Source organism: Lissotriton vulgaris, chromosome 8 (genome assembly GCF_964263255.1).
Source record: "Lissotriton vulgaris chromosome 8, aLisVul1.2, whole genome shotgun sequence".
Lineage (NCBI taxonomy): Eukaryota > Metazoa > Chordata > Amphibia > Caudata > Salamandridae > Lissotriton > Lissotriton vulgaris.
In genome coordinates, this window is record NC_141696.1 from 428,908,215 (window position 1) to 429,881,970 (window position 973,756).

Below are 973,756 nucleotides of genomic sequence, written 5' to 3' on the forward strand. Positions count from 1 at the left end.
GGTCTGCATTAACTATCGCCAATCTAAACGTGTAAAATACATAGTTACAATTGCGTGATTACAGCTCGCACCTGTTCCATGCACTAGTTATAACCTTCCATATTACATCACTTATACCATGGTAAATCAAAGCATTCATAGCCAACATTCATGATATCTCAAATGATATCATTTGTGAGAACAAAGTGCATGGGGAAGGTGCGAATTATAGGTAATGTGTGGTGAGTGAGGTGACAACACTATACATAGTTGTGAGACTTATAGTAATATGAAGATGGTGCGTAAATTATAAGCTTAAATTATAACTGTAACTTTAGACTTTCTAATGTTTATCCAGTTTAAGTTGGGTCTGTATAGAAAGAATAAATAAAGTTTTCCTAACTATAATATATCCCTAACCTTTGTTTTTTTCACTAAATATCAATGTTTTAAAAAAAATGTAATTAACTTTTTTAAATCGTATAGTTTACTGCCATTGAGTGAAGTGTAATTTTTTTAGATTGAGGTAGAATGGAGGAAAGTGTCGGAGAGTATAGTACAGTGGAGTGGCATAGATTGGAGTAGCGTAGAGTGGAGTTTTTATTAGAGTGGAGGGAAGTACAGTAGAAGGGTACAGTGGAGTGAGGTACACTTTAGTGTAATACAGTACAATAGTGTAGAATAGAGTGTAATACAGTGCAGTGACATTGAGTGGAATAGCCTAGAGTGAAGTGTTGTACAGTGTAGTGCTGTAGGGTGTAGTGGCATAAAGTGCAATAGCGCGTAGTGAAGTGACGCACAGTGGATTGGCGTACAGTGGAATAGTATAGAGTGGAGTTGTGTGCAGTGGAATAGCATAGATAGGAGAAGCATAGAGGGGAGTAGCATAGAATTCACTGGCATTGACTGGAGTGGCATAGAATAAAGTGGCACAGAGTGGAGTGGCATAGAGTTGAGAGGAGTTGACCTGAGTGGCGTAGAGTGAAGTGGTGTACAGTGGAATACTGTATATTACAGTATTGTACAGTGGAGTGATGTACAGTGGAGTTGCATAGAGTGGAGTAACATACAGTGGAATAGTGTAGAGTGGACTGGTGTACAGTATAGTGCTTTACAATGCAGTGGCATACACTGCAGTGTGTTACAGTGGAGTGCTGTACAGTGGAATAGTGCAGAGTCGATTGGGGTACAGTGGAGTGGAATTGACTGGAGTGTCATATTGTGGAGCGCATTACAGTGGAATAGCATACAGTGGGCTGGTGTACCGGGCAGTAGCATAGAGTGGACTGGTGTATAATGGAATATTGTTAGAGTGGAGTGATGTAGAGTGGACTGACATAGAGTGGATTGAGGTACAGTGTAGTTGCATAAATTTGAATGGCATAGAGTGGACTGGCGTAGAAAGCAGTGGCATACAGCAGAATAGTGCATGCTAGAGTGGAGCAGAATGGAATGGCGTAGAGTGGAATAGCGTACTGTGGATTGGTGTAAAGTAGAGTGTTGTAGAGTGTATTGGCGTACAGTGTAATAGAGAAGAGTGTAGTGGCATAGAGAAGAATGACATAGAGTGGACTGGCATATAGTGAAGTAGCGTATAGTGGTGTAGACTGGAATAACATGCTTAGTGGCACACAGTGTAGTGACATAGAGTGGAGTGGCATATAGTGGAGTAGATAAGAGTGCAGTGTTGTACAGTGGAATAGCATAAAGAGCAGTAACGTAGAGTATAGTGGCATAGAAAGTTGTATTGTAAAGTGTAAGAGCGTACACTGGATTGTCGTACAGTGGAGTGGCATCTAGTGCAGTGGCATACAGTGGAGAGGTGTACAGTGGAATAGCTTACCATGCAGCTGTGTACAATGAAGTGGCGTACAGTGGAGTAGCATAGAGTAGAGTTGTGTAGAGTGAAGTTTCGTAGGGTGGAGTTGCGTACAGTAGAATAGCGTGGGGTAACGTAAATGGAGGGGCATATAGTAGAGTGGTGTAGACTTAAGTGGCGTAGAGTATAATAGCGTACAGTAGAGTGGGGTAGAGTGTAGTAGCGTACAGTGGATTAGCATAGAATCTAGTGGCATATGGTACAGTGACATAGAGTGGAAATTCGTAAATTGAAACAGTATAGAGTGAAGTGTGTTAATTGAAACAGATGTAGTTTGAAATTGTGTGAATGGCTGTAGATGTAATGTGGTAGGAATGTACATTATGAAGTGTAAATGGTAATCTTTGTTAGTATTTGTGAATAGTGTAAGTAATGTTAAAGTTATACCCCATAAAAAACGTATATATTGTGCTGCAATATACTGGGTTATATGCAGATGAGAAGTCAGCATATGATTGGCTAAGGCTGTGTGTACCAAAGGTAAAAGGCAGCCATCTCATTTTTATCACAGTTTTGGTGCTTTCTGCGGTCTGCGTTTTTCTGCGTTCTAAGTTAGGGTCTTAGATATAGGCAAGTATTAGGTTTCATTGTTATTCACTACCTATTACCATTTTAGAGTAATGTATTTATAAGTATATATATTTTTTCTACATATTTCTATAGCAGACTAGGGAGAACAGTACAATTTTTTAAAGTAGCGCAGTAATATGTAGGTATTACAGCGCTACTTCGTTGACTTTTTTGTGCATATTTAAATATGTTAATGATAGAAAATACACTTTACCGCACTATTTGTAAAATATAATGTATAATGCAGTACCAGCAGTACTCCGGACGTTTGCTTTAAGATATACAGAAACTTATATATATTTTTCCCTACCTATTACTACTTTACCAAAGTGGTAATAGGAAGAAGCATAATACCAAACCTAATACTTACATAGATCTGAAGGCGTAATGCAGAACAGAATCAAACTGCACCTAAAATAACATGGCTGCCTTTAACTTTTGTAAAAGCAGTCATTAGCCAATCACCTAATGACTCCAACGAAGTTCTGCAAAATACTGCGAAATTTCGCAAAAATACTGCCAAAAGATATCACTAAGTTACTACACCTTATAACTTAAAAAATACTTACCCTACTTACCTGTAGTACCCAAAAGGATTATCTGTGCTCCATAAAGTCTAGTCCAGCCAAATTTAATGTAATTCTGTTAAGCCGTTTTCTCACTACGTCCAATACAAAAGTGTAGGGGGAAATGCATTGGATGCAAAACGCATTATGGTACCCCCTTTTATCTTTGCACCCCATGACCCATCACTGGGAAACTTTGAATCATCCTCCAATGTAAAAGGAAGAATAGCTCTAGAAAAGTTCCATGGAGATTCGTTAAACAGGCGTAAAGTTATTCATGGTGAAAAATCAGAGGAATTCCCATCTCTGGTAACCTTAACTATAGCTACAAAGTGGCGATCGCCATATAATAAAATATATAATATATATATAATATATTAACTAAAAAAAACAAAGGTTACAAGGACCTTATAGTTAGGCTTAGAGTTCACCCGTACAAAACCAGTGAAATTCAGCAGTTATAGTTTCCTGAGCTAATTATAACTTACGCCCCGCAATGCTCTGCTTATGACCTCAAATATTACATCACTCATGACATGGTCAGTGACATCACTCATGACATCTCAAATCTCATCACTAATGACATCATCAAGTGAGTGTGTTTACTAAGAGTTTATGAGTTTTAAACATATATACTAACTTACTACAAAAGTTAGATTAGAATACTAGGTGTACTAGTAATAAGTGATACTATATCTAACACGTGATCTGAGTAGCTGTGTGACTGTCTGTATCAGTGTGTGGGTGGTTGTTTGAATGCCTTTATTGGTGTATGAGTGGTGTATGAGTGATGTATGGGTGAGTGGGTTTCTAAGTAAGTGTGTGGGTGTGTGAGTGATTGTGTGAGTAGTTGTATGAATGTGTGAGTGGTTTTGTAAGTGGTTGTGTGTGTGTGAGTGGGTGTGAGTGGTTGTGGGGGTGTGAGTGGTTGTATGGCTTTATGTAGTCCTGTGATGGCTCTCCCCTCCTTCAACAGGGAGTCAAAGTCAGAAAAGGAAACAAACCAAGGGCACAGCCTAGTGTTTCCTGATGATGTCGCTACGCTACCCCCAGGACGTCGAAGAGAACCAAGACTAAAAGTCCCACAGTGCATGCAGCTGTTAAGTGCATCCCAAGGGCTGGCGCAGGACGTCATCGATGGCATTGAATCATATTGTAACCTTATATATCATCAAGCCCCAGGGAGGAGTTGCATTATTTTTTGGGCAGCGAAACAGTAACCAAACAACGATTAATTTGTCTGTCAAGTTCCTCTTCTTTTTACTGTTTTTATCTGAACGAACCTCAAAGCCCCTTTTATGGTGATGTAGTATCACAACTTCATAGCTGTAGTGGGGCGATAGCAGTTTGTTTCCAAATTGAGGAGCTGGTCACATCGTGCACATACTGCAAGCTTGAGGTCAAACACCTCTGACCCTCCCCCATCGAACTGCATCAGTATTCACGGGTTGTAGCCCCCTCCCCCCACTATAGCTCTCCGCCCAGCTGCGTCACGTGGCCAAACAAAAGCCTGACTCAAACCAACCCGGACGTGAACGATAACCGTCTATGCTGCTTGGAGTAGGTCTTGAGAAATGTAGCACCAGAAACTAAGTAGTGAGTAGGAGAAAATGGGAAATGAGGTGCATTCCCGATAAGAGATGCCCAAAGAGCACGGCACGGGAAGTATTGAAAACTGAATACAACACCGTAAATGTTTGCACAGGAATCCGAACAAGTGTAAGGAAAACAGCATGATAATGCTCAAAAATAGAGAAAGTGCCACCGACCTTTCCTAGCCCGAGGATGCAAAGTGTTGGTGGCCTTTGTGCCCCAGCCCTTTGGCTGTTTGCACCCTCTAAGATTGCAAGGCAGTGCATTCCTTTACAATGTTAAATCGGAATGTTGTATCAACACACCCTTTTTGACTGTGAGAATGGCAGAGCAGGGGTTTCTTTTTTAATTTAACTGTGAATGACCAGGAGAACCGCGCACCATTAACATCCCTTAAGGAGGCCAGAACTCGAGACACTATGGCGTGCAGAAAATATGTTGACGAGCACGTGAGCACAGAAAGCACAATAAGGTATGCAGGAATCGATTGAGGAGTACATAGGTGTAGATAACATTGAATGAAGGAAACATACGAAAAAAAATACAAACGGGCTATTGTTAGGTGCAGAGGACAGCAGACAACTTTTCTAAATCTCTTTGTTCTCTAATGTTGGCATTTATTAACAATACCTGTAGAAAACATGATAATGCATAGAATACATTGTTTTTTCTTGTCTTGCCTTCTGCTCCCCTGATTGCCCTCGTTTTCTTGCCTTCTGATTCCCTGTTTGTACTTTTTTTCTTGCCTTCGGCTCCCCCACTCCATCCATCCATCCATCCACCCCCCCCACTCCATCCTTCCATCCCCCACTCCATCCATCCATCCATCCATCCATCCATCCATCCATCCCTCCACTCCATCCATCCATCCATCCATCCATCCATCCCCCACTCCATCCATCCATCCATCCATCCATCCATCCCCCACTCCATCCATCCATCCCCCCACTCCATCCATCCATCGCCCCAACTCCATCCATCCATCCATCCCCCCACTCCATCCATCCATCCCCCCACTCCATCCATCCATCCATCCATCCATCCCCCCACTCCATCCATCCATCCCCCACTCCATCCATCCATCCCCCCACTCCATCCATCCATCCATCCTACTCCATCCATACATCCCACCACTCCATCCATCCATCCACCCCCCACTCCATCCATCCATCCCACTTCATCCATCCATCCCACTCTATCCATCCATCCATCCCCCACTCCATCCATCCCCTCCATCCATCCATCCCCTCCATCCATCCATCCCCTCCCTCCATCCATCCCCCCACTCCATCCATCCATCCCACTCCATCCATCCACCCCCCACTCCATCCATCCCCCCTCTCCATCCATCCATCCCCCCACTCCATCCATCCATCCATCCATCCATCCCACTCCATCCATCCATCCCACTCCATCCATCCCCCCACTCCATCCATCCATCCATCCATCCCACTCCATCCATCCATCCCCCCACTCCATCCATCCATCCCCCCACTCCATCCATCCACCCCCCCACTCTATTCATCCATCCCCCCACAACATCCATCCATCCATCCCCCCACACCATCCATCCATCCATGCCCCCACTCCATCCATCCATCCCTGCACTCCATCCATCCATCTCCGCACTCCATCCATCCATCTCCGCACTCCATCCATCCATCCATCCATCCATTCCCCGCCCCACACTCCATCCCTCCCCGTCCCACACTCCATCTCTCCCCCGCCCCACACTCCATCCCTCCCCCACCCCACACTCCATCCCTCCCCCGCCCCACACTCCATCCCTCCCCCGCCCCACACTCCATCCCTCCCCCACCCCACACTCCATCCCTCCCCCACACTCCATCCCACGCCCACACTCCATCCCTCGCCCACACTCCATCCCTCGCCCTCTTTCCCTGCCTCTATCTCTCACCCTACCTCTATATCTCGTCCTCCTTCTATCTATCTTGCGCCCTCCCTCTATCTATCGCCCTCAATATCCATCGCATCACCACAGCATCACTCAGCACCACCACAGCACCACTCAGCATCACCATAGCACAACCACAGCACCACCACAGCACCACTCAGCACCACCACAGCACCACTCAGCACCACCACAGCATCACTCAGCACAACCACAGCACCACTCAGCACCACCACAGCACCACTTAGCACCACCACAGCACCACTCAGCACCACCACAGCATCACTCAGCGCAGCACAGCATCACTCAGCACAACCACAGCATCACTCAGCGCAACCACAGCATCACTCTTCGCAACCACAGCATCACTCAGCACCACCACTGCATCACTGGTTCAAATATGCTCTCTCAATGTTTCAAGCTTTATTACAAATGTCACAAAAAGATGTTAATATTTCACTTCTGTTCTTGGATTTTCGTCACAATAAAATATACTGAACATAATCTTCACAAAAGTTATTTACAAAAGTTTAAGCTATTGCCATTATACATTACAATCACTTTTATTTAAGTATTCATTATTTAAAAAAATTAAAATCCATTGTTATTTGTAATATCAATACATCTAAGTCACGTAAATACAAAACATCTTGCATTACAAATGCTATAGGTGTCACATTTGCGGAAGGTATAACTATTGGCATTGTAAATGACAAAGCTATTAATTTAGCTATTTTCAAAAACAACACATACACAAAAAAATTGTCATTTACAAGACCAATATCTCAAACTTTCCTAATGCGAGACCTATTGCATTGCAAATGCTTGTTGTTAAATTTCAGCCTTGGGGCCTCTTGAGGCTCATGGCCCTCCCCATATAAATAAATGTTGGCCCTGGAGTGGACCCCTGGGGCCTCTGAAGGCTTGGGGAGGGAAGCTGTGTGGCCCCCCTCCCCATATAAAGTAATTTTAGCCCCAGGGGTGGGCTCCCGGGGCCTCAGGAGGCTCAGGGAGGGGGGGGCACGCAGCCCACCTCCCCTTTATGAACACAGCCCTTGGGTGGGCTCCCCAGGGCATAAGGTTATTAAATGTGGCCTGGTCAACATTTTATTTTCTATCCCGCGAGGGACATGCTGGATCGCTGTATTTTTTTGCCAATTTTTTTCTTCTGGTTTTTTCTGTTTGACTTACAAAGATTGTAAATGTTATATTTTATTATGGCTAATGTTTTAATTTTTATGTTAAATAATATTCAGATCTAAAATGAATATCTCCCCATATGTTAAAGTATATGATGTAAAAAGTATATTAGTCTAATATAATTATGTTAATGTTGTAATATATTAAATGTGTAAATCAAAATGTAGAATTTAAAAGTTTTTAGAAATTATAGCACTACCAATTGTTTTTTTTTAACAAATACAACTAGAATTACACAAACGAACACAATATAATAATAAATTGGTAAGATTTAATATTGGAACTCCTGTCCAACACAATTTGTTAAAAGTACTTAAATTCAGGGTGAACGTCGTTTCTATTCTTAGTTCAATATAAGAAGCAATTCAGAAAGAATGTGTTTGGATTAGGAGCCTCGTTACATTTTTTTAACTCCAACTGCACAAACATTGAGGATAATACATATTCTAGAGAGGGTATGAATTACTATTCTAATGCCAATCCCATAAAAATATGGGAATGTGCATATATTAGAGGGGTCAGGTTTACTAATTGCACTCTAATCTCACAAATGTTTGGGAAAGTACTTATGTTGGAGGGAGATAGATTTACTATTGTAATGCCAATCCCAGAAAACATTGGGGAAAGTACATATATTAAAGGGGTGCAGATTTACTATTCTAGCACCAAACCAACAAACATTGGGCAAAGTACATATATTAAAGGGGCTCAAATGTACTTTTCTAACTCCAATCCCACAATCATTTGGCAAAGGGGTTTTATTATAGGGGAATAGGTTTTCTATTCAAACTCCAGTCCCATAACAGTGGGAAAGTACATATTTTGGAAGAGGTCATATTTACTATTCTAACACCAGTATCACAAACATTAGTGAAAAGGCATACATTAGAAGGTGTTAGATTTACTATTATAGCTTCAATCCACCAACCATTGGTGAAAATGCATACACTAAAGGGGAATCCGATGTACTATTTTACCTTCAATCCCACAAACATAGAGGAAGGAGAATATTTTAGTGGAGGTTACCATTCCTAACTCCAGTACTATACACAATGAGAAAAGAGAATGTTATAGACGGGTTAAATATTGCAATTGTTACTCCAGTCCTACAAACATGGGGAAAGAGTCTTTCTTAGAGGGTTAGTTTTACTATTCTAACTCCAACCCTCAAAACATTGGGGGAAGTGAATAGATTACAGGGGTTCAAGTTATTCTAACCAGTACAACAACCATTTAGGAAAATTAATATATTAGAGGTGGTCAGGTATACTATTCTAGTACCCACCCCTCAAACATTTGGGAAACTACATATATTGGAGGAGCTTAGATTTACTCTGCATATCTTAGGTTATGTCACATTTATTATTCTATCTTCTTTTCCGCAAAGAGTGGGGAAAGAACGTATATCAGCCTGGGTCAGATTTATAATTCCAACTGAAATCCCACAAACATTGGGAAATAGGTTTAAGCAGAGGGAGTTAAATGTATTATTTTAACGCCAATCAGAAAAGATATTGTGGACCCTGTTCACAATAAAGTGCAATTAAACTATAATCACAGAGTAGCTATACTTCCAAATTAAAATTTGGCACATGCCCTGCTCTTGCACCTATTCCTACCTGGGTGGCTTGCAGTACCCTCTAGAGGGCACTCCAACCATCACCTACAGTTTCAACCAGCCACTCATGGCTCCTGCTTTGCCTACACTGGTTACCCACAAGTGGGGGTCTGACAAGACCCTGCCCTACAATTTGTAGATTCGACAATAGCTGGAGGCTGGGGCGCACAGTAGAGGGGGCACCACACACCCACCCACTGCCGCAGAAGTGGGACGCCCCTGCCCAGGACGTTACAGGTAAGGGAAGTGTTGGGGCAAGAGACAAAGAAATGTGAATGTAGGCGGCCATGTACCTACAAGTCAAGATATAGTTGGTGAGGAAGAATGAGGGGCTATGGGATCAGAACAATTGGGGGGGGGGGTCCACAGGTATCAGGGGAGGGTCAAGAGTTGAAAGAGGTGCTATTCCTCACATCAGTACCAGTGAAGGGGAAGGTGGGGGTTGGGAGCCCAGGAACATCATCTTTAGTTTTAGAATCTCACACACACCACCTCAAGCCCCATTCCAGCCTGAGAAGAAGAGAACCTGGAAATGTCAGCACAGGTTTCTGCTCAGATGCATTTTCTGGGCAAGGGTCGCATCACGGTCTCTTCACATAGATAGGCTAGGACCTTAGTGCGTATGGGTTTTTGCCCCTTTGATATTCCTATAGCTGCATGCTATGCTAAAAAGCTTGCTCTCTCGATATATCCCTAAAACCCTAACCTTGACTTAAAACTTTTGATTGCTCCCCCTCCTTTCTTTGAATGACCTTCTCCTTACCTTCCATCCTTTGCAATCCTCCAAGTTATGGAGTTCTCTACCCTCTTTAATCTCCAACGCGGACTCCTACCTAGTTTTAAATAAACATCTACAAACCTGGCTTTTTTCGTCCTAGGTTGTTGCTTGTGTGCTTCCATCCTGTCTCCTCCTTGTCTGCTTTAGCGCTTTGACACCCTCGGGTATAAGTGTGCTATATAAATGATATCCTATCCAATCCTGCTCTGTCTGAGTATAGCCAACTCTAAACTGCATGCCTGTAAGCTGTAATCTATTTTATTGTGTTTCTGCAAATTACCGACACCCCGTTTTATCGCTCAGAACCCATGCAACCTGCAACCTTCTTATATTACCCAATCTTTTCTTCTCTAGCCTATCTTTTATTCACACCAACCGTGTGAATGAACTCACAGACCCCCATCCCCTAATGGTGACAATTAACTTCTATTGGGAGGGGGGCGGGTATATCGCAGGGGGACCACCAACCCCTTATGGGACCTCGAACTCTTCCATGGGCCCCATTCAGCCCAGGGCCAATGAATATCTCTGAGATGTGGGAGACTCTAGGGCTCCCCATCACATTCTGCAGGGATGTGGAGCTGGAGAGATTGTACAATATGCCACTGTCCCTATCAATTTAATCCATTTTAAATAAACTGGAGTAAATGCATGGAATGGTTTTCTTGAAACCACAAAATGAATCCTAATAACCACTGTATTAAACACTCATCTTGGGTTCTGGTGCTGTGTAATATCTGGTATCCCCATAGTATCCTGTATCCCCCCTCTTCGGCAGTAAGGCACAACACCGGCGTAGTGTTACTCGTTGAGAAATGGTTCAACAGTTCTTCTCGGGTAGTAAGCGCTTTAAGGATGCAATTGCAATAAAATACCTGGTCTAAATGTCATATATGCCACATGAAACAAACGTACACGGCACATGACGCAAACGTGGCGCATCATCGGTATGATGTACTAGACGTGAAACGTGCCTGAGCACGTTGCAACCCCTGCCGCTCTCCACCGGGGATGTGCAGTGCACGCCTACTACATAATACTATATGAGGAGACGATGATAACGTGAGCCGCCCCTGAAGGTGCGCTGTCCTGTGCCATGCTGCAGTTTCATTACGCTATTTCCGAATTACACTGTCCACATTACCCCTCCGGCACCTGGGTGCGGACCCCGCTTCTGCCGCTTATCCCTCCGGTGTGTGGTATGAAGGGATGGCCGCAGTGAGCCGGAGCGAGCCCCTCAGCCAGCCCTGCCTGTACCATTCGGGGTTCAAAGGTACGGTGGGATTTGTAACGTGCATGGCAACCTATTTCTTCTGTTACGTTGGCCACATATTCTCTTGTCTTACTGACTTGACAGTGCAGATTTTGTATATGTGTATACCACCATTTTCAAACGCATCCGCCCATAAATAAGCCGTATCCATTATTCAGCATATGGCAGACTGATGTTTATGGTCATCAAATAGAGCTTACACGACACAGGGCAAGAAAACCATGAGAAGGATATTTGTTGTATTTTAAAACATCTATCTATCTATCTATCTATCTATCTATCTATCTATCTATCTATCTATCTATCTATCTATCTATCTATCTATCTGTCTGTCTATCTATCTGTCTGTCTGTCTGTCTGTCTGTCTGTCTGTCTGTCTGTCTGTCTGTCTGTCTGTCTGTCTGTCTGTCTGTCTGTCTGTCTGTCTGTCTGTTTGTCTGTCTGTCTGTTTGCCTGTCTTTTTTATTACATTAAACTTAGTTTTGCCATTTTATTATACTCAGTTTTTAACATTGCATTGGAGTGATGACATGTTTTAACGGCGGCACATATGTATATTACGCGCTCTGTATGTGAACAGACAAATGTGGTATTTTGGTATAAAGCTCACCAGGAAGATGGGAACTACTGGGACAATTCTTCAAATGTTGGTCTGTTGAGATCCAGGTGTATCAACGTTGTAAACTTCACACTTGTCCTGTTGAATTGAGTCTGCAATGGGAAGTTCCCCTAGCAAACTAAATTCAACAGGACAAATGCATGTCATTGTGTTGTAGTGTTAATTGCCCTCATCTAGCGCTTCATGCTACTGACTAGGCGCTGAAGCACAGTTGAAAAGGGCTAGTACACAAATCCACGAGAATGTTACTGAGAGAGTGTCTCTGTGTGTGTGTGTGCACACGTGCACGTGTGTCATGTGCCCTATGTGGGCAGTCTTTGATGTGCAGAGGACCAGAGTTGAAGATGAACAGACATGTGGCTTGGGGTGTCATGTGGTCCCGTTCACAAAAGGTAAGCGGTCCCCTTGGGACCCATTCTCTTTTGTGAATTAACCGAAAGCGTTTGTTGGGGAGGAGGCAATAGCCCTGGGCACCGTTGACAACTGACAAACAAGCTTTTTTTTTTTTAAAGTCAACTTTTTTTAACCACGCCTCCTTTTCCTTCAAAGAAAACGGGCTGTATTTTAAAAAGTTTACTTTATTTAAATGTATTCACAGATATTGTGGTTTCCAACCCCAGCTGGCCACCTTCCCTATGATGACATCCAATCGTCGTGAGTCACAATTTGTGACCTACCTCAATAATATTCATGACATAAGTGAGATTGTGACTCACTCAAATGGGAACTTTGCAAACCAACCTATTAGTACATACGTCAGTTCGCAAAAGCCCACACTGGTTGCAAAAATTGGAACCAGTATTTTGTGACCGATGTTTTGTACATCAGGCTCTTGAAACGTATATGTAAATTAATAGAACATATAGGAGTGACTTGAGTCCTATGTGGGAAGGATTTTGGTGTGGTGTGTGTATCGCAGAGTTAGCTCAAATCATGTTGAAACAAGCATGTTCCTAGCCTACGCATGGATGTAAGAGAAGAGTGGGAGAATAGATCCAGTCACATAGGCAGATACATACTCTCTTTGGATTCGACTGTATCATAGTTTCCAAACACTGAAAAGGGCATAGGAAAGTGTCCAGATGCGAAAGTTGATGTCTTTGGGAGGTGCAATCCAGCTCTAGTATAGTGCTTGCGCTGTAGTCCGCTGTAGTCTAACTGAAGCCATATAGAAGTAGCGCATAAGAAAGGTCATTATACAAACGCCATGGTGTCCAACGGGGGTGTCACAGAAACGACCAATAGAAATGTGAATTATTCAGCCAGCCATGGTGCATAAGTCCACCCAGGACCGGCACTACTCCAGCTGTGGAGTATGCCGTGATAAATCCATTTAGTAGCGGCAGGGACAACCAATAGGAATGTGCATTGTGCAGCCAGCCATGCTGTATTTGCTCCGAGGAGTCCACGCAGTAGCAGCATAGTGCAACCCTTGGAAATGTTGATTATTCAACCAGCAGGGGGCTCTGAGCAGTCCACCCAAGAGCGTCAGGGAGCAATCACCTAGAATGGGTATTATTGAACCTTCAATAGCATAAGACTGATGGCTCCACCATGGAGTAAATATAGGAGCAAAAATTATACTCTCATCAATATTGTATGTCAGATGAGTCCACCCAGGTGTGGCAGGAAGCATCCCATGCAAGTAGGAATTATACAACCAGCTGTGGTGCTTGCTCTGAGGAGGCCACCCAGGAGCAGTAGAGAGCAGCCCATAGGAATGTGCATTATGCAAATAGCCTTGAGACATGCTATAGGAGTTCATGCACTAGTGGCAGGGGGAGCCTTTGAAATGGATATTTTGTAACCAGCAATGATATCTTCTTTGAGAACTCCGCTCAGGCGTGGCCAGGGGCCACCATATGTAAATGTAAACGTAAATGTGGGTGTACTTGTAAAGCGCACTGTGACTCCAAGGAGTATCCTGGCGCTGAAGACCGCTGGGGAACCCGTCCTGGTTTTCCCTGTGAGATGGTCCTCTTCAGGGTATCTCCAAGGTGAAACTAGGCATCCCCGGCATCTGTAGAGATGAGGCAAGCTTAATGCCCAGAGTTGCCGAGTGTGTCCCCTGGTTAGAGTAGGCACCGAGGCGAGAATTATCGAGTCCGTTTGACCCTGGTCCATGACCCTGCCGCGTCGGGGATTGAACCCTGGTCCTGGGCCGTTCTCTGCTTACGGGTCTGCCGCCTCTAACCAGTGAGCCACACCACTCCACTACATATGAATGAATATTACCCTAGCAGCCAAAGTATGTGCTCTGAAAGGTCCACAGACGAGCGACATTGAAGCAACCATGATACAACCAGGCAAAGAATATTAAACCATAGGAATGGGAATTATAAAACCAGTCAGAGCACTGCTCTGAGAAATCCACACAAGGGCGGCTGGGGCAGGGTCAACACATAGGAAAGAGTATTATGCCGTCAGACGTGGCATATGCACTGAGAAGTCCACCCCAAAACAATAAGAACAACCTATGGGAAAGTGAATTATGATACTACCCATGGTATGTGCTCCGAGAGGTTCACCCAAGATAGGATATGGTATTATACAAACCGCCAAAGAATATACTGTGTTGGGATCACGGAGGAGCGACATAGAAACAACCATGATGAGACCCAGCCTGAGGAGGCCACCAAGGTAGGGCGCAGGCTATAAGTATGGGCATTAAACAGCCCGCCCCGCTACTTGCTCTGAGTGCGCACAGATGATGCCAGGGGCCTACTCACATAAATAGGAATTTTGTAATCAGGCACTGTACTTGTTCTGTTTGGTCCTATTAATTACAAATCTCTGAGATTATTGCTCACTAATCCCAAACAGTGAGAATTTGCGGAAACTGAAATAACAAAACAATGCTGGTTGAAATTGTTGTAATGCAACTAAACATAGGAGAACCTATGTTAATAGGAAATATGTTGTTAAAATGTGTTGTTTTGTCTTCTATACTATACTAAAATCAGATTTTTTTAAAAGATGTGGCTGCGGCCTTGTGTGTTTGGTCTTTTTCACAAATAGATATTGATTTCCTTTCTGCCTATTGTTTTAAAGAGTATTTTCCTGGTAATCTCTATCATACATTTTTCTGCAGACCAAGTCCTTCTTTTGACTTTTAATGCACCCTGAGTCCCTAAAGTATGGTGTTTTCCCTATTAATATTTAACACAGGAGATGACCGGTTGGGTACACTCCCTTGACCTTTGTCACCCTGTTGCAGTTTCTAGCCCACGTCTTGCTAATAAATTCTTGGTCTCCTCTGCCGACGTCTAATACGGTAGAGTTTCCTATGATGTCCAGACCCAAAGCCTAAAATACGCCTACAGAATTTGAGACACAAGCCAGGAAGACTAAGGCACTGAAACTTGGAATTGTCCCCAAAAATTGTGAGCAACCGGTAAGTGCCACACTACACATACAAACAGTCACTAAGGAGAACATACTGTGACCAGCTGTCCATGTATGATGAGATTCCCTGTAAACATATGTGCTCAGTGCATCATGATCAGTGGTAGTAGGGATTCATAAGGCAGTTTTAATACTAATTTGCAGTACTTCTGTCTTTCAGTGGATATCAATATCAAAAAACCTCTACAGCCGATTCTTCAGATGAGTCCCGAACAGGTATCTCTGGAAATGCTTTCACTGTGCGCTCAACTAGATCTGCTTATCAAGAGAGAAGTCATTCAAGTAAGTAAACAAGAACATGATTGGTTCTTTCTTCAGATTCGCTCAATCCTGTTTCCTTGGAATCAAATAAAACCAAATCCAAAACCAAATTGACAAATGCAGAATTATTCAAAAGAAGTATTATCTTATTTGCCTCCTTGCGGATCAATCCCTCCACCCTTAGGAGTGTCTTTGAGCAGTGCTTTGTCCCACACATTCCCATACTCAAGAGCTAGACTGGCTCTTTCTCATGAAACAAAGCCACTGTGTGCAAGCAGCTGTCATCTTAGTAACAAAGATCATTATCCCAACTTAACTGAGACTAAGATAATAATTTCATGGTTAACCTTTTGTTCTTGATCTAATCTTTATACTGTCAATATGGAACGACTCTATCTCAAATGCTTGCGCCAAATCTCCACCCCAACCTCCCGTAAAGCCTTCCAAACCTTTTGTCTTGCCACCAGGTTGAACTGACAATATACTCTTTCCATGTACATTTTTCTGTGTGAAGTGTTTCAGTGTATCTGCACCTACAACTTGTGGTTAGATCTAAAATGCTGTAATACCTCACGCTCCAGGCATGGTACAAATATATCAAAAATATATAAACATCTTGTGAGTGTACTTTGTGCAAAATAATTACTTTTAATACCTTACACTCTTTTGTTTTTTTAAACTTTATTTATTACATTTTTGCCAATGGATGCAAAAAGACATACATTGCTGAGCGAACAAAGCATCAAAGGGTCCATATATTAGCCGTCATAACAGTCAACCTGGATTTATAATGTTATTGTCTAAGTAGCCGAGAGGAGGGAGGATGTATATTGGAATAGTGTAGGGGGGGGAGAATTGGAGGGTGTCTACGGCGCATGATAATGTGTGGAGCAGCCCATTAGATAGCACAAATGAGGATGTTTCAGCACGTATCGCCCGACTCCAAGGAGAAAAGATAGTCTCGAAGACGTTGCCAGACGTCTTTAGGTTTAGATGTGGAGGGTTGTAATGGTGCGTAGTCCTCACTGACACTGTCACAGTAGGACATGGATTTGAGCCAGGCGTAATCTGTGGGGAGGTGCCCACTGCCCCAGTGAACGGCAAGCTCTTGTTTGGTAAATAGTAATGCCACAAATATAAATCTGAGTGTGGATTTAGGGATGTCATGGGTATAACCCAGGAGCGCCATTACGGGGTCAGGCTATATTGAATGATCTGCCACTGTAGAGAGCAGTGAGAAAATGGAGGCCCAGTATCGACCAATTACGTTTGTATAATATTGTATTTTTATCTTTATGTATTGGGGGATCTAATGTACAATGCTGTAATGTGACAATGCTTTAAAAAAAATAATTTTGCTGTCTTTTATGAATTTTATTCGAAATAAAGACTAATTGAACTGAACTGACCAATTACGGGGCACGTCCAAGTGAGGTGTGCAAAGTCGGCATCAGGGACTTGGGGCATTGAGTCGAGTATGTGGGGTCGAATGAGGCGATGTCTTAAAACCTTACACTCTAACCTATAGTTTCTACCTACAATGTATCATACATAAACAGATGTGCTACATTGTCCATAGTTCAGGAGATGTTACATTTAGCATCTCCATTAATCATAAAACACACAATTAAGAATCAGGAAGACCACATTTGATAAGTAGACACTGGCTAAGATCTGATTTAATATTAGAGCTTAGTATTGATAGCCGAGATTGTTACATCTATTAATAGTAAAGCTATTGCAGCGGCAATAATTATTGATATTAAGTCATCAATGAAAGTCGTGTTTTCTCCAGCATGGATGGTTTAGATTTCTTAACATTAACCTAAAAACGATTAGTTGATGTTTATACCTCAATCTAGTAATTCACACAATGGTTTGGATGCCGAGTTAACTAATGGAGCTCCTAAGGTTAGAATTAATCTGTGCGGCACATGACAGAACACTCAAGTTCAACTGAAGTAAATTACAGCTCCCCATTGACCACACACAGTACCTGATTCACGTTCAAAGATGCTATCTGGCTACAGAACTACTTATTGCCATGGAGGTATGGCATGATATTGTATATGACAGAGGTTATATGTCATTTTCATTTTTCTTCCTTGTTGGGGCGCTTTATGTCCCCGCATTTGTTGTTTGGCCTTCTTTGTGGCACCTATCGTCGAAATCCTGGGTATTATGCCCTTCACTTTCTCTAATACCTTTTCCTCATCCAGTCTCTTGAGTTCCTTCACAACTTTGAGCACATTATGTTAGGTTACCTGTATTTTTATAATGCAGGGACACCCATGAGGGTACCCTAGCAATGTAGCAGGTGGGTGAGGCAGCCTCGAAGGAGGGGGGGGGCTTTCTTAAAGAGACAGGTCTTCAGTTTCTTACAAAATAGATGAAGGGAGGAGAAGGCTCTGATGTGGTGTGGGAGGTCGACCTCCTGATCTGCTCTTGTGTAAGTGTTCAACTGCTTTGCCTGAAGTAGTTTGATGCAATATTAGTCTTTGGGCCAGGGTACTCATGGACAGCTGCAGCAGCAGTGCTCTACTGGTCATCTTCCCCTGTGTTCAACAGCATCATGAACAATTTGTGTTCATCCTCCTCAGCAAAATGTAGCAGAAGGGAGTTTCTTGCCTCTGCATCTGTCTCCTTTATAGACAGAACATTAGTGCAACATCACTAGCGGACATGGTTGGATCGTAGACTGGAATATGCCCTTTTATTCACAATTGTTTGATCCTGATTGCAGGCCCTGTTAGGGTTGGAGAGTGCCAGCGGCACAGCACTGATGGAGCGGTACAGCACAGGAAGAGTTGTACTCTTTAGATGTCCTTTTTAGGTTTTGCCTACACAGCACTTGTGCTGTGCTTGTGAAATCTCTTGTTATTAAAAAAACAAAACTTAAAAGGGGCTTACAGCTCTCCCATTAATTATCATTCGAAATCACTCTAATTTTCTTGCTTGTGACTGGTCAGCTGCATACGGCTCACGTCATCAGGTTTCAGTTCCTCTCTCCTCGGCTGTTCCCTTGAGCTTGGACCAAGTACTGTGTCTGGCTAGCGGCTAGGTCAAACCTGATGGAATTTAAAGGGAGAAAATTGTCCAGAAAATAGTGGGACATGTAGATTTTGGTCCAGTAAGCTCCAAAAACTGCATGCAATACCCAATTTGGCTTTAAAACGCGTAATAGCCTCTACTTATGGCATATCCCGCTGAATGATTATTAATCATGTGGGAAAAATATCGTACCTCACACCAGACCACTCATAATGAGAACCATAATGTATTCAATATTAAATATGGGAGTGCGTAATCCACAAACCCTAGAAGTAAACCATGACTGCAAAGGCAATTGATTTCTGTACAAGTCACAAGAAACACAAAATATATATATATATATATATATATATATATATATATATATATATATATATATATATATATATATATATATATATATATATATATATATATATATATAACATCAGCTGGATTATAATGTGATTGGCTCATGTTTTTCTTAATGTCATTCTTTCTCTGTTATGATTTGTAGTTGTATGGGTTTTTTGTGGACTTTTGATGCCACAGACAAGTGCTAGGGGATATGCAATATACTGGTGCTCATATACTTTTGATAAAATAATGAAGCAAATATTATAGCTTAATTTTGCTTAACGCAAAATTCACAACGCAATGTATGTCACCAAGTAGCATATTGTGTCAAATGTTTCTATCAATATGTGTTTCACGTTACCTTATCTATGATCCTGAGGGGTATATTTATCAAAATGGCACGCAATGTAGCACAGCAAGACACCTTGCTGCGCTGCGTGACAGGGAGAGGCAGGAATGCGCAATATTTAACATTATATGGCGCATTCCTGTCTTCTTGCGCTGGTGCACTATGGGCCACATGCACAAAATGTAGGAATTGTGATTTCCTAATGTAAGAAGATTTACACGTTTTCAATATTGAATCCTAATGGGGCTGCAATTTACCTCCCTCATGAATAATAATGAGGTAGGTCGCAATTTGCAAGACATTAAGAATCAGTAACATTACAGAGGTGGTGGCCTGCTGAGGTCAGCAGATCACCATGTCTGTGATTGCTTTTTAAGAAAGCAATCTTAAAAAAAAAAAAATTAAGCCCTTTTTCTTCAGAGGAAAACGAGATGCATTTAAAAAAACGAAAATGAAACTTTAAAGTTACATTTGTTAAGAATGCTCTTAAAAAAATAATTGTTTCAGCATTCACAAAGGGGTCCAATGGGGACCACTCCCCTTTTGCCACCACAATTGAGGTGTCAGTAAAAATTAATATTTTGCAACAGTTATTCGGTCGCAAAACATTCACGCATACCAATGCAATTCGCTATCTGGAATCTGGACTAGTACTCCCCTTCCAAATACTGAGTTGCTAAACTCAAATTACGATTCTGTAACATGTTATAGAATCGCAATTTGTGTTTTGTACATATCAAAATCCGTTTTTACAGTAATCGGGCCGTTACCAACTACAAACATGCTTTTGAACGGAAGCCCCTATCTGCTGCCCAGCGCCAACGCAGGCCCCTTTACACTATGGTGCAAGAGTGCCTGTGTTGCAGGCAGGATTGTTTTTGTGCAGGAAATGACACCTTCCTGCACAACAACAATACTCTGAGGCTTTTTCCTCTTTCTATGTGTGCTGTAGAATGCACATAGAAAGAAAAAAAAATGAGGAGAAATAATCATATTTCTCTCCTGTGAATTAGTAGTATTTTGACAAATTCTCAGGTCTACCACTCACGGTAAATCTGGGAATGCGCCAAAACCATGGGTGGATGCGTGGGAACACCCGTGCTCCACCCATGGTACTCCTCCCTGGGGCAGCATAATACAAGGTAATGGCTTCCGCTGCCTTGTGTTACTCCAGATTTACCAAACCACTCGGGGCCACACAAGGCGGTCTTGCGTTGCTTGGAAAATCTCATTATAGGATCTGCTTTGCCCTGCTTCCCCTTGTAAGGTTGACCCAAAAACCTTTGAGAAATCTGGCTCTGAGTTTCTTCAATTGTATTATCCACCATCTAATTATAAAAGAAAAGAAGTTTTAAAAGAGATAAATAAGTAGCCATATGTATCCAACATATTAACATTTGATGAACATGATGAGGTTTCCTGTATTTGAAGTGGAAACATTTTAAAACATATAACAGAAACAAGAAATGTATGTATAACCTTTTATTGTAGCCTCTACTAAATCTATATATATACATATAAGTGCCAGTCCTGGTGTTTTTCCTTAGTTTGGACATTAGTTCATACTCAAATGTCACAATACTGCGTCAACTCCATCTCTCGCGGCAGGACTATGTGAAATGAGCCATGATCAGCGAAAATGTCAACTAGAGTTCCTGTGTGTTTTCACTCCTATTAAGGACTGCCACTTGGAAAGTGAACTGATAACATGGCGCTGTCACGGCTTCCGTTGATAACTACAATGAATGGGAGAGAACTGTAGTCTTTCGCCGACGTTCATGAAATGTGACCCTCCAATGGGAGTGATGGTTGAATGATTTTAAGATCAGGACTGTCTTTGTGCCAAGTGAGTTTAATCAATCAGAACTGAGTAAGGCTATGAAGATAAAATGTATTTTAAAGTGACCCCGAGAGTGCGCTGCAATTTCTTTTCATTATATATATATATATATATATATATATATATATATATATATATATATATATATATATGTTATTTTTTTAATTTATATGTGTGTGTGTGTATATATATACATATATTTATATATATATATATATATATTTATTTATACCCATATATATGTTCATATATACTTTTACTGTATTTTACAGTTACAAGAGAAAATTAAAGAAGACATCAGTCCAACAGAATCCGATTGGTTTCATACTCTAGGTGAGAGAATTTTTCTGTGTGACTTTATGGCGGGATACATCTTTATGAGACTCGGTGGCATCACATCTACGTTGTTTGAGATCATGCAAGAGTCCACCATGCATTGCTAGTATAAGTTACGAGTTGGGAGGTGAATGTTTTACATAGTAATAAATGTACACTCTTACACAGATGAAACGTGGATTATTTGATTAACCATGAAAACTGTTAATTTTATCTTGGTAAGTTGAAGTATACTAGGACAATAGCAAAAGTAAAAGAAATGAAAACCTAGCTAACCTAAACCTAATATAACTGCAAGACAAATGACCTTACCGAGGTGTACATTATATTTCCTAGGGAAACTGGTCCTCGTTGTTTTATAAAGAAAAGTGCCAGTTGTAGAGATGATAAATAAGGCTTATCTTATGGTGCCAGAGGGCCTTTTGTGCCTGCTGCTTCTGCATGGAGTGGGGTGGGTCTGACTTGTCTGTCCATTCTACTGATGAAGGTTCCCCGATGCAAGGGTTGGATCTGTGCCAATACTCCACCTGCTGGAGGTATCATTAGCAGAGGGACAGTGATTTTATCTGGTAGGGCCTGCAGCCTCTCACATAATCACATAAGCAGTATGGCATGAGGTAGCGGCTGGAGTGGCGGGGGGAGGGCGGACAGAGGTGTAGGGAATAAGAGTGCAAAAAAAAACTAATTAATAAAATGACAAAATAACTTACCTGACAGCCCTGCCGCATAGGCGCTCCTTATGAGCACAAGCTCCCAGAATCCCCGGTAGCCAATCCTGACGCTGCTCTCCTTTAAGAGAGCAGCGTCAGGATTGGCCTGTGCGCCAGGATTTGCGCTTCCAGGGAGAATGGGAGCCTGTGACTGCTGTTTCCAAGCCAGCAATGCAGATGGGTTGGCGAGAGCTTCACTGTGCATGATGCCTTGGCCGGCCTGAGATGGCTGTCCAAACCACCACTGTCCACCACTCTCCCTCTGTGACTGCCCCCCCCCACCCCTCCACGCGATGGCTCCACCCCCAAGACTTGCTCAGTAGAGAAAAATAAAATGATAATAAACCTGGTTTATTACCATTTTATTTTTCCATTTTTGCCACCGCTGGTGGGAGGTGGGGTCGGGGTGGTTGACTCTGCTCCACCATAGCGGAGGAGTCGCTGCTGTATGGCTGTTTTCAGCCTGTCAAGTGCAGGGAGTTTGCTACACCATAAGCTCAGAGCTCTGTGCCGACATAACAGCAGAAGCTCACCTCCACTGACTTCACAGCTGGCCTGTAATAAACGATTACAGGCCAGAAGTGATGTAATTGTCTTGTTGCAAGAAGTACATTATGGCGTCTGTGATTAGAAACTCAAACTATACTCATATTAAACCTACAGAAAGCAGTTTCAGTTTCACGTTTCAGAATAAACAGGGTGCTCATATGTAGAGATCAAAAACGGTTCCTAAATTAGAGATATAAACAGTGCTTTACATTAACATATAAACGTGCTATTCTTTATCGTTTATAAGTTCCTATGCCTTTTTTTAGTCAATATAAGAACAATAAAGACATATTAATAATAACAGACCAAGTACCGTTTTTAAAAAAACACAGCACGTTAAGATTTTTCAATCAATATGAATTAAATTAAATGAAGAGCATAAGGAAAACTGATTTTTGCGAATCCACAAAGTAATACATTCACAGCCAGATTCATCAAGCTTAATTGCGCTCGCAAAGGGCCAGATTCTGAGAATCTGGCCCTTTGCGAGTGCAATTTTTGCATTTGGGATTCATCATCCCAAAGGCAAAAATCGCTATTAAAGAATTAGCATATTTGCGAGGAATTGCATTTAAGGAATCTCTATTTGAGATTCCTTAAATGCAATTCATGAACCATTTTAAATTTGCGAAATCGCAATTTTGGGCCGCTATTTACCACAAGGTCAAACCTCGTGGTATATAGCGAAAACTTAGAAAAATGCATTTAAATGCATTTTTCTAAGTTGCATGTTACACACACACATGTCCTTTGGACATGTGTGTGCGCAACACCAATGTAGATTACATTTCAGGGGTGCTACAGGGTGTCCTTTGGACACCCTTGGCACCCTTGAAATCGCATCCTTATTTGCGATTAGCAAATTGCTAATCGCAAATAAGGAATGACTCCCCATTCATTCCTATGGGCCTTTAGGTCCATAGGAATGAATGGGGAGTTATTCCTTATTTGCGATTAGCAATTTGCTAATCGCAAATAAGGAGGCTGTAGGAATCTCAATTTATTTAGCGATTTCTACATGAATACCGATTTGCAAGTCCTTAATAGTGATTCCTTAATAATCGCTATTAAGGACTCGCAAATCGGGACATTGATGAATCTACCTGTATGAGGGCTAATTTCAGAATTTGCTTTCATTATCTGTACCGTGTCAAATAGGCTCTAAGCAGAACACTGGTTTCCACCCACTCACTGATGATAGGGTGAGCTGTTGACATAGTTTTAAACACACACAGGATGTTTCCTATTTTTCGCTGACTAGAGGGATCATGGCAGAAAATCATTGTGGAGGAAAAAAAAAATCTTTGCTTACAACTAAGGCCATTACATGTGGAAGGCAACAGGTCTCTGTATGTTTGATACAAGCACATGATAGCTTAGTTAGCGCGTTTGCTAGCCTTGGAGGAGTATACAGCATTATTATTTTGCTTTTCAGGTTAATGACCATTGCACGAGGACCAGAGATTTCCAAAGTGTGTTGGAGCTTATATGACATTCTATATCTTTCACCCATTTAGTTGTTAGAAGCTGTGCAGTCAATATGAGGGTATAATGTGTCTTCCTAGTTTTAAAAGCAAGGAAGATCTTAATGAAAAGGTTGGATTTATGATATATTCCGTTGTTGAAAAATAAGAGTAAGCATGACAAAACTTGAATGTATTTGAAACGCTATCTCTGAAGGAGACCTAAATGGATTAAACAATCTTTAAATGTGTTAACTTATGTTCTCGTCACAGCCATTGCCTTTACAAAGGTTCTCTGTACCAACTGAGTCTATCAAAATCGGCGAAAAGTGAAGCTTAAGCCATCCTATCAGCCTTTATGGACTGCTAGATAGGCCTTTATAAAGAAGATAGAGGGACATGAGACTCCATATAGTTAATTAGAAAGTGTGCAGATTTGATTGGTTTTTCTTCAATGTCACTTTCTTGAAGTAAAGGAGTGAAACGCGGGATGGCTTGGGGTGATGGCCACTGGTATTGAACTTCATCATAAGATAAACTCTTGCACACCTCTCAGACCATTTCAAATCAGGAAACCAAAGCCCACCAACACAGGTCAGACATTTTTGCGATTCATAGGCTCTTCTAGCCACCTTAGTACCACAAACAAAGTGAATGATAAAGTCTACTAGGTTCTGAAATTATGTAGTTAAGCATAATAATGGACTTCTCAAAAAACATATAGGAAAGGTGAAAGACTAAGCACTTTTATCAGATTAACTCACACAATTGAGGTGATAGGAGGAGTGCACAATTGTCTAAATGTAAAACTGTCGCAAGTTGTAAAGTGATGTTCCTGATTTGCTATAATGTTTCTGCCATTAGTGTTTTTATCTGTATTATTGATATGGATAATATAAGTGCTAAATATTTCAGCAGTAGGAGACACAAATAATGTATAAAAGCTGAAAGAGGTGGTAGCAACATTAACCGCAATGGTGTTGCGGAACAGAAATAAGAGATAAGTGTGGCGATGTATCCATCACTACTGTGAGCCCTGGTGGAGTAGGGAGATGCAGTTCAGTTTGATGTTCATCTGCTAACACTGTAGGTCCCAGGCTGCCTCTTCCAAAATATGGATGTTGTCCAACAAACACCCGCTGTGTTGAGCCCACTACAGGCACAAGCTCCACTTGAGGGCCTGTATGTACCACCATTCCAAAGAAATCAGCGGAATTCATGAGGTAAAGAGGCCAAGAAGACTCAGAAGAGTACATGCCAGAACCCAGGAGTGAACCTGAAAAATTGGGTCAATACCCAGAACCTCCCAGACACACTGCAGGTGTGGAAAAGCTTTGCATTCCACTGGTCAGGATGGCTCCTATGAAAGGATCCTACCTCATAGGGTAGAGGTGGGACGTCGACCAATTGACAAAAAACCCCAGGGATGACAGATGGCAAACAGTTGTCTGCACCTCACTGCTAAGAGTCCCCTTCAGTAGCCAGTTGTCGAGGTATGGGAGTTCATGTATCCTGCATTCACCACCCTCAACTTCGTAAGTACCTGTGGGGCTGAGGTGAGGCCAAAGCATAGGACAGTGAACTGGCAGTGTTTGTAGCCCACCAGAAACCGAAGGAAACCTCTGTGGGACTGCGGAACAAGTACATCAAACTAATCATCCTGCCACTCCAAGAACATCATCCAGTCCCCTGGATCCATGGTAAAAGAACCTAGGAGAGGATGAAAATCCTGAATTTGTCTTTCTGAGGGAAGATGCCTAGCAGTCAAAGCTCCAAAATTGGGTGGAGCCCTCTGTTGTTTTAGGGCACCAGAAATAGTGGCAGTAACACCACCTGCCTATCTCAGCCCCTGGGACTCTATCTTTGGCATCTTTGTACAGCAGAGACTGAGTCTCCTGTGCCAGAATGGAGGCATGGTCTGCCAAAGTCTTAACAGAAACAGGTAGATCATGAGGGGCAGTGGATTTGAAGGGAAGGGCATATTAATGCTGAATTAACTGCTGTGCCTACTGGTCTGAAATTATATGCCAGTTTAGCTGAAAAAGATAATTCTGCCCCTTACTGGTTGCATGTGACCATGGAAGAGGAAATCAAAGCATCTTGCCCATAACAGGTTTGGAGGAGGAGGACTACTGTCCATGGTGACGCCCATGGCCTCTGCCGCCACCACACCCTCCTGAGGCCCAAAAGGGTTGTGCTGGCTACTTTACAAATTGCAACGGCTGCCACTGGTGATATGCAAAGCCCTAGGAGTATCCCTGAATTTCCAGTATTGCAGATAGAATTGATGTGCCAAATAGACCAAATTTAAGTTGCTGGTCAAAGAATGGTGATCCGTAAAGCACTCCAATGCAGAGTCAGCTGTTTCACCAAAAAGCCTGGGAACATCTAATAGCATATATATAAGGGATGCCTGCATGTCACCAGTAAACTCAATGGCGTGCATCCAGGCATGACACACTGATTATGACTCCGGTGCCCATAGCATGATCCACACTGTCCGTCGTGTCCAGACCAACAGTCAAAACACATGTAGCTGTGTCCTGTCCATCTTGGATTGTCTGAGTGACCTAAATTTGTCAGGGATGGCCGGTAGAACCTCACTATCCATATCCCACAAGACATGTGTTTAGCTTTCCGCAGAGGAAAAGGCTTTTGCAGAATGTGTAAATGTGCATCAACTGTCTGTCCGGCGATACAGTGCAGAACGCATTGGGATTTGCCTTGCTGATGGAAGCCTGATCCACCAGGCTCTCAGGAGGTGGATGCTGGTTCACAGCTGCTGGGTCCCCGGGGACAGGTCTATGCTGTAGCCAACGGTTGACTCACAGAGAAATCAGAAAATGGTCTAGACCAGGTTGCTATCAACGTTTTTGTAAAAGCCTCTTAAATAGGCACCAAGGCTCTGAACTAGCATGGCCAGGCTGCACAATTTCTGTCAGTACATGTGCCTTGGTCTGTATGGTGGGCACTCTGTGGGGGCATAAGCCCAGATGGATGTCCAACAGGAGTAGTTGGTGCAAGGATGAGCCCCACCTGCAGAAGTCCCGCTGGGAGCACCAGCTGCTCTACTATAGTGCCTGAAAGCACTGCTCAGACAGCAGGCATCATCCTGAAATACTTCTGCAGTGCCTTTCTGGTCCTTTCATTCCTACTGCACAACTTCTACCCAGAGCAGAAGTAGTGACATATGAAGGCAATTCCCTGTTAGATGTTTTGTGGAGAAGCTTGTCCCTCGACTTCATCTTCAACTTACCTAAGGACTTTCCTACTGACAGCAACTTCAAGTGGGACCAGATTCTGGAGCAGAGGGTGGTATGAGACTTGGAGCAGGTCCATTGATTGGAGGGGAGCCCACACCCTTTCTTGTGTTCGGAGACTTACAGCTTCTTCTTCTGCTCCCTAGAAATCATGCCCGGTCCATAGACACCACAGACATATATATCTGTCGTATTATTCTGGCCCTACTCATTTTCTTTCCTTGTATATATTCTATTTGTAATCACCCTGTGCATATTATATGCACCATGTTCTACCAATGAGCACAAATGTCACTTCAGTACACATCACTGTAGACATCACCTTGTTTTGACAGCTTTGTTTAAAAACGTGCAAGTATATATAAATGCATTAATTTATATAAAAATACCAGAATTCTCACCAATTTCCATCAGTGTTCTTTGTTACGTGTTCCATTGTCTCTAAACATTGCAGATTACATTAATGAAGTTTGTATAATAATACTCAAAGAAATAGTTCTTCTAAAAGAAATAGTGCGTACACCCGACAGAACCATTGTTTTTGTTTGTATAAGATCTGCTTCCTGCAGACATGGTGTAGATCTGTGACCAAGCTCTGCTACCTGCAGTCACTGTTTGAAGCCTGTGGTATTCGGGGCAAACATTTTCTTAGCAGACATTATAGGAAACAGGTTTTTTTGATCTGTAAATACTGATGAAAAGTTAGGAGTAGAGCTCTGTATCGGCCTCAAAGGGCACCGAAAGAAAGAAATTTACATCAGTGGTGGCCCCTTTATACAGCTCCATGTTGTCAATTCCTGGGGCAGAGCGAGGTTGCTGCGCAACCATTGGCACCACCTATCCGCGTATAGTCGCTTTGAAAAGATCTGCATTCTGTCTGACATATGGGGGGAATTCAAAAGTTGAGGAATCTGCATATAGAAGTATGTGCCATGAGCTTCCAGTTACTCTAGCAGAACAATTTAGTTGGAAAGTTGCACTACGAATGCTTTGATCACATTTAAAAAAAACATGTCTCACTTTGCCTCACCGGAATTATTAGCAACTCCTGCAATTTGGTTTAAATTATGTGAAAGGAGGGGCCCCCTTGAGTGGAAAAATCCCTGTCTATTTGGATCACTAATCTGGCACTTATTCCAAAATAGAGTGGTTAAATTAAAGGATTCGCTAGGACATCTACTCACTCAATTTGATTCCCTGGCTTTCCGATCCTCAAACTCCATCATTGATCAATGATGCACCCTTCTGAAAAAAGTAAGAATGTGGTTAACTTAATTTGGCAAAACATATATAGGAAAAGTATTTAATGTTGCTTTTGAATTCAAAAGCGATTTTTAGATCTCTTTATAACTTCTATAATGTTCACTTTTTGTTCTTTGTTTTAGGTGCAGAACTTCGTGAAAGAATGTATGAATTTTTGAATCATTTACCTGAACCCATTCCACAATTAGAGGTAAAATTAAAAACTTGATTTTTAGTCTTTGCTGCGATTTCGGCAGACAGGGTTACTCCGTCACAAACGTGGATATCCCGTCCGCCAAATTACAATCCCATTATATCTTATGGAACTTAAAATTTGGCAGACTGGATATCCACCACTTTTGTGATGGACTATCCTATCCGCAAAGATCTTAATCAGGCCCATAGTCAGGACTCCTTTAATCCATCTTTTAGGCCATTACAGGTCACTGAAGCATTCTTAGTCTCAGTCTTAGTCTTCGCTACCATTTGGTTAAACTATTGACATAAACAATAAGCCTGATGTACAAAGCCATTTTGCGGTCCCAAAGCCTGCGATTCACAAAATCACAGGGTTTGGGACACCAAAATGGCTTTTTGTTATGTACTAAATCCATTTATGTAATTTGGTAACAGGTTACTGAATCGGTAAGTGAGTTCAGAAACCAATAACAAATCACTATTTGGAAGGGACATGTTTAGGGCAACCCTTCCAAAAAGCGATTTATTAAGGTATGTAACAATGTTTTGAGACCAAAATCGCAAGATTGTAAAATATTGAAGATTTACAGATGCCTTAGAGACAAGGTAACTCATTGGCAAATCGGAAGGAGTCCTTTTGGGACCACTGCCAACCCTGAAACAAACAAACAAAATATTTTTAAATGCAGCACTGTTTCCTTTAACCCCTTCGACGCTCATGACGAGCTCAGCTCGTCATGAGTTACGCCTGTCGTACGCTCATGACGAGCTGAGCTCGTCATGAACCGCGGGTTTTTGCAAAAGTCAGCGCACAGCGGGAAAACGCGTAGTGGGCATGGTGTTAAGGAAAGTGGGATGCACTTTAAAAAAGAGTTTATTTTATTGGAAATGTGGCTCCAGAAATGGTGGTCTCCTTTCCCAAGTATTCAGAATTTTATGAACCGACCTATTAGTGCATAGTTACGTTTGCACAGTTTATTTTCATTCACAAAAAGTTGGTGCGCAATTTGCGACTACTGTTTGCATTGGAAATTTTGTACATCAGGCCCAATAGTTCCCATGGATTTACTGATAAAACCAATTATGAAATTAAGGGAGACACTCAAGTACAAATCCTACACTTCCAATAAAAGACAAAAGCAAAGTACATGATGCAAATTATATTTGAGACAATCTTCTTAGAACAATATAAAGCATGACAGATATGAATAGGTGCTCCCAGCCACGACAGAGTGAAAGTGATAAGTGATCAAAGAGAAATAAATGTACACGACAAGAAAGACAAGAACACTAAATTGTTTGTAAATTTTCGTCTTTGGAATAGCCATAACTAAATGTCAGTTCTGGCGCATAATTTGTACAATTAATGTTCCACCCAAACATTGAGTAGTACAAAGTTTCGAACTGATTTTTTGAAAGATCTTAGTCAGGACAGATATGAGTAGCAACCGCCTGTTGACATAATCTCTACATAGTACATGCTTGTGTAGTCACTAGACAAATCTGAATTATATAAACATCTTCTAAATGACTGCAAAAGTTGAGCTTCTTGAGCATCTCCACTTAGAGGTGGTTGTAATTCCATTAAGCTAAAGGGCCTCCTTGGTTAAACAAACCTAACCTACAGGAATTCCAAACCACTGGCTCGTGCTCAATGTCTGGTATCACAAATGCAAAACAACATCTGGCGTAAGGTTATGAAAATTGTGCATGAGTGGGTCATCATTTTCCAGCAAGGACCTGAGTCAAGCCAGTCTTGCCACCTGAGAAAAGCACAGCTTTACATGGTGCATCTTGCTACAGTATACGATGACACAGGATGACACAGAAAGTGCAATGTACAGTGATTGAGCAAAGTGTAGAACTGGAGTGGATCATGACAAGAGCATTCATTTGTTGCTCAGGTGATTGGATGTGTTTACTAAAAAGGATCTGCAAGGGGTGTATCTGGGTCTGATCTAGTTTATCTGTCTGACCAACCTGGTATAATACTGCATTAGTAGTGTCTAGAGATCCCTACGTGCATTTAGCAGTGCTGTATTATAGTCTGAACTGGTATCAGTAGTTTGTGTTGAGATGAGCCTGTCCAACATGACTGTTCAAGGATACAGACGCTACACTACTTCTCTACTAACCTCGCATAGCACAGAACCGCAGACCAATGAGTAATCAGTAAAATGAAGGAAGCAGTGCTGGGTGCTAACAACCACAGAAAGCTGCAAAGAAAAATACAAAGATTTATTGATTTAAATACTACTGTAGTAATGCTTATGGCAGTGGTCTTCTTCGCTTTTTTAATGCCCCCCCTTTAAACAAAAAATCATTGTGGCTCCCCTCAGAATTTAAAAATAGGTGAGAGCAGAGATTCTACTCTCTGTTGGAGGTGTGCACATTTGCACTTGGACCTGATTTCGTCCTGTTCACTGGTTCATCAAAGTTCAATAAAGTTTTCAACGAAAAAAAGTTTTTTCAAATTCTTCCAATGAAATATTTATTCCATATTTCTCTTCATTCAATATATAATTCAAATAGTTGCGAGATTCATTACTTGAAGCATTTCGACAAAACTCAATGCATTTCGGGTCCAACCTGACCCTTCCTCAGGGGTCTCTAGGGAAAGAACAAACAAAAATTTTTGAGCCCAAAGCTATGTTTAAGAATAGTCATAATAATTATTTCATGATTGACAACACAAAGTTCTACAGCGAAAAACATTGACACTTATGTAACATTAGCATTTTCAAAGAAACGTAATTGCCAGTCAATTTCTAATTTGACCACACGGTAATCTCACCCCTGTTGGATTGTACTGAATCCGACTGACGTAAAACAGTTCTGAAATATTAAACCTCCTTTCCACTGTTAAATCTTATTTACTGTCCAATCATAGTTAAACCGCTATGTCAGATGAAAAACACAACACTGTTTTAACTTCTATCTACTAAGTGTTCTATGACAGAAACGGCTCGCGTTTCTTGTCAGTTACTCACTGAAATGCTTCTGCACACTCGGCTTTCAGTTTCCACCAATGTCGGTGTAGCTTGGATAACCCGAATTACTCCTTTCTATTATCTTTATACTCATTGGTTAAACATGCGATCACATGACCGCGATTTTACCGAAGTGTGAGCAATGTGTATTAACACACTAAATGGTGAACAGAATATTATATGAGCTCCTGCAAGGTTGTACATTGCTCCTCATGGGTTTTCTGACCTAATTAAAAAATTAAAAAATTAAAAACGGAGTGAGACAAAATATCTAACAAACCCAAAAAATAAAAAAAACACAATAAATGTACATCACACTGTAAGAAAACCCATCGGATGTGGATACCATATTTATAACCAATGTGGTTAATCGACAGGTAAACATTGCCATGGTCATAGCGTGTCGGCCATTTTGGAATCGGATGTAACCAGGGTTAAACAGGGTAAACTGGTGTCAATTCAGGAAAAACAGATAACTTCCTGATACTCATTTATAGAAAACATGATAGTTCCAGTCTGTCATTAAGACCATGTGGCTGAAGACTCCCCATCTTTTTTTATCCAGAAATATTCAGCTCTTAATCTCATCTTATGTGTGTCCATATCCAGGCGTGTTTCAATCACTTCCAATATTGTGAAACGTAGCTGAGAGATATTGTGTCCTGCTTCTATCCAATGTGCTGCCACTGTTGATTTCTGATTTTTTAAACGTATACTGCTTTTATGCTCCGTTATTCTTATCTTTATTTTCCGTTCTGTTTGCCCGACATATAATTTTCCGCAGGGGCATTTAATACCATAAATCACCCCTTTGGTGTCACAGGTGCTAGAATGTCGTAGTGGGATCTGTTGCCCAGTTCTTGGATGTGTGAAGGATGGCCCTATCATCACATTATTACAGTGCGTACAGTTGGCTAAGTTTGAGAGTGACCATATACTCAACAATTTAAATTGGAAGATAGGACTGCTGGTCTATAAACGTTACATCAACGATATTTTCATTATCTGGAGAGGCAAGAAAGAGAGACTGGAAGAGAATATCCATGTGTTAAATTTACAACACAAGAGGATCAAATTCACACATGTGATTGACCAATATCAATTATCTTTTCTGGATGTAAACATTTCTAGGGAACAGGGTCTAATATGCACGAATGCACACATAAAAGAAACTGATTGAAACAGTGGACTACACTTTACCAGCTTCCACCATTTTTCTCTCAAGAGTCATTTACCACTGTCTCAATTTATCCGCCACAAAAGGATAACATCGAATTCCAATAATGTTTCAACCACCATCAACAAACAGATCAAAAAATTTGAAAACGTGGATATCCAGCTAAACTACTCCAAGAATCAAAAACTAAAGTCATGGCAATGACTAGAGAGTCCTTGCTGATCAAAAAGGATAAGTCCAATGAGAAACTCACAGTTTGTGTTCTTAAACATTCTGTACAGGCACGTCAGATCACCAGTATTATGAGAAAACATTGGTCTATCATTACTCAAGAACCAGATCTCCAACCACTGTTTGCAGAACGTATAACATTTGCTTATAACAGATCCAAAAATTTAAAAGAATTGTTGAAGAAGAAAGAAAAGACCCAGAGAGATGATGCACACAAAGGAATGCGCAAATGCGAGAACTGTACGCACTGTAATAATGTGATGATAGGGCCATCCTTCACACATCCAAGAACTGGGCAACAGATCCCACTACGACATTCTAGCACCTGTGACACCAAAGGGGTGATTTATAGTATTAAATGCCCCTGCGGAAAATTATATGTCTGGCAAACAGAACGGAAAATAAAGATAAGAATAACGGAGCATAAAAGCAGTATACGTTTAAAAAATCAGAAATCAACAGTGGCAGCACATTGGATAGAAGCAGGACACAATATCTCTCAGCTACGTTTCACAATATTGGAAGTGATTGAAACACGCCTGGATATGGGCACACATAAGATGAGATTAAGAGCTGAATATTTCTGGATAAAAAAGATGGGGAGTCTTCAGCCACATGGTCTTAATGACAGACTGGAACTATCATGTTTTCTATAAATGAGTATCAGGAAGTTATCTGTTTTTCCTGAATTGACACCAGTTTACCCTGTTTAACCCTGGTTACATCCGATTCCAAAATGTCCGACACGCTATGACCATGGCAATGTTTACCTGTCGATTAACCACATTGGTTATAAATATGGTATCCACATCCGATGGGTTTTCTTACAGTGTGATGTACATTTATTGTGTTTTTTTTAATTTTTTGGGTTTGTTAGATATTTTGTCTCACTCCGTTTTTTATTTTTTAATTTTTTAATTAGGTCAGAAAACCCATGAGGAGCAATGTACAACCTTGCAGGAGCTCATATAATGTTCTGTTCACCATTTAGTGTGTTAATACACATTGCTCACACTTCGGTAAAATCGCGGTCATGTGATCGCATGTTTAACCAATGAGTATAAAGATAATAGAAAGGAGTAATTCGGGTTATCCAAGCTACACCGACATTGGTGGAAACCGAAAGCTGAGTGTGCAGAAGCATTTCAGTGAGTAACTGACAAGAAACGCGAGCCGTTTCTGTCATAGAACACTTAGTAGATAGAAGTTAAAACAGTGTTGTGTTTTTCATCTGACATAGCGGTTTAACTATGATGGGACAGTAAATAAGATTTAACAGTGGAAAGGAGGTTTAATATTTCAGAACTGTTTTACGTCAGTCGGATTCAGTACAATCCAACAGGGGTGAGATTACTGTGTGATCAAATTAGAAATTGACTGGCAATTACGTTTCTTTGAAAATGCTAATGTTACATAAGTGTCAATGTTTTTCGCTATAGAACTTTGTGTTGTCAATCATGAAATAATTATTATGACTATTCTTAAACATAGCTTGGGGCTCAAAAATGTTTGTTTGTTCTTTCCCTAGAGACCCCTGAGGGAGGCTCAGGTTGGACCCAAAATGCATTGGGTTTTGTCGAAATGCTTTAAGTAATGAATCTCGCAACTATTTGAATTATATATTGAATGAAGAGAAATATGGAATAAATATTTCATTGGAAGAATTTGAAAAAACTTTTTTTCGTTGAAAACTTTATTGAACTTTGATGAACCGGTGAACAGGACCAAATCAGGTCCAAGTGCAAATGTGCACACCTCCAACAGAGAGTAGAATCTCTGCTCTCACCTATTTTTGAATATATGCGTGCAGTGTTTCCAGACAAAAAACTTCAGGAGGGAGTCGCACAACTTTAAAAAAAAGTTTCAAACAGTGATATAAATCAAGATAATAAGAGTGCAACTGATGGACTTGTAAAAGATCCCCTCAGAATTTCCCACAATTATTCTATTCAATTTGCAATGTTTAAGTATGTCTTACACATTACAGTTAAGTTAAACCTTTTAAAAAATGGCCCATTACAGAGTTGCTGACTGCTGATAATTTGCTTTTAGTTTGAAACAAAGCACTGCTATCAGCATGATGCTTCTTTTGACCAGAGCCTGGAGCCCCCCTGGGATCTCTTAAGGCTCCCCTGTGGGGAGCCTGCCCCCCACTTTGAAGACCCCTGGCTTATGGTATAATCCCTGGCTAAGTAGCGGTTGATTCAACACATAGGAACCGATCTGGCACAGGAATACATCATCTCACAAGTTTATCTTCAAACTCACATGAATAATCTAATTTGACGGGTTTCTCTGAGATGGTCTTCCGCCTGTGTGGGCTTCTGTCTTCTCTAACCTGTCCCATCTTTCCTAAGTCATTGAAGACCCTCATGCTAAATGATCATTAACTAACTTAAATCTGATTGCAAATAGTTGCTGCACCTGAGGCTCATTAGTAGCAGTTTCATTGTGACTTCCTTATAAGAGTTTCTAGATTTCCCCACCTGATCAGTGTAATGTAAGAATGTTTATACATTTGGCACAACCTTTTTTAAGTGATTGGTTTCTCCTGCTACAGGTAGAATGTTGTCCCTGAAACTGAGTAAAGTGGGTAGGCAATCATAGCTCTTGGTGGGGCTGTTTGCATTGGTTTTCTTCATAGTGTCCAATAAGCCCTTTCCATCATAAAATTGAGCGGGAGCTTTGTTTGTGCTCATCTCAGATCTCTCACAGATCCATGTTGCACCATTAGTGCCTTCTGTAGACATGCATAATGTGATAGGCAAAGAAACAGATTACATCATCGAAAGTTATTCAACAAATGTCAAGTTAATAGGAGTCTTGTATACAGGGCCGGCTTTAGCACTGGTGGCGCCCAGTGCAACAATGTTTTTTGGCGCCCCCCCCCCATGAACACCTGCGCAACAAATTCCCGCACTACCACCACTCCGTAACAGTCTCCATAACCACTCTCACTCAGATGCATTAATTCGTTTGATAGTGTCACTCATAAAAGTGAAGGGATGTCAGAGCACTTTACATTGCACACACATTACTCAATCATATGTGCGTAAATCAATGTATAGGAAACGTTACATAAGACAGAGTGGTAGGATTTATATGTCATCCATTCTGGTAGGCAGCAAAGTTTGGGGGGGCTTGATCTGGAGAAGCACAAACTCAGAATTTAAAACGTAAGACCGTGATTGGGTATTATCTTTAATAATTGGAATTGATTTATACCCAAATCAACACTTTGTACAACATTTGAATATTGAAAGTCAGGGGAAAAAATGAATACGCTCTAAACTATACTTGGAGTCTGCATTTCAGTTCTTTGATGACAGTTAATAGCTCACTGATTTTTATTAGTATTTTAACTAATGAACTACAAGTAACAAAACAAAGTCTCTGACAAAGCAGTAACCCCTTGACCTATTCACTTCGGGATTGCATGATGCACATTCTTTGCAGCAGGCATATTGACCATCTGCGCTAACTTAAGATGAATCAAAACATCCCCCAGTCAAAACTCCAACTAGACAAAACTTCTTTCTCTCTCCAGGAAGAACATCACATCAGTAGGGTTGACATTTTTATTGTTGGCTGAAAATTGCTGGAGGTCAGGAACACTGTTACGGGTGCTTTTAAAAACAATATAGTATAGCAAACAGGCGCCCGGTGCAGTGGCACCGGTGGCACCGCCCTAAAGCCGGCTCTGCTTGTATATATTACTAGTAAATCACTAAAGTTGTTTAGTGATCATCACAATTTTGAAATCATCATACATGTTGGAATAATGGAAACGTTTATGTGGAAATACTGTTATACAGAACCCAGTGATAAGAATCCTCAACAGCAAAAAGTTCAATCAACATTTAATGAACTACAATAACAAAACTACCTTAATAAATCCCTTTATGAAGAAATTTAACTTCATCCCACTACTTGCTCAAACTCTAAATAACTTATAGAAAACCTTAATTCTTAACATTACCTATACACTAATCTCAACCAAAACTGACCCTGGTATGTACCGTAACTCTAACCTGACATCTACTAGTAATAATTTTTTCAATGTTACATTTATTTTTGTTATAATGGCCTAACTTTTTTTTTCCTAGTGGTTTATTGATAAACGTGTAGTCTTGATTTTGTATAAAGAATCTTGAGTAGTGAAAGTTACAAGGGATTATCTCATTCTGTGCTTACCGGAATCATGTTTTTATGTTTAAACATCATTTGTGGGTTTTTGTTTGACATTAAAGTAATCTGATTATTTTTTGCAGGACTATTTAGATACTGAGGGTTTATCTATGTTATTTCCAAGGGTTGAAATATTCCTAATACACCAACGGCCTGTCGAAATGCTGGAAAAACCACCAATGGATGGTAGGTTGGAATTTCAGAGACATCGCCAGCGGTCATTTATTGTTGTTTGGCTGAGCTATTGCAAATCTGAAAAGCATAAATAATTTTTAGCAACTTTAAAATCTACATTTATTTTGATCACTTATAGATTATTGTTGCCGACATTAGGAAACATTTAGTGTGCAAAAAACTGGAATCCTATCCTGCATAGTATGTAAGCAAAATCTTTTTTAAAGCACATGTTGATTCCAGGAGGCATCTTACCGATGGCTAAGCACAAGGAAAGGTCAAACTAGTAAGAGTAATAGTTAATTACAAAGCACGTTATTATGTTTATGGAATTTAGGATGTTTCAGAGTACAGCAAGAAGAAAAGAGAAGTTCAATTTATGTTGTGGGGAATCTGTAAAAGAGCCTGATTAAAAAGTGTAGGAGAGTAGGGTCTGCTTCCTATGGTCACCCCCACTTTCTGCTGTGATACTCTGGTTTTCGACTTTAGACTGGCTGTGGGCTGCTAATCAGGACCCCAGCCTAGCTGTTCTCTCTCTAAACTGATACCATGTACTTTAGGTACTTACCAGATTGGGTATTGGGTCACCTTTGTGAGCCTCTGTATAGTGTACCCTAGGTACCCAGGGCATAGGTGCATTCAAGGCCTACCAGAGGCTGCAGCATGTATTATGCCACCCCTGGCTGGCCCTCCACACTGACACCACAGGATGTTCACCCAGCTTGGGTAGGTTGGTGTAATCACCCCATACTTAGATATAGTATATCTATATCTACCTTATATATAGACACATAGTAACCTATAAGTCACTCCTATGGCAGGCCTTATCGATCCTGGAGGCAGAGTGCTTGGTTTTATGTGAGAGGGTGCTCTATCATGAGCTGAGCCCCACTGCAGCTTTCGGAACCATCTCCTTATAGCTGTTCTATGATATAGCCATACCATATACTCTTAAGTGCATTATAATCCTTGCAGTTAATGCTTACTTTGGTTTGGCTTTATCAAAACATGTCGTGTAAGGTGTCAAACACTTTGGAATACTACACCCCCACCAGGTCTGATGGAGGGGGTAGCATTCCACCCTTCTAGAGGCAGAAGACATGTAGTTACTGCTAACCCCGGTTAAAGTAAAACAGAGCCTCAGTATCACAAAATGGATGCTGCTGCCACAGACATGAGTCTGACCTTCTGCTGCTGGACCAAACTCCGGCAGGGGAGACCTGGACAATAGGTATCCTGTCAAGGGAGGTGCCAGCACCTCCCCAGACAGCCTGTAGTCTATTGGGGCAGGGAGGGCTGCATTCATAATGTGCATACATAATGTGATAGGCAAAGAAACAGAGTATATCATCAAAAGTTATTCAACAAATGTCAAGTCAATAGGAGTCTTGTATACAGGGCCGGCTTTAGCACTGGTGGAGCCCAGTGCAACAATGTTTTTTTGGTGCCCCCCCCCCCCCACCCCTCCATTGACCACCTGCGCAACAAATTCTCGCACTACCACCACTCTGTGACAGTCTCCATAACCACTCTCACGCAGATGCATTAATTTGTTTTATAGTGTCACTCATAAAAGTGAAGGGATGTCAGAGCACTTTACATTGCACACACATTACTCCATCATATGTGCGTAAAACAATGTATAGGAAACGTTACATAAGACAGAGTGGTAGGATTTATATGTCATCCATTCTGGTAGGCGGTAACGTTTAGGGGGCGCTTGCTCTGGAGAAGCACAAACTCAGAATTTAAAACGTAAGACCATGATTGGGGATTATCTTTAATAATTTGAATTGATTTCTACCCAAATACACTTTGTACAACTTTTGAATATTGAAAGTCTGGGGAGAAAATGAATACGCTCTAAACTATACTTGAAGTCTGCATTTCAGTTCTTTGATGACAGTTAATAGCTCACTGATTTTTATTAGTAATTTAACTAATAAATTACAAGTAACAAAACAAAGTTTCTGACAAAGCAGTGACCTCCTGCTGCTGGACCAAACTCCGTCAGGGGAGGCCTGGACAATAGGTATCCTGTCAAGGGAGGTGCCAGCACCTCCCCAGACAGCCTGTAGTGTATTGGGGCAGGGAGGGCTGCATTCATAAATGCGTTTCCAGACACTGCCTGGGGCACACAATGTGCTCCATGCATAGCCCGGTTCAAACCAGTTGCTGGGGCACTCCAGCCCCGCTCTGGCGCGAAACTGGACAAAGGGAAAGGGATGTAACCACCCCCTTCCCAGGTCTACCCATAGGAGGGACCTAGCAGATAATCCAGCCCCTTAACTGAGTATAAGAATAGGAGCTGTGTCCCCAGGACTTTAGATTATCCTGGAACGAAACTTTGATACAGAACTCTTGGACCTTCGACATTCTATTCTGACTAGAAGACGGAAGACATCTCCCTTGTGGTCAAGGAGTAACCACCCTGTGCAAACAGGAACCACCAGTAACTTGCCGGTCTGCTTTGTCGACGCTCCCGCTGGAACCCGAAGACTCAGCAACACAGGACACGCACTTCCAGACATCTCTGACCCGACCCACACCCACAGTAAAGCTGAGACCCGTGGCGGACACGAGAGACATGGGACCGGAACTCCTGGCCATCCTGCATTTTGCTAACTGCATGGACTCCTGAGGTAACTCGCAGTTGTGCATTGGGGTAAGAGAAGCCTCAGACGTGAGCACAATTTGCACTGAAGCTCAGCCCTCCACACTCCACGAGTGCCGCGCGGGGCCTGCTCTTGCATTTCAGCTCGACGCGTCTTCCTGGTTAAAGACTTTCCTTTTGAACTAAACTGCTTTCCTGCTTGCTCCAGGCTTGCTCCAGCTTCCCTGCAAAGGAGAAGCGCCACAGGCCTTGCTGGTCTGCACCGAAGCCAATCTTCGCTTCCTGCGTGGATTGCGTTTGCCAAGGCTTGTTGGGTCCAATCCGGATACCGAAACCGCAGTCATTTAGATCCTTCGTGGGACAGCTCAAATCCAGCTCCTGGTCATCGTTGACACCTCCTGGACCTCGTGGCTGCAGAGACAAGCTTCACCTCTTCACCTGAGATCATCGTGACAGTGCCTGGTTCCTTCCTGGTTCCTTCCTGGTCACTGGCTAGTGACCCAAACTCTGTTCCTTCTGCTTTCAGGTTCTTCAGATCTTCAATCCACCCTTGGATCCACCCGGACACTTTTCCTCTGGTCGCCTGCAGCACTTCTTTGCAGATCTCCATAGAAAACATCGACGAAACCCGACACCAAAAGGCACCTATGCACCCGGCTTCCCTGGGTGAGGTAGCACGAGTACTCCGGTGCTCCCGTGGGTCTTGACTCTCAAAGTGTCCTAGTCTAAAGGGGTTTTGTCGAAGTCCATCCGAAAATGCCCTTAAACAGTAACTTTACTTTTCCCATAGAAAGGCAATGGTAACTCGCGACTGTGTTTAGACACAGCACGCGTCTCCCGTGGGCCTCCTACTTCCTAACCTTTGGTTGTTCAGAGTAGCCCTAGCGATTCCCTTGGCCCTAGGCCTACTTTCTATTTCTGTGGTGGTTCTTATACCACTATTTTAGTATATGGTTTGTGAGGCCCCTAGGGCATAACTGTATTTGTGCATGAGGCACAGGGTCAAGACTGATTTGCATATGGCCATGTCTAAACTGGGGTGGCTTTGTGAGCAAAATAACGATGGATTAAACCCAGATCTGTGACTGGGGGTGAATGTTTTGCCATTGTGCAGCATTCCGTCCATCATATTGTGTGTTTTGCTGTTCACCCGATGTGGGAAGGGTATGCCCAGACGTGGGTCCCGTGCTCAGTACGCCACTGGAGTCAAGCTATCCTGGCTGAAGACGGTTGATAGCCAGAAACGGGTCCTAGGATGCTTGATTCCGGTCCAGGAAAGACATGGCTTGGCAGTTCGGTCTGGGCTGTTCCCATGAGGCACAGGGTCAAGACTGATTTGCATATGGCCATGTCTGAACTGGGGTGGCTTTGTGAGCAAAATAACGATGCATTAAACCCAGATCTGTGACTGGGGGTGAATGTTTTGCCATTGTGCAATATTCCGTCCATCATATTGTGTGTTTTGCTGTTCACCCTATGTGGGAAGGGTATGCCCAGACGTGGGCCCCATGCTCACTACGCCACTGGAGTCAAGCTATCCTGGCTGAAGACGGCTGATAACCAGAAACCGGTCCTAGGATGCTTGATTCCGGTCCAGGAAAGACATGGCTTGGAAGTTCGGTCTGGACTGTTCCCATGAGGCACGGGGTCAAGACTGATTTGCGTATGGCCATGTCTGAACTGGGGTGGCTTTGTAAGCAAAATAACGATGGATTAAACCCAGATCTGTGACTGGGGGTGAATGTTTTGCCATTGTGCAACATTCCGTCCATCATATTGTGTGTTTTGCTGTTTACCCTATGTGGGAAGGGTATGCCCAGACGTGGGTCCCGTGCTCACTATGCCGCTGGAGTCAAGCTATCCTGGTTGAAGACGGCTGATAAGCAGAAACCGGTCCTAGGATGCTTGATTCCGGTCCAGGAAAGACATGGCTTGGCAGTTTGGTCTGGACTGTTCCCATGAGGCACAGGGTCAAGACTGATTTGCATATGGCCATGTCTGAACTGGGGTGGCTTTGTGAGCAAATTATCAATGGATTAAACCCAGATCTGTGACTGGGGGTAAATGTTTTGCCATTGTTCAACATTCCCTCCATCATATTGTGTGTTTTGCTGTTCACCCTAAGTGGGAAGGGTATGCCCAGATGTGGATCCCGTGCTCACTACGCCACTGGAGTCAAGCTCTCCTGGATGAAGACGGCTGATAGCCAGAAACCGGTCCTAGGATGCTTGATTCTGGTCCAGGAAAGACATGGCTTGGCAGTTCGGTCTGGACTGTTCCCATGAGGCACAGGGTCAAGACTGATTTGCATATGGCCATGTCTGAACTGGGGTGGCTTTGTGAGCAAAATAACAATGGATTAAACCCAGATCTGTGACTGGGGGTGAATGTTTTGCCATTGTGCAACATTCCGTCCATCATATTGTGTGTTTTGCTGTTCACCCTATGTGGGAAGGGTATGCCCAGACGTGGGTCCCGTGCTCACTACGCCACTGGAGTCAAGCTATCCTGGCTGAAGACGGCTGATAGCCAGAAACCAGTCCTAGGATGCTTGATTCCGGTCCAGGAAAGACATGGCTTGGCAGTTCGGTCTGGACTGTTCCCACGAGGCACAGGGTCAAGACTGATTTGCATATGGCCATGTCTGAACTGGGGTGGCTTTGTGAGCAAAATAACGATGGATTAAACCCAGATCTGTGACTGGGGGTGAATGTTTTGCCATTGTGCAACATTCCATCCATCATATTGTGTGTTTTGCTGTTCACCCTATGTGGGAATGGTATGCCCAGACGTGGGTCCCGTGCTCACTACGCCACTGGAGTCAAGCTATCCTGGCTGAAGACAGCTGATAGCCAGACACCGGTCTTAAGATGCTTGATTCCGGTCCAGGAAAGACATGGCTTGACAGTTTGGTCTGGACTGTTCCCATGAGGCACAGGGTCAAGACTGATTTGCATATGGCCATGTCTGAACTGGGGTGGCTTTGTGAGCAAAATAATGATGGATTAAACCCAGATCTGTGACTGGGGGTGAATGTTTTGCCATTGTGCAACATTCCGTCCATCATATTGTGTGTTTTGCTGTTCACCCTATTTGGGAAGGATATGCCCAGACGTGGGTCCCGTGCTCACTACGCCACTGGAGTCAAGCTATCCCGGCTGAAGACGGCTGATAGCCAGAAACCGGTTCTAGGATGCTTGATTCCGGTCCAGGAAAGACATGGCTTGGCAGTTCTGTCTGGACTGTTTCCATGAGGCAAAGGGTCAAGACTGATTTCATATGGCCATGTCTGAACTGGGGTGGCTTTGTGAGCAAAATAACGATGGATTAAACCCAGATCTGTGACTGGAGGTGAATGTTTTGCCATTGTGCAACATTCCGTCCATCATATTGTGTGTTTCACTAGAACTAGTGGACATCATATGCCAGGCTAACTTCTCACATTGGTGTGCAGCGGATGGGATAAGAGCTTGCTGTTGTTTTACCATATAATCTTGAAATATCATTTGAAAGATCACATTAAGGTACCTGTAGGTACATATAAATCAAGTTCTTATAATACATACGTTCTACTGAACTTAGCAGTTATAGGTGATAAAGGCTTAGCACACCCTGACTACAACTCCTAGAGAAGTTCAAGTAGGAAACATTTAGTGTAGGTAGGTGCACACACCCCACCTCACTAGAAAATGTCCTTGGAAGCAGGTCCTAGTTGATCCCTGCCAGAAGACCACCCTACGGTGCCTTCTAAATATGACACATTTACTTTTCATGAACTGAGACGTCTGTGCTCAGTCAGAATACTGAGACAAGGACAAAGTCCAACCTTTAACCACCTAGTAGATATTTTAGTGGAGTGTGATGCAGAAAAGGCATCCAACCCAGATCACATAGGTAGTACAGAGGGGGGCCATTGCTCAACAGAATATCCCACTGGTGAAAACCAAGGGGGTTCTGATGATGTGGATGCTAACCAGGTAGAAGTCAGGGAACTGAACCAGGTTAACCTAGGACTACTTGGGACTGGAGAAGGAAGACTCCCATCCAGACCCCAAAGTAGACCTAATGGTGAGAGCAGGAGACACAGATCCTCTTCAGGAGAATCTATACATTCCTACTCATCAGTAGGGTCCCATGCCTCAGCTCTAGGGAGAATGACTTCCCCTCAGAGAAGAGAGCATAAGGCTAGGATGAGGGAATCCAAGCTTATAATCAAGAGGCAAGAAGTTGCCCTTGCAAAAGAGACCCTGGCTCTTGAGAGAGAGAGAAAATTGTGTGGGCTAGAGCCCACTGGTGGTAGCATAATTCCTAGAGATAGGGAAAGCTCTCATGACCATAGAAACCTGAACAAAATTGTGCCCCCTTATCAGGTAGGGGATGACATCCACAAGTGGATCCCTGCTTTGAAAAGGGCCTGCAAAGTGCAAAAGGGCCCCAAGGAGCAGTGGGCAGCAATTGTATGGCTATCCTTTGCAGACAAAGGCAGAGATAAGCTCCTTACAGTTAATGAACAGGATGCTGACAGCTACACTGTCCTGAAGAGTGCTCTGATAGATGGGTTTGGCTTAACCACTGAGCAGTACAGGCTGCTGTTCAGAGATACCCAGAAGACGCAGACTCAGGACTGGACTGACTTTGTAGATTGTGCTACCAAGGCTCTGGAAGGCTGGTTACTGGGCAGTAAAGTAAGTGACTATACAGGATTGTATAACCTTATTATGAGAGAACAGATTCTTAATGATTGTCAGAACCAGTTATTGCATCAGCACTTGGTTGACTCTGATTTGACCTCTCCCCAAGAATTGGGTAAGAAGGCAGACAAATGGGTCAGAACCAGGGTGAAGCAGAAGGTACAGAACCACGGTGGTGATCAGAAGAATCAAGACCAAAAGGGTGGGGAGAAGCAAAAGACCAGAAGTCTTCTCAAGGTCCCCAAAAAGCTTCTACTGGTGGGGGTTCCCAAAAACCCAAAAAGAAAGAAGGTCCAAAGAAACCATGGTGCAACTTTTGTAAGGTTAATACTCACTGGACTAGTGAATGCACAAGAAAGGAGGCAGTTCCAGCCCGATTGCCCCTAAGGCAACTGTTCCCCCTGGTACAGCTAATAGTGGTGGTTCTTAACAGAAGGGTGTAGTAGGGTTAACCCGGGGAACTGAGATGGATTCTGGCCTAGTCAGAATACCATCTCAAGCTGTCCTGATCTGTGATGGGGACATGCCTGTGTCCTCTACTATGAGTCCCAGTAACTTGGGCAAGTACAGACAGACACCTTTAATTAATCACAAAGTGGCTCAGACCTACAGGGACACATGTGCTACTGTCACAATGGTGACACCTAGCTTTGTGAACCCTGGACAGATCATACTAGGTGAAAATTACCTAGTGACCAATGCAAGCAATGTCACTACCACCCATAGTATGGAAATTGTTAATTTCTCCTGGGGAGGGGTAACTGGCCTCAAAAGGGTTGTTGTTAGCTCAGATCTCCCTGGAGAATGTTTGCTTGGCAATGACCTAGAATCTTCAGTATGGTCTGAAGTGGAGTATACGACTCATGCAGAAATGTTAGGTATCTCAGCACATGTCCTTGCTGTGAGCAGGTCACAGGTCAAAAATTGCAACTCTGAACAGACACTAGATTCTGGAATAATGGGCCAGTTGCCTACCAGGAGGAGAAGCAGTAGGGTTAAGGCAGTGCCTTCCCCCTTGCCTCAGAGTGAGGATCAGCCTTCCAAGGAAACTGTTTGTGAGACCTAAGAAGTAACTGTCCTAGAAGAGCTTGAACCTGATCAGGTTGAGTTTCCTGGGACAGGGGGGCCTTCAAGGGCAGATCTGAGGCAGGCGCAGTTGGACTGCCCTTCTCTTGAACCCCTCAGAGAGAAAGCTGCTGCTGAGGCTGCAGGGAATGCTAATGGAACCCATAGAGTGTATTGGGATGAAGGGCTTCTGTATTCAGAGGCTAGAGAGCCCAAGCCTGGTGCTTTCAGGAGGTTGGTCATACCATTGGTGTTCAGGGGCTTCCTTCTTACATTAGCCCATGATATTCCCCTTGCAGGACATCTTGGCCAGAACAAGACTTGGGACAGGCTTTTCCCTCACTTTTACTGGCCTCACATGTCAGAAGACACAAAGAAGTTTTGTCGCTCCTGTATCAACTGCCAAGCCAGTGGCAAAGCAGATGGCACCACAAAGGCCCCCCTAATACCACTACCTGTGGTGGGGGTTCCCTCTGAACGTGTAGAGATTGACATTGTTGGACCAATGGATCCCCAAACAGCATCTGGGCACAGATTTATTCTGGAGTTAGTGGATCATGTCACCAGATACCCAGAGGCTATCCCACTTAGGACCACAACAGCTCCTGTTGTGGCAAGGGCCCTGTTGGGATTTTTCTCAAGAGTGGGCTTCCCTAGGGAGGTTATATCAGACAGAGGTGCAAACTTCATGTCTAGTTACCTGACTGTAATGTGGAAGGAGTGTGGAGTGAACTACAAGTTCACCACATCCTATCATACACGGTGCAATGGTCTAGTTGAAAGATTCAACAAGACCTTAAAGGGCATGATTAAGGGTCTCCCTGAAAAGCTCAGGCGGAGATGGGACATACTACTGCCCTGACTTTTGTTTGCTTATAGACCGGTCCCACAAAAGGAAGTTGGTTACAGCCCTTTTGAACTTTTGTTTGGGCATCCTGTAAGAGGACCCCTTTGTCTGGTGAAGGAGGGATGGGAGTTACCTCTCAAACTTCCCAAACAAGACATTGTGGATTATGAACTTGGTCTCCGCTCCAGGATGGCTGAGTGTATGAAAAAGGCATCCAAAAACCTTGAGGCTAGCCAGGAATTACAGAAAGCCTGGCATGGCCAAAAGGCTGTGCTGACTGTTTACCAGCCAGGGCAGAAAGTGTGGGTGTTGGAGCTAGTGGCCCCAGCAGCTCTCCAAGACAAATGGTCTGGACCCCACACTATTGTTGAGCAGAAGGGAGAGGTAACCTATTTGGTAGATATTGGAACTCCCAGGAGCCCTCACAGGGTGCTTCATGTCAACAGACTGAAACCATATGTTGACAGGGCTGACATGGGCTTGCTCATGGCTACAGATGAAGGACAGAGGAAGAGAGTGACCCTCTCCCAGACCTGCTATCTCAGAACCCTGATGATGGGTCATTTGATGGTGTAGCCTTCGCAGGCCGCCTCACTGATCAGCAGCAGAGGGACTGCAGACACGTTCTGCAGACCTACAGACATATGTTTTTCCTGACTCCAAGTCAGACTACCTGGTGCACCCATGAGGTGGACACTGGGAACAGTCTGCCTGTCAAAAGTAAGATTTACAGGCAACCTGATCATGTCAGGGACTGTATCAGGACAGAGGTCCATAAGATGTTGGAAGTGGGAGTCATTGAGCCCTCAGAGAGCCCTTGGGCCAGTCCTGTAGTCCTGGTGCCTAAACCTCACACCCAGGATGGTAAGAGAGAGATGAGGTTTTGCGTGGATTACAGAGGTCTCAATGCTGACACTAGGACAGATGCCCATTCAATACCCAGGGCTGATGAGCTCATTGACAGATTGGCATCTGCCAAGTTTTTGAGAACATTTGACCTGACAGCTGGCTACTGGCAGATCAGACTAGCTGAGGATGCAAAGCCAAAGACAGCATTCTCAACCCCTGGTGGACATTATCAGTTTGTGGTAATGCCCTTTGGTTTGAAGAATGCACCTGGCACATTTCAAAGGTTGGTGAACCAAGTCCTCACAGGCCTGGATGACTACTGTTAGCCTATCTTGATGGTTTTGCTATCTTTAGCTCCACCTGGGAAGATCACCTGATCCACCTGAAAAATGTGTTGGAGGCCCTGAAAAAGGCAGGCCTAACTATCAAGGCTACCAAGTGCCAGATAGGGCAGAGTAAGGTTGTGTACCTGGGCCACCTGGCAGGTGGAGGTCAGGTTCAACCATTGGAGAGCAAGATCCAGACCATAAAGGACTAGACTGCTCCCACCACCCAGACAGAGGTCAGAGCTTTCTTGGGCCTGACTGGGTACTACAGGAAATTTGTCAGGGGCTATGGGTCCATTGTGACACCCCTTAATGACCAAACTTCCAAGAAAATGCCAAAGAAAGTCAGTGGACAGTAAGCTGTCAAAAGGCATTTGATGGCCTGAAGCAGGTCATGTGCACTGCACCTATTCTGAAAAGTCCAAACTACTCAAAATAATTAATTGTTCAAGCAGATGCTTCTGAGTTGGGGGTAGGTGCTGTTCTTTCACAACTGAATAAAGATGGTCGTCAACACTAGCCAGTAGCTTTTATTAGCAGAAGGCTGACCCCTAGAGAGAAACGTTGGTCAGCTATTGAGAGGGAGGCCTTTGCTGTGGTTTGGGCACTGAAGAAGCTGAGGCCATACTTGTTTGGTACTCACTTCAAGATTCAGACAGAGCATAAGCCCCTCTTGTGGCTAAATCAGATGAAGGGTGAAAATCCCAAACTACTCAGGTGGTCCATTTCCTTACAGGGGATGGACTTTACAGTGGAACATAGACCTGAGACTGACCATGCAAATGCAGATGGACTCTACAGATATTTCCACTTAGAACATGAAGACTCAACTGGTCAAGGTTAGTTTAATGTCCCTGCGTTTGGGGGGGGGGGGGTTGTAGGAGAGTAGGGTCTGCTTGCTATGGTCACCCCCACTTTTTGCTGTGATACTCTGGTTTTTCAACTCTAGACTGGCTGTGGCCCTGCTAATCAGGACCCAACTTAGCTGTTCTCTCCCTAAATTGATACCATGTACTTTAGGTACATACCAGATTGGGTATTGGGTCACCTTTGTGAGCCCCTGCATAGTGTACCCTAGGTACCCAGGGCATAGGTGCATCCAAGGCCTACCAGGGGCTGCAGCATGTATTATGCCACCCTTGGCTCGCCCTCCACCCTGACACCACAGGCTGTTCACCCAACTTGGGTAGGGTGGTGTGATCACGCCTTACATAGATATAGTATATCTATATCTACCTTATATATAGACACATAGTAACCTATAAGTCACTCCTATGGCAGGCCTTATTGATCCTGGAGGCAGAGTGCTAGGTTTTATGTGAGAGGGTGCCCTAGCATGAGCTGAGCCCCTCTACAGCTTTCGGAACCATCTCCTTATAGTTGTTCTATGATATAGCCATACCATATACTCTTACGTGCATTATAATCCCCACGGTTAATGCTAACTTTGGTTTGGCTTTATCAAAACATGTCGTTTAAGATGTTAAACACTTTAAAATACTACCCCCCACCAGTTCTGGAGGAGGGGGTAGCATTCCACCCTTCTAGAGGGAGAAGACATGTAGTTACTGCTAACCCCGGTTAAAGTAATACAGAGCCTCAGCAACACAAAATGGATGCTGCTGCCACAGACACGAGCCTGACCTTCTGCTGCTGGATGAAACTCCGGCAGGGGAGGCCTGGACAATAGGTTTCCTGTCAAGGGAGGTGCCAGCACCTCCCCAGACAGCCTGTAGTGTATTGGGGCAGGGAGGGCTGCATTCAGAAATGCGTTTCCAGACACTGCCTGGGGCATACAAGGTGCTCCATGCATGGCCCGGTTCAAACCAGTTGCTGGGGCACTCCAGCCATGCTCTGGCGCGAAACTGGACAAAGGGAAAGGGGTGTAACCATCCCCTTCCCAGGTCCACCCATAGGAGGGACCGAGCAGGTAATCCAGCCCCTTAACTGAGTATAAGTATAGGAGATGTGTCCCCAGGACTTTAGATTATTCTGGAACGAAACTTTGATACAGAACTCTTGGACCTTCAACATTCTTTTCTGACTAGAAGACAGAAGACATCTCCCTTGTGGTCAAGGAGTGACCACCCTGTGCAAACAGGCACCACCAGTAACTTGCCGGTCTGCTTTGTCGACTCTCCCGCCCGAACCCGAAGACTCAGCAACACAGGACATGGACTTCCAGACATCTCTGACCCCGACCCACATCCACAGCAAAGCTGAGACCCGTGGCGGAAACGAGAGACATGGGACCAGAACTCCTGGACATTCTGCATTTTGCTAATTGCATCGACTCCTGAGGTAACTCGCAGTTGTGCATTGGGCTCCGAGAAGCCTCAGACTTGAGTACCATTTACACCGAAGCTCAGCCCTCCACACTCCACGAGTGCCACGTGGGGCCTGCTTTTGCATTTCAGCTCAACGCGTCTTTCCGGTTCCTAGTCCGTTGGCTAGTGAGCCCCCTGAAGACTTTCCTTTTGAACTAAACTGCTTTCCTGGTTGCTCCAGGCTTTCTCCAGCTTCCCTGCCAAGGAGAAGCGCCACAGACCTTGCTGGGCTGCACCAAAGCCAATCTTCACTTCCTGCATGGATTACGTTTGCCAAGGCTTGTTGGGTCCTATCCGGATACCGACACCGCAGTCAACTAGATCCTTCATGGGACAGCTCGAATCCAGCTCCTGGTCGTCGTCGACACCTCCTGGACTCCTGGCTGCAGAGACAAGCTTCACCTCTTCACCTAAGATCATCACGACATCGCCTGGTTCCTTCCTGGTCACTGGCTAGTGACCCAGACTCTGTCCCTTCTGCTTTCAGGTTCTTCAGATCTTTGATCCACCCGGACACTTTTCCTCTGGTCGCCTGCAGCACTTCTTTGCAGATCTCCATGGAAAACATTGACGGAACCCGACACCAAAAGGCACCTATGCACCTGGCTTCCCTGGGTGAGGTAACACGAGTACTCCGGTGCTCCCGTGGGTCTTGACTCTCTAAGTGTCCTAGTCTAAAGGGGTTTTGTCGTAGTACATCCGGAAGTGCCCTTAAAAAGTAACTTTGTAACTTTTACGTTTCCCATAGAAAGTCAATGGTAACTCGCGACTGTGTTTAGACACTGCACGCGTCTCCCGTGGGCCTCCTACTTCCTAACCTTTGGTTGTTCAGAGTAGCCGCAGCGATTCCCTATACCCTAGGCCTTCTTTCTATTTCTGTTGTGGTTCTTATACCACTATTTTAGTATATGGTTTGTGAGGCCCCTAGGGCATAACTGTATTTGTGCAACTCATCGTATGCTAATTAAGTAACTTGTATTGTGCTTTTACCTCTGACCTCATAAAGAGTGCAGAAGGGTTGTGTTTAGAATAAATACACATATATTTGATATATACCTTGTGTGGCGTCCTTTCATTTGGTATTCAAGGGATTATAATTGGTAAAACAGCTTGTTTCACATGCTCTCTGAAGTCTTAGCCTATTGACTGCTGGTCCATGCTACCACTAGGATAGCTTTCTATAAGGTTGACTTTACAACCACCATCAATAAGGGTCGATTAGACTGGTGCAAGGTGCCCACTAGAACTAGTGGACATCATATGCCAGGCTAACTTCTCACAAAAAGCTCAACATGATTGTAATTGGTCCGGTAATGAAATGGATCCAAATAGAGTGGATAATATTGTGTATTATTATTATTATTAATTAAATTTGTAAGGCGCAACAGCTACCCAAAAAGGGTTTTCCAGCGCAGGCCAGACATCGGAATAGGTATCAGCTTAATGATTATTGGTTAAAAAGCCAGGTTTTTAAGGATTTACGAACTTGGACAAACGCCGTTTCATTCCGAATTGAAGTGGGAAGGGAGTTCCAGAGGGAGGGACCGAGATATGCAAACGATCGTCCACCCATCCGAGATAGTTGAACTCTAGGCACAGTAAATTTTCCTTGAGTAGATGAGTGAAGGCAGTGAGGAGGCACATAGGGGCAGACCAGAGACTGCAGATACTGAGGGGCCACACCTGTTTTGGTTTTAAACATGTAGCTCAGGGCATTCCCACTTCCTCATGGTTCCTCGTCCCACTCCTTAATTACTGAGGGTCCATTTTTGGCAAACTCGGCCAACCCTTTAAATTTGGCCTGGGCCATCTTTATACGACCTCTCACTTGGACAGTACTTTTAAAAATCCGGACATCTATTAGTGACAAGCTAGGTTTCACTTCTATCACTAAAACATGCTTCATAAGACACAGTCTGGCTGAGTGTGCAGTATTCACAATCACTGATTGAGCTGGTAACGGAGAACCGAATTATGCAGCTGGTTGACCAAATTATGCAACAGGAAAATTTTGTGTCAGTATTGTTTAGCTATTTTGTCATTGTGATGCCCAATAACACCCATTAACACTACCAGAGCAAATGTTTCTCCTCGTTAGTACCAGTTTAACCCTTGAACAGATCAATTAGCTACTGAAAGGTGACCAATTATCACCTAGGATCTGACAAGGGGAAAGGATAAGAGCAAACGTAGTTCAAGGTGGGAGTAAACTCATGGGATATATGCACGCTAACTAGGTTTTTCAGGTGAGAGGATGGGTGGACTTGACCATCTTTGCTATAATCCTGTTGAAGGCTGACCACGTTAGCCAGCGAAATAGACAGGTGCCACATAAATTATGCCTCACTAGAAAACTGTTGGTAGGTTGAAAATTTAGAGGACAGATTGAAAAAGATGTTATGCCAATCGTCAGTTTCTTCGTTTTAAGCCAAACCGGATCTTTATTGAAATACGCTTTTATTTTTGTAAAACTTTAGATATTCCTTTCAGCTGCATCACAGCACTTTCTGGAGACTCAGGTGGTAGAAAGATGAACAGTCCAATGGTGAAGGCATGGCTGGCGACAGATTCCTCTGTGATGATTGAGCTTGTCCGGTCCTTCAGGAAGCCTTGTTCTCTTAGGACTTTTTGTTCTGTGAAAGCTGTGTTATAGATGAAAAAGCTCCCCTCTTATATTGAAAAATATGTCACATGTTGAGTATGTGGTTCAGGCCAGCCTTGGGTCAAAAAGATAAGGCCCACTCCCTCAGCTCCTTGGTTCAACAAATCCCTCCATGAAGAAAGGAAGCAGCTAAGACTCCTGGAGAAACAATGGAGGCAAGTGCCCTCCACAGATAATTTGGCCATGCTTCGCTCAGCAAGATCCAAGTACCACAAGCACATCTTCCTTGGGAAAGCATCGCACTTCAAAACCCTTCTTGACTCAGCCAAAAATAGACCCAAAAAACTATTCGATCTCATCAAGATTCCTAACTGCTCCCCCCCAACCTCCAAGTTGGAGGATTCTACAAAGCAAGCAGCGGATTTCGCTATATTCTTCGATGAAAAAGTGAAATCACTTGTTGATCAGGTCGCTCATCCTACCCCTCCAGAGGAGTGCAAATACTCAGCCATTTGGCTGAACTTTGACCCCATCTCTGAAGATGACCTCCTCAAGTGCATCCACGAAACAAAGCCCTCCAACCATTCTCTGGACCCAGTGCCATTGCCATTGACTTCTACACTCATTCCCTTTTCTTTTGGACCACTCTGGTCAACCTCTCCCTTTGTCAAGGTTCTCTTCCTGTCTCCTTCAAAACTGGGCATGTCACCCCTCTGCTTAAAAAACCCACTGCTGATGCGAAAGACGTCAACAACTTCCGCCCCATCACTAATCTACCCTTTCTTGCGAAGATCACAGAAAGATGTGTAGCGAAACAACTCTCTCGTCATATCAAGGACAATGATCTTCTTGACAATTGTCAGTCCGGCTTCATCCAAAACTGCAGCACTGAAATAGCCCTACTGCAAGTGGTTGATGACACGCTGAGGATACTCGATTCGGTGGGGTCCTGTCTTCTAATTCTCCTTGACCTTTCTGCAGCCTTTGACACTGTCAATCACAACACCCTCCTTAACACTCTTCAACAGAGAATGGGCTTGGAGGGCACTGTGCTTAAATGGTTTGCCTCCTTCCTCTCAGATAGATCCCAAATGATCAAAATAGAGAACAGTCTTTCATCTCCTGTGGCGGTAGGTCAAAGTGTTCCTCAAGGCTCTATACTTGCACCCACTTTGTTCAATCACTATTTAGAACCACTGGGAAATCTCCTAAGTAAATCCGGGATCCACTATCATCTCTATGCAGATGACACTCAAATCTACCTCAAGGTCGCCCCCACTCACGATCTCTCCATCCAAAGCTCCACTCTCGACTCCATTAAAAACTGGATGTCAACTCATCAACTGATTCTGAATCCCTCCAAAACTGAATTCCTCCTCCTCTTCTCCTCACTCTCTACTCCCCTGGTTCAATCATGGATGGATCAGATGAATCTACTTAACAATAAACCCATCTTTGTCGACAGCGCAAAATCCCTTGGTGTCATACTCGACAAAAAACTCAATCTAATCTTCCACATCAATTCCATTGCAAAGTCTGCTCGATACCAATTGCACCTTCTTTGGGGAATTCGTCGCTTTTTCCCGGAGCAGGACCCTAAAACCCTGGTGCAATTGCTGGTCCTCTCCAGACTGGACTACTGTAATTCTATTCTTACTGGCCTTCCCAAATCCCACTTGTCCCCCTTAGATCTGTTCTCCATTCAGCAGCGTGTTTCATTTATGGGGCCAAAAGAAGCGACCACATCACACCGATGTTATCCACCCTCCGCTGGCTTCCCATCGAGGCTAGAGCTATCTACAAGACTGCCTGTATCACCCACATAGCCTTGCACTCCTCCTCCCCTCGCTACCTGGTGAACAAGCTGAAACTCTCTGGAGGCTCTAGACCTTCACGTAATGTGGAAAATCTACTGCTGGACCTCCCACTTTCAAGAAAGAAATATCGATGGCCCAATCCTTTTTTTGGTGAGAATATGGAACTCACTTCCGCCTCAGCTCCGGACCACCACCTCCTCCCAGGTCTTCAAAACGGACCTCAAAGTTCTCCTCCTCCAAAGACACCTCCTAAAGTAATTCACACCCTCTCTATTATCTGAAGGAAGACCTCCCATCACTGAAAACTCTATTCTCCATGACTATGGAAGTGCCTTCCCAGTACGTTCATGTGGTTGGAGTGTATGCCATTTATTGCAGTATTATCCTTGTATCTGTGTTTGGTTCTCTTTTGTAACATGCACACGCCACTTTTCTCTGGTAACACACTGTTTGCTACCTCTCACATTTTGTTTGCTTTTGATACTTGCACAAGTGCCACCATTGCCTACGTAACGTTTGTTCTTGTGCCTCTGTGTCTAGCATATATTGCAGTATATTACATCTAAATGTACTTTGTTTTCTCTTGTAACCTGCACACTTGTCACTCTCTCCTCCTGTATTGCACTGTTTGCTACCTCATGTATTTTGTTTGCTCACAATTGTCACTTTTACCTCATATAACTTATCGTCTGCTTTTGTAATTTGTTAATTTGTAATTTTCTGTTCCTTTTGTGAAGCGCTCTGATGCCTTCGGGTAAAGTCTGCGCTATATAAAAACGCATAAATAAATAAATAAAATAAAATAAGTGCAGTTAAACTGGGTTTCAGTCTTGTAACATGTAAGCCGAGTCTGTAATGAGGAGACACCTCCAGATGTTGACTATAAGCCTCAGACGAGGCACAGATATTTGCAGAGAATTGAGCCTATTATCACTTTCTTAACATTATTAAAGTTACATGCAGGTTTATAATTTATGTAGATTAAAACACAATTGTTTAACAGTAACCCTACATTAGAACTGAAGTCTGTTCATCTTTCTATTTTTAGACTATTTTGTACATATTGGAAGATTGAACCAGTTATTGGTTTTGAGCCAACAGATGGAGGATGATTTGAAGAACCTGGGAAGCCATAAATACATTGCTCATCAGTTGTCAGTCTTGTATGTAAGTTCTTGGTTCCAGCATTTTTAAAGCAATGTAATATCAGCATCAGCAAAACCAATAAGTCTGACCTTGGCAAGAATGTGATTTGTTTAATGCATTTATTTTGTGCAGAGAATTTTTAAAAAAGGCATTTATTTCGTACTAACATATGTAGTATGCAAACCAACCTGCCAAATATCTAAAAAATATAATTAATATGTGGCCCAGCAGCATAGGCGCACTAGCTCTGGCACTGAAGTGCACTCCTTTTGAGGCAGCTGTGCACATGGGGGCAGGCAAATTCTGTCACACATAGTGCAAGCCACACATTTGCTAATGTGCCCTGACCTATTGCCCATGTTGTAGTGGGTGTAAACAAAATGTGAAGGATATTTGAGCAGACCCTCAGAAGAAAATGGCTGACCAAAAGTCCCCATTTATGTGTATGTATAAAATATTGTGCTTTTATTCACTTGCAGGGCTCTGATCATACACTCTGCCCCTTCCTGAGAGTGGTGCAGAAATGTCAGAGCTAAGCATTAATTACTTATCGAACAATTCTATGTTTCCCACAGATTTTGAGAAATGCAATAACTGAGCATCACATCTTTGAAATACTTTTAACAATTACCACCAATTAAAAGTTTGGTGGTAACCTATCCCAAAACATATAGTAAAATATGCATTACAGCACATTCCAAGTTTTTTTTTAATTCAATTTTTTTCAAATTTTTCTCTGTTTAGATTTTGAACCCTACGGCAATAAATCTTCTCCAAAACTGTGGTATTACCCCAGGAATTAGAACTTTACCTAAATGCGGCTCAATAGAGTCATTTTAATGCAACAGTCTTCCCACTGTAAGGTGAAATCACGGTAATGATTGATTGTGTTGACATTTTGGACTATTGCTTAATGCAGACATTTTGGGCACGATGTAGGTAATCCCAGATTACCGATTCTTAAATTCCGAATCATACCGATTCGGTATTTAAGAACTGGCAATCGGGATGTAGGTAATTTTACCGAATTAATTACCGAATCGGCATGATTCAGTAATTAATGAAGCAGTATTTACCGATTCTGTAATTGCCATTGATTCCTTTGGGCCTTGAGGCCCATAGGAATCAATGTCAATTACCGATTCGGTAAATACCGATTCGGTAAAATTACCGAATTTGCAAGGGGGACAGGGTGTCAGTTTGACACCCTGTTGCACCCCTGATTCTGGCTCTGTTGCACCCCTGACGAACCCACGGGGATACAATTTGCCGCCGGAGTTATCTCAAAAAAAAGGATCGAACATTCCTACGACTGGACTATTCAGCCAGTTCTTTTGGATCAACAGATGTTTTTTACATCCATCTTAATCTTCCTATAAGAATTTTAATGTGGACCGCCTATACGAACTGACGCGGTTCCCCCTGTAACTCTAAAGGGAGTTCTTTACAGCATATGAATAAACATCGTCCTGATGATGGTCTTATTGATGAATACAGCAAAGACCGAAACGTCGACATCTTGTCATCATCTCCTTTAATGTTGTCTTTAGACACCAACCTACAATCACTTTTTATTGTATAATTTGGGTTGTTTGCTTGATTCAGCCGGAGTTGATGCATAATGTTATGAACTATAGAAAAAACATTGTCTATCTTTGTTCATGACTTTATTTGCTTCAATTGATTTGTGTACATACATCTCCCATAACTTTTTTCAAGTAAATAATTAATTTGAAATATAACCTCTTTTGCTCTGTATTCCTTTTAACCTTCCTTAAATTGATTTTGTGTCGAATAAGATTGATATCTCTCGTATACTACGGAGTGTGTTACTGTGATACCACTCAACAATTCACAGAAAATAACTTTAGAATAAGTCCCTTGTAGCACCCTTTGTCTTGAACTACATACCCCAGTAAGGCAATTTCAGGTAATGGAACCATTGGGACCTTCACCATGTTATTTATAGTAGTGTTGTGTATTTGAACCCAGAATGCATGTATACTAGGGCTTTGCATTTAGGACAATGGTGGGGTCTAGATGGGTCATTTCTGTGCATTCTAGCGGGGGTAATGCATATTATCTGTCTCCCATGCAGTGCGGAGTCTATCATCGTCAACCAGGACAATCGCCGCACGTGCTTTGTAAAGTTTGGATATCAGGTGTGTTCCTAGCTCACTTTCTATTACCAAAGTCAGTGAGGTGAATGACGTAGGTTCAAGTGGAAAGTCAGGGGACACGGAACGTAACATAGCGCGCAGTGGCGTGAAAATAAATGTATCCATGAATGTTGTGTCAGGGAATCTGGACACATCAGCAGGGTCGAATACGTGTCCCTCAGGAAATAAATCTCCCACTTTAACGATATTGTATTTAGCACATGTGCGTTGTACAAGAGTTTTGCCCGTGATGGGAAGCCATTTTGGATTCGGGAGTGGAAGTGCGGAGGAATAAAGGAGAGGGATGCGGGTAAGACGCCTCAGTTTCTCCCATTCCCAACTGGTCGTGGATGCCGTTTGGATGTCTCTCGGGTCTTTAGGAAAACCTATAGGTAAAATCGATGCTAGTGAATCAGGAAGGACCAGATCCGCTTCAGGCCGTAGATAAGGAATTCTGGCATCTGGGTGGTACCATGCCTGGGAAAGCTGCACTGCACCACCAGATAATATAACTGCATATCTGGGACACCTTATCCACCTCTATCACAGGGTAATGTCATGGTTTGCCAGCTCACCCGAGCACCCTTGTTGCCCCAGACCGATCAAATTGAATGGGAGCGAAGGGTCAAGAAAAAATGGTTGGGCAGGGGGATTGGGATATTATGAAATAAGTACAAAAATTTAGGGAGGACGACCATTTTGATGAGGGCCACTCTGCCCGCCAGTGACAGTGGAAGACGAAGCCACTTGTCGACTTGCGCCTCCAGAGCAGAAACAGCTTGCCCATAATTTAGTCTGATGATATGTTCAGAGTCCAAGTGTATATGGATGCCCAAATATATAACAGAATTTGTGCACCATTCCAATGGGAACTCCCAGTCCCACTCAATTGTGCCCGTCGTGAGAGGAAAAATCACTGATTTTCGCCAATTGATGCTCAGCCCAGAATATGTACCAAAGCGCAGAGTCTCTCTGAGTAGCGGGTCAAGATTAGTCTTTGGTCCCGAACGTATAGTATAGTGTTGTCTGCATATAACGATACCAACAGCGGGCTGGTATTAGAATAAAAAACCCTATGCAAATGTTTTTCTTGAAAATGACACATTAATGGGTCCATAGCCAAGATAAATAACAACAGTGACAACGTGCAGCCCTGTCTTGTACCCCGAGAAAGAGTGATGGGAGCAGATAGTGTTCCGTTTAGTCGTAACCTGGCAGTCAGCAGACTATACAGTAGCTCCGTTGTGGCTATGAAGCCCGCCGGTGTGAGAAGTTGGCCTGGTATATGATGCTCACTAGTTCTAGTGATCACCTTGTACCATGCCAAGCAACCCTTATGATGATTGGTTGTAAGTCAACCTTATAGACCAGCTATCCTAGAGGTAGCGTGGACAAAGCAGTCTTAGGCTAAACTCTATAAAGGCATGTGAAGCAAGCTGTTTTACCATATGCAATCCCCTTGAATACCAAATGAAAGGACACCACACAGATATATATTGAAAATATATATATATTTACTACAAATATCCCCTATACTCTTTATGAGCACATAAGCAAATGAGTTAAAACAAAACACAGTTTAAATATACAAAAGTTGCACAATATGGATAGGCCCTAGGGGCCACGTAAAATATATACTAAAATAGTGGTATAAGTATCATTAATCGAAAAGGCCTAGGGCCTTGGGAATCGCTGGAGCTGTTCGGGACTAGCAGTGACTAAGTCGGGAAAGGCCCGTGGGACTCGAGTGCAGCGCTTAAAGCACACACATGCACCAATGCAAAGTCAATGGTGCGTAAAAAGTACAAAGTTACTGAAAAGGGAACCTTCCGGATGACCTGGAACCTAGCAACTTGGAACATAGACACTAGAGGTGTATTGCTACACAGGAGCACTGGAGTGCCAGGGTTACCTCACCCACAGGAAGCGGGTGCATAGGTCTCAAAGTGTGTCGGGTTTCGTTGCACCGGTCTATGGACCCTGTAGATGAAGATGCTGCAGGCGGGTCGTCAAGGAGAGTTCCGGTGGATCCAAGGGTGGATCTGAAGAGGTGAAGACCTGAAAGCAGAGGGGACAATGTTCAAAGCCACTAGCCAGTGACTACCGTGGAACCAGGAGGGAACCAGGCGATGTCGGGTGCACACAGGCGAAGAAGTGAAGATTGTCTCTGCAGCCACGTGGACACGAAGAGGTCGAGGACGTCCAGGTGTCGATCACGAGCTGTCCCACAAAGTCTCTAGCTGATGGCGGTGTCGGCTTCTTGATCAGAGCAAACAGGCCTTGGCTAATGCAAGCCACGCAGGAAACAATGCAAGCTTTTCACTCGTACCAGCAAGGTCAGAGGGGCTGCTCCTTTTTACAGGAGCGAGGGCCAGTCTGGAGCAACCAGACCAGTGGTGTTGATTTCGGATTTCGTCGCCAAGTTGGCCACTAGCCAACGGGCCAGTAACCGGGATGACGCGTCGAGTGGCAAAATGCAAAAGGGCCCCACGCAGATTGTGGAGATGCTGGGGGGCTGATCTTCGGTGCAGATGCTGCTCGATGGTGGGGCTTCTCAAACCCCAGAGCACAGTGGCAAGGGTGCCTCGGGTGCTGCGCAGTCAGCTTCTCGTGAATCTTCCAAGATGGCCGGTCCCACGTCTCACGGGGCCTGCACAGGTCTCTTCTTTTCAGGGACTGTGGATCGGGCTCTGGGATGTCTGGGAATCCAGGTCTTGTTGGGCTCTGGGCTCGGGCTCCGGCGGGAGGCGGCGACAAAGCAGACGTCGAGTTGCTGGATGGTGCCTGTATTCACAGGGTGGTCACTCCTTGGCCACAAGGGAGATGCTCTTCAGTCTTCTGTGCAGCAGAATGTCGAAGTCCAGTTTTCTTCTTAGTTTCAAGTCGAGTTCAGGATGATCTGAAGTCTTGGGACACAGCTCCTACTCTTATTCCAAATCTAGGGGCCAGATCACCTGCTAGGTCCCTCCTCTGGGTGGGACCAGGAGGGGGGGTGGTTACACCCCCTTTCCTTTGTCCAGCTCCGTGCCAGGACTGGGGCTGGAAAGCCCCAGCACCGGTTTGGACTGGCATTTTCAAAGGGACACCTTGTGTGCCCCAGGCATGTCTCATTCTATGCAGCCCTGTCCTACCCAATACACAAACTCCTGTCTGGGGTGGTGCTCGCACCTCCCAAGGCAGGAAACCCTTTGTCCAAGCCTCCCTCGCTGGAAGGACTCCCAGCAGCAGGAGGTCAGACTTGTGTCTGTGGTGGCAGCATCCATTTTGTGATGCTGAGGCTCGAGTTAACTTTAACCGGGGTTCAGGTTATGTACATGTCGTGTCCCTCTAGAAGGGTGGAATGCTACCCCCGTCGCCAGAATTGGCGAGGGGGTAGTATTCCAATTTGTATGACACCTTACTCGACATGTTTTGATAAAGCCAAGCCAAAGTTAGCAAGTAACCGCGAGGATTATAATGCACTTAAGAGTATATGGTATGGCAATATCCCGGAACAGCTAAGGGAGTTGTTCCCGACAGCTGTAGACAGGCTCAGCTCGTGCCAGAGCATCATCTCACATGAAACCAAGCACTCTGCCTCCAGGATTGTCGAGGCCTTCCATAGAAATGGCTTATAGGTTAACATGTGTCCAGATATGTTAGAAATAGATATACTATACCTAAGTAAGAGGTGATTACACCAACTTACCCCAGCTGATTGATCAGCCAGTTGTGTCAAATATGGAGGCCAGGCCAGGGGTGGCATAATACATGCTGCAGCCCCTGGTAGGCCTTGGATACACCTATGCCCTGGGTACCTGGGGTACATTGTTACAGGGGCCTATAAGGTGAACCAGATCCAATTTGTAATGCACCTAGAGTGCATTGGCATCAATGTAGAGAGGGAACAGCAGGCTGTGGGTCTGATTATCAGGCCCACAGCCACATTAAGTCATAAACCAGTGAAGCAAAAAGCAAACATTTGGGTTGACTATAGGATAGCAGACCCTACTCTCCTACACAACCCCCCCCCCCCCAAACGCTGGGACATTAGACTAACCTTGACCAGTTGTGTCTTCATGTTCTAAGTGGAAGTACCTGGAGAGACCATCTGCATTACCATGGTCAGTCCCTGTGCGGTGCTCCACTGTAAAGTCCATCCCCTGTAGGGAAATGGACCACCTGAGTAGTTTGGGGTTTTCACCCTTCATCTGATTAAGCCATAAGAGGGGCTTATGGTCGGTCTGAATCTTGAAGTGAGTGCCAAACAAGTATGGTCTCAACTTCTTCAAGGCCCACACCACAGCAAAGGCCTCCCTCTCAATGGCTGACCAACGTTTCTCTCTGGGGGTCAGCCTTCTTCTAATAAAAGCAATGGGATGGTCTTGACCATCTACATTAAGTTGTGAAAGCACAGCTCCCACTCCCAACTCAGAAGCATCTGTTTGGACAATGATCTCTCTTGAGTAGTCAGGACTCTTCAGGATAGGTGCAGAGCACATGGCCTTCTTCAGGTCATCAAATGCCTTTTGACAGTTTACTGTCAACTGAACCTTTTTGGGCATCTTTTTGGATGTCAGATCATTAAGAGGATTCACAATGGACCCATAGTTCTTAACACACTTCGTGTAGTACTTGTGGAACAAGTTACCATCAGGCCTTAGGAAGGAACCAAATTTATTGTCTTTCAGGCGATCATTAAAAACGGTGCTCTTTCGAGAAGCGTGGGGTGTGATATAACTCGGTTGTCTTCTCTCTGTAAGGATCAGTTTCTCAAGTACAAGCGCTTAGAGACCAATCGGTGATAATGCGCTATACAAATGTAATAAATAAATACATAAATCAAATAAATAAATAAATAGTACCCAGTCAGGCCCAAGAAAGCTCTGACCTGAGTCTGGGTAGTTGGAGGGGACCAGTCCTTGATTGTCTGGATATTACTCTCCAGGGGTTGAACTTGGCCTCCACCTACAAGGTGGCCCAAGTACACAACCTTACTCTGCCCTATCTGGCACTTTGTGGCCTTGATAGTGAGGCCTGCCTTTTGCAGAGCCTCTAGCACTTCCTTCAGGTGGACCAGGTGATCCTCCCAGGTGGAGCTGAAGACAGCAATATCATCCAGATAAGCTGCACAAAAGTAATCCAACCCAGCAAGGACTTGATTCACCAACCTTTGGAAGGTGGTAGGTGCATTTTTCAAACCAAAGGGCATCACCACAAATTGGTAATGACCTCCTGGGGTAGAAAATGTAGTTTTGGCTTTGGATTCCTCAGCTAACCTGATTTGCCAATAGCCAGCTGTCAGATCAAATGTGCTCAAATATTTGGCAGAAGCCAATTTGTCTATGATCTCATCTGCCCTTGGAATAGGGTGTGCATCTGTCCTGGTGACAGCATTGAGTCCTCTGTAATCCACACAGAACCTCATCTCTCTCTTTCCATCTTTGGTGTGAGGTTTGGGGACCAGAACCACTGGGCTAGCCCAGGGGCTCTCTGAAGGCTCAATAACACCTAATTCCAGCATATTTTGCACCTCCGTCTTTGTCCAGTCCCTGACATGGTCAGGTTGCCTGTAAATCTTGCTTTTCACAGGAAGACTGTCACCAGTGTCCACCACATGGATACACCAGTTAGTCTGACTGGGTGTCAAGAAGAACATATGTCTATATTACTGTAAAACTTGTCTGCAGTCATTCTGCTGATGTTCAGTGAGGCTGCCATCTAAGGCCACACCATCAACTGAGCCATCTTCAGGGTCCTGAGTTAACAGGTCTGGGAGAGGGTCACTCTCTTCCTCCTGCCCCTCATCTGTAGCCAGGAGTAAGCCCATGTCTTCCCTGTCAACATATGCCTTCAATCTGTTGACATGGAGCACCCTGTGGGGGCTACTGGGAGTGCCTAGGTCCACCAAGTAGGTAACCTCTCCCTTCTTTTCAACAATGGTATGGGGTCCAGACCATTTGTCCTGGAGTGCTGCTGGGGCCACTGGCTCCAACACCCATACTTTCTGTCCAGGCTAGTACTCAGTCAAGACAGCCTTTTGGTCATGCCAAGCTTTTTGTAATTCTTGGCTGGCCTCAAGATTTTTGGATGCCTTCTCCATATACTCAGCCATCCTGGAGCGGAGACCAAGTACATAGACCACTATGTCTTGCTTGGGCTTTCTGAGAGGAAACTCCCATCCTTTCCTCATCAAACATAGGGGTCCTCTTACAGGGTGCCGAAACAACAATTCAAAGGGGCTGAAGCCAACCCCCTTTTGTGGGACATCTCCGTAAGCAAACAGAAGGCAGGGTAGAAGGATGTCCCATCTTCGCCTGAGCTTCTCACGTAATCCTTTGATCATACCCTTCAGGGTCTTGTTGAACCTTTCAACAAGCCCATTGCATTGTGGATGATAAGGAGTGGTGAACTTGTAGTTGACACCACATTCCTTCCACATAGCTGTCAAGTATCCTGACATGAAGTTGGCATCTCTATCAGATACTACCTCCTTAGGAAACCCCACTCTGGAGAAAACTCCAAGTAAGGCCCTGGCCACAACAGGAGCTGTTGTGGTCCTAAGGGGAATTGCCTCTGGGTACCTGGTGGCATGGTCCACCACCACCAGTATGAATCTGTGCCCAGATGCTGTAGGGGGATCCATTGGACCTACAATATCAATCCCCACTCTTTCAAAGGGAACCCCCACCACAGGTAGTGGTATCAGGGGGGCCTTTGTGGTGCCACCTACTTTGCCACTGCCTTGCCAGGTTACACAGGAGCGACAAAACTCCTTGGTGTCTTCAGACATGTGAGGCCAGTGAAAGTGAGGGACAAGCCTGTCCCAAGTCTTGTTCTGGCCTAGGTGTCCTGCTAAGGGAATATCATGGGCCAAGGTTAGAAGGAAGCCCCTAAATTGCAGAGCTATAACTAACCTCCTGGTTGTACCAGGCTTGGGGTCTCTACCCTCTGAATAAAGGAGCCCATCATCCCAATACACTTTATGGGTACCTTGAGCATTCCCAGCAGCCTCAGCAGCAGCCTGCTGTCTGAGGGGTTCAAGGGAAGGACAGGTTAACTGAGCCTGCCCCAAGTCTGCCCTAGAAGGTCCCCCTGTCCCCAGAAACTGAACCTGATCAGGTTCAAGTTCTTCAGGGACAGTTCCTTCAGGGGTCTCAAGATCATCTTCCTGGGAAGGCTGATCCTCACTTGTAGGCAGGTGGGAAGGCACAACCTTTACCCTCCTGTTCTTCCTCTTGGTAGGTGCTTGGTCCATTGTTCCAGGATCCAAGACCTGAGGTTCAGAGAGGCACTTTTTGGCCTGTGACCTATTCACAGCAAGGACATGTGATGATATCCCTAACATCTCTGCATGAGTCCTGTACTCAACTTCTGACCATTCAGCCTCATTGTGAATTTTAAGAGACCCTATGAGGAGACACGTCTATTTTGGGATGCCACGGAAATGGATGCTAAGGAGGGAGAAATAAGAGCTGTTCCACTTGGCTTCTTTTATCCCCGGCCAGAGCCAATTAGGATCCAGCTAGGGATGGGCTGTCCTCTAGTACCAGTAAGACATCCGGTCAGCTTAACCAGTTGGGCAACACAAAAACCAGGTCTACTACCAAAACCACAAAAACCTAGTAGAATAGAGCCCAGGGAGGGACTGGCAATAACTAATAGGTTCTCACCCCTATCAAATTTGGGAGATATTGATTGACTGAAAGATCAATGAACCAGCCTCAATGTAAACCCTTAAACAAAGAGGGGAGGGGGAAACCGGCAAAATTGATGAGCTAGAACATTGCAGGACTACGCTCCAAGAGGGAAGACAAAGTATGGCTACAATTTGTGAGACAGTATGATGTTGTGGCATTACAAGAGACATGGGACAGGGAGTGTAATTTTTGGTTGGATGGGTTCACCTCGTATTTTGTAGCAGCCCGCATGTCCCCGTCAGGGAGAGACAGAGGAAGGCTTTTGTTTCTGATCTCTGTTAATGTAAAGGGCAAAGTGAAGGTGCTTAACACTACCTCCCCAAACTACTTAGTACTTGAAGTAACCCTGCCCAACATTAATAAAATCCTATATATTAACTTTTACAATGCAATGCAGGGAGAGCACTCAAATTAGCACCTCCAATCATTAGCCACATTTTTAATCACATATAAGGAAGCTCAAACCACTTTTTTTCACCTCATCTTGATGGGAGATTTTAACGTTCATCTATGTGACCAAAACTGCCAGTATAGAGACTATAATTACCCGGATCACTCGTCTCACCAACACTTTGAACACAGCGCAAAGGGGGCTGCCCTGGAAGACCTGCTCTCGGACACTGACCTGTTCGAGTCAGGGTTCGCTGACAAGAAGGAACGGGTTGCCACGTATAGTGCTAGGGACAGTGAAACCATTATAGACTATATGTTTATATCTCCTGGCTTGTTAAGCTCAGTTATTTTTTATAATGCTATACAATCAATTTTTAGTGATCACAATCCAGTTGTGCTGGAACTTGATAATAACTTCCTTTGTTTTAATAAATCAGTAACCGCAGAAGCCGTAGTTGAGGTTGTAACAAAGGACCAGGGGAGGAGACTAAAATGGAACAACATTACCCCTGAGGACTTTTTTTTAACACAAATAGAACTAAGGTCGAGAAAGAACTTAATACCTGTAGTGATCCGCTCAGATATGGTGGGGATGTCATCACCTCATACGAAGCAATTTGCTACCAGGTCTCAAGTGATCTTACAGTGAAGGTACAACAGAAAGTAAAACCGGCGCAGGGATGGTTTGACCACACATGCACTAAAATTCAAAGTGAGCTCCTGAAGGCACTCAATAAGAACCCCAGAGATAAGCAAGAAGTATCCTTGTTAAGGAAAAAACATAAAACCATCCTGCAGACACGTAAAAACGAAGTTAAAAAAGAGGCATGGGACTCGCTATATGAGAAAGCCACCCTGAGGTATAGCTCCAAATTCTGGTCAATTGTTAATACCCCATTGTTCAAGTGTAAGGAGAATGCCCCGTTAGAAGTTGACATTACAGAAAGGGATTGGCTAAATCATTTTGAAAACATATATGGGAGTAACCTAGAGCCTGTTACTTATGAGCCACTTAACAGTGAGCCACTGGTGTCCCCCCTGAGATTCACTTTAAAGGAAGTGCAGAAAGCTATAGTAGATACGGATGGACAAAAAGCACCCGGCCCAGATGGGGTACCTCCCGACATGTAAAAAGCTAACCCTAACTATTGGTCAGTAATCCTTACTAATGTTTTTAACGTAGCTGCTTGCTCTACCCCTGTCATCTTCCCCGCCTCCTGGTCCCGCTCCATTATAATCCCCGTATTTAAAAAGGGACAAAGGGAGGACCCAAGATGCTACAGGCCAATTTCTTTAATTGATTCCTCAATTAAAATACTGGGGAAAGTAATCTTAGCCAGGATAACAGCCTGGGCCACTGAAATTGACATCCTAAGTAACGCACAATGCGGCTTTAGAGACGGGAGAGGCACCGAAGACCAGTGCCTAAACTTACATCTTATAATTAACAAATACACAATTGCGGCTAAGGGTTCAATCTTTCTGGCTTTTATGGACTTATCCACAGCCTTTGATCTAGTAAACAGGTCAAAGCTGTGGATTATGCTCCTGGAGCTAGGACTTGACCAGGCCCTGGTGAACTTTTTGGCTGAATTACATAGAGACCTGACTGCATCTATAAGGATGACGCAGGAGGGAAGATGTACGGCTGGGTTTTAATCTGGTGAGGGGGTGCGCCAAGGGTGCATTTTTGCCCCAATGTTATTTACATTATATATAAACTCCCTGGAAAATGCTTTGGTAACTGCAACAGCTGATATTCAGCGTATGGGAGGAACGTCCATTCCTGTACTCCTATACGCGGATGACACTGTGTTATTGGCAAGGACCCCATCGGCCTACAACGTCTTCTCAACTCTTTCGGGGGCTTTATGTCGCATGTCATGTCTCTAGGGAAAAGGAGGAATAGCTTCAAAACCTCCTTTTGTAATGACTCATTAATATCTAGAGTTAAAGTCTTCACGTACTTAGGGGTCGTGTTTGACGATATAGGCTCATGGGTCCCCCAAGGTATGAATAAAGTAGCAGCCGTGAGAAGATCTTCGGCTGCTATTTTAGGGTTCGCTAAGAGACTGGGAGGCAAACCAGGAGAGGCAATACTGTCCATCTACAAAGCCAAAACTATGGCCATTGCAAGGTATGGGGCAGCAATACGGGGCTATAAAGATACAGCTCTCATCCAGAGAGAAGAAAACAAATTCCTGCGAGCCCTATTAGGTCTCCCCCAATCACTGCTACACATGCAGTACACCTGGAGCTTGGGAGGGGATACATCTCTGATATATTAAACATGGCCCCCATCCTACTATGGATAAGAACCTGGCTGAACCCCCATCTCACACTGAACCATAAAATCATCAGGGACTGTATGTTACTTGATAAAGCGAAGGAAATACAATTGCTGTCCTTTATTAAATCTACATCTAATTATTTGGGACAACCAGAGATTTACACCAACCCAGAAGGTCTAACCAAAGCTGACATCAGCTGGGTTAAAACAAACTTTTTAAGGTCCAGAGAATTGGATCGTGAAGTCACAGAAATAAGTAAACCAACTATGAGGGCTCATTATATGTTGATAATGTCCATATCCATTCACCCGTACTTGACAATTGTCACCAAACCTTTCCACCGATGGTTGATAACAAAGTTAAATTTTAATCAGTCGCATTTGTTATTGGGAATTTTTAGCTGGTGGTGCAAACCTGAGGACCCTGCTCCTTGCAAGTGTGATGACCATTCATATCAGGATTCGATGCATTTTGTGTTTTTTTGCCCATTTTATATGGGAGGCAGGAAAAAGTTTACCATCCCACTATTAAAAGACAGGGGTTTCTTGCAGGTAAAACCTGCATTACTCTACCTCCAATTAATGGAATCCCCTGCCGTCATGTTTGGGGTAGCAAACTTCCTGTTTGCATCCATCCGCAATAAGAAGAACAGATTATTGGGGCAAATATCCTCGTATTATGTATTATCTCAAATCGTAATTGACACCACCAATTAATGGAGATTGTACATGTAGTAAATTTTGCTGTTTTTAAATCTGCCTTGACTTGCCGACTTCCATGTGCAATTTGTGAGCTTCTACGAACATTTAATAATTCGACACCACTGTGTATTTTGTATATCAGTACAATTTGTGTAATTTATTTTTTATTCTTCCTGTATTAATTAATTCTGATCTCATTATGTGTTTGTATAGCATACTTTTATGATTTTAAAATAATCGAATAAAGTGGATTTGATTTGATTTGATATGATTTGATGTTACTCAACTTCTGACCATAGAGAGCTCTTCAGGTCATTGCCCAACAAACATTCAACTGGGAGATCTGCACTAACCACAACTCTTTTTAGGCCAGTTACCCCTCCCCAGGAGAAATTTACAATTGCCACACTATGTGTAGTAGTGACATTGCTGGCATTGGTCACCAGGTAATAATCACCTGGTATGTATTGTCCAGGGTCCACAAAGCTAGGTGTCACCATAGTGAAACTGGCACATGTGTCCCTGTATGCTTGCGTCACTTTTTCATTAATCAAAGGTGTCTGTCTGTACTTGCCCAGATCACTGGGCTTATAGTAGAGGGCAAATCTATGTCCCCATCACAAATCAGAACAGCCTGTGTAGGGGTTCTGACTAGGCCAGACTCTCCCTCAGTTCCCAAGGTGATACCCACTACCCCCTTAGTTTGTGGACCAACACTGCCAACTGTACTAGTGGGTGTAGGTGCCTTAGGGGCTGCAGTGTTGGAGGCTCCACCCTTTTTACACTCACTGGTCCAGTGAGAGGTGTTTTTACAGGTACTACACCAGGGCTTTCTTTGACCTTCTTTCTTCTTCTTCTTGGAAGTTTGGGACCCACCCTCTGTATTAGTTTGGGACCCTGTTGAAGACCTCTGGTCATTAGCTTTCTGCCCCCCACCCTTCTGGTCTGTTTTCTTTTGGTCACCACCCTGGTTCTGGTTCTTTTGCTTAACCCTGGTTCTTACCCATTTGTCTGCCCTCTTTCCCAATTCTTGGGGAGAGGTCAGATCTGAGTCAACCAGGTGTGATGCAGCTGCTGGTTCTGACAATTATTTAAAATTTGTTCTCTCATTAACAAATTGTACAATCCTTCATAGTCTGTAACCTTACTTCCCAGCAACCAGCCCTCCAGAGCCTTAGTGGCACATTCAACAAATTCAGACCAGTCCTGAGTCTGTGTCTTCTGGGTCTCTCTGAACATCAACCTTTATTGTTCAGTGGTTAAGCCAAACCCATCAATCAGAGCACTCTTCAGGACCAGGTAGTTTCTAGAATCCCCATCACTAACTGTGAGGAGTCTGTCTCGGCCTCTACCTTCAAAGGAGAGCCACAAGATTGCTGCCCACTGCTCCTGAGGGATCTGCTGTACTCTGCAGGCTCTCTCGAGTGCAGTCATCCATTTGTGGATGTCATCCCCAGCTTTGTAGGGGGGCACAATCTTACTTAGGTTTCTATTGTCATAGGACCTGTCTTTATCCTTAAGGATAGTGCTGCCACCAGTGGATCCTAATCCACTCTCTCTAGGCTGTCTTGCTCTAGCAAGTTTCTCTTGGGCCAGGGCAACTTCTAATTCTTGCTTCTGGATCCTAAGCTCAGCCTCTCTCATTTTGGCCTCATGTTCCCTCCTCTGAGGGATTGTCATCCTCCTTCTGGAGTGACCATGAGAACCTCTAGAAGCTTGGGAGGTGTTGGATTCACCTGAGTGATTCCTCCTCCTCCCTTGCTCCTGGTTAAGTCCACTTGGGGGTCTGAGTGGGTTTACCCCTGACTCAGTCCCAAATAGGCTTAAGTTAGCCTGGCTAAGCCCTCTGGCTAGCACCTGACTATTTCTACCATCATCAGAATCACTGCTCTCCCCTTCTGTCTCTTCCTCCTCCTCATTCTCAGGCTGAGTATCTCCAGTGGTCTGGTCTTCCTCATCTATCTGGACAACAGGGACAGGGGTGTCAGTATTATCATCTTCAGTGGGAGAGCCTGCTTCTACATTCCCTGTGGTGTCTGCTTTAGAGGTCTTTAGAGCTTCAGATTGGTCTAAAAGCTCTCTGAGGTGGTCTGTGGTAGGGGTTGGACTCGTCTTGAGACCTCTTAAGGTACATAGCAAATCTGGATGGTGCCTTTGGAGGGTCACTCTCAACAGGGGTAGGTCCAGTGGACCCCTCTGCCCCAGACATTGCTCTAGTGTGGGTGGATGTGTTGCAATCTACCTACACTGGTGTTTACCTACTAAACCTATCTAGTAGTTGTAGTCAGGGTGTGCTACTCCCTATCCTCTACAACAACTAAGTTCAGTAGAACTTAAGTATACTAGTCTTGTTTTATATGTACCTAGCAGGTACCTGTATGATCTCTCAAATGATATTTTCAAAGATTTTAATGGTAAAACAACAGCAAGCTCAAATCCCAACCGCTGCTCACCAATGTGAGAAGTTGGCCTGGTATATGATGCTCACTAGTTCTAGTGATCACCTTGCACCATGCCAAGCAACCATATACAATCCCCTTGAATACCAAATGAAAGGACACCACACAGATATACATTGAAAATATATATATATATTTACTACAAATATCCTCTATACTCTTTATGAGCACAGAAGCAAATGCGTTAAAACAAAACACAGTTTAAATATACAAAAGTTGCACAATATGGATAGGCCCTAGGGGCCACCTAAACCATATACTAAAATAGTGGTATAAGTATCACTAATCGAAAAGGAAGTAGGCCTAGGGCCTTGGGAATCGTTAGAGCTGTTCGGGACTAGCAGTGACTAAGTCAGGAAAGGCCCGCAGGACTCGGGTGCAGCGCTTAAAGCACACGCATGCACCAATGCAAAGTCAATGGTGCGTAAAAAGTACAAAGTTACTGAAAAGGGAACCTTCCGGATGACCTAGAGCCTAGCAACTTGGAACATAGACACTAGAGGTGTATTGCTACACAGGAGCACCGGAGTGCCAGGGTTACCTCACCCACAGGAAGCGGGTGCATATGTCTCAAAGTGTGTCGGGTTTCGTCACGCTGGTCTATGGAGCCTGTAGATGAAGATGCTGCAGGCGGGTCGTCGAGGAGAGTTCCGGTGCATCCAAGGGTGGATCTGAAGAGGTGAAGACCTGAAAGCAGAGGGGACAATGTTCAAAGCCACTAGCCAGTGACTATCGTGGAACCAGGAGGGAACCAGGCCATGTCAGGTGCAAACAGGCGAAGAAGTGAAGATTGTCTCTGCACCCACGTGGACACGAAGAAGTCGAGGACGTCCAGGCATCGATCACGAGCTGTCCCACGAAGGCTCTAGCTGATGGCGGTGTCGGCTTCTTGATCGGAGCAAACAGGCCTTGACTAATGCAAGCCACGCAGGAAACGATGCAAGCTTCTCACTCGGACCAGCAAGGTCAGAGGGGCTGCTCCTTTTTACAGGAGCGATGGCCAGTCTGGAGCAACCAGACCAGCGGTGTTGATTTCGTATTTCGTCGCCAAGATGGCCACTAGCCAACAGGCCAGTAACCGGGATGACGCGTCAAGTGGCAAAATGCAAAAGGGCCCCACACAGATCGTGGAGATGCTGGGGTGCTGATCTTCGGAGCAGATGCTGCTCGATGGTGGGGCTTCTCAAACCACAGAGCACAGCGGGGAGGGTGCCTCGGGTGCTGCACAGTCAGCTTCTCGTGAATCTTCCAAGATGGCCGGTCCCACGTCTCTCGGTGCCTCCACGGGTCTCTTCTTTTCAGGGACTGTGGATCGGGCTCTGAGATGTCTGGGAATCCAGGTCTTGTCGGGCTCTGGGCTCGGGCTCCGGCAGGAGGCGGCGGCAAAGCAGACGTCGAGTTGCTGGATGGTGCCTGTATTCACAGGGTGGTCACTCCTTGGCCACAAAGGAGATGCTCTTCAGTCTTTTGTGCAGCAGAATGTCGAAGTCCAGTTTTCTTCTTAGTTTCAAGTCGAGTTCAGGATGATCTGAAGTCTTGGGACACAGCTCCTACTCTTATTCCAAATCTAGGGGCCGGATCACCTGCTAGGTCCCTCCTCTGGGTGGGACCAGGAAGGGGGGTGTTTACACTCCCTTTCCTTTGTCCAGCTCCGCGCCAGGACTGGGGCTGGAAAGCCCCAGCACCGGTTTGGACTGGCATATGCACAGGGACACCTTGTGTGCCCCAGGCATGTCTCATTCTATTCAGCCCTGTCCTACCCAATACACAAACTCCTGTCTGGGGTGGTGCTCGCACCTCCCAAGGCAGGAAACCCTTTGTCCAAGCCTCCCTCGCTGGAAGGACTCCCAGCAGCAGGAGGTCAGACTTGTGTCTGTGGTGGCAGCATCCATTTTGTGATGCTGAGGCTCGAGTTAACTTTAACCGGGGTTCAGGTTATGTACATGTCGTGTCCCTCTAGAAGGGTGGAGTGCTACCCCCGTTGCCAGAATTGGCGAGGGGGTAGTATTCCAATTCGTATGACACCTTACTCGACATGTTTTGATAAAGCCAAACCAAAGTTAGCAAGTAACCACAAGGATTATAATACACTTAAGAGTATATGGTATGGCAATATCGCGGAACAGCTAAGGGAGTTGTTCCCGACAGCTGTAGACAGGCTCAGCTCGTGCCAGAGCACCATCTCACATGAAACCAAGCACTCTGCCTCCAGGATTGTCGAGGCCTTCCATAGGAGTGGCTTATAGGTTAAAATGTGTCCAGATATGTTAGATATAGATATACTATACCTAAGTAAGAGGTGATTACACCAACCTACCCCAGCTGATTGATCAGCCAGTTGTGTCAAATATGGAGGCCAAGCCAGGGGTGGCATAATACATGCTGCAGCCCCTGGTAAACCTTGGATACACCTATGCCCTGGGTACCTGGGGTACACTGTTACAGTGGCCTATAAGGTGAACCAGATCCAATTCGTAATGCACCTAGAGTGCATTGGCATCAATTTAGAGCGAGAACAGCAGGCTGTGGGTCTGATTAGCAGGCCCACAGCCACATTAAGTCATAAACCAGTGAAGCAAAAAGCAAAAATTTGGGGTGACCATAGGATAGCAGACCCTACTCTCCTACAGCCGGCATCCCCATACATTGCATAATGAATATTACGAAAGGCCATTCTAAAGAGTGAAACGCTTTTTCGGTATCTAAGAGGACCGCAACAGCTGGGTTCCCAGGGCTTATTCTGTGAAGAGTATTGAATAGAGTATGTAAATTGAAGTCAGTCGAGCGATGTGGGACGAAGTCAGACTGCGCCGGCGAGACAATGGATTCCATCAATAGGGAAAGTCTAGTGGAGAGGACTTTTGCCAATATTTTGTAATCAAGATTCAAAAGAGAGAGTGGGTGATAAGAGCCACATAGAAGGAAGTCTTTCCCTGGTTTAGGGAGGAGAATGATAACCGCTTCTCGCAGCGTAGGGGGCAAGGTCTCTCTTTCCAATGCTTCAGCATATACCTCTATGAGTTGTGGAATCAATAAATCTTTAAAGGCTTTATAAAAAGCACCCCTGAAGCCATCCAGGCCAAGGGCAGAAGAAGACTTGAGGGCGGTAATGGCTTCATTTATGTCCGTCTCGGATATAGGTTCCGCAAGAAAGTCCTGCATGTATCTTTTCGAGGTATACTAGAGCTATCTCAGAGAGATAAGTTTCCTGCCCCGTCCTGTCTTTCCCCACCCTGGAAGTATATCATTTCTTAAAGTGTGTAAAGAATTCCTCCTGGATGTCTATTGGATCCGTGAGAAGTTGCCCTGAGCAAGCGCGCAGTTGGGCTACATATGCATTTTGAAAGAGAGGCCTAATCATCTGGGCTCGGACCCTACCCGGGCGCTCACTTTCACCGTATCGCAAGGCAGTCTGATATTTCCCCATAAACAGGATTTCTTTATCGGCCGTGTCTCTATAGTCAGCAAGTAACGGCAATCGCTGCTTGTCGAGTTACGGGTTTTGCATCTGGAGTAGTCTGGAGTCCAATGTCGTGAGTTCACGTTCAATTTTTGCCAGTGTTCTACGCAGATCTCGCAGTACTCCTGCATGTTTGGATATACATACTCTCCTTAAGTAGGCCTTAAATTCCTCCCATAGCATTGCTGCGGAGTCTACAGAACTAGTATGGATTTCAAAGTATTCTTCAATCGCCTCCCTAATGTCATTATGGAATCTTTCATCTTCTAAGGCACGGTTGGGAAACCAACACTGCCTCTTGAAACCCTTTCAGCAATAACAACACCGGAGAGTGGTCAGAATATGTCTGCGGGAGCGTTCGGACTGAATGGCACCAGTTAAATATACCCGGGGAAGCCAGCCAATAATCTATTCGTGTCCACGTGTTGTGGGAGCTAGTGTAGTGGGTATAGTCAGTGTGTTGGGGGTTGAAGGTGCGTCCGATGTCTATTAAAGAGAACTGGTCTTTTAGAGAGGCCAAAGCTTTGCATGTGCGAGGTTTCGGATCTGGTGTGCTGGAGGTGCTATCTAAAGTAGGATCAGGCGCGTCATTAAAGTCTCCCCCAAGCAATAGGAGAGTCGGGCCAACGCAGAGGAGGAGGGACAGCAGGGAATAATAAAAATCTGAGGAGTCAATATTGGGGCCATAGATGCAGACTAACGCAACCTTATGGCCCATCAACGTGCCCACCACTACAAGGGTGGCCGCACCCCTAGCATATTTGCTGTAGTTGGCAAAGTATCTATGAGTGCCCCAACTCAAAGCGAAGCGATTTTGATAAGTTTTGGCCAGATGGGTTTCCTGGAGGAAGGCCATGTCAATTCCGTGTCTAAGAAGGTAATGTAGTACTTGGCGTTTCTTATGGGTGTCATTTAGGCCACGAGTGTTCCATGTCACAACAGCCAACTCTGAGGGGGTGGAGTTTTGTCCTATCGTAGCAATGTAAATACTGACTTTGCAAATCTGTCTCGCAACAATCGAATGTGCCTAACATACCTGACCGCATTAGACTGAGTAAATAGCATATTAACAATGAGCAATAACCAATCCCCACCCACCACCCCTCACCCAGCCTCCCGACCCTTACTGAGAGGCAATCCCCAACCTTCTGAATAGGAACAATGCTCCGAAGTGGAACAGAATTACCAAAAACAAATCCTGTAAAAGGTTCAAAAGCAGGTCACAAAACATTTAAACAGTGTTCACCAGGGGGGGAGGCAACCCCTCGGCCGCCATAAGGCAATAGGGTAAATGTAGAACAAAGTTAGTCCTATATAATCAAAAATCGGCTGATGACGAAATAAAAACCTGTCTAAGGATTCAACCATGACCTGTGCTGGAGAAAAGTTCCATACTTGCGTCAGAAACATTCTGTATGGTGAAAGTCTGTGCTCGTCGTTAGAGCGAGTGTTTTTAGAATTGTATTTGTAGCAGAACTCCTGCGCTTCTGCGGGACTGTCGAATATGCAAGATTTGCCGTTGAAGTCTACCCTGAGCCGTGCTGGCTATAACTTGCCATACTTCAGTCCAAGATGCCTCAGTGTAGCTTTCACCCCGTTAAATTTCCTTCTGGCTTCCTGCACCATAATTGTAAAATCCGGGAACAGTGATAGTTTGGAGCTCTGCCATATTGTTTCGCCGCATTCACGTGCCATTCGAAGTGCAGTGTCTCGATCTCTAAAGTTCATAATGTGGGCTGTGATAGGTCAAGGCGGGCAACCAGGGTTAAGTCTAGGTCCAAGGGACCGATGTGCGCGCTCTACCACAAATCCAGCTGTAAATGCGTCTCTGCCAAAAAGATCAATGAGGACTGTTTCCACAAACGTGTCCATGCGCCCGGTGGAGGTGGCACACCAAGAATGTGCACGTTGTTCCGGCGGCTGCGCAATTCCAAGTCCTCGTTTTTGATCGCAACCTCTTTTAGGATGCGTTCCACCAGGTCAAGCCTCTTAAGCGTCTGTGCGGTGCCATCTTCAAGATTGGAGGTACGTGACTCCACAACATCCAGGCGCCTGGAAAATTGTTGAAGGCAAAATGTCAGTATGCCAGGGCTGAAGACAAGCAGAAGGGACCAGGCTGCAGGGAACACGCCACTTGTGTATTTTATAATATGCAGGCAGCATGAGATCTTTCAATGTCTTTGCAGTAGAAGACAGTCTTATGGTCGACACAAGGCACAGACAGGCGAGTAGGTACTGGTGGCAAATAAGGGGGGGTGCAACACGCTGTTGGCGGCCAGCACAGCGATGACTAATGGAGCGGGCGCACTGCTAAGGAACGAAAGGGTGAGCGCGGCAGGATGGCCGAGCCGGGTGCCGATTTATTTGCTTGCGGAGCTGCTCCTCCGGCATCCGCGGCACGATTAGCGCTCCAGTCCTGTTGGGCAGGAGAGAACGCCCGCGGGCCCTGTCCCTGTGAGCCGATGCCCAAATGCAGGTTACCGCACTGGAGGCCGCCCCAGCTCACTCTGCAACCGGGATTGCTGGTGCTTAGTCAATCAGCGCCACAGCTCGCCCCTGCCCACTCACCGCCGATGTTCATTCCATACCCCGCCACATGTGCCTCATCCGCTGCTTCATCTCCGGGAGTCTGCCGATCACGAAGGAGCCACCATCTTGGGTTCACTGGAGCAGATGCTCTACGCTTCAAGATTTCCCCTTGCAGGCTCAATATCGGAGCACCCCAGAGTTCTGGTGTATCAGGGATCCCAGCGCATCTTCAGGCAGCACATTTCAGGCTTTTAGTCTGCGCTGGAAAGCCAGACGATGATGAAGTGCCCAGGCGGCCGGAGGAGCTTCAGAGCCGCACAGCCTTCTTGGTCTGCGGCTTGGCCACGCCCCCTCCATTTCCTTAATTCTTCCTATTGGATTGTCACTTTGTTTGAGCCACACTTCTGTATGTTTCATGCTTTTTGCTTTTTGAATGTCACCCTCTACTATTCAACGCTTAGTTACTGTTTATCCGTTATTCTAACAATTTGGTTTTATTAGTGTCTCAAATTTGCATGTGGGAAACAAGACCTTTAATGTAATTACATAGCTATCAATGTCTTCATCCATCCTCTGCACCCTTTTGAAACATTTGTGGCATTCACATACAAGGTTTACATTAGAGAAAAATGCTTTTACATCATGTCTAGTGACATGTCTTTGTGTATCTATACAGAGAAACCTCCAGATGTGTGCTTTAACGTTAACTGAGGCAGGAGGAATTCGATAGATTAGAGCCTACTCTTACTTTCTTTACGTTGTGAAAGCAAATACATATTTATTATTCCTTTGGATTAAAAAAGGCCATAGCTTAGCACTATCTCTACATTAGGACTGATATCTGTTCACAGGGCCGGCTTTAGGGCAGAGTGACTGGTGCAGCCGCACTAGGCGCTGACCTATGGAGGGGGCGCCAACCTCGGGGGCGCCAACCTCGGGGGCGCCAACCTCGGGGCGCTGTGTTTAGCAATAGCTTATGATTGGTAGATGAGGAGCACTTTTGCCCGGTGGTAGCAGGGCAGAAGTCCTAAAAAAAAGGAAGTGGGGGGACCAACCCAGTTAGGCAGCATGCAAGTGACATCACAACTCAAGTGAGATCACAACGCGTGACATCACAGCACATGGAATTGACATCATAGGAAGTGGCATCACAAGCCACGACTTTAATATGTACATGTGATGTAAAGCTCTCTGACACTGCTTTGGGATGAGTAGCGCTATACAAGAAAAAATAGTGGCACTTAAATTATTTCAATGCCTCCTCAAGGGTAGTAAGTGCTATATAAATTTCATTTATTTTGTATACATACTGGGAGAGACCAACACATCTGACATTCTTACAGTCATAATAATAATAATAATAATAAAGCGTTTTATAAAGCGCATGGCTGCACAACTGTGTATCCCCGCGCTAATTGCTGACAAAACTCCCTACGGCCCACCGGAACAGAGTACAGAAAAGTATTAAAAAGTAGAATGCATATCTAGTAAACAGAGCCTGAACAAAGTGAAAAGCTGCCTCTCTTAAGTATGTGTGAAGTGCTAACCTTTGTTTCCCCTTGCTGCATTTGCTTCTAGTTGTGAGGCTCTTGACTTCTCCCAGCCAGGAGACTCGAACAAAAGGAGGCCTGATGACCCCTCAAATTTGGCATTTGTTATGGGCCCAGCAGGAGTCTAAAATAAGAAAGCCCTATCCCCGCCTGCACGTTGTTGCTTGTTGCAGAGGTAAAGCAGACAACGTTCAGGTGCTGCTGAAAGTGTCCCTGTGTTTGGAAATTACACCGGCATGAGTTCTGCTCATTATTTAGTGGGGCCCAGCTTCTTGGCAGGGTGAACGTCGTTCGCCCGGTGAAAAAAGTGGGTGGACGCTGTCCACCCGCGTGTACCCCCGACTCGTGCCCCAGGTGGTAGTGGGAGAATCCGAGGAGGCGGTCATAGGGTGCAGGGGCACCAAAAATGATTGTCGCACCGGGCGCCACCAGCGCCTTGTCTGTTCATGTTTTTGTTTTTTTTTTAGGCTATTTTATACATATTGGATACCGAGGAAAACTTAGGGAACCATTTTAATTAAAGGAAAGAGCTTATCTTCTAGATTGATCAGTGTCATCTTTTCCAATAGCAGAGGTTTGCGTAGCTGACATTGTTGTCGTCAACCCCACCGGCATGCAAAAAAGCAATAGGAGTCAAAATGAATTCCTGTTTCTTTATACCTGAAATACTATTTATGGTACCTCTATTATGGTAAATATGGCAATATTTGTGTGACCGAGAAAGTACACGTTTTCAACATTTACCTTTAAATTACAGTTTTTCAGGGCTACTACAACAATAACATTGTAAGATCTTTAAATAAAAGTTATTACTGTTTCTAAACTCACAAGAATCAGACTGAATATGTCGGGGGAAATTGACCTCAGTAACAGATTTCAAGACTAGCTGATTCACAAACGCATTTTTGAGTACAGGAAGTAGTTCTACAGAACTCTTTTACATAGTATTGTGTGCCTTTTTTTATTGGCCCCAAAACACAAACTCTCTATGAGTAAAAGTACAAAGGGGCACATTCATTTCTATTTCTACCAAATGTAGATGAATATTCTGTGAAGTTTGCTTTTTTAGACCCATTTGAGATGTTTTGAGGCCAATCAACAAAGGCATGTGAGAGCACATATAAGGATTACTTAGTCTAAAATGACATTGTGAAAAGGTCCCACAGCATATTGTGTGGCCTGAATTTTGGAGGTAAAAGAGAAAGAATTTGGAAAAGAGTGAGTTGGCCAGTAATTACTATGGGACAAAGGGAAAGACATTGGTTTTAGTGGCTTTTAATTAGGTAATTCTAACATTAGGACTGAGTGCCTAAAACACTTTTTTCATTTTCTGCTCTCAGAACCATTTGTTGATTTTTTCTGTGTCATCGAACTCCTTCAATTTAGTAATAAAGTACTTCTATTAAAAAGGCACCTTATTACTTAATTGTTAATATTCCTAGCCCTCTGGAGGGTAAAGTTATTCCTGTCTTGTGATTGAATCCTTGAATATTTTTTTCCCATTATTTGTTCTTTGTTTTGCTTGATGGAAAGTTGGGGTGGCCACATGGAAAGTTGGGATGACCACATGCCCTAAGGCGTCTTACCAAACTGAGCAGTGGGAAATATATACACCATTTTCCCTATTGATGTTTGGGCCAGCATTGTAGTAGACTGAACTGACAATACAAAGGACCATAAAGCAATTGCTAGTGGAGTATCCACAAGATAGGAGGAAACATATGCATTTCTGCAATTACAGTACTAGTCTTGGTGCCAGGGTCGGTACTTGATGCACGTGTGAGGAGTTTTTCAGGAGGGCAGGCCTACATCGTATTATCCTAGTCAGTGTGGGAGATAATTTAAGCACTGAATACTTTGACATGATGTGGAGAGGACAATAGGGGTATGATCGGTCAATAAAGCCTAGGATAAAAAAGAGGCCCTTGACCAATGCTTTGATCTGGGGTCCAGGTTAAATATTGCACCAATGAGGATCTCCTAATTCTTTATTTATTTGCACACACTGACCTATATAGGTCAGCTATTCAGCAGGCTTTTAGCTGATAGCTTTCGCCAGAGAAAGAAGAATTTCTGAATTGGAGAGTTCTGTTTCAGCTGATTACCTGTAATGCCCTTGATCCTCACAGGAGCCATAGGTAATAGTTAAGCTAAAACAGGAAGATGGCTGAGTGGAACTCCCAAAGTTACTTTTATTAGATAAGGCAAATGAGTGGAGTGTAGTTGGCAACACAGTGGAATCGGTGATCCAAAAAAGAGGCAAGCTTGTTAATGGCTTGTCATAGATGCTAATCTCATCATGCCATTAGAGAAGGAGGCGGTGTTCAACAAGTCAATAGTGTTGAAGCTGATAGTACATCAAGAAACATCAGAGCAACAATACCGTGTCTGTCCACCTCCATCCTGAGATCTATCAGTGCAGTGCTCATCTCTGGCCTAAAACCCTCCTGAAATGATGAGAAGTTCTGCATTTCTGGTAGCCTTGGGTTGTGAGATTACCACCCTTTCAATGAGTTTCATGTGAAGGGAAGTAAAGAGATTTGCAGGGTTATCTGAGTTATGATGTTTTTCAGCAAAGGTTTGACGAATGCTACTTTTGGTTATGTCAGTACTACCCCCGTAAGAACAGAGCAGCGGTTGAGATGGTTAAGAAGAGGAAGAATCCAGTCATCTAATTCTGGGGATTCCTCCAAGGTTCAAAATATTTAATTAATAAATATTCAAACGAGAATCTATTGATGTAAGTCATAAACTCTTAGTAATTGCGTGCCTCTACTTGTTTAATTAAATGTAAATTATTACTTATACATCATTTGTGTATTTAAACTTAAATTATTATCTAAACACCATTTGTTTATGTAAATATAAATTGTAATTTAACAACATTTAAATAATCAACAAAAGGAATAGAGTACAGTAAATTTAAGTGAGGTCATTACTCTATGGACAGTTGTATATCTGGGATGCCAAATGAGAGGAATGACGTTACGTATTCCCAAATATGACCTAGGTGAAGTGGAGGCACTTAGACACAAACCGAGCATACTCTAGAGGGATAAGGATAATCTGGGAAGCGCGTACCAGGTATGAAGTCACATTAACCAAAAACATTGATAGTAAGTTTTAAATAGCCTCTTATTTACAGTGACTTTTTCTCAAAGTACGTCTGACCGCTCCCAGAAGCAGATTTACATCTTATTTGTTAACTTACCCATTCCTCAAGATTCTCGAAGAATTGAAGAGTAGTTAGTAAGGCACACAGCTACTTCCTGGTGCAACATGTCTCACATTACTTTGTGAGTTGGGTCTTTCTTTCCTTCCTCTTCATAACCACAATTTGCTTCCGTAGAATGTTAGGCCGGTCACTGAGGACTTTTCTTTAAAAACTATGGCTTTAAAACAGCAATATGAGCTTTGATTTTAATATGCCAATTCCAAAGCTATCACTCTTCTCAGCGGCGGCCAGGTAACCCTAGAGGAGGCTGGTTCCACGAGGAGTGCGGCAGGTGAAGTGCCTGCCCCAGGCGCCCCATGGGTGCTTTTAGGCACGGGGGACCTCACTTCATGTAGCGCCTGTTCTCATTCTACGCACGCTGCTTTTGTCTGAGAATGGATTTTAGGCCCATGAAGGACTGTGCTCAGGATCACACGGCTTGGTTAAACAGCCGTGGCTCTACCCCCCACCCTGCGCAGTGAAGGAACTGGACGTGGCTGAAAGTAGAGTGCGAACAGACCAGTGGAGTGCCAACACTTCCCCATGCAGCGCGACACATGTGAGGATGCGGCGGCGGGGAAAAGAGCGAGGTGAAGACTGCTCCGGTCCTGGGCAGCAAGGACAGGGAGTGCCATAAGCGTGGAAGGGTATTCTCAGATGTGAGACCCTTGCTCATTGCACCATCAGGATTCAAGCAAACCGGGCCGAAGACGGCTGTAATGCCAGAAACCGGTCCCCGGGAGCTTGTTTCCTTCCCAGTGTAAGAATTGGCTTTTGTAGTTTGGTTTGCCCTGTTCCCATCATGCACTGGGACAGCAACAGACTAATTTGCATACAGCCAGGTTCTGAAACTGGGATGGTGCAGTGAGCTAAAAAACGGTGTTGGATCTAGCCCTGATCTTTTGACTGGGTGAGAGCCTTCTGCTTAATTCAGAGACTCTGTCCCTCACCACCCCTTGTTGTAAATATTTTTGTCCACCCTAAGCGTGGAAGGGTATTCTCAGATGTGAGACCCTTGCTCATTGCACCATCAGGATTCAAGCAAACCGGGCCGAAGACGGCTGTAATGCCAGAAACCGCTCCCCGGGAGCTTGTTTCCTTCCCAGTGTAAGAATTGGCTTTTGTAGTTTGGTTTGCCCTGTTCCCATCATGCACTGGGACAGCAACAGACTAATTTGCATACAGCCAGGTTCTGAAACTGGGATGGTGCAGTGAGCTAAAAAACGGTGTTGGATCTAGCCCTGATCTTTTGACTGGGTGAGAGCCTTCTGCTTAATTCAGAGACTCTGTCCCTCACCACCCCTTGTTGTAAATATTTTTGTCCACCCTAAGCGTGGAAGGGTATTCTCAGATGTGAGACCCTTGCTCATTGCACCATCAGGATTCAAGCAAACCGGGCCGAAGACGGCTGTAATGCCAGAAACCGGTCCCCGGGAGCTTGTTTCCTTCCCAGTGTAAGAATTGGCTTTTGTAGTTTGGTTTGCCCTGTTCCCATCATGCACTGGGACAGCAACAGACTAATTTGCATACAGCCAGGTTCTGAAACTGGGATGGTGCAGTGAGCTAAAAAACGGTGTTGGATCTAGCCCTGATCTTTTGACTGGGTGAGAGCCTTCTGCTTAATTCAGAGACTCTGTCCCTCACCACCCCTTGTTGTAAATATTTTTGTCCACCCTAAGCGTGGAAGGGTATTCTCAGATGTGAGACCCTTGCTCATTGCACCATCAGGATTCAAGCAAACCGGGCCGAAGACGCCTGTAATGCCAAAAACCGGTCCCCGGGAGCTTGTTTCCTTCCCAGTGTAAGAATTGGCTTTTGTAGTTTGGTTTGCCCTGTTCCCATCATGCACTGGGACAGCAACAGACTAATTTGCATACAGCCAGGTTCTGAAACTGGGATGGTGCAGTGAGCTAAAAAACGGTGTTGGATCTAGCCCTGATCTTTTGACTGGGTGAGAGCCTTCTGCTTAATTCAGAGACTCTGTCCCTCACCACCCCTTGTTGTAAATATTTTTGTCCACCCTAAGCGTGGAAGGGTATTCTCAGATGTGAGACCCTTGCTCATTGCACCATCAGGATTCAAGCAAACCGGGCCGAAGACGGCTGTAATGCCAGAAACCGGTCCCCGGGAGCTTGTTTCCTTCCCAGTGTAAGAATTGGCTTTTGTAGTTTGGTTTGCCCTGTTCCCATCATGCACTGGGACAGCAACAGACTAATTTGCATACAGCCAGGTTCTGAAACTGGGATGGTGCAGTGAGCTAAAAAACGGTGTTGGATCTAGCCCTGATCTTTTGACTGGGTGAGAGCCTTCTGCTTAATTCAGAGACTCTGTCCCTCACCACCCCTTGTTGTAAATATTTTTGTCCACCCTAAGCGTGGAAGGGTATTCTCAGATGTGAGACCCTTGCTCATTGCACCATCAGGATTCAAGCAAACCGGGCCGAAGACGGCTGTAATGCCAGAAACCGGTCCCCGGGAGCTTGTTTCCTTCCCAGTGTAAGAATTGGCTTTTGTAGTTTGGTTTGCCCTGTTCCCATCATGCACTGGGACAGCAACAGACTAATTTGCATACAGCCAGGTTCTGAAACTGGGATGGTGCAGTGAGCTAAAAAACGGTGTTGGATCTAGCCCTGATCTTTTGACTGGGTGAGAGCCTTCTGCTTAATTCAGAGACTCTGTCCCTCACCACCCCTTGTTGTAAATATTTTTGTCCACCCTAAGCGTGGAAGGGTATTCTCAGATGTGAGACCCTTGCTCATTGCACCATCAGGATTCAAGCAAACCGGGCCGAAGACGGCTGTAATGCCAGAAACCGGTCCCCGGGAGCTTGTTTCCTTCCCAGTGTAAGAATTGGCTTTTGTAGTTTGGTTTGCCCTGTTCCCATCATGCACTGGGACAGCAACAGACTAATTTGCATACAGCCAGGTTCTGAAACTGGGATGGTGCAGTGAGCTAAAAAACGGTGTTGGATCTAGCCCTGATCTTTTGACTGGGTGAGAGCCTTCTGCTTAATTCAGAGACTCTGTCCCTCACCACCCCTTGTTGTAAATATTTTTGTCCACCCTAAGCGTGGAAGGGTATTCTCAGATGTGAGACCCTTGCTCATTGCACCATCAGGATTCAAGCAAACCGGGCCGAAGACGGCTGTAATGCCAGAAACCGGTCCCCGGGAGCTTGTTTCCTTCCCAGTGTAAGAATTGGCTTTTGTAGTTTGGTTTGCCCTGTTCCCATCATGCACTGGGACAGCAACAGACTAATTTGCATACAGCCAGGTTCTGAAACTGGGATGGTGCAGTGAGCTAAAAAACGGTGTTGGGTCTAGCCCTGATCTTTTGACTGGGTGAGAGCCTTCTGCTTAATTCAGAGACTCTGTCCCTCACCACCCCTTGTTGTAAATATTTTTGTCCACCCTAAGCGTGGAAGGGTATTCTCAGATGTGAGACCCTTGCTCATTGCACCATCAGGATTCAAGCAAACCGGGCCGAAGACGGCTGTAATGCCAGAAACCGGTCCCCGGGAGCTTGTTTCCTTCCCAGTGTAAGAATTGGCTTTTGTAGTTTGGTTTGCCCTGTTCCCATCATGCACTGGGACAGCAACAGACTAATTTGCATACAGCCAGGTTCTGAAACTGGGATGGTGCAGTGAGCTAAAAAACGGTGTTGGATCTAGCCCTGATCTTTTGACTGGGTGAGAGCCTTCTGCTTAATTCAGAGACTCTGTCCCTCACCACCCCTTGTTGTAAATATTTTTGTCCACCCTAAGCGTGGAAGGGTATTCTCAGATGTGAGACCCTTGCTCATTGCACCATCAGGATTCAAGCAAACCGGGCCAAAGACGGCTGTAATGCCAGAAACCGGTCCCCGGGAGCTTGTTTCCTTCCCAGTGTAAGAATTGGCTTTTGTAGTTTGGTTTGCCCTGTTCCCATCATGCACTGGGACAGCAACAGACTAATTTGCATACAGCCAGGTTCTGAAACTGGGATGGTGCAGTGAGCTAAAAAACGGTGTTGGATCTAGCCCTGATCTTTTGACTGGGTGAGAGCCTTCTGCTTAATTCAGAGACTCTGTCCCTCACCACCCCTTGTTGTAAATATTTTTGTCCACCCTAAGCGTGGAAGGGTATTCTCAGATGTGAGACCCTTGCTCATTGCACCATCAGGATTCAAGCAAACCGGGCCGAAGACGGCTGTAATGCCAGAAACCGGTCCCCGGGAGCTTGTTTCCTTCCCAGTGTAAGAATTGGCTTTTGTAGTTTGGTTTGCCCTGTTCCCATCATGCACTGGGACAGCAACAGACTAATTTGCATACAGCCAGGTTCTGAAACTGGGATGGTGCAGTGAGCTAAAAAACGGTGTTGGATCTAGCCCTGATCTTTTGACTGGGTGAGAGCCTTCTGCTTAATTCAGAGACTCTGTCCCTCACCACCCCTTGTTGTAAATATTTTTGTCCACCCTAAGCGTGGAAGGGTATTCTCAGATGTGAGACCCTTGCTCATTGCACCATCAGGATTCAAGCAAACCGGGCCGAAGACGGCTGTAATGCCAGAAACCGGTCCCCGGGAGCTTGTTTCCTTCCCAGTGTAAGAATTGGCTTTTGTAGTTTGGTTTGCCCTGTTCCCATCATGCACTGGGACAGCAACAGACTAATTTGCATACAGCCAGGTTCTGAAACTGGGATGGTGCAGTGAGCTAAAAAACGGTGTTGGATCTAGCCCTGATCTTTTGACTGGGTGAGAGCCTTCTGCTTAATTCAGAGACTCTGTCCCTCACCACCCCTTGTTGTAAATATTTTTGTCCACCCTAAGCGTGGAAGGGTATTCTCAGATGTGAGACCCTTGCTCATTGCACCATCAGGATTCAAGCAAACCGGGCCGAAGACGGCTGTAATGCCAGAAACCGGTCCCCGGGAGCTTGTTTCCTTCCCAGTGTAAGAATTGGCTTTTGTAGTTTGGTTTGCCCTGTTCCCATCATGCACTGGGACAGCAACAGACTAATTTGCATACAGCCAGGTTCTGAAACTGGGATGGTGCAGTGAGCTAAAAAACGGTGTTGGATCTAGCCCTGATCTTTTGACTGGGTGAGAGCCTTCTGCTTAATTCAGAGACTCTGTCCCTCACCACCCCTTGTTGTAAATATTTTTGTCCACCCTAAGCGTGGAAGGGTATTCTCAGATGTGAGACCCTTGCTCATTGCACCATCAGGATTCAAGCAAACCGGGCCGAAGACGGCTGTAATGCCAGAAACCGGTCCCCGGGAGCTTGTTTCCTTCCCAGTGTAAGAATTGGCTTTTGTAGTTTGGTTTGCCCTGTTCCCATCATGCACTGGGACAGCAACAGACTAATTTGCATACAGCCAGGTTCTGAAACTGGGATGGTGCAGTGAGCTAAAAAACGGTGTTGGATCTAGCCCTGATCTTTTGACTGGGTGAGAGCCTTCTGCTTAATTCAGAGACTCTGTCCCTCACCACCCCTTGTTGTAAATATTTTTGTCCACCCTAAGCGTGGAAGGGTATTCTCAGATGTGAGACCCTTGCTCATTGCACCATCAGGATTCAAGCAAACCGGGCCGAAGACGGCTGTAATGCCAGAAACCGGTCCCCGGGAGCTTGTTTCCTTCCCAGTGTAAGAATTGGCTTTTGTAGTTTGGTTTGCCCTGTTCCCATCATGCACTGGGACAGCAACAGACTAATTTGCATACAGCCAGGTTCTGAAACTGGGATGGTGCAGTGAGCTAAAAAACGGTGTTGGATCTAGCCCTGATCTTTTGACTGGGTGAGAGCCTTCTGCTTAATTCAGAGACTCTGTCCCTCACCACCCCTTGTTGTAAATATTTTTGTCCACCCTAAGCGTGGAAGGGTATTCTCAGATGTGAGACCCTTGCTCATTGCACCATCAGGATTCAAGCAAACCGGGCCGAAGACGGCTGTAATGCCAGAAACCGGTCCCCGGGAGCTTGTTTCCTTCCCAGTGTAAGAATTGGCTTTTGTAGTTTGGTTTGCCCTGTTCCCATCATGCACTGGGACAGCAACAGACTAATTTGCATACAGCCAGGTTCTGAAACTGGGATGGTGCAGTGAGCTAAAAAACGGTGTTGGATCTAGCCCTGATCTTTTGACTGGGTGAGAGCCTTCTGCTTAATTCAGAGACTCTGTCCCTCACCACCCCTTGTTGTAAATATTTTTGTCCACCCTAAGCGTGGAAGGGTATTCTCAGATGTGAGACCCTTGCTCATTGCACCATCAGGATTCAAGCAAACCGGGCCGAAGACGGCTGTAATGCCAGAAACCGGTCCCCGGGAGCTTGTTTCCTTCCCAGTGTAAGAATTGGCTTTTGTAGTTTGGTTTGCCCTGTTCCCATCATGCACTGGGACAGCAACAGACTAATTTGCATACAGCCAGGTTCTGAAACTGGGATGGTGCAGTGAGCTAAAAAACGGTGTTGGATCTAGCCCTGATCTTTTGACTGGGTGAGAGCCTTCTGCTTAATTCAGAGACTCTGTCCCTCACCACCCCTTGTTGTAAATATTTTTGTCCACCCTAAGCGTGGAAGGGTATTCTCAGATGTGAGACCCTTGCTCATTGCACCATCAGGATTCAAGCAAACCGGGCCGAAGACGGCTGTAATGCCAAAAACCGGTCCCCGGGAGCTTGTTTCCTTCCCAGTGTAAGAATTGGCTTTTGTAGTTTGGTTTGCCCTGTTCCCATCATGCACTGGGACAGCAACAGACTAATTTGCATACAGCCAGGTTCTGAAACTGGGATGGTGCAGTGAGCTAAAAAACGGTGTTGGATCTAGCCCTGATCTTTTGACTGGGTGAGAGCCTTCTGCTTAATTCAGAGACTCTGTCCCTCACCACCCCTTGTTGTAAATATTTTTGTCCACCCTAAGCGTGGAAGGGTATTCTCAGATGTGAGACCCTTGCTCATTGCACCATCAGGATTCAAGCAAACCGGGCCGAAGACGGCTGTAATGCCAGAAACCGGTCCCCGGGAGCTTGTTTCCTTCCCAGTGTAAGAATTGGCTTTTGTAGTTTGGTTTGCCCTGTTCCCATCATGCACTGGGACAGCAACAGACTAATTTGCATACAGCCAGGTTCTGAAACTGGGATGGTGCAGTGAGCTAAAAAACGGTGTTGGATCTAGCCCTGATCTTTTGACTGGGTGAGAGCCTTCTGCTTAATTCAGAGACTCTGTCCCTCACCACCCCTTGTTGTAAATATTTTTGTCCACCCTAAGCGTGGAAGGGTATTCTCAGATGTGAGACCCTTGCTCATTGCACCATCAGGATTCAAGCAAACCGGGCCGAAGACGGCTGTAATGCCAGAAACCGGTCCCCGGGAGCTTGTTTCCTTCCCAGTGTAAGAATTGGCTTTTGTAGTTTGGTTTGCCCTGTTCCCATCATGCACTGGGACAGCAACAGACTAATTTGCATACAGCCAGGTTCTGAAACTGGGATGGTGCAGTGAGCTAAAAAACGGTGTTGGATCTAGCCCTGATCTTTTGACTGGGTGAGAGCCTTCTGCTTAATTCAGAGACTCTGTCCCTCACCACCCCTTGTTGTAAATATTTTTGTCCACCCTAAGCGTGGAAGGGTATTCTCAGATGTGAGACCCTTGCTCATTGCACCATCAGGATTCAAGCAAACCGGGCCGAAGACGGCTGTAATGCCAGAAACCGGTCCCCGGGAGCTTGTTTCCTTCCCAGTGTAAGAATTGGCTTTTGTAGTTTGGTTTGCCCTGTTCCCATCATGCACTGGGACAGCAACAGACTAATTTGCATACAGCCAGGTTCTGAAACTGGGATGGTGCAGTGAGCTAAAAAACGGTGTTGGATCTAGCCCTGATCTTTTGACTGGGTGAGAGCCTTCTGCTTAATTCAGAGACTCTGTCCCTCACCACCCCTTGTTGTAAATATTTTTGTCCACCCTAAGCGTGGAAGGGTATTCTCAGATGTGAGACCCTTGCTCATTGCACCATCAGGATTCAAGCAAACCGGGCCGAAGACGGCTGTAATGCCAGAAACCGGTCCCCGGGAGCTTGTTTCCTTCCCAGTGTAAGAATTGGCTTTTGTAGTTTGGTTTGCCCTGTTCCCATCATGCACTGGGACAGCAACAGACTAATTTGCATACAGCCAGGTTCTGAAACTGGGATGGTGCAGTGAGCTAAAAAACGGTGTTGGGTCTAGCCCTGATCTTTTGACTGGGTGAGAGCCTTCTGCTTAATTCAGAGACTCTGTCCCTCACCACCCCTTGTTGTAAATATTTTTGTCCACCCTAAGCGTGGAAGGGTATTCTCAGATGTGAGACCCTTGCTCATTGCACCATCAGGATTCAAGCAAACCGGGCCGAAGACGGCTGTAATGCCAGAAACCGGTCCCCGGGAGCTTGTTTCCTTCCCAGTGTAAGAATTGGCTTTTGTAGTTTGGTTTGCCCTGTTCCCATCATGCACTGGGACAGCAACAGACTAATTTGCATACAGCCAGGTTCTGAAACTGGGATGGTGCAGTGAGCTAAAAAACGGTGTTGGATCTAGCCCTGATCTTTTGACTGGGTGAGAGCCTTCTGCTTAATTCAGAGACTCTGTCCCTCACCACCCCTTGTTGTAAATATTTTTGTCCACCCTAAGCGTGGAAGGGTATTCTCAGATGTGAGACCCTTGCTCATTGCACCATCAGGATTCAAGCAAACCGGGCCAAAGACGGCTGTAATGCCAGAAACCGGTCCCCGGGAGCTTGTTTCCTTCCCAGTGTAAGAATTGGCTTTTGTAGTTTGGTTTGCCCTGTTCCCATCATGCACTGGGACAGCAACAGACTAATTTGCATACAGCCAGGTTCTGAAACTGGGATGGTGCAGTGAGCTAAAAAACGGTGTTGGATCTAGCCCTGATCTTTTGACTGGGTGAGAGCCTTCTGCTTAATTCAGAGACTCTGTCCCTCACCACCCCTTGTTGTAAATATTTTTGTCCACCCTAAGCGTGGAAGGGTATTCTCAGATGTGAGACCCTTGCTCATTGCACCATCAGGATTCAAGCAAACCGGGCCGAAGACGGCTGTAATGCCAGAAACCGGTCCCCGGGAGCTTGTTTCCTTCCCAGTGTAAGAATTGGCTTTTGTAGTTTGGTTTGCCCTGTTCCCATCATGCACTGGGACAGCAACAGACTAATTTGCATACAGCCAGGTTCTGAAACTGGGATGGTGCAGTGAGCTAAAAAACGGTGTTGGATCTAGCCCTGATCTTTTGACTGGGTGAGAGCCTTCTGCTTAATTCAGAGACTCTGTCCCTCACCACCCCTTGTTGTAAATATTTTTGTCCACCCTAAGCGTGGAAGGGTATTCTCAGATGTGAGACCCTTGCTCATTGCACCATCAGGATTCAAGCAAACCGGGCCGAAGACGGCTGTAATGCCAGAAACCGGTCCCCGGGAGCTTGTTTCCTTCCCAGTGTAAGAATTGGCTTTTGTAGTTTGGTTTGCCCTGTTCCCATCATGCACTGGGACAGCAACAGACTAATTTGCATACAGCCAGGTTCTGAAACTGGGATGGTGCAGTGAGCTAAAAAACGGTGTTGGATCTAGCCCTGATCTTTTGACTGGGTGAGAGCCTTCTGCTTAATTCAGAGACTCTGTCCCTCACCACCCCTTGTTGTAAATATTTTTGTCCACCCTAAGCGTGGAAGGGTATTCTCAGATGTGAGACCCTTGCTCATTGCACCATCAGGATTCAAGCAAACCGGGCCGAAGACGGCTGTAATGCCAGAAACCGGTCCCCGGGAGCTTGTTTCCTTCCCAGTGTAAGAATTGGCTTTTGTAGTTTGGTTTGCCCTGTTCCCATCATGCACTGGGACAGCAACAGACTAATTTGCATACAGCCAGGTTCTGAAACTGGGATGGTGCAGTGAGCTAAAAAACGGTGTTGGATCTAGCCCTGATCTTTTGACTGGGTGAGAGCCTTCTGCTTAATTCAGAGACTCTGTCCCTCACCACCCCTTGTTGTAAATATTTTTGTCCACCCTAAGCGTGGAAGGGTATTCTCAGATGTGAGACCCTTGCTCATTGCACCATCAGGATTCAAGCAAACCGGGCCGAAGACGGCTGTAATGCCAGAAACCGGTCCCCGGGAGCTTGTTTCCTTCCCAGTGTAAGAATTGGCTTTTGTAGTTTGGTTTGCCCTGTTCCCATCATGCACTGGGACAGCAACAGACTAATTTGCATACAGCCAGGTTCTGAAACTGGGATGGTGCAGTGAGCTAAAAAACGGTGTTGGATCTAGCCCTGATCTTTTGACTGGGTGAGAGCCTTCTGCTTAATTCAGAGACTCTGTCCCTCACCACCCCTTGTTGTAAATATTTTTGTCCACCCTAAGCGTGGAAGGGTATTCTCAGATGTGAGACCCTTGCTCATTGCACCATCAGGATTCAAGCAAACCGGGCCGAAGACGGCTGTAATGCCAGAAACCGGTCCCCGGGAGCTTGTTTCCTTCCCAGTGTAAGAATTGGCTTTTGTAGTTTGGTTTGCCCTGTTCCCATCATGCACTGGGACAGCAACAGACTAATTTGCATACAGCCAGGTTCTGAAACTGGGATGGTGCAGTGAGCTAAAAAACGGTGTTGGATCTAGCCCTGATCTTTTGACTGGGTGAGAGCCTTCTGCTTAATTCAGAGACTCTGTCCCTCACCACCCCTTGTTGTAAATATTTTTGTCCACCCTAAGCGTGGAAGGGTATTCTCAGATGTGAGACCCTTGCTCATTGCACCATCAGGATTCAAGCAAACCGGGCCGAAGACGGCTGTAATGCCAGAAACCGGTCCCCGGGAGCTTGTTTCCTTCCCAGTGTAAGAATTGGCTTTTGTAGTTTGGTTTGCCCTGTTCCCATCATGCACTGGGACAGCAACAGACTAATTTGCATACAGCCAGGTTCTGAAACTGGGATGGTGCAGTGAGCTAAAAAACGGTGTTGGATCTAGCCCTGATCTTTTGACTGGGTGAGAGCCTTCTGCTTAATTCAGAGACTCTGTCCCTCACCACCCCTTGTTGTAAATATTTTTGTCCACCCTAAGCGTGGAAGGGTATTCTCAGATGTGAGACCCTTGCTCATTGCACCATCAGGATTCAAGCAAACCGGGCCGAAGACGGCTGTAATGCCAGAAACCGGTCCCCGGGAGCTTGTTTCCTTCCCAGTGTAAGAATTGGCTTTTGTAGTTTGGTTTGCCCTGTTCCCATCATGCACTGGGACAGCAACAGACTAATTTGCATACAGCCAGGTTCTGAAACTGGGATGGTGCAGTGAGCTAAAAAACGGTGTTGGATCTAGCCCTGATCTTTTGACTGGGTGAGAGCCTTCTGCTTAATTCAGAGACTCTGTCCCTCACCACCCCTTGTTGTAAATATTTTTGTCCACCCTAAGCGTGGAAGGGTATTCTCAGATGTGAGACCCTTGCTCATTGCACCATCAGGATTCAAGCAAACCGGGCCGAAGACGGCTGTAATGCCAGAAACCGGTCCCCGGGAGCTTGTTTCCTTCCCAGTGTAAGAATTGGCTTTTGTAGTTTGGTTTGCCCTGTTCCCATCATGCACTGGGACAGCAACAGACTAATTTGCATACAGCCAGGTTCTGAAACTGGGATGGTGCAGTGAGCTAAAAAACGGTGTTGGATCTAGCCCTGATCTTTTGACTGGGTGAGAGCCTTCTGCTTAATTCAGAGACTCTGTCCCTCACCACCCCTTGTTGTAAATATGGCGCAGCGAAAGGCAGGGCCGCAGGCACACAGGAGAAGGCGGCGAGGCAGCCTCCCTAAGGTACCGGGGCTGCAGCGGTGATTGGCGGCCAACAGTGCTCCTCGGTTCAGGTCCCCGGGGGCTGCGGCGGTGATGAGGCAATTAAGGCAAGAGGCCCCAGCGCATAGCAAGCACCACGCGTGGGGCACCTCAGAAGGTCGGCCAGGTACCGGACGACAGCAGCAACTAGTTGGTCAAACCTTCCGGAACATACCCACTCCAGGCCCCCAGAGAACACTTTTTATCAGGGCGGCCTGTCCCGCCGCAGACTTTCATGGACTTCTTTTCTTTTTCTTTTGTCCTGGACGCTATTTTGCTGCTGTTCTCGGACGCTTTTCTCTGGACCCGACTCACCATCTTGTCCATTCCCTCGCCCTTTACCCTTTTCCGTCGTTTCCCCCTTGACGATCCTCAAATGTTTCTTCCCTTTTCTGATTTGCCTTTTTTCCATACCCTTGCACCCCTCTCACCCTCCCTTGGCTCTGTGACTGCGTCCCCCCTCCGACCCCACTTAATGGAAATCTGCTCTTCTGGGTTTTTTTTGGGTCGTGAGCTGAGAAAATCTACTATGTGTATATGTATGTATATAAAGATAACTCTAATCACTAGTATATGTAGTAGACCTTTGTACTCTCTCCCATTCCTATGTGACTCTTAGAGTATATCCATTTGTATCTCTTCCTTGAGTGACTTTACTATTTGTACATTTGCAATTTCTCTTTCTGTTTGTATCTCTTCCTTGTGTGACTTTACATCTTGTACATTTGCAATTTTTTCTGTTTGTATCTTTTATGTAAAGCATGTAATCCTAAGTCCTTATGTTTTGCAACTGGTTCTTATGTAAAGCGCTCTGACACCTTCGGGTAAAGTTTGCGCTATAGAAAATCGCATTAAATAAAAAATAAAAATAAATAAATAAAAATAACACACTCTTCAACCAACTGAGTTGCCGCACATCCAGGGTTGGAATGTCCACTTATGCATTGGGGTTTTACAGTGGCGGCTGAAGCCATTGGAGGCCTTTTTATAAAGGCCAAGGGTCCCCTTTGGCTAATTTGTCACTTTCTCCAGCTCCTCTAAGTTGATTGCAGCAGCCACAACAGTGGGAGCGTAAGGAAGGAGAGAGAGAAAGTAAGAGAGACGATAGAGAGAAAGGGAGTGGATTGATGGAATGAAAGAGAATGAGGGGGGGGATAGGAGCAGGGGTGGTTTGAACATTTTTACCAGGGTAGTTATTTTATTTCCTTATCTGGCCCAGTACACAACACCTTTATTTCCAAGGGGCTAGGCACCTCATCTCTTTCCTCCTTCGATTCTACTTGACCCACTTGAAGCAACAGTTCAGTGTAAACCAGATTATTTGGTTTTTACTGAGGGCGCATTTGAGAGGAAATACATTTCACAACTAGGTGAGAAATCGTCTTCATGTCTGTGGTACTGCTATAGACCAGTATGGCATTTGTCCTACCCTATTCTGGTACTGAGATATGTGAGACGTCTCCAGGAGCACTCACTCTTCACTCTGTCATTCACCCATCACACTTGCCGTCAGTCCCCTGTCAGTAGCCAGGGGCGGCCTTAGGCATGTGCAAGCTGTGCACCTGCACAGGGCCACCAAACCGCAGGGACCGCCACGCCAATATATATCCTTAATATAATAATCCTCTGAGGATGGATACATATTTGAGTGGCGGCCCCTGGCAGGGATTTGGTGGCCTCCAGCTCTGTTCCAATTGGAAACACCCTGACCCCCCACACTCTTCACTGGCCTCCGCACTCCGCCCCGCCCGGACCCCCTCTTCCGGGGCCCCCTCCCTACGCTCCCTGCCCAGGGCCGCCATGAGCCTAGAGCCGCCTCTGCAGTAGCAGGGAGCAATAGTGCTTATATGGACCCTTACAGCCCACCACAAAGTTCATAACTCTGAGCTCCACCTACAAAAGAATTAGTTTACCATCCAAAGGGGTGACTCCGCCAGATTGGGAATGACACCACAAGTCAGGGCACCCCCAAACTAAACATCATGGGGGTAGCAGGACAGCTGTAAAGAAAGTGCGACTGCTGGAAACAAAACCTCCTTCAGAGAACTTCTGACATGGCAGACCGTCCTGTATTCCTGCTTTTTTAAGCTACAACCTTAAAATTCCTCTGGCTTTCCTGGCTCTCCTGTCACTGGACCAATTAGAACCACTCTGCACATTCACCTGTGAAGTCACAGGGACGCTGGCCTCAATGGCCAAGTCATATGATCATCTCAGTGATGCTGGAAGTTTCCAGCATATCCATTCGATGCAGAAACGTTTGTCCAGAATATCAAAATAACTAAAAGAAAGGTTAGCACAGCCCAGCTGTAGCCTATCTTTCCCCGTTGTCACACCCTGGTTACATTTGGAACATTCAAATGGGTTGCCTGCACTGAGTAGAACAAATGTTTTGAGCATATATCTTGGGTATATGTTATATCTTCAGTACTTGAATAAATTATGAAGAAGTCTTCTTTGTTATAGTCAGTTTCTTCTTTTATTGAAGAAAGATGCATAGGATAGGAAACAGCATCCAATCAGGTCCGGAGCTCTAGTGCAACTGACAAACTCCGAACCTCATCCTGGAACCTACGAATGCCTGACACCGTGCATTCTAGATTATGCAAGAGCAAATGAGTGAATAGAAACACGACAGTATAGTTTTCCTTTAGCTCACAATACAAGGGGTTACCAATGCCTTCCTGCACAGCCTCCAGCAGGTTAGGCCAGCTTTAATCTGTCAATACATAAATTACTGCTGGGGCCAAAGGACCACTCTTAGTTTGCACCTATGAACATCACATGCATGTGACATATATGGATGACATCCTAACAAACAGCAGTCAAATTAAGCTTACGGTTAACAGAGGGCCCTTGCTAGAAGCTAGAGGCCAACACGTAGAAGGAAATCAATTCAGCAGATAAACTATGCTACCCGGTGCTGGGCATTTACTGAGATCGTCTATTCACCGGGGAGCCAGTGACGGTCTTTCATAAGTAGCATAGTGTGATCCTTGAAAGATGACCTTTTGCTTCTGAAGAGGTGAGCTGCTTGGTTTTAGACATTTTGCAGTTCACTTAAGAATTTTGTATGGTTGCCTAGGGCTAATGCACTGCAGTAGTTTAGTGAATTTCTGATAATTTCTATTTGTGTTATGACAGAGAATTTCATCATTCCAGACATTTTCTTTTTGGGTGTGTTTCAGGAGAAATACCTGTGGTGTCAGTCTACTGTAAGGAGGGTAGCTTGCCTAAACAAATCCTTGGAATTGATTTAAAAATGGCAATTTCATGTGGTCCACTTGTCAGGATTTTTACTGATTCTGGCAGTCACTAACTCTAGGAAAGCAATACAACAGTATTTTCAAGTTTGGAATAAAATATCTAAATGTTTCAATTGACAGTTGAAACTACTACTTCCTATAAAATGTAGGAGTATTTGATGGGTATCCCCTGACAAACTCTTTATTTACGGGCCCACGCCTTAAGGTTCTGGCCTCAAAGAATAACTTCTGTGCGGCAGAATATTTTAAAGTAAACCAGTTGATGACAAAGCAGAGAGCCATAGTGCTGTGCTTCCCAAATGTTTTAGAAACGTAACCCAATTTTTAGAACAACAAACTTTTGTGGCCAACCTAGCTTTAATGGGCATGAAGCAGGGGCATTTTTTTAATGTAATAGTAGACGTGCTTTCAAAAGGGTGTGAATTATCAAAATAATATACTCTTTACAATTATTGGGTTCCTCTTTAAAAGCAATTGAAAATGTCACAACCTTGATGACGACCTTTGATATGCCTTTATCGGACTGTGGCCAAGATATCAATTTGCCCATAAAAGTGGCAGATGGTGAACTGCACTGGAGCTGGAACACTTTTCAGCCTGGGGAGCCAGCCTGCGGTATCTGTTCACTAAAATCACAAGGCTTCTGAAAAAGCTTTGTGTTGATACCAGTGATTTTAGCAAAGCTTAAAGACAAATTCTGCAGCAGGGTATGGGGTAAGGCCTCATATGCATTTTGTGTTAAAACAAGGTCCAGTGGGGCATTTATCTGTCTATCTATCTATCTATCTATCTATCTATCTATCTATCTATCTATCTATCTATCTATCTATCTATCTATCTATCTATCTATCTATCTATCTATCTATCTATCTATCTATCTATATTGCAGTTTGATATAGCACAATCACTGACCAGGGGCATTGGAGTGATTTACTTGAATACCAAAATGCATTACATAAAGTCAGATTGATTAAAAATACATATTTTTATTGAGAAGATAAAATTGGTCATATAGGCTGTATTACGAGAGAAATCCAGCACCAAGATTTAGCAAAAGGTTTAGCATTACATCATTCTTTCCATTCCAACCCGTGCAGCGTATACCTTATTAGCGACGGGTTAAAGACACAAACCATATCAAACAGAGCAGACTTAGGCCAGGTGCCTGGAGGGCAAGAATTAACAAAGAGCAAAATAGCAAAACGAAAAGAAAACAAAGAGCAAGACAAACAGCAAAATGTCAATAGAACAATAATGTTTCTTACTAACAAAGTACAGGCCTGTTTAGCTGACATACCATAGCTGCTAAGGTCTGTTACATGTTGTTGCGTAGCCCAATGTCATGACGTTGGGGTGGTGCAGTGTGGCAGGCACCAGCACCCAATGGATGTCAAGTGAACAACTGCAGAGCCCTAAGGCGAGGAAGATTAAAGCACGTGGACTGTATGTGATTAAGATATTGAAGGAGAGGATGCCACACAGCCTGGAACTCAGCGTTGGTTCCAGTTAACGTATGGGAAAGTTACTCCATAGCTAAAATATGACATAGACCGGTAAACCACTGAGCTATATGCGGTGGGGTAGATTGGTTCCAGAGCAGTGCGATCAACTGCCTGGCTAAGTGTAACATAAAGCTTATGAGCGTTCATTCTGCCTGAGTCATCACCTTCATGGTTGTAGGACATAGTCCTAAAATCACCGTCTGGAAGGAAACTGGGAGGGGGTATACCACCATGCCTTTAATATGGCTAAGAACCTCTCTACAGAAGGTAGTGACTGAGGCACATGCCCACCAAATGTGGTGAAAATCCCCACGGGCATTACAGCACCTCCAACAGAGGTCCTCCGACCCAGCACAGATGGTGGACAGTCAGGATGGCGTGTAATACCATTGGCTTGGAAGTTCGTGCTGGACTGTTCCCATGAGGCACAGGGTCAAGACTGATTTGCATATAGCTGTGCCTGAACTGGGTGACGAAGTGAGCTAAAGAATGATGATGAGTTCAACCCAGATCTGTGACTGGGGGGAGTGTATGAAAAGTTTCAGCACTCCGTCCATCATCTACTTTTGTTTTCTTTGTTCGCCCTAAGTTGGCAGGGTAGGCCCAGATGTGGGTCCCTTGCTCACTTTGCCACTGGATTAAAGCTCGCCTGGCTGAAGAGCGGTATTACCCCGAAACCGGTCCCAGGATGCTTGTTTCCGGTCCAGGAAAAACATGGCTTGGCAGTACAGGCTGGACTGTTCCCATGAGGCACAGGGTCAAGCCTGATTTGCATATAGCTGTGTCTGAACTGGGGTGGCGAAGTAAGCTAAAGAATGATGATGGATTCAACCCAGATCTGTGACTGGGGGGAGTGTATAAAAAGTTTCAGCACTCCTTCCATCATCTACTTATGTTTGCTGTGTAAAACCATTGGTACATGATTTTATATGTTGTTTCCCAAAGGGAGAGGCTACAATATATTTTTGGGAATGTAATGCCACAGAGTGTCCCAATGTTTAGGTGTTATCTATTCTGAGACATCCTTATCCCACCGGAACTGGTACGGATGAGTATGGGAAAGTGTGGAGTGTTGTATTGTGGTGTATGTGTTGTAGATTAGCCTGCAAGATCCATCATAGGCTCGCACCAACTTTTCAAATGGAGTGTTCGGTCAGATGACCTCGGGATATACCATTGGATGGAGCTCCCAATACCTCAATTGAAGGTATTGTAGCAGATTTATTTTATTTTAAGCCTGGAAGAGTTAAGTGATATGCCCAAAGCCAACACCAGGACTCAAACCTGGTTCCGCAGACATAAACCTCAAAGCTGTGGACATTAGGCCACATCCATATTTCTCAATTCATGTGTGAAATTAAAACACTAGTGGGATGATTTGTAATATTATCTTTAGAGAGCATATACTCAGTTGAAATGGCTTTGTGAGGTGAAAAACACAGCAGCAAAATATACTGGAAGGTTCCTTCAAGGGGATATTCACAAGGATTTAACTCCGATTTATCCCCACCTTAACGCATCAAAAGTGGAGATAGATTTAACACCCCATTCACAAGCTGGTGCAAACTGCAGGCATTATCAGTATTCCCGCAATAACTGCCCCAAAAATTATCTCCAGGGTGGACACCACCAACTAACCCTAATGAGATGCAGAGTAGGCGTTCCCGTGCAAAAACACACAAAAAAAACACAACACCACTTTCACAAGGAACTGCCAAATCTGCGAAGTGCATCAAAAACAGGCGATATGCCGGAATAGCACCAGGGATTAAACACCTGCCTTTTGCTGGGGCTAACAGGACGACTACCCACAGCATGAATGGGAGCCCAGCCAAGAGCCACACCTTAAGTCCCACAGATGCCATGGAGACAATGATCATGCATCTCCGAAACCCATGAGGGCCACAACATCCCCTGCCACCACCCCCAGCTCCCCCGGACATACACATACAGTGCGCGACACAAGTGCCTCAAAAAGCACCTGATGACGCACGTTGATAAAATAAATATACCCATGTGTTGCCAGAAGAACGAGAAACAGTCACACAGCACTAAAGTAACAACCAAAAACTTTATTGAAATACAACACGAAACACCAATGCGGAAGACTCCTGTTGGGTCCATCAGGGACAATCTCAACGTCACAGCCAGGAAAATAAAGCACAAAATCAGGATGTGCGTCATGCGCACATCAAAGAAGCGAGACACAGAGAAACAGAGAAACAGAGAAGGAAAGTAAGCCAGAGAGAGAAAGCGAGGGAAGGAAAGGAAGGGATAGAGAGAGATTGACAGCGCCGCCCCTGCTCACACAGGCCCCACTGTTCACCTGCTGCCACCAGTGTGTCCACCAGTAGGCACACCACGTGCCCGTGCAAGCTCCAGGCCCCGGTCCCGCCATCATGGCATGTTCCACATCATGCGGGCCCGCCCCATGGCCCAGCAGGTCCCACACATGACGCTGAGTCCTGAGTCATCAATGGCAGAGACCACATGATTGCACACGTCATCAACGCAGGCTGCACACCAGCTCAGCTAATTCAATGCCACTAACCCTGTGCAACGCCAGTCAGCGCCACATGGTGGTAGGCCTGTGATGGCTGCAAGGCTTCGGGTGCCCCTAACCCTGTGCAACGCCAGTCAGCGCCACGTGGTGGAAGGCCTGTGACAGCCGCAAGGCTTCGGGTGCCACTAACCCTGTGCGCCACAACTCATGGGCCCTTTATGATTGAGAACAGTGTAGTGTCCGTCATCCAGTCACCACCGGCAGAAGGGAATGTGATGTTGTTGGCCCCTTATATTTGTGGGGTCACATGACCTGTAACGCCTGTGCCGAATGGGTGTGATGTATTAAAACCTGCCCTCAGGGAGTGGCGTGAAATGCTGACAACTAGACCAGTGACCTGCACACCACCAGCGAGTACGCCTGCGACAGGTAGCTATGTGGGCAACCCCTTGGAGAGTAAGCAGAATGGTCTGGCCTGTTGTAATCCAGACCAGCGCAGGGCTTGCAACAATGACTCAGGGGCTCTGGGTGAGGTTTAGTCCATGTCCGGACAAGGAAGTGACTAATGTGTGTGTCCCTGTTGTAGTATCCACGGCACCCCAAACACAATAGGCAATGTAGCACACTGTGACTGGCATCCCACTAGATGAGCACCATTGACGTAAGGGAAATCACTGCCCCTACATTCATCCATACATTCATACATTAATGATGAAAGACATGACACAGCAGTGCGTTACGGAATGTTTATTGCACATCTGGTGGAGTTTTGGAGCAATACAGGGCCATGCCAAGCAGACTACACAATATGGGCCCGTGGAGGGCCAGCCAGAGTCCATCCGGGGATGACACGTACTGTGGAAGAGGAAGGGTACTGTCCGTAGTCTGGTCGCCGTGCCATTGGTCATCAAACAGGATATGGCAGTCCATGTCGCGGTCCAAAGCGGAGTGTATCAGGGGGTCAGTGGAAGGTCATGGGGCCATGTGCGGCACCAAGCAGAAACAGGCCAGGTGGCAGAAATGAATGCTAGTGCCTCCTTCTGACCTCAATCCCATCCACGTCCTCGGATGTGTGCTCTGCCCCACCTGTGGGTGTTGCAGCACCAGCTGCGGCACTGTGTGCCACTGACACATCAGGTGCTGGAGTGGATACACCTGCCGCACTGTGAGGCACTGACACACCAGGGGTCGGAGATGTGGATGGTGTGGCGGCAGCAGCATTAATCAGCGCCACGCCTTGTGGCAGCAATGCCATGATGAGGATCTGGAGGGCATGGTAGATGCCAGCTACATTTAGCTGATGTGCAGCGGTGGCTGGCATCCTTTCTGCCTCCATCCGCACCATGTCCTCCATGAGCCTCCGCATGTGTCCCAGCTCACGGCTGGGATGGCTGGAGCCATTCCGAGCGGACAGGTGTTCTTCTCTCCACGTCATGATTCCAGCAATGTCAGTCAGGGATCGTTGGAGACCATGAAGCGGGCCATGGGTGTCCATTAGGGACTGGAGCTGGTCCCTGATGAGACCTAGACACCAATGTCAGTCAGTCAGTCAAAACAAACTTTATTTGGTTTGTTACAACCATAAAAGTACAATTTGCATCTTGTCTTACTAAACAAGGAAAGTAATAGCAGCAGAAAATACATAGCACGGCGGTATCAATCAACATATTACATCTTAATATACATATACATAACTATCATTTTAAAATCATGGATGGCGTCCAGTTTGGTAGCCATGAGGTCGAACCCCACCCTCACCTGCTCAGTCGTCTCCCTCTAGCCCTCCAGCACACAGCGTTGGAAGGCCATGTGTTGTTCCTGGGGGTCTTGGGAGACTGCAGGGGCTGTGGGTGCCTCCTGCTGGGTGGTTTGGGTAGTGGGTGGGGTCTCCTCAATGCAGCTGGGCTGCCCTGATCCTGGTAGAGAGTTGCGGATGATGTCAATGATGTCTTGGAGGGCTTGGGTGTCGATACTAAGGGTGTCCTCCTTGTCATCACTGAAGAGTGGCTGGGACTGCTCTGCAGGAGGTGTTGACGGTGCCCCTGCAATGTGAAGGGGAGATGGTGTATTACAATGTGTCCACATGTATGTAGCCGCTTGGTACATGTTAACATTCAGACAGCATGGCATGTCTGTAGATCAGGCCCATGACCCAGAGCCATTGTGGGTGTGCACTGTCCTCTGCTTGATTGTGCATGCGTGCCATTGTGGCCATCTCCACCCGTCCTCCCCGTACCTGGTGGTCACTTACCCTGTTGCGGTTGTGTTGTGTCATGACGAGCAGTGTCCGGTCCCCCGACTCCGGCCACAGTCTCCACACTGATGACTGTCAACACCAGCTCCTCCATGCCATCCAGCACGAGCTGTGGCGCTGGGCTCCCACCTCCAGTCTGCATTGCTGCCTTTTGGTTGGTTGCGAGTTTATCTTGGTCTTGCACTTGATATCAGTCCATCGCCTCTTGGCCTCGTCCATTGACTTCTTGTGCTCTCCGACGGCATTCACCTTGTCCACGATGTCCCGCCATATTACATTTTTGGTGCCCAATGACACTTTGGAGGTGACGAACAGTTGTTGATGGTGTTCCATTACCTCTGTGACTAGGATCCTGTTTTCCTGCGGACTGAACTTCGTCTTCCTCTTCTTCTTGCCTTTCCCTTCCCTGTCCCCGAGGTCCCAGGCTGGTCGTCCGGGGTGCTTGTGGGGTTGTATCGTCCTCCACGCCTGCTCCGGCTGCCTTCATGGTGCTTGGGTGTTGGTCAGTTTGTGTTTGAGTGTTTTTTTACGTTTATAGTGATTTTTCCCACCTGCCATGTGTGTATTGCAGGCTTGGCGCTGCTTATCGCTGATTTCCTCCTCGCGCTTTGACCCATCACATGTTTTTTCGCGTTGAGGTATGTGTTTTTATCTCCATTGAAGTGGTTGTATCGCTGACATTGTCCGCGGTTTCTGCAGACTTTTGCACGGTACCCCATTGTTGTGAATTCCGCGTTGACACGGGGTTATTTTCCAGCGATAGGCTGTGATGTGTAAAGTTGCGTTGGCATTTTTTGATGATGTTTAGCACATGTTATTGTGAATATACACCTCAGAGTCTTGTGTTGTATCCTGTTTTACACTTAGAGTACCTTGCTCTGTTCCCTTTGCTTTTCCCTGTCTGGGTCTGCTGCCTGGAATGTATGATGCGTGCCTGCATCTTGCATGCTGGGTTCCAGATTCCAGACCAACTGTATTATAAGATCTGTATCTGTATCCTGAACTGATGTGCTGTGCTTCAACTCCTATTCAAGAATTAAATTCTTACATTTAATTCATCTACATGCCTCTGTGGATTCTTATATCTTGCTTGGGAATACTTGGAAGGGTTTATTTCTAAACAGGACACAGTTCCACAACTTTGCACCAGCGGTGTGGAACAGTTTGCAGAGTGGGGGTACTGACATTCGTGTTACATCAAGGAGGTCATACGGATTGTGAAAAGTCCTAACTTCACATAAAATATAACACATGTATTCAGCAGGGGAGTAGTAAGTGTATAGTAAGTTTCTGGTGGTGCATTTTGAAGCACACTTTTGCAAAAATGTCACTAAAGCATTGTGCGGGGGCATACTGTCATTCACAGACTGCACATAATCCATTGAAATGGCCACTAAATTTGCACATACAGTTTTACTGCTAAAAGTATATAGCAGGCAAATGATAATGTGTGGAAATCGTGTTTCAGTGAATATTTATCATTTGTGCATAACCAAGTAAATGGTCTTGATTTGTTTTGATCCAATTATAATCTTTGTTTTTTAATCACACTTCACAATTACAAAGAAATGTGCTTCATTTTTAATTTCCTAACTGCTGATATATTTTGAAATATGTGTTTAGTTATTTACAGGTAATTCAGTTTTGTCGCCTGTTACAATAAATGACATCCCACAGCATTTCCTTTTACATTGCGTGTAACTCAACAAGATTGACACCCATTTCACTTTAAAAACTCCTCTCACTTTGCAGTCATAAAAAAGAATAGTAAACACCAATCCCATGTTTTAAGAATAAGCAGCAAATTGTCAAAAAACATAGCCTGCCTTTTGCCTTATACAATCTTGTCACACCAAAAATTGACTGGATCCACTAGGGGGCCGCAAATCACATTGAGGACAAACTGTTGAACCTCCATGATGTGAAGTCTAGTTCCTGTTCTTCATGACAGTGTTTTGTCCTTTTTTGGAGGAGTATGGGATGTGGTTCAACAAGGTCACAATGCATTTACCTTTAATAATCCTTGGTATTATTGCTTAGGAAATCCATACATAATGCACTCGATCTTGGAATCATTAAATAAATGAATTTATTCATTTGTAATTTATAGATGCAAAGTTGTTTATTTTTTTATTAGTACAGGACAAAAAAAGCAAATAGATACATCTGTCAAATACAATAGCTTCTAAATAAATACGGGTTCTATACCCACATTTACTATAGAAGAACTGTATATATTTGGAGAGAATTAAGTTTCAACCTTATTGTTTTTTTGTTTCCCTTTCAGAAATTCCTCAATTATTTCAATGGATGTTTACCACTGGACATACTAAAGAGAGATATTGAGATCAATTTTAAGTCTATAAAAACAGCACTGGTGGCAGATGAAGGATCTAATCAGGAACCTATTTTGTCTGGGTATTGCCTTGACTGGTAAGATGGCTAATTTTCTCTTGTTGAATAACTTATTTTCCTATATCAAAGCCTGGGTGAACTTTTAAGCATGCATATGTTTAGGTCTCGCGACCTATCGATGTGCGCAAGCGCATCGAGCGGAGCGAGAATTCAAGTGGCGAAAACATCGTCAAACTAAGGGCTTTCAGCCCCGCGGTTTTCATGAAGTTCACGTGAACAAGCACGCGCATTCAGGGGCAGCCCAGCACATCAAAGGGCTTCTCCTCCCCTAATTACCAAGCCCGCCCCTTCAGTTTCCCAAGCCCGCCCCCATCCTCCACGCATCTCCTTTCACCATGCCTGCACTCTATACAGCCCAGCACATAAAAGGGCTTCTCCTCCCCTAGGGCTTCTCCTCCCCTAATTATTCATGGCCAGCCGCAGGCCGGCCGTACTCTCAGTTTCCCTTGCCTTGCATGCAGTGAGAGGAAACAACCCCCCAAGACCCACAGCTGGCCGTGTACAAGACGCCACCCTTTTCAGACATGCAATTTTGCACGGTGCCTTCCACCGCCTGCATTGTCGTCCTGACCCAAGTGAACTCCCATGTCTAGAAACCGCTATTCTTTTCCCTGGGCCACAGTTGACAACAAACCTTGTGTCGGCCCCCTGACTTTTCTCTAGCGCCTTGAAAATTACTAAGTGAGGAAACAACCCCCCAAGACCCACAGCTGGCCGTGTACAAGACGCCACCCTTTTCAGACATGCAATTTTGCGCGGTGCCTTCCACCGCCTGCATTGTCGTCCTGACCCAAGTGATCTCCCATGTCTAGAAACCGCTATTCTTTTCCCTGGGCCACAGTTGACAACAAACCTTCTGTCGGCCCCCTGACTTTTCTCCAGCGCCTTGAAAATTACTAAGTGCAGCGGAGAGAGCACTAGCGCCGCCAGTGACCATGAAGGATGCTTTTCCTGGACACCGGAATGAGCCATGGCAAACAGTCTGAGGAAGACTCACGCCGCACTGTAGAGGAGGTATCGGTTATTGAACCATGGACTGCTGAAAAGTGCCTGCAATTCTGACCGCAGCAGCATAGGCCCCTCCCCAGCTCTGAGCACTTAATCACTCGAACGGATGGTGGCCGCTGAAGAAAGCAGCTTCATGAAAAGGAAATTAAAATCAGGCCATAATGCACAGAATTAAAAAAGATCAAACTACGCAACTACTTAAAAATGAGGACGATCAAATGTAGGGTGCTAGTAAAATCCGAATCACAGCCTTAAACGTGACTTTTAGTCTGCTCTCCCAATGAATTTCCACTGTTTAACTTCGTCATGGGGGGGGGTGTTTAATATCGCCACATCAAAGGCATCAATCACCCTCCCACAGGCTTCCCCAGCGCTGCCCCGCCCCCTGCTTCACGGCCAGGCCATCTGTTCCCAGCAGCAGCACTTCTCCTGCGCCAGGCCACATCAAAGGCTCTGTGCCACTTTCACCCCTTACAGCACCACTTTCAGACACGCAACGCCACTCAAACCCACGCAAGCCCACTATCACCCACGCAACACCACACTCACCCAAGCAACGCCACTCACCCAAGCAACACCACTCACACACGCAACGCAACTCATCCACGCAAAGCAACTCATCCACTCAACCCCACTCATCCACGCAACGCCACTCATCCACGCAACGCCACTCATCCACGCAACCCCACTCATCCACGCAACCCCACTCATCCACGCAACGCCACTCATCCACGCAACGCCACTCATCCACGCAACGCCACTCACACATGCAACGCCACTCACCCACGCAACACCACTCACACATGCAAAGCCACTCATCCACGCAACGCCACTCATCCACGCAACCCCACTCATCCACGCAACCCCACTCATCCACGCAACGCCACTAATCCATGTAACGCCACTCACACATGCAATGCCACTCACCCACGCAACGCCACTCACCCACGCAACACCACTCACACATGCAACGCCACTCTCCACGCAACGCCACTCATCCACGCAACGCCACTCACACATGCAACGCAACTCACCCACGCAACCCCACTCATCCATGCAACGCCACTCACACATGCAACGCCACTCACACATGCAACGCCACTCACACATGCAACGCCACTCACACATGGAACGCCACTCACCCACGCAACGCCACTCATCCACGCAACGCCACTCATCCACGCAACGCCACTCATCCACGCAACGCCACTCACACATGCAACGCCACTCACCCACGCAACACCACTCACACATGCAACTCCACTCACCCATGCAACGCCACTCACTCACTCACTCACGCAAAGCCACTCACACCCACGCAGTGCCACTTTCACCCACACAGCACCACTTTCAGACACGCAACACCACTCACACCCACGCAAGCCCACTATCACCCACGCAACGCCACTCACACCCACGCAGTGCCACTTTCACCCACACTGTATAGTGCACAATAGGTGTCGCAGTAGGAAAGTTGGAGCTATTGCTTTTGTAAATGACAAAGCCCTTTATGTTTTTAAAATGAAAACAAAAATAAAAGGCATTGTTATTTGCAATTGTAATAGCTCAAACTTTCCTACTGCGAGACCTATTGGCAACGCCAGTACTTGTTTTATAAGACACTCACTAACACATACAGATATCTCCTAGCTGGAGATATACACAATGCACAGAATACTTTTCAATAGAAACAGGTAAGTAGCACAGAATACACAGTGGTCCCCAGAGGAGACCAAACATATACTAAAATAGTGGTATGCGAACCACGACTCAAGTCATGACAATAGTCCGAGGACGTAGAAGTGCCGGGAAACCAAGGGATCAAGTCAAGGTGAGTTTCAAAAAGCCCTACGTAGGTCGTGTGCGGTGTAGGAACACGACTGCGTTCTCCTTACAAAACAATGTATAAGTTGCGGTTGCAATTTTAAAGAAAGAGGACCCTTCCAGGTGGACACTGAAGAAACCCAGTGGAAAACCAGAGGTTGGAGAGTCACCCCGCCCGTGAATATCTTAGGAACCAGGATACATGTACCAGTGAAGCCGGCTGCATAAGTGTGAGGTGGTGTCGGAAACCATTGTCTAACTCAATGGGAGACTTCAGAAAGATGCCACTGCTTGAGAAGGTAAAATTGTCTGGTGGAACCCAAAGATAGATTCAAGATGTGAAGAACCTGCAAGCAGAGGAGACAGTGCCTATGCCACTCAGGAGTGACCAGGAGGCATGGAAGACAAATGCCCACCAATGGATGTTGCAGGAGAGTTGACAGTGACATTGAATCTGCAGCTTTGTGGAGGAGGCGACGCTGTGGAAGACCATGAGCCGTACATGTGCTGTCCCACATCGGATGCTGAGAATTGAGGGGGTCGATGTCCGGCAGGAGCACCAACAAGCCTTGGCAACTGCAACCAACAAAAGAGTAGAAGAAGGTGCAATTTCGGGACCAGCAAGGTTCAGGAGACTCGCCACATTCAGGGAAGTCAGGGCAGGCCCTGAGCAATCAGGGGATCCTAAAAGAATGCAAATGTGACCCTCGACAGGACCCACAGGCCGGAGGCACTGGAGTCACAAGAGGACCTCGAGCAGCTACCAAAGAAGCAGGCCCACGGTGCAAGCAATGCTGTGTGGTCGAAGATTCTAATCACTGGAGATTGGGGCTTCTTGGAGCCCAAAGATCTTGGTGGAAGGAATCCAACAAGCCTTTGCAACTGCAGGTCGATGCAGTGCACAGCGGTTCGGTTCCTGCGGCTCCGACGGGAAGCATCCATTACAACGCAGTCATTACAACAACCTACCTTTACAATGGAACTGTTACAACGCAACTGCCTTTACATCGCATGCCATTACAATGCATGTCATTACAACGCATGCTATTACAACACATACCATTTCAACGCATGCCATTAAAACGCATTATAAGGTAATTAATGGAGATTTTTTTAGTATCAGGGTGGGTATGGGTTTTGGGGTACATGGGAGTGGTAATTTTTAGCCCTACACTGTCCAACACTTTCCCTACGGTTGCACTCACTGGAGTGGGAATAGTAATTTTTTCCCCTACACTACCCAACACTTAGTAATTTTCACCCGTAAACTTTCCAACACTTACTCTATAATTGCACTCACTGAAGTGGGAATAGTAATTTTTACCCTGTTAACGGGTTTGGAGGGAAGGACACAACACGTCGTTGAATTATGTAAGGCTTTATTACATTTTAGAAAGAGCGTCTATTTTTTTTGTTTCTTGATGCCAGGATGTATGTACAGGCCTCTTTTTCTTCTCTTTCACTTTGGAGTCTTCGGACCGTCTCACTCTTCTCTGCCTCTCGTCTTCCTACTCCTTTGATATAAGGCTCGGATGCAGGAGAGAGAAATGGTCAGTGCTAAGTTCAGATACGATCCCAAAGGGGGGGGTATGTGTGAAGGGACACCTCCCAGCGAGTGACGGTGCTACAGTCAAGAGGGGTGTGAGTGAAGGGTAGGGGGTCGTGCCATATCCAGGGCTCAGTGGATGGGACAGAACTCGGGTTTTCACTTCTTTCCGAAGTACGTCCATCAAAGGGTCTGCTATTTCTGCAAACTGGGGAATAAACCTCCTATAATATCCGATTAGACCCAGGATGGCTCTCAGTTCTGGTTTGGTGGTAGGGAATGGTGTCTCAGTAATGGCTCTAACTTTTTCCGCCTGAGGGGCTATGAGACCATCACCAAGGACGTAGCCCAGGTATTTCACCTTTCTGCACCCAACTCGAGATTTCTTTGCGTTCACATGCAGTCCCGCGTTTTGTAGGGCCTTCAGGATCTTCTGTAGAATTTGGAGGTGGGTGTTCTAGTCGGAGCTGAATACCACAACGTCATTGCGGTAGGCTGATGAAAAGTCATAGTAATCTCTCAATACGGTATTCATCAGCCTCTGAAATGTCGCTGGGGCGCTGTGTAGTCCAAACGGGAGCACTGTAAATTCATAGAGACCGTCCGGGGTGGAGAAGGCTGTCTTCTTTCGGTCTTCTTCGTGTAATGGCACTTGCCAGTATCATTTTGTCAAATCCAACGTAGTGATGTAATTGGTGTCACCCAACTTCTCAATCAACGCGTCGATGCGTGGAATGGGGTACACATCAAACAATGACATTTCGTTAAGCTTATGAAAGTCCATACTAAAAAGGGTACTGCCATCGGGCTTAGGGACCATCACGATGGGGGAAGACCATTCGCTTCTCGATGGTTGGATAACTTCTAACCGTAACATATCTTGCACCTCTTTTTGTGTAGCCTTTCTTCTGGCTGCCGGGATCCGATATGGCCTTTGTTTTATCACCCGCCCTAATGGGGTGTCGATTCGATGTTCTGCCAAGTAGGGTCTTCCCGGTTTGTCTGAGAGGATGGCAGCGAATGGGCAGATGGCTCTTTGGAGGGATTCTGTTTCCTCAGGTCTAAGTTCTCCGTTAATGTCGAATTGGTTGAGGGTGGTATTGTTCTCTCCTTGGTTTGGTATGGCAAGGTGAGTAGAGGAGGGTGGAGGACCTATCCATTTCTTAAGCAGGCTTATATGAAAGGTTTGAGTTCGCCTAGGCGTCATCTGTAACCTATAGGTGGTGTTTCCTATCACTTTGATTACCTTGTACTGTCCCCTCCATTCTGCTTGTAATTTTTTTGTAGATGAAGGCAATAACACCAAGGCCCAATCACCGAGGGACAAAGTTCTCCATCTCTTCCCCTTGTCTTTGGTGGTTTTGTGTCGTTTTTGTTTTTCTTCCAGGTTGTATATGCCAGATCGCAAAGTTTTCCTATTTTGGCTTTCAGTTGTCGAGTGTACTCCAACATGTCCCTGGTTTCTTGCATCTCTTCTTTTTCCCAGGCGTCCTTTGTTATCTATAGAAGGTTTCTGGGTTGCCGTCCATAAAGCAGCTCGAAGGATGAGCAGCCTAAGGAGCTTTGTACCTGTCTCCTGATGACATATAGGGCCAAAGGTAGCATTCAGTCCCAATCTTTCTCATTGGCAGACAACATTTTCTTTAGGGTGGTTTTCAAAGTGCCGTTGTACCATTCAACCAGCCCGTCAGTTTGTGGGTGGTACACCGAGGTTTTAATGTGTCGCAAATCCAGTAAATGGCAAACCTCTTTCATAATTCGGGAGACAAACGGGGTTCCTTGATCAGTTAAGATCTCTTTAGGAAACTCCACCCTTGAAAAAAGTTCCAGGAACTTCTCGGCGATGGCACGGCTAGTGGGCACCCTAAGAGGAAAAGCTTTGGGATAACGGGTGGCATAGTCTACTATCACTAAAACATAGGAGCGTCCCTTCTGGGTTTGGAGCAAGAGGCCAATCAAGTCCATCCCAACCCTCTCAAAGGGAGTACCTATGATGGGCAAAGGTTGTAGGGGGACGGCTGGGGGTCTATGTGTGTTTCTTCTCTGACATATCTCACAGGACTGACAATATCCCTTATCGTCTCTATATATTCCTGGCCAATAGAAATGTCTGAGAATGTTCTGTGTGGTTTTTCCTGCCCAAATATGTCCGGCAGTAAGGTGTGAGTCAGAAAAAAACAACAGTTGTTCTCGAAAGGACTATGGTAACAGGAGTTGCGGAGGGTCATTAGATGAGCCTTGTCTATATAACAATCGCTCTCGTATAAGGAACTTGGGATAGACATGGGTATCATTATCCAGGGGTGCATGGGCCTGTTCCCATGCATTAAACAAAGTGGCATTGTTTGCTTGGGCTAACCTGAAGCTTCTATCTTGTAACAAGGGCTCAGGAGTGGTTAGGGCTGACAAGCTGTTTTCTGGGGCCTTCCCTAATCCAGCCTTTTCGCCCTGTTCCCTCACTACCTTCATAAAGAGCTTTAGAAACTCAGGGTTATCTGTCCCTATTATTATTTTTTCAGGGAGGTTTTCCATTACCCTAACCCTCACTGTACAGTTTGCTCCCTTTTCAGGTGTTAGGGATATGATCGCTAGGGGATAGGACCTAACGTCCCTATGTTCACATCTAATGTGAACGTTAGTGTTCCTTATGATCTGATTTGATTGTACTAGGCACCCCTGGACCACTGACTGTCTGCATCCTGAATCTAGGAGGGCTTTCACTGGTCTCCCATTCACCCTGGCACTCCCATGAAAGGAGCTCCCCATTTATGCTGGATACATAATGCTCTTGTGTATATCCCACTTCTATTGGTTCTTCAGTCGTTTTTTTCCGGGGACACAGGCGAGCGATGTGTCCCACTCTCCACAGTCATAACATTGTGATCCCTTAAAGCTAGGCGGTTCAGGTTTCGATGCTTTAGGTTTCATCACATCTGGAGGGCTTTTCAGTCTTTTATCATATCTCCGGAGCCATGTCGATTTGGTTTTTCTAGCTCCCACATTGGAGTTTAAGGTTGTGCTCGGGAGTAGGTGACGGCCATATCAATAACCTGCTCTACTGTGAGGTGTGTATGTTGTCTCAGCTACCTCTGGGTATAAGGGAGGGCTTCTAAATATTCTTCTAGATAGATCTTATTCATAAGTTCCTCCTTAGTACTTGTTGCAGGGGTTAGCCATTTATCGGCAGCCATTTTCAGACGAAAGAAGAGTGTTTTAGGGTTTTCCCCAGGGGTCCCTCTTTCCTTTCAAAAACGCACCCTATAGGTTTCTGCGTTGAGGCCTAGGTGATCCAGGATTATGTTCTTGATATCCTGGTATGGGGTGTATCCTCCTGCGTTAGCAACCTGATAGGCGGCCTGCGCCTCGCCTGTTAATAAGGGCACTAGAAAATACAGCCACCTAACTATGGGCCACCCACATGCCCTCCCCACTCTCTCGAAATTTATGAGGAATCAACTGGGTTTGTATTTTTGTAGTAATATTCCGGAAGGGTGAGGCGTGGCACCAAGAGGTGGGATTGCCAGATGACCCTCGGTAAACAGTTTTTGCATACCTTCTATTTGGGCCGCCATCGTATTCTTAAGGTTATTGCGGTCAACCTGGGCTGACGTCATTTGACGTTCTACTGCCCATTCCAATTTTTCTTGGCCCTTCACCAGATGCTGAATTAGGGACTCCATCTTTGGTATACAGATGGGCTGACTCATGCCCACATTCTCCACCAGTGTTAACAGGTTTGCAAGGAAGGACACAACACGTCGATGAATTATGTAAGGCTTTATTAAATTTTGGAAAGAGCATCTATTGTTTTTGTTTCTTGATGCCAGGATGTATGTAGAGGCCTCTTTTTCTTCTCTTTCACTTTGGAGTCTTCGGACCGTCTCACTCTTCTCTGCCTCTCGTCTTCCTCCTCCTTTGATATAAGGTTCGGATGAAGGAGAGGGAAGCGGTCAGTGCTAAGTTCAGATACGAGCCCAAAGGTGGGGGGGGGTGGTATGTGTGAAGGGACACCTCCCAGCGAGTGACGGTGCTACAGTCAAGAGGGGTGTGAGTGAAGGGTCGGGGGTCGTGCAGTATCCAGGGCTCAGTGTGCCCTACGCGTCCAATGCTTAAGGCCTCCCTACCCAGCCCAGGAACCTCTTTCGTACCTGGCTTAACCACGCTCCGCCTGGAGCGTGGCGGGGTAAACCGTGGTCTCTACTTTCCCGCGGTGCCTCCGTCTGCTTCGGGGTCTCGGCTTCTTCTGGGGCACCTGACACACCTTCTCTCCGGTCTTCGGCTGGCGTATTTTTCTCTCGGTGTTCCGCGTCTAGCTTCCGCACATCGGTGAAGAGACACACCTCCTTCCTGGAATCCCCTGTGTTTGTTGGGGTTGGCGGTGTTGCGTCACGTCTGGGGGTGAGATTGGTCTCTGATGTCTCCCAGTTAAAGGAACAGAAGGTAAAATCACCCTGGCTCTCTTCCTCGTAAGCTGTCCTTCAGCCGTCCTCTTCCCCTGCACCCTCGGCCCTGCGACATACCCCTACACAATCCAACACTTACCCTACTGTTGCCCTAAAAGTATTATGCATTGTAATGGAATTCATTGTAATTGTAGTTTTAAAAAATGTGTTGTAATGGCATGTGTTGTAAAATCATGCAATGTAATGGTAGTTGCGATGTAAAGAATGCATTGTAAAAGCATGCGTTGTAATTGGATGCATTCATATATTCACTCCGACCAAAGATACTGGCTTCAAACTTGGTGAGAGGAGAGGGCAGGCCTTGAGGGATATGGCGAACCACCACCTGTGTTGCTGAGCCTTTCGGAGTCCGTAGGAGCCCAGGATCAGCAGAACGGTCAGTTTAGTTGCAGTACCTGCAGATGCATGGAAGTGACTCTTTCACTTCAAGGGAGATTCCTTCAGGTGTCTTGGATGTCCACCAGCCCTGGACGGGTCCCTTTATGGAGCAAAGGCACGGACATAGCTGCAGATGAGCAGGACAAAGAGATCAGGAGCAGCAGGAGTCTTCCCAGTTGCAGCCTTGACGCCCAGAGCATAGTCCAGCAAAGTCCAGAGTGCCCAGAGGGTCAAAGTTGAAGTGGTGTCTGAATTGTATTGTGTCCCACAACGAATCTAGGGATCCACCCACAAGTAAGCCCTTAAATACCCTAAGGAAAGGGTTGGGATGATACAGGGGTCCCTCCCTAAGGAGGGTCTGGACAAGTGGGAGGATAATCGCCTGTCCTTTGTCCAGTTAAGCGCCAGAGTGGAAGCCAATGGCTCCCTGAACTGGTTTGAGCTGGATTATGCATGGAGGGCACCAAATGGACCCCGCATGTAGACGATGTGGCACTGGCAAGCGCTCCCACCCTGTCTTGGAGGTAGTCACACTTCCCTGTGACAGGATGCCTATTGTTCTGCCTTCCCCTGCTCAAGCTTGGCTCAGCAGCAGGATGGCGGAATCGTGTCTCTGGTCGTCAGCAGCCATGTTATGCTGTCCTGTTCTAGAAGACTGGTACCAGGAGCACTGAGGGCCTAACAGAGAGCCTTTACAGTGCTTTGAATCATACCTCCCGCACTGTTACAGTGTGGGGGTAAGATTCCAACATGTTTGATACCAAACTCGTCAGGGTTCTTTAGAGCCAGTTTCGAGATGGTCATCGCATAATGATGTGGTGCCCCTCTATATGTGATATGGCTGTCTCACTTACAGTCCAGGGGAATAGACTCTGAAGACTGTAGGGGTATGTATCCTGCTCATGCAGGGCCACCCTCACACTTAAAAACAAGCACACTGCCTTCAGGATTGAAAAGGCCTGCTGTAGGGGTGACTTATAGGTTTTAAGTGAAGTGACCTTAGATATAGGGAAACCTATTTCTTTCGTACGTGGTGCTAGCACCAGCTTACACAGGCTCCAATGGTGGTCCTGTAGAGATAGCTTGAACGGTTTCCCATAGGTGGCTTAAAATATGCGTCAGCCTATGGGGGACCTCTGTTGTATCTATGCCCTGGGTACCTTAGTACCGTATACAGGGGACTGATAAGGAAACCCCAGTATCCAATTTGGGATGTACCTAGGTACTTACCATAACCATTAAGGGGAAAAGCAGAGAGACTGGGGTCCTGATTAGCAGCATCCCAGTCAGATTAGTCATAAACAGCCTTACATCAAGCAAAAAGTGGGGGTAACCATAGAAGCAGATCCTACTTTCCTACAATATGATATTTGTGAAGAGCTGCTTATCAAAGGGCCAGGTCATGAGTCCCTTCCTGAAGTGGGTCAGCAAGGGTGAGGTGATAAGTGTTCCAGGACTTGGCGGCGAGGAGGGAGAAGGAGCGTCCTCCGGAGCGGCAGCGGTGAATGCATGGTAACTAGGCAAGGGTGAGATGAATGGAGCGGAAGTTCCTGGCAGGTAGGTGGGAATTCAGGCAGTGGTTCATGTAAGTGGGTCCTTGTCATGGAGGGCTTTGTAGGCGTGGGTCAGGAGCTTGAATTGGCATATTTTCTGACTGTGGAGGTCTTTCAGGTGCTGGGTTACTGGCTGATTTTGTTTTAGAAGTGTCCAAACATGGTTGTTTATTTGTCTTTTCAGAAGGGTGTTGGTGGGAGCACTCCTCACTGATTAGTGCTCAGATGAGCGAGCATCCTTAGAGTAAGCTTTGTGAAAATAGTAAAGAGATAGCTGTTTCTATCTTTCAAGTTCTTGGCAGAAACTTGGGTGCATATTTTGAAGTCTTTGTTGGTTGTCTACTAAGAGTTTCTTCTTCCTACATACAATTAAATTGAATTATACTATTATATTAACACTGCTTATTTAAAGTGCAAAAAGTCTGTAAAAACTCTAGTATGAAACACTATACAAAAATATTATCTAGCAAAATGGGAAGCCTTCTAAAATAATATTCTGGTTACGTATATGCTTGCTCATTCTGTACTGTACATAATAGTTAAATGCTTCTATTCTAATCATAATTTAAACCATTTTTTGTTTAAATCTGTATATTGAATATTTTCAGCATTTGAGAATGTAGCATATACATTATTATCAACATCAGAATAACACAATTTCTATCATGCTGGAGTGACATACAGTTAAATTCAGAAGAGAGTGTGGTATACATTATCAGCCAATAGCATCTGTAGAATGTGTTGCATATGGACTATAAAAACGCTGCATGGTCGATAACTCACAAATTTAGATAAGAATGGGCCAACCAATAGTAATAAGAAGATTTAGTTAATTCTAATCAGAGGGGTGAAGAACAAAAATGAACATGAAACAGGGCTGCGCCCACCTAGTTAGCCAACATGCGTCTCTTTACAATACAGCATCAATTTGGATAAATAGAAGAGCAGGGTGGTGAACGGGCAGTGAGGAGCATACAATACATTTACCAATTAATGCACAGTCTTCAATGGTGTCTAATGATCGTCTGGGGGATTCAACCATGTGCAACAGTGCAGTTTGGAAATCACTCAGGATAGTGTCCCACCTGGCTGCCGGTGGATCCCTTTGTGTCTTTCCTGTGTAGGACAATACTAGGCACTTGAGCCAACTTGGTCTTGGATTGCTCCTGGGCAGCATGATGGTTTCCATTTACGGGTAATTAGGCACTTGTCTAGCAGGAGACCTAAATCGAGAAAACGGGTGATGGCCTTGTGTTTTCTGTCTCTGTGGTGTAGGCCTCATAGACAGACCTCCCACGTATGCAGGGCAGTGTGTCCTGCGCAATTTGTCAAATGCGAAGTAACACTCTGCTAGTACTGGCGAAGAGATGGACATGCCCACAGCATGTGCAGTAAATCTGCATCAGGCCGGCACCAGCGGGGGCAGGTGGCGTCTGTGCAATGCAAATAACAGTTTATATTGTTAGGAGTGAGGTAAGCTCTATGAAGGACGTAATACTGGATGAAGCGAAATCGGTCATTGCGTGGAACCCGAACAGGACACTCAAGTATAGCACTCCACTCCTTATCTGTGGATGGGCTGCCCAGGCCCGTCTCCCAGTGTTGGTGTGGTGGGGTGAGCATATCAGGTGCCTCCATGTACCCATTATGTGGAGATATTGGATAGTAAGGCGCATCTGGTGTTCCAGTAACATGTCCCCTCACCGGGTGCCCCGGCACCCTAATGAGAGAGTTATAGAGAAGGAATTGACAAGGAGGTAGACCGGCTTCCTCAATCAGAGACTTAAGAGAGATGAGAGCACCCTTGCAATACAGATCACTTAGTGTATATTGTCCTATCTCGTGCCAGGGGGCTATTTATGTCAATGAGGTGATCTGACCTCCCTTCAATGTGCCAAGCAAAGATAGTGCCAGGGCATATGGCTGAGTTGCCTTATTGAGAAAAGCCTCTGTTTGTAGCAACGGTAGGCTACTTGCAGGAGAGTGGTGCCAGGCATCGCCACCCTCAAACAAGGGTGAAACAAGTATAATATGTTAGTTAAGTCCCAGGCTGGGGAGGTAGTGGCATTGTCAGTAGATTGGAGGCCCGCCAGCCATCAGACCACCTACTAAAGCTGGTACAAACAGAGAACCAATGGCGGACTCCAAATGCAGCACTAGCCTCAGTGTTTTCCTCAAAATTTGATCTGAGTATCAATTGGTTGGGCAGTGTGCACAATCAGCTCCTGCACCCGCCGTTGAAGGATGCAACCCGCCAGGCCGGGAAACAGAACTGTGAAAACAATGGAGCGGTGCACTCCCTGGGTACTGTGATGTTAATAATGAAGCTTGATCAGTTCCTTCCTAGATGCCATCTATATTTAAACTAATCCATATACATAGAAACATACATCAGCCAACGCATTTCGTTCATAGAATGAACTTCGTCAGGGCAAATATCTGGGGTGAAAGCGTCACTTGTAGGTTATTATAATCCAGTGTACGTCACTCAGTAAGATCACCGAGGTGCAACGTAGACCTCCATGATAAGGGCCAAAGGTAGACAGCCTGAAATAAAGATCTCAATGTGCGGCAAATCTGGAAGTGAAGCTGGGTTGCCAAATAATATTGCTCAAATTTGGGAACCGCCAGTCCCCCCTTATCCATAGGTAAGTATAGCTTCTGCAGTGCCACCCTACAATGTGTGTTGTGCCAGATTAACTCCTTTGTCAGTTTCTCAAGAGACCAGAATAAGGACTTTGTGACATAAAGAGGGAGGTTGGTGAAGTAGTATAACAGAACAGGCAGCATCACCATTTTGGTAAGATGCGTCCCACCACAGATAGTGGCAGTGACTTACGAAAACCCATCTGTGCCCGCAACAAAGATACTGCATGTGTAAGGTTGCAGTCGAAAAGGTCAGCAGGTGTGTGGGAGATGCAGATGCCCAGATAGCGAATCATGGTAGGTTGCCAGGCCAGTCGAACCCCATTGAGGCAAAAGGCAGGGTCAGATGTTGTGCTGATAGGTGGAGAAAGGCATGATTTAGCCCAATTATCCTCAAGACTTAATAGTTCAGCAAACCGGTCAAATGTTAGGGCCACTTCAGCCCGGATAACATGTATATCCCAAAGAGATAGGAGCAGGTTGTCTGTGTACAGTGAGATCAAGTGTAGCCCATCACCCAGTGGTATCCCCCAATTCTGGCCGTGCGCATGAGGGGCTATAGTCAGGGAACAGAGCAGTGGAGACAGTGGGCAGCCCTGGCGAGTGCCCCTATGGATTGGAATAGGGTCAGAGATAAGGATACCTGTTTTCATTCTGGCAAGTGGCAGGTTATAAAGAAGTTTAACCATCCTAATATATCGATTCCCTTGGCCATAGCATGGCAGCACCTCGAATAAAAAGGCCCATTCCAGGGACTAGATAGCCTTCTTTAGATCCAGCTCCAGGCAGCCCGCCTGGGGGCAGGAATGTGGAGCATACTCCAGGATCCAAAAGTACCTCCGTAAACTGAGTGAGGTGTTATGGGCCGGGACAAACCTGTTCTGGTCTGGGTGTATTAATACTGGGACTAAGTTTGCCAGGCAGTCCGCAAGTACCTTGGCTAATATCTTGTAGTCCTTATTGAGGAGTGCCAATGGTCTGTATGAGCTTAGTTCGGTAGGGTCTCTGTCAGGCTTAGGGAGGGATATGAGCAGTGCCTCGTAGAGCATAGCAGGCATGCAAGAGGTCAGTAGGGTTTTATATAATGTCTGCAGGTGGGAGGCTAAACGTGGGACATATTCTTTGTAAAATATAATTGGGTGACCGTCTGGCCCAGGGGTCTTGCCGGTGACAAGCACACGAATGGCCTCCTGTATCTCAAAGAGCGTATTGGGGTTGTCCAGGTCTGCTGTCTGCTCTGGTGTGACTCAAGACATATCCATCTGGAACGAGCCAACCCCTCCCAGAGATGCTGATGTCACTGACTCGTATAGTGAAGTGTAGTGGCGTGTTAATATGTCTTACTGTGCATGTAGTAGGGCTCCAGTGGCAGCCTGCAGTTCTGTTATGGGGTGCCTCAGCTGTTCTAGGCAGATATGGCACGCCAGCAGTAACTCTGATTTATCAGCTTCAGCATGTGTTTTGCAGAGTGATCTTCATAGTTGAAACAATGCAGTTTCTCCAATAACGCAGTATGCTTTCACTGCTTGCGTACAAGGCAACCCCCGTGTGTAGGATCCAGCAATGCCTTAGTTTCATGGCTCAGCAGTTCACATTCAATCTGAGTAATATATTCTTGTCAAGCTGTCACTGCATGTTCAAGGTGTTCACCTAAGCATTGCTCTCTAATGGCCACTTTAAACGCGTCCCATTCAATCAGTCTGGACGTCGCTGAGTCAGCATTTATGTCAAAATAATTTGTTATGACGTTACTAAGGGAAGGGCAGAATGGGGGGTCCTACCGTGCTGCCGGTTGTAGCCTCTATCTAGGGATGGGGCAAGGCCCTGAGTCCCAATTCAACTGTAAGTGCTGGGTCTGTGGTCTGAGTGTGCGCGACCCAAGTAATCAATATGGGTTATGTATCCGAGTATTTCAGGAGTACCAACTAATCGGTCTATACCGGCATGAAGATCATGCTGGCATGAATAGAACCGTGGTGTCACATAAGTGCCATATGTCGGCCAATTGCCAGTGCCTAAGCCAGTCGGTCAGTGTCTGGGTATTGGACGTGGCATCCGTGCAAGAAAGAACGGGGATAAAAATCCAAATCGATCCTTAAAACACTGTTGAAGTCCCCTCCTATTAGCCAGATGATCCCACTCCAAAACGAGAGCACTCTGGAAATCTTGTTCATAAATGCCGCCTGGTTGGGGACATATCCCACCAATTAGGACACAGCAGCCATCCAACCAGCCGTTGATGAAAACATAAGAACCCTCCAGGTCAACAATAGTAGCATCTTCCATGAAGGGGATGCCAGCTATGACCCACACTAGGACACCGGGTCCATAAGTGAAGTAGTTTGTGGAATAAACCTGTCCACGCCAGCGCTGTTGCAGTTTCTCAACCTTTGTTCTTATTAAATGAGAATCTTGTAAAAATGCTATATGTGTAGAGTTCAAAACATAGGGTGCTACAAGGGACTTATTTCAAAAATGTTTTTTCTTGGTCAATGAGTGGTAACTCAATTTCACACTCTTAAGTATCCACAGGATATCGGATTTGTTTCGAACACAGCATAAATGTATGGAAGGTGAAGATAAAAACAGAGCGAAGAGAAGGGATGTTTGTTTTGAGTTAAATCTTTACTTAATAAAAATGACACGGGATATGAAAAACAAACTAATTCAAGCAAAGAAAGTCATGAACGTGTAGAGTGGCGGCTTAGGTAAGTGTAAACAACATATCAGCGAGAGGGAGTTTGCATACATGCACATTCCAGTTGAGGATTTTGGTGCAGCTCATAGCACTGAATGGTGATTATGTAGTGACCGGAAACCTCTATTGAGGCTAGGAGGAGCTCATCCGCCGTTTGAGAAGTCAACTTGGGTGTCAAGACAGGATCCGATCTGGAAGGCCAGGTTGTGGAAGAGTCGTCTTCACTCAAGGACCTAGCTGTCTCATAATCAGTCTGATTTTAGAACAGGATCACGCATCATTGCAGCCATCTATAGTGTGTGCCGCCTTTCTTGTATTACCTGCTCTAGGTGATGAAAGCATGGGTGTTGCATAGGGCCAGCTTCAGCGCTGCTAGCTTCCAGTGCAACAAAGTTTGTTGGCACCCCCCAATGACCACCTCCACCACTGGTTCCCTCACCACCACCCTTTAACAATCCCCTTCAAGTCTCCATAACCACTCTCTCTCAGATGCATTCAATTATTTTTATAGCGCCACTCATACCAGTGTAGGGTGTCAGAGCACTTTACATCACGCACACTATACAGAGACCAGCAATCATAAGTATGTAAATCAGTGTCATCCATACTGGTGGGCAGTATATTTTAAGAGTGCTTGGTCTGGAGAAGCCCAGCTGAGAGTTTAAAATGTAACACCATGGTTGAGGTTTTTCTTTAATAATAAGAACTGATTTCTACCCAAATTAACCCTTTTTGCAACATTGGGATAATGAAGGACTGGGGGAAAAATCATAACGCTCTAATCTATACCTTCCTGTTTGCATGCAGCTCTTTGGTGACAGTTAATAGCTCACTGTTCTATATTAGGATTGTAACTTAGACACTGCAAGAAACAAAAGGATCTCTTTGACAAAAGCAGTAACCTACTGACCTATTTACATTATATACACTTTGTGATCTGCATGGTACATATTCTTTGCAGCAGGCATATTACCTCTGCGTTACCTTTTGATGAGTCAAAACTTCAACTAGACAAAACCTTGATATTTCTCCAGGAAGAACATTAATCAGCAAAGTTATTTTGGCATTTTTATTGATTCCTGAAAAATGCTGGAGGCCAGAACGCGGCAGCAGGTGCTCTTAAAACCTTAATATACTTGCAAACACGGCGCCCCCACCTGAAGTTAATGATGGGTATGGGGGCAATGATCGCACCCCCCTAGAGCCGGCCCTGGTGTTGCACAGGAGCTTCAAATACGTGTGACTCAGGCCATGGTAGCAGTGCGTCCAATGGGCAGCAAGTAGTAGGTAGGGCCCGCTTGCACACACAGCAGTTCCCCTTTGTGCGGTGCAGCATGTGCAGCCCCAGTAGGAGACTGTCCTAGAGTCAGTTCTCCCGCTCCACAATTAACACTCTTTGACGTCCGGTCCACAGTAAGGCGGCGGCGTAATATGGCAAGTGCAACTCTGCAGGTCAGCCAGCTCCCCCTGTGAGATCCAGAGGCTATCAGCATATGTAGCAGGTGTTGCGTCTCTGTGTTTTAAGCACTGGCTTGGGTGTCCAATCATCTGTTGTGCAGCATCTCCCCCAAAGTCACCGGCAAAAGAGAAAATTCGAGAAGGGGGGGAGGGGTTGGTCCACCATCTCACCACATGTCCTTCAGGGCAGTAAATTCAAGACAGCCACTCTTAACGGCTAACAGGCCTTGCAGCGGCACAGTGTCCTACAGCAGGGAGGGTGCTCTGCATCGATATCAGCGGGCCCATACAGTTTAAGGCAGCAGTCAGAAAAGCAGGCGGGCTAAGTGCTTGCAGGTCCACAATGTAGCTAGGGGCCCGGTGCACAGTGTCCGGCGCCTTCACCTCTCCAAGCACTGTCAGGAGCGGCGCAGCATATGCAGCTCCTCCGGTTGCAGTAATGAGGTGCTGCTGAGGCGGAGGAGCATCGCCCCACTGCTCTTTGAGAAGAGAAAATAAAATGATAATAACATAGTTATTATGATTTTATTTTTCGCAGGTTCGGGGCTTGGTTAGGGCGGAGCTGGTGGCACAGAGGGAGGAGTGGTTTACACACTCCAAGTGTGCATGACTGGTTGGCCGGCCGTCTCCGGTCTGTCAAACAATCATTCACACTTTGCATGTTCCCCACTAGGCTGCATTACACAGCCTGGTGGGGAACATGCCCAGGCCCCCAGTCCCGATCTGAGCGCCGATCCACGACGCCCAGACCAATCACAAACCTGCATTGCAGCGTTGTGATTGGCTATGGGGAGCCTGGGTGCTTCCTGGTTCCGGGACTCACTGCCGTCCCCCTACCCTCATTCCCCGCCACCCGCTACTGAGAGTAAAGGGGAGAGAAGTGTGTCCGGGTGCCCTGACCCTCCGCTCAGTGTCTGGGCTCCTATGTTCAGTGGCTGTCAGCCCCGGCATCAGGCCCTAGCATCGGCAGCCATGAGTCATCTGTGCCATAGCCCGCGACCGACATCACCAACAGCGTCGACATCCCACAAACACCATCACCGTAGCTCCTCAAATTGCAGAGCTCGGTATATCCATGAGAAGGGACAATGGTAGCCGATTTGCCGTATAATAGGGGTTGTGATGTGGAGCTCCATTAAAGATAGTCAGCCATCTTGGCCTCACAAGCCACTCCCATCATAATTTGACACCAAGATTTTTATGCTGTCACTGAAACTACAAAATATCCTTTTTAATTTCATAAGAGTAAACACCCATTTTAATTGGAGTACTTTTATAATACGCGCTTAACTTTGACAAGGAGTTCAAACCATAAAATGTATGTGTACACAAGTATGAACATAAGATACAGTAATATTTGTATGTGGTAATCAAATAATAACCCTCTGTCTTGATTCTTTGTAGGATGCTTAATGTTACGCACACCGTCATCTCCACAGTGTCTTCGCTCCCCGAAGAGTTGACTGAAGAAATTGGGCCAGCTCTGTCTCACACCGTGGTGTTATGATGTCTCAGGGCACTGGCACAAAATGGCGTCTGCTGTCACACATCCAATGACTGTGAAAGGGAACAATGTGATCAAGTGCAAATTACAGACACAGAGAAACAACGTATATTACAGGGGCTTTTTAAACATAAATACAACTCCGACTTTTGGCAAGAATTCCTTGAATATTCTCTTAATGTAGCTACATGTAAACCTCTAGACCTCTAAAAAAAAAAACAGTACTTAACGGTTAAATAACACATTTTCTTTGGGGTGTGATTCCCAATATTTAACTGCTAAAACACATGGCAGATACAATACACTTCATGGTTTTGATGTAATAAACTTGTACTGCATGTGTTAACACCAGATTACATAAAAGTATTCATTTTTATAATTTAGTAGACACACAATAAACAAAGTTTCCACTTTTAGAGCTTGTTAAGGTATTCTTCTTGAAGATAGGTACCATTTTAGCTGTATCGGTGCAGAACACAATTTTGTTTTTAATGATACAGTGTTCTTTCAGATAATTTATCGCTAAGTCGAGGGCACTGGTGGCTCAATAGAACACTTATTTGGTCTTGAAAGGAAAAATCTCAGCAACAGCCTGATTCAGCCCCTAGGGAATAGTGACACTAGAATAACACCCACAAATTTACAAAAGGGCAACTCAGCCACAATGATGAATGTCCCTGTGGAAAGGGAAGCAGAGTTGGGGGGAGAGCCTAGCTGAGAAAAGCCCATAGGAAAATGAAAGACAGAGAAAAAAAAAGAAAAACCCTCTACAGCCGTGGCATCATTGAACTGTACAACCCCTTTATTCAGTGGCAGGGAGGTTTGTGACTAAAATCATCAACTAACTTTTATAATACATACAACAACTTAATGGTGTGAATGACAAAGACCTAAGGGATGTTAAGGGGAATGGCATCAAGGATAATCATTTTGAAGAGGAATTTGTACTTCAAGTATCATTGCCACTGATATCCTTGGCAAAGAAGAACATGATACTCTGTTCAATGAAATCAGGATAAATTGAAAACTTAGGCAAGTTAAGGATGTGTCTGAACTTGAGAGACCTAAATCAAGGAGTAGATCACCAACCCCTTCCTTCCTATAATCAAGATGTTTGGACTTTAAACCATGCCACTGTGTTCTCCACGTTTAGTCTCTCCTCTGCATATCATCAGTTTGTCTTGGAGGAGCGCACAAGGCCACTTACACCATTTATCACACCTGTAGGAGTATTTGGATTTTGCCGTATACCCCTTGGCCTGGTGTGGTCATCAGAAATGTCTTAGACTGTGAGGCATTTTTTGTTTGGAAACTTTAGAAAAATAGCATACTTCCAGAATGATATATTGGTGTATGGAAAGGAATGTCAAAAGCATGTTTCAGCTAAGAAATACATTCTATGCAAAAAGAACAATTGATGGACAGAATGCAGAACAATGTCATACGTTCACCCCCGTACAGAGATCTGGGCCTAAATCCGTTTTTTTTCTCCCCATGCCATTCCAGTTTAAACCCAGCCATATGCAAATCAGTCCTAAACCTGCGCCCAATGGGACCAGTCAACCCGAACTGCCAGGCCAGGTCCTCCCTGGACTGGAATCAAGCCTCCTAGGAGCGGTTTCAGAGTTTCACCCCTTATCAGCCATGATAGCTGGACTCCAGTGGCATGGAGAGCATGGGACCCACGTCTGGGCATACCCGTCCCGCTAGGGGTGACAAATGCAAAAAGAACAATTGACGGACGGAATGCAGAACAATGTCATACATTCCCCCCAGTACAGAGATCCGGACCTAAATCCATTGTTTTTTTGCTCCCCATGCCATTCCAGTTTGAACCCAGTCATATGCAAATCAGTCTTGACCCTGCGCCCAATGGGAACAGTCCAGGCCGACCTGCCAGACCAGGTCCTCCTTGTACTGGAAACAAGCATCTTAGGACAGGTTTCAGGGTTTCACCCCTCATCAGCCAGGATAGCTTGACTCCAGTGGCATGAGGAACACGGAACCCACATCTGGGCATACCCATCCTACTCGGGGTGACAAATGCAAATAGAACAACTGATGGACAGAATGCATAACAATGTCATACATTCACCCCAGTACAGAGATCTGGGCCTAAATCCATAGCTTTTTTGCTCCCCACGCCATTCCAGTTTGAACCCAGCTATATGCAAATTAGTCTTGACCCTGCACCCAATGGGAACAGTCCAGGCCTAACTGCCTTGCCAGGTCCTCCCTGGGCTGGAAACAAACATCCTAGGGGCTATCTCACAGGGAAAAGCCAGGACGGGTTCCCAATGCAAAAGCGCCGGGACACCCCGTTAGGGGTAGCCGTGCGCTATATAAGTACCGCAAACTTTAACTTTAACTATGACCGGTTTCGGGGTTTCACCCCTCATCAGCCAGGATAGCTTAACTCCAGTGGCATGCAGAGCTCGATACCCACATCTGGGCATACCCGTCCCACTTGGGATGACAAATGCAAAAAGACCAAATAATGAACAGATTATAAAACAGTGTCATACATTCACTCCAGTACAGATAGCAGGGCCTAAATCCATCGTTTTTTTGCTCCCCTTGCCATTCCTGTTTGAACCTAGTCATAAGCAAATCAGTCTTGACCCTGCACCCAATGGGAACAGTCCAGGCCGAACTGCCAGGCCAGGTCTTCCCTGGACTGGAAACAAGCATCCTAGGGTCGATTTCAAGGTTTCACCCCTCATCAGCCAGGATAGCTTGACTCCAGTGGTATGGAGAGCACGGGACCCACATCTGGGCATTCCCGTCCCGCTCGGGCTGACAAATGCAAAAAGGACAATTGATGGACAGAATGCAGAACAATGTCATACATTCACCCCAGTACAGAGATCTGGGCCTAAATCCATAGCTTTTTTGCACTCCATGCAATTGCAGTTTGAACCCAGCCATATGCAAATCGGTCTTGACCCTACACCCAATGGGAACAGTCCAGTCCCAACTGCCAGGCCAGGTCCTCCCTGGACCGGAAACAAGCATCCTAGGGCCAGAGTCGGGGTTTCACCCCTCAGCAGCCAGGATAGCTTGATTCCAGTGGCATGGAGAGCATGGGACCTACGTCTGGGCATACCCTTCCCACTCGGGTTGACAAATGCAAATAGAACAACTGATGGACAGAATGCATAACAATGTCATACATTCACCCCAGTACAGAGATCTGGGCCTAAATCCATAGCTTTTTTGCTCCCCATGCCATTCCAGTTTGAACCCAGCCATATGCAAATCAGTCTTGACCCTGCGCCCAATGAGAACAGTCCAGGCCTAACTGCCTTGCCAGGTCCTCCTTGGACTGGAAACAAGCATCCTAGGACCGTTTTCGGGGTTTCACCCCTCATCAGCCTGGATAGCTTGACTCCAGTGGCATGGAGAGCTTGGGACCCACATCTGGGCATACCCGTCCCACTTGGGGAGACAAATGCAAAAAGACCAAATGATGAACAGAATACAAAACAATGTCATACATTCACTCCAGTACATATAGCAGGGTCTAAATCCATCGTTTTTTTGCTCCCCATGCCATTCCAGTTTGAACCCAGCCATATGCAAATCAGTCTTGACCCTCCTCCCAAGGGGAACAGTCCAGCCCGAACTACCAGGCCAGGTCCTCCCTGGACCGGTTTTAGTTTGAGGATGCCTGTTTCCAGTCTAGGGAGGATCTGGTTTGGTAGTTCAGTCTGGACTGCTCCGATGAGGCACAGGGTCAAGACTGATTTGCAGATGGTTGGCTCTAAACTGGGGTGGCATGGTGAGCAAATAAACAATGGATTTAACCCAGATCTATTGAATGGGGAAGAATGTTTGATTTGCTCTGCATTCCGTCCATCATCTGTGTGTCTTTTGCTTTCTTGCCCTAAGTGTGCCGGGTATGCCCAGACGTGGGTCTCAGGCTTACTGTGCCACTGGATTCAAGCTAGCCTGGTTAATGAGGAGTGATGCCCTGAAACCGGTCCCAGGATGCGTGTTTCCGGTCCAGGGAGGACCTGGCTTGGCAGTTCGGTCTGGACTGTTCCCATGAAGTACATGGGTAAAATTGATTTGCATATGGCTGGGTCTAATCTGGGGTGGCATGATGAGAAAAAAATGATGTATTTAACCCAGTTCTATTGACTGGGGGAAAATGTTTGATTTGCTCTGCATTCTGTCCATCGTCTGTGTGTCTTTTAAGAAATAATTTCTAAGCATATTAAAGGTTAGTATCCTAACCTACTGATTAGGGAACAAATGAAAGCTGGGAGTTGATGGTGTGGACTATTTGGGCATCACATAAACAGGAATATAATTAAGCCAAATGAGTGTTAAGTGAGAGCTGTGGAAGACGCACCTATTCCTTCCACTACAGAACAAAAAAACTACTGAGTTCATTTCTGGGGTTTGCAGAATACTATTCAAAATCTGTTTTCCATATAGGACCAATGCATTGAGGAAGTTGCTGAAGAATGAAACCTTTAACTGGCATAAGGGTTGTGAGGATGAAATGTATGTATATGGTGTGTATGTATGTATGTATATAGTATATTTATAATGCAAACCTAGCAAAAAGGATCAGAGCTCTGTACAGGGTCAAAGACAAGTATAAAGTCAATCAGTAATAGGAGATGCAGCTGGGTTGTGGACGGTTAAGGCATTGTGATGTAGTGTTCTTTAAATAGGTGAGTTTGAAGGTTCTCCTCATTTGGAGCAGCGTTGGAGCAGCCCTGGTGGACATGGAGCTGCTGCTTTCTTTTTACTCTTCTCAGTCTCCAGTCTAATGTTGTTCTGGCTGCAGATGTGGTAAGAACCACCAGAGGTGGTGATTCTGTCTGCAGTGTAAGTGGGGGTGCTCATTGTGATGTCTCTGTAAACTATGCTGTTGGTTTTGAAGATAGTGTGAGGAGGCAAGTGGAGCCAATGGAGTTCCATCAGGCTCAGGGTGATGCAATAATATTTCTTTGGGACCTCTGTCAAACTGGCCATGGCATGAAGGATTCCATTGAAGATTGCCAGTGTGAAGTTTGAGAGGCCATGGAGCTGGGTGTTACCACCATCCATATGCAAGGTGTTAGAAATGAGGTTTCTGGTTGGCAAAGGTATACAACCACGCCACGTAGCACCCTCCACTGTAGTGAGGGTAAGCTAGCTACCAAACTAAGACAAACTGTGCTCACCCTCGTGTAGCTTGGCACAAAGCCTTCAGGCTGATCTAACTAAGCAATGTGTGAAATATTTATGCGACACAAACACACAGTAACACAATGAATACACAGACTCCATACAGGTTTATTAACATAGGTTATTGTATTAGAAACAAAGCAAGACCAAAACTACAAAAATAAAATGTATACTTTTCAATTTATCACATTAAATTCCCACTGCAATCACAGTGCTAAACACATCACGTTTTACAGTCATTAAGGTAAACCCTGTGCTACTAGCACGTACAGTTGTGTGCTTACTAAGAAGTATTACTTCCTTGCAGTGGCGGAGAAAAGTAGTGTGCACCAGAGGTTTGTTCTTATACGGTCCCCTTGGGACCGCGGATATTCAACAAAAAGCGAACCGCTCGCAAATGTGTAGGTCAGTGACTGGAACTTTGGGGGTCCGACTCCTCTGTAAAGTACTTTTCAATTGAGTTAGTGGTGGGCTTCATGAGCGGGCCCGCCAATAACTCAAGTCGTTAGCTGATCTGCGTCACAACAGAGTGCATGTCGACGGCTGACGAACCTCACTTCCTTAGACAAGCCCCTGGTCACCAGGGCAACGTGTCACAGTAGAGCCATACTGGAAATTGCTGCAGCCGCTGGGAGTGTGGCAGTGACTTAGATTGCCACAAGCACAATGGGAGCAACTTGATCCTCTTAGACAACACTGGGTTTAGAAAAGTGGAGCTTTGAGTCCTTGACAAAGGGGAAGCACTTGTCTTTGTACTAATTTTGGGGCTGCGATCGGCTCACAAGCTGCTCCGTGCTAAATCTCACTTGTCGGACTCACCAGTAACTGAGTCTCACAACAGTGGAAGGGAGTGAGGTCTTTGATGATCCTGTGACCTTCTGAACAGGGGGCAAGCCAGCAAGCCCTTTGAGGACACTTTTAGTTCAGCATAGCACAACGGTAGCAGGCAGCAGAAAAGCACAGCAAGGCAAGTCACAAAGATGCAGTCCCTCCTTCAGCTCAGCAAGCAGCAGGCTAACACAGCAGAGCAGTTAGCCAAGTGGCAGTCACTCCTGGCAGCAGAGCAGTCCTTTTGACAATGTGCAGATTGTAGAACCAGTGGTGTCTGTTTACAGGTCCAATGCAGTGTCTACTTAGCGGGGGTCAGAGACCCAGTACTTATACGCAAAAGTGCTTTTGATGTGGGGTGACTTCAAAAGAATTCTCTGAAGTGCACAGCTTCCCCATTCAGCCCAGTTCTGTTTTTCAGTCTAGAGATGGGGATAAATAATCCCTTTGTGTGGGCACAGGACACAGTGTTAGCTCCTTCCCTCCCTCATGCCAGGGAGACCCATCAGTATGCAGATGAATGCAGATGCAATTGAGTGTCTTATGTTGTGGCTGTCTGATTGGAATGCACAAATGTAGCTGTCACTCAGCCCAGCTCAGACCTATGTTGGAGACAGGCTGTCAGGCACACAGAGCAGTAACTACAGAGAAATGTCGTCTTTCTAAAAGGAATCAACAACACAAATGCCAGTACTGGAATTGACTTACCAATTTCTTAGTCAGCCCTATATGAATAAAACATAAAGGTCCGTTTCTTTCTAACGTCACTAGTTTGTTTATTTATTTACTTTACTAGTTGCTTTGACTTTTTGTTTCTGAAAAAGAACTTTTTTGTTTTTCAAGGTGCATATACAAAAATATACAATAAGAAAAAAATTACAATAAAATACTATCACTGTACATATTTATAACACATCCAACAAACATTGTTGACTAGTCCATTCATCCCACATTCACACAAAAACACATATAATATGGCCATTTGCCAAAACAAATTATATCAACGTACAGTATTAAGAAACCTGTTATCTATCCTAATGTGACTATGTTACATGAAAGTCTACAGTAAGAAATCAAATTCCTATTATCTTAACACAGTCCTTCTAGCCTTATTATTGGCTCAGGGCCAATTAAGGTCGACGCGTTTCGAACCCCCCCAATTATGGGGTTCTCCTCAGGACCAGAAAGTTCTGCAAAAAACCAAACAACAAAAAATGCCAGATTAAGTCACCTGTTGTATAGCACTACCTCTTTACATGACAATAGATAGCCACCAACCGGCTCACAAACCCTCCGCACAAACGGCACAATGCCGGGGCGGAACAGGGTCAAGAGCGTAAGGAAGCAGGTAAGTAGGTTGCCAAGCCCAGTACCCTGAAGCACATAACATAAGGCAAATTACGCTAGCAAAATAAATTTATAACAGCTATTAAAATCAGCTATAAAATCAGCAGCGAGACAAGCACACACCCGCAGCCTAAATGGCCGCGTTTGTCTACAGAAAGGTGCAGTTGTCGCGCTTTAAATAGAAGGAATTCTGTAGCCACTAGACCGCTAACCTGCAAGGTGGAGGGGCAGGGCGGAAGTGGTGTCAGGAGCAGGAAGTGGCGCTCGGCTGAACGACCCTCCGCACAAACGGCACAATGCCGGGGTGGAACGGGGTCAAGAGCGTAAGGAAGCAGGTAAGTAGGTTGCCAAGCCCAATACCCTGAAGCACATAACATAAGACAAATTGCGCTAGCAAAATACATTTATAACAGGCATAGTACAAATATTAAGTATAAGTGTATGCTATGTAATAAGAACAGAGAAACACTTACATTACTTCATCCATTACAGCTGTTGATGACACATGCTGAACAAGGGTTCCTTTGTGTATGTTAATGATTCACAGTTTTACTGTCCTCTAATGTGTACAGTGAAAAACCATTACAAATTGCTATGAATGCTGATTCATCAGGCTTGGTTATCCCTCTGTTGTAAGAAGCTGTCCACAGTGAAAAGCAAATGCAAAAAGAACAATTGATGGACAGAATGTTGAACAATGTCAAATATTCACCTCAGTACAAGAGATATGTCCTCAAATCCATCGTTTTTTTTACCTCAATGTGTTGGAAGGTAGGTTCATTCTGCATGTGTACCCCCACCTGTTGCCTGGTTTTTGGCTAGTCTGACTGGGATCCTGCTAATCAGGACCCCAGTCGATCTGCTTTCTCCCTAAATTGTTATGTTAGTACCTAGGTACAATCCCAGATTGGATACTGGGGTACCTTTATCAGTCCCTAGTATATGGTACCCAGGGAATGGGCACCCCAGAGGTCTCCCCTGGGTTGCAGCATGTATTATGCCACCCATGAGAGGCCATTCAAAATGTAACTAAAGGCCGGCCATTGCAGCCTGTGTAAGTTGGTGCATGCACCACTTACTAAAGATATAGGTTTACTATATCTAAGGGTCACTGCACTTAAAACCTATAAGTCACCATCATAGCCCGCCTTGACAATCCTGATGGCAGGGTGCTTGGTTCTAAGTGAGAAGGTGCCCCTGCATGAGCAGGACACCCCTGCAGCCTACTGAGTCCATTCTCCTGGGTTGTCAGTGAAGCAGCCATATACTAATATAGAGGGCATTACGTGACTTTGTGATGACCATCTCGAAAACGGCTGCACCAAACCCTATCATGTTTGGTGTCAAACATGTTGGAATCATACACCCACACAGTTACCAGTGTGGAAGGTATGATTCCACCCACCCGGAGAGTCCTCCATTAAGCTCTCAGTGTTCCCTGTACCAGCCTTCTCGACCCGGACAGCACAAAATTGTTGCTGCTGACCGAAGACACATTTCTACCCTCCTGCTACTGAGTCAAGCTCGAGCAGTGGAAGGTGGAACAATAGGCATCCTGTCACAAGGTGGTGTGATCACCTACCAGACAGGATATAGTGAATTAGGGCTGGGTGGGTGCGCTTGCCAGTGCCTGAAAGTCTGCATGAGGGGCACATTTGGGGCCCATGTGCACAGTCCAGTTCAAACCAGCTCTGGCGCAAAACTGGACAAAGGACATGGGAGGGACCTCCCCCCTGTCCAGACCCTTACCAGGGAGGGTCCCCTGAAACTTACTAACCCTTTTCTTAGGGTACATAAGGTCTTACCTGAGTGTAGGTTCCTAGATTCGTTGTGGACAAGATTCAGAACTGAAACCACTGCACTTCTACCGTCTGGGCACTCTGGACATCGCTGGACTTTGGGGCTGACTTTGTCTCCCTTTCAGACTGCTGCCTCGTCTGTGCCTGTGCACCATACAGGATCCATGCCAGGGGCGTAACACAGGCCCCCGCAGCCCCTGCAGTGCGGGGGCCCCGGCCCCACGTTCCAGGGACCAGGGCCCCCCTGGCCTCACTCGACTCAGCAGAAGCAGGCGGCTGCAAACTTTAATTAAACAGTGGCACTGCACACACGCCACGCACAGCCTCTATAAACATTAAATTACGGGGGGCGTAATGACACAGCCCCCCCCCCAAGGACCCCCTCACCCCCCTGCCCCCTCCCCCATCCAAGAGCCCCCTCACGTCTCTCTCTCTCGGCAGAAGATGACTGCAAACAGGCCGCCAGCCAGCACAACACGGACGGTGCCGGCCTGCCTCTATTTAACCAATTATAAGTATTAGGGGCGTATTAACACAGGCCCCCACAGGGGGCCCCCATGCTCCAGCCAGGGACCCCCTCACTCTGCATGCCTATAAACAGTGCGTGCACCAAAGGAGACGTGCCTCCACCTCGGCCTGCACGTGCCTTCAAATTAATTAAATAGTTGGCACGCCCGCACTGCGCAGGCAGGACTTCTAAAATCTTCACAACATGAACATAAATCATTTAAAATCGTTGTCCGTGCTGTGCTCGTGGGCGTGGAGGCGCGCAGTTGTGGTCTATGCATCTGCGCGCCGCGGTGCCGCAGTCTAAGGGTGGGGGCGGGGCTCGCCTCGTGACTAATGCGTCCGTGCAAATTTGGTTCATGTGCATTGATTGTAAAAGTGGCGTGACTTTAGAAGCCAGAACTTGAAGAAGGGTGCGGCCGCCGTGGTAAAGAGTACTACTAGCCCATGTTTGGCCCTGGTGGCTAGCCCCTCGCCCTGTCAGTCGCACCCTGTCTTCTGCTACCCAGTACCCGCCCCGCTCGCCTTCAATTTTGCAGGCCAGAGCCAGGCCTAAAGGTGAGCGAGTATGTCGTCGTGTCCTGCTCAAACTCGGAGTCGGATGGAGGAAGAATGATAATGAAGCCCGCATTGCACTCAGGACAGGGGCAGGGCAGGCATTGGTGGTATAGAGAGGGCCGAGGGCGGCGCAGATTGCAGAAGGGAGATGGATGGTCATGGTACCGTGGAACCGTTAAAGAAATATCGTAGCAGCACTGTCGGGCAGGGCTGGACTGGAGCCTGGATGTCGGTGAGAGATGGAGGGGAGGAGGATGGGTGGGGGCGGCGAACGAGTACTTGTCCGGTAGTAGTGCTGAGCCTCAGTGAAAGCAGTGGAGTAGGTGGGTGGACCTTGGAGGGGCGGCGGGCGGCCAGCTAAGCTTCGAAAGTGATTTCTTGTACAGAAGGGCCCCTGACCTTCCCTTGATGTCTTTTATTCTAGGAGCGGGAGAGGGTGAAAGGAGGAGAACAGGTGCACATGGGATGCTGTGACCCAGAGTAGTGAGGGGAGTCGTGGCGCTCTCTCTGTGAGACACCCACAGTTGCATTTGACGTTTTCAAAGAACCCCCTGAACCTGTGCGTCGATATGTACGGAATCGGATCAAACAGATGCACTGTTGCACGTTAGGACAAGTACTGGTGATGCAACGTAGTACTGGCCCTTGAGTTAACATTTACACTGAGAGAGAGGAGTGGAAACGTGTTATTTCTGTGATCAGTTAGTGCAAATTTCATCTATGCACAAGGGCCCTGGTAGTTGAATTGCACCACGAGTGTAGGAGTGCGGTGGTTAGTAGTTGACTGCTGCAGTACTTACAGCTATGCTCCTGTTTCCCCAGTATGTCCCGCCCCTTCCTTTCGCCCTGCCTTCTTCACCTCTTAGCTGATAGTACCCGAGGTGTACCTCACTCTTCAACACTTGCTCGCTCTCAGCGCACATCTAGTCCCAAGTCCATGACTCCTATATGTCTGGACCTGCCCGAGGCTCTTTGTACAGAGGTGTGTAAACCTCGCACCTCCCCCTTTTAGGCCTTTGTGCAAGAGCACCTCTGAAGTAAATCTTGTCCAATTAGACTTAGCTGCGAGCTATTGAAGATAACTTGGGCTTAAATCACGGCATGACATATGTTAAAGTCATTTACCAGCGCTGTCATTAATTCCAGGTTGGTACCATTTTAAAACGGAATCGTGTGCTACACATTTTTTAATGCGTGGTGGGTACCGTTTCAGAATTTGTTAAACAATTTTGTTCACTCAATATTATGCTATATGAGAAAAAATGTAGCCCAGTTTTTAGTATATAATTTTTGTATCCTACTGGAACTGAAATATCCAAACGTTAAAATGCTGCTTCATAACAAGACTGCAAGTCACAGAATGCAAATCAAAAATCTGGACTGAATGTGTTACTCGCCTATAATTTTGTATTCATTCAGTTGTGGTCCATTTATGAACATTTTATGCATGTATTGGCCTTTATACAGTAGAGACGGGGTAGGAGCTCATTTTAAAGTGTGACATGTGCCACAGCATGTTGGAGATTGGTGGCAGTAGTTCATTCATAGCTATGCTGAAACAAGCATTGGCAAAGATAATAGCCCTGGCATGACAAGCTGATATCATAGCTAGTTTTATATTTTTTTTATCAGAATTCTATGCCGGAAATATAAAGAGACATCCTGCCTAAATATGATGTATATTTTTAATAGAACATTCTTGCTGCTTCATAGCAGGCAGGTGGAATTAAACAGGTATAGAAACCCTCCTAATTTTAATACCTATCACAGGAAAATATGATTTTTGTTGGCACAAAGAGAAATGTACTATTGACTTTAAATTACTGCAACATGGAAGCACATAATGGTGGCTAAACATTCTAAAAGACAAAGAATAGAAACAAAATGCATTTGCAAAGTAACATATCGGTCCATCTGCCCTGTCTCTGGGTTTATGTTTTAAGTCCATGTGCACCTGATCAGGAAAAAGAAACACTCACAATACAAGAGAACCTGTGCCTCTCCTCCTCCTTCTTCCAACACCCTCCGCATGCTTTGCAAGATCTACAGATGGATCGCCATCGGAACCAGAAGGACGGTCACCCAGGCCCTCGTCACCAGCAGGCTGGACTACGACAACGTCCTCTAAATGGGAACCATGGCCAAACTCCAGAAGAGATTTCAATGCATACAGAACACCACCGCATGCCTCATTATCGACATCCACAGCCACATCACTGCTCACCTGATGGACCTGCACTGGCTCCCCATCAACAAGAGAATCACCTTAAAGCTCCTCACCCACGCTCACAAAGCACTCTATGACGCCGTACTAGCATACCTCAACAAACGACTGTCTACACCCCGAACCGCCAGCTTCGCTCCTCTGACCTCGCCCTCGCCACCGTTCTACGCATCCAACGAACAACCACCAGTGGCCGATCTTTCTCCCACCTCGCCGCTAAGACATGGAACACCCTCCCCATCCACCTGCGACAGACCAAGGACCTGCTGACCTTCAGGAGACTTCTCAAGACCTGGTTGTTCAAACAGTAGCAGCTCCCCCCACCCCCCTCAGCGCCTTGAGACCCTCATGGGTGAGTAGTGCGCTCTACAAATGATTGATAGATTGATGTGGGCACTCATGCTGGTGGGTGGAAACAAAATGTGAATGGTGGTTGAACAGACCAATGGAGAAAGAGGGCTGGCACCTGTTGCATCAGGTGCCTCATATGGCGCGTGGGCACCTGCACCTACACTGTGTAGAGTTCCCCCCGCCAAACATAACCCTTCAGCGGTCCTACAGATGCACCATGGGAGCGTGCAAGCTGGATAACCTTGTAAAACAACACGTGTGGGGCACGCTGAGTGAAACAATCCCAAGATAACACAGTTACTCTGTAACGTTCGCGCTAGGATTAAAAGCGCAGATAGAGCGATTTAAACATGAGAAGCGATGATTACGTCCGAATTAGCTGATGAGGATCCTGTATGTTCGCCATATAACCTGCACGCCCAGACACCCATAATCACTCATTATGATCACGTCTGCCGACTGGATTGTGTAAACAAACCTCTGTGCACTTATTTTGACGTGCACTCACACACAAGCCACTCCCTGTGTTTAAGGAGCAAGATTTATTTTAATTTTTTTAACATCTGTTTGTAAGAGGGTGACATTTTACATGCCATGCACATTCTGTCGGGTGGGGGGCATAGCCCATTTGTACGGCCATAAAGACTCCATAAAAAAGCCCAACGGACCATTCTCATGGCCCTCCGTGACTCCCATGTGAGATGCAGATTAGTGATTACTAATTGATGGACGGTGGTACTGGTAGGTGGTGGGCCAGGCCGCTGGGGGGCCCCCTCTTAGTGCTTTGCAGGGGGGCCCCCTGAAGTTTTGTTACGCCACTGATCCATGCAAGACCTGTGGAGCATCCAAGACACTTGAGGATAATCTCCCTTGGAGTGAAGAAGTCACTCCCCTGCATTCGCAGGCACCTCAACACTGCTGACCGGTCTACTAAGCCCGAGCTCCTGCTGACTCCAAAGGGTTCAACAACACAGGTAGTAATTATCCTCGGCTTCCGAGGCCCGAGCTGCCCTCTCACCAAGTTTGAGGACAGAATCCCTCATGGAGGCTGGATTAACCAAAAGCATGTGCACTGCTTACTTCTGAAAGTGCATATGCTTGTTGGCAACTTTGCAACAAGTGCATTGGGCTCCAAGTAGCTCCAACCTCCGGTAACTGATTCCACCAAGATCTTCAGCCACATTCCCTCATGGGCACCTTGGTCTGCTCTTATTGGTGAGCTGGTCGGGGTCCTCTCGCATCTTCTGTGCCTCCAGCCTATGGGCCCATTTGAGGGTCACCTTTGATTTCTTTGGGCTTCACTGATTGCTCGGTGCCTGCTCTGACTCCCCAGCTTGTGGTGAGTCTCCTGGGCGTTGCTGGTCCCAACGTGCACCTTCCTACATGAGTTGTATTTGCCAAGACTTGTTGGTGCATCCGCCGGACACCAACCCCTCAGCACTTGACATCCTCCCTGGAACAGCTCGTATCTGGTTCCTGGTTGTCCTCAGCATCACCTGGTACCCGGAGCTGCAGAGTCAAGGTCACCATCACCTCACCTGAAGCATCCGACATTGGAGGGCTGACGTCTTCCAAATCTCCTGGTCACTCCCGAGTGACATAGACGCTGTCCCTTCTGCTTTCAGGTACTCTTCACCAAGAATCCACGTTTGAATTCCAACGGACACTCTCTCCTCTTCCAGCAGCGGCACTTTCCTGAAATCCTCCATAGGGTTCTTCAGTGGTTCCCGACCTCACTTTACACCTATGCACCCAGCTTCCCTGGGATAGGTAACTTGGGTCCCACGGTATCCACAGGTAAGGTGGCTCTCCAACCTTTTGCCTTCCACGGGGTTTCTTCAGGGTCCCCTGGTAAGGGCCCTTAATCTTTAAAATTCAAATCGCGACTTGCAGATAGACTTGCACGGAGCACGTGGTTGTGTTCACACACTGCACACGTTCTCCGTGGGGTCTGAATCTACTCATCTTGGGTGGTTCCTTGGGGTCCCAGCAATTTTACATCCTCTCGACATTATCCTGACTCGAGTCGTGGGTCTTATACCACTTTTTTAGTATATGGTTTGGTCCCCCCCTGGACCCACTGTGAATTTGTGCTATTTACTGTATTTTGTTTCCTAACGTATTGTGTGCTTTGTGTCTATCTCCGCCTTGGAATATACTGTAACGCACTAGATAGTGTTATATAATAAATACATATTTTTATAAATACTTTGTGTGGTTCTTTTTCATTAATCTATACTATAAGATTGCATTCTGGTAAAACAAGCTCCTTTACACTCCTTCAAGACTAAGCCTGTAGGCTGCTTTCCACAGCTACCACTTGGATAGCTTTCTAAGGTTTTCGGAGACCTCTTAAATCACCATAACGGTTGTCTGGACTGGTGCAAGGTGCCCACTTACATTAGTAGACCCGCCACCCAACAACAGCGGCTCCCCCGGCTCCGGGCCGCTCTGAAGCTGAGCCCGGGCTCCCAGCACCCCAAGGGCCAGAGCAGCGCCGGAGGCTCCTCTCCACACCAGGGATTTATGGTTCTCCTGGACCTTTCAGGATCACCATGCAGCCCCCACCGAGAAAGGTGAGCCCTGGCCGTGCTCCCTGGCTGCCCCACGTCTGCAGCAGCCCCCACAATTCTGGGCCAGCAGAGAGGGCCGTGGCGGAGCAGCCCTCGGGGCACACACACAACTCCCCAAAACAAAGCAGCGGGCCGTGAAAACACCAGATGCAGGCAGCAGCCCTGCAGTCTCATTCGAATGAAAGAAACTACGGCAGCCAGCAAGACATGGTTCATTCTGGGGCGTCCCGTTCTCTAGACTGTTGCCCTGGAGCCTGTGTCAGTCTCCCTTCGAACTGGGAGAATGGATTGGACACTGTTGCCACCGCTGACCAGGTCCTGTGCTCACGGACGGCACAGCTGTGCTTCGGAGACCGCCTGCCCCCTTTTGACTGTCTGGCTCCTTTCCCCTTCTGGTTCTTCCTCCGTTGGTTCGGCTCCCTGGTTTTCTTTGGACTTGGCCCTCGTAACTTTTGGACTGGAACTCGTGTGCACCCTGCCATTTTGGGACCATCTCCTGTTGTCGCTCTTGTCCTAGGTCCGCCATTTTGCGAAACAGGCGATATTCTACTGCCCTCACTTGGTGCTGTGACTGCGTCCCCCCTCCAACCCCACTTAATGGAACTCTGCTCTCCTGTTTTTTTGGGTCTTGACCTGGGTGCATCTGGCCATGGTGAGATGGTTTCCATCGATGCCCACGATCTGGGTCTTTTTCTTTTTCTTTTTTTCTTTTTATTTCTCTTTTCACTCTGTAAATATGTGATATATACTTGTCCAAGCCTAATCGCTGGTAAAATGAAATTCTGAGAAAATCTATTCGTATATATATGTATATAGAGATAACTCTAACCCCTAGTATATGTAGTACACCTTTTACTCACTACCATTCCTATGTGATTCTTAGAGTTTATCCATTTGTATCTCTTCCTTGAGTGACTTTGCAACTTGTACATTTGCAATTTTTTCTGCTTGGATCTCTTCCTTGTGTGACTTTACAACTTGTACATTTGCAATTTTTTCTGTTTGTATCTTTTATGTAACTCATGTAATCCTAAGTCCTAATGTATCGCAACTGGTTCTTTTGTAAAGCACTCTGACACCTTCGGGTAATGTTTGCGCTATATAAAATCGCATTAAATAAAATAAATAAAAAATATACCAGGCCAGCTTCTCTCACCATGGCATCCCAGTTTAACCCCAGCCATATGCAAATCAGTCTTGAACCTGCTCCCCATTGGAACAGTCCAACCCGAAGTGCCTGGTGAGGTAATCTCTGAACCAAAAACAAACATCCAGGGACCAGTTTCGGGGTTCCAGCCCTCATCAGCCAGGCTAGCTTGCCTCCAGTGGCTTGGAGAGCACGGGACCCATGTCTGGGCATACGCGTCACACTTGAGGTGACAAATGCGAAAAGAAGAATTGATGGACAGAATGTTAAACAATGTCATACATTCACCCCACTACAGAGATCTGGGCATAAATCCATCGTTTTTTTGCTCCCTATGCCATTCCAGTTTAAACCCAGCCATAGGCAAATCAGTCTTCACCCTGATCCCCATAGGAGTGCTGTAGTGAGAAAAAGAATGATGGATTTAACCCAGATCTCTTGACTGAGGTTAATGTTTGGTTCATTGAGCATTCCTTCCATGATTTGTTGCTGCATCACTTTTCTCCCTTAGTGGGATGGGTATACCCAGACGTGGGTACCTTGCTTGCTGTGCCACTGGATTCAAGCTAGGCTGGCTGATATGGGGTGTTACTCAGAAACCGGGCCCAGGATGCTTGTTTGCAGTCTGGGGAGGACCCGGCTTGCCAGTTTGTGCTGCACTGTTACCATTAGGCTCAGGGTCAAGACTGATTTGCATATGGCTGTGTCCAAACAGGGGTGGCGTAGTGAGCAAAAGAATGATGGATTTAACCCAGACCTCTTGACTGGGGGTAAACGTTTGATTCATTCAGCATTCTGTCCATCATTTGTTGCTGCATTACTTTTCACCCTAGGTGGGATGGGTAAGCCCAGACGTGGGTCCCTTGCTCGCTGTGTCACCGGATTCAAGCTAGCCTGGGCTGATGAGGGGTGTTACACCTTAACCGGTCCCAGGATGCTTGTTTCTGCTCCAGGGATGTCCCGGCTTGGCACTTCGTGCTGAACTGTTCCCATGAGGCTCAGGGTCAAGACTGAATTGCATAGGACTAGGTCCAAACTGTGGTGGCGTAGTGAGAAAAAGAACGATGGATTTAACCCAGATCTCTTAAGTGGGGGTGAATGTTTGAAACATTTAGCATTCCAGTCTATCATGTGTTGCCGCAGCACTTTTCGCCCTAAGTGGGATAGGTATGCCCAGACGTGGATCCGTTGCTCGCTACGCCACTGGATTCAAGTTAGCCTGGCTGATTAGCGTTATTCCTCCAAAACCTGTCTGAGGATGCTTGTTTCATTTTCTAGGAAGACGTGGCTTGACAGTTCAGCCTGGACTGTTTCAATGAGACACAGGGTCAAGACTGATTTGCATTTGGCTGGGTCCAAACTGGGGTAGGGACTTAAACAAAAGAATAATGGATTTAACCCAGATCTCTTGACTGTGGGTGAGTGTTTGATTAATTCAGCATTCCGTCCAGGGAGGACCCGGCTTGGCAGTTTGGGCTGGTCTGTTCACATGAGGCACATGGTCATGACTGATTTGCATATGGCTGGGTTCAAACTGGGTTGGCGTAGTGAGCAAACGAACAATGGATTTCAACCATATCTCTTGACTCTTAAAGAATGTTTGATTCATTCAGTATTCCGTCCATCATTTATTACCGCAGCACTTTTTACCCTAAGTGAGATGGGTATGCCCAGACGTGGGTCCCTTTCTCTGTGGCACTGGATTCAAGCTAGCTTGGCTGATGAGGGGTGTTACCCTCAAACCGGTACCAGGATGCTTGTTTCTGGTACAGGGAGGACCCGGCTTGGTAGTTCGGACTGGCCATGAGGCACAGGGTCAAAACTGATTTGCATATGGCTGAGTCCAAATTGGGGTGGTGTAGTGAGAAGAAGAATGATGGATTTAACCCAGATCTCTTGACTCAGAGGTGAATGTTTGATTCTTTCCACATTCGTCCATCATTTGCTGATGCAGCCCTTTTCACCCTACGTGGGGTGGGTATGCCCAGACGTGGGTCCTTTGCTCGCTGTGCCACCAGATTCAAGCTAGCCTGGCTGATGAGTGGTGTTATCTCAAAACAGGTCCCAGGATTCTTATTTTCATTCCAGGGAGGACCCAGCTTGACAGTTTGCGCTGGACTGTTTCCATGAGTCACAGGGTCAAGACTGATTTGCATATGGCAGAATCCAAACTTGGGTGTTGTAGAAAGCAAAAGAACAATTGATTTAACCCAGATCTCTTAACTGTGGGGGAATGTTTGATTCAATCAGCATTCCCGCCATCATTTGTTGCTGCAGCACTTTTTGCCCTAAATGTGATGAGTATGCCCAGACATGGGTCCCTTTGCTCGCTGTACCGCTGGATTCAAGCTAGCCTGGCTGATGAGGAGTCTTAACCCAAAACTTGCCCATGGATTCTTGTTTTCCAGTCCAGGGAGGACCCAGTTTGGCAGTTCAGGCTAGAATGTTCCCATGAGGTACAGGGTCAAGACTCATTTGCTTATGGCTGGGTCTAAACTGGGGTGCCTTAGTGAGCAAAATTATGATGGATTTAACCCCGATCTCTTAACTGGGTTGAATGTCTGATTCATTCAGCACTCAGTCCATCATTTTTTGCCGCAGCACTTTTCACCCTAAGTGGGATGGGTATGACGAGATGTGGGTGTTACTCTGAAACCGGTCTCACAATGTTTGTTTCCGGTCCAGGGAGGACCTGGTTTGCCATTTCGAGCTGTACTGTTCTCATGAGGTACAGTGTGAAGACTGATTTGAATACGTCTAGGTCCAAATTGGGGTGGTGTCGTGAGCAGAAGAATGATGGATTTAACCTAGATCTCTTGACTGGGGGGTGAATGTTTGATTCATTCCACATTCATCCATCATCTGCTGCTGCAGCACTTTTCACTCTAAGTGGGATGGGTATGCCAAGACGCGGGTCCCTTGCTCGCTGTGCAACTGGATTCAAGCAAGCCTGACTGTTGAGTGATATTACCTCAAACCTGGTCCGATGATGCTTGTTTCCGTTCCAGGGAGGACCTGGCTTGACAGTTCGAGCTGGACTGTTTCCATGAGGCACAGTGTCAAGAATTATTTGCATATGGCTGGGTCTAAACTGGGATGGGGTAGTGAGCAAAAGAACAATTGATTTAACCCATATCTCTTGACAGTGGGTTAATGTTTGATTCATTCAGCATCCCGCCAATCATTTGTTGCCGCAGCACTTTATGCCCTAAGTGGGATGGGTAGCCCAGACATGGGTCCCTTTGTTAGCTGTGCTACTTGATTCAAGCTAGCCTGGCTGATGAGGAGCGTTACCCCGAAATCTGCCTCAGTATGCTTGTTTCCAGTCCAGGGAGGACCTGGCTTGGCAGTTGGACCTGGACTGTGCCCAATTAGGTACAGGGTCAAGACTCATTTGCATATGGCAGGGTCCAAACGGGGTTAGCATAATGAGCAAAAGAACAATAGATTTAACTCAGATCTGAGGTGGACGTTTGATTCATTCAGCATTCCGTCCATCATTTGTTGCTGCAGTACTTTTAACAGTAAGTGTGATGGGTATTCCCAGCTTTGGGTCCCTTGCTTGCTGTGCCACTTAATTCAAGTTAGCCTGGCTGATGAGGGATGTTACTCTGAAACCAGTCCCAGGATGTTTGCTTCTGGTCCACAGAGGCCCTGGCTAGGTGGTTCAGGCTAGACTGTTCCCATGAGGCAGAGGGTCAAGACTGATTTGCATATGGCTCAGTCCTAACTGGAGTAGCGTAGTAAGCAAATGAGAAATGGATTTTACCCATTTCTCTTGACTAGGGTGAATATTTGATTCATTCAGTCAATATTTATTGTTGCAGCATGTTTTATCCTAAGTGGGATGGGTATGCCCAGACATGGGTTCCTTGCTCGATGTACCTCTGTATTCACGTTAGCCTGGCTGATGAAGGTTATTACCCTGAAACCAGTTCGAGGATGCTTGTTTCCAGTCCAGGGAGGACCCGGCTTTGCAGTTTGGGCTGAATTGTTCCCATGAGACCCAGGGTCAATACTGATTTGCGTATGGCTGGGTCCAGACTGGTGTGGAGTAGTGAACAAAAGAACGATGGATTTCACCCAGATCTCTTGACTGGGGATGAATATTGGATTCATTCAGCATTCCGTCCATCATTTGTTGCAGCAGCACTTTTCGCCCTGAGTGGGAAGGGTATGCCCAGACATGGGTCCTTTGCTTGCTGTGCCACTACATTCAAGCTAGCCTGGTTGATGTGGGATGGTACGCTGAAACCGGGTGCTTGCATCCGGTCCAGGGGCGACCCGGCTTGGTAGTTTGGGCTGGACTGTTCTCATGAGGCACAGGGTCAAAACTGTTATATATATAGCTGGTTCCACACTGGGGTGGTGTAGTGAGCAAAACAACAATGGCTTTAACCTACATTTCTTGACTTGAATGTTTGATTCATTCAGTGTTCCATCCATCATTTGTTGCCATACCGCTTTTCACTCTAAGTGAGATGGGTATGCCCAGAAGTGGGTCACTTGCTCGCTCTGCCACTGAATTAAAGCTAGCCTGGCTGATGTGGGGTGTTACCCCGAAACTGGACACAGAATGCTTGTTTCAAGGTCCAGGGAGGACCCGGCTTGGCCATACGGGCTGGACTGTTCCTTTGAGGCACCAGGTCAAGACTGATTGGCATATAGCTGGATCCAAACTTGAGTGGTGCAGCATGGATTTAACCCCAATTTCTTGACTAGGGGTGAGTGTTTGATTCATTCAGCATTCCGTCCATCATTTATTGCCGGAGCACTTTTCGCCCTTAGTGGGATGGGTATGCCCAGACAATGGTCCCCTGTTTGCTGTTCCACCAGATTCAAGCTAGCTTGGCTGGTGAGTGGTTTTACCCTGAAACCGTTTCCAGGATGCTTGTTTCCAAGCCAGGGAGGACCCTGCTTGGCAGTTTGGGCTCGACTGTTCCTATGAAGCACAGGATCAAGACTGATTGGTATTTGGCTCGGTTCAAAGTGGTGAGCAAAAGAACAATGTATTTAACCCAGATCTCTTGATCGGGAGTGTATGTTTGATATATTCAGCATTCTGTCCATTATTTATTGCTGTAACACTTTTTGCTTTCAGTGGGATTAGTATGCCCAGGCCCTTGCTCGCTGTGCCACTGGATTCAAGTTAGCCTGGTTGATGATGGGTGTTACTCTGAGACAGTTTCTTGGAAGGCTGTTTCTGGTCCAAGGAGGACCTGGGTTGGTAGTTCTGGCTGGTCTGTTCCCATAAGGCACAAATTAAAGACTGAATTGCATATGTCTCAGTCCAAAGTGGGGTGGCTTATCAAGCAAAAAACCAATGGACTTAACCCATCTCTTGACTGGGGAGAACGTTTGATTCATTCAGCATTTTGTCAATCATTTGTTGCCGCAGTATTTTTTGCCTTAAGCAGGATGGGTATTTTTCAGATGTGGGTCCCTTGCTCGCTGTGACACTGGCTTTGAGGTAGTCTGGCTGAGGAGGGGTGTTATCCCGAAACTAGCCCCAGGAAGCTTGCTTCCAGTCCACGGACGGCCTGGCTTGACAGTTCTGGCTGGATTGTTCCCATGAGGCACAGGGTCAAGACTGATTTGCATAAGGCTGGATCCAAACTGGGGTGGCATAGTGAGCCAAAGCACAATGGATTTAACCCAGATATCGTGACTGGGCGTGAATGTTTGATTCCTTCAGGATTTTGTTCATCATTTGTTGCAGCAGCGCTTTTCACCCTATGAAGGATGGGTATGCTGGGACGTGCGTCCCTTGCTCGCTGTCTTGCTTGATTCAAGCTTGCCTGGCTGATGAGGGGTGTTAACCTGAAACTGGCAGCAGGATTCTTCTTTCCGGTTACAGAGAGGGCCTGGCTTGGCAGTTTGGGCTGGACTGTTCCCATGAGGCACAGGGTTAACTCTTATTGGTATATGACTGGTTCCAAACTTGGGTGGCGTTGTGAGCAAAATAATGATGGATTTAACCCAGATCTCTTGACTCAGGCTGAATGTTTGATTAATTTAGCATTCTGTCCATCATTTGTTACAGCTGCACTTTTCACTCAAACTGGGGTGGGTATGCTCAGAAGTGGGTCTCTTTGCTTGCTGTGTCACAGGATTCAAGCTAGCCTGGCTGATAAGGTGTTACCCTGATAAAAGCATCAGCATTCTTGTTTCCTGTTCAGGGAGGACTGTTCTCATGAGGCACAGCGTCAAGACTGATTTGCATATGGCTGGGTCCAAACTACAGTGGCATAGTGAGCAACAGACTCCTGGGTTTAACCCAGATCTCTTAAATGGGAGGGGGGGGGGGGAGTGTTTGATTCATTCAGCATTTCGTCCATCATTTGTTGCTGCAGCACTTTTTGCCATAACTGGGATGGGTAGGTCAAGACGTGGGTTCTTTTCTCGCTGTTTCTCTAAGTTCAAGCTTGCCTGGCTGATGAAGGGTGTTACCCTGAAACCGGTTCCAGGAAGCTTGTTTTCAGCCCAGGGAGGACCCGTCTTGCTCTTCAGGCTGGACTTTTCCCAAGAGGCACAGGGTGAAGACTGATTTGCATGTGGCTGGGTCCAAACTGGGGTGGCGTAGTAGGCAAAAAATGAAGGATTTATTCCACATTTCTTGATTGGGGGTTAATGTTTGATTCATTCAGCATTCTGTCCATCATTTGTTGCCGTAGAACTTTTTGCCCTATGTGTGATGGGTGTGCCCAGACGTGGGTTCTTTGCTCACTGTGCAACTGCATTCAAGCTAGCATAGTTGATGTGGGCTGTTACCCTGAAACTGGTCAAAGGGTGCTTGTTTCCGGTCCGGGGGGCTCCTAGCTTGGCAGTTCGAGCTGGACTGTTCCCATAAGGCACAGGCTCAAGACTGATTTGCATATGGCTGGATCCAAACTGAGGTGGCATAGTGAGCAAAATATCAATGGACTTAAGCCAGATTTCTTGGCTTGGGGTGAATGTTTGATTCATTCAACATTCTGTCCATCATTTGTTGCTGCAGAACCTTTTACTCTAAGTGGGATGGGTTATGCCCAGCCATGAGTCTCTTGCTCACTTTGCACTGCATTCAAGCTAGCCTAGCTGATGAGGGGTGTTATTCCGAAACAGGTCGCAGGATGCTTGTTTCTGGTCCAGGGTGGACCCTGGTTGGTAGCTAGGGCTGGTTTGTATCAATGAGGGACAGAGTCAAGACTGATTTGAATATGGATGGGTACAAACTGGGGTGTTGTAGTCAGCAAAACAGCTATTGATTTAAGTCATCTCTTGACTGGGGGTGTATGTTTGATTTCTTCAGCATTCCGTCCATCATTTGTTGCCACAGCACTTTTCGCTCTAAGTGGGATTGGTATGCCCAGGCGTAAGTCCCTTGCTTGCTGTACTACTGTATTCAAGTTAGCCTGGCTTGTGAGGTTGTGTTATCCCAAAATTAATCCCAGGATGCTGTTTCTGGTCCAGTTAGAACCCAGCTTGGTAATTTGGACTGGATTGTTCCTGTGAGGCATAGGGTCAAGAATTATTTACATATGACTGGGTCCAAACTGGGGTGGCAAAGGATTGATTTAACCCAGATCTCTTCACTAGGTTGAATGTTTGATTCATTTAGTATTCTGCCCATCATTTGTTGCTGCAGCACTTTTTGCTCTAAGTGGGATGGGTATGCCCAGACGTGGGTCCCTTGCTGGCTGTGAAACAGGATTCAAGCAAGCCTGGCAGATGACCAGTGTCATTCCATAACTGGTCCCAGTGCTTGTTTCCAGGCCAGTGGGGACCCAGCTTGGCAGTCCAGGCTGTACTGTTCCCATGAGGCACAGGGCAAAGACTGATTTGCATATGGTTGGGTCCAAACTGGGGTGGGGTAGGGGTAAAAGAACTATGGATTTAACCCAGATCTCTTGACTGAGGGTGAATGTTTGATTCTTTCAGCATTCCGTCCATTATTTTGTGCCGCAGCAGCTTTTGCCCTTAGTGGGGTGGGATTTCCCAAACGTGGGTCTCTTGCTCGCTGCCACTGGGTTCAAGCTAGCCTGGCTGATCATGGGTGTTACTATGAAACTGGTCCCAGGGTGCTTTTTTCAGGTCCATGAGGCTCCCAGTTTGGGCTTCACTGTTCTCATGAGGCACAGTGTCAAGACTGATTTGCACATGAGTCCAAATTGGAGTGGCATAGTACAAAAAAAAGAATGTATGATTTATTCAGTTTATCATTTGTTGCCAAAGCACTTTTAACCCTAAGTGGGATGAGTATGCCCAGACTTGGGTCCCTTGCCCGCTGTTCCAATGGATTCAAGCTAGCTTGGCTGTTGTGGGATGTTACCCTGAAACCGGTCCCACGATGTTTGTTTCCGGTCCAGAGAAAACCCGGCTTGGCAGTTCGGGCTGGACTATTCCCATGAGGTTCGAGAAAACACAAGAGAGAGTAAGGGATTGTGTCCACTTGTGATGGACGAGGAATACTCCTGTTCCCCTGAACTCAGATATTGTAAAACAAATGGAGGAGTATCACCCGATGTGTGGGCTGAAGGTTTTCCAAATAGGAATATTTATTCCTTATATAAAAACCCCTCACTCACCACCTAGTGGTGACATGCTTCATCATCGGGGTCCACCCTGGTGGCCTAGCGTCACCAAGATGTGCTTCGACACCTCTATTACAGTGAAGCAGGATGTGGGATGTGGGTGCAAAAAAGCGTGTTAAAAATTGTCCTGGTTTAACTTTGTAGAAGGTGAATTTTATTAAAAAGCAACTGGACAATGATAAAATAATAAAGGTGAGATACTGGAAGGGGAGTTAAGACCTACGTATCTCAATATGTGTTCATGGTGTATTGGTCAACATGTTTCAACCTTTAGGGAAGGTTCCCGGTATTCATCAGGACCAAAGGAGGTGGATGGTATGGGCCCCCTAAAAGACCCACCCTGTCCTAAATCCTTGAAAGACCAATGGTAAGATATACCAAAGGTGGGATGCTCTCAAAAATAAGGAGCATAGGTACAAAAAACTTGTGGGATTATCCCATTAAGCTTCGGCGGGCAAGGGGTAGGTGCTTCACGCGGTATAACGTATTAGTTTACTGGCGTGGCGAAAGGCCCATAACCTACGTCTACCATCCGCTGCAGATGGTAGACGTAGGTTATGGGCCTTTCACCACGCCAGTAAACTAATACGTTATACCGTGTGAAGCACCTACCCCTTGCCCGCCGAAGCTTAATGGGATAATCCCACAAGTTTTTTGTACCTATGCTCCTTATTTTTGAGAGCATCCCACCTTTGGTATATCTTACCATTGGTCTTTCAAGGATTTAGGACAGGGTGGGTCTTTTAGGGGGCCCATACCATCCATCTCCTTTGGTCCTGATGAATACCGGGAACCTTCCCTAAAGGTTGAAACATGTTGACCAATACACCATGAACACATATTGAGATACGTAGGTCGTAACTCCCCTTCCAGTATCTCACCTTTATTATTTTATCATTGTCCAGTTGCTTTTTAATAAAATTCACCTTCCACAAAGTTAAACCAGGACAATTTTTAACACGTTTTTTTGCACTCACATCCCACATCCTGCTCCACTGTAATACAGGTGTCAAAGCACACCCTGGCGACGCTAGGCCACCAGGGTAGACCCTGATGATGAAGCATGTCACCACTAGGTGGTGAGTGAGGGGTTTTTATATAAGGAATAAATATTCCTATTTGGAAAACCTTCAGCCCACACATCGGGTGATACTCCTCCATTTGTTTTACTATTCCCATGAGGCACAGTGTCAAGACTGATTTGCATATGCCTGGGTTGAAACTGGGATGGGGTAATGAGCAAAAGGACAATGGATTTTACCCAGATCTCTTGACTGGGTGTGAATGTTTGATTTATTCAGTTTTCCGTCCATCATTTGTTGCTACAGCACTTCTTGCCCTAAATGGGCTGGATATGCCCAGACGTCAGTCTCTTGCTCGCTGTGCCACTGGATTCAAGCTAAAGACAAGCTTGCCTGGTTGGTGAATGGTGTTAGGCATTAACCAGTCCCAGGGTGCTTGTTTCTGGTCTAGGAGGATCAGGGCTTGGCAGTTCAGGCTGGACTGATCCCATGAGGCACATGTTAAAGACTGATTTGCATATGACTTGTTCCAAACTGGGGTGTCATAGTGAGCAGAAGAACAATTGATTTATCCCACATTTCTTGACTGGGGGCGAATGTTTGATTCAGTCAGCAATCCGTCTATCATTTGTTACCACAGCACTTTTTGTCATAAGTGGGATGGGTATGTTCAGACGTAGGTCCCTTGCTTGCTGTGCCACTGGATTCAAGCTAGTATGCTAATGAAGGATGATACCCCCAAACCTGCTCCAGGATGCTTATTACCGGTCCAGGGAGGACCCGACTTGGAAGTTTGGGCTGGAGTTTTCTCGTGAGGCACAGGGTCAAGACTAATTTGCATATGGATGGGTCCAAACTGGGCTTGCAAAGTTAGCAAAAGAACAATGAATTTAAACCATCTTTTGACTGGGGGTGAATGTTTGATTCAATCAGCTTTCCGTCCATCATTCATTGCCACAGCACTTTTTGAGCTTACTGGGATGGGTATGTCTAGACATGGGTCCCTTGCTCGCTGTGCCACATGATTCAAGCTAGCAGGTCTGAAAAGGGTTGTTACCTTGAAACCAATCGCAGGATGCTTGTTTTCGGTCTAGGTAGGACCCGGCTTGGCAATTCAGGCTGGATTATTCCCATAAAGCATAGGGTCAAGACTGATTTACATATGGCTGGGTCCAAACTGTGGTGGCGTAGTGAGCAAAAGAATGATGAATTTAACCCAAATCTCTAGACTGAGGTGAATGTTTGATTCATTCAGCGTTCCATCCATCATTTGTTACAGCAGCACTTTTTGCCTTAAATGTGATGTAAATGCCCAGACATGGGTCTCTTGCTCGCTGTGCCACTGGTTTCAAGCTAGCCTGGCTGATGAGGGGAGTTACCCTGAAACCGGTCCCAGAATGCTTGTTTCTGGTCCAAGGAGGACCCGGGTGGCAGTTTGGGCTGTACTGTTCCCATGAGGCACAGGGTCAAGACTGATTTGTATACGGCTGGGTCCATACTGGGGTGGCGTAGCAAGCAAAAGAACTATGGATTTAACCCAGATTTCTGACTGGGGTGAATGTTTGATTCATTCATTATTCCGTTGTAGTTATTTTGTACCTAAGTGGGATGGGTATGCCCAGACGTGGGCCCTTTGATTGCTGTGCAACTGGTTTCAAGCTAGCTTGGCTGAAGAGGGGAATTACCCCGAAACAGGTCCCAGGGGGCTTGTTTCCGGTCAATGTGGGTTCCGGGTTGGCGGTTCGGACTAGACTGTTCCCAAGAGACACATGGTCAAGATTGATTTGCAAATGGCGAGTTCCAAACTGGGGTGGCATAGTGAGCAAAAGAACGATGGATTTCACCCTTATCTCTTGACTGAGGATGAATATTTGATTCATTCAGCATTCTGTTCATCATTTGTTGCAGCTGCACTTTTTGCCCTAAGTGGGATGGGTATGCCCAGACGTGGGTCCTTTGCTCGCTGTGCCACTTGATTCAAGCTAGTCTGGTTGATGAGGGTTTTTTCCCTTGAAACTGGTCCCGGGGTGCTAGCTTTCTGTACAGTGGGGTCCCGGCTCAGCAGTTCTGGCTAAACAGTTCCCAAGAGACACAGGGTCAAGATTGATTTGCATTTGGCAGGTTCCAAACTGGGGAGGCGTAGTGAGCAAAAAAACACGATGGATTTAACCCAGATCTCTTGCTTGGAGGTGAATGTTTGATTCATTCAGCGTTCAGTCCATCATATGTTGCTATAGCCCTTTTTGCACTCTGTGGGATTGTTATGCCTTGCTATGGGTCCCTTGCTCACTGTGACACTGGATTTTAGCTAGTCTGGCTGATGAGGGGTGTTACCCCAAAACCAGTCCCAGGATGCTTTTTCTGGTCGAGAGAGGATCTGGCTTGGCAGTTCCGGCTGGACTGATTTGCATATTGCTGGGTCTAAACTAGAGTGGCGTAATTAGGAAAAGAGCAAGATTTAACCCAGATCTCTTGACTGGGGGTGAATGTTTTATTCATTCAGCATTCCGTCCATCATTTGCTGCTGCAGCACTTTTCTCTTCAAAAGGGATGGGTATGCCCAGATGTGGGTCCCTTGCTCCTTGTGCCACTGTATTCAAACTAGCCTGGTTGACGAGGAATGTTACCCCGAAACCCGTTCCAGCATGCTTGTTTCCAGTCCAAGGAAAACTTGCCTTTGCAGTTCCAACCGGACTGTTCCCATATAACACAAGGTCAAGATTGATTTGCATATGATTAGGCCCAAACTGGGGTGGTGTAGTGAGCAAAAGAATGATGGGTTTAACGCAGATCTCTTGACTGGGGGTCAATGTTTGATTCATTCAGCATTCCATCAATCCTATGTTCCTGTAGCACTTTTTGCCCTAAGCGGTATGTGTATGCCCAGACGCAGGTCTCTTACTCGCTGTGCCACTCGATTCAAGCTAGCCTGGCTGATGAGGGGTGTTACCCCGAAACCTGTCTCGGAATGCTTGTTTCCAATCCAGGAAAGAACAGGCTCGGCAGTTCCGACTGGACTGTTCCCATGAGGCATAGGGTGAAGGCTGATTTGCATATGGCTGGGTCCAAACTGGGGTGGTGTAGTGAGCAAAAGTACAATGGATTTAACCCATATGTCTTGATTGGTGGTGAATGTTTTATTCATTCAGCATTCTATTCATGATTTGTTGCCACAGCACTTTTCACTTTAAGTGGGATGGGTATTCCCAGACGTGGGTCCCTTGCTTTCTGCACCAGTGGATTCAAGCTAGCCTGGTTGATGAGGGGTTTTACCCTTAATCTGGTCCAGGATGCTTGTTTCTGGTCCAGAGAGGACCTGGATTGGCAATTTGGACTGGTCTGTTCCCATGAGGGACAGGGTCGACACTGATTTGCATATGGCAGGGTCCAAACTGGGGTGACATAATGAGCAAACAAATGATGGATTTAACCCAGTTGTCCTGACTGGGGTGAATCTTTGATTCATTCAGCATTCTGTCCATAATTTGTTGCATTAGCACAATGAATAGCAGGCAATGCATCAGCAGTGGAGGTAGTAGTAGGTGGCAGTGGGAATGCAGCATTCAGCCTGTTTAAGGGAGTATTATATGATGGGCATAGAATGCCATAGATATATGTAGCCAAATCACTGTCACTTTCTCTATGTGCTGAAATTGTTGTATTGGAGTAAGCAGACTTGAAACATTTAAGGCATTGTTGCGCTAGAATGATATAAGTTACACATATCTCAGGTATATGGTTGTGACAGTTATAGCAGTGGCACATACCTGGTAGGGTTACAGAGATGTTTTGTGATACCTGTCCTGGTTGTGGCCTCCACAGCAGCGATGGCCATGCTGCAGCTGTCACCTTCGATGCAGCAAACATGGGAACTTTAGAGAGAAAAAGTAGGAAGTGTCTACATCAATATTTTCAGTCTTAGATATGTGAGGGATGGCAGGTTTTATGGAATGGCATGGGTAGGTTATTTTCAGATGTGTGAAGGGGTAGATGGCGGCTGTTTTTGGGCAGTTTGACATGATTTGGGAGTTAAGAGCAAAGGTCTGATGTTAGGATTGGCGGGAATAGGCAGACAATTCAGCAGGCAGGGTGCATAATGGAGAGCACATGCTCATTAAGAGGGAGGGTGAGATGGAGGCGTGATCCTGATTGGTCACCTCTATCTTGGCATAATTGTGCTTCACCCAACTCCTTTCTACCTGCTATTCCTATTTGATGTGCCTGCAGTACAGATCCCCATCCCATCTCCAAACCATTCTCCCTGTTGGTGATTTCTCAGGTCCACTGAGGTTGTGCGGACACAGAGGGGCAAATTTACAAGCCACTATCGCCACAGGAACTTGACGTTCCTGTGGCGTTATGTGCTTCACCGTATTTACAAGACAGCGTTAAGCCACTTAACGTGGCTTAACGCTACCTTGTAAATAAGGCACCCTTTCACGCTGCACCTAGCATGAAAGGGGAGGGCAATGGGTGTTGCAGTAGGCATTCCACCGCAACACCCATTGATTTTGATGCTGCTCCCTATTTACAAGGGCAGCGTAAATAGGAGACAGAACCAAAATTAAGACCAGAGAAATGTTGGGGGCTTTTTTCCAAGCCCCTATAGGCACCACAATGTCACTTTCAGTGATGCTGTGTTAGAGAAAGGGGCTTCGCCTTACTTAAAAGGCAGCATTAAGCCATTTAACGTGGCTTAACACTGCCTTGTAAGTAAGGAACCCTTTCAATCAATCAATCAATCATAGACATTTATAGAGCTCTCTACTTACCCGGAGGGTCTCAAGGCGCTAGGGGGGGGGGGGGTGCTGCTACTGCCCGAACAGCCAGGTCTTGAGCTTCTTCCTGAAGGCGAGGTGGTCTTGAGTCAGGCGCAGGTCGGTCGGGAGGGAGTTCCAGGTCTTGGCGGCCAGGTAGGAGAAGGACCTTCCTCCTGTTGTCGTTCTTCGGATGCGGGGGACGGCGGCGAGGGCGTGACTGGCTGATCGGAGGTGTCGTTTGGGAGCGTAGAAGTTGATGCGGTTGTTGAGGTAGCTCGGGCCTTGATCGTGTAGGGCTTTGTGTGCGTGGGTGAGGAGACGGAAGGTGATTCTCTTGTTGACCGGGAGCCAGTGCAGGTTTCTTAGGTGTCCGGAGATGTGGCTGTGTCGTGGGATGTCGAGGATGAGTCTGGCTGAGGCGTTCTGGATCCGTTGGAGTCTCTTCTGGAGCTTGGTGGTGGTTCCGGCGTAGAGGGCGTTGCCGTAGTCCAGTCGGCTGGTTACGAGGGCCTGGGTGACAGTCTTCCTGGTCTCGGTGGGGATCCACCGGAAGATTTTCCGTAGCATGCGCAGGATGTTGAAGCACGACGAGGAGACTGCGTTGACTTGCTTGGTCATGGAGAGGGAGGAGTCCAGGATGAAGCCCAGGTTGCGTGCGTGGTCTGTCGGTTTGGGTGCAGTTCCCAGGGCGGGGGGCCACCAGGAGTCGTCCCAGGCGGAGGGCGAGGATCCCAGGATGAGGACTTCCGTCTTGTCCGAGTTCAGCTTCAGGCGGCTGGTCGACATCCACTCGGCTACTTCTTTCATTCCCTCGTGAAGGTTGGCTCTGGCGGCGGCGGGGTCGTTGGTAAGGGAGAGGATCAGCTGGGTATCGTCGGTGTAGGAGATGATGTTCAGGTTGTGTTGGCGTGCGATGGCCGCGAGGGGGCTCATGTAGACGTTGAAGAGGGTTGGGCTCAGCGAGGATCCTTGGGGTACGCCGCAGATGACTTCGGTGGCCTTTGATTTGTACGGTGGTAGGCGGACTCTCTGGGTTCTTCCGTCGAGGAAGGAGATGATCCATTCCAGTGCCTTCTCCTGGATTCCGACGTTGTAGAGGAGCTGCACTAGGGTGCGGCGGCAGACGGTGTCGAAGGCCGCGGAGAGGTCTAGGAGGATGAGGGCCGCTGTTTCTCCGTTATCCATCAGGGTTCGGATGTCATCGGTGGCAGCGATGAGGGCGGTCTCGGTGCTGTGGTTGGCTCGGAAGCCAGACTGTGAGGGGTCGAGGGATCCGTTCGTCTCAAGGAAGGCGGCCAGTTGCTTGTTGACGGTCTTCTCGATGACTTTGGCTGGAAACGGGAGGAGCGAGATGGGGCGGTAATTCTTGAGTTCGGTGGGGTCCGCTGTTGGTTTCTTGAGTAGAGCGCTGAGTTCGGCGTGCTTCCAGCTCTCAGGGAAGGTGGCGGTGTCGAATGAGGTGGTGATGATGTCCCGCAGGTGGGGTGCGATGACAGCGTCGGCCTTGTTGAAGACGTGGTGAGGGCAGGGGTCGGTCGGAGATCCGGAGTGGATGGAGTTCATCATGCGGACGGTGTCTTCGGTGCTGATAGGAGTCCAGGCGCGGAGGGTGGTGGTGGGGGGCGGTGGTTCGGTTGAGTCGGACGTGGCGTTCGTCGGTTGGGTGTTGAAGCTGTTGTGTATGTCCGCGATCTTGTTGTGGAAGTAGGAGGCGAGGGAGTTGCAGAGTTCTTGCGATGGGGTGATGTCGTTGTTTCCGGCTTTGGGGTTGGAGAGCTCTTTCACGATGTTGAAGAGTTCTTTGCAGTTGTGTGCGTTGTTGTCCAGTCGGTCCTTGAATGCAGTTTTCTTGGTGTCGCGGATCAGCTGGTGGTGCTTCCGGGTGGCAAGCTTGAGGGTGGTCATGTTGTCCGGTGTTGGCTCCCTTCTCCAGGCTTTCTCGAGGGCTCGGCAGTTCTTCTTGGAGCTCTTGAGTTCGTCGGTGAACCATGGGGCCTTCTTGCTGCCGGGTCTGCTGGGCGGGGTCTTCAGTGGGACGAGTTCGTCCGCGCAGTTGCTGATCCACTTCGTGAGGTTGTCGGCGGCCTGGCTGGGGTTCGCTGAGCTGGCGGGAGGGTGCTGGCTCAGGGAAGCGGCGAGCTGGTCGACTGTGATCTTGCTCCAGTTTCTGCGGGCGACCTGTTGCTGGTGGTGGTGGATCGTCGTTCTTCTGAAGGTGAAGTGGACGCAGCTGTGGTCCGTCCAGTGGAGTCCTGTGGCGTGGCTGAAGGTGATGTCTTTGCTGGATGAGAAGACGGCGTCGAGTGTGTGTCCGGCGAGGTGGGTGGGGGTGGTCACCAGCTGCTTGAGTCCGAGGTTGGCGAGGTTGTCGAGCAGGGTGGTGGTGTTGCTGTCGTTGTTGTTCTCCAGGTGGAAGTTGAGGTCCCCCAGGAGGATGTAGTCAGCGGAGGGGAGGGCATGCGGGCTGACGAAGTCGGCGATGTCCTCGCTGAATTGTGTGCGTGGTCCCGGGGGTCGGTAGATCAGGGTGCCTCTGAGGGTGGTCTTCGGGTCGGTGTGGATCTGGAAGTGTAGGTGTTCGGCGGTAGTCAGGATGTCGTCGGTGTAGGTCGTGATGCGGATGGTGTCCCTGTGGATGATGGCGATGCCTCCTCCCATCTGGTTGGCGGTGCGGTCCCTCCGGGTGATCTTGTAGCCCTCTGGGATGGCGATGTCGGGCGCTGAAGAGGCGTTCATCCAGGTCTCCGTGAGGAAGGCAACGTCAGGAGCTGTGGTGTCGATGAGGTTCCAGAGTTCGATGGCGTGTCTGTGGACTGAGCGGGTGTTGAGCAGGATGCACTTGAGGTGGTTGCTGCTGGTGTTCGTCTTGGCGGGTGCTGGTGCGAGGCAGGTCCGGATGCAGGTGAACTTGCAGGCGGTGCAGCAGAAGGGTCCGTGGGAGCGCCTCGGGGTGGCACAGTAGCATCCCGGGACTCGTCCGTCGTTGAGTGCGATGAGGGTGGCGGCGTCGTACGTCCGGCGGGTGGGCTGGGATCTGCGGGGGCCAGGCACTGGGCGCGGTCCAGGCACGGACGGGCGCAGACGGGCTTACCTTTGGCGCACCTTCGGCGCTCAGTCGGCGCTCCCGCTGCGCGCGTCCGCTGCGCGGTCGCTGAGGGGGCGTCATAAGAAGGGATCGGGGAGGGCGGGTCAGGCGGGAGGCGGGGAGCGCGTGGGCCTATCGGCAGGCGGGGGGCGGGGTCGCGTCAAAAACCGGCGCGAAAATCCAGGCGGCCGGCCCTGCGGCGGCTGGGGCGCCGGGCTGGAACGGCGATCGAGGCGGGCGGCCCTGCGGTGTTGAGGTGCCTGCAAATGCAGGGGAGTGATTCCTTCACTCCAAGGAGATTATCTTCAGTTGTCCTTGATGCTCCACAGGTCCTGCACCGATCTTGTATGGTGCACGGGCACAGACGATGCAGCAGACTGAGAGGGAGACGTAGTCAGGCCCAAACAAAGTCCAGAGTGTCCAGAAGATCGAAGTGCAGAGGTTTCTTGTTCCAAATCTTGTCCATTTCGAATATAGGGTCCTACAGCTAGGTAAGCCTTTAAGTACCCACGGGAGAGGGTTGGAAAGATTCTGGGGACCCTCCCAGGGGAGGGTCTAGACAATGGGGAGGTTACTCCCCTGTCCTTTGTCCAGTTTTGCGCCAGGGGGGGAGCCAACGGCTCCCAGGACTGGTTTAAACTGTACTATGCACACGGACACCAAATGTGCCCCTTATGCAGACTGTCAGTTGCTTGCAAGCGCACCCACCCAGCTCATATACACTAAATCCTGTCTGTGAGGTGGTTATATCTCCCTGTGCCAGGATGCCTATTGCCCTGCCTTCCCCTGCTAGAGCTTGGCTCAGAAGCAGGAGGGCAGAAATGTGTCTCTGGTCGGCAGCAAGCATTTTGTGTGGACTAGAAGGCATGTACCGGCAACACCAGGGATCCCACAAAGCTTGCTTCTGAGGAATGGAATCATACCTCCAACACCGGTTACCGATGTGGGGCATGATTCCAACATGTTTGACACCAAACACAATAGGGTTTGTTTCAGCTGTTTTATAGTTGGTCATCACACGGTCGCGTAATGCCCCTCCTATATATGGTATATGGCTCATTCACTGACAACCCGGGAGAATAGACTCTGCAGCTGCAGGGGTGTCCTGCTCATGCACGGGCACCCTCTCACGTAGAACCAAGCACCCTGTCCTCAGGATTGTAAAGACCTGCTATAGGGGTGACTTATAGGTTTTAAGTGCAGTAACCCTTAGATATAGTAAACCTATATCTTAAGTAAGTGGTGCATGCACCAACTTACACAGCTGCAATGGCAGGCATGTAGTTCTGTTTTGCATGGCCTCTCATGGGTAAAATAATACATGCTTCACCCCATGGGAGGCCTCTGGGGTACCTATGCCCTGGTTACATGTGTACCATATAGTAGTGACTGACAAGGGTACCCCAGTATCCAATCTGGGGTGTACCTAAGTACATAACACAACAGTTTAGGGAGAAAGCAGATAGACTGGGGTCCTGATTGGCAGGATTCCAGTCAGACTAGTCAAAAACAGCATCCAATTTAGAAAAAAGTGGTGGTAATCATAAGAAGCAGATCCTACTTTCCTACACATAACTTCCATGTACTTATTTATCTTTATATTTTTTACTTCTAATCCGTCATCTCCCATACACTACCCTATATCTCACCCTATACCTCTCTCAATATATCCTCTACCTCCCCTCTCTGATTAATCTCAAACCTCATTCCACTACTGTGATCCCAAAAGAACCCTTTCTAGACTCTTCCCTCCTCTACCTCTTCTTGCATCATCTTATACCCATTTTACTATTCAGATCTCCCAAAGAAGCCTTTCTTAATAAACCCTTCCCTCTGACTCTTCCCCCTCCACCTCCCCTTTACTCATCCCAAACCTCCTCCTACTGCTCCTATGAGCTCCAAAACAAAAACACTTTCTAGACCTTCCCTCTTCTATCCCCCCACTATCCTGTCAATCTAACTAACAGACGAACATCCACCTTTCAAATTCATTTCATATTTCCCTATACTAGCTCCCAACTAATTCTGTTTAAGTTCCGGAGTAGCGTGCTACCTGCCAAGGTTTTAGATTGCTATGTGGGACATTTTCATAATTTCAGTGTAATTTTGAGTGACATTCAGCAACTATGAGTGACACTTTCTCGCTAGCATAATAAAGAGATAAAAGGCACAGGAAACATATAAATATCAGAACTTACATCAACACCGTCCTCTAAAATTAGAATAAATGAGTGACACAGCTGTGCAGACAGACTAGTGACAGCTGAGTTTGGTATGCCCCTGATCTCTGTCTGACTCGGAGCACTGCAGGCATCAGGTCTCGGCCCTGTGTGCAGAAGGTCTCACACCGTCCAGCAGTTATTGAACTGCCGTTTTGGCAGCAGGCCTTACTGTCTGTGAATGATGGACTGCAGGTTCCTTCTGTGTGTGCAAGAGTCTGCAGCCGTGTGGTGCTGTGTGTATGCAGGAGGCTTGCGTCTGTGTGCATGGTATAGCTGTGTGCAGCAGACCTACTTAAACAGCATTCCTCAGGACTCATCTCTCAGACTCCGCAACATGCGACTGGATGTCTGTGTGTAGCAAGCTTCAGTCTACATACAGTACTCTCAGGCCTCAAACTCTGTGTGCAGCCCACCTCAAATTTGGCATCAACCCCATGGCTCAGACTCTGCGTGAACAAGACGCCTGCCTGACTGCTAGCTCCAGTTTTAGGCTTTCACTGCTCAGCAGGCCTCCAGCTATCTAGTGCAGCAGGCCTCGTGGGGTTTAAGTTTAGCATTCTTGTGAAGTTGTCTAGAAGTTACACATTTATCTTTGCCGTTTTCTATAGAGCGCACTGTTACAAGACCCTATGGGTATCAGTGCGCTTTATATAATCCCAGACACACACTTACTTTAAATTAATATGGAGCTGTATTTCACAGTACTTTTCAAACTGCACAAACAGCAACTCAATGCCAATGTAATCCAGTCCCGCTTCAGTATTTCCTGAATAAAAATTTCTTTAAATATTCACGGAACGCATTTTGTTCAAACTTAATTCAGGAAAGCATACCTCTTAAAACCATATCTTCAGCAGTGAGGGGAAGAGGTCTGCAGTTGACGCCGATCACGCTTTTCGTCTTTCTACTAATAACTTTTTTTATGGATGCAGCTCAGTAAGGACACTGCAGCTTCTGTGTTTACGTCGCGCACAGCCATGTTAGCACTTTTGTGTAAGCAAAGTGTGAAGCAACTCTTATTACTCTTATCACATTGAAATAATTTGGCACACCACGTTACCTTATTGACGAAAAGTCTAGCGTTGTTCCTCAGGACACATTTCATTTAAATTTCGTTGTCACTGGAACAGATATGGCATGAATCGGGAGCATGCATGTACCCAACTTGTGCAGGTGATTAAGTGAAGAAAGATGACCGGCATGGCTCGCCTCTGGGTTAGGACTGTTTCCCTCTGCAAGTGTTGCCACTGCAAGCGAAGGGGGTGGTGTTTTGGGGTGAGATCAATTTCAGCAGATAGCTGAGCGAGGCAGGCCGCGGAGGCCGGTGCAGGGGGGAAGGGGGTGAGGTGATTTTAATTTTAGCAGATAGCTGAGCGAGGCAGGGTGCAGAGGTCCGTGCAGGGAGGCAGCGCTAGTCTCAAGCACCATGCTGATGCTGCCGACGAATGTATGACGGTGCGCAGAGCACTGACTAATGACTCATTATAAGGAAGTACAGGACACAGTGACTGCCCGCCAGCTCGCCTCTGAATCCCTACTTCCTCAATCTGACCTCACTTCCTTCCAGGACGTGAGGTGAGGTCACAGACCCGCCGCGCCACAGCCACTAATCAAGCAAACATTGAGGGCAGGCCCCGCCCGGATGTCTCGGTATTGGATACAGCACTGCCTTGGCCCAGGGAGGTCAGGCGAGGTCAGTAAATCAGGCTATTAAGATACATTTGTAGCAGCTATGTGCACAAGATTATGTTACTGACTGAGCCTATGCTGGTGGCAGCACCTGGCCGGCAAGTCTGAGAGGGAGCAGCTGAGGCAGCGCAGGTCACAGGCGCACGCTCTAGCAGCCTGGCGGGGCCAATTACTTCAGCGCTGGTACAAGACTCAGTGGCATTAAAATACGTGACAACGCATTACAGTGCGGTGATGCGGAACACCACACTGAAATGCGTTAGAGTCACGCCTGATGCGTGATACTTGGCAGGCCTGCTGTCGAAACCGCCTCAACACCTAATCAGGGGTAGCAGGCGCTATATAATTACAATTACTTGGCAAGGCTGATACATAGGTGAAACCTATTGCATTTACCAATGCTTTTTTACACAGAAAGTGTGCGAACTGATTTTGATAGAATAATTTTAAAAATAACAAAGCACTGGAACTAGTTCCTTATGAACCCCGCCCACTTCGACCTCTGGCTTTAAAACGTCCTCCACCTTAAGACTATCTCGTGGCTTAACAGCTAAAGCAACTGTCCTTGAAGCTTGGGAACCAGGTTCGAATCTGGCGGGAGGCTCAAACAATTTGTGATTCTTGGCAATTCACTTCATCTCCCCATGCCTAAAAATGAATGTTTCCCTATAAATGAATGTTTCCAACTGGCTCGCTGCCTCCTGGTCGAGTTTGCGTTATATGAAACTGCACAATCTCTCTCTCTATATATATATACTTCGTGCTTAAACGCTACAATAAGCAGAAGGTAATGCTGTCTGGTGGCCATCTTGTAGGAGGCTTCAATTCACAAACAAAAGCGCACTTTTTAAAACAATGTTCTCAGCCGAACACCTGCGTTTGTGAAAGATAAAACAAGAAAGTTCAACGGAAACTCAACAAAAACATAAACTACAGCATAGCAATAACATCGGTATATTGTACAATATGTTTTCCGAATGAAGGAATCCTCCAAACGCAGACAGACATCTCTCACTTTATCTTCGCTGTTAGACTTCCTATGGTGGTTAGCAAAAACGTCTATTGTGGTGGCCGAAACGACAGTATTATTAGTCTCAACAAAGCTGTTAGATGTACATTAAACATGGGCGCTCAGTTTTCAATAAGCAAGTTCTGTTAATGCGTTTGAAACGTAAACCTACCAACCATTTTAGAATGGTAGGCTTCTTTACTGGAAACATCAAGCAAATTATCCTCTATGCTTTGCATACGTCTCCTATCCACAGTCCGTTTTCTGTGTTTACGAAAAGGTGGTGGAATCCGCAGCAGCATTCCGTGGTGATTTACAGTAGACTCCTGGGGCCCGGAGAGCAGAAACCGCAGGGCCAAGACATGCAGCCCCAGGTCCCGCACGCTCCGCCTCACTTGCCCAGCTACAAGTAAGCGCCAAGTCTGGCAGGGGGACGTGTGAAGGGGTGTCCCTGTTATTGTTATTGCGGGCGGAAACGCCCCCTTTGCATGCATCCTGCAGAATCAGTGCTCAGCAACATTAAATACTGCTTAAGATCTTCTGTGCCACCGCTGGGAATTCTCTGGAATTTTATCTATTGCAACTTTGAGCTTTAAATTATATTTTGCTATTTTATTCTAACGGTTTAATAATATTACACAATTGTTGGAACGTGTGCTGTTAAGTCGAGAATAATGTAATAAATGCTTCATATGCAGAAATGGATTGTGAGTGCTGTGATTTATTTAGAAACCATCCACCTTTTTAAAGTTTTATTGAAAGGTGTCTGCCTTTCTGTTACAATGTGGCAAACATCTTATCACTATTTAATTGGCAGTTTGTTTCTGTTTTAGGAATCATATGTATCTTTTTAAGCAACATATGCTAGTATAATTTTCAAAGCAGTTAATTTTTAAGACCTGTACATTTTTAACCCGCTTGTTGCTAACTGTATCCAGTAGAAACAGCTGTAACTAATTGGGCAGTTAGACTTTCTTCTAGGCATTCTTTCACAAATGGTGTAGTTTTTTTAATTAGCTGTTTTTATTATGCCCTTGAACCAATGATTATGACACCAATTTACAAAAAAACAATGTTAGCATGTCAAGGATTACATCAACGCGGAGAGAGGGTTAGACAACTTTGAAACATATGCTTGTCCAATAAATGTTTTTAATTCGAGAAATTACTGTATGGGACGTAAGTCAGCAGTCAGAAAAGGTGGTCCTTAAGTTGCGAAAGATGGAGAGAGTGGGGTCATTGTTCTTAAATTGGACAATAAAGAGTACCGGTCTGCAATGGCTGACTGGTAAAAGGCGTGTTTCTTTGCTGTAGATGTTATTTTTCGATGTACAAGGGGGGCAGCCGACCGCAGGGAGGTCCCCACCCCCGGGCTGATTGGGAGGGGCTAGTGGGGGGGGGGTTGCATCAGAGCGCCAGCCTTGGGCTGGTTTTGGGCTCCCTCGGTTCCTACTGGGGGAGCCCAGCTATATAATCCTCTGGCCCCTCCTCCCGGCCACCATTTTAGGTTGAATGACCTGGTGGCCGGGAGCTCATTAGTTAATTTAAAATTTTTGAATTTTGTGGGTTTTATTCGTAGTCATGGCTAGTGAGGATTACCGAGTTCTTGAGGCGATCCGCCTTCTCAGTGAGGCTGGACGCCTGGACCTTGTGTTAGGTGACGTGCCTGGAGCGGCGCGTCCTCGGCGGCAGGCCTCGGCGCGTGTTGCGGCGGTAGTCGCGGCGTGTGGTTCGCCGAAGAAGTCACGAAGGGAGGCGGTAAGTGAGAGGGGCCGCCCGCGCTCCAGAAGAGCGGCCCCTGGTACCGTGTCGCATGCGGGGGGGAGACGGGTGCGCCGCGCGAGGCGGGATTGGAGGAGGGTGTGGTGCCGGCTCCCCTGGTGTCTGTGGGGCTGCCGGTGAGGTCGCTTTCGGTCCCCGCTGCCAGAGGCAAGCGGGCCGGTAAGCGCGGAGGCAGGAAGCGCTCGGCTTCTGCCTCCGTGTCGCATGACGCAGAGCTATTGAGTGGGGAGCTGGCGGTTGATGCGCATGCGCGCGCTGGAATCCCCGGGCCTCGCGCTGGCGGTGAGGGTGTTTTGCCGGCTGTTGGGCCTACTGGACAGTTTATGGATCTCACGGATTTGGGGGCTCGAGGGAATGGACAGGCTGTAACTCCGCTTGTGTGTGCAGAAGCTGGTGGTGCTCGTTTTTCGACGCCGGCCCGTTTTTCTGGGGAGGTTGTGCGTGATGGTGATGTTGCTGTTGGTGCAGTACAGTCTGCATTTGTACCATATAGCCCCTTGTTGTTTTCCCCCCCTGCCTCAACCCGGGGGGAGGTACTTTCTGTGCTCAGTGGTTCTGTGGGGGAGGGGGAGTGGGCGCAGGTGGAAAGGAGGGCAGGGGCAGGTTTGCTGGGTCAGCAGTCTGGTCGTGTTTTGTTGGGTGATCCACAGGATGTTTCTGGGGCTGGCAAGGGGTTCGTTGAGCCTTCTGTGGGCGGTGCTGTAAATTTTTCTTTGCAGGAGAGTGGTGATAGGCAGGTGGGTGCTAGATCTTGGGAGGGTTTGGATGTTTTTCCTTTCTGGGCAGAAGGGGTTCGTGATGCGGGCAGGGCTACACTCATCCAGGGCACTGATATGCTGAGTGGTTTTGGGGGCACTTTGAGTTTTCCGGGTTTGCCTGTTGGGGGGAGATCACTTGGGAGGATGGGGCAGCCCCACTCGGATATGCAGCAGAAAGGGCAGGGTGGGCTGGCTTCGGGTCCTGCGTCTAGGATTGTTCAGGAGTTGTTGAACTGGAGTAGTGGTGGTGAGGACGTGGAGCCTTCCCCTCCTCGGCGGGAGTTGTCGGTTCGATCTAAGGGGTCTGTTTCTCAGGAAGTTGGTCACGTGCAGTTTAAGGATTCTAGTTTTTGTATGGCTAGTGGTATTGATAGTTTTGGTCGTTCTAGTAGTAAGGGTTCCGGCACATCAGTTCAGCCTTTTTCTTTGCAGGTCAGAGAGCGTCGTGGAGAGGCAGACTTGGTAGGGTGGAGTGCGGCCCAGTTGCACCGAGGAGAAGGGAGGGTGGAGCCTGGCGCGGCATACCCCGTACCGGCGAGGGACCCCGGCGCGGTCAACGTAAGCAGGTCAGGCGCGACCTCGTTGGCCCCAACGTCTTCCTTTCAGGATCTCGGCGCGGTCAGCAGAAGCAGGTCGGGCGCGTCCTCGCTGGCCCCAACTTCTCTTGCTACAGGTATCAGCGGGGTTGGCAGAAGCGGACCAGGCGCGTCCTCGCTGGCCCCATTGTCAGGTTCTTTGGATATCGGCGGGGTTGGCAGAAGCAGGACCGGCGCGTCCTCGCTGGCCCCACATGCTTCTTCTCATCAACAAAGGGATTCATCGTTGGTTAAAGTGTACAAAACTGGTCAACGTTCGGGGGAGTACAGACGGGTCCAGTCGGCTCCCCCGCCTCAGGTGTCTGTACGGGCTGGTAAGGCCCAGGTTGGTTTCAGAGGTCCGCCAAAGGTGTTGGCCCCTCCTAGGTTGGAGGAATCGTTGGTTTTAGATTACGATGAGGAGAGCCCTGAGGAGGGCGAGATACGTGCTGAGGGTGCAAGGGAGGGGCTTTTTCATGCTTCTGATGATGTTTTACAGGCACCGGTGGTGGTGCGTCCGAGAAATACAGTCGCCAGACCAACCCGGGAGAGCGGCCCCGCGGTGAGGGTTCCTCGGTCAGGCGACGATGTTGAACAGATGGCATGGAGAGCGAGGCCGGCCCAGCTGCCTTTATTGAATCCAGGTGAGCTTGCTGGTCCACGGGACAAGCCGTTGATGGTTTCTGTTGGAACGGGGGGGGATCCTCCTGCAGAGGGTGTGGATCTTAAGCTCCATAAAGGTCGTTATGTTAAGGATCAGGGAGTGGGCACGGGTGACGGGGGTGTGGGTTCTAAGGTGGATTCTGGGACTGTCACAGAGCCCATGGAGGTAGGTAAGGATCCCCCACACAGTAAGGAGCTTAAAATAAAGAAATTGCCTTACATGGGCGTCACGAAACCGTTGGGCGCTCATTTAATGCTGTCCACTAAGGAAAGGATTTGGAAAGGGGAGTACGTGGAATTATTGAAGCTCTTACATAGGGAAGTTAGGTCTAAGGAGGGGTCTAAGGAGGAAGAGTACGAGTTGGCCAAGCGCCCTAAGGTTCCTTTGACCATCGAAAATTTGACTGCGGCATTTCTTATATATGCTAGCGTGTACTGTGAGAAATTCCCTGAGCGCTGTGTGGCCCTGTTTAAGTATATGGATGTGATCAGAAAGGCGCAGATTACTGGCAGTGGTTATGCCTGGTCACAGTACGATGAGGAATTCCGGGCTCGGATGGCTTGGGATCCTGAAGCGAAATGGGGGGAGTTAGATAATGACCTGTGGCAACACACTATGGGGGCATCAGCGGGTGGTAAGACGATTTTCACAGCTAGTGGGTATCCATTGCCTTCACGGCCCTTTCAAGGTAAGCCCACCCGGGGAGGGGTGGGTGCAGCTGCGTCAGTTCAACCTGCCGATGGGACCTGTTGGGATTTTAACAGAGGATACTGCCCGAGAGAGTATTGCAAATTTAGACACGAATGCTCCCAATGTGGTAGAACGCACCCACTGTCCAGGTGTTGGGGGCCTCGGGTTACAAGGGGCAGGCAGTGGTCACAGCAGTCAGCCAATGCCCCTGCTCCTGCACAGCAGCCTCAACCTAACAGGGGGGGGAAAGACACTTCTGGAACTGGGCCCAAAGGCTCATACGCCAGTTAATCCTTTTCACTTGGCTGTGGCTCTGAAGGGTTATGGGAATGTCGAAGCTGCTAAGTTATTGTTGGATGGTTTTCAGGAAGGTTTTCGTCTTGGTTACACAGGGCCGCGGTTGCGGCGGTGGTCAAAGAATCTTTTGTCAGCCAATGAACATCCAGAGGTGGTACAAGACAAATTGGATAAGGAAGTGCGTGAGGGAAGGATGGCGGGTCCTTTTGATGATTGGCCCTTGGAAAATCTTATTGTCTCCCCAATTGGTGTGGTACCTAAAAAAGAGCCTGGGCAATTTCGTTTGATTCAACATTTGTCATGGCCGGAGGGCTCATCAGTTAACGATTTCATTGATGGTGAGGCCGCTTCCGTGTCTTATTCTTCAGTGGATGTGGCCATGGCCCTGGTTGTATCTGCCGGCACTGGTGCGGCAATGGCAAAGTGTGACATCAAATCTGCATTTCGTTTATTGCCGGTACATCCTGGGGATTGGGATCTTTTGGGGATTCAATTTCAAGGAAAGTGGTATGTTGATAAGGCTCTTCCAATGGGTTGTTCCTTATCCTGTGCGCTATTTGAGACCTTTAGCACATTTCTCCAATGGTTTTTCACCGACACGTCAGGACACCAGCTTTGGACTCACTACCTGGATGATTTCTTTTTTGTAGGTGCTCCCAATTCCTCAGCATGCCAGAATGCTTTGCGAACATTCCAAACTCTGATGGAATTTTTAGGTGTACCCTTGGCACCCGAAAAGACAATGGGCCCCTGCGCGACCATGTCTTTTTTGGGGATCGAAATTGATTCTACTGTTATGGAGGCACGCTTACCAGTGGATAAAAAAGCAAAAATGTTGGACCTCTTACATGTGATGTTGAACAAGGCAAAGGTGACAGTGAAGGAAGTTCAGGTGCTGCTGGGCCATCTTAATTTTGCTTGTAGGGTGGTCAGGGCAGGTAGAACTTTTTGGAGGCGTTTGGGTAGAGCTCTGTCTGGTCAGTTTTTACCTCACCATCACGTCCGCTTGTCAGCAGGTGTTAAGGAGGATCTGCGGATGTGGGTAGCCTTTTTACACTCTTTCAATGGCATTCCTCTGTACAGAGAAGAGAATTGGATTTGGGACGTCCAAATTTTTTCGGATGCTGCAGGCAGTGATGGTTTCGGTCTTTACTGGCAGGGCAGATGGTGTGCTGAACAGTGGCCTGCTGCGTGGAAGAACGGAGGCAGGAGTATTGCCTTCCTTGAGCTTTTCCCTGTGGTGGTGGCGCTGACTTTGTGGGGTCAGGAGCTTGCTCACAAAAAAGTGCTGTTTCGAATTGATAATAAGGCTGTAGAGGACATTATCAATCGGCAGTCGGCCAGGGATGCTCACATCTTGAAGCTCTTGCGAGTCTTTGTGTTGGGGTGCTTGACGTATGACATCAGTTTTAAGGCCTTACACATTCCTGGGGTGGACAATGACATTGCGGATGCTTTGTCTCGTTCACAGTGGGAGAGATTCCATGGGCTAGCCTCGGAGGCGGACAGGACGCCGACCCGCATGCCAGAACATCTGTGGACTGTAGGCGAGACAGGGTTTTGCAGCTGGTGGTAGGTTCGCTCGCAGTTTCCACTAGGACAGCGTATGAATTGGCCTGGAAAGAGTTTTTAGAATCTGGGGCCGGCTGGCGCGCTCCGGGCTGGAGACGATCTGAAGATGTGGTACAGTTCATTCTTCACTTGATAGACAGGGGTCTGACACGTGTGACGATTGCTGGAAAATTGGCTGGTATTGCGTTCATGGGCAAATTACTGTGGGGCTATTCTCCTTCGGCAGGGGAGGTGGGTAAGCGCATGCTGGAAGGTTGGTCTAGGGAGAGGGGTAGGGGGCATATGGTTCGCCGACCTTTGTCTTGGCAGACGTTAGCCCGAGTTTTGCAGGTTTTGCCCTCAGTTTGTTTGAATGAGTTTGAGGTTTGTCTGTTTTCTACTCTTATGGTTTGGATGTTTTTTGGTGCTTTCAGAGTTTCTAAGTTACTGGGGTCGAAAGTTACTTTTGGGGTGGGGTGGGAGAATGTTCGATTTTTGGAAACGGGGTTGCACGTCTGGTTGGCTCGGGCAAAAACTGATCAACACAGCAAAGGGAGGGGCATTTGGCTGGAAGCTTCTTCCCCTTCTGAGACGTGTCCTTTGAGGTGGGCCGGGCGTTTGCGGGACTGTTCGGGGGCCGCCTTTGAGGGCCCTGTTTTTCGACATGTGGATGGTTCCAGGGTGACTGAGTACCAACTGCGCATGGTTTTGCGTAAAGCGCTGCGCTTCATGGGCTTGGATGAGACACAGTATGGTACGCATTCTTTCAGGATTGGGGCAGCAACAGAAGCTCATAACAGGGGTTGGTCGCAGCAAGACATTATGTCTTTAGGGCGTTGGTCCTCCAACTGTTTTAGGCGCTATGTGCGTACTGATCCTGTTATGGCGCCTGCGGATGATAATTTTTCTTGAGTTTGATGCTGCTTTTCTTTTTCAGGTTCAGTGGCCGGCCCCCGTTCTACTGTCATGACGATCTGGATAGTGGGACATTCCTTCATTAGGCGCGCGGAAGATCAAGCTATAAGAAGCTATTTTGGTTCCACACTTGGTTTTAATTCTCGTCTTTTTAATGTTGTATGGAAGGGGAAGGGAGGTATGATCTGGAGGGAGCTTATCCCGGCCTTGAATTCTTGGTTGGTGGGAGGTATTTGTCCTGACGTGTTGCTCTTGCACCTTGGGGAGAATGACCTTTGTGGGGTGAAAGGAGTGGTTTTATTGAGAGCAATGAAGAAGGATCTTTCTCTTATTCGTCAACAATGGGCGGGTTGCCATGTTTTATGGACAGAATTGGTCCCTAGAAGAACTTGGAGGGGTGCGATCAAGCCTAGGGCGGTTGATAAGGCGCGAAGGAAGTTGAATCTGGAGGTTTCCCGTTTTTGTAGAGATCTGGGTTTTGGGCGGGTGTCCCATAAGGACATCCGGTATGACAATGTGGAATTCTTTCGCAGCGATGGTGTTCACTTATCTCGTATAGGGATGGATTTATATCTATTGGAATTGCGAGAGGTGCTCTCCAGGTGTTTGAAGATTCAAAATTTCTTGGGTTGAGGTTCTGGTTCCTTGGTTGGTCGGTTTTGGGTGGGCAGAAAGAGAGGAGGGTAATTCCTTTCCCCCTCTTTTCTGGGTGGCGGAAATTGGGCGTTCTTGGTCAGCTGGGACATGAAGGTTGTTGGGTTTTTGCTAAAGTTGGGCTATGGCTGGAAAAGTTTAAATAGTTGTTTCGTGGGGTGGTTACAAGGTTTTGGGTAATGTAAGTTGTTGGTGGGTAAGTTTTGCAATGTGATGTTTTGCGGTGGGTTGGGATGATATTTAAATGATTATCAGGTTTTGGTATTGTTTGAATTGTAATTATGTTGTGCTGGGTGGGGGCGGGGTTTGTGACGTGTTAGGGGCGGGCCTGACGTTTGGGGTTGTAAGGTAACATCTTATTTAGTGAGGACTAGTTTTGTGAGGCGGTTGCCAGGTTTGTATTGTTGTAAATATGCACCTGTTTCAATAAAAGCGGCCTTTTGCACACTTCCAATTTGGTCTGGTGTCTGCTCACCCCCCCTCACCCCTCCCTCCCAAGGGGGGCTTGGGGGGGGGGGGCAGCCGACCGCAGGGAGGTCCCCACCCCCGGGCTGATTGGGAGGGGCTAGTGGGGGGGGTTGCATCAGAGCGCCAGCCTTGGGCTGGTTTTGGGCTGGTTTTGGGCTCCCTCGGTTCCTACTGGGGGAGCCCAGCTATATAATCCTCTGGCCCCTCCTCCCGGCCACCATTTTAGGTTGAATGACCTGGTGGCCGGGAGCTCATTAGTTAATTTAAAAATTTTCCCTCCCTCCCTCCCTATTCTCGGTTAGCTCTTTCTCTTATTTTCCCCGGGTTTTTTATTTATTTATTTATTTCATTATTTATTTGTTTTATCTTCCATAATTTTAGGGTCTTTTGTCGGAACAGGTGGATATGGGGTAACAAAACATGTTGTTCATTGTCGCTTGGAACAGGTGCCGTGCGGAAATTGGGCGTTCTTGGTCAGCTGGGACATGAAGGTTGTTGGGTTTTTGCTAAAGTTGGGCTATGGCTGGAAAAGTTTAAATAGTTGTTTCGTGGGGTGGTTACAAGGTTTTGGGTAATATAAGTTGTTGGTGGGTAAGTTTTGCAATGTGATGTTTTGCGGTGGGTTGGGATGATATTTAAATGATTATCAGGTTTTGGTATTGTTTGAATTGTAATTATGTTGTGCTGGGTGGGGGCGGAGTTTGTGACGTGTTAGGGGCGGGCCTGACGTTTGGGGTTGTAAGGTAACATCTTATTTAGTGAGGACTAGTTTTGTGAGGCGGTTGCCAGGTTTGTATTGTTGTAAATATGCACCTGTTTCAATAAAAGCGGCCTTTTGCACACTTCCAATTTGGTCTGGTGTCTGCTCACCCCCCCTCACCCCTCCCTCCCAAGGAGATTGACTTCCAAGCATCCAGCCAGTGGAGGGGGTGACGTCGTTGAATTTGCCCACAAAGTATATACCCTTGCTGCAGAGTTTAGAACAGCCATGAGTGGAGTAATTCATATTTGGTGGTCTCATGCTGAAACAGCATATTTGAAGCCTAGTTATTTTATTTTTTGCAGTTTTTTTGTAGCGCAAACTCGACCCAAAGGTGCATTACATGAGCACCAGTTGTATTACACAAGGACACATTCATTTTTGGTTGGCATCAGGAGATTAAATGATTTGATCAGAATCACCGATGTTGAGCCGAAGCCGAGGTTCGAACATTGTTCCCCCACTCCAAGGTCGCCAGCTTTGATTCTTACTCCAGATCCTCTCCCTATAGTATAGACATAACATTAATTTCATATTTCCCTATAGTAACTCCCTTCCACCTCCCCTTTACTCATCCCATACCCCCTCCTATGCATATAAATTCCATTTAAAAATACAAAATCTAGACCCTTCCCTCTTTTATCCCTACACTATACTTTTTCAATCCAAATAACATGTCCACTACTCAATTGAATAGCATATTTCCCTATACTAATTCCAATTAATCCTGTTTGGGTTCCGTGGCCTGCTAGTCATCGAAAAGTGCTTCACTACCTCTTCAGGGGTAGCAAGCGCTATATAAATGCAAAACGTTTCCTATTCTATCCCTCCACTATCCTTCTCAAATTAAAATACAGACTAACATATCCACCGCTCAAATTACTTTCATATTTCACTATACTAAATCACCACTAATCCTTTATGGGTTCAAGCGCATCTACACCTCATCAGGGGTAGCAAGCGCTACATCAATGCAAACCTTTTCCTTCTTCTATTCCTCCACTATCCCTCTCAATCCAAATAACTGACAAAAATATCCAATGCTCAAATTACTTTCATATTTTCACTGTACTAATTCCTGAACCTCATTCCCCTCAATGCCACTCCACTCAACTCACCTGTACCCCACTCCAGTGTTCACTATTCTACTCTATGCTACTCCAGAGTACGCCACTCCACTTTATGGCATTCCATTCTATGCTATTCCACTGCTATTCTACTGTACCATACTTCACTGTACATCAGTCAACTTTATGGCACTCCACTGTACTCCATTTCACTCTATGCTATTCCACTGTACGCCAATCTACTCTAACCCACTCTATGCAAGTCCAATCTATGCCAGTACACTCTACGCCACTCCACTCTATGCCACTCCAGTCTAAGCCACTACACTCTACGTTATTCTGCACTGTGCTGCTCCACCCTACACAACTCCAAACTCGCACTACACTCTACACTATTCCACTTGACACCACTCCACCGTACGCCACTCCACTCTATACTATTCCACTCTAGGCCTCTCCACTTCCCCTCTACGCTATTGTACTGTATGCCACTACACTTGCTTACTCCACTACATGCCGCTCCACTGTATGCCACTACACTCTGTGCTACTCCACTGTACACTATTCCACTCTACCAACTACACTCTACACCACTCAACTTTTCATCACTCCACTGTACGCTATTCTACTGTATGCTACTCTAATGTACCATGTTCTACTTTACTCCACTCTACGACACTATGCTCTACAACTGCACACTTTATGACTCTCTCCTCTACTGTACTGTACCACACTCCACTCAATCTACAAATCTTTTATTAAAAAAAAAACATTGAAATTCAATGAAAAACACAAAGGGTAAATCTTAGTTATAGTTAGGAAGGCTTTATTTATTTTTTCTTTAACCTCTTTGCTTCACGCGTCGGCCAACGGCCGTCGCGAACACTACCTCGGTAGTGTGCGCACGTCCGTTGGCCAATGCTGCCCGCCCACTCATTTAAAACGCCGCACCGTGGCAGAATTCGCGCCGCGGTTAAGCGGATACAAACTAAACTTAAGATACACAAAAATTAGAAACTCTTCAGTTATAATTATACCTTAAATTTATAATTTATGGACCACCTTTAAATTTATAGAACTTTATTTATTCTTTAGCTACAAACAAAAGATAAAGTACACAAGAGTATATATGTTTTACTTATACATATACCTTTAATTTATAATTTGCACAACACCTTTAAATTATCATAACTCGTGCACCTCCATACACAGTGTATTCAGCTCGATAGCCACTTTACAGTAACTCTAACTCGTACCTTCTCCATGTATTGCTTGTACTCTTTTATAGTATACTAGCAGCCCGTCCCGACGTTGTCCGGGTATGAATTGCTGCCGGCCAGTAGTATATTGTTTTGTAGGATTTCGTTTTGATAGCATTTCTTATCTGTGACAGGCCTGTTAAACGCTCCGATTCACAGTGCACTGCTGATGCACTTAAGAGTGCGCGTTCAGTAGTGTGTGAACTCGAGTTTCCCTACTTTATTTTTCCTTGTAATATTATATAGCGCGAACTCGACAACATGGCATGAGCACAATTTACATTACAGAAGAACACATTAATTTGTGGTAGGCACGGGGAGACAAATAGATTTGCCTGGAATCACAGGATGGTGAGCTGATGCCGAGATTCGAACGTAGCTCCCCAGCTGTAAAGTTCGCAATTCTAGAACTTGTGGTGGGAGGTGTGTCTAAAAGTGTATATTGGTGCTGGCCATCAATGAGAGAGACCTGTGCATTTTTCAAATGGGTGGTGAAAAAATATGAGTATGTTGCTGGAGATGTGGGCCGCCGTGCCACCAATGTACTTACCGGGGGATGGTAAACACCCATTATTCCGCAACTTTCTTTCCGCATACCATCACTCCGCATACTTTTATTACGAAAGTACCATGACTCCGCAATGCCATTATAACGCATGGCATTACATTTTATATGCTTTTACCACGCATACATTTACAACTAAATTTGTTGTAAATGCATGAATGGTAAAAGCATGTTTTTTTAAATGTTTGGATAAGGTAAGTATGGGTATAGGGGTATATGTTTTGGGGTGTTTGGGTAATTTAAGGGTTCAGATATAGTTTTGGGTTATGGGGTACAGGGGTAGTTTTAGGGTTTAGGGATAGGTATGGGTTTTTGGGTACAGGAGTATTTTTAGGGTTCAGGGCTAGGTTTGGGTTTTGGGGTACAGGGGTATTTTCAGGGTTTTGGGCTAGGTTTGGGTTTTGGGGTACAGGGGTATTTTAGGGTTCAGGGCTAGGTTTGGGTTTTAGGGTACAGGGTTATTTTTAGGGTTCAGGGCTAGGTTTGGGTTTTGGGGTACAGGGGCATTTTTAGGGACCAGGGGAAGGTTTGGATTTGGGGTACAGCGGCATTTTAAGGGTTCAGGGCTAGGTTTGGGTTTTGGGGTACAGGGGTATTTTTAGGGTTCAGGGGTAGGTTTGGGTTTTGAGGTACAGGATATTTATAGGGTTCAGGGCTAGGTTTGGGTTATGGGGTACAGGGGTATTTTTAGGGTTTAGGGATAGGTTTGGGTTTTGGGGTACAGGGTATATTTATAGGGTTAAGATGGGTTAGTGTTTAAGGGTGTTGGGGTATTTTAAGGAGTAAGGGTGGGTTATGATTATGGGGTGCAGGGGTATTTAAAGGGATCAGGGTGGGATTAGCACACAATATGAGACATGGCATGAAGGGCGGAACGTACCACACGCCCCCAGCGTTTGTCACGCCCCCCAGCACACGCCCACAGCACAACGCAGACACGACCACAAGGGACTACTTTGCTGGTACGATTCTTTTACCTTTTAAATGTATATGGTGGGCGTCTGCATAGCCTATGTCCTTCTGCTGCAATTGCCCTTTCCAACGCTGTATTGGGTGTTGTGATTGGCGCTGTGGTTCCTGAGATTACCCGCCCCAAATGTTTCGGCTCTCTCTTAATTATATTAGTACGGATAAGTTATACCATGTAAAATAATATTATTTACAATAATGTTTATGACATCACAAATCATATCTTTTGTGAGAACTCATTGCATGGTAGATTGGCAAGTATTTTAAGTTAGGTTTGTATAGGAAGAATAAATAAAGCGTTCCCAACTATAACAAAGGTTTAACCTTTAGTTTTTACATTGAGAGATATCCGATCTTGAGTATTTGTTTCAGTTGAAAGTAAGTTTACTGAGGCCAGCTGAGTCCTCATGCCGCAGACCCTCTGCTCCTCCAAGAAGATGGTTGAATTTTGATCTTAAATGTAATTGTGACAGCAGCAATACATTTAAAAAGTACCTCAAAAGACCAAAGTAGTGGTTGGTTAATCTCATCAATCTTTACCATGCCCTCTAAATGATTTGTAGTGCTTGAGTCTCACTATGGTTTTTCTCTGTGGGAACGTACAAGAATGCACTAACCTGAATTACTGATCCAGCAGGAGCGATATACTTTTTCACAAATCTCCAAATCCACAGCCAGCCATAGACATTAGTTGTCTACCAATAGAGGCCTTTTCAGCTCATTTGAAGTCCAAGTTTGGTCAGTTTGCTTCTTGGATGGGCAGGAGACAGGGGTCTGCAGGAGATGGCCTGATTCTAGACTTGACAGGGTGGTTTCTGTATGCTTTCTTCCAACATGTTGATAATGTGGACCAGTAAGAAGGCACAGTAGAGCCCAGGCTGCTGTATGTTCTTAGTCTTTCCAGACTGGCCTCACCAGGTTTCGCATTCACACGAATACAGCAAAGAGATCAGATGTGCCTGCCCCACAGGAAGGAGCACTTTACACTGAATGGAGGTAGAGAAGGGCGCTACTCCTATCCATATAATCTCTCAGCTTAAATAAATGTTCCTCAGTTGACCTTTCAAGACCCAGACCTGGGAATGTGGAGATCCTGGAAGCTTCCAATACATAAAATCTTCCCCAAGAAGATCCGATAGGAGCAAATGACTTGGGTTCTGTAACTGAGCAAAAGCGAAACACATTAAATCCGTATTTGCTCAGTAGATGATGTGATGTCTCCTTTTTGCCACCCAGTTGGAGCAAGTACAGCTGAATACTTGCAATACCTACCTTGTCATCATTGATACCTACTAGAAGAGACTTGTGAAATCTTTCTTTGTGGCAAATTAATCAGTTGAACCATCTGACAGGTCTAATGCGTTTGTCTCCACCAAGTACGTTGCCCCAGCACTCCCTGGGATCTAAATCTAGTCCTCTGAAGGCTGAAGCCTTTCCAACTCGTGGCATCCTATAACACAAAACTTCTACCATGGAGATATTTTTCTTGGTTGTCATTACATTGGTTTTGTGCTTATTTGAGATACAAGCCCTTTCCACCTCTGAACCTTTTAAGATATTTCATAGGTATAGGGTGGCGTTTTAGTACGTTTCAAAAGTACTGTCAACATTTCACTTGAATACACAGATTGTTCTCATTTTATTTTCTTCTTCTTCTATAATTTGGTTGTCAAGCATATACTGCTTACGAGGGACCTTTGATTGGACCGACAAACATTTTATGACCTTTAGGGGTAATGATGCTGGACGAGTGGCTCTAGTTGCCAGCATTGTCTGGTGGATAATGTCACACATCACTTGTTGATGCTTTGTGCATGAGCCCAATATCTATCCACTGTCAAGGCACATTGCACCAGAGATAAGGTGGCATCTGTGGCATTCTCCAGACTTGTGCAACACAAAAAGATGATGGACGGAATGTTGAACATTGTCAACCATTCACCCCCAGTCACAGATCTGGGTTTAATCCATTGTTATTTTGCTCACACGCCACCCCAGTTCAGACATAGCCATATGCAAATCAGCTTTGACCCTGTGCCTCATGGGAACAGTCCAGACCGAACTGCTAGGCCATGTCTTCTCTGGACAGGAATCAAGCATCCTAGGACCGGTTTCGGGCTTTTAGCCCTCATCAGCCAGGATAGCTTGACTCCAGTGGCGTAGTGATCACAGGACCCACGTCTGGGCATACCCTTCCTAATTAGGGTGAAAATGCAACACAAAAAGATGATGGACAGAATGTTGAACATTGTCAAACATTCACCCCCAGCCACAGATCTGGGTTTAATCCATCGTTATTTTGCTCACCACGCCACCTGGTTCAGACATAGCCATATGTAAATCAGTCTTGATCCTGTGCCTCATGAGAACAGTCCAGACCGAACTGCTAGGCCATGTCTTCTCTGGACAGGAATCAAGCATCCTAGGACCGGTTTCGGGCTTTCAGGCATCATCAGCCAGGATTGCTTGACTCCAGTGGCGTAGTGAGCACGGGACCCACATCTGGGCATACCCTTCCCAATTAGGGTGAAAATGCAACACAAAAAGATGAAGGACGGAATGTTGAACATTGTCAAACCTTCACCCCCAGTCACAGTTCTGGGTTTTTTCCACTGTTATTTTGCTCACCACGCCACCCCAGTTCAGACATAGCCATATGCAAATCAGACTTGACCCTGTGACTCATGGGAACAGACCAGACCAAACTGCTAGGCCATGTCTTCTCTGGACAGGAATCAAGCATCCTAGGACCGGTTTCGGGCTTTCACCCTATGTGGGAAGGGTATGCCCAGACATGGGTCCAGTGCTCATTACGCAACTGGAGTCAAGCTATCCTGGCTTATGACAGCTGATGTTTATGTTTATGTTTCTTGCGTTTTTTATAGCGCGCAAATACCCGGAGGTGTCTCGGTGCTCAGTCTACAGAATGATACTGTGGCAAAAAAAAATTACAGTGAGAAAAGGCAGGTTTTTAATTTCTTCCTAAAACTAAGGAGTGTAGGAGCCGTTTTGATGTGAAGGGGGAGAGTGTTCCAGAGTTTAGCAGTGGAAATCGTGAAACATCTGCCCCCCCAATTGGCTCTTTTAGTTCGCAGAACTTTAAGCAGATGGGCAGAGGAGGAACAAAGCGTTCTTGCATTTTCAAGTGGGCAGAGGGCGTCTTTGAGAAACTGTGGGCCTAGGTTATTGATAGCTTTATAGGCGATGCACAGTGCCTTAAACTTTGTGCGGCTCTTGACAGGTAGCCAGTGCAGTTGTTAAATGTAGGGGGAGATTGAAGCAAACTTAGGGATGCCCAGTAAGATTCTGGCTGAGGCGTTCTGAACTAACTGCAGCCTGTTAAGGACTTTTTCCTGGGCGTTCAGAAAAAGGGCATTGCAGTAGTCTGTTTTTGAGAAAACCAACATACTAATTAAGGTTTTGCCAGCTGAAGTGGGAAGGAAGGGTAACAGCTTTTTGATCCTTTTCAGGATGAAAAAGGACGAGGAGACCACAGAATTGACATGGTGATGGAAGGTCATTTTGTTGTCAAACGTGACTCCAAGATTGCGGACCTTAGTGACAGGTACTGGTGGAGCTCCCATCTTCGTTGGCCACCATATGGGGGACCAAGTAAGTTCCAGTTTCCCGAATGTCATCACCTCTGTTTTGTCCGAGTTAAGTTTGAGACAATTTGATGGCATCCAGGAACTGATTGCCAGCATTCCTTCTTGAAAGTTGGCAGCAACTGCTGCGCCATCGTTCTGCACCGATAGCACCAGTTGTGTGTCGTCGACATAGGTCGTAAGGGCAATACCATAGGTTTTTATCACCCTCACCAAGTTCGCTACATAAATATTAAACAGTGTTGGACTTAGCGAGGATCCCTGCGGCACTCCGCAAGGAAGGGTGAAGGTAAGGGAGGATAAATGGCCCATTCTTACGGTATGTGGACGGTCCGTTAAGAAGGAGGCAAGAAGCTCTTTGGCCTTGTCGTGAATGCCTAATGCTGAGACACGGTCGATCAATGTGACATGATCGACCGTGTCAAAGGCTGCGGAGAGATCCAGCAGTATTAGTACTGCCGCTCCACCTTTATTCAATGTCATCCTTATTTCATCTGCCGCTTTTAGTAAGGCTGTTTCGGTTCCATGACCCTGTATAAACCCAAATTGGGTTTCATCTAATAAGTTGTTATTTTCTATAAATTTGGAGAGTTGTATATTCATGGTTTTCTCAAATATCTTTGCAGGGAAAGGGAGACATGCAATGGGACGATAGCTGGCTGGGAGGAGGGGATCAAGTGTGTTTTTTTTAGTAGTGGCCTAATGATAGCTTCTTTCCACACTGGGGGGTAGAAGCCCGTGCTGAACATAGCATTACAGATGTTAGTCAATGCGGGGGAGATGACTTCTAGGATGAGATTGAGAGTGGCAGGGGGACACGGATCTAGGGGTGATCCTGATTTTGTACTGGAAATTAAACGTCTGATTTGTTCCTCAGTGGTTGCTTCAAAATTCGAAAGAGTAGGAGTATTAATAGGGTGACATTGATTGGTGGTGGTGGTGGGAACCGAGTGGGTGAATGCTGAGAAAATAGAAGTAACCTTATCTTCAAAGAACTCAGCAACAGAGTTACAGAGTGTTTGTGAAACAGCAGGACGCGGAGTGGGGGGATTAGACAGTTGAGTGACTACCTGGATTAATTGTCTTGCAGAGTTTTTTGCCTGATTGATTTGGGAGGTGTAGTAATCGCTCTTTGCGGAGACAATAAGATACTTGTATTTGGAGAGGGCGCTTTTATAAAGGACTTTGTCCGTGGGGTTGTAGTGGCGGCACCAGAATCTTTCCAAATTTCTGCAATATTGTCTCTGAAGGCGAAGGGATTCTGTGAACCAAGGGGCCGAAGGGAGCTGTCTGCTACGATGGGAGGTTTTTACTGGTGCTAACGTGTGACATGCCATGTTTAAAATGTTGAGATAGTTAGTAGAGGCTAACAATGGGTCCTGTTCGGTGATGTTGAGGCTGTCAGACAACATAGAAGCAAGGTGAGAAGTGTTGATATTTTTCCAGTCTCTGAAGGAGATAGGAGAAGATGAAGCAATCGAAAGAGGAGTGGATTTAAGTTTGATGGAAAAGCAGACCGCTGAGTGATCCATCCAAATGAGAGGGATCACGTCTGCAACCACAATGTATGGATTAGTGGTGAATATACCATCCAGGGTATGTCCCGCTTTGTGGGTAGATTGGTTGACAATTTTCTGGAAGTCGGCTGCTACTAGATCGTTAATTAGCGTCGTGGTGTCAGGATCACAGCTGGACTCAAGGTGGAAATTAAAATCTCCCAGAATGGTGTAGTGAGGAGCTCCAGCTGTGACCTCGATTAGGTTATTAAGATTGTTGAGGAATTTAGCTCTGGACCCTGGCGGGCGATAGAGTAAAATGCCTACAAATGATTGGTTGTCAGAGAGACAGATGGAAAATGACAAGGCCTCACAGTCATTGTGTTTAAGATCAGTGAATTTAACTTTGAGGTGATCCCAGAAACCGGTCCTAGGATGCTTGATTCCGGTCCAGGGAAGACATGGCTTGGCAGTTCGGTCTGGACTGTTCCCATGAGGCACAGGGTCAAGACTGATTTCCATAGGGCCATGTCTGAACTGGGATGGTGTGGTGAGCAAAATAACGATGGATTAGACCCAGGTCTGTGACTGGTGGTGAATGATTTGCCAATGTGCAACATTCCGTCCATCACCTTGTGTGTTTTGCTGTTCACCCTATGTGGGAGCGGTCGGTCCTAGGATGCTTGATTCAGGTCCAGGGAAGACATGGCTTGGCAGTTCGGTCTGAACTGTTCCCATGAGGCACAGGGTCAAGACTGATTTGCATATGGCCATGTCTGAACTGGGCTGGCATGGTGAGCAAAATAACAATGGATTAGACCCAGATCTATGACTGGGGGTGAATGTTTGCCAATATGCCACATTCTGTCCATCACCTTGTGTGTTTTGCTATTCTCTAGACTTGTGCCTGGAGATGTATGTCATGCTGATATAACCTGCAGTCTTCATACACTAAGCTTTCACAGCTTCCACCTCGAGTAATGCTAAATTTGCCCTGCAAGTTCTGCAAATTTTCTTTGTGTAGACCAATCCCTGCCAGATGGTACCTTTTTCCTCCTCCTTACGTGTTCTCAGAGGCTGTGAAATCTACCTAGAGATTGAGAATGGGAGGTAACAAAGGTTCATGAGTATGGTAAAAATACCTTCATGATGACTTTTTTTCTGTTAATCCTTAGGTATTTTTCCGTCATTGGGGCCCTCATATGACTCCTCAGCCATTCGTTAATCAATTAACACAGATTGGCTCCTTTTTTAATGACAGGAAAGTTCAAGTTCATGAATACACACAGGGATGTGGGCATACATTTGTACACGATGCCAATCTGTAAATGTCTCTATTATAGTAGCTGTAGAATGGTTTCTGGTCAAATCAGTATGTGGCAGATAATGAAAAAGCCCGCAGCCCCAATAAAACTAAAATTGAACGGTGGCATGCTTAAACTAATCTCGGTTACTGGTAATTATTTATGGCTGCACCGCAGTCCATCATTTTTGCCCACCATGCCCCCCCAGACAGGAATCAATCATATAACAGCCATGCAGCCTTATTCATCAAGGCCAAATCGGCTCGCAAAGGGCCAGATTCTGAGAATCTGGCCCTTTGCGAGTGCGATTTTTGCATTTGGGATTCATCATCCCAAATGCAAAAATCGCTGATTGCGATCTCGCAATTTTGCGAGGAATTACATTTAAGGAATCTCTATTTGAGATTCCTTAAATGTAATTCATCATCCACATTTCTTTTGCGAATTCGCAATTTCTGGCCGCAATTTACCGCGAGGTCAAACCTCGCGGTAAATTGCGAAAACTCAGAAAAATGCATTTAAATGCATTTTTCTGAGTTGCATGTTACACACACACATGTCCTCTGGACATGTGTGTGTGCAACACCTGTGTCAAATGTCATTTGAGGGGTGCTACAGGGTGTCCTTTGGACACCCCTGGCACCCTTCAAATCGCAATCTTATTTGCGATTAGCAAATTGCTAATCGCAAATAAGGAATACTCCCCATTCATTCCTATGGGCCTTTTGTCCCATAGGAATGAATGGGGAGTTTTTCCTTATTTGCAATTAGCAATTTGCTAATCGCAAATAAGGAATCAGTAGGAATCGCAAAAAATGTTGCTAATCCTACATGAATCCCATTTTGCGAGTCCTTAATAGCGATTCGCTATGATTTGCTATTAGGGCCTCGCAAAACGGGAGATTGATGAATCAGGCTGTAAGTCCTGTCCATTAAGAACAGTTACGACTGAACTGCTAGGCCAGGTTCCCCCTGAACAGGAACACAGGCAATCTGCAGACTGGTTTCAGCCAAGTTAAGTGTCATCAGTGAGGTATAGCTTGAGTTCTGTGGCACAGTGAGTAAGGGACCCATGTATGAGCTTACCGGTCATATTTTGGGTGTCACACTTAGGAAAAGAAAAACTGATGATGGAGTACTTAAATGAATCTCTACCACTTGTAATCACTCAGGCCTCATCCCAGTCTGTTTTTCTAGTGCAAAATAGTCTCCTTGTTAAGAGTAATGGAGTCATTGTAAAGGCAACTTCTGCCTTTTGCTATTCTGAATAACTGTTCTGTCATTATATTTCAATGAAGTATCAGAAGAAGGCACTGCATAAGCAGGGGTAGATTACAGCAACATTAAGCTACCTACATTTATGCCATAATTGCGAGTACGGTGGCCCTCAGGACTGCTGTACTCGCAATGGCGGTTCGACCACTCCCACCACTGCGGGTCCTCCCACCGTATGTGGAATGTGATGGTCAGACTGCCACAGGACTGCTGTCTCCACAGGGATCCATGATCTAGCGTAGGGGTCGAAAAATCATAACATTTTTACTAGACCTGCAGGTCTAGCAACTTGAATAATCCACTCAACCTAACTATAATGTACTTGACTTTTGAACTGGTCTAAAAGTGTGTGATCTTAGGCAAATATTTTGTAATATGGAGCCTCCTTTTTCTTTATTATTACATAAGAGAGCACTTTCAAATATGCAAGTTCACTATTTCTGCTGTGCAAGAAAACTCTTTTTATTTAGTAGACCTCTAGTATCAATGTTTTTTGCGAGCGCAAAGTTGCAATTCGCAAAAATCGGCCGTTTGCGTCTGCAAACAGTCCTCTTGCGATGCATCAAAGTGTTAGGCACTTGCGATTTAAGAAATCGTAATTTATTGCGATTTCTTAAATTGCGATTGCATTTAAGGAATCACAGTTTGCGATTCCTTAATTGCAATGCTAGAAGCATTTAGAATTAGCGAATTCACAATTTGGGGCAAAATTGGAGAAATTACTCTGGTCTGTATTTTGCGAAAACCTTGAAAAATGCACTATAGTGCATTTTTCAAGGTTTCAGGTTACACACACACATGCCCTTGGGGCATGTGTGTGTGCAACATGGGTGCACATCACAATTTCAGGGGTGCAACAGGGTGTAATTGTGATACCTTTGCACCCTTGAAATTGCATGCACAATTTGCGAGTACCTATTGGTATTCCCAAATTGCGCATGCAATTTCCCATTCATTCCTACGGGCATGTAGTCCCACAGAAATGAATGGGAAGCCATTCCTTAATTGCGACTCGCAATTTGCGAGTCGCAATTAAGGAATGTTTAGGAATCACTATTTTAATAGCGATTCCTACATGCATAGGCTTTTGAGAGTCCTTAATTGCGATTCCTTAATAATCGCAATTAAGGACTCGCAAAAGCTTTTCTTGATGCATGTGCCTGCTAATGTTTACTCCACGCACAACAAGAATCAAGCCCATCTTTATGGTAAACATGATCCTTGGCTTGCCTCTTATTTCACTAATACCATTGTCATCTGGCAGGAGCAGTAATAATTCTCAGTTTATGTTTAAAAACTCACTTTTCATACATATATTACTAAAGCATGATGTGGAAGTGCACCGTAATTTACAGATAGCATATTTTCCATTGAAATGGCCACAAAACATTCCTATTAACATGTAGTTTTACTGATAATAGCGCATACATTTTTGGGGGAAATTGGGCTTCAGCAAAAATATGTAAAATTTGCACATCACGAAGTAAAGTGTTCTAATTTGTTTTGATCCTATAAAAATATTTTTTTCACCACAGAATTACAAAAATATGTCTTTATAACTAGTGAACTATATTTGAAATGTTTGAACAGTTCACTTAGCTATTAAAGTGTTGTGTTAGAAAAAAGCCTGACATCTTTCAGCCTTCTATTTCGTATGCTTTGCACAGTTCAAATGTCACACAGTTCACTTTACAAAATCCTCTAACTTTAGTCACACAAAGAAAAATAAATGTAGGAAGACAAACTGACTTTTTACCTCTGTCTCTGAAAGCCAGCAAATGTGACAAGATAACAAGATTTAAGGCATCTTTATTGCTTTTTTGCTTTGTGAGCAATGAAGATGCCCTTACATTTTGTTATCGTCTTACATTTGCTCAGCTTTCAGAGACAAAGGTCAAAAGTCAGTTTGTCTGCCTATATTTACCTTTTGTTCTATGGCTGAAGTTAAATGATTTTCAGCTCCTCAGAAAGGACTAGTAGTCCCTAAAAATAGCTTGTTCTGATTAAATCTTGCTCGACGATGGGAGTGGGAGAGTGGATTTTTTGAGCCCTGAAGCAGCAGTGGTGCAGGGAAAAGGGGCAGGAATATGCTGGCAGTGCCGCTGCATCACTGCCAAGCATATTGTGAGTTGAATTTTCACCGCCCATTTCATGCCTTGAGCCCGCCACGAAAAGAGTGGCCGACATGCAACTAAGGGGGCCCTAACAAGCCCCCCTGATGCTTCTGGTCCTAGGGTTGCATGCGGGGGAGCACATGCTGTGTCTCTCTAGAATTGCACCCTTGTTCCCGCACAGTATGGCATGCTTAACGTGGTGCATGCCACATCGTGCAGGAACATGCTGCAGGTGCTGTCACTGTGGCGGTCTGTTGTTAAGGCTCTCCTATGAGCCTAACACAGCTGCAGCTGTGAGACTGATGTAGTATCGCCCCCCGCCCTAGATTCAACTGAAAATCTGTCCGGCGGTCGCAGCCCTGCGGAAGGGCACAGTCCCCCCTGAGTCTTCACCGCTGGAGGACAGGTTGCTTGATGGATATCTTCAACAGAAATCAATCTCGTTATCATATAAAAAACTGATTAACAATACCCCGGATCCTCTTGAACGATTGCGTGAGTGTTGGGAAAGGGATGGACTTGAGATTGATGACAAGGAATGGCGAAAGGCAGTTGACTTGCCCCGCGAGGTGGCGATTTCCGCTCGACTAAGGCTGGTCCAACTCAAAATATTGCACAGAACGTATATCACTGGTCCCCAACAGATTCGCATGGGGAGGGGGGGATTGCAGACGATGCTGTGGTGAAGTAGGTACCTTTCTGCACATACTCTGGGAATGTGAGCAGATACAGGAGTATTGGCGGGGGGATACTTGAGATAATGCCGGAAGTACTGTATACAGACATTCGTCTGGAGGCTAAAAGATGTTGCCTTACTGTGTGGGAATTCACTGATTTGATGGGTATGGAGAGGCTCTGGGCTACTCTGGGTGCAATGGTGGCCAAGCATGATATAGCACAAATGTGGGGGGGCTGATATTCCACCGACCTTGGCCTCCTGGAAAAGGAACTTAGACTGGTGTATGTTCAGGGAGAAAACGGTCTATGTGGCACGAGGATGCCCTGGGAAGTGGTCCACTGTGTGGCGTAAGTGGATTGCCTATGGGGGAGAGATCTGTGTGGCCCCTGTGTCCCACTCGGAGGATGAATCATTGTCTCCTTGAAGCCCTCTCAACCTCTGTCATCTGTCCCAGCCTCAATGCCGCCTAAATGTGATCACCATATGTATCATTGCCATATAAGGTACACACTGCTTTGCCAAATGTCCATGTTTATGTTTATTAAAAAGATATCTAAAAAAAAAAAATCCGTCTGGCGGGCTCCCCACGGGCTTGGCGGTCCTCCTACGGGACCGCCAAACTTGTAATCAGGCCCTTAATTTGCCTACACATAGATTACTCAGAGGAATAAATATCTGCTAAATATCTACTTTGTAATGGAGAGCTAATGTAACTGTTAGGTTTTTAAATTCAGTACAAAAATAATGGAACTGTCAATACCGGGTTCAAAGAGGGCTGTCACCCACAAAAAGTTCCTTAGGATAAACTTGATGTTTCTGTGCCTATGAAAAATTGAAAACTATAGAAAACCTGTCCATGTCTTGAACCCTTTAATTCAAGGGAATACACACTAGGGTCTATCATCCAAGCCAACATATTTTGTTGTGAAGGAGGAAAAACATATATATCATATTTGGGGGATATTGACTTAATATACTCTGAATATTTCCTGAAAGATAACCAAGCACCCAATTTGGAAGAGGCGGCCTTCTGCCCAAGGATAAATGGCCTTAAGTGTGAGTAATATGAAAATAGGTTTTTCTATTTCCATATGGTTTTGAATATCCTTATCAATTCATGTGTGTCCCAACTCTCTGTTATGCAAGAATTTGTTACAAAGAGCTTGAATGAGAAACAATTTAGGGTCAGTTGTGTTCAGTGGACAGGGAACAAGGCATACTAGATGAGTGTGAGAGCCCTCTCTCTACTGGTTTTAGTGTATCTGCCTGTTTAAACATACACACAAACTGTGTCTTGTTTAATGCAAACCTAGCTACCAAAAATGTAAACATAACAAGGGGTCTCTCTTTCTATTTAGAGAAAATGCTGCTCAGGATGGAACTGCGCCAGCAAACACAATGCAGAATGGTGGCTGTCAGAGAAACCACTGCAGCTTGAAATCACCCGTAAGTTATTAACTTAGAGTAATTTTTAGGCTTCAGTATATTTTAACTCCATCTTTTGCTTTCCACTGCAGATGTATCACCCTGTGAAATTCTGTCTTCTTCAGTAATTGGGTATACTTGCACAAAGTGTGATTTGTTTAATTTTCAGTTTACTGTACAGTGCATGTTATGTACTACAGAACAAAAGTGATTGGCAAATGTCTTACTTGATAGTTTCCAATTGAAAAGTTGTCTCTTTAGCTTCAGGCGAGTTATTTTGCTGCATACCTCTGGCCTCACTGGGAAATTCCATGTCAGTTATGTTTTACATGTATGCCAATGATACACAGGTCTTCTTTCAGCTAACAAATCCCCAAGCCCCCTTCAGGCCATCTGCCCATGCTGGGATGTTTCAGCTAATCCGCTAACCATCTTATCAAGACTGAGCTCCTCATTCCCAGATACTCCTCCACCAACCTCAAGCCTCTTAACTGCCATGAAATTATGGGGCCATCTCCTATCCATGATGCTTTTGTTCGAAATCTCGTCATCTACAGAGTGTCCAATCTCCCACTGGAGTTTCAGACCTCAAAACTCACCAGCGCTATCTTCTGGCAAATTATGCATATGAGGAAAACGTCTGCCATCCATCACTGCTGAAATCCATGTAACTGTATTTCATGTAACTATAATCATTGCAGGATTGCACTACAAACTTTATTGAATCATTTATGTCAAATCTGTATATTATTTTGATAGACCTTGAATAGATACTTTATGTATATGTATCAAACTTATACAATGTCATCATTTCCCTGACAAATATAATTCAACCAGCAGCATAATACGCTTAAACATAGTTGTGAATTGTGGGAGAGGATGGGCAAATGTGTTCAAAGAGTACATACTTGAAGCAATAAACTAAGAATGACTTAACAGTTAACCCCCAAAAAAATCTTGTAGCAATTCCATAAGTGAGGAGAGGAAAACAAATAGATATGCATCTTAATAGGGTGCCTGGGGGCTGCCTTCATTTAATACAGACAACAATTTAGGGGCAATACCCAACTAATCCAATGACTTAGTCCCATCAGATGGTTCTTCCCTTTCTCTTATTTCAGGGTTATCAAAAGTGTAGAGGATTTCATAGCAGAGATGAGCTATTGGTCTTCTGCGAAGGTGGTTCTTCTCCTCTGCATGGAGCGCAAGACTTTCACTCGAGGCCTACTGGCTCACATTATGGCACCATTTAATGATCGGGGACACACTCCTATAGCTCTTGGCTGTTCACCTCTTGGCGAGTTCCAACGCCAGATCTATAAACCTACTCTCAGATTTTTTAGATTTAGGTCTTAATCGCAAGCTCAGGGGCAGACTTTAGGGGAATTCAAGCCTTCTCTACTGCTAATCCACTTGAGCTGTTCGATCAAAAACTTCCAGAACAACTGAAAAGCCACACTTAGCTATACCGTGTAGAAAAAAATAAGCATTACAATAAGTACATTTGGTGCAATGAATATCAGCTGATCCTCCTAACAGATTCCCCCAACTCTAAGGCATAGATGTCATGTGTAAATAATGACATTGGGTATATTTGTCCTTAAATTCCTGGAGACTTTCTGTGCGCATAAACTCTTTCACACTCTTTATCAGTGAAGGTCCTGTCAAGGCTACCCTCCTGTTTATCCCTAATCTTTAATAACTGGGGCTTGGTCATATTCAATATGGATCTGTAAAACCATGTTAGTGAGTGTGAAGTGTTCCAGCCGTAAAAAACATTTATAGGACTTCATGTGTATCTGGTTCCATATATTTATTCACCATCTCTGATCAATGTTATAAATTCTAGTTCCATACATTGTGACATCAGGTGACCGCAATCCTCTATTAGGTTGGTCAGAGGGATGACATGCCCATCTTGGTACAAATTCCATATAGTCTAAATTCCCACCTCAGTCCACAGAGTTAATGCTGTACAGCAACTCAAGCCATAATGAAACCCAGCAGGACAAGCTTATAAGACGGCTTTAACGGGTACAAAATGCAACAGACCATCTTCCCATTGAATCCATGTGACGGCAGCATATCATCTGTAGCGATTGCCCACAAGGAAATAACCAGACAGGCTCATCCACGCTGTAATTACATTCACAATCCCGGGCGTAGAGTAGGAAAGAACTTTGGGCACTACATTTCCCAGCAGGCAGTGGGGCGCGTCAATACGAGGTTATGGGCAGCCCGTATTTAAGCACCTCCTCTTCATGAGGAAGGTGCTTGACAATCCCTTTTCTGAGGATTAATAGCGGATGGTGCTCCCCGCCGGATTTCAGCCTGAAGCATTGCCGCGTTTTGCTGATGTTTTGCCCGTGGAGAAGCGCTGTGGGACGTCGACCCCGATCCTGGACTCAAGCGGAGAATCGTTAGAAGGTGCAGGTATTGTCGGAAGGAGCGCCGGAGCGCTTCCTTCGATTTCATAACTTTCTCTTGTTCTCTGTGCCAGTGGTGCACTCGAGCAAAACGCAGGAGCGTTTCTTTCCTTGCCATGCCTCTGGGTTCTTTCTTATTCGGAGGTGTCAGAAGACGCACTGGAGTGTTAGGTTCCTTTTCTATGACTAATTTTAAATAGCATTGTTTTCTGAGAGCTATCAGCCCCGCCCTTATAATTTCCCGGTAGTAGCACAGCGGTTTATTATCCGCTATTAGATACCGGAGGGTTAATTCATTTTTATAGTGTTCACTTGCCAATTAGATGCTATTTTCCAGCACAGGCTGGTTGCTTGCATAGTTCTGTGAGCTGGATGCTTGTTTTCCTTTATATTTCTATTGTACTCCGCAATACCAATTTGTAGAGTCAAAGCTAAGGTAAATATTGTTTCTTTGGTGGTCCAAAGACATGTAAATAAGAGCGGGTTTTCTTTCTTACAGTATACCTACATATCTCTCTAGGTGTCTTTAACCCTGGGTTGAGTAGACACTTCTTTTTGTATCTGGCTGGTCCTGAAGAAGGTGGCATGTCATCCCTGTTTAGCCACCGAAACGCGTCGACTAGAGCCTGATTAAGATCCTGCCTAGTGCAGTTGTTGGATATGGTCTACGGAAACTACCATATCATTCTGTAGCAGATCCTCCCAGATTGATTGAATGTGTGTTGAGGAAAGTGATTTTGTGGTATGAAAGTGGTTGTGTGAGTCTGTTGTGTGTTTCCTCTCCCGGGGTTAATATTTGTTGTGTATATTATACCTTTTGATTTTTGTATATATACATTCTGATTTTGAATAATTTATGTATTGTCATTTTATAATTGTGAGAAAAAAAAGATAAATTTTTTTTATATGAAAAAAGAGAACATGATGATAAAAATATTTTTGATAAAAGAAATTAAAAAGATTTTTGTGAACTGGTTTGTGTCCATAACAGTTCTTGGATGGCTCGCATAAGAAACTGAAATAATGTCAATGTAAAATAACTGTAGGTCAGAGGGAGACTCTTTGTTTTGATGTCTCCGCAATACCAAAGACTAGGATTGCAGGGGTAAACCCTTCCTAAATACAATATAGCGTGGTGTACACTTTCGTGCAGCGAGACTGGGTTTACTTGTTTATGCTGTGACAACAACAGCTTAAAGAGAGTTTTCTGCCATGGTTTCTATGAGACTTGCTAGCTGGTTCCAAGTAGTATGTATGTGTACAACTTCAAAAGGGAGCAGCCGCAGGACTTCTGGTGAGTGGGTGTAGAGATATATGAGAGAGCCGGTCGGTCTAGACAGTAGTGTTATCCCGAAGGGCGCCTTCCAGACTCCTTAGACCAGACCACGGAAGGACAAGAGCACCTCCAGCCAAGTTTGTTATTTTATCCCTTTCCTTTTTCCCCAGGGCATGACCTGTCGCAGCAGGTTTTTTTCCCTCTGTTGGGGGTTGCGTTCAGGGAAATGGGGGGACATATCCGCTACCATCGCCCCTGCCGGCCACAAGGAAAAGGTTAGTGGCGTTGTATATATCTTGTGCTACTGACAAGCCTGACAGATTGTCAAGCCCAAGTTTAACGCCCGGCATCGACGATGGATACCAATGTGATGTTGTCCTCGCTGTTGGAGAGCCTCAATGCTCTACAACAAGAGGTTCACACCTCCCGTTTAGGAAAACCAAAACCTACAAAAAGAGATGGGCACTTTACGCAGAGAGGTCGCAGGTCTTTCTTGCAAGGGACATGGGGCGGGTTCCTAAATCAGGGAGGCTACCTTACCCCCTCCTACACATACTACACACTCCCCGTCCCCTGTTGCTCAAGGGGGTGAGTTTTTTGCGGCCACTCCTACTCCTTCGCTGAATACGGAGGCCATTCCCACTGTCCATTTAATTCAGAACACAGGCATACCATTGGCACCCCCAGAACGTTTTTATGGGGATCCATAAAAGTTTGAGACATTTCTGAACCAGTGCAGGCTTCATTTCCTATGTAAACCCGCTGTAATTCAAGATGAAGCAGCTAAGAGGGCCTTCATGATGTCTTACATTGGTGGTAATGCAGCCAGCAGGGCCATTCCTCTTGTGGAAAAGAACGATCCCATCTGTACAGATTTACGGATTTCTGTCGAGAAATGAGGAAACTATTCAATAGGAAGTCACACATGATGCCTTGGACCGAGAATTACTCACCTTACGCCAAGGATCCCCAGATCTTTTGACTTACATCGCAACGTTTAATCGACTGGTGGTTGAGACCCACTGGCCCCCCGAAAAAAGAACCACACTCTTTTACCAGGGGTTAGGAGGAGATCTCAAGGACATCCTTTCTCAAGTGGTCCAGTTGCTGCAGACCTGCGAGGAGTTGATAGACTTAACGGTTCAACGCGACCACAGACAACTGGAAAGAAAAGGAGATAAGAACAGAGGAGACGCTCGATATCTGTATACCCGACCAAAGAGTTCAATCGAGGAACACTCAAAGGCCATAGAAGGACCCAAACCTATGCAGATAGGAGGGATCTGGGGTCCCCTTACCCAGGAAGAGAAGGATAAATGAAGGAAGATGAAGCTGTGTTTATACTGTGGAAAAGGAGGACATTTCATCAGAGAGTGCCGTGCTCGGACGCCATTCCCTGGAAGAACCTCCGTTCCACGGGTTCAAGCAACTATAAAACAAGGAGAACCGGCGGAAAACTGAAGAGCCCGAGTCAGAATGAGATCTCTGATTTGGGTACACAACGTACAACGATCTCGGCGGTACTTGCCAACACCCTACAAACCGCCGTAGCTCACTTGAACGTCGGTGTATCCCTTTGGATTACATCAAGGGACGTATTGGAGGTGGATGCCCTGCTGGATTCCGGGGCGACTGGAAATTACATCGACCAAGGGTTCTCCTTGAAGATAGGAGTTTCTTGTGAAAAGGAAGAAACCCCCGAACATGTGACGGCAGTTGATGGGACTGCCCTGACTTCTGGTCCAGTGAAGTACCGCACTATTCCTCTTCTGATGAAGTTTGGCCTTGATCACTATGAATACATCCAATTTGATCTCATTGATGCTCCACAGTTCCGTCTCATCCTTGGCATTCCTCGGCTGACGTTACATGATCCAGTGGTTAGTTGGGCGGCCCGCACTGTTACCATGGCTTCTGACTACTGCAGAAAACATTGCACAAAGGGAGAAAACCACCATAGAGATAACAAGATCTCACCCTTTACTTACCTGGCGACGGCCTGTGTACAAGATCAGTATTGCTGTTCCAACGTCCTGCCTGACACCTACAGCGAATATCAACCCCTTTTTGACAAACAAATGGCGACTCAGTTACCTCCCCATCAGGTGTATGACTGTCGCATCGAGTTGATGCCAGGAGCCGACATACCATGTAGCAGAGTGTATGCCTTGACCGAACCAGAGACACAGTACCTGAAGACATACCTTGAAGAAAATCTTGCCTCTGGGTTTATCAGACACTCCTCTTCGCCAGCGTCGCCCCCTCTTTTCTTCATTCTGAAGAAAGATTGTGACGAATTGAGAACATGCATTGATTATCGAGCCATAAACCAGGTGACAATAAAAAAACGATACCCGTTACCACTGATACCCGTGCTTCTGGACCAATTAAAAGGAGCTCGATACTTCACTAATCTCGACCTCAGAGGAGCCTATCATTTAGTGCGGGTAAAGGAGAGCGATGAATGGAAGACTGCTTTCAGGACGAAGTTCGGTCTTTTTGAGTATAGGGTGATGCCTTTTGGGCTTTGCAATGTCCCCGCGGCCTTCCAGTTTTTTATGGACGAGGTACTTCACGGCTACTTGGAGACTTTCTGTGTGGTATATATTGATGATATTTTAATATATTCATCCACACTCCCTTAACATGTGGCTCATGTGAAAGCAGTCTTGAATAGACTCCAACAGCATTCCTTATGTGCCAAGCTCGAGAAATGCCTTTTTCATGTCCAGGAAGTTGCCTTTTTGGGTTATGTCATCAATGCCCAGGGTTTTCAGATGGACACAAGCAAGGTTGATGCAATCACACAATGGAAGGCCCCACAGAATATCAAGTCGGTACAAAGCTTCCTCGGATTTGCCAACTACTACCGGCGTTCTATCAAAGACTTTTTGAAGATGATATATCCCATCTCCAGTCTACTACAAAAGAATGTCTGTTTCGTTTGTGGCGATGAGGCTGCCCGGTCTTTCCAACTGTTAAAAGACAAGTTCACTCAGGCTCCCATCCTGCGCCATCCTGATCCTCAACTCCCTTTTGTCCTGGAAACAGACACCTCGCAATACGCCGTGGGTGTATTATCTCAGCGACACCCCGAAACAGGACAACTGCACCCTGTGGCCTATTACTCAAGAACTTCTCAAAAGACAGGGAGGTCTCCTTTTGGATCCAATTAGGGACAAGGAGTAGTGAAGCAGAAGGAATAAAGGGAAGTCCCTATCTAGCCACAAAGTTGGAAAAAGGAACGCCTACTGAATAGTAGAGGGGGTATTCACACTCTTTGTGTACAAACCATAACCACATGAATAATAAATCACAAAAATGGATAGAATCAGATAAGAAACGATGTCAAATAATATATATAGAAAAATTGTACAATTTATTCAAAAGATAATACAATCATAAAACAATTTCTTTAAAAATAATTTTTACGAAACAATTTTTGTGCCATTAGGACCAGTTAAAAATGTGACAATTCACATGAAGAACATTAAAAATAATTGTTACAAGGTTGTCGACGCAGCGTTTCGGTTTTATGATAAGACCTTCATCAGGACAAGGTTCTTTTGCTATCTGTAACTCGTAGATGTTTTCAAATGATATCTGTGCCGTTCATTGACGTGTGTCACGCTAATTTATTAAAGCGGTTGATGAACGGCACAGATATCATTGCATCCAGCCACACGCTGTATTTTTTAGCCTATTTTCCCATATTAGTGGGATTATTTTTAATCATTTACACAAAATCGGTGGCTCCCTTGATTCATAAAGAACATCCTCAATTAAAGAAGATGCGCACACTATCCATGAAGAAAATAGTGCTGCAATTCAGAGGAAGAAGTTGATCACATAACTAACCTGTGTGGTGGTAATTTGGAACCATCTACGAGTTACAGACAGCAAAAGAACCTTGTCCTGATGAAAGTCTTATCATAAAACCGAAACGCTGCGTCGACAACCTTGTAACAATTATTTTTAATGTTCTTCATGTGAATTGTCACATTTTTAACTGGTCCTAATGGCACAAAAATTGTTTTGTAAAAATGATTTTTAAAGAAATTGTTTTATGATTGTATTATCTTTTGAATACATTGTACAATGTTTCTATATATATTGTTTGACATCGTTTCTTATCTGATTCTATCCATTTTTGTGATTTATTATTCATGTGGTTATGGTTTGTACACAAAGAGTGTGAATACCCCCTCTACTATTCAGTAGGCGTTCCTTTTTCCAACTTTCCGGCTAGATAGGGACTTCCCTTTATTCCTTCTGCTATTACTCAAGAAAACTCACCCCAAGTGAAGTCATCATGATATACTTTATTCGGCATCAAAACAATACCATAAAAGTGCAAATAATAAAACATTCGAATGACATGTATATCACAGTGAGACGGACCCATCCTAAAATACATATACAAAACATTTACTGATAAAACCCGGTCTCTACAAACAATTTTGTACTGATGATTAATAAATGCCATATTTATAACAAGGAGTTGGCCTCATTAAATAAAATATTAACACGTGCAAAGTTCATTTTCCTGACAGGTGGCCCAATAAGTGTTCGTTTCTATAAAAAATGCTTAAACCCCAGCAGTTCATTGACAGGACCTATTGCCTAGCAAGAGCAAAAATCAGTATAGATACTCCTCTCCTCTAGTATTTCTGAGTCGCATTGCCGACCTTAAAAAGTTAACAGTAGCAAAAATAGTAAAAACCACTGCAGATAATTTCAGATACAATAGAGCCACCTTGGCCTGCTCAAACCCCCCCTTTGTTAAAATACTTTTAAAAAAAATGCTTCCTAGGGTGCTCCTAGTAGGGACACAATAAAACAAAGTGAAGGGTGTCCTGCGGAGACCGTTGTTAGCAGCCGCCGCACGGGCCCTTCATCTCTATAGTCTTAGTGTAACCTGCCGGCACAGCTAGAGTGTGATGTAATAAGTCTAGCCTGAAGCGTGTCATTAATAATCTGTCTTGAGCATTATGAATAAAAGACATATAAGGTTCAATACCTAAGCAAGATTTGGTCAAGATGTGCGCTCTTACAGAGGGTGTAATCAATTCACCATCTTCCCTCCGGTCAGCCACATGATTCTTATATACCATTTTGACATGGACCTTATCCCGCAGTGACAATTTTGTGGGGTTATTGAAAAAATCTACGCAACCCAGGGCTGAGAGGGTTTCCCTCACATACTTCATCCATGGGATGTTCCCCCCCTGATCACGTGCCTAACAGTCCATTATAATCTCCTTGGTTAGTGAGGCTTCAGTATTGGTCCAAATCTTAATCCAACAATTAATGGGTGGTTTTAGCTCTATCCTATCTCTCAGATAACTAACACCCAATTCCTCGTGTATAATAAATGACGGGGTACTTTGCGGGACTCTCAACAATTGCGGCAGATATTTGTTCTCTTCGATTTGGACCATTTTTGGATTTGTAAATCCCCAGACCTCACTGCCATAGAGTATTTTGGCGCAGCCCTTTGAGTAATAGAGTTTTAGGATTTGTTCCGGTGACCAGTGACCTACCCTGCGTGTAAAATTCATGATTGCACCGGTACAACTCGCTAAGGAATGGCATTTCTCGTCTAACAGGGGTTTAAAATTAAGACGGGTGTCAAAGAAAATCCCCAAGTAAGAAAATGTCTGTACTTTTTCCAGGCAGTGTGCACCAATCATGTATTTGTATTTCCTTTTCTGCGTCTTTCCTGCCTCCATAATATATGATTTGGAAAGATTGGCAGACAGGTCTAGACTCTCCATGAAATGGATAAAGCCGTCTATTAGGCATGCAAACCTTGGGGGTCCGCGCAAGGCCTTACTCCCCTTGAGCATGGGAATTGACCAGTCAAACTCCCCTCCTCATTATATCTGACCTGTGCAAAAGTAATCATGTGTAGAGCTCTTAAAATGTGCACTAAACCCGGGTCCACGCCAAGCGACCCCATAATTGCCCACAGTTTCTTACGGTTTACAAGGTCAAAAGCTGCTGTCAAATCCATGAAAGCCAAGTACACCGTCTCCTGACTGGCTACGGTGTACTTAGCTGTCAAAAGATATAAATTGAGGCATTGATCGGCCGTTGAGCGTCCTGATCTAAACTCGTACTGAGTGTCAGTGAGTATATGGTTTTCTTCCCCCCAGTCTAGCAATCGATTAAGCATTACCCTTCCTAAGATTTTCACTGTCACATCAATAAGGGAGATAGGGCGGTGACACAGAGGGCTGTCCATATCTCCCTTTTTAAATATGGGTACAATAGTGGCTGTAGACCAGGACGCAGGCATGCCTGAGACCAGTGCAGCATTAATCACTCTGGTCAGGATTGGTACCCACAGGTGTACCTGGTTCAGGAAAAGGTCAGGGGGAACCCCAACAGGCCCTGGTGCCTTGTTCATTGTCAGACCCGCCACACCCACCTTATCTTACTCAGGGAGAATATTATATGTCCTGCATTCTCCTCACCCTCTTCCTCGGTTACTAAATGCTCTTCTGTCATGCCATAATTATAAAGTCCACTGAAATGTGCATACCAGGATTCTGGCAGGATATGGTTAGCTATCTTCGGATTGCTAGCCTTTTGGAAACAGGGATCATTAATAACCCTCCAAAATGCAGTCATGTTCTTGGACTCTGCCGCTTCCCTCATATTCTCCCAGGCCTGCTGTTGCAAAGAGATTTTACGACGTTTAACTGCCTGCTTATAGAGTGCCCGACATGTGGACACCTTGTTATTTTCCCTAGGGACTATTTTTAAGACTCGTTTCAGACCTAGAGCAATCCCGATCAAACCACCTTGGGTCCTCCCTTCCTTTCCTGGCGGATGTGGTCCTAAGTAGGCTATCAATTTGCTTAGTGACCCCTTCAAAGGCTATAACCAACTCTTCCCCGTCCACCAGTGGGTTTAGGCTTTTCCACACACGTTGTTGTTCATCCGCCAGTAAAGCTCTATGGAGGGCTTCGGCGTCTGCCTGAGACCATTAAGTCTCCTCCCCTGGTCAGTTGCGGTTAAAATGCCACTTTTTCCAATGGGGGGGGGGGAGCTGCTTGGGTAAATTTAGATGCCCGAGGGAGATAACCAGGGGGTTAGGATCGCTAAAGATACTTAGCTGTAACTCAAACCCTAAAATCCGACTCTTTGACGTATTAGAAACAAAAATAAAATCGATAAAAGAAGCACAGCCTCTACCTTTAAAGGTTGGGTAAACCAGGCCATTCTCTCCTGTTTTAATTAGGTCCATGGTATGTGTGAGGGCATGGATTCCTAACAACTTGTTTAGTTCCTTTCCACCTGCTTTGTGCTCTACGTGTGGGCTATCTTCCAGTGGACACAAAGACCATTCCCCTATTCTAGGTTTCACGTTTGGGCATAGATGACAATTAAAGTCATCTAATAATACCAGCTGAGGTGCCCGATCCCCCTGTACATGTATCCCAGCTAACCTGCTCTCCAATTCCATCAGTCTTGATGTCGATTGATCCAGTAATACAGATTTATAAAAATTAATAAAGATTAACTTGTGACCCCTCGTGCACAGTCTGACCCCCTGAGCGAATTCTGAGTCCCAGCCTAAATCATCCCACCTCCCCTTGAGGCTTAGGGCCACGTATATAATCAAGCCTCCCTTTGCTCTTCCCACCATTCCCTTGCGTGCCGGGACAAAGTACATTTTATAGCCCTCGAGGGAGAACGAACTACTATCAGTCTCCCTTGTTTCCTGGAGACATATAACCTGGAAACGCTTTATGTAGAGTAGCCATTCCGTGTTTGATATTTTAGATGAAGTCCGGCTATGTTTCAGGAGATAATCTCAATAGAACCATGACTATAAACGTCCGAGCTGTTTGTCCTCAGGCGGGTAGTGAGCATAGGGGAGGCACTAGTTACTACAATTTTCTCTTCACTTACGGGGCCCCTGAGATCTCCTGGAGTATACAGCAACATAGGCCCATTGTCCTGTAACCGTGGTGTCCCTCCTGTACCTGTATTCGGGGGAACATCGTCAAGTACACGGTCGTCCCCAGGTGGGGGACTTTTTTCACGTCAATCAATGTCATCTAGGGCTGAGGCTTTTGCAAGCGAAGCATAGCGATTAAGTAAGTGAACTGGGGTGCCCCCTCTAGCACATCCTGCCTGAGCAGTCCTCTGATTATCACTGGTATTTACTCCCCTCCTGTCCCTATAAAAAAAAACAAGTGGTAATGTCTTAATGGTCGAACCGTCCTCTGCCTGGAAAAGCCCCTTGCCCTGGGTGAGGAGGTCTTGTACCAGTCATGGAAACCTGAAATTTAAAATCAGTGTTTCCTGGGAAGCACTTCCTAGTACAACCAATCCAGGACACCCGTCTCGCCATTAATATATGCCTATGATTTGTAATGTTAAACTGCAAGTTCCTATTCAACCAATGGGCCGCCTTGTTAATTAGCATTTGCAAGGTTTCCTCTCTAATTCCACTGAGCGCAGGGACCCCTGTCAAGATTAATGTGTAGGGGCAAGCTACCGGTAGAAGGTCTATAACCGCAGAGCCATGGAGCCCCTAACACAGTCGTCTTACGCAGTCCGAATGTCCTGTTTTGCTGGTATTTTACCTGCTATACCCCCTATGTTTTCTGGGCTTCCTTACGGCGACAGATTTTGGTCTACAGGCCCCTCCCTCGTTTGCCTAGTGTCTTGCACATCACATCTCACACCTGGAGTATTTTCCTTCATGGTCCCTGCTAATAGTTCACTATCTGTCGCCTCCGTTATTCCCTTCTTAGGATCACCAACGTATGTCCTGCCGCTGCGTCTCCTGTATGAGCCCTTGAAGGGTACTTAACATTATTTCTAGCCTGGACCAAATTTCAACATCCTCCCCCCCTCATGTCCTGCCTTCCCACAGTTTATACATTGTGAGTTCTCTGAACGACCTTCTGTGGCTGTGGCTTTGCCCGGAACTTGTGCTCCTTTTCTCTTGGGTTTGCTACTCACAGTGTGAGGCCCCACCCCTCGAGTTCTCTTAGCTTTTGCTGCGGGGCCAGCTAGAGAGTTAATGGGCCTAACTTTCTCACTTTTATCTAGTAGTGCCCTTTTTGACCGGGTGACCACCTCCCCACCTTCCCTTGTGGTATTTTCACACCTACTCGGTGTCCTAACCAAAGCGGGGCGACCCTCTGCCTGATCCGACCCGTGAGATTGTACTGTGTGTGGGTCGCGACCCTCTGCACTCTAATCTGCGACTGGTATTGTCGTACAGTGCACCTCCTGGGGTGACTCAGATGTTTGCAACGATGATCCTGTCGCTTGTGATACTACAACAGACGCACTTGTGGTAGTTACAAGGTGGTCATCATATACATTGTCTTGGGCTACTAGGTTGCCTTGCCATCTTTAGGTGACCTAGCCATTGCAAGGCTCCCCATTGATGACCTTTTGTGTAACATGATTGAGTCCAGTGAGAGTCTCTTTTCAGCCAGTTGGATCTCGTGCACCAATAGTGATTCTGCCCTCACTAGAAATGCATCTAGTGTCCCCTTTGCACTACCCCTACCCTGGAAACTCTCGCCTTACTCACGCTCGTACTACTAGATGAGCGAGTTACAAACAACCGATAAACCAAGCTAACCCAATGACTGACTGGTCAATCCGTAAAAACCAAAAGCCTGACAAGAAACTAGGAGCGTTCTACTCCAGTCCTCTGTAAATGTCCACAGACTAAGTATCCACCTTATAATGTGGCCTCCACCCCAGTTTGTTAGGCCTTAGTGCTTTAATTAAACACAATAAGGATTTCCTCACCTCACCTTTTCAGGTGGGCCGCAAGTTGTCAAGACAGTCAGGTGAATGATCCGGAGTTCCGGGGGGGTTCCGGGTGCCAGTGTGGTTAGCGGGGTGGGCCAGCCCAGTCTCTTCCGGCTTCTGGCGGGCACGGGACGGTCCCGCCCTTGGCCCCTGGCTTCGGCCGGGCAGCCTCCGCGCGCCTCCCGCGCTGCGTGTGCCCTGGCCCCCTTTTCAGCGCCTCCTGGCGCTCTGCCGCTAGTGGTGCTGGGAGAAGTCGTTTTCTTCTTGTGATGTCATCAGGAAATGGCGGGGTCATCGGCGGCAATGCAGTACTCCGCAGACCCAGCAACAAAGACCCAGCAGCATCCCAACAGTCCGAGAGGCGAGCTCCCCACAGGCAGCAGGTAACAATTACGGGCTCCTGCGCTGCGGGTGCCCTGGCCCCCTTTTCAGCGCCTCGTGGCGCTCAACGCGGCTTGCGTGCCACTAGTGATGCTGGGAGAGGTAGTTTTCCTCTTGCGGTGTCATTAGGAAATGGCAGGGGTCATCGGCGGCAATGCAGTACTCCGCAGACCCAGCAACAGAGATCCAGTGTTTAACATAGAAAATCTTCTCAGCGGGTCTCACTGATACTTGGTCCTTTTAAACCGCCAAAGAAGAAATTGGCACAAAAGCTGTAATATAACATACATTTTTATTAAACCTCAGACGAGGGAGAATACGTCACACAGAAGCCTTAGCAACTGAATGAGGCAGTCTAAGGAGTACAGAAAGCTGGGGCCTTGTTAGACCTGTCTGGCCTTTTGCGTAGCCCCTCCTATTATTTATTTATTTTGTCCCCTTTTTGCCCCTCATACCCTTCTTATCTTTTTGTGTCCACTAGATTTTTATGGTGTTGACCTGGGGGATAGATGCTCTTTTGCCCCCATAGTCTTTTACCTCAGGCTTAAGTGCCCTTTTCTGACTGGAATTCCTTTAGATCTACAAGATGGAGGTTTTCAACTGTCACAACTGCCATCCCCTGGAAAGCCCCATAGGTTAATATAGAGCCTTCTAGAACCTTCTAGACCCTACTGGACCCTGGGTGGACAGGCTATATAAGGGCAGAGGTCAGGTAGCCATTTTGTGCAGTACAGGGAGTTGGAGGAGAGAGGCAGTGGTGTGAGGAGGAGGACGCACTGGAAGCAGTTAGTTTGTCTGAGAGACAACCTCTTCAGGAAGACGTTCCCCCTCTGGCCCCTGACCAAACCCTCTCATCAGACTTTACTTTCTGTGGGAATCGGAACAGCCGTGACGGTTGGCCCCCTGAGCCCCCTTTGACCCCCTCCCCCACTTTCCTAGCTACTATCTGGGAACTTGCTCCCTTCATTTCCCTTCGTGGACTCATCCTAGCGGTATTTCAAAGGAGCAGACCGGAGCGAGATGCGACGCCCTGCGCCGCTGAGGAGCCTCTGACGCGGGGGCGAGTGACGGCGAAGGTATTGCTGGGTTGGGCGCAGGAGTAAGTAAGCGCTGATCTCTGCGCAGGCCCCGCAGTGCGGCTGTGTGGGGAGAGAGCCGGCGAAAGTGCAGACACCGCGCAGGCTCAGTAGCGGTAAAAGTACTACCGAGCAAGTGAGGCGGAGCCTAGTGGGGACACTATTCACCCGCGCCTGCGCTGCAGCACGATCCAGTAGAGAAGAGCGAGGCTTGCACGGGTGACTGAAACTCCGGTCGCCTCAGTCCAGTCTCAGCCCCTTGCTGGCACAGGGGCGGAGGGCCGTTTATCGAGTGAGGAGCAGCTGAGAAGAGGGAGAGCTGGAGATCTGTGTCAGCATCAACATCTGCTCCGGCCCCAAGTAAGGTGGAGAAATAGGGGAGGAGTAAAGAGTTACTGGGGAATCAGCCAGGAAGCTGGGAAGGAGTTCTTTTATGCCCCTATATCGGGACTAACTGTTGGAACCCCCTCTCACTCTCTTAATCTCTGAAGATCTCTATGACTAGCCCTGATAGGGTGAAGGAGGGCCGGTTAATAAGCCTACTGGGTAAAAGGCTCAGAGGGTCAAGTATAATAGAGATTCTCCTCAGTGCTGGAGAAGTGATCTGAGATATTGAGGATACTAAACTCGAGTGCTGAAGTATATTGTGGGGTTCTTTTACAGAGGAGGTGGGGAAGAAGAATCTGTGACTTCATCTGGTGTTTACCTATGAATAAGTGATAACAGAGCTGTTTATGTATTGTAGTTGAGAACTGAAATCCTGGGGTTACTTACTGATTGTGAGAAAGGTGTCACACAGTGGGTGAAAAGGAAATCTCCCAGAGTCCTATGACCTAGATATTCCCAAAGCAGTAGGCTGAAGTGGGTAAAATATAAAAGTGTAATTGTTCTTTTGGTGTAACCAGGAAACCTCAGCTTGGGTGGATAATCTATCACTGTAAAAGGTGCTATTAGTGTCTGTTAAGAAAGTACTTTCTAAGAATAACTCAATGTTGAAGGATTAAACACTGCTGAACTGGGTTCTCCTAATGTTATTGGATATATGTGGAAAGAACTGATAAAAATTGTACAGTGTATTTAATTGTAAACTACTGAGGGAGAGAGAAGTCAACAAAATATTTTTATAAAACAGCTCGTATTTTTCCACAAAGATTGGTGTAGCGTCATTTTTGTGTGGAAGTGCATTTAAATACTGCTGGGTGGTGTGCAACCTTTACACATGTGCCTCTAATAATTGACTGTCTTACCCTAGGCCAGGCTACCGTAGGTGACCTGACAACTCTAGGTCCAACATATTGGTGTCTAGCGGTGGGATGTTGACTGTGGTTGCGACTACTCTGCAGTAACTATGTGTAATCCACTAACCTACACCTGGAGTTTTCTCCTGGCGGACTTCCTAATTTTTACTTTTGCTTTTTCCAAATTTATTCCTGGTGGTGGGGTGGAGGTAGCTTCAGGTTGCCCTTGTAACTCTATTCTTTTTGTGTGCTTGACCTTGAATTGCCTTTAGCAAAATGGAATTTGCTCTGGAAGAACTGGACACTTATTCTGTGGCCCAGCTAAAAGACTTCTGTCAACAAATGGGAGTGTTCTTTAAGCGTGGTGCCAAGAAGGGGGAACTCCAGACCAGTTTGAGGGCTTGGGTGGAAGCACATAGAGAAGGGAAGGAGGAGGATGAAGGGACAGACTGGGACACGGTCTTGAGGTAGAGGGATTATTCCACCCTGAGGTGGGAAACCTACTCCCAGGACCAATGACCTCCTCTAGGAGGGGCAGTAGTGTCTCCGGAGGAAGCTTGACCGAAGCAGAACTCACAGACAGGAGGGAAAAGCGGCAACTGAAATGGGAGTTGGCCAGGCTAGAACAGGAGAGGGAAGAGCGGAGGATGGCTCATGAATTCAAACTAAAAGAGCTAGAGCTCCAGGCCCTGCAACGGGGACCCTCTCCTACTCCGAATGGTGGCAGCGAATCCAGAGAACCAACCAGGGAGTCCAGACCCTACTTGCCTAAGGACATAGTTGCCAGCTATAGTCAGGGGGATGATATAGCCAAATGGCTGGCTGCCTACGAGGTCTCCTTAAGAGCCCATGGGATCCAGGAAAAGCACTGGGGGGTGGGTTGTACAAATATATGCCTCCTACTGGTTGGGACACCTTGTTAGCCTTAGAACCGGAGGAGCAGATCAACTACCCCACCATGAAGTTAGCATTAATCAGAAAGTTTGGGCTAACCCCGGAGAAGTATCACCAGAAGTTCAGGGGGAGCCACAAGTTAACCACCCAGAACTGGGTGGATTTCCTGGATTATGCAAGGAAGGCATTGGAGGGCTGGGTACAGGGCAGTGAGGTGAAGGATTATGAGGGGTTGTATGATCTTTTTCTTAAAGAGCATCTACTCGAGAAATGTTTTCCCGAGCTGCGCCAACACCTGGTGGACAGCAAGCTGACCAACCCCCGGAGGCTTGCAGAGGAGACGGACATCTGGGCAAGTACCCGGGTGTCCTCAAAGGGGACTGGAGGGGATTCCCAAAAAGCCGGACAGGGCGCCCCCCAGAAGAAGGAGGGGGAGATAAAAAGCGGGAGTTCTCTAAAGGTCCCCAAAACAGTTTCCAGGGAAAGGGAACAGGTTTCACTCCTAAGGCTAACCCGCCCAGAAACCCTCATCCTGGCCAAAGCCAGCAGCAAAGGGTTGTCCACTGCTTCGAGTGTGGTGGTGTTGGACATTATAAGGGAGATGTCAGATGTCCAAAGAGACCACCCCCTCCCACCGGAGGAAAAGCCCCGGGAGTAGCTAGTGTAGCGCTCGGGGAGGAGTCGCCCTTAAATAAGGGGGGTGAGTGGGCGGGTGTCACCTTAGTGTCCCTGGGAGAACGGGAGATGGTTCCTAAGATCCAGGTGCCCCCAAATACTACCAAGTATGGGCAGTGGATCACCATCAATGGCCAGAGAGGGGAGGCTCTGAGAGATACAGGAGCAAGTATGACTATGGTGAGAAGTCAATTGGTGTCTCCAGAGCAGGTGATTCCCAATGTACTCCACCCCGCCGCGATGGCTGACGGCAGAATGGGCCACTACCCCGTGGCCGAGGTTCCGTTTGAGTGGGAAGGGGTTGCAGGTTCACTTCGAGTTGCCGTAAGCCCTGCCAGTTGATTGTCTGCTGGGGAATGACATGGAGCACAATGCTTGGAGAGAGGTGGAATACCGGACGCATTCAGCGATGCTGGGTACACCTGACTGGGCCTGTGTAAGCACGAGGTCTGCGACTGCCCGGAGAGGGAGTTCGCCTGGGTTGGAGCCTGGAACAATGGCCTAACCCACTGCCAAAAAGGGACAGACCCGAAGACAGGAGAAGCCTGCTTCGGCTTCCACACCCCATGTGACAGATCGGCCACCTGCGGTGATGGACCAGGAGTCCGTGGAGGGGGAAGTAGTTTCTATGGAGGACCTGCCCATCCCTGCTGAGTGGCATGTGGAGGGAGGGCCTACCAGAGAAGAATTCTGTAAGGGCCAGAAGGAGTGCCCTACCCTTGAGGGACTGAGGCGACAGGCTGAAGCCCAGGCAGCAGGGACGTTGCGGGACACTACCACATTTACTGGGAGGATGGACTCCTCTACAGTGAACCCAAGGTACCATTACCTGGTACATCAAGGGCTTTGGTAGTCCCGCAACGGTACCGAGCCTTTCTGCTGGAATTGGCTCACGAAATACCAGTGGCAGGACACTTAGGTCAGGACAAGACCTTTGCTCGGCTTGTCCCCCACTTTTACTGGCCTCAGATGAAAGTGGCGTCTAACACCTACTGTCGGACATGTGTATCCTGCCAAGCCAGTGGGAAAACAGGGGTGAAGCTGAAAGCTCCCCTGGAACCACTTCCTGTCGTTAGCACCCCCTTTGAAAGGGTGGGCATCGACATTGTAGGGCCATTGGATCCACCAACAACAGCTGGTCACAGGTTTATCCTGGTTCTGGTGGGTCATGCCACACGGTACCCAGAGGCAATTCCTCTGAGGACACTGCACCTGTAGTGGCTAGGGCCCTAATGGGGATCTTTACCCGAGTGGGTTTCCCCAAAGAAGTTGTGTCCGACAGGGGGACCAACTTTATGTCAGCATACATGCGGGCAATGTGGAAGGAGTGTGGAGTGACCTACCGGTTCACCACTCCCTATCACCCCCAGTCCAATGGATTGGTAGAAATGTTCAACAAGACCTTGAAGGGCATGATCAGAAGTCTGCCTGAAAGCCTGCGGAGGAAGTGGGACGTCCTCCTACCCTGTTTGCTATTTTCCTACAGGGAAGTGCCACAGAAGGGAGTGGGCTTCAGCCCCTTTGAGCTTCTGTATGGGCACCCTGTACGCGGTCCTCTCAGCCTGGTGAAGGATGGATGGGAGAAGTCTCCCAGGAAACCCCCCCCAGGATGTGGTGAGCTACATGCTGGCCTTCAGGAGCCAAATGGCGAAGTTGTGGAAGCAAGCTTCTGACAACTTGGAGGCCAGCCAGGCAGTAATGAAGGAGTGGTATGACCACAACGCTCACCCGGTGGAGTTGGAGCCTGGCCAGAAAGTGTGGGTGATGGAGCCTGGAGAGCTAAGTGCCCTCCAGGATCGCTGGACAGGCCCCTTTGAGGTGTTAGAAAAGAAGGGTAAGGCCACATACCTGGTGGACCTTAAGACCCCTCGACAGCCCCTACGGGTGCTATATGCTAACCGACTCAAACCCCACCATGAGAGGCCCGAGGTCATCTTAATGATGGTGACCGATGGGTGAGAGGAAGCGGAAAGCGAACCTCTCCCAGACTTGTTCTCGTCTCAGGAAAAGGATGGGTCAGTGGAGGGAGTGATTCTCTCCCCCACCCTAACTCCTGAACAGCGGGAAGACTGTCGCCAGATACTGGAGCAGTATTCTACGTTGTTCTCCCTTGTCCCGGAAAGGACTCACCTGTGTACCCATGATGTGGACACAGGGGACAGCCCACCAGTGAAGTCGAAGACCTACCGGCTGTCCGACAAGGTGAAGGCTAGCATTCATGGTGAGGTTACCAAGATGCTGGAGCTAGGAGTTACAGAACCTTCCAGCAGGCCCTGGTCCAGTCCGGTGGTTCTAGTGCCAAAAGCCGCTCCACCAGGCACCACTCCAGAACTGAGGTTCTGTGTGGATTACCGGGGACTGAACTCAGTTACAAAAACTGATGCTCATCCGATCCCTAGGGGGGATGAATTAATTGACCGGCTAGGAGCTGCCCAATACCTAAGTACCTTTGACCTCACTTCGGAGTACTGGCAGATCTCCCTGACAGAAGGAGCAAAAGAAAGGTCAGCCTTCTCCACGCCTGAGGGACACTTCCAATTTTGTGTGATGCCCTTTGGGCTCAAAAATGCCCCTGCCACTTTTCAGCGGCTGGTGAATCAGGTCCTCTCCGGAATGGATGGTTTCTCCGCTGCTTATCTGAATGACATTGCTGTCTTCAGTAGCAGTGGGGAGGACCATTTGCAACATTTGCAAGCAGTTCTCCAGGCCCTGAAGCAAGCTGGGTTGACAATCAAGGCCAGCAAATGTCAGATTGGGCAGGGGTCGGTTGTGTACCTTGGACACTTGGTGGGTAGGGGAACAGTGCAGCTCCTTCAGGCAAAGATTGAGGCAATCATGGCCCTGGAACCCCCCAAGACCCAGACTGAGGTCCGAGCTTTCCTGGGCCTCACAGGCTACTACCGTCGCTTTGTGAAGGGGTATGGCACTATTGTAGCGCCCCTCACAGAGCTTACCTCAAAGAAACAACCTCGACGGGTAGTTTGGACAGAGGCTTGCCAGCAAGCCTTTGAAAAATTAAAGCAGGCAATGTGTGCAGCACCGGTCCTGAGGGCCCCAGACTTCTCCAAGGAGTTCATTGTCCAGACAGTCGCATCAGAACATGGCATTGGGGCAGTGTTATCGCAACTTAATGAAGAGGGTCTGGATCAGCCTGTGGTTTTCCTATCCAGGAGACTGCTTCCCCGGGAACAGAAGTGGAGTGCAATTGAGAGGGAGGTGGTGTTGGCTCTGAAGAAGTTGCGGCCATACCTGTTTGGCTCACACTTCCTGGTTCAGACTGACCACCGACCCCTTCGTTGGCTGATGCAGATGAAGGGGGAAAATCCCAAGTTGCTGAGATGGTCCATCTCCCTACAGGGAATGGACTTCCGGGTGGAACATCGTCCGGGAGTGGACCACGCCAATGCAGACGGTCTCTCTAGGTACTTCCGCCTTAGTGATGAGGACTCCCAAGGGGTTGGGTAGCTCTCCCCACTTTCAGCTGGGGGGGACGCGTGTTAGACCTGTCTGGCCTTTTGCGTAGCCCCTCCTATTATTTATTTATTTTGTCCCCTTTTTGCCCCTCATACCCTTCTTATCTTTTTGTGTCCACTAGATTTTTATGGTGTTGACCTGGGGGATAGATGCTCTTTTGCCCCCATAGTCTTTTACCTCAGGCTTAAGTGCCCTTTTCTGACTGGAATTCCTTTAGATCTACAAGATGGAGGTTTTCAACTGTCAAAACTGCCATCCCCTGGAAAGCCCCATAGGTTAATATAGAGCCTTCTAGAACCTTCTAGACCCTACTGGACCCTGGGTGGAGAGGCTATATAAGGGCAGAGGTCAGGTAGCCATTTTGTGCAGTCCAGGGAGTTGGAGGAGAGAGGCAGTGGTGTGAGGAGGAGGACGCACTGGAAGCAGTTAGTTTGTCTGAGAGATAGACAACCTCTTCAGGAAGACCTTCCCCCTCTGGCCCCTGACCAAACCCTCTCATCAGACTTTACTTTCTGTGGGAATCGGTACGGCCGTGACGGTTGGCCCCCTGATCCCCTTTGACCCCCTCCCCCACTTTCCTAGCTACTATCTGGGAACTTGCTCCCTTCATTTCCCTTCGTGGACTCATCCTACCTGTATTTCAAAGGAGCAGACCGGAGCGAGATACGACGCCCTGCGCCACTGAGGAGCCTCTGACGCGGGGGCGAGTGACGGCGAAGGTATTGCTGGGTTGGGCGCAGGAGTAAGTAAGCGCTGATCTCTGCGCAGGCCCCGCAGTGAGGCTGTGTGGGGAGAGAGCCGGCGAAAGTGCGGACACCGGGCAGGCTCAGTAGCGGTAAAAGTACAACCGAGCAAGTGAGGCGGCGCCTAGCGGGGACACTATTCACCCGCGCCTGCGCTGCAGCACGATCCAGTAGAGAGCAGCGAGGCTTGCACGGGTGACTGAAACTCCAGTCGCCTCAGTCCAGTCTCAGCCCCTTGCTGGCACAGGGGCGGAGGGCCGTTTATCGAGTGAGGAGCAGCTGAGAAGAGGGAGAGCTGGAGATCTGTGTCAGCGTCAACCTCTGCTCTGGCCCCAAGTAAGGTGGAGAAATAGGGGAGGAGTAAAGAATGACTGGGGAATCAGCCAGGAAGCTGGGAAGGAGTTCTTTTATGCCCCTATATTGGGACTAACTGTTGGAACCCCCTCTCACTCTCTTAATCTCTGAAGATCTCTATGACTATCCCTGATAGGGTGAAGGAGGGCCGGTTAATAAGCCTACTGGGTAAAAGGCTCAGAGGGTCAAGTATAATAGAGATTCTCCTCAGTGCTGGAGAAGTGATCTGAGATATTGAGGATACTAAACTCGAGTGCTGAAGTATATTGTGGGGTTCTTTTACAGAGGAAGTGGGGAAGAAGAATCTGTGACTTCATCCGGTGTTTACGTATGAATAAGTGATAACAGAGCTGTTTATGTATTGTAGTTGAGAACTGAAATCCCGGGGTTACTCACTGATTGTGAGAAAGGTGTCACACAGTGGGTGAAAAGGAAATCTCCCAGAGTCCTATGACCTAGATATTCCCAAAGCAGTAGGCTGAAGTGGGTAAAATATAAAAGTGTAATTGTTCTTTTGGTGTAACCAGGAAACCTCAGCTTGGGTGGATAATCTATCACTGTAAAAGGTGCTATTAGTGTCTGTTAAGAAAATACTTCCTAAGAATAACTCAATGTTGAAGGATTAAACACTGCTGAACACACTGCTGAACTGGGTTCTCCCAATGTTATTGGATATATGTGGAAAGAACTGATAAAAATTGTACAGTGTATTTAATTGTAAACTACTGAGGGAGAGAGAAGTCAACAAAATATTTTTATAAAACAGCTCGTATTTTTCCACAAAGATTGGTGTAGCGTCATTTTTGTGTGGAAGTGCATTTAATTACTGCTGGGTGGTGTGCAACCTTTACATGTGCCTCTAATAATTGACTGTCTTACCCTAGGCCAAGCTACCCTAGGGGACCTGACAACTTTAGGTCCAACAGGCCTTATATATGCTTAGGGTTACATAGTCAGCGTAAGAATAGGGGGCAATCCTGGCTCATGTAAGCATGCAAAATGACTAATATGGACATACAAGATCTGCTTGCTCAACAAAGTGGGAGAGGAGTTACTTCTCCATACAGCAGCAAAAATAGCCTGACAGTTATACTAGAGAAGCAGGTGCATTCTACTAGCTAGACCCTTCTGAGCATGTGCCAAGGTGGAAGATGCTCAATATAGTTTGTTTCTAGGCAGATTACAAGAGCAGTCAACACTGAGGGAGGACAGAGCACATGGCGAGCATGTGGCAGCACATGGCAAACAAGATGGCTGCCAGAAATACAAAATGGCTTTCAGCTCATGCTAACAAATCCGTCCAATATTTAACAGATGGTCCTTTTAGCATGAGCTAAAGACATTCCTATGATCCAGTAGGAACATAGAAAATATTTGCATATTAATTTTCATAAATTTATCAATATCCTAATTCATTGCTAGGTGGTCATTTTCCATTCTGAACATTTCATTAAGCGGGTATAAGCAGGAATACAAAGGGAACAAAGCATTAGGTCATAATTAACATTCAGATAGCAGGAGAAAGTAATGACCACTATTACAAATAGAATTATCATTTTTCCCAGTCCTAAGCAAAAGCAAATCCTAAAATCATCTAGTAAACAATTTCAGGGCTCCTATGCATTTCAGTAACTATTCATTTTAACTTCAGAAAAGCCAACAGCACATATCTAATAAAAACATTTTCCAACTGACTTTTACATTTTCCTTTTATTAGGGCTAGAACATCAATCATATCTGGGACCAGGAGGACCACACAGGGCCATAGGAATTAGGACGAAGAGCTTAAAAGTGCTGCTCCTCCTTAAAAACGGGACATCCAAAGGGGTACATTATTGACAAGAAAAAGAAGAAGTCCTTGGGGAAATTGAAGCTGCTGTACAACCAACCAGAGGGGAGTCTTCTCCCTGTGTCCGTTTGAGCCTCACAGGCAGGCTCTTGTTGTTTCCACGGTGGAGCTGCACAACTCGCAACTCAAGAATCACAGCCCAGTTTCAAGGAAAAAATCTCTTCTTTCAGGATAGGGCAGTCACCCACCAGGGCAAATGCTCTTAGCTATCCTGCCCAGTGTCTCAGGCAGTGCACCAGTTTTCTTCACTTCAATCTAACAGGCCCCAGAGATACAGCACATGTACCCTAATCTCAAGTCCTTCCCTAACTCCTGTATTGCTCTGCTGGTGCACTGCTCATTCGTTGGGGCCACACATTGCATTCAGTGTACCCAGGTATCTCTTGACCAACAAAGGTGCAAACTTGCATTCCCTTTAGCACCAGAATTCAGAGGCCTGATGCTGGGATCTCTGAAGCAACCCATGTTTCAAAAGGGGTAACCTCAAGCAAAGCCTCCTCGCCATTCTGGTTGGTCTGTGACTCTCAGCTGGGCATGATCCACGATTTCTCCTTTCTGATTTGTGACCCCGTCTTTCGCCCAAGACAGTGGCAGGGGTACACACTTGATCACAAGGCTTCCGCCTTCACTGAGGTCCTAGTTGCCAGCAATGCCTGTGCTGGTTACCTTCACTTTGGCTTCAAGCTGGACTGGTGCTGACGCTGACTCTCCAGGCTGATACTGATGTCCGGGCCCCTCTGGCAGTGGTTGTAAAGCAGCAAATATCTATTGGTGGACAGAACAAAAGGTCTTTAGACAAGGCACAGAAACAGTCTATCAACAGAGAGGATAGTATCAGAATACTTCCTTGTCTTGGGACGCCCCATATATTAGCAAGGCACCCAAGAACCACTTTCATCTATCTATGTGAGAGTTAAAAAAACAACAGCCTGGATCTATTGGCAAGTATAAAAGGAACTCTTTGGTGAACTGACAAGTAATACATCACCCAATCCCAAGTATCCAAGGAAGTCTGTATTAATTTACTAAATTGTGAGGAAAAGAGAAAAGCAACACAGACATACCCTAAATCCTTACATTGGTGTATTCCTGTGTACTAATCTGAAATCCTTAAAAAAAAGGAAATGTTCTACACTTTTGCTCATAAACTTTACATTACTTGTACAGGACTGCAGACACTTCTAAAATGATTCTTCTTATTAAAAAAAAACGACATACCTACCTTGTACGCTTAGGACCATGCTCTCATGTTATAGGAGCAGCAGGGAAATCTAAAACTGCTAATTTAACAGGAGTTTCTTATCTATAAAACAACATTTTCTTCAAAACATTTTGGCTAAGGATCACATGGGCATCTTCCCTGCGTTCTACTTTTCATGATCCAAACTATGCAACATCAGCTCTAATAAGGACTGTCAGTTTAGCAATACCCTTGCAAAATTATGTAGCATGGAATAACATACAATAATGGTGTTATTACCTAAGAATTTTAGAACAAAAACTACCCACATCTAGCTCCCCTTAAAGGTCAAATAAGGGAACAACAATCTAGACTACTGATCCTGTCATAATTTCATCAAACATGATGGGCAGTAACATAACATATATTTTTATTCCTTTTATTAATGCTAACAATGTTTAAAACAGTGTTACCGAATAGCCAATTAAATGTCTCATTGCTATTTCACAGACATTTTAGACAGGCTAAAAAAAAATTGAGAAAAGGGGAGAGCAACAGACATATTACCTAGCCTTAATTTGTAGAGGAGCTAGCCTTCTTCCCCCATTTTGACAGTAGGAAATCTGAAACAGGTTTCACTTCTGTCAACACTATCAACCTCTATTTGTAGCAATTGGGCATAAACAAAGTTATAGGAGGTACATAGCACTTTTGAGAGGGCTAAAGCACATGAAGTCAAATAAAAGTCATTGCCTCAGCTTTTAAGCATTAGTGCTGTATAAATATGGCAAAGCTTATCTGTTAATCAAAGTTCACATATACCATTATATCGTCTTCTATCACATGAGTGCATAAAGTGCTTGTTTTTGGTTTTTTTTGCCATAAAAAGTAAAATATCTCCTTTTCTCCCCTGTCCTCTTTCAAAAAAGTTTCAGAAGTCAAAATGGCAGCGCAGACCTTGCTATGGGAGCCCTGCCAGGCTTCTGAATATAAAACTGACATTTAACTCTTCCCAGCTGTCCTATACTGTGTGCAAATTTTCCATGCAGCTTTCCCTATTCAAAGTCAGCCTGAAAACAGAAAGCTGATCCATTCCCCTGTTTGTCAGTTTAATAACTTCTGCTGTTTTTTATACATATTTTCAATTGTAAGCAGTGTGCAGTAAACTTTTCCAGCAATATAAAGGTCAGCTATTTGTATTATACCTAAATGTATGCATTTACTGAAGCCTAGGGCACTTTAAAAGCTGCTCTAAATGGAACAAAATGCTGTTTAAATAATGAATTTTACCCAATTTTGACTTTGATATTTGGGGCACTTAAAAAAAATGAATATCTTATAATTTCTTTGCATAATATTCATTATCAGAATGTTTCTAGATAGCCCAGGAGTGAGAAATCAAAAATACATCATATATACCGTTATAAAAATGAGTTTTTTACGCCTGCGCAGAGTGAAATTTCATATGCAAATATCCTCATAATGCGGTACAACACAACTTAAATTTAATTTTAATGCCAGGAGGTCACAGTATGAGTATTAAGCTTTATAAATATAAAAAAACAAATTTAAAAGCACTTATTATTTTTAATATTTTTTTCCTAATCATTTTTTTTTTTTAATAAAACCAATTATTTTGATAATTCCACATAGGAAAAGCAAGCTTCATCCTTGCCTATCATATTTAGATGCATTAATTCATAAGCCTAAGCACAGGAGCCTAACTTGAAACATGAAAAAGTTTTGAGCCACTTTTTTAAAAGGACCGTCATTATTTAACCACATCCCTGCTGATGGTATCCCTCTCCTGTGCTGGGCCATAATGAAAATGGGTGTGGTCATGACGAGCTCAGCTCGTCATGAGCACCGGAGCATTGTGCCTCATGACGAGCTGAGCTCGTCATGAGCATCGAAGGGGTTAACATCAGAACCACAGATCTGCTTATGTAAAAAGGCTTTAGAAAAGGATATCCTTACTTTAAATGTTTTCCTGGTATCTAAATTAATTAACCTGATTTTTGTAACTTTTTAAAACAGCAGTCTGAAATGCAGGGTTTTACACCATGTTCTGTAGTGCCAAAATCCTGGCTGAGTCAACATTCCTGTCTCTCCGTGGCCTACAAAAACAACAGCTGTTTGCTCAGCTGCAGTAAAAACACAGCTGATGGAAAGCTTTTCTCAGTGTTGAAATGTAAGCATGGGGACAGTCTATTTATAACTGAGGCATTCCAATGCATGTTCTATAATATGTGTTTTAGTTTAGCAAAAATGTACTCAGATGATGTATTTGCCTGTTAATATATAATACAATATATATAAGAAAAATGCAGTAATATTTTTATAATTGTTCATTTATTGCAAAACCCACAATTTCGTTTTTTTAGGCCTATTTTATTCCTATTCAATGTGAATTCTAATTTTATCTTTTAAGCATTAGCAGTTTGTACATGTGCATAGTTGCTTACTCTTATACATTTAATTGTAACATGCAGTTATTTAGCCTATCATATGGTTCATTTCTGGATTTTTTAAAAAAATGTTAAACATTAATTAAATAACATTTTGCATAACAGACTGATGACAGCAAAAAAACACAAACACACACATTGAGCTCATTCCAAACATATACAGAAGGGGTCATACACTCTGGACACATAATACAGCGCGCTTAAGGCTAGCAATCCTATTTACGCACAGAAGTACCACTAATGTGAAACCACGAACCACATATACATTTTAACACACATTTTAACCCACAGATCTACGCTTAAGACAGGAACAAAAGGACAGCCCACAGACTGTACTTAAAACAAACCATTTGTAAATACTAGTTGTAAGTCATATTTACAAGAAGCGCTTCTCAATAGTATTCCAAACGACTGCAAAAAAACAGCCCAACAAACTGTTTTATTTCCAAGAAGCCAAAATACACTCAGTTCACTAGCTTTGTCTGACAGAACACCAAAAATCGCTCTGCATACCTCCATTCATAAAATTGCGCAGAACAAAGGATCCTTGTTTGCATTATTGTCATATTTTAATTCCCAGAATCTCCAAGGAAAAAATATGTTTTTATACCTAAACCTATTTAGGTATTCCCTCTAGGGGAGCTGGCTAATTTAATTCACATCTCACTATGGTACCTCCAAAAAGCAATACATTCTTTGATGTGTGCTTGAGACAGGCATGACAAAAATATTGCAGAATATGCAAATATTATGCGCAAAGTAGCACTTAAAGTACGCTTGTACGTTGTGCTGTTCAAATCTATTCAAAACAGAGAAAAATCTCCTCATTACCTGCCTACACAAATTGCAATTCGTATATATATCCCATACAAATCCAAAGTTGGCCAACACAAATCTAAGCCACAGTGAGTGTTACTAAACTACCTTACCAATCCAAGGCATCAAAACTAACAGCAAGTGACGCAGAACAACTCTTACCAATCAAATGGTTGTCCAAATTCTAACTGCCAAGTTCTGAATGACCTAACAGTTGTTTTTTTTTTTTTAGAATACTCACGCCAAAAAGGTTCTCAGTCAGGAGTGGTAAACATCATGTGGAGGATCAAAATTAGGAAGATCAGAAATATACTTGGCTGCAGAGACAGAGAATCCCCAGAATCTCCGTGCACAGAGTGCCTCCTTAGTAGAATCCTGTCCTGTCCTCCTCAGTAGATTTCTGTCTCCTGACAAGCTCACTCCCTTAGATAGCCACTTCTGTGATGAGCCCTACGTTGGGCGCCATTTGTTGAACATAGAAAATCTTCTCAGCGGGTCTCACTGATACTTGGTCCTTTTAAACCACCAAAGAAGAAATTGGCACAGAAGCTGTAATATAAAATACATTTTTATTAAACCTTAGATGAGGGAGACTACGTCACACAGAAGCCTTAGCAACTGAATGAGGCAGTCTAAGGAGTACAGAAAACTGGGGCCTTATATATGCTTTGGGTTACATCGTCAGCATAAGAACAAGGGGCAGTCCTGGCTCATGTAAGCATGCAAAATGACTAATATGGACCTACAAGATCTACTTGCTCAACAAAGTGGGAAGAGAGTTACTTCTCCATACAGCAGCAAAAATAGCCTGACAGTTATACTAGAGAAGCAGGTGCATTCTACTAGCTAGGCCCTTCTGAGCATGTGCTAAGGTGGAAGATGCTGAATATAGTTTGTTTCTAGGCAGATTACAAGAGCAGTTAACACTGAGGGAGGACAGAGCACATGTCGAGCATGTGGCAGCACATGGCAAACAAGATGGCTGCCAGAAATAGAAAATAGCTTTCAGCTCATGCTAACAAATCCGTCCAATATTTAACACCAGCAGCGTCCCAACAGTCTGAGGCGGAAATCTCCCCAGAGACAGCAGGTAACAATTACGGGCTCCCGCACTGCATGTGCCCTGGCCCCCTTTTCAGCGGCGTGCGCACCGCTAGTGATGCTGGGAGAGGTAGTTTTCCTCTTGCTGTGTCATCAGGAAATGGCAGGGGTCATCGGCGGCAATGCAGTACTCCGCAGACCCAGCAACAGAGACCCAGCAGCGTCCCAACAGTCCGAGGCGGCGAGCTCCACACAGGCAGCAGGTCACAATTACGGGCTCCCGCGATGTGGGTGCCCTGGCCCCCTTTTCAGCACCTCCTGGCGCTCTATGCGGCGTATGCGCCGCTAGTGGTGCTGGGAGAGGTAGTTTTCCTCTTGCTGTGTCGTCAGGAAATGGCGGGGGTCATCAGCGGCAATGCAGTACTCCGCAGACCGAGCAACAAAGATCCAGCAGAGTCCCAACAGTCCGAGGCGGCGTTCTCCCCACAGGCAGCAGGTAACAATTACGGGCAAGTGAAGTCAATTGCACCATATCCGACAAGGAATTATTGGCAAAAAAGAGGGCGTGTGAAGAGTGGCAACACTATCTATTGGGAGCACTTCATATGGTGGAGATCTGTACAGACCAGAGAAACCTGTTGTTTCTAAAGACTGCAAAGGCCCTGACACCCCGTCAGCTACGTTGGACTCTGTTCTTTTCTGATTATGACTTTGTAATCAAGTATAGGCCAGGACCACAAAACGGGAAAGCAGATGCCCTTTCCCGTATGTAAGAACCAGAAAACGAGAACTCAATAGACAAATCAGACCCACCTTTGTTCCTAACTGAAGCAGCTTTTCCAAAGCAATCCATTGCGCTTCTGACCTCCCAAGACTTTCTTGAGGATGTGCGAGTGTCCTTGGCTGACATTGATCTACATGCCTGGATTCAAGAAGACCCAAAACACTGCGCAGAAAAAGAGGATTTAGCCTACCATTATCACGCATGTATGTACCCAACGAAACACTACAACAACAGGTACTGACTTGGGCTCATTACTCCGTATTGGGAGGACACACGGGAATATACAAGACCATCGCCTGTGTGGAACGTTCTTTTCGGTGGCCCTCTGTAAGAAAAGACGTCCAGGAATATGTTAAGAATTGTGCAGTATGCGTACAAGGGAAGGCCTGTTATACTAAACCGATGGGTCTACTCCGAACTTTGCCTACTCCTCCACGACCCTGGCATACCGTATCAATGGACTTCATAGTGGAGATGCCCCCCTGTGAAGGGAACACCGTCATATTGGTGGTTGTTGATCATTTCACGAAGATGGGACATTTTATTCCCTGAGTAGGCCTACCCACATCCTCAGAACTAGCCTTGGTATTCCTTCAACACGAAGTTAGAGCCCACAGTATTCCCTGCATTTTAATCACAGAGGGACACAATTCAATTCACGCTTTTGGAAGGATCTCTGCAAAACTATGAATATTGAGGCTCAACTCTCCTCCAGTTACCATCCGCAAAAGGATGGTAAAACAGAACGTCTAAATCAGACATTAGAACAATATCTTCGCTGTTTTACCTTGCAAAACACCCTACACTGGCCTGCATTGTTATGGATGGCGGAGTTCGCCTACTACAATGCTACTCATGCCACGCTGGGATGTTCTCCTTTTTTTTATCTATGGTCACCTCCTAACATGCTCCCATTTGAATGGCCTGTCAAATCCAAACTACCCAGCATACACGAACATCATGCTCATCTCAGGGCTGTCTTGATTGATGCCAAACAGAACCAGATTACCAGGTGGGGGATAAGGTTTAGCTATCCACTAAGAATCTGCATCTGAAGGGTATAAACAAGCTAAAACCAAAATACTTAGGCCCCTATAGCATCGAGGAGGTTATCAATGACGGAACCATGAGGTTATCACTACCTCGTTCTTGGCAGATCCATTCTGTCTTTCATGTGTCCCTGCTCCAACCTTGTCCTGCCAGCACGAGACTACCAGATAAACCTCTCCCTCTAGAGATAGACGGTCAGGAAGAGTATGAGGTGCAAGAGATCCTAGATTCCCTTTTGGTAAGGGGTCGTATTCAATACCTAGTGGATTGGAGAGGGTTTGGGGTAGAAGACAGGACATGGGAACCTGAAGACAATCTCCATTGCCCTGAGTTAGAGGAAAGATTCCATGCAGTACACCCTGGTAAGCCTGGACGACTGCCTAGTCGACGGTCCTTGAGAGGGGGTACTGTAGCGATTGCCCACAAGGCAATAACCAGACAGGCTCATCTACGCAGTAATTACATTCACAATCCCGGGCGTAGAGTAGGAAAGAACTTTGGGCACTACATTTCCCAGCAGGCAGTGGGGCGCGTCAATACGAGGTTATGGGCAGCCCGTATTTAAGCACCTCCTCCTCATGAGGAAGGTGCTTGACAACCTGTTTCCGAGGATTAATTGCGGATGGTGCTCCCAGACGGATTTCAGCCTGAAGCATTGCCGCGTTTTGCTGACCTTTTGCCCGTGGAGAAGCACTGTGGGACGTCAGCCCCGATCCTGGACTCAAGCGGAGAATCGTTCGAAAGTGCAGGTATTGTCGGAAGGCGCGCCGGAGCGCTTCCTTCGATTTCATAACTTTCTCTCGTTCTCTGTGCCAGTGGTGCACTCGAGAGAAACGCCGGAGCGTTTCTTTCCTTGCTGCGCCTCTGGGTCCTTTCTTATTCGGAGGTGTCAGAAGATGCACTGGAGCGTTAGGTTCCTTTTCTATGACTAATTTTAAATAGCATTGTTTGCTGAGAGCTATCAGCCCCGCCCTTATATTTTCCCGGTAGTAGCACAGCGGTTTATTATCCGCTATTAGATACCGGAGGGTTAATTCATTTTTATAGTGTTCACTTGCCAATTCGCTGCTATTTTCCAGCACAGGCTGGTTGCTTGCATAGTTCTGTGAGCTGGATGCTTGTTTTCCTTTATATTTCTATTGTACTCCGCAATACCAATTTGTAGGGTCAAAGCTAAGGTAAATATTGTTTATTTGGTAGTCCACAGACATGTAAATAGGAGCGGATTTTCCCTTGTATTTTCAGTGGGCATCTCTTACTATATACCTAGGCTGTCCGGAATTCGGTTTAAACCGACTGTCCCCGATAGTACACTACAGGATGAAAATCAGCTGACCTGGTTTAAACCGAGTGTCACTGATTTTGATAGTTGTTGCTCCGCTTGGCCACTTGATGGAGCTTAAGGATTACAAACATTGGCCTGCCTGTGGTCTCCTGGCGCGGAGGTGTCAGGGGAAAACACTGCTTCACTGGTTCTGCACATAGGGAGCCGAGGTGTGAATGGCCCAAGGGCCAGAGCAACACCAGGCCCCCTGCTTGGTTCATGAGGGGGGAGAGGAGCTGTGCCGCTAACTGCAGCCGCACCCGAGTACTTCACAGGTCTTTAAAAAGACCATTTACTTAACAATAGGTTAATAAAGGAGCGGGCGGGGGTGGGGGGGTGGTCAGGGGTGGGGGGGATGACTGGCATTGGAGAAAGAGGCGGCACCCACGTTTCTTGCTTGTTTTTTTAACGTGGTGTGTGTGCTATTATCTAAAAATTTCGAGCTTCCAGCCTCTTTCATCATCCGCGGGATCTGACATGGGGTGGCAGACCCCGAAGTGTTTAGTGGGTGGGCGCAAACACGCCCCAGCTATCCCCTGCCACCACACTCAGGGGATTTAAGGCTGGAGTAGTGGCTTCAGTAGGGGCACGGGGTAATTAGATGGAAGTGCCCCCCACTACACTCCAGCCTGCTCCGACGCCCCCTCTCCCAGGCCCCTGAGCCAACAGGAGGGAGAGGAGAAGGAAAGCCGAGCCCTGGAAGCGCCTGGCGGCTCCGCCCTCCCCCTAACCCTGCCACCTCGAAACCACTGTCTTCCCCTCAATTACCCCCTCCTCGCCTGCGCCCCCACCCCTGGCTGGCCCCCCTGGCATCGCAGCTAGTGCAATGCCGGGCATCGCGGGGGCACTATGAGGGGCGGACACCGGCTGCTCCTGCCAGCCCGTGGGGCTCACCGTTTTGCATTACTCCGCTGGGGGAGTGTATCTCTAAGTGCTGCTGACATTGGAAGCAGTGAGACCTGTTATTTTCAAGACAAGGGGCATCTGGAGTTTGAACAGGAAGGGAAGCAGGAAGTGGCGTGAGGCCTCTCTTCGGGGGTCAGAGCTCTGAATGAGAAGTGATGCACGGCCTCTCAGCCATATGTTAGAGCTGGAATGGGAGGGGTCGCAAGGTCTCTCAGCTGTGAGGTGGCAGGGCCTCTCAGCTATATGTTAGAGCTGGAATGGGAGGGGGCGCAAGGTCTCTCAGCTGTGAGGTGGCGCAGGTCCTCTCAGCTGGGAATTAGAGCTGGAATGGGAGGGGGCGCAAGGTCTCTCAGCTGTGAGGTGGCGTAGGGCCTCTCAGCCCTATGTTAGAGCTGGAATGGAAGAGGGTGCACGGCCTCTCGGCTGTGAGGTGGCGCAGGGCCTCTCAGCTGGGAATTAGAGCTGGAATGGGAGGGGGCGCAAGGTCTCTCAGCTGTGAGGTGGCGTAGGGCCACTCAACCATATGTTAGAGCTGGAATGGAAGAGGTTGCACAGCTAGGGTTACCAACTGGCAGGGTGCAAATTCAGGACGGTCAGTGTAAAAATTCAGGACAAAGGGTCAAAATTCAGGACAAAAATTCAGGACAGAAGGTCAAAATTCAGGACAAAAATTTGGGACAAAACATAAGTTTTACAGATATATCAGAGGAGGTGGCACAATAATATATAAGTAAGTAAATAGACAACCAAAATAAATACAAGTCAAAATAAGTTTATATAAGGTTGAGTCAATCGTGCACTTCACAGTTTTTCAGTATGCGCGCAACTTTGCAAAGCGACATTGGGCCCTTTTTATGCAATCAAGATTTGTGCTAGCAACGATAAACATTAATAAATAGTATTTTTTATTTGTATGTTGAAATCTGTCTTTTAAATGTACAGTGACAATGGTGTTAGTTATTTTATTTTTATTTTCTCCTGCATGGCGCTAAGACAAAAGCAGAATGCTTTGCCCTAGTCCCATGCAGGAGAAGGCACCCCACATGCTGTCACTGCAATTGGGCCCATTAGCACTTATAGAATGACAATCAGCTGGAGTCTCAGACTGACAATGGCCACTCCACAGTCTGCACGAGGGAGGTCCGGGAGGGGCGGCTGCAGGGAGCCTCTTCAGTTTAAAAGATAAGAGCGAGAGGCCCGAGTGAAATATTTTTAACTCACAGGGCCTCTCGCATGGGAAACATTCCATTCTGAGATTTCCCATTTCGATTTTAGTATGATGTCTGTAAGGCGTCCGTAATTTGGGATCCCCAAATTACGGACGCCATGTGGACATCATACTAAAATGACGGACGGTCCGTGAAATTTACGAACGGTTGGTCACCCTATGCACGGCCTCTCAGCTGTGAGGTGGCGCAGGGCCTCTCAGCTGGGAATTAGAGCTGGAATGGGAGGGGGCGTAAGGTCTCTCAGCTGTGAGGTGGCGTAGGGCCTCTCAGCTGGGAGTTAGAGCTGGAATGGAAGAGGGCGCAAGGTCTCTCAGCTGTGAGGTGGTGCAGGCAGGGCACTAGTCGGGGTACCACGCGGGTGGACGGCTTCCCCCCACTTATTTCCGAGGGTTTTTCAGGGTGGACGCCGTCCACCCTTCTAAATCAAAACCGCGTCCACCATTAAAAAACGGGAGCGCGGCGCGCACAAAGTAAATAAAGCATTTCCGGGTGGGCGAGTGGCTGGCTGAATCGGAAGTTACTAAGCACGCGGTGTTCACCACGCCCCTGCCATTTGTCCGTAATTTTAACCGGGCACAGCTTGCCCCCACCTCCCTTCTTGACTCCGATGCTGTATGAAAGCTCAGACCCCCAGCAGCACCGTAGAGGCACAGCGGGATGGCAACCCTCACACCTCCAGCCCTTGATGAGCTGTTAAAAGGTGCTTGAAGGTGACTGAGAGGGAGGGGCTGCAGGTTCAGGAGCAGGAGACATCCATTCACACGCAAACAACCCTGAATGCGTCTTGTATCTGCTATTTAGAGGGGGGCTCACACATTCCATTTCTACCCAGGGCCCCAAACATCCTAGACTCGGCCAGATTACACCCCTGATTACACCGAGGCAGCACCTGCTTCTCTTCACCGAGCTTAATTACTGTCACTAATTTGTAAGCAAACCTCGGTTCTTCAAACATGCATAATGTAATACAATAAAGAAATGTCACAATCGCACCCACACTGATTAACAAAGTATGGAGGACAATCAGTTCAATCAGTTCTCTCGGAGTATCTACTGTAAGTACTGTATATCACAGTGGGGGATGGCATTTTTGGACAGAGAGCCTGTCTTCTCGTTGTCTTGTGCAGGAGGGGGCGAGAAACCAAAGATGATACTAGAATACTGCATGCCCACCCCTGTGCCCACCCTGGTGGATCACGTTCCCTCTCCTGTGATGACTCCTGCTCCTGTCCCCCCATGTTGTGGCTCCAGTCCACCCCCGCCTGTGATGGCTCTTGTCCCCCCCTGTGGTGGATCCTGTCTCCGCCCTGGGTGGCTTCTGTCCCAGTCCTGGGACGGCCCCTGCAGCGAGGGTGAAGTTCTTGATGGGCCTCTTCTCAAAAGGGCTCAGCTCAAAATTAATATGGAAAGGTGGGCGTGTAAGTAAATGAAGGGATGTGTGAATGGCTGGATGAATTAGTGAAAGGGTGAATGGATGAATGAAAGATTGAATAAATGGATAATGAGAGAGGATAGATGGATTGAAGAGTGAGGGGAAGGATGGAGAGAAAATGTAAATAGCTGGATGTATGGGTGGAAGGGTAGCTGGATGATTGATGAGGGGAAAGATGGATGAGGGGAAGGATGAGGGATGGAGGGGAAGGATGGATGAGGGGAAGGATAAATGGATGAGGGGAAGGATGGATGGATGGAGGGGAAGGATGGATGGATGAAGGGCAGGATAAATGGATGGGATGGATGGATGGGTGAGGGGAAGGATGGATGAAAGGAAGGATGGATGAGGGGAAGGATGAAGGATGGATGGATGAGGGGCAGGATAAATGGATGGGATGGATGGATGGGTGAGGGGAAGAATGATGGATGAGGAGATGGATGGATGGATGGATGGAGGGGAAGGATGGATGGATGAGGGGCAGGATAAATGGATGGGATGGATGGATGGGTAAGGGGAAGGATGGATGGATGAAGGGCAGGATAAATGGATGGGATGGATGGATGGGTGAGGGGAAGGATGGATGAAAGGAAGGATGGATGAGGGGAAGGATGGATGGATGACGGGAAAGGATGGATGATGAGGGGAAGGATGGATGGATGATGAGGGGAAGGATGGATGGATGGATGATGAGGGGAAGGATGGATGGATGGATGGATGATGAGGGGGTGGGTGAAAGGATGGATGATGAGGGGAAGGGTGGATGGATGGATGATGAGGGGATGGATGGATTGATGATGAGGGAATGGATGGATGATGAGGGGGTGGGTGAAAGGATGGATGGATGATGAGGGGAAAGATGGATGGATGATGAGGGGAAGGATGGATGGATGGATGATGAGGGGAAGGATGGATGGATGATGAGGGGAAAGGATGGATGGGTGATGAGGGAAAAAGATGGATGGATGATGAGGGGAAGGATGGATGGATGATGAGGGGAAGGACAGATGGATGATGAGGGGAAGGACAGATGGATGGATGGATAGATGGTGAGGGAAAAGGATGGATGGATGATGAGGGGAAGGATGGATGATGAGGGAAAAGGATGGATGGATGATGAGGGAAAAGGATGGATGGATGATGAGGGGAAGGACAGAACGATGTATGGATAGATGGATGGATGATGGGTGGGTGAAAGGATGGATGGATGGAGAGTGGGTGAAGGGATGGATGGATGGGTGGGTGAAAGGATGGATGGATGGAGAGTGGGTGAAGGAATGGATGGATGGATAAGTGGGTGGGTGAAAGGATGGATGGATGGATGAGTGGGTGGGTGAAAGGATGGATGAGTGGGTGGGTGGATGGTGGATCGGTGAAAGGATGGATCAGTGGATTGGATGGTGGGTGGGTGAAAGGATGGATGAGTGGGTGGGTGGATGGTGGGTGGATGATGGGGGTAGGTGGATGAGTGAAATGATGGATGGATTGATAAGTGCAAGGGTGAATGAATGGACATATGAGTGAAAGGGCGGGTGTAAGTATGGATGAGTGAGTGAAAGGGAGGGTAGATGGACAAAAGGATGAATAGATGTGTGAAGGAGTGAAATGAAAGATGGATGAGTGATAGGGGCAATGGATGGATTCATGAGTGGATGAGTAGATGGATGGATGGGTGGGTGGATGGATGGATGGAAGGAAGGCTAAGTGAAAGGGTCGATGGAGAGAGAAAGGGAGGATGGATGGATGACTAAAAGAGTGGATGGGTGGAAGGATTAGTAAGTGAAAGGATGGCTGGATTGGTGAAAGGGTAAATGGCTGAATGGATGAGTGAATGGATGGATGGGATGAAGAGTGGATGGATAAGTGTACAGATGGATAGGGTGAAATGGCGGATGGATGCATGGATAATGGAGGATGAGTGAAAGGATGGATGAGGGGATGGATGAAGGGATGGATGAGTGAAATGATAGATGGAAGGATACATGATGGATAGGTTTGCAAATGGTTGAATACTTTTGGAAATGGCTGGGCTTACTTATATACTATTGCGCGACCTCTGATGTGTCTGTAAAACGTACCTATTGTCCTGAAGTTTTGTCCTGAATTTTGACCTCCTGTCCGGAACTTGTGTCCTGAATTTTGACCCTTTGTCCTGAATTTTTACACTCACCGTCCTGAATTTGCACCAATGCCAGTTGGTCACCCTAATTCTTTGTGCGGTAGAACCAAGGCTCTTTAACACAGCAGCATGAGAGTGACGAGAGAGAAACCTGGCAGAGTGCTGCCAAAGAGCTCTCCCACTCAGAATATTTCATTATTCAAGTGATCGTGAACAATTAAGGGTAAACTGAGATGTGAAAAACTAAACACAATGCGATGCGGCTGCACAAGACTTGAGGAGTTAATTAAGTATTAGTACTAGCAAGTGTGCTGTAAGTTAAATTAAAACATTTTACATGCACTGTGCGCCTCGTGCATGTAGAATCAGAGTCCCACTAGACCCGGCCCTGCCAATTAAGTGCCGGCGCTAAGCACTGGCACAAATTAAGCCCTGCATTGAACAATTGACACCAGGCTACAAAATGTAAGTAGTATGATGGTGTACCCTTGTATGTTCTTCCGTGTGTCGCTGTTTCCACATGGAATGTTTAATGATGACAGCAACGCCCCCTTCTAGTTTGTGTTGTTGGTCTGAATTGTATAATTTTGTGGAATGGGGAGGTGTAGGATGGCGCTGGATTGTTCATTTAAACATGACTCCATGATGACGTCTGACTTGGCATTACGTATGTCAGTATATTTTTAATTTAGGCTTAATCCTGTCAGTGTTTGGATAATTGCACTACTGGATAGGGGGGGCACAAAGTTTTGCAAAGGTTCTGCCCGCTTTCTTCAAGGGGTCCCCACAAAATGACATCATGAGCTAGGCCCACCCCGATTTTATAGTAAGTAGTCTCTGTAAAGGGGGAAACAACCATTACAATGCATGAGTCATAATCGGCCCTTTTTTTAGGAACTATCACAAAAATAAACAGTATTAATACAAAGTAAAGCAATGTTTATATTTTGTTGCACTGAAGTAAATGAAGGCAAATAAGTCAAACTAAAATATACCAAAACTAAATACATTTCCTAAAATAAATAGAAATAAATAAATCTGCTAAAATAAATACAATGGCCAGTTAATATATCTAAAATTTAGGCATTGACCCAAGTTAATGCCCCGGCAGCTCCATTGTCTTCAGCCAAGATTCCCAATGTTAGACTAATGTTCTGATTTGTTACCTTTGCTGCAAATTGTAAAGCGTTCTGATATCCTTCGGGATCAAGTTCGCGCTATATAAAACTTTATAAATAAAATAAATAAATCTAGCCACAGCTAGAGAGAGGCAGCTGGGACAAAACTATTTAATACAGAGTCGCTAGTTTACAATAGGTGGGGAGATAACATATAACACTCATCGATAGAATAACGTGAATATGGAGCCCTACTGTGTGTAATAGTCATTGTCGAGTGTGGGAAGCAGCCTCTCTGGGAACCTGTAATGTATACAAAACCTTGCAGTCAAACTTTCCTGTAGCGTTTTGAAAATATGTTCATGTCACCTTCGCCAAACTTCATCCACATTTGGGCTGCTAATTCCTCCATGCAGGGACCTTAAGTCACAGGCTTAAGTACCAAGCAGCTTCAATTGTTAAATCTTGCATTATATGCAAATGATAGATCTGCCTTACATGTGATGTCACTTCCTGTCGTGATGGCACTTCCTGTCGTGATGTCACTTCCTGTGACCACGCCTACCTTGGAGAGTCCCCCCACTTCTTTTTTTAGGACTTGTGCCCTGGGCTCAGGGCCTCTCGGCTGGGAGTTAGAGAAGGATTGGTAGGTTTGCCTGGCCTCTCAACTGGGTGTTAGAACTGAATTGGAAGGCGGGATCGGGACTGTCAACTGGGCATCTATCTATCGCCAGTGGTGATGACGTCTCAGCGCCCCGTGCTCTCTCCTCACCTGCCCTCTGCAGCAGACGGGCTCTCAGGGCAGAGCTCAGTTCCTTCGGGTGACAGCCCCAGCTACTCACAGCTTTCTTCCCGGGCTCAGAGGGTGCCGCTGCCAGCTCTGGTGGCACTCGGGGCTTGTCGCGGCTCCAGTCCCAGGCAATGCTACTGCTGCCAAGCAGAGAGTCAAGCCCCAGGCAGCATATTGTTGTGGCAAGATATGAAATAAACTCCCTGCTCCTCTGTTGGGACGGCCCTCTCCCGGATCCGGACAGGGATGTGGAGACAACAAAGTGTGAATAAAGAGCATACCATCAACCCTCTGCCCTCTTTCCCTCTGATCTTCTCTCCGTTCTGCCTTCCTGTTCAGACTTTATGCTGAACGAGAATACATTTTAAGTTTTATAGACAAACACACACGGTGCGGCCTCCTGTCTCTCCCTCACAGTGCTCTGCTTTAATGAGGCGCCTCCTGCACCAGAGCACACCAGGCGCGCGCAGTCAAGAGGGTCTGCGTCAAGGGAGATCTTGAGGCTGAGGTGGGCCAGGATTGCAAGAGTTCACTGCACAAAGCTTGAGATGAGATAAAGTCTGCCAACATACCTGGCGCGTTGTGCCTCCAGCAAAACGTACACTCTTCAAACTTCCAGATTGCAAACTCCACACAAAGTGGCCTGCAAACTGGAGAGCGAGGAGTATGCTTGAGTTTATTGTCCAGAGGCCTAAATACGCTCTCTAAGGGTTAGGTGTCAGAATATAATTAGCAAAAATATTGCCTCAGCCAAGTATCCTGCCATACATTTCCTTTAAAAAAATCTTGTCACATTGGGTGCAGGTTTACTATTATTGACCACAGTCGGGGGTATTTTGTATGATATTTTTAGGGCACCATGTTTCTGTTAGCTGTTATATGGGTTACAATATCCTGTTGCCATAGTGTCAATAAAAACACGAAAAACTGAAATTTGTGCAATTTGGCAGACTGGTTGAACATGTAACCTGGCCCTTTGAACCACCCAGTGCTTGAAATGGAAAAATAGAAGTGCTGGTACCCTGTACCAAAGTATCTGCTTGCTTCTGAGAAGTGCCGGTACTCTCCAATTAAACATATTATGTCACTCTTGAGATCAGGTACTCTCCCTCTCAACAAAAAAGTGTAAGAAACTCAGTCCATTTAAAGCACTGGAACCACCCACCACTCCCAGAGAGTCACCCAACATCCCCTCATTGCTTTGGCGCAGGTGAAACGCCTTACGACCAGTGTTCCCTCTAATTATTTATGTTTGTGCAGCAGTGACCTGCTTGTGTGCGCACATTTATTGTTTGTGTGCACAATTGAGTGATACTAGCAAAAATGGTACTGCTTTCTTGCGCTGAGTGGAAGAAAAAGTGTCTTCCTAGCCCTGCAATTTAAGAATTACGCACCTCAGTACACTTGATTGCAGAGGACGGCACAACACGATGTAAATATGCAGTGCGGTGTTGTGGATCAGATGCCTGTTTTTGCCTAGCTGAAGCTAGTCCTTCTTCTCATGTTTTGGCTTCTAGTATACTTGGAACCCTTCCTCTCTAGCATCGTGGCTTGTGCAACGGGGAGCCACCACTCCTCAACACTGCCACTCTAGTACCATGCCGAAACCCATTCCTAGACTAATGTCACTCTGCAAACCAGGGTGCCTTAAAATATAGCACTGCTGTCTGCAGCAAGCTTGGTATCCTCTATGAAGCAAGGCAAACAGAGAGATTAGTGGGAAGAAGGAAAGGGAAGAATTCAGATTTAAAGCACATCAGCCAAGTATGCCACTGTTTGGGGCCACTCACAAGAGAAAATGTGTACATGATAGGAAATCATACATGTATTTGTGAAACGTGTTCATCCAAGAGCTTGTTGTTGGTGCTATATTACAGGTGCTTGTTTCCCAAGTCAATGGTACACTACCCTTCTCACTTTATTTCCGCTAGGAGCCTAACTACTACTTGGATTCACTTCTGCTTCTATTCATCAATTTTGGTCTTAATGTCTTAAGAGCACCTGTTTTATGTAGAGGTGGGCGAGCTACTGAAAACTCAAACTAGGGTTGAGTCTAAAGCCTGGCTCAGCTTAAGTTCCTATTGGGCCCTCAAGCCGGTAATGAGCCAGGCTTTCCTGTGGCTTCTGCAGGCCTCCCTCTCTCCCTATACCCAGGATGTGGTATTGTGGCCAGAGCTGCTGACTTTGGAACTGGGGATCCCGGTTTGAGTCTGTGCTGGCTCAGTATCCCTTGATTCTGGTTAAGTCACTTAATTTCCAAGTTTCTTATAAACAATGAATATAAACTGCTGCTCATATAAAGGACTCCCATATATTTAGTTCTAGTTCGTGCTGTAGAAGAACTGCAGAAAAAATGCCCAAAGAGGTAAAAACAAAGCCTTAACAGAAGTAAAGACAAATAGATACCAATTTATTGGCTGGTTTTTACAAAGTGAACCAGAAAACTTTTATAAATCACGGCTTTCCCTTGTGTGATCTTAGGCACATTTTTTATTTTACACAATCTTTTGTTTCCTTCATTATTACATATGCAAACACTTTCAAAATGTGAGTTCAGACTACCAGTTGTACAGAAATCTGTTCTCTTTGATTTAATAGGCAATGTTTCTCTGTAATAATCTTACCCACTTTGGGCCCGATTCTGATGCGGTTAGGAAATCTTCCCGATCTAATCGGTTTGGAAATGGTTTCCGACCGACTCTGATCGGGAGAGTCCGACCGACCGAGTATGATTCATCCGGATGCTTCCAGATATGATTTGGTTGGACTCCCATTGACTTCTATGGGAGCCTATGTTACTAAGCGCATCGTAATCTGGCCCTCGGTCTGGAAGACTTGTTCCCGATCCGATTTGGAAGGAGCAAATGCCGTTAGGAGGCCTTCCTAACCGCATCGTAATTGTGCCATAGGTGGGAATGCTTTCCTAACTGCATCGGAACCGGGCCCATAGAGGGGTTAAAAGACAACTTCATTGCCTCAGTTCACTAATGGTTCATGTTTGAAAACTATCACTTGTAATATGTACTTCTCAGTGCATTGCTATAATGTGACTATTATGTCAAAGGTTCCACATGTTGTAGAAGTACACGTTTTTGAATGTTGATGAGGCTTTATTACATTTTACATGATGTTTGTTGTAGGAGTTACATAGCAAAAAATGTCAAGCCTCGGCTCCTGCACAGGCTCCAAGGTCCTAGCCAGACTCTTGGCTCGGTTCTGTTCACCCTTTTAATCTGTTGGCTCACCCATTGTACTTTCATGTGATTTGTTTTCACAAAGTGCTTTTAGTAACCCCTGCAGTGTTCCTGACAGTCACAGAGAGAAACTGTAATTATTAAGAATAATGTTGTGGAGAAATCACATATGTGAGTAAAAGAAGAAGAGTGCAGCTTTCAAATTGTATATAGAGAAGAATAAGTTGGCCCATTTAATTTACATGTCATTTAGTATCTTCCACCTAGAAGCGGAAAGCGTGTCTGAGATGCAGATTATTTTATGAGTGTTATATTAAGCGGGGCTCTTTTTTCTGTCTCGGCATTTCTCGACCTCCCCAAATAAGTTGGCTTGAACAGAACACTGTTTTCTTGGAAACTTTGGGGCTTTTATTGTTAACGCCTTAAATCACAAGCATGGCAATATAGTTTTACAAAAACAGCTTGTTTATTTGCCATGCTTTTGTTATATTAAATGCGGTTCCCGCACAACCGTTCCTCCTTTTCACGCTTGTAAAGTGTGCAAAACTCGTGGGCTGCGGACGCAGTTTCAAAAACAGTTAATCTAAGAACTGTGGTGGTGTGGGTGAATCGCACCTTAAACAATCAGTTAGGAGGGAGGAGGAAACATATCAAGGGCCTCTCTGTGCTGTCATTAGCAGCTCATTGAGAGCTCTTCTCTGTTAGCAGGAGATCCGTTTGTTTTGCGCGGTGAAAAATCACCTGTGCGCGGCCGCCAAGGCAAGCAGCTTAGAGGGAACATAGCTTACGACACCTGAAATGTCAACCAATCTGCCTCGGAGGTAGGGGTGCATGCAAGTTTCTTTATCACCCTAGCGCAGGCTTATGAAGTTTCTGACTGTTGGTCTACCTCTAGTTTGCAGTTCCTCTGCCTACACCAGTGCCTAATTTGAGCTGGTGGTTGCCAGTGGGGGCACTTATTCTTGGGGAACCCACACTTATTTTTCCACATCATTTATGTACCTATTACACAGAGCAGATAGACGGTGGAAGACGGCAAAACCGTCACAAAATGAAGATTCAGGAACCACAAGGAGTGAGATAAAGGGGAGGGGAGTGTTTGGTAGTGGATTAAAGAGGTATGAAGTGGCATTAAAACTACCAGCCTTGGTATTCCTCGCGCCCATGTTTCACTGCACCGGCCGCAGGCTTCTGAGCAGAGTTTCAGGCCCTGACACTCTCTTTCACAAATGAAGCACAGGCCTACACACTTATATATTGCTTGCTCTTATGCTTCTTAGAAGGTGCTACTAACTCACAGATGTTTTGTTTGCAATGGCATGCCTTGAGTAGCGTTTTATCGTGAGTACTGTGAAATTGTTGTACCAGTATTACTTGTGAGTAGGTTGAACTTTTGCAGTCCCGTCCTTAGATCTTTCTAAGGAGTACTCTAATAGCGCCAGCAATATACCTGTATTTCATACTCTTGTGTTCATCCCTTGCTTAGCTTTTCCTCATGAGCGGCTCATGACCACTTACACTACCCTATAATATGCTGAAGAAAAATTGAAAAAGCAAACATAAAAGCAAAGCGTTCCATAAACACCGGCAAAACACCGTTTCAGTTGTTTTTTATGGCGCAAAAATGAGTAAACACTGAAAAGCACTGTTTTTTTGAGGTATGGAAATCACTGGAAAACACTGAAAAAACACCACCAGAATTGACCAAAAATAGAAACTGAAAACAGGAAAGCCCAAGTATACCTTTATATCTCTCTAGGTGTCTTTTCCCTGGGTTGAGTAGACACTTCTTTTTGTATCTGGCTGGTCCTGAGGAAGGTGGCATGTCATATCTGTTTAGCCACCGAAACGCGTCGACTAGAGCCTGATTAAGATCCTGCCTAGTGCATTTGTTGGATATGGTCTACGGAAACTACCATATCATTCTGTAGCAGATCTTCCCAGATTGATTGAATGTGTGTTGAGGAAAGTGATTTTGTGGTATAAAAGTGGTTGTGTGAGTCTGTTGTGTGTTTCCTCTCCCGGGGTCAATATTTGTTGTGTATATTATGCCTTTTGATTTTTGTATATATACATTCTGATTTTGAATAATTTATGTATTGTCATTTTATAATTGTGGAAAAAAAGATAAATATTTTATATATGAAAAAAGAGAACATGATGATAAAAATATTTTTGATAAAAGAAATTAAAAAGATATTTTTGTGAACTGGTTTGTGTCCATAACAGTTCTTGGATGGCTCACATAAGAAACTGAAATAATGTAAATGTAAAATAACTGTAGGTCAGAGGGAGACTCTTTGTTTTGATGTCTCCGCAATACCAAAGACTAGGATTGAAGGTGCAGGTATTGTCGGCAGGAGCGCCAGAGAGCTTCCTTCGATTTCATAACTTTATCTCGTTCTCTGTGCCAGTGGTGCACTTGAGAGAAACGCCGTAGCGTTTCTTTCCTTGCCGCGCCTCTGGGTCCTTTCTTATTCGGAGGTTTCAGAAGACGTACTGGAGCGTTAGGTTCCTTTTCTATGACTAATTTCAAATAGCATTGTTTGCTGAGAGCTATCAGCCCCTCCCTTATATTTTCCCGGTAGTAGCACCTTGGTTTATTATCTGCTATTAGATACCAGAGGGTTAATTCATTTTTATAGTGTTCACTTGCCATTTCGCTGCTATTTTCCAGCACAGGCTAGTTGCTTGCATAGTTCTGAGAGCTGGATGCTTGTTTTCCTTTTTGCTTCTATTGTACTCCGCAATACCAAAGACTAGGATTGCAGGGGTAAACACTTCCTAAATACACTATAGCGTGGTGTACACTTTCGTACAGCGAGACTGGGTTTACTTGTTTATGCTGTGACAACAGCTTAAAGAGAGTTTTCTGCCTTGGTTTCTATGAGACTTGCTAGCTGGTTCCAAGTAGTATGTATGTGTACAACTTCATAAGAGAGCAGCTGCAGGACTTCTGGTCAGTGGGTGTAGAGATATATGAGAGAGCCAGTCGGTATAGAGAGTGTGGTTCCTTATACCTGTTGTGTTTTCTCCTGTACTGCAGTAGGGCGCCTTCCAGACTCCTTAGAATAGACCAGGGAAGGACAAGAGCACCTGCAGCCAAGTTTGTTATTTGATCCCTTTACCATTTTCCCCAGGGCACGACCTCTCGCAGCAGGGTTTTCTCCCTCTGTTGGGGGTTGCGTTTAGGGTAATTGGGGGGACATATCAGCTACCATCGCCCCTGCCGGCCACAAGGAAAAAGTTAGTGGTGTTGTATATATTTGTGCTACTGACAAGCCTGACATCATCCTTGTCCCCAAAACCCCCCATTGGTTTCCAGTGAAGCAACGTCCTCTTTAATTCTTTGGTATTTATACATAAGGTTTCCACCATACCCCATCATCTTTTCCGGTGCCAAAATTCTGGCTCCACTATCTCAAAATGGTATTTACATTTTCTGGGCCAGGCATGCTCCTATGACCAAAATGGTCTCCTTTGAAGACAGGGTCTTTTTACTTGCAGCTGCTTGAGAAAGGAACAAGCTTCGCCTTAATATCCATTCTTTGACTTCTCTCTCTCTACCTTTCGAGAAAAGCTGAAAATGTTGCTTCCTTCTATAGTATTGGAGTTTCTTTTAATAATAATCATTTATCATCTATTGAAGTTCACTATTGCTTAATGTTTGATTCTTGATTATGTTGTTGCCCTCTGCAGTGCCAAATAACCCTGGTGTACAAGCGCTTTAAAAATAATTCCTAACTTAACATAATAGTCAGGCGTAACTACCTAGATTCTAGACAGAGTTAACTTAGAGGCCGATTATGATGTTGGTGGGACCGAGCTCTATATACCTGTGGTCGGACTGCCACATTACGATTCAGTCAGTCAGACCGCACAGTTCAAGGAGCCCGTCTGTTGAGTGGTCAGATCGCATTCCCCACAATGGAGGCGCTGCAGTGGGGATTATGATCCCCCTTTCCTCAAGCCAATTCACGACGGTTCTTTCGACATGAAAAGACTGGCAGAAAGGCTTTCTTGGGGCAGCTGTGGCCCTCCACCATGGGCCCTGAGGGGCACGTGTGAGAACCCCCTAAACATCCCTGCATCCTGTGGCAGGGACCGCATAGTGCCTGCCACAGGGTGCAGGGATGTTTAAAAACATGTGTAACCACAAAATCCAGACAAAATCTGGGGCGAGGGAACCAGAGGCGCGGGGTGCTGGGAGTCGGCAGCCGCCAACATAAACTATGTATCACAATGTAGCCGCTCTCAGTGGGGTGTCACTAGTGCTAGTGCAGTTTTAGTTTGTGAGTGCAGGCATCTCACAACAAGCATTAAAAATGCAACAGGTCTCGCCTTTGGTTAAGGTAAAGCCATTTGCTTTGCTAATGGTATTGTATAGCAAAGCAAATGGCTTTAACTTAATAAAAAGCGAGACCTATTGCATAACCACCAGAAATGTTTCTTGTTTTTTTCAACTCCGAAATCAAATCTCCTTCTCCTTCTAGGTAAAGGTAAGCTTTCTTTTTCTGTAGTCTCCTGAGTCCCCCCTCCATGTTGCTAAGTGACCTCCTAGCTAGTAGCGTCTTACTGGCTTGCCATCTTGTAGTTTATAAGAACCAAGTATGCATCAGACTTTTATCAGTTCTCAAAGTGCAGTGCGATAAAAGGACGTCTTGTTGTGCCACGTCTGTACACTTTGCCCCAAGTATGATGAATTGTGTTATGCTGCATTGTGTTTGTGCGATGCTCAGTAAATACGGTGCAGCCCATGCAAAAAAAAAGTTGCACAACACAGTGCAACTTGTATTTATGCAATGCAGCACCAATTGACTATTAGTTAATCTGGCCCTGAGTTTCTAGAATGCCTTAGAGCTGGACCATTGAAGATAGTTCAAATACGAAAACAATTATTGGCACATAAGTATACCTGATTTTCCATACCACCAGCACACTAAAATATCTGAATAATCGCATCTATCTAGAACCACTTTATCATCATCATTTCTATCCCTACCACAAAAAGCAGTAATAGCGGGCACCCCTGTCAGGTGCCCCTCGCAGTGGGGAACTGGAGCAATAGGAGAAGTGTGGCTCAGGGGTTAGAGGCGGCAGACCCGGAAGCTGAGATCGGCCCTGGACCAGGGTTCAATTCCCTGCCTCGGCGGGTCTTGGGCTCAAAAATTCCACGGACTCGATAATTCTCGCTCCGGTGCCTTCTCGACTCACGGGTTCACACTCTGCGACTCTGGGCAATAGCTTGCTTAATCTCCACAACGGCCCCTCGCGGCGGGATGCCTGGCTTTCACCTTGTGGATACTCTGCCGGGGTTATCTCACAGGGGAATACCAGGACGGGTTCCCTAAGCAAGCGCCGGGAAACCCTTTGTGGGTAGCTGTGCGCTATATAAGCTCAAATACATTTACATTTACATTTAGGATCCCATTCAGCAAAGCCCTAAGCAGGGGTTGTTTGTAGCAGAATTGCAAGTACTTCAAGAACATAGGGCATAAATGTTTGTTTTCAAATGGCAGTGAACAAATAATCCCACTCCAACTTAGAGAGTGGTCTTTAGATATGCGGGTGCTTAGCCTGAGATGGGGAGAGCTGGTTGTTGCTTGTTATAATGTTCACTAATTCTGTCCTACGGTGTCTGGCTAGTATGATAATGAGAAGATGAAATGGTTAAGTGAATTGCGATTCTCCTATTAACATGACCAGAGAATCTGGATTTCATTAAAGACACGGAGGCTAGCATTATGCATATAACTTTTAATGCAACTCCAAACAGCCGCACATGTCATAAAGCAAAAGTTCCAATGGAACAGTACCAACAAAACAATTCTAGAAAGCACCAGGCAATCAGCCTCTTTTAAATAAGGAGTAAAGGAGAGAAAGGAAATGTCCCAATGAGAAATTCAGCGATGAAACTTCATATAAACGATGAGACTTCATATAAACCAGGGTAGATGAAAGGTAAGTGAAAGTTCCAAGATCCGTAAGTTCACGAAAGGATATCTGAAAAGAAAAGAAGTGTAAATAAATCCAGAAATATAAACAAAGATAAATCCTGAAAAGGAATTTAAAGAGTTTAAAATAAAGCATTTTATTAATTGTAATATGATCATTGTAAAAGTAAGATTATCAATGCAAAACAGTGAGAAAATATTATTAACCATCAACTACCCAGGGAAGGGTGGGAGGGATAATGCTAGCCTCCGTGTCTTTAATGAAATCCAGATTCTCTGGTCATGTTAATAGGAGAATCGCAATTTCATTACAAGACCGGAGGCTATCATTATGCATGTTGGTAGCTTTGTAAAACAACATCAGACATATGAGATATAGGTTTGCAATAATGATGATCAAAGGTTCTAGAGTTTGACCAATCAGCAGCTTTTAGAATATCATCTAACTTACCTCCTGACCAAAAAGACTTACTGGCCATAGCACCTCTGATAGAATGTGGTTTGAAGATGTTTAGATCAACACCAGCAAAATTCATAACAATTTTGACCCATCTTGCAATAGAGGTAGAGGAGATACCCTTATGAGGTTTAACAAAGGATATAAGCAACTGATTAACACCAGAAGGGCGAAGAGCATGCATTCCTAAATCATATTGTTTCATACAATCCACAATACAAAGTTTTTACAAATATCAAAACGAGGATAGAAAATGAAATCAGACATAGTTTTAGTTCTTCGGTGGAGTTCAAATTTAACTCCAAACATATCATAGGATCTATAGGAAATATCTAGACTTTGACATCAGAAACTCTACGACATGAGATTAGACAAAGAAGAGTAGCTAGCTTGATAGAAAGGTTCTTTCTGTTCAAAAGTGAGTTATCTGGCCAACTACAGAAAAGGTCAAGAATTTATTTAACATCCCAGAGAGATTGATATCTAGGTTTTGGAGGTCTTCTGAGTCTTATACTTTTAAGGTTTCTACAAATAATAGGGTTTTTACCTACCGCTCTATTGTTGATTAAGGAATGACCAGCAGAAATAGCTGATATATAGCAATTGATAGATCTGTAACTCAGACCTCTATCAAATTGTTCTCCAAGGAAATTGATTATATCAACGATAGGTGCTTCCACGGGATCCAAGTCCCTTTCCAAGCACCAACGTAATCAGACTTTCCAAATGTTGTTATACCGGTAGTGTGTTCCCGGGGCCCAAGATTCTCCGAGGAGAGTTGAAGCTGTTGACGAAAGTCTAGAGAGATCATTGGATCTCCTGACACTCTCCAGGCAAGAAGGTTCAATTTCCCTGTTTGAACAAGAGGGTGAATTAGACCGTCTATGTCGGTGAGAAGGTTGTTGAGAGAAGGAATTAGGAAAGGAAGGTCGTAAGACAGCTCCAGAGTAGTTGGGAACCAGGCTTGGGAAGGCCAAAAGGGAGTTATCAGGACGATGGAGGCATGTTGAAGTCTCACTTTCTGGAGGACCCTCTGGATCATGGCAAAGGGAGGGAAGGCATAAGCGTTGAGTCCCGCCCATGATTGAAGAAAGGCGTTGACTGCTAGAGCACCTGGATCGGGCATCCAGCTGTAATAAGCATCTAGTTGAAAAGTCAGTCTGCTCGCAAAAAGATCTATTTGGAAGGGACCCCAGAAATAGTTGAGGGATCTGAATATTAAGGTGTTGAGTTTCCAATCTGAATGATTCAAGAGGAATCTGGAATTCCAATCTGCAGAAAGGTTGGAATCTCCTGGAAGGTATTCTGCTCTTAAAGATATTTTGTGTTCTAGACAAAATATCCAAAGTTTTTTGGCTAAATTTTACAAGTCCTCTGACTTTGTTCCACCTAGGCGATTTATGTAAGCAACAGCAGAAATATTGTCCATTTTTAGAATTACTGATCTGCCTTGAAGAGAGTGTTTGAAGCTCATTAGAGCATAAAGACCCGCAGTCAGTTCTAGATAGTTTATATGGTGAGAAGACTCCTCTCGAGGCCAAATTCCACCAGTATTTTGATCTAGGAGACAGGCACCCCAGCCATGAAGGCTCGCATCTGATTCCAAAATAAAATCTGGTGTTGAACCAAAAATTGCTCTGCCAAGCATCCAAATTCTCCAACCACCAGGTTAGTTCTGAAATAGATTCTCGGTTCAGGGAAACACGGTCTCCGTACCAGAGACCTGATCTTAAAGCTTTTCCCTTTATCCTTTGAAGGGCTCGATAGTTTAGAGGGCTCGGAAAGATAGCTTGAATGGAGGATGAGAGAAGACCTAGGAGTCTGGCTAGTTCTCTTAAGGAAAGATTTTGATGTTTGAGGACATGTCTTATCTCTTTTTTGATTTTGGAAATCTTCGGAGGAAGAAGGAGAAGCCAATTGGTGGTGTCTACAGTGAAACCTAGGAATTCCATGGATTTTGAGGGGGACAGTATTGACTTTTCTTTGTTTACAATAAATCCTAGGTTTTCTAAAAGATCCATAACAGTTTTGAGATCTTGAAGAATTTGAGTATAATCTTGAGACATAATAAGGATATTGTCTAGGTAAATAATCATACGAATACCCTTCTCTCTTAGAGATGAGGCGACTGTCCTCATTATTTTGGTGAAACACCAAGGGGCTGATGAGAGACCGAAGGGGAGAGCTTGGAATTGATAAAGACGGTTCTTCCAAATAAATTGTAGGAAGGGTTGATCTTCCTTGGCCATAGGGATGGTAAAATAGGCGTCTTTAAGATCTAGTTTGACCAACCAGTCTCCTTCCAACAAAAGATCTCTTAGAAGATGGATACCTTCCATCTTGAAATGTCTGTAAACAAGGTACTTGTTGAGTTCTCTGAGATTTATAACGGGTCTCCAACCTTTGTCCTTCTTTTCTACGAGAAAGAGTGTATTTATGAACCTCAGAAATTCCATGGGGACTTCTGTGATTGGTCCTTTCTGGAGCATTGAAGAGATCTCCTCTTCTATGATCTTCTCTTGATCGGGAGAGAGAGACATTACTTTTGGAAAAGAAACCTGAATCGGTGTATCTATGAAGTCTATTGTAAAACCGGTAACGGTGTTCAGAACCCATGGATCTTGAGTGATAAGTTTCCAGTTCTCTAGAAAGAATTTTAGTCTGCCTCCAACTTTCGTGGGAGGGGAAAAAGAAGTCAAAGCACTTACTTTGTGGGTTGTTGTCGGTAGGTCCTCCTCTTGGTCTGGAACCTCTTGACCGAAAGCCTCTTCCTCTTGGAGGGTAAAATTGAGATTGGTAGGAGGATTGGTAACTGCCTCTAGTGTCAAAGCCTCTGGATCTACCGTAGGGCCTTCGATTAAAACGTCCGAAAGATTGGCCCCTTCTTCCGGCCCTGCCAAAAAGGTTATTAGTGTTGGGGTTGAAGACTTTCTTCATATTCTGGTGAGCTCTATCTAGGGCAGTAAAGGTTGATACATATCTACCTAGCGTTTTGATTAGGTCTTCCCCAAAAAGTAGCCCTTTAGGATTGAGGGAGGGTTCTTTGTCAGCCAAGTCGCTCAACTTTGGGCTAATTTTAGTAAGGACGACTCTTCTTCTTTCGGAATTAAGGCCAGCATTTGCGTTTCCTAAAAGGACTAGTGCCCTTTGACTCCAACCACGTATGAGGTTAGTATCCAAGGTGGAGCCATTGATGTGACTGTCTTCAGCTGCATCTATAATTTTAGAGAGGGGGCCTAAGATGTCTAGAACTCGGTCTTGGCAGATTTTGAGGGATCTCTCCATGCCCTTCCTGGGATCTCTGCCGAGTTTGAAGAGGTATTTTATCAACTCAGGGTCGAGATTGGGTGTTTGGCAGACTTTGCCTTCAATAGAAGGTCTTGAGCATTCCATTCGTAAGAGGTTGCGAGTATTTCTCTCGAGGATTCCTGATCCACTTGGTGATGAATTGGCTAACGTGTTCCAAAGGAGTCCAATCGTAGCTTCTAGGATGTTTAATATTGAGGGGAGAAAACATTTCTTGACCAAGAGGGTCTAAGATACTATCCTTTGAGGAGGAGGGTAGGTTATCATCAATGGATTCGAAATCCTGATCATCCTCATCTAAATCAAGGATGTATTCGTCAGGAAAATCCGAGATAGTATCGTTATAATCATCGTGAATAAGGTTATTAAAATCATCATGGCTGATGGAATCATCATTTCGAGCACTAGGATAGGTTGTGCCGCTGAGGACACCTTTAAGATTTGTGCCGCGGTGGACACCTTTATATGTTGTGCCGCGGTGGACACCTTGATAAGTTGTGCCGCTAGGGACACCCGAGGTACTAGGACCTGCAATAGTGCTCTTAGGGGTAGGGTCAATATTTTTAATTTTTTTAGTTTTTTTACCCCTTAAATTAGAGAGGTCATTGTCGAGTCCCTCTTGGAATTCATCTTCCTCTTCTGGAGAAAGGGATCTCTTGGATGCCATGACTTGGGAAAGTGTAGAGAACATGCAAGATCGCATTTCTCTATGGATAAGAGATTTAAATGCCTCATTGTCAATATTAGGGAGAGAGACATTGTCTTGGTCTGAGTCAGAATCAGACATTGTGGAGAGGCAAAAGGTATAGTATAAAATAATTAATTCTCTCCTATTCTTCTCCCTTTTTTTGTATTTTTTATTAGGTAAACAGAGGGATTAAATAAGTATATTTCCCCTTTTTTTTTTTTTTTTTTTGAAATCTGGATTATATTATGGCAAAAGGGCTGGTACTCGTTCAATTCAGGATCGTTTCCAGCTCAGATAATCCTAAAATATGGTCGGAGCGAAGATCTACATGGAAAGCAGCTGATCGCGTCGGAAAAACTGTCACTTTCCCGACCGAGATCAGCTGGTTGCCTAGGAGCGCTCATTGTGAGCGCGCGGTTAGAGGAAAGAGGTAGGCGGGCATAGCACGCAGCGCGTGATTCGCCAAGGTCCGTTCCTCTAATGGGAACGGTAAAACGGGACGGACATGAAGGGAAAGGCAGCCGGGATCGGAAAGTAACCGGCACTGCTATCCCAAGGGAAGGGAGGGATGGGGAGCAAAGCGAGGAATAAGGGTGAGCCGACCTCCGTAAATTGGAGGTCGGGGGTTGAACAGGCCGGGGAAGGGAAAGGAAGCCTTCCGGGAGGCCTGAAAGGAGAAATCTGTGGCAGCAAATTAAGTAAGTACACAGTTTTACATCGTTTTACATCAATGACATAATGGAAAGGCAACAGTGTGAGGGTAAAACCTACCGTAAAAACCTACCGTAATAAGCCTAACACCTAGAGGGTAAATACATGTCATGTCAAGTGCAAGTACACAATAGTAAACACAGGTTAAGAATCATATATAACATGTCAAAGGTTAACATTATTAGAAACAAAATTGGAAGAGCAAGAGAAAGTATGACTTATCTGATTGGAGCCGCATTTAAAAGAGGCTGATAGCCTGGTGCTTTCTAGAATTGTTTTGTTGGTACGGTTCCATTGGAACTTTTGCTTTATGACATATGCGGCTGTTTGGAGTTGCATTAAAAGTTATATGCATAATGCTAGCCTCCGGTCTTGTAATGAAATTTATTTACTTGCAGCCTTATGACTGAAGGACCCATTGACATATCTCCTCGAATTGTACCCCCCCCCCCCTGGCCTCTTTATACTCAGACGATAGGAATCACCTTTATGGTAAAACATTTAAAAAGATGATAACATGTCAAGGGTATTGAGTTTGCTGTGCCCTGTCAGTGACCTGGCCAAAGAGGGCATGATTGAACTGAAGAGTCATAAATTCAAAGCTGTTCCGAATAAGGCCTCCAAAATATGTTGGGCCCAGGGCCCCCTGAATCCTTAAAATGTCCCTGCCCAGGCAGACCTCAGTCACCCTTGCCCCCTTCCTGGCGGGGGACAGCAGCAGGGGAGCAGCGGCCCAGCAGAGGTAACATACCTCCCTCGCATCAGTCATCTATTTGCATTTTCCTGCTTTTTTATCAGACACGGACATGCCAATATCCCCTTACAGTACCTGGGTGCACCGTGAAGACATCTGCGGCTCCGAGGGGGTGCTGTCTGTGAGCAGCACAGCCTTCCGAGCCACCCGCTGCTGCAATGTGCATGTTATAAAATGCTCCGTTTCTCTTTTTTATTGATAGGAAAGGCATTAAATATACGGCAGAATAATATGGAATGCTGCGATAATTAATGTAATAATGGTTTTAAGTTTACATTTCTTGCATACACATAAAAGTACCGCATGTCAGTAGAATCTATAGCTTCAAACACAACAATTGCATTTCTATTGGTGGCAAATGGTGAATACTTTGCTTTGACCTCCGATCTCGGTGTTTTATAACGTCACCTGCGAAGCCCCTGTACCCCTCCTTGGGCTCGGTCTGCTCACATTTCCGCCAAAGAGATTTTAGAAGTTTTAATGGCATCGTTATTGAAGACCCCTTTGTGCACGCGTAACACGGCTGGCGCTAATTTGAAAAGAGTCACGTGGCAGATGAATTCGTTATGTGCAGGTGCTCAGACCCCTTGAGACCCGGCCCACTTAAAGCCCTGGTTATGTGCAAAATGAAGGGGGAAAAAAGCTATCTGCTGATGTCCGCAATTAAGGCTAAGGCGACATGGAGTTGAAGGCGCAAACATGCGCACCATTAGACGGATCGGCAGTCCCAAACGCAGTAGGAAGAATTTCTAACATCCATAGTTAAAAACTCCTCGAAGGCAATATTAATTCAAACATTATAGCCTTCAACAAAATATTTAAGTTTTGGAATCTAGCTTTAATCTACCAATGAGAAAAATGGGGGGAAAAACAAAGTTATGAAAAAGGTCCAACCCATCCTAGCAACTTAGAAAGGGCATTTAACAAATATCAAGGAAAATGGAGCTCTAACTTAGTTAACGAGTATGTAGAGCACCCTTACTCTAGCAGCAGTGTGACAATCAGGCTTCTCGTGGGGGAGTGTGTTTAAAATAAAATTTTAAAAAACTTACCGGGTCCGTGCAGCCTCTGCTCCGGGGTCACGTTGGCGCCTGGCAATCCCAGCCAATGCGCCAGGATTAATTGAGGACACGGTTACGCTCCGCCCGCCTGCCCATTAGGAGACCGAGGTTTGAGCCTTTGCTCAACCCTCGCTCTCCTAATGGGCATGCGCCAGACTAACCAGACACAAGTGCGCATGAGTGGGCATGGCCAAAAATGTGCCAACCTTCCCCACTCATGCGCACTTGTGCTGCTGCCTGCCCCTGACAATGCCTGTCAGTCAACATGACACCAGACTGCCCACCCCCTTTAGACTCTGAAGGGGGTGGGCGGTCCCCCATCTTGGTAAAATTCCACCGGAAGCTCATCTCCACCCAGTGTTTTTCTCCTGGACTTGTTCCAGATCGCTTCCTCATTGAAGCAAGTTTTGAGTTAGTCGATGTCAGGAGCTGATGGGATTTTGAGGTAGAATTGCTCGATCATTATTGGTAACTATTGATCCATGAGTATGATGATGATCTATTTATAAAGCACACAATACCCTAAGGTGTCTAGGTGTCTAGGCGCTAGCCATGAAGCAGACGGTTTTGGCTCAAGTAGGTCAGGCTTTATGCTTAAACAGCCATGTATCTGGACCCTTTCTAAATTTTAGCAGCTATGTCAATTTTATTAGTGATGTTGGTAAAGAGTTCCACAATTTGATTGTTATATTGGTGAAACTCTTACCACCCACCTGGCCCTTGTAATTCTCGGGACAACAAGATTCCCAAGCTCAGATGATCTGAGGGATCTTACTGGGATGTAGGGTTTAAAATGATTAGCCAGTTGCATTGGCCCTAGATTGTTCAGTGATTTGAATGCAATGCAGAGAGATTTGAACTGGATCAAAAAATTCGCTAGCATTCGCGCCAAGAATTTTCAATTCTATTAAGGACACGGAGGCGAGGATTATTCTTCTCAATCTTTACTGCAAAAACACAGCAGCCAATGAAAATGCTTATTTTCTTATACAAGCAGTATAAACAACTACATTGCCCATTATGCACATATCTTAGCCACGCCTCCATAGTCCATAAGAACCCTCTGCGTGGTTCCATCATCCTCTTTCTTTGCAGGGAACGCAAGTCCAAATGTTAACATGAATAACTTCACAATCTCCTCCAACATGGAAGAATAACCAGTCCTCAGGCATAAGCTCTTGATATCCATCTTCTTCTATTCAGACTTCTTGTCTGATCCTGAAATAAAGGAAATGAGACAACCGTAACCACTGTATAAGCCAATAAATCATATCAGTGAACATGGGCGGGTAGGCTTGTTACTGCTAACAAAGCCGGGAGGGATAATCCTCGGCTCCTACGCATATTATCTTGAATGTTAGAACCCAACATGTATGATTTTGACGCCATAGCGCCTCTTACAGAAAAAGCACCAAACATTTGAATGCCAATACCAGCCTCTTGCATTATAAATCGAAGCCATCTGGCAATGGTGGCAGCTCTCACTGGTTTAAATGGTTTCTGCAGTGCAATCAACAGCTGAAAACATCATTGAGGCCTCAAAGCCTTTGTACAGTCCTCATACGTCTTTAAACATTGTACCACACATCATTTTTCATTTTCTGGGAAAGCATTATAATCAACATGTCGAGACAATGTTTTAGTACGTCCAGTAATAGTGAAAGAAACCCCTTCAGGGGTAAATACTCTACCTGTAACGTTGAGTGCTCTCACATCCGATGAACGTCTGCACGATGACAGGCAAAGCAACATAGCCAGCTTGGTTGATAGCTGTTTCCTAGATAGTAGCGTATTACAAGGTCAACAGTTAAACAAAGATATGACTAAAGAAACGTCCCACAGACCCGAGTACTTGGGTTTAGGTGGGTTAGCAACCCTAATTCCTTTAAGCAGCTTGCATACCACTGGGTGCATACCCATGGGTTTGCCATCCACCCGTGTATGCCCTGCCGAAATGCCAGATCGAAAATTATTTACCGATCGATAGGCCAGACCATCCGCCGCCTTGTCTGACAAGAAATTCAACACGTGGGGTAAGTCTGCCCCCACGGGATCCAAATGTCGTTCCAAGCACCAATCCACCCAGTTCTTCCAGGCTGAGGAATACTGTTTCCTGGTGGAAGGTGCCCAGGCTTGTCTGATAAAGTCAGAAGCCCTGTCCGAAACGCCTGGCAATTGCCACTGTTCCCTGAAAGCCTCCATGCCATCAGCGTGAGTCGTCCTTCCAAAATCATGGGGTGCCGCTCCTGAAGAGGGTCCAGCAACAACAACTCCGAGTCTGGGAGCAACCTGGGAAGGTCGCAACTCCACTGTAACAACTTCAGAAACCACGGCTGAGACGTCCACCACGGCGTCACCAGGACTATCTCTGCCCGTTGCCTGATCACCTGTGTCATCACTCTGGGAATCAGCAAGAAGGGGGGAAATGCATATTGGATCGCGCCCGACCAATCCTGTAGAAAGGCGTCGGTCGCCAGTGCCATCGGATCCGGCCTCCAGCTGAAAAACGGAGGGATCTGGCACGTGGGTCTGGAAGCGAAGAGGTCCGTCTGGAAGGGACACCAAATCGCCTGGAGCCACTGATAGACTCTGGGAAGCAACTTCCAGTTGCTGTAGTCCCTGAGGTGTCTGGAGTTCCAATACGCCACCTGATTGGATTGGCCTGGGATGTATTTTGCCATCACTGAAATCTGATGAGTGAGGCAGTAGTGCCAAAAGTCCTTGGCTATTTCTACAAGAAGAGACGACCTTGTGCCGCCCAACTTGTTGATATACCTCACCGCGGACACATTGTCCATGCGGAGGAGTATGCAACAAGAGGTCTGCCTCGGGGACAGTGTCCGAATTGCAAAGGATCCTGCAAGCAGTTCTAAGCACTTTATATGCAAGGATAACTCTTGTGGAGACCATCTGCCGCCTGTGGAGATGTCTCCCCAGCGTGCGCCCCAGCCCCAACGGCTGACGTCGGACTCGATAACCACCTCCGGTTGGGAGCCGAAGATTGCTCTGCCGTTCCAGGCATCTACGTGACCTAGCCACCACTGTAATTCGGTCTTGACTTCCTGTGACAGCGGGATGGTGTCCGCATAGGACATTCCTTTCTGAAGGTGCCTGATCTTCAAGCGCTGAAGAGCCCTGTAATGAAGAGGGCCCGGGAATATTGCCTGAATCAACGAGGCCAAAATCCCTACTACCCTGGCAATGGCCCTGAGTGTGACGGTTTGACTGTTCAACAACGCCAGGATTTCTTTCTTGAGATCTCTCAACTTCGCTTTGGGAAGGCACAGTTGAGCCGACCGTGAATCGATCGTGAAACCGAGGAAATCTTTAAATTATGTCGGAACAATTACCGACTTCTTCGGGAGGATGACAAACCCTAAGCTCTGACGCAGCGTTGTCGTGAGACTGAGATGCTGCAGGAGTGTGGCCTGACTTTGCCCCATGATCAGGATGTCGTATAAATAGATTATGAGTCAAAACCCTCTCTCCCTTAGATGGGCAACCACTGGTTTCATCACCTTGGTGAAACACCAAGGAGCTCTGGAGAGCCTGAAAGGAAGAGCCAAATACTCGTACCACCGGCCGTTCCACCTGAACTGGAGGAACCTGCGGTGTGGCGGCAAGATACGGTTGGAGAGGTAGGCGTCCATGAGGTCCAGCCTGACCAACCAATCCCCTTCCTGCAATAGATCCGCTAGAAGATGGATGCCTTCCATCTTGAAGTGATTGTAAGTAAGAAACTGATTGAATTCCTTGAGGTTCAAAACAAGCCTGTTCCCACCCCCTTTCTTCTGCACAATGAAAATGTTGCTGCAGAAGCCGTGAGGCCCTTCGTTGCACGGTGCTATCGCGTGCTTCTGCAGCAGTCCTGCAATCTCCTCGTCTATAAAATTGCGATCTTGTAGGGAAAAATGGAGACCTGTGGGGAGATTTGGACTGCAATGGGGGAGAGTAAAACTCCAACTGAAACCCCTGAACGGTTTGCAACACCCAAGCGTCCTGAGCCAATTCCTGCCACTGTCTCAGACAGTGACGGGTACGACCCCCTACTACTCTCACCTGCGGATTGCTGGGTCTTGAAGTTCGCCCTGTTGTTGTCGGCTTCTAAACGCCCTCTGTTAAACCTTCTGCGGGAAGGGTAGAAGGTACCTCCACGTGTGGAGTCCCAATCTCCTCTTCCCTGACCAAAGTCGCCTCGCTGGGAACCTTGCTGAAATCCTCGGCCTAACGAGCGGCCCCCGCTTCGTCCGGCCCGATTAAAAACACCCTGCTGGAAGACTCTCTTTATTCTAGTTTGTGCTTTATCGAGGGAAGTAAACGTGCCCACGTACTTTAAGACGTCTTTTACAAAGCGCTCTCCGAAGAACTGTCCACCTGCTAAAGGTCCCGGCTTGGCGTCCGCCAGCTCAGTGAGGTTGCTGCAGTGTCCATCCTTATTAACAATGACTTGCGTCTCTCTGACGAGATCGCACAGTTGGCGTTACCACTGAGGCATATAGCTCGTTGGGTCCAACCCGCAAGAATATCCGGGTCTATCGGAGCAGCGCTCTCCTTAGCCGCTAGTGCGATCTCCAAAATTTTAGCCAAAAGACCCACAACGTCCAACATCTTATCCTGGCATCCCCGCCAAGCGCGATCAATGCTACGTTTGGGGTCTTTGGAGAACTTCTTTAAAAATGTGAGGAGGCTCGCATCAATTTCGGGCGTCTCCGCCACCTTGTCCGGCAAATCCGGTCTTGGGCATTCTGATTTGAGACGATTGCGCACCTCTCTGGAAAAGCCTTTCCTCAGATTCTCATGGAGGTAGTCAGAAACCGGGGGAGCGGGATGTATGATCTCGGAAGGGTTGAATGTGAATGGGGTGTTTGAAGCTTCCGCCGTTGACTGGAGCGTAGCCTTTGCCTTTTTTGGGGGAGGAGGACCCTCCGATGTGTCGGTGTCGGTGTCAGTGTTGGTGGTGGTTGTATCCGTGTCAGTATGGTCCTTCACCTTGGCCTTGTCCTTACCCTCCGCAGAGGAATGGTCTGCTGCGCCACTGGCGGGCAATGCTGATAGAGCCTGGGCATGCGGCCATTGCTTGGGGTTAACCATGCCTACACCAGAAGAAGAAGCTTCTGACTTTCTTTTCTGTGGCCGTTTGTCATAGCCATGTCTTCTGGCGAAACCCTCAAGCTGCTTTCTAATCTGTTGCAGGGCCGCCGCTAGGGCTTGCTGCACGGTCTGCGGAACCGTGGTCTCCATTGCCCTATTAACAGATGACTGGACAGAGGCATCCAAAGCTTCCACGAGGTTGTCCTCTAAGACAGCTTCCTGTTGTCCCTCATACACCTCCTCCTCATCAGTGTACTCCTCTGGGTATTGAACCCAGTCTTCCATAGCCAAAGGTGGAGGGAAGCAAGTGAGTGTATAATAGTAGTTTAATTGCTGAAACAGCCTTATCACTGCCATCAGGAGGGGTAATGGGGGGGCAGCCCACTAGCACACAAAGATCATACACTGTATTCCTGAAACCCCGTCAGCAAAGCTGTACTCAAGAAGGTCAAAGACCTGGCCAATGCAAAATACCTAGAGCGTATGCACACTTTGAATGGCAAGTATTTTCCAACCTGAAAACAGGCAATCTCGAGCACAGCGGCGAAACCGACCCAAAATGCGTGGTTGAAATGCTGGGGAGATTCGCGCCGAGTTGCGCCGCCCAAATCGCGCTCAAAAGTAGCCCAATTCAAGCCAATTTTAGCGCGTTTAGGCGCACACGTCGGCCGAGAGCCACCCGGCCCGTACGGCGTCACAAGGGCGATGAGGGAAGCCCAGGCGCCTGCGCGTGAAGCGCGCGATCGCGGGGAAGCAACCACCGGGAGATAAATAGAGGCTCAATGTGCGGGGAACGGCACCGCTTTGCTCGGCCAAGGGCCATGATAGAACGCGACAGTAGCGTCGCGGAATCGGAGACAGGCACAAGATTTACAAAGACACCAAATCGTCTGCACCGCGCGCCCAAACGGAGCGCTAGCACCTAAAGTACACAATTCCCTCCAGGACACCCGTGAGTACAATAACACAACTATTAAAGCAATCCGATTAGGAACTTTATCAGTAACAGTCAAAACATGAATAAGAAAGCAGTGTATGGGAACAAGAAGAGTGCACTTATCTCTTGCTGTGAGCAGCAAAGAAAGAGGATGATGGGACCACCCAGAGGGTTCTTATGGACTATGGAGGCGTGGCTAAGATATGTGCATCATGGGCAATGTCGTTGTTTATACTGTTTGTATAAGAAAATAAGCATTTTCATTGGCTGCTGTGTTTTTGCAGTAAAGATTGAGAAGCATAATCTGAAGCCTCCGGTCCTGTAATAGAATCCGTTTTGGTACCAGCAGCCAGTGGCGATGAACTAGGGCTTTGGTCACAGAGGTATATTTAGAGATTCCTAAAATTACTCCTAGCTGCAACTTTCCCATCTCGACCAGCAAAAAATGGCAAAGTCCTGCCCTGGAGGGGTCCCGCCACCTGGTCTTGGCGAGACTCCGGTACTTTGCAAGTTTGTGACGTGCAGGAATCTACATGGACCCTTTTGCAAGCATTTGTGGAGATATGTGAATGATGATATAATACTCACATATTTAGCTTCCCAACATCCCCTGCCATCCATAATGTCTTTGCACCCTATAACCTCATGTAGACCAGGGGGAAGCTTTCTCAAATGGACCTTTGGCACAGTTTTGTATTTCTACTGTTAATCACTGGTTGTCTACTCACTCGGTTCACTTGCAACTGCAGTTATTTTCTTCACCCCTCACCTCTCCCTTCTGTCCATCTTCTTTCCTTTCTTCGCACCTTAGGTGTGATCTTTGTCTTTGTATTGACTTTTTCCCTTCACATTTCATCTATTGCCTGAAAACTGTGTTTTTCTTCTATAGTCTTTGGAATATCTTATTACTTTTCATAGTTCTTCCAGCATAATCCCTGTCAACTTTTATCCTTATTCGGCGCTTCTTCCTTACTTTTGTTCTGATTATGCACATGGGTACTTTGACATAATATAAATAGTGCAATAAGCGGCTGAAGAGCATTCTAATATAACCTATGACACTTTGTGGTGAACAAGGAGACAGTGTCTCACTCTTTCAGTTAGCAGATGCTAAATCGACCTGAACTCTTGATAATCTGTGGCTAAAACTATAATAGGAATAAACGTATATATATTCTTTAGTTCTAACTTGGTTTTACATGCATATGCCTATGCCTCCACTTCGCTTGTACCTAAAAAAAGGCTCACTTCTGAAAATATATCCTCACGTTCATACATCCTGTATCAAGCACTTAAACAATAAAACCACCCCTAATACAGTGTAAAACATTCTATAGTTTATTGAACTGTTTCACAGGGAACTCTAGGATAAAATAGGTCAAAGACTCTTATTGACATGTTTTTTTTCAAACTCTTCATGTATAATATAATTACAATACGCATGCATATTTCCCTTTTTTAGGTTGACCCTACGAGACAGCGCAAGCTGTCTGATTGGAAAAGACTTATTGTCAGCTACCAACACCTTACCTTTGGTTGGCTTTATTGCCTCTCGTTTGCTTGCTTCCTATTTGATGGCTTTCCTTTTCCGTTTTGTGTTTGTGCTTCCTCTGGAGCATCACCTCTTTCTGCTGCTCACTTTTCGAGAATACATTTTTCTTATTGCGTAAGAACTCCATGGTAGTGCATGTGTTTTCAAGCTGTCTCCCTGGTATGCTTCTCTCGCACCCCGAGCTTCATGTTGTTCTCTCTCGTCCTTGTGGTCTTTTCCCCCCCACCCTCTGTGTTGCTCTTTCTCGTCTGGGTGCTTCTCTCTCTCTCCAGCCCTCGTGTTGCTCTACTCTGTGTACTACTCCTTTTGCTATGTAAAGTAACAGGAGCCCCCTGGTGCGAATAGCAATCCTGGGTCAGGGTAGAGAATATATGTAAACAAAAATTCCCAGGCATGCACAAACGTAACTAGCAAGTACACATGTAGATAGAGTTATCTACAACAACATTCGACAACTGCTTTCTCCAATAAAATTGGTTTTAATTTCTTTCAAATATTCATAAATAATTCATATGATTGATGGTTTTTTTCTTTTTTTAAAATGTTTACTGAAATTTTAATCTTGACATATCATGTATAGATACAATGAAGTTTGCACTGACTCTGAACATTGTAATGCATTTTTATCAATCATATGAATTATTTATGAATATTTGAAAGAAATTAAAACCAATTTTATTGGAGAAAGCAGTTGTCGAATGTTGTTGTAGATAACTCTGTCTACATGTGTACTTGCTAGTTACGTTTGTGCATGCCTGGGAATTTTTGTTTACATATATACTACTCCTTTTGCCTCATTGTGTTCTGACCCTCATTCGCATCACCCCACCTCCTTTTTGCTCCCACCCTTATGTGCTTCTTTTCCCTTCATCTCCTGCTCCTCAGTTTCCCCCTCTCCATTTTTGCAGCTGCAGTACAGCATGAACAAAAGTCATTGGCAGAGCCAGTAGGTCTCCACCTGCTGTGACCTATTGGCTTTGCAAATGCTTGTGTAAAGCTTTGACCGCTCCTGGGCATACCTGGTTTGGGTATGTTTTAAATTAGAACCCCTTTTCTCAAAGTACTGTTGTAGTGGTCAGTAAATGCCCTGCCATTCAATGCACTACTAAATATTAACATTCATCAAATAAAATAAGGATCTCTCACTCCATCTGTTTGCATGTATTCCATTTTGAAATTCTTTGAATACGTCCCTGTGAATGAAGTTTCTTTTTGCATGCAAGTTTTCTATGAGAATCATCAGCCCCTTGCCTACCCACTCTATCTGACAGGACTCACAAAAATAGGAAATGTAGCTAGCCTGTAAACCTCAATCTGAGGAAGAGAAATGAGTTCCCTAAAGCACGGTGAATGGTCAGAAGACCCCTGACAGCCCTTTAAATTAAGAGCTAATGAGGCGTGACATATGTCAAGACATCTTCTATGACAACGGATCCATGTTTTGGCTCGCACTCCTTATCTCTTCAACTCCTGACTCCTTAAGCATTCTCCTTCACCCCAGCAGCAGCCCTAACATTCCAATGAAGATCTCTGTTATACCTGCTGCTCAGCCAATGTGACTGTGTTGATGGAAAGTTGGTGCTTGAGGTGGCATTTAAATGTTGGTGAGTGAGAGAGTCAGTTGGTTGATAGGCTGAACAGCAGGAAGGCTGCTCCTGGAGGGGTTTCTCTACATTGTAACATCTATCCTGAATAAACCTACCTGATGAATTTACATGGATCTGGACGTGTTTTCTTTCACTATGTATTTTGGCGACGATTTTGAAAAGACCTACGTGTGCAACTAGACTGAGAAAGGAAACTATCCGAACTGAAACTTATTTGAAACAAAGCTGAGGAATCTACTGAGAGAAGAAAATGGATCTAGACGTGCTTTCTTTCACTACAATCTCACCAGGGTCTTCTGCTCTGGGTGGCACTGGACCATTCTGCTCAACGAAACACATTGAAAATCCTGTACAGATAATCACTTTAAATCCCAGTAAAACATACCCCAATCAGTATATAGTGGTATTTAGGTAGTGCGAACCTTGCTTGAGGCAACAAAGCACTGTGTGGCGCCAATGGCATAACAATTAGAAACCGAAAATGTTTCCCAGGTGGAGGAGGATGCTGAGGTCTGAGAGGCTGTTGAAATGTAGAGTTCCTTGAATAGGTGTGCCATCCGCTTTTTCCAGAATTGAAGGAGGGTTGGGGCAGTTATTATGGAAATTGTGATGCTCCAAGTAATGGATGCATAAACACAGAAGGCCTGTTTTTTTCTCTAGCCTGCCGATATCCTGGATACTGTTGTGTACTGTTGTTTTGAGAACCACATGAGTTGCTGAGGTTGTCAGCCTGTATGCAAAACAATTTTTTATTTAAACTCTGCTTAAACTAAATGACACTTGGTGCACTGTGCTGGACCCCAGTGCCCCCCCCACCTACTCATTTGTATGCAAGCATTTGGTTTGTCAGCTCCATTGCTGAAACATCAATACGTCCATCTGTCTTCTGTTAAACCTTAATTTTCCAACTTGTATCTCTTCCCTCCTGATTTTCTTGTGCTGGCTTCTGTGACTGGCCTTTCTGTCTCCTGGGGTGAACTTTTGGGAAAACACCCTCAATTCACCCCGAGGGGACAGAAAGACTGATGCACCTGTTCTGGGATGACAGCAGAGCGCAATGCCTGGGTGAGCTGCCCCGTACCTTTTTTCAACTGGGGGTGGGGATTTTTCCGTAATTAGGCCCAACAAAAGATTGTGTACTGCCCCACACTCTTTTTTTGGCCTATATTTCTGTAAATGGGAAACAAAACAAAAAAAAGAAATGTGGGGCAGCTCTCCATGGCATCTCGCCTTGTTGCACCCCAGAACAGGTGCCTCCGCCCCCACACACACAGGGTGGATTGAGGGTGTTTATCAAAAATCTGCCCCAGGGAGTATGAAAGGACACAAGACACTAGGGGAAATATTTTACCAAAAATAAAAAATGGAGTGAGGCGGCTCATTCAAACATCGTGTTGTGCTCCCACCTCAGAACATGAGCATCAGTCTTTCTGTGGGGGTGGATTGAGGGGGTTTATCCAAAATATGCCCTTGGGGGACGGAGAGGACACTAGACCCCGAGGATAAATAAGCCCAAAAAAAGGGCGTAGGAGTCCCATTGACACTGGTTTGATGGTCATGGGCACTAGGCCAAGCCACAGAAGTGGGATAGCGGTTTTATCCGGACAAGGGAAGGAATGCTGGGTGGTAGGAATGTTGTGGATTCCTGTAGTTTCTGGAATGTTAGATCACAGAAATACAAGAAAAATGTGCGGTGTTAGTCAAAGTTTGATATTTGCACGGCATTGCGGGTAAGAAAATGTGAGGTAAACCACCCTTGGACTCCTCTTGGTGTCTGGTTTGCAGGAATGCCTGGGGTTGGTAGTTTTCCTGGTGGCCACCCAGCCTGGTACCAAATACGTCAGCTGCCCCTGTTGACAAATCAGGAAATGTTGATGGCCTCAGGTTGCGTTTTGGGCCCTTTCTTCTTGCGGGCACTAGGCACAGCCACACAAGTGTGGTACCAATTTTATCAAGAGATTTGGGGGATTGGTGGGTGGTAGGAAGTTTGTGGCTTCCTCTAGATTCCAGAAGTTTTCCCCACATGAGTGTGAGGAAAATGTGTGTTTTAGCCAATGCTTGAGGTTTGGAAGGTCTTCTGGGTTAGAGACACACAAGTCAGGCAACCTTGGACTTCGCCACGTGTCTAGAGAATTCTAAAAAGGTTCCAGATGACACCTCCCTGTTCCCTTGTGAGCCCCAATACGATCCGGACTGTATAAAGCTTTTCTTTGCCTGACTCCCTCCCCCTCACATTTCCCACAGTGTAGATCTAAACAATCTGAACAGGTCCACTGAGGGAGAACTGGTTTATAGAATTCTGTACAGACCAGTATTAGTTCTGACAGGCCCATCTATGACTTCACATATGATATGAGCTCATCTTGTCTTGTAGTTGGAATTTGCCTGTTGTTTCATTAACAACCCAAACCTTACTGTCCTTTTATGTATATTGATTTTTAGAAAGGCAAAAGAAAGACCAGAGAACAGTCTGAGAACATCAGCCGAAGAAACTCCTCAGGACAAGAATCCGCAATTAAACACCACAATGGAGACCTGGTTGAAGCAGTTACTCTATATGAGGTTGTCAGCATGGGCAAGAGAGCGATACAGGTGCGTTAAGTACAAGTAAACCACATTCTTCTATTCATCACAAGCTTATTGTATTCTGTTTCTTACTAAAACCTACAAAACATCAAGCTGACGTTTTAATTTTTTCAACAGACCTATGTTTTACACTGTTCATTAAATGATTGTTGTATTGACCAGCGATTTCTAAAATCCAGAACTGTATTTTCATTAACATTTTACAAATATGACATATAAAGATTTGTACGTATGTAAAATATATTAGGTATGGGGACCTCTAGTCTGAAGATCTGATTATAGACATGGCAGGGCTGATATGGTAGGTAGTGTTTTTCAGGAAAGCCACGAAAAAGGAAATTGTGATGGAGAGAAGTAGTAGTGTAACACAATTTGGCGAATGGATGATTTAAAACGTCATCAAAGCTAGCTACATCATAAATAATCCAAGCCTCCGACTGAGCTAGGACCCCCTAAAGATTTGGGCTGCTGAGGCCAGTGTTATGCCCGTGGGTGAAGGTGCTCTTTCCTTGGCGAATGGTGGTGGGTTGGTATTCTGCATTGGGGAGCAGATGTGGTTGAGTGAGTGTAGAAGATTTGTAGCTGTGAGATGTACCACGCCTCCCCAGAGGTGCTTAAGAACATATTTGAGTTTCAGTAAACAATGTTCAACTCGAATGGAGTGGGGGTTAGCATTTTGATGGTACACCACAGCACAGGAAAGTGCTGGATTTAAAATGAAGCGAAAGAGGAGGTAGAAATACAGCGATAATTAAAATTATGCACCATTGAACCAGATGGGCTCTAATGGGACACTTGGTTACTCAGAATCACCTGAACGGTTTTCTCTTGGATGTGGACTATTGGCAACAAAGTTTAAATGGCCCCTATTTTATTTTCATGTGCAGGATAAAATACTTGAATCTGTGTTAAAATCTAGAAAGCCATAGCAGCCTCTCCACTGCACAGATTATGTTGCAACCACGATATGACCTCGAAAAAATACAATATTTTTTACAATGGTTCTGCACGATTACCTCTTTATTTCCGATGGAATGCTCTCTTGCGCTTCCCTCTATCGGAAATAGTCGACTTAACACATTTTGTTGTGTATGGTTAGCTGACAAACTCTTTTCAAACCCCCTTGTTCCCCCCCCCCCTCCCCTCTCTCTCTCTCTCTCTCTCTCTCTCTCTCACAACCGCTAATTCATCCCCCACTTTATTTCCCACAGTGCACTTACTTTTTATCTTAGGATAATTAAATGGGTAGTGCATGTTTTTTTTTTGAGTTACTGTTATTACACAGTAGGCCATTGAATGGTGGCATCTGATGATCACCACCTCCCAAGCCTTTTTTCAACAAATGGAAACAGTTGCAAATCATGGGCCATGGCGACGTAGACATACTGAGACAAGATCTCAGCATCGTAGACATTCAGCTCTTATGTCATATGGTCGTTTTTGGAACCTCCGAGGGTAGAGGAAGCACTCAAACGACAACAATCCTGGACCACACCAAGTGCGAATTGATACTGAAATTCATAGTCAGCAAGTATAAGATACATGATATAACAACAGAGACACAGCTACTATGTACACTGTGATGTAAATCTACGGGATCCCTCCAGAAAGTAATCGGAGAGAAAATCAACGTATTCCAACCATCCATCGCCAACGCAATACTGGAAGACAGATACACTCACACCAGGTGTGCAATAGGATATACCGTGAGCACACTGGGAATTCTTTGACATTCAAGGTCTCTGGGGCTATTGATTGCATCACATAGCCATTAGGAAGCCTCATAAACACCCACATGCATCATTGTTACATTTTGCAATTTCTTAATTGCGAAAATTAAGGAATCGCAATTAAGAAATCGCAAAATGCTATGCATTAAGAAATCGCAATATTTTATGCGATTCCTTAATTTTCCTTAAATGCGATTCACAATTTGCGAATCGCAATTAAGGAATCCCTTCCCATTGATTCCTATGGGCCTAGAGGCCCATAGGAATGGATGGGAATCCATTCTCATTTTGCGATTCACAATTAAGGAATCGCAAAATGAGAATGCTATTTCAAGGGTGCAGGGGGGGTCCCAAGGGCCCCCCCTGCACCCCTGAAATTTAACTTTAAGAACATTTTTCACACACACATGCCCCAAGGGCATGTGTGTGTGTAAAATGAAACTTTCAAAAATGCACTTTTGTGCATTTTTGAAAGTTTTAGCAAATTACCATGAAGTTCAACTTCATGGTAAGTTACCTCTTCCTATTTGCGAATTCGCAAAAAAAAATATTCATGCATTGCATTTAAGAAATCACAAATTGCGATTTCTTAAATGCAATCGCAATTGAAGAAATCGCAACATAATTGCGATTCCTTAAATTGTGAAAAAATAAAAAAATATGATGCATCCCAAAAAAAGGAAATTGCATTCGCAAACGGCCGAATTTTGCTATTCGCACCGTTTGCGAATGCAATTTACCTTGATGCATGTGGGCAATAGTGCTTTGCCTACTCAATCCACAAGATACACACCATCTGCAGTATCCATTTAGAATCTGATGTTAACTTAGGCTGCACTAGAATCAAAAAGTTTCATAGGTACACGGGCTAATGCAGTTACTCTGGACCTCAGTCGCCTCTCAGCAAGATTGCAAACAACAAGCTACGAGAACCATGTCTTCCTAGACGAATCAGTCACACAACCAAACCCCTCGCTGCTCTTCTGCACCTCTATATACACTCATGTATCAACTGTTAACGCAGAACGTTTCAGTGCAGGCTGCTGAGGGATCTTGAACAATATCCACTGCTGAAAAGAAAATTGGGTTTTCAACCCACAATAATGATGGCTTCCGAGTCGCAGCAAAGCCTATGCCAAAGTCAAGTTTCGAGTGTTTAATTGAAAGCAGACAATTACAAACAACTGTGTTTCATCAGGTGAGCTTAAGGTAGGAGGTCTTGACTTAGCATTCGAAGAAGGATCACTGGGGTTTCATGCTTAATGGGCTTGCTTATCGTAAATGGATGGTCCAATGCAGACTCAAACGGGACATGTCCAACTCTGGCTCTATAGGAATAGTCCAGTCTGAACAGACAGGCAAGATGCCTTCTAGAGGGGAACAGAAAGAACTGTGGACCAGTTTTGGTATTGTTGGGCCTCGTAAATGAGATGTTGGTTGAGATCAGCACAGTGGGGAAACATCCTAAAGAACGATGGGGCATATTATCAAGGGGGTTTATCTCTGCTTTTTTGGCTTTAAAAGCCCAGAAAGCGGAGATAAAATTATCTCCCTAGTACCTAGCTGTCGCTAACACCAGTTAGCGACAGCTAGTAGGAGTTAGCGACCATCTTGGGCCTCGCTTTGCATGTCAGTGATATTTTTCACTAATGACATGCAAAGTGGGCGTGCCAAGATGTTAGCGACTGGAAACAGTCGCTAACATCGCTATCTCCTATTACCAACTTTTGGAGATATTCGCGCTAAGCGCGAATATCTCCAAAAGCTAATACCTGCCCTGAGCAGTTCTTAGCCATGCTATCCAATGAGAGGTGGATAACATGGCTAAGAGCATTAGCTCGGTAATGCATGAATATTGCTGACTTTTCAGCGATATTCATGCATTTCGGCCGATTTTTATCGCTTAGGAGATATACCTTGATAATTGCAAGGTTCCTAAGCGATAAAAATCGCCGCAGCTCGGTGATAAAAATATTGCCGCTAAGCCAACATAGCGATAATTATCGCTAGTTGTTGGTAATATGCCCGATGTTTTTTAGGTCTCGCGACCTATCGTTGCGCGCAAGCGCATCGAGCGGAGCGAGAATTCATGTCGGCAAAACACAAGTCAAACCAAGGGCTTTCAGCCCCGCGGTTTTCTTGCAGTTCACGTGTACATGCACGCGCATCGCATGCAAACCCAGCCTCTCGCATTCCCAGGCTATCCAGCCCCCATCCGGCATCAGGCACTCCTCCCACACCTCACGGACATCTGTTCAGCACGCGCATCGCATGCAAGACCAGCCTCTCACATTCCCAGGCTCTCCCGCCCCCATCCGGCATCAGGCTTCTCCTCCCCTAGCAGCACTCCTCCCACACCAGCAACTCCCCCCTCCCACACCAGCACCTCCCCTCTCTCTCCCCGCAAACACAGCCTTGCCCTAGCAGCACTCCTCCCACACCAGCACCTCCCCCCTCCCACACCAGCACCTCCCCTCTCTCTCCCCGAAACACAGCCTTGCCCTAGCAGCACTCCTCCCACACCAGCACCTCCCCCCTCCCACACCAGCACCTCCCCTCTCTCTCCCCGCAAACACAGCCACACCAGCACCTCCCCCCTCCCACACCAGCACCTCCCCTCTCTCTCCCCGCAAACACAGCCTTGCACGTACACCTATTAACTGCATCCGTTTCCTTAGCAGCATTTGTGACCTTCCAAACTGCCTGCAGCAGTCACTGTTCTTTCCCTTCATTTGTTCATTCTGGTACTGTTCTCATGTACTCGCCTGTCAGAGTATTTCTAACTCTCCCTTCTTTTCTTCCTACATCTAAAGCCGATTTCTTTTCTGTCCCTTCTCATCCAGTCCAGCTGGGTCTGCCCTCTACCACTTTCTATTTTCTCGGTGATTCTGCGCTTCTCTCGCTCATTCACTTTCTGTTTCTCCATCGCCTCCCACGACCTTTCTCTGGTTTTCCTCGCTATACACACCCTTGCCTATAGACAAACATCGCAGGAAAAAAAACTCGCTACTGACACGGAGCCGAGGAGTCCTATTTAGAGAGCTGCCTCCTGAAACCAAGTATCGAAAGTGGAGCACTTGACTAATAATTAAAAAAACAAGAGTCGGCAAAACCTGTTCCACAATATTTACATGACTGCTTTTCAAGAGGAAGGGCTAGAGAAAAGGGGAAAAAAGAAAATAAACCATGCAAATCAAACCTAAAAATGCTGGGTAGGAATAGGAAGATTGACTCGAACAGTTTCTCAGCCAAACAGAAAAAGGATTTACTTGTTGGTACTATTGGTCAGAAACAGGAGCTGCTTTTGAGAATCACATTCCGGGACTATAATTACTCTGAATGCAACAATAGAGATTTCAACGGGTAACACGGTGCATGCTTAGTAACAGCTGGCATGCTAACACATGTATAGCCTCGAACTTCACGGAATAGGGGGACTTGTCGAAAACAGGCGCATCTTACTGCACAAACTATGGCCGACGGTGAAATAATTTACACCGGAGTAAGACTTACTCCCAGCAACAGATAGTTTACCACACACCTTTCTGGTACAATGCATCTTTCTAATTAAAGACAGGTACGTCGTCAAATGGTTTGTCCCTTGTGTGGTGGTTAGAATGCAGTGCATGTTTCCAGGCCTCTCTGAATCACTGACTATCCCTTAACACTAGATTTCATGTACACTGTCAGGGCCTACTGCCAAAACCTGCAAATTCAGTACTCTCGATCTATGTCCGCATTTGACATGCTTGAAGTAAAATATAAATCCATTTGCCCCTCACAAGCGTAACAAATATGAAATCAGGTGACATGCATTTAACTGCCAACATGTAAACAAGCCGAATATGTGCATGCAGCTTTCCAATATAGAAAACAAATTGGAGTTTATTCGCAAAAAAATAGATACTACAATTGGACTCCTTGGGTTCAACTCACATGCAAACCTCAAGTGACTCCAACTATTAAATCTTCATTAACACAAACAAAGATACTTGCCACAAAACAACCCAATAGGCATACTGCCAATAAAACCATGCTCAAACCAGGCCAGAAAGTTAGTCTCGTTTTGCCATCAAGGAACAATTAATTTACAATAAACATGGCCATTGAAAATGTATTCTTAAAAATTAGGATTGGAATTATATGGCCATTAAGTTATTAACTATTTTGCAGATGAAAAGAAACCGTAAGTCCGTAACTGACACACTAGTTAGAATTATTTAGATAAGTACTGAGCTCTGACATCGATGTACAACCTTCAGGCCATAAATGTAAACACCGTCAGGACTGAATCCGACCTTCATCCTTCTGAGGTGGATACACAGAGTACCACTGAGTGATCAACAGACACACCTTTTACGAACAGCGCTATATATAACAGCAACACTAACGAAGCAAGGGAGGGTTAAAACAAGAATATGCTTTATTAATAGGGAAATTCAAAAGTGGGGCTGCAACGTGATAAAATAGAATGGAAAGTAATGATTGACAGCACATGTGAACATATCATCCACAAGCTGATCACGTAAATATCGTTCAGGCGTTTCTTCCGCCGATTACTTTCAAGATTCATCTGGCAATGCATAAGTCTTAAAAACATCTTTGTAAATCAAACTAATGCACATGAAAACATTTTCGGCCATATTGGAAAAAACATAGACTATTTGAAAAGAAACCGAGCCAAAACACTTCACAAACGATCACAGGCTAAATCAAAATAAACTGCTAATACAAAAACATATTTACTGCAAACACCAAGTAACACTAGTTTAAACGTTGAAGGTTGTTGCATACCAATAATGTCTAAATTCATCTCAGCCTTAAATATTAATCAAAATCATTCACAACACAAAAGAATAATACTGCAAAAGAAAGACACTGTGATTACAATACAACAGTACAATCACAATCGCACATTGCCAACAAAAAAAATATTTAAAAAAAAATGTCTGAAGTACAGTACATAAAATAACTACATCGCAAGAGATTTACTAAAAACAACATTTATACATAGCACATAAAAATTTTGAAACGTTCAATAGCTAGACACGATGTGCAAAAGAAAAGTCAAATTCAGTCGGAATATGTCGTACGTACATCACAAAAAATTCTAACATTGCCATATATCCATTACAAACAACATTAATACATAGCAGATCAAAATTTGCAAACGTTCAATAGCTGTACACAAACAGCATACGAAAAGTCAAATTCAGTTGGAATATGTCGGAACTACGTCCCATAAAATTAAGACATTTGCAATATATTCATTAAAATCAACATTTATACATAGCACATCAACATTTTTAAACGTTACATAACTATACACTAAGTACATACGCAAAACCAAAAATAGCCTGAATACGCAAACGTCATCAAACAATACAAAACATTAATCAACGTTCAAAAAAGTATAAACACAATCAATACTACATACCCAAAATTTGTATAATAATATTAAAATTCAAACTTACCTGTCAAACGACGCAGCAACAACACAAGAAGCACAACGCGCCTTTCACACGTGACTGTTCTCGAAGATCTGGGAATTTCCCCGTTGATGCACGTCAATCGCAATGCTACGTCACAAAACGTAGCAATGCGATTGGCTGGAAATTACATCATTCGGAAAACAAAGGGAAAATACAAAAAAAAACTAGAACGCTGACCTCAAAAACGTAGGTAGCGTATAGGCGCTACATTGCGACCGGCATTTTTATTAAGGAAAAGACATCCGCACTAGGAAAAGGGACTCAAAGCCATACTATCACTCACGCCAAACACAAAATAAAAAAATTAAAAAAAACATACACATACACATGTTCACAGCAACAAAATAACACACACTTGCAAAATAATCACACACACACACACCACCACATCATCAACAACACACAACATCACACACTAAGCATAACACCACTAAGAACAATATACTCAATTATTGTTCACATTAACACACTAAATCAATGTCACCACTCCGCACCATCACAGCATCACACCAAACACAAAATAAAAACACACATACACAGACACATGTTCACAGCATCACTCAGCACCACCACAGCATCACTCAGCACCACCACAGCATCACTCAGCACCACCACAGCATCACTCAGCACCATCACAGCACCACTCAGCACCACCACAGAACCACTCAGCACCACCACAGCATCACTCAGCACCACCACAGCACCACCACACCACCACAGCACCACCACACCACCACAGCACCACTCAGCACCACCACAGCATCACTCAGCACCACCACAGCGTCACTCAGCACCACCACAGCATCACTCAGCACCACTCATCACCACCACAGCACCACTCAGCACCACTCAGCACCACCACAGCACCACTCAGCACCACTCAGCACCACTCTGCACCACCACAGCACCACTCTGCACCACCACAGCACCACTCTACACCACCACAGCACCACTCAGCAGCACCACTCAGCACCACCACAGCAACACTCAGCACCACCACAGCATCACTCCGCGCCACACCAGCATCACTCAGCACCACCACAGCACCACTCAGCACCACCACAGCACCACTCAGCACAACCACAGCATCACTCACAACCACCACAGCACCACCACAGCATCACTCAGCACCAGCACAGCATCACTCAGCACCACCACAGCATCACTCAGCACCACCATAGTACCACTCAGCACCACCACAGCATCACTCAGCACCACCACATTATCACTCAGCACCACCACATTATCACTCAACACCACCACAGCAACACTCAGCAATACCACTCAGCACCACCACAGCACCACCACAGCGCCACTCAGCCCCACCACATTATCACTCAGCACCACCACATTATCTCAGCAGCACCACATCATCACTCAGCACCACCACATTATCACTCAACACCACCACATTATCACTCTGCAGCACCACTCTGCACCATCTCAGCATCATTCAGCACCACCACAGCACCACTCAGCACCACCGCAGCACCACTCAGCACCACCACATTATCACTCAGCACCACCACACTATCACTCAGCACCACCACAGCACCACCACAGCACCACTCATCACCACCACAGCACCACTCATCACCACCACATCACTTCTCAGCACCACCACTGCACCGCTCAGCACCACCACAGCACCGCTCAGCACCACCACAGCACCACTCAGCACCGCTCAGCACCACCACAGCACCGCTCAGCACCACCATAGCACCGCTCAGCACCACCCAGCACCACCCCAGCATCATTCAGCATCACTCAGCTCCACCACAGCACCACTCAGCACCACCACAGCATCACTCAGCACCACCACAGCACTACCACAGCACTACTCAGCACCACAACAGCACCACCACAGCACCACTCAGCATCACCACAGCACCACTCAGCACCACTTCCACCACCACCACATCCACCACCACCTCCAACAAATCCACCACCACCACATCCACCACCTCCATAACAACCACATTCACCACCAACACCACATCCACCCCCACATCCACCACCATCACCACCACATCCACCATCACCACCACCACCACATCCACCACCACATCCACCACCACCATATCCCCCAGATCCACCACCACCATATCTATATGTGTGTGTGTGTGTGTGTGCCTCTGTGTGTGTGTAGGTGCAAATGCAATGTTCTTGGATTTTCGTCACAATAAAATACACTGAACATAATCTTCACAAAAGTTATTTACAAACGTTTAAGCTATTGCCATTATAAATTACAATAACTTTTATTTAAGTATTAATTATTTACAAAATTAAAAGCCATTGTTATTTGTAATATCAATACATCTAAGTCACGTAAATACAACACACATTGCATTACAAATGCTATAGGTATCACATTTGCAAAAGTTAAAACTATTGACATTGTAACTGACAAAGCGATTAATTTTGCTATTTTCAAAACCAACACATAAATAAAACAAGCACTGGCGTTGCCAATAGGTCTCGCAGTGGGAAAGTTGGAGCTATTGCTTTTGTAAATGACAAAGCCCTTTATGTTTTTAAAATGAAAACAAAAATAAAAGGCATTGTTATTTGCAATTGTAATAGCTCCAACTTTCCTACTGCGAGACCTATTGGCAACGCCAGTGCTTGTTTAACGAGTTGCCTAAACAACAAATTCTAAACAACGACAAATTCTAAACCACGACTACATAAACCACGACTTCTAAACACAACGACTTACATAAAGCACGAGTCTCTCCTCCGCGCCCCCCCTCCCCCTCCCCCCCCCTCCCATACACGCTCATATCATCCTGCCAGGATGGTAAAATGTTGTGGGAAAAAAAAAATCACGAGTGTCTCTTCTACGCACCCCCCCCCCCCCCCCCACCGACTAGACACGCTCATGGCCCCCTACTACTCACTCGGGAAAAGGAAAGCGGAAACTGTGGATATGCAGAAGATTAAAAGGTCTGCAATGAGTCACTGACAATAAACAACCCCAGAAAATCAAAAAGAATAAAGGTTGCCATTAACTCTTTAGAACTTCAGCAGGCATTCAATAGCGAAGCAAAGCGTGAGCATTGTTTAAAATGTTGTGTTTATGTTGGTTTTGAAGAGAAAATTATCAAGGTAGTCTGAATAGAAATTACGCTTACATCCCTTGTGGTAAAAAGATAATTTATTGAATAATACATTTCTTAAGTGCAGCCAAAAGAAAAAGCGGTCAGTTTAAAGATCCAAAGAGCATCCAGCCTTATTCAAAACTAACTTTAACCCCTCCCCTGCTGATGACGGAACCGCTCCGTCATCAGCTACGGTTGGGCTGTGCTGATGACGGAGCGGTTCCGTCATGGCCCGGCCGCCGCGCCTGCGCGGCTCTGATTTCGCGCCTGCGCGGCCGTTCTAATGAGCGGGGCGGGTCATGACGGAACCGCTCCGTCACCAGCACAGCTCAACCGCGGCTGGTGACGGAGCGGTTCTGTCCCAGCATGCGGCTGCCGCGCGGCCACCCCACCCCGTTAGCGCTGCGGCGGAATAGCCGCCGCAGCGAAAGGGTTAAGTAACTATAACGTGTTGATTTCTTCTACACAACCTGTGTGGAACCGGCCTGAACAGATAATTGTGATGCAACACTACCAACTTGTGGCCAAAAGTTTTAATTGGAAAATACTTTAATTAAAGGATTATTCACTACAAAAATTAATATAATATTACGTTTTATTAACCCCTTCGACTCTGATGACGAGCTGGGCTCATCATGGTGTAGCCCGCTCGCACGCTGATGACGAGCCCAGCTCGTCACGTAACATGCGGTTTTGAAAATCTCAGCGTAGGAGCAAAATTGCGCTAGCGCGCATGTGGTTAAAATGTCAAATGATGTGTATTTAAAAGAACACAGTGACAAAAAATGGTAATGAGCAATTGATAGATTTTTCGTGGTTAAGGAACTTGTTGTTAAATAAGTAGTGGTTTGGGATTGCTCGTTGTTTCGCCTTCGTGGTTAAGGAATTCGTTGTTAAGACAGTCGTTGTAAAATCATACACCCGCACAGTGATCATGGTACTTTTGTCTGGAGATGCTCATTTCTTGGCTTGTCTCTATCGCAAGTGCATAGTTGTGCAAAAGAAAAGTCGACTGGAAGGCAGCCAGAATATTTACCAGTGGCTGAGATGAATTCAAGCATTCCAAGTAACTTCTGACCTCCATAAGATTTTGTTCTGTGGGAACATAAAAGATACATTTAGTAGAATTCTGTGAATATGTATCATGATATAATGTAGATCAAGAGTTTAATTGGCAATGGATACACTGACTGCTTGTAGTAAAGATCTCCTACTGCTAAGCCAACCTCATAACTAGTGGCAATTGCGAAGCAAACGTGATAACTAGTAGTAATATGTGCCGCCTAAAGGGGCCTGAATGGTAGGAGTCTACCCTCATTCTACACTACTGTACCATGGATGGGTTGATCACTAGTTACACTAGTGGAGGCCCAACTCGTCCTCGTTGGGCAACGAGGGAGAATCATATATACAGTGGTTATTTGTTATTCTGTTGGATCTCTATAGCAACATTATTATTCCCGAATCGGGATTATAGGGGCAACCATATCAATCAATATAGGCAGCTAATAAGCTCTAATATCTGTGGTATAAATTAATTGTACGTTCTTGCGAGAAGAACATTTGCATTCTACATAAACTTATGCAAATTGCTTACAGGAATATGTTTCCATTCTGAAGAAAAACTTTAAATCAAGTGGCCAATGCAGATGTTTCACAGAAGCTGAATCTTCCTGTGCTGAAACTAGAAATACTGCACTCCAAAGCCTAAACTCGTCTCATTGTACAGATTGTTCGCAGCACAGGAGGAACTTGTGCTTGTTCAACTCAAAACTCACATTAAGGGGGAGAGATATATATATGCAGTCCATTCCACATTAATTGGTTGCAGAAAGGGATGTATGACGTTATGACGCGTACTTTGACAACGCATACCGTTACAACGCTACTTTTACAACGCAAGTCGTTACAACGACTTGCGTTGGGGGCGCTGGATAGTAAATAGTTTTATTTACTATTCCAACTCCAGTCCCTGTGGACTCTAGGGAAGGAGTTGGATAGTAAATTAAACTATTTACTATCCTGGAGCGCCCCCCAACGCAAGTCGTTGTAACGACTTGCGTTGTAAAAGTAGCGTGGTAACAGTACCACGTTGTTAAAGTTTCGTCGTAAAGGATGTTCCCCTGCAGAAAGAGGTTCTGCCTGGCGCAGGAGCCTGGTACTGTTTCTATGCAACACTTCAGAATATGAAAGGCCAAAACCTTTGCTCCCCAGGGCCTGACATTCAGAGGGTGGCATGTGCGAGCCGGGTGTAACTGTTTTGTAAATGAGGTTGACTCCAATAATCTCTGATTCCTGAAGAGGGTATGGGGCCAGCTCTGTTCTGCCATATCTACGTGAGGGCCACCAATCATAACAAATATATATATATATATATATATATATATATATATATATATATATATATATATATATATATATATATATATATATATATATATATATATATATATATATATATATATATATATATATATATATATATATATATATATATATATATTGAAGCTCTAGGTTGTCCACCTTTTGAGTAGCACCCGAGCAGCAGCTTTATATATGTGTAGGTGAGGGCGGGGATCCGCTTGTAGACGCCGCTCCGTAATGGATCTGCCCGACGCGTTTCGAAGCTCCATCTGCTTCTCTTCAGGGGCTTTAACGGAAGCGGTGTGCGCACCCGTTACACTTCTCCAATTAAATATAACTCAGCCGTCGATAGGAGGCTCCAATGAGACTTCTGGGAAGTGTAGTGCGGAAAGCACACATGCTCAAGTCCTGTATGGACTCCACAAGTGGGCCCGTCCTCGATCCCATGTACGGCTGCTACTTCACTGTCGTGACCCCCACGTTAACGGGGTGGTGCAAACTCCGCGGCTGGACTGCCGCGTTTGTAAATTGAAGCTCTAGGTTGTCCACCTTTTGAGTAGCACCCGAGCAGCAGCTTTATATATGTGTAGGTGAGGGCGGGGATCCGCTTGTAGACGCCGCTCCGTAATGGATCTGCCCGACGCGTTTCGAAGCTCCATCTGCTTCTCTTCAGGGGCTTTAACGGAAGCGGTGTGCGCACCCGTTACACTTCTCCAATTAAATATAACTCAGCCGTCGATAGGAGGCTCCAATGAGACTTCTGGGAAGTGTAGTGCGGAAAGCACACATGCTCAAGTCCTGTATGGACTCCACAAGTGGGCCCGTCCTCGATCCCATGTACGGCTGCTACTTCACTGTCGTGACCCCCACGTTAACGGGGTGGTGCAAACTCCGCGGCTGGACTGCCGCGTTTGTAAATTGAAGCTCTAGGTTGTCCACCTTTTGAGTAGCACCCGAGCAGCAGCTTTATATATGTGTAGGTGAGGGCGGGGATCCGCGGAGTTTGCACCACCCCGTTAACGTGGGGGTCACGACAGTGAAGTAGCAGCCGTACATGGGATCGAGGACGGGCCCACTTGTGGAGTCCATACAGGACTTGAGCATGTGTGCTTTCCGCACTACACTTCCCAGAAGTCTCATTGGAGCCTCCCATCGACGGCTGAGTTATATTTAATTGGAGAAGTGTAACGGGTGCGCACACCGCTTCCGTTAAAGCCCCTGAAGAGAAGCAGATGGAGCTTCGAAACGCGTCGGGCAGATCCATTACGGAGCGGCGTCTACAAGCGGATCCCCGCCCTCACCTACACATATATAAAGCTGCTGCTCGGGTGCTACTCAAAAGGTGGACAACCTAGAGCTTCAATTTACAAACGCGGCAGTCCAGCCGCGGAGTTTGCACCACCCCGTTAACGTGGGGGTCACGACAGTGAAGTAGCAGCCGTACATGGGATCGAGGACGGGCCCACTTGTGGAGTCCATACAGGACTTGAGCATGTGTGCTTTCCGCACTACACTTCCCAGAAGTCTCATTGGAGCCTCCCATCGACGGCTGAGTTATATTTAATTGGAGAAGTGTAACGGGTGCGCACACCGCTTCCGTTAAAGCCCCTGAAGAGAAGCAGATGGAGCTTCGAAACGCGTCGGGCAGATCCATTACGGAGCGGCGTCTACAAGCGGATCCCCGCCCTCACCTACACATATATAAAGCTGCTGCTTGGGTGCTACTCAAAAGGTGGACAACCTAGAGCTTCAATTTACAAACGCGGCAGTCCAGCCGCGGAGTTTGCACCACCCCGTTAACGTGGGGGTCACGACAGTGAAGTAGCAGCCGTACATGGGATCGAGGACGGGCCCACTTGTGGAGTCCATACAGGACTTGAGCATGTGTGCCTTCCGCACTACACTTCCCAGAAGTCTCATTGGAGCCTCCCATCGACGGCTGAGTTATATTTAATTGGAGAAGTGTAACGGGTGCGCACACCGCTTCCGTTAAAGCCCCTGAAGAGAAGCAGATGGAGCTTCGAAACGCGTCGGGCAGATCCATTACGGAGCGGCGTCTACAAGCGGATCCCCGCCCTCACCTACACATATATAAAGCTGCTGCTCGGGTGCTACTCAAAAGGTGGACAACCTAGAGCTTCAATTTACAAACGCGGCAGTCCAGCCGCGGAGTTTGCACCACCCCGTTAACGTGGGGGTCACGACAGTGAAGTAGCAGCCGTACATGGGATCGAGGACGGGCCCACTTGTGGAGTCCATACAGGACTTGAGCATGTGTGCTTTCCGCACTACACTTCCCAGAAGTCTCATTGGAGCCTCCCATCGACGGCTGAGTTATATTTAATTGGAGAAGTGTAACGGGTGCGCACACCGCTTCCGTTAAAGCCCCTGAAGAGAAGCAGATGGAGCTTCGAAACGCGTCGGGCAGATCCATTACGGAGCGGCGTCTACAAGCGGATCCCCGCCCTCACCTACACATATATAAAGCTGCTGCTCGGGTGCTACTCAAAAGGTGGACAACCTAGAGCTTCAATTTACAAACGCGGCAGTCCAGCCGCGGAGTTTGCACCACCCCGTTAACGTGGGGGTCACGACAGTGAAGTAGCAGCCGTACATGGGATCGAGGACGGGCCCACTTGTGGAGTCCATACAGGACTTGAGCATGTGTGCTTTCCGCACTACACTTCCCAGAAGTCTCATTGGAGCCTCCCATCGACGGCTGAGTTATATTTAATTGGAGAAGTGTAACGGGTGCGCACACCGCTTCCGTTAAAGCCCCTGAAGAGAAGCAGATGGAGCTTCGAAACGCGTCGGGCAGATCCATTACGGAGCGGCGTCTACAAGCGGATCCCCGCCCTCACCTACACATATATAAAGCTGTTGCTCGGGTGCTACTCAAAAGGTGGACAACCTAGAGCTTCAATTTACAAACGCGGCAGTCCAGCCGCGGAGTTTGCACCACCCCGTTAACGTGGGGGTCACGACAGTGAAGTAGCAGCCGTACATGGGATCGAGGACGGGCCCACTTGTGGAGTCCATACAGGACTTGAGCATGTGTGCTTTCCGCACTACACTTCCCAGAAGTCTCATTGGAGCCTCCCATCGACGGCTGAGTTATATTTAATTGGAGAAGTGTAACGGGTGCGCACACCGCTTCCGTTAAAGCCCCTGAAGAGAAGCAGATGGAGCTTCGAAACGCGTCGGGCAGATCCATTACGGAGCGGCGTCTACAAGCGGATCCCCGCCCTCACCTACACATATATAAAGCTGCTGCTCGGGTGCTACTCAAAAGGTGGACAACCTAGAGCTTCAATTTACAAACGCGGCAGTCCAGCCGCGGAGTTTGCACCACCCCGTTAACGTGGGGGTCACGACAGTGAAGTAGCAGCCGTACATGGGATCGAGGACGGGCCCACTTGTGGAGTCCATACAGGACTTGAGCATGTGTGCTTTCCGCACTACACTTCCCAGAAGTCTCATTGGAGCCTCCCATCGACGGCTGAGTTATATTTAATTGGAGAAGTGTAACGGGTGCGCACACCGCTTCCGTTAAAGCCCCTGAAGAGAAGCAGATGGAGCTTCGAAACGCGTCGGGCAGATCCATTACGGAGCGGCGTCTACAAGCGGATCCCCGCCCTCACCTACACATATATAAAGCTGCTGCTCGGGTGCTACTCAAAAGGTGGACAACCTAGAGCTTCAATTTACAAACGCGGCAGTCCAGCCGCGGAGTTTGCACCACCCCGTTAACGTGGGGGTCACGACAGTGAAGTAGCAGCCGTACATGGGATCGAGGACGGGCCCACTTGTGGAGTCCATACAGGACTTGAGCATGTGTGCTTTCCGCACTACACTTCCCAGAAGTCTCATTGGAGCCTCCCATCGACGGCTGAGTTATATTTAATTGGAGAAGTGTAACGGGTGCGCACACCGCTTCCGTTAAAGCCCCTGAAGAGAAGCAGATGGAGCTTCGAAACGCGTCGGGCAGATCCATTACGGAGCGGCGTCTACAAGCGGATCCCCGCCCTCACCTACACATATATAAAGCTGCTGCTCGGGTGCTACTCAAAAGGTGGACAACCTAGAGCTTCAATTTACAAACGCGGCAGTCCAGCCGCGGAGTTTGCACCACCCCGTTAACGTGGGGGTCACGACAGTGAAGTAGCAGCCGTACATGGGATCGAGGACGGGCCCACTTGTGGAGTCCATACAGGACTTGAGCATGTGTGCTTTCCGCACTACACTTCCCAGAAGTCTCATTGGAGCCTCCCATCGACGGCTGAGTTATATTTAATTGGAGAAGTGTAACGGGTGCGCACACCGCTTCCGTTAAAGCCCCTGAAGAGAAGCAGATGGAGCTTCGAAACGCGTCGGGCAGATCCATTACGGAGCGGCGTCTACAAGCGGATCCCCGCCCTCACCTACACATATATAAAGCTGCTGCTCGGGTGCTACTCAAAAGGTGGACAACCTAGAGCTTCAATTTACAAACGCGGCAGTCCAGCCGCGGAGTTTGCACCACCCCGTTAACGTGGGGGTCACGACAGTGAAGTAGCAGCCGTACATGGGATCGAGGACGGGCCCACTTGTGGAGTCCATACAGGACTTGAGCATGTGTGCTTTCCGCACTACACTTCCCAGAAGTCTCATTGGAGCCTCCCATCGACGGCTGAGTTATATTTAATTGGAGAAGTGTAACGGGTGCGCACACCGCTTCCGTTAAAGCCCCTGAAGAGAAGCAGATGGAGCTTCGAAACGCGTCGGGCAGATCCATTACGGAGCGGCGTCTACAAGCGGATCCCCGCCCTCACCTACACATATATAAAGCTGCTGCTCGGGTGCTACTCAAAAGGTGGACAACCTAGAGCTTCAATTTACAAACGCGGCAGTCCAGCCGCGGAGTTTGCACCACCCCGTTAACGTGGGGGTCACGACAGTGAAGTAGCAGCCGTACATGGGATCGAGGACGGGCCCACTTGTGGAGTCCATACAGGACTTGAGCATGTGTGCTTTCCGCACTACACTTCCCAGAAGTCTCATTGGAGCCTCCCATCGACGGCTGAGTTATATTTAATTGGAGAAGTGTAACGGGTGCGCACACCGCTTCCGTTAAAGCCCCTGAAGAGAAGCAGATGGAGCTTCGAAACGCGTCGGGCAGATCCATTACGGAGCGGCGTCTACAAGCGGATCCCCGCCCTCACCTACACATATATAAAGCTGCTGCTCGGGTGCTACTCAAAAGGTGGACAACCTAGAGCTTCAATATATATATATATATATATATATGTGATCAAGACTGTTTTTGACGGCCGAAACGCGTCATGCCGGTGGAGAGTGGAGAGGGAAAAATAAAACCACTTTGAAACTTATCCTTGGTGTCGAGAGATCTGTACCTGAAGAACGTGTGGGGAGCCACTCTCGCAGGACTTTGTTTATATATATATATATATATTTTTTTTTATTTCTTTCGATTTATATAGCGCTATATAACCCCGGGGTCTCTAAGCGCTATATATATATATATATATATATATATATATATATTGCTCAAAACACCTTCCAACGGAAAGAATCAGCCGCACATCACCAGCGGAGTATGCATCCTGTTTTTATTCACAAACGGCAATCCTAACATGTTTCGTTCTTCTCCCGAACTTCCTCAGAGGTGCGCCGTAGATGCTTGCATGATTGTCCGTGAACCCACGTGCTTTTGTACGTAATTTGTAAGTTCTGTCCTCGGTGGACCGCCCCTCATGGCTCGTGGTGCTTTCTGGTACAAGTGGTTCACTATTGTCGTTCTTTTTTAACCCTCCAGTGGGTGTTCGTGTTGCAAGGTCATCGTTTTAATTGCTATGGGAAACATCATCCGCTGTGCCCCGAGAAAAGCCATTTTCGAGCTTTCCCAGGAACCATGCCAAAGTCTGTCTTTGGCGTCACCAGCCTGCCCTTGTCACTCTCGTGTTCCAACAACAAGGTCCTTTGGTCGGGCAGGCAACGGCGCGCTTGCTGGCAGTGCGTCGCTGCGGTAGGACCACACCGATATAAATTGCTCAAAACACCTTCCAACGGAAAGAATCAGCCGCACATCACCAGCGGAGTATGCATCCTGTTTTTATTCACAAACGGCAATCCTAACATGTTTCGTTCTTCTCCCGAACTTCCTCAGAGGTGCGCCGTAGATGCTTGCATGATTGTCCGTGAACCCACGTGTTTTTGTACGTAATTTGTAAGTTCTGTCCTCGGTGGACCGCCCCTCATGGCTCGTGGTGCTTTCTGGTACAAGTGGTTCACTATTGTCGTTCTTTTTTAACCCTCCAGTGGGTGTTCGTGTTGCAAGGTCATCGTTTTAATTGCTATGGGAAACATCATCCGCTGTGCCCCGAGAAAAGCCATTTTCGAGCTTTCCCAGGAACCATGCCAAAGTCTGTCTTTGGCGTCACCAGCCTGCCCTTGTCACTCTCGTGTTCCAACAACAAGGTCCTTTGGTCGGGCAGGCAACGGCGCGCTTGCTGGCAGTGCGTCGCTGCGGTAGGACCACACCGATATAAATTGCTCAAAACACCTTCCAACGGAAAGAATCAGCCGCACATCACCAGCGGAGTATGCATCCTGTTTTTATTCACAAACGGCAATCCTAACATGTTTCGTTCTTCTCCCGAACTTCCTCAGAGGTGCGCCGTAGATGCTTGCATGATTGTCCGTGAACCCACGTGCTTTTGTACGTAATTTGTAAGTTCTGTCCTCGGTGGACCGCCCCTCATGGCTCGTGGTGCTTTCTGGTACAAGTGGTTCACTATTGTCGTTCTTTTTTAACCCTCCAGTGGGTGTTCGTGTTGCAAGGTCATCGTTTTAATTGCTATGGGAAACATCATCCGCTGTGCCCCGAGAAAAGCCATTTTCGAGCTTTCCCAGGAACCATGCCAAAGTCTGTCTTTGGCGTCACCAGCCTGCCCTTGTCACTCTCGTGTTCCAACAACAAGGTCCTTTGGTCGGGCAGGCAACGGCGCGCTTGCTGGCAGTGCGTCGCTGCGGTAGGACCACACCGATATAAATTGCTCAAAACACCTTCCAACGGAAAGAATCAGCCGCACATCACCAGCGGAGTATGCATCCTGTTTTTATTCACAAACGGCAATCCTAACATGTTTCGTTCTTCTCCCGAACTTCCTCAGAGGTGCGCCGTAGATGCTTGCATGATTGTCCGTGAACCCACGTGCTTTTGTACGTAATTTGTAAGTTCTGTCCTCGGTGGACCGCCCCTCATGGCTCGTGGTGCTTTCTGGTACAAGTGGTTCACTATTGTCGTTCTTTTTTAACCCTCCAGTGGGTGTTCGTGTTGCAAGGTCATCGTTTTAATTGCTATGGGAAACATCATCCGCTGTGCCCCGAGAAAAGCCATTTTCGAGCTTTCCCAGGAACCATGCCAAAGTCTGTCTTTGGCGTCACCAGCCTGCCCTTGTCACTCTCGTGTTCCAACAACAAGGTCCTTTGGTCGGGCAGGCAACGGCGCGCTTGCTGGCAGTGCGTCGCTGCGGTAGGACCACACCGATATAAATTGCTCAAAACACCTTCCAACGGAAAGAATCAGCCGCACATCACCAGCGGAGTATGCATCCTGTTTTTATTCACAAACGGCAATCCTAACATGTTTCGTTCTTCTCCCGAACTTCCTCAGAGGTGCGCCGTAGATGCTTGCATGATTGTCCGTGAACCCACGTGCTTTTGTACGTAATTTGTAAGTTCTGTCCTCGGTGGACCGCCCCTCATGGCTCGTGGTGCTTTCTGGTACAAGTGGTTCACTATTGTCGTTCTTTTTTAACCCTCCAGTGGGTGTTCGTGTTGCAAGGTCATCGTTTTAATTGCTATGGGAAACATCATCCGCTGTGCCCCGAGAAAAGCCATTTTCGAGCTTTCCCAGGAACCATGCCAAAGTCTGTCTTTGGCGTCACCAGCCTGCCCTTGTCACTCTCGTGTTCCAACAACAAGGTCCTTTGGTCGGGCAGGCAACGGCGCGCTTGCTGGCAGTGCGTCGCTGCGGTAGGACCACACCGATATAAATTGCTCAAAACACCTTCCAACGGAAAGAATCAGCCGCACATCACCAGCGGAGTATGCATCCTGTTTTTATTCACAAACGGCAATCCTAACATGTTTCGTTCTTCTCCCGAACTTCCTCAGAGGTGCGCCGTAGATGCTTGCATGATTGTCCGTGAACCCACGTGCTTTTGTACGTAATTTGTAAGTTCTGTCCTCGGTGGACCGCCCCTCATGGCTCGTGGTGCTTTCTGGTACAAGTGGTTCACTATTGTCGTTCTTTTTTAACCCTCCAGTGGGTGTTCGTGTTGCAAGGTCATCGTTTTAATTGCTATGGGAAACATCATCCGCTGTGCCCCGAGAAAAGCCATTTTCGAGCTTTCCCAGGAACCATGCCAAAGTCTGTCTTTGGCGTCACCAGCCTGCCCTTGTCACTCTCGTGTTCCAACAACAAGGTCCTTTGGTCGGGCAGGCAACGGCGCGCTTGCTGGCAGTGCGTCGCTGCGGTAGGACCACACCGATATAAATTGCTCAAAACACCTTCCAACGGAAAGAATCAGCCGCACATCACCAGCGGAGTATGCATCCTGTTTTTATTCACAAACGGCAATCCTAACATGTTTCGTTCTTCTCCCGAACTTCCTCAGAGGTGCGCCGTAGATGCTTGCATGATTGTCCGTGAACCCACGTGCTTTTGTACGTAATTTGTAAGTTCTGTCCTCGGTGGACCGCCCCTCATGGCTCGTGGTGCTTTCTGGTACAAGTGGTTCACTATTGTCGTTCTTTTTTAACCCTCCAGTGGGTGTTCGTGTTGCAAGGTCATCGTTTTAATTGCTATGGGAAACATCATCCGCTGTGCCCCGAGAAAAGCCATTTTCGAGCTTTCCCAGGAACCATGCCAAAGTCTGTCTTTGGCGTCACCAGCCTGCCCTTGTCACTCTCGTGTTCCAACAACAAGGTCCTTTGGTCGGGCAGGCAACGGCGCGCTTGCTGGCAGTGCGTCGCTGCGGTAGGACCACACCGATATAAATTGCTCAAAACACCTTCCAACGGAAAGAATCAGCCGCACATCACCAGCGGAGTATGCATCCTGTTTTTATTCACAAACGGCAATCCTAACATGTTTCGTTCTTCTCCCGAACTTCCTCAGAGGTGCGCCGTAGATGCTTGCATGATTGTCCGTGAACCCACGTGCTTTTGTACGTAATTTGTAAGTTCTGTCCTCGGTGGACCGCCCCTCATGGCTCGTGGTGCTTATATATATATGCTGTATGTGCTGTAATGTCCCTGTGGCCTGCGATACGTGGGCAGCACGAGGCCACAGGTGTATAAATATATATATATATGTATGTATATATATATATATGTATGTATATATATATATATATATATATATATGTATATTCAGCATAGAGACGTCCTGCAGCAATCTGGCAACAAAAAAAGACGAAGCAAACCCAGGTATAGTGCAATAGTAATTTAATTGCTCACCACCACTCCACCACGACGCGTTTCGGTCCCCGAAGCACCTTGATCACATGACAACGTTTTAGGGCGGATGTGCTCAATTTAAAGTGCTCGTAACCAATAATTACATGCCACATCATCATAGATATAAATTATATACTATGGTTGTTTGCTAACTGCTTAAATGCAATTTTCCTTGTGTCTTACAAAAGAAATGTTAATGATTGACTACGTGAAAGGATGTTTGATAAACTACATCATACTATACATTAAGCATTAGTAAACGTATGAATATAAATATATATATATATAAAAACACACATTTCATTTAGTTAAATTCATCTATATGTATCTAGGAGCAGCAGAAATAAGGGGAAAAATTCAAAGGAAAAGATTTGGGAAAGAGGGACAAAGCTGTGCAAATAATGCAATGTGCAAATGGTGCAATGTGCATAATATACAAATACTATCAATAAATATTTGTTAAAAGATTATACAATATCAAAATTTATAAATATTTTATAGCACTGCAAAATAACACCATACTTTTCCTAGCTTATCCTCTGTTACATACTAGACGTTAAAAACCATCTAGTGTTACTCCCTGTATTTGCAGAACATAAATAATCCTAAAACTACCATAGTATAGTTATGCCCCAGTGGGCTATACACAAACACAAAATATGGCGGACCTATATATGTGCAAATTTGGCAAATAAATAGTGGCTCAAAGCTGTTACGTGAAACCCTTTGTAACAAATAGTGTGAAAATTGTGTAGTAAAACATTATTTTAAAATATGATTTTCAAAATTTCTAACTGAGACAACCATTATGATTGAATAATTCTGAGTACACTTAGTTTACATACTGTATTTCATAAATACGTGCGGCAGTCCTCCCCTGCGTTCAGCCCATTAGGATTTTTGGTATTAAGTAGAATGATGTGGCGTGTTTCTAATCTGTGCAGCAATAACTCACGTTCTCCTCCTCTTCTCTGAGGTGGGACCGTGTCAATTACAAAGTACCGCAGATCTGACGCTTTCTTGTTGTGTGCCTTACCAAAATGTCTGGCCACAGGGTACGCGGTGTCGCCGTTAGTAATGGCCCTAAGGTGCTGGAGTATGCGTTTATACACCTGTGGCCTCGTGCTGCCCACGTATCGCAGGCCACAGGGACATTACAGCACATACACTGTGTACTCGGTGCGGCACGTCAGTTTTTACTTGATGTGGTAGGTGTACTGTTGAATGGTGTAGAGTATTCTGTTCTGCTTACCCCATTCTTACAGGCTTTGGAAGAGGAACACCGCAAGAAACCCTTACTTGTACCTAGCCATATATTCTTTGTCCTTATCTCTGGGCTACTTGAAACCAGGCAGTTACCCATTGTCTTGGCACGCTTGTAGGCTATTTTGGGAGCCCCTGAAATATCTTTGCCTATCACTGGATCACTGGTAATCAGTGACCAGTTGCGCTTGATGATATTCCTTATGGTACGATGTTGATTGCTGAAAGTGAAAATCAATTGTGTTTCACTATCTGTTGTACCGGTAGCTGCCTTGTTGGCCCTCCCACTCATTGACTGTGATCCAACTGGGTCAAGGGGAATTATTGAGAATAGGGATGCCCTGTCATGAGCATTAGCTCGGTTCATAGCTCTTCTTATGACCTCGCAATTGTAGCCCCTCTGTGTGAATCTGTTGCTACATTGTAATTGTGCTGCTCTACAATCTGCTTCAGTACTACAAATCCGTCTTATGCGGAGCATTTCCCCGTAAAGTATGCTCCTCATAAGATGGGCAGGGTGATGGCTGCTGGAGTGTAGAACGCTGTTGCCAGCTGTGGCTTTTCTGTACAGTTTTGTTTCCAGCCTATCTTCTTTTACGAAGACCTCTACATCTAAGAAGCATATGGATGTTTCACTGATCTGGCTGGTAAACTATAAGTTCAACCCATTATCATTCAATTTGTCTATGAAGTCTACGGCCTCTTGTGCAGAGCCATCCCAGATTAAAAAAGGTCATCTATAAACCTTAACCACTTGACTATCTTAGTAGACATGGTGTCTGCAAATTTGCTTGCAAGGACCTGCTCCTCCCAGTATCCCATATACAAACAGGCATAACTGAGAGAGAAGCAGGCCCCCATTGCAACTCCTCTGATTTGTTGAAAGTACTGCTTTCCAAACAAAAAGAAATTGTTCTCCAAGCATAAACTAATCATATCCATGATCATGCGGGTGTGATCTCTTAGTCCCTCTGGTCTAGAACTCATGAAATGGTGCACTGCTCTCAGGCCATCCCTATGGTGTATGCTTGTGTACAATGCTGTCACATCAAGAGATATTAGTAAACAGCTAGATTTCCACCTTATATCGTACACTTTTTTAAGGAAATCTCCTGTATCTAATACAAAAGAGGGAAGAGATTTAACCAAGTCTTGGAGGAAGAAATTGACATATTTACTGGTGTTCTCCAATATGCTGTTACATGCCGAGATTATGGGACACCCTGGTGGCACCTGACTGTTTTTATGTATTTTCGGTATGAAGTAAATTTCCGGAGTAATGGGATTTTCAGTTTTCATGAACTTAAATTCGTCCATGGTTATTACTCCGGCACTCCTCCATGCCATAAGTTTAGAATATACATTGTTTTTAGCCAGGTTAACCTCATTGCTGTCAACTCTTCGGTAACATGTATGGTCATTCAGCTGCCCCATTGCCTCGTTTAGATACATTGTGCGAGGACACAATACAACGTTTCCTCCTTTATCGGATTGTCTTATTATCACATCAATGTTGTTCTTCAATTTCTTCATCGATTGGTGCTATTCAAAGTCTTGATAATTGTGTTTCTTGGAGAAATTATTATGTTTCAGATACAGTTCCCTCAGTTCTTTGGACACCTTGTCATGGAATTGGTCATTATTGTCCTTGATCATTAATGGACAGAACTTGGATTTTGGCTTGAACTTAGTAGAAATCAGATTCTGAGTTTGACCCAAGCCTAAACCAGATTGTGATGTTGTAGACTCAGCTTGCATCCCAATCAGCGCAGTTAAGAGGCTCTTGTCAGGAGCTGGTAAAGAAGAATGCTGTGCTCTTGATACCAAAATACAAAAATGTCCCTGTAGGAATTATTTAATCAATATTCAATAAATTATTAGTTTGCCACCAAAGTGATCAATTGTTAACCGCATCGCTGCGTCGGTTATTCATCCGCACACGCCCCCCGTGGCTGATGACGAGCTGAGCTCGTCATCAGCATCGAAGGGGTTAAACAGAAGCAAGGAAAAAACAGATTTAAACTGTTTTTTATTATTCTCCAAATTATTTTCTTTCTCGCAACAATGTAAGATAGGGCAACAAAAATACTACTACATTGACAGAATTAATTCTCAGTAGTATATGGCAACTTTTGCTAAACACATGGAAGAACAAATGCCATGTTCGAGAAGGTACTTTTCATAATACAATCATTAAGGATTCAAATGATGATACATCCATAAGCAAAACGTTGTCAAGCATCAACGTTTCGGTCCCTCGTTGGTTTAAACAATCCATAGGACCATACGTTGCACATATTAGTCTAGAAATAAATACATATATAAATATAATACAAAAGTAACCTTGCAAAACCAGTATCGTCTACTTATCCTAAGGAAATTGAAACTAAACCTGTGACCTACACCCTAAGTGTATTACTCAGCGTATCCACCATCACCAAAAGAGGCCATCAAACGTGTGCCACCAGCCGTGAACATCCTGTCTTAAAATCAATGTGTCTTGACTGCAAAAAGCTTACCAAGGACCTCCAGCCGGAAGTCATAAGGCTTTGAACTGCAATATCCTAATGTCTGATAAAAAGAAAGAAACCAACAAAAGCACCACGTCAAAGACATATTACCTCAATCTATATGATCAAGTCATATACCATGTCCCAACACATACTTACAGATGAGGTCACAAGATCTTCACCTATATCGTCTTATACATCAAATTCGAACGCTACCAGGATTGTAGCTACCAAGTCACCTGCAAACCAAAACCTCCGTCAGTGCTATTCACAACGAGCCAGTTAGACAGCTCCTCACCACATCGCCATGAATTATTAAGCATACAAACGCACTTACTTAGTTACGTAGGGGGAGCACCGCCGCTACTGCCCGCTCGACTTCAGCGTCCGAGACTTGAATGCAGCCACTTCCGTGTGTATACACTAACAGCGTCATGACGTCATAGGTATATCAATAGGGCGCCATGTTTGTATAGTTAGAAGCACAGGAGGCTAGCCCTTGAACATTAGCCCGTGATAAACAGAGTAATGATGCCAAAAACTCTGCCATTAATCTCACAGTACAGTTCTAATGAAGTGCCCTCAACAGAACCTCCGTCATCTCGGCGGCCATCTTGGAACGGATCCCCCTACCCAAATATCTATTAGAAAGCCACTCTTACATACCTCACAATCTTCCTCTCTGAAAGAGGTGATGTTAATGTATTGTCACGCAATAAAATTATCATACAGAAAGCGCCAACACATTTTTATATTTTTAGAAATTTTTAGAAATTTTTTATAAAATAGAGGCCGCTGGATCACAAGGTGGCCACAGTATGCCATTCGATAAGGGAATTCAAACTTTTACCCACAGTGTTACAAGTCCAGATCCACTTATTTTCCCTTAGGGTAAGTAAACGATCAACATTCTGGCAACGTTTGGTACCTTTAATGACATCAATTACAAACCACTGCATTTCATTAGGCAAGTGTGATTTCTGCTGATAGTGTTCTACCAGAGGGGCAGTGGTGACATTACATCTTATTCGGGACTGATGCTGTAACACCCGTTTTTTGACTTCCTGTGTAGTTTTACCGATATATGACAACATGCAAGGGCATTGTCTGCAATAAATAACATTTTTAGTGTTACAATTTGAATGATGGAACAATTTGATTTATTTTCCATTCAACATACAGCTTTTCATTGCCTTTGTAGTCGCACACGCCGCACAGGTGCCACATGGGAAATGCCCAATAACAGGTGGCAACCTCCACTGTGACTGTATAGTGGAGGGCGATGGTCCATTATAAGCCTTCACTAAAAAGTCTCTTAGATTTCTACCTCTTTTGAATGCAAACCGAGGTTGCTCTAAATGAGGTTCGACTTTACTAATTAGATGCCAGTTGTTCTTTATAATGGTCCTAATCTGATGTGATTCAGAACCAAACGTAATTCGCAATTAGGAGGACAAAATTACCATGAGGTCCAACCTCATGGTAATTTGCGAAAATTCAGAAAAATGCAATTTTGTGCATTTTTCAATCTGTCATGTTGTGCACACACATGCCCTTGGGGCATGTGTGTGCACAACATATGTGCATAGATTGATTTCAACAGGGCGTCCTTTGGAAACCCCTGCACCCTTGAAATCGCAATCTGAATTTGCGATTAGCTAATTGCGATTCGCAAATTGAGATTGTCTTCCCATTCATTCCTATGGGCCTTTTGGCCCATAGGAATCAATGGGAAGGGATACCTTAATTGCGATTCGCAAATTATGAATCGCAATTAAGGAATAATAAGGAATCGCTAAAAAATTTGTGATTTTTTGATGCATTGCCATTTGCGATTCCTTAATTGTGATTCCTTAATTTTTGCAATTAAGGAATCGCAAACGGCACCAATGATGCATGTACATGTTGGGCTGCTAAGGCCAGTGTTATGCCCGTGGGTGAAGGTGCCCTTTCCTTGGCGAATGGTGGTGGGTTGGTATTCTGCATTGGGGAGTAGAGGTGAGTGAGTGAGTGTAGAAGATTTGTAGCTGTGAGATGTACCACACCTCCCCAGAGGTGCTCAAGAACGTATTTGAGTTTCAGTAGACAATGTTCAACTCGAATGGAGTGGGGGTTAGCATTTTGATGGTACACCACAGCACAGGAAAGTGCTGGATTTAAAATGAAGCGAAAGAGGAGGTAGAAATACAGCGATATTTAAAATGATACACCGTTGAACCAGATGGGCTCTAATGGGACACTTGGTTACTCAGAATCACCTGAACGGTTTTCTCTTGGATGTTGTCTATTGGCAACAAAGTTTAAATGGCCCCTATTTTATTTTCATGGGAAGGATGAAATCTGTGTTAAAATCTAGAAAGTCATAGCAGAATCTCCACTGCACAGATTATGTTGCAACCACGATATGACCTCGAAAAAATACAATATTTTTTCCAATGGTTCTGCACGATTACCTCTTTATTTCCGATGGAATGCTCTCTTGCGCTTCCCTCTATCGGAAATAGTCGACTTCACACATTTTGTTGTGTATGGTTAGCTGACAAACTCTTTTCAAACCCCCTTGTTCCCCTCTCTCTCTCTCTCTCTCTCTCTCTCTCTCTCTCTCTCTCTCTCTCACAACCGCTAATTCATCCCCCACTTTATTTCCCACAGTGCACTTACTTTTTATCTTAGGATAATTAAATGGGTAGTGCATGTTTTTTTTTGAGTTACTGTTATTACACAGTAGGCCATTGAATGGTGGCATCTGATGATCACCACCTCCCAAGCCTTTTTTCAACAAATGGAAACAGTTGCAAATCATGGGCCATGGCGACGTAGACATACTGAGACAAGATCTCAGCATCGTAGACATTCAGCTCTTATGTCATATGGTCGTTTTTGGAACCTCCGAGGGTAGAGGAAGCACTCAAACGACAACAATCCTGGACCACACCAAGTGCGAATTGATACTGAAATTCAGAGTCAGCAAGTATAAGATACATGATATAACAACAGAGACACAGCTACTATGTACACTGTGATGTAAATCTACGGGATCCCTCCAAAAAGTAATCGGAGAGAAAATCAACGTATTCCAACCATCCATCGCCAACGCAATACTGGAAGCCAGATACACTCACACCAGGTGTGCAATAGGATATACCGTGAGCACACTGGGACTTCTTTGACATTCAAGGTCTCCCACAGCCGTGGGGGCTATTGATTGCATCACATAGCCATTAGGAAGCCTCACATAGTGCTTTGCCTACTCCAACCACAAGATACACACCATCTGCAGTATCCATTTAGAATGTGATGTTAACTTAGGCTGCACTAGAATCAAAAAGTTTCATAGGTACACGGGCTAATGCAGTTACTCTGGACCTCAATCGCCTCTCAGCAAGATTGCAAACAACAAGCTACGAGAACCATTTCTTCCTAGACGAATCAGTCACACAACCAAACCACTCGCTGCTCTTCTGCACCTCTATATACACTCATGTATCAAATGTGAACGCAGAACGTTTCAGTGCAGGCTGCTGAGGGATCTTGAACAATATCCACTGCTGAAAAGAAAATTGGGTTTTCAACCCACAATAATGATGGCTTCCGAGTCACAAGCAAAACCTATGCCAAAGTCAAGTTTCGAGTGTTTAATTGAAAGCAGACAATTACAAACAGCTGTGTTTCATCAGGTGAGCTAATGGTAGGAGGTGTTGACTTAGCATCCGAAGAAGGATCACTGGGGTTTCATGCTTAATGGGCTTGCTTATCGTAAATGGATGGTCCATTGCAGACTCAAACGGGACATGTCCAACTCTGGCTCTATAGGAATAGTCCAGTCTGAACTGACAGGCAAGATGCCTTCTAGAGGGGAACAGAAAGAACTGTGGACCAGTTTTGGTATTGTTGGGCCTCGTAAATGAGATGTTGGTTGAGATCAGCACAGTGATCATGGTACCTTTGTCTGGAGATGCTCATTTCTTGGCTTATCTCTATTGCAAGTGCATAGTTGTGCAAAAGAACAGTCGACTGGAATGCAGCCAGAATATTTACCAGTGGCTGAGATGAATTCAAGCATCCCAAGTAACTTCTGGCCTCCATAAGATTTTGTTCTGTGGGAACATAAAAGATACATTTAGTAGAATTCTGTGAATATGTATCATGATATAATGTAGATCAAGAGTTTCATTGGCAATGGATATACTGAATGCTTGTAGTAAAGATCTCCTATTGCTAAGCCAACCTCATAACTAGTGGCAATTGCGAAGCAAACGTGATAACTAGTAGCAATATGTGCCGCCTAAAAGGGCCTGAATGGTAGGAGTCTACCCTCATTCTACACTACTGTACCTTGGATGGGTTGATCACTAGTTACACTAGTGGAGGCCCAACTAGTCCTCGTTGGGCAACGAGAGAGAATCATATATACAGTGGTTATTTGTTATTCTTTTGGATCTCTATAGCAACATTATTATTCCCCAATCGAAATTATAGGGGCAACCATATCAATCAATATAGGTAGCTAATAAGCTCTAATATCTGTGGTATAAATTAATTGTAAGTTTTTGCGAGAGGAACATTTTCATTCTACATAAACTTTTGCAAATTTCTTACAAGAATATGTTTCCATTCTGAAGAAAAACTTTAAAACAAGCGGCCAATGCAGATATTTCACAGAAGCTGAATTTTCCTGTGCTGAAACTAGAAATACTGCAAGCCAAAGCCTAAACTCATCTCATTGTACAGATTGTTCGCAGCACAGGAGGAACTTGTGCTTGTTCAACTCAAAACTCACACAAAGGAGGAGATATATATATATATATGCAGTCCATTTTACATTCGTTGGTTGCAGAAAGAGGTTCTGCCTGGCGCTGGAGCCTGGTACTGTTTCTATGCAACACTTAAGAATATGAAAGGTCAAAACCTTTGCTCCCCAGGGCCTGACATTCAGAGGGTGGCATGTGTGAGCTGGGTGGAACTGTTTTGTAAATGAGGTTGACTCCAATAATCTCTGATGCCTGAAGAGGGTATGGGGCCAGCTCCATTCTGCCATATCTACGTGAGGGCCACCAATCGGAACAAGTGTATATATATATATATATATATATATATATATATATATATATATATATATATATATATATATATATCTCAACACCATCTCGTACTTTTCAGTACAGATGCACTCTTGACAATAATCTCCGCCACACGATGATATGGTTTAGGAAGACTTTATTCCATATCCAGCCAAACTTTAGGAAAAAACCCAACGCGTTTCGGCGACACACTCGCCTTGGTCACGGGTAATCAGTTTGTATTCAGCCGACATTAAATAAAGAAGAAAAAAAAGGGTGCAACATAGTTTCCAGTGTGAACATAAACATAGGACTATACACACCAACAAAACTCTTTCGGCCATCTTAACATGGTAAAAATGTTTTATCTTTGGACTTGTTTACCTTGTTTTACCTATTCTTTGCAGAGCCATTTTAAGGAAAAGTTCATCGAGTGTCTAGAACTTACTTTTACAACACCTTGTATAATTTCATGGCAAATACAAATATTTCTATTTCAAATGTCATATTCGGGTGCATACGACATCAAAATGGACCAATAGCCATGCACTAAAAGAATTACATCGCAAAGTATACAAACCCAAGTGGGTTTTGGACAGATGGTCTTAATGAAAACGTGCGATCCCAAAAAATGCGTATTCAATCCCAAGTGGGTAATTATATCACCTCGAACGTCATACATTTAAAGTTTCCATGATTAATAACCATTCCAGTGGAACCAAAATCGCTTGATAAATGCATAAACTATAATTATTGAAATGCATAATGCTCATTGAGGGAGAAAAATATTTTAAATATTACTAATTAAATGTCATATTCGGGTACATATGACAACACATAGACCAAAAGTGATTAATCACGTGCTTTGCTGCGGATAGAAGGAAGGTGATCATTTCCCCCTTACCACTGTGCATAGGGTCTATATCTTCAGTTGGGCCCGCACTATGGCCACTATTGGGCATCTCACCAGATCCACTTCTACTAGAGCCATTCCCCCATCCAAGACCTCACACCAACACTAGCCTTTGACAATTCCATATGTGTACAATTCTACCTTAGCCAATGCGTCCCCTCCAAATGGTCTGTTGGTTTCACTCTATTACATTTATGAAGGTGTACTGGGATGTTGTGCCATCTCTTGTTTTGGAGAGCAGTTCTTTGCCTTCAGATTGGTGTGCAAAATTACTTTATGCAGTAATAGTCCCTAGTGTTAATCATCAGTGCTTTATTGTAAACAAGCATTGGAAATACAACAGGTCTCATATTTGTTTGAGTTAGAGATATTGGCATTGTAATTGGCGATGTCTTTTTCGAATGTATGTGATGTATAGTGGAATTACGTGGGCTGGATTGGATGAGTTAGTTGTGGAATTGTGTGTCATGAAATTGTGCGTGTGGAGTGGATTTGTGTAGTGGAATTATGTGGCATGGTGTGCTGTGGAATTATGTGGATAGTAATTATGTGCTATTGAGTTTACTGGATTTATATGCAGGGGGATTGAGTGTTATGGAGAGTGATTATGTGGCATGGAATTTTGTGTTGTGGAGTGGTATGTAGTGGAGGCTAATTATGTGTTGTGCTGTTGAATTCTGTGGCATGATGTGGAATTTTGTATTGTGGATTGAATGTATGTGGTGTGTCGTGTAATTGTTTTGTTGAGTTGGTTTATGTGATTTATGTGGTGCAGATGAAATATATCTATAACAAATAGGAGGAGTACCACCAGAAATCAGGCTATACAGCCAGTATCAGTGGAATGAGACCGTGATTTGTAAGAAGAAGTCCTTCTTTGTTTTTTAAGGAACCCCTCACTCACCGACCTGGTCGGTGACATGCTTCATCATCGGGGCCACCTTGACAGCCGAGTGCCGTCAAGGTGTGCTGCGACACCTGAAAATACAGTGGAGCGGGTATGTGGGTGATGAATGTGAAAAAAGGTCAGTGGGTTAAAAATTGTCCTGGTATGACTTAATATACTTTATTGTAAGGCTACTGGACAATGTTAAAAAAAGTGTGTGTAGATACAGTAAAGGCGTTAATTGGACCTAGTGTATCTGAATTTATGTGATAGGTCTACATGTTTCAAACCATAGGTGGGAGTTACCGGTTTTTCTTCAGGACCATAAAAAGAAAGGAGTTGGGTGGTCAGGGTACACTAACGCCCTGCCATACCTGCAACCCTCTCAGCACCCTATTTAGCAATTTGCATAAATGGGTAAAAAACTTGCAACCAAGTATGGTTACAGAAAATGGCAAAAACCTGTGAGAAAGAAAAGGATTATAAGTCACAAAAGTTGATTACATGCCTGTAACGTAGTGAAGTGACGTAGTCCGTTCTGTCTCTGAGTCATTCCACACACCGTAACAGCGAATTGTGCAGCATGCGGTGTATCAATACAATATACAGATGGGAAGTTTCCTAGAATAGCACACCTATCAATAATGGTGTGACTGTGTACATAATAATTTATGTTTAAACCAGTCAAACACAGGCTCAAAAGTGCGTGCCTAGCTAATGACTGTGTTTTGATTAGTGTCAGGAAAATGCCGACGTGGTGACATGCCAACTTGATCCAAAGTCACAAAAACATACAAGACAAAACAAACACATAACACATATATAGTTAAAGACTCATGAAAAGCTCACTTCTCAGTGGAGAAATGCTTGCTGCACAGGAATTGAGGGGAGGCAGCAAAGCTCAAAACAACGTATTCTGTAAAGCCAAGGGGAAAAGAATACCAGTAGAGACAAAATCAGTTTACCGATTGCTCTCATACCTCCTTCGTGGGAATAAATCGGAAACCGAAGCGTTTCCACTAGCGCTAGTATTACTTACAGTTTCTTGGCTTAACGAGTGACTTCTCACCTAGTCCGCCCCTCCGTGTACCCGTGTTAGACAGAAAGGCAGCGCCGAGTTTAAAGGCGGCCGCCATTGCGGGCGTGGAGGGCGTGGCTAGCTGGCGTCGCGTGATGACGTCACCGCATCACGTGAGCGTCGCGCGCGCGCCGGGTTGCTGTAGCAACCAAAAGGCAACACAGGTCTCCGTAATAACGGAGTGTGTTGTACTGGCGCTTTGGAAGTAAAAGGGAAGGGACATGCAAGTATAGGCTATTAGAAACTAAGGGGTTTCCATCAGTTCCTGGTCTCCATAAAAACGGAGTCTGTTATACTGGCGCTAAGAAAATAGAAATGCGCAAGTATTGGCTATCAGAAATTGAGGGGATTACCTCAGGAAAGGGTATTAGTTTCAATATAGTCAAAGGGCATAAATAGAAAAGAGGTTGGTATTAATGCTATATAAGCCTCAGTTAGGGGATGGATTAAAGGAAAAAACGCTAGGGTAACAGGTGATCTTTCTCACTGATATGATAAAGTTATGACTTTTGAGTTTTTTAACAGAGTACAGAGGCCCAAGGGATGTTATCATTGAGGCCCTGTTTGTTGGTGGACAGCCTATACACCCATCTCTGTTCTTTCTCAAAAAGGCGTTTCTGGATGTTCGGGCCAGGGGTGATTTGTTCAATTACAGTCCAGAACATGTCATTAGGTGTGTGACCTTTTTCGAGGAAGTGGTCTGTTAGTCGGGTCGCATTTTTCTTGCAGCGAATGGTGCTGCGATGCTCACAGATCCTTTGTTTCACCTTCCTGGTTGTCATCCCAACATATCTTTTTTTGCAGGTGCATTCGATCAAGTATACTACATTCTCGCTGTTGCAGTTTGTGTGTGCGATTTGTTTCCAAGTTTTTCCAACCTCTAAATCTAGAGTTTTTGTGTTCTTGGTTAAGTGGCACACGCTGCAATCACCACAGCGGTAGTGTCCAGTTACGTCTGGTAGGCCCCAGGTCCTGGTGATGGAAGCTGTTGGCGGGATCTTTTTTACCTTGGGTCTGGTATTCACAAGGGTGTCTTTTAGGCTTTGTGATTTTTTAAAAGAAAAAAGTGGTTTTTCCCAGTGCAGATTCCCAGTGTTTATTATGTTCCAATGTTTGTTTATGCTCCTGGTTACTTGATTTGATATAGAATTGAAGGTAGTAACACAGGTCAGGGGAATCTGCACTGGGAAAAACCACTTTTTTCTTTTAAAAAATGTGCCACTTAACCAAGAACACAAAAACTCTAGATTTAGAGGTTGGAAAAACTTGGAAACAAATCGCACACACAAACTGCAACAGCGAGAATGTAGTATACTTGATCGAATGCACCTGCAAAAAAAGATATGTTGGGATGACAACCAGGAAGGTGAAACAAAGGATCTGTGAGCATCGCAGCACCATTCGCTGCAAGAAAAATGCGACCCGACTAACAGACCACTTCCTCGAAAAAGGTCACACACCTAATGACATGTTCTGGACTGTAATTGAACAAATCACCCCTGGCCCGAACATCCAGAAACGCCTTTTTGAGAAAGAACAGAGATGGGTGTATAGGCTGTCCACCAACAAACAGGGCCTCAATGATAACATCCCTTGGGCCTCTGTACTCTGTTAAAAAACTCAAAAGTCATAACTTTATCATATCAGTGAGAAAGATCACCTGTTACCCTAGCGTTTTTTCCTTTAATCCATCCCCTAACTGAGGCTTATATAGCATTAATACCAACCTCTTTTCTATTTATGCCCTTTGACTATATTGAAACTAATACCCTTTCCTGAGGTAATCCCCTCAATTTCTGATAGCCAATACTTGCGCATTTCTATTTTCTTAGCGCCAGTATAACAGACTCCGTTTTTATGGAGACCAGGAACTGATGGAAACCCCTTAGTTTCTAATAGCCTATACTTGCATGTCCCTTCCCTTTTACTTCCAAAGCGCCAGTACAACACACTCCGTTATTACGGAGACCTGTGTTGCCTTTTGGTTGCTACAGCAACCCGGCGCGCGCGCGACGCTCACGTGATGCGGTGACGTCATCACGCGACGCCAGCTAGCCACGCCCTCCACGCCCGCAATGGCGGCCGCCTTTAAACTCGGCGCTGCCTTTCTGTCTAACACGGGTACACGGAGGGGCGGACTAGGTGAGAAGTCACTCGTTAAGCCAAGAAACTGTAAGTAATACTAGCGCTAGTGGAAACGCTTCGGTTTCCGATTTATTCCCACGAAGGAGGTATGAGAGCAATCGGTAAACTGATTTTGTCTCTACTGGTATTCTTTTCCCCTTGGCTTTACAGAATACGTTGTTTTGAGCTTTGCTGCCTCCCCTCAATTCCTGTGCAGCAAGCATTTCTCCACTGAGAAGTGAGCTTTTCATGAGTCTTTAACTATATATGTGTTATGTGTTTGTTTTGTCTTGTATGTTTTTGTGACTTTGGATCAAGTTGGCATGTCACCACGTCGGCATTTTCCTGACACTAATCAAAACACAGTCATTAGCTAGGCACGCACTTTTGAGCCTGTGTTTGACTGGTTTAAACATAAATTATTATGTACACAGTCACACCATTATTGATAGGTGTGCTATTCTAGGAAACTTCCCATCTGTATATTGTATTGATACACCGCATGCTGCACAATTCGCTGTTACGGTGTGTGGAATGACTCAGAGACAGAACGGACTACGTCACTTCACTACGTTACAGGCATGTAATCAACTTTTGTGACTTATAATCCTTTTCTTTCTCACAGGTTTTTGCCATTTTCTGTAACCATACTTGGTTGCAAGTTTTTTACCCATTTATGCAAATTGCTAAATAGGGTGCTGAGAGGGTTGCAGGTATGGCAGGGCGTTAGTGTACCCTGACCACCCAACTCCTTTCTTTTTATGGTCCTGAAGAAAAACCGGTAACTCCCACCTATGGTTTGAAACATTTAGACCTATCACATAAATTCAGATACACTAGGTCCAATTAACGCCTTGACTGTATCTACACACACTTTTTTTAACATTGTCCAGTAGCCTTACAATAAAGTATATTAAGTCATACCAGGACAATTTTTAACCCACTGACCCTTTTTTCACATTCATCACCCACATACCCGCTCCACTGTATTTTCAGGTGTCGCAGCACACCTTGACGGCACTCGGCTGTCAAGGTGGCCCCGATGATGAAGCATGTCACCGACCAGGTCGGTGAGTGAGGGGTTCCTTAAAAAACAAAGAAGGACTTCTTCTTACAAATCACGGTCTCATTCCACTGATACTGGCTGTATAGCCTGATTTCTGGTGGTACTCCTCCTATTTGTTATAGAACTAGTAAACCAGGGGACTGGGAGTACCCTTCCGTCCACTTGAGTGGATAAAAATCCCTTTGCTCTCTTTATCTTGTTAAATATAAGCAGATGAAATATAAACACACCTAATTACTACCTACTATAGAAAAAAATTATAAACATCCATCCACAAGTAGTATTCTACATTTTGACAAATTCAGCACATATGCTTTAAGTGAAATAAAAAAAAATCATATGTTGGCTAGCAATTTGTAATTGAAGTGAATGCAGCATACTCTTGGCACCTAAGTGGTAAGCAAGAGTAAAGCATGTGTTTTTAAGAGCATCGTGGAAAGACGGAACAAGCAGTAAACCAGAGTATTTTGAAAGTGGCTCCAGAAAAAGAAACACAATACCAAGGGAAGGAGTGCAAAGGGGGGTTGCTTGTGACACCTAGGTTACTTACCAGTTACCAAACCCTTAGCACTAACATTTACTCACAACGTAGCACCTCTCAATGGCATTGGTCTTATTCTGCGTTAATAGATTTAAAACGAGCAACACATAAAACCATAAATAGCCACACAACCGGACCGGGACTGTATTACATATCACTGTTGATGTATTTGTTTTACCCAAAAACGAACCCTTTCCCCCTAGGGTTTCATTCAGTTCGGATTTTCTTTGTGATTTATTTCCCCTTTGCCAAAAGAAATTCTTAAAGCAAAAGTGGTTGTGTTTTTATGTGGCTTCTCTGACTTCCTGGCACATGCACTGGAGTCTATCACAAGAGGAGTGCTCTATATAGCAGTCTTTTCGGAGTTGGAAGCATTATTATATGTTAAGTACTTAGAATGAGCAGTAAGCAGGGCTGATTCATTTCTTATGTAGCAGATGTTGCATCTATGTTCAGGATTTCATATGTTTTCATTGGCACCGCAAAAATGACCTACATGGGAATGAGAACTTGTTTTTTTTAAAAATACTGTCACTTTCTTTCTTGGTAATAAAACAGCACTAACGACCTGATCGCCTGTGGCCCAGTGGAAGCAAAATAACTGCTTGATTTTGCCCTGGTATTTTAATGGCCTTTTCGTCATTTGAGCACGTGAAGGTTTATGGGTATACAACACAAGAGAGCGAGGGGTTGCTGCAACAACAGCCAGTGGGGGCTAAAACAAGAGAGTAAGGCGGGAGCAGTGGTTGCGGGCTTCGAGATGCTCTCTTGGAGAGTGATTGGCAAAAAGTAAATAAAGCAAGCAGAGACTTAAAACCGGTTCCGATTGTATCATGAAATTATTATAAGTGGCCAAACGCACAATGCAGTCTTTGTACCACGCTGACACTCTAACTTGAAGTGTGACGTTGTATTGGGGATATTGGGGATGGCAGCTTTTATGGTTGTTTTCTTGTGCCGTCCTGAGGCCGATGCAGTTCCAGTAATTATGTTTAGTTCTGCTTCGACCCGCCTACAAGTCTGACTATGCTGCTGGGCAGCTCTGCCAACAATTTGATAATTTATGTTATTTGTACGAAAAGCTGTGTGACGGCGTGGCTGTAATGGGAAGCAAAGTAAACAAAACATGAACACTTATTAACACGCTGCACAAAGGAAATAACAAAAACAAGCATTGGCATAGCCAAGAGATCGCGCTTTTGGGACCTTATAAGTGTTTAGCTATGCAACACTTGATGTTGTTTAATCAAGGCTATTGTGCTGGATAACTAAACACTTATAATGTCCCAAAGGCAAGACCTATTGGCTACGCATTGGGGGGCCGTATAAGTGTTTAGGTAGAGCTATTGATTTTGCCAATGTTTCTAAGCTGTGCAGTAGATACTTGTGGCTGCTGTGCAGCATGGTGAGAAGTTGTAATTAAAAAGTGAAAGAAGCACTGAGTGATGCTGTGGTGTCTTTGAGTGATGCTGTGCTGGCCCTGAGTTATGCTGGGGTGGCGTTGAGTGATGCTGTGCTGGCCCTGAGTGATGCTGTTGTGGTCCTGAGTGATATTGTGGTGGTGCTGACTGATGCTGTTGCGCTACTGATTGATGCTGTCGCGCTGCAGAGTGATGCTGTGGTAGCATATAGTGATGCTGTGGTCGTACTGAGTGATGCTGTGGTGTTCCTGAGTGATGCTGTAGTGGTGCTGAGTGATGCTGTGGTGAAGGTGAGTGATGCTGTGGTGGCCCTGAGTGATGCTGTGGTGGTGCTGTGTGATGATGTGGTGTTGCTGACTGATCCTGTGGTGGTGCTGAGTTACACTGTGGTGGTGCTGTGGTAGTATAAAGTGATGCTGTGATCCTACTGAGTGGTGCTGTTATGTTCCTGAGTGATGCTGTGGTGAAGGTGAGTGATGCTGTTGTTGCCCTGGGTGATGCTGTGTGAGGATGTGGTGGTGCTGACTGATGCTGTGTTGGTGCTGAGTGATACTGTGGTAGTGCTGTGGTAGCATATAGTGATGCTGTGGTCGTACTGAGTAATGCTGTGCTGGCCCTGAGTGATGCTGTGCTGGCCCTGAGTGATGCTGTCGTGGTACTGAGTGACGCTGTGGTGGTGCTGACTGATGCTGTGGTGGCGCTGAGTGATATTGTTGTGTCCTTGAGTTATGCTGTGGTGGTGCTCAGTGATGATGTGGTGGCGCTGATTGATCCTGTGGTGTTTTTGAGTGATGCAGTCTTGGCCCTGGGTGATAATGTGGTGTCGCTGAGTGATGCTGTGGTGGTGCTGAGTGATGCTGTGGTGGTGCTGAGTGTTGCTGTGGTGGTGCTCAGTGATGCTGTGGTGGTGCTGAGTGATCCTGTGGTGTTTTTGAGTGATGCAGTCTTGGCCCTGAGTGATAATGTGGTGTTGCTGAGTGATGCTGTGGTGACGTAGAGCGATGCTGTGGTGGCGCTGGGTGATGTTGTTGTGGTGCTGATTGAATAGGGTGGTGCCCCTGAGTGATGCTGTGGTTGAGCTGAGTGATGCTGTGATGGAGCTGAGTGATGCTGTAGCGCATAGTGATGCTGTGGTGATACTGAGTGATGCTGTGGTGTTCCTGAGTAACGCTGTGCTGGTGCTGAGTGATGCAGTGGTTGCGCTTAGTGATGCTGTGGTGGTACTGAGTGATACGGTGGTGTTCCTGAGTGACGTTGTGGTGGTGCTGAGTGTGATGCTGTGGTGACGCTAAGTGATGCTGTTGTAGCGCATAGTGATGTTGTGGTAGCGCATAGTGATGTTGCAGTGGTACTGAGTGATACTGTTGTGTTCCTGAGTGATGTTGTGGTGGTGCTGAGTGATGCTGTGGTGTTCCTGAGGATGGTGAAGGATTTAATTGTTTCTAAGTGGTGAGTGGTATAGGTGAGGTGCAAAGCAGAAAGAGTTTGCTGGCAGATTGGAGGGCGATGTAGCGAGTTTGCTGGGTTACTGTTGTTGTGGAGCAGGGGGCGTACTTGGACCAGGAGGTTCATTGCGGCTGGCAAGTGGCAAACTACTTTAATACAATATGGAGTTTTGTGCAACGTGTGAGTTTGAGCTGCGGCGGAGTGTGGGAGTATGCAGCAAAAATGCTTGTTAGTATGGAGGGCTAAAAAGTAATATGCAAAAAAGTTATTTCAAAAGTATTGTGTGTGTGAAGGAAGATTGTATGGGTGAATGGCAGATTAGGGATAAAGAAGAGTGGGGGGGCAAAAGAGGTAAGAGCGACAACTTGTTGATAGTAAAATTATGGAAGGCAAAAGGAATGTTAGCATATTTGTAAAGGGGAAATGAAGAATTGCTTTTGTGGGTGGTAGTGTTATTTAACAGAAATAACTAACAATTGTAGCAACGTAATAACATATAAAAACAAGTAAACAATAATGAGAAGTAGCAGAAATACAAAAGTTGCAGTAAAACTACAAATTGTTATATTAAAATGGATGCTGTAGTAGGTAGAGACCGGGAGGGAGAGAACGAGTGAGTAGCAGTTGCATAAGAGTAAGGTAGTATTGTGTGCAAATGGCATGGTGTATTATAAAAAAACAATAGGGGCCTAATGGAGAAAGGGAGGGTTAGGAGCGCGGAAGATGGCAATCAAATAGGAGTGGCATGTAGCTAAAGCAGAAGGGGCTTAATTAAAAAGGGAGATAGGGAGGGAGAAAGCAGGAAGTGCAGTATGGTAAAGTGTTAGTTTGTGTTAAAGCAAATAGTAGCAGATGCACCAAGGCGCCTTGCTGTCTGTTTTTTTTCTTTGCAAGTAAATGGCCCGGTATTTAATTAAAATAAGAGAAGGGGCTTGTAGTACACAGGGAGAGAGGAGCGCGCAAGACGTAAAGCAAATAGTAGCAGATGCACCGAAGGCGCCTTGCAGTCTGACAGCGCAGAATAGATGGTGAGGTAGATTAGGTTATGGAGAGGCCGCGCGTGAAGTAATGAAGCTGATGCACTCTGTCGTGGAGGAGGGGGATGCATCTGTACTGTTAAAGTGTTCATGAGTCTGTGTGAATGGGTTTATATGTTTGTGTGTGAATTTTATAGTTGTCAAATTCTTTTTAATCGTTTTACTGCCAACGTAGAGAGAGGCATACAGAAAATACGGAATGACAGAAAAGAGACTGGTGAAAAGGAAAGCAAAAAAGAGACGGAACCAGCTTTGCAAAGGGGCAGATGGAAAGGATCTAGAAAAGACGAGAGGGAAACCCAAGCAATGCAGGCAGAGAGAGTGAGGGTTCGAGAAAAGAATGAGGCATTGTGGTTCTCATTCTCCCTCGGGCCCCTCCTACCTGGGATTATCCCTTGCTTGTGGAAAAGGGAGAAGAAACGGTTTTGACGTGAAAGGGTAGTTTTTGGGATCAACTTCAGCTGCAAATTGTGAGATCGGGAAAGGCATTGTGTCCTCCAGAGGAATGAATGGAAAAAAACGCTTCCGTGCGGCTCTGATTGACCCGAGTATGTAAGGGGGAAAACAGCTTGGGGAGCCACTAGAAGCCCTGCCTTCATCTGGAGTGATTCTGGCGGGCCGCGATTGGGAGGGTTTCAGCGATGCTGACTTTTCGCTGGGAAATGAATGGAAAACAATGCTTCCGTGTGGCGCTGATTGACCTGTGTATGTAAGGGGAAAGCAGCTTGGGGAGCCACTAAAAGCCCTGCCTTCATTCGGAGCGATTCTGGTGGATTGTGATTGGGAGAGTTTCAGCGCTGCTGACTTTTTGCTGGGATTTCACAAGCATTGGCCGCGAGCAAAAAGAAAACGTGCGGCAGCGACCGGGAGTTGTGTGCACGCGAGCAAAAAGAAAATTTTAAAAACCACGCGAGTGGTGCGCGTGCGCGGTGGGAGAGCGAGAGGAAAGCCAGATGGCGCCTCTGCTCCTGCCTGTGCTCGTAACCGCACGCTCCATGCCACCAAAAAAGCTGTGGTTGGACTTTTAAAAGCCCACTCACTAAATGTCTCGCCAGAGCAACGCATACGCTGGCTCAGGCGAGACCTAACAAGGGAAAGGCTAGGGCTTTAAGTGGGATAAAAAAAAACTGGGAGGTCTCTCAAAGGGGCGTGGCCAATGCAATTAAGGGCATGGCTTAAAACATGTAAGCTAAAAATCTGTGCTTAGGATAGTGTTCCGCCCGACTTCTATTTGCTGTTTCTGTCATTGCATCCAGATATATGATACTAAAAGTAACATCATACCTACAACAAGTCAGGACAACTGGCTTTGTCAGTCTGTTAGTTGCATAGGATAAATAAGCAGCAAGTATGGCTTGTATATAATATTGAAAAAGCTTCCACTTAAAGACCTGGTGACCCTGCAACAATCTTGCTGCTCCTGAGTTTCAAAAAGGGAAAGGAAATCCAGAGAGAAGAAGACTCTCTTTAAAGGATTTTCCTTCCCCTACAACGCTCACCTGGCATGACGTCTTGCCGTAACTTCTTCCACTAGTGAGAAGTGAGCAGTGTGAGCAGCGCCCATCCATGTGCCTGCTGTCACTGCAGTCTGGAAAAAAAATGGACCACCTCTGCCAGGGCACAAAACAGAGCCCGATAGAGACCCATTTCGAGGCCCCCTTTAAAAAACTGCCGGTGCTCAGAAGAGTGTGTGCTGCTTTTAATAACGCACGTATTTCATATTTGGGGGTGGAGAAGTGCCGCACAAGAGTGGGATTTAGGAATGCTGCCATATAAAATAAAAGTAATGTGAGCATACTTTTGGGCGGGTAGGAGGTGTTGGAGGAAGGCACGGGCGATTGACTGAAGTGTAAGCAGCGGTGTGGTGAGGAAAGGGCAGAAAAAAAACATGCTTAAGAGTAGTGCTTTAATTTAATAAGTGGTTTACTTAGCCATAGCATGCAGCTGGCACCCTTTATACAATAAACTGGACACGCCATCGGCTATTTCACAATGAGATGCATACTCCTGGAGGGAGTTTTGGGGGAAGGCAGGGGACGACGAAATAATGTGTAAGCAGCGACGTGCGCTGCTGTGCCCTTTACAGAATGAACTGGATACGCCTGTGGATATTTCACAATGAAATGCACCCTCCAGGGCAGGAGGGGGTGTTGGGGGAATGCAAAATAAAGTGTATGCAGCGCTGTGCGCTGCTGCGAAGAGAGGGCAGGAATAAAAACAAATATACTGAAGAGCAGTGCTCTTATTTAATGAGTAAATCAACTAACTTGTGCCATATAGATGCGGGAAACATCCTTTACACCTTGGATGTTTCAACGCAGTGCTGTTACGACACGTCCTTTACAACGCAAGTCGTAACCACGACTTGCGCTGGAGGGCGCTACAGGATTAAGAATAGTATATTTACTATTCCAACACCTTCCCTAGTGTCCACGAGGACTGGTGTTAGAATAGTAAATTATACTATTCTCGATCCGCGCCCCCAACGCAAGTCGTTATCACGACTGCGTTGTAAAAGACGCGTTGTAACAGCACGCGTTGTGACGGTACGCGTCGTAACGTCATACATCCATAGATGCTGCCCGTTACACAGACAGTTCGACACGCCTGCAGCCATCCCATGATGTAGCTAGTGCCTTTGCACAATAAACTGGACACGCCAGTGGCTATTTCACAATAAGATGCACACTCCGGGGCAGGTTGGGGTGTTGGAGATAGACAGAGAGAGATGAAATAAAGTGTAAGCAGCGCTGTGCGCTTCGGCGGAGAGAGGGCGGAAATAAAAATAAATATGCTGAAAAGCAGTGCTCTTACTTAATGAGTAAGTCAGTTACTTGTACCATGAAGCTGCTGCCCTTTACATAGACTGCCCGAAATGCCTGCAGCCATCTCACGATTAAATGCACACTCCGGGGCGGGAAGTGCTGTTGGGGGAGGCAGGTGGAGATTAATTGAAGTGAAGCATCTGATGAGTCAGGGTTGGGAAAAGTGGGTAACTGTGCCTGCAACGCTAGCTACCACGAAAAAGTGATTAACAAAAGAGTGTTTTGAAACTGTAAATAAAACGTACTGAGTAATATTACATGTAGAAGGGGCTGTCCTCATGGGAGGTGACAGGAGAAGAGAGGGAGGTACTAAACAGGAAGAAGGAGGGACTACTAACAAAATAAACCAATGACATAAAAAGAATTCCGAAAGACACTGCAAGGAGCCAATAAAATGTATGGGCGGAACATGGGCGGAGCTTAATACCCATATCCTTAATACAGCATGTCTCAAAGAGACAGCACAAGCGCTGCCTTGGCAAGACCTAAAAAGAAAGAGTGCAGTGCCTGAAGCGCTGCTCAGTAGCCCGCAGCTGGTGCAATTAAACGTTGGACTACCGAATACTAGGGCTGGTAGTCTTCAATCCACCTCATGCCCAGTGCTTGATTTGTAAAAGAATGAGTGCGGGTGCCGAAAACTCTGCTCAGAAGCCCACAGTCAGTGCTATTAAATATCTGTGTGGTACAGCTCATGCCTCTTTAATCCCGTACCAGACATTCACTGCCACTTTATATCTCTCTAGCAGGTTCCTGCTTTCTCCCTTTGTGACTGTTTTTCTGTCTTTCTCTTCCTCGGTCTTTCTGCTTTGTGTGTTTCCCCTCTTTTTCTCTCAGGAAATGTCTGATGAGGAGAAATAAGTGCTGGTCCCCAAAAACGAATGCGGGTGCCCCCAATGGCAAACACCATCTCAAATTAAGCACTGCTCATGTCTCTTTAATTCACTACCAGACACTGATTGCCCCTTTTTCTCACTCCTGCTGGTTCCTGCATTCACCTTTTGTGATGACTGTTCAGTCTTTCACTTCCTCCATCTCTCCGATTTGTGCGTTTTTCATACATGCCAACATTTTAGAAAAGGAAAGTGGGAGATTAAAAAAAAATAACCAGAAGATTGTATTTCCCCCATTGTCTTCTATTGAAGCTGAGGGAATTTAATGCGGGAGACAGACACTCCCACGGACCACGCACCCAACATCGGAATTATCCTGGACTCCGAACTCAAAATGGACCGCCAGATCAACACTGTCTCGTCCTCCTGCTTCCACACCCTTCGCCTCTTACGCAAGACCTTCAAATGGATGCCCCTCGAACACAGAAAGACCGTCACTCACGCCCTGGTCACTAGCAGACTCGACTACGGCAATGCACTCTACCCCGGAATAAACAAAAAACTCACACGGTAGCTACAGAACATCCAGAACGCCGCCACAAGACTAGTCCTCAACCTGCCAAGACACTGCCACATCTCCCAGCATCTGCGCACACTCCACTGGCTCCCCATCGAAGCTAGAGTCACCTTCAAGATGTTCACCCACTCTCAAAAGGCCCTCCACGACACCGGACTAGCATACCTGAACATCCGACTCAAATTCCACACACCCCAAAGGACCCTACGATCAGCCCAGCTCTCCTACGTCATGGTCCCCCGCACCAGAAAAACCAGGTCAAGCGGCCGCTACTTTTCCTTCCTCGCGGCCAGAGCCTGGAACGCCCTCCCTCTCCACCTCAGACAGACAACATCTCTCCCCATCTTCACAAGAAACCTCAAAGCCTGGCTCTTCGACAGACCCCCTCTTGGATGGACTGGAACATGCAAACCCCCCCCCTCCTCCAGCGCCTTGAGATCCTCACGGGTGAGTAGTAGAGTTTAACAAACACTTGATTGATTGATTGATTGATTGACAGACAAAATAAAGTCCTTTTTGGCTTAAAACATCGAGTATCCCGCCTGAATCGGGTCTATTGGCACGTTTTGTTTTCATACTTTTTTCTTTTTTGGTAAATATTTGAAGGGAAAAATAAGTGATGGCCCCCACCAGTACACAGCAGCTCAAATTAAGCACTAGTCATCATCCATCTTTGGTCAAATTCTTTCTCCCATTGCCTTCTGAAGCGCAAACCTTCCTAACCTCTTGACTGCGTTACTATTTTGTGTATTAACCACTTACATACCGCTCGTGTTTGGGTTTTGTGTCTTTATCAGTTTCGTGAAGGGTTTTAGGAGGTATATGCTCCCAATTCTCAACCATTTCCATATTACCCAATGGCATGGCAGCAGGTAACAAAAAACTTCCTCTTATCAATAGCCAAATTCTTTCTTAAGCTGATCTCACCATTTTGAAAATGGTGGATACAGTATACATTGGCTAATTTGGCTTTGTGGAAAACATGGCCATGCACACTAGGGTACATCGGTGAGAGGCTGACAGCAGTGAAGGGTGAGGGATAAAAGATAAGCTTTCTCTTGTTTTAACCAAACAATTTGATTGAATTATCAATATCATATACAGGTCAGACATTCATCATATTTATTGATCTGGCAGCCATGCTTAATCACATGTCTGCATTCTCCATTACATTGTTCAAGTTTAACAACGCTCATAGATAACGAAAAAGAAAGATAGCCCCCACCCTGTCACGCCTCCCCCATATAGGGTTTAGTATCTCGTACCAAACATTAGTGTCAATGTTAAATGGATAAATCGTTATAGCATGGCCAGTTATGAGGGAACTTTGCCTTTAGTTGGTAAAGATTGTTAACAGTCCTTTCCCTTTGCACATTTGATTCTAGTAGCAGAGATCCTAAGATAGGTTTAAACTTTAGGGCGTGGCGGGTATGCCCGCAAATTGGGACACTCCGTTAAGTACTTCTGCAGAGAATCTCAAAGCGTTTCGAAGCCTGTAATGCTGTCCTTCATGCTGCAAGCCAGTTTCTCCATTGGCAAAAGGTCCCACAGTTGAAAGTGCCAGAGAGTAATAGCTAAAGACTTCTCCTTTTTCCAGTAGGCCAAAAAGGCTGTTTTTGCTGCTCTCAGACAGTTTCAGGTAATTTGTTTGACATCTCTTGACTGATATTGTAAAGAAATTGGTAATATCTCATAAAAAACAATTCCGGAAGAGGATATCCCAAAATAGTGCAAATCCCAGCTACTCCCTCCCATCAATAGAGCTGTATCTTGGGGCTTAACCCCCATGAGAGAGATCACCCACCATGCTGCATTTCTTACAGCCTATTGAACTGACTGAGGGGTAGCATTTATGTAGTGTACCTGGGTGCATTTACCAGTCATATAACAGCGTATAGTGGGTCTCTTTTCTTAGGACACCATTGGTGTGTCCATTTACACTCCGTGTGGGCATTATGTAAATGTAAATGTAAATGTAATGTAAATGTGCTGGACTTGTAAAGCGCACAGCTGCCCGTAAGCGTCCCGGCGCTTGCTTAGGGAACCCGTCCTGGTATTCCCCTGTGAGAAACCACAGCAGGGTGTCCACAAGGTGAAAGCCAGGCATCCCACCGCGAGGGGCCGTAGTGGAGATTAAGCAAGCTATTGCCCAGAGTCGCAGAGTGTGAACCCGTGAGTTGAGTAGGCACCAGAGCGAGAATTGTCGAGTCCGTGGAATTTTGAGCCCGAGACCCACCGAGGCGGGGAATCGAACCCTGGTCCACGGTCAATCTCAGCTTCCGGGTCTGCCGCCTCTAACCACTGAGCCACGCTTCTCCACCACTGAGCCACGCTTCTCCACAACAACATTGCCTCACCTCTCATTATATGGGTGAGATGGTGGTAGCATCTCCTTGAAAGGTAGTTGATATAGGATGGATATGGCCTCCTTTCGTGTTGATAGTCGGTTCAAATGAAGCACTCTGTTGGAGACAAGCCTTGTAAATACGGCTCCATTGCATGCATTACCTTGTGTGAAAGGGGCGTCAATGGTTGTTGCTGTAGGCGTTACACCGCAACACCCATTGCTTTTTAGGTCTCGTCCTATTCCATTCCGCAAGGAATAAATAGGACGAGACTATTGGGGCGGAACTGAGAGCTAAACTAAGCTTTCAAAAATGCGGATTTCCAGAAGTGCATGTGTCCCGTGCACGCGCTTCTATCCGCCTGCCTGCCTGCCCGCCTGCCTGCCTCGCATCACCACATCAGAGCCAGCCATCTGTTTCTTCCCTAGCATGGTGTCGCCAGCAGCTTCACTTCAAAGGGATCCGCTCCGCCCCCTGCTGCATCAAAGGCTTTCATTCTGCGGCTGCGTTTATTTACTTGCATTTCGCGGCCGCGTTTTTTCTGCCCCTGTTAAGCTCGTTTTTCAGAGCGATAATTCGCCCAGCGAGGCCCTGAGTTAATCCCTGTATTCCACTCTAAGGATAAACTAACTTCCGTTCCTCCTTTATTTTGTTTACTAATTAATATGTTTAATTTAATTCTTTACCAGCTTACATTAGGAATATATATTTGTTCAAACTCAGGGTTGAAATAACCCTTTTCTCTCTTTTCATTAACATACACCACAGCAAGAACTGAAAGGGTTAACTCCCCCAGCTCCGTCCACGCTCCCGTGCTCACAGCCGGCTCTATTTAGTTTTCTCCTCCAGCTGTAATTGCTTTAATTAACTTCCCCCACACTGGCTCCTCCTCGCTCTCAGCGCAGGCAGCCGTAGCAGCAGGAAACGCTCCGCTCTCCGTTCCTGGGCCTTCATTTAGTGACCTGGGTTCATCCTAAAATATTAAGTAAATCTGCAGCCTCTGCTAAAAGTGTGGCTCCGAACACTTGAGCCCACCTGATCCATTTTCACTTGCCTTTAATAGATTAATCGGCTCTGAGTTTCGAACCTGAACAATACAGCTGTTTTTCAAGATACTGGCATTTTAATTCAGCCTTCCCAGTAAGTGCCCCTTTACTCTACGCTGCCCGCGACTAGCTTTCTCACAGAGACCCCACGCACCTGATTTTAATTGGTGCCTTTTCCTTCCTTCCCAGTCTCTATCTCGAACTAACATGAAGTCTACTGCAGCGCTCCATAGGCTCTTTTCATTTGATGCTTAATCATACCGCAAAAACACCTGAGTATGTCTCAGATCTGTTAGTCTCATTGTTATGCGCTGTCCTCCCGCTTCTCTCATAAATTCCCATCCATCCATCCCCCCACCCCATCCATCCATCCATCCCACTCCATCCATCCATCATCCCACTCCATCCATCAGTCCATCCCCCACTCCATCCATCCATCCATCCATCCATCCATCCATCCCACTCCATCCATCCATCCCACCCCATCCATCCATCCATCCCCCCACCCATCCATCCATCCGTGCAACTCCATCCATCCATCCATCTCCATCCATCCCACTCCATCCATCCACCCATTCCATCCATCCATCCCCCCACTCCATCCATCCATCCATCCCACTCCATCCATCCATCCATCCCACTCCATCCCCCACTCCATCCATCCCCCCACTCCATCCATCCCCCCACTCCATCCATCCATCCATCTCACTCCAGGCATCCCCCCCACTCCATCCATCGTTTTTTGTGCCTTTCTGCCCCTATTAGACTCGTTTTTTCCCGTTTTTCTGCCCTTCTGCCCTCTGTTAGACTCGCTTTTTTTTGCCCTTCTGCCCCCTGTTAGACTCGTTTTTCCCTTGTTTTTCTGCCCTTCTGCCCCTATTAGACTCATTTTGTGTGCCCTTCTGCCCTGTTAGACCCGTTTTTTGTGCCCTTCTGCCCCTATTAGACTCGTTTTTAGGTTTCGCCTGTCGAAAGCTGCGCAAGCAGCGTTTCGCGCAGGCGAAATCTTTTGTTTAGAGTATGTGAGTGTAGTCCCGCCCCTCTGTTCCATTGGCTAGCTCCATAAATGGAGGCTAGCCATTGGAACAGAGATCTGTCCGTCAAAGCCGGAGCAGATTCATGGGCGTTCCAGAGACTTTTAGGCTTTTGCCCACGTCATGCGGCTGTGGGCGGAGTTTTTTTTTTGTCGTCAAGATTTGTTTTCGTCAGTTCTCTGAAGATGGCGGCCGAGCAGTAGCTTGCCTGCGAAGCTCCGCAGGTTGTAGGCTCTATTGATTTGTCTGCCCTGCCTTGATGATCGTTTTTATTTCATATTTATTTATTTATTTCTGGTATTTATAGAGCGCGACACTCATCCCATGGGATATCACGGCGCTATAAGAAAAAGGAGACTACTGGGACTGTGCAAGGGAGTTAGTTTTTGGGAAAGAGGTGGGTTTTTAATTTTTGGCGGAATTGAAGGTAGATTGTGGTGTGTCTGAGGTCCATAGGTAACTCGTTCCATCTTTTAGCCGCCAGGTATGAGAAGGCGCGTCCGCCTGTCCTTGCCTTGTAGATGCGTTTGGATTTCGCCAGGGCTGAATTGTTGGATCTCAGATTCCTGTTGGGGATATAGAATTCGATTTTTCCTTGCAGGATGGTAGGGCCTGTTTTGTGAAGGGCTCTGTGCGCGTGACAGAGTAGTTTGAAGGTGGCCCTCTGGCGCATTGGTAACCAGTGAAGTTTTTTAAGGCATGCGGATGCCGAGTCTCGTTTGCCTTTGTTGCAGACCAGTTTGGCCGCCTGGTTTTGTAGGACCTGTAGGCGGGAGAACAGTTGCTCGTTCATCCCTTCGAACAAGGCATTGCCGTAATCCAGGCGGCTGACCAGGAGGGCCTGGGTGATTGTGCGTCGACAATCCAACGGTATCCAAGAGAAAATTTTGGCCAGGAGTTTGAGGATTGCAAAGCCTTTGCCCCAGAGTATGCGTATGTGGTCCTTCATGGACAGTGCGTCGTCCATCATGATACCAAGGTTTCTGGCGTAGTGTTTCGGGATGGGGGCTGATCCCAGTGACGGTGGCCACCACGTATCGTTCCATGATAGTTTGGCTCCTCCGAACAGTAATATCTCTGATTTTCCGGCATTTAGTTTTAGGCAGTGGTTGCGCATCCATTCTGCCATTTCGGAGAGGCAGCTGTGTAGTTTTTTCTTAGTTGTTTCCGAGCCTTCATCCATTGTCCCCATCCGCTGTGTGTCATCGGCATAGGAACATATGCCGATGCCCCACTTTCTATTTGTCAAGTATACTTGGGACAATACTGAGGCTGTTTTAAACGCAACGTTTGGATTCAGCTTTTAAAGAGAGAAACATCGTCACACCACTGCCGGAAGAAGTCCTCGGGTGAGTGCTTGCTGTCCTGCACCCCCCCCCCCCCCCCACGCCGCGTTCGTTGAGCTTGCTGCCTCTTGCCCTGCTCCCTCGTTCGGTGTGCTGCCCGCCGCCCCCCCCCCCCTTATGGGCAGCAACTCGTCCTCCCCAGTCTCGCTCTGTGTCCCGAGATCGGCAGCCCTCCTCCCCTCCCTGTCCCGGGGTCGGTGGCTCTCCTCCCCCAGTCTGGATCGGCCGCCCTCCCTCCCCCTTCAGTCTCTTCCTGCACGTCCTCCTCGGCGGGCTTGGCATCTGCTGTGCCCTGGCACTGGCACACACCCGGCTCTGGCGACTGCAGATTGGCCCGAATTTCTTGTTGGCTTGTTGTTAACCAGGGCGGATGGGAGTGTGGACTGACCTCCCATATGCGTACTGATTTGTAGACCCCCCTGGCCCCTCCCCCCACCTCCCAGTGAGGAGTCTGGGTGCTGGAGGTGGGTACCAGCGAGGTTGCTGCCTCCGGGGTGCCGAGGGGTGCGTAGGGTGCCTGCATTGACTTACTAAGCATATCATTCAAATAGTGCAGTGTTTGCAATGTGTGCATCCTATACCAAGCATATCTTCAAATAGTGCAGTGTTTCCTATCGGCTTGTGTGACATTGTACACACACTTATTCTAAATACAACTATTCGCATAGTGTGTTTGGTTGCATGAACACTAGTCACACAACGCTGTGTCTATATGGTGCCTGTACTTGCCTGTACTCTGAACAGAGAGAGGAAACAGCGCCGTGTTTGACATCCCCCTGTGTCTGCATACAGTGCTTCCCATCAGCCTGCCTCCTCTAGGCACAAAAACTGTGGAGTTTTCTACAGTGTGCCTGTGTCCACGCATGCATTCATTACACCATGACGTTAGTGCTGTGTTCTGTGTCTAATCACACGATGGAGTTAGTGCTGTGTTTAATCACACAATGGAGTTAGTGTTGTGTTTAATCACACGATGGAGTTAGTGCTGTGTTTAATCACACCATGGAGTTAGTGCTGTGTTTAATCACACAATGGAGTTAGTGCTGTGTTTAATCACACCATGGAGTTAGTGCTGTGTTTAATCACACGATGGGGTTAGTGCTGTGTTTAATCACACATTGGAGTTAGTGCTGTGTTCTCTGTGTTTTCTGTGCTCCCTAGCATTATAGACACAACTCGAGCGTCCATTTCCCTGTGCAGAACCTCCAGACACCTCTAGCTGGCAGCACTGTTGTAAATGAAGGCGCCATTCCTGCTGACCCGCAGAGGGTGGCCTGGTCTGTGTCCGGCTCACTCCTCACCTGCGGCTCGGAGAGCAGACGTCACGTGACCGGTGGCCCCCCTCCACGCGCTGCCAGCCACTGCAGCCGGGCACGGGCTGGAGTGGCAGTGCCCGACACCACCGGAGTGCATCGTAGTGTCGTTTCTGTTGTGGTGTAGGCGTTTATCTACATAATCTGACGTATCCCTGTCATGCTATAGCCGTGGATGGGGCCAGGACCCCCCACATGGTGATGGTGCCCGCTGTACACGTGCTGCCGTGCAGTGCGCCGTCTCACCTCCAAATAATGTTTTCTCTCTCCTAGTTTTACATTCTCAGATGACATTCCATCTCAGACTGCTTCCCTCCACAGCTGAGACTGCGCGTGCCTTCTGAGATGCCTGTCAGGGGTGGACAGGCAGCACCCCGTGTCCACCAGAGGTTGGTGTGCCCCCACAAGCTGCCTGACCGGGTCTTGTACAGCAGATGCCCTCTCGTGCCAGTGCCCAGTGAAGGCCGGGCGACCCTCGCAGGCCCTCTGCAGCAGGCGGTGTTCCCCCAGTCTCAATAGAGTGCTGGTGTGTGTGTGTCCCTTATGGTGTCATCTCAGCTGAGACTGCACTGCAGACACCTCCTGTGCACTCTGAGAGGGACCCCTGGGGCGGTAGACCCTCCAGGCTCTCGGCAGCAGCCTCAATAGACTGCTGGTGTGTGTGTGTGTCTCTTATGGTGTCATCTCAGCTGAGACTGCAGGCACCTCCTGCGCACTCTGAGAGGGGCCCCAGGGCCCTCTGCAGCAGGCGGTGTTCCCCCAGTCTCAATAGAGTGCTGGTGTGTGTGTCTCTTTAAAGGTGTCATCTCAGCTGAGACTGCAGACACCGCCCGCAAACTCTGAGAGGGGCCCCTGGGGCGGTAGACCCTTCAGGCTCTCGACAGCAGTCTCAATAGACTGCTGGTGTGTGTGTGTCTCTTATGGTGTCCTGCACCTCCTGCACACTCTGAGAGGGCCCTCTGCAGCAGGCGGTGTTCCCCCAGTCTCATTAGAGTGCTGGTGTGTGTGTCTCTTTAAAGGTGTCATCTCAGCTGAGACTGCAGACACCGCCCGCAAACTCTGAGAGGGGCCCCTGGGGCGGTAGACCCTTCAGGCTCTCGACAGCAGTCTCAATAGACTGCTGGTGTGTGTGTGTCTCTTATGGTGTCCTGCACCTCCTGCACACTCTGAGAGGGCCCCCAGGGCCCTCTGCAGCACGCGGTGTTCCCCCAGTCTCAATAGAGTGCTGGTGTGTGTGTCTCTTTAAAGGTGTCATCTCAGCTGAGATTGCAGACACCTCCCGCACACTCTGAGAAGGGCCCCGGGACCCTCCCAGGCCCTCTGCAGCAGGCTGTGTGTCCGCAGTCTCAATAGACTGCTGGCGTGCGTCTCTTATGGTGTCATCTCTGCTGATACTGCAGGCACATTCCCGCACACTCTGAGAGGGGCCCCGGGACCCTCGCAGGCCCTCTGCAGCAGGCGGTGTGTCCGCAGTCTCAATAGACTGCTGGCGTGCGTCTCTTATGGTGTCATCTCTGCTGATACTGCAGGCACATTCCCGCGCACTCTGAGAGGGGCCCCGGGACCCTCGCAGGCCCTCTGCAGCAGGTGGTGTGTCCGCAGTCTCAATAGACTGCTGGCGTGCGTCTCTTATGGTGGCATCTCTGCTGATACTGCAGGCACCTCCCGCGCACTCTGAGAGGGGCCCCGGGACCCTTGCAGGCCCTCTGCAGCAGGCGGTGTGTCTCCAGTCTCAATAGACTACTGGTGTGTGTGTGTCCCTTATGGTGTCATCTCAGCTGAGACTGCAGACACCTCCGGCGCATTCTGAGAGGGGCCCCTGGGCCCTCTGCAGCAGGCGGTGTTCCCCCAGTCTCAATAGAGTGCTGGTGTGTGTCTCTTATTCTTCTCTTTGCTTCTCTCTTCCTCCATCATTCGACCCCCTCCACATTTCTCTCACCAGTGTGTTTTTCTAATCGGTTCTTTCCTTCCCTCATTCATTCCATTGCCCTCCCGATGTTGCTGTCTCACTTTGCCCTTTTCTCTTTTCTGTGCCTCGCCCTCGTTTCTCTGCTCCCCGTCTCCCTGCCTGTCACCCTCCGTAACATGCCTCACTCTTACCCTCTTCACTGCCCTCTCCCCCTCTACTCTCTGTGCCCCCCCCCCCCCTGCAGGCACCCCTCGTTTTCCTCTCTCACTGCCTGTTTACTGCCTCTCGCTTTCTCGGTCTCCCCCTGTCCTGCTCTCTGCCTCTCCCTGACTCTTTTCTCTGCCTCTCCAAACTGTCCCCTGTGCACCCTCTGCCTCTTTCTCTCTTTCCACTCCACCTCACGTCCCTCTCTTTCTTTAAATCCAGTGTTGTCTGAGTTTCCTCCAGTCTCCCCTTTGAATTTAATGACCCATAAATGCCTACTTTCTCTGCCTTTCCCGTTCTCTCCACTCCTCGCTGTCCTTTCTTCCTCTGCTCTCGTCTCTGTTTCTTCCTCCCCTGCCCTCTTCACTGTTTCTCTCCCTCTCCGTGCGTCTCTGTGCCGCTCCCTCTCCGAGGCAGCTCCGCCCGAGACACAGAGATCATACCGGCCAGCAGTCACACTGAGAAGAAGAACCCGGAGGAGTGTGCAGGTACGGGCGCGAGTGCAGCAGCGTGTGACGGTTGGACGAAGTCATCCAAGCAGAGAAATAACCTTCTCTGGTGGGGTGGGGGCAAGAAGTAAATCATGTAGGCTGGGCTTTAAGTGGGATGAAAAAAAGGGAGTGCAGAGTGACTAGGGAGTGCTAGGGAGTGCAGAGTGACTAGGGAGTGCTAGGGAGTGCAGAGTGACTAGGGAGTGCTAGGGAGTGGAGAGTGACTAGGGAGTGCTAGGGAGTGCAGAGTGACTAGGGAGTGCTAGGGAGTGGAGAGTAACTGCAGAGTGCTAGGGAGTGCGAGGGAGTGCAGAGTGACTAGGGAGTGTTAGGGAGTGCAGAGTGACTAGGGAGTGCTAGGGAGTGGAGAGTGACTGCAGAGTGCTAGGGAGTGCGAGGGAGTGCAGAGTGACTAGGGACTGCTAGGCAGTGCAAGGGACTGCTAGGGAGTGCAAGGGAGTGCAGAGTGCAAGGTAGTGCAGAGTGCTAGGGAGTGCGAGGGAGTGCAGAGTGACTAGGGACTGCTAGGGAGTGCAGAGTGCAAGGGAGTGCAGAGTGCTAGGGAGTGTGAGGGAGTGCAGAGTGACTAGGGAGTGCTAGGGAGTGCAGAGTGACTAGGGAGTGCAGAGTGCTAGGGAGTGCAGAGTGCTAGGGAGTGCAGAGTGACTAGGGAGTGCTATGGAGTGCTAGGGACTGCAGAGTGACTGCAGAGATTAAGCTAATGGCAATGTAAATAACAATGCCATTTATTTATCTGTTTTCAAAACCAACACATAAATACATATTTTGTCATGTACAATGCCAATAGCTCTAACGTTTCCAAAGGCGAAACCATTGCATTGTAAATGCTTGTTTCCCTTGTTTTTCTGCCCTTCTGCCCTCTGTTAGACTTGCTTTTTGTGCCTTTCTGCCCCTGTTAGGCTCGGTTTTTTCCCCTTGCAACCCCAGCATCACTCAGCGCAACCCCAGCATCACTCAGCGCAACCCCAGCATCACTCAGCGCAACCCCAACATCACTCAGCGCAACCCCTGCATCACTCAGCGCAACCCCTGCATCACTCAGCGCAACCCCTGCATCACTCAGCGCAACCCCAGCATCACTCAGCGCAACTCCAGCATCACTCAGCGCAACCCCAGCATCACTCAGCGCAACCCCAGCATCACTCAGCGCAACCTCAACATCACTCAGCGCAACCCCAGCATCACTCAGCGCAACCTCTGCATCACTCAGCGCAACCCCTGCACCACTCAGCACCACCACCGCATCACTCAGGACCACCACAGCACCACGCACAGCCACCACAAATTCAATCAACACCACCCAGCACCACCACAGCACCACTCACCACCACCACATTAAATCACTCAGAACCACCACAGTATCACTCAGCACCACCACAGCACCACTAAGCACCACACAGCATCAGTCAGCACCACCACAGCACAACTCAGAACCACCACAAAACTACTCAGCACCACCACAGCAACACTCAGCACTCCACCCTCCAACTCCACCCTACAAATCCACCCTCCAACACCAACTACACCCTCCACCCTTCAAATCCACCTTCAAACAGACTCAAAAAACAAAACCACAATCAAACTCCACCCTCCAAATACAAGTCCACCAAGTTATTTGCAAAGGTTTTACCAATTAGCAGTATACATTACAATAACTTTTATTTAAAAATGAATTCATACATTTCATTAGAAGACATTGTATTTGTAATATCAATACATATAAGTCACATACAAACAACACATATTGTATTACAATTACAAAAGGTGTCACATTTAAAAAATTAAAACTATTGGCATTGTAAAATACAAAACTATTAATTCCTATATTTTCACTATTAAAAAACATAAATAAAAATAAATATCATTTACAATACCAAAATATCAAACTTTCCTAATGCGAGACCTATTGCATTGCAAATGCTTGCTGACATTGCCCCAGATTTCCAAGGATCTGTAAATCTGAGGCAGTGCCAAAAACTAACGGCATTGAAAAGCAGGCGTTAGAGTGACACAAAGAGAAGAAATAGTTTTATTTCTCTTTGTTTTTTGCTCTTTCAATGTGTGTTGCATTCTGCAGCACACGTAGACGGAGCAAATCGTCTTTAGTGATAGTTTATGTGCAAGAAGGTGTCCCTCACTGCACATAAACAATCAACATTGCAACACAGGGATCCTTGCGCCACGGCGCAAGGGTGTCTGCGTTGGTGCTAGGCAGCTTTTTTAGCACTAGCGCAAGGAAAACACAGGGATGCGCTGCATTCTTGTGAATATGGTGCATCCCTGCGTTTTCTTTAATGTTAATAAGCTTTATTGAGTCATAAACTATCAATGCAATACAACATAGGCCTAAAGGATTACAATGTAAATGATAATTTGTAAGCAAAGTAGAGTAGGCAACAAAAGCAGAATAGAAAGCTGTTTACATTTTAGGGATAATATGGGAAAGGAGAAGGGAGGGTGGGAAAGAAGGGGAAGAAAATATATACTTTACAAACAGTGGCTAAATAGTAATAGTATTATGCTCAAGAAACCGTAAACTATAATGAACAGGTTAACTACTAAGTAAAATTCTGCTTGCGTTGTTTAAATGACCCGGCGCTGCTAATGCTTGCAGCAACGCTCTGCGTTATTTCTTTGTAACTGTGCCCCAACTGTGCTTGGCGTATTTCAAGGCACTTCGAGTTTATAAAGTACCTAACATTTCCTTGACAAGAAAATGAAATCCCCGTTCACTGGAGTAGTGGCTGGGACATAGGAGGGACAACTCGCAGCACCGGGCCCGTGAATGGTTGATACAAGAACGCTGATATTTACAAGCCTACAAAAGATGTGTTGTCTGTTGCCTCTGCAGTTTAAGGGAGTATGAATACTACTTACCTTATTTATTCCAGAGTTTTGCTATTTTTAGTTCAGTAATTAAACCATAACAACGGCGTACATACAATAAACCGCATTATTATTAATATTATTGTAACTTGGGTGGCACGTGTGGAGTAGGAATCGGAAGCACTAGAAGATGGGTCAAAGTCTCGGTCATTTAAAGTTTCTTCCTTTCAAGTTACCCTGAGAATATAGGTCATGTTGACCATTGTTCGAGTCTATGCTTAGACACAGGTTCCCCTCCCTCCATTGTATATAGTCAGGCCCGGTATAGAGACAAAGGGCCCGATGTAGGTAGGGCTTTACCGATCGGTATCGGCCGAAAATACCGATTTTTGGCCCTTACCGATCGGTAAACAGCCATCGAGATGTAGGGAACCAACAACAGAACGAATCGGATAGAAAACCGATTCGGAATGAGTACCGAATGGGAAAGAATCCGATACGTACATACCGAAAATCGGATATGTAACGAATCGGAAAAACACCGAATCGGTTACAAGGACCGAATCGGTCCTTGTACCGATTCGTTAGTGACACCGAATCGGAAAATCACCGATTCGGTCCAAGAACCGAATCGTTAGTGACACCGAATCGGAAAATCACCGATTCGGTCCATGTACCGAATCGTTAGTGACACCGAATCGGAAAATCACCGATTCGGTCCAAGAACCGAATCGTTAGCGACACCGAATCGGAAAATCACCGATTCGGTCCAAGAACCGAATCGTTAGTGACACCGAATCGGAAAATCACCGATTCGGTCCATGTACCGAATCGGAAAAAATACCGATTCGGACATGAGCCGAATCGGAAAACATGCCGATTCGTATGAATCTCCGATCGGGAAATTCCCCGATTCCGACAGTTGGGGAGATGTAGGGAGGCACAGAAACACCGAAATCGGCTCAAAATCGGTAGAATTCACTCGGTATTTACCATGGATTGCAATCAGGTGGTAACCAACTCCAACCCATATAAACAGTCCCAAAATGCATTGCAACTTGCAGGATGGCAGCTTTCTATGTCATTGCGAGGCGGCTACGGCTACAGCAGGAAGGACAGAGGGAATGGCTAAGAAATGAACAGGTCTACAGACAGAGGATAACCCTGTTCATGCTCACTGAGGCTGAGATCCTACAGAGATACAGGCTGGACTCTGACACCATACTTGAGCTCATCAGGGACCTTAAGCCATACTTGGACCACCACACCCCAAGGGCACACGCCATCCCTGCGCACGTCCAGGTGCTATGCAGCCTACACCTGGTAGCGTCTGGTAGCTATCAAAGTGGAGCAGCAGCAGCAGGAGGGGTGAGCCAGAGCAGCCTGTCAAGGTTCTTCCACATATTCCTTGACGCCATGATAGACAGGATGGACCAATACATCTCTTTCCCTGCAACCCACGCAGAACTGCTACAAACCAAAGCAGACTTCTACCAGATGGCACAATTTCCCCAAATCATCGGGTGCATAGATGGCACGCACATTCCGATTTGCCCACCAGCGGACACCGAATACATATACCGCAATCGGAAATCTACACACACCATCAACGTGCAGGTGATCTGCAATGCCAAGTGCACCATCACAGACCTGGTAGCAAAATTTCCAGGAAGTACCCATGACTCCTATATATTCCAACAGAGCGGCATATATGCACGGCTGATGGCTGGCGATTTTGGAGAAGGATACCTCCTAGGTGAGCCACATCATCAGACCCCCATAACACATAGTAGGTAGGTGTAATACATGTATGCATGTGTCTAATGTGACCCCTTTCTCTTCCAGGCGACAGTGCATATGCCCTCCGCTCATTCATACTCACCCCCTACCTCAACCCCTCCACACCCAGCCAAAGGAGGTATAACCGGGCCCACATACGCACCAGGAATGTTGTTGAACGGACCTTTGGCATCTGGAAAAGTAGATTCAGATGCCTGCACAAGAGTGGAGGTGCAAGGCAGTATACCCCCATCACCTGCTGCAAGATCATAGCTGTATGTGCAATGTTACACAACCTTGCGGTCAAGAAGGGCACTGAGGTGGAGTTGTCTGACTACGAGGACTATGACGACGACGAAGCTGTGCCACTGACACAGCCAGCTGGGGTGTGTACGCCAAGTGATGGCAGATACAGACGTGAGGAGATCACTGAGAACTATTTCTGACTGAGTACAGATGCAAAGACAGCTAAATGTTGCTTGGAAAAAAAAAGTTTTAATAATGATGCACCACAGTTACAGCACTGATGTGCATCAAATAATGGAGATTGTTAACTCAAATAAAGTCCAGGGTTCTGGTTTGCTCATCCCCCCTTGCCAGCCTATTTTTTGGCCCGCTTTCCAGACCCACTGGGGTGTCCCTCGGCCCCCTCCGAATGGCCAGCAGCATCAGCGGATCGCCTGGTGCTCCTCCTTGGCTCTGATGCAGCGCTGGCCGGGCTGCTGCGGCTGCTGCTGTCTCCAGCATCACCCAGGTCCAGGGCAGGATTGGAGGCGGCGTTTGATATTAACATGGCCTCCATGGCCGTGGTGATCCTGGCCATCCCCCTAGTCAGCTCAGCTGTATGCTGACTGAGCACCGATTCCTGATTTGAGCTGCGATGGCACAGCTGTGCGGTCGCCGCTGCAAGGCGGGCCATGGCCCGGTTGAGCACCCGGGCATCCCTCCTGCGCGCAACCTCATGCTCCTCCTGCCTGGCAGAGGAGTGGGTGATGGCAGTGGTCAGCCTGCCCAACCCTGCTGCCACCTCCTTGTTGCTGTCCACAACAGCCTGGAAACCCTTCACCAACTCCCCCATCTGCAGGTTGTGCTGCAGGAGCTGGCGTTGGCAGGCCATGGTGGATCTGGCCTGTTGGCGCTGGATTTTGACCATCTGGCCCTCCAGGCCCAGGAACACACTGCCCTCCCGTGGTGGTGCAGCAGTGGTGGTGGTGGTGGCACGGCGTCTGGCACTGCTGCCTCCGGCCTGCTGAGTGGGCAGGGGTGCCACTGGTGGGGGTGTGGTGCTGGCCGGTCCCGGAGCCCCTGCTCCCAGGACAGGTAGGACGGGTGGCAAGGCCACGGTTGTGGCAGGTGCTGGTGTCGGCGGAATGGTCTGCCTTGTAGGGGAGTTTTCAGGTGAAAATTGCAAGGGGGTGTGCTGGCCAGTACTGGGGAGTGCACTGCTTGGTAATCAATCACCAGGACTCCCTCCATTCCAAGCCCTGGGGTGTCTCCTTCCTCATCCTCATCCTCCTCCTCCTGGGCAGCCTGGCTGGTGCTCGGCCCTGCGACTGCAGTGCCTGACGTTGATGCTCCCTCTGCTGTCACAGTGTTGCCGCCTGATGGTGCCCCTAGGTACAAAGAAGCATTTGTAAACTGAGTGCCGATGTATTACAGTCAGTACAATTATGGCATTCCACATGTCCTTGCATCTCCTTACACCGTGTCACACTGTTTCCTGTCTTGTGATTCTGCACTGACATATTTGGCTAACTTCTGCTGACTACATGTACCATGATGCTTGTCTCTTGTATGTTGGTGACAGTACAGTGCTGGTGTTTGCCTATGCATTGTGTCTAATGGGGAGGTGTCTGGTAGGGTGTGTCATGATGCGCATGCTTCTTACCTGTAGCTGTGGCTCTCGCAGTGCTGTCCAGGGTCCCGATCCCTACGATGCTCTCCCTCTCGATGGTGCTGGAGACAATTTCCTCCAGCTCGGTGAGGGGTGGCGCCGGGTTCTTGCCTCCTCCGGTGAGATCAGCCTGCCTTTGAAGGTCAGCAAGCTTCCTCTTCGTGAGGCTGCGGAGGTCGTAAAACCTTTTCTTGAGTTCCTCAATGGACCTGGGGGTGACACCAGCAGCATTGACCTTCTGGGCGATGTCGGCCCACAATCTCCTCTTGGTGCTGTCTGGCATGTTGAGGGACAGCTTGCCAAAGAGCTGGCGGTGCACCCTCACCACCTCCTCAACCAGCACCTGAAGTTCGGTGGTGGTGAACTTGGGCTTCCTCTTTTGGGAGGACTTCTGGCTTCCTGCCTGATCTGCCATTTTCTCCTGCTCAGTTTGCAACCTCCTTCTCCCACTGCTGCTAACTGTGTGTTGGGCTCAGGCAGGCTTTCCAGAAACTTCTAGAAACTTCTTAATTGGCTGCACCTGCCAGGGTTGCCACTCCCTGTTTGGGTGGGGGAGGGGGAGCCACCTCATTGGCTGAATCGCCTATTGCCGAGTCGGCTTTTACCGATTCGGTAATATCCGATTCGGTAAAATCCGATTCGGTATTATCCGATTCGGTAAAAGCCGAATCGGTTCATGCAATGCATTCCTATGGGCTTTTTCGCCATGGGTCTATGATTGCTGATTCGGTTTTTACCGATTCGGCTTTTACCGAATCGGTATTCGCCGAATCGGAAATATCCGATTCGGTGGTAGCCGATTCGGTGTTTTCCGATTCGTTGTTGGCCGATTCGGTAATTTCCGATTCGGACCGAGCTGAATCGAAACGTACCGAATCTCATTACCGATGCCGACCGAATCGGTTTTCATTCGGTATTTTTTTCCTACATCTCGTTTTCCGATTTCAGAATACCGATTCGGCCCGCCTCGGTATTTTGAAATCGGAAAATCGCGTTTACCTACATCGGGCCCAAAATATCGACTCCAAAATATCGACTGGACATAATATCGAGTTTTAAATATAGACTGGACAAAATATCGACTGGACATAATATCGACTACAAAAATATCGTTTTTCAGGTAAGTGAAGTAATATCGACTGTATAAAATATAGATAGCAAAAATATCGATTTTTTTATAATATATAATATTTTATAGTGTATTTTTATGTAATAATATGTGTGAATAGTGTGTATTAATGTTATAAAATATTTTATTACATGAATTTTGTTTTTATAATAATTGCGTAATGTAATTCTGTAGCGGGTTGTGGGTTTATAGGGGAATAGGGTGGGAAGTAATGTAATAATAATTAATTAATTAATATATGTTTGTTAATATTTTTAATTAATAATTAATTGATAATTAATTAATATTAATTAGTTAATTAATTAATATAATTTTGAACATATTTTGTATTAGTAAATAATTGTTAATTAATTAATTGTAATTAGTTAATTACATTAATTAGAGAACATTTTTAATATATATAATTTTGTGTTATTTTTAAGTAATTAATTTTGAAAAAATAATATTAATTATTAAAATAATTACAGCTAATGTTCTAATATATTTACTTTATTGTTATTGTTAATTAATAATTAATTGTTAATTAAATAATATTGATAAATTTTGGGTAAAGGAGCATTTTTAGGGTTCAGGGTCAGTTTTCAGTTCATGGGTAAAGGGGTATTTTTAGGGTTCAGGGTCAGTTTTCAGTTCATGGGTAAAGGGGTATTTTTAGGGTTCAGGGTCAGTTTTCAGTTCATGGGTAAAGGGGTATTTTTAGGGTTCAGGGTCAGTTTTCAGTTCATGGGTAAAGGGGTATTTTTAGGGTTCAGGGTCAGTTTTCAGTTCATGGGTAAAGGGGTATTTTTAGGGTTCAGGGTCAGTTTTCAGTTCATGGGTAAAGGGGTATTTTTAGGGTTCAGGGTCAGTTTTCAGTTTTTGGGTAAAGGGGTATTTTTAGGGTTCAGGGTCAGTTTTCAGTTTTTGGGTAAAGGGGCATTTTTAGGGTTCAGGGTCAGTTTTCAGTTTTTGGGTAAAGGGGTATTTTTAGGGTTCAGGGTCAGTTTTGGGTTTTTGGGTAAAGGGGTATTTTTAGGGTTCAGGGTCAGTTTTGGGTTTTTGGGTAAAGGGGTATTTTTAGGGTTCAGGGTCAACAAATAAGATTTTAAAAAATTATTTTTATTATTTTCATTTATTATTTAATTATTATAATTTAATTTAAGTCGTTTTAAGTATATTTTAGTAATTAAAATTTAATATTAATTTAATTTAACACTGTTTTTAATAAAGTCGATATTTTTTACATCTATATTTTTGTTAACGATATTTTGTACTCGATATTTTTGTACTTACCTGTTTGTAGATACAAACTCGATATTTTGACTGTCGATATTTTGTCCACGATATTTTGTCCCTCGATATTATTTCAGTGATCCGTCAGGACCTAAGGTGGTGGCAGGTTCTTGGCCTAAGGCCAGGCCTGCCTGGTCACTGAAGTCTGCATTGCCGCCCCATGGGCATACTTTCTTACCGAAGTTACTTATTGTCAGTTGAGGTTCTGATGATTGTTTATTTATTATTTTGCTTCAGGGAATTGTCATATTATCAAATATGGCGATATCTGATATAAATGTCCTGCCTCATTAGCATGATTGTGTTTTTTTTTATTTTAAATTGATCAGTGACTATTGCTTGGGAATTACCTCATAAAGGTAAAGACTGCGATTAGAAACAGCAACGTGGGGCTTGTTGTTCAGCTTTTGTTTTGTAATCTTCTTTATTAATCCCAGCACTTCCATCTTTTGATCCACTCTCTTATGCTGACAATTGCCATGAATGGGCCTAAACTTGGGTATTTTACAAATGGAGCCAATATAGAAGGCATGGTCAGATCACAGAAAAGACGAGCATTGGCAGAACCAGTAGGTGTGGGTTTAATCTGCTAACGCATATAGCATTAGTACGTTAGAAGGAGACAATCAGGAAGGAGCCAGCAAGAACGACAGTCAGGGCTACAGTTTGTAAAGTAGTCCGTTATGCAGTTCATTCTAAGCACGGGGTTGGAGGCAGAAACATGCACCCAATGAGTTACTAGAATGAAGTGAGATGTGGCTACTCCACTGGTCTAAGCCAACTAGCCAAGACGTGTTTGACGTCAAGTCAGTGGCTAAATTGGAAGAGGAGGAACCCAGTGGTTGATAGGAGCGGGCTCAAAGCCCAGAGAAGGTGTATTTTGGAACTAAGGTCTGTCTGGCAGTTGCGGTGTCAAAACCCCGATGTAAAAAACACATCTAGTCGTTTAAAGGAAAGCGGCAGGCTCCAACGAGGAAGATGAGTACGACAGTCAACAAGACAAAATGTGTCGGATTCTATCATATTTTTTTTATTGTTGCAAAAGTAGTTGTCGACTTCCATCTAGTGGTAAACCAGAGGTATTATGAAGTCTATAATAATTCGGGTGTTTAAAAGAAACTTGTAATATGTTTTGCTAGGAAAATGAACACATTTGATATCATTGCTGTATGAATTCACAGAGTGTGTCATTTGCGAGGAAAGTGTTGACATCGCTTGTAATTCTCCAGATCTTACCAACGTTCTAAGTTTGTAAAGGTATACAAATATTCAAAAAGCTTGGAAAATGTTAGTTCTTGGAAAGGCGAACGTACAGAACTAGAAATACAGACGATATTGACGGAAGAGTAGGAGGCCAGGCCAATCTAACCGCCCGTATCCGCACTCTAGCCAGGACACGTTTCCTAGTGAAAAGATCTGCACCATAGGGTGCCTAGTTTCCCATTCTCCAGTTAGGAAATTGGAGTCCTGTTGCCCCTGATTCCTCTGTAAGGTGTTCTTCCCGTATCCTCTTTTATTAGCAAGTTTGCTTATGCAGGAGCACTTTGTGTGCTGTGCTCTGTCCTTTATAATAATAATAAGAATAATACATTGTAGGTATCGGTTTTGACATATCAGTGCAGCTATCAAGCTGATCTATTGTTAACAGTATACACAGAGTGGGTTTTTGGCCTGCCTCTTTTAGCCATTGGCTTTCTTCGACCAAACTGTCTCAGCTATTGGTTCGAGACTTCGTCAATTTCGTCTGGGTTTAGCCCTCTGGAGTAGGTATCTCTCACCTAATTCTATTGGCTCTTTGTGTGTATCATTCATCCAATCAAGTGCTTGCCTTGACCTTCATGAAGGATGACTTTGCAGCTATAGCTCTCTTTCTCAGCTCCTCTTGGCTACTTCCTGAGTTCCACAGGAGTAGCACACGAAAGGGAGCTCCTTCCTCCTTTCACACATTAAACCTGGTCCTATTGGCTTTGCCGATTCTTGTTTATATAGTGATTGCTTCTGCAGTTTTTTCCAGTTCATAGCACTGTAAACAACAAGAGGTACTGTTACCCAATTTATGGGTTCTAAAAAATGTCTGCCCAGCCGAGATGAACTAATTAAAATGTGTCTGTGTGTGTCAGCAGTGGCGGTTGTCCTCTTTATAATAGAGAGTGTGCCTTATGTGGAAGTCAGACAATTCCCAGAGCCTGACTCTAAAGCACAAATGTGCTTATTGCTAATTTTATGGAAGCACTTGCATGCTTACAAGCAGGGCTACCAGTTCCCTTCAGCTCATTATGGGCATCGTCTCCAGTCCTGGAATTATCACCTAAAAACCACTAGTTGTGTTGTTGCGTTTGAAAACCTACGTGTATGCTTGAGTTGATATTACTACAAATTATATACTGACCATGTTCTCACAAAGGGTTTGTCTTAACGTAGTTACACGAGTAAGTATATTCCCAGTTTTCAGTGTGCAGCAGTCAAAATCAGACAAATACAGACATTTATGAAAGGGTAAATTAAAGTGCACATTTGTAGTTTTTTAAACAATGCTTATGTAAAGGCTTCAAAATACTTCCAGAACCAAGCACAGGAAATGTACTGCTAACAAGAATAGAAGAGCAAAAGTGGAATAGCACGAGCCCCCTCCATTATACAATTACAGCCAGGCACTACTTTGTTTCATACATTTAGCCTGGTTCTGTCCGGATGTGCAGTCCTTTTGATTTCAGGTGGTCTCAATGCTGTAGAAAATTACTAGCAGTCAGGACCAGACTGGCAGCAGCGGGCATCAGGCGTTTCCCTGGCAGGCTGGTAGGGTGGGGGCCGGTTCTCAGCAGTGGGGGCTGGTTTTAAGCTATGCTGCAATATCTGACCCCATTCACAAAAGCAGAAGTGCGTGCCCATCCCCCACCACCAGGGGCTGGTCCGACAGAATTGCCTGGGCCGCTTTGGGTTCCCAGTCCGCCCCTGTTAACAGAGAACTCCCACCCTTCCCTGTGGTGGTAGTCTTGGGGGTATGAGTGCAATATCTCTAAAATGGAAGATGGCTATTGCGTCAGTTGTGGCCTGCACCATGATTGTGGGACTGGGTGAGGGGTGTGACTCCTAGTAATGAGTGTGCTGAAACCTAGACCTCACTTCAGCATCCATCATCTCAACACAGGGAGTTTGTGGGGACACTTTACAAGCTACATTTGTTCCACTGACACAATCGAAGTATGTGAAATAATAGTATTAGCGAATTGAAGCCTCCTCCTGAAATGTTGATCACATGTGACAAATGTCTTGTGGGTTTCTGCTGTTTCCTATACAGCAGACGCCTTGCTCTTGTCGTAGCCTTGATGACAAGAACTGGTCTTTCATGAGGCCTAATCATGTTTTATCCTTTTTAAACATATTTTATTAGCGTGTTTTCCAAACATTGCAATAGTATTGTATCACAGTCATGTTACAAAAGCATGGGCATTTATTTAAGGAGAAAATCAGACTGTGGCTATCATGCAATTACAATTTCAAATGACATTAGTTTCCCTGTGGAATATCTAGTGTACATTAATAGTATTTCAGGGACAGCAGATAAGTCAAACTAGCACATAATTGTGGTAACAGTGAGGTCTGACATCACAATTCACTTTTACTTATTTCTGAAGCTCCAGATTCTTGGTAATTGTTCCACCCTCCATCCATTGGTCATGCCTTAACTCAGTTCAAGGGGGTTGGTGACTGATTCAGTAGACTGAACAAAGGTAGTATGTTACGCCTTGAATTTAACAAGGTGGGTATCCCAAAAACCGAAGCACTCTAAGAGACTTCAAGTTTGCCTGATCTTTGATTTTTTTTGTTAACGTAGTTTATTGGTTTTTTGTACAAAACATACAGACACCCTTACATAGGAATTGCCATCGCATCCGCAAATCATCAATCCAAAATCCCCCCAACAGTTATACTACAAATGGTATGCTGATATATTATTTCTTCATAAGAAGTGCACCGGATGAATCAAAACCCTTAGTGCCATACCTCTTTCCCTTGGTGCTGCTGAAACTATAACTTCCTTCCCCCCTCCCTAACTTTCCACCCCGACGCAGGGGACCATGTCCATTCTCTTTTAATGTGTGTACTCAGGAGTAGCTATGTGTTGAGCTGTGCGATGTACCTGTCATAGTTTGAGGCTGTTCTCCCATTAGTGATCTGCTCATCTCAACTATCGTGTGCCTCGTGTTCCCGTAGTGCCTGTACTAGTGTCTCCCACGCCGCTGCCGCTTCTAGTGCTTTATCATCGTTTCGCCGGCGCGCCAGCTGGAATCTCAGTGTGCTTTCACTAGTGGCCCACTTCAAAAACTCATCCTTCCATCTTTTATCTGTGGGACACATTTTTGCCTTCCAATGTTTCGTAATTTCACGTTTTGCCAATATAAGTCCCATATCTATAAATTTACTGGTAATCTTATTCTGGACGTGTGGGGGAACCAGTGCAGTATACTAGTAGCCATATCAAACTCTAGCCGCCTCTCTGTTATCATGTTCAAGGTATCACTCACCTCTTTCCAATAGTGTCCTATCAACGGGCAGGACCATAGCATATGGTGTAATTCTACTCCAGCTCTCGTGCATCTGGGGCATGCCGCCGCATCTACCTTAAAATACCTCCGGATTTTCCCAGGTGTCAAGTATGCTCTGTGGAGTATGTAGAAATGCACAAGTTGGAACCTTGCATTCCTCGTGCTCTTCCAGGCTCGTCGTATTATCTGTGCCCAGGCTGTCTCTGGAATATCTTTACCTAAGTCAGTTTCCCACTTCCCTTTCAATGCATCTAGGGGTGGCAGGCCTTCAATAAGCATTCTAAAATACAGGCACGTAACCGTTTGCCTGATCTTTGATGATTGATATTGCTGGATTTGCTGTCTAGTGTCATAAGTAAATATTTAAATTGCGTTCCCTGTCTGCGAGTGGGACATGTACTTTTTTGTATGTAAATAATCTGTGGCCATTTGAACTGTTATCAGGGACTGCCAGTGCCTTCAGCCTTTTCTCAAAGATTGTAGGCTTGGAGAACTTTACATTATACGCTCTGCTCCCTTGAACATCTTGCATACCCGAGCAGCAGTGGTGACCGACTTCCCTTTGGCCAGGGTGTCCTTACCCACTTTTAGGTATTCTGTTGCCATTCACTTCACCTCCTTCCAGAGGAATGCTTGCTAGCACAGATGGTGCCTGTCCAGATTCTTGACGTAGTCGGGCCAGTTTAATTCTCTCCACACTTCAGTGAGCTTGATGAACAAGGAGGGAAATAGTTCAAGTAGACATTGTGCTTTCCCTCCGATCCTTTCCAGAGGCTGATAATTGCCTTTATTGTCCGCTCCTTATTCACAACATTGATCTTTTTGTGCAGCCAAAGACAAACCTTCCCATATTCTAGATCGGCGAAAGGCGTATCTTCTGTCCTGAATAGGCGTAACCATTCTAACCATTGTTGATGTATCTGATAGATGTTTCTTGGTGAAGGTCTCCTAAATGATTGTGACCTGCAAGCCCACTGTCCAGTGCAGCTAGGCATTGTCGTTTTTCTATTTCTATTGGTTTTGTATTTTATCTTCCACTAGTTTTTCCGGTATAGGCGTCGCCTTTTGAGGCTTCTCCTCCCTCACAGGTGCTTGTGCAGTTTCTACCTGCACTGATCTCTTTCAGCCCGCAGCAGTCTGTTGATTTTTTTACTTTCGAGTCTTTAGTGTTCAGAGGCTCCAGATGCTCCACTCCCGGAGCTCTTGGTCATTTTCCTACTGCTCAGCTGAGTAGTAGGCCCCACATTTCTATGCCATATGCAGCGGATCGCTTGGGTTGATCACTTTTTCATGTAGTCTCTGCCTGAACCATACTTAGAAAAACTTGAACTGCTGACTCAGCTTTCGATGTTTCATCGCTTTGAACTGTTGTAACTCTCTGCACCTCTTTGCAATTGAAGTTCATCTTTGTACTTAGGCGAAGCATTTTGTTTCTCCTCTAGTGGCTGAGAGTGAGGGACAACAGCACTGAAGGTATCCATCTTCGTCTTGATCTCTTGCATCTCCCTCTAGACAGCTGTCAGCATGGGTACAGAGGCTGTGTCAAAGTAATAAGCCTTTTTCCTCTTTTTCTTTTGCTTCTTCTGTGAATTTAGGCAGGCTCACCTTCTTCTCTTCTAGCTATAGTGACGAGGGAAGCAGGACTTGGATATCTGCAGCCAAAAGGAACAGGTTTTGGAGGAGTTCAAGTCTGATTCCTCTATCAATATGCCTCTCTTGTGGTGGGCAACTGCAGGATGTCTTCAGTTCTGGGGACTTAATCACACAACCTCCTTCCGTTTTGTGACTTGTCTTGTGTATCTCATCAGTAGTTCACTTCCTGTTTCTGGGTGCTCAAAAAGTCCTTCTACTATGGAGAGTATTGCACTGGCAGAGGTGTCTGGCTTCGCAATACTTATTGCAGCAATTGCCTTCACACCTGCTTCTTCAAGACACTCAAGAACTTTTGTTCACCTTTTTGTCTCGTAGTTCACTTTTTGACCCTGAGCAGGTCTATCTCTTTTCCATCTGTCAGGTCTTTTAGAAAATGATGCCAAGTTTCTCAACATCTCTTGGAGTGAGGCGGGTTCACTTACTGTGGCAGCAGTCCTATCCTGGATCTTTGGTAGGTTGATTACTTCACTGTTGAAAGGGCACGGGGCCTCGCAACGTAATCTTTTAGTCGGATCATCAGAGATTTCCCCCCTTGGTCGTATGGACTTTTGTTAGTTGTAAGAAGCATTTGGACAGTAGTGAATCTCAATAATACATTTCAGACTTGTGAAGCCAGTGTGAGTCCACAATAAGGACCAAGAGTCACACAATGTAAAGGGTTTTATTTTAGCTTACCAATTAATCCAGTATAAATGCAAACCATAAGGCAATTTAATAAATTCAGAAATAATAAAAGGTAAGCTAAAATATTGCAAGAGATTGTGGCGAAACAGAATAAAGTTTTGAATTACAATCACCCAAGTAATGCAGACACAAATTAAAACAAGCAGGTGTTCTATAAAGAAACTTCCCTTCCCTCAACTAAGCCTAATTAAAGTATAGGATTGTATACCCTGGGCCTCTAATTGGGGAGCATAGTAGAATGTGTCAGCATGAACAGACCTCAGTAGAAGTCTTAGAAAATGAAAGAAAGTGATCAGCATAAAGCTTCACACTTGAAAAATTAGGTCAAGCAAAGAGGTCTGTACATCTGTAAGTCTAAAGGGAATCTGCTTTAACGGGTCTGACTCTGAGAACACCAATATAAGAGTAACAGGAGACTCAGCAACGTCCTTATCTCCGTTCACACCAACAGGAGCCAATCATAATCAGTGCTTAAGTGCGTCTGCAACATGGTATCAGGTTCTGAGCGCATCGGACTAAAGCTGCATTTCCGAACCTTGAACATCTTTGTCTTGGTACATAATGAATTCTCCACGTACACTGCCAAGGCTTTCTCTCCAAGCCTCAATATCAGAAGTCCATTACAGACAAGAAGCCTTTCTTGCTAACATATATCATTATAATAAACCTGCAAGGAAAAATGAGAAAATGATGCCAAAGCAAAATGCATTTCAGCTAAAGCCTGCACTCAGGCTAACTTTGGATAAGCATTTAATACGCACTTCAAATATGTGGTTATATTTGTGCACTCCTTCACTTGACTATAAATGCAAAATGAAGCAAAGGAATACATGGTTACATATTCAAATGTAAATTTCAGAATAAGTGCAAATATAACTTGAAGTGTAAGTGTAAACCGTGAATAAAAAATACATGCCTTTGTGTTTACTGAACATTAGTGCACATGTATAGAAACCTCTAATCTCCACAGTGAATACATTTAGTTAATGTGTTTAAATGTTTCACAGACGTTAATAAAGTTTAAGCACACAGTGAATATAATGTCACATGCCATTACATAATTGTGTTTCTGTGACGTGTAAGGGTGGAGTCTAGATGCCACTGCTCCACCAACAATCATGAACATGGAGTATATTGGGGAGTATATGTAGCAGAGGCTATGGCGTCCAGTTCCAGTTCGACAGCATACCAACTGGTTATCTGGGGTATGCATACTGCAAAGGATGCTTAAGGTCTCTAAGATCCTCCTCCTGATCTTCAGCTTTTGCTCCAGGTCAAATGTATTTATCCTCTCTGTGATGTCTTCCTGGGTGATGCATTACTTCTCGATGTTTCCCTCGCCTTTATCCTATGATGATCTGATTCCTGTCCATTTTGCTGTTCTGTCTTCAGTTGCCTGCATTTAACAGCGGGTTCTTTTAGTGTAAATAACAAGGACCCCCTGAATGACTGATATTAACAATTCCTAGGTCAGGGACATAACAACATGTGAAAAATAACAACCTAGGCAATCTACTGTTTGCTTGTCATGTCTAGTAACAGAGAGGAAAAAGAAACTAATAACAATTAAAATTCTGCTTTTTATTAATTCAATCAAAAAAATATACGTTGCTTAAAAAGATTTATAAACTCAAATTCAATGAGCCAATAACATCAATAATGAACAAAAGACATCATAAATTTATATAGACAATATTTTGTTTAAAAAGGAATTTTTATAAAAAACACAGTGGCACAATAATACTATCGACGCGCGTTTCGGCGACCAGCGCCTTCTTCAGGAGTAACCACGTACTGCTAAATCACGAAGTTTTAATAACGTGAAACACCTGGGTCTCAGCATGCAGTGATAAAAACAAAGTTGTCTTTTGATTTCATATATTGTAAATTCACAAACGATGGTTATGGCTTACGAAGTTCTTCACAATGCACGAAAAGTGAGGTCAAGAGTACAGGAAGCTAAGGTTTCATAGCTGCTCATGCAGCTTCGCAGATATCGTTGGACTTAGAAGTCAATAAATCTGTAAGGCGTCTGATACGATCTCATAGATGTAATTAAAAGGCACAACTCGAATCTGGGATGTGCCGATATTAATATTCGCCTCCTGGTCTACGGATGAAAAAGAGGATATACACTGTTCTTAATATGCCGGTGATAAATCCTCCTGATGTGGGGATATTCTTAAATACAGTGATGCTAAAATGCTATGCGATTAGTGCAGACCAGAGGCAGATGACAACGTGCTTCTCAGTTCGAAAATTCTCAAGAAAACAAACAAGCAAACAGTAGATTGCCTAGGTTGTTATTTTTCACATGGTGTTTAACAGCGGGTTCTAGCATTCAGGCCTGCTGTGCAATACCTTTTGGATAACGGGACCTCCGTGACTGTGACTGACCATATTTGGGTGTGGTTGGTCTAAGAAATGCTGTTATCACTCATGTTTGTTACTGGACCTTTGTAGATAAAATAACTGACACAAGGGAGCTTGACTAGGGTTTTCGATCCTAGGGTAGATAAAGGCAGACTGAGAGTAAGAAGACAGGGCACATCGCAGCGTCTGAGAGCTGGGGCAGTAGTTGGCCACCCCTTGATCCAGTGAAAGGGCCAAAACGCTGGGGAGGCAACCCACTTTCCTGCATTACGAGAGCAGAAGTCACTTTGTCTTGGGGGAGGGGGGTGAGGAGGTATGCATGTGTACTGCTCAGACCAGCACTCAGACTGAGACTTGCTGGGCGTGGAGCAGCTGAGGCACACATGCTGGCAGCAGAACTTTGTGCTTCCCCACTGGAGACAAGACTCCTACTTTTAAGGTAAATGACTGTTCCTTACACTTGTGGGAGCGCTAAGCCGATCTTTCAAGTACGGCACTGCATTTAAGATAAACAATGTCAGACTATTTATGCTACAATGAGTTACAGAGTGAGGAACACACGTGTATGTAAGTTTAATAGTGACAAAGTCTAAGAAACAGGGCAAAGCGTAAAGTTCTCTAGGGTTTCTTAGGAAAATATTGTATCATATGGGCGAATACAGGGGGATGAAATCTCACACTCTCAATGCATTGTGTGATTAGGTCTGTTTGCCAAATTGGGTGCAGGGGTCTAAAGCAGGAAGTTAGCAAACATGCTTCTACTATGCTTAATAGCAGAGTTAAGGGGCAGGGATGCCTAAAAAAAATGGGGAGGGTGACTGGGCACCTGGTGTTTCTTTTATGGATTCAAGGGAAGCGAGCACTGATGGAAGTGGAGGAGTGTGATATGGAACTTGGGGCCAGATGTACTAACATTAGGAATACCGATTATCTAATTGCGATTTTCTTCGATTCGCGATTAGGAAAGCGGTATTCCTAATGTATGAAACACTTTTGAGTTTCATTAGCGATTCCTAGTGGGTCGCAAATAAACCTTTCTCATGCATATTAATGAGGTAGGTCGCAATTTGCAACCCATTAGCAATATCAGCTATAACAGAGATAGTGTCCTGCTGAATTCAGCAGACCACCATGTCTGAGATGGCTTTTTAAGAAAGCAATCTTTTTTTAAAAATCCAGGAGGATGCATTTAAAAAGAAAAAAATGAACCTTTGCATTTTCATTGTTTGGGACCACGGCCTGCTGTTAAAGCATATTAGTTTTCCATTCTCGAAGGGGAGGCGGTCCTCTGGGGACCCCTTCATATTTGCAGATGGGTTACCACCTCCTTCAAGGAGTTAAAAAATATGAATGTTTTGCGACCGAAATTCGGTCAGAAAATGGTCATACATCCCATTGAGCTTCAGTATTTGGAAGGGACGCCATAAACACGTCCCTTCCAAATACCTAATCGCAAAAACAAATTGCAATTCGGGAACGTGTTACTGAATTGCAGTATTTGTTTTATACATATGTAAAGGCATTTTTGTGTTTGGAAACAGCTTGATCGGCCATTTCCAACTTCAAAAATGCTTTGGATATGTGGCCCTAAATATATTTTTAATATATATTTAGTGGGTTTTGAGGCAGGCATGGAAACAGGGACATAGTTTGATTGGACTTTCATAACTTCTATCCATGGCAAAGCCTGTGCTTGGGGCCAGCTTTTGTGATCAGTCAGGGTTGCGGAGGACCTGCAGAAAATGCAAATGTAGTCGACTCCAGCTTTTCTATCATTGTATATGATGCCTTTTTTACTCTGAATAAAAAACAACCTTGTTTTGTATACCTGCCCAGCTTAAATTGTATGTGTTTGCTTAATGAAGTCAATCACAGCAGCTATAGTGATCCAAAAGGACTTTAATACTATCCACCTGCGCTCAACTCCTCCACCCAGCAGCAACTGCCTCACAGATGCAAGTACAAAGATTCTAAATGACATGTTAGCATTCTGATGGCAAAGGCAATCTAATAAGACAATGAAATAAAAGACCGAACACAACAGTTATCAATTGAAAAATCAATTGCACTGAAATATCTCCATAATCATTTCTTTATCATTATCACCATATCATAGTAATGTAATTTTGTTTGTCCTTGCCATAGTTACTGTATTTCAGTTATACTAATTATGTTTCAGCTAAAATACACCAAACACCCATATTCTGTGAATGTGGCAGAAAAAAGCCAATTTGTTGCTCTTTTCCCATGTAAAAATCAATTATGTGATACTGACTCTGGACATTTTCTTTGAGTATGACTTTGTATTAAAGTGAGTGTTCTGGATTCCTTCTTACCAGTATGAGAGAGAACGGATTCTGGCACATGAAGGTGACATAGACTATGTATAGACAATAGCCTAAAGTCATTAAAGGTCTCTCAGCATAATGCACATTGCGTCTTTCTGGTGGGTGATAACATTGTCACTATTACATCTTTGTGTGGCTCCAAGAGATTATGGGGTTGTATGTCGCGATATCAACAACAAAGGTATTGTGCTACAAAATGAGCAGTCGGAATATCGATTCCCATAATATTGCGTTGCTAGATTTAAATAGGGAAGTATAGATTTACAATTCTTAACTCTGCATCTATGATACATTTATATCATCAAAGTACATAGATGTGTAGTACATCTGTCCTTGCCTATATATACTTACCATCTCACTATTTTTTTGTCGCCATTCTGGATATGGTACTCTTATAGGACATTAATTAGGACTCAGTGTTGTTGGTAGTATTCCGAGAAAGAGTGATACAGCTCATCTTCAATGGGCGCCAGGTTCTTCGCGCCTGTCGGAGCTTCCCCTTTGCTTGACAGTGAATTACCATATTTTGATGAAACTTTTTTTACTGTTTGGCAGTCTGCCAGCTCAGATCGAAATTGCATTCAGCTTTCTCTCTGAGTAAGGGTTATGATGAGTCAGACTTAGACTCAGAGTAATGAAGATTGTCAATCCAGCTACCTCCAAGAGCTCAGCAGTTTGGAGGAATCCCGTCAGCGACATGTAATGCTTTTCTTTTCTCTGATTTGTTTTAGTCTGTGGTTGATGACTGGATTGACGCTTACAAAGAAGACAGAGATGTAGCACTTTTGGACCTCATCAACTTTTTCATCCAGTGCTCGGGGTGCCAAGGTATTTTTCTTATTATTTGTTTAGGTTTGACATGAAATGCTGCTTGTACCGTTCATGGAAACAATATTGTATCCTATGCTCATTTTATGGGGATTTAGTTCAACCTCCTGGAGCCATTGGCCTCTTTTGCCCTGCAACCTTCAGCCATCAGTTGGAGACATCATCAACCACATCTTGGATCTTCCCTCAGGACTGTTCCCATGAGGCACAGGGTCAGACTGATTTGCATATGGCCATGTCTGAACAGGGGTGGTGTGGAGTGCAAAAAACGATGGATTTAGGCCCAGATCTCTGTACTGGGGTGAATGTATGACATTGTTCAGCATTCTGTCCATCAACTGTGGTTTTTGCATTTGTCACCCCGAGTGGGATGGGTATGCTCAGACGTGAGTCCCATGCACTCCACACCACTGGATTCAAGCAATCCGGGCTGAAGACGGCTGGAATGCCAGAAACCGGTCCTCCAGGGAAGGCATGGCTTGGCAGTTCGGGCTGGACTGTTCCCATGAGGCACAGGGTCAGACTGATTTGCATATGGCCATGTCTGAACTGGGGTGGTGTGGAGTGCAAAAAACGATGGACTTAGGCCCAGATCTCTGTACTGGGGTGAATGTATGACATTGTTCTGCATTCTGTCCGTCAACTGTGGTTTTTGCGCTTGTACCGTTCAAGGCAACGATATTGTATCCTATGCTCATTTTATGGGGATTTAGTTCAACCTCCTGGAGCCATTGGCCTCTTTTGACCTGCAACCTTCAGCCATTAGTTGGAGACATCATCAACCACATCTTGGATCTTCCCTCAGGATTATTTTAATCTCATTGTTTTTTTTGTCGGCTGTTCAGTTATATCCTTCCACCTCAATTGGAATGCATGAGAAATTATTCTACATGTGGTTTCAATAAACGAACGGCCTGATAGTAAAAAGGAAGCAAGCACTGACAAAAGCATCTGAAAATTGATGCTTTATTCTCTGTAGCATCCATTTTTCAGATGCTTTTGTCTATGCTTTATTACAATAAGTTTGACACATGCCATGCAATTGCCAAACCTATTGGCTTTTCCAATGCTTGTTTATGTCCTTTGGAGACAGCACCGATTTTGCTGGCAGTAGGTATAGTTTTTATTTATCCCGGTGTGCTTCAGACCCTGTACCACGTTATAAAAAGTTTGCTTCACTTTTTTGCTTCTTCTGTATCAGGGAATAGAGGCAAATACGGTGAAAAATTATTGTTTCACTACTTTGCTCTCTTTACAAAAACAGTTCTTCACTTCAAATGTGAAAGACGAGGCTATGAATGAAACAAATTCCATCTGTTGCATTTTTTAGAACGTAGCAAATACAGTGCAATGTTAAGTGCTGCTGCTTCTTCAAACGGTTAATTATGAGCCAGAATGTCTTCGTTAAAATCTCACATTGCATTTCATTCGCCTTTTAATGTGTGTAAAATTATTTCTGCCAGGTGAAGCCAAAGCGGTTTGCCATGAAATATAATAGCTCAACTCTATTATTTGGGTAATTATAAGTGGGAGTATCTTTATTCATCCTCTATGAAACTGCTAACTGCGTCTCACGCAGTGCAACACGTTTCAGCATCGAGGCAGCATATATGCTGTCTGCTAAAGACGTTGGCCCAGATGCATCAAGGTAAAATCCGCTCGCAAAGGGGCAGATTCTCAGAATCTGCCCCTTTGCGACCTGTATTTTTGCATTTGGGGTGCATCATCCCAAATGCATAAATCGCAAATTAAGAATTCGCTAAATTGCGATTAGTTGCATTTAAGGAATCTCAAATTGAGGTTCCTTAAATGCAATGCATCAAAGTAAAAAAATTAGCGATTTCACTAATAGGAGTGGCAAATTACCATGCAGTTCAACTTCATGGTAATTTGCAAAAACTTTGAAAAATGCATTTTTGTGCATTTTTCAAAGTTTCATGTTGCGCACACACATGCCCTAAGGGCATGTGTGTGCGCGACACATGTGCACAGATCAATTTCAGGGGTGCAACAGGGTGTCCTTTGGACACCCCTGCACCCTTGAAATTGCATTCTCAATTTGCAATTCGCTAATTGCAATTCGCAAATTGAGAATGTCTTCCCATTCATTCCTATGGGCCTCTAGGCCCATAGGAATGAATGGGGAGGTATTCCTTAATTGCGACTCGCAATTTGCGAGTCGCAATTAAGGAATTTTAAGAATTCGCTATTTTTTGAGCGAGTTCTTCTTGCATAGCATTTTGATATTCCTTATTAGCGATTCCTTATTTTTCGCTAATAAGGAATGGCAAAATGGATTCTTGATGCAACTGGGGGCTAGATCTTGTAAGACTTTTTGTCCTTAACTGTGCTCCTACAATGAGAATAACATGGTGGGTAATGGAGTGCTTTATAAAACTTCAAATCCACTCATTCTGAGGGTAGATAGTACAGCAGATATCCGACAGCTCACTATGAACTGCCCTGTTGCAAACTACGCTATACCTGTCATTTGTATTAGGGAAGCTTGCTCTGTTGCAGCATGCACAAAACCTTCTTTGTGTGTGAGGATAATTTCCTTTACTGCTCCCAAAGTTTTATCTGCTCTCATACCGGGATGAAAAAAGAAGGAAGTTGTGTATCTGAGATGCACTATGGTGATGGTGAACTTAACAAAATAACAGCTTTTTATGCATTTCTAAAAGTAAAAACTTATTTTTATAAAAGCACTGCCGGAACTGAAACCTTATATAAGATGTTCATTTAGTTTGTCTTAACATGTGGGATTTGTTAATGCCGAAAGTAGGGTTTTGGACAACATGTATTTTGTATTTGGTATTTGTTAGGCGCATGTATCACCCGTAGGTCTTACAGCGCCAGCGGGTGTAGGAGGGTTACAGTAGATGACTCACTAGTGCCGGAAGAGCCACGTTTTCAGGAGTTTGCGAAAGCTTTTGTGATTGCGTTCATCACGTAGCTGGATATGAAAAGAGTTCCACGTTTCTTGACTGAGTTTGGAGAATGCTCTGTCCCCCGTTCTGATAGTTCGCACTTTGGGTACATCTAGAAGTAGTTTGCTGGATGAGCGGAGAGATCTCTTATTTGCAAGGTACATGGGTCCATTGCCATTGAGAGTTATATGAATTATGCAGCATGTTTTAAAAATGATACTTTTTTTCACGGGCAGCCAGTGTAGGGCCCTCAGAGAGGGAGCTGAGTGAGAGCGAGGAGGAAGATTGCGAACCACTCTGGCTGCCGTGCTCTGCAACACCTGAAGTTTAGACAGGTGTTCCACGTTGCTGCCTGCGAGTAATGCATTGCCGAAATCTAGACGGCTATATATGAGGCCTTGGACAAGGGGCATCCGAGAGGAAAGCGGATTCCACATAATGATTTTTTTTAAGGTTCTCAGGATGCCAAAGCTGGTGCGCACAGTGGTATTAATGTGCTCAGCCATGGAGAGCTTGTCATTGATGATAAAGCCTAAATTGTGTGCTCAATTTTTAGGTGGGTGGGGGGCATGGGCCTAAGACCGGTGACCACCAGTCGTTGGTTCAGATTTTGTGCGCGTTACCGAAGAGCAGGATCTCCGTTTTACTGTCATTCAGTGACAGGTGCTTATTGGCCATCCAATCATTGACTGATGCCATGCAGTTGGAAAATCTGATTTCGGTGTCTCCATGGTCTGTCCCGATCGTGATCAGGAGTTGCGTGTCATCAGCATATGACACTGTGTCAAACTCATAGTTGCGGGTGATTTTTGCTAATGGGGACACATAAAGATTGAAGACAGTCGGTCTCAATATCGAACCCTGGGGGGCACCTTTATCAATGCTATGTTTTTTGGACACGAAGGGGCCAATTTGGACATTGGAGGACCTATCCGACAGGTAGCTCCTGATCCATCCTAAGGCCGGGCCTCTGACAACCATCTCCGACAGATGGAGCAGCAGGGTGCTGTGGGAGATGGTGTCGAAGGCCGCGGAGAGATCGAGCAGGATCGAACATGCACCTTACATTGACCGTTGAATACCAGTGCAGGCTGTGGAAGTTGTGGATGCAGCTGAAAAGCCTCCCACTGCACCCACAGAAAGAAACTTGCTTCCGTAAACACCAGAACTAGCTAACTTGATAAGTGACAGCCTTGCCCATTACAGATGTTTGGTTACCCTTTTTTCTGCATTAGATGGACAACGCTCCAAAGGGTTTATTAGGCGGCTGCTCACAATATACTCAGCATCAATTACCATACTGGAACATTGTGCATGGCAAATTCAAAACACTGCGGCAGGGATTTACAGAAATCTTCTCATTTGTATTGTTCTCTGTTCCACCTGTCCAAACCCTTGCCCCTCCACCCATTTCTGGATTAGACTGGGAAAACACAAAAGATAGTTCACTACTACCCTGTCTTACACACATATTTATACCGGTGAGGGGAGGAGGGGGGAGGGGCTCCTCCGTTGGAGCAGAGGAGTGTCAGCACCACTTAAATTACCCTCAGAAATGAAAAATAAACTGATAATTCATTACCATTTTATTTTTCATCCTCCTGTCCTGAACCAAACTTTAGAGGACGGGGTGAGCTGCTGCTGAATGACAGCAGCAGGGAGGAGGGTGGGCTGTTTGTGCACTTTTCAAAGTGCGCATGGCCCTTTGGCCGGACTTCTTATGATGGCCAGCCAGACATGTGCAATTTGAATCCTCTACCCCAGCTGTTGCCAGACAACTAGGTTGGAGTAAATGCAGGCCACCAGTGCACTGGAGGAGCGCTGAGTGAGGCTGTTCTCTCCAATCAAGACGTTACTCTCACAGCATGAGAGCTTCGCCAGGATTGGAGCCCCCTCTACATCCAGTTCCTGAGAAGAGATCTGGAACGGAGGACGTCGGTTCAGGTGCATTTTTTAATGTTAATATTTGGAGACACGCCCACCCACCCTCTCCATAGATGCCAGCCACCACTGATTTATACTGCTGAGCAACTTCTACAACGTGGTGGTTGATGTACCAAATTCACCACAACTTCAGTGACTCAATATTTGCTCAGATGATACTGGGAATCAGAAGTACAGCACAACGGACCAGATGTACGAAGGTATTTTGTGTTCTCAAACCCTGTAATTTGCAAAATCTCTAGATTTGCAACCCAGGCATGCCTTTTAAATGTACAAAACCGATTTTACAAGTCTGAAAATGTTTTCTGACTCATAAAACGGATTTTGCGACCCACACCAAATCACAATTTGTTTGCTTGAAAGGGGTGTTCCTTGCAAACTGCGATTTGGTATGCCATGCATCAATGACCATATTTCTGGTTGCAAACCAGTGATCATTTTCTGAAACCTCAAATGGGGTGGTAACTGATTCTCAGATGGAAATCATGTTCGCTGCCTGCTTCCTCTGATGTTTTTCTAAACAGAAAGCTTTTTTTTCCTCTTCTTTCTTCTTCATGTATGGTTCAACCTGGTTCCATTTAAGAACTCCCTTCTTTTTCAAGAGTTTGGAGAGAAAATTATCTGTGTAGAAGATCTAGACAAGTTGAAACAACTTGTCTCTTTAACTTGGTGGTTCTTGTACATTTTCAATTTACATCTGGACAATACTTCTGATTTGTCTGTTTCTCAACTTAAAATTTTTGTTTCATCATTTAATTACAACTAGTTTCCACCCCTGTACGGTATGCATGTAGGGGAGATATAGTTATGGCCATGTTGGGCGCACAGCACAGAACCTCCAGCACATCACATTCTATTATGTCATTGGGAACAAAGAAGGCAATATAGTGCACCTGGGAAATACACAATTCTCCATACCCGTCTTGCTGCTGCCGGCCCATATGGTGCGATCCTTAGTTAGTTTGCTTCTTTTCTGAAAAATCAGACACAGGCAGTGACCATGTTCCAGTTCAGCTGATCTTTTAAGGGCATTGTTAGAAAGTGGGATCTGGTTGGCAGAGGTATGCACCCTGTCCAATCGGGTGCCACAATCCTAGTCAGGGTAGGTGTCATACATAGTAAACGTTTACCTGTGCTCACCCTCTGGTAGAGTGGCACAGAGCAGTCAGGCTAAACTAAAGAGGCAATGTGCAAAGTAATTGTGTGCACACACATAGTAACATGGTGAAAACACCACAAAAGTACTCCACACCAGTTTAGAAATTAGCCAAAAATTATGTGAGCAAAACAAGACCAAAACAATGAAAATCCAATATATACAAGTCAAGATAAGCATTTTGCAAAATTAACCACAAATGCAGTACTTAGAAATCAGTACCTCCAATCTGGTCTCACTTAGACGACAAATCCAAAAAGTTCACTCCTACCGCGATGGAGCGTGGGCTAGATTCAGGAGTCATGCACACTCGCTTAAGTGCGTTGGATGCTTTGAAGATTGTAGATTATGCATTGCCCAAAGGAGAGAAGGCGTCACTGTCGAAGTCAATGCTTTGTTTCCGAAGTCGGGCAACGTCGGGGATAAGTTGATGCCAAGAAGCGATGTGCATTGGGCTGATGTGTTGTCGTCCCGTCACTGACTGTAGGCAATGTGTGCAGCACAGGGCGATGTGGAAACACTGCGTTGTCAAAGTCGGCGCTGTGTTGAAGATCGTGGGCGATGTGTCTCGCATTCGGCAAGGGGTGTCCGTGACTTCGTGCAGGCAGTGGTAACGCTTCGACGTCATAGGGAAATACTCCAATTCCGATCGGCACAATATCCTCAATGCATTGGTTTCTTGGGTTGCAGCTTGAGAACACTCAATCCCAAAGGCCCAGGACTGGTTTTGGCACCACTTGGCAGAGTAGGACTCAAAGCAGAGGAGCCAAGTTGCTGGTAGGAAGATGCAGGGCAGACCTTTTATATCTCAGAGTCTTCAGAAAACAGAAGGCAAGCTAACAAAACCATGCAGTAACTTTAAAGTTGCAGGATGTAGAGAGTTAAGTCCAGTCCTCTCACTCACAGGCAAGAAGCAGCAGGTAGCAGGCCAATACAGCAAAGCAAGCAGCAAAGTGGCAGACCCTTCTGGCAGCAGGCAGCGCAACAGCTCTTCTTGCTGGCAGAATGACCTCCATTCCAGAAGTGTTCTAAAAACATGGTGTCAGAGATCTAGTACTTATACCCACTTTAGCATTTGAAGTAGTGAGACTTCAAAGAAAGGTCTTTGTAGTGCACAAGACCCTACCCTGGCTCCAGACTCACTACAGAGGGGTATACAGGCCCTTGTGTGGGGACAGACACCGTCCTATTTAGGTGCAAGTGTCAACTCCTCCCTCTCACTCTAGCTCATGAAAACCCATCAGCCCGGTGATGGGCTGTCAGGATGTGAGTGGCACACCTCAGCTTCCTTTGTGTGTGACTGTCTAGAGTGAATGCACAAAGCCCAGCTGTCACTCAATCCAGACGTGTATTCCAGAGACAAACAGAAGGCACTGAAGGGTGTAATTAATAACATGCCATCTTTCTAAAAGTGAGTAATATACAGCTGGAATGCACTCAAGGATTCTAATTTAAACAAATAACCCACTTGTACAAACTTGAATGAAAATAATGTGTGCACCAAGTGAGGGGCTCTGCGGGCCACCTGATTTAAAATGAAGGAAAATAAACCCAGATGTGTATCCAGGAATATCTAGTGCACTACAAACAAGTCACTATATAGTGTACACAAGGTTGTCAAAAACAGAACCAGCCAAACCTGTAGAGGGCACCGATTCAGCAAAATCAGGGACATCACGTCGAACGAAGAAACATAAGTGGTTAATATTTCTTCCAAGAAATTAACTGACAATCAAATCGCAGTGTTGAATAAGGGCTGTTCATTTGTACCTACACATCAAGCTAAAAGTCTAGACTCTCAGATTGCCCTATACAAATTCACTAGGAAATTACGTTTAAGATACTTTTTTTCAACTATTGTTACTCAACCTGAGGCCTCACAGGATAATGAATATCTTGAATTTAAGCCACGCAGCACTTTTGTCTCTCCCATTTCTCATAAGATCATTGATTCTTTTGGGACCTTGGTGAAACAAGACTTGGCTAAAATACCATCTGAAGCTTCAGTCATTCCTAACTTGTCCAAAAGAGAAAGACTAGCATTGAAATCTTTGCAGTCCAATCACTCTTTACATTTTACAAAAGCAGACAAGGGTGGAGCTTTAGTTGTCAAGGATCGTAAGCTTTATGACAATAAAATTGAACAGATGTTGCAGGACACTTCCACTTACCTACCACTATCTGAGGTTCCAACTGATTCTTTGCCAGCTCTTTTGGATTCTATTCTTTCACATGCTGTTGAAATGAAATGGATCAATTCTAAAACCAGAGAGTTTCTAATCACTTGCTTTCCTCGAAGACCCGGCTGTATATGCTTCCCAAGATACACAAAATTTTGTTGTACCCCCCCGTTGAGACCTATAGTATATGATGGAGGATCCATACATGACCCATTGGGCCGTTATCTTGATGTTTTCCTTCAACTCATGGTTCAAACCAGCCCGTCGTATTTACAAGACACCACACATTTGTTGAATATTCTTCAAGACTCTAACATGCCTGAGACTGGAGAAACTTGGTTGTGTACAATAGACGTGGTGTCATTGTATACGTCCATTCCACATCTTGAAGGCATTGAAGCCATTGAATGGGCACTATTGAGACAGGATAACTTAGAGGCAAATAAAGTCTTTCTTCTTGAACTTCTCAACGTTTGTCTTTTCCATAGCTACTTTCAGTGGAAAGATCAGTTCTTTCTTCAAGCTAATGGTACGTCCATGGGCTTGGAGTTCTGGACTTTTTGGTTCCGTCCAGAGGTGTCAGGGATAACACCCGAAGACCCCGGAGTTCTACCTGTCTCGGTGCACAAATAAACAGAAACACGGGCTTCTCGATGGTGGCGTCAAAGACCAAAGGTTTATTACTGCAGGGACACAGAAGTCACAGAAACTACACACGGGCAGTATCTAGGAGCCTGTTCGATTTGTACAAGAAGGGTTGCTCCTTATATACTAAATATTGGCCTTCAGGCGAATTCTTCACATGTTGGTACATTCCCAAAACCTTTGTGTCCTAAACAATAAATATTTGGCTTGCACAAGAATCGTCGATAATATCTGATGTCAAACATTACGAAGAGGGGTTCCCACTATTCCATCACAATCCCATGTCAACATTTCATTCAAGAGCCGGACCGCCTCATCGTAAATTTCGTTACCTCCCCCTAATAAAGGCCCAGAAGGAAAGGAGCAGAGCCAGGTGCAGATGATAGAAAAGCAGGATAAGAGATGTTTGTGGGTCGTAAATGGGCAAGGCTACCAGCTTCGGCCGCCTAATCATGATCAGGCCAACGAACACGAGAACCAGTATAGCAGGACTGGCCTCAGGCAGAGGAGGCAGCCTTTGTCGAGTCATGCAGCCACAGCGTGTTCTGTTCTAAGGTGCACGTGTCACTAGAGAGGTGAATCTCCGGCTAAGCCTACGTGTCCTTAATCGAAATGGAGAAATCAGAGGTCATTGCGTGTCCATTGTCTATGTGAGGGCAAGAAACACAAAATGGCTGCCATGATCTAAGATGGATGCCATGGGTAGATCGGAAATGTGTTTGTAACAGGAGTACTCTTGCTCGTAGCACAGCGAAAACACCAGGATATGCTAAATGGATCATTTGCGGTTCACTGATACCAAAATTATGTATTTCCGACAATATTGAAAACACGGGTTCAAATCGTCACGGAACCTCAGACCCTCCTTTTGCCATTACATAGGCAATTACTCAGTCTATGTCAGAATCTAGTTCTATGCTCATCAGGTCAGTGACATGCTGTTATATCATCATCCTTTCTCGCGCCTTTTCTCCAAACGCAGGTGGTTTTCTAAAACAGGTTGCAGCACAAAGACTACACAGAGCTGGACCACACTGGATAATCAGGCAACACGAGAACAGGAATACTAAGATGACACCAATGACCATCAGAACCTTCCATCCCCACGCTGATATCAGAGTCCAAAACCACTCCATGAAGGACCAGTTTCCCTTGTCTACGTGTATAGAGTCGGAAATCTTGTGTAGCTTAGAGATCGCCTCATAGACAGTTGGAGCATTATTGGGAATAAAAACACAGCAGCTCGATTGGATCATTCTGCATACCCCACCTCGATCTGCAAGTATCACGTCTAGAACCATACGGTTCTGCAACGTCATGAGTCTATCCGCCTGAAGCTCAGCTGTCAAGTTGCTAAGGGCACCAGCAGTTTCGGTAATAGTAGATTCATCTACCCGTGTTAGCTGACGTATGTTTCTACTATTGGCCATAGGCCCCCAGAACGGAAGGAAACCTTTGAAGAAGTCTCCAGCTTCCTGACCAGCGGTATCTTCCTTGCTGAAAACACCTCTTGCTACTCTGGTCTTGTGATAATCGGATGAAGCAGTGTATGTTGGAGGCAACAATCGAGCAATATAACATGAACCTGAAAAGTCAGCAGGCAACCATGTATACGCTCTGTCTTGACAGATGAAGTAGGTACCCCTAGCAGTAAGAAAAGCAGGGGAAGAGTTAGACGGAAACACGTAAGTCTCGACGCACTCACTCCTCCCTAGCTGAGCTCTCGGATTTCTCCCATTTCCTTGCAAACAGACCTGACCTCGGTGAGGCACGACCCAGATTGGAGTTGAGCTTTTACGCTTGCTTTCTCCCAAACTAAGGCGATACTCTGAAGAATTCCAACTCAAATATACTCGTAATTCATCTCTAGGGTAAGATGGAGTATTATTGACATCCTTGATCATGTCAATAATTCCCTGGACTAAAGCTTTGTTGGCCGAGTTATATTTAGTGGAACGTGGTGGACGCGGAGGATAGGTTTCAAGGGCATAAGCAAAAATGGTCTGAAGGGCCTGAAATGATCCATTATAGCTAAAAGGCAACACCAGATAGGGAATGCCTTTATCCATAGTGTGGGGTATCAAGCCACACACCCAGCAGTCTGTAGTGTTAACTACCAGTTGGTGTTGGTGCAAGAGCTGTACGAAGGTGTTATTGATGAATTCTGAGCGTCGAGCTTGCTCATGTTCAGGAAACGAGTGAAAAGAGTGCATAGAAGAAACAGTAGAAGTAGCAGGATCAAGGGGAGGTACTGTGGTTACTGGCATAAAAATCAAATTCACACCAAAGACGATTCCACCCACCAACGTTATCAAAACAATTAAAAATGTAATAGCACATTGCATCAGAAAACATTTGCTGTGGAGAATTCTGTAAAGTCTGTTTCTGCGAACATAGATCACATTTTCTCGTTGCAGCGCAGGAAGCTCCATCTTCTACAATCCGCTCGCGACCACTGATGATGTGTACGTAGATGAAAATGCCTCTATCAGCCCTGGGAGTTCCCAGAACTAACAGAAAGATCGACCTTGTGTCTGACCCCCGCAGATTCAACTAGGCACACAGCCACGACCCTACGGCTACCCAGACGGCAAGGCAATTTAAAAATAATAAAACAATAGCAAACTTCCTGGCTGAGGGCAAAAGTTCAAAATTCAAATATCACAATAGGCAGTTTCCTGCTTTATTTGTCCATATTATGAGACCGTAAATTGTATCTTAGTTTTGCAGGAACTGTTTGATCTGGAAACAGTGTATTATCAGCAGAGGTTGCAATGTTCAAGTTCGCAGATGGCAAAGTTTCTTCTGATGCAGAGGACAAATGTTCGGGATTCAAAGGAGTAGTTTCAGGAGGAGAGTCAGAGTTCGATGTGTCAGTTATCAATTCGGCATCGCTGAAAGGGATAAACCTGGGTGTCCGTTCAAACTCAGAGGCACCAATTCCCTTCTTAACCCAGTTGTCACAAGGAAGTGGCAGGGGCACACGTTTGACGTGCGTCGTATGTATCCAGTGTTTGCGTCCGGCCACACGAACAGCAGTTCTCGTCGCTAGCAGCACCTGATAGGGGCCGACAAATCTGGGCTGAAGGTTCTTCGTCCTGGCGAAGTTTCGCACCACAACGTGGTCGCCTGGTTTCAGCTGATGACCTGGACTCTCCGGTGGCTTTGGCAATGCATCGAAAACCTGTTGGTGAATAAGACTCAATTTAGCAGTCAAGTCGTAAAGGTAGTCAATCAACATTGGATATTCCAGAGAACAAAATTCTTTTGGCATAGGCACTCCCCAAACATTAGCGGGGCGACCGAAAACTATCTCGTAGGGACTAAGCCCTATTCTAGAATGTACAGTCGCTCTCGTTGATAATAAAGCCAAGGGTAGTGCATCTGGCCAGGATAAACCCGTGGATGCCTGTATTTTAGCGAGTTTTAGTTTGAGGGTGCCATTGTAACCCTCAACTAAACCAGCAGACTGGGGGTGGTTTGCACTGTGAAATTTTTGCTAAATTCCTAAACCGGCACACACACTCTGCATAACTTTCCCTACAAACTCACTTCCGTTATCTGACCATACAATCCGTGGCATTCCGTACCTAGGGAAATATTCTTTGAGAAGAATTTTAGCAGTTGATAAGGCAGTATTGTCCTTCAGTGGATATGCTTCGATCCATCTGGAAAAAGCACAAACTACTACCAGGACGTATTTTAGGTTATTGCAACGATCCATGTGAATGAAATCTAGCTGAATCACTTCAAAGGGGCAGGAAGGAGGAGCGAAGTGACCAGCAGGTGTTGGGACTCCCTTGCCAGGATTATGCATCAGGCATACCATACAATTTTTCACCACTCTCTCTGCACACTTACTAATCCCATCATTCTTCCAGACTGGAGCTAACATCTTACAAATCCCTTTAGAACTAATGTGTGCTGTTCCATGTGCCATTGTCACCACTGCAAGCACGTACGCATCAGGCAACATCCAACGCTGCTGTTCCGACAAATCAATCCAACATCCACTCGAGACCAATTTACCCGTACTCTCTTTCCATGCAAGCTTTTCCTCCTCAGTCGCTTCTTTCTGAATTTCTTTCACACTTTCCACTGTGTCCTCACACATTCCAGACTCGGAAATCCATCTTGCAGACGTTGCAACATACATTCTACTCATCATATTTCTAGCTGTCTGTTTAGCGGTCTCATCGGCAAAAGCATTCCCCCGACCTACATCATCCGTGATTGCTTTATGAGCACTGCATTTCACAATCGCAACTTCAGTCGGCAAGGTTAGAGATTCCAACAAGTCGTTAACTAGCTGACCATGTTGAATCTTAGTCCCATGGGACGTAATGAAACCTCTTTCTTTCCACAAACGGCCAAAACTATGGGCCACGCCGAACGCGTACTGACTATCTGTGAACACATTCACTCTCTTTCCCTTAGCTAAAACACACGCTCTTGTTAGAGCGATTAACTCTGCAGCTTGGGCAGAATTCTGACTCACTCTTGCAGTCTCCACAATCGTTCTCAAAGTCGTTACTGCGTAAGCAGCAGTCACATCACCATTCTCCAATTTAAAACATGACCCATCAACATACAACGTGCCATCTGGATCTGACAACGGAGTGTCTTTTAAATCAATTCGTCCTTTTGTCTCTTCCTCGGTTCTGAAACAACAATCATGGGGCTCGGAATCACTCGACTCTTGATTAGTCGGCAACAATGTTGCTGGATTCAATACATTGCATCTTTTGATTTGAATATGACTAGCTAGCAATGTCAGCTCATAACCTGATAATCTAGCACTGGTAAGGTGTTGCGTCTTAGTTCGATTCATGAGTGTATCCACAGCATGAGGAACCATGACCACTAGCATGTTGTTCATCACCAAACCAGCAGATTGTCGAATGGAAGCCGCAGCTGCCGCTGTAGCTCTCAAACAACTAGGTAATGCTCTAGCTACCGGGTCTAATGTTGATGAAAAATACGCGCAAGGGCGTTGTTTATCACCAAATCTCTGTGTCAGAACACTCAACCCACAACCTTCTCTCTCGTGAACATAGAGCGTGAATGGCTTACTGTAATCGGGTGTACCCAATACAGGAGCTGAACATAGTGCTTTTCGTAACTCAGAAAAACTCTCCTGACATTCAGCAGACCATGGCACCGGACTTGGAACACCTTTCCCAGTCAAAGCTACCAATGGTTTTGCTAAAAGAGAAAAATTTGGGATCCACTGCCTACAGTATGAGGTAATACCTAAAAAGGCACGTACTTCTCTCTGTGTGCGGGGAACACTTATCTGCGTAATTGCTTTTATTCTCTCTGGGGTCAACTTCCTTGCCTCCTTTGACAAGAGATGACCTAGGTAGGTCACTTCTTGGCAACAGTATTGCATTTTCGAAGGTGACACCTTATGATTCAAATTAGACAAATGATGCAATAACGAAATTGTAGCTGCTTTGCAAGTTTCCTTGTCATCGGCAGCCACCAGAAGGTCATCTACATACTGCACTAAGGCAGAACCAGGAGGAAGTACAAAGGAATCTAACTGACTTTTTAATGCCTGACTGTAAATGGACGGACTCTCACAATAGCCTTGTGGAGCACGTTTAAACCTAAAACTTCGACCTCCTAAAGAGAAGCCGAATATATCTCTGCTTTCTTCGGCTATCGGAATGCTGAAAAAGGCATTCTTCAAGTCGATAACTGAAAACCATGTGGCTGTAGCAGGAATCAACGTCAACAATGCAGTAATGTCTGGAACCACAGGAAACTGCGGAACCACAATTTTATTAACCTCTCGGAGATCGATAACAAACCTATACACTGGAGGCTTTGAAGGATCAGTACGTTTCAAAATCGGTAATACAGGACTGTTACAGACATTTCCTTTAGTTTCTTCAACCACACCTTTCTTAATCAAATCTTGCACAATCAGTAAAAGTGCACGTTCACCTTCACTAGAAATCTTGTTGTTACATCCTGCTTTCATTTATTCTTTGTCCTTCCTTTGTGTTTCTCATTTCTATCTCTGCATGACTCTATGATGTCATCTGTGTTCCAATTGTATTTGCTTGAAAGCTGGAACAGTTACATCTGGAGGCTGAGCTGAAGTCCATCTGCTCCTGGTGGGGTCTTTTCTATCATTATACAATCTTATTCTATTTATCTACCTGACCTGATTTTATTCTACAATAAACCTAAATTGTTACATATACTGGATTTATGGACATCAATTTATTACAATTTTGGCGACGAGGTACAGAACCTGTGCATGGAAAAAGACTGATTTAATGGAGATCTGCAACTAAGGAACTTAAAGAATAAGGAACTAAAGAACTTAAAGACTATTGGAACTACTGCAACTGAAGAATTTTTTCAAGCCAAGAGGAGGAAAAGGTATTTTATGAGAGCACCCTGGTTAACCCCACCAGTGTCCTGTGTGATCTGGACAGCCTGTTTCCCTAGGGTGTTAGAATTTTTGCTGAGTGATTTGGCTTAAATTTGAAGGAATTACAACTTTTAAGATTTAAACTGATTTGGACTGAATTGTCAAGAACTTTTAAAAGGAAAGATGTGTGCCATGTTTAGGAGAGACACGCCTTTGCCATCTGCTGTGGTGAATGGAGGTGCAACATTCATTTGTATTAGACGTTTAAAGAAGTTGAACAGCGTGAGAATGGACATAAAGTTTTGCTTTGGCCTCTCCAAGATAAATGCTGGATTTTATGTGCGGAGCACAGAGTGCGGTGTCTGCTGTACTTTCGACGCTGGCATCTGTGAGCAGAGCACTGTGTGCGGTGTCTGCTGTGACTTCGACAAGGGATGTTCAAATGTTTCAAACCTGTGTATTGTTTTAAGGCCCAGTGTTGATTTTTGCACATTTCCTGCTGTTCAATTCTTTTGGCGATTTTTAAATAATAATGACAACGACTTACGGGAGCAATGGCTCGAGCGCTCGCAACGATTTCTGAGCGTTTACTGTGACGTCTGCATCTTCATTCTTGCTGCTCATAGACGTTTTCTAGCTTTGGCGTGAGGAGAGCCACCCGGTGCAGCGTCCGTGTACGTGCCGCCATTTTGCAATGCGCATTTGCAAGCAGTTTCCTGTAAAGTGTTTATCCAAGTCTATTTTGGGAGAAAGACATCGCTGCATCTGACTACTCATCTCATGGCGGAACGGAGTCCTGGGGTGAGTTTATTTATCATTGTACATCAGCGGATATGTACAGCAGTGGATATGTATTGGTATTAAAACTCAACGGACAATTCACTGTTTCACACGAATTAATTTTCGTCAGCTTTGGAGTCATTTTTTTTTTGGCAGTTTTATTTGAGGTCATGGACTATTGTCATCTGTGAAGAAAATTGCATGGGTGATGCTTATGAAGTCTTCAGCTGTGAACTTCCTGTCCCAGTGATTTACAATCATAACCTCTAAACTGTGTTCAAAGAAGAAATTTCAGCGTCTTGCTTTGAACTGCAAATCTTTCTACTTGTTTAAAGGAAGCCATTTGTGAGAGGTCCTCGGGTGAGGGATCGCTCACCGGTGTTATAGATTCATCGTTTTGTGGAAAATTAAGACCTTTATTGTAACTTATTTTTAGAGGGAGGTGGTGGATGTTTCATATTTGTATTCTTGGGGAAGACTGCAAATTATTTTATTGCCATGTATTTCTTCTCATATGTTGTTTGCATGTGTGTACTTGGCATGTATGTACCTTGCATGTGTGTACTTTGTATGTGTGTTCTAGAACTGATAGAACACACATGTTCCAGAGGTGTTTAGTTATGCTACAGTCAGATAATATTGTCCTTAATGTGAGAGCCATGTTTATGCTCAACGTATGTTGAGGTGCTCTGTAATTTCTATTCAGATTTCTGGTGTGTTAGTTATTCGATGGAGTGAGCCATTTTTTATGCTCAACGTTGTTTGAGGTGCTCAAGTGTTTTATTTAAATCCGTTGTGGATTACATGTTTGACATGTGCATGGCATGTGTACATGTGTATTTTTCAAGGGGCCACATTTTGTGCTCATTTATTGAGGTGCTCCATTTTTCATTGTATTTTTATGTGTTTACGGCTTGCATCTTAGGATGAGCCATGTTCATGAGATTTCATTATTTTGAAGAGTTCTAGTTTTTTTTGCTGAACCACAATGTGCTCTAACTTTTTTAGAGGTGCTCAGGTATTCAGGATTTGTGAGAGTGAAAGTTGCTCTATACTAGGATGTGTACCGCTTTAGCGCTCTATTATATTAGAGGAGTTTCATTTATTTTCAATGTGAAGAGCCGCAGGTTGCTCATTTGTAGAATAGCAAGTGTTTGCTATCTTTGATGTTTAAAGAGCCGCTGGTTGCTCTTTTGTAGAATTTCTTGTGTTCGCTATCTTTTATCTAGTTATTGAACCACTTTTAAGTGCTCTAAGTTTAGAGGTGTTCATATTGTTGTGTGCTTTAAGAGCTGTGTTTTTGCTCTGTGATATGGATTCTGTACCATGAGGGTTACAGTATTTTCTATTGTACTTTCACTTTTTAAAGTTCTATCTCTTTCTTTTACTTTACCATAATTCTTCCTGTGTATATGCTATATGTTCTATTATCAATGTTTTATTCTTAAAGGTGTTCTTATCTTATTTTATTTTGTCAAGGGGGGAGATGTGTTACATCCTGCTTTCATTTATTCTTTGTCCTTCCTTTGTGTTTCTCATTTCTATCTCTGCATGACTCTATGATGTCATCTGTGTTCCAATTGTATTTGCTTGAAAGCTGGAACAGTTACATCTGGAGGCTGAGCTGAAGTCCATCTGCTCCTGGTGGGGTCTTTTCTATCATTATACAATCTTATTCTATTTATCTACCTGACCTGATTTTATTCTACAATAAACCTAAATTGTTACATATACTGGATTTATGGACATCAATTTATTACACTTGTATTGAGGAATTCGTGGAAATTTGACATTTGCTTTCAAAGTGACTACATATGGTGGTATTTCCAAAAGGCCTACATCGTTAGGACCAGTCGCCCAAAGAGTATCAGGGAGTGAACGCAGCTCTGGCGGGAGTGCATCCATTGACAAGTACATCGGAGAGGTGATTCTTTTACCCAATGTAAGCTGTACTCCTGACGGAGAACAGTACAATGTCGCATATAGGCGTTTTAACAAGTCTAAACCAAGCAGATTTTCATTACAACCTGTCGTCAAAATCAGGGGTGCTTTCAATTGACACTGTCCAACAGAAATAGACAAAGGATCAGCTATATAAATGTTTTGACTTGACTTGACTTGACATACGGGATTGTAAACAGGGGCGCCTGAAAAACCTACAGAAACATTTGTTAAGCCGGACAAAGGTGCGCCAGGGAGTTTCGCATGAATGATAGAACTTTTTGCGGCACCAGTATCCAACAGAAACGGTTCGACTACACCTGATGTTGCTACTGCGACATAAGGCCCACTCTGATCCACTGGAACTGATACTACTCCCTCTCTCTGTCCATGGCTGTCCTAGTACCCACTCTGTTGAAATCCCTCATCCACTTCACAATAATCCTCAACATGATACTGTTGAGATCTATTTTGTTGGGCAGACTGTCCATTTCGTTGATCAAAGTGATTAGAAGGACGATCATTCGTTTGTGGAGGCATAGCACCACGTCCTCGACTTCTAGAATTTTGCATAGAACCACCACGACCTCTTTGAGCTGCTGCAGCATTATTTTGTGCTAAGATCGGACAGTCATTTTTGTAGTGACCCTCTTTCTTACAGTACGCACACTGGTTCCACTGATATTGAGGCCTCGGTGAACTATAATCTGTGCTCCGCCCCTATTTAAACGGCCTCCATGTGTCAGCGCAGCGGACGAGCGCAGCGGGCGCGACGTAGGCGCGCCGGAGTTGCGCCTGAGTTAAGCCCGTCTGCGCCCGTCCGCGGCAGGCCGGGGCATGGGGCATGTCACTCTGCTCCTTCACTCATCTACACTCGCTCCTTTCTTGTCTCTGCTCATGATCCTGCCCTCCCCCCCCCTTCTCCGTACCGAAACTGCTTCTTCATAACCTGTTTACGACCAGAACCTCGTTCCCGGAAATTTCTCCTATCTCTTCCGATAAAGGCGTCCATACTCCAAATCTTGCGTCCCGGACCCAGTCACTCCCTCGCTCTACTTCCTCCCCATTGTCTGTGATGTATCTTAACACCCGGTCTCTGGTCTGTCATCAATCAGAAATATTTTACCTTCTGGATTCGGAACAGCCTGATGCCCTGTTCTTGACCGAGACCTGGCTCACTGACGATTCATCTCCTGACGTTCTGGCGGCCATTCCCCCAGGCTACTACATCCTGCAGACCAACCGCCCTGCTGGTAAAGCGGGCGGCGGCGTTGCAGCCATCATCAGACACCCCATTAGGTTCTCCCCAGTGTCCTTTCCTAGTATCGCCTCGACAGACTGTCTCGTATTAAGACTGGAGCAGCCTGGGTCTTCACTCATCTGTGTGTTGACCTATCGCCCCCCTCAATCTATGCCTGACTTTCCTATTCTGTTCGGCAACATGATCACCCAGCTTACCATCAGCAATTCCAACGTGTTGATCATGGGTGACTTTAATTATTGGCCATCAGACACTCATGAAACTGCTGATTCGCGCGCTTTTTCTGACCTAATGTCGAGCCTTAACTGCACTCAACATATACATGCACCCACACATGTTAAAGGCCACATTTTAGACCAAGTCTGGACCACCTCTCTTGCCATCTCTGTTCCCCTCATCGCCCCTTGTCTCTGGTCTGACCATCACCTCATTACTTTCTCCTTATTCCTGTCTTCCCCTATCACCGCTGCCCGCCAATCCAATTTCCTGGCGCGTAATTGGAATAAAGCCGACCTCAACAAACTCACGGCTCTCCTGAGTTCTTCACCTCCACTCATGACTGGACCCAACATCTCTACCGATCTTCAGTCCAAAACCCTCACACACTGGCTTACCGTTGCGGCCGACTCTGTGGCACCACTAAAACCGGTTAAGACAAGGCGCAGGCACGATGCCCAAAAGTGGTTTACCGCTGAGCTCTGCGCACACAAACTTACTCTCCGCCAGGCAGAGAGACGCTGGCGCCGGGATTACTCCCCCGAATCGAAAATGATCTTCTCGTCTCGGCTGAAGGAGTATAAGAACGCTATTACTGTGGCTAAATCATGCTACTTCTCAGGCAAAATTTTAAACTCATCCAATAAATCCAAAGATATTTTTTCTATAGTGGATGAATTATCCAACCCGGAAAGAGTCATCTTAGCCCCTCTCCCTTCCCAATCCTTGTGCGACTCCCTTAATCAATTCTTTGTGGAGAAAATCACCAAAATTAAAACTAGCATTTCCACTTCTCCACCTGCCCCTACATCCTTTTGTGTCCCCAGTTATTCTCCCACACACACCTTTACTCACTTCCCTCCCATTTCCAAGGATAACTTTCTCTCACTCCTACACAAAGTCTCTTCTGGCTCTCCCAGCGATTGTTGCCCCCCCTCGGTCCTTCGAGAAGTTTTTACCTCCTGTCCTGACCCCCCCCCCTGCTCTCTTGAACAACTCTCTAGCCATAGGGGAGGTTCCTGGACCCTTCAAACAGGCCGAGGTGGTTGCCATCCTCAAAAAACCTTCGGCAGACCCTTCCATCATGAGCAACTTTCGCCCAATCTCTCTTCTTCCCTTTCTTAGTAAAGTTCTAGAGTCGCACGTCACTCACGCTCTCAGCTCCTTTGTGGAAGACTCTGGTGTACTGGACCCCCAGCAGGCTGGATTCAGACCTGCGCACTCAACAGAAGCCGTCATCCTTTCTGTTATGGAGGAACTGCGCAGGGGCGCGGACGCGAACATCTGCCAGGCCTTGGTCCTCCTGGACTTGTCGGCCGCCTTTGACACGGTCGACCATCAAATTTTGGTCGATCGTGTCAGGGAGGCTGGCATCCGGGGCACCGCTCTGGCCTGGGTCCGATCCTTTCTGACCCAACGCCATCAAGCTGTCAGACTATCCCAGTTTACTGCCTCCCAGGTCAAACTGTCCTGTGGTGTTCCACAAGGCTCTTCCCTCTCCCCCCTCCTTTTTAATTTGTATCTTTCCCCACTTATCCGTGCCCTCCGTCAGTTCAATGTCACAGCATTCAACTATGCTGATGACATACAACTAATCTTCAACATCAACTCCTCTGCTGACTCTATTGCCACCTTTCAAAATACCCTGTGCTTTATTAGCAACTGGATGAGCTCAAACCATCTGAAGCTCAACCCCGACAAGACCGAACTCGTTCTTGTCGGGGGTTCCCTCAACCCTTGGGATTCTTCTTTTTGGCCTCTCAGCCTTGGCAGTCCACCTAGCCCCGCCAACTGTGTTAAAAGTCTGGGAGTCGTCATCAGTAGTAATCTCTCCATGACGCCCCAGATTAGCGCGGTAGTCTCCTCCAGCCATTTCCAATTAAGGAAAATTAAGAAAATCTCCCGGTTACTTACTTCCGAGGCTCTTACCTTGGCCCTGATGGCGCTTGTAATATCGAGGTTAGACTACGCCAATGCGCTCTATGTAGGCATCCCAGCCTACCAACTCAGGCGGCTTCAGCTGATCCAGAATCAGGCTGCCCGCCTGATCCATTTCCTCCCTAGAGATCATCATGTCCGCCCCCTTCTGAAGAGCCTTCATTGGCTCCCTGTAGCCGCCCGCTGTAAGTTCAAGCTGGGTTGTATCATTTCTAAATCTCTAGCCGGCCAGGGCCCCCTCTTTATTTCTTCCCTTCTTCAATCCTACGTCCCTTCCCGCACTCTCCGGTCTTCCCAAATGGTCTTGCTTTCCATCCCTAGATATAAGAGGAAGAAACACGGCGGGCTCAAGTTCTCCTTCCTGGCCCCCACTTTTTGGAACTCCCTCCCCTTGTCCCTCAGATTGACCACTTCGTACCCCAGCTTCAGATCTGCCCTTAAAACCTTTCTTTTTACAGAATCTTATCAATAAATTTCCTTTGCTCTATCTTCTGCTCTCTTTACTTTGGCGCCAAGAAACCTAATGGTGTTAGTTGCGCCCTTATAAATTTATTTAACATAACATAACATGACCCTTGCTGCGTATTAGTCTGATTCATGCGAGGTGGATCTGCCTGTTGCAAAAGAACTTTAGTCTTTAAGTCTTTCGTTTTCTTATCTGATTTCTCTTTCTCCTCTTTATCCCTGTTTTCATAATACTGTGCAGTTGCAAGTATTTGCGCAGTTGTAGAGACAGCCCACGCACTCTCGGAATCTTTCAATTTATTGCAGAGCTCTGGTAGCAAATTGTGTACAAATTTATCGACAAACAATCTCTGTCCTCCTTCTGTGCTCATATCCTGACCACTTTGATCTACAAAGGTCTCTTCGAACCTCGTGAAAAAGTCGGAGACACTTTCGTCTTTCTTCTGCCTGCATGCGGACAACTTGTCCCAGTTAACGCGTAATGCTGGCATCAGAGTCTTCATTAAGTCAATTATCCTACCTGGAAGATTAGCAATTAGAGGTTCAGGTTTGGAACCACCTATTTGCTGACCATCCGCCGCTATGATAGCTGCCCAATCACCACCTAGGGCAACTGGATGATTCTCTTTACGTATCTTAGCCCAAATTGGTTGCGGAACTACGTTCCCAAATAACATGTCAATGTCCGCTAGATTCATAACACAAGCCTCAACTGTCTGTGCTAACTCCTTATAGTACCCAGCAGGATTCTTACGCGGATCTGGCAAGGCCTGCTTCACTGCTAACACTTCGGCTCGCTTCCACGGAATGTGTATCCACACTCTCTGGAATTGCGCCGGAGCGGCTGCAATACCAAGATTCACATTAGCTTGCACAGCTTCGCGCCAAATTGGAGGAACCTCCCTCATTGGATATTTGGCGATTCTGCTTCGTACTCTGCCTTTCTAAATCTCTCGGTGAGCGAAGAGATGGATCATTCCTATAACTTAAAATCAGTTCCATCGCTTCTTTTATATTTTAACCTACTATCATACCTGCAGCAAACTCTTTCTGAACCTTAATTAAGTCTTCTAAATTCGATTCAGAGTCATCTTCTTCTAGTTCCTCACGTAAAAGAGAGCACATCTCGTCAAACGCATATCGTTGCGTTGGTTCATTCCACTGCATAAATGTATCTAGTACATCTCTCGTACTATATCTCCTACTCTTCGAAATCCATCTGAGAGCCGTGGAATCTAAGATTCCCCGTTCCTCAGTACTTGGAAGCTGACTACGTCTCTGTACAGACTCAGAGGCAGGAGTTTTAATCAAAGTGTTATAGAAGGGAGACAGAATATTAGTGACAGAATCAGTGATTCTTCGACGAACAGAAAGCGGAGTCATAATACTAGCAGATGTAGAGAACACAGTAGCAGTAGGAACAGATAGACCAGGAACAGTAGGAGTATCAGATAAGGTAGCTTGTGAAGCAGTAGGTGTAAGCGATACAGGTATAGGCAAAGAAGCCGGCAACCCAGGAAGAGGGGGTGCCGAAGGAACATTCACATTAACCACAGGAGGTACAGGAGCTTGATTCTGAGGGGCAGGAGCAGGAATACCAGGTTGTCCAGCAACCGGCAATTGAACATTCTGTAAAGGCGGAGCCGTAGCACCCTGTGCATACGGTGGGGGTGACTGTAACAAGTAAGACAACAGAGGATCGTTTTCGGGGTCCTCTACTATCTTAGTTGTACTCGATGGCAAGGCAGGATAGCACTTGTCGATCGCTAAATTACGCTCTCTAATGGCCACCTCTATGGCCTTCTCAGACTCGTTGACTTGCAGCTGCTTAGCAGCCTGTTCTAAAGTCAACTCTTGCTCTTTCTGTTCTTTCTTTAACCTTTTAATTTCTCTCTGTTTAGATTCTTTTCGCCAGTAACGGAAAGAATCAAACATTGCCGGCCGGGCTTTCTTCTTAAACAATTTCGCTTCTAAATTGTCAAGTATTTCGGGTTCAAAACTACCATGCAGTGGCCAACTAAGGACACCGTCTTTTTCCGTATAGCGGACCCACACCTCATTATAAGATATAGGACCCACACCAAACTTACAATAAAGATCATATAGAGGAGTCCCAATCGGAGGAACCAGACATGAGTCCTCCAACCGGGAATCACTGTTGCAACCAAAACACGACAACATACAATTTTTCCGACTTACCATTTTGCAATCCGGAACACAGAACGAACAAAACACAAACAGAAATGTGCACTCGAACCAAGAACTTAGGCCTACCAAAAGCGAACCAATGTATCGATACCCAAACTAAACCAATAGATTATCGTAACCAGAACAACCAGTGATAATCTTACGAAACCAAACCAAACCAAGAACCAAAAAGGATTTTAACAACCCTTACGAAGTAACCAACTAGCAACCACTAAATACTTAACTGAGGCACTGAAGACGTCACCAAGGAGAAACCTGTCTCGTCTCGCCGTACTAAGGACTGCACCTCGGGTCCAAGACAGGGCGACGGTCAAGGCAACGGACCACTGCAGCCGTCTTGAATGGGAACCCTCGTGGAAGAGAACTTCGGGCCACTTTTGCGATATGCCGGGATCGATGAAGTGGGGCGCCTCCCTCAGGAATCTTCACACGAAGCTTCTCGAACTCTTCAGGCTTTTGGACCGGTACCGAATGACGTCGCCCCACGTGGGGCGCCAATTGGAGTTCTGGACTTTTTGGTTCCGTCCAGAGGTGTCAGGGATAACACCCGAAGACCCCGGAGTTCTACCTGTCTCGGTGCACAAATAAACAGAAACACGGGCTTCTCGATGGTGGCGTCAAAGACCAAAGGTTAATTACTGCAGGGACACAGAAGTCACAGAAACTACACACGGGCAGTATCTAGGAGCCTGTTCGATTTGTACAAGAAGGGTTGCTCCTTATATACTAAATGTTGGCCTTCAGGCGAATTCTTCACATGTTGGTACATTCCCAAAACCTTTGTGTCCTAAACAATAAATATTTGGCGTTGCACAAGAATCGTCGATAATATCTGATGTCAAACATTACGAAGAGGGGTTCCCACTATTCCATCACAATCCCATGTCAACATTTCATTCAAGAGCCGGACCGCCTCATCGTAAATTTCGTTACCTCCCCCTAATAAAGGCCCAGAAGGAAAGGAGCAGAGCCAGGTGCAGATAATAGAAAAGCAGGATAAGAGATGTTTGTGGGTCGTAAATGGGCAAGGCTACCAGCTTCGGCCGCCTAATCATGATCAGGCCAACGAACACGAGAACCAGTATAGCAGGACTGGCCTCAGGCAGAGGAGGCAGCCTTTGTCGAGTCATGCAGCCACAGCGTGTTCTGTTCTAAGGTGCACGTGTCACTAGAGAGGTGAATCTCCGGCTAAGCCTACGTGTCCTTAATCGAAATGGAGAAATCAGAGGTCATTGCGTGTCCATTGTCTATGTGAGGGCAAGAAACACAAAATGGCTGCCATGATCTAAGATAGATGCCATGGGTAGATCGGAAATGTGTTTGTAACAGGAGTACTCTTGCTCGTAGCACAGCGAAAACACCAGGATATGCTAAATGGATCATTTGCGGTTCACTGATACCAAAATTATGTATTTCCGACAATATTGAAAACACGGGTTCAAATCGTCACGGAACCTCAGGCTTTTCAAGAGCCCCCAGCTATGCAAATATTTTTATGTTAAAATTTGAGACAGCACATTCTTTCAGATATTTTTTGGACATCGAAGTTGATCGTATAGCGTCGTTTTATTGACGATATACTAATCATCTGGCATGGGTCACAAAGTGAGTTAGAATCCCAGATCTTGAAGCTCAATGACGTCAATCCCAGGATTCAATTCACTTTTCAGATTGAATCACAGAATATAGCTTTTCTGGACGTTTTGCTTAAACCTTCAGGCACCACTATTGAGACCAGTGTTTATAAAAAACGGACTGACCGCAACAATGCTTTCTTATATCATAGTTTCCACCCCATGTCTTTGAAATGTCATCTCCCTTTTTCTCACTTCACGATAATCAGGTGCATAACTTCGGATTCAGAGTTAGGCTTGCAGACAATTTAAGACTTCAAAGAGAAGTTTTTGAGCAGAGGTTACCCCCAAAAAGTAGTAGATCAGGCTAAAACTAGATCACCTGCATTACACTGTAATAATCTTCTGAAAAAGACAATAATGCATCCTGGTTTAGCTAGAGAAGTGTTTGTTTCTACAAACTCTACCCGTTCCAACTCCTTCCAAAAAGAGCATTTTACAACGATGGGATTTGCTTCAATCAGAACCTGATTTCAAAGGAATCTTTTCTAATCCTCCGTTTTTTGCATACAAGAGGTCACGCAACTTGAAAGAAATTTTAGGCAAACCCGTAGCCAATGTTCAAGTTCCCCATAAAGGGATGTCTAAATGTATGAATTGTTTGCATTGCAATAATGTGATTACAGGTAGAAGCTTGCCACACCCTCGTTCAGGTAAAAAGTTTTTTCTAAATTTTAATGCAAATTGTAATAGCCATCATGTCATCTACGTAATTAAATGTCCATGTGATTTACATTATGGTGGAAGACGGAGAGGGTTCTTCGAACCCGCATTACTAAACGTAAAAGCAGAATCAGGACTAAGACCATCAGTTCCCTATTAGCACAACGCTGGTTAGCTAGAAAACACACAATTGCACAGTTAAGATTTAGTGTTCTTGAGATGGTTGAGACTCGGCCTGACAGAGACATATCCAGAATTTTATCTCAACGTGAGTCTCATTGGATTTGGTTTATGGAAACTATGTCGCCGAAAGGGCGGAATGATAAATTTGAATTGTCTTGTTTCCTATAAATATTCACTGCATTTGATGCCTTTGTTCCTCTGGGTCTGTTAACATCTTTGTTGCTTTTTCCACTAAACGGTAGATAGGTTTTTCATGTATGCATTAGATTAGGTTATTTATATGCCAAATGCCGGATCCCTTGTAAAATTGAACATTCATGGTGATCCAGTGTCTTTTTATATATATATTTTTCTGTTACTATTGGATGTTCTCATGTGACTGTTTTGCCATTCTTGAAGCTTACCTACATAGGCCTCGTCCTTTTCACTTTTCTTTCTTTTTTCTTTATGCATTTATTTATTCTTCGGTGATTTTTATTATTTATTTTTTAATTTCATTCTCTTCACTTTATTGCTCGTTTTACTTTTGAAGCCGTTTTTTTCGTAGTACACGCAGAGCCACACCAGTCTTATTTCTACTTCTACTGCTAATATTTCACATTCCCATGGAGATGACGCACTGGCTCATCTGTTAGAGCCGGCGTCTTCCGTATTGTAGTGTGTGTGTGCGCTCCACTTTTGAAGCTGATTTAGTCACAGTAGAGGCACTGCCGCACAAGTCCTATTTTTACTGCTACAGTTTCACATTTAAACAGAGATGACGCATGGGCTCATTTGATGGAGCCGGCGTCTTCCGTATGGCTGTATGTGTTGGCGTCCTGCCGTTTCAGGTGAGTTTTGTTTTGTTTGAGTATATGTGTGCACGTCACCATGCCTCTATGACGCTCTGGGTTACCGGACTGACACCAGCTCCGTATTTTTTAGGTGTTTGACCTTTTAGATGTTTGACTCTCCATTTTTTGATTGCGTCTCGACTAGGGCTACAATTGGTAAGCATCAGAGTTTGGTCATTGGTTTTCACCATTTTTGATTTGATCAAAACCCGACTCGCTACATTTTTCGTTTTTCTTCAGGTTTCTTGTCGGCTTCCATTTTCGCTCTGAGTGCATTCTCTCGTGCGCTAGAAGTACTGCCTTTTTTCAATCACAGCGTTTTTTCAATCACTGCATTTTTCAATTCACGGGCACTTGTGCACCTTTGTGTTTAGTTGTTGAGTTTCTCATTTAACTTTCACTTCAACACATTTCTCGTTTTCCGTTCGTGCATTCAAGAGGTCAATTTCATGGCACTGCATGAGCTATATCTATCGTCTTCGTTTTCTCCTGCCCTCCAGTGAGCCCTGATGTTTCATGTTTCTATTGATTGCTTTGAAAAATTTCTTGTCATTTCAAATTTTGTATTGATACAAGATTTTTGATATATTGCAGATTCCCCTGACAAAGGGCTTATTCAAAAGCCCGAAATGCATTGGGATATGTGAAGTTTTGTTTTTTTACGTTGTTTTTTATGCTGATTACAAGCTGTATTGTTTGCAACCCTGAATTACATCTCCATCTGCAACGATCAAGAATAAAAGCAGATCTCAATCAAATTCATATTTGAAGATTTCATTTGCAATTCCGGATTCATAATTAATTGTTTGGTTCATTTTTGTCTACACCTTGTGTACACTATATAGTGACTCGTTTGTAGTGCACTAGGTATTCCTGGATACACATCTGGGTTTATTTCCCTTCACCTTTCTAAAAGTGGCATTTTCAGATCTGCAATTTAAAAACCAACTTCACTAAAAGATGTGTTTTTAAATTGTGAGTGCAGAGACATTAAACTTAATTTTCCTATCCTTTCCCAACTGAAAGTTACACTTATAAAATGTTACAAGGCAATTCCAATGTTATCCTATGAGTGAGATTGGCCTTGCAGTAGTGAAATACTAATTTCACTGTCACAACATGTAAAATTGAATGGTACATGTCCTACCTTGTAAGTAACCTGTACTCTGCCCATGGGCTGTCCAGGACCTGCTCTAGGGGTGGCGTGTGTGTCCTAAGAAGGACGTTTTAGGCCTGAAAAGTAGGTTAACTTGTGAGGTCAAAATGGCAGTTGAAGACTGCACACACATGCTTTGCAGTGTCAGGTCTGAGACATGTTTGAAGTGCTACTCATGTTGGTGGCACAATCAGTTATGCAGGCCCACTAATAGCATTTGATTTACAGGCACTGGGCAAATGGAGTGCACTGTACTAGGGACTTGTAAGTAAATCCGATATGCCAATCATGGAGAAACCAAATGGCATTGCATTTTAGACTGAGCACATGCACTTCCGCTCTGGTCAGCAGGCAAAAAGTCAGGGGAGACCACACCAAAAGATGTCAGGTCCAACAGCCATCAATTTTGGGTTAGCTCGGGGACCTTCAACATGTACATTGCTCCTGTGGCCAAACTGATTGATGAAGATGGCCTCCAATTATTTTCTTACTAAGACGACACTCAGGTTATCCTGAAGTTGCATTGTGACTTTAGTTCCCTTCAGTTTAAACAGTGTCTCTGCCAGTATGCTAAATAGATGAATGTGAACTCTTTTTGGCCAAACACTAATAAAACCAAACGTCTTGCTTTAGGCACTTCTCCTATCTGGACTTCTGATTGGTGTCCCGACTCTCTTGGTGACTGTCCCACCCTGACCCATTCTGTCCACAGTCTTGAAATCATGTTTGACTCTGGTCGCTCCTTCGAAGCCCGTATCAACAAACTAATGACAACGTGATTTTATGCTGAAGATGATTAAAATATTGTTCCCCTGTTCCCTCAAGCTTCCAAGCTTGCTCTAGTCCAGTGTTTTATCATTAGTCGCATTGACTACTGTAATTTCCTATACATCGGACTCCCTGTGTTTTTTTAAACAGACATAAGCTCATCTACATTCCGCCGCCTGTTTGGTCCTTGGTATTGATAGATGGACCAGTATATCTTGCTATTTAGCCAAGCTCAACTGGCTGCCTATCAAGAACCACTCAGTCTTCAATGCTCTCTGCTTCTGTCACAAGGTTCTTTATAACCCTTTACGTAAAAGTTACATATCCACCCTTCACTCATTCTACCAACCTACTAGGCTCTGTCGCTTCAGCTCCTCCCACTTGACAAATATTCCCAAGTTTTAAAAAGCTTGTATACGAGCTTGCGCATTGTCATTTACCACTGTCCATATCTGAAATACTCTTCCAGTGTCCATTAGAGCCATAGCCAATCTATTAAAGTTGTGTTTGCATTGTAAGGTTTCCAGCTGCAGTTCTCTTTTTAGTCCCAGGACACTCTTATTTAGGGTAACGGTTGCCCTTAACAAATCTCCCAGTCAATCAATGAATCAGTCCCCATTCAACAAACTTACTTGTATATTGCACAGTTACAAATAGTTCCATTACATTTTGTTTATTTTCAGTTTGAGGCATTGGCCTGTTACTGAAGCCAATATCAGAACCCATGTGTCCTGGTTTCCACCACTCCTCCATCTTCTCCATAATCCAGATCAGTTTTTTTTCTGCTATTGTTTTAATGTTATGAATACCTTTTTAGTAAGCATTGTGCTCTTCAGTGTTTGGTAACTAAATTCACATGTATATCCCTAAACGTCAAGTTTCTAGAGAGAGAGAGTGGTCCAAGGGAAAATCCAAGTCCATATCAGTTTTCACATAGTTTTTGTAAAGAAAACACACTCAAAAAAACTCTGGACCTCTTGAGTTTTGAACAATCAAGTCTTAAGGGGGGTAATGAGTGTGTTAGCAACAGTTCTTGATATCCTTAGGCTGAATCCTTTGTTGCGTGCTTATCTAGGTTCCTAATCGATACTGTGACCTTATGCCCCTATTCGGCTATAACTCCATTTATTCCCTATATTGGCATAACCGTTCAAGTGCGATTTTCTGAAAAGTCATCTCTGGCCTCACACGAACAGAGCCACATTCCAGCATGACTCTCTGCTACTTCCTTTGCGACCAATTAGTGCAATGACAGAGCAGCAGTCACTATCTGATATTCCTAGATAACACTCCGAGTTCTTCAACAAGATAAAAACTTAGCAAACCTGGAAATCCCCGCTTGCTATGTTTTGATTAGTAATGGAACTCTAATGAGCAACTGATAACTGTCACTTCCTAGTGACATCTTTAATTGACGTCTTATGTCCAGCAAACTTGCGTCAAACCCGGCACCTGTCAGGTTTAAATATTACCAACGTTGCCTTAAGCAGGAGAGAGATACGAACTGCGAGTTCGTTGCCTGTTGCTGATGCCAGCTGCCTGCATGACCCTGTGTTGGTAAAAACTAGCACTCTGTCGCTGCAGCCTGCTATCCTGTGGTGGTGAAGCTGCTGATTACCATTATCGGCGCTACAGCGCGACCTATGGTGCAGTACGCTTGAGGAGCCGAGCAGCCGTCCTCTGCGAAGACATCCAGCCCAGCTGCCCGCGGACGCTGTCACCCCTCCTTCCTCGACGCGCTGAGAGAAGCCGCTGCCTTTCTCGTGCAGAGAAATCCAGTCCCGGCACTTCCGGTTTACCCTCGCGGGTTACTGGGATATCGAGAGAGACCCCTGAAGGAGATACCAATCCTCCATCATTCTATTCAGAGGTATGGTGTTGACTAAACCCTTAGACGAGAATTCTTGAAACAAACCTTGGCAAAACCAACTTAACTTAAGCTACTTACTTACTCCCCTTTCACGTGTTAGGCTTAGGTCAGGCACACTGGGGTAGGCTTAGTTAGAAGCACCAGTTGAGTATGTTAGCCTAATGTATATATGACTGTATATATGTTTTATTACTTTAAACCATTGTATGGCTAAGAAACCATATCAATGCTTTTACAGTTCTATTTCGCAATACTTATCTTACTGTACGTACTTTTTATAATAACAGTTATTGCAATTGTGGCAATACATTTCTCTTGTACGAGAAGAAAGACTGTTCAATAAATGTTAACCTTTATTGTTACACGCCCGTCTCTCTATTCTCTACATCTCGTGAAAGTAAACTGCACCAGACTGACTGAGTGAAATCTATGTCTATTGTTTCACACGACCCTAGAGATTGACTCTTGATCTGAGGAGCAAAGTTGTCATGTTGCACGGTTGTTGGAAAACTGAATCCCTTCTTGTCTGTGCCAAGGAAGCTGATCACTTCCTATGCAGAGAAGAAAGTTTCCAGTGACCTCTGAGCTAGTTGGTAACACAACCCAATTAAGTTTAGCATAGTCAGTGGAGGCCTGGAATATAAGCAGTTCCACGTCGATACTACTGTTTATGTTATTCCAATGCGCAGGGCCTAGTGGGAAACTAGGAACTACACTACATGGCGCCCTAACGTTTGGTAAGGCGATAAACTAACGCAAGACTTGTAGAGTAACTCAGTCGTGCATATTTCACACCCCTTTCTCCCGTAAATACTCCAATAGACGTCTGGAGTGGGTGAAAGGTTAAAATCCGCCCGACCTTAGTAGGAAGAGATTCCTATGTAAAGCTCTGGTTTATTCAACGTTGAAGGATACAGTGTTCCAAAATATTGTGCATCTAATCTTTGTCTCCTTGGAGACCTACTCTGCAAAAAACTGCATTTATACAATGTCAGTAGAAAACAACGGCACCACTGGGGCCGCAGCAGATGCGACTCAGCAAGGTCCCGAATACACAGATCCGGGTGCTATTATCCTCCCGGTCCAGTTAAGAAGATCTATAACTTTAAAACTTATAGAAAACGGACTGACACCTTAAGGTGGTACAGTAATTTTCGTGATAGAGGCTCACGAGTATCGGCAGACAGAGGTATTCTATTCATGGATAAACTTTCCAGCGGTAAACGCTATAACACAAGAGTTTCACTATTACAAAATAGAGAAACCTCCGGGAGAGTACGCTCCTTTCGAGGAGATTGAAATCCCACTTAAATTTCAAGAGCACCTGCTCTGGTTTAATGGCGCCCTAAAACATAATGATCACATAACCAGGTTCGGTCCACTAGGTAGACCAGGAGCAACGTGGCCGGTTCTAGCCAGCTACACACCACATCCTGACATTGCAAGAATGTCTAGAGAAGAGCTGTTAGCACAGCTAAACACATTAATAAAAATACATAGGCAATTAGTCCAATATGTAATACGGACTGCAACAGTCCAGCCAGCTGTTAATACACCACAGCTGACCCCTCATCAGGGGAACACAAATAAAATTACACCACAGAACATACAGTCATGTCTTGGTAAAACACCCGTAAAACGGGAACAAATTCCTTTCTGGTTAGCCCAGAAAATCACTCAAATAGAGGCAGTATTTCCTGATACTACCCCTATTGAGAAACACAGAATCTTGACCATCTGCCTTCCTATGGGAATCGCACCACACGTGGAGGACTGTGACACTTGGGGTACAGTCTTTGCTTCCATTTACACAAAAACACACGGTGTTCCGTCTATGGCGGTAATACCAGAAGTGCTAAAACAGATTCAAAATGAATTTGGTCCAGAGCCCGCTTTAAATCTAGGTATGAAATTACTGAAAGATTTCAAGCAGGTCACGGCTATATTATTAGCCAACGTAAAGGGAGAAGCAGCATCTGTGGCGATCCGCCAGAAGTTGAGGGAAACAGATATAAAAGATCCTGTTGAGCTTGCAAAAATCATAGAAAAATGCTATGAAGAATTAGGTAGAGACAGCTTGGGTGGAAAACCAGTTAAGCCCCAACTGCTCGAAAATCCTGAAAAATTATTTATTAAAAATAATTCCAACACTCCTAAAAAGAGCTGGGATGGAAATAAACAATCCACTCCCAAGGAAAAAGTTTTCCAGTCCAGAGGAAGGTCTCCTCGACGGAGGGAAAGAACTCCGACTCGAGAACGCCAGTCTCCCCAGCGGGAGCCCTCTGAGAAAAGATATAACCTTAGAAATAGGGATAATATAAAAAAACCTGATAGATATCAAAGTATTGATACACGTCCCTCTCGATCTTCTCCACAGAATTCGGAAAGAAGAGGACGGTCAGACCCAGGAGAGCACACCAAGTCCAAAGACAAGGAACCTGCTCAAAATAAGAAATCTCAATTTCAGACAAAGAAGGTAGCCAGTATTAGAGTAATCAACCATGCCGAGAATACTGAGGACACAGTTGAAAAACGGGGAGTGGGCATTGACAATGTTGGACAGTGCAGCAGAAATCAGTATAGCGCGCAAGATCTTGATGAGTCATCTGGAGACAGTGGACACGAATGAATACATTCAGGTTGAAACTGCCAACGCCAGACTTAGCGAGCCCCATAAAATATACGAAATAACATTGCGTATGGAGGGTGATAAGACTAGGAAAATTAAGGGTCTATTTTGGGATAAGCTCTCAAAAGGCTATGATATTCTGTTAGCTGAAAAAGATTGGCCCCCGGAGTTTGTCAGGGAGTGCCCACGTGGCGAAGAAGTGATTATGCCTGCCTTCTCAAATCACATTCCGATTCATAAAAAATATACATATGCAAGGAAATGGGCAGTGGCCCAGGCACCTGCATTGTATAAAAATCATGTAGGATGGGATGAGGATTCACCGCCTCACAAAATGCAACTAAAAAGTGAACCAACTGCCCAACGGCAGTATCCCATAAAGCAAGAAGCTAAAAAACAGGTCAGGGAGATCTTAGATCAACTTGAGTACCAGGGGGTGATTGAAACATGCACCTCTCAAATGAACAATCCTTTGTTTCCTGTCTCCAAGCCAGACAATTCATATCGTCTAGTTTTGGACTACAGACATCTTAATACATGTTGCAAAACTTTTGCAGTACAAAACTCGCATAGTGCAGCCCTAATGAATAACATAGTTAGGAAAAAATATAAAACAACATTAGACATTTCTAATGGTTTCTTTTGTCAAAATATTGCACCGGAAAGCAGATATTTGACCGCTTTCTCCGCATTTGGATCGCAGAAAAAATTCTGTCGACTCCCACAGGGGTTCAAGAACAGCCCAGGACTATTCTCAGCTAGGGTAACAGAGTTACTACAAATCTATGATGATGAAGCATTGTCTTACGTAGATGATATTTATCTCACAGACGACGACTTGGATACTCACTTGAAAAGAGTGAACACCATTATACTTGGGTTCGCAGCAGAGGGTTACAAATTCAACTTTAAAAAGTCCCGAATTGCCCATCTGACAGTACTATTCTTAGGGTACGAATTATCAAGTGAAGGGAAAAGCCTAGCGGACAACTTCTTAGAGAAGTGCGCTGTACTCCAAGCTCCGAAAACGCTGAAGAATTTACAATCAATACTAGGTTTTCTGAATTTCGGAAGAACTTACATCCTAAATTACGCAGAGAGGGTTAAACCTCTCTACGAACTAATTAAACCTGATTTAAAACAAATCAATTGGACTCAAAAACACACAGAAATTTTGAGATCACTGCAAACAGACATGTTAGCAAAAACAAAATTAGATACACGTGACAACACGATCGATCTTGTAATCCGAGTCATCCCAGGAAGATGCGGATTCACGTACCTGACCTCTAATGAGGGAGAAAAGGTACCAATTTCAATTAAATCTCACTTGTACACACAAGCAGAAAAAACATTCAGTCACACAGAAAGAACTGTGAACGCAGTGCAAATCGCATTAGCAAATGAACGAGAACTAGCACACGGCAAAGGGATTAATATCCTTACAGCAGAATCCGCCTTCGAGGCACTATTCAGCCCAGTAAACCTGCCTACAGTGTCACTGGATCCGAAATGGATACAGTGCATAGATTCTCTAGGAGCGGAAGATGTGAAATACTATTTCGCCCCGCAATTTGAAGAACTGAATGATTTAGAATATGAAGAAGAATATCCTCTGCCAATCGAAATTCTGCCTCTCCCACAATACGCCTGTATAATCTATACAGATAGCTTTGTACAGCATTTTAATGTAGAGAGTAAATCCTACAATGCAGCGTGTGCGATCATTAAAGGTCGTTGGCTGTGCGGTAAATTCAGACCGAAAGTAACAAAAACTGAATCTGTAAGAAACTGTTCGGTTCAGAGAACTGAAATCAGATCTTTAAAGATGGCGCTCGAAAATGCAGAACGCGAATTCCCCACACTTACCGTGTGCGATTCTCATTTTTGCGTCAACTCTTACAATAACAAACTGCAGAGTTGGATCGAAAACGACTACAAAGATGACACAGGTGCCACAATAAAGCATAAATTGCTTTGGGAACAAGTAGCTCTTTTAAGTAAAGAACTACAAAAGACTCACGTGATTCACGCACAGAGTCTTCAGCGTGATGGCGTTCACGTTGCAGGGAATTCATTGGCTAATACAGCCACAGCGGAAGCAACTCAACCGGCTTCCGTAGCCACAAAAAAGCGTACAGATAAGTACATAGACGGGGAAACCATGCTGGCAGTAAAAACGACCGTAAAAGGCGACTGTGCAGCACTACCCGTAAACTATCCACTCAATTATGCATACATAATCGATGCAAACTCCGTTCCTTTTGCTCGAATCCCTGGAGTGGGGGATAGAGTAATTCCAAACACGAACAGGAGAATATTTTTAATAGCAGACGCACACATGGGTTTGGGGCCAAGGCACAGAGAGATCAAGGAATCACTGACTGAATTACAATCAGTATTCTGGTGGCCGGGAATGAGTGTAGAACACCAAATATATGCAAACATCTGTGAAAACTGTAATAGGGATCGCAGTAAGGAACCTTGCTACCGGCTACCAATCAGAAAGAGCGTAACGCTGCCTACACCCCATGCTGCGTCCTATTAATAGTTAAGACGAAATACACTTAAAAAAATGAGGCCTCCAGCGCTCGGCTGACGCTAGAACGGTTATAAAAGATTAGCGAGTCCATATCGGCACATACGCAATTACCACGTTCCATTCTGACCAGGGTCCTGCTTTCAGCTCTCGAGCTTATAAGGAGGCCATGGCCAGCATGGGAATTGGGTTGCGGTATTCTTGTCCGTCGCACCCGGAAGGAAATAGTGTGGTAGAAAGAAAAAACCGGGACATAAAGCAATCCATAACAGCGAAGGTATTAGGTTCAGGCGCTGGGTGGGTCAAACATTTAATAAGTGTCCAGACTAGTCTTAACAACATGCCAAGAAATTCTCTAAAAGGTTTCAGCCCATACGAACTATTGTTCGGAATTAGAATGAACGTTCAGGACCTCGATAGTCAGATGTCAGTGGTACAAGAAGAAACGAAGCACTTTGATGTAAAAGACCGTTTGGCTGTTTTACAGGAACTGAATGAAACAAGAAAATCCTTAAGCAACATAAAGTTAAAGCAACAGCCAAGTACCACTGACGAGGCACCACCCGCAACAGCCCCAGCAAGGCCTGTCTGGATTCCAAAAATTGGGGATCTAGTCAGAGAAAAGATCACAGTGAAGAAGGAATTTGGGCCTTCTTACAGAAAAGCAGTACCTGTCTTGGCAGTCACCGGAACAAGATCAGTTGTGCTACCGCCCCTTGCTGGTAAAAAGGAGAACAGAATCGTGTCCATCGATCTGGTAAAACCACAAGCATGTGGCCTATAATCAACAGTAGGCCCAGTGGACTCCCAAGAAACAACAGAATACCCAAACTTGCAACAATCCAAGAGGTTCAAACTGAAAGACTCATCACATTCGATCAGCCTGCAGTGCACAATGAAGGACTATGCAATAATGCCATGGAACTCGTGCCTCTTGAAACACAGATTGAAACAGTTCGTCAAGAAACAACACCAGTCTACAATAATGTGGCATCAGAAAGTGCTACCGAGAGACAGATTGAAAGAACAATCCCATCAATTGACAGAACTGCCTCTGGTTATTTCATCAACTTCGACAACTTCTCTGAAGATTTAAACGACCCCGAAGTGATGCCAGAAACAAAAAAGTCTTTTAAAGAAAAAGCAACGGAACTCTTTCATCAACTGAAGGAAATCTACCTAATTTCCCCTTGGCTAGAGTTCTGGTTCGGTCTAGGTGTATTTTTCCTCCTGCTTTGGCTCATCATGGTACTGTGTTTGGGAAAATTCATTGAAGGAAAATATATTACAATGGACACAGCAAGTCAGAACATCAACCTAGTCCTGAAACCACACAGATCATCCCATGTGAAGAAAAGAGAACTGTCAACAGTAAATGTCACAGCAATTCCAATACCTGGTGGGGTAGTATGGGAGAAAACAGACTATGAGATCTATGGTCCGGTCGAAATCCTGAAGTATCCTCATCAACTAAAGGTTTCCTTAAGTGACTTTTTGACACCTAGTACATTCTCTGATGATTGGGACTTTAACAGTATTAATGACATGATGTCTGATTTAGTAATGTCAGCTAGATTCACAGATCATGATTATTTACAAGGTTCATCTAGTTATGAGCAGTTATTCTGTTACACCCACTATGGGGATCATTACTTGCATAAATCTGCACAGCCTAGAAATGTTTTTATGTATAACCAATGGGAACATTGTGCTACACCACCTAAAAGCAGTTCTAAAGCATTTTTTGAGAAATTCAAATACTTCTCAGGGTTTAACACCAGTGATGCAGAAACGTTTTATTATAAACTGTTAGATAAAACAGGAATGAAAACAATGCTGACAAATTCTAAATTGATATATTCAGAAGCATTTTATGACAAAATGATGACATTTGGTTTTGATTATTGGAAAAATAATATTGAAACGAAAACAATTTGGGGTACAAAAGATTGGCAGGTGCAAGGCATAGAAGCACTGTTTAGAACCTGCATGATACCTGAACAAATGTTATTTTTAAATGACACTGTACACCAAACATCTTGTCTTGGTCTAGCTAAGATCAAAGAACTTAAAGCACCGTCTATTCCAAAGCCAATACCTGAAAATGCAACCTCTGATATTGAGTTAGACGTGCCACAAATTTTACATTTCAACAGAACACATCCTGATTGGAAAAAGTGGGTAATCTGGCCTACAGACACAAATAGCTGTCAAGATAGGTTCCTGAATAAAACACAGGGGTTAAAAATGACCAGATTAGACCCTAGATACTCCCAGAGACAACATCCAGGGATTATAACAACATACAGTGTAGGGAAGCTCTGCCTTGAATGGCTAACTACGTCCACACTGGCTGAAATTAAGCAACACTTGTCTTTATTAAAAGATGGTGCTGATTTGCGCGATTTCATTCTTGGACCACGCAAACAGCGTCAGAAGCGTTTCATAGCGACCAGTATCTATGCTGCTTACAACGAGGCTTGGAAAGTAAAGCAAATTGAAACTGCTGAAAAAATACGTGAAATTGATCGTATTAGTTTGGAGAAAACACTTTCTGTGGTAGACAATGGGTTAATGACTCTGTCTTCCAGAATATATTCTTTGGACAATATTGTATCCTCTGCCTTTGATGTGATAGACAGAGATTTGCTAATGTTATAACATGGCCAGTCTCAATTACGCTCTATTATAGAATTAGGCTGGACGCTGCAAAATCTTCGTTCAGGCTATGTGCCTTGGCGTTTAATCAACACAACGTCATTATTTTCTAGTTTTAACCTTACTGATAAACAGATCAGTTTGGCACAGAAAGGAGCAGACTATACAATCCTGAGCATCGAAAAACTCGAGAGATTATCATTGACAATGTCAGAGAGTCCTGTCATTGAATGGATAATACACAGAATTATCACAATTCCGATAACAACTTTCCGATTTCATAAATGCCTTGAGTACATACCTGCTGGCCAATATGAACAATTGGGTAAAGGATATGTTAAATCTATATGGAAATTACCATACACTCATTCTTGCTATAGTGACAGCGACAAAAATATATTTCTTAGTGGTGACAACTGTAAACGCTCACTAAGCGGTATACTTTTGTGTCAGGGTATTAATTTACACGGAGCATGTGATGGAAATTCAAACAACCTTTCATGCCACCAGCTAGTCACACCTGCAACTCAGATAGAGCCCTTCTTTATGCAACTCGCGAATGGGAGTTACATTCTTAGAACGGATCACAGGTGTTGTGGCCTCGCGCCAGGGAAAAGTTATCTAGTACAAGTTACGTCCATGGTCAAATGCTGTATGCAAGCATTGTTCCCGAGCGGGCCTCCAGACATAGTGACTCCCCTCTGGCCTCGTCTGAATCTCTATTCTATACAAATTGATACATTAAGCAAAATGAAATCTGTGCTTTTACAGACAACCTTGCCTATAACGTCATCTAAAGAGACGTATGATCTTCTAGTCGCAAGGACGGCTACTGAAGTCCATGACCTTTTATCAACAAATTGCCCCGTGCATTTCGTAGAAATGTTCAGCCAACTCCTTAACATGTCTAGTGCAACAAGCATCCCAGGCATATTTAAGACAGTCTTTACGGGACTGCTAACACCCTTCCAGGCAATTTTGGGAATCTTTCCTAATTTTGTGCACTCCATTTTTGGCGGCATTCCACTATTTTTGGGACTCATCGCAGGGATTCTATTTTTGATCCTTCTGCTACGTTATGGCAAGCCTCGGCTCAGACATAGCTCCCATGGGAATGGAAGAGACAATCCTAGCAATGCGCTACAGGGACAGGATAACTAACGTTCTCGGATTGGCCAGGCTGAGAGATCTAAACATGACCTGGTTCCTTTCATTCAGACCGATATGGCAAAATTGCATTTTACCTGTGCTACGGTGTATGCTTTGCGGCGATGAATGCGTGTTGGACATCTGTCTTTCACTTCCATCAGCAGTACCAATGGACGTCGATACTTTGCTCAGTCCAATAACGGCTCACGCATTGTGTTGTCCCCAGCGGCTACCAATCCTGATGACGGCATTCGTGGAGACTCCTGTACTACAGCCAAGTGGTAACAGTGGAGCGAGTGACAAAAGCAACATCATCCAGGTACAACGTTCTGTGAGCATTGCTGGTCCTGCCTTCGATGACAGCAATCATTCTCACACCTGCCAAGTTACAGCGCTATCTAATTTGGTTGAACTATCACCTGATTTTGTAGACCAATTCTTTGCGAGCCTGTCTGATACGATGTTCTCACCCACAGAGAAACAATAACTTTTTGAGAAGTTTTCCGACACACAGCGTTCCCATGAACTCTGAATTCGGCCTTCAGTTTTAATCAACAAAAACTGCCAAGTGCTTTGGAAATCTATTTTCTTTGAATTGGACAATTTTTTCTAATATTGACCTTTTTTGGCACGAACAATTCTTTGCTTAACGTAAAAACTATTCTTAGAGAACAGAAGCTTCACACTTCTATTTCTAAGCACATCTAGAGACATAACAACATAACACCAGCCTCTAGCACACATGTTATTACAATGCATTTTTATGTGATGATTTATCTCGCTTTTCTTCTGTCAGAGATACTTCATGTGTAATTCCTTTTGCATAATCGTTCATTGATTTCATATGCAATACTTTTTGAATGATTACTATGCTTTAAAAAACGTACAGTACCTAAATTCCATGTATTACAAGTACGCCTATTTCGAATGCATTTATGTATTTTGGGGTGGGCAATGTTACACATGCATCTAATTGCTTAGTTTTAGTAATTTTGATGGACATGAAAACGTGGAGTGGGTGTTGCAGGCTTATCTAGGTTCCTAATCGATACTGTGACCTTATGCCCCTATTCGGCTATAACTCCATTTATTCCCTATATTGGCATAACCGTTCAAGTGCGATTTTCTGAAAAGTCATCTCTGGCCTCACACGAACAGAGCCACATTCCAGCATGACTCTCTGCTACTTCCTTTGCGACCAATTAGTGCAATGACAGAGCAGCAGTCACTATCTGATATTCCTAGATAACACTCCGAGTTCTTCAACAAGATAAAAACTTAGCAAACCTGGAAATCCCCGCTTGCTATGTTTTGATTAGTAATGGAACTCTAATGAGCAACTGATAACTGTCACTTCCTAGTGACATCTTTAATTGACGTCTTATGTCCAGCAAACTTGCGTCAAACCCGGCACCTGTCAGGTATAAATATTACCAACGTTGCCTTAAGCAGGAGAGAGATACGAACTGCGAGTTCGTTGCCTGTTGCTGATGCCAGCTGCCTGCATGACCCTGTGTTGGTAAAAACTAGCACTCTGTCGCTGCAGCCTGCTATCCTGTGGTGGTGAAGCTGCTGATTACCATTATCGCCGCTACAGCGCGACCTATGGTGCAGTACGCTTGAGGAGCCGAGCAGCCGTCCTCTGCGAAGACATCCAGCCCAGCTGCCCGCGGACGCTGTCACCCCTCCTTCCTCGACGCGCTGAGATAAGCCGCTGCCTTTCTCGTGCAGAGAAATCCAGTCCCGGCGCTTCCGGTTTACCCTCGCGGGTTACTGGGATATCGAGAGAGACCCCTGAAGGAGATACCAATCCTCCATCATTCTATTCAGAGGTATGGTGTTGACTAAACCCTTAGACGAGAATTCTTGAAACAAACCTTGGCAAAACCAACTTAACTTAAGCTACTTACTTACTCCCCTTTCACGTGTTAGGCTTAGGTCAGGCACACTGGGGTAGGCTTAGTTAGAAGCACCAGTTTGACGTAAATAATTAATTTACTCTCTTAATTTCTATGCAGGTAAGTATTTAATCAATAATAACTCAATCAGAAGGAAAGAAAACAGAGTCCGTGGTGTTAGAGTTTCTAAGGGTTTTATTCCTCATAAAGGAATCAGGATATCATGTTCTGACCACCACAGGGGTGTCAGAAGGGATAGATGAGCGCGCTCTCGTTTATTGACATTACATAGCTTATATACTTGATTTACATCATAAGTTTCAATGTGAGAGGCGTAACAGCTGAGAGAAGACAAGATAACAGTATACACGTGGTACCAATACATCATCAAGAGGCGTAAACTAGGCGTGAACTAGAGGTGTATGCTAGAAACGTCACTGACAGGTGACGCAAGTGGGTGGCACCAAGGGGTGGTGCTAACAGAATGTTGCAATGTCAGCAGAAATCGGAAGCTTGGATGCGCGCGCAGCGGTATGACGTGTGACTGACGGGGTGCAGGGGTCTTGACATTTACACTGACGGGAAGAGACAGAAGTCTGGCATGTCAGATCAACTTGTACTTCTATCATATCTGATATCTGATGTTTAGGAACTATACTATCTGGGCGGAAAGGTCTCTAGGGTAGAAGCTATTCTATGCTAACTGTGGATGCGTGTATAAGCGCCTGAGTGTCTACATGTGAAGCGTGGGGGCACGGGGCCTTCCATGGAAGCATGGCAACGGAGGCTATGAATTACTTGTATTAAGACAGATCGGCCTTTTGGCTCTGCAGCTGGAGAGGATGTTTACAGGATCTAGTAGGCAGGAATGTATTCTCGGGGAGCGGAACAGATAACTCGAAGGTTATAGTCAGTCTTGGCAGAAAGCAGGCTTGAGCTGAGCGCGAGGGGTCGCGCTGAATATAGGACATAGTTCATGAGTACAGAGGTAGCCTGGGCAGAGCCAGGAGCCACAAAAGAGGTTCAGATGGCAGGAATTCAGGGCCTACTCTGGCTAGAGCAGGAAAAAGTGAAAAGTGTACTACAAAAAGACGTTGGCATAGCATATTTAGGAACGGACTATATAATCCATTCATGGTGCGTCTGAAAGAGGACAAGTTGACGGTGGACGCAAATGTATTTGCGTCTTCATAACTGGCACAGGAGGGAAGTTACATGCACTTTAAGCTGGTACATGGAGTCGGTGGGGTACGCGCTAGGGAACACAACATGACCAAAATTTAATTTTCCTCATTCCCTCCTTGTTCCCTACGGACCCTTCATGAAATATCGATCCTCATGAATCGATCAGTCTGTTCTTGTAACATCATTTGTTCTTCTTTCTTTCGGTTACGTTTTGAGTGAAAACTGGAATGTTCAATGCAAGAAGTGGCACACAGTCCACAGATCGCTGGCCCACACTGTAGGCACAAGCAGCAACTGAATACTAGGACTAGGCCAATGCCTAGGAAGGATAGTATTTTCCATCCCCAAGCTGTTAACGTTGTCCAGAACCAACCGGACCAAGTCCAGGTGCCTGGATTCTGATGAATCCGATTTGCAATTTTATGAAGACGGGTGATAGCTTGATATACAGATGGTGCATTCTGTGGAATGAAAACACAGCAGCTTGACCCGATGACCTTACAGGCTCCACCTCTATCTGCCAAGATGACGTCAATTACAAGACGATTCTGAAGGACAACAACCCGCATAGCGGACTGCTCCTCTGTTAAGTTTCCTAAGGCGGAGGTAGTTTCATTTACTACAGCTTCAAGTGTTCTAGTTAATCTGCGTATTAATTTACTATTCTGGACAGGACCTAAGAAGAAAAAGAACCCTTTATTAAAATCAGTGTACTGTTCCCATGCTGTTTCTGTGTAGTCGACAAGGGGGGCATCTCTTCTGGGTCTATTCTTTATTAGATTGCTATTTCTGTGGTAATCAGAAGGAGCTAGAAAAACGGGTGGCAAAAGGAATGCAATGTAACAGGTACCATCCCAATCTGGAGGTAGACGAATGTATGCGGTATGACCACACACAAAGTAGGAATGACTGATAGCTTTGAAGGATGACTTTCCATCATCACTGAATTCGACCACAGTAGTGCATTTACTATGACCTAAGTGTACTGAACCTTTCTTCTTGATACATAATTCACCAGTGACTGGCAGTACTGACATAATAGGTAGAACTGGTGCAGCTTCGGATTCGACGGTAAGAATCATAAGGCTAATTGTGTAATTACCTAATCCATATACTTCATTTTCTAGATCAGTTCCTATTCTAATGGGGAGTCCCTCCTTATCCGGGTAACAGACGTCTAGTAGGACCAAGTTCAAGTTTCCCCAAACCCAACCCCCATCGAAAACAGCAATGTCTGGATCTAAAGAATTAATTATCTTAAACCATGCCCCGCAGGAGCCATTGTGAGTGAACGGATACGGAAAGAGAGGCAGTGCTCCCTTGTAATTCTGGTAGGGAGGGAGTCGGCCACATATCCAGCAATTTGTAGCATTGTTAGTTTGATGAGAATGATGTAACATACTAATGAATGTATTGTTGCGCAGCGCAAGTCTGTAGGAAAGCTCATGAGGAGGTAGCTCACTAAAAGTGTGTTCAGCAGAGACATTGTAAGCAGATTGTTCACGCTTGAAGATAGGATAGTATGTAGATAACAAGATACTAGCAATGATTATTAATATACTGAAAAAAAACATAATTATTAGTGTCACTATGCAGTGACTACGAAGTGATTTGCAATATGTTCTTTTCTTTTCCTCTCTCTCTCTAACTCGATCTAGGGGATACATGTCAGAAACTATTTAACCGATTCACCTAGGGGAGGACTTAAACAATTAAACTGTCTGACTTGCTAGATCGTAACTTCATACGATATTGTTCTTGAGGAGTTTTTTCTCGTTTGCATTCGGAAAAGTCTTTGGGATCACAGTCTTTGGTGGGGGTGGGTGTGTCTTGTTCCGGTTTCAGTCCTGGGAATGTTTTGATATGGCTTAGGTGGACCCACCCCTTTCTTCCTTCCAATTTGACTGCGGTCTTTGTTGTTAGAAGAACGGTCTTCGGAGACTTCCAGCGGGGCTCCAACGGACTTTTCCTGTCGAAGTTTCGGACTAAAACAACGTCACCGGGGCGGACATCATGCTCCTTCACATCGGTGTTGTCAGGGAAGGCAGCGGCAACCTGTGAACGACATGATTGGAGTGCAGACATCAAGGAGGCAAGGTAATCTGTCAACATATTAGAATCAACATCGGTTATCTTTTTAGGAATGGGCGTCCCCCACATATTCGGTGGTCTTCCAAAGACCACTTCGTACGGAGATAGCCCTGATCTCGAATGGGCGACCATTCTCATATAGAATAGTGCCACCGGCAGGGCGACTATCCAGTCGACCCCTTTGTCCTGACATATTTTGGCAAGGCGAATCTTTAATGTCTGATTATGCCTTTCCACAAGGCCTGCTGCTTCTGGATGTCGGACACAATGGAACTTCCACTGGTATCCCAATAACAAGGAAACTTCTTTCATTAGGGCAGACGAGAATGGCTGACCGTTATCTGAGTACACGACACGAGGCAAGCCGTACCGTGGGAAAAATTCACGAACCAACTGTTTGGCAGTGGTCGGAGCAGTGTAATCTGGGACTGGATATGCTTCGGTCCAGCGGGACAGAGCACAGACAACTACGAGAACATATTTAAATCCTCTACAACGGTCCATCCGGATATAATCCATCTGGAGGACTTCAAAAGGGTGATCGGGAGGATGAAATCCACCTTGCTCTACAGGGACGCTTTTACCTGGATTGAACTGACAACAGATCATGCAAGTACGCACTTTCTGTTTTGCGGCTGCTCGTAAGTGTTTATTATTCCAGATATTTTGCAAACTGTCTAGCATTGCTTTCTCTCCTAAATGGGCAGGACTATGTGCTGTATTTATCATGACTTGAACCATAGAGTCAGGGAGAAACCATGTAGATTTTCCCTTCGTCATCCAACCCTGATCTGTCTGGATCCCTCCTAGTTCGATCCATTTCTTTATTTCGTCTGCAGTAGCGTGTGTCTGAATGTCAATAACATCTAGGGTGGGATCTCGGACTGTCATGCAGTTTGTCGGATCTGTTGTCTTGGTCGTGTCAGCTGTCTGAGTGTGAGTCAGTGCTGTATGTTTTGCTGTCTGATCTGCCAGGTCGTTACCCTGGGAGACAGAATCTGTGGCTTTAGTATGGGCTTTACACTTCATGACTGATATGGCTGAAGGCAGATGTATTGCTTCTAACAGTGCTTGAATGAGAGGACCGTGCTGTATCTTGGTACCATGAGAGGTCAGGAAACCACGTTCCTGCCAGAGCATACCAAAGTCGTGTACGACTCCGAACGCATAACGGGAATCTGTGTATATGTTAACATTTCTGTTCTTCGCTAGAATACAGGCTCGGGTCAGAGCGATGAGCTCTGCTGCTTGAGCAGACAGTGTATCAATACGATGTGTTTCTTTAACTTCAGTTTCAGTGGTCACGGCATATGCGGCCACTAATTCTCCTGTACTTGTTCTCATGCATGAACCATCCACATAAAGTGTCAGGTCTGGATTTGTCAGTGGAGCATCTGTTAAATCTCGTCTGGGCTTTGTTACTGCATTAATAATCTCTATACAATCATGTGGAGCTGGATCTGTCATAACTGTAGGTAACAATGTTGCTGGGTTCAAGATACTGCAGCGTCTGATTTCTATGTGTGGCTGGAATAATGTCAATTCGTAACCTGTCAATCGTGCTATAGTCAAGTGTTGAGTCTGGGTTCTGTTTAACAGAACCTCTACAGAATGTGGAACTTGTACTGTTAACTGATGACCTAAAACAATTGAATCGCTTTGTCTGATTGCTAACGTTGTTGCTGCTACTGACTTTAAGCATGCAGGGAGTGCCTGTGCTACTGAATCCAATGTACTTGAAAAATAAGCGCAAGGCTTATGTGAACCTGCTTGATCTTGAGTGAGGACAGACAATGCTGTACCATCACGTTCTGTAACAAAAAGTGTAAACGGTTTGCTGTAACATGATGTCGCTAAAACTGGTGCTTGGCATAAAGCTTTCTTTAATTCCTCAAAGGCTTGTGTGTGTTCCTGAGTCCAAGGAAGGACAGTCGAAGTCGCTGCCTCCTGTGTCGTTAACTGGATGAGTGGTTTAGCTAGAAATGCATATTGAGGAATCCATTGTCTGCAGTACGAGGTGAGGCCTATGAAGGCCCGCACTTCTTTTTGTGACTGGGGTCGGGGCATGTTTACTATTAACTGAATGCGATCGGGAGTGAGCTGTCTCCCCACTTTGGACAGCAAGTGACCCAAGTACACAACTTGCTGAACACAGAATTGTAGCTTCGAAGGAGACACCTTGTGTCCCTTGTCGGCCAGAAAATGCAAAACTATCAGAGATGCTTGTTCACATTCGGGCTCACTTCGTGCGGTGATCAGCAGATCATCGACGTACTGTAGTAAAGCTGTATTAACTGGCATTTGGATACAATCTAGTTGTCTTTTCAGTGCTTGACTATAGATGCTGGGGCTTTCTGTAAATCCTTGAGGTGCGCGGGAAAATTTGAAACTTCGTCCATTTAAACTGAATCCGAAGAGATATTGGCTCTCCGGGTCAATGGGTACACTGAAGAAGGCGTTCTTGAGATCGATTACAGTAAAGAACGTTGCTTCTGAATCAATAGCAGTTAACAGGGTGGAGATATCGGGGACCACAGGATACTGTGGTACAATGCATTTGTTCAGTTCTCGAAGATCAATCACCAGCCGGTATACTGGCGGTGCATTGCGGTCTGTACGTTTAAGAATTGGAATGATGGGGGAATTACAGACATTGGAGTCGGTCTCTACGACCACTCCTTGGGCAATAAGCTCTTCAATTATTTTCAGTAAAGCCACTACAGCATCGGGTGGTAACTTGTATTGTCTGATTCTGGGTAGAACAACACCTGTCTTGAGTGTAACACGGTATGGTGTGATATGCATACAACCTACATCAGCTGGGCCTTTTGCCCATAAGTGATCTGGTACATTTTTCAATCTGACATCAAAGTCACGTAGAACATAATGACCCTTGAAATCTCGTAGAAAGAGTCTGACTCCCTCCGGAGAACAGCAAATTATAGCTCCTAAAGCCTTTAGTGTTTTAATTCCTAACAGATTTTCGGGACATGATTTCGTAAGTAACAAATCTGTAACTCGAGATAATGGACCCACAGCTAGTGGTACTGGTTCTGATACTTCATTTACAATAGGCTGTCCTGAAAAACCAAGGGAAACATTCTGTGAGCCTGAGAGGGGTGCCCCTGGGACTTCATTATGACTGATTGTAGTGCGACTTGCCCCTGTGTCAATTAAAAACTTTCTGTCTTTTCCTAATACGTGACTATGTACATATGGACCTTCTTGATCTACAGGAATTTCAATAAGAGGCAAATCACTTTCCCTCCCTAGGCTGTTTCATGTATAACGCTGATAATCTGGATATGCCGACTGGGCATACTGGTACATTTGTTGTGAGACTTCTCTAGTTGCAGCAGCGGGCTGTGTCTGAGCATGCTGTGGCTGTGGTACTGCTACTGTCTGTACTGTATGGGACTGATCATGCATAGGCTGTGTATTCTGCATTGGCTGTTCGTTCTGTGAGGTCTGTTGATGACCCTGTTCATGTCTAGGCGGACGCGGTCTTTCTTTAGTTTTACCTGTCTCGATGTTATGTTTCAGGACTGGACATTCATGTACGTAGTGACCTGGCTGCTTGCAATAATTACATGTCCCTTTAACGGGAGCGGCAGAATGATTTGTCTGAGCCCCACCTTTTCTATGACCCTCGGCTGGAATTGTCTGAGCTACTAACATTTTCATTTTCGTGTCTTTCATACGTTTCTGTTCCTGCTCTTGTTCTTCCCTAATTCTATTCTGGTGATATTGTAACATTTGTAACATCTGTGATGGCGTATTTGCCTGCCAAGTACTTTCAACCTTGTACACTCTATTTTTAACCAGTGGTAGGGCGTTCTCTACTAATTTCGTTACAAAAAGGTGTGGATATGACTCACTACTTGTTTTTAGGCCACTATTGATAATGAAACATTTCTCGAATCTCGAATAAAAGTCACTAGTATCTTCATCTTGTTTCTGTTTGCAGGACGAGATTGCGTCCCAATCTTCCTTTCTAGTTGTCAATAATCTTGGCAGAACCTGTACTATTAAACCTGGTAATGCTTTAGTCAGATCCCCAAGGCCTAACCCTGGGACTCGTTTCTTTTCTTCGTCTTCTATCTCTGCCCATGCTATCTTTGACTCTCCCACTTCCCAATCCTTCTCCTTTAATTTCTCGTAAATGCCCGTGGGCAACAGTACTTTTAACATTTTCATAATATCATCATACGTGTAATCTCCCATCAATAACATGTCTTTAAGCTCTCTGTGAAAACCTGCAGGGTCTTTATCATGGCACGGAACTAATTTCTTCATTTCTAGTAGTTCTAACTTAGTCAGTGGTGTGTGAACATACACACGTTTCAGGTTATTATCGGCACCCATAACTGGATGTACTTCTCGTAAGGGATTCTGGCTTTCAATGCCGCCACCGCATTGCATGTGGTACATTTTTCTTTCTGGAGGCGGGGCGGGAACATATTCAGAGCTCAGGAAGGTGTTATACTTACGTCGTTGTTCTAGAATTATTTGTATTAATTTGGTACTAAAACCTCTCCATCTATCCATGATTAGTGCTTCTAATGTTTCGTGTAAGGGACCTGGATCAGAATGATGGTTTCTGAACTTGATAAGGAGGTGCTGAATCATGTATACACCTGCTATTTTCTGCTCTTCCGGGGAAAGGTTCAAGAATGTCTGCACTAACGTGTCATCATTATATATGTCTGCGTTTTCGGCCCACAACACGGCCGACCGGGCTAGTTCCTGTTCATCCATAGAATTGAGTATATGATACCCTACTCGATCTCGAAGCCTTTTATCAGTTTCCTGGAACTGATGTTCAGAAGAATTCGGATTGGTTAAAGCGGAGAAAAGAACTCTCTTGCTCTCCGGACGGACACCTTTCCTAAGGTAGTTTCCCCTACCTACATACGCTATGATATCTGTAGACTTTTCTGATGTTTCATCTTCATCTTCCTCCCCGGAGGAAGTTTTATCAGTTTCTTCCTGATGTGCAGTTAACACTACCTTTCTAATTTTCTGGGACATAGTGGCTATACAAGTTCCCTTGTCATGTTTCGCGTCTGCTATATTTTGGCCCCACTTGTTTAATGCGTCTAACTCACTTTGATCTGTCCCGGGCCTGTCTCGTTCTCTTATCACACAATTAATGAAGAATCGTAATATCTGTTTCTGAACGTCAACTTTCTGTTTATACATGGCAGCTTTAACACTGTCGGGGTCTTTCCCCGTCTGTATGAATTTGTATAGTCTGTCGAGAGCTTCCTGCATTCCTACATAGCATAGCAAGTTATCGGTGGCAGATCTTAAGCGCAGTGATGCTAATACCATCAGATCGTCTGTTCCGGGTACTGGATCATATCTGCAGAATGACATCCTATCTTTGAATGCGTCAAGCCGGGCTGAATAGGGAGACTGGAAAGGATTCTGTGTGTCCTTTAAATGCAATCTGTGTGTCGGTGGCGGGGTCCGTAGACCCGCTGTCGCACCCCCTGAGGCGGATGCTTGGCCATTATCTCTCCGTGGAGTCTGTATCTGGACTTGTATCTGTCTTTTAGTAAGATCAGGTAGTACTGGTTTCGGTAGGTCTGTCTTAAGAACGGGGGGTGGCGGAGCTGGCGGAGCGGGAGAGGTCTGTTGCGGTACCGGTGGAGCTGGATCTGGGGGCGCAGTGCCCCCCCCATCCCTGTCAGTAGGCAGGGCACGAACAGGCATGTTGGTATAAGCTGGTACTACATCCTCTAGATATGAATTCAGGAATATGTCTTTAGTAGTTTTATGCATTACTTTAGTTGGAACTAACGGTGTCGGTAAGTTTGTTGGTATCTCTGATTCAGTTTCGGATGGGCCATCTGCTACGAGATACATACCGTTTACAAGATTATTTCGGGCACGGTCTATTTGTTCTGTTTTTACTCGGATCCCTTCAGTAACTAATTCGTTTTCTCGCTCTTTATCTGATTCTTTAAGTCTGTCTTCTCTACGGAGTGCTTTGTCCGCACGCTTACGCGATTCCTTACGCCAAAATTCTATGGCGTCCTTCTGAGATTGCCTAGCTTTCTTTTTCCATAATGCTTCTTCTACCCTCATGATGCACTCGGCATCCCACGTTCCGGTAACAGGCCATCTGTGTCTCTCGTCTAGGTGTTTGGTGTAATCGGCCCATAAATCTAGATATAATATGGCATCTATGCCGTGCTTTTGATACATAAAATTGCCTGGAGTGTCCCTAGGGGGGATAGGAATTTCTTCCTCTAGTAACCCTTTCCTAGTTCCGATCTGTTTTAACTTACTGAGAAACGGCATCCTGCTTACTTATTTACTGAACGCTAGATCTTTACTCCTTAATACTTTTTAACAGCTATATTGTATGGGAAAAAAACACAATAATACACGTTTAAACAGTCACAGTCATACCACGACATTAATTACATGAAAACATTGAAGACATAGCTAACTACCCCCCACACTGAATGTACCGCTCAACGGTACGGATACACTGCTGTAACAGTGCCGAAATTCGGAATCCTAGATATACTGCTAAACAGTACAGATACACTGCCTAAAAACAGTGCAGACCGGACTTGCGTACCCAAACCCGTCTAGATACGACCCAGCAATGGTACTCACCGGGAAGCACGGAAACAGAAGGCCTCGGAAAACTCGACTGGACTCGACTCGGAATTTCGGAAAACTTCGGAAAACTTCGGAAAACTTCGGAAAACTTCGGAAAACTGGTGGGCCTCTTCACACCTCGGACCTTGCTTCTTTCGGCTGGGCTCTGGTCGGGATCCTCCGCACTCCTCACCGCCTCGTCTGGGCACTGATCGCAGTCTTCGTCACCTCCGTGTGTCAGAGGGGGATGCAGGAAATCCTGCCAGTACACGTGTTGTCCGTCTAACTGATGGCAGGGGACACGGATTGCAACGCACCTTCCGGCGCGTGAGGTGGGGGAGGGGTCCCTGTTCGGGCGCCAAAATGACGTAAATAATTAATTTACTCTCTTAATTTCTATGCAGGTAAGTATTTAATCAATAATAACTCAATCAGAAGGAAAGAAAACAGAGTCCGTGGTGTTAGAGTTTCTAAGGGTTTTATTCCTCATAAAGGAATCAGGATATCATGTTCTGACCACCACAGGGGTGTCAGAAGGGATAGATGAGCGCGCTCTCGTTTATTGACATTACATAGCTTATATACTTGATTTACATCATAAGTTTCAATGTGAGAGGCGTAACAGCTGAGAGAAGACAAGATAACAGTATACACGTGGTACCAATACATCATCAAGAGGCGTAAACTAGGCGTGAACTAGAGGTGTATGCTAGAAACGTCACTGACAGGTGACGCAAGTGGGTGGCACCAAGGGGTGGTGCTAACAGAATGTTGCAATGTCAGCAGAAATCGGAAGCTTGGATGCGCGCGCAGCGGTATGACGTGTGACTGACGGGGTGCAGGGGTCTTGACATTTACACTGACGGGAAGAGACAGAAGTCTGGCATGTCAGATCAACTTGTACTTCTATCATATCTGATATCTGATGTTTAGGAACTATACTATCTGGGCGGAAAGGTCTCTAGGGTAGAAGCTATTCTATGCTAACTGTGGATGCGTGTATAAGCGCCTGAGTGTCTACATGTGAAGCGTGGGGGCACGGGGCCTTCCATGGAAGCATGGCAACGGAGGCTATGAATTACTTGTATTAAGACAGATCGGCCTTTTGGCTCTGCAGCTGGAGAGGATGTTTACAGGATCTAGTAGGCAGGAATGTATTCTCGGGGAGCGGAACAGATAACTCGAAGGTTATAGTCAGTCTTGGCAGAAAGCAGGCTTGAGCTGAGCGCGAGGGGTCGCGCTGAATATAGGACATAGTTCATGAGTACAGAGGTAGCCTGGGCAGAGCCAGGAGCCACAAAAGAGGTTCAGATGGCAGGAATTCAGGGCCTACTCTGGCTAGAGCAGGAAAAAGTGAAAAGTGTACTACAAAAAGACGTTGGCATAGCATATTTAGGAACGGACTATATAATCCATTCATGGTGCGTCTGAAAGAGGACAAGTTGACGGTGGACGCAAATGTATTTGCGTCTTCATAACTGGCACAGGAGGGAAGTTACATGCACTTTAAGCTGGTACATGGAGTCGGTGGGGTACGCGCTAGGGAACACAACATGACCAAAATTTAATTTTCCTCAAGTTGAGTATGTTAGCCTAATGTATATATGACTGTATATATGTTTTATTACTTTAAACCATTGTATGGCTAAGAAACCATATCAATGCTTTTACAGTTCTATTTCGCAATACTTATCTTACTGTACGTACTTTTTATAATAACAGTTATTGCAATTGTGGCAATACATTTCTCTTGTACGAGAAGAAAGACTGTTCAATAAATGTTAACCTTTATTGTTACACGCCCGTCTCTCTATTCTCTACATCTCGTGAAAGTAAACTGCACCAGACTGACTGAGTGAAATCTATGTCTATTGTTTCACACGACCCTAGAGATTGACTCTTGATCTGAGGAGCAAAGTTGTCATGTTGCACGGTTGTTGGAAAACTGAATCCCTTCTTGTCTGTGCCAAGGAAGCTGATCACTTCCTATGCAGAGAAGAAAGTTTCCAGTGACCTCTGAGCTAGTTGGTAACACAACCCAATTAAGTTTAGCATAGTCAGTGGAGGCCTGGAATATAAGCAGTTCCACGTCAAAACTACTGTTTATGTTATTCCAATGCGCAGGGCCTAGTGGGAAACTAGGAACTACACTACACCTTGCTCATATAGTCAGAGTCAGAAGTCCATATTATGTAGAAAAATGCTCTTTATTAATTTAGATAAAAACATGAACAGCCGACACGTGTTTCGCTCCCTGTGGCGATTTGCACCAGGGCTTTTTCAAGGCTGTAAGAGATCAGAAATACATATATGAACATAAGTGGTTTCAAAGAACTAGCCTTTGACCCCAATACCAGTGAGATGGAGTTGAAAAGAAAAAGTGAGTGGTGCGAGATAGAAAGGCGCTAGTATAGTTTCCTAGTTTGGATTTCTGATTTGTGATCAGTGGAAAGGTAAGCCCCGGTGACAAGTTAGGAACATAAGAGAAGGTGGATGCATGAGAGCAAGAACCATTTACCTCTGTGATTTTAATACATGAGTGTTTAAGAATTTTGTATATAAATCATAAGTGTGGTGAGTCAGGTTATTGACAAAAGAAGGGATTCAAAATGATCAAATTTAAACAGGTTAGACAGGATAGTGTAGTTCCAAGTGATCAAGATGACATGCCAGAATGATGTAAAGCGAGAGAAAAAACTTTACAGTTGGTGCTGCATACCTATTTACAATATAGTTTGTTCTTTACAGTTCTTCATAATTTGTGCTACTTTCCAAATAAAATCCGTTTTTTTAAAGTGAAAATCTGTTAATACAACATTTACATTTTTAGAGAGTTTTCTACGTTATATTCATAAGATTGCATTTAAATATATTTCTTTACCAAACAAGGGTTCAAATTTTGAGGTATGAAATATTGCCGAAACCATCTCATTGCCTTCTCTCCACAGTACTAGTAATGCAAGCCATTATCTATATTCTAGGGTATTTAACATTTATAAGGCAGGTTTAGTTGAGACACAGTGCGCAGCGATGTATACAAATAAGTCAAAGGGGTGGACTTAGGTGAATTAAGTCATCTTTGTTATTACACTCCGAAGTTGTAGTACTCAAACAAAAAAAGGGGGAACATTGTTTTTTAAGTCTATTAAGAACGAATTGCTAGTTGGGAGTGGTTTTTATATTCTGGCATGTAGATTCCAGTCTGTGGTGTTGTTAAGGTATTACGCTAGCAAAGTTATTAAATGCCGGCGTGTAATCTTCGTGCGGAAGAAAAATGGTCCGATATTTGGGCAGGGTGAGGTAGCGCGGACACAGCGGGATTTTTACAAAAAGAAGAAGGGTGTCCATTGCGACGGTTTTGCCACTTACTTGTAAGGGGAAAATCCCTAAGTTGCGTCGTCGGCAGCCTGCTGGATGTTCCTTCCGCTTTCGCGTTCTGTGTGTGACTGATTACTGCCTCTTTTAAACCGGAAGAGAAGAAATTAACCCGGAAGGCAGGGTCTGTATTTTTGTGCTCGGGGAGTGTTTGTTTACTTTATTTCTTGTGCTTCAAAAAGGGAACTGCAGGGTATATGTTATAAATCGGGTAGACTCAATATTATCTAGTAGCTAATCATGGTATTTTGTTAATTCGTTCATGTATAAATGTTATCATCAGTTAGCCCGGAAGTTGCAAACAGGCTGACGTATTTTTAGTCATAGTCAACAACGGACTTGTTTAAGGCGTCGGATCGTGTTTTTTGGACTGCGCCATTTTAGAGTGGTATTGTTTAGATGAATTCTTTGATTAGTGGTAGCAATGGACAAAGCAAGTGTCCGTAAAGCAACGTATTGTTGCAACGATTACAAAAGGGGTATTAGAAAAAAGATTTTTTTCGATGTTGTTATACTAGCGGAGGAAGTGTGCAAAATTACACCAAAGTGGTCTACGAAAATATTAAACGGGGAAGGAGATAACCACACTCAGATTAGCATGGATGGACACCAAACACAGTGTATATCGGTTATATCAGATGGGCATCACATAGCTTGCTCTTTCATTTATAGCACTGATCAATATGTAACAGGGTCAAAAATGTTTGGTTGACATAAAAGGAGAGGTAATGTCCACAATTTAGCCAGTCTAATGCTTGCAGTATATTTCTATGGTTTATAAAAGGCAGTTGCTCACAATAGTGGACAATTCACATCCACAACGTCCTTGTGTCAAGATCTAGTTCACAGGCACAATTTACTCCAGCCAATGGTGCCATTCATATTCTTGAGTTAGGCCCTTTTCCACTGTCTACATTTTTATGATCAGTGAGCTCTCTTCGTAGGAGGCGGTCCACATCACCACCACGTTTCGGTGTCTTTATTCTTTTGATGCCTACAAAGGAGAATGTTAGGTTATGTTCATGGTGTTGCAAATAATGTTCCACTAGTGATTGTCTTGTGTCTTTTTTATGGATATTCCGATAATGTTCCTGAATGCGAATTTTAAGGGGTCTCCTTGAGCTTCCAATATAATTTTTGCCACACGGACAAGTGATCAAGTATATTGTATTGGTGCTTTCGCAGTTGATAAAGTCTCTGATTTTATATCTGTGTCCATTTATGTTGACTTCTTTTGTCTTGGAGTTGCCAAGTTTGCAGATTGAGCAATTTGTACAGGTGTAGAAAACCTGTGGTTTGTGGTGGAAAGTCCCTGAGTTTGCTCTTTACTTCAAAGAAAGAGGGACAAAGAATGTCGCGTAAGTTCCTGCTTCTGGAGAACCCTAGTTGTGGCTTGTCTGTTAGAGAGTCTGATAAAGTGGGGTTATCTCTCAGCAGATGCCAGTGTCTGTTCAAGATTTTTCGAATTGTGTATTGTCCACTATGGTATTCAGTATTGAAGCGGATAATTGATTTTTTCTCTTTGGTGATGTTGTTGTGAAGTAAAGATTGTCTGTCAGTTTTTGAGAATTTCTCTTGTGCTTTGGATAATGATTGTTCATTGTAGCCTCTTTGTTTAAGTCGTTGTGTTACTTCCTCAGAGTAGCTTTGATATTCTTCAGTTGAACTGCAGTTTAGACGGGCCCGTCAATATTCACCTCCTGGAATGTTTACGATTGTGTGTGATGGATGACTGCTGGAGGCATGGAGAATTGAGTTTACAGATGTTGGTTTCCTGTGTATTTTTGTCTGTAGTTGCTGATCTGAGACATAGATAGTTAAATCCAAAAAGTCTATTTCTGTTCTTGAGATGTTATATGTAATTTCAATGCCCCATCTTTTTTCTAATACCCCTTTTGTAATCGTTGCAACAATACGTTGCTTTACGGACACTTGCTTTGTCCATTGCTACCACTAATCAAAGAATTCATCCAAACAATACCACTCTAAAATGGCGCAGTCCAAAAAACACGATCCGACGCCTTAAACAAGTCTGTTGTTGACTATGACTAAAAATACGTCAGCCTGTTTGCAACTTCTGGGCTAACTGATGATAACATTTATACATGAACGAATTAACAAAATAACATGATTAGCTACTAGATAATATTGAGTCTACCCGATTTATAACATATACCCTGCGGTTCCCTTTTTGAAGCACAAGAAATAAAGTAAACAAACACTCCCCGAGCACAAAAATACGGACCCTGCCTTCCGGGTTAATTTCTTCTCTTCCGGTTTAAAAGAGGCAGTAATCAGTCACACACAGAACGCGAAAGCGGAAGGAACATCCAGCAGGCTGCCGACGACGCAACTTAGGGATTTTACCCTTACGAGTAAGTGGCAAAACTGTCGCAATGGACACCCTTCTTCTTTTTGTAAAAATCCCGCTGTGTCCGCGCTACCTCACCCTGCCCAAATATCGGACCATTTTTCTTCCGCACGAAGATTACACGCCGGCATTTAATAACTTTGCTAGCGTAATACCTTAACAACACCACAGACTGGAATCTACATGCCAGAATATAAACACCACTCCCAACTAGCAATTCGTTCTTAATAGACTTAAAAAACAATGTTCCCCCTTTTTTTGTTTGAGTACTACAACTTCGGAGTGTAATAACAAAGATGACTTAATTCACCTAAGCCCACCCCTTTGACTTATTTGTATACATCGCTTCGCACTGTGTCTCAACTAAACCTGCCTTATAAATGTTAAATACCCTAGAATAAAGATAATGGCTTGCATTACTAGTACTGTGAAGAGAAGGCAATGAGATGGTTTCGGCAATATTTCATACCTCAAAATTTGAACCCTTGTTTGGTAAAGAAATACATTTAAATGCAATCTTATGAATATAACGTAGAAAACTCTCTAAAAATGTAAATGTTGTATTAACAGATTCTCACTTTGAAAAAACGGATTTTATTTGGAAAGTAGCACAAATTATGAAGAACTGTAAAGAACAAACTATATTGTAAATAGGTATGCAGCACCAACTGTAAAGTTTTTTCTCTCGCTTTACATCCCTCTGGCATGTCATCTTGATCACTTGGAACTACACTATCCTGTCTAACCTGTTTAAATTTGATCATTTTGAATCCCTTCTTTTGTCAATAACCTGACTAACCACACTTATGATTTATATACAAAATTCTTAAACACTCATGTATTAAAATCACAGAGGTAAATGGTTCTTGCTCTCATGCATCCACCTTCTCTTATGTTCCTAACTTGCCACCGGGGCTTACCTTTCCACTGATCACAAATCAGAAATCCAAACTAGGAAACTATACTAGCGCCTTTCTATCTCGCACCACTCACTTTTTCTTTTCAACTCCATCTCACTGGTATTGGGGTCAAAGGCTAGTTCTTTCAAACCACTTATGTTCATATATGTATTTCTGATCTCTTACAGCCTTGAAAAAGCCCTGGCGCAAACCGCCACAGGGGGCGAAACACGTGTCGGCTGTTCATGTTTTTATCTAAATTAATAAAGAGCATTTTTCTACATAATATGGACTTCTGACTCTGACTATATGAGCAAGGATTCAGCCTAAGGATATCAAGAACTGTTGCTAACACACGCATTACCCCCCTTAAGACCCCTAAACGTCAACTCTGCTGCATTCTTTACATTTCCAGCTTTCAACGTCTCCAGTAAAGGATGCAGTTGTTTCTCCATCCTTGTGATCTCTATACTGGAACTCCTTCCAAGAACAGTACTCAAGAACCTGCAATATTTCTACTTTTGCAAAGCCTTTAAACATTTCTCTTCTTGTAACCACCCTCCAAATCATGGTTATGGCGGCCTCAAAGTCTCGATGATTTTACGGGGAATTCCGACCATAGAGTGCAGTATTCAGATGATCCAATCAGGCCATTTTTTAGGTCGAGCCTGGGCAGCGGATGCCCTGCTTTGGGAGGCATGCTGTATTCGAGTATGGACTTGAAGCCCTGCCTACTCTCCACCCATATTTTTCATTGGCTTTTGTCATTGTCCTTCATAAATGCTGGCTTCTGATTCGTTAATAGGCTTGTTAGTCCCTCCTTAGTACCGCTTTGTCTTCATTTGTAACCTCCCATGAGGACTGGCCCTTTTACTTCTGTTGTTACAAAGTATGTTTATTTAGTCTGTAAGCACTATTTTCTTTAATGAGTTTCTGGTACTGCAGGCACGATGTGCTTTCCTGCAGCATTCAGTGCGCCATTCGCGCTTTCACTGTCAAAGCAGCCCGGGACAATGGTGGCCACATCTTTGCAATGAAATAGGTCTCACATTTACGAGAGTTTGATTTATTGACATTGTAGATGACAATAGCTTATCTCTCCCAAATGCGAGACCTATTGCATTGCAAATATGTTTTTGTAAAAGCGCCCCATATGCGCTTTCACTACAATCTCGGACACGCCCCTTTCTTTAGAACAAGGGGTGGTGAGGGACAGAGTCTCTGAATTAAGCAGAAAGCTCTCACCCAGTCAAGAGATCAGGGCTAGATCCAACACCGTTTTTTAGCTCACTGCACCATCCCAGTTTCAGAACCTGGCTGTATGCAAATTAGTCTGTTCCTGTCCCAGTGCATGATGGGAACAGGGCAAACCAAACTACAAAAGCCAATTCTTACACTGGGAAGGAAACAAGCTCCCGGGGACCGGTTTCTGGCATTACAGCCGTCTTCGGCCCGGTTTGCTTGAATCCTGATGGTGCAATGAGCAAGGGTCTCACATCTGAGAATACCCTTCCACGCTTAGGGTGGACAAAAATATTTACAACAAGGGGTGGTGAGGGACAGAGTCTCTGAATTAAGCAGAAAGCTCTCACCCAGTCAAGAGATCAGGGCTAGATCCAACACCGTTTTTTAGCTCACTGCACCATCCCAGTTTCAGAACCTGGCTGTATGCAAATTAGTCTGTTCCTGTCCCAGTGCATGATGGGAACAGGGCTATCCAAACTACAAAAGCCAATTCTTACACTGGGAAGGAAACAAGCTCCCGGGGACCGGTTTCTGGCATTACAGCCGTCTTCGGCCCGGTTTGCTTGAATCCTGATGGTGCAATGAGCAAGGGTCTCACATCTGAGAATACCCTTCCACGCTTAGGGTGGACAAAAATATTTACAACAAGGGGTGGTGAGGGACAGAGTCTCTGAATTAAGCAGAAAGCTCTCACCCAGTCAAGAGATCAGGGCTAGATCCAACACCGTTTTTTAGCTCACTGCACCATCCCAGTTTCAGAACCTGGCTGTATGCAAATTAGTCTGTTCCTGTCCCAGTGCATGATGGGAACAGGGCAAACCAAACTACAAAAGCCAATTCTTACACTGGGAAGGAAACAAGCTCCCGGGGACCGGTTTCTGGCATTACAGCCGTCTTCGGCCCGGTTTGCTTGAATCCTGATGGTGCAATGAGCAAGGGTCTCACATCTGAGAATACCCTTCCACGCTTAGGGTGGACAAAAATATTTACAACAAGGGGTGGTGAGGGACAGAGTCTCTGAATTAAGCAGAAAGCTCTCACCCAGTCAAGAGATCAGGGCTAGATCCAACACCGTTTTTTAGCTCACTGCACCATCCCAGTTTCAGAACCTGGCTGTATGCAAATTAGTCTGTTCCTGTCCCAGTGCATGATGGGAACAGGGCAAACCAAACTACAAAAGCCAATTCTTACACTGGGAAGGAAACAAGCTCCCGGGGACCGGTTTCTGGCATTACAGCCGTCTTCGGCCCGGTTTGCTTGAATCCTGATGGTGCAATGAGCAAGGGTCTCACATCTGAGAATACCCTTCCACGCTTAGGGTGGACAAAAATATTTACAACAAGGGGTGGTGAGGGACAGAGTCTCTGAATTAAGCAGAAAGCTCTCACCCAGTCAAGAGATCAGGGCTAGATCCAACACCGTTTTTTAGCTCACTGCACCATCCCAGTTTCAGAACCTGGCTGTATGCAAATTAGTCTGTTCCTGTCCCAGTGCATGATGGGAACAGGGCAAACCAAACTACAAAAGCCAATTCTTACACTGGGAAGGAAACAAGCTCCCGGGGACCGGTTTCTGGCATTACAGCCGTCTTCGGCCCGGTTTGCTTGAATCCTGATGGTGCAATGAGCAAGGGTCTCACATCTGAGAATACCCTTCCACGCTTAGGGTGGACAAAAATATTTACAACAAGGGGTGGTGAGGGACAGAGTCTCTGAATTAAGCAGAAAGCTCTCACCCAGTCAAGAGATCAGGGCTAGATCCAACACCGTTTTTTAGCTCACTGCACCATCCCAGTTTCAGAACCTGGCTGTATGCAAATTAGTCTGTTCCTGTCCCAGTGCATGATGGGAACAGGGCAAACCAAACTACAAAAGTCAATTCTTACACTGGGAAGGAAACAAGCTCCCGGGGACCGGTTTCTGGCATTACAGCCGTCTTCGGCCCGGTTTGCTTGAATCCTGATGGTGCAATGAGCAAGGGTCTCACATCTGAGAATACCCTTCCACGCTTAGGGTGGACAAAAATATTTACAACAAGGGGTGGTGAGGGACAGAGTCTCTGAATTAAGCAGAAAGCTCTCACCCAGTCAAGAGATCAGGGCTAGATCCAACACCGTTTTTTAGCTCACTGCACCATCCCAGTTTCAGAACCTGGCTGTATGCAAATTAGTCTGTTCCTGTCCGAGTGCACGATGGGAACAGGGCAAACCAAACTACAAAAGCCAATTCTTACACTGGGAAGGAAACAAGCTCCCGGGGACCGGTTTCTGGCATTACAGCCGTCTTCGGCCCGGTTTGCTTGAATCCTGATGGTGCAATGAGCAAGGGTCTCACATCTGAGAATACCCTTCCACGCTTAATGTGGACAAAAATATTTACAACAAGGGGTGGTGAGGGACAGAGTCTCTGAATTAAGCAGAAAGCTCTCACCCAGTCAAGAGATCAGGGCTAGATCCAACACCGTTTTTTAGCTCACTGCACCATCCCAGTTTCAGAACCTGGCTGTATGCAAATTAGTCTGTTCCTGTCCCAGTGCATGATGGGAACAGGGCAAACCAAACTACAAAAGCCAATTCTTACACTGGGAAGGAAACAAGCTCCCGGGGACCGGATTCTGGCATTACAGCCGTCTTCGGCCCGGTTTGCTTGAATCCTGATGGTGCAATGAGCAAGGGTCTCACATCTGAGAATACCCTTCCACGCTTAGGGTGGACAAAAATATTTACAACAAGGGGTGGTGAGGGACAGAGTCTCTGAATTAAGCAGAAAGCTCTCACCCAGTCAAGAGATCAGGGCTAGATCCAACACCGTTTTTTAGCTCACTGCACCATCCCAGTTTCAGAACCTGGCTGTATGCAAATTAGTCTGTTCCTGTCCGAGTGCATGATGGGAACAGGGCAAACCAAACTACAAAAGCCAATTCTTACACTGGGAAGGAAACAAGCTCCCGGGGACCGGTTTCTGGCATTACAGCCGTCTTCGGCCCGGTTTGCTTGAATCCTGATGGTGCAATGAGCAAGGGTCTCACATCTGAGAATACCCTTCCACGCTTAGGGTGGACAAAAATATTTACAACAAGGGGTGGTGAGGGACAGAGTCTCTGAATTAAGCAGAAAGCTCTCACCCAGTCAAGAGATCAGGGCTAGATCCAACACCGTTTTTTAGCTCACTGCACCATCCCAGTTTCAGAACCTGGCTGTATGCAAATTAGTCTGTTCCTGTCCCAGTGCATGATGGGAACAGGGCAAACCAAACTACAGAAGCCAATTCTTACACTGGGAAGGAAACAAGCTCCTGGGGACCGGTTTCTGGCAATACAGCCGTCTTCGGCCCGGTTTGCTTGAATCCTGATGGTGCAATGAGCAAGGGTCTCACATCTGAGAATACCCTTCCACGCTTAGGGTGGACAAAAATATTTACAACAAGGGGTGGTGAGGGACAGAGTCTCTGAATTAAGCAGAAAGCTCTCACCCAGTCAAGAGATCAGGGCTAGATCTAACACCGTTTTTTAGCTCACTGCACCATCCCAGTTTCAGAACCTGGCTGTATGCAAATTAGTCTGTTCCTGTCCCAGTGCATGATGGGAACAGGGCAAACCAAACTACAAAAGCCAATTCTTACACTGGGAAGGAAACAAGCTCCCGGAGACCGGTTTCTGGCATTACAGCCGTCTTCGGCCCGGTTTGCTTGAATCCTGATGGTGCAATGAGCAAGGGTCTCACATCTGAGAATACCCTTCCACGCTTAGGGTGGACAAAAATATTTACAACAAGGGGTGGTGAGGGACAGAGTCTCTGAATTAAGCAGAAAGCTCTCACCCAGTCAAGAGATCAGGGCTAGATCCAACACCGTTTTTTAGCTCACTGCACCATCCCAGTTTCAGAACCTGGCTGTATGCAAATTAGTCTGTTCCTGTCCCAGTGCATGATGGGAACAGGGCAAACCAAACTACAAAAGCCAATTCTTACACTGGGAAGGAAACAAGCTAACGGTGATGGATCAAGCCCTGATCTTTGGACTGGGTAAGAGTGGTCTGCTTAATTCAGACACTCTGTTCATCACCACCCCCTTTTCTAAATCGTTTTTGGCCACTATAAGTGTGGCAGGGTATACTCAGACATGAGTCCCTTTCTCACTGCTCCATCAGGATTCAAGCAAGCCGGGCCGAAGAGGCTGAAATGCCAGAAACCGGTCCCCGGTAGCTTGTCTCTTTTCTGGTGAAGAATTGGCTTGGTAGTTTGGTCTGCCCTGTTCCCATGATGCACTGGGCCAGGGACAGACTAATTTGCATATAGCCAGGTTCTGAGCTGGGATGGGGCAGTGAGATAAATAACGGTGATGGATCAAGCCCTGATCTTTGGACTGGGTAAGAGTGGTCTGCTTAATTCAGACACTCTGTTCATCACCACCCCCTTTTCTAAATCGTTTTTGGCCACTATAAGTGTGGCAGGGTATACTCAGACATGAGTCCCTTTCTCACTGCTCCATCAGGATTCAAGCAAGCCGGGCCGAAGAGGCTGAAATGCCAGAAACCGGTCCCCGGTAGCTTGTCTCTTTTCTGGTGAAGAATTGGCTTGGTAGTTTGGTCTGCCCTGTTCCCATGATGCACTGGGCCAGGGACAGACTAATTTGCATATAGCCAGGTTCTGAGCTGGGATGGGGCTGTGAGATAAATAACGGTGATGGATCAAGCCCTGATCTTTGGACTGGGTAAGAGTGGTCTGCTTAATTCAGACACTCTGTTCATCACCACCCCCTTTTCTAAATCGTTTTTGGCCACTATAAGTGTGGCAGGGTATACTCAGACATGAGTCCCTTTCTCACTGCTCCATCAGGATTCAAGCAAGCCGGGCCGAAGAGGCTGAAATGCCAGAAACCGGTCCCCGGTAGCTTGTCTCTTTTCTGGTGAAGAATTGGCTTGGTAGTTTGGTCTGCCCTGTTCCCATGATGCACTGGGCCAGGGACAGACTAATTTGCATATAGCCAGGTTCTGAGCTGGGATGGGGCAGTGAGATAAATAACGGTGATGGATCAAGCCCTGATCTTTGGACTGGGTAAGAGTGGTCTGCTTAATTCAGACACTCTGTTCATCACCACCCCCTTTTCTAAATCGTTTTTGGCCACTATAAGTGTGGCAGGGTATACTCAGACATGAGTCCCTTTCTCACTGCTCTATCAGGATTCAAGCAAGCCGGGCCGAAGAGGCTGAAATGCCAGAAACCGGTCCCCGGTAGCTTGTCTCTTTTCTGGTGAAGAATTGGCTTGGTAGTTTGGTCTGCCCTGTTCCCATGATGCACTGGGCCAGGGACAGACTAATTTGCATATAGCCAGGTTCTGAGCTGGGATGGGGCAGTGAGATAAATAACGGTGATGGATCAAGCCCTGATCTTTGGACTGGGTAAGAGTGGTCTGCTTAATTCAGACACTCTGTTCATCACCACCCCCTTTTCTAAATCCTTTCTTTAGACGAGCTGCGTCTAAAAATAGGTGCGCGACCGCTATTAACGTGAAACTGCGGCATGGGGTACTTTTACAAAATAAAAGCATTTGTCAATTTGACAAACAGATGCTTTCTTTTGTAAAAGCACCCCATACGGTGCTCTAACTTTAATGACGGCCGCACCCCTTTCTTTAGAAGCGGCTTGTTTAAAGAAAGGGGCGTGACCGAAATTAACGTGAAAGTGCGGCATGGGCCGCTTTTCCTAAAATTGCTTTCTCAATGCAATAGGTCTTGCATTTGCGAGAGTTTAAGCTAGTGACATTGTCATGTGCAATGCCAATTGCTCAAACTCGCGTAAATGTGAGACCTACTCCATTGCAAATGTTTTTCTGTTAAATTGTATATCTTCTTTGATACATTCTAGTGTGCAGTGAACGGAACATTCAACATTTAGGAGATGCACTCACTGTCTTCCTTGTCAATCCAATGTGGAGATAAATTGAAATGACTATGGCATTTTATTCAGAAAAAAAACCATTTATTTTTACCTAGGTATGGTTACAGCAGAAATGTTTCAAAGCCTGCGCAACAAAGAGGTCATGAACAGACTGACTGAGGAATTCGATGAGGTACGTACGTGATTGGGCTCGATTGATGTAAATGTAATCTTTAACTTCACTGTCTGTGTTTAGGTCCTTCTCCAGTCGCCCTTCTGTTCTAGTGGCTTCCTATTCTTTCTATCACTCTCTATGATTGATGTCTGTCTCTTTCCTTAGTCCTCCAGAGATAATAACAAAGGCTGTTCTCGGGGGTGTGTCGAAGCGGAGAATCATGTTAAAACCTCAATTACACTTTTCCCCTCGCAAACCGTTGCCTTTTCTTCCTCTGTGGGTGATGTACTGCAGGCTGTAAACCGTCCTTGTATTCAATGTTGGGCCTCTAGCTACAGTCATCATTTGCCCTTTCAGGCATGGGTCTTCCAGCACTGATTCACAGATAATGTAGTTGTGGCTGACAACTATGGCCAAATTGCATCCACTGCATGGTTTATATGTGACGTCAGAAGTGTAATTATCATTAGTTTTTCAAATATAGTGGCACCAGGTAACAGAGGTGGGAGGCACCCACTGAACTCCAATTATGGCTGTCTTTTAACAAACAACACTGGGCGTGGGGGCAACTTCCTTGTTTGTAGTAGGGCCCAGCACACTTGTTACACCACTATGCAGTGTCTGGCATTTGGCAAAGTGGGAGATGGGATACATTCTCACAACTAGCACCCTGTGTGCTGTACCTAATATTAATTAAAATACTCAGCAGCTATAACAAGAATTGATCAAGCTAAATGTCAAGAATTTTGTTGTTGAGTATGAAAAAGTGGCATATACATTTCTTATTTTATCAATGAACCACTTTTTTCTCAATAGAAATATAGTATGCAGGGCTTTCTTTGGTAACAGCAGTTATATGGGTGTTCACCTCACACCCTATACTTCATGTACTGCTGCTTAAGAGACTTGATAAAGATGATCTCCTTTCAGAGATCTGGATGAGACACCTGTAGGTCTTTGAAATGGCATTACATGTGTTCTCAGACCTGTGTGGCCTTAGAGCAGTGTGGCCTTGCAGGTGCTGAAATGGTCATCACTCATACTCCTTTTTCACAGAATCATTCTCTACCTGTAGCAAATGGGATTCAGGACTTTTGCAACAGGGCTGCCATTATTCAAGTTCCCCTCTCTTCCCCTTGGTTTGTTGCAACACATTTGCTCATGGAAAAGAGTGCATGCACTCTATTTTCAAGTTCCCCTCCCTGAAGTAATAGGTTTCCTACATCCAATTTCCAATGGAAGGAGTTCTTTTCCTGAGTGACAGTTTTCAAGGAAAGTGGCTCGCAAGGCATGAAATAAATGCTGAGTGACCCTTTTTGACCCCTCCTGCGCTGCTTCCTGTAATTTCTTTGAAAAGGAAGTGGGAGTTGACTTGCCTCTCCTTGTGTCTTGACTCTGTGGTGTTTCACCAAGCTGATGTCTTGAACCGTAGCCTTGATGTGGGTGAGGGATGTTAGCTTAATCGTCTTCTTGTGCAGTCTTTTGATTATGTCTCAAGGCTTGGTAGCAGCTGAGTGGCATACCCATCTCACAATCTCTTTCCTTCAATGCTTGAGCTTTGTCATCAACTTTAAGAAAGCACAAGTTCCTCCTTCGAGAGGGGATGAGCTCTCGGGTTTAGTATAGATTCTAGTCCTCCTGTTTTACAATATCAAGACCATTTTCCCAGGCTGGTTCTTTAACATGCCTTGCAATATTCAAATAGTTTCACAGCTGGAGTGGTTACTGACCACCTGTTCCTATCAGAGGAAGCCATGATGGACTTTCTTTTGCGACTTTCCCTAAGCATGCTATCAGTAGTAGGCCATTTACAGTCCAGTTCTGGATATGCCAATTGAGGTGGCTGATGGCCGTGATGGCTGGGGTGCTCGATGTGGCAATCTAAACACTGCTGGGAAGTGGGTCCTGCAAGAGAGCTTTTTCAACAACAACTTGTGAGACTTAAAAATAGTCTCCTTTGCTTTTAGGAGCCTAGCGCCAATGGCACTTTGCTTCATTCTTCCACGGATTGGCAATACCTGAGGGATGACGGCAGCGGACGCCTCCTACACCCATCTCCACTAACGCACCTGGACCGGTTCTCGCCTCCTGGAATGAGACTTAGCAGCTGAAGCCATTTCGGGTGGCCGCCAAAGCCTTGAAACGCAGAGACCACGGGACCTGCGGGACCGCTGAAAAATGTCATTGCAGTGCTGTGACTCACTTTTAAAGCCGACCGGAACACACAGCAAGGCGGTGATGTGGCAGGGGATAACTTTGTTCCTCCAGGGCCTCCTAAGGATGCATGAGAGCTCATTATCTGGCAGCTGCTGGCAATACAGGCGTGCAGTAAGCGGCTCCCCTCTGAGTCTCCATATTTTGTTTCTGATTTACGCTATTTTAATTTCTCCATTAAGTTAGGGGAGCATGCTAATGCTAATAAGAGATGCTGGGTACAAACTGGAATAAAATAGCGTCCCTCATGGGCCTCTTATGCTGGGTTTTTGATAAAGGATTAAGCATGCACACTAAGGAGGAGGCTGGTAAGAGGAAACTAACCGTTGGCTGCTGGCTGTTATAGCTATAAGTACATTATTCGCACAATTAGACACAAGCCTTCCGGAGTTAGTACAGTCTCTCTGAGCCAGTCCACTCCTACCCCAAGACTGCTTCAGAAGGGAAACTCAGAGAAACCACTCAGGAATGTGCAAGCACTGAGACACGCAAAGCAGAGAATGGACACAAAAGTGCAGCAAATCTTGGAAGCTGGGTGCCTTGAGGCCCTGGCTACTCAGACAGGGGGAGAAAGCCGGTCAGAAATGGAGAACAGCAGAGATATCATATGTGGGAGTGCGGAGAACGAGAGAATAGAAATCTAATGGAGATCTGCCTGAAATCGAATACCGCAGAGTCTTTCTCAAACCCCCTCTGCTGCAAGCAATAGCCTCTTTTTTCTAAATTGCATATAGCTCCAGCAGCTTTAAGCACCAGTAATCGGATACAAACTCAGCTGCTTCTACAGCCAGCCCAAATCTCGCCCGCCGCAGGAGCAGACTCTGCATGCAGAAAGTGGATCAGCAGTCGACAGAACTAAAGCACTAGCACCAGCAAGTGAGAAAGCTTCTACCCAAGATCCACAACAACTGCTCTATCTGCAGTTTGGCCAGGCAGTGAAAAAATGTTTAAACACATTCTTTCTGAGATACAAGAGCTCTGCTTAACATAATCACAGGAAATTGCTACTCTCCACGTAATATTGTCAAATATTGAGGAAACTATGAATAAACTTCCAGAGCGAATAACAGAGGCAGAGGAGAGGGTCTCTGTTTTAGAAGACAAGACGGAGACTTTGCAACAGGAGCTTGCTCAGATAAAATGGAATAAGGACACTTTGGAGACCAAGCTCCAAGATCTAGAGAACTATAACAGTGGGTCAAACTTGCGATTGATGGGAATTCCAGAATTGGTTGAAGGAACTCAAGTGCAAAAGTAGGTAGAATCTTTATTGAAAGAAGTTATTCCAAAGCTAACTGGGGATTTAACAATCACGAGGGCACATAGGATACCCTTTCAGCGTTTTCCTAATGCAAAATAGCCCCAAACAATATTGGTCAACTTTGCCGAATATCGAATGCTCGATAAAATATTAACCAAAGCCATTGAAACCATTGAAAAAAGATCTTTTACGACGCAAACGGTACCTCAATTTAAGATTTTCTCAGATATGACAGCAATGGCTGCAAAAACAAGATGAGACTTTGTACGAATGATTGACTCTTTTAAAATAAAAGGCGGACATGCAACTATTGTGCAGGAATCCAAGCTGAAAGTTCTTGCGAATGGTAAATTCCATACATTTGATGATGTGGGGAAAGCGCATGAACTCTTACAGCAAATGTCTAGTTCACTGTAAAACTGGCATATACAGGCAAAGTTATGATATTTATAGAATATAGCACTTCTGTGGGTGAAGGGGGTTTCAGTTGTTGGTTCCTGGGTTTTTTGGTTCAGCTAAGAAGTCCCATTAGATTATAATTGGGGGGGGGGGGGGGGGGGGGTGACCAGGAGCCGGAAGACCCAGTGTCTTCCTTCTGACCAGGTGCGCATTACCACAGGTGCAAAACCATGCCACTTAAAGTATATAGTGGGTTTTGGGAGGATCTGTGAGCTATTCTCCCAAGGGACACAAGGAGGTGGGAGTGGGTGGGGGAGCTTGGTGGAATAGGATGGACACTGGGTGGCAATATGGGTAATAAAATGGAGAGTACATCTTTATGTTTTGACAAAATTAAACAGATCTGTAAGAGAAATGGAAACATTTCAGGAAGGTTTCTCCCCACCCAACATTATTTTATAGGTGTTTACTCCTTTAATCTGCATAAGCACTTTAGGTATCCATTGTATCTCTGTATTCACAAAGCCGAGTATCGGGATACACGGAGAGATATTATATAATTATGGCGGTAATATTGTATAAATGAATTCAGATTCTTCTATATTTCAGCCTAAAATACAAGATGCACTTTATACTCTATGCATGTATGTGCAGCATTATCTATGTCCTGTCCACATTGTGCACCTTATTTGGCACTTTTTCGTTTAAGTACTTTAATAATGGGCAACATTTTTATTATATCAAATTTGGTTTTAGGTGTTTGTATAAAATTGTATAAATATGAATGTGCAATATTCTTTATGCACTTTGCACTTTGTGTTATGCTCCATGCACTTGTGTTAGTATAGGCACTTTAACAAGGTGGGAAAAAACTGTTAAAAAAATGCACTTTACACTACCCAGGACTGCTGCAATATGAGGTAATTATGATTGTTTATGATAAAATTGTAGCTGTAGGATGTATATCACATACCTCTGTGCACTTTAAAACATTTGAGATGGGGGAAACTTTAGGGAATGTTTATTTATAATGGTAGTACAGTGCACTTTAAAAGAGGTGGGATAGTTAGCAGACATATTCTTTTTTTTTTAAATGTATAAAGACTCCATCTGCATTGTCTCTTTAAATGCGAATGGCCTCAACAATATGATTAAAGCTCAGGCCATAGATGAATGGATAAGAACCCACATTCCCGATATCGTGTTAATTCAAGAGACGCATTACACGGTAAAACTGAGTCTGTACATAAAATGTTTAGGTATTGGGCTAGCGACCAATCCTTTTCATCAGCTAATGCTGCACATAGAGTGGTTGCCATCTTTATTAATAAATCATTCCCTTTACAAATTACCTCATTTCAGACAGATAAAGAAGGGAGATGGGCTCTGATCAGGGGATTAATTAACCAGTTTATATTAACGATAGCGACAATATATGCACCCATAGAAGACAATCCAACATCACTATTAGATCTTTGTGATGCACTTGTGCAGATACCTGGGGCACTAATAGTAGTTGGCGATTTATATTTTTTTTTACAGAACCCTGAAAGGGATTCGTCCTCGGAGATCTGTAGGCAAACTAAGCCTCGAATAGCTAGGGCAGGATGCATGCAGAAATTAAACATCTGTTGGATTAACTACCCAGTTAAGAGACAGTATTCATGTCTCACCACTAACTAAAAAAAAAGGCGGCTTGGCTGGACTACTTTCTTACTTTCCATAATTTAAGATTAAATAAGTACATGCATATTCAGAATGTTTTTTTCGACCATGCCCTGATAAAAATTGAGATAGCAGGGATTGATAAATGTAAACATTTTCGAGATGGGTTTTCAATAAAAATACATCTTGAGGATGAAGATTGGTGCATTTAGGTCCATAATGAAATAACATGTTTTTTTCAACTGAATAGAGGAACAGCTAAAGTAGAAAATGTTTGGGAATCCTTCAAGGCAATGATTCACAGGTATATAGCCTCCAAAGAAATTATAGTAAAGAAATCCCAAAAGCTAGAAAGGTCTCAATTATAGTAAGTGGTTTACAAAGCAAATCAACAATACGTTAGGAATAAGAGTGCAAAAAAAAAAAAGTTAGCTCTTGTACAAGCTCAGAAAAAGATGCAAGAATACTATTATAATAAAGTCTACTTAGCTAACCCCAAATACCTACAAAAACACACATGCCCTCTACTCACTCCACATTAAGATTGAGCATTTCTGTAAACTTTTTGTAATAATGTTTGTTAATTGATACAATAAAACATTTCATTCATTCAAAAAAAAAGTAACATCTTTGGTGGGGGACAAAAATACAAAAGCTCATATGACAGAAGAAACCCAAATGAATGAGCATTATTTTAACCATTATAAAGCCATTTACTCCACGAGACAGGAGGTTAATATTTTAAAACTTAAGGAGTTCCTAGATGTGTTCCCAATTCCCAAAATACAGGTAAATCACGTAAAGGATCTGTTGGCAGATATTACACTCAAAGAAATAGAGGAAGTGGTGCAATCACTAGCAAATGGTAAAGCATGTGAAGAGAATGGACGTCCAGCTGAGCCACACAAAATGTTTTCTACAGTATTAAATTCTGAATTGTTAGTATTAGCTAACCATATCCTGCGGGACGAGGTACCCCCCTCCTTTAAAACGGCTTTAGTAGCTCATTTTTTAAAGAAAAATAAAGATAAGGAAGATGTGAATTCATACAGACCAATAAGTCTTTTCAATACTGAATATAAGATTATAGCTAAATTGCTGGCCAACAGAATGAGGAAGTTTATAGGGTCAGTCATACATTCAGATCAATGTGGATTTCTAGGGTGACAGCTATCTTTTATTACCACCTTTTTAATTGAGGCTTTAGATTATTTTAGTCATTATAACATCCAGGCCCAAATTATGCTGCTAGATGCTGAGAAAGCTTTCGATTTGGTCTGCTGGAAAAGCCTCTTTTATATTTTGGCCACATTTGGATTCCCTGCTAGATTTATCAGCCTAATCTCAGGTTTTTATAGAGGGTCCACAGCGCAAATAATTATTAATTCTAGCTGCATTGGCACATGCAATGTGTTCAGAGGAACAAGGCAAGGCTGCCCTCTGTTACCAATACTTTTTGCACTTTTCATAGAGCCATTACCAATAGCCATCCGCTCGAGTAGCAATATAAGCACTCAAATGTAGGGGCTGAAAAATATAAAGCTTTATGCTGATGACATAACCCTCTTCCTTAAACCAGATCTAGAGATACAAAAGGATATATTTGACATTTTTCAGAGGTATCAATTGCTGGGAGGTTATAAGATAAATAAATCGAAAACAGAGATTCTAATCTGTAACACTGCACTCAACACTTTAATGTTAAAATTTCACCTCTTAGCAGTTAACACCAGGTCCAAGAGATATTTCGGAATATATGTCTCAGAGAACATTAATGATTTATACAGTTTAAATTTTGCCCCTCTGTTAATTAAAATCAAAAGTTTATTTTTAAAATGAAACAGCTTGCCATTGTCAATAATCGGCCCGAACTTCACTGATTCGTATGTCTATCTTACCAGTATGCACTTTTTTATTTTCTGCTATTCTAAGTGCTGTACAGATGAAATCTTTTAAGGAAGTCCAGAGCATGTTTTCATCTTTTATATGGGCAAATAAGGCTCGTAGATTAGCTATAGATTGACATTCAATATCGACAGATATGATTAAAAAATGTATTGAATTTTTTCAGAGTATAATATAATAGATTTTATGCGGTTAACAAAAACTCTCAAGGAAATCAGATATAAGATTTTACAGTGGAATGTGAAACGTAGACAGCAATTTTCTAGCTACTGTGGTATTCCGGTACTCAATGCGACAATCCGGCTAACAGAGACACATGCCGGGGAAAATCCCCTACTTGATAGGAGTAATGTGTTAAGGTGGTTGAGCAATAGGTACGAAAAGATACGGGATTGTTTAGATGGAAATTGGAAAAAGTGGAATGAAATAAAACCCAGCATTCAACATTATACAGTATCAATACAATGTTCCATTAGACATTTTTTTTCCAATCTAAACCCCACACAGATTATGATATAATCAGAACTTGTCGAAGATTTGATAGAATACAACACTGCTTGGTCAATTAGTTAATGGGTTTCACTCCTATGTAACTATGCGGCAACTAAACTGTACGATAATGTGCAAGCTAAATGTCTGGTTGAAGATGATCTCTAGATACCAGTTTCAGTGTGCGATGAGATAAATGAGTTTAATTTTTCATTATTAAAGGGTGCAAATATGCGCTGTATGCAATTTTAAACTAAATGGTTGATATATACAACTCCCACTTTTCTTCATAAGATCAGCCAACAGATTCCTGCTATTGTTTTACATGTGGGGGGACGAGGAAGAGGGTAATTGGATACATACGGTTTGGACTTGCCCAAAGTTGAGACCGTTTTGAGATGATGTTATTCAGTTCTGCTGCCACATTTTGAAGTTGCAAAAACCACTGGATACTATGACAGCCGTGGATATTCATTTGAATTAAAGTGGATCTGATATTAAAAAAACAATTGTATGTTATATCTGTAATAGCTGGGTCTTTAATCCTCCAAAACTGGCGCTCCAAGGAAATTCCCACAGTTCAACATTTTCAGATCTAAAATAAGTAGGATTAAAGGGTTGGGAAAAAGGTATGCAATGAGATCTGGGTGATATAGGAAATTTCTCAAGCTGTGACAACATTTGTGATACAGGAGAGGGTTTTATGGTGTAAGGTCGATAAATTAAAACAAACCTAAAATATATGGGTAATTAATTAGGGATTGTCTAAAATGTCTAAAACGACTATAACCTGTTATGTTCTGTTTTAAAAAGTTGTAAAATATTTGAGATGCTGTAATGGTGAAATTGTAGTAACATTTTTATTAATTTTGTAGCATAAATGATTAATGAAATTTTATATTGATGTACTTTCATAATAAAGAAAAAAAGAAAAACGGATTCGCAATACCTATGCTCTACATTGCATGAACTTGCTGAACCCCACTCTAAAGTTCTTGCATAAGTTGCAAATGACTTGAGGCCTATTATCTGACCAGATATGTCTCTGGACGGAATATAGCCCATGTCTTGAAAAACACCTGACGGATTTGTGCCCCGGCTTCCTGTTGATCAGAAGTGAATGGATGCTCAGTGTTAGTGTATTTCAGATGTAAGACCAACAGTGAGTCTCTTCCGATGTGCACTTGATTGCCACGAGATGCAGCGTTGCAGTGGCCCTTTTGTGTATCGGCCAATCACCAGACAGGCTGGATGCCAGAGAGGTGGGATTTAAAGGCCTGCAGCTGTCCGTCCTCTCTTCTCCTTCTCCCTCACCACCATCATAGACGAGTATCGAAACATTAACACAGCCTCCATGCTGAATGTGAGGCAGCCATGTCTCCCGCCGGAGGAAGAGAACTGATGATGTGTTGATCGCCCCTGCTTTCAGAGTTGATTCAGACCCCTCCCCGTAGCTTCAATTTGCTCCTCTGTCTGGAACCAAACCCAGGAGAAATTTTTACCTTACCATCTTGGCGGAAGATACTCAGGTAACATTACCTGACATAGCAGAAACAATGGGGGATCCTGGTGCAGGGTGGGAGAATATATGTATCGTCTCATACATTGGCACTCAGGGTAATCCAATGCCTCTGGAACTTGACTATTTGTTCTTGCTTCCAAGGCCAGAGAACCAACTGTCTCTTCCATGGGATCGCTTGCCTCTTTTGCTGACCTTGCAAAGTAAGAGCAAAAGTAATTTTCGTTTCCGTTGCAAAAGGGTAAAGACTGCAAACTTCAGCCACTGGTGTGCATGAAACATTTCTCTGATTATGTTCAGCTTGTGGTCGAGATGGGACGAGTCTTTGAATTATCTCGAATTGGGAATTGTTTAAATGAATTGAGCATGGGATGAATTTTATTAGCTAAGATCTATTGTTTACATGCAGATCATGCAGTAGAAGTTAAAAAACAAATGCTTGTTTTGATTGAATAGCACATTTGATAGTGCGATGATTCCATGTTAGCGACAATACTGTGCTATACGAATCTCTGTTAATATATATGTATGCAAGCAAGTGGTACACATTTAAAAACATACACTATCTGCAAAGATGGAGACAACTGCAGTGTTTATTTACTCCCTCTTTGTACTCCTCATTTGCATTGTATATGTTCACTCAGTATGTTCGCTGAAGCTGTAGAGTTTGAGGCTACAATGACGAATTTGCTTGGGCTGTTTTAGTTTTCGATCCCAGCCCTCTGCATACATGTGGCTGCTTTGACAGAATTAACTGTGATCAGGTTTTCAGTCAAGCAGATCTTTTACACTGATTAAGGCAATTTTACATCTAAATCTAAAAAAAATCCATCCATTCCAAAATAATGTTCCTAGAACACTGTTTTATCACTGATCGCCCATGCTCTTGCCAGTTAGAAACTAACACTGTGTGCATGCATATATGTTGAAATTGATTAACAACAGTTGACTTAGAATGTTGAACCATAACCGATTGGTATGTGTACTAGACCAATGCTAATATCTGAGTGATATCAGAATTGATCAATGTGTTCTATAGTCATATATGTAGATGAGATCTACAAAATAGGGACTTACTTCATACACAAAAATACTGTTTTTTCTCTTTCCTTTGTAGGAAACTGGACTGCAGTTTAAAAAGTTCATGGCTTATCCTTGGATATTAACGGTTACGTGGCCTGTAGACATGGTGAGCTGACACACAAATCTATGTGCTAATAACATTGTTGACCTTAAAACCAGACTGTAAGATCATCCCTTCCCCTCCGTTAGCTCCTTCAGTTGTGGCCTTAGGCGACAAACTTTTACAAGCTTTAATGGCCAGCTTCACTTTTAATGATGATACATTAAAATTGTATGACAGACAGAATCATAACACACAACCTGTGTTTAGAAATCTCCATGAAGGGCAACACTCTTAAGAAAAAAAGGGCACATCTTCATGACACTTCAATTAATTGTGATTTAGCCGAAAAAGAATACTCATAGGACCTTTAACGCCTAAATCTAAACATTGTTACGTATTAGTATTATACACTTTTTTTGTTCACATTTTTCTACCATCAGGTTGCAGTCCAAAATAGAACTAGCCAATGTATGATACGTTACTTGCTTTTGTTGTTGTCTTTTTCCCAGAAGGAATTTACCTGCCCAATACTGAAGAATAAGGAAATGAAACTTTTACAAAAAAAAACTTTTACAAAGAATAAGGAAATGAGAAACTGTCTCCCTGCACTTTTGTATTTATTCATGTAATATCATTACGAATGTTATGTAGGCGGGTTAAAGGAGCGTGCAGCAGGAGTTTTCTGTGTTTAGGGCCACATGTATCAAAACAGCATTTTGCGTTTACAAAATAGTGATTTTTACAGAGTTGCTATTTGATAATTGGAAAATGTTATGGAATCACTAAAGATTTAGCAATTTCTTAATATTACCAAATAGTGATTCTGTAAATAGGTAATTGCTTTTGGGTAATACTAGTCCATTTGTTCCTAAGCGAATGGTTTTGCATTAGCTAATTTGGGATTACCTAATTGGTAATCGCAAATTGTGTAATGCAAAACCAAGAGTGCCCGGGGGCCAAGGGCCCCCTGAAGCAACCCCCCAAAAAATGTGCCCATGTAAAACGGACACATGCCCGTAAGCATGTGTGCTACATGTCACTTTGAAAAATGCATTTTTTATGCATTTTCAAAAGTTGCACATGGTTACCATCGACTTGGAGTCGATGGTAATAGCATTTCCTAAATTCAAATTTAGCATTTAGAAAATGTTTGGTACATGTGCTTAGAGAATCGCAAATTGCGATTCCCTATTTGTAGTCGCAATTTTAGGTAATCGCAAAAAAATGTGATTACCTAAAATGCACTGTCAAAGCCATTCATACATCTTGAAAGACTATTTTGCATTCACAAACAGCTGATTTGAGCGATTTGCAGGGCCGTTTCTACCACTAGGCAGGCCTAGGCGGCCGCCTAGGGCGGCAAAAGGTGGAGGGTGGCCGGCAGCAAAAAAATTAAACCTCAACAGGAGGCACTTCCAGATATAAATAAAGCAGGTGCCCGAGTTAAAGCTCAAATTCAGTAACGCATTAATCAGCCCAAAAAAGTTGTGCGCTCGGTTGAGGCTGGGCAGGTGTGCTTCCTCCCCATATCTACCATCAAAAATTAGCTGCGATCATTGATGGAGGTCTTTGCTTCCATGACTTTCTTGTGCGCAATCCCTGTGTAGTTCCCGTGAGGCCAGGTAATGTAGCGCCTTCAATTCGCCGTCGACGTGACACGTCACGTTCGCCGCCAAGGGTGGAGGCTGTGCGCGCGCTGCCGGCAAGAGGCAGAGAGAGAGAGAGTTTCCCCTGCAGGCCTATCAGGTACTGGGGGAGGCCGGGTGGGATCTGGGTCGGCTGCGGCAGGCAGGTACCTGTAAAAAAAATATAGGGGGCTAAAGGCCTGGTCAGTTAGTTATAACCTGGCCCAGGCTAAGTATTAAGTAAAGTAAGCAAGCAAGCAGTAAGTTGAGCGGTCGTGTCTGGAGCCAAGAGAGGTTTGAAGTGCGTGCAGGGCCGGCTCATTCCAGGCACTAAAACCATAGCTGCCAAGGTTGCAGAATGCTATGTGTGACATTCGCATAATTTCAGTGTAATTATGAGTGACATTTGATTTTAGGGACTATGAGTGACACTTTCTGGAAAGCAACATAAAGATATACATACATTTCCGAAAATGCACTGATTTCAGCAACGAGAAACACTAAGAAGATTTTAAACATACTGCACAGTACCAGAAATTGAAGGGCACTAATCTAGTACTCTTACAGATATTCAGGTGGGGGTGGCAAAACTAACTTTACTTAACTGTTCTTGGTGATCCGATCTAAGTCCAGGCAGCCGTAGCGCAGTGTGTCTGGTCTCGGCCATTGACTCTGCATGAGGCTAAGGGCTGCCTCGTGCCACCTCCCACGGCAATCATTTTCGGTTTGCTGCTGGTGCCCATGAATTCAGGCAGATTGTCCAAGTATTCTCCTAGCAGCCGCTGCAAATGAGCAGAGGCGTGGTAGAGGTCAACAGCTAGATGATCTTGGTCGACATAGCTGTGGAACAGATACAGGGTGCTGGGTGCCTGCTTTGCAGTAACCTAATTGTGCCTGAGCTAGTGCCATGGTCAGAGGCCTGCATTCCCTGGACAACATTGCTGTCGAATCACAGGCAGCATTTCAGCTTTAGGCTGAGGTTGTCTCCATACATGGAGGTGAAGGATCTAGAGAGTGCATTGTAGTACAAACCAGGGAAGGGTCTGAGAATATATTGCTATGGGGCCCGCTGCCTCTGTTCCAGACATTGAGGTCCCTGGGGTCACTCTTGTATAGGACTATGGGTCATTGTCAGAGTTACAGGTGGAAGTTCAAACAAACACAGGAAGAGTGTCCTACTCTACTGGGTCAAAGAACAAGTTGCCACTGGTGTGGTTAGCAGTCAAACCTTGGTCTGGGAGGAAGGTCTACCGTACAGCAAACCTATAAAACCAGAACAGGTGTAAGTACCTTTTCTGATAGCCCTAGAGGCACACAGAAACATTATCTTGAATCTAGCTCATAAGTTACTTTCAGCCGAACAGACAAAGGACAGGTTAGAGCTATTGATCTGCTAGCCAGGTATCACCACCAGACCCAACATCTAAAGTGAGTGGCAAGACTAGAGCCATTCCAAGGCTCCTTCATTGCCTTTACCATTGATTGATGTCCCATGTGAGATGATGTAAACAGGCCATAAGTGTGTCTAAGGTGTGGTGGACCATGCCAATATGTACTCCGAGGTGGCGCCTCTGAGATAATGGCGAGGCCCCTCTTGCACTCATCTTCATGGTCGTATTTCCAAAGAATGTGATATCCATTCAAGAAACAAATTTTACCTTTTCACCTTTGAGGGAATGTAAGAGCAAGCTAGAGTGATTTACTGCATCAATGTGTGCCAACCAACACCAATGTGTTAGTGAAATGCTTCAAAAAGACCCAAAAGAGCAGAATAGAAACTCTATCAAAGCAGGAAATGATTGAGGCTTCTAGCCTGGATGATAGGGGGAAAGAGTGATGGTAGTAAAATGGAGGGGGCAGCATTTTTCAATTCTCACCTAGGGCGGCAAAACACCTAGAAACGGCCCTGGCGATTTGCACCGTTTGCGAATGCAAAATAGGTTGATGCATGTGGCCATTCGTTTTCCGTGTAGCATAGCCTGTGAAAAGAATTGACAAGCATTAGCTCATCTTACGCTCTCTGGTAGGAAATAAATCATTAAAGGACTTGAGCCACACTCTAGACCAGGGGTCTTCAAACTGCGGGGCCCCAGGGTAGTCGTGGAGTGAGAGAAAGGGGGTCGCACATTCCTGGTCACACTGAAGGATTTTGCAGAAAATAAAAAGTCAAGTGTCTCAAGGCTGCTGTGGTCGTGTTCCGTGAAGCACCCAGTGCATTCTGTGTTGCTGTTTAATATTGTACTCTCAGCTTTGAATGAAGCTGCTTTTTTTTTTTTTTTTAGCGTTTTGGTAGTTGAGAGAGGTTTCTTTTCAGATGACGTGCTGGTGTTCGTGGGAATGGCGGGGAGGCCCCTCGACTTTTTCAACCAACTGTTGCTAAAAGTGACAGTGCCAAAATACATGAATTGTCATCCGGTACCTAAATAACATTTCTGTAACCCAAATGGGACGTTTCATTACATTGGAATGATGTTGCATTAAATTTGGAATGACGTAATGCTGGAGACGTGTAGATTGTATTCAAACTTGCAGGGTGTGCTTAATTCCGCAGTTTTCAATTATTTTTCGGCTCAACAGATATTGTTTCCTTTCTGCTGAAGGGCAGTTTTTTCCATACTCGAGCTCATGAGCCCCGAGCTTGCCCTTGTCTCAGAAACATTTTACTAGTCACGGTGATCAAAGATAAGGAAACATCGCGGCATACAAGAGAAGTGTGTATTTTTCCTTCTTTTGACACCCACATATACTGGACAAAGGAGAGTATTGCATCTGGAGAGAACACAACTGTATGCCAGATGTATCAACATTACATTTTGTGAGTCTAGCGAATTTTACCGATTAGCTGTTATAGACTTGCAAAATGCAATGTATGTAGGAATCTGCTAATATTTTGTGATTCCTACGCATTCCTTAATTGCGACTCGCAAATTGAGAGTCACAAATAAGAAATGGCTTCCCATTAATTTCAATGGGCCAAGAGGCCCATAGGAATGAATGGGAATTGCATGCGCAGTTTGCGAGTGCCCAATAGGTACTCGCAAATTGCGCATGCAATTTCAAGGATTCCAAAAGGGCACCCTGTTGCACCCCTGAAATGTGCATGTGTTCACATATGACGCACATACATGCCCTATATGTGACCAAATGACACTTTGATAAATGCAAAAAAGTGCATTTTTCCAGGAAATCTCAAATTACCACCAACTTGAAGTTGGTAGTAATTTGCGATTCCTTAAAGCAATATCGCAATTTGCGATGGCTACTAGAATAGCATTTAGGGAATCGCAAATTGCGATTCTCTAAATGCATGCACAAATTAGGGAATCGTAAATTTTGCAATACCTTATTTTGCAAGTGGCTTTTTTCTTCCCTACATTGCACACTACGATTTTCCGATATCAAACGGTTAAATTTTGCAAAATTCACTGTTTGCAATCTCAATTTTGCTTGATACATCTGGCCCTATGTCTTTAAATTAGCAAATACAGATGCCTCACAAATATTTCACCAGCTTAGCTACTGGTGTACTATTTAACAATTAAAAACCTGTATTTTAACTGTGCAAATTTTTATTGATATGGAACTGAAAATCCCAAAGACTGATTTTGAACAAACTGTCACGGAAGGTGCTCAAGCCATAACTCGAACCACCTTATTTCCTGCCCAAGCCTGGTCAACCAGTAACAGAATGGGAAGAGTAGATAGATACCTTTGAAAACTATCTGGTAGCAATAGATGGTTGGAGTTTTACTTCAGAATGAAAAAAAAGTGTTACTAATAAATGCTTTAGTAAAGGAAAAACAGAATACATTCAAGTTTTTACCAACTGCAGTAGATCTTCACCATCCAATATCAGACGTTTATAAAGAAGCAAAACAAAGATTAGAAACGAGATATACAAAATCAATGAATGTAGCAATGACAAGACACAAATATTATACACAACTACAAAGGTTGTATCAAATGGTGGAAGAGTTTGGAGCACAATTTAGAGAGTTGGCAATAATGCTCCAATTTTGGAGCAATAACAGATGAACTGATAAAAGACCTGCTAATTGTGTAATGGCACAAAAAACTGCAAGAGAGACTTTGGGCAGCAAGGAAATCATCACTAAAGTAGGCTATTGAAATAGTAAAGATTGTCAAGGAATCATGCTGAAGCACGAGCACTTCCTGGTTGTGGGTGATTTTAATGTCCACATTGATAGGGATGGCAATAGAGCGGCAGAGCACCTGATGGCAGCATTGAGTGCTGTAAACCTGATGCTCCATAATAAAGGTCCCACACATAGATCGGGACACACGCTGGATTTAATCTTCTCCACATTAGAAAGCATAGTAGTGGATGATGCACTCCCAGTAGTATGGTCAGATCATTGGCTTATACCATTCACACTAGTATTAGATAGTGTAGAATCTAGAAAAAGCAAGCACTCTTACATGAAGAGGCAATGGAAAAATCTTACTCCGGCCATCATGAACCCAATTCTGTCCCATGATCCACCCAAGCGTACCATGAATGCCAGCGTGGATGCCCAGGCATTACACTACTGGATTAGCAGCATGGTAGAGACGGTAGCACCAGCAAAAAGGGTGACAGCGCAGAGAACTTCTCCCACGGCCCCATGGTTCTCTGATGATTTAAGAGCGGAAAAAAGAGCCTGTAAGAAGCTCGAAAGACAATGGAGATTAAACTACTGCCCTCTAGCAAAAATACATTTTAAAGAGGCCACCAAGCTGTTTCACAAGCATATCAGGAAAGGAAAAAAGAGTTACTATGCCTCCGTTATTCAACAGGCAGAGAACCCCAGCAAAGAAGTGTTTAAACTGGTTGAATCCTTTCTGAAGCCCCACTGTATCGAAAGGGATATCCCCCAATCCATAGCACTCTGTGATAAGATCTCTGTCTATTTTGACAATAAAATACAGATGGTCTATGACTCCTTTGGCCCGCATAAACCTACGGCCAAGGAGGATAGAGAGAATGGGGGCCGGCCCCCAGCCTCCCTGAGGAAATTTCAACCTATCCCGCTAGTTGAGGCAAGCCAAGAGATAACCCGGTGTAAGTCTGGCTCCCCAGAGGACCCTTGTCCGCCTAAATTGTGGGCACCTCTAGCGGACGCTATTGCACCTATGCTTCAACATATCTGGAATATTTCCATAGACACTGGGGAATTTCCGGAGAGTTGGAAGCATGCGACGCTTCTTCCACTGAAAAAGAAGCCAAACGGGGATGCGGAGGATTTAACTAACCTCTGTCCTATCTCTCTGCTGGCAGCTCCCGGGAAAATGCTGGAAAAATTAATTCATCGCCAGCTGAATGCTCATGTTGAATCTAATAACATCCTGCATGAGACTCAGTCCGGGTTTAGACCCGGCTTCAGCACGGAGACGGCGTTGATTGAGGTGGCTGATTCTCTGAGGTGGTCGTTAGATTCAGGGGACTCAGCTATGCTGATGCTCCTGGATACGGTGGACCATGCTAGGATGATCCAACGTTTGGCAGACATTGGCCTACAAGATCAGGCACTCGGTTGGATGCAGTCCTACCTGTCAAACCGAACGCAGAGGGTCACTCTAGGCACTTGTGACTCAAAGCGTAAGCCACTGCGATGCGGGGTCCCGCAAGGATCTGCCCTTAGCCCCCTTTTGTTTAACGTTTATCTTGCCCCTCTTTTCTCCCTCATTGCCAACTGGGGAGTCACCGCAATATCTTATGCGGATGACACCCAGTTGGTTTTTCCCTACTCTGAGGTGACAGAGGCGGCATTTGCAAACTTTAAGGGGTGCCTTCAGGATGTGGCCTCCTGGATGAATACTAATAAGCTGAAATTGAATCCGGGAAAAACGGAAGTGATCTTCTTTGGTAAAGGCAGTCACCCTCCAGCTGAGCTCTGGTGGCCAACTGAGATGGGTACTCCACCTTCCCCTTCCCAATGGGCTAAAAATCTGGGAGTTAAGTGGGATGAAAATCTCTCCTTTGCGCCCCAGATCCATCAGGTCACAGGCTGCTGCCTGAGCAAAATGAGGAATCTCCGCCCAGTCCTGAAGCTTTTGCCCGAGTCTTGCCGGAAAACCGTGATCCATGCGACCATCACCTCGAGATTGGACTATGCTAATGGCCTGTATAGCGGCCTCCCGAAATACTTGGTTCAAAGGCTGCAGACGGTGCAAAACGCGGCAGCCAGGTTGCTCAAACATATTCCTTTTAAAGAGCACATTTCTCCCCATCTTCGGGCCTTACACTGGCTCCCGATTGCCAGTAGAATAAAATTTAAAACTCTTACTCTGGCATATAGGTCCCTCTACGGCACCTGTCCTAATTATTTGAGAGCCCGTCTGCCTAGATATACACAGTCCCGCTCCCTTCGTTCAAATGATCAGGTGCTACTGAGTGTGCCGCGAGTCAAAAGGGCCAGACTGGGTGGTCGGACCTTTTCAGCCAACGTGACCCGTCTCTGGAATTCCCTACCTCCTGAGCTGCGAAAGGCCCAATCAGAAACAAGTTTCAGGAGACAGCTTAAGTCGTGGCTGTTCTCGGAGCATCTATAAGTTGCAGACTCCCAGCTAGCTTTCTTGTCGAGCCCTCACAGCGCCGGGACGCCTCCTAGTTGAGGCAGCTGTTCGCGCTTTATAAATACTAGTATTATTATTATTATTATTATTATTATCATCCGCATGTATGAAGGAGATGGAGCACAAAGGCAAACAAGATGAGGAAGTTGCATCGACTGAACATATGAATAGTGATGTGAATTGGACTAGTAAAAACATAGGAAATTGTTACCATGCTGGAATGCCTATGGGGAGTGAGGCGGTTGGGAAAAAGAAAGTGGCAGCGAAACAATGCAGAAGATTAAAAAAATTGTTTTGCATTAGAAAAGGAGTGTAGAGGATGTGGTAAAAAGAGGCACTTTGCCAGAGTTTGCAGAATTAATAGCAAAGGAAGTGTGGCAACAGTTGAAGATGAAATCTAGACAAAGGAAAGGATACTGAGTGTGCGGGAAGGAGATGAGAACGAGAATTCAGGAAGAAAGAATGAACCCAAGGCAGCTTTCACACTTAGGGCCATATGTATCAAGCAAATTAGCATTCTAAAGGCCGAAATTCGCGAATGTTAATTTGCTAAATGGTATGTATGAAACATTTTGGCAGCAAAATAAGGAATCGCAAAATTTGCCATTCCTTATTTTGCGATTGCATGTAAGGAATCGCAAATTGTGCGATTCCTTAAATGCAATGTATCAAAGGAAAATTAATTCAAAAATGCCCATAAGGATTCGCAAATTACCACTAACTTCTAGTTGGTGGTAAGTTGCGAATTCTTTTAAAAAAACAATTTATTTAAAATCCAGAGGTGCCATATGACGCTCATACATGCCCTTAGGGCATGTATGTGCGCCATATGCCCACACATATCATTTTCAGGGGTGCAGCAGGGTGTTCTTGTGACACCCCTGTACCCTTGGAAATATTCCTAAATTGCGATTAGCAAATTGCTAATCGCAAATTTCCCTTTCATTCCTATGGGCCTCCTGGCCCATAGAAATGAATGGGAAATTTGCGATTAGCAATTTGCTAATCGCAATTTAGGAATGTTAAGGAATCGCTAAAAAGAAGCGATTACCTACATACATACCATTTTGCGATTTCTAAAGAGCGATTCCTTAAAAATCGCTATTTAGAAATCGCAAATGGTCATGATGATACATATGGCCCCAAATGATAAATTAGTTGATCTAATAGTGGACTCAAGATCAATGTTTACTATTGTGCCTGAGGATTTGTGGGAGAGAATGTGGGAGAAGGAGTGAGTTATAACCAAAATATATTAATCCCACAGAATTTCAGGGAAGTTCAATTGATGTTTTGGTATTTATGAAGTCAGTTATAATGTTTAAGGACAGGGTGATACCTGGGAAAGTCTATGTAGCAAAGTCAGGGCCGCCAATATTAGAATGGTTACAACAATACATCATAAACATTGTTATCATCCTGAGAGGTAGAGATCAAGTGATGGTTGTTAAGGGTGTAGAAGATACAGATGTTGAGAGTGTGTTGGAAAAGTCAAGGATGTATTTCATGCCAAGTTGGTAGCACTGAAGGGTTATGCCCATAACGTTGTTTTGAAGGAAGGGTCTGTACTGGTGAGACATAAACCAAGAAGGATACCAGTATTATACAGGAAAGAAGTACAAGAGTTGCTTGAGGAGATTGCTCATAATGTGTACTAGAGCCCATTGAGCCCAGTGGGTTTCACCAGTAGTCATTACCAAAAAACAATGGGAGATTGCATTTTTGTGTTGACCATCGTTCTTGTAATCAAAATATAGTGGCTGACCGTTTTCCTTTGCTAAATATTACATAGATGGAGCTGATGTTGAAGAATTCAAAGTACTTTTGGAAATTACACCTCAAAAGCACTTCCACCAGATAAAGCTACACCCTGACTCAAAGGCACACACTGCTTTTATAATAACAAAAGGGGTGTTTGAATTCAACCACCTTCCTTTAGGTCTTGCTAGTATATTCCAACGCTTGATGGCAGATATATTTAAAGGCCAAAATAATATTGTGTTTTTTCAGGATGACATCCTGGTCTTTGGGGGAAACCTTAGAAGAGCACAGTATAGTTTTGTAACAGGTACTGTTCAATTTGAAAACAGCTGGTTTAAGATTGAGACGAGAGAAGTGTTTTTTCCTGCTACCCAAGGTGGAATCACTAGGCTATATGATCTGTGCTCAAGGAGTGAGACCGAAAGGAAATTTAGTTAAGGCTATAAGGAATGTACCACAGCAACAAAATAAGGATCAATTAAGATCTTTTATGGGTCTTATGGAATATAATGCAACCTTTGTAAATGGATTTGCACATAAGACTGAACCAATAAGGTCATTGATGAGAAAGGGAAAATCATGTGTGTGGGTACATAGGCAAGAAAAAGCATTCAACTTAGTTAAAAAGGACATAGTGAATGCTGATATTTTGGCGCAGTTTGATGTTAAGAAAAGAAACTGTGTGACTGTTGATGCAAGTGCAATTGGAATAGAAATGGGTTTGATGAATGGGAGTGTAGAGAGAATGGTGGCTTTTGCGTCTTGCTCATTGACAGATGCAGAGAGAAGAAACTCTGTCAATGAGAGAGAAGCACTTGCAGCTGTATAGGCCCTGAAGTACTTTAGAGCCTACATCCGGGGGTTAAGTGTGACTCATATGACTGACCTCAAGCCATTACTGAAAGTATTGTTTGTTGCCAGGTGGGTTAAAGAATGTGTCAGCAAACCTAGCTGGACTTGCTTCAAGACTACAAGATTTTAATTACAAGCTAGAATATATACCAGGGTTGTGCGGTAAACAAGCAGACTGTCTATCTCGGTTACTGTTGCCTGCACATGGGCAGGATGAAGCTGTAGAGGTCGAAGAAGTGATTGCCAGCGTGGATGATGTAGTAGTAGAGTGTGAAGGAGCACTCACACAGGCGGAATAGATGCATGCCCTTGAAGAAGACGAGTTTTACATGAGGTTATAAGATTGTTGGTGAAGACGAGCAGTGTAAGAGAGAGTTGTGTTACAGTTGACGCGAGACCCTATTGTAAAATCTTGAATAAGGTGTCTAATTGTTGAAATGGCATGTTGATACGTTGAGGAAAATAATATATGAATTAGCACATAAGGGACACAAAGGCCAAACTTTAACAGCCATGCATCTGAAGGAGAATTTCTGGTTGCCAAAAATGTATGAAGAGGTGGTGAATTAGGTGTGTGCTTGTAAAGTATGTAAGGAGAGTGATATGAGATTAACGGTTGGTGGTGGTAATGCCCAACTATCTACAAAATCCTAGTAAACCCCAAAGTTTGTCTTGACTTTATAGGACCATTGCATGGGTTTGCACACAATTTAAAGTATGCAACGCTTACAGTTGATGTGCACACCAAATGGATGGAAGTTTAATTTGTGGGTGAAATAACAACTTCTACAACGATCAAAGTATTTAGCAATGTTTTTACTAGGGATGGTGTGCCAGCATATTTAGTCACAAACAATGGTACACAGTTATCATCGAGGGGAATGCAAACCTTTCTGATTCCTACTTGTATGAGCATTGCAGGACCTTATTCTACAACCCACAGGCTAATGGCATGGTGGAGAGGGCAAATAGGTTGGTTAAGGGAATAATTGAATTGGCATGCAAGAGCAAGCTGGATGTGAAGAAGGTGCGAAGTGTGAAGATAAATTATGTGGTATTGTCTAATGGACAACAATAGAACAGGAGAAGAATTGGTGTTTATCAAAAGATCACTAAGAGAATGGAGGTTTTGAGAAACATTGAGGATGATGGGTATAGGAGACTAGTGTTTTGGTGGTTCAAAGGGGATACGTGCTTTAGGCGGGTGGTGATGTGAATGAATCACAAAGGGAGTTACATGTTGGGGAAAGTAAGACCACTGAGAGTTAATCCACAAAGAACTCATAGGATGCCAGCTAGACTAATGGAATGTGTGAGATAATTTGTGGTAGTCCGCCCTTTTCTAACACTTGTGTGAGGTTTTTCTGTATCGTGCCGAGTTCATATTGTTTTTCATTACATATGGTTACTGTATGTAACTTGTTTTTGGGCCACTGTTTAGCCTGGTTTAACTTGTATGTTTTGTTTATATACATGTTTTGTTGGTTATGTGTTGTCTGTTGTGTACTGCTAAATGTGTATGTAGTCATGTGTTGTACTTCAAATTAAACTGTAGAACGGAGGGAGATGTTAGTAAACAGTATTTGTGAGTATAGCCTGCAGTAGAATGTGTAGTCATATGCATTCCATGGGGTTTGCCATGGAGCTGTGGGGGAAGTCAATTGGACTGCTGGATGGCAGGGAAACAGCGTTTCCTCTTGTGGCCTGCACAGCTCAGTAAACTACACTTTTCCTTTCAGGTTACGTGAAATGTCATCTTATTGTTTAATCTTTTGATGTTTTAAGGATTGTGTGTTAATGAATGATGATTGTATGTTTTGTGATCAGTATTAGGTTAATTGAAAACATCTTTACTAAAGTCGTGTTGCGTGGTAATACACAACTCACTCAGCATGATTATATAGAAAGGCATGTTGGAAATGTTTGTCTACTCATTCTCTCACTCTTAACGAGCCTTTGCCTAAAAGAGAGGGGGAGTCACTAAGATGTTCTTTTCCTCAGAGTTTTGTAGTTATACAGAATGTACACCGCATTATGCACTTTACATCATTACTCTATCTTTTTGTGATTTAGGATAATGAAAATTATCCACTCATCAATCCTGGGCCTTACTGGAAGAAATTCAAAACCAATTTGTGCGAGTTCATAGCGATGCTGGTCCAGCAGTGCCAATACAGTGTCATCTATGACGGTTATTTGATGGACACCATAATCTCACTGCTCACCGGGCTGGCGGACTCGCAGGTCAGGGCGTTCAGGCACACCAGCACCTTTGCAGGTCAGCAAACGACTAAAATGTGAAAAGTGTAGTATTGTGTTTTTTCCCCCAATAAATGCTTGGTTTGGTGTCCATGTGTCTTTAATGAGGGATCTTCTTGTTGTCTGTTTATAAACATATTAAATAAACATATTTCGTGAAGTGCAATTATGGTCCCACTTTTCATCATGTTCTATGAAATTTGGTAGCTTAGGCCAAGCATCGAATCAAGATTGGTGGAATTTTATGTTCATAAAGTGCACTTATGGATGAGGACTTTACACTAGCATGCTGGAATTGCCACATCTACAAGTTTATGGCCAGTCATCTTATTCTGAGTTTCCTTGGGTGAATAAACCTGCAAAATCTGGTCACAAAGCATAGATTTGTAATTTTTATGTTTGATGCAGATGATATGGCCAAGACCTAATGGTCTAAATGCATCAGATACTTTGAGATGTCACTTTATACTTAAAAGAAATCACATTAGCTTGCTCACTCATGTGCTGCCGTATTACTTGTCTTACAGAGTTGGGAAATATATATGAAAGATAGAGTGGGCAATAATGACACCTTACTTCTGGTTATGGTAGATTTTCCATTGATAAGGTCATTTTTTGTTTTCTTGATACCTTTGGGGGTATTTGATGCACTTGCACAAACCTTTCTACAAAATAAGGTAATCAGATCTCGGTTTTGTACTGATAAGTCTAATGGGGGTGAGCGAGGGAACAGAAGGAAGTTGAAAAAGTGGCATGCTATTTTAACTCCCGTATGAATCTTTGCTCTCTGATAAGAAGAAAAAGCTGAATGGAATGACATCATACTTGGCACAAAAGTATAACTTTTCTCAAAGTAGTGTCTTTGCTTAGTAACTTAAAAAATGAGAGATATTGTATGAAGGAACATTTTCTGCCTTCATCAAGTTCGGGTCTGTGGACCCAGAGCTCTCTGATTGACTGGGCACAGCTTGAAGAAAGTGTTGCTGCCCCCATTATGGGACCTAGGGTCTTGGTCCTTGCATCCTGAAAAATTACAATAAAGGAACATAAGGTGAAGCATTGCCTGACCCCTTGGCTCATATGGGGGCCCCAGAGAGAACCCTCTCCGAGTTTAAAAATGAAAAAGGGTAATTTTACTACTGGGTTCGTGGACCCAGGGTTAGGCTTCACAGACCCCAGAATCACCCTGGGGCCCTTGAAACCTAGTCCCAGGTATTAGCTTTGCTGGACCCACAGTAGGATCCAACAAGATCCCACAAGTCTGCAAGGGTTTGTGAATCCCTGATAATTTCTTTTTAAAAAAGGGCAGGACCTTGCTCAAGGCCAGGCCTTGTGCCTAAACTGCAGCTGAAGGCGTGCATAATGGGCATTGGACATCCTGGGGCCAATAGCCTGACCAAAGCCAAGCCCAACGTCCAACCCTGCTGCACAAGTTCAATGGGTCTGATGCTTGAAACATCACTTGATGTGCAAAGTCAGAGTGACATTTTCAGGGTCAACTTACTTTTCAATCCCAACTTACTATATGACACTAATAGGAAATACATCTTCCAGTCAATCTTCCAAATGTATCTTCTTGGATGCAACAAATTGATGAGATTTAACAAATTACAGAATGTTGATGACAAAATATCTAGACATTTGGTAACATTTGATTGATTTTATATGATCTTTAAAAATGGGTGTAATTTTTGGTTGTAGTCTCTTTGGACTTCCGATATTTTGCACTATCTTATTTCACCACAATCAAACCAACATCAACAGTGTTTTGGTAGCCTTTGTGAATGCAAAATCCCCAGCAGTTTTTGCTTGTATCTTAGTTATGGCTACTGTCCTACTACCACGATAAGTGTTAATGAGTTCTTTGTAAAAGGTGTATGTCATTTAAAACTCCACACTGTGTTCAGAAAATCCCTCTTTTTGGTAATCAGTCTTAATATGCAAGGCTTCCATAGGAAGCCATTGGCTAGACTAGCGGTTCAAAATCTGGTATTCCACTGCTATTGCATCACAGCAATGTAAAGAATCTGGTTTTTTCACTGCCACTGGGAATGGCTTGCTTCCTTGTTCTTCATATACCTCCCCGTCTCCCCAGTGACCCGAGTGAAGTGATGGAATGACACATGAATGACAAATGAAGGGAACCCTTTGTCCCTGCATGTTGCGACTCTCTGCAGACCTGAAGGAGGCCAGGGTTTTAAGTTGGAGCGTTAATGTTGCAAACCACCTTTCTCTTGTTCTTCATGAGCCTTCACAGACCAACTGGTGGCAGGAGACCTTTAATTTTTGCTGACACAGTTCATTAAGAGTAGCTTCCAGCACAGTGCTGGTTCTCTTCTCTCTAATTGAGAGCAGACAACATAGCAATCAAAGGGAAAGGGGAATGAAGGCCTCGGAGGGTAGTGGGGAAGGGCTGCAGTACTCTGTTATTGAGGTTTAATAAATACTTGATCAAAACTGGGGAGGGGAATTACTGATGGTGATGGGGGGGAAAGTAGCACAACCGCAAGGATTCTCTTATATAATTGGGAGTGGGAGGGGAAGATGCCGCAGACGGCATTGGTGAATGGTGATCTGATGCCTGGCATGTTTTTTTTTAATACACCTAGACAGGGTGGGAAACGTTTCCACGGTGCCATGTTTAAAAAAAAAAAAAGATTTGGATCCTTAAGGTGGAGTGGCTGAGGGTGATAGGTCTGGCGATGAGGGGGAAAGAGCCTAAGGGACATGAATGTGCATTGTTTGTGTCCTAACATTTCTCTTTTTCCCCTTGCTAGCTGCTCTAAGACTTTAGATAAATGTGGGTGTTCTTTGGGGATGAAACCATCATAAAATTACAGGTGGGTACTCAATAATCGCGAACCAGCCTCCCTGTGTTGTCAAGTGGCATAATGGGCAACCCAAGCTTCTCTCTCGCCTGTTTGATGTCTCATGCATCCCCATGATAAAAAATAAAACAGTTATCGATAGTTGCCCATCTGTAATTCTATAATTTTATATAGGAAAGTAGTGTGACCTACTAGTACAGTGGTAAACCTGACAAACAAGATAGCAACAGCTAAGAAGTCTCAAGGTGGTCTGTTGTTTAGGCAAGACCCCATGAAATTTCAATGATACTTTTAATTTCCCTTGGGAAACCCATAAAGTGTGGAACCTTGATTGCTCATGAGGTGGGAAGCAATAAATGAGAAAGATCACCACAATATTTGAATTGATTTAAAGTATTATGAACCCATTTTCTATTGTTCCTAATAGTTTGCATTATATTTCTGGATAATATTGACTGCTTAAAGCATGGTTAAACCTCTTATTTACATTATACAGCTTTGCTGTTTAACAGTAAAATGTTGACCATATATGTTTACATCCTTGGTTACAGGTTCATGACTATTATGTGCTTGATGCACACCTTGATGCAAGGATCAGTGTGTAGCACAAACACAGATAAGGCCAGTGTACATGTTACCCCCACATTGTCAGTACATGGAAAGAGGAGGAATTAGCGCTAATACACCATGGACAAAGATAAGGTTTACACTATGGCTGTAAATGTTGCCTTGGGATTTAAAGTGATGAAATGTAATAGTCACCTTTGTTATGTTATGTTATAAAAAGTTTTGTAGCACGCTCAATTACTCAGGAGTATCCTGGCGCGGTCAAGTATGGAGGGGCAGAGAGCAGAAGGGTAGGCAAGGATTTAAGGGGGAATCAGATTATTATATTAAAAAGATGGGTTTTTAAGGCTTTTTTAAAAAGGGCAATATCCTGCATAGCACGAAGGTGAAGGGGAAGTGCGTTCCAGGCTCTGGCAACTGTTACATAAATAGACTGACCCCCCCAGCCGAGCTCGCTGGAATCGGGGAAGGACCATCCGACACTGGTTAGCCGAACTAAGGCAACGTTTGGGGACATACATTAAGAATCGTTTTCTCAGATACAATGGCCCTTGCCCGTGTGTCGCTCTGAAAGAGAGAACCAGGGATTTAAATAAAATCCGCTGTGCCACCGGCAGCCAATGTAGACTACGCAGATGATGGCGGACGCTAGACCTCCTGGGGATGTTAAAAAGGAGTCTAGCTACCGCGTTCTGAATAACCTGAAGGCGTTTAATCAGGTAAGTTGGAATACCACTAAACAGAGCATTAGCATAGTCTAACCGAGATAAAATAAGGGCATGTGACACCGTCTCTTTAGCTTCCCTCGGAAGTAAAGGGAAAAATCTGCGCAAGGCTTTCAGAGTGCCAAAACAGACACCTGTTAATTTTTTTATGTGGTCTTCAAATTTGAGATTTTCACTAAACCAAACGCCCACGTTTTTTGCCGGGCCACCCATGGATTTAGGGCAGGGAGCGTCTGGTGGCCATAAGAGATCTCTAAAGTTACTAGGGAAAGCACCATATAAGAGGACTTCAGATTTTTCCTCATTGCACTTCAATTGGGCAAGCGCAAGTCAACGAAATACTGAAGAGAGACAGAGCTGAACAGCCAACGTATCCAGATTGTCGCCTGGCCAGGTAAACAAAAGCTGGGTGTCGTCAGCATAGGCAATTATTTTTGCCCCTAATTGCTCTGCTAGGTAGATAAGAGGGGTCAAGTAAACATTGAATAACAGGGGACTGAGGGTAGACCCCTGTTGCAACCCAGTGGAAAGTGTCCAAGACGAGGACACATGAGGCGGTATCCAAACCTGCTGGGTCCGATTATTTAGAAATTACGTCAGCCACTCTAAAGCGGAGCCAGTAATGCCAATAGCAGACAGCCTGGCAAGGAGAAGCTCATGGGGCACCATATCGAATGCGGCAGAGAGATCCCACATAATCTGGACTGCTCTGCCGCCTCCGTCCAAGCACTCCCGAATAGCCTCTGACATTTCAACCAGAGCTGTTTCAGTGCTGTAGGCCGCCCGAAACACAGATTGGGCCGGGTGCAAGGCATTGGAGGTCTCCACAAAGTTGTCCAGTTGGCGAAACGCCATCTTTTCACAGACCTTAGCGAGCGCCGGAAACAAGGAAATAGGCCGGTAGCTTGAGGGGGCAGATGGATCCAACCCGGATTTTTTTAGAAGCGGCAGTAATTTAGCCTGCTTCCAGCAGATGGGAACAGTCGCGGTTAGAAAAGACAGGTTAACGATCTGAGTGACCTCCACACATACTGTCTCAGCCACTCCACCCAACACTCGATCCGGACATGGATCGGTTGGGGACCCAGACTTCATGGACCTCAAAACTGCCAGGATGATTTGTTGCAATAGTACTGGAAGACCCCAGCCAAGGTATAAATACAACATGTGAGACAGAAATTGCTCCTTTTGGCTGTAATACACAAATTGACCCCAGAGGAGCATTTGCATGGGCCCACGTAATTGAGAAACACTTTGCCTCTATGCTATATTATAGAAGCAAGCTCAGATGCAAAGTTGCTGTTGGGACAATGACTCGCGCGCAACAAAGAGGTGGTTCACAGTCAATGTGGCCCTTCTCCTGAGGGTTTCCCCTAAAAGGAGAGAAATGGGGCCTACTCACCCGCCAGACACCACCTGCATGTGAGTTGCAGTCAGTTAGTGGCTACACTGGGGCCAGCACATTAATTGTTATAGAGCATCAGTGACAGGCACACACAGTGGAAGGTGTGCTTGGGCAGTTTGCCCCCTGCATAATACTGGGCCCTGGTCAAGCAACTCATACACCGAATCTTAGTACAGTGACTGACTCTCATTGTATAGTTCCATAGTTAACCACTAATAAAAATGATTTATATATTTTTCCAGTAAAAGGCCAAGGAAATTCTCATGAACCACAAGTCTCATCTTTTTGTTATGTATGCTTTTGTCTGTTTAAGACATTGCGATACATATGTTTGATATTGCTTGTTGGATGAGTATTTCCTTTGAAAGCTAGCAGTTGGTATTGCTGAACTGTCCCTGACAACACACCAGTTATTTTTTTTAATTTTTTTTAAAGCAGTGAGATTTGCCTGTATTTGCCATGGAATCTAGGTACCTCCTGCCTCTGAATCTAGGTACCCCACACACTTTGTATTTGATACTACAAGTGGAATTTGATGTACAATAAAGGAAATATTAAAACACGACCATGCAGACTGGATTTGAGGTAGTCTGACTTTCATTGTGGCCGGCCCTAGACACCGTCACTGGACGGGTGTTCCACTTGACTGTGTTTCGCTGAATCCCAATCCTGTAGGAATATTTCTTGAGTTAAGGGGCAACAATTTGTGACGATGAAATTGACTTCATTCTAAATATTCGTTGAAATGTAGATTTCATTTTGAAAGAACATATTTCTAAATGACCATCACAAAAGGCTCATTAGACCGGTAAAATAAATTGTCCTAAATTACTACCATTCATCTCTGCCCCTCAAGCCCTCAGCAACAAAAATGATCGTTGACCTACTCTTTCAGACCTCTTTTATTTTTCTGTATAATGTGTGTCTATTTGTAATTTATAATGTTAATATCTGTTCTACCTCTAAAAGCCAATGAATTGATAGATTTGTCATTCCAAAAGAAATTTACATTCCATGTGTTGGATACGTTTGCCTTCCTGCTACTAATTGAATTGGTTATGTGTCCTCTAACAGCATTGAAACTGCAGAGTGCCCTAGTGAAAACAACTTTGAATCTGCATGCCAGTATGGATAACAACCAAAGACTACAGGAGGTAGAGAAAACCAGATTAACCACAAAGAAGAGCAGCCACAAACTAGACCAGCTGAAGAAAAAACAAGATGAGGTTTGTGTTTTTCATAGCCTTCGTTTTTCATTGTTTTTTTAGAACATGACCACGTATGTAGTTCTTTAATCCTCAAGAGCTAATTCTTTCACAAAATCATGAAACGTAGGCTTGAGATTTTTGTAGATGTTTTTATTCTTGTGGTAATGAAAATCATATGTTTCAAGACATAGTTCCAGGTAGAAAATTGACAGGTTTAGGGGCATTGCAATTTTTTTCTCTTTTTTACTCCACATGGATAAAACTAGGTATATCCCTTCACTTACACTCATCTCCAAAAGATATCTGCCCATGGATTTAATCTTCTCACTATACCATCTTTAGGTCTTCACCTTACCGGCAGTTGCAGAGCAGACCGATCATCCATTAAAATGTTCCCTACACATTGCAAACAAAGAAACTTACAGCTGGCAGTACAAACAGTACTATATATATATTTACCAACTCATATATTTCATAAGAGTTTCTAAGTGTAGGAGGTCAACAACATTGCAATGTCTGATTAATATGTTGTGTGCCAGTTCAGCAAAAGTGTTTCCTTACTTTCCTATTTCCATGCATTGATTTTTTTTCTTGAGGCCCATATCAGTATGTTCCCAACAGTTGGAATTCAGATTTGTAGAATATGGGAGCCAACTACAGTAGACCAGATTGCAATGTGGTTGTGCCACATTTTAACATGAAATAGATTTGAAGCTACTTTCAGTCTCTAAAGTGTAGGACTTTTGCCACAGAAAGTTTAGCCAAGGATTTGAACATTTAAAACACTGTTAGTGTTATTATCTAGCTATAAGAAAAGACAAGTACAAACAAGCTAAAATCAATGCTATATTATTTTGCTGTTGAAGAACGAAGCAACAGATAAAGATTATGTAACTGTTGTTCATATTGCAATGAAGGAGCTTTTGCTTTGCCTCCTGATTTTATATATATATATATATATATATATATATATATATATATATATATATATATATATATATATATATGTATATATATATATATATATATATATATATATATACCTATATATATATATATGAAGTAGGTAGTTCTATTTAGAAGCTAGATTCTATAGGCAAAGCTTTTTTGTTTTGCGCCGTTTGATGAATCTTCCCGAAATTTTCAAAACTAGTTTGCCACTCACTTCAGCTGCTGTTAGGAAAGTTTTGTGTTATTCGTCAAGTGGGGGCTGAGAAAAAGGGGGGGTCACAAAGCATGTTTTCCCCATGCAATTTCCCATAGGTATTTTAGACATGAATACAACCCAAACTGCTGAACTGAATTACACCAAATATGGCAGAAAGCTAGATCTTGGTCCAGAAAGAGTGCTTTTTAGGTCTCGCCTAGGCAGCGCATGCACTGTCTCTTCGAGACAAACTGTATCTACTCTATGGGCTATCGGCACGCCCACCGCTTTCCATTGGTTGTTTCGTCTGCCTTACGAAATTCCTTTGGTTTAGTTGGTGAATAGTTTACCTGTGCTATGTTCCACCCTGGAGACTGGCCCTGCTACATGGATCCTTTCCGTGTTGGCCATATGTTTAGTTTTGACGCACTACTTTTTCTTTCTCCTCTCTCTTTACTTGGGCCTTTGATCCTGTACACGTTCACTCGATACGCGTTCACTTGAATCGGAGTTCAACGATTGCCGTAGTGCATTGGTATTTGTAAAGCATTTGTAATTTTTTTTAATTTTGTTTGTTTTCACCATTGTTTTATTGTATTTGTTCCAATCGGCATGTTTTTTGTAGACACAGGGTGAGCCAATTCCAAGACTCGAACCAGGTTCCCCAGTCCAAAAGTCAAAAGCTCCATATGGTACACCATGTCCTCTCACTTAAGAAGCAAACTAGGCAAGATAACCGCAAGCTTGGTTTTAAACTATAAATAAAAATGCCTCTAATATGCTTTCAAACTGAGGGCCCGGCAGATCACCGTGTGCGTTACCTGCATGGTCGGTGGATTCCTGGCTTTGCCGGGAGGAGCGCATGCGTTTACTGCGGCGCCATGTTGGAAGGAGAGATCACAGTGTTCATTATTCTTCCCTTGGCTCCCAGCAATGGCATTTTCGGTTGTAGCAAGGGGGAGAAAGAAGTCCAAGCAGAATTGTTTGTTGAAAGCAGGAAAGCTTAATCTCAAATAGTAGGACCCACGACCATGGACATGTCCGGATGATCCCAAGGACTCAGCAAACTGCCCAAGCAGAGCTGACGTTCCTAGAACCATTCAGACGTGTTCCAAAGAACATGCAACACATATTAAGGGAACACAAGGAATACAATAGTAGCATACCACATCAGTGTTGCAAGCGGACACTACATCTAATTCTACTCATATGCATGCCTATTATTATACTTTAAATTGGCTCATAGTAGCTGGCATTGCACAGAAAACAGACGTTTTCTGTGTAAATACAACTTGCTGTTCTGTAATATGGAGGACCTTTTAACCAGCTGCATTCAGTGGCAAGATGTAGATATATTCTGTCAATACGAGTGAAGTTGGCACTCCATATCTGTTTCTGCAACAACTTCACTTGAGTCTGTGTATGAGCGTCGTCTTTCTATGTATACCCAAGGGTAGCTGTATTTGCTTAATATATGCTTCTCAGAATGCACTGTGTCTTCATATTGGCTGTGGCTCGTGCATGAATGACCTGAGACCGAGTCAGACCAGCGGCAGATGATAAAAGGCACCCACCAGCCTTATACCTCTGGGTTTTCCGAATGCCTATAGGCAAAGTAAAAAGACCTTTCTGAAAATATGGTCCCTTCAGTTTACTTATGAAGTTACCACTGCAAGACAGGCTAATGGCACATGCATTGATGTGCTGTACTGGTAGACTACTTTTTCAGCAACCTTTTTACATTTTATTTACTGTCTTGCTAAGAAACTATTCTAAATGGGTAAACCATTCACCTGTGACCCCCGTGGGCCCCATGTGCAGCGCCAACCCCCAAACTCTAGGCCATGTTTTCCTCAGCTCTCTCCTTTGTTGTCAGCCCCCTTGATGGATGGGGCTGTAAAAACGCTGCATCGATGAGCATCGATATTTTGTCAAAATTTCTTTTATGTCTTCTATAGTCCCTCACATGTTCTGGCTCTTTTGATTAAAATATATTTTGTGATTTCATATATAGAATGTATTCTATAAGAGAAGTAAGCCAGAACCTAACATCTACTAACAAGGCACTTGGCATATTTTACTTTTGCAAATTAGCTTTGCTTAAATTTTGTTAACTTGCTTGCATTGTGAAATGTGCACGACCGACAAGGGTCACAAATCCATCAGCAAACCTTAGGACACCTGTCGCCTGCTTTCACTCCATGGGGAACAGCTGGATAGCGCGGAACCGCCAAGTCGTGCCAGAGAGCCTCACCCGGACGCCGCCATGCTCCGTGGGCGCCAAGCCACGCCTCCCCAGAAAGAATGATAGATAGGCACTGAGTTGCTATTTGTATACATTTATATTGACACGACAGCTTTAAGCTAGATTAAGCAAAAGTGGGATAGTAAACACTTGCTTTATTTACAATCCTTTGAGCAGAACTTCAGCAATCAAAACTGTAGAATCCCATGTTATTGGAGCCTCCTTTTAGGTCACATACATTAGCGGTCATTTGTCGTGATTTTTTTCCCTGTTGATCGGCAGTTAAAGTTCGACACCAGTCTGTGCCGATCATGTCATCAGATTCTAGCTGCATCTTTAGTGGGCAATGAACAGTAGGGCTTCCACGGATGTTGACGTCAAAATGAGTAGTTACATCCTTGATGATGTCTGTAATCTAGTACTGCGCTTGCCCCTTTGCCTGGCCATGCAGGCCTGGACTGCGCAAACTACTATAGGGTAAGCCTAATATGTTGGGGAAGAAAATGCTTTAGGGTATGATGGGCTGAGGCATCTTTTTTGCCCATGAAGCAAAGGTTGTTTAATGGTATAAAATGTTGTGGTTAGATGCCGTCAAAAACCCTGATGTGTCTTTAGCCAAAACATGGTGCGACTAGGCCTGCATATGTGACTCTGTTGCTGGTTTGCTAAACATTTGCAGCAACATTGCCATTAAGGAGCAAATCATTGATAATGACAAGCTGAAGTCACTTCCTTGATGGGCGAAATAAAGATCTAAACTCTGAACAATGCGGGATATGCATTTCTCAGCCTGTGGCGTAGAAAAGTCTGCAAGTTAGTATATATTGCTTGTACAGTTGGACTTGAGAGGGTTTCCATTATTAGGTCTGGCTTGACAGTGGAGCTGTGTAGTGAAATATTGTTACCAATTACCAAAATATACATAGAGTGAGCTTTGACTCCACCCAGTGAGTATTCGATTCTCCCCTCACGCTATTGGTTGTTTGTTGTATCATTACATCTTTCAGAGAGTGCTTCCATTGGAATACAGGAGGGGCTATTTTACTTTTGACAAGTATACGCAATGATCGTGCCTTTTGTCACGTTCAGTTCTTTCTCTCCTATGTATCACAGGAAATAATCCCTTTTTGCTGTTTTTTTCAAATCATTAGTGAAGCCAAAAGGTCAGGTTTTAATATGATAAGGCGCATATGTGCTTGCAATACTTGTAAGCAGCATTTGTGAATTATTGAATTTTATCTGTTTGCAGATTCTCACATGAGCAAACATACACATGCGTATTTGCTCATGCGAAAATGCAGTTCAACAAAGTGAACGGTGTCCAGGCCTACTTCCGTAAAGACTTGTGAATTCTTTAAGGTCGTAAATCTACAATAACGTGGGAATATATACCATGGGTTCTCTTGTGTGACTTTCTTCAATAATTGGGCCCCTAAATACATCGGTCGTCAGATAAAGCCATTTGTTTTTAATAAATATGTATATATTAACTTCACTGTGAATGGTGCCTATGACAATCAGTACTTTTTGAGACCAAAAACATTTTTGCTTTTAGCCAGTTTTTTTGTCACATTGATGAGTGCCTGACAGCTCCCATAAACATAATGTTTACAAAACCTACGTCAAAACAAAGCACACATTGACAAAACCAAAAGGCTGCCAACTACAGCCAGACCAATTGGCTTCGTCAATGCTTGTTTGATTTCATATTTCCCATAATCTTGCCAAAACTTGTTTTACACTAACTTTCCATCCTTAATTTTTGGGGGAAATACTAGCCCGTATCAAAAACATTTTACCAAAGGATGCCTCAAATGAATGGTACCTAAAATTGCTTAGTTTAGGAAAAGCTTTACTTCTATTTGCTGTGTTCATTTTATTTTGAATGCAAACCATCATCAGTCGTGCTTTCAGGCTTCTGTGAGTATTTGCATTGCATCATAGAGCATTCTGGGAGCATTATAGCTAGCCTCAAAATGTTAATCTTTGGAATCGTGTGTGCACATTTTTATACTGGAACCACTGTCAGTAGTGCAAGCCAAGCTCACAGCATTTCCATACAGCGCTCACCCTTTTGATAAAGAATGTGCATAGTGAACCATAAATACAAGTTCGAACTGCATAAACATATGGATACCCATCTTACCTAATCTGCTTACAGTGCTCTTTCCAAGATCCACACTGTGAACTGGCAACCTTTGGGTTCTGTTCTGAGGTCCGGGTGTACCGGTCTCCCCAGGGTTGGAGGTTTAAAAGGGATATTTTGCTTGCATGATACCCTCAGTGGTCATGTTCGCGCCATATAAAACTTTCAAAATAAATATATAAATGTATTTGCATTCGGAGTGTAAAAACAGACCAAGGCAGATAATTGCACTACAAAATATAATTTGTCAGTATTTGTTCTCCCATGAGCGAAATATAGGACTTATGGCTTAAAAATCAGTTCCCACCGCTGGTGCAACTAACATCAATTAAAAAATCATAGCCCCAGAGCCCAGACCTTTGGAAACTCATTTTTATTGCCATCTGTTTCTTTTCTCCCATGTCCAGTTCTACAACAGTGGTGAAGTAGGCTAAGAAGTTTAACAGGCAAGTAAAGTAACTGGCAAGAGGCACAGTATTTGGACCCCCGGTTCCTGAATAACATGACATCTAATTGACTTTAAAAATAGAGGCTATATACCTGTGGGTTACCATTTCGCAAACACTCCTGCACTACCTAGAGAGCAACATTAATGCTTCACCAAAACACACATGAGGCTAATATACCGCCCCTCCAAGGATTTTACTTTTCAACAACTTATACCGATGGGACAAGTTGGAGATCTTATTTAGTTGCAGCACAATGCCAGAATACAATTTGCTCTCAAAATAGCTGGTAAGGGGCTGGACGTGTACTGGTTTCTAAGGAGAACTAGTACTTTAAAACCCAGATGGTCAACATGTGTCTGTCTGCCTAGTGGCCCTAAGATAGGGCATGCAGCATTCATCAGGACCTGGGCCCCTTACTAGCTCAGGACACGCTCCATGTATTATATTCGTGCAACATATAAACAATGTTGCTATATACCTACCGTATGCAGTATTTATCAATTTGTAAAGGACTTGTGAATTTTGAGGGCACGCCATGGTGTAGGTTACTTGTAGAGACCACCCTTTGATGAATATGTGACTACAGCAGCTTTTCCATTAGAAATCATTATCCCTTAATTAGGGTTCTTTACAAAGATATGTGCCGGGGACCCTACCTTTCGGGCCACCAGGCAGAAACACAAGCCACCAAAGCCATCTTAAATAGAAACATGTGAATCTGAACTCGGTGTGCATATACCCGAGGAATTTTAGCTTAACATCTTGGTTCGAGCAATAAAATACTCTTATGTGCGTGCAACACAGGGAAATTAGCTATAAACTCATCTTACAATGGTACTGACCCCAGTCTGTTTACATGCAATGTTCGGCTCTGTAGATACAAGCTGGGGGGGATGTTGGGAACAATGAACTAGTTTACAATGTATATTTTGGTGATTGGTACCCATATGTGAACAAACAGCTGCACTCTCAAGCCAGACCTAATAATAACGGCCATCTCAAGATGCACAGAAAATACAATACAAGAATGACAGTGCAAAATGGATTTCTCCATTATATGAAGTAGACTTAACTTCATGTTCTTAAGACAACCTCACTGTTTGGTTTACCTTTTTGTGTTTATTCGGGGAAGGGTTTCATATGTCGAACTCTATGAGTATGTATTTTTCTTTTTCCATGTTTTGCCTGCATATGCATGTCAAAGATGTAGTCATTCTTGAAGCACCATCTCTCAAGTACACTTAAAAAAGCACTTAGGGGCAGATTTACAATAAGTGGCGCATACCTGCATATCAGCAGGGATGCGCCACTTATTGTGCGCCATGCCTCCGCCAGCGTGGTTGCGCCTCATTTACAATGCGGCGCACGATGGGGCAAAAACGGCACAGATGCGTCACGCATCTGTGCCATAAAGGCAGCGCATTGCTGGAGTCGCGTCGCAAGTGCGACGCAGCTCCAGCAATGCTCTGGGGGCCCCTATTCTTACAATGCGGCATCAAAACTTACGCCTGCTTCAAGCAGGCGCAGAGTTTTGACGCAGCATGGGCCCCAAAGTGACTGAGTGAAATCAGCCACTTTTAGGAGGCGTTCTTGCACTGGAATGCCCTCCCCCCCCTGCGCAGGAACGCCTCCTTCTGGCGCAGGGCTTTACAACATGACGCATCTCCCAAATGCATCACGTTGTAAATACCCTGCACCATGGTCCATCTTTTGCGTCGCCGCTGCGTCACAAAAGTGACGTAATGGTGGCCTAAAAGAGGCGCAAGGGACTTGTAAATCTGCCCCTTAAAGTTTTGGGGTAAAAAATGAGAGGTGTAAACACACAAAAAGAGCAACGTCTCATAGCTCTGAGGCACTGTGGACTCTGTACTGAGTCAGGCAGAGTGGTATCTCAAAGGAAGGCAGTACCCCCTGATCCTGATTCACCTGGTGCAGACCCGCAACGAGTATTTACACGAGTTTCCTCCTCCTGAGAACAGGGGCATCCTGTGTGTGGAAACATGGTTGGAATTTGAGAATAACATGTGGGAAAAGGTAGGTTTATTCTGGGACCAGCCTGGCAGTCCACTCTGCAGTCATGTAATTCGCGATTGCATGTGCAGGAGTGGGATTACCTGCTCAAATCAGAGATTCCATCCCCATTCTTTTCCAGATCCCTGCACAGTGCAACTCGGAATCGTGCCCGAGGTGGAATTTACTGAATGCAGGCAAGATGGCTCAGTGAGCCAAGTACTCGCTGTTTCCATCAGCTGCAAGCTGCAGAATTGCGGCAATGCATTTTTGGCCTCCTACCTTTCCAGCTTCAGTGAACTGCATAAGATTAAATTGGGTCACAGTGCCCTTTGTTGTTTACAGCTCTTGGAAACGGCCGAAGGGCATAACCAAGCACTTTAGGAAAGCAACTGTTGTTGTTGTTACTATTATGATTTGCGATGCTGTTGCTCCTGAGGTGGGTTTTAATAAACACCCTTATTGTTATCTTTCTCAGCTTCAGCAGAAGCAGCAGGAAATTGAAACCATGATGAGTGCTATATTTAAGGGAACATTTCTACAGCGCTACCGGTAAGGGTTACAAGTGCTCAATTAAGTAGGTAAGATTTTTCTAAAGCGCGTGAATGCCGAGTTGTCGCGGCGCTAGCGTTCTGAAACTGAGCTGACGAAAGGAGACCTACTTCATGTTGGAGACAAATATAATTAGCTCACCACACATTGGGTCACCTGTAATCAAGGCATTTATGTTAGAGCAGAGGTCTCCAACCTTTTCTGTAATAAGAGCTACTTATGTTTAATGATTATCACACTGAGCTACTATTAATATTAGTATTGTAATACTGACTTCCTCAGAAAAAGGTTAAATTAGTACCACCGTAAGCAAGATTACCAGCAGTGGTCACCTCAGTGCATCAGGCATGTTGCCAGTAGTAATGCAAAAAAAGGTTTATCAATGTGTAAGATGCCTTTATATATGTAATAATTAAAAGCCATTGCTGCAATGCTCCCGGCACCAAAGTAAGAATGTTAGTACTGCGCCTCCCCAACGCCCCATGATTTATCGCTCAAATATCAGCTTTAAATATAGTTCAGAAATGCAACGACTTTTTGCAAATTTCAGCATGTGAGTTCCGAAAATGCACACATTTGGGTCTCAGATACGTACTTTTCCATTTTGATATACATACATTAATTAAACCAAATCAACTTCCAGTTTAGTGGACTGGGCTGCACAGAGCAGTGCTACTTTCAGTGCTTAATTTGACCTCCTCGTGAGTGCCCTGGCACTTATTTATTGACAAATTAAGCACTGGAGCTACTCGTTGGAGAAGCATTTGTTAAATAATTCACTTTTGTGGTGTTGTCCTGCTCCCAATTCTCAATGTATTTCAGCTCCCACATTACATTTGATTTTACGGGCTGTTGTTTGAACCGAAACATGTAAGCTATCTAGACCTTCTTGGGGAGGTCCTAGATACTAAGCATACCCTGAAGTCACTACAGGTTTTTAAATCTATATCTTCCTCTGGGTTGCGAAGGATAACAAATGCAGTGGATAAGCTGAAGGAGGAGGCATTTGTTCTTTTTAGTTTTGGTTGTAATGCAATTTTCTGGTATTAAGCTCAGAATTATTGTAATCTATATATATAAAAAGTATGTCTGTTTGTCCTTTGTGCATTACTACACCATTCATCAGATTGGCATGAAACTTTGGGAAGTTGTTGAGTACACTCCCGCGAAGGTTTCTGGTAACAAAAAAACAAAAAAATAATTGTTAAAAGTTGTTGAGTACACTTGAATAAATAAACAGAATTAAAACAACTCTTTAAAATGTTTTCCATATTAAAATGAATACGTTTCAATAAAAATGACACAATGTAAATTGAATGTTATCATAACAAGTTTCCTTAAATTTCCTTTCTTCTGAGATCGCAGCAACGTGCAACGGGTAAGCTAGTGGTTTATAAATGGAGCCATTGTAAGCTGTCCATACAAAGACACACAATGCTGTGTGCTGCTGTGCGTGCCTCTGCTGGAACACTAAAGAATGCAGGGAACTCATGCATCTGTTGGAGACCCTTTCTTCTAGACCCTCCAGTGCCATCTTTATTCTCTCTCTGCAGGAGCATCACTGTCACAGGCACCACCACAAGTCCACAAATGCACAGCTACAACACCACTTAAATCTGCAAGCTTGTATTTACAGCAGTAGATCTTCACAACTCTGTAGCTCCACAGCTGCACAAGGCTACAGCTGTACATCTACAGCAGCACTACAGTTGCACAGCTCTAAAACAGTGCAACTGGACAGCCTCAACGCAGCTCTATATCTACAACTTTACAATTATGCAGCCGATGTCACTTGCAATACTGTTGTTGCTTTAGACACAGACGTAGAGCTGCGGCAATGAGCTTTTACTTAACTCAATATTTTGTAAATTATTTATTTGAACATATTTTTTAGTTTATTTTATAATGTACATTGCAAAAACAAATTTGGAGGAACTAAAATAAGTATCTTGCACAGGAGTAATCCAGATCAATCACATGGTTGCATTTACATTGCATTAAATTTAGTCGTACCCAAGTGTGCCGTATTTCAATCCAGGCTACTCCTGATTATATAATTCCATCTCTTCTTGGCACCTGTTATTGGATGGATCTGTTAGTTTAGTCAGCATTTCTTTTCATTCATCCAGTCCTCCATTAATTTATCATCCCTTCACGACTTCTTCATAGGTTGTTCATCCGCCAGGGCGCATTCAACCAAGTCTTTTTCCCAATGTGCCACCGTGGGGAAAGTCTGGGAGAACTTTTCAATTTATGATTCATAACTGCTGTTTGATTGCCTCTGTTTGATGGCTGTTTCTTATTCTGTTTTTCAGTGATGTTGTCCCGGAGATAAGAGCTCTGTGTATTGAAGAAATCAGCATTTGGATGAAAATGCATCCCCACACTTTCTTAAACGATAGTTACCTGAAATACATAGGATGGATGTTACATGACAAGGTGCGATTTTATGCTTTCTTTTCCTGGAAGGTGCTGGCTGTTATGATACAACAATCTGGACTGTTATGTTTTGTTATGAAATGTTATGTCTGTTAAACAAGGTCCACCAAAGTTCTTTGGTGCTCTATGAAATTCATGCTGTGCAAGATGCACAGGCCATCTGAGCTATTATCATGATGTATGGAGTGACAAGCCAGGTTTTCAAATGTTTCCTATATTTGAAGAGTATAGGCTCGGAGCGTTGAGATGGGTGTTCAAAACTAATTGCCCGCTAGCGGCGAGTCTCTGCCGCTAACTTGAGTACTTTTCACTTTAGTAGTGTTCAGGGGAGAAAGATTAACTGACCTAAGGGGCTTGTATCAACTGACTAAGGCAGCAAGAAACAGGGTTGAACTGGAGAACCGCAAAAAGTCCTGGGAAAAATGCTCGAACAAGCTCTGCTCTCTTTGTCTCCTAGTGAATCCCTCTCATTCCATCCATTCTGCTTCTGCTTCTCTCCTCTCCTCCCCTCTCTCTTTTCTGCCTCTCTGAATGCTGAATGCTGGAGCTGGTGAAATAATTGACAGAAGCACCAGGAACGGCCTTGGGCTTTCAGATCCAGCCTTCAAAGGCTCCAGACCACCGGTGAAATGCCCTGTGGAATAAAAGGCCTGTGCGGCCATGGTTAGGAATGTTACTGATGATCCATAGACTGCCTTGTGCACCATCAAAGCACCTTGAATCCACTTTTTTGTATTTGTCAGTAAAGAGTCTAGTAGTGGTAGGTTGAATTAGGTGCATGCATTCCACAGCCCTTTTCTGGAGCTGTTTGGTGCTCTGTCCAATTAATGGTTTCGTGCTATGGTCAGCTTCACCATAAGCATACAATTGATCAACATATGTGTCAATTCATTTTTATGTATTTTCTGTCATCCTTCTGTTTAATATTGCAGCATCCTGAAGTGAGGTTAAAAAGCCTTCTTGGACTACAGCGTCTTTATGACAAAAAGGACCTTGTGTCAACAATGGACCTTTTCACCAGTCGATTCAAGGTATTTTTGTGTTTATTTGCTCTGATTTGTCTGTGCTTATCAGAATTAAGCATTCACATTAAGTCCATCAGATGTAACAACCTACTGTAGTGTTTTGACAAGCGGGTCATCCTATGCAAGAAAATATTGTTATCATTTAAAAAAATATATTTTTATTGGCCATACGTGTAAAGCAACCACACCGTTATGGGAATACAGGATGACATAATTACATGACATTTATCTTTTTTGGTTTTGGTTTTGTTGTGTATGGCAATGCAATCAACATCAAAAAAGAAAACACATAAGAAAAAAGCAAACAGTACATGTGCTCACTGTGCATGACAATCTCATTTACGGAAATGATCGGCCCTCCAACCCATCTCTCCAAAATCGACCCTACCAGTCCCAAGTCCCCACTAATGGCTGCCCCTGTGAAGCAGTGTGCACCGACCCCTGTGACTTTGACCCCTGAGCACTGCCCTCCGTCCATCTATATTTGTAAGGCCTCCAACATAGTAGCCCAGGCCTCTAGATCATCTTGCAGTACAAGGCTTGTAAGTTTCATGTGTGCCTCCTCAGCTAGGGCCCATTCAGTAATGTCCTTCGCCCATAGCACCGGAGAGGTGGCCCTCTCGCCCAACCAACCCATAGCCACCCATCGTTTGGCCAGCACCAGGGCCAGATGCAGGAATCACCATTACCGGAACACCTTAGTCTCTCATCTCTGCCCTGGCGGGGCTAAATCCCCCTCCGGGATCCCTCGAAGTGCCCCCCAGTAGGAATATCAGAGACTTATGTCTATTTATACGCAGGCTCGCCACCACACCAAAATCCTCCGGTCGGTCCATGGGAGAGCCTACGCAGGTTGAACAAAACATTATCCACATTCAGTGAAAAAAGATACCTGCCGTCTCCCACTCTGATACCGAACTCCATCATTTCGTTCCAAAGCCTCGCCGCAAGGGGTGCCAGTTCAAAAAGGAGCAGGGACAGGGTGCACCTCCATCCGTCGGGCACCGCCCTGCCACTCCTCACCCTGGCCCTCGGGGCCAAATAGAGATGAATACCCACTTAATGAAGTTCAGTCCAAAACCCATCTTCCACAGTACCCACTATCAAAAACGTCCATCCGAGGGTATCAAATGCCTTCGTGATGTCCACGCCAGGGCTAAAACATCCCTACTACATTGCACAGAATGTATCACATACAACAATATGCGCAGGTTGAGAGCAGTGCTACGCCCGGCATAAAGCCGCTTTGATCCTTGTGTACCAGGGAGACCACTGCCCCCCTCAAGCGCCCCGCCAGTGCCTTCCAGAGCACCTTAGTGTCTGCATTAAGCATGCAGGGGGGACCGTAGGTCAGGCAAATATTTCTAGTAAACTATAGCTTGATCAGAAATGGATTATACTATTACTTGTGCACGTAGCGTCCTAAAAAATGTGGTGCAACCAGTGTATGTTCATCAACAAAACCATTAGTAGTCAGCATAGCTTCCTCATTGAATCTTATAAATATGGAGTCTAGGACAGGGAAGCACATTAGTTTAGGGCAGTTAATTGAAGACATAGTATGAATTCTACAGCATCTTGCTGTCTATACTGTCTGGCAAAAATGAGGAAGTACACGTGACAGTACATCTTGCACAAAGGGCTAGTAAATTCTTGCTTTGTATAATTTATTTTTTAATACTTGAACTAGTCATGATTACCCGTTTAGGAGGTAAACACTTAACATGCTTAAAACTGTAATGTCTTGCTAGGGCACTGCCTATGTCTGGCCCAGTATTATATATATGCTGGCTGGTTTGGCAATGCTGCAGGGTGAAGTTCAATTCTTTGTAAAGACGCCACAACCAACCAAAGGACATTTGTTGCGTTGGGGTGTTAGAGCCTTTAAATTGATTCCATTTGTTCAATCCTCCTATGGAAAACCAAATTTGGCAAGTTATTTCCAAGTTTCCTTCCCAACCCTACCATTGCAATTCAGGGCCGCACATTCTTATTAGAGGCTAGTTGTACTGTAAGCGTTTTTTTTACATTTAGTGATTATGCAGCAATGTAAATTTGATTCATTGTAGGCAAGCTTTGTTACACTTTGATGCTGTTTGCCCGCAGATGCACTGCCTAACTAGGGATATTGGCTTTTAATGGAGCACCTTATGCTGTACCATACATGAGCCAAATTGTTTTAGAAGTTTGAAATCTGCTTGTTGTAGCCTTGTATCAATTTTCATAGCTTTCCAAGTTTTCGGGCATTCACAAACAATCCTTAGGGTCTGCTTCAAAAACTAAGTAAGTCATGGGTTTTCATGTATGATTATCCTTAATACAGACAGTTCACTGAAGTGTGCATGGCAGAAATGTGCATTTGCAAGTTTATTTTTGTTTTCCTTCCTTCTTCATAAGGCAGATGTTTTCCCTGACAAGGAACACCTCTTCCCTAACCCATAGGGTATGGCTGTCTTTCCATACCTTGACACCTCCGAAAAACACCTACTTATGATGCCTATTGACAGAGGTTTATATGAAAGATTGTTGTAGATTGTTGTGGATACCTATCTATTCTGTTATGTCCTCTTTCCTACACCTCCCCATAGACTTGGTACATGGGACAGTATTCTATACCAGAGTGGCAGATATCCACTCTGCATAATTCCGTGACGCAGGATCTAGATATTTGTGTTCAGAGATTACATGTCTAAGTTCCACTTAAGTGTACAAAAATGTTTGTGACTTGGACCCTATTTATGTATGCATCTATGTAGGTTTGTTTTGTAGTTTACATGGCAAAACTATATGTATTTAGGTGCTATTGCCTCCTTCTGGCAGCAATAATGACTGTAACTTACTCTCCCCCAAATTGGTCCCTCAAGCTACAGGAGAGGGCTCATAATGAGGGTAGGGTAATTAACTGCCATGCGTAATAACTATGTAATAACCTATTGGGGTAGCCTCTTACAGGGCCTAGTGTGCCGGGAATGGACATCATGTATTCTGTAGTGGCAAAGGGGCTCTCTGTGTCCTTCGAACATTTCAGCAACACTCCACTATCTGACCTAGTGAAAGAAATACCTGAACATTCTTGGGGAGGACTGTCAATATATTTTTGCAGTCTGGGGTCTCATTTGAAACCCCCTTCTTAGGTACAATATAGAGTATGCTTGATAGAAAATGGAACCCACTGTGGCTGTAGCCTCATGCGCTGTTTCCTGTCCACGCACATTGTACTCCTAATAGGCAATGCATCCACTTACGACCTCTATACGCCTGTAGTACACATGTATGCTACAACCATTCCTTTTTATAAATGGGCAAAGGACCCATTTCTAGTGACTGGCAGAACAATTTTAAATGTGACAAAGGCTGGTAGACTTCTGTCCAAAACCAGGTAACCAGAAAAAGACTTGTCTTTCACATTAATCGTTTCACTTCTGACTGTTGTCTACAGCCCAGGGAGATGACAGTAGCTTGTGCGAAACTGGTAGCTCTCTAGCTACCTGTGAGAAGCTCTGCTCTAGTGTGTGCAGCCCAGCTTACTAAACTGGCAGCTTTGCTTGGTTGAATTCATATATGTATACCAAAATTGAAAAGAGTGTAGTTGAGACGGAAATGTATGTATTTTCGAACTCTTAAGCTGATACTTGCGAAAAAATAGCTATATTTCCAAAATATATTTAAAGCTGATATTTTAATAATAACTCATGAGGCTTTGGGGAGTAGTACTAATGTTATTACCTCTGGCAACCATGCCTGATGCACTTAAGGGACCACTTCTGGCAATCTTGCTTAAGGCGCATTAATGTAACCTTTTCTGATGTATTCAGTAGTACAATACTAATAGTATTCGTAGCTTGAAATGATTTTTAATAAACATATGTAGATCTTATTACAGAAACAGTTGGAGAACCATGCAGTAGAAACTCTCATAAAAATGGGACGCCCCCTACCATAGTGCCCCTGTGTGACACATTCCATTTCATGTAAAAAGGCCGCTGTGCACATGCTCGGTTATCATGCGTGTTGAGGATCAAAAATGCTACTTGCTATGGAGTGCTCACTCTCCAGACCCATTCTTCGGACGTCACCGTCTTCGGTTTAAGCCCCAGTCCGGGTGCGACGCCGGAGCGGCGAGGTCTCCAACGCCGATGGGTGAACAATTCACCTACGACCCAGCTCCATAATTTTTGCCTGGTTTCCAGGAGATGGATGACGAAGCGGACTGGGAGGGGTCTGAGGACCCTCTGGCACAGCAGTGCAAGTTGAGCCGGGACTGGGAAGATGAGCTAGGGGAGGCCAGTGGTCTAGACACTTCACCTGACACTAAATTCATCTCTCCTCCTTCCGTGGCTTCGGAGGAGGGGGCTACTTATAGCGTGGTGTTGAACAGGGCGGCCTAGGCCTTGGCTCTTGAGCTCCCTGTCGCGGCCATGTGGACTAACCTCCTCACTGAGGTGCTCAAACTGCAGGCAAGCGCCTCAGAGCCTCTACTGCCGTTTAACAAAGCCCTCACCGACGTTCTGATGGGCACCTGGTCCAAGCCCTCTGCAGGCCTCCCTGTGGATCGGAACGTGGCGCGACGCCACCGCCCGGCTCCAGGCGACCCCTGCTTTCTGTCCGTTCACCCCACCCTCGAGAGCCTGGTGATTCAGGCCTCTACATCCCAGACCTCATTCCCGACCGCTCCTCCGGAGCGGGAATCCAAAAGGTATGATCAGTTTGGAAAGAAACTGTTCTCCTCTCTGAGTTTGGGGCTGGGGTCTGTCAACACCGCCGGCCATTACATCCACTCTCTGTGGGATACGGTTGCGGAAGTACTGCCACAGTGTTCGGAAGAGTTCCGGACGCGGCTCACCCAAGCCCTGGTGGAGGGGCAGGATGCAGCACAGTACTCGATTAGATGTGGACTTGACACCATGGACTCACTGGGCAGAACGATTTCCACGAGGGTGGCGATTCGTCGCCACGCCTGGCTGAGGTCTGCCAACTTCTCGGGGGATGTCCAGACCACGCTCATGGACATGCCCTTCGATGGCCGTCGCCTCTTTGGCGACAAAGCGGATAGTGCACTAGAACGTTGTAAGGACTCCAGGGCTACGACCAAGTCCTTGAGCCTCGGCCAGCGCCAGCAAACTTCCGCTTTTCGCTCCTTTCGTGGCCAAGGAAGGGGTGCCCCCACACGTCCAGCCAGCCACAGGCCGCAGAACCAGTTTCAACGCGGCCACGATGTGGTTACCGTCGTGGCGGTGCCGAGGCACGATGGCAGGGTCAGTCCACATCCGCTCCCACAGCATCTGCCTCAAAACCTTCCTAGTCCGCAGCGGCATTTCAGGCCCATTCGACGCCAGTGGGGGTCAGGGTTCGCCATCACCTCCTCCACTGGCATACCATCATGTCAGACAGGTGGGTGCTGAAAATCGTCCGAAGGGGCTACTATCTTCCCTTTGAGGCAACCCCTCCAGTCATGCCACGGTAGTACCACCGCATGTCGGGGGATCACTTGCAACTTCTTCAAGAGGAGGTACGGCCCTCTTGGCCAAGGGGGCCATCAAGCGTGTTCCTGTGCCAGAAGTAGGGTGTGGTTGTTATTCCAACTACTTTCTGGTTCCGAAGAAGGGCAAAGGAGCCCTATCTTGGACCTCCGGAACGTCAACGGCTTCCTCCGGAAAGAGAAGTTCAAGATGCTGACATTGGCTCAGGTCTTAGCTGCCCTAGACCCTGGAGACTGGATGGTGGCGTTGGACTTACAGGACGCTTGTTTCCACAACCCCGTCCTGCCGGCCCACCGGCGCTACCTGCGGTTCACGGTAGGCCACGAGCACTTTCAGTTTTCCATGCTCTCCTTCGGCCTTACCAGCGCCCCTCGGGTGTTCACGAAAGTGATGGCGGTGGTCGCAGCTCATCTGCACAAATCAGGGGCTCCAGTCTTCCCCTATCTCGACTACTGGTTGTTGAAGGCGGGCTCGCCCCAGGCAGTCGTCTACCACCTCCAGACTACGGCCGACCTCCTGCACCTGTGGGCCCCTCTCTGGAGCTCCTCTTCATCGGAGCGGTTCTAGACTCGGCACAGTTTTGGGTTTATCCCCCCGAGCAGCGGGTTGGGGATATTCAGGCTCTGATTCCGATCTTTCAGCCTTTATCTCGGGTCTCGGTCAGGTTGATGCTGCGGCTCCTGGGGCTGATGGCCAGATGACCAATGCGAGCTCTGCAGTGGGACCTGAAGTTTCAGTGGGCACAGCATCAGGACAGCCTGTCCGACCACATCCTGATCTCGGAGGGCACTGCGAGACAATTGCAGTGGTGGCTTATGGACTGCGATTGGTTCAGCGACAGATCCCTCTCCCATCCCCAACCGGAGCACGTAGTGGTGATGGATGTGTCCCTCCTGGGATGGGGGAGCCACATGTGAGAGGCGGAGATCAGAGGCCTCTGGTCTCCGGCGGAGTCCCGGCTCCATATCAACCTTCTGGAGCTGAGGGCGATCCGGCTTGCACTGAAGGCATTCCTTCCCTCTGAGGGGGAAGTGTTTTGCAGGTGTTCACGGACAACACCACTGCCATGTGTTACTGCAACAAACAGGGCGGGGTGGGGTCATGGACCCTTTGTCAGGAGGCTCTGCGCCTCTGGACATGGCTGGAACGCCAGGGCATCACCCTGGTAGTTCAACACCTGGCAGGTTCCCTGAACACCAGGGCGGACAAACTCAGCCTTCGGTGCATGATGGATCACCAATGGCGTCTGAACTCGGACGTGGCGCAAGGTCTCTTTCAGCAGTAGGGAGAGCCTTGGTTAGATCTAGTCTCCACAGAAGAGAACGCGCAATGTCATCAGTTCTGCACGTTGGCATTTCCAAGGCGGCACTCGCTCGGAGATGCTTTTCGTCGCGAGTGGAGCTGCGGTATGTTGTACGCTTTTCCGCCTATACCATTTCTGCCCAGAGTGCTGAAGAAGATCAGGCGAGACCGGGCCCAAGTCATCCTTGTGACTCTGGACTGGGCACCAAGATACTGATATCCCGAGCTACTCAGCATGTCAGTCGATCCCCCGATTTGTCTGCCTCTTCAGGAGGGCCTTCTGTCGCAGCAGCAGGGGACCTCCACCTGAACCTGTCCAGTCTCCACCTACATGCGTGGAGATTGAGCGGTGACAGTTGAGGCCATTTGACTTGCCTCCTGAAGTCTGTGATGTGATTCTGGCAGCCAGGCATCACCCCACAAGCTCGGTATACGCCTGCAGATGGAACAAATTTGTGGCATGGTGCATAGCAAAGGCTGTGGATCCACTATCTGCACCCCATTCAGCAGTTCTCCTCTTCCTTCTTTCTCTTGCCTAGCAGGGCTCTGCTCTGGGCACTATCAAGGGCTACCTCTCGGCCATTTCAGCCTGCTTAAGGCTTCCTGATCAGCCTTCTCTTTTCAAGTCCCCTGTTGTAAATAGATTCTTGAGAGGCATCACACACATGTTTCCTCCTGTTCCCTTCGTGATGCCTCAATGGGACTTTAATCTTGTACTAACGTATCTGATGTGCGCTCCCTTTGAGCCACTACATAACTGTCCTTTTCGTCTTCTGACTCTTAAAACTGCATTCCTGGTTTCCATCACCTCTGCCAGGAGAGTGAGTGAGCTCCAGGCTCTATCTTCTAAACCTCCTTTCCTCTCTGTCCATCCAGACAAGGTTGTTCAGAGGACTCGTCCTTCTTTCCTGCCTAAGGTGGTTACAGCCATTCATATCGGGCAGTCCATCACCTTGCCCACCTTCTTTCCACCGTCTGGTCCCAAAGCGTGCGCTCTCCTTCTACCTAGATTGCACACGCCAGTTCCGGGTGGACGACTAGCTCTTTGTTAGTTACGTGGCCGCTAAGAAGGGACGGGCGGTGCACAAGCAGACCATCTCTTGGTGGGTCGTCTTGTGCATCAAGGTTTGTTACTCTTTGGCGAAAAAGGAGCCTCCTGTTGGGCTGCGAGCGCATTCCACTCGGGCCACGGCGGCTACTACTGCCCTGGGTCGGGGAGTCCCCTTGCAGGACATCTGTCAGGCAGCGACATGGGCCTCGCTGCACCCGTTTGCTAAACACTACTTCCTGGACAGCCAAGTCCGGAGAGATGTTCTGTTCTCCAGGACTTTCTGGTGTGATCTTGGTTCGCAGACCCACCACCGGGGTTGGTATTGCTGGGGTGTCTATTCTAACGTAAGGAATCTAACACTAACCTGTTTCTTTCAGATGCACAAGTTACTTACCTTCGGTAACAATATATCTGTAAGAAACAGTAGTTAGTGTTAGATTCCTTACCGCCCCACCCATCCTCCCCGTTCTGCGAACCGATATCTAGGGTTAAGGACATCCCTTTCAGGGCCCTAGTTTCATGGCACCAGTGTCGTTTTCTATCATGGCTCTGCTTTCCTGGCACGGAAAGTAATGTTCAGAACTGATGTCAGCGCTTGAGGGCGTTGTCTAAGTACTCCGACTACGTCATCCCGGCGATCACAACGCCGACGACGGACGTGGAGCAGCAGACGACGCCTACCGATGCGCAGGGGTATTGCTGACAAAAACTTTACGTATCCAGCCTGAAGCCTGGGGATATTCTAAGGTAAGGAATCTAACACTAACTATTGGTTCTTACAGATATATTGTTACCGAAGGTAAGTAACTTGTGCTTTTTGCATTCACATTTCTTATCATTCCTGACACTTAATGTCAAATCCTCTGTCAATCGGTCCCCACTGCCCTTAAGTTAACAGTGTCTCTGTTGTGGCAGGCATCACTTCCCTTGCAGCTTCTAAATGTGTATTGTTGCAGCTGCATATGAACAAAACCCCTTTAGAAGTTGCAAGGGAAATGAGGGGAAAAGGATTTGCCAGTACATTTCTTGTATCATTTGCTATAATACAAGAAACATAGTGGTCAACGATCTTTCTTGAAATCCACCTGTAGAGTCAATTCTGGCAACTCCAAAAGCGAACTTCATAAAAAGGATGGCTTTTACCTGTTTTGTTTTTCGCTGGTGAATTTCGCCTGGCACTGTTGAGTACATTAAATCTAGAAAATGAATACAATATTCTGTTTAGTACTGGTATATTTATAAGATGCATAATCGTTATTTTTCCATATGATTTAAGTAGCCATATACGTTAAGAAGGAAATTCCTCAACACATTTCCTGTACATATATATTTTGTTTTGCTTACTGTAGGATCGAATTGTATCCATGACACTTGACCGTGATCATGAAGTCTCCGTCCAAGCAATGAGACTTCTGATGTACATGGCACAGTAAGTACTTTTCATAATTCGTTTTTTCATTATACACATATAACCTGTTTTGAGGAGGGATCCATTCAAGCATACTAATTTGATTAAATACTATTGGTTATCAAAGTTGTTAACTGAAAATAAGAATCCTGTAATATAATCTTGGCAAATTAAATAAATCCTTAGTGTCTTTAGATTTTGATTGAATGCTGGTATTTGATGTGTAATTCAAACATAATATTAACTGTAGAACTGTTATTTCATTTGATTTTTTTGCAGAATTGGTATTATTATATTTTTACATAATACATTTTTTTTTATGGTTTATGCCATACAACAAGTATATCAACACTCAAATCACAATATCCCTTGACACCCCAATTGCCCCAGAGTCCAGGCACAGTATAACCAAAGAATCAATGTTCACCTCATCACCTTCTGCCTACACTATCTCACTATTCCTCCTTTAACCCAATCCTTGTTTGTAAGGGCTACCGAGAGAAGTCATCTCCACCCTACCTACCTTTATCCAGACTTGCGACCCCATCTCAGCCCTTCACTCAACCCACATTTGCGTCCCATCCACCCCATATAATATCAAATTTCTTCTGGCACCCTCTTTCTTAATAGACTTCCTTTTGCATAAGTCTGCAACATTCCATTCTGAACTCCCAGTCCTGGTGTCTAGGGGGAATTCCAGCTCCCCATTTCTGAGCAATGTCTCATTTTGCCACCATATAACTCAGATTAACAATAGCTTCTGATAGCGGGAATGATCCGTCATGCCATATGTGAGAAGTTGGCCCGATATGCAACGTTCGCTATTCTAGCGACCGCTATGTATCGTACCAACGACCCTTATGGTGTTTGGTTGTAAGTCAACCTATAGACCAGCTATCCTAGTAGCGTGGATACGAGCAGTCTAAGGCTAAAGACTCGAGAGGGCGTGTTAAGCCAGCTGTTTACCACACATGTACCCCTTGAACACCCAGTGAAAGGACACCTCACAAGTGTTATGAAAATAAACAGGATATTTATTAAGAATCACAACAGCCCTGTACTCTTTATGAGGACAGGGTACTAAGCACAAACCAAATCTCTTTAGCAAATACTTCAAGTGCACAATTTAAAAACAAGTGTCCGAGGACACGGGAAGGTTAAGGTTTTGGGCGGACCCGATAAGGCAAGTCGGAAGCGAGGGACTCGGGACCCTAGAGTAAGGAGGCTATGCAGGCACCGAAATGCTGAGTTACCTAGCCACGAGGGCTGCGGCTGTACAAGTCTTACAGGCGTCGGGGTCTTCGCTGACGAGCCAGGAGCCGGAAGAAAAGGAGTTGCTGGCCGGCGACCAGTGCTGAATAGTTCGTAGAGATCCAAGCCTGGATCGGAGATTGAAGAAACCTGAAAGCAGAGGGGACCAAGTTCGTACTACTAGCCAGTAGTCAGAGTGTACCAGGAAGGCACCGGTTGGCCGTCACCTCGACCAGGTGAGTGGGCGACGCTAGGCTCTGCAGTCTCACGGACCAGGAGGCGTTGTCGGCGACCACGGTGGAGGTGCGAGCTGTCCCACGAAGGATGATGCTGTCGGCGTCGCTGGGCCCAGGATGGGGCAACAAGCCTTGGCAGTTCTCAGGGCCACGTGGTGGGCCTAAGATGGCGTCTTGAGTGGACCAGGAGGGTCCGGGGTGCTTCTCGCAAAGATGGAAGCAAGGGCCAGTCTGGAGCAACCAGACCAGCAGTGATGATTCTCGGATGTCGTCACAGAAGGGCACAAGCCAGCGGCTAGTGACCAGACAACGTGCTGAGCAGCGAGCAGAAGGGCCCCACGCAGATCGTGGAGATGCTGGGAGACTGCACTTCGGTGCTGGAGCGGCTCAGGGTCGGGGCTTCTCGGACCCAAGAGCACTCACCAGAGAGTTACCTCGATGGTCGTGCTGGTTTTAAGAGCGTGCAGGTTCTGATGATGGCCGGTCCCTCGAGGTCTCGTCGCACCCACAGATCACAGCTGAGCTGATGACGTGGGTAGAGGTCAGAGGTGCCAGGGAAGCCGGTTCTCGTCGAGCTGGGCCGTCGGATTCCTTGAGGAAGGACTTACAGCAAACCGCAGAGTTCTTAGATGGTGCCCGCTGATGCAGGGTGACTACTCCTTAGCCACAAGGGAGAAATCTTGAGAAGAGTCTTGAAGTCCTTTCGTAGAAAGTATTCTTGATTCAAAGATGATCTAATTTGGAAGGGTCCCCGCTCCGGCCTTTATTCTAAAGAAAGGGGTGGGTACATGACTAGGTCCTGCCCTAAGGGTGGGACCAGGAAGGGGGGTAGTTACACCCCTCTCCCCTGCCGGACTTTCCCCAGGCCAGGGCTGTCACCCCTGGAACTGGTTCTAACCGGCAGATGCGTAGTGAGCACCGGGGTGCCACTCCGCAGTCACCTTCTCGCAAAAGCCCTACCTACCCAGAATACACAAACCCTGTCTGGGACGGTGCGAACACCGCCCTCAACAGGAAACCCTTTGTCCAAGTGCTCCTCGCTGGAAGGACTCCCAGCAGCAGGAGGTCAGACTCGTGTCTGTGGTGGCAGCCTCCATTTTGTGGAGCTGAGGCTTTCGTTAACTTTAACCGGGGTTCACAGTTACGTACATGTCGTGTCCCTCTAGAAGGGCGGAATGCTAACCTCGTCGCCAGGGTTGGTGAGAGGGCAGCACCCCGATTCGTATGACACCTTACTCGACATGTCTTGATAACGCGACACCGAAGTTACCGATGTGGTACGCGTTATCAGGGAACAGCCATTGGGTCTTTTCTCCGCAAGCTGCAACCGGCTCGGCTCGGGCCAGAACACAGTTCACACGAGCCCATGCACTCTGCCTTCAGGATTGTCAAGGCCTGCCATAGGAGTGACTGATAGGAACTCGGGTGTCCATTGTATGGTTAGATATAGGCTACTATATCCAAAGCAAAGGGTGATTACACGACTTCGCCCCAGCTGTCATGCAGGCAGTTGTGTCAAATTTAGGAGGCCAGCCAGGGGTGGCATAATACATGCTGCAGCCCCTGGCGGCCCTGGGTACACCTATGCCCTGAGTTACAGGGTCTGCTAAGGTGGCCCAGTACCAATTGGTAAATGCACCTAGGGTACATATCGTAATTTAGAAAGAGAACAGCCAGGCTGTGGGTCTGATTGGCAGGCCCACAGCCAGAGAAAGTCGTAAACCAGTGAAACAAAAGCAAAAAATCTGGGTGATCATAGGATTGCAGACCCTACTCTCCTACATGACCCCCCCCCAAACGTCGGAACAACTAACTAACCTTGACCAGGTGAGTCTTCTTGTTCTAAGTGGAAGTATCTGGAGAGTCCATCGGCATTGCCATGATCAGTACCAGGTCTATGTTCCACTGTGAAGTCCATCCCCTGTAGGGAAATGGACCACCTAAGCAGTTTGGGGTTTTCACCCTTCATCTGATTTAGCCACAAGAGGGGCTTATGGTCGGTCTGAATCTTGAAGTGAGTGCCAAACAAGTATGGCCTCAGCTTCTTCAGGGCCCAAACCACAGCAAAGGCCTCCCTCTCAATAGCTGACCAATTCTTCTCTCTAGGGGTCAGCCTTCTGCTTATAAAAGCAATGGGCTGGTCTTGACCATCAAAATTCAGTTGAGAAAGAACAGCTCCCATACCCAACTCAGAAGCATCTGTTTGGACAATGAATGGTTTGGAGTAGTCCGGACTCTTGAGGATAGGCGCCGTGCACATGGCCTGCTTTAGGTCATCGAATGCTTTTTGACAGCTCGCTGTCCACTGAACCTTTTTTGGCATTTTCTTACTCGTCAGTTCGTTTAATGGTGTCACAATTGAACCATAGTTCCTGACAAACTTCCTATAGTAACCAGTCAGGCCCAAGAAAGCTCGAACCTGAGTCTGGGTGGTTGGAGGAGCCCAGTCCCTGATTGACTGTATCTTGCTCTCCAGTGGCTGAACCTGACCCCCACCTACAAGGTGGCCCAGGTATACAACCTGTGTCTGCCCTATCTGGCACTTGGTGGCCTTGATAGTGAGACCTGCTGCTTGCAGTGCCTCTAACGTCTTCCGCAGGTGGACCAGGTGATCCTCCCAGGTGGAGCTAAAGACAGCAATATCGTCAAGATACGCCGCACAGAAGTCATCCAGCCCAGTAAGGACTTGATTCACCAACCGTTGGAAGGTGGCAGGTGCATTTTTCAGACCAAAGGGCATCACCACGAACTGATAATGCCCACCAGGGGTTGAAAATGCGGTTTTAGGCTTGGCGTCCTCAGCTAACCTGATTTGCCAGTACCCAGCCGTCAGGTCAAACGTACTTAAGTAGTTGGCCGAAGCCAATCTATCGATAAGCTCGTCTGCCCTTGGTATTGGGTGGGCGTCAGTCTTAGTGACTGCATTGAGACCCCTGTAGTCTACGCAAAACCTCATCTCTCTCTTACCACCCTGGGTGTGAGGTTTCGGCACTAGAACGACGGGACTAGCCCAAGGGCTATCCGAGGGTTCAATGACTCCCAGCTCCAACATTTTCTGCACTTCACTTTTGATGCAGTCTCTAACGTGATCAGGCTGCCTGTAGATTTTACTCTTTACGGGCAAGCTGTCGCCAGTGTCGACCTCATGGGTGCACCAATCGGTCTGACTGGGTGTTAGAGAAAACATATGTCGGAACGACTGAAGAACCTGTTTACAGTCGCTCTGTTGATGTTCGGAGAGGCTGCCACAAAAGACAACACCATCTACCGAGCCATCGTCAGGATTCTGAGTGAGCAGGTCGGGGAGAGGGTCACTCTCCTCTTCCTGTCCCTCATCTAGGGCCATGAGCAAACTCATGTCCTTCCTGTCGACATATGCTTTTATCCTGTTGACATGAAGCACCCTGTGGGGGCTCCGGGGAGTTCCCAGGTCGACCAGGTAGGTGACCTCTCCCTTTTTCTCCAGGATGGTGTGGGGCCCGGACCATTTGTCCTTGAGTGCTGCTGGGGCCACTGGCTCCAACACCCACACCTTCTGTCCGGGCTGGTAAACAGTCAAGACAGCCTTTTGGTCATGCCAAGCTTTTTGGAGTTCTTGGCTGGCCTTAAGGTTTTCCGATGCCTTTTCCATGTACTCAGCCATCCGCGAGCGGAGGCCAAGCACATAGTCCACTATGTTGGCTGCAGGCTTTTTGAGAGGTCTCTCCCATCCTTCCTTCACCAAACACAGGGGTCCCCTTACAGGATGCCCGTACAGAAGCTCAAAAGGGCTGTAGCCAACCCCCTTCTGTGGGACTTCTCTGTAGGCGAACAAGAGGCAGGGGATCAGGACATCCCATCTACGCCGAAGCTTTTCCGGTAGTCCATGAATCATCCCTTTTAGGGTCCTGTTGAATCTCTCAACAAGCCCATTGCATTGTGGATTATAGGGTGTAGTGAACTTGTAGTTGACACCACATTCCTTCCACATAGCAGTTAAGTAGCTCGACATAAAGTTTGCACCTCTGTCGGAGACGACCTCCTTAGGGAAGCCCACTCTGGAGAATACTCCAACTAGGGCTCTTGCCACAACAGGTGCTGTAGTGGTCCTAAGGGGAATAGCTTCAGGATACCTGGTGGCATGATCCACTACCACCAGTATAAACTTGTGCCCTGATGCTGTAGGTGGTTCCATGGGACCGACGATGTCGATCCCCACCCGTTCAAAGGGCACCCCCACCACAGGCATTGGTATAAGGGGGGCCTTTGTCGTGCCACCTGACTTACCACTGGCTTGGCAAGTGACACAGGAGCGGCAAAACTCCTTGGTATCTTCGTTCATGTGAGGCCAGTGAAAGTGCGAGACAAGCCTGTCCCACGTTTTCGTCTGACCTAAGTGACCTGCTAAGGGAATCTCGTGGGCCAAGGTAAGTAGGAAACCACGCTGAGACAAGGGTACGACCAGCCTCCTGGTCATGCCAGGCTTGGGGTCTCTCGACTCAGTGTACAGGAGTCCATCTTCCCAGTATACCTTGTGGGTACCTGTGGCGTTCCCAGCAGCCTCAGCAGCAGCCTGCTGTCTGAGGGGTTCAAGAGAAGGGCAGTCTAACTGTTCCTTCCCCAGGTCCTCCCTTGAGGGTCCCCCTGAACCCAAGAATTCAACTTGATCAAGTTCGAACTCCCTAGGCTCAGTTTCCCTCAATTCTCGTAGGTCAGCCTCCTCTGAGACTTGATCCACAACCTGGGGCAAGGGGGAAGGCGCAGCCTTAACCCTACTGCTCTTTTTCTTGGGAGGTGTCTGGTCCGTTGTTCCAGGATCCAGCACCTGTTCAGTGGGGCATTTCCTGACCTGTGACCTAGTCACAGCGAACACATGTGCTGGCAAACCTAACATTTCCATGTGAGTCCGGTGCTCCACTTCTGACCATTGTGACGACTCCAAATCATTGCCCAACAAACAATCCACTGGGAGGTCTGGACTAACTACAACCTTCTTTTGGCCAGTTACCCCTCCCCAGGAGAAAGCTACAATTGCCATACTGTGATTGGTAGTGACATTGCTTGCATTGGTCACCAGGAATTCTGTACCTGGCATGATTTGTCCAGGGTCCACAAAGTTAGGCGTCACCATGGTGACGCTGGCACAAGTGTCCCTATAGGCCTGAGCCATCTTTCCATTTATGAAAGGCGTCTGTCGGTATTTGCCCAAAGTATTGGGGCTTACGTCAGGGGATACGTCTGCGTCCCCTGTACTGACAAGGACAGCCTGAGTGAGTGTGCCAACTAAGTTGTCACGCCCCTCAGAACCCAGGGTTAACCCTACTAAACCCTTGGGAGGCGCACTACCACTGCTGACTGTACTAGGGGGCACAGGTGCCTTAGGGGCTGCAGTGGCAGGAGTCTGCCCTCCTCCTTTCTTGGTGCACTCACTAAACCAGTGAGATTTACTTTTACAGTACTGGCACCACCTTTTGGATTGGCCTTCTTTCTTCTTTTGGGGAGCCTGACCCCCACCCTCTTTGGGTTGTTGGGGACCTGTCGAAGACTTCTGGTCATTTTGTTCCCCTTTAGAATCTTTACCCTTCTGGTCTGCTTTCTTCTGACCACCTTGATTCTGGCCCTGGTTCTGCTTAACTCTTGTACGAACCCATCTGTCTGCCTTCTTTCCCAATTCTTGGGGAGAGGTCAGATCCGAGTCGACAAGGTGCTGATGCAACAACTGGTTCTGACAATTGTTTAAAATTTGTTCTCTCATCATCAAATTATACAATCCTTGATAATCAGTAACCTTATTGCCCAGCAACCAGCCCTCAAAAGCCTTAGTGGCACAATCGACGAAATCAGACCAATCTTGAGACTGCGTTTTCTGGGTATCCCTGAACAGCACCCTGTACTGCTCAGTGGTTAGGCCGAACCCTTCAACGAGTGTATTCTTCAAGACTTGGTAATTGTTAGCGTCCTCCACCCTTGTGGTGAGGAGCTTGTCTCTTCCTTTTCCTTCAAAGGAGAGCCACAAGATAGCTGCCCACTGACTCTGGGGAACACCCTGCACAGTGCAGGCCCTCTCCAAAGCAGTAATCCATTTGTGGATGTCGTCCCCTTGTTTAAAGGGGGGCACTATCTTCCCAAGGTGTTTCGTATCGAAACTCTTTTCCCTATTACTAGGTACATTGCTGCCACCAGTGGGGACTACCCCACTTAACTGTTGCTCTCTAGCAAAGGCAAGCCTTTCTTTGGCCAGGGCAAGTTCTTCCCTTTCGATCCTCAGATTGGCTGCCCTTTCCTTAGCTTCGTACACTCTCCTCTGAGGGGATGTCATCCCTCTTTGAGAAGAGTTGTGTGAGCCATTGGTTCGAAGGGATCCGCCAGAGTCTCTTGACAGAGATCGGGCTCGTCCATTCCCAATGTTAAGCTGACCTGATAGTGGCCCCAGGGGTTCCCCAGTACCGCTATCATGTTTGCTTAAGTTGGACCTGCTTAGTCTGACGACTTCTACCTGTCCCTTATCTGCCTCATCCCCAGAGAGATCCTCATCCTCATCCCACTCGCCATCTTCGTTCTCCGTTGCGAGGTGTATGAGGTCAGGATCGTCCCGGGTTCCCTCGAGGGGAGGCATGTCTCCTTCTGGATTAGAAGAGCTACGAAGTTTCTCAGCTCTCCTGGCATCATAAGTCTCCAAGAGACCCATCAGAAAGGACGTTGTGGGGTTAGACCCCTGCTGAATCTTCCGGGAGTGACACAGTCGTCTTAACTCCTTGAAGCTCAGCACAGTATATCCTGAAGGGATGACCTGTGGAGGGTCAACTGACACAAGGGGAGACTCAGAGTTTCCTCCCTGGCCCGACATACTGTTTCTAGTGTGGTGTAAGTGATGCACCTACCTACACTATGTGTTTTCCTACTGTTCCCTTGCTAAGAGTTGTAGCCAAGGTGTGCTAAGCCTTGAGGAGCTACAACAGCTGGTTCAGTAGAACTCAGAGTATTCTAAGCTTTTAGTTATATGTACTAACAGTACTTGTGCGATCTTTCAACAAGATATTCTTAGGATACGTGTGGTAAAACAACAGCAAGCTCAAATCCCAACCGCTGCTCACCAATGTGAGAAGTTGGCCCGATATGCAACGTTCGCTATTCTAGCGACCGCTATGTATCGTACCAACGACCCTTATGGTGTTTGGTTGTAAGTCAACCTATAGACCAGCTATCCTAGTAGCGTGGATACGAGCAGTCTAAGGCTAAAGACTCGAGAGGGCGTGTTAAGCCAGCTGTTTACCACACATGTACCCCTTGAACACCCAGTGAAAGGACACCTCACAAGTGTTATGAAAATAAACAGGATATTTATTAAGAATCACAACAGCCCTGTACTCTTTATGAGGACAGGGTACTAAGCACAAACCAAATCTCTTTAGCAAATACTTCAAGTGCACAATTTAAAAACAAGTGTCCGAGGACACGGGAAGGTTAAGGTTTCGGGCGGACCCGATAAGGCAAGTCGGAAGCGAGGGACTCGGGACCCTAGAGTAAGGAGGCTATGCAGGCACCGAAATGCCGAGTTACCTAGCCACGAGGGCTGCGGCTGTACAAGTCTTACAGGCGTCGGGGTCTTCGCTGACGAGCCAGGAGCCGGAAGAAAAGGAGTTGCTGGCCGGCGACCAGTGCTGAATAGTTCGTAGAGATCCAAGCCTGGATCGGAGATTGAAGAAACCTGAAAGCAGAGGGGACCAAGTTCGTACTACTAGCCAGTAGTCAGAGTGTACCAGGAAGGCACCGGTTGGCCATCACCTCGACCAGGTGAGTGGGCGACGCTAGGCTCTGCAGTCTCACGGACCAGGAGGCGTTGTCGGCGACCACGGTGGAGGTGCGAGCTGTCCCACGAAGGATGATGCTGTCGGCGTCGCTGGGCCCAGGATGGGGCAACAAGCCTTGGCAGTTCTCAGGGCCACGTGGTGGGCCTAAGATGGCGTCTTGAGTGGACCAGGAGGGTCCGGGGTGCTTCTCGCAAAGATGGAAGCAAGGGCCAGTCTGGAGCAACCAGACCAGCAGTGATGATTCTCGGATGTCGTCACAGAAGGGCACAAGCCAGCGGCTAGTGACCAGACAACGTGCTGAGCAGCGAGCAGAAGGGCCCCACGCAGATCGTGGAGATGCTGGGAGACTGCACTTCGGTGCTGGAGCGGCTCAGGGTCGGGGCTTCTCGGACCCCAGAGCACTCACCAGAGAGTTACCTCGATGGTCGTGCTGGTTTTAAGAGCGTGCAGGTTCCGATGATGGCCGGTCCCTCGAGGTCTCGTCGCACCCACAGATCACAGCTGAGCTGATGACGTGGGTAGAGGTCAGAGGTGCCAGGGAAGCCGGTTCTCGTCGAGCTGGGCCGTCGGATTCCTTGAGGAAGGACTTACAGCAAACCGCAGAGTTCTTAGATGGTGCCCGCTGATGCAGGGTGACTACTCCTTAGCCACAAGGGAGAAATCTTGAGAAGAGTCTTGAAGTCCTTTCGTAGAAAGTATTCTTGATTCAAAGATGATCTAATTTGGAAGGGTCCCCGCTCCGGCCTTTATTCTAAAGAAAGGGGTGGGTACATGACTAGGTCCTGCCCTAAGGGTGGGACCAGGAAGGGGGGTAGTTACACCCCTCTCCCCTGCCGGACTTTCCCCAGGCCAGGGCTGTCGCCCCTGGAACTGGTTCTAACCGGCAGATGCGTAGTGAGCACCGGGGTGCCACTCCGCAGTCACCTTCTCGCAAAAGCCCTACCTACCCAGAATACACAAACCCTGTCTGGGACGGTGCGAACACCGCCCTCGACAGGAAACCCTTTGTCCAAGTGCTCCTCGCTGGAAGGACTCCCAGCAGCAGGAGGTCAGACTCGTGTCTGTGGTGGCAGCCTCCATTTTGTGGAGCTGAGGCTTTCGTTAACTTTAACCGGGGTTCACAGTTACGTACATGTCGTGTCCCTCTAGAAGGGCGGAATGCTAACCTCGTCGCCAGGGTTGGTGAGAGGGCAGCACCCCCATTCGTATGACACCTTACTCGACATGTCTTGATAACGCGACACCGAAGTTACCGATGTGGTACGCGTTATCAGGGAACAGCCATTGGGTCTTTTCTCCGCAAGCTGCAACCGGCTCGGCTCGGGCCAGAACACAGTTCACACGAGCCCATGCACTCTGCCTTCAGGATTGTCAAGGCCTGCCATAGGAGTGACTGATAGGAACTCGGGTGTCCATTGTATGGTTAGATATAGGCTACTATATCCAAAGCAAAGGGTGATTACACGACTTCGCCCCAGCTGTCATGCAGCCAGTTGTGTCAAATTTAGGAGGCCAGCCAGGGGTGGCATAATACATGCTGCAGCCCCTGGCGGCCCTGGGTACACCTATGCCCTGAGTTACAGGGTCTGATAAGGTGGCCCAGTACCAATTGGTAAATGCACCCAGGGTACATATCGTAATTTAGAAAGAGAACAGCCAGGCTGTGGGTCTGATTGGCAGGCCCACAGCCAGAGAAAGTCGTAAACCAGTGAAACAAAAGCAAAAAATCTGGGTGATCATAGGATTGCAGACCCTACTCTCCTACACCATATATACCCAACAGTACCACTCATGGTGGCAGCTCCAAGGGTAGCCCTGTTGCCTCCTCCAGAGACCTCCCAACCGCCTCCTGGCATGCTTGTTTACAAGGACAGCCCCAGAGTGTATTAAAAAATGTGCTTTCCAGCCCACAACCTTTAAGACAATTCGCTCCTTCTGCCCTGCCTATCCTACAGAGCAAGGAGCGTGTATAATAAGCCTGGTGTATGATCTTGAGTTGGATCAGGCGGGAAATCTCTTTTATTGTCATGACAGCTGGAGATTCTAGAGACTCCCGCCAATCATCCTCATCCAAGCCCCGCATGTCGCGCTCCCAAGTCGTCTGCAATTTCAACAGAGGGGGTTACGTGTTGCTCATCGCCGTTCCATATGTCACTGAGATCACTTTCTTTTTAGCCCACCCATCTAGAAGCCTACCTTCCAGGGATGAGTCTTCTTGTGTCTCCTCCTCCAGAGACACACATTCCATGAGGGCATATCTCAATTGGCCATTACGCAACCATTGTGTCTTTGACATGCAATACTCCTTTCTCAAGAAGGCAAAGGAAACCACCCAGTTCACATCCCTTAAATCCACCAGCGTAGAAAGGCAGATGTTGTCCCATCCCTGGAACCCTCGCAGAGCCAACACGGGCCGCAACCTTGAAGCCTCCCAAAATAGCTTTCACTGGGTTAGCTGACGGCCCGACCCATCTCTGTGGTCAGTGTCCTCCAAATATCCACCACTTTCCTCGTCGCTGGGTTTGCTTCAGGCAACCCCTGATCTGCATAATCCCAGTTATTCACTACCCTCACTTATGCTGCTTCATAATGTTTCTGAACATTTGGTCAGGCTATACCTCCCTCATATTTAGATCTCTGAAGGTTTCTCATAATATTACAAGGATGTTCCCAATCCTCCAAAGCAGTGTTCCCACACGTTTACCTTATTAAAGAACGCATCCAAAATCTTGTATGGGCTGTTCTGAAGTATATATCAGAATTATGGGAGTGCCACCATTTTAAACATTGCCGCTTTTCCCAACAGCGAAAGCGGCAGCGACTGACAATGTTTCATCTTTTGCTCCAGGCTTTTGAGCAACGGTCCCATATTTGTGTCATATTACGAGTCTGGATATCTAATAATCCAGATCCCCAGATACTTAAACTAATCTGTCTCTATTCGCAGCGTCTGCACAAGTGTCTCCCCCCGGTTCCAGCCTCCTATCTGGAACAATAAGGACTTATCCCAATTAATAGCGAACCCAGAATGATACCTGAATACACTGAAAATATCATGTAGTCTTTGTAGTGTTGGGAGCCAATTATGTCAGGTATAATAGGATATCATCAGCATACAATGAAGTGCATTCGTCCTGTCCCTCACTGCCATCTATTGCCAGAGCAAACAACTTCAGTGAAAGAGGACACCCCTGACACGCTCCCCTGCGCACTCTAAATTCCTGCGACATGTGGCCTCTGCACTGTGGCCTTTGGCTGATCATAGAGCAGTTTGACCCACCTGATGTTTCGGGGACCAAAACCGATCTTAGCTAGCACCCCAAAGAGGTGTGTGCATTTTACTGAATGGAAGGCCTTATTTGCGTCTAGTGAGGCAAATACCCATCATGCCGGCGAGGCCCTGGTAACTGCTAAGTTGTTGTATAACTGCCTCATGTTCAGCCTGGTTGAGGGATCCAGCATAAAGTCATTCTGATCCGGGTGTACCAGCTCTGTCAATTCTGCTCGTACTCTGGTTGCTAGGAGTTTGGCCAGAATCTTGACATATTTGTTAAGCAGTGATATGGGCCGGTATGATTCGCTCTATCTCTGGGTTTCCTAGCCTTTGGCATAAGCATCACTGTAGTCGCATGCATATCTTCTGGTAGCTCTCGCTCCTGAAATGCCCTCATGAAGGCTGCATGAATTGGTGCCGTCGTCCACCTTGTCAGTCTCCGAAATAAGTCAACCAGGAACCTGTTTGCTCCCAGTGCTGTTCTGGATTGCATCTGAGCCGTGGCGGAGGATATTTCCTCCGCCATAATATCTCCCTCTAAGTTTCTCATGTGGTCCCTGCCCAATCTTCTCATTGGACAATCGTTTATAAAGGCTAGCACTTCCTCATCAGGGGCCCGCAAGTGTGTATTGTTAAAGGATTCCCGGTGTCTAGCAAATTATTCTGCTATCTCCCCGCTCCCTGTCACTGTGGCCCTAGAGTCCACCTTTAATTCTCTAATGGGCCTACTGTCTCTTTCTTACTTCCAATGCATGCCAACAATTTACCTGTCTTATTCCCCCCTTCATAAATCCTTTTCTGTTTTGCCCGCTATGAAGTTTTGGCCTTAAGGTTAGCAACTGCCTGGTACTCGCCCCTCTTTAGATCCATAGCAGTCTTGCCAAGGGGAGTTGGTGTCCCTGCATAGTCCCGGCTAACTGAGTCAGTTCCCCCTCCAAAGTAGCCAATCTAGGATTTCTCTACCTTCTGTTCTCAGTTTGCCCCATGATAATGACTCCCCTGATCGTGGCCTTATAGTCCTCCCAGAGTGTCACAGGGCTCTGCACCAAGATCTTATTTTCCTCATAACAGTGTTTGGAGGCTTTATGTAGACGTTTGCTCATTGGAAAGGCACCATGTTCCCATTTTCCACAACCTCTGTGGTTTCCGGATATTAATGGATAGCGTCACTCGGAGAAGTGAGGAATCACTAATTCCCCGAGCTAAGTATGTACACTCACTAAATCTAGGGAGTGGGTGTAGGAAGCTGGCGCTGTATATACTATAACAAAGTAAGGTATAGTGTGCACGGAGTTAAGCGGATCCCCAGAGGCTTACAGAGGCTTAAGTAGATAATACTAAAATCATTATTTGTGGTAGGGTGGTCGAGCAGTTAGGCTTGTCAGAGGGCTGTGTTAAGCATTTGTTGTGCAAACACAGGCATGAAATGATGACACACACTCAAAGACTGAATCCAGCCCAGCCATTTTGTATAAAAAGTTATGACTTTGTTATTTTATTTTAGGACCAAGAGGAAGATCCCGGGTCTGGTAGATCAGTGGATTAATGCCTCCACTGCAGGGGCCTGTGTTCGACCTCATTTATTTAACAGTAAACAAAGTCAGATGCCTCATATAGTGCAAAGAATTTCCTGGAACACTCAGTAAAACAATGATATACTGGCTTGTCACAGCATAGTAGAGTAAATGTCAAATCTGTAATCATTCCACAAAGTAATCTTGAATTTTAGTTCCGAAAGGGCCCTGACCTCATGGTCACAGGTTGAAATCCCGGCAGGTCCACTCAGCCTTTCATCCATCTGAGGTCGATAAAATGAGTACCATCGAGCTGGGTAACAAGAAACATCTGTTATTCAGCGCCAAGATTCCTCCGGGTGAACGTGCGCTTTACAAATACATGTTATGCAGGAACTAAGTTGTAGGTAAGTAAGAGTCTCAAGCTTAGTAATACTTTTTTTAAAAATGCAGTTAGAATTGTCTTTCAAAGGCAATAGGAACACTTTACAGTATGAGAAATAATTTTATGTAGTCAATCAAAAACAGTAGCAAACTTAGCAGTTGGAAAATATAGACTGTTAAATGCAATATGAGAAATACAATGCAATACTATGGGAGGAAAACAGTTATATACGTTAGCAGTTAAGTACACGACTTACTCTTCCTGTCTTCAGGGGCTTAGACGAAACAAGGTGCAGATTGCACGTAGGTACCCACGATTTCAGGGTACAGGTCCGATGGGCTAAAGCAAGCTCAAAGAGGGGGGGGGGGAACAAAGCAGCACTAACCTTACACCACCAGCGGCACCGGGGAGGCATGGTGCAAATCAGCATTGGGCGCCCAATGCTTTCCAATGGGGAATCTCGCTTCCACAAAGAGGATCCTGGCTCGATCCTGACTCGATCCAGGAGGCTAGATGAAGGTGACCACTGGCAAGGCAGATAAGTTGAGATGTCGAAGGAGGGCTGGGCACCGTTGGATGGGCTCCCCAAGGTCGGGGGCTGAGGATGCAGAGATGCACTTTGGTGCCAGATTTCTTTTACTGGAGCCGGTCGCGGTCAGGGGGACCCTTCAAGATGAGGCTGCATGCGTCTTCATGCAGTTCAGGAGAGGGCATCCGACACTGGATTGGAAGTCAGGATCACTGCGTAGACGTCGCTGGACAGATGAGCAACTCATACTCGGGCCGTGGGCTTCGGGTGCAGAATAGGCAGAAATCACGGATCCGCCTGGATCCAGAGTCCCTGATGTTGGATGTTTCTGGACAGGGCTGCTGTCCTCGGGAGAGATGGTCTTAGTTGAAGCGTGGGCAGTCCTCCTCGGGTTCTGGAAGTCGCCCGCACAGGGCAGTCGTCGTCTTCTTTCGCAGGGTCTTTGAGCAAGAGACAGGCCGGTAGGGCTGGGGCCAAATCAATGGATCTAATGGATTAAATCAGGCAGGTCCACCAGTTCCTCTATATAGGCGATCAGAGAATGGCGGAGTTGGAGATACCTACGAAACTGACTACGATATAGTTGATATTTGGTTTATAGTGATTGGAAGGAATTTAAGACCGTCCCTTGCATTTCGTGCCCCCGTGTAGAAATGCCAATGAGGTCCCACTGATGGAAGCCCTTCAACGTAGCTACCTGCAAAAGCTGCCTACCTCTCCATAGAGTGGCACAAAAGGGGGTGGTGATGGACGAAGCATCTGAACCAATCAAACACTCACACCCAGTCAACATAACTGGATTTAATCCATCACCGTTCTTTAGCCCACTCTGCCACCCCAGTTCAGACATGGCCATATGCAAATCAGTCTGACCCTGTGCCTCATGGGAACAGTCCAGCCCGAACTGCCAAGCCATGCCTTCCCTGGACCAGGAACAAGCTTCCTAGGACCGGTTTCTGGCATTTCAGCCGTCTTCAGCCAGGCTTGCTTGAATCCAGTGGCAAAGTGAGCAAGGGACTCACGTCGGAGCATACCCTGCCAACTTATGGCGAACAAAGCGGTACAAAAGGGAGTGGTGATGGATGGAGCATCTGAACCAATCAAACACTCACACCCAGTCAACAGGTCTGGGTTTAATCCATCACCGTTCTTTAGCCCACTCTGCCATCCCAGTTCAGACATGGCCATATGCAAATCAGTCTGACCCTGCGCCTCATGGGAACAGTCCAGCCCGAACTGCCAAGCCATGCCTTCCCTGGACCGGAAACAAGCTTCCTAGGACCGGTTTCTGACATTCCAGCTGTCTTCAGCCAGGCTTGCTTGAATCCAGTGGCAAAGTGAGCAAGGGACTCACGTCTGAGCATACCCTGCCAACTTATGGCGAACAAAGCGGTACAAAAGGGGGTGGTGATGGATGGACCATCTGAACCAATCCAACACTCACACCCAGTCAACAGATCTGGGTTTAATCCATCACGTTCTTTAGCACACTCTGCCACCCCAGTTCAGACATGGCCATATGCAAATCAGTCTGACCCTGTGCCTCATGGAAACAGTCCAGCCCGAACTGCCAAGCCATCCCTTCCCTGGACCTAAACCAAGCTTCCTAGGACGGGTTTCTGGCATTCCAGCCGTCTTCAGCCAGGCTTGCTTGAATCCAGTGGCAAAGTGAGCAAGGGACTCCCGACTGAGCATACCCTGCCAACTTATGGCGAACAAAGCGGTACTAAAGGGAGTGGTGATGGACGGAGCATCTGAACCGGTCAAACACTCACACCCAGTCAACAGATCTGGGTTTAATCCATCACCGCTCTTTAGCCCACTCTGCCACCCCAGTTCAGACATGGCCATATGCAAATAAGTCTGACCCTGCGCCTCATGGGAACAGCCCAGCCCGAACTGCCAAGCCATGCCTTCCCTGGACCGGAAACAAGCTTCCTAGGACGGGTATGCCCAGACGTGTGTCCCGTGCTCACTAAGCCAAGCTATCCTGGCTGAAGACGGCTGATAGCCAGAAACCGGTCCTAGGATGCTTGATTCTGGTCCAGGGAAGGCATGGCTTAGCAGCTCGGGCTAGACTGTTCCCATGAGGCACAGGGTCAAGACTGATTTGCATATGGCCATGTCTGAACTGGGGTGGTTTGGTGAGCAAAATAACGATGGATTAAACTCAGATCTGTGACTGGGGGTGAATGTTTTTCTATTGTGCAACATTCCGTCCATCATCTTGTGTGTTTTGCTTACCTCTCCATAGAGGCACCCATTCCATCAGTTTGTTCCCCCATCCCATCTGTTGGAAGGAGGAGCACCACAAATTGAAGACCACCCTCATCGCTCTGGGTTAGACCTTTTCCACCATCTTGTTTGTGGTTGAATTACATACCCTGGGGTGAGGGTTATGCCCACTCCCCACAGGAAGCTGTGATATATAGGAGTGTAGGCACCCCAGGCATAAGTAGCCCATTGGCTAATATGCCTCACTCCCCTTAACACCCCTGAATGTAGTATTTGGGTGGCCCAGTGACATCAGCAATTCCTATTCGACTGACTAAGGAAGGAGGACAAAGGAGAGCCAAAGGACGCCAGAACTGTGGACTAGCTATGGACTTGGTGCCAAACCCAGCCTGACTGCTCCTGTCCCAACATTTGCAAAGACCCGACTTGTCCTGAAGCTGTGCATCCTCCCAAGGCTTCAGAGGGCTACCAGCATTCCCCCAACCAGCCAGCATCTCCCTTTAAGTCGAGTAACCACTTCCCTGTAGTCTTCTGGCACTGACTGCACAGTCAGGTTTACCGATCTGCTGGCTTCTAGGTCCACTGACACAGCAGCAGCCCAGGAGGAGGTCACTGAGTGTCCCAGCCCATGGACCCACCCTGTCTACGAGAAGCTGATTCACCCCAGAGGCTCCCTAAACCAATACCCGGGGTACCGGAGCCTGGTGCAAGCACCAAGGCTTGTTTGTGTTCAGTCTGAAAACCACTGCTGCCAAACCTTACCTACATGTCGAGGGACCTGGACAGAGACCAGCTCCATGCTAGAAGTCATATTGCTGTTTTTCTTTTCCCTCTGCTGCAGGTGCAGCAAGAACTGTTAGAGCCTCAAACTTGTCAACCTGCCGGACAAAACACCTATGCACCTAAACCCCCCAGTCCAAGTCAATTGAAACTGATGGTATCTCTGTGGCTCTGATACCCTCAAGAGCTGAGCTCCCCTTTAGGTTCTGGTGACTGCTCCCCACTTGCAGCCTTTCTTTGCAGGTAATGTTCCCCATTGACTTCAACAAGTAGCATTTAAGGCTACCACCGCTAAACGCACCTCTGCACCAAACGGTTTGGTATTTTTGTCTGAGCGAGTGTAACTCCGATTGTGATGGTTGTTGGAACCTGAGGGTTTCTCAAGGTACTTATATATACCATTATAAATACTGTAGTTTGTTTGTTCAATTGTTTATACTATATAAAATTTGTTAACAAAATGAATACATTTGATGTTTTCAATCTCATGAGAAAAATTGAGTTATTAGTTGTGAACTTTTCTCTTTGGATTATATTGTACCTTTTTGTACATTGTATGATTTAATGCTTTGCTTTCATCCATTACCAGGCAGGGGTTGTCCTTTTACTAGATAGGTCCTTTTCCCCTGGTCCTGCTGGTAAATTAAGGTTTCAGGTGCCCTCTTTGCTTTGTTATAGGCTTTCTCATGATGAAATGTAAACTTAAGGTCAAGGAGTTTTACTGGTGGCCTTAGATGGATGTTGTAGTTGAATGTTTTGTGAGAGACTGTGAGGAATGCGAAAGGGTTGAAAAGTCCCAAACTCTTTAGAATACTTGTAATTACTTTTAGATTACTTTCCAGTTACTTTGTTGTTACTTTTTTAGTGTGGGGTTAAACAAACTTATAACATAGCCTAGGCATCACACTACATCTGTAAGCAGGTTAAATCTTTTGAAGACAAATACAAAGACCAGGGGTGCACCACATACAAACAAAAATAAACACATGAGAAGTTGAAAACTAATAACAAAGATTCTCGAACAATCCAGTAGTCTTCTTCTCTTATTGGTGCTTCTTACAAATGCTCATAAAAACCAGCCAATGCGTTTCGTCTAGTAGACAATGGACTTCTTCAGGGCAGAAAAATACTGGTGTGAGAAGATTCCAAGCCTGCAGTCAAATTAATGAGCAGTATTTCCTACATGCAATGCGATTCCAAATGCACCTTCTATATGCAGTAAGTATTATTAGATATATATTCTAGAAAGAAGATAATAATTGGAACCCATCTTTGTATGAGTCATAGATATCAGAATTCAGTATCAGTTTTGGTAGGGGTGCTATCTGTCCTCTAATTGGCACTTCAATGGGTGCCGCAGAGATGTAGACCCAGAGATATCCCTCCGAGTACTGGTGTACGGTTCCGGAACCACCAATAAAAGAAGAACAATACTGGATTGTTTTTCTGGACTAGATTCATTGTCATTAGTTTTCAATTACTCGTGTGTTTATTTTTCTTGTATGTGGTGCACCCTTGGTCTTTGTATTTGTATCTATTTCCCCAGGGAGGGGAGCGCTTTGTGGGGAGAAGGTGCATTCAGAGTATTGCACATATGATGCAGGATATTGTATAGCTTTTCTGACTCTATGGGCATAACAGTGTGGGTGCTGTATCTTGTTCTAGGTCAACAGAAGGAGATGATGGATGCAGCGCTGAAACTTTTCATACACTCACCCCAGTCATAGATCTGGGCTGAATCCATCATCGTTCTTTAGCTCACTTCGCCACTGCCTATTTTCATGTTGTATTGGTTAACTCTTTTGACAACACTAAGTTACTTTGTTGCAGTGCAAGACAGGTTCAACACTTATACAATCCTATGGGGGAAAAAAGAAGTGTTACGTTTGCAGGTAAGTAAACAATTTTTGTAACTGAGTTTTTGTGGTAGAACCAAGGTTCCTTAAGGTTCAATTCAGCACTCGAGGTGCAATACCAGTGGCTCTAGAGGGGCCAGATGCAGAGCTGCCAATGCTATTCTATAGAGACATGGGGCACATCGATTGGAGGCTGCTCATGGGCATCTAAAGCGGCCTTGGTGGACAATCTTCAGGACTTAAGGTAAATGCAAAAGGGGGGCCCAAGACAGCACCAAAATCACACCATAAGCTGCACGGGGAGGCTGGATGCAGGTAGCTCACATAGCATTTGGCGGCCAGTGTTACCCAATGGAGATCATCAGTTCCAGTTTCAGGCTGCAGGTTCAGACCAGGAGATCTCTTCGATGGAACCAACAGCCAGGGGAGGAAGTTGAGATGCCAGGTGACGTCAGGCACAGTTGGATCTGGTCACAAGGACGCAGGGTCGGAGGATGCAGGGGTGTCGTTGGATGGTGGGTTTCTCCTTACTGGGAAGGTCACGGTTGAAAAGGTCACCATGAAGAGGCTGCAGGTGTTGACACTGGACCTTGGCGGTGACACCCTTCGATGGACTGGAGGTCAGGACTGCTGGGGAACCACTTCAGGACCGGTGGACCCTTTGGACACGGGTCGTGGACAGGGGGTGCATAGGTAAATCCTGGAGAAGGGGTTCTTGGTTCCACAGGGGCTAGATCTTCTTTTGTGGACAGGGCCTTTATCCTCGGGAGTCTCGAGTCTCTGTGGAAGCTGGAGACAGGTCCTCACCAAGTCTGGAGGTTGCTGATCCTTTATCCTTTTTGGAGTAGTCGTTTTCTGCGCAGGGCGATTCAGAGTTGCAAGCTAGCCGGTTGGGCTGGGGCCAAGTCAATTGAACCTGGAGTCTTCTCTACTGAGGCATCTTCGTTTTACAGTCTTCTTAGGTAGTCGATTCTCAAATCCTGGGTTCAGGGCTGTACCCTAAATACTGTATTTAGTGGGTCTTTTAGGTGTCTCAAGGCTATCTTAGGGGTAGGGTTGGCAGAGGTGGGCACACCTTCTGGGCTGCCTGAATGTTTCCCACCTGTCTTCCCGCCCATAAGGGGGTGAGACAGGAAGTGAGCCTGTTTCTGATAGCAGGAGAGGCTGGGGGTAAAGTTGCAAAGGTGGCAAGGTCTTTGAAGCTCCCCTGCCACGGATGGCTCTACCTGACCTGGGAAGGTGTGAACCTATCTGCCCACCAAAGGCTTTGTGTCGGGATTCCTGCCACCGCTCACCTCTCTTGACTATCACAATATATTGGCAAGATTCATATCATTTTTCCCGATACTTATTACTGAACAAACGTCTTGTACCCTGAATTTTGACTATATTACGTGCTGTTGGTAATAGCTAGCTGCGGCTGGTGTTCCCCGGTTTGATCGAAAAGGCTTAATAGCTTGCACAAATGTTGTACCATGCAAATGCAATGTCAGGTTTCAGGCTCCATGGAAACATCCAGAAAATTCACCTGAATAATAATCGAGCAACCGGCATAGATGACCTCAACGTGAACCTTCCGGAAGACAGACCTCATGAAATCAATCCCTAAATCAATCCCCTGAACCTGTTCCTCGCTATAAGCAATTAGAACGCAACCTTGGTGAACGTTCTAAAACACTTGTTAAGACAGCCCCATCAAGTTAATTATCTGTACCTCTTCCTTGTTTAACATTTAGAATGTGACCTTTATGAACATTCTACAGCAGTATTATTTGAAGACCATCCACACTCCTTTCTTTCACTTAGCCTCTTCGCCTGCCACTTACCTGTTTCCCAGCTTCCAGGACTCTTGTCTTGCCAGCTCCCTTGATCCTTCCGCTTCAACCTCACCACAAAGATCGTCCCACATTAATCTTGCACCCGGATAAAAAAAAAGAACAAGAAGGAAAGCAGTGAAGCATTACATGACTTGATTTTACTATGTGCTGTGCTCAGTCGCAACATTGTGCTGCAAACAAAGGTGGCCAGTGTTTTTGTTCAACTTGTACATACTGTTGGCAGTAGTCTGACAGAGAGGACTTGGGTGAAGCTAATCCTATCCAAATTTGCTTGTGGGTTTGATGTTGAAATCATACTTACTACATTTTCGAACATTTTGATAAAGGAGCCTCTACGGACAATCTAAATGAAAACAAAACAACAACAAAACTAAAGGTTGGTTGAGATTTGAAAAGCTTTCGTGAGGTGATACCTTAAGAGATAGAGTTAACACTAGACTAATGCCATATCATTTGATTGTTTATAGTTACAAAATCTGCTGGTACCATTCATCAGACTGGTATGAATGCCTGCTGTAGTATTGCTGTTGGGTAGATGAGCCACAGCATCTTTGACTCAACACGCTCTCTCCATCCCACTCCACTTCCCCATGGGATATGCCACTGGAGCATTGTCTCCTCCTGTAAACCGAGGGCATGTCTCGGGAGGATTCGAGAACTAGTATCGCCGCGCCATTGAAATCATCTGGGATCCAGGTAGCTGGCTTATGACACTTTGTTTCTGGGCCCAGGGAGGGAAGGCTTCCACCCCAGGGGTCCAGACACGTGTCTCATGGTGGCAGGCAGGTGTTTATCAGTCAAGAACCCACCAGTAGTTGATTTAGTTTTGTTCAGGGGACCCCTCTAGAAGGGACCCCTGAGTGGATGGAATAATAAATGTGACACTGGGATCAGTGCAGGTTTAATATTTTGAGATGGTTGATACCAAACATTCCGAGATTCAGTAAAGCCATTATAGTGCTAGAAAACTTGTAATCACCAGTTTCCAGACTATATACTCAGGATGGCTTTACAGGGCACCTAAAATATCTAAGAATGGCCTTAGATATTATAGGGACCTGTCTGCTCATGGAGATAGGTCCTCACATGAGGTATAAAGCACCATGCCTTAAGGGTTCATGCAGTCCTGGGCAGGCATATCACACAGGGGTGTGTGCCATGTTGACGCTTCACTTTTAGCTGCACTACAACACGCAGCCTGCAATGGCAGTCTTGCATGTCTGTGGTGAGAGGTCTCTCAGGGTGGCATAGTACATGCTGCAGCCCTCAGAGGCCTTACCCTGGCTACCATGCCCTTGGTACCATAGGTACTACTTACAAGGGCGTTACAGGTTGGCCAGATTTGTGCAAATTATGGAACCAATGGTACAGGTTAGGGAAAGAACACAGGCCCGGGGAACCTGATTGGCAGGGACCCATGGCACACTCGGTCAAATTGCATCAGGTATGTGGTAAAAAGTTAGGGGGCAACAATGCAGAAAGTGCACTTTCCTACACATAGGCTGATATTGCATCGACCTATGTGTGGAGAAGAGAGTCTCCATAAAAAAGTCATCCTTCTCAAGCTGCTTATGCATCTCCACTTGTGAAAGGTGGCTGCATGGTGGAGAACCTCAATGGTATGAGGTGGTGTTGTCTGGGTGTGAAGACTTGGCCCGATAGAGATCCGGATCAGTGTCAGCTAGGGGATCCACATCATAGTCATCCCAAGGGGGCTTGTAATTTCTTCCAATGAGAAGCAAGTCTTAGTGGGCCCGGTGAGCACGCCATGCGGCTTCTAAATTGAGCTCAAAGAGACATGTCTGGACCGTTCGTGGAGAAAAAACAATTTAGCAATGGAGCCGATGTCCATGCGCATTACCAGCAATAGGTGGAGTCACTACACCTCGTGACACAAAAAGACTTCTTCCAAGATAAACAACTTGCACACGTCCGACCCCAGCACTAGATATTAGGTATATGCACAGTATTTGAATCTACAGCACTACATGCCACAAACAGTTGCTTACAGGTTAAGTACCATTTTCCTTCCTTTTCACAAGCGCCCAATTCCCTTTACTGCCAGGGTCATCTGACCTGGAGACGCCTGTGAAAGGATGGGTATAAGCAGGTGAGTGGCAGTACTGTAGAAAAGAGGTTTGTTCTAGTATACATCCTCGTACATGTCCTCGTAGACACTACACTGAAGTTTTGAGTGATGTACAGTGATGTTTGTTATTATTCTGGCTTATAAAAAGAAAGGCAGATTTCGGCAAAATTTTTATGTATGGTGAAGTAGCCTGTCCACATATTTAATGGAGAATATGCTGTTGTACCACGCTATATCTAAGTGCTTCAAGACACCAAATAATATCTCTAATTGTTCATTGTTGTTTTCAGTGGATGTGTGTTAGCTGCAACTGAGCACAGGCTTTGTTGTTTACAATTTTTTAAGTTTAGAGACCATCATGTCAGAGTAATAGCTCACTTTATATTTTTTTGTAGGAACTGTGAGGATGTCTTTATGCGTGAAGACTGTGAAATACTGTACCAGTTTGTATATGCTGCGCACAGACCATTGGCTTCAGCAGCTGGGGAATTCCTTTATAAAAGGTAACCAGTCCTCTGCAAATGCAAATCTTGCTGATGTACGGTTCTAGTTTAAGTGTACTTCTTCTATGGTGATGTTTATAAGTTTTTGTAAACACAAACATGAACAACTACAGAGCACAATGAAAGCGAAGCTTGTGTTGTCTATGATGTCATTCAGTACCATGAGGTGAAAAACATTGTTGTTTTCACTCTTATTTATTTACAATTTTGTGTTGTGTATGGCCCACCCAAAGCATCTGCCCCTGCTTTCAACAATGTAATAATAGAGGGGCTGTAGCGGGACTTATGCAACACAGCCTCACCTGCTCCAGGATCCATCACAGTGTTACACCAGGTGTCCTGCTTCCCACCTCTACAACCTAGATATCACACCCAATTAAAAAGATTATCTAACATCTGTCTCACAATACCCTCAGCATTACCCCCTTTCCAAATCAAAACATAAGTGGTGTCCTGCCAACCTCCCGCATCACTTTCTGCATTTACCACCCCTCCCTACCCACAATTGAATAAAAAGCCTGATGTCCTCCCACCCACAACCCTGTCTTCAGTCCCTCTCCCCCCAGCCCAAATATATAACTAGCATTTGCAATGCAATAGGTCTCCCCTTTGGGACCTTATATGTATTTAGCTATGCAGCACATTAGCCTGGGTGCTGAAACATCTACTGTTCTTTAACATGGAGGGAAAGTAAGCAACAAACCTTGTGCCAGGCCTGGGAACACATGGAGAGAAATATTGCCTTTCAGAAGTAAATGGTATAGCCTAAATCTCTGTTTTTAATATACAATCAGGTCCTTCGTGCTCACATCACTGAAAATACAAGATTTAAAAAAAATATTATTGTCTACTGGTGCTTGTGGAAGACATTTTCTATGGACTGGAATCTAGAGAATGCTAAAGTAATTCTCGTATTTTACTGACCTCTGCTGGTCGTTTCCTATCAAGAAAGTTAAATGGAGGAAGTTTCCAGAAAAATAAAAAATAAAGTCTCTCAGTAGAAAGAAATGCTGGTGTTTTTCTGACCTCTACTGGTCGTTTTCTATCAAGACAGTTAAATAGAGGAGGCAGTTGAACAGAAAAAAGTCCCTAAGCAGAAGCAGAGAAATCCTAGGGCTGATCTCCAGAGCCCACAAAGTACATACACATATAAGTATATACTAAAATATATACAAGAGGTCTCGAATGCTCGACCTAAAAATAATACCTGATCTCCTGCAACACACCCCCATCCACTCTCTCTCCCTTCCCTCCCCTTTCTCACCCGAAGCGCTGCTCTCTGCTCTCCACCACAACAGAGAGCTGACATCCTCTGTGAGAACATTGTCAGACCTATCTGCCTTGTCAGCCTAACCTGCAATTCCCTTATAACATTGCATTAGTAGGAAATAACTTTTGTTCCCCAATCTTTCTGTGTCATTTCAGTGAATAACCAGATTTTGAGTCTGGTATTCGCAGTACTTGCACTCAGTGTGAGCCTTACGGATAGTATGATAATATCAACAGCAGGTATTTGTATAAAATATTGTGGTTAGAGTACGGGTAAGGAACACTGCACTTGGTGTACCAATGGAAAGCTTAACCAAACTCTGTCCGAAACTGAAGACTTTACCCAGTCCCAAAGCTTGTCATTCAGAGACCCTATATGTCTGAAAATATGTGCAGACATACCTCGACTCATAAATGTCTTTCGAAGAGACCCTACATAGTCCATTCCATTGTACCTACTGTTCATTCAGAGGGTCTGTGAGGCTCCCTCATTCCTGTGCAATATCCCTTTATGCTTCCTTTAGGAAGAACGTAGCTCAAGGTCACCCATACACCCAGCACAATGATTCAGTGTGTCACCGATAAATCTTGCCTCAATATTTTGATCATTCAATACCCACTGTCTACCAAAACTCCAGGATTCGGGGGCAAGAATATATGGTTTGGAGGAAAGTGCCATCTTCCATATAACATATTAGTGCAAGCTGGATCAGGCAGCAGGAGATGAAACCTAGTTCTATTATAGTCTGCCTTGTGTGAAACTTTAAGTGAATCACCTGAAGACTCATCCAGATGACTACACTCCTCAAATGAAGAAGGTCCTCTTCCTTGTTAGTGTTGTCCAGCCCCCCCCCCCCCCCTGCCCCCCACACACACCTAGGGGCCTTGTAAGACAGCCATCATATCATTCGCCAGAATCCTTAAGATTTTAGAGGTTTCCCAGTGGTACATTTCTCCATCAGAATTCTGGCTTTAATACATAAATAATTTGGAATATTAGGCCAGTCAATACTCCACAACATCAAAGGTGTGCTTGACCTCCAGCTATCTGGGTATGTGTAGTCTTTCTAATCCTGATGCCCAACATATATCAGGGAAACAGTTCTTCTAGTCATGTGCACTACTTTCAAGTACTTTCTTCCAGGGTGCTTCTTGCTGTGCAGCAAATTAATCTTTCTGAAAGGACAAAATGAGTGGTTTTGTGGCCAGTAAGCCATTTCTAGTCTTACTCCGTTGTTCCTGCTGTTCTTTTTAGCTTTTTCTTTGCAGCTCTTGAATACAAATGAATGTAGTTTGCCCTACATATGTCATGAAATTTCCTCACCCTTTAACCTATATTTGTCAGTGGCAAATATCTGCAGAGTTGCTGACACTACTTGTTACTACAGGGGTTATTTATACTTTGGCGGCTATGGAACATCTACTGAAAATTGGCAGATGTTACATGCAGCTAGAATGTATAGCAAGGTACTGTCGCAGGGATTCTGCTCCTACACAGAACTGTGCACAGAGACCCAGGACCTCAGTGAATTGTGGTGTACCAAAAAACTCACCTCAGTGCCCAGAAACCCTAACCAGCTAGCATCAGTTACACATTAGCTCTTCGTCCTATAGCAAAGGAACCAATGATTAGACAACCTAGAACATGCGACTTAGGTTATACTCAGGAATCGTGGGAAACAAGAACACTCTTTCGTTATACTATCATATCAGTCCACAACAGAAGTAAAAAAGGGACACTGGAAAAGTTAAAATTTGTATTTTAACGACGTGCTCTAAGATTCAGTATCTTTGCTAACATAAGCAGACATATGATTAGAAATATTATGATCAGCATTGTTACAATTCTATAAAACACAAAAGGAGAAATCATATTACAATGATGGTGAAAAAAGGACTTATAGCGCCTAGTATATCGTCCTCCCTTCCTAGGAACTATGTTTTATAAAATATAGAAGGTCTCTTAGGCTTGTTTGGGGGACCCGATACCTCAAAGATCAGCAGGTGTGAACCACATCAGGATCTGCAAAAGCTCTCTGTCTCGCTGGAAAAACAGTCTTCTTCCAAGTGCCTGAAATCATGCTTACAGTGCATTATTAAAGGCGCCAGAATCACGTTGGCTGCAGCTGCATGTATGTTATGGCTAAAACGTGAGCCGATCAGCCCAAACAACAGCTACCTTGTTATGATACCCTTGGAGGCTTTAGCTCTCAGTGTGCAGACTAGAGTCATGATGTAAGTCAAGGGATACTGAAAACAAGCCATTCTCATGTGTAGTATTTCACGCATCCTAACTTGCAACAACAATTATAAGCAGTGTCGTGTGCAAAAGCAGCAGAAGGTATAATGGCGTTTAAACTTCTAATAAGCCTATGCTAACATAGCAGTGTGAGTAACACGGCCCAGCCCTCACTACAGTACACACTCTAAATCAGGCAAACTGGACATCCACCAATTTTTAGTAGGTGTCCTCCACCAACTAATCTCTAAATAACCTCCTAAGTATTGTGTTTTGGAAAGGATTTGGTTTATGAAATACGAAGTCATCAACATATCAATATGTGGTAGGCAGGACTTGAGCATTTGCTGGCATTTGCAGGCAAGCTTCAGATTTTGCCTTTAGAGAGAATTGGGTGTCATTAGTATACAAATTTACTGATACGCTCTGTTTGGTTATGTGCACTCCTAATGGCTCTGTATATAGGTTGAATTAATTCAGTATAAAAATGGGACTCGGAATTGTGTGGTCTGCGAGAAATAATTCATTTATTTAAAGATTTCTTTAACGCAGACCAGACCTAGAGGCGGTCAAAGCAGTGTGCAGCCTGAAGAGAGGTGTATGCTTGAGGAACTGGTACAAATAGTTGTAAGAAGTATACAGTATAATCCAAGGTAAATTGTGATACAATTACAGTGTTTCTTGCAATGATGTTTTCCAGATTTCAAGCAAGCTCTCTGTCAAATGAGAAACTATCAGTTGAAAAATCAGTATCTGTCTTAGGTAGTTTCTATAGCCTCCTTTACCTGTAGCAAAACACCATTTGAAAAAAAAGAATTGAATCAAATAAAATATTCAACGTACCTACAATTCTGAATTGTTAATGATTCTCCATATTACTTGCGTATTAACCCTTGTTCTTAGTTGCTGGAATCCCATTTATTTGACTACATATTTTTAAAAAAGCCAAACAGGAACATGCCAGGGAGGCATTAGTCTTTTTACAAAAAGCTTCGGACCCCCCTAACTTTGTGTTGTATAATGAATTTTATTAAGGTAGCGGTCCGTTTAAGGCTAACCAGGGGAGAGGAATGAAATGTCTTGGATTTTACATTTTAAAATTGTTGGTCTTGCCTGTTGGAATTTCTATTTTTACTAATACCCTGTATAAGAATCTTGAATAATGTTTAATGACTTTTTATCTATGTGTATATATATGTGTGCTTCTATGGTGTTTTTTAATCACCGAATAAAGATTCTTTGAATTGAATTGAATTGACTACATATGTTCCTGGTAATTTTATGTACAATTTTATGGAAATTGGAAATGCTGGATATCCAAATTATTTTTAACTCATCAGATACATTGTTTATATACAGTTATCCTAAGTGTGGCTGGATGAGGGGAAAGCCTCAAAAGCTCTTCCAAAAAAACTACACCGATGTAGCATATAGCAATTTAAATACCCTTTAGTAAAACGTCATTGAATTCATCAGAGAAGATTCTTGTAACCACTGAATTCATGGCAACTGCTTTCCTCCTAAAACAAGGACACTACAGAATGCTGTTTTGATGATGTGTGGGGTAATTACCCAATACATGTATTATATTCTTAGTATTTTGAACAGCATGTATCCTTTGCTGTTTACAGGATGCTCAGCCACGAGGATTATGTAGATGAAGCTAGATGCAAAGGAAAGGAGAGGTTTGGACTCCATGCTACCTACCTGAAGATATTTGTGAATTTCTTCCTTGAAAGTGAGGTATGAAGAATGCATTTTCTCTAAAGACCGTTGACCCAGCAGAATGACCATTCAAATTCATGTTTAACTGAAACATGGCAACTCACATTTATAGTAATAAATGTTTTAGATTTCAGGTTAAAGTATGTGTAAATATCTTCTCTTTTTTATATTGTCTAGCTCCATGAACATGTTGTGTACTTGGTAGACAGTCTGTGGGACTGGGCAGCTGCTTTCTTGAAGGATTGGGAGTGCATGACTGCACTTCTACTGGAAGATGCAAATGCAGAGGACGAAGGTATGTGAATTCATAACCAGTGGCCACGATCAGGTTTATGATAAACACATATGAACTATTTTGCTTAACGTCATCCTACACCAAGTTTATATTCAATAAAATGTTTGAAGTGTTGCCTAATTTGTTTATTGGAATTTTAGATTGTAATGTTGTTGAGGTACACTATTCATTCCAAAAACGCATATGCAAGGAAGTCATTTTTTCATATAAAAAATAACTAAAATAACTTCTGAATTATTGGGAGCTTTTTACAGCAGTGATTAATTGTGAAGGCTGACAATGCTTCTGACCCACCATGTCTGTAGTTTCTCATTTGTTTAAGGTACATTGTGCACTGTCTATGTGTACTACGTTTTAATTTTTTAATTATATTAAACCAAGTGCGTTATTTGAAAGCTTATACAGAGTGACATTTCTTTCAAATGCTTTAAATAAAGGTTAGAAAAGTACACTAAGCCAACTGTGTTACTTAGAAGAAGCACTTTATGCTTCCATGTAAGAGTCTATTATTTGGAATCCTGACAATAGGTCTCCTTTAGACATTGCAAATTGTTTTTCTCTCAACCTTCATACATTTTTATGGAAAACTTTGTAACTTTAATGAAATTGTGAACTTTTATGCTTTGTCCACAATGATGTGAAATGCTGTACTTTTGTGACAATGTGTGTCGCAAAAGGTAAACTTGAAGAGAAAAATCCTGCATACATTTTCCATCTTAGCTGAATTTGATTAGAGTAAAAATCATCTGGCAATGCTGTGAAAATGATCTTCAAACTTTGCTCAGTAAAGACAAGCATAGACTAAGAAATTATGCAAACTTGACAAATTGCAAAAATTGGAAACCTCAAAATGTTACAGTCATGAAAGCAAACTTTGCACACCTATGGTCTGGAAAGATTAGCTTTTATCACTTCATTCATCCACCAGAGTATGGAACATGACAGCTAAACCATCTTAGGAGGCTTATTGAATTGAGGATGCAGAGCTTAATTAACAGTTGGTCATAGGACTGCACAAGGAGATGTTACATTTCATAGCTATGAATGCACTTCCAGCTACTTTTCCCCATCCAGTCGGTGGACAAACTTTGTGGTAGAGGAAAAGTGATGTCCTCTTCTCATTGGCTAATTAATTATTCCTTTATTGCTGAGGTGTTAGTTGACAATGCACAGGCCTTCGTTCTTTCAGGTGTAGGATTGATGTAAGAAAATTAGCACAACAATTTTAATATTTCTGAGGTTGAAGAATTTGTGGTGCCTTTGAGCATCTCATTTTAGATGCCAGTATATATATATATATATATATATATATATATATATATATATATATATATATATATATATATATATATATATATATATATATATATTTTTATAATACTTTTTATTGAAAAACCTGACTTGACAGTCAGCAGAAATACAACAGTAGAGGTGACGATAAAATGTAATTACAGTTCCCCAATGCTCGCCAGTAAATATATATATTTTTTTTATTTATAACCAATGGGAATCCCTCTAGGTTGCATTTCATTGTTTTTAGGTCAGTTACTCTTTTACACAAGGAGGCAAAGAATCAGATTGATTTCTGCCCAAAAAGGTGCTATGTAGCCTAAGCGTAGACTATACTTCCTCTGTATAGGAACATAAGCAACCTCAGTCATGTTTAATCTGTGAGATGAAGCTTGAATTCAAATGGAACAGCGAGCTAAGGACTCAAGTGTTATCTGCCTAGAGCTGGTTAGACTGAAGGATTCAACAGGTAGAGCAAATCCTTGGTTAGATATTGAATAAGACTAGTACAGTCACAGCGATATGTGGCACGCCACAGTTAATTGAGACAGGAGATGTGGCAAAAGGTATAGTTGAAATGATCTGTGTGTGTTCAAGAGTAAGGAGATTATCCATTCTGGTCATTGACCAGAATCTCACTGTGATGCAAACACTCGAGGAGAGTGGTTAGAGTTCTATCAAAGGCTGCCAATAGGTCCAGAAATAAAAGTGTGACAGCTTCATACTTATCAACTTGACTTGAGGCCTTCCTATGCAGCTATGATGGAGGATTCTACCCCCAAAGCAGGAACAGAAACACACTTGGGGGCCTATTACGACGGCCACAGTAACGGTAAACGGGCCCACCCGCTAGAGGTGCGGCGGTCCCGCTGTGCCCATTAGGATGCGACCGCCACTATGGTGGTAGCATCCTGCATATTTAACATTGTGGTGGGCGGTGCTTTGTGCAGCACCGGCCACAATTCCAAATATGCATGTTGTTCATTGGCCTGCACAACGTGACAGGCACCGCGCGATGCCTGCCACCTTGTGCATGCTAATGTAGCGTAGCCCCCCACCTCCCCGGTGCCCCGTAACGGGCCCCAACAGTGAATTCCTGCATGCCTTTCCATGGCAAAGTCTTCGCCATGGAAAGGCATCCAACCACAGCCATAGTAATATGGATGTCGAGGCCCTGAAAAGCACCGCCACCATATTGTGTCCCTTTTCCGTCCAGTCTTTCCATCCGCCGTGGTGCCCCTGCCATACTAATATGGTGGAGGGTGAACCAGGGACATTTGGTGGGCGGATCGCCACCGCCGGGCCGGCGGTGGCCACGCCGCCCAGGAGGTGGCGATCAGCCCGATATGCTAATAGGCCCCCAGGTCTTGGTCAAAGAGTTCCTGGTTCTCAATATAGTGACTGATTTTAATAAATATAACTATTCCATAAACTTACCTAGACATTTTCCAAGTACCCACTGTGGTTTATTTAAAAGGTTTGTGAGTGTGATCCAAATCTCTGGATGAATGTGTCATTATGCCTCTTCCTGTTTTCAATAACTTCCCTTAGCATGCTATGCCTCTTTACAGACTAGAAAATCTCATAACCTCAGGGTGATGCAAAAAAACAAAATAGGAGCTGCTGGCCTTAGTTTCTATGGCACAGGGACTATGTGAATATGCTCATTAGGTTATTAGCACTCCGCACAATAATATGACTTAGTAAACTCTGTATAGAGCAGCAGTCCACTATATGCAATGGATATCTGACCAGAATATATTCTGGTTGTTATTTTTTATTTATAATTAATAAATGACCTTGTGAAAACGAATCTTAAACTATTAATATTATCATTATTATTATTATTATTATTATTATTATTATTATTATTAGGAATAGTAGTGGTAGTATAATCAGCTGATGTAGATTCTCAAATTTGCCTATAAAATGTTTCCTGAGCAGACCCCAAAAAAGAGAAAGAGGTTAAATGTAGCGGATTTGATTAGTTATAGCTTGATTAGTAAAGGTATTATGGCCTAACTAAATGCTAGATGGTCAGGAATGCATTGGATCCATGGCAGAAGGAGGTGCCAGTGTTTTGATGCTAGAATGCTTGCCTGCCAGAGTGAACCTTGTAGAAGCAGGTGATAGAAATGATATTTTAAACAGAAAATGTGAGGTATCCAACAAGGCTGCAATAACATAATTTGAACATGTTGAAAAGGGAGGAAACAGTGAACCGCAGATTTCCATTGTACATGTTTGGCTACTGGCAACCAGAGGAGAGCAGATAGGGTTGGTGTAGTTTTTCACTTTACTTAGGACCCAGCAGGTGACAGGTTGCAGTATTATAAACTCTTTGGAGCTTATGAAGGATGAATGTTGGGAAAGAGAGTTAAATGTTAATACTGTATGCTAGTCTAAATGTAATGAGAAATTAGAACAGACATTTGCTGGTAACACTAGATAAGGGAGAATCTTTGTGAGCGTGTTGCAGTGATAGAAACAAGAGTAAACCATGGAGTTAATGTGAGGAGCCAGATAGTATGAGACTCATGCCATGTTTTTTAACGGAGATGGAATATTTAAGGCAAAGCCAATGGTTAATTTCCCGCTGGAGGACAGTTCAGTAGTCATGGTAGGAATTGGGAATGAGAACCTCTGTTTTAACTCTTAAGTTTCAGCAATTTGTCTTGTATCCAGCGGTGGATTGTTTTAATCCGCTGGTGAAAATTGTTGGAGGAGTGGCCAAGGTTTATGTCCATCATGACTAGCATCCAGAAGAGCATAAACGCTATACAATATTCCATGCTAATTTTGCATGGGCACATAGTGGTAGTGCCTTGGCATTTGTGACCGAATTGAGGAAAATGATTCTGTGATTGGGCCCCGTATGGCTATACCATAACTTACATGGATTGCACCTAGACAGTTGTTGGCATACAAGATAATACTAGGTATATGATTGCTATTCCCTCATGTTTTCAACTATTTGCTCTACATCTAATGCAGCGCCTGGGCATTTGAGGATGCACTTGGTTATACCTAGGCATCCGGGTCATTTGCTTGAGTTTGTGTCTTGATATTTAAAAATGTGCCTTAGTAAAGGATGTGCGTCAGCATATGAGACTGATCGTAGGTAGTTGAAGCAATGTAACATAAATGTACTGAGTATATGATGGCTGTACCTGGGATCATGAAAACTTTGTAGTTGTCCTAGGAAGGCTTTGTCCCTTGCATATTCCGACCCCCACCCCCTCCTTTTAGCATATTATTGCAACATCTGAGGTAATATGTGTTTGACAACTAAATTAGCACACAGGAAGTGATGTCACTGAAGTAAAATAGAATTGCGCAAGAATAATAAAGTGACAAAGTTACTAAAGAAAATAAATGCTGTTTTAGGTGGTGTCAAGGGAGTTTGATAGTATTTAAAGTGGTGACACTCATTGTCAAAGGTAATTTGATGTCACTTCGGCAACCACTGAAATATTTGAGAACTGATGTCATTGTTAGTCAGTCTAAAATTAAACATGATGGGCCTCCTGATTCCCAAAAGTAACTTACACATTTGAATATTTTACATTTTTGAGTACATTTACTACTTTTTATTTATTAGCAAAATCAAAGTGGTAGGTCCAGCACCACTCATGGCCGACCACTGAAACTGCAACAAACACCCATGGAAAGTAAGGGAGGTGAGGAACTAATATACCACTCTTATGCTAAATTATTTAAAATAGGCAACAATAGAAATAAATATAATTTAATGTTAATATACACAAATAGTATGTATTTAATGATAAAGTATTTTAAAATCCTGCTTTGAATTAAACAATAATGTTAATTAAAAAAACATTTTTTAATATAACTAAATTAATTATCATTAATTCTACATATCCCTTTTAATAATTCTGCAACCACTGACATTTTAGTGAATTGATGTAATTGTTAGTCTAAAATTGAACATTGTGGGCCTCCTAAATTCACAAAAATAACTTTTATGAGTAAGTTACACTTTTGGGTAAGTTTACAACTTTTTATTTATCCATAAAATCCAAGTATAAGTTCCTAAAAAAACAAAAATGTTTTAAGTCCAGCATCACACATGGGCAACTGCTAATACACCAACAAACTCCCATGGAAAATAAGGGAGGTGGGTAATGAATATATCACTCGTAGGAAATGTTAAAATATATTACATTATTTAAAATAGGTAACAATATAAATAAATATAATTTAATGATAATATACATAAATAGTTCATAATTACTTATAAAACATTGTAATCTATTGCGAATTAAAAAAATAATGTAACAATACCTTTTATTAAAATATAATTTCTATTAAAATAGAACTAAATAAATGTTAAATATTTCTTGATATCACTTTTAATGATTAATGCATAAGACAAACATATTTTTTTCTTTAGGTGGGGATTTACTTTTTGATTTAAGCTTAATAAAATTAATTAAAATGTAATATATTAAAGAACGATTAGTTCAAGATGAATTGTGCTGTAGCATTCATTTTGCCTTTGTTATACATTTAAAATAAATGAAATAAATTTGCATTACTGTCTAATATAAATGTATTTTAATATTTGTTTTCTAATGACATAATTTTTGTTTTATTTTCCCCCTGTACTTTACCATAAGAAAGAAGACTGTGCAATCAGGACAGAAATCCCTGCGTGGCTATTTTTAGGAAAAAATGAAATAGCGTATTTATAGTGAAAAGAAATATTACAATTATTTTACATTAAATGTTAATGTAAATTCATTTTATATAGTTATTAAAAAATTTAAATTTAGAACGAAATAAAAAAACAAGTCTTGACATCATTATCTGCAGTCAAAACTCTGCCCCTTGTCACCGTAATAGTGTTGGAATTAATGCGCTGGTCTACTGTGTCCAGCATTCCCATTTGTTTGTTGTACCTTCATAATTTTGTGTGTTGGGAACAGAAGATCACCAGTTGTAAAAAATGTCCTTATCTATGTCTGTTGTCTTTATCGCTATTATCTGTTTCTTGTCATATTTGTCAAAAGACTAAAGAATGAATACAATTTGCTCGCAGCCCTCAGCAGTGCCCAGAAGAGGGCTCTCATTGAAGTCATCTTAGCAAGTGTGCGGCAAGCTGTTGAAGGCCATCCTCCAGTGGGGAGAGGAGCAGCCAGGAAAGTCTGTGATTTCATTTAATTTTCCTTGCATGATTACAACACATGCACATTGTGTGACTTGCCGTCAGAAACTGTTTCCCATGATACTCTACACAGCACAAAGCCCTTATGCAGCTGATAAAGTAACTTACACTAGAAACCTTATGCTAAAAATCTTATACTGAATTCTTGACCCCGTATCAAAACAAACATGATGTTCAATGCTGATCATATAGTTTCTGTTACCAAGCTTCACAATTAAAATATGAAACTACAGACACAGAGTGGTAAACTAGGGTACAATAGTAGATGTATATACCTATTAAGAAAGGGCTGATTGTGGTGGTTGGCAGTTTTTTGCTAAGGTTGAGACAATTCTTTCAGTAGAAGTAACAGGCTTTTGTGATCGGAAAGCAGAGTGTGGGATGGGACTGATAGCCCGGCCTAGGGAAAAAGATGGGCAGAAGAGTTAGAATAGCATAATCAAGAGAAGGATTGGTATAGAAGGTTTGTCTTCAGTAATTCCCTGAAAAGGCAGCAAGATGGTAGTGACTCTGTTGTGTTTGTGTGGGTGTATCAGATGATGGTGTGGTGATTCTGAGTGATTGTTTTCCTCCAGTATGTAAGATTATGTTGTTTTGGTGACAAGGAGAGCAATAGTCAGTCTGGTAGGTTGCGTCTTCCTGAGAGGTGTAAGTAGGTAATATTTCATTTCCTGCTGTTGTAATTGAATGTGAGGATAGATGCATCGTTCCATTATCTGTGGTCTTCATCGTGCCTCGCTGCTGCATTCTGAGAAATTCATAGTTCAAACATGAGTTACTATAAACTGCCACGGGGGCACATAGAAATTAAAGGCCTGTTTTGTGAAGTCTGTATAGACATTTTAGGCCCTTTTGGTGGAATAACATAGGCCTCCTTTGTTAGACAGGTAATGTATAGTCATTTATTGCTGCTTAACCATAGTTTTCTACAGCAATGTGGTGAAAGTGTTTGTGATGCCACAATTTTGAATCACTGCGCCCAAGCATAATCACATTTGTCAGTCATAGGAATCTAAATGCTACATCCTCTTAGACTTCAGTAGGCAAAGAATCCTGGTAAAAGACATCCACACTTCAATTATGCGGACGATACGCAGTTGGCATTCTCCCTGGAAGGAGAACAGGCAGTTTCCTTGGAGCACTTCCAAGAGTGTATGCGCCATACTGCGGATTGGCTGCGGAGGAACTCTTTGCAGTTCAACGGCGGAAAAACTGAAGTGCTCTACTGCTCTCCTGCAAGGCCGTCCACTTACTCCCCATTGGAGTTTAGACTTACTCCGGAGGAAGATCCACTGATCCCGGCCAACACGGTACGGAACCTGGGGGTCCTAATTGACAAAAACCTCCAGATGGAGTCGCAGGCAACTAAGACAGCTAATGTCTGCTTTGGCTTGTTGCGCCTGCTACGTCGAATACTCCCCATCTTACCAAGAGATCTGCACGCTTTGGTAGTAAGCAGCACAGTGTTGAGCAGACTGGACTATTGTAATTCCCTATATTTAGGAGCCCTACAGTACATCTTTCAGGGGCTGCAAAGAGTCCAGTCTGCAGCTGCAAAACTGGTGCTGAGTCTGCGACGTGATTCATCTTCCGCCTCCGCCACCAATCAGGGAAAGGGTTCTTTTCAAGTCACTTTGCCAGGTGTTTAGGGCCTCACATGAGATGGGCCCAGTCCCACTACAGGAAAGATTCTCCTGGTACCTCCCTCAGAGACAGCTCCGGTCCTCGGGCACCGGTTTGCTGGCAGTCAGGAAATGTAAACGCTCTTGGATGGGGGGGGGGGGGCGCTTTCAGTGTGCTAGGAGCACAGTTATGGAACAAGTTACCACAAATGATCAGACAGTGTCTCATTAACCGAATTTAGGAAAAGCCTGAAAACTTGGTTATTCCCAAAACTCTGATCCATGTTCCATCCTCTCTTTTCACCACCCAGCTGTCCAAGTGTTGGATACCTAAAGCGCCAGGATACCCGTAGGGTGGCAGTAGCGCTATACAAGCATAGATACAATACAATACAATGTGTATGTCAGAGCGACAGAACTACTAGTCCTTCTTTGCAGGTGTTGTGGGTGATCATGCATGGCCAGTCAGGTTGGGTTGAGTACTATATTCAATATTCCCTGTAGAACTCCTTGCCAGAAGTGTAATTGTTCTTTGACGCTTTTAAAATAACTTGTGCTCTCTCTACCATTGTCAGAAAGATTTTCTTCCCAGAAATCAACATTTTTTAATTGACATTTCACAAGATACCCTAAACGTGCCTACTTCATTTGCATCTGCATGCATCCCACTCGGACCAGGAAACTTGGAGAGGATGGGAGGAAGATCAGTCATATGGGAGAAAACAGGAGCACAAAAGGAGCTGTTTCAACTCCTAATTCCTGCCCTGACCTTTGACATCATAAACTAGAAAGGGGAAGTGAGGGATGAACCCCTGGCTACAATAACAGATCTGGGACAAAAGGAGAACTTAAGTGTTCCACATCACTACACTGTGCATACTTCACTATACAAAAGCATGGAACCCCAACTCCATGTCTGAGGAGCCACATATTTGTGTAAAAAACATTGAACTCAGAAGTCAGGATGACTCTGAGAGGCCTAGGTACAAGACATTGGCATAGTCCAGTCTGGAAGTAACCAGTGCTTGGACCACGTTTTTTTTATTTTTTTATTAACAATCAACAAAAAACGGGATAAACAAAACAAAATCATCAGGTGAAGTACATTTTCAGCAGCGGACAAAAATACAGTCTCGTCTACATCAAGTTATAACAACAGTATAGAAGTATCAGGTCACTGGGATTCTTGCGCTTCCACTTCTAATCGCCGCGCCGAAGGTTCACAAATCTCTTCTCGATAACTATTCCAGGCCCCCCAAACCTTCCCCCATTTCTCGGGACAACCCCTGGCCACATACAACGACCGCTCCCGAAACATACACCAGTCCAAGTCCTCCGCCCACCTGGAAACCCGGGGCGGCTGACTGGCTCCCCACAACTGAGCGATATTTCGTTTCGCTACCATACACGCCAGTGTTACCCATTGTTTCCCGTATGCATTCAAATCCGTGGGTTCCCACACATTCAGTATACATCTCCGGGCCTCTGGCCGTATCTCCACACCCAAAGCGCCTCGCATCTCGAAATGAACCTTTGTCCAATACTCCTACACTTCTGCACAGTGCCAGAGAATATGCATAAAGGTGCCGAGCTCGCCACACCCCCTTCGGCACTCACCACTCTCCATTAGACCCATTCGAACCAGGCGATGCCCTGTGACATATGACCTATGCAATATCTTTAATTGTACTAAGCGAAGTCGCATCTGGATCGCGACCACTCTCGGAGAGGAGATCGCCTCCGTCCAGTCTTCATCATCTAGCTCCATCCCATCTGCACTCCACTGTGTTCTAATATTTCCCAGGGGGTCCTCCATATTATTAATGAGCTTTTTATATATTAAAGAAATTGTCTTCTCGGAGAGGTATCCATCTAGCACACAATCCTCCAGAGGAGAGGCCTCGGGAAGTGCGGCGTCTCTAGGTATGTGTGTGAGGAGTACGTTTCTGATCTGGAGGTACCGATAGAACTCGCTATCTTGTAGGCTGTATTGCTGCTTGAGAGAGGCGAATGTATGCACCGCTCCCCCTCCCCACATGTCTTTAATCTGTGTGATCCTGATTAGATCTCACTTGTCGAATCCCTTGGTCTTCCACAAGCTCCCTAGTCTCTCTGAATTCCATAGGGCAGGGGTCTCCAAACCGGTCCTGGAGGGCCGGATCCATCCCAGATTTTTAAAATTACTACATGTATCTCAAGGGGGATATCCAAAAAATCTGGCATGGATCCGGCCCTCCAGGACCGGTTTGGAGACCCCTGCCATAGGGGGTGGCCAAGGTAAGTCTCCCCTCCCAGGCAAGATATCTTTTAGCCGCGTGCCACACGTGGACCGCATGTGCCGTCGGACCCACCAGGGAAAACCGCTTAGGCCTGGCATACAGCGCCCTGGTGATATCACCACCTGGCGCCAGCCCAGGGTCCTTGGCATATCCTGGATCCCTTGGAGGTCCGTAAATAACATGGTTCACTGCTGCAAGCTGAGAAGCCCAAAAGTATTTCCGCAGGTCTGGCAGCCCAATCCCTCCGCCGTACCACGGGAGAGTGAGCTTAGAGAATGCTATGCGAGATCTTCCGTCCCAGAGAAGCCTCCGCTGGAGAGCCTCAATATCTTTGAAATAGGACGCCGGTACCGGGTCCATTGTATTCTGTAAAACATAAAGAAATTGGGGAAGGGCCATCATCTTAAACAGAACTGCCCTACCCAACAGAGAAAGTGGAAGAGTCTTCCAGCGCTCCTCGTCTCTCTTGAGCTGGTCCAGGGGGGTCCCAGATTATTGGTATATCGTAGCTTGGGGTCAAGTGTAACATACATACAGAGATATTTGAACCCGACCTGCTTAATCTGTATAGGGCATGACTGCGGGAGCACTGGCGGCTCGCCCCTGAGGGCGAAGAGCACCGATTTTGATCAATTAATTACAAATCCGTAATATATTCAGAATATGGCAAGTACTTCTAGAAAATTGATCAAAGAGCCCCTGGGGTTGGTGAGGTAAAGCAGGATATCATCCGCATACAGTGAGATTTTGTCCTACCACTCTAGTGTCCCCCGCAGGCCTCGTATTGATCGGTCCCATCTAACCCATGCCGCCAGAGGCTCCAAGGCTAGTGTGAAGAGAAGCGAGGACAGGGGGCATCCTTGTCTCGTGCCCCTTCCAAGGGGAAAGTCAGCTGACTTGTAGTTATTGACGACTACTCTGGCCAATGGAGTAGCGTACAACAAACGTACCCAGCTTATAAACTCCAGTCCAAAGCCCATCTTCACCAATACCACGAACAGGTAGGACCACTCGACCCTATCAAACGCCATGGTAGCGTCCAAGGACACTAGTACCGCCGGCTCCTGAATCGACGGGGAACCACCCAGTATCCCATGCAACCTACGCAGATTGAGAGCTGTGTTTTGGCGTGGCATGAAGCCCGACTGATCCGGGTGTATCAAGGTGGTGATTACCTTAACCAATCTGGTAGCTAGTAGTTTCGCCCAGTGCTTAATATGTAAAATATGGAGTGCAGGTGCTCCCATTTTTTTAGGAGGCCACACCCACTTCCCTGGCTCCACTCACTTTCTCCAATGGCTCCACCCACTTCCTTTGTTGGCTCTGTCCACATCCACAAACCTCAACATATCAGAGCCACCTCCTCACTTCTAGAGTTTAGCAAGAAGCTGAAGGACTGGCTCTTCACATAAACACCTTGAGTACCCCACACCTACACACCTGCCCATTGCCAAAGAACCTGGATACCCTCTTGGGTGATTAGTGCGCTATGCAAATCAATATAATATAATATAAAATATGGAAGTCTATAACAACAACTTATAAGTCCACTTGAATTACAGAATGTGAGTAAGGTCAAAATGCAGCTCTAGGAAAGGTAAGGACGTGAGGCAGCTTCCCAACTTAAAGAGAATGTGCTTGTACTGTGCTGTTTGAAAGAAAGAATTGGATGAAGGAAAAATACATTAAGGAAGGAAACAATTAATGCAGACAGGAAGGGGGTCTGGAGTGAGAAAATAAACGAGTAATGGATGAAAGGAGGAAAAAAAGGAGAATGTGGAAGAAATGAAGGATAGAGGGAAAAAGGAAGCAAACGATGTGTGATGGATGACTAGAAAAAAGAAAGGAAAATGGAAGAAAAGCAGATGAAAGTGTTAACGATAAGAAAGAAAGAAATTAAAGAAAGTATGATAGGAGCAGGAAAAGAAATTAAGGAACGAAAGGAGGGAGAAGGAAGAAATGCACCAAGTGTAGTGATTGAATAAAATATCTCAGGTCCGCTTGAGACAAGTTGTACTATCAACCTTTATATTATGCTTTGTACACGCCCACGCCAGTGAGCCTGTATTGTTTAAACAGGTGCCTCTCACAGGGACATGCTAATAGCGTAAAACTCGTATGTGTTGCTAGTCTGCTCCTGTACAAGAAATAGGTATGTTGTTACATGACATTAATAATATCCCTTTCAATAACATTCCCATGACTGGAATGTCTCTCCATTCCTCTGGAGTGCCCGTGAACCTCCATGCACAACACCACTCTGACTGTTCCTCCCATTTCAAGAGGGATCATTTCTTTCATTAAACATTCTTTTTCAAACACAGTCCTGTCCTCTCCATTTTTGAAAATAAATTACATTTCAAGCAGATTCTCACATAATAGTGCCTGTGACAATGCTAGCTACCGCAGGGCTGTCTCACAGTATAAAAACGACAACAGGAAAATGCTGCTACAAGAAATAATTAAGACTTCTACACTGCATTAAATTCCAGCTCAGTAAGTTAGTGCCTAGCAGCAAAGATTTGAATACAACATGAGATTCTTTCATTCTATGACTTCATTTTGAAGTCAATAAAATGAGCACCACCGAGTTAGTTTTTAAAGTACTATCAAGTCCCACGACTAATGCACTAAGTACTATATTAAAAAAAAAGGTTATTCCATACATGTTGCAGAAAGAGTTACTGCCCCCGGCACACATCTTACCATCTTGGCTTCTGCCTGACTGCAGCAGGGACTGGGCTGCCCCATATTAGCAAACTGAATCGAACGTAGTGAGACGAGACACCAGAACCACAGGCTACACTTTACTGAGACTGCCTTTAAGTTCATAGCTGTCAAGGTTTCAGGTTGCTAAGTGTGACATTTTCACAGGTTCAGTGTATTTATGAGTGACATTTTAACGACTATGAGTGACACTTCCTCAAAAGAGCATTAAGCAATTTAGACATACAAAAATTATGAGAAATGACACCCATTTCAGCAAAGAGAAACTAAGAAGTCACTGAATGTAAGTGTACAAACAGCAGGCAGCCGAAAACTGAGCAGAGGAGCCTTTGGCTGCATGACTGCAAAGTTTTCAGACTCGATACACCACAGGACAAGGGGCGCAGGCAACTCAGATTGATTGAAGCATCAATGTTATTTATCAACAGTATCCATAGTAAGTTAGCTTAACTACTAAAAAACAGATGCCCTAGCAGCCCCGCCCACACTGGCCCCCCTGGGTCCTCCTTACTGCCGGCAATCAATCAATCAAGTCAAAATGCAGAGAATTAGTGTAGATTCCAGGGCCACCTCTCTGTGCCACATGGGCCCCAGGCCACAACAGACGGATGTGAGCCCCGAACATGAAAAACACGTACCTCAGCTGTAATGTCACTAAGCTGCCACAGTAGTGGACCCACTTGTTGCAGTCACCTGAGCTCGATTCTTACCTGTTCTATTCAGTACTGAATGCAGTACGGGAGTCGGGCTCACTGTGCAGCGTCATTTGCAATGGTAGCAGATACACCACTCTGACCCAAGCTCTTCATCTGAGACCGTGACTGCAAGCCTTGTCAGCTGGCCTGTGCCTTCTGAGAGAATCGTGGTCGTGGAGCGGCGCTACCGGCATGGAAGGCAGCAGGAGAGTTGGCACAACAAAATTGACTCCAACAGCCCTTACACTAACAAGCATTTACAATGCAATGGTTTTGCCTTTGTTAAAGTTAGAGCGATTGGCATTGCTCTTGACATTATTTTTATTTATGTTTTTTTTTAACATAAATAAATGGCATTGTCATTTACAATGCCACTAGCTTTATCTCTCGCAAATGACACACACCAACACCCACAGAGAGCCCCCCCAACACACACAAACCCCCCCCCCACACACACACCCACACAGAGCCCCCCCACACACAGCCACACAAAGCCCCCCACACAAACCCACACAGAGCCCCCCCCCACACACACACAGTCAAAATAACGTATTTTTTGGGGGGGTTAGAAATTGGTAGACACCCGCCTGACTCGGGATATGCAAGCAGCTTCAACCATTTGTGAAATAAAATAGTAATGTTTCTCCTGGTATAAATGTTTGATTTTTACTCTTAATTCACTAACAGCAAAAAAGGGCACGAGTGCATGCTTCCTTCCAAACCCCCCCCCCCCCTTAGTCGGGATGAGTTGCTCACACTTCACATGGGACATGCTTCCTTCCAAACCCCCCCCCCCCCCCCCTTAGTCGGGATGAGTTGCTCACACTTCACATGGGACAACGTGAGACTTATCTAGCAATGCAGGGCGCTCGCATTCTGTTCATTGCCGGGTGCCCCCTTTGTGCATCTCCATGTGCTTCTTGCTTCATATCAGCCTGAATCCTCACAATGATGCCTCTAAATGCACAGAGACCTGTTCCCCTGAACTGCGCATCATTCTGCCCTCCTCTGGCGCTCATCACCCAATACTCTCCTGAGGTTCATTACTAGTGCTCTCAGGCAAACAGATCACCATGTGCCCCTGCTTGGTTTTAGCCTTTGCTCCGCTGGTGCACATCACCATTTGTCCCCTCTAGTGTTGGGTTATGCATGACTGTTGTCATCTGTGCACAAATGCCTATATTTGGTGGTCTGTGTGTATTACTGCATGCTGGTACTTGTGAGCATGGGTCTTTTAAGTTGTGCGTTCTCATACGTCCATATTGTATGCCTGGGCATGTGCAGTATACACAAGCCAATTCAATTGCCTTTGTCAAACGGCTTTCTTTTCTGTGCATCGTCTCCAAGGTGACACATCTCACCACTGCTGTTCCCGCTGGCAGAATGACCTAGGAGCTGCAAACAGTATATATACTATTTTAATTTCCTAGGCTGACAGATTCCTTGTCTCGTTAGCCACGTCCTTGTCGTAACCAGGTAATTGCAAAGAATAACATCAGACTGCATCCAGTCATTCCCTGTATCCTTAGCCGGGTTTGTAAAGCCTGTTTGTACTTTGCCTACTCTGTTCAAGATGTAGTTCATATAATATCTTCCAGAAATAAGGCTCCATGCCACAGAGGGCACTAGAGCGCCATACATAAAAATGTGTCCTAGATCTATACATCGTACATTCACTAAAATCCAGTTGATTTAATTCATCAGAAATTGAGAATGTATTTAGAATAGATATTATCTATGTTTCTAAATAGTGAAAAGCAGAAATGTTTATTGACTAAGAATAAACTGAAATGGCTGACACTCGTAGATCAAGGTTGCGTGCCCAGGTCCAGCAGTGAAGCGCTCTTGGCAGGCTGAGGGGTGGCAGGGGCCTTCTTCGGCGGCGGGGGTGACGGGGAGCGGGCGGCAGGGGGCTTCCGGGCCTGAGGGGGAGACTGGGAGCGGGCGGCGGGAGCCTTCCGCGCCGGGGGAGACTGCGAGCGGGCGGCAGGCGCCTTCCGGGCCTGCGGTGGGGACAGAGAGCGGGCGGCCGGTGCTCTGCGTGGCTGGGCGGGAGAAGGGGCGGGAACGGGGACGGGAGCCCAGGTCCAGCAGTGAAGCGCTCTTGGCAGGCTGAGGGGTGGCAGGGGCCTTCTTCGGCGGCGGGGGTGACGGGGAGCGGGCGGCAGGGGGCTTCCGGGCCTGAGGGGGAGACTGGGAGCGGGCGGCGGGAGCCTTCCGCGCCGGGGGAGACTGCGAGCGGGCGGCAGGCGCCTTCCGGGCCTGCGGTGGGGACAGAGAGCGGGCGGCCGGTGCTCTGCGTGGCTGGGCGGGAGAAGGGGCGGGAACGGGGACGGGAGCACAAATCGACTCACCTGCACCTTGCGACGGCGGCACTTCTCCGGTCTCCCTCTTCGGCATGGGAGACCGGCAACGTCCTCCGCATCTCCCGGGGTTCCCTCCAGGCCACGGGAGCCCTGCGGGCGCCGCCATACTGCTTGCCGTCTTCCTTCTTGTTGCGGGGGGCGGGCACTTCCGGCCGGCCGCGCTAGGATTGGCCGGCCGGCCAGTCACGGGGCAGGAGAGACGCAGAAGTGCCGGCAATGCCGGACCAGACTCGGGGGCGTTCCCGGCGTTGCGTGACGTCGGCAAAAGCCAAAGAATGTCAGGAACGCCCCCGTGTCTGGTCCGGCATTGACGGACAGGCCCCTCGTCCAATGGCAAGGCTCCGTTTACGGAGCCAGCCAATCAATGACGAGGGCCGAACAAAGCCACACTACAGTTCTCATCAGGTTTTCGCCTGCGCGAAAAAGCTGCGCAGAAAGCGCAGCTTTCGCCAGGCAAAACCTAAAAAAAGGCCCAATGGTTTGCATTATACTTAGTAATGTTATTTTATTTTAACATTTAGCACGGAAAGCTTTAGCCGAAGATGGAAACCAGCGTGAAATATTAGCCATTGCAATTGGGAAACCAGCAGCTGCATACACGGAGCAGCGGACTGACCCCATTAAGCTACATAATTTAAACAAATAATAACAGCTCTCTCTAAGTGCAGGCAGTTAAAATGTGCTCCGGAAACTTACTTCAGCAATTAGTTTCTTGCATCCATAAACTGTGAAAGAACGTGCAGAGGAAACGCTCCATTCACTCTTCATATTTTCCCAGGCAAGTGTTAAAAAGAAAATTTGACACAGATGATTTCACACTTACTTGCGAGGGGAGCACGGAATTCCGGCTTACAAGCCGACTGCCTGCCTCCCCAGAATTTGGTCGCAACTTCTCTCACTCAACTCCATTGGGAATGGCAAACGTGCCCCCACCCTCCCATCTCACCCAGGCTCACAAGCAGGCGCTGCTCAGAGTGGAGCTGGGCAGTGGGCTCCGTGGGAAGGGGGGTTCATCATTGATGTAACTTTACCGCCGTGGAGTTTTAAATTACCCGAGGCCTGCTGCGCAACACCCAGCCTGCATCTTCTGCTTTCAGCGCCCAATTCGAGCTGAGGCTGTGCAGTATGCTGCTGGGGCGGGCGCCGCTCGCGTACATGGTGATCATTGGTCCATGTCAGGACCCATACTTCAGGATTTGCCATGGAGGGACGGGGCCTGCCTAAGTACAATCATATTTTCCAATCGGTCATTTGTAGCAGAACTGTGTTTATTAGTGTAAGCTGCGGCAGGGACCCAGGCGGTTTCTGTCAGTGTGGGTTTCTAGGGCGGGTGTCCACGGCACCCAATTTGAAATATTTCAAGCACAGTAAGCAACGAGCGATATCAGCTCTTCGCTGCCACCAGGGAGACTGGAGTGAACTCTAAGCAGGCAGCAGCTCATATCGTGTATAGACCCGGCCCTAACAAATAAGTGCCGCTGCTAAGCACCGGAAAGCACCGGCACAAATTAAGCACTGGTTTCGCCAGGATTTTAGGCTCAGCATTAAGCAGCAAGATTGGTCTGTATAATGAGCAAAGAGTCTTAGGTTTGCCCGCCTTGTGTATAAATACTGTATTTGCCACCCGCTGGTCATATGGGGGTCAACCCTTCTCTTTACTTTCCGTGAACATGGAGCGGATATATGGAGAGAGTTTATGGCCATTCAATTTATACAGTTCTATTGGGATGCCGTTCGGTCCAGTCGCCTTCCCGGATGTTACCTCTCTAATCGCCTGTGCCAGTTCATCATCCGTGAAAGGGGAATCTAAGTACCCTTATCATCTTCTGACAGTGCAGGCATACGGATGTCCTTTATCATATCACTGTTCTCAGCCTCCGTATATCCACCGACCGAGGTGTATACACCTTTGTAATATTTGGAGAACTCGTCTGCCACTGCCTGAGGGTCTTGACAGTGATAGAATCCGCACCCTGTAACTCCGGCACAAGCAGCGACGCCCATTCCCCTCATTCGAGCCAAGCAATCAATTTACCAGCCTTGTCTCCATGCTCATATATTTAACTTTGGGTGACCTTATTCTGAGCTACCGCCCTGTTTTTGGCAAGGCCTCTGTGCTCGTCCTATCTTAATTTTAAAAGATGCACGTCCGCCGGAGTGGCTGTCTTGGCCACCAATTCTTCCAACCGAGTTACGTCTGCTTCCGCCCTCTCGACTTCTGCCTGGTGTTTCTTTTTCTTCCCCGCTATCAAAGACAGGACTTCCCCATGGACTACCATTTTATATGCTTCCCACAATGACTGTGCCGATTCAACAATACCTACATTTTCTTGAAAATAGCGATCTGAAATCTTGACAATCTCTCTCTTAGTCGCAGGGTCCCTCAAGTGCCTCGCACCAATAGGAGCCACTCTACCAACTGCCGGCTGTCCGAGTTCCACACTCAACCACATGGGAGAGTGGTCAGAGATCCCCCCCTTTTAAGACATCGTGCCTCTCTGACCGTAGTTGCTAGGGCCGCCGGTACCAATATGTAATGTAGTCTTGACATGCTGTGGTGCGCTGCGGACACGTGTGCGAAGTGTGCCTGTGTCGGATTACGTATCCGCCAGCTTTCCACAAGCCAAGCCCCATCGTTGCTAAGAATCTGAGAGCCATCTATGTGCTGGTCTGAGTATTCTTGCCGGGTGCCTGTCCATCTCCCCGTCTAGCACTGCATTAAAGTCGCCCCCAGCACCAGAAGGCCCAAGGGCAGGATAAGAAAGACAGTCCCCAGGTCGAGGAAAGTGTCAGATTGAAGGCCAGGCGGGACATAGATCGAGAAGAAGGTAACCGTCTTCCCCCCACTGACCCGAGATTCCATGTAACAGCCCCTCCGGTCGGACCACGTGGCCTGGATTGCTATGGGGAAGAGTTCTTCACCAATATTCCTACCCCCCTAGACCCTGAGATAAACCCAACATGTGCCACCAACCTATATCCTCCCTTGGGGAGAGCCATGCAGCGATCACCGATGAGATGTGTCTCCTGCAATAGCACTACATCAGGAGAATGCCTTCTCATCTACTGATTAACCATTTCTCTCTTGATCCGGTCTCCGAGGCCATTCACATTCCAACTCAGCACCTTTATCCCCGACCCCCTGCTAACGTTCGACATTTAACCAACTTGAATATTGTCCGACTGTGACATTGCCACTTTTATGCTGACATGAAATGTTCATTGTCAATACAATCGCTGCACTTACCCCTGATGTCAAAAAGGAAATAATAAAACATACTGCAAGCAATTCTTCAAACAGGAGAGTCTCAAAACCAAAAAACCCCAAGGAATCCAAACCCCACCCACCCTCCCTGCACCCCTGCATATGGTTGACACCCATCCCCAACTAGCAGTGTGCCTGTCACCCAACATCCCAGCTACAAACTAACTAAAGGTAGTAATAAGAAGGAGGCCAGTGCCCTGCCCCCCTCCCCCAGCCCAAAAGACATATTCCCGGATCCCCGGGTCTCCCACAGCTGTCTCATAGTCAAGGATGCTAGTGTGACCCTAGTCACGGATCCACCCCGGTACCTGATGTACCAATCCAATACGAAAGTTTTGATAGCTGGCTTCATTCCTGTTCCTGCTGACCACCAATATCTCCATCGTCTCTCTTTTCTGGACCATCCACATGTCTGCAGTCCTACCAGTCCGAAGCGACCTCCGGGTTATCAAAAACCATGCCTTCCCCTCGAGTTCTACGCGCAGTCGAGCTGGGAACATCATTGCATACTTTGGCCCCTTGTCCCGGAGTCTCTTCTTCACCGGGAGAAAACTCTGTTGTTGTTTCTGTACCATATGAGTAAAGTCAGGGAAAGAAGAGAGTGTGGCGTTCTCATATCGCAAGGGGGCACCATTACGTGCTGCCTGCAGGATTGCTTCTCTGTCTAGAAAGTTTAGCATCATCGCAATCATCGGACGAGGGGGGCTCCAGGCTTGGGTTTCCCCCCGGCACCCTATGGGCGCGTTCAATTGTAAAGAAGTTGCTCAGCCCCTTAGGCTTCTGATGGTTGAGTACAATATCTTCTATTAACAAGTCTGGGGCCGACCACTCTGATTTCTCGGGTACCCCAAGGATGCGGACATTATTACGCCTCGCTCTCCCTTCATAGTCATCAGGTTTCCTGTTTGTTAGATCCCTAGAAGTCTTAAGATCACGTACCTCCCGCTGCAGCAACTCCATATCGTCTATTAGACTAGCGGTTTTAATATCAAGCGATTTGACCTTTTCGCTTGTCTTTGTGAAGTCAGCACGTAGCAAGTTAACATCAATGGTAACGGTATCGAGTTTATTGTCCAATGCCTCCATCTTCTGACCCAAGGAGAGGAATGGACCCCTCTGATGGCCGCCATGACGTCAGAGAGCGTAGGCTCCGCGGAAGAACCCAAAGAGTCACTTTCCACTTTCCACCGCTTGAGAACGCTTCGACTCCATCTGGGAATTTCAGGGTATCGTGTAGCGATCTAGCTTGTTGGCTTGTGTTTGCATCAACCCCTTCGAGGACCTCAACGAGGGCTTCTCGGTCTCCGGTTTGGTTGCCATTTTGACGTCCGCCACTCTCCACCACTAGTCGCAACGCCCACCTGGGTATCAGACAGCGCAGGTTCACAGGCCCAAACCCGGGGGGGGGTGGGGGGGGAGGGAGGCCCAGATACCGCCCTGGTGGAAGCCGACAGCTCTCTGCACTCCAGGTACCACAGGATGTACTCACGGGGCAGTGGCCAGCTCTCCATACTCCTATTCCGAGACTCTGTTGCTCTCGGTCCACCAAGGCCTGCTTTCCACCAGTATCGTCGTTTAGGGACTGACCGGCCAAACGTGTATGCCCACTCTCCTCAGGGGCACTCACAGTCTCTTACCAACGATCACTGAAGAGCCATATGTGGGGGAGGCCCGCATGCATTATGTCCATGGTCCCCAGTAAGGGCGCGTACCGGCGCCACTATTATTTCACAAATACCACCTCCGGAGGACATCAAGCCACAAGGGGGGCGCCAAAGTAACCCCCCCCCACGGACAGGTACCACCAATCAGTCTTGCCACCAGGCTTCAACTTGTGGATCTGACAGTTGCATCACTCAGGTGTCCAGGGGCAGTGACAGCCGCAATTTGCCGTCCGATGTTGCCCTCAGTCGCACCAGACCCCGCTCACCTCCTCTGCGTGGTCCGGCTTGCTCCCAGTATTGGCTCTCTCTCTGAGGGCGGTATAGAACTGCTTTTTCCTCACTCTCATGGGGCGTCAGCCGACCCGCATCGCATCGAGGCCGCAGCAGGAACGTCTCCCCCTCACTCCGTAGGGGCTCACAATGGCCTCAGCGCCCGGTCGCAAGCACTCCGACTCGGCTCTCACGCTGCGCCCTGGCCGGGGCGCACCACTCGCTTCGGCTCCCAGCTGGACCCGGGCCAGCCGCGTCCTCAGTCTCGCCGATAGGGCGCCCTGCCTGAGGATCGCAAGCCCCCGCTGACCGCTAGAGCCCTGCACTGCCTCTGGCCATCCGCCGATCAGTTTCGGGGCTGGACCGGCAACTTCTGGTTTCTGGCTCCCGGTGTTAATTGCTTCGGCCGTGGGCTCAGTATAAACTCCAGTCCCAGGTCTGGTCGAGTAGAAGGCCGCTGTTTCTCTGACGGTGTAGCTCAGTCCCCGGACGCCGCCGAGGACCTGGGAACACCGCGACATGTGTTGCTTCTTATCTTCTATTACGAAAAACAGTGGTCCGTAGGATTAAGTTATCACAAAGACAGATGCACATATAGACTCCAATCAGTACTATATTGATTCTTGTTTTCAGTACCCAGCTGGGCCTGAAATTTTATTTCAAATATAAACAAGTTTAAAAGACCATCAGAGAGGTCTAATGCAAACGTTGATAGGGTACAAGCCTGTACCTATCCAAAAGTACACTCCAAAAGGATTGAAAAATAGGGAAGAAAGCAAGGAAAAGAGGGTAAAGAATATCAGGCAAAAAGAACATGGGAGCCAATTGTCCCTTGCATCAATAGCATATTCGCATAGCAAGTTCAGACAACAAATTCATGTAACAGTTTCAACACGATGGTAAAGTTACAGAATTTGGAAAAGTGACACTGTTCCAAATTCTGTAACTTTACCATCGTGTTGAAACTGTTACATGAATTTGTTGTCTGAACTTGCTATGCGAATATGCTATTGATGCAAGGGACAATTGGCTCCCATGTTCTTTTTGCCTGATATTCTTTACCCTCTTTTCCTTGCTTTCTTCCCTATTTTTCAATCCTTTTGGAGTGTACTTTTGGATAGGTACAGGCTTGTACCCTATCAACGTTTGCATTAGACCTCTCTGATGGTCTTTTAAACTTGTTTATATTTGAAATAAAATTTCAGGCCCGGCTGGGTACTGAAAACAAGAATCAATATAGTACTGATTGGAGTCTATATGTGCATCTGTCTTTGTGATAACTTAATCCTACGGACCACTGTTTTTCGTAATAAGTGATTGCCCAAGGTCCTTAGGTACTTATTTGGGTCCCTCTTGTTTGTGAAAATAAGCTTCTTATCTTCTATCAAGCTGCGGGGCACAAGTGCAGGATTTTGGACAGGATATTAGAGCTCGGAAAAGGAGTCGACGGAGCTAAGCACTCACGCGTCCATCGTGGGCCAGCGCGTGGCTCCTCCTCTGGACCACGGTTTTCCTGGTATCCAATGTGAGTAATGGAAGGTATTTGTTCAATAATTTGTAAAAGGCCAAAGCAAGAGCTAACTACTGACTGAACTTGTGATCTCATCGATCGGGCACTATCACTATATATACCCAGATTTTTTACTGTGGTTTGTGCCGAGAGAGGGGGCGATATATCCTCAGGCCACCAATGTCTCCACTCTTCAGAGGGCGAGCGCCAAAAAAGATAATTTCTGACTTCTCTGAATTGCCTTTCAATAGGTTCAACCTGAGCCAATTGAAGAGCCTAGGGAGGCATAATATGATCTTATCACCCTCAAAGCCATCTCCCTTATAACAGGTAAAAATTAGCTGGGTGTCATATTAAATTATTTTTGCCCTACATGCTTCCGCTAGTGATGCAAGGGAAGACATATATAGATTGGAAAGAGTGGAGCTCAATATAGATCCCTGTGGAACCCCCACTTTCAAACTAGGTATGGGAGATGCAAAAGAAGGAGTCCAAACATCCTGACTTCTATCCTTAAGAAAGGAAGTCAACCATATTAGCGCCGTTCCACATATTCCAGTTCCCACATTCTATCCAGTAGCCTATCATGAGGGACGGTGTTGAAGGCTTCCAACAGGTCCAATAAGATTAGAATGGCTCTACCTTCCTGATCAAGCTTCTCTTTGATATGTTCGGTCACCTCCAGCAGAGCTGTTTCTATGCTATAGTTAGCCCTAAAACCAGACTGACTAGTGTGCAAAAGATTCTTTTTTTCCACATCGTCAGAAATAACTCTGTTAACATATCTTCCAGCACCTTAGAGAATGAGGGTAGAAGAGATATGGGCCTGTAATTAGCAAGCACATTCAGATCAGCTGACGGCTTCTTAAGCAGCAGGAGAATTTTCGCATTCTTCCAGATGGAAGGCATACAGCCAGTTGAGAGAGAGGAATTTAGAACCTTATTTACCACTGGGTTAATGGCTGTGGCTATAGAGCCCAACAATTTCGCTGGACAAGGGTCAGCAGGAGAACCTGACTTAGGACCTTTAATGATATCCAGGGATACCTCAGGTTGCACCGAAGGTGTCTGAAATAGAGCGGGGAATTCTTCAGTGGGAAGCTCCCTAGCAGGGACTAACAAGTGGACGTGGTCATCCAGAGGCCCCCTAGAGAAAGAGTTCTGGATAGTAACGATTTTCTGATGGAAGAAAGTTGCCAACTGGGTGGTCCATTCTGTTGAACGCAGAAAATCCCTGATGATGGCCCATGGGGAGGCAAAAGCTTTCACGATTTTAAAAATCTCCTTTCACTTATTATTGGAAATCTTAATTTTAACTTGCAGATAGCTCTTCTTGGCCTCAATGACTTTGGCATAGTAAGATTGCTATGCCGTTTTATACTCCAATCTATAATCAGGGTTATAGTTTTTCTGCCACTTTCTCTCCAAGCGTTTGCATACCCTTTTGCTAGTTCCTTAGAGTGTCATTAAACCAGGGGGCTGAGGGCCTAGCCTTCTTGGTAGGATGATCTGTGCTATAAATTTATTCTGGCTCCTGCTTCGTTCCTGAGTTGGGATCAGCCAGTTTCTTTTGTTTGTGAACATGCCTCTCACAACGATTGTATGTGTCATTGTGGTCTTTCTATGCCACTAGTTGTATGTATGCGCTGATCCTTAATCTGTGTCTCTGATAGTGTGTGCCATTGAGGTCCTTATTCAAAATAATTCATTGTATGTGCCCCTGTGGTCCTTCTTTTGTGTGATTGGTTCAGTGTGCCATTTTGTCCTTCTGTGGCACTGATTCAGTGTGCTTTTGTGGTTCTTCTACAATGTTGCAAGGTGCATGTGACACTATTCTTTCTTCTGTTTTGTTGGTTAGATATACCATAACGTTTGAGAAATAATAAATTCTGTTTCATTAATACACGTACTGTCTCTTTTATTATATTTGAAATTATATCACATTTACTTTGCAGTGCCATCATAACAAACTGTAGCTGCTCTGTTTTTTAATCTCAGGACATCTAGTAATCACCTGTGGTAGTGCAGGCTTGTGTCGCTCCCTCTCAAGACATCTAGCAATGGTAAAGACAATACGTCTAGCCTTAAGGTGCAGACACATGCACTTAGAATTTAAGTATGCCTGTATTTGCATAGATATGCATATGAAATTCAGACATGTTGGCTTTGCTATTGTTTTTTTACTTCACTAGCCTATGTGGCTCAGTCCCAGCTGTGTTTTCTATCTTGCCATGAATTCTGTGTCCCTCTCTAAGGAGTCCCTGACGTAATATACCTTATGTGTCATTGGGGGTTGAGATCAGGACCTAGGGACCTCATAAAACTGACAAATCATCAAAAAACTAGGTATTGGAAATGCACTGATCCTTTAATTTTGGATTAGATGCAGAATTCCAATAGCTAAGCTCTGTTTGTCTAATGCATAATGGGAAAAGGCTACTGATTGTCCATTTCAATTCAGCAGGGAAAAGCATTTTAGAATTGAGCCAACACTTAGTATAAATGTTGTTGGGTAATATTTTAGGAACAAATACACAATCTTTGAATAGTCTTTTTTCATTGTTTAATGTTTTGTACTAAGCTGTTATACATGTTTAGTTGAATACAGTAATAATGAAAGTTTTGATGTGCCACCTGTCAACCAACGCCTTGCCCTGCATCCCCACTCATTGTTACCAATGCCCAGTGTCCTCTTGTAATAAGAAAAGTGCAATTTGTTTGTAGGTACTTTCTGCAAAGGAAAAGAAAGTGCATTCAGAAGATGTGACGAAGATTACGGAGCATTTCATTGTGGCACTTCCACAGCTCCTAGCAAAGGTATGGATTGACCACTGCTGCAAACGAGGGTGTAGTACTTTATCTTGTGTATTACTGAACTGTAAATTTAACAGTGCTTTTTAAAATGTTGCTGCTGCTTACTACCTGCCTCACATAAGTAATCTCCACTGTTCTTCCAAAGTGTGGAGAAGAAGTTGACAACGAGGTGTAGGAGTCTGCCTACGTTCGCCGTACTCCCTTACGTTACTGCCACTACAAAAGTTGCCAAACTCCAGAGCAGTAGAACCTTATTGCACAGTGCACTTTGAGGTGCCGGGTTTTTAGGAACCCGGTGGTGCCAGGGGATAACACCCGAAGACCTCTGAGTTCTCCCTGTTCCGGACCACAGAAACACAGAGTCTTCTAGGTGAAGTCAGAGATCGAGTTTTATTGGCTGCAACCAAGTAACAAGTGTCCTAGAAGTACAACAGCACGGGATGTAAGTTCTCAGGAGACTGTTCGTTTTTACAGAACCAGCCATCTCCTTTTATACAAAATATTACACTTCAGGCAAGAATTCTTTGTTTTATGATGCAACCATATACATATTTGTTCAACAAAAGGAAAAGCACAGTCATGACGGTCAGCCTATAATTTCGTGTGTACAGTTAGTGATAGATTACCCAGCTCGGCCCAGAACTACCATCAGATATCGATGAAACCCCAATAAACTCGGGCACCTCCTCATCGTAAAACTGGCCATAAACAAGAGACATGGACAGGTGTATGTGTGTGGATAACACGGTTTGTATGTAGTGAATGGTTTATGGCATGTCGTGCCTTGATGCTATTTACTCGGCCACTGGGCGAGGGACTGCCTGAACAGGTTCAGCTGGAGGCAGTGGAGTCAGCTCGGCCAGGTCATGGGGAAGTCAGCTAAGGTGGACGTGTCCTTTCAGATCAAACTCGGCCTTAATCAATTGACTATATGAGGGCAAGCCACAAGATGGATGCCGTTCACAAAATGGAGTCTGAGAGTTCGGGACGGAAACCATGATTTAAAGGTGATAGCATCACTCAATCACGACGCAAATGCATAGGGATAATGTCCTAATCATTACCGGTCTGTAGACACCAAATTCGTCATGGTACGATGATATTTTGTGACACGAGTGTTGGGCCTCTGAACCATATTATAGCAGGGTCCAGAATTTCAGAACCACAGACCCTCCTTTTGCCCTCATATTAGGCAATAACTCATGTCAGTCTGAGTCCAAATCTGTATTCATGAAGTCATGGAGATGCTGCTGTAGCATCATCCTGTTACTCAATTCGTCCCTTGACACAGGCTTCCTAACACATGATGTAGCACAGAGGCCACATATTGCAGGAGCGCACTGCACAAACAGGCAGAACAGGAACAGAATGGCTAAGATCATCCCAACGAATATCAGTGTTTTCCATCCCCAGGCAGAGATCAGTTCCCAGAACCACCCTAGCAAGGACCAGTCCCCTTTTTCCACATGAATGGAATCAGAGATTTTGTGCAGTTTGGAGATGGCCTGGTACACTGTCGGAGCATTATCAGGGATGAAAATGCAGCAACTGGATTGGATCACTCTACATACCCCTCCACGGTCTGCAAGTATGACATCTAGGGCAACCCTATTTTGAAGAGTCATAAGTCGGTCCGACTGGAGCTCTGCAGTCAAGTTGCTAAGGGCAAAAGCCGTTTCAATCACGGCGGATTCAACTACCCTCGTCAATTGGCGGATGTTTCTGCTGTTCACCATAGGCCCCCAAAACGGCAGAAAACCCTTTGCGAAGTCTCCAAACTCTTGACCCGCAGTGTCGTCTTGACTCACGACACCCCTAACTGTCCTTGTCCGATGGTAATCTGCCTCGGCCGTGTAGGTGGGTGGCAACAGAAACGAGATGAAACATGTGCCCGAGAAGTCAGGGGGCAACCATGTATATGCTTTGTCATGGCAGACAAAGTAGGTACCCTTAGCCGCTAAGAATGAAGGGGATGTCTGAGAGGAGAAAACATAAGTCTCAGTACAGACACTTTTCCCTAACTGGGCTCTAGGGTTGTTGCCATTTCCCTGCAGACATAGGTGACCTCGGTGGGGTACTATCCAGACTGGGGAGGATTTCTTTGCTTTCAGATTCTCAGCCAAGGAAATTCCATATTGAGTTATATTCCATCTGCTGTAAGGCGTCAATTCATCTTTGGGAGTCGTTCTAACTGTGTCGATATCTCTACTCATATTTCTGATTCCTGCCACTAGTGCCTTGTTGTTTGAATTTTTCCTTGGAACATATGGTTCAAGGGAAAACAGGAACATGGTCTGGAAAGCCCACAGAGAACCAAAATAACTAAATGGCAGGACAAAATACGGGATACCCTTATCTGTGGTGTGTGGCATGAGTCCACATATCCAACAGTTCGTAGTGTTCATTACAGATTGGTCCTGGTGTAGGAGTTGGACGAATGAATTATTTATAAATTCTAATCTTCTGGCAGACTCGTGTTCAGGTAGGGGGTGAAAAGAATGCGGGGAAACAGTAGGAGGAGGTGCGGGCTGAGTGTTGTGTACAAAGGTAACTCGAAAGATGAACAGAGCATAGCCAATAAAAAACATTATTATGCTACACAACATTAAAATGCATATGACTAAGAGTTGTTTTCTTGCCATTATAGCGCATAGTCTCTTTTCAAAGTACGTAGATCTAGCAGGTCTCTCTACCCTCGGAAACTCCATCCTCTAGTTGCTGCCCGCGGTGGGAGATTGATTCTGCTCAGGGGTGCTTCTGTTCAGTCCAGGGTAATTCCCTTAGACCAACCAGAACCGTTGACCTAAACGTCTCCAGCTGCACTTCCCAAGTCGGTCAACCACGACCCTAGCAGCAGAACCGGATGGCGGTTCGAAAATCAAAAATGAGCAAGTTCCCTGGGCGAGAGAGTTGCACAATCAAAAAATAGTCCTTGGGGGAAAGAAAAATCTGATTAGTTTACTTTTATTATTTCTTTTTTCTTGGCCTCAGATTATACCGTTGTTTCCCAGGTATGGTGTGGTCTTCAAACAATATTTCAGGTTCTGTAGTGTCCAACTGCATTGACGGTGGCATAAATCCTTGCAGAATATGATCACTCTCCTTGTCTGTACCAGTTCCTTTCAATCGTGCATCACTGAAGGGAACAAAGCGAGGTATGGACTCTGTTTCAGAGTCAGCAATTCCCTCCTGGACCCGTCCGTCATATGGAAGGGGCAGCGGGACCCGTTTACAATGGGCGCCGTGCACCCAATGTTTTTTTCCGTGGACACGCACTGCAGAGCGGGTAGTCAGCAGGACTCGAAAGGGTCCGGTCCAACGAGGCTCCTCGTTCTTGGTCCGCCTGAAGTTCCGCACTAGGACCCAGGAGCCGGGTTCAATGGGGTGGCCTGGATCATCAGATGCCGGCGGAGAGGAGCTGTGGACCTGTTGGTGTAAAACACGCAATTTAGTTGTCAATTCGTGCAAATAGTCAAGTAGTACAGGGTGCTCTATCTCGCTGAGTTTCTTGGGCCTTGGCACTCCCCATATATTAGCTGGGCGGCCGAACACTATTGTAGGATAGTAGGGTCTGCAACCCTATGATCACCCCAGATTTTTGCTTTTTGCTTCACTGGTTTACGACTTCTCTGGCTGTGGGCCCACAGCCTTGCTGTTCTCTCACTAAATTGACACGTGTACCTTAGGTGCATTTACCAATTGGTACTGGTCCACCTTATCAGACCCTGTAACTCAGGGCATAGGTGTACCCAGGGCCTACCAGGGGCTGCAGCATGTATTATGCCACCCCTGGCTGGCCATCTAAATCTGACACAACTGGCTGCACAACAGCTGGGGCAAGGTGGTGTAATCACCCTTTGCTTTAGATATAGTATACCTATATCTAACCCTATAAATGGACACATAGATTCCTATCAGTCACTCCTATGGCAGGCCTTGACAATCCTGAAGGCAGAGTGCTTGGAATTGTGTGAGATGGTGCTCTGGCATGAGCTGAGCCCGTTTGCAGCTTGCGAAACCAAGTCCTAATAGCTGTTCCATGATAATGCATACCATATACTCTTAAGTGCATTATAATCCTCGCGGTTATATGCCAACTCTGGTATCGCTTTATCAAAACATGTCGAGTAAGGTGTCATACGAATTGGAATACTAACCCCTCGCCAATTCTGGCGACGGGGTTAGCATTCCACCCTTCTAGAGGGACACGACATGTATGTAACTGTGAACCCCGGTTAAAGTTAACTCAAGCCTCAGCATCACAAAATGGATGCTGCCACCACAGACACAAGTCTGACCTCCTGCTGCTGGGAGTCCTCCCAGCGAGGGAGGCTTGGACAAAGGGTTTCCTGTCAGGGGCGGTGCTAGCACCATCCCAGACAGGGTTTTGTGTATCCTGGGTAGGCAGGGCTTTAGAGGAAGGTGACTGCAAGAGGCACCCCGGTGCTCACTATGCATCTGCCGGCTAGAACCAGTTCCAGGGGCACACCAGCCCCTGAGCTGGGGAAAGTCCGGCATGGGAGAGGGGTGTAACCACCCCCCTTCCTGGTCCCACCCATCGGCAGGACCTAGTCGCGTGCCAGCCCCTTTTCCTAGTATAAATATAGGAGCGGGCCCCCTTCCAAATTAGATCATCTTTGAATCCTGAAACTACTTTCTACGAAAGGAACTCTCGACTTCTTCTCAAGATTTCTCCATTGTGACTAAGGAGTAGTCACCCTGCATCCGCAGGCACCATCCAAGCATCGCGGTCTGCTGTAAGTCTCTCCTCCAGATCAAGACAGCCCAGCTCGACGAGAACCGGCTTCCCTGGCACCTCTGACCTCAACCTGCATCATCAGCCCAGCTGAGATTCGTGGGTGTGACGAGACCTCGAGGGACCGGCCATCTTCAGGACTGCACGACGCTTGCCCAGCACGACCGCCGAGGGATCCTCGAGTGAGTGCTTTGGGGTCCGAGAAGCCCCAACCTTGAGCAGCTCCAGCACCGAAGTTCAGCCTCCCAGCCTCCACGAGATCTGCTTGGGGCCCTTCTGCCTGTTTGCTGCTCACTGCGTTGTCTGGCTACTAGCCTGCTGGCTTGTGGCCTTACCGACGACGAACGACGACATCAACACCGCTGGTCTGGTTGTTCCAGACTGGCCCTAGCTCCCCTCCAAAAGAGGAGCACCCCGGACCCTCCTGGTCCACTCCAGACGCCATTTTGAGTCCACCGCGTGGGCTTGCATTTGCCAAGACTTGTTGCCCCAATCCTGGGTCCAGCGACGTCGACCCCAGATACCATCGTGGGACAGCTCGCACCTCCATCCTGGTCGCCGACAACGCCTCCTGGTCCGTGAGACTGCAGAGCCCAGCGTCGCCCACTTACCTGGTCGAGGTGACTCCATCCGGTGCCATCCTGGTGCCCATCTAATCACTGGCTAGTGATTCAGAACTTGGTCCCCTCTGCTTACAGATGTCTTCCATCTTCGATCCAGGCTTGGATCCATCCGAATCTCTTCACTGGTCGCATGCCAGCAACTTCTTCTTTCAAACTCCATAGACTGCAACGAGGATTCCCGACGTCTTTCCAGACCTATGCAGCCGCAGCCCCTGGGCTAGGTAACTTCGGCATTTCGGTGCCCCAGCATAGCCTCACTATCCAAGGGTCCAGATCCTTTTTCGTTTCAGCTCTACCTAGTCGGATTCGTCCGATAACACTAACTTTGTAATTCCTAGCAACCATAGACTTTGTTCCGCATCCCGCGTGAGAGTGCACACTCTGCACCCGATCCCCCTAGGCCTCCTGCTAGTAATCTGAAGGTTCAGCAGTCAAGTCCTAGCGATCCCAAAGCCTATTAGCGTAGTACTTACCTGCTAGTAATTTCGCATTCCACTTTTAGAGTATATGGTTTTTCGTGCCCCTCAGGCATTTGTGTAAATTGTGAAACTTTGCGTATTTTTCTAAGAGCTTTGTATTGTGCTTAGCACCCTGTCCTCATAAAGAGTCCAGGGTTGTTGTGTTCTAAATAAATACACTTTTATTTTCATAACAACTTGTGTGGTGTCCTTTCACTTGGTGTTCAAGGGGTATATGTGATGGTATAACAGCTGGCTTAACACGCCCTCTAGAGTCTAGCCTAAAGACTGCTCTTGTCCATGCTACTAGGATAGCTGGTCTATCGGTTGACTTACAACCAATCATCAATAAGGGTTGTTTGGACTGATACATAGTGATCACTAGAATAGTGAGCACTGCATATCAGGCCAACTTCTCACATTGGTGAGCAGCGGTTGGGATTTGAGCTTGCTGTTGTTTTACCACACGTATCCTAAGAATATCATTGTGAAAGATCACATAAGTATTAAGGTACATATAACTTAGCTTAGAATACTCTGAGTTCTACTGAACCAGCTGTTGTAGTTCAACAGGGCCTAGCACACCCTGACTACAACTCTTAGCAAGGGATCAGTAGGCAAACAAATAGTGTAGATAGGTGCATCACTTACACCACACTAGAAGCATGTCGGACAAAGGAGGGAACTCAGAAGCCCCCCTTGTGTCAGTGGACCCTCCACAGGTCACTTCAGGATATGCTGCTCTTAGCTTCCAGGAGAGGAGACAAATCTGTACATCCAGGAAGCTAAAACAGGGTTCTAACCCTACCATTCCTTTTCTGATTGGTCTCTTAGAGACTTATGATGCCAGGAGGACTGCCAACACAGATCCTTCTAATCCAGATTGGAATATGCCCCCCTTAGAGGGAACCCTTGGGGACCCTGATCGCCTCCTCAATGGCACCGGTAGTGAAGAGGAGGAGGAGGAACATGAGTTGTCAGGGGATGAGGCAGACAAAGGTCAGGTAGAAGTCAGTAGACTCACTAGGACCAACTTAAGTAGGCATGAGCATGGACTTGGGGGACCCCCAGGGCCACTCTCAGGTGGACTTAACATTGGGAATGGACGAGTTAGGTCTCTATCCAGAGGCTCTAACAGATCCATTCGAACCAATGGCTCTCAGACCTCTTCTCATAGAGGGATGTCATCCCCTAAGAGAAGGGAGCATGAAGCTAAGATGAGGGAAGCCAATCTGAGGATTGAAAGGGAAGAACTTGCCCTGGCCAAAGAGAGGCTTGCCTTTGCTAGAGAGCAAAAGTTAAGTGGGCTAGATCTCACTGGTGGCAGCATTCTCCCAAGAGAAAAAGACAGGAGTTTAGACACTAGACACCTGAGTAAGATAGTGCCCCCCTTTAAACAAGGGGATAATATCCACAAATGGATAACTGCTTTAGAGAGGGCCTGCACTGTCCAGTGCGTCCCCCAGAGTCAGTGGGCAGCTGTCTTGTGGCTCTCCTTTGAACGCAAAGGTAGAGATAAGCTCCTCACTACTAGAGCTGAGGATGCTAACAATTACCAAGTCCTGAAAAGTACACTGATAGATGGGTTTGGCCTAACCACTGAGCAGTACAGGTTGCTGTTCAGGGATACCCAGAAAACTCAGTCTCAGGATTGGTCTGATTTTGTAGATTGTGCCACTAAGGCTTTGGAGGGCTGGTTGCTGGGTAGTAAGGTTACTGATTATACAGGATTGTACAATCTGATCATGAGGGAACAGATTTTAAACAATTGTCAGAACCAGTTGTTGCATCAGCACCTTGTCGACTCAGATCTGACCTCTCCCCAAGAATTGGGAAAGAAGGCAGACGGATGGGTCAGAACAAGGGCCAAGCAGAACCAGGGCCAGAACCAGGGTGGTCAGAAGAAAGCAGACCAGAAGGGTAATAATACTAAAGGTGAACAAAATGACCAGAAGTCTTCAACAGGTCCCCAACAAACCAAAGAGGGTGGGGGTCAGGCTTCCCAGAAGAAGAAGACTCAAGAAGGCCAGTCTAAAAGGTGGTGCCAATACTGTAAAAGTAAAACTCACTGGTTTAGTGAGTGCACCAAGAAAGGTGGGCAAACTCCTGCCACTGCAGCCCCTAAGGCACCTGCATCCCCTAGTACAGTCCGCAGTGGTAGTGCACCTCCCAAGGGATTAGTTGGGTTAACCTTGGGTTCTGAGGGGTATGACAACTTAGTTGGCACACTCACTCAGGCTGTCCTTGTCTGTACAGGGGATGTGGATATATCCCCTGATGCCAGTCCCAATACTTTGGGCAAATACAGACAGACACCTTTTATCAATGGCAAGATGGCTCGGGCCTACAGGGACACTTGTGCCAGTGTCACCATGGTGACGCCTAACTTTGTGGACCCTGGACAGATCATGCTAGGTCCGGAGTACCTAGTGACCAATGCCAGCAATGTCACTACCCACCATAGTATGGCAATTGTTGATTTCACCTGGGGAGGGGTAAGTGGCCAAAAGAAGGTTGTTTTTAGTTCAGACCTCCCAGTTGAATGTTTGTTGGGCAATGATTTGGAGTCATCCCTATGGTCAGAAGTGGAGCAGAGGACTCACATGGAAATGTTAGGCTTGCCAGCACATGTGCTTGCTGTGACTAGGTCACAGGCCAGAAGATGCCCCACTGAACAGGTGCTGGATCCTGGAACAATGGACCAGACACCTTCCAAGAAGAAGAGCAGTAGGGTTAAGGCATTGCCTTCCCCCTTGCCCCAGGTTGAGGATCAAGTCTCAGAGGAGGCTGACCTCAAAGAACTGAGGGAAACTGAGCCTAAAGAACTTGAACCTGATCAGGTTGAGTTTCTGGGTTCAGGGGGACCCTCCAGAGAAGACCTGGGGAAGGAACAGTTAGCCTGCCCTTCTCTTGAACCCCTCAGACAGCAGGCTGCTGCTGAGGCTGCAGGGAACGCCACAGGTGCCCACAAGGTATACTGGGAAGATGGACTCCTATACTCTGAGTCAAGAGACCCCAAACCTGGTGCAACCAGGAGGCTGGTCATCCCCTTGTCTCTGAGAGGTTTCCTTCTCACCTTGGCCCATGAGATTCCCCTTGCAGGTCACTTAGGCCAGAATAAGACTTGGGACAGAATTGTCTCACACTTTCACTGGCCTCACATGAATGAAGATACCAAGGAGTTTTGTCGCTCCTGTGTCACTTGCCAAGCCAGTGGTAAGTCAGGTGGCACAACAAAGGCCCCCCTTATACCAATGCCTGTGGTGTGGGTGCCCTTTGAAAGAGTGGGGATTGACATTGTTGGTCCAATGGAACCCCGGACAGCATCAGGGCACAAGTTTATACTGGTGGTGGTGGACCATGCCACCAGGTATCCTGAAGCTATTCCCCTTAGGACCACTACAGCACCTGTTGTGGCAAGAGCCCTAGTTGGAGTGTTCTCCAGAGTGGGCTTCCCTAAGGAGGTTGTCTCTGACAGAGGTGCAAAATTCATGTCAGGATATTTGACTGCTATGTGGAAGAAATGTGGTGTCAACTACAAGTTCACTACACCCTATCATCCACAATGCAATGGGCTTGTTGAAAGGTTCAACAGGACTCTAAAAGGGATGATTCATGGACTACCTGAAAAGCTCAGGCGTAGATGGGATGTCCTGATACCCTGCCTTTTGTTTGCTTACAGAGAGGTCCCACAGAAGGGGGTTGGCTTCAGCCCTTTTGAACTTCTGTATGGGCATCCTGTAAGAGGATCCCTGTGTTTGGTGAAGGAAGGATGGGAGAGACCTCTCAAAAAGCCTGCAACCAACATAGTGGACTATGTACTTGGTCTCCGCTCCAGGATGGCTGAGTATATGGAAAAGGCTTCCAAAAACCTTGAGGCTAGCCAAGAACTCCAAAAAGCTTGGCATGACCAAAAGGCTGTCCTGACTGTGCACAAGCCTGGACAGAAGGTGTGGGTGTTGGAGCTAGTGGCCCCAGCAGCACTCAGAGACAAATGGTCTGGGCCCTACACAATCCTTGAGCAAAAGGGAGAGGTCACCTACCTGGTGGACCTTGGAACTCCCAGGAGCCCCCACAGGGTGCTCCATGTGAACAGGCTCAAAGCATATGTTGACAGGAAGGACATGAACTTGCTCATGGCCACAGATGAGGGACAGGAGGAAGAGAGTGACCCTCTCCCAGACCTGCTCACTCAGAATCCTGATGATGGATCAGTAGATGGTGTTGTCTTTTGTGGGAGCCTCTCTGACCATCAACAGAAGGATTGTAAACAAGTTCTTCAATCCTTCAGACATATGTTCTCTCTGACACCCAGTCAAACCAATTGGTGCACCCATGAGGTTGACACTGGTGACAGCCTGCCAGTAAAGAGTAAAATCTACAGGCAGCCTGATCATGTTAGAGACTGCATTAAGACAGAAGTGCAGAAAATGTTGGAGCTGGGAGTCATTGAGCCCTCAGATAGCCCTTGGGCTAGTCCAGTAGTTCTAGTGTCAAAACCTCACACCCAGGGTGGTAAGAAAGAGATGAGGTTTTGCGTAGACTACAGAAGCCTCAATGCAGTCACTAAGACTGATGCCCACCCAATACCAAGGGCATATGAGCTTATAGATAGATTGGCTTCTGCCAACTACTTAAGTACATTTGACCTGACAGCTGGGTATTGGCAAATCAGGTTAGCTGAGGATGCCAAGCCCAAGACAGCATTTTCTACCCCTGGTGGGCATTATCAGTTTGTGGTAATGCCCTTTGGTCTGAAAAATGCACCTGCCACCTTCCAAAGGCTGGTGAATCAAGTTCTCACTGGGCTGGATGACTTCTGTGCAGCATATCTTGATGATATAGCTGTCTTTAGTTCCACCTGGGAGGATCACCTGGTCCACCTGAGGAAAGTGTTAGAGGCACTGCAGAAAGCAGGTCTCACTATCAAGGCCACAAAGTGCCAGATAGGGCAGACACAGGTTGTATACTTGGGCCACCTTGTAGGCGGAGGCCAAGTTCAGCCACTGGAGAGCAAGGTACAGTCCATCAGGGACTGGGCTCCTCCAACCACCCAGACTCAGGTTCGAGCTTTCTTGGGCTTGACTGGTTATTACAGGAAATTTGTCAGAAATTATGGATCAATTGTGACTCCACTTAATGAACTGACAAGTAAAAAGATGCCAAAGAAAGTTCAGTGGACAGCAAGCTGTCAAAAAGCATTCGATGACCTAAAGCAGGCCATGTGCACAGCACCTATCCTAAAGAGTCCAGACTACTCCAAACCATTCATTGTCCAAACAGATGCTTCTGAGTTGGGTGTGGGAGCTGTTCTATCTCAACTGAATTTTGATGGTCATGACCAGCCCATTGCTTTTATAAGCAGAAGGCTGACCCCCAGAGAGAAAAATTGGTCAGCTATTGAGAGGGAGGCCTTTGCTGTGGTTTGGGCCCTGAAGAAACTGAGGCCATACTTGTTTGGCACTCATTTCAAGATTCAGACCGACCATAAGCCCCTCTTGTGGCTAAATCAGATGAAGGGTGAAAACCCCAAACTGCTTAGGTGGTCCATTTCCCTACAGGTGATGGATTTTACAGTGGAGCATAGACCTGGCACTGATCATGGCAATGCAGATGGGCTCTCCAGGTATTTCCACTTAGAGCAAGAAGACTCACCTGGTCAAGGTTAGTTTATTGTCCCAAAGTTTGGGGGGGGGGGTCATGTAGGAAAGTAGGGTCTGCAATCCTATGATCACCCCAGATTTTTGCTTTTTGCTTCACTGGTTTACGACTTCTCTGGCTGTGGGCCTGCTAATCAGACCCACAGCCTTGCTGTTCTCTCACTAAATTGACTAGTGTACCTTAGGTGCATTTACCAATTGGTACTGGGCCACCTTATCAGACCCTGTAACAGAGGGCATAGGTGTACCCAGGGCCTACCAGGGGCTGCAGCATGTATTATGCCACCCCTGGCTGGCCATCTAAATCTGACACAACTGGCTGCACGACAGCTGGGGCAAGGTGGTGTAATCACCCTTTGCTTTAGATATAGTATACCTATATCTAACCCTAAAAATGGACACATAGATTCCTATCAGTCACTCCTATGGCAGGCCTTGACAATCCTGAAGGCAGAGTGCTTGAAATCGTGTGAGATGGTGCTCTGGCATGAGCTGAGCCCGTTTGCAGCTTGCGGAACCAAGTCCTAATAGCTGTTCCATGATAACGCATCCCATATACTCTTAAGTGCATTATAATCCTCGCGGTTATATGCCAACTCTGGTATCGCTTTATCAAAACATGTCGAGTAAGGTGTCATACGAATTGGAATACTAACCCCTCGCCAATTCTGGCGACGGGGTTAGCATTCCACCCTTCTAGAGGGACACGACATGTATGTAACTGTGATCCCCGGTTAAAGTTAACTCAAGCCTCAGCATCACAAAATGGATGCTGCCACCACAGACACAAGTCTGACCTCCTGCTGCTGAGAGTCCTCCCAGCGAGGGAGGCTTGGACAAAGGGTTTCCTGTCAGGGGCGGTGCAAGCACCATCCCAGACAGGGTTTTGTGTATCGTGGGTAGGCAGGGCTTTAGAGGAAGGTGACTGCAAGTGGCACCCCGGTGCTTACTATGCATCTGCCGGCTAGAACCAGTTCCAGGGGCACACCAGCCCCTGAGCTGGGGAAAGTCCGGCATGGCAGAGGGGTGTAACCACCCCCCTTCCTGGTCCCACCCATGGGCAGGACCTAGTCGCGTGCCAGCCCCTTTTCCTAGTATAAAGATAGGAGCGGGCCCCCTTCCAAATTAGATCATCTTTGAATCCTGAAACTACTTTCTACGAAAGGAACTCTCGATTTCTTCTCAAGCTTTCTCCCTTGTGACTAAGGAGTAGTCAGCCTGCATCCGCAGGCACCATCCAAGCATCGCGGTCTGCTGTAAGTCTCTCCTCCGGATCAAGACTGCCAAGCTAGACGAGAACCGACTTCCATGGCACCTCTGACCTCAACCTGCATCATCAGCCCAGCTGAGATTCGTGGGTGTGACGAGACCTCGAGGGACCGGCCATCTTCAGGACTGCACGACGCTTGCCCACCACGACCGCCGAGGGATCCTCGAGTGAGTGCTTTGGGGTCCGAGAAGCCCCAACCCTGAGCAGCTCCAGCACCGAAGTTCAGCCTCCCAGCCTCCACGAGATCTGCGTGGGGCCCTTCTGCCTGTTTGCTGCTCACCGCGTTGTCTGGCTACTAGCCCGCTGGCTTGTGGCCTTCCCGACGACGAACGACGACATCAACACCGCTGGTCTGGTTGCTCCAGACTGGCCCTGGCTCCCCTCCAAAAGAGGAGCACCCCGGACCCTCCTGGTCCACTCCAGACGCCATTTTGAGTCCACCGCGTGGGCTTGCATTTGCCAAGACTTGTTGCCCCAATCCTGGGTCCAGCGACATCGACAGCAGATACCATCGTGGGACAGCTCGCACCTCCATCCTGGTCGCCGACAACGCCTCCTGGTCCGTGAGACTGCAGAGCCCAGCGTCGCCCACTCACCTGGTCGAGGTGACTCCATCCGGTGCCATCCTGGTGCTCATCTAATCACTGGCTAGTGATTCAGAACTTGGTCCCCTCTGCTTACAGGTGTCTTCTATCTTCCATCCAAGCTTGGATCCATCCGAATCTCTTCACTGGTCGCCTGCCAGCAACTTCTTCTTTCAGACTCCATAGACTGCAACGAGGATTCCCGACGTCTTTCCAGACCTATGCAGCCGCATCCCCTGGGCTAGGTAACTTCGGCATTTCGGTGCCCCAGCATAGCCTCACTATCCAAGGGTCCAGATCCTTTTTCGTTTCAGCTCTACCTAGTCGGATTCGTCCGATAACACTAACTTTGTAATTCCTAACAACCATAGACTTTGTTCCGCATCCCGCGTGTGAGTGCACACTCTGCACCCGATCCCCCTAGGCCTCCTGCTAGTAATCTGAAGGTTCAGTAGTCAAGTCCTAGCGATCCCAAAGCCTATTAGCGTAGTACTTACCTGCTAGTAATTTCGCATTCCACTTTTAGAGTATATGGTTTTTCATGCCCCTCGGGCATTTGTGTAAATTGTGAAACTTTGCGTATTTTTCTAAGAGCTTTGTATTGTGCTTAGCACCCTGTCCTCATAAAGAGTCCAGGGTTGTTGTGTTCTAAATAAATACACTTTTATTTTCATAACAACTTGTGTGGTGTCCTTTCACTTGGTGTTCAAGGGGTATATGTGATGGTATAACAGCTGGCTTAACACGCCCTCTAGAGTCTAGCCTAAAGACTGCTCTTGTCCATGCTACTAGGATAGCTGGTCTATCGGTTGACTTACAACCAATCATCAATAAGGGTTGTTTGGACTGATACATAGTGATCACTAGAATAGTGAGCACTGCATATCAGGCCAACTTCTCACAACTATCTCGTGTGGGCTAAGTCCCAGTCTAGAATGGACAGTCGTTCTGGTAGATAGGAGTGCTAAAGGCAGGGCGTCAGGCCATTTAAGACCTGTGCTGGCTTGGATCTTGGCTAGTTTGAGTTTTAGGGTGCCGTTGTAGCATTCTACTAAACCAGCTGATTGGGGGTGATTTGCAGCGTGGAACTTCTGGTGTATGCCTAGACACTCACACACTCTCTTCATCACTCGTCCCACGAATTCACTTCCATTATCACTCCAGACCATTCTAGGCAAAACGTACCTAGGGAAGAATTCTTTGACCAGGGCTTTGGCAGTTGACAAGGCAGTGTTGTCCTTAAGGGGATACGCTTCTACCCACCTGGAGAAGGCGCAAACAACAACAAGCACGTATTTCAGATTGTTGCACCTCTCCATGTGGATGAAATCGAGCTGCAGAACCTCAAACGGATACGTTGGAGGCGCAAAATGACCAGCTGGAGTTGGAGTTCCCCTACCGGGATTGTACTTTAAACACACCATACAGTTCTTGACCAAGTTCTCTGCACATTTTGGGGTGCCATTATTCTGCCATACTGGGGCCAACAACTTACAGATTCCTTTCGCACTGATATGAGCCATCCCACGAGCCATTGTCACCACTGCAAGTACGTATGCGTCGGGTAACAGCCAGCATTGATGCTCTGACAATTCAACCCAACAACCATTCGCATCCAATCTACCCTTGTTTTCTCTCCATTCATTCACCTCTTTCTCAGTCGCTTCGGACTGTATGGATTTCACACTTTCGATAGTGTCCTCGCACATACCTACATCAGCAATCCATCTCGCAGGACCCACAACATACATTCGACTCATTGTGTTCCTTGCAGTCTCTTTCGCAACTTCATCTGCAAAGCATTCCCACGACCAACATCATCTTGAATCTTTCTGTGTGCACTGCATTTTACAATCGCAACTTGTAGTGGCAAGGTCAGTGACTCGAGAAGCTCGTTAACTAGCTGACCATGCTGTATCTTTGCACCATGCGACGTCAGGAACCCACGTTCACGCCACAATCGTCCGAAACTGTGAGCCACGCCAAAGGCGTATTGGCTATCAGTATACACATTCACTCGCTTTCCTGTTGCCAACACACACGCTCTTGTAAGTGCAATTAACTCTGCTGCTTGCGCAGAATTATGGGGAATGCGCGCAGTCTCTACAATCGTGTGCAGTGTTGTCACCGCATATGCTGCAGTCGTATCACCATTTGGCAACTTGAAGCATGAACCATCAACCCATAAAGCATCATTACATTCAGGAAGGGGAGTGTCCAATAAGTCTACTCTCCCTTTTGTCTCTTCTTCTGTCCTAAAACAGCAATCATGCATTTCGACCTCATCTGTCTCTGTTGGAATGGGCAATAACGTGGCAGGGTTGAGTGTAGCGCACCTCTTTATGTGAATGTGACTCGCTAATAGTGTCAGTTCATAACTTGACAGTCCAGCACTAGTTAAGTGCTGTGTCTTCGTTCTGTTTAGTAAAATGTCTACTGCATGTGGGACCTCAACGATCAGAGTGTTATTCATTACTAACCCAGCAGACTGTCGAATACAGACAGCTGCTGCAGCAGTGGCCCTCAAGCAACTTGGTAATGCCTTAGCTACAGGATCTGGAGTCGCTGAGAAATACGCGCATGGACGCTGTTTGTCCCCAAAGGATTGTGTCAGGACTGATAATGCCAACCTTCCCTCTCATGGACGTATAATGTGGAAGGTTTACTGTAGTCGGGGTTACCCAACACAGGAGCCGAACACAACGCATCACGCAGCTCGTGAAAACTCTTCTGACAATCTTCAGACCAAGGCACAGGATTGGGTGTATCCTTACAGATTAGTGCCAGCAAAGGTTTGGCTAACAATGAGAAATTTGGTATCCATTGCCTGCAATATGATGTAATGCCCAAGAAAGCACGCACTTCTCTCTGTGTCCTTGGGACACTCAATTTTGCAATTGCCTGTATTCTCTCTGGGGTCAGCTTCCTTCCCTCCTTCGATAAGATGTGACCTAAGTAGGTCACTTCTTGTCGACAAAATTGTAATTTCGAAAGGGAGACTTTGTGCTTCATGTCACATAAATGACGCAGCAACGACAATGTGGCTTCCTTGCAAATCTCTTCAGTATCTGCAGCGATCAGCAGATCGTCTACATACTGAATCAGAGTCGCACCATCATGTAGAACAATCGTGTCAAGTTGTGATTTCAGAGCTTGACTGAATATAGATGGACTTTCACAGTAGCCCTGAGGAGCGCGTTTGAAGCGGAAGCTTCGTCCTCCTAAATTGAAGCCAAAAATATCCCTGCTCTCTTCAGCAATCGGGATGCTGAAGAAAGCGTTCTTCAAATCAATCACCGAAAACCAAGTGGCTGAAGCTGGAACCATTGTCAATAGGGCAGTAATGTCGGGCACAACTGGAAACTGTGGCACAACAATTTTGTTCACTTCTCTGAGATCAATTACAAATCTGTACACAGGTGGCTGAGACGGATCAGTACGCTTTAAAACTGGCAAAATAGGACTGTTACAAATGTTTCCTGTCGTCTCTTCAATGACATCTTTCTCAATCAGATCGTAAACGATCGCTAACAAAGCTTTTTCACATTCGCTAGAGATCTTGTATTGGGGAATACATGGCAACCTAACGTTAGCTCTCAATGTTATGACATATGGTGCTATCTCCAAAAGACCCACATCATTAGAACCAGTAGCCCAAAGTATATATGGAAGAGATGACAATTCAGTTGGAATATTTTCCTTTGACAAATACATTGGGGAAATCACTTTCTTTCCTAGAGTAAGTTGTACTCCCGAAGGAGAACAGTACAACGTCGCATATAATCTCTTCAACAAATCCAACCCTAACAAATTTTCGCCACAACCTGTTGTAAGAATGAGGGGTGCTTCTAATTCATATGGCCCAACAGAAAGGGGCATAGGACTAGAAATCGCGTTTCTAACCGGGGCGCCAGAAAAACCTACGGAAACATTCATTTCGCCAGACAAAGGTGCGCCAGGAAGTTTTGAGTGCATAATAGAACTTTTTGTAGCACCAGTATCCAGCAGAAAAGGTTCTGACACTCCTGATGTAATCACCTCAACATAAGGTCCATTCTGATCTACTGGAACTGAAACAACTCCCTCTCTTTGTCGATGGCTGTCCTAGCAATTATTACCCTCATTCTCGTTTTCTGCGTAATAGTCATCAGCATAGTACTGAGTTGTCCTAGAAGACGCATTATTCTGTTGGTCAAAGCTGTTCATAGAATTCTGAGGCGGGAAAGAAGGAGTATTCTGGGGGAAATTTCCACGGCCCCTACCCCTAGGAGCCTGTTGAACACCTCTACCTCATGAACCAGAGACACCATTCAAACGTCGCGATAGAGCTGGACAACTATTCTTGAAATGACCCTCTTCTTTGCAATACGCACACTGATTCGGACCATAAGGCAAACGCTGTTGAGAAGACTCATACCTTTGCGAGTTTCTCGAATACTGCTGAGGTTGCTGATAATCGGGCTGACTAGTAGTGCGAGGCGGATAGGCTTGCTGGAGAAGTGCTTTAGTTTTCAAATCTTTAGTCTTTTTGTCTGCCTTATCTAGCTCATCTTTGCGTCTATTTTCATAGTACTGGGCTGTGGCCAAAATCTGCGCTGACGTGGAAACAGCCCAAGCACTCTCTGAATCTTTCAATTTATTACACAGTTCAGGAAGTAGATTATGTACAAACTTATCTACAAACAATCTTTGGCCACCCTCGGTAGCCAAATCCTGACCACTATGATCGACGAAAGTCTCTTCAAATCTCGTGAAAAAGTCAGACACATTCTCATCTTTCTTCTGCTTGCATGCAAACAGCTTGTCCCAATTTACACGCAATTCAGGCATTAAAGTCTTCATATAGGTAATAATTCTACCAGGAAGTTCAGCTACCAGAGGCTCAGGCTTAGAGCCACCAATTTGTCTAGCATCAGCAGCAGTAATATTAGCCCATGTGTCACCTAATTCTTGATCATGATCTGCATGACGAATCTTACTCCATAAGGGTTGTGGGACAGCAATCCCGAACAACATGTCTACATCTGCTAAATTCATTATACATGAGCTTGCAGTCTGTGATAACTCCTTATAATACCCTGCAGGATTTTTACGGGGATCAGGCAATGTCTGTTTGAGTGCTAAAACTTCAGATCTTTTCCAGGGGACATGCACCCATACACGCTGGAAATGTGGTGGAATTGGTGGATTTGCGTTCGCATCACCTTCCCTCCAAACTGGGGGAACCTCTCTCATGGGGTACTGTCGCGGTTTTTTCCTACCTAATATGTCATCCTCATATAGTGATCTAGATACATTTCCCTTACTCCTATAAGATAACAATAAATCTATTGCTCGTTCAACATCGGCACCTACAATCATGCCTTCATAAAATTTGAATCGCATACGGAATAATTCCTGCATTTTGCGTTTTGGATCATTTGTCTCCAAATCTTCGCAAAGATATACACACATCTCTTCGAATACATATCTCTGAGTGGGTGCATCTCACTGACGGAAGACTTCCATAACAGACTGAACATCATATTTTACAGTGTCGGTAACCCATTTACGTGCTAACTCATTCAGCACTTCTCTTTCCTGATAATCAGGCAGTTGACTACGCAACTGTCTACGTCCTGTTTTGGGGGTCGTCTTAGGCGACCCAAAGAAAGGTGAGAACAGACCAGTGACAGTACTTGCCACTCTCGGTCGAACAGAAGGAGAAGCTTGCGGAGAGGCAGACGTGCCAGAAAACACGGGCTGATGTAAAGAGGAAGTCGAGGCAGTGGCAGAGGAAGTTGAGGCAGTGGCAGAAGTAGTATCATGATAGACAGTTGGAGCAGTAGGCAAAGTCGCAGAAACAGTAGATGGAGTATGTAGCAAAGGCGGCGGCCCTTGAGAGGGCTGCGCCGGAGAAGTAGGAACCAGCTGAAGAGGAGCTGGTGCTTGTGCAAGAGCTGCATTTCGTGCGCCGGGCGCGGTATAACAAAACGCTTCGGGGGTGCAGTAGCATCTAGTGCATATGGGGGTGGTGAACTCAGTAAATGGGACATTAATGGATCTTTCTCTGATGTCCTTTTTGAACCTTGTCCTTCATGTGGTAACATTGGGTAGCATTTATCTACTGCTAACTTCTTGCTTCTGAGCATTTGTTCACTCTCTTGCTCTTCCTCATTATCCCTGTATGCAACGGCGGCTTGCACCATTGACATACCTCTTTTATTTTTCTTAGCTAATTTCATTTCTTTCTGTTTGGCTTCTTTGCGCCACAAGCGAAAAGAGTCAAACATCACCGGCCGGGCTTTCTTCTTAAAAAGTTTGACCTCGAGGTTATCTAAAACTTCTGCGTCAAAGCTACCATATTGGGGCCATTTTAAAACACCATTCTTTCTGGTGTATTTCATCCATACTTCATTATATGTGATAGGACCTACTCCGTGCTTTATATAGAGCTCATATGTTGGAGTTCCAATCGGAGGAACCGGACACGAATCCTCTAATCGGGAGTCCTTACTACAACCAAGACAAAACAAGTTTCCAAGTCTGCTAAGACCAGGCATCTTCGCTCACTAGTCTAGCTTCAAACTTCAAAGGATTATCGAATACGATATGTTCGTGAATACACGAATCCCTTGGTTTTGGCGCTTGCAAGTTCCAAACAAGGTGTATCTCAAAGATACCAAAACTAAGAATCAAACTAAGGACTGGGAGACGCTCCACTTATACTTAACTGAAGTATTGATGATCGATGACGTCACTAGAAGACTCGTCTATCGTTTCGCTCTACCAAGGATCACTGGGTCCAAGACAGGGCGATAGTCAGGGCAGCAGTCCTTCATAGCCGTCGGGACGCGGGGAACCTCGCAGCAAAGACCTTCGGAACCATGTCGACATACAGGGGTCGCTGAAGTGGCTGGCCGTCCTCTGGAATTTTCACACGAAGCTCCTCACGAACATCTGGCTTGGACCGATACCGCTTGATACCGCCCCGAGTTGGGCGCCAACTGAGGTGCCGGGTTTTTAGGAACCCGGTGGTGCCAGGGGATAACACCCGAAGACCTCTGAGTTCTCCCTGTTCCGGACCACAGAAACACAGAGTCTTCTAGGTGAAGTCAGAGATCGAGTTTTATTGGCTGCAACCAAGTAACAAGTGTCCTAGAAGTACAACAGCACGGGATGTAAGTTCTCAGGAGACTGTTCGTTTTTACAGAACCAGCCATCTCCTTTTATACAAAATATTACACTTCAGGCAAGAATTCTTTGTTTTATGATGCAACCATATACATATTTGTTCAACAAAAGGAAAAGCACAGTCATGACGGTCAGCCTATAATTTCGTGTGTACAGTTAGTGATAGATTACCCAGCTCGGCCCAGAACTACCATCAGATATCGATGAAACCCCAATAAACTCGGGCACCTCCTCATCGTAAAACTGGCCATAAACAAGAGACATGGACAGGTGTATGTGTGTGGATAACACGGTTTGTATGTAGTGAATGGTTTATGGCATGTCGTGCCTTGATGCTATCTTACTCGGCCACTGGGCGAGGGACTGCCTGAACAGGTTCAGCTGGAGGCAGTGGAGTCAGCTCGGCCAGGTCATGGGGAAGTCAGCTAAGGTGGACGTGTCCTTTCAGATCAAACTCGGCCTTAATCAATTGACTATATGAGGGCAAGCCACAAGATGGATGCCGTTCACAAAATGGAGTCTGAGAGTTCGGGACGGAAACCATGATTTAAAGGTGATAGCATCACTCAATCACAACGCAAATGCATTGGGATAATGTCCTAATCGTTACCGGTCTGTAGACACCAAATTCGTCATGGTACGATGATATTTTGTGACACGAGTGTTGGGCCTCTGAACCATATTATAGCAGGGTCCAGAATTTCAGAACCACAACTTTATCATTGATCTGCAGCATATTATTTGCCTCATATGATTCTGCACCAGCTGTACTCCAAGAGCGGGGCGATTACATTGTTAGTAGGGAAAATAGCCAGCTTTGGGTTATTGTGATTCCATTGACCACTATAAGAACAGCCAGATTGGTGGAGGGTATCAACCTTACTGGAGAGTTTCTGATCGAAGAGTGATTAGCGCAGTTCACTTTATTGTTTTCTGCTTCTTTTCCCCTACCTCACCTAAGGTTTCCCGCATGGTGCTCCAAGAGCCGGCTGTGAGATTTTCAATTGGGGAAAGGACTTAGACCATTCCCATTGCCCACTACTACAACAGTGACCAAGTATGGTGCACAAAATGAACTACCATCTGTCTGAAAGGTACGGACAGGCAATGCTGCCTGGGAGCCTGCAGGTGTAAATGGGATATTCATCTGCGAAGTTCATTCTGTTTTTTCAACCATTTCGAACTGTGAAAAGAATATCCATTTTAAATCAATCAGTTAAGAGTTCAAACTTCACAGGTGGCATCAAATCAAAGATGCACTTCGTGAAAAATAGACTGTTAATTTAAAGTTTCCCTTGACTAAGGAATACTTTATGATTAATCCAACAACTAGCTCACACTTGGAGCATATGACTCCTGCTACAGTGGACTAGGGAATGAGGACGTATTTGCTTGACCAGCTGAGAGACCCATCAAGCTAAAGATTTGGTGCTTATGAGAGGGATTATCTATGCCCCAATCAATGACTATCACCTAAATCCACTCATGTAGCAGAAAACAAAATCCTGACCACATCCATTACACTTTTAAAGGATGTCTAAATTATAATGTCTGAAAAAGAATTGAGGAATGAATCTAATGATCTAAGACTGTTTTAAAATCCCAGTATATGCAAATAAGATTTTTTAAGTTATCTGATGGCTCAAAAATATATGTAACAACAAGGCTACAGCAGGTGAACTTACAATTCAGACTTTAAGTTTCAGATTCAGACTGATTTCCTGCAGACTGTAGCACTTGCCAAAGTAAGCAAATTGGTTGATAGAGCTACAGGTGAGGCGAAGAGTAGACAATAACCTGCTTTACTCAAAAGCTGAGAATGTTGTCAATGGTGCACAGTTCAATAGTTCAAGATTTTAAAAAATGTAACTAAAAATAAGCTTTGAGATTATTGGGAGAGTAGAAAGCAACCATTTCCCACACGTTTTTCGTTGTCTCAGTGTCAATTCAATTAGGCGCAAAATGGTGGGTCTTGGGAGCACCAAGTTAAAATGAATTAAGGGATCAGTAAAAGTGAGAACTTTCTTTGGTGAATGGAGGGAAACCGAAGTAGGTTCTCACTTGTATGAACTGTTGGTTGTTATGCATAAAATGAACAGCTTTACATGGTTGAGGAAGATGGTGGGTTACCTTCTGGGCTTTCTTCGGCCTGAAATAAGAACTTGTTAATACAAACATATCATTACTGTGCCTACAAATAGTTCTCGAAAGATTAACGAAATTAAGAAAGGAACTTAAATAAAGAACTACAAATGTTGAATAAAGCACCCTGGGACTCAAATCTAATTGGGAAAAACGAAATTTTTGATGGATACTTCTAACTATGGATTCCTCACCTCTTGAATCTTCCCAGGTAACAAACTGAATCTGGAAAACAGTACATAGCTTGAGTGTACCAGCAGGTGGCGTAGTCAGCTTCACCATGACTCCATCCTGCCATTTGGATGTGATGCCAGGAGCCACATATAGGTATCACGTCTGCGCATTCACAGGTGTTCTTGTTCTGCTCTCTATGATTCAGACCCAGAGCTCTGCTTCCAGCTTTTTCAGGGTTTTACCAAACTCTTTTAGAGTTAACATGACAGCGTGGAGGGATGTCTCCCCTAAAATGACAGGGTTTAAGCTTCGCCACACTTGCAGGAAGTAGATATTGGGTACTGACACAACGTAATTCTTTGGTGGCTCAGCATGACATTCAACTCCAAGTTATACGAAAGATGCTCCCTCATGCATCCCAAGACCATGAGACAGTGTGAAACCAAACTCTACTTTGCTTTTCACAAAAAGAGAGATTGACCCCATTCCAAGCCACAGACTCATTCCCAGTCTGTTTGCCATCTTCATGTAATTTCATAATTCATTTGAAAACAAATCAAATGCAATAATATGAAATCAAAATGAGTTTCAACACCTCCCCAATCTCCATCTGATTAGAGATGATATCATCCCTGAAGTCGGGTTGAACTACAGTCGAGCAGTGGCACACTATTCTTTTTATTCCCACTCGCAGGTTTCACCAGTAGTACCAGATGTTCCTGGGTTATGTGACAGACCTTACCTTCTTCACTACTAGACAGCCCTCAAAACTCTTCAGCAACCAGCACTGCCTGCTGCTGCTTTTGCCTGGCTGCTTTAGTTGCCCCTTAAATGGTCATCTGAAACCGGTGGAATCTTTAGCAGTTCAGTTTAGTTATCTCTTACCTTTTTTGTCTAACCCTCCCCATGTTCCTCCAGTATTTAGCCGAACATCAATGCACCATGTTGATATTTTCTTCAGAGAAGTTCAAACCTTGCTCGAGGTTGGGATCGAGGTGGTTCGCGAGGCGTAGAAGGGCACAGAACCAACTATAAATTCCTATCCAAAGTAGTCTGCAGTTTTCATCTCAATCAAACTATAGACCATCCAGTCTTCTTCCCACATCCACAGTCTGTAGCTGAACGCGCCCTTCATACTTTGGATATCAAAAGAGCCCTCATGTTTTACATTGACAGGACAGAATCCTTTCGAAAGACACAACAGCTCTTCGTATCTATTTCAAAACCACACATAGGCATGCCATTTCTAAAGCAGGGGGTGCATGCTGGCTTGTTAAGTACATGCAGACAGGTTACGCCAATGCAAAAATAACCCTATCTGCCCTTCCCAGGCCACATTCCACTCACAAGAAAGGAGCTTCCATGGCCTTCTTGTGGGACATACCTCTAGCTGACATTTGCCAAGCAGCTACAGAAACCTCACCCCACACATTCACAAAATATTATTGTGCAGATATTTTGGTCCGCGAGCAAGCTAAGTATGGCCAAGCTATATTATGTACGCTTTTTCAATTGTTTGCAACATTTAAACTACCGTTTTTGAAAAGACTGCTTTACATTCTAGGCACTGTGAGTGTATCTGCAGCTACACATCCCACAAATGGAAAACATTACCTATACTTTAAGCATCTGTCCGTGACGTGTAGTGCTGTAGATTCACATGCTCCCGCCCTCCTCCCTGGTCACTTGTGGTAGTTGCAGATGGTATTTTTTTCTTTTGCCTGTACCTTGCATGGTCATCTTGTTCTCTACTCTTTATACTCCATCTATGCCTTTTCTTTCCATACTGAATAAACAATCTAACAATGTAACCTATGCCATTGTGCATTACCAGGGATACATTTAGTCACTATACCTCATAACTCGAAAAGACATCCCTGAACAAAAACAAGTTGCACACATCCGAGTCCAACACTAAATGGCAGGAGTATGCGCAGCATGTCAATCTACAGCACTAAATGCCACAAACAGATGCATATAGTGCAAGTAACATTTTTCATACATTACAATTGAAACAATATACGAATCTGTTTTCCACAAACATTATTGTGTATAGAGTTGACCTGCTATGTCTGTGGGTGCCCCCACACTTAGCCAGGTAAGTAATCACAACACATCGCTTTGGTGAAGACCTGTCTGCGGTCAAAAGGCATCGATCTGCCTTTGTTTATAATAAAGAAGTCAGAATGCTTCAGTGCTAGCCAGTTCTTGAATAGTTAGATTCTTGGATGCGGCTTACATATTTTTTAATTAATGTGATATTAAATCTTGTAGGACCATATATTTGAATAATTTGAACAGAAAATAAAGGTAATTTTACTTTATCCACGGATTGTTGGCATCCTGCTCACTATACTGTTTTTCATTTCTAGTATTCAGCAGAGCCAGAAAAAGTGACGGGTCTGGTACAGATTCCTCAGTATTTCGACTTGAATATTTACAGCAGCCATCATCTAGAGGAGGTATGTACATGTATGGTACCTAACTTGGAGGTCTGAGTACAAGGTTAGAATCTCTGTGCACATGTGGAAATTATGAACTTGTAGTATGCAAGCCCTTAACCTGTTTGGTTATCAGTTAGCATCTTTGTAATGTCTTCTTCCTTAGTTTTACTCCAAAGTCTAAAGTGTCATGCGTGATATTGCAAATGAGTTTGTCTCAGAATTCTCCCCCACATAGTTTGTGTATTAGTTTCTTATGACCTTCCTGTTCCTTGAACCTTAGAATAACCCTTACAATCTCTCTTACTTTCCTTGTTTTGTTCTAGCGCCAGGATCCGTCTTGTGAAGCCTTAGTTGCGCTTTATAAATGTATTTTCATTCATTCATTCACTGTCTTCTCGCACAAAATGAAATGTTGCTTAAACCACAAGGAATGTGCCAACATGGAGTGTGCCGATGCAGGTCAGCCTAGCCATATGTGAAGATCTGGACAGGGGTAACCAGCTTACTTGGTGGTGATGCAGAGCTAAATAGTGTAACTCCTATTCTTACGTTCACCAAACAAAACTTAATTTATAGTACTATACTAATGTCTTGTGCTGATTGCACGCAACTATAACATTTATTAGTGATGATGGGGGGGCGCACTCAAGGAGAACATAAAACCAAACAGATTTTTAACAACACATTTATGAAAAAAATTACATAAATATGATTTAGTGACATATACCTGTGCTAAGGTTAAGCAATCACCAAGGTAGTAGTAATAGAATGTGAAGATAGTCTCACAAACCTCTTTTCCTTCGTTGGGAGATTCAAGATGAATACACTTTTCAGGCAGCCTTCAGGACGCGAGGGCTGGGTGATCTACAACTCTTTGTGTGCGTGCTTGTATCAAATCTAAACTAATGCAAAACATGCAGCCTTAAATTCTTGAAAATCCAGCATTCATTCAGAAGGTGTTTGCGACTAATGTCCAAGTGGACTCACTCTCTGATTCTGAAATGTTAAGTCAGGGACTGCCTCTCTCCAGACAACATGCTCTACACAAGATGGTACATATTTCTAGCTTGTACTCTGTGAAGTCTTTAGCACTAATCAAACATGTGCAGCTCTGTTCATAAAATACTAATCTGTTTCCTCAGACTTAAACTTCTCTCTTCATTATTTAAGTTTACTAAAAGGTTATGGTACCAGGCGTAGCTTTGAGCTCTGCTCTACTCTGAGATTGTGCTGTAACTTCTTCTCAGTAGCTGTTATCTCTTTACTGCCCTAACTCCTAATACATTGAGAGGATTCTGAGTGAACCAACTAATCTAGTCTACGTCTAAGTGCTTCTAGACACCCATCCGTACACATCTAGAATCACCGGAGAGAGGCAGTTAGCACCTTTCATATACACAATATGCATACCTTCTGTGCAGAAGAAACTTTGAGAATAAACTGACATCATACATAAATGCTGCTCAGAAATTTTTTCAAACATTCTAAACACAATATAGGGGCCGATTACGATGCGGTCAGAACGTGGAGCCGTTCCGACCGTATCGTAATCAGCCGGTCAGATTCCTTTCCGACTGGTCCATTATGATGGAGTAGGTCAGAAAGGAATGCAACCGCTCATTCTGACTGGCTTCCAATGGGCTCTGAGAGCCCGTCCACCTGTTGGAATGCTTTCAGTAATCCCAAGGGCGGCTGTTTCTGCCCGAGGGGTTATGATGTCGAGAGGAGACAGCATTTCTGTGCCGACCTTTCCGGCTGTCTGAACTCGACTTAGGGTGCCCTCAGCAGGGTCCCCTTTGGTGCATGGCCTCTGGTTGGAGGCCGAGGAGACACCTATGGTGCCCCGCTGTTGATCCCTTACCTTGGGGCAGGCACCTTGAGGTGCCTGCCACGGGGTGCAGGGATGAACTGCCCCTCCCAATTTTACTATGGGAGCATTGAAAAGTATAGGAGTGCGACCAAACAGTGTTCAGTCGCATCCTAATTAGTCAGGCGGACCGCCGACCGGGTTTCGATGAGTCTCTTGACCGAGACAATGTCAGGCGGAGGAAACTCCCCCCAAAATCGTTATAGGGCCTTAAGTGTTAACTCACCTTGGAGAAGTAGTAGCGTGGGAACAGCTGCGCCTTGTCTCAAAGTTCTTTATCTCATGGACTGTTACATAGAGCAAAAGAGTACAATGGTTAATATTTTAACACAACATTGAACTCGCAGGTCAAAACGTTTTTTGTGCAGAAACCCCATCAAACTTTTGGTTGGAAAAGAAAGCAAGTAAGGAGGTCAGACATAACCACAACATTCTCAAGAATATTTTCTTCGGACAAAACCAGATAGATACGAAAGCAATGAAGTGTCTGACCGCATTTATCTGTGTCATAGCCATTCTTATTGGTTCTACAGTCTGCACTAGCTCTCCTGGCAAGTACCTTTAGCTATTGCCAATCCATTACAACGGTCAAAAGGATTGTTGCTTACAGACCACCAGAATTATATTAAAATTGTGGTAGGATTGGCTAAACTACTTTTTGTTGGCACCCAGAAGTTTAAAAATGGAGACATTCAATGCATTCTTCATTAAAGAAAGCATGTTTCTGTGTTTTATTTTTTCATCTAGGTCGTATGCATTCTATAGGTCGGTTGAAACTGATGTTCCATCTTACCGCCTGCTCAGTAGTCCGGAAAGGGGAGAAACATTTTCTAGGGTTCTGTAATGATCATATGTCACATGTGTACAAATAGATGAATGGTCATAACAAAAACAAGTTGTGCCCCAGTCAACACACCTAGTAATACCCTGTAGTTTTTCTCATTATTTGTAACACTGTAAGATTTTGGTTCACAGGTATAAGTAAGTTTTAATCTGCCAAGGACCAGTCATCAACTGGAGTTCTCATTTCATATCCTTCATACAATAGATAATGTGTTGGCACTAAACCAGGCCTCAAACAGCTTGATCCCTTCTGAGTACACATGTGCCAGGTCTTGACACGTACTGGTTTAGTAAAGTAAAATCCATTAATGTGTTAAACTTCACAATGCCTGTTCATTATATATTATTTGGTCAGAATCTGATTTAAAGAACAGACTCATAATTTGAGGTATGATGAAACTAAAAAAAAACGCAGAAAATGTATTTACTAGAAGGCACAATATATGATTTGATTGATGGAGACCTCCAATGAAATCCCTCCGCGGTGAGTAATATGACCTATAATAAAAATACTTCTTAGTTCAAAAGAAGATTTAATAACAGCATATCCAGGTCCACACTGCCTGCACAGAATGACTACTCCTAATCAGATAAATATAACTTATATTTATCTGATGTTCATTTAAACCATGGGCATTATGTTGGTTTGTGTAGGGCACTATCACTCGGAAGGGTATCCAGGTGCTGAGCAGGTGTGTGTTTGTCCTTACCTAGGGCAGGATGAGACTACTCGAAGAGCCAGACTTTCCTCTTCTTGCAGACCTCAGAAGTGAAGAAGAGGCTTGGATGTGCAATGGCAGGTCATTCCATGCTTTAGGAGAATACTCGGCTGGTGGATCTAATTTTCCATATGCATGGGATGTGTGCGAGTCAGAGTCTAGGTAACCGTAGGTGTCTGGAGGGTTTGTGAAAAGATGTGATTAGTGTGGTACGCTGGGCCTGTGTTGTGTAATGCTTGGTAGGTGTGAGTGAGGAGTTTAAATTGTGCTGGTTTGTATATGGGTAACCAGTGGAGCTCCTTGAGGTGAGGTGAGTTGTGAGTTAGGTTTGGCAGGCGTGATTCTAGCCACTGTGTTCTGGATGGTCTGCCAACTTCTTGTGCGTTTGGTGATCCTGGTGTAGAGGGTGTTCCCGTAGTCCAACTTGCTTGTGATAAGGACGTGTCTGACTGTGTTTTGGGTGCTAATTGGGAGCCATTTTGAAACCTTCCTCAGTGTCTTCAGGGTCTGGAAGCATGAGATAGTGATGGCGTTGATTTGGGTGGTCATGTTGAATTTGCTGTCAATGATGACTCCAAGGTTCCTGACATGGGAAAAAAGGGTGGACCCTAGTTCTGCCAACTACAAGGCGGAGTCCCATTGTGAGGTGCTCTTACCAAAGATAATAGGTTTGATCTTGTTGGTGGTCAGTTTCAGACAGTTGGTCTTCATCCAGTCAGCAGTGTTGGTCATGTAGTCTGTAAACTTGTTCCGTGATACTATTCTGAGAGCAGGGGTGGCTCATCCGTTATGGCGGAAGACTGTCCCCCTACTGCTCCTACCCAGCAGAGGCAACATTAAAAAATAAAATGATTTTATTATCATTTTCTTTTTCACTGTTGCATCTGCTGGGTAGCTGAGTTGCTTGTCCGGGTCGGGCCGTCCTCCTGAACTTCAGGAGGAGGATTTGTGGACACTACTAAGTGTGCATGACGGTTTGGCAGGTCATTTTAGGCCAGCCAAACCATCACATGCACTTTGCATTTCTATACAGCTGCTAAACAGCCCGGTGGAGAAACGCCTTAGGCTCTCAGGCACTGTCTGAGCAGCAAAGCAGGCTGCTCAGGACCAATACCAGCGCTTCTCTATAATATAGAATAGTAGTTCTAGCATGAGAGAAGCACTAGGATTGGTGTATGGGAGCCTGTGCAGCGTGCACCAGCCGAGGATCGGTAGAGGAGGAAAACTGAGTGGATCCAGCGTCAGGTAAGACGTAATTTTTTATTTTTTAATGTATATATATTTTTATGTTTTGAGGCAGTGGTTGCCAAAGTGTGCGCCGCGGCACCCTGGTGCTCCATGATGTGAAGCCATGGGTGCCGCGCCGCCGCCATGGATGTGGGTCGTGGAAATTGCAGCCTGAGAAATGTTCCATCCCTTCCCCTGTGAAGTGTGGGGTACGGTGCACCCGGAGTATCTTGATTAGGCCATAGTACAAGATGAATACGAGGCAAAACGGCCTGATTCTTTTGTACATACATTGGGTCCCGGTACAAGAAGTCTTGGTGTCGTGCACTAGCCCTGAAAACTTGTTGCATTGTGCTTGAGATCACGACATCTTAAAGTCGATGTGCCTGGCAATGAAAGATACTGGACCCACCAGAATTACAGTCGGCTGGCTGACCCATTATTAATCTTGCAGAGACTGTGGCGGTTGTAATCAGCTGCAGTCTTCTGGTGAACGATTGGTGAGAATGAGTAATAACCGCAAGATTAGGTCCTACCTTTCCGATACTGCTGATTTTTTCCTACTGCTGAAGAGATCCTGATGACTTGCCGGGTAATCCCATTATATTTTAATAGATTTTGGTGGCTGACAAAGCAAAGCAGATGAATCATGGTATAAATAGCAAGGGACACAGGCAGGCCCCCGGAGAACCTGCTTGGGTTAGGTCTATATTTTAATATCAGAGAAGCTCAGGCATGGTGTGCACATGTATTTAAAGTTCCGAAAGCTAAAATATTTCGGAAAGTAAAACGAGTCACAGAAGTGCTAAAACATAAAAGTAAATAGTCACTTATTCTTGTACAAAATGTGCAGAAATGATTTCCTGACTTTTCTCATCTGTACCAGTGCTAGGAAATCATGAAATGCTATTGTTGCAAAGGTACTGAGAAGTGCCTGAAATCTCCCTACTAAAGCAAAGAATTGCAAGTAGCTAGTATCAGACAGGACCTGCCCATTAAAAAAGCTTCAATTAGAACATCTGTTTGCTTTTACCTCAACACATGGTAAACATAGTGGCATGCCAGTTGATTGCCAGGACGTAACCTCTGTCCATCATTTAGAGCAGTTGCCTTTGTATATATGGGATGATGTAGATCAGTGGTTCGCAAAGTGTGCGCCCCGCCTCGGTGATCCCCCCCCACCCGCCCACCGGTAAAAAAATGGTGGGGAGTCACGGCCAATTGCCAATTAGGTCAAGGGTGCCACGGGTCAAAAAAGTTTGGGAACCACTGTATTGAGGGGAAAGAAGGCGGTGCAGGAGGTGATCCAGCTATTACATATTTTTATGGCTTCTAGGAGGCGGCTGCTGTGATCGGCCCGGTGGATGTTGACAGCAGAAATCCAGTCCTTGTCCAGTATGTTGTTCCAGTTTTTGGGGCTTGTCTGGCGGTGGTGTGTATGTGTGTGTTATGTGTGTTGGAGTGGGACAAGGATGCTGAACTTCATGAGGGCACGGTCTTTCCGGGTGATTGATGTGCTCTTGTTGACTAAGATGTTTTGGAAAGAGGTGAAAATCTGGTCCTGGAGATGATGATGCAAGTTGGCCTGTTTACTGGTTGGAAGAGGCCTAGGTTTTTGAGTTTCTTGAGCAGCAATATCAAGTTGTGGTCTTCCAGGTGGCGTCTTTGAGGAGGGTGTAGTTGCTTGCATTGAGGATGAGGGTTACAAAGAAGTCCGCAATGGAGTCAGTGAAGTTGGTTTATGGTTTCAGTGGTCTGTAGTTGAGAGTACCGCTCAGAGTAACGTTGGTTGCGACATGAAGTTTGAACGACAGGTGTTACATGTTGGTGGATGGCATGCCAGAGGAGGTGGTGCAGGTGATGGTGTGCTTGTAGATGATGGTGATCTCGCCTCTGGGCTTGCTAAGACAATCTTTCCTGATGATTTTGTAGATGGCAGGGATGTCCGTGGTGATGTCCAGTGCCAATGTAAGGTTAAGCCAGGTCTCTGTCTCATTTTGTTCAATCCTTCTCCTTAGTTTGCTTGATTAATAATTAAGTATCTCAGGACTTGACCCAAATTGTTCTCTGTATGTTATATTTCACTATTGTAATACCTTAATTTAGACCTTTGGCTAAACAGTGTTTATTAAGGCAGACTCTGTCTATCCAAGCAGTGCAATTTACATATCCCAAACTTCTAGAGTTATCGGGTTGTAGCAAACAAATACCACAAATAGGTAATGTTGAAATTGGCAATTTGATGAAATAATAATTTTGAACAAAGTGTATTTTTGTTGTAGAGTGGTAAGTTTCATTTATCTGTTGAAAATAATACATTTGTTTTAATAGTTTTTCTATATATGTTAAAAAGTTATATACAGGCAGGCATTAATTACTTGACTGGATGACCTAGATATAAACGAAGTAGGTTATATGATTTTGTTAAAAGCACCTAACAACATTAGTTTCATTCTTTGGGCAAGACTTATCACCAGTTAGGTTGGTTTTCGAAAAGTAGTTTTCTTGAAGACAAGAGGGATCTATAGGACCATTAGGTGAGGTGTTACCCAGTATATTGTCACATGGCTCATGGGGACATTGTCGTTTTCTTTAAGTTAGCATGAGCTCTGCAGACAGTTACTACAAGCCTATATTTTTGCAAAGACTTTCTTTGTCCATTTCACATGAGAATTGTCTGCCGTTTTCACTTTCTGTCAATTCCTGGGATTTAGTCTGAACATTGTGTACAAGGTCAATAAAAATGCCCCTTATTATTCTGTTCTGGTCCAGCCCTAGAACCTAGACAAAACATACCAATGCAGCTTTTGTTTGGAACTCATACTTTGTTTTTTGGGGGGATACATGCATAGGGAGACACACACCTGGAGAGCGATCTTTCCAGGGAGAAGAGCGAGGCAGTGCCTATGATGTAGAACTATCATCTATAGACTGTGTTATGGGATCTGCAGACAAAACCCAGAGATCTTCTAATATATAATAATACAGCTTCTTAGCAAGAGGAGGAAGATTAGGCTCTATTGCCTTTTCATGATGACATCTCCTTTCCTGACTTATATTATGGACTAGCCGCTATCCTGACTGTATTTGTATTATGCATTGTCCTGTTTCTTGTGGCACGTAACTACATTTTAGAGCATGTTAGTTAAAATAAATATTTTAAACTTGTTTGTGTTTCTGTCAGATCTTATTGAGGACAAGAACAAGAGTGTGAGCGAAAGGGTGTGTCTTGCAACTGTGAGTCTTGAGAGATCCGGGAGTGCTGTGTTCTAGGGTGTCTAATAACTTCTTTCTCTGTGAGTGAGTAGGAGGGCAAGTGAGACACTATAGCTAGCCTGTCCTGGGCTCATGGGTGCTAATGTGGTAGGATGACTCAGTCCCTATGCACTAAGGTCCCATAATCCTACGCATAGTTCTGTTCTTGGGCAGAATCCCCGCAACAGTATATTTACTGGTTACAATGCAGAACTGAAGCCTCATGGTGAACAAAACATTACCCCATATACTTTAAACTTACAGCTCAACATAATGGTATCTTGACAGATATTGAAGAATTCTGAATACCTCTCCCTGCTTGTGGGATTGTACTCACTTACTCAGTACAGACAATACTTTCTTTGACCATCATATAAATAGCCTATCTGACTTTAGTTAATTTTTTTATTTCTGTTTTAGAGGCAGCTTTAGATGTCTCTTCAGAGCACAAGGAAATATTCTACATAAAAAAAAATACTGATACTGCATATAAGGGCTTTGGGTCAGCCCTCTTCAGCTGTTGCTTGCTTGTGTGCAAATTTCCATTTAAGATCTGTCCACAGGCAGCAAACATAGTGTAGGGCAGTGAGCCCCCCCTTCAGCCACAGTGTCATTCATATTTTGGATCATGACGTCCAATCAGTATTAGGAATGTCAGGCATTGTAAGCAACAGCATTTTGCCCGTTTAAAGTAGTAGCGCTCTAGACACTTTTTTCATGCCGACTATCTTAATCTTAATCAAATAAACAGTTCTTACATAATTAGAATGTTGAAACTATAATAGTGTACTGTATATATGCAATTCAGGAGCCTGCAACTCTATTTTAGAGTATGGATTAAACAACTATGCATCCTCCACAGTTACTATTGATGTATATATTGTATAGCTCTAGCGCACTTCTCACTCGCTTATTTCACACTCAATGTGCTGTTGCGTTGTTTCCGATCACCGCTCTAAATACCAACTGTACATGTTATCACAGCTCTAGGAGTTCACCTTTCTATAATTATAAATAATTTGTATTTGAACAAAATTGTATATGTTCTAATAAAACCAATCCTCCGATGGTCATTTACTAGTGTTTCAGTGGAAGTTGAGGTTTACACTCCCCCCCCCCCTCAAAGGCTGGCCTGGGTATAAATGTGGCGCTTTCATAACCTCTAATCAGAACACTCCTGGACCTGCAGGAGATTCAGAAGGACTGCCCTGCTGTCTGAAGAAAGAAGACTGGACCTGCTTGCTTTGGACCCTGGATCCAGAGAAGTGACTCCAAGGGTCAGTTGGCTGACCTTCTGTTTGAGCTAAAGAGTCAAAACAAGGTTTGAGAGGCCTCCCTGCAACTGCCCTACCTGAACCATGCTGCTGGCCTCTGCTTGATTGAGCTTGGTTCCCAAGAGGTGTCCCCAGGTCCTGGACCCTTGGCTGACATCAGAGTGTTCTCCTGCTTCAAAACTTACCTCCAGTTAAAAATCCAGATGTTTGGTGCTCTTCACGACTACATGTGACCTACTTGTGTCAGCAACAATTGCTGCGTCTCCGGCCAACACGAAGTTCTGATGGTGACCTGCTCTTTGCTTTAAACAGCGACCGCACTTGTCTCTCGCCAGTGCACAGCTCAGGCAATGACCACTTGTCATGCTGATATCAACCCCCACCATAGCAAAGTTCCAGCAGAGGCAACTTGCATGGACTTGGGGCTTTGAGAAGGTAACATCTTTACTGGGATAAACTTGGTCCATGTATCCTACCCGCAGTCCATTGTGGTGGGCCTAAACGTGTTTTTTTTACCCAGTCCAGCGCAACCATATAACTGCTTTTTGGCGATATATTCACCTGAAGCTACAAAAATTCATAACTCCGGCTCTACTTATTGGATTTTCGTCATATTGGTGCTATTTTATTTATTTAAATGTTACTCTAGTATTCTATATTGATTCAGGATTTTTCTTGTGTTGTGTTTTCACTATATTCCCGTTTGTGTGCTGCTTAAATACGTTAGTATACATAAAAGTGATGGATATATCTCAGCCACTGGTAATTACTCGGGCACATCCCAGTCCATCATTATTTTGCACACCATGCCACCTCAATTGGGAACCAGCCACATGCAAATCAGTCTTGACCCTGCTCCAGTGGGAACAGTTCAGCCGGAAATAGCAGGTCAGGTCCTTCCTGAACCAGAACACAAACAACCCAGGACAGGTTTTGCCCTAGTTAAGGTTCCACTGCCAGGTATAGCTTGGTTCTAGTGACAATGTGCACATGGTGCACATCTGGGCATACCCTTGCCACTTAGGACATACATCAAATACACAAAGGGTAATGGGAGGACACAGGATCAAACCATATCTTAGTCTCATCAGCGTTCCTGCAAGCCCTTAACAAGAGGCTGAGGCAAGTATTTTGGGTGCGCTACCGGGTCATAAAGGTTGACGACCCAACAACCATGAAATGTCTCCTTACTATGACATTTCTCATTGATAGGAATATTTACCAACTTTATAAGAAAACAAAGGGGCATATTTACAAGCCCCTATCGCCACCACAACATCAGTTTTTAGGACGTTGTGGTGGCTATAGGGGCTTTGCCTTATTTACAAGCAGCGTTAAGCCACTTAACGTGGCTTACTGCTGCCTTGTAAATAAGGCACCCTTTCATGCTACACATAGCGGGAAAGGGGATGGCAATGGGTGTTGCAGTGGGCGTTCCACCGCAACACACATTGATTTTAATGCTGCCCCATATTTACAAGGGTGGCGTAAATATGGGACAGCACCAAAATTAATAATTTCTCCTCGTTTTTGCTGTTTCCATGTGTACTGCGTTGTGCAGCACACATAGAAACAGCAAAAGGCCATTGATTGTTTATGTGGAGGAAGGTATCTCTTCCTGCACATAAACAATCATTTTAAAAAAATGACCTTTTGAAACTTCAATGTGTGCTGCATTAAGCAGCTCACATAGATGTTACAAAACGCCATTTAAAGATTGTTTATGTGCAGGAAGGGACACATTCCTGCACATGAAAATTCTTTCCCTGGAATGCAGACACCCTTGCACTATGGTGCAAGGGAGCCTGCATTGCCACTAGGCAGCTAAATTGAAACGCAAGGCTTCACCATATTCTTGTAAATATGGTGCGGCCCAGCGTTTCTGAAGTGGCGGCGCACGGCGTCGATTCTATTGTACATATGCCCTAAAGTGCAGTCACAACAGGGTCTGTAGATGAAGTTTCAATAGAGATTGCATAGTCGGAGTAAATATTGTTGCTCCACCTTATTTATACTCTAAGCAATATGTTTCAGTTGAGCTAGATTCTTAAAACGAAATTACATTTCTGATTCATTGATATTAAAATGTTTGCATTTGGTGGCTAGATTTTTTTAATGCTTTTTTGTGTTTTTTACTTGTAGCACTTAGACGCCTTACTGAAGGAGGTGAGAAACATAGCGGAAAAGCACACTGGTGCAGAGGTGTTGGAGGCTTGTTCCCGAATGTATAATGTTTTTTACCACGAGGAGTTGGAAATATACAGCCAAGTCAGTCTTGCCATAAATGAATTGTTAAACGGAATTGTGGGAACGCTGAACCAGATGCTGGATACCTTTATGGCAGAGGTGGGTATTAAGAAGGGCCTGTTTATCTTCTAGTACACTACTTTGACAAAAATACCTAATCACTATTTTAAAATCAGAGAAATTATATAAACCAGTGGTTGGTGCAGTGGTTTTCTAGTGGAGATATCCTAACTTGCTAATCATATTCTTTTCACATTGAAGTAGAGTATGGCGTGCACGGTTTTCAAGTGTAGCGTGAGTATTATTTGGGAGAGCTACCATGTTTTCTTAAGGAAAAGTTCCCAAATATTTTTTTTTTCTCATTCGAAATAATCTCATGTCAAGTAGAAAAGGGAAAAAACGAGACAATAAATTCCATATTTTGTAGTAATTAAAAACCATTACAGCTTGCCTTGTAGGATAAGTGTGCCCACTAATTGCAGAAGTGAATGTTGGATTTCAACTGAAAGGGCTCGATCATTTACAGTTGAATATGATAGCATTTAAAAATTAAAATAGGGAGTTAGCCTAGTTAGGTGCATAATCACAGAAGGATATGGGTCAATTACAACTGGTCCTGTTTGCTCAATGGTCGATGGAACATCGAGGACCTACGAAAATTGCATGCAGGTCTGAGTGATCCAAACCCTACGCCTGTAACTTCGGGGGGGGGGGGGTATGAAATACTCCCTCCTTCTTCTCAAAAGCTTCCCTTTGCCCCGTAAGCCCTCCCCACCCACAGGTCTCTGCCATATCGAAGGATCCAATATTTAGGTTGCAATAGAGATCTGCATGTGGTTTGTGACCTCTTCAGGGCCAAATCATTTGTAACAGCTGGATTTAAATTCAGGACATCAGCCGTAAACTTTCACTCCAACCATGAAGTGTCTCCCCACCTAAATCTGGCAAACCTGAAATCAGTACCCTAATTATGTTTTTTGCATTCCCTGCTCTGTCCATGATTGTTTTTTTTAAATAATGTCATTGTAGCATCGCCCTCTCTATGGGTGTATGTGAATGTGTCCTATAAAATGCTATATACTTTTCTCTTCAGGTATATTCTTTTTTCGGTCTTTTGTAGGCAGCACTTGCGTTGTCTCTTTGAGACATGCTGTATTCAGGTGTGGACTTTAAGCTCCGCCCATCTTTTCAATTGGCTCCTGTTACTGTCCTTTGTAAATAGTGGCTTTTGATTCGTCAATAGACTTAGTAGTCTATCCTTAGTACCTCCTTTTCTCATGTTGTTACCTCCCATGAGGACTGCCCCTGTTACATGTGTTGTTACTCTGGATGTTTTAATTACAGTCTGTGAGCACTATTTTCCTAAATGACTTTCTCCTGCCTGCTATTGCTGGCAGGACACGCTTCCCGCAACCGCTTTTTTTTTAACCAGTTCGGCAGGCCTATGAAATTTGAGCGCAACCGGCAAAACAATTCAGTTATTTCATTAATTGGCTGCTGTTGCAGGCAGGACCCGCGGTCATACAACCGCTTTTTTTATATAACCAGCGTGGCATGCCTGTGAAATTTGAGCACAACTGACAAAACAATTCAGTTATTTCAGTAATTATTCCAATCCACCACTTAGACCCCTGATGATACAATAAATGAAAATAATGGAGTTGAACTCAAATTCGATGTTTAGTAAAAATCACTGCTGCGATAGGACCATCAATGTCATTATGCAGAAGAGGGGGAACATTAAGGCCCTTATCCTCAGGCCAATCTCACCACTCCAAAATGCAAATACATCGAATAGCAGTAAAAAACCACTGCAGCGAGCTAACCATCCATGACGTTATGTGGAACATTAAGGCCCTTTTCTACAGGCAGATCTCACCACTTCAAAATGCAAAGACATGGAATAGCAGTTGCCAAGTTGAAGGACTATTTTCACTTAATTATTTGACAGTACAATTGCAGCTTTCAGTACAGGTTAAAAGATTGTTTGCATATATGTAAACCTCTAATGTCATGCAGTAGCGTTTCATCCGACAACAGCGTAGTTTAACGTGCTCAAGGAAATCGAGTTGGTGCATATGTGGAAATGTGGGCTATTCAGGAGTCAGACTAGTAAGCACCTTTCGCATTTACTCTCATTTACGGAAAAGAGGTTCTGTCTAGTGCTCCCTCTTGTGTTTTTTTGTTTGTGCTCCTACAACATGTCTGCAGCTCTCACACACTGCCTGCCTGTCAGCAGCGTAGAGCGTCATGAAGGAACCCATGGTGAGGGGACTGTGCATTGAAAGACCAAGATTGTGTTGCTTTTTTTTTAACATATACTAAGATTGTGATATTGCCCTGCTTGCAATGCTGCTTTTTCAGTTGACTGTAGTTATCCCTGCGGCGACCTTCAATATACTAAACTCCTTATTGATTGAACTTATGTGGGGTGCTGGATGACCTACGGTCGGCCTACCTAAAATGCAATTACCACCGGACGAGAGAGGAATGGGTGCTCCTGATTTTAAAGCCTACTATCTGGCCAGATAGCTTCAGTGGCTGTCCTACTGGTTGGCGGACCACCATTTGGAAATAATAGGCTCTACGCAACAAATGCTGAAAATGGACAGGCTTCACCGATTACTCCTTTCCAGGAACGACAAAAACCCTTCACTTCCCACTACTGCAACAGGTCGCACTCACCTACTTTAAATGTGCTCTTCGATATATGAACTCATCCCTGATATTTCTCTGATGGGTATATCCGCGCTGTTGGGTATGCTCGCAGTGACTAAACTGTTGCCCTGGGAAGACGCAGGGATCACGACAATGGGGATATATTCACAGAGGGTATGCTTATGTCACATCAAGACTTCACTCAGCTACATGGTTTACCACATTCTCTTTTTCACGCTACTATTATGCGGTCTCTCCGTACATATTGGACCCCACAGGGTACCAATCAGCTACACATACTCTAATTCAAATTGTACATTACATAGGCCATGGAAGGTTTATAGTTAAAAGGCTCTATAAGGGACTACATGCCCATATTAAGACCCCCCTAGTCTCACTGCGGACTAAATGGGAGGAAGATCTTGGCCGTGCCTTACATGACAAAGATTGGTGCTTTGTCCTGGAATACTCAAGTAAGATTTCCTGCAATTCGTGATTTAAATTCAAGTAATTCTCACTAGTACACAGAGCACACATGACATCGCTGAAACTTCATACAATTTATTCTGCTGCCTCCCCCACATGCTGTAGGTGTCACACAGATGCCGCAGATCCATTACATATGTTGTGGGGTTGTCCAGTATTTATCAAAAAACAGGGAGAAAGGCTGATCGTTTGATCAACGGACACCAATTACCACTCAGGGTGGTGGAAGGTCCAGTATCAGCTTGTGTCCGTGTCTGGTACAAGGAATGCAAGAGGGGGAATGCTGTACTGTTCCTATGTAGGATCAAGGGAGGTTTAGCTGGCATGACCAAAGGTGTACACGTGGCACCTTGGGGCATCCATTGTGTTGGATGTATTTGCCTCACACACCCCGAGGGATGTCATGCTTCATCATCGGCGTTTGCTCCTCGTCGGGGAGGCGGTGCAATCCCCGACGGGCTCACCTCAAGAGGGGCTCTTTGGCGGAGATCTTTTATCCAACAGCCTTATGGTGAAGTGGGGGTGTGTGGGCAAGAAGATATAAAGTGATAAGCTGAGAGCTAAAATGTAACTAAGGGTACCGGAATTCACTTTATTCTGGGGGTCCCCTAGTGACAATTAAAAGGTGGAACTAGCTTACTAGGTGTCAACACAATTAAGTTGAGTGACGCTGGTAAAAACTAGAGGTCATAAGTGGTCGACATGTTTCTCGCAGTGGGATAAGTTACCCGCGATTCTTCAGGACCATATAACAAGTGAAATGGGTGTCAAAAAAGAGGGAACATGCTTGTGTCATGTATGTAAAGTGTGTTACCTCTGTGGAGTATCCTATGCCTAGACATAGGGAAAAGGAACAACACTGATTAATACATTTTGCAACAGTCATAAATGAATATCAAGTCAATGCCAGTAGGTGGGAAATGAGTGGCATGCAGGCGGTGTTGTAAACTATTGAGCACAACATTAGCATGCCTGAGGACATTGAGTGAGCAGCGTGTATGTGCCAGGTACACTCAAAGTCTGTGTGAAGGGGGAGAAAACGGTGACTCAAGGTGAAGTTTAAAAGCAGTAATTAAAAACAGCAAAACATGAGGACAGTGGTTACAACAGCACAAAATATAGGAGGGGTGTAATACCCTATCAACCTTCATGCATTTTGTAGGCACCCTTGAGAACCTGTGAGTGCTGCAAAACGTTGCCTATGGTGAGTAACAGACAGGGAATAATACATCAACTCAATAATAAACACTGGTGTCTTTCTAGCGCTGTGCACACAAAAATTACACTCCCAACTCACCATTAGGTTGGGGACTACTAGCCACATGAGGGTCGGCGGGAAAAGATATCAGGGAGGGCCTTTAGATGAGGCTAGAGGGAGATATTGAAGGTAAACACAGGTAAATAGAGTGGTGGCGCCGTTTTTGTGAAAGCGCTATAGCGTTAGTGCTGCCTCATTTAAAGAATGCAAACGCGGGAACCGGGATCGTCCCGCTTGTTGTATAACTCACCTCATCCTGCCTGTATCCAAGTCAATTGACCTACCCGTCCCCGCCGAGCTCGAGTAGATGATGGAGCTCGGCGGTCGGGATTATTTAAACAAACGCGATGATCGGCGAGTATGCCGCGTCATCGCCCAGGGGGCAGGTCACATGATAATCGCCGAAAAGGTGGCGGCCATTTTGTAATGGTAAAATCCCTGCTTAAGCGCTATTAGAGAGCAGAGATGTTGTGGCTTATGTCGTTTGATGACAGTTCCAAAGCGTTGGTTGTCCGTGTTTATACGATATTACCAGACATAATCAGCAGTACTGGTGTTTGTTAATAATGTGTGTGCAAGGAGGAGTCACTAGGTTGTGGACAATTAAAAGTAAGACCATGGCGGCCATGATGTAATGGGCAGGATATGGTTAGTGAGGACAATTGTTCACAGACCCCTGGGTTAAAAGTTCACACGTACGTGGATGATGAAATCATTGTTCTAGGGTGTAAAGCCCAACAGGGTAGGTGTTAATAAGGGGTGTGTCAGGTAAGCAGACTCCGGTCAAATGTGCTGTTGGACTAGTATTAGAGTGAATGCCAGGGAATTTCTTCATTTAGGCCATATTTATCAGAGGACAGGCGATGTATCCATCTCTGCTCTTTGCGGAAGAGGGCGTTTTTAGGGCAGTTAGGGCTAGATTCTAGTACCACCCATTTCATAGAGTCTTCATTGTGGTTGTGGTCCACATAATGTTTACACATTTTCGTATGGGTTTTCTTGCAGCGCAAATTACTGCGGTGTTCGGTAATGCGCACTTTGATAGCCCGGGTGGTCATACCGATGTATTGCAGGCCACATGGGCAGGTTATCAGGTATATGCAATTGGATGTATTGCAATTTGTGTGGTGTCTGAGTTCCCAATTAAAGGTCTCAGAAAGCTGGATATTTTTAAGTGTCAGGGTATATTTACAGACCCCACACATGCCACAAGGGTAGTGGCCTGTCACAGGAGGTAGATGCCATAGGGTTTGTTGGGTTTCTTTTCTAGCCACCTTAGGTCTGGTACTGATTAGGATGTCCTTAAGGTTCTGTGACCTTTTGAACGCGAATCTCGGTTCTTCTAGCGTAAGGTCACCTGTGTTCAAAATGCCCGAGTGATGTTTGATCGTGTTCCTGATCTGGCTGGAGAGTGGGGTAAATGTGGTTACGCAGGTCATAGGTTGGTTTTCGACCGGAACTCTTTCCCGTCGTTCTAGGAGGGCATCCCTGTTGTTGTTCCTGGCCCGTTTTCTAGCTTTAAAGACTTCGCTTTTCGGGTAACCTCTGTCTAGTAGGTTCCTCGATAGGACTGTGGACTCCTTTTTATAATCAGTTATGGCACTATGTTGGACTTGGCCTGTCTGGTAGGTCCGCCCCTGAAGTTTGGTGCTTAGTATATGTGTCCGGGGAATGGTGATTCCCCCTCTGAGTGTGTGTGTGGTGAGAGAGACCTGCCTCCCATAGGAATGCATGGGGAATGTATGTGGCCCTGGTAGTTCCTGATGCGTGGGGGCGTGCCGGGTCGTGTTTGGTATGTGTGCGCTCGTGAGGTTGAATGCTACAAGATGATGTATGCAGCATGTGTGTGACTAGAAGGGAAGTGCCACTTCTAGACTTTGGTGCCTGTGTGCAGTAGGTGTGCTGGTGTATGATTGGCTGAAGCCGGCTGGGCCTTTCCCACCAGGCTGGCTCCACCCCCTAGGGTGCGTCCAGTGCCCCTGGCCTGGCCAGTAGCATGAAATTCCTTATAACCAGTTCTGGCTGGTTCTCTCCCTGCCTGCCCCTTTTGGAGACAAAGGGAGCTCCTGTATAAAAGGGGGGTGGGCCCTCTTCTCCCTCTCTTCTTCTTCCTGCTTGGGTCCCTACCTGGGTCGTGCTGCTGCGTGGGCTCAGGGTTGGCTGGCCTCCCTGGGCCCTGCTCTGCTCCTGAACGGCTGATGTTCCCCTTTCCCTTCTAGGAGCTGATGTGCTCCCCCTGAACTCCTGGACTGCCTATGGACCCTGATTTCTATGGCCCTAGCGCTTGAGAGCGTCTTCCTGCTATCCCAGCGCCCTGGGGGCGCTCATTCCTGCTTCTAGCGCTTGGGGAGCGTTTTTCCTGTTGTCTTAGCTCCTTGAGGCGCTTCCTCCCGGCTGCTAGCGCCATCCGTCTGTCCTAGCGCCTCGAGGCACTGCCGTTCTGATCCTAGCGCTGGGAGCGCCATTCTCCACCAGCCGGTGTCACCCGGCAATGGCCCTGTTCGTGTGAGGGGCCCGAGCCCCCAGCGAGTGCCTACCTCGCTTGCCCCCACCTCGCTGTATTTATCGAGCGAGCCCCGAGGCTCCTCGTTAATCCCCCTGGTATTCACCGCCGCAGCCCGGGACCCCTCGCGAGGCCCGCCTCCGGGCCGCGCTCTGATTGGCTGGCGGCCCGGGCTGGGCTGATGACGTTTCCCCGGGCCGCGCACTGATTGGCCGGCGGCCCGGGGACCAAAGAGGACGACCGGAGAGAGCCGAGAAGGCAGGGGTCGGCGGGAGCCTACTCCGCGCCCCTGCGTCCCACCAAGGAGACTGCCGCTTCCCCCCCGGGGCCCCCCAGGAGCGAGAGGGTGGCCCGGAGAGCGGGAGAGACCGGCGCAACTGGCAGATGAGCGGTGAGTGCGCCGGAGGGGAGGCGGGGCATCGGAGCACATTGTCGGTGCTCGCCCCTCCCCTCCAGCGCGAGCCCACATGTGCCTGGAGACCCGCGGGCCCCCCAGTGATGCCGGGTTCCCCGAGGGGGGACCCCACCTGCCCGCAATCTTGTCCCTGAGCCCCGCGAGGCTCCGCCCAGAGGTCTCGAGCCCTGAGAGGCTCCCCCATTGTTCTCGAGCCCTGAGAGGCTCCACCATTGTCCTCGAGCCCTGAGAGGCTCCACCATTGTTCTCGAGCCCTGAGAGGCTCCACCATTGTCCTCGAGCCCCGAGAGGCTCCGCTGTTGGCCCCAGTCCCTACGAGCCTGCGAGGCTCCGCCACTACCCTGTCCTAAGAGCCCCGAGAGGCTCCCACGTGGCCCCTTCCTCCTTGAGCCCGAGGGGCTCCCCCCTCCATTGTCCCTTGCTGTCTCGAGCCTGCGAGGCTCCTACATGATGTCCCCATCATCCCCGGTTGCCCAGCACTTCGTGGGCAGCCGCCACGTTTAGGTTTGCCTTGGGCCCCTTGCAGCCCACTCAGGACACCGAGACTCTAAGGCGCCCTCGCCCCAGGACGGCCATCTGGCCTAGGGGGCGCTAATGACTATTATCAATGTGTTGCTGAGAATGATTATGTGTGGCCCTGCTGATGGGGGCCTCTGTTGTATGATGTACCTTGCCTTTCCTTCCCCCCTGCATAACCTTGCCTCATGTATGTCTATACTGGTTAGAGTGAGTTCTATTGCTAGTCCTATGAGACCCCGGGGCGTGACGTATCCTAATGCTAAGCTCCGGGTGATTATGTGTTCTAGTCCTAGTCCGAGGTAGCTCCCAGTTGTTCTATGTTCTAGATGCTAACTCCATCATGTGCACCTTCCTGGCAGTGGTCCCTTGGCTCTGCTCTGTACCTCCTTCCCTGTAACCCCTGCCCGTGCCCCTGGCACCTTGTACAATGTGTGCTCCTATGTGCCCTGCTTAATACAAAGACTATTTTTATATATACTTTGCGTGGAGTTCCTTTTGTGGGAGGCCTGGGATGTTGCTGTTGGTGGGTGCGTGCGCAAATGCTTCACACGTCCTCCGAGATAGGCCTGACTGCCCGCGCCGCGTTACCTAGAGGGCGAGCAGGGGTCGACTTTACATAGGAGTGGTGGTCTCTGACTGGCTGTGGCGCAAGCCCTGGCCGGCCGGGGGTCCCATTTCCTACACTGGTGGCTAGCGGTGGGATCCGGACTTGTGTTTGCGCAGTACCACAACGATAACTGGCCTCCCTACAAAACTCTGCATTGTAAATGGTCGCAAAGAAAGGAGATTATTGCTTTTAAGAGGTTACTTAAATGTCTGTTCTGTGAAAAATGTATTCTGGTACGCTATGGGTTAGGTGGCCCTAGCTCGGGAGGGTAGATCAACTCCCTAGTGCAATGGGTTTTTCTGGATTCACCAGAAGGGTGGGATCCAGTGGTGGCAGCGTAATTGTGTTCAATGTGCATGGTCCCTGTCCCTTCCCTGGAGTAATGATACCTGTGCCACATGGGTCGGGTCAGGTTGCTGAAAATGTCTGTTCTGTGGAAATGTTTAATGATTAATAGAAATACCCGTTCTGTGGAGAGTTTTTTAAGGTTACTTAAATGTCCGTTCTGTGGAAAAATGTGTGCGTATGCACTGTGAGTTAGGTGCCCCTAGCTTGGGAGGGTAAATCATCTCCCTAGTGTAATTTGGTTTTCTGGATTCACCAGGAGGGTGGGATCCAGTGGTGGTTGTGTAATTGTGTTCAAATGTGAAGGGTCCTTGTCCCTAGAGTAATGGTACCTGTGCCCCGAGGGTCGGGTTGAGGAATCAGGGGCGGTGGAAAACTGTCTTACCAGTCTAGGGGACCGTGTATGTATGAATGTTGAGGTGCACGGAGTAATGGAGTGTAAGTTCTCTGGGATGGGGAGCTTGCTGAATCACCGATAATCCTGTCCTTCCTTACCCCGCTGAATGTGTAAAACTGTCTTACCGGTCTAGGGGACGGTGTGTGGATGAATGTTGAGGTGCGCTGAGTAATGGAGTGTAAGTCCTCTGGGATGGGGAGCTTGCTGAAACAACGATAATCCTGTCCTTCCTTACCCCGTTGAATGTGGTTGACGCATCGTGTGTTCCGTATCCCGCTGGATGCGTTTTAGGCGTCAGGTGTCGCCCTGGCTGAATTTATCTTAAGTGGTATCCCTGTTGTGTTCTAGGCGTCAGGTGTCGCCCTGGCTGAATGTATGTTAAGTTGTATCCCGGACAAGGAAGACCTGCTGGCGCGGCCGCGGCTTGCCTTGGGGAGAGCTGAACACTGAGACTCCTCTTGTTGCGTTTTAGGCGTCGGGTGTCGCCCTGGCTGAATTTATCTTAAGTGGTATCCCTGTTGTGTTCTAGGCGTCAGGTGTCGCCCTGGCTGAATGTATGTTAAGTTGTATCCCGGACAAGGAAGACCTGCTGGCGCGGCCGCGGCTTGCCTTGGGGAGAGCTGAACACTGAGACTCCTCTTGTTGCGTTTTAGGCGTCAGGTGTCGCCTGGCTGAATTTATCTTAAGTGGTATCCCTGTTGTGTTTTAGGCGTCAGGTGTCGCCCTGGCTGAATGTATGTTAAGTTGTATCCCGGACAAGGAAGACCTGCTGGCGCGGCCGCGGCTTGCCTTGGGGAGAGCTGAACGCTTAGTTCCCAGGTGGAAGACCAGTGGAGGGAGGAAGTTCCAAGACTGGTAGGAAAGTGTGTTCTGAGGGTGTTTCTCCTGGGAGAACGCGGAACCTCAGAAGTAGAGGTAGGGTGGGGCATTCTTGCCCGTGACCTCTGGCAAGCCTGAGGGTGCGGACCCTAGGTGGAAGGAACAGTGGTAGTCGTGGCTACCCTGAGAAAGGGAGTGGAGAAGGGCTATTGTGGGCCCGGGGTTACCACCCCCCACTTCGGATTAGCAGGGACCAGTGGTATCTGGATGGCTTAGGGCCTGGTCCTAGTCATGGACAACTCAGGAGTACCAGGTGGGTAGCCTGGTTGGGCCTATGTCTTCATTTTTTTTTGTTTTGTTTTGTTAATTTCTTTTTTTTTAACTTTTATTATTTTTAGTCTGTGTATGTCTATCGGTCCGGCGGTGCGGGCCGCGTCCAAATTCTATCGCCCTGCAGCAGGGAAGTCCATCACGGTAGTGATTGGTCTGCCCTGCGTTTGGGCTGGGAGGGGCATGTGTTGGACTTGGCCTGTCTGGTAGGTCCGCCCCTGAAGTTTGGTGCTTAGTATATGTGTCCGGGGAATGGTGATTCCCCCTCTGAGTGTGTGTGTGGTGAGAGAGACCTGCCTCCCATAGGAATGCATGGGGAATGTATGTGGCCCTGGTAGTTCCTGATGCGTGGGGGCGTGCCGGGTCGTGTTTGGTATGTGTGCGCTCGTGAGGTTGAATGCTACAAGATGATGTATGCAGCATGTGTGTGACTAGAAGGGAAGTGCCACTTCTAGACTTTGGTGCCTGTGTGCAGTAGGTGTGCTGGTGTATGATTGGCTGAAGCCGGCTGGGCCTTTCCCACCAGGCTGGCTCCACCCCCTAGGGTGCGTCCAGTGCCCCTGGCCTGGCCAGTAGCATGAAATTCCTTATAACCAGTTCTGGCTGGTTCTCTCCCTGCCTGCCCCTTTTGGAGACAAAGGGAGCTCCTGTATAAAAGGGGGGTGGGCCCTCTTCTCCCTCTCTTCTTCTTCCTGCTTGGGTCCCTACCTGGGTCGTGCTGCTGCGTGGGCTCAGGGTTGGCTGGCCTCCCTGGGCCCTGCTCTGCTCCTGAACGGCTGATGTTCCCCTTTCCCTTCTAGGAGCTGATGTGCTCCCCCTGAACTCCTGGACTGCCTATGGACCCTGATTTCTATGGCCCTAGCGCTTGAGAGCGTCTTCCTGCTATCCCAGCGCCCTGGGGGCGCTCATTCCTGCTTCTAGCGCTTGGGGAGCGTTTTTCCTGTTGTCTTAGCTCCTTGAGGCGCTTCCTCCCGGCTGCTAGCGCCATCCGTCTGTCCTAGCGCCTCGAGGCACTGCCGTTCTGATCCTAGCGCTGGGAGCGCCATTCTCCACCAGCCGGTGTCACCCGGCAATGGCCCTGTTCGTGTGAGGGGCCCGAGCCCCCAGCGAGTGCCTACCTCGCTTGCCCCCACCTCGCTGTATTTATCGAGCGAGCCCCGAGGCTCCTCGTTAATCCCCCTGGTATTCACCGCCGCAGCCCGGGACCCCTCGCGAGGCCCGCCTCCGGGCCGCGCTCTGATTGGCTGGCGGCCCGGGCTGGGCTGATGACGTTTCCCCGGGCCGCGCACTGATTGGCCGGCGGCCCGGGGACCAAAGAGGACGACCCTAGAGAGCCGAGAAGGCAGGGGTCGGCGGGAGCCTACTCCGCGCCCCTGCGTCCCACCAAGGAGACTGCCGCTTCCCCCCCGGGGCCCCCCAGGAGCGAGAGGGTGGCCCGGAGAGCGGGAGAGACCGGCGCAACTGGCAGATGGGCGGTGAGTGCGCCGGAGGGGAGGCGGGGCATCGGAGCACATTGTCGGTGCTCGCCCCTCCCCTCCAGCGCGAGCCCACATGTGCCTGGAGACCCGCGGGCCCCCCAGTGATGCCGGGTTCCCCGAGGGGGGACCCCACCTGCCCGCAATCTTGTCCCTGAGCCCCGCGAGGCTCCGCCCAGAGGTCTCGAGCCCTGAGAGGCTCCCCCATTGTTCTCGAGCCCTGAGAGGCTCCACCATTGTCCTCGAGCCCTGAGAGGCTCCACCATTGTTCTCGAGCCCTGAGAGGCTCCACCATTGTCCTCGAGCCCCGAGAGGCTCCGCTGTTGGCCCCAGTCCCTACGAGCCTGCGAGGCTCCGCCACTACCCTGTCCTAAGAGCCCCGAGAGGCTCCCACGTGGCCCCTTCCTCCTTGAGCCCGAGGGGCTCCCCCCTCCATTGTCCCTTGCTGTCTCGAGCCTGCGAGGCTCCTACATGATGTCCCCATCATCCCCGGTTGCCCAGCACTTCGTGGGCAGCCGCCACGTTTAGGTTTGCCTTGGGCCCCTTGCAGCCCACTCAGGACACCGAGACTCTAAGGCGCCCTCGCCCCAGGACGGCCATCTGGCCTAGGGGGCGCTAATGACTATTATCAATGTGTTGCTGAGAATGATTATGTGTGGCCCTGCTGATGGGGGCCTCTGTTGTATGATGTACCTTGCCTTTCCTTCCCCCCTGCATAACCTTGCCTCATGTATGTCTATACTGGTTAGAGTGAGTTCTATTGCTAGTCCTATGAGACCCCGGGGCGTGACGTATCCTAATGCTAAGCTCCGGGTGATTATGTGTTCTAGTCCTAGTCCGAGGTAGCTCCCAGTTGTTCTATGTTCTAGATGCTAACTCCATCATGTGCACCTTCCTGGCAGTGGTCCCTTGGCTCTGCTCTGTACCTCCTTCCCTGTAACCCCTGCCCGTGCCCCTGGCACCTTGTACAATGTGTGCTCCTATGTGCCCTGCTTAATACAAAGACTATTTTTATATATACTTTGCGTGGAGTTCCTTTTGTGGGAGGCCTGGGATGTTGCTGTTGGTGGGTGCGTGCGCAAATGCTTCACACGTCCTCCGAGATAGGCCTGACTGCCCGCGCCGCGTTACCTAGAGGGCGAGCAGGGGTCGACTTTACATAGGAGTGGTGGTCTCTGACTGGCTGTGGCGCAAGCCCTGGCCGGCCGGGGGTCCCATTTCCTACACACTACAATTGCGTCTAATCCGTAGGAATTGGCCAAAGGGCAAATTGTTACGTAAGGACCTTGGGTGGTGGCTTTGGTAGTGTAGGAGACTATTCCTGTCTGTAGGTTTCCTGTACAGAGTAGTGCTAATGGATCCTGTTTCCAGTTTTATTGTTAGATCAAGAAAAGGGATCTCGTTTGGTGATGAGGCCATGGTGAAGTTCAGGTAGGGGTTCAGTTGGTTTACCCAAACGAGGAATGCTTCTTGGGTGGCTGTGGAACCTTTCCATAGAATTATGATGTCGTCGATGAAGCGTTTCCAAAGTTTGATATTTTCTCGGAAAGGATTCGACTCATGGTGTATATGTGTACCCTCGAAGTCCGCCATGTACAGACAGGCTACCGAGGGGGCAAAAGTACTGCCCATTGAGGTCCCCTGGGTCTGGTGATAGTACTTGCCTCTGTACTCAAAATAATTCTCGGTAAGAGCCAGTGTGGCGCATTCCATGACAAAGGCCTGTGGGGTGCTTGAGTTCCAGGGTTCTAGGCCTAGTCTTTCCTCAATGACGTCAAGGGTGGCCCTCTGAGGAATGTTTGTGTAGAGGGCCTCTACGTCAAGGGTCATTAATAGATCTATCTCTCCTATGTCCTGGATGGTATCAAGAATCCGTAGTACATCCGTGGTGTCTTGGATGTAAGAGGGTATGGCCTTCACAAGAGGTTGTAGAAAATGGTCACAGAATTGTGACAGAGGCTCCAATACGGAGTCTATCCCTGAAACAATGGGTCTCCCTGGTACAGGTCTAGTGGCTTTGTGGATCTTAGGCAGTATATAAAAATAGGGTACCCTCGGGTCCTTTTTCATTAGGAAGTCTGCCTCCTTTCTGGTGATCCATTGCTCACATTCCGCACTGGTGACCAAGCTAGAGATCGTGGTCTGTAGGCGTTTGGTAGGGTCATTGGGAATGGGTGTGTAATATCTTTGGTCATTCAGTTGTCTATTGCATTCAAGCTCATAATCCACAGTATTCATTAAGACCGTGGCGCCCCCTTTGTCAGCTTGTTTGATGGTTAGCAATGGGTCTTCTTCTAGTGACCTCAATATGTCCAACTCATTCTTAGAGATATTGGAGTGAGGGGATCTTCGCTCCAGTTTGCTGATGTCTTTTAGTACTGCCTGCTCAAAAGTCAATACTTCGTTTGGGACCATTCCATTGTGGGGTGTAAAAGTTGAAGGATTGTGTAACCCTGAGTCTGTCATTGGTTCACAAGGCTTACCTTCGAAGAAGGTTTTGAGTCGTATTTTTCTGAAGAATGATTTAAGTTCCCTGGTTTGTTGGAACAAATCGATCCTGGGGGTAGGTACAAAGCCTAAACCTTTTTGCAGTACCTCCTCCTCTCGCTCTGTGAGAAGCCGGTCAGATAGATTAACCACCAGGCTTATTTTGGTCCTGATCGGTTGGTGCTCCTGGTGTTCATTCCTTGGGGGTGTGTGTCCTCCCATTGCACCCTCTTCTCTGTCCCGTTCCCTCTTTTTCGCCCTCGCCCTCTGCCCCAACCTCTGCCTAAAAAAGGAGGGTGTGTAGGGTTTTGGGGGGGGTTGTAGAGTGGAGGATAATGTTGGACAAAGGGTGGTTGAAAGTGGGGGAATTGTGGGTATTGCCAAAAAGGGGGACCAATTGGTTGCCCCTGGTTGGGGTAGTGCGGGAAGTTATGTTGTCCCCGTCCCCTGCCTCTTTTGGCCCTCGGTGGCAACTGAGCAGGGTTATTTTCCCCGCTACTGTCCGACCCACTGTTGGAACCCCTCCTAGATGAGGTCGTGCTCGAGTCAGAATTATAGCTCGTGCCAGGGGGGGTGTAATCTTCCCTTAAATAGGGGTAGACCTTTTCCTTTGAGAATTTCTTTATGTCTTTTTGAAGTTTAGCAAGTTTCTGCTCCATTAGATATTCTTGATGTTCTGCCATTTCTTTATTAAGTTCAGCCAGTTTTGTTTTAAAGCCCGGGTTTTGTACTGCCGTCTTTAAGGCTGCCTCTGCTGCATGAATCTTAACTAGAAGAGCATCCGCTAAACGTTTAGCTGTATTGACGATCAGGATGAGGAGGTCGTGGGTGCACTTCCATGACACTTGTGACCATTCAATTTTAAATTGTCCATCCTCCCAAAAGATTCTGGGGAAATTTTTCACAATTAAGCCATTAGGTGCAATCTTGGCTTTAAAATATTCTGCCATCATGGTCCCGTGGATAGTTACCCTTATCCATTCTCGTTTGAGGTCGGAAAGGGATTGCCACTCGGGTGTGTTACTGCCTGTTGCAGGTTCGATGTTAATACCAAATAGGGAGGGTGTCCTCATAATTGCTGCTGCATCCTCCTCGCCAAAACTCAAACCTGGGCCCTCCATGATGGTGTGGCCCGAGGGTTTTATTGTCCTGGTGAGTAGGGTCCTTCACAGAAGGCAGAGAAGGGAAGAAGGGAGAGGAAAGGAATGTCCTAAACCTGAGTCAGGTGTGGACACAGTGGAGCCCAGTACAATGGTTTGGGCTTGAATGGTGGGGGATTTGAAAAACTAACCCGCCAAGAAGAGACTCCCACGGTGTGGCACCGTGCTGAAGTATTTATCAAAAAACAGGGAGAAAGGCTGATCGTTTGATCAACGGACACCAATTACCACTCAGGGTGGTGGAAGGTCCAGTATCAGCTTGTGTCCGTGTCTGGTACAAGGAATGCAAGAGGGGGAATGCTGTACTGTTCCTATGTAGGATCAAGGGAGGTTTAGCTGGCATGACCAAAGGTGTACACGTGGCACCTTGGGGCATCCATTGTGTTGGATGTATTTGCCTCACACACCCCGAGGGATGTCATGCTTCATCATCGGCGTTTGCTCCTCGTCGGGGAGGCGGTGCAATCCCCGACGGGCTCACCCCAAGAGGGGCTCTTTGGCGGAGATCTTTTATCCAACAGCCTTATGGTGAAGTGGGGGTGTGTGGGCAAGAAGATATAAAGTGATAAGCTGAGAGCTAAAATGTAACTAAGGGTACCGGAATTCACTTTATTCTGGGGGTCCCCTAGTGACAATTAAAAGGTGGAACTAGCTTACTAGGTGTCAACACAATTAAGTTGAGTGACGCTGGTAAAAACTAGAGGTCATAAGTGGTCGACATGTTTCTCGCAGTGGGATAAGTTACCCGCGATTCTTCAGGACCATATAACAAGTGAAATGGGTGTCAAAAAAGAGGGAACATGCTTGTGTCATGTATGTAAAGTGTGTTACCTCTGTGGAGTATCCTATGCCTAGACATAGGGAAAAGGAACAACACTGATTAATACATTTTGCAACAGTCATAAATGAATATCAAGTCAATGCCAGTAGGTGGGAAATGAGTGGCATGCAGGCGGTGTTGTAAACTATTGAGCACAACATTAGCATGCCTGAGGACATTGAGTGAGCAGCGTGTATGTGCCAGGTACACTCAAAGTCTGTGTGAAGGGGGAGAAAACGGTGACTCAAGGTGAAGTTTAAAAGCAGTAATTAAAAACAGCAAAACATGAGGACAGTGGTTACAACAGCACAAAATATAGGAGGGGTGTAATACCCTATCAACCTTCATGCATTTTGTAGGCACCCTTGAGAACCTGTGAGTGCTGCAAAACGTTGCCTATGGTGAGTAACAGACAGGGAATAATACATCAACTCAATAATAAACACTGGTGTCTTTCTAGCGCTGTGCACACAAAAATTACACTCCCAACTCACCATTAGGTTGGGGACTACTAGCCACATGAGGGTCGGCGGGAAAAGATATCAGGGAGGGCCTTTAGATGAGGCTAGAGGGAGATATTGAAGGTAAACACAGGTAAATAGAGTGGTGGCGCCGTTTTTGTGAAAGCGCTATAGCGTTAGTGCTGCCTCATTTAAAGAATGCAAACGCGGGAACTGGGATCGTCCCGCTTGTTGTATAACTCACCTCATCCTGCCTGTATCCAAGTCAATTGACCTACCCGTCCCCGCCGAGCTCGAGTAGATGATGGAGCTCGGCGGTCGGGATTATTTAAACAAACGCGATGATCGGCGAGTATGCCGCGTCATCGCCCAGGGGGCAGGTCACATGATAATCGCCGAAAAGGTGGCGGCCATTTTGTAATGGTAAAATCCCTGCTTAAGCGCTATTAGAGAGCAGAGATGTTGTGGCTTATGTCGTTTGATGACAGTTGGATAAAAGATCTCCGCCAAAGAGCCCCTCTTGAGGTGAGCCCGTCGGGGATTGCACCGCCTCCCCGACGAGGAGCAAACGCCGATGATGAAGCATGACATCCCTCGGGGTGTGTGAGGCAAATACATCCAACACAATGGATGCCCCAAGGTGCCACGTGTACACCTTTGGTCATGCCAGCTAAACCTCCCTTGATCCTACATAGGAACAGTACAGCATTCCCCCTCTTGCATTCCTTGTACCAGACACGGACACAAGCTGATACTGGACCTTCCACCACCCTGAGTGGTAATTGGTGTCCGTTGATCAAACGATCAGCCTTTCTCCCTGTTTTTTGATAAATACTTCAGCACGGTGCCACACCGTGGGAGTCTCTTCTTGGCGGGTTAGTTTTTCAAATCCCCCACCATTCAAGCCCAAACCATTGTACTGGGCTCCACTGTGTCCACACCTGACTCAGTTTTAGGACATTCCTTTCCTCTCCCTTCTTCCCTTCTCTGCCTTCTGTGAAGGACCCTACTCACCAGGACAATAAAACCCTCGGGCCACACCATCATGGAGGGCCCAGGTTTGAGTTTTGGCGAGGAGGATGCAGCAGCAATTATGAGGACACCCTCCCTATTTGGTATTAACATCGAACCTGCAACAGGCAGTAACACACCCGAGTGGCAATCCCTTTCCGACCTCAAACGAGAATGGATAAGGGTAACTATCCACGGGACCATGATGGCAGAATATTTTAAAGCCAAGATTGCACCTAATGGCTTAATTGTGAAAAATTTCCCCAGAATCTTTTGGGAGGATGGACAATTTTTTTTTTTTTTTTTTGTTTTTGAAAACCTTTATTTGTGCTCAAAGACAGTACAAATACGGGCCACAACCATCCGGTCGGCCACGGTCAAACATTTAGCACTGGTGCATACAATACGGTGCCAGGGTAATGCGGTACGACAATAATTACAATACAGGAACAGACTGGAAAGCGCCGTCATACCTAGGCAAAGGAGCAATGCAGGTTATTTTCAATGTCTTTTTTCTGTGCAACTATTAGGATCAGGTCACACTACTCCGCACGTAATACAACGAAAAGGAAAAACAAGGACCATGTAGGCGGGACTCGCCAAAGAAAAGGACAGCAAGTACCGGCAAAGCAATTCGCACCATGCAAGTCCCAACCAGAGGATGGCCACAGAATAGTCAGATCACATGAAGCTGCCTCAACAACCCACCTTCAATGACACCACCGCCCATCCCCCAGCATACCTAACACGGGCCTAAGAAAAAGGGAAAATCATAAAGAGCAAAAAGGAAAAAAGAACCATAGAAATAAAAACTAAACTAACAGTTAACCCCCCACCCTACACACATGCAGAGGCTATGGCCTATCCCCCCCTAGCAGAGTGTCTGTCGCCCCGTAAACCCGAAATATAGAAGATAAGAGAAGAGAGGTAGAAGAGAAAGCGAAAGTAAAGTAAAAATAAAAACAAAGTCCAAAGACATAGGGAGTGGAAACAGGACCCCCGTCCCGAAACGCCCCTAAGAAAAGATCTGGGAGGAGGAGCAATGAAACATGCGCGCAAGCTCCGCCGGTCCAATAAGCAATCCCCACCCCAATAATAACATCAGTAGAACTGCAGCAAGCAATACAGTGGGGAGTGAGTCAATGCGCAAACAACCATAAGATCATCCAAGTTTCAGAGTCCACCCTACCTCCACACACCCGCCCGGGTATCAAGCAAAGAAAAGGGTCCCCTATCCCTGGCCAGTCCTGGGGCTCAGTCTCACACCCTTACTGCCCACTCGTCCATTGTAGTGCAGGAGAACAAAGAAAGATGGCCGCTCAAGCGAGGGGGGAGGTGCACAATCGAGGGAAGAAAGGTGTCCGGTCCCGGGAGAAGAATCCACCTCGGTCACTATCCGCTCTGGCATGGTCCAGCCACGCAGTTCACAAAGCAAAGCAATCCAAATCCAAGGCAAGTATGCCGGCGGTGAGGCAGGAGGGCAACACACTGGTATCCTGGGCCACGATCCCTCGCACTTCAGCACACAGTCCAGCATGGAGCAAGGGGGATACACTGTTTCGTCGGTGATAATGGTACGAGACAACAGACCCTTACCGGCTCCTGCAATGGCTACAGTATCCTCCACTGCGGTCTCCCGAGACAGTGTTGCGGCGTCAGGCTGTAGCAACTCCGGCCCTGAGTCTTGTCGAAGATAATGCCCCTGTTTCAGGCTGGGTTCCCGGGTACAGGCGTCAAGTTGTGCCCCCAGTGCATTGCAGCTGTCCCTTAACTCCAATCGCAACTCGCCCAGGGCTGCAACCACATCAGCAAGGGTGAGTGTAGGCTGGAAAGACCCCATGGTTGCAGTCCCGTGGGGGGGAGTTGTTCCAATCCCCTCAACGCTGGGGAGCTCGTTACTGTGATAAGGGGTCCGTGTAGACTGTGATTCAGCGGCGGGCCGTCCGCTGCGCCATCTTGTTCCCAGTCCGACACAGTGCGGGGGGAGGCAGGGGGGATCAACGGGACGCGGTCAGGCGGACTCCGGACACCCACCGGCCAGCAAGGATCCGCCCGTCTCGGTGGACCATCCGGGGGTCAGCCAGTGCGTGGGGAGGCTCGCGGATTAGGGTCAGGTCAGCCGTCACTAGCTGGAGGGACCCGGAGCACAAAGCAGAAACATGGCGTCCAAAGACAAAGGTCCCGCTAGCGAGTCGCCCAAGCCGTCCGGCACCCCGCAGCCCAGGAGGTATGCAGCGGTTCCCGCCGGCCAACAGCACGCCGGTCGCGGGTACAGAGGGGAGCGCCGTCCAGCCGTGTCACCCCGGTCACGGAGCAGCTGCGGGAGGGGGCGCGAGGGCAGCAGGGCGCTGAAGAAGAAGCTGGATCCCGGGCCGGGGCGCGTCCGTCTACAGCGTCGGACTCCGGGCGGGTGGAGAGGTCGGCGGAGCACCAGCAGCAGCAGCTCCGTCTCCCGCACCTTCTGGAACCAAACTGGGGTAGCGGGACAAGCAGGATCGTGGTGCGGGAATCCGGGGCCGGCGGAGCCGAGGGCTGCGCGTCCGTTCAGGTCGCCATCTTGGCTCCTCCCCCCGAGGATGGACAATTTAAAATTGAATGGTCACAAGTGTCATGGAAGTGCACCCACGACCTCCTCATCCTGATCGTCAATACAGCTAAACGTTTAGCGGATGCTCTTCTAGTTAAGATTCATGCAGCAGAGGCAGCCTTAAAGACGGCAGTACAAAACCCGGGCTTTAAAACAAAACTGGCTGAACTTAATAAAGAAATGGCAGAACATCAAGAATATCTAATGGAGCAGAAACTTGCTAAACTTCAAAAAGACATAAAGAAATTCTCAAAGGAAAAGGTCTACCCCTATTTAAGGGAAGATTACACCCCCCCTGGCACGAGCTATAATTCTGACTCGAGCACGACCTCATCTAGGAGGGGTTCCAACAGTGGGTCGGACAGTAGCGGGGGAAATAACCCTGCTCAGTTGCCACCGAGGGCCAAAAGAGGCAGGGGACGGGGACAACATAACTTCCCGCACTACCCCAACCAGGGGCAACCAATTGGTCCCCCTTTTTGGCAATACCCACAATTCCCCCACTTTCAACCACCCTTTGTCCAACATTATCCTCCACTCTACAACCCCCCCCAAAACCCTACACACCCTCCTTTTTTAGGCAGAGGTTGGGGCAGAGGGCGAGGGCGAAAAAGAGGGAACGGGACAGAGAAGAGGGTGCAATGGGAGGACACACACCCCCAAGGAATGAACACCAGGAGCACCAACCGATCAGGACCAAAATAAGCCTGGTGGTTAATCTATCTGACCGGCTTCTCACAGAGCGAGAGGAGGAGGTACTGCAAAAATGTTTAGGCTTTGTACCTACCCCCAGGATCGATTTGTTCCAACAAACCAGGGAACTTAAATCATTCTTCAGAAAAATACGACTCAAAACCTTCTTCGAAGGTAAGCCTTGTGAACCAATGACAGACTCAGGGTTACACAATCCTTCAACTTTTACACCCCACAATGGAATGGTCCCAAACGAAGTATTGACTTTTGAGCAGGCAGTACTAAAAGACATCAGCAAACTGGAGCGAAGATCCCCTCACTCCAATATCTCTAAGAATGAGTTGGACATATTGAGGTCACTAGCAGAAGACCCATTGCTAACCATCAAACAAGCTGACAAAGGGGGCGCCACGGTCTTAATGAATACTGTGGATTATGAGCTTGAATGCAATAGACAACTGAATGACCAAAGATATTACACACCCATTCCCAATGACCCTACCAAACGCCTACAGACCACGATCTCTAGCTTGGTCACCAGTGCGGAATGTGAGCAATGGATCACCAGAAAGGAGGCAGACTTCCTAATGAAAAAGGACCCGAGGGTACCCTATTTTTATATACTGCCTAAGATCCACAAAGCCACTAGACCTGTACCAGGGAGACCCATTGTTTCAGGGATAGACTCCGTATTGGAGCCTCTGTCACAATTCTGTGACCATTTTCTACAACCTCTTGTGAAGGCCATACCCTCTTACATCCAAGACACCACGGATGTACTACGGATTCTTGATACCATCCAGGACATAGGAGAGATAGATCTATTAATGACCCTTGACGTAGAGGCCCTCTACACAAACATTCCTCAGAGGGCCACCCTTGACGTCATTGAGGAAAGACTAGGCCTAGAACCCTGGAACTCAAGCACCCCACAGGCCTTTGTCATGGAATGCGCCACACTGGCTCTTACCGAGAATTATTTTGAGTACAGAGGCAAGTACTATCACCAGACCCAGGGGACCTCAATGGGCAGTACTTTTGCCCCCTCGGTAGCCTGTCTGTACATGGCGGACTTCGAGGGTACACATATACACCATGAGTCGAATCCTTTCCGAGAAAGTATCAAACTTTGGAAACGCTTCATCGACAACATCATAATTCTATGGAAAGGTTCCACAGCCACCCAAGAAGCATTCCTCGTTTGGGTAAACCAACTGAACCCCTACCTGAACTTCACCATGGCCTCATCACCAAACGAGATCCCTTTTCTTGATCTAACAATAAAACTGGAAACAGGATCCATTAGCACTACTCTGTACAGGAAACCTACAGACAGGAATAGTCTCCTACACTACCAAAGCCACCACCCAAGGTCCTTACGTAACAATTTGCCCTTTGGCCAATTCCTACGGATTAGACGCAATTGTAGTGCCATAACTGATTATAAAAAGGAGTCCACAGTCCTATCGAGGAACCTACTAGACAGAGGTTACCCGAAAAGCGAAGTCTTTAAAGCTAGAAAACGGGCCAGGAACAACAACAGGGATGCCCTCCTAGAACGACGGGAAAGAGTTCCGGTCGAAAACCAACCTATGACCTGCGTAACCACATTTACCCCACTCTCCAGCCAGATCAGGAACACGATCAAACATCACTGGGGCATTTTGAACACAGGCGACCTTACGCTAGAAGAACCGAGATTCGCGTACAAAAGGTCACAGAACCTTAAGGACATCCTAATCAGTACCAGACCTAAGGTGGCTAGAAAAGAAACCCAACAAACCCTATGGCATCTACCTCCTGTGACAGGCCACTACCCTTGTGGCATGTTTGGGGTCTGTAAATATACCCTGACACTTAAAAATATCCAGCTTTCTGAGACCTTTAATTGGGAACTCAGACACCACACAAATTGCAATACATCCAATTGCATATACCTGATAACCTGCCCATGTGGCCTGCAATACATCGGTATGACCACCCGGGCTATCAAAGTGCGCATTACCGAACACCGCAGTAATTTGCGCTGCAAGAAAACCCATACGAAAATGTGTAAACATTATGTGGACCACAACCACAATGAAGACTCTATGAAATGGGTGGTACTAGAATCTAGCCCTAACTGCCCTAAAAACGCCCTCTTCCGCAAAGAGCAGAGATGGATACATCGCCTGTCCTCTGATAAATATGGCCTAAATGAAGAAATTCCCTGGCATTCACTCTAATACTAGTCCAACAGCACATTTGACCGGAGTCTGCTTACCTGACACACCCCTTATTAACACCTACCCTGTTGGGCTTTACACCCTAGAACAATGATTTCATCATCCACGTACGTGTGAACTTTTAACCCAGGGGTCTGTGAACAATTGTCCTCACTAACCATATCCTGCCCATTACATCATGGCCGCCATGGTCTTACTTTTAATTGTCCACAACCTAGTGACTCCTCCTTGCACACACATTATTAACAAACACCAGTACTGCTGATTATGTCTGGTAATATCGTATAAACACGGACAACCGACGCTTTGGAACTGTCATCAAACGACATAAGCCACAACATCTCTGCTCTCTAATAGCGCTTAAGCAGGGATTTTACCATTACAAAATGGCCGCCACCTTTTCGGCGATTATCATGTGACCTGCCCCCTGGGCGATGACGCGGCATACTCGCCGATCATCGCGTTTGTTTAAATAATCCCGACCGCCGAGCTCCATCATCTACTCGAGCTCGGCGGGGACGGGTAGGTCAATTGACTTGGATACAGGCAGGATGAGGTGAGTTATACAACAAGCGGGACGATCCCGGTTCCCGCGTTTGCATTCTTTAAATGAGGCAGCACTAACGCTATAGCGCTTTCACAAAAACGGCGCCACCACTCTATTTACCTGTGTTTACCTTCAATATCTCCCTCTAGCCTCATCTAAAGGCCCTCCCTGATATCTTTTCCCGCCGACCCTCATGTGGCTAGTAGTCCCCAACCTAATGGTGAGTTGGGAGTGTAATTTTTGTGTGCACAGCGCTAGAAAGACACCAGTGTTTATTATTGAGTTGATGTATTATTCCCTGTCTGTTACTCACCATAGGCAACGTTTTGCAGCACTCACAGGTTCTCAAGGGTGCCTACAAAATGCATGAAGGTTGATAGGGTATTACACCCCTCCTATATTTTGTGCTGTTGTAACCACTGTCCTCATGTTTTGCTGTTTTTAATTACTGCTTTTAAACTTCACCTTGAGTCACCGTTTTCTCCCCCTTCACACAGACTTTGAGTGTACCTGGCACATACACGCTGCTCACTCAATGTCCTCAGGCATGCTAATGTTGTGCTCAATAGTTTACAACACCGCCTGCATGCCACTCATTTCCCACCTACTGGCATTGACTTGATATTCATTTATGACTGTTGCAAAATGTATTAATCAGTGTTGTTCCTTTTCCCTATGTCTAGGCATAGGATACTCCACAGAGGTAACACACTTTACATACATGACACAAGCATGTTCCCTCTTTTTTGACACCCATTTCACTTGTTATATGGTCCTGAAGAGTCGCGGGTAACTTATCCCACTACGAGAAACATGTCGACCACTTATGACCTCTAGTTTTTACCAGCGTCACTCAACTTAATTGTGTTGACACCTAGTAAGCTAGTTCCACCTTTTAATTGTCACTAGGGGACCCCCAGAATAAAGTGAATTCCGGTACCCTTAGTTACATTTTAGCTCTCAGCTTATCACTTTATATCTTCTTGCCCACACACCCCCACTTCACCATAAGGCTGTTGGATAAAAGATCTCCACCAAAGAGCCCCTCTTGAGGTGAGCCCGTCGGGGATTGCACCGCCTCCCCGACGAGGAGCAAACGCCGATGATGAAGCATGACATCCCTCGGGGTGTGTGAGGCAAATACATCCAACACAATGGATGCCCCAAGGTGCCACGTGTACACCTTTGGTCATGCCAGCTAAACCTCCCTTGATCCTACATAGGAACAGTACAGCATTCCCCCTCTTGCATTCCTTGTACCAGACACGGACACAAGCTGATACTGGACCTTCCACCACCCTGAGTGGTAATTGGTGTCCGTTGATCAAACGATCAGCCTTTCTCCCTGTTTTTTGATAAATACTTCAGCACGGTGCCACACCGTGGGAGTCTCTTCTTGGCGGGTTAGTTTTTCAAATCCCCCACCATTCAAGCCCAAACCATTGTACTGGGCTCCACTGTGTCCACACCTGACTCAGGTTTAGGACATTCCTTTCCTCTCCCTTCTTCCCTTCTCTGCCTTCTGTGAAGGACCCTACTCACCAGGACAATAAAACCCTCGGGCCACACCATCATGGAGGGCCCAGGTTTGAGTTTTGGCAAGGAGGATGCAGCAGCAATTATGAGGACACCCTCCCTATTTGGTATTAACATCGAACCTGCAACAGGCAGTAACACACCCGAGTGGCAATCCCTTTCCGACCTCAAACGAGAATGGATAAGGGTAACTATCCACGGGACCATGATGGCAGAATATTTTAAAGCCAAGATTGCACCTAATGGCTTAATTGTGAAAAATTTCCCCAGAATCTTTTGGGAGGATGGACAATTTAAAATTGAATGGTCACAAGTGTCATGGAAGTGCACCCACGACCTCCTCATCCTGATCGTCAATACAGCTAAACGTTTAGCGGATGCTCTTCTAGTTAAGATTCATGCAGCAGAGGCAGCCTTAAAGACGGCAGTACAAAACCCGGGCTTTAAAACAAAACTGGCTGAACTTAATAAAGAAATGGCAGAACATCAAGAATATCTAATGGAGCAGAAACTTGCTAAACTTCAAAAAGACATAAAGAAATTCTCAAAGGAAAAGGTCTACCCCTATTTAAGGGAAGATTACACCCCCCCTGGCACGAGCTATAATTCTGACTCGAGCACGACCTCATCTAGGAGGGGTTCCAACAGTGGGTCGGACAGTAGCGGGGAAAATAACCCTGCTCAGTTGCCACCGAGGGCCAAAAGAGGCAGGGGACGGGGACAACATAACTTCCCGCACTACCCCAACCAGGGGCAACCAATTGGTCCCCCTTTTTGGCAATACCCACAATTCCCCCACTTTCAACCACCCTTTGTCCAACATTATCCTCCACTCTACAACCCCCCCCAAAACCCTACACACCCTCCTTTTTTAGGCAGAGGTTGGGGCAGAGGGCGAGGGCGAAAAAGAGGGAACGGGACAGAGAAGAGGGTGCAATGGGAGGACACACCCCCCCAAGGAATGAACACCAGGAGCACCAACCGATCAGGACCAAAATAAGCCTGGTGGTTAATCTATCTGACCGGCTTCTCACAGAGCGAGAGGAGGAGGTACTGCAAAAAGGTTTAGGCTTTGTACCTACCCCCAGGATCGATTTGTTCCAACAAACCAGGGAACTTAAATCATTCTTCAGAAAAATACGACTCAAAACCTTCTTCGAAGGTAAGCCTTGTGAACCAATGACAGACTCAGGGTTACACAATCCTTCAACTTTTACACCCCACAATGGAATGGTCCCAAACGAAGTATTGACTTTTGAGCAGGCAGTACTAAAAGACATCAGCAAACTGGAGCGAAGATCCCCTCACTCCAATATCTCTAAGAATGAGTTGGACATATTGAGGTCACTAGCAGAAGACCCATTGCTAACCATCAAACAAGCTGACAAAGGGGGCGCCACGGTCTTAATGAATACTGTGGATTATGAGCTTGAATGCAATAGACAACTGAATGACCAAAGATATTACACACCCATTCCCAATGACCCTACCAAACGCCTACAGACCACGATCTCTAGCTTGGTCACCAGTGCGGAATGTGAGCAATGGATCACCAGAAAGGAGGCAGACTTCCTAATGAAAAAGGACCCGAGGGTACCCTATTTTTATATACTGCCTAAGATCCACAAAGCCACTAGACCTGTACCAGGGAGACCCATTGTTTCAGGGATAGACTCCGTATTGGAGCCTCTGTCACAATTCTGTGACCATTTTCTACAACCTCTTGTGAAGGCCATACCCTCTTACATCCAAGACACCACGGATGTACTACGGATTCTTGATACCATCCAGGACATAGGAGAGATAGATCTATTAATGACCCTTGACGTAGAGGCCCTCTACACAAACATTCCTCAGAGGGCCACCCTTGACGTCATTGAGGAAAGACTAGGCCTAGAACCCTGGAACTCAAGCACCCCACAGGCCTTTGTCATGGAATGCGCCACACTGGCTCTTACCGAGAATTATTTTGAGTACAGAGGCAAGTACTATCACCAGACCCAGGGGACCTCAATGGGCAGTACTTTTGCCCCCTCGGTAGCCTGTCTGTACATGGCGGACTTCGAGGGTACACATATACACCATGAGTCGAATCCTTTCCGAGAAAATATCAAACTTTGGAAACGCTTCATCGACGACATCATAATTCTATGGAAAGGTTCCACAGCCACCCAAGAAGCATTCCTCGTTTGGGTAAACCAACTGAACCCCTACCTGAACTTCACCATGGCCTCATCACCAAACGAGATCCCTTTTCTTGATCTAACAATAAAACTGGAAACAGGATCCATTAGCACTACTCTGTACAGGAAACCTACAGACAGGAATAGTCTCCTACACTACCAAAGCCACCACCCAAGGTCCTTACGTAACAATTTGCCCTTTGGCCAATTCCTACGGATTAGACGCAATTGTAGTGCCATAACTGATTATAAAAAGGAGTCCACAGTCCTATCGAGGAACCTACTAGACAGAGGTTACCCGAAAAGCGAAGTCTTTAAAGCTAGAAAACGGGCCAGGAACAACAACAGGGATGCCCTCCTAGAACGACGGGAAAGAGTTCCGGTCGAAAACCAACCTATGACTTGCGTAACCACATTTACCCCACTCTCCAGCCAGATCAGGAACACGATCAAACATCACTGGGGCATTTTGAACACAGGCGACCTTACGCTAGAAGAACCGAGATTCGCGTTCAAAAGGTCACAGAACCTTAAGGACATCCTAATCAGTACCAGACCTAAGGTGGCTAGAAAAGAAACCCAACAAACCCTATGGCATCTACCTCCTGTGACAGGCCACTACCCTTGTGGCATGTGTGGGGTCTGTAAATATACCCTGACACTTAAAAATATCCAGCTTTCTGAGACCTTTAATTGGGAACTCAGACACCACACAAATTGCAATACATCCAATTGCATATACCTGATAACCTGCCCATGTGGCCTGCAATACATCGGTATGACCACCCGGGCTATCAAAGTGCGCATTGCCGAACACCGCAGTAATTTGCGCTGCAAGAAAACCCATACGAAAATGTGTAAACATTATGTGGACCACAACCACAATGAAGACTCTATGAAATGGGTGGTACTAGAATCTAGCCCTAACTGCCCTAAAAACGCCCTCTTCCGCAAAGAGCAGAGATGGATACATCGCCTGTCCTCTGATAAATATGGCCTAAATGAAGAAATTCCCTGGCATTCACTCTAATACTAGTCCAACAGCACATTTGACCGGAGTCTGCTTACCTGACACACCCCTTATTAACACCTACCCTGTTGGGCTTTACACCCTAGAACAATGATTTCATCATCCACGTACGTGTGAACTTTTAACCCAGGGGTCTGTGAACAATTGTCCTCACTAACCATATCCTGCCCATTACATCATGGCCGCCATGGTCTTACTTTTAATTGTCCACAACCTAGTGACTCCTCCTTGCACACACATTATTAACAAACACCAGTACTGCTGATTATGTCTGGTAATATCGTATAAACACGGACAACCAACGCTTTGGAACTGTCATCAAACGACATAAGCCACAACATCTCTGCTCTCTAATAGCGCTTAAGCAGGGATTTTACCATTACAAAATGGCCGCCACCTTTTCGGCGATTATCATGTGACCTGCCCCCTGGGCGATGACGCGGCATACTCGCCGATCATCGCGTTTGTTTAAATAATTCCGACCGCCGAGCTCCATCATCTACTCGAGCTCGGCGGGGACGGGTAGGTCAATTGACTTGGATACAGGCAGGATGAGGTGAGTTATACAACAAGCGGGACGATCCCGGTTCCCGCGTTTGCATTCTTTAAATGAGGCAGCACTAACGCTATAGCGCTTTCACAAAAACGGCGCCACCACTCTATTTACCTGTGTTTACCTTCAATATCTCCCTCTAGCCTCATCTAAAGGCCCTCCCTGATATCTTTTCCCGCCGACCCTCATGTGGCTAGTAGTCCCCAACCTAATGGTGAGTTGGGAGTGTAATTTTTGTGTGCACAGCGCTAGAAAGACACCAGTGTTTATTATTGAGTTGATGTATTATTCCCTGTCTGTTACTCACCATAGGCAACGTTTTGCAGCACTCACAGGTTCTCAAGGGTGCCTACAAAATGCATGAAGGTTGATAGGGTATTACACCCCTCCTATATTTTGTGCTGTTGTAACCACTGTCCTCATGTTTTGCTGTTTTTAATTACTGCTTTTAAACTTCACCTTGAGTCACCGTTTTCTCCCCCTTCACACAGACTTTGAGTGTACCTGGCACATACACGCTGCTCACTCAATGTCCTCAGGCATGCTAATGTTGTGCTCAATAGTTTACAACACCGCCTGCATGCCACTCATTTCCCACCTACTGGCATTGACTTGATATTCATTTATGACTGTTGCAAAATGTATTAATCAGTGTTGTTCCTTTTCCCTATGTCTAGGCATAGGATACTCCACAGAGGTAACACACTTTACATACATGACACAAGCATGTTCCCTCTTTTTTGACACCCATTTCACTTGTTATATGGTCCTGAAGAATCGCGGGTAACTTATCCCACTGCGAGAAACATGTCGACCACTTATGACCTCTAGTTTTTACCAGCGTCACTCAACTTAATTGTGTTGACACCTAGTAAGCTAGTTCCACCTTTTAATTGTCACTAGGGGACCCCCAGAATAAAGTGAATTCCGGTACCCTTAGTTACATTTTAGCTCTCAGCTTATCACTTTATATCTTCTTGCCCACACACCCCCACTTCACCATAAGGCTGTTGGATAAAAGATCTCCGCCAAAGAGCCCCTCTTGAGGTGAGCCCGTCGGGGATTGCACCGCCTCCCCGACGAGGAGCAAACGCCGATGATGAAGCATGACATCCCTCGGGGTGTGTGAGGCAAATACATCCAACACAATGGATGCCCCAAGGTGCCACGTGTACACCTTTGGTCATGCCAGCTAAACCTCCCTTGATCCTACATAGGAACAGTACAGCATTCCCCCTCTTGCATTCGTTGTCCAGTATTGACATCTTATTAGAAGGAGGTACGCAAACCACTGTCCACTCTCACGGGACCTGCTCACTGGGATATTGTAGAACACTGCCTCCTGGACCTCTATCCCAGGCTTAAGAGTTTTAACGTTGCAGCTAGTTTTGTAGATTTGACGCTTCATCTGGCTAAACAATAGCTCTCCAGACGATGAAAATCCTCAAAGGCGCCGTTGGTCTTGTGCTGGAGGGAGTAGGTCATAAGATGGAGCAAGGCCGAAAGTTATGCCTCACGGAGGGAAGAATACAGAGATGTCCATAAGCAACCTATAGCCATGGTATGGGACACTTTCTTGGAAGACTTTAAGTCCCAATTTGACCCAGAGTAACAATCATAGATTATATATCATGCCAAACCACCCTACCCCTTTCCCCCCCCCCCACCCGGTTAGACTTTTCCCATTCTTGCCGTTGTTCCCCATCCCCATAGAATATAATCGCACAATGTTAAATCACTTCATATGGGCAGTCCCATGCAGTGGGCATCAACTCTTATGCATTGCACAGTATATGGAGACATGGATCAGAGATGACAGGTCGGGGATTCATGTTCGTAAAGGAACTTTTGTTTTACTTTTCGTTTGCTGATGGATAACGACACAGAGGAAATATATGCAACCTCAGCTGTATTGACACTGTTGTCTAATATTGAACAATTATTACACACAGTGGATGTTGACAAATGTGCAGCATGTTTGAATTTTGTAATATTATCATATGTGACTGGTGTTCATTATTTTCTAAACTACAATAAAATATGCAGAAGAGATATTTCCACATGTTACATTCCACATATGGGTGCAAAATACCACCAGATATGGTAGCATAATTACAATGTTAATGGTATTAGCATGGATTTAGCTATCCACTCAAAACATGGGCCTTATTGGAGTGAGTGTTAACAGCTGGCAGATGAATTGACAGATTAACTGGGTCTGGTTGTCTCTATCTGGCATCAGCAACTTTTTACCTATATACCTAATTGTATGTTTATATTTTTTTGCCTTACGTTACTTTTGCTGTAGGAAAATCCTTGCTTGGATGACACAGAAGTTCACAAAATATCCTCCATACTGAGAAGAATAGCAGCTTTCTACAGGTAAGATATTTATTAATGTGTGTGCTAATTAGTCTGCCTATTCTAGAAATGAATTCCCACATTGGTGAGCAAGTAAATAAACTCGGCATCCTATGGTAGCTAAGAATGTAATTGTAATCCCGAGGTGACCGGCTGTTTTACATACAGTACTTTTGAGAACTCTTATAAGGAGCACATCCATATTATATGGGATTTACAACACAGCAGTAGCTTAATAAACGCATGGCTGTCTTCAGCAAACTTTCTGTTTTAAATAGAGCTCTTACCATGAAAAAATGTACAGAGTCAGAGTTAGACTTTATTCTTGTTGTAACTCATATCTCATTACTATATCTCAAAAGCAAGCTAATGGGCATCCTACACATTACAGCATGTCTCATCCAGGGCCTGAAGATATATGACCAAATCAATCCCATCCTGATGGAACACACTTGCTCCCCTGGCCTGCCCGCTCCATCTTCAAAACTAGCTGCATCATTTACTAAGCCATCATGACCATCACCCCTGCCTGTCTGGATGACAAGCTTACCATCTTCAGTTGCTTACCATCACCTGCAGACAGCACACCATCAGGCTGGAGATAAAGAAGTGTAAAAAATAACAAAGCAACATGCCTTCTCCATCTATACACCGAGGATCTGGAACAACATCCCTGTATCCATTAGGACCTCCCTAATCCTGCTCCAGTTTAGAAAAGAGCTGAAGAAGACATATGTCTTTAAAGAACACATTGGTATGATGCAGAAATAGGCCATTCCTGCTGCCAGAAATCAGCTACCTCTTCAGTAATTTGTTGACTGGATCTTTGCCTTAAGCCTGTCAGTTCTCAGCTGCCTTTTAGTTAGGGTCACAATATACATATACCACATATTTATATACATATATAAAAGGCTTTATGCGATTCAAAACAGATATTAAAGCATATTTTAATATTCATGTTGTCAATGCTGATGTGCGTGAGGGGTCAATTAAAACAGTGTGTGACCGACCCATTAACACAATTTGTTGTATGTTACTACAACAGGTAACCGTTTTATCAGAGCCACTACCTCAACTACTATTATTAACGAACTGACCCTAATGCCAGTCCTAACTGTGAATTCATTGGAATTCATTTAATTAAATTATGTAAGAAACCTAAACGTAACACAACTCATTTTCCAATATTTTATTTAATGTTAGTAAAGTAATTATAAGTAACCATAACCTGACCCCAATGCCAACAATAACCATTAATTTATTTAAGTAAAATTAGGTAAGTAACCTTGCCCAATACTAATCTAAGCCCTTTTGCTAATTTATTTTGATTTTAATTAAATCACAAATAACCAGCTCAACTTGTAATTAATTTACATTCAGTTAACTAAGTAACTTCAACTTAGCCCTTCTGCTTACCCTAATTCTAAATTAAATGTGTTTAATTAAATAAAATTAAAAGAAACTTAAACTAAATCTAAAGCTGACCCTAATCCTTAATTTAAATAATATGAAATCAAAAGTATATTATTTACCTTACTGTAACACTTATCCTTAATCTAAAATGTTAAATAAGTAGCCCTAAACTAAGGCTGACCCTGAACAAATCCCTTCATTACATAAAATTATTCCTAACCCTTAAATCTGTGTGTGTTAGTGTTTTCTAAAATATCCTTTTAGTCACGAGAACCCAAAAAACATTGATTAAAGTTAACCCCATCTTTAGGTTGAGCCTGGGCAGAGCACGCGCCTCTCTGTGAGGTATGATGTATTCAGGTATGGACTTGAAGCCCTGCCCATTTCCCACCCATCTTTTCAATTGCTCCTGTTACTGTCCTTTCTAAATCGTTGCTTTAGATTCATGAATCGGCTTAGTAATCCCTCCTTGGTACCACCTTGTCTTCATTTGTAACCTCCCATAAGAACTGGACTTTTTACTTATGTTGTAACACGGTCTGCTTTATCTAGTCTGTGAGCTCTATTTTCTTTAATGAATTTCCCCTATTCCACCCACGGCGTGCTTTTGCCACCTGCTTTTATATTTTTAGTAGTAATGGCGCCCGGTCCACTTAAACTATAGCGGCTGCGCTTCTTTATTTATTTAATTTGCCAGCATAGTCCGCTTTAGCTATAGCGGACATGCTTCTTGATTAATTTATCAGCGCGGTCCGCTTTAACTTTAGCAGCCGCACTACGGAACCTTTGTTTTTTTTTATTGGTGAAAGCACCTGATGCAGTGCTTTCACTTTCATGGTGGCCGCGCCATTTTCTTTAGGTGCTGCTTGACGTATTCAGGTTACAACGAGCCACGTCTAAAGAAAGGGGCACGCCGACATTAAACTGAAAGCACGGTATGGGGCACTTTTACAAAATAAATCCATTTGTTGTGAACTTTCCAAAACACATTTTTTGTAAAAGAGCACTATTCTGTATTTTAACTTTAATGGTGACCACACACTTTTCTTTACACGCGGCTCGCTGAATATGGCGAGCAGCGTCTAAAGAAAGGGGTGCAGCCACCATTAAAGTGGTCTCACCTTTGTGAGAGTTTGAGCAATTGGCATTATAAATGACAATGCCTTTGATATGTGTGTTGGTTCTCAAAACACATAAATATTAGGCATTGTCATGTATAGGGCCAGTAGCTTAAACTTCCGCAAATACGAGACCTATTGCATTGCAAATTCTTGTTTGTATAGTAGCTACGCCTAACTGCACACTGATAGTGAGTGGCACCTTGGGGCAAGACCGTGGTGTTCACACATTGTTTTGAGTGAGTTAGAAAGCAGATACAGCCATCCCGAAACGCTGACACACTGAATGAAAAATGTACCTTGCATAGTCTACATTCTTAGCAGCACTGTCTGTACAATGAGAGAGTGGAGCCACCCTATTGACGAGAATCACGAAAGGAACATTTTGTGGTTGCTAGATTGGCTGCAACAGCTGCTTGTGGAAAAGCAGGTGCCATTACCGCGATAATCAGCGTTCCCTCAGCAAGAATCTGGGAGTGGCTGCCTCGAGGGACACGTGCTCTGCACATTAGTAGCCTGAGAAAAACTGAATAGTGCTGGACTGTACTATAAGGTTTAGAGCTCTTTTCTTCACAGCTTGTATTATGACAAGAAGTTGTGTTGCAGGAACGTGTTAAGGAAATATTAAGGCTGCATGCGAGAAAATGTCTGTGCACTGAAGTACTGTATCTTTCGAGCTCTGAATGTGCAGTTTGTTTGCAATGAAAAATTGCAGATTAGTAATTTTTTCCAGTGAAAAATTGCAGAATGCTTTCATAGTGTTTTATTGGATTCGGTTCTCCATTGTCCTTGAGAAGATGTGCAGAATTACTTTTCCCCCCAAGGAATGGGAGCTATATTTGCACATAAACATGTGTTTTTGCAAATGTATACCGATATTACTTGCCAGTGTTGTACAAACTACTTCCTTCCTGACGGTCCACAGAGTTTCAGGTGAACCTGTGTGTAGGAGAGTAGGGTCTGCAATCCTATGATCACCCAGATTTTTTGCTTTTGTTTCACTGGTTTACGACTTTCTCTGGCTGTGGGCCTGCTAATCAGACCCACAGCCTGGCTGTTCTCTTTCTAAATTACGACATGTACCCTCGGTGCATTTACCAATTGGTACTGGGCCACCTTATCAGACCCTGTAACTCAGGGCATAGGTGTACCCAGGGCCGCCAGGGGCTGCAGCATGTATTATGCCACCCCTGGCTGGCCTCCTAAATTTGACACAACTGGCTGCATGAGAGCTGGGGCGAAGTCGTGAAATCACACTTTGCTTTAGATATAGTAGCCCTATATCTAACCATACAATGGACACCCGAGTTCCTATCAGTCACTCCTATGGCAGGCCTTGACAATCCTGAAGGCAGAGTGCATGGGCTCGTGTGAACTAGGCTCTGGCCCGAGCCGAGCCCGGTTGCAGCTTGCGGAACCAAGACCCAATGGCTGTTCCATGGTAACGCGTACCACATCGGTAACTTCGGTGTCGCGTTATCAAAACATGTCGAGTAAGGTGTCATACGAATCGGGATGCTGCCCTCTCACCAACTCTGGCGACGAGGTTAGCATTCCACCCTTCTTGAGGGACACGACATGTACGTAACTGTGAACCCCGGTTAAAGTTAACTAAAGCCTCAGCTCCACAAAATGGATGCTGCCACCACAGACACGAGTCTGACCTCCTGCTGCTGGGAGTCCTTCCAGCGAGGAGAGCTTGGACAAAGGGTTTCCTGTCGAGGGCGGTGTTCGCACCGTCCCAGACAGGGTTTGTGTATTCTGGGTAGGTAGGGCTTTTTCGAGAAGGTGACTGCGGAGTGGCACCCCGGTGCTCACTACGCATCTGCCGGTCAGAACCAGTTCCAGGGGCGCCAGCCCTGGCCTGGGGAAAGTCCGGCAGGGGAGAGGGGTGTAACTACCCCCCTTCCTGGTCCCACCCTTAGGGCAGGACCTAGTCATGTACCCACCCCTTTCTTTACAATAAAGGCCGGAGCGGGGACCCTTCCAAATTAGATCATCTTTGAATCAAGAACTACTTTCTACGAAAGGACACTCAAGACTCTTCTCAAGATTTCTCCCTTGTGACTAAGGAGTAGTCACCCTGCATCAGCGGGCACCATCTAAGAACTCTGCGGTTTGCTGCAAGTCCTTCCTCAAGGATCCGACGGCCCAGCTCGACGAGAACCGGCTTCCCTGGCACCTCTGACCTCTACCCACGTCATCAGCTCAGCTGTGATCTGTGGGTGCGACGAGACCTCGAGGGACCGGCCATCATCAGAACCTGCACGCTCTTAACCAGCACGACCATCGAAGCAATTCTCTGGTGAGTGCTCTGGGGTCCGAGAAGCCCCGACCCTGAGCCGCTCCAGCACCGAAGTGCAGTCTCCCAGCATCTCCACGATCTGCGTGGGGCCCTTCTGCTCGCTGCTCAGCACGTTGTCTGGTCACTAGCCGCTGGCTTGTGCCCTTCTGTGACGACATCCGACAATCAACACTGCTGGTCTGGTTGCTCCAGACTGGCCCCTGCTTCCATCTTTGCGAGAAGCACCCCGGGCCCTCCTGGTCCACTCAAGACGCCATCTTAGGCCCACCACGTGGCCCTGAGATCTGCCAAGGCTTGTTGCCCCATCCTGGGCCCAGCGACGCCGACAGCATCATCCTTCGTGGGACAGCTCGCACCTCCACCGTGGTCGCCGACAACGCCTCCTGGTCCGTGAGACTGCAGAGCCTAGCGTCGCCCACTCACCTGGTCGAGGTGACGGCCAACCGGTGCCCTCCTGGTACCCCCTGACTACTGGCTAGTAGTACGAACTTGGTCCCCTCTGCTTTCAGGTATCAACGATCTCTGATCCAGGCTTGGATCTCTACGAACTATTCATCACTGGTCGCCGGCCAGCAACTCTTTTTCTTCCGGCTCCTGGCTCGTCAACGAAGACCCCGACGCCTGTAAGACTTGTGCAGCCGCAGCCCTCGTGGCTAGGTAACTCGGCATTTCGGTGCCTGCATAGCCTCTTTACTCTAGGGTCCTGAGTCCCTCGCTTCCGACTTGCCTTATCGGGTCCGCCTGAGACCTTAAACTTTCCGTGTCCCCGGACACTTGTTTTAATTGTGCACTTGAAGTATTTTCCTAAGAGATTTGGTTTGTGCTTAGTACCCTGTCCTCATAAAGAGTACAGGGCTGTTGTGATTCTTAATAAATATCCTGTTTATTTTCATAACACTTGTGTGGTGTCCTTTCACTTGGTGTTCAAGGGGTACATGTGTGGTAAACAGCTGGCTTAACACGCCCTCTCGAGTCTTTAGCCTTAGACTGCTCGTATCCACGCTACTAGGATAGCTGGTCTTTAGGTTGACTTACAACCAATCATCATAAGGGTCGTTTGGAACGATACATAGCGGTCGCTAGAATAGCGAACGCTGCATATCGGGCCAACTCCTCACATTGGTGAGCAGCGGTTGGGATTTGAGCTTGCTGTTGTTTTACCACACGTATCCTAACAATATCTTGTTGAAAGATCACACAAGTACTGTTAGTACATATAACTAAAGCTTAGAATACTCTGAGTTCTACTGAACCAGCCGTTGCAGCTCCTCAAGGCTTAGCACACCTTGGCTGCAACTCTTAGCAAGGGAACAGTAGGTAAACACATAGTGTAGGTAGGTGCATCACTTACACCACACTAGAAACAGTATGTCGGACAAAGGAGGAAACTCTGAGTCTCCCCTTGTGTCAGTTGACCCTCCACAGGTCATCCCTTCGAGATATACTGTGCTGAGCTTCAAGGAGTTACGACAAGTGTGTCACTCCAGGAAGATCAAGCAGGGGTCTAACCCCACAACGTCCTTTCTGATTGGTCTCTTAGAGACTTATGATGCCAGAAAAGCTGAGACCCGTCCCAGCTCTTCTAATCCAGAAGGAGACATGCCTCCCCTCGAGGGAACCAGAGATGACCTAATCCTCCTCGCAGCCGAGAATGAGAATGTGGAGGAAGATGAGGATGAGGATCTCTCTGGGGATGAGGCAGATAAGGGACAGGTAGAAGTCGTTAGACTAAGCAGGTCCAACTTAAGCAAACATGATAGTGGTACTGGGGGACCCCCAGCGCTACTGTCAGGTTCGCTTAACATTGGGAATGGACGAGCCCGATCTCTGTCGAGAGACTCTGGCAGATCCCTTCAAACCAATGGCTCTCACAACTCTTCTCAAAGAGGGATGACGTCCCCTCAGAGGAGAGTGTACGAAGCTAAGGAAAGGGCAGCTAATCTGAGGATCGAAAGGGAAGAACTTGCCCTGGCCAAAGAAAGGCTTGCCTTTGCTAGAGAGCAACAGTTAAGTGGGGTAGTCCCCACTGGTGGCAGCATTGTACCTAGTAATAGGGAAAGGAGTTTTGATACGAAACACCTTGGTAAGATAGTGCCCCCCTTTAAACAAGGGGACGACATCCACAAATGGATTACTGCTTTGGAGAGGGCCTGCACTGTGCAAGGTGTTCCCCAGAGTCAGTGGGCAGCTATCTTGTGGCTCTCCTTTGAGGGTAAAGGAAGAGACAAGCTCCTCACCACAAGGGTAGAGGATGCCAATAATTACCACGTCTTGAAGAATACACTCGTTGAAGGGTTTGGCCTAACCACTGAGCAGTACAGGGTGCTGTTCAGGGATACCCAGAAAACGCAGTCTCAAGATTGGTCTGACTTTGTCGATTGTGCCACTAAGGCTTTTGAGGGCTGGTTGCTGGGCAGTAAGGTTACTGATTACAAAGGATTGTATAATTTGATGATGAGAGAACAAATTTTAAACAATTGTCAGAACCAGTTGTTGCATCAGCATCTTGTCGACTCGGATCTGACCTCTCCCCAAGAATTGGGAAAGAAGGCAGACAGATGGGTTCGCACGAGAGTTAAACAGAACCAGGGCCAGAATCAAGGTGGTCAGAAGAAAGCAGACCAGAAGGGTAAAGATTCAAAGGGGGAACAAAATGACCAAAAGTCTTCGACAGGTCCCCAACAACCCAAAGAGGGTGGGGGTCAGGCTCCCCAAAAGAAGAAAGAAGGCCAATCCAAAAGATGGTGCCAGTACTGCAAAAGTAAATCTCACTGGTTTAGTGAGTGCACCAAGAAAGGAGGAGGGCAGACTCCTGCCACTGCAGCCCCTAAGGCACCTGTGCCCCCTAGTACAGTCAGCAGTGGTAGTGCGCCTCCCAAGGGTTTAGTAGGGTTAACCCTGGGTTCTGAGGGGCGTGACAACTTAGTTGGCACACTCACTCAGGCTGTCCTTGTCAGTACAGGGGACGCGGACGTGTCCCCTGACATAAGTCCCAATACTTTGGGCAAATACAGACAGACGCCTTTCATAAATGGAAAGATGGCTCAGGCCTATAGGGACACTTGTGCCAGCGTCACCATGGTGACGCCTAACTTTGTGGACCCTGGACAGATCATGCCAGGTACAGAATTCCTGGTGACCAATGCAAGCAATGTCACTACCAATCACAGTATGGCAATTGTAGCTTTCTCCTGGGGAGGGGTAACTGGCCAAAAGAAGGTTGTAGTTAGTCCAGACCTCCCAGTGGATTCTTTGTTGGGCAATGATTTGGAGTCATCACAATGGTCAGAAGTGGAGCACCGGACTCACATGGAAATGTTAGGTTTGCCAGCACATGTGTTCGCTGTGACCAGGTCACAGGTCAGGAAATGCCCCACTGAACAGGTGCTGGATCCTGGAACAACGGACCAGACACCTCCCAAGAAAAAGAGCAGTAGGGTTAAGGCTGCGCCTTCCCCCTTGCCCCAGGTCGTGGATCAAGTCTCAGAGGAGGCTGACCTACAAGAATTGAGGGAAACTGAGCCTAGGGAGTTCGAACTTGATCAAGTTGAATTCTTGGGTTCAGGGGGACCCTCAAGGGAAGACCTGGGGAAGGACCAGTTAGACTGCCCTTCTCTTGAACCCCTCAGACAGCAGGCTGCTGCTGAGGCTGCTGGGAACGCCACAGGTACCCACAAGGTATACTGGGAAGACGGACTCCTGTACACTGAGTCAAGAGACCCCAAGCCTGGCATGACCAGGAGGCTGGTTGTACCCTTGTCTCAGCGAGGTTTCCTACTTACCTTGGCCCACGAGATTCCCTTAGCAGGCCACTTAGGCCAGACGAAAACGTGGGACAGGCTTGTCTCGCACTTTCACTGGCCTCACATGAACGAAGATACTAAGGAGTTTTGCCGCTCCTGTGTCACTTGCCAAGCCAGTGGTAAGTCAGGTGGCACGACAAAGGCCCCCCTTATACCAATGCCTGTGGTGGGGGTGCCCTTTGAACGGGTGGGGATCGACATCGTCGGTCCCATGGAACCACCAACAGCATCAGGGCACAAGTTTATACTGGTGGTAGTGGATCATGCCACCAGGTATCCTGAAGCTATTCCCCTTAGGACCACTACAGCACCTGTTGTGGCAAGAGCCCTAGTTGGAGTATTCTCCAGAGTGGGCTTCCCTAAGGAGGTCGTCTCCGACAGAGGTGCAAACTTTATGTCGAGCTACTTGACTGCTATGTGGAAGGAATGTGGTGTCAACTACAAGTTCACTACACCCTATCATCCACAATGCAATGGGCTTGTTGAGAGATTCAACAGGACCCTGAAAGGGATGATTCATGGACTACCGGAAAAGCTTCGGCGTAGATGGGACGTCCTGATCCCCTGCCTCTTGTTCGCCTACAGAGAAGTCCCTCAGAAGGGGGTTGGCTACAGCCCTTTTGAACTTTTGTATGGACATCCTGTAAGAGGACCCCTGTGTTTGGTGAAGGAAGGATGGGAGAGACCTCTCAAAAAGCCTGCAGCCAACATAGTGGACTATGTGCTTGGCCTCCGCTCGCGGATGGCTGAATACATGGAGAAGGCATCTGAAAACCTTAAGGCCAGCCAAGAACTCCAAAAAGCTTGGCATGACCAAAAGGCTGTCTTGACTGTTTATCAGCCCGGACAGAAGGTGTGGGTGTTGGAGCCAGTGGCCCCAGCAGCACTCAAGGACAAATGGTCCGGGCCCTACACCATCCTGGAGAAAAAGGGAGAGGTCACCTACCTGGTCGACCTGGGAACTCCCCGGAGCCCCCACAGGGTGCTTCATGTCAACAGGCTAAAAGCATATGTCGACAGGAAGGACATGAGTTTGCTCATGGCCCTAGATGAGGGACAGGAAGAGGAGAGTGACCCTCTCCCCGACCTGCTCACTCAGAATCCTGACGATGGATCGGTAGATGGTGTTGTCTTTTGTGGCCGCCTCTCCGAACATCAACAGAGCGACTGTTCTTCAGTCGTTCAGACATATGTTTTCTCTAACCCCCAGTCAGACCAATTAGTGCACCCATGAGGTCGACACTGGTGACAGCTTGCCCGTTAAGAGTAAAATCTACCGGCAGCCTGATCACGTTAGAGACTGCATCAAGAGTGAAGTGCAGAAAATGTTGGAGCTGGGAGTCATTGAACCCTCGGACAGCCCTTGGGCTAGTCCCGTAGTTCTAGTGCCGAAACCTCACACCCAGGGCGGTAAGAAAGAGATGAGGTTCTGCGTAGACTACTGGGGTCTCAATGCAGTCACTAAGACTGACGCCCACCCAATACCAAGGGCAGACGAGCTTATCGATAGATTGGCTTCGGCCAACTACTTAAGTACGTTTGACCTGACAGCTGGGTATTGGCAAATCAGGTTAGCTGAGGACGCCAAGCCTAAGACCGCATTTTCGACCCCTGGTGGGCATTATCAGTTCGTGGTGATGCCCTTTGGTCTGAAAAATGCACCTGCCACCTTCCAAAGGTTGGTGAATCAAGTCCTTACTGGGCTGGATGACTTCTGTGCGGCGTATCTTGACGATATTGCTGTCTTTAGCTCCACCTGGGAGGATCACCTGGTCCACCTGCGGAAAGTGTTAGAGGCTCTGCAAGCGGCAGGCCTCACTATCAAGGCCACCAAGTGCCAGATAGGGCAGACACAGGTTGTATACCTGGGCCACCTTGTAGGTGGAGGCCAGGTTCAGCCACTGGAGAGCAAGATACAGTCAATCAGGGACTGGGCTCCTCCAACCACCCAGACTCAGGTTCGAGCTTTCTTGGGCCTGACTGGATACTACCGGAAGTTTGTCAGGAACTATGGTTCCATCGTGACACCATTAAACGAACTGACAAGCAAGAAAATGCCAAAAAAGGTTCAGTGGACAGCGAGCTGTCAAAAAGCATTCGATGACCTAAAGCAGGCCATGTGCACGGCGCCTATCCTCAAGAGTCCGGACTACTCCAAACCATTCATTGTCCAAACAGATGCTTCTGAGTTGGGTGTGGGAGCTGTTCTTTCTCAACTGAATTTTGATGGTCAAGACCAGCCCATTGCTATTATAAGCAGAAGGCTGACCCCTAGAGAGAAGAATTGGTCAGCTATTGAGAGGGAGGCCTTTGCTGTGGTTTGGGCCCTGAAGAAGCTGAGGCCATACTTGTTTGGCACTCACTTCAAGATTCAGACCGACCATAAGCCCCTCTTGTGGCTAAATCAGATGAAGGGTGAAAACCCCAAACTGCTAAGGTGGTCCATTTCCCTACAGGGGATGGACTTTACAGTGGAACATAGACCTGGTACTGATCATGGCAATGCCGATGGGCTCTCCAGATATTTCCACTTAGAACAAGAAGACTCACCTGGTCAAGGTTAGCTTATTGTTCCGACGTTTGGGGGGGGGTCATGTAGGAGAGTAGGGTCTGCAATCCTATGATCACCCAGATTTTTTGCTTTTGTTTCACTGGTTTACGACTTTCTCTGGCTGTGGGCCTGCTAATCAGACCCACAGCCTGGCTGTTCTCTTTCTAAATTACGACATGTACCCTCGGTGCATTTACCAATTGGTACTGGGCCACCTTATCAGACCCTGTAACTCAGGGCATAGGTGTACCCAGGGCCGCCAGGGGCTGCAGCATGTATTATGCCACCCCTGGCTGGCCTCCTAAATTTGACACAACTGGCTGCATGACAGCTGGGGCGAAGTCGTGTAATCACACTTTGCTTTAGATATAGTAGCCCTATATCTAACCATACAATGGACACCCGAGTTCCTATCAGTCACTCCTATGGCAGGCCTTGACAATCCTGAAGGCAGAGTGCATGGGCTCGTGTGAACTAGGCTCTGGCCCGAGCCGAGCCCGGTTGCAGCTTGCGGAACCAAGACCCAATGGCTGTTCCATGGTAACGCGTACCACATCGGTAACTTCGGTGTCGCGTTATCAAAACATGTCGAGTAAGGTGTCATACGAATCGGGATGCTGCCCTCTCACCAACTCTGGCGACGAGGTTAGCATTCCACCCTTCTAGAGGGACACGTCATGTACGTAACTGTGAACCCCGGTTAAAGTTAACTAAAGCCTCAGCTCCACAAAATGGATGCTGCCACCACAGACACGAGTCTGACCTCCTGCTGCTGGGAGTCCTTCCAGCGAGGAGAGCTTGGACAAAGGGTTTCCTGTCGAGGGCGGTGTTCGCACCGTCCCAGACAGGGTTTGTGTATTCTGGGTAGGTAGGGCTTTTGCGAGAAGGTGACTGCGGAGTGGCACCCCGGTGCTCACTACGCATCTGCCGGTCAGAACCAGTTCCAGGGGCGCCAGCCCTGGCCTGGGGAAAGTCCGGCAGGGGAGAGGGGTGTAACTACCCCCCTTCCTGGTCCCACCCTTAGGGCAGGACCTAGTCATGTACCCACCCCTTTCTTTAGAATAAAGGCCGGAGCGGGGACCCTTCCAAATTAGATCATCTTTGAATCAAGAACTACTTTCTACGAAAGGACACTCAAGACTCTTCTCAAGATTTCTCCCTTGTGACTAAGGAGTAGTCACCCTGCATCAGCGGGCACCATCTAAGAACTCTGCGGTTTGCTGCAAGTCCTTCCTCAAGGATCCGACGGCCCAGCTCGACGAGAACCGGCTTCCCTGGCACCTCTGACCTCTACCCACGTCATCAGCTCAGCTGTGATCTGTGGGTGCGACGAGACCTCGAGGGACCGGCCATCATCAGAACCTGCACGCTCTTAACCAGCACGACCATCGAAGCAATTCTCTGGTGAGTGCTCTGGGGTCCGAGAAGCCCCGACCCTGAGCCGCTCCAGCACCGAAGTGCAGTCTCCCAGCATCTCCACGATCTGCGTGGGGCCCTTCTGCTCGCTGCTCAGCACGTTGTCTGGTCACTAGCCGCTGGCTTGTGCCCTTCTGTGACGACATCCGACAATCAACACTGCTGGTCTGGTTGCTCCAGACTGGCCCCTGCTTCCATCTTTGCGAGAAGCACCCCGGGCCCTCCTGGTCCACTCAAGACGCCATCTTAGGCCCACCACGTGGCCCTGAGATCTGCCAAGGCTTGTTGCCCCATCCTGGGCCCAGCGACGCCGACAGCATCATCCTTCGTGGGACAGCTCGCACCTCCACCGTGGTCGCCGACAACGCCTCCTGGTCCGTGAGACTGCAGAGCCTAGCGTCGCCCACTCACCTGGTCGAGGTGACGGCCAACCGGTGCCCTCCTGGTACCCCCTGACTACTGGCTAGTAGTACAAACTTGGTCCCCTCTGCTTTCAGGTATCAACGATCTCTGATCCAGGCTTGGATCTCTACGAACTATTCATCACTGGTCGCCGGCCAGCAACTCTTTTTCTTCCGGCTCCTGGCTCGTCAGCGAAGACCCCGACGCCTGTAAGACTTGTGCAGCCGCAGCCCTCGTGGCTAGGTAACTCGGCATTTCGGTGCCTGCATAGCCTCTTTACTCTAGGGTCCTGAGTCCCTCGCTTCCGACTTGCCTTATCGGGTCCGCCCGAGACCTTAAACTTTCCGTGTCCCCGGACACTTGTTTTAATTGTGCACTTGAAGTATTTTCCTAAGAGATTTGGTTTGTGCTTAGTACCCTGTCCTCATAAAGAGTACAGGGCTGTTGTGATTCTTAATAAATATCCTGTTTATTTTCATAACACTTGTGTGGTGTCCTTTCACTTGGTGTTCAAGGGGTACATGTGTGGTAAACAGCTGGCTTAACACGCCCTCTCGAGTCTTTAGCCTTAGACTGCTCGTATCCACGCTACTAGGATAGCTGGTCTTTAGGTTGACTTACAACCAATCATCATAAGGGTCGTTTGGAACGATACATAGCGGTCGCTAGAATAGCGAACGCTGCATATCGGGCCAACTTCTCACACTGTGCATCCATTTAATTTGAATTGCCGGGTAACATTTTCTAAAGTAGCCAAAAAACAAAATTACACCTGAGAAAAACGAATTACACAATTGCTTACTGGCATTAAGAAACAGGAACCCAAACACGATCAAAATCTCCCAAAAAGTGCAGAAGAGAAGACACTTAGCGGAGAAGAACCAAGCCTCTGCTTGGTATGGAAACTGGGATGGCCCGACTGCAAGCAGAAGCAAATAGACATGAATTTTATAGTGTATCAGCCTTAGCTCTGTATACCTGACCACCCAGCAGCAGTTTGCCAAAAATACGCACTTGGTGTGGACCTTGTCCTGAGGAACAACATTTCAGAACAAAACATCTAACTGTTAAGAAGTTTGGTCCTAAACCTTCATTTGCCTCTTGCACTGTACAAAGAGCCTTGCATTAAATACACTGATCCACTTACAACCAATGGGATTGAGATAGCAGCTGGGGCGTCATCACACAATTGCTTTTTGTAATCAGTCTAGTTGTGCATTTTGCAGGAATTGAAGAAGGAGCAGAATGTCTTCATGCATCCCTAGCACAGGCCATTACAATATTGTAGTATTGGAAATATAATAGACCCTGTAGCTAAGCGGTGTCTGGATTCAGACGGGTTACCGAATTTGCGGGAGAACTTTCATTTGGCAATTGCATGAACTCAATACTGCACACAGTTTTTCATCAATTAGAAATCTAAGACTCCTGGCAATCAAAACAGGGTTAGTTCGGTTAGTCAGCCAGGGACTCCTGAAAAAATCATGGGAGAGTGGCCTCCACAGATCTTATTGCCAGTCAATATCAGAATGTTGAATGGCATCCAGACCACAAATGCCATGAGGGAGAAGTTGAGCATGAGTGCTGCAACACAATTGGAGGGTTCATACACTGGATTATCTGATTAATATCTGTATGTGTATAGAAGCTACACCTATAGCCAGAGATTAGCTCACATAGTAACAGGCTCAGTGTGGTGTCTTAATTTACTCCCTAGACTTGTCTCACGGTGATCTTTCCCCCCCCTAAGGATGCAATGCACTCCAATAATACAGTTCCACAACCTGCCTCCCTCAAACAACAAAGTAGGATGTTTGACCATGGTGTCAAACACAAGCTGAGTACTCTAACAAGATAATGCTGGAGTCCGCCCCTTCATTTGCAGCTATTCTCAAATCGATGTAAGGCCTGATCGTATAATCTTCAAAGCCCTTCAGCTTCAACAATGGCTTACTAGCAATATCCAAAGCAAAAAAGTCCTACATTTGGAATTAAAAAAGCCACTCTCCACATTGCTGCAACAAAATAATGTTCTAGAACTGCTTCTATCCCAAGGAACATACTCCTGATTATTGTACACGAGTTTCTGTCCAACTCTGCTATTGCCTGTTGAGTGACGGCTGATGCTGACGTTCAACGCTCAACGCTGTGTGCTGCGATCTGGCTGTGAAATATGCTGAAGACGTTCTCCGTGCTCTGCGCCGGAGGATACATGAAGGAGCTGGAGTTAAGCTAAGCTACAAAACAGTTTTTTAGGTGGGATTATATCGATAATTGGGTCCCTGGCCCTATACAGTAGTAGGATTTATTGACTTTGTTAACCTGCAATGGTGGACTTGAGCGCAACTGTGCCGGCCCCTGCGGGGGAGCAGCGAGGAGCCTGGTGTGCCGCAGGGCGCTTAGAGAGCACAGGTGAACTTTCAGGAAACAAGACAAAAGGTGGGGACATTTTTAGGGGCGTTGCTGATTACCGCTTGAACAAAGATATAAAGAGACAAGGAAGGAACGGTATGCTGACGAAAGCAGCACAGTACATAGTATACACTTGCATAGAGCAGTCACTCAACAAAACGAGAAAAGGAACTCTGGGCCACACCCACACTGCTGACGCAGTGTTACGCTAGGCCCGAGCCCTAAAAAGCACAGCCGAGGTAAGTGATGGGGAGTTTTAATCTTTGGATAATCTTTTGATAACCTTTTAACAATAGTTATATTACAGCCGGCCGAATATCCTATTCCCAATTCAGACGTCAACCTGTAAAGAAATCTGGGAGTCTGCTTCAATGAGGATTTCAGGTTTACCACTCAGATAAAAAAAACAAGCATTTACAATGCAATGGTTTCGCCTTTGTTAAAGTTAGAGCTATTGGCATTGCTCTTGACATTATTTTTATTTATGTTTTTTTTAACATAAATAAATGGCATTGTCATTTACAATGCCAATAGCTTAATCTCTCGCAAATGCCACACACAAACACCCACAGAGAGCCCCCCCACAAACACACACAGCGCCCCCCCACACAACCACACAGCGCCCTCCACACATACACCCACACAGAGCCCCCCCCCACACAGAGCAGAAGTATGCTACATTTAATGCGAGTCACAGGGCTTTAGATCTCATCCACAGAGGATACCAGACCCTTCTGGTGTGCATTAGTTATCATTCTGCGCAGTCTGTATTCAATCCATCAATCTCGGCGTCACTGGAGAGCGCGAGATACCCGGAAGAGGAACTGATTCAGGCGGTGAGACTGTTACCGCCATCCAGATGGGGAAAAAAACTCTGCGCGGATGAGGTGTTCAAAGTCCAGTTGGGGAAGATATTGGAAGCAACTTACATTACAGCTATTGTCGCAGTCAGCTGACCTGTCCACATGCTCTTGTCATTTCAAGAATAACCTGTACCCAAATCGGCTTTCTTCATAGCCATCCAGTGACTGTCAAATGCCACTAGATATTGCTGAATTTAATTTACGTTGAGCTGGACTCTTTATAACCCATTAGTCACAATGGGTACGTACAACTCCTAATTTAATTTTCGAGCTCTGATTTGAAATTATTTTCATCCATTTGAATGCCATTTACCCTGAGCTATACATAAATATGATTTACCTGTTTAACGGCTGCGCTCAGTACACTATCGAAGAAGATCCTTAACCCAAATACTCGCCAGGCACTCCAGATCCTCTCAGCCCATCTGAAACCACAATATAAATGGGCCCTTGCAGCCAGCTGATCTGTTCACATTTAGACTTTGTGGTGACCTTCAGGCCTTCATTATGTGGAAGGTGGTAACTGCAAAACAGAGGCCAAGAATAAAGGGCAGGCTTATTCAGATATCTGCCTGCTTTACAGAGTTTACATAGATATCTAACATGAGAGTGGAAGTCCACGCTGAGGTGGGTCAAAGGCGTCGCCGCAAAGTAGCAAGCTGTGCTCGAGCACTGGCAGGTGAACTGGTTTAGGGATTCTCAGTTAAATGAAGGGAAGCATGGACACGGAGGAGGATAAGAGACAGAAGAGTATGTGGATGCAGGGAAGCATGGACGGAGAGGAGTATGAGAGATAGAAGGGTAGGTGAATGAGGGAAGCATAGACAGAGGAGGATGAGAGGTAGAAGGGTAGGTGGATAGAGGGAAGTATGGATGAAGAGGAGGAGGAGAGGTAGAGGGGTAGATGGATGGAGGGAAGCATGGAGGAAGAAGAGGATGAGAAGCAGAGGGGTAGGTAGATGAAGGGAAGCATGGCCGAAGAGGAGGCTAAGAGATAGAAGGGTAGGTGGATGGAGGGAAGCATGGATAGAGAGGATGATAAGAGGTAGAAGGGTAGGTGGATGGAGGGAAGCATGGATGGAGATCATGATAAGGAGTAGAGGGGTAGGTGGATGGAGGGAAGCATGGATGGAGATCATGATAAGGAGTAGAGGGGTAGGTGGATAGAGGGAAGCATGAACGGAGAGGAGGATGAGAGGTAGAAGGGTAGGTGGATAGAGGGAAGCATGGATGGAGAGGAGGATGAGAGGTAGAGGGGTAGGTGGAGGAGGGAAGCATGGACGAAGAGAGGATGAGAAGCAGAGGGGTAGGTGGATGAAGGGAAGCATGGCCGACGAGGAGGCTAAGAGATAGAAGGGTAGGTGGATAGAGGGAAGCATGAACGGGGAGGAGGATGAGATGTAGAGAGGTACGTGGATAGAGGGAAGCATGGGCGGAGAGAATGATGAGAGGTAGAGGGGTAGGTGGAGGAGGGAAGCATGGACGAAGAGGAGGATGAGAAGCAGAGGGGTAGGTGGATGAAGGGAAGCATGGATGGAGAGGATGATAAGAGGTAGAGGGGTAGGTAGGTGGATGGAGGGAAGCATGGACGGAGAGGAGGATGAGAGGTAGAGGGGTAGGTGGCTGCAGGGAAGCATGGATAGAGAGGAGAGGTAGGTAGGTGGATGGAGGGAAGCATGGACGGAGAGGGTGATAAGAGGTGAGGGGGGTAGGTGGATGGAGAGAAGGATGGATCGACGGACAGGGGACAAATGGAAAGAGTTTAGATTGAAGGGGTGGATGAGAGAAGGGTGGACAGAGGGACAGACACAGATGAGTGGGTGGATGGAGCTAGGGATGGCTGGGTGGGAGGAGAGAGGGACAGATGTATCAATGGAGAAGTGAGGGATGCCTGAGAGAAGGGTGGATATGGAGAAGGAAGGGGAGCAGGTCAGATGATGGAGGGAAGGAAAGAGGGGTGGAGAGACTGGCGGATGGAGAAAAGAAGGATGGATGAATTATGGATGGAAGGAAGGAGGGGAAAAGACAGGCACAAAATAATAGAAGGAAAGAAGGATGAATTGGTGGAAGAGGACTGAGAAAAAGATGAGAGAAAGAAAAATGGAAGGAAGGATGGAAAAAGACAATAATCGAGAACTGGAAGGACTAAAGAAAGACGGTCCCACACCCTGCTCCCCGGGCTAGTGTCGACCCCACCCGCTGGTTCAGTGTTTCTTCGGATCCGTTCCAAGTGGGGAGCATCCATTTTTCTTGTGACGTCCCTCAAGAAAACTAAACCCACAAGCACCAGAATGCAAAGGTGGTTCCATTGCTTGGAGAACTCCCCAGGCCCGGGTGGGGGCTTCAGTGTGAGTGCAGGGGGCATGGTACCTCCCTCCTTCCCGCCCTGCTTACCCGGTGGCAGTCTCTGTGCTGCGCCCTCCTACTCCGAGTACCACCTGAGCTGAGCTGCCCGGCTGGACAGACTGCCCACCGCCGGCAGGTCGTCGGTCAGCGCGCGCGCGTCCATCCCGGGTCCTGGCACCGTCCCCGCGCCCGGGGATCCGACTCCTCTTCCCACGGCCTCAGACGGGAAATGCCGCCCCCTCGGAGGCGCCGCAGCTAGCACCGGCGAAAGTGAAAGCACCCGAAGCCGAGTGGGCTGAGTATCGGTGGCCCACACGCACATACCAACCCCGAAAAGCCCAGCCTAATTTTAGAAGTGGGCTTGCGGTTAATTATCCCGGCTTCCCCAGAAGGCAAAGAGAAAGCGTGTGATCTTGTGCACACCGATTTATATAAGGCGAGGCGCCTCAGATAAATCGGCGAGCAGCGCTGCACGAAATTTACGTGCAAAGCAGTGCACAGCACGAGTTTTTCAGTGAGAGCTGAGAGACAGCAGGATGTAGCAGGAGGGGCGATTCTCACCGAAACACAGTTCATCTGCTGAGATGGTGGCGGGAAGTTGCGGTAGAAATGCGGAGACTCAGGTTAAAGGAAACATTCACGTCCATAGAGAATGCCGTTCAGTACTCCAACCAGAACTATGGGGCTTCAGTGTGAGTGCAGGGGGCATGGTACCTCCCTCCTTCCCGCCCTGCTTACCCGGTGGCAGTCTCTGTGCTGCGCCCTCCTACTCCGAGTACCACCTGAGCTGAGCTGCCCGGCTGGACAGACTGCCCACCGCCGGCAGGTCGTCGGTCAGCGCGCGCGCGTCCATCCCGGGTCCTGGCACCGTCCCCGCGCCCGGGGATCCGACTCCTCTTCCCACGGCCTCAGACGGGAAATGCCGCCCCCTCGGAGGCGCCGCAGCTAGCACCGGCGAAAGTGAAAGCACCCGAAGCCGAGTGGGCTGAGTATCGGTGGCCCACACGCACATACCAACCCCGAAAAGCCCAGCCTAATTTTAGAAGTGGGCTTGCGGTTAATTATCCCGGCTTCCCCAGAAGGCAAAGAGAAAGCGTGTGATCTTGTGCACACCGATTTATATAAGGCGAGGCGCCTCAGATAAATCGGCGAGCAGCGCTGCACGAAATTTACGTGCAAAGCAGTGCACAGCACGAGTTTTTCAGTGAGAGCTGAGAGACAGCAGGATGTAGCAGGAGGGGCGATTCTCACCGAAACACAGTTCATCTGCTGAGATGGTGGCGGGAAGTTGCGGTAGAAATGCGGAGACTCAGGTTAAAGGAAACATTCACGTCCATAGAGAATGCCGTTCAGTACTCCAACCAGAACTATGGGGCTTCAGTGTGAGTGCAGGGGGCATGGTACCTCCCTCCTTCCCGCCCTGCTTACCCGGTGGCAGTCTCTGTGCTGCGCCCTCCTACTCCGAGTACCACCTGAGCTGAGCTGCCCGGCTGGACAGACTGCCCACCGCCGGCAGGTCGTCGGTCAGCGCGCGCGCGTCCATCCCGGGTCCTGGCACCGTCCCCGCGCCCGGGGATCCGACTCCTCTTCCCACGGCCTCAGACGGGAAATGCCGCCCCCTCGGAGGCGCCGCAGCTAGCACCGGCGAAAGTGAAAGCACCCGAAGCCGAGTGGGCTGAGTATCGGTGGCCCACACGCACATACCAACCCCGAAAAGCCCAGCCTAATTTTAGAAGTGGGCTTGCGGTTAATTATCCCGGCTTCCCCAGAAGGCAAAGAGAAAGCGTGTGATCTTGTGCACACCGATTTATATAAGGCGAGGCGCCTCAGATAAATCGGCGAGCAGCGCTGCACGAAATTTACGTGCAAAGCAGTGCACAGCACGAGTTTTTCAGTGAGAGCTGAGAGACAGCAGGATGTAGCAGGAGGGGCGATTCTCACCGAAACACAGTTCATCTGCTGAGATGGTGGCGGGAAGTTGCGGTAGAAATGCGGAGACTCAGGTTAAAGGAAACATTCACGTCCATAGAGAATGCCGTTCAGTACTCCAACCAGAACTATGGGGCTTGAATGCTATAAATGCAATGCACCACAAACGTTAAACACAAGACTGTCCAGAAAAGATCGTTTAATAAACCCATAAATACCTGCAGTACTTTCCGGCGCTGGGGCGACGCAGCAGCCCACCATGGCTGCAAGAGGCGGCTCCGTCACGCAGGGATCGCGAGAGAGAATGGCACGTGGCAGAAAGCTTCCCTACGACGACATCCCAGGCATGAAGCTGAGCACGGTGGAGACGAGGCTTTGCAAGACCCGGCCGGCGCGAGCTGTTTCCGGGCTCCTCCACTCCGCAGGCACCAAGTCAGAGAGCTCACTCTCAGGCCGGGGCTTCTCTCACTGCCAATTTACGTTTCCAGAATCCCAGAGGGGAGGAGAAAGTACACGAGCTGCCTGTCAGCAGCCGCACAAGGGCTCCAAAAAAGGTGAGCTACATACTGCGTGCCGGCAATGCCGGACCAGACACGGGGGCGTTCCCGGCGTCCCGTGACGTCGGCAAAAGCCAAAGAATGTCGGGAACGCCCCCGTGTCTGGTCCGGCATTGACGGACAGGCCCCTCGTCCAATGGCAAGGCTCCGTTTACGGAGCCAGCCAATCAAGGACGAGGGCCGGACAAAGCCACCTTACAGTTCTCAACAGGATTTCGCCTGCGCCGAAAAGATGCGCAGAGCGCATCCTTCGGCGAGGCGAAACCTAACTAGCTGGAAAATGTTTTGGTGGCCTAAGTTCCCTTAGGAAATTTCTGCCACTTCTACCACAGTCGCCTAAAGAGATGGTCATTTGCGCCCTAATACTATCACGCATTGACCATGCGAATGCTCTTTATGTGGGCGTTCCTGGTTACCAGTTGCAAAAAACTCCAGTCTATCCAGAATGCCACAGCCAGGGTTTTATTGAATATTCCTCGAAGGTCAAGCATACGACAACATCTGTGTGATCTCTACCGGCTGCCAGTTGCAGAAAGAGAGATTTAAAGCCCTTACCACAGCGCACACAGCCCTGTATCAGTCTGGCCCTGGCTACTTTAGGAAGCATTTTAAATTCTACGTGCCCCCAAAAAACGTACATTCTATGGCACAGCTTCTCGCAGTGATTCCACGTTTCCGCCGGATGAGAATGGGTGGTAGCTCTCTGGCTAATAGGGCTGCTGTGGATTGGAACGCACTTCCTCTAGAACTGCGCTGCATCCAAGATATCAAGCTGTTTAAGAAACGGTTAAAAACAATGCTCTTTGTTTAGAACTCCGTTGACGGACTCCCAGTTGCCCGCCCACATAACAGCCAAAGAGGTAAAAATTATTGGTAAATTATACAGATTCCCTGAAAGTTGGTAAAGCTGATAAAGGTACGAGCAGGAAGTTAAAGAGTGGATGAAAACTCTATAATAAGGACTCACTAAACTAAAGAGAATTAAGGAAGGTGTCAAGGATTACAAAAAACAACAATAAAAACATCAGTAATCCAGGACCTAACTAAAAGGTGGCGTCTGGTAAAGGCAAAATACGAAAGGTGCAGAAGGGCCAGCCACAGGTGGACGTTGATACTCAGTAGGACTCATGGAGGGAGTACTGCAACCCCCAATGAAGAAGGGTTAAGGACAAGATTGAGAAGCATTGGGAAGAAACATTCAGCAAAAAAAGACCCGCAAATGGGGAATGAGGGAGTGTGAATGTCCAGATCAATCAAGGACTTTTTAGGCAAACATTTTAAAATGAGACAAGCCTTGTCAGCGTCACATATAATAGTGGGAGAGCACAGTTTGGAAGATAACAATAGTAGCCAAGGCCGTATAGATCTTTGCACATTTTTGACGAGCCAGCAAGATTTGTTAAGGCGAAAGGAATTTTCTTTAGAACCTAGACTCTCCTTGTCACCCTAGCTTTTCTCACCCCAAGATAAAGAGGCGTCTCAACTGGTGGAGGAAAGCACCGAGGGTGAGAAAGGAGATTATAGTATGGACTCAGGAAGGGAGCCAGAACAGACTATGGAGCAGGCTCTGGAAACAGAGAATGAGGACATAGAAGAGTCTGTGTGCAACTCTTCAATAGGGATTAAAATTACGGCAACACCGACGGCCTCAATGTTGGATATAATGTTAATATTACAAAAGACACTGCAAGGTCTGCTGGAAGTAAATATGATGAACAATGAAATCCTGAAGGCCCAAAAAGACCAACTGCAGAATATTGTGGGGAACTAAAAGTAATCCGGGACCATATGCCATCAATAGTTAGACCTGTAAAACTGCTAACTCAAACAAGGAGAGTATTGGGGATGTTCGGCGGCAGATGGAAATGCAGAGTGTGTATATTTCCAAATGACCCATGTTAATAAAAATAGCGGGGGGAACCAGCAAAATAATGGCAGTATATATACCGGCCAAAAAAAGTGAGGAAGATCTCGGGGAAGGGGAGAAATGAAAAACCACAGACAGAAAATATTGTGGTAGTCTCAATATACGAAAGTGAGCAAAATACAAAGAAAAACAAAAAAGACGCAAAGGAAGGGAAATGGAAGGGTACCTCTAGAGAACAAGCATTTGCAATGCAATAGGTCTCGCATTATTTAAGTTTGAGCTATTAGCATTGTAAATGGCAATTGTTTTTTGCTTTATGCTATAGTTTTTTTTTACATAAAAAGCTACATATAAAATATGTTTTATTAAAGTTATTTATGCAGTATCTAAATTTTGTTTGCATAAAACAGTATAATAATATCTTAGTAAAAAAGTCAAATATTTTAATGGAAATTCACCAAATGTTCATTTATGTGTTGGTTTTGAAAATAGCTAAATTAATAGCTTTGTCATTTACAATGCCAATAGTTATAACTTTCGCAAATGTGACACCTATAGCATTTGTAATGCAACATTTGTATTTACGTGACTTAGATGTATTGATATTACAAATAACAATGGCTTTTAATTTTTTTTAATACTTAATAAAAGTGATTGTAATTTATAATGGCAATAGCTTAAACTTTTGTAAATAACTTTTGTGAAGATTATGTTCAGTGTATTTTATTGTAACAAAATCCAAGAACAGAAGTGAAATATTAACATCTTTTTGTGACATTTGTAATAAAGCTTGAAACATTGAGAGAACATATTTGTGCTGTGGTGGTGCTGAGTGATGCTGTGGTGGTGCTGAATGGGGCTGTGGTGATGCTGAGTGATGCAGTGGTGGTGCTGAGTGGTGCTATGGTGGTGCTGTGGTGGTGCTGAGTGATGCTGAGTGATGCTGTGGTGGTGCTGAGTGGTGCTGTGGTGGTTCTGAGTGATGCTGTGGTGGTTCTGAGTGATAATGTGGTGGTGCTGAGTGACTGTACTCACTGTCACTCTGCACTCACTGTCACTCTGCACTCACTGTCACTCTGCACTCACTGTCACTCTGCACTCACTGTCACTCTGCACGCACTGTCACTCTGCACGCACTCTGCACTCACTGTCACTCTGCACTCACTGTCACTCTGCACTCACTGTCACTCTGCACTCACTGTCACTCTGCACGCACTGTCACTCTGCACGCACTCTGCACTCACTGTCACTCTGCACTCACTGTCACTCTGCACTCACTGTCACTCTGCACTCACTGTCACTCTGCACTCACTGTCACTCTGCACTCACTGTCACTCTGCACGCACTGTCACTCTGCACGCACTCTGCACTCACTGTCACTCTGCACTCACTGTCACTCTGCACTCACTGTCACTCCGCACTCACTGTCACTCCGCACTCACTGTCACTCTGCACTCACTCTGCACTCACTGTCACTCTGCACTCACTGTCACTCTGCACTCACTCTGCACTCACTGTCACTCCGCACTCACTGTCACTCTGCACTCACTGTCACTCTGCACTCACTGTCACTCTGCACTCACTCTGAACTCACTGTCACTCCGCACTCACTGTCACTCCGCACTCACTGTCACTCCGCACTCACTGTCACTCTGCACTCACTGTCACTCTGCACTCACTGTCACTCTGCACTCACTGTCACTCTGCACTCACTGTCACTCTGCACGCACTGTCACTCTGCACGCACTCTGCACTCACTGTCACTCTGCACTCACTGTCACTCTGCACTCACTGTCACTCTGCACTCACTGTCACTCTGCACTCACTCTGCACTCACTGTCACTCCGCACTCACTGTCACTCCGCACTCACTGTCACTCCGCACTCACTGTCACTCTGCACTCACTCTGCACTCACTGTCACTCTGCACTCACTGTCACTCTGCACTCACTCTGCACTCACTGTCACTCCGCACTCACTGTCACTCTGCACTCACTGTCACTCCGCACTCACTGTCACTCCGCACTCACTGTCACTCCGCACTCACTGTCACTCTGCACTCACTGTCACTCCGCACTCACTGTCACTCCGCACTCACTGTCACTCTGCACTCACTGTCACTCCGCACTCACTGTCACTCCGCACTCACTGTCACTCTGCACGCACTCTGCACTCACTGTTTCTGCACGCACTCTGCACTCACTGTCACTCCGCACTCACTGTCACTCTGCACTCACTGTCACTCTGCACTCACTCTGCACTCACTGTCACTCTGCACGCACTCTGCACTCACTGTCACTCTGCACTCACTGTCACTCTGCACTCACTGTCACTCTGCACTCACTGTCACTCTGCACTCACTGTCACTCTGCACTCACTGTCACTCCGCACTCACTGTCACTCCGCACTCACTGTCATTCTGCACGCACTCTGCACTCACTGTCACTCTGCACTCACTGTCACTGCACTCACTCTGCACTCACTGTCACTCTGCACTCACTCTGACTCTGCACGCACTCTGCACTCACTGTTTCTGCACGCACTCTGCACTCACTGTCACTCTGCACTCACTGTCACTCCGCACTCACTGTCACTCTGCACTCACTGTCACTCCGCACTCACTGTCACTCCGCACTCACTGTCACTCCGCACTCACTGTCACTCCGCACTCACTGTCACTCTGCACTCACTCTGCACTCACTGTCACTCCGCACTCACTGTCACTCCGCACTCACTGTCACTCCGCACTCACTGTCACTCCGCACTCACTCTGCACGCACTCTGCACTCACTGTTTCTGCACGCACTCTGCACTCACTGTCACTCCGCACTCACTGTCACTCTGCACTCACTGTCACTCTGCACTCACTCTGCACTCACTGTCACTCTGCACGCACTCTGCACTCACTGTCACTCTGCACGCACTCTGCACTTACTGTCACTCTGCACGCACTCTGCACTCACTGTCACTCTGCACGCACTGTCACTCTGCACGCACTGTCATTCTGCACGCACTCTGCACTCACTGTCACTCTGCACTCACTGTCACTCCGCACTCACTCTCACTCCGCACTCACTGTCACTCCGCACTCACTGTCACTGCACTCACTCTGCACTCACTGTCACTCTGCACTCACTCTGACTCTGCACGCACTCTGCACTCACTGTTTCTGCACGCACTCTGCACTCACTGTCACTCTGCACTCACTGTCACTCTGCACTCACTGTCACTCCGCACTCACTGTCACTCCGCACTCACTGTCACTCCGCACTCACTGTCACTCCGCACTCACTGTCACTCTGCACGCACTCTCCACGGCCCATTGCTTCACTTCACTTTTCCTTAGCCATCCCGTTTGAGAACACATTGAATTAATTCAATAGTGGATCTGTGCCTTACAAAAACTTCAGTTATAGAAGGTTAGCATAAATAAACGAATCTTGATTCATGTATAATAAGAATAATACAGGCTGCGTAAACAGAGAACATGGCAAACTGACACATTTTGAGCAACATGCGGCAATGTCACCAGGGCATGGGGTGATACTTGAATGCTTGAAGTTATAAATATTACTTTCAATAAATGCTGCTTAACTCAGTTATATAATAGTATGCACTTAATTGAGACACTGAAAAATGTTGAAAATATATAACGTTTTATTTTTATGTCTTTTTTCTTGCTATTGTTCGTCTGATTTACATATTTGGCTGGCTCGGCTCGTGCTCTGGCTCTTAGAGCCACACCAGACCCCTGGCTCGGCTCTTCTCAGGGCTGTCCATGCCCCACCATAAAGGTGGTGTCTTCTCCGCCCTTGGTTATGGGGTCTCCCCTCCTTGGTTTGTTAGTGTGCCTGGCAGGTACACAGCGCCTCGCCTGCTCCCGCGCCGCTTCTAGCAGCAGTGGCTGCCCTGGTACGGGCCCGCCGGGCAGGCGATACTCGTCTGTTCAAGAAATGCACCCCGGCCCGCGCGCGAGCCCGAGGACTGATCCCGATCAGACGTCTGAAAGAGGCTCGCAATTAAAAAAGAAAAAACACAAGACGCCGGTAACCGGAGCGCGGTCGCGGAATTCCTCTACAAATTGCCACTGAGTGCTTTGGACGAGCACCTCCCTGCCTGCTCGGCACTGTGACCGGAAGACATAAACTACCCCCTCAACTCACTCCCTGCTTCTTTCCGCCCTTCTTTACTCCCATGTCACTTCCCCTTCGATCCCTTCGTGTAGTCATAAAAGGCAGAGCTCTTGCTCTGATGGTGGGGCATAGAACGGAACTAACGAGGCACATAGAGACGCTCGAGGGGGATATTCTGAAAGATGAAAAGAAACTGAGAAGCAGCCTTTGTTCTAAGCATTTTTATGCAGCGTTTTGCGCCGGCCTGCGACCAGGAAGTCAGGCAGGCCGGGCGGGACAACCGGAAGTAGGAGGGCGGGAGCCTACCCCGCCTCCCACGGAAGAGCCGCGATTGTTTGGAACACCGGAGCAGGCAGGAGCCTACCCTGCGCCCCGGTGCCGAAGAAGGGAAGAAGAGTCTTGCTGCCGGTGGGAGCCGCTGCACTGAGGATGCCGGTGAGTGGGGCTTCGCCTTGTTGGGGGGGGGGGGGGCGCATCTGTGTGCACGCGGCGGCAGGCTGTGTATGTGTGTGAGCGTGCATGTGTGTGTGTGTGTGTGTATGTGTCCTGGAGTCTGTGTGTATGCGTGTGTGTGTGACGGGGGGGGGGTTGCCTGTCTGGGTGCCTGCGTGTCTGTGTAAGTGTAAATGCGTGTGTGTGGAGCCGGGAGGAGAGGGGCTGGTGTGTGTGGAGGGGTCTCTGTGTATGCGTGTAGGTGACGGGGGTGTGCCTGTGTATGCGTGTGTATGTGCGCATGCGTGAGTGCTGTGTATGCGTGTGGCTGTGATGTGCGCATGCGTGAATGTTGGTGCGCGTGCACGCAGCTGAATCCAGCCAAGGATAAGCTCGTCACAGTTTCTTGTCCTTCATTCCCCCGTGTCAGACAGCTTTAAGTCTCCAGCCTGGACGCATCCTTCGGATGCGATTTCCAGGCGAGACCTAAAAAGGTAGGAGGGGGAAAGAGTAAGTAAATAAGGATGTACAACACCCACAAAAGAATAGTGAAAGGACCATAGAATATCTACAGGGGGGTGGATATAGCACCAAAAAGCGAACTGCTGCTTGGGAGGAAAAGGGAAGTAAGACGAGTGTTTCAACTAGCAGAAAGGGGGTTCAGGATAGAGTGGGTTCACATGGTACAGCAAAGAAAAAAGACAGTAATATGTGGCTATATTTTGAAGAACCCAATTAGGTAAAGGTGGTAAAAAAATGAGAAAGAAATGCCCCTTAAATCGATCACAACTTTTCTTGACTTTTTCTAAATGTCCGAGTCTAAGTGAAATAGAAACCAACAACCTTAGACAAGTTGGGTTCATACCGAATGATAAGAGGAAAGAAATAACAAAAGTGCTTTTGTACTCAGGATATTAAATAAAGCATTGATACAAGCAAAGAAAGAACACAAAAGGAAGGGATAAGACTAGTGACAGAACTAGAATTATATAAAAGAATTCAAGCGGGCGAACCATTTTTGAGAATACCATGCAGGACTCGTGGCACAGCAGATTAAATTAATAGAAAGGACAAATGAGGAAAAAGTTAAAATTGAAACCATGGTTGATATTGCAGAAACAAGCAAACACTGGGGTACAGGTAACATTGAAAATAGGTATGAAGAGGGGTGTTTAAGTGAAATCCATTAGGATTCTTCGGTCGTCGCACAGCCTGGGAATATTAACTTGGAACATTAATGGGCTTGGACGCAGGATAAATTAGAAGATCTTAAAAAACTTGCTAACACACATGAGATCTTGTGTTTGCAGGAAATTTGGCTGTGCGATGAAACCCCCATATTCGATGGGTTCACCCACATAAAAAGGCCTGCGATAAGAAGTCGACAGGGACTCCCCTAAGAGTGGAATAATGCCCTAATATCGACTAGGAATAGCGAGAAAGGTAAAAATGCTAGAAGTAAAATGCAAATGGCTTGTGGTATGCAGAGTGCTTTAACGAGATCCTGGCCCTGAGTATGACAGCATGATAATTGTGAATGTATATATGCAAAGGGGGACGCCGGCAAATTATATATCAGAAATGGGGTATTTTAAGGAAGCATGGCGCTGGGAGAGACCATTTGTTTTTGGAAACGGCTCACCTTGATGAATGTGTGACTATAGGGAGCTGTCCTCACTCCCGCGCCAGTTCAAGCTTTGTTTTAAATGAAACTAGGATACTATTTGGGAGTAAGTTACTCTGTGACTACGCTCTACTCTGCAAGTAAGGAGGTAGGGTTAGTGGCTAAGGGATCACTTTAGTCCTGATGAAAGCCGGGGATTTCACGTAAGCCGGCTGAAACATGTCGACATTTCCCAGTTTAGAGGAGTAGGTGGTTTATTATCCCCCTCCATACCTTCATCCACTGGTCCTGATTGACATTTTCAATTTGACTAGGGAATCCATCATTAAAGGGTTTTGGTTTGGAGATCCGGAGGTCTATTTTAAACATTGTCTGCACTTTTCACTTGATCCCGCACTGTTGGGAGTCTCCATCGGCTGTCGGTGTCTGTCTCCTGTGTTGTGGCAAGTACTGTGAGGGATCGCCCGCCCTTCCGCAATCTTGTGCATCAAAGAGCAGAGGATAGAGTCCCATGTACTGGTATTGCCTGCATGTTTAGAGGGTCATGAGTTGTAAGTGCATCAGCGGTTCTGATCGACTGCAGTGGTTGAATACCCGTTAAATAGGGTTCATACTCACCAAAGACACAGTGCAGTCTGTGCAGTTTGAACATTGAGACGGGGGACCTGCGTAGCTGTGTGTGGCTCTCGACAACCAGAAGAGTGTCCATGAGTGGTGAGCGCTGCTGGCAATGTCGGTGCTATTGAAGCAGTCTCGCTGGAGGCCGTGCTGGGTAGAGTCATGGTCTGTGCGTGACTTGGACTAGCCAGTTGCTCTGTGTGAAGTGGAATACGGCTTCTCCATAGAGTGCGCCCTTGTTATACGATGGGCAAAACGGTCACCCAGCAACAGAGGGCTTTGGATCTTTTGAGATTGGCAGGAATAACCACACTAGGGGATATGTATCGGGGTGGCTTTTTTTCATAACTTTGGAAGATCTTACTGCCAAGACAGCATATACTGCTATGCTTGGGTTTACCTTTGTGAGGTTACGTGCAGCAGTGAAGGCTGTGTATCCTGAATATCCTGAGTACAGAGCTGAATGACTCTGCATCAGTGGTAAAATGGGTGGGATTCTGAGGAGGGGAAATGTATTAAGACCGTTATGTCCCTGCCAGGCTCTTCCATGGTGCAGGCCATCAGACTAGAGGCCATTCTGACCTCATGAACTATACTGGCACAAATGACTCTAATAAGATTTTGGAAAAAACTGGGTCAGGGAGAGGAACAGAAAATCTTCCATTGGTAAAACAATGAGATCCAGTATAGTGAACTAAAATAGGCCAAAGGGGTCAGAAAAATCTGACATCTGTTTGTAGGGACATGAAAGTGAGCCTCTGCCATGAAACCCTGTGGGTTGAAGTCTCTAAGGGGGAGAAGAGAACTATCCTGGGAAAGGGACTGGCAGTATCTGGGAGGGAAAAATCATTTGAACGTATCCTAAATTCATGGCAGAAGGGAGCCTGGTTCCCTTACCCTTATATCTTGCCAAATCTTTGGTTGAGGTGTGAAGTATTAAGAGCTAGAACTGGCGTTAATCCTTACTATGCAAATGGGAAAATGAAAGTAGAAATGATCCAACCTTGGCAGTAACTACACTTGTGAGTTACCCACAAAATGTGATATACAGCACATGTTAGTGGATTGCTTAAAGGTGCTACCTTCGTGGAAAATGATTTTGCGTCCACTTTTTTTTAACTACATGGAATAGTATACCGAATACAGGCTGTAGAGTTACTTAATGATATGTGCCATTTGGACACTGCAATTGTTATTGGAAGGTTTATGACTGCATTTAAAAAGCTGTGCATTGATGAACTAAAGGAATAAGGTGTTTTATGAAATATTTTTAGCAGTTACAAATTGATATGAAATGTAATATATATATATTTGGAGTTTTTTTTAACAAATCTTTTTATTGACTATACAATTATGCAGTGTACAGTACAGGAACCATGGGAAATGAATGATAAAAACATTATAAAATACAGTGCTGCTTCATAAACAGTTGGCACATTAGATCACAAAACTTACATCTCTAGCCGCCCTTGTGAGGAAACTCTTGCACAAACCGGTGTCAGGCCCGCCCCGCCCACCCTCTCCTTCTCGGCTTTACAAACCCCTATAGGCAACCCATTGGCGCCACACTTTCTCCCATTTCTTAGGGCAGCCCCTGCCTTCGTACATATATTTGGAAGTTTAAATGTCATTGATTGTACTTTGGTGTTAAATGAGAAATTCTAGAGGAGCTAACCTTATACATTAAAGTGAAAATGCATTTAGTATACAAAGTGATTGGTGAGGAAGTTAAGAATGATTCGGCTAGAGTACTGCATTTTTAAAATTAGAATCTGTAGACATTTTATAATTATTGGAAAATGAAGGGGTATCTGATAATATTGTCTTTTACATATTTTAACTGAAAGGCTGGTGTATGAATATTTTATTCCGGAATTTTAAATATTGTAATAATTACTATTCAATGTTTAGATAAGGTGACTATATGTATTTTATGTTGTTTAAAGACCATTGGTCTGAATAAACATTCTTTTTGACTTGACTTGACTTTGACACTCCTTTATAAACTAAGATAAGGCCTAAGATAAAGCCTTCACCAATTTCTTAAAAACGTTAGTGTTCAGTACTCACCTGTCCTTATAAACACCTATCCTCATCCCACTTACTGATATCCACCCTTTCTCCTCACATATCCTGATTGGTTTTATTTGTAGAACAATTTAACGTTTTTTTGTAATTAATTTGTCACTTTACCTCCCTTCCATTCTATTCCCATATCGGCTCTTTGAGATTTCGATCTTATTGATTTGCATTTGTAAAGCACGATTAAGCTATTTTCGATAAGAGTTTTACTATATAGAAATACATTAATAAGGCCATTATGTATCAATATGTTTCTCCCACAGACAGAATGAGTATAACACTTTAATACACCATGACCTAAATGTATAAATAATAATATTAAAATGCATATATGCATATTTCTTTGACAAGAGATTATGTTGCATGGAAAGAAAATATGTTTTTGCAGCAGTCTCTCTCTTTATTTTTTTACTAACAGGTCTTTTTATGAATGCAATATTTTCTTTCACAGCTGCCACAATCTCACAAGCTTAAATGTGTACAGCAGGACTTCAAGACTACTGAGTTTTGAAATGGAGCACGATATTCTGTCTCCTCAGGTGAAACGCAGATTTTTTTTGTATTGTGCAAAAATGCTTCTTGTGAATGTTGTGTCAATCATTAACATATATTTTGATCCGACATAAACAAATTTGCATTAAAGTATTTGGCATGGCAGGTAAACCCTTAGATGTCTAGACTGATTGCTTCCGCTGGCTCCATCTAACCTATGTGCCAGAGAATGCAGGGACACCTGTCAGCGCACATTGTTCTTGATACCCACACTGGATACATTCTCGCCAATGCCATCGACCAGAATTTGATCCAAGCTGAAGCTCACCTTTGAGGAAACACTTGATCTACTGCCCCCGCCCAAGAGCAGGAAAAGACACCTCTGAAAGAGACACGTTAGTGATAGATTCCTTACCTTAGAATATCCCCAGGCGTCAGACTGGATCCGTAAAATTTTGCGTAGCAATACCACTGCGCGCCGGCAGGCGTCGTCTGCGGCTCCGCGTCCGTCGTCTGCGTCGTTAGCGCCGGAATGACGTCATCGGAGTACTTAGACGCCGCCCATGCTCGCTGACTTCAGTTCTTCTTTTTTCCACGCCAGCTACCACAGATCCGGAGAAGCTCTACCCCTTAGTCTTTTTTGACTAAACTTTTTGATCTTTTTGATCATTTCTCTACTCGAGTCTTCGACTCCAACGGTGCCGGTAGGGATGCCCGGGTTTAAACCCTGTTCCAAGTGCGACCCACTGATGTCAGTTACCGACCCCCATCCCCGGTGCCTCAAGTGTTTAGGCCTCGACCACGACGACCGCAGCACCTGCTCCGACTGCCGGGCCCTGACGTCTAAAGCTAGGCGGGAGCGGTCCCGCAAGCGACTGGAACTCCGGCAGTCGGCCCCGCGCCGCTCCAGGTCCCGGTCCCACAGGAGGTCGAGGGACCGGTCGCGGGGTCGGAGCCCTCGCAGCTCCGGGAGTGGACATCGGTCGTCAGGATCCAAGTCCTCAGGTAAGAGGCATGAGAGGTCGGAGAGACATCATCGTTCCTCCGACCCACCCCGACGCTCGCGCAATGCGGCCGGGGTTTCAGGTGACACCACCCACGCGGCTCCGACGGAGTCGAAGTCGTCGCCACCTGCCCCACCCCTTCGGGTCCTGGGGCAAGACGCGACGCCTGAGGAGATCGAGCGGTACCTCATGGCCATGAGATCCCTCCCTCCTCAGCCGGGTTCCGTGGCGCTTCTGGGCCCAACGGCCCCGGCTGGAGGGCCTAGCGGGTCGGGTGCTTCGGCTCCGACACTGTCGGGTGCTTCGGCCCCGGCGCCGCTAGCGACTTCGGTCCCTGCGCCGCAGGCCCTCTCTGGATTCGCTTCCGGGTCGTCGCCGGTCGACCTCACCGGCGCCAGCCCTGCGGATGTCGCCCCCGGCGCCTGCTATAGGCGCCGTCCCTGATCCTACCCTCGGTGCGGTTTGGGCGCCGTCCCTGATCCTACCCTCGGTGCGGTTCCGGCACCGGAGCGGCGCCGATGGGCGCCGCTCCCGACGGCATTTGAAGATTTCTATTTCCGTGAACAGAACCCACCTGTTGACCCTGAACTACAGGAGATGGGTGACGAGGGTGATTGGGAGGGGTCTGAGGACCCTCTGGCACGGGAGTGCCGGTCTCCACAGGACTGGACATATGAGCTTGGGGAGGCCAGTGGACTTGACACTTTGCCAGACACTGGATTTGTCCCCCCTCCCACCGTGACTACGGAGGAGGGGGCTGCTTATAGTGTAGTGTTGACGCGGGCGGCCAAGGCCTTAAACCTTGAGCTCCCTGTCGCGGCCGTGACAGGGCGATGGCAACGAAGGTGAGGGTTCGACGCCACGCCGGGTTGAGGTCCGCCAACTTTTCGGCCGATGTCCAGGCAACTCTCCTGGACACGCCGTTTGATGGCCGTAGTCTCTTTGGCGACATGGCAGACCATGCGCTTGAGCTATTTAAGGACTCCAGGGCTACGGCCAAGTCCTTGGGCCTCTCGGCCCCACGACAGAAAACGGGTGCCTTTCGCTCCTTTCGTGGCCACGGAAGGGGCGCCCCCACTCGTGCTGCCAGCCACGCGCCGCAGAATGTTCAACAGCGCGGTGGCGGCCGTGGAAACCACTGTGGCGGCGGTCGGGGACAACGGCGAGGCCAGTCCACACCTTCCCCCGCAGCACCTGCCTCAAAACCCTCCTAGTCCGTGCTTTCAGGCCCATGTGACGCAAGTGGGGGCAGGGTTTATCCAGAGTCTCGGTCAGGTTGACGCTGATCCTTCTGGTGCTCACGCCCGGTGGCGGATGCGGGCTCTGCAGTGGGACCTGAAGTTTCAGTGGGCCCAGCATCAGGGCAACTTGTCCGACCATGTCTTGATCTCCGAGGGCACTGCAAGACAGTTGCAGTGGTGGCTCACGGACCGCGATTGGGTCAGTGGCAGATCCCTCTCCCTACCCTACCCGGAGCACGTAGTTGTGACGGACGCGTCCCTCCTGGGCTGGGGGGGGCCACATGGGAGAGGTGGAGATCAGAGGTCTCTGGTCTCCGGCGGAGTCCCGCTCCACATCAACCTTCTGGAGCTGCGGGCAATCCGACTTGCTCTGAAGGCGTTCCTCCGCTCTGTCCGGGGGAGTGTAGTGCAGGTGTTCACGGACAACACCACCGCCATGTGGTACTGCAACAAACAGGGCGGGTGGGGTCGTGGACCCTATGCCAGGAGGCTCTGCGCCTCTGGCAGTGGCTGGAACATCAGGGCGTGACCCTTGTGGTTCAGGGCGGACGAGCTCAGCCGTCGGTGCATGATGAATCACAAATGGCGTCTGAACTCGGACGTGGCGCAAGGCCTGTTTCAGCAGTGGGGAGAGTGGGGAGAGCCTTGGTTAGATCTATTCGCCACAGAAGAGAACGCGCAATGTCATCAGTTTTGCGCGTTGGAATTTTCAAGGCGGCACTCGCTCGGAGATGCTTTTCGTCGCGAGTGGAGTTGCGGTCTATTGTACGCCTTTCCGCCTATACCACTTCTGCCCAGAGTGCTGAAGAAGATCAGGCGCGACCGGGCCCAGGTTATCCTTGTGGCTCTGCACTGGGCAGGAAGATACTGGTATCCCGAGCTACTCAGCATGTCAGTCGATCTCCCGATTCGTCTACCTCTTCGGGAGGACCTTCTGTCGCAGCAGCAGGGGAAGGTCTTCCACCCAAACCTGTCCAGTCTCCACCTACAAGCTTGTAGATTGAGCGGCGGCAGTTGAGGCCATTTGACTTGCCTCCCGAAGTCTGTAATGTCATTCTGGCAGCCAGGTGTCCCTCCACGAATCGGTATACGCCTGCAGGCGGAAAAGATTTGTGTCATGGTGCACAGCAAAGGCTGTGGATCCTCTTTCCAAGGTTTTTCTCTTCCTTCTTTCTCTTGCCCAGCAGGGCTCTGCTCTGGGCACTATCAAGGGCTACCTTTCTGCCCTTTCCGCCTTCTTAAGGCTCCCTGATCAGCCTTCCTTGTTCAAGTCCCCGATTGTAAATAGATTTTTGAAGGGCATCACACACATGTTTCCTCCTGTTCCTTTCGTGATGCCCCAGTGGGACTTGAATCTTGTACTTACCTACCTAATGTGTGCTCCCTTTGAGCCGCTCCATAACTGTCCACTCCGTCTTCTTACCTTGAAGACTGCTTTCCTGGTTGCCATCACCTCTGCCAGGAGAGTGAGTGAGCTCCAGGCTCTTTCTTCTACACCTCCTTTCTTCTCTGTCCATCCGGACAAGGTTGTGTTGCGGACGAGACCCTCTTTCCTGCCTAAGGTTGTCACGGCCTTCCACATCGGGCAGTCCATTACCTTGCCCACCTTCTTTCCGCCTCCGCATCCCTCGAAAGAGGAAGAGAGGCTCCACCGTCTGGACCCAAAACGTGCGCTCTCTTACTATCTGGATTGCACACGCCAGTTCCGGGTGGATGACCAACTCTTTGTTGGTTACGTGGGCGCTAAGTAGAGAAAGGCGGTGCACAAGCGGATCATCTCGCGGTGGATCATCTTGTGTATCCAGGCGTGTTACTCCTTGGCTAAGAAGGAACCCCCTGTTGGACTAAGGGCTCATTCCACTCGGGCCACGGCGACTACCACTGCCCTGGGCCGAGGAGTGCCCTTGCAGGACATTTGCCAGGCAGCTACATGGGCCTCGCTGCACACATTTGCAAGACACTATTGCCTGGACAGCCAAGTCCGGAGGGATGGCTTCTTTGGCCGTTCTGTCCTCCAGGACATTCTGGTGTGATTATTGGTTCGCAGACCCACCACCGGGGTTGGTATTGCTGGGGAATCTATTCTAAGGTAAGGAATCTATCACTAACGTGTCTCTTTCAGATGCACAAGTTACTACTTGTGTAAGAGACATTAGTTAGTGATAGATTCCTTACCGACCCACCCATCCTCCCCGTTCTGCGAACCGATATCTAGGGTTAAGGTCATCCCCTTTCAGGGCCCTAGTTTTATGGCACCAGTGTTGGTTCTATCATCGCTCTGCGTATCTGGCGCGGAAAAGCTGTGCATCAGAACTGACGTCAGCGCGCATGGGTGTGGTCTAAATACTCCGACGACGTCATTCCGGTGCTAACAACGCCGACGACGGACGCGGAGCCGCGGACGACGCCTGCCGGCGCGCAGCGGTATTGCTACGCAAAAAATTTCCAGATCCAGTCTGACGCCTGGGGATATTCTAAGGTAAGAAATCTATCACTAACTAATGTCTCTTACAGATATATCGTTACACAAGTAGTAACTTGTTCGACAAAGCCACTAGCCCTCTGCCATTGCTTCACCCCCTACATCCATCCCCTCTTGCTTCTACCACACCATCACCCACCCTTTTACCTGTTGAATCTCCTTTCCTTTTCTCCATCGGGATCACCACACTTTGGGTTTTGGGGTCATTTTCAGGGGACCCACGGACTCTTGTGACATGCATCAACAGTATGCTTCCCGGAATATTTATGATGTGGAAAAAGACCCTGACCTGTATCCCGCATGTCCCTCCCATCCAGATGACATTACCTTCTACCATGAGGTCCTCAACAGAGCGACCTCTTTTCATAAAGTGAAGATGCACAAGTATGCCATAAACGATAATTTCCTGTTGGAAACCCTTTCTTCCTCTCAGGGCTTCATGCAGTACTTGCCAATACTGAAGGGGATGCTTAAACTGGCTTCAGATATTTTCAAACATGTAGTTAAAGCCCAGGAAGTCACCTATTGGGTGGGCAAAAATATAAGACCTCCTTCTCTGACCCAGTCTAGATCAAGGGTCAACCCCCCATTTTGTTGGTGACCCTCACTGCCCGGAAAAGGGCCAGTGCACAGGGCACTGGCCATGCATCCCCTCCGGAGAAAGAAAGTAAAAGAATCGATGCAACTGGCAAACGCGTCACTGTGCAATCCCCCAACCAATGGCACATTGCTAATTCAATAGGTTTGCTTTCCTGGTATGACAGGGCTCACTGGGATGAAATGGAGGAACTTCTCCCAGATGAGTACCGTAAAAGGGGCCATTAGGTAGTCTTAGAAGGCAAACTCATCTCCAGTACCACCGTAAGATTTGCCCTTGATACTGACTCTGCCGCTCATGGCATCAGTTCTAGTGTGCTAATTCGCAGACACGCCTGGCTATATGTCTCTAGCTTAAAGCCAGATGTTCAAAATCTTCTCCTCAACCTGCCCTTTGACAGATAGCACCTCTTCGGGCTGCAGGTTGATGAGATACTAGAAAAGATCAAGAGGGATACGGAGACCGCCAAGACCGTGGGTACCCTCTGAAAGCCTTCCCCTCATGGGTCCTTTCAGCAGTCCGCCTACCTAGGTGGCTCCAAGTCCATGTCCCCACTGGCTTCCACCTCCTTCTAGTGCCAGCAGTCTCGGTAATCCTCCACAAGTGGTTATTTCCGAGGCAAGAACTTCAAAGGAGAGGCAAAGGAGGTTCCCCAAGGGAACTAACACTACCAAGCAGTGACCTGCCCCTCATTCCCCCGATCACAGATACCTGTCGGGGGTCAACTCAAAGTGTTTTTCACCTCATGGCAACAGATAACCTCAGTTCAATGGATACTTGACAGCATCCAACATGGTTACTGTTTGTAGCTCACTTCCACCCCACCTTTCATCCCACCCTGCAGACACGCCCTCTGCCCACAACACTAATGCCTACTTCAGGAAGAGGTAGACCCTGTCATGCTCATGAGCTCCTTAGAACCAGGGCCATCACACCTACAGGGTGCAGGGGTGTATTTTCTCTTTTTTCTAATTCTCAGGAAGTACAGGCCCCTCAGGCCTATCCTAGACCCTGGGCCACTCAACAAATACATTCTGCAGGATGTCATTCCACTAATGCGACAAAATAACTTCATGGATGCCCACAACCTCAAAGATGCCTACTTTCACATCTCAATTCATCCCACGCACTGTTGCTACCTCCGGTTTGTGGTAAGTGGCAAACATTATCAATGCAAGGTGCTGCAGTTCGGTATCACCAATGCTCCCAGAGTGTTTACAAAGTGTTTAGCAGTAGTAGCATTGCACCCGCGGCCCCTGGGCATCCATGTGTTCCCTTACCTGGACAATTGGCTGATCAAGAACACAACTCAGAAGCAGTGTCTTGCACGCACTGATGCCACTATAAACCTTTTACATGACCTGGGATTTATCATCAACGCCACCAAGTCCCACCACCAACCCTTTGAGATTTAATCCTACCTAACCTAGGGGTGATCCTCAACTCAGCGTTGGGCAAGGCCTATCCCAGTTCTGGAAGGGTGCAGTCCTTCCAAATGTTGCTTCCTCATTTTCAGCCAGATCAATTTGTCACAGGCAGGACAGTCATTCGCCTCCTTGGAATGCTGGCCTCCTGAATTGCCATAGTCCCCTACTCCAGGATACACATGCACCCAATGCAAGAATGCTTAGCACAACAATGGTCTTAAGTGGAGGATCACTAAGAAGATCTAGTGTTGATTGGGAGCCGCATTCATTGTTCTCTGCAGTTGTTGAAAACCAACAACCTGTTGCACGGGTGATCCTTTCTCGACTCTATTCCGCACATCACCATTACAACAGATGCTTTCCTCATGGGGTTGTGGGGCGCAATTGCAGGACCTCACTGCCCAAGGTTAGTGTAAACTCCTCACCAGGGTCATCACATTAATTACCTAGAGCTTCTGTCCACCTAGCGTTGAAAGCCTTTCATTAACACTTTGTTCCAGTTGTCTGTCGTCATTCGGACAGACAACTGGACCACCAGGTACTATTTACAGAAAAAAGGTTGCACTCACTCTCCTCAACTGTTGGTGTTAGCTCATGGGTTTTGGTGGTGGCACTTCCCCCCCCGAGTCCAACAACTGGCGTTCCGTGTGTAGACAACAAGTTTGCCGACCTCCTTAGCAGGATGCAGCAACAAGACCACAAGTGGGAATGCCACCTCCTTCTGTACTTCACTCGATGGGGGTTTCCCGACGTGCACCTCTTCGCCACTGCAGAATATGCTAAATGACCAAATTTCACCTCCAGGTACCCACACCCACAGTCCATAGGCAGCGCACTATGAATGAACTGGTCAGGGATATTTGGCTATTCTTTTCTGCCTCTCCCACTTATTCTCTTTGTGAATCAGATTTCGGGAGACCTCCCTCACCCTCATCCTGGTGGCCCCCACCTGCGGCAGACAGCCTTGGCTGACCACACTTCTTGAATTCCAGGTGGTTCCGCACAAGAGTCTCCCCAACAGGCAGAACCTTCTCATGTGGAACCATGGAGAAAGGATTCTCAACCTTGGGATCTGGCTCCTTAGGTCTTAGTTGGGTATTTAAACCTTCTTCTGGAATGCATGAATATTTGAAAGGAAGCACGTAAGCCTCCTAAGCTGCAAAATGGAAACGATTTGTCCACTACTGCCTCTCATGCCACATCGACCCTTTGACATCTAGTTTCCAGGAAATTATCTTCTACCTTCTACACTTGAAGACATGTGGTCTAGCCTATTCCTCCATTTGCCTCCCTTTAGCCACAGTGGCTGCCTATCTTCTGAATAGAGAGCACATACCCCTCTTCAGCTTCTGTGTGATCAAAACCTTTATGTAAGGCCTGAAAAGGGGCATGCCTCCATGGGTTCCTACAGGCCCTGTATGGAATTTGTTATTTTAGGTTCATTTGTATGGCGCAGCTTATCACCCTTGAGGGTGTCCAGGCACTGGAGCAGGAGCGTAGGCCAGACAGAGCTCCTAGCTGAACCGCCAGGTCTTCAGTTTTTTGCAGAAGTTGAGTAGCAAAGGAGCTATCCTAATGTGTTGAGGAAATTAATTTCAGGTCTTGGAGGCAATAAAGGAGGAGGAGCGCCCTCCATTAATTGCATCTGCAGATGTGTGGAACACGTGTGAGGATGAGGTAGGTTGAGTGTAGCTATCTGAATAGATAGTAGAGTTCAAGTTGGCCATTGAGGTATGCTGGTCCGGTGTTGTGGAGGGCTCTGTAGGCATTGACGAGCAGTTTGAATTTGCAACGTTTCTGGATGGGTAGCCAGTGTAGTTCAGTGAGTTAGGGAGTGATGTGAGCGTTCCTGCTGCAGTGTTTTGGATTGCCTGGAGTCTTTGCCTGAGCTGGTCGGAGAAGCCGACATAGAACACATAGCCATTGTTCAAAAACACTTTGCAATTGTTCAATTTGAACATTGTCCTTACTAGCCCATTGGCTCCTTCCTTTGAGTCCCTCCATTCTTGCCCTCTTCAATACTTCTCCTGGAAGGTGGCCATCCTTGTCTCAGTGACCTCCCTCGGACGTGTCAGTGATCTCCAAGCTTTTAACGTTAGAAGAACCAATCTTTCAGCTCCACAGAGACAGGGTTGTCCTCACTAACCCTGAATTCCTTCTAAAGGTCGTTTCTCTCTTTCACCTTAACCAATCTATAGAGTTACCTGTTTTCTTTCCTCAACCTGATTCTGTTACAGAAAGGGCTTTCCACGCTATGCGTGTTAAACAATCCCTTATGTACTCTGTGGATAGAACAAAAACCTTTCGTAAGACTCAACATCTCTGTGTTGTGTTCTCAAAGCCGCAAAAGGAGCGGGCTCTTTCCAAAGGAGGCAACGCCTAGTGGATAGATAAATGTGTTCAAACATGTTATGCAAAAGTCAAGAGACTGTCTAAGGTTCCAACGAATTAGGTAAGACTGTGCATCTGGACAATATAAAGTTAGAATGTGGGGACAGAGTCCAGCCATTTCATCAAATTATGTTACCCAGATTCCTGGCTAACTCATAATTCCCCATCCAGACCCCTAGCCATAATAGGGTACTAGATGGTATCTGTAACCTCAAAACATGACCACTGTGATTCCCCAAGGAAATTGTGGAAACAGTTCTATCCTTTTTTTGGTTACTTAGGCATGCCCCGAGGGAAACACATGAAATGTACGAATTTGCTCTACAAACATTTATTGAAGCAATTGTATTCTTGTGTAAAAAGCATGCCCTGCAATTATTACCAGGACAAAACAAAACATTGTAACCAAAATTACAAGAATGGTGAAGAAGATGAACATTTGAATACTCCTACTGTAATTCTACCTACAGTATCGGGAGCATATTGAGAGTATCATCTGCCAGATAGCTTGGTACAGCCAAAACCTCTATACCTATGTATAATGTATCAGGCAGCGAGTCTGGTGTAGAGCAGGACGCAGTCACCGGGATAGGGACTGGACTCAGCAGGGCTGGGTCTCGGTCACATCGTCCAGTATAATGCATGGAAGTGCTCCTCTGTTGCATAATTCTCAGAGGTGGTTTATATAATCAAGCTGATGTACTTGTTTATCTGTGCGACTCAGAGCTGTCTCTAGCCGGAAAACCTAAATCAAGAGTATTGTGCTTAACGTTCCTAGCCTTGGACGGAGTGTACTAGACAACATGGTAATGTGCCTATGAAGAAATGTGCTGCCTGTGGAACCATTTCTAAGTATACTATTATGTACGTGCAAAGTGTGTTAAAAGTCACAGTTTAAAAAGATGTTGATTTTAAACGTGTAACTAAAATGGTGATCTTGTGCTCAGGCCCTGTTGAATCCCACCACACCCACTCCTTGGTCGAAGGGAAACTCTCCCATAAAAGTAAATAATATGTGTGTTCGAGGCATATGAGCTGCAGATTGCACACTGTGCATAGATCACCACCTAGTGTTGGGCCCGGATGTTTGCAGTTTGTTTTTGTCCTGAAAAGTTCTTTGGAAGTCACAAGATATGGGACTCCTCCTTTGGACCACATTGCGCATGGGCATCGGCTCCATCCCCAGATTGTTCTTTTTCGTCATCGGGCTCGGATGTGTTTCCTGTGCTCCGGTTTGGAACCGAATTTCTTTCGGCACACAATCCTCACCTAGTTCGACGGTATTGTTTCGATCGCTCTCCATCGACGCGATTCTTCACTACTTCGAAGCCTTCGATTCCGGTCGTCGACGAAGGCCTTCGGGCCTACCTAGGCCTTACTTCCTGGCTCATGAAAAGGACGTCATTCAGAAAGTGTCCTCAATGTGGGTCGAAGTTTTCCCACACCGACCTACATGAAGTGTGCAACCTTTGCCTTCCACCGGAGCACAAGGCCAAAGACGGTTCTGCTTGTGCCTCATTCCGCTCCAAGAAGACGATCCGGGACCGACGAGCTAGAAGAACTATGGTTCGCTCGTCAGCTTCCATCCCCGACAACATCTTCGAAGAGGGCGTCGACATGCCAGAACACCAGCAGAGAGAGTACCAGCTCCTCACATGCTGAAGACTCCGACGTCGAGGAAGTTACTCCAGCTCAACGGGTCGTAAGTAAGATCGTCGACCCCAACCCTTCCTCGACACCCTCCAAAAAGGCTTCGGGCACACCCTCACCTTCGGGCCCGGGTGCTCACTGAGAGACTGCTTCCCACGCCCCGCCTTTGGGCCCTGCAAAGAAGCCTACTAAGCCTTCAGGCAGCTCGGGCTCGAGCCAGCCTATCCCCGGTGCCGATCCTATACCTACACCGTAGAAAAAGCCATCTTCCTCAACCACGCCGACCGTTGCTCCGACACCTAAGCACACGGCGCTGAAGAGTGGCAGCGGCTCATCAATGCCGAAACCGCACTCGGAGCCGACTAAAAAACCGCCTAAAGCTCAAGAACACGCTTCGGAACCGAAAAAAACACCTGGAACCGAAGAAACAGGTTCCAGTAAAGGACATTTCAAAAGGGTACACTTCTAAACCAAAAGATCCAAAACCAGCTACCGACTGGGTGCCGAAAAAACCTACGGAGCCAAAATCCTCAACGCCAAAGGATTTTCCCTATTCAGAGGAACTTTTCACACCTGATCCTAACCACCACCACCTCCCCATATTGTTCCTCCTCCTATAACTCCTCCACCTCACCATTTACCTACACCATCCCCAAATCCAGACGATGATGCAGACATACTCTGATGACATAGGTGGGGGTGCACATGACCCAGCAGGGACCAATAGTCCCCCTCAGTCACCTAATCTATGGGATGATTACAACACCCCTGATGTGCCTTATGACCCACAAGACGATATTTACCCTTCTAGACCTTCCCCACCAGAGGACACTATAGGTTTTAACCTACTAGCCCAAAGAGTTGCCCAATATCATGAAGTGGATTTACACACTGATGCAGTGGAGGAAGGTTTCCTACTAGACACTTTTGATAACACACAAAGGTCTACTGCCATTTTGCAAATGCTTAAGGGTGTCATCAAGCACGCAACAGAGGTTTTTAAGGATCCTGTCAGGGCTAGGGTCCTCGCATTGAGAAAAAATATAAAGCTGCCCCTACAGATCCAGTCTATATTAAAGGTCCAGCACCATTAAACTCTTTAGTAGTGTCTAAAGCACGTAAACGTGCTAATTCTCAGGCATAAGATGAGGCCTCACCACCAGACAAAGAATCTAAGCTACTTGACGCCTCCGGCAAAAGAACAACGTCACAAGCAGCTAATATCTGGCGCATTGCCAATCCCCAAGCTTTGCTGGCCAGATATGACATAGCACATTATGATGAACTAGAGCCCATAATGCAGCATCTACCCGACAAATACAAAAATAGGGCCAATGAACTTATACAGGAATGTAAAAATATTACTAATACTTCCATTTTATTGTGCCCTAGATGCTGCAGATACTGCCTCAAGGGCAATCAATACCAGCAGCCTACTACCTAAACATGCTTGGCTACGTATTTCAGGTTTTAAACCTGAGGTACAAAACTCCATCCTTAATCAGCCAATTGATGAGACACATTTATTTGGCCCAAATGTTGATGTGTCTTTAGAAAAGATGAAAAAAGAGACTGATACAGCAAAATCTATGGGAGCCTTGCAGCAGCAAGCTCCCAGACGTTCTAACGTCGCTCATCATACAGAGGCAACACTAGAGGCTACTCCTCGGAAAGTCTCTCCACTTCTTACAAGACCTCTAGCCAATCCACATTCACTAAGGGCTACCAGAGAGGGGGTTACAGGGGTAACAACAACAAAGGCAGAGGTAAAACCAACAACTCCAGCTCTGCCTCTACCCCTACCCAATGACTTTCCTCCCCTTCCCCTCCAACATTCCACTCCTGTGGGGGGAAGACTGCAACAATTCCTTCCTGCCTGGACCAACATCACATTAGACAGGTGGGTGCGACAAATTATTCAGTCCGGTTACTGTCTAGAACTAATATCTACCCCCCCAAACATACCACCCAAACAGCGCCCAATGTCACAAGAACATCTATCACTGTTAAAGCAAGAAGTAGTATCTCTGTTACAGAAAAGTGCAATAGAACCAGTTCCTCTACACCAACAAAACAAGGGGGTTTACTCTCTATATTTTCTAATCCCAAAAAAGGACGGCTCTCTAAGGCCTATTCTAGACCTCAGACCGCTAAACATATACATACAGTCAAACATTTTCACATGGTCACACTCCAACAAGTCCTTCCGCTCCTGTCACAAAACGACTTCCTTGCTACTTTAGATCTCAAGGACGCATACTTCCACATTACCATTCACAAGGCTCCCAGGAAGTTTCTCAGATTTGTGATAGACGGGCAACACTATCAATTCAAAGTACTCCTATTCGGAGTCGCAACAGCACCAAGAGTATTCACCAAGTGCTTAGCAGTAGTGTCAGCGCATTTACGAAGACAGCACATCCATGTCTTCCCATACTTCGACGACTGGCTCATAAAAGCCAGCTCATACAACCGATGCGTGGAACACACTCATGCCACGATACAGCTGCTCAACAAATTGGGGTTCACAATAAACCACGCCAAGTCCCATCTACAACCATCCAAAGTACAGCAGTACCTCAGTTCCACAATAAACACCTCAACAGTGCTAGCTTATCCCACTCCTGCAAGGATAGTCAGCGTGCAAACTCTTCTAACAAAGTTTCAGCTACAACACTCCCTTCCAGCACGAGTGTTCATGCAACTCATAGGGATGATGGTCTCTTGCATTTTCATAGTGCCCCATGCAAGACTTCAAATGCGTTTGCTACAAGAATGCTTATCACGTCAATGGAACCAGGCTCAAGGTCAATTAACAGACCTAGTGTTGGTAGACGGTAGGACTCATCGCTCTCTGCAGTGGCGGAACACCAAAAACCTTTCCAAGGGACGACCGTTCCTAGAGCCAGTTCCTCAGATCATCTTGACTGCGGACGCATCGCTCTCCGGCTGGGGAGCCCACCTACTACAATACACCATGCAAGGCAGGTGGACACCGCAACAAAAATTACTTCACATCAATCATCTGGGGTTACTAGCAATATTCCTAGCACTAAAAGTTTTCCAAAAGCAAGTATCAAACAAAGCTGTGTTAATCCGCACAGACAACATGACAGCCATGTATTACATACAGAAGCAGGGAGGCACACACTCCCTGCAGCTTGCTCAACTAGCACAGGACATATGGCGGTCGTCTATACCTCAAAACATATTCCTTCTAGCCCAGCATGTTCCAGGAGTACAAAATACCATAGCGAATCTGTTACATCGTCAAACACAACAGACCCACGAGTGGGAACTTCATATACCAGTTCTTCAGCCATTCTTTCAGATGTGGGGATAACCTCACATAGACCTATTTGTGACCCACGAAAACGCCAAATGCCCAAGCTTCGCCGCCAGATATCCACACTCACTGTCCCAAGGCAATGCGATATGGATGAACTGGTCAAACAGATTTGAGTACGCTTTTCCACCTCTACCACTCAGGCCACTAGTAGTAGTACGCAAACTACAGCAGCATTCTCTCACCCTCATCCTAGTTTCTCCAACGTGTGCCAGTAAGCCGTGGTACACCACACAGCTACAACTGTCTGTAGTACCGTACCAAAAATGGCACCTGTCTACACATCCTTAACACAGAACCGTGGAGAGATCAGACACCCGGACCCAGCCCAGCTCAACCTTGCGATCTGGCTCCTGAAATCCTAGAATTAGGATATCTGAACCTTCCTCCAGACTGCATGAATGTTATAAAAGAAGCTAGACGTCCAACCACTAGGGCATGTTATGCAGCCAAGTGGAAACAATTTGTAATATATTGTCACAACAACAATATTGATCCTCTAGATGTGTCTATTCAACACATCATAGGATACTTACTGCAGCTCCAAAGATGTAACTTAGCCTATACCTCGATTAGACTACATCTTGCTGCAATAGCAGCATATCTGCAAAACAGACAACATCTATCTCTATTCAGAGTGCCTGCCATTAAAGCCTTTATGGAAAACCTTAAAAGAATAATTCCCCCCAGAGTACCACCTTCACCTGTGTGGAATATAAATGTTGTTCTCACACGGTTAATAAGACCTCCCTTCGAACATTTACACAAATGTGAAGTACAATTTTTAACGTGGAAGATTGCGTTCCTAGTAGCTATTAATTCTCTGCGGAGAGTTAGTGAATTACAAGCACTAACTGTTCAAGAACCCTTCTTGCAAATGCATCACAATAAGGTAGTTCTGCGTACTAATCCAAAATTCTTGCCCAAAGTCATTTCTCCCTTCCATCTCAATCAATCTGTGGAACTGCCCGTTTTCTTCTCGCAGCCACAGACAGTAGCAGAAAGAGCTTTTCATACTCTAGATGTCAAAAGAGCATTGTTATACTACATAGAGAGGACACAATCCTTTCGTAAGAGAAAACAACTTTTTGTGTCTTTCTCACTACCACACAAAGGTAATCCCATTTCAAAATCTGGGATAGCTAGATGGATTGTCAAATGCATACAGATTTGTTACCACAAAGCTAAACGTACGTTATCTGTTCCTCCTAAAGCCCACTCTACAAGAAAAATAAGCCTTCAATGGCATTTTTAGGGAACATTCCCCTAGATAACATCTGCAAAGAAGCTACATGGTTTACACCGCACACATTCACAAAACACTATTGTGTAGATGTGCAAACCAAACAACAAACTAATGTGGGCCAGGCTGTTCTCAAAACATTATTCCAAACTACTGCAACAGATAGGGGTGGTCGCTGCTAAGAGTGGGTACTGCTATACAATCTATCCACAGTGTGCAATCTGTAGCTCATATGCCTCGAACGGAAAATGCTACTTACTAGTATGCATCTGCTCTTGGCATGTAGAGCTACAGAGTTGCACACGCCCACCCGCCTCCCTGGCTACCCTTGTCTATTCCAGTATTATCTTAATTAGATACAAATTATATGGGCATCCTTCCTTTTCTTGCAAAGCTCCATCATTTCCCTATGGCGAAAAACAATCCGGGGATGGAGCCTATGCCCATGCGCAATGTGGTCCAAAGGAGGAGTCACCTATCTCGTGACTTCCAAAGAAGTATTCAGGACAACAACGAACTGCAAACATCCGGGCCCAACACTAGGTGGCGATCTATGCACAGTGTGCAACTCTGCAGCTCTACATGCCAAGAACAGATGCATACTTGTAAGTAGCTTTTTCCATCTAGTTTATTTTAAATGTATTATAAATGCACTTTAAAAATAAAAGCAAATGAAAAGCCTTAAAGTGTTGTAAAAATTGGCAATTAAAAAAATAAGCACTTTAGTAAAATTAATACAAAACAATTTGAAGTAAAAACATGATGCTGCATTACAATTTTAGAACGCTCTCGAAATGTTTATACATTTAGTGAGTAAATGGGAACCAGAATGGTTCCTGCTGCTGCAGGTGTTTAACTGTAGCCAGGCTGGAAGTTCCCGCACAATCAGCAGCTGCTGATGCTGTGCCAGCTGTCAGTGTACCCGCAAAGGAGGAGCCATGATATAGGACTCCAGGAGCCAAAACATCCAGGAAAGGCTCATAATATGCATCCTGTAGCAAAGGTAGACTCAAGGACATCACTGAAGATGTATCTCCATCGGACGCACCTGCAGATCCCTATCTATAGATCCAACCAATTGCATTCCAAGACACAAATCCAGTGCACACTCCAAAGTGCACAGCAGACAGCGGAACACAGGCTGTACGCAGTGTAACCATATAGGTCAGAAGGATAATGACTAGTTGTTGTTCAGTTCTTGTAGCAAAGCCACACCAAAGTACTGTATCATGTGTTCACGACTCAGCAGGACGTGTGGTAGCTACATCCACATTTGGCCTCGAGGTGGAATATCTATTGCGAAACAAAATAAATAGCACCAAAATCCAAGCAATGAGTAATAACACCAAAGGTATGTCTCCAAATATGCTGGAAAACAGAGAGGATATAAAGAACGGAATCACTCAAAATACAGTCTGGAATATGCTGACGAAGCCAGACCAAATTGCTTTTTAAAATAGTGTACTACTGCTGCAGTATTTGAAGCATTAAATATGCGGTGCACTAGCTCACCAAAATGTTGAGAGAGATTTTTGCATAGTAGTGATTGAATTTCAGCAGAAGACCTTGCAACTTCGAGATCAAATGTTTCTGTAGCTGAGGTCAATGCTACGTCCTTCTGTAACCTTAAGGCGTTCCCTCTCCTCAGCATATCAAAGTTCTATTTCAAAATGGCATTGAAGGACATAATGTAACCTCTCTGTGCGTGTGCTAGTGGAGATAATACATTTTTGCAGCAGGTCACAACCCTAGAAACCATCACCACAAATGGTACACCCAGTTTCACCCTACAACAACTTTGGTTGTTCAGAAACTAATAACTTCCATTTGAAAGTAATTTGAAAACCGTCCGAATCAAGGCAGTTGGTCCGCCTTTCAAATAACTAACAAAATTGTCCATGGACGCATTACAAACTTCATGAAGTGTTATCTCTCTTCAGAGTAATGAATGGCCAAATTAAGTATTGCATTAGTTTATTCTGAGAAATACTGTTGTTTCCCCATCCTTACACATGTAATCGAAAGGACCCATGTCTCGTGAACAAATATAACCCCTGATGCCTCATATCTACCCACCTAGAAATGTTTCAAACAAGATGTGAATCGAAACATAGAAATTGGTAGCAAAATAAATCCATGCATTAACCACACAAGAGATGGCGTTTCAGCTGTTGTGATGGGTAATTTCTCATAGTGTTCGATGCTCAACATTGTGTAAGTTACGTCTTTTTCACCATTCTTTATTACAGCGTGTTAAATTATATGGCAAAAATGCGTCAGTTGTTTTGTCAGAAAAAAAAAGTATGTCAGTTGTGTTTAGGTATTAAAAGGGCACGCAACTCGATCTTAGAATTTGCAACATCCAACTCAGTTGCATAATCAATCTAAGCTGATGGTGCCCGTGTTGCAACAAGGACATTTCTCTTTGGATTATATTGAATGTAGACAATACTATTCAAAGAATAAATGTGAGTTGAAAATGTTGTCATGCCGTTATCTACTACAGCTAAAGCCTTTTCCAAATTAGCCCTGTCAATTTCACCTATAAGTTCAGCAGCTTCCTACTTTGGAACTTTCCAGAGTTCCTTGTAAATAGCATATAAAAAGATTTTAGAACAAGGTGCTTGAGGATCTAACAAGAAATCTTGCAAATCCATTTCATCAGGGAGGAGAAACAAGTATTCCTTAAACGCTGACAATGTAGAATGCTGCAACCAATATAGGCATAATTTCCCTACACTGTAGGTCGTGAGTACCCCCAAATTGTTGCATATGCACTGAACATGGAGATGGTGTGCTTGCTTTAAAACCCTTTGTGGCGTTTAAAAAATGTGTATGACAGCCATTAGTGTCAGTTGGCCACACTAACTATCCTTCTGATCCCGAAAGTGTAGAATATATGTACCATTCTGTATCATGTTGTTGAGCTGTTCCTCAGTGTAATTTGTAAAATGTAGCCAATTTTCAAAATGTGCAATGGAGGGAATGTTAAGTGAATTCATGTCTTTAATTTTAGCCAAACCCAAGCAAGTTGTTTGCTGTACTGTATTGGTCCGTAAAATCATTTGTCTAGGTATCAGATGAGCTCTAAATAAAGCTTCATTGACCTGCACTTGCCAATTGCGAGTTCCTCAAACTGATTTCGCATCACTGCTTTCCTTCCAAAGTTCATAATCCTATATTGACAGTTGAGAAATAAAGGAATCTGAATCAATTTATTTTGTGTGGGTTATCATATTTTTTCGGTTGGGTAGGGGTAAGTGTATAATAGTAAGCCACAGGATCTAAGGGGTTGTAGGGGGGCGTGGCTGGCAGCCAACGATGGCGGCCGCAGCTTAGCGAGGCTCCCGTGACGAGGCGGCTTCCCACTCAAATCCGTCATATTAATCCTGATTTCCGAGGTGCTTTGAGGGGTGGATCAGACCCAGAGGCCGTGCAGCACCCGGTGATCCAATCTTGGGACGGCGAAGTCCCCGAAACAGCGCGATCATCGCCTGGCAGAAGGCGGCGAGAGGTGGGGCCTAGCGCTCTCCTGGAGGCAGCGGAGTTGCGTAAACTTGGGACCCAGCCAGAAATAATCTTTGGTCGGCGGTGGTTGGCCGGAAGCACCGGTGCCCGGGACGCACCGCCAGAACAATCCGTACCCATCCTCCGGCGGCCCGGAGATGCACGTGGGGCCCCGAGACGGCCCGTTGCGGTAGATACTCGCTGACCACGCCCGGAGGCGCCGCAAATACCGCTGGGGCTCAGACGGCTGGCCCCGCCGTTTTTGGGTGTTGGCTGCACGTTGTGCCCCGGGCTTTCCCAGCAACCACCCCAGCGGAACCGCTTGCATTGGCGAAGCGATGAAGACCTGAGGTCCTACTACTACAACAGTCGACTAACGTGACCCCCGCAGACGACGGCAAAATAGCAAACCATTGATTTGATCACAAACCTGTGTTGGTCCGCAAAGACCGTCAGACCACAGTCATGTCCAACAGAGGCCCCAGGAATACCACTACTCAGGCAAAACTGGACAAATTCGCTTACGAGAGACAGACTCCTCCCCAAGACCAGCGCAAAAATGCGGGGAAAACATCGGAGTCTGAGGGGGCAAAGAAGGCCACACTAGAGGACGTTCTGGCGGCGCTGGCCCAGGTACAAGCTACGGTAGGAGCGACAGCCACGGAAGTCACCTTGATACGAGCGGATCTCCAGAAAATGAATGAAAGGGTTAAACAGGTCGAGGTGGTCACTAAATCACTGGTCGAAGATGTGTCTGAGTTACAAACGGCAGTGGAACGTCTGCAGACAGATAACAAACAACTCAGAGATAAGTTGGATGACCAAGAAGGGCGCTCCCGGCGCAATAACGTTCGAATTTTAGGAGTGCCGGAATCTGAAGACAAGGGCGCCATGGACCTCTATGTGGAAGAGTTAATCAAAAACAAACTCCAGCCCAAAGGCCTCTCGAACTTTTTTTCGGTGGAGCGGGCCCATAGAGTGCCTGGGGGCAAACCTAAGACAGGTGGTTCGCCTAGACCTATATTGGCGAGACTTTTAAATTTCAGGGACCGCGACGCCATCTTACAGGCCGCGAGGGTGGCGCCACCTATCCAAATACAGAACTCAAGAATTGCCTTCTTCCCAGACTATACGGCAGAGGTTTCCAGGAAGCGCAGAACGTTCCTGGAGGTAAAGAAAACGTTGAGGGAAAAGGAGCTGCCGTACTCGATGCTCTTTCCGACCCGGCTGCGAGTGGTAGCGAACAAGAAAGTATGGTTTTTTGATACTCCGGAAACGGCCCGGGACTGGCTTGAGGGATGGCATACTGTGGACCGGCAGCGGAGGCGACACAGGTCCGACCAGGATTGCAGACTTGACAGCAGGACTGGCTCACAGACGTCTGGACGTGGAGGGGCGGAAAGTTCTCCGTCCCGTGGCTTTGCGGGGGCTGGTGGTGAAGAATGACCCCATACTCCGATCCTCTTGAACAGGGCAATAGCCGACCACTCACACATTGTTGTATAAGCTGCAATTGGACACTGGCAAGAACACCCCTACGGCACGCAGGGATGCCGCCTGCTCGGGGAGAAGCTCTCCCCCCTACACGCAAGTACTCTGGTTGCGGGATGGGTTAAGCACTCTGTTCAGTTGGGGGGGCGGGCAGTTGGAAGTCCGTTAGGCAGGGTAGCAGGGAGGGGGGATGGGGGGGGTTCGCAGTGTTATTGTTAGGAAGGTATGTAAACGGTCGAGGACAATGTTTTAATTCCTGTATGAGTCAGTACATGTTGGTTAGGATAGACAGTGATCATAAGCCCCCGTGATGTCCCTTAGTTCTTCGCTGTGCATCGGCATAGCCACCATACCAGATCCACTTCTTGGCCGATACATCATGAATCCAGAGGTACCTAATGGCTGATAACTCTGTCCCGGCAGGGGGGGTAATGGCCCCTGAATCACAGTGCCCTCCCCTACATTTGCTGTCTTGGAATGTGAGAGGTCTAGGGGATAAGGTCAAGCGAGGGTTGGTACTGACCGCAATTAAAAGGCAGCGGCCCACCATAGCCCTACTGCAGGAGACTCATCTGGTAGGGGGAGCTACAAAGGCCTTGGACAGACGAGGTTATAAAATGTTGGTCCACTCCGAGTTCACGTCCGGTTCCAGGGGGACCGGCATTCTAATACAGAAAAACACACAATTCATCCCTTTACTGACTAAGACTGATGATCAGGGCTGCTTCGCAGCCCTGCAGGGGCAGTGGGAGGGGAAACTTTTTTATTTGGTCTCAGTGTATATCCCACCGACACTGCACTCGGTTCACCTCCAAAAACTGGGTGACTTTCTTCTGACTCTCCCCGAGGGCGAGATCATCCTGGGGGGGGATTTTAATGCAGTCATGAACACACAGCTTGATAAACACCCCACGCCAGTTCAGGCGGGAGGGGTCTCCTACCTCCAACGGTTCGCAGCGGCCATGGGATTGACTGACATCTGGAGACACTTACACCCTGGCACGACACAATACACTTTTTATTCCGCTGTGCATGGCAGCCTCTCTCGCATCGACCACTTCCTGACGCTGGGAGAGGGCCTCCAACATATAGATGCAATGGTAATTCACCCTCGAGGGATTTCGGACCACTCACCGCTCACGCTAACACTTTCCTCACAGGCACGATCACGCAAACGCATTTACCCCATTCACGCTACCTACTTTAAAGTTCCACAGGTTCGCAAGGCCCTTAAAAGAACAACGAAGCAATATTTCCAAGAAAACATACACTCGGTGCGCTCCCCCGAGATACTTTGGGAAGCCTATAAAACGGTCCTACGGGGACAAGCCATTAACTCCATTACGGGTCATAAAAGACAAATGTCTCAGGAATTGGTCAATCTGGAGGTGGCTTTACGGGAACGGACCACGGCCCATGAACAGCACCCCTCTTCATCAACACTTCACGCACTCACCCTTCAACAACAGCTATATAACGACCACCTGCGCATCCAAGTAAAAGGACACATAACCGACACACAAAATAGAATCTATGAGGTGGGTGAAAAAGCTGGGAAAATGCTGGCGTGGCTTGATAAACGGTCATTCCAAGGGGATCCAACGTCTGAAAGACGAAAGTGGGGCAGTACACACGGACCCAAGATGTATCACAGAGTTACTCGCTGCCCATTTCGAACGGGTGTACACCCCGGAATGTGTGATCACACCCGAGATGGCCAAAGACCTCCTAGCTCCGATCGCGGTCCAAACATTGTCACCGGAAGCGTCAAATGAGTTGGAGGCGGACATCACTGCAGATGAAATCCAACTGGCGATTCGGGCTCTAAACCCGGGCAAAGCAATGGGACCTAATGGCATACCCATTGAATGGTACCAAGCAGTGCCTGAGACCCTCAGTGTACATCTATTGGGAATGTTTACGGAATGTCTAGAGAAGGGTTCCCTTCCGCCGGATCAGCGCGCGGCGACCATCGTAACTATTCCTAAACCGGGCAAACCACCTGATGAATGTTCCTCTTATCGTCCCATATCCTTGCTAAATGCCAAAGTTAAGATTCTGGCTAAACTCCTAGCGACAAGGATCCTGCCCCATCTGTCGTCGATTATACACCCGGACCAATCCGGATTTATGCCACACAGAAACACAGCGTTGAATCTGCGAAGGCTGCACGGCGTGCTGGCTAGAGCTGATTCCATCAACACACCAGCAGTAATTTTGGCGCTTGACGCCAAAATGGCGTTTGATTTGGTGGAATTAGCATATCTTTTTGAGGCACTGAAGCACCTGGGATTCGGGCCCCGCTTTATTGCGTGGGTCAAACTACTATACACTGACCCGATGGCACACGTGGTGGCTAATGGCCATATTTCGCGCACGTTCCCGCTGGGGAGGGGCACACGGCAGGGTTGTCCTTTGTCACCCCTGCTGTTCGCTATTTCTTTGGAACCTCTCGCGACCCTCATAAGAACCTCGCCTCTCCTCAAGGGCATATCATGGAGTGGGGGATGGGAGGATCGACTGTCTCTATATGCAGATGATATGTTGATTTATCTAACAGACCCCGAATGTGGAGTACCGGCTTTGTTACATATTTGTGACACCCATGGCAGTGTTTCCGGCTATACGTTGAACTGGAATAAATCGGAACTGTACGTAGTACTGGGGCGGGCCCCGAACCTTGGCGAGGCATGCCCACTAACGATAGCGGGCTCATCGTTTAAGTATCTGGGCATTCATATCACTAGGGACCCGACGGAATTCATGGATAAGAATCTGAAACCTCACTTGGATAGACTTAAACGAGATGTTACGTTCTGGTCCGGTCTTCCGCTAACACTCTTGGGCAGAGCTGCACTCTATAAAATGATGGCGTTGCCACGTTTTTTGTATGTCCTCGAAAATACACCCTATCCTGGAGCCCCTAGTTTTTTCAGAAAGTGGCAGCACTAGTTTCCAACCTTTTATGGGGGAACCTCCCTGCACGCATTGCACAATCCAAGCTGCACAGAGGTTGGTATGACAGGGGTATTGCACTACCTAACTTAAGACTGTACTATTGGGCAGCACACCTTAAGCCGATCAACCAATGGATTCACGCACCCCAAACCGAGCCAGCGTTCCAGTCAGATAGGGCACAATTGGGCACGAATAGTCTGTTGGGTCCGTTGTATGATCACCGTAAAGTTTGCGCCTTACTGGGTCCCACTAAATTGACAGTTCAGTTGTGGCATACAGCAACAGCGGCGCTGGGTTGGAAAGGGAAGATCACCAAGATGACCCCGCTGTGGGACTCCCGGGTGCTGGGCAACATGAGGAACAGTAAGGGTTTTACACACTGGGACACTATAGGGATTTCCACGGTGGGTGATCTCTGGGAGAGGAATGGGGTGATACCTTTTGCCAGGCTAAAAGAATTATATGACCTTGGTGACAGGGAACTTTACAGGTACATCCAAATACAGCATGCACTTCTCGCAGCCCTGCCCCCCGACACACCTCTGCCCGAGTCCTCGCCATTGGAGGACCGCCTTCTTACTGATTGCATGTTGGAAAGGGCAACATCACTCACTTACAGCAAATTGCTCAATAATTTCCCGGATCCAACACTCCTGTTAAAGGGGAAATGGGAGGGGGACACCAGCGAAATGGACGAACATGAATGGAATGAGGCACTTGGGTCCCCTAAGGAAGTGGGCATCTCGGCGCGAATGCGGCTAGTGCAACTCAAGATACTACACAGGGTTTATTACACTAGGACCATGTTACACCGCATTCATAGGACGCCACACCCATATTGCCTTCGTGGGTGTGGGGAGGAAGGAACATTTTTCCACACCATATGGGAATGCCCCAAGATTCGGGAATACTGGAAGCAGATACTCCGCACAATCTCACAAACATTAGATCTGTTGCCTGACCCACGGAGGTGCTTACTAAATATATGGGAGCCTACTGACCTTTCCAGATATGAACAGCTCTGGGTCACGGTAGGATTAATGGTGGCGAAACGAGACATCGCACAGCGCTGGGGAGCGGCAGAACTGCCGACCAAGTCACAATGGTGCTTGAATATGGATAGGGTGATGGTAACCGAAAGGGCAGTCTATTCTAACCGGGCCTGCCCAGGGAAATGGAATAAGGTCTGGACGAAATGGAATGTGTACAGGGGGGAAATTTGTGATCCCTTGCTAGAAGATGACCAAGGTGTCTCCGACGAGGAAGAGGGGTGAAGCTAGGTGAGATGGGTGGGAAGGAGGGAAGCCAAGGATACTGTACGGGTTCTCCTCTTACAATTGTCATGTGGGAAGCAGGGAGTGGATGTAAGGACAAAATTGGCGGGCGATCGAATACCGGGGCACGAGACTAGAGTAGGCCTCTCCCAAGAGGCACTTGTAACTCAAACTGTGTTGATTCATGCAAGATCGTAATATCATTCCTAACGTTTTAAGTTAAAGTTTGTTGTTTTTTCAAAAAAAGTAAAATCAAAAACCTCATCCAGCATCGACACAGATATCTGAGATGCACTTTTATTTTGCAGCGACTTCAATTGTACATATACAGAAACTGGTGACTTAAAAACTATTTCGAAATGCTGCATTTTGAATTACGAAGTGTGATAGCCGCCGGCCCACTGGGTTGTAGGCATTCCGCTGTGTACTATACATTGTGCAATAAAGGTTTTTATAAAAAAAAGGGGTTGTTGCTTGGAGCATATGCAAACTTTTGTAGGCATGTTTTTGAACCACCCTTTTGTGTGGTCGGGTAATTTTCCCATGGTGTGTAATTAAAAACGGCACCTAGAGTACTAGCTCTTTGTAAATAATGGTGTGCATAATGATGATACCAAAATATTCACCATAATTTGCAGAGTTCAAGTACATATCATCAGTATCAAACACTGTATAAGACTCTAATTCAGAAAGCATTGATGTCACATCCCAATCATCAGACACAGTTCCATGAGTAATAAAATCGTCTATGCTTTTTTTGAATACATACGGAACTTGAAGAGTTTCTGTAGGACCGAAAATATCAAATGGGTCCTTATCTCAAACAATTCCATCAGGGATGGGAAACACAGAAATGTTCACAATGGACAAGTCTCTTCGCACATAATGGGAAGAAGAAAGCGGTTTCAATTCTTCAGTCACTAGTTCAACAGTAGAGTGTTCTAGGAGATAATATCCATTTAGGAGCCAAAAAGGAAACAGTGAAAAATCCAGTCCAAATGAAGAGGAAAAGCAATGAATTGGCTATCCATAAATAGGACCATGGTGGAATTAGGTAAGTCTGTTTCAGCCAAAAAATAAAAGCACGAATCCCATGTAATGAAGTGTGTGGCGAATCTGAGGAACAGTCATCAATGTCGGCAAAATAGCCAAAGGCAGTTTGTGCAAAAACAGGGGCCTCACGGGACAAAGTGGAACTTGTATGTACCTCCAAAAGTGGTTGATAATAAACAACTTCGGTGTTAGGTGTAGCAGTTGAAGACTGTGAATTCATATCTGATGTGGTTACAGTGTTAGTAGTTGCAACTGGAAGCAGTAGAACTTCGGTATCCGACGTCCCCAGCCAGGAAGTCATTATATCTGTACTATTTAATGTTTGTAATGGGATTTCCTGTATGGTAGTGAGAGGAGACAGGTAACTACCCAGGAGGCCTTGTGGCCTACTGTGTAGGACTAGCCACATACATGTGGTTTGATGAGGTCTATGGATATAAATCTTTTGTTTTTGCAACCTGCAAGGGGTGGCAAAATTACTATTCTGGTACCTTGAACTGCCAGAACCAGCACTGGTGCTCTATATGATGGTCCAACCTCCTCCTTATCAACAGTCGTTTCTCAAACTAGATCCCCAATCTTTTGGAATCCAGCCAGGAGTTGCTGGTTGCACCTTCACTTCTTCAATGGCAGAACGTTTGATTAGGGCATTGGGGCGCTTGTCTTGGAATTCTTGCAGTTCCTGAAAGACAGTGAAATGTTCATGGATGTCAAAAGGAGTATCTGCCGGCAAATATCTATACTTTGAACAGGACTTCGTAGAGAGCCCAGCCACCCAGGGATCTTCTAGGCAGACTATTTAAAGCTCTCTGGACTCGATACAGATAATGTATCCAACTATGACCTGAACCTAATACCCTAGCTGATAAAGACTGTGTTAAGTCACAGTTTTTTCTCTCCACTATCGAAATTTCCTCAGGAGGATAGGGAGAGGAATAATGCGCAGCAACACCCAGGGTGCAATTGGTATCCCAGTAAGCCTTTGAGGCAAAAACTGGTCCCTGGTCTGAGTGGAATGCAGCTTCTGCATATGTCCCAAAAAGACTTGCAGATCTTTTATAACAGTTTGAGCATCAGCCGATCACTGTGGCTCCATCCACATAAATCTACAACATGAATCCACTGGCAAAAGATTGAATTTAAAGGAACTGTCTGAAGTTAGAGGTCCGTTGTAGTCAAGATACACACAAGCCAATAACTTGTTCGAGACTAGAAGAAGTGTCTGCGGTGGGCGAACTGCGGTGGAACTGTTAATTTGTTGACAAATGTCACAATTAAGGACATATTGCTTAGTCTGTTTGTAAACACCATGCCACAAATAGCGTGCTGTAGTAATGAAACTGTAGCTGCCACACCAACATAGGCAAATGCTAATCCATCACGAGCAGCTATGATTAATTCTAGCCTGCAGTCTGAATTTGGCATTACTTGATCCCCCACTCTGGGAATTTGAGTTAAAGGTATGTTTTTGGCACTCAACAGGTAGGAGTATTTTAGTGGCAATTTTTTCACGAATGGTGAGCCAGTGTGTGAAGCATTGATATTTACCATGATATCTCCATCCACTCATGTATGAGAACCAGTAATTGCATCTACTGCAGTAGTCTGAACTGCTGTGTTTGTGGCTTCATCATCCAGTGAATTCCCTGCAACATGTATTCCAACACGTTGATGACTCAATGTATGAATTACATGAGCCTGTGGTAGGCATTCTTTTAGATGTGCCACCATTCCCCAAAGCAATTTATGCTGAATAGCATTCTCTTCTGAGTCTCTGAATCTATTCAAGCACCAGTAGTGTGCTTATTAAAAGACTGGAAACCGTAATATGAATCGCACAGTATAAGTGTGGGGAATTCAGATTCGGTATTCTCTAGTGCCAGAATTAGAGCTTTGAGTTCAGCCAGCTGGGCAGTACAATCCCCTAGGTACTGTGTAAATGCTTTTAAAGGATTGAGTTCTCCATTCCTCATGACGCCACACACTGCTGTGCAAGCAGCGGAGTATTGCTGTTTTGTTCCAACAGCATGCTGGGCTGAACCATCAGTATAGATTATGAAGTCACACTGATCAAGAGGCAAAACATCATCGGGCACAGGGTATTCTTGTTCATATTGGATTAATTCTTGTGTTTGAAGTGTTGGGTCAAAGACAGTCTACGTCAGTAGCTGTTAAGGAGGTGGTTTACTGCAATCTAGGATGTAAGGCGTTCGCGTTTGGAACACTGGCCTTGGTGACAGCCTCCAAGGCTGGAATGGGATTAACCACACAATGCGTTTTCCCTTAGCCAACGATCTTTCCTTTATAACAGCTGTCTGAACTGCAATCAGTATTATTTCAGTGAGTGAAAAATGCATTTCAGCATTTGACTATAAATGCGATTTATATGCAATCGGTAGAGTATCACCTTCATTGAAAATGATGTATGTGTAGCCTGTGGCCCCTGTAAATATGCAGATCACCAAATTTGTTGTGTATACCGTGGGCCACATGTGTTCCTATTTCAAATAGCGATTACCTAATTGGGATTCTCTGCAAATCGCTATTAGGAAATCGCAATTTGAATGTATAAAACTTCACGAGTTTCATTTAGCGTTTTCTAATGGGTCGCAAATCGACCTACCTCATTAGTATAAATAAGGCAGACCATAATTTGCGAAGCTTTAGGAATTGCTAACATCACAGGGATGTGGGCCTGCTGGAGTCAGCCGACCGCCATGTCCATTTTTAAAAAAAAAATGAAGCCCATTCACCTAAAAGGAAAACGGGTTGCGTTTAAAAAAAAAAAGAAAAGTTTTCTTTCCATTTTTCAAGAGCAGGCAGTGGTCTGTGGACCACTACCCGCTCTTAAAAAACATTTTTACGAACATTCACTAAGTGGAAGGGGTCTTGGGGGCTTTCCATTTGCGAATGGGTTACCACTTACTTGCAGTATGTGGTAAAATGTGAATGCTTTGTGACCATATTTCTGTCCCAGAACATTCCTACATACCTCTGTGATTTGGTATTAGGAAGAGGCACCCTAAACACACCCCTTCCTAATACCAATCGGTATGTATTCGCAATTCCAATTTGAGATTTGGTAACATGTTACCGAATTGCTAATTGGAATTCATACATACCAAAATGCATTTTACGATTCTGCGTATCGGGCCGTTTGCGTCTAGTTAAAGCATGATCCATGGGGCCCTGTGTGTGTGAATGTCTGGATGCATGCATATCTGTTTGCATTGTTCTTAGAATCTGTGTATGTTCTGGTGTCCAATGTGTGCTTCAGACATCTAGGCGTATTCAGTCGTAAAACATTTTACCCATTGGGCCTAATATGGGATATATGTTCTTCCAAGGTTGAGGAAGCCCAAAAGTGATTGGAGCTTTTTTTTGTGTTTGGTGGTTGTAAGAATGCACATTTCTCTAAGGAATGTGGTGCTAAGTTTGTGCCTTCATTTGATAGCTTGTATCCCAGGAACAGGAAACTGAGATAGACAATTTTTATTTTTTGGAAGTTTCATTTGTAGCCTTGTTCAACAGATCTCATGGCTATGCGATCTACTCTGGCTAGATTTATGTTTATGTCATCCTTCTTAAGGTATATGTCATCGACATAGGAAAATGCTTCTGTGTCAATTTCTTGTAAAGATGATGTTACTCAGGCAGAGAACAGACCAGGGCTGTTCTTATATCCCTAAAGGAGGTGACAGAGTCTTTTCTGATACCCCAATGGTATGAATGGTTAAACCTGTGCTTTCAGGCTCTATGTTTTGGCAGAAAAAGATATTTGAAATGTCTAATGTTGGTTTGTATTTTTTGTGCACTATGTTTTTCATTAGTGCTGTACTGTGTGCATTTTGCTCTGCAAATGTATGTGTGTGACTGTTTAAATGTCTGTAGTCTAAGACTAAGTGGTATGAATGATCTGGTTTCGCTAGTGAAAACAAAGTATTCTTCATTGGTGAGATACAAGGTTCAATGATGCCTTGATATTCTAGCTGTGTGACGATTTCTCTAACTGGAGCTTTAGCTTCATGGTTATTTGGATATTGTGGTTGCACTTGAGGGCTGAAACTTCTAGGAATTATGTAGTAAGGTGAATCTGTGTCCCAGCCTACATGGTTGGAGTATAATGCCAGGGCTTGTGCAAGAGTCCACTCCGTGGCCTACACGCATTTTACTGCTTCAGGAATGAGGACGGAGAAAGACGGCGTTATTACATCTTCCCCTTCCCCTTGTGTGACTTGTCTAACAAGCTCAGGTGACCAATCCGATTCAGCCAAGGGAAAGTCATTTATAACTATCAAATTTCCCTCCCAAAATACTTTAATTGAACAAGGTATATCACCCTTAATTTGGATGTCCAAACCAAATAATCTGTCTATAGAGCTAACCCGCTGATCCAGTGTTTCTACTTAAACAAAATCATTAGATGCTCTCACCACCAGAAACTCTTGAAGATTCTGACGACCTATGCTGCCATTTCTATCAGTTCCCACTCCTTGTTCAGAAGAAGCATCCTCAATATGTGTGCCCTATTTAACAGAAATACCTGCCACTTTCTTCTTTTTGATTTGAGTCTATTGTTGTGTTAGTTTTTCTTCCTTTTTTATGGATCTCAGACAAGCATTGTAAGTCCTTCCTTGGTTCATTCTCCTCTGGTCGGCACTCTGATTGGCCTCCTCTGGTGAACTTTTGTGGGGTGAGTCCTGAATCGAACGAGAAGGTCGAGTATCAGTATACTGATGCCTATCAGGCTGTTTACGTGTTTCATGTTTATGCAGATTATAGCGCTTATCAGTGGACTCCGGTTGGGGAGTTGTGTTTTTTATTAATTTTTATGTTTATCCCAGCATTTTTTTTATTACCTCTGGTGCCTGTTTCAGTTTGTTATTTCTGGCCCCCAAATTATTTTGACCTATAGATGTATAGGTTTCAGCAATAGGTTTTGGTAGTTTGCACTCTTGGCCCGCTAACGGAACTTGTGCAAGCTGTTGGTGTACACAAAGCAGCTGCTGGTTCCCCTTTAATGTTACTTAAAATTATTGAGGCTAATGTGACATAGTTGTCAATAAGTTTCATCCCCAAGTTCAGGACTGGGGCCGCCTCGTATTCATTTTGAATCTGTTTTAGCATGTCAGGAAAAACAGCTATGGATGGTATACCATGCATAAAGGTATATATTGCAGTAACAAAAACTATGCCTAAAAGGGCACACTCCAAGGGAACCATCCCTAGTGGTAGGCACATTGTGAGAATTCTATGTTTATCCTGGGATCCCATATAGGGAAATAATAATTCAAGCTGGTTTGTTTTTTGTGCAATCTAGAAAGGAATTTCCTCCTGTCTGGTAGGTGCCTTGGAACCAGTGTATATGTTCCTGGAACTTAAGTGAAATTTCTAAATCTTCATAAACTCTGCATTTATGTGGTACTACAGCTTCAGTGTATGTGTGAAATATTTTTGTGTTTGCATCTGCTGCAGGAAATGTGACCCATTAATAGAATACCTCTGTTTTGTAAGCCTCCTGGGCCTCCACCATGAAAGTAACATCTCCCTCTGTGAGAGGGAGCCCTTAGGTTTGTAACATTTGACTTACTCCATGTCTGTAATTAAGTGGTATAACCACCGGTACTGCATTCACCATAGTTAATGAATGGAATTCAGAGAAGGTAATAACTATAATGGGGTGATCCATTCAAATGTTCAACCTTGAACAACCTACAGACAAAAATAAGGGGTTTTCTATTTAGCGGAGAAAGATTGATCCCTAACACCACAGACGTCTTCGTATAAGGTAACGAGGGGCTCAGGGCACACGTAAGTACTACTCAGGAAATCCATTAAATATGTACATGACATAGAACGTTGGAGACACCATGTTGCAAAATTGTTTCCGAATTAAGTAGGGCCTCACATCTGACAAACATAAACGTTAGAATATGGGGACTGAGTCTATCCATACCATCAGAGTATGTTGCCCCGATTCCTGGCTAACTCACAGTGCCCCATCCAGACCCCTAACCAGGACAGGGTACTAGATGGTATCTGCAACCTCAGAATATGACCACTCTGATTCTCAAAGGAAATCGTGGAAACTGATCTACCCTTTTGTTGGTTACTTAGACATACCCAGAGGGAAACCCAAGAAATTTACAAATTGGCTATTCAGACAATTAGTGAAGCAGTTGTATTCTTGTGAAAAACACATGAGCTGCAATTATTAGCAATACGAAATAAAGCATTTTTACCAGGATTGCAAGAATGCTGAAGATGAACAATTCAACCATCATGACAATATTGCATGATTATATGAATATATGATAATGCATATATGAATTCTCCTACCCGAATTCTACCTACACTGTCGAGAGCATTGTGGGAGTACCATCTGCCAGATCACTTGGGACAACCAACAGCCCATACCTGTGTATGATGTATCAGGCAGCCAGTCTGGTGTAGAGCAGATCTCAGTCAGCAGGCTGGGGAATGGAATCAGCAGGCTGGGTCTCAGTCATATTGTCCAGATTAATCCATGGAAGTGCTTCTCCAGCGCATAAAGCTCAGAGGTGGTTCATATATTCAAACCATTGCTGCAATCCCACTGTGTCAGAGGTGCAACGCTGATGTACTTGTTTGTCATTCCAACTCAGAGCTGTGTCCAGCCGTACAACTAAAAACAAGAGTATCGTGCTGAATGTTCCTAGCCTTGGACGGAATGTACTAGACTACGTGATAATGTGCCTATGAAGAAATGTTATGCCTGCAGAACCATTTCTAAGTATGCTATCATGTACGTGCAAAGCATGTTAAAAGTCACAGTGTAAAAAGATGTCCATTTTAAACGTTATTAGCTGATATCTGTTAAGCTGCTGCCTGCTGCACTCCATGCACTTTCACAAAACAGTATTGTGTGGATGTATTGACATGCCAACAAGTTAATGTTGACCAGCCTGTACTATGTACACTTTTTCAATCCGTCACAACATCCTCAGGCTTGCAACCACTTAGAGGAGGACTGCTTTACAGTCTATGCACAGCACGTGTATCTACAGCCACACATGCCTCGAATGGAAAAATGTTACTTACCCTGTAAGCATCTGGTCATGGCGTGTAGTGCTGTAGATTCACATGCACCCACCCTACTCCCTAGAAGCCTTTCGATGTTGCAGGCGCTTTTTCTGTATTGCTACGTGTACTTTTTCCATCCTCATTCGCCTTGCAGAAAATAATCTTACAATGGAGCTGATGCCCATGCGCATTACCAGCAATAGGTGGGGTCACCTTACTTTGTAATTCAAGAAGAATTGTTCGAAGAAAAGCAACTTGAACACATCTGGGCCCTACACTCCAGATGGCATGAGTATGCACAGCCTGTGAAACAACAGTACTACATGCCACGAAGAGGTGCTTAAAGGGTAAGTAACATTTTCTTTTTCATCTTGGGTGCAAAGTGCAACTTCATAAGAAAAAGTGTATAGTATGCTTGATGCATTTCCTACAGCTACCTGGCCTTTTTCAGAGTTATACGTAATATGATTTATGTTTTTGATATTTAGATGAAATAATTTTCAGTTTGCAACATAAGGAGCAAAAGTGTTATAACCGTTTTTCGACAGAGCATACCTCAGGACCCTCTTTCCTCAATTGATGTCTATGAAATATAGCTTCTTACTTCATGAGACCGCTTGCAATTGGAGTTAACAAATGTAATAATGTTACAGGAGTGCCTCTGAAGTAAACTGACCACCAATTATTTATCTTTTTTTCTAAAGGTGTATGCTGCATCTTTGGGCATGGTCTTTGTTTATGCTTTATGAATTTAAATTATGTATTTTTATATGCAGTCTTCTAAATCGCTTTCCATCAAAAGGGTATTAGTGTGTTGAGATTAAAACTAGGTGAAGTGCAAAACAGTTTACCTTACATAGAAGATAAGAATTGTAGCAAACAATTAAAGCTTGTTTGAGTGGTTACCAAAGGGTTAAGATGAAAGTCAAGTGGGGGTGAAGATAACATTAAAGGACGAAAGGTTTGAAGTAATTGGGACAATTGTATACAGGAGAGTTGGTAAAGAAGGCAGGTGCAAAGAGGTCAGAATTAGGAACCGAGAGGCACTTCAAAAATGTCCCCATAATTCATGCAAAGAGGCTATCTAGTAAAGATATGTCTGTAATGGGATGATTAGAGGAGGAGGAACTGGTATTAATGAAAGAGTGTGGGCAAAGGGATTGATGGGGGACATGAACTTTTACTAATGGTGTGAAGGTGTAGAGAATTAAGTTAGAAGTAGGTTAAGCAGGAAAGCTCAGTAAGGATTCGGAAAGTCTGATCCCAACGGGCAGTGAGCTCCATATTGTGGTTGTTGCTCTGTACCATTGTGAGGCTGCTTTTTTCTTGGCTTTAATTGTGGAAATATGTAGACTCCTTAGGTTTTTGGTGCCTCCATTTTGTTTTATGCCAGTGAGTGGATATGGAGGTGTGTTAATATGTAAGACCTTGTAAGTAATGCAAGCCAAGTTATATTTTATTTGGAGAGTACAATATGTTGTTCCTGCTTCTGTGTGCGACTGCCAGTTGAAGCCCTGTTGAATGTTGACACATATAGTGAGGAATTTGCTGATGAAGTGGTATCTGAGTTCTTGAGAAGAGAGACGATCCCGTCTGAAACACTCTTAGGGTGCTACAGAGAACATGTTTCTCCAAATGTAACTCATTTTTTTTTTAAATGTGTTTTTATTGCAGGCAGTATACAAGTCACTTGTAATCACATTGTACAGTTCCATAACCAGTGGTTGCGACGTGCCAGTCTCCTGGGATCTCGTTACACAGCCCCTATGCCCACATCCCGGAGGCCGGGCGGCGTGTATCATAAGAAATTAAAGGATGTAAAACAAGAGTCCATCGCAGCCCTCTAGTAGGAGGATCTTGTGTCTGCTTTTTCTTTTGTAAACAACTCTTCTAAAAGAAACCATCCCCTCTCTCCGCCAAACAACCGACGTCATATTGTAAACTTAAGGAACAATCAAAGTCCACTGGATGCGCCTTAATATAGCTTGTAATTCCCCTACTCTCCACAACCTTATGAATCTCCCAACGGGTAGTTATGCCTCACGGGAACCCCCCATCCTAGTATCAGGTGGCTCTATGTCCATATTACTTCTTCGGGGGGTCCCTTGCTGATCTTATGATACTGTATATTATGTCGTGAAGGTCCCATCTATAGTGTTCCCTAGGGGCGCTGGTGGGTTATTTACAATTCCCTAGTGCTCTTGATGTGGTCTTCCCGCCCCCCCTCCCCTCCCCTTCGTCCCACCACTTCCATAAGTTATCGCAGTCAGTCCTCTAGTGCTATGTACCAGGAGCGTTAGATGTTTCGGAGTGTGATGCATCCTGGGTGTGTTGTTGGGGTTCCCTTCCAGTTTCTTGCTCCTCTTCCTCGTCCTTTGTCTCCAGATCTCTTAGGGCCTGCACTCATACCTCCCACGCCGTCGCTGCAGCTAATGCTTTGTCATCTTGCCGCCTACGCGCCATCTGATACCTGAGGGAGCTTTCGCAGGTAGCCCATTTCAGAAATTCACTCATCCAGCGTCTATACGAGGGGCCAGCCCTAGCCTTCCAATGTCGAGTGATTTCGCGTTTGGCTAAGATAAGGCCCATGTCTATGAATTTGCTAGTGTTCTTGTGTTTGGGGGTATGAGGGAACCAGTGTAGGACACCAACAGCCATGTCAAACTGTAGTTGTCTTCCCGTCACCTCATTCAACACGTCTCCTATCGCCTCCCAATAATCTCCCAGCATGGGGCAAGTCCATAGCATGTGATCTAGTTCTACCGCCTCCCTAGTGCATCTCTGGCATGCTGCTTCATTTACTCCAAAATATTTACGAATTTTCCCCGGCGTTAAATACGCCCTATGCAATATGAAAAAGTGTACTAGTTGGAAGCGCGTGTTCCTAGTGCTCTTGCGGGCTCGACGCATTATCTGCGCCCAAGCTGTCTCCGGGATCTCTTTACCTATGTCTGCTTCCCATTTGTTTTTCAACCCAGTCAAAGGTGGCAAGTTTTCTCGGAGCATTCTGGCATAGAGGCAGGTAACCGCTTTGTATGTGCCCTCCGCCATCCTGGTATACTGGCAGGCCATAGATGTCGTGGGTTCCATTAATCCCTCCTGCCAGTGTGCCTGCACAGCTCTAGTAATCGCGGCATGCAATAAGAAATCCCCCTTTGGTAGGTCAAATCTTTCCTGGAGCGTTTGGTAAGGCAATAGTGTCCCATCCTCGTACAGGTCTCCTACAACTTGCAGTCCCGCCTCTTCCCAGACCTGCAGTTGCGACCAGTCCCCTCCATGCGGTAACGCCGTCACCATTCCGATAGGTATTTCTGGCGCGTATGGGTGACGTACTCCCGCCAGGCGTTGGGATCTGTTCCAACAGAGTCGGAGCGTTCGCTCCTCTAAATTCAGGTCCCATAGGTTCAGTTTTTGCTGTACTGTTATATAGGCCAAGACATGTCGCGGTATGCCTCCCTCTCTCTCCTGCTCTGGGCCTCTGAACACTCTCGCTACTTCCTGCGTAAAGAGCTGCAACCGTGCTGCTAGATAATAGAGTTCGAAGTTCGGGAATGCAAGTCCCCCCTCATCCTTTGGTCTAAGTAGTGTGCTCTGGGCGACCCTGCATCTCCCCGCGCCCCAAAGATATGAGGAGATTTGTGATTTTAACGCTTTGAAAATGGAACAGGGTATCCACACAGGCAGCGCGCGGAAGTAATACAAAAGTCTCTGTAGGGCTACCATTTTCAATAGGGAGATCCGGCCCATCAATGATAGAGGCAAGGTCACCCAGAAGGCCATACTGCCCTTCAGTGCCCGTATACAGCGACCCACATTACCGTCCAGCATGTCTGCCGGTGTGTGGTATATGTACACCTCGAGGTACTTCAAACAGGTAGGTTCCCAATTTATCTGCGGGTGTCCTTCTGGTCTAGGCTCCGCCTGCCGCACAGGAAACATACACGTCTTGGACCAGTTGACTTTTAGGCCTGAAAGCTCCCCAAAGCGTTGCAATAGCCTTTCTGCCCCAGTCAAGGCCTCCTCCGCCTTCTCAAGAAATAGCAATAGGTCATCCGCGTATAGGGCTATAAGGTGTCGTCCATCTCTGCCGTCTAACCCTCTATAATGTCTCCCCGTCCTGATCTCACTGGCTAAAGGTTCTATTGCGAGGTCAAATAAAAGGGGGGACAGTGAGCATCCTTGTCTAGTCCCGCGCGTTACCTGGTATTGGGGCGATATCAATCTCCCCACTCATACCCTCGCCATCACCGAGGTATATAATACTCTCGTCCACTTTATATAGTCTTCGCCCAGCCCGAAGCGTTTCAAAACATTATATAAATAATCCCACTCCAGGCTATCAAAAGCTTTCTCTATATCGACGGAGAGGATCAATGGCACTCGTGCTTCGGAATTGTCAGCTCTCATAAGACGTATAAGTCTCCGAATGTTTGAGGTGGTGTTGCGCTTAGGGATGAAGCCCGACTGGTTCTCGTGGACCAACGAGGTCATATATGGCAGCAATCGGGCCGCTAAAATACTACTGAGGATTTTATAATCCGTTGTTAACATGGATAACGGTCTATACGAAGCCGTGCCGCTACTTTCCCTCCCTGGCTTCAGCAATGGGATCACCAGCGCCTCCCTCATTGATTGGGGCAAGCAGCCCTCTTCCTTGGCTTCCTTTTATACCTCCAAAAGCCTTGGTGCTAACAGGTCTGCATATTTGCTATAATATTATTGCGAGCCATGCGTTTTATAGCTCCTCGGATCTCCGCCAGCTCTATATCCTTCCCTAGGTCATCTGCTGGATCGTGGTCTACTTGTGGCAGATCCAGCTCGTCCAAAAAGGCATCCACAGCTGGGTCTCCATTTGCTACCATACTATTATAAAGCTTCTCGTAGTACCGTGTAAAGCCCTGCAGTATTTCGGTCTGTGTGTATACCATAGTTCCCCCCATAATCCTCTAGAGCCAGGAAGGGGGAGTGTCGTCGTGTGGGGTTGGCCAACCACACTAGTAGCGTGCTCGCTTTATCCCCCTCTGCATGTATCCTCGTCGAATAGGTCTTATAGTCAAAGTTACGGAGTCGCTCTACTTCGACGGCCACTGCTTCTCGGGCTGCGCCGACTCTCTTGTATCTCAGGGTGCCCCGGCCTCACTATTTCTATTTCTCGGAGGTTCTTCTCCGCTTTATCTAAGTCTCCCAGGCGGGTCTTACGTATTCCCGCCTGCTTCCTAATACAGAGCCCTCTAATGACGACCTTGAAGGCGTCCCACTCCTGTGCCCTGGTCTTGGTGGTGCCAACATTGTCTGCAAAGTATTGCGTAATGCCCTCCTCCAGCATCGCATGAAAGAGCGGGTCGTCCAAGGCGTCAGGGCGTAATTTCCATGTGGGGATACACGGTGTCGCAGACATCCAGTCTAAGGTAACCAACAGGGGGTTGTGGTCTGATATTGTCCTGGCAAGATACTCAGCTCGTACCACAGAAGGCATCATCAGTGGGGAGCACAGCATTGCATCCAACCGGACATGCAGCTCATGTACACTAGAGAAGTAGGAGTAGAACCCATCAGCCGGTTGTCGTATACGCCAGGCGTCCATCAAATTCCAACGTGTCTGCCATTCTAGCCTGCCCTTAGCTAACCTGTGAACCTGGGAATCATTAAGCGGCGGATGAGATCTGTCCAATGAGACATCCGTCACCGAGTTAAAGTCCCCCCCAACCACTACCGGGCCCGTCAGCAAGTGTGCCAGTGTCCCCGACAGTTTCCCCAAGAAAACTAGTTGTTCCGTGTTGGGTGCATATTTGCTGCATAGTGTAATGTCGCGGCCTCGCAGTCTGCCCGCAACTGCCACAAATCTACCTTCAGGGTCAATCACCTGTCTGGTCACCTGAAACGGCACTCCAGCCCTAACCCAGATCAGTGTCCCTCTAGCGTATGCGGAGTAGGTGGTGCTAAACACTTGACCCCTCCATCTGCGCTGCAAAGCTAAGCCCTCTGTTGCTGTCAAGTGTGTCTCTTGGAGAAATGCAATCTGGACCCCTCTGCGAATGAAATAAGAGTGAACCTTGTGTCTCCACGCCATTGTATGGAGCCCCCTCACATTCCAGGTCATATATCTCAAGTTATCGATTTCAACCATTGTCCCACTCCATCTCATAGCTGGCCAAACCGGCCATTGTCTTCGTTTCAGTGGTCGGACCTTCCCAACAATTCCCCGTCCTCCTCTTCCCTCCCAACCTCCCAACCATAAGTTCTAGCATCCGTTTCGAAGGAACATCCCCAACATTTACCCCCCCCCAAGAATAGGACCCACTAGCAACCCATCAGACTCCGTCCAAACTGCCCTCATTCAACTTTAACTCCCGTCTATCCTGCAGTCGTCACTGCAGGAGCCTTAAGGGCTTATAGGGGTGGCTCTAGACCAACAGGCAGCTGCGCTAAACCGTAACCCTCACCCCTGAGACCCCCCATAAAAGGTGTGCGGCTGTCCCGCTTGCGACAGCAGTCCCTTCTGTTCCTTCCTCATCAAACTCGAATAGTCAACATAATAATAGAGTTCCAAGATCTCACGTGTCAGGCACCCAGGATTTCGTCTGCCGAGTTTGGTGTCACTTTCGGTCCCTTGGCGCCTTGCTTCTCCGATATGTCCGTCTCCGAGCCCGTGTGATTCCCCTCAGAGTCTGTGCCATGTTTCGATAAGGGCGGACTAGCGCCCGGGTGTTCAACCACTGCTTGCAGCGCTGCCTTCCGCTCTTCTACTGTTTGCGACGCTGACGGTGTCTGGGTGCCCCGCCGTTTCCTGCAGAGTCTCTGTGATTTTCGCACCTGCGTCGATCTCTGTATCTCCTCTTCCTGACGCCGTGTGCTGTCGGTTCCCGCTTTGTAGGTTTCGATCCATGACCAGGCCTCCTCTGGTGTGTGGAAGAAATGAGCCGTACCATCCAACTCGACTCGCAATTTGGCCGGGAAGAGCAGGGAGTATTGTATCCCCTCATCTCTGAGTGCTCGTTTAACAGAGAGGAAGGAGGCCCGGAGCCGCTGTGTTTCGTAGGTGTAGTCGGGGAACAGGGTCACTTTGCTATTGTCCACTTGGTAGGGTCCCGCTACGCGGGCTTTTTGTAGCAGCAAGTCTCTGTCTTTGTAGTGGAGCAGCCTTGCTATAACCGGCCTATGTGGTTGGCCTGGTTTAGGAGGCCTAGCAGGGACCCGGTGTGCCCGTTCAAGTGTGAAGAAGGGCGACAGTCCCTCCGGAGCCACTGTCGCCCTGAGCCAGGAATCCAGGTAGCCGGTCATGTCTCCCCCTTCAATTTTTTCTGAAAGGCCGACCAAGCGGATATTATTACGACTGTCACTGTTTTCGGAATCCTCAGCTCTCCTCTCCAGCGTTTGTATCCGGGCTAGGGCATTTTCCATCTTCCCTTCTAGGACTGAGTGAGCGGGGGTCAGCTCCTGCAGCGCCACCTCATTCTGCTTGACCCTATCCGTTAGCTTGGCATGATCCGCACGGAGTAGCCCCAATCCAGATGCCACCTGTGCGATGTCCTGTTGCAAGGCATCTTTTGATGCCGTTATGGCCTCCAGTATGCGGTCTTGTAGTTGCTGGAGGTCCGTGGGCCCTGATGTGGTAGGGTCTTGCGCCTCTACGGTCGCGGTGCCATCCGCTTTTCCCTTGAGTTTTCCCATGATTCGGGTCTTCCCGCGATTCTAATGAACCTCCAATGCCACCGGGGGGAGCTCAAGTCCGATTGTGTTTGGGAGGGGGCCCGCGTGCCGGGCTCACGCCTCTTCGGGCACTCCCAGGTGTCTTTCGTCCGCACGGCCCCGATCTCGGTGAACTTCAGGCCCAAGCGTGCTGTTCCCTTCAGGCGCCAGCCCAGCCAGCCTCGCGGTTGTATTTACAGCTCCCAGCTCAGGATTTCCCTGTAGTAGGGTGATGCCCCTATCCCCTCTTTCCGCAGTCGTGGTATTCCTCAGCAGTGATAGGGCAGTTCATTCATCCAGTTGCTCACTCCCCTGTCCTCACCAGTGGGTCTACTCTCTGCGCAGAGAAGCCGCCCGGGGGACAAGAGGCTCCTCAAGGTCAGCGTATCTGGGGCCTCCAGTGCTTCCAATCTCCCTCCTTCTTGACCTGGCCTCTAGTTTGCCCTTCCGGTTTTCCTGGGGCCCCTTTCTCACATTTACATTACTCCACTGGTGCTTGGCAGCGTCGCTAAACTGCACACAGCACTCGCCGATATGCCCCCTCCAGCCTAGGTCTCGGGTGTCCTTTTACCCAGTGGGGATCAACAGCGGGCCGTGCTCCAGCCCCCCCAGTTCACTAGTCGCAGTGCAAGTGGTTCATGCCGGGGCCTAGTTTGCGTGTCCTCTTGCCCCTTGCCATGGGACATCAATGTGCTCCTAGCTGGCGATCCACCCCGCCCAGTGTTAGCGGCCTCCGTGCAGTACCGGTACCCCCCACTGTCTTCTGTCCTCGAGTTAGACCACTATCCTGCCGCTGAGCGGTTCGCTGTCCCCAGGCTCCGTCTCCCGTTCGGCAATGCCGCTCCGTCTCCCTCGCTCACCACAGGGCTCAGTCCTTGGGCTCCCCGCAGGCCTCCTCTCCTCTCCTCCCGTCTCACCTCTCGTTGCTAGCCACTTTTCCGCGCTCCCGCTCTCTGTGTCGGCTCCGGGTGGGTCATTCCGCTCTCTCGCCTCTCTGCACCGCTCTCACTCCTGCACTATGCGGCGTGCGCTCTCTCCCCTGCCGAGTCTTGCCAGAGCCCTGTGTGCTCGTACAGGTCGCCGCCCTCCGGAGTCCGATCAGCTCGCGGGCGCCATTTTGCGTCCCCGCCGGCCAAAGATCTCGCCGTCTTTGTTCTCTTCGCCCAGCAGTTTACGGGGTATTTCGTTTGCGCCAGACAGCCTCGCTGCGGTCCCGGTCTCCTCCTTCGTGCCGTCGACTTTTTTCATGAAGTTCACCTTGCTGATTTCAGGATAGTAAGGGGATCAGGCGCAGAGCTCCGAGCTCACGCCGCCATCCCGTCGGCGGTCAAGCCACGCCCCCCTCCAAATGTAACTCATATTGTCATATTGTGAGTTTTCACAGGAGCCCTCCTCTCAACTAGTGTAGAGAGGGGGTTTATTTGTGGGCTGCTTTATCTTTATAAAGATTCCACCAGGCATGTGGGTAACTCTACATATGGCAAGCGCTCCTTTGCCAGGGTAGTGGGGTGCAGGGCTTTTGATGACCTGGCTGTCTGTCCTCCAGGCTGTAAATGGTCCAAAGTCTGTGGCAAAGATGCTGCTCTCTTTGTTCTATTTGGTAGATGGGTGGAAGCTGGACACTTTTACACTCCTGTGGCAGAGATGCTCTTTGGCTGTTTGACACTAATAGGATGATGGCAGAAAGATCTTTCCTAGTATAATTTTCCACCCACAAAAGGGCTAGTCAGTTTACAGTGAGTGTCATGGAAATTGGGTGATCCCACTGACTTGAACTACACTGACATCTCAACCTCAAATGAATTTAAGTGTGTTGAATGTTGAGTGTGTCTCTGAAAGAAATTTGAAGTTGAAGCAAATTGAGTAGCAGAGCACATAACTTGGGTTAATGCAGGACATGGATTTTTTTTAACTTTGAAGATATATTGACTTTCAGTTACCTTGTTTCATTCAATTTTCTGTGGTAGAGGCTTATCCATTTTAGTAGGTTTGTTTTCATGATCGGATTATCTTTTTTTATTGTTCTGGAACCAGGTGGTTCCTGTGAAGAAGCATGTATGTTCAGACTGGCGTAATGGTTAAAGGTTCTTTGAACATTAGACACATTTGCGAATGCTTTGATGCAAGTTATATGTTTATGAATGCCATTCAGCAAAAGACTGATCCCAAGCTGTATGGTCTGGCCTGTAGGCTGGTTAATGAAATGTAGGCACTCGTCTGTCATATGCACACTAAAATGTATTTTTTTCTTCACAGATCATCTTACCAGCTCTGCAGTGCACTTATTACTCTCTCCTCTGGCAGCTGACACCAGTCATTGAAGGACCTTTTTCTTCTAAGGTTTGTTGAACTAATTAGTTTAACATTATATGAGCTAGTTGCTCTGATCTTCTTAGTACTAATAACAAAGGGCAGCATTTTCTATCATTGTTAACACATTTATAGAAAAGAAACCTTAGATCTGTGACCATGATGAAGTTGTGAATATTTATAAAATTGGAAATTGTTGAGGTCAAAGTATGTTTGAAGTTCCTGAAATGAATATATATCCAACCCCTTACAGACGTCTCTCAAGTTTGTAATGGCCAATATTTCCCATCTCTTAAAGCCTTACAAATGGGCAACATGTCTCGACCATTTAGTTGTCCTGTTAGGCGTGAACTCTGACAGTTTATGGTCTCATTATCGCCTTTGAGTAGAGCCAGCAAGGACTAAGTCCAACTACCTTTGAGCCCCGAGGCCTCTTCATATCAGTTGACAGGTTGTATATGGTGAGGCCCTGACAGTTGGGGATAGGTCAGGAAAAGCAACACATCATCTGCATATAGACAATCCTCTCCTCTGACTCTCCTTCTAGTGCCGGCCCCATATCTGAGCATCGCAATGGACCAACTGAGCTAGAGGTTCTGTTGCGAGAGCAGAAAGAAGTAAGGACAATGGGCAACCTTGCCTGGCTCACATACAAATCGGGAATGGGTTTAAGACAACCCTTTTGATTCACACATTTCCTAAATCGAGCCCCATTCCCCATATGCACAAGGGTCTTCTAAAAGAATGAACAGTCAACAGAATCAAATGCCTTTTTAAAATCAATGAGTAGAAGGGTACAAGGATCTTGAATATATTGGAGGCTGGCCATTGCCACATACACAGGGTGCATACAATAGCAGGTACTGTGGTTGGGCATAAAGCCACATTGGTCTTGGTAGATCAGTGATGTTAGAATGCACATGAGTCTGTTTGCCAGAACTTTCACAAAGATTTTTTTCTCCATGTTCATCAGAGAGATGGATCGGGCGAGTGGGGTTGTCTAGCCTTGTGGCCACAACAGTGGCTGAATGTAGTTCGGTTGGAAGCACCGTTTGCGTTGGTCTCACAGTACAGATCTAGCAGCCAGGGAGACAGGATCTCTCAGAATTTGTAATAATACTCAAGACCCTGGCTAGGTTATCCAATTTCTCAGTAATCTAGCCCTTCCCATCAGTAGAAGCTAAAGTAGAATTCATGTTTGGTTTTGGTAAAGCATTAAAATTGCCTCTTATAATGGTAATGCCTTGTGGGAAGTTCAACATCACAGTTTCAACTGCTCCAAATATGGTCTGGGGTGTTGAGGTAATACATAAATGCTCAAAAAGTGATACTGCTTCCCTTCAAGAGAACCCTCAATTTCTATATTCCTTGGGAATCAGAAGTAGTATTAGAGACCACCAAGGGGAAGCTTTTTTGAAGAGGTATTGCACCGCCTCTGGAACCTTTAGTAAACCAAATATGAGGCACTCTGTCATAATTGAAGCGTGCCTGATCGGAACACTTGACACCTAACAAATATTTCTTATGTAGCATAAATACATTAGGTGCAGCTCTTTTTGCATAACAGAGGACAGTAGCCCGTTAGAGAAAGTTGTGGTGCAGTCTAAATATCAAGTTTTTTATTTCGACCTGCAAACATATCGAGTTGGAAATATCGAAGGGACAGAATATCGACATCAAGAATATCGGTGACCAGAATATCGACCTGAAGGTAAGAAATATCGTTTTTGTTAATATCAAAGTCAGTAATATCGTTTGCAAAAATATTATTGTAAAAAATATCGATGTTTAGTTTAGTGTTATGTATTTTAGTATGCATTTTATAGGTATGTGTTCTATATTGTTTGTTAAGAATTGTATTTTGTTTTTCAATATATGTATTACATTTTAAGAAGTTACTGATTTTTAAAAAAATATATTTTTGCGTTTTAATACCGAAGCGGGTTGTGGGTTTATAGGGGAATAGGGTGAGAAGTAATTTCATTATAGTAAATTGAATAATAGTTTTTAGAAATGATTAAATATTTTTTAATTAAATTTAGTGCTCTAGTTCTGTAGCGGGTTGTGGGTTACTAGGGGAATAGGGTGGGAAGTAATTTAATTATAATAAAGCAATAATTAATTTTTATTTTGTGGTATTGATAATTAGTTTATTGTTAATTACATATTAATTGGTAATTAATTGATAATTATATTAATTGTGTTAATTTATTTTAGGAACGGGGTGTGGGCTTATAGGGGAATAGGGTGGGAAGTAATTCATTTGAATACAGTAATTATTCATTTTTATTTATTAGTATTGATAATTAATTTATTGATAATTAATCATTAATTGGAAGTTAATTTTTTAATAATTGATTAATTGATAATTTGATTAATTATGTAATTTTTTGTGGGAGCGGATTGTGGCTTTTTAGAGGAATAGGGTGGGAAGGAAATTATAATAAAGTCATTTTTTTGTATAAATGATTAATTTATTGTTAATTAAATATTAATTGGAAATTAATTTTCATTAGTTAATTAATTTATAATAATAATAATTGTGTTTGTTTAAGGAGTGGTTTGTGAGTTACTAGGGGAATAGGGTGGGAAGTAATTTAATTATAATAAAGTAATTAATACATGTTATTTATTGGTATTGATAATTAATTTATTGTTAATTAATTATTAATTGGTAATTATTTTTTATTAATTGATTAAGTGATTATTATAATAATTGTGTTAATTTATTTTAGGAAAGTGTTGTGGGTTTTTAGGGGAATAGTGTGGTAAGTAATTTAATTTTAATGAAGTAATTTTTAATTTTAATGTATTGGGATTTATGAATATTGTATTGTTAACTAATTATTAATTGGTTATTTAATAATAAAATAAAAATGATAAGCATGTTAAATGCAACTCTCTGCTATCCAACACTTTCCCTTCAGTTACACTCTCTGGAGTTTGAATAGTAATTTTGACCCCTGCACTATCCAACACTTTCCCTACTGTTGCACTCTCTGGAGTTGGAAAGGTAATTTTTACCCCTACGCTATCCAACACTTTCCCTACTGTTGCACTCTTTGGAGTGGGAATAGTAATTTTACCCCTAAGCTATCCAACACTTTCCCTTCTGTTGCACTCTCTGGAGTTGGAATAGTAGTTTTTCCCCCTTGCTATCCAACACTTTCCCTACTGTTGCACTCTCTGGAGTTGGAATAGTAATTTTTACCCCTCCGCTATCCAATTTTAACTGTTTTAGTTAATGTAGTGTATAATTTATTTTAAAAAAGCAATTTTTTATTTGTGATGTATATTATTTATATTTTTATTTATATTATTGTTGTATATGTATCTATGTATTTATAATTTATAAAAAAATAACAATTTATGTTATTACAGTAATTATTTATAAATATTAAGTAAGTATATAGATTATATTTTATATGTATATGTTTAATTTATTTTAACATTATTTGTATTAGTTTTAATTTTAAACATTTTAAAATATTTTTAACTATGTTTATTTTAATTATATGGATTATTTACATTATTTTACATTATTTTTTTAATATTAAAAAAAACTATATTTTTAACAACGATATTTTTGACAACGATATTTTTTTCTCAATATTTTTATACTTACCATAATGTAGATAGTACTTCGATATTGTGGACATCGATATTTCCCCTTCGATATTTTTGAAGTTGATATTTCTGTAGTCGATATTCTGTCAGTGATTCACAGTTATTTAGGCCGTTGGTGTTCCAGGACATGACCAAGAACTGAGTTGTGGGTGATTTAGGAGTTGGGAAGTCTTTTTCCTGGAAATACCATGCATTCTGGTTATTAAGCATAGCAACTCAGTGGGCCACTGTGACTGCAGTTGAATCTAGAAATTACATTTGTAGGTGCTTGGGGTAACAAACACGACCACAATGTTGCAACATTAACAAACACGCATAACTTCTCCACCCCCAAACAATCTCCAATCCCATACTTCAACCCCAGAAATGTCTGTTGCCTAACAAAAGCCCTATTGTAATGAACCTCCTATATAGAATCCTTTAGCTGAGTAGTGCATTACTAATACATCAATGGTACCCACAGTGGGATTTTTTCAGATGGTAAACTTGAGCTGCCTGGTCTGTGAAGGCTCCAACTCCTCCTCCTCCTCTTTCCACCCCAGAAGCATCAAAGTTTCAAAGTCATAGTGGACCTTCATCATCTTTGCTTCTCATTCGGGATTGGGTCAGTCTAGAAGAGCCTACAATGGCTTAGAGCCACCATCTAGCGTCAGTGCCAGGGCAGCTTCAGCCGGTCCCCAAAGAGTCCGGTGAGACCCTGGGATGTCCACCGCCCCTGTGAGATCTTGTTCTACTTCTTGGTTTGTGCTGTCCGATGATCGGAGGCGGTTGGTCCCATTGGTCAGGTGGAACATGGTTCTGGGATTAAGCGTCCAAGCTCTTTACTTTCGGTCGGCCAATCCCATGCCCCTTCTATAGTCTCAAAGAAGTGGTAGTGGAAGTTATAGATCACTTTAAGTTTAGTGAGAAAGATCAGCATATGTTGTAGGTTTGTGGCACTGAGTTTTTGTTTAATGGCAAGAGAGAATTTCTTTTTTTCAGGAAAAATTTGGTGCAATCCGGAAATATCATGATTTGGGTAGATTAAAAGGCCAGGTTGTCAATTGTTCGTGCTTCTTAAAGGACTGTGTCTCTGAAATTTAGTGTCCAAGCAATTGTAGGGCAGGGTGGAGCACCTGGTTGTGGTTTCTGTGACCAATGACTTATGGAACTCTCAATCACGTATCATGATGAGAGCCTCAGTTCTGGAATCCAGGAGCTGATCCAGTTTTCTAGAAATTTCTCAGGAGCGGGCTACTCGGGCGTTTCTGGGAATCCCATGAATCTGAGATTATTAAATCTCTATCTGTTCTCTACATCATCAACTCTGTGTTCACGGGTTTTGACCGCGGGGAGAAACCGATACAAATTAGTTTTAAGATCTGCTGCTTCATCAGCCAAGGTGGAGACCAACTTCTCCACCTCCAAAAGTTTATTTGTGACATTTCGAAGGTGCTAAAGGAGGAGAGTCACATCTGTGCCCTCCTCTCTGATTTTAGTCTCCAGTGTACTTCAAGAGGCCCAGCTTGCCTCGGGGATGGTACCAGTATCTGGGGACTCAGGCAGTCGTTGTTCTGCAAGGCCTTTGTGGATAGGGCCAGTAACCCCTAGAGGAGGAGCTGTACATTTGTTAATCCTTGTTTGTATGTGTAGGTTTGGGCCTTTATCTTTCATCATAGTTCTCCACTAGTTTAGGCTGATTTTGTTAAGGAATTGTCAGTATTTCAGCCAAGACCCAACTTTCTCTTAGCAAGTCCCTTCTCTGGTCTTCTGCCTTATGTTCATAGAGGGAGGAGAGGGCTGGCTAGTGAGCACAGAGCCCGGAGGCCCAGTCTTAATAGTAGGTGATATTTGCAAGTTCTGACAGAGCCTGATTGTTAGTTTTGCACAAACCTTCAAACACAGCCAGGATTAATCAAGAAAAAGGGCAAAGAACTCTAGCAGGATAGATTCACTTAAGATTTAATACAGATAACTTATTATTAATTATCTATGCGTCGAATAAATCAAACTATGGATTACATAGATTAATTTAGAAAATTGTCTATCAAGAATATTTGTTGTCAATGCATCGCTGTAGTGCAGTCAAGAAAATAACTGACTAAGAGTTATACAAAAAATGTTTTACTGTTTTAGGGTTTCAACACCAACATTTTGACAAACAATCCCATGCACACAAGTTGTGTTAAGTAATCAAAACAATATTTTAGAAACTGTATATTTATCCATATTCAAAAACATCGATTGATCTTTTGCTAGGGGAACATTATACATGCAATGACTGACAAAAAAGTACCGTCACCAGATAAGAACACCTTAATACAACAGACCTGCAAATGTAATGTGCACAGGTAGTTCAAGCAATGGTCCACAATACAGTTAGAACTTTCTTTAAATTACTCTTATGGTGAAAATCCTGGATATAGGTGGTCGACGCATTTCGGCCTTTCACTTTCACCTTTCACTTTCAGTCCTCTTCAGGACAATGCGTAAAAAGCACCATAGCATTTCAAAATGGACTGAATGCCTTCAATAAAAAAATTGCTGCTCCTTCGTCGTGAAGCTGCAGACAATGCCACTATTTAATAATGGAAAACTATGGGAGAATGTCTAGGGTCGTAGCTGCGAACTACAAAACAACGTAGGTGAGCACTCCACGCAGGCCCGGGGGAATTAGGAACGTGTCTGATGCATAGCATCAAAGGCTACCGCTCACTATAAGTGGACAGTATGCTGATCAGGAGCTCTAGGGAATAACAGTATGTAAATCAGTGACTTGGGTCACGCCGCAATCCCAAAAGTCAGCGAGTAGAGACTTTTGGAAATTCTGCCATACTACCTCCCTGCAAAGCAGATCATCATAATCACAAACACTTAATTCATCCTCCAGATCCTTCACCCGCTTAGTTTTTTGTTGCATTTTGCAGTATTTAGCAAAGTGTGGGATTTTCCTGCAACTGTGATACCTAACAGGAACAGCAGGACAAGTCTTGTTAGCTAGATGAGAACTGCTGCCACATCTAAATCACTTCCCTTTGAAAGTTTTCATTGCATACATCGCAGAGGGATCCTGGGAGCATTTGTTAAGTGCTGTGTTCACAGGCTGCACTTTCTCACCGACCACTGTGACATCATCCTTTATTATGAGTTCCACCCATGATAGGGAGTGCTTGATGCGTTTGACCACCAGCAAGACATTGTCAACTTTTGGTTCATCATTCTGCCAAAGCTCATCTTTGACCTTCTCAGTATTGCATCCAAACATAAATTGATCATGTTTTCTCCTTTCAAGGGCACCTGCAAACTTGCAAGACGCCCCAAATTGACGTAGATCTGTGGCAAAGGATTACACCGACTCCTGCGGTTTCTGAACTCTCGTACAGAAATGGTAACGTTTCAAAATCGTGCTCACCTTTGGTAGGTAATGTTTGTCTAGCTTGCACAAACGCTCTTCAAAGTCATTCAAATCCTCTGGTTCACTTCGCACAACCTCAGGCAAATGTTCAAAGATCTCCTGGCCTTCGGCCCTAAACAATGCAGCAGCAACAAAGCTTTTCTCTCTGCACCTAGCGACACAACACAAACACGAGTGTAATGTAAAAAAAACCTTTTTCTACTTTGACCATTTGATAGTTGGTTCACCAGGAGAAAACAAAAGGAAAGGTGGTGGTGTAATGTTTTGCATGATTCCAGAACCAGCAGCCAGGGACAAGCTGAATTATGACAAGAGTGTGCCTGTCACTAAGGTAATAGGCAGATTTCAAGCAAGAGCTAGTGCGGAAAGTGTTCCTGTCACTGAGGGTTAACTGCACATGACAAGCAAGTGATCATGAGAAAAGTGTGCTTGTCACTGAAGTTTAAATAACAAGCAAGTGATCGCAACAGAAATACGACAAAAGTGTGCCTGTCACTGAGGTTACCTGCAGGCGACAAGCATGGGGTCGCATCAAAAGTATGAGAAAAGTGTACCCAAGCAATTGATAGTGAGGAAAGTGTGCTTGTCACTGAGGTTTAAATGCACACTGCAATTGAGTGATCATGAGAAAAGTGCGCTTGTCACTGAAGTTTAAAGAACAATCAAGAGATCGCAGCAGAAGTACAACAAAAGTGTGCCTGTCACTGACGTTACATGCAGAATGACAAGCAGGAGATCATGAGGAAAGTGTACCTGTCACTGGGGTTTCACAATAACAGGCGCGGCCTCTTTACATTTTCCAAGCAATCAGTGAAAAAGCATGGTGCGTCTTAACCAATAGGAAGCCAGAAAGAACGGACCTCTGTGACGTGTTCAAAGCAACAGCCGATAAAGACTACGAGATGAAACCGAGGGCTTCCAAGCAAATGGGAAGGTACAGACTTGAGCGGCTGTGATGTAGTCTCAAAACTGAGGGGGCTGGCTATTGTGACGTAAGACCCCGAAGCTCCCCATCTGCGAGGACTCTGGCCTTGAGTAAAACACAAGTCGCCTTTCTGGGTTACGGGGAAGCCATTGTTCGTGCAGAGGCAGCACAGTAAGTGTTAGAACCCGGAGCGCTTAAGGAGGTCCTATACCTTTAATGCCTGTTCGGAGTCTGCTGTGATGTGCTTTCAGCCTACCCGGGACTCCAAGTCCCATGATGCCTTGGGGCGTTCTAGGGAGACCATGCTCCTTTCTGCACCAATCAGATGCAGACTAGGAGGTTCATATGCCTCCTCCCTCTTCCTGGTGGTGCTTGGTTTTCTCGTTTGGATTCCTGCCTGTGTCCCGACCCGTGTGTCATTGGTACTTTCCTTCGTTCCCTTGGAATTGTGTTTTTGTTCTTCCTTCCCTGTGCGAGAGCTACGCGAGGCCGCGTGGGCTCTTGCGGTGAACTTTGAGGACATTCACTCTCTACGGCATTTGCGTCTGAATCCTGTTGCCGCTGCAAGCGCCGGATTTGAAACTGCTTCCTCCGCCGCCTAAACGACTCACAGGTGTGGCGCTAGGAAGCGTTACCCTGTCCCGTGAGCCGCTCCCCTGCTCCCCTGCTCCATCGGACCCGAACGCTGTGGATGACTGCAGCTAACTCTCGGCATTTGTTTGAAGTGAAAAGACAAGTGCCGACGCGTTTATTTCCTTGCTTGTTTATTTCTGTTCAAGTGTAAGCCGGGTGAGAATAGCCGGTTTACTTAACCCTTGTGGAGAAGCTTACGTCAGTGGGCAGACTTTCTCTGGTGTACTTCGTTTTTTGCCTGCACAGCGAGGAATATCGCTTACCTTCAATTCTATTTTTGAACACTTATATTTGGGAAGTGATTCAAGACTATTTAACAAAAACTCTCAATTGGAACTATTTCATTTGTCTGGAGAGACCAAAGTATCTACCCTTCTTTTGGTTCGTATATTATGTTATTATTCCATGGATTCCTTTTGGGTTTGATACAATATTTGGGCAGGTAAGAACATTACAGCACACTCTGTACAGAGATATATCGAAATTCTCCTACTTGTTACCATCCTGAGTCTGATAAGGTCCCTGTTGTGTGTTCTGTTTTCTTCTCTCCTCTGCAGGGTACTGCGTCCATTCCACGTTGCACTCCTGAGTGCCCTGTCTTCAATTCGGAGACCTATGGGTTTTGGTGTCTCTCTTTTTTGGCGACCACTCAAACCTGTGTGTATATATACTCGCTGGGTGTGTGGTGTCGTTTGAAACAGAGAGGGACACTGTCTACACTTCTGAGGACGCTGGTTTATGCCTGGAGCTTGTTCATCGCCCGACAGCAAGAAGTTGAATCTTTTTTAAATGAAAAGGAAATAGAGTGAAGTTGTACAACAGTTCCTTGCTACACAATGGGAGGAAAATCCTGAAAGCGCGTCGTGTTGATATGTCCGTACGAAAGTACCATATATATAGTGCACCATATACTGAGCCAGCCTACTGAATTGGTGTGCAGCGGTTGGGATTTAAACTGGTAAAATAAGCTGCTTAACACTCCTTCAAGATAAGCCTGAAGGCTGCTCTCCGCAGATACCACTTTGAGAGCTTTCTAAGGTTATCAAAGACCACTAAAACCACCATAACGGTTGCCTGGATTAGTGCAAGGTGCACCACTTGAATAAGTATTCACCATATACTAAGCCAGCCTCCTACATTGGTGGCATCAGTGAGTTCCAAGGGTGGATTCTGGAAGTAAAGAACTTGCAAGCAGAGGGGACAGAGCTTACGCCAGTCGGAGGTGACCAGAAACCACGGAAGCACAATGCCCACTGATGTTGGAATGTTCTGTAGAGTCGACAGTGACCTTGTCACTGCAGCTGTGAAGACCAGGCAATGCTGCTAACCCTACCAATAAAGGACTATAGGGCTCACTGATCAACCATATCAACTGGAAATAGAGGATGTCGACTGTGTTGATACCACACTGAATCAGCAGAGCATATCATCTGTTGTTGCCCAGCGTTGGTAAGCCTGAGGCGCAAATACTTAAGGGCAATATTCAATCTTAATAAAGTAAGAACATGCAAGGTGGCCTTAATGCACATTTATACCACAACAGTGCCAATGGAGTTGGCACGTGCCGGGAAGTTCTTTGTCACTGCTGGACAGATCTTATGTCAAACGAAAAATCCAGAAAAATAACAGCTTAACTACAATCTGTACATCGATGAGCATCTATAGTACCAGTAGTTGTGCTTCACTAATTCCTATGGTCATGAACATTGCCACCTTAATTGAACAGACAAATAAACAAAGTATTTCATGGCCACCGGTGATTCCGTACCAAGCTTGATAAGCTAAGATGATCTGAAATTAGGGCACTGACTGTCCAACCCGATGCATATGTACATGTTTTTTAACTTTCTCTTTTTCTTTTAAATCTCTTTGCACTTCAAATGTTTTTCTTAAAACGTTTATTTTTTATCATTCTATTGTTTTTTACCATGATCGTAATATGCTTTGCTTTTGTAAATGATTTTAGGTAATCATACAATAAAGTATTCATTCATTCAGTGTCAGTATTCAATGCTGAGAAAGACCAGGAGCGGAGCAGGGGCTGTCCCATGTCGGATATCGGTGACTAGGTGAATGTGTCTTGCTGCAGCACCAGCAAGCCTTGGTACCCTCAACTGGCATGGAAGACAAAAAAGGAGCAACGTTGGGACCAGCAAGGTCCAAGGGACTCACAAACAGCAGGAGAGTCAGAGCAGGTAAGCCTACTGAAACTGTTAAGGAACTTTAAGAGGATCCACAGACCAAAGGCACAGGAGTTGCAAGAGGACCTGGTGCAGCTCACCGAAGATGAAGGCCCACGGTGCAGAGGATGCAGTTAGGACGCTGATCTGGGAGGGAAAAGGTGCTGGAGTTGGGGGTCATTGAGCCTTCGTATAGCCCTTTAGTCTTGTAGTCCTTGTGCCAAAACCTCACATCTTGGATGGTAAGAGAGAGATGAAATTTTGTGTAGACTATAGAGGCCTCAATGCAGTCACTAGGACTGATGCCCATCCAATTTCCAGGGCAGATAAACTGATTACTCCGGCCTCTGGTAAGTATCTCAGCACATTTGGCCTGACTGCTAGCAAATCAGCCAGATTCTCTGACGATGCCAAATCAAAAACAGCATTTGCAACCCCCAGTGGACATTATCAATAAATTGTAATGCCTTTTGGTTTGAAGAATGCACCTGGGGGCGTGGCTTGAGCGCCGATGGAGCAGGCGGCGTGAGCCGGTAGCTCCGCGCTCGATCCCCCGATTAATCCTGAAAATCGGGGTCTGCGGTGGCCTGGGACCGTGGAGACGGTGTCGGAACACCAGCGGCACAGTTGGGACCCGACATCCTGGCTGGCGGAGTCTCGACGCCGGAGTTTTCTTTATTGGCGCTGGGGCCGGGTGGCCCGTGACGGAGCTCCCAAGATGGCGGCTGTCCCTCCCTGATGGCCCTGTGGGGAGCGGACTTATCCTGGGGACCGGCGGAACAGACGGCAACAGCGAGGCCGAAAAGAGACAGCGGCTGCCGGGCGCCGGGACCTGCACCCCCCGGGGAGCCGCCGGGGAGGGCGACCGCTGTCGGCCAGTGATGAGCGAGGCCAGATTTAAGCCCTAAGATGGCGGATCCCAAGCGGACCCCCGGGGAGCAGTGACAACCCCTGGGCGAGGATCGGGGTCCTGTGGAGGGACGGAGCAAGGCCCGGTTGCGAGGGATCAGTAAAGACGGACTGGCCAGTGCCCTCCTGTACCGGCAGCAACTACAGCAAAGAATGATCTGCGTGTGACGCTCATGGACCGGAGGTGAGCCCAAGCGCTCGGAAGAGACCAGAGGGCCGCACGGGCCCGCAGCGACCCCCCCTTGTGGCTGCACGTAGCGCCCCGCTGGGCAGGAGAGGGCCGCCGGACACACTGGGTGCCCCCTGTGAGAGCGCAGCTCGACCGGAGCTCACCCGCGTCGACCACGACTGCCCCTGGATTGATAGGCACACCGAGCGGAGCCCACCCGCGTCGGTGGCCGGCCCGGAGGAGAGGCCCGAGGAACGGAGAGCCGGCGAGAGCCCACCTCGCTGCACAGAGCCACAGGAAGGTGCCCACGGCGTGTAGAGAGCTGCAGGACACTCCTTGACTCAGCGGAGCCCACCCGCGAGCAGGTACGGCAGCCCTTGCCTCCCCCACAACGCAGCGTGCATGGACGATTGATGTACGGCCCCCTGTCGGAGCAGGCCTCAGGGTTGTTGGGGCGTGAAGCAGAGCGCCGGGCGCATTCAGACGCGAGAGGACCTACCCCTGGGGAGCTGAAAGCGCTAGATCGCGGAAAAGGACTGCGAGGCAACGGAGAGTGAGGCAATACCAGTGAGGTGCCCGGCCCCGACAGGAGGATCTCAGGCAGGGGGCTGCCGGCTGGTTGTGGAAGGGGCTTGCTGGGGGCCCACAAGTGCGAGTCCCGGACTGGCTAGGATGGGGGGGCCTATTCCTGGCGCTCCGGCCGTCGGCCGAGACGGTGAGGGGCTGATCTGACAACGGGGCAGTGCGAGTGTTCGGGACTCAGTGGCGGTCTGGTGGACTGTGAACCGAGTGAGCTCCAGACGCCTGCCAACGACCTGGGGGCCCATGTGTCTGCCTGGCTCTCGGGGGCCTATGACCGTGGTGGAGCCGCAGGGGCTGCCTGGACCGTACTAAACGAAGGGGAGGTGACTGCGGATGATCTACTACTTAGCTGTTGGCACAGACACCCGAGAACTGGTGAAGCCCTGCGGGCATCACGCTCGGTGAAACACGCCGGAGGGCGTTGTTACATGGGATAGTGTGTGGTGCGGCCTGCGCGATGAAGCCGGGATCAGCAGAAGGTGGCGAGGTGCCGCTGAATACCACGCCGACGGGTGAGGAGGTGATGGGGGGCTCAGAGGCAGAGGTAAGATTGGGCAAACGACTGGACCAGATCCTGGATGCCATTACAGAGACCAAAGAATCTCTCCATAACGACATAGCGCAGGTTGCAACGGGGCTGGGCCTCCTGAAGGCTGATCATTCGAGGCTGGTAGACCGGGGGAAGGACACTGAAATGACGGTGCAGGAACTGAAACCGGCGGTGGTGACTGTGGAACGGAAGTTGGAGGGGGCACTGCAACGGCTATCAGCGCTGGAGAAACGGGCGGAGGATGCCGAAAGTAGAAACAGGCGCAACAATGTGCGTGTGGTCGGCTTGCCAGAAAAAATTGAAGGGGCGGACATGATTGCATACTTGGAGAACTGGTTTAAGACGCAAGTGGCCCCGGAGGGTTTATCCCCCTTTTTCACGTTGGAAAGGGCGCATAGAGTCCCGGCTAAGCCACCGTCATTGGGGCGCCCTCCCAGGCCGGTGGTGGCTCGTCTCCTCCATTACAAAGATAGGGATCTGCTGATTCAGAATGCTCGGACGCTGGGTCCCTTCAAAGTGGAGAACAGTTTGGTGACCATCTTCCCGGATTATACCCAGGAAATACAAAGAGCTAGGGCTTCTTTCCTTGCAGAACTGAGGGGATTCAATATTCATTACTGTTCCCGGCTGAACTACGGATTATCCTGGATGGCGCGACGCAGTTTTTTATGACGCCGGATGAGGCCTGGACCTGGTTGGAGACATACAGAGCGGGTACTGATCGCAGACACAAAGCTGAGAGTGACCGACCTAAGCCGGCGAGGGTACGCCAGTCACAGCGTCTCAGAAAACGACATAAGACTCAGCAGGCCCTGCTGCTTGCGCAATTGGCGGCGGACAAACAGGGGGCCCTAGAGGCGACGGCGGCCATCACGGGGTCGTGGAGAGAGGTGTTGGAAGAGGGTTCGGCGTCTGAGGACGACAAGAGACATTCTGGGACTGAGATCTCAGATGTGGATAGTACCTTGGGGCCAGCCGCGTAGCTAGAGGGGGGCGAGGGGGGCGGACCGCCCCAGGCGGCACTCTTTTGGGGGCGGCGGCGGCGGCAGCGCGTCACTGGTGTGCCCTGTTGCGATGGCCTTTTTATTGTACAATGCTGCTCTGACACCTTCGGGTAAAGTCTGCGCTTTTTTAGAAATGCATTAAATAAAAATAAAATCCTGACGTTAAGGCCCTGCAATGATGACACATCCGTTAGTCTTGCACGGTGGGGGGACGTCACATCACGTCACGTCCTGCTTCCAAAGGCGGGGAAGTTGGTTTTTGGAGCAGGAAGCGGCTCGGCCTGGCTCTGCGGGCGCCACCTCTATTATGGAGCTTGAAGCACCTGCCTCCTGCCCACAGCTGCAAGGCCGCCGTCCTGTGCTGTCTCACCCATCCGTTACCAAGGCGAGCTGAGCTCACATCATGGAGTCGGTGACCGGCGGTTCCAGCAGCGGCCGCCAGGACAGTCGAGACTGAGGACAGCCCTGGACCAAGAAAGCGGGTGGCAAACTGACTTGAAGTAAGTACCAGCCACCCGACTTTTTATTAACACATGCTGCTGCAGAAATACACGATCTTTAAAACGGTGCCGTCTGCAAAGGCACACGCTCTTTGGGGGATAAAATAATCAATAGAGGAATACAGAAGACTGGTGACTGGCAAGATGGGATGCACCAAAGAGGGCTCTAAATAAAAAAGAAAGTAAAGAAATAGGCGGCCTTCAGGGAGAGGCTGCGAGCAGAAGCAAGAGAGGGGGCACAAGAGATGGTAAGTCATGGAAGAGGGAAAGAAAGCACCAGCAGCAACAAGGAAGATGATGGGGGAGTGAGATAATTGAAGAGGGTCGAACATAATGGCATGGGGAGCGTGAAATGGAGATCGGAATTAGAAATGGGTTTGGGACAGTGGTGAGTGGAAGGTTGGTGATGTAAGAAGTTGAGAAATGAAGGGCAGGGGAGAAAATGAAAAGTAAAGCAGGAGGGGCTGATTGGGGGAAAAGAAAATGATGAAAAGAATGTAAGGGGAGAGCAATGGAATGAAGAGGGAATGAAAGGAGAGCGTAAAGGAGACAAGGGGAGTCTTCCTTGGCAGGGGGACATGATGACTGCAGACAGAAGTGTGAGAAAACGAGAGTAAGAAAGAGAGAAGGAGGCAAGAAGGGAAGGACTGAGGACGTGAGAGAGGGAAGGGTAGGGTGGAGATACAGGGAAAGAATTAGTAAAGAAGTGAGGAAAGAATGACTCTGTGAGAGGGAGGGAGACAGAAGAGGAGGCTAGCGGGGGAAGTTTAGTGATAAATTAGCAAGGGACTGGGAAATAGAAGGAGAGAGGGAGGAAGGGTTAGAGAAAAGGGATAGGGCCGAGAGGGGCGGAGGCTGTCCTATCATGGAGAGTGGGGTGGCTGTGTAAATAAGGGAATCGGGCAAGAGGAATAGGGGAGGGGTAAGGGTCGAAGAGGGAAAGAAGGGGTGTAAAGAAAAGTACAAAGCAAATGTTGGAATCCAGGAGGGACAGAAGCAGAAAAGATTGTGAGAGAAAGTATGTGAATAAGGGCGGGTGTAAAGGAGTGAGAATGGAAGGGGAAAATAGAGGTTAAACAATGAGGAAAGGAGGCTGCTGAAAAAGAGTGAAAGGGGGAAAACATAAGGACAAAGGGAGTGAATGAATAATGGGACGTATGAAGATGGATGAAGGAAGAAAGTGAGAAGGAATAAGGCAGAGAGACCAGACTAGAAGAATTAGATACATACTATGAGCAGACGTGTCAGTAACAGCTGTAGTGTTCCTGGTATATCCGCTCTACGAAGTAGGGGAACCAGATACCCATGTTTCTAGCAGGAGCAGATCCCTGAATTTTCCAAGGATGGGAGTGAGGTGGGGGACCAGTGCGTGAACACATTACACCTACAATTGTTTGCATTAGTTCACAATCACATGATATTACCGTGGTGAGTCGAAGCCCACTTCCTATCCAATTCTCGTAGACATACAAAAACCTTTTCCGTGTTTTGACAACACATTCTTTTTGTCTTTATTTTGCACTTGACTTTTATACAGTGCGAATCTGAACCGAAGAAACGCTTTAAAGTAGCGCCAGTCACGTGGCACTGTTCACAATTAGTTTTTAGGCCCGGGCAAATTTGAGTAATGGAATGATTTGCAGGTCCAATATGCTTCATGGCCGGGTGTGCGCGCTATCTACCATACATTGTGTTATGCGAAGGCCTGACGATCTGGGAAACTGTCATATCAGCTGAAGTTGCATTTTTCTGGGCTGATTAGAAAAGTCGCTGTTTAGCTACAGGTACACATAAAGAGGAAATATGGAAATTGGAGGGTTTTGGAGGAGCGTAAATTCAGTTTCTACTAAGTAGAACTGAAGTGTTTTTACCTATGTGCTTGTTGTTATGTTACACACAACATCTAAAGTAGGTAATTTGCATGCTTTATGACGCTTCAATCAGCCCGAGTTTCTGTTGCACATACCTTGCCACGCATTTGAGGTGAGTAAAATATGCACATAACACCAGCCCCTTCTCAGGCAGGAGTCACCCGATTTTATTATGCCAAAAATTGCTTTATTGTAGCTGTCTCCTGCCTTAAATACCTCTACTTCAATATGGGAGTGCTGGCTCACAGGCCACATCGATGTTTGGGCCCTGGCACTTTTTTTCCAGACTGCAGTGACAGCAAACTGCTGTTACTGCAGTCCGGAAAAAAATTGGACCACCTGTGCCAGTGCTCAAAACAGAGCCCGATAGAGACCCGTTTCGAGGCACCCTTTAAAAAACTGCCGGTGCTCAGACCCTTTGAGACCCGGTCCACTTAAAGCCCTGTCTGAGGCTTTCATGCACCCCCATGCTCTATTGTGTCTCAGTGATAATTGCTTAGACTAGCAATACAACTTCAGCCTCAGGTTGTGAATAAATAACGGTCGGCACCGCACACCCTGCTGTTATCTGCAAATTCATTTTTATCAAATTGCTCAGTGTGTCTTTTTGAGATAAATTACAGTCTGCAGAGGGGTTGTGCCCTCTAAGCTACGCGTGTACCCTTCCATTTCCAGTGCTTTGCAGCCGTTTAACAATCTTCTTACAGTTTCTCGGTGCTCAAACGGGTGTAATTTCGGATATTTATGTTTCCCTTGTTTTTATTGCTTGATTTTCCTTGCGAAAAAAGTGTCACTCATAGTTGAAATGTCACTCATAGTTACGCTGACATTATAAAAATGTCACACTTAGCAATCTGAAATCTTGGCAGCTATGCTTCCTTTATGTCCGGCCTGCTGCTGTTCGCCGTACTTCCGGTGCCAGCTGCGCCCCTCCACATGCACAAACCATGAGCTGAACATTGCAGGCATTGCCCTGCAACTGCAGAAACGTAAACATGGCTATCTGTTGTACAGTAGGGTGTCGGAGAACTTTCCATTAAGTATAGAACCCTGCGAATGCTGGTAATTTCTAACTTGCACAGACATACAGTTTTACAGATAAAACTAATATAGCGCACAAACGATGTGTGGAAATCAGGTGTCAATCAATCAAACAAACAGGATTTGCATAGCGTTACATATCACCTGTGAGGTTATCTAGGCACTGTGGGGTGGGGGCAGTGCTGCTGCTGAGGGACGTTAATCGAATGACCATGCTTTTAGGCCCTTCCTGAAATCCTGCCGGTGGCAGTCTGTGTGTTCTCATTTGTACTGCCGGTCACCGGTGTATTTAACTGTGTAGCCTTGGACCGTGTCATGTATGTGCATGTAACTCGCATGATCGAGGTAACTATTAGCGGCGATACTACGTGTTTCTCGGTCCTTTTTCCCCAGCACCCCTCACCCTCCTCCCCAGGGCGGCAATCTGCGGTATAGCCCCGGGCGCCACAAGCTCTAGCTACGCCCCTGCTTGGGGCCGAAGGTGACTCCCCGCTCGGCAGACGATTTGTGACTGGCACGACCTCCGGAGCGCAGTGGGGGGCACAGCCACCTGTGGTAGGAGATGGACCTCATGATATCCTTCCAGAGCACGGTAGCGGTGCCAGGCCAATGGGGGGGGATTCTGGGGCGGGGGGCTGAGGCGAGGACTGCCGCTTGTTGGTGCACGACCGCGCTCCGACTGCCCCTAAGGCAGCCTGCAGTGGCTACTGCAGGGTAGATTTGTTTGTTTGATGTGTGAGGTTTGCATTTCCTTTCTTGGGGCACTGTTATTTACCAAATGATATGGTTCATTCATTGTGATCAATTGACAGTGTTTGTGTATATACATTTTTTGATTTCTCTATAATAAATTTAAGCAAACTTACATAGTTCTACAGGGACCCTTCTTTCATACACCATATAGCACCCAGGTCCCATGTGGATTTCATTGGGTATAACCCCCCTCTTAGATAAATAGGTGTGGGCTGGCAGGCTGTGGCTGAGATGCTGCGAATGAAAGATTGCAATGGGGACGATGCCTGAGCTGAAGTGCGTCACGTGGAATGTGCGGGGACTCCACACCATGTCCCGACGCCACAAAGTGCATGCATACCTGGTGCGCCGTGGGGTTCAGATTGCGATGCTCCAAGAGACTCACCTTACTAAGCTGGAATGTGCGGCACTTCAGAAACGGTGGAGAGGGCAGGTGTTTGGCAAAGCATATTCTGCGTTTGCGAGGGGGGTACAGATTTGGGTGCGGGCGGGGATTCCCTTTCAGGTGACGAGTCACACGATTGATCCGGAAGGTAGATACGTAGGGGTGGCAAGGAGGCTCTATGGTAGGGAAGTGGCGCTCTGTTGTATTTACGCCCCGAACTCCGACCAGCCCCGCTTCTTTGACTCCATGTCCGGCTTCCTGGCTCAGTATCTGGCGGGGCAGGTCATACTGGGAGGCGATTTTAATTCCATTACTGATGTCACCTTGGATAGATCCCACCCCCCACTGATTGCATCCCGGTTCGCAGAGTGGCGAAGCAAAGGTGTGACTGGCAGGCTGAGTGGGGGCTGATTGATGTCTGGCGGGGGCAACATCCTGGGGACAAGGACTACTCCTTCTTTTCGGCACTCCACGAGCTACATGTCAGGATTGACACGATCCTCTGCGAACCCACCACTGCCTCTTTGGCGAGGCACACTGACTACCTAGCTAGGACCATCTCTGACCACAATCCCTAGTTGCTTTCTCTCCAGTGGCAGCGAGTGAGGACAGTGATCCCCAATTGGCGACTGAACCCGGACACGTTAGAAGATCAGGTCTTCCAGTCAGAGGTCCGTGAGGGGGCGGAGTCATTCTTTGCGACTAATAAGGGAACGGCCTCCACTAGGGGGTTAGAATGGGACGCATTCAAGGTGGTTATGAGAGGCCTATGTATTGGGAAACACATCGGAGAAAGGAAGGTGGTACTGGAGGAGGTCAGGAAGGCAGAGGATGCGTTAAGGGAGGTGGAGAGACAGAGGCCGGAACAGGAGGCACTGCAGACACGGCTCCTGGAAGCAAGGGAATTAGTGGCATCGGTGACCGAGAGGCTGAGATGCTATGACTATAGGCAATACATAGAGAGGGTCCATGCAGAGGGCGACAAAGTGGGCACACTGTTGGCGCGGCTGGCAAACCCGGAACCGCGGGGAGGCGCAATACTGAGTGTGAAGTTGGAAACAGGGGATATCGTTTACTCAGAGAAGGCGATCCTCTCACGTTTCACTGGGTACTATGAGACCCTATACCGGAGTCGCTCAGAGACGGAGGATGGTGCCCTATCCGCTTATCTGGCGGAGGTCACTCTCTCACAGCTTGACGGGGAAGAGGCCAAGTCCCTGGGCGCTGTGATCACACTAGCAGAGATTAGGGGGGCCATCAAGCATATGGCACGGAAGAAAACACCAGGGTTGGATGGCCTTCCAGTCGAATTTTATGCTAAGTTCGTAGACATATTGGCGCCCCAGTTGCTGGAAGTCTATACTGAAGCGTTGAAACAGGGCCGGCTGCCCGGCTCGATGAGGGAGGCACTGGTGGTGCCCCTGCTGAAGCCGGGAAAAGATAGTACAGATGTGACCTCTTATAGGCCGCTGTCTATGTTAACAGTGGATTATAAAATCTTGAGCCGCATCCTGGCCACTAGATTGCTGCCGCACATGACGTCATTAGTACACGAAGATCAGGCTGGCTTTATCCCCACTCGGAATACCTCTGCTAATATTCGCCGTCTTGTGCGAGTATTAGGTAGTGAGCTGGACCCGGACGATTGGCCTGCAGTACTGTCCGTCGACATAGAAAAAGCATTTGATAGTTTAGAGTGCGGCTATTTGGATGAGGTGCTGAGGAGGTTTGGCCTCGGGTCTGGGTTCAGGCGCTGGACAAGAGTATTGTATTCCTCGGCTACTGCCAGGGTGAGACTGGCCCGGTGATCTCCTCCGCGTACCCGGTCCAGAGGGGCACGCGACAGGGGTGCTCATTGCCGCCCCTGTTGTTCGCCCTAGCTATTGAACCTCTGGCAATACGAGCTCGGTCGGGGTTGGTGCACGGGGGGGTCGTTTGCCGTGGCGAGCGACACCATATATCACTTTATGCAGATGATCTGCTGCTGTTTTTGGAGGACACGGAAGGGGCGTTGAGGGTAGCAGTGAATGCGCTCACGGGGTTTGGAGCCCTGTCGGGTCTCAAAGTGAATTGGCGTAAGACCTGCCTTTTCCCGCTGAGAGAGGGGACGCCACGGCCGTCGTTACCGGCAGATGGGATATGGGAGGACTCCTGTTTCACCTATTTGGGGGTCAGGATCTATCATACATCCGAGGGTTACTGGAAGGGAACTTGGGCCGGTGCCTGAGAGCCCTGCGGGGCTCAACGGCGTTTTGGGCCACACTCCCACTATCGGTGGTAGGAAGAGTGGCACTGCTCAAAATGGTGACATTGCCACTCCTCCTGTACTACTTTAGGACCTTGCCTGTATGGGTCCCACCGAGGTTCTTTAGAGACCTGCGGACCCTCACCATTGGGTTCATATGGGGAACCGGGAGGAGGCGAGTGGCACTAGACACGTTGCGTAGGCCAAAACTCGAGGGAGGATGGCAGTCCCGGATTTCGAATTATATTATTCGGCGGCGCAGCTGCAGATCCTCACGCAACACGTGGCGAAGGAATTTCGGGGACCTGACCAGCATAGAGGGAAGGGGGTCCCGAGACATGTCCTATCTTATATTGTAATGAACCAGCAGCTTGATGTGCGGGATCAGACACTCGAGGAAAAAACGTTGCGACTATGCTGGAATAGAAGTCGGAAACGGGCGGGAGTGGTACACCCATATGCCCCGGAGATACCTCTGGGCATGTTGACGGCGTTGCCGCACGGGGGGATTGGACCCCCCTTTTGGAGTGGGAGGAGTTGGGACTCCAGGTAATAGGCGATTTTTACGCGGAGGGAGAACTGCTGCCCTTCCAAGCAGTACAAGATCAGTTTGGGATACCGGCGGGGAACTTCCTCTTGCACATGGCTGTCACGGCAGCGATTAGGAGGCACTGGGGTGAAGGACAGAAAGAACCGGCGACCATGCTGGCGTGCCAGTATGTAGTGATGGCAGCAGGGACGATTAAAGCGATTACATGTCTGCAATCGCGAATGCTTCGGGAGGGACTGCCAACCCTTATTGGTTTGAAACGGAAGTGGGAAGAGAGTATAGGGAAACCCATTCCGGATGCAACATGGGGACAAGAGGGCGGGGAAGGGCTGCAGGAATGCACGCTTTCAGCAAGTGCATTTCTTTGTGGTCCATAGGGCCTATCTAACCCCGGGCAGGATTCAGAGATATTTCCGAGTGGCGGGGGCGGCTTGCCCCAGATGTCTCCTCCCGGGGGCTGAATTGGACCATATGTTCTGGGACTGCCCAAGATTGGGATCCTATTGGACTGACGTAGGTGAGCTCCTGAACGAAGTAACAGAGAGGCAGGTGACCTTTGATAAGGCCTCCTGCCTGTTGCTTTGGTTTCCCCACACGAAGAAAACGAAGGTTACCAGCAAGTTTATTGATCTGGGGTTAATACTGGCTCAGAGAGAGCTCACATGGCGCTGGAAGTCGACGGAGGGCCCGTCTAGTAGGCGGTGGGCGATGGAATTGAGTAAATGGGCCAAGAGTGAAAGTATGATCCGGCTTAGGCAAGCAACGCGCGCAGCGGATGAGAGGAGCTTAGAAGTGGCACGGGCATGGGGGTGTCTGGTGCAAGCGTTGGAGGACTATATGTTGCAGGAGGAGGACGAGGAGGAGTGAGGCAAATGGTGCATTCCTGGATGGCGCACGGTTGCCTGAGTATTGTCCCCTAGACTCCTGCACGACAAATTACATTCCGGCAGTCAGCACACACCAGCGATACTTCAGGGACTGGGTGGGGGAGGGCAGGCATAGGGGGGGCCCGAGGGAGGCTAGAGGATGATCACAGTGCGCGTAGGACATGGGTTTCTGCACGTAGGCGGGCCGACTAGGCCCAGTTTCCTTGCGTGGAGGGACGGCAGGGACCCGAATCCTTATACCTCGAGGATTCCTGGCAGGGATGGGTTGTTGGTTTGGAGTTGGGGGGGGGGGGAGTAGGTAGTAAAAAAGCAGCGACATTCGACAGCCCTATCTTGATTGATGCCAAATTTTTTGTTCGCATTCTTGCTTTATCACTTAGCGCCATCCCAGGTCGTAGACTTTTGCCGCCCTGCCTCCAGGATGTGGGCTGAATGGCTGTGTGATGCTGGGAGACCTATTGGGGGTGGGCGAATTACGGAGACGGGCAGTGATATGAGTAAGCTGTATAACTTTGAAGCTGCAATAAAAATTGTTTTACAAAAAAAAATTGAAGAATGCACCTGCTACATTTTATAGCTTTGGAAGCTTAACGTGCAGCATATCTAGATGATATTGCTGTCTTTAGCTCTACCTTGGAAGATCACCTGGTCCACCTCAGATATGTACTGGAGGCTCTGCAAAACGCAGCCATCACTATCAAAGTACCAAATAGGGCTGAGTAAGGTTGTGTACTTGGGACACCTTGTAGTTGGAGGCCAGGTTCAACCGTTGAAGAGCAAAATTCAGACCATCATGGACTGAATTGCTCCCACTACCAAGACTCAGGTCATAGCTTTCTTGGGCCTGACTGGGTACTACAGGAGCTTTGTTAAGGGCTATGGATCCATAGTGGCACCCCTTAATGATTTCACCTCCAAAAGAATGCCTGAGAAAGTCCAGTGTACAGTTCGCTGTCAGAAGGCATTTGATGACCTGAAGCAAGCCAAGTGCTATGCTCCAATTCTGCAAAGTACTGTTTACTCCAAAACTTTCTTTGTCCAGACGGATGTTTCTGAGATAGGGGTAGGTTCAGTATTGTCACAACTTAATGAAGATGGCCAGGATCAACTAGTAGCTTTTATAAGCAGAAGGTTGACCCACAGGGAGAAGCGTTAGTCAACTATTGAGAGGGAGGCCATTGCTCTGGTCTGGGCCTTGAAGAAGTTTAGGCCATATCTGTTTGGCACTCACTTCATTGTTCAGGCAGACCATAAGCCTCTCTTATGGCTTAAACAAATGAAGGATGAAAATCCCAAACTTTTGAGGCTGTCCATTTCCCTACAGGGGTTGGACTTTTCTGTGGAACATACACCTGGGAATAACCATGCCAACGCAGATTGCCTCTCCAGATATATCCTCTTAGAAAATAAAGACTCAACTTGGCAAGGTTAGTCTAATCTCCTTATGTTGGGGGGGGGGGGGGGTGGAGGGTGTTTAGGAAAGTGGGATCTGCTTTCATGGTACCCCCCACTTTTTGCTTGTTGTCAGTGTATTTTTGACCTAGTTTGCTGGGATCCTGCTAATCAGGGCCCTGCAACTGTGGTTTCTCCCCTAAATTCACATGGTAAGTACTTTGGTACCTCCACAATTGGCTACTGGTGTACCCTTGTAAGTCCCTAGTATATGGTACTCCGGTACCAAGGGATAGGTACATCAGGGGTCTCCCATGGGCTGCAGCATGTATTGTGCCACCCATGGGAGTCCACTAAAACTGTGACAACAGGCCTGCCATTGCAGACTGTGTGAGTTTGTGATTGCACCTCACACAACAGATACAGGTAGATATATCTGAGTTCACTACACCTTAAACCTATAAGTTCCCCCTATGACAGGCTCTTCAGTCCTGAGGGCAGGGTGCTTGGTTATAAGTGGGAGGATGCCCCTGCATGAGCAGGACACCCCTACAAAGCCCGGAGTCGATTCTCCAGGCTTTGTAAGTATGGACTTCGTGAGGTTCAGCATCACAGATGGTGTTTCTGCAACTCCCTCGAGGCCTGACCTGTCTCTGCAATTTAGAGGACAGCATCCCTTGTCTGACACGCTGGGACCAAACGCCTGTGCAACACGTCAACTTGTCGTTGCCAAGGCTTTGCTCTGCACTCCAGAGATGTTTGGGCTACAGTTAGCTACAGCCTCCAGCAACTCTTCCTTCAAAGATCAGAATCCTCACCGCATCCTCTGCACCATGGGCCTTCGTCTTTGTGCCTTTCGCCTGTGGGTCCTCCTGGGTGTCTACTACTCCTTCAGTGGGCTCCCCTGCTTGCTCTGGCCTGCCCCGACTCTCCTACTGTTGGTGAGTCCGTTGGTCCCAGTGTTGCTCCTTTTTCATCTTCCATATCAATTGCGGCTATCAAGACTTGTTGGTGCTCCCGCCGGTCACTGACCACCTAGTCACAGACATCAGACATGAGACAGCTCGTGCACGACTCCTGGTCCTAACAGCTGCAGTGACAAGGTCACCGTTGACTCGGCAGAACCTCCTGACACCAGTGGGTATTGTCCTTCAGTGCCTCCTGGTCCCCTTGGAGTGGCATAGACCCTGTGTCCTCTGCTTGCAGGTTCTGCACTTCCAAAATCCACCCTTGGATCCCACTGCTGCTACCAGTGTAGGAGGCTGGCTTAGTATATGGTGCAAACTTACTTAAGGGGTGCACCTTGCACTAATCCAGGCAACCCTTATGGTGGTTTTAGTGGTCTTTGATAACTATAGAAAGCTCTCAAAGTGGTGGCTTTGGAGATCATCCTTCAGGCTTATCTTGAGAGAAATCTATTCTGGCATTTGTTTGGTGGGCTGCCGAAAAATAGGTATAGTCTTTTACCGCTGGGTAACGCAATGGCCACATGGCTACCAGCCCCAAGTCTACCAGCACCATGTCCCCCAGCCACTGGAGGCCTGTCATTGTGAATGCCCCTGTCTGCCCCGTCTTCTAAGCCGATAAATCCAGGAGTACATCTGAGACTTGGTTAAAGTTGCCCCCTATAAGAATGTCTGTGTCGGGGGCGGCCATCACCCCTCCCACAGGATTCAGGTGGAATGCTTCTTGATGGTCATTTGGGGCGTGGATGTTAGTAAGTGTGACTGTGTATGCCTTCATCGAGATGCGCAAGGAAAGTAGTCTGCCTGGCACCTCTGCCTGTGTCTGGAAGACCCGTCCCGGGAGGTACGTGCTGAACAGGACCATCCAGACCACTCCCATCCACTGCCCCGGACCACAAGAAAAGTATTGGCGGTCAAACCAAGGGGACCACAGGCGTTTCTAGTCCCCTTTGAGATGATGTGTTTCTTGGATAAGGCAGATATCGCACTTGGAGTCTCTAAGCATGGAGAGAAGAGCCAATCCCTTTACTGGCGCATTAAGCCCTCAGAGTATTTTAACCCCTTGCTAGATTGTATAATAAAGCCAAGCAAACGAGGATAGGCCGAGCAGTAGTTTGTCCAACCCATTGGGACTGCCTCGTCATCATCACCTGAGGCGGGAGTATGAGTGTTTGAATCGTCAAGCAAGGGAAAAGAGGGGGTAACACGGAACAGTACAACTGAGGCGTTGGCATCCTGGGAACATAATGGACAGGGTGCAAGGGGTCCATGTCATTGGCAACTGGTTGTATCTGCGCTAGAGTTGGAATAATCTCGAAACTCCGCCGCATTAAAGTGGAAGCGTCAACGAAGAGGGGTAAGGCAGCCAGGTCTTTTTGGGTCCGAACCGGTGGGGCCCAAGTACTTCAATAAATGAGCCGGGTGTCCGGCAAGTAAGGAGCAGACAGTACATCCTTGTATTAGACTTTTTCAGGGTCTTGGTGCTGGAGCTGTGACCATCCTGACTCGCTCAGAGGAGGTCGCTCCCCACGCTCCCTGGCCTTTGGGTATCGTAGCGCTGTACTGCTCTGGCTGCTGTTTGTTTATGTATTGCTCGCATTGACTGGAAGTCATCTGTGCCTCTTTAGCTTCGCAGCGCTCCTCTGCTCTGTTTACAGTTTGTACACTTATTCAAAATGATCTGTGCCTCTCTAGCTTCGCAGCGCTCCACTGCTCTGTATACTGTATATGCATTGCTCGCATTGTCCCGCTTATCTTTTGTGATATTTTGATCGCACTGCCTGATAGATATACATAGCGCCGGACTGTGGCCCCAATCTCGTCCTGTTTTCACTTTCCTATTTGCAGCCATTTAGTTGTTGTGCCTCGTAGCCCGTCCCTCCCCCACGCTCCCGCCTCCCAGCTGCTCCTCCCTCCCACTGATAGTTGAGGTGCCTGCCATCCGGGGAAGCGCTGTGACCATCCTGACTCGCTGAGAGGAGGTCGCTCCCACGCTCCCTGGCCTTTGGGTATCGTAGCGCTGTACTGCTCTGGCTGCTGTTTGCTTATGTATTGATCGCATTGACTGGAAGTCATCTGTGCCTCTTTAGCTTCACAGCGCTCCTCTGCCCTGTTTACAGTTTGTACACTTATTCAAAGTGATCTGTGCCTCTCTAGCTTCGCAGCGCTCCACTGCTCTGTATACTGTATATGCATTGCTCGCATTGTCCCGCTTATCTTTTGTGATATTTTGATCGCACTGCCTGATAGATATACATAGCGCCGGACTGTGGCCCCAATCTCGTCCTGTTTCCACTTTCCTATTTGCAGCCATTTGGTTGTTGTGCCTCGTAGCCCGTCCCTCCCCCATGCTCCTGCCTCCCAGCTGCTCCTCCCTCGCCCCCGCCCACCCCACTATCCACATATGACAGATGCCTTTGCGTGCAGCGTCCATGCGCAGCGGTTGCGCCCCATGCGCGCCGACGGTGCGCCAAAGGTAAGCCCGTCCGCGCCTGGACCGCGCCCAGCGCCAGACCCCCTGGCCCTCGCAAAACCCACTCCACCCGCTTTTCATACGACGACGCAACCCTCTCTGCCCTCAACCCCGGCCGCACACCAAACTGCTACCAAGCCGCCCCAGGACATACCCATGGACCCTTCACCTGCCACTCCTGCAAGTTCGACTGCATCAGGACCCACACCAAATCCACAAACTCCAAACAGAGCTCCGACACTAACCACCTAAAGTGCATCCTGCTCAACACCCGCTCGATCCACAGACACTCCATTGAACTCTGGAACCTACTCGACACTACATCGCCGGACGTCGCCTTCCTCACAGAAACATGGATGAACGCCTCATCAGCGCCCAACATCGCCATAGCCATCCCGGACGCCTACAAGATCATCCGAAAAGATCACACCAACCAAACAGGAGGAGGCATCGCCATCGTCCATAAGAACACCATCCGCATCACGACCAGTTCCGACAATAACCTTGCTACCGCCGAACACCTTCACTTCCAGATCCACACCGACCCCAAAACCACACTCAGAGGCACCCTCATCTACAGACCTCCAGGACCCCGCACACAATTCAGCGAAGACACAGGCCCTCCCCTCCGAGAACTATATCCTACTGGGAGACCTAAACTTCCACCTGGAAAAGAAAAACGACAGCAACACCACCTCCCTTCTGGACAACCTGGCCAATCTCGGACTCAAACAACTTGTTGACACCCCCACCCACTTAGCCGGACACACGCTCGACCCTATCTTCACCTCCAGCAAGCACATCTCCTTCGATCACACCACAGCTGCGTTCACTTCAACTACAAAAAGACCACGACCCACAAACCCCACAACCTATTCCTCGAAGAAATTGGAACAAAATCACCACCGACCAGCTCTTCACTTCGCTTCACCAAAACCCCCCTGCCAAATCATCGGACCCAAACCAAGCAGCCACCAACCTCACACAATGGATCACCCACTGCGCCGACGAATTAGCTCCCTCGAAAAACCATCTAATCAAGCAAGGTAGCAGAAAAGCCCCCTGGTTCAACGATGACCTTAAGAAATCCAAGAAGTTCTGTCGTACTCTCGAGAAAGCCTGGAGAAAAAACCCAACCACTGACAACCTGACCACCCTCAAGAACGCCACCCACAAACACCACCAACTGATCCGATCCACCAAGAAATCATCATCATCATTCAAGGATCGACTTGACAACAACGCCCATAACAGCAAGGAACTATTCAACATCGTCAAATAATTTACCAACCCCACCGCCGGCACCAACGATATCACTCCCTCCCAAGACCTCTGTGACTGTCTATCCTCATCCTTCCACAACAAAATCGCCGAAATACATAACAGCTTTGATAACCAGTCCGAAGACCAATCCACTCCACCCACCTCCGAACCAAAACCGCACTCTAACAACCTTTGCGCCTGGAACCCAATCACCACCGAAGACACCATCTGCGTGATGAACTCCATCCACTCAGGATCGCCAACCGACCCATGTCCCCACCACATTTTCAACAAAGCAGACTCCCTCATCGCGCCCCATCTCCGCGATGTCATCAACTGTTCCTTCAACTCCGCTACCTTCCCGGAAAGCTGGAAACACGCCAAACTCAGCGCCCTCCTGAAGAAACCCACAGCAGACCCCACTGAACTCAAAAACTACCGCCCCATCTCGCTCCTCCCTTTCCCTGCCAAAGTCATTGAGAAAGCTGTCAATAGTCAGCTCGCCACCTTCCTTGAATCCAACAAGTCCCTCGACCCTTCACAGTCTGGCTTCCGAGCCAAACACAGCACCGAAACCGCCCTCATCGCAGCAACAGACAACATTCGTACCCTACTGGACAACGAAGAAACAGCTGCCCTCATCCTACTTGACCTCTCCGCAGCCTTCGACACAGTCTGTCATAGCACCCTTATACAACGACTCAGCAACATCGGAATACAAGGAAAAGCATTGGACTGGATCATCTCGTTCCTCGCCGGAAGAACGCAAAGAGTCCGCCTCCCCCCTTTTAGATCAGAGGCCACCGAAGTCATCTGCGGCGTCCCACAAGGATCATCACTTAGCCCCACCCTCTTCAACATATACATGAGCCCCCTCGCATCCATCGCACGCCAACACAACCTCAACATCATCTCCTATGCAGACGACACCCAGCTGATCCTCTCCCTCACCAAAGACCCAAACACCGCCAAAACCAACTTACACGAAGGAATGAAAGAAGTAGCCGAGTGGATGAAGAACAGCCGTTTAAAACTAAACTCGGACAAAACGGAAGTCCTCATCTTAGGGTCTTCCCCCTCTGCCTGGGACGACTCATGGTGGCCACCAGCCCTGGGAACCGCACCTATATCTACGTATCACGCACGTAACCTGGGCTTCATCCTGGACTCCTCTCTCTCGATGACCAGACAAGCCAACGCCGTCTCATCATCTTGCTTCAACATCCTACGCATGCTCAAAAAAATCTTCCGTTGGATCCCCACCGAAACAAGAAAGACGGTCACTCATGCACTGGTCACCAGCCGACTGGATTACGGAAACACCCTTTACGCCGGAACCACAGCCAAACTACAGAAAATACTCCAACGCATCCAAAACGCCTCAGCCAGACTCATATTGGACATCCCTCGGCAAGCTCAGATTTCCGGCCACCTGAAAGACCTCCATTGGCTCCCCGTCAACAAGAGAATAACGTTCCGTCTCCTCACCCACGCACACAAAGCCCTCTAAGACCTAGGACCAGAATGCCTCGACACACGAATGTCCTTCTACACCCCCTCCCGCCAACTACAATCGTCCAATCAAGCCCTCGCCGCAATTCCGCGCATACATAGATCCACCATGGAGGGAAGATCCTTCTCCTACTTAGCGGCCAAAACCTGGAATTCTCTCCCCACCTCACTCCGCCTTACACAGAACCACCTATCCTTCAGAAAGCAACTAAAAACCTGGATATTCGATAAGTAAAGCACCTCCCCTCCCTCAAGCGCCTTGAGACCCTCTGGGTGAGTAGTGTGCTATACAAATTATGAACTTGAACTTGAACTTGAGCTGATGCAACAAGGTTGTTCTCTCTTTGCAGCTCTCCGTCTCTGTGGGTTTACCAAAGTACTTTTTCATGGACTGTGAGGGGCATCTTTATCTGGTGAACAAGTGTGGTGGGTTTCGTGGCTTATAGTGTTTGCTCTCCTCCTCCTGAGGCACCTCATTGCCCAGCACGAGTGAGCCTCTGCCAAGGTGCGGACAGAGTGGGTCTTGTTAGTCCACACGAAGATGAGTCAAAAAGGGTGACCGCACTCATACCGAATCCCATTCTTCTGTAGGAATGCAGTGGCAGGTTGAAGTGTCCTATGGCGATGTAGCGTTATAGGTGATAAGTCCTGTAACAGCCATACCCTCGCTCCCTCAAAATTGATAGCCTTCCAGTCTCGCACCACTGATTTTATGGCTTCTTTCAGTCTCGTCAGGCGCCTGTTCCATCCCGTGAAGCGAAGGGCCGCCCTCCAAATCTAAAAGACCACCCTTGTGACCTCAGGAAGTGAAAGGGGAAATGGACGTCCATACATATGATCCATTACGCCATTGAAACCCATTTCATTGAGTTCCAACTGCTAGGTCGGATAACTCCAACAGCTCAACAGCCAGTTATTTATGATTAGAAGTTGGGAGGCCCAGTAATATAAACGGATGTCCACCCCCCGCTCCACCTATCGCAGGCTGATCAACGGCATGTTTCTTGGGCTACTCGAGGGGGGTGCCCACGCCACTGGAAGGAGCAAAATATGGATGACACATCCATGAAACACGCATTCTGGATATAAAGTAGGAAGTTTTGCAATATGTAGAGAACGTGGGATAATATTATCATTTGTATCAGTGCTACGCTCCCAAGGAGATTCAGCGGGCGTTCTCGCCATGTATTTAGGCAGGACTGGGTACCACTCAAGAGGGGCGTCAAGTTAAGGGCCCGAATGAGTTCCGGTACAGTTGCCAATTGCATGCCCAGGTATTTGAAACTAAGTTGGCGTATGGGAATGTCCACCCACTAGGCAGTAGGAGCAGCATCACTCCTCACTGGGATAAGGAGGGATTTCGCCCTGTTAAGGCATAAGCCAGATGCCCCCTCGAAAAGTGAAAGGAACTCCACAGTGCGAGGGCCCTAGACCGACGGATCGACGTGGTAAAGCAAAACATTGTCCGAATATAATGCGATTTTTTCTCCGATGTCTGACCTTCAGTGGCAGCCTTTTACATGTGCATCACATCAAATCAGCCTCGCCAAGGGCTCAATGGCCAGGGCGAAGATGAATGGGGAGAGGGGACATCCATGTTGAGTCCCTCATTTGATAGGGAATGCTTCAAGAATTGTATAATTGGCTTGGACCCGGCACTGTTGAGTGAAATATCAGCGCACGGAAGTGGAGCCAGAACCCCATATGGAGTAGGACCGTTGTCAGGTAATCCCAGTTGATGCTGTTGAAGGCCTTTTTTTCCAAATTGACAAGAAATAGCATTAGGTCACCTGATAATTTCCCCCATGAGCTAGGGCACAGTGCAGGCGCCAGACGCATGCCAGCTACTGTATTCTGGCATAAAGCAGCATTGGCCAGGGTGAATTAGAGAGGTAATAACCAGGTGAAGCCACAAGGCCAGGATCTTGATGTATATTTTAATGTCTGCTGTAATTAAAGACATGGGCCAATAGGATCCACGGTCAAGCGAAGGAGGGGTAGTTTTGGGAATAACTACAATGGGAAACAACCCCTTTTCGACTGCCTCCGTGTGAAGTTCTAGGAGATGTGGGACCAGATTATTGCGAAATTTTGAGTAATATTCCAAAGGAAAGCCGCCTGGGCCAGGTGTCCTCCCTGCCCCTTCAGGTCTTCAATGGCTGCATGTATTTCAGCGTCAGTGATTGGTTCTTCTAGAACCTTGGGTTTGGTCGGAGTCAGGACTGTAAGGGGATGTCGGTGATAAGTGGTTAAGTGTATTCCGCCGGGTTCACAGGTTATGAGTTTACAGTCATCTGTAATTCGTTGCAAAGGTTTCTGCAATCTCAGGTGCTGTAATGACAACAGATCCCGAGTCGTCCGCAATCTCGGATAAATCAGGAGGCAATATCATGGGAGGCAATATCATGGGGTATTGGGCAATGCAAGAGCACCCCGTTTTTGTCGCCATGTTTGTAAACCCTTTGGATGGTTGCCCTCCAACAACAGCGTGCTTCACATTAGAGCAATTGTCGTAGCGCAGTCTTGTCTAGGTCGAGCTGTCAGAGGAGCATCTCTGTAGGTTGACAGGTCAACCTCGATTCTTTGTCGAGTATGCTAGTCTCTTGGTCCATAATTTCCAGTTGCCTGTCCTTCTCCCGTCGTTTGAGATAGCTCCTCGCACATCCCAGAATCACAGCTTTACTGGCTGTCCATAGAGTACGGCTTTGTAGGGATGTGGTGTTGGTGTCAAAGTAAGAGGTGATCTGCTTCTTGTCCACTAAAAACCACGCATTAAGATGCCACATCGGGTGAGTAAAGGCAATAGGCATGCCCAAGTGAAGGGATGAGGAGAGTGGTCAGAGATACCACAGTGGAGATTCAACATTCCCATCATGGTGAGGATGTCCACCGCTGGTAGAAATACAAAATTGCTACAGGAGATCGACTTGGTAGAAGCCGATTAATGGGAAAAAGCCTTCTCACGTTGATTCCATATTCTCCACACGTCGCAGAGGCCCAGCAAAGTCAACCAATTATTGAGAGTGCGAGAATGGTTCTGTTGGTCTCTAAATAGCGGGCCAGATATATCACAGAGCAGATCCACTACTGCGTTGAAATCGCCCCCATTATCAGTGAGCCACCTGGCAGGCCTGCCACAACCAGAGTCAACTTGCGAAAGGTGTATGTGTGCAGATGTGGGGTAACGTACATACTGAAAATGTTATAATGTTTCCCCTCTAGCTCTCCTGACACTCTCACATATCTGCCTAAGGGGTCATGATATATCTGGGTGACCACAAGGGAGAAGTGTTTGTGTATGAGGATTACTGTGCCCATGGACCACCTTGTAAAGTCTGCTTGGAAGCCAATATTGTATCAGAATCTTCCCACAAAGGGGCATTTAGTGCCCAAAAGATGGGTCTCCTGTAATAAGACTATATCTGGGATTCGGCAATGTATGAATTTAAGGACCATTGTCGACTTAATTCGGCCTAGAATACCATTATCCTTCTAGCAGTGGAGGCTATTTGGCGCCATTCAATTGATTGTGATGTGTACTGTGCCTGTATTGGAGGAGAAGCAGGCAGGGTGCTTGCAAAGAGAGAATAATGTCCAGAAGCAGAAAACAAGAGTAAGGAGAAAAAGAATAAAGTGTTCCTCGAATATATGTGTTAATTTAACTGAGAAGGACCTTGTTGCTAGTTCTCTTTTTTTTTTGTGTAAAATTTTTATTTTGCATATAACAAAAGGAAAGACACAAGAAAGCAGCACCGAGGTGCCGCACATGTCCCCACACAGGAGGAGAAAAGGCAAATTAAAACGGTGGTGACGCTACATCGCAAAGAAAAAGGTCAGTCATTCAGTCCAGGTACCTGCAAAGAAAAAAGCCATAAGATAAAGCCTCATTGGTGCTGAGTCTTGCGAAATCAAAATGTCCCACAGCAAGCAGGTCTTCAGGCTATACAAAACCATGGAGATGCACCAACCGGCGAAAAAAGGCACCTCGGTTGCAACAGAGGAAATGAAAGAGTGAATGCAACTCCCCAGTCCCTCCCCCCTCCCCCCCCATGACGGTGACGCACACATACCACATTCATTCAGCAGGCATACTAAATTTGGAAGAGGTGTAAAGATCGCAATGATGCTGGGCAAACAGCCGAAGGCAAGCCAGTAGATAGGAAGGTTACCAAGGGGCCCCACACGTGTTTAAAGTTCTTGTAATTACCGAGGAAGATGTCCGCCATTCTTTCCAGGCTCAAAAGCCTCCAGAGTCTTGCGTGCCAAAGGGATATCGCTGGTGCCTCCTTCCGTTTCCAAGCCGCCGCCAGTGTGAGCTTGGCAGCTCCCAAGCACAGCCACAAAACCTTTTTATCCGAGTGGGTCTGATATTCCAGACCGGGGTCCCGCAGACCCAACAGCACAAAGGCCATAGAGTCCTCTATAGGATACCTAAGGATATCCTTGATATGGGAAAGAATTTCATCCCAGTACGGCCTAATCACAGGGCAATCCCACCAAATGTGGCGGAAGTCCTCCAGAAGTCCACATCCCCTCCAGCACTTATCCGAGGCAGCCGGATAGATACGGTGAAGCCGAGTCGGACACATATACCATTGCGTGAGAGTCTTTAAGTGAGCCTCCCTGTTGGACAGGCCACATGAAGGGCCGCTCCCCCCCGGCCCAACCAGGCCCGAGCCCGGTCCCGCAAGTACCACACACCACCATTGCACGTCCTCCGTCCCCTCAGGGACCCCTGCCCCCGAGTACGTTAACCTCGTGGATCCGATTCACTGCCGGCCCACGCGCCCAGCCCGGGCCGCCATCTTGGACTCTTCACCACGAGGCCGCCAGGCCCCCGAACGACCTCAACCCTGGGCCTAGCCCGGCCTCAGACATTCCGGCACCACCCTCCACCCAGGAGGTGAGCGGGCTACTTGGCAAGTCAATGGGAGAAAGAGGTGCCGATGGCTCTCCCCCGCCAAGTGCTGCTCGCCCATCGCCTCCCCGAGCGCTGGCTCCACCCCCCTGCTGGGTGTCTGGACTCCCTCATCCCGGACCTCCCGACCTCCAAGTGCGAGGGTCCGGACATCAAAGCACACCAGCCCTATAACTGGGGCAGCTCCAGAGCAGGAAGGCAGTTGTATCTTGGAGTCGAGAGACGTAAAGAGGAACTCATCCTGGACGGACTACTGGCGCTGCCGTAGCTCTGTCCTGTGCACCATCGTCCTGCCTGTTGGCGCTGCCACAGCCGTCGTAACCTTCATCCTTCATCGTCGTCGGGATCTGCTGGCGTGGCCGCGGACCGTTGTAACCGTCATCCTTCACCGGGACCTGCAGGCTCCGCCGCGGACCGTCGTCCTTCCTTCATCCATCTCGGGACCTGCTTGGCTCCTCCACGGCCCGATCATCCAGAACGCCGAGCTCGAGGATTGAGAGCTATTTTGTACTCATTGGTAACTAAGACTGTCCCGCTACCCCTTTCCTCAACCAAAGACTAGAATCGAGGGGACCCCTGAGTCCAGACCTCCTTGTATCATACCAACGTAACCTAAGAATTGCATATAAAGTCTCGTTAACCTTCAATCTTGTGTGGTGTCCGTCTGTGGGGGGGAAGTTGCTTTTCTGTACAGTCGTTGGAGACGGCTCTCCCTGGAGACCTCTCCCCGTAATCTCGGCCGACCCTCCCGGTCCGTCTAACATTGGTGGCCAGCGGCGCGATCCGAATCACCGCATAACGTACAGAGAGTAGCTCACCCCACAACGAACCACAATGACAACTAAAGAGAGCGGATCAACTGAGAAGTTCCAAATGGAAAAACTAGAGGAGTACAGCCATCGTGAACTAAAGCAGTTCTGCATCGAACTAGGTATCGCTACCACCGGACTAAGCACCAAGGACGATTTTAAGCATGCCCTAGAATCTTGGGCAGAGACCGGGGCTGCCGGAACCCCCGATCAAAGCACCGCAGAAAAAACCACCACGGCCCCTGAAGGGCAAAGAACGGGTCTCTCGCAAGACGAGATCCAAGAAAGAGAAAAAACCCGACTACACGAGCTAGAAATGGCCCGACTCAAGATGGACGTAGAACTCAAGTTGGCTGAACAAAAAATAAACTTAGAGCACCTACGTCTCCGAGAAGAAAGAGAGGAGAAACAGAGACAGAGGGAGCTCGAGGAAAAGAAACTAGCGTACGAGCACGAACGGAACCTAGCCGAGATCAACCTGCGCAAACAGAATAAAGAGCTAGGGGTGCCCGAGAGACCACACACCCCAGGGACCACGGAGAAAAAAGTACACATCCCCAAGGATGTTGTCCGAGAATATTTTCGAGAGGACGACATCCAGCAATGGTTTAAGGCCTATGAAATCGCTATGACTGCGCACCGGATCGATCGAAACGATTGGGGAGCCGGCCTATGGGGCAAATTTCTCAATGAGGGCCGCGATACCCTGTTACAGCTCCCAGACCACCAGATGACCTCCTACGACCATATGAAAGCGGCCCTCCTCACCCGCTATGGCCTCACGCCCGAGATGTACCGTCAGAGGTTCCGAGACTGCACACGCATCCCGGGTACAACTTGGGTGGACTATGTAACGTACTTTAGCCGAGCTTTCGAAGGCTGGATCAGAGGGAACAACGTCACGACCTACGAGCAGCTGTTCAATCTGATGGTATGGGAGCATCTGTCCAACAATTGCTTCATTGAACTACGCCAACACCTCCTCGACAGCAAGTTAACCGATCCCCGGCAGCTCGCAGCCGAAGCTGACCGGTGGGAGATCACCAGAGTGGGCCGGAATGGGTCCTACGAGCAGAACAGGAACAACAATGGTCACCACCGACCCAGAGGAGGAGGAGGGGGCCAAGGACGAGGAAGAGACAACACTCCGGCCGCCCCCGCTACCAGCACCACCCCCCCCGGCCAACCGGGGCAGCACCCCGGCGCGACCGGGGTACAGAGCCAATGTCACGTGTCACCGATGCCAACGAGTCGGCCACTATGCAAACGACCCAAGCTGCCCGCAGTATCAGAGTCCAAAACCCCGCCATGTGGCCGCCGCGGCACTAGGGGAAGAACAGATCTCCGAGGAACAAGAAACAGACGAGCAAGAGTATCAAGAGTGGGAGCCAGCCGCCATGACTCTCGCGTGCTTAGGGGGAAGAGACATGGTCCCGCGGGTCCCCCTACCCGCTAACACCCAGAAGTACAGCCAATGGGTGAGCATCAATGGACAACGGGCCGAAGCCCTTCGGGACACCGGGGCCAGTGTGACAGCCGTCCGCTGTCACCTGGTGACCCCAGAACAATATCTACCGAACATTTTCTGCCCTGTGCGATCAGCCGACAACTCGGAAAGTCTGTGTCGGATGGCCTGCGTCCCCTTTGAGTGGGGAGGGGTCTCCGGCATGTTGAAGGTGACGGTCCGAGACGACGCCCCCGTGGACTGCCTCCTCGGAAATGACCTGGAGAGCTCCCCGTGGGCAGCCGTGGAGCGAAAAGAACACTTGGGGATGTTGGGCGTCCCGGACTGGGCGTGCGTCACCACCCGGTCCATGGCCGCCCGTGCCAACCATCACCCGGAAGAACCAGAATGGCCGGCGCCACCGCCTCCGGTCGCCCCAGCCGAGACCCCCGACCAGGACACCCCCCTCGAACCTGCTCAACCTTCCGACCTCGCTAACCTTGACCAGTGGGCTCAAGAGGGGGGACCCACACAAGAACAATTTCGCCAGGAACAGAAGACCTGTCCCTCCCTCGAGGGACTCCGCCAACAAGCGCTCGCCCAAAGCGCAGGGGATACCTCCGGAACTCATTGGGTCTACTGGGACAATGATCTGTTGTACAGCGAGCAACGAATCGCCGAGCTGGGGGCCAACCGAGTACTAGTAGTGCCCCTCCGCTTTAGAGACTTCCTGCTAAACCTGGCCCACGATGTCCCCCTGGCAGGGCACCTGGGACAAGACAAAACCTACAGTCGCCTAGTGGAGCGGTTCAACCGCACGCTAAAAGGGATGATCGGGGGATTGGAAGAGCCCCTCCGTCGCCAGTGGGATGTGCTGCTGCCATGCCTCCTCTTCGCCTACCGAGAGGTCCCACAGAAATCCCTAGGCTTCAGCCCATTCGAACTGCTATATGGGCACCCAGTGCGGGGGCCGCTCAGTCTGATCAAAGAAGGCTGGGAGATGCCTCCGGCCAAGAGCCCTCCAGATGTCTTCCGGTACCTCCTCACCCTCCGCAACCAGTCCCGGCGGTTTAGAGACCTAGCCAAAGCCAACCTAGAGGCCAGTCAAGAGGACATGAAGAAATGGTATGACCAGAACGCCTCATCTATTGAGTTCGAGCCGGGGCAACAAGTATGGGTAATGTCCCCCACGGAGCCATGCGCTCTCCAAGACAAATGGACGGGACCCTTCAAGGTAATCGAGCGCAAGGGTCCTGCCACGTATCTGATCGATATGGAGTCCGCCCGGAACCCACTCCGAGTCCTCCACACCAACAGACTGAAACCCCACTTTGCACGAACAGAACTCAGCCTACTGATGGCCACAGACAATGGGGTTGAAGACGACTCCGAGCCTCTCCCTGACCTCCTGCGGACCCAGGAGCAAGACGGCTCCGTGGATGGGGTCCGACTCTCGGAGATCCTCACCAGAGAACAACGCCAAGAGTGCCAAGCCCTCCTGTCACGTTTCGCCAGTCTGTTCTCCCTCACCCCAGGTGTCACTTCCTGGTGTGTGCACGATGTGGACACCGGAGACAGCCCTCCTATCCGCCACCGGGCCTACCGCGTACCTGATCGGGTACGGGCCTGCATCCAGGCGGAAGTGGCTAAAATGCTCACGCTCGGGGTCATCGAGCCCTCAGACAGTCCATGGGCCAGCCCGGTCGTACTGGTCCCCAAAGCAGCCGCCCCCGGAACCACACCAGAACTCCGGTTCTGCGTCGACTACCGGGGCCTGAATGAAGTCACCAGAACGGACGCACATCCCATCCCCCGGGCAGATGAACTGGTCGACCGAATGGGAGCTGCCCGCTACCTCAGCATCTTCAACCTGACAGCAGGTTATTGGCAGATCGGCCTCACACCCCGAGCACAAGAACGTTCTGCCTTCTCCACCCCCGATGGCCACTACCATTTTACGGTCATGCCCTTCGGCATGAAGAATGCCCCAGCGACCTTCCAACGGCTCGTCAATCAGGTCCTGGCGGGGCTCGAAGGGTTCAGCGCCGCCTACCTAGACGACATCGCTGTGTACAGCCACCATTGGACCGAGCACCTCCACCACCTCCGAGCAGTGCTGCAAGCCCTTCAGCGAGCTGGCCTCACGATCAAGGCTAGCAAGTGTCAAATTGGACAAGGGTCTGTGACCTACCTCGGACACCAGGTGGGAAGCGGCCTAGTGGCCCCTCTACAGCTCAAAATTGCCGCCATCCAGGACTGGCAGCCCCCTATCACCCAAACCGAGGTACGAGCCTTCCTGGGCCTCACGGGCTACTACCGAAGGTTCGTGAAAGACTATGGTACCATAGTGGGGCCTCTCACCGAACTCACGTCAAAGAATCAGCCCAAGAAGGTGAACTGGACCCCAGAGTGTCAAGCGGCATTCGAACAGTTGAAGGCCGCCATGTGTTCCGCTCCTGTGCTCCAGGCCCCAGACTACAGCCGGGAGTTCGTCGTCCAGACGGACGCCTCCGACCAGGGCATTGGGGCGGTCCTGTCCCAAGTGAACACCGAAGGCCTTGATCAACCGGTGGCCTTCATCAGCCGGAGACTCCTACCCCGGGAGCAACGCTGGAGCACCATAGAGAGGGAAGCCTTCGCTGTGGTATGGGCCCTCAAGAAGCTCCGGCCCTACCTTTTTGGCACCCACTTTCGGGTGCAGACCGACCACCGACCCCTGCAGTGGTTAATGCATATGCGGGGGGAAAACCCAAAGTTGCTACGCTGGTCCATCTCCTTGCAAGGTATGGACTTCACAGTCGAACACCGGCCTGGGTCAGACCACGCCAACGCGGATGGCCTGTCCCGGTTTTTCCGCCTCGACGAGGAGAGTCCCCAAGAGGATGGGTAACTCTCCCCGCCTTCAGCTGGGGGGGACGCATGTTGGACAGGCCACATGAAGGGCCGCTCTCCCCCGGCCCAACCAGGCCCGAGCCCGGTCCCGCAAGTACCACACACCACCATTGCACGTCCTCCGTCCCCTCAGGGACCCCTGCCCCCGAGTACGTTAACCTCGTGGATCCGATTCACTGCCGGCCCACGCGCCCAGCCCGGGCCGCCATCTTGGACTCTTCACCACGAGGCCGCCTGGCCCCCGAACGACCTCAACCCTGGGCCTAGCCCGGCCTCAGACATTCCGGCACCACCCTCCACCCAGGAGGTGAGCGGGCTACTTGGCAAGTCAATGGGAGAAAGAGGTGCCGATGGCTCTCCCCCGCCAAGTGCCGCTCGCCCATCGCCTCCCCGAGCGCTGGCTCCACCCCCCTGCTGGGTGTCTGGACTCCCTCATCCCGGACCTCCCGACCTCCAAGTGCGAGGGTCCGGACATCAAAGCACACCAGCCCTATAACTGGGGCAGCTCCAGAGCAGGAAGGCAGTTGTATCTTGGAGTCGAGAGACGTAAAGAGGAACTCATCCTGGACGGACTACTGGCGCTGCCGTAGCTCTGTCCTGTGCACCATCGTCCTGCCTGTTGGCGCTGCCACAGCCGTCGTAACCTTCATCCTTCATCGTCGTCGGGATCTGCTGGCGTGGCCGCGGACCGTTGTAACCGTCATCCTTCACCGGGACCTGCAGGCTCCGCCGCGGACCGTCGTCCTTCCTTCATCCATCTCGGGACCTGCTTGGCTCCTCCACGGCCCGATCATCCAGAACGCCGAGCTCGAGGATTGAGAGCTATTTTGTACTCATTGGTAACTAAGACTGTCCCGCTACCCCTTTCCTCAACCAAAGACTAGAATCGAGGGGACCCCTGAGTCCAGACCTCCTTGTATCATACCAACGTAACCTAAGAATTGCATATAAAGTCTCGTTAACCTTCAATCTTGTGTGGTGTCCGTCTGTGGGGGGGAAGTTACTTTTCTGTACAGTCGTTGGAGACGGCTCTCCCTGGAGACCTCTCCCCGTAATCTCGGCCGACCCTCCCGGTCCGTCTAACACTCCCGTAGATGGATCGAATGGTTAAATTGGTTCATATCCCTCCAAAGCGCTGACCATTCGGCGTCAGTTACATCCCTTCCCACCATCTCCTCCCATTGCTCCATATATCGTGGCCTAGGTGACAATTCAGATTGAAGCAGCAACCGATATAGGAAGGAGATGGCTCCCTTCATGGTAGACGTTCGTAGCAGAAAAGCCTCAAATTTCGAGGGAGGCCTCGTAGCTGCCTCCAGCACTCCTGGCGACGTGGCCCAATGTAGCAATTGGACATGCCTATACCTATCAGTCTGCGGCACCTGGTAGTCCCGCATACAGTTAGCAAAGGTCAAGGGATCAGAGCCATGAAACAGGTGAAGCAGCGCCCTGCACCCACCCTCCCTCCATGCGTCAAAGGGCCCCTCAGCAAGCGCCGGCGGAAAGGCCGGGTTAAAATGCAACGGCGTGAACGGAGATGGGAAGGTTGTCCACTGCTCATCATTAGCCAAGGTGTCCCAGACCTTCAGTGTAGTACCCGTGGGGGTACTGATGTAGGCATTCAAGGGGCGGTCTTTCTTCGGCTTCCAGGCCAAATCCCATATGGACCGACCCGCCACACTCCGGTCCATATGCAGCCAATGCTTTTCTGATAGCTGCTGCGACCATTCCACCATGACCCTCAATTGGGCAGCCTTATAATATAGGTGCAGGTCCGGGAGACCAATCCCACCCTCCGACCGAGGCCGGCGCATGACTGTGAAGGACAGACGGGCTCGGCCCCCTTGCCAGATGAATTTCAGTATCTGCGTTTTGAGCTGCCGGAAGTAGGCGCTATCCAGCGGAATAGGTAGAGCCTGGAACAGATATAAATATTTGGGTAGAAGGACCATTTTAATCGCATGCACCCTACCTAACCAGGACAGGAATTTAGGTTTCCACCTCTCCAATTCTGCCCGGGTCTTCGTCAGGAGGGGTGGGAAGTTGGCCGCGAACAGTTTACCCACCGTCGGAGTCAGGTGTACTCCCAGATAGACAATCGAACCGGTTGCCCACGCCAACGGTGTCAATGCCCGCACTTGTGCCACTTCAGTTTGCGATAAAGTCAGATTCAAAATGTAAGACTTGCCATAGTTTACTTTAAATCCCGCCACATCCTCAAATTCAAGCAAAATCTCCCTAACGCAGGGCAAGGAACCAGCCGGATCCGCCACCGAGAGCAGGACGTCGTCCGCGAAGAGCGAGATTTTATGTTGCTCTCCCGTGAACAGTATGCCCTTCACGCCTTCATGTTCCCTCACCGCCACCGCCAGAGGCTCAATACTGAGCGCGAACAGCAGGGGAGAGAGGGGACACCCCTGTCTGGTGCCCCGCGAATGTGGGAAGAAGGCCGATAGGTGGCCATTCACTGCCACTCTCGAGCGTGGGCTGCAAAAGTTTGCCTTTACCATAGTGATGAATTTGTCAGAAAAGCCGAAGGCCACCAGCGTATTAAACAGAAAGCCCCAATCCACTCGGTCGAAGGCCTTCTCCGCGTCCAGGCCCACCAGCACAGCCGGTATGCGGAACCTGTCCACCTTTTCGATGAGATGATATACTCTACGGGTATTATCGTGGGTCTGGCGACCTTTAATAAAGCCAGATTGGTCTGGGTGGATAATCGCCGGCAACAGATCCTGTAGGCGGCTCGCCAGGATCGCCGAGTATAGTTTGGCGTCAATGTTAAGTAAGGGTATGGGGCGAAACGAAGCACAGTGCTCCGGGTCCTTCCCTGGTTTCGGCAGGACCGTGATCACCGCCTCGGCCAGGGTCCCTGTGGTCATGCCGGTCGACGCCATATCATTAAAGAGAGCCACTAGAAAATTACACAGCTCTGTGGCATACGTCTTGTAAAAGACCGCAGTGTAACCATCCGGACCCGGGGCCTTGTGTAATTTCAAATTTTTGATGGCGGAGAGAACCTCCTCCCTGGAAATTGGCGCCTCCAAGAGGTCGTTCCATTCTTTAGATACTCGAGGCAACGGCAAACGTCGCAAGAACCCTCTTTGTGTTTCTTCATCCAGGTGGTCACCCGTATACAACTCGGCGTAAAAGTGCCCAAAAACGTCCGCCTTCGTTCCGTCCCGGTGCTGCAGTACCCCTGCAGCATCTCTGATCCCTCCTATGTATTCCCGTTCCCTCCTATCCCGCAGTTGCCGCGCCAGATGCCTACCCACCTTGTTACCGCATGAATATGATTGTCGCCCCAGTCGCAAAAGCGTGAGCTCGGCCCTATTGGCATAGTGTGCCTTTAATTTGCCCCTCACCGCTGTCAGCGGGCGGAGGGTCACCCTCGAGGGGTTGAGTTTATGAGCACGTTCAAGCTCGACCACCTCGGCTTCCAAGGCCTCACGTTCCTTCCTCCGCAGGGCGTTAAGCTGCGAGTTGAGTCCCAGACATGTGCCCCTGATCGTAGCCTTAAAGGCGTCCCACGTGGTCGACAGTGAGGTGTCCGACGGGGGATTAAGGTCAAAGAATTCTCTGATGGCAAGTCGCAAGGCTTGAAGAGATGTATCGTCCCTGATCACCGACGCCGGAAAATACCATTTCCGATGTGACGCACCGGTCGGCGACCAACGAAGGCTAAGCACCAAGAGACTATGGTCCGAAACAGTTATTGGAAGAATGGCGGCATCTACCACGTCCCCGCGCAGAGATTGGCTAAGGAAAATGGAGTCCAAACGGGAATAGGAATGATGCACGTGGGAGAAGAATGTGTAATCCTTTGTGGTAGGGTGGAAAAAACGCCAGCCATCAACTAGCCCCAGCTCCCCCACCTCACGCTGTGTCGAAGCAGAAAAAACCCCGTGCCTGCCCTATGCCCCCCTGAGCTGTCCATATCCTTGTCCCACACCAGATTAAAATCCCCCAGCAAGAATAGATGACCCTCCGCAAAGTCTCCAACCTTCAACAACAGATCCTGTAAATACTTATTCTGACCTGCGTTGGGTAAATACACCACCACAAAAGTGCACAGTCGGCCCTGAATAAACCCTTTAACCATCAACCAACGGCCCTCCTTATCGTGACGCACCTCCATAGGTTGAAAGTGCAACGTAGCTCGGAAAAGGAGTGCCACCCCCCTGTGTTTCGTAGCGGCGGAAGACCTATAGATAATGGGGTAGGCCCTATGGCGGAGCCGCATCTCATCCTTCCGTGCTAAGTGGGTTTCTTGCACCCCACTATGTCAAGGTGATGATCTACCACATATTTCCACACCTTCTGCCTCTTCTGCAGTGAATTCATGCCCTTAATGTTCCATGTCCCTATGCTAATCGGCATTACAGAAATGGACCCCAAAATTCTGTCCTGTCACTCCTATTGTCCCCCTCCCCATACACAGACAACCCCCGATCCAAGGGACGCCCAGGGGGTCCGCCACTCTCCCCCCACCATAACCCAAAACCCGCCATCCAACCACAGCAAGTCTATCCATGATGCCAACTCGCACGCACACCAGCAGCCATCCATCCAGCAGTTCCCCCCTCCCACCGTCATGGGACCCCCCCAACACCCCAAACTCCCCAACTCCAACCCCCCCCCCATTCGAAAAGCAACCAATAGCAAGAACAAAAGCAAAACTGTGAAAGCAAATACAGTACTCATCGTGTCCAGAAATCCGTGCTCCGCAAGGGGCCTTCCTTTCAGGAAGTAGGTCCGGGGGACCAATACGGTATCCCCCATGGCCACGGTCAGGGGTGTCTCCTCCAAAAGTACATTCATACCCCCAGACCAGGAGGCCAGAACCCCTCCGGCATCGATCCATCAGCGAAAAGGAGGTCACGCTGCTCCGGAGCTTTGCTGCGTATCAGCTAATGTAGCTGAAGCCACCGATGCCACCGCGTTGCCCCGCTCCTGCAGGCTAGTAGTGAGGTCCGGCCGCCGCCGATCAGGGGAAGCGCCCACCCTGTGCCAGGAAGACGAGCGGTGGCGCCTCCGAGACGGAGAAGCAGGTGCTTCCTGCGAGGGTGGTACATCCTCTAGGCCCAGAAGGTCCTTTGCCACCTGGAGCGAGCGGATCTGTGCGAGCCGATTCTGCCACCGAAAGATGATTCGAAATGGGTGGCCCCAGGAGTAAGCGATGCCACGCTCCCTCAAAAAGGCAGTCACTGGGCGGAACTCCCTTCGTTTCCGCAGTGTGGAGGCCGCTAAGTCTTGATACAGCTGAGGGCGGTGGTCCCTGAACTGCAACGACGTGAGTGCCCTGGCTTTGCGGAGGATACGCTCTTTCACCTGAAAGTCATGTACACAGACAAGAATGTCAGGAGGGGGCCCACCCCCTCGCCTGGGCAACCCCACTCTATGCACCCTGTCCATCCAAATTTCCAGCACATCCTCTTCATCCAGTATCTGGAGGAACAGTTCTTGGACGTATCCACGCAGATCGCCTGCCTCACCATCCCAGGGCACAGCTCGGATACGGATGTTGTTCCTGCGGGAACGATTTTCTAAGTCCTCCGTGTGCGTTTGTAAGTCCAGATTCTGCTCGGTGAGGCGGATGATATCCTGCTGCAACAAGTGCACATCGTTGGCCATACTTAAATCATGGTCCTCCAGAGTCGCCACCCTCTCGCCTATACCGTCCACGTCCCTCCGCACCTCCCGTAGATCGGAGGCCAATTGCGCGCGGAGCTCGGAGATGTTTTCCTTAATGGAGGCGAAGAGCTCGGACATAAAAGCCTTAGTCACCGGCGCCTCATCGTCCGATTGCTTCGAGGAACCACTAGCTCCTGGGGATGCCGGCTGCTGGGAAGATTTCGAAGTGACATCCTTCCCGGGCGCCCCTTGCGCAGCACGTTAGACATGGTGGCAAGCGGCACTCCACCCAGGCGCCACGCGGCCAAACAAGATGGCGGGCCCTGCCGCTCGTCCCAGTCTGGAACCTAGGCCTTTGCTCCCAGTGACCAAGCTTCGAACTATAGGCCGTAGTACTCCAGAAAAGAAACGCTCACGGCCCACACAGCAGCCCGGTTCTTCGCTCCTTAGGCGTCACAGGGGGCAGGGTAAAGCGCAAGCTTGCGGACGGCCCAAAGTCCAATGGCGGCCATGCATGAATACCGCCGCTTCCCATAGGCCGCGTCCTCCTCGTGCACAATTCCGGCCTCACCGGAGCTCACCGACCTGGCATCGCTCTCCACTACCAGTCTCGCTCAAGGCCACAGCCGTAGTCCTGTCTGCATCGCCACCGGCGTTCAGATGTCTCGGGCCTCCCCTCGTCGAACACCACCGGGCGCCGTTAAACCTCCTCCTCCAGGCCTTGTGGGCCCGCTCCACGCCACAAGCTAGATGACTCCAAGCCACTCCTGCTGCTAGATCTGCCGCCACGCCGACTCAGCGCGGTTCTCCACCGTCAGCCAGCTCCGGAGCTTCCAGGCGGGATCTCAGGGGCTCCGCCCTCTTCCTACATCGGCCGCCAGGACCCAAGAAAGGCCGGGGTCGCACAGGCCTCAGAGCTTAGTCGGTCCCGCGGTCGATCTTGAAGTCTCTCCGCCCCACCGACGGCACCAAACCTCTCCGCTATGCCAGGGGGACTTTCGCAGCACTTTTGAAGTGAAATCGCTCCCTCAGGACCGTGCTATAAGATGCTTTGTCGGATCGGCGCCAGAGCGGCTCGGAAAAGCGTCCTACTCCGCCGCCATCTTGGCCACGCCCGCTAGTTCTCTTTTAATCTCAACCCGGTATTGTGTAGATATATATATTGTATTGTAATGTTTTAAAATGTATTGTACTGCATTCTTTTAAGGTTGTTTAACCGAAATAAAGAATAATGAAATGAAGAAAAAAAAAGAATAAACAAATAATGAACAATTGGGGTTGTGCATTCACAACCCCCAACAGAACTCCCAACACCCCTCTCCCCACACCTCCACCCGGAAGCATCTGTCACCCAATAGCATTCTCAAAGAGTTACAAAACATATAACAGGGCCTTTAAGGAGGGTCTCCTCCACTTGAAGGATGAACATGTAGGATGCGATTATAAACAGACACCCTGGGTCAAGGGCAAGCATATGACATTGAAGAGTTACGGTGGGGCTGCCAGAGAGGATGGATCTTCAGACATCACTGTGTCATGCAATGTGGGGGAGTAACCGGGGAGTCGGCTGGTCACAGATGAAGTTGCAATGAAGGATGTTCAGAGTCCGAAGATGCAGGGGAACTACAGTAGAATTTAAAGATTGCGAGGAGCTTCATCTGGTAGTTCCCGATGGGTCGGGGCTGCAAAGGGATCTTTGTTCCTCGACTGAGTTGGGTCAGTGCTAGCACCTCGGGAATGGACGGCAGCTCACAGAAGGGCAGCCGACATTTTAGTAAAGGGCTGGCGCGGCCCGTTCATGGCACTGTCCGGGTCTGATCGCCCCAGGGGAGGCAAAAGGTAGGGCACAGCCAGCGTCTTCATGTAGGGGGCTTGGGAAGTCAAATCAAGACCTTGGGTGATCCAGAGTGGCAGGATGTGTAGGGGTGGAGGAATAGGTCTCAGAAGCATTGTTAAAACTCCTCCATCTTGGCTGCATTGGCCAGTGCCCCTTAGCTCTTAATTTTTGCAGCGTAGTTCTAGTATTTCACGTCAGTGGTTGTCGAGTTCCTCTTCACTAGTATCACTGGCCTGTTCCGAGGTGACCACTCTTTGGCCCACTTCTTGGCCCACGTCCTTGACATCTCCTGCCATGTGTTGCTTGAGGGCAGCAATTGTGTCTCTCAAGGCACTAAATAGGTTATCTAAAAAGGCACAGGTGACAGGGGCTTCCTCCTCCTGGGAGTCTATGGTAGTTGCAGTTGCGTTGTTAGGGTGCAGTTGTTGAGGCATCCCAATGCTGTTCAGCTATTTTGGTGGAGCACTTACTGAGCATGTCCTTCCAGGTAGTGTCTTTTTCATTGCTGTGGTGAGTAGCCATTTTAACACCAGGTCAGCTCCACCAAGATGGACAGGATGACAGCAAAAAATTGAGAGTAATTGGTAATTGCCGCCTTGATTGTCTGGACGAGCTGCCCTGCAATTAGGAGTCTCTTTGGTTGGACACTCTGCTACAGAGCCCTGCTAGAGGATTGAGGCAGGAGGGGGGAGAAGGAACTATCCCCACACAGCCAAAACACAAGGGTTTCCTAGTTGTTTCTTCCAGTAGTCCAGTTTAATGGATCTAAGACAGAGGTTTTACATTGCTCACTGGACAAAATCCTGCGGCCTGTACCCGATGATCTTTGGCCTTCTACCACTAAGGACATTGTTGAATCAGCTGGCTCTACTCGCAACTTGGGAGTAATTTTTGGTCATCACCTACAATTGGACATCCATATAAATAAGACAGTTAGTACCTGCTTGTTGTTGCTAAGAATGTTGCGTAAAATTCTCCCTATGCTACCTTTGTCGGTGAGACCAGAGGTAGTGCGTAGTTTTATACTCAGTAGGTTAGACTACTGTAACGCATTACTCTTAGGAGGCCCTAACTCCTTGATAAAACAACTGCAGAGCATCCAGAACATGGCAGCCAAGCTTGCTCTTTCTCGTGTGTGCTCTGCATCTTCATCTCTGGCTCTTAAAGAGCTTCACTGGTTGCCCATACACCAGCGGATTTGCTTTAAGGCTTCCTGTATTGTCTTTAGAGAACTTCACGGATTGGGACCCATTGCTCTTCAGAACAAATTTAGATGGTATTCAGCAGCTAGGCCTTTGCGCTCCTCTTCCGCTTTTTTGGTTGGGGTACCTCGTATCTGGAGGTCACGGATGGACGGTCGCTCCTTCAGCTTCACGGCCACTAAAATATGGAATGCTCTTCCACTTTTCTTAATGAAGCTGACGGAGCTGACACATTTTAAAACGGGTTTGAAGTCTCATCTCTTTCCTAGAGATGTTTAATCCTCCCCTGCTTGTGTTGTGATTTTGGAGTCAAAGCGCCAGGAAACCCTTTGGGTGACAGCATGCACTATATAAGTTTACTATACATACATACATACGTACAGTAGTTATGTTCCCAGGTCTCCATCTGCGGGTGGGACCCTTGCCCTGCAAGTCTCACCAGATGCTCTGTTGAAGCAATGAGACCAGGACCCCAATACAGTTGAGTCTATAGGGCCTAGGAAAGCCCAAGCTTGCTGAGGCCACTAAAGCAGTGGATACCCCTTCTATGGGCAAAGGTTGAGAGTGCCGTGTGTGGCCAGGACGTGTGATTGGGGTCCCAGGGTCGCACCAGTCGTAGCAATATTCTCCCCGTTGGGTCCGGGCTTGAATAGGGCTCGCACTAACCTCCGGTACTGTCACAAATTATTGGATTTTCGTCCTGGCAATGCCCCATGTTCCTCTCTGCAGGGTGTCAGGGCCTGTCATTGTACCAGTAAATTTGAATTGCTGCCAAATATTCCCCAGGGCCGGATTAGCAGCGCCTCACCTTCACCATCAGAAGACGCCTCCCAGTGCCTCGCCACTGTCCTCGGCTTCCAATTGTGGATTGTTGCTGCTTCCTGGCATCCCAGGTGCAGTAGAGATGCCTTGGATCACAAGGGGGCCTGCGCCAACCCTCCTTCACTGCCTTAACCCTCTGGTCCCGGTGCTGGCCTCCCCCTTGCACCTGTGTCCACTCAGGGCGGTGGCCATGTATTGCTACTTAATCACCACCGCAGCCCTCACTGCTGCTGTGTCAGGAGCAATTGGAGGGATGCCAAAAGATCCGAATCAATTTAGCGTGGCCCTCCGGGGCCATTGGGATCAAGGCTCCACGGTGGCTGCCATTTTAATGCCGTCAATGTTCTTCCCCACAAACTGGAGGTCACACTGGCGGGTGTCGCCGCAACCTCTAAAGCACAGTGCTGCTGCTCTGTGTGTGCAAAGTGCTTCCCACATGGAACAGAGTTGTTGTGGTGTCCTGGAGCTCGCTGCACCTGCTACTTTTGCAAAAATAGACGGCGGAGCTCCGTTAAAGCACAGCTACTCGGACGCCATCTTGGACACGTCTCCCGTCTGATAATTTTTTATGTAGCCTAGCATGTGAAAAATAGCATAGATTTTTTTTTTTAAAGAAATAGCCTTACTTACCAGTGAGCATTACATTAATTTGAGTCTCATTTAGAAACACCTATAAAAAAAGCAGATCATTTATCTTCTGGGGAAACTTTCGCGTGCAACTTTACTGATGAAATAACATTCTTTTATATCTAGGGTGCAGTAAGGCTTTCTGAAGGTGAGAGAAGAGGCACGAATCCCCACCTCTTCCATTTAGCCTATAGCTAATGGCACAACCTCCCTAGACTCTTCGGCTCTCTTCCCTTGGTATCCCTATTCTCACTATGCCTGCCAGATACCCAAGACTGATGTAAACAACTGCCCAACCGGCCACTGGTGCATGTCCATGCTGGTTAAGAAATAATGTGTACCCATTTAAACTCATGGCAGCCAATTGGAGCATTCCTGCTACCACGCAACACAATGAACTCCTCTCTTCTGAAGCAGCATTTAGCTTTACAGTAAGTGTAGATGCAATGTAATCTGCATGTTTGCGAAATTAGATATTGCTACTTGGTGCATGCTGCCCTACAGTGATGAACGAATACTGTTTGTACATTTCCCAACTCTTCAGTTGTTGTACTTTTTAGGTCTCGGCTTCGAGACCTATTGTGACTGAGTTCACTCTCAACGGAGCCAGAGCGGTGAACGAGCGCCGATTGCATCTCGTGGACGCGCACGCCGAGCCTCCTGGAGCCGTGCACATCTCTTGCTCTTCACCCTTCACACTCACGGAAGCACACACTCACGCACGCACGCATGCACACACACACACACACACACACCCTCCCTCCCTCTCTGCCGACTCCCTCTCTGCCGCCCCCCCTCGACCCCCACTCACCGGGCTCTTTCCCTCTCAGCGGGTCAGTCATGGCAGCAGGCAGACTCGGTGTCTTCTCCAGGGATCTTCAGGTGATGTGCACGCCCACGCTGCGTCTCGTGCGCGCCCACCATGCTGTTTCGCGCCCGTTGATCCTCAGCTTGTTGCTTACAGCCAGTGGGTTGAACTTGAATGTACTCGACAAAATATCCTTATATAACTAAAAAGTGAGCATCATCTTCATCTCACGTTTGTAAAGGTAACCATGAACACCAATTGTGTTAAAATATATTGAATACGATAGATCACCTTCCACTCGCCCATACATATACTTTAAATTCCTTATTCATATTATTAGAACAAAGCAACGCAGAAGATAATTTTTTGCTGTCTGTGGGTGGGGAGATGGGGTTAGCACTCTCTGCCCTCTTTTCCTATCATTGACTCTTTGGCGCCTATAGGAAAAACCCAAGCTGCTTATACTTTAGAGGAATTCTGCATAAGGATTATTATAGTGTGAGTGCAGAGTGCGCACAGTTCAGAGTGCAGAGTGTGAAGTAGTGAGTGCAGAGTGTGAGTGCAGAGTGTGAAGTAGTGAGTGCAGAGTGAGTAGTAGTGAGTGCAGAGTGAGTGAGCAGAGTGTGAGTGCAGAGTGTGAAGTAGTGAGTGCAGAGTGAGTGTGCAGAGTGTGAATGCAGCATGCAGAGTTGAGTGCAGAGTGTGAGTGCAGAGTGTAAGTGTGAGTGCAGAGTAGTGAGTGCAGAGTAGTGAGTGCAGAGTGTGAGTAGTGAGTGCAGAGTGTGAGTAGTGAGTGCAGAGTAGTGAGTGCAGAGTGTGAGTAGTGAGTGCAGAGTGCAGAGTAGTGAGTGCAGAGTAGTGAGTGCAGAGTAGTGAGTGCAGAGTAGTGAGTGCAGAGTAGTGAATAGTGAGTAGTGAGTGCAGAGTAGTGAGTAGTGAGTGCAGAGTAGTGAGTGCAGAGTAGTGAGTAGTGAGTAGTGAGTGCAGAGTAGTGAGTGCAGAGTAGTGAGTGCAGAGTAGTGAGTGCAGAGTAGTGAGTGCAGAGTAGTGAGTGCAGAGTAGTGAGTAGTGAGTGCAGAGTAGTGAGTAGTGAGTTCAGAGTAGTGAGTAGTGAGTTCAGAGTAGTGAGTGGTGAGTAGTGAGTGCAGAGTAGTGAGTAGTGAGTGGTGAGTAGGGAGTAGTGAGTGGTGAGTAGGGAGTGCAGAGTAGTGAGTAGTGAGTAGTGAGTGCAGAGTAGTGAGTGCAGAGTAGTGAGTGCAGAGTAGTGAGTGCAGAGTAGTGAGTAGTGAGTGCAGAGTAGTGAGTAGTGAGTGCAGAGTAGTGAGTAGTGAGTTCAGAGTTGTGAGTAGTGAGTTCAGAGTAGTGAGTGGTGAGTAGTGAGTGCAGAGTAGTGAGTAGTGAGTGGTGAGTAGGGAGTGCAGAGTAGTGAGTAGTGAGTGCAGAGTAGTGAGTGCAGAGTAGTGAGTGCAGAGTAGTGAGTGCAGAGTGCAGAGTAGTGAGTAGTGAGTAGTGAGTGCAGAGTAGTGAGTAGTGAGTGCAGAGTAGTGAGTGCAGAGTAGTGAGTGCAGAGTAGTGAGTAGTGAGTGCACATTGCAGAGTAGTGAGTGCAGAGTAGTGAGTAGTGAGTGCAGAGTAGTGAGTGCAGAGTAGTGAGTAGTGAGTAGTGGTTGCAGAGTAGTGAGTAGTGAGTGCACATTGCAGAGAAGTGAGTGCGGAGTAGTGAGTGCAGAGTAGTGAGTAGTGAGTAGTGAGTGCAGAGTAGTGAGTAGTGAGTGCAGAGTAGTGAGTAGTGAGTGCAGAGTAGTGAGTAGTGAGTGCAGAGTAGTGAGTGCAGAGTAGTGAGTGAGTGCAGAGTAGTGAGTAGTGAGTAGTGAGTGCAGAGTGCAGAGTAGTGAGTGCAGAGTGCAGAGTAGTGAGTAGTGAGTGCAGAGTAGTGAGTAGTGAGTGCAGAGTAGCGAGTAGTGAGTGCAGAGTAGTGAGTGGTAGTGAGTGCAGAGTAGTGAGTGGTAGTGAGTGCAGAGTAGTGAGTGCAGAGTAGTGAGTGCAGAGTAGTGAGTAGTGGTTGCAGAGTAGTGAGTAGTGAGTGCACATTGCAGAGTAATGAGTGCAGAGTAGTGAGTGCAGAGTAGTGGGTGCAGAGTAGTGAGTAGTGAGTGCAGAGTAGTGAGTAGTGAGTGCAGAGTAGTGAGTAGTGAGTGCAGAGTAGTGAGTGCAGAGTAGTGAGTAGTGAGTGCAAAGTAGTGAGTAGTGAGTGCAGAGTAGTGAGTAGTGAGTGCAGAGTAGTGAGTGCAGAGTAGTGAGTAGTGAGTGCAGCATAGTGAGTGCAGAGTAGTGAGTAGTGAGTGCAGAGTAGTGAGTGCAGAGTAGTGAGTAGTGAGTGCAGAGTATTGAGTAGTGAGTGCAGAGTATTGAGTGCAGAGTATTGAGTGCAGAGTAGTGAGTGCAGAGTAGTGAGTAGTGAGTGCAGAGTAGTGAGTAGTGAGTGCAGAGTAGTGAGTAGTGAGTTCAGAGTAGTGAGTGCAGAGTAGTGAGTAGTGAGTGCAGAGTAGTGAGTGGTGAGTGCAGAGTAGTGAGTGCAGAGTAGTGAGTGCAGAGTAGTGAGTGCAGAGTAGTGAGTGCAGAGTAGTGAGTGCAGAGTAGTGAGTAGTGAGTGCAGAGTAGTGAGTAGTGAGTGCAGAGTAGTGAGTAGTGAGTGCAGAGTAGTGAGTGCAGAGTAGTGAGTGCAGAGTAGTGAGTGCAGAGTAGTGAGTATTGAGTGCAGAGTAGTGAGTAGTGAGTTCACATTGCAGAGTAGTGAGTGCACTCACTACTCCGCAGAGTAGTGAGTAGTGAGTAGTGAGTGCAGAGTAGTGAGTAGTGAGTAGTGAGTGCAGAGTAGTGAGTAGTGAGTGCAGAGTAGTGAGTAGTGAGTGCAGAGTAGTGAGTAGTGAGTGCAGAGTAGTGAGTGCAGAGTAGTGAGTAGTGAGTGCAGAGTAGTGAGTGAGTGCAGAGTAGTGAGTAGTGAGTAGTGAGTGCAGAGTAGTGAGTAGTGAGTGCAGAGTAGTGAGTAGTGAGTGCAGAGTAGTGAGTAGTGAGTGCAAAGTAGTGAGTAGTGAGTGCAGAGTAGTGAGTGGTAGTGAGTGCAGAGTAGTGAGTGCAGAGTAGTGAGTGCAGAGTAGTGAGTGCAGAGTAGTGAGTGCAGAGTAGTGAGTGCAGAGTAGTGAGTAGTGGTTGCAGAGTAGTGAGTAGTGAGTGCACATTGCAGAGTAGTGAGTGCAGAGTAGTGGGTGCAGAGTAGTGAGTAGTGAGTGCAGAGTAGTGAGTAGTGAGTGCAGAGTAGTGAGTAGTGAGTGCAGAGTAGTGAGTAGTGAGTGCAGAGTAGTGAGTGCAGAGTAGTGAGTGCAGAGTAGTGAGTGCAGAGTAGTGAGTAGTGAGTGCAGAGTAGTGAGTAGTGAGTGCAAAGTAGTGAGTAGTGAGTGCAGAGTAGTGAGTGCAGAGTAGTGAGTAGTGAGTGCAGAGTAGTGAGTGCAGAGTAGTGAGTAGTGAGTGCAGCATAGTGAGTGCAGAGTAGTGAGTAGTGAGTGCAGAGTAGTGAGTAGTGAGTGCAGAGTAGTGAGTAGTGAGTAGTGAGTGCAGAGTAGTGAGTGCAGAGTAGTGAGTGCAGAGTAGTGAGTAGTGAGTGCAGAGTAGTGAGTAGTGAGTTCAGAGTAGTGAGTGCAGAGTAGTGAGTAGTGAGTGCAGAGTAGTGAGTGGTGAGTGCAGAGTAGTGAGTGCAGAGTAGTGAGTGCAGAGTAGTGAGTGCAGAGTAGTGAGTGCAGAGTAGTGAGTGCAGAGTAGTGAGTAGTGAGTGCAGAGTAGTGAGTAGTTAGTGCAGAGTAGTGAGTAGTGAGTGCAGAGTAGTGAGTGCAGAGTAGTGAGTGCAGAGTAGTGAGTAGTGAGTGCACATTGCAGAGTAGTGAGTGCAGAGTAGTGAGTGCAGAGTAGTGAGTGCAGAGTAGTGAGTGCAGAGTAGTGAGTGCAGAGTAGTGAGTGCAGAGTAGTGAGTGCAGAGTAGTGAGTAGTGAGTGCAGAGTAGTGAGTGCAGAGTAGTGAGTGCAGAGTAGTGAGTAGTGAGTGCACATTGCAGAGTAGTGAGTGCAGAGTAGTGAGTGCAGAGTAGTGAGTGCAGAGTAGTGAGTGCAGAGTAGTGAGTGCAGAGTAGTGAGTAGTGAGTGCAGAGTAGTGAGTAGTGAGTAGTGGTTGCAGAGTAGTGAGTGCAAATTGCAGAGTAGTGAGTGCAGAGTAGTGAGTAGTGAGTGCAGAGTAGTGAGTAGTGAGTGCAGAGTAGTGAGTAGTGAGTGCAGAGTAGTGAGTGCAGAGTAGTGAGTGCAGAGTAGTGAGTAGTGAGTGCAGAGTAGTGAGTAGTGAGTGCACATTGCAGAGTAGTGAGTGCACTCACTACTCCGCAGAGTAGTGAGTAGTGAGTAGTGAGTGCAGAGTAGTGAGTAGTGAGTGCAGAGTAGTGAGTAGTGAGTGCAGAGTAGTGAGTAGTGAGTGCAGAGTAGTGAGTAGTGAGTGCAGAGTAGTGAGTAGTGAGTGCAGAGTAGTGAGTGAGTGCAGAGTAGTGAGTAGTGAGTGCAGAGTGCAGAGTAGTGAGTAGTGAGTAGTGAGTGCAGAGTGCAGAGTAGTGAGTAGTGAGTGCAGAGTGCAGAGTAGTGAGTAGTGAGTAGTGAGTGCAGAGTAGTGAGTAGTGAGTGCAGAGTAGTGAGTAGTGAGTGCAGAGTAGTGAGTAGTGAGTGCAGAGTAGTGAGTGGTAGTGAGTGCAGAGTAGTGAGTGCAGAGTAGTGAGTGCAGAGTAGTGAGTGCAGAGTAGTGAGTGCAGAGTAGTGAGTGCAGAGTAGTGAGTAGTGGTTGCAGAGTAGTGAGTAGTGAGTGCACATTGCAGAGTAGTGAGTGCAGAGTAGTGAGTGCAGAGTAGTGGGTGCAGAGTAGTGAGTAGTGAGTGCAGAGTAGTGAGTAGTGAGTGCAGAGTAGTGAGTAGTGAGTGCAGAGTAGTGAGTGCAGAGTAGTGAGTGCAGAGTAGTGAGTAGTGAGTGCAAAGTAGTGAGTAGTGAGTGCAGAGTAGTGAGTGCAGAGTAGTGAGTAGTGAGTGCAGAGTAGTGAGTGCAGAGTAGTGAGTGCAGCATAGTGAGTGCAGAGTAGTGAGTAGTGAGTGCAGAGTAGTGAGTAGTGAGTGCAGAGTAGTGAGTAGTGAGTGCAGAGTATTGAGTGCAGAGTAGTGAGTGCAGAGTAGTGAGTGCAGAGTAGTGAGTAGTGAGTGCAGAGTAGTGAGTAGTGAGTTCAGAGTAGTGAGTGCAGAGTAGTGAGTAGTGAGTGCAGAGTAGTGAGTAGTGAGTGCAGAGTAGTGAGTGCAGAGTAGTGAGTGCAGAGTAGTGAGTGCAGAGTAGTGAGTGCAGAGTAGTGAGTAGTGAGTGCAGAGTAGTGAGTAGTGAGTGCAGAGTAGTGAGTGCAGAGTAGTGAGTGCAGAGTAGTGAGTGCAGAGTAGTGAGTAGTGGTTGCAGAGTAGTGAGTAGTGAGTGCACATTGCAGAGTAGTGAGTGCAGAGTAGTGAGTGCAGAGTAGTGGGTGCAGAGTAGTGAGTAGTGAGTGCAGAGTAGTGAGTAGTGAGTGCAGAGTAGTGAGTAGTGAGTGCAGAGTAGTGAGTGCAGAGTAGTGAGTGCAGAGTAGTGAGTGCAAAGTAGTGAGTAGTGAGTGCAGAGTAGTGAGTGCAGAGTAGTGAGTAGTGAGTGCACATTGCAGAGTAGTGAGTGCAGAGTAGTGAGTAGTGAGTGCACATTGCAGAGTAGTGAGTGCAGAGTAGTGAGTGCAGAGTAGTGAGTGCAGAGTAGTGAGTGCAGAGTAGTGAGTGCAGAGCAGTGAGTGCAAATTGCAGAGTAGTGAGTGCAGAGTAGTGAGTGCAGAGTAGTGAGTGCAGAGTAGTGAGTGCAGAGTAGTGAGTGCAGAGTAGTGAGTGCAGAGTAGTGAGTGCAGAGTAGTGAGTAGTGAGTGCAGAGTAGTGAGTAGTGAGTGCAGAGTAGTGAGTGCAGAGTAGTGAGTGCAGAGTAGTGAGTAGTGAGTGCACATTGCAGAGTAGTGAGTGCAGAGTAGTGAGTAGTGAGTGCACATTGCAGAGTAGTGAGTGCAGAGTAGTGAGTGCAGAGTAGTGAGTGCAGAGTAGTGAGTAGTGAGTAGTGGTTGCAGAGTAGTGAGTGCAAATTGCAGAGTAGTGAGTGCAGAGTAGTGAGTAGTGAGTGCAGAGTAGTGAGTAGTGAGTGCAGAGTAGTGAGTAGTGAGTGCAGAGTAGTGAGTAGTGAGTGCAGAGTAGTGAGTGCAGAGTAGTGAGTAGTGAGTGCAGAGTAGTGAGTAGTGAGTGCAGAGTAGTGAGTAGTGAGTGCAGAGTAGTGAGTAGTGAGTGTAGAGTGCAGAGTAGTGAGTAGTGAGTGCAGAGTAGTGAGTGCAGAGTAGTGAGTAGTGAGTGCACATTGCAGAGTAGTGAGTGCAGAGTAGTGAGTAGTGAGTGCACATTGCAGAGTAGTGAGTGCAGAGTAGTGAGTGCAGAGTAGTGAGTGCAGAGTAGTGAGTGCAGAGTAGTGAGTAGTGGTTGCAGAGTAGTGAGTGCAAATTGCAGAGTAGTGAGTGCAGAGTAGTGAGTAGTGAGTGCAGAGTAGTGAGTAGTGAGTGCAGAGTAGTGAGTAGTGAGTGCAGAGTAGTGAGTGCAGAGTAGTGAGTAGTGAGTGCAGAGTAGTGAGTAGTGAGTGCAGAGTAGTGAGTAGTGAGTGTAGAGTGCAGAGTAGTGAGTAGTGAGTGCAGAGTAGTGAGTGCAGAGTAGTGAGTAGTGAGTGCAGAGTAGTGAGTAGTGAGTGCAGAGTAGTGAGTAGTGCGTGCAGAGTAGTGAGTAGTGAGTGCAGAGTAGTGAGTAGTGAGTTCAGAGTAGTGAGTAGTGAGTAGTGAGTGCAGAGTAGTGAGTAGTGAGTGCAGAGTAGTGAGTGCAGAGTAGTGAGTGCAGAGTAGTGAGTGCAGAGTAGTGAGTGCAGAGTAGTGAGTAGTGAGTGCAGAGTAGTGAGTAGTGAGTGCAGAGTAGTGAGTAGTGAGTGGTGAGTGCAGAGTAGTGAGTAGTGAGTGCAGAGTAGTGAGTGCAGAGTAGTGAGTGCAGAGTAGTGAGTGCAGAGTAGTGAGTGCAGAGTAGTGAGTGCAGAGTAGTGAGTGCAGAGTAGTGAGTAGTGAGTGCAGAGTAGTGAGTGCAGAGTAGTGAGTAGTGAGTGCACATTGCAGAGTAGTGAGTGCAGAGTAGTGAATAGTGAGTGCACATTGCAGAGTAGTGAGTGCAGAGTAGTAAGTGCAGAGTAGTGAGTGCAGAGTAGTGAGTGCAGAGTAGTGAGTGCAGAGTAGTGAGTAGTGGTTGCAGAGTAGTGAGTGCAAATTGCAGAGTAGTGAGTGCAGAGTAGTGAGTAGTGAGTGCAGAGTAGTGAGTAGTGAGTAGTGAGTGCAGAGTAGTGAGTAGTGAGTGCAGAGTAGTGAGTGCAGAGTAGTGAGTAGTGAGTGCAGAGTAGTGAGTGCAGAGTAGTGAGTAGTGAGTGCAGAGTAGTGAGTGCAGAGTAGTGAGTGCAGAGTAGTGAGTGCAGAGTAGTGAGTGCAGAGTAGTGAGTGCAGAGTAGTGAGTAGTGAGTAGTGAGTGCAGAGTAGTGAGTAGTGAGTGCAGAGTAGTGAGTGCAGAGTAGTGAGTAGTGAGTGCAGAGTAGTGAGTGCAGAGTAGTGAGTGCAGAGTAGTGAGTGCAGAGTAGGGAGTAGTGAGTGCAGAGTAGTGAGTAGTGAGTGCAGAGTAGTGAGTAGTGAGTGCAGAGTAGTGAGTGCAGAGTAGTGAGTAGTGAGTGCAGAGTAGTGAGTGCAGAGTAGTGAGTGCAGAGTAGTGAGTGCAGAGTAGTGAGTAGTGAGTAGTGAGTAGTGAGTGCAGAGTAGTGAGTAGTGAGTAGTGAGTGCAGAGTAGTGAGTGCAGAGTAGTGAGTGCAGAGTAGGGAGTAGTGAGTGCAGAGTAGGGAGTAGTGAGTGCAGAGTAGGGAGTAGTGAGTGCAGAGTAGTGAGTAGTGAGTGCAGAGTAGTGAGTAGTGAGTGCAGAGTAGTGAGTGCAGAGTAGTGAGTAGTGAGTGCAGAGTAGTGAGTGCAGAGTAGTGAGTGCAGAGTAGTGAGTGCAGAGTAGTGAGTGCAGAGTAGTGAGTGCAGAGTAGTGAGTAGTGAGTGCACATTGCAGAGTAGTGAGTGCAGAGTAGTGAGTAGTGAGTGCAGAGTAGTGAGTAGTGAGTGCAGAGTAGTGAGTAGTGAGTGCAGAGTAGTGAGTGAAGAGTAGTGAGTAGTGAGTGCAGAGTAGTGAGTAGTGAGTGCAGAGTAGTGAGTAGTGAGTAGTGAGTAGTGAGTGCAGAGTAGTGAGTAGTGAGTAGTGAGTAGTGAGTAGTGAGTAGTGAGTGCTGAGTAGTGAGTAGTGAGTAGTGAGTAGTGAGTAGTGAGTGCAGAGTAGTGAGTAGTGAGTGCAGAGTAGTGAGTGCAGAGTAGTGAGTGCAGAGTAGTGAGTGCAGAGTAGTGAGTGCAGAGTAGTGAGTGCAGAGTAGTGAGTAGTGAGTGCAGAGTAGTGAGTGCAGATTGCAGAGTAGTGAGTGCAGAGTAGTGAGTAGTGAGTGCAGAGTAGTGAGTAGTGAGTGCAGAGTAGTGAGTAGTGAGTGTAGAGTGCAGAGTAGTGAGTAGTGAGTGTAGAGTAGTGAGTAGTGAGTGTAGAGTAGTGAGTAGTGAGTGCAGAGTAGTGAGTGCAGAGTAGTGAGTGCAGAGTAGTGAGTAGTGAGTGCAGAGTAGTGAGTGCAGAGTAGTGAGTAGTGAGTGCAGAGTAGTGAGTAGTGAGTGCAGAGTAGTGAGTAGTGAGTGTAGAGTGCAGAGTAGTGAGTAGTGAGTGTAGAGTAGTGAGTAGTGAGTGTAGAGTAGTGAGTAGTGAGTGCAGAGTAGTGAGTGCAGAGTAGTGAGTGCAGAGTAGTGAGTAGTGAGTGCAGAGTAGTGAGTAGTGAGTGCAGAGTAGTGAGTAGTGAGTGCAGAGTAGTGAGTGCAGAGTAGTGAGTGCAGAGTAGTGAGTGCAGATTGCAGAGTAGTGAGTGCAGAGTAGTGAGTAGTGAGTGCAGAGTAGTAAGTAGTGAGTGCAGAGTAGTGAGTAGTGAGTAGTGAGTAGTGAGTAGTGAGTGTAGAGTAGCGAGTAGTGAGTGCAGAGTAGTGAGTGCAGAGTAGTGAGTGCAGAGTAGTGAGTGCAGAGCAGTGAGTGCAGAGTAGTGAGTGCAGAGTAGTGAGTGCAGAGTAGTGAGTAGTGAGTGCAGAGTAGTGAGTGCAGATTGCAGAGTAGTGAGTGCAGAGTAGTGAGTAGTGAGTGCAGAGTAGTGAGTAGTGAGTGCAGAGTAGTGAGTAGTGAGTAGTGAGTAGTGAGTGCAGAGTAGTGAGTAGTGAGTGGAGTAGTGAGTGCAGAGTAGTGAGTGCAGAGTAGTGAGTGCAGAGTAGTGAGTAGTGAGTGCAGAGTAGTGAGTAGTGAGTGCAGAGTAGTGAGTAGTGAGTGGAGTAGTGAGTGCAGAGTAGTGAGTGCAGAGTAGTGAGTGCAGAGTAGTGAGTGCAGAGTAGTGAGTGCAGAGTAGTAAGTGCAGAGTAGTGGGTGCAGAGGAGTGAGTGCAGAGTAGTGAGTGCAGAGTAGTGAGTGCAGAGTAGTGAGTAGTGAGTGCAGAGTAGTGAGTAGTGAGTGCAGAGTAGTGAGTAGTGAGTAGTGAGTGCAGAGTAGTGAGTAGTGAGTGCGAGTAGTGAGTGCAGAGTAGTGAGTGCAGAGTAGTGAGTGCAGAGTAGTGAGTGCAGAGTAGTGAGTGCAGAGTAGTGAGTGCAGAGTAGTAAGTGCAGAGTAGTGGGTGCAGAGGAGTGAGTGCAGAGTAGTGAGTGCAGAGTAGTGAGTGAAGAGTAGTGAGTGCAGAGTAGTGAGTAGTGAGTGCAGAGTAGTGAGTAGTGAGTGCAGAGTAGTGAGTGCAGAGTAGTGAGTGCAGAGTCGTGAGTGCAGAGTAGCAAGTGCAGAGTAGTGAGTGCAGAGTAGTGAGTAGTGAGTGCAGAGTAGTGAGTGCAGAGTAGTGAGTGCAGAGTAGTGAGTGCAGAGTAGTGAGTAGTGAGTGCAGAGTAGTGAGTAGTGAGTGCAGAGTAGTGAGTAGTGAGTGCAGAGTAGTGAGTGCAGAGTAGCGAGTGCAGAGTAGCGAGTGCAGAGTAGCGAGTGCAGAGTAGCGAGTGCAGAGTAGCGAGTGCAGAGTAGCGAGTGCAGAGTAGCGAGTGCAGAGTAGCGAGTGCAGAGTAGTGAGTGCAGAGTAGTGAGTGCAGAGTAGTGAGTGCAGAGTAGTGAGTAGTGAGTGCAGAGTAGTGAGTGCAGAGTAGTGAGTGCAGAGTAGTGAGTGCAGAGTAGTGAGTGCAGAGTAGTGAGTGCAGAGTAGTGAGTGCAGAGTAGTGAGTGCAGAGTAGTGAGTAGTGAGTGCAGAGTAGTGAGTGCAGAGTAGTGAGTGCAGAGTAGTGAGTGCAGAGTAGTGAGTAGTGAGTGCAGAGTAGTGAGTGCAGAGTAGTGAGTGCAGAGTAGTGAGTAGTGAGTGCAGAGTAGTGAGTGCAGATTGCAGAGTAGTGAGTGCAGATTGCAGAGTAGTGAGTGCAGATTGCAGAGTAGTGAGTGCAGAGTAGTGAGTGCAGAGTAGTGAGTGCAGAGTAGTGAGTGCAGAGTAGTGAGTGCAGAGAGTGCAGAGTAGTGAGTGCAGAGTAGTGAGTGCAGAGTAGTGAGTGCAGAGTAGTGAGTGCAGAGTAGTGAGTGCAGAGTAGTGAGTAGTGAGTGCAGAGTAGTGAGTGCAGAGTAGTGAGTGCAGAGTAGTGAGTGCAGAGTAGTGAGTAGTGAGTGCAGAGTAGTGAGTAGTGAGTGCAGAGTAGTGAGTGCAGAGTAGTGAGTGCAGAGTAGTGAGTGCAGAGTAGTGAGTAGTGAGTGCAGAGTAGTGAGTAGTGAGTGCAGTGGAGTGAGTAGTGAGTGCAGAGTAGTGAGTGCAGAGTAGTGAGTGCAGAGTAGTGAGTGCAGAGCAGTGAGTGCAGAGCAGTGAGTGCAGAGCAGTGAGTGCAGAGCAGTGAGTGCAGAGCAGTGAGTGCAGAGTAGTGAGTGCAGAGTAGTGAGTGCAGAGCAGTGAGTGCAGAGCAGTGAGTGCAGAGCAGTGAGTGCAGAGCAGTGAGTGCAGAGCAGTGAGTGCAGAGCAGTGAGTGCAGAGCAGTGAGTGCAGAGTGAGTGTGCAGAGCAGTGAGTGCAGGTGCAGAGTGGTGTGTGCTGTTGAGTGCAGAGTGCTGTGTATTGGCAATGTAAATGACAATGCCATCTATTTATGATTTAAAGAAAAAAAAGAAATGTCTTGAGCAATGCCAATAGCTCCACCTTTAATGATGCCGAGACCATTGCATTGTAAATGCTTGTTTGTTTTTCTGTCTGGAAGAGTTAAACGTTTAAGCACTACTTCACAACACAGAAATGGCAAATGTTTGTTGAAACTTTAATGGATGTATTCAGGCACATAGCATGTTAATGTTGACGAAAGGGGTCAACAGCTGGTGAATGACAGCAAAGGTTATTGGGCGTTGGTTACATCATGAATCTTTGTGCCAGGTACTATATTCAGTATATAAATTAACTACTTCTGTATCAACATTTACCAGCCTCTACTCCGCAAGCCCAACTTGTGTGTGCCTGAAGTTTCAATAAATAATGGCAGATGTAAATATTCCTCTTAAAAATAGCATGTGTGAGCTTATTATTAACTGTGATTGTCTAATGAAGTTGCTATTTCCTTAATTTTTTAGGCAGACCTTTTGACACTGAGATCACAGATCATGTGCTTTTGCTGCATTTGCAGACGATACCTCGGTCACCGGAATAAAGCTGTTGGAGAACAGGTGGGTGTGAATGGATTTTCTTCTAAACATCATTTGGTCGTCATCATTGCAATTTGTATTTCATTATTCTTCCGGAAAAAATAAATATTCAGTATATTTTTCGGTTAGAGCTCATAAGCGAGAGTAAGTAAGCAACATATATATGCACTGGAAATGCACAACAATCATTGTCACTGTTTGTCATGCTTCAGATTATGTTATGAACGTCTGCTCCTCCCTTTCAAATATTTGGGAACACAGCTGACTTTTGCTGGCTCTGGAAACTGTGCTAAAACTAACAATTCTGAGACCAAATGAGCTTTAGTGCACCACAGGCCACAACCTCATGCATCAACTTTATTAATTATTCCTAAGTCATGAACAACCACACCCAGCAACTTTGAATGTCAGCTGTAATGAAATAAAGTGGCTTATAACAAGGAGTGTAGAAACTGCTACAATAGTTCAGTGTCTTATTCTTACTCTTACAATAGCCACACTCCAGTAGCATTTCAATAAAAAGCAGGCCAGTGTCAGGGGAAGTGTCCAGAACACTGGCCTCACCCAGGACCATTCTCCAGTCTGGTTCCTCAAGCTGGCCAGTTAAAGGATCCAGTGGCCCCTCCCAGTCCTCTGCCTGACCTTGTGGCCTAAAAGGAACACCAGGAATGAACACAGGGACGAAAGTCCCTTCCGGTGTCAGAATTGATGTTGGTCCGGCTCCGTGTCCTCTTCGGGTATGAGGGTAGAGTCAGCAGCGACCGGGGGCACAATTAACTCCGGGAGCATTGTCAAGGAAAGTCAAGTGAGAACAACTGGCGTTAATCTGGATCCAGGCCTGGAGCCACAGGGGCCCTTTGAAGCCGGGACCTGTGCCACCGGCCGAGCCAGGCTGCCCAGATATGAGGTGCAAGGTCTCATAGCACTTTTGAATTTGGGGAGGAGACGCCCAGGCTCCCGGAAAGGGAGGGAGGCGCAGCGCCGTCTCAGAAGTAGGCTCTGGAGACGGAGCCTTTGAGCGACGACGCTTGGGATCCTACGTCGCCTTGGCCGACCAATATGGAGAAGTCGAAGAAAGCCTGTGATCCTTCAACAGCTTCTTGTGTTTCCCTGACTTATCTGAAGATCTCCCTGATGACTTCGAGTGTGAGGAGTGTGGGCTCCGCGACCGTTCTTGAGACCTTCCCCTCGAACGAGAACAGGAGCGACGCGGAGCCGACCGCAAGGCCTCTAGCAGCTTTTGGGACCACTCCGGCAAAGCCTTCGGGTTCATGGCCTGCCACTCGGAACACAGCTTTGGGTCGTGGTGGCTCTCCAAACACCAAAGACACATGAAGTGCGCATCCATCACAGAATTATCCTCTGTCAGGAACCACATGGCTTAAAGCCAGTACTTCGCAGGGACATCCTTGACACACCAGGAGTCTATGTCTTGAGAGAGACATTAAGAATTGTTTTTAAAAGTAAGCCAGAAAGTGGCGAGGGGTAGCTCTCTCCGGATCTGTGCTAGGCTGGCGCGGAAAAAGAAAGAACTGACATCAGCGCTCATGGGCGGCATCTATGTAGGTCCATTGACATCATCCCGGTGCCCACGATCCCGATGACAGACGCCGAGCTGAGCCGACCGACACCACCTAATAACATGCAGGGTACTGCTGAAGAAAATATCTCCAGATCCAGATTGACACCTGGGGGAAATTCGAAGGTAAGGAATCTACAAATAACGTATGTCTCCACCATATACATCGTTACCGAAGGTAAGTAACTTGTTCTATATGAAAGATCAGTGATATGGCACACTCCCACTGGCTAGTTTTGTATTCTAAGCATATTTTTGTATACTTGCTCTTCCTAGAGGCTTGGTGTATTTTGACACTAAATCTGTAGCAGGTGCATCATGTAGGAACATTTATCGGATGTATACCGTTCTGTGACATTTCAAAATCCATCGAATTTTTATTTCCGATTCTAGGTTTTTTGTAATTGCTTCCTGTCATTTCTTCCGTGAATAAGCCTACATATTGTCACTTTATGTGAGGTCATCCGGAGTGGAGGTTAGTTGTCTCTTTGGCACCGTCGCAATCAGACATGAAGCTTGAACCAGGAAGAGAGTAGATTTTAGACATAGAGGCAAGTCATCAAGGTCATTTCAAATGTGAGCATTTAGAAGAAGCACTTGATGTCTTGTTGGCAAAGGCATGGCAGTGGCATTCTCTCCTTTACTCTTTTGTCCTTTGGACAGAGGAGCGCATGAGATGGATAGTTAAATGATTGAACAGGGAAAGAAGAGCATAGCACAGAGAGAGTGAAAAGGAAGTGTTTGAAAAAAAAGATAAGCACACAAGGCAAAGGGCCTCATTTTCAAATAGCCCCAAGTGTTAAGTCTATGTCTGTGTACCCCTAGATGGATTTGCTGCAAGTGAAGCCATCTGTCAATGCTCTGTTTGCTGTGCTTGAATTTCTGTTGAAGATTCATGGGTAGCTTTCCGTGAGGCTGATAGCTCCTCAAATTCCAAAGCTATCCTCTGCCTCTCAACTGTGATTCAGCTCACAACACTTGCGGCTCTCATGGCTCTCTATCCCTTTCACTGCGGTTCTGGTCCTGATTCTCTTGTTTGGTTTCCTCTTTGTCTGTGCCCTCAAAGCTTGTATCCATAGCTCTTACCGAGTCTAGCCTCAACTGTCGCGCTCCGCTGCAGAGAGAGGGCTTGGTCTGTGAAGACTGGTCCTGTAGTGAACTGAAAGCCTAGCCCTCTGGTGCCCATATGGTTGAGCCCAGCAGCACAAACAAACCACATTCCTACAGGGCACAGCGGAAGATGGACTTAGTGTTTCCTTCTGCACACAGGCTCCTAGCTAATGTCGGCTCCTTACATTGGACACATGGCCTGGAAGCCGAAATCCCAGTATTCCTCTGCCTCCACTGTCATTTCCTGTAGCCAGCTTTGCATCCTTCGCTTCTGCTTAGCCAGCATGCTCATCCATTCATGCATATTTTCCAGCTTGCAGCATCACTTCCATCAATCTCAGTGCTACTTGTCAATAGACAGGAAATATTTTTTTCTATCTGATAGAGACTACTAGCCGCAGATTCCTTCACGTAGAATTATCCCCAGGCCTGAGACTGGATCCTGAAAACTTTTTGCCACAGCATCCCTGCGCACCGGGGGGACGGCACCACGTGACTCTGCTCGACGTCCTCCCCGTCCGTGATGTCAGCGAGGACACATAAGTCCCACCGCGGCGCGCCTACGCCAGTTCTTTCTCTTTCCGCGTACAAGCAGATCCGGTTGAGCTCTGGCCTGTTTTCAGGCCTTCTATCCCTTTTTTCACGTTTGGAACAGTGTGCAAATGCCTTCGGGCTTCTGGACGTGTCCCTCTTGTGCACGTCCCATGTCGGCGACGGACCCTCACCCAATTTGCGTGTGGTGCCTGGGTGAGTACCGCAGCACGGAGAGCAGCGATGCCTGCCAGCGTACGCATACGTTGCGGAGGGAGCACCGGCTGAAGTTGTTGTCGGTGTGCTCATCCAGGTCGTTGTCCTCTCAGCGTCCATCTCCCGCCTTGGAAGCAAGGAACCATATGTTTTGTCTGCGACATCGTCTTTCGCCATGGCCCCCTGGGCGCGGCTCTCCGGCTGGTAGGTCCTTCAGCTTGTTTCCGAAGCCTTGTCCTCCTTCCGCGGCGGGTGCCGTCTCCCCCCGGGATGTGTGGCCCCGCCTGTCGCCTCCCTACCTGCCGTTTCTCGGCGCGGAGGCGACTAGGGCCCAAATGACAGCCTACGCTGCAGCTCTGCAGGCTTCTTTGGCCCTTTCTCCACCTCCTGAGACGTCCGCTGATTCCTTGCCGAGCGCGTGTTCCTCCGCGGAGTCGCCGGCGGCTCCGGCGCTGAAGGTCTTGGCTTCAGGTCGTAGGAGAGTGACGCCGTTGGGGTGTGGTCCTTCGGGGCTCCCCTCTTCGGCGCCTAGCGTCCCTGTCTCACCACAAATCCCTATGGGGCTCCCTGTGGCATCGCAGGTGATCAACGGGACCCCTGGCTTGTTCCCGGGTCCCCCTCTGCCCTCTGAGCAGGCAGCTGCCTCACCAGAGGCCGAGCTGGCGCCGCTTCGGCGCCAGGGGCCTTCCTCCCCGGCTCCAGTGGAGTCACGGGTGGAGGCGGGGTCTTGGGGTGCTTTCCAGAGTCCCCCTCGATCCTCGGCGCGGGCGGCTGCCCCGTCTGGGGCCGGGCTGGCGCCACAAGTGGCCCGCCCGGAGCCGCCTGACGCTGATCAGGCACCAATGGTGGCCTCCACGAAGCCGCGCCGGCGCCGGGGTCTGGATTCGTCTCCTGAAATTCCTTTGTTTTCGGAGGTGTGTCATCTGTTGATGTGTTCCTCCCCGAAGACACTGCGCCGTGTAGTTGCCTTTTCTCCTGCATCTTCTAGGGCAGGCTCTTTCCTGTCCCCACAACCAAAATCCTCGAGCCCTTCTTTCCCTGGTTTGCGGATGGTTTCTCCCTCGGCCTCTCCACCTTTCCCTAAGGCCCCTCATGTCCCTCATTCCTTGGTGGATCCTCCTCTATGCCGGGGCTGGCCGCTTCCTCCTGGACTTAGGGATGGGCGGCTCAGTCTGCAACCATCACCCACAGAGGAATGTCTTTCACCTCCGCGGCGCCCTACTGAGGCCAGTGTTGCCTTTGTTCGGGCTATTTCCATGGCTGCTGGTATTCTGAGGGTGGGTGAACCTGCCACTCCATTTCCTACAGACAACCTCTTGGAGATTCTCCACCAGGGCTCTGGTGGATTGGAGTTGTTCCTTCCTTTTGAGGCCTCACTCCATGATACTCTTATGGGGGCGCCCTGCCATAGGCGATCCAGTGCCTCAGGCGCTGTTGCACTGCCACCGTCCTGCTCCGCATGACCCGGTCTGTCTTTTCACCCTTATCCTCAAGACACTCTATTGCATGCTACCTTTCCGTGTTTGCCAGTGGGGTTGTTGCCTCCGTCTCGGGAGGCCCGGTGGTTAGATTCATGGAGACGTAATGTCTTTGCTTCTTCCAGCACTGCCTTGAGAGCGCTTAACACTTTGTGGGTGTTGACCAGGGCTACTTCTAGCCTGTGGGGTTCAATGGAGTCCCTTCTTTCTCGTGTCTCTTCATGCGGCTCTGTGGGCCTCTGTATTGAATGGTAAAGAGTTGACTGCGTTTATTCTTCGCACGGCCTTGGATATTGTCGATGCTATTAGCCGTGCTATGGCCTCTTCTGTGGCACTCTGTTGCCATGCTTGGCTACGTGATGCTGTTTCTCCCGAACATATTAGGGAGCGTCTGGTCGACCTCCCTTTTGACGGGGTCCTGCTGTTTTAATACTCTTGCAGATTCAGCCATCCAGCGTCTTACTACAGGGCTTTGTCCCCCTCCTCCTCCTCCTCTTCAGTAGGTGGTTTCTTGATCCTCCAGGTCTTCGTGGGAGGTGTTATCCCACTGCTCCTGGAGTCTGGCATGGGGTGAACGTTACACTTTCCATGAGAGATATTGCGCACTCTGGGCCCTGAGTTGGTCTACCTCTTTAGTTGGGGTTCAGCCCCCGTTGGCAAGAGTGTTCTTTTTGGCTGCTTACCAAGCCTTCCGTGGTTTTTGCTGCAGGGTTTCTGATTTGTTCTCTGATGGGGGATTTCTTCCCTAGGAGTGGTTGCCATACTTCTTGGGCCGTGTCCTATCCAACGTGGGGTATTTTGTAGCTATTGGATAGCCTGTCTTATACTGGGAGGGGTGGACTTCCCTTTCCGGGTTCCTTGCCCTTCTGGGTGTTGCTGTATGCCGCTGGTGCATTTCTTGGACGGCTGCGGCGAGGGGCGGTGTTCTGCCTCTGGTCTGTGCTGGCCTAATCCTTTGTCTGGTGGTGTTCTGCCTCTGGTTTGCTGTTGGCCTGGTCCTCTGTCTGGTGTCCAAAAGGGTTATTTCCTGTGTTGATGACTTCGTTCGTCCTGTTTGTTCTCCTCTTGCTGCCTAGCGGGTTGCTGGTTAGCACCCGGCGGCGTCCGCCGGTTCTTCAAGTCCAGGGCTGGCGCCCCTGCTTCTGGCTTTCAGGAGCTTATGAGACTGCATTTTTCTCTTTCATCCGCCTTACTACTGAGGCACTGTTCGGTATGGTCTGTTGACATCCAGTTGTGATGAGTTCAGCCGCCCTCTTCACCGGGTGTGTTCCCGGTGGAGGCCACTTGCCTTAGTTTCGGCTCTTCTCCTTTGGGTCTCTGGGTTGCTCTTCTCTCTTGGCCTCTTTTTGCTTGTCTGTACCTGGGGCTACCGGTGGAGGTCCCCGGTACATTGACTGCTGTTCTCTTTTCCTATTGCCTGTCCCTGGTGCTTCCCTTAGAGGTCCCTGGTGCATTGGCTAATGGTCATTTTTCGTGATGCCTGTACTTGGGGCTTCCGGTGGAGGTCCCTGGTACATTGGCTGCTGACCTCCTCTCCCTTCGTTTTGCCTGTACCGGGGGCTTACACTGGAGGTCCCTGGTGCATCGGCTGTTGCCCTCTTTATGTATTGTCTGTGCCTGGGGCTTCCGATGGAGGTCCCTGGAACAATGGCTACTAAGTCTCCTCCCATCTTGCCTGTACCTGAGACTTCCGGTGGAGGTCCATGGTACATTGGCTGGTGGTCTCTTTTCGTAGGGCCCTTCCTTCTCCTGCTTGGTGATGGCGGGGACGCCGCTTGTTGTGGTGACACACTCCCTGTGGAGCGGTGTTCTCCGCGGCGCTGCGGTTTTAGTCTGCTTGGGGTGGGGACAGGGTTTTCCCCCTGTCCCTGTGGCTCATCCCCTGTTGGGAAGGACTGGGTTATTTCCCCGTCCGGCCGATTTTTTTCCCCCTGTCGGGGTCTGGATTTGCCTGGGCTGGGGAGGTCCTCTTGCAGACCCTCCTTCCCCTTGGGTATGGCTAGGATATCTATTCTACTTGAAGGAATCTGCAACCAGTAGTCTCTATCAGATGTACGAGTTACTTACCTTAGGTAATGATGTATCTGGTAGAGAGGATTCTTGCCGCAGATTCCTTCATGGACCGCCCTTCCTCCCCATTCTGCGAGGGCCATCTGGGTCTTCTGAACTCGCCTGCCTCCGGGTGGTTGGCTTTGCGGGTGTCTTTCTTACCCCCTCCTTCGGGGGATGCTCGCCTTGTTGTTGTTCCATTCTGGACCTTGTAGGCATTTCTGCGCCCCTGCGCTCTGGTCTTCAGTGTGGGGTTCGCTTCTTCTTCTCCTCCTCCTCCTCCTCCTCCTCCTCCTCCTCCTCCCCCCTCCTCCTCCCCCCCCTCCTCCTCCCCCCTCCTCCCCCCCTCCTCCTCCCCCCCTCCTCCCCCTCCTCCCGCTCCCCCCCCTCCTCCTCTCCCCCTCCTCCTCCTCCTCCTCCTCCTCCTCCTCCTCCCCCTCCTCCTCCTCTCCCCCTCCTCCTCCTCCTCCTCTACCCCCCTCCTCCTCCTCCCCCTCCTCCTCCTCCTCCTCCTCCTCCCCCCCTCCTCCTCCTCCTCCTCCCCCCTCCTCCTCCTCCTCCTCCCCTCCTCCTCCTCCTCCTCCTCCTCCTCCTCCCCCTCCTCCTCTCCCCCCCTCCTCCTCCTCCTCCCCTCCTCCCCCTCCTCCTCTCCCCCCTCCTCCTCCTCCTCCCCCCTCCTCCTCCTCCTCCTCCTTCTCCTCCTCCTCCCTCCTCCTCCTCCTCCTCCTCCTCCTCCTCCTCCTCCTCCTCTCCCCCCCTCCTCCTCCTCCTCTCCCCCCCTCCTCCTCCTCCTCCTCCTCCTCCTCTCCCCCCCCCCCCCCCCCCCCCTTGGTCGGTCTTGACTTAGGTGTTCAGGAGCCTTTCTCCCTACCGGTGTTGTCTGGGGTTGACTGGTCATTGCTCTACGTTCTGATCCTGGTGTCCTTTTATGTTTCGGGCAGCAGCTGCAGCCTTCTTAGTCTGATGTGGAGAAGTGTGGCTCAGTGGTTAGAGGCGGCAGACCCGGAAGCTGGGATCGACCGTGGACCAGGGTTCGATTCCCCGCCTCGGTGGGTCTCGGGCTCAAAAATTCCACGGCCTCGACAATTCTCGCTCCGGTGCCTACTCAACTCACGGGGTCTCACTCTGCAACTCTGGGCAATAGCTTGCTTAATCTCCACGACGGCCCCTCGCGGCGGGATGCCTGGCTTTCACCCTGTGGTCTCCCTGCCGGGGCCTCTCACAGGGGAATACCAGGACGGGTTCCCTAAGCAAGCGCCAGGATGCCCTTTGGGTGACAGGTTGCGCTATATAAATACACCTACATTACATTTACATGTGTATTTTCACATGCTTCTGCCCCGGTGGGGCTGTTGTATTTGTCTGCAGGATTGCTTTCCAGTAGCGCTGCCCTGTTCTTTCATTCCAATTTGGTGCCTGCCTTAGTACCTGGCTCTATTCTGGATGGTTCTGTTCCTCACCATTGTTTCTTTTCCTTCTGTTTAGTGGGGCTTTTTCACACACTGTCCCAGTATTCTCACAGTTTTTGTTACTTATGGCTCCGCGTTGTGGCGCGGAAAAGTTCTCCGAAGAAAACTGACGTAGGCGCGCGGGGTGAGACTTATGTGTCCTCGCTGATGTCACCGACCTCCGAGGACGTCGGGCGGAGTCACATGGTGCCGTCCCCCCGGCGCGCAGGGATGCTGTGGCACAAGGTTTTCCGGATCCAGTCTCACGCCTGGGTATAATTCTATGTGAAGGAATCTGCGGCTAGAATCGTCTCTACCAGATACATCGTTACCGAAGGTAAGTAATTCGTCCTTTAGTCCTCATAGGAATGTAAGATGCTCTTGTTATTCTAGCTCTGTACCGTCCGAAGTTCAGAGTTTGTCTTAGCCCTTGAATTTTACAGAGCGCTCTTTAAGGACATCCCGGGAAGATGAATTTTAATGAGCAGTAGCTTCATAAAAGATGAACCATGTGTACTGCACCAAGTATCTACAGCAATATTAGCATAGGATAGGCTTCTTCTAGTGTCCTGTCCAGTGGTCCATTTTCTTCTAATACTGCTGCAATATTTATCCGACCAGGTGGTAAATCGCCTTATTTATGTGCTTTTAAGTTGTACCTACATAGTGTCTTTAATGACATCCCACTGCTCATAAAATACCATATTCTGACTTTTGTATTTTTTAAATATGAAATAATGTTTATAAATGTAAGGGCTTGGAATTATTTAGTATTACCTCTGAAACTTTTTGTTTAGAAGATCACAACTGTTATCATTTTGAAATCTGCTGCCTTCATTAAAACATTCCTCTGTTTCTTTAGGCCTTCATGCTCCTTTGTGACCTGTTGGTGATTTTAAGTCCTCAGTGTTCCGGTGACGACGACGTTTATGAAATCTTGGCATACTGCGCTGATTCAGCCCTCCAGTCTGAGTTACTTGGCTTTGTTCAGGAGCATGTATTTATGCACCAGGAAGAAGAAAGCAATGGTAAGCCTTAGACTCTGCTAAGGAGGAAGATTGTAATTGGTCATCAACCACTGTTCAGTTGACATATCTCATAATCTAAACTGCACCTTTCACCTACACCCACGCATCTATAGACCTTGATCCTATTAATCTTATAACACATTTGCTCCTGATTTTAGGCTTTCGTTGGAATGTCTGGCTTGCGCACGGAAATATTTATACTATACTACTTCCCTTCTTAACACTTTTTTCCGGATAGCTATACCGTGACCTAATTTAGTTAGGACTGGCCATTCTCACTCTGGAATTTCCATGAAAAGCTGCACGATAGGGGACCTTCTTTCAGAGCACGATAGACTGCCATGACTCAACCAAGCCCCCAGCACCCCATTCAGGTCACTGGCTCTTGCAGTAGGGGCTGGTTTAAACAATTTTGCCAGGGGTGATTTTCGTTTCCAGTCTAGACCTCTTTGGTTGTGTTAGGCCGAAATTCGATCCCAGCCAAAGGAACATTGCTGGACCTTTACAGTGATACAGCAGCATAACCAACGCCACCCTTTTAGACAAGGATGTCAATCATCTTTGCTTGAAGGCGATGATGCCCAGCTCTACTCTTCTGCAGGGGGCTTAATGCTGCTATAGACAGCCTTTTTCTTACTAGGGCAACTGAGCCATATGCCTCATCACTACCACTCTTTGGCACACTGAGGGGAGGGCGGATCACCTCCATGACAGAGATAGCCCCCTGGCACAGCATAGCACTACATACACTGGAGGATTTATATCACAAGGGCTCTCTCATCCCCCTTGAGTTTTTGATTGGGGAGGACAGTCTTCCTCTTGGCCACTTCCTGCCTTACAACTCTCTCTTTGGGCCAGTGGGTGGACACTGGGGGGATTTGCAGCAGGAACACCCAGTGCACCTCACTGTCCATTACCTCCATGTTATTGGGTCGGTGCGACATCTGACGCAATGGTCTTGCTGATTCTCTCTGCACATACGCAATGCCACTTACCCACTATTGCTGACATTAGGAGATGGACCTGGGCCACCCCTGTGTGGATAGGGATTGAAGCGCCATACTAGAGTATCCTGCACTTTTCCCCCACAATGCCCACTTTGATCTCATTCATCATTGTCCTCCACAGAGCTTACCTCACCCCGTACAAGATAAACTGATACATTAATCGCACAGACACTGCTTGCCCCTGCAGTGTTTTGCCTGATGCATATTTCCTACACTTACTTGTTCTGGGCCAAACCCATCCCTACACCAGTGTTGGCAGGGCATCACTACACACCTAAAACACATGGTAGGTGTGCCTGCTGGTTGTGCACTGCAGAATACAGGGCCACCACCAATTTCATTGACTTGGGGCTCCTGCTGGCCAAATGCCTAATCACACAGAAGTGGAAATCATCAACCCCCCCATGATCTCTGCATGGGGACAATCCATGAAAATGTGGGTCCAGGCTGAGAATGTTGCACTGCTTCTATAAACAACATGCTGCTTTGTATTTCTTCGTCATGCTTTGTTGGCGCTGCTACAGCACAGTCCATGTGGTACATTGCATAATTTGTAATGGGATGCTCCGCAGCGGAAATATTGTTCCATGTAATGTTTGACAATGCAACAAATAAAGCTTTTTTTAAACTATAATTGTGCCTTATGTTGATCTGTTGATCTGATGAGCTATGAGTGTGTACAATAGAAAGTGTTATTCCCATCGTCCTAAATTATGACCTATGTAGCCTGACAACCATTTTAAATCACTATAAACTTCATCTGTATTTCTCTTTGAAATATTAGATTAGTGTTAATTAATTTCAATCCTGGCTGTAGAGAGAATGATTTTTACTGTGTGACTTAGATAATTGTTGTGAATAAAAAGGTCTCCTAAACTGATGGACACCCTCCAATTAGCTTATTTCTATTGTTCTGCTTGAAAATGCCTGCACCTGGCAGTTCAAATGTTAAGCTGGCTAACAGCAGCATAAGGCATAGAATTTGTGTGGAATCAGTGAATAAGGGCTCAATGTACAAAGCCATTTTAGAGTTGCAAATCCTGAAATTTACAAAATTACTGTGTTTTTGAACCACAAAAGGAGTTTTCTTAATGCACAAATTCCCTTTTACGATTTGTACATCGCAAATAGGATAGAGCGTGAAAGGGGCATCCCCCCCGTCCGTTTGAGATTTGGAAATTAATGTATCACTGGTTTGTGACTGTGACTGCATCTGCAGTTGCAAGGTATTGATGTTACCGACCCCCAAGTTGGGGTTATAACTGATTTGCAAATGGGCCACCTTCCTGTTTATGATTGTGTCAACCAGCCCCGGGGGATGCAGACAGTGGTCATGTCTTTCCAACTGTGAATTATTTTTTTTAAAGAAGCACCGGTGTTATTAATTACTATGGTCTGCTTTAAAAATATCAAAAAAAAGTTTCCCATTTGAGAAAGCAAGTGCAAGGACCCTTATGTTCTGTCCCTTAGAAGCCTCCATTCCTGTAGTGGCAGCCATTCACAGGGGGACTGAAAGTTTAATATTAGGGAGGTTGTTTTGCTACCCTCTGCGAATGAACATTTTTTATTGCCCAATGTTTTGCCTCACCAATTGCATTCCCATTCGCACACCAGTTAGTTGGCAAATTGCACATCACTGATTTGTGAATGGAAATGATATGTTAAGCAGCAACATTCTTCCGCCTGGAAGGTGATTATGGCTCCCGCCTTTCCAGTCCTATTCACTTAAGAAGAGACATAAATCTGTCCGACTACAGAAATCCACAAGTTTTGTTCACTCCTTCCACAACTATATGAGGAACGTCCTTTACATTTAATTAGAAACAGTGGTCCTATCAGACTTTTTTTTTACTTTCAGGAAGGCTTTTTGACGTACAGGAAGCTATCAATGAATGCTTTCAGGTGTCAGGAGTCAGGGTCCGCAAGCGGCCTCAGCCATGTCGGCCACGCACCGGCATCTTCCTCCCTCTGTATAAATCTTAAATCGATTTGTGTTCATGTTCCTCATTTTTTTTAAAGCACAGGCAAAATATTTTGCATCCTTCCTCACAAGCCTCAGTTTTATAACTTTATTGAGGTAAAAATCATTAACTAGCACGTCTTAGACCCCAAAAATTGGTGAGAACTACTGTTAATGTAAAAAAAAAAAACTGAATGAAAATCTGATCCATCCTTCACACTGCCCAATTTTTTCACTAATAATAATTTAAAGATAGATTAATCTAACACAGCCTATAATTGCAAAATAAGAATGCAAAGCATTGAAAAAAACAAAAAAATTATAGATAAGTAGTCCGCTCACAAGCTCCCAAAAACCTAACCTCTCTTCAACACACCCAAACCCTGTCAATGAAAATCCTGTCAGAGAGAGGGCTGATGTATCTTTTTGGCTGCTCTTGGCAGAAGTACGCTGAAAGAAAAGAAGGACAAGCAAACACACATTACACCTTTCAGTTGAGAAAGTTGTCCATTTTATAATGACTTCCTGAGGTAAATTAGAAAAGCATTGCAGTCATATATGCTTTTAAATATTTTTCAGTAACTGAAAAAGACAGCCTAAAACAACATCCTTATTACCAACTTGAATTATTTTTCTTGTGCTAATGTTTCTTATAGCTAAATTGGTATGTATACCATGTACATATATTTTTACTGTTAGTTTTGAATACTTGATAAAACTTTTCATATGTGGAGACTGTTTTCAGAGAAGAAAAATAAAATACAGCTAATCTTAAACATGACAAAAATAAATTTAAGACTTGGTACATGTGCATTTGTTTTTGCAATAGTTGTTTGCTATTGTAATCCGTATATGGAATCTCATACATGCCGCATATCATTACAGTTCGTTGGTTACATACCTTCCATTGTCTCCAGCTTAAGGTTTAGTGAGACTAATACTGGTGACTGAATTTGATAGTGATGTTAACCTCTACTGTAAATTGGATCATGGCCTAATTTCCATTTCGTGGCAGTTCATCGGATCTAGTCTCTCCATTGTAACCAACTTTTCCCTTAATGACTTGGAGTTGAATATGATTGAAAAGGGCTATACCTACATGTGGCACTGCCATTCTCCTTTAGCACACCTTATTTCATGCTAACTTCTTTCTTCCTTGTTTTCTACTTTGCCGTAGACTGACCATGGACTGCAGCTTTACACCTGCATTCAAGCAGCAAAGCTTGATTGAAAAAGATTGTGTCTAAGTATAACACTACTCCACACACCCCAAATACCTCAGGCCATGCTGAATATGTCTTCGCTGAAGGGTCACTTTGACAGAACTTCCATTTTCTCAATATTTACTCCTATTGACAGTTTTTTTGTGTGTTTTATATAGCGCAAACTAGACCCGAGACATCGGGTATCAGAGCACTTTACATGAGCACCAGTTTCGTTACAGACTGACACATTCATTTTTGTTAGGCACGGGAAGATAAGTGATTTGCCCAGAATCACAGGATGTTGAGCGTCGTTGCCGAGACTCAAACCCAGTTCCCCAGCTTCGATGTCGACAGCTCTAACCGCAAGTCTACATCCCCAAGGATATAGGGCATAATTGAAAAGGGCTTGTATCTGAATTTCATAGCACAACTCTCCCCTGTGTACACCTAAAATCATGGTGCCATGTTCCTTACCTGATATGTTTTAGGCTTAAACATTTAGAAAAGTTGTATTTTCGTGTCAGAGTTTAAATTGAACTAACCCCTCCACCAATTTGAGCAAGTATAATTGAAGAACTCATAGTGAAAGAAGAACACATTATGATGATTCCAATGACACTACATTTAAAAAAAAACAGGGTACACAATAAAGTCTTTTCAAATCATAAATAATGTGTCTTTAGAGGATAAAGATCAAATGTCATGACACCTCTACCAATCAAGGAAATTAAACAAATTCTCCTCACAATTCAAATGATGATACACTTGTGAGAAATGATCCATCTGAAATTGACTAATCACCTTGAAATACTGAGAATGAAAATGTTTAATTGTAGGTCAAAGGCCTTTATCATGATGATTCCAATGAAGTTTCAGTTGCTACAAATGATCTAATGGATTAATGACCTTGAAAGACTTAGAAAAGTGTAATTAGAGGTCAATAGGCATAACCCCCCTCGATCAATAAAACCAAGGAAAATACAAGTATGTATCATGACAGTTCCAATAATGCAACACTTGTAACAAATGATTCAAGGATAGTGCAAAAACGGCCATGTAACACTTAAACAAGTTTAATTAGAGGTCAAAGGTCAAAAAGCATTACCCCACCAACACAGTAACCAAGTAGGATGTAAGTACTTATCATGACGATTCCAAGGAATGGATTAATGACCATAAAACACTTACAACAGTGAAATTAGAGGTCAAAGTTCAAACCGCATGAATCCCTCCACCAATGAAACCAAGAAAAATGCAAGTGTTTATTATGATGATTCAAATGATGCAACACTAGTAACAGATGATCTAACCATAATGGAATAATCACCTTAAAACACTATGTTATTTTGTGGTTTATTTATTTATTGTTCAGTTAATTAAAACCATAAAAATATTACAAACACTAATTTTTTAAAAGGAGTAAAATCTCATAAAATGTACATATCTCTAAAACATCTTAAAATGTATGTAATTATAAAATATACTTCATGTTTTATCATTGTTCATATTTAGCTTTTAGTGCTAGTTTGTGAGTACGTAAAAATTTAATCAGTTTACAGTTCATTTGGGGGTCAGTAGAGTCCAGTCCTCTTATGATAGCTGTTCTGCACTACTTTATGCCTCTATCCAGAAATGCTCGCCGCAATATTGTGGTTCGTGCTGGTTGCAGTATCTTGCAATGACATACAAGATGAATCAGATCTTCCTTTTTATAGCCACAATGCCGGCAATTTGCATTTTCTTATGTTTCCAATGAGGGACTTCCGCAAGAGTGGGGACTGTCCAAACCTTAATATTATGAATTTCCTCTTTACATAAATGGAGTAAGTGGAGTCCAAATAGGCCGCATGTTTCAGTGTATTCTAAGTGTTGATCAGTGACCATGAATGACTTCTTGAAACACTAACAACAAGTGCTATTAGAGGTCAAATGTAATGACCTTTCCAGCAATTTGAACAAGAAACGAATATATTTTCATGTCAAGTTCATCAATACTACACTTTACTGATCCAAAGGTAACATAATAAAAACAAAACAACTTTAAAAAATGTTTATTTAGGGGTCAAAGGTAATGTATTTTGACTTCTCACTCAATTTGACTAGTTGACTTGTGAGTTCCGACAATGACCATTCCAGTGATACTTCACTTTACAAAAATAATGTTACTGTTACAAAGATACCATTTTTGCACACTTCCAGGAGCTACCATTTAGGGTCAAAGTTCTAGAACTGTGACCTTCAAGAGACTATGCATGAAATCATACATCACTTGGTAACAAAATATACATCACTACTGTAAATACAAGTCAGAAAATTAATTTTGAGATATTGAGCATAGCTCCAGTAACAAGATTGGGATAATTATATGAATAACGTCAACAGAAAACATAGCATGTAAGCCATTTTATAGTATGTAAAGTGGTATTAAAAGCAGCAAACATTTTAATATCTTCACTAACAGTATTCTCTAAAACATCCATTGTGAAACAATACTACTAGACTTATAACTTTAGATTCTGTACAACAATTGAAACACATGAAAATTGTATGTGCCTTATATATATATATGTCATAGTATGACAATTAGCCATAAAAAAAACAACAAAAAGAAAATCAAAATCTGCTTTTTTTACCTAGAGAACAAACAGAATAATAAATATTTCTGTGCATCTGCTTTTGGAAAACCCCGTTTTTTATTACACTACCAATGCTGTCATTTACACTTACCATTATCACAGTCACTTGTCTCCCATCTTGAATTGTGTCATGTGACTTAAGGGTGTTTTATAAATGTATGTTTTGTATATAAATTGATAGTACAGGAAGAACTGAAAACAAAAAAAATAGTTTCCCTACATTATAATCACAAATAGACAAACTACAGCAGGTAATAGCAAAGCACTCCAAAAAGTCATTAAATGGCGTGGCACGGTATGGTTTTTAATGTGCACTGATAGGGTTAATAGAAATACAATGAACTTTCCCTCAGCATTCTAATCCCTGGCAGTGCATCCAGATAACCAATACACATAGAATAGCATCACTAAACTAGAAACATGACTAACACAAATCTTTATGTATTGAAACCAGATCACCGTTAACAACACTTACACATTTATGTGTATCTGAGAGGCAGAGATTTTTTCAGAAGAACATCTGCGGACAACTACGTGCATTAAATTATAACAATCTGGCTTCCCAGAGTTTTTATTAATTCAATCCAACGTAGTGAAGTAGTATTCTCTTGATCGTTTTTTTTCTGAAATCCTTTCCGGTCCACTTTGACCACGAAAAGAGGATGGGCAGTATTCTGTGTAATCCCATTTCTTGTAACTCTGCTGGTGTCTGAATGCTGAGTAGAATTCTGAGAATGAAAGGTGTTATAGAATGTTGGTGCATGGTCTGCAGTGCAAGCTAGAAGATGGGCACAGTTGGAGGGAGGTTGGAGACCTGACAGGAGCTATCTGTTGTTGATTTAACCTAAGGGCCTAAGCTTCTTTGTGCCTTTGGAGGGGCATATGTAGGCTTTCCTGTTTTCAGTTTCTATTTTTGGTATATTCTGGTGGGGTTTTTTCAGTGTTCTCAATATCTTAAAAAACAGTTGTTATCAGTGGTTACACATTTTCGCGCCAATAAAAACAACCGAAAAAGTGTTTTTCCGGTGTTTATGGAACGTTTTGCTTTTATTATTGCTTGCTTTCTGCACTGAAAGAACATGGTATATAGACAGTGTACTTATAGTGTATAAGAGGTCCAAATATTTTTTTGCAAATTAATCTTATTGTAGTACACCATACAATACTTCTTCAGTGAGTCTTTGGGTCATGTGCGCTCGCTCTTTCCTTCCCATGTAAACTTCTGTGAAAAGGCCCTCTCAGCATTCATAGCCCCTCGGGCTGAGAACCATCAGCTAAGGGACACAGTTGGGATGACTCTTTCTTTGATGCCACATAAAGCACAAAATGATAAATATTTGTGTTTTAGTTCCAGTGCATAAGAAAACAGTGCACCAGAATGGACTAAAAAGTCAATAGCATCCCTCATTAACTCTGAAGATTGTAAAGATGCTTTCAGCATACCATGTAACAAGTATCAAGGATCTCCTTCAGGGAATCACTTCAGCTCGGGTATCAATTTTGACAGGTTATGACACAACGTTTTTATATACGTAGCTGAATCACTGCAAATACAAACAATATCACTCCAATCTTTGTTGAACTTGGAAATAACCTTTTTTGCAGAGCATTACACGTGACACTGCGTTCCATGTTTTCCAAAAATCTGGTGTCATGTTTTCACCACTATCCCAGATGCTTGGTGATATATATACTTGTCACTATACCTTGCATTGAATGTTTAAATCCTGAGGTGTTGGCAATTTGCCTACTATCAATACTGACCCAATAGAAACTATGGTCGGATGTATTAAGGGTTTTTACCCATTCTCTGTGGGTAAATGTGATGACACATATTAGGAAAGATTTTTATGAAACCAGCCAATTTACCTATCGGCGAAAGAATCAAATGCAGCCAAAATACGAAATATGAGCTTGATATTTCCTGATTCTCTATAGTTTATAAAATAATTAAACTAGACCTAAAACATGGAACTAAACCCTGCATCTTTAGACCAAAGGCCACAAAACTGAAAAAGTAAAAGGAAGAAGAAACAATATTTTAGTGGCATCCCTAAAGAACAAAACTCAAGCAGAGTCAGTCTTTCTTACTGCTGGCTTGTATAACAAAGTTACATTGTATTGACCCCTTCAGGAAGAAAAAAATGTCTTTCACTCTCTTTTTCCTTTCTTTGAATGGCATTTAGTTTGTGGTTGTCTAGGTGTTTTTTCAGTGTTTATATTTTTTCACCGGTGAGGGCTATTTTTCTTTCAGTGGGGTTTTATCAGTTATTATAGGTTTAAACCTAAAACCCCACATCCTAGGCATATGCCATTCAGCTTCTTTTAAAGTGCCTAGTGTGGCAAGAACAATAGAGAAGTTGCATCTCCTGCTAGTAGTGTGCTTAAGGCTTTAGACAGAGGTATTGTGACAATGTGCAGCACTGGGCAAATGAGGACTTTTCTCTTTGGTGCAAGTTAAGTAGTGCTGAAAGAAGAGGGTGAGTTATATAGAGGATAACAGGGCAACTTTCTAACGAGAGAGCCTCATCAATGTCTTTGATTTCAGACCTGGGTGTCTGAGTGGGGGTGCAGGCCATGTAGACTTGGACATCACAAAGGAGGATAGTAAGCTGATTGATTTGGGACAGATAGAAATGAGACTGTGTTGTCAGAGAGTGTACTGTGTCCTGAAGTCATGGGAAGTCGGAATGTCTTTTGCCTGGCATTTGTCCAATTCTGATGTTAAAATATAACATTCAGTTAATTAATCACTGGGTTATTTAGCATTCATGGAGTTTGTATTAATATATGTGCTTGTGTTAAGAAATGCGCCTTGTTTCCCGCTAACTGTGAAGTTTATTAGGTTGGTGAAGAGATTAGTAGTGATTTTTGCCTATTGACATGTATCATATACATCTTATTGATAATGCTTGTGTTGAGTTAGTAAGCTTCCGTGTAAGTTGACTTTTGTTCTTTGGAAGTTGCAGTTTAAGTTAATGGCTACAGTGTGCTGAATGCTTAGTACTGCAATACAGGTTGGAACGTTGAAATTATCGACCTGCAGGATATTTTGGAGTACTGGTGAGCATTTTCACTTGACTCTTTATGGAGTCTAATTAGCAGTTATGCAGAAGAGGGTGTAGTCCCCATATTTTGTTTGTTGTGTATATATGCGCTGATTGAGCGTTTCTAAGTATGGTGGATTTAGGGAAGAGCAGTACCCTATAACGAGAGAAACAAGTGTAGTACACATTCTTGTTAGTGGAAACTGGAGAAAAAGCAGTACCATGTCACTAGAGGTTAAATTAAGGAGCACCCTCATGGTATGCAAAGTTGGAGAAGAGTAGCACCTTGTCGCTGGAGGTTGTATGCAGGGAGTACCCTATGATATGAAAAGTTAGGGAAGTGTATCACCTCGTTTCATCTTCCTCAGAAACCATCAAAGTCTACTAAACATAGGTCTCCAACTCCTGCAACAAAGGTCTCCAATTTCTGCACCAGTGCCTCCATTAGTTCCAGTCAATCTCCAGGCTCTTACCGCTCTACCTCTCCACTGAATAACACCTGCTGGTAGCCTCAGTGATTCACTCTTGGCTAAATTAACTACAAAGAATAGGAGGTGAAAAGGAACACAACCCTCTTCTCCAGCAAGAAGAGAGTTCAAAATTCAGGTGAGTCCACATCTAGTATTCATCTCATCCATGTGGATGACATAACCATAGTTCACAATGTGTTTGTAATGAGTGTTATCTAGCGCTGCACAATAGTGTTAGTCATTATGGAAATGTTACAGCCAAGATCTCATCAAAGACCAATGCTGCTGCTGGTACCTGGTTTCTTGGAGGTGGAGGAAGAAAAACTCCTGATCCCACCATGACAAAAATGGACCATCCTATGCTGCTTAAAAAGTACAAGCCACCTGAGCAAGATTCATCTTTCGTTATGTTTGATCCTATACTAGAGTCTCAGTGGTTTGGCAGGGGTATGCTAAGGTCCTGACCTCTTGATTTCTTCTAAAAAATCAATCAATCTGCAGTTTGCAGTCGGATGTGTAGTACAACAGGAAAAGCCTTGAAGGTGGATAGTTCCTCAGCATTACAGGGCATCTGTGACAGCTCTGTGTGAATCAATGCAATCATGTACATAAGATATTCCGAATCAGCATGGGCAAGCCTTTGCTGACATGCTGCAGAAGTTCCTGTTGGTATCTAAATAAATGACTAGTGATTTCCATAGATTCTGTGGATCTAGCAATTTCTAATTATGATCAAGTCTTCCTGGCTCAAACTGATGACTTGAAACAAAAATGCTCACATAAAGATTATGAAACTTACCTTTCCTCTAGCATGCCCCTTTGAACCTCATTCTGATGAGGAGATACAAATTAGAAAGAATAAATGACTGAGTCATTGAACACAGTAGACCTTGAAAAGAAAAAGAAAGATTTCAAGTCACAGCACAAACATGGAGACATGCGAAGTACCACCATCAAAACCAAAAGAGGATTCAAACCCCTCACCGTGGAAGAGGTGTGGCTCAGCGGCCAGGGTGACTGTCTGCGGGCCACAGGGTTCACAGTTCGATCCCCGGCTGCAGGTTAGCCCAGCACCATGTGACTCTGGGCAATAGCACACTTAATCTTCTCGACGGCCCCCAGCGCTGGGACACCTCTCCAGAGGTAGCTGTGTGCTTTACAAATGCTGGTATTTCATTTAACTTCATATTGAGAACAAAATTAACACAGCCAATTGTACATCAGAGAATGTCATGTAGGGTAGTTAGTCACAACAATAAGATTCCGCTTTGTAGAAGCCCCCACCAAACTCATAGCAATCACTTCCCTTCCACAGGATGCCATTCCAGTTGAGGCAAGTATCTCATATCATCAAGAACAGCGAAGCAAACCCAGATGCAGATCGATACTGAATATTGAGCAAGATGGTTATGCTCTTTGGCTCAAGACTTCACCACCAACAAGTCCACTCAAATTCCAACATAAGATGTTACACAAGGAAACCGGCTTTCTTCATAAACATGGCTTAGAAAAAGTCCCTCCCCAATCAGTCAGAGGTTGCTCAGCCTTTATGCTTGTTGACAACCTACTTGTCATCACTGTTGATGGTAGAAAAAACACCTCTTTGGCAGATGACTGAGGATATCATCTCCCTAAGTCCATCACCCATCTCTCCACTAATGATCATAGTGCTGCTTCTAGTCCAAATTGTGAAGCCAAAAAAAGAGGTGCAGGACACTGCTTTGAGGCTTCAATTATTGTGCACCTGGCAGCTATTTTATAATATTGATGATGATCTCATTCACCCTCATCCTCCTTAACCCTCCTTTTTATTACAGTAATATAATATTACTTCTTGAAAGATCTAAAATATCCCACCAGAATTCCATCTGTCTTGACATTGGGAACTGAACACAGTGTTGAATCAATTCATGTCGGCCTAGTGTGAAGGAATACATAAGTTGGAATTGAAGTCTGTGCCCTGGAAGATGATGCTTCTCTTGGCCTTTATATCTTCTAGGCTAGTTGGTGAGGCTCAGGTTTTCTATTCAAAATACCTTTCCTGTAATTCAACAATCCTTAAGTCATGTTGCAAACAAATTCAATATTTATGCCCAAGTTGCCTTCCTAGTTCCATTTGAATGAATCAGTGATGCTCTTGTTTTTTCACCAGTCCATCTTCAGACATGGAATGGACATTGCATTTTTCAGTGTTTTTGAATGCTTGAAATTATACATAGACCAATGATCTCAGATGTGATCAATTCTTTCATCACTTTTAATTACTTTCAAAGAGTTTTCCCTGTCATGAATTAGGATCACTGCTTGCTTCAGCTCTTGCCCTAGAAAGGTAAATCTCTCCTGTAGAGGAAAAGCGTCTGACCGTTCTACGAGATGTGTGTACGGTACACATTTACCTGGCACTACCACCTACACCTTTTCGCAGTGGCAGCTGTTTTGGCATGCTCAAAAAGTTATGCACACCCTATTGCACTAAAGGAGAGCCTGCTTCCAGCTTTTTGTATGATGATGTAATTACTGTCAGTATGATTTAAGCATGTGAATTTATGAAATTTCAAATGCTGGAAAAGAAGTGTTACCTGTAACTACAGTTCTCCAGTATTGGTATTTTTCATAATGTCACCTGTGTCCTTACCACCTTCCTGGTTAGGGTCATCTTATTAAGTTTACCTTGTAGTCTTGTGTTATGAAATTTGAACTAAAAGGGAAGTGGAGTGATTAGAATACATTGCCTCATTGTCTGGAGTTTCCAAAGACGTGAAGGTGCTGCTAAGTAAACATTGCTGTATTCCCATGGCCATATTCAGGCTGTTTACTGCATTATTAGAATACCATGACTGACTAAGTTTGGTTTTCAATTAGTTTTAAAGGTATGATTTTCCTCCATTGATTTTATGGTAATACTGTTCCCTATCCGATAAATCTTTAACCTGCTCTCTACATGTGTTAATTGTTGCTTTATTTTTATTTGTTACATTTGTATCTTCTTTTTTGAAGCCAATGTTGTACTCTTTGAAGCCTTGGCATACCTTGATAGGCCAATTTATTATATCTACCACATATCACTAAATATCAGTTGATATCAACCAGATGCCAACACCTTAATCCACCTAATATTTACCAGACTTGGTCAATGGAATGTCAAATTAATTGTTTATGCAAGAATCTAATAAATTAATCACTCATGTTGCAAACATAGGTACACTAAAATGACAACTGCTATTCCCAAATTAATTACTTTCTATAAAAGGGCAAGTGTCAAAATTTAAATTCATTGCTCTTTGTGTTTTCTCACAAGGTGCAACTGATGCAGAGGAGGATCATAAGCTGAACGATTTGCACAAAAGACGAAGTCTCCTAGCTATCTATTGCAAACTAATTGTTTTCAACGTGGTGGAAATGACTTCAGCCTCGGAGATCTACAAGCAGTATATGAAAGTATGCAATTACTTCTTCCTTATTTGTATCTGTAGCCTATTAAATATGACTCAATTAGATGGGGGACATTTATTGAATTCCTAATATGGGAATGCAGGTTAAATACCTCTGCTTCTATTGTTAATGTGTTAGAGTATACTTTTTTTTGCCCGAGAAAGAGTGCATTTAAGGCTATTGAACATATGTTTATTTATATCAGAAATATGCTGATACCGTCGCGTGTGGTATATAGAAAAAATGGGTAAAGTGATAATTATCAAAAATTAAATGAAGCCCTTGAGGCTAAGGCCAACAAATAATTATCAAAGATAACTTACTTGTTAGACTTTAGACTCAACGAAACTGAATACTCACATTATGACCAACTCTGATATTTTATTTTGCCCTGAGCATTGTGAGAGTTGGCTGTTTCAGTGAGAACCCCCCTTGAGAGGCTTTTTTCTTCTATCATGTGCACTAAAGTGGTTGTCACCAAACTGTAAACCATCTTATCTGAAAGAAATACATAGTGATAGATTCCTTACCTTAGAATTACGCTCAGGCATCAGACTGGATCCGTAAAGTTTTCGTCAGCAATACCCCTGCGCGTCGGTAGGCGTCGTCGTGCGGCTCCGCGTACGTCAGTGGTGTCGTTGGTGCCGGGATGATGTCGCTGGAGCTACTTAGACGCGCCCATGCGCGCTGATGGCAGTTCTTTCTTTTTCTGCGGCAGCAAGCGCAGATCCAGGTAGAGCTAGTACCCTAGTCACTTTTTGACTGAGTTTTTCGAGGCCTTTTGTCTCATCTTTTCGAGTCGATCGTGGGGACTGTCACCGCATGATGTCGGTGACGGACCCACACCTCTGTGTCTCTACTGCCTGGGACGCGACCACAAGCCCAAGTCGTGCCCCGACTACCGGACCATGGCGCCGAAAACTTTCTCTCAAGGTCCCAGTCCCGGGGGATGCCGAGGGACCGGTCGGGAGCCGTCATCATCATTTTTCTGGATCTAAGTCTTCACACTTGGGTCAGGTAAGTGGAAGCATTCCAAAAAGAAGTCAAAGAAGCATCGTCGCTCTTCGACTTCCCCTTGCCCGTCGCGCGACCCGGCTGAGGGTGCGGGTGGTGCCGCCCCCGAGGCTCCAGCGGAGCCTGCGACATCACCGCCGGTCTACCCACCTTTTCCGGGTTCGTCGGCGACGCCTGCTCAGGTGCAAGAGTTTCTTGCGGCCATGGCCTGACTCTTTGGGTCGTCTGGCCCCGTCGGCCCGCCTATGAGCCCCGCGGGCCTGGCTGGGGGTCCTGTTCTTCCATCATCACCAGCGGCTCCGCCCCCGGCGGACCCCCTGGGATCCGGGATTAGACCCCGGTCGACGCTGGTTGACCTAATAGCACCTCCACTGGCGCCGACCTCCCGGGCACCACCACCGATGTTGCCCGCTCCTGAACCGGACACAGTGCCGGATCGGCACCGCCTGCTGCTGATTCCGATGGGCCCTTTTTGCCCTATGCCCGTCCTCCGTATTTTAAGCCCGTTCCACAGACTTCAGAGGAAGGGGAGGACTGGGAGGGTCTGAGGACCCTCTGGCACAGGAACGTGCTTATGACCCGGACTGGGCAGAGGATTTGGAGGATGCCAGCGGTCTAGACACCGCACCTGACCTTGGCATGCTGTCTCCTCCTTCCGTGGCTACGGAGGAGGGAGCCAGTTACACAGTGGTGTTGTGTAGGGCAGCTGAAGCTCTTCACCTCGTACTCCCTACTGTGGCCTTCAGGACTAACCTCCTGACAGAACTGCTCCAGCCGGCGGCAACCTCTTTGGAGCCCTTGCTGCCCTTTAATGAAGCGCTGTCTGACGTTCTTTTGGGCACCTGGTCCAGGCCCAACACAGGGGCTTCTGTGGACAGGAACGTGGCCCGACGCCATCGCCGGGTGACCCCCTCTTTCTCTCCTAAAACCCCACCGCTGAGAGCTTGGTTGTCCTAGCCCCTACTTCCCAGAGCGCGTTCCCTTCCGCCCCTCTGGATAGGGAATCCAAGAAGCTGGAGCAGCTTGGCAAGAAGCTGTTTTCAGCTGGGCAGATCGATTTCCACGACGGTGGCGCTTAGGCACCACGCCTGGCTGAGAACTACTGGCTTCTCAGGGGATGTCCAGAACACTCTGCTGGACATGCCCTTTGATGGCATTCGCCTCTTTGGCAATAAAGCGGACAGTGCGTTGGAGCTCTTTAAGGATTCCCGGGCTATGGCCAAGTCCTTGGGCCTCCTCCGCCTTCTGCTTTTCGCTCCTTTCCTGGCCACGGAAGGGGTGCAACACCACGTACGCAGAGCCACAGGCCACTGCAACAGCAACACCAGTGGCCGCGGACGTGGGAACCGTTGAGGTGGTTCAGGGGACCAGCGGGTGGGTTAGTCCACCTGTACCCATGCAGCATCCACTGCAAAGCCTTCCTAGTCCGGTATTTCAAGCACATCAAACGCCAGTGGGCAGCAGAGTTCGCCATCATCTTCCCCATTGGCCTAACATCACCTCGGACAAGTGGGTGCTGCAAATTTTCCAAAGGGGCTACTCCCTCCCCTTCGAGACCACCCCTCCAGCCATGCCACTTCAGTACCACCGCATGTCGGGATCACTTGGCACTTCTCCAGCAGAAAGTTGCGGCCCTCTTGGCCAAGGGGGCCATTGTGCGCGTTACGACGCCAGCAGTAGGGTGTGGTTGCTACTCCCACTAGTTCCAAAGAAGGATAAGGGCCTGCGTCCTAAATTGGACCTTCGGAATGTCAATCGCTTCCTCCGGAAGGAGAAGTTCAAGATGCTCACACTTGCTCAGGTCTTGTCTGCCCTAGACCCGGAAGACTGGATGGTAGCGTTGGACTTGCAGGATGCTTATTTTCATATCCCTGTCCTGCCGGCCCACCTGCGGTTTACGGTAGGCCACAAGCACTTTCAGTTCACTGTGCTCCCCTTTGGCCTTACCAGCACCCCTCGGGTGTTCACGAAGGTGATGGCGGAGCTCGCAGCTCATCTGCGCAGATCGGGGGTTTCAGTATTCCCCTATCTCAGCGACTGGTTGTTGAAGGTGGGCTCGCCCCATGGCAGTCGTCTCCCACCTCCAGACTACGGCCGACCTGCATTTGCTAGGGTTTTCCATCACCGTGCCCAAGTCGCACCTGATTTCCTCACAGAAGCTACTCTTCATCGGAGCAGTTCTGGACTCTGCGCAGTTTCGGGTTTATCCTCCCGAACAGCGAGTCCGGGGTATTCAGGCTATGAGTCAAATCTTTCAGCCTCTATCCCTGGTTTCGGTCAGGATGACCCTCCAGCTACTGGGTCTGATGGCCTTCTGCATCCTGCTAGTGGATTATGCCAGATGGCATATCGGGCTCTGCCGTGGGACCTGAAGTTCCAGTGGGCACAACATCAGGGCAATCTGTCCAATCACGTCCAGATCTCGGAGGGCACTGCACGACAATTGCAGTGGTGGGGTCAAAGGCAGATCCCTCTCCCTTCCCCAACCGGAACACACAGTTGTGACGGACGCATCCCTTCTGGGATGGGACGGCCACATGGGAGAGGTAGAGATCAGAGGCCTCTGGTCTCCGGTGGAGTCCCGGCTCCATATCAACCTTCTGGAGCTACGGGCGATCCGACTTGCACTGAGGCATTCCTTCCCTCTGTCATGGGGAGAGTAGTGCAGGTGTTCACAGACAACACCACCGTCATGTGGTATTGCAACAAACAGGGCAGGGTGGAGTTGTGGACCCTAGGTCAGGAGGCTCTGCGCCTCTGGACATGGCTGGAACATCAGGGCATTTCCCTGGTGATTCAACACCTGGCAGGTTCTCTGAACGCCAGGGCAGACGAACTCAGCTGTCGGTGCATGATAGATCACAACGTGGCGCAAGGTCTCTAGGTCTCTTTCGGCAATGGGGAGAGCCATGGTTAGATATATTCGCCACCGAAGAGAACGCGCAATGTCATCAGTTCTCTGCATTGGAATTTCCAAGGCGGCACTCGCTAGGCGACGCTTTACGTCGTGAGTGGAGTTGCGGTCTACTATACGCCTTTCCGCCTATACCACTTCTACCCAGAGTGCTGAAGAAGATCAAGCGCGACCGGGCTCAAGTCATTCTTGTGACTTCAGACTGGGCTCGAAGAGTATGGTATCCCGAGCTACTCAGCATGGCGATCGATCCCCCTATTCGACTGCCTCTTCTGTCGCAGCAGCAGTTGAGGGTTCTCCACGCGAACCTGTCCAGCCTTTATCTCATTGCGTGGAGATTGAGCAGCAGCAGTTGAGGCCCTTCGACCTGCCTCCCGAAGTCTATAATGTTATCTTGGCAGCCAGGCCTCCCTCCACTAAAACAGTATACGCCTGGTGGTGGAATACATTTGTGGCATGGTGCACAGCAAAGGCTTTGGATCTCCTTTCTGACCCTTTTTCAGAGGTCCTTCTGTTTCTCCTCTCTTTGGCCCAGCAGGGCTCTGCTCTGGGCACTATCAAGGGTTATCTCTCGACCATGTCAGCCTTTTTATGGCTTTCAGATCAGCCTTCCCGTTTCAAGTCCCCGGTTGTAAATAGATTCATGAAAGGCATTACTCATCTTTCCCCTCCTGTTCCTTTTGTGATGCCTCAGTGGGACTTGAACCTAGTTCTAACTTATCTGATGTGTGCTACTTTTGAGCCACTTCAAAACTGTCCTCTTTGCCTTCTCACTTTAAAGACTGCTTTCCTGGTTGCCATCACCTCTGCCAAAAGAGTGAGTGAGCTCCAGGCTCTTTCTTCTAAACCTCCTTTTCTCTCTGTCAACGTTGTTCTCAGGACTCGTCACTCTTTTCTGCCAAAGGTTGTCACTGCCTTTCACATCGGGCAGACTATAACTTTTCCCACCTTCTTTACTCCTCCGCATTCCTCTAAAGTGGAAGAGAGGCTCCACTGTCTGGACCCAAAACGTGCGCTCTCATTCTACCTTAACCACACACAACAGTTCCGGGTGGATGACCAGCTCTTTCTTGGCTTCGTTGGCACCAAGAAAGGTCGGGCCGTGCACAAACGGACCATCTCTCGCTGGGTCGTTCTGTGCATCAAGGCTTGTTATTATTTGGCTTAAAAGGAGCCTCCGGTGGGGCTGCGTGCCCATTCTATCAGGGCGACTGCAGCTACTATTGCTTTGGGACTGGGAGTTCCCTTGCAGGACATCTGTCAGGCAGCTGTGTGGGCCTCGCTGTACACGTTTACACGTTACTGCCTGGACAGCCAAGTACGGAGAGACAGCTTCTTTGGCCGTTCTGTGCTCCAGGACATTCTGGTGTGATCTTGGTTCGCAGACCCACCACTGGGGTTGGTATTGCTGGGGTATCTATTCTAAGGTAAGGAATCTATCACTATGTGTTTCTTCCAGATGCACAAGTTACTTAACTTTGGTAACGATATATCTGTAAGAAACAGTAGTGATAGATTCCTTACTGCCTCACCCATCCTCCCCCCTTCTTCGATTTCTAGGGTTAAGGACATCCCTTTCAGGACCCTAGTTTCATGGCAACAGTGGTCAGTTTCCTGCATGGCTCTGCGTTCCTGGCGCGAAAAGTCGTGTACAGAACTGACGTCAGCACACGTGGAAGCGTCTAGGTAGTACCAGCAACGTCATCCCGGCGCCAAAGAGGCCAATGACACATGCGGAGCCGCACGACGACACCTACCGACGCGCAGGGGTACTGCTGACGAAAACTTTACGGATCCAGTCTGACGGCTGGGGGTAATTCTAAGGTAAGGAATCTATCCCTACTAATGTTTCTTACAGATATATCGTTACCGAAGGTAAGTAACTTGTGCTTTAGAGTCTTCCCTTTTGGCTCCTAGGAGTAAGTCTGAATGTACTTTACAGAAGGAGATTGCTCCTGAGGATTGGGAGACACTTTGATATGACATATGTAAAATGTCTTTTAGGTGAGAGATAAAGGTTTACTTTAAGTTTCTATGTGATTGCTATTACACCCCAGGTAGATTAACCTATGTATTTCCCAATACTAATCGCAATTGTTGTAGGGAGTGTAGCACAAGGGGTAATATACTACACGTCCAATGGAGCTATCCTAGAATTTACCCCCTTTCGGAAATCTGTATTAAAGATGATTTGGGAAATGTTGGGATACTCATACATGAAATTCGAGATGTAGTGCTATTGAGATTGAGACTAGTTGGTTACATGAGCATCACAAGAACAGAGCGAGCATTGAACTGGGAAAGTCTGGTAACGACGAAACTAGCTGTTACTTACTTATCAACGGAAGAGAAGAGATCTACTCTCTTTTACTCATGGCATGTGAGACTGTAGAATGTTTTGGCTATGAAATGTGTGATTGCAAATATTAAGGGAGGACATTTGAAATTTGATACGGCCTGGAAAGACGGGTCTCATTTCGTCATCACATCTCCCCTCATTTGAAGCAGCTTCATTGGCTTCCGGATGCCAAGAGAGTTGAGTTCAAAGCCCGGACATTGGCATTCAGAGCCATTAGGGGCAAAGGTCCACAGTACCTTAGGAATAGGCTTAGCCACTTCCAACAGGAGAGAGCCTTGAGATCTAAGCACCTGTGACACCTGCGCATCCCAAGGTTTGCCAAGGTTAGCTGAGGCAACCTTGGTACTGACAACCAAGCTCTGGAACACCCTGTCCATCCATCTTCACATGGCTGAGTCCGAACACTGTTTGAGGAAAGATTTAAAAACCTTGTCCTTCAATCAAGCTTAGATAGCAATGGCCAATTCTGTTCTTCAGTCTTGCTTTGGGCGCAGGGATGCCTCTGTTGAGGTAGCCGTGCGCTGTACAAATTATTTGATTGATTGATTGATTGAAAGATCTATTAGACTAATTTTAAACTGGACAGACAATGGAGGGGTTGCCACTTTATATACTTTCACTCAGACTGCTTCTTTATAGAAAAAGTTAATACAAATAATGATAAAAAAGTTAACTCTTGTTTTTGAATTTTCGAGTGCAGGATAAAAGAGCTACAGGAAAATTACTAAGTTGAATTGTATTATGTAAATATAAGTTCAAAAGAAGGACCATAAAAAATATAGCACAAATAATACACATTTTGTTTTTCCAAGCGATTTACACAAATAATGCATTTTTGTTTAACCTCTTCGATGCTCATGACGGCTCCCAGCCGTCATGAGTCACGGTGGGCCTGTGCTGATGACGGCCGGGACCCGTCATGACCACGCCCGCGATCGGAATGTTCAGCACTGCGGCGGAATTCACGCCGCAATGATAAGGTTAATTATTTTGCTTGTGGAAAGAATGCACCCGTACTGCCAATCAGTACAATCTTTAGGGCCAATTTGAATCGGACTACGCCTGGCAACCTACCAGAAACAGTGCTTTTGATTTTGAGCTTAGCAAAAAACAAACTGGGCCCCCTTCCCGACAAGATGCTTATGATGAGATTAGCCGCATAAGGCCATATTTCCATTAATGTTCTGATAGTGTGAACGAGGGCTCTCTCTGACCTACTGGTGAGCCATTGTCAAGTCCTTTTTTCATTTTAAATACTAGCAAGTAGAGTTTTACATTGTAGCCTCTGTGATAATGCAGATTTCAGTTTGTTTATATTTTTCTGCTCTTTTTCATAATTTCAAACACCTTCCTTACGCCAGCTGTATTCCTGTCACAGTCCCATATGCCAGAACGCGTGTTTTGTTTTGCTGAGCTCACTTACCATACAACCTGTGTTTCCTTCTTCTGCCAGGGTTATATTTCACTGTTCCACTGATCTTGTTTTCATATAGTAAAAACATATGGAGCAACCTGTACCTCTGTAAAGAACATATCCTTCGTCTGTACACAGTCGTAATCCTCAATATTTTATTTGCCAAAACCCTAGTTACTCTTAATATAAAGGCCCAAACTTAATCTAAGTAAAACACTTTTTTTAAAAATTGTATGCGCAAAAGGCAAGCACATGCTTAACATACCATTTAGTTATATATACTGTCATAACAAATGTGTGGCTGCTGCCTAATTGAGGTCTGAAAATGTAGATTTCAGATATGAACATCCCTTCAGTTGTATCTTGTTTATCAAACACTCAGTATAAGAGGGTGTAGAGACTTCCTCATTTTTAGAGCCCTGCTCTGCCTCCACGAGAGATTTTGTAGGAGAGGATTTTCAGTAGAGGGCTTTAAGCCCCGCCCCTCATTCCCATTGGCCGGTGTCACTGTTTATGTTAAACGGTGGCCTGCCATTGGAAATGAGGGTTTTTGGTTGCCGCCCTTTGGCTTGCGATTGGACTCGGTGGACTGCTTAACGGCTGTCGTGAAACGCTTTCTTATCCTTATGGGGCCATGTGTTAAAACACATGGCCCCATAAAGACAAGAGATCCCCATGCTCCCACCCGATCCTCTTTTACTTTCGGAACTGCGCTTGTTTCTTTGCTCCTCTGTGGCCTAGAACAATGTTGTCAAAACATCCTGGTTCTTAAATCCTTGAAATGTGAAACGTGTCTGTCATAAATAGTAAGGACGTTTGCATGCCTCGACTCTACACACATGATCCCTAGATAACTTTGTTTGGCTAGTTAAGCTGTGCTACACATTTCTTTGTTTACTGTTGAGTAATGTGTGTCAGCAGCGGCCGTCCGATTACGTAATGCGTAGGCTACAGTGAGGACTGATGTTTTCTGTTCACTGCTGCTTCAGAAAGGCATTAGTGCTTTTGACACTGGACAAAGACATGGTACAAGGACCCAGTTGTCACCCGTAGGGTCGGCGCTAGGCATTGGCAGTGTGGGCAGCTGCCCAGGGCCTCGCGCTCTGCCAAAGATTAAGGGCCCCCCCCCCCATCAGTGTGAAAGGCCACACATTCACATTAGCCCTGCCCCAGCTGATCATATTACATCATGAACTTGCTGGCGTGGTGACATTCCTGGGGGAGCAGGAGTAAGGGAAGGTACAAACTGAATGGGGGACAGCACACCAGCTGGGCCAGCAATTATCTTGGCTCAGTGTCAGAGGCAGGCAGCGCCTTAGTTAAGTATCAGCCATTCTAGGCCCTTTGTTTCCAGGGGAAGGCGGACACAGGTAAGAGGAGGTGGGTGATGGGTGGAGGGGGCAGCCAGATCAACTTGTTTTTGACCTTTCTTTGTGTATAAACTGTGTGTTGTGGGAAGTGTGTCCTTACTGTTGCATGGCCCAGGGGAGGGGGCCCCCTCCCTGGGCCTTGAAGCACTGGATCAAGCTTCAAGGTTCAGGTGTGGGGGCCCCCTTCCCTGGGCCTTGTAGTAACTATGCAGTGCCAGGGTTGGATTGGTAAGGGAGTTATTCGGATGGTGCGAGAGGCCCAGTCCATGAGGCTTAAGTGGGCCGTTTTCTTTCCTCATTTATGTTGAGGCTTGCTCTGCTGCTGTGAACTCGAGGGGCCTCAGCAGCTTCTTCCACTGCCCATTTTCATATAAATAATTCGTTTTTCGATTGTCCTTGAACAGCAAAAGAACTGAATTGTTTTTGGCATTGATTTAATATTAAATGTTCAATCTTGGTGCTCCATGTAAAGCAAGCATTTGCAATGCAATAGGTCTCGCATTTAAGCGAGTTTGAGCTATTGACATTGTAAATGACAATGCCTTTTTAGTTATATTTTGGTTTTTTAAAAATAAATAAAAGGCATAGTCATTTACAATGCTAATAGCTTAAATTCGCGCAAATGGGAGTCCTATTGCATTGTGAATGCTTGTTTCCTTCTGGCACGCCGAGCGCCGCAGAAGGGAAGTAAAACTACAGGTCCCAGAATGCACATGTGTGAGGCAACTATAGAGCTCTAAGTATCTGCTTGATGCCTGCCCACTAAGTCTAGTTAAGCATATTAGATGCACAGAGAGCCAGTGATAGCACTGCCCACCTTTGGAGCTGAAATCATCCATAACAATTACGCAGTGAGAATTATCATGGCATACTCATCCTCCTGTGTAACCTTTGACCCACAGTGTGTCCGCCTTGCATGACATCTGGAACTGCAAGTGAGAGACCAACTTCACCTCTCTATTAATTTTTGAACTTCCAAAGACTCTTATTTTGCAGTCATATTTAAGTATTATGTCCCTTGTGGTTCTCGCTGAGTCATGGATTAGGAGCCTGTGGTCCCAGACCAATTATCTGATCTGCATAAATGAGCTTTGCCTGAGGCTTTTGTCCGTAATTTAAAAAGAGAGAAGTCTGACAATACCATCTGCATTTATGTATTAAGCGAGTATATCACTCCTTGGTACGGGGCCTGTCCTTTCACCAAAAACACACGATGTAGCATGCAGCCTTTCAATAAAAGAGACAAAAATAAACTCACAACCAGCCAGCAGTGGTCTGCAGTAGTTTATTTATAGCTGGCAGAATATTTTCAAAGAGCAGAGCAGTGAGTGCTTAATTTGTAACAACATAAGTGCCAGGGCTCTCATCAGGCGGTCACTGCAGCTAGCACCACACATTGCCCTTGCCACGCTGCCAATTTTAGTAACACAGCTACTAACCATCACACTACTGCAAGCGCGATAATTTGAACTATTTCAGGCCCCCAAAGCTGTAAGAATGGCTTGGCTGGCAGGTACGCCTGGCTGGTCTGGCTTGTCTGCGTACCGACCAATCACAATGCTGCCATTGCAGCCTTGAGATTGGCTTAGGGGAGGGAGACTTCCTGTTCTGTTCCTGTTCCTGTTGCAGGAGAGCAGGTCAGGAGCAGAGACGACGCAAGACCTGGGAAGGTAAGTTTATTTTATTTTTAAATTACGCCCCCCGTGCCAATACCTACGTGACCCCCCACTCGCGCATCAGGCCGGCCGCGATTGGATGTTACATGCAAATTCAAGGGGCCTCACATCTTTCCTTTCGCCCGGGGCCCCAGAAGTTCTAGGACCGGCCCTGGTCAACCGTGTGTGCTGGCCGGGAAGTGTTCCTTCCAGCTTTTGTAGCTCGGCATTCATTGTGCACCGGTAGGAACGTGTAGGAATACTTCAATTATTGCCTGGTTACGGTGTCTATGGGTCATCTTCACCCAGCCCCCTCTTTCCCAGGGCAGAATTTTAGACCAGGAGGGATTACAAAAGTTCAAGATCGGTATTGTTTAGCTTAATAATAATGATAATAACCATAATAGACAAACATATATGTTTTCAGAACTGCTTAAGCTGATGTTTGGAGAAATGTCTGAATTTCCAAATTATATTACAGTTGATATTTGAGTGCCAAATCATGCAGCGTTGGAAAGACTTATTATATTTCCTTGATGCTAGTGACATTGCTGCTATGACTTTTATAGATCACTCACATAGAGACATTGCACTTTGAGAAAACTTTTTAACGTCACTGCTGGCAGCCGTTCCGGAGGGGCTGAGGTGGTCACGACTGCTAATGTTGCAGATAGTGGCCACTGAGGTAATTTTGTCAGTAGCTCAGTCTGCTTTTCGTTAAACATCAGTAGCTCTTTTTACAGAAAAGATTGGAGAATCCCGACATGAAGGCTTAGCTGAACTGTTGGGTGAAGTCTTTAAATCCTCATCTAGGCTGTTTCTAAGGCCTCGGCTTGGGTGGTGTGCCCGGTTTTGGGGGCACAGCTATAGCGGCCTGTCCAGTCTTGGGGGCCACACGTAGGGTACAGCAACTGTCATAGCCGGTAGTGGGTAATGGAAGGATGTGCTTATTTTAATTAGACGGATTGAATAGAAAATGCAGCTGCGTTTGCCCTGCAGTATAAATTTAGACGGAGGCCAGGCTTGTGCTGGTGTCCTAGAAGCAGGACAGTACGTGATTAATTTCACACAGAGCTTCAACCAGGAATGGCAGGGTGCATCTCATTTCCTTATCCTGCAATTCCCCTCTGCCACAACTTCCCCTCTTAGGGGCGTTTAACTTCTCCGCTCTCCTAGTGGTCTGCTTCACTTCCTTGAGTGACTGAGAATATTTCCGGGGTTGCCTGGCGTCACTCCCCTCCACCGGGAGTCTGACATTTCTCAGGGGTCTCCGCTCTTATGGGTCTTGACACCTCAGGCACCGGCAGATTAGGGGTGGGTGATTTGTACCCCTGGCTCCAAAGATTCTGGTCACTTTGCCGCAGGGCCCGCCTTCGACACCCCAGGGGGTTTGTAAACGAATCTCTAGACACCCCTGATGGGAGCTGTGCTTTTGCACTCTGCCTCACCCGTCCCCTCTCCACCCCACCCCGCCCCCCATGGTATACCCAGTGGGGGCACTGCCTGCGTTAGGCTTTAGACTTGCAGCCGGGTGTCATTAATGATGTGTAATTTAACAGACGATGTAGCCGGGCCAGTTTCCTGGCCCTCGTGGCGCCTCTTTGGTCTCTAGCTTTTGGTCTCTTGCTCTCCCTTCGGGCCCTCCTTGCTGCTGCAGGTCCTCTGCAACGCTTGATGGTGAGAGAGAGAGCCCCCACGAGAGAGAGGGAGGGTCACCAGAGTGAGACCCCACCCCCTCACCCCCAAGAAGTGAACGTGAGAAAACCACTGTGCACTGTTCCACTTGTTAATATGGCACCCCAGTGCCGGTGATTGGTACGGTGGGTACAGCGTGTGTAATTAACCTTTACCCATGCTTACAGCAGTGCTGCACCGGGATTGCCACGAGCCGTAATGCACGCCAGGGGATTGTCCCACATCACTTGGTTTGGTAGTATTAAAACAGTTATGTTTGGGGTGCAATGGGCCCTGTACCACTGTACCTGCTGCACTATCGATAGCTTCGCCTCTGTCTGGTACAAACCAATTTACGACTGGGGAATTGGAATTTCCAGCCGGGCCTATAGCTGCACTCACTTTACCGGCAGCCTGGCACTGGTGTCATTGGCTGCACTGGTTTGCCTTGCAGTGATGCACTGGTGTCAGTGCTTGCACTGGTTTATTGCTCTAGCAGTGCTGCACCTGTGCCCAGGTTTCATGGCCTTCACTGCCTTCTGGAGACAAGTCTGGTTTCAGTGGATGCACTTGCAGTAATGCCCCTGGCTTCATTGCCCACGCTGGCTTGGCTTGCCTAGCACCGAAGGCTGTGGTTTAACTGCATGAACTGGTTTTATGTTTTTTGCTCTGGTCTATCTTGCAGTGAGGGTATAATTGCCTGCACTGGTTTGTTTCCTTTGCAGTGATGACTCTTGTTCCATTGCCCTAGCTTGTTTATCTGCCACTGGCTGGCCTAATTATATGAACCATAATTCAATTTTAAGTGGTTGTGCACTAAGAGAAGCCCCTGGATAATTTCTAATAGTGAATTGGAGGGGACTCAAATAAAGTGTCTGGAAATCCACATGAGATCAAATAAACTATTTTAAGTTCTCAACCATAGAGATATAGACAGACCTCCATACATAATTGTAAACCTCATCAAATATCCAAAAGATACATCACATGCTGTTTATCCCTGATAAGACTTCCAGGAAAGTGAGCCATTAAAGGTTACCCTACAAGAATTCATACTAAAAGGCCGCTTTCAATATTTCGCCATCCAGGAACCAGGATTAGGTTCATCTAGATTTGCCACAAATGAGGGTGTGGGCTTTTAAGACATTAAGGGGTTTATTTGCAAGCCCCCATCGCCATCACAACGTCACTTTCAATGACGTTGTGATGGGGATAGAGGGATCGCCTTATTTACAAGTCAGCGTTAAGCCACTTAACATGGCTTAATGCCGCCTTGTAAATAAGGCCCTCTTTCACGCTATACTTAGCGTGAAGGGGGAGGGCAATGGGTGTTGCTGTGGGCATTTCACCGCAACACCCATTGATTCTGATGCTGCCTCCTATTTACAAGGGAGGCATAAATAGGAGGCAGCAGCAGAATTAGGACCAAGGAAAACCTGATCGTACCCGTGCGTAACGAGGAGAAATTATTAATTTCTCCTCGTTTTTGCAGTTTTCATGTGTGCTGCATTGGCCAGCGCACATGAAAACAGCAAAAGGCTGATGATTGTTTATGTACAGGAAAGTTCCCCTTTCTGCACATGTTCCTTTAAGCAGCACACATAGAAGTTACAAAGTGGCATTTAAAGATTGTTTATGTGCAAGAAGGCCACCAAATTAATCGATAGAGACAGCATTTGGACATGAATATAAGTTTGATTAGTTAGAGAATCTTCAGCTCAACAACAGTTTAAATACCTCAGAGGAATCTTTTGATGGCATCTAGAAAGTGAAGTTGAATGCTGAGCTTCTGCTCTTGGATAATCAAGCCTTTCACAGCTGTTCCCATTAGGAATCATAATCCTCAGTGAAGTATGCCTCCCTTCACCATCTAATTTAATATACTTTTGTAAATATGGCCTCATATGCGTTCATAAGTAAGTGAAGAGCGGCTGATTTGTCTACATATCAATTTTGACCTGTATGGAAGAAGCAGGTTATTTCTGCTTCCACAGATTTGAGTTCACTGTCTGAGCAAATACCATCATTAACAAATCTGTTTTGACATACAAAATGACATTTAAAACATGTTTTTGTTATTTCATCTCCAGGACTTGATAAAAATATTGAAATACTTTAGTAACACCACTGCGATTCAAGTGGTCAATTGCTAAAATTCATTTAGCTTTCAGCAAGGCAATTATCCACAGCAGTGTTCTGTTATCTCCAGTTCCAACTGCTATGACATTGACTCATCCTCACGGTATATAAGAGCACAAGAGGATGTTGATGGTTGTGCTACAAATGTAGCTTTCTGGTGGTATTTATTCATTCTGATTTTTTTTAGGCGCCGTGGACAATTCTCAATTCAAGTGACCCCAGCAAGCTCTGCCACTTTAAATGTACAAACCCTTTATTTCCCACTTCCATTCTTTTTATGATTTTTTAGCATGAAACCACCTATGTTCACTGCACAGCTCTGTACTGCACGATAGTTACTAAAAGAAACAGTTTTCATGATTGAGAAATAATTGGAACATGAGGTTGGTTGTTCTTTATAATTTTCATTACCTGTCATAAAAGAGAGCTCTGCACAGATTGTTCTCAAGAAGCAACAACTGAGCTCTGTAAACTGTCCTAAATGCTTTTCTGTAGTAACAGCATAACTGTTGGAGAATAGGTTATTGGTAGGGTAAGTATTCACCTACCGCTAGCAATAAGGCCACCCAGCAATATAAGGTCCAAGCAAGGTCTCAATACATTAGCCCCTGGCTCAACCCTTGGTAGCTGGATGCGAGCAGTCAGTCTCAATTCAGGGGACAGGTATGTAAAGCATTTAAATACACCATTACCTCAAATAAGCAACACAGAATAAAAATCCCACGCAAATTAAAAAAATAGGAAATATTCTTTTCTTTAAAATTACACAAAAACAACAAACATACAGTGTAGGGAACCAGAGATATGAATTTGTAAATATTAACCACTTTATAGTACTTAAAAACATATAGCGCCCACCTGGGACATCTGGTCGCGCTTGACTGGGACAAAGTCAAAGTTTGAGACTGACTGCTACCTTCGGACTTAGAAACTTTTCTGGAGGATTTTCTCTCGACATCGTGCATCCTCTTCCAGCAGGCCGATTTTGATGCGACATCATCATATTGCTTTTCCACGAGGTCCCGGTCAAATCTTGGTAGTCTGGAGCTCTGTAGCTTTCAGAGACGCGAACCTGAAATCCAGTCCGGGTCACAGTTGAAGGTAGTGGGCTTGACTCTCAACATCGGAACGGTCAAGTTATTGAGCTTTTTATAAAAGTTTCTCCAAACTTCTGGAACTTCTTCCTGAAGTTCCTCGTGAGGGTTCAAAGTGTCCAAAACACAAATCAAGGGTCTAGAAGCTCTGAGATGGTCCTTGGAAGTTTTGGACTACTGTTCCCACAATGCACCTTGTCAAATCCTTAAAAGTCCACGGACACACTCCAGGCTGGGAACTTGTTGAAGGAGATGGTGCAGGTAAGGCTCTGTTAACCTATTGCTTTCAGGGAGTCCACTCCTTAATCCATGTAGAAGCAAGGCAAAGTCCTTAGGGCTGTAGTTCCACGTGTGCAACTGGAGCAGTCCTTCAGGGAACAATTCTGTGTGGTGCAGATCAGGGTTCCAGCAGGGCAATTCTTCTTTTTGTAGTTTCAGGTGGCAAATTTGAGTTGCAATGCAGCTCTCACATATTTATTCAGTGATCTGGGGCGATAAGCAGGTGGGCACCCCTGTCCAGTGAGATGTCAGGTGCCACCCAGAAGCATGATAGCATCCTCCAAAGTGTGGCATATTCATGTCCTCCAAAGCACTGCACTTTAAAATTCAAGATGGAGATTTTCTCTTGTTTGGAGTAAGAGCTGGCCAAACTAACCCACTAGGGTATCTCATTTCCATTAACACTCCCCCTTCACCTCCTGCAAATTCCATTACCGGGCATGCCATCTAGCTTGGGTTACAGGAAGAGGATGTGGTAGGTCTGGCATTCCTTACTGTCTTGCTTTCTCTTTGAAGACCAGTTTGATTTTCCCAGCCCCCTTTCTGACCCATCCTCTGCAGCTGCAGCTGCAAAGCTCTCCCCATCAGATAACCTCTGCTCTGTGCGACCACTTATCCCCTCCTCAAAGCAGCATTGCTAAGCCTTTTTTAAAAAAAAATAATTTCCGCAACATAAAATTGTTAGCGTTTGCATTACAACATATTTCAGTATTGATAATACAATAACAGTAGTTTGAATACCCTGGGCGGGATGCCCGGAAAATTCCTGCCACTGTTAAGAAAGGTCCATCATGTACTCTGTGACACCACACATGTTCATATTAGAGGACCTTTACATACAACATATGTACAAATTATCAGTACATCAAATGATCCTTCTTCAAAACATAAATCAATTCTGTCACGTATTCACATGCGGGCGTCAATGTAAAATAATATATAAAGGAACAAAACAATAAGTCGATCTCTGCATATGGGTACAGAGCAGAGTGTACCTGTCAGTGTAGCATTTCAGTGGGTATTGCATATTTGTATAGTTGCGTGGCTAAGCCTGTTAAGGCTGACCAATCAAGAGAGACTACTTGAAGAATGGATGTTGGCTCACAGAAAAGAAAGTTCTATAACTTATTTTCTGAACTGGCTATGATAAATTCAACAGTTGCAAGTTGTTCGGTTTATCATTTTTGATCTTTTAAGTCTTTGAATTGCATTTTTTAGCCCCTTCCTAGCAATAGTTATTCGTAAATAACATATTCCAATGTTGGCCTCGGGAGCTAATGATCACTACGTGGGCCAACAAAATTGGTGGTTTTTCCCTCACCAGGGCAAATGAAACATCTTTTATAATGTCCATGCTTATAGTTACATGGCACCCCACCCCTGGGGCAACTATGGGAGACTTAATGTAACAAGCATTTGCAATGCAATAGGTCTCGCATTAGGAAAGTGTGAGCTATTGGTACTGTAACTGACAGATTTTGTATTTATGTGTTGGTTTTGAAAATAGCGAAATTAATAGCTTTGTCATTTACAATGCCAATAGTTTTAACTTTCGCAAATGTGACACCTGTAGCATTTGTAATGCAATATGCGTTTCCAAAACCAAGCAATAAAAATCAGCGCGTTTCAGGTTAAGTTGCACACAACTTTTTGGGACGTTAGATGACCCACAATACAGAATGCAAAAATCGTCCAGACATTTTATTTTTTTATGTTAGTTCAGTGTAAAATGTGGCTGCCGTCTTTACCCCTCTTGGGGGAATCTGACACTTCAAATGGTAAAAGGCACACAAGGGTACTTTGCTACTTTCAGTGGATGTATTGGATAGAGTGCTCCACAAACAGTAAATATAATCTTTCTATTAGGAATTTTTTTTGTATGATGTATTGTGGGGCACTCGACAACAACAAGCATTTGCAATGCAATAGGTCTTGCAATTATGTGAGTTTGAGCTATAGGCATTGTAAATGACAATGCCTTTTATTTATATTTTGGCTTTTAAAACATAAATAAAAGGCATTGTTATGTACAATAATAGCTTAAACTTGCGTAAATGCGAGACCTATTATATTGCAAATGCTTGATTTCTCTGGGGCTACTCCTATCTATGGGTCTTCGCCGTCCCGCTCCTGCAAGCCAACTGTTGATGTGACACTAGAGAGACAGAGTATTTCATGCAGACAGCCCACCAATTCCAGTCAGGGGTGGTGGATGGGTGTTGCTGCTAGCTGCCCCGCTAATGCTTTTTTAAGAAGACCCCCTTGTATCCCCTTGGGGGGTGAGGTGGGCCTGAGAGGCAGTAAGTGTCTGCCCACCACGTCCTCTGTTTGGAAATCACACACAGGCTCTCCCGACTGCACAAGAAGTGATTAGGGTAATCCCCACTGTCAAAGCTCTCATTAATCTTACAGGCCGCAGGGGTTTTCTGTGAGATGCCACTCTTGCTGTCCTAACAACAAATGTTCTAAGATCAAAATGAAGCCAGTGGGGTAGAACCAGGAAGTCCTGTGTAATAAATTCCATTACAGTAGGCAAGGGGAGGTGTTGCGGGGGTGCCTCCTCCAGATGTTTTGCAGCATTGGTGCCTGGGGGGGTTGCTTAGAAGATCTCCTTAAGTGTCTCTGTTGGCACGGCTAATGGTTAGAATAGAACAGCAATAACCACGTCATGTTTTCCACACCTATCTGAGTAATATCTTGGTGTCTAGAAACAGGTACTAGTACTTAATACTCATTATGTATGTGTGCCTTTATTTATTATATTATTCTCGTATCCATGAGGTTTGTATCGCGTGGGCATTGCGGGAGTGATTAGAGCGCTTTATGACAGAAGAAGCACTATACCACACAGCATCAGAATTAACAATTAGACCAGCGATAAATATGTATGGTGTCAAGGCTCCTTACAGGGTTCAACAGCTGAGTCTCAGTCTAAGAAGGGCGGGTAGGAAGAATGGAAATCGATTAAAATGTCTTTAAAAAAAAGGAAAGGCTTTCAACTGTTCTATTTCTGCTTCTTTGAAAGGACGGCAGCAGGCCCTGGTTGAACTGGAACCAGAGACATGCAGTTTACACACCTATCCTTGTAGCAGGCGCATTTGCCCCCTGAGCTATTTTCCCTGTGTTAGAATGTATGTACTCCGGCATATACAGAGTTCTGCAGCAAGCTCTTCGAGTCTCAAGGCGCCGCAGTAAGACGCTATACACAAGTTACCCAAATGTCCTAATGTCACTTAAAAATTTAGCACTCTCTTTCTTCCTCCCAATACGCTGCAGTACGCAATGGGATGCACAATATGTAAAAATACTACTATAAATAGTGCTACTCAATTTAGAAAGTTCTCCGCAGTCTCAAAGCCCTGCAGGAAGCAGTGTTGTGCCGCCCTCACGTGCATATTTTTATTTTTCATAGCGCTATATGATTTTGTTCTCCATCGCAAGCCTGTGAAATAAAACGTGCACTACAGAATAGAATGTACACATTTGTGTATATAGCGCTTGTTCCCGAAAATCCGCGCAGAACCGTTTGAGGCGAAGAGGCCCAAAAGTCTGCTTTTAACAGCTTAGAAAACCTGGGAATTTCCCACTGGGCACTAAACTATCAATATTGTAAAAATAATTATATATTTTGTTTCACTGTTCCCGTCATGAACTACCGCTTTCAGTGTAGTGGGTGCCGTGACCACGAAGATGGACTTGTGTATATACTCAAACACCTTTAAAGAAACATCATGTCACGCTCTCTCAAACTGATTTCTTGCAACACCGACAAATGCGTTTCAGCCGCTTGGCCTCGCTCAATGTCAAATTGAAAAGCAGCTTGAGAGTGCGCGACGTTCCTTTGAAGGTGTTTGAATATATATATATATATATATATATATATATATATATATACATATATATATACATATATATATATATATATATATATTTAGTGTGTGTTCAGCTGGACGTGACAATGTGTTATCTCTTTCAACTAGAAGTGTTGCCTTTGTGTAACAAATACCTGGCGTCCACGGGATGCTGCTTTCACTCCATCTTCTCAATTTTAGGTGCATGCGGGGGTCCGAGCGAGGCCACTGCGTACGAGGTTATCGACAAAAATAAATGCTGTTGTATTAGAAGTATTTACTTTGGTTTCAGATGTATTGTGTGGTACATACACATCTGCGTAACCTTTAAACTTCTGAGACTTAAAACGGACTCCTAGATCGTAAAAAGAAATCACCGCCGCAGCCCTGCTCCGTGAAAACCGGAAGTCAGGCACTTTTGGCGAATACGGGGGCGGGGCCTGCAATCCGGCAGGAAGTCCCGCCCGCCGCCGCCGAGGAAGAAGTGAAGCCAGCCGAATGATGGCCTCTTCGCAGCCCGGGGCTCCCATGAGTTGAGGAGAGTCCCGGGGCTGCCAACAGCAAAACAGCCAGAGTGTTGCGGGGCTCCCAGGTGCTGGAGGGAGCCCCGGAAGTGAAGTCCTGCCCCCTAGTGCCGCGACGAGACGAGACTGCCGCAGAGAGGAGCCCGATCCCCAGCAACAGCCCGGTGAGTGCCCGACCAGCGCTGCAGAGGAGACACGGAACACGCCGAAAGAGCACAGTGAGTGGGAGGGGAGGGGGGTGTACGCGCGTGTGTCTGTGTGTGTTCGAATGTTTCTGTGTGTGTGCGCGCGTGGGTCTGCGTGTGTGTATGCAGTGTGTGTGTGGCTGTGTATGTGCGGCTGTGTATGTGCGCATGCGTGAGTGTGTTTGCGCAATGGAATGAGGCACGAGAGGGGCACGGCGACGTGCGCACCCACAAGGGGAAATCCGCGCTCTGCGCTCGTGCACCCTCTCGTGTCCACATTCCCAAATACGGGCAACATTAGTTGTCTTGCTGACCGCTTTCAATGCTTTCGCATTGAAAGCTAGGTCAGCTCGACCTAAAAATAAGTTACATTACCACTTTGGTAGTACCTGTACCACTAAAGTCGAATTTGCATGTAATTTATTTGTAAAGACATTCTGCAAAGCAGGGCTGCCTTTAAAAATGACAGTATGCACACTTGGCCAGACAGTTGAGGATAAAAAGGGGAGGGATTGTATAGGAGACATAAAGTCACCTGGGGGGGATATTGTGACAGCAGAGCCTGACAATGCCTCCGCTTTTGGCCAAGTCTACCAAAATCTATATCAGGCAGAGAGGTATGACCTGAATGACCAGGAAAGATACTTGGGGGAGGAGGAGCTACCGAAGGTGTCGGACCCTCAGAACGAGGCACTGGGAGCGCCTATAACCCCGGAGGAGTGAGCAATGCCATAGCTAACTTAAAACCACATAAATCACCAGGCCCAGGCGGCTTGACGGCCCAGTTTCATAAAACATTTGGGTCGAAGGTAATCCCGCAATTGGTAAATTTATACAACTCCTTCTTGGAGTCGGGGGATTGTGACAACATCTATGGGGGAGGCCCTTTTCTCGGTTCTGCCTAAGCCCTGGAAGGGTCCTCAACTATACAGCTCCTACCACCTCTTAGCGCTCCTCAAACTGGATGCCAAAATATATACAAAGATATTGGCCAGTAGGCTAGAATCACTAATGCCAGATCTGATCCACCTGGACCAGTCTGGGTTTATTCAACGCAGGCAAACTCATGGTAATATACGAAGGGTCTTTCATCTTGTGGAAAAGGAGAACACAAAAACAGTTACAGCTGTTCTTCTGGCGCTCAACGCCGAGGAGGCCTTTGATCGTGTGGACTGGTCTTTTCTTTTCTGGCCTTAAGGAAGTACGAGTTCTACAACAGGTTTATTGACATGATAAGAGCGAACTATACGTGCCCCAGCGCTAGGGTTCTGGTTAATGGGGTGAGCTCAGCAGTGTTCTCACTGACAAAGGGGGACTCATCAGGGATGTCCCTATCCCCACTCCTTTTTGCTCTAATTATAGAACGCCGGCTGCCAAGATTTGCATGTCGCCGGAGATACAGGGTGTTACATTTGGAGGAGACAAACATAAGATTTCTGTGTTCGCAGACGACATGCTCTTATCACTCACAGCCCCGGAAATCTCGTTAATAGGAGTAATGGAGGAGTTGAGGTGCTTTGAAATGGTAGCTGGATTACGAGTTAACCTTACTAAATCTTACCTGTTGCACCTCACGATGCCACAGGGGGAGATAGTAGCGTTGGCCGATGCCACGCCCATCCAATGGGCGAAAAAAGAAATCACATACTTGGGAATTAAAATAACCCCTAGGATACAAGACCTTTACAAGGCAATTTACCCCCCCACTTCTCCAAATGAAAGCGGACCTGGGTAGATGGACGCCCATGTATCTCTCATGGCTGGCTCGCATTTAGGCGCTCAAGATGATGATTTTGCCTAGAGTCTTGTATATTTTCCAAGGTCTTCCGATCAAGATAGAACAAAGGTTCTTTGCAACATTAAAATCATTGTGTTACAGCAAACAAATGATGGACCGAATGCTGACAATGCAAACATTCTCCACCAGTCAAAACATCTGGGTAAATCCATAATTTTTTTGCTCACTACGTGTTACACTGGGCGCCGGTAGAGGTGCAGTTATGGGCAACAAGCGGGCTCGGGTTAAGGCTGGTTTTATTGAAGCAAGCAAATGATCAGTACAACTATTTCTGCTGGGGGTGGGCCGCCGAGGGGACCTGCTTCTACTGCGTCTCCGATGTCGGACCTTCTCCTTCTTGCGGAACCCTTCGGGACTTCGCGGGGCGGTTCTTCCTCTTCGGAGTCCGGCGGGACGGGTGGCTCCCCCCAAGAAGGCAAAGAGAAAACAAGGGTGCCGTGAGATCACTGTTCAATGGCTCTTTTTCAGGGGAAGGGAGTGAGAGGATTCACCGGTGCTCTACTGTACAAGGGTGCACTAACGTGAGGGTGGGGGAAAGTGCACGGGGAAAAGGATACCTGGATATTAGGCTTCCCGTGGCTTGGTACCTAGAGTACCTCTACTGTCTACCCAGCCCCGCAATCGGTCACGCACCTGTGTTAGCCACTCACCTCCCCTGGGTGAGTGGCTGGGCGACTCGCGGGAACGGTGGCCTCCTGGCTTTCCTCCGTCCGTAGCAGACGCCGACTCTGCTTCCTGCAGGTGACTCTCCTCTTCTTCTCCCCCGGCCTCGGATGTTCCTCGCCGCTCTCTTTCTCCTCCGGTACTCTCCACTCCTTGCTCCGATGTTCTTCTCCTCCCGATCTCTTCTCCTCCCGACTCCGTCTTCTCCTGTAACTCCGTACTCCAAACACTTTTCTCCTCCGACCTCCGGGTGAACAAGCACCCCTGGGTCTCCGAGGCAACTCCTTTTGACGGAAACGCGTAGTAGGCCGGCTCCTCCCACTCCGCCTCCTTCCACGAGTTAAAGGGCCATTCCTCTTCCGCCGTACCAGCAACACATGACTCAATGTCCTGTGAGGAGGGAAGAGAGAGAGGGGGGTGTGGTAAAAGTGCATTGCGGTTCACTGCCAAGGACTCCCGACCGCCCTGATGCATTATGGTACTGGTAGGCAGCGGGACGAGCCGCACTCTGGCGATCTCCTGTACACCCCGTTACACACCTCCCCCTAGGATGCTCCCAATCGGGGAGCGGATGCTGGGAGAGGAAGTCCGCACTCACATTCTCAGTCCCTTTCCTGTGGTGAACGGTGAAGGTGTAGGGCTGAAGGGCCAGCAACCACCGCATCACTCTGGCATTATTTGATTTATTACGCGCCATCCACAAAAGGGGAGCATGGTCAGTGTAAAGGTCGAACGGGTGTCCCTCCAAATACTATGCTAATTTCTCCACCGCCCATCTCACTGCTAAACATTCCTTCTCAATGGTTGCGTATTTTAACTCCCTCGGGAAGAGCTTACAGCTCACGTATACCATTGGGTGCTCATGTCCATCCTCCCCCTTTTGGGACAGTACCGCTCCTATTCCATAATCTGAGGCATCGGTATGTAATATGAAGGGGACCGAGAAATCGGGTGATGTCAGTACTGGGGTGGAGGTGATTATACGTTTCCGATGTTGGAAGGAATTGGTCATGGATTCATTTGGGCGGATGGGGGCATTTGACTTCCCTGGGTTACGTAGAGCGTCTGTAAGGGGGGCTGCAATGTCGGCAAACAAAGGGATGAACCTCCGGTAATACCCCACTAATCCTAGAAACGCCCTCATGTCTTTTCTAGTGGCCGGGAAGGGAGTATCAGCAATGGCCCTCACTTTCTCGATCTGGGGCTCTATCAAACCGTGTCCCAGCATGTACCCAAGGTATTTCACCTTTTGGAAGGCCACCCGCGATTTTTTTGCGTTGACTCGAAGGCCGGCGTTCTCCAACACGAGAAAGACGCTGTGTATGTGCTGCAAGTGTTCTTCCCACGTTCTACTGTGGATGACGATGTCATCCAGATCGGCTGCTGCCATAGAGGAGACCGGCGCCAGTACGGTGTTCATGAGTCTTTGGAAAGTGGCAGGGGCCCCATGTAACCCGAAAGGGAGGACAGTAAACTCATAGTGCCCTTCGTCTGTACTAAAGGCGGTCTTCTTTTTATCTTCCTCCGTCAAGGGCACCTGCCAGTATCCCTTTGTCAGGTCCAGGGTCGTGATGTACCGAGCCTCCCCAAGTTTTTCTATCATTTCGTTGACTCTTGGAATCGGATAGGCATCGAATTCAGAGATGTCATTAAGTGCCCGAAAATCCATACAGAAGCGCCGGCTGCCGTCAGGTTTGGGTATCATTACTATGGGACTTGACCATTGACTCGTAGAAGGTCTGATCACCCCTAGGTCTAACATATCTTATTTCTAAACCTAGAAATAAGAAAAATGCCCCCTGGTTCTCACCAGCGCTTAAGTCTGAACTAGGTGAAGTAAAGACACTAGAACGAAGGTGGCGCCGTAACTACGACACCGCTGCTCGTCACGTCTACATTGCAGCAAGACGGAAGTACCACGCAGAAATAAAACTAGCAAAAAAATCTCACTATCTACAAGCCATTTCCTTAGCAGGTCAAGAACAAAAAGCAATCTTTGGGATTGTTAAGAATTTTATGAATCCTTCAGCTCTATCGCAAGAGATCCCTCCATCCCAAGAACTCTGTAATGCGATATCTGATTACTTCGACAATAAAATCCTGACTATCACCAAGACTTTTCCTTTGGAAAACACTACGATAATGGATGATCAAGAGATAGTGAAGACAACTTCCCCCTTCCGTCTTGATGAGTTTATCCCAGTGTCTCTAGAAGAAACTGCCAAAGCTATTTTGGCCAGCAAATCGGGTTCCCCCTTCGACCCCTGTCCCACTCCGGTGTTGCATTACTTAATAGAGATGGTCAATCCTATCATCAACAAAATCATCAATTCCTCTCTAGCAACAGCAAATATCCCCAATGACTGGAAATTGGCAGCTGTTAAGCCACTCCAAAAAAAGGCCCTTGCCGATCCCACCACCCTTTCCAACCTACGCCCTATTTCCTTGTTGCCCTTCTTATCTAAGCTGACTGAAAAGTTTGTCAATAGTCAACTGACTAACTTTTTGGAGAAGAATAACGTTCTCCATCCCAATCAGTCAGGATTTCGGTCAGAACACTCTACCGAATCAGCTCTATTATATACTGCTGAAACTTTAAGAGCAGCAATGGACCAAGGAAAACAGGCTGTCCTGATCCTACTTGACCTGTCGGCAGCCTTTGATACCGTGTCCCACAACATCTTATTGGACCGGTTGGCTGCCGCAGGGGTAGGAGGACAGGTGTTGGCCTGGTGTAGGAATTTCCTCACTGACAGACGCCAAATAACAGTGCTAGGCCCATATCAATCTGAGGCTAAAAACGTCAGCTCAGGGGTGCCACAGGGCTCCAGTTTGAGCCCTGCCCTTTTTAATCTATATATGACACCCCTGATGAACTTGATCGAGTCATTTAGGATCAGTTCTATTTCATACGCTGACGACACCCAACTGATTTTGGTGCTGGACAAAGAACGGCCAGGCGCCGAGGAAGACCTTAGGGACTGTCTTGCAGCAACTTTTAAATGGATGAACAACAACCATTTAAAGTGCAACGCCGGTAAAACGGAAATTCTACCTGTAGGGACAAACAACCCTTTTTCCCCTATAGCATGCTGGCCATCAGATGCTGAAGTGCCACCTAATACAATTGTATCCGCCCGGAACCTGGGTATAAAATTTGATAACAAATTATCCTTTAAACCCCAGGCTATAGCAGTAGCAGGCATGTGCTTCCAAATTATTAAAGCACTCAGGAAGTTCTTTGACCTTCTGCCCCTCTCGGCCAGGAAAACAGTTGCAGTGGCCTTAATTAATTCTAGGCTGGACTATTGCAATGGACTCTATGCTGGAGCAAATAAGATCGTTCTCCACAAATTGCAGATGGTCCAAAATGCGGCAGCCCGTCTTGTACTGCGTCTGCCCCGTAGATCGTCAGCCTCAACAGCCCTGAATATTTTGCATTGGCTGCCAATTGGGAAGAGAATTTTATTCAAACTTCTCCTAATCACTTTCAGGGCTTTCCACCAACGTGGACCAACCTACCTACAGAAGGGGTTCAAAAGATACCACCCAGCGCGTTGCTTGAGATCCACAAACCAGAACCTACTCTCTACACCCCATTTCAAACTGACCACTAAAGGTGGCAAATCCATCTTCGTTTTGGGAACAAAGGCCTGGAATAAACTCCCCCTCTCCCTGCGGTCTTTCTCTCAAGAAGCCCCCTTCAGGAAGGCATTGAAGACCTGGATCTTCTCTCTGCCTGATGCCGTGTGCCGGACCCTGGTGTAATGTGTGTGAAGAGATTAGGACATCTTTTTCCTTTCCAACTCTCCATCTGAGTTGTGTAACGCGCCAAGATACTCCTTGGAGTGGAAGTAGCGCGGTAGAAATGCCCATTACATTACATATCCCTCACCTCTTTCCGGATGGCTGCCCTCCGGGCTTCTGGTACACGGTACGGCTTAATCTGGATGACTTTCCCGGGAGTGGTGTTAATGCAATGTTCCGCCATCGTGGTTCTACTGGGTTGATCCGAAAACAGACCCTCATGTTTTTGTAGTAGCTGTCGTAGGTCGTTGGTTTGAGCTTGCGTTAATTCCTCATTGATGATCAGTTGCTCTCTCGTGGAATGGGATTCGCTGGGAGTAGCTGCCACTTGTACATCTGTCGGGGTGGGTCCTAGCCACTTTTTAAGCATATTGATATGGTAGGCCTGGGTCTTCTTGGGTCCGGTTTGTAGGGTGTAGGTGGTTTTCCCTATCGTCCCCACCACTTTATAGGGACCTACCCAGGTGGCCCGGAACTTCTGTGTGGATGATGGCAAAAGCACCAGAGCCCATTCACCTTACTTCATCTGTCTCCACTTTTTACCTTTATCGTAGGCTTTTTTCTGTCTTCGTTGACTGTCCTCCATGTGGGTGTAGGCCAAATCTCTCAACTTTCCCAGTTTGGACTTGAGACTATGGGCATAGTCCAGGGTGGAAGAGGTTTCTTCCGGAATCTCGTTCTCCCATGCTTCCTTTGTCATTTCCATCAAAGATCTGGGCTGTCTGCCATATAAAAGTTCAAAGGAGGCTACTCCCAGGCTGCTTTGCCGTTGTCCCCGAATGACGTATAGAGACAGGGGAAGTATTTGATCCCACTCCGTTCCGTTAACTTCCATCATCTTTCTCAAGGTGGTCTTCAGGGTGCGGTTGTATCGCTCCACTAATCCGTCCGTTTGGGGGTGGTACACGGAGGTTCTGATTTGATGGACGTCCAGACATTTACACACTTATTTCATTAATCTGGATACAAAGGGGGTCCCCTGGTCCGTCAGGATTCCTTTGGGGAACCCCACTCTACTGAATAACTCTATCATTTTGTCGGCTACTTGTTTGGTAGTAGTAGCTGTTAACGGAAAGGCCTCCGGAAACCTCGTGGCATAATCTACTATCACCAACACGTATTGGAATCCTTTCCTTGTTTTGGGTAGTGGGCCTATTATGTCCATTCTGACTCTTTCGAACGGTTTGCCTATGATGGGAAGAGGCTGTAAAGGTACGGCTGGGGGGCGGGTCATGTTCCTCAACTGGCACAAGCTGCACTCCTGACAGTATCTGCTAGCGTCTCTGTATATCCCGGGCCAATAGAAATACCGTAGTATATTTTGTGTAGTCTTTTCGGCTCCGGTGTGCCCGGCCACCAGATGGCTATGTGCGAAAAACAGTATCTGTTCTCTAAAGGAGAGGGGGACCAAGAGTTGCTCATCCTCGTCTTCTTTCCCCTGTCTGTATAGTAGCTCATTGTGTATAAGAAAACGGGGATACCGGGGTTGGGGATTGTCTATATCCTGGTGAGCCTGTTCCCAGGCGTTGAATAGGGATGGGTCATTGATCTGGGCAAACTTAAAACTCCGGTCCATTACCTAGGGATCGGGAGTCAAAAGGGCTGGTTTGGGCGACTTAGAGTTTAATTCCCCTTTCCCTATACTCTGTCTAAACCAATGTAGGAACCGGGGGTTGTCAGTCCCTATGATTAAATCCTCTGGAAGTGTGGAAAGTACCCCTATCCTTAACGTCTGCTGGGGGCCCTTCATGGGATGTATGGGTATCTGAGCCAGAGGATATGCTTTGACATCCCCGTGTACACAGCGGATGGCCACCGATTGTCGGGGTAAATACTGGGAAACAGCTACATGCTTAGTTTGTATGACGGACTGCCTACAGCCTGAATCTAGCAGTGCATGGATGGAGGACCCGTTCACCTGTACACTTACTCTGTATGTGCTCCCCATCTCTGCGGAGTATAGGACGGCACACGGCAGATACCCCACCTCCATTGGCTCGTCCGGGGGTCTCGTGTTGGGGCAAAACCTGGCTATGTGCCCCCAGTTGCCACACTCAAAACATTGTGGACCCGAGGATGTAGGGTTCTCCGGTTTCCAGACTCTGGGTTTAGGAGGGTCAACGGGGCAGGGGGGTGGACGTCTCTCCGCCTTTACCAGAGGTTTATGGGTACGTTCTGGCTCCCACCCTGAGGAGCGGGGTTGAGCCCTTGAGAAGGTGGTGGCCATGTCGGTGGCTTCTGTAGTTGTCAGATAATGGTGCTGTCTGAGCCACCTTTGTGTAGCGTACGGGAGGGCCTCTAGATATTGTTCCAGATAGATTTTATCCATAATTTCTGCCTTGGTGCTCGTGGAAGGGGTTAACCACTTGTCCGCTGCCATTTTGAGTCTCACTAACAATGTTTTGGGGTTCTCCCCCGGAGCACCTCGTTCTTTTCTAAACCTGATTCTATAGGCTTCCTGGTCTAAGCCTAAATGGTCCAGGATGATCTTCTTGACTTCGGGATACGGGGTATCCCCGTTTGGGTTGGCCACCTGGTAGGCCGCCTGTGCCTCCCCTGACAGGAGCAGAGCCAGAAAGAAGGGCCATTTGCTCATGGGCCAACCGCAGGCCCTTGCGGCCCTCTCATAATTGAGCATGAAAGAATCAGGGTCGTCCCCTTGATGGTATATCTGTAGGGACACAGCTGAGGAGCCATGCTGAATTGGTCGTTCGTCTCATCCTCCCCCTTGGGTCCCCGGATCCACCCATAACGGCGGGGGTTCATCTCGCGCGGCCAAAGCTTTCTTCAATATCTCACGATCTGCCCGAGCCAACGTTAATTGTTGTTCGGCCACCCATCCGAGTTTCTCTTGTCCTTTTATTAGCTGCTGAATGAGGGTATCATCTCTGTATCGAGGGCTATAGTGCCCGCATTCTCCACCACTGTTACACTGGGCGCCGGTAGAGGTGCAGTTATGGGCAACAAGCGGGCTGGGGTTAAGGCTGGTTTTATTGAAGCAAGCAAATGATCAGTACAACTATTTCTGCTGGGGGTGGGCCGCCGAGGGGACCTGCTTCGACTGCGTCTCCGATGTCGGACCTTCTCCTTCTTGCGGAACCCTTCTGGAATTCGCGGGGGCGGTTCTTCCTCTTCGGAGTCCGTCGCGGCGGGACGGGTGGCTCCCCCCAAGAAGGCAAAGAGAAAACAAGGGTGCCGTGAGATCACTGTTCAATGGCTCTTTTTCAGGGGAAGGGAGTGAGAGGATTCACCGGTGCTCTACTGTACAAGGGTGCACTAACGTGAGCGTGGGGGAAAGTGCACGGGGAAAAGGATACCGGGATATTAGGCTTCCCGTGGCTTGATACCTAGAGTGCCTCTACTGTCTACCCAGCCTCGCAATTGGTCACGCACCTGTGTTAGCCACGCACCTCCCCTGGGTGAGTGGCTGGGCGGCTCGCGGGAACGGTGGCCTCCTGGCTTTCCTCCGTCCGTAGCAGACGCCGACTCTGCTTCCTGCAGGTGACTCTCCTCTTCTTCTCCCCCGGCCTCGGATGTTCCTCGCGGCTCTCTTTCTCCTCCGGTACTCTCCACTCCTTCCTCCGATGTTCTTCTCCCCCCGATCTCTTCTCCTCCCGATCTCTTCTCCTCCCGACTCCGTCTTCTCCTGTAACTCCGTACTCCAAACACTTTTCTCCTCCGACCTCCGGGTGAACAAGCACCCCTGGGTCTCCGAGGCAACTCCTTTTGACGGAAACGCGTAGTAGGCCGGCTCCTCCCACTCCGCCTCCTTCCACGAGATAAAGGGCCATTCCTCTTCCGCCGTATCAGCAACACATGACTCAATGTCCTGTGGGGAGGGAAGAGAGAGAGGGGGGTGTGGTAAAAGCGCATTGCGGTTCACCGCCAAGGACTCCCGACCACCCTGATGCATTATGGTACTGGTAGGCGGCGGGGACGAGCCGCACTCTGGCGATCTCCTGTACACCCCGTTACACTACGCCACCCCAATTTGGACCCAGCCATATGCAAATCAGTGTTACCATGTGCCCCATGGGAACAGTCCAGACCGAACTGCCAGGACAAGCACTCCCTGGACCGGAAACAAGCATCCTGGGACCGGTTTCAGGGTATGTCACCCTTCTTCAGCCAGGCTAGCTTGAATCCAGTGGCACAGTGAGCAAGGGACCCACGTCTGGGCATACCCATCCCACTTAGGGCGAAAAGTGTTACACCAAACAAATGATGGACGGAATGCTGACATTGCAAACATTCTTTTCCAGTCAATAGATCTGGGTTAAATCCATTGTTTGTTTGCCCACTACCCCACCCCAGTTTGGAAACAGCCATATGCAAATCAGTCTTGACCCTGTGCCCCATGGGAACAGTCCAGACCGAACTGCCAGGCCAAGTCGTCCCTGGACCTGAAACAAGCATCCTGGGACCGGTTTCAGGGTATGTTACCCTTCTTCAGCCAGGCTAGCTTGAATCCTGTGGCACAGTAAGCAAGGGACCCACGTCTGGCCATACCCATCCCACTTAATGCGAAAAGTGTTACAGCAAACAAATGATGGACGGAATGCTGACAATGCAAACATTCTCCACCAGTCAAAAGATCTGGGTTAAATCCACCATTTTTTTGCCCACTATGCCACCCCAGTTTGGACCCAGCCATATGCAAATCAGTCTTGACCCTGTGCCCCCAAGGAACAGTCCAGACCGAACTGCCAGGCCAAGTCCTCCCTGGACCGGAAACAAGCATCCTGGGACCAGTTTTAGTGTATGTCCCCCTTCTTCAGCCAGGCTAGCTTGAATCCAGTGGCACAGTGAGCAAGGGACCCACGTCTGGGCATACCCATCCCACTTAATGCGAAAAGAGTTACAGCAAACAAATGATGGACGGAATGCTGACAATGCAAACATTCTGCACCAGTCAAAAGATCTGGGTAAAATCCATCATTTTTTTGGCCACTATGCCACCCAAGTTTGGACCGAGTCATATGCAAATCAGTCTTGACCCTGTGCCCCATGGGAACAGCCCAGACCGAACTGCCAGGCCAAGTCCTCCCAAACGAACTTCAGTGAGTCTCTGTGCACCTTCCAAGTTGGGGGTAGGAGTGGGAGGGGGGAATTGAGAGGGTTTTTAATGTTTACTGATTAATATGTGAGAAAGATTAGTAGTGCTATTGTACGGTCTTCCTTAATGTTATTTGCATATCTCTTCGTCGAAACATAGCAACTGTATTATCCAATAGCTTATCATTGTGGGAAGAGAACAAAGGGACGGATAAGGCACTATGTATGATTTGATGTTGGAAAATGTGATAAAAAGATTGTGACAAATGTTAAAGATGAAATACTATCTGAAAACACCTATTTCATATCAATACTTGTATATTTCTACTCCCTACCCCAACTTCCCCCCAAACAACCTGAGATATGGGGTGAAACTGCACAGTTCGGCTCAAAATTCTCAGGCCCTTTGATCATTTTGGGTCAGTCAAGACATTGATGCAATATAAGGGTGTACGCCACATTGCCTATGTCCCCTTAACTTTGCTACCACCATACCTCATTAGTCACCAAGCGCTCGTCATTAGTAATGATATTGGTTCAGAGATCGTGGGCATATAGGGCAGGAGATCATAGGAATAATTTTTGACAGAGCCGCAAGTAGCGGATCCCACATCAGTTCAAAATCTTCATATTGATCAGAGAGCGTTCTCGAAAGCCTTTCTATTGCCAGCATGTTTTAAATGATAAGATGCCAAATTGCGATAGATGGGCGTCCAGCAGAAGTTTTAAAACCTATTCAGAACATTTAATCAGTTGTTTGGCGATGAGTTTATATCTGCCCAGTTCCCCAGACATGCAAACCATAATACAGAAGATTTGTTTAAATATTGGTTAGACATTTATCAGCATGTTGGAAAATTGTTGAGAGTTCAGATTTAGCTGATCCCACTGATAATCCTGATGAGCAGTACCTTTGAGCTAGAGATGTTACTAAGATCTAATCACATGTATCTTTATGCCAATGATAATAACTAGAGCTTTAGACGGTGCTGGAAGGAAACTAACCCACCAGAGTTTTTGCAGTGGTTTTTAACGTTGGCTAGGTTTTGTCAATATGCACACTTACTGCACTTACTGCACAACCAAAAATATCCACAAAATTAGGGATTTACTTAATGTGGTATAACTTTGAATATTGTAGACCAAAGGCCAGAATTGTCCAATATAGTGTAGAACCTTATCATATTTGTATTGCTTATAATACACTTATAACCTGCATGACAGTAAAATGCAGTGTTGCAATTTAATATTTTTGTACTTCATATTTTGATATTTTTGTACATGTTTACACATGTAATGCAATAAAAAAAGAAGAGGGTATTGAACAGACCGAACTGCCTAATCTGATTCATTTTAATATCACACTAGAGTCTCTGGTTTCTCTGGTTATTCAATTGAGGGGAGAAAAACAGTGATCATGGTATTTAATGAAAGAATGTAGAGTACTGGATGAAATTATAGGTGTGCAAAATATACTTTTTCTGACACCCACCCCACAGACCAATGATTTTGGACTTTTTTATGTTTGAAGTATTTTATTCAGCATGACACACCAAGACAAATAAACATCATCATAGAACAACCTATGTCGGCCAGAGAACCCCGACCTTTGCAAGAGCTATTAGGCATAGTTCCCATCGGAAAAAATGCCTCTTTTTGCCCTGCCTTGTGGTGGCCTGACAATTCTGCAGCTCCACCTCAAACAGTTTCATCAGCCAGGAACCTCGGGGTTCTCTTTGACTCCGAGCTCTCTTTCGATCTCCATGCTTCGACCACAGCTGGAAAATGCTTCGGCATAATAAAGTCCTTAAGAAAGTTTTTCGATTTCCTCCCGCTTGACTCCAGAAAAACTGTGGCGGTAGCCCTCATACTCTCTCGAGTGGACTACTGCAATGGACTTCTGGCAGGGACCAAAAAGTCCACTCTCTCGAAACTACAAAGTGTCCTGCACACTGCCGCCCGGCTTGTCTTAAAACTTCCCCGCAAATCTTCAATCTCCACAGCCCTTAAAACCTTACATTGGCTCCCCTTGGACAAGAGAATACTCTTCAAAATTCTCATTGTAACCTTCCGAGCCTTCAACAAATCCGGTCCGTCTTACTTGACTAGACGCTTCCCTCACTATACTCCTTGCCGCTCCCTCAGATCTTCACAAGATAACCTCATGACCCCCACTAAATTCAATCTGAAATCTAAAGGCAGTAAAACTCTCAGCACCTTGGCTATTAAAGCCTGGAATAGCATGCCAAGGCATCTCAGGCTTCAAACAGTCGAGAAGCCGTTTAGGAAGCTCCTCAAAACATGGATTTTCAATCTTCCCGACGACTGGTCTAAAGCTGCCATCTAGCCCCCCTCCCCTCACTCTGTGAACTGGCAACAGGATTTATAGCGCCATGATGCTCCTTCCGGAGCGACCGTCTGCGCTTTAGAAATACCCTTCCAAATATCCAAATATCCAAAATATCCAAATATCCAAATATCCAAATAGTCCATATATGGTAGTCCAGCATGGCAATAGAAAGAGTGCATTGACCCAGCGTGACACGACATTTCGGTACAAACACCCCCCAACGTCCAACTTCCCCAGCCCAACACCCCCCCACCCTCCCCTCCCGTCGTCCAGTGCACTATCTTTATCCAATGTGTACAGCGAGGCCACAGCTCACAGGGGAAGTGCGTCTCGAACCCATTCACCGGTCCGGAGCAGCCGGGCTCGTAAGTCGCAGGAGACGGAGATATCTGGGACAAGTAAGTTCTCTAAACTCCGTGAGCAATAAAGAGTGGAACGGTTGCCAGAGTTCATTAAATTGTGCTATGTCCCCTGCCACCATAAGGGACAGTTTTTCCATGCCCAGCACATGCCACAATCTATGGAGCCAGCCCGTGATAGTGGGCGGTGTGACAGTGTGCCAGTGTGTCAAGATGTTCTGGACCGCGGAGCCTAGGGCGATGGCTATTTGCCTACCTCTGCTAGACTTGAGGGGATACATCAGGCCATTTGGGAGTCCCAACAGGGTATATGCAGGGAAGCGTTGGAGCTCTATACCAAAATGAGAGTCTATTTCGTCCAGCACCTCCTTCCAATAGGCGTCTAAAAAAGGGCAATCCCATAAAATGTGCGTAAGTGTGCCCCGTTGTCCGCACCCCCGCCAACATGTGTCCTCCTTACTGTGGTCGAATTCGTGGATCCTCTCAGGTGTGTAGTACCAATAGGTGGAGACCTTGGTCAGTGTGTCCGTGAGGCCCATGTGATATGCCAAGTGACGCGCCCTATAGGAAATGTGTTCCCACTCCTTGGGGCTCAGTGTTCTCCCTAATTCCGGCTCCCATCTTTCCCTCCCCGGGTTGTAGAAGTGTGATGAGGGTAGTTGTAAAAACCTGTACAGATCTGTGATTAGTTTCGAATCCGACGTACGTGACAACAGCCACCTCTCATACGGCGAGAGGAGTCTATCCGCCGTTTCTCTCACTTGTGGCTGAAGAGCCCAATGTCGGGCTTGCATATAGCGGTGTCTTTTGGTCTCGGGAAGAGAGAATTCCTGACGGAACTGCACGAATGGGACGACCCCTCCGGGCCATAAATATGACACAGAGCTCTACACCCCGCCTGCTTCCAATGCGTAAAAGCCCCTTTCTCCATTCCCGGGGTAAAGTCCGGGTTGTCCACTAACGGTGAGAGCGGCAACGGAAATGAGGTGAGGTCATACTTAAGGCAAGTAGCGTCCCAGACCCGCAAGGGCACCCTGGTGATAAAAGAGGCATATAAATTCTTAGGTCGGTGAGACCGGCGCAAAAACGGTATCTCCTGCAAGGGCCTGCCCGCCACCGCCTGGTCCTGGAAAAGCCAATGCTTATCCGATTCCCATCTGCACCATTCTACGAAATACCGCAGTTGCGTTGCCTGAAAGTATTTGCGAAAGTCGGGAATGCCCAGACCTCCTGCCTCAGGAGACAGAAGGGAGAGAGCCCTGCGCATCCTGGGTTTTTTCCCTTGCCAAATGAAGCGCGCCACCTCTGACTGCAGCTGCGGGATCCACCCGGCTGGTGGTTGGAGCGGCAGAGCCCTGAACAAGTAAAAAACCTGTGGTAAGATCGTCATCTTAATGGCAGCAATCATTCCTAACCAGGAAAGGATGCCGCAGTTCCAACGACCCAGTTCCTCTCTAATCTTCGCCCCCTAGGCCGAATAGTTAGCCGAAACCATGGCTGGTAACGTGGGCGCTATCTTGATCCCCAGATAAGGTATCGCCTCTGATAACCAGAGCATGGGGAATCTATGCTGTAGGTACGTCCTAGTGGCCGGGGCCAGGGAGATGTCCAAGGCTACCGACTTCCCCACATTCATCTTGAAGCCGGAGACTGCACCAAAGGAGGCCAACTCCTCCACACAAGCCGGCAAGGCTGTCCGGGGTGTAGCTAACGTGAAGATGACATCGTCAGCATATAGGCTAATCGCATGCGTAAAGCCACCCATACGTATCCCTTCCACAGCCGGGTTAGCCCGAACCTGTTGGGCAAACGGCTCCATGTATAAAGCAAAGAGCAAGGGTCAGAGTGGGCAGCCTTGCGTGGTGCCTCTCTCAATGTTGAAGGCCATAGAAGTGTATCCATTCACGCGGACCACAGCTGTCGGTTCTTTGTAGCAATTGAGGACCATGGAGCGAAACTTCTCCCCTATGCCCGGTTTCACCAGGACCTGTTCCAGGAAGGGCCAATGCACTCTGTTGAATGCCTTCTCCACGTCCACCGCCAGCATCATTCTCTCCCCAGGAATCTGGGAGGCCTTCTCCAGCAAGTGGACCACCCGCTTTGTATTGTCGACCGTCTGCCTCCCTGGGACAAAGCCCGCCTGGTCAGGGTCAATGAGACCGGGCAGGTGAGGCGCTAATCGACTGGCCAAGATCCCGGTGTAGAGTTTTAAGTCTACGTTCAAAAGGGATATCGGTCGAAAGGACCCACAGAATTTTGGATCCTTCCCCCGCTTAGGGATGACCGTGATGGAGGCTCGCAGGAGATCAGCCGGGATGGCCCCGGGGTTCCGCGAACGAGTTAAAAATGCGAGTAAGGACAGGGGCTAGCGATGTGCAAAACGTTTTATAAAAAAGCGCGGAGTAGCCGTCCGGGCCCGGTGCTTTGCCATGTTTAAGTCTGGCAATGGCCGACACCACCTCTTCTATTCCAATATCCCTATTCAGGTGTTCCGCCAGCAGAGGATCCAAGGACGGCAAGGTGACCGAATCCAAATAGGAGGTCGTGGCTGCCTCGTCCGGTGGATCACCGGCATAAAGGTCTGCGTAAAACCCACATAACACAGCCGAGATACGAGCATCCTCCGTCTCCACCCTCCCCGCAGGGTCGGAGATCTCCTTTACTAGCTGGCTTTGACGTGCAACACGGAGCCTATTGACCAGCAGCTTGCCACAACGGTCACCCGCCGTATAAAAGGCATGGCGCAGCCGGAGAGCTGCGTACTCCGCCCGGTCCATATCCAGGGCCGCCAGAAGCTTCCTTGCTTCCTTGAGCTGCCGCCAAATCCTTGGTGCCCCCGTCCTGCGGTGGATCAACTCAAGCTCCCGAACCTTATCGGTAAGCTCATCCCTCTTGGCCCTACGTTCCTTGTTTTCGGCTGCGGAGATCGCTAAAAACTCCCCTCTGAGGACAGCCTTCAGGGCCGCCCACTGTGTGGCTCGGGTGGTGTCAGCGTTATGATTGTGGGCCAGATAGTCGTGGAGCACTTCCTCAATACGGTCTACCACCACCTTCCTATGCAGCAGAGTATCCCGAAGGCGCCACGTCCTTGAAGGATGGGTTGCAGGGGGCAGACACAACGAGGCCTCGACCGGGGCATGGTCCGATAAAGATAATACCCCCATGTCCGCCGCCAAGACCAGCGCCTGCACGGGCGATGTAACCAGAAGATGGTCAAGCCTCGCATAGGTCTTATGTGCGTGGGAATAATACAAATAATCCCGGTCTGTGGGGTGCATATGACGCCAAAGGTCTAGAAGGTCTACCTCTGCAAGCCGTGCTTTACAGCCGGCCGAGAATTCCCCGACCTGCAGGGAGCGCTGCGCCGATCTATCCATGGCAGAGTCAAAGACCATATTAAAATCTCCTCCGAGGATGACATGTCTGTCGGGCGAGGCAGTGATATCCTCCACTGCTAACTGCAGGAAACTGTCTAGCCTGTCATTGGGGCTATAGAGGGAAAAGATATTGAATGTGAGTCCCCCCACCCTGAACCTGTGTGCTAACAACCTGCCCTTCTGCTCCCTGAACTTATGGAGATACTCCCCCTTAAAGTGTCTGGCCACCAGGATCGCTACCCCTGCTGTCTTGGTGGTGCAAGAGGACAAGAATTGGATTGGAAATTTATGGGAGCGCAGTCTATGCGTGTCTTGTGGCAGCAGGTGTGTTTGCTGAAGGAGGCATATGTCCGCGTGGGTATTCTCTAACAGGGAGAGCACCGCCCGCCTGAGGTAATTGGAATTTTTATGGTCAATTGTGTCCCCTAACGTAGACCCCAACGGCTCCATGTACGCACTTCAAGTACATGTAATTTCCCTCCACAACCGAATCTGAAGACGCAAATACATTTGCGTCCAACGTTAATCTGTCCTCTATCAGATCCACCATGAATGGGTCGATAATTCCGTTCCTGAATTTGCCGTGCCACCGTCTTTACATGGTGCACTTTCACGTTTTCCTGGCTCTGTTGAGTTAGGCCCTGATTTCTGCCATCGAGCCCTTTCTGCCTTCGGCCTCAGAAAGCTACAGCCTGGATCTGCATCCATGACCCTTACCTTACTCCCTGCGCGGCGAGCGGTGCCCGGCTCGGCCTGCTTGCCTACCAAGACAATTTAGCCTTCAAGTTATCTGCTCCGCTCCTCGAAAATACATTCCCGTCTAGTGATTTAGGTAAACATCTCCCCAGCTGCAGAGCAAAGGGCCCGGCCTTTCTGTCTCCATGCACGAATTCATTGCTCCCGTTACCATGGTAGGCCCATGGCCCCTCGCATTACACGTAGACACGTAGACACATATGCACGCACTAGCAGTCAGTATAGAGGAGCCTCTACCCGACAGACCTTTCCTTCCAGATAAAAAGGTACTCCAAACACAAGATATCAGATATGATTTGGGTTTAGGTTGTTCTGACACGCCAGACTTCTGTCTCCCCTTATAGTGCTAAATGTCAAGTCCCCTTCACCCTCCAGTTCCACGTCATGCTGCCTGCGCGCGCATCAAGCCATATATTTCTGCTGACACTGCAGGATTCCTCTATGAATCCACCCACCTGTGACACTTTCATGTGACGTTTCTAGCACACACCTCCGTGTACGCCCTCGTGCACGCCTTCTGTTACGCACATGTGTTCTTATCTCGTTTCTTTCAGCTGTTACGCCTTCTGTATCCTTCACCATTGTATGCATTTACTATATATATTGTGCACTGTTAATAAAGCATTGTCTATCCCTTCCTGAACCTTCGTGGTAAAGGAACACAATACCATGGTTCGAACCATTCCATTACATGGAATAAAACCCTTATAAACTCAGACTCCACGGACTCTGCCTCTCATTTGATTGAGCTATTTTATTGAACTTATACCGCATAGAAATTCAGTATACGGTAAATCTTTATTTACCACATAATTTGGCGCCCGAACAGGTACACCTCCCCCACCTTACGCGCCGGCGATGCGTCGCAGGCCTTGCCCCCTACCACAGCCGTGACGGACAACTACGCGTACCCGCAGGATTTCCTGTATCTCCCTTAGGCCTACGGAGGTGACGGAGACTGCGATCGACATCCAGACGAGGCGGTGAGGAGTGCGGAGGATCCCGACCAGAGCCCAGCCGAGAGAGCAAGGTCCGAGGTGTCTAGAGGCCCACCAGTTCCGAAGTACCTACGTCACGTGTCGAGTCGAGCCCAGTCCGGTCCAGTCCAGTCGAGTTTCCGAGGCCTTCCGTTCTGTGCTTCCCGGTGAGTACCGTTGCTGGGGACGCATCTAGACGGGTGCATTAATTTGCGTCCGGTCAAGACGGGTTTGGGTACGCAGACCCGGTCTGCACTGTTTTAGCAGTGTATCTGTACTGTTTAGCAGTATATCCAGTATCTAGTTATCCAGTTATCTAGTAAATGTTTTACTGTGTGTCAATGTCGTGGTATGAGTGATTGTTTGCATTCTTCTTACTGTGTTTATTGTGTATAGTGTCTAGATCGAGGTAGCAATGCCTTTATTCTCTAAACTGAGACAGATAGGAACTAGGAAAGGGATACTTGAGGAAGCTGTTCCCATCCCACCCAGGGACACTCCCGGATATTTTATGTACCACAAGCACGGCTTAGATGCCATATTATTTCTCGACTTGTGGGTGGAATACACTAAAGACTTAGCAGAGAATCAGAGATGGCCCGTTACAGGGACATGGGATGCCGAGTGCATCATGAGAGTAGAAGAAGCGTTGTGGAAAAAGAAAGCCAGACAGTCACAGAAAGATGCCATTGAATTATGGCGTAAAGAATCACATAGACGGACAGAGAAAGCACTCAGAAAAGTAGAGAGGATTCTGACAAAGCCAAAGAAAAAGAATTACTAGAAGAAGGAGAACGAGTTAGAATGGAACAACACGACAGACAGAGTAATGCCATTATGACAGGACTGTTTCCAGTCTTGGCCGAGGGCCTGCCCAAGGCGACCCCGGAAACACCGAAAAATCTGCCCCCTCCATTGGTTCCGACTAAATTACGTCACAAGACCGCAGCAGATATTTTTCTTTCATCCTATTTAGACGATGTAGCTCCCGCCTATACCAATGTACCCGCCCATGTACCACCTGCTGACGTTAACCTACCCCATGATCATCAGCCCCCGGGTCCGCAACAGCAGACCCCTCCCGCACCACTTCCTGCACCCTTACCCGTTGTTCCCCCTGGTATTCAACAACTACATCCACTTAATCTTTTTGGGTCTGGCACGGTCCAGGTTCCAACCCCGTTACAGCAAATACCGACCCTACAGCCCGGCTATGCTCAGGCCTCCGCCTCAGGAGGTGCTACAGGAGGTTACCGCACCCCGCCACAGTTACAACGAGTGACAATGAGAGAATTCGCAATGTCGCGAACACCTAAAGGTGCCCCAGCCGAAAAGCTCAGAGAACAGCTTACAGATTGCAGATATGACACAGTGCCTGGTAAAACAGGACCTATGTTGTTAGCTTCTCTACGTTTGAGACGTGTTACAGATTATTTGCAATTGCTACCAGAAATGCCAGACCATCTAGACCATCTGTATCATTTTATTAGAACAGGAGAAAGACCGGAGTGTGTTGGTGAAGCCATGTCACGTCAGAAAGTTGAGAACAAGGGTTTAATTATGCGGTTTTTGGTTAATTGTTTGATAAGGGAACAAGATCAGACAGGCTTTCCACAAAATGAGATGGATAGATTGACCAGGTGGAGCCAGAATATTTCGGAGGGTAAACATGATAAAGAGAGATGTGTACATGCTATGGTTAGAAAGATCCGTAAAGAAATAATAGCAATACATGCCCGTCGAGAATCTGAAAGACATTCTGGGTCCGAGGAGGATAAGGACTCCTCAGAGGAGGAAGAACCAGAGGATTCAGCAGAAACATCGCAACAGTCAAATAGAGACATGGTGGCATATGTAGGTAGAGAGAAACTCCCTAGACCGTATCCTCTTGATAGGCCCTTCGATAGACCCATTCGTTTAGAAAACAAGAAACGTTACCTTTGCCCGATACCAGAGCGATGTACCCTTGAACATGTATTCCAAATTACTGACAAAGTACTGAAAGAAAGAGTAGGTTATCACGAACTCAATACCCTACGTGATCAGGAACTAGCCCGGTCCGCAGTACAGTGGGCCGGAGATGACAGCATATATAAAGATGATTCAGTAGTGCAAACATTTTTAAGTCTTACCCCAGAAGAACAGCGACTAGCTGGTATATACATGACCCAACACCTCATTATACAGTATGAAAACCAAGCATCTGATCCAGGTCTGTTATATAGTTTATTGCAAGACTTACTCCTGAGAAGATGGAGAGGTCTGGGTACCGATCTAATTGAAACAATTTTAGAACAACGTCACAAATATAGAACTTTCTTGACTCCTCATCTTGTTTCCGTCCCACCCGCAGTCAGGCAACCATATCACCTTGACAAGCAGAATCCTTTACGAGAAGTACATCCAATCCGGAACCCTGATGATACCTTTGCACGTGTGTATGTATACACGCCCATAACTAAAATGGAATTATTGGAAATGAAGAAAATAGTGCCCAGTCATGATAAAGACCCTGCAGGTTTCCACCGTGAAATAAAAGACATGTTACTCATGGGAGATTACACCTATCCCGACATTATGAAAATATTGAAAGTATTATTGCCTGCCGGTATTTACGAGAAACTCAAAGAAAAGGAATGGGAGGTGGGAGACAAAAAGATTGATTGGGCTGCATTAGAAACCGAAGAGACTGGTCGAACCCCAGGTTTGGGTCTTGGGGATAAAACTAAAGCATTACCAGGATTGTTAGTACAGGTTTTGCCAAGATTGTTAGCAACTAAAAAGGAGGACTGGGATGCAATCTCTGCCTGCAAACAGAAACCTGATGAAGACACTAGTGATTTTTATTCCCGATTTGAGAAATGTTTTATTATTAATAGTGGCCTGAAAACAAGTAGCGAGTCATACCCACACCTTTTTGTATCCAAATTAGTCGAGAATTCCCTGCCCCAGGTTAAGAACCGTGTACTGAAAGTCGAGAGCACATGGCAAGCTAATTCGCCTTCCCAAATGTTACAAATGTTACAGTATCACCAGAACAGAATTAGAGAGGAACATGATCACGAACAAAGACGTATGAAAGACACGAAAATGAAAGTACTAGTTGCTCAGTCAGTTCCAGCCGACGGTCATAAAAGGGGTACTACACAATCCAATAATTCAAATTCAGCAGCTCCTGTTAAAGGGATATGCAACTATTGTAAACAGCCAGGCCACTATGTAAACGATTGTGCAGTTTTGAAACACAACATAGCCACTGGCAAAACTAAAGAGAGACTGCGTCCTCCTAGACAGGACCAGGCCCAACAACACGTTCCACAGAATGTTCAGCCTATGCAGACTCCACAACAGACCGTAGCGGTACCACAGCCACAACCCATTGCCGCAACACAACATGCAACCCAGCAGATGTACCAATATGCACAATCTGACTATCCCGATTATCAGCGATACACATGAAACAGCCTAGAGAGGGAGGTTGGCTTGCCTCTTATTGAGGTTCCTGTAGATCAAGAGGGTCCTTACGTACATAGTCAGGTATTAGGAAAGGATAGAAAGTTTTTGATTGACACAGGGGCAAGCAGGACGACAATCAGTCACGACGAGGTTCCAGGGGCACCCCTCTCAGGCTCACAGAATGTTTCCCTTGGATTTTCAGGAAAGCCTATTGTTAATGAAGTTTCAAAACCAGTTCCCCTTGCAGTTGGTCCATTGTCACGTACTACAGATTTGTTGCTCACGAAATCATGTCCAGAAAATTTGCTTGGTATACAGACCTTGAAAGCTCTAGGGGCTGTAATTTGTTGTTCTCCGGAAGGAGTAAGACTGTTTCTGCGTGATTTTAAGGGTCACTATGTGTTGAGAGATATTGATTCCAGATTACAGAATGTTCCTGCACATTTATGGGCACAAGGTCCCACTGATGTAGGTTGTATGCACATTACACCATATCGAGTTACACTCAAACAAGGAGTGGTACTACCACGCATCCGACAATACAAGTTACCCCCTGATGCTGTAGTGGCTTTACTGAAAATCATTGACGAGCTCATTGCACAAGGAGTGGTTGTAGAAACCGACTCCAACATTTGTAATTCCCCTATCATTCCGATTCTTAAACGCACTGATCCGAATGCACCTCCAGTTTATCGATTAGTGATCGATTTACGAGAATTGAATAAATGTATTGTACCACAGTACCCTGTGGTTCCAGACATTTCCTCATTATTGACAGCTATTGATTCAGAGGCGACGTTCTTTACTGTAATAGATCTGAAGAACGCCTTCTTTAGTGTCCCCATCGATCCGGAAAGCCAATACCTTTTCGGATTCTGTTTAAATGGCCGAAGCTTCAAATTTGCACGTGCACCTCAAGGGTTCACAGAAAGCCCCAGTATCTACAGCCAAGCATTGAAAAGACAACTTGACAGTATCCACATGCCTGACAACACTGCCCTACTCCAGTATGTTGATGATCTATTGATCACCGCCCGTAGTGAACCAGAATGTGAACAAGCGTCACTGGCAGTTTTGCATTTCCTGGCGGACAAGGGACACAAGGTGTCTCCTTCGAAGCTACAATTCTGTGCCCAGCAAGTGGTGTACCTTGGGCACTTGCTGTCCAAGTGGGGTAGGCAGCTGACACCTGAACAAATTCAGTTAATTGCACATCTTCCGCACCCCAAGACACAGAAAGAAGTACGAGCCTTCATTGGACTCACTTCCTATTGCAGACAATGGATTCCACAATATGCATTCCTAGCTAAGCCACTCATACAGTTGACAACACAGGAGGCAGCGTCTTCGACTGTCCTCCCTTGGACTCAGGAACATACACAAGCTTTTGACGAATTAAAGAAAGCCTTATGTCAAGCACCAGTTTTAGCAACACCATGTTACAGTAAGCCTTTTACACTTTTTGTCACAGAACGCGAAGGTACTGCATTGTCAGTACTCACCCAAGATCAAGCAGGTTCACACAAACCGTGTGCTTATTTTTCTAGTACATTAGATCCAGTAGCCCAGGCTCTGCCTGCGTGTTTGAAATCTGTAGCAGCAACAGCTCTAGCAATCAGACAAAGTGATTCCATAGTGTTAGGACATCAATTGACAGTACAAGTTCCACATTCCGTGGAAGTCTTTTTGAACAGAACACAGACTCAGCACTTGACTATAGCACGACTGACAGGTTATGAATTGACATTGTTTCAGCCACACATAGAAATCAGGCGCTGCAATACATTGAATCCTGCTACACTTCTACCATTAAGTATGACAGACCCTATGGCACATGACTGTATTGAAGTCATTAACACTACGACGAAACCCAGACAAGACTTAACAGACATCGCATTACCAGATCCAGACCTGACACTTTATGTGGATGGTTCATGTATGAGAACAAGTACTGGAGAGTTAGTGGCCGCATACGCTGTGACCACCGAAACTGGAGTCATAGAAACACATCGTATTGACACGCTGTCAGCCCAAGCAGCAGAGCTCATTGCTCTGACTCAAGCCTGTATACAAGCAAAGAACAAGAGAGTTAACATATACACAGATTCACGTTATGCATTCGGAGTCGTACACGACTTCGGTGTCCTCTGGCAAGAAAGAGGTTTTTTGACCTCTCACGGAGCCAAGATCCAGCACGGTCCCCTCATTCAAGCTCTGTTAGAAGCAATACATTTGCCTACAGCCATAGCCATTATGAAGTGCAAAGCACATACGAAAGTTACAGATACCATTTCCCAGGGTAATGACCTGGCAGATCGAACAGCCAAGCATACAGCTCAGACTCATACTCACACAACTGATATGACAAAGACAGTAGTCCCGACACCGACACATTGCATGACAGTTAGGGATCCCGCCCTAGATGTAATTGATATACAGACACATGCTACACCAGACGAAATCAAGAAATGGACTGAACTAGGAGGGATACAGACAGAACAGGGATGGATGACGAAGGGAAAAGCCACATGGTTTCTCCCCGACTCTATGGTTCAAGTTATCATTAACACAGCACATAGTCCTGCACATTTAGGAGAAAAAGCCATGTTAGACAGTATTCAAAACCTTTGGTTCAATAAGCATTTACGAGCAGCAGCAAAACAGAAAGTGCGTACTTGCATGATCTGTTGTCAGTTCAACCCAGGTAAAGGCATTCCCGTAGAGCAAGGTGGATTTCATCCTCCCGATCACCCTTTTGAAGTTCTCCAGATGGATTATATCCAGATGGAACGTTGTCGAGGATTCAAGTATGTCCTCGTAGTTGTATGTGCACTTTCCCGATGGACAGAAGCATATCCAGTCCCAGATTACACTGCTCCGACCACTGCCAAGCAGCTGGTACGTGAATTCTTCCCACGGTATGGTTTGCCCCGTATCGTATACTCAGATAATGGTCAGCCATTCTCGTCCGAGCTTATGAAGCAGGTATCACTCCTGCTAGGATATCAGTGGAAGTTCCACTGTGTCCGACATCCCGAGGCAGCAGGTCTCGTAGAAAGACACAATCAGACCCTGAAAACACGTCTCGCCAAAGTGTGTAAAGAGAAAGGCGTAGATTGGATAGTAGCCTTACCAGTTGCCCTTTTTTATATGAGAATGATAGCACATTCGAGAACAGGGCTATCCCCGTACGAGGTGGTTTTTGGCAGGCCACCGAATATGTGGGGGACGCCTCTGCCTCGTAAGATCACAGATGTTGACTGTAATATGCTGACAGATTACCTTGCCTCCTTGATGTCTGCACTACAATCATGTCGTTCACAGGTAGCTGCAGCCTTTCCCGACAACACCGAGGTGAAGCCACACGAAATCGTCCCTGGAGACCTAGTGTTTATCCGGAATTTCGATAGGAGGAGTCCGCTGGAGCCCCGCTGGCAGGAGCCGAAGCTTGTTCTGTTAACAACAAGGACTGCCGTTAAGGTGGAGGGCCGCAAAGGCTGGCTCCACTCGAGTCACATCAAGAAATACCATGGACTTCCGCCAAAAACAGACTCCCAACCCTGCCCCATTCCAGAGACTGATACTAAACTCCCCCTGGTAGAAAAAACTCCTCAGCAGGAGTTCCGAATGAAATTGAGGTCTAGCAAGTCAGACAGTTTAATTGTTTAAGTCCTCCCCTAGGTGAAGCGGTTAGACAGGTTCCTGACATGTACAAGTTAGACCCCAATAGAGAGAGAGATAGACAGAAACAGATCAAGAAACGAAAATATTGTAAATCTCTCTGCAGCCACTGCATTGTGACATTATTGATTATGTTTTTTCTGAGTCTTACGATTATTATTACAGGTTTATTGTTACACATGTACTTTCCTATTTCCATACGTGCACATCCTTCCACAAATGACACTGTCGAGCATACTTTCAGTGAATTGCCCCCTCACGAGTTATCATACCGACTTGCGCTGCGCAACAATACTTTCATCAGTATGTTACATCATTCCCAGCAGACCAGCAATGCTACAAATTGTTGGATACGTGGCCGACTCCCTCCCTATCAGAAATACAAGGGAGTTCTGCCCCTCTTTCCGTATCCGTTTACACACAACGGTTCCTGTGGTGCATGGTTTAGTTTAATGAATTCATTAGATTCTGATTTCATAGTTTACCAGGGCAATTGGGTATGGGGAAATCTGAACACAGTTATGAATAAAGCATGTTTCCCTGACAAGGAGGGTCTTCCACGAAGGACAGGGACCGATCTAGAAAACGAAGTGTATGGATTAGGTAATTTTACACTTAACCTCATGATTCTGAATGTCCAGTCCGATACAAAACCAGACTTACCCGCTATGTCAGTATTACCAGTCAAAGGTGAATTATGTGTCCGAAAGAACGGTTCAGTACACCTAGGTCATAGTGAATGTACTACTGTGATTGAATTCAGTGATAAAGGCAAGTCTACATTCAAAGCTTCCCGTCATTCCTATTTCATTTGTGGTCAGACAGCTTATATACGCTTACCTCTAGATTGGGATGGTACTTGTTACATTGCATTCCTTCTGCCACCTGTTTTCCTAGCCCCACCTGATTATCATAGGGACTCCCATCTAGTACACAATAGACCCAAGAGAGATCTCCCGATTGTCGATTATACTGAAACGGCATGGGAGCAGTATACAGACTTCAATAAAGGTTTCTTTCCTTATCTAGGTACCGTCTCGAATAGTAAACTGATACGTAGATTAACCAGAACCCTTGAAGCCGTAGTAAATGAAACTACTTCCGCCTTAGGCAACCTAACAGAGGAACAGTCTGCTATGAGACTTGTTGTTCTTCAGAATCGTCTCGTTCTTGACATCATCCTGGCCGATAGGGGCGGAGCTTGTAGAGTCATCGGATCGAGTTGCTGTGTTTTCATTCCAGAAAACGCACCATCAGTATATAGAGCCATAACCCGTCTCCACAAGATTGCAAGTCAGATACATCAGAATCCAGGCACCTGGACTTGGTCCGGTTGGCTCTGGAGCGTGTTATCAGCATGGGGATGGAAAGTCCTATCCTTCCTCGGAATAGCCCTTCTCATAGTATTCAGTTGTTGTCTATGTTTACAGTGTGGGCCAGCGATTTGCGGCTTGTGCGCCACATCATGTATTCCCCATCCAAGTCCACGTTCTAAATCCCACCTGAAAAAGGAAGAGCAAATGATGTTATATGAACAAATAGATGGACTAATGAAGATTGATATATCATGAAGGGTCCGTAGGGGACAAGGAGGGAATGAGGTAATTGGAATTTTTATGGTCAATTGTGTCCCCTAACGTAGACCCCAACGGCTCCATGTACGCACTTCAAGTACATGTAATTTCCCTCCACAACCGAATCTGAAGACGCAAATACATTTGCGTCCAACGTTAATCTGTCCTCTATCAGATCCACCATGAATGGGTCGATAATTCCGTTCCTGAATATGCCGTGCCACCGTCTTTACATGGTGCACTTTCACGTTTTCCTGGCTCTGTTGAGTTAGGCCCTGATTTCTGCCATCGAGCCCTTTCTGCCTTCGGCCTCAGAAAGCTACAGCCTGGATCTGCATCCATGACCCTTACCTTACTCCCTGCGCGGCGAGCGGTGCCCGGCTCGGCCTGCTTGCCTGCCAAGACAATTTAGCCTTCAAGTTATCTGCTCCGCTCCTCGAAAATACATTCCCGTCTAGTGATTTAGGTAAACATCTCCCCAGCTGCAGAGCAAAGGGCCCGGCCTTTCTGTCTCCATGCACAAATTCATTGCTCCCGTTACCATGGTAGGCCCATGGCCCCTCGCATTACACGTAGACACGTAGACACATATGCACGCACTAGCAGTCAGTATAGAGTAGCCTCTACCCGACAGACCTTTCCTTCCAGATAAAAAGGTACTCCAAACACAAGATATCAGATATGATTTGGGTTTAGGTTGTTCTGACACGCCAGACTTCTGTCTCCCCTTATAGTGCTAAATGTCAAGTCCCCTTCACCCTCCAGTTCCACGTCATGCACACGTCATGTTGCCTGCGTGCGCATCAAGCCATATATTTCTGCTGACACTGCAGGATTCCTCTATGAATCCACCCACCTGTGACACTTTCATGTGACGTTTCTAGCACACACCTCCGTGTACGCCCTCGTGCACGCCTTCTGTTACGCACATGTGTTCTTATCTCGTTTCTTTCAGCTGTTACGCCTTCTGTATCCTTCACCATTGTATGCATTTACTATATATATTGTGCACTGTTAATAAAGCATTGTCTATCCCTTCCTGAACCTTCGTGGTAAAGGAACACGATACCATGGTTCGAACCATTCCATTACATGGAATAAAACCCTTATAAACTCAGACTCCACGGACTCTGCCTCTCATTTGATTGAGCTATTTTATTGAACTTATACCGCATAGAAATTCAGTATACGGTAAATCTTTATTTACCACACGCCGCTTGACGGGGTTATTCAGACCCCAGACATTCAGGGTCATAACCTTAAAAGTGTAAGGAGGCATAATGGATGGAGTGTGTGGAAGCATGGCCACTCTGCGCGGGGGCGCGGAAGGCGTGAGCACCCGCCCCAGCTGCAGTAGCAAAACAGCGGACAGAGAATAGTGTGTGCACCCGGAGCTCCCCTCGCTTGGTAACCCGCCGTGTGTGGCTGACACTGGGTGACCATGGGCTGCCCCGCGCATTGCTCAATCCATCCCTTCTTTTCCGCATGCGCACCGCTACCCCATCTGGCTAAAACAAGGCAAAGATAGACAGCAAAAACAACACATATCAGCACTGTACACTGGACGACTCCCACTCCCTCACCCAACTCCCGGATCCCACCCTGACATTCCCACACCCCAACTAGACCCCTTCCCCACACCCCCAATCCCACCCCCTTCTCCCCTCAAACTGTTCCAAAGGAACCATTGTCCAAGTCCGGTCCAGAACGGACAAGTCTATGGAAAGTCACAAAAGTGGACGTTCAGCCACCCCCCCCCCCCGCTCTCCCCCCCCTGCCCCCGGCCCCCGAAACCTGCAATTCCAATAGAGCGATGTCGATCTCCCCCCGGAGTTCTCCTCAAGCGGTCAGCGCAACTTCACCAGTCGCCGTCTCTCTTGCAACTCCTCTCACTGCACTGTCCATTTCCGCCCGGATTGTAGGCGAGTCAGGTCTCGCCGAAGAAGTGGAGTGTCGGCGGCCTGGGACCGACTGCCAGCCATCTCTGGTGACACGTTGACGGCGCGGGGTGGGTGCGTCCTCGTCGGTTGCTGTGATGCCCAATACCGCGCAGGTGTCTTGAAGGGAGCGCAGCTGATGCAATGTACCATTCCATCGGAAGATGAGTCGGAACGGGTGGCCCCAAGAGTACTGAGTGTCATGCTCTCGTAGGAAGTCAGTCGCAATTTTAAAGGACTTGCGCTTCTGTAGTGTGACCACCGAAAGGTCTTGGAAAAGGGCCACACGATGACCCCTGAACTCCAGAGAAGGCTTAGTTCGGGCCACCCGGAGGATCCTTTCTTTTAAGGGGTAATCCGGCAAGTAGGCTAGGAGGTCGGGAGGGGGCGCCGGGGTTCTGCGCCGCAGGCCCACCCTATGTGCCCTGTCGATTCTGACAAGAAAGTCGGTTGGCTCATCCAATATGTCTTTGAACAGTTCCTGCAGGTAGCCTGCTGCGTCCTCCCCTTCTTCTCCAAGAGGCACACCGCGGACCCGAATGTTATTCCTCCGAGAACGGTTCTCAAGGTCCTCTACGTGTGATTGAAGATCGATTTGTTGGTCCCGCAGCCGTATTACCTCTTGCTGAAGCTGCGTAAGTTCTTCATCCCGGGCGTGTCCGGCCTCCTCTACGGAGGTCACCCTCTCTCCCAGGCCATCGACCTCCCTCCGCATCTCTCGAACCTCCCCCGCCACCTCCTGTTTCAGTGTCTGAAAGTCTTCTCGGAGGGAGCTAAAGAGCGATTCAAGAAAGGACCTGGTGACTGGCGATTCTCCTCCACTCGCCCCCCAGGAGCTGCTTGAATGTCCTGGGGAGTGCTGTCCTCGATCTTGCCGCGCAGTGCCCCTGTACAGCATGTCTGGTAGGGTCCGATCACCCTTCTAAATCCCTTTATTGCCGGCCATCTTGAGCGCTATACTGGATTCCTCAGTCGTCACCAGCGATACCTGTGGTCGCCGCCCCTCCGGGCCACCGGCCAGGCGACCTGCCCCGGTCTCCTGAGTCCTCTGCGCTCGTATGCCGTCGCCCGCTGACTGCACAGTCTCAATCCGGCTACTCCTTGTGAGTCCGATCCCACGTGCCGGGCCCGGCTTAGCCACGGGCAATGAAGGCGAGGCGTTCCACACAGAGCAAAGCACAGCTCTGCCAACACTCCAATCCCCCACTGGGTTCACTGACCCCTTCTAGGGCCACCTCAACACTGTCCACCGCCACGCGGACCCAGTGGGGGCAGGGCCACACGTCCCGGGGTCAGTCGTGTCCCAATGTCAAGCTAGGTCCCCACGGGCAACACAGGGTCTGTAGGCCGCGGCTGTGGAGTGGCGCAAATCCCCCTGCAGGTAGGCCACACAGTTCTCCGCCGTCCGGTCGGACCCCACTCTTCACCGCTCCGGCCTTGCCCGGGTAGGGGGGTGGAACCCCATCCCCCCCGAGGGTTTCCAGCAGCCTCCGATGGGTGGATGCATCTTCCGGCCCCTCCGGCCTTCTAAACACCCACTGAGCGGCCGCCCGTTCCGGTGCCGCCTCCTCTGGGGCGAGGGCCGTTGCCGAGACAGCCCCCACCTCGGATCCGCCGAGCCTCCAGGCCAGATCTGGTCCAAGCCCTTCAAAACAGTACCCCCGTTCACCGGGGACCGGGGGGGGGGGGGGCAGCGCTGATTCGCCGCCCCGGCGGCTCTTATCGGACACGCCTTAGGCCTTCTGGGGGATGAAGCCGGGGCCTCGCGTGATTCGGTCGCCCCAGCGGCGGCCAAGGAAGCAGACCGCCCCGATTGGCTCCTCCCGCCCACTCTCCCCCACCGGTCCGTCTCTGCACTTTCCGCGGGCCCAAGCAAGCCGGGGGCCCCTCCCGGCGCCGCCCTGGTCCTCTTCGCGGCCGCGACTTGGCCTCACGTTGCGTCCGGGCCCGGCCCGTGTCCTCAGCCCTCCGCGCCCCCGCCGCCGGTGGTCCGCCAGTTGGGCCCCTCAGGGCGATAGGCCAGACCCGGCAGAGGTCTCCCACAGCTCCGGGTGGGCTCCGCGGCCGCAGTACAGCTCCACAAGCTCGGTCCACACCGCAGGGCGGACCCGGCTCCACTTCCGGCCGGAGTCGAAGGTCGGCCCTGTCCCCGGCCCGGCGTCCGGAGCTCGCCGATCGTGTCCCCAAGCTTCCTTTTGTCTCGGGATCAAGGCACCTGAGTCCCCACCGCTTTCCGCTGCCGCTAGATAGTAGCGTGGGGGGAGATCAGCGTTAATTCAGCAGCCTAGGGGCCCAGGCTCGGAGGAGATCGCGGCAAGTGCGACCGCTCACTCCCCCATCTTGGCCACGCCCCCGATTTTGGACTTTTTGAAGAAATAATGTCCTGAGTTTAGATATTGCTCAACAAGACAATACAATCTCAAATTATACTTCCCCACATCTATTATAAACAACACATTGGAAATTAGTCTTTCAAGCAAGCACATAGGCCATAACCTAGATGTTGATTTGAGTCATTAAAACAGTTTCCTCTGTAATTGAAGCACTCTATGATGCTGTCATATAAATCCTAAAGTTAGGTATTTTATGAATGTACTGATCAGAGTTTGTGATTCTGTCCAAGTACAAGGTCATAAAATGCCAGTCCTCCCAATCTATGTTCAACAGTTTAATAAAATCCCAATTATTTTTAATCTTTTGGCTAGCAAAGGAAACTGTTTCTTACCTAAGAGTCAGATCACCACAAAGGGGCTTTTGCATTTGATCATTGAGTAAATAGTTTTACAGTTTTATTTGAAAAGCATATGGGAGGTGCCTAACTGCACCACAGACGATCAAGATACAGTAAGTGGACAAAACTGAATGTGGTTAATAAAGCGCATTTGGAATTAATAATTGTATTCAAAGCTGTCCAACATTATTATTAGTTAGCCTACAATAATTAAATTACCTCCTTAAAATGTTCAATGTGTGCTCAAAAATAGACTACTTAGATGTTGCATCACCACTTGTTTGAAGCTGCAATTTCTTTAATTACATAAGGCTATAATATAATAAACTTCATTCATTGTTCTGTAAAAGTAGTACAAGCCCATATGAATGATAAAGATGTGATATACAAATCCTGTTTTTTTTAAAATAACAACAGTGGTCCTTAAAAAACATTTTAGAACATTTGAATAAATATAGTCTGCAATAAGTTCTATATTCCACAGTGTCCAGCCGGACACACAAATTGAATCAATTAAATGTATAAAGTATTTTCAAGAGCAACCAACAATAAAGTGGGATACAATCCTGCATCCAGGACATGAGACCATGACAAACAAACAAATAAACATTAGGATTTTCAGGCAAAAGAGAGAGGAAGCTTCTGGTCAATGTAAATACAAAACAAGCTATCCATAATAGTTATCACACTAATGTAACACAATGGTTGTCTGTGTGAAACTTTTCAAGAGGTCGACGACGTTTCGATCCCTTTGGACGTATAATGGGATCATCATCAGGACTGTTTAAATCACATGACTAAATATTAGAGCTGCCTGTGAAGAAAGGGGGGGAGAAAGGCAAAGGTAGCGTTTGTGAGGGGGGAATACAGCTTGTTTGAACACTCGTATAAAACGTGGCCATGAACTGTGAGGAAGGTGGAGGCCTTGGTGTTCTATAGCGTAAAACATGCAATGATGCATGGTGGAAAAATCATCAGTAAAGATTAACAGAAGTGTAGTGCCCTGGAGCCAAATCCTGGTAGCACAGCAGAACATAACCTCTTTTCCACCAATCTTTGTTTTCTTTCCTCTTTTATTTATTCTTCTTTATATTGTTCAATTTCAAGTGCAATTTAATTTTTTTTATGATTCTTGTCGTTTAACCATATATGCTAGAGCTTGGCACCATATGGCAGATGATTCTCAAATGTTGGTGTCTTTTGAAATGTATCATATATATTGGGTGCATTCTTGTGACAAGAGTTCAGTGTCATACAATTATCATTTATGTATAAACTATACTAACAATCATATTTCTAATTATGGTGTTAGTCAAAATTAAATTTTCAGTTGCAAATATTGCTTATCGTTGTAAACTTAATAGAATGTTCACCTCAACCCTCTTTGAATGTGATTAGTAGGTGTTGCCTGCTTATGGGGTCCTCAAAAGGGAGTAGTTGGATTAATCATATTGCTTATTTTGTATATTCGTAATTCTTGTGTCCTTTTACTTATGATGGAAGAAGATATGACTTTCATCCATGTCTTACTAAGAATGGGCGTAAGTAATATTAGTAAGGCCTTTTTTCTCTATATAACTATAAATTGAATTCTGCAAATCCAATTTCTTTAATCAAAGAATGCATGTTAAGACAGATGATGATGTTATGTTGATAATGATTTTTTTTAAAGGTGGCTATGACTATACACATATTTTTAAAAGCATGTTTTTGTTCGAGTTCTATTTGAGTAAAATATCAGTATTTTTATTTATAGCTGAATAAAGAAAACGAGTGTGGCAATTTGAGTGAGGGTAACATTCTATTTTTTGTATTAACAGAGCTACAATGATTTTGGGGATATCATTAAAGAAACTCTGAGCCGGACAAGACAGAATAACAGAATACAAAGTGCAAAGACTCTGATTCTCTGTTTGCAGCAGGTATGTATTATACTTGGAAAATAATTTTTAATAAATATAATATATCTGTTAAATGCATTCTATTGCCACGATGAAGCAGAGCATTGAAAGGTAGAATTTTGCTAAATTGGGCATCTTATGACAAATAAAGATGAATTAGAGAAATATATTTTGATTAAAGAGAACACGCCGCATTTTTTGAAAATTGTATTCAAACAGATTTGTATGCTGTTATTATCCAGAATTGTCAGAATGGTCAGGGAGAGTAAACACTCAACAATCTCAAATGCATCATACATGCATAGGTGGCTTCTTGTTTTCTGGTAAAGAAGGGCAATCCCATAGTTTTAAATGTCACAACCTGCATAGTCTGTTTTGCTGGTCATTGACCATCTCTGAATTTACATTAATAACTCTGTTCTTCATAAATTCTATCCCAATTATACACAGTATCATTGTACTTGGCAAATGTACCTCATTTGATTGTTATCAATTTAATTTATTCAAATAATTTCCTGTATTTTAATAACATTGTTATTATACCAACATTTTCAAAATCTTTTCTTCTGTCATTTTCAATTGTATCTCTTCCTAAATTGTAACTATATCCAAGTTTAGCTCGTGAGCTTCCATCATTAATTCTTTGTTGTTAATATGTTAAAATCCCAGCTACTATAGTTGGGTATTATGTGACATTTCTTGCCAAAAGACATTTAATATTTTCATAAAGGTGGTTTCACTGAGATTCTGAGACCCCTTGGTATCCGTTGTGGTATTTAGTCAAGGTTACCACATCTAGGGGCTCATTACGATGTCAGGTGGAAAGCCTCCTACCTACAGTTGGGAACTGCTGGGCCGCATCGGAGCCGTTTCGGGTTGACTCGGTCAGTTTCCATTCCAACCCCCCCAATTACGATGTTCGCGATTGGAATGTAAACTACGTGGTCATTCTGAATCGGTTTCGAGCAACTCACGGAGTATCCCTGTTGGTTGGAACTGCATCATACACCCCTATGGACAGCATTTCTGCCCTCAGGATTACGATGTCAATCTCCAACAGCCTTTCTGCTTTGGCCTGTCCGACACGGAAAGGATGGCAGAAAGTGACTTTGGGGGCCCCTGGCCGGGCCCACAAGGCCCTGCGGCCTACGGTTGATGGTTAGTGGGTACCTGAGGGATCCCCCTGTAAAACCCTGCACTGTGTGGCAGGCGCCCTGGCGGACCTGCGACAGGGTGCAGGGTTTTCCGCAAACCCCCCATTTCCCCATAGGAGCCTATGTTACGGGGGTTGTTGGGCGGAACACAAGCTCCCATAGGGAACAACGGGATTCCGACCGAACAGTGCTCAGTCGCATTGTAACCTGGAGGTCGGAACCGCCGACCGCAAGTCGGTCGGTCCCGATTCTGAGTCGGTGTCGGGCAGGGCTTTCCGCCCAATGTCGTAATAAGCCCCCTAGTGTCCCCTAGTGTCCGCTTAGTTGCATCTCTTTCACTTACATTTCAACAGATTCTAATTGGATTGTTCCAATGTGTTTAGTGTTGACTCTGATAATTTGTCTTTTATGGATCCCAATAGTTAATGCATTTTGACATAGGTTAAATGGTAATCTTGCAGTAATATTTGAAAAATCAACAAAAGCCAATTGACAATTTGCAGAATCTGTTTGTCAATGCTCCTTAGGTGCTTAGAAGTCATTCGTATTGAACAATTACGAGTTTCCCAATGCAATTTTACTTTAACCTCCGTCATAATTGCAAATACATTTCAGAAGTGCCATTATGAGTGCAAAAAGCTCACTTTCCAAATTTTCCCTCATTTGTATTCTAATTAATACATATGCTCTTATTTCTAAAAATGTATTTCATTTTTTAAATGCATATCTAACTTTACACCATATGCATTTGATTCATCATAATTAAATATAGACATTAAAGCATACTTCACATTTAACCAAAGTCTTCTTACTCACCTCCTCCTGTCATGATGGTTAAAGCAAGTCCACACTCAACTGCAGCAATCACCTACCTTAACTGCAATGGCAGCTCTTCGTTATTTTCTGGTAAAGAATGACAATCTTGGGACCAGTTAAATCATGGAACCTGCTCTCTGTTATTTTTTTTATTTTTTTTTTAAAACCTTTATTTGACATTTGCAATCAAATACAGACAAGGGCCTACAACCCCCAGGGCTGGCCGCTAATCATAGGATCTCAATTCACAAAGCGCATCGGTTGCAAAGGTAATTCAATTTAAACACAGGATAGGAGGTTTTCATTTTTAAATAATAAGTAGAAGAGTCAGGTATCGCACAGTGTCTCGGATCGCAAAAGGGGGCGAGCAAAGAAACAACGTGTCCAAAAGAAACTCGCTATCAACTAAGTCAACGGAGTTAAGACGTGAGTCATCAGGATAAACTAGCGCATTTTGTTCGTCGACTCCATCAGTATTGTCCGCCCCAGAGCACCAAAACCTCGAATAATCAGATATAGAGACCAGGATGTAGGAAAGCCGAACCCACTACACTAACCCGAAAAAAGAGAAGAAGACAAGGGAAGAGAAGGAAGAGAGGAGGCCATAGAACAAAAATAAAAACGAACACCCATCCCCACACCCCCCCACCCTGTACCCCTGCTGATGACTACGGCCACCCCCCTCGCAGCGTGCCTGTTGCCCAGTAATAGAACCCAAAATATAGAAGAAGAGAAAGAAAGAAAAGGCAAAAAACCCCACTCGGTGAGGGAGATCGGAGGAGGGCATGTTTCTACGGACTCCCGGTCTCCTTCCCCCGTCATGACCAACCCCGCCCCGGACTTTGTTAGATCAAGAAAACAATCCCATTAAACCTATACGACAATGAGAGACCCAGATAACAATCTCAACCCTGGCCCCGTCTATCAAATGCACTAAAGTCATTAATTAAAGAAAGCCCTTTCCACAAATCCCTGCAAGAGTCCACAGAACAGGAGCAAACAGATGAGAAAAATGCGGCAGTTCTCGATGTGGATGGTTGGTGACAATGTTGCCCCTCCCCGTCTCCGAAGCCAAGCTGCAACCCATCCGCCATCTTGAAAGACCGACAGGGGAGGGGAGTCGACAAGGTCCAAAACTGCAAAGGATAAAGAGTAGAAAGTTCCAGAATGGGGATATCCTGAAAATGTTCCAAGGGATACACAATCGGGGGTTCCGACGGCTCCATAGGGCGATCGGGCACAGTACATTCAGGTAGATCCAGTATAGTAAGAGCAAACCCTGCTTCCAGTGCCGGGTCAAAACAAGTCTCCGAGACATATATTGAAATGCAGGCTGGTTGCCGGGGCGCGGGTGTCGAGTCAGGATCCGCTCTCTGGTCTGTGAGTCCATCAGTCGCAGACAACAAACTGCAAGTCCGGACTACAATGGTTCCCTTGAGTGCCATGAGTGCCTCCAGCACCGTTCGCAGTGACGGGCCAGTTCGAGCCTGCTCCGCTAGCTGCCTTTCTTCCTCCAACATGGTGGTCCCCACGGAGTGGCGCCTTCTCCGGGGCAAAAATTAGACGGAGCAGGAGTAAGCCATGAGGGACTGAAGGTTAGCAAGCAATAATACGCAGCGAGGTACCGACCCGGGGGGATCGACGATGCGATTGTCGAACCCCCGGTCAGGGACCCCCGCGACACGTCGCCGTGTGTCTCTCGTCGCCTCACCTACTGTAGGGCACCGGGCAGTTGGCGGTAGCAGACCAATCAAAAGTCCGAATGTTCCAGAGAGCGGACCCGACCACATTCAGCAGTCCGTTGTTATTCAACTCGGACCCGGCAGAGCCCGCACTCGAGACCCCGGCGTCCCCGCTGGGTTAGGCCTCAGACGACCATCGACGTATCTCCGCTCCACAACGGCGGAGAAACTCCGGGATTGCACCACTAGAAAGCAGGTCAGATCACACACACGGATCCGGTGCGGGTAACCAGGATAGTCAACAGGATAATAGACCGAAAGACAGAGGTTGGCGGAGCCGGGAGACTATGCGGCCATCTTGGTTGGTGTCGTAGCTCCTCCTCCTGCTCTCTGTTTATACAAAAAACAGACAAACGCTGCTATCTTTCAGGATATCTCTAAAAACCTGGCTCTTTGCCAACTAGAGTCATATTTACTACTTTCACATTTGCAACCTTTCTAGGTCCTGCTGCCACTAACGCCTAGACGCCCTAGGGCATTTGTGTGCTATACAAGTTCTCAAATAAAATCAAATTCCGTGGCTGAAACATCACATTTGAAGTATTCCATTTTCCCTGTTCATTGACCATCTCTGAACTTCAAAATGCAGGAATATTTTTTCTTTATTTGATCCCTTCAAGTATAGTCTATTCACTACTTTGATATTAATGTTAGTCAGGCAGTGCTCAGGGAATTCTAGACAGATAGTCCTTAGCTCATATGTCCCTGACTTGAGACCAGATTACAAATGGGATAGAGCAGTATCCCTCCCATAGAGGGATACTGCTTCATTTAATTATAACTGGCCTGGTGGTCCTGCACCGGCTATGTGACAAATATGTCTGAATAGCTGTGCAGCCCCATATCGTGAGTATGAATGTATCTCTAGTGTCCAAACAGCGCTGGGAGGCTGCCCTCTCTATGTAATGCTGGTGGTCCTTGTGATAGTGGACTTGATTAAGTACCTTGAATTGGATCAGTCACAGTCATGCCTTTGTGGCTACTATCCTCAGATGCATCAGGGCCACCTCACAGGCAACATCCTCTAGCTCATCCATGTCCACCCCACCAATAAAGATCACTTCTGATCCATGAGCCAAAAGAAATGTCCTCACTTGGTAGTAGTGAATATAAGAGCACGTGGATCCCCAGTAATCATGCAGCTAGATAAAGGACCATATCATAGCCTAAAGCCACAATGCCTCATCAAATAAAGGTAAACCCAGGCTTTGATGAAAAACTGTCGACTTTCAAAGTCACCAACATTTCTAGATCCACCACAAAGTGCTTCTTGGGGGCTTTGTCTGACTGGCCTGGCTAAAAGCAATAAATAAACCTAATTTCTATGATCATTGTTGTGTCCATTGGTATCTCCAAGCTCAACAGGAATACAGGCTGAAGTGATGAAATAAGTTAGGGGGGTCACGTTTCTTTTTCACTCTCCGATGTATTGTGAATTTTTAATCCCTCTCCAATCCAGGACAGTTCCTGCAGATACTTTTATTTCTAAGGGCCTGAGTACAATCTCGCTAGGAAGGCCTCCAGATGGGTTCAGAACAAGCAAATCCGATTCTGAGTATATGTTTCAAACCGAATCGTCCACCGTTCCAACAACAAAGTACGATGCAAAGTTCTCGTCCGTATCGATCAAACTGTTTCTGAACCCGAACCTGTCAGGCCGACTCATATTCAGCCGAATCGTGCAGCGCAATGGAGCCAGCTTCCGAATTAGCGAGTACGAGGCACGATTCGGACAGCCATATCGACTCGGTCTCAGCGAGACAAAACAGCTGTGGGAATCAGACTTTGGGGGGCTGTAGCAGGCCCCCTTCACCCGGGGCTCTCTGAATCGGTCTTATGGGGGTACCCATGGGCCCCCCTTTTCCATGCATGCCCAGTGTGGCGGGCACCATGGGTGTACTCCCCCCCCCTTTTTTTCTTTGGGAGCCTGTGTACGCGTTCAGTATACAAGCTCCAATAGAGTGGAAGTCCGAGCGAACTGAGTCCGTCACCATACAGGTGCATCATACTCGGTTGCTCGGTCTCGCAGAGCACAATTCGCTAGTAAAGCCCTCTGGATCCAAGTCGTACGGAGGGCTTTCCTAGTGAGATCGTACTCGGGCTCTAAGTGTGCCTCACATATGCTTCTGCCTGTGGACCCATTTTAAACTACACTTATCTTAACAGTTAATTGCTACACATGAGATTCGTGGCTGATGGCTGTGTAAAGACACCCTCCCCCCACCGCCTCACCGACTTCCCATATTCTAACTTGCCAATTGTTCTCTGACTTTCCTCCATTCTCTTTTCTGATTTTGTGTGGAGTTTACCATCTTTTCTAAAATAAATGTGTCTTATAGACAACTTTTCTATGTTGATAACTTTTTTTTATTTCAAAGTATTTTATTGAGTTTTACGGTACAATCGCTCTTCATCTACAGGATACAAGTAATTCTTGGTTACAGAGTTTTGGTTACATTTCAGGTTATACATTTGTTCTCCTGTGTGTCATATATTGTCTTGCTAAGAGTTGAAGAAAAACTGTGTAATCCTGTTCTTCTATTGATAAATTCCTCTGTGTCATGTTGTAGCATTATATTTGAAAGTGTGAAAAATGTATTTTTAATATGTGGTGATTATATTGAATTGTTCTATATTTGAGCCTTTTTATATTTGTAAAATTTTCCAAATAAAGACAATTGGCAGAAGTGTAAGTTATGATGTCCCTCAGAAACCAAAGGACCATGGATCAATATTAATTGTTTATATAACAGAGTATTGCACTAAGAACTGGTGCTTTACTGATGGGTCTCCATTTTTTTACAACTATACTACCAAGCAAGCTTTGCTGGCCGGGGCATTCATTATGCTTGGGAAGATTCCTCAGTGAGTTACTGACTGCGGACATCTGCTTTGACCCACAGCTAATGTGTTCAATCCTGACAATGCAAGCTCATCTTTCCATCCTTCCAAAGGCGTGAAACTGAGCGTCATTGAATTTATTAATAATAACACCTTTTATTTACAGCACTTATACATGATGGACTGAAATGCTACATAAAAGCAATTTTTTTAATTGTACACACACAAAGACAAACACCCCGTTTTCAGGGTCATAAGTGCTATTCGATTTTCAGAATGACCTAGCCCGATTAAACTTAGGAGTCAAACTTGTTCTTTGTGCATGAATAGACATATTAATACAGACTCCTAGTGCTGCTGCTCATTGAAGGCTGCGCCCTAACATAGTTACACATGGCTTATTCCAATCCAATCTTTATTTCGATCTATTAGATCATAAAAGATATACAGACAATCAAAGTCATCATAATTTAAACAGATCAATAAAACATTTGTTATAAAAGTTGGACTATAACATATGAGTCAATTCATCCTCTAGAAAGCTTAAGATCATTAGTAGGCTGAAATTATTAAAAATCCACCTCCGCCTTCAAGAGGCGGGTGCGAGCGAGCCACATTGCTGTTAAATAGTTTGCCACTGCGAACACAATTGGGGGTGATCCATCAGTCTTTAGGATTCTGTACGCAGGGAGGAACTGTCTGAAGCCCAGATTTTTAAGAAGGGGGTAAAGCCAGTATTTCCAGATTTTTGGTAAGCTTTACTGAAGAGTACCACATGTAAGTCATTTTCTTGGAAATGCGCACATGCCGGGCAGTGCTCTGTGGTCGGAGGCAAAGACCAAGAACTGGTGAATGACCTGAGGGGTAGTGTGCCATACCTCCACTGCAGAAATAACTTCCTGGTTAGCACAGGGGTCATGCCATCCAGAACACATTCCAGGGTGTAAAAGTCTTTGCATTGAATGAATAGGTTCGTTAAGGAACCCTCACGCGTGCTATCCAAAGCAATAGTAAGCTTTAGGTCGTAGTAAGCTTTTGACAGTGCTTTGCGTGGAATCCTGCTACTTGCGTTTGCCGGATCAGTCCAAAGTTCTGGTAGACCTAGGCTCTCGCATGACCTTTTTATGTAGCTTAACCATGGAATGTGGGTGGCATTTGGTAAGGTTAAAAACTCCTGGAGCTCAGTCCTATAATGAATGAATTCTTGGCTGCTCCATAATCGTCGCCAGAAAGTTAATGGTTTGAGTCCCAGTTCTTCTGCAATTGGCCTAATACCCAAGTCCAATCTCAGAGGGAGTAACGGCGTGCTTGCTGGAAGAGCTACCAGCTGCCTGATGAATTTGTTTTCCGTAATCATCAGGTTTTGGGCAGAAGTGTGGCCCCACAATTCGCCCCCATAGGTGACTGACCCCGGTGCCTGAGATTTATAAATTTGAATGACAGGGCCAAGTGGACGATATGTTGATTTGTTCACCATCCTGGAGATACCACCCGCTATCTGCACCAGTTTCATATTAGCCTTAGTCTGGTGTGTCATATTCTCATTTAGGGTTACCCCTAGATACTCAAATGTAGAGACCCTCTCTAGTCGTACTTGGCCAAGCAAGGGATTAGGGCGTGTTGAGGGAGTGGGTTTTAGGATCATGTATTTTGTTTTAGAGGCATTGATCTCATGGCCCCTCTCCGTACAAAATTTAAAAAACCCATCCAGTACCCGTTGTATTCCCATGGGGCATTTCGACAACAGCAGGGTGTCATCCGCAAACATGATAGCGGGCACCCTGCTGCCATTCAATTTGGGAGCATCAATGTCGCCAATCCTGGTCAGGTGGGCGATTACCCCGTTCACAAAGAGGCAGAACAGGGTCGGTGCGAGCACACAGCCCTGTCTCACCCCTCTGTTAACGGGGAATCTTTCGGTTAGGTTCCCATTTCTGCCACACCTGACACGCGCAAAATTATTCCGATGTAATTTCATCAGAATGGAAAGAATGTCTACCGGGACGCCTAAATCAGCAAGCACACTCCATAATTTTGATCTTGGCACCAAATCGAAGGCGGCTCGCAAGTCCACGAACACCGTGTACAAGCTGCCCCCCTCGGTTAGTGCGGTCCTCCAATAAATGAGGTTTAGGCGGAATATCTGGTCAGTTGTAGACACCCCCCTTCTAAATCCCGCCTGATATGGGCTCAGAGTAGCAGTTTCCTCAAGCCATTTCTGGAGGCGATCTAATATAAGCCTACCAAAAAGCTTCTGGGACACATCTATAAGGCTTATGGGCCTGTAATTGGCTGGGAGCAGAGGCGAACCCTTCTTAAATATAGGAACAACCTCTGCGCCCAGCCAAGTACAAGGCACCTCCATGCCCTTCAAGACAGCATTTAATATTGCCAATAAATAGGGGGCCCATACATCAGGCTCTTGTTTAAAGAGGTCGCCTGGGAGGCCATCCAGCCCAGGCACTTTGCCTGATGACAGGCCCGCAATAGCAGCTCGCACCTCCTTTTCTGTAAAGGGGTCCCCCTCTAGATGACTGGATGTGGTTGGCGGTGAGCAGCATGTGGCCCTAACTTCCATTGTGTAGAGGGACTGAAAGTGCTCTTGCCATACCCTTGGTGCAATGTTCGGTTCTATTGCCGATGCTAAATCCTCGGATCCCGTGTTGACAATTCGCCAGAACTTACGGGAATCCCTGGTAGCTAGAGAACTAGAGAGTTCCTCCCATTTGTCTTGATCCCATTCAATCTTGGCATGGGTGACCAATTTCTTATATTCCCGTCTTCTGGCCTGTATCTCCAGTCTGCTTTTGCCCTCCTTGATGCAGGACAAGAGATCTCCCTTCGCCTTGCGACAAGCGGCATTATACCATGTGTTGTGGTAAGACCCGCCACCTCTGCTGTGTCCCTTAGAAAAGAGGTCTGCCGCCAAGGTCCTAATGAGTTCCTCATGTACCAGCCACAGTGATTTGTGAGTTTCCTGGGTTCTGGATTCCTCACTTAGTATACCCACTTTTTCCAATATTGGAATGAGTCTAGTATAAAGCCTGGGGAGCTTCTCTCTACTAGTGACTAGTTTTTCCCACCTTACTCTCCTTCTGTTATTTTCAAGGAGAAGCCCTGGATTTGCCACCACCGTGACATGGTCCAACCCTCCTGGTCAGGGAGAGCATAGTCCAATTCTAGGGCGTTGTGGTCGCTATCTACTCTATCTATCACCCTAAAATCAATGATATGCGACCATGAGACAGTTGGACTAGAACATAATCCAGTCTAGACTCCCTGCCCACTCTATTAAAGGTGTGTTTACTGGTAATATCGGATTTGGTGCGCCCATTGCAAGCCTTGACACCATGTTTGAGGGTTAGGGCAGTTTGAGGGTTAGGACTTATTACTTTTTGGGTGAATCCTAATATGTTAATATTATATTTCTTTTGGCATCTACTGTAGAACATCAATGGACAATAGCGTTTATTATAGATATGATCTAGAATTGTGTGGTCGATACTAGTTTGGATTAGAGGCCTCTGGTAAACTCCAAAGACATGTCAAACATTTGGATATGGGAAGGATTTGGGAGAATAGAGAATGAGAGAAAAATAGAGAAAGGGGGAAGGATAAAGAGAGACAAGGAAAGAGAGAGATTCCGATCTATTCTCAAAATGTAAATGGTGAACATCTTAAGAATATATGTGCAGGGGCCTCAACCCACTCTAACTCAGGTAGTCAATTTGGCAATGTCTCTTGGCAACTCACCTTAAGCTTAGTTTTGAGAATCAGTGGTATCCCATTCCAGTGTACACTGCAGCACTTTCTGCTCTAGCATCCAGAGGATTTCTTCGCTTTGTGTGATAGTTACTTTCAATTCCTGTTCTTCTACCTGAGGAACTATGGAGTCTCTCCTCCCCCTACCAGCATTTGTTGATTCAATGCACAGTTTGATTCACTGCACAGTTTGAATAACTTGGTATTCATTGATATTACCACAAATAACTAAGCTTGTATGTTTCCAGCTTTTTCAGGAGCACATTGAAGCCTCTGGCAGTAGCAGCGAGTCGTCTAGCTCCTCTTCTAATTCTTCCTTCAGTAACATAAAAGAACTGGCTCGGCGTTTCTCACTCACATTTGGTTTGGACCAAGTGAAATCCAGAGAGTCTGTCGCTATGATGCACAAGTAGGTGTTGCATTCATTATTGATAACCAACCTTTGTCTTTTTTTTTGTAATTCTTTTTATTAACAATTCGAGTCGACTTCACAGGTTACAACAAAGAAGGCAGAAACATTGAACCAATTCTTGTCATGATGGCTACTTAGGTACATCTCGATAATTAACAATTTCTATGGAACACTTGGATCTTCTATATCTGGAACAATGGGGGTAACACAGATATTGCCTCTATATGCATTCCATTTACTCCAAATGGAGGACCACTTTCTAGGGCTTCCCCGTGCCACATAGACAGTTTTCTCACGAAGCATGCACCAGTCCATGTCTGTCTTCCAAGAGCCTACCTAATTTGCACCTTTATCTTTTTTGAATTAATTGAAATAATCCTCTTTTTGTTAAAGTGGCAGACCATGTTTGGATGGAAGTGTTCCCCGTGTGTTAAACTGTGTGTACCTGCCCTAAGTACATGATTGCATGTCACACTGGTATGAATAGTTTTTGCTTGGTCCTGTTACCATTTTAATGTAGCATGCGCACAGAATCCTATGCCTGTTCATTATAGTGATGTGAGAACCAGAATCTGTTCTGTGAACTGGATGGGTGCACCAAGCAGAGGTGTGAGGGCATCACCTAAAGTACACCCTTCTTGCTGGAGGAGCTGAGAGTTTGCCTAGTACCTAGAATCCTGCCTGCTGAGTGAGGAAATCAGAGTGTCAGGCCCTGTAGAAGGAGAGACTGTCTAGGATGTAAAGCCCAGCGCATTCCAGGTATGAAAAACACCCCGAAGAAGTTGGCTGCTAGTGGGAGCGAAACCAGGAGTGGAATCTTGTTGTGAAATGCACCAACCACCCTCCCAAGTAAGAGACTGCATCATGTCATCCTGCACCATGCTTCGTGCCTAAAAGGCTAGTGTTTCCAATGCCTGGCATCAAAGCTGACACAAGAGGAACTACCAACATTGCTGAGAATAAAGCAATGATTCATTCGGAGGTTGAAGCGGGTCATCCTGTAGACCAGTAAGGCATTATTATGCTAAAAAGGCCTCCCTTCCCCTTTGTTATAAAAGATCTAACAATGATGACAGGATAGCTGGGATGCTGATTCAAGAATTCCCTCCTTTGAGAAAACATTCTACCTGTACAGATGTTCCCTATTGTACTTGCAACATCTCCGGAGAAGGTCATTCTTGAAAGTGTGTTTCCGTAGTACACTCGTGCTCAGTGCTGTTGAATAGTGCCAGAACTGTGTGACGATATGCTGTTATATAGTGTGTTATTATGCAACCTACTTATTATGTCCTAATGCTTCATTTGATGTTCCACTGTTTCACATTAATGTGGTAACTGCTGGCTCTTTCGGCTGTTTACGGTTGCCAGGCAAGCCCTTATTATTCATATCACCAGTTGAGATGTATTTTATCAAGCGGTTATGCTCTACCGTTAGAACTGCGACTTGAACCATCTGAAGTCCTGTTCAGGAAAAAGCTCAAAACCCACCTTTACAGCAGGTAGCCTTCCGTGGGAGGGGGGGGACAGCCACTTCACTTACTACAGCGCGGGGACACGCCAGTGGCGTAACCAGGCGCTTTACAAATGCCCAAAATCAAATATGTTCTCCCCTTCTTTGTTTGTTATGCCCCAATGGATTTAAAGTTGCTCACATTCCTCATGTGTGCACTCTTTAAGCCTCTTCATGGTTGTTCTTTCTGCCTCCTTTTCCTAAAGAAATGCTTTTGTGTCACAATATTATAGGTAAGGTGGATGAGCAAGTTACAGCCCCTCTCTGTTAACCTGTCCTGCACCACATTTTACACAGACCAGCTAGTTTTATGGAGGCAAGCCTCTTTCATTCTGAAGGTAGTGACTCTCTTTCATCTTGGTCAGAGCATCACTCTTCCTTCTTTTATTGCTCTGCCTCACCACTCCAAGGAGAAGGAGATCCAAAATGGGCTCTAAGCTTCTACATTGATCGTACCAAAGGGAAACAGGTGTACAATCTGCTGGTAACCGATTCTCTGGAGCAAAGAAAGGCAAGGCTGTGCAAAAAAAAAGACCTTCTTCCTCTGGCTCGTACTTAGCATTAAGATCTGTTATGCACTCGCGCAAAAGCAACTTGTGATGGTTTATAGGCTCATTCTACCAGCGCCAAGGTTGCTACCACTGCGTTGACACACACACATTCTGTCCCAATTGTCAAGTTGCTACTTGGGTGTTGCTCCATTTTTTTACTAGGCCCTATTGTCTGGACAGCCAGGCCCACCTGTCCAATCGATCCTTCTGGACTTTTTGGTTTGAGACAGTTTACAGTCCCACATCCTAAAAGGTACTGATCTGATATCTATTCAAAAGGTGAGCAATCTGTGGTTAGAAGTCTCTATCAGAAGAATAAGTCACTTACCTTCAGTAATGCACTTCTGGTAGAGACTCTATAAAACACCAGATTCCTCACCGTCTTTCCTGCCTTGCCGTTCTGTGCACTGGATTTTTTCATATAAATAGGTTCTATCTTAAATAGCTGCACACTGGTCACGATTGATTTGATTGGCTCTGGATCTGCGGGCAGAGACCTGTCCGAAAGCAACTGATGTCAGCGCTTGGGTTGCTCCTATATAGGCCTGCACACCTTAATTCAGAGGTGGAACATTGTCAACATGGTAATGCAGACAATTTTCCGGATCCATCCGACACCTGGGGAATATTCAAAAGGTGAGGAACCTGTGGTTAGATTGAGTCTCTGCAGAGAAAGCATTACCGAAGGGGCAAATAACTTGTTCAACAAGGTTGTGTTGTAGCAAGTTGTGTAAAGGTGGGATTGGTGTACCCCCGCCCTTCCTGTCCTGTACTTTAATTGCCTAGTACTAAAAATTCAGATGAATGTTGGCACAAAACACAATACACTTATGGATTGTATCAATAGATCTATGTATTGTACCAATTATGTTTTTTTTGGTGAGGTTTTTATGACTAATGATGTTTGGCTTTCCCTAATTATTACTGTCTTTTATTTCATGATTGTGCTGATAGAGATGGGATTGAATTTGCATTTAGAAAAGTGGCTGCAGTGGAAGGAAATGCCCCTCCTAATTTGGCCTTTCTCCTGGTCATCAGTGAATTCTCCAACAAACTACTGAAACCTGACAAGAGACTAGTGTAAGTTATCTTTATTGTATGTGCTGCCGCTGAACTGTACGGACGTCACCCATTCTATGCAGTGTCTATGGAAGAAACTTGTGGCTCTGTGTTCTGTGGTGAATAACTGTACTGGTGTTTGTGTTTTGTAGTTGATTGTAAAGTGGTGGTAGAGGGAAAAGAATAGTCTTACACTGTAGTTCAGAGCAGCAGAGCTCCGGTGAGGTTGCTACAGGGTCAGAAAATGCTAAAGACAAACAACATGGTGGGAAATTGGTGGTCTCTGGTTTCTCAGAATTGATGGACATAATGTAGGGAAATGCACCCTGCTGTGACAATGGCCTTTTCATAGTTCCTTTTAAGTGATCTATCTGTGGAGGGGCCAGGCCAACACTTGGAAACTCATCCGGTCTTCACTGTAGGATCGCGAGCAGGAAAGGAGCAGGACTGTCTCAGAAATTACCAGTCTAGTGAAAAGTGACTTTACAATCTAATTTATAAAACAAAGGCCCCTCCTTCTTTCTTGAGGATATCGATGAAGTAAGCAGATCCACTGTGTACTGCAGTTTGTGGTTGTCTCCCTCTGTCTGGATCCACTCAGTGAGGTTACGAAATCACCTGATGCCAGAGTCCAATTCCGAACAAGCAGGCAGTCCATCTTCTCTGTCGATGAACTGCTCTTTGTGTGGCATAGCAGTTTCTGTGTGCTTCATGAAACTAGGGACTTTCCTAGAGCTGGAGCCCATTCATTGTGCTCTTCTACAGATTGGTGTTGTATAGTGTGTCTAGATTTGGGGCAGCACAGGACTGTAGTCCATGGCTCCTTCTCCATTACATTCAGAATGGTCATATCCCCTCATACCCCTATCTTTGCTGATGAAAAGTAATCCAGAATACATTAGGTTGGGAGCAGCCTGAGACCCCACTGACCTTCCGGAAGCCAGGGGTCTAGTGACAGTTTGGTCCCTGTGGAGAGATAAGGTCCATAAATGCCAAAGGTAAGATAATCAGTTTAAGGGCCTCTAATGTCCTCTCATAAGGGCCACTCTTGCAGCTGCATGTAAATGTGCTTTTGTGACTCATGCGTTGTCTATACATGCACACATGACTTCCTTTTCCTATACAAACTCTGCATATCACCTGAAAAAAAGCTTTGGGAAATACCCCCAAAATTTGAGCTGGGAGGAACTGAAAGTGCTTTTTAGATTTCATCTCAAAATGTTATTTTTGCTAAGTTTATAACCTTTGTAATTTTCTACAGCATTGGATACTTGCACAGATTTGTAACAGACCAGATGCTACTTCACAAAGGGTCAGAGTGGAGTCCACTGTTGCAATACAGAACTTCTCTGCTTGCCACTGAGGAGGAGGAGAGCTCATCGACAAGCAGTGTATTCTCCAAAGAGTGCCTCTCGAGCAGATCAAAGATATCTTCTCTGAAAAGAAGACCTTCCAATGGTATGTACGTCTTAGATTTGGAACTCGCCTTTCTGGCCCTTATTACAAGAGGAACAGTATTCCCGGTTGAACTCAGACACCAGAATGAAGGTCTGCAGTCCCTTGCAGACCACCATCTCTGCAGTGGTAGCCGTTCGCAGGGAGTCATAAATAGTGATCTGCTAACCAATATTCATTAAACAGATCATTCTGCGAACTCCTGCAAGGAGGCATTTTGCAGTGCGACTTGTTAGACAATTTACCTAAAATAGATGTGCAGCTTTTGCCCACTATGTGTGACTTCTCTATACATCCAGTGGTGGCTGGTGACATTTAAAAGTGGTGGGGAGTAAGAGTTCGGGATGAGTGCCCGATGGCAAGCAAGTTCGACTGTCATAAGGGGGTTTGGTGGGGGTGGGGGTTTTCCCCTGATAAAAATGTTTAAAAAGAGTAGACCAATGGTGCATTTTCAAGCAAATTTGAGAAAGCAAGAAGGTGATAAATAAATTCTGAACTTCTAGTTATGGCATCAATAAAGAGATTTCATATGATAATGATGTAGGTAACTGCTTATTCGGTATAACCAGTGAACTTCATAACAGACTTTGAGATAACAATGCAGTGAGTGTCGCTCAGATATCTTTACTTATTGCAAATTCATTGATTACAAATTAAATCTACTGAGGAAATAGAAGTTATTGTGATTTGTCGGGTTGGACACAATGAGACAGCCAGCAATAAATATTAAAATGCAGTAAGGCACCCTACAAGGCACTTTATGTCTCATTCAGGGGATGAAGAAATATGATCACATCACCCCCATCCTGCTGGAACTCCCTTAGCTCCCCTTGCTGGTCTGCTACATCATCAAACCCAGCTGCATCATTTACAAACATTCCAAATGATGGAGATGGTCTTCATGATTTAGTGAGCCAGCAAATCCATCATGACCTGCAGCCCCAGTGGCGTAACAAAACTTGACCGGGGCCCTCTGCAAAGGACACGGAGCGGCTCCACTCCAGACTCACTCAGGAGCTCAAACGCCTTTGTTGAGGGGGCCCCCTGGACCTCGACCCCCCTGCAATGCAATGGCTGTGGGGGCCTTTGTTACGCTACTGTAGCAGCACCTTTCTTATCTTGGGGACAAGCCTGGGAGCACCACATGTTATAAATATGAGTGTAATAGACAAGACAGACATAGTAAGGAGGTAGAAGGTGTATGCATGGAATATCCTAGCAGACAGAGTACAGTGGAAAGGTCTCCAAGATTCCAGATACAATTGACAGGTTCCAGAAAATTTGAGGACTTGTGCTTGAGCTAGACAATCAATTTCATTCTTATTATCTTTGATATTGTTGCACCATTGTTGATAATTGTATATGTTATGTTGTATTTTGTTTGCTAACTGTATAAAAATATAATGCCGTTTTTGCAGTCAACTGCATTTCGCCAATAAAATCTGATTTACAAAAAAGACAGTTGATAAGTGTTGTGTGAGGAGACAAAGACCGCTCATGAACGTGCACAAAGGGGCTGAAGAACAATCTGTATGAAGGGGGCTGTGGCCCTAAATATTGTCCTTAGTTAACTTTATGAACATTAGGAAATATATATGTGCAGTTTGATTATTTGCTACTAAATTGCACTTTGCTACAGCAGATTTATGACTTTCTCATCATCTATTTAACTGTTCCCCACTCCCCAAGTCTGCAGAAATTTGAATGCATTTCTACATATTTTCACGTTATTTAGGTATTTAGAGTGCCTCTGCACTTGATCACACCTCTTGGAAAAAAGAAGACTAGTAAATAAACTGGGTTCTGCTAAACCCAGTAACTAACTAGTTGTATCTTGCATCTCGTTATTGGTGCATTATATGATGTAGGAGTTCCTGTGGGTTTCTATTTAACCCTTTAACCGCAGCGGAAATTCCGCCGCGATGCAGGCGAAATAAAAGGTGGGCGTGATTCAGACGGCCTCCCGCCGTCCTCCGCACACGCCCACCGTAACGTCGGATGGCACCTGGCCGTCCGACGCATCCACGGGGTTAAAGTGTAGAATGTTGAATGTTGCTGTCCTGAACAACAAACAAAAACCTGTAGAGCAACTGGATCCAGTAGTCAACAACGTGTAACTGGTCAAATGAAAATCAAAACTTTACTAATGTGTTCCAGAAACGAGGATCCACTTGTGACTCTTTGGATAATCAGACTAAACCTGAGCAAGTTTAAATGTTGACTAAATATACGCATGTAGAGGAAACCTTGATATAAAACCACAAATTTCAGGTTTGCCTGTAAACTAAGTTGGATTCTGAAAGCGTGGTGATGTTGCATATATAAATATTGTAGCGGGTGCATTGGGGGAATGGAAATAACCATTTCCTTGAAACGGTCCTCACCTGGTCGTCGTGTTTGCAAACCCTGCTTCAAGGCATAAAACAAAGCTGTTTTAATGCACATACTGTGTGAACTTGTGCAGCTCCTGCTCTGGCTGTCTCCAGTCCCCGCGCACTCCGCCTGGAGCTCCTGGGGTTGCCCTTCTGCCTAATGAGGGTGTTAGTGTAATGGTCCCAGCTTGCAGCGTTAATCGGGAAATGCCGCTCCTATGGAATTAGGTCCCTCAGAAACTCAGAGCCTGCGTCGAGACTCTGGCTCATGGTGGTTATTGAATCTGGGGGGAATCCAAGTCCTCTCTTTTGCACCAAAGGCTCCATGTCAACCAACCTAGCCTCGATCTTCATGTCCCGGAACTGCCTGCCCGCCTTAATTTTTTTTTTTTTTTTTTTTAAATATATTTTTATTGCAGGAATCAGTAAATCGTTACATTTTCGACCAGCATTATAGATCAAACAAAATCAATGAAATGCAACCCTCCGTCCCCCAGCAGTATGTACCCTTGCACAGCCATTCAGCCCACAACCCTACGGTCGGGCGGCGAAATTCAATGGGGGCTCAGCAGGAAGGCGAAGCTGGTCCGGATGATCCACTGTCCGTCATCTGCTTTTCCAAACAAGCCTACAAAACCCAGAAAGAAAACCCCACCCTCAAAACACTATGAACCAAAGTAATCCCTACCCAACCCCGCCATCAGTGCACGGTAACAACCGCATTAGGATCTGTGAGAGGACCCATGAGGAAAGCAACAGAGCTGTAAAGTGCAAACGTCTATCGGGACTCGGGGCGAGCTGCTTCCTCACTTTCGGAGTCGCTGGGGGCGCAATAATCCCTGAGGGCCTGCACTAACGTCTCCCATTCTAGCGCTGCCTCCTGTGCCTTCTCGTTATGCTGTCTCCTAGCTAGCTGGTATCTCAGTGTGCTCTCCCCCGCTGCCCACTTCAAGAGTTCGCTGTGCCACCGGCTCCCTGTCGGACCAGCCCGTGCCTTCCAGTTCCTGGTCACCTCTCGTTTAGCAAGGAGAAGCCCCAAATCGATGAATTTGCTGGTAATTTTGTTTTTGGGGGTATGTGGAAACCAGTGTAGGAGTCCCACTGCCGCATCAACCGATAAGGATCTCCCTGTCACCTCCTCCAGGGTCTTCCCCACTTCCATCCAATAGGAGGACAATCCCGGGCAGGACCACAACATGTGGAGGAGGTCTGCCTCCGGCGCCGGGCATCTGGGGCAGTCCGCCGAGCTCGTAGCAAAATATCGTTGGATTTTCGCCGGGGTCAGATATGCCCTATGGAGTACGTAGTAGTGGACCAATTGAAAGCGGGCGTGGCGTGTGCCCTTCCAGGCTCGCCGCACCAGTTGGGACCAGGTCGTCTCCGGGATCTCCTTGCCTATGTCCTCCTCCCAACGGGTTCTCAGAGTAGGGAGGGGAGCCAGCCCCTCATTGATCAGTCTACCGTAGAGGCAAGTGACCGCCTTCACCGTACCCGCAGACATCATGACGTATTGGCACACCGGAGATATAGGGGGTTCCTCTTGCCCGTATTTCCAGTGCGCCTGGATCGCTCGGACCAAGGCCGAGTGCAATAGAAAGTCGCCGCGAGGCACCTCGAAGCGATCAATGAGCTCCTGAAAGGGCAAGAGCGCCCCGTCCTCGTAGAGGTCACCTACCAATTGTAAGCCTGCGTCCTCCCAGTTTGCCAACCGTGACCAATCACCGCCATGGGGCAAGGCTGTCAGCATCCCTAAAGGTATTTCGGGCGCATACGGTATTCTCAGGTGGCCCCGGGCGTGAGCTCGGTTCCAACACAGGCGAATGGTCTTCTCCTCTAGCGACAAGTCCTGTAAGGCCAAACGTTGTCGCAGCGCTATGAAGGAGAGAACATGCCTGGCCATACCCGTACCTCTCCTGTCTTCTGGGCCCCGGAATTCCCGGGCGATCTCCTGGGTGAAGGTCTGGAGCTGCGCCGCTAAGTAGTACTTTTCAAAGTCCGGCACCGCAAGCCCACCCTCGGCTTTCGGCCTCATCAGGGTCCTGAGGGCCACCCTTCAGTGACCCGAGCCCCAGAGGAATCCGACCATCATTGATCGTAATAGTCTAAACGTGGCCGGTGGGACCCAGATCGGTAGCGCCCGGAAATAATACAGCAACCGGGGAAGCGCCACCATTTTGAGCAAAGCGATCCGCCCTGCCACCGAGAGCGGTAGTGTAGCCCAGAAGTCCATACTGCCCCGTAGTGCTCGAGTGCCGCGGGCAATGTTCCCATCCAGGAGGTCAGATGGTTCATGGTAGACGTACACCCCCAGGTACTTAAAGCAGTCAGGTTCCCATCTAATCTCTCTACTGAGAGCAGGGCTAGGGGTGCCTTTGCGAACCGGGAAAAGACAGGTCTTAGCCCAATTCACCCGGAGGCCCGAGACCTCCCCAAACGTCGTGAGCGCCTTCGCAGCTCCATGCAGGGCAACAATCGGGTCCTCAAGAAAGAGCAGCAGGTCGTCGGCATACAGCGAAATGTAGTGTGGGCCCGAAGGTGTCCACAAGCCATTATAAGGGGCTCCCGATCGGAGGTGCAGCGCGAGTGGCTCCACCGCCAGCGCAAAGAGAAGCGGGGATAACGAACACCCCTGTCTCGTGCCTCTCTCCACCGGGTATTGTGAGGAAATCAGCGGGCCCGCCCGAACCCTGGCCGATGCAGAGGCATACAGGACCGTGGTCCACCTGATGAAGCCCTCGCCAAGGCCGAACCTCCGTAACACAGTGCTCAGGTAGTCCCATTCCAGGCTGTCAAAAGCCTTCTCTAAGTCTACCGATAGGACTACCGGGCATGGGGCATCCACGAGCGGTTCTCCCAGCAAGCGGAACAACCTGCGGATGTTCATGGTCGTGTTTCGCCTGGGGATGAATCCAGCCTGGTCTTCATGCACCAGAGAGCTCAAGTGACCCAGCAGCCTCGAAGCCAAGATGCTGCTCAATATTTTATAGTCAACCGTCAACATTGATAAGGGACGGTAAGACCCCGGATCGGACGAGTCCCTTCCCGGCTTGAGGAGGGGAACCACTAAGGCCTCGCACATCGAGCCTGGGAGCCGACCAAGCCTCTTCGCCTCTCTATATACTATTAATAACCTTGGGGCTAGGAGATCAGCATAAGCTGCATAAAATTCCACAGGAAGGCCGTCTAGGCCCGGGGTCTTATTCCTCGCCATCTTTTTAATGGCGCTGCGGATCTCTCCCAGTTCTATGTCGGACCCCAGGGCCTTCGCCACATCCTGCACCACTGTTTGGAGCTCCAGGGGCCGCAGATAATTATCAAGCAGGTCAGGGTCTCTGACAGAGCGACTGCGGTACAAACGTTCGTAGTAGTGTAGGTAGCAGCTCAGCATCTCAGGCTGAGTGTGTACCACGGTCCCATCCGCCATGCGCATGGACGTCGTCAATGAGGACTGGCGCGTAGGGTTGGCAAGCCATGCCAGCAACGCGCTCGACCTATCCCCCTCTGCGAGGGACCTAACGGTGTAGGCCTTGTAGTCGAAACAGCGCAGCCGTTCGACCTCCGCCGCTACCGCCTCCTACGCCTCCGCCGTGCGTTCCTGTAGTTCAGGGCGCCCGGGACGGCGGAGTTCCAACTCGCGGAGTTTCCGATCAGCTGTGTCTAAGTCGGCAAGGATAATTCGCCTCATGCCGACCTTCTTGGAAATACAGTATCCCCTCACCACCACCTTAAAAGCGTCCCATTCCAGCGCTCTCGAGCTCGCGGTGCCCCGTTGGACGCGAAGTACTCCGAGATCTTATCTCCTAGGTCCGCTTTGAAAACGCTGTCCTCAAGGATCTCGGGACGTAACTTCCAGGTGGGCACCGCAGGCACCCCAGGAAAACAACGAAGGTCCAGCAGGAGGGGGTTATGATCTGAGATGGTCCTGGCCAAATATTCAGATCGAACCGCCGCTGAAATCAGTTCCGCCGAGCCAAGAAATCCGTCCAGTCTAACGTGTAACTCATGTAGGCCCGAGAAGTAGGAATAGTCCCTAGTTGCGGGGTGTTGTGCCCTCCAAATATCCGTTAGACCCCAGTGTGTCTGCCAGTCCCTACGACCTTTAGCCACACGGCGAACCGGAGAGTCAGGGAGGGGCGGATGCGAGCGGTCAGTTTCCACATCCACTACTGAATTGAAATCTCCACCGAGCAGGAGGGGCCCGGAGAAGAAGTGGGCCAACGAACCCGATAACCTGGAAAGAAAGGCAATCTGGTCTATATTGGGAGCGTACACACAGCAAACGTTTAGGTCCCTCCCTCCCAAAGTGCCCGAAATGGCCACATAACGCCCCTCTGGATCTATCACTGTTTTCGTGACCTGGAAGGGAACCCCAGCTCTAACCCAAATCAGCGCCCCTCTGGCATACGCGGAGTACGAAGTGCAAAAGACCTGCCCCCTCCACCTACGCTGTAGCGCCGCCCCTTCCGCCTTGTTCAGATGGGTCTCCTGCAGCAGCGCCATTTGTACCCCTCTACGCACTAAATAAGCGTGGACTTTGTGACGCCTAGACATGGTGTGGAGCCCCCGCACGTTCCAAGTAATGCATTTCACATTAGCAACATCAGCCATTGTCCCATATCGTTCGTGCAAAGTCTCCCCATCCGGGTCCCAACAAAGAAAGAGCATCAATCAACCCAGCACTGATGGCGGCCATTTTCCCCAACCAAAACTTAACAACCCCAGTTCGAACCAAACCCCCATCCACCCTCCCCAGAACAGGACCCAAATAGCACCATCTAGTTCCATCCAAACCATACCCTCCAAAAACCCCCTGTCCCCGACTAATCCTGCGGTCGCCACCGTAGGAAGGCCTTAAGGGCCAGGTGCGGGCCGGGCGTTGGCAGTGGGCCCTCGATGCCCTGGCTACCAGGACCAAAGTAAGCCCAAAACAGTACCAGAAACCCTCGGGGCAAAAGCAAGGCACCCCACCCCCCCTTCCCCGGGAGTCAGCATCAATCGTCGTTACCCGCCACCCCCGTGTCGGGCCCCCACCCAAATGGATGTAGCTCACCCCGTTAACCCTGTCCATCCAGAAGGTCCTCCACCGATTTCGGTGTGATCACCGGCGTGTGGACGCTATCAGTCACCGATTCCTCGGAGTCCGTCGGTACCCCCTCGTCACCAGGGTCCGCTTCCTCTTCAATGGTGCCGTCTCGTGAGCCAGACAGCGCAGATAACACCTCCAGCACTCCCTTCCGCTCCGTCGATGTCTCCGCAGTTGAGGGTCCGCCTGATCGTCCACGGGGACTCCGAATCCTCTTGGACCGCCGTCTCTGCTCCGGCTCCGCCGCCAGCTGAGATGAGGAGCTAAAGCCATCTTTCCCGGCTCTATAGAGTTCAAGCCAGTTACAGACATCCTCCGGGGTATCAAAGAATTGAGTCTTGTCATCGACAATTATGCGGAGCCTTGCAGGAAATAGGAGCGAGTATTGGATGCCCTCGCTCCGGAGCTCGCGCTTGACCGCCAAAAATGAAAACCGCCTGCGTTGGGTTTCATAGGTGTAATCCGGGAAGATGTTCACCTGGCTGTTCGCCACTTTGAATGGGCCATTATGTCTGGCGGCATTGAGGATGAGGTCTCTGTCCCGAAAGTGCAATAACCGTGCCACCACCGGTCGCGGGGCACGTCCCTGTTGTGGTGGCCTCGCTGGGACTCTATGAGCTCGCTCCAGGGTGTAGAAGGAGGATAGACCCTCCGGGGCCACCGTGTCTCGGAGCCAGGCTTCCAAGTATGCCACCATATCGCCATCCTCAATCTTCTCCGGCAGGCCCACCACACGAATGTTGTTTCGCCTCTTACGGCCTTCCGCATCTTCCGCTCGCTGCTCCAGGGCAGTAATCCGGGACAGGGCATCCTTCATAGTCGCGGCCAAGGTTCGCTGCGCCGGCTCCAAGGTTTTCACCGAGCTCTCCACTTCCTTGACCCTATCCGAAAGCTTGCCGTGATCCGCTCTAAGGAGGCCTAGGCTCGTCGCCACCTGGGCAATGTCCTGCTGGAGTGCCGAGCGTGTGGTCGCAATCGCCTCCAAGACGCGGTCAAATTGCTGCTGCATTGGTGCACCACCAGAGCTCTCTGGGTCTCCACGTTCCTCTTTGTCCGGGGCCTCCGAGTCTGAGGCGGCTGGGGTAGTCCCCTTGGCTCCTCTAGGTTTCCCCATGTCGCCGGAGGCACACAGTGTTGATCCAGGGACAGGCGCCACCGAGTGCGGGCGTCGGCTATGTCTCTCCCGATTGCTGGTCTTCGGGTCGAGTGCCGGTGATCCCCGTCTCCAGGGCCTGTTGGACCTCCTCAGCTTCGGCTTGCGCCACCACCACGTCGTCTGAGGGCACCGAGGAGGAGGCGGAGACAATCAGCGCCAGTTCGGGCAAGCCCGTTTAGCTGATGAGGTCCCGGAATGAGGGTCACCAACTCCACCGGATACTTTGTGGCGCCAAGGGGTTGTGCCTCCCATGGGAGTGGGTCGGTCAAGGAGATGCAACCAAGTGCGGTGTAGGGAATGGGCACTACGGTCAGGGCCTCCAGGCGTCCGCGTGCCGGGATCCGCTATAGCGAGGGCATCTGACCATCTAGGTGCGATCCCCGTTGCCAGAGTCCAATCAGACCGATATCCAGACCCTCATATCACAGGGAGACGGAAGGGTGGAGGGTGCGCCGCTGTTAGTGATGCTCCTCCAGTCTAATGGTCCCGGGCAAGGGGACAATGAAGTCCGGGCGCCATGTTGGGTCGCACTCCGCGGTTCCACAAACTTCGATTTTCCGCCGGGTCATCACACGTTCGGACTGCGCCAAGTGCCCCGGCAGGTCCCCGTCGGGCCGATCAACAGTTTGCGGGGGTTAGGGTGCCCCACGGCCTCCGATTTACAGGATAATCCCGGGCTCAGTCCCGGAGCCGAGCTCTCAGGCGACCATCGCCATCGGCGCCCAAGCCACGCCCCCCCCCTGCCTGCCCGCCTTAATGCACGCCGCGGTTCCGCAGAGGTGTATAATAGGCTTTCCTGTTTTCAGTTTCTGTGTTTGGTAAATTCTGGTGTGGTTTTTTCAGTGTTTTCAAGTGATTTCAATACCTTAAAAAACAGTGGATATCAGTGGTTACATATTTTTGCGCCATTAAAAACAACAGAAACAGTGTTTTTCCGGTTTTCATTGAACTTTTTTCTATTATTATTGCTTGCTTTCTGAACTGATAGTACATGGTATATTGACAGTGTACGTGCAGGGTATATGAGACCCAAATACATTTTTACAAATCAAACTTATCGTAGTACACCATACAATACTTCTTCAGTGAGTCTTTGGTCATGCACGCTCGCTATTCCTTCGCATGTAAACTTTTATCTGCGAAAAAGCCCTCTTCAACATTGGCACTTGAGACAGGCAACAGCAAAAAAGCCAGTACACCTTTTGATAACTCTGGTCACTGACATAGCTTTCCATGGCAATACTGGTGCACCTGAAGATTGTGATTCTCTGCGACAGGTTCTGCAAATATGCGTTGAACTGGGTGCATATGCCCTCAGAGTTATTGAAGCTGTCAAAAACGAGGCAGCAGTTTTGAAACTCCAGAGAAAAATTTCCCTTTACGGAAGGGATCTATAATTTGGGCAGAGTACCACAGTGAGGCTTCATTGACTTCAAATGGCATGGTTGGTGAAGGGCTATTTCTCATACATTGTGAAATAAAAGTTCCTGAATTGCTCCTCAACATTTATTTGTTTAAAAAGTGGCAAGCACTCTAACATGGAACATGTTACAGTGCCAAAGTCACTAAAAGTGTCACCCAGCCTACTCTCAAGGAGATGTTTTACCTCTACACCAAATATGCTGAACACTTGGTAGACAAGGATGTTTTCAGACTCTAGTTTTTTTTATTCTATCCACTACAGCAGTCATGCTTTCCTGTGAAAATCTGAAAATGCAATAGGGTGTACTTTTTTTCAAATCACTATCAATATGTGACCAAAGATCCTTACATTTCTTGCCTTTTGGCATCATCACTAAGCAAAAGTTCTGTAAACAGTTGCCACATGGGTAATATAGCATTCATGGCCTCTAGGACTGAGAACCACCAGCTAAGTGACACAGTTAGGATGACTCAGTCTTTGATGCAGCACAATGCACAAAATAAGAAATATTTGCGTTTTAGTTGCCGCGTATAACAAAACAGTGCACCAGAACGGACTAAAAAGTCAATAGCATTCTTCATTAACTCTGAAGATTGTAAACATGCTTTCAGCATACCATCTAACAAAGTAGCAAGGCTCTCTTACAGGGAAGCACTCCAGCTCAGGTATCGATGTTGACAGGTCATCACACAACCTTTTCATATACGAAGCTAAATCACTGTAAATACAAACAATAGCATCACTCCAATCTTTGTTGAACTTAGTAAGAACGTTTTGCAGCAGCATTCCAAGTGGCACTGCGTTCCATGTTTTTCCAAAAGTCTGGTGTCATGTTTTCACCAGAATCCCAGATGCTTTGTGACTGCACTCTTTTCACATATACCAGTCACTATACCATGCATTGCATGTTTAAAGCCTGGGGCATTTGGCAATTCACCTACTATCAATACTGACTCACTAGAAAAGGGGGCTGATGTATCAAGGTTTTTTACCCATTCTATGTGGGTAAATGTGATGGTACATATTGGGAAAGATTCTTATGAGACCTACATTTTTCCTATCAGTGAAAGACTCAAACGTAGCACAAAAAAATCAAATATGATTTTGATATTTCATGATTCTCTACAGTTTGTAAAATATATAAACATCACCTAAAACATGCTCTAACCCCTGTATCTTTAGACCAGACACCACAAAACTGAAAAAGGGAAGAAACAATATTTTAGTGACAAACTATAAAAATCAAGCAGAATAATGTTAGCCCAGTCTTTCTTACTACTACCTTATATACAAAGTTACAATGTATTGGCCCCTTCAGGAAGAAATAAAAATGTCTCTTTCACTCTCCTTATCTTTGAATAGCATTTAGTTTGTGGTTGTGCAGGGGTTTATATGTTTACACTGGTGAGTGCTATTTCCCTTTCGGTGGGGTTTTATCACTTATTATAGGTTGAAACCGGACAGCCTAACTGTATAACTAACGTCCCCCACCGGCGCCAATTACACCAATAGTGATGGTGCTTTTATGTTGTTTGCATTAGAGGACAGCATGACAGCAGCACCCAGATTGGATGTGGCAGGAAAACACAGCGCCTCATAAATAGACCAAGAGGCTGTGTCTGTTTTCTCCTGGCCCAAAGCACACCGCAGATTGTGAGGAGACAAAGTACGCATATAGGATTGGCCGTGGGAAACACAATGGCCAGACTGACTTTCGAACTTCATTTCACTGTGATGTGCAGGGTGACTGCCAATCATTAAGTCATTGGGCGCAGTAATAGAAGTCACCACTGAGACATAATTAAATTACTTAAAACTGCAAAACATATATATATATATTGTATGTGACAGCTGGCGCGAAGGGGGCAGCGCCTTGGCTCACCTGTAGACGGTCCGCCCCTGCATATATCTAGCCCAATATGTATTGTTTAACACGTCAATCTGATAAAGATTGTATAGTTTGTGTTTTTGCATTGTTCCAAAAGAGCATTCAAGTAACCAGCAGAGCACATTAGCCAGAAAAAAATACATACAGAAAAGCATCACCAATGAATCGAATTGCTAGTTATTGTGGTGCTTCCAACAACATTTGTCACCAAAAGTACCAAACACAGACTTCCTACAGAACTCTTACGACACAGGTCTTATGAATCCAAAATAACAAAGCAGAGGTTAGCAATATGGTTGGCTATCACAGTGTTCCGAAAAGCACATTCCACAAGATAATCCATACATAAACATCCAGCATACCACATTTGCCACACCATAATACACCCAGCACAGAATGGATATACAAGCCAAAACCAAATAGTTTCCTTGTGTTTTCCAATAGCATAAGCCAACAAATTATGCCACACTGAAACACAACATAACATATTTGTTTAATCTGAGCACGAAAACACATTAGAATGTTTCTCATTCCTCTAACTCTGCATACATAGAGATAGAGCTTTCTTGTAGCTACTGAAACTCTATACTGAAATAGCAAAACACATAGAACAAAGCACCCATCACACATCCCTCTGCTAAACAACTTGAGCATACAAACAGCACTAGCCACTGTGGAGACAGCTGCATCACAAAAAATCACGTTAAACAAAAAAAAAGAGGTACGGTCAGTCACAGTACTGCCACGGAAATAGGAGCGAGATGGATGATCACACACTCACTTCGGGTGAATAGGAAAGCCCTCACACACCGACCTAGTCAGTGTCATGCTTCATCACTGGGCCCCACCATAGAGGCCGAATGCCTCTATGGTGTGCTGCAACGCCAGAAAGACTGCGGAGCTGGTTGTGTGAAGAGGGATGTGTTGTGAGGGTAGTTAAGGTTAAAAGTGTCTAAAAGGGTATCAAAAAAAGGAAATTTAATATATGATCCCTACGACACGAATATGAGGTATTATGTGTCTGAATTTAGATGCCAAGGTTTAGGAATGGTTAAATTCAGAGAATACAGTCAGTCAACATGTTTCTGCCTTAAGGGTTGTTTAAATTTACCTAGGCATTCGTCAGGACTATACCCCGGCGGTATGGACACTCTAATAGTCCACCCTAACCTGGGGGCGTGAAAGTGAAAAGAAGGTGAAAAAAAATTGCTTAAAAGAAAAGGAAGAGCGGGTCGCTCATTCAAAAAAATGCTCCAAAATCAGGAGTATTCCAGCACTTTAAAAATGGGCGCTACTAGCACCATGGGTCTCGGGAGGGGGGTTGAAGCGTACCTGGCACATCGCCCGCAACGCTCTCAGCCCGCTGAAAACCTGAGTTCAGCCTCTCGACCGGACCCCGACGATCTTTTCCCTTTCACGCCCCCAGGTTAGGGTGGACTATTAGAGTGTCCATACCGCCATGCACTGGATATCCTCTTCCTCCAAGAGACGCACCTCCTAGGTACACAATGCAACTTCTTAGCTCGTTACGGATTTGACAGGGTCTGGCACTCTGGCTTCACACGGGGATCCCAGGGGGTGGCTATTTTACTCAGGAAAGGCCTTCCCTTTACCCTGGCTAATGCCGAGACAGATATACAGGGCCGCTATGTGGTAGTCTCTGGCACCATAGAGGACGCCCCCTGAGCCTCCTACGTCTTTACATTCCCCCAGCACTCCTGCCTCTGACACTTCACCATCTGACACAAGTGGTCTCCTCCCTCCTGCAGGGGATCACGGTGGTTGGGGGAGACTTCAACGCAGTTCCGCAGCCCCTGCGCGATACCGCGGGGACCCCGTCCGAGGCCCGTGTCACCTCCGCTAAGCTCCTCTCAAGCTGGTCCTCGGCCCTGGTTCTCTGCGACGTGTGGCGGGTTTGGAACCCCCATGTAGAACAGTACACCCATACATCGGCTGCCCACCATACCCACTCCCAAATTGACCTTCTCCCGATGCCGGCCACAGACTGCCAGCTGGTTTCTGGAGCCGCGATATACTGCCCAGGGGGATCTCGGACCACTCTCCCTGCTCCCTCCGGTTAGGCTTTCCTCCGTCGGGTCCACGGGCGATTTGGCGACTGATCGCCTGGTTTTTGCAGGACTCAGAGTTTATGGAGTCACTTAGTCAGGAGCTGCGTCACTATTTTTCCACCAATGTGGGCACGGTTCCCTCCTTTGGGACGCTGTGGGAGGCTGGCAAGGCCGTTGTCCGAGGAGTGGCCAGAGGGTTGGTCCACGCGAAGCGATCGGAGCAGACGAGCCAGCTTGCGCGGCTGGAATCCCGGTCGGCGCAGTTGAAAGCTGCTCAATTCCCTGGTGGTCAGGGGGATTCCTCCTGGCAACTGGCAGCAGTTCGCGAAGAGATCCGCCGGATCTCGTTGGAATCAGCTAAGATGCTCTGGCACTCGTTGGTGGCTCGCGTTTATGGATGGGGGGGACGAGAACAGTAAGCTTCTCCACAACCTTGTGTCCTATCCCAAAGTCAACCGTATTATCCCTCTGGTCCGTTCGGACACCGGGGCCCTCCAAGTGACGTCCGTGGCCATCGCGTATACTTTTGCTACCTTCTACGTGACCCTCTATACTGCTCGTTCCCCGGGCGCTCCTCTGGCTGCTTGGCTGGACGGGACTGATACCCGATGCTTGTCTCCATCAGGAGACCGCCGACGCTCTGGACCGTCCCTTCACCTTGGAGGAAATCCAAGATGCCATCTCACTCTTACAACCCGGTAGAACGCCCGGTCCAGGTGGATACCCTCAGGAGTACTATGCGGCCTTTCGGGATATCCTTGCCCCCCACTTGCTGGACCTCTTCCGTCACGTGGCGGAGACAGGCACATTCCCTCCCAAATCGGACGTGGCCATAATAGTGGTTATTCTGAATACGCAACCGCCCTCCTTGAGCTGTGCGATCTCACTGATCAACATGGAGATCAAGCTCTTCGCCACTGTCTTGGCTCAGAGACTCTGGACCCACCTACATGACCTGGTCCACCCTGACCAGTGTGGGTTTATGTCTGCTAGAGGTAATCGCCACTGCATCCGCCGTCTCCACCTGGCTCTGGCCCACCGTGATCGGCTAACTCCGTACCTAGCACTGCTTTTTATAGACTTCGAGAAGGCCTTCGACACAGTGAATTGGGATTATCTGCAGAATGTGCCGGACAGGATGGGTTTTGGTCCCTCATTCCGCCATCTGATCAGAGTTCTCTACACTAATCCCAGGGCCTGTGTACTCATTAATGGAGAGGTTTCTGAGGCCTTCCCGATCCGGAGAAGCACGCTTCAGGGGTGTCCCCTTTCACCCCTCTTGTTTGCATTAGCAATGGAGCACCTGGCGGCGACCATCCGGCAGGATCCACTTATCCGGGGTTGGGCCTGGGACTCGAGCAAGGTGGATAAGATAGCCCTATATACAGACGACGTTCTGCTATACCTGGCGGACCCAAATAGTTATGACCCCCGGTGCCTGGAGGTTCCTTCCGCTTTTGAGAGGGTCTCTGGGCTACGCCTCAATGCGGCGAAGTCCACTTTGGTCCCACTACATCCCTCCAGGGAATGCTACGACTGGCAGTCGGATATACCTCTTAGGAGACATTCTGGCAAATACCTTGGCATCTGGCTAGCTCTTCTACCGGAGCTTGAGTGGGCCTTGAATGTTGCGCCTTTGGTCGCCAGGATGAAGGGGGATCTCAAGAGGTGGCAGACCCTCCCCCTAAACCTCCTGGGCAGAAGCGCACTCTTCAAAATGATGGTCCTCCCCCGTTTCCTTTACATATTGCAGAATAATACTATCCATCTCCCGGGCAGTTGATTTCGCGAGCTCGATGGCGTCCTCACCCGGTTTCTCTGGGGTGGGGGGGAGATTGCGCTTATCCCTGGCACACTGTCATATCCCCCCCCCTTCGACGGAGGTATGGGGGTGACCAATCTCCACCTCTACTACCTGTCCCTGGTAAATAATGGTCCCGCTTCTCTAGACCAGCTTCGGGCTCGATGGGAGGTTTGGCTGGGCCCCCTAGAAGAGGCGGATTGGAAGGTCACCCTCATGGCGCCCAAAACCCTGACCACATCCTCCAAGTTACGCCTGGTCCAACTGTACTACTTTCACGCTGCATACCTCACCCCTGCACGTCTCTTTTGGTCCCGGTTGAAGCCCTCTCCAGCATGCCCACGATGTGCCTTCGAGCCCAGCCGATTTCTATCACATGGTATGGTGCTGTCCGTTCTGGAGGGGTTGGAACGTGAGCTTACGCAGGCCCTGGGATGGAAGGTTCCCCATGATCCCATACGTATGCTGTTGGGGGTGTTTGATGGCTTGGATGGGTTGGATAGGTCAAGGGTGGATAAGTGCCTTTTGGGGACAGCTGTGGCAGGGTCAAGAGAGACATAGCAGCGCACTGGTCCCAGGCCAAGGCACCTATGGTGCGGAGATAGAGGAGGGGAGTGGATTGGTGTGGGATCCAGGAGGAGGCCCTATTCGAGGTCCGGGGATGACCTGACTTATTCAGCAAAGTGTGGGGTAAATGGTTTAATATGATGCCACCATGATGATCTGCCGTCTTCTTAATCCAGGTATCACTGTAGTTAGTATATAAAATGCCATGCTAAACCCTGATGGACCGCCCTTCTCCCTGTCAGCAATGAGTCCTATCAAGAAAATCCCCAATGATTTTTGAACTGTAACCAATGAATTTTCCTGGTTGTTGTAAATCTAATAAAGTTGATTATCAAAAAAAATATTATATTTTTATTTATGTTTTGCTTGTGAATTGAATACAGTATTCTATAATTTGTGTATTTGTTTGATGTATACGTTTTTATGTAATTTTGTGTATTGTTTTGAGGTTCAACCTGTAGAAATGTATTTTGGTCCGGTTCTCCAATCCAGTAGTGATTCCTTGACACAATACCTAAAATATACCGTCATATGAAAGCTCAATACTTGGTCTAGGATGGAAATTTCAGAATCGTAGGCAAGGTGCCTCCGAGGGTTGGCAGTGCTGCGAGACCTAAGTTCTCTAGACTGCGCTATTTAAATGCAGGTAACGTTAAATACCATTACAATTTGTTTTACTCATTTGACGATTTATTTGCTTTATTATTGGACGTTATGGTGTCAGAACAGGATTGTTTTACCGTCTTTGATCTTATGTTCATTAGAACCAAATATTAATATCTACCAACATATGACAATGGTATGTTCCTTTAATTACACAAAATTGTTGGCGAGTATGAACTAAGACTAAAGTTCTGGTTTTGGTTTTCAAAAGATGAGTCAACCTGCATTGTAGAGACCCTATTGGCAAAAACAGGAAATATGCTTTGCCGATTTCCGACTATCATGTGCACAGCCTGTCTCCTTTTCCAGGATATACATAATCTAAAGGAAAGCTACAAACGTCATCATTTTTATACCTGCTATCACACCCTTTTGAGGATTCCTGCGGATTGTACATATTGCTCCTTTCTACAGCAACTGTGACAAAAATTAGCATTTTTCATCCACATGGGAAAAAACCATTGCGCATTCACAGTGTCGCCTCTGCTGAGGCTAGCCGTTTTCCCATCTTTTTATTAGGTCTCGCCTACGCAGTGCGCATGCACTGCATAGGAGACCTTTAGCCGTCGTTCAGCTCTTTTTTGAAGCACATACTCGTGCTTGTGGCGGCATACACCTTGCGGGAGCGCACAGGGGTACGCCCGAAGCACGAGTATGTGCTTCAAAAAAGAGCAGAATGCGCGTGCGCACCCATGCACGCACCACTCCCGGGCCAGCAAACACGTTTGCAGTGCCAGCAGTGTGTTTTTCTTTTATGTGCTGCAAAATATCAGCATTACTAGCTAATAAAACCACAATAGCGAAACATGCCACTAAGCCATATGTTTATTTTACTTGTTTTTTTTTTTCCCCAAAAGACCTTTATTAAATGTACTTACAGAGGACATCGTTACATACTAGGGCCTACAACCCCTCGGGCCGGCCGCCACAGATGCATTCCACTTTCAAACTGTTCAACAGTACACAGCCATAATTCCGGCAACCCTGGGTTCCGGCGGCGTATTCTTAAGGTTACAACCCATCCATCATCCTCTAGATCGTGTTGTCCCGTTAGGAGATTTATCGTTTTCATATCTTTATGTATTATCTGTTTTCTTAAACTTAACTCAAAACTGCGGCTCAGATTGTTCTCTGCACTCAACGGCCATTGCCATGCCTGTATCCCCCCCCTGCTCAATGTATTCACGCACTCTATAACATCCACCAGTCTGTCGTATTCCCTTGTATTCTCTTAAGTCCTTTAAATGAGGTGTCTCCCTGCTGCACCCATTATACATTCTCCTCCTCCTCATCGGAGCTCAAGTCTTCCTCTTCCGGAAGAGGTTCACACAGCTCTCCTCCGTATTTATTCCAATCTGACCATACTCTGTTCCACTTACGGGGGCCAGCCTTGAGCACATATACCGCTCTCTCCGTAAACATCAATAAATCCATGTTTCTACTCCACATGGATTCGGTAGGTATGTCTGAGGCTCCCCATTTTTGCGCAATGTCTCTTTTTGCTACCATGATTGCTAACGTGGCCCAAATAAGTCCATATCTATTTAAGTCATTCGGCTACCAAATGTTTAATAGGCATTTGCGTGGTTCAGGGATGAGGGAGACCTGCAATGTTTGGGAGATGGTACGCATGACCTGCCGCCAAAATTCTGCTATGCGGGGACACTCCCAAAGCGTGTGGTATAGTGTACCCTCTTCTCCGCAGCCACAGAGGCAGAAGGGGTGAGTTGCTCTATGTATCTTGTGCAGCATGCATCGAGTGTAGTACATGCGGTGCAGGATTTTGAGCTGTACCAGTCTAAACTTCGCTGATATGCCCACTTCCTTTGGGGAGGCTAGCACTTCGTTCCATTCTGTATCTGCAATATTTCCTACGTTTTCCACCCATTTGTTCCGTAACGCTACTGTGGGGTCTCTCAGGTTGTTAATCAACTTCCTGTATGTAAGTGATGTAGCTCTTTGCTGCATGTAATCGGTGAGTAACCTATCTTCTAGTGGTTAGGAGTCTGGCAGTTCTGTACCTAACGGTATTGCTTGTAGGAGCGCGTGCCTGATTTGAATGTACCTGTATGTTTCAGTCGGGCCTAGTCCATATTGTTGTTGTCGTTTCGTGAATGAGATGACTGTGTCTTTTTCCCACAGGTCCCCAACCGTGGAGATACCAATGTTATCCCATTGTGTGAATCCCTTACTGTGTCTCAAGTGTCCGAGGGCTTTCGTGTCCCCTAGAGGGGTTAATATGGTAATTTTCCCCTTCCAACCCAGCTTCGCCTGCGCTACATGCCATATAGTGATTGTGTGTTTTGTGGGCCCTACCAGTCGTGAAACATGTTGTTTATTGTACAGCGGTGATAGCATACTATCCGTTCCCAGCTGTATCCAATCAGCTCTATATGCAGGGTCATTCCTTGGTGTGTGTATCCACTGGTTCACAAGTTGCGCTGCCCAATAGTATAAGTGTACATCCGGTAAGGCGATGCCCCCCTCGTACCAGCTTTTTGTCAATTTGTCATGTGCGATGCGTGCCGGGCCATTACTCCACAGCAAGTTGGACACTAGTGCTCTTATTTGTCTACAGTAACGCAGCGGGACCATGTGTGGTGTGTTTACCAGGGCGTATAGAAATCTTGACAGCGCCATCATTTTATATAGTGCTGCGCGTCCAAGGAGGGTCAGCGGCAGTGTTGCCCAGTGCTTGACGTCTGTTCGGAGACGTTCCAAGGGGGGCTGTAGGTTTTTGTCGAAGAAGTCAGAGGCGTTGTCTGTGACATAGATACTCAGATATTTACAGGAGTCCGATGTTAGTGCAAGAGGGCAGTCCGGCGTGAGTACCGGTTCTGGACCCAGCAGCACATAAATCACTGACTTTGCCCAGTTTAGTGTGTACCCTGACGTCTTCCCATGCGCGTCGCATATTGCTAAAAGCGCCTGGATGCTACTTTCGGTCTTTGTTAAGTAGATAAGCATGTCATCTGCATATAGTGACACTCGGTCTTCCCAGCCTTCCATCCATTCTATCCCTTTCAACAAAGGTGTTGTTCTAATTAGTATTGCCAATGGTTCCAGTACTAAGGCAAAGAGCAAGGGTGACAGGGGGCAGCCCTGTCGGGTTCCCCGCGCTAGCAGGAAAGTGTGCGAGATGTGACCATTTGCAATTACCTGAGCAACTGGTTTGTTATAGAGTAGTCTGATCCAAGAAATAAACTTGGGGCCAAAGCCCATTCGGGTCAGAACTGCAAATAGGTATTCCCATTCCACCAGATCAAACAACATCTTGGCATCTAGGGAGAGGATCACCGCCGCTTCCGGCAGGGAGTGGGCTCGGGCCATCGCCCCATGTACCCGTCTAAGATTGAGAGCCGTACTCCGAAGAGGCATGAATCCCGATTGGTCCGGGTGTATCAGCATTTACAAATGGTATTTTACTTGTTTTGAAAGAAGAGTGCGGATGGAGTTAGTTTGTTTACAGTGACAAAGCTCAATGGATTAATCCTTTTTTTTTTTTGTCGTCTATCTATAAACTGCAGTTTGCCTTTTCCCATTTTGCAGAACACATAGACTGACTCCCCTTCACAGTGTCTGTTATGTGAATATGAGAATTTATTCAGTTTACGGTGCACTGTGATAATATTTACGGTGTCATCCTCCAGCGGTTTTATCCCTGAGCGAATGACTGCAGCGCATCTAATCACTGACCAGGCATAGTATACTGAAAAAACAGGCTCACATAAGTCCTTTATGGTGGCTTACCTAGAATCCAATATCAGATGTTACTTTTTTGTTTGTTTATTCATTTTTAATAAGTTTTTCAGATAAAGAAAACATTTAATAACCAAGTGAACACAATATGAATAAAGTACAATGATTAATTACAGAGAAAAATATAAGCAAAAAAATGCAACAGAGAAGAAGATAGAAAAAAAAGGAAGAGATAGAAAGGATAAGAAGAAAGGAAAGGAAAAGAGAAAAGAAAGGAGTAAAAAGAATAGAGATTGAGAAAGACTAGCAAATTAAGATGCGGGTGCATGTGTAGTAAGATAGGAAGTAAAGGGTAGCCAAAGTACGTCAGCTTTAATTTTCTGCGAAAGAGTAAGAGAAGAACCAGTAGCAATTCTGTGTTCATCGCAAACAAAGTTCTACCAAGTTAATAATGATAACTTAGAGTTATCTTTCCAAAAAGACATAATCACTTTAAATGCCATAGCAATAAATAAATCAAACAACAAAGTAGTATGATTAGAAATATCAAAATCAGGGGAGGAGGAACCTAGTAAAACATTTTGTATTGTTAATGGAATATTGCATTGAAATATTATCATACATTTAGACCAAATAGATTGCCAGAACTTTAAAACATTCGAACAATCATAAAGTTGATAAAGTAAAGTCCCAGTAGATTACAAACAAGACCAACAAAGGGATGAGGAAGTAGGGGAAAACGTGGATATATGAATGGGGTCATAACAGCTCTACTATAAATAAAGTAAAGGGATTGAGTAATACGTGCGGAAATAGAAGTTTTAAAAAGCTTGAGCTATAATTTATCCAAAGAAGAGATAGGGAGTGTCATAGATAAATCTGTTTCCCAGAGTAATTCAACAGGGGATTTGGGTCGTTCGGTAACATGAGATAACAACAACTTATAAATAAAAGCAGCCTTAGATCTATGCTCTTGAGAAACACTATATAATGGTGAGGGTGGAGCGAGTAATGGAGAGGCTAAAGGGAAATTATTGGAAGATAAATAAAACTGCAAAGATGCTGATAATGAAAAATATTCATTAAGAAATTAATCAGGTAAATTATATTGTGACTGTAATTCCTGGAAGGAAATAACAGAATTATGGTGGATTAATTGATGGATAAAGATAATTCCCTTCTCCTTCCAATGCTTGTAAGAAAATGATTTACGTTTATGTTTGAAAAATTTATTATCCCTACCTCGAGACCATAGGTCCCGACCCCTACGCACAGTTGCTACTGGGATTTACCCTTTAGGCTACCATCGACAATATATACACATTTTTATGCAACAAATAATTTGCTTAAGGTTGGAACATTTATTTCGACACCATAAATATTCACTAGTTCAACTTATTGATAAATCATGAAACACAAAATTACATGCAATACATGTCATAAAGTCATTTGTTCATAAAAAAAATTCTTTTTCTGACAGTTTCTTCTGTGTTTTCTTAAAGATGCGCTATGCATTTCGGGTCTCACAGGACCCTTCATCAGGAGCAAGTGCCATCTATAAAACAATATCACACTGTGATGAGCATTATATACCAACTGGAGCATACAGTGTATCTACTTTTTTCAAAAAAACAACATACTTTCATGAAGTGTGTGATGACTCTGTGATGTGTGCTGAACCCGTGAAAATACCCCTCACCTCGGTGCTCAAAACAAACCAAAATTTCTAATATCAGCTTACTTGTTCCATCATATATAGTACGCTCATAACCTGTAAAATAAATGAACCCATTCTGTAAAAAGAACCCTACTTCACAAAGTGCCTCTAGTTTTACAAAGCAACAAACATTTCATGGCTGTGCCTTCTGAACTTACCGAAGGACTTCTATAGATCAGTGCCTGTAGTTGAAAATCCAAGTTTAACACCACACGAAGGGAATCAACGAATCTTGAACCCTAAAACGACAAAGTCGAGCAGACTGTCAAATCAGACATCCGCTCTAAGCTCTGGTTCGAACGCACTCGGCTACTACATTCAAAAAAACTCTTACCGAGTCTCTCAAGAGCAAACTACAAAACTCCGCTGGCCCGAACAGGCACTGATCTATAGAAGTCCTTCGGTAAGTTCAGAAGGCACAGCCATGAAATGTTTGTTGCTTTGTAAAACTAGAGGCACTTTGTGAAGTAGGGTTCTTTTTACAGAATGGGTTCATTTATTTTACAGGTTATGAGTGTACTATATATGATGGAACAAGTAAGCTGATATTAGAAATTTTGGTTTGTTTTAAGCACCGAGGTGAGGGGTATTTTCACGGGTTCAACACACATCACAGAGTCATCACACACTTCATGTAAGTATGTTGTTTTTTTGAAAAAAGTAGATACACTGTATGCTCCAGTTGGTATATAATGCTCATCACAGTGTGATATTGTTTTATAGATGGCACTTGCTCCTGATGAAGGGTCCTGTGAGACCCGAAATGCATAGAGCATCTTTAAGAAAACACAGAAGAAACTGTCAGAAAAAGAAAATGTTTTATGAACAAATGACTTTATGACATGTATTGCATGTAATTTTGTGTTTCATGATTTATCAATAAGTTGAACTAGTGAATATTTATGGTGTCGAAATAAATGTTCAAACCTTAAGCAAAATATTTGTTGCATAAATGTGTATATATTGTTGATGGTAGCCTAAAGGGTAAATCCCAGTAGCAACTGTGCGTAGGGGTCGGGACCTATGGTCTCGAGGTAGGGAGGTTAAGTTTTTGACACGGAAAGGACAAACGTGTCACCCTTGCAGCACCCTGAATAAGTAAAGTTTAAATTGTGTGAATTCATAAAGTTGTAAGCACAAAGCATAACAGAAGATACATTTATTATACCAAATAATGGAAGACAAAAAACATTGATATGTATCTAAACCATGGGAAAAAATATTAGATAATAAATGTCGGGAGTATTTTAAAACAGGGTTATCTGATATGAAGAAGGAATTAGACAAACAAATTATATCTCTAAAAGAAAAGTCTTTTAATAGGGAACGCTCAAAAACAATCCAACGGGGATAGGGATATCAGTAAAATCATGAGTTAAAGTAAATAATTTATGAATTAAAAATGCATAATGATAGGATTTAAAATCTGGAAAAAGGAACACCCCCTTCTGTTTTGCGACGTTTAAGTTTCATAAGAACAATGCAGGGGTGTTTATTGTTCCATAAAAACTTTGTACAAATAGAATTAATCTGTGAAAAATACAAAGCAGAAATTCGAAAAGGTAGCATGTATAAAGGACATGGGGTACAATCATCTTTTTAATAGTGTCAAATCTACCCCACCATGACAAATAAAGGGGGACCAAGAAAGAAGTAGTGATTGTATTTTAGTAATTAGAGCATTAAACGTACAACCAATGGTGGTAGATAATGTAGAGGAAAACCAAATACCCAGATATTTAATTTTTGTGGGACACCAAGTAAAATTAATATTATTAAACATATAGTGATAACAAAGAGAGTTTAAGGGTAAGACGTCTGTTTTTAGAAAAGTTCATTTTATATCCAGAGACACTAGAATATAGCTGAACTTCATCCAAAAAGGGGGGGAGGGAGGAATCAGGATCAGACATATATATCAGGATATCATCAGCGTAAGCTGACAATTTGGTTTCTATAGAATTATGAGAAAAGCCATAAATACCTGAATTAATTTGAATACGCTCAAGAAAAGGTTCAAGACATAATACAAATAACAAGGGCGATAGCAGACAACCATGGCGTGTGCCTCTATATAATGGGAAGGATTGAGAAAAATAATTATTAACAAAAATACTAGCACGAGGAAAAGAATATAACAATGTAACATAAGAAATAAAATTTGGACCAAAACCAAACCATTTGAGTAAATTAAACATGAATTGCCAATTTATGCGATCGAAAGCCTTTTCAGCATCTAAAGACAGTGCTGCAAGTGTGGTTTTGTACTTTTTGCCGAAGGAGATGACATTAGCAAACATGCAAGCATTGTCCGAAGCCAATCTGCCCTTAACAAAACCCACTTGATCTGTTTTAACCATTAGCGGGATGATACTTTCAAGATGAGTGGCGAGGATTTTAGCGAATATCTTACAATCATAATTGATTAATGAAATGGGGCAATAGTTTTTACAGAGGGAATGATCCTTATCAGGTTTGGGAATAAGGACAATCAAGGCCTCCATAAAAGAACCAGATGCTTTGGAGTCAACAATTAATGAGTTAAAAAGAGCCAGAAGTTTGGGCGCAAAAATAGAAGAAAAAGTACAAAAGAATTCAACAGAAAAAACATCCGGACCTGGTGCTTTTGATTTTTTTAAGGATTTGATGGCTTCTTGTATCTCATGAAGAGTGACCTCATTTTCTAATGAGTCAAATGTATCTGGAAGTAAAGGAGGACTAAGGAGGCCGGAAAAAAAGGTATGTAAATTTTGAGCAGAGGGATTCGTATCATCAGTATATAATGATTGATAATAATCACGAAATACAGAAGCAATATCTTCATCAGAGGATTCCAAATTATTAGTGGATTCATTTAGAATAGGACCTATATTTTTACGTTCAGATTACATTTTTAAATAATTAGCCAACATCTTACCGGCTTTATTTTGACCACCATGATATTTAGACTTTATTTTAAGAAGAACATTACATGCATCAATAGTGGCAAGTTTGTTGAGAGCAGATTTGGCTTTAATCAATTTATGTAGAGCAGAGGGAGATTTAGAGGAAAAATAATTGTGTTCCAATAGTTTTAGGTGTTGTAGTAAAGTTGCGTACTAGGCTTTAGCAGGTTTCTTCTTTTTTGTTGAGTATGAAATAGCAAAGGTACGGAAGGAAGCCTTAAAGGCATCCCAGTTATTAGTAATGGAGGTGTGCCAAGGGTTGTTAATAGTAAAAAAATAATTAATAACGGTAGTAGCTTCAGTAACAAAAGTATTGTCTGACAACAAAAAATGATTAAGTTTCCAGCGACCAAATTTTGGAGAGCTCAGAGAGAGAACAAGGACAGAAAAAACAGGGGCATGATCAGAGATAAAAATAGATCCAATTTCAGAGGATTGAATGGATGGGAGTAGGGGTTTAGAACTAAAATATAATCAATTCTAGAGCGAGTATGGTGAACATTAGGAAAAAAAGTAAACTCAAGGGAATCAGGGTTACAGGTCTTCCAAACATCATATAATGAGCGAGAGGTAATGGCAGATTGAAATGCTTTAAGAGTTTTATCAGGGTTAAAGTACCTTTTGTCATTTAACTGGGTTTTCAAGACCACCAACATTCTACGTGGCAACATTACACATAATGGAGGGAAGGGAGGGTAAGGGTAAGACATGAATGGAGATAATACACTTCAGGAGAACAACAAGTAAAAAAACACCATATATTAAATAAGTACAGAAGACGAAATGAACGACAACAATTAATAATAATAGGGACAAGCATCGAAGAGCAAAATAAAGAAAAATACGCACCGAAACAAATATAATGAAAGACACTTATATAGACAAAGGAACAATACTGAAATTGCACCATAGCAAAAGAGTAGAAAAACAATATGATGATAGAGGGAGCGAAAAAAATAGAAAAGAGAGAAAAACAACAATAAAAAAATTAAGAAAGAAAGCAGATCAAGGAAAAGAATCCAGCTCTGAAGATAAACGAGCAAAAAAAGAATAGGGACATGATGACGACAGGAGCAGAGACAGTGATACATACAAAAGAAAATAATGGTAAGGCTCAGAAATAAAAAAATGATCATAAATGATAGTAAATTGAGAGTAAAGGTAGGAAAAAAGAGTGAAAAATTTTAAGAGGAGGAACAGGTAAGAGGACGAAAATAAAGATATAATTGTAGGAGCAACGTCAAACAGTTAACTTACAGAACAAAGTGAATATAAAACATTAATTTTTCATATTTCGAGGAGAAATATTGTTGAGAAAGAGTCTCAGTTTGGCAGGATCATCAAAAGAATGTGATCTTCCTTCATGAGTAACTTTGCAGAGACATGAGTGAAGAATACCATATTGAATGTTCAAGTGTCTCATTTTGGAATGAAGAGCCCAAAAATCCTTACGGCGTGCAGTCGTTGCATTTGAAACATCTTACAATATGAAAATATTATGACCTAACCATGTGAGGCGTTGTTTTGATTTAACTGCTTTCAAGACATACATCAATTCAGTAAACTCTAAAAAAAAGCATGATGATACCACAAGGTTTGTTAGAGTTAGGTTGAAGACGACCCAAACTATGTGCCCATTGTATGTTAAGAGGTGATGAAGATTGAAGATCTAAAAGGTCTGATAGGAAGTTTTTCAGGAAGGATAACATATCTAAACCTTCAATATTTTTTCGCAGTCCATAAAGGCGAAGATTATTCCGTCTATTACGATTTTTCAAATCTTCGGTGTGAAGCTTAAGTTTGTGAATCGCTTGCTCTAATAGAGAAATTTTTGTAGAAATGTCTTGGAGATCTCCAACATGTTGTTCAAGTTCCAAAACCTTGCTCTCCATGATTATCCAGTGGTCTTCAATTTGTTTAAATTTTTCATTGGTGGTGACCATGAAGGGTTAAAGACCACGAACCTCCTCTAAAATTGAGTCAAGAACAGGGTTTTGTGAGTTATGAATGGAGGAAGGTGGGTCATTCTTATGTCGCTTAGGTTTAGCACCTGAAGAAGATCTAGAGGAGGTGAGAGGATCATTCGCCATCTTGGAATATATGAGATCAATGAGTAGTAATTAAGAATGGATGAATGCGACCCATACACCACAGGAGATGAAAGCATAGATATTGACCATCCACAGATAAGTACAGGTGTTGGATTGGAAAAATACACTATACCATATTACTGTAGTCAATATAGAAAAATAGAGCAAAAAAGTTCCAATATTACCTCAATATGAAGAGGCATCGTCACAGTACAAAAGTACGATAACTACTGTGTAAATACTGTGTAGAAACACGAAGAATGCACCTTTTATATAACAAAGAAAATGAAAGGCGCGCAATCGTAAATAGTTTCAACAAGGAGTTCTTCTTCACACATGCTCTAAGTATCTGCACAACTTTGGTAGAAAAAAGCTGATTTTTTTTTAAACTTTATTTTTCAGGTTTGTATTATCACAATTACAAACCCCCCCCCCCCCCCCCCCCCCCCCCCCCAACTGGTATCAGAACAATACATGTATACAAATCGACTGTCTCATTATGGCACTTTTGTTTGGATATAGGCTTCACCTGGACACACGACACGTAAACCCATGAGGCATAGCAGAGTAACATACACATAAAGAGATATCATCGTGAGTAAATAACCAGACCCTGCACTATACATTGTACTACCTACAACTTAGGAGACTTCCCCAGCCTCCTCATCCAGAAAGCTGATGTTTAAAGGCTGCCACCGTGGTAAGAACAAGTAAAAAAAGAAAAAGCCTTCCCTGTTATCATCATTCTACATCTCCCTGTAGTGACAGTTATGGTGTGAAAAAGAAGGAGCTATTTTAAGAGAGAGAGAAAAAGAAAAACTCTCAGTTTTCTTATGTGGTTCCCTCTTGTAATCAGCAGGGAAGAGAAATAAAAGAAATATGGACAACATTCTTTTTAAATGAAGAAGTTCACTGTAAAGGACATACCAGCAATAAATCAGGAAAAACGGCATTAGAATAATTAAACGCGGGCGCCGCGGTTCGCAATGGTGGGCGCCCGCGACCTTGTGAGGATAACAATACCATCGCACGTTCCAGGCTGCACGCTGTGATAAAGGGCAAGAAAAAACAGTTGTCACTTCACCAGGGGTTCAAGAAGGCGGGACCGCCGTCTCCGCCCGCATTGTCCGGTATCTTGAGGCAAAAATGAACACGAAGGCTCTGCGTCCTAGGGGAGCTCACAGGACAACCGCCATCTTGTTAAAGCGTCCAAGCCAGGCCCGGACCTTGCCATCAGATGTTACTTTAACCTCTGCATTCCTCCAGAATTATTTAAACTCGCACTCCCAGCCCAGGTCTTGTTGGCCTTCCTTAAATGTTTGTATCTGAAAGAAACAGGTTAGTATTAGATTCCGTACCTTAGAATATCCCCAGGCATCAGGCTGGATCCGGAAAGTTTTCGTCAGCAGTACCCTTGCGCGTTGGTAGGCGTCGTCTGCAGCTCCGCATCCGTCGGCGGCGTCATGATTGCCGGGATGACGTCATCAGAGTACTTAGATGCCGCCCTCACGCGCTGATGTCAGTTCTTCTTCTTTTTTTTATCCGCACCAGCTAGCGCAGATCCGGGAAGAGCAGTACTCTTAGTAATTTTTTGACTAACTTTTTGATCTGTTTTGGATCTCTTTTTTGAGTCGACTTCGACTCCTGGTGCCGTAGGGATGCCTGGCTTCAAGCCGTACGACGCCTGTCACCACCTGATGTCGGTGACTGACCCCCACCATCGGTGTCTCTACTGCCTCGGGTCGACCACGACTACAAGTCGTGACCCGACTGCCAGGCCTGGACTTCGAAAGCTAGGTGGGAGCGGTCTCGCAAGCTTCTCGAGGTCTGGCAGTCGGCTCCGCGCCGCTCTAGGTCCCGGTCGAGGAGGAAGTCGTGGGACCTCGTTGCAGAGCCGCAGTCGTCGCTTGATGAGTCATCGCCAGCACTCATCGGGCTCCGAGTCCTCCAGGAAGTCGAGGCACTCTAAGAAGAAGTTGAAGAGGCGACATCGCTCTTCAGACGCCCCTCGCTGCCCCAGTTTCAGCCCAGGTCCGGGTCCGGCATCGGACCGGCGCAACTCGGCGCCGTCACCGGCGTTGATGGGTGAGGCCTTCACCTACAACCCGGCTCCGTCATTCTAGCCTGTATACCAGGACACGAATGAAGGGAAAGACTGGGAGGGGTCTGAGGACCCTCTGGCACAACAGTGCCAGTTGAGCCAGGACTGGGCAGATGAGCTAGGGGAGGCCAGTGGTTTGGACACTTCGTCCGACACTGGATTCATCTCTCCTCCCTCCGTGGCTACGGAGGAGGGTGCTTCCTATGGTGTGGTGGTGCGCAGAGCAGCCAAGGCCTTGGCTCTTGAGCTCCCTGCTGCGGCCGTGAGGACTAACCTCCTCACTGAGGTACTTCAGCCGCCAGTAAGCTCCTCGGAGCCTCTGCTGCCGTTCAATGAAGCCCTCACGGACGTTCTGATGAGCACCTGGTCCAAGCCCTCCACAGTGCCCCCTGTGGATCGGAACGTGGCCCGACGCCACCGCCCGGCTCCGGGCGACCCTAGCTTTCTGTTCGTACACCGCACCCCGAGAACCTGGTGATCCAGGCATCTACATCCCAGACCGGATTCCAGACCTCTCCCCTGGATCCAAAATCCAAAAAGTTTGATCAGTTCGGCAAGAAACTGTTCTCCTCACTGAGTTTGGGGTTGCGGTCTATCAACACCGCTTGCATTTTGGGCCATTATATCCACTCCTTGTGGGACATGGTTGCGAACGTGCTGCCCCAGTGCCCAGAGGAGGCGCGGGCCCTGCTCGCCCAAGCCATAGTGGAGGGACGAGATGCAGCACGTTACTCTATCAGGTGTGGACTGGATACCACAGACTCGCTGGGAAGGGCCATTTCCACGACAGTGGCGGTTCGCCGTCACGCCTGGCTGAGGTCCGCCAATTTCTAGGGCCATGTCCAGGCCTCGCTCATGGACATGCCCTTTGATGGCCGTTGCCTCTTTGGTGACAAAGGAGACAGTGCGCTTGAGCGTTTCAAGGACTCCAGGGTTACGGCCAAGTCCTTGGGCCTGTGTGGCCAGCGCCAGCAAACTTCTGCTTTTCGCCCCTTTCGTGGCCAAGGAAGGGGCACCCCCACACATCCTGCCATCCACAGGCTGCAGAACCAGCCTCAATGCGGCTTCGGACGTGGTAACCGCCGTCGGGGGGCTGGGGGACAAAGGCAGGGCCAGTCTACATCCGCTCCCGCAGCATCTGCCTCAAAGCCTTCCTATTCCGAGCTTTCAGTCCCATTCAACACCTGTGGGGGGCAGGGTCCGCCACCACCTCCTCCACTGGCGCTCCATCACATCGGACAGGTGGGTGCTGCAAATCGTCCGAAGGGGCTACTCCCTCCCCTTCGAGGAGACCCCTCCGGCCATGCCACCGCTGTGCCACCGCATGTCGGGGATCACTTGCAACTTCTGCAGGAGGATGTTATGGCCCTCTTGGCCAAGGGGCCCATCAAGCACGTTCCTGGGCCAAAAGTAGGACATGGTTGCTATTCCCACTACTTTCTGGTACCCAAGAAGGGCAAAGGAGGCCTATGCTCTATCTTGGACCTCCGGAGCGTCAACGGCTTCCTCCGGAAGGAGAAGTTCAAGATGCTGACTTTAGCTCAGGTCCTAGCTGCCCTGGACCCTGGAGACTGGATGGTAGCGTTGGACTTACTGGACGCATATTTCACCATCCCCTTCCTGCCGGCCCACCTGCGCTATCTGCGGTACACGGTAGACCACGAGCACTTTCAGTATACTGTGCTCCCCTTCGGGCTTACCAGCGCCCCTGGGGTGTTCACGAAAGTGATGGCGTTGGTCGCAGCTCATCTGCGCAGATCAGGGGTTTCAGTCTTCCCCTATCTCGACGACTGGTTGTTGAAGGCGGGCTCGCCCCAAACAGTCATCTCCTACCTCCAGATTACGGCCGACCTCCTGCACTCGCTGGGGTTCTCCATCAACGTGCCGAAGTCACACCTGTGTCCCTCTCAAAAGCTTCTCTACATCGGAGCGGTTCTGGACTCGGCGCAGTTTCGGGTTTATCCCCCGAACAGCCGAGTTTCGGTCAGGTTGACTCTGCGGCTCCTGGGTCTGATGACCTCCTGCATCCTTCTGGTGCATCACACCAGGTGGTGGATGCGGGCTCTGCAGTGGGACCTGAAGTTTCAGTGGGCACAGCATCAGGACAACCTGTCCGACCACGTCCTGATCTCGGAGGGCACTGCGAGTCAGTGGCAGTGGTGGCTCACGAACCGTGATTGGGTCAGTGGCAGATCCCTCTCCCTACCCCAACCGGAGCACGTAGTAGTGACGGATGAGTCCCTCCTGGGATGGGGGGGCCACATGGAAGAGGCGGAGATCAGAGGCCTCTGATCTCGGGCGGAGTCCCGTCTCCATATCAACCTTCTGGAGCTGCGGGTGATCCGTCTTGCACTGAAGGCATTCCTTCCCTCTGTCCGGGGAAGTGTAGTGCAGGTGTTCACGGACAACACCACCGCCATGTGGTACTGCAACAAACAGGGCGGATGGGGTCGTGGACCCTTTGTCAGGAGGGTCTGCACCTCTGGACATGGCTGGAACACCAGGGCGTCACCCTGGTGGTTCAACAACTGGCAGGTTCCCTGAATGCCAGGGCGGACAAACTCAGCCGCCGGTGCATGATGGATCACGAATAGCGTCTGAAATCAGATGTGGCGCAAGGTCTTTTTCAGCAGTGGGGAGAGCCTTGGTTAGCTCTATTGGCCACCAAAGAGAACGTGCAATGTCATCAGTTCTGCGCGTTGGAATTTCCAAGGTGGCACTCGCTCGGAGACGCTTTTCGTCGCGAGTGGAGCTGCGGTCTGTTGTACGCCTTTCCGCCTATACCACTTCTGCCCTGAGTGCTGAAGAAGATCAGGTGAGACCGGGCCCAAGTCATCCTTGTGGCTCCGGGCTGGGCACGAAGATACTGGTATCCCGAGCTACTCAGCATGTCAGTCAATCCCCCGATTCGTCTGCCTGGACGATCCTCCACCCGAACCTGTCCAGTCTCCTCCTACATGCGTGGAGATTGAGCGGCGGCAGTTGAGGCCATTTTTTTTTTTTTTTAAACAGACTTTATTGACAGACTGCACATATTTTGCAGGGCTCTGCACACCAGAGGCATCTGCAGATTAGAAACATGACATCAACTGAAATGAATCGACTTTTCTTTACGAGCTAGAACAAGCTAGTATAGAATAGAGCAGCACTTAACAAGCTACTGCTCCCCCTCCCAACAGCCCCCTCCCCCAACTCACCCCATCCCCCCCCAACTCACCCCATACCAATTCCCACCCCCCAGAGTCGCACAAGATCCGCCACATGTCACCCACACACAACATAACGTGCACCGAATAGATAGCTGCATACACACACCTGCCTCCCAGCCCCCCCACACCCCATTCCCCTGCGCCTCTCAACTATTGCATCACACCCCCGGGAGGTCATCCAGCTCCACGGGAGGCGCAAGCCACAGGCCCCCATAATCAGCCCAGTGTTTTCAAATGTTATAATGTTTTCGCGGGCACCCCCTGGTGACAAAAATTGGCTGCTCCAACCCCATACAAAAGTCCAACCCCTTTTTCCATACGGCCACTGACGGGGCCCGTGGATCTTTCCATGCTTTGACAACTTCTCTCTTGGGCAACGTGAGGCCCAGTTGCACCAAGTGCCTTTTATAAACGTTGCACCCACCCCATCCATCACATGCAGCAAGGCAAACTGTGGCGTACGTTTGAGCTCCCACCCCAATACTTCAGATAGACAGGCCAAGACCCCCCTCCAGAACCGGTCTAGGAATTCCCGACTCCAGACTGTATGCAAGAACGTCCTTCCTCCCTGCCACAGCGGAGATATTCTGGTGATGTTATCATTCCCGCCCGCCATAGCCGAACCCTGGTGAAATAAACTCTGTGTAAGTATTTAAATTGGATGAGACGGAGGTGCATTGCTATGGCCGCACTCCTGGAGGCAGCCAACGCCGCTCTCCAATCCTCCTCCTCAATTAACGTGGGGGAGCAGTGCGTGACTAGTGACTGGTATATGCAGGATATCTTCTTCGTCTCCAAATCCCCCATAAATACTTTCGCTTCTAGGGGGCTAAACTCAGGAAGGGGCTCCAAACCTGGGGGCAGTGCATGACGGAATTGGAGGTATCTAAAAAACTGGGAGCGGGGCATGCCAAATTCCTTACAAAGATCCTGAAAGGACTTAAGGGTCGTACCCCCTCAGTACATTCCCCAGAGTTGAGATGCCAATGTTGTCCCATCCCGAAAGCCCTGTAATGTCGCAAGGCTAGGCAGCCACCCATTGTTCCACAGGGGGGGTTTCACCAGTTAGGGTATTCCACCATCCCATGTGGCGCAGAGCCTGTCTCCAAATTCGAAACACTACCTGCGTGACCGATGGCAGTGCGCTCTGCAACAGTGCTGTGTAGAGAATAGTGTGCAGTGTATGAGACCCCATGAGATAGCGTTCCAGAGCGTATGCTGGGTCCCCCCTGTCGCCATACTACCATTCGTTCAAGACCAAAAGGTGAGAGGCCTGGTAGTAGGAGAGGATGTCCTAGGTCGCCAACCCTCCACAATAGGTGGATAGAAAGCAGGTGTTCAGCACCACACACACAGTACCACCTTCTCACAAAAAATGCCCCAGCACAGAGTTCACCAGCCGGAACCATCTGGGCGGGATGGGATATGGGTGATTTTGTAATTGGTATACCAGCCCGGGGAGAGCCACCATTTTAAAAATTGCAGACCTGCCGTAGATCGTCAGCGGCATACGGGACCAGGTCTTGAGAGCTGCCCAAACTCGCTCCCATACTGGCACCAGATTCCGCTCCCAGGAGACGGTTGGCACCTCTGATAAAAACACCCCTAAATATTTAATGCGCCCCACTGCCACCTGAAGTGTAGTTGCCCAATCACCCACTCTTGACCGCTCCCCTAGCACCCATAGGATAGACTTGCGAGGGTTCATGTAGAGCCCCGACGTTTCTCTGAAAATCTGCATTATCCGCAGGAAGCGCGGCCCGACCTATTGAGATCCGTGAGGAAGAACAGGACATCATCCGCATACAGTGCAATGCTATCGGGCAGCCCCTGTCCCCACTCAAACCCACTCAATTGCGCATCAATACGCACCCACGCCGCCAACGGCTCCATAGCCAGGGCGAATAGGTATGGCGAGAGGAGCCAGCCCTGTCGGGTTCCACGCCTAATGGGAAATCTGGTGGAGGTGGCTCCCGCCACTCGAACCAAAGCCGTCAAATCAGTGTATAGAAGTTGCAGGTAGGACAGGAAGTGAGGCCCGAGGTTAAGTCGGGGCAGGAGCGTGAACAGATAGACCCAGCTCAGCGAGTCGAATGCCCTGTCCATATCTGCCAGGAGAAGTGCGGCCTGCTCCCTAGTACGTCAAACCGCCACATGCGCTCGCCTAATGTTGTGCCTGGTCGCCCTATGGGGCATAAAGCCGGCCTGATCTGGGTGTACAAGTGCTGAGATATGAGGTAGAAGCCGGTTGGCTAACGCTTTGGCCAGGACTTTGGCCTCCACGTTCAGAATAGAAATTGGGCGGTAAGAGGCATGATGTTCCGGGGGTCGGCCCGGCTTGTGAAACACCACCACCTCCGCGTGTCTCCAGTCCGGGGGGAGTCTGCTCTGCTCTCTGGCCTCCTCCAACGCCGCCCTATAGTGAGGGGCTAGCAGTAGGTGATATTTGTAGAAGAATTCACTGGGGAACCCATTTGGTCCGGGAGCTTTCCCCGAGTTGAGCTCACCCAGGGCTGTGCCCAACTCCTCGTCTGTCAGCAGTAGCTCCAACTGATCTCGTACCTCATCAGACACAGCTTTAGGCAGCAAGTCAGGTATGAACTTGTCCACCATATATTCTGGCAGGCACTCTTTCGGGGCATATAGGTCCGCATAATACGCAGCGAAGCTCGCTGCCAACTCCCTCGGGTCCGGAATCGGGGCACCCTCTCCATCAAGTATCCCCGGTAAGGTCAAGTGCATAGAAGGCACCTTGACAGAGTAGATGTAACATTTTGCCAGATTTGTCCCCCCACTGACATATTCTGCTGCGAGTTGCAAGCCAGATCTGTGGCGCCTCATCCATCAGGAAGGGCAGCATAGGACTGTTGCACTAGTAGCAGCTTCCCCATCGCCTGACCCTCACCTGCCGCACGGCCCTGGCGCTCCAGCGCTTCGATCTCAGCCTCGGCTCGCACCAAGTCCACCCTGCGCCTCTTTCGGGCGGCTGCGCACCAGGCAATACCCACCCCCTGTACTGTGGGCTTTAATGCCTCCCACAGTATCCCGGCACTAGAGACGGAACCCATGTTCCCGACCAGGTAATCAGCGATTGCCTCATCCATGTGCCTCCTGTAGTCTTCCTGTTGCAGGTCCACACCGAGAGGCGCCAGCGAAATGGCTACCGCCCCCTGCCCATCCGGAGATCAACAGAGATAGGGGAGTGATCCGAGAGACCACGCGGAAGGATGTCCGTCGACTCTACCCTGCCAGCCATTTCTCTAGGGACAAAAATATAATCCAATCTAGAAAAGAATTTGTGAACTGCTGAGAGAAATGTGTATTCCTGTACATCGCCGTGCAAGTGCCGCCATGTGTCCACCCAATCCAATCCCTCAACCATATCACCTAATTTGTTGGAATGGCCTACCCCTGGGCCTCCCCCGGGCCTGTACCTGTCTCTGAGCACGTCCAGAACATCGTTCCAATCTCCTCCCACCGCCGATCCTGCATCGGGGATATCTGCCCATATCGCAAACAGTGACCACTGTTTGGGGGGGGCGGGCGCATACACAACCCAACACCAGAGGATCCTCCCCGACCATACCCCTCATAAACAAATATCGCCCCTGTGTGTCGACCCACTGTTTTGAATGAATGTAAGGGATTCTACGATGCACTAATATGGCCACCCCTCTGGAGCCCCTTGCAAAGCCTTCATGGAAGACTTATTGATATCCATAGCGCTGCAAGTACAGAGCCTTAGTACCCAGCAGGTGGGTTTCTTGTAGCAATAGGACGTCAGCTCTATCCCTCTTTGCCTGGCGTAGCACTGCCCCCTCTTGATTTTATCCAGGACTCCACACACATTCACACTGAGAGTATGGAGGGAACCTTGGGGCCCTGAAGCATTGTCAGTGCACCCCGCCATCAGGGAACGACCAGGACAATAGTCCGGGCACAGGGCTGTGCGGGCGTGCACAAAGTGAGTGTAGGGAACCCCTCGCGGTTGTACGTCTCATGCTCAACAAACACAACCCCCCCACCCCATACCCCAAACCTGTTAAAGTACCTGTTGCAGCAAGGTTGGCACTCGGCCCCCAACGAGGGACCAAAGGCCTCCCACGCCAATGGATCCCCAACTTACAGTGCATAGCTCCAATGTCCACCCCCCACAAGTACCAGACTGAGGGGGAGTCCCATGTTACAACTCCCTCCATCCAACCGCAGCAAACATAGACCTAAGCCTACTAGAGGGAACACACCCACACCATCTTGGCAGCAGGAAACAAAAGTCAAGGATCTACTGTTTGTTGCCCAGGAGCCGCTGCCCCCGGTTGGAGGCACCACAAGACGCGGAGCGCCGCTGCGACCGAGATCGCCAGTTCCCCCTTCGGCGCGACCCTCGGGAAGTCTTTGATTGTGCCTCACTCAGAGAAGGATCCGACTCCAGACCCGGCGGTGTGTGCACCCTCACCTTCACTGTTTCGTCAGTCCATTTGAACACCTCCTCCGGAGTATCAAAGAAGTGGGTGCGTGATTGAAACACCACCCACAGGTGGGCCAGGAACAGCAAGGCATAAGGGAGCTGGAGGTCTCTGAGACGGGCCTTGGCGACCATAAACGACTGCCGCTGCTGCTGTACTAAGCGCGTATAATCCGGAAAAATCAGGATGCGTTGGTTCTCAGAGTGCAGGGGTTCCTTGGCCCTGGCCTGTTTCAGGATGGTATCCCGGTCATAATAATTCAAAAGTTTGGCGATCACAGGCCGCGGGCTGGCCCCTACCGAAGGTTTCTGCGTGAGAGCACTGTGGGCCAGGTCTATCACAAAACATCGGGAAAGGGCATCAGGGGGAAGTCAGCTTTCCAACCACTGCGTCAGGAAACCCTCCATATTGCCTTTTTTGCAGCCCTCCGGAAAACAGGCAAAGCGCAAATTGTTCCGCAGGGCCCGCCCTTCCGCATCCTCGGAGCGCCAGACCCGTCTGAATACTTTCCATACTGGCCGCCTTACACTTCAGGGTCGCAACGTCGTCGTCTACCCCTGAGATCCGGGTCTCTGCCTCCGTAATGCGGGATACGGCATTCCGCAAATCCTGACGCAGTAGCATGACATCTGAGCCTACTGCGCCTATTTTAGCGTCCAGCATATCCCGTGTGATTGCTGCCATCAACGCCGCATTTTCCGGCCTGGACTCCTGCTGCCCTCCTGCCGCTCCTGCCCCCGCCGGGTCCAGTATATTTGTCTATGGGCTCATGTTTTGCGGCCCCACCACTGCCCTTGTCCCGCGTCAGGGCCACCTGCGGTAGGTATCCATCCAATTCAGATCCGGCCCTCTTATCCACACGAGATCCCACGCAGACACCTCAGAATCCAAACTGGGCCACTCCACACCGGAAGGAAGGTACCCTCAAACCAGGGCCCGCAATCCACCCAGGTGGGCCCAGGTGTCAGCCCCTGGATCTTCTGCACAGGGGGGGCCACTTCAGTCCCAAAGCCCTGGCGTATCCACATGGTCCGACCGCTACCACCGTTTCCAGGACCCCCTTCCGGTCCGAGCCGAGCGACCGTCACCGAAGGCACCACCCGAGGGCAAAGAGGGGCACCAACGATCATATGCCAGCATCCCCCGCAGTCCGGCCAGACCCTCCACGCTCCTCTCTCTGAACACTCGGCTAGGATAGAGCCGATATCAATACTTGGCCGCGGGGCACCGCTCCAACCCCTACGCCACACTCCTCACCCCTGCGGACCGATCCGACCGCCACAGACGTCCCTCAGGCCAACGCCACCCGTACGGCAGCCACGCCGCCCACACCCCAAGGCCACGAGGACACTGCACAGGCCCAATCCACTGGCGAGTCCGCGACCCCCACCACCACCATGGAGGCTTGACTCCTCTGCCCAATCTCTGAGACCTGCAGCAGCAGGAGGCGCGGGACCCACCGACCAGGAGCTATGTAGGCCGCTCCGCACAGCCCGATCCGGGGGAAAGACACAGGACAGGGGAGGGGGCCCTCCACTCAGGGTAAGCTGCACCACTGCCGCGTTGCGGGGTCCCCAGGAGGCCGATATGTCCCCAATCTCCTTCCGCGGGGTCCACTTCCTTGGGAACCCACCAGGCAGAGCGTGGGCACAGTGCCGTCAGTCCACAACACTCCCGGGCCGAGTCAAACTCCACCTCCCAGCTCCTCCAACTAGCACTTGGCCCCACCTCGCGGGGACCCCAGGACAATGGAAAGTGGCCTCCACTCAGGGACCGCCACTCAGTCGCCGCGTTGCGGGATCCTGAGGGGGCCGATATGCCCCTCAATCACCTCCTGCGGGGCCCTCTGCCTCGGGGACCCACCAGGCTGAGCGCGGGTCACAGCGCCGTCAGCTCACCACACTCCCGGGGCGCGCCAAACTCTACGTCCCGGCTCCTCCGATCCGCAACAGTCCCCACCTCACGCGGACCACAGCTCCGGTCTCCGGCCATGCTAGACAGCAAAAATACCGGCGGAGCGTCGTGACAGGCTGCAGGTGCAGGGAGGACTCCACAAGGCTTCAAGTGCATTGAGGAAGTTAGGATTAATGCAGGATAATTATCGGACTGGACGGAGCACAGCTAAAACATGTCCGCCATGCTGGCTCGCCTAGCCAACCCCCCTGCCCCCCCAATTGAGGCCATTTGACTTGCCTCCTGAAGTCTTTTGATGTGATTCTGGCAGCCAGGCGTCCCTCCACAAATCGGTATACGCCTGCAGGTGGAACAAATTTGTGGCATGGTGCACAGCAAAGGCTGTGGATCCACTCTCTGCCCCCCTTTCAGAGGTTCTCCTCTTCCTTCTTTCTCTTGCCCAGCAGGGCTCTGCTCTGGGCACTCTCAAAGGCTACCTCTCGGCCATTTCAGCCTTCTTAAGGGTTCCTGACCAGCCTTCTCTTTTCAAGTCCCCTGTTGTAAATAGATTCTTGAAAGGCATCATACACATTTCCTCCTGTTACCTTCGTGATGCCTCAGTGGGACTTGAACCTTGTACTGACTTATCTGATGTGCGATCCCTTTGAGCCACTTCATAACTGTCCTCTTCGTCTTCTGACTCTTAAGACTGCATTCCTGGTTGCCATCACCTCTGCCAGGAGAGTGAGTGAGCTCCAGGCTCTATCTTCTAAACCTCCTTTCCTCTCTGTCCATCCGGACAAGGTTGTTCTGAGGACTCATCCTTCTTTCCTGCCCAAGGTGGTTACAGCCTTTCATATTGGGCAGTCCAACACCTTGCCAATCCTTCTTTCCGCCTCTGCATCCCTCGAAAGAGGAAGAGAGGCTCCACCGTCTGGACCCAAAATGTGCGCTCTCCTTCTTTCTAGACCGCACATGCCAATTCCAGGTGGATGACCAGTTCTTTGTTGGTTACGTGGGTGCTAAGAAGGGATGGGCGGTGCACAAGCGGACCATCTCTCGGTGGGTCGTCTTGTACATCAAGGTTGGCTACTCCTTGGCGGAAAAGGAGCCTCCTGTGGGGCTGCGCGCCCATTCCACTCGGGCCACGACAGCTTATACTGCCCCGGGTCGGGAAGTCCCCTTGCAGGACATCTGTCAGGCAGCTACGTGGGCCTCGCTGCATACGTTTGCTAGGCACTACTGCCTGGATAGCCAAGTCCAGAGAGGTGGCTTTTTCAGCCGTTCCGTTCTCCAGGACTTTCTGGTGTGATCTTGGTTCGCAGACCTACCACTGGGGTTGGTATTGCTGGGGTATCTATTCTAAGGTAAGGAATCTAGCACTAACCTGTTTCTTTCAGATGCACAAGTTACTTACCTTTGGTAACGATATATCTGTAAGAAACAGTAGTTAGTGTTAGATTCCTTACCGCCCCACCCATCCTCCCCGTTCTGCGAACCGATACTGGGGTTAAGGACATCCCTCTCAGGGCCCTAGTTTCATGACACCAGTGTTCGTTTCTATCATGGCTCTGCGTTCCTGGCGCGGAAAGCTATGTACAGAAGTGACGTCAGTGTGCGAGGGCGGCGTCTAAGTACTTCGACGACTTCATCCCGGCGATCACGACGCCGGACGCGGAGCCGCAGACGACGCCTACCGACGCGCAAGGGTACTGCTGACCAAAACTTTCCGGATCCAGCCTGACACCTGGGGATATTCGAAGGTAAGGAATCTAACACTAACTACTGTTTCTTACAGATATATTGTTACCGAAGGTAAGTAACTTGTGCATTCTGTAGTGGTCTCTGGCGCTCTCTTGTGATGAGAAATTATAACACACCAAGGTACTAAAGTATATCCCATGGAGGCGTTCACATGAAAAGCAGCCAAGGAGCTGTGCTTAGCATGTCGGGTAGAGTGCTCCCCCGACGGGCTGCTGCATATGTGGGAGCTGCAGTGACTGTGTAAGCTTAGTTATGGTAACAGAGAGGTGGGCAAGCCAGAGATGTCTGGGGTAACCCTGAGCCAGTGCCAAGACGGAGGTCTACACAACACGAACAAAACTAGGGCAAACTCCGTCACGTAACTAGGCTCTTACTTTCTTTTCTTCCATATCGCATCTGTCGCGTCCTTCCTCTTTCCCTCACTCGCTATTTTCCTCCTTCTTCTCTTTCTGCTCTGTCTCTCTTTCACTGGATCCTCTATTCCTTTCTTCTTCTATTTTTCTCTCTCTTTGCTCTTTTCTTTCTACATCCCTCATCACTCTTTTTTATCTGTTTGTCATCCACAATCTCTCTTTCTTTTGCTCTCGCTCCTTATGCCACACTCACTCTCCTTCTGCCACACTCCTCCATCCGCCGCCTTTCTCCGCATCTTTTTGTTTCTCTTTCGGCCTATCTTGCTTTTACTTTTTGTCTCCCTCCTATAAAGTTGGTCCCAGATTTACCAAAGATATCACGCAACGCAGCACAGCAAGTGAAGTCACTGCGCTGTGTTGTGAGAACCTGAGGGAGTAGAACAGCCCCTGTATCTCCTAAGATATGGAGCTGTACTGCTCTCTCTCTGCACTGATGCACTTTTAACTGCCATGTGCCAGCACAGACACTCTTGCACCATACTGCACAGGAATTTGTATTGTGGTACGCATGATTTTTGTGCAGAAAGCAATCCCTTCCAATACAAAAACAAGCATTTGCAATGCAATTGGTCTCGCATTTACGCGAGTTTGAGCTATTGACAATGCAAATAATAATGCCTTTTATTTTTGTTTTTGTTTTAAAAACATAAATAAAAGGCATTGTTATTTACAATGCCAATAGCTGTAACTGCGAGACCTATTGCGTTGCAAATGCTTGTTATGCTTGCTACAGACAATTCCGCTCGTTTGACACATTGGCATCAGGACATTTTGCTGACAGAAAATTCCTCGAGCCGTTCTGTGAATTATGAATTGGGAAATATTCGACGTAAACGTAAGTTACACGCCCTAGGGCAGAATGTTTGATGACTTGGACCCAGGGGCTTTCATTCACTGGTTCTGTGTTCCTTTCATTGGTTATAGAAACCAACTGGAATGCTGACGGATGATGTTCGGATATATCCTTTTAGGGGAATATAGGCAAGAGCTATCTAGTATTTACTTTCCAAGACAGCAGTAGCCTCAAACTGGAGTTTGAAATAACCAAAGTGATATATATATATATATACACGTGGACAAATTGTATTGGAAATTGCTCTACAAATCAGACGGACAGTAATACAATACGGTGTAGAGCGAGGCCACAGACAGCTTTTTTTGTGAGGCTTTTGAAATCTATTTATAGTAACCTGCCCTGTTTTATGTACCGAGTGAAAGGAGCCCACGGCTGCCAGCGAGAGTTCATTGTGTGCATTTAGCCCTAATATAGACATTTTTCCCCACAAGACTCCAGTTGTTGCCTTTTTGCCTCCGGAGTACTCCACTCACAGTTACTTACAAGTGGATTTCATATGCTCAGCAGGTACAAGATGTGTTTTATTTTTGTCGAGTGCTTGCAGCATGTACTGTTATTTCTAAATTTATGACGATGACAAATCCTGAGCTTTTAAGACTTGCTAAGGCTTTAGAAGCTTTGTTATTTTTTTTTTACTTTTAGCCTTATTGGTAGGATTATAACAGCAGAGCCTTTTCGAAACTTAGTTTATATTCTCAGCTAATTGGTCCTGAAAGTTAAAAACAATTGACAAAGCCAATAGTGTTGTCATTTTTTAAAATTATTTTATGGCTAATGGTTTATAACAAATCTTTGAAATGTTTTTTTCACTGTTAAGGTAGATCGGGTTCAGGTTAACTTCCCTTCCACTCACAATTATCATATATAGTTCATCCAGTACTGCCATTTTTAATAAATATAGCTAAATCAACCCCAGCTGTCTGGCAACCTCCCACAATCTTCTATTGACACGGTGTGGGATCCGACCGGGTGCTTACATCTCTCTTGGAAGTGTTCAATTTAATCTACACGGCTTAAGTTCTGCATTCCAGGGAACCTTCAAGTGTCTTCAGTCGAATCAGTGTAACACAGTCTCTGTGGACTAATGACTTCTCTGCAGTCTCTGCCTACGTGTTATAGAACTGTCAACGACTCTGACAACAAGTCGTCCCTATCCTTCAACAAGTACTGGGATAGTTTTTGCCATGGCTATGGTATCCCAGACTTTGAGGTGTGATAAGATCTGAGTAGGCAGTGTATTTTGTGTAGAGTTTCAGACTATTAAGATCTTTACCGCAACTAACAGATGATAAATTAGGGCCTTATTTATGAGGCCTTGTGACACTTTTGCAGCGCTGTTGCGTCACTGTTTGTGACACACCGGTTGCGTAAAAAATGCACCATGTTTCAGTCTATTTTCAAAGTGACGTCACTTTGTAAAGCCCTGCGCTTCATTATACCTGCATCAGGTATAATGTATGCAAGGTGGGCGTTCCCCCGTAAAAAGCCTTGTATCTATCAGATTTCACTGCACCACTTCTAGGACGCCACTGTGTCAAAATCTTACCCCTGCCTCACAGCAGGCATAAGACTGACGAAGGCAAATTTAACATGGGACTTGCCCATGTGTAATGACCAAATGCTGGAGTTGCATCACTTTTGTGACACACTCCAGCAATGCGTCATTACTGCGCCTACAGATACGTCAAATTCTGACGTATCTGTAACTCCTTGCAACATGGATCGCTGTACATTAAATACGGCGTATCCATCGTGGCGCAAGGAGGGCGCAGTGAAAACTGTTGCATCACTGTTTGCACGCAGCAATGCCACAGTTTTCCTCAAATAAGGCCATTAGGGCTAGATGTAGGTAAATTAGATTTACCGTTTCATAAATACCGAATTTTACCGATTCGGTATTCATGAATCGGTAAATCTAATGTAGGTAATCATTCGGTATCAAATACCGAATCGGTAGGATTCGGTATTTACCGATTCGGTAATTACCGAATCGGTATTTGCCATTGATTCCTATGGGCCTTGAAGCTCATAGGAATCAATGGCAAATACCGATTCGGTAATTACCGAATCGGTAAAAATACCGAATTGCCAAGGGGGATAGGGTGTCACTTTGACACCCTGTAGCACCCCTGATTCTGGCTTGTGTGCCATGTGAAACACATACATGCCCTTAGGGCATGTATGTGTGCCACGTGGCACAGGTGTACATGCACAGATGTGCATGTACACAGGAATTCGTTATTTACCACCCAATAGTATTGGGTGGTAAATAACGAATTCTTAAGGGCCTGTGGCACTGTTTACTGTGCCACCTACATCTGGATTTACAGAATCAGTAAATTTACCGATTCGGTATTTTACCGATTCGGTACATTTACTGAATCGGTAAATTTACAGATTCTGTAAATCTCAAGCCCCCTACATGTCAAACACCAAATACCGGTCGGTAACGGACGAAATCGGCCCTTAGTTTCCATTCAGTGCTACATGGACTTTCGCATGAGTCAGGGTATAGATCCAATACTGCCAGCCCGGGGGGCCTCTGGAATTGGGAAACCCATTGTATCTTTAAAAGCTTATCTCATTCTAAAACAAAAAGTTTCTCTGATGTCCACAGACCCCTCGTTCAGTCCAGACAGAAGTGCAAGGCTCGCTTGACTTCAAAATCATGCTCGGTTTTCTCAGCTTGTCAGCCTAGAAGATATACGGATGTCGGAAAAGGATTAGGAGTACAGTCAACGCGTTAAGATGAAATTTCAAAATCACATTTTATACGAAGTAATATTGAGTCCAGATACACACCTAATGGAGTATCATGAAAGAATCCAAAGCACAAATGGCTTACAGTTAGCTCATGAGCCTGACTGATGTTATAGCCACCAATAAGGTTGTCCTCCATGAAAGAAGCCTCATGTTGCAGGGGGTTATTGGTTCAAAAGGTTTGTTCATCAGCCTGGTTCGTGAGCCAATACAATTTGGGATGCCTTAGCACAAGAATCAAGTGCTGTTTGTCTATCTGATGCCTTATTGGCTGTGGAGAAAGGCTCCCCAGTCCTGTTTCGCTAGGCTTGCCTCCACAGGTAGGTCTTGTCCACTTTTTACCTCTGACTCAATCAGTTAATTAGACATTTTTACCAAAAGAGCTTCAGCCTAATTGGTGGGAGCTCTTTAGGTGAAAATTGCCGCCAAGATTAGTGGGAAACATGTAAGTTTCCCAGGTGACCCGTTGCGTGCCTGGCAGAGATGAGGCATTTGTGCCATAGCAGTTTTGTGGAACATCACACACAGCTTTGATCAACCCTCATAGTCTCTTGCTGTGGGATTAGGAGAACTAAATGTGTCCTCAAGACTTCTTTTTTGCCTTATCTTCAAGAAAGCCTGTCCATTAGGGTAAGTTCTCAGGTGGTTTACTTTGGATCTCTGCATTCTTAGAACTGAAGGGCATACTTACAAGTTCCTATCGCCACCACAACGTCACTTTTAGTGGCGTTGTGCTGGCGATAGGAGCTTCGCCTTATTTACAAGCCAGCGTTAAGCCACTTAATGTGGCTTAACACTGCCTTGTAAATAAGGCCGCCTTTCATGCTACACTTTGCGTAAAAGGGGCAGGCAATGGGTGTTGTGGTAGGCGTTCCACTGCAACACCTGTTGATTTTGATGCTGCCCCCTATTTACAAGAGCAGCGTAAATTGGAGGCAGCTCCAAACAGGCAAAACAAGGAGAAATGCTTTATTTCTCCTTGTTTTTGCTGCTTCCATGAGTGCTGCCTTGCAAAACAGCATTGGTTGTTTATGTGCAGGAAGGTCCGCCTTCCTGCACGTAAACATTCATTTAAAAAAAAAGAAAATTGCTGTTTTGCAACTTCTACGTGTGCAGCATTAAGCAGCACGCACAGAAGTTACAAAACGGCATTTAAAGATTGATCTGATTGAGAAATCTAGCCGCAGATTCCTTAACTTAGAATATCCCCAGGCGTCACTGGATCCGGAAAGGGTTTTGCAGCAGCACCTCTGCTCGCCAGGTGACGGCGCCACACGACCCCGCCCTGACGTCGTCCACGTACATGACGTCAGGGAGGTCATATAAGTCCATCCCGGCGTGCTGACGTCAGTTTCCTTCTTTTCCGTGTGTAACGCGGATCCGGAGTGAGCGGTTCCTCTGGCCTGTTTTCAGGCACCTTTTGACGCTTCGCGTCCGGAACAGTGTGCAATGCCTTCGGGCTTTAAAAGTTGTACTTCCTGTCCGCGATGGACCCACCTTTTATCTGTACGTGGTGTCTTGGCGAACACCACGACTCGATGGACTGCAACGCCTGCCAACACCTCAAGCCGAAGTCCCAGCGGGACCGCCGGATGAAGCTACTTTCGACTCGCCTCTCCTGGTCGGAGTCGTCTCGCCCTCCGGCCTCCTCATCGCCGGCGGGCCCCTCTGGTTTCCAGTTGCACCATCGATCGCCCTCTGGGGCCCGGGGACATTGTTCGCCCCTTATTGGTAAGTCCAGGCGCATGTCGCTGAGGTCCTTGACCTCACTTTCATCTGTTGTCAGGGGCACTGGTTCCCAGTACCCTCCTGACGTGCGCCCCCGTCAGTCGCCCCCCTCTATCCGCCCTATCCTGGAGTTGATGCAACTTGGACCCAGATGGAGGACTATGCCGCGGCTTTGCAGGCCTGCCTTGGGGCCTCTCCCATCCCTGGGGCATCCTCGGGGTCTCCGCTACTTACGGGGTCCCCGACGGACTCACCGGTGGGTTCATCCTTGCCGCCAAATGAGCCCTTGCCCTCCAGGGTGGTCGAAGATGTGGTGCCTGGCCGGGTGCCCCTCTACAACCCATATGGTGTCGTCAGGGTACGGTCCGGCTGGGTCCCCCTCTACGGCCCATAGCACCCCTTCCGCACTGCATAGTCCCGTGGGGCTCCCTGTGGTGTTGCAGGTGGTTGATGGTGCTCAAGGCCTTGCTTCAAGGAACACCTCGGCCTTCTGGGGAGGCAGACGCCTGTCCGGAGCTGGGGTTGGTTCCGTTCCGGCGCCGTAAACTCGCCTCCCCGGCTCCAGCTCCGTTTCTTACTTCGGAGTCGGAGCCTGTTGTTGTTGAGTCGGTGCCCGTGCGGCGCCGGAGGCTTGCCTCTCCGGATTCAGATTCGGCGCCGGACGAGGCACGATCGGTGCCGACTAAAGTCGTTTTGGTACCGTATCAACGCCGGGTTGGTGACTCTTCTCCAGAAGCTTCTGGAGAGAGTTTGGCGTTGCCCTCACGTCCGGCGACGCCGGATGTATTCTTGCCTGTGCCCCCCTTAGAATTTGTGGACCCAGCAGGATCCCTACCTCCTCGGGAGCCCTTGGATCCGGCAGGCTCCCCACCTCCTTAAGAGCCCCAACAGGACCCCCATTTGTCAATGGGGCTCCCTTCCGTTGGGCATTGGTCGCACCCTCTGTGTCTTGGTAGAGTAAGTTTACAGCCCTCACCTACAGATGAGCTGCTGTGCCGTCCACGAAGGGCTACCGCCGCCGGTGTGGCTTTTCTGAGAGTAGTCTCCTTGGCCGCTCGTATTCTGATCATGCAACCCCCTTCAGTCCCCTTGTCTGTGGACCCTCTGCTTGATGTCCTTCACTGTGGATCAGGGAATGTGGAGCCGCTTCTGCCCTTTGAAGCTTCTCTTTATGATGCCCTTTTGGGCACCTGGGTTCGGCCAGCTTCCGATGATCCGGTGGCTAGTTCTGTCTTGCACCGCCACCGTCCTGCTCCACATGATCCTGTTTGGTTATTTGTCCACCCTGACGTGCAGGGGGTTGTTTTGCAAACTGCCTTCCCTCCTTGCCTCGGTTGATGCTTCCTCCCTCCTGTGAGTCCAGATGGCTTGAGTCGTGGGGTCGGAACATCTTTGCCTCCACTAGTGCTGCCTTACGGTCACTAAATACAGTGTGTGTCCTGGCTCGGGCTACCTCTGCCCTGTGGGACTCTGCAGAGCCTCTGAAGGCGCTCGTGTTGACCTCCTTCATCTTCTCCGGAATGGCCGTGACCTTGCTGAATTTATGATCCGCTCGGCCTTGGATACTGCTGATTCCTTAGGCCGGGCTATGGCTGGTTCGGTTGCCTTGCGGCGCTATGCTTGGTTGCGGGATAGTGTCTTTCCAGAGAATATCCGGGAGCGACTAGTTGATCTACCCTTTGATTTGGTTTTATCGTTTGATGCTCATGCCGAATCGGCTGTTCAGCTCCTCCTTGCGGGCTTTCGCCCTCTCCCTTAGGCCTGTATTCCTCAGGTGTCTGTTCTGGGGTGGTATCTTTTCATTTACCATCTCTTGGATGCATTATGTGTTTTAAGCTGGCAGTAAGCCTCAGGTCTTCTTTTCGCATGTTTGAGGTAGTTACCCTTTCATTTAGCATCCTTTGGACGCAATATGCATTTTGAGCTGGCAGTTAGCCTACTGTGGCAGTGTTCCACAGATTGTTATGTCTGGTCCTCTGACTGTGGTTTGCCCTAAGAGGTGTTCCCCATTGTTTGGGGTGTGCCATACTCCAAGTGGGGTACTTATATGCTATTATATAGCTCTGCTTTATGTCAACTGGGCCTAGAGATCCCTTGGGCTCTATGCGTCACCTGGTGCTCTTATCTTCTGTTGTACGGTGCTCAATGTTGTGTCTTGGCGCCATCTTCTATACGTCATGGGTCGTTTTGCTTATCCCCTCATTCTCCTCCTTGGGAGATTTTCATGATGTTTATCAAGCTTCATATGCGGCTACCGCCTGCCAATAATTCGCTAGGTGTGCTCCTATAACAACCATGTTGCATGGTCGTGGCTCGTTTTCCCGTCTTTGCTATATTTATATAAATGTATGTTTAAATGCAGATTACCATGGGTACTCTTCTTCCTACGTCTTCACCTCTCTTCGCAGCTGCGAGGTCTGGTCCAATGTCTCCATGTGTCAGGGAGCTTTTCAGTGATTCACGCGGGAATGCCAATAGGGTCCCTTTTTGCGTTCCACTTCCTGGGGTGGTTCCCCAGTTTTACTCTGCTTCCTTCTTGGTGTTCAGATACTGATCAATATCTCTCTATCTGGACACGGGTTACTTACTCCCAGTCGGAGGGTGTGGTCTAGAATTCTGAGATTCTTCCTCCGTTTCTACACCTTGGTACTTTAGTGCCTCTGCTGCCACTCCCTTCGGATGTGCCCCTTTCATTAGGTATCATCCTATACTATATCGGCTGGGCCTGCGGGACGGCTCTTCTGATGTTGGTCGTCCTAGGATCTACACCCTGCATGTCTGCATTTCGTGAGTTTGTTCTCACCTTAGTCTTCAAGCTACCTGGTCGGGCAGTCTTATGCTTATTTTAGCTACGCCACCTTGTTGTCTCTGTGGCTGTTTGCTCTGTGCATGTTTCAGTTGTGGCCCGCATCAGCGCTCTTCAGATTGTTACTGTTCACTCCTGTCCCCCCTTTTGGGACTGGGTGTGCACTTGGCGTGTTTCTTGTTCCCGCCTGCACTTCTAAAAACCTTCCTCAGTTTCTACCTCTTGCCCTTTGGTTCTTGACTGTAGCCTCTCCAGCTTTCCTTCCATGAGCTAGCCTGGTAGGCTCTGGTTGCATCTCTTCATGTTTTTTCACAACCATTGGTTGGTATCCATATAGTGCACCATTACGCTGAGAGTGGTCCTTCTGTCTCTCTCTCTCTTTTGTTCTGGTATATGCCATTTTTGGTATGTCTTGTATTTCGTTATCTTTTGCTCTTCCGAGCTAATTGGGTTGCTGTCTGGCTGTTCCGCCACAGCCTCTTCCATTGTCCGTCACCCTGTTGCCGGCTCAAGTGCTTGGCACTTTCTGTTGTTCTGTCGCAGACCCACCTCCCCTTTGGGGTATGGCTGTGGTATCTATTCTAAGTTAAGGAATCTGCGGCTAGATGTCTCTATCAGATGTACGAGTTACTTACCTTCGGTAACAACGTATCTGGTAGAGACGTTGTCTAGTCGCAGATTCCTTAAAGCCCAGCCATCTTCCCCGTACTGCGACGACCTTGCCAAGTAGGGTTCTCCACTTGCCTCTTTCAGTTGCCATTGTTTTTTTCTCTCACGTGTGCTCACATTATTGCGCCCCTTTGAGAATTGCCATATACAGCTGACTCCCTCCAAGGGGCTTCCTTCCTGTAAAATGGTGCCTTTTGATTCACCTTCATCAGGAGATTCATCTTTTTTTTTATTCACCTTCATCAGGAGATTCATCTTCTTTTTCTTTTTCTTTTTTTCTCCTGCCTCCTTCCCTCCCTCCCGCCTGGACTATTGGCTCAGGGTTCTTGTCTCCTCTATGGTCGTCTTGTTTGGGGATCTGTTGAGCTCTGTTTCAGACATCCATTACTGTAAGGGACGTGCCAGTCTTTTTACACCTTCCTGCAGTGGACTGTTGTTTTTCTCTGTGCTCCGTTCTTGCTGGACAGGACCGTTCTACATAGTAATGACAGTCTATGTCTGTCTGTTGAGATATTCTTCCCTTGTTGCACTTCGGGAAGGATCTTCGCTTCGCTTGCGGGGATCTTTCTCACAGCTTTTGTCACTTATTTGTAGGCAGTGTCTAATTCTGTCTTTTACTATGGTGTCTTACACCATCCTCCTTCTTTATTTAAGGATTTTTCATCCTTTGCACACTGTTCCCATACTTTCACAGTTTTTGTTGGTGGCTCCGCGTTGTGCTGCTGAAAAGTTTCTCTGAAGAAAACTGACGTCAGCGCGCTGGGAGGGGCTTATATGACCTCGCTGACGACGTCAGGGCGGGGTCGTGTGGCGCCGTCCCCCGGCGCGCAGAGATGCTGCTGCAAAAAAAATGTTGGATCCAGTCTGACATTTGGGGATATTCTAAGTTAAGGAATCTGTGGCTAGACAATATCTCTACCAGATACAATGTTAACGAAGGTAAGTACCTCGTACTTTATCTGAAGGAATGGGTGCCTTCCTGCACATAAACAATCTTCCCCTCAATACAGTCATCCTTGCACTATGGCGCAAGAGTGCCTGCGTTGGCGTTAGGTAGCTAAATTTAGCACCAGCGCAGGGGTATATGCAGGGCTGTATGCAGGACTGTACCATGTACTAGTAAATATGGTGCTGCCCTGCTTTTCTAAAGTGACGAAGCGTGTCATTAGCTTTCTTAGCTTAATGACATTCTTCGCCACTGTGAGAAGTTGGCCTGGCATATTCTGTCCACTATTCTAGTGGGCACCTTGCACCAATCCAAACAACCCTTATTGATGGTAGATTTAAAGACAACCTATATAGAAAGCTATTGTAGTGGTAGCTGTGGAGAGCAGCTAAGTCTTGAAGGAACGTACCAGTCTATAATCTCATGAATGACCAAATGAAAAGAGAACCACACCAGGTATATATATAAAATATATGTATTTCTTCTAAACACATCCCTCTACTCTCTTTACGAGGCTCGTGGCAAAAGTACACAAGTAAACTTATTTAGCACACAGTAAATTAGCACAATATATGATTAGCCCTAGGGGCGTCACAAACCATATACTAAGAAAGTGGTATAAGAACCACGACTGACATAGATACAAGGCCTAGAGCCTTTAGAACCGCTGAGGCAACCAGGAACCACCCAAGGAGGTGACACAGGTGACCCACGGGGGACGCTTGCAGTGTCTAAACACTAACTTCTATGGGGAAAGTCGCGGTTAGAAAATTACAATTAAAGGACACTTAGAAGAGGACTTGGAGCAAACCCCTGTAAAACTAGGCAGTTCTAGAGTCAATACCCACGGGAGCACCGGAGTACTCGAGTTACCACACCCAGGGAAGCCGGGTGCATAGGTGTCTTTTAGTGTTGGGTTTTGTCATCGTTTTCAATGGCGAGCTGCTGAAAAGTGCTGCTGGCGACCAAGTCGAAAGTGTCCGGGTGGATCCAAGGGTGGTTCGAAGATCTGGTGAACCTGAAAGCAGAGGGGAGAGAGTCTGGGTCACTAGCCAGTGACCAGGAAGGTGAGGAGAAGATGCCAACCAATGTCGGGTGATTTCAGGTGAAGAAGGTGAAGCTTGACTCTTCAGCCACGAGGACCAAGAGGTGTCAAGGACGACGAGGAGCTGGATTCGAGCTGTCGAGTGCTGCAGTGTCGGTTTCCGGATTGGACCCAACAAGCCTTGACAACAGCAACCCACGCAGAAAGCAAAGATTGGCTTCGGTGCAGAACAGCAAGGTCTTAGGGACTCACCCTTTGGAGGGGAGACAGGGCACGTCTGGAGCAAGCAGGAAAGCCCAGGAAACAGAAGAGTTACCTTCGTGGGGACCCACCAGTCGACAGACCAGGGATCGCGAAGGAGCCTCGAGCGGAAATGCTAGAAGCGGGCCCACAGAACACTTGTGGAGTGTAGGCCCACAATCATCGGTGCAAATGGTGCTCGGGACTTGGACTACAAGTAGCCCAATGCACAACTTTGGGAAAGCTCGGGAAGTCGATGCACTAGCAAAGGTGCACGGTGTCCAAGATTTCCCGTCTCTCGTGATGGCTACAAGTCTCAGCTTTGCTGTGATCTTGTGTTGGCTTTGGAGATGTCTGGAAGTCCATGTCCTGTGTCGCAAAAATTTAGGGATCTGGCGAGAGCCTCGGAAATGCAGACCGGCAAGATGCTTCTTTGGTGCCTCTTTGAACAGGGGAGTCACTCCTTGACCCCAAGGGAGATTCTTCCGTCTTCTAGTCGAAATAGAATGTCGAAGGTCCAGGATATATGTTGCAGAGTTTCGTCCAGGGAAATCTAAAGTCTTAAGGTTTGGGTTCCTATACTTATACTACGTTTAGGGGTTGGACTAACTCTAGGGTCCCACCTATGGGAGGACCCAGGGTGGGGGTGGTTACACCCCTTTCCCTTTGTCCAGTTTCACGCCAGAGCAGGGGCTGAGTGCCCCTGCAACCAGTTTGAACTGGGGTATGCATAGGGACACCAAGTGTGCCCTCAGCACTGTCTGAAAAGCATTCTCTGAATGCACCTACCCAGCCCCAATACACTAAAGTCTGTCTGGGGATGTGGTTACACCTCCCTGTGACAGGAAACCTATTGTCTAGGCCTCCCCTGCCGGAGTTTCGTCCAGCAGCTGGAGGTCAGACTTGTGTCTGTAGCTGCAGCATCCATTTTGTGATGCTGGGGTTCTTTTAAACTATTACAGGTTAAGTAAGTATATACATGTCTTCTCCCTCTAGAAAGGTGGAATTCTACCCCCGCCGCTAGAAATGGCGGGCGGGGGGGGGTAGGATTCCAAAGTGTTTGACACCAAACACAACATGTTTCCATGCAGCCATTCCAAAGTTAGCATTAACTGCGAGGTTATAATGCACTTAAGAGTATATGGTCTGGCTGCATCACAGAAGTTCAAGTTCAAGTTCGGGCATTTATATAGCGCACTGCTCACCCAGAGGGTCTCAAGGCGCTTGGGGAAGGGGTTAATTATTTGTCGAATAGCCAGGTTTTAAGTTCTTTTCTGAAGGAGATGTGGTTTTGAGTAATGCGGAGGTGAGTGGGGAGTGAGTTCCAGGTCTTGGCAGCAAGGAAGGAGAAGGATCTGCCACCCATGGTGGATTTTCGGATGCGCAGGACTGCGGCGAGGGCTTGATTGGACGATCTTAGTTGGCGGGTGGGTTTGTAGAAGGACAATCGAGTGTTGAGGCATTCGGGTCCTAGATTGTAGAGGGCCTTGTGTGCGTGGGTGAGAAGGCGGAATGTAATTATTTTGTTGACGGGAAGCCAGTGGAGGTCTTTTAGGTGTCCGGTGATGTGATCTTGGCGAGGGATGTCTAATATGAGTCTCGCTGATGCATTTTGGATGCGTTGGAGTTTTTTCTGTAATTTTGCTGTGATTCCGGCGTATAGTGTGTTACCATAATCCAGACGACTCGTGACCAGTGCGTGGGTGACGGTCTTTCTTGTCTCGAGGGGGATCCAGCGGAAGATCCTTTTGAGAATGCGAAGTACGTTGAAGCAGGAGGATGAGACTGCGTTGACTTGTTTGGACATCGAGAGAGAGGAGTCTAGGATGAAGCCAAGGTTGCGTGCATGGTCTGTGGGTGTGGGTGCTGTGCCCAGAGCGGAAGGCCACCAAGAGTCTCCCAGGCAGAAGGGGAGGATCCTAGGATGAGCACCTCCGTTTTGTCTTAGTTGAGTTTTAGGCGGCTATGTTTCATCCATTCGGCTACTTCTTTCATGCCTTCGTGAAGATTGGTTTTGGCGGTGTTAGGGTCTTTGGTGAGGGAAAGGATTAACTGGGTGTCGTTGGCGTAAGAGATGATGTTCAGGTTGTGTTGACGCGCGATGGATGCAAGTGGGCTCATGTAAACGTTGAAGATGGTGGGACTGAGTGAAGATCCTTGTGGTACGCCACAGATGACTTCAGTGGCCTCTGAGTTGAATGGGGGAAGTTGGACTCTTTGAGTTCTCCCAGCGAGGAAAGAGATGATCCAATCCAAGGCTTTTCCTTGTATGCCGATGTTGCTGAGGCGTTGTATAATGGTGTTGTGACAGACAGTGTCGAAGGCGGCGGAGAGGTCGAGTAGAATGAGGGCCACAGTTTCTCCGTTGTCCAGTAGTGTTCGGATGTCGTCAGTCGCTGCAATGAGGGCAGTTTCGGTGCTGTGTTTGGTTCGAAACCCGGATTGAGATGGGTCGAGGGAGTTGTTGAATTCAAGGAAGGTGGCGAGCTGGCTGTTGACGGCTTTCTCGATGACTTTGGCCGGGAATGGGAGGAGGGATATGGGTCAGTAGTTTTTAAGTTCAGAGGGGTCTGCTGTGGGTTTCTTCAGAAGGGCGCTGAGTTCGGCGTGTTTCCAGCTTTCTGGAAAGGTGGCAGAGTTGAACGAGCAGTTGATGACATCACGGAGATGGGGTGCGATGATGGAGTCCGCTTTGTTGAAGATGTGGTGGGGGCAGGGGTCGGTTGGCGAGCCAGAGTGGATTGAGTTCATTAGGCGGATGGTGTCTTCAGTGGTGATTGGGTTCCAGGCGCTAAGGTTGTTAGTTGGCGGAGTAGGATCTGAGGGGGGTGGGGAGGGTTGATCACTGGGAGTATTCTCGAAGCTGTTGTGGATGTCGGCAATTTTGTTGTAGAAGAAGGAGGATAACGCATCGCAGAGGTCTTGGGAGGGAGTGATGTCGTTAGATGCTGCGGTGGGGTTGGTGAATTCTTTGACGATGTTGAAAAGTTCCTTGCTGTTGTGAGAGTTGTTGTCGAGACGATCCTTGAATGCTGATTTCTTGGCGGATCAAATTAGTTGGTGGTGATTGCGGGTGGCTGCCTTGAGGGTGGACATGTTGTCGGTGGTTGGGTTTTTTTCTCCATGTTTTCTCCAGGGTGCGGCATAGCTTCTTGGATTTTTTAAGGTCATCAATGAACCAGGGTGCCTTTTTGCTGGCTGATTTGCTCTGGTGCTTTTTCAGGGGTGCTAATTCGTCAGCACTGTGGGTGATCCATTGTTTGAGATTGGTGGCAGCTTGGTTTGGGTCCAATGAGAGGGTGGGAGGGTTTTGGTTGAGTGATGTGAGGAGTTGGTCGGAGGTGATTTTGTTCCAGTTTCTCCGAGGAATAGGTTGTGGGCGGTTGTGGGTCAGGGTGATTTTGAAGCTGAAGTGAACACAGCTGTGGTCCGTCCAGTGGAGAGCTGTGGTGCGATCGAAGGAGATGTGCTTGCTGGAGGTGAAGATAGGGTCGAGCGTGTGTCCGGCTACATGGGTGGGGGTATCAATAAGTTGTTTGAGTCCGAGATTGGCCAGGTTGTCCAGAAGGGTGGTGGTGTTGCTGTCATGTTTGTTTTAAAGGTGGTAGTTGAGGTCTCCTAAAAGAATGTAGTTCTCGGAGGCGAGGGCATGTGGGCTGACGAAATCCGTGATGTCATCGCTGAATTGAGTGCGGGTACCTGGAGGCCTGTAGATGAGGGTGCCTCTAAGTGTGGTCCTAGGGTCGGTGTGGATCTGAAAGTGGAGATGTTCAGAGAAGTGATTCCGAAAGCTGCAGAGGGGTCCTGCTCATGCATGGGCACCCTCTCACACAAAACCAAGCACTCTGCATTCAGGATTGTTAAGGCCTGCCATAGGAGTGACTTATAGGTTTATATGTGTCAGTGATATAAGGTAGATTTAGGTAACCTATATCTTAGTAAGGGGTGCATGCACCACCTTACCCAGGCTGCAGTAGCAGACCTGTGGTACCATTTTGGAAGGCTTCCCAGGGGTGGCATAATACATGCTTCAGACCCTGGTAGGCCTCTGGAGTACTATGCCCTGAGTACCTAAGGTACCATATACTTTGGGACTCACAAGGGTAACCCAGTAACCAATCTGGAATATACCTAATGTACATGCAATAAATTTAGAAAGGAAGCAGCTAGGCTGGGGTCCTGGTTAGCAGGGCCCCAGCCAGACTAAAGTCGAAAAACAGTGAAACACCAGCAAAAAGTGGGAGTAACAAAAGTAAGCAGATCCTACTCTCCTACAACCCCCCCCCAACCCCCCCAAACGCAGGGACATTAAACTAACTTTGACCAGTTGAGTTTCATGTTCTAAGTGGAAATATCTGGAGAGTGCATTGGCATGGTTACTCCCAGGTCTATGTTCCACTGTATAGTCCATCCCCTGTAGGGAAATGGACCCCCTCAAAAGTTTGGGGTTTTCACCTTTCATCTGTTTTAGCCATAAGAGGGGCTTATGGTCAGTCTGAACAGTGAAGTGAGTGCCAAACAAGTATGGCCTCAGCTTCTTCAGAGCCCAAGCCAAAGCAAAGGCCTCCCTCTCAATAGCTGACCAACGTTTCCCTCTAGGGGTCAGCCTTCTGCTAATAAAAGCTACTGGCTTGTCCTGACGTTCATCATTCAATCGTGATAGCAAAGCCCCTACCCCCAACTCAGATGCATCTGTTTGGACAATGAATTCTCTGGAGTAGTTAGGACTTTGCAGAATTGGTGCAGTGCACATGGCCTTCTTCAGGTCATCAAATGCCTTTTGACAGCTTACTGTCCACTGAACTTTCTTAGGCATTCTTTTAGAAGTTCAGTTATTCAGGGTTATCACAACAGAACTATACCCCTTGACAAATCTTCTGTTGTACTCAGTCAGGCCCAAGAAAGCTCTAACCTGAGTCTGGGTAGTGGGAGCAATCCAGTCCATGATGGTCTGGATTTTGCTCTGCAATGGTTGAACCTGGCCTCAACCTACAAGGTGGCCCAGGTACACAACCTGACTTTGCCCTATCTGGCACTTAGTAGCCTTGATAGTTAGACCTGCCTTCTGCAGGGCCTCCAAAACATTTCTCAGGTGGACCAGGTGATCCTCCCAGGTGGAGCTAAAGACAGCAATATCATCTAGATATGCTGCACAGTAGTCTTCCAGGCCTGTTAGGACTTTGTTCACCAACCTTTGAAAAGTAGCAGGTGCATTCTTCAGACCAAAGGGCATTACCACAAATTGATAGTGGCCACTAGGGGTTGAGAATGCTGTATTTGGCTTTGCATCATCAGCTAATCTGATCTGCCAGTAGCCAGCTGTAAGATCAAATGTGCTCAGAAACTTGGCTGAGGCCAAAATATCTATGAGCTCATCTACTCTTGGAATTGGATGGGCATCAGTTTTAGTGACTGCATTGAGACCTCTGTAGTCAACACAAAACCTCATCTCTCTCTTACCACCTTGGGTGTGAGGCTTTGGTACCAAGACCACTGGACTAACCCAAGGCCTATCTGAGGGTTCAATAACTCCCAAATCCAAAATTTTCTGGACTTCAGTCCTGATACAGTCCCTGACATTATCAGATTGCCTGTAAATCTTATTTTTAACAGGCAGACTGTCCCCAGTGTCCCCTTCATGAGTGCACCAGATGGTCTGACTTAGAGTCAGAGAGAACAAATGTCTAAACTGACTGAGAACTTGTCAGCAATCAGTTTGCTGCTGAGCAGTGAAGCTGCCTACCAAGGCTACACCATCCACTGACCCATCATCAGCGTTCTGTGAGAGGAGGTCAGGGAGAGGGTCACTCTCCTCCTCCTGTCCCTCATCAGTTGCAATGAGTAAGCCCATGTCAGCCCTGTCAACTTATGGTTTCAGTCTGTTGACATGAAGCACCCTATGGGGGCTCCTGGGAGTTCCTAGGTCCACCAAGTAGGTAACCTCTCCCTTCTGTTCAACAATAGTATGGGGTCCACTCCACTTATCTTGGAGAGCTGCTGGGGCCACAGGCTCCAATGTAGTGTAGTTCCTATATTCCCAATAGGCTCTGCGCATTGGAATAACATAAACGATAGTTTAGACGTAGGACTGAAGTCGACTAGGTCTCTATTGCGTATGTTCGACTTAATTGTGAATGCCAGCTAGCTCAGAGGTCACTAGAAACTTTCTCGAATAAACAAGAAGGGATTCGTTTCTGACAACCATATAACATGACAACTTTGTTCCCCAAGAATAAGAAATATATCTTCAGAGTCGCGGAAACGATAGATGGCTATTTCACTCAGTCAATCATGCATGCTTCGTTTCACCAGGGTTTTTGTAGAGAAATAGAGAGACTGGCGTTTTCAATAAAAAGGTTATTTATTGAGCAGTCTTCTTTCTCATGCAAGAGAAGTTAATTGCAACAATCGTAATACTTGCTATGAAGTAAAGTGCGTACAGTAAAAGGAGTATTATGAAATAATACTGTAAAAGCATGATATGGTTTCTAAGTCATAAGATACTTAAAATAGATAAAATTCAAACAATGATAAATAATGACTAAAAGTACTCAACTGGTGCATCTAAAATACGCCTACCCCGGTGTACCTAACCTAAGTCTAGTACAAGGGAAGAAGTAAGTGAGGTGTAGCTTGAGTTAAATAGTTTCTGCCAAGAATCTATCCAAGAATCTGCTACGGGTCTAATCAGCTCCGTACCTTGGTTATAGAATGAAGGAGGTCTTGTATCTCTCTCTCAGGACTTGATCTCCCAGTAACCCGCAAGGGTAGCAGGGAAACACTGGAGCTGGATTTCTCAGTGCGTCAGCTGGAGGGTCGGCTTCCTTTGGCACTCGCTACAGCAGGGCGTCGGGCAAGTAGTTAGTCGATCTGCTCCAAACCACCGTGTGTTTGCTAGGGCAGATGTGGGTATATTTATACCTGGAAGGTGCCGAGTTTGACATAAGGGTGGACATAATAACGTCACTAAGAACTCGAAGTTCTTTACACGCTCCAGGAGTTCTGGGAAAAATCAATACTGAAGCAGGGGGAAGTCCCGTACTGCTGAAGGGTGGTTGTCTTCAAGAACTCGTTGTACTCTAGGAGCTTAGTGGAAGTAGCCATGCCGTATTTGGACTGCATTGGCTGTGCCTAAATATGGTTATGATTCTTATGCCTATATAAGGATATGATAAGTTATACCTATATAAGGGCATGAATCGGGAAAATTACACTAGAGCCCTAGATACGGTACAACACCCACACTTTCTGTCCTGGCTGGTAAACAGTCAGTACAGCCTTTTGGTCATGCCAGGCTTTCTGTAATTCCTGGCTAGCCTCAAGGTTTTTAGTTGCCTTTTTCACATACTCAGCCATCCTGGAGCGGAGACCAAGTACATAGTCCAGTATGTCCTGTTTAGGGGGTTTGAGAGGTAACTCCCATCCCTCCTTCACCAGACACAATGGGCCTCTTACAGGATGTCCAAACAGAAGTTCAAAAGGGCTGTATCCAACCCCTTCTGAGGAAACTCCCTGTATGCAAACAAAAGGCAGGGTAGCAGGATGTCCCATCTCCGCCTAAGCTTTTCTGGGAGACCTTTGGTCATACCCTTTAAGGTTTTGTTGAATCTTTCAACTAAACCATTGCATTGTGGGTGATAGGGTGTGGTGAATTTGTAATTCATTCCACACTCCTTCCACATTGCAGTCAAGTGCCTAGACATAAAGTTTGAATCTCTGTCAGATACTACCTCCTTAGGGAAACCCACTCTTGAGAACACTCCCAAGAGGGCTCTTGCCACAACAGGTGCTGTAATGGTTCTAAGGGGAATTGCCTCTGGGTACCTAGTGGCATGGTCCACCACCACTAGGATAAACCTGTGCCCAGATGCTGTCTGAGGATCCATTGGCCCAACAATGTCAATCCCCACTCTCTCAAAGGGCACCCCCACCACAGGTAGTGGTATCAGGGGGGCCTTTGTTGTGCCACCTGCCTTACCACTGGCTTGACAGGTTACACAGGAGCGACAAAACTCCTTTGTGTCTTCAGACATGTGGGGCCAGTGAAAGTGAGGGACAATCCTGTCCCAAGTCTTGTTCTGGCCCAGGTGTCCAGCTAAAGTAATATCATGGTCTAGTGTCAATAGGAAGCCCCTGAACTTCAAAGGTATAACCAACCTCCTGGCTGCACCAGGCTTGTGGTCTCTACTGTCTGAATACAGGCGTCTATCATCCCAATAAATCTTATGGGTGCCACTAGCATTCCCAGCAGCTTGCTGTCTGAGGGGTTCAAGGGAAGGGCAGCTCAGCTGCTCCTGACTCAGATCTGCCCTGGAAGAGCCCCCTGTCCCCAAGAACTCAACCTGATCAGGCTCAAGCTCCTCTGTGACAGTTCCTTCTTCAGGAGAGAGCACAATCATCTCCCTCAAGATACTGATCATCACACTGTGTCAGGGGGGAAGGCACTGCCTTAACCTTACTGCTCCTTTTCTTCGACGGCACCTAGTCCATTTTTCAAGAATCCAGGACCTGTTCAGTGTTCGACTTTCTGACCTGTGACCTAGTCACAGCAAACACATGTGCAGGGATACCTAACATTTCTGCATGGTTTCTTAATTCCACTTCAGACCAGGCTGAAGTCTCTAAATCATTTCCAAGCAAGCATTCTATAGGGAGGTCTGCACTTACCACAACTTTCTTAAGGCCAGTTACCCCTCCCCAGGAGAAATTAACAACTGTCAGGACATGGTTGGTCCTGTCATTGCTATATTGGTCACTTGGTAAGTCTCACCAAGTATGATCTGTCCAGGGTCCACAAAGTCTGGTGTCACTATTGTGACACTTGCCCCTGTGTCCTTGTAGGCCAAAGCCTCTTTTTCATTAATCAAAGGCTGTTGTCTGTACTTGCTCAGATTACTGGGGCTTACAGAGGAGGACATATCTATGCCTCCATCACAGACTAACACAACCTTAGTTGGAACTCTGACTAGGCCAGAGCCCATCTCAGTACCCAGGGTTAACTCTTCTACACCATTCTGCTGAGTACCACCACTTGAAGCTGAACTAGGGGGAACAGTTTCCTTAGGGGCAATGGTGGCTGGAGTTGCATCCTTCTTGGTGCAATCACTAGTCCAATGGCTATTCTGTTTACAGATTTTACACCATGGTTTCTTTTGGCCTTTTCCTTTCTTAGAATATTGGGAATCCCCACCAGTAGAAGATGTTTGGGGACCTTGTGAAGACCTCTGGTCTTATTAGGATCTTGCTTCTTCTGGTCACCACTTTTGTTCTGTACCTTCTGCTTCACCCTGGTTCTGACCCATTTGTCTGTCTTCTTTCCCAATTCTTGGGGAGAGGTCAGATCAGAGCCTACCAGGTGCTGATGCAACAGCTGATTCTGACAGTTTGTAAGGATTTGCTCCCTCAAGATCAAATTATACAATCCTGTATAGTCACAAACTTTACTGCCCAATAACCAGCCCTCCAGAGCCTTAGTAGCACAATCAACAAAGTCAACCCAGTGACTCGGATGTGGCGCAAGGCCTTTTTCTGCAGTGGGGAGAGCCTTTGTTAGATCTATTCGCCACAGAAGAGAAGGCGCAATGTCATCAGTTCTGCGCATTGGAATTTCCAAGGCGGCACTCGCTCGGAGATGCTTTTCGTCTCGAGTGGAGTTGCGGTCTGTTGTACACCTTTCCGCCTATACCACTTCTGCCCAGAGTGCTGAAGAAGATCAAGTGCGACCGGGCCCAGGTTATCCTTGTGGCTCCGGACTGGGCACAAAGGTACTGGTATCCCGAGCTACTCAGTATGTCTGTCGGTCCCCCGGTTCGTCTGCCTCTTCAGGAGGACCTTCTGTCGCAGCAACAGGGGACGGTCCTCCACCCGAACCTGTCCAGTCTCCACCTACATGCTTGGAGATTGAGCAGCGCCAGTTGAGGCCATTTGACTTGCCTCCTGAAGTCTGTACTGTGATTCTGGCAGCCAGGCGTCCCTCCACAAAGTCGGTATACGCTTGTAGGTGGAACAGATTTGTGGCATGGTGCACAGCAAAGGCTGTGGATCCTCTCTCTGCCCCTCTTTCTGAGGTTCTTCTCTTCCTTCTTTCTCTTGCCCAGCAGGGCTCTGCTCTGGGCACTCTCAAGGGCATCACACACATGTTCCCCCCTGTTCCATTCGTGATGCCTCAATGGGACTTGAACCTTGTTCTTACCTATATGATGTGCGCTCCCTTTGAGCCACTTCATAACTGTCCTCTTCGCCTTCTTACTCTGAAGACGCTTTCCTGGTCGCCATCACCTCTGCCAGGAGAGTGAGTGAGCTCCAGGCTCTTTCTTCCAAACCTTCTTTCCTTTCTGTCCATCCGGACAAGGTTGTGTTGCGGACAAGACCCTCTTTCCTGCCCAAGGTTGTCACAGCCTTCCACATCGGGCAGTCCATCACCTTACACACCTTCTTTCCGCCTCCGCATCCCTCAAAGGAGGAAGAGCGGCTCCACCGTCTGGACCCAAAACGTGCGCTCTCGTTTTATCTGGATCGCACACGCCAGTTTCAGGTGGATGACCAACTCTTTGTTGGTTACGTGGGCGCTAAGAAGGGACGGGCGGTACACAAGCGGACCATCTCTCGGTGGGTCGTGTTGTGTATCAAGGCATGCTACTCCTTGGCTAAGAAGGAACCTCCTGTTGGGCTGAGGGCCCATTCCACTCAGGCCACGGCGGCTACTACTGCCCTGGATCGGGGAGTCCCCTTGCAGGACATTTGTCAGGCAGCTACGTGGGCCTCGCTGCACACGTTTGCAAGACACTACTGCCTGGAGCTTTCCTCACGTGGCAGCACTGGTTTGCAGGGTAGCCGTATGAGGAGACTGACTATTTTGAAGGTTGCAGCAGTGACTCTTACGAAATAACGATTTTTGAACAGAAAAAGCAATTCATTATGAAATGAAATGAATATACCTGATTTCATCTCATATACTTTTTAAAAAAGGAATTATGAGAGTCTCCCATACTTAATCACCGTACTCAGTGAGAAGGGATTTATCACACAGGAGCCATCATTTCGTGGCATTATATAAAATTATAGAAGGAACAATAATTTTTGAGCAAACCTGGATTGACGAAAATCTCAGCACTACTAACTGAACTTTGAAGGAAGGTAGCTGTCATATATATTGTGGGTCAAAAATCCCCTGGCTTCTGGTTTACATGGAATGTTTGTATCTGCATAGGTCCTGAGGAAGGTGGTGGACAATCCACCGAAACGCGCGTCGACCTTGCGTGGAACCAAATTTAACAACTTATGGTTTAAAGTCAGGCCTTTCTGCCTTATGAATCAAGATTTGTTCAGATACTGCATATGTATGGTGTGTGTGGATGGCTATAAGTTGGAATGAATTATATTGAATGAGTGGAATTGTGTCAATACTGATGTGTTTTTATAGCCAAGGGGTCATTTATTATGAAATTGTAATTGTATCTGTTGGAATATGAGTTTTGCACAAAATAATGTATGTATCACAGATAAAAAAGATACAAATATTTTATAAGAAATGAAAATGAAAAACAAAGAATGATGAAATAAAATACTAAAGAAATGTCATATACTAGTCCTGAGGTGGTTGTTGTGTGTGAATATATCGCAATATACAAACAATGTTGGTAACTAAAATTACATAGGTCATGAGGGAACTTCTTTAGTATTATAACCCTTTTCCCCCTCTTTTCCCTGACCTCAAAGTAACGTTAGAGGGGTCCCCTCCTTTATGTTTTTACTACTGCCTGGACAGTCAAGTCCGGAGGGATGGCTTCTTTGGCCGTTCTGTCCTCCAGGACTTTCTGGTGTGATTATTGGTTCGCAGACCCACCACCGGAGTTGGTATTGCTGGGGTATCTATTCTAAGGTAAGGAATCTAATACTAACCTGTTTCTTTCAGATGAATAATTTACTTACCTTCGGTAACGATATATCTGGAAGAAACAGTAGTTAGTATTAGATTCCTTACCGCCCCACCCATCCTCCCCGTTCTGCGAACCAATATCTAGGGGTAAGGTCATCCCCTTTCAGGGCCCTAGTTTCATGGCACCAGTGTTGGTTTTTATCATGGCTCTGCGTTTCTGTCGCGGAAAAGCTGTGTATAAAAACTGACATCAGCGCGCGAGGGCGGCGTCTAAGTACTCCGGCGATGTCATCCCGGCGCAAACGATGCCGACGACGGATACGGAGCCGCAGACGATGCCTACCGACGCGCAGGGGTACTGCTACGCAAAAATTTCCGGATCCAGTCTGACACCTGGGGATATTTTAAGGTAAGGAATCTAATACTAACTACTGTTTCTTCCAGATATATCGTTACCGAAGGTAAGTAACTTGTTCAATAGGTCTTGGAAATCAATTTTTGCTCTGGGACTCCTGGGCTTATATTCTTCGATAGAAGATTCCCGTTGTTAAGATATTGCCTATGGGATATGTTTTGTAAGTGCTTCACTTCTCATACTCATACTGGGGTAGAAACAAAGGATGGAGGAAGCCTCTACAATCTTCTAGAGCCTAGGCTACACCATATACAAAAAACAGCTCTAGCAGGATAAATTAAAACGTTTTTTAGAGGAACAACTTACTATTTGTCGCACCTGGCGGTAGAGAAGTCGAACTCGCTTAGTGTACACAATTAATTAATAATACACCTAATGAGGATTTAATCTCTTAGCTGATAGAGGGCATTACTGTGCAGCAAGTCACAGCGCAGCTATTTCTGTGTTCCCTTTTTTTAGTATTGTTTTTAATGATCACAGTCTTTTGATAAAATGTAACTTTAAAAAAACACCATTTCACGTATACACAACAAGAACACAGTACAAAGAAACCATCACATTAGCCTAAAAAATCGATGAACACAAGTAGCCGCAATGACAGATTATCTGCCCTTATTATGGCAATACCAATATGAGAATACTGCCTTCAGGTATCAACGTCTAATCGATTTATGACCATCTGATATATGGCTATCAAAATTGCCTCAAATTACATGTTTATGGTCACAAACCCAATGGTTTACATAAATGTTTTTCGTTTCTTGAAAGATTGACATATATCCTGAAAAATAGGGTTTGATGCATTTCGGCCTACCATTTAAGGCCTCAGGACAAAGCGGGACCAGGGTCACCCAAACTCAACTGATTTATGTTGTACAGGGACACAACATGTGCACATGTATTTTTTTTTTTTGATAAACAAATTTTTATTGATTTTACAAAGGAATACACCAGCATTACATCATAAACCCATGAAAGTTGTGGATTACATATACATCGGACAGATACCATTAAAATACAGTTGTGTGACAAATAGACAGTCCCCTCAACGATCAGCCCACCTCCCCCAACCATTTCCCCCACACTCTGCGATATTTCTTGGGGCACCCACATGCTTCATACATAACCTTCTGCGTAGCACACCAGTCCACCCCAGCCCACCATATTCCGTCACTTGGGGGCTCAGGGCATTTCCATGAGGCCGCGATGTCTCTCATGGCTACCACCAATGCTGTAGTTAGAAATACTTTCTCATTCCTTAGGGTGACCAGACGTCCCCGTTTTCCCAGGACGGTCCCCGTTTTTGGAGAAGTGTCCCCGTGTCCCGACACTTTTCTCCAAGTGACTCAAATGTCCCCGTTTTCAACCAGTGTCCTAGGTAAACACAGAAATGTCCCTGTTTTTCATTGTTCAGGTAGAGCATGCGCGTGCATGCTCTCTTTGCACTGGCATTTGCTAGCCTGTCATGTTTTATTGATTTTTGGCAAATATATGCTGTAGTCCTTAAAAGTGTAAATGTAATAAGAAGTACTAATGCTGCTGTGTAAAGGAGAGGGGTGCCAATAAAAGACCTCAGATTTGTTGTCTGTAATGCTTCATCTCGGTCTGTGGAGGGAGCTGTCGTTGTTGTCCTTTTCTATGTCTATGACAGCTGTCAAATAATCCTTCTTTTATGTCGATGGTTACTGCAAACTGTAGTCCTACTTCTATGTCTATGACCTGTCCCCGTTTTTTGTTTTGAGAATCTGGTCACCCTATCATTCCTAGACCCATCTAACCCGTCAGTAATACCCAGGAGTGTGTGCTTCTGGTCATGGGGGACCTCCCACCCCAATATTTCAGTAAGCTCTTCCTCTAATTCCGTCCAGAACCGCGCCAGGTCGGGACAGACCCACACCATGTGAAGGAAGTCCGCCGGGTCGTGACCGCATCTAGAATAGGCTGGGGTCGGACTAAACCCAGCCCGATGGTGGCGTGCTGGGGTGAGATATGCAGCGTGTAAGTAGTAGAGCTGGACCAGGCGCAGCCTAGCGGATGCAGGGACTGTTCTAGGAGCCATAATTAATCACGCCAGTCCTCTTCCTCCAGGGGGCCAACCCAGTCCTCCCACTTAGCCCGCAGTCAGTCTAAGGAGGTGGGAGTATGCACATGTTTTTTTAACCCAAGAACTAATGGAATCGAAATCTCGAGGCCATATCGGTAATGCAGATGTTGGTTTTTTTTTAAAACGTGCTCTGATTAATGGAGTAAACGGGAAGTAACAGTCCTCAGTTTTCCAAGGTCGGTCGCATCGGCAATCCGAAAATTCATCTGGGTGCTGTAAAACCTAAATCCTTGACTACGCGTGCAGCCGGAGTTGGATTAGTCTCTTCTTATACTGGGCTTTTACCTATTTATGTCTGATGTTGTATATTTGTTATATTATGTCATTTGTCTTTAAGATGTCATTTTGCATATTTAATTGATTTTTTGCTGAACAGTGCATTTTGCTGACAATGAGCTTTACTCTGCTCCGCCAAATTCCCACTAGGCTTTCCTTAAATTTGAAAAAATACCCTTTTATAAGATCAAATGCTTTTCTGCATCAGTTGATTTGTTAATATCAGTGCTGCGCCAACTTTACCTCTTTTAATTATTATTGGCTTGATTCAAATGCTATTTTGACTCATACATTCAGTTTAGTGCTAAAATAAATGCGTCCCCCTAACAAGCCGATCTTGGAAACAAAATAGTCCGGTTTGCTATGTTTCTGTCTCCATGAACCCTTACATCTGGAGTAGCAAGTTCAGTGTTTGCATACCAAAAGGCAAGTCAGGAGGAGTAACAGATGTTAACCCCAGCTATCCCTAAGGGACGGTTACATTATTTTAGCTCTGGTGATGAGGTCAAAAGTGTAACATCCATAAAATTAACGATGGGTAAACAATCATAGGAAAAACTGCTGATCAGATGTCAGTAACTTGTCCCTTAGAAACATTTTGTAGATCAAGGTATTGGAATGTTCTTACTGAGCGCAGTGTGTGTGTGGGCATCGGAGATTGACAAAAATCCAGATTTTGTGCATGCACAAAATAACAAAGACGGTTAAATGTGCTAATTGTTGCTATAGTTGCCCACTGGCAGGAGGGTGCCACTTTTGGCAGCTGGAGCTCTCCAGGCAAGGGAGAGCAGCGGTGGCTCGTTGGATGAGAAATAAACACGGTGGTTAATTGGATTTACTCAGTCCTTTCATCCTTGGTCCAGGTTGGGCACCACACATTTTTGGCGACGACTGGGTGAGCCACCGCGAGAACCTATGTGAGACACTGTCTATCCTCAGCCATGGAGAGCCTCAGTGTGGCATGTTGAACAGTGTGGCAAAGGGGCTAGACAAGACAAAAAATCAAAGAGAGTGCTCTCGTATGCACAGGAAGGTGTCTTAATGAAGGAAAATAAAGGACGTAGTCAAAAAGTAAAATGTACAACACTAGTCCTGCAACAGATGGGTCAGTGGGGTCGTAGGCAGACATCTTGCACCACTGGAACCAGTTATAGAGTGGAAAGCAAAGCGGATTCTGTCGGCCAAAACAAAGGAGTCTGTTGTTCTAGCTGACGTGCTAGCTGTCTGGGAAGTAAGAAGCACGGTAATGTCGGGGTGTAAGGCGTGCCTGGCACCGTCAGTTTAAGACAAAGGAGTTTGTAAACAGTCATTTGCTTTTAATCGGAAGGCAGTCGGCATTCATGTGGTTCCCAATTCGACGTGGCCTGGTATGTACATCAGATGACGATGAAACACGCACAACACATTGGATTTTTCTTTGGAGCGTGTCACACAACATTGCAGTGATACGTATGCTCATCTAATTACAGTTAGTTTACTGGAAATGCGGAACTAAGTGAAACTGGCGTAGAGGTGCAACAACGGTGACCTGCACACCTGATTGGGTAAGTGGAATGTTTTTATACCTGGCGTGTCACAGTCTGTTTCGGTGACACGCATACTTTAAGATTTTCAAGAAAAGTGTGTTAAACAAAGTTGGTGTTACGCTAATGTTAATAAAGACAGTGGGCGTATCAGACAGCTCCGCAGTGTTGTGTACATCTCTGGACACACGTTCAAGGTCATTTGACGCCAAGTGACTGAGAAAAAGTGACGATTTGCGAGGGTACTTTATGAGACATTTTGGATTTTTTTCTTATTTCCTCTAAGTATGTTTGTAACCTGTTATTATTAGGTTGTTCACGGGGTAGCATAAATTCAGTCAGCGTTTAAAAGGAATTGAGCATAGGTATGTTTAGCATCAAATGGGTATATAGTATTACCCTGTAACATTTCTCTGACTGGTCTGTACTCCAGTAATTTTGTGCTGTAAATCTTACTGTGTGCAGTTGTAGACTGTTTATCATCTGTAATTCTGTACAGTTGAATTCTACTGATTAATACTGCATTCTGTAAATCCCCCTCCACTGTTTCTGGAAAGTACAGGTAGTCCCCACATTCAATGGAAATATTGGTTTGTTGCATTTGAGACTTACCTTGGAGCGATAGGTGCATCACATTTTACAGCTGAAAGTAAAAAGTGTCTGCTTTTACATTCTCTGGGATTTGGGGCAGAGAGGTTTCCAAACACCTTCCTGAGCTGGTGATGGAGGAAGGAGAGGAAGTAGATGAGTATCAAGAGGCTGTAAAGAAATTAACTGTAAAATTTGATGTACGGCATAGTTTAGTTGTGTTGAGACACACATTTTTCAAGGGAGCTCAGATGCAAAATAAAAACATTGACGCTTACATCAATACATTGTGAAAGCTTTGTGCACAATTTCAATTTGGGTAATTTCATGATGAGTTAGCAAGAGATCAATTTATTGCTCACTGTTTGGACAAACATATTCGACAAAAACTTTTGAACATGGGGAATCCTATGTTATAAGAGGTTATCAAAGTAGCTAAGAGTGTGAAGTTGATAGAGTTGTCCATAAAGGAACTTAACGTAAATAGTGTGGTTAAGAATCATTTCAATGCCATTGCAGCCACCGTTGCTCCACGAAGAGATAACAAAAACCAAGACAAGGTTTTTTTCAAAGGAAACATTTGTTTTAGGTGTGGTAATGCACCTCATAGTATGGACAATAGATTATGTCCAGCCAGGAGTGTAAATTGTCGCAAGTGCGGCAAGACTGGCTATTTTGCGAAAGTGTGCCAGTCAAGTCTGACAAGGTCAATTGTGTGGTGGGAGATGAATCTGTGAGCGAACATAATCTGGTCAGGGATTTACAGGATATGATTGTGGTTGTGACTGATGGAGATATGTCAGCTTCAGAAGTTTTTGAAAGTGAGTTTCCCGAGTATTTTCAAATGATTTTGGTAAAATATTGGGATTTAATCACAAGATAAAGGTTAAGAAAGATGTCACACCCATTAAATATAAGGTAATATCCATACCCTTCAGTCTAGGAGAAGATTTCAAGAAAGAGTTGGACAGCCTACAGTCTAGTGGTGTCATTGAACCCATAGAATCCAGTTTATGGTTTAGGCCATTAGTGGTCTCATGCAATTGCAATGGTGACATGCGTTGTGTGTTTATTTGAGAAGCCTTACATAGGAAATTTGGGTTGACTCCCATCCCCTACCCAAGATTGGTGATCAGAATTGAGGGGAGCAGGATGGTTTTCAAATATCGATTGGGCAACAGTGTACCACCATGTGGTTTTGGAGGAGGATTCTCGCCATTATACAGCGTTTAACTCGCCTTTTGGGTCCTTTCAGTTTTTCAGGATGCCATTTGGTCTGGCATCAGCTGCCTCGGTTTTTCAACATATAATGCAACAAATCTTGGGAGGCGTTAAGGGAGTTGTCATCTTTCAGGATGATGTCTTGATTTTCTCCAACCACCTAGAGGATCACAATACAACTTTGAAGTTGAGTTTTCACACTTTGAGGACAAAGGCATTGTAGTAGGAAAAGAAAAGTGTAAGTTTTGGAAGAAGGAAATTGATTTTCTTGGTCATCTTGTCTTATGAAAAGGAGTAAGGCCCAGACCTGCTTTGGTTAAGGCACTTGTTGATTGCCCATGTCCTAAGAACAAGAACGAGCTATGCTCGTTTATGGGGTTGTGTGTGTTCTATGGCTGCTTTATACCTGATTATGCAAAGGTTATGAAGGCTTTGTCGAACATGTTGAGAGTGAATGTTTAATTTGTGTGGGACGATGTTTGCCAGGACACGTTCATGAGAGTCAAGTTAGAGATGACTAATGCTAAGACTCTCAGGGGCTCCCCTTGCTCCACCCTTACGTCACTTTTCAAATGTTAAAAAGTTCGCTAAAGTGGCGCAAGGGGCTTGTAAATAAACCCCTTAGTGCCTATGATCCGTGTGTGCCTTGCACTATAACAGTAGATGCCAACAACTACAGCTTGGGTGCGGTGTTGACACAACAGCTGGGAGAAGGTGAGGTAACCATCAGTTATGCTTTCAGGGTTTTGTGTGACCCAGAACTGAACTACTCAGTGATTGAGAAATAGTTGCTGGCATGCTATTGGGCAAGAGAGAAATTCAGGAGCTACATTTGTGGCAGGAAATGTGTGATTCAAACCAATCATAAGCCACTGGTATAAGTTCTTGGTGGAGACAGGATAAAATATTCCATGCCATCCAAAGCACTGCTCACTAAGAAATTACTACAGTATGATTTTGTTGTGAAGTACATTCCAGGCAAGGAAAATGCCAGAGCCGATCTTCTCTCCAGGTTACCAATCTGTGAAGAAGGTGTACTTAATGCAGAAGAAGATAAGAAGGGCTGTTTAATTGCGAACGTTGACGCAGTGAAGATCAAAGCATGTAGCGAGAGTGAGTGAAGGAAGGCTGAGAGCGAGGATGCTGTGCTGCCTAAGGACATGGACTATATTGTTAAAGGGCGGCCTAAGGAAAGGAATGTGCCCTCTGAGATCCAACCTTTCTGTAAGGTTGCAGATAGTTGTCCATTAAATGTGGTGTGGTTATGAGGGACGATAGATGGATTCCCCCTGCCGCCATTCGTGAATCACTGGTGAACTATGCCCACGAAGGACACTTGTGCTTCAACATGAGAAAGAGGAGGGTCAGGTCACACTATTGGTGGCAGTCCATGGGGAAAGATATTGAGTTGGCTGCGAAGGAGTGTGTTATTTGTTGTGGGGCGGAGAAGGGGTACAAAGTTGTTACTCCACGTTTACAGCCTATATCTTTACCGGAGACACCATGGATAAAGGTGGGGGTTGACTCGGTGGAACCATTCAATTTTCTTCCCCATCATTTACGTTTTGTGTTGATGGACTACCACAGCAATTGGCTTGAGGTTCGATTCTATGCGTCTCATACTGCTGGTAGGGCTATCAATTTTCTTAAAGAGATTTTCACGAGAGAAGGTTTTCCTGAAGCTCTAGTGTCTGATAACGGTGTTCAACTTGTGAACCATGAAATAAGTACGTTTTCGAATGAATCAGGAATAAAACATTTGAGGCGCTCGACTTGCCACCCGCAAACTAACGGATTAGTGGAAAGGATGAATAGAGTGGTGGTTGAGTGTATCAAGTGGACAAAGGGCAACATCTCTGATGTGGAGCATGCGGTTAGGTCCATGTTGTGGTTCTACTGCACTAAGGCACACTCTCTCACATAGTGTGCTCCTTCTGTGTCGCTTAGAGGTCACCTGCTCACCTCTACTCTGTACCCTGAGTGCTTGCTTAAAACTGTTTGCAACAAGGTCTCATACTGGGTGGATCAAGAGGCCTTGGGACAAGGGTGGAAGTGGGCCAAGAGAAAATGAGAAGCAGATATGATCTTAAGAAGTCAGCAAGATCTGTATCTTTGCGCCCAGGTGACATGGTGTGTATTAAAAAGGTGGACTTTGTGAGGAAAGGTGGAGCAGTGTACAGTGATCCACTGTGTGTTGAAAGAGTGTGGAGGTGCGGTTATGGTACAGGGTGGGAACTGGAGGAATGTCAATAAGGTTGTGAAAGTGTCCAACATACCCATCCAGGTAGGACACCAGGATGTCTCAGTCTTGTGGTATTCCAATGAACAAGTTACCAAGCTGAAGCCCCGGTTTTCGTTGGGGCCCATGGGAGGGGGGTGTACACCGTTTGCTGCGTTTTCTTTCTTTCTTCATAAAAAAAATAGATATGTTGTGTTTACCAATAGTTGTTGGGCCTTAACTCTTGGAATGTGCTAATTGTTGCCATAGTTGCCCACTGGCAGTAGTTCAAGTTCAAGTTCAGACATTTGTATAGCGCACTACTCACCCAGAGGGTCTCAAGGCGCTTGAGGGAGGGGGGGTGCTTTACTTATCGAATATCCAAGTTTTAGTTGCTTTCTGAAGGAGAGGTGGTTTTGTGTAAGGCGGAGGTGGGTGGGGAGAGAATTCCAGGTTTTGACCGCTAAGTAGGAGAAGGATCTACCCCCCATGATGGATTTATGGATGCGCGGAATATCGGCGAGGGCTTGATTGGACGATCGTAGATGGCGGGTGGGGGTGTAGAAGGACAGTCGCGTGTTGAGGCAATCGGGTCCTTGGTCGTAGAGGGCTTTGTGTGCGTGGGTAAGGAGACGGAACGTTATTCTCTTCTTGACGGGGAGCCAGTAGAGGTCTTTCAGGTGACCGGAAATGTGAGCTTGACGGGGGATGTCCATTATGAGTCTGGCTGAGGCGTTTTGGATGCGTTGGAGTTTTTTCTGTAGTTTGGCTGTGGTTCCAGCGTAAAGGGTATTTCAGTATTCCAGGTGGCTTGTGACCAGTGCGTGGGTAATCGTCTTTCTTGTTTCGGTGGGGATCCAGCGGAAGATTTTTTTGAGCATGCGTAGGATGTTGAAACATGATGATGAGACGGCGTTGACTTGTCTGGTCATCGAGAGGGAGGAGTCCAGGATGAAGCCCAGGTTACGTGCGTGATCCTTAGGTATGGGTGCGGTTCCCAGGGCCGGTGGCCACCATGAATCGTCCCAGGCAGAGGGGGATGAACCTAGGATGAGGACTTCCGTTTTGTCCGAGTTTAGTTTTAAACTGCTGTTCTTCATCCACTCGGCTACTTCTTTCATTCCTTCGTGTAAGTTGGTTTTGGCGGTGTTTGGGTCTTTGGTGAGTGAGAGGATCAGCTGGGTGTCATCTGCGTAGGAGATGATGTTGAGGTTGTGTTGGCGCGCGATGGATGCGAGGGGACTCATGTGTACGTTGAAGAGGGTGGGACTGAGTGATGATCCTTGTGGTACGCCGCAGATGACTTCGGTGGCCTCTGATTTGAAAGGGGGGAGGCGGACTCTTTGTGTTCTTCCGGCGAGGAACGAGATGATCCAGTCTAATGCTTTTCCTTGTATTCCGACGTTGTTGAGGCGTTGTATGAGGGTGCTATGACAGACTGTGTCAAAGGCTGCGGAGAGGTCAAGTAGGATGAGGGCGGCAGTTTCTCCGTTGTCCAGTAGAGTTCGAATGTCGTCTGTTGCTGCGATGAGGGCAGTTTCAGTGCTGTGTTTAGCTCGGAAGCTGGACTGTGAGAGGTCGAGGGATTTGTTGGATTCAAGGAAGGCGGCGAGCTGATTGTTGACGGCTTTCTCAATGACTTTGGCAGGAAATGGGAGGAGCGAGATGGGGCGGTAGTTGTTAAGTTCAGTGGGGTCTGCTGTGGGTTTCTTCAGAAGGGCGCTGAGTTCGGCATGTTTCCAGCTTTCCGGGAAGGTGGCGGAGTTGAAGCAGCAGTTGATGACGTCGCAGAGATGGGGTGGAATAATGGAGTCTGCCTTGTTGAAAATGTGGTGGGGGCATGGGTCGGTTGGCGATCCTGAATGGATGGAGTTAATCAGGCGGATGGTGTCTTCAGTGGTGATTGGTTTCCAGGCGCTAAGGTTGTTAGAGTGCGGTTTTGGTTCGGAGGTGGGTGGAGTGGACTAGTCTTCGGACTGGTTTTCAAAGCTGTTATGTATGTTGACGATTTTGTTGTGGAAGAATGAGGATAGAGAGTCGCAGAGGTGTTGGGAGGGAGTGATGTCGTTGGTGCTGGCGGTTGGATTGGTAAATTCTTTGACGATGTTGAAAAGTTCCTTGCTGTTTTGGGCGTTGTTATCAAGTCGATCCTTGAATGCTGATTTTTTGGTGGATCGGATCAGTTGGTGGTGTTTGCGGGGGCCTTCTTGAGGGTGGCCAGGTTGTCCGTGGTTGGGTTTTTTCTCCAGGCTTTCTCGAGGGTACGACAGAACTTCTTGGATTTCTTAAGGTCATCGTTGAACCAGGGGGATTTTTTGCTACCTTGCTTGATTTGATTGTTTTTCAAGGGTGCTAGTTCATTGGCGCTGTGGGTAATCCATTGTGTGAGGTTGGTGGCTGCTTGGTTTGGGTCCGATGATTTGGCAGGAGGGTTTTGGTGAAGCGATGTGAAGAGGTGGTCGGTGGTAATTTTGTTCCAGTTTCTTCGGGGAATAGGTTGTGGGGGGTTGTGGGTCGTGGTTTTTTTGTAGTTGAAGTGAACGCAGCTGTGGTCCGTCCAATGGAGAGCTGTAGTTTGATCGAAGGAGATGTGCTTGCTGGAGGTGAAGATTGGGTCGAGCGTGTGTCCGGCATAGTGGGTGGGGGTATTGACAAGTTGTTCGAGTCCGAGGTTGGCCAGGTTGTCCAGAAGGGTGGTGGTGTTGCTGTCGTTTTTCTTTTCCAGGTGGAAGTTGAGGTCTCCCAGTAGAATGTAGTTCTCTGAGGGGAGGGCATGTGGGCTGATGAAGTCAGCGATGTCTTCGCTGAATTGTGTGTGGGGTCCTGGTGGTCTGTAGATGAGGGTGCCTCTGAGTGTGATCTTGGGGTCGGTGTGGATCTGGAAGTGAAGGTGTTCGGCGGTAGTGAGGTTATCATCGGAACTGGTCGTGACGCGGATGGTGTTCTTATGGACAATGGCGATTCCTCCTCCTGTTTGGTTGGTGCGGTCCTTTCGGATGATTTTGTAGCCGTCCGGGATGGCTATGGCGATGTCGGGGGCTGATGAGGCGTTCATCCAGGTTTCTGTAAGGAAGGCGACGTCCGGCGATGTAGTGTCGAGTAGGTTCCAGAGTTCGATGGAGTGTCTGTGGACCGAGCGGGTGTTGAGCAGGATGCATTTTAGGTGGTTAGTGTCGGAGCTCTGTTTGGAGATTGTGGATTTGGTGTGGGTCCTGGTGCATTCGAACTTGCAGGAGTGGCAGGCGAAGGGTCCATGGGTGTGTCTTGGGGCTGCTTGGTAGCAGTTAGGTGGGCGACCGGGGTTAAGGGCTGAAAGGGTTGCGGCGTCGTACGTTATGCGGGCAGGGAGGATATTGCGGGGGACAGGGGGTCTGGCCCTGGAACGGTCCAGGCGCGGACGGGCATAGACGGGCTTACCTTTGGCGCACCTTCGGCGCGCATGGGGCGCGTCCGCTGTGCGTGAACGCTGCGAGCGAATGCATCTGTCATAAGTGGCTAGTGGAAGGGGGCGGAGCGAGGGAGGAGCAGCTGGGAGGCGGGAGTGTGATGGAGAGGCTGGCTACGAGGCACAACAAACAAAATGGCAGCGAAAACAAAACAGAAACAGGACGAGATTGGGGCAGACGCTATGGGCAGTGGTACCAGCACAATCAGGCAATAATTATTAATTTTTAAAGTCCAGCAATGCGAGCGCCACAAATTAAATGCGAGCAAAGGACAAGACAATAGCAGGCACAAGATCTTTGCGAGTAATGCTAACAAGCGCTACGATACCCAAGCAGCAATATTTTTACAGGCAAGCAGTGAGAGCCAAGCGCTGCGATATCCAGGCAGGGAGCGTGGGGAGCGACCGCTTCTCACAGAGTCAGAGAGGTCACAGCGGTGCTTTCAACGGGACGAGCCTAATCAGTCCGTGGGAGGGAGGAGCAGCTGGGAGGCGGGAGCGGGGTGGAGAGGCTGGCTACGAGGCACAACAAACAAAATGGCAGCGAAAACAAAACAGAAACAGGACGAGATTGGGGCAGACGCTATGGGCAGTGGTACCAGCACAATCAGGCAATAATTATTAATTTTAAAATCCAGCAATGCGAGCGCCACAAATTAAATGCGAGCAAAGGACAAGACAATAGCAGGCACAAGATCTTTGCGAGTAATGCTAACAAGCGCTACGATACCCAAGCAGCAATATTTTTACAGGCAAGCAGTGAGAGCCAAGCGCTGCGATATCCAGGCAGGGAGCGTGGGGAGCGACCGCTTCTCACAGAGTCAGAGAGGTCACAGCGGTGCTTTCAATGGGACGAGCCTAATCAGTCCGTGTAAGGGAGGAGCAGCTGGGAGGCGGGAGCGGGGTGGAGAGGCTGGCTACGAGGCACAACAAACAAAATGGCAGCGAAAACAAAACAGAAACAGGACGAGATTGGGGCAGACGCTATGGGCAGTGGTACCAGCACAATCAGGCAATAATTATTAATTTTAAAGTCCAGCAATGTGAGCGCCACAAATTAAATGCGAGCAAACTGCCAAACGTGGAGGGTTCCACGTTTATCAGTTGGCGCTCTCCAGGCAAGTGAGAGCAGCGGTGGCTCGTTGGATGAAAAATAAACTTGGTCGTTAATTGGACTTACTGTGTTCTGTCGTCCTTCGTCCATGTTGGGCACAACAGTTTGCTTGTGTGCAAAATGAGATTTGTTTATGCAGACTGGCTTATTTTCTGCCCTTGGCAAATAGTGCATTGGGGTTGTGCGAAGAAGGGTGGAAGGTGCACATCCCACTCCACTCGTTATTCAAAGAGACATGCACTGAACTGTATGCTGTTGTACATCCCCTTCCCCTTTGGCAGGCCTGGTGTAGCACTGTGCTGCCCAAGGGACAGCACAATTCAGGTAGGGGGCAGATAGAGATGGTGCAGTATCACAGATGTCACGGGTATCAGTAATCGTGGAATGCAGAATTATCGAAAGATTACAAGTAATCCTGTATAGATCACTTTAGGAATGGGTGAAATTCCATACATTTTCATTTTATTGCTCAATTCCATACCTCTTTGAGCGACAGCCTCGCCAGGTCAAAACTGGTGGATTCTGCCCCTACGTAGATGTTACAGTTTTGCATGGTAGCTGCCTCTACAAAATTATTGCTTGACTTGTTTACCCTAGCTGAGCAATCGGCCCAAATCAGTTTTAGGAACTGACTTTAAATGTATGCCTCTCTTTGTGTCAAATGTGTCCCCTTCTTTCCACTCAAACACTAGGGAGACTAAAGTACATTACAGCGCAGAGTTGTATAAAGTGTTCTGTGGACCTGTACACATGGTAGCTTATTAGTAAACCAGAGTGTAGTATTTTCTCCCCATTAGTACTGATTTTGAACCCACGGGCAATGTATTGCACTGAAGATCAGCCCTTAAATTATGCATTCGTTTTTTGTGCTTTCTGTGGCAGGGTGGTTTTCTGAAGTGGACCTTATGGAGAGGAATTCATTGTTGCATCTCACTTCTACACCAGTCAAAAACAGAAAGCGAATAAAATCTCAAGAAAGGACATCAGAAGAAGGGCCGTCACTCCTTCCAATAGAGCCAATAAAAAGGCCCAGGTGAGTTATAGTTTGCTTTATAGTGAGGTGTGTTTGTTCATTTTATTGAGACATATTCATAATTGCCCTGAGCAAGTAGAATGTATAATTAGGATGGTTGATTAACCTTATCAGAAATAGATTGGTATGGTAAACACCTCATCTTCCATTTCTTAGCCGTGATTCCGCAATATTTCTGGACGACGACATGTCTACAAACGACCAGTCAGAAGATGAAGATGCAGATGTCGATGTAACTGATGCAGACCAGGTAACTGATTTGAAGCATAGCTAGGCTGCCCTGTTTTCAGTGTTTAGTTTTTGTGGATTTCATTGATGTTTTCCAAACCTTTTGAAATTAGTGCTTCTCAGTGTTTATTCAGCTGCCTAACACTAAAATTACACATAGGCTCAAGTTTCTGCTGCTGATGAGGGCACCTTCTCCGACGAGGATATTTCTGGCTCTGACTTGGAGTTGCAGGATCTCATACCAGGTCAATCTGTAAGTACTTTGCCCCCTCCACCTCTACCACCAACTGCAGCATGCCACTATAAAGGGTTGGCCTTTCCTAGACTTAGTTCCGCAAAGAACCATATCAACGAGTGGCTCCCTCTTTGGTTGTGGAGCACATTCACAATATCTGAGTGTCCACGGACGCTGGACACTGAGCCAAATACATCTCCATATCAATCACCTGGAGTTGCTATCTGTTCAACTAGCTCTCAAAGCCTTCCTTACCCACCTGATGGACAAGGTACTCCTCATCAAAACAGACAACATGACTGCTATTTATTATCTGCAAAAGTAGGGGGGCACCAGGTCCCCTCGGTTCTCTTATCTGTCCCAGACGATCTGGAGGTGGGTGTCTCATACAACATTCACCTGTTAGTGGAGTACCTCCTGGTAGTTGACAATTACTTTGCAGATCTTCTCAACGGGAGGTGTCAACAAGTCCATGAGTGAGAGCTCCACCCAGAAGTCGTTCCCCCATACGTCTGACGTTGGGGTCACCCAGACATTGACCTTTTTGCCACAGCAGGAAAGGCCAAATGCCCAAACTTCGCTTTCAAGTTCCCAGACCCACAGTACAGGGGCAATGCACTATCGATGAGTTGGTCCAGGATATTTGCTTACTCTTTTCCACGACTTCCATTTGTGTTTCCCAAACTTCAAGAGACTTCGACCGACTTCTCTCACCCTCACCCCAGTGGCTCTCACATGAGCAACACAACCATGGTTCAGCATGCTTCTAGAACTCTCACTAGTTCCCCACAAGGTATTGCTGAATATACAGGACCTCCTCATGCAGATCAAGGTAAGAAGAGAGGGGCCCACACAATCCAATGGGACAGGGCACTGTAATAGACTATTAAGTTAAAAAAAATCTCCCCTTGGGATTCATTCCAATAAATACAAGAAATACTGAAAACTTTCACAACTCTCACCTTTTAACCTCATCCAGCACTTTGAATCAACCCCCACTTCCACAGAAGTTCGATACCCCACCCGTGTACAGTTGAAAATATCCTCAATGCTTTACTCAATAAAAATCATATCCAACATGAGATACAGTTGTAGGAGTTCATCTAGGTATCACAAAGTGGAACCTATTGTATTTTTTTTTACAAAGTATCACATCAGTTTAAAAACAATTCCAAATATATCTAATAAATAAGCAAACACTTCTTCTCGTTTAAAAATACAATGATAAACAAAAAAATCCCACATATTCAAAAACAGCATTATATGTGCCCCCACTACATGTTAGTTGGGCATGTTAGTTGGAGTGGGGGTGATGCTGTTCTGGACAACTACCAGAGTACCAGAATCTGGTCTAGTTAAACTAATTGGTGAAGAGGCACTTCAAGCAGAGGCACATGCCAGCCCTGACCACCCACTTCAGTACTACATGGGGAGCAAATAGGGCACCTCACAATAAGGTCATAGCCTCTCCACCTCCCAGATTCCCTTGAACCACGGCTAGCACCCACAGATATTTTTTTCCCTGTGTAGAGCAGGTGGTAAATTTCTTATGGATATTTATGACCGTATGTTCCTCACCTTGTGACAGCCCCTATGCCCCAGACTGGATCTGGAGATTTTTCATAGGATTGCACCTGCGCGTCAATTGGTGGCATCGTGCTATTCCACACCAGCTCTACCCCGTCCCAGAAGTGACGTCGGGGCCACATATAAGCCCCACCTCTGCATGCTGTCATTTCTCTTTTTCTGCACCTTCGAATGCGCATCTGGAGCACGCTCCCCAACCTTTTTCTGGTCTTTGGCAAGTTTTCAAACAAAATATTTTCTCTGCAAACTTGTACCCACAGAAAACCACAGGTTTCAAGCAGTGTAGAGACTGTTTTAGGCAATATGTCCGTGACAAACCCCCACCAGATATGTCTCTGGTGCCAAGGGTCCTCACACAACTCAAAGTCTTCCGGGGACTGCACCCAGGTGAACCCCAAGGTGATCCAGGACCACAAAGCCAAGCCAAACTCTGTTGAAAAGTACACAAGGGACAATTCAGGTCAAAGTCGAGTACGTGGGCCCGTTCAAGTGAAAGATCCTTCTTGCATTCCAAGCCATCAGATAAGTTCAAGTCTAAAAACAAACACAAGCAGTCGAAGCTGAATTCTCCTTCATCCTGCTACTTTCGATCAGAGAAGTTGTAGGGACATCAAGGTGCCTCACGGTCATAACCATTTCAAAATCGCTGTGTGAGTGCATGCATCCTTGGTGGGCATCTTTTAGGAATTATTTATATTTTAATAAATGCCATTCATAGCTGGCCACCACAGATATGTGCATATTCTCGGCAGCCATCTTTTAAAAAGCTTTCTTAAACTATAACAAATGCATTAAAAGATGGCTGCCATATTCTAATATCTGATAAGACATGGATTCTTAGACAAATATATATATGCATTTTTTCATTCTGGCAGAGATGCAAATTTCATAGAAATCAGACTGGTGTGAAGCAAATATAAATATAGCAGGTGATTGGAGTAAGGGAATTGTGTTGACTTAACCTATCTCAGTTACTTCTGTACTGGCTGTCAGGGCAAAGATGAGTGTGAACGCTTAACTGTTTTTCTGCTCTAAGTGCAATGCTCATGGTTCCAACATTTAGTCATTTTCGAATATTCTAGGGTGCCAAATAATCTATAAACTCTGCCCTCTTTTCCTGCCATTTTCAACATAGGAAGCGCTCCAGTTGAAGCTGCATTTCTGTAAATTCTCAAATGATCTGAAATCTATTAGAGCGAAAGCATTCAGTTAAGCTAAGGACTATCAATCAGTCCTGTTCTGATTGTCATGGCAATGAAAAGCATGTCCTCTTGACTTCTCCTGCTCTGAGTGCAGAGAAGATGGTTCCCGCTTTTAATTGCTACAGAAGAGTCCAGTGTACAAAATCAGCTGCAAGCTCCGCCCTCTTTTCTCCACCATTCCTCATGAGCAGTTGCATGGCTGTTGCTGCTATGTGTACTCTACTTGGAGAAATATACAGACTGTTCTTTTCTGGCATAGATGCAAATTTCCCAGGAAGTAAACATCAGTGGGAAGCATATGCAAACATGAACATGGGAGGTGCCTTAGTTGCAGCTGTGCCTCTGTTAATTCCCAAAGAAGCTGAAATGCCCAATTGTAGTAAAAGCAGTGAATTGACTTTAAGGGATCTCAATCACTTATGTTCTGGCTATGAAGGCAAAGACGAGCATGTCCTCTCTCTACTCTGCTCCTGCATGCGCTGTCTGCAAGGCCAGTTGTTATCTCCTCTATCGGCTTTTGGCTTGCCCAGGAATTGCCATTTGTTCGTTTTTGTGCCATTTGGAAATACAGGGCTTTTATTGGTGCATTGAGTCTGATTCCCCAGTCTTTGCGTTCTTGGGTCACACCCAGGCGATCTCACTCATTGTTTGCTTGCGTTGGTCATCCCAATATGTCCACGGTTCCTACTCGTCATCCTGGTCTGCCTTTTTATTTTGTTGGCTATCAACATCGTTTTAGGCTTTAAGGCCGTTTGGACAATGCTCTGTTCAGCACCTGCAAAGTGGCGATTTCTATCCGGTAGCTTTTGAGCTATGCCAATAGCTGTAACAAAAAAAAATGCGAGACCTATTACATTTATAATGCTTGTTAATTATTTTGAGAGGCATCAAGGGCATCAGATCAGCTGCAAATTTAGGCCTATTTTGCCGTCATTTCTCAAAAGCAGTTGCCTGGCTGCTGCTGTGCGTTCTCTTCTTGGATAAATGTATAACATTTTTTAATTTCTGACATATATTTCCATTTATCAGTAATTAAACATCATTGGGAAGCACTTACAAATATGAACGTAGGAGGTGCCACAGTTGATGTACTTCTGTTAATTCCCAAACTTTGAATGGAGTAAAGGTGTTGCAGTTGCTTAAGTGAAAGACAAGCCTATCTTCTGTGTTATTCTCCTGCTCTGAGTGCAGAGCTAGTAGTCCCTCTTCTAGTCACTTCAGAAGATCAAAGAGCATCGAATCACCTTCTGATTGTGTTTTAAAAAATATTATAAGTTCATTTATTCTGAAGATAAAACTTCTTCTTAGCAAGCTCGTAATCAATATTTCAAAAATATTGCTAAATTTGAGTATGAGGACCTGAACTTCGGAAAAAAGAGTATGACATTTTGCTAGTAAAGTTAACAAGGCCATTCTATCTTTAAACATTCCAGTGCCCATTGGTCCTGATGGTTTATCCATTTGATTTGTATCTAATGTTCTAATCTTTCTTTCCTAAACCAGTCGAGCATGTTATCTCTTTTGTATCTTATGAAAAGCAGGAACCTTTCTTGGTGCATTAAAGGAACCTGAAATAATACATACAATGTATTTTTTAAGCAAGCACTATGATAGTTTCTAAATGAGTAATGTGTCATGGTTCAACAGTGCTGTTAAGGGGGCTTGGTGTCATAATAGACCACAAGGTTAATTTCCCAGATCATGGGGCCTGAGTTTTTTAGCTGGTCGATTAGTTTCTGGTTCAACGAGTAATTAGCCTGTATTCTCCAACGCACTTGATTTAGAAAGAAGCTGTTGGGGTATCACAACTTAATAGCCACCACAACCAGACAGAACAAACTTGTTAGACGGACCGGGAGGGTCGGCCGAGGTTACGGGGAGAGGTCTCCAGGGAGAGCCGTCTCCAACGACTGTACAGATAAGTAACTTCCCCCCCACAGACGGACACCACACAAGGTTGAAGGTTAACGAGACTTTATATGCAATTCTTAGGTTACGATGATGGATACAAGGAGGTCTGGACTCAGGGGTCCCCTCGGTTCTAGTCTCTGGTTTAGGAAAGGGGTAGCGGGACAGTCTTAGTTACCAATGAGTACAAAATAGCTCTCAATCCTCGAGCTCGGCGTTCTAGATGATCGGGCCGTGGAGGAGCCAAGCAGGTCCCGAGATGGATGAAGGAAGGACGACGGTCCGCGGCGGAGCCTGCAGGTCCCGGTGGAAGATGACGGTTACAACGGTCCGCGGCCACGCCAGCAGATCCCGACGACGATGAGGGATGAAGGTTACGACGGCTGTGGCAGCGCCAACAGGCAGGACGATGGTGCACAGGACAGAGCTATGGCAGCGCCAGTAGTCCGTCCAGGATGAGTTCCTCTTTACGTCTCTCGACTCCAAGATACAACTGCCTTCCTGCTCTGGAGCTGCCCCAGTTATAGGGCTGGCGTGCTTTGATGTCCGGACCCTCGCACTTGGAGGTCGGGAGGTCCGGGATGGGGGAGTCCAGACACCCAGCAGGGGGGTGGAGCCAGCGCCCGGGGAGGCGATGGGCGAGCGGCACTTGGTGGGGGAGAGCCATCGGCACCTCTTTCTCCCATTGACTTGCCAAGTAGCCCGCTCACCTCCTGGGTGGAGGGTGGTGCCGGAATGTCTGAGGCCGGGCCAGGCCCAGGGTTGAGGTCGATCGGGGGCCAGGCGGCCTCGTGGTGGAGTGTCCAAGATGGCGCCCCAGGCTGGGCGCGTGGGCCGGCAGTGGATCGGACCCACGAGGTCGGCAGGCTCGAGGGCAGGGGTCCCTGAGGGGACGGAGGTCGTGCAATGGTGGTGTGTGGTACTTGCGGGACTGGGCTCAGGCCTGGTTGGGCCGGGGGAGAGCGGCCCTTCATGTGGCCTGTCCAACATGCGTCCCCCCCAGCTGAAGGCGGGGAGAGTTACCCATCCTCTTGGGGACTCTCCTCGTCGAGGCGGAAAAACCGGGACAGGCCATCCGCGTTGGCGTGATCTGGCCCAGGCCGGTGTTCGACTGTGAAGTCCATACCTTGCAAGGAGATGGACCAGCGTAGCAACTTTGGGTTCTCCCCCCGCATATGCATCAGCCATTGCAGGGGTCGGTGGTCGGTCTGCACCCGAAAGTGGGTGCCGAAAAGGTAGGGCCGGAGCTTCTTGAGGGCCCATACCACAGCGAAGGCTTCCCTCTCTATGGTGCTCCAGCGTTGCTCCCGTGGTAGGAGTCTCCGGCTGATGAAGGCCACCGGTTGATCAAGGCCTTCGGTGTTCACTTGAGACAGGACTGCCCCAATGCCCTGGTCGGAGGCGTCCGTCTGGACGACGAACTCCCGGCTGTAGTCTGGGGCCTGGAGCACAGGGGCGGAACACATGGCGGCCTTTAATTGTTCAAATGCAGTTTGACACTCTGGGGTCCAGGTGACTTTCTTGGGTTGGTTCTTTGACGTGAGTTCTGTGAGGGGCCCCACTATGGTACCATAGTCTTTTACGAACCTTCGGTAGTAGCCCGTGAGGCCCAGGAAGGCTCGTACCTCGGTTTGGGTGATGGGGGGCTGCCAGGCCTGGATGGCGGCAATTTTCAGCTGTAGCGGGGCCACTAGGCCGCTTCCCACCTGGTGTCCGAGGTAGGTTACAGACCCTTGCCCAATTTGACACTTGCTGGCCTTGATCGTGAGGCCAGCTCGCTGAAGGGCTTGCAGCACTGCTCGGAGGTGGTGGAGGTGCTCGGTCCAATGGTGGCTGTATACAGCGATGTCGTCTAGGTAGGCGGCGCTGAATCCTTCGAGCCCCGCTAGGACCTGATTGACGAGCCGTTGGAATGTTGCTGGGGCATTCTTCATGCCGAAGGGCATGACCGTGAAATGGTAATGGCCATCGGGGGTGGAGAAGGCAGAACGTTCTTGCGCCCGGGGTGTGAGGCCGATCTGCCAATAGCCTGCTGTCAGGTCGAAGATGCTGAGGTAGCGGGCAGCTCCCATTCGGTCGACTAGTTCATCTGCCCGGGGGATGGGGTGCGCGTCTGTTCTGGTGACCGCATTCAAGCCCCGGTAGTCGACGCAGAACCGGAGTTCTGGTGTGGTGCCGGGGGCAGCTGCTTTGGGGACCAGTACGACAGGGCTGGCCCAGGGACTGTCTGAGGGCTCGATGACCCCGATCGTGAGCATCTTGGCTATTTCTTCCTGGATGCAGGCCCGTACCCGGTCTGGCACGCGGTAGGCCCGGTGGCGGATAGGGGGGCTGTCCCCGGTATCCACATCGTGCACACACCAGGAAGTGACACCCGGGGTGAGGGAGAACAGGCTGGCGAACTGTGATAGGAGGGCTTGACACTCCTGGCGTTGTTCTCTGGTGAGGGCCTCTGAGAGCCGGACCCCATCCACGGAGCCGTCTTGCTCTTGAGTCCGTAGGAGGTCAGGGAGAGGCTCGGAGTCTTCTTCAACCCCAGTGTCTGTGGCCATCAGGAGGCTGAGCTCTGTTCGCACAAAGTGGGGCTTTAGTCTGTTAGCGTGGAGGACCCGGAGAGGGTTCCGGGAGGATTCCATGTCGATGAGATAAGTGGCAGGACCCTTGCGCTCTATTACTTTGAAGGGCCCCGTCCATTTGTCTTGCAGGGCGCATGGCTCAGTGGGGGACATCACCCATACCTGTTGGCCAGGTTCGAATTCAATGGATGAGGCATTCTGGTCATACCATTTTTTCATGTCCTCTTGACTGGCCTCTAGGTTGGCCTTCGCTAGTTCTCTGAACCGCCGGGTCTGGTTGCGGAGGGTGAGGAGGTACCGGAAGACATCTGGAGGGTTCTTTAGCGGAGGCATCTCCCAGCCTTCTTTGACGAGACTGAGCGGCCCTCGCACTGGGTGTCCATATAGCAGTTCAAATGGGCTGAAGCCCAGGGATTTCTGGGGGACTTCTCGATACGCGAAGAGGAGGCACGGCAGCAGCACATCCCACTGGCGACGGAGGGGCTCTTCCAACCCCCCGATCATTCCCTTTAGCGTGCGGTTGAACCGCTCAACGAGTCCGTTCCCTTGAGGGTGATAGGGGGTTGTGAATCTGTAGGTGACCCCGCACTGTTGCCAGAGGGACTTCATGTATTTGGAAATAAAGTTCGTGCCTCTGTCGCTGACGACTTCTCGGGGGAAGCCCACACGGGAGAAGATCCCCATCAGGGCCCGGCCGACCACCGGGGCTGTCACAGTTCGCAGAGGAACAGCCTCAGGGTAGCGGGTGGCGTGGTCCACTAGCACAGGATGAATCGATGGCCTTGTTTTGTGCGTGGGTCCAAGGGCCCCACAATGTCTATTCCGACTCTCTCAAACGGGGTAGTGACCACGGGAAAAGGTTGCAGGGGAGCCTTTAGTTTGCGGCCGCTCTTCCCACTGGCTTGGCACGTGGGGCAAGATCGGCAATGCTGGTGCACATCGTTTCTCATTTTGGGCCAGAAGAAGTGGGTCACTAGGCGACTGTAGGTTTTATCTTGTCCCAGATGTCCTGCCAGGGGGACATCGTGGGCCAGGTTTAACAGGAAGTCTCTGAACCGGAGGGGTACCACTAGTACTCGGTTGCTCCCCAGCTCGGCGATTCTTTGCTCGCTGTACAGCAGATCATTGTCCCAGTAGACCCAATGAGTTCCGGGGGTATCCCCTGCGCTTTGGGCGAGCGCTTGCTGCCGGAGTCCCTCGAGGGAGGGACAGGTCTTCTGTTCTTTGCGAAATTGTTCTTGCGTGGGCCCCCCTTCTTGAGGCCACTGGTCGAGGTTAGCGAGGTCGGTAGGTTGAGCTGGTTCGGCGGGAATGTTACGGTCGGTGTTTTCGGCCGGGGCGACCGGAGGCGGTGGCGCCGGCCATTCGGGTTCTTCTGGCTGGTGGTTGGCACGGGCGGCCCTGGAACGGGTGGTGACGCACGCCCAGTCTGGGACGCCCAACATCCCCAGGTGTTCCTTTCGCTCCACGGCGGCCCACGGAGAGCTTTCCAGGTCATTGCCCAGGAGGCAGTCTACGGGGGCATCGTCTCGGACCGTCACTTTCAACATGCCGGAGACCCCCCCCCATTCGAAGGGGACGCAGGCCATCCGACACAGGCTCTCCGAGTTATCGGCTGATCGTACAGGGCAGAGAATGTTCGGTAGATACTGTTCTGGGGCCACCAGGTGACAGCGGACGGCTGTTACACTGGCCCCGGTGTCACGAAGGGCTTCGGCCTGGTGTCCATTGATGCTCACCCATTGGCTGTACTTCTGGGTGTTAGCGGGTAGGGGGACCCGCGGGACCATGTCTTTCCCCCCTAAGCAGGCTAGAGTCATGGCGGCTGGCTCCCACTCTTGATGCTCTTGTTCGTACTCTTCCTGTTCCTCGGAGATCTGTTCTTCCCCTAGGGCTGCAGCGGCCACTTGGCGGGGTCTTGGGCTCTGGTACTGCGGGCAGTTTGGGTCGTTCGCATAGTGGCCGACTCGTTGACATCGGTGACACGTGACATTGGCTCTGTACCCCGGTCGCGCTGGGGTGCTGCCCCGGTTGGCCGGGGGGGTGGTGTTGGTAGCGGGGGCGACCGGGGCGTTGTCTCTTCCTCGCCCTTGGCCCCCTCCTCCTCCTCTGGGTCGGTGCTGACCATTGTTGTTCCGGTTCTGTTCGTAGGACCCATTCCGGCCCACTCTGGTGATCTCCCACCGGTCAGCTTCGGCTGCGAGCTGCCGGGGATCCGTTAACTTGCTGTCGAGGAGGTGTTGGCGGAGTTCAATGAAGCAATTGTTCGACAGATGCTCCCATACCATCAGGTTAAATAGTTGCTCGTAGGTCGTGACGTTGCTTCCTCGGATCCAGCCCTCGAAGGCTCGGCTAAAGTATGTTACATAGTCCACCCAAGTTGTACCCGGGATGCGGGTGCAGTCTCGGAACCTCTGACGGTACATCTCGGGTGTGAGACCATAGCGGGTGAGGAGGGCCGCTTTCATATGGTCGTAGGAGGTCATCTGGTGGTCCGGGAGCTGTAGTAGGGTGTCGCGGCCCTCATTGAGGAATCTTCCCCAGAGACCGGCTCCCCAGTCGCTTCTATCGATCCGGTGTGCAGTCATAGCGATTTCATAGGCTTTAAACCATTGCTGGATGTCGTCCTCTCTGAAGTATTCTCGGACAACATCCTTGGGGATGTGTACCTTTTTGTCTGTGGCCCCTGGGGTGGGGGGTCGCTCGGGCACCCCTGCTTCTTTATTCTGCTTGCGGAGGTTGATCTCGGCTAGGTTTCGTTCGTGTTCGTACGCTAGTTTTTTTTCCTCGAGCTCCCTTTGTCTCTGTTTCTCCTCTCTTTCTTCTCGGAGACGCAGGTGCTCTAAGTTGATTTTTTGTTCGGCCAACTTAAGTTCAACGTCCATTTTAAGTCGGGCCATTTCTAGTTCGTGTAGTCGGGTCCTTTCTCTTTCCTGGATCTCGCCTTGCGAGAGACCCGTTCTTTGTCCTTCCGGGGCCGTGGTCGTTTTTTCTACGGTGCTTTGATCAGGGGTTCCGGCAGCACCGGTTTCTGCCCAAGATTCTAGGGCATGCTTAAAATCGTCCTTGGTACTCAGTCCGGTGGTAGCGATACCCAGTTCGATGCAGAATTGTTTAAGTTCACGATGGTTGTACTACTCCAATTTCTCCATTTGGAATTTCTCGGTTGATCCGCTCTCTTTCGTGGTCATTGTGACTTCGTCGTGGGGTGAGCTACTCTCTGTACGTTTATGCGGTGATTCGGATCGCGCCGCTGGCCACCAATGTTAGACGGACCGGGAGGGTCGGCCGAGGTTACGGGGAGAGGTCTCCAGGGAGAGCCGTCTCCAACGACTGTACAGATAAGTAACTTCCCCCCCACAGACGGACACCACACAAGGTTGAAGGTTAACGAGACTTTATATGCAATTCTTAGGTTACGATGATGGATACAAGGAGGTCTGGACTCAGGGGTCCCCTCGGTTCTAGTCTCTGGTTTAGGAAAGGGGTAGCGGGACAGTCTTAGTTACCAATGAGTACAAAATAGCTCTCAATCCTCGAGCTCGGCGTTCTAGATGATCGGGCCGTGGAGGAGCCAAGCAGGTCCCGAGATGGATGAAGGAAGGACGACGGTCCGCGGCGGAGCCTGCAGGTCCCGGTGGAAGATGACGGTTACAACGGTCCGCGGCCACGCCAGCAGATCCCGACGACGATGAGGGATGAAGGTTACGACGGCTGTGGCAGCGCCAACAGGCAGGACGATGGTGCACAGGACAGAGCTATGGCAGCGCCAGTAGTCCGTCCAGGATGAGTTCCTCTTTACGTCTCTCGACTCCAAGATACAACTGCCTTCCTGCTCTGGAGCTGCCCCAGTTATAGGGCTGGCGTGCTTTGATGTCCGGACCCTCGCACTTGGAGGTCGGGAGGTCCGGGATGGGGGAGTCCAGACACCAAGCAGGGGGGTGGAGCCAGCGCCCGGGGAGGCGATGGGCGAGCGGCACTTGGTGGGGGAGAGCCATCGGCACCTCTTTCTCCCATTGACTTGCCAAGTAGCCCGCTCACCTCCTGGGTGGAGGGTGGTGCCGGAATGTCTGAGGCCGGGCCAGGCCCAGGGTTGAGGTCGATCGGGGGCCAGGCGGCCTCGTGGTGGAGTGTCCAAGATGGCGCCCCAGGCTGGGCGCGTGGGCCGGCAGTGGATCGGACCCACGAGGTCGGCAGGCTCGAGGGCAGGGGTCCCTGAGGGGACGGAGGTCGTGCAATGGTGGTGTGTGGTACTTGCGGGACTGGGCTCAGGCCTGGTTGGGCCGGGGGAGAGCGGCCCTTCATGTGGCCTGTCCAACAAAACTTTATAAAAAAAATGACCATATTAAAAGGACCTAAGGGCAACATAGTTTTTCATGCCATTTGCAAATCTGTTTTAATTCCGTTTTGTTTGGTTGAACAGCACTTATTGAAAGGTTTGTAAGACTATATACAAAAATATGTAAGTGTTCGTCCTCATTTTAGCTGCCAACGAAACTTAAAATATCAAATGGACTTTGCTGGAATCTGAATAATAAATATTGGTTTGCCCTGGTTGTTCAGGTTTGCCTCTTCCTTGGCCTCAGAGCTGTTCCTCTATGTTGCCTTCATTTTGTTTCTGGTGAGTTCAGTTGCATTCTCGTGTAAGCTTCTGTAGGTGAGGCTTTTTGCTGATTAACCACCACTACACTACAATGAATCCAATATCAATGGACTTAAAAGGGAGAAAGGGCAGTTAACAGCTGTTAATGCATGTTGGCAAACGATATGGCTATTTTCAACGATTCCCTGAATCTTAACACCTATTGTCCATGTCTCCTTCTTGTAGCTTCTCCGTACTTAAACCCACAGTGTAGACAAACAACAATATTTAATTATTACAATGTAAGCCTCAGCTAATCGCATCATTCCTTGGAAGGTGCTAATAAATGTGGTTATTGCTTATAGCAAACAGGAAGAAAACAGTGTTTATACTTTTAAAAATTCAACATTTCTAAGATGTCTCTGTTGCTTTATTTTTTCAGCTTTGCAGTGACAAGACTTGAAGCAGAAGGGGAGACACACATTTTTATTTTTCATGTATAGACAATCCTGCGGGAGCTCCTGCGCCTGGAATTTACGCACAAAAGACAACAGCTTTTCAAACTTCCAATAAGGTCAAAGTGGGTGCGACTGCAGCCTAATATTTAGTTTTTACAGCAGCAAATAAATGGTTAAAATGAATTCTGCTCTTGCAGATTTTCAAATTGACTGAAATACAAGCAAGTTATGGTACCTGGACATTGATCTGAATTATAGCATCACACTTTTTTTTTTAAACTTTTCCCACTGTCTGTGTTTGGTGGAGAATGAGGTGAAGATGAATAGGAGTTCGATCCGGATATTACGTTTCTCATTAGTCACATTTTTTGTATGGCTGTTACTTTGTATATAAAAATCATCTTCTCTCCAAGTAAAGCGAGAAAATTACTGAAACACTTGCTTTTCAAATGATATTTAAAAAGGTAACTAATATTCGGCCAATTAAAACCACAGTTGTAAATGTTCAATTCACTTTCAACTAGCTTTAAGAGGCCATTGATACAGCCAACATTTGGCTACTAAAACTGATTGATTATCTGTAATCCTTTTTGTTTTAAGTGGAAGACTGACATTTAGAACGTTTGTATCCAAGTATATTTTCATTAATTGAACCACAATGCTGTATGGATAACCTCTAGAGTTTAAAATCTTCCACCAAGTATATTTATTTTGACACATTCTTTCAAATGTTATATTTGTAATAGTTACATTTTGTGTTGTTTAATTTTGCCCTTCCTTGTCCTGGTTGGGACCTTGGCGCCTTGCGTTGTTGCTTTTTAGCAAGGAGCTTCTTCTACAACATCATGACATTTCCAGGATTAACACGGGTCGAGTTTTAAAAACGTTTGGAAACAAGTTGGAAATCTCATTTAGTTTTACTGCTTCCATTGTGGTTGGTTCCTAAGTTTTTGGGGATTCTCTAGAAATCCCAATGCTGCTCATTATAATCTACACACATCTTGGGTTTCCATGAGCATTCCTCCTCCGCAAAATGTACATAAATGTGGAAAATCTGTGTTACCACATCACATTTTTTCCTCCACTACTAAAATATTGTATTTTTAGAAGGGAACTCCCTCTCCTACACCTGTGTGTTTTGCGGGGTATAGGAGAGCAGCACATACAAACAAACAACACCTTTTGAAGTAAATTTACATGTGCATTTTATATGTTAAGTCTTGTGAGTGGAAGTGGATATGTCAGAGCATTTGCAGTTTTAGCCATCTTGCGTATTTCTTAGCCTTTGTGTTTTAGGTTCAAATGTGGGTTATGGAAGTATCACCTTGCTTTGCATATTTCTTGGCTGTCTTACTTTTCCTTTAAAAAAATATATATATGAAGCACTTAATCATTTAGGCCTTTGCATACAAAATGGTAAAAACAGTTACCTGATAGGGACTTCTAGCTGTAAATTCCTTACCTTTGGGAATTTCCCCAGACGTCAGACTTGATCTGGAAGATTTTTCGTGAGCAAAACCCCATGCATGCTGGTAGGTGGCATTGATCGACTCCACGTGGCGGGAAGTGACATCCGCGACACCTAGATAGGCGCCATCCCGCCACGCACTGTCAGTGCTTTTTTTTCCGCGCCAACTAGCGCTGATCTGGTATAGATCTACCCCTCTGCCATTTTTTTGACAGAATTTTTTCGACATTTTGGCGACTGTTTTTGAGGTATTACCTCCGGGTGTGTCGAGATGTCATCTCGTCAAATGGGTTTTAAGCCTTGCGGTGGCTGTCACCAACCGATGTCTGTGGTGGACCTACACCTCATCTGTCTGTGTTGCCTGAAGCACGACCACGACACCGAGTCGTGTCTCGATTGCCAGACCAGGGCCCAAAGGCTTTGAGGGCATGGAGAGGTCCCTGAAGCTGCTAGCGGCCCAGCACACGACTAAGTGGAAATTGATGTCCCAGTATATGGCACGGTCACAGAGCCCGAGGTCCTCTTCTCTCTCATTTGAAGTCCTCAGGATACTCGGGTAAGAGGCACAAGAAAAAAAGCAAGAAGTTGAAGCGGTCTTCGACTTCTTCTCATCCTTCGGCCGATGAGACGAGGGAGATTCAGCACATGAGGCATGGTTCTTTGTAGCCTACACCTGGGCGGCCCTGCATCTCTCCGACTTTCCAGGAGCCAGAGCGACACCGGCCTAACTCAAAGTGTTTTATGAGGCCAAGCATCTCATTTTTGGTGGGCCCGACCTCATTGACACGCCTTTGAGACTCAGGGTCGGAGGGGACCCCATCTCGTTCCACGCCGGTAGCTCCAGCCTCCGCTCTGGCGGGCACCTAGGGATCCATGCTGGATTCAGACCGAGGCCGGTCGTACCATCTCGACCTTTCCTGGCGCTGGTCCCGATGCCGACACTCCCAGCGCCCCCATCCTCATTGTGATCCCTGACTCAGAGCCGGATGGGCATCGCCTGAGGCCGACTCCATTGCAGGCAGAACCTTTGATTTCTTAATCAGAGCCTGAGACCTATTCCCATGGGCTAGGACTTGAGGAGGAATGAGAGCGGTTGCAGGACACTGAATACTACCAGCCATACATGCAAGACTCTATTATGTACTAGAGTGAGGAACTGGGTGAAGCATGTGGACTGGATACTTCTCCTGATACTGGTATGCTCTCTCCCCCTACTAAGGGTAAGGAGGAGGTAGCGTCGTACGCAATAGTGGTGCGGAGGGCAGCTGATATTCTTGACTTTCAGTTGTCCTCAGAGGCAGTCAAGACCAACATCTTGACAAAATTGCTGCAAACCAGAGTTCTGGGTGAAGCATGTGGACTGGATACTTCTCCTGATACTGGTATGCTCTCTCCCCCTACTAAGGGTACGGAGGAGGTTGCGTCGTTTGCAATAGTGGTGCGGAGGGCAGCTGAGATTCTTGACCTTCAGTTGTCCTCAGAGGCAGTCAAGACCAACATCTTGACAAAATTGCTGCAAACCAGAGTTTCCTCATCAGAACCTCTACTCCTGTTCAATGATGCCCTCACTGACGTCCTGTTAGGGGTCTGGTCCAAACCCAACACAGGGGCTCCTGTGATTAGGATGATCTCCCGCCACCATCGCCCCACAACAGGGGACCCTAACTTCCTCACCCAACACCCTACCCCGGAGAGCTTGGTGGTCTAAGCCTCGACTTCCCAGGGCGCATTCGTTACTGCTCCCTGAACAGGAAATCCAAAAAGCTTGACTGTTTCGGTAAGAAAATGTTTTCTTCTGCCAGCCTAGCATTGCAGTCTGTGAACACTGCATGCCTTTTAGGCTGTTACTCCCACACTCCTTGGGCCACAGTTGCGTAAGTGCTGCCACAGGCCCCGAGGAGGCCCGGGCAGTACTCTCTCAGGCTGTTGCCAATGGGAGGGACGCAGCAAAGTTCACAATTGGTTGTGGATTTGACACTACTGACTCACTGGGCAGAAAGGTTTCTTCAACGGTGGCCCTGAGGCACCACAACTGGTTGAGGATGACTGGCTTTTCAGGAGCTGTCCAAGCTTCCCTTATGGACATGCCCTTAAGTGGCACCCATCTTCTCGGAGACAAGGCAGGATCAGATCTGGAGAGCATAAAGGACTCACGGGCTACGGCCAAGTCCCCATATCAGCCTCAGTCTGCCTTTCACGGTTAACCACACCAATACCCTGGCAGTCACCGAGCCGCTCATACTCCCCAGCCTCTGTGTGAACGAGAGCGTGGTATCCACAGACCCTGTGGGTCCGGTAGCCAACTGTCTGGCCTGCCCCTCGCCCCACAACTGCAGCCTCCCAAGCCTTCCTAATTTGCCCCATTACCGCCATGGACATTCAGTTGGTGGCAGGATTCGCCATCACCTGCCCCACTGGCAGTCCATAACATCATACAGGTGGGTCTTGCAGATTGTTCGAAGGGGCTACTCCCTCCCCTTCAAGACTACCTCTACTTACATGCCACCATCTTATGACAGGCTGAGAGGATCATTTCTCCTTGCTCCGCAAGGAAGTCATGAATCTCTTGGCCAAGGGAGCCATAGAGAGGGTTCCAGGGTCTGAAATAGGCTGTGGTTGCTATCCCCACTACTTTCTGGTCCCTAAAAAGGACAAGGGCCATGGTCCTATTCTAGACTTCCAGCCCTCAACTTCTTCCTCAAGAAGTAAAAATGAAACATGTTCGCGCTAGCTCAGGTCTTGGCTGCCCTAGACCCAGAAGAGACTCAATCGTAGAGTTGGACTTGCGGAATGCCTATTTTCATATTCATGTCCTGCCTGCCCGCGGGTACTATCTGCGGCTAACTGTCGGCCACAAGCATTTTCAGCTCACCGTGCTCCCCTTCGGCCTTCCAAGCACCCCTCTGGTGTTCACCAAGGTGAATGCGGTGGTTGCAGCTCCTCTGTGGAGATCAGGGGTGCCAGTCTTCCCCTATCTCGATGTATGGCTGTTGAAGGTGGGCTTGACCCAGGCTGTCATTCCCCACCTCCAGACTACAGTGAACCTTCTGCAATCACTAGGGTTCCCCAACAACATGCTGAAGTCACACCTAACTCCCTTATAAATATGGGGCAGCTTCAAAATCAATGGGTGTTGTGTTGTAACGACCACCACTACATCCATTGCCCGCCCCTAAGTATAGCGTGAAAGGGTGCCTTATTCACAAGGCTGCGTTAAGCCACGTTAATTGGCTTGACGCCACCTTGTGCATAAGGCGAAGCCTCTATCACCACCACAACGTCGAGAAAAGTGACATTGTGGTCATAGGGGCTTGTAAATATGCTGTAGTGTGTAGGAGTGTGTAGAAACTACCAAGTGCCCAGAAATATGATTTTGATTAGTTTAAAAGTAGGAGGGATGAGACTTAAGGAGATATTAAGAGCTCCCACCTGCACATGCTAAAAAAATATAAGTAAGGTCTTTCTGACCATGCACTTGCCATTTTTCGATTTTTTCTCAAAATGGACTATTAAGTTCATTATTGCTGGTGACACAATAATTGATGGAAGGAACTCTATGCCTCAAAGGCAACAAGTACTAAAGGGGAAGGAGAGAGAAGGAGGCAGGGATGAATGACCACACCTTTATGAGAATGTTATTCATAAATCAGTTTTGCAATAGGGATTGTTAATCTTTCATGGATCAACAATAAGGTTAAGTCTGGAAGCATAAGTAGAGATGCATTTTTGAGCTCCTGCTGCATGCTTTGCGCTTTTAATGTTATGCTCCCAGAATAAATGAAAGAATGCTCAAGTGGCGATTGGAATGAGCTGACCTTGGGACTTCCACAGGGAATAGCTTTCTACTTTTGGAATACCACTCATGCGGAAAACAAATATTGGCAGTTTTTTAAATTCATTTTATTACAGTTGCCAGAGACCTCATTCCATATATGGCTTCTTTCATGGGACTCCAAAGGTTTAAATCTTGCCATTGCTAAATTCCTGCAGTCGTCCATACCTTGCACGGTAGAGAGTTATGTTTGCTGTTGTGGTTGCAGCTTGCAGACTTCGATCCTCTCGTCATTGTACAGCTCCAAGACCAATATTCTTCATTGCAGTACCCCCAATATAGGAAAAGTTCAATTGAAAGGAATCCAGAACAGTTTAGGACCTTTCTGAAAAATTGTGTTCTGCCCTCAGACTCAGAGCATGCCACATTTTAGTGTCCTAAACTCCCAGGGTTCTGTCTCCGAGTTTGTTTAGGTTAAATGCTGCTTGGGTGATGAGATGTGCAGATGGTGTAATGTGATTGCAGTCTTTGTAGTTATTGCATAACGTTGTTCCTGTAGGCCATGCGGACAAGGCAGACTTTAAACTTGATCATGGCATCTATTGAATGCCAGTTTAGAGCTTTCAAAACTGACTTTGTCATAGAGGAACTGAATAGTAACAAGAGTATATCATGGGTGACCACTTTTAAGTAAAGTAAAAAGACACTACTAGAAGTTTAACACTATTTGAGCACTTAGTCATACTGCTTTCTTTATGAAAGAACTGCACTTCATTACTGTTGATTTTATTATTCTCAAGATACCTTTGTCTTTGCAGTTTATGGATCCTCCTTCATTATTCTTATGGTACACAAGTGATCCTCCTGATTTAGAGGTGCTGTGGAAACTTACTTGGCGTCTATAGATATAGTTAAACTCTTGGGTTCCAGGATGATTGCGATTCTTTTGCATTGTCTGGGTTTCTAGTCTCAAAGTGTTTTAGAAACTTGATGTTGCACAGAGCGAAAGCTATTATCTTTCTAGAAGCTATCATACAATTAGGGAAGCATTTCAAACCAACATTCAATCTAATTTTTATACATTCAGCACCAAGGAAAACAGAGGCATTTGATGATTTCCTTGCAGCATTACATACTGTGTTTTAATTTTTACTATGATAAGGGGGTCATGATCCGTACAAGCAACAAAGGTTCTAGGAGACATTGTGGGCAATGGGGTAAACTATTGCTTGACAAGGTAATCAATACAGACAAGGCGATAGAGCTGTCCTTGCAATAGGGCAATGCAGTAAACTAAGGTAAGAAAGAAAAGAAGCCATGTTTCGATAAAGTAGAAACATTATTTATGTCGTGATGATTCCATAATCCAGATGACACTAGACCACAAACGACAAGATTCAAACATAATGACAGAAAATACATGTGTGTATTCAAAAGATAGAGCATGTGTCAATGTGGGGTGGAAAACACATTGAGAAGGTTTTGTGGGGTTTCCCTTAACTTCGAGTGTTTTCCTAGCTGCACCACTCTTGAGAACATGTATGTTCCTGCCACTAATCCTAAATATAGTACAAAGGACTATCAACCTTGCTGTTTCATCTACAAATGTATATTTTTGCATGTCCTGTTTTTTTGTTTAATCAGCATATTTTGGTTAGCTTCACTGATGTTTTTGTTTGTGCACCTCACAAAAATAGATGAGAATCAGACATGGCTAGGTTATGGAAGCCCATCAAGCTTTAAAAGTAGCCATCATGCTTGCACCCACCTGGGAAATTAAAAAAGTGGTAGAATAGGCAGTCAAACCCTGGTGAGGTGTTACACTCACTACTCTGTATACTTTCTTCACATTGGAGTTGAGGGTGTAAAATAAAAGGCCATTTCTGTACTCAAACAAAATGTAGCACACTGTTGGCCTATTTGTTGTGGGGCAGATAAAATATGGATAGGTTGTGTAATAGCAACAGCTTTCACATTGAAGCATCAGGATATTGTTACTGTATCTTTTCCACACTGGCTAATTTTTCATTCTTTCACACTAAAGAAGGTACATCTTTAAACCAATGGCATTGTGGAAAATGTTTGTTGTACTTATCGCTGCTCTTTTACAGTAATTTCTGATATAGAGCTTCATCACAAGTGCCCCACTGCGAGGTAGGTCAATTTTGCATACCCAGAGTTAACTGTACCAGGGTACCCTTTCAATATGGGGGTCCGGATTTAACTGGGATTTTGGATTGAACCCTGAGAATTCGTAGGAAACATAGAATTACTGGGGGACTCTAAAGCTGGGTCAAATTCCCCAGGTAATACCCTTACTCCCCAAGAAACTACAGATGTTCAGAACAGTCAAAATCTGGTGTTTTCATGAATCTTATAATTCCTTATAGGACAGATATCTCATTGGGAATTCTGCTGCACTCGTAATGAGGTATAAGTGTTAGTCTGTCTTTCCATAAACATCTGCTATTTATCAAGAACGTTGAATTTGTTGCCACTTTCTCATATACCTATTCTTCATGGCTTCTGTTCATCCTTTTTTTTTATCTAAAGGGCTTAAGAATTATTTTACAACGTAAAAACAATGTCATATTGCTAGTAAGGGACAAAATGAAGTGGGTATGAAGTATAAATATGTATATAGTATATGTCATGTGATAAATCACACACACCACACTAAGCATCCACTCTAATAACTTGATGCATTTGTATGTATATTTCTTTATCCGCTCATATAGTCAGTTACTTTTATAGAAAGCAGGGTTATGCAGATACAGTGGTTTTTACAGAGTTTAATTGTTGTTTTAACCTCAACGATGTGTTTCAATTCAAATCGTTTTCCAATAAAATCATTCTATTTGTGAATAAAACAGCGTGATTGTACTTCGATATAATTTGTAAATTGGATCACCAAAATAGATTTCAAGGGCATTGGAAGGATATTTTTTGTCAGTTATGTTCAAAATGTAATCAGCAAAGAGAGCATTGAGTTAAAAAGATGCAGATATTTTCACAGCTACGTTTTGTCTCACTTGAACCTTTTTTAATAGCAATATTTATGTGGAAATGCAGTTTTACAGATATTGGGGATAAACAGTGTGAGATATCCCTTAATTGCAAAACAAATTCATGGACACTTGCAAAATTCACTTTAGTGATGGCAATGCAATTCTTTTTGTTTTACCTCCGCTTTGCAGCTCTGGTAAACCTCTCAAGAATCTGATATAATTGGCATAGATTTATACCATCAAAGAAGCTCTTTTGTGATATCTTTCACCACAGAGGGGGAGATTGACAAACATTTTGCACTGGGTTCGTGCCACAAAAGTGAGACTAACCAGCGCAAAATGTTTTTTTTGCTATTTACTTTCCAACGCAAAACTTTTTTTTTTTACTGGAGAGCACCCTAAAAGTAGCACAAAGCAGCTCAAAGCCCTGCTTTGCGTTACTTGGCGCAGACGGAGCGTAACATGGGTGTTCCCATGCAGCCACCCATGCCTTTTGACACAAAACATATATTTACAAAGATTTGTAGACATGGTTTTGGGTCAAAGCTTAACGTCCCTTCAAAGGAGGCTCTAACAAGAGAAATGCTGTTATTTCTCCGAGCTTTTCCGACTTTACATCCATGCTTCATTGTGCAGCAGGCATACAAAGTGGGCAAAGATTTGCATCGTGCCTAGGCATAGTAGTTTGTACAGGAAAGGTACCCTTCCTGTACAAAACGTATGCTAGACTCATTCACACACCCTAGCGCTATGGCGCTAAGGCTTGTGCCTGGCTGCAAGGCAGCTGAAATCAGTGCAGGCGCAAGGGAAAGGGGAGGAGGGAGCCATATCTCTGAAGATCTGACACTCTCCTGCTCCCTCATGCACAATGCAGTGCTGCCTCGCTGGGGGCAGCGCTGTGTTGCACTGATTTTTGTAAAAAATCTCGCTCAGAGTGTATGGCCAATTGCTCTTAACCCTAGTGCTCTCTGGGGAGCTCCTTCAAGCTTCTTTCCAACATTTGCAGTGTATCATTACCCTGTTCTTCTTGGCGATAAAAGAGAATCTGCCTTCTAATACCTAAGTGGCATACCCAATGGGTAGAAAATATATTACCTGGAGCGGTATGGATGTCAGCAGGTGAGAATGATTCTTTGCTGCCAACAGAATGAATCAAGAATCTGCTTTTGAATGGCAGTACCTCAACATTCTGTTGCATGCAGTTCTACTGAAAAAACGTTTTTAATTAGTTTTGCAAAAATTACCAAATGGAACATAACTACTGTGTGCTGAGCTTTTCTTTCAAGAATATGAGGTATACTCCGGCTTCACCATCAACTGGGGGAAGTCATCTCTCTTGCAGGAGAAGGATGTAGATTTTGGATCACTGAAGGCAATGCTGAGTAAGGCAAACTCTGTGGAATTCTGATATTTGGGTAAAGTGACTTTTCGATCCATAGCCCACTTCGTCGGTAGAAACCTAGCCCCATTATTTGGGGCTTTTAGGGATTATGCCTGAGCATACAGCAGAATACAAAGTTCCCCGGGGAAAGTGCTACAGAGTGGAGAAGAGAGTTGATATCACAAGTCAAGGGACTGGAAGGGTTCCCTTGTCGGAACTTAGAGAGCCTCACACACCCAGAGTATTAGGTGTGAAACACACCCTGACTGAAGGGTGTCCAGTATCATCATCGACTCACTGCCCCTCGACAGACCCGCACTGCAATGTCTGACGGAGTACCCGAAGGCACTCTTTTGGCAGGGTTCTTTTGTTCCTTGCCGATGGTGGATGTGAGTGAGGATGGAAGAAAGTGTAGTCGGTGCAAAAGTGAGTAAAAGTTAAAAAGGGTAATCAGTCCACAATGACTTTTATTGACGTGGCTGATTCCCTGATTAAAAGGGGTGAGAGGGGAGCTAGAGACCGTATAAGTATACAGAAAACTAACTCAACCCCCTGGTGTGGTCAACATGTTTCTCGCCAACCGGCGATTCGTCAGGACCTCAACAAAGTACTACTCAAGAAGACACAAGGATTAGATGCTCAGTCACTTAGTAAAAAGCAGATACAACCTCTCTGGGTCGGGGGTAAAGAGGGCCACGGGGTCCTGCTCTAATTAGGCGACCTTGAGGTAGGGGAAAAATAGGTTAAAAGAGAGCAAGTCAAGTCATATCTCACTTATGTGACTATTTACTCAGAAGATATAGAGTGACTTCGGTGAATCCTCTCCACACTGTGAGGGGTGAGGGGGGTGTGTGCAGGGAAACCAATCGTACCGGACACTGGGTAGGAATTCCCTTCATAATCGGTCTACTGATGGCACGATTAATATCTCACATTGGAGGTTCACAGAGTGCAACTAAAACACTAAACTGAGGTGTGATGCCGAAACTTTCAAAGAGACACCCATTCCTAGGAAAATAGCAAGAAGGTTCTTACCCTAAGGGAAAGTGACAAGGGCCTCGCAGAATGCTCCCGTGAGGCCAGCGCTGTTAGGTTAGATGAACCTGTAGGGTATGTAAAGGAGGTATAAATTGGTGTATTACCCATCAGGGAAGGGTTAAGGAAGTGTCTGGTAGTGGAGGCTGGTTGGATAAGTAACCTCCATGGTGAAACCACTTGATTTCGTTGAATTCAGAATCAAAACCGTGGAGGAGGGATGACCACTCTATCAGCCCCAGGGTGGAGAATAGTGTCTCAAGTTGGCATACAAGACCACACCGCATACTAAAGAGCCCAGCGTGTTGCTGAAACCGGCGTAGTGATGTCGTGGTTCCTCACGCTGATCACAGCCTTCCAAGTAAACGTGGAAATGAGTAAGTTTAAGTTTAACTCATGACTAGCGCTTTGTTGACATCGGCGCCGTGATACTATGGTTCCCCGCGCCGAATACAGCCTTCAAATGATAGATGAAAATGAGTAAATTTAACTCGGAGGCAGGGGGAGGAACCAACGAAAAAGGAGGGAAAAACAAGGGACACTACCCGCATTCCGTTAGATTCTTGGCCGTGCTGCAGGGAAGTGGAATGTGGCAATGGTGGGGTAGGGAGTAATATACATTGCCAACAGTGCCAACTGGCTAGAGGGACAGAGTGAGGTGGTGTTGGCACTATGGAGAAGCGGCGCGAGTCCAGTTCGGTGGCTGAGAGCAATTCCCGGCGCTATCAGTGGGACTGGGCTTAAGGCAATAGCACGAGCCTCGGGGAGTTGAGGTAGGGCTTACCTTTGATCAGCCTCGGGGAGTTGAGGTAGGGCTTACCTTTGATCAGGCGCTGGATCGGCGGGACACCTACCCCTCACGCTCACGGCACCTGGTCAGGGTGCGGAGCAGCTGGTGAGGGATCCATTCGGTGTCCGCCTATATGTAGGTAGTATCCAGATACGCCGGAGCACCATCGGTAGCGACGCGCCTGTCGCGCGTCATGCGCATGCGCATGCGCAGAACCAATGCGGTTGCTTAGACCTGCATCCAAATCCCGATGGCACGGTGTAGCGGCCATCTTGGAAGGAGCGCTAATGCCGTGGGTGAGGTCTGCTTGGGATAGCGATAGACCAGGTGGCGGGGGAGTTAAATTGAGGCAGTGATGTTGAAATTAGGAAGGGCGGAGTGCCGTCGTGCTGTGAGGGGGAAGGGGCTATCAGCGATTAGAAGCCCCATCAATGTCATTGGAGGCCCCTCTGTTTGGCCTAATTGCATGGCTCTTCTTGGAGATAGCTGGAGTCGATCAGATGCTATTGGGCCCCAAGGTAAGGACATCATATTCGAGATGGGTCAACGAAATTGCATATCAATGATCTCTGTGGGTGGAAAATCCTGTATCAAACTAAGGTGTAGGTGCTTAAATTGGTGGTTAAGTAACCTGAAGGTCTGGCTCGGAAATGTTAACTTGAGGTGTTAGCCCAGGGAATGTCATCTTGAAGCCCTATGACATATATGATGCCCAGGGAATGTCATCGTGAAGCCCTATGACAAGCCAATGGCCCTCTTTATTGGGAAGACTTATGCCTGTGTGTATCATATTATCTAGGTAGGGGGGCTGGCTGGGGGATATTATCTTGAGACGGTAGCCCAGGGAATAGAATCATTGAGCCCTACTATATCAAGCTGGAGACGGTGTACCCATCTCTGTTCAAGCCTGAACAGTGCTTGTTTGGTCATGGCTGGTTGGGACTCAAGCACTAACCATTGAATGCTGTCAGCAGAGTGATTGTGTAGTTGGTAGTGTTCATACAATCTCGTGTGGGTCTTGGAGCATCGTATGTTGCTTTTGTGCTCCGTTATTCTGAGCTTCACCTGTCTCATGGTCATCCCTACATAAAATTTGTCACATGGACAAATAAGGAGGTAAATACATTTAGAACTGTGGCAATTTGTGTGTCTGTTGAGTTTCCACGTAAAGGAATCGGTAAGCTTGATTTCTTTGCATTGTCTAGATTGAGGACAAACCACACAACCCCCACACGGGTAGTGTCCGACAACAGGTGGGAGGTCCCACAATGTCCGTTGTCCAGCACCGGGTTGTTTTTTAGGGCGTGTATGTATCAGGGAGTCTTTTAGCTTAGCCGTGCGTTTAAAAGCGAACCTAGGTTTGGGTAACTCAGTGCCCCCTGAGTTGAGGATGTCCCAGTGCTTATTCACAGTTTTTTTTAATGAAGTTGGAGTTTCTGGTGAAACTTGTGACGCACGTTATTAGGTCCTCACGTTCTTTTTGATGTACCTAAAGGAGGGCCTCCCTATGGTTGTTAAGGGCTCTCTTGCTAGAGTCACGTATCAGTTAGGTGGGGTACCCTCTATCATGTAGTTTATGTTGTAGGGTGTTGGCTTCTTGCCTGTAGTCATCCCTAGAGGAGCAAATTCTACGGACCCTCAAGAATTGGCCGAAGGGAAGATTTTCGCGTAGTGCTCTGGGGTGGTGACTGTTGAACAGAAGAAGGCTGTTTCTGTCCGTATCCTTACGGAACAGGGTAGTACTCAGACCGGCTGGTCCCAGCCGTATCGTGAGGTCAAGAAAGGGGAGGGCTGTCTCTGACATGGAGCCTGTAAATTTCAAGTAGGGGTTCTGTTGGTTGATCCAAGTGCAGAACTGGGTGCAGCTATCGCGGTCACCCTTCCATAGTATCAGAATGTCGTCGATGTAATGACGCCATAATGTTAGATGTTGTCTGAAGGGGTTGGAGTCGGGATAGATAAACTGGTTCTCAAAGGCTGCCATGTAAATACAGGCAATGCTAGGAGCAAAAGTAGAACCCATTGAGGTACCCCTGATTTGATGGTACATCTGTGGTCCGTATTGGAAGAAGTTTTCTGTTAGGGCAATACTCGCACATGCCATGACGAATGATATTGGGGTAGGTGAGGACCATTCCTCCTGCATAAGAGCAGACTCTACGGCTTCTAGTGTGGCTGCTTGGGGAATATTAGTGTATAAGGCTTCCACATCAAGCGTGAGGAGGAGGTACACTTCTTCTCTACCTTCGATGGATTCTATGAGGCGTAGGACATCCCTTGTGTCCTGCAGGAAGGAGGGTATTTTCTTTACAATGGGTTGGAGGAATACGTCACAGAACTTGGACAGTGGCTCCAATAATGAGCTGATTCCCGAGACGATGGGTCTCCCTGGGACTGGGCTGGTACCTTTATGGATTTTCGGTAGAGTATAGAAATAGGGGACCACTGGGTCCGTCGTCAGGAGGAACTCTGCCTCATGTTTCGAAATCCAGCCGTTGGCCTTGCCTTCAATGATGAGGCTGGAAATGTCTGTGATTAGCCTGTTGGTTGGATCTGCTGGAAGGGGTCTGTAGTGGGTGGTGTTGGCTAGTTGGCGCTTACACTCTGTGTCATAGTCAGTGGCGTCTTGTATGACAGTTGCTCCCCCTTTATCGGCTTGTTTAATTACGATGGAGGCGTCATTACCCAGGGATAAGACTGCCTGTCTTTCAGCTCTGCTCAGGTTGTTGAAACTACTAGTATTTGGTTTAGTCTTCAAGGACTTTAGTACAGCCCTCTCAAATGTCAACACCTCTGGTGGGACCATCCCATCCGTGGAGGTGAAAGTGGAGGGATTGCGTAGCCCTGTATCAGTCTTTCCAGTGGCTGGCTGATCTTGGAAGTAAGCCCTGAGGCGTACTTTACGAAAAAGCTGTTTTATCTCGCACATTTCTGTGAAATTGTCCGGGGTGGGGGTAGGAACAAAGCCTAAACCTTTTTCAAGGATAGCCATTTCAATGGAGTTGAGTACTCTACTAGAGAGGTTGACTATTAGGCTCTTCTCCCCCTCGCTGCACTCCTGGTTTCCATCGGGGCGGATGTCGATGGCTGATCTTGCCACTGTGCCCCTCTTGTGCCGCTCCGCTTGCGCCCTTTTCCTCTGCCCCAACCTCTGTCGTGAAAAGGGGGGTTCTGGGGGTAGAATTGAGGGGGTCCCTGCGGGTAGAAGGGGTATTGCCAAGGGGGCAGCATTTGGGGGGGTCCATGGAACATGGGTCCTTGATGGTAACCTCGGTTCCAATTTGAGCGACGTTGGTAGCGGTTGTTGTTGGGAGTAGTGCTTCCACTGGAGTCACTGCTTGATGACCCTCTGCGACTGTCAGCGTCAGAGTTCTCATCGGAGGAGTACCCGGTTTTCTTATTAGTATATCCTTCCTTGAGGTAAGGATAGACTTTCTCCTTGTCAAACCTTGCCACGTCTTTTTCAAGTTTAGCCAGTTTCTGTTTGAGGAGATACTCTTGATTATCGGCAATCTCCTGGTTAATTTCTGCGAGTTTAGAAGAGAAGGCCGTTTTAGAATTTTTATTGACAGCTGCCTTCATTGTCGTCTCTATCGCTGTGATCTTATCCAGCAGGGCATCAGCCAGTCTTTTAGCTGTTTTTACAATCAAGAATAGCAGATCTTTCGTGCACTTCCAGGAAACCTGGCACCAGTCCCCCTTAAACTGGTTGTCCTCAAGGAAAATCCTGGGGAAGATGTTAACTATGAGTCCCTGGGGGGCGATGTTGACTCTCAGGTACTCGGTCATAATTAGTCCATGTATGGTGATTCTCAACCATTCCTTTTTCAGGGTAGTGAGTGTTGACCAATCATCATTAGTAGAGCCAGTAGCGGCTGCTTCTGATGTTTCCAGGAGCGAGGGTGTAGATCTCAAGGCTTCGGCTATAGCTTCCTCATCGAAACTAATGCCCGGGACGTCCTCCATGATGGGACAGTCAACCAGGGGAATAGAGTCGGGGGAAGTAGTGGATAGGGTAGAAGGGATAAGGTGTACGCTTGAATGCAAGCCTGTAATTCGAGGTACCCGTTGGGCCTCACAGCAATCTATAGCTGGAGGTAAGCTAAGTGGTTCCGTGGGACGGGCCCACGCAAAGATTTTTAACAACGAGGGGAACAGAAAAAGGACGATATTTAATGGGGTCCAGTGTACATGTCCTAAACTAGAGCATGTAGCAGAATACAAAGTTCCCCGGGGAAAGTGCTACAGAGTGGAGAAGAGAGTTGATATCACAAGTCAAGGGACTGGAAGGGTTCCCTTGTCGGAACTTAGAGAGCCTCACACACCCAGAGTATTAGGTGTGAAACACACCCTGACTGAAGGGTGTCCAGTATCATCATCGACTCACTGCCCCTCGACAGAACGGCACTGCAATGTCTGACGGAGTACCCAAAGGCACTCTTTTGGCGGGGTTCTTTTGTTCCTTGCCGATGGTGGGTGTGAGTGAGGATGGAAGAAAGTGTAGTCGGTGCAAAAGTGAGTAAAAGTTAAAAAGGGTAATCAGTCCACAATGACTTTTATTGACGTGGCAGATTCCCTGATTAAAAGGGGTGAGAGGGGAGCTAGAGACCGTATAAGTATACAGAAAACTAACAACCCCCTGGTGTGGTCAACATGTTTCTCGCCAACCGGCGATTCGTCAGGACCTCAACAAAGTACTACACAAGAAGACACAAGGATTAGATGCTCATTCACTTAGTAAAAAGCAGATACAACCTCTCTGGGTCGGGGGTAAAGCGGGCCACGGGGTCCTGCTCTAATTAGGCGACCTAGAGGTAGGGGAAAAATAGGTTAAAAGAGAGCAAGTCAAGTCATATCTCACTTATGTGACTATTTACTCAGAAGATATAGAGTGACTTCGGTGAATACTCTCCACACTGTGAGGGGTGAGGGGGGTGTGTGCAGGGAAACTAATCGTACCGGACACTGGGTAGAAATTCCCTTCATAATCGGTCTACTGATGGCACGATTATTATCTCACATTGGAGGTTCACAGAGTGCAACTAAAACACTAAACTGAGGTGTGATGCCGAAACTTTCAAAGAGACACCCATTCCTAGGAAAATAGCAAGAAGGTTCTTACCCTAAGGGAAAGTGACAAGGGCCTCGCAGCATGCTCCCGTGAGGCCAGCGTTGTTAGGTTAGATGAACCTGTAGGGTATGTAAGGGAGGTATAAATTGGTGTATTACCCATCAGGGAAGGGTTAAGGAAGTGTCTGGTAGTGGAGGCTGGTTGGATAAGTAACCTCCATGGTGAAACCACTTGATTTCTTTGAATTCAGAATCAAAACCGTGGAGGAGGGATGACCACTCTATCAGCCCCAGGGTGGAGAATAGTGTCTCAAGTTGGCATATAAGACAACACCGCATACTAAAGAGCCCAGCGTGTTGCTGAAACCGGCGTAGTGATGTCGTGGTTCCTCACGCTGATCACAGCCTTCCAAGTAAACGTGGAAATGAGTACGTTTAAGTTTAACTCATGACTAGCGCTTTGATGACATCGGCGCCGTGGTACTATGGTTCCCCGCGCCGAATACAGCCTTCAAATGATAGATGAAAATGAGTAAATTTAACTCGGAGGCAGGGGGGAGGAACCAACGAAAAAGGAGGGAAAAAAAAGGGACACTACCCGCATTCCGTTAGATTCTTGGCCGTGCTACAGGGAAGTGGAATGTGGCAATGGTGGGATAGGGAGTAATATACATTGCTAACAGTACCAACTGGCTAGAGGGACAGAGTGAGGTGGTGTTGGCACTATGGAGAAGCGGTGCGAGTCCAGTTCGGTGGCTGGGAGCAATTCCCGGCGCTATCAGTGGGACTGGGCTTAAGGCAATAGCACGAGCCTCGGGGAGTTGAGGTAGGGCTTACCTTTGATCAGCCTCGGGGAGGTGAGGTAGGGCTTACCTTTGATCAGGCGCTGGATCGGCGGGACACCTACCCCTCACGCTCACGGCACCTGGTCAGGGTGCGGAGCAGCTGGTGAGGGATCCATTCGGTGTCCGCCTATATGTAGGTAGTATCCAGATACGCCGGAGCACCATCGGTAGCGACGCGCCTGTCGCGCGTCATGCGTATGCGCAGAACCAATGCGGTTGCTTAGACCTGCATCCAAATCCCGATGGCACGGTGTAGCGGCCATCTTGGAAGGAGCGCTAATGCCGTGGGTGAGGTCTGCTTGGGATAGCGATAGACCAGGTGGCGGGGGAGTTAAATTGAGGCAGTGATGTTGAAATTAGGAAGGGCGGAGTGCCGTCGTGCTGTGACGGGGAAGGGGCTATCACCGATTAGAAGCCCCGTCAATGTCATTGGAGGCCCCTCTGTTTGGCCTAATTGCATGGCTCTTATTGGAGATAGCTGGAGTCGATCAGATGCTTATGGAGCCCCAAGGTAAGGACATCATATTCGAGATGGGTCAACGAAATTGCATATCAATGATCTCTGTGGGTGGAAAAGCCTGTATCAAACTAAGATGTAGGTGCTTAAATGGGTGGTTAAGTAACCTGAAGGTCTGGCTTGGAAATGTTAACTTGAGGTGTTAGCCCAGGGAATGTCATCTTGAAGCCCTATGACAAGCCAATGGCCCTCTTTAATGGGAAGACTTATGCCTGTGTGTATCATATTATCTTAGCGCTGGGACGCTTTCGGGCAGCCATGCGCTTTATAAATATAATTTCATTTCATTTCATTTCATAGGCAGGGGGGCTGGCTGGGGGATATTATCTTGAGACGGTAGCCCAGGGAATAGAATCATTGAGCCCTACTATATCAAGCTGGAGACGGTGTACCCATCTCTGTTCAAGCCTGAACAGTGCTTGTTTGGTCATGGCTGGTTGGGACTCAAGCACTAACCATTGAATGCTGTCAGCAGAGTGATTGTGTAGTTGGTAGTGTTCATACAATCTCGTGTGGGTCTTGGAGCATCGTTTGTTGCTTTTGTGCTCCATTATTCTGAGCTTCACCTGTCTCATGGTCAACCCTCCATAAAATTTGTCACATGGACAAATAAGGAGGTAAATACATTTAGAACTGTGGCAATTTGTGTGTCTGTTGAGTTTCCACGTAAAGGAATCGGTAAGCTTGATTTCTTTGCATTGTCTAGATTGAGGACAAACCGCACAACCCCCACACGGGTAGTGTCCGACAACAGGTGGGAGGTCCCACAATGTCCGTTGTCCAGCACCGGGTTGTTTTTTAGGGCGTGTATGTATCAGGGAGTCTTTTAGGTTAGCCGTGCGTTTAAAAGCGAACCTAGGTTTGGGTAACTCAGTGCCCCCTGAGTTGAGGATGTCCCAGTGCTTATTCACAGTTTTTTTTAATGAAGTTGGAGTTTCTGGTGAAACTTGTGACGCACGTTATTAGGTCATCACGTTCTTTTTGATGTACTTCAAGGAGGGCCTCCCTATGGTTGTTAAGGGCTCTCTTGCTAGAGTCACGTATCAGTGTGATGGGGTACCCTCTATCATGTAGTTTATGTTGTAGGGTGTTGGCTTCTTGCCTGTAGTCATCCCTAGAGGAGCAATTTCTACGGACCCTCAAGAATTGGCCGAAGGGAAGATTTTCACGTAGTGCTCTGGGGTGGTTACTGTTGAACAGCTCAGCATTGGTCAACTTTGCCAATCTTTCGGTTTGCACAATAACACTGCTTACAATGATGTTCTTTTCTAATTTGTTGTATGTCATGCAGAACACCACATCCGGGATTCTAATACACATTTTAGTAAAGTGGAGAGATTGCATTAAGTGCTCTTTTTGGATGAGATGATACCTGGCATTTTCTCATCTGGCCTGTGTAGGACGACCAATTCGGCCAAATCTCTTTAACATTTTTTTTAACACTTTTTATTAGAAACAAAAGCAGCAATAAAGACATTACATCGACAGCTTAGGTAAAGATGTTCAAGAGATTACAGCATTATCTTCCTTATCATTAATCCGGCAAAAGCCCATGGCAGCATAACCCAACAATTACAGGGCAATACAAGGTGGGTCACTTATATGTTCTCGGGTCAGGAAATTCAACCAATGCATATCTAGTGCTGATTGCCCACAGTGTGCGCCGTAATCTCATCCATGTCCTCTTCCAACACCAGGAGTCGTTCTCTCCTCAGTACAAATGTCGGAGAGACACATATCTCCCCCTATACTTATTCCAACGCCCCCAATTGTGATCCCATTTACGTGGACATGCCCTGTCTTTATAAACTGTTTTTTCAGTGATCATGGCATGGTCCATATCTTTTGGCCAATCTCTCAGCAGTGGTAAGGTGTCTACGCCCCCGTTCTGAGATATATTTTGTTTCGCTATGCTCCACCCCATCGTGGCCCACGATTGCTCGGCTTGCGTGAGGTCCGTTGCCTCCCAGATACTGATAAGACACAGTTTGGGAGTTGGGAGGATGGACTTGTCACACGTTCTTGTCAGTTGTCTGGTCACATCCGTCCAGTATTGCTGTATGTGAGGGCAGCCCCATAGGATATGCAGGAATGTTCCAGTTTGATTACAGTGGCAGAGAGCATCAGGTCGCCTACCTATTCTGTGTAGTAGGGTGGCAACAAAATATACTCGATGAAGAATTTTAAGCTGCACCAGGCGAAATCGCATCGGGATGGCGACCTCTCGGGGTGAGGATAATGCTTCTAGCCAATCTTCATTGGCTAGTTCTTCCAAGTCACCCTCCCAAGACGCCCTCAGCTTCAACATTGGATCAACTCGATTATTGCTCAATTTCCTATATGTGAGAGAGACAGCCTTTCGGGTCATAGGATCCAGCAAGAGCCGGTCCTCCAGGGGAGAAGAGTCCGGAACGGGGGTATCCCCAGGGAGGGTAGAGTCAATGGCATGACTGATTTGGAGGTAGCGGAATTTCTCACTCGGTGCTAACTGGTACTTAGTTTGGAGGTCTGAGAACAACGCCTTCTTGCCCTTGACCCACAAATCGCACACTGTAGAGATCCCTATCATATCCCATTTATCAAATCCTGAACAGGCGCTAGGCCGTCCCAGGATATAGAGGGGTAGCCTTCGTGAGGAGCCCATGCCAGCCCATCCGCCTCTGCGCTCCGTGCCACACTTCCACCGTACGCGCTGTAGGGCCGGTCAAGCACAATTTCCTGTGGTTCATATACAGAGCTCTATTGTAACCTCCTTTCCCTAGCAACCAGTTGTGAGTGCAAAAGCTGGGATCATCATGTCGCCCAAACACCCAAACACCCATTGATTGATGGCTGTCAATTGTGTAGCCTGATAGTAGAGGCGCAGATCTGGTAGACCTATACCCCCATCATACCATCCCATGGTAAGCTTGGCCATGGCTATGCAAGGCGGTCTGATGTCCCATAATAAATCTCGTACTGCAGCATCGATCTGCAAGAAGTAAGATTCGGGCACCGGAATGGGAGTGTTTTGTAACGCTTATAAAAAGCGTGGCAGAGCGAGCATTTTGAATAATGATGCACGTCCTAACAAGGTAAGGGGGAGTGTTTTCCAATGCGTGACGTCTGAGCGAAATCTCTGTAACAGCCCTAACAGGTTACGGTCAAAAAACAGTGTTGCATCGATAGTGATAAAAATCCCTAAGTACCAAAAGCCTTGGGAGGCTACCGGAATATCGTATCCTCGAGGACTCCGTGGTGGCTGTCCCCAAAGGGGCCACATCTGGGACTTCGACCAGTTTATTTGATACCCAGAGTGTGCCCCAAAAATATGAAAAATATGAAGTACACGGTGCAATGAGCGCGTCGGTGAGGCAAGATAAAGCAAGATATCATCCGCATAGAGTGATATGCAGTCTTCATGCTCAGTCATCCATCTAATGCCTCTAATGCCCGGGTCTCCCCTTATCCACACCGCCAGCGGCTCCAAAACCAAGGCGAAAAGGAGCGGTGACAACAGGCATCCTTGCCTTGTGCCTCAGCACTGGGGGAAAGAAGTAGAGTGATGATTGTTCTCTGAAACATGAGCCATGGGTTGTGCATATAACAGTTTGACCTATCCCATAAATTTGGGTCCGAACGCGATGCGGCCAAGAACTGCGAACAAGTATTCCCACGCTATGGTGTCGAACGCCATTTTGGCGTCAAGTGCCAGAAGAATCGCTTCTTCTTCTAGAGTGCCTACACGGCCCAATACACCATGCAGACAACGCAGGTTGCGCGCAGTTTTCCGTCCCGGCATGAATCCCGACTGATCTGGATGAATCAAGTAGTTGAGATAGTGGAGCAAACGAGTCGCCAAAAGTTTTGCGAGAATTTTAGCCTTCACCGTGATCAGAGAGATAGGTCTAAACAAGGCACATTCATCTACCGGCTTACCGGGTTTATGAATGACTACAATAGTGGCCTCACGAATATCATTCAGGAGGAGAGAGTTCTCGTATCTTTCATTGTATAGATTTAGTAAATGAGGTGCTAATTTGAAAGCCATAGGCTTGAACAATTCGATGGGGAGCCCGTTCAGCCCCATCGCTTTTCCCGCGCAAATGTCTTGAATTGCCTTATGAATCTCTTCAACCGACAAGTCAATGTCCAGCGCCTCTCTATCCTGTTCTGAGAGGCAAGTCACTCCGATAGTTGCAAGGAGTTCAGTCGCTCTCGAAGCCTGTGAGTCTTGCGGGATACAATACACAGTGTTATAGTGGTTTGCAAAAGATTCAGCGATGCCCCGGGGATCCGTTATCAGAACATCATTGGATCCCTTGATCACGCGCACCCATCTCGCTGATGTTCTTTACGTTCGAGTCACGCCAGCAATTTGCCAGTGCGTTCCCCTTGTTCATATATACGATGCCGGGTGGCCAGAGCGCATCTATTGGCGTCTTCTAGGAGCAGTTGCTTATAATCTTGCATTTTTACGTTAAGTAGATGTTGAGTGTCAGGGGCCAGGGCCCGAGATACATCAACCTCAAGACGTAGGCTCTCAGCTTCCAGCTCCACCACCCTACGAGGGCGTTCAGCCCTGTGACCAGCCATGGCCGATACGGCCCTCCCTTTGATCACTGCACCATATGCCCCCCAAAGTGTAATGGCAGATTGGACCAAGCCTATATTTTCCTCAAAATAGTAATCTGTGTCTTTCAGCAAGGCGTCTCTAAAATGCAGGATCTTGGATCCCCAAGGTTGAATCCGTATCGGGCCGGGTTGAGGCGGGCGTTGCACTCCAAGGACCGTCAGCACTGGGGACTGATCCGACACCCCCCGCGCCAAACACCCAGAGTTGGAAAAGTCATGTATGTGTTGAGCATGTGTGAAAAAGTAGTCAATTTGTGATTGACTTCCTTGTACCCCGGACAGAAACGTAAAGTGTGTGTCACGAGGGTGCGACCACCTCCAAATATCTACCATCCCTAAGGCTTCAATAAAGTCCCGTAATAGGGAGCAGCGTGCTGAGTCACTACTGCGCGGTGATCTAACTAATTGACCGTCAATCGTCAGGTTGAAGTCACCCCCATCATCAGTGTGCCCACAGGTAGGTGAAGTAAAAGTGTCCCAACATCTGTCAAAGTCAGGCGCTGTAGGCCCGGTGGAGCATACACAGAAACAACATTTAGGACTCTGCCCTCCCACATACCTGTGCAAGCTGCATACCTGCCCTGTGGATTCGTCCAGGTATTCTGTATCACATATGGACAGCCTTTTCGAAGGAGGACCCCGCCCCCCTGGACTCCGTGGTGAAACCTGAGTGGACTACCATTCGATACCTCTTTCTGTCGAGGGCCATGCAAGAGTTACCAATGAAGTGGGTTCCCTGTAGTAACACCAAGCCAAGCCCATGGAGGTGGACATACTGCAGCACAATACCTCTCTTAATTTTGTCACCTAACCTGTTGACATTCCAGGTTATAAGCTTAAGTCCCTGACCTTTAGCCATATTGTCACAGATATCGGAAGAACGGAATTCATGGAAGACATGTAGCCTCCCATGATCCCTCTTGCCGCCAACTTTAGCGACCCCCGGACTTTCAGTGACCATCTCATAATATTGGAGCTCTCCTGCTGCCATCCATACATAAAAACCAACCAAGCCGTGCATACATAAGCAATCACTTTGTCTTGCTGCAAAACACCCCCCAACAAGTTAAACTCCAGATTACTCTCAGCCCAAGAAACGTACCCCCTCCCTGCTTAACGGGACCAAAAACGCCAGCCACCCCCAACATGCAGAGTGCCTGTCGCCCACCCATAAACAATTCCAGGGAACGCGAGTAACCCCACTCCCAATTAGCATAACTCTATACTGACATTTCTCCACCCCCCAGCCCGACCCCCTCCCCACAAGCAGTACACGACACTGAGGCACGCTACGATCCTCGTTCGATGTCCCGTGGCCCCCACATTGTCCATACCAGTGTAGTAACAAGTTTCATAAGAAAACCATCCCTTCCCATAATAGCCCAACATGTTGAACAAGCACAGCAAGCGGCAACATAATCGACTCGATCAAGTACTAGGGCAATCCCCAGAGAGTAGACAATCCTTGTGAGATAAGTATCAGGAATCTACTCTAGTACCCCCTCCCAGCACTAGACTCGTGCAATCCCAAGTTCGGGTGGCTATGGCACCAAGACCATGCTCCACAAAGTTCGTGAGGGCATCAGGAGGACATGTCAATCTCCAACAGCCTTACTGACCATTGAATCAGCGCCCTCCCGTGTGTCCCTGGGAGTCAGAGTCAGAATGTGGAGGAGATCGTCTCTGCTGGCGCCAGTCAGCGTTGTAGTCCGCCGCTGAGAATGTCTTTTTTCCTTTCTTTTCAACCGTGTGCCATCCTTCAAGCCAGTCCCAGGCCTCTTTAGGTCGAGTGAAAAACCATGATTTTCCATTTGCTTCCACCTGAAGCTTGGCGGGGAACATCATTGCGTACTTAACTTCCTGGTCACGTACGGCCCGTTTCACCTCCAGGAAACTGCTGCGCTGTTTCTGTACTTGCAGTGTGAAATCTGGAAAGAACATGATCTTGCTGTTCTCCAGGGTAAGTGGCGGGGCCGCCCTTGCTGTCTGTAAAATAACATTGCGGTCTCGAAAGTTAAACACCTGCGCCAGCAGTGGTCAGGGGGCGCTCCAGGCAGCCTCCAGGCACTTCGGTGAGCTCTTTTAATCGTGAAGGATTTGGAGAGTCCTCTGGGTTGAAGATGCTCAAGGACCAGCTCCTCCACAAAAAGGTCTGCCGCCTGCCCCTCCGCGCGTTGCGGCACACCAATAATGCGAACATTGTTCCGTTGCAATCGACCTTCGTAGTCGTCCAGCTGCAGGGCCATCGCCTTGTGGGAAGAGCAGAGGTCAGTAATTTGTTTCTTGAGCAGGGCGGTGTCAGCAACCAGTTCCTTGGCAGTGTTCTCTACAGTTCCTACCCTTTCTGTGATTTTCTTCATGTTCTCTCGAATCAGTGCCACATCCGTGGCCACTGTGTCGATCCGCACCTCAAGGGAGGTCCTTATTGCCATTATTGCTTGAAGTAGATCCTTATTCGACGGTTCCCCGGCGTCACTGCCTCCGTATGGCCTTCAGTCTGCTGTTTCTGCCAGGCAAACTTCTTTAGCTTGGTCTGGGCCGTTGTCCGATTATTACGGCCGGACGCCATTGCCTATTGCAACGGAGACACCACAACTGATCAAGGTGCCACCGCTACTCCCCGCCGCCTGCAGTGAAGCCCTTCACCCTGCCTGTCGGCTTTCGCAGGAAGCACCCCACACAGAGGGGTATCCAACCGGGGCCTCCGCGCACTGGCCGTAGATGGAAGGTCAACGCACACCAGCGTCCAGGCCGTGGGCGGCCGGTCGAGGATCAGAACCCGAATCTCCCAATTGTGGAAATCACCTCTTAGCTACAGTGTGTTTCACTTATACCACATGGCATGCAGGTCGTGTGGGGAGACAGCAGGCTCAGAGGCCCCTGGGGCAAGAGTCTCTACATCAGGTACTTCGGGCACACCAGAGCATCAGCTCCCCCACTGTGTTCACCGCTCCAAGGGCCAAGATGTCACACCTTGGATGGGTCAAAACTGTACCCAACACTCCAGGGCCCCGCAGTAGTACCCTCCAAGTTCTCAGTGGTTTAGCGGTAACCGGTCCTCCTCCAGCCACCACACCAGATCTTTTCAGCTTGTCTTTAGACCAGATGGTATGTCTATGGGGTAACTAAATGGTCAAAAGTGGAAATTGTTTCCAGTAGAAACTTGAATAAAGTGTTTCTGTTAGGCCCCCAGCGGCAGAACCGCGTAAAATTGCAATGCAGCCGCAGGGCCACTTCCAGCCCTCTCACGCTGGCCCGGTATTGTCCGCTTCTACCGGTACTGCGGGGGCCACCACTATCTCCCTCTCAGCTTTCAGGCAAGTCCCAGTGTCTTTATGCCGACCTACTATGAATCACCTCTCCCTCTGGGCTTCACTGCACGCTGTATCAAGCGTCTCAGGGGTCCCTCAGTGCATACCTTCAAGACATTAGTAGACGTCTTTAGCTCACTCCCCACGACCGAGTACAGTCCTCAGGGCCGCCTCGGGCCTACAGCAATGTCTCGCACTTTCGCTCACGACAGGGGCCGCCGCACCATCCACTTGGCCCCCCGTCACTCACCGAGCCACATGGGATGATCTCTGCCGTCACCGCAGGGATCCGGCAGCGCTGGCTCCGACGAGGAGTTTCCCCAGTTCACCGCCAGAGGCCCCGTCTCTTTAGGCCTCAGCCGCGGTCTCGCGTGGCGCCCGATCGGCACAGCACCGCACTCGGGCGGGCTGGGTCACCTACGGTCTCTGGAGCTCTTGCGAGGTAATGTTGCCGATTAAGCCAAAAATTACACGGGCACCACGGATGTATTCCAGCGGCACCAGGGCAGGAATCGGGCCAGCAGGGGCGTGGTTATCCAGGATAGTTTGGGAGTGGCGCTTCAGAGTAAAACTACAGAGCGGCCATTTCCGTCTGCAGTTAGCCACGCCCCCTATAACAAATTTGAACTACTATTATGCGTCCCATGGTGTGGGCTTTGCCCCATTGGTTGAGCCCTCGATCGTGGCAAATCAGCCAGGAATGAACTCCAAGACATAGCTGCTTTTCTTTTATATGGGAGGGGAGTGAGATTGCTACCATTTCCCACAGAAGCAATTTTGAGAGCTTACGATGTCCCTGTCAGCATAGTTGGAGAGAGATATTGACCTAAGGAACACCATTCTGGAGAGAGTAAATGCTGGGAGAGGGTTTGCATCATGCCTAGGCATAGTAGTTTGTACAGGAAGGGTACCCTCCCTGTAAAAAACCTATGCTAGACTAATACACAAACCCTAGCGTTATGGCTCTAAGGTGTGTGCCTGGCGAAAGACAGCTGAAATCAGTGCAGGTGCAAGGGAAAGGGGAGCCATGTCTCCGAAGATCTTCTTAGAAACAGAACCATGCCTGGGACCACAGAACGTCAGTATGTAGTGACTGAGTCGCCATACCACATCAGTACCTGTGAGCCCTGATCCAGACTAGCTCATAGTGCTTTACCTACCCTCCTAACCTTCCCAGTTAGCACCCTAGAAAGGAACACTCTAGAACGAAACACTCTAGAACAGAACACTCTAGAACAGAACGCTCTAGTCCTCTCAGGGAGCCATAGAAACAGATCGTCAACCATTCGTTTTCTCTCTCATGCATGTCCATACTAAACAAAAAACCCACGAGAACAGCTTACAATATTTATTGAAACTTATTGTGCTCTATTATAAAACATCTGCGCTGCAACTAGGAAACATATGCATCCCAACAGCGTGAGGAGCGTTAGAAAAAAACTATAAACAATATGAAGTCCTACCATGGGGAATTATTTATCAGCCTCAGCTCACCCCCACTATGTAAACACAGTGTTATATTACAGATCCCTGGGTTTAGTAGCAAACCCCATACCTGATATGCATATGTTTTTGTTCTACATCTCAGGCAGTAGATCTCTCTCTCGTCTGGACCTTTGCTCTGATAAAAAGTCTTCTTTCAGTTTTCCAAATTGCCCATCTCTGTGTATATGTTACGAGGTGCCTTCTTCAAAACAGCAGATGTGAATGTATGTTGTGTCTAAGTGCCAAGCTACATTTGCTAACTTATCACAAAAGACATGGCACAATGTTGTTTGACTTTGTACAAGATGTTCAGACAGTCTGAAGCAATAATAAAAAAAAGTGCAGAGCTTTCCTAAAATAATGTCTTGGCACAAAAATAAACCTGCCAAGCATAACGTGTGCAAGACATAGCAGCGTAACTGTGCAAGCCAACTAAAATTTGAGCAAACTAAATGAGCTCCGAAGGAAACGCGCAACATGACCATGCTGATGGTCACTGATGAGGATCAGAGTGGACCACTCCCTGACCTCCTCTCAAACAACCATAATGATGGGTCTGTTGAGGGAGTGGTCTTTTCAGACCCCCTCACTGCCCAACAACAAACTGATGGCAGGCAAGTCTAGGGCAGTATGCTGAGCTCTTTTTTTCGACGCCTGGCCAGACAACCTGGTGTACACTGGGGACAGAGTACTTGTCAAAAACAAAATTCACAGGTGTTCCTTTCCTGTTTTATGAATACCACATTCTTTATCTGAACAGACAGCACATCCTCGATCCACTACATTTTGAAGTATGGTGGAAAACAATCGCAACTTCTTTTAATGGAGGCTCAACATATGTGGGATTGGCATTTGATTTGCATAACTGGGCAGGTGCAGTCAGAAGAGCTTTCCTGCAATGTCACAAAGGGAGAAACATCACAGTCAACTGCGATAGCTGTTCAGATACTGGGGTCATCCTCAGATAGACCGGTTTGTGATTCTGACAACAAAAATTGCCATCTTTTTGCAATGCCAGCTAGCATTACCAAAAGAGAAAGCAATGGTTTGAGGAGGGCCGGGGGGTGATGGGGTAAGCATTTTCAAGGAACTGGCACACCACCTTTTCATACAGTTTTCTCTAGTTCCAAGAGTTCTCAACAAAATGAAGAAGCCACGCAATGGTACTTATGGTTACTGCTTTCCAGAGACTGTTCAGTACACTGAACTTCTAAAAATTGCTTCTAGTGCCCCAAAACAGTTTTAATTGACTCTCAGTACAATCTCATCAACTATTGCAGTATCGGTTACATCTTGCCTCAAGCATGCTGCCTTCGAGGGTCAATCTAGGTGTTATTTCCAGTTACAGACCACCTTTAAGATAATCATTTTTCTCTCAAAGGATTAGAAACGTTTATTTCTGATGGATACTTCTAACTGTAGATTCCTCACTTTTAGATTATTCCTCTAGCTCCATACTGTATCCTGAAACTTTTCATTTCAGTGCTCCTGCAGTTGTGGCACATAAAAAGATAGGCCTGACCTATCTTTTTATGTGTGGAGTTTGTTGTCCTGGCTGCAGAGTCTCTATAGTTGTAAACTTACTATTAAATCGGAATTTGTGAATAGCAACAACCAAAAAATAGTAAACTTACACAAAAATGAAAGTTCTGTAGTAGGGGATCTGTAAATAGTCCCGCCCATGTGCGTGGACCCCGGAGCAATCGAAATAGTCTCATAAGTTGTCTTCTTCTGCAGTCCTGCATAGACACTTAAGAGAAAATCAAAGACAAATGATGCAGCCTGAAATTAACAATGCTACACTGGCAGCACTTCATTCTGTAGTGAAAAAGGATAACCAAATAATATTGAAATGTACACATTTTGCTAAGTTTCACATAGAAAAACTCCCCTTCACAAAAATCCTTTGTCATGATAGAGAGGAAGGGTTGGACAGACAAGCCCCGTAGGCTGTCATTATGTGCCTGGAAAAGGGATACTGTGCCTTTAAGGAACCCTCCAGAGACCCTCGGTATCCCATGATGCACAGCAAGAGGCTAGTTACTTTCAGTTCTTTTTCCGGCTCCTGCTAGCAGGACCCTGGAGCATTGAGCTCTACCTTTATTGGTATTTCTTCACTTTTTGGAGCTTTTTGATACGTTTTAGTGTTTCACTCGGTGCCTGGGGCCTTTATCTTCCATTTGCTGTCTTTTATGGGCAGCTAAGCCACTTATTTCTTGTAAAAATACCTGCTTTATTTGACTAGTCCCCTGAGTGTGGCAGGAAGAAGGCCAAGTCAGACTCTCACAGAGTTTGCATACTCTGCCTTCCGTCTTCTCGTGTTCCTGACTCCTGTGCCATCTGTAAGTCATTCTCCAGGAGGACCCTGTGTGACAGGGAGAAGATCTGTCTTCAAGGCCCGGAGCAGAGAAGACATCAGGATGCAGGTGGGACCTCTGGGCATGGAGGGGACCTTTCCTCTTCCACTACCCACGCATCGGCCTCCCCAGTCACGAGAAGGCCCAGAAACGGCAGCGCCGGCGTTCTCCATCAGGAGACACTGCCTTCAGAGCACCCTCTTCGAGGCCTGCTCTCACGAAGAGGAGAGTGATTCGTACCTCGGACTCGGAATACTCCAGGACCTACTCACCATCTAGGTCTCCGCAATTAGCACAGCCTGTGGTTCCTCCTCCTCCTCCTCCTCCTCCGGTTCCTCCTCCTCCTCCTCCTCCTCCTCCTCCTCCGGTTCCTCGTCCTCCTCGTCCTCCTCCTCCTCCTCCTCCTCCTGTTCCTCCTCCTCCTCCTCCTGTTCCTCCTCCTGTTCCTGTTCCTCCTCCTCCTCCTGTTCCTCTCCTCCTCCTGTTCCTCCTCCTCCTCCTCCTCCTCCTCCTCCTGTTCCTCCTCCTGTTCCTCCTGTTCCTCCTCCTGTTCCTGTTCCTCCTCCTCCTCCTGTTCCTCCTCCTCCTGTTCCTCCTCCTCCTCCTCCTCCTCCTCCTGTTCCTCCTCCTCCTCCTCCTGTTCCTGTTCCTCCTCCTCCTCCTGTTCCTGTTCCTCCTCCTCCTCCTCCTCCTCCTCCTCTTCCTCCTCCTCCTCCTGTTCCTCCTCCTCCTCCTGTTCCTCCTCCTCCTCCTGTTCCTCCTCCTCCTGTTCCTCCTCCTCCTCCTCCTCCTCCTCCTCCTCCTCCTCCCCCTCCTCCTCCTCTGTGCCTAGAAGGCCAAGATCTTGCTCCCGGGCGAGACATCGTTCTCGCAATCGGAGCAGATCTTCTACTAGATCTTGACATCATCACTGCCGCAAGAGGTCACGGTCCAGATACACTAGGGACACGGATTCCTCTAGTGGTGGAAGGTACTTGCCCACATTGTCAGATTCTCCACCTACGAGGGTTTCACCAGTCGATGACATAGCCACGTTTCAAGACATGCTGTTAAGGAGAGCGGTGAAACCGGGGATCGCACTGGCTGTGCCTACCCCGTGCACCTCGGTAATCTTGAAAACGCTACAGCGGAAGCACCTCTCGAGTCCTCTACTTCCTTTAGTGCCCGGTTTGGAGGAGCCGGCTATGGAACTGTTCCTGACGCCTGCCTCTGTGAAGTCGGCTCCATCGAGACTTCAAAAGAAGTACAGGCCCCCCGGACTCGGATCCTGCATTCCTTCGAACGGATCCTCCTCCGGATTCGGTGATAGTGGTGGCGGCGAAGAAGCAGCACTCTACGGCTCCATCGTCCACTGTTCCAGTGGACAAAGAAAGCCGCAGGCTGGAGTTAGCAGGGAGGAAAGTCTGCAGCACCGCAGCCACTTCTTGGGCCGATATGACCGCTCCTAATGGGAGTCTCTCCAACAGTTTGTTGACCTCCTATCTAGGGACAAGCGCAAAGACTTTCAGGAGGTTCTTAATGAGGTCATGATGGTGTCAAATCATATCATCAGTGTGGCTGCGGACACCTCTCTCCTGTCAGCCCATTGATACTGTCACGGTGTGAATCTGAGGCGCCACTCCTGGTTGCGGCTTACCTCCCTGAAACTGGAGGCACAGCAACGGATTGCTAACCTGCCCTTTTGGGGTTCCACGCTCTTTGGTGCTCATGCAGATGAGGAAATGGCTCGCATGAAGGCGGAGGTTGAGATGCTCAAGGCTATTGTATTGGAGTAGCCTAAAGAGCAGCGGAAGGCTTTCCGCCCTTACCAAATACGCTACTCTTCCCAGCGGTTCCAACGCGGGCAGGGTCGTCAGGCTGGACAGCAACAGCAGTTTCAGTGGCAGCCCTTTCAGAGGCATCAAAGGGACAGAGGCAATCAACAGTCCACATCAGGGAACAAGGGCCCGGCTGGGTCTAAGCCCTGAGGGATTACTTCCCCCTCTTCTGTTACCCACTCTGGTGGGGGGAAGCATTCAGAATTATCTGGCAGAGTGGAGAAAAATTACTCAGGACAAGTGGGTGCTGAATATTGTTTGCAATGGATACAGTCTACGTTTTGTCAGCCCTCCTCCAGCTATTCCACTGGTTCGCTCACAATACCTGCTACGCGAACTCCAAGCGGAGGCAAATACCCTGTTAAGAACAATCATTTACAATGCAACGGTTTCGCCTTTGGAAAAGTTTGAGCTATTGCCATTGTAAATGACAAAATTTGTATTTATGTGTTGGCTTTGAAAACAGATAAATGGCATTGTAATTTACATTGCCAATAGCTCTAACTTTTCCAAAGGCGAAACCATTGCATTGTAAATGCTTGTTCAAGATTGAAATGATGGTCAGGCAAGATGAGGATGAGAAATTAAGCCAGTGCTTAATTTGAGCCAGTGGTTTCCGGTGCTCAGCACCGGCACTTCATCGTCATTATCGGCGCTTATAGTGCAAACTCTACCCAAAGGCATCGGAACGCTTTTCATGAGCACCAGTTAAGAACACATTCATTTTTGGTAGGCACTGGGAGATTAAGTGATTTGCCCAGAATCACAGGATGTGGAGCCACCGAGACTCGAACTTGGTTCCACAGTGCCAAAGTCAGCAGCTCTGGCCGTTACACCACATCCTCTCGCCACTTGTAGTGTTTCGTTGTTAGCAGTTGGTTCTGTTATAAGCTGCTCTAATAGGAGCAACGGGTTGGTGCAGGCTGCCTCCTGACCTGGCTCTTACTTTTTCACAAATTAACCACTAAGGGAGAGTCTGTTTCTCAGGACCACAGCCATTTTTAGGGCACCGTGTGCAGTTGTTTTGGTGCCCAAGAGTGCAGGGGCTCACAGCACCCCGATTATGGAGAGTAGTGCTTTATGGGTTTATTTGACATGTTTACTCTTTTAGAAGTCCCACATGTACTTTTGATTGTGAGCTTCAGAAAAGTACACTTGAAATGACTGCATAATCCCAACATCCTACGATCAGCCCTGCCCCCTCCCCAAAATCCTTGCATTACATTTTGGAGGGGGGCAGAATAAAAAGTGTTTTAAGACCTCTGGTTTACTCTCTCACGCGCATAAGAGCAGTCCCACTCCTAGACAGCCTCGATATAGCCAAGGACGAAGTATTTCCCACTTGGAAATCAGGTTTGTGTTCACATCAGATATTTGGGTCGTGTCCCTGGAAATTTCACACGTGTGGATTCCAAGGTCTGTGGAGTACGCCACCGGGCCTCCCCGCTCCCCAATCCCCTAGATGCATCAACATTTGCATCCCGAGGCCGCCATTAAAGAACTTACCCGTCCCCCTCGGTCTTCTCCTTTTCGTCCAGCTTGATCTTCTTGGCCTGTGGCTCGTCTGCTGCCATCCTCATGGTTATGTGTGTGCAGAAACCGCCCTGAACTGACAGCACTGGGTCTTTTCTTCTAGACCCTCTTTTGCCATATTTTCCTGCCCTCTGCTCTGTCTCTTCTTGCTGCCTTTTCTCCACTGGCACTCTATTTTCGCTCTCCTCGTGCCTGTTGCGGTCTCTGGTACCGCACCCTGCAGCCTCTTTCGTGTGTCTCCGCCCCTCACCGTTTCTTTTGCCCTGCTCACGTGTCTGGTTCTTCCTTGGGTCTGTCCCTTTTGCTGGATTTCTGCCTCTCTAGCCCTAGCACAGTATGTCTAGGGAGCGTCCGTTCACTTTGACCCCGTGTCCTCCCTCCAATCAGCGACCCTTGGGCTCTGCGTCTCTTATCTCACTGTCGGTGAGGCGGTGTACGCCACTTACTCTGTAGTCTTTTAAGTCGGTGTTCTTTTCTTTTGTATGTCCCTTTACTTTTAGACTTGTCTTGTATGCCCTTCTCTGGGATGTCTGGGTTAACTCTATCCACAGACTGCTCTCTCACCTATTCGTGCCCTCGTCACTCAGACTAGAGCCTGTTTTCCCTCAAGTCCCAGTTTTCCCCTGTTCCCTAAACTACTGTCCTATCTCCTAAAATCCCAGTCGCTTTACTCTCTGAGTCTCCTCTTTCCCGCCCTCTTCCCTTCTCCCCCTGCCCCATATCAGATCCCCCACAATCCACCGCTCACTTCCCCTCCGCCCCCCTCTCCTCCCCAGCTAAGGCAAGTCGCCAAGCAACCGGGGTCCTGAGTCGGGCTGCCCGGAAGGCCTGATAGAAAGGACTGTGTTTTGCCATCAGACACGCGGGCAACGGAGCCTCGGGGGTTTTGCAGGAGATGCGCGTGTGATTTTGTGTTTCCAGCAGTTTATAATAGCGGAGCAAGTCTACCAAGCCTGGTGTTCTTTATTCCATTTAATCAGGATCTTACAAGGAAGTGTGTATGACAAAAATCATAAGCCCTAATACTGGCATGGGCTATGCCACTCCAGCCCATGGTCGCCGCCGCCTATCTTCCCCTGTGCCAGAGAGGAGGGTTCAACGTGTACCGCGTTCAGAATGTGCTTCTGCTTTTAGCCAAGGGCGCAGGAGCCGAAGGGATATTATTTGCCTTTATTCAAGGACACAGGACCTGCAAGGATATTAAAGGGCGATTCCGGTTCAAGGACGAGCTTACACTGGCTTCATTTATCGTCGATAGAGTTGTGGGAAAGCTCCAGAAGCAGACGAGGGCACACGAAGCTGGGGAGAAAATAGGGTATTTAAAATCAGACTTAAACAAGCACCTCGTATTGCGGTGCAATCACACCACAGGCACGGACAGCGGGAGGGGGGGGCGGGAAAGACACGGACGGCGGGGGGGGGGGCAGGAAAGACACGGACAGCGGGAGGGGGGGGGGGGAACGAACGCACAGCGGGAGGGGGGGGGACGAACGCACTCACCTGGACTTCTTCCGGCGGCCGTGGTCGGCATGAAATGAGGAAAACAAACTCCCCCCCAAAAAAAACGAAACTCCGCCCACCGCCCAATGACGATGCAAAAAGGGTGGAGAGGGAAAAAATGCAGGAACGCCCACGAATCTGGTCCGGCCATGACGGGCAGATCTCTGTTCCAATGGCTAGCCTCCATTTATGGAGCTAGCCAATGGAACAGAGGGCGGGACTAAGCAGTACACTGTAGAGACATAAGATTTCTCCTGGGGGCGGAGCTAGGAGCTCCGTGCCCCAGGCGAAACCTAAAAAGGACAATAGAGTCTGTTCCTCTGTTTCAAACGGGAAAGGGTCTTTACTCTGGGTTTTTTCTTGTGCGAAAAAAGAACAAAAACGAGTTCAGGCCCATTCTGGATTTGCGGCAAGCAAACAAACGGATTCGCAGAGAAAAGTTCTGCATGCTGTCCCTGCACCAGATTTACCTTCAGCTACATCGAAGAGACTGGCTGTGCGCCATAGATCTGCAGGATGCGTACTTCCATGTCCCTATTGCAAAGAAGCATCGGACGTTCCTGCGGTTTCTAGTCTGCACCAACCACTATCAGTATACAGTACTTCCGTTCGTCCTGAAGTCTGCACCCAGGACGTTCTCAAAGTGCATGGCGGTGGTTGCAGCGTACCTCAGGAAGAACAAGGTGTTTGTTTATCCGTACCTGAACTGGCTGATCAAAGCATCCACGTTCCAGGAAGCGCAACTACATTTCAACAGGACGGCTGTTCTGTTGAACCAACTGGGTCTGCACATCAACATATCCAAATCTGTTCAGACTCCTGTTCAGTGTCTGCAGTACTTGTGAGCCTCCATTGATACTCTCAAGGCAAGTGTGTGTCCTTCGGAGGAGCGACGCTTATCGATCCTTCGGAAGGCTCAGACTCTCATGTCCGTTCCATCTGCGACGGTGAGGACGGTGTCCTCTCTCCTGGGGTCGATGGCCTCTTGTATCTTTCTCACTCACATGCATTCCTCCACATGAGGCCGCTGTAGGAATGTCTAGAGGATCAGTAACGAGGGAGTTGGGAGGACAGGATCCGACTGTCTTGACACGCTCTGCAATCCCTGAAGTAGTGGTGTTCACCAGTGAATCTCCTTAAAGGGGTTCCGTTCCACAAGGAGATATCACATCAATTTTGTGGAACTCAGAGCGGTTCATCTGGCGCTGAAAGCCTTCCAGACGTCCTTTCGGACCAGTTCCCTGCTTGTACAGACGGACAGCACAACAACAATGTATTACCTCAACAAGCAGGGGGGTTCAGGATCGCACACACTGTCTCAGGAAGCGCAAGCGATCTGGAACTGGCTGTTGGCCAGGGGACTGACGATAATGGCGACCCATCTGCCAGGTGTGCAGAATGCTCAGGCAGACGCGCTCATCAGGCTCGTTCAAGAAAAACACAAATGGGTCTTAAAGGACGAGGTGTTAAGAGGCGTCTTCGCAAGTTGGGGCACTCCAGAAGCCGATCTGTTTGACACTGCAGAAAACAGCAAATGCTAAAACTTCGCCTCCAAGTTTTACCAACCGGGGACGCTGGGGAATGCACTGTTGATCAACTGGTCGAACAGCTTTCTCTACGCTTTTCCACCCATTCCCCTGATCCCAGCGGTGCTGATCAAGCTGTCCCAATCCAGGGCCAGGATGATCCTCATTGCTCCGGAATGGCCTTGGCAGTGTTGGTTCACCGACCTCCTCCACCGGTCTCTCCTGCCGCATCTTCGACTTCCGTGTCGGCCGGACCTTCTCACGAAGTTCGGAGGACAGATGGTGCTTCCCAACCTCTTGTCGTTGAGTTTGGCAGCATGGCTCCTGAGCTAGTGTAGCATGGACATTTAAATCTGCCTCAGAACTGCATGGAAATACTGAAGGAGGCAAAGAGACTGTCTATGAGGACTTCCTATGCATACAAGTGGAAGAGGTTCTGCATTTGGTGCGCTTCTAAGGATGCTGATCCCACATCCTGCAAGGAGGATGTCATTCTTCCGTACTTGCTGCATTTGGCTCAATCTGGCCTTAATTTTCAGTCTATTAAGGTTGACCTCGCAGCTTTCACTGCATATAGGAAATGCCCTTCACAAACTTCCTTTTTCCAAATCCCTGTTATCAAAGATTTTCTGGAAGGTTTGAAGAAGGTGTTTCCTCCCATTAGGCGTCCTTCGCCTCCGTGGGAGCTTAATGTGCTGCTGTCTAGATTGATGAAGAAGCCTTTTGAGCCTATTCATAAGTCTTCTCTGCAGCATCTATGCTGGAAGGCAGCTTTCCTTGTGACTATAACATCGGCTCGCAGGGTGAGTGAGATCCAGGCCCTGTGTTCCCAAAAGCCTTATACTGGGTTTCATGCATCTAAGGTTGTCATGAGGACTCACCCAAAGTTTCTTCCTAAGGTGATCTCTGATTTTCATGTGAATCAAAAAATCCCTTTACCAATGTTTTTTCGACATCCTTCCTCTCCGACGGAGAGGTCCCTTTACTCTCTTGATGTGAGAACGGTGTTGAAATTCTACTTAGATAAGACCAAGGAGATTCGTAGATCGGATCAATTATTTGTCAATTATGGATCAGTTAGGACTGGTCTTGCCACCTCAAAATAGTCCATCACTAGATGGTGTGTGTCCTGTATCCAACTTTGTTACTAGAAGGCTACCAAGACCCTAGGGGGTAAGCCTAAGGTCCAGTCCACCAGGGGCAAGGTGACTACAGCAGTTTTGCTACGTAATGTTCCCATTGCAGACATCTGTAGGACTGCTAGTTGGAAGTCGGTTCATACCTTTGCTAAGCATTACTGCCTGGACTCTGATGCCAGGGCGGATGCTCAGGTTGGGCAGGCTTTGCTGAGAAATCTATTTGCACAGTAGTGGTTTTGTCGGTTTCCTCCACCGCTGGGTTGGTTTGTTTGGGATGGGCTTGCCATTATATTCACAGATTATGACTAAACAGAGAGATCCCCTACTACAGAAGGAGTAGTTTCTTACCTGTAACTCCAGTTCTTTAGTAGGGGTATCTCTGTTATAGTCATAAGCGCCCCGCCCTCCTCCCCGGTGGATGAAACTATGATATCCTGAATGCTACAGGCCTGGCTTTAAACACCTTCAAAAAGAACTGAAAGAAACTAGCCTCTGGATGTGCATCATGGGATACCGAGGGTCTCTGGAGGGTTCCTTAAAGGCACGGTATTCCTTTTCTAGACACATAATGACAGCCTTGGGCTTGTGTGTCCAACCCTTACTCTCTATCATGACAAAGGATTTTTGTGAAGGGGAGTTTCTCGATGTGTGAAACTTAGCAAAATGTGTAAATTGCAAAATTATTTGGCTATCCTTTTTCACTTCAGGATGAAGTGCTGGCCAGTGTAGCCTTGTTAATTTCAGGCTGCATTATTTGTCATTGGTTTTCTCTTAAGTGTATATGCAGGACTACAGAAGAGGACAACTTAAGAGACTATTTTGATTGCTCCGGGGTCCACGCACATGGGTGGGACTATTCACAGATTAAGACTATAACAGAGATACCCCTACTACAGAACTGGAGTTATAGGAAAGAAACTACTCCTTTATGTTTGTGAATCCAACCTATTGACTCTTTTTGTGCACAATGTTGAACGCTACCCATGATTTTGAACACCATTAATCAGTATTATACAATTTAATTTGAAGTGTCCGTACCTCCAGCTAACTTCTTTCCTCCTGAATATGCCTTTCAAGGGCTCACACCTGTTCAGAGAGCAGGACCATTCTGCCTTGGAAGGTTTCAAAGAAAGTAGGGCTACAGCACTCTCTCTGGGTCTTTTGGCCCCCTGCCAAACAGTTTCTGCACAATTTTTAGAAATGTGGTTACTACTATAGGTGGTTAGTGTATATGCAATACCAGTCTGTGCTGCAGTCACGCCTGTCCTTTTGAGGCCGGGACGTGGATCTGGCAGGCAATACACAGGTTATAAAGGGTGCCAACCCTCGCATTCCCCTTCTCCGGAGGCAACAGCCTCCAAGCCCCTTTAGCTTATCCTCAGTGGTGCATAGCCACGCTTTCAGAGGCAGAGTCTAGCACTTTCTCTCAAGATGGCGATCCATCACATCCAACAAATTTCTCCTCAAAATCGGTCAGCATTGCTATGCCCTAGCATTTCTTTCTTCCCTGCAGCATCTTTCCTCCACATCAACTTTGCTCTCCATTGAGCAAGTGAAAGTGTTTAAGGCTCAGAAATAGGGGTGAGTTATTATTCTTGCTGTTCCCTCATTCCAAAAAAGGATGGAGGCCTTCGGCCTATCTTAGATATTCACCCTATGAATGCATTCTTGTGGAAGGACAAATGCAAAATGCTTACACTTGGACCTGCAGTCCAATTGATGTTACCTGCAGTTCAAGGTAGACCAAGAGCACTTTTAGTTTGCTGTGCTTTGCTCGGCCTTACCAGTGCCCGTTGGGTGTTCACAAAAGTGATGGCATACATAGCTGCCCATCTTTAGAGGTTGGGTATACCAGTTTTTCCCCTACTTGGATGTCTGAGCATTGAAGGCAGGCTCACCACAGTCAGTCAGAGACCACCTTCAGATGACTGTGAACCTCCTAACATCATTGGGATTCTTGAACAACAAGCTGATGTCACACCTTACTCCTTTGCAAGGCTTCCTTTCATTGGGTACTGTAGAGTTCCTGGATACAGCAGAGTTCAGGAGCTTCCCTCTGTTGCAACGAGTCCAGGACATTTGGCCTGAGATTCTGATGTTTCAGCCTCTGGCCTGGATCTCAATGAGAACAGGTTTCAAGCTTCCTATCCTCGTAGCTGATTACACCAAGTGGCATATGCGGGGTGTGCGATGGAATCTGAAGTCCCAATGGACCAACCACCAAATGAACTGTTACAGATGCTGTTCAGATTTCAGAGGGGACTGCGGAAGATCTACAGTGGTGGCTGCTTGACTGCATTTGGAGCAGTGGCTAACCCATTTCCCTTCACCACACACTCAGAGCGGACAGGGGTGGCAGATTCTTCACTGCTGGATTGAGAATATCATCTAGGGAAGGTGGCGATTAGAGAACTCTGGTGGAAACCTGGTTCCATATCAATCTGTTGGAGTTGCAGGCCTGATGTGGAAGGCCTTCCTGCCTCCATCAAGTGAGACTGGTGCAGGTGCTTACCAACAACACCACTACTGTGTAGTATTGCAACAAGTGTTCCCTGGTAGGGTTTCTAAGAACAAGTTACTTACCTTTGGTAATGCTCTTTCTGATATCTAACTGCAGATTCTGCACTCTGGAATACTTTCCCCAGGGGTTAGACTGAATCTGAATTCTTTTTAACAGTACCTATGAGCACCGATAGGAGGCACTGTATGGCACCGGACTAATGCCGTTCTGCTTCAAAAATTATGTATGGAGCCAACATAGGCGCCACACCAGCAAGCTGTCAATTGCTTTGAAGGTTGTCCATGCCTCCAGAAACAGAGCCCCAGAAGCTAATTGACTTCGACCATTGTGCAGATTGCTAGACTTAGGTTATCTTTAATTGGACAGAGCCCAATTCACAGAATGGCGAGGATGGGAGGGTGGGCGAGAAATCTGAGGTTAGTCTCTACCAGAAAGAGCATTACTGAAGGTAAATATCTTGTTCTTTTGATCGAGACTTCTAACCACAGATTTCTCGCTTTTTGAAGAGAAACTAAAGCAATACCTATTTGAATTTATGTCTGTGAATTGTCTCAAATCAAAAAGTCCAGCAGGGCTGGCAGGACAAAATTCCCCTCTTGGTAAACCTGGCTGCCCAGGCAGAAGTACTTTGTGAACGTTTGGAGAGACTCCCACATAACTGCCTGACCGTTATCCAAGACTGGAACTCAGCATACCAACGCTGTGATACCAGCCTTAGTCTGTTAGAATGAGCCCTTAACTCTTCCGGGATCTGCTTCTTGCCCAGTGCATAGCAGATCTTAAAGGCAAAGCATAGAATGCAGGTATGGTGATGGTTTGACTGATGTGGAATGGCATCACTACTTTTGGAAGAAAAGATGTCTGAGTTTGCAGAATCAGTTTGTCTGGGAACAAGGTGGTAAATGGCGGCATTACACAAAGAGTTATGAGCTCGCTCACCCAGTGTGCAGGTGTTATAGCAATGAGAACCACTGCCTTGAGGGTGAGAAGTCCCAAAGGACAGCTATGCAGCAGCTCAAAGGGAGTGCACATCAAATACGTGAGGACCAGGTGAAGATCCCACTGCGGCATAACAAAGGGAGAAAGAGGAAACAAATACTGGAGTCCTTTTAAAAATAATACATCATAACAGAGGATAACAAAATTAGGGTTGGTCCGGCACTCATAAGAAGGCTAAAAGAGTTGAGAGATACCCTATAACTGTGCCCAAAGCTAAGCCTTCCTGGGCGATAGACAAAGCAAACAACAAAATGTCAGATAATCTGTCCTGAAGGGGTCCATCTGTTGTGTACTGCACCAAACCACAACTTTATCCTGACAACAGGTGTATACAGTTTTTGTTGAGGGATGCCTGGCTGCCAAGATTACATCAACTACTTCCGGAGGAAGCTTGAAGGTGTTCTGTTGTTACTGCTCAATCTCCAAGTATGAAGGTGGAGATTGTCGAGGGCCAGGTGCAGGACCCTGCCCCCATTGCTGTGACAGTGGAACCTCCCAGAGGGGAAGCCTAGATGGGGAAAAGATGCTGAAGCCCATGAGCTCCGAATACCATACCCTCTGTGCCCAATCTGAAGTCAATAGGATGACTTGGGCCTGGTAGGTCCTGATCTTCTTCAGAACTTGGCCAGGAGAGGTATCAGTGAAAAGGCATACAAGAGTCCCAAGTCCCACGGTAGGAGAAACGTGTCTCCGAGAGGGAGACACCTTGAGAACTACACCATGCAGAACTGCTGACATTGCACATTATTGGCGGTGGCATAGAGATCAAGCCAAGGTTCTCCCTAGGCGTTGAAGAGACCTTGCACCATCTACAGGTGTAACTGCCACTTGTGATCCACCAGGCACTGATAGCCAAGCTTGCCCGCTTTGGAGCTCAAAGATCCAGTGAGGTGGTTCACCATCAGGACAACCTCTTGATGGTCCAGCCGTTTCCAGAGATGCATGATCCTACCCAACCCTGTTTGTAGCAAAAGCACATGGCAGTGGTGTTGTCTGTGAACACCTGTAACAGCCTTTCCATGATGGAGTGGTACAAAAGGGGGTGGTGATGGACAGAGCATCTGAATCAATCAAACACTCACACCCAGTCAAAAGATCTGGGTTTAATCCATCACCGTTCTTTAGCCCACTCTGCCACCCCAGTTCAGACATGGCTATATGCAAATCAGTCTGACCCTGTGCCTCATGGGAACAGTCCAGCCTGAACTGCCAAGCCATGTCTTCCCTGGACCGGAAACAAGCTTCCGAGGACCGGTTTCTGGCATTCCAGCCGTCTTCAGCACGGCTTGCTTGAATCCAGTGGCAAAGTGAGCAAGAGACTCACGTCTGAGCATACACTGCCACACTTATGGCGGCCAAAAGCGGTACAAAAGGGGGTGGTGATGGACAGAGCATCTGAATCAATCAAACACTCACACCCAGTCAAAAGATCTGGGTTTAATCCATCACCGTTCTTTCCATGATGGAGGACAGGAAGGCTTTCAATGCAAAGTGGTTTGCTCTCAGCTCCAGAAGATTCATATGGTGATGGGCCTGTGACAGAGACCAGAGGCCTTTGAGCTCCACCTCTACCAGGTGCCTGCCCCGATCCAGAACCGATGGATTGGTCACTACTGTCTCCTCAGGATGGGGTATAGAAAGGACCACCAATGCTGGTCTTCTGCAGCCTCCCCCGAGATCTGGATATAATTGGATAGGTCACCTTAATGTTTGCCCCACTGAGTTTTCGGATCCCACGGCACCGCCTGTATATACCACCTAGTGTGTTTGATCAGAAGGATGTTGAAGGCTAGCGGAGCTAATAGCCTCACTCGATCCCACTAAAATCCAGTACAGAGGTTGAAAGATCAGGATCATAGCTTGAATGTCTTGGACTCTCCTTTCTTGCGGAAAGGCATGAAACCGGATTGTGTCCAGAATAGCTTTGATGAAAGGGAGTGTCTGAGAAGGACGGCAAGTTGCTTGTGAACCCCAAGGATATCAGGAGGTTCACTGTAGTCTGAAGGTGGGTGATGACTGCCTGGGGCCGCCTGCCTTCTGCAGCCAGTCATCAAAGTAGGGGACAGACTGGGGCCCCTGACCTCTAAAGTTGTGCTGCCACTACTGCCATCACTTTGGTAAACACCCGAAAGCCATCACTTTGATAAACACCAAAGGAGAGCAAAGCGAACTGAAAATGCTCCTGTCCCACCATGACCCGCAGATAGCGCCTGCAAGACGAGGATGTGAAAATAAGCTTCCTGCAAGTCCAACGCTACCATTCAGTTTCCACGATCGAGGGCAGACAAGACCTGGGCCAGAATAAGTGTCTTGAATTTGTCCTTCCCAAGAAAGGTGATGAAATGGCACAAGTCCTCGACACACTTCCAAAGTAGGCACCCTCTTGATAGCCCCTTTGGCCAGGCTCGCACTTCCAGTCGTAAGATGGACATACCTACCTCATTCAATTTTTCCAGGGATAGTAGAAGGTGCAGTGAAGCAGCCAGGAAGGTTAAGGCATACTCCTTCTGGACAATTTGCAGGACCCACCTGTCCGATGGTGTAGCCTGCCAGCCTGGTAAAAATCGCTGGATTCTGGCTCCAACCGGGTGGTTGTGCTACACTAAGGGCACGCTAAAGGTGTTTGGTAGGTGGGGTCATGGGAGGGCAGACTTACTGGCATGCTGTCCCTGACCATGGGAGGTCAGTGGGTGCCACAGCTTTGGATATGAAATAGCTAGGAACTGAAGCTGAAGTGCCTGTTTAAATGGGATACTCCTGTCAGAACCAATAAAAAAACAAAAAGCTGAAGTCGATTGCATGGCAGAGAAGACAAGCCCAAGGAGCACACTGTGGCCCTACTTCCTCTGAAAGACTCCAAACTAGAGTCTGCTTTATGCCCAAAATGAGCGTCCCATCAAAGGGCATGTTCATAAGGGATGACTGCACATTGAAGGACAAGCCCTTAGATCTCAAACAGGCATGGAGACGGATATCAACAGTAGTGCCAATAGCTCGACCAATGGAACCAGTGGTATCCAGGCCACAATGGATGGTACGTTTAGCAGTGTCATGGTCATCTTGTATGGCCTAGTGCAGGATAGGACAAAGGTCTTCCGGCACAACTGGGGGTTTCTAAACTACAGAGTCTAGAAAGCGTGGGAATAGCAGCCCAAAAAGGCTATTGGCATTGACCAATCAGATAGCAAAACTTGTGGAAGAAAATACCCTCTTCTAAAAAGTTTATTTCTTATACTCCCTATTCAGGGCAGTAGAAGGGAAGGCATTCAGGATTGTCCTGGTGGTGGAAGCTTGCACCACCGAGCTCTGGAGGGGAAGGGTGCCGAGTCAAAAAAGGGGGGCCCCCAGGGACAGGACGATGGCGCTGCACAATCTGCCGATTCACCGGGGGACAAGAGCAAGATTTGGCCAAGGCCCCTAAGTGAGTGTCGTTGAGGGCCTAATTAAAGGGCAATAGGAGCTCAGTACTGGTTTGCCCTGCTGGAGAACTTCAGTTAGAATGTTAGTTTTGACTTACAAGGTAGGAAGCTGGAGGGTCAGGACCCTTGGCTGCCTTCTGAATAGTTAATACAGAGGCACTTTTCTCAGGGGCAGGGCATGGAGGTGAGACTAGGCTGGTGCCAAGGTCACTGGCATTCTGGAGGTCTTCATAGCAGATGACTTCATAAAAGGGTTTCCAAAGCTTGGATCCCATGTCATACTCATTAATCAGAGTCTGTCCCAAATAAAGAATGTAGAGTATCCTGTCGTACCAGGATGTTTAGCTGCTACAGTGGAGCAAGTAAAGGCTGTGAGTCAATGGACATGAGGCGCAGCCTCGGTTGAGTTTTGAGGTGACACCGATTTTGAGTAGAGAAGCACAATGGGTTGCGCCTCGTCCTTCGACATTGATGGAGTTTGCATTGGTGTTGACGTTCCAGGAACTGGTGTGGAAAATGGAGGCAGAAGGGATCCCAAGAGTCGCAGTGTTGCTTAGCAGAACTCCTGGATCCGTTATAAAAGTTTTGCAAGAGGCAGCTAAAAAAAGAGAGAATATTCTTAAAATTAATTTTAATATTTACAATATACCACACTATTTGCACCCATTTGGACTGCTGGTTTTCGACTCGGAGTGCACTGAGGCCTGCTAACCATACCTCTGTGCCAGTGTTCCAACCCCTTACAAAGCGTGTAATGAATTGGCTATTCCCAATTGGCAAGTACAGACTTACTTATAAGTCCCTAGCATATGAAAGGCAAAAAGTCCATCCAGGGCTGCGGCACTGTTTGAGCCACACTGCGTGTGACAAAATGTCTCCCTGCCTGCCACTGCAGACTGGAAGACTAGGAAAAAATGGGGGTTGTGCCCAAATTACCCTCATGTACATGAGCACATGACATCAAAAAGATGTATACAAATACGAAGGAGCACAGAGGGATCGATTCAGTATTTATTTTTAATCCAGGTTAAGTTAAAAACCCAGATATATCCAAAAATGAATTTTTAAGGAATTAATACACAAATTACAATCACATATATATATATATCAAACAACTAGGTGGAGCACACAAAAAAATCAACAAATGATTATATACAACGAGAGTACCTTCACTTGCACTAAATCTTTCCATATAATACAATGTACAACATATACATCACATATACATATTTACACACTAATTACACAACACAGCCCTACAAAAATAAAAACAAAAATTACACAAAACACTTATATATCTATGTGTGCATTCCTGAATTTCAATGCTACACTCCCAGGTAGTCCTATAACAGCGCCAGGGGAAACCAATTACCCCAAATTAATTATTTCAACCGGCGATTATGCTACAATCTAGCACAAATTCACATTTGAAACTGACTCCTCCACAGAATGTCGACGCAGTCGCGGTCGCGTTTCAGCCACACGTATCTATGGTCTTCCTCAGGACAGAAGGGCCAAAGTACAGGGATCCACCGATTATATACGGACCCTGTGCACGGTGGCTGAAGAGTCCAAGGTGGGGTACTCCCAACAAGGGGTACCTCTAAGGGTTGGCGCCCACTCATAGTGCCCACTCGGTTGTAAACTTCACAGCAAAGGTAAAGTTCAATTCAAAAGGCCAGGAGGATCGATTACAAGTCTTCTCTCTGGTGGCTCAAATCCACACGGCTAATTATTCTTCAAGACGCGTCGGGAACAAAGTTTACCGGCATGGCAGGCTGGAAGGGCAGTTGTCACACTGCCAGTTTGACTTTGCCATTACAACTAAGGTCAAAGCCACCACTTCCCTTAACAATATATGTAAGTCTCCCCTAAGGAAGGCCTAAAGAGCCCTAAGGCAAGGAGCTGTATATTATTAAGTAGGACAAGTATGTTTATATGTGTCTTAGTAGCATGTTTTGCTGTGGACAAAGCTAATAGCCCTATTGGCTAACACAGGGTTACCGACTAACACCTTAGTCCGGCTAACTTCTGAATGGAACTACCTAGCAGGGTACTGTAAGCTATCAAAATATTAGTGGCATCAATCTCGACCTGATGCTCAGGTCAAATTTGATGTCACTATTAAAGTACAGCAACTTTTAGAAAGCTGCCACTCTGTGACTCAGCTGGTCCTGTGGCCCCACACGGGCACTGGCCCATAGACAGCTTTATGCCCGCCTGGAAAGTAGTGTGAACAACTCTCAGGCATAGAAAAAATAGCAGCCTGTTCTAGGAAGAGGTGTCACCTCCCCTTGTGGGAACCCACTCAGGGTGTTGACTCAAAAGGCGAACTTCAAAGGCGAAGCCGCGTTCGGTGGGCAAATGGCAATAACACTCCTGAGAGGCTGACCTTTGTTCAGGAAGACAGGCTGGAGACAGAGACAGGTTTTCCTGGGGTTGTGTAGCCCCTAGGTAGCTACACCTCTAGGGTGGGCTACCAATCTCCAGACATCCTGAGAGTGGCCATAATAGTGCACTCTGGGATTGGCAGATGTCACTCATCATCGTACATCCATCACCAAGAGGGAGAGGACCTGGCAACCAATTGGCTAGGAACTGTGTTGTCCCTTCAGGGGACTTTCTCGGGATAAATATGGCACCCTGTACCTCAGATCACGCTGAACTGGAACAAGGACTGAAGAAGGACTTCCTTCCTGCTTCTGCTGGACTGCACTTGCTGGACTTTGGGCTAGTGAAGTTAGGACTGTGTCTGTGGCTCCTGGCTGTGGGAAAAGTCCTCCCCCCGCCCCAGACAGAAGCAGTCACTCCAAGGATCAGTTTTCTGCCCCCCTGGAACAGTACCAGGCACATTAAAGATGAAGAAGCCCAAACTGGCAAGTTGGTATCCACATCAGAGGAATCGCCACTGACCGTCTTAAGAGACCAATCCTCCAGGAGCAGCTGGTGACCTTTCAAAGTGGTGGGATGAGCGAAGTGCCCCATTAACAAAAAAAACCACATTTGACCTCTCTATAAAAGCCCATATTAAAAACAACCCTACCTAAAAAGCCCAAATAAAAACAACCCCTCCCTCCCAAATAAAACAAACAGGACATGCATTACACGTTATATCAATTAAATAAAACTAGATTGTACTTACCGCTGGCTCTGCATACTCCAAGCTGTCCTTCCGAAGACTGTGGAAAGAACCCTTCTAACCAATCTATACAGTGCTCGCATGCTGCATGAGAGCTGTGCCAGGATTGGATGTAGCAGGTTGGCCTAACACTCCTTCAGGCCCTAAACTCCTCTACCCAGCTATCCGTGACAGCTGGGTGGCGAGCTTCAAAGTGAGCATGTTCTTTTGGCCGGGGCAAAACCGCCAGCCAAAGTGCCATGCGCACTTTGAAGTGTGTGGCCACCACTATTCCAGTCCTCCTGCTGTCAATCTGCAGCAGAGGACACGCCCTCCTGGCTCTGAGGCAGGCTGGTGGTGCACCGTAGTTAAAAATAAAATGGCAATGAAAAGATTTCATTCCCATTTTATTTTTAACACTTGGCGCTGCTCGCATTGAGGGAACTCGTGCCCCGCCCTCATATGGAAACTGCTGCTGCAATACTCTACTGCCAAATGTTGCACGGAGACAGCTGGACCCGGGAGTGCTGTCAGAGTTCAGACTGTTCGCCCAGGAGAGACACTAGCCCCCACTAAAGGAATTTACTGTGACCACTGTGTATGGAGACTGATATCCCAGCTGCAGCTGGCCTTCTATGGTCTCGTAGAGGACTTTGTGGCCCCCGATCTCTGTTGCTAAAGTCACCTCACATGACCTGTGGACCAAGGAGTAATCACAGAAGTACCCCCGTTGACCACACAGCAACTGGAGCATCTTTTCATCCTGCATCCTCAGCATCAGGACCACTCCATTAAAGTATATGACGGTCGTGCTGTAGAGGCTTGAACTGAAAATGCTCTGGTGGACAGGTAACTATCCAAATCTACCCCATTGGCCCCAGACCTTCTCCCTGTTGGTTTTGGGTGCCCAGGCCAAAGTAGCCAAACTAACTTTTAAAAAGTTTTCAAAAGTTTCAAAACTTTTGATTGACCAATGCTTCTTTGAGGTTGAATTCAAAAGTGATAAAATCTTTCAAAATCTGTATCTCCGGAACCCCCAGTGGATTTTTCTCATCAGACTAAAAATTCATAGAAATATAATCTATTTTTATAAATTGGTGTCTCTCTTCTTTTGTGTTGTGTGGCTCTCATTTCGCTGTTTGGTGCCGTTAAATGCTTTACACTAAGGGGCATATTATCAAACACGGCGTTAAAATTATCGTCGGTTTAGCGGCAGAAAACTGCAGCTAAAGCAGCGATAATGGGCTTGATAATATGCCCTGGAGAATTCCAATAGAAGCCCATGTTCACACCAGAACATGGACTTCTATTGGAATTCTCAAAGGTATAATATCAAGCCAATTATCGCCACTTTAGCGGCAGTTTTCTGCCGCTAAACCAGCAATCATTTTTAACGCCGTTCTTCATAATATGCCCCCAAGTTCCTTTGTGCAAGCCTTACTGCTCAAAGCCATACCTGCCCAGAGTTGAGCTTAAGGTTGTTCAAACAAGCCTGACTGTACCCTAGACAGTTTGTGGCTGTATTCCACAGTAGGCTGTAATAAATATTTGAATCACATTTATCATTATTCTATTAGTAGCATTACATGCATTAAGTTGATTAAGAAAGAAACAATACTGTACATAAATCATGAAATGAACAAACAAAACAAATACAGCCAACCTGTGTTTTGTGACACTCTTGAATCTGCCTTAGTGTTGCAGACGGCCCAAGAAAATTAAGCTGTTCCGGTACAAGTTGCAGTCCGTACCTGGTCTGACATTGACAGAATTCGGGAGTAAGATCGAGAGCATGGCGATGCCCTCGCACCTTCTCATGTATACAAGAGTGGCGGGAAAGGGCCAAGTCTTGCTTTATCGGAGGATTGCCAATGGAACTACACTTTACCTCGAGACTAGCTTCTGGAACGGGATAGACAGATCTCTGGACCTTAACCAGTTCAGATGTGGGAGAGACATTTGCTTGCGAGAGTCCTTACAAGGTTTAAACCAGGTTGTCTTGGAAGGTGACAATTCCCTTGTACACTGGATTTAGAGGATCAAAAAGAGAGGAGAAGTAGCTCCGGGTCTGTATTATGTGGCGCAGAAAGAAAGGCACTAACTTTATGTGCACAGGAGTGGCACCAACACTGACTTGGCCTATCATTTTCCGAGTAGAATGGCGTCAGTGAGGAGATACTGCGCACTGCCTTCAGCGCACATAGGTACTGCAAAAAAGTTTCCGGATCCAGACCGACACCTGGGGAAGTATGGGATCTGCAGTTAGAAGTCCCTATCAGAAAAACGCTTTATACATCGGGGTCTCCTATGTCACTGGTCACTAGTTAGGTGGTATTATACAGTGATTAGTGCACCAATGCTTATAATTGTATAGCGCTTCGTAAGGGTGACAAGAAGGCCGAAACGCATTACCGGATGGGTAGCATGCTACACCACAGGACAGTGCTTGTTGAAAGTGTTAAATTGTGGGGTGACTGATGCAGAACGTGTTTTAATGTTGCGTGTGAATAAGCAGAGGACATTTCTTACCCTGCTTTTAGGTCCCTGCCCTAATGCATTTGATGGGAGGAAAATATGCATTTGATGCTTGAAAGATAAAATGGAGACCCTTTGCAAATAACGTAATTAGATGGTACATTGAACCTCTCTAGCATCCACCAAGGAGTAACAATGCATGGTATGTGTTGAATACGGGCAGTCGAGGCGCATGCATCAGTCTCTACCTATACTTGCAATATATGTCCCCTCCCATATCTCAATTTCATTTAGGCTTGAGTAGGAACCCAGGCATGTCTAGGTTTCTTCTAGGGAGTACCCAGGAGCAAAGATGAGCATCAAAAAGAAGTGCACATTCCTAGAACGATTTGTGGAAATTGGAAATCTTCAGCCAGAACAGGCGTTTTGGCCAACAACTTGGCCTGGTCAGGATTTTGTATCTACAGGTGGGAGAAATATTAGAGCCCCAAATGAACCAGAAGAGGAGGAGTGAGAAATATTTGGGGAAAGGGAGCCCATTAGTTGTTGCTGTGAGAGGAACATAAGAGAGCCATATGAAGGCTGTGCCACGCCTACCAAAGTTAGGGAGACTGTGGATACTTTCTGCAGATTTCACATCTTCTGAATAACCCCCTTGCACTTGACTGGATTGGCAAACTTTATTCCTTCCCCTTTCAATAGCTTTCAACCACTGCCAGGTTACGTCACGTAGCTTCATTCACCCCAGATCTGACAACATCAGGCTGTACATGGCATGGGCTGACATACTTGCATCAGATCCTGTTTTTCCACACCTTTCCGATGAGTGCTCCAAGTTCTTCTTCAGAGTTGACTGAATACCTTCCTCATTGACCAGGTCAATGTCCTCTTCTAAAGACTCGGGATTTACTATCCAAAGAAAATCAGGATTTCTGTTGGATAGTGGTCCAATTCAATATAAAGTTTTGCTCTGTGTTGCTTTGTGTCAAGAGGGCAAGACGTGTTCAGTGGCCTTCTCAGGAGATTTGCTGGCAGCATTAATGGACATGTCTTTCAAGCGGTGAGAGCCTCTTTGTCAAAAAGGCGGACTCCTTCCTGGTAAGCTTCTATAACGGCTGGACCACTGTGCATGTGCTAGGCCTTGGTACCCCAGAGCAAAACTTCCACCAGCAGTACCACTGCTCAAGGGGCACCTCAAGAGGACAACCCTCACAGCAATGGCTGCCTTCCCAGCTGGTGCCAACCCTATAGGATATACTGGGCACAGTAGGACCCAAGGCAAGCCAGCAGCTCCATTCCTTCCCATCTAATGCTTTACAACATTTACTGATGTCTCCTCCATCTCCAGCTTCCTGCAGGCAGAATGGTCTCCCACTTCAAAACTAATTGGGAATGATCAAGACAGGTCGCTGGGTTATACACATTGGAGTTTCTTGCCTTCAGTTATAATCTCAAAGTAGCAAAGAGTTTTGTAGACAAATGGGAAACTAAATTTACTAATCTAACTCCAGTCCTATAACATTTGGGTCAAGTGCAACTTTTCTTAACGTAATCCAGAAGGCTTGTTTATTATTTAAACTCCAGCCCTGGAATATTTTGAGTAAAGTTAAAACCTCCCTGAGTATTTTAGAAAGAGAAAAGTTGTAATTTTGTACTGCAGTGGTGTACTGGCTCGAGAGTGCAGCTCAAGGCAAAACAGCAAACTAGGAATACCTGTTTTAGTGTATGCAAAAGGGCTAGGAGCTCCTCGTCCAGCTTCTGCACGGAAGTGCTTTTTAACGCATTCCTCGACGTTGGAGGAGGAGGTTCTTGCTATGCTGAACAAGGAAGACAGAGATGGTGCCCTTTGAAGAGAGGGGTATGGTATTTTACTCCCTTTACTTCATGGTCACCAAGTAGGATAGGGGACTGTCTCAGACTTATCCTGGTCCTGTGACTCTCAAATCTGGTCGTTCAGTGATACCAGTTCAGAATGCTGTCCCTGAGCCAGGTGCCGCTTGCCCTCAATGCAGGGGATTGAATGCCGTCCTTAGATCTGCAGGAAGCCTACTCCCAGCTGCGGATCCTGCTCACTAACCATGGTCCACTGTGAGGCCCCAGCAGTAACAATCTGTGCTACCACCACTTGATTTCATAATTGCTTGGTGGGTTTTCATCAATGTGCTGGCTGTAGTGGTGGCTTTGCTCAGGAGTTCATATACTTTGGTACGTAGAAAATCTGCTAGTGAAGATGGGTCACCTGTGCTCATTGGAGACCATCTTCATTGTACCATGCTCGTTCAACACAACATGGGTATCTCCATCCAGAAATCCTCCTTGCCTTTCTCAAAGGCGGTTTCGTTTGTGAGATGTTCAACATATTGCATCAAGAAAGCTTTTTGTTCTCTTTAAGGATTGCAAGTATTTGAGGTATGATTCTGATGTTTCTCAATCATATTGTGCTCCTGCTTCTCAAGTGCTACGCTTGCTGGGAGTTGATGGCTTTGTGCATCAGAGTGATGCTGCACACCAGCGGGTTTATGACCACTCTTCAGGAATGACTGAGTTAAGGGTGGTTCTAGCATCAGGGGAATCTTTTGACTTGTGTAAGGATATTTCATTTGTTTCTCCTGGTCCTCAAATGCTGGAGAGACCCCTCTAAGGGGGGGCCTCTTTTGGGGAGATGATGGTGCGAGTCAGAGCAACAGCTGCACATCAATGTACTGGATTTACATCCAGTTAACCTTGCCCTGAAGTCCTTTCTCCCTTCCATCTCGGAATATCATTCAAATCCTTTCTGGCAACACAACCACCATCTACTATATCAACAGATAGGTTGCTGTAGGTTCTTGTTTTGGGAGGCCTTGAGTCTAAAGCGATGGGCCGCACGATGGGGGATTTTTCTCAGTGGTGGTCCATCTAACAGGCCTCTCTGTTTGAGGCTGTGTGCCTTGAATTGTTTTTCATTAAAGGATAAGCGCAAGCTTCATATTGAAGCAACAGACATGATTTGCCCAAGAATGGTTCCCTTCAGAACTTCTTAAGGTCTAGTTAATAACAAGTGTACATTCTGCTGGGCTCTCTCCTTTGGAAAATCGAGTATGATGTTGATCATCCGGGACCAGGTGAGGAGGATTTGGGGTGCCAATTTTTGGGAACTCAGCATTCAGGCCTCTATTCCACATAGGGCGGATCTGCTTTCATAGCAGGATAGTGGAGTGCTTCACCACAATCAGTTGTCACTGTAACGACCGGATTTTCCACTCAGATGGAATCAGCCCCTAGGGGCCCCTCTAACCCAGCCGGAACGTAATCACCTCCCACCTCAGGACGTATTTGCAATGGGTATAGACATATATGTACGTATATCTCGTACCTAAGGATGGGGAAAATAGCAATAAACATGCATAGGTTTTCTACAATATCCTATTTATACCAACTAGCCTCGCGGCCACCTCGGCCCAGACTAATCTACCCTAGGGCAGGTCTGAATATACCCTTACACACTGATCACTATCAGTGCTCACTCGACACACAATCTGGCGTGTCTACACACATGGGTCTGCAGCCCCAGTGCTCTCATTTTCCAAACGGTCCACAATCGGGCGAACCTCCACACTGTATCCCCCCAGTGCTCTCACTTATACACACGGTCCACAATCCAGCGAACCTCCACACTGTATCCCCCCAGTGTTCTCATTAACGCCGTTCACTAACGGCGACCACTTTCCTATGAGTACGTAAGAAGGAAATCTCTCACTTGTCTACTCGGGATAAAACTACAATAATCGAAATCAGTACGACTTGTCAAGTTGACGTGTATATATGTACCTTCTGCTCTTGACATCAAACATACCCTCCTTCCCTCATTGTTCATTCATTCCTTACCTGATCGGGAATCACAACCGTTCATGCAAACAATGCCTGACTAGAAAGTGCGGTTACCTCGATTGAACAAGACCACAAGGCACATGACAGTTCACTAGGAACTTGGGGTATTTTATTAGCAGTTAACACAAACACAATACTATGCAATATATATATATATATATTCTGCAAAGAAAAAGACAAAAGGGGTTAGAATGAGCGCTCAATATGGGAAAGGGCGGAGGTCACCTGGTTAATATGAAGTCGGGGCTCGGTAGTCATCTAGGTTCCCTTCTCGTCTCTGTGTCTTGGCTCGTCTCGGGGTCTTACCTCAGCCGTCACAAGTACACGTCTGCACCGCTAGGCTCAACCTCTTCTGCTTCCCTCCAAGGCACTGGAACCTCGCTCGCTATTAGCTACCGTCTCTCTCTCTCTCTGGCTCTATGCGCTCCGCGCTATTTCTCCTCCAGTCTTTCTCAGAGAGTCTCGGTCTTAGAATATTTCTCGGACTTCAAAAATGGCGACTGTCCGCCGTGAGGATAATTAATAGCATAGATGCTAACGGCTAGCTGCCGCCTACGGACTGACTGACTCATTGCCTAACACTTTCGCTAATATCAAAGCCTGTCCCTTCATGGAAAGTTACGGCCAGTAACCTGCCGCCCACCAAATTCTTGTACCTCCCCGTACCAAGGACACGTTCCCAGCCGGCCGGCCTGGAGTTGTGTCTTCGGAGTGGAGAAAAATACATTCCTTCGATAAGGGCCAGCCTGAGCCGGTTCTCTCCAAGCGAACAACACCTTGAAACTAAAACATTAAACTTGACCTAGAAAGCCTCTCCAGCTACCGGGCAGAAGGCAAGATGGAGTCTGTCCCGTTTAAGGCCTACCAGGCCCACGATACGCATAACTCCATGGGAAATATGCTAATACTCTTGCAAAAGGATGGATCATCACTAGCACTTATATATCTATTCCCTAGCTTAAGCTCATAAGCCCTGATCTAAGAAAAAGGGTACGAAAATGCACTACTGTGCCTTAGGAATAGGTCCTACTTATAGTCCTCATCCCTATACTATGAAGAAGATAGACTGGAGTCATTCTCCATCATCCTCCCTCCAAAGAGGGCCAGAAAAAGTCGGTTATTACATTTCACCCTTGACTCCAGTCTATTAACTATACACTATACAGAACTAACATCAGTAGAGGAATAATAAGAAACAAAATTAACTGAACTATGTCTTCTGTTAATTCTGCAATAATGGAGTAGAGAAGGAATGCACTGAATAAAACAGCAAAGAGCCACTAAAACACACACACAAAATATAATACCCCCTAAAATCTGTCGTAAGGAATGTAAGTCAGGCAACCAATGAAAGAGCCAGTCAAACCAGCCCTGATCAATATGCTGTCTAACTTCTGCAGTCAAGTCGTGGAGTTTGTCAATATGGGCTTGGATCGATTTAGAATGGTCGGACAGATTAAAACAGCATAGGCCCTCGAAATCAGAACATTCATGTCCATGTTTTAACAAAAGATAATCTATAGCTGCGCGATTCTGTAAAATAGCTCTACGTTCACCCTGGGCATCTAATAACAGATCAGATAAAACAGTAGAAGTTTGGTTGATGGATTTAACCATCCAGCAGGCCATCTTGCCGATTGTTTTGGCATTATAAACGGCCAATGCAGGGACTCCAATAATAGAAAAAGCTAAACCAAGATATTCCGATTTGGAGTAAAGATGAACGGAGGAATCACAGTCCTCATGTAATGACATTGAATCTCGGACCATACGGGAATGTGAATTAGGATGTGAAGAAAACATTAATAAACTCAATCTAGTGATAGCACATGGACCACCGGAAATATTTGCGGGGATATATGGCCAGGACGAATTCCCACAGGAAAAGAGCCACCCAGAAGGTAATAACATGGAACGGTAATAACTAGGGGCAACTAATAAACGTTTACATGTCATATTGTTTTTAACAGAAACACATGAATTCGGAAGTCTCTTTAAACACAGCAATTGTTGATGAGCTGAAAAAGAAGTTACAGCCCGTATTTTTAACCTAAGGCATTCGGTAATGGCTTTGGGATCACATGTCATCACAAAACATAAATCACCTGGGGTAATGTTGAAAGTAGTGATTTGGGAATGAATAGGGACATCGAGGTCAGGAAGAGCAGTACATAAAGGACAAAATTCATGGGCCGCAAAATCGCCCAAAATAACATTTGGTCGGGCATTCGAAATATTAAAAATATGCCGTAAAGTCTCAGTAGATGCTGGGACGGCAACCAGGCAGGTCGCCAAAATGTCAGTCACAGACCTCATGGGAGTGAGGCAAAAATGTGGAGAGTTAGTAACTCTTTTAGCAAGAGTAATCCAAAAATTAGAAGATGAGTCCCACGCAGCGAAGGAACGAGGAATTATGGTTCTCCAATCAACCGAAGTCGATGGGTTCTCTCCTCTCCCGGCGTAGCAGACCAAAAGGAGTCCAACGCCGGCACATCCTGCAGCAGCAGTCCAGAGAATGATCTGAAAGAATACAAACACAGGCCTTAATCATTCTCGTAAGTAACATTTATCAGCTGGGACAGCTTCCCAGCTATCTTTCCCTGGCTTCATCACCAAAATGGTGTTGTCATGACCGGTCGCAATAACTTCAGCCTGTTCAGGGGGATGCTTAGGCGATTGCACCCATATCTTAGCTCCGGGATTATCGGAGGAGCCGAAGCCCTTTTGGCCACGTGTCGTTAGCAAAGTCGGGGCAGAGCCTTTCTTAATCTCACCACTGAAGACAGGCATAATCAACAATTGAGCGACGCGGTCAGACCTTTTGAATGATAAATCCACCTCACTGCTATTAAGCAAGAGGACCTTAATCTCTCCCTGATAATCGCTGTCAATCACTCCTCCAAGAACTTGAATACCTTTTAAGGCAAGGCCCGATCTAGGGGCAATCAGTCCAAAGCTACTGGCTGGTATACAGACACCAATGCCAGTTTCAACAATGACTCGGTCTCTACTTTTTAGGACAATGTCATCCATAGCATGCAGGTCCAAACCTGCGGAACCTGGGGTTGCTCTACATGGAGCCAGAGCTCCGGGGGTAATTTCCCAATACATAACTGTAGCAGCAAGGGTATTCGGTTTTACATCCACAGCTGGAGGGAACAAACGCATTAAAGGAGATTCAGCATGCAACAAGGGACGATTGTTCAAAATCAATAATGCCTGAATTAAAAAGTCCCTCCAATGTTTGTAATGGTCATCCGTTAACTTTCGTAACTGTTCTTTTAGTAAACCATTCATTCTCTCAATCAATCCCGAAGCCTGTGGATAATATGGAATGTGAAACACCCATTCAATGTTGTTTTCCGCACAGAATTCCTGCACCAATCTTCCACGGAAGTGGGATGCATTATCAGATTGAATTTGAAATGGAACACCATAATATAAAATGAGTAGTTCCAATGTTTTAATGGTATTGATTTGGGTAGCATTTTTACAAGGGAAAGCGACCAGAAGGCCACTATAGGTATCAACAGCGGTACAAATATACTGACAATTTCTGCTCATAGGGAGCGGACCGATATAATCAATTTGCCAAATTTGAGCGGGCAATTTTCCTCGATGTAAATGGCCTTGAACAATGTGAGGCACTTCTCTCTTTCTAGAATGCTGGCAAATGGGACAATGCAGAATGACATCTTTAATCAAATTTAAAGGAATGTGAATCCCTCGATCAGTGGCCCACCTGCTAGTGGCTCTCTCTCCAAAATGTCCCGCTTTCTGGTGGGCCCATTTCGCCAATCCCGCCAAATCAGAATCTTGCATGTCCACCACTGCCTCAGAAATTTTAGACTTTTCATCTGCAATATTATGATAAAATTTGTCAAGGGAATCTATTGGGGTGTGAGCATCTACGTGAAAGATTGTCACAGTACTCTGTGGGAGCAATTCCCAAATTTCTTGCCATAGTTCTTTTCCCCACAGTTCTTTTGAATGCAATTCCCAATTATGAGAATGCCATGTCGGTAACCATACCGCCAGTCCATTAGCAGTGGACCAGGAATCAGTGAAAATGTGACATGTGCCAGGTAGTTTCTGCTTCAAAACTTGGTAAACCGCATACAATTCAGCATATTGACTACTTTTTCCATCACCAGTGGTACTCAATAATTTCTGTGTAATCGGATTATAAGACACTGCTTTCCAATGTTGTTTCTCACCAATGAATCTCGCTGAACCATCCGTAAACCACACATGTTTTCTGTCCTCCACGGACAGATCATCAAATGATTTACCCCACTTGACGGGAGATTCCTGTACTACAGGCACAGAACAATCATTTCCAGTCTCATTCGATGGCGCCTGCGCCACTCGCTCATGCAACACAGCCACACCTTTCGGACCCACACGCGCTCTGTCCTGAATGTACCATTTCCATTTAATCACACTCGCCTCCTGAGCATGTCCAATTCGATGAGATTTCGGCGAACTCAAAACCCACTGCATGATAGGAATTTCAGGTCTCAAAATCACAGCATGACCTAGAGTCAATTGCTCGGTATCCACCAGAGCCCAGTAACATGCAAGCAACTGTTTTTCAAAAGGTGTATAACGCTCACCAGCTTCAGGTAACTTTTTAGTCCAAAAACCTAATGGCACTTTTTGTCCGCCCTGCTTTTGCCATAGACTCCAATTGGCATATGGACCTTCCACAGACACATTCAGATCCACATCACCCTCGCCCACAGGCCACAAATCCAAGGCGTACTGAATGGCTTCTTTCGCCAAATTAAATGCATTCTGTTGTAGTTCACCCCATTCAAACGCATTCTTTTTGCGAGTGACTCGATATAAGGGAGCCAAAATCTGACTCAAATGGGGAATATGTTGGCGCCAAAAACCAAACAAACCAATGAAACTCTGAGCCTCTTTTCTATTCCTTGGAACCGCAAAATCTAAAATTTTCCGCTTCACCTGTGGGATCACTTCTCTGTGACCTTCATGCCAATTAATGCCTAAAAATTTAACATTTTGGGATGGACCTTGTCATTTATCAGGATTGATTTCCCAACCTTTTGCTCGTAAACAGTCAAGGATCTGATCTAAATGGGACTGGACCTGATCCTGCGTCTCACCTTGGATCAAAATGTCATCAATATAATGACACACCTGTATTTGTGGATGTATGGGCACCTCAGACAAATGTTCCGCCACCAGCCGGTGACAGATCGTAGGACTATGCACATAGCCTTGAGGAAGACTCCTAAACGTCATTTGACGTCCATTCCAGGTAAAACTGAATTGTTCCTGACACTCAGGGACAATTGGAATCGAAAAGAAAGCATTAGCAATATCAATAGACGCATACCATGTACCTGGATGCTTCTGAATTCTCTGAATCAAAGTAACAATGTCTGGTACAGCAACAGTCAAGCGAGGTGTATGTTTATTCAATTCTCGATAATCGACCGTCATGCGCCAAGAGTTATCACTCTTGCGCACGGGCCAAACGGGATTATTCCAAGCAGAAGTAACCGGAGTTATAACTCCTGCATCAACCAAATCCTGAATTGTGGCACTGATCTCTTCGTGGCCACCTGGGATACGATATTGTTTTTGAGAAACTACTTTCGTGGCTCGAGGAATTGTAATGGGGGCATTCGTAAACGGCCAACCCGTACGGGTCTGGACGAAATGTAATGCTTTGTTCCAAATTGATAACAACCATCATCCAGATGTAAGGTCATTCCTTTCAAAATATCAATTCCAATTATATACTCCAAGAGTGGTACGACTAACACAGAATATTCTTTACGGGGAATCCTACCAATTTTCATCTCAAGCGTAGTTTGCACTGCGGGGGTCTCTTTCCCACCTAGACCAGTAATTGTAAAGAATTGTCCTTTAAATTTCTTTGCTTTGCCATGAATTAAAGTGGCCTCCGCTCCTGTATCCACCAATGCTCGGGCCCTTTGGATATTACGATGTTTCCAAAAAATCTCAATATCTACATAGGGTCCATTATCTCTGTGAGCCCACCTTCGTACTGGAGCTTGACCTATTTCCTAGTCATTTTTACTGCGTTCCGCTAACCAGGACAAATCAGGATAAATGCTCTCATGTTTCTTGGGTATCAAAATCTCCTGTTCATATCCATTTCCATTGCGAAATGGATTTTTGTCATTTACCTTGTACTGTGAATTACGATCAGCAAGCCTGTGACGATCCTCCCTTCTCCTCAGTTCAGGGGAATAACCTCTCTCCTCTCTATACCGGTTGGATACACGATCATCTCTCCCCCTTTCTTTTTCCCCCTCTCTCTCCCTCTCACTATCACGACGAGGGGACACATCACGCTCATATCGCCGTTCACCACGGCGATCAGAATCCACACGGCGCCTCTCATCACCACTGTCATCAGAACCACGGCCACAATCATTCTTTCGGACACGACGGGCACCCTCCTTCCGATCCAAACCATGCTTACGGAATATGTCCCACAAGCGATTATTAGGCTCACCGTCAATATCCTCCCTTTTCACACCGTCAGCCAAAAGTGCAAGAAACATATCACGTCTAGAGAACTTGTAATCCCCGGCAGCCCGACCCTCAGGGCGAGAATGTCACTCAGGTTTAAACCATTCACCCAACTCACCAAGCTGACGAACAGATTCAAGCACCGCAGACAAAGGATTGCCAGTCTGATTAATCAATAAAGTCATCATAACCTGCTTGTAAGCAACAGGGGAAGAACGGATAATGCGATTGCGTACAGAAGATGTTAAAAGACCGTCCAACAACCTATCAGAAGTACTGAGAAAAATCACGGTCTTCATCACTTCCTCCTTCAGACGTTGCGACGCATCATGCAAAGTGTACCACGGCTTGTCATTGACAGGCCAATCAGATTCAGTAGGGTATTTCTGGCTACAGCCATCAGACGCAAGCTGGAGCAAAGTAATTCGACCAGCACCATTATAGTTCCGAAAATGATCCTGAATTGTAGAATCAGAACTCAAAGAGCAAAAGCGTAAACAATCAACAGCATCGAGCATGATACCGGCAGCGCCCAGTTCATAAAGGCGCACCATCCACGTAAGCAAAGCCTCACCGGGCCGTTGACGAAATCGTTGTAAAATATCACTAACCTCCTGTTGAGTAAAATCTTCAATACTATCCAGGGCAACACCACCCGGATTACCAGGAGCTTGTTGTAACTTGCGACGAAACACAGGATGAGCAGAAACCTCCGGCAGAGCACCCGAAGAAGCCCCGTCCTTAGATTTAGAAGAACAGTCAGGATGAGACACGTCATCAGAACGGGAAGAACGACCACGGTCGGTAGACATGACATCTTTGTCACAAGAAGCAGATTTACAGTCACGTCCGGAGCGAGAAGACTCGCGCTTGTCACCCTCCTCAGCCGAGGAGTCAGAAGTATGAGAATCCCAGATATTACCATCCCACTCGTCAGGGTTCCAATCCATTCCGGCTTTCGCCACAACCATACGCACTTTCCGTGTAGACACACGACCACGACGGTGTTTGTATTTATACCTCGCAATGCGAACTGCAGCCCTTTCGGCAATAGTTTGATAAGTCTCAAGTTTGTCGGCAAGCAATTTATTTTGACATCGCAACAAAGTATGCGCATTCTGCAATTCAACAACCTGTCCTTCCATTTCCTTGCACTGCTTTCGCAACTGAACAAATCTCTCATGAAGAATCCGGTATGCATGTAGTACAATCCAACCTCTGCGACCCAAAATAGGAAGCTCATCACCCTTCACTACCGGAGCTTTTTGCAAGCAAGAAACCACCTCAGCAGGCTCCGCCTGCTCCAGACAAGAAGTCCAATTCTCGCTCAAACCAGTAGAATCGGCCCACTCACGGGCCAAAGCCTCGTAAGGCGTAGACTCCCAGCCGGGAATCTGAAGAGGCAATTTGAAAACAGAGCCTGATTTTTTCGAAAACATTTCGACACACAAAACTTATATACACAATTATAAACAAAGAAAAACACGTACGAGCCGAGCGCAAACCAACAAGATGAAAACAATACAGCGCACACAGGCTTCGTAAACAGTTCGTGACGCCAGATGTAACGACCGGATTTTCCACTCAGATGGAATCAGCCCCTAGGGGCCCCTCTAACCCAGCCGGAACGTAATCACCTCCCACCTCAGGACGTATTTACAATGGGTATAGACATATATGTACGTATATCTCGTACCTAAGGATGGGGAAAATAGCAATAAACATGCATAGGTTTTCTACAATATCCTATTTATACCAACTAGCCTCGCGGCCACCTCGGCCCAGACTAATCTACCCTAGGGCAGGTCTGAATATACCCTTACACACTGATCACTATCAGTGCTCACTCGACACACAATCTGGCGTGTCTACACTCATGGGTCTGCAGCCCCAGTGCTCTCATTTTCCAAACGGTCCACAATCGGGCGAACCTCCACACTGTATCCCCCCAGTGCTCTCACTTATACACACGGTCCACAATCCAGCGAACCTCCACACTGTATCCCCCCAGTGTTCTCATTAACGCCGTTCACTAACGGCGACCACTTTCCTATGAGTACGTAAGAAGGAAATCTCTCACTTGTCTACTCGGGATAAAACTACAATAATCGAAATCAGTACGACTTGTCAAGTTGACGTGTATATATGTACCTTCTGCTCTTGACATCAAACATACCCTCCTTCCCTCATTGTTCATTCATTCCTTACCTGATCGGGAATCACAACCGTTCATGCAAACAATGCCTGACTAGAAAGTGCGGTTACCTCGATTGAACAAGACCACAAGGCACATGACAGTTCACTAGGAACTTGGGGTATTTTATTAGCAGTTAACACAAACACAATACTATGCAATATATATATATATATTCTGCAAAGAAAAAGACAAAAGGGGTTAGAATGAGCGCTCAATATGGGAAAGGGCGGAGGTCACCTGGTTAATATGAAGTTGGGGCTCGGTAGTCATCTAGGTTCCCTTCTCGTCTCTGTGTCTTGGCTCGTCTCGGGGTCACACCTCAGCCGTCACAAGTACACGTCTGCACCGCTAGGCTCAACCTCTTCTGCTTCCCTCCAAGGCACTGGAACCTCGCTCGCTATTAGCTACCGTCTCTCTCTCTCTCTCTGGCTCTATGCGCTCCGCGCTATTTCTCCTCCAGTCTTTCTCAGAGAGTCTCGGTCTTAGAATATTTCTCGGACTTCAAAAATGGCGACTGTCCGCCGTGAGGATAATTAATAGCATAGATGCTAACGGCTAGCTGCCGCCTACGGACTGACTGACTCATTGCCTAACACTTTCGCTAATATCAAAGCCTGTCCCTTCATGGAAAGTTACGGCCAGTAACCTGCCGCCCACCAAATTCTTGTACCTCCCCGTACCAAGGACACGTTCCCAGCCGGCCGGCCTGGAGTTGTGTCTTCGGAGTGGAGAAAAATACATTCCTTCGATAAGGGCCAGCCTGAGCCGGTTCTCTCCAAGCGAACAACACCTTGAAACTAAAACATTACACTTGACCTAGAAAGCCTCTCCAGCTACCGGGCAGAAGGCAAGATGGAGTCTGTCCCGTTTAAGGCCTACCAGGCCCACGATACGCATAACTCCATGGAAAATATGCTAATACTCTTGCAAAAGGATGGATCATCACTAGCACTTATATATCTATTCCCTAGCTTAAGCTCATAAGCCCTGATCTAAGAAAAAGGGTACGAAAATGCACTACTGTGCCTTAGGAATAGGTCCTACTTATAGTCCTCATCCCTATACTATGAAGAAGATAGACTGGAGTCATTCTCCATCATCCTCCCTCCAAAGAGGGCCAGAAAAAGTCGGTTATTACAGTCACCCAACAAATTTGCTACTAAATCCGTCTATGTGAGATGCATGTGGTGCGAGTCTGAGGGCTTATACCCTTTCGAGTTTCAGATTTCCATCGCTCTGCATTTTGCCCAACAAGGCTTGGCAGTTGCCACTGTGAAATGGTATTTGACTGATCTGTCTGCCTGTGTGTGGACCAAGCACCCCTTCTCTTTTAAGTCACCTATAATAGTGTGGTGTGATTCCTGAAAGGCTTCCTATACTTGTTTCCTCCCGAACGCTTTATTGTTCTGCAGTGGGATTGGAATTTGGTGTTAACCTTACTTAGGACTTCTCCATTTAAACCAATGCAGTTGCTCGCTATGCCTGATTACGTTGGAGGCTGTATTCTTACTGGCAATCACTTTGGTCCTCAGGCATGGTAAACTGCAGGTCCTCCTGGTTTTGCATCCAGACAAAGAGTTCTTCATACCCGTCAACTCGTCCAGAAGGTCCTACCTGCCTTCCACATGGAAGTCCATCAATCAGACATCTTTCCTCCTTCTCATCCTACCAAAAAAAGAGGAAGGATTGGACCCAGATATACCAGTCCAGATTTACTGTCTTTCAAGCAATGGAACATAGAAAATAACATTAGCATCAGATTTAGTAAGTTGGCTGATAAAATCATTGGCAGCGATTGCACTATATCTGATTGTTCTGAGTGACACTAAGTTGTATGCAAAGGTTAGCCACCAGTTTGGATTTTAACTAGAGGAACATCCTCCATTACAAATTCCTAGATGTATACAACAGCACAAGGGTCAGACATGTAAGATGTGTCCCTTAGAGTAAACAACACATTACATGCAGGTATATGAGGCAATATACTGCTTGACTCTTTGTTACACCTTCTTTTACTTGGCTTTAGGATGTAGGACAAATCGGGATCACACTAATTTAGTAGATTTGGATTTGCTTCAAAACCCAAGGTTTTTGCACTTGCCCACCTTAGAAAACTCCCATTTAAGATCTGAACAATGAGAGTGGCGCAAAGGGGTATGAGAGGAAAGTCAGCTTTCAGTGCAAATTTGCTTTCGCACATGAAAGTTGATGCATCACTGCTGTGCACACAGTTTGGCGACACTTTGTGTCACACAAGCACCAGTACAAACCCTTAGTAAATGTGGGCTGGGGTCTTATATAACACAATTATAAGGGAGGACAGATTCGACAATCAACTTCTGTGGGTTTTAGCTGAGTACAAACGGATAAAGCAGTAACTAAGGGTATAATTTCACATTGCATGCATAAAGGTGTTACTCAATGGTCAAGAAAGACCAGGGCTGCCATTTGTGCACACTCCACAAGAGCTGTGGCCGCTTCTCTGGCTCTAATCAGGGATGTCCTTGTGGCTGATATCCGTCCGGCGGTTACTTCGTCTTTGCGTATGTTTTGCAAAACATTACACCTCAAGCGTGCAGTGATGGATACTTTGCCAGGGCTCTTTTGTTTAACTGACACTATTCAATCCAAGACCCTGGTGGGCTGATACCAAGTCCCTGGTGGGCTGGAAGTGAGCAATCTGCAGGAAGAAGTATTGATCTGAAGACATTTCTTTTACCTTTAGTAAAATACTAGCAGCCCGCCCCAGCGTTGCCTGGGGCAGAAAGGGGCTGGGGGCAGCATTTGAGACTTGCGTGCACTTCTCCTCCCGCCCCCGCCCCCTCCCGCCCGTGTCCCGGAGATCCTTACCTCAGCCGCCGGTCCGGCACCAGGCGCCCCGCCCGCACAGGCCGCCACTCTCCAGGCGCCCCGCCTGCACAGGCCGCCACTCTCCAGGCGCCCCGCCCGCACAGGCCACCACTTCGCACAGCAGCAAGCAGGGCCGCGGCAGTCCTCCCAGCAGGTCACGATCTTCGGCGCCATTTCCGGAAGTGTTGCCAGGGAGCGCAAACGCAAATTATGTCATCACGCAGATGTCGCGGCCGGCGCTACTTGCAAGGGACTACTTTATTTTTATTTCGAAATTTTTTAAACAACGTATATTTTTAATAGCCTATGTCCTTCTGCTTGCCCTGAGGTTTTCAAAGATGTCTTGGGTGTTTTGATTGGTGGTGTACTTTTCGAGTTTACCTGGCTCAAAGGTTTGTGTTCTCTCTTTATAATAGTAGTATAGATTTCTACTAAATATTACACTGTTGTATAGATCCCTTGAGTCCTTCGCTCCTGATGAGTAAGGGACATTTAAATTAAGATCTAAAGGTATGTAAATGTGTTATCTGCTGTTACGGTCACAGTATTAAAGCTCCCTTGGTTCCTCTCAGCATAGGAAAAAACGCTAAGAACTGATGCCAACCTGCCAGTCAATCACATAAATATCCAAATGTCATCACATCTGGAGTGAAAGACGCAGTGACTGGTCTCATGACACCACCAGGCAGTGCTGTCGAGCTATTGCGGTGTAGTGTGGTACCTATATTCCCAATAGGCTCTGCGCATTGGAATAACAAACAATAGTTTAGACGTAGGACTGAAGTCGACTAGGTCTCTATTGAATATGTTAGACTTAATTTGTGAATGCCAGCTACCTCAAAGGTCACTAGAAACTTTCTCGAATACACAAGAAGGGATTAGTTTCTGACAACCATATAACATGACAACTTTGTTCCCCAAGAATAAGGAATGTATCTCCAGAGTCGCGGAAACAATAGATGGCTATTTCACTCAATCAATCGTGCATGCTTAGTGTCACCAGAAGTGTAGAGAAATAGAGAGACAGTTATTTATTGAGCAGTCTTCTTTCTCATGCAAGAGAAGTGAATTGCTACAATCGCAATACTTGTCATAAAGTAAAGTGCGTACAGTAAAAAGAGTATTATGAAATAATACTGTAAAAGCATTTATATGGTTTCTAAGCCATAAGATACTTAAAATGGATAAAATACATACAATGATACAAGATGACTAAACGTACTCAACTGGAGCTTCTAAGATACGCCTACCCCGGTGTACCTAACCTAAGCCTAGTACATGGGAAGGAGTAAGTGAGATGTAGCTTGAGTTAAATAGTTTCTGCCAAGAATCTATCCAAGAATTCTCTAAGGGTCTAATCAGCTCCGTACCTTGTGTATAGAATGTAGGAGGTCTTGTATCTCTCTCTCAGGACTCGATCTCCCAGTACCCCGCAAGGGTAGCCGGGAAACACAAGAGCTGGATTTCTCGGCAAGAGAAAAGATAGCGTCTCTCTCAGTGCGTCAGCTGGAGGGTCGGCTTCCTTCGGCACTCGCTACAGCAGGGTGTCGGGCAAGTAGTCAGTCGATCTGCTCCAAACCACTGTGTGTTTTGCTAGGGCAGATGCTGGTATATTTATACCTGGAAGGTGCAGAGTTTGACGTAAGGTTGGACATAATACGTCACTAAGAACTCTCAGTTCTTTTAGGACTCCAGGAGTTCTAGGACAAATCAGTACAGAAGCAGGGGAAAGTCCTGGACTGCTGGAGGTTTGGTCTCTCCAAGAACTCGTTGTGATTTCTAGGAATCTGTGGAAGTAGCCATGCCGTATTTGGACTACATTGGCTGTGTCTAAATATGGTTATGATGAGTTATACCTATATAAGGGCATGAATCAGGAAAATTACACTAGAGCCCTAGATTCGTCTACAACAGCGGGAGGAAATCGTTGTCAGGATCCAGGCTGATGCCAGGAGGATATTCAAAAGGTGATGAATCTGTAGGAAGATATAGTATCCACCAGAACTATCATTACTGAAGGAAAGTACTTTTTTTGTTTGTCGCAATGCGATTAATGTTACAGATCACTCCTAACGAATAACTGCAGCCACTCTATACCGATCTACTTGCGTTTCGAAGTCATTGAGTGGAGAAGGAGTAGTTTCTGTCCTGTAACTCCAGTTCTGTAGTAGGGGTATCTCTGTTATAGTCATAATCTAGTGAATAGTGAATAGTCCCGCCCATGTGCGTGGACCCCAGCAATCAAAAATAATCTCTTAAGTTGTCAAAATAATGCAGAAACTGCAAAGACACTTAAGAGAGAATTTAAAGACAAATAATGCAGCCTATATCCACAGGCTACACTGTCCAGTACTTCAACTAGAAATTCCACCAAAAAAACACCACACATAAAACAGCCTGCAGTTTCTACCATAGAGAAACTTGCCTCCCCCAGTCAAAGACTCTGGAATGATAGAGAGGAAGGTAGGGACAGACAAGCCCCATAGGCTGCCATTATGTGGCTTAAATAGGATACTGTGCCTTTAAGAGAACTTTCCAGAACTTCTCCCAGTATCCCAGAATGCATAGCAGGTCCCTCTACTTTCAGTACTTTTTGAAGGCGAAGCACGCCAGACCTGTCGCATTCTTGTATGATGAAAAAATCTCCACCGGGGAGGAGGGCGGGCGCTTATGACTATAACAGAGATACCCCTACTACAGAACTGGAGTTACAGGACAGAAACTACTCCTTCTGTAGTAGGGGATCTGTGTATAGTCATAATCTAGTGAATAGAATGGCAAGCCCATCCCCACACCAAAGCGGCGGTGGAGAATAAATACATAACGCCACTACTGTGCGAACAAATTCCGCAGCGAAGCCTGGCCAACCTGAGCGTCTGCCCTGGCGTCAATGTCCAGGCAGTAATGCTTAGCAAAGGTATGAACCGACTTCCAAGTGGCTGCCTTGCAGATTTCAGCAATCGGCACGTTACGGAGCAGAGCCGTCGTGGCAGCTTTGCCCCTGGTGGAATGAGCCTTAGGCTTACCTCCTAAGGTCTTATTAGCCTTCTGATAACACAATTGTATGCAGGACACAATCCACCTAGAGATGGACTGCTTAGAGGTCGCAAGACCCGTCCTGACTGATCCATAATTGACAAACAACTGGTCAGACCTACGAATATCTTTGGTTTTATCCAGATAAAATTTCAACACCCTCCTCACATCCAGGGAATGCAGAGACCTCTCCGCTGGGGATGAAGGGTTCTGAAAAAACGTAGGCAAAGTTATAGTCTGGTTGACATGAAAATCAGAAATAACCTTGGGAAGAAATTTAGGGTGAGTACGCATAACAACCTTAGCAGCATGAAATACAGTATAAGGTTCATTACAACATAACGCCTGAATTTCACTCACCCTGCGGGCCGATGTAATGGCCACGAGGAACGCCGCCTTCCAGGACAGGTGCTGCAACGAAGCCTTATGAATAGGTTCAAAAGGCTCCTTCATCAATCTGGACAGCACCACATTCAATTCCCATGAAGGCGAGGGAAGCCTGACAGGAGGGAATACTTTCTTCAAACCTTCCAGAAAATCTTTGATCACAGGGATCTGGAAAAAGGAAGTCTGTGAAGGGCATTTCCTGTAGGCAGTCAATGCAGCAAGATGTACCTTAATGGAATGGACATTAAGGCCAGACTGCGCCAAATGTAAAAGGTAAGGAAGGATGACATCTTCCTTGCAGGTCGTAGGATCATGGTTCTTAGACTGGCACCAGATACAAAACCTCTTCCACTTGTAAGCATATGAAGTCCGAGTGGAAGGTCTCTTAGACTCCTTCAGTATGTCCATGCAATCATCGGGCAGATTCAGATGGCCATATTGCATCTCAGGAGCCATGCCGCCAAACTCAAAGACAAGAGGTTGGGGTGTAACATCCGTCCCCCGAACTTCGTGAGGAGGTCCGGCCTGCACGGCAACCGAATGTGAGGAAGGAGAGACCGGTGAAGTAGGTCCGTGAACCACCACTGCCTGGGCCACTCCGGGGCGATGAGTATCATCCGAGCTCTGGACCGGGCCAGCTTGACGAGCACCGCCGGAATCAGGGGAATGGGAGGAAAGGCGTACAGAAAGCTGTTCGTCCAGTTGATCCATAACGCATTCCCCAGAGTCCCTTGTTGGAAGTATCTGGAGGCGAAGTCTCTGCACTTGCTGTTTTCGGCGGTGGCGAACAAATCTACGTCTGGAGTTCCCCACCTTGCGAAGACTTCTTCTAGTACTTCGTCGTTTATGACCCATTCGTGGTTTTCCTGGAGCTGTCTGCTCAGTGCGTCTGCCTGAACATTCTGCACACCTGGTAGATGGGTGGCCGTTATCGTCAGTCCTCTGGCCAGGAGCCAGTGCCAGATCGTCTGCGCCTCCTGCGACAGAGCGCGCGATCTCGAGCCCCCCTGCTTGTTGAGGTAATACATCGTGGTGGTATTGTCCGTCTGTACAAGCAGAGAGTTGGTCTGGAAGGACGGAAGAAAGGCCTTCAGCGCCAAGTGAACAGCCCTGAGTTCCAGGAAATTGATGTGATACGTGGCCTCCATCGGTGACCACGTGCCTTGAATCTGTAGAGTCCCGGAGTGCGCTCCCCATCCCAGAAGAGACGCATCCGTCACGACAGTCTGCGCGGGAATGTGCTTGTGAAAGGGAACCCCTCTGAGGAGATTCTCCGCCGAACACCACCACTTCAGAGACTGAAGAGCATGCAGTGACAGGCGAATCTTGTCGTCCCAAGATCCTTTCCTCTGATCCCACTGGTCCTCCAAGCACTCCTGCAGCGGTCTCATGTGCAAACGTGCGTGTGGCGTCAGGAAGATACAAGAGGCCATCGATCCCAGTAGAGAAGACACCGTCCTCACTGTTGTAGATGGAGTCGTCATAAGAGCCTGAGCCTTCCGAAGGAGTGATAATCGTCGCTCTTCCGAAGGAGACACGCTTGCTGACAGCGTATTGATGGAGGCTCCCAAGTACTGTATGCATTGGACCGGAGTCGGGACAGACTTGGCCATGTTGATGTGCAGCCCCAGCTTGTTCAAGAGAACGCACGTCTTCTGGAAGTGTGCTCGCGCTTCCGAGAAGGAGGATGCCTTGATCAACCAATCGTCCAAGTACGGGTAGACGAACAACTTGTTCTTCCTCAGGTGTGCCGCTACCACTGCCATGCACTTCGAGAACGTCCTCGGTGCAGACTTCAGTCCGAACGGGAGTACTGTGTATTGATAGTGATTGGTGCCGACTTGGAACCGCAGGAACTTCTTGTGTTTGTGTGCAATGGGCACATGGAAGTAAGCATCCTGTAGGTCTATGGCGCATAGCCAGTCTCCCTGTTGCAACTGAGGGTAAATCTGATGCAACGACAGCATGCAAAACTTTTCTCTGCGAATCCATTTGTTTGCAATCCAGAATGGGCCTGAACTCGTTCTTGTCCTTCTTGCGAACCAGAAAGAACCGGGAGTACAGACCTCTTCCTCTCTGAGACAGAGGTACGTCCTCTATCGCCCTTTTCCTCAACAGGATATCCGCTTCCGCCTGAAGCTCGCGCAGCTGAAACCGCGAGCTGACCGGGGGAATAGCTGGAGGAGGGCTGGTGAACCGAAGACTGTATCCATTGCAAACAATATTCAGCACCCACTTGTCCCGAGTAATTTTTCTCCACTCTGCCAGAAAAAATTGAATGCTTCCCCCTACCGGAGTGGGTAACAGATCCGGGGGAAGTAGGTTCCTAGGGCCTAGACCCAGCCTGGCCCTTGGGCGCCGGAGCCGACTGCTGGCCTCCCCTGCCCTTCTGGCGCTTCTGGAACGGCTTACGGAACTGGTGTTGCTGTTGCGATTGTCCCGAAGCCTGTCCCCGTCCACGGCCTTGTCCGCCGAACCGCCGTTGGAAAGGGCGGTACTGCTTCTTGGTCTCTTTGGGCTTTTCCAGGCTCACAGCCGTCAGCGTCTCGGCCTCCGCCTTCATGCGGGCCATTTCATCGTCCGCATGCTTCCCGAAGAGAGTCTCACCGGAGAACGGCAGATTGGCCACCCTCTGCTGTGCGTCCGGTTTCAGGGACGTAAGCCGGAGCCATGCGTGGCGCCGTTGGTTGACTCCGTGGCAAAATCCGTGCGCCGCCAACAGGGAAGAGTCCGCTGCCGCGCTGATTATCTGGTTGGCCACCAACATCCCCTCACTTAGTACTTCCATGAAGTCTTCACGCTGCTCCCGAGGTAGATGCTCCGCAAAGTGCTCGAGGGAGTCCCAAAGGGCGCGGTCGTATCGGCCCAACAGAGCCGTGGCACTCGCCGCTTTCATGGAGGTAGCGGAAGTTCCACAGACTTTTCTCCCCGCCGAATCAATCCACCTTGACTCCTTATCCGGGGGAACCGTGGAGGAAGGAGTGGTGGCATGCTGCTTGCGAGCCGCCGTGACGATGACAGAGTCAGGCGGAGGCTCCGCTCTCAAAAAGGCCGGATCCGAGTCGGGAGCCCGGTACTTCTTTAGTAATCTTGATGGAGCCGCCTTCGTCACCGCAGGGGTGAGAAACAGAGCCAAAGCCGGTTCTTCCAGGCCCGGCACCAGAGGCAGAGGAGGACGAGACAGGTGCTTTTGATGTAGAGTCTCGAAAATGACCGACGTCTTCGGAGTGGGCACCGTCAGAGATATGCCCAACTTCGCAGCGCCTCTCAACAGGACGTCCTGAAACGCCACCAGGTCATCTATCGGGGACACTCTCGTGTCCGGTGACCCCGATAGGGTAGGGGAATAATCCCTGGTCCCAGAGGACCTCGTGTGTGAGCGAGATTCGCGCCTCCTACGGCGGTGTCTTGATCTTGTGGATGATCTGCCTCGCGATATCTCCTTCCTCCTGGAGCGAGAGCGAGACCTGCCTGCCCGTGGGCGCTCCTTCGGTTTACGTGGAGGGGTCTTCCTTGGTTCCTCACGGGGTTTCGTCGGTTCCTCCCGGGGTTTCGGTTTTGGAGTCCCCTTAGGAGGAACAGGCAGGGACGGCAGGGAAGTGGACCTCGGCGGAGGAACCTTCGGCTGCAGGGTGGGCCCATGCGGAGGGACCGGAGGTGGAAGAGGGTCTCCTGAAGGCAGTGGCGGTTTGGGTGGAGGGTCCTCCTTAGGAACAGGAGGAGGAGGCGGAGTCCTGGGCCGAGATGGCGTGTAGACTTCCGAGTACACCGAGCCCGGTGACCCTTTAGGCGAAGGATGCGGAGAGCCAGTCCCATCAGCGGGCGACCGCTTCCTCTTGCGCCCTCCACTGGAAGCAGCGTGACTTCTGGGACTAGAATCCCTCCTGCGCCGTTTAGGAGAGGGTGACCGACTCCTAGACGCTGACCGCTGTCTGCTGGACGCAGAGCGACGCTTCTCTGGCGTAGAACGACGCCTCCTGGGCTCCGGCGTCGATCGCCGCCTCCTCGACGTCGACCCTCTGCTCCTCGGCGTCGACTCCTCGACGTCGACCTCCTCTTCCGCGACGTCGCACGGTGCCGTCTCGACGTCGAGCGTTCCTTCGACGACGAACGTCGCCGTCGTCTTGATGTTCTCGACGTCGAGGAGCCCCTCGACGTCGATCGGCGGTGTCGCCTCGACGGCGATCGACGGTGTCGCCTCGACGGCGAGCGTCGGTGCCGCTTCGACGGCGAGCGCCGATGCACGTCACTCCGCCTTCGGCGTCGATAAGAAGATCTCGACGTCGACGATGACGGTGGCTTCTCCTTCGACGTCGAGCCGTCTCGACCCGGAGCCCCGGGGAGAAGGGGAGCACGCCGCCGTCATCCCTCTCGACGTCGTCGTCGATGCAATCGACGTGGACGGAGAATGGGACCGTTTGCTGGACTTCCTGCCCCTGGGGAGCCCCCCAGGGGCCTCAGCAGAGGCAGAGGGAACCTTCCCAGCCTGCCCAGACCCACCTGCAGCCCGCAGACGCCTATCCTCCAGGCCAGCCAGCCTGATCTTCAATCTGTCCCTCAGAGTCCGAGCAGAAAGCTGCTGGCAGATGACGCAATCCTCAGGGACATGATCTTCTGGAAGGCACACGATGCAGACATCATGGGGGTCACTCTTGGCCTTCTTCCTCTCACATGCTGGGCACTTAACAAAAAGGCCAGGCATTTTAGAGCCCTAAAACGCCAAAAACAGCACAAAACAGGAGAAGAGAACACCAACAAGTAAAACTGCAACACTTTTAAAAGTCAAAAGTGTCAAAAAATTCCAATAAACCCTTGAAAAAGGGAGAGTTCAATGCCAGGGTCCTGTAAGCAGGAGCCGGAAAAAAGAACTGAAAGTAGAGGGACCTGCTATGCATTCTGGGATAAGTTCTGGAAAGTTCTCCTAAAGGCACAGTATCCTATTTAAGCCACATAATGGCAGCCTATGGGGCTTGTCTGTCCCTACCTTCCTCTCTATCATTCCAGAGTCTTTGACTGGGGGAGGCAAGTTTCTCTATGGTAGAAACTGCAGGCTGTTTTATGTGTGGTGTTTTTTTGGTGGAATTTCTAGTTGAAGTACTGGACAGTGTAGCCTGTGGATATAGGCTGCATTATTTGTCTTTAAATTCTCTCTTAAGTGTCTTTGCAGTTTCTGCATTATTTTGACAACTTAAGAGATTATTTTTGATTGCCGGGGTCCACGCACATGGGCGGGACTATTCACTAGATTATGACTATACACACAGAGATCCCCTACTACAGAAGTGTGGCTCACTGGTTAGAGCAGGCAGACCCTGAAGCAGAGGTTCGATTCCCGACGCGGCAGGGTGTGGAGCTCAAATGTCCACGGACTCAATAATTCTCGCTTCGGTGCCTGACCTAATCATGGGTTCACACTCTGCAACTCTGGGCATTAAGCTTGCTTAATCTCCACAACGGCCCCCCCAAGGCGGGATGCCTGGCTTTCACCTCGGGGATGCCCTGTAGGGGCTCTCTCACAGGGAAAAACCAGGACGGGTTCCCAAGGCAAGCGCGGAGATACCCCTTCGGGGGTCGATTCTGGCGCTATATAAGAAATACAATAACAATAACAATATTCCCAGGCAGCAGTCCGAGTTGGTTCCATTTCCATTGTACAACAAGGATAGAGATCTGCCAGAGCATCATTGATGAAGATGCCCTCTTTGATAAACCCCGGAAAAGATGCAGCTTCTTTCCACTAGCATGCCAATGCATTGCCTCTTGACTTCAACAAACTTTTATGCACCTAAGTATTGAATCCTGTGTACCCAATAGTGGGCCCACTGGTAAAAAAAAATACAAAAATCCCCCCACACATCTTGTTGGTATGCGCCCAGATCTCACTGTATTGTATCATTCTATAATCATGCTCTAATGCTGAAGAAGTTGCCGTATCCACAGAACCCTAACAAGACGTATGTTAATACTCCAGAAAAGGTAGGTGACGTGTTGATATAAAGAACCAAAATTGTAACTATTTCCCAGACAATTGGTCTCATTAAAAGTTCACGCTGGAAGTTAGTTATCCAAACTGTGCATTATAGACGAGCCCATAACATGCTATCTCCATTTATATCTAATGAAGATCAGCTAGAAATCCTTACTTTACATTAGCGTGTACTTACTAAAACAGTAAGATACACAGGAGCTAACCTAACATCTAAAATACCACAAACATGCTGGTTAACAATCATCCTGATAAAAAAAAGTGGCAGGCACTATCATAGCCAGTCCACATCTGTTGAACCAAGGTCTTTCCACCTTCTTAAATGAATCTCCTGCCCCATGTATAAACAATTATAGAAGGATATCTGTCAATAACCCGGTTGTTTCTACTGAGGGCTTCCAAGTGACATCAGATACAAGAGAGAGTCGCTCAAGTTATCGGTGTCACTTTGACACCAAAGGGGGGGAGGGGGGGGGAGAGATACCACATAGATGGCACCTAGTCATTTTATGCTATGGACGCCTCCTCTGTAGGAGAGCCATGAATAACATTGCTTCCTGTTCCCCACCCCCATTGTTCTTTTACAATTAATATATACCTGGCAACCAGCCACTCATCAACAACATCCTTTGGCCATGTACCCCGCCAAAATATTGAAAAGAAAAACTGCCATCCCACCACCCTCCTGCCCCGCTCTTGGTAACGCTCTCACCCAGTCCCAAATAAAAACAAAAAGCCATAACGCAAAGTGTCCTGTTACCACCCCACACTTATTAGTAACGATTTTCTTCCCTACTCAAAGCCTTGGCCAGTGGTCCCAGTTCTCAAATTAAGATCAGAGAGCTGTTGTTACTCTGGGAGCCACTTGCAGTTCACGGTGGGTCTGCAGAGACACGCAGTTGACAGGAGAGATAGCGGTTGGTTGTGGAAGACCACCACCACCTCCATTCCTCTGCCTCCCTCTGGCCTCTAGAGACCCCAGGGAGGTAGTGGATCCCCATCAAGTCAGAGCATTCAAAGATGAAACTAGTTTTTTCACTGCTCCGATGTCATAGCTGTCAATTAACAGGTTTCGAAATCCTTGTTCTTAAAGGCTTCTTATGGAAACCATAAACACCAGTGGTTTTCTACACTACCTATTGAGTCATGGAGAGGGGTGGGGACTCCTGTAAAACAGGTAGAAAAGTGGCTTAGTCATAACTCCCTTGGTGTTGCCTACTGTAATGAGAGAACTGGCAAGGAACATAAGAAATCACTGTATGATTCCCGCAAGATAGCTTCTATTGCATATCCCTGTCCTGCCGCGAGAAGGAAGACCTCGTAGTCTTATTTTATGGATTGAGAGTTTGGCGAAACCTACAAAATCTTATCTTCCTCTAGTCTAAAACGTAGGGCCAGGAGAAGCTCGATGCAATTTTCCCTGGCCATATGAGCATGGCATGAAAGCACTAAAGATGTTGGGGAAGGTTTATTAAGACTTTGTGTGCTGTAAAGTCGGGCAAAGTTTTGATAGGGTTTTTACTTTCCAGCGCAAAACATTTTTGCGCTAAAAAAGTGCCTTTTTATAAGCACATTTGTATCAAAGGGCGTTCCATGAGTGGTACTAGGTGTTCCAGCACAACTATC

The 973,756-nt window shown here is 46.6% G+C and overlaps 2 protein-coding genes and 1 pseudogene across 2 annotated transcripts; 2 read left to right on the forward strand and 1 right to left on the reverse strand.

Moving 5' to 3' along the window:
* The first annotated feature begins 11,175 nt into the window (after positions 1 to 11,175).
* On the forward strand, positions 11,176 to 125,704 carry LOC147697137 (uncharacterized). Its single transcript, XM_086933294.1, has 8 exons — positions 11,176 to 11,368; positions 15,553 to 15,674; positions 21,502 to 21,562; positions 28,933 to 29,000; positions 37,657 to 37,759; positions 55,934 to 56,052; positions 106,084 to 106,229; positions 125,190 to 125,704. The coding sequence occupies exons 1-8, from the start codon at positions 11,305 to 11,307 to the stop codon at positions 125,290 to 125,292; spliced, it is 786 nt and encodes a 261-aa protein (XP_086789420.1). The 5' UTR covers positions 11,176 to 11,304; the 3' UTR covers positions 125,293 to 125,704.
* Positions 125,705 to 164,427: 38,723 nt separating this feature from the next.
* On the forward strand, positions 164,428 to 905,680 carry LOC147697138 (cohesin subunit SA-2-like). The gene is made up of 32 exons (XM_086934206.1): positions 164,428 to 164,576; positions 188,973 to 189,060; positions 257,232 to 257,381; positions 334,113 to 334,209; positions 400,017 to 400,093; positions 410,645 to 410,716; positions 423,541 to 423,745; positions 430,326 to 430,477; positions 438,935 to 439,008; positions 441,324 to 441,447; positions 442,380 to 442,478; positions 451,655 to 451,734; positions 475,886 to 475,993; positions 481,133 to 481,244; positions 481,404 to 481,521; positions 487,874 to 487,977; positions 507,122 to 507,214; positions 532,424 to 532,513; positions 543,823 to 544,026; positions 575,341 to 575,414; positions 607,715 to 607,802; positions 650,428 to 650,511; positions 713,147 to 713,239; positions 722,492 to 722,657; positions 736,281 to 736,420; positions 791,228 to 791,329; positions 801,872 to 802,032; positions 805,051 to 805,176; positions 806,417 to 806,613; positions 884,644 to 884,794; positions 884,951 to 885,044; positions 897,555 to 905,680. The coding sequence occupies exons 1-32, from the start codon at positions 164,530 to 164,532 to the stop codon at positions 897,573 to 897,575; spliced, it is 3,591 nt and encodes a 1,196-aa protein (XP_086790332.1). The 5' UTR covers positions 164,428 to 164,529; the 3' UTR covers positions 897,576 to 905,680.
* On the reverse strand, positions 632,819 to 633,721 carry LOC147697139 (uncharacterized; annotated as a pseudogene).
* Positions 905,681 to 973,756: the final 68,076 nt, after the last annotated feature.

Excerpts from the sequence above, each read along its gene's own strand:
- LOC147697137 (XM_086933294.1), top strand. The coding sequence starts at position 11,305 with ATGGCCGCAGTGAGCCGGAGCGAGCCCCTCAGCCAGCCCTGCCTGTAC. Across the intron at positions 56,053-106,083 it reads ATCAGTTGTCAGTCTTGTAT|AAATTCCTCAATTATTTCAA; the intron begins GTAAGTTCTTGG and ends TTTCCCTTTCAG. Across the intron at positions 106,230-125,189 it reads TCTGGGTATTGCCTTGACTG|GATGCTTAATGTTACGCACA; the intron begins GTAAGATGGCTA and ends GATTCTTTGTAG.
- LOC147697138 (XM_086934206.1), top strand. The coding sequence starts at position 164,530 with ATGCAGCCCCAGGTCCCGCACGCTCCGCCTCACTTGCCCAGCTACAA. Across the intron at positions 400,094-410,644 it reads TGACTGAGGAATTCGATGAG|GAAACTGGACTGCAGTTTAA; the intron begins GTACGTACGTGA and ends TTTCCTTTGTAG. Across the intron at positions 507,215-532,423 it reads TTCCACAGCTCCTAGCAAAG|TATTCAGCAGAGCCAGAAAA; the intron begins GTATGGATTGAC and ends TTTCATTTCTAG.